The sequence below is a fragment of the Spodoptera frugiperda genome, chromosome 13 (genome assembly GCF_023101765.2).
Source record: "Spodoptera frugiperda isolate SF20-4 chromosome 13, AGI-APGP_CSIRO_Sfru_2.0, whole genome shotgun sequence".
NCBI lineage: Eukaryota > Metazoa > Arthropoda > Insecta > Lepidoptera > Noctuidae > Spodoptera > Spodoptera frugiperda.
In genome coordinates this window covers 547,468-1,686,375 of record NC_064224.1, presented here as the reverse complement: position 1 = coordinate 1,686,375, position 1,138,908 = coordinate 547,468, and the positions used below count along the sequence as shown (strand labels likewise).

Below are 1,138,908 nucleotides of genomic sequence, written 5' to 3'. Positions count from 1 at the left end.
AGGTGAGTCTTCTTGAAAGACGTTGTTTTTTTGAAAAATTTTTGGTATCCTTCTTGTGCCACCTAATATTTTTTATATGAGTTCCCCATCACCATTTTTATTTTTGAAGGGGTAGGAAGGCGTGCACAAAGCACGTTATGACACACAATGCAATGTACATCCACATTTCACCAGTTGTATTATAAGTCCCATGTAATAGGGAGTGAGCTTATTGCTACTGCCTAGTATATGCTAGGTACAATTCCAGACTCCGTGATACTATTGAGAAGTTTTCGAATATCCGAAAAAAGTTAAATCTACCACTAGGTAGATAAACAACTACCTAAGTTGTGAATGTTTTTACCTAAAAGCTATCTCTGATCTTGTAAGAATTCACCAGTCTATTTATAAATCAAACACGCAAACTGGTAGCGTAGCGTAAAACAATTTTTATTTAGAAGTTCCTTTGCAAATGCGGAAAAACTTAAAAAAAAAGTACCTCAAACAAAAAGCACAGATGTAAAGAAAGCTAACCGGTGAAGTTTGGAAAAGCGGTGGAGTAGCATTGAATCGATATCAGTTAGAAGGATTCTTGTCCGGCTTCCTCAGTTGCGAGGCAAATTAAAAAAGATCGTATGCCGTCGTACCTATTGTTGAAAGCTTTCGAAGCACCCCGGTAAGCTGAAAATGAAAAAAAGAAAAAGCTACTTCGCATAGGTTTAATTATTCATTATATTTAAAAATGCCAGTATATTTACTATGTAGGTAGGTCCAACCTGAAGAACGGTTTTTACACTTTCAAGTTACTCAAAATAATTAACGTAATGATATATTAAATGCTAATATCCCGAAAATAAACAAAATGAAGATTTTATATAAAAGAAAAGTTTAATTAGTTTTTGTTTACTGGTACAGTGGTACCTATGATTTGTAATTATATAAGTAAATGGTAGACAACTTACATACCTAATGGGCTGCGAAATTAATTAGTTATTGAAAAAATACAGTTGTGACCTAACCATCATTAGGCGGTTACCTAAATTAAATACTGCGTTAAAATTAGGAATTTAATAGAGTTACGCATGGATGAGTTTACACTAAATACGTGCAAAGAAAGTACCTAACCAGACCTGGAATCCGTTGTTGAATAAAAACATTCATTCATGTAAAAGCATGTAAGCCCTTATGAATGACTGCTCCGAATTTTATATGTATGTATTGTATCTTGCAAATCTTGGGTTAACCACCATACCTATTAAAACTGTTTTCTCATAAACTCGTACCTAAGTAATTTTTAACAGCTTATGTGTTTGAAGGGATGATTACTCTATATTCAAGACACGAAACCATATTTTAAATATCGTCGAAGTAATATTTTACTAAATAACGCTTTCCAATCATAAATCCGTATAATTTTCTCACTTCTAAATCCATAAACACACTCACTAAAGATTACAACATCGAAAATTACAATAATTACATTTCAAAGCGGTTTTACCGCCATTCTTGCGTGCGCGCCAAAAAAAGCAAAATGGCCGCTTATCTGTCAAGGCACGCGCGCGCCACGCGTTCGCTCCCCTCAACCGATTAAATGTAAATCAATCGTAAGAATGGACCGAAGATCAGTAGTGAATCCGCAAAAACATATTGAGTTACAATTTTTATCTTTTATTTGCGTTTCCGATTGAGACGTATCATTTTACAGCGGTTGATTACTGCGGGCCCGAATGTGGCTTGTGGGATTGTTGTTTTTGCAAATGGATTTTTATTTTTGGTAGTGGTTGAGTTGAGTGGACTTAATTATATGCAATTGTAATTAGTTTTACATTACGAATGGCTATTGTTTTTTCAGATGTCAAATGGACGACCATGAAAATGTGCTTTGAACTATTTTGAACTACTGACATTGGGTACCGGCCAGACGGAAGTGTTGATTAAAGTAGCTGAGTGGATTTTATGAGATCATTAGACCAGCAACAATGGGACGTAGGTAACAGTGACTGGTAATCAACAAGTCAGCTGCGGAAAATGTAACAGGTTACCGGGACTCCGGCTTAAAGCACAGGCAGGAACAGGGTAATTTTTAGTCAGTAAGAGTCTGACACTCCCTCTTGCCTCACCCAAGGCGGAAGAAATCTGTGGATGATTTTCCCCCTCAACAAAAGGTACAGAGTATGAAGACGGCCTAAAGCAGATAGGAATTTAACAGACAAAAGATGTAATAGGTATTTCTAGAATCAATTTTGACACAAAGAAAATAATAAATAAACCAATTTACGACAATCACTTCTAATTTATTTCTCAACAATAAAATGTATAAAAATAACAAACCAAAGAAGACCTAATAAATAATAAAACACATTATTGTAGTCACCCCTCCGTATTGAGAGTACCCTCAATTTTTTCGCCCGCTAAACAAACGTGGTTTACCTGTCAGATCAAACAGTAACAATGCCGCAACACTTGCCACTGAGCCTAAGGGCAAATACAGGTGTTACGTTAGTTGTTGTGTTAAAAATTACATCATGTATCAATGATTCTGTTTGCAGTTGTGGAGAGCGAATAATTAGTTAGTATAAGGGTGGAAGATTTTCGTTTAAATTAGATTTTTATCGCAATTTTTCTGTTAGGTATTTTGATCTAGATAATTTGTGTGAATTTTTTGGGAGGATTGATGGCGTGGGAAACGTTGGTGAGTTTGTTTGGACGTGTGTACGCGTGGGTCGGAAGTATGACCGCCGAACACAGAGTCTCAAGCTTGAGATGTAATTTTTAAAGCCATCAGAGTATTTTGCGACAATATAAGGGACCAACATCAACATCAATAGCTCGTGACAGTCTCTTCTACGTAAGAAGGTTTGCAATAAGCTCTTGGCAAGAGCCTGAAGTTGAAAAGTTCCGGACTATCAAAAAGCGCTGCTAACCTGTTTCTATCAAACGTGTAATCCCTCGATCAGCTGTGTAATGCCTTGTTCGCACTACGCTAGCATTTTAGTCGAGTAGCTCTCTCTCGCTTCCTTTTTGGGACAGAAGCAAGAGAGATCTACAATGTACTCGCTACTGGACTAAAATACTAGCGAACAAAACAAGGCGTAGTACTGTTGGTGACAAATGCAGGTATTCCACACTGTCGACACTACACGGTTGGGCTTTTCTCACCCAATAATTATCACCAAGACTATATCCGTTACTCAGTGAACCAGTCCCGTGACAGTGTGACGTTATTTCAAAGGGAGCTCATCCTTGCTATCCGGTTACCGGACGAACGGACATGACATACGACACTTCCGTTTCCGAACGATCGACTTTCCGACAGGTGAGCGTTCGATCGATGGATTTGAATTTATTGGAGGTTGGGGCTTATTGGAATTATGGCGCATTAAAATTGTTCTTTAAAGGCATTTTAATTATTGCCTCAATTAATAACTAGTTGGTACTTTCTCAATCTTTTCTTAGAACGTTATCAGGTCTTGGAGGATTTTTAGTTGTCTCTGCCTACCCCCATAGGAGAACAATTGACGAAGCATAGCAAGCAGAAGAATTTCCTTTGAGATGATCTTTATGTAATCAAAGTCCGTTTAAGATGTTGTCTGATTCAATATAGTTAAAAGTTCCCTGCCGTTATTAGCACAAAATAATGGTATATACCAAGTGTAGAATCTAAGAAATAAAAAAAAAGTGTAAAACCTAGAATTTAAAAGACCTAGGTATTTGTAAAAGTTTCGTGGAAAGAGGGTTTGCAACAGCTAAAACGACACTACTATAAGCAATGATGTAAAACGTACGTACAGTACCTAAGAGAAAAAGTGGGTACTTAGAAAAAAATGTGAACCATTATAAACTATAGTGCTCAAGTTTTTGTGAAAAACCACGAAACTCCCGGCTTCTAGAACGTTCGACCTTCGATCCAGCGCGCTGTGTGGGCTGGACCACCTCATCGATCGTCAGCTCCGCATCACTGTTCACTGGGCCGAGTGCCCGCGCTGCTCACTGCACGATATTCGGACAGCGGCACATCAACATACCCCAATATGGCAAAATTACACTAACCACATTTTTAACTTTACAGTACAGTAATAAAGTTGAAAATTAATTGAAGGTAATCGACAGATTGACAATTTGGTGTGCTAGTATGGTCATTCTCACGGTGTGAATGTAGCTGAACGGTTTCGCGCGCCAAAAAATGTCCGCCATTTTTTCTTGATACCTATGGCATCCGTTGACGTGAGGCTTCGTTGAATTTTTGTTAATTTTCGCGTATGTTCTCTGGATGCTGGACAGTCCTTTGTGTAGAACTAAGTATAAAACAGTGGATAGAGAATAATAATGATGAATTTGACAGTCTTAAATAAGAAAATGCTGCCCAGTTACTCCAGTTAGGACTTAGGATGAATACCTAATTCAGGTAACACCAAAATAATGCTATATTTTGCTTTATTAAAGTCAAATCATTTACTTCAATTAGGCAATTTTAAAACGTCAAATTGAATTGTCTCTCAGTCTCTCTGTCAGTGAAGTTAGGTAGTTAATTTAAGGCAATTAAAGGTACACTTATGTAAGTATCATGTACCTACATAGGTTTCGAAACATATTCCTTTGGCTAATGACGTGTCACATCAGACCTTAACCTTTACTTTAGCATGTGCTTTAGATACGATATTTTCTTGAGTGGGTGTTTTAGGTCAACCACTTTTAACCAGTATTGTAGCTAATTAAAACGAAATTATAAGTACACGAACCTAGACTGTATTATATTTCTATTTGCTATTATCTAGAATTCTGCAAATGGAAAAGCAATCCTTAAAATCTCTCGTATGCCGTATAATAAGACAACAATAGAAAACACACTGTGTGTCGTGTGGATTAGCGTTCCGGCACACGAAGGGTTAAATAGAAATACCAAGTTATGTATTACTTAACATCATAGTACCAACAAACCTTAATCTTCATCACTGCTGAACATAGGTCTCTCTCAAAGGTCATCATCATCATCATCATCAGCCGAGAGACGTCCACTGCTGAAGAAAGGCCTCCCCTTTAGTCAAAGGTATCATTAATTAATTACAATTTCCTTAATCATATCTCAAACAGCAACGTACCAAACCCGGTCTCACGCCATATGATTCCCGATCTACCTGCAAATAATTCAAGTTCACTCAGTTTGAAACAATGCCGTGCGAGACTGGCCGTCTCCGGATGGAGCTACCTGGGTGGGCCGGCGTTACACTAATCCGTATTGATATTTGTATCATGTTCGAATCGCTAAAGGATGAATATGTCAACTCCAGTCAGGTTTTGGAGGTACACAGCACACATGGGAGTATTGTTTTGGGATGGGTAATGGGGAGTTTTTGGTGTAGACGAAAATATAATATAGTTAATGGAGTTTAGGCAGTTAATTGTTTTTGCAATTTATTTGTACATTTCAACTGTTTACAGGATTAATCCAAGATCAGACTCGGATGCTATTTTAGTCAGAGCTATAAAAAATGGTCTAGAATTACAATTCGGACCATCAGTCTGCTCGGTTTGGGTGTACCCAGATTGAATCAACATTTCATTAATCAATACTTAACTTAAATAGTTACAAAGAAATCTGCCTCATACCAGACTGCATATCAATTAAATCAAGAAGCATACATAGTAAGAAGCCAAAACAGCAAGATAGTTATCTAAACTATACAAAATAAATATAATTAATTGCTTCATTACTTATCTAAACATCATCGCACCGCTAAATGCTCGTCACCACAGGCCGCAGAGACAAAAGCTTCCGCACGGCCGGCCATGTTAACCCGATACGTTGACAGCCACTTTCCCGCGCACAATATGTCATGTTTTTTTTTTCAGCCGAGGGGTTGGATACAAACAGCCAATTACGGTAGGGGCGGGAGTGCACTTAGCACACTTGGAAGATAGTTTAGTCACCATCAACGTGGTGTAAGGGCTCGTCCTCCGCCCGCAGTGTTTTTAAAAAAATATTTGTAATTTTTTAAACGCTCGCCTGTGTTGCCATGGCGCATGCTTCGACCGATACGTTTAATTTAATTAGTGAAAGGTGGTTTTGTGTGAAACTGTGATTTGTGATGTGTTTCGTTATATTTTCATGTTATTAGTGCTATTTGTGTGGAATTCTCTGGATAATATTGGTTAAAAAGGTGTGTATTGTTTTTATTGAAGTTTTAAGTGTAGCATCTTTCCTTATTGTGGGAATAGTAAAGTAATTGAATTAAAAGTGACAGGAGTTTGTAGCATCGAGTACGTACACAATATCGTCTTTGGAAAATAAATACAATATTTTGTAAAACTACAATTTACCTTCTGTATCTCAAAAGCTATTTCAAGAATATAAAAGCAGTGCATTTCAAAGAGCATATAAACCTTTTTTGAATCGTGTTGGTGTTTCTAGAAAAAGGGGTATCTTGTGCCTTTGTTAAACGTTTAATAGGTCCTTATTTCTGTTATAAAAAACCTTATGTTGTACCAGCCAATAAAAGTTTGAGGTTTATGTTTTATGTGTCGAATAATTCACGGGTAAGTGCCGTAATCTTTACCATGACAAACATTTCAATATCGACCTAAGTACCTATTGAAATGTTTACTAAACTCTTAATCAATATTGGTTTTTCTTTAAGATCACTTAACATTATTCTTAAATTCAATCTTTTAGGGTTTTACGGTAAGTTTAGGGTAAGTTTTACCTCATCTTTATGCAAAGGTATTTTTGTTCCTGGCAACGACCTTTACAGTTTTACATATCCCTTTTCCATAAATGTTTGTAGGTGATCTTTACAAGTATCCAAATTACACCAGATGTAGTCTTCACGTGTTGATGATATAATAATACAGCTTGTGGCGAGCTGTTGGGCAGTGGCGACCCCACGGACCTGACTCCGGTTAGTACTCGTGACTATCCGGAGTGGCCTCTCCTACCTCACTCTTGCCTTAATCGGCTGGTTTGAGTGGAGATTCGCAAGAGTGGAGTTGCCTTCAGCTCCACTTGGGGGAAGGACGTATCCCAGTAAGATGCTGGTAGGGGTCTTGACCGTACTTCCGGGATTGCTCTGATAGCCGTGGGATGCCCCCCCTTCCTCAAGCAGCTCAACGGATGTTGCTTCCCTTGTCGCTACATGCTAGCGGCCGTTTCAGGGGGCCCATTAATTGAGTTTGCGAGTCACCCCCTGCCTGTTTATCCGTATTTTTTTTTTTTCAATATTGGTCAGGGGCAGGGGCCATAGTCCCCATAGTTAACCGGTTAACTATTCCACAGCCACCCACACCCATATCCCTATCATTTCCTTTTACCATATCTCACAATAGTCCTGCATCAACCGGGGATTGTCCTTTGGTGTACTTCCATAGTGCATACAGGGATAATCGCCGGCTGATGTCCCCAAACATTTAGATTAAAATTGTTCAACGGGCCTCTGCGAGTTGGCTTCGGCCCATCGTACGCCTTCCAACAGGTCCGGGACCCTGTGGTCCCGTGATTATGTAAGGAACAAACATAATAATAATATAAACTTTATTGTACACCTTTTACAATTCAGACAATAAATATAAGTAGCGCTAAGTGGATGGTAGGGTACAAAGATATATTATGATGCCTAAGATTAACTAGTTTAAAACGATGACTAAATTATTTATTTACAATTCTTATTAGTGATGTAGTCATTTTCAGATATTCGTATTTGTATTCGCATTCGCGAATGTATAAAATATGAAAGTCGTTACATTACTAATTCTTATTTTTACTAGGAGATATTGGAAATGCTCAAACCTAAAAAAACAGTGGCAGCAAGTATGGAGGCATTTGCCATGCAGTGGGCCGATATTTTACTAAGGAAAAGTGCCACATTGTAACAGTACCAAAGTCAAGGTCTTGAATTTGATACACAGGAATTATTGCCTTCTCTTCAATATATCATTTGGATATGTTTGGAAATTGCCCCCTTGTCAACACTCCTCTAGCTCGTTCCCCCTGACCGTGAAGCTGTTCTTTTTAATTATTCGCACCTAGGTTCACTGAAATGAATTGCCTAATTAAAGATTAATTGAAATAAATGCTTTGACTTTCAACATTTTTTGGTAACTTTACGGCGTTTAATTGTGCTAACTATTTATTAGGTATACACCCGCTTATGTTTTAAAAGAGGTCCATTGTCCAACTATGAATTGTCACGGGTATTGTTGACGATAAATGTCTAGAATACCTTACTATACTTATTCGTAGTCTTACTCATAGGTGTTTTCAATATTTATATACGACCGGAGTGATAGATACCACGGCCTTGCAGAAAACTGACGAGAAACAACGCTTGCGTTGTGTTTCATTAAGATTACCGGAGGCCCTTCCCAATCTTGCCATTCCCCGATTCCTCCAATAATCCTTAAATTCCTATCCCCCAAAAGGCCGGTGTTTCGGGTGTCCATGGGCGGTGGTGATCGCTTATCACCCCCAAACCCCTCCCCTAGTTACGCCTATGGTAAACGATCACCGTAGTCTAACCGTACTCTTGGAACATCATTCTCATCATCATCAGCTTTTAATGTTGGTACATCCAATTTTTTGTGTCCAACTTTTAATGTTGGTAAATCCATACAGGAGTCGGAACAGGGTGGTTAGTCCGTAAGAGTCTGACACTCTATCTCGCCTCGCCCAAGACTGGAGAAGTCACAGAATGATTATCCTCCCTCAAAAATACTGTCTCATACGATACCGATCGATGTCCCTATACTTGTATGCTCCTATGTAGCGTAGCCCTATACTCCTATGTACCTATGCTATATACACTGTATATCGATTACAATAACACAATTCTGCATTCATTTGCTTTTCAATCGGCTTACTCTGTTGCCGCTAGACAGGATTACTCGGCTAATTCCATGCCGGCCACATAATGAATAACATCGGTACTAGTCTTGTAGCAGAGGGTTTTAATAATACACCTCTGGCTCTGGTAGCTTAGTCTGAATATGAGTCCCTAACGTAGCTTGAAAATAATCGTGATGTCTCGTCCAACAGTACAGTAAAACATGGTTAATTTCATGAAGCAAATACAAAGAGGAGATGTCATAACTGGATTTCGTTTAACTTGTTTAACTTAGAGCAATTCCACCGCCCACTTATGGCACTTCATGTGCAAAAAATACCGATGTTACGAAGCTCAATCAAGTCTCATGGATAAGCACACCTTTAAAAGGAAACAATAACCAATTATAGCTAGACAAATAGAATAAATTCCACTTCCCACTGTGTTTTAAGAGGTAGATAGTTACAAGTTATAGAGATACTTTTAAGTGTGGGAGAAGCATGTTTCGGCAGGAATGCGCCGGCTCGACCGGAGTGATAACGCGGCCTCACAGAAAACCGGTGTGAAACAACGTGTGAGTGAGGTTACCGGAGGCCCAATTATTCCCCTTCCTAATCCCCGATTTCCCAACAACCCTTAAATTTCTAACCCCCAAAAGATTGGCAACTCACTTGTAACGCCTCTGGTGTTTCAGGTGTCCATGGGCGGCGACGATTGTTTACCATTAGGTGACCCGTCTGCTCGTGACCGGCTTATACCATAAAAAAGTTATAAAATGTAGAAAAAAGTTAATGTGAAAGTTTAATTAAGAGGAGCAATCATTTTCTTCCACCCACTCTTTTTCATTCAGCGTCAGTAGGTAGTAGGTACAGACCTACGATCTTACGTATTTCTGCATAGATAGAATATTATAAATGCAAATGTTTGTAAGTTTGGGTGTATTTTTTTTTCGAAGGGATCGGGATGTATTTGGAACTTGGGTAGGTGAAAGTCTGGAAAACACAAATAACACTTTTTTTAGCCTACGGTATCGCGGACGAAAGCTAGCGGAAGCTAGTATACAATAAATTAAACACATATCGATTACAAGTATTTGATAAAGAGTTGTAATAAGGGTAATTCTACCTACCAACCTACCAAGTTGTAGAAAAAAATAGATAAACTGTAAGTCATCATCACATCGATCTGATATGACAGACATAAGAAAGGGGTTTAAATTCCAATTAATCGAATTAAACAAACAAACGGGACAAGCTAAATACCTCAAACCGTTTAATAAAGACCTATTTCAAATGGAATGTTTTAGTGAACACAAACATTATAAAGTTGATCGATCAGGATTTTGTTTAGGTATATAGACAGAAAACAAATTAAACACGCCTTTATCGCCCGGTCATAGGCATTCCATTATTATCTAATTAGCAATTCAGTTTTTTACGATAGCTAAAATAAATCAAATTTAGCATTTTCTTCATTATTGTACTCCGAATCGCAGTAATAGCAGTGGTACCTAGATAACCCACAAGTAACACGACTTTTTTCCCGTACTTTTCCTACTACCCACCCTCTTTGGCATAGCAACAGAAAGTTTTCATAAACAACAAAAACAAGTTTCTAAAATAAACCGAGTACCTACCTACTCTTCATTTGACGGCAGTTTTCCTTTCGAAAAACCTTGAAGTACACTTGGTGAACATGAAATAATTTATCACATCACATCAACAGCCTGTAAGTGGCCACTGCTGATCAAAGCCTTGTTCTCTCACGGAGAAGGTTTGAGCTTTAATGACTACAGTTGCTCAATGTGGGTTGGTGATCTCAAATGTATAATTAGAAATTATAAGCTCAAGTTTCCTCACGATGTTTTCCTTCACCGTTTGTCAGTGGTGTCTAAATAACCTTCGAAAGTACATACAACACCGAAAAAGTCACATTGGTACTCTATCGTTTGTAGGTTTCGAAATAATTTATAGCAGTCTGGTTTTAAGTCCGTGGATTCAGAAGATAAAATGTTTAAATAGTAATTACCTCTCCTATAGCCTATTCTATTCCAGAACCAAATTACATCATAATCAGTCCATTAGTGCTGAGAAAGCGACAGACAGTGGGCTGGAAGTTTAAATACCTACATAAAATGAAAAGACCGATAATTATGTCCTAGCGTAGTAATTTGACCTTTGCAGCGAGCTATATTGATTTACAGTTGGTTGAAGCTTAGTGAAGGGGAATCAGATCCAATTTGCTCTATGATAATCAAGTTGATCACAATAATAATATGGAACTTTAAGGATACATTTGAAGTCCCTCTCACACAGAGGGACATACTTCGGCACGAATGGGCCGGCTCGAACGGAGTGATACCACGGCCTCACAGAAAAACGACGTGAAACAATTGCGTTGGGTTTATGTGTATGTGATTGAATGAGGTTACCGAAGGCCCAATTACCCCTCTCCCCAATCTTCCCAATCCCCGATTCCCCAACAACCCTTAAATTCCTAACTCCCAGAAGGCCGGCAACGTACTTGTAACGCCTCTGGTGTATCGGGTGTCCATGGGTGGCGGCGATTGCTTACCATCAGGTGATAAGTCGTTTACCGATCATATACCATTAAAGAATACCGAGAATCACAGTATTGAGGTTTTATCCAGCTGCAGTGTTGTGGTCACAAGAATTAACTTGTAATCTGATACTGCGACTGACGGAGGAGAGTTCATTAAGACATTAAACACTCTCTTTTTAAAATATAATACGTGCGTTAAGCTTTGTAAGTGTCGTGGTATTGATTTACATGGTTTTAAATAATGCCGCCGATAGCTTTCTTTGACTTTAATGAATAAATAATTAGGTACTTAGTTAGCTGACCCAGTAAACTTCGTTCCGCCTCAAACATTTTTTTCTGGACTTACACAAATAATATAAGTTGGTCTTAATTTGCCATATCGGTCTAGCCGTCCTCAAGTTTTAGCGAGACTTACGAATAGCAATTGATTTTTTATATAGAGATAAGTACCCACCAACCTACGATAGGACGAAGTGTACAACTTTAAAAGAAAAACTTGCGTTGAAATCCACTGACACAAAAATTAAAAACAGTTAATTATCACTCTTTCATCATAATTATCAACCTCTCGTAGCAGTTCAGGTACTGTCGGACTATGGACCTCCTCTGTATGAGAGAACGTGCCGTTCTCAATACTAATTATAATCTCCACAATCCAAGCAAAATTTTCATTATAAACATTATACACTACTTAGGTACCTAATTTTTATACGAATTTTCTCGTTGTCGTTACCCTATTCAGACGTTATTACCCAGATGTAATACCTAGTTTAATTAGATGTAATCGAATATCTCCCCGTTTTAAACAAGCATACGGAATTTTATTTTAAAACCAACCTCGGTTCATGCCCTCACTATGCGTAGGACGCATCTATATCTAAGTAAAGCCTCATAAAGTAAAATAATGATATCACATTCCAGCATGCCAACCCGCGACTACAAGCGTCGGAAACTGAGCAGCTACTACTGAGAGAACAATGAGCACAGTCTCCGCCCCTGCGCTCTAGAGATGCGCGCAAAGAGGCGGGGCGATGGATTGCTACGTGCCGAACAACCCCCAATTTGGGTTGGTCGAGTATTGCCCGACAGACCACGGGCTCTGCTGCGACCCTCTCCAGTGCACCTGTGTCGAGAACCCTCTGAGAGAGTTCCCGGAGGAGTGCTGTCAGGTGTGTCCTTGTTCTGGTGTTTGTGTGTGAGTGTGTAATTCCAGGTGGATAGATTTGCAGGTAATAGTGTGATGATGTTTTAATTTAGTTGTATTAAAGATTGGGTCCCGCGTTGGGCGCCAATTTCTATTTTAGATCCAGTGGTGTTTAAAGTTCCTGGTAAAAAAATAGCAGCTATATTTTAAACTATAAAATATTTTGAAAATGCAGATAGTGGCTACATTGAGTTGTAAATCATAGAAAACCATTGGATATTTTTTTTTAATTTGGGTATTTAGACAAGTATACATAAAAATAGTTTTTATAAATAACTAACTATTCTAATCAATTCCTTTCCTTCAATGTCCATATAGGCCAGTGCAGATACCTCTAATAAAGGTAAAAAGTAAAAGAAATTTATAGTAGAATGAAACCTATTGGAAATGGAAGAGAATATGCTAAAAATGGAAAAAAATAAAAATTCCACTCCATCCGAGTTCGGGAAGTGGGGGGGTCAGGTTTTAAGAGGAAAAATCGGTTTATCGCAATTTTCGGCGAAACTACAAGTCCTATAAAAAAAAGTTCAACGGCAAAGTTGTAGGTAATAAAAAGATCTACAACTTTTGTATTTACACTTTTTTTTTATTACCTCAAAATTTTGTGAAAAATTCAAAAAACTACGATTTCGGTTTTTTATTGTTATCTTCGACAAAAATATTTATTTTTTAACGAAATTTTGTGAAAACGTGCCTTTATATGTACCTACCGAATATATTGTATTTTTTTGGAATTGAAAAATTAATTTTTTTACCAATTATTGATTAAATACCGAAAAATTATCCTAATTTTCAATCGAAAATTCACGCGTCAAAATATCAGATTTTTTATAAAGTTCTGTGGGCTTTTTGTTCGTTGAAATCTCTACTTTTCCATAGTGTAAAAAAAAATAAACGTTACTATGGAAACTTTTCACAAAATTTCGTTAAAAAATAAATATTTTTGTCGAAGATAACAATAAAAAACCGAAATCGTAGTTTTTTGAATTTTTCACAAAATTTTGAGGTAATAAAAAAAAAGTGTAAATACAAAAGTTGTAGATCTTTTTATTACCTACAACTTTGCCGTTGAACTTTTTTTTATAGGACTTGTAGTTTCGCCGAAAATTGCGATAAACCGATTTTTCCTCTTAAAACCTTCCTCCCCCCCACTTCCCGAACTCGGATGGAGTGGAATTTTTATTTTTTTCCATTTTTAGCATATTCTCTTCCATTTCCAATAGGTTTCATTCTACTATTTTTTTTTGTTTCAAAACCTATCTGCACTGGCCTAATAATGGAGGTAGCTGTGGAAAAATTATCTAGATTGTTATTATAATTGGATTAAAAGTGTGTACCAAAAACCAGATTGATCTATCGTTGTTAATATCTATAACTTAGGTCGATCGACCGAAGCGCAGGCTTTCTAGACTTTTTTTGAGGGGGAAAAATCATATAATAACTTCTTCCGTCTTGGGTGCGAGAGGGCGCGTATGACTCTTACTAACTCCGGATCTAGAGCTACGGACTACCTAGTGGGTTTACCGGGGCTTCGGCTCGAAAAGCAGGAGCAGGAACGGGGTGGTTTTTAGTCAGTAAGAGGCTGACACTCCCTCTCGCCTCGCCGCAGGTGGGAGAAGTCTTAGGATGATTGTCCACCCATGCAAAAAACTACATTTGACTCCTTGATCCGGAGCCCCAGTAACGGAGTCTTTCTAGGCTTAAAGTCTAATTTAAGTGTTTTAGAAAGGAAGTAAAACAGTACTATTCAACAATGTGCCTCGTTGACACATCACACAGTCAGCAACAATTTAGTAGATACCTAAAGTAGGTACCTACCTTCCAAAGCACGCGTTAATCCAGCCATTTAAGTAATCTTTACACACAGCTTAAACTTAATGCTTGGTGATTCAATTAAAAATTTGTTCTATACAACTTTAAATGTATTTGATTATGTATTTGATGGGTCGACGTTTGGCCGCTATCTCGCTTGGTGGTAAGTGATGATGCGGCCTACGATAATATTATACCGTTTCTTAACAGAAAGTAAATGTATGATCATCGGGTGATAATTAACAACCCAATTTAATTGTTTGCCTAATTGTTACTTGAAAACGAGCATTAAAGTTACAACGGCGTCAGCTTACAACCCCCTTTAGTTAAACCAAAAGTATGTAAGTTTAGTTGTTCGCTCTGAGTCAAAGAGTGAGGGCTTTGGTGCAATTGCGATTGACGATTCACGTCAACCGCAATCCCCTCTTCTCTGTGAAGTTACAATTAATTATATTGAAGAGCGCCATCTTTATTCCTTTAATTTGTTGTCGTTCATTAATTCTACAGTAAATTAAAGTCCCATAATAATGACCCTTTCGACGTATACAATGTTCTTTAGCAAATGAAGAAAATCTAAGATGATGAGCTTTGAGTCATACATACATAACTTTACGCCTGTCTCCCGATGGAATGCCAATAGCTACGGATCTTACATATCTCTTTTGCTACATCAACAGTCATCTGTTCATGTATGCTCGTCGGTTAAGGGTACTTTCATGTTGGCCCTTCTTTAATCGCCAATCTAGTCCGCTTTAAGTTACCACTGTTTATATTACGAGTTCAAATACAGTTTTTTGAATTCTATGCGTTTAACTAAGTTCACACAAACACTCTAATACAATTGCGCCTAGCTTTACTGACGGACAGACTGACGGACAATTCAATTTGACGTTTCAAAAGTGCCTAATTTAGGCTTAATTGAAATAAATGTTTTGCCTTTTTTAATTCTAACCAAAAACTCCTCTAACAGCAGGAAAACGAGAACTGCTGTCCAGAAAATGGCGAAGAGTTGAACGCTTTGAGCGATACGATCGCCTGCTCGGCGCTGTCTCCGGACGAGGGGTGGCCGCCCGAGGACATGGGCTCCTTCTCCTTGCCCCCGCTCGACCTGGAGCCGCTGCCCTCGCTGTTCCCCTTCTCACCATGCTCGGGATACAAGTGAGTTTCATTTTCTTTATAAATATATTTTTTTAAAGACGTTGCCCCACATTAGGATTAGGATTTCCTCCTGTGTCGTGGGTGCGTTTACAAACGTACAAGTTCACATGCACATGACACCCAGACCCGAAAAACAATTTGGGGTTCACACAAATAGTTCCTCCGTACGGGAATCGAATCCGCTACCGCACCATCCGTGCAGTAAAAAATATTTGGGTATTAAAATAATAAATAGTACTTTTTTGCAAACAATTATATTAGTTACAGTTTGGAACGAGCACCTAGCTTCACTGACATAAAGACTGACGGAGAATTCAATTTAACGTTTCAGTAGTGCCTTATTTAGGATTAATTGAACTAAATGCTTTGACTCTTAAGACCAGGGGGCCTACTCTAATTCGACGAACGAACGAACGAAATAACTTCGCAGATTGCATACTACAATTCTATTTATTGCGAACTTTCGTGAACAAAAATGAACGAATGAAATGAAGATAAATAAATAAGTTTTGGTTTTAAATTAAAAATAAAACGTTATTTAAAGTAATTGTATTAGTAAATCAATAAAACCTACGGCCGAAGATTAAACGAAACTGCGGATTCGAAAACCGGAGTAGCCCTACAGTTGGGGGCAATTTTTTTATTTTATATAAATATTTGTCGTAAAAATAATAATGGGCTCCATCGATTGTATACATGTTAAGCTGAGTTACTTTTTAAAAAATTATTTAAATTTTGCTGTAAGCCTCGCGCCCTCATTGATTGGAATAAGTAAGATTGTCAATATTGCTGATACGAGTAAAGCTGTATACTGTTGACCCAGGTCACATGCGTAAAATGTCGTCTCATCAGCAAATACAGGTCCTAGTAAACTGTACTACTACTTACTACCATAAATAGTTGTAAGTTATTTTAGAAATCGATGCAATCCAACACATCCTTTACCAAACAGGAACGGAGCGGGGGAATGCAGGGAGCGGGGAGGCGGGGAGGCAGCCGACGTCCTCCTCTCGCTGAAACACGCCGTCGTCCATGGCGACTGTTCCTCCGAGGCCGTACACCCTCAGGTACCACCGTCCCTTTCACTCACACCAACTAATCGATTAGTTAAACAAGGACGACTACATATCGCTGTGTTCAATAGTGTTTGCCATCTTGCATCTCGTTTTAGCATCAAACATTTTGATTGGCTATTCCTGTCTCACAAAAGGGGTGTTTGAAAATGTGTGGAAAATTGTGGAAACGGGTTCCGCCCTTCTAGGGTTCCGATATGAAATAATTGTAATTAATTCGGTATCCCGGATTATTACAGGCTTCCTTTTATAAACGTTTCTGTGTGGCTTCACCGGATTTATTGAAATTGAAATTTCGATGGGATTTAATATTGGTAGAGATGATTTTATTTTGATATGGAGTAGAACAATGCTGTGTGGGGATTTTGGTTAGATACCTATATTAAAAGTACAAATGAAATATGTGTACCTATTTACCAACATATTTTAATTTACCTATTGTAAGAGATGTAATCTTGTTATAGATGACGAACAAAGCAATAAATTATATTATTAATTTGATTCAAAATACTCCCGCCCGCAATTAAATACTGACACTCGACTTATATTTCGCACCTCCACGGAGCATCTTCAAGAGTTGTTGACTTGGAGGCTTCCGTTGCTCGAAGTTAACAAAACTTTGAACTGTGAGATCCACCGTGTCGTGTGTGTTTTTGCGTTGCACCTCTGCTGCGTGAGAATTTAATCGCGGGCGGGAGGGTAGTGCTGCACACCGCATGCTGAAAATACATAATATACAAGCGGAATAAAACCTAAAAAATGTATAGTAGTAGCACGGTGTCTGGAAATGTGCCCGGTATATGGCAATAGGCTCACCACCTGTTACATGGGACTTACAACATAAATTGTGAAAAATGGGTGTACATTGTACAGTGGCATTACGTGCCATAATGTGCACCTTTACCTACCCCTTCGGGGATAAAATTGATTGTATTGTTAGTGTAGCATAGATTTCCGCAAAGTTACGCCTGACTCTATTCTACATCATTAAAAGGTGTAATCTTCTAAAACAAACAATGTGGTAAATAAATAGGTACAAATAGCTACCTACTTAGTATTTTCTTGTTTGTTTTATAGACTCAACATAAGAAACAAATAAGTAAGTAAGTCAGCCGAGTTACTCTCATTATTATTACACAATGGTCGACAAAGTAACTTCATAACAATGAAACAATTGTTTCCCTTTCAAAGTAAATAAAAGAAATAAGGTAACATTGAGAGTTTCCCTTTGATGTCACGTGGATGTTTACTAACTATACCAATTTTAATACTTATGTACCAAACAATATTGCTGCTAATAGCTGTATACATTTTGTACTTTGAGTTCAATGCTTTAAGGTATCTGTAGCATTGCCATATTGAAGGCAGAAGAGTTGTACAAAAATCCCACCTTATGAAAGGGATTTTTTGAGGGGGAATATCATCTAATGACTTCTCCCGCCTTAGGTGAGGCAAGAGGTTACTCCAGGTTTTCGAGCATTAACCCCGGTGAACCGCTAGGCAACCCGTCCGAGTTGTCGAAAGATTATAGAATGGCAGTTGGTTATCTGCCACACTCGGAGACATTTATTTATTACTTAAACTATTCCTTGACGATCTTGTATCGGAAACAATCGCTAAGTATGGGGTTTAACCAACCATTAAATTACTCTGAATACGGCGATAAATGTTGGTGATATTCCGATGATACTTAGTGCAGTTTCGAAATATTGAAAATATTCATCCAAATTAAAATCTGTCGTTGGGAAACAGCATTGAAGTGAGTTAGTCCTTTAGGTAGGTATCTCATCTATATCAGAATTTATCTGAATGTATCTGAAAACGATGAGGGTATAGTATAAAAAAAAAAAAATGTGTGCTACGCATTTTGTAGCCCGCGTAGCAAATGGCGTAGCGACGGCCGCCGCGTCGCGTAGCAAATAGCGTAGTATAACGTAGGACTACGCTACTAATTCAAATTATTGTATGGTGTCGCAATTTGCAAACTGGTATTAAAAATACATGTTATTTATTCCGTCTTTTATGAATTTAGACATTTTAAAAAATCTGTGAAATAAATTACGCCTGTTATGTCTTTGGATTAGGTAGGTAGGATAACCTTTTGAGTTTTTTTTATACATATACATATTATATGGTATGGTTTTGAAATTTATAAAATCTGTTTCAAAATAATATTACGTTTGTTGTCTTTGGATTAGGTAGGTAGGACAACTGTTTAAGTTTTTTATATATGACGAAGGAGAAATCTACGTGGTGTTTTGAAAAAGTGTGACGTCATCATTGCTGACGTCACAGTTGTTGTTCTCACGATGGTCACCCATTTTGGGGCTTAGAAAAACTTCACGAGTACTGTAAACTTAGTTTATTCAACTCCCAGGGAGGTCCGTACTGTACGGCGATCGGAGTGCAACTGCCTCGATTGCCTACAGTGCGGGCGTATTTATAGGACTCGGCGCACGAGCACGTGCTTACAAGTTTTAGGTTAAGTATTGAAATTACAATGATAACGTTAATTTTACATCGTATTAAACTTAAAATAATCAACTGATGATTAATAAACTGATTTTCAGGACAATCAAGTGAATTAACCAAACTTATTCTACTTTCTCTGATTAGTTGATGTGGTTGCGCCGACACGGCCATACTGACAGGCGGTGCGCGCTCTGCACCAGCCTCGTTGATTTTTTTGTTGATTCTCGTAGGTTCTCGGTGATTCTCGTAGGTTCTCGGTGATTCTTGTAGGTTCTCGGTGATTCTCGTAGGTTCTCGGTGATTCTCGTTGGTTTTGTTATGTTGTGATGTGATTACCTGTAGGCAAAGAAAGTATTTTCTCTGAGAAGGATTTCTGTTCATTATAAATTAGTTGTTAGTCTCGTAGAGTTCTCGGAGGGTCTCGTAGAGTTCTCGGAGGGTCTCGTAGAGTTCTCGGAGGGTCTCGTAGAGTTCTCGGAGGGTTTCGTAGATTTCTCGGAGGGTCTCGTAGATTTCTCGGAGGGTCTCGTAGATTTCTCGGAGGGTCTCGTAGATTTCTCGGAGGGTCTCGTAGATTTCTCGAAGGGTCTCGTAGATTTCTCGGAGTTTAATTTGGAATTTTTGAAATTTGAAAAGAGTAATTAACCATGCAATACTTATCTGTTTATTCTGGTGGCTTGTTTTCACTCTCCAGGTCGTGGTTTTGATGTACTTGCGGCTGTTGATTCGTTCCAGTTGATCAGGTGGAAGAGCTGATGATGAAGCGGCTGGGGTAAGGGCTTCTTGCAATCCCACTTCTGATGACGAAGGAGAAATCTACGTGGTGTTTTGAAAAAGTGTGACGTCATCATTGCTGACGTCACAGTTGTTGTTCTCACGATGGTCACCCATTTTGGGGCTTAGAAAAACTTCACGAGTACTGTAAACTTAGTTTATTCAACTCCCAGGGAGGTCCGTACTGTACGGCGATCGGAGTGCAACTGCCTCGATTGCCTACAGTGCGGGCGTATTTATAGGACTCGGCGCACGAGCACGTGCTTACAAGTTTTAGGTTAAGTATTGAAATTACAATGATAACGTTAATTTTACATCGTATTAAACTTAAAATAATCAACTGATGATTAATAAACTGATTTTCAGGACAATCAAGTGAATTAACCAAACTTATTCTAGTTTCTCTGATTAGTTGATGTGGTTGCGCCGACATATATATGGTATGGTTTTTAATGAAAAATAACCAACATGTCTTAGAATCTAGATCACCGTTTATGATCATAATTATCATCACTAATTTTTAAAAAATAGTCTCTCTAACACCATATAAACATACAGATGATGGTGAACAACGGCGGCTACCCGTACTACGAGCACTACGGCGGCGCGCCCCTGTTCCCCACCATGAGCGTCAACGTTTCCATGAACATGACTATGCACGGATGCCCTCCGGAGCAGCTGTGCTCACAGGTTCGTTATTTAGTTTCGTTTTTAGAAGGCCTTTTTGAGGGCGGAAAATCATCTAATGACTTCTCCCGCCAGGGGGAGGGCGAGAGAGTGTCAAACTCTTACTGACTAATAACTACTCCTGCTTTTCGAGATAACCAGGTAACGCTAGGCAATCCGCATCTCGGGGTTTGGAAGACCCTTAGTAAATAGTTGAAGTATTTGTAATGTTCTACAATTTAGATAACAGTAATCTTTCGTTTCTTTTGATCACATTCAGGGTTTTATACATCAATGATGTTCGTCCTTTCTGAATGTTAGATTGATTATCTTCTCATTCAATTCGAATTTCGAATTATTCTTCTCTGTCCTTGGTTGGTTTATTCGAACCGGCGAATCAGAGCGCCGAATACAAAGCGTATTCGGCGTTTCAATTACTTTAAACGTAAAGCAAACTCATACTAAGGTTGCTGTTCTTCAACAGATGCAATGGAACCAGAACGCCTCAACGCCATCAGTGAACGTGGTCTACCCGCAGTCACAGAACGTGATCAGCTCGTCCACCTACCCCTCAGCCACCTACTCCTTCACAGCCGACTTCAGAACACCTAACCAAAGCGATCCGCTAATAACAGCCACATCGACATTTAAGCCCCTACTGCAAAACCCTCAAAAACCAAACCCTAATTATGCCTTATTCCAGCAGAAACCAAATTTTTCGAACCAGAAAGGTTTAGGGCAAAGTTTGAAAAGGCCACCTTCTAAGCTTTATGGACAAGAGACGCAGAAGGACCAGAATATGGGCAATGGGTACATCTTGAATCAAGGACAGATGCATCCCCAGGAGTATGGTTACGCTGCCTGTGTTAATTCTTCTGGGAAAGTGCCGGTGAGTGAGGTAGTTTTTTGCTTAATGTTCTCTTTAAGATTTGTTGACAGTTTCGGTACTGGAATGAATGTATGATATGGAAACTTTCGATATTAAGATTTTAATGATTTTTGGTTAATCGGGAGTGCTGCAAATACCTAATAATATAATCTTGATAATTTTAAATATCTGGGGTACACATTTTGTAGCTAGTCTTTTTTGTACACCAGAAATCTAGGTAAACCGCTGTGTGATGCCTAGAAATGGTGAGATGCTATAAGAAATGGATTGTGAACCTGATTGAAAAAGATTAACCTATGGAATTTCTTGCTCGTTCTTCTGGATAGGAATTTACACTTTACAACGAGCAAATAGCTTCCTCGAGGATTGACAGACAGACTAACACTGTATTTTTTGTATGAGTTTTAATCACCATACGATATGATCACATGACACATTACAGAAAAACCCATTATAATAAACTAACCTTTGTTGCCAGGTGGGTGCTCTAAGCAACTGTTCAGAAGACGATGAACAGAAACCCAATCTCTGCCGTATCTGCGGCAAGACATACGCTCGGCCCAGCACGTTGAAGACCCACCTTCGCACCCACTCTGGTGAAAGACCGTACAGGTGTGGAGACTGCAACAAGAGCTTCTCTCAGGCTGCCAATTTGACTGCCCATGTCAGGACTCATACCGGTCAGAAGCCTTTTAGGTAAGTTTACCTATTTAATAATCAATAGAACATCGTAAAAATTGTAGTCAAAGACCAGCGAATCTAAGAAATAAGAATAAAGAACAAGATTTGTTTATATTATTTATGCAAAAATTAAAAATTTAGATTGGTTGCAAGAATCAAGACATCAAATGAAGTTTGACAAGCTAGGATCACGTTGGCTGTTTGCTTTTTATGGAATAAGCCGGTAATTGAGCAGACGGATCGGACGGACACTTGAAACAACAAAAGCGTTACAAGTGCGTTGCCGGCCTTTTAGGAGTTAGGAATTTAAGGGTTGTTGGGGAATCGGGAATTGGGAAGGGGGATAATTGGACCTCCAGTAACTTCACTCACAAAATGCGAGCGTTGTTTCACGCCGGTTTTATGTGAGGCTCTCTCGCACACTTACCTACTAACTTACTTGATGCTTACTTGTTTGTTTAAGGTGTCCCATATGCGATCGTCGGTTCAGCCAAAGTTCCAGCGTCACGACGCACATGAGAACACACTCGGGGGAGCGGCCGTATCAGTAAGCACTGTTTTATATTTTGAATAAGTTTATTTTTATTTAATCACAGACAAGTATCTACAAGTTATCCTTACACTTTCCAACTTTGAGGTAAAATTAAGCTCAATTTACGTAGTAGGTGCCTACGCTGGATGCTTTTTTATGGGATACTTAGGGAGATGAACAGATGTATCATCTGATGGTAAGGAATCAGGGCCGCACATGGATACCCGCAAGACTAGAGGAGTGGCGTTGTGACAAGTATGTTTGTTGGCCTATTAGGGGTTTTTTTAAGGACCCAATCATCCAACTTTCTGACTTCTCTCGCCTTGAGCGAGATGAGAGGGAGTGTCAGGCTCTTACTAACTAAAAAAGACCCCATTCCTACTCCTGCTTTTCGGGTCGGAGCCCCGGTAAATCCGCTGGATAGTCCGCGGCTCCGGGGCGTATGGGGGATTGGGCATTCAGTATTCTCACAGAAAAAGCGCGTCTCTTTCCCATTTAACTTATTAAACATCATAATAATATGTTCAACAGATGCAGATCCTGCAAGAAGGCGTTCTCGGATAGTTCTACTCTAACGAAACATTTACGCATCCATTCGGGAGAGAAACCGTACCAGTGCAAATTGTGTTTACTCAGGTAAGGAGTAACTTAATACTAGAATTTAGTTTAAATTAATTTCTATTAGTTTAAAGAACTTTCTGTTTCTTTTTTCGTTTAATAGCTGTTTATACTATTTTACCCTATCTATCTGTATGATTAATTAATCAATTTCATCATCCACTTTTCTATCAATCTGAGGTCTTAATACGAGTTTGTTTTACATTTAACCAGATTGAAACGAGAGGCCTCACAGGCCAATCAGAGCACCGAACACACTTATTAATATAGGTACATAATTGGTTTTACGAGTTTCCGATATTTCGGCACTGTTGCAAGAGCCATGATCACGGATGAACTGGAATATATGCGGGTGGGTGTTTATGAGCAGACGAAACTTAAAAACAAATAAACATGGTAAATATCCCGTTTTAAGTTCTAATGATAAAACCAAATAATGTTTTTTATTTCGATAGGTTCTCCCAGTCAGGCAACCTGAACCGCCACATGAGGGTCCACGGGAACATGTCGGGCGGCATGCTCGGCTGACACTTGCAGAGATGCGGCCTATCAGCCGTCTACTACTAAACAGGAGAGATCTTCGTACATCTGAAGGAAATCGAGCCAAAAAAGACAATTTAAAAATGTGTTTGCGCTTAATAAATGTGCTACGGGCTAGCTTGTAAATTGAAATGGCGATATGTATAAAAATAAATTGTCACTTTGTGTTATAGGTTACCCCAAAGAGATTTTGAAAGAGTTGTAAAAGTTGACTCGAGTTAACTCTGAAGTTAGTGCACTGAGTGAATGAGATGCCAATATGTGCTAACGATAGTGAGCGACAGTGACAGCGATATGTTTGTGGCGTAGTTCAGACCGGTGGGTGTCTGTATGCTTTGTAACCATCAATATTTTTGAGCACCAACTAGTCTGGGAAGTGCAGAGCTTATGTCCAACCCTCTCTAGTAGAGGAGGCTATTGATGATGGTCAATATGGCTAAAATAGCGAAATATGTCGAATAAATGGCGCAGTATAATATTTAAGTAATGATGCTTGTAATAATTTTATTACGCCCGCAATGTATTGATAGTGTTTATGAAAAAAAAAACTGTACATAAAACGAATGCAATTTCTTATCTTACCTACAAATACTTATAGTACCTATGTCTACCGTGTATTTACAGTTTAACTGAGAAAATTAAATCTATTATGCGCTAGTAATTTTCATTAGATACTTCTTATATAATTAATAATTTCCAAATATTAACCATTTATTGTAAATATAACGAAATTATGTGAAAAAATGTTTTGTATATAACTACATAAAATAAGTTTGTTAGATTTAAGTGATTATGCCAACATTCCAGTATTAAATAATTCTAGTCATTACTTAATAGCACTTTTACCGATAAATGTTCTATTGAATAGACTTTTTGTGATTATTTTATTAGCCAATTATTGTCGAATCAATTTTACTGGTCTCTGAATGAAAATAATTGATATTAAGTACATTATTGCACTCGTAAGTCATTTTATCAGTATTACGTCGAACTATTATTACTTACGTAAGATATCTTTGTAAATTATAAATTGAAATAAATCAACTATACAAAAATGTTGTCTTATTTACTTATCGTGTACCTCTAACAATAATAGAATGTCTAAAAAGAGTAAAGTAAGTTGGGAAGTTTAAACTTACATAATTTGAAAAGTTGCGCGCTACGCGCTCAGTATCCAACAGTGTTGCTAGTGTACTTTGTCATTTTCTACTAAGAGTAACTAATTCGTTTTATTGTAATGTTGTTTTTAAATTCTATAATAATTTGTCGAATTAATAAAATAATAACTATTTAATAATAAATTTCACACCCAAATATTGATATAAAAATGCGGGAAAGCCAATAATAGTTGAAATAACTCTAAAGATAAATTGGAAAGTTTTCATTTATGATGGAGAGACGAAACGTAATTTTTAGTTTGACACATCATGATATCTTTGAGATATTTCCTTGTCGGGAATAAAGTAATTCACTAATTTACGCCTGTTACGGGTCAACCGGTGCTTTTTAGTTAAGATATTGTTATTACAGTTATTTACCTTGCCGCTGTCTGTAAGTGAGTCAGCGTCAAACGTGTAAATATTCCATAAGTACACTAGAAACAGTTCCATCAGCCGTACCATTACATTTTGGTGGTCTAAATTGTTAATTTACTTGTAAATATGACTGAAACTTCACCGGACGAACCCAGTCCTAATCGCAAGGACTTTATTTGCGGGGTTGTTGAAGGTAATTGTAGTTATTTTTATGTGAAAATGTGTGATATAGTCTGTTGTAGTTATACATCTTGTATCTAAGCTTATAATGGAGTGAATGACCTAAGCTTAACTATTCCAGGTTTTTACGGACGACCATGGACTACGGAACAAAGGAAAGACTTGTTTCAAAAGTGAGTATTCATTATAATTAAGTAAATAATTGATTGGCTTCCAATTAGCAGTCACTAAGATCTTATTTTCGTTTATTTATTCAATTACGTTATTGACACATTGACATTATGTTTATAGTCTCAGTGACATACTAATATTTGTTTATTTGTTGAATTTATTTGTATAATAAAAGGTTTAACTGTAAATCCTTGATTGTAGCCTGATTATTGAATTCAAATCAGTGAATTAGGCTGATTTCAGTAAACAGGTCAGAGTGACATGGCCAGATGTTATTGAGATTCTTGTTGTATTGATTTTATTTACATTAATTTAACAATATTATTACATATTGTATTACTGGCTGGTTACACTTTCACTTAGAAACACAACACTTGATGTAACAGATAACATAACTAAACAATAACATACTCTTTGATTCAATACTATATGTACTGGATAAGATTAGATTATTATGTGTAGTAACCAAGTTTATGTTTTGTATTAAGTATGTAATGATCATACCCATAGTTAAAAGAGTACTTTTAACTTTTATTTCTCAAGAAATGAAATGTTCAGACTTGTTAACTTTGTGATATCTCTATAGTTTAATTAGATGATGAATGGGGTAATTGGGTCCCTGGTTACCTCAGTCATAATTATAATGAAACATTGCATTGTTTCACGTCCGTTTTCTGTGAGGCTGTGGTATCACTCTGGTCGAGTGGGTCCATTCATGCCAAAGCATCACTCTCCCAGATTTATTTGTATATTTTGATTTTTATTTTGATTTAATTTGGATATTTTGATTGATATATTTACATTAGGTATGGAATTATTTCGAGTTATGTCCGCTAGTACATTTTCATTAGTCTAGCATGATGTCATCACGTCATGACCTCTATTTTGGCTATCCAAATGAAATGTGAATCATAGTTACCTGCATACCTATATTCGTTTCAAATCATATACTGTATGAAGAACACACAAATGCAATATAAAATCATCAATCATTATTAACATACATATCTCAACAGATTAAAAAAATGGGGCATGGACATGTACGTCTACGCTCCGAAGGACGACTACAAGCACCGTGCGTACTGGAGAGAGTTGTACACTGTGGAGGAGGCTGAACATCTGACCTCACTCATATCCGCTGCGAAGGCTCAGGGCATCATATTCTGTTACGCACTGTCTCCCGGACTGGATATTACGTACAGTAGTCAGAAGGAAATTACTACTTTGAAAAGGAAATTGGAACAGGTGAATATTATATTTCATGTTATTTTTGAATTGTTTATGAAAACGAGTACTAAACTCTAAACCATTTATATATATTATTTTACGATAAGAATCATGTGACAATATATGTTTTGTTTTAAACTGACATTCTATGTTTAACATAACCAAACTATCTAGAATGAAGAACCAAATTTCATCAAGATCCATTCAGTAGTTTCAGCATTTTTGATGGACAAATACCCAAACAAACAAGCTTTCACATTTATAACATAAGTATGATGTATTCTTTTTGTATTTTACTTGACTTTTAATGTTCATGTTCAAGGTGTCCCAGTTTGGCTGCACATGTTTTGCTCTGCTCTTTGATGACATCGAGCCGGAAATGAGTGAGGCAGATAAACAGATCTTCCAGAGCTTTGCACACGCTCAAGTAAGTATTATACATCTTTACAATAAGTATTTCAATATTCTTTAATATAATATACTCCCACTCGCCTCGCCCAAGGCGGGAGAAGCCAATGGATTATTGCCCCAACCCAAAAAAACAAAAAAAAATTCTACCACGAATATTGCACGAAGCGTTTTGCGGCAAGTTTTCTTGTACAAACCGCTAAAAAATGAAACTCCTTGCTGGAGTCTGTGTTTTCTAAAACATACAACAAGTCTCGAGTTGCTGCTCATAGGTAGGCCTGCTGTATCGCTTACCACCAGGCGAGATGGTGGTCAAACGCCAACCTATTAATCTTAAAAACAATATTTTATAAAATTATTGGACTTGCTAGAGAGAGTGACAATGTAGGATAGTTTCTACCATTCCACCAGTATAATGTTCTTTTTTACAGTTCAATAACTATTTGCTTATTATTTCTAAGCTCGGTACCGAGTTGCAGTTAGTCATCTGTATCAATACACTAGTTGTCTCGAGTACAACCAGTACTCTTGGCCTTCATTCGGTACAATCACGGCTGAGTGAACATTGTATCGCCTAGAATTATTTTATTTACCATTGGATTGATTGGTGATTTTAAAATCTGTTGTTATGATTACGCAAGGTTTTACTAACTTATATTTGTATTTTACAATAGACACAGATAGTCACATTACTGTGACTATCTGTGTCTATGATGAAATTGAAAGCTTCTTTAATCTAATTATTTTTTTGCCCACCGTTCGACCAACGGAACTTACTGTTGTCCTTGTCTTATTATATTTATTAAATCTCACCTGAAAACTACTATTACAAGATTCCCCAATGCGATAGAAAGTACTTACATAATTAGATACTACTTATATTTAATAGTCGTCCTTATGGTGGTCAAACTATATCCAAAAACAATAGAATAATATAATAATATTTTTCTCCAGTGAATGCTGGTCCACCTTTAAAGGTAAGCGTCCATAGGCCTGCATCGTACGCAGTTGCATGAGTTACTATACAAGACAAACTTAAATCTTGCGTGCGATACGTACGATGCGGGCCTGTGGACGCTTACCTTGACGGAGAAATCCTGGTTTATTAGTGGACGTCAAGGATCTTAATGATGTTTAATTGATGTTACTGTTCTCTTACCCCGGCAGGTGTCAGTAACGAACGAGATCCACCAGCACCTGGGCTGCCCGCGGTTCCTGCTGTGTCCGACGCAGTACTGCTCGACGCGCGCCGTGCCCACCGTCAACAGCTCCGAGTACCTCAACACGCTCGGCACCAAGCTCTCGCAGCAGATCGATATCATGTGGACTGGTATGTTCGCATTTTTTTAATGGGACTAGCCCGCCACAGCCTCCTACACGCTGATATGTTCGCTTGCTTATTGGTAGCTGTAGTTTACCTAGTTGGTCAAGTAGTTACTACCGCATCAGCCTAGGCGCAGCGCAGTTTTTGGAGGCCCCAAGACTTTCTTAATGCTCAAGACTGTATTAACAGAAATTGTAAAAATGTGTGTTTTTAAAGAATAACGAATGGAGTTTCCTTCTCGTACTTCTCCATTCGAAGCTAAACTTTGGGACAAGCACCTAGCTAACCTAGCTTCACTGTCGGACAGACTGACAGACTGACACTAACAATTCCAAAGTACCTATTTATAGTTTAATTGGAATAAATGATTTAACTTTGACTATGACAGAAACTCAAGATTTATTAGTATTGTCGGCAATAGGTGATTTATGGCCGTTTTCACCACACTCCCCTAACCTAAACCATCTCTTAACTAAGAGTTACTTAAGCACAAGGGATCTCCTAAACAAGTGTATAGTCACTATGTTATTTACAAAGGAAAATACTTCGCCATGAGCTGAATAACACCATAGTAAACAAATAATATTTAATAACCACATAAACGCTAATTGAATGGAAAAGGCCGACTTGTATTAACGTGTTTAGCATGAGATATTTAATTCTATGTTATGACGTCATGCAGCTATTGAGACGTGATGAACGGACCGACCAACAGACAGAAGTGAAATTCGGTTCAGTCGTTTTTGAGGTTGTGTCTAACAGATAGACATTTTATTTCATTGTTTAACCTTTTAGTTTGACTGCTGCAAAACAAGACAGAATAGAAAATAAATATTGTCTAGCTTATAGATCTACAATTCTATACTGTGACGTCATGCAGGGAATGAGATATACAGACCGATAGACAAACGTTTTTATTTTGACGAAGAAAGTCATATGAAATTCGATTTAGTCGTTTTTGAGGTCGTGTCTAACAGATAGACTGCACGGTTGACGCGGTGGCTGGACAACCGGCTACCGTGCAACGGGTAGTGGGTTCGATTTCCGCACGGAGCAACTCTTTGTGTGGTCCACATTTTGTTGTTTCGGGTTTGGGTGGCATGTGTATGTAAATTTGTATGTTTGGCATCCACGACACAGCAGAAAATACTAGAAGAATTTCGTTATTTAACCTGTTGCCTTGATTGCTGCAATACAAGCTAGCCAATCTAGCTTATAGATCTACGTTCTGGCAGACGGGATATATGCTTCATTCATTCTAGCTTTCCATTCATTGACTCATTGTAATGTTTAGTTTACGACGTAACTGTTTACACGTGTCTGTCATTTTCTATTGTTTGTGTCCGAGGTCAATGAACTTTCGCCATTTTATGACTTTGTATAAATAGATACAAGGATGTTGGTTTTATGTGCGCAGTTTTTGACTACGCCGTTTTTTATATATTTTTTTGGTTTCGCTGGCTATCTAGGTATTACATAATTTCTGATTTGGTTTTCTAACTAATTAAATAAAAAAAAATCGTCACATCGCCATCGGTTATTCACCGAACGAATTTGGTAATAATGAATGTATATCAACACAAAATAAACTACCTACAAATGAAAATAGTAGGCCATCTGAACAGGTCCGCTCATACTGTTGTGGTTCTTTCCTCTAAAGACCACTACAGAACCAACTTGCACGGTTCTCTCACATTATCCTCTATTTCATTGTCTGGACTTTAAAAGAGACTATGACCTCTGAGTTTGTTTCGGCATTTCTTCTCAGAGTAGTCAGATAGGAAATGCCGGCCTCATCTAGCTATTTGAAATATTGACGTGTAAAAGTGTTATTTTATGACCTATTTACAGAAATAAATATCATTTATCATTTATCAATGCTATTTCAGACGTGTTTTATAGACCCTTTTAAAACCTCAATCCCAATGACAGTTTTCTCAAACCAAAGACAACTTGTGAATAAGACTAGATTCCACATTTAACGAATACTTTTTTTATCAAAAACATTAATAAGTCCTATCCTCCCCAGGTCCCAAAGTGATATCGAAGGTCCTGACAACGGAAGCGATAGAGGAGATCACACAGGTGCTCCGGCGACCACCCGTCATCTGGGACAACCTACACGCCAACGATTATGACCAGAAACGAATCTTTTTGGGTAAGTCAACTATAAAACGTATTAAGGTAATAATAATTAGGTGATAGAGAGTAGTGGCATTAACATGAACATAGGTGAAAATATGAAAATGTTTTCTCATAGTACCACCTAGTTGTCTAGTACCATACAGAAAAAGAATACGTTCCTGATACTGATAGATGATAGATAGCTAATTTATATTTTAACGTCCCTCTTGTAGATTATTTTAAAATACTAGACTCGTATTTTTTATTTTCTTGAGAAAACAGAGTAAGTAGTCAACTCGGACCACATACCTACGGCCCATTTGGGACGAGTTGGGGAAAATAAAATAAAATAATATTTTTAGTGGTCAACTCGTCCCACGTCACTACCATTATGAGATAAGGTACAGTCAGTAGCAAAAGGGTTAGTGTGGAAATAATAAAGTTCTATTACTTTGTTGAAAACAAAAGATTTTCTAGGAACTTCATTCTATCTATGTTATCATTTACTTCATAAGTGACCATAGTTTAAGCCACACATGTTTACTATTCTTAGTAATTTTGGTTAACACATGAATTTGTGCGATTGCTAAAAAATTTAGGTAGTAAATTATTTAACCGACACTAAAAAAAAGAGGTTCTTACTTCGTCAGGATTTTTTAATATGAAATAATCTATGAACAAAACGAAAGTAAAGAAAAAAACTATAAAAAAATATTTTTAATCTTGTGTTGCTAACTGTACCAAACATTGATTAAGTTTAAAAATCCATACAAAAAAATAGTGGGACGAGTTGACCACTAAAAACTTAATTTATTTTTAATTTCCCCAACTCGTCCCAAATGGGCCGTAGGCATGTGGTCCGAGTTGACTTCTTACTCAGAAAACAGATACGATTATATTGATTTGAAATGTCGCATGACGTCACTTTTAGGTATGTTTTTTACGTATATATTACTTATTTGGTCTCACTTTTAAACTTTCATTCGTTTTATCTAAGTAATGTTTATTTTTGCAAATAGACTACAAGGATTCGCTTTTACACGCCTTTCGAGGAGTTGGTGTTGATCTCTAAATACATAATATATTTGTTTCTGCAGGTCCATATTGCGGTCGTTCTCCGGAACTGATCCCGCTCCTCCGCGGCGTACTGACAAACCCGAACTGTGAATACAACGCCAACATGATCCCGATCTGGACGCTCGCGCACTGGGCCAGCTGCAGTCTCGATGCTCCTGCGCATAGTCAGTATATTCATGTGTAATTTTGTTTTAGAATTTATATATGTTATTACTGAATTTGGTTCTAAATTGCTAGTAGTTGCTGGGTATTGATACTTTTGGTAATACAAAAATAGAACGCTGTCTACAGTATTATCTATAACTTCTACTTGAATTAAAAATTTGGGACTTTTTAGACGTTGATATGTTGCGTATGAGTACCAAGTTTCATTAAAATTGGTTCAGTAGATTCCATGATATCTAACTTGAATGTTTGTAAAACTTGTGCCGCGTAAACGCTTTTAACAAAATTATGTTTGTGTTTGATATTATAGTGGAAGCTGTATCCTGGGACATTAAATTAGAGCGAGAGAGTGAACAAGGCGTGTGTGAAGACGAAGCACCTCTCACTCTCGGCAAACACGTTTATCATCATAGGCAAGCGCTGAGGTAATACATTTATCAAAACGACCATTTTTCATAATCATGTATACAATATGGCTTGAAACTAGTCGAGTTCCTCGTCAAACAGTTACGCCAGTAAGCCGATAGCATAATGGTCAATTGAGTATGTCTAAAAGTTAAAATAAGGTCATTTTTCTCTTGAAAAATCTTCAATTTTTACTAAAATAATATTTTGTTTCCTTTCACAGACAAGCGATTAACGAATGGCTGCCAGAGTTTTCCATTCCAAAGTCTGCTCAAGGTCCCGTGATTAAGCCCCAGCCTACAATCACAGGTATGTTAACTTCTTCGAACTTAGTGAGGCATTTGATACAGTTGATCAGTTTGTTTTTATTATAGAAAAGTTAATTAAGTAGTTATTTATTAATTGAATATGATTTAATACACCTAGACCTTATTTTCATGTCCTAATACATATTTATTTTACATAAAAAAATTACAAAATTCATAATACTCAATAGGTGTTCCTCAGGGTTCGACATTAGGTCCAATATATTTTACTTCAACAAAATACATATTGTTTTAATAAAATCGAGAAGGTTACCTTAAATATTAAAGTGCATCAGAGAATACATAAAATCTCAGTAGTAGCACGGAGTCTGGAATTATGCCCGGTATATGGTTAAGACTTACTCTCTATTTCATGGGACTTTTACAACCCAAATGATAAAAACTGTGTTAACATTGTACAGTGGCATTACACATGCCGTAATAGGCCAGTGTACCTCTGCCTACCCCTTTGGGGATAAAAGGCGCGATGATACTTGTTACTTAGTATAGTGGAACAAAAATTAATTTAAGTTAATGTTGTCCCCAGTGCCGCCAGTGCCGATAATCCCGATCCTGCCGTCGGTGAACACGTGCATGTCGCTGGTGACGGCGACGTGCAACACGTCCACCACCAGCACGGCCGACATGGCGCCCGCCATCCCCACCGTCAACACGTCGCAGCTGCAGGCCCTCGCCGACGGATGCTCCGCCGCCAACGACCGCCCCATACTCTCCACTAGGGTAACTGTTGGAAATATACATCTTTATAATAACATATACTTATTCTGCGTTCGATTAAAACAAAATACATATTTTTTTGTAACAAAAGGCTTTACCTCGATAGTTGCGAGTGTGATTGCCAGTAAAAAAAAAATAATAGAGATGATGACTGGGTCAAAAATAAATTATTACAACTTTTCAATAATTAAAATAATCACACTCTCATTCATTAATTTGATGAACTACTTAATTTTCGATTTTTTTCTAGCTAAATTTCTAGAAATAAGTCTGCTAGCTCACGTCAGAAACTAATGACGTCATAATAAAGTATTTCATACAAAGTTCATAGAAAATATAGTTTTTGACGTTTCGAAAAAAATATTGAATTTGACTAGTAGGAAACATGCCTATTATGGTATAAACTTTTAACTATCCGCATAAGTTCTAGCCCAGAGTTGAATCTTATCCTAACCGGCAAAAAAAAAAAAATTACATCTGTTGTAAGCTACTCTACATACCGTATTTAAAGCTAAGTCTTTCAGTAATTCCATGTCATCAATAAACAAAACTCATTTTAATAAAAACCTTTCATTCCACAGGTATCACCAATCGAAACATTCAACCCCGTACCGAACCCAGTAATGAACTCCCTAGTATCCCCAACCAAAGTCATCCTAAACGAATCAATCCCCAATCCGATAATCCCCATTGCGAGTTCAAACATATCATTACCTTCAGAAATCCCCGTTTCAACCCTCCCCGTTCCAATCCTAGGTTTGAAAGCGTTGGAAGGGAGTGAGAATAAGAATAATCATGAGATGGATAAATCGGATAATGGTAATGATACTCTTCTAACGGATAGCATATTGGAGACCAGTTTTGAAATGAAGAAGGACAAGGAGGTAGAGGAAGGTGATCAGATCATCGTGGATGATGTAGACCCGCCTGCTGAACAGAGGAATGGAGAGATGAGTGTTGGTGGTAAGTTTATAATCTTATACTTTCACTACATAGTATAGAACAAAGTCGCTTTCTCTGTCCCTATTTTTTTTTTTTTTTTTTTTTTTATTGTTAAATGGGACGACGTTTGGCCGCTATCTCACCTGATGGTAAGTGATGATGTGGCCTACGATGGAGCACGTCTGCCCATTAGCAACCTATTCACTCGGGCTTTGAAGACACCCAGGTTATACCCATCAGGAAACACAGACTCCACTCCCTAGCAGTTCACACAAGGAAGCTTGAAGCGAAGCGCTTCGTGCGAGTGGGTGGGATATCTACCATGAATCGGTGACGCCTCGCCGATTGTCTTGTGGTTCGATGATGGAAAGTATAGTATAATATATATAATACTATTCACTACGTAGTTATAAACAAAGTTGCTTTTTCGGTCCCTATTTTATACTATTCACTACATAGTATAAAACCAAGTCGCTTTCTCTGTCCCTATTTTATACTATTCACTACATAGTATAAAACAAAGTCGCTTTCTCTGTCCCTATTTTATACTATTCACTACATAGTATAAAACAAAGTCGCTTTCTCTGTCCCTATTTTATACTATTCACTACATAGTATAAAACAAAGTCGCTTTCTCTGTCCCTATTTTATACTATTCACTACATAGTATAAAACAATGTCGCTTTCTCTGTCCCTATGTCCCTTTGTATGCTGAAATCTTTAAAACTACGCAACGGATTTTGATGCGGTTGTTTGTAATAGATAGAGTGATTCAAGCGGAAGGTTTATATGTATGATGCATGCGTAATATATCACCATTGCACCCATGCAAAACTGGGGCGGGTTGCTAGTATTATATAAAGCGAAGAGTTTGTTTGTTGGTTTGAAAGCGGTAATCTCTGGAACTACTAGTTCCATCTGAAAAATTAGTTTTATGTTGGATAGTCCATTTATTTAGGAAGGCTGTAGGCTATAAAACGTTACGCTACGTGGACTGCAATTAATCTGTACTTATATATAATATTACAAAGCTGAAGAGTTTGTTTGTTTGAATACGCTAATCTCCAGAACTACTGGTATGATTTGAATAATCCTTTTAGTGTTGCGTAATGCATTTATCGAGGAAGGCTATAGGCTATAAAACATCACGCTGTGACCAATAGGAGACAAGCAGAGCGGGTGAAACCGCGCGGAAGTAGCTAGTATTATATAAAGCGGAAAAGTTTTAATTGTTTGTTTGAACGCGCTAATCTCTGGAACTACTAGTTCTATTTGAAAAAATGTTTTTTTATGTTTTACAGTCCATTTATTTAAGAAGACTGTCGGCTATAAAATGTCACACAACCTGGACTGCAACTTATTTTTGATATAATATATTTTTTTGCTTGTTAATCCAGATACGCCACAAACGTTAAGTCCGAGTCGCCCGTGTACCACGGAGGCGGGGGTGGAGCCGCTCGACGTGGATCCCCCGTCCACCGCCGCCACCGACCCGGACGTCATCATGAACGATGGAATGAGTGAGGTCAGTAGACAAATCGAAACAGTAACAATTGCTATGCATTTTCTTTCAACCTTTGATATCTAAACAAAACAAGGATACCGGAGGTTAGCAGAGGCCAATTTCCTCCCTCTCCCTCTTCCCAATCCCCCTACAACCCTTACATTCCCAACCCCCAAAAGCCCGGCAACGCACTTGTAATGCCTCTGGTGTTTGTGATGTTCATGGGTGGCGGCGATTGCTTTCCATCTGATGATCCGTCTGCTTGTTTACCTGCTTATACCATAATAATTATCATCAAGTCCAAGGAGTAATATATTCTTATCATTATAAAGGTGAAAAGTTTGCTAGGTTAAATGTTTTAATCTCCAGAATTCATATTAGATCATTATTTATCGGGGAAGGCTACAGACCATAAAACATCACGCTACACCCAATAGAAACCGACGAGGGGGTACTTCTAAATCCTCAAACCAATTTTAACGCGCTTAAACAAAAATGAATTTACTTTATTGCAGAATGGGTCGATGCAAGTAGAGCCGAGCCACAGTCCGCTCAGTACGGACATGATGGTGGAACCTGCTGAACCCACGGAAACCGTTGACGAGTGAGTACTGATGATTTTGCAGTGATAGGCTATATTTTAATCCTTTCTTTTCTAGCAAACAACACATAGATCAGATCAAAACATAAGTTCAAGTCTCCCTTCTCTCCCTTTGTATCGCAACGTAACATTTTTCTGCACTTAGATTAGCTTTTTTTTAATAATATTTTTTATGTTACGTAACGTGTTGTAATAATAAAGACTCTCCCGCCTCTCGTAACGTTTAACTAGACATCTCCCCCGCCTGCCCCAAATTGCGTTACGTAATACTTGAACGCCCCCTAAATGAATCTTTAAAATATTTATCTAAAACAAACCCCCTTTCCAGGCCCGTGGACAACGAAGATCCTTCAATAGATCCCAATGCGTTAGTAGCAGATGATCTGCTGTTACTATGTGATCTCTTCTACTTGCCGTTCGAACATGGATCCCGTGGTCTAAGACTGTTACATGACTTCAACTGGTTGACTACGCACGCAGCTAGCTTACTGCCTAGAGGGAATAAGCCTGAGGTATGTGTTTAAAGAATATTTTCAGTGATTAGATTAAGAAAGGAAGGATTGTTTGGTTGAATGGAAAAGTGAGTAGAATCAGAGATTTATTTTGGATAAAACTTAAACTTAAAATCTTTATTTGCATGTTAAAGTACAGGTCTTAATTTAAATATTATGTACGATATTAAGGTATAAATAGTTATAAATTGGGTTGGACCCAGTATGCTACCCTGTGGAACTCCCATAAGTTAAACAACATTTTGTCTATAACAGTACTTTTATCAAAACATTTTTTATTAATTTTGTTAAGTATTATGCTAAACTGTGTTAATTGTAAGCCACAGTATTGTAAAACCTTCAGGATTTTTCTCATTAATGTTGAAATACAGTCAAATGCATTTGTAAAGTCCAAGAAATGTTATATACAGACGAGTGAATGGCGACGCCGACGCAGTAGGTTCGCGTGGTGGGTGTGTCGCACCCGGCGACTGGCGCGGCGGTTGGCGGCGGCGCGCAACCAGGAGCTACATGCAGAGCTACAGCCATACGTCTGGGAACTATGCGCTGTACTGGCGTTACTCGACGGGTTCCTGCGCTGGCTTGGTATACTTACTTTTCATTTATCTTTGACCAGTGTCATCAAAAAGTGCTCTGTCTAATGGCTATTAGAACCTTGTCAAATTTATTGTCATTTAAAAACATAATACTCTGTCCTATTCGACAAATACTGTACAATGACCTTTTTATTTCTGGAAATACGTCATATGCGTATACATTTTTTTTTTATCACGTATTGTTTTCAAATCATTTAAATTCCAAGAATTATAGTCTTGAACATCAATTAAAGTACTTCCTATGTATAAACAACGTATATTTTCTCTTACAGAACTCGGCAAATACCCTCAAAACATAGCGAATAACACTCAAGGATCATATACGTGTAAGTTTTATTCCACTTTCTACCACAAATCATTTTAAAAATACCGTTTCAACTTGACTTTAAAAACAATTTTTTGAAGACCCTTCGTTTAAACTACAATATATACCATACAGGGTTCTCAAAACGCTGGCGTTAGGGTGTTACCACACCTATCGATCGATAGTCCATCGATGCCATCGATCGACATCGGTCGACATTAATCGATTGGTGTGGTAGCTTTAATTGATCGACGGATACCGGTCGACTAACCAATCGATCGATTGCCGGTCGATGGCATCGGTCGACGTAGATTGATTATATTCCGGCCGGAAACTATCGATCGACATCAACCAATCCATTCCACTATCGACAGATAGTATCTATCGGCTATCGATCGATTGATGTAGTAGAAACTATCGAATGTAGTCGTAGATTAGTCGTCGTCGTCATCGACGTCGACTAATCCATTCTACCATCGATCGACGATCGCTCGATTGGTGTGGTAACACCCTTAGGTTTTAAAAAGACCCGTCATCTAAACTACACTCTATATCACACAGGGTTCTCGAAAGGCTGGCGTGAGGCGTTCGAGAGCGGTTCTCAAGAGCCCTGGGTCTTCCGTGGCGGACTTACAGCAGACTTGAGAAGACTGCTACCTGTGGAATGTACCAGCGACGCGCTGAGGACGTTACCTCCCCCCACTATACTACCGTTGACTATTAGGCCGTATTCTGCTGCTGATGAAGAAGCTGTAAGTCTTTTGTTAATTGTAAATGATTGCTTTGCTATAATAGATCTTGTAGGTTTAACACTGGGGTGTAAATTGCTTGTAATATTTTTTTCTGATCACCAACTAGGCTTTCTAAATAATTAGGCAATTTTGATAGATTAGATTCCGTTCAGTTGATGCTGATTTTCAGTTAAGAGGTGGCAGATAGAGGATACGAGAATCTAGTGAACTTAAATCACCAGATATGTTTACGGTTAAATTTTGACACGTAAAGTTAAGCGTCCACATGTCCGCATCGTACGCATCACACGTGTCGTACCCATTCCGTATAACGTCATCAGCAATACCTACATGCGATGCGTAGAATACGGATTACGTTGCGGGCCTGTGGACGTTTACCTTAAACCAACGTTTCTTACTTCAAAACATTATGCCATTTTAAACAGTTATTTTTGTGTAAGCTTTAGTTTTTATTGTATTTTTTTGTTTGTGCTAGGTATGCGCGATATGCCACAAGACGTGTCGCGATGGATCTGACTGCAGCGACCTCTTCCCCAGCGACCTGCAAACTTTACCGGCCGACAGGTATTTATATTATTCATATCGAGCTAAAACGGGTTGTCACGTTAACGAATTTATGATCAATCTAGAATATCGATGTTTCTTATTCTTTAACTTCTATTAGTCAAGTGAAACTTAAAAAGTACTCATATTAAATATGTATATAGAAAACTTCCCTTTTTGATATTTCGAAAAAAATGAATTGAATTTGACTGGCTAAAAAACTAAGATAGCATCATATGTTGTCTTAAATTGATTACTATATTATAGGCTTACTCACGTAACTGTTTGACGAGGAACTCGACTAGTTTCAAACCAGTAGCAGGGCGACGGTCGCCGCGTTGAATATGAGCCTCTAGCATGGCTTAAACTTTGGTTCAGACCATGATGCGGAGCGAGGGGGACTGGGATGCCGTCTCCTCCTTCTGCGAAGCAGTTATGCTAGCTAAGGAGGAGGCGGGACGCGTGAGGGAACGAACTTCCTCACGCCCTAGCCGACGCGAAAGACACTCCGGGCGTCGGGGATCGCGTGACGATCTCCGGCCACCGTAAGTGCGGGTCTGCGGACGGCGAGCAAGGGTAGCTCGCCGCCCGACCAGAACCAGACCTGTGCGTGCGGCGCGTTGCGTTCCGCGCGCGCCTCAAAGAGCCATCAGACCACCACAGATGGGGCCCAGTAGGGCTGATGCTTAATCCGGAGCTGCGGACTGCCTAGCGGGTTTACCGGGGCTCCGGCTCGACAAGCAGGAGTAGGAACGGGGTGGTTTTTAGTCAGTAAGAGTCTGACACTCCCTCTCGCTTTGCCCTGGCGAGAGAAGTCATTGGATGATTTTCCCCCTATGAAAAAAAAAGCATGGCTTAAAATTAGTCGAGTTCCTCGTCGAACAGTTACCTGTGTAAGCTGATAACATAGTTAATAATTAATTTAGTATGTCTCACAAAAGTTAGAATAAAATATGTTGTCCTAGTATTGAACCCTCTACAATAGCTAATCTGTATAGTAATCATCAGTGATTTCAAACAAAAATATTATGTTTTGTCTTTTTTTTTAAATTAATTATGTTTTGTTCGTAGGCTAGTAGCCCCATTCCTGACCCTGTACCCTGAGCTATGCATGGTGATAGAGGACGACGAGGAGTGTGTGCCGCAGGAGGTGGACCCGACAGGAGACGACGACGAGAAACGAACCACTGAGCCTAGAGTCAATGGTAGGTTGTGTCCTTTTCATCATCGAACCACAAGACAATCGGCGAGGCGTCACCGCTTCATGGTAGATATCCCACCCACTCGCACGAAGCGCTTCGCTTCAAGCTTCCTTGTGCGAACTGCTAGGGAGTGGAACTCCTTGCCGGAGTCTGTGTTTCCTGATGAGTATAACCTGGGTGTCTTCAAAGCCCGAGTGAATAGGTTGCTTATGGGCAGACGTGCTCCACCGTAGGCCGCATCATCACTTACCATCAGGTGAGATAGCGGCCAAATGTCGACCCATTAAATGTAAAAAAAAATAAAGGTTATTGAAGTTCCGGAGCTGCGGACTACCTAGCGGGTTTACCGGGGCTCCGGCTCGAAAAGCAGGAGTAGGAACGGGGTGGTTTTTAGTCAGTAAGAGTCTGATACTTCCTCTCGGTTTGCCCAAGGCGGGAGAAGCCATTGGATGATTTTCCCTCCTTAAAAAAAAGGTCATTGAAGTTGTATGAAGATATGTCATATTGTAGTGTTTAGGGTACATTTAAGGATGCAAAGCAACTATTTTTTATTCATAAAGGGCAAAGTATTCGAAGTACACCTTTTGCTGTAGCGGTGAAATAGTGAATTTATTTTTGCAAATAGGCTTCAAAAGAGCACTTTAACATGTCAAAGTTCTTAAATCTCTTATATGAAAATGTTGAAATCAGAAATATAAAATGCAGTTTTTTAAGTAAATCCAGGGATATACCTTGAATTTTTATTGTAAAAAGTTACTATTTAAAACTATACATAATACATTTTTACTACCTAAAACTTCAAACAAAATCACAACTATAATTTGTAAATAACATGACCAGGTGTAAAACCGGAGATAGTAGGCTACGCGTGTGCCGTGCTGAACAGCAAGGAGTTCTACAAGCGACAGGAGGTGGCCTGGATACCTGAGATGTGTAACAAGTACCCCGAGACACTCACCGAGAGACAGGACCTCAGTCAGGCTGCTAAGGTACGTGGTACTACTGTGAACTTTCAATTCAATGTATCTTTGTTAGAACTTGAGACGGGACATTTACCTTTATTTTTGATGGGATAGTTGTAAGTGCCATGATCATGGATGAACTCTAAAGTTCTATATATGTCCCAAGTTCTAATGATAGTGTTATTGATTATGTCAGTTTAGAAACTTATAATGTATTTTTTTAATAGGTCATTGAAATTGCTTTCAATTTTAATTATTGTTAGCGCTGTAAGCTTAATTATGAATGAATCTGTTAAACTCATATGTATGTATCTGTAAATGTAAATTAAAGTCTGAGATACTCCGTTCACATTCGAGTATCTATTCAACTAGGCCCTATCTGTGACGGTCTGATCGCTCTTTAAATATGTATGATCACTTCTAGTCGGGCCGTGAGCTAGCCGTCCGTAGATACCAGCTTACGGTAACCGGAGATCGTCTAACTATTCCCGAGTCCGCAATGTCTCCCGCGACGTATGGGGTGTGTAGAGACTCGTTCTCTCACGTTCTCCGCCTCATCATTTACTGCGAAGTCATCAAATACTTAAATCTAATTTCTGGTCCGTCTGCAGGAGTGCGTCCGCCACTTCCACCAGTCGGGGTCGGTGTGCGCCCCGGAGTGCGTGGTCCGCGCGCACCCCGCGCTGCTCACGTGCTGCGTGCTGGCCGCCTGCCGGGACCCACTGGCGCCCGCCCGCCTGCTCACCTGTCTACTCGCCGCGCTCCGGGCGCACGGTAACTACACTTTTATTTATTTACTAGCAACCCGCCCGTAGGGAGGCCTTTGCCCTGCAGTGGGACGATCATGGCTGAAATCTAATCTAAATCTAACCCGCCCCAGCTTCGCATGGGTGCAATGGTGATATATTATGCCTCTTTTATACATATAAAGCTTCCTCTTGACTCATTCTACCTATTACAAAAAACCGCATCAAAATCCGTTACGTAATTTTAAAGATTTAAGCATACAGACAAACAGACGAAAAATAGCGACTTTGTTTTATACTATGTAGTGATATTTATTATAACCTTTCCATTCGGACATAACTAAATCTAACTTCATTGCATTCTTTCTCCACTTCTGCATGTCTGTTTGCCAGGTGGCAAAGACCTCCTCCAATCTTCTCCATTTTAGCCTTTCTATGGTAACTCCATCCCAAGTTACTCTAAGTGATTTAAACCAGCCTGACACAAACTGTCGAAGCAACATCACTCATTACATTCATGCAAACATAGGTTTACACACTATAAATTGATCAAAAAAGCTTGTCAACCACACAGCTTATAATTATAAGCCTAGTATAATATTGAAACTAACCTTGCAAGACATGTAACCAAAGAAATAAACTTTTTCTTAAATCTAGTCTCACAAGAGTTTTCTCCTGTGTCGTAAATGCACTTGCAAAGACCTAAAAGTATGACGTGTAAAAGTGTTATTTTATAACCTGGGCGGCGGCGACTTATAGAAATAAATATCATTTCATTTCATCATCATTTCATAAATTCACATACACATCAAACCCAGACCTAAAACACTCTAATTTATTGATTGACAGGAGCTAGCGGCGTCCACGCATGTATAAACGCGACGGACCACTACCTGCACCAGTTTTACAGCAAGCTAGGCTTCGTGGAGCTTCACCGCGGCGCGGCGGGCCGCCTGTACCTGGCGCGCGCCTTCTAGCGCCCGGCCAGACCGACCCGGCCCCGCCGCCGCAGGCAGCGACACTGTCTGCCCTATACACACTGCCCACCATTACACTGCCGGTATTAACCACTTCTTAACTTTAAATCTTCATTTCAAGGACACATCTATAAGAAGAACAATGCTAAAAACTTATGTTCTTAAGATTACACGAAGAAGAATAGTGCTTGTCAAAATTATACATTTCAAATCAATAAGAAGAACAATGCTAAAAACTTACTTTCTTAAGATCACACGAAGAAGAATAGTGCTTGTCAAAATCAAAGATAAATGAGGCCGTTTTGACTACCGGTATTAACCACTATTTTACTTTAACCCGTTGTCTGTCGGAACACAGTTGTCGAGACACAATGTGTTTTCTATTGTGTCTTATATACCGACAGACAAGGGGTTAAATCTTATTCTCAAGGACACATCCATAAGAAGAACAATGCTAAAAACTTAATTTCTTAAGATTACATGCAGAAGAAGAATAGTGCTTGTCAAAATTAAAGACAAATGAGGCCGTTTTGAAAGTATTTTAAAGTGTCTGCCTGTCAGTCAGACCCCTAGTGAAGCTATTTGCTTGTAAGACCAACCCTCTAGAATAGATAATGGGAATAGATAATGGTATGTATCGGGTGTCCCAATAAGAACGCAAGATTTAAATTTGGCGGCATTCGAAGTATCATTGTTTGACATGTGAACACGTGTTATTTTTTGTTAGTATAAGGTACGAGGTTAGTAAAAATGGAGCGCTACACGATTAAAAATGAGCCAGGTCAAGCGCAAACAGTCAATCATGGTGTTCGGTATCGTAAAATGATAACCAGTCTTTTCGTACCTCGAATTGAAGAAATGTATTTGGAGGGTATGTGGTTTCAACAAGAAGGCACCACATGTCATACAACCAGAAAAACAATTGAATTGCTGCATCAGTCATGTCCCGGTCGTGTTATTTCACGTTTTGGAGACCAGAATTGGCCGCCTAGATCATGTGATTTATCACTATTAGACTTTTTCTTTGGGGTTTCTTAAAGCCGATGGTTTATGCGAATAAGCCGACGACGACTCAAGCTTTAAAAGGAAATTGGACGCTGTATTAATGAAATACCGCAGGATTTATGCAAAACGGTCATTGAAAATTTCATTGAAAGATCGCGTATGTTTCAGCAAACCAGCGGCAGCCATCTGCCTGATGTATTGTTCCATAGATAACCTCATCCTCTCTACTTTACGAAATTATAAAGCTTTTACGATTTTTTTAAAAATATCTGCGTTTTATTTAAAATTTAAATCTTGCGTTCTTGTTGGGACACCCTTTACATTTATCGATTCTGTTAAATAGATTATGTTTCAAATCTTTCTTTTTGTCGAATATTTTTGTGTTCTAAGAGGAGGGAAGACCCTTCCTCAATTTCAGATGGGTTTAAATTACTCTTTAAAGATAAAGATAAAGATAAAACTTATGATTTTACTAATGATTAAACTTAAGATCTTTAAAACTTATGATTTTACTAATGATTTTATCTACAACTAAAAACTACCATTTTACTAACATTTTTCATTATGGCAACTCTTATGTCATTTTTAATATTGTAATGATCTTGAATGTTTGTAGATGATCCAAATAACAACGTTTATTTTCAAGACATAATTAAATATTTGTATAATGATTTGTAAAGTTATCTAAACTACTTTCCTATCATAAGTGTAAGTTCAATATTGGGTTGAAAATTGGAATAAAAAAGAGTTTAACTTAAGTCTATATAATATCTCTTCTATGCTAATTTGTTGCAAGAAAAGGGTGCGTTTTTTATTTCTTTCTTTGACCGATCTTTGACTACTAACTGTGCTAATAAGTAATGATACGGCTAACGATGGAGCACGCCTGCCTATACGCTATATTTTCATTCGTAACTTGAACTTTCTAATTCTGTCTGTTTTCGATTTTATCACATTATAATTTACAATTATAACAAAAACGTTAACTTTATGTATAGAAAATGAGTTGTAGAAGAAAATGTTAAAAGATAGAATAATCCTTTATTTTTGCAGTCGGGTAAAATTGGTATTGCATTAGGATGTTAGTAAAAGGTTGCCAATTCATTAATATTTTGGCTTCCATCGTTATAAAAATAATGTAGATAGTAAAATGTATTCAAGCAATGTAATGTAGCAATTAAGGCTAAGCGAAAACCGGCGGAGGCGCGGCGAGGTTACTGAGAATTAAGCAATTTAAAATAAACCTTAATTTCTATGGTATACGGATGAAAACCGTATGCCAAAGAAGCTTGACCACTAAAATCAGTTTTCAGCATGCCGTTTTCATCCGTATGTCATAGTCCTTTAAGCTTATTTTACCGTCGCAACGCCTCCCTAAAACTAACTTAACTATGCACCTGACAACGGCGCTAGTTTCTTCGTAAATAATTTTGATACTGCCATTTTGTATTGATCCTTAATAGTTCTAGTTTTTGCCGCACCCATACATAAGTTGGTCGTATTAATTTGTTAAAAATGTAGAATCTTTTTGCTAGTAATTCTGATTTTAATGTAATGTAATTAGTGAAATATTGTAGAGAAAATTGTTCATGTATTATTTACTTATGAATATAATTTCTGATTAGATTTAAACTCCTATTTGTCAAATAAATTATGCTTTGATGGATTTCCGACTTTATGGTTTTGTAATAAAATTTAAAATCTTTTAAAGTAATTTGTAATTTGAAATATTGGAGCGAGGGAGTAAGTTGACTCGTCTATCTTTTCCTATAAGTGAAGCAATCTAAGAATTCGTACGAATTCATATAAGTGTGTGTGTGGAAATAGTAATTAGTGAAATTGTAAGCAGTTTTATTATATATTTTAGAAGATATTTTAATCAAAAATAACACGCGGGAAAAGTTGTGTGCACATGCAAAATATTTTATATTGAACCTTTTAAAATCGCAGTAGCCCTCAGGGCTTAGTATGAGTTTGTTTTACGCGCGCTCTAATTGGTTGGTACATTCGCACCGGCCAATCAGAGCGCCGAACGCGCTCTCGTTTCGTTTTCGTTCAACGTAATGCAAACTCGTACTAAGGGTACTGATTTATTTCATGGTACATAGAGACGTAAATGCATTTAAAAGATTAAATATGTATTATTTTGTATGTGAATTTGGAGCAATCCTAGTCAAGTTTTGGTAAAGACTGAGTAAGTGACCGTGTAAGGTATCGGCGTGTCTTGTGATATGTATCGTTAGATAGTAGTAATCTCGGAAACTGCTGAACTCATTTTGATTACGTTTCACGGATTTTATACATAATAGAGGCTTGTTGTCGGTCTGATTTTGCGCAGCTGTTGTGCGCAAAGTACCTACTTAATGCATTGTTTCTCAGATGTGTTCTGGTTTTCATTTTATTTTAAAGCATTTCTTCTTTTACTGCGTACGTGTCTTGAATCTATTCTCTTCTACCTTTTCCTGTGCAAATCTTTGCGCCATGTATGTTTAAAATTGGCAGCTAATATATTTTCAATCGAGTTGAATAATTAATAGTTACACCTTTAATTTCTAGGTTGTGATTTCAAAAATGTTTCTGAGTTTTGAACACTGAGCTCATAATGTCTTGTATACTTCTTTATTTGAAGTCGGTTATAAAATTCCGTTTGAAATTGTCATACAAAAATGTCATTAAGAACTCAAGATTGACTAGTAAATAGTCAGATTCAACTGTAAAAATAAGATAATTAAAGGCCTAGGATAAACTTAAGGCTAGATAAGGTAATTTTGTTAAGGGAACATCATCATTTTTGTTAAAATTAAGTAGTAAGAGCGTTCCGTTTACATCCTGTATATAACAATTCCCATACGCATTCTTTGAAATACCATTTACTTAAATCATAAAGCAGACACGTTTAAGGTAAGCGATAAGCCCGCATCGGACGCAACGGATTTTAGCTTGTCTTGTATAAAAAATCCGTTTGATGCGATCCGTCCGATGAGTTTGATGCGGCTCTGTGAATGCTTACCTTTAAACGGTGCTCGCCGTTGCTTTTCATTTCTAATCGCTCTTTGTTTCTACTGAGTTGGGATGATAGATCAACTATCTGTATAGAAAATAATATCTACAAGCGAGAGATAAAAAAATGATGATATTGGGATGACCTTTCTATGCGTACTAAGCAGTAACTACCTAGCGAAGACATATTTGAAGTTGTATAATCTTATGGAGAAGAATAAAAACTATTATCATTGCGACCTTTTTTGAACAGAGGTCTTAGTACGAGTTTGTTTTATGTTTAACGAGATCGCGTTCAGTGCTATGATTGGTTGGTTCATTCGCAACGGCCAATCAGAGCGCCGAACGCGCTCTCGTTTAGTTTTCATTCAAAGCAAACTCATACTAAGGGAACTATTGGTAAAGACAAGATTATGTTTCTATTTTAGCCCTAGTGTCGTAGTTTTTCAAGTGGTCCTTTAATTTTGTACATTTATAAGCACTAAGCAATATAAATATTGTATAATTAAAATTATAGTTTCAATAATACATGCGTGTATAGAAATGTTAGTGTAAATCAGAGTCAAAATGTGATAAAATCTAATTTGTTTGCCAAAAGTAATGAATGTGAAATAATGAAAAATAAACATTAATATAGTAATTGGTCAAAGCAGTGTGTTTGCTTTTTCTACTTTTTTTTTCATAGACTCTGTCACATTCTGAATCTGTGGTCTAAATAGTTTATCTGTCGTGTAATGGCGGGAAGTTATTCTATAAATGTAAAGTTGGAGAATTTTAATCATTTGAATATTCATTTTAATGACAATCTCACTTTAATTTGTTATGTTATAAATCACAATTAGTTTGGCATATAGACAAACTGCCGTACTCAGAGTCATTTAATGATTACCTACTTAAACTAATCCTTAGTAACGATTTTGTATGGAAAACAATTGCTAAGGACTGGTTTAAGTAACCATTAAATGACTGAGTATGGTGGATAGTTATTATTGCAATACGTATAATATGATTATTGATACATTATTATGATTTAAGCAGAATGTTATTGTCCTATAGTATTTTATTGCACAATTTTGCATTTAATTTTGCTTTCTATATCTTTAGTGGTAAGATGAATGATTTGATATTTTAATGGTTTTGTATCGTCAATTGCTTTCAGCGCTTCAGTATTAAGTATTAATATAAATAAAAAACCGATTTTTGCGAATCGTTCGATACTTTTTTGTAATTCTAATAAATGAAGAAGTAGATTTTCGAAATTTTGTAGTCACTAATTAAGAAGTTTTGTATGTCTAAAATAAAATAAATGTTAAAATAATACAAATTGTAATGTTCCTTTATATTTAGTTATTTCTAAGTCATTTGTCAGCATCGTCCACCTAATACTGTTATGTATTTATCTGGGCAAAGTTGCCAAACGACTATCAACCTTATGTGTTACGGCTAAGTACTTTTAAACAGCTTAAATTGTGTGTAACCATGTTTTTTTTATTATTTTAGCATTAATATAATATCATATTGTGTTATTTATTCGTTTCATTATGAAGCTGGCGATATTGACGATAAATCGGTAATAAAAAGTTTAAAAAATTCAAATTGTATTTTATTTTCGAAAATGTCTACAAAGTACTAGCAATATTACTCGTATTACTTGATACTAAAAACAAAATTTCCAAAAAATGTTAGCTAGTCTACTTCCACAGTTTTGGAGTTGGTCGTTGATAGTTCCATTAGTTTCTGCCTTATTTCGGAGATCTGAAGCAACGAGAAATTATTAAAAAACATAAATCAAGAAAAGTTGGTAAGTTAGGGCAGACCAATGTTCCGCAGTAGACGTCTTCCTCTGATATGGACATGATATATAGATGGGAAGGTTTGGCCTATGGGTGCTTTTCCACCAGAGATGTACTATGTAGCTGTGCGAGGAAGATGAGTATCCAATGTATCGATAGTACTCCATAAAGCCGATAAGATAGGGAAGCCATCCATAGCACGCACCCACAGCACGTATCTTTCCATATAAAAATATAGCTTAGCTAAGTCCGTTTCCACCAGTGCTAAGCTATGTGCACCAATGAATATGACTGGTGGAAGCCAAACGCATCCATAGCAACGTAGCATAGCACATCTCTGGTAGAAAACCACCCGAACAATGCCTTCAGGATGGCAATTGGTCTTTCTTACCTTCTGTATTTCATTCAGCAGCATCTTCTGCTCAGTTCTCGGCGTCATATCTTTTCTATTCAATTCTATAGACTCCAAATTGTCGAACAGTTGTTTTATCTTCAGAGCCAAATGGACATCATTGTTACTCTTTCTAGGCACCGTAGGCTTACTCCTTCGTACCAACTTCTTCCTATATTTGTCAGGTAAATCTTTTTCTATGTCATCTCTATTTAAAATAGACATATAGTCTGGATTTGTATCGTAAGGATAATTATTTGAATCAATTTTGTAAGAGCCATTTTTCGGAAATTTACCCATTCTGTAATCAGAGCGCCAGTTTTTCAATTGCTCGAGGTTTCTGAAAGAAAAGCGGAACAATTTATTATCTTCTAGAAAGATTACACACTGAAATAATAAAAGAAGACTATTATTAAACACTGCAATGTTGAAGAGTATTCATTTTAAATTAGTGCTCAGTGCAATGAATTGTATAGTTATCTCAAATATACATAAAAAACATTTAAGAAAAATTGGATTAAGACAAAAAACAATAACAAAACACACTTTCTTCCCTGCAAAATCTTCTCCATGGATTCTAACAAGTCTTTGTGTTTCTTTAGAGCCAAATCTTTCATGTAGCTCTCCTTTATTTTCTCCTCAAATACCATTTTCCCATCTGACCTCGATGGCTGCACATATTTCGAACTCTGGTAATGAGTTGGTATAGTACTGCGACTCTTGGCCAATTTCGGACATTTCCCTTTTAATTTAGCATACTTTTCTTCATCAGAATCATCCGAGTCCCTTTCATTGACACGTATACGCATCGCCTTCTTCAATTTAGCTTCGTCCAGAACGGAATTGTAGCTTCGACCATCTTGGCTAAAGTGTTCAGGGTAAAATCCGTTAGAGCTTACCGAATCTCCGGTGATGTCCGACGAAGCATCATTCGCAAACATTTCATTTATAAATTGTTCGTTAAGAAACTTTTTCACACTTGAAACTCCCGCGTTGATTATCTCTCTCGGCGGGTACATGAGCGGATTCCCGCCTAATTGGAGAACTTTCAAGTTTGGAACAGTTCCCAATTCGTTCGGTAGTGTTGTCAGTTTATTATTTTGTAACAACAAATGCGAGAGATTGTGGTGCAGTTTTATAGATGCTGGTATATCAGTTAACTGGTTATCTCTTAAGTCTAAATACTTGAGATGTTTTAAAGTAGTGAAGATATCACTAGGTAAAGTTGTTATAGCATTGTTTTGTAAGTAGAGAGCCTGTAATAAAATAGAATAATAAAATTAGAGTTTGAACTCTGACTTATAAACACAGACAGATCAATAAGGTAAGCTGCCCCCTATACCCTCTAATATTTCAGATATTGATAAAATAAACTCGCACGAAACGATTCGCTTCAAGCTTCCTTGTGCAAACTGCTAGGGAGTGGAACTCCTTGCCGGAGTCTGTGTCTCCTGATGGGTACAACCTGGGTGTCTTCAAAGCCCGAGTGAATAGGTTGCTTATGGGCAGACGTAGGCCGCATCATCACTTACCATCAGGCGAGATAGCGGCCAAACGTCGGCCCATTCAATATAAAAAAAAAAAAAAAAAAAAAAAATAGATACTTGGTAAGAAGACGTTGTCCAAATAAAGAAGAGGTACAGAATGGTGTGGTTAAAAGGACTTTTTTCAGTGTCAGTACTAAAATCTTCATCACTTACACTCAAGTACCGATTTGTAAGTTCAGGCACTTCTTCTAGTCCCTGAGATGAAAGATCCCACGTAGTATCTTCGTTTAATGCCTCTTCATAAATATTCAAAGCCACAGGTGTATTTGATTCTTCCGACATTATTAATACAAATAAATAATTGTTATAGATTTTTTATAACGTTGAAAATGTTTGATCAATAAAACGTAAATTAACAACTATTCAAATATGGCGCGTCAAAATCATTCATTGTCTATGGTACCATAGCAGCGTGAAGCAGGAAATATTCACGTTAATTAAAATCATTCACTTTTGCTTTATTATTGAATAAAATAGTTAAAAAAATACAGTTTTTATTTAAATCCAACATATTTTTTTATAAAATTGAAATAACATTTCCAAAAAATAAATAAATCCAAAAATTCATAAAAACTCAAAAATATGTAAGCATTGCGAGAATACTAGTACGCATAGAGAAAGTGATGAATTTCATAGTGTTGGAGCACCAACCAAACGTCACTTGTATCGATAAATATGACTCATGATCGCTAACGAAATTATGATTAAATGAGTGAAAAAAATGATCAAACATTTATTTGAAACTTGAAAGTAACATGAACGTCATATTTTGACCATTTAATGCCATTTGTTATTTTATTTATAATTATTTACGAGAAAATATATTTTTATCGATCTTCGTTTCGAAGCATGTTCACGAGACACATGGCGAATACGTCACTAGTTCAGTTGCAAGATGGCGAACGTTCGGGATAGTGACACATCTTTGTGGCTCCACAATAAACTCGGTACTTCGAATGATTCGTGGACAAGCGGTTCAATTTGTACGCAATTAAATGCTGAAGTGTTGAAAAATATCAAGGATTGTTTTCCAGATTTACAAACGCAAGTGAAATTGAAATTATTGCTAAGTTTCTTTCATATCCCGCGCAGAAATGTTGAGGAGGTAACTTTTCTCTTTGATGTTCTATGGTTTTGCGTAACTGTATTGTGTTTTTTGTCTCTTTCATTCACTATTTATGATAGTGTGTAAGAATGAGATGCATTTATGGCATGTATGTATTAGTTTTATTTGTTGTCATCTATTGAATTTACATGTTAGAATTTGTGTTGAATTAATCTAATTGCTATTTTACAGCAAATTATTAGGAAATAAGCTCTAATTAGACATTAGCGGTTAATTGTTTGCTGTTTAATGACCCAATTTATCGACCATAACTATTGACTGACTATTTACGTCCAGTAAATTACGAAACAATTAAATTTTATTGTCAAGTACTCTGATAAGAATGCAATAGAAATCAAATTTTAGAAATGTTGATTTGTTTACTAAAAGCTTTCGAAATAGATTTAGCATTAGAATAACAATACAATTTCTGGTCATGATGTGAAATGAGTTTCAAGGACCTTGTTGTATCTAATGTATTAGGCAAAGGCATTCATGTTGAACAGCCAGTTCTTTGAAAGGAGGTTGAGATTTTATTTGAACCAATAAAGCAACACAATAAATTGCTATGTAATGAGAATACTACATGTTTTTATGTTAGGTCTGGTAGTCAATTGTTGAATAACCTTTTTAAATGTTTTAATTGTAAACATATCTATACATTTAAAAAAACCCCTAAAATTGTTTGTTTTTCTTATACAGATTTTAAATTTTTACTCTAGAGTATGCATGAAGTTTTAAAAATCAATTTATCATATCATAAGTTACTTATTTAGTTTTACATAGTTAACGGACCAACCCAATCTCATATTCCTTTTAGTCACACATATTAGCTAAGTTTTTTTTTATATTAAATGTATTAATAATTTATTATCCCTAAGTTACATCATTTCTTTTTCCCTCCTTTTAACAATATTTTTATATTTATAACTATATTTCTAAATAAAGTAACAGCGAATGTGACATTTTTTAAATAAAATCCAACTAGTCATTATTATCATACATACTTGCGGAACACCAAATTAGAATTGTCCGTCTGTGAATCTAGGTGCTTGTTCAAAAATATTGTTTTGCACGGACAAGAAAGAATTCCAAAAATATATATTCCTAATTAAGTATAGGTTCTTATACACATATGATTTAAAATTCTACATGACATACTGTCGCCAAGACATTTACTAATCACTTAAACTATTTCTCAGTAATGATTTTATTCCAAAAAAATGCTTAGGACTGGGTTTAGTAACCATTAAATTAAATAACTCTGAGTACCGCAGATAGAGTAGGAAAAGATTAAATATAGTACCTAAATCCTTTCTTATAATTTAGATATTTAAAAAGTAACTCTTATCACATTGTTGTAGTAAACAATATAGTACTTAAATCCTTATTTATTATCTAAATATAAAAGTAAGTAACTCTTGTCACATATATTAAACAATACAATTTTAACATGTTACAAATTATGTATCATGTAGCTGGCTGTTGCAATGTGATTATACCTATTTTTACAGCTAAAACCTTATTTGCCATAAGGCCATAATTTATGTAATGTTATTCTTTCACCATATATTAAAGAAATTGTTATTATATTTGTTGCATTCCTATTCTAAGAAGATCCTACAAAATATGAAACTATTTATTTAAAACGAATAATATCATCCTTCTGAATAAAACACAATGATGTTTTATCACAAAAAGTAACACCATATCATGCATGCAATTCATGCAAGCAAACAAACGAATAAGTATTCCTGCATGAAATCGAGATAACGCATCAACAGAGATGTAGCAACATGCATTATTTATTGCCCGCAATCTTTCAATTTAACCAATACAAGTCATACTGTCAATAAATTGTTGGTCCGTTGGTCTGTTCGTCCTAATGACCATGAACTGAGAATTAATGAAATAAGATTGTAACATTGTATGTAATGTATGATAGATGTTATGGGATGTGTTGATTTATTGTGATTTTGTATGAATTAGGCTTGAAATAATTTAAATATATGTACTGTCAAAAAGCTACAAAGAAGGAGTTTTCAATCGACTGCATGGTTAGTGCGGTGGCTGGGCAACTGGCTGCCATGCGACAGGTAGTTCCCGCATGGAGCAACTCTGACTGATCCACAAATTATTGTTTCGGGTCTGGGTGTCATGAGCATATTGTGAAATTGTATGTTTGTAAACGCACCCACGATACAGGAGAATATCCTAGTATAGGGCAACATATTTCTTATTTAAAAAACTGTATGTTTCAAAATTAAGCTAGACAGCAAATCAACAGTTACTGACTACTCTATAAAGAAATACTGAAACAAAATGTACTGTACAAATTGATACAAGTTTGATAAACACAATTAATCAGTCAATTAACACAACCATACCTATCTTATTTATGTATCTACTATACTACTATCATGCAATTAAAAAGAAATTTTAAACTGATCAAAGTAATTGTAAATTGTTTTTTTACAAAATTAACTTTTGAGAGTATCTTCTAAATCTTGCATAACAAAGTTTATGACTTCACCATTCTAGTATAGCATTTATAGAAAATTTTTGATTAACATTTTAAACACCACGGGGGTCACCGGTGACCGATGTTAGCGGAGGATTTGCCTTCAGCAGTTTTCTATTGGCAGCCCATGACTTAAAATAATGATAAATCCTTTCTTAATTTCCAGTGGAGAAATGAGCTCGAAGAAATCATTGAGGTGGCAGCCGTGGACTCGGATCTGTGGGTGGCCATGTTGGCGGAGACCCTCAAAACATTCCCCTCAGCGGGCACCCTCAACACAGAGATAGCAGAGTTTGATGAGACCAGGCCCATCTTCAGTGACATGATCAGTGAACTGAGGAGGGCATTGGCTAAGCATTCAGATCTTGGACTGTTACCGTTAGAGTGCCTCTATTTGAATAAGAATGCTTTGGTTTCTGTGGTAAGTTGGCTATTTATTTTTGTGGTAACTATAAGTCGGTAAACAAGCAGACGGTTTACCTGATGGTAAGCAATTGCCGCCGTCCATGGCATCCGAAACACCAGACGCGTTAGAAGTGCGCTGCCGGCCTTTTGGCGGTTGGGAATTTAAGGCCGTGGATTTGTTTTGCGCACACTTTGTGTAATATACAAATTATTATTTCGGGTCTGGGTGTGATGTATATGACTGTTAACCCCCACAATAGGAGAAAATTACGGTGGTTCCTAGTCCACCGTAATTTTCACAGTTTAAAAGGTTCATGTTTGCAAAGCACTCTTGCTCTCAAATGTCCATCTAGATTCTTAACTATTGCGAGAAGTGGTTGTGATAAAAGTATTCAATACTGCCATTACTACAAGCCCAGCACTAACAAAACTCATCAATATTTCCAGGTCGGTCAACAACCGAATCCAGTGAAGCATTTCACGTTAAAACGCAAGCCTAAATCAGTGGCGTTGCGTACTGAGCTGTTGACTAAAGCGACCGAGGTGCAAGCCAATCAGAAGAAGGCGCAGGCTCCTACAGTACCCGTCCGCAGCAGGGGTATGCCGCGGAAGATGACTGATACTAGTAAGTTTAAAGTTACCTACCTATTATTTTGAAGTTTAACGTAAGACGAGAAACTAATATTTTTTATTCTATAATATAATACAAAAAAAATGAGTTTTCATTCCTTACACTATATCTTCAGAACGCACGAACCGATTTCCACGGTTTTGCATTCGTTGCATAGGTTTTTCTCTGATTCTCCAAATATACCACTTTAAGGAAAATACCGATCTTAGTTTGAAATCTCCGTATCGATCTTGATTTGTTGATAAAATTGTAATAGACCTAATTATTTTATCGCCAAAATCGGTATCATTCTTGTACTAAGATCGGATATCGATTTGTATTAGTATAAGTAAAAATAATGTAGCATAATTTATTTATACATTATTTTAAGTCATTACAATTATTGTAATGACTTATATTAATTACTTGAAAGAAGATTTTAACGTCAAATATTTAATGAAAGTGAAAGCAATGTTCAATTAACCATTTCATTCCTATGAAGGAAATCAATTTTACACACTTATGTTAATTATAAGATAATCTACCGTTCTTAATATTACAACCTTGATTAATAATATTGATTTAGGCATTTCATATTGATTTTCCCAATATTTGTATGCATATTACCACCTAAACGTTGAATTTACTATTAACTGCTGTACTCAGAGACATTAAATAATTACTTAAACTATTTCCTAGCAACGATTTTGTTGTACAAAACATTTCATCCACTCCTCAAAGTGGATTAAGTAACTATTAACCCTCTTGTCTGTCGGTATATGAGACACAATAGAAAACACATTTTGTCTCGCGTAGATCTGCGTTCCGACAGACAACGGGTTAAATGACTGAGAGTATGGCTATATGTCCCTTGTTCCCAAATTAAAGATAAGTTTGTTAAATCCACATATAAACTAAAGTAATATTCGTTCCTCTAGCTCCACTGAAAGGCCTGCCGTCTCGTTTCGGCGGCGCTCGCGGCGGGACATGGCGCGGCGCGGCCCGCCCGCCGCCCCGCGCCGGCATCAAACTCCTCGACATCACGGAGCAGCCCGCCACACACGCACAGATCAAGAAGAGGAGGAAACTTGGTATGTTTATTTATTAATTCAATAGCTTTATGTACGTAACTAGGTACATAAGTGGACAATAATGCCGTTGGCATTTTCGTTGGTATGTTTACAGGCTAACATTTTAGTAAAATCTGTATAATGTAGGGTTATTGGTAAACTGTAACGTAATTGTTCGAGGATACTCGACTTGTTTCAAGCCACACTGGGACTCATAAGTCGTAATTTGACATGTAAAAGTGCTCTTTTGTAGGCTATTTACAAAAATACATATAAATTGAACATAAATATACATTGAAATATTCAATTTATTGCCAACGAAGTAGGTATAAGTAATAAAATATTTGTCTTGAAATCGAATTAGTAACACATACAATACAACAAGTAAGAAATTTTCTGAGAAATAGCACCAATTGTTTTTATAATAAAACCTTTTTTTTTACAATAAATTGGATTGTATAAAGAACTTTTACTACGGCCATTTAAGATTTATATAGCATGCGTGTTCAACAACCAATTATTTTAGACACAGGCAAAAACTAGTTAGTCTATATCGTGATATATTAACAGAATACTCGACTTCTTACAAAAACTATTATTATAAAACAGATTCTGTATGTTCATTCATTTTAAACTAAAAAAAAAAACTATGAAACCAATTTCTATAGAGTTTTTAATAATAAAATAGAGTTATTCAATGTATGAGACAATTCTCTAAGGTATATAAGTATAGTATATAGGAGTGAAATTTAGAACATAAAATAATAAAAAGGTTGTCTGATCTGATGCGATAACACAAGGCGATTTCTTACAGAGACCGATTGTACACTATGTTTATTAATGTTGTCCTATGTGTTTATGCACTGTACAATAAAGTATTATTAAATTAATAAATCATGTATTTTTTTATCTAGAAATGGAGGAAGGTGCGAAGAAGGCAGCTGCCGCGGCGCCACCGTCCCCGCCGCCGCCTGATTACGCCAAGGGACTCAGCAACTTAACTGGACCCAAACCTGATGAGAATACCAATGGTATGTATAGATTACTAAATATTATGTTGACCATCTCATGACATTTGAACTGTTACTATAGTTTTCTAGTTCAATAATCTCTCTCACAGGTTATTTTGTCCAGTTTAATGTTACTTTTGTGGTAACTACATACATTGTTTTTTTTATAATAACTATCGTAAGACATACTAAATTGACTAAAAATCACGGTTTACTCACATAAATTAATAAAAAAAGCTCTACTAGTTTCGCGTCATGAGCAGCGTGCGCAGACGCGGCGGCTAGTAGACCTTTTCCACATAAATTTACGTGAGTAAACCGTGATTTTCAGTTAGTTTACATACATAGTACATGCTTTATATTCTTTTTAATCTGTCGAAGTCTTGTAGTTCGTCGCATTAAGGCTGTTCACTACTTAACCGAACTATTTTTGCTTTATTAGCAGCGCCATCGTCGAGTCCGCCGGAGCCAGCGGCGCCCGCGCCCCCGGCCGCGCCCCCCGCGGCCACCCCCGCTACCCCCGACACGCCACCGCCATTGGCCAGTCCACTACTTGTACATGTATGTATATTGTATAATTAATTATTGTATAATTCTCATATAAGTTATTTTAAAGGATTTGGTACCTTTTTTACTCAACTAAGCCATGCTAGAGATCAAATACGTATGCCATTTTTTTATATTCTCAAACGTATTTACACAATGCTGTTGAGAGTCAGAACTATTCAGAACACTATAGGCTGAATATTATGTAGGAGTTTATTTTTAACAACTAGGAGTTTTTTATTAAATTATTAAGTGTTGTAATCCCAAAAAAGTTTGTTTATCTAACAACCCATAGTTCAAAAATGTCTAATTATTATTTTAAATTTTTACATTAATCTTCTCAGGGTTCAAACGCAAAGCCGATAGTAATAGGCCAGCAACCAAAGCTCCTGATAGCCGGCCCGGCCGGTGGCAAGCCTCTACTGCTGTCCACACAGAACCTACTCAACACGTCTACTGTCATACTGCAGCCTGGCGGCAAGGCTGTGTTGCTGCAGAATATTAAACCTGTAAGTATTACACATTGTTGGTGATGAATCAAACAAGCTTTCCATAAAACACATTTACTAGGGCCTTTATAAAATGGTAATAAAGTATTTTGGGACGTACAGCGTGAGGTGATTTTGCTAGATAGAATATGAATGAATGAATGCAATGAGTGAACGCGTGAATGTGTCGTAGACACACATCATTCCTGGTCCTGGAACTACAGACATCAACGCACCTTACTCCTCTGGTGTTGCCGGTGTGCACGGGTCACTGGATCTCTCTCCAAGTAGGAGTAGGAACAGGATGGATTTTAATCAGTAACTGTGGATATAGCTGTCGTTGGTGGTATTTCCAAACCGATACGACCTTTAAACCTTAAAAAACGAGTGTACTCCTTTTTAAAAAGCAGGCAACGCACCTCTTACTCCTCTGGTGTTACGGGTATCGATGGGCGGCGCTGATTGCTTACCATCGGGTAACGCATCTGCTTGTTTGCCCCGTATTCCATAAAAAATAAGAGTCTGACACTTACTTTTGTGATATAAGTTCCATGGAAGGAGTAGGAATAGGGGTAATTTTCGTTCCTATTGCCATAGACGATGCACTTCGCCTGGTCGGCTGCAATTGCAAGTGCCGGACAAGAGGAAGGGCTTTAGTCACTATTCCCTAAACCATCTTTTCTATAATGCATCTGCAGAAAATATTGCAATATCACGCCCCTCTGTTCCAGATGACGCAGACAGTAGTCCAGCAGGCGGCGCGGTCGGTGGTCCCGGCCGTACACACGCAGCCTCCGCTACAACACCAGATCGCACAGCCCGTATGTTATTCGTCATTATTTTTTATGTTTTTATGTAATTTCTGACTTTATTTCCCTATTTGCTAGATGTAATACTATTTGAAGTCAGCTATGTTATGATAAGTAATTTTGTGTAAAGAATATTATTTACAAATGCTGTGTTCATCTGTAATTGATTGTAACATTTTACTTGCATGTAATGGACTGTTCCACGTAATAAAAGTAATTTCTTTTAATAGAAGACTAGACTATAATTATTATTATTTTGTTTGACTTTATATCGAAACTTAAAACTTTGTTAAGTTTTTATATAGCTGTAAGTCTTCCATAGTGTAATAAATAAACTTGTGACTGTTGTATCAATAGGGATATTTGGATACATGCATATTTCTATTTAATTTTTGTAATTTTAATAATAATTCTAGTATATTTATCATCGAGGGACTGTAACAGTGTTATCTGTTTTGTGTGATCTCCAAGTTATACGTCCCCGTATCTGAGAAGGTTGCTGTCCAGCAATGGAGTATCTCGAGTGCTATAGTAATAATCTGTCTCCCCCGCAGGCGCCAGCCCCAGTGCAGCCTGCGGCGGTAGTCCCTGCGGCGCCGGCGGCCGCGCCGCTCGCTGCCACGCAGTCGCAGCCGCTGCTGCCGCGCAGGGGACTCTCGCTCACGGTAACTTGCTCTCATCTACTCTATATTTATATTGTACAGCTAAAGACTTTGTTTGAAGACGTTAATCTAAGAAACTACTGGTCCAATCTGAAAAAATCTTTATGTGCTAGATAATCTATTTATCAAGGAAAGAAAGCACAGCTGTAAATTGTAAAACATCACGCTACAATCAATAGTATAACATTGTATTAATTGTACGTTTATATTTCAGCGTGAACAAATGTTGGAGGCACAAGACATGTTCCGCAATGCGAACCGTGTCACGAGACCAGAGAAGGCGCTTATACTTGGTTTCATGGCCGGGTCCAGAGGTACGAATATATACCTTATTTTAATATTGATAAATCTAAAAATACTAAAACGATTGTTGAAATTATTGTTAAAAACAATTAGTATATAGGGTACATAAACAAAACAATAAAATTCCGCGCGCACGTGCTTTCGCATGATCATCTGTTAGTAGTGAGGCGCCCGCGCTCGCGTTATCGGAAGACTAGTAGGTATTTCGGAACTTTACGCGCGCGTGCTAATTAAATTTTTATTGTTTTGTTATTGTGATAAAAGTAAAACTTTTTTTTTTTGGGCAAGTTGATTGTAATCATGAGTACAATCACGTGTTTAAATATCGGTCACTAATTACCAGTCACCCTATATTTATGTATTCTTTTTCCAGATAATCCATGTCCGAACCTAGGCAACATAGTAACGATAAAACTATCAGAAAACATCGAGAATGTCCTCCAATCGGATGACACGTACCTCACGATGCTGTCAGAAATGCATTTCCAAATGAACTACAACAACGGCCAGTGGACGAGACTCAAGAAGTACAGACATATAGACGGGATGGTCCCCCAAAAGATACCACCCGGCTCCACAGTAATTTCATCCAATAACCAGCAACCTATAGTGTCGATAGCCAATCAGAGTGTCAGTTAAGTGTAGTGACCAATGACAGTGCGTGACGTGCAGTGATTCAAACATGGAACAGTAAAGTTGCGAGTTTCATTTCGAAGTAAGTCTGATGTCTCCCGTTTTTTGAATTTTTTGTTGGTTTCCAAAATGTGACAGTTTCGTTTTTTTTTCTTTTGATTAGTGATTTTATTTGGTATAGTGATTGGACCTCTTTGGGTGAGAAACTGTGCAATAAAGCCCATGTTAAAATGAGAAATTGTTTAGGGTATATTGGCCAAATTGGAAAAAGCTTTACATTAGGAAAAACAAGTGTATTGCTCCTGATAACCCTGAATCTTAGAATTTCGCATGGAACCTTTATTCAAATATCCAATGACAGTTACTATAAAAAGTTAAATGAATCCCTCATAAGTGTGCTTTAGACAAATAAATTGTAAATTAAAAAGAAAATGAACAGAGAATACTTATTGGACAAATGTAATTATGTGGTAATGGCAGACTCATTTATTGGCTATTTCTATACTCTGTGGTACTCTCTATCTCATACAGTTACTCCACTCTCTATTTTTCTGCCTATGACTCGCCTTCACTTCTCAATTCTTCACCTATACGTTTCTCTTTTTTCCAAACCCTGTGTTGGTATACAAGAGTCAGGTTCTTCGATTTGCGCTCACGAAATGGCGCTAGTGGGGCGAATTGCCTATTTTCCAATTACCTTAGCTGTTGTATAGGGCCTGTTTAACCACCTCTATATAAGTCCCCGATAAACTTATGTAACAGATAGTTCACACAAATTATGTTCTCTAATTAAATATATATGGTACATAGGGGCTATCCATATGTGTGAAAGAGGCCCTAAGATTAATGAATAATAATATTCTATTGGACATAAGCGCCTCTAGTGGATGGCGTGAATACCCTCTTTATTAGTATCTAAATAGTGGTCTAATTTGAATAACTTTTTCTTTATCCCATTTCTGCATAATTGATTGTCCAACTGGAAATACGAAAAAAACGACTCAATACTGTGATGTGAAACATTTCACCAAGAATTGGTTCACTGTTCGTCCCATAACTGTGTCTGCCGAGTTTCCTATTAGGTGATTATTTTAAAATATACCATATTAACATAGCTAGAAATCCCTTTTCTCATTGTCAAACTTTTTCTTTAATATATTTTGTGCTGAAGTCCCCAATCGTACTATTAAAATGCGATGAAAATCGTTATGACTTAATGCACATCTACTTTTCCTATGAAGCGATCAGAAGATCTACCTAAGTTTCACTTAACAATAGGCGTTGTTCCACGCCGGTTTCCTGTGAGGCCGTTGTCTCACTATCAAGCCTGCCCATGACTTTCCTTCATGAAAAAACCTATCTACTAAAGATTGTCAATTCTACAACACTACTTTTATCTCTTTTCAAGTATCTATGCCCTTGATCCATGTTACTTTTCTACACATAAATAAGCAAAATGGAGATAGCACCTCTCATTTGCACCTATAATTCTTTCTTGGCCTAAAATACAATATCTATGTTATAATAATTATCCCATAGGAAGTTATCGGTGGAAATATAACATAATATAAAAATATCTAATAAGAATGTTACATTTTGTGAACGCAGTGTGTTCCTATTGGAAGTAAACTCGACATATTGGACCTTATTCTCTTACCAGTAAGATTTTAATTCAATAGTCAAAGCCTATAGATGTTCAGTTAAGCGTTTTATACTCTTATTAGATGGAGATAAGGTTCAATATTGTACTTTTGTTACTGAAAGAGGCGTGTCGGATGGTCCAAGGCAGGGTGTAAAGGCAAGGCATATCAGTCTCGTTACTCGTTTGAACACTCTGTGATAGTTCACTGTTTTACTACGGGCCTTCTTTATATCATCTCCACATTGGCAAGCGAGATGTCGATAACAGTTTTAAAGGGTTATTACCAGTGAGAGAAATATGTAGTGCTTATTAGCCTAAACTTTTCTCTGTTCTGCTTCAAAGTTTAGGCTAAAAGCACTACCTATTGCTTTCACTGGTTATTACGGACTGTTGTTGCCCCCGTAGTCTCTATCATATAGTTATTATGTAGCTCCTTACCTCAGTCGGCTGTTATGATAACTACACAGTACATGCATAATGCACGGGAATAATACTCGTAAGTCCTAAGCTTTACGGTCCGTGCTTACTGCCTTATTCTATCCAACGCGCCTACAAGAGAAGTATAAATGTTAAAATGTATATCACCTACGTCAGCAAATGTATGGCGATTGGTAAAACGTATCGTGTTCCTTGTTCCGTGTACGTTGATATATCGTGTAATATCTGGGGCTTTAGTACGAGGTTGCTTTACGTCGAACGAAAACGAAACGAGAGCGCGTTCTGCGCTCTGATTGGTTGATTCATTCGAGCCGGCCAATCAGAGCGCCGAACGTGCTCTCGTTGAACGTAAAGCAAACTCGTACTAAAGGGTACTGAATGTTATTGCATACGAAAGTTGTTATAATTAAGTCATATTTGCTGTGTTGTCGGTAATTAGATATATTGCAAACTCGACTGTTTCTTGCTGCTACGAAATTAATAGCCACTGTTAAAGCCTCGTCTCCACTAGGAACATTTGTCGCCGCGACATTGTTGACACTCGACAAATGTTCCTAGTGGGGATGAGGTTTAATGAAAAATCTCCAGATGGATCTTAAGTTTTTGACGAAAACCCAATAGAACTTACGTTGCAAATAGATATTAATTTCGCCCTTTAGGATGCTAGTACTATCTCCAAGTAAGAATTTAACAGAGAATATCTAAATTGGTATCACAAGAGTCGAGTTCTGCACTCATTTACAATGGGACTTATAATTAACGGAGTGTGTGCAACTCTTTCTACCATTTTGGGGAATAATGCGTGACGTTATAACTCTTGAGTGATATTAAGGACACTATCCTATATTATTTGGATACCATGCTCCTACCATCGCGTAACTGTGTCTGTACCCTTAGTATGAGTTTGCTTTACGTTTAAAGTAATTGAAACGCGGCGAAATCGGCGCTGGGATTGATTAGTTCATTTGAGCTGGCCAATCAGAGGGCTTAGTACGAGTTAGTTTTAAAGATTTAACGAGATCGAAACGAAAGCGCGTTCGGCGCTCTAATTGGTTAGTTCATTCGCGCTAGCCAATCACAGCGCCGAACGCGCTCTCGTTTCGTTTTCGTTCAACGTAAAGCAAACTCGGATAAACAAACAAGGTTACTGTTTATTGAGCGCCACCCGGTTGACAACAAGTGGCGCAACTAAGTTGACACCAGGTGGGATAATCTTTATACAACTGTGTTCACTTTGTTCATTGTGCGACCTAGTCGTACGAACATGGTGTCCTAATAATACGGACCTAAGTACCTAACTGCCGCACTCCGAGTCATTTAATGGTTACTTAACCCAGTCTTTAACAATCGTTACTAAGGAATCATTTAAGTAATCATTAAATGTCTCTGAGTGCGGCAGTAACACGTCTTAGTCGAGTTGGAAATATTGAAAAGTTTTTAATTTAAGTTCGTGATCTCACTGGGATTTGACATAGAAATTGGACATTTTTACTTTACAGTATGATAATTTCTAGTGCCAAAATAAGTTTCGAAAAAAGGAAAACTTGATTAAAATAACGTTTTGTGAATTAGTTTGTATTGAAACTTTTATGTATATTTAGATTTAGATTTCGTTTTCTGTAGAAATTGATATAATATAAAGAAATAAAAAAATAAATATGCCTGCAGAGCCTTCGTAAGTAACTAAGAATAGTTATATATCAAATGTTTCAAAATGCTTGCAATTTTTTGATAGAGGTCGCTACTAGAATAATCCTATACCTGTCTGATTTCATCCAATGGTTTGATCGGTCTATCGTATTAAGAAACTTCGATTCACGTAATTATAATATGTTTTAAATGACCTTTGTTGTTCCACCCTACTCCTAAGAGTCGAAGCGTAACCTAGTCTTAAGTATATAACAGTCTATTGCAAAATTGTTATGTAGTTTTTGGAATACTATAATAAAAAATACTGATAGAAAGCTCAAACTATGGGATTGAAAACAAGAACTTATTATGAAGATCATGCTTTAATAATAGAATATATACTTATACGATTAATATTAAAAGAGTTGAAATAGTATTTATAAGGTTCCTAATGGGCAATATGTGGCTGTAACATGGTTGCCGGCAACTTTATAGTTGTATTCAAAAACCCAAATGTTATTTTGGTTGGTATTGTTCCAGTTATTAGTTAAGCTGATTTGTAAACCATATTAGTTATGGCCAATAGCCATGTAGTACCGATATGGCCACTATTGCCCGTTTAGGAGCACTTTTGACCTGGTTCTCTATCAAAAAGTTGCAAGCTATAAAAAAGCAAGTGTGAGTCTGTGCATTCAGTGTGTAATGCTTTAGATGTTTAACTGAAAATATTGACCAATTGTGTGAAGTAAGATTGTTAGCGAGTGACCATTCGCGTATATTGTATTGTAATATAACTTTATCGACGCGTCAATTTACGCAGTTTTAAATATATAAAGGGAAACTATGTTCTTTTGCATAAATACATAAGTAGTTCAATGAAATCATGCCTTGTATTTTATGCCTCGGAGTGACTCGGGAATATTTGTACCTACCTACTAAATTTGTTTTTTATTTTTCTTTTCGTGGAACCAACAATAAATACGGATAATGTGTATTTTTTAAACAGTGTCGAAAGTACTTTTAGTAGTAGTCGCGATGTTTGTAACTGATTTTGTATGTACCAAAATTATTGTTAAATTGTAATATTGAAGGATGGTATACATATAAGTGAAACTGGGTGTAAGTTCATTGGATGCGAGCACGGTGCCTTTCTATTATATATAAGCCTTATAGTTAGACGCTGAAGAACTGTTTTCCTATGACAAAATAATTTTAGATCAAGAAAGCTCAGGTTTGTTTTTAAAGAGAGAATATACACTTCTATTGAAAGTTATAATGTATCGGAACAGGGCCTGTTTATGTGAAAACGTGTTCATATATAAAAAAATATAATCCTTTGGTTGAATTTTTTGCAAATAATTACGCATTTAGATTGAACTTTCATCCCGTTCCACGGTTTTATTTGTTCCATACTATTTTGAGAGCTGTAGTATTCGTAAATTGATTTGTTAACAAAAACATCGAACGTTTTGACCGAGGTATTTTAGGAAAAAAGTAAATAGAATTGTTAAAATGTTTGTAAAGTCCGCTCTCAAAGTAATCTGGAGAAAATTCGACGTTTTAAGTTTTTTTTATTCATAAGAAAATGTGTGTATGAGTTCAGTAGGAACAGTGTTATTTTAGTATTCGCGTTATGTGTGTATGAGTTCAGTAGGAACAGTGTTATTTTAGTATTCGCGTTAACTTTTATCGACAAAAAAAATGAAAAAAGTAATGAATTAGTTAGCTTAAGTTTTGTTGTACGATGTTTTATTTCTATAGATATTTAATATCCACATTGTATATAGTAGATAGTACAAAAATATAAAAATGAAAAAGTTTAAAAATTATTTTGTGATTTTTATTTTTCATCGCTTTGTATTTACAGTTTATGATGTTAGGTCGGAGTCGCCGCTGATGTGTTTTCTGTACGTGTCCACTAGTGGTAAGCATCTGAATATAACTGCAAGGAAAGAAGAATAAAAATTAAGTCTTATAGATAGTGTTAGTTAATTAAGTCTTCTGCATTAAATTCACCGAGGGAAATGGAAACTATCGTTTTCTTTTTTAACAATATCTTCTGATTAATTTCGTTCTGGGATTCAAGATAGTCGTTAATATCCCTGAGACGCGCCGGACTTTAATGTTACGGTGTTTTCATTGTTGTATCTACTGTAGATCCTGGTTTACAGAAGTTGCAGCGTTATGGGAGGAAGTGGCGGGCTTGTCCCATTAAAAAAGACAGTGTTAAGGATACAAGATACGAGCTCAGATTAACCGCAGTACCTACACCAAGTTTTATGGCCTAGGCCTATTTCATTCGACCGAGCAGTCGCGGTGTCTACAGATTTGGTTGCCTTTAACTAGATAATTATAGTTATTGACAATGCTGCTATAAAGGTTGGCAGATAACTTGGCAAGATTTTGTTATATAATTTTTTTCAAGAAAATTACTTTATTAACCAAAAATACGCGGACGCGGACGTTCAATAGTCAGCGCAACATCGCCGCGATTAGCGGAACTTTCTTATTATTTAAAGAAAAATTGCCAAGTTACGTGCCGAAGACTATATCATTATGTTAGTTTTCAAACAGTTTCAGTTCAATACGATTTTCTTTTGCTCAATTTACTTGATGTCAGCTCTACATGAGTTAATAGAAACAAAAAGCAACCTTACCACTTACCAAATAAAAAACAGACTTCAGTGACGAACCCGAGCAGACACGACGTGCCTTCTACTTTGTACTTGAAGAGGAAATCCACGATGTTCACGATCAGGCCCATCACGACAAACGCCAGGGTGTACCATACGTACAGTTGGACTAAGATTGCACTCTCCTAAACGATATAACACTTTCTGCCGTACTCAGAGTAGTTTAATGGTTACTTAACCCAGTCCTTAGCTATTGTTTTCGATACAAAGTCGTTACTAAGGAATAATCATTAAATGTGTCTGAGTATGGCAGTTATTTATTAACTAAAAAAACACGGCTTACGTATATTAATGGAGAAAAGCTCTACTCGTGTGCAGACGCGGTAGCGTCACGAAGCCTACATCGCCGCGTCTGCGCACGTTGCTCACGATGAAGAATCCCTGTGTGACTCTAAACTAGTAGAGCTTTTCTCCAATGATATACGTAAGAAATGTGATTTTTTAGTTAATTTATTATGTCTCACGATAGTTATTATAAAAATACACATTATCAATTTATTAGGTACTCGAAAATGTTGATAAAAGTGGTGACATTGATGACTGCATAGTTGACGCTGTGGCCGGGCGACCGGCTGTGGTACAATGTGTCGTGAAACCAACTTGCAGTCTTGTACGGAACGATATTATGTGATCCACTAATTGTTGGTCGGGTTTGGGTGTGATGTGAATCAAATAAGCAATGCTGTTCATTACGACTGCAATTTTTAGGAACTGTTTTTTTTACACAACCTTGCCCCACACTAGGATTTTCTCCTGTGTCGTGGGTGCGTTTACAAACATACAATTTCACATACATATCACACCCAGACACGGAACAACAATCTGTGGATCACACAAAGAGTTGTTCCGTGTGAGAATCGAACTCGCGACACGTTGCACGGCAGCCAGTTGCCCAGCCACCGCGCCAACCGTGCAGTCATAATTTATAATTTATAAGAGACGCATGGCTTCCACGTGAAGCATTATGACAATGTATCTTTATCTATATACTTACAACAATGGAAGCAAGCAGTAACAGTAGATTCGCCATTTGAAATAGCGTCATGAGAAGCTGCTTCGCACACTCGATCTCTGTGCAAATCAGTCTGCAGTTCTCGGGAAATTGGCTGGCCTTCTCCGTTGTTAGCATATCTAGAAGGCAAGCTACCTGTGGGTTTTAGAAAGACATAGTTAGACTACATATTTTACACTATTATTATCTATACCTACCAGGAGACTATTGCCCGCATACTCAAACGCTACTCAATTTTAAGACGCTCTCAAATGTAGTTATGTCACTATCAATTTTGCAATGATCACTCGAAACACCAGTGGCGTTTCAAGTGTGTTGCCAGCCTTTTGGGGGTTAGAAATTTAAGGGTTGTTGGGGAATCGGGGATTGGAAAGATTGGGAAGGGTGGTAATTGGGCCTCCGGTAACCTCATTCACACAAAGAAACAACGCAAGCATTGTTTCACGTCGGTTTTCTGTGAGGCCGTGGTATCGCTCCGGTCGAGCCGGCCCATTCGTGCCGAAGCATGGCTCTCACACACTTATTACGTTACGTACGTTAAAAATTGTTATTAAAATGATTACGAACCAGACTAATGATGGCTATAAGGGCAATCATGCTCCTCCGTGGGATACAACAGCACGTTCCGTCGCCGCACATCAGGATCATCGTCAACGCTTCCATGTGATCATTCATTGTGATTAGTTCTCGCACATACTATCAGTCACTAGGCGTAAAATTACTTCTTATTTCTTATAATATTAGTATTTTGTATTTTAGGGAATGTTTATAGTTTTGACAATGACATTAAAGCTTAACTTCAACGCTAAAGGAGTGTCTCATAGGTAACTAGTTGTTGAGTTGAGGTTTTATTTAATTTCATTGGGTCTAGTTTTTTTACAATTGATGGGTCGACGTTTGGCCGCTTTCTCGCCTGATGGTAAGTGATGATGCGGCCTACGATGGAGCGCGTTTGCCCATAAGCAACCTATTCACTCAGGCTTTGAAGATACCCAGGTTATACCCATCAGGAAACGTTTATTCATCAATGCTCTCATGTGGGTATGATTTTGATGTTATGGTATAAATAATTTACATTTTTACTTGTAAATAAAAATGATCTTATGATGTCGGGTCATTTTGTCGCTCAGCTGAAACAGAGAGCAGATTACAGGTCATGCTCAGTTGACCTCTTATAGTGTGCTTCAAATACCCAGCGCTGCAGACTGCCAAGCAGGTTATCGGGGCTCCGGCTCGAAAAGCAGGAGTAGGAACGAGGTGGTTTTTAGTCAGTAAGTGTCTGACACTCCCTCTCGCATCGCTCAAGACGGGAGATGTCATTGGATGATCCTCCCCACAAAAAAGGGTACTTCGAGTGTTTTAGGTACTTGCCTCGTACGGTCTACGTTCCGTTATAATTAACCAGAAAAGTAGAAAAGAGTATTTATACTGCACGTTGACATTACTCTTACATATTGTTAAAAAAAAGAATAACAAAATTTTTGAAAAACAATCTCTTGTCAGAATCCAATCAGAAACGGAGGCAACGGACGTCGGGTGAACGCAGATGGCGACTGCAAAAATGTTGCGAACACAAGCTTTATTTTATGTGATTGCAATATCGTTACAAATTGCTAGTGGACAACGAGACAGATATAATTATCGAGGTGAGAATACTGAGAATAACAAACCTCTACTATTAGATACCTCTACAGATACTAAAGTCCATTGTAATCCCTTTGTAGGAAGAAAATGCGTAAACTATGTCTTAAAATCGGTGATAGGTATCTTATTTATGTACATAAGTAGGTAACTAGGTGCTTACTTCAAAGAATAAGTACTTATAAAACACGAAATGCTTATGTCAGTATCGTATCAACCGTATGTGATAGACAGCTGTCATCATCACACAGAACATGAATTCAAAATTGTCAATTCAGTATAAATTATTTGTTCTTACCTATTTATAATTCCCAAGAACTGTCCATCGGTTACTTTTGTGGTTGATCTGATAGTCATTTGAGCATATTTTATAAGGGATAGGAGGCAAATGATATGCAACACCAGAGGCTTGTTTAACAATATACGTCTTGTTAGGGGTACACTGGCGTAGACAGAAACTGGAAATCCCTTCTACTAACATCCTTATACGGTTCTTTGTTTTCCATCATGTAAATGCATCTGTTTATAAGGATCTCTCGGGTGAGGTCGTCGCCACATCATGAACTAGGCGTCTACTGCCTTTAACATCGATTTTTTAGATAGTTATGAATGTGTAGGTTCCTTTTATACCGGCTCTATACTCTCTCGCGAGTCGAGACGAGGTTGCAATACTTTGTCGTTATTCTAAGAGAGTCCTTCGCGCATTATAAGACTGCAATGTACTTTAGCCTCGTGTCCACTCACGCGAGAGTGTAGCCGGCATATAATCCCTCAACAAGTTATTAAATCGTCTATTTCCTTTATGTAGACCACGATAAAAGATTGACAAACAAAGCATTAATAAAATTTACAGAGGAAGACAATTTGAACGACGACTATTATAATATGATCATCCCGGACTTGGAGGAGGCGCTCCAAAATTTGGAATCATTCATGGCAACTGCTGAGGCGAACAACAACGAAGCAGCATATGAGAACGCGCTAGATGTCCTGCACAGTCTCGTCGAATATACAAGGAATTCCAACAACGCTTATAAATTCATTAAACTTAAAGGGATAGATAGAATCATTCCTATGAACCTGAAATCAAACAACATTAAAGTAAGAACTCGTACACTTATCTTCATGAAAAGTCTATTCGATATAGCTCCAACTACTATGTCCGCTTCCATGCCGATTGTCATAGTAGACAAGATACTAGATATATTCGAAACTGACAAAATGCCTTTGAAATCCCACGCCGTGGACGTGTTGACGTACTGGTTGCCTGGGAACCCGCGGGTGCAAGCTAGAGTGATGAAGCTTAAAGGCTTGGTGCCATTCTACGACCAGGTAGACAAATTAGATACACATGTCATTGTATCTCTAGTCAATTTGTTCACCAAAGTTCTACAAGAACACATCCGAGTTAGGAGTGACTCGCAGAAGCATCTTGTCGACAATGACCAGATGAAATTTTACTTGAGAACAGGTTTATTGGAGTACATGTCAACTGAGACTGTCTGTAATGGACTCCTGGACATCTTAACGAAGTTATGGTCCTCTAGTTCGGAGGAACACGGTGTCTTGGTGGTCGCTTTTGACTTGATCAAGACTATTCAGCCGTACTGCTTGACGATGTATCAGACCAATGAGAGAGCTAAGAAATTGTTCGCTGATCTTTCTACATTCGTGAATGATGCAGACAACCAGGAATTCTTTGACGTGTATAATTTGAACGTGACGGACGTAGCCTTGGTCGTTGCCGGGTACATGGAGAAGTTCAATGTTCCGAATATAAAGGACGAAATGTAAGTTGTTACGTTGCTTGCTTATAATATATATTTTTGAATTGATTTAGCAGAAGTCGTTTCATTTGTTTTTAGTACGGTTTCACTTGATGCTGCAGGGAAATTGTAGTGATTGGTTTAACTTAACTAACTTATTAACTGAATTTTGATTGCAATAAAATTAAGCTACCTATAAAAAATAATATCTACGTACAAATAAACATATTTAGGTACATTATATTACCAAAATTAATATAGAAATGCTTATTTATATGAAACTATCTGACCCGGCAAACTTCTTACCGCCTCAAACATTATTTTCTCACCTTTTAAACCTTCCCTGGACTTCTACAAATAATTCAAAACCAAAATTTGCCAAATCGATCCAGCCGTCCTCGAGTTTTAACAAGACTAACGCACAGCAATTGATTTTTATATACCTACATAGATAGATTAAAAACAGTTACCACAAATAATTCACCAACCAAAAGTTTGAATTCTGTAAACATCGAGTCACGGGGGGTGCTCTCCCCAACTCGGTTTAAAGGTCCAACCCCACGTGTGGGCTAACCACAAGTACCATGGCACTTTTGGCCACTATTGTACGATCCCCCGTATGTAGGGGACCGAAGCACGCGCAACAATGCCGTCCGGAGTCCGCGCTTGAAAGAGATATGTCCTTACTGATTGTTTGCACACAATTTATGGTCCTCCATGTTGATAGCATGTTTTATTTAATTCTTTTAATGGGTTTTCGTGACTTTATTCTAATATATCTAGTGTTATTAGTGTTATATCACTAGTAGTTTCAGTTTGGATGAAATTTAGCCAGCTTTACTGGTTTTTATTCAACTTCAAAGGAGAATTCATTAAGAAACTTTCAATATCTTTCAGTAGGTAGATACTTTACTTGAGCCAGTTGTTACTTATGGTACATTAAAAAGGAATAGCCATTGATTGATTATAGACCAAAATAGCATATCTCTTGATTTAATTTTTTCAGAGCATCCCAACCTAGAAAACATATATTATTGTGTAAATTAATACATCTATTCTCGGACTGAATTATTTTTACATTTTTATGAAAATATCCTCTATGAAACGCAGTTCTTAGTACACTTTAATTAAAAATATGACCAAGTTTTCTTTTTCTTTCTAGGGCGGGCCATAGTTTGCTTACAACGCCAAAACACAACGTTAGCATTCAACAAATCCCACAATTAATTTACAGTAAAGTTTAATGCAATTTCAATACATCTTTTATTCAAATTGTAGGACGTAGGTATCTATTGTGAATATTCTCGGTATAACAATAAAATGTTTGTGCAACTTGCGACATCATTACCGGTTACCAGTTTACCACAATGACAAATCACGCGCCATGGGTGGCCGCCATTACAGATTGCGTTTCCCGCGCTTCCGTTTAGGCGGGAAGCCGACATTAGTGTTAGTTTTTTTTTATTTTTTTTTATACCTTGTTTTGTTAACGAATATTTGTTTTGATATTTTTTTTTTATATACTTTTGATACTTTTTTATGTTGATCTTTTTTACATTTTACATTTATTTTTTTATATAAATATTTTGATTTGCAAGTGTACTTTTATTACTATTTAATCCAAGTGAAAGAACATTTCAAGGTTTGCCAGCGAGGCATGGAGCGCAGTATATTAGGAGTCCGATTATCGGATAGAATAAGGAACTCTACACTGCGCTCCAAAACTCAAATTGCTGACGTTGGTCAGAAAGCCGCAAGCTTGAAGTGGAACTGGGCTGGACATGTCTGCCGCATGTCGGACGAGCGGTGGGCAAAACTCACCACTGAGTGGAGTCCACTAAACGTCAATAGACGTCGCGGCAGGCCCAGAAGGAGATGGCGGGATGAACTCGATGCCTATGAAAAGGATTGGCCACAGAAAGCTGTGCATAGAGACGAGTGGAAGGAGGGTAGGGAGGCCTTTGCCCTGCAGTGGGACCATGGCTGAAAATAAATAAAATAAAATAAGTGAAAGAACACTTTATGCTTTGTAAAAAATTATGCGTTGCGTGGGAGTCTCAAAAAGGTGTAGGTGTCAAAAATTATATGTCCTACAGGTCGGCTAAACAAATACAAAAATCGGATCAAATCGATCATGGTTTAAAAAAAGATCGCCATTCATGCTCCGTCAAATTGGAGGTGCAACCTGACATGCGGCCGAGGCGAATTTGTGCAAGAGTCAAGTACGGCGTGGGAACAACAAACTTGTATTTTTTGTAGTAAAAACTCATGAATGGACATTGTAGCGTAATGGACGCGGTAAATAATCCTATTTGTATTGTTGGTGCCATCTTTAGCGAATTGTAGGTGTAGTGTAGGGTGGCCATGTTCTATGGCTTTACGTTTTTAAATATTTGCATAAAACAAAATACCTAAATGATTTTTTGAAGTTTTTATCTGAATTTCGGATTGAGAACCTGTTGCAAGCAACGTTGATTGTCTTGTGATTTGTCAATAATTTATTTTAATTACTTATGTAAGATGTCGTAATTAAAGCTTTGGGAGTTAAATATTTCAGTAGTGCTCAAAATTAAAACTAGCGAAAGTGTATTACGTCACGCCATCTTCTATTACGGCAGGCACAGGCAATGAATTGCCATGAACGCATACTATATAATTTTGTTCCTTCTTCAGACATGAAGAAGGCACTGTTTTTAGCTAATAAATTCATTCCTTAACACAGGTAATCAATTACCTAGTTTGGAATGCAGCATCTCACCCTCCATTTATTGTAGTCTTTGTACATTATAAGCTACCTACTCTGAATAACAACAATAACTACAAAAATATATGTCTATTTTAACATTTACTGCGGACGCGGTCAATGCTGACTGACACTAGCGGAGGTTTTTCGACGACTTAAAGACTGTCCTAACATGTCCCAAATATCATGGTAACCTCGTTCATTGAGCTGCTACTTACACCAGGTAGCAAATAGCCATTCTAAAAAGTGTATTCTATAGGCGTGACGATATGGCCACCACCTGACTCGAATTCCCATGGACCATCCTTTTGTTGGGCTCAAAATTTATTGCGCCAACTTAAACAAGTCAATTATGCGTTGGAAATATCTCTTAAATGTAATGGGTTTTGTAATAAACTCAAAATTTGAGAAACGTTTATGTAAAATTACTAAACGGATTTGAATTGCGGTAAGTATAGTTCGTGACTGGGATTAACACATATGTTTATTTTTGAGTTGGGAAAATCATCCAATGAATTCGCCCGCCTAGGGTGAAGCGAGAGGTAATGTCAGTCTCTTACTGACTTAAAACCTACCCCGCTCCCAATCCTTTTAGAGCCCCCGTAACCCGCGAGGTAGTCCGCAAAACATAGTATTTAGAATTTTATCCACAAAGAAACAAACAGAGGTACATAGATTTAGATACCTACAAACAATGTTACGACCCATTTTTCACCAGTTACTTATACTAAAACCTCTGCTTTTAAAGTCTGTAAAACACCGTTTATTTAACTACCAGAGATTTTTAAAACGCGGTTTCACACAGAAAAACTCAATAAATTAAACGCTCAAATATTTTGCAGAGCTTAATCGGTAACTCCCTCATTTGTCAAATAAAACTCGCGATGCATGACAAAAACGATTCATTCACAAACAAAAAATGTTTACACAGATTCCATCATTAATTCCTATCTGTCGCGGAGGTTTCATTCAGGCTGTATCAGATGCCACCTGTGCCTAAAAAAATCAAATTCGATTTTTTACCCTTGCAACACTCGCTGGCCATGGACGGCCAATAAATTATCTATTCAGTGAATTTGTAGGATTTGTAGGCGGGTTGTTATAAATAACTTGGGATTTCGGATCTTCTGTTTGTCGAAAGAATTAAAAAGATTATGTTCTACGGTTAAAAAGAGGGGTCACACCTACTGGTGGTGTTGACCAGTTTTTTGGACGTGAGAACTCGCGCTGGCCACGTAAACAACAATAGGTCGCGAAATATTTACACGGGATCGCTTTATACTTCAAAGGATTATTATTTTTTGATGTTTTGATTCATTGTTGTGTTTTGTTGTACCTATCTTTAAGCAACTTGGTATTATTCTGTTTTGTTGTACCTATCTATGAGTTACTTGGTGTCTTTCTCCGTTTTTGTTTCGACACGTCGTTGGAGTTGATTCCTATTAAAATTATTCGTCTACTACATAGGTACGGTTCATCAGTAATAACTTTTTAAGCGACTGAGCAACGTCTTACTTATTGAAATGTGCTACGGGTAGGTAAATCGGTTGACACTGGTACTATAAGTATAGTCAACATTAATGTATTGGAGATTTGTTGTGTGCGTGCCATTCAAGAAGGAAAAAATAAGAAAGGTATATAGGATCCATAATTTAGAACCTGAACCATGTTTTTACTACCCAGTTCTTTTGCAATAAATTTTTTTCTATTTTTCGCAACATGTAAACGAAATATACTACCATTCTAATCTAATATATTGAATATCTTACATTACAAAACTTCTTTCAACTCTTATTACGAATAAATGCTCCAATTATAATAACGGAAGTCAGAATTCAACAATGGAACTCACGCGGCGCGCAGTGACAACACCTCATTCATCCATTACAGTGTTGCCAGTGTAAAATATCTCAATTTCTTGCGAAGAGTCGTGCTGGGTGAACGGACATCCGAATTGTGAATTTAAATTATATTAATAGTTATTATTTGGGGCAAATGTAGGTAACGAGATAGAACGTGGGAAAGTAGCTAATTTGTTTGTTATGTTGGCAAGGTGACGCAAAATGGGCATTACTTAATTTATTGCTGAACGTATTTATTATGCCTAAGACGAATAAATTACGTTATTTAATAACATTTACGTTATAATAATGTGATGACGTGGTACCCCGAAGGTTTAAGACGCCCGCTTCTCATGCATGAGGGTGCGGTTTCGAAACTGACCAATGACAAGTACAAATTTTTCCGATATATGTACTTTCTAAAATTATTTAAGATACCACTAAAAAAACGTTGCTCCACACTAGTATTTTCTCCTGTGCCGAGGATGCATTTACAAACATACAAGTTCTGTCAACAATTTGTCATGTACCTACACATGACACCCAGACCCGAAATAACAAATTGTGGATCACACAAGAGTTGCTCCGTACGGGAATCGAACCTGCTACATGTTGCGCGGCAGCCAGTTGCCCCAGCTACCGCGTCAACTGTGCAGTCAATTATTTTATTATAGAGTAGGAATCTAAATCGTTTGCCTCTTATTCCATAAAAAAGGTGTACCTAACATTATTTAGTGTCTATATTACCAAATAGAATTAGGTATTGTACTCACTTTTTTATTCAAACCAACATTTATTTAAAAACAACTGTTGCCGTAGACAAAGCGGCGACAGACTGTAACTCACTGATTGAATGGAGTGATCAATCATGTAGTAAGTAGAGCAACCCTTTATTTACACCTTATAACTTAAACAGCATGCCAAATTGAGATGGATTGCTTCATAGCGGCTATATGCGGCTTTAACAGTACAGTCGAACTGTTAAAGCCGCGTATAGCAGTCAACATACCTTATACAATTTAACTATAGTTAAATTGATATGATACTATACTTAAATAGATAAGACTGTAATGGATTGTATGGAGCAAACAGTGGAACTGTACAATTTAATTGGATAGACCACAAAAGCCGGCTACGCACATTAAACTCCTCCCGAGTTGCGGATATTCTTGAGCAGCTAATACGGCTGATCACTTACTACGAGATGGCCCGTCTACTTCACAAATAATTACTTTTCTTCGAATGTAAATAAACACATAATGTTTGACTGTACGTCTGGTGCAGTGCCTGATTGCTGCGCAACATGTCGAGAGTTCGATTCCCGCACGGTACTCTCTTTGTTTGATCTACAATTTCCACAAGTTATCATTTTCAAAATAATTTGATTTTGTCATCAATAATTTGATTTTGTCAGCAGATTGGTGATACCTCGTATTCATTATAGTTAATTATGAATATTGTAACTAATGAAGCACAGCGCTCAGAATCTTTTCAATTAATAAAACCTTCTCAAAGTCTAGGCGTTGCATTTATACATGACAAACATACATAAACTCACGCCTATCTCCCAGTGGGGTAGGCAGAGACAATGGAACGCCAATTGTTGCATTTATCTCGATAAGTATTTCTCGAAAATCTTTTATACGCCCAAGTGTGTGCGTATTTTTTTTTACAAAACTTTTCTTTCCATTGACGTACAAGTCAAAATATTTTGAGAATAACAAATCGTAGTATTCCTGTTCCTTTCTTGAATTCAAATAACCGGAAGTCCGCACTCCATGGTCTATGGATTTTTTATTTGCGTAACTTTTTTTTTTCTTCGATAACGATTTCAATTTGAATCGAATGATGTATCGATTTTATAAGAGTTTTCAGTTTAAAGGCGATTCGTAATTCTTTTGATATGGCCTTTGTAGTAACGAGGCTCGTTGTAATTTTAAAATATCTTCAATGTAATGTCCAAACGCTTTAGATATTAGATTTTTTTTTTGGTAGCTACTTTATTGTAGCGTCTATGAATCCATGCGCAATACGTTTGAAGAATGAGTATTTTATTTATGAAACTGGAAAAGTGCTCTTATGCTCAAGTCATCTGAATAAAGGAATCAAAACATTTCTATAAAAGTTTTTAAACTGACATGGTCACTAACACTATCATTAGAACTTGAGACGGGATATTTACCATGTCTATTTATGTCTATGAGTTTCCGATATTTCGGTACTGTTGCAAGCGCCATACGGACATCACGGATAAACAAATAACTCATAGATATAAATAAATATGGTAAATATCCCGTTTCTAGTTGTAATGATAAACAAAGCATTTCTGTTTTTCGTTGATACTATGAAAATAATATCCCCATCCACAGGACCGCTTTTCATGAGTTATTTTTTTACTCGTAGACAGAATGAGGACCACGTAGACACGAGATCTGTGACCTATTTATACTTTTGGTAGGAATACTAGATGAAACGCAGGAATACGTCACTACTTAGCTTATACTATTCTATAACTCAGCTTTATTTCTACGGATGAGACGGTTGAGTGACTTTCCGCGCAGGTTGTAAGCTTTTTCGGTACCGATAAAAGTAAAATACTTACCTATGTATTGGGGCAGAATAACCATCGGATGGCATAAGATATCTCTCACTATTCTACTAATGAAATAAGATGTTACTAAACTATTAATTCATTCCCCACTGCACTTTAAAAGAAAGCAGCACAATCCTAAAATTATATTTGGGGATAGACATATAGACACTTATACTAAATGCTTCGCTATCTTATGTCTTTTTTTTTCTTTTATTTAAGGGGCTTTTATCCTAAGAACATGTGTTATTTCAAGATGCAAGACGATTAAATGAAATTCATAACTTTCCAGTAATTACAATTTATATTTACAGAACAATTATAAAACAATAATAATCCGTCTCATCGACCAATATTCGAATTAATTATTTCCCGCCATTTTTAAATATATCATTTGACGTTCCATTTCAGCTAACAATTATTTTTAAACAATTTATATTGTCTATGAAATGATGAAAGAGGTTTAATATATTTATTCCTATGAATAGTACTCAGTAATTAAATACTATCCTTTTTATATTATAATTCCATCCTACATTATCTGTCTGGTGTTGCTAGTGGTTGTTAACACTCGGCCATCCTGTGCAGAACGTGTCCCACGGTCTTCGCTGTGATTTCCGTTTGCAGATGCAAATTTCTGAAACAAATAAAACATCCAGCAGTATCTATTGTATATCGTACTAATAGTTTAAGAGGCCAACCTGGTAAATATAACATTTTACATACAATACAGCTATCTAAATCAAATCACTTTAATGCAGCGGACAGTGTTCAAATAGCCATTCTTTTAATCAAGAACTTGACCACACAGCAGTCTTTTAATCAAGGACTTGTTCACACAGTTGTTCTTTTAATCACGGACTTGGTCACACAGCTGTCCTTTTAATTACGGAATTGATCACATAGTTATTCTTTTAATAATGGACTTGATCACACAGCTGTCCTTTTAATCACGGACTTGATCATACAGCTATCCTTTTAATAATGGACTTGATCACACAGCTGTCCTTTTAATCATGGACTTGATCACACAGCTGTCCTTTTAATAATGGACTTGATCACACAGCTGTCCTTTTAATCACGGACTTGGTCACACAGCTGTCCTTTTAATTACGGAATTGATCACATAGTTATTCTTTTAATAATGGACTTGATCACACAGCTGTCCGTTTAATCACGGACTTGATCACACAGCTATCCTTTTAATAATGGACTTGATCACACAGCTGTCCTTTAATCATGGACTTGATCACACAGCTGTCCTTTTAATCATGGACTTGATCACACAGCTGTCCTTTTAATAATGGACTTGATCACACAGCTGTCCTTTTAATAATGGACTTGATCACACAGCTATCCTTTTAATAATGGACTTGATCACACAGCTGTCCTTTTAATCACGGACTTGATCACACAGCTATCCTTTTAATAATGGACTTGATCACACAGCTGTCCTTTTAATTATGGACTTGATCACACAGCTGTCCTTTTAATTACGGAATTGATCACATAGTTATTCTTTTAATAATTGACTTGATCACACAGCTGTCCTTTTAATCACGGACTTGATCATACAGCTATCCTTTTAATAATGGACTTGATCACACAGCTGTCCTTTTAATCACGGACTTGATCACACAGCTATCCTTTTAATAATGGACTTGATCACATAGCTGTCCTTTTAATCATGGACTTGATCACACAGCTGTCCTTTTAATAATGGACTTGATCACACAGCTGTCCTTTTAATAATGGACTTGATCACACAGCTGTCCTTTTAATCCAGCAGATATTATTTTAGCTTAGGACTAGCACCCAGTTATTTTTTCCAATGTTGACTGAATTAGATCAAAAGACTACCTACTCATTCACACAGAACAATTTCTTTACGAAGAAAGACTGAATAACGTGATTTAAATTTTAATGGATGGACTTTTAGCTGAAATATTTCTGATAACACAACAGAGTTTGGGGCTGCCTATAACATTTAAAACATGTTTAAATTGGTTTTCTTCAGGGAACTGTTTGAAATACCTACTATTAAAAACTTAACCTCTGTCAGTGATAACTCTAACCGGATAGCCAAACTGTATGATAATTTAAGAAGAAGTCTAATTGTTTCTACTGAGCTACAATTTTAGCAGGTCGGGCAACCACGAATTTATTAAAAGCGTCTGCGTTTAATGAAAGGACCCACGTGGTCGGCATGGATCGTGTGCATAGGTATTGTAGTTTTCTCAAATAGATGGAGCTCATCGTGTAACCTCCCATAATTTCTCTTATTAAAAGCACATTGTAAACATGAATTAAAGTATTTTCAAATAAACTTAGCCATGCCTTCGAACCAGAAATGCCCTTTAATAAATAAATTGTTCACATTTCTCAAGTCCTGGATGACCTATCTGATCATGTAGTTTCTGCAATAGCCCATATTTGGTAAGCTTAACGTTCTCCAGCAACAGTTTTCCTAAATAAGATCCCATCTTTAACGATATAATTTGCAGTCAAGTTACAATCACTATTATCGCGATGCCTAGTATCATTTTGGATATTATCAAGAAAAATTGAAGAGTAACTAACCAATTTGAATTATTTATCATTAGCACTGTAGGTAGGTATTTGGTATGGGATTTCTATTTAATGCGTCTGTATGTCTCATGCGATTACCTGGCCTGTACTCAATCTCTAAGTTGTAATCTTGGATCGGGAGCCACTGTCGAGCAATACGAGGGATTAAATCCTTTTTAATAATGGTAGTTCTCAATACTGAACAGTCCGTAATGACCATGACTAGTATACCAATTAAATAGACACGGAAACGTTTAAGGGACTCTACGACGGCTAGTGTTTCAAGTTCAAAACTATGATAGTTAGATTCCTCTTTACTTGTCACTCTACTGAAATACGCTATTGGTTTCAAACTGTCATCTGACTGATATTGCATTAGTATACCGCCCAAGCTTATTATACTGGCGTCTGTATGTAATTCAGTATTAGCTTCTGGCTAAAACCGGTCTTTCAATAAAATTAAACGTTGCTTAAGAGTTTGAAAAGCCTTTTCATGATCAACATCCCAATGCCAATTAACATCTTTCTTAGTCAGTTCTGTAAGGGGACGTGCAACCTAAGCATTTTTTTTTATTTCCTAAAGTACCGGGATGACCCTATAAACTGCCTAATTTCGTGTACATTCCGTGGTGGACTATATCTTGCGACACATTTGACTTTAGCTTCGCCTGGTTGAATAGTTCCAGCTGAAATTGCGTGACCTAAATATGTAAGCAGTACTTTTAAGGAAAGAACATTTGCTCAGGTTCAATTTTAAATTAACCTTTGTTAGTAGTTGCAGTATTTTTCCAGAAACTTTAATCCCTCCTGTACAGATACAGTTGGCACCAAAACGTCATCAAGATATAGGGCAATATTTTGATCTACTCTACCAAGTGTCATTTGAATTAAACGGGAAAATATAACCGAGGCATTAGCCAATCCAAACGGCATCTTAAGAAATTCATATTGACTCGACAGAGTTACGAATGCGATTGCATTATGTGTTGAATCCTTATGCATCCCTACTTGGCAGTTGCTTTGGGCTAAATCTAGTGTCGTAAAGTAATATTTTCCCGACAGCTTATTTACTTTATCTACTATATGAGGTAATGGATAACGGTCTTAATAGTGTTGGAATTAAGAGCCCTATAGTCTACACAAAGCCTATGATCACCTCCCTTTTTCTTCACTAACACTAACACACTACGGGACTAGAGTAATGTAACATTGACTCCCTTATTATACCTGCATCTAATATTTTTTAAATTATTTACTATTTCGTTCTGCTTGTGAAATCTACAGCGTGTAACAAAATACCCATATACATCAAGAAGCACTGAAGAATACTGGTTGAATAATTATAATCTCTACACAGTTTCAGCTTAAAATACATTTAAAAAAAATTGGTACCAAATACTTGGTGTCGCATGGTTCTTGATTTAAAATCATCATACTAACGTATCACAACATCACAGGGGTCACTCGCTAATTACGAAACATTTATTCTGTAAAACTGATCGCCTAGTACCTGTATCTACCTAATTCTGATATTCGGTTTTTGGAATTTTATGTATTGGAAAAATTCATAACTACGTTCCAGGAAAACATAAGTTTTAAAAAAAAACCTTCCCATATGTTTTTTTTTTATGTTGTCTAGAAACCGTGCACTTGATATGTATACCCCCCTTTTTGTTACACCGTGTATAAGGCTTATAATGTACTGGCTGGTCATTACTAGTACGAACTACGAATATGCATTTTTATAAGGTCTGTGCATCCTAAATCTATCTATACTAATCTATACTAATATTATAAAGCTGAAGAGTTTGTTTGTTTGATTGTTTGTTTGTTTGTTTGAACGCGCTAATCTCCGGAACTACTGGTTCGAATTGAATAATTCTTTTTGTGTCGGGTAGTGCATTTATCGAGGAAGGCTATAGGCTATAAAACATGACCAATAGAAGCCGAGCAGAGCGGGTGAAACCGTGCGAAAGTAGCTAGTCTCTAATATTTTTAGCAAACGAATTAGAGCAGCTGTAGTCATTGCTTATTCTCCGTGTCACTAATTTGGTCCACGTTTGTGTCTGAGAGATCAATTTGTAATCTAACTGTCTGATACTTGTCTATATTAAGGACCACAGGCTCACTACTCGTCTCTGGCATGGTTACTAATTATTATCAACGCCCCACCCACGACAGATTAACATTACCTAAGTTAAGAATTTTCAAATAAGTATTGTGCGATTTGATGACAGCTGCAGGTATGAAATACGTTAGGTATATTAAGTCACTATTTGCACCCATACAGTTCAATAAAAAATGTGAACTCTGCTCGTAATTCTATATCACAATCAACATAATATTACAACAGGGATATTTACGGAGTGCTTTAAATAAATTGGGTATTTTCTATTAAAGTCGGATGATTTCAAATTAAGTAATGTCAGTAATTATTTCTTGTACGGCATTCTTTTGCACAAAACGAATAGAAGCAGCAGAAGTTATTAAGCTTATATTGTCACTATTAATCATTGTTTGACCAATTATTAAATCAGCATCGAATGTAAAACAGCTAGTCAATTCTACTGCACTTTTTAGTTCGACATTGTCTATTGAAACACACAGATAACATGTACATAATAAATTCACACAGGCGCCGCCAAAACCTTTCATAACTGTAGTGCTAGATTGAATCTCTAATTGTAAATCTTTTGCTCGCAAAATTTAAAGCATATTATTCAGTTTGTATCAACGTACGCTGCTAATGATCTGGCAATTATTTACGATCACAATTCTCTTATAAATGTCACAAATATGTCGTATAAGTAAAAGTTGTATAAGTTATAAGTTAGCATTACCTGGGTAACATTTTGTCGCTAGGTGTGAAGAACTCGGAGCAAACCAGCACGTAGCCGTGATGTGTCCGCTGCGCCGACAGTTCTCGCAGCGCTGTTGTTGTCTGCAATCCTTTGCTTCGTGTCCAGGACGTCGGCAAACATAGTAAATCTTGGGCTGTTGTTGAACAGTCGAAGTTCCATTGGGCACAATGAAGTTCTGCGTGTAATAGTTGAACCCACGGGTTTCAGGTTCTCCAGTGACGACATGTAGCCATAGTAGGTACAGTTGTTCGAGAGTTTCACAACTATGCCTTTGCATTGGCCCTCATCTCGAATTATACATGAAATTGTATTTTCACCGTAGATGCTACATTTCGTGCGTGGTCCATGGTCTTCCGAAAAAAAAAAAAAATCCATTGTTTTCATCTTCCGAACTTTCTATCTTGTACTTTCTTTGTCCTTTCCCCAATCCACCGATGTAAGGTCCAGACAATTTGAAAAGATCCCACTTCTGAAGTGTTATTTCAAGATGCAAGACGATTAAATGAAATTCATAACTTTCCAGTAATTACAATTTATATTTACAGAACAATTATAAAACAATAATAATCCGTCTCATCGACCAATATTCGAATTAATTATTTCCCGCCATTTTTAAATATATCATTTGACGTTCCATTTCAGCTAACAATTATTTTTAAACAATTTATATTGTCTATGAAATGATGAAAGAGGTTTAATATATTTATTCCTATGAATAGTACTCAGTAATTAAATACTATCCTTTTTATATTATAATTCCATCCTACATTATCTGTCTGGTGTTGCTAGTGGTTGTTAACACATGCCAGCCCCGTTGATTCATAAGTAAGCAATACAAACACACCTTATATACTAGTGCATAAGTAGCAGGATATCACTGACGCGTGAACAATCTTATGTCTTCTATCATATAACTTACTAGCGACCCGCCGGTGATATATTATGCATATATTTTACATATAAACCTCCCTCTTAAATCACTCACTGATAGAGAAATCGACTTTGTTTTATACTATGTAGTGATATATTTGGCTAAATATCCGAGAAGAGATGCACGAACCGTTGAGTTTTTTTTATAAAAACCGCTCAGCTAGGCTATTGCCAATTTAAATCATTCGATGTGAGCTCGATCGCATTCTCGCCCGTCATTGGTCGAGATATTCTCGCATGGCGAACCGCGATCGAGAATTGTCATTTAAAGAATGCTAAAAAATAGTAGGTAGAGGTAAATCTGTATGTCTTTAAGAACCGAAACCTGAGTGAATAATTTGGTTACATCATGGTTACATTATTGCTTACCACCAAGTGTGGCCTTAAAATATTATAACTGATACATTGCCGGGCAATATTTGCAATAGTGCGGCCACTGAGTTATGTTCCAACTACGTATCCTCTGATTAGAAGCACCTTTAAATAATTCTACAAACCTATTAATTGTTTTAGCAAGGGAAAATAAAATAACTTGGTTTCATTGAATTCCAAAAATATATGTTTATTTCTTTATCTTATAATTACCTATTATATTTAATTCACAACCTTTTTATAATTATTATACTATGTACTTATAACATGTACAATTGAGCGAGAGTTTAAATTACAAAAGGCAATTGATACATATTGTAAAAATATATGTTTGAGTGAATGCCGTATTCTAATACATACACAGTAATAAACTATTATACTATATACTCTTTCACATTGCATTCAAATTTATCTATCTACTATATTATTTACAAAATTGACTTTAATAAATTCATTTTCTATTCAAGCAAACAAATATTACAGAATATTCATTTAGATTATTTACAGTTTTTAAGATCTATTTGGTACTTGGCATACAAATAATCTGTGACATAGTTTAACACACACGGGAGACGCCATGGCCGAAGCTTCAGTACCCGTATAGGTATGGAAAGCCAGCTACATGTGGCACTGCGGATAGAGGCACGAACACAGGCATCATTCTCTCCGCCTGGATGAAGTGAGTCCGCGTGTGTTTCTTCAGATGGTCTCTCCGACCAAACTTCTTCCCACACGTAGAACACGGGTACGGTCGGACACCAGAATGGATCCTCTTGTGCCTGGTCAACTCCTCGTTCCTCGTGAACGTCTTCCCACAATTCTTCTCATCACACTTGTATGGTCTCTCGCCAGTGTGGATCCTTATATGCCCCTTTAATTGACCGTTGTTAGAGAACCCGACGTGACAATGCGGGCATTTATATTTCTTTGGTCTTTGCTTCTTAGCGTTGATCTTTGCTTCGTTTTCTTGGTGAAGGATCCTTGCGTATTCTAGTTCCATGGCGTATCCTTGTGCCAGGGACTCCAGGAGTAGTGGGTCCGTCGGAGGCACGCCCAGTGCGTGTGCTATGTCCGCCGTCGGTAGATACTCCTGCATGAACGATGGACTGTATGCTGACATCTGTGGCAGCGGGTAAGGTTGCGGCTTTATGTCGACCTCCGTCGGCCTTTCAACCTTTTCTTTCTTCTCTAAAGGAGGTTCGGGCAGAAGTCGGTCGCAGCACAGCGTTAGTTTTTCAACAGGTGAATCTATATCCGTTGTAGGAGCCTTTATGTCTTCATCACCATCTCTAGTAGTAGTCGAGACGGTAGCGTCTTGATGACTCGTGTCAGACTTCCTAAAGGTACCGCGAATTTTTCGCAGTCGACTTTCCCTTTTTGCTTCATCCATTTTCCGTTTTGTCGTCTTATTTTCTGCGTCGGTAGAAACATCACAACGTGTCTCGTCTTTCTTACTATCACTCACGTCCCAAGGCCTGAAGAGCCTCGAGTAGGTTTGTTCAGAAAACATATTGGAACACTTGTATCACCCACGATCGGAATGGAACTGAGACCCTTTTCATTTCAACAACTTTTATATACATTCCTTTGACAATAAATTTAATAAAAGCGCCCAGAAGTAGAGGGATTGTAACTATTGAATGGATGAAAGAGACGAAATATTTTTCAATTGTTGCACACTTGATTTTTTGTAATGGCCTTGCTGTTCCATTTGTGGGATTTTGGGTCTTATGGTGGATTATATAGAGATGTTTTTATGAGTTTGTGTTGTAGTGGTGGTTAGTTCGTTTTGGGTGTTGTATGTGTCATTGTGTCTAAGATAGGGGTGTGTATTGTTATTTATGTTGATTTTTGTGCGTGCTCGGGGGGCGGGCCCGGGGGCCGAGCGTCACGCTCGAGTGGCCGGGCCCCGCAGCTGCAGTCCTGTTTGTTTTAATGGATTCTGCAATTGTTGCGGTTCCCACTTCACATTGATACTATATACGCACGCATGTGTTATGTATGCCAGTTGTCGGGCTAGGGATATTGTTAGCGGTTTATGGGAGACTTAACAATTTTCGTTTTATTGTACCGATGGGAAATGTTTAATTAAATTATGTTTTTGCTCTACTGTAAGTTGTTAAGGTTAGGTTTTTGGGCTAAAACTGCGGTTGGTATAATTTTCTATTTTCGTCCTAACAACTAGATTTAAGATTCGATGTGTCTATAAATTATATTATAGTTCCAACCTATGGGGTTTCTTGCTCGTTCTTCTCGATAGGAATCTACATTTTGGAACGAACAATTAGTTTCACTAGAGGACTGACCGACAGACAGACGTTATTAATCTTATTATATTTGCTTTGACGTTTAATAATTTAGACTTTGCTTTAATAGTTGAAACTTAATGTATTGTAGGTGTAATTGTTTAAAATATCGAAAAAATTTGACTAACCCTTACGGATAGAAAAATAATTTTCATTGATGTTTGTTTCTGTGAGAATAGACCGAAAGCATTTTGCTATTTCAATGAATAAATCCGCAATTCGAAGCATATGATTTTTCTTAAATATTATAATAGAATATTTTCGATATTAATAACTGATTTTTTTTTCGAGGGGGAAAATCATTCAATTACTCCTCCCGCCCTGGGCGAGGCGAGAGAGAAAGTCAAACTCTTACTGACTAAAACCACCTCATTCCTACTCTTGCTTTTCGAGCCGAAGCCCCGGTAAACCCGCTAGGTAGTCCACAGCTCTACTAGGCCCCTGTGGTGGTCTGATGACTTGTTGAGGCGCGCGCGGAACGCGACGCGCCCTACGTACGGGAAATTACTCTGTACGGTGGTAAGTACTCATATTTAAACAATTGTTAGATACCTATAATAATATTATTAAAAAAATAGTACCTACTGTGACAATAAAATACTAGGAACAATCACGCAATCAACTAAAAATAAGCAAAACTATCAATTTCCTGGATTCACCACAAAAAGTTAACTTCTAACTGTCCGCGACCACAAAATGGATGGGTCAGATCAATCTAAACAAATCAAGTTACATCAATTTATACAATAGACATGATTACAACGCTTTTGATACATTTCGGGAAGATATCCGAACTCATTTACAAAATGGCGCGATCTGTCAAAATTGGCGCGCGAATGATCGATCAGTCGCGTTCGCGTTTTTATTAAATTGTACAAAAATTGTTGGTTTTTGTAAAAAATATTGTGTTTGTACATGTTCCAGGGGTTTTTTATTTTTATTCTGATAGTCGTTGCTAAACCATGAGAATTTTTACTGAACACAGGTGTTTAATTCGTAGAACCGACTTATGGAAAGATGCAAAAAAGAGGCTGAATTTATAGAATGTACTTATGTAAGCCTAGAATTGTACGCAGTATTTATAATGTTACTGGTTATAAGTAAATGTGAAACATTTAGTACGTTACGTTGCAATGACTTAGGACTTATAATATCTATACACACGGCAGTGTGTCCGCCAAGTTCGAGCAAAAAAACCCACACACCGGCCGTGGGTTATATCAGCGGCCAAGTTATATCATTAAAAAGTACAGGAAAAAAAAAATGTTATAAGGAAACTGCTGTAAAAACAGGTTTGCGTTTTTGTAAGTATTAGAATTTTAGGTATTTAATATTATATTTATTCAGAATCTACTTTCCAAACTGCGGAAAATCAAGTGTGCATTCCTGTAACTATTTTTAACTGAGGTCTGTGTATGGAACTTGGTACTTATTTAGATCTCACTTCTTTTATAGGCGAAGCATTCCAATATTATCGAACTTGGCAGCCTTTCAATTTTCTACAAAAATGGTTCATTACTTTTACCCTTACGACTTTCCATTCGTGAGATTTCGCGGTTTTAATAAAATAAAACATAGTTTATATCATACCGCGGTTTTACCTGCTGCTCGGCCCTATTAATTGTAGGTAGCATGATGTTCATAGCTTATAGCGTAATTCGGATAAATGGACTAATTAACAAAAAAACATTTTGATACGGACTACTAGTTCTGGAGATTAGCGTGTTCTATAAATTCTTCAGCTTAAAATATTAGTACTACTTTTCCGCATTTCAATCGAAACTCGCCTTGTATTAAGCAAAGCCTAATGTTTCATAAATTATAATACCTCAATAAATGGACTATCAAACACAAAAATTAATAATTCGAAACGATGTAGTACTTTGGACCTTTAATTCAAAGATATAACTCTTTAGCTTATATATTAAGTAACTGTATTCCGGCGCTGTTTCAATCGCTCTGCTCAGTTCTTATAGATCATTATTACATTGTGTTGAATAATCAATTTATCCAGGAAGATTATAGGCTATAAAACATCACGCTATGATGATATACTAGAAGCCGAGCACGAGTAAAATCGCGCGGGAGTGGTACTTATATTTAATGACTAAAGAGTTAGTTTGAATCTCCTAACGCGCTAATCTCCAGAACTACTTCTGCGATTTTTTTATTTTGGATAGTCTTTTAGATACTTATCGAGGAAGGTTAAGCTATAAAATATTACGCGACGGTCAACAGTGGGCCGAAGCGGATGAGACCGAGCAGGAATATTACTATTATTTGAAGCTAAAGAGTTTGTTTGAACGCACTAATGTCTAGAACTTGGTTAGCACAAATTATTATTTTTGTGTTGAATAAATCCATTTATCGAGAAAAGCTATCGCTATAAAATCGCTACAATTAATAAAAGTTGAGTAGCAGATAAAACTGTGCGGAAGTAGTACTAATATTTATAACCAGAAGTAATTTGTTTGAACACGCTAATCTCAATATTGACCTGAATCAAATTATTCTTTTTGTGTTAAATAGTCCATTTATTGACTACAATCAATAGGAGCCGTGCAGCAGGTAAAATCGCGCTTGAGATAGCGAGTCAATTCATTGAGTTATGTAAACTATGATTTATTTATTTAAAACCGTGATATCTCACGAATGAAAATCGTAAGACTAAAAATTATAAACCATTTTTGTAGAAAATTGTATGATCTACAACTGTGTCGAACATATTATAACGATAGAACTTACCGTTACGAAAAAATGGAAAAAACCTTAATTTTGACCTTTTAACCTTGAATGATTTTTGTTACAAAAGTGAGATCGATGGGGATTTTTGACATTTTGTTTATAATGATGTACTTGACGTCTATGCCAATTTTCAGCTCTATGCGATTATGTTAAGGATATTGATCACGCCGAATAAATAATTATGCAAAAGTTTATTTTTCTCCATACTCCCACATCCCACAAGAAAGCGACCCATACCATGATAAACTAGACACATTTTATTCATATATCCTGATAATTTCGTTTCTGTCCGCTGTGGGTTTTTCCCATACAATTTGCCCATTGACCTTTTATCAAAATCTGTTCAGTAGTTTTAGCGTGATTAGACGGATAATGATTCAAACATCCAAACAAACAAATTTTCACATTCATAATATTATTATAGTGTGATTTTGAAACCACTGAAAAATGCTAGGCTATTCTGTAATTGTCAGTTCGAAACATTCGAAACGTAAGCTCGATCACGGTCCGACTTGTCTTGGTTTTGAGAATAATCTCAACCGGGAGAGACATCAACAACTGGCTAATGTCATCTAATATTTATGAATCTACGACTAAGCACAAGCACCTATTTGCTTGCCTACATTGATACGATAGGCCGATTCACATTTTTAAGTGGAAGATCATTAAATAACTTCTCCCGCCTTGGGCGAGGCGAGAGGCAGTATGAAACTCTTTCTGACTAAAAACCAACCCGTTCCTACTCCTGCCTTTCGAGCCGGATCCCCAGTAAACTTGGTAAGTAACTTGCAACTCTGGATTAGGCATTAGCCGAAGCGCGTCGCGTTCCGCGTGCGGATAGGACGATAGACACAAGGCTAACATGAGTAATTGACCTTTTGTGAAAAAAAAACATATTATAATGTAAAGTAACGCCTTTATTATATTTCTTTTTATTACACTTTTCTTGCACAATATCTTATGATGAAGACCATAGTCCGTTACATTATCTCTCGATTACAAAAGGACTCGATTCGTCAAGTTTATGACAAGTAATCGGATTGCTTGATATCAATGAGAGGTGCAGTTATTTTGCCGTTTTGTGCCATCCCGCCTTGAGACGTGGCATGCGTGATCGATGTGGCAGTTTTGCCTTAAATTCTGTGATTCTTGTAGTGGGCAAGATTGAGAATTTTTTTGCTTCAAGTTTTTAAAAATGGGAGTTTGGATTGAATGTCTACTTTGGATAATTCACGTGTTTTTATGTTATAAGATGGTAAACGAGCAAACGTATCATTTGATGGTAAACAATGATACCAGACATATTTTTCCTCTATACTTTCACTAAATTTTATTATAACTTTCGTGAGACATATTAAATTAAATATTATGTTATCGGCTTACTCACGTAACTGTTTGACGAGGAACTCGACTAGTTTCAAGCCATGCTAGAGGCTCATATTCATGAGCAGCATTCCGCGACACACGACGCGTAAAATCTTTCACATTTAAAAAGTTGGGATGTATCCGAACATCACATATTGACAATAGGTACATACTTACAAATATATTAACAATTCCAATTTCAAAAACCGTATCAATGAATGAATAATGTCACAATCGATGAATGAATGAAAATCGAATTAGGTTCACGAGGCTTTCGTTCCAAATATTCAGTTCAATCATAAATCTTTTTATAATAATGATAAAGTTAGTGGTTTTGCCTCGATATCTTTATAAAATTCATATAAATCTAAGGAAGAATGCTTTAGTATTAAGTAAGTATCGTTTAGTAGAATTTCTAGAGAACCGTGACGACTTTATTATAATTTTTTGTGAACTTTTTTCTGCTACTTATTGTGGTCAATTACTACGGACATCATAAAGTGTAGCGAGAGTCGTGAATGGCGACCCGCGTACGTGTAAATGGGGTGTTCGAAATTCGAAACGTTTGCTTTTTTTAAATTGAGACGATTTGCTTTGTTTAGATTTTTTATCATTTGTTAATATTAAAATGTTCGTGCAGTAAACGTACTTATACAGAACGTGTTAAAAAAATTTTGAATAAAAGTTGATGAATCAGCAACTGTTTAAATAACAAGTAATTGCTATTCTATACAAAAAAAAATCTAATCCAGGAGATATTACATACATTACTTCACGCTGATATCCCATGGGGGTAGGCAGAGATAATGGGATGCCAAATGCAACGAATCTCTCATACCTCTTTCGCTTCATCAACAGTCATCAGTCTTTTCATGCATGATCGTCAGTTAAGGAGACTTTTAATTTAGCCTTACTTTAATATATCACCAATTTGAGATATTACCTATAAGATGATACTATGACTATAGCTACAATATATAAATAAGTATGCCTAACTATTCACATATATTCCATCACCCAGTTTCAATAAACACATTGTCAGCTACCCGATTAAAAACACCCTATAGCGCAATATTTGCACCTTCGGTGTGGTCGCCACCTATAGCGAAACCATAGACTCACCTCATAATCGACGCGCAAAACAAAAACCGCCATAAATCCACCTAGTCTATTGTCAACATGGCGTCCATTCATAAGTAACGCAGACAGAATGACGCCGTGAAGTGGCCGAGACGTGTTCGTCCTACATACAGCTCTATTATTTGAAATTACGAGTTAATACGGAGAAATGAATAGTAAATGTTGCGCATTAGAACTTAAGACGGGATTTTACCATGTTTATCATGTCTTACATTAAAATGAGTGTTAGTGACCATGTCAGTTTACAAAAGTAAACTTTACATTCGATTTTTAATTTTAATTCCGTTTCTAAATGTTGCTGCTGCACAGCGCATGTTAAAAAATTACATCTAGAAGCGGAATTAAAACTAAAAATCGAATGTTAGTGTTCAGCATGGATTACCGCAAAGTTAATGCCTGATTCTATTTTATATCTAAAAGTAAAGCTAAGCATGGGAGAGCCATGCTAGGTTAATGGAGGAGCCATACTACAGCACGAATAGGCCGCCTGGATCGGAGAGATACCACGGCCTCACAGAAAACCGACGTGAAACAACGCTAGCATTGTGTTTCTTTGTGCGAGTGAGTTTACCGGAGGCTCTCTCCCCCTTCCCAATCTTACCTAGTACCCGATTCCTCCAACAACCCTTAAATTTTTAACCGCCAAAAGGCCGACAACGCGCTTGTAACGGGCTGGTGTTTCAAGTGTCCAGGGACGGCAGCGATTTTACCATCACGTGATACTGATACGTTTGCTCGTTTACCGGCGTGGTCCCGTAAAGTTTGTATATTGTTACTCAATTATTAAAATGCATTAAAGACTTTGAATGAAACTACATCACCTACAGACGCGACGATGTCGCCAGCTACTGATCAGGATGAAGAGTTCATTGTGTCGAAACTTTTTAGTAAATTAAGTTGTCTCACGATAGTTATTGTACAAATATTATTCATGACTCTTGATTAACTATTAATATTTACCTCATCTAGCCTAAATGACAAATACTGTTTGTTCCTATAAAAGTATTATTATCGTTACTATACCTACATAACTCTTATTAGCTTCACATTTTACCAAAAAAATACTCATCAAAAACATTGTTCTTCTTCAACCAAAACATACCAAAACCATCATGGAGATCGTTCCTCTCTAACCAAATAAAATTGATGTTTTAATTCCCCACGTCTAACCGCGATGCGGTGTGTCCCCACCATGAAGCGATGTTCAAGCTGGGGTCAGCGAGCCTCGCCCCACGAGGGAAGATGGCGATGCATGTGGGGTTACTCACTGATATTATTACTTTTACACTTTTTCAATTTGTTTGTTAAAGTCATGGTTGGTATTTTAGTTCGTAAGCTCTATGATATTAAATGGGATTATTTCAATTATATATACCTATAGATACGTCTTGAATGTAATAAAAAAAACCTCTATAAGCCTTTTTTACTGTTATAGTTAAAAAAATACAAACGTTAGGTACTTAAAGTTACTCTGGCAATTAAATAATATTGTAGAAACTTGTTAAAAAAAAAGTATTTATATTTATTATTATTTAAAGTTAACCTTATCGAAAGACAAGCTGTTATAAGAAGTCTTTTTCTTAAGGGACAAGCCCGCTACAACCTTCCATACCGCTGCAACTCCTGTAAGCCAGGATCTACATTAGATACAAACATGAAAACACCGGAACATTGAAGTCCGGCGCGTCCCAGGGAAATGAATGACTGTCTTGGATCCCGCAACGAAATAAATCAGAAGATGTTATTAGAGGAGAAGAAAAAGTCTTGACTATAATGAATACTTAATTTATTAAATTGCCGCTGCTGTCTCGTTGATTGAGTGGTCGCAAACGCGATTGCCGAGTCTCGTGTTTTCGATTCCTCGTTCGAGCAAAGTATTATTGTGCTTTTTCGGTTTTTCGAAAACTTTTCAGTAGTAGTTCGAAGTCTGAAATGGTGCCCTGTATACGGTAATAGGCCGTATGTATCTAACACAGCGATTTTCTAACACGGAATAAAATAGACGATAAAATAGACGTACCTTTTGTGAGCTTATTGTCATTTACCAACTAAGGTTTGCTAAAAACCTCAATAATACCTTTCTAGAATGAATAACTATAAAAATTAAATCTATTTCTACTTACTTACAACTTTGTACGTAATTATTTATATCAATTTGTCAAAAAATAATAAAATGTGTCGTTATAGATTAAGGGTTGATTCCAAATATTATGTCGCGAAGATGATCGATTGCTAGCTTCGTCAGGAGGTATAAAAATAGTTCGAGTATAAGTAGTCATGGGCAATAAGAACACAATATGTTTTATTATAATTTTCGTGAGACATACTAAATTAATACTAATACGTACTAAATTAATAATATAACTCGAAAATCTCTGTAGTCTGGAAGGAGATTACGAATTTTCCCAATCCCCGACTCCCCAACAACCTTTAAATTCCTAACCCTCAAAAGGCCAGCAACGCACTAGTAACACCTCTAGTGTTTCGGGTGTCCATGGAAGGTGGTGATTGCTTACCATCAGGTGAGTTATCTGCTCGTTTACCGGCTTATACCGTAAAAAACAAAAACACTAAAGCCTGAAATCGGTAATAGCGATGCCGACGCAGAAACGTATGAAATACTTTTGCAGGCAGTTTCTCTGTTACACGCTGATTACTATTATGTACATACAAACTGTCACACTACATCTACCTCAATCCTTCTTACAACATCTGTGCAAGGCTACAAGGTGCGCAAACGCCGACAAACAAACAAACAGACAAACATATCAATGACATGACAGACGCCGCGCCCCGCCCAACGCGGTGATCTTGTAGCAGCGGCCGACTTTGACACATTGTCACTTTGAAGTTTCAAACTCTTTTGACACTTCAAGTTGTGGAAATTGTTGCTAGGAGTATGTGGGCGTATGTAGAGGTAGTTGTTGTGGAGATTGCTTGTTGGTTTTTTGGAGATGGAGTAGCTAAACTAGATTGGAAACGGTCGGTTGTCTTTTCTATGTTTGTGTTGTATTATTTTAGACTTATAAATATGCGTTGTGTATAAGCGTAGTCGACATTCAATGATTATTAGAAATAAAAGAAAGTTTTAATTAATGTCGAAAATGACAATTTATTTAGAATTTCTCATTTATTTTATAGAGAACTGTTCAGAATATAAAATTCTATGATACCGAGTCTGTATGACATGCAGCAAAAGAAAGCCAAGAATACCAAGCGTTATTCTCAATTATTTCTTTTTTATTTGTTTGTTTTTGAATGGAAGATTACCGAATATACATTGATTTTTTAAACTTTAACATTCACAAGAAACGCCGATCATAATTTCCAGTATCCTCTAAACAAAACAATGAAAATGAACCTTAAAATCGTGCCCATAAATTGATGCAACACCGTTCCGCTACACTAAACACCGCGCACCTGAGCTTACATATCTTTAAAAAAAAACCAAACAAAAATTCGCCACATCAAACTGACCGACAACTTTTAATTTAATTTACAATCACAGATATCCTACAGTGTGACACAATAAACGTCATTGTGTCTCAATACGCTTAGTATGGAATGACATTTGAGGGCGGAGCGCAGTGACTTTGTTCGAGCGTCCAAGCGGCTTCTTACAAAACTTTGTCGGCTCAGTAATCGTTAGTCAATACCTTTATTGGGTGACAAGTATGTTTGTTAAATGTTCAGCTCTTTATTCCATGCATGTTTAAATGCTTTCAACATACCGACTTTGGTGAGATAATGGAATTGCGAGTGGCGAAATGTTTTGAATGAAATCGATGACAGTTTGTTGTGTATTGAGTGTAAGACGTTAGACGTTTACATTTTTAAAGTGTTATGGTTTTACTTTGATTATTTGGATAGAAAATGAGTTTTGTTAAACTCATTACAATTTGTATAAATTCTCAATACAGTATGTAAAGGAATGTTGGTAATTAAAATTTTCTAAAGAGCATCAAATTGAAAGTTATCTTTATTTATACAAATCTTGTAATTAGCTAATTGTAAATTAGACTAGTAGAATGCATTTGTATCAGCTTGGAGTTCTCATGCTTCACTTAAACTTTTCATTGGCGGTGATACGGGTATTGGATCGCTAGATTCCCCGATCGTTCGGACGATATGACGTTTAAAAGTACATAAATTCTAACAAAATACGTATACATTTACTTTTAATCGAAATTTTCTTTCAACCTAAAATTAACCAACAAAATTTTCGATTAAAACTTTTCTCTAATGTGTTGCGAAATTTTAAATCCGTAAACTTTCCCCTATGCAGTCAATCTGGAACGAGACATCCCCTCAATGCGGTCAGCCCTCTTGTCAGAAACCCATGGCGAATTCACGCGCCACTTCACCGCAACTATGGCGGATACAAATCATTTGTTATCTGTCCCATTGCCTATATACTCTATGGTGTTAGAGGCTGAATGTGCGGCGCCTTTGCCAGTTGGCGCAGAAGAAATTTTATTATTATTATTTATGATTTTTGTTAGTTATGCTTAATATAAAGAACGTTTAGATCAAGTTAACATGAAGATGATTGAGAAAGTTTGAAAGACGAAATCGCCAATATTGTGAGAATAAATGAACAGTCGTCACGTTAATTTAAATAGGTTTATTTTTAATTTCAGTAATATAGAGAATAATGCAATCACATAGGTAATAAATACATCTCGGACGAAAATTGAGGTTATTTTTTAACTAAGAATGTTTAACTTGAAGTAGCGAATAACTACTTACCTATTCCTGATGATAATATATGTATTATCATAGAACAATCAGGAACGCTGAGGAAAGCGATGTATAAACTAACTAAGAATCACTGTTTACTTGCGTACATTAATGGATAAAAGTCTACTAGTGTGCTCCACGAGTGAGTCACAGAGAAACTCATCATGAGCAACGGACACAGACGCGGTGACGTCGCGCAGTCTAGCTTCAATGGTCCCTCTGCAACTCGAAACTAGTAGAGCTTTTCTCCATGTACGTGATTAAACAGCGATATTTAGTTAATTTCACGATAGTTATTATAAAAATGGATAAACCAATAAAATAATGGCGTACCGCTACACCAAACCATTAAAAGCACATAGCCGTACATCGTTTATTATATTCTATCTATAAGACTATATACACAACGACAGACAAACGTTGTCGAGTGCCACATGTAGCCACAAACACAATGCATATGAGATATTGGCTTTTCAACGCACAGCTGCCATTTGGAGACAAAAAATATCATATAAAATGATTTTGACACGGGCTACGATATAAAAACCGCAGCAAGAGTATCGCCTTGTAGAATTAAGGCGAGAAACCAATGAAAAATGGTTTTTGATAGCTTTGTTTTGGGTGTATTCAAGAGATTTGTAGTTTGTGGTCTAGTAAGCTTTACGGTTTTTTTTTTTGAGTGGGTTTCCCCACATACTTCATCAAATGACTTCTCCCTTTGGCAAGGTGAGAGGGTGTGTTAGACTCTTACTGACTAAAAACCACCCGTTCCTACTCCTGTTTTTCTAGCCGGAAAAAGTCGTCAGAAAAACCCGATGTATGGCAATAGGCTTGGGGACTTGTCACATAACTGACTAATTAAAAGTGTTTACTTCGCGAGTTCGCACGTTGTTACTTAGAGAGTTTTAAACGTACCCCTATGCCTTATGCTTTGAGGCAATAAAAACTGTGATGATATAATGTATAAATAAAATATTAATGTGTATAGGACGCAATTTTATAAATGTGTATATTATGACTCTCGTGACACATTTGTAACTATTTGACGAGAAACTCGACTAGTTTCAAGCCATGCGAGAGGATCCTATTCATGAACAGAATACCGCGGCAAATAGTTACGTGACGTGAGTAAGCCGAAAGACTTTATAATCAATTTTATAACCTTCAAATACATACCAATTGATATATATATTCCAGTAAACAAAGAATTTCAGAAACTGTACCACGTGTTAATCCACCTTAGAAATACAATTGCACCAAATAACGGTACCATCAAACTAACTCACTCAAACGTCACTAAATATTGTATCCATTACAACATAATAACTTTCAATCCTTTACAACACTCACACCTGTTGATCCCGAACTAAAGTTAAGTAAAGCACTTGATATTAAACAAAACAACAAACAAAGCTAATCGGATTACTAAACAAAAACTACTAAACACTCAAACACTCATGAATTGAAGTGTCAAATATAAGTTTTAAACCAATTTACTTCACGCAAAACCGAACGAAAAAAAAAGTCCTATACAAAACCATTCTTATTATTACCAACTTATTACCATCAGTTAACAAAACCCTTAAATCTACACTATTAAGGTTCATATTCCCGTGTTTCTTCGGTAGGGGTAAGTTGGCCCTTCCCTTACCGTTGACGTATATCATTGAAGATATCCCTTTGTGCCTCAACAATGGCTAATGCACTCATGATCCTTTCAACATTGTCATGTATACTAAGTACTTTATACTACAAATATTATAACACACCTCAATTATAATAAGATAGCCTTTATATACATGAAAATAAGAGTTAAAATCGCGTGGTAGGTAAATATATGGGTGTAAAACATAAATTGGTGTGTGTGCGTAATTGAAATTTTGACTTTGGTAAATCGTGTGACGGGGCTGTGTTGTGGTGTGTCCAAAATGTGAACATTTCAATTGACAGCTCAGCTTGACATCGGAGAGAAAGTTGTGAAAAGTGTCACAGAAACGTAATTATTAGTATACGTAAGTAGATAGGTAGATATATTATCTGTGGACGGATTTTTTTTATTGGTATCTTTTTTGTATTGTGACGTATTTGTTATCTGAACTAATGTTGTGTACCTATGTGTTTGTTATCTTTTTACTGTTTGATGCTTTTAATGGATTAATGCAAATGGGTTTTGATAAGTTCTGTATTAGATACAAAATTAAAATACAAAGTATAAATGCTGTAATGAAGATGGCTGACTCTTTATTCAATGATCGTTTGATCAACTATTTCCGAAAAAGAATAAATATTAAAAAAAAAACAATTACTTTGACAACCCGCCACAACCTCCCAAACTGATGCAACTCCTGTAAGTCAGGACACCGGAACACTGAAGTCCGATGCATCCCAGGGACATGAATAACTGTCTTGGATCCCGCAACGAAATAAATCAACAGAAATAATGAGAGGGAAAAGAAAACGATAGTAAAATAAATAGTTTATATGTTTTAAAAACACTTTTACATTAACAATGTGTAACATCGGATTATAAAATAAAATAACTCATCATGTTTCCCATACGTCCCAATCCCAAAAATCTAACTCATATTTAAATTAATAACAAAAGTACCTAAAAGATAGGAAACAAAACATAAACAATTAAACTTTAAAGCATTAACTGCCGAAAGAAAACTGTTGAAGGCAAATCCTCCACTAAGCATCCTTCACCAATGACCGACATTAACGTGATAATTATTCACAGACATTAAGAAACACACATAAAATGTCCAATTGTCCCAAAACACACCACATCTGTTCCGCCACACCCATGCGTTTAACTTACACATTTGTATTAAATCGTCACCCCGCGACAAGGTTACAGCGTGCAGACAATTGTTGCACAAACCGCGAGCGGTGAGAGCGATCGCTTTGGTACATTATTATTATTATTTTACTTTATGTTTTTGTCTGTCTCCGTAAATGTTGAAGTGTGATGTGAGAATAAATTGAACTATCCCAAGCAAAACTTGGTTTCGCTGCTTTCTGTGTATATGATACAAAATATATACAAAATTAAATGATATCATTATATCATTTAATTTTGTAGTATATAATGGAGCTGTCATGTTCCTATTAGGAAAAAGCTCTAATAAAAATTGAGATTTAAAAAAAAATCCTAAGCCTTTTCGGGATTTAAACTACCTACAAAATAATTTTAGAGAATATATTACATATTTTAAGAATTTACTTCAACTCTTTTCAAAATGTGGAGGAATCAACAAATATTTGACAAGTGACTCTACATTAATAAACTCAATGAACGCTGTTACGCTTAATGAAACGCGAAACAAACATAAACTCATGATAATAATTATTTTAATAGCGTATCGTGATACGTACGTCGTTCGTAAGCTAGAAGACTCTGGCATATTATAAATGAATCTGAAGCAGTATGAAACAGTTTAAAGTAGATTTTTTCAACATGAAAATTGTAATCACCAAAGTAAAAAGTAAGCGATTCCCAAGATAAATCTAATTGTACTGCCATCTGTTGACAGAATTGAAAACAATTTACATAACCCTAAACCCGCGGCCGCTTTCTAACTTGAAGAGGCTACCCTCCAATAGATGGCGCTCTTATTTAAAAAAATATGTATACCAGAACTTTCTATTGGATTTAATTTAATTCATTCAATCAATTCAAAATTCTTATCCTTATCCGGTCAATTTAGACCTGAAAACAGTAATGAAAGAACAAACATTTCGACAGAGCTCAATTTTGGTACAGACATTTATTTTACTATAAAGATTAAAAATTTAAAAGTCCCCATCGATCCCATATGTGCTTCAAAAGTTATTCGAGGTCAAAGTTCAACATTTTAGGTTTTTTGAGTTTTTTCTCAAAAACCGTAAGTGTTTTCAAAAAATACCTCAGACCAAATTTGTAGATCTCAAAATTCTCTACAAAATGGTCCTTATAAGTTTTTCTATAAGTATTACCGTTTCTAAGATAGATTCGTGTGTCCCCACACACATTTTTCCACTTTGGAAGCGTCTAACTTTCAAACGATTGATTTTGATGAAAAGTGGTTTTAGAAACCTTAATGTCTTTTTTAAAGACCTATCCATAGACACCCATCACGGATATGTAAGCAACAGTTTCGGAAATAAATGTCTGTCCGTCCATCCGTCCGTCCGTCCGTATGTCACAGCCTGTTGGGCCACGAAACTGTTGGGCCTACATAGTTGAAACTTTGTAAGATGGTGTATTTCGGTAACCGCTATTCGAATTTTGAATAAAAATTTATAAATTTAAAAAGTAAAGGGGGCACTCCATACATGGAACTGATTCAAAAAAATTTTTTTTTAGCTAACATATCCGTGATGGGTGTCTATGGATAGGTCTTTAAAAAAGACATTAAGGTTTCTAAAACCACTTTTCGTCAAAATCAATCGTTTGAAAGTTAGACGCTTCCAAAGTGAAAAATGTGTGTGGGACACACGAATCTATCTTAGAAACGGTAATACTTATAGAAAAACTTATAAGGACCATTTTGTAGAGAATTTTGAGATCTACAAATTTGGTCTGAAGTATTTTTTTGAAAAAACTTATAGTTTTTGAGAAAAACTCAAAAAACCTAAAATGTTGAACTTTGACCTCGAATAACTTTTGAAGCACATATGGGATCGATGGGGACTTTTAAATTTTTAATCTTTATAGTAAAATAAAGGTCTGTACCAAAATTCAGCTCTGTCGGAATTTTTGATATTTCAATATCGTATATTGACCGGACTATAAGTATAATAGGAACAAAATACTTATTAGAATTACAAATTAAAACCTTGAAGATATGACAATTGTCTCGTTACCTTACAGTGACTATTAACATAAATACCAAAAAGTGAGTGTTTCAAATTCCACCTACTCCTGTAAACCATAAGGTATTTTTCAGGAGGGAAAATCTTCCAATTACTTTTGTCCTTAGGCCAAGCGAGTGGGAGTGTCAGACTCTTACTGACTAAAAACCACCCCGTTCCTACTCCTGCTTTTCGAGCCGGAGCCCAGGTAAACCCGCTATGTAATCCGCAGCTCCGGATAAACCATAAGGTATAAAAACCCTAATCATATGTAAATATATTACATATCTACATACCTACATGGGCTACATAACACAAGTTCCAAGTTTGGAAGTTAAACAATAAATAAGTTGTAGTCCTGGCGCGCTGCCAACTGTGAGCAATAACCGACGACGCCTTGAAATACAAAACTAGCCAGGAATGTTCCACGATCCGACGCTAATGGAAAACTATTATATAAATGTGCTCAACTATTTTTAGTTTAAATTCCATAATATTAAGTAAAGAGTAACAATTTGCCCCACTCTTATTCTCTCGTATGTCGTGAGTCCGTTTACAAACATACAATTTTACATGCACAGAACACCTAGATCCAAAACAACAATTTGTGTGTCAAGGAGTTGCCGTTACACGTTGCACTGTAGCCAGTTGCCCAGCCACCACGCCAACCGTGCAGTCAATTAATTTTATCTATTTCTTCATACATTCAAATGCCCAAACAGGCTTGACTAGAGTGATTATCCTGCCGTCACAGAAAGAATACGTGAACCAACGTTTGCTTTATATTTCGCTAGGTGAGTGAAGTCACCGGAGGCTCAATCCCCACTTTCCGCAAAACGCTTGTTGATGTTGCAGTGGGTTCGTAGGCTACCATTAGAATTATCTAATGGTGGGTATTATAGGCTAATAAACCCACCCAATAAACATATCAACATTTGCTAGTTCAAATTACGATAAAAATTACATCTTGTTCACCTCTCCAGAGAATAACATTACGAATATTTAACTAAGATATACATAGTCTACTTACCAAAGTACCTTCTAAATCATTCGTTATAATATAAATTTCGTGTTATCTGAGCTATGACGTCAGCGCCGTGAAGCCACGCAACATCCCTTACGTAGTACTTTACGTTTAATTAGAAAAGGGCCCGAGGGAGCATCGGGATACCGCTTCATTCCACGAACCAGTATTTTTATATAAGTAGCGAAATTGAATTTGTAATGTGCTTTGTAATAAGTAGATATGTTTGTAAAGGTTTTTATTTTGTTGTTACTTGTTTGTTTGTTTTAGAAGACAAATTCTAATAAAAAACTTAAAATACACCGTGTCTTTTTCTTACACTTTATGTCATGTAAAAATACTTTAATCTATGTTACTGCTGCTAAGCTATTGACTTTTAACTGTCAATATAAACTTTCGACGACAGCTCAATCGCATTTTCATCACACTTCACAAGTTATAGAATACTTCTTTGACAAAAAGCGTAAATCGATTTTCGACTTTGAAATAGAATAGAACATAGTTCAATTTTAATTTTTAATAAACATTTTCATTTTGTGATGTCAAAATCTGAAACACGAGCAAACCTGTTTATTGTTGACTCGAGTTTCATCTTAAGTTAACCAGTTAATTCAGAACTCAGTAAATTAAATCCAAAAGTCTCATCAAAGCAACCGAAACGGTCGTTGAAAAAGTTTTCAGAATAAATTTGTAATTAAAGCTGAAGTTCGCTTGAAGGTTTTCAAGTGTTGTTAGGTCACTCTGACTTTTGTTTGTGTTTGTTTCATGGAATACTCGACCTTAATTACTTGTACGCTGAAATGTGTAAACTGTTCTAATTAGAATTGTAAGTACGTGTAAAATTCTAATAAGTAATTGGTTCAAATTGTTGTTTGGTCTAGTTAGTAAATATTCATATTAGAGGAATAGGTGGCGCTATCAATAAAATACTTATTACAACTTATTAGATTAAGTGATTCTTCAAATTGGTAGATCACAAATCTGTACTGCGATTTTCTACGAGAAAATTCGATATATCGAAAAACTCGATGTTCGAACCCAAAATTACGTGCTTAGTAGCCATGCTGGTTATTACTCAACAGTTACATTAAGAAACACTTAAAGCCTAGAATTTTCACAAGTATAAAATAAATTTCATATTTCATGGTCCTTCTAAGGCCAAAAGTCACTCTCATTCAAATAAATCTCGTAGCGCTACGCTCCGTAGCATTTGCTACGAAGGGTCTACGAGGTCTACGAAAGCGTAGCAAAGATTTATTCAATGGAGCGATACATTTTTAGAATTGGGAAGAGCCTGTTGTCACTTGTTTTATGGCTTAAGTTAATTTGTGAAAGGAGGTTGTAGAATAATATTATCATCCTTTGGTGAAGAAAATACTTGTCATAAAATATGTGTATTAAAAATGATATAAAAATATCTGTCTTTCTAAAACAAGGCAATAATGTGTATATTCTTATCCTTTCTTCCTCATGAAAGGTATTAAATGTTTCCTAATAGCCATCAAAACATTTACAAAGAAAACAGCTCCACCTAAACAGAATCAAGCAGAACAATAAATACATTTAATCAAATGTTTTGACAAATGAATGAAAAATAGGCGCCATCATGTCTATTCTTCCGTCAATGCTGAAACAATGCTTGTCTAGAACACAACCACGCTTACCGCTACATAACATCAAAATAAACCTTATTAACAAAGCAATAAGAATCACAGTAACTCACAGAAAATGTCGTCCCCAATTTCATCTCACACTCAAGTAAATTTCAACTTTAAAGCCTTCGGAATAAAGATTAAACAATAAAACAATGTTAGTAACTTTGTTTGTATGTGTGGAGCGCGCAGTCGCCCCGTCGAACCGGCAGTTAGCTCGGGGGCGCCACTGAGCACGGTTGTATCAAACCTCCGCGGAGCCTGCACCTCCACGGAATTACAGTCACAATTGTGAATTAAAAAAAATAAATCCCATAGTCAATTCCCGCCTTCCATTTTCGAATATCGAACTTTTTTCTTTTTATATACAAGTGTTGATCGGTTCAGTCTAGTGTAGTATTTTTTTAATTTGAGGTTTTAATATAGCTGATAAGTTTTTTTATTGGTTTTAGAGTAAGATGTGCGTTTTATGAGTGTAACAGTTAGCGGCGGCAAACGTTTTGGCCGTGTCGTGTATTACGTAACGGTTCCGGGGAAAATCGATATCCTGGGCGTATAAATAGCGGCGTACGGTTGAAACAGCTGGCCGGCCGCCAGCATCATGGAGCCTACGGTGAGCACTCGCCTTATTTTATATTATCTGTGGTTTCAGCGAATGAGCGCCATGGATGTTTGAAATGATGATTGATGAAGCGTAATTGGGTCTCGTATGAATTTGTGATTAGTTTGTAGAAATTTTGGAGGTAATTTTCTTGTGGTAGACGTAGTATTTTCTATTTTAATCGAATCAGAATGATTAGATTTAAGAACATTAAGATATGTATAAGACATTGTATACTTTTAAAATTATTTTATTCAATATCATACAATTGACTGCAGTCATTTTTAAATCAGACAGTTTAAAAATCGTTAATTTTCTACGAATAAAAAAAATTATTACCAATTCCTTACGCGTAGAATTATGAGTCATAGCATAAACTCATTCATTGCGAATATACTTTTTAATATCAGCAGTAATCTGAACTACCGATACCGTTATCTCAAATAGTAATTTCTAAGGAGATTTCTTGAATAAGAATGGCTATCACTTTCATGGAGTAATGGCTATAAATAGTCCCAAAGTAATCGTATCAACATATTTGAAGTTTATATAAAAAAACCGTTTTTTTTTTGAGAAGTAAGTACGCTATTTGATGAAAAAATTTGATGACGTCATACGTCGGACTATCGCAGGCATTGATGATGATGGATTCGTAAGAAATATCAGAAAATCGCACAGATTAGTAGAATACAACCTGCTTACCAAGCGGGAGGTAATAACAACCCCGTACTGAAAACCATTATTCAGTAGTGGATTTATTCTGAGAAATCATTAATGCAAGCACACGTGCCTTTGTCGCATAACCATGTCCACTTCTTTCTAAGTTCAACGACTCTTTAATGAATACTTTTAATACATGTGGCGTAATCCTAAAACCCTGATTATCTGGTAACATGACTTCAATATCAATGCAGGCTTTGGAAATGGCCAATCACATATATCAGAATATAGCATTTCGAAAGAACGTGACGTGAAACAACGCTTGCGTTGTGTTTCGTTGTGTGAGTGAGGTTACCGGAGGCCCAATTCCCCCCTTCCCAATCTTCCCAATCTTCCCAATCCCCGATTCCCCAACAATTCTTAAATTCCTAACCCCTAAAAGGCCAGCAACGCACTTGTAAAGTCTCTGGTGTTTCAAGTGTCCATGGGCGGCGGCGATTGCTTATCATCAGGTGATACGTCTGCTCGTTTACCGCCGCGGTTCATAAAAAAAAAATGAGAATTCCCGATTTCTAATAGACCCACACTCTTCCCACACTAAAAAATTATAATTAGAAATTATAAACCCATCCCACGACGTTTTCCTCCACTGTATGACGTTGGTATCTAAATAATCTTAGAAAGTACGTATAACTCGGAAAAAAGTCACATTGGTACCTTGCCATTTGTAGGTTTGGAACCAAGACCCTTTTGCATGAGGAGCTATCATCTTAAACCTCCAGGTCACCACGACCATCTTAATACCTAATTAAATGATAAATGATATTTATTTTGCAAATAGGTTATAAAATAACACTTTTACACGTCAATCTCTTAAATAACTAGATGGGGCCGGCATTTCCTATCCGACTACTCTGAGAAGAAATGCCGAAACAAACTCAGAGGTCATAGTCTCTTTTAAAGTCCAGACAAAATCAATTAAAGATGTCGGAGAACCGTGCAAGTTGATTCTGTAGTGGTCTTTTGAGGAAAGAACCACAGCAGTTTGAGCGGACCTGTTCAGATGGCAGCACGCATGTGTCAGTTTACAATCAGCTCAGCTGACGGCTGTTGCTGAATGATCCGACGAACAACACCAACCAAAAGAACATTTGGGTAGGCCACACAAATGCTCTTTTGGTTGGTGTCACGGCCGCAAAGATAAAAAAAAAAAAACTTTAAATGAGAATTCCAGACTCCCGACTTCTAACAGTCCCACACTCTTCCCACACTCAAAAATGTTTTCTTCACCGTATGACAGAGCCGTCTTAATAATCTTAGAAAGTACCTACGTATAACTCGGAAAAAAGTCACATTGGTACTTGCCATTTTGTAGGTTTGGAATCAAGACCCTTTTGCATGAGGGGCAGTCGTCTTAAACTTCCAGGTCACCACGACCATCTTAATAGCTAATTAAATGATAAATGATATTTATTTTGCAAATAGGTTATAAAATAACACTTTTACACGTCAATCTCTTAAATAACTAGATGGGGCCGGCATTTCCTATCCGACTACTCTGAGAAGAAATGCCGAAACAAACTCAGAGGTCATAGTCTCTTTTAAAGTCCAGACAAAATCAATTAAAGATGTCGGAGAACCGTGCAAGTTGATTCTGTAGTGGTCTTTTGAGGAAAGAACCACAGCAGTTTGAGCGGACCTGTTCAGATGGCAGCACGCATGTGTCAGTTTACAATCAGCTCAGCTGACGGCTGTTGCTGAATGATCCGACGAACAACACCAACCAAAAGAACATTTGGGTAGGCCACACAAATGCTCAAACTGTCAGAATATAATTTACTAAAAATAAAATGACTAGCAAAAGTCTCACACGGTCCTCAAACTAACAATTTTAAAAGGAAATATAAAAATATAAAAGGAAAAAAATATATATAAAACAATGTCAAATCATGTTAATGTCAAATTGTATAAAAAATGTAACTATATGTTACAAACATGTCAGCAAGACCTGTGTGGACGTTATAGCAGTTCATTCCCAAGCCTGACTAACCTCCAAGTAGTCTTTTATTTTATAAAAAGCTTTACTACAAAGTTTTTCTTTACTAACATTTTTAAATTTACCTAGGTTTAAACTTTGAATATGGCTGGGAACTTTATTGTAAAAGCGTATACATTGACATCTAAACGAACCGCTTATTTTCTTAAGTCCTACTACTAGGAACAACATATTTATTTTTATTTCTAGTGTTGATATTGTGTATATCACTGTACTTTTTAAATAAATTAATGTTTTTATGAGCCTACTCTACATTTTCATAGATATATTGAGAGGCCCTGAGAGAATGCCTCGGACTAAGATTATAAATTGATCGAATGGCTCGCTTCTGCAGCACAAAGACAGACTGAATGTCAGCAGCATTCCCCCACAGGAGAATACCATATGACATGATACTATGGAAATAACTAAAGTATACTAGACGCGCTGTATTTACATCAGTTAAATTTCTAATTTTTTTAACGGCATATGCTGCTGAGCTGAGCCTTTTCGACAACTTATCTATATGTGGGGCCCACTGTAGCTTAGCGTCTAGGGTTATACCTAAAAAGATAGCTGAATCTACAGGGTCCAACTCCCCGCCCTTGATTAGCACGCTGGTTTTGACATGCCTAACATTTGGTGTTGTGAATTTAATGCATTTAGTTTTTGATTCATTAAGTAGCAAGTTATTGGCACTAAACCAGCGTACTATTTTCGTGTGAGAGCACTATTTACATGATCATTGACTAATTGTCCACGTTTGAGTTTAAATAATAAAGAGGTATCATCAGCAAACAGTACTATCCCATGATAATCTTTACTAGGTAAGGTAAGTCATTAATAAAATAAGAAATAAAAACTTTCCGAGAATTGACCCCTAACACCCATGTTAACAACTACCCGGCAGAAATTTTCTTAATCTCAACTCTCTGCAATTCTATCTACCTCAAGTAAGAGATAAGTTCCAGAGAGCTGCCCCGCATTCCATAATGGTGATAGCTTCCTGATATGTTTCATGAAATACAATCTATCTCCTTGGATAAGTACATAAAACATCCAATGCGTCCCCTGAGTCGTTCCAGCGTCATCGTGATTAAAACTTCAAAAGCATTTCGGCTAGACTTTAAATAGTATATTATTGGTCTTGAATTATTTGTGGAAGTCCAGGGAAGGTCCCTTTCACGATATTTTTATAGCGCTTAAACCGATTTTAAGCTGGCTTAAGGTGAAACCCTTTGATGGATCAAGCGAAGCTTTCAGTCCCCTATCGTCATTAGCATTTATTTCTTTATTTATGCTAAACTTGTACCTTTGAATATGAGTAAATTATTCAGTAGAATATATTATAACTGGCTCTGTAGTCTGTACTGGCCAGGTCTATCCATAAATCCTGATTTCTTTATTACCAAAGCTATATTTTATTAGTTTTACTTTGTCGAAGGCGAGCATATAATATTACATAGTACGTATTCTAAAATTAAGTATTAGTTAATGCATAATAGATGGCAATAAGGTAATCCGCAACGACCTGATTAAAGTCGGAGGGAGCCCCTGGATGCAGGTGGAAGTCATTGGGGGAGGTCTATGTTCAGCAGTGGACGTCAAATGGCTGATATGATGATGATGAAGAAGGGCTTATCTCTGATACTAATCTAATAACATAATAAAAATGTTGATACTATGTACCGTAATGTGCACCTCTGCCTACCTTACGGGGATAAAATGACGTTAAAGATCTTGTTTAATACATACAACTGTGCTTAACCCTTCGTGGAATATAATAATGATTAAGTTTTATAATAATTTCTATCTTGAAATTGTTTTTACCTGAAACCTCATTTCAGCATCAAATAACATATTTAAATAGGTACCTTCATAATTATATTTGTAATCATTTAAATCCATCTGACCACAAAATTGGTTGGCTGACTGTCGATTGTCGTTTGCACGTAATACTCGGTAATACAGATATGAGGTGAAATTAAAAACCGCTGGGTTTGTGCCAGGTATAATTACACGCTTTTTGGGTTTAATAATAACATCCAACTTTTGATCGTGTGGGTAATATTTACTTATTTACACAAGAGTTCTGTCGTATGTATATTTATATAATCTTACTATTGTAAGATTTAATACGTATTTAATCTTTCCAAAGTACAATGTTAAGTATAAAAAATGGCTTCTAGCTTTCTTCTCAAACCTGCAAGCCTTATCTACCTCCACAAAAATCGCTCTATTTTCTGTTGAAAATCGTATTAAAATACGTCTATACTTAATGATTATATTATTAAATGTCATGGGAGTCAAAGTTTCGAGGATATTATGATCAATATTTTTTTGTAATATTTGTAAGAGATAGTTTTGTATTACATTAAAGATTCTCATTCAATGTCTTGTCTCGAGTAATGCAATCTAAAATTATGTCCTGTAGTAAATAAAAGACTTACTTTCACGACAGGCTGACATAGCTGGCGATACAAAGGGACAATAGGTACAGGGGTGTACCAATTGTCCCGTCTTCCCCACTGGTTTACAAGACAGACTGTCAAATGGCGTTTTGGTATAGTATTTGATTGATTTGAATCACCAATCAAATGACATTTAACGCCGGTTTTCTGTAAAGCCATGGTGTCACTCCAGTCAAAACGGCCCATTCATTTTCTTTCATTTCCCGATGGAAATTATTAGCAGACCATTAGTCATCAGGATTTCTCAGTTGAATCAGGACTTTAAGTGAGAGAGAGTCATGCTTCGGCACGAGTGGGCTGACTCGACTAGAGAAATTTTAAACCGGTAACCTCACTCACACAACGAAACATAACGCATGCAATTCACGTTAGTTTTCTGTGAGGCCGTAGTCGACTTTTCGTGCCGAAGCATGGTTTTACCAAACTTAAGCTTACAAGTAGGTGATGCATTTGCTCGTTTACTGACCATAAAAAACCGGACTCAGCGGTCTGCTTAGCGGGTTACCGGGGCTCCAGCTCTAAAATCAGGAGTAGGAACGGGGTGGTTATTAGTCAGTAAGAGTCTGACACTCCCTCTCGCCTCGGCTAAGGCGTGAAAAGGCATTGGAGGATATTCTCCCCTCAAAAATAACCTATTACTATACTTAAATTTTCTATTTCCATCCTCATAGACTCATGGACCATTACATTTAAAAGGAAATCCCACAAAGTACACCGAGGTGGCCAGAGTACAACTAGATCCGATTACGCTACACTTGACTCTTGACCGCCATAACGCGAAGGTGAATCTTTGAACTTCGGCCTATCGATTGACTTGTAATTGACGTGCGTGTTACACTAATATCAGGAACTTACTGACAGATTAATTATATATTGATTTGGGTTATGATTTTGTTTGGATAACTAGCTGTGGTTGGGTTGGGAGGTTAGTTATTATCATCAGCAGCAATTTTAATAGGTTAGATGACTATTTTTTTATTTCAATGTCCGTCTTGTCTTGTAGATTATGTTAAAACATTAGATAGGTGTCTTATATTTTCTTAGGGAAACAAATACTTTCGAAGGTATATAGATTTGAAATATTGCATGACATCACTTCTAGGTACGTCAAAATGACGTGTTGGCTCTCACTCCTAAACTTTGATTCGTTTTATCAGACGGACTAAATAGATTATTAATTTTTATACCCTGTCTTCATGCCTATTCTTGCTAGGTAGGTTATTTAGGGGTCGTACTTAGGTCACCGAAAACCTTAGACTGCTTAAAGGATCCTGCCTAGTGGCAGATTGCCAGTGGTTGAGTTGTAGTTATTGATCTTATATACTTATGCCCAAGGTAGTACTTTTACCTACTACCTAGCTTTACTGATCGACATACTGACAGATTATTCTATATTTTCTAACGTTTCAAAATTACCTACTTATGGTTTAGTAAAAAAATTAAAACACACTCGTTGACTTAAACTCTAAACCCAAGGATTGTGTTCACATGCGGAGCTGCGGACAAGGTAGCGGGTTATCTGAGCTCCATCTCTAAAGACAGATGTAGAAATAGGTAAATTTTTAGTCAGTAACTCGCCTCACCCAAGGCAGGAGAAAACACTGGATGATTTTACCCCCGCAAAAAAAATGTGTTCACCATTTCACCAGCTATAAAAATCACTATTAATTTGTTCCTACACCATTATTACCATACTACATTTATGTACCAGCTATACATAGTGTACGAGATATACCTAGTCCTACTACCTACCTACCTACCTACCTACCTATTTCTATGTACCTAGATGTGTTTGTGTAACTAAGCACACTGTCGCTGCCGACAACACGTACACCATCTTATTGGGTTTGCGCAGCTCACTGCTCAAATAGAAGCAGTAACTGAGATAGTGTAACACTCTTTTAATGTGTTTAATGGTAGTATTTGTCTGCGTGTTTTATATAGGACAAGGTTGATTGGTATATAAATACAGTAGTTACATTTTTCTCAAGAATGATTTTAGTCCTAACCTTTTTTGAAGTATTTTGAAATGCAAGTGCATGCATACATAACCCACGCCTGTCTCCCATGGGGGTAGGCAGAGACAATGCCCCAATTGGTAACGAATGTTACATACCTCTTTTGCTTCATCATCAGTCTGCAAGTTATGCAAGTTTCTGCTATGAATTCCGGGTATTCCTACTTGATGGACTTTGCAGCCTTATTATTATCATGCCATAACATATAAGAGTTTAAGAGGTTCTGCACACTACCCTTAGAAAGTACCTATTCACTCTGACCTTGAAAAGACCCGGGGCCCGGGTTGTATTTCTCAGGGAAAATAAAAGCCAGCAGATTGTTCCAATCCCTGGCTCCACGGATGAGGAACGTGGATTCTAACCGTTTAGTTCCCACCCAAGGGAAGTCCACTCTGTAGGGATGATAGTGGCCCACAATAATATCATCAATTTTGCGCTAGAATTCAAGTATAATTAAGCGTTTAATAATATTGAAAAACTATCAAGTATCAACCATATTTACTCAGAATTTCTTAGTAATATCATAAAGTCTATGTTTATTCTCTATGTATACATATATTGAACCCTGCTCAAACCTTATTACAAAACTGTCATACAGTGCCTAACTTTTCGGACGGGCATCTTATTATTAGGGCTCCACTTTATTAGTGGACCTTTTTAAGGGGCAGCTTCTATTGAATGGATATTAATTTGGTATCACAAAATACTACGTAGGACCGTAGGTGGTATAGTAAATAAATTGGGCGGAGGAATTAATAGATGTAGAAGTTTGAGTATTTAGCAGAATTTTTAAGGAAATTTAGTAATGAATTTGAACATTGATGATGGTGTTGAAAATTTTTTGTCGAAATAGACAAAAATAAAGTATCCAAACGATGACAGTAACATGATAAAACATTTGCTTATTTTTAATGATGTTCGCTTCTAAAAAAAACTAGTTTTATCAATTAACTAGCTTCTGCCAGCGACTTCGCCCGCGTTCCGTAGTATAAAAATTTGCCTATGTATGTATTATTTCAGACTACTCCTGTTCCAAATTTCATCCTGATCCCCTCAACCGATTTTTTTTGTTATCAGTGGAAACAGTCTCGTAGTTTTACAGCCTAACTATTACATCTTCGTAGCATAGCTTCATAGCAGATCTCTGATAGAAAAGCCCCTTATACTTCTAAACAACCGAGAATATTAAACATTCTGCTTCAAACGGTCTAACCCACTAGCAGGTATTGATTATGGACTCCACAGAAGTTAAGCCATCTCAGGAAAGCGATGGGTAATTAATAATTCCCTTTAGCAAAACTAATTAGTATCCAGAGACTGGGCTAGGCAAAGTTCTTGGCAATCTGCAACTAGGTTTGTGGGACTGGAATTATTTATGGATGGCCTTTGGTTGTGTTGAAAGTTTTGTTTTGTTGTTATAGTGTAACAAAGATGTTCTTTGATTTCAATATTAAGATAAATTTAACACTTTAAACACCACGGGGGTCACCGGTGGCCGACGCTAGCGGAGGATTTGCCTTCAACAGTTTTCTATTGGAAGTCATCACATTGGGATTTTCCCCTAGTGCAGTGTTATGAGTGCGTTTACAAACATAAAATATTCACATGCACATCACATCGAAAAAAAACACTGGCAAACTATTTTGTGGATATTCAACTGTAGTTGTTTTATCATTTTCCTATAAAATGTTTTATTTTCACTATTGTAGGCTTTGTAAAAAAATATTTGGAAACTCTTCTGGGTAAATTATTTATGCAGCGTTGGTTAAAGCAAGAACAGCTTATTTTTATTTTTATGTAATTATAAAATCTTGTATAATTTCAATTTTTTTATTGATATATTTATCGTCATATTCTAATATTTTAGGTGTAGCTTATTTCTTTATTTGTATACGCTTTTTCTGTGTCGTGCCTAATGCTAAATAAATATGTCTTTTTTGCTTTCTTTGCGAAATAGATCTGGTAAAATCCACATTTTATTATGGTTGTAAGTAATTATCCAGACACTGGGTCTAGTTGTCTAGACAGGCGTTGTGGAGAGCTCCAAGCCTTGATCGATAGGACCTTATGTAATGACGGCGACGAGGGGATGCAAAATGTGTTTTAATAATATGTATAATGTTTTTAGATTCAAACGTAACGTAATGTTACCTATGAGAGTATTTTAGAAAAATATAGGCTTTTTTTTCGTGGCGTCTTTTTTTAATTCCGAAAATATTTGACACATAGCTGTACTTTGTATATCTTGCCATTTTCGGACTCCTAAGGTTGATGTACACATAACTCTCAACCACATGTCTGAGTGCTCTTTGCAAATAGTAAGTCAACTATCTCGACCTCGTTAAAATAAAGTCCAATGTCCTAATACCACCATTTAGAAACAACGTTGGAATACTATTTTTGTCTCAAGTGCTCACATAAAATATTATAAAACCTAAAATATTATGAAAACATAAAATACTATAATAACCACATAAAATATTTTAAGACCTTATTTCCTGAAAGGCTAGCAATATTCATAACATTTTTTGTAGGAGGGAAACTCATCCATTGATTTCTTTAGCCTTAGGCGAAACGAGAGGGAGTGTGAGACTCTTACTGACTAAAAACTACCCCGTTCCTACTCCTGCTTTTTGAGCCGAAGCCCCGGTTAACCCGCTAGGTAGTCCGCAGCTCCGGATCAATATTCATAACCTAGATTTATGTTTTCAAATATTTTATTAGCTGCTATTTTGCCCCCCATTCGTCCTATAACCATACAGTAATAATGAGGTTATATTTTTTTTGGCAAATGGCCGCGACCTAGTCTACGTCTAGTGTCATTTTGGCGCCAAAGAGACGCCGGCTTACGTCACACGTGACGTCACGCTTTCAAAGAGGTTATGTGTGTTGAGGATTTAGGAACGTTATGCAATGTGCAATAAAAGTTTTGTGTATGGGAAATTAGTACATAAAGTTTTGATGTTAAAGTTCGAAATGGTTTGAAAGGAATGTTTATTAGGTAAAAATTTCTTTAACGACTTGCGTTTGTATTGTACAGTGGAAATTAATTTTAAAATCTATTTTATGTTGGCTTATTAAAATATGTATTGTGGAGGACTGGAACCATAATTTATTTAAGACGTCACCAGTTTGGCTAAGCAGACAAGTGACCTCTTTTAAGGTCGTCTACAAGAGTCTACTGCCAAAAAAACGATGAAGTACTAAAAGTTATGCCAACTTTTTTCATAGCGATTGGGCCAATAGGACATTACTCTATAATAACACCATCTGTGGGCACAAAACCTAGCTATTATTGAAATGTCAAAATCACTTCTTCTTCTCCTTACATTCTTTATACCATCATTATCTAACATTTCCATCATCAAAATCTCCAATTCAACCAAATAACTAAAGTGTGGGAGAGCTATGCTTCGGCACGAATGGGCCGGCTCGACCGGAGTGATACCAAGGCTTCATAGAAAACCGAAGTGAAACAACGACGTTTTGTGTTTCGTTGTGTGAGTGAGGTTATTGGAAGCCCAATTACCCTTTATCTCAATCCCCGATTCCCTAACAATCCTTAAATTTCTAACCCCCAAAAGACCAACAATGCGTTTGTAACGTTTCTGGCGTCTAGGATGTCCATGGGCGGCAGCGATTGCTTACCATCATTAAAAAACAAAAAAAAAAATAACTTTAACTTAAAAACCAAAACTCGATATTATGTTATTACAACCCTCAACGCTCGCTGTCAAAACGGTGTTTCGGGGCCAGCACTAAATATTTACGGGGACGGTAATGGCCGGGGGGGGGGGGGGAACAGGGTTACCACGTCCGACACCGACCTCTGATCGTCCGGAAATAAACAGATTTGGTAACCCTCGTCAATAATAAAGTTTATCCGACGATTGTAGAGATTTAAGTTAAATGGCTGATTTATTTTCTTAAGTATGGTAGAAGTATGGGGGTTAAACGAGAATTGTCTAGTGGTTGAGTGGTTGTCAGTACTACTGTGGATCCCATTGTTTTGTTTTCGATTACTTAAAGCATTAAAGGCTGAAAGAAATCTGTTGAAGGTAAATCGTCCGCTAAGCATCGGTCACCAGTGAACGATGTCCGATTAACGTGTTAAGCATTGTTAGACTTATTTTTTTATGTTAAAAGTAATAAACACTATTTAAGCGTAAAGATTGTGGCAAACATTCTTATGTAGAGGAGGCTCGTAGTCCAGTAGTGAGCTGCCATAAGCTGTTGATGATGATGAAGCACGATGTATAGACGGATCTTGTGTGAAAACTAAAGGACAACGCACACAGTAATGGCACGAACACGGCACTGCTACAGCACGGCGTTTTTTGATTTGAAAACACAATGTAAGAAGGCTGTAAGCGAGCTGTCAGCGCATGGAAGGCGCGCTTAGTGCTTTTTTGTATTGGTATTATGAAATGTAGCTCATATAACATTAGATTGACTACCATACTCAGAGTCATTTACTGGTTACTTAACCCAGTCGTTAGCAATTGATTGCGATACAAAAGCGTTACTAACGGATAGTTTAAGTTATCATTAAATGTTTTTGATTGCGTCAGTCATCATCTGTACCCTTTGTTTACTCCTCAAAGGAAAAAGAAAGTCTTTTTCAAAGCAATTCAAAGCCTTATAAATGTAATATAATAAAATGTTAGAAAAATTATGTAAATTATGATTGTTCCCCCTTTTGAAAGGTGGTTGGAGGATAATAAATATTGCGAGAGAAATAAAAAGGGGGCGTAGTCATTTGTAGCTGTCAGCTTGTAAATCTCGGCAATTAATATTGTTAATCTCTTTGCATAGAGTGCCTGTTTTGATATTGTATAGTCTGTTTTTTCTACTCTTCGTTTGAATACTTGTTTCGTTTATTATATGAAATATACTTTTTTGGGTGAGTTTATGAATATGATTTTAAGCTTCCGATGGTCCGTCTCGACCGAAATAATACCACGGTCTCACAGAAAACCGACGTAAAACAACGCTTGTGGTGTATTACGTTGCATTAGTGAGGTTACCGGAGGCCCAATTACCCCCTTCCCAATCATACCAATCCTCGATTCTCCAACAATCCTTAAATTTCTAACGCCCAAAATGCCGGCAACGTACTTATAACGCCTTTGGTGTTTGCATGACCCGAAAAAATACATGAAACTAAAATATGAAATTTAATTTAATAACGCGTAACATTATATTTTGACTTACGAACCCTAGTCAAACAGCTAGTAGTTACTTATCAAAAAATCATACACATATTCCAGTATCAAGAAAACGAAAAGGCATTATGTTATAAAAATATTTTTCCATAAGCATCTAAAGTGAAATTGAATCATGAGTGCTACGTAGCGCCGTAGCCGTAAAGTGCTACGAACCGTAGCGGGTGCTACAAGTGCTACGAAAATCAAAATGGTGGCGATAAACAGCGGGCGAGAGTTATAGAGAGGCTTTATGTTTGTATATTTTTAGGTATATGTATATAATATATAAAAATCTATTGCTTTTCGTTAGTCTCGCTAAAACTCTAGAACGGCTGTATCGGCTTGGTAAATTTTGGTCTTAAATTATTTGTGGAAGTCCAGGAAGGTTTAAAAAGTGAGAATTTTTTTTTTGAGGCGATATGAAGTTTGCCGAGCCAATTAGATTCATTATACATGTATTTTTTTCAGTTTACATAATGACTGATAAGTGATAGTGTAATACTAAATCTTTTACGTGTGATGTAACAATTTTTTCCTTTTATTTAGGTATAGGCATAAGAAGATTGGAGTAAATTAGGTGATTTATTCTGTTAACCAGAATGGTTGAACCAAGCAAGGGGCGAAACTAGCAGGCAAAGGCACTCGAGTTCCATAATTGGTTAATTTTTCAGTTTTTGTCAAAATATCTTACTAATAAGCACAGATACTGAAACTGTGGCTAGTATATAGGAATAGGCACACCTACTCATCACATATCTAGTAAAAAGTTGGAGGTACATCATGTAGCTTTGCTTATTTCTTCACGCATAAAATGGCGTGACTTTACTTATGAATTCCTTTGTTCATAGACCTTGTGCTATTACGATACAATCTTATACCAAAATCATTTCAATTCTAGCTACATAAATACTCACATGTAATATTCAGTGTACTAGCACTATCAAAGGAACTAATGTAAGGGGTCGTTCTACTCAAATGTAGTCTGCTACGTGCTCGTAGCCAGTGCTACGAATGCTACGAACTTCGTAGCGGGAGACTACGTGATTCTGTTTGTAGGTTATTTTATTTAATGTGTGTCTTGTGTTAGTAGGATGATATTGGTTGAAATAAAGAAGAGGTATGATATAACGGGTGTATAATAATAAATAATAAACAGATTCAAGTTTGCAGTTGTATATTTACTTTGAGTAATACTCACTACACTTGCTCAATGCAGGTTGGCGATTTCAAACTTATAATTAGTTTTTTCACGATGTTTTCCCTCACCAGTCAGTGGTGTCTAAATAATCTTAGAAAGTACACATAACTCAGAAAAAATCACATTGCTACTTGCTGTTGGTTGGTTTCGAACCCACACTGTCATGCATGAAAAGCCTCTCTGCTACCACGACATACCATACTAGTTACATAACCACCCAACATAAATTCTACATCAATATATAAATAAGAAAGCTATCACAAAACTTACCAATAAATAACTCAACGTATCGGCAGAATTAATGAAAATAATCTTACTTACGTACAGAATAGAATAAACAACAAAAACGTTTCGACGCTCCTTGACAATCTGTGTGAGCTTCTTGTGATCGTTCCACCGCCGCCGCCACCCTGGGGACTTCAACGAAATGCGAACATTACTTGAGGTAAAAAGAGCAGAAGGTTTATTGTGAAGGTCTGGGAAACTGAGGTTTAGGGAAGTTGGTACTGAAGGTTTTCTTTTGGTTTTTTTTTGTTTTAAAAAAACGTTGTTCCACACTAGGATTTTCTCCTGTGTCGTGGGTGCGTTTACAAACATACAAGTTCACATACATGACACCCAGACCCGAAACAACAATTTGTGGATCACACAAAGAGTTGCTCCGAGCGGGAATCGAACCCGCTACCCGCGGCAGCCAGTTGCCCAGCCACCGCACCAACCGTGCAGTCGGTTGTTTACTTTGTGGTTGGTTTCAAAATGAAATTCTTGTAAAGTACAACTACATAATAGTTTTGCAGACTTTTTTTAATAACCGTAATGGATGCGTTGTTACTTCATTTCGATTTATTTTTATCCTTTAAATATCGGTCTAAATTATCGATATCAAGATCTAGGGGGTAATTTTGATCAAAGCGTATATTTCATTTCAATGGTCTGAAAGTTTGGGTCAAAGTTACCTTGTAGGGTCAAAGAAATCTGAGGATCTAGAGCGATTACTACTTCTGATTTTTTACGCACCCTTGTTTTTGTTCAAAAATTCAAATCTAATCAAGAATATTGCATCACTCACAGTAAATTGTTGAGCGTAGATGAAAGTCATTTCTTATATTGAACAAATTATGTCAAGAAGCGAAGAACACACAGAAACGACCAAGTCGGGAATACACAGGAAAATGGGGAGAAAAAAACGATAATATATTTAATAAAAAACATCTCGCCTTTAAGTTTTATTCCCTGGGAGGTTAAGCAAAGATTACGTTGAGGCTTAAGCATATAGTATCCACCTGAAGCTGCGGACTACCTAGCGGTTTACCGAGATTCTGACTCTAAGCGCAGGAGTAGGAACGGGGTGGTTTTTATTCAGTAAAAGTTTGACACTCTCTCTCGCCTTACCCGAGGTAGGAGAAGTGTGTGGTGGATGATTCCCCCTTTAAAAAAAGACACATAATATATTCTTATTGACCAATTATGTATGTGAACCTACGTATGTTTCTAAATTATACCCTAATAAATGACCACAAAAACATTTCCATTGCTATCTCAAAATAACTAAGCACCAAATCGATCACCTTTGTTTTCGGTCAAAACAAGCATTCTCTCTCTCTCATTGTTATTTTGAGAGTAATTCTAAGAAAATTTGTCGATTCATCAATTATTCCTTAATAACGTAAGTAGGCGTTGTATTTATACTGAGAAGAGAAAAGTTGAGAAATCAGGGAATGGTGTGGAGTTGATCTTTTGTGTTCAGCTTCATCGTACACCCACGGGCGGCCCACGCTTCAACAGAAATAGTTCTCAGGTTTATTTTCAAAGTTAGAGAGGATCTAATGATAAAGTAGAAATGAATTATGTTCTTATTTCTTTGAAATGTTTTTATTTTTTTATTATGTTTGTATTTGTGTTTGTTTACTGAACTTTTTATAGTAATATTGAGGTCGCCAGACGACACTTAGTCTTAGGCAGATTTCATTATCATTTATGGTGGTCCGAACATCGAGTCCGGTTTTCTCAGGATTATGAATCATAACTTATGATTTAATTTAATACTTGGCACATACCAATCTTTATATTCTTGCAAAAGTAAGCATTTTTACTACACATAATACACATTTATGAAACACTTTATACGCAGAGTGAAGTCAATATTTATTTAACTTTTTATGTTCTCAAATTGAATTAACTGGTCCGGGGTTAGAATTTTTCTTCACTATTGTAATCTTCAAACACAACACAGACAACACTACCTCCCATTAAAACTTACTTACTTTTAGAATACCTTATATACTTATATTTTCAAAGAAAATACTTCTTACTCTATTCATTTCCATTTTCAACTTAGTATCAGCGAGTATTTTCTGAGTATAACTGAGTATATGTTTGTGCTGAGTGCTTGCACTCGGTACAAAGGACAAAATGCAAAGCGCTTCGCTCTCAACTCGCTATTAATTCACTGATGCATTTTCATATAAAGTACTTTGTCACATGCGAGGTCAAAGTACGGATTAACATATTATTATCATCATTCCTTTATTTTTCAAAGAGTATATTATGGCCAGGGGCTGTAGGTACAGAAAATATATATGTGCTTATGCAGTATCTATACATTTTAAGGGGATCTATATCTATGCAAAAATCCAGCTACTTACCAATAAAATTTCCGTCAAAATCGGATAAACCAGAACAAACAGGCAAACAAAAATTAAAAATTAAAAATTTTGGTATATGGGTTTGTTTGTAATTGGGTTGTTATCTATTATATAAAAATAAGTCGGGTTTTCCTTCCTGACGCTATAACTCCAGAACGCACCAACCGCAACCTACGGTTTTGCATTCGTTGGAAAGGTCTCGGGCTCCGTTAAGTTTATAATAAAGAAAAGTCAGGAAAACATTCCAGAGAAAACAGGTAAGATCATTGGTGACGAAACAGTGTTCGCCGGCTTTGCTAGTTGCATTATTAAACTCCGATGACAAAAACCAAATTAGAAACAAAATGAATATGAATGACAAATTGCAAAGAATGATAAACCTTGGTTATTCATTTGTCGATCCCTATCATATAAACAGCATCGGTAAGTACCTCCCTTGCTGAAATCAATGTTTATGAATGCCTCCTTGCTATGTATAGAGTATAGACTGATTCCGATTACTTGATAAGGATCGACAAGTACGACCTTGTTAATGTCGTTTTATTTAAAGACTTGTAACTCGTAATTTATGTTTGGTTTTTGGTAGCTTACAAGTTTTCGTTTCGTTTTTTTAACCGTTGCCCCACACTAGGATTGTCTATTATGTCGTGGGTGCGTTTACAAACATACAAGTACACATACACATGACACGCAGACCCGAAACAACAATTGTGGTTCACACAAAGAGTTGCTTCGTGCGGTCATTGTAGTAAGCACAGAACAGAAAAGAAGAGGCTTTTGGTAGTGCGATGTGATTCTTGACTTAAGTAAAATAGTGTTTTATACTATTAAAGATCATTGCAACAATCATCATCATCAATTTGCTAAAACATGTGTGGATTACATACATCGTAGAATGTATTTATTTATAGGTTGTACAAATGAGCAGTGTGCATAGTATAAACGTGTTTGACTATTACTAGTAGACTGATGACTGCTGATGAAGCGAAAGAGGTGCGTAGCAAATGGCATTCGCTGCAAACAAATCACAGTCTGGTGCGGACGTAAGGAAAGCATTTCCTATTGCCCAACCCCTGATTGATGTACTTATTTCTACACGTGTTCCCACGGACGTGTGCCTACACTTCTCATTCCTTATTTACTAAATACTTTGCCCACTTATTTGTAACCTTATCTCCCTACAAATACAGTACATTACCCAAAAAAATGATTTATGAAAAAAGTTATTTATCAAAAAAGTTTTCGTTAAAGTATAAAACCTCTTTACAAAACAAACATCAGCTTTTCCTGGAAGACTCGTCCTTATCAAATGATTTCAATGCCGGAGTAATCGGAGAGGGAGCGCAAAATATCCCCCATTTTAGTTAGGGTTCCGTGCCTTAAAAAATGGAATATGGAATGGGTATGGAAACCTTATAATATACTTGTTATCTGTCTGTCTGTTGAGACTCTTTGAATAGCTAGGGACACTTTTGGTTCCCTATGGAGTTCTAGAGAGGTGAATATAAATATAAAAAATAACTTTCCACCAGTTATCCCAAGTGACTGAGGGCATTGCTCAAAATTCCAGATTCGATACCTAAAAAGAATGAAAAAAAAGCATTTATTCGGAAAATTACATACACAGTGGAACAGACAAAAATAATAATAAAAAAGATAAACATTACAAAATTTTAAATAACAATATTTAAGTACAAAACAGGTCTCCGACCATATCTATTTGTGGTAGCACTCAACGCCAAAGATACCACGTTACCGATACTCGAACGTACCTCGACAAAGATAATTTGAAAATTAACCAAAAATGTCTAACACCACGAAATACAGCTAGTTTCTGTATTCCATGAATAACACATTTTTACCCGAGATTCACCCACTAACGGACAACCACACGATAAAATAAAACATATTATATTATGATATAAAAAAGTCCAAATATAAAAATTTCAACGGAACCGTCAGTAGAAAAGTTCAACTCACGCTTTTGAAGGATTTCTTTTCTTTCTTTCTTTCTTTCCGTATTTCTTAGATAAGTATTTTGCGAGGGAGAGGGACGTATAATCTCCCTCTCATTATGATAGCTTCAAGAGGTGTTTTGACGTCTATATTGAGATCATTGAGTTACTAGCGTTTCTTCTGAATAATATTATTGTTGCTCGAGATATTATACCCAGCTTGTTATAACTGGATGGGGTAAGCAGGAGAGTTCTAGTTTTTTTTTCTTCAGTTTTCTATTTAATAAAAGATATAGCACTATGATTTTCTCCTGTGTCGTCGGTGCGTTTACAAACATACAAGTTTACATACACATAACAGACTCAAAACAAGAATGTATGCATTATACAAAGGGTTGCTTCGGGCAGTTGCACAGCAGTCCCTGATTAACTTATACTTAAAATAAGTTTTCCGAAATCCATTTTCCTTTCCTTTATGAAAAACTTAGTTTTTAAAGTTTTAATTAGTTTTAATCTTTTGCTCGTTTTCCACCTATTCCATAAAAAAAAGTTTTATGTTCAAATTTCACACGATTCTATTAAAGGGAAGACTTACAAACGAGTGAACTATTTAATTTATTTTGCCAACTTATATAAAGTTATTAATTCTCAGTAGTTTGATTTTATGAAGTCGTCCAACACTTACATCATAAAGTTTCTAAGTAAAACAATTTAGAAATCAAGTATTATGTAACATAGAAATAGTATTCACGCCTGTTGTACCTATAGTGATAGACAGAGGAGCCCATGTTCATCATTTACTTAAGATATGTGCTACGGATGCGTGCTATGGATACGTGCTATGGATGCGTACTACGGATGGCTTCCCTACTATCGATACATCGCATACTCGAAAATAATAAGATATAGAAGAGTCTAAATACGGTTATATCTATTATTTAGCATGTTCTTTACTCCCATCTACAACTTAACAAAACAAAGCCTACTCAATAATCTTTGCAAACCGAAATATGACTTACTCAAACATTTATAGGAAAATAAAAGAATCTACCATTTTCATATTTCAAACATTCCATTCTCCATAAACCTCTTGAAGCGGCAAGCACCCAATATTTTCCATCTTCACTCTACAAATCATTCAATCGTTCGTTCACTCGGTCTTTATGCCGTCGAAGCGTACAACGCATTCATTCCTTTTGAAGTGCAACGCAAAGGACCCAGCGACGTCAAACGTATTGATCGAGTGTACCTATGTGTGCGTGAACCGCCATTGCGACCACCATAACTTGAGCTCCGTAATGTACAGACTTCCGTTTGTTTAACACGTTTTCACACAACAAAGGACGCGAGGTAGGTCAACGTATAATGGTTTATGTTGTGTGTGTTATCGCGTGGTAGTAATTCATTTTATAGATTCCAACTATGTTATTGTAATGGAAAATTAATTATTGTTGGAGGTTTATTTACTGGTATGTTTAGGGTCACGGTCACGCTATATTCTTGATAATGCGAAAGTTTTTGGTCGTGGGTTAAACGTTAAACGTTTGCAAGACAGTGAATCTTAAAGGGTTTTTTTTTATTGGGAAAATCATATAATGACTTCTCTCTTCCCATGGGCGAGGCGAGAGAGTGTCAGACTCTTACTGATTAAAAACCATCCCGTTTCTACTGCTTTTCGAGCCGGAGCCCCGGTAAACCGCTAGGTAGTCCGCAGCTCCGGATCAATCTTAAAGGGGATACGTAGTATTTAAATCACACAACTTGAAATTCTGCAGACTCTATATGGGTTTAAACACATTGATAACATTAAAAAGCAAACACGGCCTGCCTAGATCCTAGATCTACTCACATGGTTAATAATTGGCGAAATAAAATTCTGATGGATCACAGAATTTCGGACGAGCGGTGGGCAAAACTCACTACTGAGTGGAGCCCACTCAACGTCAATTTTTTTTTTTTTTTTACATTTAATGGGTCGACGTTTGGCCGCTATCTCACCTGATGGTAAGTGATGATGCGGCCTACGGTGGAGCACGTCTGCCCATAAGCAACCTATTCACTCGAACCTTGAAGAGACCCAAGTTATACCCATCAGGAAACACAGACTCCGGCAAGGAGTTCCACTCCCTAGCAGTTCGCACAAGGAAGCTTGAAGCTTCAATACACATCGAGGCAGACCCAGAAGTAGATGGAACTCGATGACTATGATAAGAATCAGACAACTCTAAACGCCGTAACTCTCTCGTACGCCGTCTAAAGGTCCGGAACACTTTTTTTTTTGACGGGGGAAAATTAACCAATGACTTCTCTCGCCTTGGGCGAGACGAGAGGGAGTGTCAGACTCTTACTGACTAAAAACGGGTGTTTTAATCAGTAAGAGTCTTCCTTCAAAACCTGCTTGGGCATTATGGAATACCCTGTTATGTAGAGGAGGCCTAATAGCCAACAGTAAAATATCATAACTGTTGTCGCTAATGATTTTTAGTGACTACAGACAAATCGTTCGATCCATTTGAAATAGTCACGGATTAAACAAAGTATGGATAGGTATCAGTGACTCCATTTTATGTATTCCCGTCGCGATTCGTACGGCTTCCTATTGTAAAAGCAATCGATTTGGGCTGACTTACAATGTGATACCGTAAATCCTTATCCTGCTGACTTTTGGTCGAGGGACCTTATTGAGCATTGAGCTAGTGATACTTTTTCTCAGATCGTTATGTTTTATACAAAATTGGATGTCGGGTTTTTATTACGTTGGTGTATCGTGGTTGGTGAAACGATTTTCGAGTTGGATTTTTTGGTTTCGATTCTTGAATCGATTGTTGGTCAAAGCTGCTACAGTATATTATATATTATTGTGAATTTTCACATATCTTTACTAAATATTCAACTCTGTGTCAAAGGCTATAAGTTTGAATTCGGCTGGTGATAGCTTTTAATTGATATTCACTCATTACTTTCTTTTAAAAATAACGTTGTGAAATGAGTCTCTTCAATACGAGTATTCAGTGACAGCATATTTCAATCATCATTATTTTAAAAGAATTAATAATATAGCTCGATCATGATTCATATGATATTACTGATCTATCTACAACAGACACGCCTAAAATTATAACTACCCCAAAATACATATAGCCTAAATATAATGCTACAGTTTATAAGTAAGTAAATGTTTTTATAATTTTGATTTTAACCTTGAACTCGCTGTTAACATCGTTTATCAAAGGCAAGTTTCAGGTTTCGAAGCTTTTAAATTCTGACTAACATAATATTTACTGTCAGTCGATATTTTTGTTTATTGTTAGTGAATGACTAATTTACGAGATTTTAAAAACAATATCGAACCGGGAATTAAGTAGAGTATTATAATAACAATATTATACACAAAAAGGAAGAAGTCAAATGCTGTCAATACATTTAATGTTTTTATGGTATAGGCCGGTGAACGGGCAGACAGATCGCTTGATGGTAAGCAATCGCCGCCGTCCATGGGCACCACATTAGAGGCTTTAAAAAAAATTGCCGGCCTATTGGGAAGTAGGAATTTAAGGGTTGTTGAGGAATAAGGAATTGGGAAGGGGAATAAATGCTCCTCCGGTAACGCTAGCGTTGTTTCACGTCGGTTTTCTGTGAGGCCGTGATATCACTGCGGTTGAGCCATGCTTCGGCACGATCCATTCGTGCCGAAGCATGGCTCTCCCACACTTAATATATCATATTAACATTTCAAATAACATACAAATAGTGGATAGCTTTTTGAAATATAATAACGAAAAATATTGAAATAATATTTTATATCAACATAAGCCCGGATATTTAATAATTGAATAAATATAAAATGAACATTTCAGTTCAAATGCACACGGCATTAAAAGTTAACATTCGACACACGATGTCATTTAATTTCAGCAATACGCAATTTATTTGTTTCAGTACTATTTATTCGTTTCGATAAATTATTCCGAGTATTTTGCATTAATTAATTAATTTTAATTCCTGTTTAATTATGTTTTAATTGTGTATAAGTTGCTTTAATTGGTGGTCTACCGTTGTAACTTTAGAATTAAATAAATAAAGTGAATGTTTTGCATATTGAAGCAATTTTAGAGTTATTAATTTTTGTGAGGAGGTCTTTCCTTCTCGGGTTTGACCCGGTGCAAATGAACACAATGAGTTATTCATTTGTGAAGTTCATTACTACATATTATGTACACTATGGGCATAATACACATTACTGGGCTATTTACGTTTTTTCGAAAATTTCTCAGTAGTAGCACGAAGTCTGGAATTGTGCCCAGTATATGGCTATAGGCTCACCCCCTGTTACATGGGACTTATAATACTAATGGTGAAAAGTGGGTGTACATTGTATAGCACCTCTGCCTACAGGCGTGACGTTGTGTTCAATTATTAAAGTACATGATTTCATGATACTTATTGTTAATTAGGGGTAGGTTCCTAAATTTTATTTTAATGCCCGTTTGTTGATTATGTTAAAACATTAGACACTTATTTTTAACTTTCTTACAAAATTACATACTTTCGATTAGTACAGTTTGCTCAGTTATTCACATAGTTAGGTATATTAATGTTTACATAGTTATACATATAAAAATGCCGGGAGTATGAACCACAAATTAATGTCAGAGTGCAAAAGATATTTATATGAGAACGATGTGTCTTAAAAACTTCTTTATATATTTATAATCAGTAATTTAAACATACCTATAGTGATTGTTAAAATTGTTACAAATTGTTGGTAAGATAATTCAAATATTATTTTTACTTTATTTGTACTACGACATTTAGGTACTCATACAATTTTTTATAAAAAAACATTAACTATAAACCGGACTCCATGGTTTCCGCGTACGGATGGGCTTAACATTTAGCGGGTTCGATTCCATCGCAGCAAGCAATTTACAATCAGCTCAGCTCAGCAAAAAAGGTCTGACATTGTATGTCAAATTCTATGTTTATAAACGCACCCACAACACAGGAAAAATCCTAGTTGTGTAACTTTAAAAAAAATGCTAAGCAAACAAATACACATAGATCTTTTACTGAATATTCCAACAGAAAGACTCATAAAAAAAAAACAAAACAGTTCAATTCCCCAACACCTACTCCTTGATCAAACCAAGAGAACATTCTCATTAGCTCACAAAATCCCACTAACGAACCTTACACATTTCCCATTCAGAAACAAAAAAACACACGATAAAACAAACACACACACACAAGGCAACGTTTGCACAAATCAACGCCAGAAATCCATAAAACCAAACAGTACACGTCTGGCCAAAAATAACTGGAACATGATCAACAAAAATATCTTTAATGTGTAGTACGTGAATATGTCCAATGAACCTGGCATTTGCAAATACATTGTTTGGTTGTAGGGTAGTGGAACACTGGGTGGTTGTATCAGGGCCGGATTGAACGTAGACAGCGCCCTAGGCAAGCACTTCATATGCTTGCTGCTAATTAATGCTAATTATTGTTTTACGCGCCGATGAGTAATTTTTATTTCAATATCCGTCTTGTAGATTATTTAAAAACACATGTATTTTCTATTTTCTTACAGAAACAAATACTTTCGAAGATACATCGTGTGACGTCACTTCTAGGTACATTTTATACGCAGAAATGACGTATTTGCTTCCACTCCTAAACTTTGATTCGTGATCTAATTGTTGTTATCTTATGTAACAAAATAAAAAATACGCGTTAAACATTTTTTCATTACCTAACTGACGGACTAAATAGATTTTTAATTTTCATACCCCGTCGCCATCCCAATTGGGTACACATGTCTCGCGGCGTCTTTCTACAACCTGGCGCCCTTTTTTTAAGGGGACAAAATCATCCAATGACTTCTCCTACCTTGGGCGAGGCGAGAGGGAGTATCAAGCTCTTAACTAAAAACTACCCCGTTCCTACTTTTGCATTTCGAGCCGGTGAACCCGCTAGGTAGTCCGCAGCTCCGGAACCTGGCGCCCTAGGGACGCGCCTAGTTTGCGTTACGTAAAATACGGCCCTGGTTTGTATGTTTGTACAGTCAATACGGTGAACTGGAGTCGTTTTTCTGCACGACAGTGTACTCGAGGGCCCGGTGTACGTGAAATTTTAATGTACACACGTATCGCTAATGTGCTGACATGTTGCGTCGGCTGTTGTTTGAAATGAAACCGTGTTTATGTAGCTGTTTCATAATTTATTCACTTCAACGTCTCAGGTATTCAGCTGGGATGTGTTTTGTTAAATTTAAGACAGTTGTATTACATGCAAATCGTTATTTTGTCTGTATTTAGTACTACTTTTTTAGTCGGATGACCAGTGCTTTTTTAACCATATTTTTTATGGTAAACGAGCAGACGGATCACCTGATGGTAAGCAATTACCGCCGCCCATGGACTCCCGAAACACCAGAGGCGTTACAAGTGCTTTGCAGGCCTTTTGGGGATTAGGAATTTCAAATTTAAAGCGTTGTTTGGGAATCGGGGATTGGGAAGGGGGTAATAGGGCCTTCGGTAACCTCACTCACACAACGAAACACAATACAAGCGTTGTTTCAAGTTGGTTTTCTGTGAGGCCGTGGTATCACTCCGGTCGAGCCGGCCCATTCGTGCCGAAGCATGGTTCTCCTACACCATATAACCCACTCTGGCACAAACTGCAACATAAATATAATATAAATGCTAAGCGTACCCTATAAATGTCCGCCAGTGTACAACCTAACTCTCTACAAGATCTCTCCCCTGAGACGTGTAGCGATACCGTACAAGCTCCGCGCTATCATGAGGCCCGGAGGTCAAGTAATGCCCTCTTATCTTAACTGAGGAGGGTCTACAAATCGCTGCTCAAAATCATATTTTGTTTTTTATTTTAGACGTTGTTTTAGATAGGTTGTTTGGTGATATGAATGTTGAATCATAATCTAATTATAATGTTGAATAATATTAACAAACTAGCTGACCCAGCGAACTTCGTACCGCTTTCGCGTAGCAATGATGCTCTACTTTATTTTGTATAGCTGAGTTATGTATGAGTCCCTAATCAAATTGAATTGGAATCTATAAATATCCTCCATATAAAAATGAATCCATAATTTCCTGATCTCACTATACCTGAAAAGGACTTTACTAATTTAAAAAAAAAAACAAAATATATTTTCATAATAGTGTTTATTTCATAGGATTCAATCATTTCACTGTCCTGCAGGCTCTGATGACAATTTTGTGATTATCTGATGGCATGCGGTCTAATGCATTTGTGAATGTCTAATGCATCGGTCTAATGCAACTAATTTATTGTGTTGAAGGAAAAATGTTTGAAGTTGTTCATCACAATGGATCTCTTTACTGAGTTGTTGTGTGCGCAACGACTTCTCTTGCTGAATTGTCCATAAAATATATTTGCAAAAATGTATAGTCTTCAACAGGCACTGGCAATAAGGAACCTGTTTGATGATATATTTGAATCCCTGAATCTGAAAGAATATAAATATGTATACAGGTAATTGTATAGCAAATTGTACCACCATGTGGCTCGCAAAATACTGCCACAATACTTTACATCATTTCAAATTAAAACTACTTTTAACCTCGACATTAAACAGCCTTCCACAGCAGCTTTAGTTTACCAAGAACATCTTGCTCATGCCACTATAAAATACAACATGTTATAAATGTTGCTGATTAAGTCTTCGGATTATAGACTATTATTATGTATTTGATTTATTGTTTACAAAATAAACACATCACTGACTCGACATATTTTGCACCAGCTACATGGTTTTAAAACTAAAAAAAAAACGTTTGCCATTATACTTACTTACTAAAAGTAGGCAAAAAATTGTCTCGTATAACTTTTGTTGCCCCAAATGATGTCATTTGAAAGCAATTATTGTACTGCTGGATATGAGTCAAAAAATGAACCAATGAATGTAGTGGCTCTGGTGGCGGTACCAATGGCGTCAATTTGACTTGGCCGCTGGCGCAACACAACCCAGAGGCTTCATTTTTAATTTCAATCCCAATGTGGACACACAATGTTCATTAGTCTTATAACTGAATGCAGCTTTGTGGGGATCAAACACAACATTTCTATCTTGATATCTATTCAGTTCAAGTTCATTTCGCGCTTCGCGTTGCCGATCAGTTTAATTTGCTCTTATATTTCTTTGACTTGCCGTATTTCGAGTTCTGCGGCCTAAGCTTGTACGTCTGGTTGGTAGCATTGTTAAAAAAGAAATTCCAACTGAAAATAAAAAGCTCTCATACATTTTCTGCATAACCGTGTATACCAAATTGTAGTATTGTGTAGTCACCAAAAGTTACTAAAAATCAATAATGAAGATGTGAACTTACCTTGATTAACACACACTTATTAGCAAATAAAAATCTTCTTAGTCTTTAAAACTCGAAGAAATATTAAGATAATCTCTCAGAAATATTGAAAAATATACATTTAATTTTGCATATTTTAAAAAACGCGCAATACGAATGTCAATGTCATTCACACCAATAGACTATATTGAAAGAGCATCGTTTGTTCGAAAACGTGAATAGAAAATTCGGTTTTGTGGGGCTTAGTATATTGTAATGTAATTTATATGGAAAATGAATAAATAAATAAATAAATAAATAAACTTTAATTTACACAAAATAAATTTCTGAACACACGCGTAACTGTTGATAATTTGTCATTATTTCTGAACGCACGCATAATTAATATTTGAGGAATTTCTATTAATGCTTAATGCACTTGTCAACATTTTCAATAGATTAAAAAAAATACAGACAATTGTTTATTCACCCTTTTCATAGTTTATGCATAAATGTCAATTATTATTTACAGAATTTGAATTTAGAAACAACAAATATTTGACATGTACAAATGAAAATTTATCGAATCTAGCTTTTGCCCGCGACTTCGTCCGCGTAGTGGTGTTAGTGGTCAAAATGCTGCCGTATGTCATCTAAAATGTGAATTACTTGAGAATATGTTACTGTTAGCATTTTTAAAGATATGTATTCCAAAGAAACCACGACCGCCGATTCATCATTTTATAATCATGATGAAAAGTAGCCAAGGTTATCTATATTATTATCCTTTAATTTCCTATATATTGCCTATCAATAAAAAAATACATTGTTTCGTTGTTATATTCCAAAAAAAAAACATTCGTGCAAGCGTAAACTCAACACAAACAGGATTACTTTCGCATTCGTAACATTACTATGGTAGTAGGGATATTGGCGATGTAAATAAGTATATGTGTGTGTATTTAAATAAGAATCGAACGCGAGCAACGCCACAGGCAACGTATTAACGAAAATGACGAATTTTCAAGCAAACATTAATCTCCTCTATCAAACATACTACGCCTTCTACCCTTTTTATTAAAAAGTAGCCTATGTTCTTTCGCTCCTCATTAAGTGTCTAAATACAAAAGTTCACTGTTACAGCTTTAAAAATGACGAATTTCCATATGACCATTCATCCCCTATTTTTACCCACTCTCCCCTATTTTTTTGCAATAAAAAGTAGACCATGTTCTTTCGTTCCTCATTAAGTATCTAAATACAAAGTTTTACTGTTACAGCTTTTAAAAAGACGAATTTCCATATGACCATTTATCCCTTATTTTTACCCACTATTTTTCTCCGCTATTTTTTTTGCAATAAAAAGTATCAAGGTCTATTCTATCTCAGTACTAAATTCCATCAAAATCGGTTCACTGGTTTAGGCTTGAAAGCGTAATTACAGACAGACAGAGTTACTTTCGCATTTATAATATTAGTAGGGATTCTGTGCTCCAAGTCTTATTCAATAGCATTTGTTTTTTAGTATCCAATAGCATTTATCCAACAATGAACTTTATCCAATAGCAATAAAGCTCAAATTGACTCTACGTATTAGTTAGAAAACGTTTGTATGGGATAAAGAAAAGGGCTGTTTTTGGGGCTTTTCCGTCAATTATTTGATATTTTCTCACCTTTTAAACCTTCCCTAGACCTCCACGAATAATTCAAGACCAAGATAAGATAAATCCGTTCAGCCGTTCTCGAGTTTTAGCGAGACAAAGGAACAGCAATTGATTTTTATATATATAGATAGAAGATAGATAGATAGATAGATAGATAGATAGATAGATAGATAGATAGATAGATAGATAGATAGATAGATAGATAGTTGTTTAGTACGCGACTCGTAACTGGTTATTATAATAAGACATACTTAATTAATTATTATATGTTATCGGCTTACTCACGTAACTATTTGACGAGGAACTCGACTAATTCCAAGCTTTGCTACTTTTTATATTTCTACTGATAGCAGCACGAAAGTCGCCGCGTCATGTGTCGCAGAATGCTGCTCATGGGCCTCTAGCATGGCTTGATATTAGTCGAGTTCCTCATCAAATAATTACGTGAGTAAGCCAAAAAGCAATAATAAATAATTTGGTTATATACCTAATGATTTTTCGTTGTGTTCGCTATGGTTAAGACCACGTTTTTATGAAAGAAAAATAAATAAAAATCATTACAAAAATCAAAACGAGTTAATATTATTTATGATCCAACTGCCTAAATATTTTAGCAAATTGGTGTAGTAGCTTGGAAAACTTCAGATATATTGACTTCACTGTCCCGTCAATAACGTGCCAGCCTCAGGAAATCAATCGATTCAAGAGTTAAACAGTTATCGAAATGATGGTGAGTTAAGGCAAAATGTCTTAAATTCTATTTAGTGTTCGTCTCTGGTACATGACAAATCGCCATTCTTCACTTAACATAATATATGCACCTCTGCCCGTCACCCCGAAGGAATAAAAGTCATGAAATTTTGATTACACCGACAAATCTACAATTGCTATTAAAATGTAGCTCACGTCAGAACCCCTACAAATCTTTAAGATTAATGGAAGGCTATGTAAAGCGACAGATCAAATCGATCTGATACTGTGAGCGAACAAGATTACTACCGTACGTCTTGTTAGAAGCTTAGGAGCGTGAGGTTTCTCTGATGATAATACACTGAGATAGATTACTTGGGACAAGCTTATTGGAAGCGGCTGCAGATGCGATAAGCGAGCAACTAATCTCAGACTCCATTGTCATAGCGGTTAAAGAATTACCCTATTATGTAATTAATTATGATCTTACGAAACTCGGTAATAATTTAAGTATGGAAGAGCCATGCTTCGGCACGAATGGGCCGGCTCGACCGCAGTGATACCACAGCCTTACAGAAAACTGGCGTGAAACAACGCTTGCGTTGTGTGAGTGAGGCCCAATCCCAGATTCCTCAACAACCCTTAAATTCCTAATACCCAAAAAGCCGGCAACGCACTTGTAACGCCTCTGGTATTTCAAGTGTTCATGGGCGGCGGCAATTGCTTACCATCACGTGATCGGCCAGCTCTTTTACTGGCTTATACCATAAAAAAGTTTGAATAGTGCCTGGTATGTTGCAATATTATCATCACCTGTAGGTATAACACTCATAGCTTTACTGGCAAAAAAACAAATGTAACGTTCTATAAAAGATATTTTTTTACGGAGAATAGAAAATGGAAGGAAAAGAGAAAAAGAAATAACACAAAGATTACATCCCCACATCACACGACACACTTCTGTCGTACCGCCCCACACGAGACGATTGATGTAACGTCACGACTCGACTTCCAGTCGCATTGTCTGTTCACACCCTTAGAGCGCTTGTCCATTGTTTCCGGCACATTTGTGCAGGTTGGAGTTAAAAACTTTCTACTACTCGGTCTCGTTGATTGAATGTGTAATCCCTTAACACATTGAACGCCATGGTGGTCACCGGTGATCGACATTAGCGTAGGATTTGCCTTCAACAGTTTTCTATTGGCAGTCAAAGACTTAATCGCCGACCCGGAGCGGACTGCCTGGCGGGTTACCAGGGCTCCGGTTCGAAAAGTAGGAGTAGGAACGGGATGGTTTTTAGTCGGTAAGAGTCTGACAATACCTCTCGCCTCGCTCAAGCCAGAAAAAGTCACTGGATGATTTTTCTACCTCAAAAAAAAAAGGACTTTAATCGGCTCTTACGACATCCATGGGATGAGTAGGGGTTCGTTATTGGGAAATGTATTGGACTTGCCGTCAACACGTGGCTTATTTGTCTTCCACAGTATTCTTAAATGTTTAACAACTGTAAATATTATTATCATTGCAGATCTAAAATGTGTGGAATATTACAATAATATTCATAAAAGAACAATGACATACCAATTTATGTTTTAGCCCTAGACAATAGGATACAATATCGGATTTCCTTATTGTGAACTTGTTTCTTAATAAAAGCATTGTAATTGTAATGCATTTGTTTGGGTGTTTTTATTTCTTTGTTAATTGATTTCAAATTAGAATCGTAAATTTCGTAATCTAAACATATAATAGTATGTTAGTACATACATATAGGACAATCTTACCAAAAATAAGTTTTGGTATGGATGTGTGTGTCTTACTTATGACTTTTATCGAATGTAGGTACAAGCTGATTTTTTACAGACATTTTTGAATGGAGCACATACGAACTTTTATGCCAAAAGAAGAATTGGGAAGACTGGAAAGAGGGGTAATTGGACCTCGAGTAACCTCACATACACAATGCAAGCGTTATTTCACGCGAGTTTTCTCTGAGACCGTGGTATCACTCCAATCGAGCCGACCCATTCGTGCCGAAGCATGGCTCTACCACACTTGTTAATATCATATTAATAATCGAATCGAAATGATTTATAACTGAAAATGTTCCATCAATTTGAATCGCTCCGCCCGCAATCCAAAAGTCAACGACCTCAGCAATGGTCGTCAGTGGAAAAGCGCGCAAAACGCGTCCTATCTTAGTGACGTCACTCCAGTGATTGATCGACCAAAGAAAATGCCATGTCATTCCTACGAACACAGTTCTGTATGGCAACTTTAGCTTTTTCAACGGGCAAATTGACATCGATATGCGAATTTCAACCTTTTGTATGTGGTGTAGAGATTTCTTTTGGGATTTAGTGAGCTGTTGATTTGTAACTTGTAGTTATTAATTTAATGAGTATTGATTTCTGCATTTTACGCGAAAGTATAGGTATTTAACAGATTAGAAATATTCCGGGATTGGGTAAATTGTTTATAGACTTAATCCGCTTCGTATTTACAATATATACTTGAATACTTGAACTATCATAATAACTAGATAATTTAAGTAACTACTTAACATTATTCTGAAAAAAAAAACTTAATCAACCCTTATACCCGCTGTCTTTGTTTATTATCTTTGCCCTTATACCTGCTGGTCAAATAGTCGCAAGCGTGCTCTACTACCGAAGTATAGGTATTGGGTTAAATTCCCGAATCGTTTCTGTTTACAGATCTACACCCAAAATATAAGGAAAATACATAAGCTTGTATTTTTAACTTCCAAGTCACACAATACAAACAAAAATCTTATAAAACAATATCTAGAGGTAATTGGTATCTATAAAAATGATCTTGATTCTATTATACCCTCTGTAGCCCAGCAATTTATCCAAACTGCCTCGTGACCTTTACATTTATTTACCCAATAAAATCCATATACAACATAAAGGCAGATAATTTGCCACTCGATAAACTCGCAAAATTTATTACGTTTACATTTTTACGAACAGATATATAATAAAATTATGATTTTTATCGTTAAAGGTAAAGGTACGCGTCCACAGGCCCGCATCGTACGCATCGCACACAACGGATTTTAGTTTGTCTTGTATAGAAACTCATACAACTGCGTCCACTAATCCACATCGTACGGACCGCATCATCAGCAATGCCTACATGCGATGCGTACTGATGACGTCATACGGAATGCGAACTTCATAGGTCTGTAGACGCTTAAGGAAAGCGTTGACGTAAAATTTTTCAGACTGCGACAAAAAAATACCTGTATCGACAGCGTTCGGATTGCCGACGCGAGTATCAGCAATCAGATTGCTGATACCACTTTCACTCGGATTTTTTGGCATCGGCATTCCGTATAACGTCATCGGTACGCATGGCATGTAGTCGTTGCCGATGATGTGAGGATCAATGGACGCTGTTGTATGAGTTTTTATACAAGACAAACTAAAATCCGTTGCGTGCGATGCGTACAATGCGGGCCTGTGGACGCTTACCTTAAAAACGAAGCGAGTACCTACCAACTGTTGTTAGCGACGATTCCGTGTGTAATAATAATAAAAAAGGTTTTATACTGACTGAATGACGAGGTACCTTCGTCTTTTTCATTGAAGTGTTAAAAAATCGAAACGTCATGTCATTCTGATAACGCGACACGTGTAATTTGTAAAGATTAATTTCGTTATAGAAAATGTTAAATAAGATATGTACTTGTAATGAAATAGGTAGCGATTCTTTATAAATAATAACGTTTTTAATTTAAGTATTAAATGGCAAGGATAGACACTTAAGCGACACTTGTGTGCAACTGGATGCATGACCATGAAAGAAGCAAAAGAAGTATGTGTATGTATAAGCCTATAAGGTCGTAGGTAGCACTCTCACAGCTGGTTCCACTGATTCCGGAATCAGCTTGCACGAGATAGATGTATGTGCCAAATGATTTTCCGTTTTCCCACAATTCACTTGTATTTTTCTGAAATTTCTTTGCTATAAACCTTACAGAGCCCAAGACCTTTCCAACAAATGCAAAACCGTGGAAATCGGTTCTTGCGTTCTGGAGTTATAGCGTCAGGAAGAAAAACCCGACTTATTTTTATATTACAGAATACCAAATGTAACATTACCTACTGTCTCATCTCGTTGTCCTTATCTTACTCCTATAATAACCATCTCCATCTCTTTCTTTCCAGAGGATGAGAAGGCCTCGTCGACATCGATGGCTGACGGTGTCAGTATTCTTCATAGCATACTCCGTGTTCCAAGCTATCTACAGCCCATCAAACGCCTCGGAGCCTATCGACAAGCCAGCTGAGGACGTCCTCATAGGACCCACCAATAAACCCGAAGTTACTGCCAAACTTGGAACTACTATTGGTAAGGATATCACACTTCACACTAATATTATAAATGCGAAAGTTTGTTTGTTAGTTTGGATATTTGTCCGTCAGAAACTACTGAACGAATTTTGATGAAATTATGTATACAGACAGCGTGTGAGCTGACTTGGATTATAGGATACTTTTTTTCGATGGGAACGTGGGCGAAGCCGCTGGCAGTCTTTAAAAATTAGTTAAAATGTGACGCACAGCCAACTCAACCCGATTTTGTTACTCTCGTAGTTCATAGTTTGCACCCCGGTATATAAAATATATGGAGTCCTTGAGTAGTTCAACCTGTTCCTAAATAAATAATACCAAAGTGGTTTTTATCATCAGTTAATTTTTTCGGGTTCATTCCTTTACACAGACCTTAAAATAAACGAACAATCATACGCTTTACAGATGAGAGCCCACTATCCTCGGCCCCCAATACTCCACCATCGGAGAAGAAGACAGAAGAAGAGGAAGGTCCCCCGGCAGGCGGCAAGAAGGGCATGAAGGGGCTCGAAGAAGATGACGAGGCTGACAAGAAGGATCAAAAGGATGCCGGATATGTTGAGGTATGAAAAACTCTATGTATTTATCGTAAAATCTTATAGGCAATCGTCAAATTATGTCAAAGACGTAATTAGACATATAATATGTAATATGGCAATTTATGACTGCCTCGTTGTTCAAGTTGGAAGTGCAACTGCCGGGCAAAGGGTCTTGGGTTCGATTCCCGGGTCGGGCAAAGTATTACTGGGCAATTATGCCCAGTATATGGCAATAGGCTCTGCCCCTATTACGTGGGACTTATAACATAAATGGTGAAAAGTGGGTGTACATTGTACAGTGGCATTACGTGCCGTAATGTGCACCTCTGCCTACCGCATCGGGGATAAAAGGCGTGACGATGAATATGTTAATTTATATAGAAACACGATAAAGTTATGAAACGAACAAGATGATATCTATGTTTTAACTTAGGATAATGTATGCGGTACATAGAATATTAGAGTATGACGTCATAAATAACGTTTGCCCCTAAAGTACCGACCGTATATTTTAATTTAGTTGGACATTCTATCTGATAGGCAGAAATATCAATCTCATTCCCAATATGCTAACACTATTCTATTTTTGTTGCGAAAGTCACACGAAATTATTGCGACTCTTTTTCGTACATTTTCGCCCTGAAATACGCGAAAATGTCAGCGTCATGTAATGATAAAGCCTCGTCCCCACTAGGAACATTTGTCGCGCGATATGTGTCCCCAGAGACATCGGGCGATGTCGGACGACATTGCCGCGACATTGTTGACTGTGCGACAAAGAACAGTTTCAACAATAACATTAGAACTTAAGACGGGATACTTACCATGTTTATTTATGTCTATGAGTCAATTTATACTAGCGCAGAGTCGAAGCGCATTGAAGCGTCTTTCCAAACTGAACGTAACAAATTCAACCTTAACTCCATAGCGTAACGCACATATTACTTCTGAGATTATAAAAAGGCGCGTGCATTCGTCGAAATCCGTGCGTCTGCGCGCGAACAACGCACGACTCTGCGCTAGTATAAATTGACCCTAACTTAACCCTTACACTGTGGAGTTAAGGTTGAATTTGTTATTATATTCAGTTTTGGACAGATGCTTCTATGCGCTTTGACTCTGCGCTAGTATAAATCGACCCTATAAGTTTCCGGTATTTCAACAATATCGTCCGACGTCGTCCAACATCGCCCGACATCGCCCGATGTCGTCCGGAGACACATGTCGTTCGACAAATGTTCCTAGTGTAGACAAGGCTTTATGTACTTTCGTATAATAAGTAATTTTAATACGAAACACATCTCGTTTTGTAATCTGCCTTCAAGCTAAATTGTTTCGTGTATTTTAATATTTACTTTGAAATTTCGAAGACGGTAAAGTTTATGAACTCCCTCAGGTTAGAAGAAAGAGGTTCCGAAGGAAACTGTCGTTTATATTCAACAAATGTACCTACTGTAAGGTATACAGCCTATTTAAAGTACGGGTTATATGTAATTAGAAGTAAATATTAACTAATAATCACGGTTTACTCACGTATTAACACCTTGTATGTAACTGTATTCATTAGCAAATAAATCCTTTGACTTTGACTTTATTAATGGAGAAATGCTCTACTAGTTTCAAACCATCAACTGCACAGTTGGTGCGGTGGCTGGGCAACCGGCTGCCACGCAACGTATAGCGGGTTCAATTCCCGTACGGAGCAACTCTTTGTGTGATCCACAAATTGTTGTTTCTGGTCTGGGTGTCATGTATATGTGAACTTGTATGTTTGTAAACGCACCCACGGCACATGAGAAAATCCTAGTGTGGGGCAACGTTTAAAAAAAAGTTTCGAGTCACAGAGGGACTCTTCTTCAGTAGGCTACGCGACATCGCGGCGTCTGTGCACGCTGCTCTTGATGTAGTGACTCGAAACTAGTAGACTAGTTTCGAGTCACAGAGGGACTCTCTAGTAGAGAAACTCTCCAGTAGAAAAGCTCTAGCTTTTCTTCACTAATAATATATGCGTAAACCGTGATTTTTAGTTAATTTAATGTGTCTTACGATAGTTATTATAAAAAGAAAGTAAATATGTATTTAAAACTTCATTTGATTAAGTGGGAAAGTCAATTAAAGTAATTAATGAGTCGTCAGTATCATAATTTTAGTTACGACTACATAGTAAGTTTATAGTTACAGTATTTCTTTTCGACATTCCGTAAACAGAATCTTTGTGAATAAAATTATTAGAATAATTATTTACTGGTATTAGAGTAATATGTCTTCGTAATTTAGTTTTAATTGCATATAAGTCAGTATGTATGTACTTATGTTAAACAATCACCCAAAACGACTGAACGGATTTTAATAAATTCGACACAAAGATAGATGGCGCTACAACTTATATGTTCTTTTTATCTTTCTTTATACTAATCGAAAATCTTACTTCAGGACAGTGAAACGGAGGAAATGCGCGAGGAGGAGAGAGCGAACTGGAAATCGAACCCCACTGTAAAACCTTTGCGGGTCAACTGCTCGCCGCCTGCCATTGAACAGGTATGTTTATTTGATACATCAGAAAACGCACTATTTTGCCTTTATTTAACTTTTTTAGGGTTCCGTTAGCCAAATGGCAAAAAACGGAACCCTTATTGATTCGTCATGTCTGTCAAAGTCAAAGCATTTATTTCAATTAATCCTAAATAAGGCACTTTTGAAACGTCAAATTGAATTGTCCGTCAGTCTGTCTGTCAGTGAAGCTAGGCGCTCTCTGTCTGTTTCGGATTTTACATTCAATGAACGTTCAACAAACTACAAGATTGATTAATAATAATAATATTCTTCTATAATACTTAATATTATTAACGTGAAAGTTTATTTGTTTGGAGACAGGGTGTGATCTGATTTGGGTGATAGGATACTTTTTATCTTACGGTAACGCGGCCAAAACCGCTGACAGTAGAAGAAGCTATTTTATCATATTTGCACACGATTTTTTTTTTCGTGAAATTGTCTTTGTCAAAGTCAAAATCATTTATTTCAAATAGACCACGGAGACACTTTTGAACGTCAAACTGACAGAAAATACTTTGACTGAAAATAACGATGGAGTACCTCCTTCCCCCAAGCAATTGGCTTATCAACCATTTTGTTTTTTCCAGTTCCCAAAACCACTGATGGGCCAATCGGCCCGCAAGCACGGAGGGCTGATCATCCACATCTTGGTAGCTGTGTTCACGTTCATCGGATTGGCCATCGTATGCGACGAGTACTTCGTCTCCAGTCTTGATAGGATCTGTGAAGGTATATACTTGTAAATACGTACTTGTTTCGTATCAATTATACAACGTGTAACAAAAAGGGGTATACATATCAATTGCACGGTTTCTAGATAACATAACAAACGATACGGAAAAGGTTTTTAAACTCATGGTTTCATGGAACGAAGTTATGAATTTTTAGAACCGCGCCGCCGCGCGAATCAAAATTAGGTAGATAGGTACTAGGCGATCAAATTGACACAAGAAATGTTTCGTAATATTAGCGAGTGTTCCGTGTAGTTTATATGATTTGATGAAATCAAGAACCATGCGACACCAAGTACTTGGTACCAATTTTTTTATCAACGTATTTTAAGCTGAAACTTTGTGTAGTGATTCTATTCAACCTGTATTCATCAAGGCTTTTTGATGTATATGGGTATTTTGTTACACGTTGTATAAAAATGAGTCGGGTTTTCCTTCCTGTCGCTGTAACTCCAGAACACAGGTTTCGGGCTCCGTGAGTTTTATAGCAAAGAAAATACAGGAAAAAATCAAGAGAAAAGCAGGAAAACAGGGAAAATCATTAGTGGCGAAACAGAAATCGCCGGGTTTGCTAGTTATTTTATAAAAGTGGTGGCACAGAGCACAGTGTTTTAGAATCCCTTGGGGGAAGACATTTTTAGCTAATAGCGTATATCGATGTAGTTAGTCCTAATAACACAAATTGCAAAAGAAACCCCATGTCAATTATTTTTAGTTTTCGAGAAAAAAAATACTAAAGTTGCTAATTCGGAGTGTGGTTTAAATAGGTTTTTCTTTTATTTTTCTTTTATCTTTAAAATAAAGAGCAAAATTTAATATCCGGATTTTATCACATATATTTATGTGTTATTCAAGCTTTACAACAGGTATGAATTGTAAGTAAGTACAAAGATATTTGCAAAAAATCCAATTTTAGTTTCTATTTTTTATTTTTTTATTGACATGGTTTCCGCACGAAATCTTCATGGCAAATGATAGTTAGCCTTTTGTACTATGTACCTTAAAAAAATCAGCCACATAATCCGTGGTATTACAAAATTATGTACAATTGCAAAAAAAACCAAGCGCCTTTATTAAGGTTTCTTTTGCAATTTGTGTTATTAGAAACTATATCGATATACGCTATTAGCTAAAAATGTCTTCCCCAAGGGATTCTAAAACACTGTGCAGAGGTATAAGAAGCCCCCTTCTCATGTATGTATGTATGTCATTTAATGGCTACTTATCCCAATGCTTAGCAATAGTTTTCGGTACAAAATCGTTACTAAGGAATAATTAAAGTAATAATTATATATCTATGAGTGCGTTAGTAAGACGATTTAGACACGCCTGACAAACAGTGAAAGCAACGGTGATTATTGTTCAAATCTTCTCCATGTGAGAAGAGGTCTGCGGTCAGCAGTGGCCACTTACAGACTGTTGATGTGTGTGTGATGTGATTATTATTAGCAACTTAAGACGGGAGTTCATCCGTGATCAAGGCGCTTGCAACAGTGCCGAAATATCGGAAACTCATCGACATAAATAAACATGGTAAATATCCCGTATCATGTTCTAATAATAGTGTTAGTGACCATGTCAGTTTAAAAAGTGATGTGATTATCTATACTAATATTATCTAAACTAATATTATAAAGCTGAAGAGTTTGTTTGTTTGTTTGAACGCGCTAATCTCCGGAACTACTGGTCCGATTTGAATTATTCTTTTTGTGTTGAATAGTGTTTTTGTCGAGGAAAGCTATAGACTATCAAACATTACGCTATGACCAATAGCAGCCAAGCAGAGCGGGTGAAACTGCGCGGAAGTAGCTAGTTCTGTATAATGCTATCAATATTAACTTCTGTACCTCCATCGTGTGTAGAACTGAAGCTGGCTCCGGACGTGGCAGGCGCCACTTTCATGGCTGCCGGCAGCTCGGCACCTGAGCTCGCCACCGTCGTCATCGGAGTCTTCTGTGCTCAGGACGATATTGGTAACGTACTCTTATACATTAACTATCGATCTATTACAAACATCACCTGATGGTAAGCAATCACCGCCGTCCATGGACACTTGAAACACCAGAGGCTTTACAAGTGCGTTGTCGGCCTTTTGAGGGTTAAGAATTTCAGGGTTGTTGGGAATCGGGGATTGGGAAGATTGGGAAGGGGGGAATTGGGCCTCCGGTAACCTCACTCACACAACGAAACACAACGCAAGCGTTGTTTTACGTCGGTTTTCGGTGAGGCCGTGGTATCGCTCCGGTCGGGTCGGTCCATTCGTGACGAAGCATGGCTCTCCCACACTTATTCTCGTATTCTCGAGCATTTTTGTGTCGTGGTGTAATTAATAGTTTTTCTTTCTTTCCTTTCTTTCTTTCCTTTCTTTCTTTCCTTTCTTTCTTTCCTTTCTTTCTTTCCTTTCTTTCTTTCCTTTCTTTCTTTCCTTTCTTTCTTTCTTTCCTTTCTTTCCTTTCTTTCCTTTCTTTCCTTTCTTTCTTTCCTTTCTTTCTAGTGTACTGATATTGTAATATCTTCCGTGCAGGAGTGTCAGGCGTGATCGGGTCGGCGGTGTTCAACATAATGTTCGTGATATCGGTGTGTGCGCTGTGCGCGGGCACGGTGTCCCACCTCAACTGGTGGCCGCTCTGCAGGGACTGCTTCTTCTACGCCATCTCCATCCTCGTCATGCTCTGCACCATCGCTAATTCCATCGTCTCCTGGTATGTATGGCTTTTCTTACTAATAACATTTTGTCTATATAATTATAAGATATTATTTTTTCATCGTATAAGCCGGTAAACGAGCAGACGGATCACCTGATCTGAAGCAATCGTAACCTCCAATGGTCAACCGAAACACCAGAGAAACGTCTCTGGTGTTTCGTGCGTTGTAGGCCTTTTGGGAGGTAGGAATTTAAAGGTTATTGCGGATTTAGAATGGAATTTCATTGAACTGTAGAAAATTAATTGTGTCTCGCGTAGATTCGCGGCTTACCACGGGTTAAACATAGCCCTCTCAAATGTTTTAAATGCCGATTTTTTGAGAATTAGAAACTTTAACAATGTTTTCGATCCAAAAATCCACTATTTTTTATTTCATCATCGGCCTGTTCTCGTCCACTGCTGGACATAGGCCTGGCCTCCAATGGCAGCCACTGAGCTCGATCTTCAGCTCTACGCATCCAACCACTACCAGCCACCTTGCGGATATCGTCACTCCACCTAGCTGGATGGCGCCCTACACTACGCTTGCCTAGACGCGGTCTCCACTCTAGAACACGTTTACCCCAACGGTCTTCGACAAATGTGACCGGCCCACTGCCATTTCAGCTTGCTAATCCTTTGAGCTATGTATTCTATCTTTTTCTCGCTCCCTCGTACCCATGTGTGAGACGGGATACCGGGGTGGGTTTTAGTCAGTAAGAGTCTGACAGTCCCTTTCGTCCTCCCCAGACGACGGGGCTCCATGAGGATTTCCCACCTTGGGGTCAAAAAAAAAATGTATTCTATCTTTACTTTCACAGGCCAGAAGCGCTGTTCATGTTAATAATGTATGGCGTGTACTGCGTCGCCTTGCGGTTCAACACCGCACTCGAACGCTGGGCGATGACGCTCCCACTGCCATTCAAGCTACCGACCAGAGAAGAACAGGCTGCTTTAGTTACCTACAGGTTAGTATCGAGAATAACTTGATGATTTAAAAAAGTGATAAATTAAAAGCACCTTCAATAGACCAGAATGTATAAAAAGTTTAACGAAGCGCAAGAGATATTACAGAATTTTATTGTTATTTGACCCAATGTTTTATTTTATGGTAATAAGCCGGTAAACGAGCAGACGGATCACCTCATGGTAAGCAATCGCCGCCGCCCATGGAGATTCGAAACACCAGAGGTGTTACAAGTGCGTTGCTGTCCTTTTTGGGGTTAGGAATTTAAGGGTTGTAGGAGAATAGGGGATTGGGAAGAATGGGAAGAGGGATAGTTGGGCCTCCGGTAACTATATTCGCTCAACGTAAGCGTTGTAATACGTCGGTGAGGCCGTAGTATTACTCCGGTCGAGCCGGCCCATTCGTATCGAAGCATGGCTCCCCTACATTGTGTTTGCTTACGAAAAAGGGAGATGGGCTTGACAATGAATGATTGAATTTGAGCAGTTGGTCCCATGTCGGGCGCCAAATTGTTATTGGCACCCAAGATAATGTTAAAGTTACACTTATTTCAATTATCATCAGTAATGTGTATCTAGTGTAATCAATCAAGTTTTAATGTAACATTACCAAAGTATCTTGTTTGTCTTTTTAGTTGTTGTTTCATTGTGTGTAAATAAATGTTATTTTGTTTTGTCAAAATACAGGAGTGCCGGTGGCCAGCCCGCACCCCCGGCCGCAGCCGGAGACACTACATACGCACAGATGGACGGACAGACCAAGGAGACTCCTCTTCAAGAATCTCGTGAGTATTTAAAGTTACTCTAAATACATTAAAACAAGGAAATTTAACTTAGAATTCTTGGCAATGCTAAAATCTGATAGAGGCAGGTTATGAGTATTTCGTGGCTATTGAGGTTCAGTGAATGGTACTGGCACTTTCAAATAAGTAATTAAGTCTTTCACTGCCAATAGAAAACTGTTGAAGGCAAATCCGCCGCTAACGTCGGTCACCTGTGACCACCACGGCGTTCAATGTGTTAATAATATTTTCTTTAACCACTACATGTAAGATGTAACGTAACAGTTTTAAAATATTGAAAAGGTTATTATAGCCTATTTAGTTGGTGAATGCCAACACTTCAAACTACACATAGATTTTCAAGTCATCAGACCTCGTGGTGAAAGAAAACATCGTGTTATTTTATTTTTTACTTATTTTTATTTAACTTTTTGCAACATAATGTACAATGGTGGGCTTAATGCCATAGGCATTCTTGCTAGCCAACCTTTAGGTGATGCAGTGAGAATGTGGTCGGTGCAACAAAGTAGTGTTATCCTGGACTTATAATTTTAAATGATAAGCCCAGTTTGCTCACGATGTTTTCCTTCACCGTTTATCAGTGGTGATGAGGTGAGGTGATGTCTAAATAATCTTAGGAAGTCTTTAACCACTTCATGTAACGTGACAGTTTTAAAATATTGAAAAGGTTATTATAACCTATTTACGAGTAGTTGGTAAATGCCAACACTTCAAGCTACAAATAGTTTTTCCAAGTTTATCACAAAAAGAATACACATCAGACCTCGTGGTGAAAGAAAACATCGTGTAACCCTGGGCTTATCATTTTAAATGATAAGCCCAATACCCTCACGATATTTTCCTTTTCTTCCTTTCCAAATAGTCTTAGGAAGTACATATAACGCGGAATCGGATTGTCACATTGAAAAAGTCACATTGGTACTTGCCATTGGCAGGTTTCGACCCCGCATCATACATAAGAAGCGAACGAAATCTCCGCCGGACCACAACGACATTTTAGAATCAAGATTACATTATAAAAATATTAACAAGTATCTTTGTCCCAGCAGCCTACAACCCCGGTGGTGCGTATGACAACGCGGCCTACAACGCTGAGCCCACGCCCGCCTGGGACCCCAACCAGGCCTGGGACCCTAACCGAGCTTGGGATGATACGGTAACTACATATCTATTTATTTCAAAGGAACTAAATCATCCAATAACTTCTCCCGCTTTAGGTGAAGCGAGAGGGAGTGTCAGACTCTTACTGATTTAAAACCACCCCATTCCTATACCTGATTTTCGAGCCGGAGCCCCGGTAAAACCGTTAGGTGGTCCGCAGCTATATGGTATTGAGTTGCTTGCTTTTTAATACGAAAGGTCATGGTATTTCTTTAAAAGGACTCATAAAATAATGGTCTTATCACATGGTACAACTAGACTAGTGTATGCCACTAAAGGTTTTGTAAAACGTATCAAATATTTTGCGGCAATAAATATTTTTACTTTATATTTGTTCAGATGCAAACACCAATCTACAACGCGCAACAGGCCGTGCAACAAACACAGCAACAGCCCCACGAGCAACAAGTAGCAACAGCGCAAACACAGCAACAAGACGGGCAACAACCACCGCAACAGGTTTGTGTAACTAATTTGCTGTATATTTTGGTTTAAGACGTTTCTCATACATGAGAATGCTGTTTCGAAACCTACCAACGGCAAGTACCAATGTGACTTGATACGAAATATATCTACTTCCTAAGATTTATTTAGACACCTCAGACAAACAGTGAAGGAAAACATCGTGGGTAAACTTGCAATTAGAAATTATAAGCCCAAGCTTATAATTTCTAATTGTAAGTTTGAAATCGCCAACCCGCATTGAGCAAGTGTGATGATTAATGCTCAAACCTTCTCCGTGTGAGAAGAGGCCTTTGGTCAATAGTGGTCATTTATAGGCTGATGATGATGATGATAATGAACACTTCTACGACTCAGGAGAAAATGCTAGAGTGAACTTTTTTATAAATAAATGTTCTTAACCCGTAATCGTATGCTGAAGCGAGTCACAATGTGTATTCTATTGTTGTCTGATATACCCGCACACGACAGGTCCCTTTCATTAATACATTTTTAGCTTAGAATTGTCTTGTAACCTTAAATTCCTTCGTGCAGCCCGCAGCCCCCGCCTACTACAAAGCGAAGGAGTACAACCCTGAGACTGCCGTGGATCCTCTCGTCAAACCAATTGGGGCCAGTAAGTGGTTATCAGTCTTTACCACCTTTAGAGTGCTTTTCTACCAAAGATGTGTTATGTAACTATGCTAGGAAGATGTAATAGTCAAACTGTAAAACTATGGAACCGTTATCACTGATACTGTGCGAGGAAGATGCGTAGCACGAGTATGCAATGTATCAATAGTAGTGAAGCCACACATCTTTCCATATAAAAACAAAGCTTAGCTGAGTCCGTTATTATTTTTATTTTATGGCACACGCCGGGTAAATGAGCAGACGTATCACCTCATGGTAAGCAATCGCCGCCGCCTATGGACACCCGAAACATCAGAGACGTTAAAAGTGCGTTACCGACGTTTAGGGGTTAGGAATTTAAGGGTTGTTGGGGAATTGGAAATTGGGAAGGGGGGAATATTAACCGCACTCATACAACGAAATAGTTGTTTTACGTCGGTTTTCGGTGAGGCCGTGGTATCATCCGATCGAGCCGGCACATTCGTGCCGAAGCATGGCTCTCCCACACTTGAAATAAATAAATGCTTTTATTTGACTGTCTCTAGGGTCTCTGTTACTATACCTAGGGGTGTGCCGTAACTGGCGTTGCACCATAGGGGCTCCGGAGCAGGTCTAATTAGAGTCTCAGTGCCCCTTGTCGGTGCTGAAGGTGGCCACCACGGTGGTTTTAGTGAGGTAAAAATCCCACACTCCCTAGTCTTTCTCCCCACAAAGCTAGGCGCCTTTTGAAGGTTTCCCCCGTCATCGAAAAAAAAGGGTCTCTGTTACTAAATGTTCTTTCCTTCCAGACCACTTCCAGTTGGCATGGTGGTACCTGGTGTTCCCGATCCACTGGTCGTGCCGCCACACGATGCCCGACTGCCGCGGCCGATGGTACCCCGTCACCTTCATCATCAGCATGCTGTGGATCTCCTTCTACTCCTACTTTATGGTGTGGATGATCACTATCATTGGTGAGTCTACCTTCTTTCTTTATATTCTTTATTATTTAGACACAATGACATAATATACGGTGTGAGAAAACATCGTGAGGCTTATAATTTCTAATTATAAGTTTGAAATCGCCCATTCGATTTGAGCAAGCGTGATAATTAATGCTCAAATCTTATCCGTGTAAGAAGAGGCTTTTTTTTATTTTAAACGTTGCCCGTACTATAAAAATTGTAACGAGAATTAAAACTAGAAAATAATTGAACCTTATTTAATTATTCTTATAAATCGACATGAAATATAGACGGGTTATATGAAAGTAATACCTATTTAATTTAGTCGAATTATATTTTAACAACGCAAAGCGCTATCGTTTGTGTTTCTTGGTACCGGAACGCGTCCGTCGCAGAGACTGTAAACTATCGGGACGCCATTTTGAAATAAACAGTCATTCGAGTTTCGAATGCTTACGAGTTTGTTTCATTGCTTTGAATATATCGCGGATCTGGTTGTTATTGTTAATTTTGTTATTGTTTCGTTATCACTTTTTACTTTTACGTTGTGAACTCCTGAACACTTGTTTACAAAATTTATAGCTTCTCGTGACGGGGACTTTAGAAAATAATTGAACCTTATTTAATTATTCTTATAAAACATTTATTTTCACTTACTTTACAGTGTCCAAATAGACTCAATTGATAATGGAAAAAAAGGAATAAATTAATTATGTTGTTAGTAATTTTCTTAATTATACAAGCCGGTAAACGAACAGACGGATCATCTGATGGTAAGCAATCGCCGCCGCCCATGGACACGTGAAACACCAGAGGCGTTACAAGTGCGTTGCCGGCCTTTTGGGGGTTAGGAATTTAAAGGTTTATTTGGGGAATCGAGGTTTAGGAAGATTGGGAATAGGGGGTGATTGGGCCTCCGGTTACCTCACTCAACAACGAAACAGAACACAAGCGTTGTTTCACGTCGATTATCTGTGAGGCCGTGGTATCACTCCGGTCGAACCGGCCCGTTCGTGCCGAAGCATGGTTCTCACACACTTAAAAGTATTAGTAAATTATTATTGCTTCTTTACTCTTTACTAGTCAATATTTTTAGATTACATTGACAAAAATATCTACTAAACTATAAACAAAAACAAATTGGGGCAGACGTTACCAAGGATGAGTACGCTCATACTTTTAAAATTTAAGTCGATATTTTTACTACTTGGGAAGATCGCAAGTACAGTCAGGGTGTTGAGTATCGGGGGGACCGGTATTATTATTTGAAGAAGGAGGTACATTCTCTGGCGGACCATTGCCATTATTATTTGGTTGAGGGTCGGGGTTTCCAGAATTATTATCACCAGTGCAATCTTTATCGCCTGATAGAGGTCCGGAACCATTTTGAGGAGGACTGTGCTCCTCCGTGGATTTGATAGGTTTGTGGTTTTCTTCAGGTCTACAGGGTGGGAAGAGGGGTTTTATGGTTTCATTTTTTTCGGAGTCTGAAGACTCCTGATTGACTTCACAATCTGGTGGAAGTTCAGGACCTGCAGTAGAATTGGTGTTTTCTGAAGATTGAGTGCCATTTGAAGGAGGAGGATTTGAAGGAGGGCTAGACTCATCTGGCTCTATGTTGCATTCATCTTCTGGTCGACTTTCGTGGTTTTCGGGAACAGGTTCACGTAATCCTTTACCAGTTAAGTCTTCTTCATTTGATCTACGTTCGGAATCATTTGGAATAAAGTCAATAGGAATAGGTTTGTCTTCACTACCACTGGAGCCTTCACAACCACTGGAGCCTTCACCACCACTGGAGCCTTTGTCACCGGGTGAGCCTTTGTCACCTGGTGAGCCTTCACCACCATTGGAGCCTTTGTCACCGGGTGAGCCTTTGTCACCTGGTGAGCCTTTGTCACCGGGTGAGCCTTCACCACCATTGGAGCCTTTGTCACCGGGTGAGCCTTTGTCACCTTTGCAGCCTTTGTCACCTGGTGAGCCTTTATCACCGGGTGAGCCTTTGTCACCGGGTGAGCCTTTGTCACCGGGTGAGCCTTTGTCACCTGGTGAGCCTTTGTCACCGGGTGAGCCTTTGTCACCTGGTGAGCCTTTGTCACCGGGTGAGCCTTTGTCACCTGGTGAGCCTTCACCACCATTGCAGCCTTTGTCACCTGGTGAGCCTTTGTCACCTGGTGAGCCTTTGTCACCTGGTGAGCCTTTGTCACCGGGTGAGCCTTTGTCACCGGGTGAGCCTTTGTCACCGGGTGAGCCTTTGTCACCTGGTGAGCCTTCACCACCATTGCAGCCTTTGTCACCGGGTGAGCCTTTGTCACCTTGTGAGCCTTCACCACCATTGGAGCCTTTGTCACCGGGTGAGCCTTTGTCACCTTGTGAGCCTTCACCACCATTGGAGCCTTTGTCACCATTGGAGCCTTCACCACCATTGGAGCCTTCACCACCATTGGAGCCTTCACCACCAGTGGAGTTTTCACAACCAGTGGAGCCTTCACCACCAGTGGAGCCTTCACCACCATTGGAGCCTTCACCACCAGTGGAGCCTTCACCACCATTGGAGCCTTCACCACCATTGGAGCCTTCACCACCAGTGGAGCCTTCACCACCAGTGGAGCCTTCACCACCAGTAGAGCCTTCACCACCATTGGAGCCTTCACCACCATTGGAGTCTTCACCACCAGTGGAGCCTTCACCACCAGTTGAGCCTTCACCACCTTTGGAGCCTTCACCACCATTGGAGCCTTCACCACCATTGGAGCCTTCACCACCATTGGAGCCGTCACCACCATTGCAGCCTACACCACCATTGGAGCCTTTGTCACCTGGTGAGCCTTTGTCACATGGTGAGCCTTTGTCACCGGGTGAGCCTTTGTCACCGGGTGAGCCTTTGTCACCGGGTGAGCCTTTGTCACCTGGTGAGCCTTCACCACCATTGCAGCCTTTGTCACCTGGTGAGCCTTTGTCACCGGGTGAGCCTTTGTCACCGGGTGAGCCTTTGTCACCGGGTGAGCCTTCACCACCATTGGAGCCTTTGTCACCGGGTGAGCCTTTGTCACCGGGTGAGCCTTCACCACCATTGGAGCCTTTGTCACCGGGTGAGCCTTTGTCACCTGGTGAGCCTTCACCACCCTTTGTCACCGGAGAACCTTTGTCACCGGGTGAGCCTTTGTCACCGGGTGAGCCTTTGCCACCTGGTGAGCCTTTGTCACCTGGTGAGCCTTCACCACCATTGGAGTCTTCACCACCAGTGGAGCCTTCACCACCAGTTGAGCCTTCACCACCATTGGAGCCTTCACCACCAGTGGAGCCTTCACCACCAGTGGAGCCTTCACCACCAGTTGAGCCTTCACCACCATTGGAGCCTTCACCACCAGTGGAGCCTTCACCACCAGTTGAGCCTTCACCACCAGTTGAGCCTTCACCACCATTGGAGCCTTCACCACCAGTGGAGCCTTCACAACCACTGGAGCCTTCACCACCATTGGAGCCTTCACCACCAGTTGAGCCTTCACCACCATTGGAGCCTTCACCACCAGTTGAGCCTTCACCACCATTGGAGCCTTCACCACCATTGGAGCCTTCACCACCATTGGAGCCTTCACCACCAGTGGAGCCTTCACCACCATTGGAGCCTTCACCACCATTGGAGCCTTCACCACCATTGGAGCCTTCACCACCATTGGAGCCTTCACCACCATTGGAGCCTTCACCACCATTGGAGCCTTCACCACCATTGGAGCCTTTGTCACCGGGTGAGCCTTTGTCACCTGGTGAGCCTTCACCACCTTTGCAGCCTTTGTCACCTGGTGAGCCTTCACCACCATTGGAGCCTTTGTCACCGGGTGAGCCTTTGTCACCGGGTGAGCCTTTGTCACCTGGTGAGCCTTCACCACCATTGCAGCCTTTGTCACCTGGTGAGCCTTCACCACCATTGGAGCCTTTGTCACCGGGTGAGCCTTTGTCACCTGGTGAGCCTTTGTCACCGGGTGAGCCTTTGTCACCGGGTGAGCCTTTGTCACCGGGTGAGCCTTTGTCACCTTGTGAGCCTTTATCACCTGGTTTATGGTTATCTGGAGAAGAATTGGTGTTATTATCTAGATCTTCGTTTCCTTGACAATTACAGTCCATGGACTCGTTCTGTGATTGATTAGTATTATTGACTGGTGCCGTCTCTTCTCCACTTGGTGGGCAGGTGTTTGTGGAATTCTGTCCCGGTTCCTCAGGAATGCCTCGTGACTTTCCTTCTTCTGCGATCTTTTCTTGTGGGAAGGCGTACACGCATCTTAACGAGGTCAAGCTCGCTAGACCGACCAGAACGATCAGGAAAATCTGTAAACAATGTTTGTGTATTTGGTTTAACATTAGAATTAGATAACTTCGACAAGGATTTGATGCAATCCCTGCCCCTTGGCGAAGGATTGAAATAAATAAATAACTATTGGGAATTCTAATTACTGGGTTTTTTTCGGATTTTCGAAAAATTTCTCGGCAGTAGCACGAGTCTGGAATTGTGTCCAGGATATGGCAATAGGCTCACCCCCTATTACATGGGACTTTAACACAAAATGGTGAAAATGGGTGCACATTGTATAGCGGCATTACGTGCCGTAATGTGCACTCTTCTTTAAAAGGCGTGAAGTTGTGTGTGAGTTGTGTCTATTGGGAATTCTATGTCCGTGAATCGACGATGATGTTATTAGACAAAAAAAAAACTATGTAAAAATAGAAAGAAAGAAGATCTTTACTCTTCTTTAACTTTTCTTTTCTTTATAGTAATAGGGATGATGACTGGGTCAAAAATAAATTATTACAACTTTTCAATACAATAAAATATTCAAAAATAATCACACTCTCATTCATAAATTTGACGTCAAAAACTTATTTTCTATCTAAATTTCTAGAAATAAGTCTGCTATTTGACGCTGATGACGTCATAATAGAGTATTTCATACAAAGTTTATAGAAAATATCGTTTTTGACGTTTTGAAATTTTATTACTTTATTATATAGCCTATTATTTGAAATTGTACATACCGGGTAGGTTACCGCCATCGCAGCCCGAGTTCTTAAGTACCAGAGTCTTATGTCCCTGCTACTTAAGTCTAGCCCTTTATATACGGTGGTGCAACGACAACACCGCGTCAATATCATTGTACTTATAACACTTTTAGCAAACATAGCTAGCGTAACTAATTACCTTTCATATACTTTTATGAACACATAATATCCAAAGAAATTATTACATCTGAACAAACATATTGGTTTGTTAATACAAATAATAACAATAATATTTATTTGTTGCCTCTTTAAGTTTTACTCGCGACTCGCCTTATGGTTGAATATAAAAATACTTGCAGTACCTATTCATGAAATAAATATTTACACCTGTGGTATTCTATCGTAGCTAACTGACCTTAACACTGGGCAGGAAATAATACGGTAGTTTCCAACTAATCAAATTCAATACATTTAATCGAAATGTTAAAAACTTATTTCTCTAAAATTAGCTAGAAAAATTAAATAAATATATCGTCAAATTAATGAATGAAAGTGAGATTATTTCGGGATATTTTAATATATTGGAATGTCAAAATAATTTATTTTTTGATATAGGAAACTATCCAATTATAAATCTGTAACAACTCGTGTTTCAGCACGTAAGGTGGTTACTTTTGGTTGCTAAGCAACCAAGCGAAGAGGCTTTTGAAATTGAGATAGTCTGTAGCCAGCAGCTTAAGTGCTAAATCTAGAATTCGTGCTACAATATGCTGATTTTGCAGCACGAATTCTAGATTCACGAATTCTAAATGTTGCAAAATGCTGACTTTGCAGCGTTTATCAGTAAGGTTGTTGAACTTTGCTGCTAAATAATGGTAAAATCAGATTTTAAAATTCTGATATGGCTCCTCAATCCTTATGGACATCTTAAAAATTTGTCTTTCAAAGCAAAAAATGTAACCTATTAGTCAAAAATGGTTTATTTTTCTTACAGTATGTCATAAACGGACAGATAGATCGTATGTCTGTATGTCTGTTTTAAAGACGTAAATAATATAGGTGATATAAATAAATAGTTCGTCAACAGGCCACAGTCATGACTCACAGACATGTCAGTCTGTAATGACATTGTGCGTCATGCGATGCAAGGTGCACTATACAGCTGCCATTTTATAATTCTCATTGTCTTCTATTATGACAACCTTTATTTTGAAGGGTGAAAATTATCCAATGACTTCTCCCGCCTTGGGCGAGGCGAGAGAGAGTGTCAGACTCTTACTGACTAAATACCACCCCGTTCCTACTCCTGCTTTTCAAGCCGGAGCCCCGGTAAATCCGCTAAGTAGTCCGCAGCTCCGAATCAGGCATCAGCCCTACTGGGTACCTGTGGTATTTTGACAAACTTAAGGTCTATATTTCTTAGTACATTAATACCTTTTCTTAGGTTCTCTTCAAATCAGTGGTTAGTTTTCTAAAGCAGAGCTTAGCTTTTACACCTCATATTACGTTTTAAGAAAAACCGTAAAACAGAATATCTAAAACCAACTGCTTTGAGAGTTAGATATCATTTAAACATTCTTACTACTAGTTGTAAGTAATACTCATTGTAAAAGGTACGATGGGATTGACATACCTTTCTAGATAAAAATAGTCTAAGATTACCATTTCAATTAACTAACTAATAAGATACAATTTTGTGTCTCCAGGCTACACGTTGGGTATCCCTGACACGGTGATGGGCCTGACGTTCGTAGCGGCTGGCGTGTCGGTGCCTGACGCGCTCTCCTCGCTCGCCGTCATCAAGGAGGGGTGAGTTACCTACCGAGGAGGACATAACTTCTACCTACTTTGAAAAGCTGCTGCTCGTTGGTCGAGTGCGACTGCCAGTCAAGGGGTCGCGGGTCCGATTCCCGCGTCGGGTACAGTACTACTGGGCTTTGTTCGGTTTTTCGAAATGTTAATAGTAGTAATGAAGAATGCGACCAAGAAGTGTAAGAAAATAGTGAAATACTGTGTTTGGTAAAATTAAATTGATAGGTCGTATCTAGTTAGGGTAATGATTGGCTACCGGGTCCCGGAAACGCATTAACACATACTTGATATATTTAATTATTCAATTTGTTGGAAAATAGATTTTTTCAATTTTCTGTTTTCGTTGAAATATTGTGTATTGTACAGTGGACGAGTACCAACTACTTGTATTTTCATATAAATCATATGACTTATGAGTGATTTCTATACTCTATGTATTTTACTAATTTTACATTTTCTACTCAGCTACGGCGACATGGCGGTGTCAAACGCGGTCGGGTCCAACGTGTTCGATATCCTGGTGTGCCTCGGGCTGCCGTGGTTCATCCAGACCGCCATCATACACCCCGGCTCACATGTCAACGTTTATCATAAGGGTAAGACCTGCCACTATCTTTGTCTATTTATTTAAACCTTTATTGTGACTAACTGTGTTTGTTTCGTAGTTTTGATCCGCATCAAAATCCGTTGCGTAATTTTAAAGATTTAAGCATAGGTACAAAGGAACATAGGGTCAGAAAAAACGACTCTGTTTTATACTACCGTAAAACGGGATGAATAGAATTCAAGGGTGAATAGATACAGGACTGGGGTGAATAGATGTTAGCTAGAACATTTTTCCAACATTTATTCACCCCTCTTTTGTATCTATTCACCCCTCGAATTCTATTCACCCGATTTACCGTAGTGTAGTATGTAGTGATTTCGGTTTTATTGCAGAAACTACAATTTGTAATAGCAAATCTATATATTAATACGTGATGCAAAAACTATGGACCCTTGTTTACGAAAATTGCGCGGACGTAGGAGCATAAGGTACACTTATAGTTTATGTGTAGGAGAAGTGCAGAACGCTAATATTTTTCAAAAATAATGCTTATAAAGTACATTAAATCAATAAATAAAACATTACACACACCAATATGCATAGTACTTATCTGATCGTATTTGACAAAACGTCAAAATCGACAGACATTGCGATGATATTCTCACGTATCATATAAATAGAGTTTTTATTTGAATTTTACAAAACTAATAGCAATTCATTAAATAAAAATTATCCTTGAACGTATGTTAAGTGGTATTCTAAATTAAATCGTATATGGTCGAATTTCGACCATTAGGCGTCGACTAGTAACAATAAATGCACTTCTATTACATAAAATTTAATTAAAAAAATATGTCATTTTCAGGTCTGATTTACTCGACCCTGTCGCTTTTCTCTACCGTAATCTTCCTGGTGGTGGCGACCCATGCAAACGGCTGGAAACTAGATCGCAAGTACGGCGCCGTACTGATGGTATGGTACATCCTCTTCATCACCCTAGCCAGCCTCTACGAACTAAACGTCTTCGGATACTACACGCACCCAGATTGCATTTCAAACTATTAATTTTTCAACCGACGCCATTTTTAATTTTTTTGACGTTTGTTCTGTTATGTTGGCACGCTTGAAAGTTCTGTCAAAACCAAGAAGGTTTGGTAGAATCTCGCGTTGTTGGTTGATTTGAATTTGGAATCGAATTGAACGTAAGAATATGATGGATATGATTTGAAATTAAACTAACGGATTGATGGTAATTATGAATGAATGTCATAAAACAAGCTAGATGTTATTTTAATGTTTTATTGACGACATAATGTCTACGAAAATTACTTTGATTCATTGGCTTCGTCAAAAATGTAACTTAAACACTATCTAGTTGAAACTTTAACCAATTACCGGCCTATGTTTTGTAATTATTATGATTTGTTTAATTTACCTAACTATTACCTAAACTAGTTAAGTTTTATAAAAAAACGCTATTGTCTTATGATTAATGAAAAGCATCGATGTTAGTTTCAGTGTATCTTTTATAATGTAAGAAATTTTATAGTTAGCGTGTAGGACTTTAGCGGTCCGAGGTTAAATAATATTTCTAAACACTTTCACAATAGAATTGCTAGTGTTATTTTACGAATAAAGTTAAGCGAATAATTTTATTTGATACACGCTTCTGTGACAGCTGAATAGTAGGCAATGTAAGGAATATTTGTCAGTATTTCTGTATTAGGAACTACAAATATGTCTTATGAATGGAGGAGACACACAAATATGAGATGAACTTACTTAAATGAAATAATCTTTGTTGTAAATAGCTTTGTGAAGCACTAGAGTTGCTTGCGCACAAATAGCTATTTTCTACCTACTCGTGAGAATCTCAGTACCTACTTATATACACTAATGTGAGTGTTGTTTAAACAAGAATATTGGATGCTGTTCAGTGATTTGATGGTAGGCGTGTAAAAGTCGTACTTTTAACAAGTGTGAAGTCACAATCATGAATATTGGGCTGTTTTAGCTGCAGAATGTTTTAACATTTTAAACTTAAGACGAGATATTTACCATGTTAGTTTCTGATTAACAGTTTATCCATGATCATGGCGCTTGCAACAATGCCGAAATATCGGAAACTCATAGATAGTAATAAACAGTGTAAATATCCAGTCTTAAGTTCTAATGTTAGTGTAGTTTAAAAACAGAATGTTTTGTCTGCATTCTGTATCTATTGTGGACTTTTGGGTGTTTATGAATACGACGATTCGTGTTGAAAATTATATAAAACTAAATGTGAAATGTCTTCAGCCTACTCAGTAAAGACATTAATGTATACCTATATTGTTACTGTTAACCTGTTTCTGTGGCGTGTTGTCTACGTATATGTGACTTGAAGCAAAATGAATAATTCGCTTTAACGTATATCTAAATATCTTATGAATATTTGCATAGTTTTAGTATACTGACATTTTGAAAACTTATCTAGTCGCGATTATCGTAATGTGTACTATAAATAAGCCGTTTTTCTTTGTGATATTATTTGAAAATACATAATGACTTAGTCACTTTTCAAATATTAAATGTATATGTAGTCTAAATTATTAGTTTTAGCGTGAATATAATTTTGTAAATTATATTTTTATTACAAAACATCGATGTTCGACGAATTACTACAATAGGAATGAGGATGTTTGATTTTGTATCACAGTTTTGTACTTTTACTACAGCTATTCGGTAGTGGCAACTGTAGTTCGAATGTAAATAGTGTTCAAACTAGTTTTTTCAATATTATGATCTTCCACAAAAGTATTGAACATCAAAATATTCTTACCTCTTTATTTTATATAGAATATTGTATATAAGACTTCGTATATCGTAATGACCTAATATATCCCAATTAAATGTACGTACCTCGATTTAATGTTAACAACGTTAGCTTAAAGCCTTAATCTTCATAGTAGTTAGAAGGTATAACCCTATTCGAAGCTACCCATCTTCCAAACACCAGTTTTCCAAATCGATCCAAATACCTCAAGATTTCTTCTTCCTTTCTTTATTAAAGCACCACCCCATTCCAATTCTGTGATCTATTTAGATGTAATATTATAATAATGTGCGTGTCTATTTAAATAATACCAAAAATATTTACTTAGATATTTTCATTAGGTTAGTAATTTCTGTTATTGTTGTTTTTAATAATACTTAAGAGCCTAAACACGAAGATAGCTGAGCTATTCTCAGATTGTAATGTATAAGTACTCAGCTATCTTATAGCTAACGTGCGATAACCAACATATTTTATACACCATGGTCTTAAAACAACGGCCATTCTAGTTTAAGGTGTAATCTATTCGTGTAAAGCTTAATTTAGACCAAAACGAGCCTTACCATCGCTCAAATACAAACGTTCGAGACAACTAGCGCGTATAGTCAATGTTTAATTACATAATTTAGGTATACCCTGGTAGCAAACTACTATAGGCTAGTTTAGATAAACTTAAAGAAATGCTTCACTCAAACTTCATACTCGCTCTTTAGAATTGTTATAAAGTTTAACAACAAGTATATTAAATACTAAAATCCCGTCAGAGAAACGTTTTCTCTGCCTACAACGATTCTAAAAGCGTCAGAGTAAAATCTGACGCGTAAACTAACGAAGAACTTGTTAACGTAAGTGTCAATTAAATCATAATATATATTAAAATTTACTTTATTCAATTATTGTGACATGATCCCTATTTTTAAATACCTAATAATGAAATTGACGCATTATCCTGTACTATTAAATGGATGGAATGTCCTCTTTATGACCAACGCTAAATAATAATCTATGTAGGTTTTTAAATTCGTGTTCTGATGTTGGCTATACACATTTGACAACGTTCGACCGCTTTCGGTCTGCTTCTTACACGTAGATATAGCATAAAAATAATAATTAAAACATAATGTCATCAATATTGTTTCAAAATGATCCCAAAACCTACTTAACTAGTAAACGTCAATTACATACAAACTTTGTGTATATTAATTAAATTAATTCGTATGTCTTTTCGACAATAATCATTGAAATGCTTATCTATGTATAATATAAAATGTGTTGCACATCTCAATATATCAAGGCTCTATACGACGCCTCTTATTATTGGTGTTTTAAAAAGGTAATGTTCCTAATTCAAAACGTATCGAAACTCTTGTGTAGTAAACGAATGTCTTGCCTATTTGCTTAAACAAAACTTTATTGTGTTATTTATTTACGCTTTGCAATAAAATAAAAATAAAAGCTACCTACTAAGTAAACCAATTTTACCTAATTTTCACTAGCCTTTATTAAAAAGTATAAAAAACAGTTCTAAAATTAAAAATATGCATCAATTATAAATGTCAATTTGATGTTGAATTCAATTAAATAGATAATAAGTATAAATATACCTTATATAAATATAAATAGCCAATCCCAATAAATGTTTCTTATTTTTAAACATTTAAATGTAACGCCGTATTTAAAAAACGTCTAGAAACGTAAATTGTAAAACCTAGTCACAGACTATTTATTAGTCTCAATAAAAACTATTAATTAATATGGCAACCCCTAAAATAAAAAAAATAAAAAGGCATTTTTATTCACTTTACGTGTAAATAGTAGTGGACCATTTTAGAAAGTGACATTAGAAAATATATTTTAAAAAATATATCTATCGCTGCTGTGTTCTATTCTGTTAAAATATTATCTACCTATATAGATAGCTATAATTGTATTATATGTTTACGTAGCAAAGGCTTTCATATCAGTAGGTACATAGTACTATTTAATGTAAAATTGTGCACCTAAGCCTATGTAAATTGTATTGATTGGCACTTGTTTTGAGAGATTGCCTCAAAGAAAAGACTTCTAAAAGGAAGCGTCCACAGGCCCGCATCGTACGCATCGCGATGACATACTCTCCCGTTAATTTTGTATACAAACATTGTCTTGATAGATGCTTGACAGCAAATAGCACGGTAAAAAAAAGAGTTATCCAATGCGGTGCAGTCATTTGGGAGATATGCGTACATGCATTTTAAACTTTAACAAGTCTTTTAAACAAGTGCTGAGCAAAACTAAACATCGGCATTAAAATAAATTACTTTGCAGCACAGAGTATTATATCAAATGATTTTAAATGTGAATACAATTATTTTGAAAGTTAATTGTATTTGAAAATGTATTCAATATTAATGTAACACAAAATGTATTATGGAAGCTATCCTGCATTTAGCTACATTGCTACGACGTAGCTTGATAGTTATGCTTCGGGCTACGAGAATGCCTCGCTATGTTTGTAGCGTAGGTACTACGATAATACAGACACGCTCCGATTTCCGACGGTGACGTGGCATGCCATATTGTATACCTACTTACATTAGCTTTCATGTGAACGTTCTAAACTTCTAACATAAACTGGAACGTATAAAAAATTACGTTTTGACCTTTCTGTTGTTTATCTTATTGGAAATTCACAGCATCACAGCAGTAGATATGGCATATGGCAATAAATGGGTCCTGATACCTACCATTTTAAAAGAGTAACTTAAACTACATTCCTACATGAAAGAAACATTCCAGCTTTGATTATTTACCTATAAACTAAACAGCAATCATTTGGACATAGGCGCCTCAGCAAAAAGAAAATGATTTTCTTTTTATGTTTCATTCAGATCCCTTCAAGAACGGGAATCCAAAATATCTCAGCCAAAAAGTAACCAAATTTTCGGACACTCCCAAAAATATAAAATATAAGTATTTTCTAATTGATGAACATGGTTGGAATGACCTTGGGTGAAGTGGGCGCACTTGTGAAACTTCCAAAACTTAACTGCGGGTGATTGATGAAAGTTTAGAGCTGAACTAGAGACCCATTGCCTATGTTACTAGGCTTGTATCTCCATAGCTGTAGGCTGTAGATGCAAATGCCTATGCATCTTTCTTGAAAGTAAAGTCACCCTGACTGAACTAAAGTCAACCAGATATTAAAATAAATCTTTTTTACTCTAGCTAGAAAATAGCTTGGATAATTTGTTTCATTTCGTTTCCCTGATTTCGATGGACTTGTCACTTCGGAATCTAGATGTAGCTTGCATTTATTAGAATTTCTGTTGATCTAGATAATAGTTGTCTGATAAATAACTATTATTTACTTGCGTTGTTTCGTGGCTATTAATCAATTTAGATTAAAACTTATGTACTTACTTCATACTTACGTATTTTAAGACGACTGATGAGACGAAATACGCAGTTTTGTCTTTGATGTAACAAAATACATCGACGAATATCGATAAGACAAACATCTAGTGTCGTTGTCATAGCATTTGTTCTATGTTGCAATTTCCCTTAGCTAATCTTGTATATTTTGATGCAAATGAATATTTGGTGTATTCAGTATTAGATTATATACATACCTATCCTTGTTATGCTGTTTAAATCGGTGTTTTTCTCGAATGTTACGACTTAGATTAGGTGTTCTGTACATAGCTCGCGAGAGCTAGTAATAATTATGTGAAAATTTATTGTTAATTACTGTAAGTTATATGACAATGTTGAATAAAGTGTAAAATGTATTTCGTGTATTTTATTTATCCTTGTGTCATTAGCGTAAAGGGTTTCATATAAAAGAAAACAAAGAAATTAGTTTATTACTGTTTATTAATTTATAGAGTGTTGACACACTGAGTATACACACAACTGGAGACAAAATGCGAGTCCTGAACCAACGTTACTGAGTCTCGAAATAAAACCGAATTTGCAAGGGATGAGATCCATAATATCACTCACAGTGGTCAAACATATACCAACATTGTAACTATACATGGTATAAACTTTTCTTTTGTTTTGTCTCCATTTGTTCGCTCACACTTCGTTCGCACTAATCATTCCGGAAACTTATAGTTATGTCTTAGAAATAACATGGTGTATTATGATACTTCTAGCATTCAAACTATGGAAGCATTGTTTAGTGTTCAATTTAAAAATATTACCCACGACACCGGCAATCACGCCGAGACTACACGTGTCAGTTTCCTGTTTACTAGAATTACTTCATTAACATTCATTCAGCGCATGGAAGGACGACGGTTGTATAAAAACATGAATATTATTGAATAGTTCCGTTAGTCTAATGATTGAGAGCTTGTTTGGTAATTGGAATGTTCTTCATTAGAAAAACTGAGGAGTATACAACCTCAAATGAAAGCCACTCCAGTTACAAGACAAGGTTTCGAGTGGTTGGAAACCTTCAGAATAGCCCCGGTCGAGCTCGGCGAGGGAAGCAAGGAGGAACGTCACGCCGTGGACACCTCCACTGTGTGTTAGAGATGGAACACAAAGCCGTGTCCAGCTGACATTCCCCAAAGTCTCCCACGCGACACAAGTCTCGCTCAGAACATTACATGCAGTATCACAATACGCCACAAATCAAACGCAATTAGTGCTTTCTTAAAAAAATATGTAGTGATTAAAACAAGTTTACTAGCTTATTATATTTACAATTTTATAATCTTCAAATAAGATATACCGCCATACCAGAGTCCCTTTGAAACGCGCTCTACCCTGAGTCTATGTACAATTTATAAGTGAAATACGCCAAAGTAAAAGCAAAATAGTAAAAATAATCTTAAATACTATGTCGGTTTAGTCAGGCAGGGCACGTTTCAAACGGCAGGAAATCAATTCACTTACATACTACCACATGTTTTCGTTTTTTTTTTTTTACTTTTTTACCATTTTTTCACGTTTGTTATAGACTACTTTATTCATTAGAAATCTGCAATTTTAATGAACAACTCTAGCCAATATTTGTGTTACGTGTCGCGTCGCCGGCGGTATTCCCAACACAATTCGCATATGTACAGAGAACAGATTGAAATACCGCCGAAGGTAACAATCAAATGTGAACACTAGCTAATTAGAAAACTAACATCGAAAACTAAACAATCATCGAGTTACATAACTACAAACTGAATTAATCATGAATAATTTTCTAGTGTAATCGTATCAACATCTGTAATGTAATTTACAGTTAAATATTATACAGTAAACAAAAGAGGATTGGATCGCGTCCAAACAAAGATCATTATATATGTACCACTGCGGTAGTGGTCCTCGATACAGCAGGCACATGCAGCCTGCGCCACGAACAGGGAGCAGCGTCAGTCTGGCGTCCGGCGGGGCGGCGGCGGCGGTACGGCGCAGTACGGCGCACTACGGCACAGTACGGCCGGCTACCGCGCGCGCTTCTTGGCGGCGCCGCCCGGGGCTGCCGAACGTCGTAATCTCTTTCACTGCGGACCAAACACACAGATTAGACATTTTATAAGAGGCACATGACATCTAACTAAAAATACATGTTCAATTTAATATGAAATGATCTAAGTTATGGTTTATTCTGAATTGTAAAGATACCAAAGCAAGTCTAATTACAGACACGCAATTATATCAATGAGTTTATCAGATATCTAGACAAAATGAATCAATACTGTCCGTTATACTAATCGCCAGAGAATAAGAAACAATTTGTTAATTAAACGTTGATAAATGGTTGGCATAACCGTTTAATTACACGATTGGTTGCATCAGATGGTCGCAATGCTACTTATCAGACCACTACATTACTTAAAATGCTCTTTAATGTAAAACGGCTACGATAATATCGCAATATCTGTATATTAATTACATTTTTCTAATCTAAATTAATATATTGTAAGTATTACCAGACTTTGTGCTTGCACGTTGACGTCATTCATTCGTTCAATAATCATACGCGGTTACTACTTGAAGGTTTTTATTCAAATTATACAAAATTCACATCGTAGCCTGTCGTATGTTGAACCTTATTTCAAACATTACACAGTATTTTTAGTGTTGGCAACACTCATTTTATAATTTATACAATTTTTTGACAATTAATTAAAAATATAAAAAATTTACGATGTGCCATATATTATCGAAAGAGGTTTTATATTTAGCATTCAGTTGTGTACAGTTAGCAGCAATATGATTGCGAAGCTTAAAAAAGATGTCGTTCAAAACACGTTGCTAGCTGTACACAACTGGCGAATGTATTAATAATACTATCAATAATGTTTTTAAACCTTATAAAGTAAAAATTTACAGTGAACAAAACGCACACACTCACACACAACGTTACATTCAACCACAGTTGTACCAATACACCATAAAATAAACAGTTCGAAGGAACGCGACAATTTGATTGGACAGTGACTAGCTACCGAAAACGTCCGCTCAGACAACGGACACAGGCCTGTCCATTTATTATTCACTGCTAATATTCACGATAATAAAATATCTAAAATTGAAAAAGCATCTCTATTGCCACTCTCATAAAATAAAGGTTTGATTGTCAAACATTTATTTAGTAAATAACTAATTAGCGCGTCTACTAACAATTTTATGTGACGTTTCATGAATATGCACCAACCTGCTCAATTTAATTTGCCAATCAAAACAATTCTAGAGTAATGAACTCTAATTTTCGTAGAATATTTTCCATTATTTGATTTTGTATCACATAATTATATTGACGAGTATACTTGTAAATTATTCTAATAAATATCTGCGTACGTGACTAGCTGAGTCATGCGTTTCGTCACGTAGCAAGTAGCTTTAGCTTATCTGTAGTAAACAACCGACAAGCAGCTTTATAACATGTTTACAAACACCAGACTATTTTAAATTTAAATGGCATGCTGCACAAAGCTACATTTGAATCAATACTTTGGCATACGACACAGGAATATACTCGTGGAACATAAAGTAAGCTTTCAAAATGCCTATGACAAATTGGGAGTACTATTTTCGAGTTAGTTGGTACTACTTTACAGAAAGAAAGTACTATAAATCCGCATGGTGCATATTCAGGTAACATATAAAGATGTTTAGGAAGGTAAAGGTTCAGTAATGTTTATGATATTGCAGTGAGCTTCTTCTTCAGTTGACTGACGGACTGATGGCCTTTCACCGGCTGTTTGTTAGCGGCTGAATCATTTGTTACATGGACAGATTTCACCTAGGAAAGGAGGTGGGATTAGGAAGAGGAAATAAATGTACTAATATACGTCAATACATAATATACGGGACTTTAAGTAATAAATTTTATGAGAATATCTGTGACTGATTTGAAAGAATAAAATATTATGTAGGTTTCTAAAGTTAGGATATTATGCAGTGTTATATAAATGGAAAAGTTACAAGTCATTAGGAGTCACAGTTTTGGAAACCGTGAGAAATTCCTTTATTTGCTCACAATAGCAGAACCATTGTTGGTCTTGGTAACATTGTCTTTAAATCCTTGTTGCAAAATCTGATGATTTAATTTTGTCACAAATGAGAAGATATTTAAATACCCTTTTCTTGTTTAAGATTTTCTATACTACTATTTGCAGTATTTTCTTGTCACAGTAAAAATAAATAAGGAATTTTATAATGGATGTTATAATAACAACATTGTGGTATGTATGGATGTTGTAGTGTCGCCATCAGAAATAGGATTATAGAGAAACGCATGAGTGATGACGACCTATAGTCTGAGTAAAATAGTGGCTAGATGATGAGGAGTGAATAAGGGTATGCGTTAGAATATTGCACCAGTAGGAGTACGTACCTCGTTGTTGGGCGGCGGCTGGCTGGGTTGCTGGGCGGCGCGGCGCTGCACGGAGGGCGAGCGTCGGTCGGCGGGCGCGGCGCCGGCCTCCATGTGCTGCTTGCGCTGCCGCAGGATGGTCCAGTCGAACGTGTAGTCGTACTGGTAGTTCATCGTGCGGAACAGGATGCGGAACAGCTGCGAGACACAAAGTTACATTAGTATTGTTGTTGTATCACTCACGACATATTTGGTATAAACATGTGGTTTTTGATACAGAGTTCTAAAGCAACGAATAGTAAGATAAGTTAAAGGTCTTTGATGCTTCAAGGAGTACTTCAAATTAAAACCTAATTAATAACAAATATTCGCTTTTTGTAATTTGTTACGTTTCACAATACAATTGGGTTTAATTAACGATGTAGAAAAATTGTATTTATTTTGCATGGTGTAAGTATTACGATCCCAAAATGCTACACATCACATAGCTCAAAAAAATTTAATGGACAATACAATCAGCAGATTTACCCAACCAATTAAGCAAATACTCATATAGTCGTCATATTTATTACATATGGCTAATATTTAATTACCAGTAGAGTAAATAAAGCAGTATATAATAGTGACTCACCTGTCTAAGATACATGTAATCGGGAGCCTCGTCAAAGGTCAGTCCGCGGCAGTAATTTAAATACATCGCAAACTCAGCCGGGAATCCCTGCAAGGAAAACAAATATTATATTAATATCACTGTATGTGATACATAAATGAAGATCATCATTATTCCTAAAACTTCAGACTTTAGACTTTTTCAAAAGTAGTACACAAATCATTTGAAGTTTTGTTGTTGTTGATAGCATAGTAGCATAAAATACATTGTATTTGAATTCCTACTTTCGATATTACGTTATGGCCCTTGGCTTTCAATCGATTCAAATTCCTAATGCAGTGTTTGAACAAACATTATGAATAATGGATTCAACGCAGAATTATTCTCTCTGTAAGACTCACTGAGGGCTTAGTACGAGTTTGTTTTACGTTTAACGAGATCGAAGCGAGAGCGCGTTCGGCGCTGATTGGTTCATTCCTACTGGTTCGTTTGTTTTCGTTCAATATAAAGCAAACTCGTACTAAGGGTACTGATGATAATAAGCCACAATTTAAGTCTTTGACTGCCAATAGAAAACTGTTGAAGGCAAATCCTCCGCTAACCTCGGTCACCGGTGACCACCACGGCGTTCAATGTGTTAACTTATCATACTTTTTTGTTCAATAATCAAATAATTTTCTATTATCAGATAATATATCAGTAAAACATTAGCTAAATTTCTGTCTCGTTAACGTAACAAACGAGTTTATGATTTCAATGGGCGAAGGCGACCTTCTTCGCGAGGTCGCAGGTTCAAATCCATTACCGCTCACGCGTAATCACGATGTCAGCTGTTACTGGGCTATGCACAACGCTTATCCAATTACTGGATCCAAGGTATGATTTGTTAGATCCATCTAAACCTACCTACGCGAGTCGAACAGATAGTTGAGTTGAGAAGTATGATATAAAACTAATAAAATTGACTTTTGAGGTAGAAGAGACGAAGGTTACGAGTCAGTCAAGTGTCAATAAGTACTGTATTACTGCACACTGCTTATGGTATAAAACTCTATTTAATGTTAATTTAAGAGTCAATTTTCTGAATCTGTCAATAAGTACATCTTTTTCTCGTATTACTGCACACTGCTGGCAGCGATGGTATAAAACTCTATTTAATGTTAATTAAGTATAAGGTGCGTTGGGGTAAGATCGGCGGAGGGGTAAGAACGTACAAATCAAATATCTCACTTATTTGGCTATATTTTTTAATGCTGATCACATTGCGTGGCACGTCATTAAGTCCCGCCCAACCCCGCGGTGACCACCACTCGCTCCGGTCAACACAGACGTGTATCCGCGCCGTTTTAGAAAAAAGGCAAATTTTATAAAATATTTGTTTATCCGGTCTTTCACCTACATTTTTATTTGCATATTTTAGCAAAAGTATAGCTTATTTTGACATGTTTTTGCTTAAATACTAAGTTTTGAGCAATGATAATATGATAAAACTAATCCAGATTTGTCTACTACCTCTGCAGGCTGAAATCCGGTGTTACCCATGTCGGGTAAAGATCAGACAAAAATATCCTTATTCGAAAATGGGCAGTGATTGTCAAACTTTTGTTACAAATGATTTTAATTTAATTTTAAATAATTACTTAGGGCTGATTTTCCAATCTTCAGTTGCCACGTAAATACTCCCGAACCTCTTTGCGGGCCACTTCTTATACAAAAGAAGCGCTGGAATAAGCCATGCAGCAAATAAATAATAAAGAACTCACGTATGCAGCCACTTCAAAAATGCTTGTGGATAAATCTAAACTTTGAGAAACTCAATTTCTTTGAAATTTGGTATGCGGGGTAAGATCGGACAAATTAAACGAAAAAAAATAGAATCATTTGGAACATCTATATTTGTTGTTTTAGGTAAATTTTTGTGATTTCATGTTAAAGTACAGGAAAGATCGGCTACGTTCCTTTTATACACCTTGTGCTCCTAGCACTAGAAATTATTTAAAATCGTTGTCCGAACTTACCCCATGATGGCCAAATCGTCATCACATCAAACAAAACCTGATTTTATAGGCTTGTAAAGCAAAAAGTATTGAGTATTTATAAATAAATTAAATTGTAAATAACACTGTGTTTAATCATTATTCGTTTCCACTATTTTTCATTAATCTACTGTGTACCAAAATTGAGATAATAAAGTTTTTGCAACATCCTTGCAACTATTCGAAAATCCGTCCGATGTTACCCCAACGCACCCTACATCTTACGAGGAAATGTCAAATAATATTAGACCTATAGTAACTTTAATGATTACGTCGTGACGACCTAACCACACCGACTAAACGGAACATATTTTGTGGAAATGCCAAAAGACAAAAGAAAAAGAAAGAGGAAAATCATCCAATGACTTCTCCCGCCTTGGGCGAGGCGAGATGGCATCACGTTCCTACTCCTGCATTTCGAGCCGAAACCTAGGCAAACCCGCTAGGTAGTCCGCAGCTCCGGAAAGTAATGCACAGCTCCGGATAATATTTGACCCTAACATCACCACAATCCTGAACAACCTTTAGATTCAAGCAATAGTTATAATACAAAATCCTTAACGAAATCATTGAACAACTAACAGTAATCCAGTTCCAGTATCAGGCAGACATTTAAAATTAACGGCCTTATTCCGCAGAGAACGGGTTCCGTCCAAGTGTGAGTCACTTGCAACAAGTCGGGACATGCACAACGGATCAGACAGCCTCAAACCGGAATACGCTTACTTATAGGCGCAGGTATCGAGCTGTGCCAACGGTTTTACTGTTGTTTTTATTTTTTTTATCTTGAATCACGTGATTATTGGACGGATGTGGATTTCGATATTGCAAGGGCAAAACTGTGCTATTTTCAAATTCGTGTACGATGAAAATCGTGGAATATGTATGTTTCTAGTTGCTAATTCCTCAAATGACAATACGTTGACAATGATTTAACAAAAAACACGTGCAAAACTCATCTCTTTCGCGAAATTATAAGATTTAGATTTCAGCCACAATCGTCCCACGTGCAGGGCAAAGGCCTCCCTACTCTCCTTCCAGTCCTGTCTGCTTAAAGCTTTTTGCGGCCAAAATATAAACTGCTTATTAATTGCTTTTTCCACTAATGTCAGGCACTGCCACATAGATGACTGATACTTCTAGCAGTCAAAATACCTTAAGTTTCCCAGAAACAACCAACCTAACCAACCTATTCTAGCTATTTTATTAATACCTACATAGAACATCATATATCACCATGTTCTTTCCACATGTTATAGATCCGTGTGATTCAAACGTGAATCACAATACAGAGAATCGATATCACTCTGATATTCCACAGGAGCTGTATACCGTGACGTCACTCCATTAACAAACGAAACACGCACCGCCTCGGTGAAAACAAATGTACCACCAGCTATCTCCCACACAAAGTACTATAGAAATTTTCTCATATAAATAAATATTACGCGTACCTGCGTCTCGAAATAATGGACTCGGAAAATGGTAAATATAAATAGCTTACAGCATATTTTTACCGTTAGGACCATGCCATGATTATAAAGAATTAATTAAGATTGGTGAGAGCATTATTTCAATTTACTTGTCTTTAAGCATAGTCTGGCCTGCCATTGTCAGTTAGCATCGCTTTGACACTAGGGCATCGATAAAGCAGTTAAGTAAAAAATCTCGGATACAATCATACAAGACAAGACAGACAAAATTGAAGTAAAGTTTCGCTTAGTGTAACTAAAAATGAAAATCGTGACCACTGAAGTTTTACTTTCACGATCTATTTGAGATCGATAAGCCAATGATAAAAACATTACGACCTGAGCAGGCTAACTTTTTTGAGAATTAGATCCGTGCCTGTCTTGACGTACATACTATAGCCTATTTTAATGCAGTAGCGAGTATATTGAGCTCTCTCTCACTTCTGTCTCAAAATTAAAGCAAGAAAAAGCTACTTAATACTCGCTACTCAACTTAAATGCTAGCTAAGTGCGAACAAGACAAAGGTCTCAACTAAAAGCTGGTTTATTACATAATATGTGGGAAATATAGGTAGTGAAATAATAATTTTCTTGTAACGACTTACCTGTTGAAATACATAAGTACGTATCCAAGCGATTCCATGTCGTCCCGCCGTGACTGCTCGATGCCGAGGTGGGCGTTTATCGAGGCGTACCGAGCCGTACCTGACACAAACAATACGATATTTACAAGATATTCCACTGGCAAATCTTTTATACTAAACGAAGCTAGGGTTAGATTATTCGTTGTGAATTGGCATTAAAACTTCATCTTTTGACCGCCATGGTCGGCTATGGGTGACAAACAGAAAGTAGGCTAATGCACCACTGTCACCTATAAAAGCCATAACCAAAATGATAAGTACATTTTGTCTGTAGTTTATAGCATATAGTCAACGAGTTAAAGTGGTATTGTGACTATAATAATGAGTGAAGTACTTTTTATAGTTGATTAATGTATTAAGAAAGTGTTAGGGTCCCTAATTCGTCCAATTTTCATCATACCCTAATAATCAATTAAACAATGAAGCAATACCAAATTACACAGGGAGAATTCGGTGTCATTATTAAATCAATTTATCGAAAAGTAAAATGTAATTGCAAAAAAACTTTAACAATAAATTGTTAACTTTATATTCGGAATTGATAAGATAACAATATTTAGATCGATAAAGTTATCGATTACGATACTAATAATTCACACTACAATTATCTCGATTACTACGTATCGTAAAAACTTAGTATCCCTATTTTAGGAACGTTATCTTACATTAACGTGGAAATCAGTACGTCGAGCTAAAACTACAAAACTTATAAGTAGATGGCTACTTATAACACGTAAAGTTATAAACATTAATTTTAATAAAAATAAAGTCATAAAATAAAATGTATTAATTACGCCAAAACGACAAAATAAAAATATTTTTACGTCCGCATAACCGCATTCGTATCCGCATTTATTATTAACTTTACCACAAAAAACAATTAAGTTTCAATATTAATTATTATTTTAATTCCTTTGTTATTATTTGTTTTCCTCGTATAAAGTATTATTATTAGTAAAACACACTACAATTCAAAGAGTAATCTTTATCAGCCATTGGGATACTGAAGTGCACGTTCGGAATACTCAAGCACTCAGTGACTCACTCTTATTACCCTTTTGAACGCCAATGTCACAAAAATCTCGCTAACGTCACAAATATACGTATCTAGCAAAAACATGAAGATAAGTCACTTCTTAAAACAACAACGAAAAGTCCAAGCTACTGTGTGAAAATGAATTAATTTAAGAAATACAATTTATTTACTAAAAGGATTTTTCTACAAATAATATTTAGAAATCCTTTTAGTCTATATTATTGAAAAACTAAACCCGCTAATTATTTTTTCAAGAAAAACGGCTTGTACTATTTCTTGCAATACCGCGATACGTTTAAACTCAGTAGCATTCATAAGGTTAACTTATACTGTTATTCAACACGGGAACGTAACGAACTAAGTTAGTCGGGACGCGCATTGTGAACAGGTTGTAAAAGACTACACAAGTATAGATAAAAGGGCTTTGACACGAGTCAGTTACTGAAGCTCTTTATTAAGTCGCGTCGCAGTCTCGACAAGCGAAACTTTCTATAGAACATTTCAATGCTAGTTTGTGAACAATGTCAACTGAACTAACGAGTGTGTAGTGTATACTTGCTAGTGATGTTGTTTTGTAACTGCACACGATAAAAAAGGTATTTCTCTTTTAATATCTTCCTTCAATATCATAATATCGTGAAATAATGTTCAAGGCATTAAAAATACTCACCGGTAAGGTTCTTATCCTCGCGGTATGAGATGTGCGTGCGTGTGCGCAGGTCTCGGAACTTCTTGGCGAGCCCAAAGTCGATCATGTAGAGCTTGTTGCAATGGCGGCCGATGCCCATCAGGAAGTTGTCCGGTTTGATATCACGGTGGATGAAGCATTTGCAGTGGATGAACTCCACGCGGCCCAGCATTTGATCTGTGTACAAATTATATTGTTAAACCTCTCTTCTCTTCAAGTTGTCAAGATTATGGACACTGAAACTATGGAATATTACCTTGATGGTCCGATGTGTGCATAAAAAAAGAAGAGTAAAGGAAATGAGTAAAGAATTAACCAAAGAAGTAAGAAGAGTTATGAGAAATTAAAATACAGAAATTATGAAAAATACAGCGAATACTATTTTATAAAACCTTTCGGTGAGCAAATTGTCGAACTCTAAAATGTGTAAAGATGTCAGATTAGTGGGCATAGTAAAGCCACCATACATGGGCTGCTATGGTAATCAAATAGTCAACATTCGACCATTCCATGTTCGTATATTGATGTTCGAAAAGGCTTTTACACGTGTAACCTTCAACAACTGCTTTTAGTAAGTAGAAATGACGATAACGTACTAGTAAATAAGTATGCTAAAGGTATTTTAACTTATACCTTTTTCAGTTTGTTGTCGCAAGACATGACGTAGAAAATAAGGTTTTACTGTTTACACAAGTTATGATGTAAACTTAGACAAACATCTCTATCTTTGCTCAACTGTCCTATGGCTACTTTCCATGGGATATAACTACCACACAGCCGTTTAAAGCATAACTGCCGAAAGAAAACTGTTGAAGGTAAATCCACCAGCAACCAACATGGCGATTAACGTGTTAAAAGACCTCGTGCATCATGCTATTGATATAAAAATATATTTTATTTAAAAAGACAGATTGAAGAAGAGGAGGCTTGAACTATTTGCACACAGAGTCACAGACATAATTACAGCCTGATTAATTTTTCTATGCTTAGAAATCAATTGCACTCGGAACTCGATACGAGTATGAGATAAATGAAAGATACAGACCTGCCAGCATGAGAACAGTCTTGATGGTGAACTGGCGGGAGCAGAAGTTGAAAAGGTCCTCGAGTGATGGACCGAGGAGGTCCATCACCAAGATGTTGTGGTCCTTCTCGTAGCCGTACCATCTGTAACAATAGACAACTAAATTAATAAAAATAATCACTGCTATGTATGTATCTGCAACTCCTAAAGTAGCTCTTTAGGAGTACTACACCAAAATGGACCATTTTTTTCCCGTATTTGATATTGTTAGAACAAAGTCGACACGTTCTACAGGAACATCAGAAAGTAGTTGTTTTGAAGTACGATTGTAGTGCCTAGTGCCGATATGCAATTGATATCATGTTTAGTCTGACTGTTGCTGTTGTGATGAGTACAGAAGTCAAATCTAAGATAAACTTCGCGGTACATAGTGCACGGGGACTTTGTTTTCATCTTTAGCCAAAGTAAATGAAACTGTCGGTTATAATATCAAATAAAAAAATATAACGTTATAAAGTTCTAGTGATATAAACTTTGGAATTAAAATATTGTTTTCTCCTTCACAAAATTCAAAATCGAAATAATGCTAGAAAATGCGTATGCGTCTGATATTTACATGTGTGACGTGGGTTTTCTAGTAAAGCTTGAATGTAAATGAGATATTGCACACAGGGCGACACAAGGTTATCACTAAATGTATTATAAACAAAACAGAAACTTCTTACTGAGCACAATAGTGTTGTATTGACAATAGAAAAAGACGATCAAAACACGATAAGGCGAAGAAACCAGTATTATTAGGCTATTCTAAACGCCTGCCTGACAAAATGTCGTTAAATTTTCTTTTAACTGTATTGTAAACTGTATTGGTATATGACAAGGGTGAAATTCTATTGAAGAAAAGAAGTACTTTAAAAGTAAGTTAACGTTAAACTTGTATAAGTTGACAATATAAAACACTAATAAATAGGCTTCCCACAAAATATACGATAACTTTTAATTAGTAAATAAACCAAGCTTCGACCCGAATGGGCATCATATTCAAGGCTTCACCGCCAACTTTTCAAATTTCGCAAAAGGAAAGTCCCCTAAACGTGACGGGCAGGGCTTTGTCTGCAACGTGCCTACAGAGCGAGGTAGAAATCTTTACCTTACAACATTACGGTGTTGGCTAACAGGGCACGAGCCTTTTTGCCGTTTCTAGAAATCATATTTTTCATGTTTTATATGCCAACTATTCGACTTTTCCGATTTATCTATCAAGCTAAATATGGCAACGAACACAAACATAAACACAGAATGCGTAGGTAGTGGCCTAGAAATAAACCAAGACATAAAGAACGTAGGTACCTTACACTCGCATTAATGAAGATAAAATGCTGTCATTATGAAACCTAAAACCGGAACAATGACTGATATAAACTAAGTCGGTACTTAAGCTGTATTGAAAGTAATCGACCGACAATCAGATAAACGATTCTATCAAAGTTTTCCATTTCTCATAAGGAAATCGTATAACCAATTAACTTGCACTAAACGTAATAAATATACTTTTCCTAGAAACCGGCAATGAAAGATGGATGACTCTGTAATCTAGAGGTTATAAGTACAACTAAAGTACTAGAGATTGAATATGAATGCTAAATGTTAAATTGTAGCACGAAGCTGAGATTAGGAAGTTGACATTTGTCGGCCATGAAATCGCAAGACCTAAGTCGAATTCAAATCATTTATCTTAAACATTCGATTGAAACTTTATTTGCAGTTTATTTTAAAATTTCTCCAAACTATTTCTATTTTAATCAACATTACAAGAAGGCAACTTTGTAATGATAAAACTAAACACGCAGACGTAGACGTGCAGATATTCACGTGCAATTTCATGGTAGGTGTGACGGTGTGCAGCGACGCGTAACGAACGTTTAGGCGGATGTTAAACTTTTCTCTGCAAACAATATAATGCTAGTCTACCCAGGCTAGGCTTTGTTTGAACGCAACAAATATATCTACGCAGACGGAGAAATCATGCGTTGTTTCCCTATTCTGTTATGTTAGAGTTTCATGTCAGATAGCCCATGTCCTATAGTTGTTGATACAATAAAAACATTATTCTGTGACTACATTAAACATTCACAATTATAAGGAAGTTCCTAAAACTAATAGAGGAAGCGGAAAACCTTCTGGTAACCGTACGCAAAGAAACCAAGTACGAATCTATTTAATTAAGTCCAACCAAACGACGGTATTCTAAACTAGACACGTTTAGTCAATGGTTTTATTGCTAAGCCGTTCAGATAGATGTTATGAGTCTATTTATACTGAAAAAGACGTTCACTACTAGACGAATGAAGCAGTCTGCAGTCGGTTACCTAGAGATCGCAAGCGCGACTGATTTAGAAATTCTCAGTAACTAGTAACAGAGTAGGCTTCTGGCAATGTATAACTCTCGTATTAACCTTTAAGTACCGACGCGTGGTCTGACAGACACCTTGATGCTTACGAAAATCTAGGTACATATGTTAGAGTGGACTTATCACCCTGTGAGTCTGTCTACCCCTTAGTTAGTCGACCAGGAGCGTTCATGGAAAATAGCTGCATCAGCGTTCGTCATTTCAGTGAGTTATGCCTTACTGAAAATTTCGAGTGGTCTGACAGACCACTCGTCTGTACTTATGTAACTTTTTTTGAATAGGACTTTCACCCAATTTTAAAGGTTTTTTCTTTTAATTCCAGTCAGGTACAAATATGACCTATACAAATATATTTATAAGTAAAGTCAAGTACTTCGAGCTTGAAACGGGCAAGTATCAGGGCAAATAAAAGTGTTTCTCTCAAATAGATAATTTATAAAATTACCCTCCAAAATAAAAACTATGATTTTTTTTACAAGAATGGCATTTGTCCATCAAAACTGAAGGGCAAGACTGCGTACAAATTTGACACTTGTAAGAAGCATGTATGCCTATAGTGCAGCAAACCTGTCTGCAAAGCGTATTTGTGAAGGTAGCTGGTTACCTCCAATTTGGTGCCTTGCGATTGTTACGATATTTGTTGATTATGTGTAAAGTATAATGTTTTTTTATTTATATGATTATTGATCTTTAAGAAAAAAAGACTTTTGGAAAATATATATTGTTTGTTGAATCATAGAAGTCAACAAGATAAAAGTAACTTTTTTCGTTCAAAAAATGTGCGTCTGCAATAAAAAAATTTAATATTAGTAATTAATGGTTATACTTTACTTTATTGTTTAATTTATATAATAGCTAAATACATATACAACACAAAAACAAATATATTTATATGATATATTAATAAACATCAAAGATTTCCATAATAAAAGTCTGGTGTCTGGCAGACCTCACGTCGGTACTTATGTAACTGAAATTGGACGTCGGTACTAGAAGGTTAAACAAACACAAGCTTGAATAAACGATACAGTATCGTTACTAGTTGATTGCAATCAAATAATTACATTCAATGAAAGACAGACAGCGCGGCAGCGTGTAGGCAGACCAGACCCGCGGTTACACAAATCTGAGCACTAAAGTGAAGGTTATACATGTCCTAACAAAATAATAGAATAATAACCACATACACTACACTAACAATGATAAAATGACGTTGTACGTGAACTAACACCTATTCATACGATGCAAACCTTGAGTTTACATTTAATTATGCGAAGATACAGTTAGATCTGGCCTTCAGAATGTCTTCTGGATTAATAACACTCGTATTAAAATCACAACATTTTGATATAGCAAAAAAATTGTGTCAAGTTTGTAGTTGTACAATAGTTGGTAACGCTATGAATGTTTGCGTTTTTTGTGCCGCGGTGTGATGCTTGCTTGCTCGAGGTATTCTTCAGGTTTTTTATGTTACGGTTTTTAATTTTCAGATAATAATCTGGCTATACATAATTCAAAATCGTCCTCAAAAACAAAATTATCCTGCAAATTAGTCATAAAGTACTCCTTAAAACACCTATTATTACGACATAAATCATCAGTGGTGGAAAAACTCGTATATTTTCGAGTTTCACCAATTACGAAACTATGTTTGAAGCTTTGTACCATTAGTAGGCCAATCGATGGACGCCCGCGCATCGATACAACAGCAGACATGCTAGACTCGTATATTTTAATCACCAATATGGCCTTAATGACTGGTTCACAACATTATTTACACAGGCTTCTCGTCCAAACAGGACGAGATACAGTAATTACTACGGTCGAAAGACCTTAATTGCTTTGCGAGACAATATTCGTGACGTAGGAAGCAAGCTTAAAAGAAATCTGGCAACTGATGATTGTATCTGATTTACTGTAATGACGCTAGACTACGTAACTTGGCCGTGTTGTGTCTCTCAGGGCGTGTCTTCCTTGTTGGCCTCAACATTATCATGTTGAGAGATGGTGGGCGATGGTCAAGCTTTATGTTTACAGTTACCAATAGCATTAAGATTATTAATAACTATAAGGACTCTGTATCAACTAAAAGTTTATGTAAATGACTCTGCATGGTTACTAAGCGACTTTTTGTATTCAAAAGCCTCAAGGTAAACCGAACATCAAATGTGCTATGATTCATAGATCATTGGACTTCATCAAGACACAAAAGGAATGATAAAATGTTAAATAGAACCTTCAGCTTCAGCACATCTATTTAGCAAACCAAACTACAATAAGACTTTCAAAAAACAGAATGGTTGGCATAGCCACATAAATCGTATTTGCGTCTGCACGTAACACGAAATTGCAAGTTAGGTAACGCACTTTCTATGGCTTTAGTTATGAACAACGGTTATAACTGTTATATATCGAAATCTGATAAACCTTGTAACGATTAACTTTGGATTGAGGTCAGACTGTTTGATTTGCGTCGAAGGTCCTAGCACGCGATTCAAGGACTCATTTTACTTGTCTTGGGGAATATTGAATAAGTTAAAAACCAACACTAATTGGGACGATGGATCAGTGCCAAATTGAACTGATAAACAGGAGCCGAAAGACACGTTGATAGACATTGTTGATGCTTATAAGAGCAAAAATAGCCTGTTTATTCTGGTACGGTATCAGGTAGGTATAGTAAAATGATATTATTGGTCCCAATTGCTTTTTGGTCGATGCCTTTATACGGGTGCAGTTTAAGGTCGACCGGACGCTTTGGTCCCGTTTTCGTCATGCATTTGTATTGTACAGTTCGAAAACATCACACAAACACGAGGACTGCGTACTTGTACACACACAGACACAGTGAAAGAATAAACTGATTTCAGTAAAAACCGCTATAAAACGCATACGTTGACGGTAAAAATGCTCATTTCGGCTTAGTAACAAACTCGAATTTGATACACCGAAGTACAGTTGTGACAATCACGTTGCGGTTCGCCGCGTCCTGCTGACGTTTCAACTATTCGGAAACTAGATAGATAGGTAGAGTAGCGGCGGCGATTTATTTACTAGAAAACGCATCGTAGACAACATTTCTATGTAATCTTCTAAGAATTTTGTTAGTTTTTATTATTCAAACACCTATTACACGTGTCACTATCTAACCGAAACCAGGACAGTTCAATGCTAAACAGATAATGAACACGTTTTCGTGTCACAATTCAACTTTTTTGGAAGAAATACGTGTTTTTTACCACGATAAATACTTACCTTATGTGTGGTATGCCGATGCCCCCTTGGAGCATCTTATACACTCTGCTCTCATAGAGAAGCTGCGGGTGCCGCGCTTTTATAGATTCAACCTTCACTGCTACCTCCTGCAACAAAGTAAAATGGTTTAAACCTCATCATAAAAAATACTTTAATTATCCCCCTTTTTTCAGGTCGGTAGTGGAGTCTACATGAACGGTTATAATTTTGCTATTCACAAGGTGCTATTGCTAAAAATGACCTAATACTTAGTGAGGCCTATTACAGACGTATTGACGCTTCTAACTAGCTGTAACAACGTGAAAAAATCGACACCGACACCATAACATACTCATTAAAACGGCCTCATCGAATACTAAAGAAAAAAAGTACAAGTACAAAGATCGTCAAAAAAAGATTCAAATGCCTGGTCATCATAAGCTTGTGTGCCAATTTAATTGCACATCTGCATTGTAGGTCCCTTTCAATATGAGTGTAGCTGCAAGGAACTTGTGTATAAATGATCAAACCAATTACGGACCTAAGTAGGGCGCGCGTGATGATGTAATGAATGATATATTGTCAGTTTGTCAGTGTTATACAATGTTGGAGAAGCAAGTTACATTTTCACATGGGTCTGGCAGAATACCAGCCTATTGTCCAACAGATTGAGATTCTCATGCATAGAAAGCGCGAATATTGATGCAGGCTAGTTTAACTTGGTTTTTTGGCAATTTTTGAGAACGTTCGTAGAACCTTTTCGAAAAAACTAATCCTCGTTAGTGACGTGTAGAATATTCTTATTAAAATCGACTATTATAATATACACGCTATGCAAGTAAATGCAACTGGTAGCGCATCTGGACCGCCTATTGAGCGTAAACATCGTATATTGAGACACAATAAGCATGAATGGAGACCCCTTGGCTTACTAGCTTTCCCATGGGAGTAACAACAAAGGGTTACTCATCGGAACAACCCCATGTAAGCTAATAATATCTTACGATTACGGTCGCTAAGGGCAACAGATGTTTACCATGAGATTGACGTGAGGATTTACCGTAAGTAGCTAACGACGGCTCCATTCTCAACATGAGCTATCTTGTAAATAGCTAAATAGCGACATTTAACGATCGAATTTTCGTTTAAAACGATATCTTTCATTGCGTTTATGGTTCAATAAACTATAGTGTCACCACATGTTTGTCTCCAAAGTGGCCATATGGGCAGAGTAACCACCTGGCAGGACATACATGCATTCCATAACTGACACCTGTCATACCCTAACAATACTGTCCTCCTAATTAAAGAAGTAAACCATATCACATAACAGAACAAGTAATATTTTTGCCTGTACATATTCTATTTATTTTCTTTTAAGAAAAATAGGATACATTTTGTGTGTTTATAAATGTCATTAATCATCTGTTGTAGACAAAACCACAAATAATTATAATTAATTTAATTAAATGGTCATTGGTTAGAGCAGCTATTACATTAAACCATAATTACAATAAATAAAGGTTTAATGAACATTAATATACATTATCTATGTTAGCAAATCATGTATTTTTATGAAACTCATTGCTTCCTAAATGCAATGCAACAAAATATGGAAATACTGGTACCTAATTAAAAGACATAGTAAGTAAAATAGCAGATAAATATATGAAAAGAGGTTAGTTGTTGTTTATGTGATAGTAAACTTGACTTGTTTGTATGCATACTTAAAGGTCAAAATAGTGTAACACACACACCTACTATGGCTTCATTTATATTTATACACATTGACTTATAATCCTAAGATTTCAATGATTTATTTATATGCCTTTGAAGCCTTCAAGATATAATAATGAACAGATAATCCTCAAAAACAAGCTTAAACATTTATAATACTGGCATAAAAATATGTTTATGAGTAAACAAAGAGACATAAAACTAAAACAAAGTAATCTAGAACAAAAAGACACAAATAAAATGCAAAATCCTGTTAAAAATTCAGATCAATAATTTTATCACAGCATTGACAACAGATAAAATATATTTTATCTTAGTCATTGGAACAAAGTTTGAATTTCCATACAACACAACAAACATTATGCCTATGCCTAAAAATACATGTTTGATTGGTAATGTTTTTAAAACATTTGTGTTATGTAGGTATTTGATGCAATAATAACAAAGAAGGTATGTGCTGTTGTATTGTTATAAATAAGGTCATGATAGTGATGGTAGCAACTTAATACTCTAGTTAATGTAATAAATAAATAACTAATTGTGATATCTAAGGGACAAAGACTGTCTTGCAAACTAAGTTGAATGAATGTGATGAATTTATTAGATTTTCAAACTTTAACTAACACACATATTAAATTTTATTTCAAAAGTATGAATAGATTAGCAAATAATAAAATTGACATGTACAAACAATAACTAACAATTTTAAGTTAATAATATGTAACTTAACTTCACCATGTAACAAGGCAATTTAATATCAGAATAAGATAGAAAAGCACAAAAATATTAATATTATTTGTGTTTTTTATGTGACAGACTGATGTGTACATGTTAAAAGGCTAGTTATATTATTGTTGAGCACATATTTACACAGAATGCAGTTATTGTAATTGATCTGTGTATTAGCTTAGGCTATTCATATGTAACCAACTATGCAACAGAACTTTTACACAATAGGTTTATCACATAACTATGATCAAACAATTATATAGGAATATCTTTGTATAAGGCAGGGTATTTATTATGACTGTGTAGATATTCATTTTGGTATTAAAGTTTAAAATATAAATGTAAGTGAAGAGAAACATGGCTGGTGTTGTCTTGTCCCTGATGACTCATATGAGGCCCTAAACATTTAAGACAATGATCACATGGTGATTTTAGAGTATTTTAGGTGCCTACACAACTGGTTATAAGTTCCTAGTGCATATTACCGTATTTTTAGTTATAATAAACAGAACTTTAAATAAGTTACAAGTTTTTTGTCTACCAGCTGGTTCCCAAAAAGTGAATTTACGTCTGAACTAACGATTGCAGAGTCATCAGTGTAATTTCACAATTTGAGAGACACATTCGGATCCATTGTTACAGTGGAATATTGCAAAACATGAGTTGTGTTACAGCAAAAGCAACGAATTAGCATACAGCTAAAATACCACAAGACCATTACAATAGAGCTCACATGCTTTTATGTATTTTTCAAACTGTCCTAAATACATAAAACATAGAATGCCGAAGGAATATACAGCAGCATGTATAAAAATTCGAAATTATCTCTAATACTGCAGCGATTATCATCAAATATACGCCCAGACCGCCATTTTCAAGAACAAAAACCCCGAAATACACGGCCGTCTTGACACAAGAAATCGTTCGTAAGAAAATGTCGTATGAAAAATCTAAATTACAAGTGTTATTTACCTCTCCATCGTTCACATTTATTCCTAGAAAGATATCTCCAAAGCTGCCGCCGCCGATTTTGCGAATAACGTTGTATCTATCATTTATAATTAAATGTTTCCTGGCTAACAATATGCGTTCAAAGGTAGCCATTTTCTTTTTCCTTCATCACTCGTTGTCACTAAAATTATTGGTGGCCCATCGCACCGAGTGAAATTTTTACACAACACTTAGTTAATTTTTAGTTTATAATTGTTCAAAAACACTACAAATCGTACAAACACTACGAAAAACCACTGAAAATCATTTTATTACGAAGTCTAAAAAGATGTCGTCAGCCTATTTCATGTGACGTCACAATGGCAGTGTTGCCAGGTCTTACACCGCCTCAAAACTACCATAATCGAACGCGGTAATGTTGCCACTGCGACTCGTTATATTTTTCTTGGTAGTTTTATGTTACTACAGCGAAAAATATGACGGGGTATCAAACCGGTTTAATAAAATAATATGCGAGTATAAATATATAATGAATCATTGTGTCAATTTGTGAAAAATAATTAAATTATTTCTGATTATGATCCGATACTTTTCCAAGCTAGGAATAATATAAATTCTTGGAAAACACAATGAATCAACTCCTCATTCATTAGCATTAATTTAGATATTTTCAATTAAGTCCTATTTTAGACAGTGATCTATAAAATCACATTACACACTGTTTTTGCCAACGAAAAAGAGATAAGGCACGATATCAGTAACATGATAAGTTTATTTAGATAGACCTGTTACTGATTAAACTTAAAATCTTCAACTAACAAAGTTATGCTGTTATAATTAATATCTGTTCAACTTTAATATGATAAATGCATAACCAGCCATTTTGTTTAAAATATGATGGTAAAATTAAGAGCAAAAATTTTAAAAATAAAGAATTTAAGAAGAATTAAAGAAGAAATCATGAAGATAATAAATATTTACAAATGAGTAATGAGTGAATTAAGTATTATTATAAAACCAATTCTCATAATACAAGTGGTTGTATGACCAACATGATTCTTAATAGGAAAACCTAATTAAATATTATGACATCTACATCAACTAGTCATCTACCTAATTTGGTGTGATGATATTATTTTGGATACCTAATTTATAAATAACCTAACATCATTACAAGACATTAATTAATAACATTAATACAAAGCATGTTAAGTGTGAAATAATATATATTTTCTTTAATGAAGCCATTGAAAAAGACAATTACAAGATTTATAAGTAATTACAGAAATATTCATTGGTAAATATGAGTAGAGGTGAAACTTTGTACCAAAAAAGTATTGCATTTTATTTCCAATAAGAAAACATATAGACATATTGGAAGGTTTTTTTTTTAATATTGCTGTAACTATTTGATAAGAAGACTAGTAAATCCTGGGATTACTGATTGATGTTAGTTGTAAAGAAAATTAAGAACCATTTTATAATGTGAACAATATAAAAATACATAATATTGGATTAAATGTAATTAATATGGAACTTTTCCTGTTTATAAACTACATAGTTAGTTTGGTTTACACATAATTTTAAATTATGAGTAAATGAATCATATTATTAACATGTTATGTGAGGGGGGGTTTTTGTATTTTGAGTAGGATTTCTAAGCTAACTAACTATAAGGAAATTAAGATTTTCCTGTTAAATGCAGTTTTCAGGGACTAATGGTTCATTATGATAAATAATATTAATTTTTAAAGTAGGTTATAAAATAAGACTTTTACACGTCAATCTCTAAAATAACTAGATGAGGCTGACGTTTCCTATCTAACTACTCTGAGAAAAAATGCCAAAACAAACTCAGAATCATTGTATTTTGAAATATTGTTTTTTTAACAGGTGATTGAAAGTTAATCACATAATCAACAATGTATTTAGGTGACAAGATGCCTAACTATTGCATTAAAGACATGAGTCTTAATAAAATTATTAGTGTAATATAGTTATCATGTTATATTCATATACTGTGGTATGAACTGAGGCAAATTGGAAGAATCTGATAGAATTAGAGCACTATTTACTTAGCTTCATCAATATGTCTTATAATTGGTGAACATACTTAAAAAAGTTGCCGATTAATTCATAACCTCCTTTTTTTGAAGACGGTTAAAAACATTCAATGATCAAACAAAACAACAGTGACCTAAATAGGTACACATCATAATATTAATTAATTTTTCTATTGAAAATCCACAAATAAAAGAAAAATATATAATAGTACAGAACAGACCAATAAGAATCCATTCTGAGGATGTGGCTTCCACAGATAAAATAATATTGATTCATGTGATCTCGGCACTTGAAGAATTAAATTTTATCATTTAACTTTATTTTAAATGATTATTCTGGTATGTTCTCAATCTTTACAACTACACAACAATAACAATTTACAGAATTCGGAAAAAAAAAATATTATTCTACAGCTACACTAGACAGTGACCTAATAGTCTAGTTTTATCCAAGGTCACAAACAGCTATTTTTGTTAGCCTCACAATCCATTTCTTTGTGAATTCTATGCATTTTTCAACGCGGATTTTAGCAAAGAGGTAGGATAAACGGATTATAGGCCCTAATAATGAAATGGCTGCAACCAAGGCCAAGTAAAAATGAACGACAATGTCTACGCATTCTGATTCTGATTGGTATTTCATGTAAAATCTTATCAAATCCACCTAGTCTACACTAGCAGGTCATCTCTGAACAATAAAAAAAGGTGAAAGCTAAAAGACGCGATTTACGATCAAATGACAGCAAATGTAAATTCCTGCATAAGATAACGCTATTTTAAGAAATTGTGTCTGTACAAGTGAAATATGTGATCAAATTGGGGCTAGATTAGTCATACAATCTCCATCGACCCTGGAAATATCATATCAATGTCCAATCTTCATTTCCCTATGTAATACGTCACAGAAAATAATCAACATGCACCCCCTCTCCCCGCCATAGTGTGCCATCGATGACGCGTGAGCCTTCACAATCTTACGAAAGCTAAACATGGAATGTTAAACATACAAAATACATGTAGTAAATCACGTTACCTCGCCATTCGCAGTGTTGATCGCTAAATAAATATCACCAAAAGATCCTCCACCGATTTTTTTCAACACCTTATATTTTCCATTAATCAATATTTCCTTCCGTGAACTCATAAAATTCGACATGGTTGCAGATTATTATTAATCGTCCCGGTAATTGTAAAATATAACTCGAAAGCACAAATTACGCACTTTTAGAATAAAAACAATAATAAATTCACGGCTACATTTTACGAAACTGTGACTGAATGGAGGACGTAATGCGTTCAAAAAGTAGGCCACGCGTATATCTCAGTACTTTCTTTCGATTAGAATTTTAAAAAATATTTGTGTCTCAAAGGTTTCTCAAATAACACAACAAATATTTTTAAAATTAGTGTGTAACTTTTGAAGTGAAAATATGCGTTTGATACTTATTTATCGTCTTTTCTATTTTTAAATATAATAAAAATCAATAAAATATAGAGCAAAGAGGTAACATCATCTAGTTTCTAAACGCAGCCATGCCATTACATGTAATGTTGCCAGTTTTTAAATATGAAGATTTTACCATTTGGTAGAAATCTTACGGTAACAATAATAAAACGATAAATGACCTACTTATTTTAAATTACAATTATACATTATTTTAATATCACCAAAAATATGATATATCTATCCCACAGCAGTGTTGAAATAAAAATAACACATTAAAATATGATTAATGTTTATTTTGCAATATACCTCCAAAATTAGGCAACCTGTTGCAAATTATAACTTTTTTAGTCTAACTATAATATTAAAAATTTAATTTAATTCACAGAATTACTAAATAATAGAACTACTTATTTAGTCATATCCTGTTAGACATGTGAATCAAGAATTTAAATAATGTTGGTTTTGTGTCAAAACTTCAAGCACTTTAACATGTTTTGTTATCACTGAAATACTGTAGATACTGAGTCATAAGTATGAACAGGATGATTAGAAATATCTTACATCTAAGCAACATGATTAAATTCCACTTCAACACTTCTATTAAATTGATAAATGAAATTATGTGCCAAATCATTACAAAATTGTGTAAATTAAATAGAAATGAAACTTATTTGTTTAGAGTTAGGGATTTACTTTCATGTAAAAAGTTATTTCTGGTTACTTTATCTACTGTAGTGCATGCCTACATGCACCAAAGAGGTATAAACAATTATTGTAGGTATTGTTTTGAATTAGTTTCAGTGTTTTATTTATGAGAATTTGACTCAGAAAGTACTTCTGTCTAATAGTTTAGAAACAGTTTTAAGTTATAATCTAGTTATGATAGTTTACCTATAGATATGTTATATACATGCAGAAAAGTTTCAAAACCTAAAAACTTTTTCTTTGAGGCTGAATACAATGTTTACAGCAAACTAGTGACTAGTGGCGGCTAGAATTCACTGCCACGGTCGTCTGGCCTAACAATGAGCGACACCTTCGTGATGTAACTAAGAATAAATTGATAATAGAGCTATCCAAACGTATCTAGGTTAACATTCAGATGCCCTTTGCATACCAATACTTTTACTGCAATTTAAACCGCTTGAACTCTTGAAAACCACTTGTAACTCATAGTATATGCAGCGCACTTCACCAGTAGTTGATAATATATCATAAAATAACCACTTACCTCGCCATTTGAAATGTTTATTCCCAAATAAATATCTCCAAATGATCCACCACCTATTCTTCTGATTATTCTATACTTTCCCGAAATTAATAACTCTTTTCTAAAAGTTAGCGCGTGTTCAAACGAATTCATTGTCGGTTTGAGTTCGTTAGTTTAAATAAAATAGTAAATTTTGTAACAAATTAACACAAAAATACTTCAAATAAACACTTCGACACGCTAACAGCTGTGGTCGGTGTTACCAGTTAATTGAAAGATTTGAACGACGTACAATGACATTAGATAACAATGTTACTAAATGAAATAATTACGAAACTCGTTTTGAAAATTCTTATCACTCGATTTACTAATGATAGCAATCTGAATAATAGTAATGAACGATGTTATTTAAACAAACATATTTATTAGCAATATCGCAAAAGCAACAAAACACCACAAGCTTGTGTAATATACATCTATTACAACTACAAGTTGAACATTTTGTTTTCGAGTTTCTGAGCAATAGGATAATGCAGGCCCGAAATACAAAAACTAGAATGTAGATATATAAAGTCTGCAAACAATAAATAATGAATGCTTGGTTAATGGATCGTGATAGATTGTATTATCATCTCTCCACCCTAAATAGAAAAAGCGACTTCTGGATCACATATCACTTCTATTACGCCTAGGCCTATTGCAATGAAATGAATCCTGATTTTTATTATTGTACCTACTAAATCATCAGATGCCTACCGTCATAATGATCAACAGCCCATGACGGTCTACTGCTTGACTATAGGATAGACTTCCTCTACAAAAGAGACGAACGGAGTTGTCATAATCTCCCGGCACAGTAGCATGCGGTTTGTGGGTAAATCATAATCATCAAAACAATATAAAAGCATCAGCGGCACTAGACCAAATATGTACGTCGGTGACATCAAATTCGTGAGGCCTCTTTACTTCGCAGTGAAAATAAATAGGTAACTAATTTTTCGTTGACTTTGACTTTTGCTAGGCGCGTGGCCATCGGCGGTGGCCGATGTCGCTGACGCCTAGCGCCGCCACTGATTAAAACTTTAAACTATAGGTTTGCTTTGAGGTCTCTGCTAAATATTGTAAAGGTTCCTTAGCTAGCGTATAGAGTTGGGTTCGATATTAATGTTATTCTAGTCTATCATCAGTTAAACGTATATTACCGCCACTTAGGCTTAAATATTTGTATACCATGTGAAATAAGAACATGGGCCCATGGCTCTTTTTTCTTCTCTTCTTATACCTTAATATCTTCTGATTTATTTAATTGCGGGATCCAAGACTGTCATTCATTTCTCTAGGACGTGCCGGACTTCAATGTGCCGGAGTTTTTATGGTTGTATATCTACAGTATATACCTATCCTGCCTTACAGGAGTTGCAGCAGTTTGGCAGAGTGTGGCAGGCTTGTAATAGTCGTGGTTTGAAACTAGTTGAGGACCTACGTACAGTTTAAGTAAGCCTATGCATCTTATTCGTTTTTATTTCGAATGTATTGTTATTTTTTCTATGCAATAGCATTTATTATCACAGTAAAGAAAGGGAAAAAAGGAAGTTGAAACACTTGTCAATTCTAATCGAACTTTTTATTTATTTCAGTAACATACAATATCAGCGTTGTATACTATAAAATGACTTATGCACGAAAAATATTAACACTTAAAAATATAAATATGTCCAAACGGATCTTATTTTTATTATAGACAAACAAAAAAACCAGATTTACTAAGAAATATAATGCCAACAAGAAGAGTGAATGTTAAAACCTTTTTGCTTGACTTGCTGACACTATACCTATGAGTAAACTCCTTTACCTACTTATTTTTTGTTTGCAACAGCACATATTTATTTCGATTTTGTTCACAATAATTCTAAAATAGTTCATCAACATGATTTTGTATAACAACATTTATGTAGGCTGTGTTTTTCTAGCAATCTAATACGCGAATGACCCTATAATTAACCGCATCCAACATTTTTTAACAATCAATATTTTGTTCCTAACTTCACGTCTTACTGATTCTAATTTAAAATACGACTCGACTACGATTTTTTTTTATTTTTGTGTTCATCACAACAAAGCATGATTACTTCAATTCCTGCACTACTTAAAGAGTCAAATTGGAAAGTTTAATTTTAATTTTAGTCTAGGGTTCCGTTAGTAACTTTGTCAAACTATCGTAACATCAAAACTAATTGAATAGTTCACTGTTGACACAATCGTGCATTTCCACCGATAAAAAAATATCGCGTTTACAAAATACAACAATCTGGGGTTAGGCTTATAACATAATTATTATTAGAAAACTCTCAAGAATTGTCTTTGAATAAAAATAATTTATTGTATAGAAGAAAAGTGCTTACAAACTTAGTTATAACAAAAAATATAGATGATATATTACAAAAAATACGATATACTAGAAAGAATACTTGTTTACAGTTAAAATAATTATAAAATAAAATCTTAAGAATATAGTTTAGCGAATATAAGACACCTAACCTAAATAAAATATGATAAATATGAGGTTTTGTTACACCGTTCCAGAGTTCCCGATAAGTAAAAAAAAAGGATTTGTCGAAGTTGTTCCATTTTTAAATGGCAGTAGGAACGTCATTTTATTTAAATTGGTAACTTTGTGACAATCCTTTCTAGGAATTGTAAGTTTCATCTTATTTGCAGAAGAAAAAGACGTATAGAAAAAGAAAATATACTCTTAAAAGACTTTGGAAATAATTTGTAAATAAGATATATAATGTACTATTTCAAGAACCCCTCTAGCCCTCACAACATACCATTTGATCAACCTTAACATTTACCTAGCTTTGTAAAATATAATAAAACTCGAAACATGATCTAATGATTTCTTTAAAATACTACTTTTCTACTCATTACACACTACGGAACCCTACTGTGCATAGTCACACAATTGGCCGAACCTTAAATTACTCATTTACCATTATTAAAGTGATTGCTTCACTAATAAAAAATAAATAGATTGAAAAAACAAACACATAAAATAATATTGCGTTAAAATCTGTACTGCTCAGTTAACTACGCTTTTATAACAATATTATTACTTAAAAAAATAATAGTTAATATTGAAAAAGCGTTAAAACTTAATAACTAAATTGAAACAACGCAATCATTTGATTTAAATATCTTGTAAACTCGATTCGAGTATTAAATAGCGAAGCAATCACTATAACGTAGCGTAGAAGTTTCTAAAAAGCCAAGAATCCATACAAAGACAAGTTAAAAACCTACATCCACTCAAATGTCCGCCATTTGCAAAACATTCTTTTTTAATTTTATTTTTTTAAGGTGAAGGCATGCACTTGAGGCGTTCAAATGCGGCCTTTTCTAAAGCTTCGCGGTGATCGGGGTGGGCGATCTTGATCAGTTCGTATGCTCTCTGCCTGAGGGACTTGCCGAACAAGTCTGCGATACCTTGCTCAGTGACGACATAGTGTACGTGGGCACGGCTCGTTACTACACCAGCACCTGGAAATTTATAATCATATCATCAATATTCATATTTTTAGTATTCGAGCAAAACATTTTTTGGCCGCTATCTCGCTTGGTGGTAAGTGATGATGCGGCCTACAATGAAGCACGTGTGCCCATGAACAACCTATTCACTCGGGCCTTGAAGACACCCAGGTTATACCCATTAGGACACACTGACTCCGGTAAAGAATTTCTCTCCTTAGCGGTTCGCACAAGGAAGCTTAAAGCGACATTTACCATGGAGCAGCGGCGCTTCGCCGATACATACTTAAACTTATAAAAAAAAACATTACAAAAAACATATTTGTTATACTGACCGACTTTGAGTGTAGGTACGATCTTGGACTCTCCTTTCTTGGTGACGGACACGAGAGCAATGATGGGCTTGCCCTTTCCGTCCACGGCCTCCGCTGCACCACGGATGAAGTCCACCTGGCCACCGAAACCGGAGAACATGCGTGTACCTGAAAAGAGACATTAGATAATTAACATTTAGTTTTATTATGTAAACAGTAACCACTAGTTTCCGCCAGCGGCTTCACTCGTATTCCCAGGATAAGTGGTACCTTATATGTCATAATAATCCAGTACTCTTAGTACCAGTTTGCTTTACGTTGAATGAAAACGAAACGAGAACGCGTTCGGCACTCTGATTGGCCGGCGCGAATGAACCAACCAATCAGAGCGCCGAACGCGCTCTCGTTAAACGTAAAGCAAACTCGTAATAAGGCTATAATCTATCTAGATAGAAGAAAAAAAATAAAAATGCATTTCTTTTGTATAGGGCATGATCACTAAAAAGAACGTTACAAAAACAGAAGGAACTAAAATTAAAATATTTAATTTCGTGCCCTTGCATAGTGCATACTTGGCAAGTCTAGTACAAGCAAAAGGTTAAATCATTAATTATATTAAATGAAAGTGTCCATTTACAGTTTAAAGCAGAAGGCTATCAATCTAATTATAAATTATTTTTGTAGAAGTTGTTACTGAAATATAGTTAAACATATTTATTAGAATATCTCACCGATGGAGTCAGCGCACACTTGTCCAGTGAGGTCGACTTCAATGCAGGAGTTGATGGCAGTCATCTTGGGCAGCAGCGAGATGATGTGGGTGTTGTTCACATAGTCGATCTCCAACATTTCTGTAAATACACATAAATGTTAATAACATATGTGTTTTTTTTTCTTCTATCTAGATAGATTATAGCCTTAGTACGAGTTTGTTTTAGGTTTAACGAGATCGAAGTAAGAGCGTGTATGGGGGCTCTGATTGGTTGGTTCATTCGCGCCGGCCAATCAAAGTGCCGAACGCGCTTTCATTTCGTTTTCGTTCAATGTAAAGCAAACTCGTACTAAGGGTACTTTTCAGCGCGAATCTTATGACAAATCACCTCAGAGGCTTATGCCAGAATACTCAAACGCTACTCAATTTTAAGTTGTACTTAAATATCGTGCTATCTCTTTCATTTTATAAAGAATTGATAGTGACAGAACAACATTTGAGAGTGTCTTAAAATTGAGTAGCGTTTGAGTATTTGGGCATTAGAGTGGATACTTAAGTTGGGCAATGAGTGTCTTCGGAATGATAATAATGAAGCAATGAATTATACTAACCAATGAAGGGGTTGTTGTCCACGAAGTCATACAGTTCCTTGTTTCCGACCAGGAAGCTGCCCACCATGCGGCCTCTGTGGGTCTTTTTCCTGCAAAACAAACAATTTAATGTTAAAGACATAGACCCTAATTATTTTCTTTATAATAATTATCGCTAGTTACACTAAATTAACTAAAGTACAAGAGAAGCGACGTCGCCGTGTTCTCACACGCTGCTCATAAGGAAGATTACAGATTCATAAAATTTCAAATTTCGTGTTACAGAATGTAACATTTTCGAAAATTAAAAATTGTACTCAACATTACTTCGTCTGAGTTTATCATGAGTTTGCTTTACGTCAAAAATAATCGAAACTAGAGCGCGTTCGGCGTTCGAACGATACTACGATACTACGAACGATATAGATTCAACTATAGCGAGGGTAGTTAACATCAAAACATCTCATGGTACGAACTTTGAAGCCATCTATTGTAGTTGCGTTGTCACATTTACTACTGTAGTAGAGTGAGATGTCATAACTACGTCAACTCATTGTAGAGGAGGTACTGATCGGTTGGTTAATTCGAGCCGGCCAATCAGTACCTCTACCATGAGTTGACGTAGTTTTGACATCTTACTCTACTACAGTAGTAAATGTGACAACGCAACTACAATAGATGGCTTTAATGTTCGTACCATGAGATGTTTTGATGTTAACTACCCTCGCTGTAGTTGCATCTATATCGTTCGTAGTATCGTTCATTATGTATCAATTTTAAGCATAGTAGTTCTAACTCTTTTTATTCGCATCACTTAGAAAGAGAGAAAAGACTGTTTATGTTTCAAATCTAAACGGTGATATTAACCAACAAAAAAATATAATACATCGGTTACACATAATTTGGTATTATTGTGAGCTTTTTTAATTTATTAGAATTGCTTTGACATTGATTGTCAGCCGGACATTTTTGTAACATGTGTGTTTCCGTGACAACCCGGGAGTTCGAAAAAATAATATTTGTTAAATTATTTAAAAAAATGCCTAAGAGAAGTGCAACTCAATTTGAGACGATGGTAGATTTTTGGAAAGGTAAGTTTTCCATTAGATAATAATATTTCATACATTTATTTACTTAGTTTAATTATCAAAGAAGTATGTTTTTTTGCGCCAGGGAATGCTTGAGCCTTTTTTACCAAAGGAACGTTGTGATATGACCCTTTGCTTCCTCTTAGATGAGGAGTATAGAAGACTGTAGTGGTTAGGTTGATTAATAGGTATTTCTTGTATAATGTTGTGTACAAAATATGATTTTGTTTATACAGAAGTGGAGACCTAAGCAAAACCTAAGTCCGCTACATGGGCGAGAGTAGGCGTCAGCGCAGTCTGAAGCAGCCTTCAAGGACTGCTACATGGTGGGACCTGTCGGAAAATATAGCAGTAAGTGCGGTGAATCCGCGAGGGCAACCATCCCCAGAGAAGCTTGTGAGTTCAAATAAAATTATACAAAACGTAACATAATTATATGGCACAAGTAGAAATTACTAAGCGTACGCCCTGCATATCTAGCCCTTTTGTTGTTTTTAAAGAATATCGGCTATAATATGTAACTATTTTTTGTAAATACTGCAAGTCATCCTATGAAATTAGTAATGATTGTGACTTTATTAATTTTCAGCATTCCAGTGGAATACCTACACAGCCTGACAACGTGACATGTGGTGATGTAAATTCAGCAACAAGCTCGATGGCAAGACTTGTTGCAGCAACTTCTGTTAAATAAATAAATAAACATATTTTTTCAATGTGTCTACTTTATTATTATTAATTTATCCCACTAATTACACCTAGACCCCTATTTAGACCCCTTGCCCGGCAGTGGCACTTGCAACCACTCGGCCAACGAAGCAGTCTAAAACAAATATACAATCATATTTATTGTCGAATTGATTTCCAAGGATTTCACGCATTTTTTTCATTTAGGTACTTTGTTCTTGTCGGCCATCTTCTAATGCAGCAGTTTCTAACATATGGTATGCAAAATATGTTCTACCAAACATAGTTAAATCAAAAATATTAGTTATTGAAAAATATAAATAGATGCTTTCACGTACGTCAAAGTCGGTGAGTGCCGCAACTACGATAGTAATAGTATGTCGTTATAGCAACGGCTAAACTTGTAACTCATGGTACCAATATTGTTTGAAAAGAATGAACGATTTATAGCCAAACTACAGTCATTGTAGTATAGTAAACTATGACATTGATGACAGTGATAGTTAGAGCAACTCATACTACCAATTTTGGTACTTAAACTATCCGCTAGAGGCGCTGTTCCAGTTTGCATACATTTTTTCAACTACACTGTCTGCGGAAATTTTACAAGGCAAACTCATGGTAGAGGTACAGTATATCAAGTAAGTCATTGCAGCCTAACTTTTGAGGCAACAGAAAGCTTCAAAATGTTTGGTAAGAATGAAATATTTCTACTTACTTGTTGTTGGTGATGCAGCCACGCCTGACGAGGTCGATGACCCCGACGCTGAACATCTCAGAGTGGACGCCGAGATCCTTGTGGTCCTTCAGAGCTGATAGTACGGCGTCCGGAATGCTTCCGATACCTGAGAAAATTGCATATTATTATGTATTTAAAGTTCAACCAAACAGAAGAATTTCTTTGTCGAACAAAAGATTCTATTATCCTTAAATAAATAGAATAAATCGGCAAAATAATATTACTGACACAACAATCTTGTAAGGTACGGTATCTTGTAGGCTCTGACGCAACGTGTACCGTCATTTGCCGAATGCATACCATTCATGAAAAATTATAGTCTGTAAGTTCACCTATCGTTTTTGATGAACAATCAACGCAGCCTAATATTGACTAGCAACTTCAAGAAGTTACAAGTACGTTGACGGTCTTTAGGGGATTACGGATTTGATTTACGTTTGTTTCGGCATTTCTTCTCAGAGTAGTCGGATAGGAAATGCCGGCCTCATCTAGCTATATGAAATATTTTGACGTGTAAAGTGTTATTTTATAACCTACTTACAGAAATAAATATAATTTCATCATTTCAAATATCATTTCATTTCAGCTTCGAAGATAAACATATGTTACATTAAAAATATCAAGCTCCTAACATACCCATCTGCAGAGTAGCTCCATCTTCGACGAGATTCTGTCCAATGAGCTTGCCGATCTGCGTCTCCTCGGGGCTGGAGCCTTTGCCCCCGTGCTCGGGCAGCGGCGTGTTGTCCTCCACGGCGGTGTCGATGTGGGACATGTGGATGATCGCGTCGCCGAACGTACGCGGCATGTTGGCGTTCACTTGAGCTGTAATGAGAGAGGAATGATTTAGATAGTAGATAGAATAGTAGACTAAATTATTGCGTTTGTTTCAATGTCAGTCTTATGGTCTACTTCTGGATTATGGATCTTCTTTACATAAGAGAAATTTGCTACATTCTTCATGCTTTGAGGGCGGAAAGCGATGACCTCTCCCGCCTTGGGCGAGGCGAGAGGGGTATCAGGCTTTTGCTGATTAAAAACCACCCCGACATACTCCCGCTTTTCTACTTGAAGCCCCGGCAACCAGCTAGGCAGTCCGCAGCTCCGGATCAGACATTCTCCATGATTGGCAGATAGATTGGATGTCGCAGTTTAATTTGTTATCTTAGAGCGCTGCTGTCTTGTCTCTGCCAAATTTTTAGTCCTATAATTTTAAACATCATACTATATAACCTAATAATAATTTGCTCTACTTGGGAATTGGGCTTGAGATTTCTCAGTCGTTACCTTTTACTTATTTTATGTACATGTCATGGCAACATAATTAATACGAGAAAAGAAATAAGATGCTAAAAAAAATATGAAGTTTACTCATCAATACACGACATTTAATCAAATTCTATACAAATTACTAACAATTTAAAATAATTATACATAGAAAGAACAATAGGCGACATTACACTATTATTTAATCACGAGGTTGGAGATCGTTCGTGGCAAGGACAGCCACACAATCTGTATTAGATTACACTATATACCTATATATCTAATCATCTAACATGACGCCTCCGAGATCTCTGTAAATGCATAGTTATAGTTATGTATGTACGTAATATTATGTAATTTTTCACTGTCACTGTGTATTTATTGTACGGTTTGTGATAAGAAAATAATATTTTCTATTAAGGGGGCAAAATCATTCATTGGCATTATCTCGAATTGCGCGATAGATGCAGTATCAGACTCTTACTGACAAACTAATGCACGTTCCTACACATGCTTTTTGAGCCGGAGCTTAAATGTGCAGTTAAATCGTAGGTCCATTTTTTTAAGGGGGCAAAATCAGACAATGACTTATCCGGCCTAGTTGACCAGCGCCGCTCTGACGCAGTCCACTAGGTTCCCAAGCTGCAGTAGCCATGCGAGTAAAAACCATCCCGGTCCTTCTCCTGATTTGAGCCGGAACCCCGGTAACCTATTAGGTTTTCCGCAGCTCCGAAACTTAACTTATCCAGTACCTAACTAGGTATTATCTGAAATCGCTATCTTGTTTTGCAGGAATTAAGCCATTTTTTCAAATTCCTTCTCTGTATAAGAAGAGACATTTCCATCTGTGTACAAGAAGAGGTATGCCGTGGCAGACAGTTACCTAGGCTTATAAGTAAGGATGGAAAATAAATTACCAATGATGACTTTGGAGTTGACCAGCGCCGCTCTGACGCAGTCCACGGAGGTTCCCAAGCTGCAGTAGCCATGCGAGTCAGGAGGAGAAACCTGGAATATTAGAAACAATATTTTAGAAGATAATTGTATTTTTTTGTACCTATCTTAAAAAATATTGTGATACTGGTTTCTTTGGCTTAACCTAGGACTAAAAAAGGATTTCATTTAATCATATATTGAAGTACCAAATAAGGTTACAGACTATTTAAATGGTGCAGTGGCCACTAGATTGTTGGGCCATTTATCTTAGCTTTTCTTGTAACTAGTTTTAGTTGTTTTCCTTATTTTATTACCTGTTTACTGTGTCCTCCAAACAGCGTCATTGTATGCGCAGGATAATATATTTATTGAAGTTACATACATCATACGGACTGGTACTGACAATCAGCGTCGCGGACCCGAGCTTTCGTATTCAGGCGACGACATTAAGCTGAGCACTAGCCTTTTGGGATGCAACACACCTCTCATTGAATATTATTGTGCAGGCGTAATAAACGATTCTTTTTTCTTTCTTTCTTCTTTCTTTAGTTACTGTTGTGTAAAATATTATTGTTTATAACAAACCTGGATAACAGCAATGTCGGGCTGGATGATCTTCCTGTGGAACAGCTTGGGAATGTCTTGCAGGAATATGGGGATGGCGTCCGACCGCCCCTCCGCCACCGACTTGCGGACGTTAGCTGCCATGAATAGTGACACAGACCTGAAATGGAAAATGTGGATATAAGTACATTAAGCCTTTCACTGCCAGAGCCATCAGACCACCACAGATGGGGCCCAGCAGGGCTGATGCCTGATCCGGAGCTGCGGACTACCTAGCGGGTTTACCCAGGCTCCGGCTCGAAAAGCAGGAGAAGGAACGGGGTGGTTTTTAGTCAGTAAGAGTCTGACACTCCCTCTCGCCTCGTCCAAGGCGAGAAAAGTCATTGGATGATTTTCCCCCTCAAAAGCCAACAAAAAACTGTTAAAGGCTATTCTTCTACTAGTGTCGGACAACGTTGTCCGACATGGCGTCTAATGTGTTAATAATAGGGCCAAATTAAAAGTACCTTTAACCGACGAGTATGCATGAAAAGACTGATGACTGTTGATGAAGCCAAAGAAGTGTGTAAGAACCGTGGCAATTGGCGTTCCATTGTCTCTGCCTACCCCCATGGAAGACAGGCGTGAGGTTATGTATGTATATTTGTAGTACATTAATTCGTCTTTGGGAGATGGAAAACGTTCTGCTGAACGATTGCCTTCTCGTTATGTGGGAGAGGATGGATTTCTTTTATGGCATAAGCCGGTTAACGAGCCGACGACGGATCACCTGATGGTAAGCAATCGCCGCCGCCCATGAACACCCGAAACACTAGAGGTGTTACAAGGGCGTTGCTGGCTTTTTGGGTGTTAGCAATTTAAAGGTTGCTGGGGAAACAGGGATTGGGAAGATTGTAATTGGGCCTCCGGTAACCTCACTCACACAACGAAACACAACGCAAGCGTTGTTTCACGTCGGTTTTCTGTGAGGCCGTGGCATCACTCCAGTCGAGCCGGCCCATTCGCGAGCATGGCTCTTCCACAATTAAAATTATTATTATAATATTTGATTATACTTAAGCTTGGAGTGGAGATTGCTATTTGAGATAGGCGATAGGCAGTTTCTAAAGATCTAATAGTCTGCATTATTCATGTTACCTAATTACTTATTATTTATCTATTCGTTTGACCTAGATCAGAAAACAATGCATGTTCCAAATACGTATAAGAATATTTAATGTTCAACGATTTTAATTGCTTTATATTGTTTGGTCATCAAGGTTAAGAGTGTTTCAAATATCAGATCAATCGCACGCCAGAAAGGGGCTTAAATGTCAATTACTAAATATGACCTAAACATATAAACAGGTCAAGCTAAATAAAACTGTTTAATAATTAAAACGAAAATTATCAAAACTATTTTTTAAATGTTTATGACATTGACACCGTTTACTAGTAGATACAGGCATTTTTTTTTATGGTGGACAATCATTCATTCATTTATCCCGCCTTGGGCGAGGAGAGAGTGAGAGAGTGTCAGACTTCTACTGACTAAAAGTCTGACACTCTCGTTCCATCCCGTTCCTACTCCTGCTTTTCGAGCCAGAACCCCGGTAAACCCGCTAGGTAGTCCGCAGCTCCGGACCAAGCATCGGCCCTAAACAGATACTGCCATAAACCTTAATTTTAAACGTTAGTATTTTAAACACATCATACTATTTCTACAACTATCAAATTCTTTTAACAGATTATCAACTTTATAGTTCTGTGATAAAGTCTAAAATTGAAGAAAGAATGTTTGAAGAAAGAAGAAATTGAACGAAAGTAAATTCCTCCAAACCAATTAATTTTGTACAATTATCAACATAAAGTTGAAAGTACTAAGGTCGAAAATCAAAGTAGCGTTTATCTAATACTGTTAGAAATAGTGATAAAATAAGTTTATCGTTTAATAGCGTGTTAATAGTGTAATCATTCATTATTTACTCATTTTGACGTTATCAATGACAATAAAATTAATACCTTATCTGTGCGATAACGTTATATAGGCGCATCCCAATTACCTTAGAAAGTACTTAGAGAAGATTTATACATCAACAGTAAGGTGGTTTCCCATCAGAAATGTGCTATGTTATATTGATGTGGATGTGTTTGGATTCCAACACATTCTTGGTACACATAGCACTGGAGGAAACGGGTTAAACTAGGATATTTTTTTTATATGGAAATAGGCGTGCTATGGACGCGTGCTCTGGATGCGTGTTATAGATGCGTGCTATGGATGGTTTCCCTACTATCGATACATCGCATACTCGAGCTGCGCATCTTTCTCACACAGCTACATAGCTTAGTATCAGTGGAAACGGTCACATAGTTTCACAGCTTAGCTATTAAATCTTCGTAGCATAGCTACATAGCACATCTCTGGTGGAAAAGCACACTCAATCTTCTGATCGGTCATTTGGCAAACAACTCTCAGTGTCTTATCTCTCATCTCTTTCAGCGTACCAACAATAAGGTAGTCGACTATTTTTTTTTTTTTTGTATAATATAAATAAATCTCCACTAAGTAATTTTTATTTTAATGTCCGTAATAAATAAAAATTAGTGTCCGTCTTGAAGATTACTCAAAATATTAGACATGTATTATTTATTTCGGAGATAAATCTTTATTTGTACCAACACTACCTACCTATCAGCTGCCACGTTAGCAACATTGGGATAACAGAAACTATCGTGACAACATTATCTGACATCTACGGTCTCACAATATCATAACTTGAAGATTTCGATACTCCGACACTCGAAGATAACTCGATAACATATCAGAGTTTAAGATCATTCGGATTATAGTGAATGTCATACCCAAGTAGTTACCTAACGTACCTAAGTTATAAAGAACTGTAACAATGTAATTTACAAAGCCGGCATTTACTTTTCATTCTGATGCTCATTATTAAGTACATACCATACTCGTAGTAACATTTACGTTTTAAAAAGAAAGTAATAACAGTTTTAAACAGGAAATAATGGATTATGGAATTATTTTATTATATTTGTCATAATTTTTACAACATATAACAAGCTTTATTACATGGGAGTGTCCTTTATCGTACAGCGTATCATTGATAAGGATTCAGTTAGTAAAAAGTCAAGGTCACTGTTTTAAAATTGCGCTAAAGCTAAGTCCTACTAAAAGCGTGGCATTGTTTGCAGTCATGGTGAAAAGCACCATATTTTGGGATCAAAGATATAATATTTACCGGGATTCGTCGTAAAATGCTGATTATGAATATGAGTCTCTAGCATGGCTTGAAACTAGTCGAGTTCCACAAAGCCAAAGTCAAAGTTGAAGTATTTATTTTAATTAATCCTAAATTAGACACTTATAAAATTTACACACACAACATTATGAAATTAATTAGAAATATCTACATAAATTATTGATTTTGTATCCTGCTCATGCCCAAAAAAAGAATGTTTCACCATAATTATTAAAAGTCTGGTCGTATCTTATCTATGGCAATTTTTATCAGCGCATATTAATTTTTGAATTGCACCGAACGCCATGATTTCAGCTAACTACTAACCATTTAACAATTTTGGCGTAAGTATGTATGTATGTAGGTACCAACTATGTAGTGCTACTCTGTTACTAAATATCTATATTGAGTATATTTGCTCATTACTTAATACTTTTACTGCCGCATGACAATAATAAATACGTAATTAGTGTCTATCTACCGAAAATATTCACTGATTTGAGTGATTACTGTTAATTTATTTATTGTCAAATAAAATAATTATTTAATTACATGTTAAGTAGATATTGAGTCTAGTCCAAAATTTAGACGTTAACTTTATAACTCTCTAGGTTACAAAAAAAATGGTCAGCGCACAATTGGGTAGATTCCTCAGTCAAAAATATATTATTTCGACTTTTCAATACAATAAAATATGCTAAAATAATTACACATTTATTTACAGGTCTACTTAATTTTCGAATTTTACCAGCATATTTTCTAGAAATAAGTCTGCTATTTGACGTACAAATCTGATGCACGTATTTCATACAAAATTCATCTATTCTTCTATACTTATAATAAATCTGTAGAGAGGTTAGTTCTGTACATGAAATTATTTCTAAAATAACTATCAGCGGGTGATTAGTGATCGATACTGACGCCAAAAATGCAATCAGATTTTTTTTTGTCTGTCTGTCTGTCTGTCTGTCTGTATGTTCTTTATATAAATAAAAACCACTCGACAGATTTCAATGAAACTTGGTACAATTGTTCTTCATACTCCTGGGCAGGTTATAGTATACATTTCATCACGCTACGATCAATAGGAGCAGAGCAGTGAACGGAAATGTTGGGAAAACAGGAGAACTTACTCCATTTTTTACCTTCCGTCGCGTGTGCAGCCTTAATGGTTAAAGCTACACAGAAATCATGTACAACGAAAATGTTCTCCTTAAAATTGTTTAAAAATATTCCACGACAGCAAATGTCTATCTTTTATGGTTGACTCACAATAACACGTATAACTCCCGATAGCTTAGCAGTTCGGAGCTTTCTGATTATATTTGTCTACTCTTACGTTTATAACACTCTCATTCATTCATTCATATTATAAGAAATCTACAGAAGGGTCAATTTTTTACATTGAAAATATTGAACGAATAAATAGCAGGGGGTCTTACTGGATCGATACCAAACCCAAATATGTGATTAAATTTTTTTTGTCTGTCTGTCTGTACGTTCAGGCATCACGTGAAAACTAACAGTTCGATTTCGATGAAACTTGGTACATATAATTATACCTTATTATCCTGGGCATAAAATAGGATACTTTTTATCCTGGAAAAAATCCGTAGAAAAAATCTTTATTTTTCATTTTTATTCTACAGAACGCGAGCTCAACAGCTGCAGTAGCTCACATAGAGGGATTCCTTAATTATTATGGGCCTCGCCGTATTTGGGTCCAATAGATATTTATTAGATGTCATTGTCAAGTTACTCAAAATGGAGAAATAAAACTTCCACGCGAAGACCGACATAAGTCGCGGGCGGAGGCTAGTAGACCAATATAGTTTATGACGTTTCAAAAAAAGTATTGAATTTGACTACTACTCAATTCAATTTTGAAATAGTTTTGTGAACTGTACCTCGCTCGACATAAGAGCACCGCATTGAAAATCGTTCAAAAAAGAAGTTAGAAGTTACCTTATGTCAAAGACGTGGTACCAACCTAAAGATATCTTGGCACTCAGGAGCGACGTATTGGGCTTCCTTTTCCGTGTGCATATGGACGACTTTGATGCCCTTCATCCCGCCACTCTTGCCGACATCTGTCATGGCGTGCAGCAGGGGCACCGGGGTGGCGGCGGCTCCCTGGACGAATACCGTTTGACCTGGAACATTGAGAAAATAAAGTTAAAATTATGAAAAAAAAAAAAGGGAAAAAGGGTACTGACTCTTAGTATGAGTGTGCGTTTAAAGTAATCTAAACGAGTTCGGCGCTCTGGTTGGTTGGTTTATTTGAGCCGGCCAATCAGAGCGCCGAAAATAATAGCGTGTTGATTACTTTAAACTAGAGCTTCATACTAAGGTTACTGTATTGTAAATCTTGTGAGACATGTATGTTAAATTATCAATTTGGCTGTGCGACGCTAGCCGCGTGATTCGTTTGTTGCTCATGAATATGAACTCCGGAGTTCATAACCGGAGTTCATACATCGTCAAACAGTTAATTAAGTCGTAAAATATTAATTATTTCAAAGATAATTAATTACTAATTTCAATGTTATTGGATAAAGTCACAGAAAAAAGATATTGTAATTTTACTGTGGAATACACAAGGCGATAAGAAGTCTACATGTTTGTGTTTGCTAAAAATAACTAATTGCCAATTCTGAAAACGCTCGATGAAAACAATTAGTCTCAACTACCAAAATGATTAGGATTCATGTCAATAAAACTGCTCAAACAAAACGCTACAAGCGACATAATTAAACGAAATGACCAATTTCAAGTTGCATTGTAAAAATTTAATAATGACGCACGTAAAACTATCTCAAACTGTTACATTTCTCCATTCGATTGTCAACTTTAGTCCAACACAATAAACTTGAAAATAAACCTGTCAGTTTAGGGTACCTTAATGTGCCGTTTATACAAAGGTGTTTAATGTTCGTCGTATGATTAAGCCGATGCGTCAGATAAGCGGCTTACGACCTTTAATGACGTTTGCAGTTGTGTAACTTGCAATCTTTGAGGTAAACACCTGGCTCTATACTTATCTTGATACTTTTACGAGTGTGCTGTTACAAAGAGGATCGTATTTTAATTCACACAGCTTACCTAACCATCGTTACTCAATCGATTTAAAACAACGCCTCTGCTAAGCTATTCTGTTAATTCTGTAATTATCCGCGATGTCAATGACAGGCGAGAATGCAAGCCAGCTGCTTTAAAATACAGTGTTTTACGCGTAAATAATTATTTCATCCAAAAAAAGATCAGTTAAGCAAAGAACTTAGGTAGTATAGGTACATATTTTCTTAAAAATAATATTTTTTTAATTTAAAAAAACTAATAACGATGTAACTAAATTGACTCGCTCTAAAATTTCCTTTTATTAAATCCAAAGACAATTGTTGTTTTGTAATCTAGCAATATAATGTTAAATGATGTTATTCCAAATGGCATTCACCGGAAGAATAGTTCAACAATACTTAAGTTATCTGTGCCACTCTGAGTTGATAACATTAATTATCTGTTTACTTACTCCATATTACGTTGACCCGACTATTGTCGTCATTTCTTATTTCATTTTAATATAAGCTCAAAGAACAATAACTTGGTCAATCATTATTGATTTATGCATTACGCACATTAAAAATACACGTCTTTTTACTGTCGGAGACACAAAATGTTTTTTTTTCTTTACTGATTTTTATGCAGGTTCCATACCTAGAGTCTTCAGTAATAAAGAGTCTGACACTCCCTCTCCCCTCACCCAGGGTGGAAGAAGTCATTGGACGATTATCCCCCTCTTAAAAAACCCCCCTTTCCATAGACTATAATATTTCTATTCTGTATCTTATTGATTCTGTTTCTTCTAAATTGGTAGTGACCAAAATTACATAATTTCGAGTCTGTAATAGATTAAGTATTCAGACCCGAAGTAGTCTTTAGATACTAAATACAATATAAAATATTACAGAGAATGATCTCATACGCTGGTAAAGACAAAATACTACAACGACCTTGACTTTGAATATGCGCCGTGCAGCAGTCTCGAAATAATTTAAAAACAAACATGTTTTCAAATCTCGTAAAAAAATACATTCACGATCGTGTTTTCGATGACTTTCTCATGTCTGTGCGTAAATTCTGTCATTTTCACTGCATTCTAATCTAACTGATTTTGGGTTGAATCTTTTTTTTATGGTATAAGCCGGTAAACTAAGAGACGTGTCACCTGATGGTTAGCAATCGCCAGTATCGCCACCACCCATGGACACCCGAAACGTCAGTGAGTAGACCTCCAGTAATCTCAGTCACACAATTAAAACTCAAGGATTTTTCACAATTAAAACTAGGTTTTCTGTGTTGTCGTGGTATACTTTGGGCAATAATACGCCACTAGTTTATGACTTAGTAGGTTATCTAAGAATGTAATAATCTTTAGACGGTCAACAATTACAATAGGATTAAAGAACACACAAGTCCAAGGTAGACACCAAGTCATTTTATCACACCTCACCTCTGTAGAAGCCACCATTCTAGTATTGTTTATTATTATTCTATGCGCACGAACAACTGAATAAAGCAAACTGAATTAATTTATAGGTAGATAATAAACAGCTGAACTTGAACTAGATACAATCATTACGAACACAAGTGGAGCTGTTATCGTATGCATCGATAACTACTAGTACTTAAGTGGATTTCCCCTTTTTTTGTTGAGTAGCTTTAGCATAATGCATTTATCTACGTAGCTCCATAATCCATTGGTAGTAAGTATCAATATATTATGTAGCATGTGTTTGGAAGGATATTAGTCAATCAATAAGAGCTCTTTTGTTCAGCAAGAATAGATGGTAACAAATCCAGCTTTTTTATGGTATAAGCCGGTAAACGAGCAGACGGACCACCTGATGGTAAGTAATCGCCGTCATCCATGAATACCCGTAACACCAGAAGCGTTACAAATACAACCAATCTGGTCGAGCCGGCCCATTTATGCCGAAGCATGGCTCTCCCACACTTAAAGCTATTTCAATTTGACGAATTTTTAATGGAATATCAACTTTATTGGACTGCTAATATTCTCTTCTTTTATGTCTACGCAAAATAAAAACTCGTGAGACGTCACAAGGGCTTTGCACATATGGTTTCTGCGCAAAAACTAACAGGATATAAATTAAATCTGACAGGCAGTCAGACATTGACCTCTACAACAGAGGATATTACTTATTGTAACTGCGACCAGCCGCAGCCGAAGGTCGAGGGTCACGTACCAGCAGTATCCTCTAAACTTTATGTGACCTAACTGTGATCCCAAGGCACTTGCCACTCTTGCCAGACGTGGGACTATAGCAAATCCTCTTATTAAGAGGATGGTCTTTGTTTGTTCTATGATGCCTATGATGGAAGTCTTCAAGCTGATGAAATATACGAATAAAACTACATGGCTATCTAACTAGAAAACCCGAGCCAATAAACATAAATCGTATGCCCATTCCGGAGCTGTGGATAACGTAACACCGTTACCGGGGTTCCGGCCCAAAGCAGGAGAAGGAACGGGATGGTTTATAGTCGGTAAGAATCTGATTCTGATACTCCTCACCTACTCTTCACCTCACCCAAGGCGGGAGAAGTTGTTGATTATTTATCCCCCTTAAAAAGAAGTATAGACACAGGTATAGATACGTATACATGTACATACATACAATATTATTATGCAACTGCTACTTTATTACGCCAATAATTGGATTTTTGCACTGATAATTTTGTTTTAATGTCATTGATTTCATATCACCTTCATGCATTTAATAAATGCTATCACTGGCGAATGACCGCCAAAAGACCGCTAGAGAAATTATTCTTCGATGAGACGTGCAACGACAATTCAATTGTTTTATTTCAAAATGGAAGTGTGAACAGAGTTCGACTCAATTTAAACCCATGTGCTAAAAGAAAAAGATTTGTGATAGGATGATGTGTAAAAGGAAAAGATAGGAGAATGGAAAAAGAAGACAGAATTGTGCCTATTTCAAAAAACTTATTTAGGGACCAGAGAGTAAAGTTCCCTAAGAAAAGGAAGATCCTCCGACCAGCAGAGATGATTCTGCCCAACTGTTGTTCGTTGGGATTTTCTATCCGTGCTTATTTGCATCTAAACCTCATATGTGCGATGTAGGATTTATGACGTCATCCGTTGATTTGATCGTCGATCGTCTATGTGCAACTTCTTTACTTGTCATATGTAAATTAAATGCTGAAATGCTAAAATATCAATTTATTGATTATTGAATATGTGCCATGTTAAAGTCCAATGACTTCCATTACATAATAGTATCTATCTATGATATATCGCAGGACCCCTGTGTCATTGTGACCCATTTGTTTCAATTGAGACAACAGACCTGTTAGGCTATTCTGTAATTGTTATTTCGCAACATTCGAAGTGAGCTCGATCGCATACTGCATTCCTAGTAGAACCTCTATTGAAACTAGAGAAAAGAAGAATGATTTTAAATCTGCTGTAGGTACTTTTTCGTAATTTTATTGAAAATCTTGGCGCTTTCAAGTGTATTTTTTATCAGACAAATTTAGTTCAGATGTTCTAAGGTCGAGTTGATTCTATGAGGAGGACATTGAATACCATTTTATTATCATTATCATTCAAAGTAAGGCAGACATTTCTTTCTTAATGTTTAGTCACCACATTTTCCACTTTTTATAATATAATATTTTAATAGCTAGCTTAAGTTTTAAAACAATAAGTAGTATCATTCAACATTCGGTTGATTTTGATCCAAAATAAAACCTAATAGAGCATTTTGCACCTATGCAACATTTTATGACTGTGCTATTTATCACACCGATTTCGCGCAACTGCACCAAAACGTTGCTTTCTTTATCACTGAAACTGAATAAAACCGGATCGTACAAACTGTGCAAAGTACGGAATACGAACGTCAAAAAAACAACAAACAAGAAATGCAAAACTGGATATAACAGGTGTGATCTAGTTTAATGCGAGATTGATCCGGATAAAAGTAGTTTCTTTTGTCCACGTCATTATGTAAGGTGATCTTGAAACTTGCTATTGTTTTCTGTTACCAAGCAAGCATTTGAAAACATCGTCTTGTAGTACTTGACAATAGTTAAAGATTATCAAGTCTTGCTTCTGCATTTTACCTACTGAAATAAGGGTAGAACTTTGTTCTTAGTCAATCGAAATCCGAGTACAGCTAAAACCAGAATCTGTGTACCTAAATATTGTTTTTGGGACGAAAATGTCCCAAAATTATCAACAAGATTGGGGGATGTCGATATTTTGATTGTTTTATCCTGTATCACCACACAATTTCACTACATTTTATTATGTATCTAATCACAAATTATCATTAAAATCTACAAGTTCAATAACATAAAAATGGTCTTTTATCTTTAATTTGACAAACCGGTTAGAAAATCTCCATCTAAATTAATATCTAATATGGTATAAGCCGGCAATAATACCTACATACATACAATATAATCCTCGTTATCATCATATCAGAATTATTATTATTTTATTAATACCACATTTACCCATTTCACGTTATTCCCCGAAAAAGTAGACTTGTCATAGTGACTTCACCAGTAGAGAGAGTTCTAGTGATGATTTTTTTTTAAAGGGGAAGATCATCCAATGTTTTCTCCCGCCTTGGGCGAAGGGAAATGGAGTGTCAGACTCTTATTGACTAAAAACCACCCCGTTCCTACTCCTGCCCTTCCAGCCAGAGCCCCATCTGTGGTGATCTGATGGCTATTCTAGTAGTAATATATCTAGTTGTTTTTATTACTTTATACTTACTAATTAAATAAAATAACAATTTAATAGTTTCGACACCTCACATCTTTAATTGCGCGATCTTTTGACATGAATCATTGTGATAACAATGCACCAAACCCAATGTATATGAGACTAACACTAACGACCCAAAGTAGGTTTCAAGTTTTAAGATAAGGCATTTGTAAGTCGAGACAATTCTAGAAAAAACCAGGAAAGAAAAAGAAGATTAAGCTTTAGGTACTTTATGGGCTATAGAATGAAACCTCGATTTCCTGATCAAAATATATTGTTCATTAAGTATGAATCGTACAAGACGAAGCGAGCGACTGCCCGCCAAACTGTCATTACATCTATACATATAATAAAATCGTAGAAAAGTGCTGTCTGTACATTGAAAATAAAAATAAAAAAAATAGCAGGGGTTATTGTTATGTCGATGTCGAACCCAAAAATGTAATTAAGTTTTTTTTTGTCTGTTTGTCGGTTTGTCTGTTTGTCTGTGTGTCTATGCGCGCTAATCTCAGAAACGGCTGATCCGATTTGGATGCGGTTTTCACGAATATATTGTGGTATGCTTCAATTTACATTTAGTGTTTGTTTCATGTCCAGAGGTTCATAAATAAAAAAGTTATGTCAAATTAAAGAATCACGTCGAACACTATTCTATGCTTATACCATTAATCTCCGCCACTATTTGACGGATTTGGTTGAAATTTGGTACAGATATAGTTTAGAACCTTAGAAAGGACATAGGATAGTTTTTATTTCAAAAATCTATATCTATCTATACATATAATAAAATCGTAGAAAAGTGCTGTCTGTACATTGAAATTCTAAATAAATTGGTTTCGTGGTATTTGTCAATTAATAAGTTTATTTGTTGGGTTTTCCTGGTTTTCTGGTTAAATTATTTAACGTAGGTTTAGTTTGATATCGATTATTAGTAGTTACTGTAGTTAGTTTTTTAATAAAATTGTAAGTCTAATTTCTTAATTAATTAGATAGATTAGATTTAAGTCGTTTCTTTTAAATTATTTAGTTTAAGCTTGGTTATTATAGCATAGAAGATAGGTTGTAATATAATTTCTTTTTTAATTGTTATAAATTCGTAATTCGTAGCTTTCTTTAGTTTTAAGTTAGTTTTCATCTTAAGTTCGGAAAGATTATAATATTTCTTTAGTTTAAGTCCGTTTTTAAACTATTTTTTCAATGCCCTTGGCGCAAGTGAGTATACGTCTATTAAATTCAAACGCAGAGCTCATTATGTTGATTTTTGAAGAGTTCCCTGGAATATCTTCTACATCTCATTTTTGAAGAGATTCCGCGAGATCGGGAACTATGTGGTAAAAACCAAAAATTTGCCGGAAGTCACTATTCCACGCGAACGAAGTCGCGGACAAAAGCTAGTCCTACATAAAAAAGTGCATACCTAGCATAATATGACTCCCACAAAGCATACTATCTCTGCATTGTAGGCATCTACCACAAAAATACTGATAGGTATTAATATAAATAGTAGCCTGTACCGGTATTTTTCCTCAAATCCGCATTTGTTTTTTTTTAATAATCAAAGTGACGTATGATTTGACGTTTTGTTTTTAAACATTATCTACGAATGGCAAAGGAAAAAAACTGTTATTATCGCCAGAGCCACTCCTCCCGTCATTATTTTTAGTTCTAAACGCGATGACGAAATATAAATACAAAGTTCACACATTACTCGAATCTTTTGAACTTTGATAATGTTCTACTTTTGTTCGTTGAACTTTGTTGTTATTTTATTTATTTTGGTGATATTATTATCTGAGATGTACAAAGGCAGTGGAACATTTTCGACACACAATTTTTATTTTTTTAGTTTTGATAGGTCTACGTTTGGCCACCAACCCGCTTTCTTTGAATTCATTTTAGAGCATTTTAGCAAGGAAACCACTACATAATAAAATTAACTTCATTGCCCTTGGCGCATAGAATGCCCTATGTATTTAATTTTTTTTTTTTAGAATTCTATTTTTGTACAGGAATTTCGTATTTTTGTACATTATCATTTTATTTACATATTGCAACCTTGTTAGATTCTAATTATAAGTTACATAAAACTGTTTTCCTTGTCGCTATCAAGGCTCAATGTAAAAGGAAGAATTTATTAGGGTTAACAACGAAACGAGCTGGAGAAGTAGGCCAAGATAAATCGATAATGAACACCGACGTCTTATCCCCTGCTGTTTAGCTAAAGGGAAGTTAAAAATGCAGGTCATATAGTACCTATGCATGGAGATTATAGGGGCACGTAAGTAGGTATACCTACTTTCGTGCCTGCCTATCTAAAAGAACGAAGACATATTTAATACTAAAACTTGATGAAGGTTTCGTACAAAAACTACATAAGATGCCTAGTAATGTGTGTGTGACATGTGTAAATTACACAAGGTCTGAATTATTTTTCTTTTTCTAAGTGAATATTGAGTTACAAACTAAGTTTAAAACAATACACAAGTTTTTTTCAGTCAAGCTTGAGTCCTATTGGGTATTAGAATTTCCCGCGTCGCCGTCCATTTTGCATTTGGATTCGCGCCAAATAATTTCAATTCAACTGCCCACGCAACTCAATTCAGCGTCTTATCTCTAACTCCAATCCAGCATTCTTATAAATATTATGTTACAAAAACAAAATCCGTTCTTAAAAACCGGTTTGTTTGTGGCGCTTTCTGTATTTTTGTCATTATGAATATGATGTGGCCTAGTCCAAGTATTCATAACAAGTTACTGCAATGAGGAAAAAAGTCGCTATATTATCAAGTTGGCTATAGTTATGGCACGATTTTGTAAGCAACTCACATGTGTAGGGTATTCTATTCACCAACAGCATAACTAAAAAGGCCTTAGCATAATAAAATTATTGCTTTTGTTTCTAAGCAAACTTAAGTTGGTATGTCACATGATATTATGTTTTCTTGCCATTTTTCTTTTTTATATGTGTGATAAGATGTTTTTTAATAGACTTATGCCTGCTATGCATACTGAAACACTGCTCAATTTTAAGTTGTACTTAAATATCGTGCTAGTTATCTCTGTCTTTTATAAACAATTTGTAGAGACAGAACTATTCTTGAGAGCGTCTTAAAATTGAGTGACGTTTGAATATTTTATTTGCCCATATTAGATCTGTAATATTATATCCGTCATGTAATAATGATGAGACATAATCACCAGCTTCAACCAAAAAAAATGTGTCAAGTTTGTATCTAATAGGATAAAAGCTATCACTTATTGAATTGCAAAATTTTATTGGCATAAATGTGATCTTGACCGACACCAAGGTCAATAAAAAAAGAATATCAGATTAATAAAATTCAAATTCGTTCGCTCATGTTTTTATTAGTTCATGTCAAGATGTTTGCGTAGCACACACGCGTTCCTAGTCGACTAGACACGCCTATTTATTGACACGGTAAATATTTGTGAACGTTATCGAGGGAAAACGAAACTAAAGTGTTCAGTTAACAATACTCCCGATATTATGTTCACAGTTCACACGGAACAAGAACTATCCATGTCAGATTGTCGGTGGTAACAATTTGGATGTGATATGTTTTTATTTCACGTTATCGATAACGCCTCTATGCTTGTGTCCGTTTCGATTTTGCCCTCTTTATAGAACTAACAAAATACTAACCATAGTAATAATCGCGTACAAAACTTGTACGATTGAATTAATGTTAATATGTGTGTTACATAGACATGATATTCGTATAAGATTTTATTTTTAATGGGTTAGTAGTTTTGAGTTTGACTGTATTATTCCTAGTAACTCATCAGTCACTAGTAAATATCTCTCAACTAGAGATGGGCGATTTTTCGGAGAAATACTCTAAACAGATAAATATTTACCAGTATTTACTCGATATTTATTAATTTTTAGTATTTATCCGAAGTGTCGCCAGTCTATATCTCGAACTAACACTACTTTGTTAATCATGTGGTGTGGTGGCATCTATATAAAGAAATTGCAACTGCAAATAAGGATCTGCCAAAGTCAGAAGAGGTCATACTAATTTAAATTGGGTTTAATAAATTACATGCACATTTTTGCACTGCTCAAATACATTTTGACCTAAATAAGGGTTATTCACACTGGCCACATGCACTTTCTTTGTAATTTCTTGTCTGTGGTACATATGTTCTAATTTTAAATAAGGAAAGATATTATTTGCCTAACTATTCTCGTAATTTTAATAATAACTATCGTGAGACATATTAGATTAACTCAAAATAACGGTTTACTCACGTAAATATACTGAGAAAAGCTCTACTAGTTTCGAATTACAGAGACTAGTAGAACTATTCTCATAATAATTACTGTTGGTATAGGATTTTAGAATTAAATCAATAAAACAAGAAAGATATTTATTATGCATAAAATAAGTATTGTATTCTTCATTGTTTTTAACCGATTTTCTTTTAAGCAAAACATTGTTTACTAATGATTTATTTATAAATCAATCAATTAATTAATTGTATAAATCCAAAATCAAGGTTTCGAAGCCTACCAAAAAGAACAAAAATTCCAGTATCAATAATTATCATCAAGTTCAATTGTTATTTACATAAACATTGTTAAAACATTAATTATATTCATATTATTAAGTTGTTGACAAAACATTTAAGAATATAAGAAAAATATTACACTTCATTGTAATCAGTGACTTTAATTACAGCAATAATACCAGGGCATTAGCTTGTAAAACAAGTATAATAATACAGGCTAAGGACTGCGGTCAAACATACACAAAACAGGAATTTATAATGAGTTGCTTATTCAGCTTATAGGTACAGACTAGTTTTATACCTATACTATTATATAAAGCTGAAGCGTTTGTTTCTTATAATGTGCTAATTGAAGTAATTATTTTTGTGTTAGTCAATTTATTGAGGAAGGTTACAGGCTATAAAATATCACGCTACAATCAATAAGAGTCGAGCAGAGTGGTTGAAACCAAGCAGATGCAGCTAGTAGCGAAAAATTTTATGTAGGTAATGAAAGCCAATGGGATCTTGTGGCTGTAATGAAATTCATTTGGTTTTTTATCTAAAACTATTTGGCATTTGACCACGATCACATGGTAGTAAGTAATGATATGGTCAAAGATGGAACATGGACAGAAACTTGTATGGTTAATCTCTGCTATCATATTTTATTATAAGTTTTCTTCTAAATAATGTGCAGATAGATACTGTTTCAAACCAGTATTATTTTCAGTTTCTTTCTTTAAATTTTACTCTAAAAGAGGTTTTACTCTACACTGTCAAAGAGTCTTACAGATTTTCCTTTTGAGGAAAAAATCATAATGACTATTGAATGAATGAATGAATATTTTTAACTAACTACTGTACATTATTTATAAGCCATTAACCTATTAGAAAAAGAATGCATTAGAATTTAAAGAGTCTAATTACAAATTCCAATGTAACTCTTGTAAAGCTGCATAAAATCAAAACTGATTGCTTCTAATAAAACTGTTTACATACCAAATATGCAAAACAGACTAATAATAAAACAAATTCAAGGTACATTGTGTGTTATTACATGGGGATTTAGGTTCAAGGTGGCTTGTACATGAATCAGGATGAACTTTGTACTTGAGCTTGTTGGTTCCCTTTTATTAGATAATGGCCAATAGTTCATTCATCTGCCCCTTGTGTGAACTGGAGACAACTGGCTATAGACATACATGTATTATTTTTTAATGTAGAGTATAATAATACATCTGTGTGTAGTGACACTCACATACACACATATGTAGACACACAAAACCCAAACTGTGTTATTGTAAACTCTAACTTTAGAACTCCATATTGTATTCTTTCTTTGAAAAAGTTAAGAAAATAACTGCATTTATTTAGGTATTTATACACTGTCAGCTTTATTATTAATATAGAAAATAAATAAAGATTTCAATGAATAAATCTGTCTTTTATTGTGTAGAAAAAAAAATTATACAAGTTGAACATAAGGAAAAATGTGCACAGCAGGATAAGGAAATTCTTGGATAGGTCTTGATAAGGAGGGAGTTTGGTTTCTGGAAAAAGGTAATAAATAATTAATTAAGAGAATAATTGCTAGTAAAGATGATTTATGATTCTAACTACAAAAGCAACTGCCTTAATTTGTTTAATACAGATAATATCTAAAAGCAATATGGAGCATTGGAAATTATAACTATGGTACCTATTTTTTTTAATTAACTATAGATAAGTATTTAAATTTTGATATTCACCATATGTTTTAATTTGATAATAGCGAATTACCGCCCGGGCGCGTAGGTACCTATTTATGTCGGTAGGCAAATATAATTATTTATTATTTACATTATAATAACGCTGTAGCCGAAATCTAAATTCGAAAAGGTACTAAGTCGTGTCTTTTATGTAAGTTTTGGGGCGTTTCGGACTTGGCAATGTCATTTAAAAACGTAGCGTCGGTCGTAAATACAGCAGACGTTTAGCGAGTTCAGCTAAACGAGCCCTATTAGCATAATTCGATGTCGAACACGTAGTAAAGCTACCTACTTCGTGCATTCAACTAAAACGCAAACAAGTTAATATCCAAAGCTGAATTAGAAACGACAATGCAAGAGTTTAATAATAGATCAGCTTGAATATTTTATTTACTTACCGGACTTCAACCATTTCTCAAACGCCTGTTTAGCATTTAAACGTTCCGGTACCCTGTCCAAAGGCTGGGACAATTCTTGAGTATATGTAAAATAACTTCTGCTATACTTTGCACTACTCAACGCGGCACTTATTCTGCCGAAATTACGGCTTGAAACATTCGGTACGAATTTACACACAGACATTTTGCGAAATTTAATTTTGATCTACTTAAATTTTATTTTTTGTCCACCTATTTTATTGTATTAGTAATAATTGAATGTGCCAAAATTTTATTTACTGAACGTCCGGCGCCCGACCACACAGTACTCAAATTAAATTTGATTGGCGGAAGCGAGCGCGGAAGAAACAAGCGCCGAGCGCAAACAAATGTCAAATCTAGACGTTTTGACGCTTTGTTTGACGCGACGAACTGTAACTACATTACCAGTAAAAATATAAACATCTTAATTATAATTAAAGTTTCAGTCTATTTTTGACGAAATAAGTTACAACCGAGCAGCGATACATATTGTGAAAATTATAATAAATATGAATACTATTTTCGCCAAATCATTATCCCACCTTAAGCTCACTTCAGTCGTTTCAATCATCGTGGTACCTTTATAGAAAACTGTGGGTAAATTAACGAGTATGAACAAATTTCAGTTTTAGAAGAAAATACATGAAATCTTCTTCAAAACCAAACATAACTCCCTAAATTAGCTTGGGATAATTTGATTCGCTTTGATTTTTGTTATCGTGGCCTAACTAATGTTCTATCTCGAATGTGAAAAGAATTTAACACGATCGAGTTATCATAGTAAATCTTTAGGGAACAGAGAGTAAAGTTCCCTAAGAAAAGGAGGATCCTCCGACCAGGCGAGGTGATCAGCCTGGTGGGCTTTCTGCCCAACTGTTGTTCGTTGGGATTTTCTATCCGTGTTAATTCGCATGTAAACTTCGTATGTGCGATGCAGGATATTTGTGACGTCATCCGTTGATTTGCTCGTCGATAGTCTATGTGCGACTTCTGTCATCTGTCACTTGTCACTTGTCACTTGTCAATGTGTCGCCACATCACTCCCCCCCAAGACCGGAGGTCGATCCTGTTGAGACGGCTGTCGATGCTTGAGATGAGCGGTGCCAGAGCCAGTGTAGAAATTCCCTAGTTCCAGTGAGTCGGAACTGTACCGCTGAATGCCCAGTGAGTCGGGTGCGCGGTGCAGGGTGATACTCCAGTGAGTCGGAGTAGTGAAGCTCGCAGTGTCCCACGGTGAGTCGGGGAATTGATGCTGCGAGGGTAGGTGCGTAGTGGCTGGCGTCTGCGTTGACGGGAGGAAGACGTCCTCAGACCGTGTGCAGAAAGTGCTGTGCCTAGACGCTGATGAGGCCGTAGGGAAGAACCAGGCTGCATATCTTCGATGTAGCGTGTGGTGGTCCCTGATGAGGCCGAGGATGCTGGTTGGCTGCGACTTGATTACCGCTCAGCGGAGAAGTGATGGGTGAGGGAGGTGGCGATAAGGATGACGGTGCTGATCTGCTCCGTGAAGGTTCGTTTCAATCACGTCGGGGTCACCACTTTAGGGAACAGAGAGTAAAGTTCCCTAAGAAAAGGAGGATCCTCCGACCAGGCGAGGTGATCAGCCTGGTGGGCTTTCTGCCCAACTGTTGTTCGTTGGGATTTTCTATCCGTGTTAATTCGCATGTAAACTTCGTATGTGCGATGCAGGATATTTGTGACGTCATCCGTTGATTTGCTCGTCGATAGTCTATGTGCGACTTCTGTCATCTGTCACTTGTCACTTGTCACTTGTCAATGTGTCGCCACAAATCAATAACCACAGACTAAAAGGACATTTTAAAAAGTAAATGCTTGATAAGATTGCCAGACTCAATAAATTTCCATTAAAATGAGGAATTAATATTTCAAGCAACATATTTTACAAAAGAGAAGGTTGTCTTTTCACAAAAAAAAATTAACATGAAAAACATGAATGCACAAATTAGTATTCGGTAGTAACTCAAAGATGTCTCAACTATTTCCTTGATTTTATTTTTGACAAAGAAGTGAATGTCAGCGATTTAATTTTTGTTGCATGATTATTTTTCCTAGTTTCAACTAAGCATTCTGGGTTTGTGGTCTGTTTTAAACAAAAATCAATTTTTAAATAAAAAGACTAGTAGACAAAGATGTTTAGTGTTAAGGGCGGTGTTGTGTTATATTTTTTCCAAAATAATAATATTGGAAAAATTTATACAGATACCCAGAAAGATGTTGTTTATTTTAATAATAAAAGTATTATGGGAAAACGCAACAAAATAGTATCGATTTTTGGGGAAAAATTAGAACCATAGAGCCAGTTTTGCCTTGTGATAGGTCACGTGACGGCACGTGAAGTAACATAGACAATACATCCATTCGTCAGTTTTCGGGCGAGGAGGCAGCGCAGTTTGCTGTTTTATTGAGTGGACTGCCAAAAAGCGAAAACTGAAAAATGGCAAAAACCCTTACGCCTTCCCAAGCAACTAAGGAACATGTCTTGGCTGTATCCCGGGACTTCATATCCCAGCCCCGTCTCAGTAAGTACACCAAAATTTTGTTCGTCTATTTCGGAAAATGTCGTATTACTTGTCAATGAGAATATCGATTTTACCTTGTAGTTCCTTAGTTAGCCGTAATTATTGTTTTCTTTCATCCCTGTGTACAATAACAAGGGTTGTGGGTACAATATTGGGAGTAAATTCTGGTTGCCAAGGGGATTTTGACATGAGATAATTATCTGACGGAATTTGGGGCTTCCATTTCCTTAGGTGTTAGATTAGCTGCGTCAGACGCATCTAAACGCATATAAGTGGTATTATATAGCCTCCAATACCATTAAATTGGGCTAATTATTGTAAATTCTTATGATTACCGAGTGTTGTCGTCATGACGTTCTCAAATATTGTCACCTGATCATACTTTTTTTCTAATCTGATGCCACAACCTTTTTACGTTTAGCCTTTAGTAGTTATTATAGGAATTGTAGTACTTAACACAATATTCTAATAAGTATCTTCATATAAGTAAGATTTCAAAGAATGTTAGGATATTTAACTTATGTCTTGTAAATTGTGTAACTAAGGATTATTCTTATACTGTAGTGTTAAACTGATAATGATATTGGGTATAATGCAATAGTAGACTCTTGATCTTTCATGGGTCTGCTCTCAATAGTATAGTAAAATCTAACTGGGCCAAAGCTAATCTTAAGATATTTGACCAAAATTAAATGTATTTCTAGGTCAATCAACTACCCTACTCACCCTAAAAGTATATAAAAATCCTATATACATAATCTAGGTGTGATCTACCTACTATTACTGTGTCGAAACTAGTCATATGATCATGATCTCTCCAAAATTGACAGTTGTACATAACTGTCACGTAGGGGAAATAATTTGATCAGCTGATTTTGTTTATGGTAAAAAAAGTTGAATTTAGAATTGGTTAATAGCAATGATTCTCTAAATAAACTTGAGAGCAATACTGGCAAGTCAATTATTAGAATTATTAGACCTAATCAACATATTATCTATTAGACCAGTTACTTATGTTCTTTAGATTTCAACCATAATTAGATTTGCTTAAGGTAGTGCTATGGTGCAGTACTGAAATGGTCCATAAGTTACCTGTATTGCAAAAACATGGATAGCATAATTTATTTTGGTTGCTGTTATACATAAAATGGAAGAGAACTACTTACTGAACTATGACATCATAAGCAAACTACCAACAGAGGGCTTAGTACAAGTATATTTTACGTTTAAAGAGATCAAAACAAGAGCGCATTCGGCATTGATTGGGGTATTTGGGTGGATTGTTTCGGGTTAATTTGAGTCAGCCAATCAGAGTGCTGTACACATTCTCGTTACGACTTTGTTTAATGTAAAGCAAACTTGTACTAAGCACACAGATCATTAACTCCCCTTTTTTATTATGTTGCAACATTATGTCCTGCCTGATACTTCATTGCTACTTTAAAAAAAAGGTCTACTTTCTAATCAGCTGTTTGAAATCAATCAACTTCAAAAATACTGAAGACAATGATAAGATAAACAGTATGTTACCCTGCTTTTGACACTAACATCCATCTTATTCAGAAATATTTTGTTAAAGAGGAAAAGTGAGCTACATTCTAGATACTGCTAGACAAAATAATGTTCACCAAAGAGTCCCTATATCATGTGTTTATCTGTGCATTTCATTTCTCCCTAGTGGATAATTCTATGGTTTCAATTTGTTCTCATCTTTTAACACATTAACTGTCACATTGGACACTGGTGACCGATGCTTTCGGAGCAATTGCCTTCAACCATTTTCTTTCAACAGCTTTAACAATATTTATGGAACATTTTTAGAACACCTTAAGTCCAATATTATCTTCAAATGACATCATATTATCCATAGTTAACTGAAAGAGAAAATTATGTTGTCTAAACTACTGAATATAATGAGATCATTGCATTCAAGGACATTTATTCATTCATTCATTACTCCAATGTAATAGCACATATTTTCTAGTATTCTAGTACTTTATCAGACTTAAATAGAACAAATTACGCACTTTTTATAGGCTCACCCCCTATTACATTGGACTTAAAACAAATGGTGAAAAGTGGGCGTACATTGTACAGTGGCATTACGTGCCGTAATGTGCACCTCTGCCTACCCCTTCGGGGATAAAAGGCGTGACGTTACTTTTTAACTCAAAGCAGTCCTTATGCAGTTTCCTAGTTATTGATTGACTGAAAGTAGGTCACGCAGCTTTCCTGGCGATAGTCCAGTTAAGAACTATTTTGTAGTTACAATGTTAAAGATTTTACTTTGTAAAGGTGCTTAGGTGTTGCTTAAGAAGGGGTAACTTAAAGACCTTTATAAATCATGATGTCTTAAGGGAAACTGTATGCGTATCCTAAAATGGTAATCGCGCGTTATATAAATTCGACGGCAGTAAATTGTTTTAAGTTTAGAATAGGCAAAATGTTAAAGGCATACGAAAGATGACCTCATTTCCCAATTTATACATAATTTTCCAAATTCCGTCAGAAAATTTTCGATATTGCCAACACAGTAAAATATTAGATTGAATAAAAATAATTAACTTCTTTACCATATCACACCTTTAGACCCATAAAATATAGTACCCATAACAATCGAGTATAATATTTATTTATTTAGTTATAGCCTTTTTATTCAGACATGACAGAATCTATTTTAAGGTATCATTGTGTTCTTTCTCCATTGCTGAGTGTCCATTTGCCAGGTGGCAAAAAGCTCCAATCTTCTCAATATAGTATAGAAAACAAAACATTTACAACAATATTGTTCTATTTGCGCAGCCTACAAGACGGTGTCGGGTGTGAACGGACCTCTGGTCATCTTGGACGAGGTCAAGTTCCCCAAGTTCTCCGAGATCGTGCAGCTCAGACTCGCTGATGGCACTCTCCGCTCCGGTCAGGTATGTGGATGACAGAGACCTCAACTCAAAGACAGTTGAAAACCTCTTGATACATGATACGTGACATATTCTTCAAGAGTCAAGTAACAATGTAATTCAAATAAGCAAACACATCTCACGAATTTTCTTTAATTATATTTTTTTTCTTAGTTGTAAACTTTAGTAAATTAAAGATATCTCTGAATTTATGTTAAATGACTATTAGCAGAAAACTTGCCACTTTTCTGATGAGTATGATAACTAAACAGTTTACTTTTTTTTATTGCTGAGTGTATCTTCTTTTAATTTATAAATCCAATAATACACTTATCGGTCTCTGTACCCGTAGTATGAGTTTGCTTTATTTTTAAAGTAATCGCTCTGATTGGTTGGTTTATTCGAGCCGGCCAATCAGTACACTTAGTATGAGTTGCTTTAGAGCCAGCGCGCACTAGCGATTAAAGTTGATAGTTTGATCAGTCAATTTAAAGTAAGTTTAAAGTGACGTATAAAGTAAAGAGCGCGTTCGGTGCTCTGATTGGCTCTAGTAAACCAACTAATTATGAGCGCCGAATGCCGTCTCGTTTCGATTACTTTAAACGTAAAGCAGACTTGTACTAAGGGTACACATCAGTCGAATTCTTAATTTTTCACAAACTTGCTTCGTTGTCCCAGGTGCTCGAGGTCAGCGGCACCAAGGCCGTGGTCCAGGTGTTCGAAGGTACATCAGGTATCGACGCCAAGAACACTCTCTGTGAGTTTACCGGCGACATCCTGCGTACTCCCGTGTCTGAAGATATGTTGGGTGAGTACACATTACACATGTACTATGAGTACAATAGCTGATGGGATTTTCTTTGAAAAATAGAAAAAAATAATGTTTTTTGTAATTAAAATATCCATTTTTTTTTAAATATCTGTCTGGTTTTTGTCTGATATTTTATAGGGTAACGTGACGTATTCTTATTTAGTAAGTTACTATAACTAACAATTACGGAAGGCAACATTAATATTTTTCAAAGAAACACTTATTGTATGTATGTTAATTTGGAGATCATTATTTCTTGATGAACCTACAATAAAAATATTGTATTGTATCAAATCTATGGAAATCTTCAGTAAATTCGTCATCCGTACAACCGTGTGTGTACAATGGAAATTGAACAAGTATCAAGTCATTAGACTGTGAAGTAGACAAAAGCCATACTCCTAACAATTCTTGTAATTTATCTATTAAGCTGATTGCATTAAAGTGCATATTGCAATGGGTGCATGGTTTGAAAGCAAGCGCGTCCGTATTAGATGACTTCCTAAAAAATAACTGTTTTCTGTACATTATACATTTGTGAGATCAGTCAAAGTAACTTTTTAATTGAAAAAACTAACTAATTTATTCTTCGTAATAACACGGTAAAAAAAATGGTTACTATAATGTTATCAAAGATTATTATCAAACTGTTTGCTTTGTTACGTAAGGGCTACCTTTGTCTTTAATATTTCGTATCACACTATGATAAAGTACATTTTTTAAGAGTAAACAACACTTTATCTAATTTTAATTTAATTGGATTTTTCATTAAGAAAACCCTTTCTTGTTATTGTCCAGTAATAATGCAATGAAATAAAGTTTCCGAACATTTGAACTTGCCCATGAATTTTAAAATAGAAACAATGGTTTTGGAAGCAATTAGTGAAGTTAGTTCACCAATCAATTAGTATCATTAGTATTGATTGTAAATCAATGCCAAACATTATAAAAGTTTTATTAAATCAAATATTTTGAAATTTCCCACACAAATACTCATGCAACGGTACTATAAAACATTATAATACTCTATAAAATATTTGATAATTAAAATTGTTTTACGTCTTATTCCCTAGGTCGTGTATTCAACGGCTCCGGCAAGCCCATTGACAAGGGTCCCCCAATCCTCGCCGAGGACTTCTTGGACATCCAGGGACAACCCATCAACCCATGGTCCCGTATCTACCCCGAGGAGATGATCCAGACTGGTAAGCATATAATGCTTATGACATAAGATAATAATGATGATATCATCACCATTATTTTCACATCATCATTATTACTTTTGTTTTACCATTTTTTGGGTAAGCTGTTTGTTAGTAAATTGAACCTATTGAAAATTTACAAAAAATCGTCGTCGATATAATATTAATTAATTTAGTCACCCTTAGGGAGATGCTAAATGCTAAATTAAAAGTTGTCTAATTACTGGAAATGACAAGAATCTTCATAGAAAATGTTACTACCCAGGTATCTCCGCTATTGACGTGATGAACTCCATCGCTCGTGGTCAGAAGATCCCCATCTTCTCCGCTGCTGGTCTGCCTCACAACGAAATTGCCGCCCAGATCTGTAGACAGGCCGGTCTTGTCAAGGTAAGACACAGACAGTTACAAAAATCATGATGATTTAAAAAAATAGAAAAGAATTAGTATGTTAAAATGTTGACTGCTATTCTTTAATCAAAGAGATGCTTAAATATTTCTATCATCAGCATACTACCTTACGAGATTATAGCCAAGAGGTGAAATATTAATAAAAAACTATTGACATAATAAATAACTGAAAATTTACAGGTTGTTTAACCTAAATAATTCATTCAATAATAGTTCATTTTTAATATTTTATTTTCACTTATCAATATCCAACTTTTCACTCCTAAAATATTTATTCTACAATCTTCACACGCAGAAAGTTAGCGGCTTACTACCATACTAGATATGCCTATGCCTAAAAAACTAGGGACGTAATAAATAACTGAAAATTAAACAACATAAATAATTCATTCAATAATAGTTCATTCTCAAGAAAGGATTGGAAGGATGGTAAGGAGGCCTTTGCCTTGCAATGGGACGACCAATGCAAAAAATCAATAAATAAAACAATCTCCACATTTTCACCAGATCCCCGGCAAATCAGTGTTGGATGACCACGAGGACAACTTCGCCATCGTGTTCGCCGCTATGGGTGTGAACATGGAAACCGCCCGGTTCTTCAAACAGGACTTCGAAGAGAACGGTTCCATGGAGAACGTGTGCCTGTTCTTGAACTTGGCCAACGACCCTACCATTGAGAGAATTATCACACCCCGTCTGGCTCTTACTGCCGCCGAGTTCTTGGCCTACCAGTGCGAGGTAAGGTTTCTGGGTGCTTCTTCAAAACACTTTAACTTTTTTTTAACATTTAATAAATCATTATTCTCCCGCGTTGTTAAGCATCATGGTAGCTTCTTATTATCATCCGTATTTTTATTGGATTAGTTGAGAGCCGTTTCACAGCTTAATTTATTGAAACCAAATTTTGGGTTTCAATCGGCAGAATTGCTAACTCTTGGGTGAGGATAATGACGCCGTTAACATTTTGTGTTTTTTTTTAATAATCACCCTTCTACTAAGTCCAATAGGACTAATATACATACATACAAATAGGGTTAGCAGTGCAGTTAACACCCATTTATAAATATCCCGTCTCAAGTTCTAATGGTAGTTTTAGTGACCATGTCCGTTTAAAAATTTATATATTCTACTATGTCTGTACAGAAACACGTGTTGGTCATCTTGACTGACATGTCCTCATACGCCGAGGCTCTGCGTGAGGTATCCGCCGCCCGTGAGGAGGTGCCCGGACGTCGTGGTTTCCCAGGTAAATATAAATCAATGGTTTTTGGTAGGTGGGTAGAGGATTGATAGTTAACTAAACTGTAAAGTATCCCATCATGTCTGACTTTTTGTTAACAACAAAGTAATAAAACTACATTTTTTTTTTTGATATGATTTCATAAAATATTAACGCGGTCGTAGCTACGGACTAGTAGCTACTATAATGATAGCTAGTCATCAGATTTACTATTTGTTTTGAAAAAAAAAAGGGAAATACAAACAACTAAACAAATGAATTCTGTTTACTCTAGGTTACATGTACACCGATTTGGCCACCATCTACGAGCGTGCCGGCCGTGTGGAGGGCAGGAACGGCTCCATCACCCAGATCCCCATTCTTACTATGCCCAACGACGACATCACCCATCCTATTCCTGACTTGACGGGTTATATTACTGAGGGACAGGTGAGAAACTACAATCTTTTTTTACTTTTGTATCAAATGTTTTTACGTTTGATCTTGATTCATGAGACCTTAATGCATTAAGTGCGTCATTGTAATAATCCCCGACATGTGGTTGAATTTTCGTTAAAAATATTGAGACCAGATAAGTTTGTTAAAAAATTCATAAAAATTAAAAAAGTTTTTGGTACAGAATTTTGCAAATCTACCTTTAGTTCATACGACGCGACGTTGTTTTAATATTACTTTCGTAGTTCGACATCTTTTATCTTCCCAAACACAGAAAATAAACCTGTTTCTTATAAATAAATAGTCTTACGAATCATACTTTATTTCCCTAGATCTACGTAGACCGTCAGCTCCACAACAGACAGATCTACCCGCCAGTGAACGTGCTGCCCTCTCTGTCACGTTTGATGAAGTCTGCCATCGGTGAGGGCATGACCCGCAAGGACCACTCTGATGTCTCCAACCAGCTGGTGAGTTGAACTTTAGATATCTTTGATGATTCAGTAACTGGGTAACTGATTGCTCCTTGTTTCGCGCGATCAAATTCACGTTATTGTTTGTTAAAAAAAGATCATGTTTGTAAACTCCTAGATACCTCATCCTAAAACTAGATAGTAATTGGTTATTGAAACGAGTCATTAACACATTCACTGCAAACACAGTCAATGCTGACCGACACTAGCGGAGGATTTGCCCTCAACAATTTTCAGTTGGCAGTTAAATACTTAAGTAATACTTTAAATTCATAATGTTTACTTTTAGCGTCACAATATCATAGCCTCAACAGATATTACTTCACTACTAACACTTGTATTGTAATTCCAGTACGCTTGCTACGCCATCGGTAAGGACGTGCAGGCGATGAAGGCCGTCGTCGGTGAGGAGGCGCTCACCCCTGATGACTTGCTCTACCTCGAGTTCCTCACCAAGTTCGAGAAGAACTTCATCTCCCAGGTATGTTTCGCATGATTACTACTATGGATGGGAAAAGATAAATATGTAGAAACTCTATGCTTGATGTCAAAGTCAAATAATTTGTTCCAATTAAACCATAAATATAGCTTCGATGTTAATTTTATCATCTTGCAGGGGGGAAATGTGTTATCACCGAGCTGCATTTGTCTAAATTAATTATTATGTTTTTCGGTTTACTCGTGTAATTATTTGACGAGGAACGTGACTAGTTTCAAGCCATGCTAGAGGCTTGAGCGGTATTCGGCGACACACGACGCGGCGATTGTCGCGCTGCATTTTTATAAAAATAAAGCCCATTAACTTTTTGATAGTGTATAATATAATGTTTTACTTACAAATAAATGTATTTTCCTAGGGTAACTACGAGAACCGCACAGTGTTCGAGTCCCTGGACATCGGTTGGCAGCTGCTGCGTATCTTCCCGAAGGAGATGTTGAAGCGTATCCCCGCCTCCATCCTCGCCGAGTTCTACCCGCGCGACTCCCGCCACTAGGACCCTCACTACACACCACACGAGTCAACGCCTCTCGTGTAAACTGTCGCCGACCGATGCGCACCGCCGTGCCCGCTGCGACCGTATTCTTGTAAGATAATACTGTTTAATAGTAAGTTGTTAATAGTTTATTATAATGTGTATTACATACATGTATTATGATCATGTGCAAAATTATATAAACACGTTTAAATCTTAAGTAACAGCCGTCGTAATGCTGAATACCGACTTGTGTATATATTTTCACGTTATACTCTAGAGAATGTACTGAGCGGTTAAATTATTATATTTTGAATAGATGCCATTATTTGTCTTTTATTTTGGTGCTTCGTAACTTTCAGATATTACTCGAACAATATTTAGCTAAAGGTAAAGGCATTTTTGTGCACAAATTGTTGACATGTGTTCAAATTATATGTAATAATCAAATCTGTTGTAAACCAAGATGTTACTATTTATTGTGTGATATCGCTTGAAACTTCGCCGTTTGTGATGTGAAAGATATTTATGTAAATAATGCAATAGCCCAGTAACGAGACGTTACATTCCAAAATTGTTTTCCTGTTCACTCCAAGGCTAGATTCTGTATTCAGCTAATAAAAGTGAATTAGGATACTGTTGTTTTCAATGGAAATAAAATATAGAAAGTTATCAGCTGGTTTCTTTTCGTCTTCCCTTATTTTGTTTGCCCCAGATAATGTAGCTGCTGTTATTGAAACATCAATCATCCAATGACTTCTCCCGCCGTGGGCGTGCCGAAAAGGATTGTTATACTCTTGCCAACTAAAACCACCCCGCTCCTACTCCTTTTCGAGCCGCAGCTCTGGTAACCTGCTAGGCAGTCTGCAGCTCCGGGAAATATTTTTATCGGGAGTAGACAAGTGACTGAATACCAGGGTGCTTACTCTTAAAACTAATCTCTGTCAATAGAATTTAATAAATTATTCAATATCAGAACTACATAACTCTAATCGTTGCGGGATCCAAGACAGTCATTCATGTCCCTGGCATGCGTAGGACTTTTAGTGTTCCTGTGTTTTCATGGTTGTATCTACTGTAGATCCTGGCTTACAGGAGTTGCAGCGGTTTAGGGAGGTTATGGCGGGCTGGTCCCATTTAAAAAATACCATAATTGTTCAGAGTGCGGAATATACAGCCAAACTCAATACCATTTAGTTCATTCCATATCCATGCAATACGGATATAATGGGCGCTAGCGTTACAAATCATGTCTACGAAATTTCACAATATCAGTGTCAGTCGATCGGAATTGGATTTAGGAGTAGCCTATGTCTTTAATCTTGGCTTGCGCCTTCCACAGGTAAGGAGAATAATGCATAGATTTGTTCCAAAAAATAACACCCATGTAGACGTAATATTTACTGTTTGAGGAGTTGGGTGAGAATATCTTGCTTGGGGGAAATATCTCAGTATCTAGAGGTAGCTATAACATAACGTAGACATATTTGGTGATTGATGGACAGGGTGTGAATGCCCTTGGCCAGCGATGGACCCATTTATGAAATCTTGACCATATCCTTAGTCAAAATTCTTGATAAATGCTATAGTAGGTACTCAATTTCTTATACATTTCACAGAACTGGTTTTATCTTAGCCAGCTTGCAATATTTCTAAATGTAGTGGTTGTACTTAAAAATATTTTTGTACCCCGCTTGTGTAACATTTCTGTCGACATATTTGCTGATTGAGAGACAGGGTGGGAGAGATTGCCTGTAGTGAAGCGGCCGAAGTGCCAGTGCCTATGTACAACCATAAAATAGGAGCTATAGGAGGGTAAAGACAGTATTGTAAATTAAAACACCAATATGTTATTTATTTATATTTATTTCAATAATTGTATTGTATCAGACACTATGTACATGCTCTGCATAGTCATGTAGACAATTTTAAGTATTCTGATGTTGACTGGAATGAAGAAAATTAATTTTCTACAAATACATATACGAAAATTTCCCGTGAAACTGGGATTACGCCGGGCGTTACATGGGTAATAAATATAAATACTAGATTATAAAATACTCCAGCTTATACCTATAGACCGCAGGGATCGTGTAATCATTACTAATGTTAATTTGAATTATAAGTAGAATAACAAAAACTGCATTTTTCTAGCTATCCGAACGGTGCCCGTTGATGAATACCCGCAACTTACTGTGAATTTTGCTACGACAAATGCATTTTTTATAAATGGCCTTATATTTAATTTACCCCGCGATTCCGGCGATCGCTTCCGAGGCGAAGTACTTTACATCAACATCAGGATCTACATTTAGTTTCTCAAGCACGGGCTTCACTTGCGGCTGGATCACCGCGGGGTCTAGGAAGGGCGCCATCTTTTGCAGAGTCTTGGCGACGTTGAACCTAACGTTGGCGACGTTGTCGTCGGCCATGGACAGCACGGTGGGCAGCAGCACCCTGGTGGTGATGTCCTTGCCGCAGACCTCGGACAGCACGTTGATGCAGAACAAGTAAGTCATTCTGTGCAGGTAGTTCTGTTCACGGGACATGGCCAGTACCTTGGGGATAACGTTGGTCTCTGCCCACTGAGATCCGTATTGTTCTACTAATTTCTTGAGGTTAAGTGTGGCGGCCTCGCGGATGGCGTACACGTGGTCGATGAGCCAGGACATGCAGAGTCCGGTCAGTTTCTCGTCGAAGAACTCCTGCCCGAGCTGGCCGGCGAGGAGTGGCATGTGTTCGATGATGGCGAGGCGGACGCGCCATTTTGTGTCTTCAGCCAACTCCACGATGGCGGGGAGAAGGGATTGCACCAGCTGCTGGATGCCGATGACTTCGTTAACGCACTCGAGGTTGGAGATGATGTTCAGCCTGACCTCGGGGCACTCGTCCTTCAGTTGTGTGAGGAACAGGGGCAGGAGGTGCTCGATGGTGTTCTGTCGCCCGACGATGGGGCTGAGGCCCATGATAACGGATGCCAGTGCGGACTTGACGTGCTGGTTGGCGTCACAGACCAGGTCCTTGATTTGTGGCAGGATCATGGTCATGATGATGTGCTCCTGGTGCGCCTTGTCCAGGTTCATGCAGAAGTCCTTTACCTGTAGGAACAGAAATTAACTTTAGTATGTTTAGGAGTAGAGACGACAAAGAGAATGTAGTTTAGGAAGGTCCTCCACTCCACTCTGTGACTGGCAGTGGTTGGATACAATACACTGAAGACAGAGTTTAGTGGTCAATCTCCAAAACGGGCGTATTCGTGTGATCACTCTGGCGCTTTTCAGATATACGCCCGAATACTGAAATGCTACTTAATTTTAAGTTGTACTTAAATATCGTGCTATCTCTGTAATTTTATAAAGAATTGATAGGGACAGAACTAGTTTTGAGAGCGTCTTAAAATTGAGTAGCGTTTGAGTATTCGGACAATAGATATTTAATGGTAATTAAATGAATATTATTGGAAATAATGATATTCAAATAGTATTTTTTGTTATTTTCAATGAGAAAGTAAGTTTTAAAGCAATACACTGTAATGAAATATATCCTCACCTTGCCAGCGGCAGCGGCGCGTACTTCGGCCTCAGTGTCCTTGAGCAGACCTTGGAAGATCTGCGCCAGGTCGGAGCGAGCCAGCTCAGGTCCTACTGCCTGCTGCAGCTCTACAAACCTGTAGCAAAATACATATTATAATATTATAGATATAATTAAGATCAGAAAGAAAAAGAACACAATTTTTCAGAATATTATCTATTGTCTAATGTCTTTGTAGTTTATCTTTGTTCAGTTTAGTTTAGATGTCTAAAACTACTATGTATTTTTAACATGTTAGGGATCATGGCATTGGTGACTGGTATTTAATGGAGAATTTTCCTTCAAATAGTTTTCTGTCAGCAGTCAAAGGCTTAAATATTATAGTTGTCAGACTCAATATTCACAGAATTGTCATTATAAAAGAACCTTAGACAGATTTGGACAAAGTTCATAAACTAACATTTCCAAAACAATGTAAGACAGGCCTTAAATTAGATTTTATTTCTTTTAAGGTATTTTTAGGTTGTATAGTTTAGTTATAGTTATAACTACTATTTATGTAGTTAATATGATTTATCTACGAATTAGTATAGTTTGTGATATCAGAAAAGAAACTAGTACATACTTATCAGCGACCATGTAGCGCACCCTCCAGGAGGTGTCCCCGGCGCGGGCGCGGACGGTCGGCATCACGAGCTGCTCCATGTCCTCCGGCGGCAGCAGGGCTGCTACCGCCGCGCACGCCTCCGCCGCCAGCAGACGGACTGAGTCTTGTTCATCCTGAATAAGAATATTTAAGTTATTGGTTAATACTAATTAAGTTGAAACTATTGTTTGGTTTGTTGAACGTGCTAAGGGCGTTAATCTTTAGAACTATTGGTTTAATTTGAAAATATTGAATTTTTGTGTCGGATAGTTTATTAATTGAGCTTATAAAATATTAAGCTAAGATCACAAGCCAAACACTGGAGGAAATGTTGTATGAGTAGCTACGAGACTTGAAAATGGATTAACTATATGGTTAGCACAGTGACTGTGCGACCGGCTGATTTGCAACGTACTCGAGGTTCCGATTCCCGCACGGAACAATTCTTTGAGTCATCCACAAATTATTGTTCTGGGTCTGTGTGTGATGCGCACGTATAATCGTATGTTAGTAACCACACCCACAACAAAAAGTGTAGTATAACAGTAAATAGTAGAAATAAATGCTTTTCCAACATACCTGAGCTAGTGTAACGAACATAGGAATCAGGTCGCTCTTGACGTACTCCACTTCCACGACCCTGGCGAACTCTCCGAGCTTGTAGGCGGCGGCGCGGCGCACCATGGGCGTGTCATCCTGGCACAGCGAGCGGAAGTGCTGGCGGAGCTCGGCCTTCACCGGCGCTGACACGCGGGGGTAGCATACACTGGAACGGAAGACAAACGAACATATAATTTCATGTAGATAAATGATATTTATTTCTATAAATAGATTATAAAATAACACTTTTACACGTCAATATTTCAAATAGCTATATGAGGCCGGCATTTCCTATCCGACTACTCTGAGAAGAAATGCCGAAACAAACTCAGAGGTCATAGTCTCTTTTAAAGTCCAGACAATGAAATAGAGGATAATGTGAGAGAACCGTGCAAGTTGATTCTGTAGTGGTCTTTAGAGGAAAGAACCACAGCAGTTTGAGCGGACCTGTTCAGATGGCAGTACGCATGTGTCAGTTTACAATCAGCTCAGCTAACGGCTGTTGCTGAATGATCCGACGAACAATATCAACCAAAAGAACATTTGGGTAGTAGAACAAGGAAAATTTATGTTTGATGACTGGTGATGATGGTTTCTTTCAAAGATGTGTCTTCACTTCACATTTATTCATTTACATCGACCAACCAAACAGATTGATGGAACTATGGATGGTTTGAATAATTCTAGACAGTTAACTATTTTAAAGGATTTTCGCCTTTATTACCAGTTAGCAAAAGGGAGTTTTCACATTTAATGGCACTATACACTATAGACCAGATGGTGAGAGCTAATTAACTATTTAAAAACACTGTTTTATTTAGATAAAAATGATGTTAAGATTTATAAAACGTAAATAGATATTTATTTATTTTATACTTTATTGCACGCATACATAAAACACATTTACATTGTAATAGTAATTTGAGGTAAGGTACACTAAAAAAAAAACACACCACTCTTAACCATGTTCACTTATTTAAAACATAAAACTACACATAAGTATTTGAGTACCATTGCAAGAATGCCATCAGGTCAGATAGGACTTAAAGCAATCTAGATTGTGACTGCAACATAAAAGAATTCAGGATCACTATGACAACAAAATGTTTATTACCTAAAGAGATAATGGTGTGTGTAAACACTGATATCAAATTTGTAAAATTATTTTGAGCTGTGCTAAGCTTTTATGATTACTTATTTTTCCCAGTTAGATTGGGGTTAGCCCAGTGGGGTATGTGATACAGGTACAGATATGTGAACATCTTTAGTTGTTATAACAACTACTGTAGTCTGTCCTATAACAAATATTATGTTTAAATTATGTCAGAGGTTTCCCCATACGGTATTTCAGATGGCCTAAAGGGCTTTTCCACCAGAAATGTGCTATCCAAGGTTGCTGTGGATGTGTTTAGCTTCCACCAAATTATTGGTACACATAGCATAGCATTGGTGGAAACAGAGTCAGTAAAGCTATGTTTTTTAAATTGAAAGATGCATACTATGGATGGCTGCACTACTATCATGCTTAGATCTTGGTCTGCAAGCTTCATAAATGAATGAAGGTTGAATATCAGTGCCCCTTACTATTTAACTTTATGGGGAAATAAATAATATTGATTTTCTATATTGCTGTAGGGAAAACACAATGTGGAGTAAAACTTAGTTTTGAGGATAAAGTGACATTAGAAAACTAGTAACTAATTGGAATACATAACTATATTTTTGCCAAATAGTGCTAATTTATAATTTATACTATGTACTATACAAATACATAAAGCTGCAAGGATATTTAGCAATGTTTCCTTTACTGAAATTCTGACAGACAACATTAAATTCAATGTACAAGGTTAGAATGCAATGTTATATGTAAATTAATGTTATTGTGTCTCCTTGACCATAACAGAATTGCAATATTTCACACTTGAGACATACTTGTTGAATTAAATATTATCAATCACACCTTATTTTTATTATAATTATTTTATCCCTAAGTTCGAATTGCAGACATGATGTGACTAATTTAATAAAGTAGTATAGTACTTAACATTGTATAAAGTAACTAGCTACTGCCGCATGGTTTTACTCGTTCTGCTCGGCTTCAATTGGTCGTAGCGTGATATTTTATAGTATATCAACTAGATAAATAGTAAGACTATCCAACTCAAAAATATTTTTTCACATCGGACCAGTAGTAATGGACATAAACACATTCAAATAAACTCTTCAGCTTTATATAATAGTAAGTATATAAGATTACCTGAACAAGCCACAAGCAGAGGCACGGGATGTGAACCAATCACCTCCTGCAAGGCGCTGGACCAGTGGTACGAAGTGTTGCTCCAAAGCTTGTGGGGTGTGGTGGGCGGCTACAGCACGGAGTGAAGCTACTGCCTTGTCACGGACTACGGTCTCTTCGACGGTCGCCAGTGACTCTAGAGGCGGGAGCAGGCAGTGGGCGAACTCACCACCACCGACCAGGTTGATGAAGTTTCCTGAAACCATATAATAATATTAATTTAACTTGATGAACACTTGACTATTGATAAAAGAGGCACAATAAAAAATATAAGTAAATAGACGTCGCAGCAGGCCCAGAATGAGATGGCAGGTCAAACTTGACACCTACAATAGGGATTGGCCACAGAAATCTCTGCACAGAGAGGAGTGGAAGTCCTTAGCTTGCAGCTTGGGATGACCACGGCTAAAAATAAATAAATAGCTATATAAAAGAAAATTGAAACTAAAAGTACCTACTAATAGAAAATAGATACATAATAATTATTGTTATAAGCCAGATGATAGACAATGTAAATTGAATAGGAAGTATAATAACAACATGAGTGCTCTCCTCTCTCTTGTATACAAATTCTAATGCTACTTTAACCTCTTGCCCCTTGCTACTGTTTCAGTCATTTCAGTATTTTGCTTGTGGAGCTACAAACTATTGTCAATTCTTGCATTCATTGTGTGAGCTTGTATTGTTTTCTATTTGTCTATTTCAGATAACAATAGTATTTAAGTACCATTGTATCTTGTGAGAAAAATAAATATGAAAATTGAAGATATTAAGATACATTTTCATCAAACATAGAGTGAATCATAGGAGAGAAGATAAAACAATTAATCATTGTTTTTAGAAGAATTGAGGTTTTTTTAATACAGTTTGTAAATAATACAAGTCAGCATTATTTAGCATTCAAATAACTAGTGGACTAGCTTTTTACCAATGGCTTTGCCTGCTCTGAACAGTTTATGTTCTTATTCATACTACCAACAAATGCCATGTTTGTAGAACCATGTAGAGATTTGTTAACCTTTTAAGCATCCAGTTAAATATCAATTACCACACAACACATGTAGCAGGGACACCTAAATATGTGTTGCATATATGCACTATGCAGTTAATGGGATAATAATAGGTTTAACCCATGGTGTCAGAATGCATATCTATGTGAGACGACAATGAGTTTTCTATTGTGTCTCCTATATGGACAGATGAGACACTACAAGCATTTATAAAATTAGGTGTGATTATAATAGTCAATATTATTTCTTTTGAAATGACAAGATATGTTTGTGGACAGTAGTATCTAACAGGTTGCAGCTACTGAGAGTTGCGGGAATCAATTGGGGTAGTGTGGCCATAGAAAGGCCAGAATGGAGAAGATTGGAGGAGGCCTTTGCCACCTGGCAAACGGATACACTGAGTGGAGGAAGAACATATTGATATAGGTTAAGATAATCTGTTTTATGTCTGAATAAAAAGGCTATAAATAAGTATCTAACAGGTTGCAGCTACTGAGACTACTTTTTTTTCATACATTACTTTCGTACCCACAGGCATAGTGTCACATAATGTTAAATAATGTAGTGACTACATGCCATTCTTAATGATAGTATGAAAAATAGGTTGTCATGTCTCATACTGATTTTATGCAAGTAAAACCTTATATGTTGACATGCATACTTTAGTATCACTTTTAGCTATCTAGACATCAATGGTTGTTACTGTCCATAAACATGTTAATAAATGGTGATCAGCGTCAGCTCAGTAGTTGTATAAGGGCTGATATTGCATTATAATAATACTTAGTTACCCACACAGACTAATTACAATTATTACAAGTCAGAGAGTATTCTCAGCAACAAAGCAAATAAGGTTTAATCATCTAATAAACTACGACATAATTATTAACTGGAAACTATTTTTAACTGACTTTTATCATCTTGTTCTGTATATTAGAAATCAATGTTGGAATATTAAAATGTTAATTAGTTAAGTTATTAGCTATAGTAGAGCAAAGACAATAGACTAAGTCGATAGATTTACGGGATAAACATGTTTATCTACGTATTAAGACCTTGCCATGTCTCCTTACGAATTCATTAGTTAACTATAACCAAAGTCTCAAGAATTTGGGTTCAAAAAGCTTTGTTTACAACAAAATCGTGCGAAAATAACAATAATCAGACTATCTAAACATAGAAAAGTCGTTAATAAATAGTCTTTTAACGCTAAAATCAACAATTGTGATGTACTTACCTAGTTGTTCGGCGAGAGCGAGTAAAACTTCATCTTCGTCGTAAATGGTCTCCGTGAGGAAGGGGATCAGCTCCGACCTGGTCCTCTCTACACCCAGCGCCAGCGCGATGGTGGATAACTTCTTGATAGAGTTCAAACGGAGCTGTACATCCTCGTTTTTCAATTCGTCAATGAGCACCGCAATAGGATACAGTGACTCATCTGTCCCAGAGTCGCTCGCTGCCATTTTTATGTTTGTTGTGCTGCTTCGATTTCAAATTACACGAACTGTTCAAGATTTTCAACAGATTTATGAAGTTATTGCGAGTATTATCAAAAAAACGAACGCTATTGAACTCAAATGCAGCAAAATGGCAGCTTGTGTTTTTTTTTTAAATTTCAAGTCCTTGTTCCGTTCTTCACAACTGCGCAAAGGAAGCTAACTTATACAGCCAAAGCAAACATTTGATATTACTTTTTGTTATTTATGTAATTATAATATTTTAAAATTAATGAAATAAAATAATTTATAATTGTTGGTATTAAATATAAAATTATCAATTATTATAAAATATATCAAGCTACTAGCAATACGATTGTAGCGCCATCTAGTTTGTCTCAGGTTCTAAGTTAACAGATGGTTTTTAACACGAACGAATAGGTATGTAATTTCACAAGGGGAGTTCTTTACATGAATGGGGATAAAAGTTAAATTACCTTCTGAAAGTTGTATTATTTTTAAAACTTTAGATATTAGTTTATCACAATTTTACGTTGTGTTTCTTATAATAAGTACTTCCATTCAACTATCACTTTCCTGATACGCATTCAAACATTTTGCTTTATCAATTGTTCTAGGCGTCAAGTTGTATAACTTACTGTTACCTATCAATGTACATAAGTACACTACACATTACACTATAATTATACCTACATATTTGTAATATAACATTAAAATAAATAAAAAAATGGAAATAACAAACTTGAGGCAGGCAATCAGTTTTATCTAGTTGATCGAAATTGATTTACCTTTGAACAAATTTGAATTAAAGGACTGATGGCCGCTGGACCAGGAAGGTGACTGAGTGGCGACCGCGGACTGGAAGACGTAACGTGGGCAGACCTCCCACTAGGTGGACAGACGACATCGTCAGAGTGGCGGGGAGGCTTGTCGTTCTACGTGGAGGACTAAGGGGGAGGCTTTTGTTCAGCAGTGGACGTCTCTCGGCTGATGATGTTGATGATGAAGTTTGAATTTAGTATTCAGGCACAAGGACGTTAGAAAACGTTGTTAGATATAAGACCTCCATATAAATCCACATTAAATCCTTTTTTTTTCAAATTTAAAATCGCTTCTTTTTATTCATAAAATATACGTATTTGAATGACATTTGACAATTTTGTTGTTTTTGCCCAATAGATTATCATGTGGGCTATAAGTTTTAATTTTTTATAGTTGTTTACTATGAATTTGTTATTATATAGCCTATAAATGCTATGGGAAGCGATGAAAATAGCGTCCATACGTCCATCGCGCATATTGTGCTATGCTGCGTGGCCGGGCGGGGGATCAGCAACCTGCAGGGTAAATCTTTCACCCACCCAGGAATGCATGCCAACTTCTTCATACATGGAATACTGGGAATCTTCCACTTCCAAAGTAAGTTACAAGAAGTACAAACAAGTTTGTCAACTATCATAGGTAGATAGGCTTCTTAAATAAATAATGTTGAGAGTTATATGCGTGAAACTGAAGACAACTAGGTACCTGTGCTATGAAAGCAAGAGTAGGTACTGACTACGCTGTTCGAACTTCGGCACGAATGGGCCGGCTCGACCGGACTGATACCACGCCACCACGGCCTCATAGAAAAACCACATGAAATAAGGCGTTTGAGTGAAGTTACGCGAACGCCTACTTATTAGCTCAAATCGTTAGGGGTAGTGAGTAATACTTAAGTAAAGTGAATTTTAAACTCAACATTTTAATTTAAAGAATTGCAGTACCTACTTGACAAACCACATAACACAATATCTTAACATGCTTATGATGCTATGCTAGTTATAAATATGTTACGTAGTAGTTTTAAGTCTGCCCTGCCACCTGCCTCACAAGGAGCATGTCCAAAAATTGCATGCCTGTTGATTCACTAGCATGCCCGAAACGATAATGCTAATTTTGAGCAACATTTCGACACACATGGGCACATATTTGGGCTATTAAAAATATAAGCGAGCTGTCATAAGTCATTTTATCTGATCCCTCACTCTCACTTATGCCACTTGTCAGGGATAGCCACATTCTTTTGTCGTTACATTTCACACGTTTGTAATGGCCTAACCAAATAGGCTAAGTACTTAGCCACACTAGCAAATGCTCAAGTGAAGCATATTTTCGTCCTTGAAATGAGCATGTGTAACACCACCTTAATACTGTTGATTTCTACAGGGTGTCCCTGAAATCGACGTCCAACAGGCACCAGATGATCGGCAAGGTTCCAAATGTTATCAGAAAAATATAAAAAAAATTCTAAGTCCTACAGTTTTTAAATTACAGTGACTTATGTGTTATCCACGAAAAAGTACACCCTGTGCCAGTCTTTTGACTCTTGTTGCTACAAATCTTAATTTTTTCGTTTGCAGTCTTCCTTACATTATCCTGAATAGTGCTCCAGTAATATGGAATCATAAATTCTTAGCCAACTGCTTTAGATTGGAAAACATTGTTAGTTTTAGAGGAACCAAATACTCTGAATAAAATTTTCACCTTACTTTAAGTGACTGTACTGAATAAATTATGTATGGCGCTAGTACTGGCAAATTTCACCACAGTTGGCGCATTTAATAAGGATTATAAAATGGTATAGCACTTTGCACATTATTTCTTAAATTCGACACAAAAAAAGATTTTTCAACGAAACTCCTTTTCGATGAATTTATTTGAACTTACTAAAAATTACGTACGGAATACGTAATAACCTTGTATGCACTAGACAGCACTTTACACGCTATTTCTTATCATCATGTTGAAAATCAGCGAGGATCTCTTAAGTCTTCTGTCGAATTTAAGAAATAATGTGCAAAGTGCTATACCATTTTATAATCCTTATTAAATGCGCCAACTTTGGTGAAATTTGCCACTACATAATTTATTCAGTACAGTCACTTAAGGTAATGTGAAAATTGTATTCAGAGTATTTCGTTCCTCTAAAACTAACAATGTTTTCCAATCTAAAGCAGTTGGCTAAGAATTTATGATTCCATATTACTGGAGCACTATTCAGGATAATGTAAGGGAGACTGCAAACGAAAAAATTAAGATTTGTAGCAACAAGAGTCAAAAGACAGGCACAGGGTGTACTTTTTCGTGGATAACACATAAGTCACTGTAATTTAAAAACTGTAGGACTTAGAATTTTTTTTATATTTTTCTGATAACCGTTGGAACCTTGCTGATCATCTAGTGCCCGTTGGACGTCGACTTCAGGGACACCCTGTATAAAGGGTAGCACTCTTTGGCATTGTCATTTAGCTACCCATTTGCTACTGAGACACCTTCACCTCGTACATGACTCATTAATTAACAATCTTATCAACAAATTTTCGCCCACTTCCAGGCAACTTACTCGACAACGACTTTAAAGCAGCCTACCTCATCAGCTTATCCGCGACCCGCTACCTGGCTCTACCCTGTTTGAACGCAGACCTTCGGAGGAGCGACCAGGCGATAGCATCTCTACACTTACTGTCAGGAGTGATCCCCTTCGCACTGGCTTTAGCTGGACAGGACAATGTGGTCTTAGGAAACCTGGTGATTGCCGGCAATATAATCTCCCTGTGCCACTATTCAATGCAAAATAATCGTGAGTGGGGGTGGTATACCGCAGCCGCTAGTGTAGTAGCTTACTTTCTGAGCCCAGCGACCAAACAGAAAGTTCTTTATCCTCTGACATTGGGTCTCATGGAGTATTGTGCGTACAGAGTGTTCTGCATTCATTTTCAACCACCACCACCACCGCAAGGCAGACGTTGATTTTTGATTGGTCTTTGAAATATATTCTTTTTTTACTACAGTAAGAGTTTTATTTTATACTAGCTACTTCCGTGCGATTTCACCCGCTCTGCTTGGCTCCTATTGGTGATAGCGTGATGTTTTGTAGCCTATAGCCTTCCTCGATAAATGCACTATTCAACACAAAAAGAATTATTCAAATCGGACCAGTAGTTCCGGAGATTAGCGCGTTCAAACAAACAAACAAACTCTTCAGCTTTATAATATTAGTATAGATTAGTATAGATAGTGTAGATGAGGGTTTCTGATTTTCCGTGTATCTATATACGAGATGATGTTAAAGGGTTTTGGAATAGCGCAGTCTGGGTTTGTGGCAAGCTATTCTATTTAATATTTAACTCGTTATTTTACTAGCGAAATTGGGTGGTAATGCAATGTCTTTAATAAAAAGTGTAATGATAAATCTACACTCGGCGTAAACATAATGTATTTTTTTTACGCTAACTAGATTTATCATTATAACTATACCCGTTGTTGCGTCTTATAAGAAGCTACAAATATGTGGGCGGCGCTCTGATTGGCCGGCTCGAAATACCAACCAATCAGCGCCTAACGCGTTCTCGTTTGGATTACTTTAAACTTTAAGCAAACTGAGTGCCAAGCACGAATAACTATCGCATTCGTAATGTAAACGTATCGAGATGACGATACGTCATGAGACGTTAACGGAGTGTGGCAGCACGAAGCCTATTCTTTCAACTATCGAGAGCTCGCATCGAATTCGATAGTGACGTCATGCTAATGTAAACTAGAGAAGCAGCCAAGTGAACGATTTGAATGACTTGTTGAACATAAAGATTTCGTCTGAAAACTAAATTAAATTTTAAATATATTTCCACCTTTGTCTACACGTTTTATAAAATAATATTTATTAAATAAATATTAATTATGTGCAAAAAGTTCTTAAAGCGAGTTAAGAGAAATATAACGTGACATTATCTATGAAAAAAATAAGTACTTAGTTTCATAAATTTATAATTTTTTTTTATGATTTCCGAACGTCGTATTTGACATCACATTTGTCATGCCGGTTGTTTGTTTGTTATTTTATCTTATGTAAAATGTAAATAAGATAAAATTACAATTTTAACATGTTACATTTAAAATGAGGACGATTCAACTCCAATATGAGCTAATGGTGGAATTTATGCAAAAGTAAGTAAAGATTTCTAAATGTTTCTTTGATTAGCCCCTTTTTTTATGTGATGGACAATAGTTTAACGGAGATTTGTCTAAACCCTCCCCAGGGTGGTAGTTACTAGTGGTTTGCACCGGAGCGAAATCTGGCGTACCGGCGAAATTCACCAGTGATTTGCCGATCTCTGGAGATTCACTGGTGATAACCGGTGATGAAAACCATTAATTTCAAATCAAGTTTTTATTAATTGAAAAACAAAACAAAATAGATAATTGGACTTCAACGAACCCTGAACTCTTTGGAAAGCTAGTAGCAAGTGAATTGTGCCACATAAACTGCCAGGAACGCTTTGATTTGATGACCGAAATAAATAATATCATTCGAAAGAAGCAAATCAGTAAATAAATTATCTTAATTATGTATTAAATTAAAAACTGATGGTTAATAAATATTTCTATTATTTTAGTAGTATTAATATAGTATTGAAAAATAATATTTTTTACATAAAAATATTCCAGTTAGATATAATACAATCACCAGAGTTTAATCGGTTAACAACCGATTGATTTCAATTGAGTACTTTTACCGGTATATTACCGGTTATTCTCCGGTACTCACTGCTCCGGTGCAAACCCCTAGCAGTTACATTCAGGCTAAATGGAAGGAGCCATTCAGGCAGCAGCGGATACTTAAACAATATTTGTAATGTAATATTTGATGTATTATCTTTTTACAGATTGGAATATTTGTGGGACCAGTCCAATATTTCTGGGAGCAGTGGGCCTACTGTATTCCTACCACACCACTCACTGTTCCTCACGAAGCCTACCCTTCGCCAGCGCCTCCACCAACACCACCGATCCTCCATCCGAGGAAGATAGCTGGAATCCTCCACAAGTGAAAAAACCTAAAGCGAGTTTGATTAAAATGTGTATAGAGAATGACAAGAATGCTATGCTCGAGCATGAGAAAAGTTATTATTTTTTATTAGTTGATTATTTTTTATAACTTACTGTTAATTTTATATTTATTTGAATTTTTCTGTTTTTATGTTATTTTAAAATATTATCAAAATATTGTTAATGGCATTGTATTTATAATAATTATTCTAACTGTGTCAATACTGTGAATGTGGTGCATGTCTATAAATTGGCATAAGCACATGATCTTGTGTCTTCATCTTGTTTTTCATTAATGTCTTATAATAATAAATAAATAAATTATATATTATTGGGATTAAGATTAGGATAAAATAGTTTTTAAGTTAGTTAATTAATAATAAAAAAAAAAAATGTGTTTATTGACAAAAGTTATTATCATTAGTACAATAAGTTGCCGGGGCTTCCCAAAAAGTAATCCGAAGATAACTTGTGTTGGGATAAGCCTCGCTCTTCCTTGTTATACAATTGTTTCGCTAATTATAACTACGTTATTAGTTATATATGTATATACATTTTATTAACTATAAAAAGAGGATTTTGTACTAAAAAGTAATAAAACACTTGAAATAACTATGGAGTCTATTTATTCTGTCCACCAAAATGTTTTTTATAGTAGTAGTTTTCTTTACTTATTTCCTATTACTGTGGATTACATCCTTCGGCATGAATGGGCTAGCTCGACCGGAGTGATACCACGGCCTCACAGATAACCGACGTGAAACAGCGCTTGCGTTGTTTTGTTGTGTGAGTGAGGTTATCGGAGGCCCAATTTCCCCCTTCCTAATGTTCCCAATCCCCGATTCCCCAACAACCCTTAAACGTATTCGTTGTTGTTGGTACAATCGTTGTTAACGATCTTAAGTACTTGTTGTAGGTACTTTGTTGGTACAACGACGGTCTTGGCATTTTATAAAAATCACTGCAAGCACTCACTGACTTCACAATATAATAATTTTTGTATTATTACAAATTTCGATACCTTTCTCACCGACAAATTCTCAGTGACAAATGTGTCGAGTCGTTTCGATAGCCAGCTTTCGAAATTTACGTTACCGTACGTCAAATGCTCGTTCGTGCTTCCAATTTGTGTCAAAATGTTCTAGGTTTCGATACCAATACGATACGATTACTATACGATAGTTATCAAAAACATTCGTGCTTGCGATATTTAGTTCCTTTTACGCACGGTAGGGGCGCTGTTCAAATCCCATAGAAAATTCTTTCGATTGCGATACGAATACTTTCTCGATAGTTTTCGTGCTTAGCACACTGGTATTATAGAGCTGCGAACAACGTAACAAGTTACCGGCGTTCCGGTTCAAAGGAGGAGCAGAAACGGGGTGGTTTTTAGTCAGTAAGAGTCTGACACTCCCTCTCGCCTAACCCAAGGCGGGAGAATTCATTGGATGATTTTCTCCTCTAAAAAAAGGTAGTGTTGAAGTAAGGTCGCAATGAATCCACGCAGTACGGTAAATCCATTTAGATACTTACTTATTATAATTTTCAAATTTATCATTGAATTATGTTGTTCCTTTGTTTCGTTAAAGTATCTTAACTTGTCCTCGAGTCTTTTGTGTTTCAAGTAATTTGTTTAATTTTATAAATGAGTAGAAGAATAGTTTTATTTTAAAATTGATTTGGTAATAAACAAGAATAAGTAAGGTGTTGTAAAATTGTCTACCACGGCTTTAATGGGAGGTAGTGTTTGAAGATTACAATAGTAAATCTAAATTATTGATTACGCTATATGTAAAAAATGATTTTCTGTTTTCCTGTTTTTCTCATAATATTCCATTTACACTATTGATTTTTTTTGAATTTCCCTTGCTATAAACCTAACGGCATCCGAGACTTTTCCAACGAATGCAAAACCTTGGTAATCGGTTTGTGCGTTCTAGGGTCAGGAAGGAAAACCAGACTTAATTTTATATAATAGAAGATTGTGAGCATTTTTTTTCTCTCTCACAGTCTAACAGTCTCTGTCTCTCAATTCCTATTTTAACCATTAACCAGGGGTTGGGAACCACTGCTCAACAAATGTACCTATAAATTAATTTCATCAATCTTTTTCCTTTATGGGAACAAGAAAAAAAAAGCAATTCCTTTGTCTCCAGCGTAACAAACCGTGGTTTACTCAGAGGAAGTCTAATGCTCGCATGCTGGCTGCGTGCCCTGCTGAGCTGATCGCATTACGTTTATATAAAGTACTTGTAATGGTATTGTGTTTGTTTATATCTGTTTGTTGCTTATATATGTATATAGGTTCGGATTCTAACAAAGGGTTTTGGTTTTGAAGAGCCTGTGGTCTTTATTCCTGAATGTGTTTGTGAGAGATGAATTTATGGCATCTTAGATTTTGCTAGTGGTTTTACCTCTTCTACTGGGCCTAAAAGTGGCCCTTCTTAAGGTGGAAAAACATCCAATAACTTCACTTTTAATCCTCGCCATAGGCGAGGCGGGAGGGAGTGTCAGACTCTTACTCAAAGTGGCCTACGTGTTAATCTCATTTAGTTAGACAGTGTAAACAGAAATGTACTACTTTACGTCCATGTGTTTTATGAGTTTTTGTAGTTTTTTTTTAAGTCTAGCGGTTGGAGTTTTTTGCCGGAGTCTGTGTTTTCTGATGGGTATAACTTGGGTGTCTTCAAGGCCCGAGTGAATAGGTTGCCACTGCTGGCTGGGCAAAGTCCTCTTCTTTTCTCATAAGAATTTCTTCTTAAGTTATATAACATTTTTTTCTATGGTTACTTTATATAACTTCAAACCGATACGACCTTCAAACCTTTAAGAAAAAAGCGTACTCTTTTTTAAAAGGCCGGCAACGCACCTATGATGCGAGTGTCCATGTGCGGCAGTGATTGCTTATAATCGGGTGACCCGTCAGCTCGTTTGCCGTATAAACCATGAGAAAAAAAATATGGATTAACGATTTCAGCATTAGGTATAACCTTCAAAGATTAGAACTATGTATAAATAAATAATGAGCGAATATAACAGGCTAAGATTAGATTGCTTTGACCGGGGAGAACAATCATAGTATTTCATCTCTTTGATGCTTATTAAAATAAATACTCTATTCATTGAGAGATATGGCCCAATATCAATTGATATCGGATTTAGATTCCACACATGTGCTGCCACGTGTAAAAAGTTATTGATTTGATTCATATTTTTAAAATAGTCTTTAAATAAATAGCTCGTAGGTCTACTTTTTGTTACAGTTCTTCGAATATGTATAATTTTAAGTTATTATTGGATTGTAATTAGTTATTTAATACCTATGTACCTTTGTTTCTGATTAGCGGTTGGAATTGATAATAAAATTGAATTGTTTCCTTATCGGCTCTACACACCTTACGATTTAACTGTGCAGTTTTACCTGTACAGCCTAAGTTTGACAGGCAGGCAGTACAGTTAAAACTGCACAGTTATATTTTACGATTTAACTGTACAATCCGACTGCACATTTAAAACTGCACAGTGAAATTGTAAGGTCTGTTGCATGCATAAGTTCAAAGCAAAATGAATGTTCTTCATGATTTTATTATAATTTTCCTGAGGTATCCTAAATTAATTAATAATTACGGCGTGTCGCGGAATGCTGCTTACGAATATAAGCCTCTACATGGCTTGAAACTAGTCGACTTCCTTGTCATGTTACATGAGTAAGTCGATAACATAATTATTGATTTTCATGACATACTTAGAAGAAAATTAACACTATTTCACTTTTTATATAACAGTTACAATTCTTAACTTAAACAATTAAAGACCAAAAAGGTTTACTAAGAACCCGCATAACAATTACATAGTCTATACCGACCAAGTGCCGACGACCTGACGATATAATTATAATCTAACACAATTTAGTAAAATATCAGTATCAACGCAGTGTTGAAATTTTGAAATTGAAATTTATTCGAAAATTTGTACACAAAAAGAGTTACATACATTTCACGTTCAAGTAACATTTACCTTATAATAGTATAATCATAGCCTTAAGATAATCTATTACTACACTTATATTAAATTACAAATACAAATGGTGGTAATTTGGAATAAGAATGTAAAGTAGCGACCTGCCCGAACTAGGTTTATATTAACCTGTGTTTCAGACCATCACTTTACGACGCTTTTTAACTAGGACAATATTTGTTTATGTTAACCGGATATAAAAGTAATATATTAATAACTACGAGAATAAGCATAATTATACGTAAGAGGAGCCTATGTTAATATTACAAGTACTTGCACTACCTAAATAATGCAATCAATCCAAAATTTCTAGAAGTTTCTCTGTGTCTGTGTAATTGAGTGTTGCTAAATATTCTGATATTAAATAACTACATTTTTTGCAACTAACACTATAGAAGTCTAACAATTTGTTAAGTTTATTATATAGGAAAGGACCTAAAAAAACATAAAAGCGCCTAGCAAACGCATGTTTAGTTTGAGGCTTTGTGCAAACTAAGTCCTTCCTTCTCTTGTCAGAGGGTACTGGAACAAAAGGAAGTGCAGTGTGTTGGTGGAGAATTATATTAAGAATAAATAATTGCCGAACTGTTAGCACGTTACATACCTTATAAAGCTCATGTGTAGGAAATCTAAAGGGGCGAAATGTGGCAACCTTTAAAATTGCTCTTTGAGCACGCTCGAGAGGTAGTAGAGTTGATTTTGCAGCTCCACCCCAGGAGGTTATGCAATATGTAATAACAGATTGACACAATGCTAAATAAACCTGTCTAATTAGTTTATAGTCAGCTATGTTACGTAAACTTTTAAAAATATAAATTAATTTGCGCATTCTAGTACAGAGTAATTCGATATGTTTACGGAAATTTAAATTGGAGTCAATAGTGACACCTAGGTATTTCAATTGTTCAGCTTGAACTAATGTGGGGCAAGAACATGCAGTATCAGCGTTTGTGCTACAATTGTGCGCGTAAATGTTTATGTTGCTAAGCGCAGTATTTCTCATTGAGAATAAAATGTATTTTGTTTTATCGGGATTTAATGTTAGTAGATTATTCTGGAGCCAGTTAGTCACAATGTTAAAGCCCTTCTGAGCATGTTCATAAACCTCTTCTTTTGATTTAGCCGAGAACAATATTGCCGTGTCATCCGCATAAGACATTATGATACCATTATGGATTGACTGGCTGCAGAGGTCATTTATATAGATTAAGAATAAGGTAGGACCCAAAATACTGCCTTGAGGAATGCCAAAACCACTATTTTCAAGTTCAGTACTTGTTTGTTGGCCAATTTTAACACATTGAAGTCGATTGCTAAGATAATCTGAGAATAGTAGAAGTTGTGTTCCTCTTATCCCAATTGTTTCAAGCTTGTGCAATAGTAAAGAATTAGAAATAGTGTCGAAGGCTTTCGCGAGGTCTAGAAAGATCCCAATTGTGTGCATACCATTATCCAGATTGGTACTGATGTAATTAGTCAGTTTGTGTACTGCTTGTGCAGTTGATCTTTTGGGTCTAAAGCCAAATTGATTATTTGAAAGAAGTTTATTGTCTTCCAGATATTTTATTAACCTATTGTTAATTAATTTTTCTAAAATTTTTGAGAGACCTGACAGTACTGAGATGGGCCTGTAGTTATCCACACAGTTTTTATCTCCAGCCTTAAATACAGGTGTTACCACTGATTTTTTGAGCAATTTAGGAAAAATTCCTTCAGACAGACAGATCTGAAAAATGTGGGTTAGCGGAGGGGCAAGAAAGTATTTATATGTTTTTAGTATATTATTAGGAATGTTATCCCACCCAGTAGCACAATTATCCTTGAGCCCGTTAATTATTCCCATTACTTCATCGATGTCGGTATTTAGTAAAACAAAAGAATTCGACGTAGATTTTGACATTAGATTTTTTGTGGAATGTCCAACATACTTCAACGATTTTTCAGCAAGATTTTTGCCTATGTTAGCAAAAAAATTGTTTACTTTATTAGTTGCTTCGGACGGCGTTACATCAGTAGATAGTAAAACCAGCGGAGGTTCCGGATTTTTATATCTAAGTGTATTTCTTTTAATAAATTTCCACACCAGTTTACTGCTTTTTCCAGCCTTCTGTAATTCACTTCTGTCATATTGATTTTTTATTCTTTTTAAAAGATTATTACAGAAATTTCGATACCTTTTATAAGTGATAGAAAGTATTTCGTTCTCAGGTGCATGTTTTGATTTTTGGTGAAGTCTATCTCTGTGTCTTATACAACGAACTAGTCCTGGCGTGACCCATGGTTTAAGACAGCTATACTTTCTAGGCATCGTCTTAGTAATCGTATTTTGTCTAATTACATTTTGTAGCGAAATTATGAAATAACTTAAAGAAAAATTTACATCAGTTGAATTAAAAACTGGGTCAAAATTAATGCCTCGTATGTCAGATTCGAGTGTTGTCATATTGAACTTAGTGTAGCTACGCATGCAGTTTAATCTAGGTGAATTTATATGTAACGTTAGTAAAACAGCTTGGTGATCTGTAAGCGAGGAATTAATAACAAATGTTTTTGATGGATTTTTTGATTTAAGAATGATATGATCTAAGCATGAGCCGCTCTGATGCGTGGTATGATAGTGCGCTGGCAAAAGCCCATGAAATGAACAAATATTCAGATAACTATGAGCATGAGCATCGGTTTTGCCGGGGGCAATGTTTATATTCATATCACCCACAAGGATAATGTTTTTATAAGATGATAAGTATTTTAAGTTAGTATCTAGTGAACCTAAGAAACTGTCCAGATTTTGGGATGGGGGCCGATAAATAGCCATGACCACCGTATCAGGGTTAATTTTAATTATTAGACAATTACTATCCTGGGATACAGGTTCTTCCTTGGTTGTTTGTAAATTATTTTTTATATAAACTACAAGTCCATCGTTTTGGTTAATATTTCTCTCAGTTTTATATGAGTAATAACCGTCCAGTGTTGGTAAGTTGAGTTTCTGTTTGGATAACCAACATTCTGTTAAAACAATAACATCACTACTTATGTCAAGCCTTTGTAAGAGTACCTCAAAGCCATGCATGTTACGGTTTATGCTGCGAATATTTTGGGTGAGCAGGGTGAGCGTTTTGTTACTCGAAGGAAGAAGATGTTTGCAGTCTTCAACATCGCAAGTATTAGATTCAGACACAGAGAAACTATCCAGATCACAGATTAGTTGATTGCTCATACTAGTTGCAAACTAAGACTTAACTATAAATATAAAGTAAACTGCCTTTTTATGTGCCTACTAGCTATGTATTAGGTGGCGCTCTTAGACGCCTTCATAGTCAATAGAATTAATATAGTTCATCTCTGCATATTTACGTGCAGGGCAGGTTACATCCCCAGTAGGATGGTCACATTTCCTCTTATAGCGTTTGCACGTCGCACATGTAGGGGAAGAGCTGCTGTTGCATTCCTTGCCTGAGTGTCCAGGTTCTCCACAATGGTTGCATGTTGGGCTAGTTTCTCGGCAAAACTTGGCTGCGTGTCCAAACTGTTGGCAATTGAAGCACCTGGTCACGACAGTGAAATCTCTTACAGGACACGATGTCCAGTTAATAAAAATTCGGCCTTGACTTATTATAATTTTCCTGATACTGGCGGGAAGTTCCACGATGTAGTTACAGGAAGGGAGGCCTTTTTCCCCGATTTATGGCTCAATTTAACGGACTCATGGAAGGACTCACGAGTTATGTTCAGTGCCTTATCAGAAAGGTTTTGCTCATAAATGCAGTCAAAAACCTCCTTGTCCGTTAGTGCTACTGGGACACCAATAATTGCGACCCTCGGGCGTCTTTTTGATGGTTCTTCTACCGTCAGGCCTGAGGAAACTAACTTCTCCGATTTCTTCAGCTTTTCGATATCTCCTTTACTTTCAGTGCTAATGACAACACCGCCATTTCTTACTTTTTTCATTCCACGTACATGCAGCTTAAGTTGCTCGGGCGAGATAATTTTTTGTACAAGCGATTTGGTGTCATCACTTGTTTTAGTCTTATCGCAGGGATAAATAGCGACTGAGCTTAAATTTGCAGGACGGATGAAGTTTTCGGGACCTTTCTTTACCATGCTAGCGTACGAAGTAGTTTCAGTCGTATTTAATTTTGTTGCAACTACTTCTTTTAACTGCTCAAGTGTGTCCGCAACGTATTGCTGGTCCTGTAGGTGCTGGATGGTGTTGTAAGCCTTTACCGTTTTCTGTTTTAATGATTGATATAAAACGGCCATTTGAGAAGTCCCACTTGAAATCTTTCGGCAAAGGGTGGACACACGGAGCTTCTGGTCAGAGTTCATTTTCCCTTCACCTACAATAGTGCAAACTTCGTTAAGAATGCCATCTATAGATCCTAACCATTTTTGGATCTCAGACGTAGCAATGACTTCACTGGGTAGTTCGATCTCTGCTGATACTGGTGGATCCGGATCTCTTGGGGGTATAGGTGCAGTAGGCGTCGGTGGAGGACTTCGGCGTAGCAATTGGCTACGGCCAAACGGGCTCGAAATTGGGTTGGACATTCTACCCAATACACTTTGTCACTTCACTATAAGATATTTAGTACATCGTCCACATCAAAATTTGTAGAAACGTAAAACACGCGTGACACACTTAACTTTAACTGATGTCGCAAAAATGATATTTATTTGTCGCAATTGTTTATAGGTATTTCATTATTGCTATAATAAAATCAGACGTCTGCTTAGACTCGCGTCTCACCAACAAAATTCAGTGTGTTGCCATTCGCCATTCCTCGCCCATTAGACTGTAACCGATACTTTACGGAGCAAGACATATAATGTAGGTAGTACATAAGTATCTATCTACTAAGTTGTGAAAGCGATAATGATTTTCTAGCTAATTTCTTTTGACCCTAGAAAACTAGGTCTTGTCCAGCGTATGTTAAGGAAGAGCTATGAGAAGAAATTATACAATCTATTTTTTCTAATTAGTGTCTAGTCCTGTATCTAATTGCCAGGTACCTACCGCACTCAGAGACAATCAAGTACTTACTTAAACTATTCCTTAGTACCTAACGTTTTTGTTCAGAAAACAATTACTAAGGACTGGCTTAAGTAATCATTAAATAACAGACGGCGATCAGTCTTTGGTTTGGGTAAATAAAAAGGAAAATGACATTTATTGAATTGACTTAAATGACATATTAGATTAAGACACTGGTAGATAACACCACTAGTAGAATCACAAAGTATAAATCATAAATTAATGGTCCCAAATTAATCTTCGACGCAGTTTAAATATAAATTGCAGGTAAATTATAATAATTATGCTAATAACATGAAATAGTTTGATAAATTGAAGGAAGATGGGTTATTTATTTAATTGGGAATCCGCCATTGGCCAATTATATGAGATACTCTGGAAATGAGGGCGCTGCCTACGTCACCGGAAAGTTGCAAGATTTTCTATCAATTTATAAAGATGTTGCATAATTTTATTATGAGACGGAGTTCCGATAGATTTAGTTGATTAATTAATTAATTTATTTTTGATATAATAAATAAATAGATTGGAGTTAATAGGGGTTTCTGGCTTGTTAGTTAGAATTGGCATAGATAAATATGTCAGTTCAGTTACGCTATTCTGCAATGATCAATTCGAAAGATTCGGAGTGAGCTGGATCGCATTCTCGCCCGTCATTCGAGATTATTCTCACAATATTCTTCGTCGGTCGAGATTATTCTCACAACCAATGACATAGCGCACCGCGATCAAGTTCACTTTTAATTAATTGAAAATCTCGGTTTACTTACGTACAATAATGGAGAAAAACTCTACTAGTACAACACATGGTCTAACCAGTACGCTGTGCGATATCGCCGCGTCTGCGCACGCTGCTCATGATGAAGAGTCCCTCTGTGATTCGAAACTATTAGAGCTTTTCTCCATTAATGTACGTGAGTAAACCGTGATTTTTAGTTAATTTAGTATGTCTCACTTAAAATTTTGCCGACCTAGGTAACCCTATGACCCGCTCGCAGTCGGAATAAAACACCAAGTACATAGGTATTAAATAAGTACTATAAACAATGTAAGCACATCAAGATGTGTAGATCTACTGTATATATTTCCCAAACTCCGATTCGAACAAAGAAAGTTCTCTCCACATGTTGCCAAAGATCAGGTGTACCACAATTAACTGCGTAACTTTGTTTCTCAATTTGTTTCCTTTGGAAAACTGATTAAGTCTTCGTGAACGGTTGCAGACAGCTTCGTCGGTAATGTTTTGATAAATATGTAGTGAAGTGGGTACTAGGATACTTTATTGCCGGAGCTACGGACAACGTAAAAGGTTACCGGGGTTCCGGCTCAAAGCAGGAGAAGGAACGCTGTGGTTTTTAGTCAGTAAGTGAGTTTGACACTCGCTCTCGATCGACCAAGGCGGGAGAAGTGATTGGATGATTTTCCCCCTCAAAAAAAGGCTTCGTGCTTCTTACCTCTAAAAACAATCAAATCGAAACTGATACACATATTTTCTTTATAAGACATTGACCCCATGTATTAAGATCGGTAATTAATTTCAGCCGTAAGACAAACAAGGCAGTTACAATATAATTCGTAATAAACCACGTTCCAATAGATAACTGTGACGTGCCAACTAAATGTCCGTAATGTCCGTTTGTAACAATGTCCTAATTCATACAAGCCGCGAATGTCCTCAAACGAGTTTATACGCTCACTCTTTGTTCTACTTTGTTTCATGAATTTAGGGTTAGCTAAGGAAATACTGTTAGGATAATGTCAGGCCTTTGAATCCTCTAGACAAAATTTTAAGTGTGAGAGAACCATGCTTCACCACGAATGGGCCGGCTCGACCGGAGTGATACCACGGCCTCACAGAAAACCGACGTGAAACAACGCTTGCGTTGTGTTTCATTGTATGAGTGAGGTTATCGGAGGCTCAATTACCCCCATCCCAATTCTCTGATTCCCCAACAACCCTTAAATTCCTAACCCCCAAAAGGCACAGACTCTGGTGTTTCGGATGTCCATAGGCGGCGGCTATAGTTTACCAGATGACACGTCTGCTCGTTTACCGGCTTATAACATAGAAAAAAAAACGAAGAAGTACGTATTTTTTTTTTTTATTATTTTTTTTTTCATGGGGGAAAATCATCCAATGACTTCTCTCGCCAGGGCAAAGCGAGAGGGAGTGTCAGACTCTTACTGACTAAAAACCACCCCGTTCCTACTCCTGCTTGTCGAGCCGGAGCCCCGGTAAACCCGCTAGGTAGTCCGCAGCTCCGGATTAAGCATCAGCCCTACTGGGCCCCATCTGTGGTGGTCTGATGGCTCTTTGAGGCGCGCGCGGAACGCAACGCGCCGCACGCACGGGTCTGGTTCTGGTCGGGCGGCGAGCTACCCTTGCTCGCCGTTCGCAGACCCGCACTTACGGTGGCCGGAGATCGTCACGCGATCCCCGACGCCCGGAGTGTCTTTCGCGTCGGCTAGGGCGTGAGGAAGTTCGTTCCCTCACGCGTCCCGCCTCCTCCTTAGCTAGCATAACTGCTTCGCAGAAGGAGGAGACAGCATCCCAGTCCCCCTCGCTCCGCACCATGGTCTGAACCAAAGCCGGACGCGAGAGGTCGCCGTCGCCGATCACTTCCCTGAGGGCACGGCGGTGCTCAGCCCACGCAGGGCAGACCGCAACCGTGTGTTCCACCGTGTCCTCCGGGCGGTCTTCGCAGTGATGACACCCGGGCGTTTCCTCCCGCCCAATCAAAAACAGGAACCTACCGAAACTCCCATGTCCGGTAAGCACCTGCGTCAGGCGGTAGGTGAGGACGCCATGGCGCCTCTCTAGCCACTCCTCAAAGAGGGGACTTACCGCTGCAATGACAGCGAGCCCAAAGAAGTACGTATACGTAATACATAAACGTAACATTAGTTTTTCACCAGTTATGTTTTTGGGGGTGAGTCTATACACAGATCAATTCTACTTAGCCCTTGGTGTGCCGGAACGTAGATCTACGCGAAACACAATGTATTTTCTATTGTGTCTTATATATAAGCGGTTAACTTTTAAGTGTTATTCACCAGAATCGGTAACCATTCCCGAATATTATGAAAGTTTTAAGAAACTAAAATCTCTAGGCTCCTGTCTTACTCAGTATTAATCTTAGGACACCTTGCACCTTGCGACAGCTTAAGATTGTCCAGATAGATGAACAACATAAACTCTAAAACAATAAGTAACCAAGTCACAGTCAATTTGAAGTCTCACAACCCTGTGCCGTGCCCAATTAAAATTAACGTCTAAATGCTACATAAAGCATGCAGAGCATGATGAACATAAACTGGAAATAATTGCAAACATAATGATCTTTGTGGAAAACTACACGATTGTAAACAGACCCTGTTTTGATGTTTATAAGTTTCTTTTTAAGTGGAAAACTTATTCAATGTGTTCTCCCGCCTTGGATGAGGCGAGAGAGTGTCAGACTCTTACTGACTAAAAACCACCCCGTACCCTTAGTATGAGTTTGCTTTACGTTTAATGTAATCGAAATGAGAGCGTGACCGGAGCTCTGGGCGCCGAAAACCCTCTCCTTTCGTTTTCGTATCACGTAAAACAACTAAGGGTACTGTTTCTACTCCTCTTTAGAGTCGGAGCCTCGGTAACCCGTATTTTCTTACCCGAATTAAGAAAGAAGTTGCTAAAATTATTTTACTGTTTTCTTCACCGCTTCCATTTTTTTAAGTCAAGTAATATTCCGAAAACCTCCTGTCTGAAGAATACAGGTTCAGTTAAACGCGAGATAATCGCGGACCAACATACATACATACAGGTCAAACTGAGAACCTCATTTATTTTGAAGTCGGTAAAAAAGTAGACATATAAAGGTCTCAGCACACATATGGGATCGGAAAGGGATCGTAACCGTAACGCCTTTTGCCTCGCTGTCAACCAGGCGTCAACCTACCGTATGCACGTAACGAAAGCGTATCAGCAGCGCCTGTACGTCAACTCGGCTACGGCTAGGCGACACCGCGCTTACGCCTCGCCGTCCCGTCGCGGGAGGGGAAAGGGTGGACGAAGAGATGTGAGCTCGGGTACGGAGAGACGTAAGCGCGGGGACGGAGAAACGTAAGCGCGGGGACGATGAGCCGTAAGCGCGGGAATTCAAGTTCGGAGCCTGTTCCGAGGCGAGGCGATTACGTTATTATTCCGATTAGTGTGCGTTGCAGTAGGGAGTTTAATACAAACCATTCTGAACGGCTCGAGGCGATACGGTGACGATCCCTTTCCGATCCCATATGTGTGCTGAGACCTTACAATTGCATTAAATAAAGGAGTTTTAAATATCCCCAGTATGTTTCTGATTGTACCCGGTTAAATATTAAATTAAGGTAATTATCACACATAACGTTGGGAGTGCGAATAATTAGAACACGTCAGAATAGAATGACTGAATTCATTATGAAATTACTTACAATAATTTGAGCGTGAGTGTAACTAAGTATCGCGATTATTTTGTGAATTGTTTCGTTTGGAGCACAATAGTATTAAGATTAATGTCTAAAGGGTACTAATTAGTGGTTTCTATTCTACCTGCAGTAATTTTCGAGATAGCCGGGCCGGCTACCCCGAAGTGATAACACGGCCTCACAGAAAACAGGCGTGAAACGACGCTTGCGTTGTGTTTTGTTATGAGTGTGAGGTTATCAAACGTCTATTTATTAGCTCAAATCGGTAGCGACTGAAACACATGTACAGTATCTGATTAATACCTAAGTAAATACTAGAATATTAGAATTGGAAATCGGAGTCTCAAATCGCGGTGTTAGAATCAGATGAACGTATCTACATTTTATCAATTTTACAGGACAGCAAAAATACTGTGAAGATTTGGCTCTTTTTTTTACCAGCTTTTTAATACAAATAAAAAACTAGTATGGAAAACAAATCTTAGGATTTATCTGCCTGTAATCGTGGGTGCTTTACAAAATTACAAATTCACATACACATTACACCCAGACGCGAAACAACAATTTGTGGATCACAAAAGAGTTGCATCCGTGTGTGGCCCTTAATTAACCCGCGAACACGTTGCGTGCAGCAAGTTCCCTGCCACAGCACCAACCGTGCAGTCATCGTAATACATCGTTTTGGCCATGAACTTGTATTATTTATCTAACAAAAACAAACTACTATTCTAAGAATTAGAATATTGTTTTTACAAATACGTTCCTATAGCTCTAAAGAAGTAGGAAGATAATTAGAGCTATTTAAACGGTATTCATAATACGTTTTTCTGGTTACATTGAAAATGATTCTGAAGCTATTTCGTTTTTTTGGAATTTAATAAATATTGATATTACAGTTACGTCGTTTTGGCAATTCATAAAGGACTATAATGATTGTGAACCGTTTTATGAATAAAAACGATTTTTGTTTTTTGTAAGATTTTTAAGAAAAAGAAAATGACTTCCCCTTTCGTCCAGTTTATATGGACACCTCCAAAAGCTCGCTACTGTCAAAGTCAAAGTCAAAATTATTTATTTCAAATAGATCAGGAAGGCACTTTTGAACGTCAAAGCAAATATAATAATTTATTAATAACGTCTGTCTGTCGGTCAGTCCTCTAGTGAAGCTATTTGCTCATTCCTATGGAGAAGAACGAGCAAGAAACTCCATAGGTTACTCTTTTTCAATCAGATTCACAATACAATTCTTGCTTAGGTACATCTGAGCTGTACATTCAGCTCTTAATAAAAATACAGAAGCAAAAAAAATAATATTTCATCTTCAAAAGAAAACTAAACTATGCATTAACGTCATAATAATAATTCATAACAGTCTTTGTAGTACTAATTAGCTCATCTTTGATACTAACCAAAGGTTCGTTGTCTTATCCACTGTAAACCAGCTTGCAACTTTGTCTAAGTTCAGATTAGCGTAGGCGGGCCTAGACAGGGAACTAAAGTCTGCTGCAGGCTACATCCTCCTTGCTTGCTGACTACTATCTTAGGAACTGGTATCCTGTTTGTCTTAATACTAAAGTGAATAGCAAACGTGGGCGTTTCTTTTATGCACTTCCATTTTGTACCTTCGGTTGAACATTGGCGGTCTGTTGTTTAGTTCAGCTGATTAAGTTCCAAAGAAATAATTCTTGAGGAATGCTCTAGGATATATTTTATTTATTTTATTTTACACTTTATGCACATTATACAAAGGTGGACTTATTGCCAATTCGGCATAGAACCAGTTCTTGTGATTATTGTCAGACTCAGAGTCGTGTAACAATTAGTTACTAATAGAAATTTTATGATTTTAATATTATTGATAGGTTTATAAAACTAGTTACTATCCTAGACAGAACCAATCCGGTGATAACTGCCGTACTCAGAGTCGTAAATAGGTTACTGTAAGCCACACTATTGTCCACAGATTAGTCGTTAAATGAATAGCGGTAATTTTAAGATTTATATGATTTATTAGAATGTGTAAATTTTAAGATTTTAAGTTATAATTTAGATTTTAATGTATCAATTTATTAATAACGAGATGTTTTTACATACCTATATCAAAGGGAAAAGTACGTCCTATGTCCAAAGTTGTGTGTTTAACTGAAATTGCGACATGAAAATTTGCTTTTACTCGTTCCCGGCTTTAACTGGAGTCCAAATAGAAAAACGAATGCCACGCTCCAAACTCAGAAAGTAATAAATTAGTAAAATAAACATACGTTGACATTAAAAGCATGATTTTGTTTGCGCCAATTTCGATACACTCAAGAATGGCGGATTGTGTCACTACTCGTACAGCATCATTTGTTACAATATGGCAGAAACTAACACGGCTGTCGCGAAGTCAAGCAACATTTATACATCGCCATCGTAGCTATTGTTTTCGGAACCAATTAGTTATTAAGAAATAGTTTAAGTAATCATTAAATGTCTCCGAATATGGCAGTAGAGTGAACGTATGTGTAAATTTTGATAACTTTAGTTAAAATATATGATTAGCAATAAAAGGTATCAATGTATTTGAACAAAACTGATATTGGTACATATACCTGTGAGTACTTATTTATACCTATGTCAAAGTTGTGTTGTGTAACTGAAATATCACATGAAAATTTGCTTTTACTTCGTTCACCCTTTAAGGGTCTAAAAGCAAACAAAATGCCACGCTCCAAACTCAGAAAGTAATAAATTATTAAAATAAACATACGTTGACATTAAAAGCTGAACCGTGTTTCGCGCCAATTTCTCCCAAGATGGCGGATACGTGTCGCTCTCGTTCGATCATTTGTTACAATATGGCAGCCTATTACACGGCTGTCGCGAAGTCTAAGCAACATTTATCATCGCCATCGGCAGACGTTTACCAATTATTGTTGTGGTCTACAAATTATTGCCCGGTCTAGAAGTATTGCTAGTATATATTTTTGCGCTTTAGTAGATATTTACTTACGTAACATTCGCCATTGTACTCCAATTTGTTTTCATGTTATCTCCCTCATTTGTTCTCGTTTCTGGTCAATTGAGCCTAAAATAAATAAATAGTAAATCTCTACACGACATGTAATGTCTATCGTATATCGTTTAATGTATGTTAAAGGTACAACTTATAAGTCGTTTTTCCGCAGTATCTCACGAAGTCTATTAACGTAGATACGCATTCCGTATGACGTCATCAGCACGCATCGCATGTAGGCGTTGCTGATGATGCGGTGCGTACAATGCGGATCAGTGGACGCAGTTGTATGACTTTCTATATAAGACAAACTAAAATCCGTTGCGTGCGATGCGTACGATGCGGGCCTGTGGACGCTTACCTTAACACAGACTTTGTTAGTAAAATAAAATAAAACATTTTACACAGATGTTGAAAGAAACAACGATTTCAAAATTGGAATTCAAAAACATGTCAAAATAATTAATATTTTTTCACCAATTCAGCTACTTACCTACAGTTTCATGGCCAGTGACAAAATAACTACAGTAGTAAAACCTCTTTAGTGAGACAGGCACGTCACTTGATGTCGTTTAGCGAGTTAATAGTCCGTTGTGACCCGATTACTACGCGTGTTATTGTCGTCTGGCCACTAGCCGCTAGGCCTATTTAACAGGACATTCATAAACTTTAGGGCTTACCACTCATTTAAATATGAATTATCTTGTTCTAGATAAATGCTGTTTTACATTTTACAAACGTATTTTGTTTTATTACTGAAAATGTCCTGTGAGTAAACTAATACTAGTTTAGACTAACTATGTTACCCGTTACTCAAGTTACGTTAACTAACTTAAGATCAGTTTTGCAGCGTTTCAGTCCAGATGAATGGTTCATGATCAGTTCATTCGTTTTAAGTTCTAAAGATATTACTAGTGACCATGTCAGTCTACAAAAGAATAAAATTTGGTTAAAATTACATTATTTTTGTTACAAAGCAACTCACAATGTCTCTAAAACTTATATTACTAGCATAGCGTTAAAGTTGCGAACAGAATCAGAAAAATTCAGTAGAAATCTGTACATTTTCGTGTTAGACGGAATACGGAAAGTTTCATACATACAGCCAGAGAGTCCTGTTTCGTAAATAATACTAGTACGTAGCTGTGATGTGCGGAAGTACGGTGAAATATTGAACTTGTTTCGAATCCATTCTTTGGAACCGGGGCCAAGTTGCAGATGGCGCTTCGTACGTACGAATTTTGTCTTGCAATATTTGTTAGGTCTACAGTCTGTTCTCTTTCTATTTATGTATTGGTGTTTTTTTTTTAATGGTGTTCTTTTACAACGTGACAGAGAGTGGATAGACGTTTTTATGTAATAAGCTGGTAAACGAGCAGACAGATCACCTGATGGTAAGCAATCGCCGCCGCCTATGGACACCCAAAACACCAGAGGCGTTACACTTGTAACGCACTTACTTTATCGGTCTTTTGGGTTTAGAAAATTAAGGATTGTTGGGGACTCGGTATTGGCAAGATTGGGCCTCCAGTAACCTCACTCACACAACGAAACAACGCAAGCGTTGTTTCACGTTGGTTTTCTGTCAGGCCGTGGTATCACTCTGGTCGAGCCGGCCCATTAACTTTAACGAAACAAAACAATTCAAAATCAGAACAAGAGTTCCAAAATGGCTTCCCTCGAACACGTTCGTATTTCAAACAATGCCTATACAGCGGCCGATAACGACTGTTACTCATGCATTCTCTGTCGATGTCCATTGGCCGTTTGTAAGCACTTTCGATTGACGTTGATTGATCGAAACGCTCAATGGATAACGTTTTTGGTTTATGCTGGTGTTAATTAGATGTGCGTTTGTTTACACAAGTATGATGTATCGTGTCGAGGTTTTTATGGCGTAATCTTGTGAAAGCTCTTTGATTGGTTTACTAAAATAATGTGAAGGAATTTCTGAGAAGGCTGTTTTGTTGTTAGTGTTGATGGTTACAAGTTAATTAGATGGTAAGAAATGTTTATAATTATAATACTTTTATGCCTGCAATCCATTTTTTCTAAGATTATTAAGATACCACTGACAAACGGCGAAGGAAAACATTGTGAGGAAATCTGACGACGTTATAACGCACTGTTTCATACAAAATTAACAGAAAATACATTTATAGTTTTCGACGTTTCGAAAAAAAGTATTGAAATTGACTAGTAGGAATCTAGTTTCTTGTTGTAAAATAATTTTCAAATTAAAGAGCCTTCTGTTGCATTTTTGAATTTCAATTGGAGTAACGCCATGCTTAATTTAATTTGTGCTGTCCAGTATTTCGAGCTGCCTTCGAAGAAAGGTGTCTTGGCGTGATGTCTCAGCGCAGGGGACAGTTGCCAGGAAATTAACGACACCGTTGCCATGTTGCCATAGTCAGTCCATCTGGGAAAGAGAAGTTTTAGTGTTCAATCCAGGCGTGGGAAAGGGGAGATAATTAGGTTACTTACAGTAATTTTAATATTATCAGTTCTTTGTCTCACATTAGGATTTTCTCCTGTGTCAGGTGTTGTTTCAGGTCTGGGTGTCATGTGTGTGTAAACTTGTATGTTTGTAAACGCACCCAAGATATAGGAGAAAATCCTAGTATGGGGCAAAGTTAAAAGAAAACAAAACAAATTTTTCTTCAGTTAGTACCTAATTCGAAACCACTACCTAAGTACCACGACGGTGGCCAACTCGCATTGAGCATGCGTGGTGATTAATCAAACCTTTTTCATGCGAGACGTGTTCTTTGGTTAGCAGTGGCCACTTATAAGCCGTTGATGTAATATGTGAGATGTGAAGTATCACTGCAAAAAAATTGTAATACTTTCATAGACTTTTCCAAATTGAACTTCTGATAAACCTGTTCTTGTGTAGAATCAGCATTTGTACAAGTTTGTACTGGAAATATAATTTCCGTTTCGTTAAACTTGCGGCGCCAGCAGCCTGCTTGTTTTACTTTTTTATTGTAAAATCTACCATCTTGCGGCTGGCTAGTCTATTTTATTCTAGATTGTTAGATTGCGGGGAGGAAACTGTGCTATCTGTGTCTTAAATGTTAAAGTTTACGTTTATTTTTATTCTGATATAGTTAATTTAATAAATTTTACTATCATTGATACCTAAAGATACGATTGTAAGAATCGTAGCAATTGGCATTCCGTTGTCTCTGCCTACCTCTATAGGAGACAGGCGTGAGGTTATGTATGTATGTATTTATTTATTTAGGTTATCCCAAGGTATTTTATTGGGATAAATTACTACCTACTTAAGCATGAAGTTCACCATGGTGTACGAGTTCATTCATTATTGTTACAGTACAAACATGGCATGGCATTGATTCTTTAAATTAAAATAAGACAAGAATGAGCTTAGGTATCAAACTATTCAGCTTGACCAAAAGACCATTAAGACTGTCCAAGTATCCAGCATATCTTACCCAATAACACGATCACACGTATCAAAGGACCAACTTGTGGTACTAAAAGGACCACAAGTTAAATCACCCATTCATCCCTTCCCAAATTTAACTACACCCGCTATCACATATTTCATGGTTCTACAGGGTTGCTCATAAAGAAAGATTAATATATCCAAACTCACAAAGAAACTGATTAAATTCTTTGTGAAGGACCAGTTTTTATTCCTTGAGTCTTCACATTCTTTGTGGGCAGCACATATTGGTCGTAAGTTGGCTAGTAAACTTTGAATAATGCTGGTGACTTAACTGCCCACTCGGATGACCACATCCAAGGTTCCTTCATGCCTTCATAAGAAGATTTTGTAGGCTTTTCGTACCAAAGTAGCGCTTGTTATGTCTTGTCTGTTTACTATTTTGTGATGTAAAATCATTTGATTGCTGTATTCAATATCAAGATTTAAGTGTGGGAGAGCCATGCTTCGGCACGAATGGGTCGGCTCGACCGGTGTGATACCACGGCCTCAGAGAAAACCGACGTAAAACAACGCTTCCGTTGTGTTTTGTTGTATGAGTAAGGTTACCGGAGGCTCAATTACCCCCTTCCCAATCCCCGATTCCCCAAAAATCCCGAAATTGCCTTCCCCAACAACCTCTAAATTCCTAACCCCCAAATGATTGGCATCGCACTTGTAACGCCTCTGGTGTTTCGGGTGGTCATTGACTATGCGGTGGCGACTGCATTATATCAGGTGATCCGCAGATCGTTTACCGGCTTATACCATACAAAAAATATGAAGAAATCAATCATCACAGAAATTGAACAAGTTATTTTCTTATATCTTTAAATTGGCTACTATCCTTGAAATAACTTCCTAAAACAATATAAAAACTTTTTCATGTTTTCCGTTGACAATAACATTGTTGATTCGTTCAAGAGTTCAAAACAATAGTTTTTCGTAAAAATAACTTTCGATTCCCAAGCCCACAGCGAACTTGACAGTTAGAATGACGTCATTTTGAGCGGGAACATTAGTTAATAACAAAATTTAATTAAAGTATGTTTAAACTGCCTCGTTGGCCGAGCAGTCCCGGGTCGGGCAAAGTATTACTGGGCTTTTTTCGGATTTTCGAAAATTCCTCAGTAGTAGTACAGAACCTAGAATTGTGGCCAGTGTATGGCAATAGGCTCACCCCCTATTACACTCAAATGGTGAAAAGTGGGTGTACCTACTTTGTATAGGCATTACGTGCCCTAATGTGCATCTTTATTTACTCCTACGGGGATAAAAGCCGTCACGTTGCAAAAAAAGTGTGTATTTTAATATTATAGTAAAGTTAACACAAATAAAAATCTTTGTGGTCCTTTTAGACGCTGTCTAATAACATAATGATTATAAGCTTTTAGCTTTAAAACAAGACGTATTAAAATGTCAGCGTCAATTTGGCTGAATTAAGTAGCAATTTAGTTTACAAACAACTTGTAAGTGACGCATTTAGAGTTACGTTAGAAATAATGCATAAGTACCGTAGGTATAAACGCAGTTCAACGTACTATTTTTTGTCAAATTCCTTTAATCGAATTTAAACTTTACTGTTTTGATATAAAGTTAAAAATGCAATGAAAATAATTTGCAGATTGGTGTAGGATCACCTGCTGGCGCCTGTACATAAGTGAGGCTTTTTAAAATAAATAATAGTGTTTTAGTTGGTTTCTAAGTCTAATGGATTTTGGTCTGAGTTTAAAACATTTTTTACGGTTTTTAACAGAATAGCGTGTTTTGAATAAGGCCTGTCCTCCCTTCTTTTATCCCCAATCACCACGACGTCCGTTAGCGTACTTACCCGAAGCTGCGGACGGCCTAACAGGTTACCACGGGGCTCCGGTTCAAAGCAGGAGAAGGAACGGGGTAGTTTTTAGTCAACAGGAGTCTGACACTCCCTCTCGCCTAACTTAAAGCGGGAGAACTCATTGGATGAATTCTTCCAACAAACTGTACAAGCGAGTTACAACTCGCTTGTGGGGCTGATTGCTTACCACCAGATAACCGTCTGACCGCTACTCATTAGCAAATCTGATTGCCTTGAGAATACTTATGATAGCTTACCCATCTATACTAATATTATAAAGCTGAAGAGTTTGATTGTTTGTTTGAACGCGCTAATCTCCGGAACTACTGGTCCGATTTGAATAATTCTTTTTGTGTTGGATAGTCCATTTATCGAGGAAGGCTATAGGCTATAAAACATCACGCTATGACCAATAGGAAACCGCGCGGAAGTAGCTATAATAAATAAAATTGTTAACACACTTGAAACAGTGCGGGTCTCTTACATCTTATTTCTTCCTCAACAATTGTTGACCCCCATCCATCTCAGGGCTGTACCAATAAACTATAATCCGTTTATTATCTCCATTATGACTATTTATATGATCGTAATGCGACAAACAGTCATACATCATTCCATAGAGTGGATTCAAACGATGTAAGGTTCGGTACAAACTTGCGATCTGATAAAGCAGAGAAGATGGTCTTGTTAGTTTGCGATTGTGGTGTAAGAGTCTGAGTCTTGTCGAAAGGAGTGTTTGGATCGAACAAAGCATTAGGTTATAAATAAATACATACATAATTTCACAATCTGTCTTCCATGGGGGTAGGCAGATATGGACTGCCAATAGGCTACGAATCTTACATTATTCATAACTATTTCGCTACATTAGGTTATAGTTATTTTGATTTACAATCTATCTTCTTTTCCATAAAATACTGCAGTGTGTGACGTCTGGTATCGCCGACTGTTACTTAGTACCATTACTGATCTTCAAGTATTATTTAATTTTAAGTCTTTGAGGGCCATATAAAAATGTAAACTGAAGTTTTTGTTTTATATCGTTCACACAGATCGTCCATACTTTACGGTGTTATGATTGCCCATTGTTACTCAACTAATATAATAATAAACGCAAAATCATCAACGCTCCTGAACTTTTCCGGAGTTCGTATTAGGCGCTAATTGCTTACTACCCTATCTCAAACTTACATTTATTAAAAAAAAAAAAATGGTCCTTCAATACGGAGTATACGATTTCCGATTAGTTCGCAAGTTTGTGGCTGAACTTATCGACAGTTCACTTTCGTTCGCACAGATTAAGCGACTGTTTATATCACAGAGAAATGGTTTTTCGGTTATTTTCGTCCTATTTGAGACTATTGCGAGGACCGATCCGAACTGATATTAAATTGGTTATTGTATGTGATGTGAAGTTGTGTATTTTTGCGAAGAGGAAAAGTCATTGGTAACATTGACAGTATGAGGTTCACTGTTGGACTACGGGCCTTTTTTACATAAGAAGGGTTTGCTTCACGCTGACAGGCAAGTTGAAGATATCTGTTTAAAATAACTTCTCTGTTCTGTGATCAAAAACAAGTTATATTCAATCTATTTCCTAATTATGTCGTGGTGGCCCGGTGCTTTAAGACGCCCGCTTCTTGTGCTTGACAATGCTGGTTCGAAACCTACCAACGGCAAGTATTAATGTGACTTTTTCGTTATATGTACTTTCTAAGATTATTTAGGCACTACTTAGAAACAGTGAAGAAAAACATCACGAGGAACCCTAGGATTATAAATTTCTAATTATAGTATAAACCGCAGTAAACAAGCGTGGTGCAATTAATAATCAACCTTCTCCATGTGAGAAGAGACCTTTGGTCAGCAGTGGCCACTTATAGGCTGATGAAGATGTGAATCTACTAAAGATTTGTAGTTGCAACTACTTCATATCGTTTTAAGATCATCCCTCAGAATGAAACCGGCGATGAATAATTTATCCGGGTCGCGGGTAACGTCCGCAAATTATTTGTGTCCTCGCAACGCTCCGTTTTATTGCGAAACCTTTTTTGACAAAACTGATGACGGCTTGATAGCATGGCTTTCATACTAGGATGATGAAAATTCTCACATTCCTAGCGTACTTTTATGAGCTATTGTTTATAGTTGTAACAAGGGTTTCTTTAGTTTTATTGGTTTGTTTAGTTGCTAGTAGAGAGTGTTGTTTTGACTATTTCTTTCTATTCTTAGTATTGCTAGATTGTGTCCATCAGGTGATCAAACACGAACTAATAGTGGACAATATGTAAAACACGTGCTAAAGGGCGAACCTATTTTTTTTAAGTCGAGTATTATACCGTATCTAAAACCTCCTTCTAAGTCTAAAAAATACTACGCTGAAAACTGTATGAAAATTGATTTAGCTAATCGCGAGATAATTGCGCACAAACATACATACATACTTGAAGTCGGTAAAAATATTATGTTTCTTGGCTTAATAATAATTTTAAAAAATATGCTTATTTAGTATTAGGTATTAGTGGTAAGATCGTTCTAACCGAGCTGACCAATCAGAGCGCCGAACACGGTCTCGTTAAACGTAAAGCAAACTCGTACTAAGGGTCCTGATATAATCGTGCATTGAACCATGGTCCTAACAAGAGAATCTTCCATCTATCTCTCATAGAACCTCCTTGTATCTTCGCCTTAAGGTTGGAATGTAAATAAAAGCAATTGTTTTCCCAATTTATTCGCTCTGTCAGTTGCATAACGACCGCCTGAACAATGCTCGCGCTACCATTAATTACAACCGGCCCTTATATCATGAATGGCTTTATAAAAGTTATTGCTTCGTGGCGGTTATGCTAATTCAGTTTATTTGATTTTATGGATCTTTATTGTCAGTGGCATTTCAAAATTATTCGGGTGTTGCTTTTTTTTGTATCTTCACGCTTTTTATCCCTGAAGTGTAAGTCCCTAGGTAGAGATGCACATTATAGCACGTAATGCCGCTATACAATGTATACCCACTTTTCACCATTTGTGTCATAAGTCCCATATAATAGGGGGTGAGCCTATTGCCATATACCGGGAACAATTCCACGAGTTTGCTTTACGTTTAAAGTAACTAATCGAAACGAGAGCGCGTTTGACGCTCTGATTGGCCAGCTCGAATACAACAACCAATCAGAGCGCCAAACGCGCTCTCTTTTCGATTACTTTAAACGTAAAACAAACTCATACTAAGGGTACAGATCTATTATAATAAAGCCCTCTATCTATCCATGTCATAAATTTCTCTTCCCATATCAAATAAAATCGTTTATAGATCATATTTTCAGATATTTTAATTAAAATCCTCCATGACTGACAGCGGGACAAGTTAATTAAAGTTCGTGGCGTTTCAATGGAATATCTCTATTAGTTCCGTGGATACCGATATTTATATTATATTGACTCGTTAGTTTGAAAAGTAGTTTTAATTTGTGGCTTGTGTATTAAACTCTATGTATAAAAATCAATTGCTGTTCGTTAGTCTCGCTAAAACTCGAGGACGGCTCGACTGATTTGGCAAATTTTGGTCTTGAATTATTTGTGAGACTCCAGATAGGTTGAAGAAAGAAGAAAGTTTGCTGAGCCAGCTAGTCTAATATATAAAATTCTCGTGTCGCAGTTTTCGTTGCCATACTCCTTCGAAACGGCTTGACCGATTTTGATGTCATTTTTTGTGCTTATCCGGTATCTATGAGAATCGGACAACATCTATTTTTCATCCCCCTAAATGTCGGGGTAGTACAACCCTTTTTTTTTAATTTTCCGCGGACGATGTCGCGGGCAGAAGCTAGTACCTATATAATATAATTGACTGCACTGTTGGCGCGTTGGCTGGGCATCTGGCTGCCGTGGAACGTGTAGCGGGTCCTATTCCCGCACGGAGCAACTCTTTATGTGATACACAAATTGTTGTTTCGATCCTGCGTGTGTGTCATGTGTATGCGAACTTGTATGTTTGTAAACGCACCCACGACACAGGACAAAATCCTAGAGTGGTGCAACATTAAAAAAAGTTTCAAATATAGATAGTTAAAAACGTGCCTATTAGTAATTTTAAAATATACCTATTTAAATTTAATCCTCACTGAGAACAATAGCGCCTAAAAATATTTTGTTTTTGTGTAATCTCAGAATAATCTCCGGCTTAATGGAAGTTAAATTCAAAAAACATTTTGTAAACCTTCTGCTAGGTGGTTTGTACGCATGATAGCCGACATTTTTAATATAGGTAAAGTTTATTCTATTTAGATAACTTCGTAACATTGTTAATTTACGTAAATAGATCCCAACATGACAAGTTTTTTTTTATGGTATACCCAGGAAATTAGCAGACGGATCATCTGATGATAATAAATCTCCGCCGCCCATAGACACCCGAAACACTAGAGGCGTTACAAGTGCATTGCCGACTTTTTGGGGGTTAGGAATTTAAGTGTTGTTGAAGATTGGGAAGATTAGAAACGGGAGGGGGGGGGGGGAATTGGGCTTCAGGTAACGTCACTCACACAACAAAACACAACGTAAGCTTTGTTTCACGTCGATTTTCTGTGAGGCCGTAGTATCACTCCGGTCGAGCCGGCCGGCCCAGCAGTGCCGATGCATGGCTTTTCCACACTGTTATAGTCTTTAGTAAAGTTTTTAATGAACTATAACTTATAGCAAATATTACGACAAGAAGAGTACCAAACTTGTCAACTAGAATTTGAATATTTTTGATTATCATTTGATTCAAAAGTTATCTTAAAAAATGAACTAAAAAGGTTTTATATCTATTCTAATTATTACCATAACTTTTTAATTTCCAGGTTCAAATAATTCCTCGTTCTAAATATGAAACTTTTTCAATAATTTCCCTCGTAAACCGTGGATTTTAATACTTGTTACGTAGATTCTGGCAACATTTTGAAGTGATAATGTTGCCAGATGGAAATTCATAAATCTTTTAGATAATCTCTGGTTGGAAGTCGTATATTTTCGCGCGCGAATAAGTTTAAACCTTAAAAACGCTTTTTTTATTAATGTCACTTGGTTACTTTTTGGGGATTCTTCATTAAAATGTGTCAACGGATACTAATGATATATTAATACACATTTTTAAAATAAATATGTATATTGAGAAGTAATAAATTAAAAAAAAAAAATCTTTTTGCGCTTTCAACAGTGCCGCAATATCGGAAACTTATGGACATAAATATACATTGTAAATATCCTGTCTCAAGTCCTAATGATAAAACACATTTTACTCCCATAATGTAATGGAGTAACGGTCTACTAGTTTTGAGTCACAAGGGGACTCTTCATCATGAGCAGCGTGCGCAGTGCTTTTTTTAAATTAATATTAATACATAGTTTCTAGTACCTATATCTACTTAAATTAAAGGATTTTTTCAATAAAATAATGGCAATCTTTCACAGACTTTATCATTACACTCAGAGTTGTATTAAACTACTCCTTCGAAGACTACCCGACAAGATGTACCTAATATAATAATATGTATAATTGAAGCGGTCAAAACCGAAGCAAGTTTCATTAAAATACAGCAATTCAAATATTAGCTCCAACCCTTTGTCATCCATTCCATTGTAGAGAAGGAATCAATTACAATAATTTAACAAATCGAGAGAATTGTAAATGGGATTGAATAAAACATGATTGATAGCTACGGACATTTTTTTATTAGTAATTTATTATTAGATACATGTATTTGTCTTCAACCCTTCTCTTACGCGGGTGTCGTAAGCGTCGACCACTGATCACTTAGTTCGTTGCATCATTTGACGAATGCATGCATCCTTCACAAATAATAAATGACCAATGCTTGCGTCTTGCATTCATTCGTCAAAAACAGTAGGTAGATTTTAAGTAGCTGCTTCGTGGGCAGTTTCATTGTTTGTAAACAACATTATTTCTAAAAATAAAGGAGGAGAAGTTATTGAGGTATTTACTACACTTTTTCCTTTTTTGAAATCGGTAAAAATATTATTTTTACACTTTTATTCTTATCTTTAAAACACTTTATGATTTATTGACCTGAAGAATTCTTTTTTTCGTGTCACAGACAAAGATATAACTACAATCATTCTTTATTAAAAATAGAAATATCTATTTTAGTAAATACAATTTGTCAGTTTGTCATTCATATCTCTCAATTAATTTATTTAAGAGGATGTCTGTGAAATGTTGCATTTTTCCATGGGATTATATTTAAGTGGGTTTTCTTGTTTATTTTGACATTCGAGAATTATTTGTTTAGACTCATGAATTGGTCCAATTTATTTAATTAAAATTGAATTCAACTAAATTAGTTTCGTAATTGTTTAAAATGCAAATTAGCAGGGGTTTTTTGTTCTTTTTTCCAATATTTTACAGCGAATTTGTTGAAATTTTAACCAATTTGGTGTTATTATTAAGAAGATAAGCGCCTATAAAGTTTTAGTCGTTTGGGAATGATGGACATGTACATTTACATATTTTATACATTTACTTTATTGCGTTTGATGGTTAAACTGCTTAATGGTTTTAGACGATTTTTTGCAGCAGAAATACATAGGATTTTAAAGACAGTTACAGGCTATTATGACAATACTATGTGAGTGCCATTCGCAGCTGCGGACTATCTTGCGGGTTTACCGGGGCTCCGGCTCGGAAAGCAAGAGTAGGAATGGGGTGGTTTTTAGTCAGTAAGAGTAATAATCAAAAAGATATAAAACACTAGTTAGACATGAGACACAATGCCAGTTATACTGCAGACATTTCTGTATACCTTTTAACAAAATAAAACGTAAAACGTTTGGTTACAACACCCACTTAAAACAATATTAGATAGATTTATGTATTGTTTTGTTCAAAAAACAATTGTTTCGAAATAAATAATTAATGAGGCAATTTTAAAACGGAAACGAATCCCTCGTGACACAAATATAAATCTCCTAATAACAAATCATAGGATTGTCCCTAATGTCGGCTAATCCTAATTGCGTGTCGTATATCATATACCCTAATAAATCAGCGCTGTGATCCCGCCGGACCGGAGTGTTTAATTTCAGGAAATTAAAAAAGTATCGCTTCATAATTTGTCTTGGACCATTGTAAACATGTTTACTGCTGATGTTTTGATGAATGGCGATTGTTATATATTAGTTTTTCTCTAATATATGGCTTTTAAAGAGTTTTAGAATTGATAAAACAGTATCTTGATAAAAATGTAAACATGGATTGAAATCTATCCATGTTTACATTTTTATCAATTTTATCATGAATTTCACCGAGACTGGGCAGCAGCAGTTTTTGATAAGGAACCTTTTAAACTGTGATCTCTAACCCACATGCCAAGCGTGATGATTCCGGCAAGTTGTTGATGTGTGATGTGATGAGTTTTTTATTGAATAAGCCGTTATACGAGCTTACGGATTTCCTGACGGTATGCTATTGCCGTCGCCCATGGACACTCGAAACACCAGAGGCGTTACAAGTGCATTGCCGGTCTTTTGGAGGTTAAGAATTTAAGGGTTGTTAGGGAATCGGGAATTGGTAAAATTCGGGAGAGAAGTAATTGGGCCTCCGGTAACCCCACTCACACAAGAAAACACAATGCAAGCGTTGTTACACGTCCCTTTATGTCGTCGTCCTTTTATGTGAGACCGTGGTATCACTCCGGTCGAGCCGGCCCATTCGTGCCGAAGCATGGCTCTCCCACACTTTGAATAATTGTTGTTCCATACTGAATCTATGAAGCATTTAGCAACGAAATACACGGAAGATACACAAAAACATACCGTGTACATTATTATTTATAGTACGTGTGTATTTGTAACCAAATGGAGATTGCTTCGCGTCTCCGTGACGTCTCAGGGGATACGCGATTCATTTTGTATTTTTGAGCGATCAGTGCGTGGAATATATGATTAAATTGCGCTGTTTGGGGTGAATGTCACATCGTTTTAGGTATTTTTTGAAACAGAGAAGATCTGTTGTTCAGTAGTAGATTATGATATGGATATGATTGTTGATCTAGTGGTCAAAAGTGCGATTGCCGAGTAAGGAGTCTTTTTTTTTTTTTTTTTTTGAGGGGGGAAAATCATCCAATGACTTCTCCCGCCTTGGGCGAGGCGAGAGGGAGTGTCAGACTCTTACTGACTAAAAACCACCCCGTTCCTTCTCCTGCTTTTCGAGCCGGAGCCCCGGTAAACCCGCTAGGTAGTCCGCAGCTCCGGATCAGGCATCAGCCCTACTGGGCCCCATCTGTGGTGGTCTGATGGCTCTTTGAGGCGCGCGCGGAACGCGACGCGCCGCACGCACGGGTCTGGTTCTGTTCGAGCGATGAGCTACCCTTGCTCGCCGTCCACAGGCCCGCACTTACGGTGGCCGGAGATCGTCCCGCGATCCCCGACGCCAGGAGTGTCTCTCGCGACGGCTGGGGCGTGAGGAGGTTTGCACGCCCCGCCTCCTCCTTAGCTAGCATGACTGCTTCGCAAAGGAGGAGACGGCATCCCAATCCCTCTCGCTCCGCACCATGGCCTGAACCAGTGCCGGGCGCGAGAGGTCGCCGTCGCCGACCACATCCCTGAGGACTTGGCGGTGCTCGGCCCACGCAGGGCACACCGCCACTGTATGTTCTACTGTGTCCTCCGGGCGGTCCTCGCAGTGATGACACCCGGGCGTTTCCTCCCGCCCAATAAGGAACAGGAACCTACCGAAACTCCCATGTCCGGTAAGACCTGCGTCAGGCGGTAGGTGAGGACGCCGTGGCGCCTCTCTAGCCACTCCTCAAAGAGGGGTCTTACCGCTGCAATGACAGCGAGCCCAGCCCTCGGTTGCGACAGTCGTTGCTGCCATTCCGCCATGAGATCGCGCCGGAGCTCGTCCCGCCACGCACTGATCTGGCGCGGCAGTGGAGTTTCGCCCCGGCGACACGCGTCGGCGCGCAAACTGAACATGCGCGCGAGCACCTTCGCCTCCAAATCCCACGGCGGTAATCCGGCAAGGAGGTTCGCCGCCTCCCCGGAGATCGTGCGATATCCACGGATCACCCGGATGGCCATGACCCTCTGAGATGTGAGCAGCGCCCGAGCTGGCCGCCGCATCAGGTTCGGCGCCCACACAGGGGCGCCGTAGAGGGCCATGGACCGCACGATCCCCGCGTACAACCTCCGGCAGGAGGCATTTGGCCCCCCGAGGTTTGGCAGGAGCCGCTTAAGCGCAGCCCCCGTCCGTTCCAACTTAGGAGCCAAACGTCGGAAGTGTTCCACGAAGTTCCATCGACTGTCGAGGACGAGTCCTAGATACTTCATCGTCGTCTCGACGCCGATGGAAACTCCTCCCGCCGTTAAAACTCCTCCCGCCGTTAGAGTAAGGAGTCTTGGGGTTGATTCTTAGTCCCAGCCGAACACCGAAAACAATTTTAGACTCAGAGACATTGACTGCACAATTGGCGCGGTGGCTGGGCAACTGGGCAACTGGCTACCGTGCAACGTGCGGCGAGTTCGATTCCCGCACTGAATAACTCTTTGTGTGATACACAGATTGTTGTTCTGGCTCTGGGTGTCATGTGTATGTGAAATTGTATGTTTGTAAACGCACCCACGACACAGGAGAAAATGCTAATATGGGGCAATACATCGAAAATACACTAGGGAGGTAGTCGATGACGTCATGAATGACAATGACATATTATATGCTCTACCCAAAGATGTCCATTTCAAGTCAAAAATAAAGATGCAAATATTGAAATGGTCTAGTTTTCATCAACCTATTTCTATTTTCGGTTGGCCTATTTCTTTCAGAACATATTGAGGTCAGTTTGAGGAGTTTAAAATTCGAAGTTGTCACGTTTTGCGGGCCCTTCGCACAATACTTTTATATCAGTTTTGTATTCAAATATTGGGTGAACTATATTCGATGTATCGGTGAAAATAGGATAATTTTAGACTGATACTGAGACTGATATAGTAAGGTCGCACTTCCCATTTATTTCACTATTTTAAGAAGGGTCGATCCAGAAGTGTAGTGTCGGGTTCGGTTGGATCAAACATTTTTAGAAATAGCTTTAGTCAAATGTTGTCCCTTATTTTTTTGCTATTGTTTACCATTTTGATTATAATGTAAAATATTTTAGTTTTTTTGGGGAATAACGGATTCTCGCCTTTTATTCATCGAACCGTAGAAGGCGCGCCTGTACGTTTGTACGTTGACTTTTCACCAGTTATTTTTTATGGAATAGCGGGCAAACGAGCAGATTGATTACCTGATGGTAAGCGATCAGCGTCGCCCTTGGACACCCGCAACACCAGAGGAATCACAGATGCGTTGCTGGCCTTAATGTGTCCCATTATTTCAGATATACTATCAGACACATCTAATACGTATTTACATAAGCATATAATACGTGAAATGGGAATCTATGACCTCAAATAACCTCTAAGACAAATCATTAAAATGAAATTTCAATATCCAGATTGAACCAATAGAGAATATCAAAGTTTTTCGATATCAAATAACATTATCGCCTCGGGGGATACAATGTACTGGTATTTGATGATATTATTATATTATACTTACTTTTGCCCGTGATTTCGTTCACCAGGTTGGTTTTTTAGCTCAAACACGAGCAGACGGATCACCTAATGGTAAGCAATCGCCGTCGCCCATGGACACTTGAAACACCAGAGGCGTTACAAGTGCGTTGCCTTCGGGGGTTAGGAATCTAAGAGTTGTTGGGGAATCGGGAATTGGGAAGGGGTAATTGGTCCCCCTTCTCAATTTGCTCAATTCCCGAACTGCATATTTTCTGCCGTGACGACTTGTATTTTTTTTTGTAAACTAGCTTTTGCCCGCGACTTCGTTCGCGTGGAATAGTGACTTCCGGCAAATTTTTGGTTTTAACCACATAGTTCCCGATCTCGCGGGATCTCTTCAAAAATGAGATGTGGAAGATATTCCAGGGAACTCTTCAAAAATCAACATAATGAGCTCTGCGTTTGAATTTAATAGATGTATACTCACTTAGGGCATTGAAAAAATAGTTTAAAAACGGACTTAAACTAACTTAAAACTAAAGAAAGCTACGAATTACGAATTTATAACAATTAAAAAAGAAACTATATTACAACCTATCCTCTATGCTATAATAACCAAGCTTAAACTAAATAATTTAAAAGAAACGACTTAAATCTAATCTAATTAATTTATAAATTAGACTTACAATTTTATTAAAAAAACTAACTACAGTAACTACTAATAATCGATATCAAACTAAACCTACGTTAAATAGTTTAACCAAAAACCAGGAAAACCCAACAAATAAACTTATTAATTGACAAATACAACGAAACCAATTTAGAATATACGAAACAGCAGGACCACTACAGACAAATAATCATACGACTGATAATACACTTTTTCTACGATAGTACCGAAGCGCTCGGCCGATACCCAACCAAATGAATGTAACGAAACCATAGCGCGATCTATTTCGATCCCAACGCCATCTATCGAGGATAAAGACAACTTGGATTATTTATTTATACTCCGTTCGGGCATTTTCTTTGTACTAAAAGTTTAATTATATTGATATTATTTTTTTCATACCTTTTTACTATTTATTTACTTTTTTTCGATGAATTAAAACAATAACATGAACCGAAGTCGTGTAACGATCGACATAGAATTATCTATACTCCGTTAGAGCATTTTCTTTGTACTAAATGTTTTATTATATTGATATTATTTTTTTCATACCTTTTTACTATTTATTTACTTTTTTCGATGAATTAAAACAATAACATGAACCGAAGTCGTGTAACGATCGACATAGAATTATTTATAAATAATTTATTTCTTATTTTTATTTTTTGATTTTTGAAATAAAAATATATCTATGTCCTTTCTAAGGTTCTAAACTATATCTGTACCAAATTTCAACCAAATCCGTCAAATAGTTGCGGAGATTAATGGTATAAGCATAGAATGTTCGACGTGATTCTTTAATTTGACATAACTTTTTTATTTATGAACCGATTGACATGAAACAAACACTAAATGTAAATTTAAGCATCCCACAATATATTCGTGAAAACCGCATCCAACTCGGATCAGCCGTTTCTGAGATTAGCGCGCACAGACGAACAGACAAACAGACAAACAGACAAACAGACAAAAAAATAGTTAATTACATTTTTGGGTTCGACATCGACATAACAATAACCCCTGCTATTTTTTTTATTTTTATTTTCAATGTACAGACAGCACTTTTCTACGATTTTATTATATGTATAGATATAGATTACTTGTAATGCACGCTACACACCTTACGACTTAAACTGTACAGTAAGACTGTAAATGTACAACTGTGACTGTACGATTGAAATTGTACGACTGTAACGACTGTGTGTAAGCTACTGCCTACTGAATTACGATGCAAATAAAATCTCGAATAAAATATTTTCTTTCTACTTCTTTCTTTTAACAATTTTTTACATGAATCGTGGAAAGGTATTTGTTTTCGATGTTCGACGTGTACATCAATTTATGTTTAAGACGTAATTGAGTTTCTTTTGGTAAATTTTTATTCGTGTATCTTAAGGTTAATTAATACTAGGGTACATGTGCCACGTGTAGCTATTAGGTCTTAGACCTCTATCAACACGTACCACGTGTCTGACATAGGTATATCATCGAGTGATTTCCCTCGACAATACATGCTTGATGCTTGATACAAATTCAATGAATTCATGTTGTTATCATATCAGTTGGATACGTGTTGATGCATAGTGGACAATTTCTATATGCTTATTATAATACACGATGCATTTCTACCTAAAATTTATGAACAAGAACATTGTTAAATTGTTTTGGTTGATTTTTTATGGTACAAGCCGGTAAACCAGTAGACGGATCACTTGATGGTAAGTAATGCCCGCCGCTCATGGACACCCGAAATACCAAAGGCGATACAAGTGTGTTGCCGGCCTTTTGGGAGTTAGGAATTCAGGGGCTGTTGGGGACTCGGGGATTTGGAAGATTGCGTAAGGAAGTAATTGGGCCCCTGGTAAACTCACTCATACAACGTAAACGGTGTTTCACGTCGGTTTTCTGTGAGGCTGTGGTATCACTCTAGTAGAGCCGGCCCATACGTGCCGAAACATAGGTATCCCACACTTATTCGAGAATAGAAGACTCAATCAACAGCAGTATAGTTCAATCTACAAATATCATAATCGTTTAGCAACAAACAAACACACATCCTACTAAACTTTCGAATCATACTATTAACATACAACTGTGTAAGGTCTAAGACCTCAGTTCTCGGTACCTCTATCACATGTACCATGTGTCTAACAGCCATCACCGAATGATTTCCCTTGACAGTGTGTACCTGATTGTAATTCAACGTGTGACCTGTGTTTAGGGTGATATTTTGAGGTTATATCTGATTGCTCTGCCTCGTTGGTCGAGTGGTTGCTAGTGCGACTGCCGGACAAGGAGTATCGGGTTCGATTCCTGGGTCGGGCAAAGTACTGCTTGGCTTTTTTCGGTATTTCGAAAATTTCTCAGTAGAAGCACGGTGTTTGTAAATGTGCCCGGTGTGGTAATAGGCTCACAACCTATTACATGAGACTTACAAAATAAATTGTGAAAAGTGGGTGTACATTGTACAGTGGCATTACGTGCCATAATGTGCACCTCTGCCTACCCCTTTGGGGATTAAAGGCGTGATAATATGTATGTGTTTGATTGCTTCGTTAGTCTAGTGTTTGTTTTATATAAGACTGTTTTATAAGCTTAGCTATTGTGCCTTTTTTAAGGGGGAAAAAATCATCTAATTACCATGGGCGAGGCGAGAAGGAGTGTTAGACTTTTACTGACTAAAACCATCCCGTTCCAAGAGCTTTTCGAGTCGAAACCCCGGTCACTCACTAGACAGTCCGCAGCTAGCTATTATCTTAACGCGGTATTCAGAGGCATTTAATAGTAACTTAACCCAGCCCTTAACAATTGTATTCGGAACAAAATCATTACTAAGGAATAGTTTAAGTAATCATTAAATGTCTCCGAGTGCGGCAGTTAGACTACATACGTTACATACGACACTATAAGGATTTTTTAAAGAGCATTCAAAAGTGTCAATGTCAAAGTCAAAGTCAACAATTGTTTGATATTAGGTAAGCACTGGATAAAGATTGTTTCCAAGCCAGCAGTCTCGTAAAGACTAAACATTATTCAAAAGTCTCAAGAAATGAAAATCTTAGTGAACCATAAAAAGACCTAAGAAAATAACACTATCTCATCTTGACAGCTGCAACCATAGTGGTGTACGCAACCATTAATTATAAAAATAACAGTTAACGGTTATAAACGTTATTTATAACAGTCTGTTAACAGTTGCGCTAGTTGATATATGTAGTTTTTATTGCAGTATATTAGATTAATGTAGCTACTTGTAATCTTTATTGGATGTTTCGTAGTTTAAAATAAAAACTATGGTTATCGAACGTTTATCTTTTACGTTGGGCGAAAATGAATTTAGGTTAGCGTCGCGTCTCATTTTAATCTGTGAGCCATATTTCTTTTTGGTTTCGCTCGCTGTCAAATGTTGGTTAGAGGGCGCTACAATAGCTATTGGGTAAAGCTGATTTTAGAGTAGATGATCTATGTCTTACAGTTTTTATGTATTTTTTTATCTTTATTGTTTCCAGTGGGTCTTTAATCGTTAAAAGATTATGTTAGCCTTGTACATTTTATGACATAAAAACTAACTTAAATTAAATAAATAAAGTATTTGTACTTAAACATGTAACCAAATGACGGCTAGAAGGTTTATTCTACTCATAATATCATCAGACCGTCCCTCAGAGACTAACAGGTGTGTAGTTATGAACTACTTAAGGGTCACTAATTCTAGTTCATCCCAACGGAGACTACAAGTTACAATTACCTTTTAAATACCCAAGACATCGATCAATTTAACTAATTTTCACTAGGAAAACTTATAAATAGTGTATTTCCATTTCAATCAAATCAATCAATCAAAACAAATTATTTATTTGCAATACTACAGGTAGGCCATGTATATTATGATACAACATCAATGTATACCGTAAATAACATTAAATGCTTACCAATAGTTTATTAGGGGGAATAATTACAACACTTTTTAAAATATGGAGACCTCATCATTCTCTTCCACACCCTTTTTTTGATCATCTAATGACTTCCCCCGCCTTGGGCGAGGCGAGAGGGAATGTCAGAATCTTACTGACTAAAAATCACCCCGTTCCCACTCCCGCTTTGAACCGGAGCTCTGGTAACGTCGACCGATGCTCTTTTCCACATCTGGTAAACAAATTCAATTGCACTTACGGCTTATTGACCACTCCGCCAGCGAAGCAGTCGAAAGCCAGGCAATCTACATTACGCAATCAAAATTAAATAAAACAGTGGCCATAACATTAAAGCCGGCTAATAAAAAATGGCGGATGACAGTTGACAGATTTATCTCCATGAAATTACCCATAAAACTCCATAAACAAATCAAATAAGATTTCGTTACGAAATACGTTCACTGGAACTTTGGTTTGTTATAAACAAACTGGATTTCAATCAAAGCTTGGAATAAAGATGAGATTCGAATTACGCAAAAAAGTTATTCGGCAGTTTTCTTAAACTTTTTTTTAAAGCGGTTTAGAATAAAGTCAAAGTCAAATAATTTATTCCAATTAAACAATAAATAGGTACTTTTGAAACGTCAACAAATAAATAAATAAATAATAATCTATCAGTCTGTCCGTCAGTGAAGTCAGGTTATGGGTGTCTAGTTGATATAGGTATCTAATGGTAGAAAATAGGTTAGTTTATGTAAATTAATTTTGTAAGTTTTAATTTTGTAAGTAATGTACATATACCAGATATGTACATTATATTTAGTAAGTCTTAGGCATGTTTTGGTGGAGATCGTAGATACTTCAGTAGTAGTATTTTTATGGCAATATTTTAGTTTATGTTGCAGCATAATCGTTTCTTATTCTATTTATGATTTGAAAAATGAATCGGTATTTGACTAAATTTGTAACCTGCGGAATATCCTCATTTTGCGCAGATTTCTTATGAGATTTCCTAAATTAATCCAAATCTGGTTTGGCAAAATCGCTCAAACGCACGTCTCGAATTTTCTTTAAGCGTTTCAACTGCATACCGCGTGAATGGAAGATCAGCCTAACGCTTATTTATACGCCCTTTGAAGATTGTCCAAACGTTGTGTGTGTGTCACAATATTTGCATTCCTTGAAGTCTGATATCGTTCATGTTTGAATGTGCTGAGTGCTTGTGGTTGCATGTGGTAAGCTTTTATCTTTTAAACCATTATTATTATAGAACGCATCGTTGTCACTAAAGAGATTAGTTTTCTTGCCTACGTTTGTCGCACTGTGATATCGGATTTTGTTTAAAAAGTAGACGTTTTAAAGGTTCTCTATTTCCAAATTCTGTCTTTTGTACCTCAATAGATTCTTCGCTTATTACATTTTTTTTTATTTTAATGCCTGTCTTGTAGATTTGTTTAAAACATTAGACACGTAAACATTCAGATTTTTGTGTTTCACATCATGTCTACTACTATCTATCCTATTATAATATGATCACAGAAAAAGAAAAGGATTTCGTTATTTCGAAAAATTTCTAACTACGTATATGGTAACAGGCTCAACCCCTGTTACATGGGACTTATAACACAAATGGTAAAAAGTGGGTGTACATTGTAAAGCAGCATTTAATGCGTAATGTGCACCTCTGCCTACCCCTTCTGTCTGAAAATAAAAAGGCGTGACGTTGTGCGATGTGAAAAGGAAAAGTACATCTAATGTACACTTCTGATTTACTTTCAGAGACTAAAAACGGTGATAATATACCTATGTTACGTCATGTATAGATGTAGGTACTCGTACATCAGAGAATGAGATCAACGACTTCTCACGCACAACTCTTTATTTCCTCAGGGAAATAAATCTCCTGGATGAATAAAGTAAACATATACCGATGTAACCTGTCACCTTGTTTGTCTAGATAACTCAGTGCCACTACTGTAGGCCAATCTGACCCTTCAGCTTTGTCAGGAGTGCGAGTAAATACGAGATATGGAACGTTGTCACCGATCGTGGAAAGGTTGATATGGCATTTTAACATGACGAGTGAAAGATGTAAGGATGATAATAAAACTATAGGTTAGCTGAAACCGTTACACTTTTCCATATCCACTTTTTTATAAGTGTGATATTTATCGATCCTTCACCCGTAATCGGAAGATATACAATTTCTATCATATATTATAGTATAGTCACTTGTACAATGCAAAACTCAAAATTAAGTTTACCCAGCAACATCAGAAACAGCTAGAGGTTATTCTGTAGTACTTGCTTTGGCAATACATATACTAAAATTAGAACGATACAGAGAAGATTAGCATGGCCCCTGCGCAAGGATGGCAAGAAAAATCTTGAAACGTTTCACATTTTTCAGCTGCGGACTATCTAGCTGATTTATCGGGGCTCTGGCTCGAAAATTAGGAGTAGGAACAGGGTGGTTTTTAGTCAGTAAGAGTCTGACAATGCCTCTTACCTCGCCCAAAGTTGGAGAAGTCATTGAATGATTTTCCCCCGCCAAAAATATTTTTTTTATTATCGCCCGCCATTGGTCTTCGCATGTTTCGAATTGACAATTATAGCAAAGCCTAGCACAACTTATTTTTAAGTCCTTCACACCTTACCACATCCCACCTTTCATAGCTCCAAGAAGTATCAAATCATGATCCGCTATTTGCGTACTTGTCGAACTCTCTAGATTGAAGGTCTGTTTGTATTGCGTTAACCTTAGACCTTCGTCCGATCCGCGAGGTCACGTCCTTCAAATGCGACAGATATTTGTGTCAATAGTTCCTCTCCTTTGCTCTTGGTTGTTGGTTTTTTTTAAAGGATTTCCACGGATGAATTGTTATAGGAATTGATAGTTTTATTGGTTCTCTGGTATTGGCTACTAGTTGAGAGTTTGGTATCTAAGTTTTTCTACTGTGAATTTTTATTGGTCTTTTGAAACGTTCTCGATTTGACACAACATGCTAACACATTGCTGATTTGGTTGCATGGTTGGGCCAGCGGCTGCCGCGCGTAGCGGGTTCGACTCTCCTCCTGTTGTTTCGGGTCTAGGTGCCATGTGTATGTAAACTTGTTTATTTATAAACATACTCACAACTTTAAAGAATATCTTAGTGTGGGGCAAAGTTTTTGATAAAAATAAACAATAGTGCTCTGGTGTCTAGAAATTCGGCAGTGTTCCACTCCGACAGAGTATGGTACCATTACATGTGGAGAGTAGATGACTGTAATTCCCTGTAGCTCCCTGTAAAAAACTGACATCCAGTTGAATCTAGTTCAGAACTAGTACACTAGTACTAACCCCAACCTAGTTGGAAAAGGTTAGGAGAAAGAAGGTTGACGTCACAAATAACCACACAGTATCCAGTTCAGAATGAACATGAATCAGTTGAGAAAACAACGGTATATGTGACGGTTGCGACCTTTATTAGTTTGCTAGGAATAGGTTAAAAATAGCAAGTTAGCCAGTTGAATGAAATACTATCAAATGTGACCCAGTTGTAGGGCAAGGGTCAATGCTGTGTTTGAGTGAATATGGGAGTGTAATGGGAACTTTGCTGTAAAAAATATTCCAAGATTGGAAAAAGATTGCATAATGAACAACTTCGTGTGGTCCAAAATTGAGATTTGCTTGCAAGATTGGATAAAGATGAACCACTTTGTATGATCCACAATATTTATTATTCTAGTAATTTATTCCATTGATAACACAGAGAAAATCTTAGCTTTTGAACTGTATAATTTATGTTTGTGTCTATAAATAAACACGCACTAAATGCCATTCCTTCATCATGGAGTTTTTTGCTCGTTCTTCTCCATAGGAATTTAGACTTTGGATTCTACTTCGGATCGTTAACAGATTTTTAATATTCTCCTTCGTAAATGCCAAAAATCGCCCTAATACCAAAACATAGCATTTATAACAAAAATCACTAGACAAGACTAAGGGCACTTTTCCACCAGAGATTTGCTATGTTACGTTGCTGTGAATGCTTTTGGCTTCCACCAATCACATTTATTGGTATACATAGCTGGGCACAAGTGGAAACGGGCTCAACTAAGATATTTTTTATGTGGAAAGATGCGAGCTATGGACGTATGCTATGGATGGCTTCCCTACAATCGATCGAGCGGCGCATCTTCCTCGCACAGCTACTTTGCGGCGGCGCATCTTCATAGCACATCTTACTCGCACCGCTACATAGCTTAGTATCAGTGGAAACATAGTTTCACAGCTTAGCTATTATATCCTCGCAGCATAGCTACATAGCACATCTCTGGTGGAAAAGCACTCTAAGACAGTAATTATAACTACGTCTATTGTGAGGGAATCTCTTGTTTTATTCATAAACTGCTATTAAGAAACCGTTCCAAGTCATTTACGCAGTGATTAGCTGGTCATCAAATACCCACCTCTGAGAGCGTACGAGGAAAACAGAAATAGGAGCTATCTTGAACCTTATTCCAATTTAGTTAGAGTTCATTGTGTTTATTTGTGAAATGTAGCTGTTCGTTTGGTTTATTTTCCGTGGGTGTGATGTTTGTTAAATGTTTGTTGAGATAGACGTATACACGGCATGAAGATAACGTGGTAATATTCGGCTATTGTTAAAAGCCTTGTTTTTTGAGGGACGAAAATCAGCCAATGACTTCTCCCGCCTTAGGTTAAAACCCTCGGACATTTTACAGATGATGACAGACAGACCCATTTTCAGATGAATCGAACCGACTAAGCGAGACATCTTGATCTGCAGTTGTGTGTACGACCTCTTGACCAAAGGCAATAATATGTAATGTCAGATATATTACCTAAACACTCTATAATTATTGATAGGCAAAGTAGCACGGAGTCTGGAATTGTGCCCAGTATATGGCAAAAGGCTCACCCCCTATTACATGGGACTTATAACACAAATGGTGAAAAGTGGCTGTATATTGGGTACCGTAATGTGCACCTTTGCCTACCCCTTCGGAGATAAAAGGCGAGACGTTGACGTTAACTTTATATAATATCTCAAATTCATCATATCTCTCTATTTATAGTCTTCCCAAGTTTGATACAGGTACGATTCTGCAGAAACATTCAGTGTGACTGTCTTAATTTAATTGTACATGTCATGTATAATGTAAGGAACGTGCTGCCATCTACCCACGCTGTTTCTGAGCTATTTTTGGTCATCATTTTCAATTAAGTAAACATGTATTATCTAAGAATACTTAGTGTGGAGATTTTGCTCCTGAAATAACTATAGTGATTTGATTGCAGAGAGTTTGGGATTCAGTATGAACAGCTTGTAACGGTGTTTTCCTTGATTATGGACCTCCTTTTACGTTAGGGACACATACATAGTGTCTCTCGTCTATTTCTAATTAGTATAAGCAGAAACAATGAAACACCAAAGTCAAAGTAAAAATTATTTATATCAAATAGACCGGGAAGGCACTTTTGAACGTCAAAGGAAGTATCGGTCAGTCCTCTAGTGAAGGTATCTCTTTTCTATAGTTTTGACATTGAATAATTATTGAGGTTTTATTTTTTTTTGGATTGTCGAAATTGCATTGACATTAAGATTAGTTTCAAGAGTAAGCGCCCAGCTCAAATATTTTTAAAGACACCTTTTAGACATGTCTTTCTACATAATTTTAGTAATTTCCAAGCGTTGCTATCCATAATATTCTCCCGTATATTTAGCCCAGGACTGGGCGTGGGCGAAGAAACATATCATTTCGTTAAGACAACATTACTACGTTGCACCGCTGCGCCGTGCGTGTCTTCTGAAATGTCGCCCTATAAGGAAACAAAGGAATATCACTCTTATACTGTTAAGGTTAGAAGATATTATTATGTGGGTTTAATCTTGGATTATTAGGTTATTGTGTTGTTGGAATAAAACAACAATAAGATAAATAATAAATGATATTACACGTTAATCTCTTAAATAACTAAATGAGGCCGGCATTTCCTATCGGACTACTCTGAGAAGAAATGCCGAAACAAACTCAGAGGTCATAGTCCAAGACTGAGATTAAGACATGCGCATACTGTGTATATTCTAGCCAGTCTAGGGCAACAGTAATATTAAATAAAAAAAATATTTAAAAAAATATTAATGCATCGAAAAGTGATAACCGCTTAGTTTTAAACCCATGTTAAAAGAATCTTTTAACTAGTCATGTGGTAATGTCAGCCTAAAATACATTTGTCCCTATCTCTAAACACCGAAAAAAGCCCAGTAATACTTTGTCCTACCCTAATCAAACCCGAGACCCCTTGTCTGACAGACGCACTTGCGACCACTCTACCAACGAGACATATAAGTATCATTCTCCGAAATCCGAAAAAACACCAAATTTCTTCCATTCTTCTTTACAAGGGAATTGTTTTAACAGCTTTTTGCTCCATATCGCTTCAACTTGACTTAATTCCCCGAATCTGTCTCCTAAACGCTTCCCCCCACTGCATCAGTGTGAGTGTCACATGTAACCACTACACGAGATTAATGATCCTTCCCTCGTACCCCCAGTGGTTCTGGTACTTATTCTGATGATATGTTTATTGTTACAGTTATAAGCTATCCTTTTCATATTTTTTGAAAGCGTGCTACAGTATTGTGGGTGCGTTTGATAAACATATGATTTCATAAGCATATTACACTCAGTTCCAAAACAAACTTCTTGGGTTAGCCGAGAGGAAATGTCTATTACTGACTAAAATCCACCCTGTTCCTACTCTTGCTTTTTGAGCCGGGGCACCGGTAAATCCGTGAGGGAGTCCGCAGCTCCGGAATAGAAATCAACCCTATTGGGCCCCATCTAAGGTACTGGGCCCATTTATGGTTTTAATGGGCGCTAGTGTTACAACTCTAGAGTATAAAATTTTACAATATCAATGCCCATCGATCGAAATTGTACGAGTATTCAAGAATATGCAGTGCCTATGTACCTTATATTGTTATATTCTTCCTTGTGTGTTTTATGTTGTGTACATAATAAATAAATAGCTTGGGAAAGTCAAAAATACAATACAATGTGTGTCGGTCTGTCATAAGATTATCTATTGTAGTCATTCTAATAGTATCTCGTTTCAGGCGATAGATTTTCACAAAGAAGAATTACTATACTATTACTGTAGAACCCACAGTTAACCACTATAATACCATCTAATAGACGAACTCCTAGTTTGAACCAATTAATCCAATAATCCAACTATATATCCTGAACCAAAAATAGTATCTCAGGGCCCTAATCGCAATATAACCACTTCATAAACAAACCCGTCAACAAAACCATCAATACGAAATACCTTCATTACTAAAATTAAGCCTTACGGACGTGTATCGGAATAACTTGGAGCAAACACTTAAATCCTTCAACTATAAAGTGGAGCACGCACAAGGATTAACCGATATCAGTACCCTTAGTACGACGTTTGTTGTGAAAACGAGACGAGAACACGATCGGCGCACTGATTGGCCGGCGCATATGAACCATCCAATCAGTACCCTTAGTACGATTTTGCTTCACGTCGAACGAAAACGAAATGAGAACGCATTCGGCGCTCTGATTGGCCGGCGCATATGAACCATCCAATCAGTAACCCTTAGTACAAGTTAAGCAGAAACCAAAACGAGAGTGCGTTCGGCGCTTTGTACTCTTAGTACGAGTATGCTTTACATTGGACGAAAACGAAATGAGAGCGTGTTCAGCGCTCTGATTGGCCGGTGCTAATGAACTAACAAATCAGAGTGCCGAACGCGCTTTTGTTTCGATCTCTTTAAACGTAATACAAACTCGTTCTTAGCCCGGATTGGCCGGAGCATATGAACGAACCAATCAGAGCGTCGGACGCGCTCTCGTTAAGGGTAAAGTAAACTTATACTAAGACCCCAGAACTCTATACGTTGCTCAACGATTAACACTGCTTATAAAAAGTAGTTGCGTTTAATGTTCAACGTTGCTGTTGCCGTTATTATGGCTAATTGAAAAGGGATGTGTGTTGTTTGGAGTTTATATCGGGAAATTGTTAATCGTTTCATCTGGATTAATATGTGGGTGATAGGATACAGCGGGTTTATTTAACCACTTTATTAACCGCTAGTAGAAATAGATATATTTGGATTATTCGTTTCCTGCTATGATATTTTATGTCAAGCTTTATTGTTGTTATTGTTAGTTGGCACTGAAACGTGACTAAAGATTAAGGATAATTCAAAATTTTGCGATGTTTTGATAAACTAAAACATAGAATGCAAAAACATAAAGAATTTAACCTTTTAACAGAAATAATGCAATAAAATGCTTACTAGTATACATATAAATCTAATTAGTATAATTATAATCAATAATAGAAATACATATATATTTTTGGTCTTAATTAATAAATGTTTTGACATTGAATTCTCTGAGCACGAGACTGACGGACATCTATTTTAATTTGACATTTAGCACTATCTGCATGTTATATATAATGTCTGTATTGTCCATTTGAATAAAAAGCTTTGAATTTGAATGTCCATAATGAATATACAAAGTCCGAACGACACAGAATTCCACATGAACCGAGTAACAGCCCAGAATACGCCTGTTCCAAGTAATGGAATCGAGAAGCCGACCAGATATATTAAAATGCTTGTCATCTGCCCGACGTATATGTCAGCGGACGACCCAACACAGCTGCTAACACAAAAAAACGCTAATGTACGTCATAGAATACGCGTTTTGTATGAACAGTACATTTAAACTTCTATGTACAGCAGGCAATGTATCCTTCACATATGTTAAACGAACGTTGACGAAGATGAATTAATTTTTCTATTCGGATCGGATTTTTATGGCAAAAAAATTGACTGAAGTGCTACGAATTAATGCGTTTCCCAGTTCAAGGGCTTTAAGTATTTTTGGAATTGGCAAGTGTTATAATGTTTGATGAATAGTTTTGGACGTATTTAATGATAGACGGGTGAAAAGATGTTTTGACAAGTGTTTGTATGTAAAAGAGTGGTTACTTCTGAAAAGGCGTATAAAAAGAGGCCTTTGAGTCTCTTTGCTTTGTGTTTATTTCAGTTTATGACGATAATAATAGAAGAGTGTGTGGCAGTTAGATAAATGGATGGAGATTGACACCGGCTCTTTTTTGTGTAAGTGTGGAAGAGCTATGCTTCGGCATGAATGGGTCGGCTCGATTAGAGAGATACCACGGCCTCACAGAAAACCGACGTGAAACAACGCTTGCGTTGTGGTTCGTTGTGTGAGTGAGGTTACTAGAGGCCCAATTAATCAATCCGAATCTTTCCAATCCCTGATTCCCCAACCATCCTTAAATTCCTAACCCCCAAAAGGCCGGCAACGGACTTGTAACGCCTCTGGTGTTTCTGGTGATCCGTCTACTCGTTTACCGGTTTATACCAATAGGACAGAGCTTGTAATATACGTATTCTATAAATAGCACCGTTTTTGATACGTCATATAATTCAACAACGTTTCAGGAAAACTCGATACACTTTTTTATAAAACTCCTCTTTAGCGAACAGTCAAGGCGAATTACTATGTTTATGAGCTAAGTCATATCTAATAGTATGTTATAAAATGGACCTAGTACTGGTATCATATTTACACTAACGTCATAGTAAGCTTGCGTCAAACTGAAAATTGAATCTTTACGATGCACGGGCGGTGACGCATGCAGTGTATAGTCGTCTAGATGAGTTTCATGAAACACACTGTATTGGATTTTGTTGCATCTTTAAAGGCTAGAAAATATCTTTTGAAAATGTTTTAGGTAACATTGTTTTTAGTGTTATTGTGTTATCTATAGGTGTTACGAGTTTACTATACTTAATTGTTTGGGTGTTATTCCTGGAGCTGCGGACTACCTAGCGAGTTTACCTTGACCTTTGATTCAGCTAAGCTATGTTTTGTATATGGAAAGATATGTGCTATGGATGGCTTTTCTACTATCGATACATCGTATTTTCCTCGCACGGCCACATAGCTTAGTAGGAGTATCAGTGGAAATGGTCACACAGTTTCACAACTTAGCTATTACATCTTCGTATTATATATAGCTATAGCACATCTCTGGTGGAAAAGCGCCATAAGGCGGTTGACTACATGGATAAAAGAAAGAGACTGGATTGGCCTTGTGGGCGGGCCACGCGCGCCGAGGGTGCGAGCGGACGTACATAGCGCTGTCATAACGCTCAAATGTTCATACTTACCGGCTAGCAATCGCTGTCATGTTTTGACAGCGTACGTATCTCCGCAAAAATATTATATTATGCCGTCTTGCGCTATTATAACGTGTCGGAAAAGAAACCAGGTGTGTAGCATAGCACGAGAAGGAATTTCTTTTCACCGGTAAGTCCAAAAACATAAAAATACGTGTGATATTTGTAATTATAACATTAGTATTATGAAATTTATAGACAAAAACGATATAATCGCAAGCAGACTAATAGTAATACATTGCTTGCGATAGATGAGTACAATCTTGCACTACGTGAGCAATCGCGCAATGTATGACGTCCATTGCGAGAGTCCCGAGTACCGAAACAAAAGCTCATTTCCACAAAATCTATGACATCAATAGTGTTGGGCAAATTTGTAATCAATGTCGATTGTTACTATGATACAGTCTATTATAATCAATAGCACACTTTATAATTTAAATAATAAGTATTATTTATTACGACTAATTAGTAATATAGATTTTGAGTGAGTTTTATGTTTTTATTTTTTTATAGAATGTGACATATGATTTATTTTAATATTATGTTTTAGGTTTCCAACAGATCCAGGTGTAACAAAATTGTGGATTGACACAACTGGTAGAATTAATTTTTTCTTTTTTCAAGTTCCACCACACAGATTAGAAACTGCGTATATTTTTATCTCCACCATATTTATACAGACATTGGTCTTAAAAACTAAGCTTATATAATAATTAATAGTATAATAAATTATGTAGCAAGTTACACGACCAGGTTTAAAACAATTGAAATGACAAGTGGTGGGATTCAGGAACCCAAACTAGGAAAACCTGTACTATGGGCTCCTGGATTCCTACTAAATGTAGCATATTTCGTTCGCAACATTTCGATGTTGATAATTACATAATAACAAAGTCAGGGAAAAGAAACTTAAAATTAGGCGTTTATCCGCACAATATCGCAATGTGTAATTCAATAAGTAAACTGATTTTATTTTAGAAAATTTTAAATTAGTCTCTTTAAATCAGTTTTTTTGTCTAAAAATGGCGATATTTAAAATATCATCTTTCGTAAATTTAAAAAATGAAATAATATAACCATGTTATTTCAATGTGTTCTGTACTTTATACAGATTATTGTAAATGTGAGAGCCCTGTAATTAGCTAAATTAGACTAGTAGAATGCATTTGTGTCAGCTTAGAGTTGTCATGCTCACTCAAAGGTCTCACTGGCGGTGGCACGGGCATTGGATCGTTCGATTCCCTGCAACATGGTTGAGTTGGGCGGTGCTGGTGTACGTGTCATGTTGGTGAACGAGCGCTGTCAACTGGGACTGGTCAGCTCCAGACTGTATTAATTTTGTTGTTCTTAAGGTTTTTTTTCTATCGCTTTGACTGAATATTAGTTTTACATTGTTCTCACATAGTTCAAGCAATCGATGCAAAGAAAAGCAATGTTATCAAGAATTGTATTGTGAATCTAATTGAAAAAGATCGAACGAACAGATCTTCGATCTTCTCCATAGGAATCTACACTTTGGAACTAGCAAATAGCTTCACTAGAGGGCTGACCGACAGACAGACGTTATTAATATTATTATATTTGCTTTGACGTTCAAAAGTGCCTATGATTTATTAATTTTTTTACTGATTTTTAACTTATTGAGTAATAAAATTGGTTTTAAAATTCAGTTATGTATTTTTTATTTATTTTACTTTTATTACTTGGTTTCTATTTCGCATGAATACAATTTCACAATATTCAACAATACTTGTAAAACAAAAACAAGATTACTTAAATTTTATCGATATCAACAATCGACCTTTGTCTCGCCCTAGCATACATGAGTTTTTATGCGTGTTAGAGTGTACGTCAAATGCAGTCATTGCGTTTGTGTGACAACCAATAGCAAATTCGAGATTTAAATGTGTGTTATTTATTTGTGGGGGTAATCCGCTCAGACATTGGTCTCTTGCTTGTAGTGAAATTAAAGGGTGGGAGAAACGGCGACACGCGTTCTGATACAAATCAGGAACTATTTCATTTCTACTCTCTTTATATGTTCTGTGGTTGACTACAATGCTTTATTATGATTAACGTCTGCACGTTTGAAAGTTTGAATATAATACGTTCAACCATTATGCAGTTAGTAAGAAAAGACTAATTTATCATTACGTTTCACAATGTTATCTTTCTGGAGCTGCATCAAAGGAAATACACTCATTGTAGTGTATACCAAGAACTATTGTTTAGTAGGACTTGCCAGAATTTGCACACATGGTAGGTTTGGAGATCGTGGTTTATTAAAGAGCGCTGCTTTACGGTCTCTGTGAAATGAATTATTCGTTAACTGTTAGTGTTACCTGTATGTCGCGGTGGCCCGGAGGTTTAAGACGCCAGGTTTTTCTATCTATTTTTTGAGGGTGGAAAATCATCCATTGGCTTCTCCCGCCTTGGGCGAGGCAAGAGGGAGTTACAGCCTCTAACTGACAACAAACCATCCCGTTCCTACACCTACTTTTCGAGCTGGAACCCCGCTAAACCCGCTAGGTAGTCCGCAGCTCTGGATCGAGGTTTGAAACCTACCAAAGGAAGAGTACCAATGTGTCTCTTTCCGAATTATATGTACTTACTAACATTATTTAAACGCCACTGACAAACAGTGAACGAAAACATCGTAAGGAAACCTGGGCTTTTAATTTCTGATTATAAGTTTGAAATTGCCAAACCACATTGAGCAAGTGTGGTGATTAATGCTCAAACCTTCTCCATATAAGAAAAGGCTTTGGTCAGCAGTGCCAAGCGAGCCGAGCAGAGCGAGTGAAACAGTGTGAGAGTAGCTAGTCATCAATAATACTCTGTAACAATACCTGTCAAAGACAGTAAACAACAATCTATTCCATTAACAATATTAATTCTTACATTTCTTAGAACATGTCATTGCTAATGTGTTTGGTTACTATTATTTTCACAGCAGCTTCCGAGAACATGCGTACGCGACGGAACGAGCGTGCGCAGTGACGGTGACGCGGTGCAACACAAAATAATGTGTGCAAGTTGCAGGTGATTTAGTTTAGAGTTATTTGTGATGAATGTTGATGCATGGTACAGGAAAAGGGGATTGATTATGTGACTGAAAGTACAGGATAAACCAACATTGGTTGCACTGTTGCTCTGTATGTTTTATTCCTTTTACAGTAGAATTACAGTAGAATAATGTGGATTGAAAGACAATGTAGTGACGATTAAAAGGGAATGTTACGATGGTTTGGACTTGTAAAAAGGATGTATGAAAGCAGATTTACGAAAGTATACAGAGCAGATATGAATGGGATCATCGATATGTCTACCAGATTGGCGATATATTAAAAAAAGGCCAATTTAAAAGTACTATTCACGGACAAGCATGCATGAAAAGACTGATGACTCTTGAGGAAGCGAAAGAGGTATGTAAGATTCGTAGCAATTAGCAATCTATTGTCACTGCCTATCCCCATGGGAGACAGGCGTGAAGTTGTGTATGTATGTATGTTTGTAGTAGACCCTAAGGTTTACTAGTACTACTACTAGTAGTATTGTCTACTCTGATTACTAGAGACTCTTCCCTGCCTACAATTTCCCCGTAAGGGTTAACTAAGGGACTATACAATTTCACAGCTACCGAACAGCAGCGCTCGTATCTGTCTGCCAAGTGTGGATGTTATGACGAAGCTTCTTATGTGGAACGGGTTCATAGTCCGGTAGTGGAAACTGGATGATGTTTGATATAAAAAAAACAAGAGTCACTTTTATCCGACAGAATAGATTTAATCACAATGTATTTATCATTTACTAGATTTTCGTTAGTTATTACTATTTCATCGTAATACAGACTTACAAAGTGATACATTACAGGTTTCCGAGAAAGATGCGTCCGCGACGACGAATAGCGTGCGCGTGCGCGGCAAATCAAAATGATTTCTGTGTAAACTGAAATTAATGTCACGATTGTGGCTGAAACTGTTATTATTTCAGAGAATAATGTGTGATGAATTATTAAATTGTGTTAGTTTGAGTTAGGAAGAGATTTTTTTTATTTCGAAGCTAGATTATTTTGGTTTTTTTATTGTTAAATATGTTTTTCGTTCTTCTTTGATCTGGAGAGTCACCTTTGTGGATTATATTATCTATATATCTATGCATATAATAAAACGGTAGTAGTGTTAATTCTGCACATTTCAAAAGTTAGCTTGATGATTGTAATTTTTGTTACTCAATGATGTCAAAATGACTGAAGGGATCCGGATGAAATTTGAACAGGGGTTGATTATGGTTTGGAATATCACTTAGGACTTTTTTATCCAACCCGAAGCTATTTAAGAATCAGTATTAACGGTACTTCAAGACTCTAGACATAAATTAATTATAAGATATAGGTATACAGTATATCACTACCAAAAATTTTGTGCCAAAAACTAATTCACATACATTTGTATGCCAAAAAAAATGACTTATCCTATCATTTGATTTACTTTATTGACTATGACCTGTATACCCAAGGATTTATAGACGGTATGAGTCCAAAATAAACATCAATACTATAATAAATCATGTGAACTGCTTTACGTAATAAGATTAACGTCTGTCATATTGGAATTAACTGGGTATGATGTGGACTGGGTCATTGGGTAGGTTCGGTGCAGAAGTATGGGTGTTTCTGGTGTTTTAATTTGAGTCAGTATTGTAAGGAAGGTGCTGCTTTTTGGGATGTTTGTTAGTGGTACAAGTTAAAGAATTCCATCATAATTTCGTGAAAACATGGGAGATGGGACTTTAAAGTTCATTTAAGATTCTGCTAATCATGTACGGTTGTAAATGATTATCAGAATCTATGCATAGTATATGTAAGAAACCCGCGATTCCGAGAAAATATTGTTCTAACTTTCCTCAATAGATGGCGCTTTTTATTTAAGACCGTTTTCTGAATCGCGGTATCGAGATTCACCGTCAATAGTACCGAATGTTAACGTGTTGCATTTTGTTGCTCCACAGAAGTCAGCTGCAGCTTTACAGTAATACCAAACCCGCTTAGCTCAATTAGTGAGAATTTCAAAATTGAATAAGTATTTTTTTTTATTTCATATAATTAAGTGTCAATTGTACAATTGGCTTTTTGAACTTTTGCGATGTCATTATGGACCTTCTGTTTTATCCCTTTTACTAATAACGAGACGACTAGACACAGCGGCGGCAGGTGCTCCACTGTCTCCTACGGCCTAAAATCACACGAACAGGTGCTAAAAGCTATACATTTCAAACGACAACTAACACTACTTTACTATACATTGCTCGTTCACACTAGACACAAGACTTGCAAGTCTTAGAAAAGCCAGCAATGGATGTTGAATTTAGTGATACCGTCGTTTGTTTTATGGAGTTTGGTGTCGGATGGAGTGTGGATGGTGTCCAAAGCAACACGTTTTGTACTGAGGGCTATATTTCAAATTATATAATTTATGGCATTGCCAAAATCACTGAGGTGTCTCCCTATATTTATACACTTGTATTACACCGTTTAATCTTAAAGTCAGTTGGCAAATTATGTTTATTTGATCTAAAATTGTGAGTTATGATGTAGTTGTTGTATTTATGTGATGTTTATTTAGATTTAGTAGGCTGTTGATAGGAGTATAGTAATAGAGTCGACGGTAGATAAATATTTTTGTGTTATAATAATTTGGTCCTATTGCAAAACCGTTTTTTTTTATGGTGAGAAAATCCTCCAATGACTTCTCCCGCCTTGGGCGAAGCAAGAGGGAGTGTAAAACTCTTACTGACTAAAAACCACCCCATTCCTACTCCGGCTTTTCGAGTCGGAGCCCCGGTAACCCGCTAAGTAGTCCGCAGCTCCGAAATGGAGTACCTCTAGGCTACGAATTATAAACTAAGAATTCATCATTATCGCCATTGACAGTTGGAAAACGTCCACTTCTGGATAAAGGCCGCCCTCTTAATCCGCCACGCCGAACGACAGCTGGCCACCAGCATCCACTGGCTCCTCCGCAACACTGACGATGTCATCGGTCAACCTAGTGAGAGGTCTGCCCACGCTTCGTCGTCTGATCCATGGTCTCCACTCGATTTCTTTTCTAGCTCAACGACCGTCAGTCCTTTGAGCGATGTGGCCTGCCCATAGCACATAAAGTGAGAATAACAATATGTAAAAAATCTTAAAGTAATAGAATGAATTAGAGCAAAATTCTTCTTTCATCTTCACAATAATTCACATGATAATACATTGTAGGTGTTACCTAGTACAAATAATGTAGGAAAACTGTTTAAATCGCAACATTTCTCAACAGACAGTAGTTTCTGTGAAGCTACTCAGCTTTAAGGAAAACACTCGATACTAATAGTTGTAGGAAGTGTGTGCCGACAGATTTTTATTTGTTGTTTTCCTCTAGGACATAACTTTTGTCACAGTTTATGATAGCTCGGTTAAGAGACCCTTTTCAATGGTACACTTTGGTCGTATGACCAACGAAACAGTTGTTTGGTCGACTGCCTCGTTGCTCGAGTGGTCGCAAGTGCGTACGACAAGGGGTCTTGTTTCGATTCCCGGGTTGGGCAAAGTATTACTGGGCATTTTTAGGTTTTTCAAAAATTTCTCAGTAGTAGCACGGAGTCTGGAATTGTGCCCAGTATATGGCAATAGGCTCACCTCCAATTACATGGGACTTATAACACAAATGGTGAGTGGATGTAAATTGTATAGCGGCATTACGTGCCATAATGTGCACCTCTGCCGACCCCTTCGGGGATAAAAGGCGTGACAGACTACCTCCTTCAATTTCAAGTCTTAATTTTGGAGAGATTGTGGAATATGTGCAGTGCCATGACATAACTATGATGGTATTCTGCAATCTGTAGCGTGACCAAATTTGGTTAAATTGTACATACAACAAAAGAAGTTAAGTATCTGACGTTCATTTCTGCGTTTAGTCTTGGATAGTTCTCACTTGGTTGCTCTCGACATCAATGTTACACAAGTTGTCGCACGATCATAGCTTCCTAATGTACAAGTGCTCTAACTAGTTTGACATTCGATTTTCCCAATATGGCTGCCGAACATTTTAGCGGGAAACGAGATAAAGTTCATTGACCTGTGTTCGAAATAGATATCCGCACGTATTTGTTCTTTGATCGAGATATCGCTGTAACGAGATACGAAAATAAATGTTTTATTTTATTTCTTACACATTATTTTAACTATCTATAGGGGCAACTACCCAATTGCTAGCACTGCACCAAATTATCAGCACTCTGAATAAATCGACCAATTCTAAGGTTTTCACTTACTAATTTGGGTTTCCACACTTATAAATAAATAAATGTATGTTTTTGGAATCCTGCTATTGGGAAAATCATACTTTTTAGACCTCAAATTGATGGAAATTATGTAAACAAACATTTGTGTCTTGCAGTTTCTTCTGTTTTTGCCTATTTCTTGTGATCGCCGTTAAGGTCACGTGTTTACATTTTATGATATATCGTATCTTTTACAAATTTAATATTGAAACTACTGATTTCTCTGATATTTGAGATAATTTTTGATGATAATCTGAAGAGTAGAATTTGAGGTTTTGGTGATTAATTGGTAAAATAGGTAGTGCTGATAAATGGATCGAATATTTTGTAAATTCTAAATTATCAGCACTGGTGATGATAAATGGAAAAAAGTACATAAATACTAATTTCATATTTTTTAATGTAAATTATGTTTATTTTATGCAAAGAATTGATTTTGCTTTGTAAAACTAGTTTATACCATCAAAATCCAAATGTTAGCATGGTGCTGATAATTGGATCAGAAGCATGCTGATAAATTGGTTTCCCTAGAATATCATCATCTCCTCTTATTTCTTTCTATTTATTTTTTCTCTTCTTATTTTTTGTTTTATTACCAGTATTATTAGCAGAGATTTTGTAGATGGTATGCAAGTTACGACAACTTTAGAGATTATTTTAGTAGTGCGTAATTACTATGTCTTGATAATCAACAATATTTACTAACACCAGTCAGATTACAGGACATTTTGATTACTGAAAAACCATCTGAACGGAAAGGTGTTAAAAAAAGAGATTTACTTGGCCATCGTACGTAGGTAATCGTGCAATAGACCATCGTAATTCATTGTCATGAAATAGACTAAACAATTTAATACGAGAAATGTCAACAAAAGTAGGTATACTTGTGTTTTCATGCGATGGCCAAGTCAATCTATTTTATTTAAAACGTAAAATTAATGTAATATTGATATGATAACAATTTACATTATAACTTAAGACAGAAGGTCTCTTAAGTAGAAATTAAATAAAATAACCGACTTGGTATTACTTACATGGATCTCACATTTTTTTACGGTAGGTACATAATAAACTGATGAGGTGCGCGACTTGGATTTTTTTACAGAATGTTTTTGATGGTATCTCACTTCTTTTTGTAGATTCAATTATTTCATTAAACAATAAAATGTAACTGCATCAATAACTTTGTAATCTCATACATTTATATGGGTTTACAAAGTTATTGGTGTGATGAAATTGTAACTGTATCAATAACTTTGTAACCCCATACATTTTTATAGGATTACAAAGTTATTGATGCAGTTGATGTATCTAAAAAACTGGACTGAATTTACAAAATATTTGATTTTTCCCCTGATATAGGTACTAAATACTAATTTTATTCAAAAATTTTAAGCTTCTATGTCTGTTAAAAGTGCTTTATACTTTTGATGATCTGTCAGTCAGTGACAAAATTTCGAAACTTTAACATGTTATAATTCTTAAAGTAATGGTTAAAATTTAATGAAAATTCAAATATACCATGTTTGTATAATGCCTGCTTAGTATTTGAAAATTCAGGCTTTTTGTTTAATCCACAATGAAGTTATAGGCGGTCGAAATTGGCCTGAATGGCTTCGAGAAAAGGATGGTACGGCCGAGACGCTTTTTTTTTGCTTGACTTATACAGATAAAAGTATTATTAGATTATAAGTAATTATTTTGTTCCCTACTTACTAACTAAAAAATAAATTAAAACAGGTTTTAATAATGTAACTAATTTTTTTAATGCAATTCCTAACAGTGATAGTTAGGTGCTGATAATTGGGTTGCTCTATGCTAGTAATTGGTGGAGATGGTGCCAGTAAATGGTGACAGACCCATTTTTTATTTTTACTTGTCTAAATAATCTTGGATAGAGGGCAAACATGTTTTTCTATTAGTATCGCCTTCCTTATTAAATATTATAACTATAAAATTTACCTTAACGGGTGAAAGCCTTTTTTTCACAATAATAAATTGACTTAAATTAGGACTAACTCTTAAAGTGCTGATAATTGGGTAGTTTACCCTACGTAAAAGCTAGTTCTGTAGCAACAATGATAATAATATGATAAAGTTATTGGTAAAAGGTTCGATCTCCTGTTAAGGTAAAGTGGGAATAATGAAGTAATAGTGACATTGATTAGGACTGGCGAATGTCCAAAAAGCAAGCGTGGAGATTTTCGAAAACTTCTTCTTAAGGGTATTGTGCTTAGTATATGGCAATAGACTTACCCCCATAACATGCGACACAAATGGTGAAAAGTGGGTGTAATTTGTAGTATAGTATTACGTGCCGTAATGAGCACCTCTGCCTACCTTTTCGGGGATAAAAAGGCGTGACGTTGCGTTGCGTTCTTCTTAAGGGCTTGTAAAGGCCTTTTGTTAACACTGGATTTCCAGATGATAAATATGGTGATGATATCAAACCTCAGACATAAATCTCAAAATATGTAGGTTGAAGTGGCAATATGTAACCCAAATCGCTCGAAGAACTGATTACTGCTAGGCCAGGAATGTGATCGAGTGGTGACTGGCGACCGCGGACCGAAAGACGTAGCGTGGACTGACATCCTACTAGGTGGACTGATGTTATCACCAGTCGCTACGAGCCAGTGGATGCAGGTGGTGAGTTGTCGTTTAACACATTGAACGCCGTGGTGGTCACCGGTGACCGACGTTAGCGGAGGATTTGCCTTCAACAGTTTTCTACTGGCAGTCAAAGACTTAACGTGGAGGATTAGACCGAGTCAATGTCCTACGTCCCCTAGTTTGGGCAGTGGCCGGTAGAGGACTAGAGAGGAGGCCTTTGTTCAGCAGTGAACGTGTTCTGGCTGATGATAATGATGATGATGAAGCTTCAAAAATGCTTTCTAGTAATACAACGATAGAACTCACAAAACGTTTCATCTTGTTTTTTCTCTCAATAAAATGAAACAAACATGTTTTGCAACCCGTAGCGTCCGTCATAATTGGGTCGCCAAAGATTATTAGAAAAAATTCCATTCATAAACAGAGCTACACATATAAAAAAAATGTTACGGACTGATGTCTGTGTCTACATTATAAATATTGGAAACGATGAAATAGGAATATATGGAGAGATATTTATTAGGACAGCAGAAATATTCTGGTCTTTTGTCTGTCTGTCTCTATGTTTATACACACGTCACGCAAAAACTGCTGCATGGAATTGAATGTAGCTCTCACTACTGGATAATCTGATTATTAGTTTTTCATTGTTTAGATAACAAACAAGAAAATAAGTACAATTATTAATTGCATATAATAATTATTAATTATATCTTTCTGTTTGTACAAGATTTACTAATGTAACTTTCATCGGTGTGTTTAAAATATGTTTTTTTTTTGTAAAACACTTTGCCCCGCTCTTAGATTTTCTCCTATGTCGTGGGTGTGTTTACAAACATACAAGTTCACATACACATGACACCCAGACCCGTGTAAGAATTGAACCCGCTATACATTGCATGGCAGCCAGTTGCTCAGCCACCGTGCCAACTGCGCAGTCAAAAGTGTGCTAAATTGCTTTTTTATTATGTACTTTTTAAATTCTCAGGGACGAAGTAGTGGGAATAAACTAGTGTAATTTAGAAATCTTCAATAGAACTGGAGTATACATTTGAAATTGTACCAACTTGCGTGGGGTGTGCCAATCTAATTTCATTATTTTCCATTCATACAGACCTTGAATGAGAGACTCATTCGTAATACTGGTTGTAGAGTTTGTCTGTTTGTATGTTTGTTAATTTATTTATGATTTAATAACTTTTTTTTGTTTTTTTTTACAGTATATTTAAGAAATACTTAAAATAAAATTATGGAATATAATGAGCGCCTCTCGCCATTAAACGTAACAGTTGGGCAAGTTCAGATTTAAGGCCACACTAATGCAAAGTTTTATAAGATAAATAAATAAAAGGGAAATATGGCATTTATAAACATATTATCTTATTACCTAAAACAAACCATCTATATGTATATGAGAAAAGAATGATAACAGTTCCCGCGCATGCCGGTGCGCTTATGCACCAACAAAATATAAGTGCAAAGATAAAACATCTAATTATATACATATATGATATATATAAAATAATGTTATACGAATAATTATATGTAGTGTCGAGGAAAAGAATTTCCCAAATTCCAACAAACGAAGTCACGGGCGGCGCCGATGTTCTCAATACCTTTTATTATAAGCACATGAAATGACGTTGTTTCAGCGTACGTCAGCGGTTCCTACCGACAGACAGACGAGCATTTTTATTTAATCGTAGTTACTGTTTCAATACACGTGTCTTTGTCTCGATATATTGGGAGATAGAGAGAGAGAGATGACTAGGAAGATATATTTGTAATTAATTAGTTGGTTGGTCATTATAATGCATTAGATTGGGAGGTGGATTTTAGAAAAGTATTTTCAGAAATTGAAGATATCTAATAATACTATCTTTAACCTTGGAAACAAATTCATTCTTGTAATTTTCTAGGTTCGAAATTATCAACATTCCAGAAGATCCAGTTTTTTTTAAAGTCAGTTTGCCCCACATTAAGATTTTTTACTGTGTCGTAAGTGCATTTACAAACATAAAAGTTCACAATACACATGACACCCAGATCCGGAACAATAATTTGTGGATCTCACAATTTTAAGTATTTTAATAGATTGAAAATATCTTATAGAACTTTTTCTAACCCTGAAATCAAATTCATTCATGTAGAAAATGTCAGGTTCGAAATTATCAACATTCCAATTCCTCTACTGACTCTAAAATTATTTCCGTGATCCAAATATAACCAGAGTAAAAAAGTTGACAAGTACCTATTCCTGCTTACCTCCTCATTCTAAAACACGCATAACATTATGTTGAGCGTTATATTTAAAGATCGGACGCAACGAACAAAAAGTTTTTAATTAGGTCGCCCATCGTAAGTCGTAACATGAATACTTGGCATCAATTCGCATTGCGGTAGGTTAAACGATACACTTTTATTCAACGGTGTTTTTTAGAATAAATATTTTTACGACAGTTTCCAATTAATGGTATAGAGTTCGATTTATAAAATTTACGTAATGACACGCCTTTTATCCCCGAAGGGGTAGGTAAAGTTTAAACATTACGGCATGTAATGCTGCTATACAATGTACTTCACTTCCACCATTTGTGTTTAAAGTCCCATGTACTAGGGGATGACGCTATTGCCATTTACTGGGCACAATTCCAGACTCCGTGCTACTATTAAGAAATCTATTATGAACTCTATGTTATACAGTTTTTTTATGAGGTGGGAAAATCATCCAATGAGTTCTTCGGCCTTGGGTGACGCGAGAGGGAGTGTCAAACTCTTACTCACTAAAAGCATCTCGTTCCTTCTCCTGCTCTTCGAGCCGGAACTCCAGTAACCTGCTGGGTAGTCAGCAGCTCTGGATCAGGCATCAGTCCTACTAGCCCCATTTGTGATGGTCTGATGGCTCTTCGAGGCGCGTGCGGAACTCGACGCGTACGCACGGTACTGCCCGTGCTCGCCGTCCGCCTGTCCGGTGGCCGGAGATCGTCGCGCGATCTCCCGGAGTGACTCCTGCGACGAATGTTATACGGTTAGGGTGAATCAATTGGTCGCTTTATAACCAAAAGATTTTGAAAAAAGCAATAAATCTTTCCAATACGTCACACTACGGAGCCTGTCTGTGCAGATGTGGAGCTAGACGTTTGATGCCGACCTCTTTGATTAAGATTAAATATCTGTTTAAACACAGGGTAATTAATTATTACAACTTCAGTTTTATGTTTCTAATAACTGCTAATTTATCAATATCATTATGCGTATAAACCTCACACGTTACTGTTGATTGAGTGACTGACAGACAGTACACAGCTCGATCTACGGTTTTATATATTTCTAGTCTGCGCCCATAAATTGTTACTGAAAGGTGGGTCTTAGATATGCTCAGGGTTTTAAAAGCACATTTTTTATGGAATAGGGTGCAAACGAGCAGACGGATATGAAAGTGGGATGTCATGGTTGTTATTTAGATTTAGCACTATTATTTACTGCCTCGTTGGTCGACTGGTCGCAAGTGCGACTGCCGAACAAGGGGTCTCGGGTTCGATTCCCGGGTCGGGCAAAGTATTACTGGGCTTTTTTCGGATTTGCGAAAATTTCTCGGTAGTAGCACGGAGTCTGGAATTGTGTCCAGGATATGGCAATAGGCTCACCCCCTATTACATGGGACTTATAACACAAATGGTGAAAAGTGGGTGTACATTGTATAGCGGTATTACGTGCCGTAATGTGCACCTCTGCCTACCCCTTCGGGGATAAAAAGGCGTGAAGTTGTGTGTGTCACTATTATTTAGGGGGAGGATTGGGTCTCCAGACTCTCCGGCAACCTCACTCACACGACGAAACACAACGCAATTGTTTCAGTCTGGCATTCTGTGAGGCCGGGCTAGTTTGAGAAAATTTCGTATGAGAACGGCAAAAGCCTGCATGTTTATGTACACTGATATCTATGATATTGGAGGCAAACTTATTACCAGTATCCATATTACGAATTTGCTTTACGTTGAACGCAAACGAAACGAGAGCGTGTTCGGCGCTCTGATTGGCTACTACGAATAAACCAACCAATTAGAGCGCCGAACGCAGTCTCGTTTGACTTCTGTTAAAGGTAAAACAAACTCGTATTAAAGGGTAATGTATTACTGTGATATAACTTTATGACTCGTTAATTGGTGTCATTTCAATCAGAAATTGTTTTTTAATTTTATTACAATTCCCGCGTTGCCGTGGGAATGTTGGCGCTCGTTTCCTGAAACACTGATAGTCAACCGAGGTCATTGGAACAATAATATTGTGAGTCATACGCCATTAAAGTTTTTTATTTGTAAATACGTTATTTTGGATGCAATCGTAATGAAATGACTAATCTTTTTTTTATAGTATACTAGCGACCCGTCCCAGCTTCGCATGAGTGCAATGCGAAGCAGGGGCATTCTCTCTATTAAAAAATAGCATCGAAATCCATTGCGTAATTTTAATGATTTAAGCATACAAAGAGACATTTTTTTTTTTTTTTTTAGGGTGGAAAATCATCCAATGACTTCTCCCGCCTTGGGCGAGGCGAGAGGGAGTGTCAGACTCTTACTGACTAAAAACCACCCCGTTCCTACTCCTGCCCGTCGAGCCGGAGCCCCGGTAAACCCGCTAGGTTGTCCGCAGCTCCGGATTAGGCATCAGCCCTACTGGGCCCCATCTGTGGTGGTCTGATGGCTCTTTGAGGCGCGCGCAGAACGCGACGCGCCGCACGCACGGGTCTGGTTCTGGTCGGGCGGCGAGCTACCCTTGCTCGTCGTCCGCAGACCCGCACTTACGGTGGCCGGAGATCGTCGCGCGATCCCCGACGCCCGGAGTGTCTCTCGCGACGGCTGGGGCGTGAAGAGGTTCTTTCTCTCACGCGCCCCGCCTCCTCCTTAGCTAGCATGACTGCTTCGCAGAAGGAGGAGACGGCATCCCAGTCCCCCTCGCTCCGCACCATGGCTTGTATCAGTGCCGGACGCGAGAGGGCGCCGTCGCCGACCACATCCCTGAGGATACGGCGGTGCTCAGCCCACGCAGGGCAGACCGCAAGCGTATGTTCCACCGTGTCCTCCGGGCGGTCTTCGCAGTGATGACACCCGGGCGTTTCCTCCCGCCCAATCAGAAACAGGAACCTACCGAAGCTTCCATGTCCGGTAAGCACCTGCGTCAGGCGGTAGGTGAGGACGCCGTGGCGCCTCTCTAGCCACTCCTCAAAGAGGGGACTTACCGCTGCAATGACAGCGAGCCCAGCCCTCGGTTGCGACAGTCGCTGTTGCCATTCCGCCATGAGATCGCGCCGGAGCTCGTCCCGCCACGCACTAATCTGGCGCGGCAGTGGAGTTTCGCCCCGGCGACGCGCGTCGGCGCGCAAACTAAAGACGCGCGCGAGCACCTTCGCCTCCAAATCCCACGGCGGGAGTCCGGCAAGGAGGTTAGCCGCCTCTCCGGAGATCGTGCGATATCCGCGGATCACTCGAATGGCCATGACCCTCTGGGACGTGAGCAGCGCCCGAGCTGGCCGCCGCATCAGGTTCGGCGCCCACACAGGGGCTCCGTAGAGGGCCATGGACCGCACGATCCCCGCGTACAACCTCCGGCAGGAGGCATTTGGCCCACCGAGGTTGGGCAGGAGCCGCTTAAGTGCAGCCCCCGTCCGTTCCAACTTAGGAGCCAAACGTCGAAAATGCTCCACGAAGTTCCATCGACTGTCGAGGACGAGTCCTAGGTACTTCATCGTCGTCTCGACGCCGATGGTAACCCCTCCTGCCGTTATTTGGGACCCATCCGGAGGTGGCGCGTTCCCGCGGCCATGAAAACACATGGCCTCGGACTTGTGGAGCGCCACCTCGAGTCCCAATTGCCGGATCCTTGCAACAACTGTCGCAACCGCTCTCGCCATTAAATTGGCCGCCGCCTGGTGCGACCTCCCGTGCGCTAGCACCAGCGTGTCGTCGGCGTAACAGACTACGCTGACGCCGTTCGGGAGGTCGGTGCGCAGCACCCAGTCGTAACCAATGTTCCACAGGAGCGGCCCCAAAACCGAACCCTGTGGAACACCGCGCGACATCTCTCGCCGGTTCCACTCACCTTGGTGACCGGGGTAGGTGACAAACCTATCCATCAGGTAGGCCTCGATAACACGACGGAGATAGGTAGGCACCCGGTGGTACCGGAGTGCCTCCAGTATGCAGCTCCAAGGTAGTGAGTTGAAAGCGTTGGCGATGTCCAGAGACACCGCCACAACGACCTTACCCCTGGAAACTGCATTCCCCGTCGTGAGGTCTCTTACGCGCATGATGGCGTCCACCGTGGAGCGCCCTCTACGGAAGCCGAACTGGCCATCCGCGAGGTCCGGCCCAAATCCAGACAGGTGCGCGACGAGGCGGTTCGAAATTATCCTTTCGAAGACTTTTCCCACCTCGTCGAGCAGCACAATGGGCCGGTACGCGGACGGGGAGTCCGCAGGGCGCCCCGGCTTCTTCACGAGGACCAGTTTTCCCGTCTTCCACTGAAGCGGGAACTGGCCCCTCTCCAAGCATGCGCTGTAGAGACCTATTAATCGAGGCCCGAGAGCCTCCGAGGCCAGGACCCACGCCTTGCCATGTAGGCCATCGGGTCCTGGGGCGGTGTTCTTGGCGCCCATCCGGCGCACCGCCGCTCTCAGTTCTGCCTCGGTCACCTCCGGAACGGTGTCGTCGTCATCGTCGCTGTGGCCCGCATTGGGCACCGCAGGGGGCGGAGTCATGAATGGAGGGGTGAAACCCCTCCGAAGTCGGGGGAACAAGGCGCCAATTACCTCCTCCACAACTTCTGGCCGGAGACTCTGAGTCAGCGGGGGAGCCCAGGTGCGGAGCTTATCGCGCACCATCCGGTAGGGGCGCCCCCATGGATCTCTGTTCAGAGTCTCCAGCATCTCTCGGCGGGCTTCCTCCTTAGCCCGCCAAATTTCCGCTTTAAGGGCGGCCTTTGCCGCCTTGTACCCCTCGTACAACTCCGCCTCTCTGACCTCCGCATCTGAAGGACGGATACGGAGCCTGCGGTGCCTGGTGTACCGGCGTCGCGCAGCAACGCAAGCACTGCGCATAGCAGCCAACTCCTGCGACCACCAGTACACCTGGCGCTTGCGCTGACCTGGACGGACCCGGGGCATCGCCACGTCACATATTCTGGACATGGCGTCCTGGAGCCATCTTGCTTCCTCGTCGATGTCGGCAGGCCTGTCCGGTGGTATCACCCAGGCCTGCACGATTGCGGCTTCCAGGAAAAGCTCCCGGTCCAGCTGTCTCAGCGCCCAACGCGGGCCACATGGGGCCTGTCTGACTGGCGGGTCCGCGGACTCGGCGGAGACGTCAAACCGGATGTACCGGTGGTCCGAGAACGTCTCCACCTCCTCCATAACGCGCCAGTCAACGACACGAGGTGACAGAGCGGGGCTGGCGAACGATATGTCCACCACCGATTCGCCCTGCATCCGCACGCACGTGGGGACAGAACCCCGGTTCAGGACGACTAGGCCTGTCTCCAGGGCCCAGTCTTCCACCATCCTACCCCGAACGTCAGTGAGCCGGGAACCCCAAGCCAAGTTTTTGGCATTGAAGTCCCCGAGGACAAGTACGGGGAGGGAACGGAACCCGACGACGACGGCGACCAACTCCCTCAGGGAGTTGTGGAACTCGGCGAGAGTTCGGTTCGGAGAGAAATACACGCCCACCACAGCGATCTCTCCGAACCGTGCTGCGACACAACCCCGGCCTCTCTGAGCGCTCTCGAGAGTCGGGGTACCGGCGGCGGCCGACGAGATGATGGTCACCGAGCCGTCCAAGTCCGCAACCCAGTGATCCCTGGGCGGGACGAAATACGGCTCGGAGACCACAGCGACATTTATTGACCACTGCGCCATGCTCTGGAGTAGAAGGTCCTGAGCGGCGGCGCAGTGGTTGATATTCGCCTGGAGGAGGCGGAATGGAGTCATTACTGACAATCCATCACAACCTCCTCCCTGGCGGCATTACGGCCGACGGTGGCCGCGGCGGCGGTAGCAGTGGCGACTGCGGCGGCGGCGGTGGCGGAAACGACGGGGGCGGCGGAGGGCCTACCTTTACCCCTGGGGGAGCAGGCCTTGCTCCCGACCCGGTGATTGGCCGGCTTGCCGGCCGCTGCACATGCGTCGCAGTGCAGCGGGGCGGTGCACGTACCGGCCTTGTGACCGGGCTGACCGCAGCGGAAGCAGCGGTCGCTGCGGTCAACCTCCGAGGTGCATTTAACGCTCACGTGGTGGCCCACGTGGCAGCGGTAGCACCTCAGAGGCCGGACCTCGAGCAGCTTGACCTGCGCCGAGACCCACCCCACCAGGAGCCTTCTGCCCTCCTTAATCTTTTTGGCCGCTGTCACGGGGCAGCTTACCACCACCGTGCGCAGCCCCGAGTTGTCCGGACGGATGGTGCCTGTTTTGACTTGGTCAACAGGGCACCCTCCCGTCCTGGCGACAGCGGCCACCACTTCATGCTCCGTCACGGAGTCGTCCAGGCCCAATATTCGCAGGTCTAGGCACTTGGTGGGCCTGGACACGCGAGCCTCGTCCGCACCGAGACACGCCCTAATCCTTTCGGCTAGAGCGTCAGCGGTTGGACCGCTGGTCGCGCCGGGGACCTCAAGTAGACGGGCTCCTGTTGCCGTCACCTTCATCGCGAACCCGTCAGGGGCCCCGAACTCCGCGGGAGTCACCGCCCCCTTTAATTTGGCGAGGACGTCGCCATACGTCACGCCTCTCTGGACCGCATCGGGCTGTAGCGTTATAACTACAGCCGCGGTCTTAGGGGCGAGAAGCAAGGCCGCAGCGCGCTTTTCTCTGCGCTGCTGCTGCCGCCGCTGCCGCTGCTCTTTCTTGCGGCGCTTCCTTGCTTCTTTGGCGACCCTCCTCGCCTCGCCTACTACTTGCCACTCACTACCCCTTGCTGTTGGGGTAGGCACGCCTGTGGCTGGGGCTATCTGCTGAGCCGCTGCGCCCCTTCTCCTTTTTTTGCGTCCCGCTGATGCATTCGTCGTCTGTACAGCTGGGCCCTGCGTCGGAGGGGGCGCTGGGGCCCTCGCTGGAAGAGCCGCTCTTGTTCTAGCCGGCGGTTGAGCGCCGCGGCCAGTCTGCCCTGAAGAGGACGACGGCCTAGCTGCAACCGCCGCGTACGTGCTCGAGGCCGCTAGAGGGGGACGGAGGAGCCTGCTTTCCAGCACGTCATAGCGCTGCTGGAAAGCAGTCATCTCCCTGCGCAACAGCCCGAGCACATCGGGCTCCGCCTGAGGTTGCGCTGGAGGTTGGAGTTGGCTTCTACGGCAAGCGGCAAGCTCAGCCTTGGTGGACCGAAGCTCGGCCTCCAGAGCGGCATTCGAGACCGACAGGCGAGCCAGCTCTCGCCGCATTTCGGCCAACTCCTGATGGACTTTTCCCGCTGAGGGAATTCTGCATACATCGAAGGCCGCCGCCATAATTTCGGCCTCCACCAACTTTAACTGAGCGGCTCTCGCGGACTGGGTTTTCTTCCCCGCTACCAGCCGGAGCCCCTCCCTGACGGCTTGGCGAAGCGTCTCAGAAAGACGCGCACCTTTTGACCCCTCCACGTCCAAAACCTCCATCACGGAGGAGTCTGACTGAGCTGCACTTTTCAGGGTGCTATCCGCCGCAGCCGGACACTCAGCCGGCTTGGACCGGGCAGTGGCTGCCCGCCTCTTGGCCTTCCCCCTGCCTCCACCCCGCACAGCCGTAGGGATTTTAGGGGGGGCCGGGCCCTCCAGCGCGTTGGAGGACGAGGACAGACCCAGACCTTCTTCCATCCTGGGGCGTTTAAACGTTGACCTCGTCTGGCGCTTTAAAATCACGCTCACGCCAGACACGGATGAGGAGTCGGACTCCGAGTCCGATCCCTTCCGACTTGGGACCCGTGTGTGGGACTTGCCGGACGAGTCCAGCGCCTCCCCACAGGCACCAGAGCCACTCGGGCCCTCCGCTAAAACAACTGCAGACGAGCTAAACTCGCCTACCTTCTCCTCCTCTGGTGGTTTTTTTGTTAAATTATTTTCTGTTTGCATATAGTTCCCACGAGTGTGGGGGAAATATTCAGTCCACCCAGGCAGTGCCCCCTGTACCTGGGTAAGTGTATATTTGTAACCCAACTAGAGGGTCCACCGGTCCCCTAGCTGGGGGTGCGCTCGAGACTGACACTACTCCTCAGCCACGCATACCCTCGCCGCGCACCAGAACTTGGTATTGGAGGAATTTTTTATAGAGGTTAACTTCCTCGCGGTCCGGGCGATCAAGCCAAGACCCTCGTCCCGTTCAGAGTCATAAAACATGACCATGACATCTTCCCGGATTACGATATCAACGGTTGCAGTCGGGAACAACTTGTGCCCCGATGCTGCTCGTTGGCAGGGTGAGTGCACAACGAGCACCGTCCTTGCCTCTCCGCCACGCTCTCTGCTAGGTTCAGAGAGACGTGCGGAGTGACGCCCCCTCGGAGGCGCAGGCCATGTGTCAGCACAAAGCCTGCCGCCCCCAGGACCCATCTCGGGTTCTTCCGCCTCGTCCAAAAGTTCGCTACAGGCAATAGCCTCTCCAACCCTATCACCCCCGTTAGGGGGACTATTACCTGTACCCAGGGTGCACCACGGGGAGGTCTTCTGGCACCGCACCCCATACAAAGAGACATAGGGACAAAAAAAAAAAAAAAAAAAAAAAAAGCGACTTTGTTTTATACTATGTAGTAAAGCCGGTAAACGAGCAGACGGATCACCCAATGGTGACCAATTGCCGCCGCATATGGACTCCCAAAACATCAGAGGCGTTATAAGTGCGTTGCTGGCCTTTTGGGGGTTAGGAATTTAACCCATTGTAAGCTGGAGCGCAGATCTGTGCGGGACACAATGTGTTTTCTATTGTTGTCTCATTTACCCGCAGGCGAAAGGTTAAGGGTTTTTAGGGTATCAGGGATTGGGAAGATTGGCACAACGCAAGCGTTGTTTCACGTCGGTTTTCTGTAAGACCGTGATATTACTCCGGTCGAGCCGGCCCATGCGTGCCGAAGCATGGCTCTCCCACACTTGTTCATAATAACCAAAAACGAACCCTACAGCTTATCCCCTTTTAACCGTCCACTAGGTCACTTACATATGTCCATAAGTGGGTTAATGTGCATTGCCATATAATTGGACACAATTAAACAATAACAATGGCTATGTTAGTCAGTAATTACGTTTGTTCGTAACACGTGACAATTATTACGAATTATTGAGATGTTTCGTGTGATTAATTGAATTAGGTTTAATGTGATGTGATGTGTTTAGTGCATTGTTGGTCTAATGGACCTAAGTGAGGTTGTGAAAGGGTTAGAATTTGGTGTAGGAAAGTTTTATTATGAGTTGTTTGAAGTCAAATTGACTGGACGGTTGGTGCGGTGGCTGGGTAACCAGCTGCCACGCAACGTGTAGCGGGTTCGATTCCCGCACGGAGCTCGGAGTGTTGTTCCGGGTCTGTGTGAAACTATGTGACCGACGACCGTTTGCACCCGTGCCATAGCTCAGTTGAGTTCATTTCCAAGATAGTATAGCACATCTTTGGTGGAAATGCACTCTAATGTTATGGTACGATTTGATTGAAGTATTACAATGTATATGTAACTGTGTACATAAATATATATATACATAATATAAGTATAGTGTACATAATACATGTGTGTGTACATAATATAAGTGTAGTGTACATGTAGTGTACATAATATAAATATAGTATATCTCACTCGTTCATAGTTTTATTGCGATTATGGCATGTTGTATGTGAGCGGAGATTTATAGTTTCTGAAAATAAAATGATTGATATTGCAAACGTAACATTTATTTTTAAACTCAATACCAGACTAGATGGAATGAGTTTAATAAAATAAAGAAAGCTAAAGTCTACGCATTGTTTTGTTTTGTGTTTGAAACATTTTGATACAAACTTTAGTACTTTATGTAAATTTCATATCTTTATTGCCTCGTTGATGGAGTGGTTGCAAGTGCGATTGTCGGGTAAGGAGTCTGGGGTTCGATTCCCGAGTCGGGCAAAATAATTACCGGGGTTATTTCGGTTTTTCAAAAACTTCTCTAAAGAAATCTTTTGAAGTTAGTCATTTGAGTTTGGAAATGTGCCCGGTGTGTGGCCTTATTACAAAGGATTTACCCACAACATTACTCGCAATAATGTGCACCTCCCTTCGATTAACTAAATTAATGAATGAAATGAAAAATGAATACATGCTTTGAATTTATCTTGAATTTATCTTTTTTAAAGAAATATGTTTTTTAATAAGTTAATTCGTTCACGTTTTGAAAGATTTGTTATATGTCGAGGGAAGAATTAAGATGTGGTGAGTTCTGTTCTGCAGTAGGCGTCCAGTGGACTTAGTACGAGTTGGTTTTACAGTAAAGCAAACTAAGGGGTACTGTAGCCAGTATAAAAAAAAAAAAATTCTTTATTACCAACTCAATGTATACATTTTCCAATTTACACAGTGACAACCGCACTAGGCACAGCCTGTATCGCGGCTGTCAATAATACAGCGTTTACCTTAGGACTAGTCTAATAGTAATTATCAAAGAAAATCTAAAATACAAAAAAAAAAAGAAAAATATAAGAATTTCAAATAAAATGAGGTAATTAGGTGAGTGTGTGAATATGAGTGTATGCGTGTATAAATGTGCGTGTGTATATGTATGGATATGTGTGTGTATAATGATGATATTGATGAATAAGCTGATGATGGGCAAAATAAAAAGGAAATTCCACGAATGGTAAAGAATTTAACACCTACTTTTAAGACAGGTCTATGTTTATAATCAATGTATACTATAATACCAGCATAAAGTAACAATGCAGAAGTACGATTTGGTGTAGGAGCCAAAAATTATCTGACTTCTTGTAGAATTCTGTTCCGAAAGTCATTAAGAATATTTTAAGTTCGTACTTGTATCAAAAAAATTTAGATTAATTTATGTATTATAGGAAACACCCCTATATAAACAACTAGTTTTCTGCCCGCGGCTTCACACGTGCGTAAGTTCGGGGGCAGATTTCCAAAAAAATGGTGCACGTTTTGTTTGTTAATCACACATAGTGCACATACCATATTTTAGCTTTCTATCTTGAAAATTGCGGATTTTTAGGAAAGTGGGGGGTTATAAAGCGACACAAAGTAGATTATGTCACTCTCCAGCCTCCCAACTAATTTCGCCCAGAAAATTATGTCATAAACTTGCACCGTGGCGACGTTAAGAAAAGACAAATAAACACACTTTCATACAAAAACACACAAACAAACACACTTTTTATGAGCTATTCTTGCAAAAGTGGTCTTATTTCTTATAATTGGTTCTTCTGTTCATAACATTTATAGTGTTCGATATAAAAATGATTTACTTGCATTGCTGACTACTGACCAGTATATTGGCACACATTCAGCTTCCGTCCGTCCAACGCTTGTTCCAGTTTATGTTTAGTTACATTATCAAGAGCTTCTTTTATAGAGCCGCCTTGTTTTATATTGTGTGTGTATTGAGAAGCTGCGGTTTATTATGTTTAGTGTCGTGGTTGCCGGGAGGTTTAAGATGCCCGCTTCTCATACATGAGGGTGCCGGTTCAATAACTACCAATGGCAAATACGAATGGGACTTTTCCGAGTTATGTGTACTTTCTAAGCATGTATGATAAAACGGTGAAGACAAACATCGTGAAGACTCCTGGACTAATAATTAATTTATAATTATAAATTTGAAATCACATTGAACAAGCGTGGTGATTAATGCTCAAACCTTCTTCGTGTGAGAAGGGACCTTTGGTTGGCGGTGGCCACTTAAAGGCTGATGATGATGGTGATGATGAAATACTTCCTCGACTCAGGAGAAAGGAACAACATTTTATAAAAAAAACTTTCATCTCTTTCCCCATTACATTATTAGCTTAGAATCGTTTATTTTTAATATCATTGGGCAGGGCCAATTTGTGTGTCACAGTGCACAATCACATTATGGCATCTCCTCTTTGTACTTGCTTCATAGGCAAGCCTAGTGTTAAATGAAGTCATCAAAACAGTTTTTTTATTTATTTACTTTATATTTATATAATAACCACACATCTGCCTGTATGCGTTATTATAGTAAATAGGTATAATTATATTATTAACAAAAACACAAGTATACATGAGTAGGTCAAGCCGGCAATCTTCAAATGTTTTGCAGTTCGATTGAATATTTGATTGCATCGGTTCATCGTTTTAGATTCCAGGCAGGCTTGCAGTAAATAATTCAGAAATGCAGGCAACCAATCTAGCTGCCTGGACGGCTAGACAGATGTAGAGAAACTATCCTTTCGAGTTTCTTTCGTGTGATTTGTTCCTTTAGGAATGTACGAGCTTTAAGTCCTTCAGATAAGTGTCTTGCAATTTTTTTTTATGGGTTAAGCCGATGAACGAGCCGACGGATCACCTGATGGTAGGCAATCGCCGCCGCCCATGGACACTTGAAACACCAGAGGCGTTACAAGTGTGTTGCCGGCCTTAAAGGGTTGTAGGGGAATTTAAGGGGGAATTGGAGAATGGGAAGTAATTGGGCCTCCGGTAACTTCACTCACACAACGAAACAGACAAAAGTGGTTTCACGTCGGTTTTCGGTGAGGTCGTGGTATCACTCCGGTCGATTCGGCCTATACGTACCAAAGCATGGCATACATTAGAATTAATTGATTAATTACTGTCTTAGCATTATGTTTTGGCTTTGAAAACGTTTAGGATTTTTGGGGACTTATTAAGTATTTTACATTACTTAAAAATTCAAATACCCATCGCACTCAGACGGAACAACGATTATCGGATCACACAAAGAATCAAAAGCTTAAAACACACACTTTACCTAATAAACGAATCAAATTCAAAAGTCAAGACACTAAATATAGCTAACATATTCGTAATTATCATTTAACCAGGAAGTATATACTTACTTATACCAAAACACTTAACATTATGTACCTACTTGACATTTGATCATATTGGCTACATAGTGAAGCACCACTTGACTATTAACTCATGTATTACATAACAATATTTGTCAACTGTCAAACTGTATGATCTCAATCGTTTACATGTTTACTCAGTTAATTAAGATCAGTTTCCAATGATATTAATATAGATAAGTGTGGGAGAGCCATGCTTCTGCACGAATGGGTTGGCTCGACCGGAGTGATACCACGGCCTCACAAAAAACCGACGTGAAACAACGCTTGCGTTGTATTTCGTCGCGTGAGTGAGGAGACTCAATTACCCCCCTTCCCAATCGTCCCAATCCCCGATTCCCCAACAACCCTTAAAATACTAACCCTTAAAAGGCCGGCAACGCACTTGTAACGCCTCTGTTTGGTGGCGGCGATTGCTTACCATCAGGTGATCCGTCGGCTCGTTTATATGCTTTTGCTTATACCATAAAAAATCTTTTTATTAATTAAGTTCTATATTAATCCATCATTCGTTGTGTGTTTGTGTATAAGGCTATAAGCAAAACAATATTTGCTATTTGTCTTATATCATCCATCATGTTTCGATAGGAACGTAAATAAACTCGATTTATTTGCAAACTGATGACTAATTCATTTTTTATACCAAACCAAGTAAAGATTACGGCATATACTCTTATGAAGAGGGTATTCATTAAGTAGATTGTGACGGTCTGTTTGTTGATATGGATGATATATGTAGTTTTTGTGGCAATACTTCATCTCAGGGTGTACAACGAATCCGGAGCTGTGGACTACCTAGCGGGTTACCCGGGGCTCCCGGCTCGAAAAGCAGGAGAAGGAACGGGGTGGTTTTTAGTCAGTAAGAGTCTGACACCCAAGGCGGGAGAAGTCATAGGATGATTTCCACCCTCAAAAAAGAAAAATTATATAATTTTTATGTAATACTTCATCTCCGGGTATACAACGAAGCTGCGGACTACCTAGTGGGTTACCGGGGTTCCGGTGCAAAAGCAGGAGAAGGAACGGAGTGGTTTTTAGTCAGTAAGAGTCTGACATTCTCGCCTCGCCCAAGGCGGTAGAAGTTAATGGATGATATTGCCCCCTTAAACAAAGGATATACAATGAAGGGAAAGAGTGGCATCAATCAGCTGTCATAATGTTTATAGCTGTGTTTCAGATCGCTGAGTGAAGTAACGTTCAGTTTTGTCAGCGAGCGCTATTGCCCGGACCTTATCAAATGATTTGTTTTAATGTACTCAAAGACATTTAATGATTACTTAAACTATACCTTAGTAACGATTTTGTTCCGAAAACAATTGCTAAGGATTGGGTTAAGTAACTATTAAATTACTCTTAGTGCGGCAGTAAGTCTGCTAGGTATAATAGTCCCTTAGTTGGTACTTGGCTAGCATATCTGGGAGAAGAGGTCAACAAAGTTTCTTTGCCGCCAGCGTCACTGTGTGGCTTATTAAAAGAGTAAAGGGGTCAAAATCATCGGATTTGCCGCGAAATTGACACGAACAAGGAAATAACAAGGCCAATTTGTAAGCGGTAACAAAATACGCAATTCCGGTTACTTCCAGTTTGGGCCAGTTTAGTCTGGTTTTTGTTAGATTTCTTTCTTTTGCCAACTTTTTTGTGTAAACAAGTTGTTCTTGATTTATTTCCATTTATGTTGTTTTGATGTGTGCTTATTTGAAAAATACCTAATGTCAAAATAATATGGTTAATATCGTTATTTGTATACAAATTGTAGTTAAAATAATGTGTTTGGTAATTTTCAGCTCTTCTGGACAAAATCGTACCTTAAAATGTATCTACGAGGGTATAAAAGGCGTTGTGTTAAATTGTGACAAAAATTGTATATTTTCCTCGTATTATGATAACAGAAAAAAATTCATCAGCCGATAACATAATAATTAGTCTTTTTGTTATACTATATAACGCGACAATCGCCGATGAGCCTCTAGCATGGCTTGAAACTAGTCGATTTCCTCGTCAAACAGTTACGTGAATACGCCGATAAAATACTAATATTAATAATTAATTTTGTATGTCTCACGAAAATTATAATACAATTATAACAAAAAGTGTTTTTTTTAATATACAGTTAAAATAATTCCAGTCAATGATACAAAATCTAAATATAAATCTGTTGCAAATAGGAGGAAATATTTTTATAACTACATGACAATTTTAAATTCTTACTAAACATACAAGGAAAACGAATGAGGGAATCTTTGCTGAATTCTTCAGCACAATATAATATTGTCGTAGATCATGTTTGTTGGTATTCGTCAACCTTTCTCAGTAACCTCTGTACTTGACCCAATTCTCTACATTTTATACTGAACGGGATTTTTCTGAATGATGCTTTATTGGAATATCTAAGTTAAGTGGAAATACTTGGTGTCACGAACATAAATATTTTAAAAACCTACCAAATAAGTTATTTTTGGGAAACCTAAAATTACGTTAAAAATATCCGTAATTATATTTTTCAAAGAATTAATGGGATTGAATCATTATTTGTTTCACTTTAATGTACGTTATAAAGTTGATTTTATTATAATAGTTTGTAGATATCTCTGCAGCCTGTAGATATTGGTTAAAAATTCTAATCTTCATGGTATTCTAGACACATACAAAAACATAACCTCACGCCTCTCTCCCATGGGCATACGCAGCAGGCTAATGGCATGCCAATTGCTGATGCTTAAAAAACCTCATAAAATGTTCCGAACCACCCAATGACCCTTTTACCTAACGAGATTTCTGGCTTAAGAAATAAACAGCACTACTTAGGTATAAACTAAATACCGTTAAGAGAATCTTACTACTACTAACTAATAATTTCTAACCCGAAACACGTAACCTCACAGTCATTCCTATACCATTATGTCATTACTGGTGTAACAATGATCAAATACTGACTTTAATCCATGATAAACACTGCTAAGGTATGATGTAGAATACAATGGAGACATTCACACATGCTCCGACTACGAATGATAACATTAAACGCTCGTGTTTTGTTTTTAAGTGAAAGTAATAGTCCGTATTTAATACTAAATGTGGCAGTTTTAGGATTAAGGTGGTTTTTTCTACTAGAGATGTGTTATGCTACGTTGCTGTGGATGCGTTTGGCTTCGACCAATCATATTTATTGGTACACATTGCTTAGCATTGATGGAAACTAAGCTAAGCTGGTTTTTGGTTATATTTTTTGTGACTTATAACTGCTGGGTAATGTCTATTTGCATTATTTTGCACGCGTCTTTTGGGCTGTAACTCACAGCAATCACGATTTTTGCTCCAACAACCACCTTGTTACCGAATATTATATTGTACATTTTATTTGAACTGGACATATTTATTTCAGCACTCCATTTAACTGTGACAGACAACGATTCATATTTTACAAAGAAAAACATCACAGACAAACTTGTTGTTTTCAACGAGACAGTGAAGTGACGACGTATAAACTCCTTGGGCCAATAATTAGCTCGCCCTACGTACTTACACGTCATAGACAACTGAACATTCGAATCTCGAACACGGCTTTCCCGCCCTCAGCGCGTGATCCAAATGAAAAGTCCGTGGGTGTGAAAATTCACTGGACCAGTTCATCAGTTCTCGCGCGACACGCGACCAGTGCGGACGTCCCCACGTTGCTCCTCGCCAAGTTTCCCGCGCGAAAGTTTTCACGTTAACCAAAAAGTGTCAAGATAATCTTACAATAGTGTCAAAACAGTGTTTGTTTGTTCGTAAATAATTTGTGTTTAATGAGTGTTTTACTTCATGAATGACATTTCGATTTAAGTGAGTATTAGATCTCTTTTTTATTTATAGTTTCTAAATAATTTGACGCTGACAAAATGGGTTATAGGAATTGGAATAGTAATGTAACGAGACTGGATTTCGCGACAGTTATTCATGTAGATTGACACTATGAAATATCTTGGTAGACATAGAGAACTGACATATTTTTTCGAGGATTAGGAAGTTCACAAGACAAAGTTGTTGATGTCCAACAGAAATGTCAAACAAATTTTTGAACGGAAAAAATGGCTGTTTCTTTTTTTTTATTTAGTGTTTTATTTCACTTGTATAGTAAACGATGTTTTATTTATTTTCTAGTTTTATTTACGATAACATATTTTTTCGTGAAGATTTTTTACTGTCTATCCGTTGAATAAAATAAATTAAACTTTAAACGTTTTGAGAAAATTGATTGAGAATACTTATTTATAGTTTATGGGTTTTTAAATGTCGTATAAATATCGGAGTTGTTGATCTACGAGAAAATTATTATTATATCAAATTTTAATTTTAGGAAATGTTTTGTTTCAATAATTACACACCCATATTCATGTTTAAAATTACGTTTGAACTAAAAAAGATGTTTTTAAAGATTAATTAAATTTCATTTCATATTTGCTTTAATTGCATAAAACATTGAAATATCAACTCCCTAAATTATTCTAAATCTTAACTACCTACTTTAAATAAAAGCATCAATTAGTTCCCACTTATTTTCCCGCGTAACTTAACCACAGATAATAAAAATCACGCAGATATAAACCCGAAGATGTGGGTTAATTAACGAAGGACCTTTTTCTTTTAATTTCGCACACACGATTGACCTAATAAGTTATGGTGATATTGAACCTACATGGTACGGACATTAATATTGGCACCGATATTCTTTTTATATTTTACCCAATTTCCCTCTTTGCCTAGATTTCTGTTATATTGAGTAGAATCAATGGTTTTTGGTGATTGTTATATTCTGGGCAGAATTATCCATTTCATTAATTAAGTAGGTTCGTTTTGTATAGTTTTAGGGGTAGACATTTTGTTCAAAATTAGTTTCAGTTTCACGACTAGGTAATATAAGAGTTAATTCTTGAAATGAGGGCCTAAAATCGTTTTTATGGTCTCGTTTCATTAATTTTCTAGGCTACGTCCGAATTGGAAATTAAAATAAGTAACTAATTTAATTATGAATCTCTAAATATTATTCAAATTCAATTTAGTGGACTAGTAATTCTGATAACTAATTAAAATCGTGAATAATTTAATATTACGAAGATAATTGACTTCAAATAACAAACTATCTAGTCGGATACCAAGAATTTTAGTTCAAAAAACAACTAGGAACAAACTGTACGTGACAAATTGCGCGCCATTTGTAATAACTGGCACGGAGCGACCGCGACATATCTCTTACTTCTACGAAGAAAAAAAAACACATCTTAATTACACCAAAAAGTTTCGAACACGCTTATAAAAGAAGCCATTCCGACTGGCCATAAAGAAAATTAAAAAGCGAACACACGTCCCTATTCTTATTTTGAAAGTGTATTAACGGTGGACTCTGTAAATCACTGGAGTAAATTAATCTTTTAAAGTCGCACTTTGTTAGTAATATTTCTTAAATAATGGCGTAAACATACAATTAATTAATGTTACACAAGAATTAATAGGCTGAGAAACTCCCTACATTCTGTTGACACGAATAATGGTTGGCCGAATTTATTAAATCGAAATTAGGAGAAGAAATACGCTGCGGTGTTTGATTCTATTCTTCAAACTCAAATTACGTATATAATTATTATTATAGTCGGACATCTTGCAAGTACAAAATTACTTAGACAGTACTTAAAACTATCTTAAATGATAATCGAATAACATTTATTTTATTTAAACCATTAAAAAGGCAGTTTAGAAAGTCAAATCCAACGTTACGCCTTTTATCCCCGAAGGGCACATTCCTGTAGACAGAGGTGCACATAACAGCACTAAACGCCGCTATACAATGTACACCCACTTTTGACCATTTGTGTTATAAGTCCCATGTAATGTAATAGGGGCTTGTGATTCGTGCTTTTGGTGGTTTTGGCATTTCAAACTGCCTTTAATGGTCTTACTGAAGTATGTATTTTTTCAATTATTATTGAAGAATTTTGTATTTAATTTTTATTTGCAAGAAGTACGAGTAATAATTATTATAACTTGTGTTTGAATAGAGTAGATACTCTATGTCTATGTGTACATGTTTTCTTTAAAGATCATCGTTAGTGTAAGAAATATTAACCTTTTCTTTACGTGATATAAAGAAAATATAACTCCTTTACCCACAGTATGACTTAAATACGTATGTTTGTATGTGTGGGTGTTTTATTGACCGAGTTAGAAATACCGATTATCGAATTTCAATCTTCTTCATATAAAGCACAGGGTGCATTTTTCTATACCGATCTATAATGAGACAATTCATATCTAGTATTTACCCTTTATAAATGTATCGGTTTATCGAAATTCAATCTTCTATGTGCAGTGGATAGAGTGCATTTTTCTATGTGATTAGTTTCGTCGAGTCACGTAATGAGCGTTTGTTGTATTTCTTTGATGTTCTGAAGAAAAGACATGAGTTTTTATATTTTTCTAGTGTACTGGAAATAAAACTATTTTGTTGAAAAATAATAAAAGAAACGTAATTAGAAAAGCTTTAAAAACGAGAGGAAGTCGTCATCAACAACACTAGATTGTATCAACAACATCAACAGCCTATACGTGGCCACTGCTGACCAAAAGCCTCTTTTCACACGGACAAGGTTTGAGCATTAATCACCACGCTTATGTGAATGCCAGTCCTCTGCAGAGCTGCCTAGCGGGTTACCGGGGCTCCGGCTCATAAAGTATGTGTAGGAACGGGGTTGTTTTTAGTCAGTAAGAGTCTCCTCGTTTGGCAGGCGCAGTTTAAAAACTGTTCAGGTTTTCCTCTATGTGGCTTTTTCATACTTAAACTTTATGAGTTCCTCTGCTATGACTTCCAAGGCGGGACTTGGGCGAGGCGAGAGGGAGTATTAGACTCTTACTGACAAAAAAACCACTGCGGTCCTATTCCTGCTTTTCGAGCCGGAGCAATCTAGGACTGTGGCAAATCTAAAAGATTAAAAATACTAATTATTTTCAAAAATATTAAAATACATATTAGGAAAAAAACACATAATTGAGCCCTAAAATGCAGCTATTCGGCCCGTCAAACGAAGTGTACAAGTAATTTGGTTGTAATTTTAAATCTGCGTAAACAAGTCGGAGCGGCAATTTAACACCAATTAATCTAGTGCTAGGAATGCTGTTCATTGCAATGTAATCGACATATTTCACGGGAACCGGCGTTGATGATGTTATTATTGATCTATTGACCTAATTTATATTAATTTCTAAGATTAATGTAACTAGTATACATCGGCGTTATCTCATATTAGCCCTATAAAGTTGAGAATACAATGCAGCTAGTATAAACTGCTCAAGAATCTGGATATAATTTGGCCTACAATTTCAAATAAGTAAATGGTGTGGAATTATAATTAGGGATTTCATCATCCATCGACTTTTTGCCCCTTGTGTGAGGCGAGAGAGAGTATCAGACTCTTACCAACTAAAACCACCCCGTTCTTACACGTACTACTGCTTTTCCAGCCGGAGCCCCGATAAAAACGCTAGGTAGTCCGCAGTTCATATAATTTGGCAATATTTCCATCTATACAATGTGATAGGGGTGGGACTTCTAACCCGTTAAGGCTGAGTACTACATCTAATTTTATCGACAAAAAAAAAATAATAAAGTCACACTTTTCATATTATTATTTAATAATATTTTTATCCATATCTCTTTCCTTGGGAGAGCCTCTAAAACATCCCATAAACCTTTACTACTTACAATATGAAATGTGACGCCCGCCTGAACTTAAAACTTGAACGATACTGCAAGGGATTAAGTCATAAAAGTTATAATGATGAGCTTAAAACTAAGGTTTGCCATCGGTTTTGTTCGTGTAGACTTGACTGCACGGTTGGCGTAGTGACTGGCTTGGCTGCCGGAGAACGTGTCTCTGATTCTTATTCCACATAGAACTATTCTTTGTGTGATCCGCGCAAATTGGTTTTGGTACTTGCCAGATCCAGATCCGGACCTTCATGAGAAGCGTGTGCTTTGAACTCCGGGCCACTTCAACGTGAAGTCAACCGAAGTTAAAGTCAAAGTCAAATTATTTATTCGGTCAATCAAACCATAAATAGGTACTTGTAAATAAATAATAGTCTGTCAGTCAAATTAGTATCATATAAAGATTAAAAAATATTATTTGCTTTTTCCTTAACTTAAATTAGTTATTTGTTTTATCTTTTTAGAAATTATTGCAAGAATAACTACCGTATAGTCCGCAAAATGGGCCAGCATCATAGAAAACAGACAAACAACATGATTACAAGGGGATTGTAGCAAATATTATTATGATGTAAGTTCCATAGTAATGTATAACTAACGGTAACTGGGCTATGTCGTAATCTTTTATGATAGATGCTCCGACTCGTAATTCTAGAGCAAATTGTAACCTGAGGTTTTGTTATGCTGGTGTTTTGGACTTCAACGGATTTTACTTATGAAGAAGTGTTCATTGGATTCTTGTGATGAAGAATTTTGTAATGCTATTTAATTTTGATATCATTCCCTTTTTATTTTTCAAAAACTGGTAAAAAGGACCTACAATGTTATGCAGTGCAGCACTGTAAGGATCTTCATACATAGGACACTAAGTAAAATGCAACGTCACGCCTTTTATTCCCCTAGGGCTAGGCAGAGGTGCAAATTACGGCACGTAGATAATGCCGCTTAGGGGCACAATTCCAAACTTCGTGCTACTACTGAGAAAATTTCGAAAATCGAATTAAGCCAGAATACCCGGGAATCGAACCCGAGACCCCTTGCCAGTCGCACTTGCGATCACTCGACCAACGAGGCAGAGACTGAGTGAAGTAACAGAATCCGTTACATTTATTACTGAGAACTTTAAAGTAGATAAATCTAAAAAAGGCTTTAATTACCTAGGTAAAAAATTAGTTAAGCTAAATATAACAAAAATAATTACCAAACAAATCAGATCAGGATGCTGTCGTCAACGTACTTGTGACTATATTGGTGTTGAGAGCGATCCGTCAGCACGATTGTATTCAATCCCATAAAAAATAACGACCGATTTTCTCCCATACTACAAACTACACACAGAGGTGGTGTTGCGTAAATTTTAATTTAGTATTTAGTCCACATACTCGGTGAGGTACAAATCTTTCGCCGACTCCGAACTCCGAACAGGTCGGTACATAAAAACGGTGACCCCTTCATGTGTCTTCATTAGGACACCCCGAAACAAATGTTCTATAACGTGTTGCTAGTAGGGTGACTACACAAAGAAAATTTTTTGGATTGTCTTGTTGGAAAAACTATAAATTTTATTTGATGATTTGATTATCTAAAAAAAATATTTGATGACTTTATTATATTAATTTAATTTACACGATTGTACAAAACAAAATAACACTTGATGTAAGAAAATGCTGCTTCTTGTTAGACCAGAAAAAACATTAACTTTCTATCTGATGCAAAGAAAAAAAACTCTCTTAAAATGTTAAACCACTTTGCGTGTTATGAATAGCTAAGGAACCGATCGTAAATCATTCCATGCTAAAATCCTTATACAAAAATGCGGAACGATGCGATCTTAAAAGGATTGTAAGGGCAGAAACTCAGAAAATGTAAGCGTTTAGATCTCTCAAGAAAATTCCACATTGTCAAAAATGTGACCGTTTTTTTTCGAAAAACGTACCTTTTCTTTAGTCACAAGTTCACAACGACGTTGGTCCAAGAGCAAAGCTTTTGAAATACAGTATATCTTTTTGTACACAATGGGTCATCTTTTTAGTAGTTTTAAAGGCCATGACAGATCGATCGGGTATTCTTGAGATGTATTCACATGTTTAGGTACTATTTTTGAACTCAAAAGGGTCTAGTTTACGTCTGAGGTAGGTAAAAGACGTTGTCCGTCCTTTTTGTGGTTTGAAATTCAATTAGAAAATTGATTGTATCTTGATGAAGCATCGAATTTTCATCAGTTATGACAATAACTGATGAAAATTCGATGCTTCATTATTAACCGCAAATAGATCGCGATTGGCTGAATCGATTTTGATGCGAATTTCGTATAAGTATTTGTTACACTTAGGAGGGTTTTTCGCCTCATCCAAGGCGGGAGAAGTCATTGGAAGGTTTCCCTCCTTAAAAAAGCCCTTAGTTGTACTAACTGACTTCAAAATAAAAGACGGAGTTTGACGCCGGCTTTTTTAAACGTAGGTATTTATTGAAATTTAAATTTTTGTAAGTGGTCTCAACAACACATATCGAGTATATTAGTCGTTGAGACCACCTAGGAGGATATTATGATTGAGCTGAGCATTTATTTAGTACATCACACAAAATTTTATCAAGGATATGTTAATTAGGGACACCCGCCATCTTCACTAACTACTTGATTAATACTTTCCTGCCTTGTCTAGTCTAAATAATGTTTTTTTCTAACTTTTTCTTTCACATCTCTTTGGTTAATTTTCTTTACAACATCCTGTGACGTCTTTGGAAATGGTTTTAAAGTGATTTTAGTACATTAGTGTTAACCATTCGATCTAATTTGTAAGTGCTGTTAGAATTATTACACTTTTACTCTTGCGCCTGCATATAAAAAAGATTTCGTCTGTAATATACTTAAGTCTTCCCACGAAAAAGTTATTTAGTCGTTTGGAAAAGTGCCAAAGTCCAATTTTTCATGTACCAACTCCCAATTTTGACTGATTTAAATGTCATTATGGTTTCATTACGAGCTACGCAGAGTTGGGTCTACACGCGAAATTGAAATTTGTTTAATAACCCCGTTGGTATATTTATTGGCTATAAACGTATTATCTGAAATGGTAGACATATTTTTATGTTAAGATATTTATTTGGTTTAAAAATCTGTTACTTATATTGTGAACTGTAGGAGAAGCACGACGGAACTGAAGTTCAAGAGATCCTCAATAAATATTTTATTGGCGACCAATTCCCCTTTTTCTTATTATACTACGTGTGATTCTATATTTTCAATCGTATTGATTGTTTTTTATACAATTCAGATTTTTTATAAATAACCTTTCATTTTATACATTGTTCATTATTATTACTGAATCCTTTACATATCAAAGTGAATGAATAAATCAACGCTTTGAAATCTAGATTTAGTCCTTTGACTATCTTCTCTTTCAGACAGTCAAAGGGTCTACAGTGTCTGATTCAATTAAAGGTTTCCACTTTGACTCCTTTGACTTGCTTGAATTTTTGCTTTCATTATTTCTTTACTAAGTATAATAATTGGAATTGTTCAAAGTAGCCGCTAGTAGTGTTGAGTACAATTATAAAATACTAGCTTCTGCCAGTGGCTTCGCCCGCGTTCCCGTGGAATAAAAAGTATCCTATCATCCAAATCAGTTAATTCCTTGTCTGTATATAAAATTTCAAATTTATAATATTATCACATTAATAATTATTATATTTTTCGGCTTATTCACGTAAATATTTTATTAATAACTCGACTAGTTTCAAGCCATGCTAGAGACTCATACTCATGAGCAGCATTCCGCGACACACGACGCGGTGACTGTCGCGCTGGTACTCTAGTATGAACTGGAATATGTGTGAATTTGAATTTGTGTAATCCAAAAATTGTTAATAAGAATCTGAAACATAATTTCATACTTCGTTCACCCAAAGATTTTAAAATCCAAACACCTTATATTGTTTTATCCGTTGGCGGCCATGGACTGAATCCCGAACGTGGTGTTGTTTTAATCTACGAGATAAACTAGACAAACTGACAAACAAAATAATTCAAAGAACATTAAACAGTAAGACAAGCATATACAATTTATTTTTCTACTGAACTGAAAATTAATGAATACTCTCTCTCACATGTTTTATTTCAGTTATTATTATTGTTGGTAATACCGGTAGCCATAGGAATAGGAGGGATGAAATTGTAAAGTTTTTTTTTTTATTAAGGACCTATTCTATATCAGTGTGGGAAATAAATTTCAAAAGAAATATTGTTTTTTTTCCACAAATAGTGCACTCCAAGTCTCCGACAGCTTTTTTTTTATGAAACTAGCCAGTAATCGAGCAGACGTATTACCTGATGGTAAGCAATCGCCGCCGCCCATGGACACTTGAAACACCAGAGGCGTTACAAGTGTGTTCCGGCTTTTTGGGAGTTAGGAATTTAAGGGTTTTTGTTCGGGAATCGGGGATGGGGAAGATTGGGAAGGAGGGAATTTGGCCTCCGGTAACCTCACTCACAAAACGAAACACAACGCAAGCGTTGTTTTACGTCGGTTTACTGTGAGGCCGTGGTATCACTCCCTGTTGGACTGTCATTTTACTACGTTAACCGAAGGAAGTGGCTTGGAAAGTACAGCTTCAAATATTTTGTATCTAGGAAGAAGAAGTGGCCTTGAAGTCGCGGCTCCAAATATTTTGTATTTAATAAGAAGAATGAATAGACTTATAGAAACTTTTTTTTTGCCTTACTGGGCTCCAGCTGTGGTGGTCTGATGGGTCTTTGCCGCACGCGGAACGTGACGCACCGTACGCATGAGTCTGGTTCTGATAAAAATAGTGTCATATTGATCAACGTATCCATATCAAGCAGAAATCGTAAATGCCAAATGCCCATTGGCGCAAACAAGACATTAAATGTTTATAGACCAAGTGCGTAAGTAATAAATACAGTATTTACGGAGAAAGTCCACTGCTACTGTTACAGTAAAACACTAATCTGATAACGACGTGACGTAGAAATAGCTGAGGATATCAATTAGAGACATATTGCTGAGTATTGCTGAGTCAGGATTTGAGATACAGTTTGAGCGTATCAACAATACCAATATAGGACCTATTTTATTTTTGTCCCAGGATTAGAAATTATTGTTCTTCTTATGGTGTCACTTCATCCATGAGGATTGGCCGTCAACTCCTTAAGGAAATTATTCGACAGTGTTGACCGTTCCACTCCTGGATATTGGGTAGCCACGACTCTTTTCTTCTTACCTTTGAAAATATTAGAGATATTCTTTAAAAAGCATTTCGAACTATCTATTGTATTTTAGGTGAGTTAAGATAGTCAAGCGTAATTAGAATTAATACTATGGTAGATGAAAAATTTTGACTTGTTGTCACGGTTGTTACGGAAACAAATACTTACTAATAATTTAAAATATCGTGTGACGTCACTTCTGGGTACGTATACGTAGAAATGGCGTATTTCCTCCCACTCATAAACTTGGATTCGTTTTATCTAAGTATTGTTATCTTATACATAAGTCGAAATAAAAAAATACGTTTTCATTACAGAAACGTATTTTTCATACCCGGTCATCAGACACATTTACATTACAATACGTATATTAAAAAAAATATCACACTTTATCCCACCAAAACTCATGCTGCCCCTACAAACGGACGATGAAGCAACACAGAGTGCAGTGGCGAGCATATAATAAATCTGGTCAATTGAACACAAAATTGATACTAATCGCTTGAACGGTGCCGTTTTATGTGGCCAGCGCCAGAATAGCCCACAGACGTAACTGCGCCAGGTAGGATGGTGAATGGCCTGTAGTAGAGTTATTGAGAGAAGGTGTTGAAAAAAATAAGAGAATGGAGTTTTTAAATTGTGTTAGAATGTTGGAACTGTGTTGAAATAGGTTGTTTTCTGGAGTTGGTTTGCGAGTGTTTGTAAATAAGATTGCTGTTTTTCACGGTTTAATTATTCTATTGATTCTTAAAATATGGTCCTCTTACTTCTGCGCACGTTCTCGCGAGATAAAAAGTGTTATTCCATAATTTACATATTCTGTTCCAAATTTCATCTCGATCCGTTTAGTAGTTTTGCCGTGAAGGAGTACCAATCAAACAAACGAACAAAAGAACAAACATACAAACTTTTGCATTTATAATATTAGTAGGATTAGTTCCCTGATTAAGATGTGATTATGGCATGGTTGATGAAAGATAGGGTTATCAACAAATAACTACATAGTACAACTACAACACATACAACTATTAGGTACAACATACAACATAGGGATAATATTGATGATGATGTTCAAAGAAGACTTAAGGTAAATTATTCTCCTAATAACTTGGTCACGTGAAGTAAATTAGTTCACTACAGTCAAGTACCGTTTACATTCATATTGTAGCAACTGGAGTATTGATCTGCACTGAACGCGGTCATTTATGAATATTTTACTGCCAATACACTATTAGTAGCAGTCTTTGAAGATAATGTCCTCTATTACATGTGTGGTAAAGTTGATTATTGAATTTAATTTAATGACTTTTTTGTAGCCATCATCATCATCATCATCATCAGCCGAGAGACGTCCACTGCTGAACAAAGGCCTCCCCTTGGTCCTCCACGTAGAACGACAAGCCGCCACCTGCATCCACTGGCTCCCCGCCACTCTGACGATGTCGTCGGTCCACCTAGTGGGAGGTCTGCCCACGCTGCGTCTTCCGGTCCGCGGTCGCCACTCAGTCACCTTCCTGGCCCAGCGGCCATCAGTCCTCCGAGCGACGTGGCCTGCCCATTGCCACTTCAGCCTGCATATTTTGAGAGCTATGTCTGTAACTCTTGTTCTTTGGCGAATTTCCATATTTCGGATTTTGTCGCGCAAAGATACTCCAAGCATAGCTCTCTCCATCGCGCGCTGGGCGACTCTGAGCCTTTCTAAAAGGCCAGCAGTTAGGGACCATGTCTCGGTACCGTACGTCATCACTGGCAACACACACTGGTTGTACATCCTGGTCTTCAGACACTGCGGGATTTTTGACGAGAAGACTTCATGCAACTTCCCAAATGCTGCCCATCCGAGTTGGATTCTTCGAGCGACCTCTTTCTCGAAGTTGGACCTACCTAGCTGGATGATCTGACCCAGGTATGTGTAGTGGTCTACAACTTCGAGTATATCGTTCCCAACGACAACCGGTATAGGTGCAACATGGACATTTGACATGATTTTCGTCTTGTCCATGTTCATTTTAAGGCCCACCTGTTGGGAAACGGTATTGAGGTCGCTGAGCATGGTGTTCAGCTCTTCCAGCGACTCTGCCATTACGACTATGTCATCGGCGAAACGGAGATGAGTGATGTATTCGCCATTAATGTTGATGCCGCGTCCGCTCCAGTCCAAGAGCTTAAAAACGTCCTCCAGTGCGTTCGTGAACAGTTTCGGAGATATAACGTCTCCCTGTCTCACGCCCTTCCGCAACTGGATTGGCCTCGTAGTCTCTTCCTGGAGTCGGATGCGCATGGTGGCGTTGTTATACAAACACTTCAAAACCTCGATGTATCTATAGTCGATGTGGCACCGCTGGAGAGACTGCAGCACCGCCCAGGTTTCGATTGAATCGAAGGCTTTCTCATAGTCCACAAACGCCAAGCATAGTGGCAAGTTATACTCCTCGGTCTTCTGTATAATCTGCCGCAGCGTATGAATGTGGTCTATGGTACTGAAACCTTTTCGGAATCCGGCTTGTTCGGGAGGCTGGAAGTCATCAAGCCTGCGCTCGAGACGGTTCGTGATGACCCTCGAAAACAGCTTATACACATGGCTCAGAAGTGAGATAGGTCTGTAGTTCTTTAGCAGACAGTTGTCGCCTTTTTTAAAGAACAGAACCACCACACTCCGTTGCCATGCTACCGGCGTGGTTCCCTCGAGTATGACGGAATTGAATAGCTTCTGGAGGACTAAAAGTATCGGTTTTCCACCCGCTCGCAGAAGTTCCGACGTGATTCCGTCATCGCCCGGCGCCTTGTTGTTTTTAAGCTGTTTGAGAGCCATCCTAATCTCGTACAGGCTGATGTCTGGGATATCCTCAGTGTAGTGCCGCGTCAGTTTAGCTCTTGGGTCCCGAGCTGTACCGACGATGGGTTGCCGTGTTGAGGTGTATAACTGTCCGTAAAACCTCTCGAGCTCTCCGAGGATCTCGGACTTCGACGAGATGACGCTGCCATCCTCGGTTTTCAGCCTCGTCATTTGGCTTTGCCCAACAGACGAATTCTTTGCGAAGACTTTTGAGCCCTTGTTTCGCTCAATTAAGTCTCTGACTCTTGCGGCGTTATAGGCCCGCAGGTCACGTCGCATGTATTTCGAGATTCGTCTATTGAGCTTGCCGTATTCAGACATATCGTCTGAAGACTGCAGCCTCATCTCGCTACGATCCTTAAGAAGTTTTAAGGTTCCGTCGGAGAGCTTTTGGGGCCTGTTTCGGCGGGGGTCTTGAAGAAGTCTGACCCCACTGCTCGGACAGTTTCCACCAACCCATTATTTATCTCGTCCACGTTTCCACAATCAGCTAGACACTGGAAGCGATTTTGCAGTTGGAGTTGGAACTGCTCGGGGTTTTGGATCCGGGCACGTCCAGAGCGGAGCGTGGACTTCACCAGGCGTGACCGCTCTAGTTTTACATTGATGTTCAGTGTGCCCCTGACAATACGGTGATCGCTACCGGTTTTCACCTTCGCTATCACAGAGACATCACTGAATATACGTCTTTCGGTCGCCATGATGAAGTCGATCTCATTTTTGGTAGAACCATCAGGGCTTATCCATGTCCACTTCTTGGCCGGTCGCTTCTGGAAGAAGGAGTTCATCAAATAGAGTCTCTCCCTCTCCATAAAGTCGACCAGCCGCTGGCCCCGATGGTTTCGCTGCCCATATCCAAATGGCCCTATTCTCAACTCATCGCTATTCCGTGTGCCCACCTTTGCATTGAAATCCCCCATCACAACGGTGAAGTGTGTTTCGGAGGAGTGTATGGCTTTTGAAATTTCCTCATACAGAGCCTCTACTTCGTCGTCACAATGTGTCGAGGTCGGCGCATATACCTGTATGACCTTCAGCGAATACCGGTTAGATATTCTGAGTATAAGGTACGCTACCCTGTTCGACACACTGTCGACCTCACACACGTTGTTGACGAGAGACTTGCGGACGAGAAATCCGACACCACCCTGGGATTTACGGTCTCCTTCCCGGAAGAAGAGCAAGTTGCCGGAATCTAGGATTATCGTATCCTGACCCTCTCTTCGGATTTCAGATAGTCCCAAGATGTCCCACCGCATTTTGCTCAATTCTTCCTCCAGCTCGACAATCTTCTCATCAGTCCGCAGTGTGCGGATGTTGTGCGTTGCCAGGGCCAAAGTTCGTCGGGGGTGGTAGCGCTTTCTCTGCCGGGGATTCTTAGCACCCCCTGCTCCGCCGTTACCTGATCCGCTACCTAGATCAGGAATAGCGGAGCTGCCGGGGACTGGGGGCCGTGTAATTTTGTTGTCGCTCATAGTGAAAGGGGGGGGGGTTGCCATAATCCCCACGCTTGGCAGGCGGCTTGGGGATCGCAGTTAGGTCACCGATAAATTTTGAGAATGCTGCTGCCCATTCCTCGGTGGCTGGTCGCAGTTTTAGGACGTACCCGGGTCCATAGTAGCCATAGCTTTTTTTATGTAATAATCCGGATCACCTGATTGTAAGTAATCGCTGCCGTCCATGGACTCCCAAAATACCAGAGACGTTGCCGGCCTTTGGGGGTTAGGAATTTAAGGGTTGTTGGGGAATCAACACCACCTAGAACACCATCTAGGGTAGGTATATGGGGCAAACAAAGGTATGAATGGTAATCGATTAGCACTGTTTATGGACATGGACAATTGGATATTGATACCCAAAACACCAGAATATAAATAATTTTGTTACCGGCCTTATAGAAAGTAGAGCGCTCTTTTTTAAAGGTCAAAAGACCTTTGAATTATTAAAAAAGTTCAGAAAAAGCTTCCTGCTTTAAGGATAACTTCTATATTATAAGGAAAACAATGAAAACAATTACAATACGTGACCACATCAAAAGTTTTTGTAATAGTTGGAAAAGTATGCATGTCATGTCCTTTTTCCTATTGACGTAGTTTTATACATTCCATTTAAATAACATTTTTTCTCCTTATTATTCCATTGTTACAAAACAATATTAGCTACATTATAATCCAAAGTTTGTGAGTACAAAAAGAAAAATGGAGTCGTCAAACCCTGAGCAAAGTTTGGCATAAATAAATTAAAATGCGGTTTCCATTACTTGGAGCACTGATTAGCATACTCGTACACAACAAAAGATTTAGCACAATTTTTGCGAAACTAGGACGTGAGATGGATATCCTGGCTTAAGATATTATAATGAAGAATAGGGATCTTTTTTTGAGGGAGGAAATCATCCAATGACTTCTCTCGCCCTGGGCGAGGCGAGAGGGAGTGTCAGACTCTGACTAAAAACCACCCCGTTCCTACTCCTGCCTTTTGAACCAGAGCCCCTGTAAACCCGCTAGGTAGTCCGCAGCTCCGGATCAGGCATCAGCCCTACTGGGCCCCATCTGTGGTGGTCTGATGGCTCTTTGAGGATCTTTAAAAATCTATTTAGTCCGTTAGTTAGGCAATGAAAAAATATTAGATACCTATTTTTTATTTTGTCATATAAGATAACAATACTTAGATAAACCGAATCAAAGTTTAGGAGTGGAAGCAAATACGTCATTTCTACGTGACTTCGCGCGATATTTCATATTAATATATTTTCGAAAGTATTTGTTTCCGTAAGAAAATAAAAAATACGTGTCGAATATTTTAAAATAATCTACAAGATCCTTTGCCCTTTTTTAGGTCAATATCATTAAAAATTGAAGTAAACTTTAGTGAAGTTTTACAAGAAATAATTATAGAGTTTTGGTAAAAAATCCTTTAGAAAACTTTTTTGTTTTCTGGGGTACAATGACCTGTGGTCTTTTTTATATAGGTTTAAAACCGTTGTACTTTTCCTCGGCAAGCAAGAACATTTTTATATGTATAAGTAAGATACTTCCAAACCGTTCTTGAATTTGGACCAATTGTAAAAAGCAAAAGTGCGAAGATAAAACAACAAACAAGAAAGAAACATTGGTACCACAGTTTTTAGTATAAGGAATATTTAAACTTGTACACAGCACATCGAGATATTTTAGTGTCAGTTTATACTGGTATTTATATCACATATAGACTTTTTTATGGAACACCGGCCGGTAAACGAGCGGATGTATCACCTGATGGTAAGCAATCGCCGTTGCCTATGGACACTTGAAACACCAGAGGCGTTACAAGTGCGTTGCCGGCTTTTTGGGCGTTAGGAATTTAAGGGTTGTTGGGGAATCGGGGTTTGGGAAGGGGGTAATTGGGCCTCCAGTAACCTCACACACACAACAAAACACAACACAAGCGTTGTTTCACGTCGGTTTTCTGTGAGGCCGTTTTGTATCACTCCGGTCGAACCGGCCCATTCGTGCCAAATCATGGCTCTCCCACACTTAAAACGTACGCTGAATGTGGGGAAAGATCATACAAAGCGAGGCCATTATAAACTGGTTTTGTTTAGCTTGATGAGTAGCCGTATGAACTGTATCTGTATATGTAACGTAGTGTACCATACACATCGAGCTATATAATCCAGTATAAGCTGACTGTTGAATGTGGGGAAAGATCATACAAAGCGAGGTCATGATAAATTGGTTATGTTTAGGTTGATGAGTACCCGTGTGTACTGCTATAAAATCTATACTAATACTAATACTAATACTAATATTATATAAAGCTGAAGAGTTTGTTTGTTTGTTTGAACGCGCTAATTTCTAGAACTACTGGTCTGATCTGCATAATTCTTTTTGTGTTGGATAGCCCATTTATCGAGAAAGGTTATAGGCTATAAATCATCACACCACGATCAATAGGAACTAAGCAATGCGGGTGAAACCGCTCGGGTGTAACTAGTCCAGTATAAACTGACTGTCCAATGTGTGGAAAGATCTTACAAAGGGGGACCAAGATAAACTGGTTTTGTTTAGCTTGATGAGTAGCCGTATGAACTGTATCTGTATATGTTACGTGGAGTCGTAAAACTCAGTGAAATAACACGAGAGCAAACGTAGGAGATATTAAAATTTTGTCAAAACATTGTGCCGTTTATTTTATACATTTTTGATGATGTTCGTATATACGAACATGCGTTTGTTGATATTTTTGTTTCAAGGTGTACTTGGAAATGGATGCGTGAGAATTATTTATAAATAACTGGTATATTTTAAATGTATGACTGTATTTTTAATCTCTCAAAAGTGTAAGCAGAGGTACTTTTAGTAGAAAATGTAACACCAGTTTTCTGAAAGTCTAATTCCAGCAATGTTATGAACGAGTCCCATGGATGTAATAGGGGCAATTCTAGACCTTGTGGTTAATTTTGAATTTCCAAAAGTCTTGACAATATAATTTTATTATAACTTTCGTGAATCACTAAATTAATTATTATTATACTATCGGCTTACTCGAGTAACTGTTTGACGAGGAACTCGACTAGTTTCAAGCCATACTAGAGGCTTATATTCATGAGCGGCCTTCCGCGACACAGAACACATGAGTCTCTAGCATGGCTTGATAGCATAATCATTAATCTCAATAATACTTTGTATTATTAGGGAATAATTGATGTTTCTGCTGATTTCCATTGTATATATTTATGTTATCTATTTCTGCTAACTTTTTTCAGGAATAAAAATAAAATTTAAATAGCCTCCAGATTAGCCCAATAATCCTGAGGTCTATCACAATTTACGTACTACACAAACACAACAATGACATAGTTAAACAAATCTAGTACCGACTATTGTCACACATTGCTGATGTTACGACGACTCCTAACTCCTAGATAAAATAAGTTCCCCAACTTTATGAAGATTGTAGTGAGATGTATCCAGAATATCCAGATTTCTTATTCGGAATTTATTTGGTTAACACAGAATTTGTTTCCGCTTCGACTTCGTACCATTTCTATAACGAAAATTTCCACCAATTTTATTTGAACTTATTATTTACTTTAGTAATCGACTCGGCAAACGTTGTTTTGTCTTATACATTATTTTTAATGCCACATTATAAAAAAATTAAAACAAAAACTTTTGACAAAAAAGTAAAAAAAATTGAGGGTGAACAATCCATATCACTTAGGGTTATGGTAAATAGATAGTAGCCGATTCTCGGACCTACTGAATACGCATATAAAATTTGGTAAATATCAGTAAAGCCGTTTCGGAGGAGTACAGTAACTAACGTACAAAAGTCAAAGTCAAAGCATTTATTTCCGTCCGTCAGCCTGTCTGTCAGTGAAGCTAAGTACACAATACAATTAAATAGTGGTATCTACATAAGACGAACTAAATGCCGTATGGCATTCTCTACTAGTCAACCTTAGGGTGCAACTAGAGAAAGTCTGCGAAAATAAGGTACTATATATTTATTTATTTATAGGTATAGCCTGATTTTGGAAATACATGAAGATTTTTTCTCGTTGAGTTAGTTTTATTTGGGAATATTGATGAATAGAGTCATTAATAAAGATGGATTTTTGTTGGGTGAATGCGTTTTCTATACTTATAATAAATCTGTAGAGAGGTCAATTCTGTACATGAAATATAATTCCAAAATAACTATCAGCGGGTGATTAGTGATCGATACTGACGCCAAAAATGCAATCAGAAAATTTTTTGTCTGTCTGTCTGTCTGTCTGTCTGTATGTTCTTTATAGAAATAAAAACCACTCGACAGATTTCAACGAAACTTGGTACAATTGTTCTTCATACTCCTGGGCAGGTTATAGTATACTTTTCATCACGCTATGATCAATAGGAGCAGAGCAGTGAAGGGAAATGTTGGGAAAACGGGAGAAATTACTCCATTTTCTCCCGATTGCTTAGCAGTACGGAGCTTTCTGATTATATTTGTCTACTCTTACGTTTATAACACATTCATTCATTCATTCATCTATATTATAAGAAATCTGTAGAAGGGTCAATTCTGTTCATTGAAAATATTGAAAGAATAAATAGCAGGGGGTGTTACAGGATCGATAACAAACCCAAATATGTGATTTTTTTTTGTATGTTCAGGCATTACATGAAAACTAACGGTTTGATTTCGATGAAACTTGGTATAATTTTATTATACCAAGTTCCTGGGCATAAAATAGGACACTTTTTATCCTGGAAAAATACGTAGAAAAAATCTTTATTTTTCAGTTTTATTCTACAGAACGCGAGCTCAACAGCAGTAGCTCAATAGAGGGATCTCCTTAATTATTATGGGCCTAGCCGTATTTGGGTCCAATAGATATTTATAAGATGTCATTGTCAGAGTTACTCAAAATGGAGAAATAAAACTTCCACGCGAAGACCGACATTCGCGCGGACGGAGTCGCGGGCGGAAGCTAGTATTAAAATAAAGGCGTAAACATCACACATCATCGTTGAAAAATTGTTTGTATGTATGTAACTAGTTTTGATAGATATTTTTATACTTACAGTGAGTTTATAAGTGACTGGCTTCTGTTTGCGGCTTCGCCAGCGTTCCTGTGGGATAAAATTCCTATCATCCGATTCAGCTCATACTATGTCTGTATACCAAATTTTATCAAAAATCCGTTCAGTAGTTTCAGCGTGGTTGCTGGACAAACATCCAAACTTCCAGACATCCAAACACAAACTTTCACATTTATAATATTAGTGTGATAGTCTGATTGTCAAGCACCAGAAATTACATATTTACTACTGAGTATCATAGAGAACTTTGAAACAGAAACACCCTAAAACACAATTTTCATTTAATTTTGGGCACAATTTTGATTAAAAATAGATACTCACAGATTAGAAAGACATCATAATCTTTTGACAGGTAGACATTTTAAATCAAACGAGTTATAAATGTACCAATAGATAGGGATCTATTTAACTGTCACCCTTTTAACTGTCCAACTGAAAATGAGTAACTTGGTGAATTTAAAAAGTAATTTAAAGTTGGGAAGCACTTTATATCTGCCATACTTTTGTCATTTGAGACGGAAGTTTGGTTAAAAAGTAGGGTTTAACGTTTCAACCCGTGCTGTTCAACAGAGGGCTTAGTACGAGTTTGTTTTACGTTTAGCGAGATCAAAATGATAACTGTTTCGGCGTTATGATATGATACGATTAGGATAACGTTTATGTTTGTTACTCAATCACGCCAAACCGGCTGAAGGGATTGAGATGACATTTGTAACATGAATGGATTATGGTCTGGAATAACAAATAAGCTAACTTTTTAACCCACGGGAATGCAGGCGAAGCCGCTGGCAGAAACTAGTAATTTTATCACTGAATTAACAAAAGGAGTGTTAGTACACTATACATACAGATGGGGCCCAGTCGAGCTGATGCCTGATTCGGAGCTGCGGACTACTAAAAGCAGGAATAGGAATGGATTTTTGTCAGTAAAAGTTAGTTTTAGTGTAGTTTTAGATGATTTCCTTTAAAAAAAGGTACACTATTACGTAGACGACGCAATACCACGTCAATATGATAGTGTAACTTACAGATAAAAAAAAAATCTATTAGAAAAATGTCCAAACAGACGTACACATGATCTAAGTTCATCGACCCTGTCAGATTTAGTGAATGTAAAGATAACACTATCGTTGTACCTGCTTCGTTGAGCAAGCTACTACTGGGGATGAGACCTATTTCTAGGTACAGACTACAAAGGACTTTAGTACAAATGATTTAGGTCTTTTATTCCTTTTTTCATTTAGAAACAGTAGCTTATGTGGCGATGTCTTGTAGGTTTTCAGTCACTGCGATTGTATTTAAGAGAATTACTGTTAAATCTAAAGTATTTATTGCTGTTTTTTAATTTAAGGTACTTCTTTTCTGATCCCCGCTAGATGGCACTTGGGAAGTTTATGGTTCTGTTAGACCTATAAATAATCATGGTTTCTCCTATGGATACGTGTGGTGTAGAAAAAGACGTTCGCTTGGGTGTATTCAGAAATTCAAATATCTTTATACATAATGTGTCTAGAAGAATAAAACTGAAAAAGCAGGCGGGAAAATGTAATTACAGTTAACCTACTTAAAAACCTTTAAGTATATTATGTAATTACAATTACTTACGTATTTGTTCCGTACACAACTCTAACTCATGATACGCTTAGCAACTAAGTCTCCTGTCGCCAAAATAATTAGACTTATAAAATCCCTTTCTCTACAAACAAGAGGCTCAAGAAAACTGATACAGTATTTTGTTTTTTTTCTGAAGTTTAACCTTTTTCAAAGGTGTTATTAATGGAAGGCGGTAATTGGTAGCTTTGTGACGATGTCAAGAAACTTTTGAGATTGTTAGTAACTAAAGATAAAATAAAAATAGAAATATTTTGGTTTTATCTTTAGGAAACGATATAGATAGATAGGTTTTGGCAACGCACTTGTAATTTGTTTAATGTTGCGGGTTGCGGGTGTCTATGGACAGTGCTGATTTTTTATGGTATAAGCCGGCAAACGAGCTGGCGGATCACCTGATGGTAAGCCATCGCCGCCGCCCAAGGACACCCGAAGCACGAGAGGTACTTTGCCGGCCCTTTGGGGTTAGGAATTTAAGGGTATTTGATTTTTCCCCCAAGTATATATAAGTATAAGAAAGTAACAGGACATGTGTTATGTCCTGTTACTTTTTTTAGGGGGATTCAGAAATTTATAAGTTTTATTCTTTAGAAAACTTCAAAAGTCACTTATCATAGAAGACTTTAATATGTATGTAAATCTTAAAACTTAAGCAATAACAAACTTTTTTGACAGGTTTAAAAGTAACTTCTACATGAAAAAGTATTCATTAATCTTCTATTTAATAAACTTATATCAAACTCAACGTTTATCAAAAAAGCCGACTTCTACACGTGTTAAAGTGCGAACATCCATTTTATTTTTAAGTCAGATAATATACCTATAACCTTCTCATAAGACAGTCTGAAAAATAGTTGCTATGATGAAAGCCGCATCGAAATTGATTCAACCAAACGTGAGATAATCGTGCACAAACATACATACATACATATAGGTCCTACTTCCTTTGAAGTCGGTTAAAAATTTAACACTATTTTCATTCGCGTATCACAATTCATGAAAGAACAAAAACGGTCGTACATGCATTGTTATACATGGAATAAAAAGAGTTGGAACATAAAATACAACGATCGTTTTTTATTTTGAAAACTAAAATGCCCATGTTTTGGTAACTGTCAACATAAATATACATACAACACATGCACAGAAAAATACTATCTACCTTTGTATATGAAATATGGTTCCTGTGTTCTGAAAAATCAATCAATGAAATATGTGTATAGGCTCGGGTTTTGTAGATAGTTGGTGAACATACAATTTATTTTTCGAAGCTTTCCGTGTAGGTGTATGGTGATATTTATGGGCAGTTAGACCGGAGTAACCACAGCTTCACAAAAAAGCTACCGTTATATAATGTTTTTTTAAGGAAGGACAATCATCCTACGTCTTCTCCTACCTTGAGCGAGGCGAGAGGGAGTGTCAGACTTACTGACTAAAAACGATCCCGTTCGTACTCCTGCTTATAGCCCGGTAAACCCGCTAGGTAGTTCGCAGTCTCGGATCAGGCATCGGCCATACTAAGCCCCAACTCTTGTGGTCTGATGGCTCTTTTAGGCGCGTGCTCGGGTCTGGTTCTGGTCGGGCCAAATGCCCAATCTTGGATCATTGGGCTTCTACGATGTCAACACTATCTTACTGACTTTTCAGTAAGATAGGTAGGCCAGCTATGGATTTGTGAATCCTCTAGTCCTTGGATAGTGGCAAATCCTAAGACTTGGCCATGTTTGTGCTCAATTCGTTATGCTAATACTAACTAGATCAAGACGAGTCATTCAGTATTTTCTCTATTAGGTATATTTCGAAACAAAAGAAGCTCAATAAATTCTGCAAAAACTCCAAACTAAGAATGTGACTCAATCTACCAAAAAAATAGTTTGTTACACGATTATGCTGATTAGGACATTATTGTCACAAACATAAGGTTTAATATCAATAAATGTATGTGTAACGTTTACGCAGAAGTTTGCGTAACGACTTGTTTATGTTTTTAGCTAAAGTTATGACATATTACTGTGATACGTTTTATGGGCAATTTCTGATATCATATTGGAAGTCCGCATTGCGATTTATTGTATTCGTAATATTTGATTTAAATGTTTTGGTGTGTCCTCATATTAACCGATGTCCCAAAAAGGAGGAGGTTCTCAATTCGGCCGGTATGTTTTTTTTCTGTATATGTAAACCGATTACATCGAGGTTTATATCAATTACCAATCTTTCCAATCCTCGATTCCCCAACAACCCTTAAATTCCTAACGCCTCTGGTGTTTTGGGTGTCTATAGGCGGCAACAATTGCTTACCATCAGGTGATCCGTCTACTCGTTTACCGGCTTGTTCCATTAAAAAAACGAAGAGATAGTACCTACCTAGTTAAATTGATTGATAAAAACATGTACAGAGCTTCGAAAGAAGCTAGTTTTAAAATACTATCTTTAAGTATCAAATAAAATCTTGTTTGATATTGTTTTAAACCCTTATCCAGGGGTTTTACAGTGTGATAATAATACATGCAGTATGGGGATAAAGTTGTGTTAGATACCTGAAGAAACTTTTATTTTCAGCGCAAAAGGGTCGCGTGGTTACATCGGTATTTGCCGTGTTAAACTTTTTACGACAAGTTTAATTAGAATTCCTCTCTTTCGAAGTGTTTGTGGGTAAACTCCTTTGATTAGTGATGGTATAAAACTGCCTGAAAAGGGGCGACTGCCGGGAAAGGGGTCTCGGGTTTTATTCCCGGGTCGGGTAAAGTATGGCTGGGCTTTTTTCGAAAATTTCTCAGTAATAGCACGGAGAATGTGCCTGGTATATGGCAATAGCCTCACCATCTATTACATGGGTCCTGTTACACAAATGGTGAAAAGGGAATGTACATTCTACAGCAGCATTACGTGTTGTAATATGCACCTCTGCCTAAAACAAAAAAATATAGACACATAAAAGAAAACGTAGTACCCTTCCCAGCACGACAAAGTATTCTCAAACACATTTACTTGAAGTATTTTTTATTTTCAAAAAACTTTTCTCATCTAACAAAATCTGAACTCAACTACAAAACAGGCAGGCTTCATCGCACAGCTCAAGTGAAGCTCTTAAGCTGTAATAATGACTAGCTACTTGCACGCGGTTTCACCACCCACTGCTCGGCTCCTAATGATCGTAGCGTGTTGTTTTATAGCCAAACTCTTCAGCTTTATACATAATTATACAGATTAGCATATTAGTATATTAGTGTTTGACATAATCCAGATCAGCTTTCTCCGAACTGCGGCTTACTGAGGTTTTATGCTTTGCTACTTACTAAACATACTTAATATAGTTTTTTTTTAATGGGGAAAAATCATCTAATGGCTTCTCTTGCCTTGAGCGAGGTGAGAGGGAGTGTCAGGATCTTACTGACTAAAAACCACCCTGTTTCTACTCCTGTTTTTTGGCCCGGTAACCCACAAGGCAGTACGCAGCTCCGAATATACTTATATTAAGTTGTTTTTTTATTTGTTTCACAAAAAGCCTACCAAAATTACGAGCGAATCTCGATCGAATCCATTACCGCACAATCAGTATAATGATGATGAATAGCTTTAACCACTCAAAGCGATAGAGAAAAAACAGAACAGCATTTATTTACCCGAAAAACTTTAAATGGATTGATTAAAAGTTACCCGAGCAGTTTATGAAGTTGAATCGGCCATTTTTATAAATCGCCTCCCTTCGTTTATTGTGAATACCTACCTACCTACCTTTTTTTCATGAAGGAAATATCATCCAATAACTTCTCCTGCCTTGGGCGAGGTGAGAGGGAGTGTTAGACTCTTACTGACTAAAAACCACCTCGAGCCAAAGCCCCAGCCACCCGCTACGTAGTCGCAGTTCTGGATCAGGCATCAGGCTTACTGGGTCCCATCTGTGGTGGTCTGATGGCTGTTTGAGACGCGCGCGGAACGCCACACGCACGGATCTTGTCTATATTCCTTTTTTTCTTTATGCGACGCATGGATACCTACTTACCTATATTCCTTTATAAAAACGTTACCCCTCACTAGGATTTTCTCCTGTGTCGTGGGTGCGTTTACAATCATACAATTTCACGTACACATGACACCCAGACCCGAAACAACAATGTGTGGATCACATAAAGTGTTGCTCCGTGCGGGAATTAAACTCGCTACGTTGCACGACAGCCAGTTGCCTAGCCGTGGCAACCATGCAGTCCGTGCTCTCTTCAACTCCAGTGCATCTAGAACTGCAACCTAAATTCCTTTAATAGCGTTACATCACTCCAATATGCAGATTATGTGCAAATACTATTAGAGCAGTTCCTAGCATAACTATTCCGTTCGCCTGGCGAACTATCTTACTGGGATTTGTAATGTTATGTTGGTGCATAGTTTATGGAACTCCAATGATTTATGTGCTAAGTTCTTTTTAACATTATTAATTCGTATATCTACATTTACACACAGTGTCACGTTTTTTTATCCCTGAATGGGTAGCCAGAGGTGCACATTACGGCATTCAATGCCGCTATACAATGTACACCCACTTTTGACCATTTGTGTTATGAGTCCCATGTAATAGGGGGTGAGCCTATTGCTATATACTGGGCACATTGGGCAATTTCAGACTCCGCTACAAGTAAGATATTTGCAAAAAACCGAAAAAAAACCCAGTAAGAATTTGTCCAATACGGGAATCGGCCCGAGAAGACCCCTTGTCGGCAGCAGAAAATACCAAATTAATAATATTCGCAATACGGATCTCTAAAATGTCCCCCAGCTAATGTCGGTCATCATTCATTTTCCTTCAGCCTCTAGCTTTCATTTATTGTTTAAGTTAACAAACTTCTGTTTTTTATTGACTGCAAAATTAAGAAAATCCACTGAGTATTTTTACGAAATAATGGCTTTTCTAGATTAACTGGAAATGTAATTTTATTGATAAAGTTATAATTGTTTTATTTAGTTTAGGATGGGTTTGATTTAAATGGATTCTCTTGTTTCCTTCATAATAATTTGAGTTAGTAATAGAATTACATTTATTTAGTCTTCCCCCTTCATAAAATAATCTTGAGGCTGGTTAAGGTAAGTGTCCACAGGTCCGCATCGTACGCAACGTACGCATTCCATATGACGTCATCAGCACGCATCGCATTGCTGATGATGTGGTGCGTATGATCAGTGTATGAGTTTCTATACAAGACAACCTAAAATCCGTTGTGTGCGATGCGTACAATGCGGGCCTGTGAAACGTACGCACCTTTAAACTTATCTAGTTTACCCGTTATAAGGCAGTCATTTTGAGGCTGAGGTTAATCAGAAAAACTGAAAATCATAATTTGTATATTTCAATATTAATACTGTGTATCTAATTTTTTTAATAAAGCATATTATGTCTTCTAGAGTATAGTAGCTGGGCCCTCAGGCTAGCAATTGAGTTGCAGATTTCCCCGGACATCAGATAATTTTATTATAATCTCTTCTTATTCTTGAAGCACTAAGGAATGTGCACCAATCGCTTTAGTCTTTTATATTAAAATAGACAAGTACCACTATAACTTAACTATTTTTATACTGTAGTTTTTAAGTTTGTTTAGACACAACTACAATATAATATGGTGTAGGAATACGTTGCAAGGAAACCTGGAAATAGCTAGTAAAGATTTCTCTTTGAGCAAGCGTGGTGGTCAGTAGTCAATCTTTCTGTCAATCTTTCTCTGTATGAGAACTTCTCTGAACAGAATAGCATAGTTAAAACGTAATAGTTACATGCTGAAAAATTATCTCATTAAATAGGATGCAAGCCACTCATATTGGTAGTTAATTTTTTATACGTAAAATGTGTCGTCGTTTGGCTACCATTACGCCTGGTGGTAAACGATGCCTACAAAGGAGCACGCCTACCCATAAGCAACCCATTTTGATTGGAGAACCTTATTCAAGTAATAAATAAATAACTCATATCTCGTGCTGAATGTGTTTTTCTTTCTGTTCTAGACGCTTAAAAAACTAGAACCAAAACCCTAATTCATACCCACGTCTTTTCGATTGACGCAAAACGTGTAGTTAATACAAAAGCCATAAAGGAAAAGGGAAACCGCTATCTTAAACATTATTCTGAATGTCGAACATATAGCCGAAGTGAGTCGAACATTATCAAGACGTTACTATCAGCAATGCTTATCATTTGTCTTGTAACAACCAGTTGAACATGTTCGCAACTGTACATGTTGCTTCCGAAATACATAACTGACTGATAACGTGTATGAAACGAAGGATATGTACATAATATTGCAATTTTTCTTTTTTTTTTCATTTCGAAATTGTTAAGGTGAATGGTTCAATTAGACTGCTCTGTTGGCGTAGTGGTGGGGCAACTGGCTGGCATGCAAGCAGTTTTAGTATCCTTGGTCAAAAATAAATATTACAACTTTTCAATACAATAAAGTATTAAAAAATAATCACGCTCACATTCATAAATTTCATGAACTACTTATTTTCGACTTTTTCTAGCTAAATTTCTAGAAATAATTCTGCTATTTGACGTAAAAATCTGATGACGTCATAATAGAGTATTTCATACAAAGTTCATAGAAAATATAGTTTTTAACGTTTCGAAAAAAGTATTGAATTTGACTAGATAGGAAACTAGCCTATTGTTGTTTCGGGACTGGATGTCATGTGTTTGTAAACGCACTCACGATACAGGAAAAAACGTTTAACAAATAACAAATATAGTACAAGGATTATTTTAAAGAGTTCATATATCCGTTCTATTAACACTATCCCTTTATAACATAGATAGTTTTAAGTACCTATCTGTATATGTTGATGTCAGTCACGTTAACAATATGGACGTATCACGGCCACCGGCCTTGTGGCTAATTTCCCCGCGTGGCGTTATCTTCAGCACCGGATGGGGCTACTTAGTTGCATCCGAGAGGAAAGGATGACTAATGGATAATCCATTAGTTGGGCTATAGTTAATGTGCTAATGTACTGCTAGTTGTTTCTATGTATATCATGAAGTGTTCCTAATTGTAGGGCAGTTTTTATAATGTTTGATTGAAATTGATACCTTAAATTGTGATCTGCTTTGCTAGTAGCAGAAGATGTTTGATTACCTGAAAGATGTGCTATATACCTATGTTATATATGAATGTATCGATAGTAAGCTATCTATTGCACGCATCTTTCCATATAAAAAACATAGCTTAGCTGAGTCCGTCTCCACCAGTGCTAAGCTATGTGTACCAATGAATATGGTTGGTGGAAGCCAAACGCATCCACAGCAACATAGTATAACTTAGTTAGTTTCCTAAATTGGAGAAATGTGTGTACCTAATTAGTACAGAACTAAGAATAAAGAAAGAAAGGAAAAGCATTTATTTAACTAAATGAAGACTAAATGTAACGTACTATATTACATACAAACTAAATCCAATCGAATTGTATGCGATGTAGCTCATTTCATAAATCAGTAGACAGTATCGTTAATGCCAATTGAAAACAGACTCCAGATATTTTTGACCACAACAAATATAATAACCAAACTGCTACGCCACGGACAACTGACATTTGACGTAGGATACGCCTACCATGGTATCGCTAGTAAAATTTCTCCCTCGACTGATTAAGACAATGTCATTACTGCCAATCGAAAACAGACTCTAGATATTTTTGACCACAACAAATATAATAACCAGACTGCTACACCACGGCTACTGACATTTGACGTAGGATACGCCTACCATGGTATCGCTAGTAAAATCCCTTGACTGATTAAGACAATGTCTTTACTGCCAATGGAATACAGATTCCAGTCATTTTTGACCACAACAAATATAATAACCAGACTGCTACACCATGGCCGCTGACATTTGACATAGGATACGCCTACCATGGTATGGCTAGTAAAATTTCTCCCTCGACTGATTAAGACAATGTCATTACTGCCAACTGAATACAGACTCCAGATATTATTGACCACAACAAATATAATAACAAGACTACTACACCCACGGCCGCTACTGACATTTGACGTAGACGTAGGATACGCCTACCATGGTATCGCCAGTAAAATTTCTCCCTCGACTGATTAAGACAATGTCATTACTGCCAATCAGATACGGACTCCAGTATTTTTTGACCACAACAAATATAATAACCATACTGCTACACCACGGCCTGACATTTGACGTAGGATACGCCTACCATGGTATCGCTAGTAAAATTTCTCCCTCGACTGATTTTAACAGCGACACTGACGACATGTTTTCGGCACTAAAATGTTTTAGCGACATGTTTATATATTGTCTTTCCACAACATTTACTTAATGCGTTCTTCAATAGGGTTAGGTCTTATTAATGAACTTAGCGGTGAGCGGAGTTTTATCGGGGCTCCGGCTCGAAAAGCAGGAGTAGGAACTGTGTGGTTTTTAGTCAGTAAGAGTCTGACACTCCTCGCTTCGCCTTAGACGGGAGAAGTCATTGAATGATTTTCCCCCATACCCATAAAAAAATGCGGTGAGTGAGTGCAAATTTTCACTTTTGCTTGCCTTATACGCCTACTACATTAGCTCGGAAAAAATAAAGAGCTAGGTACCATTCAAATATTCCATTTATGAAGAAAAAAAAACTTTTTACTATACAAAAATAAAATTCACTAAAGAAAAAGAACACTAAAATGGTCAAAATTACTTATACCTAATTTATATTTTTAACTATAAGAAACAAACAATAACGAGAAACACCGACTTTCGAAGTCAAAGTCAATTTGATCCTTTTAATGTAAAGTGAGCCTTAAGTCTTTGACTGCCAATAGAAAACTATTGAAGGCAAATCCTGCGCTAACGACGGTTACCGCAGACCCCCGTGGCGTTTAAAGTGTATTATTTACTTCTAAAAGCGGTTCTTGGTGTAAAACGCCCCGCTGCCGCTTATCACTAAGTTCATAAATGAGGCCTAAAAACTGCTAGTATAATACCTATAGGCCTAGTACACTGGGGCAGTGGTTATGGCCCATGAAACGGCACATTATTATCTAGGTACGATATAGTAATGTTTTTATAAGACATTTTACTCGTATTGTTTTATGTTGTTGTATTTTAGTGGTTTATGGTAACTGTTTCTGTATTTTGTGTGTTAGAAAAGTATTTTTTGATTGTGTAGTCTTTTGGTACCCTTAGTACGAGTTTGCTTTACGTTTAAAGTAATCGAAATCAGATCGCATACGGCGCTCGAATTGGGCGGCTCAAATAAACCAACCAATCAGCCGTCTCGAATAAATGAAGCAAACTCATACTAAGGATACTTTTCCACCAGAGGTGTGCTATTATGCTACGTTACTGTGGATGCGTATGGCTTCCACCAATCATATACATTGGTAAACATAGTTTAGCACTGGTGGAAACGGAATGGAAAGATGTGTGCTATGGATGCGGACTATGGATGACTTACCTTCTATCGATACATTATTTACTAGAGCTGTGCATCTTCCTCGTACAGTTATGTAGCTGTTTGCATAGTTTCATAGTTTAGCTATTACATCTGGTGGAAAAACACTCTAAGGGTACTGCTATCTTTCTGCTACCTTTTAGTAGATAAGTAACTAAAAAGTTAAAGAAATTTTAAACTTTACAAGTTGATTTACGAGTAACACCACGGCAGTGTTGTTGTTGATGGATGTGTTTCATAAAATTGATTGTAGAATACTTCAGTAATACAAAGTAATATAAAGACTTTATACATAATACTGAAAAGTTAATGTATGTGAGGATCTTAGTACCTACATGCTCTTTTATTTCTACCTTTGTTATGGGACAAATACATGTGGGTGTAGGAATGTCCTGGTGGCCCGGAGGTTTAAGACACCCGTTTCTCATGTATGAGGTTTCGAAACCTACCTACCTACCTAACCTACCTAAGTTTGTATAGGCATTTCTTCTCAGAGTAGAGCGTTAGAAATTGCCGATCTCATCAAGATTTTTTTATCATAATTTTGATTTGTAAAAGTACTCTTTCGAAGCCTATTTCCAAAAATAAATTTATCGTTTTATAATAATCTAAACACGGTTTATAAAATCTCGGCGTGTTGCGTTAGCGCGCGCCTCAATGAGATATCAGACCGCTATAGATGGGGCCTAGTAGGACTGATACCTGATCTGGAACTTAGGACTATCTAGCGGGCTTACTAGGGCTCCGGCTCGAAAAACAGGAGTAGGAACGGGGTGTTTTTTAGTCAGTAAGAGTCTGACACTTGCTTAAGGCGAAAAGGTCATTGGAGGATTTCCCCCCTTTAAAAAAAAAGTTTATAAAATGTCCAATACTGAATATAGCCACTAGCAAGCACTCAAGCTTTGCAAACAGTATCGCAATCTGTGTGTCCACTCAACAAGCGAATTTGTAAAGTGATCCGCCAAACACCAGTGCATTATCCACTTTTGTGTCATTCCATTACTGGTAAGGCTGAGTACAGAGTTGCGGTTTTATGTGCGATATTTTGATCGCATTATGATTTTATCGCAAATGTATTGTGGAATTCTTAAGGAGTTTTATTGGTATTTTTAATTAATGAATTTATTTATTACTTTTTTACCCGATGGTAAGCAATTGCAGCCCCCTTGGACGCTTGAAACACCAGAGGCGTTACAAGTGCCTTTTGGGTGTTAGGAATTTAAGGGTTGTTGGGAATCGGGAATAGGAAGGGGGGTTATTGGGCCTCCGAATGTAAAGTTAACCCTGTTAAAGTGAGTTGAAATAATAGCTATTTCTCATAATAATAAATCATTATCGCCTGTTTCCATCCACTGCTGAACAAAGGCGTTTGAAAATGATGATGATGACGTTAGAATGATCTCGTTTCTTTGAAATTTTCTTTTATTCTTTACCTACGTGTAGAAATCTCATAAACAATTAATCTTGTTTGCGACTTCATAGATAAGTTGATATAGATCGTAATTACAATGTCGTATGTCTACCTACGCCTTTAAGTTTCAAATGCTCTGACGTAATCCATTCCATAATATATAGTTTTATCTTTATTTCTATTACCAACACTAGGTCAGTGGGATTTCAAACGTTTTAACCGACTACGAAGAGAACAGTTATGGTTTTTATGTGTGTATATTTGTGTCATCTTTAGCGAAACTGCTGCACATATTTGGGTGAGACTTTTTATGGCTAAAGAAGGTTATTTAAATATCAGATTGGATAATAAAGATGGCTAATTTGGCGAAACTCGTTCGCCTACTTGATTTTTGTTTTTGATAAAGATATTAATTTAGCTTATTTAAGTAGATATCGTTTTGTCGGGTCATTGAACCCGTTTATTTGAGTTTGGTGATTGTTTTCTGTTATAAAACGTCGAAATAATTTTGTTGGTACATAAAAAGATGCATATTATGTATTGAGTGTGTGAACTTTACTGTCTTTTAATGTTGCTGTGGATGCGTTTGGGTTCCGCCAATCATTTTCATTGGTACACATTGATTACGTGTAGATTAGCACTGCTGGAAACGGACTCAGCTAAGCCTAGTTTTTTTTATATGTAATGATGTGTGCTATGGATTCGTGCTATGGATGTGAACTATGGTTTACTTCCATGTTCTATCGATATATCGCATACTCGAGCTACGCGTCTTCCTCGCACAGCTACTTTGCAGCAGCGCATCTTTATATCACATGTTACTTGCATAGTTATGTTGATAGCTCGGTATTAGTCGAAACGGTCACATAGTTTCTCAGCTTACCTAATACATCTGCGTAGCTCATCTCTGGTGCTTTTTTTTGATGGGGGAAAATCATCTCATGTCTTCTCCAGCCTTGGGTGAGGCGGAAGGGAGTGTCAGACTCTTACTGACTAAAAAATACCCCGTTCCTTCTTCTGCTTTGAGCTGGAGCCCCGGTAACCTTTTACGTTGTCCGCAGCTCCGGAACATCTCTGATACTACCGTATAAATTAAAAGACGATGTTTTCTTGCTTGGTCCATAATTATCCAGATTTTCAATGTTTCTTAATAGTCAATTTGTATGGATTACACATTTCCATTGGGATATAATTAATCTTTAATAAGTATCGAAGGCTTTACTAAAGACAAAGAAAATTGAATTAATTTCTCAGCGATCCACAGGGCATTAAGGCCCTAATTAGAGTAATTTCTTAGACCGACTTAATTCTTCAACCAGAAGTAATTATCCTAGGAAATAAGGCTTAAAGGAAAATGAATTTAATTTCCTATTCAATAAAGTTTAAATTCCTTCAGATTTCTGTTGCCTAGTGGTTCGATTTTGACTCTAACTTTCGGATTTTTGTTGTAAAAAACTTTTTTACTTCATTACGAATGGAAATTAGTTTTATTTTCTTCAGATTTTTGAATATTTTTTGGTTGGTATGGTTCATTGATAATTTTCTTTTAGTCTTTTTTTCCAATTAGTTTTAGGGTCAACAGACCAGATTCAGCGAAATGTCAAGTTTACTAGAAGATTTATTTATCTACCCTGTTCAATCCGTTAAGATTTGACTACGCGGTGACGGTGCGTTGGGCAACCGGCTGCCAAGTAACGTGTAGCGGGTTCGATTCCCAAACAAAGCAACTAACTCTTTGTGTACTTAACAATATTACAACGATACGAATTTCACCCCTTTACGTTTCTAATAGATATTTTGAACCAAATATTATGCAAGACCTCATAGGCGTAGCCAGGTTTTAGTATCGGGAGGGGTTCAAGAAAGTAAAACAAACAAAACTTCCTTCATGAACTTCCTTCATTCATGAGAAAAAAAAATCTTAACCTTTCAGGAGGGGTTTGAACCCCCGAAACCCCCTAGCTACGCCTATGCAAGACCTATCCTACCTACACCTACAAACGTCGTATCCGTATTTTATCACTCGTTATTCATTGTATTCAGTAATGATGTTCGAGGACGCATAGCTGTCTTATTTAACGCTTAGCTATGATACTTGGTACCAACTGAATTTCAGTTTCTCCGATTCAATTGTTATTAATCTTCAAATGATAGCCATTACAATAGATTTATGGAGTTTTAGGCAATTTGCTTAGCGCAGTTAGCGCAGTATAGGTTTTGGTATTGGAGGGTTCCATAGCGGGCAGTCGATGGAAATGGAATGATGGTGATGCAGAATACGCTTTTAATGGTGTTGTAAAAGAGTGATTATCCTTTAAACTGTCTCGTTCTTAATTAATAGTTCTAGTATAGGGGGTTCCAACCTTTTTCTGGTCAAGGACCACTTTTATAATTCTTATTATGTTAGGGATCACTATTACTATTATTTTTTCATGTGATCCCACACTCTGATTTTCTCATCTATAATATAAAAATAAGTCCGGTTTTCCTTCCTGACGTTAAACTCCAGAACGCACGAACTAATTTCTACGGTTTTGCATTCGTTGGAAAGGACTTGAGCTCTGTGAGGTTTATAGCAAAAAAAATTCAGAAAAATTAAGTGCAAAGCAGGAAAGCAGGGTAAATCATTGATGGCGAAATGGAGTTCGCCTGGATTGCTAGTTTACTCATAAAAATAGTGATATGTATTTGGATTATTGAAATCAGTTGCTCCTTTCAGTTGTCTCCTTTGATTTGACGTTTAATTTGAGGTTTAACCGAGGTTTTGACTTAATGGATAGAGAACACTTCTATCCAATAAGTACCATCTCTTGTGTATTTTTCTGTCTTCTGCTGACCACTTGTGGTTCACGGACCACCGGTTGGGGACTACTGGTCTAGTAAATATTTACTAAAATGATGTAGCCATCAAAGTACCACAAACGCCACGCCTTTATAAAAATAAAAGACTATTGGACGAGACACTAAATAAAAACAAAAAATAGTAATCTTTTTCTATCACTCAAATCCGTATTTAAGGCATTAAAACCTTGATATACAAAAACCAACCTTCCTCCCTAAAACTTAAAGCCTATTCATCTCTCACTACCTAACAGGCCCTAACTTGGTACAAAGATAAGACAATTTCTTTTTATTGTGTCTCCCTTTGTTTTATTCGTCATTAAATTCGATATAACGCTATGAAAACTGAGATATGTAGACATGACACTGCTTTGGTTGAATACCTCGTAAACATGATAAGAAGCAATGATCGTTTCTGGAGTTTATGATTGGAGTGTCATGGTCCATCTGAAAGTGGGTAATAAATTTGTTCAAAGGGATTTGGATTAGTAGAAAGATATTGTGATAGTGATTGGAGAGTTTGGGGATGTTGTCGAAAAGGAAAATTGTTTTTTGATAGGCTGTTATAATACTTATAATGTGTTACAGTACCCTTAGTATGGATTTGCTTAACGTTGCAAAGAAAACGTTGCGTTTACGTTGAACGCGCTCTCGTTCCGTTTATAAACGTAAAGCAAATTTGTACTAAGGGTACGACTGTAGTCGTATAAATTGACGTGCAGTTAATTTATACGATTGGAAAGAGATTAAATTGCAGGAGTGAAGTGTACTTAGCGGGTTACCGAGGCTCCGGCTTGAAGAGCAGGAGTAGGAACGGGGTGGTTTTTAGTCCGTAAGAGTCAAGGTTTCTCAAACCATTGAATGATTTTTCACCTTAAAAACTCACGGGTGAATTGGCTGCTTAAAGTTAAACACCACATACCGACAGACAGATAGTGCAAACCGCTGACCCATTACCAATAAAAATAATATCAAATTAGTTCTGAATTTTGGTCTAACTTTTAGTAGAGGACATAGTTATCTAATTACCAATCAAATACGTGTGAGACTCTGTAGGTACACGATGAAATATTTTTTTCCGTACATCGTCGGTGTGTCCTCGCCTTTACACCGAAGCTGCACGTTAGGTCCATGAAGGAAATCCTGGCACCGGTAACGACGTGCACCATTTAATGCTTTATCGCAATAATGTGTTTAAATTTTAAATGCTGTAATATTTAATGCGATTAGATAGGTGTGCAGAAATACGTAAATCTATTAAGTACGGTAATTTGTCTGCTGTTATTTATTACTCATAGCTAGACTTGGCTTCGCATGAATGCTATTTGAGCAGTGGGCATTGATACTTTTTCATAAACCAGAACCTACTGAACTGCGATTTAATCTGCCTTCAAAGAGTGGCGAGTGATTGACTGCACGGTTGGTGCGGTGCCTGGGTTACTGGTTGCCGTGCTACATGTAGCGGGTTCGATTCCCACACGGAGCAACTCTTTGTGTACGTCACAATTTGTTGTTTTGGGTCTGGCTATCCTGTGTATGTGAACTTGTATGTTTCTAAATGTACCCACGAAAATCCTAGTGTGGGGTAACGTTTAAAAAAGAAAAAAGGCACCGCTTATGTAGTGGAGGCCCATAATTTCACTGGGATGTCATGAGTTGTAGAAGTAGACCATTATATTAGAGAGTTTGATCAAATTCCTAACCTTATAGCAATCAGCAATGCTAAGTTAAAAATACCAAACAAAGTCACTCAGTTTGTTCTATCATTCCTTAGTAGAATAGTACCTCAACACATAAAAACGAATTCCAATCCTTTATCATCATGGAATATGACCTAAAATCCCAACTCCATAAAGCGCTGTTTTATGGCCGTTTATCGACAATAACACTTTAGTTCTAAATATTATCTTATAGGCGATACCACTTAGCTTAATGTTGAGCGTATGATATACGACTCGAGTTAAGGGATGTTAGATATATAAGAAGTAGGATTTTATCGAGGATATCGAGATATCGGTGGATATCTACTGCTATTGTCGAAACTAGGTTAGTTTGTATGAGTAGGTTAGGGCTTGGAGATTGGGCGGACATGGACATAAATTGTGTATGTGTTTATTGATATTTGAATTGGTTTCGTAAAATATGTATTGTGTTTAAGGTAAAGGAGAAAACTATACTGAAGGCTTAGTATGTCAGTTTTACTTTTAATGAGATCGAAATGATATCTGGGCAATGATTGGTTGGTTTATTGGAGCTGGCCAATCAGGATGCGTAGCTAGATAAATTATAATTTGGTATTTAAGTTCAAAGATAACCCCACGGAAAGATGCTCCTTACACTATTTGTTTAAATGTTAACAAACATTCGTACATTTATTAAAACAAATATTTAGGTTAAAAAACATGTTACAAAATATGTTTAAGAATTTAATTAACATTTAGATACAATATACATTTTCCTTGGTTACAAGTACATATTACCGACCATTGAACTACAAGCCCTGCTTATCCACATTACATCGCATTCGTGCTTGCAAAACGCTTAGGTAAGTACTTAGTACCTAAATCGGCAAATAGTTTATGTGCAAGTTTGTAACTTTTGACGTTTCGGAATTTTTGCATGTTTCAACTGTTGCTATTTAGATTTAGGTTAGATGATAAATATTTTATTTCTATTTCATGGTGCTTGGTACTCTTTGGTTTAGAGATATTTTGTTATCTGTTAGTTTTGTTATGTTTTATAGGTGAAGTGGGTCGAAGTTTGAGATCAAAATTGTTATGGGATTTTTTTTAATACAGATCGGTGTTTGGAAAGAGAAAGAGGCCTTTGTTGCCCTAAGAAAAATAAAAAGTATGCTCTTACTGCCGCACTCAAAAATTTTTAATGATTAGGAACTTTATAAACTATTCCTTAGTAAATTTTTTTTATAGACCTCGTTCTTAGTAAAAAACAATTGCTAAGAACGGGGTTAAGTAACTATTAAATGACTCTGAGTACGGCGGCGGTTATACATGATGTCTTGTATAACGATTACAGTAATTTTTCTTTAATTCAAAATTTTGCAATTGTTTGGTTATAAATAGGTATATGTACTTACTATTAATTTTTTTTGATAAACGAAGACATAAAATACATTAAACTAAATAATTTAAACGTTATTTCATTTTCTACATAGTTAAAAACTGTTGTTTAAAGCTATCGAAAGCATTTTAGCAAAAACGTTTTCGCTACGTTTATTCTGACGTCTTGCCGCCATTTAAACAAAATGGCGCTCTCTTATTTTTTTTATTTTGTTTTTTAAAAGCGCACTGTCGTCTTTAAATTGAGCTGCGCGGTAAAATAACTTTAGAACTCTTTTTATGTAATTCTCAAATACAAAAATGTGTATTGTAAAATAAAAAGGTTTTTTACAAAGTGTTGATAGGTGCTTTGTAACAGTAAAATGTAAGTAGATATTTGAGCATTTCTTATTTTATTTTATTTTTGGCTCTAACTTTATTTGTTTAAGATTGAGTTTTATTTTTATTTCTTAGAATTTCATCTGGATTTATGTATACGATTTTTGGATTATATTTCTTTTATTTAACAAGTATTTTAAGAAAATTATTTAATTTTTACAAGTCTAACGTTAACTTAAATAATGGTAATATAACCCTAAAAAAGTTATCACATTAGTTCACGACTGTTGGGTTTGCTTTTTTTTGTAGATATGAAGATGGGACCAAACATTAAATTTGAGAGAGAGAAAACAAACAGGCGCCAAAATAAAATGTCATTAAGAATGATCTATCGTAATACCCAAAACCTTAAAACAATACGATAGCGAAGCTTTAGAAAGAAATATAAATACTTTCATCAACTCTCATCAATTAGGTACACGCATTACAATAAAACTGAACTCGCATTTGGCAGCCATTATGCGAAAAAATACATTTATAAATACCATTCACAAGATACCACTGCCTCGTCGCACTGTCTGCCTCACTTGTTTCGGGTTCGAATCCCGGGTCGGGCGAAGTATTGCCGAGCTTTTTCCGGTTTTTCCAAAATTTCTCAGTTTTGAAATGTGCCCGGTATATGGCAATAGGCTCACCACCTATTACATGGGACTTAAAACATAAATTGTGAACAGTAGGTGTACATTGTACAATGGCATTAGGTGCCATAATGAGCACCTCTGCCTACCCCTTCGGGGATAAAAGGCGTGACTATACATATATCATAAGATACCATTAATAAATTTACCTAAAGCGATTTCAATCCAGTCTGCCACTGAATAAAAATAATAAAAAAAAAACAATTGCCGACGCACGGTGGGTTGACTTTTTGGCTAGATTAGCGCTCGGCGACATCAAACCGTTTGGCCGATCGCCAGTCTCGTTCTAAGTACAATCACGCACGATGGTTATCGCGAAAAAAGACATTAGACATTAAAATGGCTACCTTATTGGTCAAGGTCGGTTGAAATATTATTAGGAATTTTTGGGTGTTTACAAAAATTTCGCAATAATAGTATGGAGTCTTGGAATTGTCGTCAAGTGTTTCGCCATAGAATCCTATTGTATAGGACTTTTAATGTAATTGGGTAGTTTTCTTGGTCAAAAATTATAAATCAATACAATATAATATCCAAAAATAATAGTACTTTTATTCACTAATTTGAGGATATATTTATTTTCTGAACGTTTGTAGTTATTTTTTGACAAATAAGTATGCTATTTGACGGATTTTGATGACGTCATAAATAGAAAAGTAACTATAGTTTTTGACATTTCGATAAAACTATATTTTATATTGACTAGCAGGAAATCACCGTTTTGGTAGAAAATCGGTGTTACATTTTTATATGTGCACCGCTGCCTGCTCCTTTGGGGATTAAAAGGTGTGATGTCATAATAAAACGGCCAGCTGTGATTTTTATTTTTCGCAAAGATGCCTGTTATCAATTACGACTTTAAACGCGAAATAAAACGCTACGAAAGTATGAAGATTCTCTCAATACCAAATCCCTTTGATCTGACAAAATGTACAAGTTTTTTTTTCATTGTATTTTTTTGCGATGTTCGTGTAAACAAGTTCTTGCGATTTTGCTTTTTTTTTCTCGAGTTCAAAATTAGAACGGCACGTTTAAAATTGGTAATGAAATTCTCTTGCGTTATGAGGCTGGAAGTGATTTTGTTAGTAAAGTCAGTTCGGTTCGAGCAGTTTTTAAAGTAGTGTTAACTTTACTTATTTTATTTTGTGGTTTCTTTCTAAGAACTCATTATAGTTTTGTTTCGCCCACGCTTTTGCTATAGATACAATTATTGAAATAAGGTATACTTTGAAAGTGTGGGAGGGCCATGGTTCGGCACGAATGGGCCGGTTCGACTGGAGTGATACCACGGCCTCACAGAAAACCGACTTGAAACAACGTTTGTGTTGTATGGGTGAGGTTACCGGTGGCCTAATTACCCCTTCTCAATATCAGATTCCCTAACAATCCCTAAATTCCTAACCCACAAAAGGCCGGCAATGCACTTGTAACGCCTCTGGTGTTTCGGGTGTCCATGGGCTGCGGCAATTGCTTACCATCAGGTGATTCATCTGCTCGTTTACCGGCTTATACAGTAAAAAAGTATCGTTTTTATTTATTGGTTTTTATGCTAGACAAATCCAGTTGTTCTTTTTTCTGTTCAATTTTCAAATATTTAAATCTTTGTTCTTTATTCAAATATTGAATTCGTTGACATGTTTATTCCCTTTTGTAACATGTACATTTGCACTAACAAGCAATATCTAAACTTTGTTTTAAATAAAGAACGGCAAATTCTTCGCAATGATTCGTTCGAAATGACAGCGCCATGTTGACAGCATATTTTTGTGTTTAAACAAAAAAAGAAAACATTATTTGTCTATAGGATCTCAGTCTTTCAACAGTTATGAAAGATTCGATCGTTATATACGGATAACAATAATAATATTTTAAACCAAATGACTATAGGTGTTGATTGTTTTTCATAAAATAAAAATGTATGGCCGACTATTTTTTATCTTTTTATGCTACTCATTTTGTTGTGTTCACACTTCTAAGGCTCACAGAAATTATTGACGGATACATTTGTTTTTGACAATTATTACATTTAATATTGTAAAAACAAAAACTGATTTATATGACTTACATTGTAAATGAGAGGAGGCAAATGATTACAATAAATTTTAACTTCCGAAAACTGTCGCATTTTCATAAAAAACTATTTAGAAATCGTGATGTGACATTGTCGTGGTGGCCTGGAGGTTTAAGACGCCTGTTTCTGGTGCTTGAGAGTGCGGGTTCGAAACTTACCAACGGCAAGTACCAATGTGATTTTTTCCGAGTTATATATGCTTTCTAAGATTATCTAGACACCACTGACAAACGGCGGAGAAAAATCATCGTGAGAAAATCTGGGCTTATAATTTCTAATCATAAGTTTGAAATCGCCAACTCGCATTGAGCAAGCATGGTGATGTATGGTCAAACCTCCTCCGTGTGAGAAGAGGCTTTTGTCAGCAGTGGCCACTTATAGGCTATTGATGTGATGTGGCATTGAATAAGTTTAAAGGAGTCATTTTCAGCTCTAACCATTTAAAAAAATAAAACAATATTAATATACGAAATCCTATATAATCAATCCTGTATAAACCAAATTCTAATAATTATAATTTAATTTACTTCACAAACTTGTAATACAGTTTTGTACCAAAAGTATCTTTATACTTTTAAAAATAGGTCCTATCTTGAAGTCGTAAAATTGTATAAGTTATTATGGATGTGGCATTTTTACATTTTTATTACAACAAACAAGATTAAACAAAATTGCTTGGAAACCGATATTACTTTGTAACTTGCGAAATTGATTAGGCGGTTTACTTTATTCGTTAGTCGATGTTTAAAATAAATGTTTAATTCTTGAAAAAAGTAGAAAAACTGCATCGTTTGCCGAGTGGTTGTAAGTGCGACGAGTGCAAAGGATTCTCAGGTCCGATTCCCGGGTCGGGCGAAGTATTGCTGGGTTTTTGTCGGGAGACATGTGACTATTACATGGGACTTACTACATAAAAAGTGAAAAGTGAGTCTACTTTGTACAGTGGTATTACGTGTCAAATCGTGGACCTCTGCCCACCCCTTCGGGAATAAAATCAGCTGGTGGTCAATGCACTTAAATATTTTGTTAAGCTGTTATTACTTTTAACAATATAAATAACAAAGGGGCTCAAAATAAATACTGAGTTTGTATTTTTTTACAACTTTGTCGTTGACAGTACCTCACAGTCCATTAAAAGTGGCAAACATCTTATAAATTAGTGGTTTCGTTAATTTGTGTGTTGTCGAGCCGATTGTGTGTGCGATTGTACCCGCGTACTCTCGCAATTAGAAGGCTACCGACACTGTGTACCTTTTTACATCATTACAATTTTAAGTCTTCCTTAAGTGTGGGAGAGCCATGCTTCCAGCACGAATGGGCCGGTTAGACCACTGTGATACCACGGCCTCACAAAAAATTGACGTGAAATAACGCGTGCATTGTGTGAGTGAGTTTACCGGAGGCCCAATTACCCACCTTCCCAACCTTAAATTCCTAACCCTCAAAAAGCCGCAACGGATTTATAACGCCTCTAGTGATTGTTTAACATCAGGTGATCCGGGTGCTCGTTTACCGGCCTATATTATAAAAAGTCATACTTTTTCTGTAAGCCCATACGAGTTTGAGTAACCCTGTTGGGTAACAGGGCTACTCAACCGCCTTGTTACCCAATAGGTAGCCTATTGGGTAACAAGGCGGTTACGACTTTCCCTGATTGGTCTAAAATATATCAGTCTGAAATAAATGGAATGTAACTAAGTTTTTGTCTATTCTATGTTCTTTTGTTTTGTCTACTATTTATTCTCACTAAGCTTTACCGGTTAATATTGTTGAAGTTTTATCTTTTTATAATTATTTTCTAAGAGTAAATGGAAAAAAATCGGGGATTAAATATCAAATAGACAGGATGTTATGCTTTTAAATACTTTATAGTATTTTAATAAACTTCAAACCTCATGTTACTATGTTATTTTTTTTAATACATTCTTCACTTCTCGTACTCTCCATTTCCGGCTGTCATCGTGCACGTCACCCTGTCACATACATGAAATAGTTTTGTAACATTTCGCATTTTGTATCTTGTGTGCATGAAAAAATTATTGATATTGTACAATGTCAGGCATGTCGGTATTCAGGTCTTTTCACGAATTAACTTTGTAAGTATGTACACTTTTATTTAATTAAAAAAAAAATATTTGCATAAAGACATATAATACATATAGGTAAGTAATTTCAGCACATTTACCATCAGAGGCATGCAAATTTTGAAAGAAAATGCAGAACTTACAATATTAAATCTTGAGTTTGAGCCCACTCCACACAATGGAGATAGATATTTATTTAACTCTTTATGCACATAAATGTGTACACAAGATGGGCTTAACGCGGTATTTTCTACCAAACACACCTTTGGGTGATACAGAGACAAAACAAAAAGTATATAAAAACTTTCTCTTAAGTCTGAAATATACAATGCTGAAAACTCGGTATCAAAATCGGTTCTGTGAAACGCGAGATATAATCGCATATTTGATTTTTTTCAAGAAGGCCGTTAAAAACCAATTACATACACTACTCAATACTGTAATAATGATACAGTATCATATAAGTAATACAGTCATCATATACATCTAAAAAGAAAACTAAATATAAACGGTTAGTATAAAAAGATTGTTAGGTACAAGATTTTTCAAAGAAAATTATGTAAAAAGATCTGCGATAAAAAATAGCCTTTTTCACTACACCTTTCTATCTTACTACATCTTAATCAAGGTATAACACGAAATACAGACAAACCGACACACATTTACACTTAAACAGTATATATTAGTATATACTCTCGTATTTCCCGCATTTCCCGACCCAGTTTCCCGACGTCCGACCTTTTATAACCGATCTACATGGCGTACTTCATAATCTCTACATGATTTGCATATTTATATCATGTCGCTATGAAAATCTCATTTTACTTATAACACACCAGAACCCTACGGATTTTGCTCTCGTGCTAACGGTGCTTTTGCCAGCAGAAATGTGCTAAGTAGCTATGCTACGAAGATGTGAAACTATGTGACCGTTGCCACTGATACTGAGCTATTTAGCTGTGAGAGGAAGATTCGCAGCTCGAGTATGCAATGTATGGATAGTAAGGGAGCCATTCATAGCATACATCCATAGCACGAATCTGTAGTACGCATCCATAGCACGCATCTCCTAATAAAAGTCATAATTTAGCTGAGTCCGTTTCCACCAGTACTAAGCTATGTGTACCAATGAATATGATTGGTGGAAACTAAACGCATCCACAGCAACGTAGCATAGCACAACTGGTGGAAAAAAAGCATAATACTGGTTGGTATTTCTTGTCAGCTTCGAATTTCGAATGTCTGTATCGATTTGATTTGGTTGCCAATTAAATTATAGGGTGTGATGTTTTCGGGATATTACTGATGTTTTTTGGTAGGATATTACAAAAATAAATTATTGATTGCAGTTCCCAAAAAATACTATAACATCAAACTTCTATCGCTATGGATCACCTGATTGTAAGCAATCGCCGCCGTCAGTGGACATCAAAAACACCAGATGCGTTATAAGTGTGTTGTCGGCCATTTGGGAGTTATGAATTTTAAGGGTAGTTGGGGAAGCGGGGATGGGGAAGAGGGGTAATTGGACCTCCAGTAGCCTCACACACACACGTGAAACAGTGAAGCCGTGATATTATTCCGGCCGAGCTGGCCCATTCATGCCGAAGCATGGCTCTCCGACACTTCATCTAAATTGCTAAGGAAAAGATTTACACCTACATTCTGGTGACGAATAATAACATCAAACAGCTGATGAACAGCTTTATAAAAAACACATGGTATATCAATATATCTTTTAACATCCTTTGTATAAAAACATTCATTCATGTATCCATGACATCACGTTTAAAGAGATTTTTTCTATATTTAGCAATGTTTATTTTTAATACAGCATATTTTCAGATCATTCGGGCAATTGACAAGGCCACTCAATTTGTAAACCTATTCAATATTGTGCTTCTAATATTTCAATTCAATTCAACTATAGAATTATTTATTTCGGCTCCAATAAGATTAACTTCTTTTTTTGGCGATGTCCTACATTAGGATTTTCTTATTTGTCGTAGTTATTTTTATAAATTATATTCGGATCGGACTCGAAACAATAACTGCTTGCCTTAGTGATGTTGCTTATATTAAGACGTTGACTACCAAGAAAAATCTGTTAAAGGCAAATCCTGTGCTAGCACCGGTCACTTTTGCCTCCCCATGGCGTTTAATGTGTTAATTATTATATTATCGACGTTACTGTTTGACGAGGAACTCGACTAGTTTCAAGCCATGCTAAAGGCTCATATTTACGAGCAGCATTCCGAGATACACGACGCGGCGATTGTTGCGCTGCTACTGGCGATTCGAGTTTCGCGCCCATCGCGCGACGCATTCCTCTGCGTGGAATTAGTTAGATGAGGAAGCCGATAACATAATAATTAATTTGGTATGTCTAACGAAAGTTATAATAATATTAAGTTGCTTATAATTATGGGGCCCTGATATGGCTTGAAACTAGTCGAGTAACTATGTTGAAAAACCACACGATTTATCAATTTGTGGATCATCGAAAGCTACCAGTTGAATGGTTTTCAAAGTTCACTTTAAGAAAAATGTTGACACTATAAAAATAATCACTAATTTATTTCAGCATTGTCAACTGTCACTTTTGTCTAATCAAAGTGTCGTGTATAAAAATGGCCGCCAAGTTTCGAATTCTTTTTTTATTTTAAAAGACCAATTTGGCGCGTTCCGTTTATTGCCAAAACATCAATCAGCATGTCTACACTTCATAAAATAGAGTTCGGCGTGTGAACGTAAAGTGTTGAGTCTATGGAATTTTAGTATATCGGCATTCCTTGACGGTGAATCGAACGGCTTTTGTTTTTAGAACACAATGTGTCAATGTTATTTTAAAAATAGAGCTTCAGATCTTATTTTTTTAGTGTAAGTTGTATTACGTGTTTTCATTGTTGATTTTATGTAGATAGGAATAATGTTTTTTTTTGTAACCAAAGGTAGTACACACATATTATTGTAATGTGATGAATTAATGGTATTTACCTACATAAATTTTTTACCAATAAAATTATTAGGTATAGCTGTTATTAAATACTATTAAGAATTTTTTGCAAGACCTTTGCTTTGCATTGGGACGACCATGGTTGATAAAAAGAAAAATGTTTTTTTAAAACAGACAATGCGCTGTCGGCAATATCGTTTGTGAGCACTTTACTAATATGGGAGTCCTTATTGAAGAGTATTAGTTTAGTTTAATAAATATTGGTGTATAAGATATTAATCTTTTTATTATAGAGTTGCTTATTGATACGTAAAAATTTTTAATTAATTGAGTTGCTAACCTTTTAATATTTACTTTCCTTATTCATAAAACTTCATTAATAAAGGTCTAGTTTGTTACTATTTGCTCTACTTATTGATTAATTTTGAAACACATAAGTTTGCAGAGGTTTTATTTGCATACACTTTTCACCAATTATGTTATACTAATCTTTTGCTTTTTGAGGGCTTTTTGAGGGTGCAAAAGTATCCAGGCGTTTCTCGCCTTGGGCGAGAGGGAATAATAAAGGGCTAGCCTAAAACCATAGGTACATGTGTCAACTAGTTCATATTCCATTACCTGTTTAAACTTTTAATTTTCCCAACTCGTCCCAAATGGGCCGTAGGTATGTGGTCCGAGTTGACTACTTACTCGTTTAAACATGACCTCCACATAAGAGAGTTGGCCATAATATGCATTGTTCACCATCAAATTAAATCAATTAATAGACACACTCAGCAAGTCCGTTAAATCGTATATCAGACAATTAAACAGCTTAAAAGCCAACTAGCGCCGATTAGTTTAGTGCGCTGTAAAACCACAGTAAAACTACACGGAACAGCTGTCCCAAGTAAATTTACTGCTAATCATTCACGCACTAGTTTACTAAAGAGTTTTTATTATAATTTCCAAGAATTACCACAGACTACGCTTTCGAACTGGCAACACATAAATTTTCGAATTTTAAATGTTTGCGCGGGAAACTAAACGTCATTGGTGCGGCGCCATTTTATCTTTTGTTTCCACGCAGACTAGACTTTTGAGTTTATAAATCAAAGGTTTTCATTCGCGTGTCTTATTGCTTAGTTTCAGTTGAATATATTTATGAATTTTTGATTTATTTCGCACGAATTTGCTTTGGTTTTCTTCAAGAATGTTCGTTCGTTAGTTTATTGCCTTGGAATGTTTTGAATTAGTTTTGTGTATCTCGATTTTGTGAGCGTTGGTGTCGTCGGTCTTTAAGAGCCGTGTCGTTATTTGAGTAATAAAACTGATTCGAAAAGTAACTTAAATGTATCTAATAATAAGTTAAGATTTTAAAAGCTTACTCTTTCAAGTATCTATGTACTGGAAAATTTCACTTATTTTCAAATAAGTACTAACTTTTTTCGAGGACCAAATCATCCAATTTTTTCTCAAAAAATTGCCGTACTCAGAGCCATTGAATGGTTACTTAACCCAGTCCTTACGTACGGCAGATGTAAGCTTCAGTTCAGAGTTTATAATTCAACAATAAGAACTTAGCTAATGACTAACACCAACTAAACTAGAAACTAGACTATTTAAGACACTACGAACGTAAGATAATAAATCAAAATAAAGCCAAATTCGCTAAATATTCATTAGGACAAGTGTAGAGTATATTGACCCAGTCGCCTCCTGTTAACATTGGCTAGTTACACTACATACGTTATACCGTAAGTGCGTTACTGTGTCCGTGCGTCGAGTTACACGTCGGGCCAAAAGAAATGGGCCCGCCAAGATATTTTTGTGTTATGATTTTATTAGGTTGTATATTTTTCGGAGCGGTTTCTCTTTGTGTGATGTTTTGAAGACAATTTGTGACATTTGTATTGTTTATGTGATGGGTACTATTTATAGTTAAATAAAAAGTGTACAAAGTTTATTTTTGTATTTATGTAGAATATAATATAAAAAGCTTTTTATCCCTAAAGGGGTAGATAGAAGTGCACATTACGGCACGTAATGCCGCTATACAATGTACAACCACTTTTCATTTTCATTTGATTTAATTCCTATGTAGGTGAGCCTATTGCCATATACTGGGCACAATTCCAGACTCCGTGCTACCACTGAGAAATTTTCAAAAAACCGAAAATAGCCCAGTTATACTTTACCCGACCCGGGAATCGAACCCGAGACCCCTTGTCCAGCAGTCGCACTTGCGACCACTCGACCAACGAGGCAGTCAACTAGTTACATTACATGTGTTACCATAAGTGCGTTACTATGTCCGTGGGTCGTGTTACACGTCGGGCCAAAAGAAATAGGCGCGCCAAGATATTTTACCCGCATTTTCGCAATGTTGTTATGATTTTATTGTGTGTTGTATATTATTTGGGGTGATTTTTCTTTTGTATATTAAAAGGATAAAGATATTGTGGCAGAAGATTTTATGAGAGGCGTGTATTTGAATACGTACCTATATATGTAAATAGGTAGTTGTGCTGATGAAACGTGTGTAATATTTATTATCCTTTGGAACTATTATAATTCAATGAAATCAAAAATGTGTATCTTCGATAACCTCTTACCTTTCTTTCAATTCTTCTCCTCTAATATTGATTTATTTCGTTGCGGGATGAAACAAGATCGCTATTCATGTCCGTGTGACGCGCTGGACTTCAGTGTTCCTGTGTTTTCATGCTTGTAGATACACTGTAGATCCTGGTTTACAGGAGTTGCAGCGGTAGGGGAGGTTGTGGCGGGCTTGGCCCATTAAAAAAACCTCTGACCTTTTTCTTAGGCACTTATTTAGTTTTTCTAAATCACTATTTCATTAGTTTTATACGTATATTCCAGACAATTTAATAGAACAGCTAATAACCTAGCCCTAGTATATTTAAGTAGAATATCTTAATAGATCACTCGTACGGAACTAGATGGAATTTAATTACCGACACTTAATGACGTCATAATGTTACCGCACTCACTCGTAAAATGTCTTGCGTTGCGAGAAAAATGTTCTAAAAAAACTACACAAAGTGACAAAGTCTTTACGTCCAGTGACCTGCACATCAATGTCTATGATTGTAGACTTTATTCTCTGAGCAATTGGAGTGATTTTTGTACATAGGTGTCTTGTATCGTTAAAATACTGGGCTTAATTCTTTGTCATAAATTAATTTAGCCCCCATTGTTTTTGTGGGCCAATAAATTTGTCATGTTGTGTACTGTACTTGACTTCTGTTGTCTGTTGTGTGGTTTATAAAATTTATTTTTGGATGTTTTATTTTTACGTATTTCAATTAGATATGTCATCACTGTATTTTTATTTGGATCACTAAATACTTTTTATTTAAAGAATGTTTAACCATTAAATTGCTAAAAAAGATATGAATAGACATTCCACGCTTTATATTTTTAAACTTTTAACCGCCCAGTTAAATATCAATTAACGTGCCCATAGCGCGCGACTATAAATCGAAATAGATCATTATATATTTACTAAATAAAAAAGAGCAATCGTGTGAATAGAACGAAAAATCATGCATGTTCTCTGTCGCAGCAATACGACATGAGCGGCAGGGACATGGAAATACAAAGGTGGTTAAAGGGTTAAAAATAATATTTAATTTTGTTCATTTCTGCTTATATAATCAAAAAGTCTTGTGTATGTATTATTTTTCTAAATATTACATACAATTATTGGAGAGTAATGACAGTGTCTCCAAAATCTACCTATATATTCAAACCAAAATTCACAGGTAGCAAATTCAAATAAACAATTTCAACTAAAATTACAGGTAGCCAATTCAAATAAATAATATTTTTTCAACCGTATATCATAAGTTCAGACATAAAATTAGTTTAAACACACAAACATAAATCACACACGTAATTGGTTTCTTTTGAACACATAACTTTACATTTTAATACACTGTAGGACATTTTTATTAGAAAAAAGTGGACAACATGAAATAAAATTTTCCAAATGGCTATAGCATTTTGACATTACTTTTGTCGCGGAAACAAGACAGTGGATGTAATTTATGTATGAGATAAAGTGACATTTCAATATTTAGCACTCTATTAGATATGAGGATGTAGAATTGAATGTCTAGAAATAATCTTCGTCGCGAGTTATTTATTGTTTTCTTTGAGTTCATTCTGTTATTTACGTGTTTTCCGTTTTCATTTATTCATATTCTCAAGTTTGGATGTTTGTTATTGTACGTGAAATGTTGTGCTGACAAGTAAATATTGAGTTTGCGATATAAGTTATGAGGGTATTAATAAAAGGGTATTTAAATATGACTGTCTCGTTTGTTGAGTAGTTTGTAAAAACGATTACCGTCCGTAACACACATATTATATTATTTTCACAACTTCCAATCTCTAAATGGTAAGGCAGAGGTGCTGTATAATGGAACGCTCATTTGCTCATTTTTTTTATTAGTCTTTCATAAAACTAACATCATTCATAACATTGAGTCTCATGTATCAGGAAATGAGCCAATTGTCATATACTGGACATAATTGATAAAGCTCGTGCTGAGATTTAAAAAATTCCAATCTTAAACCAAGACTGCCTCGGCAGTCACACGATCACTCATTCAACAAACGAAGCAGTGAAATATCTACACATTCGTATACAGTGAAACTTGGTTAAATGGGACTTGAATAAGTGAGAAACCCTACAACTGTAATTCATACGGAGGTCCCTACCCATTGACACTGAATCAAATCAATTAATTTAATTTATCATCACCTCTATAACTGAGACAGCAAGTGAATTTTAAATAATCTCAGTAAGTTATTTACATATTATTTTTCATTTATAATGTGCACATAACACATTGTTTTATTTAAGAATCGCACCTGTTTATCAGACATAACCTGTATTCTCACCTCTATTAATGGAACCCTCTGTAAATCAGACTAATATTTATTTATACCTGCTTATCTGAGATACTGGGTTAGTAAAATACCTTTAAAAGTGATACTAATTTGCAGGTCCCTTGATGTCTCATTGTTACAACAAACACTTTATTAGATACGTTATATCTACCTAACAAATCAATATAACATTAACGTTCAACAAGATTCAATCAACTTTATAATAACAAGCCGTTATCCTTGGCCCTACAATGTTTTGGACTCTGAATGGGCCAATTTCTCTCAAGGGCCAAACTTGAGGATTGCCTCTACGAAACTATTCCTAACTGTGTTGTTGACATCTACATTTCAGATTATCTGAATAACTATTTTTGTTCTCATTTTTTCTTATTAAATCCAAAGGAATTTAAGTTCTATATTGGTGCTATGAAGTTTTCTTTTCGCTTGTTTTTCTTGACTTTATTTATCTGTGGTTTTAGATCTAAATTGTTTTGGTAAGGTCTATTTTTTTGTATTGTTCTATGAAATTATATTTACAAAGATTAAACGGTTAGTATTGGTTTTGTTTTTAAAAATAAAATAGCTCAAGATTTTTGTTTATAAGTAATTAAGTTGTGTTCAGTTTTTATTGTATTTTTATTTTCAAAGTTTAGAAAATTTGTTAAACGATACATTCAATAACCTAATCTTTTATTCCATTTGTTTTGGCTCACATGGAGCGCCAAAGCAATCAAAATATTTTGCAATATTCATTAAGCTTTTTTCACTTTCAACCAACAACAAACCCAGTTTTTATTAACACCTAAGTTGGTCCAATATTCATGGCTTGCACTGTACATTCGTATACACCAATTAAGTCCAGCCTATACGCGAGAACCTATAATATTTCTCCGTTAATAAAACGTGCGACATTTTTCTCGGCCTCAAGTGTATACTCAGTAGTCTCAAGGAAGGTTGCTACTGATTTCGGTCAACATTTACTGAGTATTACATGACGTCTGTCTAGGGAGGTGTTGGAGGGAGGAAGGGGGGTTTGAACTAACTGAATGAACTATTATCCAGTTAGGTCTTAGTTGTTCTATGTACTGTACTAACTATGTAACTATTGTTAGCGCAGTGTGTGTAGGTATGCATATTATATATGATTTGGTTAATGTTGTATAAGTATATATGCAACGTCACGCCTTTTAATCTCGAAGGGGTAGGCAGATGTACACATTACGGCACGTAATGCCATTTGTACAGTGTACACCCACTCTTCACCAAATGTTTTGTAAGTCCCATGTAATAGGGGGTGAGCCTATTGACATAATACTGGTTACATTTCCACAATTAATAGAAGCATATTTACTAGTTTAAAGAGTTAAGCAAACCCGCGAACTATCGGACGTCAATACTGATAAATGCACTCGATATGGAAAGTGAATATGACAAATAAATAAATCAATATTAACTACGAAAGAAAATAGAGTCGATCGTTACTTAAAACATAAACTGTGAAAATAATCAGATAGGTAATACTATCACAGACATAACACGGTAAAAAGACAGAATTTCTTCACCCTCTTATATGTACTTTTAATACCAAAACTCACACATCTTCAAATTAAAAGTAATTAGAACGTCGTAAGAGTAAATGCAAAAGCCTTGTCTCATACGGAATCTTAATTCCTTTGGGCGTTGTTCACAATATAGGGTTAATGATCTCTGATCACGAGCTTCAAACAACAACAATTATAAGTTTGACACTGTCAATCTGTTTTGAGCAAGCGTGTTGAGTAATACTCACTCCGGTGATTAAGATTCGCTCGTTATGGTGATTAGCATAACTCATTATGGTGATTAATATTGCTCATTGTGGTGATTAATGCCTGATTCGTAGGCCTTTGCCCAGTATTGGAACAGTTTAACTTTGAAATCATATACAACTGTTTCAATGGCGATGATTATAACTATGTATGTAAGCTAGGTAGCGTTTGTATATAATGTATGTCCTAGTTTCCAAAGAGTTTTCTTTGATCGTTCGGCTAATGAATAGTTTTAAAGTTTAACAGGTGTATGAGAGAGATATATGGAGCCTGGTTATTTACTTTTTTTACTCGTATATATAAACAACAGGCGATGCGTTGATTGAGTAGAAATATTGTATGATTTCAAATGTGTTGGAAAGTTATTTTGTACTTAGCAAAGAGAATACGATTACTAAGATTTTTTACATTGGTCTCAAAGAGCCATCAGACCACTACAGATGGGGCTCAGCAGGGCTGATGCCGACCCGGAGCTGCGAACTGCCTAGTGGGTTACCGGGGCTCTGACTCGAAAAGCAGGAGTAGGAACGGGGTGGTTTTTAGTCAATAAAAGCCGCCCAGAGCGAGAAAAGTCATTGGAAGTCTCTTAAAAAAAATGGGGTCAGTAAAGCGTTCATAGGCCACGGTAACCACTTACCATCAGGTGCTATCGTCGTGGTATGAATATTTTTCTTGCTTAAATGACAATACCAGAATTACTTACTTAAGTATTTGCAATTGTATAGGTACTGTGTACAGATAGCTGACTCCATTATTGCGTTTTCTATAAATTTGTAATTAATTCAAAGCCATTTCGGATTTCTAAAACTTTCTTGGAATAGAATTCCCATTCGAACAATTTCTTGGAATTGAGATGTTTTTACCTATTTTCAGAATACTAAGTAATGGTATAAAGTATGGAATTTTATCAGAAGTTATTTGGAATATGTCAGTGCTTTAATATGTCTTCATAATTTTATTTTATAGTCTCCTTTACAGTCCTCTGTTTGTATTGGTAGCATATTCATTACTAGTTACTTCTCCGCGGTTTCACCCACTTTGCTCCTATTAGTCGTGGCGTAATGTTTTATACCAAATCAAATCAAATCACTTTAATGCATCCATAGTGTACCCTATAACATTCCTTGATAAATTTTAATCATTTACAAGATTATCCACGGTCATATTGACGCTCCTGAACTGCATAATGAGTTCCTCAGGATTTTTGCTCCTGACAATTACTGTCGCAACAGAAAGCACCAGTTGTTCGCTATACCATCTTGCAGAAAAGTCAGTAGGGCTAAGTCTCCGTTACCGCGCACTATGAAACTTTTAAACCGATTCCTGGATTCAAAGCCAGAGTGTGACGTGTTTTCGAGTGAAAGAAGATTATTTTTGTCGGAATGCTTGAAGTTTTGCGAAAGAGATGGATGAATGAATATTTAATAATTAATATTTATATTAAGTTTCTAAATTTTATATTTTTTAAATTTTTGTAAGGTATTGAATAGTGTTATTGGTTTGTACCGTTCTATTCAAATAAATAAATAAATAAAATAAAATGGATGATCCAACACAAAAATAATCTTTCAAATTGAACTAGTAGATATAGAGTTTAGCTTTATTATTGTTGATCAAATTGCCTACGCCAAACGATTAAATTCACCATAATCACGCATTCAACAGCTACCGCGTAAGACTAAAACAATTTTGTATATAAAGAAATATCTAAATGGAAAGTACCTATATGTAACATATATGTATCTATGTATGTATATACATATATAAACCAGTTTATACCAGATCCTCTTAGTGCAATGGTACGTGAACCCGCAAACTTTACCCGTGCGTGTCTAACTATCGGCAACTGTGTAAGTAGGTAGCAACACACACTACTACGTTTTTCCTACAGAATGGCATATGGGTCTCATGTATTTTCTACGCGTTTTCCTCGGTCTTATATTGTTTGTAGGACTAAAAGATATTTAACCTTCTAGGTTTATTTAGCTTAGACTTAGATATAATATCGTCTTATGACATGCTCTTTCTCTCTCTCTCACTTTTTATCTAACCGTATTCCTAAAAAGGAGATGGTTATCAATTCGGCTGGTATATGTTATTTTTCCTATGTATATGACCGATTTGCGTGTTTTTTCTTTACTATTGACTTACGGCTGTTTTCACAAATCACCTTTGACTTATTTCTTAATTAAAAGTAACGTGACGTAGCATCTAAACTAACCCCTAACTTGTATAACTTAGGTGTCACTTATACAGTATAGAGATCACTCATAAGATTTAAATGAAACTTCAAGTACTCCTTGTCCACAGAAGCATAATAGAACTAAATATATCAACGAAGAATTTTCTTTAAAAATTAAGTTAGTTACAGTTAGTGTTTTAGAAATTATTGTCAACTACACTTTCCAAAATTGTTTTGGGAATTATTGTGTACATGTACATAGAACAGTTAACAGTGATTTATATCTCTGGATGGCATTCAAACAAGGAGCGGGCGAGCTACCAAAATCTATAAATCTGAGTGCTATCTCAATTGTGTTGTGGAGGGAATAGTGAGTAACTATAACATAGCGATTTTGGTTTTGAGGGGAGTATGATATGTATGTATGTATGTATTTGTTTGTTATTAGTTTTTAGCTCATGATTTATTAGGCTTATTAAGAACTAGCTTCTAAACACCCAAAACACCAGAGGCGTTACAAGTGCGTTGCTGGCCTTTTGGGAGGTAAGAATTTAAGGGTTGTTGGGGAATCAGGGACTTGTAAGATTGGGAAGGGGAGTAATTGGGCATTCAGGAACCTCACTTACATTCACAAGCGTTGTTTCTGTCGTCTTCGTCGGTTTTGTTTGTATCAACCGTTTACAATAGAACAGAATTACTTAAAGAGGCTGATGAGCCGATAATGTAAACGCACAGATAATGTGACAAAACAAAATTATGTATACTGTTAATTACTTCTTTTCCAATCCCCATCTCTTAAATTCCTAACCCTCAAAAAGCCGACAACGCACTTGTAAAGCCTCTGGTGTTTCAGGTGTCCATCGGCAGCGGCGATCGCTTACCATCAGGTGATCCGTCTGCTCGTTTACCGGCTTTACCAAAAAACAAAACTGGCCTACATATTAACATAGGTGCAAATTCACTGTGCTAACTAATCGTATAACTGAATAACTGGCTGTCAACACTGGTTAATTAAGTAAAGTGGACTAAAATAGCACCTGAGATAAACTAGATAACCGTTACAGATAATAAAATAATGCAGAATCATAGTATGACGTATGTAGATCACCAACGTGTATTGTGAATGGAAAATATCTGGGTAGTATTCAGTTATTCAGTAATCCGAATGGATTATGGAATATTTTGGACTCTCGACCCAATTATTTGAAATGTTTTTGCACTTTTTTATGACTAATACTGTAATGCCAATAAAAGTGCAGATAACAGTCAAGTGTTATTAAATTAAGGTTATTTTTGTAGAGAGTGTTTGGCGGATTCTGAATCTGGGAATTATTCTTAATTTTAAACCAATATAACGTTTGCCATTGATACTCGATTCCAAAACACAGAACTACACGGTAAAACTGGTAATTATACACAATTTTTTTTTAGAGGGGAAAATCATCCAATGACTTCTCCCGCCTTGGGCAAGATGAGAGGGAGTGTCAGACTCTTACTGACTAAAAACCACCATGTTCCTACTCCTGCTTTTCGAGGCGGAGCCCCGGTAAACCCGCTAGGTAATCTGCAGCTCAGGTAAATACACCATAAGGAACAGTAAAGCAACGATACTATGACAACAATATTAACTGCTAACAAAATTACCCCTAAAACCTCATCAGCTGAACTTAAAACTATTAACGTGTTTCGACTAAAAGTGCACTAAAGCCCTTTAGAAGCAAATCTCGTTAGGATTATCCGATGCAGCAGCAACAGAATTAGATGGCTACGTTCGGAGTAGCTTCGTGGATCCAACCCCAGCTTTATACGATTATGTTTTCCTGGTACTTCGGGAGAAAATTTCATGAAATAGAGTAGATAGTAGGTGATGCTTTTGAAAATTGTTATTAGATTTTGAAAAGTTTGTTTTGAATTGGTTTATTGAATTTTTGCAATCGAGATTTTGAGTTCTGTCGGACAGTATTTATTACGTTGGGTTTTCAGATTAATTATTATTATGTTATCGGCTTACTCAGTAGCAGCGCGACAGTCGCCACGTCGTGTTTCGCGTCGCGGAATACTGCTCATGAATATGAGCCTATAGCATGGTTTGAAACGAGGCGATTTCCTCGTCAAACAGTTACCTGAATAAGACCACGTTTCACCACCACGTCACGTAAAAATTCCTCACACCTCGCCCAATCCGGGAATAGACATTTGAGATGATTTAAACAAAAAGGCATTAAAATAATTTCAATTATATATGAACTAGTATAAGCCCTTTTGGTGCCTATATCTTAGTGTACCTTTTACAGAAATAAGAGAAATAGATACTAAACCATAAACCAAACAATACCCAGCTTGACAAAAAAAAACTCTTAATAAGTAAAAACATTACAGTAATTCATCACACTAAGTAACAGTTACCTCAACGAAAATAAACTCAGACACTCTGCTATGCAAAACTAGACCGTAACACCTTCCACGTAGATGAATATTTTGTTGGGTCGTAAAAACTTCGTGACCTGCACATGTTACCTTTTGCTATTAATTATTGTTACGTCCCTAGCTGGTTGATTTAATTAAAATATGTCGGAAGCTTGCCCTGACTTCTGCTACACTTGCAACTACGGAATCCTTTGTTTAAATACTAACTGAATTGCATATTGTAATGTGCAAATATTGTTAAATTATTTAATATTTTGTTTGTTGATTTAGTAAGCTAGTAAATATTGTTTAACTAAAAATTACGGTTTTCTTTCTCACGTATGTCGTATGCATAGTAATAGAGAAACGCTCTACTAGTTTTGAGTCACAGAGGGACTCTACATTATGAACAGCGTGCGCAGTCGCGGGGACGTCGCGCAGCCTACTGCCTTGGACCAAGAGACCCTCTGTGACTCGAAACTAGTAAAGCTTTTCTCCATTTAAATATGGGAGTAAACCGTGATTTTTAGTTAATTTAGTATGTCTCACGATAGTTATTATAAAAATGTATCGATTGTTTATTAGTTCTCTCAGAACTATTCATCATCATCCCCATAATCAACCCCTATAACGCCCTACTGCTGCTTTTTGAATGACAAGAAAGGCTTCTTCTTTCAGAATCCTAAAGTATACGGCTATTGTAGCAAACATAAACATTTCTCAGTGTCAGTAAAGTCCCACACCAATTACTTGAATGACACATTATTCGCTCACGAAGAAAACTCAAATCCCGCCGCCATAAAAACACACTAACGCCCTCTACTCACTCAAGACAGCAATGACAGCATAAATAAGGTTTCAATAACGAATTCCATATTTTCCGAATAAAAAAATCTTGAGAACCACGCTTGCCTTATTCTGAATACAAAAAAAAGAAAAAAATGGGAAGTGGGTCATTGTGAGAGCGTTGAGAAAAAGCAGAGGATTTATGCGACCTCCTTTGAAAAGGACAAATTAGATTTTTGAATTAAGAATGCAGTTGAATTAAGTCGCCCGTTTGTCCTTTATACAATTGCGTTCGAGATGAACGATTGTTAAACGTTAACTGTTAAAATTAAAAGTTTCCTGTTAAGATAAACCCTGTTGGGTTAACTTTTTCAAACTCGAGTTTATTTTAACTGATAAGTTTAAACTGATTTGGGTTTAAGTGAGTTTTAGAAGTTAGGCATTTAGTTAATGTTTTTGATTTCAACATGATTATACATTTTGAAAGAGATGGACTAACAAGTTTAATAGTTATTTGTACCTTTCCAAGTGTCACGATACGTACTATTTTTTTTTTTGAGGGGTGAAGATCTTCCAATGTTTTCTCCCGCCTTAGGCGAAGTGAAAGTGGGATTCAGACTCTCACTGACTAAAAACCACCCCGTTCCTACTCCTGCTTTTCGAGCCGGAGCCTCGGTAAGCCCACAATGTAGTCCGCAACAATACGTACTCTGGAGTGTGAATTTCGAAATACAATATACTTTCCCGACCCGCGAATAGAATTTTCTCTTGTATCGTACGAGCGGTTACAAACATATGTAAATCTGACAAGCTCAACACGCCCCGATCCGGAGTACCTACAACCAAATATTTATTTTGTTCAGTAATAGAATCCACGACGAATGAAACTAATGTTACCTATATAATTTTAGTTTTTCTTAGTGTATTAAAAGCCCGCTATAATTTATTGCTGGAGTATGAATCTCCTCTATATAAGCTAGATTTGCTATAATCACAATTTGAAGGCGCTTTGAAGATTGCAGTTGAAAAAGGTTTAAGTGTTGGAGAGCCATGTTTAGGCACGAACGGGCCGGTTCGATTGAAATGATATTACAGCCTCACAGGAAACCGACTTGAAACAACGCTTATGTTGTGTGAGTAAGGCCCAATCTTCTCTACCCTGATTCCCCACAACCTTTAAATTCTATGCACCAAAATGCCGACAACGCACTTGTAACGCCTCTGGTATTTCGGGTTTCCATGGGCGGCAGCCATTGCTTACCATCAGGTGATCCGTCAGGTCGTTTACCGACTTATAAACACTAAAAAGGCATCCCACGCATAATACAAAATATTTCAAATCATAAAACCCAATACAATTTTCAACACAAACTTTAAAGTTAAAAAAAACCACGACACAAAAAAAAAGATCTTTACAAAAGAATATTCCTTTATACTTAACCAAGTTAAAATACAATTACTTAACGACTGAACTAACAAAGATAAACTGAAAGTTAAACAATCAAGTGAAACTTTCAGACAACTAGATTGAATCAGTTCAGTGAAACAAGTTTACAATTTGTTCTGGCCGACTCATGAAAGCCTGCTTTCAGTTGCATTCTTGTTACACTTTAATGTAATTTAAGTTTTTGTGTTCAATGAAACTTAGTGTTTAAATGTACCTAATTCAATTTTCAAGTAATCGGTTGAAAGATTCTAAATAATGTATTTATAATAGCCGTGATGGTAATTCGGCATTGCGCAAAATATTATAAAACTATTCGATTTTGAATTTTCTATGTAGATTGAAATAGAGCACTAAGCCCACGGTGGGCGCCAATTTACGACTTTAACTACAGATTGAAGATAAACGAACTTTAAGATTAAAGGTTTTGTGCCGTAGTTGTCTGCTAATTATGGTAAAAGCCTTTAAAATATAAGATTTTTATGTACCGTAGACGTATTTGATAACGATAATGGTAAACAAGTATACTGAAAAAATATAACAATGACGACTATCATTACAATATATTTAATAATTTAACACTGACAAAGCCTCAAAGAAATGGGCTCGCTGTTATTGCAGTGGTAAGTTCCTCTTTGAGGAGTGGTTTGAGAGACGTTACGTCGTCCTCACCTATCACCTGACATAGGTGTTAACAGGATATGGGAGTTTCGAGTGGTATGAGGGTAGGATTGATGCCCGATACTGTACTGCGGAAGAGCTGACGCATTGCCCGGGCTCTAGCCAAAAGAGCAGGAGTAGGAACAGGAGGGTTTTTAGTCAGTACGAGATACTCTCTCTTGTCTCACTCAAGGCGGGAGAAGTCATTAGATAATTTCAATTTTTCAATTATAATTTTATCAAAGAAAAAAGCCTCAAAGAAAACGTAGCACATAGATAAAATATATACATACATACAATCTGATCACACCATTTCGTCGGACATCCAAAGAGAATTTGTTTGTTATTTGATTACGTCAATAAATTCCATTCAATCGCCCCTTCGCTTGGGTCAACAGTGAGTTATGTGGAATCCTAATTTATTCGTATATTTGTAAGAAAACAAAGTTTGCCGCGTAAGCAATTGTATCAGCTTACTATATCAACTTAGTGGTCAGTATTTGCTTAGCCTGATTTGTATGAAATAAGAATTGGGAATTTTTGGATGAATGTGAGTTTTTTGGTTATTGTTATGCTAATATTTTAGTGCCTAGGTTTGTTCTTTATCTTTTTTTTTGCCCTAGTACTTACTTAATGGTTTAATATTGGCGGATGTTTTCATGTAGTTTCAGAACTGTTGACTAAATTTACTTTAACGTTGCTACAGCTTGGCTGTTGTAGACAACTTGAATGAGCCGGCTCAACTGGTAAAGTGGCGCCCTCTCACTTAATACCAGGGTGAGGTTGTGACGTACGTTACTGCGTTTTGTCATCATTATCAGAATGCTTTTCCACCAGAGATGTGCTATGTAGGTATGCTAAGAAGATGCGCAGATTGTGTATGCGATGTATCGATAGTAGGGAAGCCATCCATCCATAGCACGCACGTTCCATACTATAAAAAATATAGCTTGATTGAGTTCGTGCTGCCACCAGTGATAAGCTATGTGTACGAATATGATTGGTGGAAGCTAAACGCATCTACAGCAAAGTAGCATAGCACATCTTTGGTGGAAAAGCACCCTCAGCCTCCTAAAGAGCCCTCCTCGTCACTTAAACAGTTTTCTATACGGTTTGCAGTGATGTATTTATTAATTACTTACTTTCCCTTCTCCTGACCAAAACAAATTGAAATAGATATATTCGATTAATTAGCATTCGATTTGCAACTTTGTGATATTTCAAAATTAGAGTCAAATAAAACGTTTTTATCACATCCTTGTTGTTTCAATAAAACATGAGGAGGTCATTGTATTATCCCTCTAAGGTCCGAGGTCACGGGGCACCAATCTATCACTAGTTTCGGACAGCTTCGGAGCTTGGAACTCAATACTTCCTGAAATATGTGTTGGCTCTAACGGCGTTCCAATAGTATTCGGATTCATGAAACATCGTAAAAATGAAAACAAGGTTTTGAATTTTACTTTAATTTTATAATGGCAAATGTTTTTATTTCATTTGCCTCCTGTATTTAATTAGAAATTACCGAATTCAAGGCACCATCGCATTGTAATTATGCAGATAATAAATAATAATAAAATACCGTAAATGTAATAACTTTTGTTCTTCTCACACATCACATCAACAGTCAATACTGGTCAAAGGCTTCCTCTCACATCGAGAAGGTTTGAGTATTAATCACCACGCTTGCTTAATACGGGTTGGCAATATTATAGCCCAGGTTTCCTCTCTATATTTTCCTTAACCATTTGTCAGTGGTGTCTAAAATCTAAATAATCTTAGAAAGTACGAATGACTCGGAAAAAGTCACATTGCTACTTGCCGTTGGTAGATTCCGAAACTGCACTCTCATTTATAAGCGGGCGTTGTAAATCTCCGGGCCACTACGACACGACACGCCTCAGAAACGCATGAAATAAATACACTTAACCACCCTAAACCCCATTAATTGCAACAAGAATTGAGGTCACCCAATTCCATGGTAACTTGAGGAAAAATACAAAAGAGGGTGGTTAATTGTGGTGTTAGTTACGATCTTATAAATATAACTAAATGATCTGAGAGTTCTTTGGTCCACTGGGATAGGAATGGATCACTCGATTAACTTAGTATAATGGCGGCTATCACGACGATTTTGTACTGTTTTTTAAATATTCTGTTATGTTAGACACGTATTTAAAAAAAATACAAGACGAACATTAAATTAAAAATTAGTCATCTACCTTATTGTTTCGTAGAGCCTACAACACAATGAGTTGCGTACGTTCCTCTAGCCAATGCATTAATAATACAGTCAATATAAATAGCATCTCATAAAAATTATGGAGAAGAATAAAAATGATATAGAAAAAGTCTATACAAGATATCCTTATGTGCTAAGCTTATAAATATAACTAAATGATCCGTGGATCCCTTATAGTCCGTTGGGATAGCAGTGGATCACTCGATCAACCGGTTAATACGGCGACGACCCGGTCATACTGCTCGCGTGTTGTGTTCTTTACACCATTGGCATCATGTTATAAAGAAATGATGAGTAAAACTACAGTAATACTTCTACAAGAAGGTATTTTGTTGTGTTGTAGTTTATAAAACAATACAGTTATCATTAGTACTTGAAACAGGATATTTACCATGTTTATTAATTTCTTAGAGTCAGTAGAGAGTTATAGGGGTTTTTTTTTGAGGGGGGATATTCATCCAATGTCTTCTGTCACCTTAAGCGAGGCGAGAGGGAGTTTCAGACTCTTACTGACTAAAAGCCACCCCGTTCCTACTCCTGCTTTTCGAACCGGAGCCCCCGTAAACCCGCCAGATAGTCCGCAGCTCCAGATCAGGCATCAGCCCTACTGGGCCCCATCTGTGGTGGTCTGATGGCTCTTTGAGGCGGAGTCCCGGTAACCCGCTAGGCAGTCATAGGGGTAGGATATTAATAATACAATGTATACATACAAGCAATATTTTACTTCTTCAAGATAAAAATGTGATCTACTACGTTACTTAGGTGAACCTTGTTTGGTTAAAACAAGTTACGTCTAGTCGTAAAACCAAACACTAAAATTAAATATTCATGTTGCTTTTTAAAGAAGACACCTGTCGAGCGCAACATTCATTGACTTTCTGACAACCTTCTCTTTAAATATTAAAAAAAATATTTACAAAAATATATGCATTTAAATTTAAAACAGTTCTAAAAAGGCCTCGTTGATCGAGTGGTCGCAAATGCGGCAATGGGTCTCGGGTTTGATTCACAGGATGAGCAAAGAATCGCTGAGCTGAGCGGGTTTTTCGAAAATACCTAAGTAGTAGTACGGAGTCTGGAATTGTACCCAGTATATGTATATGGCAATAGGCTCACCCTCTATTACATAGGACCTATAACACAAATAGTGAAAAGTGGTTGTACATTGTACAGTGACATTACGTGCAGTAATGTGTACCTCTGACCACCCATTCGGGGATAGAATGTTTGAATTGTTTGATGATGTTTTAAAAATAATAAAAGAGATAAGTACTTTATTTTTATGGCCGAACAAAGACATTGAGCTAAAACCTAATCCAATATAAATTAAACGAAACAAAATAAATCATCCAAATACGAACGCAATTATTTCCACTAGCACTTTCAATCAAACAAACGACAAAGATACACTTAACTTAACCCTTTTACAATTAAAATAGCAGCACATCAACCTACCCTAATCCATCAAAAACCATTCATGTATTTTCAACTCTAATAACAAAGCTACAGAGTTAAAACTCTGTTGACAATTTAATGTGCGACTGTACTACTAAACAATTTTAAACTAGAGAACTATGAAATGCCTTCATTTGAGAGTAGACCAGTGTTTCCCAAATATTTTTGTACTGTTTCTTCTTGACTAAATTGACAGGGGCCTCCTTTATAAAAGGTGGCCATAATTGGCAGATTTAGAATCAGATTTAACAGGTTTTTGTTAAAAATGACGTAGTCCCTGTTTCCATATTTTGTTCATGATTCCATTCCGACCATCGCCGTTCCGCCGTTGCTCATTTTGGTCTGAAGACCCTCCTATATGTATAAAGATCTTAACTCTCTGTTCTCTAAAGAATATAAAAAAAAACAAGGTGAGAAAGTATTTTGATTTAATGGGTCAGGTAGCGGGTGGTACAAATATTTGAGAACCGCTGAACTAGACTATTACAAATTGGCTAGCTTTATAGAATTCGTTCTAGTCTAGACTTAGCTCGCCTACGCAATGCACTAGACAATGTCTGGTTAGTAATCTAACTTAGGAAACTGTCAGGTTGTGGGCGGACTTTATAAACCTAGTTAAAAATGTTATTTATGTGTCTACGTGCGTTAGAATTTGCTTCAAGTTAATAATACTCATATAAGCATGTAAACCATGCGGTGACGCAGTGACGCTATAGTAGAATACATTTTTTAATGGTAAAGGCATAATATGGATCACCTGATGGTGAGCATTCGCGCAAACACCAGAGGAGCCGGCCTTAAAATAATCCTAGAAAGTACATATGACTCGGTAAAGTCACTTTGGTGCTTACCGTTGATAGTTTTCGCACTCTTATGCAGGAAGAGTCTTAAACCTTAAACCCCTTAGTCCACCACGACATAACAGTCCATTGCTTTATACATATAAGAGAGTTTGCAGCTGACCTACCAAAGGTCAGCTGCCCGGTCGCTGTCAAAACGTCATAAGCGATTTATGATTAACTTTTTAAACTTCGATCTTTAACTCTTCTCTTCTTTTTCTTCTTCTTTTGTCCTCTTTTCTATAAAAAACGACAAATCAGTCCAATCACATAATTTCATTTCTATTCGCTATTCGCTACCAATGTAACCTGAACCTTATATTTAGACGATTAAGCATTAAACTCACATGTTTGATAACAAACTCGATTTGAAACGTAAATAAATCCTTCGTATTGGGCTATTTTGGAATTAATGTCGCCTACTTAAAGTCTATTTTGAGATTTATTTTCTACTTTTGCCCTTTAATTCTAATTTTCTAAGTTTAATTAAAGACGTAAGAAGATAAAGTGATATTTTACGGTTATTTTATTTCGTGAAAACAAATTAATTCGGACAGGTTTAGTTTATTTCTTTGTAACTTTCTTTAATTCATTTTTATTTATGTATGACTACTACACACATAGGGTGGTAAAATATAATTTTATTTTGCGACTGAAGAAGACTTTAAACAAAGTTAATGGAAATTTTAAACAATTTGAAAATACACTTTCGCATTTTATCTTACTTGCTGTTCTGTGTTTCGCACCACCTTAGAATAAAACCAAAGTTTCCAGATCAGTAGTTCTTTTTTATCACATCGAATATAATTTGTATCACATGACGTTTTTTGGGGGAGGAAAATCATTTAGTCACTTCATAGTGTCAATCTCTTTTTGAGGGGGGACAATTATCCAATTACTTTTCTCGCCTTGGGCGAGGGGAGAGGGAGTGTCAGACTCTTACTGACTATAAAAACTACCTCGTTCCTACTCCTGCTCTTCAAGCTAGCAGACCCTTAAGTCTTTCGCGGCTAGTATGATGACCGTTGCAGTGGCACTTTTGACTACAAGTAAAACGACTTACCCATAGAACTATCTCTTCTAACATTCTGAACATCATGTTTTATTGCTATCTACACACTCATAACTCTTTTCCCCTTCAACAGACTAAAGTCAGGAACACACAGAGTTCCCTAACAATTAATGTCCCAACCTGTTATCTGCTTTCGCTCAATTAACACAGAAAGTGTCCCCCATCAAGATTGGCCGCGACCCTGTGGACTATTAAGATGTACCGCAGCTAATGTTCTAAGATCTTGCTAATTGACCACATATCCGGGATGGAGATACGGATAACAATCTCCACAACTGATTGTGTATACTTACGTAGAATGGTTTTGTATTTTGGAATACTGTGAGTATAAAGTATACGGAAAATATTAATAGAATAAAATTGATAACTGATCTTAATTAAAAATAGCCTAGGTTTTTGACCAAATTTTATGCACCCCCCTTCCTATTCCTGCTTTTCAAGCTGGAGCCCGGGTAACTAGTTAGGCAACTAGTGGTTTAGGTTTATTACACCTGTGGTGGTTGGATGGTGCGTGCGCAGAACGCGACGCGCCATATGCACGGGTCTGGTTCTGGTCGGGCGGTAAGCTACCTCCACAGACCCTCACTTACGGTGACCGGAGATCGTCAAGCCTGGAGTGTTTCTCGCGACGTGAACCGTTGCCTAATGCATAAAATATTTTATACGAGTACTCTATAACATCTACTGTAACACGAACACTACGCACAAATCTGCATAACTTTTCGAAGAAAAACAGTCCAATCTACCGATTATATACAACTACCTTTCAAAATGAACAGCGAATGAATATCAAAGCGTTACAGCGGAAACAAGAAAGATGTTTATCTTAAATTAGTGTTCAACACATCTTTCATACATACATACATATACACTACATATAAACATATCACCACATCTCTTTGATATTAACTGGGCTCGTTAAAATCTAGGCGTTGGAACATCCTGTACACAGCTTTAATGGTGGAGGTTATCTCGCTACTAATCTGTTTAAAGGGTGTTTGGACGGAACTGTCCTTGTGGGACGATTTTCTTTGAAATTAGGTACCAGAGGATGACGTGTGATGTTCCTTTGAAGAAGTTGGTAATAGGTGTTATGTATAGGTGGTGATTAATGCTCAAACTTTCTCCGTGTGAGAAGAGGTTTTTGGACAGCAGTGGATACTTGTAGGCTGTTGATGTGTGTTGTATGATGGTTATAGATATACTAAGTTTTCACTAGTTTTTTATATATAACCTGTATTATTACACGTTATATAACCTGCACCCTTAGTATGAGTTTGGTTTAATGTTGAACAAAAACGAAACAAGAGCGCTTTCGCTCTTATTGGTCGGTGCGAATGAACCGCGAATGAATGAATGTCAGAATTGTGTTTCCAAATGAAACACAATTCTGAAAGCAGTTGCACTTGGTTGGAAGATTAAATCAACTACAAAACATTAAGAGAAATCCTTTATAAATAAATCGATTTCATTATCTAAAGATTTAAGATTTATAAAAATAATACTAATCACTAAAGATACAAGAAAACATGGTCACTTAAAATTATAATTCAGAGTATGAGCATGCGGGCGGTACACTAAAAAGTTTTCTAATTTAATAATTAACTAGCAATTTCCCGCGACTTCGTCCGCGTACAATAATGACTTGTGGCAGAGTTAAGGCTTTTGAATTATTTGTTTTTTCTATAAACCTCACGGAGATCGAGACCTTTCCAACGAATACAAAACCTTGGAAATTGGTTCATGCGTTCTGGAGTTATAGCGTCAGGAAGGAAAACCCGACTTATTTTTATATTATAGATTAATAATTTGAGTATTATAAAAAATATAACAGGAACAACTTAAGACCTAAAAATTTAATATAAGAACATTAAACAAACATAACCTTGCTAATTATTTGAAGTTATATACCTAAAATACACAAGGTTCAACTACAGCTAATCCACATACTAGGTATTTACATAATCGCGAATATTTTACCTAAATGACTTACGTAATGTGTTCGGCTAAGTTTCCACAATACAGGCGGCTGCCTAAATTGTACAAGTTGCGTTGCTAACGGGCTTATGTTGTTCTATCAGTTATTTTATGGTACCTATACGTACGTGTTCTCTGGATGTAACGGACCTTAAAATGTGGTATGTTTAAAAAGTACTAACTACTACATAATATTTGCAACTAAAGTAGAAAACAGGCTCACTCCCTATTACATGGGACTTATAACACAAATAGTGAAAGTGGGTGTACATTGTTTAGCGACATTACGTGTCGTAATATGCACCTCTGCCTACCCTTTCAGAGATAAAAGGCGTGACGTTGCAACATTAAACTAAAAAAACTTAAAAAATAAAGAAAACTCAAAATTATTTACTATTTACAAAGCATCCACAAATTCGTCAGCATCGACGTCAAAGAATTATGTTTGATTCAATATTTTTTGTCATTTAGAAACTGTAAGAAAATGAAGCGAAAATTTGGGGGGATTATGATCTGGGATAGCACATAGGTCACTTTTTATCCCACGGGAATGACGAGGACGAAGAAGGCGATGCCGCTAGTAATAGCTAATTAGCCTGTACAGTAGTTACACGCTTGCTTGTCCTATCTTCAAAATATTAAAATATTGGTATCAGGTAATTAAATTAATTCCTTAATACTAGTAATTATTATCAAACAATTTCTAACTCAGCAAAAACGAAATAGATTTTTCCACTTAGACAAAAACTAGCACAAAAGCTCAAACAAAAAAAATCTAAATAAATAAACGCAAAATTTTATCAAAATATTTAAAATATAACAAACAACCCTAAAACGCTTCTGTGGCCTCCGCAGATTAAGGACGAGCCTTTCGGCAAGATGAATTTCCCCGTTGTAATGTGTTAAATTTTCAAACTAATTTGTATGATAACACCTCTTCGTCATTTTGGGGTTACACCAACCACCGACAGTAATTTACCCTGTAATTTACTGTAGAATTTTCTAATTTAAACGTTTCATTTAAATAATGCGGTGTTTTAGCTAAATTCTAGTTCTAATTGGGTCTGAAGACCTGGTGTGTTGTGAGTTAGTATGGGAAGTATTTATGAATTAGACGAGTTATTTACTACGTTTAGTTTAGTGTTGAATTAATGTTATATTAAAGTAGCTGTCTTTTTTTTGAGAACTTTTAATTATGGTTAGATGTTGATTCCTTCAAGAAATGGACTAGATTTATGGCCAGTTAGGGTTTGTATAATATTAAGTAGTGAAGTTCCAAAGAGAAGCAGAAAGTAGTATTTATGATCTCATGAACCGAAACACAAATGTCTTATATTTATATCCTGCAAGTGTCTTTTTGGTATAAGCCGGTAAACAAGCAGACGAATTACCTGATGGTAAGCAATCGCCGCCACCCATGGACACCAGAGGCGTTACAAGTGCGTTGCCGGCCTTTTGGAATTTAGGAATTTAGGTTGGTTAGGGAATCGGGAATTGGGGAGATTAGGAAGGGACGAAGGGGTATTTGTGCTGAACCATAGCCACTCCCACACTTAAAGTGTCATATGACTTAAGAGGCATTTCATTTATAAAGGAGTAAATTGCAGTGCAGCTTCTAAATAAAGGACCAAATTCGTCTTCAAGGACCAAATGTATAAAAAGGACTCAAAGGAAATAGAAGTTTGTGCGATACTCGAAAACGTAACAGCTCTATTCGAGATTAAATTATTTACACAATATTGTGAAACAGCTGCTTTCACAAATTTGTTGTGAAGCAGACTTGTAGGAACATTGTGAATTATTATTGTTGGCTCTAAGGCAGCGTCCTTAGCGCGGAACTTAGGAATGCGATCATCGTGTGCATAATAATTGAAGTTTGAATACAAGAAGATTGACACTTTTGTATAAGGACCTTTACTCTTCTCGCAGATGTCGTAGTAACTAGTGTTGACTAACTTTTAAAATTGTGATTAAATTCACCTGCCAATTATGGCGATGACGGCAAACCCTATTCTATACCCTTAGTATTTAAACGAGAGCGCGTTCGGCGCTCTGATTGGTTGGTTTATTCGAGCCGCCCAAACATAGTTGCCAAACGAGCTCTAGATTCAATTACTTTAAACGTAAAGCAAACTCATACTAAGGGTACTGTGTTTTCGGAGCCCAAAGCCCAGCAGTAGACTATCATGGATTGATCTTAGACACTAGTTGATGAAACTTGAAGACGAGAGATATTTTTTTAATCGCATTTTCGTGAATAAAATTCGAAAACTTGCGATGGTCGCGCATTCCTGTTCTATTTGGACGACCCCTTAGAAACTCCAAGGTTGTAATAACGAATTTATAAACAGTAGTAACAGGATGAATGTTAATTATTAGTATACATACTAATTGAGAGAGGCGAGTCTCTTGGAATAGATCAAGGTCTCGGGGAGATGTATTATTAAATCGTATTAATGGAATAGAAACAATTAGATAGTATTGTCTTCAATTACTGGTATTGGAAATACCAATGTTCGGTTTACATTTCCGCATAATTTGGAGCTGGGTTTGGTTAAACGAGTTTTTTTTTACAATAAGGTTGCCCTACACTAGGACTTTTTTTGTGTCGTGGGTGCGTTTACAAGCATACAAGTTCATATACACATCACACTCAGACCTGAAACAACAATTTGTGGATCACACAAAGAAATGCTTCGTGCCAGAATCGAACCCTACACTACACGCTGTAACATATGTGTGTACATGAGCGGCGATGATAATTTACCATCATCTGATATGACGGCTTGTTTGCCTCTAATGCCATAAAATAAAACATAGAACCCTTCAAAGTCCAAGTCAAAGTCAAAATTATTTATTTCAAATAGACCAGGTAGGCACTTTTGAACGTCAAAGCAAATAAAATAATAACGTGTTTCCTTTATGAAGTGGTTGCAAAATGTGGGTGTTGCAAAAGAGATTTCCTAGAATTTGATACCGTTTGTCATTTCCTTTACTTTCCATTTCGCACAAAGGTGAATTGAAATTATAGAAAGGCATGGCTGGCGCTAATTATGTTATGTAATAAAAAATATTATTCTAAACAGAATATTAATTTCTTCTTTCCATTTGTTACAGATACCACGAAAAATGACAGCGACCTAACAATAACCAAACCAAAGGACGACAATGTGAAATAATGAATTGAAACACACATGATTTCAACAGCCAACTTCACACACACACCGTCAAATGTGAACACAATACATTACGATTGCACGAACATAACATACAGTTACAAAAATGCAACACATAACTGCACTTACGAATCTTCGGAGGATTACGAACAATCCGGCTTCGCGAAGACGAATTTCTCGAATGCGACATTCGCGATGTCGAACGAAAATTTCACGGATTATGAGATACCGTATTACATAAAAACGACATCAATGACTTTTTGTATAGTGATAATGTGTTTGGGCGTGATTGGGAATGTGATGGTACCAATAGTGATACTGAAGACGAAAGATATGAGGAACTCGACGAATATATTTTTAGTGAACTTGAGTATTGCTGATCTAATGGTGTTGCTTGTGTGTACGCCGACCGTGCTTGTGGAGGTCAACTCCAAACCTGAGACCTGGGTGCTTGGGAAGGAACTATGTAAGTATTGCTTAGTTTGTTCGTAGATAAAAGATTATAGTTTAAGCTATAATAACTATTGTGAGACATACTAAATTAACGAAGAAAAGAACATGGTTTACTCACGTACATTAATAGAGAAAAGCTCTACTAGTTTCGAGTCATAGAGGGATTCTTCATCATGAGCAGCGTGCGCAAACGCGGCGGCTTCGCATCGCTAGTAGTAGAGCTTTTCTGCATTAATGTACGTGAGTAAAACGTGTTTTTTTTATTTAACGAACGATTTGTTATTGAGAGTTCAGTTCAAGTTGCTATAATTTTTGCAGATGGGATTCTAAAGTCCAAACACAACATTTAACACGCTCACTTCTGCCTACCCCCTCGGCTTGAAATTGAGAAAGCATTCACATAGAACCCAAAAGTAAAAGGAAACTGATATTTTAGGAGCTGCCAAATGGAATTCCCAAAGAATGGCATTTGGCACTCGATATGGCCAATAGTGGGAACAAAGTGGAAATGTATATATATCTGCTTTATAAGGATAAAAGTTTCTTATTTATTTCTATTTTTAACATGGGTTTTGTAGCTACTGTTTTGTTTCCATGTAGATTTTTTAAGTGTGGGAGAGCCATGCTTTGGCTACGAGCGAAAGATAACAAGGCCTCATAGAACAATATGAAACAACGCTTGCGTAAGTGAGGTTACCGCAGGCTCAATTACCTCCCTTCCCAATCCCCGATTCCCCAACAACCTTTAAATTCCTAACTCCGAAAGGAGTAACTAATGAAATTTGTTCCTCGTTCTTCTCCATTCGACGCTACACTTTGGAACGAGCACCTAGCTTCACTGACGGCCAGACTGACGGACTATTATTTATTTCTTCATTTGTTGATTTCAAAAGTACCTATGTATGGTTTAATTCGAATAAATGCTTTGACTTTGACTCTAGAATGAAGCACTTTCCTTTATAATTATTTTCCCAGCTTGGATATCGATACCTAGCTTTCGCAATCACACATTGTAACCACAGAAAAGATATTAATGTAAAACATTGAAACTATTCCATTCTCTCTAATTTAAAAACTACTTTTAAAATCAACTCCAGTACGAAGTTCGACTTCATAAAGATTTTATTCAAATCAGAAACGATATGAGCCAAGACATTATATGGAATCGATTCCCGTCGCCATGGTTACCAGATAAAGTCACTGCTCTTAGCACTAAGTATTATTTTAACATTAAAAACTCATCTTTATACGTGAGGTATAAAAAGCAACCTTATTCACCAAAGTACTAATATGAACACCCTATATTTAGCAAGTATATTTTTGGGAAAAAGAGCATTATTTTTATTACGCTTAAGCATCAAATTCCCTTATAAGTGTGGGCTTAAGTTGTCGAATTCATTTATTTTGATATTTCCCTTTTACAAATATGAGGTTTCCGAGTAATTTTGCACCGTTTTAATGAGTTAGTTTTAAAGCGTTGTCGTCAACTTCTTTTTGGTTGATATGTGTTATTTTAAACCAGTATAAAATGAGAAGTTGTAGCATTCTTGTTTAATGAACACACTTACAATTACAGTAAAATAATATTACGCTTGTGTTGTTGCCGGTAATGTCCTTGAAGCGGTAGGAAGAGTACGTCCAACTAACATTTCGTCAATCATTTATTGATGTGTTCTTGAGTAGACATTAGAGTTATCTTATTAAGCAACGTCAACAATGCAACGGCACGCATATATCCCCGAAGGGGTAGGCAAAGGTAAATCGCTGTACAGTTTGAAGACTGCACGGTTGGTGCGGTGGCTGGGCAACTGGCTGCCGCGCAACGGGTAGCGGGTTCGATTCCCGCACGGAGCAACTCTTTGTGTGATCCACAAATTGTTGTTTCGGGTCTGGGTGTCATGTGTATGTGAACTTGTATGTTTGTAAACGCACCCACGACACAGGAGAAAATCCTAGTGCGGGGCAAGGTTTTTTTTTAAAAAAAGGTGCATATTACGGCACGTAATGCCGATATACGATGTAAATCCACTTTTCACAATTTGTGTTATAAGTCCCATGTAATAGGGGCCTATTGCCATATACTGGACACAATTTCAGGCTCTGTGCTACCACTGAGATTTTTTTCGAAACTCCGAGAAAAGTCCAGCAACTTTGCCCGACCCGCGAATCGAACCCGAGTCCGGCAGTCGCACTTGCGACCACTCGACCAACGACGTCTTATTTATAACACTAAAATATATGAACAGCTGATATCGTGTGACGGAGTTAGAACCTAGTCTACATTATAGGTTTAAACAGATATCCTATCATGCAATAGAAGCAATATTGCTGTTTGTATACCAGTGTCAGTGCAACAGTTACGATCGGAATAAAACCTCCGTAAATACAGATTGCAGTCGATATTGTTCGATATACAGCGATTTACACGTAAAGGTTGGGTGCCAGTGTTAGCGATATTGCTTGTTAAATGTTTATTTCGCACTGACTTCGTTTACTGATCCCAGGATTTTGAGGGATTTGTTTGTTCTGGGTAAAATTGCAATACATGTTGGTTAAAAAACTATTTTATTTTTGCTATAGTTAACGTGTAAAAGAAAACAGTTATAAATTCAATGGTCCATGGGCGGTGATTACCACCAAGTGACTCGTCAGCATGGTTTGCCACCTATTCCGATAAAAAAAATATAGCAGCGATATTAAAAGTTCCTAAGAAAATTGTACCAATAAGTGACTTGATATTCTGCCTTTTGACTACGAAAATGTTAAGGTCAAAATTTTCACGATATTACAGAATATAAAATGAAAATAAAGCATCAAATCTAACAAAATCTAGATAAAAATCAGTAAACCCAACAATGAGCAAAAATAAATAAACACTTAACCGCTAATCGCTCGCACTCAACACCCACCCAATACAAGACCATTCGCAGCACATGCCGACTTCGTACTAAACTACCGACGCGACCAGACAACTAAATCCCAACCTTCAACTTAAAACAATAAGGTGGCAATTTCTTCGACAATAAAGCTCGGAAGTGAAAACCACGATACGCCCTAATTAAGTGTAATAAAGTAAACGCTGCGATCGCGCGTGCGACTTTTAATCGCGCGATTTTTAATCGGCCATAATTTGAGAGGTTTTATTACTTGCGGAGTAGTGGAGAGCGTTTGCGTTATTTTTGAAGTTTATTGTTTCTTTAATGGAATTCTACTTGGTATTATATTTTGATGATGATATTTTACTAAAGTAACCTTATGTCTTTTATCCTAAGGGGTAAGAAGAGGTGCACATTATGGCACGTAATGCCGCTATACTATGTACGCCCACTTTTCACCATTTGTGTTATAAGTCTCATGTTATTACAATAACATGAGACTTATAACACTAAGGCTCACCCCCTATTTTAGCCTATTGCCAGCATTCTGTCTCTTACTGCTTATCTCTTCGGGACAATTTGATTAAGGAACAGAGAGTAAAGGACTTTCCTATAGGAAAAGGAGGATCCTCCGACCAGGCGAGGTTTTAAAGTTTCCTAATAAAAGGAGCATCCTCCGACCAGGCGAGGTGATCGATCCTTGCAGGCTTTCTGCTCAATCTCCAAACTCATATAAAACCAATACCACCTAGCAATCTGAATTTAGTATACTCTCATCGATTCAACATTTTATAACAATTAGATTTACACTCCAGTTAAAAGTAAAACTTACACTTATATTTCCGGATTTGAGGTTGGAAAAATGTCGATATAATGTACAGAAGTCACGCGTGCATACATAATTACTAAGCATTTATTGACTTGGCAACATTTAAAGAACTATTTCAAATTCATTCCGTGCCTATTTACATTAAACAAACAAAAATTATGTGACCATTAATTAGAGTGCTGTAGAAATAAAAACACGACAACTGATTATGAATATGTGTAGGTTTATAAAAGTATTTATTTGCGAAAATGTTCTAAGAGAACCGCTTAGGTCGCAGGGAACTCATAGTTTTAGATGGTGACCTCGAATATCAACAGTCTTTAACAGTTCACTGGTATCTAACTCCAGCGTGAGTTAGCGATTACAATTTAAAAAGTTTAGGTTTATGAGAGAATACTGCTACTCAAATATGTAGTCATTTAATCCCTTATCTGAAAGAAGTAGAAAGGAATAAATAAAAAACATTTATTTCACATGCAAAAAATAAAAAAGTAACAATGACAAGTAGGTACAGCAAAGATTTGACAATGCGGTATTTTGTCTGTGGTGAAATAGGAATCAGATCAGCATGTGCAAGACAGGGCCTGTATTCTATCTGGTCCCAAGTGACTAACTGATAAGCAACCAGTACAATTTAGTTATAAAAAAAGCAATACGTTCATATTATGCTAACAAAATTTTTATAAAAAAATATCAAAACAATACGATCGCAACAACAATTATCACAAGCTAAATGAAATCATAACACTGTAATATCTCAATAACCCTATAACGAATCTGAACATTGTATAATCATCAGTCAAATTTTGCAAACGATACAATAATGATGCAGTCCAGTTGTGGCTCTGAAAGTGCTATTATTAATATCACACTAATGGCCATTCTAATTCTGACAGTTTATTGATTGGACTAAAAATACTTTATGCCTCATTGGCGCCATCTACTGAGCGCGAAAATGGGAAAGTGTCAATACCTACGTTTCTAATAAACTTTTTTTCGAGTTGTTTGAGTTCAAGGTCGTAAATATTTTTGATTCATGTGTGTTAGTATGAAGCTAAATGATCTTTTCTAAGGTGTCTACATATATGTAGGAATCGAGTTTTTATACCGAGAAGAACTTGATCTTTTTCATTTGCGATGTCAATTCTACTTTAATTTTATTATAACTTTCGTGAGACATACTATATTAATTATTACTGTTTGAGAAACTTGACTAGGTTCCAGCCATGTTAGAGACTCACATTTATGAGCAGCAATCCGCAATACACGACGCGGCGATTGTCGCGCTGCAGTAGCAGCATACGGTAGGTACTAGTTTAGTTCGTCTAGTGAAACTAGTCGAAGCCTCGTCAAACAATTACGTGAGTAAGCCGATAACAGCTATCTCTATTCTGCTTGTCAGAGATTTTGACAAACGCTCTTAAATAGAAAATAGTTATTGGTATCCTGTGTTCATCTAAACTAGCCTATTCATCTTATATGTCCAACAAAATATTAAACCAAATCATGACAAAATGCCATAAAAATGCTAGAAATATGTATGTCCATCACGTAGCGTTGCGTTACAGCAGTTTGGCACGGTAGGTACTTATATTAAAAACGTGAGCGAAGATCGAAGCCAACAACTGTCTGATGTTCGATTCTAAGTAATGCACCTTTAGTGTGCTTTTATACCAGAGATGTGCTACGCTACGTTGCTGTGGATGTGTTTGGCTGCCACCAATCCTATTCATTAGTACATATAGCTTAGCACTGTTGGAAATGGACTCAGCTAAGCTATGTTTTTATATGAAATGATGCGTGCTATGGATGACTTCCCTACTATCGATACATCGCATACTTGAGCTGCGCAACTTGACGAAGTGGCTGCTGTGTGAGGACACAGCTACATAGCTTAGTATCAGTGGAAACGTCACTATCGTGTAATATTTAAACCAACGGTGTACTCACGTAAATATATTGAGAAAAACTCTACCAGTTTCGAGTCACAGAGGGACTCTTCATAATGAGCAGCGTGCTCGACGTCGTTGTGTCTATATTAACGTGAGTAAGCCATTGCTTTTAGTTAACATATAACCACAGTAAATAGCAAGCAACACACAACTAAATACCTATGTTTTTTTCTTAAGAGTTACCTAATGATTGAGAATGTACATAGTTTTTCAAACAAATTGGTTTGTGGGTGGGTAAAGCCATTTGTTTATAGTAATGGGCGAGTCTATTAGTTGGACAGTTGAGTGGTTTCAATGTGTACCTACTGGCAATTTAAAATAATTACAATAAAAAAAATACATAACGAGGCCTTTTGTGGTTGAGATTTATTTTTGTTATTATTCAAAATGTAAACATTATAGTTACGACTATTACTCACCGAAGGAGGTAGTTGTGTGCTTGAAACAGTACGATTTATCTCAGTAATTAGCAACAAAGTCTGTACTTGCACCAAATGTTAGAGGAAGCAAATTCATCGAATGACTTCTCCCGCCTTAGGCGAGGCGAGAACAGACTGTCAGAACTTCTTACTGACTATAAACTACCACCAGTTCTTACTCCTGCTTTCTAGCCCACATAATGGTCCATACTTCATAGAATACGTACATTACACCTATACCTTTGGGGTTTTTATCTAGTAACTAGCTGATCCGGCAAACTTCGTACTGCTCAAACTTTTATTTTGTACTCACGTTTTAAACGTTCCATGGACTTCCTCCACAAATAACTCAAGACCAAAATTAGCTAAATCAATCCAACCGCTCTCGTATTTTAGTGAGACTGACAAACAGCAATTGATTTTTCTATACAATCTGCTGAGTTCTACATCTAATTTTATCGACAAAAAAAATAATATGGAGGGTTGAACCCCTAATTGAAAATATTGAAAAATAGTATCCCACACCTATCACATTGTATAGGAATAAGATCTAACTAATTTAATACTCAAAAGGTCAATAACCTATTAAACTATATACTTTAAAACTATACCTACTAAAACCTAAACATGTAGATGCATTTGGCAAGTATTGATATTTTCCAGTAGTTACCTAACCTGATCAAAATGCACGAAGTATTAAATTGTACGGCGGCTGTAGAATTGGACCGAAGGAGATATGGACTGGATGTCGAAAGAATAATAAATCTATCTCCAATGTAGCATTTGAATTCAATCTTATGCAGATATAACATGGTGGGATGCTAGATATTGGTACTGTATGAAACTTACCGTCGTACTAAAGAGTCATTTAAAGGTTACTTATACCAGACCTTAGGAATTGTTTTTGATACAAAATCGTTACTAAGGAACAGTTTAAGTAATCTTTATATGTCTCTGAGTGCGGCAGTAAGTCTCGTCATTAGAATTGGACTAAAGATTATTTATTGTTTTAACCGACTTCAAAAAAGAAGAAAGTTCTCTTTTTGACCTGTATGTATGTATGTTTGTTACGATTATCTTACGATTGGCAGAATCGATGTTGATGCAGTTTCCAGAAAAGTGTTTGTTACACTTAGGAGTAGATCGTAAAACATGACTTCAGTAACAATGCCCAATTCGGTTTTATTAAACGTAGTAGAAACTGAAAATTGTTATTTAAAATTCTATCAATAAAGTGGAAGAGTTATTATCCTTTTAAGACTTTAGTCTTACCAGGTCTCTAGTTTCAAAATGTCTGAATAGCCACAATCTACAAGAACACGAATACGTAATTTGTATGAACCATCTGACTATACTTCATTCGGGCACGTTTTTAACAAATATATTAGGTCTAAAATAAGTAAGAACCCTGGCCTTAGTGTCCATCTCTCTGATTAGTGTCAAGTGACAGGTGGCAGAATAAAGGATAGAAATACTTCTAAGTCACAAAAAGCGTGTTAAGTTCATTGAGTGCACCTCATCCAGAAGAGAATGTATGGAATTGGATGTACGTTGTGCAACAGCTGGACGACTGGCTGTGTTCTAGGATCAGTTATCGCACGGAACAAATAAAATAAAACAAATGACACCTCAAAACGTTGGAAAAATTAACTCAGGCAGTTGTCCCACCAACGGCGAGTGAACGACTAACTATCGGCTATTTTCTCGCTCAAGAAACGTACAATAGATATACTTTCCGTGTAAACAAAAGAGATGCATATACAAATAGTTGATCGCTGACTGTTCACACTGCCGGCGAGTGCTCGCTTCACTAGTTTGTCGCTGATGCGACAAGAGCTATGAAAGATAACACTCGCTCAGCGACACTCGCCAAGCGATTAAAACTCACGCCGAGCGACCAACCAGTGGTCATTTCTCTAGAGTGCGTATCGTAGTGCGAGTAATCGCCCGCCTCACTCGTACACTCGCTTATAGCCGAGCTACACAAACATCAGAACTACACACTCGCTCGCCACGTCTCGCTTAACCCGTTTCTAGTTCTAGCTCTACTCGTTACTCGTTCATCGTTGCCGGTGGGACAACTGCCTAAAGAATCGAACTCAAGTCCTCTCACAGCGCACTCTATTAACAAGAGAGTACTCTAAAACTATTTCAATGAAACCATGTACATACCATACCTATCTGAATTTGGACACCTTAATCTTTATTTCGGTCACGTCCTCTTATTATTCAGCACAATTGAATACAGCTTAGAACTGGAATGTCCCCAATACAGGAACGGCATTGTTGCCAAATGTCCCAACAGCGGACACTACTCCTGTTTCTTAGGGATCAATACGTGAAATACTGGTCGGTTACTCCAATTGTACTTGTAAAAGTATTGTATAAAGAAAGTTGTACTGTACATAAGTAATTCTTTTGCAATGAATGATGTCCCGGAGGTTTAAGACGCTCACTTCTCGTGCATGAGAGTGCGGCATCGAAAATTACCAAGCAACGGCAAGTACCAATGGGAAATGTTCTGACTTTCAAAGATTATTTGGACACCGCTGACAAACGGTGAAAAGAAAATCGTGAGAAAACCTAGGCTTATAATTTTTAATTATAAGTTTGAAATCGCCAACCCGCATTGAGCAAGCGTGGGGATTAATTTTCAAACCTTTTCCGTGTAAGAGGCCTTTTGTTATCAGTGGCCACTTATGGGCTGTAGAAGTGTGTGTATGTGAGTGAATAATTCCCATAATAATCATAATTTAACCGAGATGTACTCTAACTAGAGGATTCGATTCCGGTAAATTTCTCTAATCCCGGGATTTCGGTATTATCTATAGTTAATCCCGGATCCTCTAACTCTAACACATCATAAAAGAGTTACTTAAAAATATTTACTCGTATTAAACTTTAATTGAAACCAAACTATGTATGTTTAAGGTAGTTTTGCACTAAACCAAACGAGGCTACCATTTAAGCATTGACTTATTTAAACATTTTATTTTCGTAAACATCTTAAGAATTCTGACCTAGAAATTAGAAGGCCTATAATTAGCTCTCAAAATGCGTGGGATGTTCATTGATAAAGGTTTTAAATTGCAAGTCTTTATGGAAATAATGGAAGTCTATTAACATTATTTGGGATTCCTTTATAAATACATTTGTGACAGAAATAGAGCAGGTTTTAAAAGAGAACAACAGTTTTCTTGGAGATGAGATGGACTAGGGCTTTTTTAGAATGATACTCGCACGTGGACATATCAGTCTTTGTCATATGTATTTATTACTAGCTGACCCGGCAAACTTCGTACCACCTTAAACAGTTTTTGTTCACCTTTTAAACCTTCCCTGGACCGCTCCATTACTATAAATAACTCAAGACCAAAATTTGCCAAATCGGTTCAACCGTTCTCAAGTTTTAGCGTGACTTACGAACGGTAATTGTTTTTTTATGTATATAGAAAAGTAAAACTAAGTGACAATTGCTACAACGTTGTAGCCAAAAGGACAAATACTAAATCCTTTTTAATCGTCAAAAATTACTAAATTACATTTAGGTAATAAGATTCATGACGTATTCTTTTGATTACCTTTCCGCCATAGCCAGAGATTTTAAAGATTTTCAGAAAAAATACTTGTGAATACACGCATATATTTAGCGAAAATGTTAAGCAGACACACAAAGGGGCATAGAAACTGTAGTAAAACTCAAACGTAATGTTACGGCTTTATATTTACTATTCATGTTTTTAGACATTTCTTTTGGAATGAACGTAGCTTTTAACATATACATAAACATTTATGTAAATTGGTTTTTTTTCTACGCACATACATATACATAAGCATGAAATTAATTTTGTTTTTGGTAGATATTAAGTACTTACATTCTTTATGATATTATGTTATACGTATAGATAAATTAATTTTTTTGGAGGTGGGAAAATCATCGAATGGACTTCTCCCGCATTGGGCGAAGCGAGAGAGAGTGTCAAACTCTTACTGACCAAAACCTATTTATATGATCCACAAATTGTTGTTTCTGGTCTGGGATTCATGTGTACGCACCCACGACACAGGAGAAAATCCTAGTGTAAGGCAGTATTTTAAAGAAAAAAGAAAATTCGCAATAACCAACTTAATTAGCGTAACTTCTGCTATTCCCTTTGGGAATTAGAAGCCGTGACGATACAGGGCTACAAGTAACCTATTTTAAATAAGGTCACACCCACGCATCTTTCCAAGGATATAAACTTTAAATAACATTATAAGACTACAGCGGTGCTATTCTGAAACGTACATTTTGCAAAGATAATTTAATACCTTTAGTACGAGTTTACTTTACCATGAACAAAAACGAAACTAATTGAACGAAACGTGAGTGCGCGTATGAACTAACCAATCAGAGTACCTAACGCGCTTTCGTTTCGATCTCGATGAACGTAAAATTAACTAGTACTAAGAGTACAGTAAGTACCCTTAGTTGCATTTAGTGGCATTTGGATAATAGACCTGAGAATCATTACGCCAGCTAAGTATTTTAACGATTTGGATTTTGACATTTTTAATAGTATTTTAGGGAACAAAGAGTAAAGTTCCCTAAGAAAAGGAGGATCCGCCGACCAGGCGAGGTGATCATACCTGGCGGGCCCTCTGATCAACTGTTTTGGGATTTTCTTTACATGTTTATTCATATGTAAACTTCACATGTGCGATGCAGGATATTTATGACGTCATCAGTTGATTTGCTCGTCGATAGTCTATGTGCGACTTCTGACATCTGTCACTTGACAGGCGTCGCCACAGTATTTTTAAAGCGTGAATAGCTATGTGCTTTGCGAGATGACCTTCGAGATGAATTTACCATTTTCAGAATAGTACTGCCGTAACTAGATATTTCAGTCCCAAGGCATGCCCGTCTCATTTCGAAGTCCGCGTTAGAATCGTTTCATGTTAATTTTGTAACTTAATACGTTTGGAACAAGGGTTAAATTGGTTATTTTAATCGTATTGTCTTGTTAGTTGCGTAAATAGAAATAATTTTAGTAACGTGGTCATAATATACTGTCAGTACCACGATTTTATTTTTTTATGAAACACGAACGTAAACGTAAACGAGCAGACGTATCACCTGATGGTAAGCAACCGCCGCCGCCCATGGACACTTGAAACAACAGAGGCGTTACAAGTGCGTTGCCGGCTTTTTGGGGGTTAGGAATTTAAGGGTTGTTGTTCGGGAATCTGGGATTGGGAAGGGGGAATTGAGCGTCCGGCATTCTCACTCACACAACGAAACACAACGCAAGCGTTGTTTCACGTCAGTTTTCTGTGAGGCCGTGGTATCACTCCGGTCGAACCGGCCCATTCGTGCCGAAGCATGGCTCTCGATACGAAAAAGTTAATTAAAACTATGATCAAAGTTTGAAAAAGAAAATGGGACGTTCAAAAGTAAATACGGTTGATAGAATATTGTGATTTTATTATAACTCCATTAAATAACTTTCGTGAGACATACTGGCGATTGAAGCGTCGTGTGTTGCGGAATGACTTGAAACTAGCCTCTGGCATGGTTTGAAACTAGTCGAGTTCCTCGTAAAACAGTTACGTGAGTAAGCCGATAATATAATAATTAATTTGATGTTGTGATTTTCACAAATAAGCTAGAGGCTCATATGCATAAGCTTGCTTGCCTGGAATTGTCTATCTTTGGCGGCGCGTCAAGTTCCTCGTCAAACAGTTACGTGAGTTAAGCCGAAAAACATAATAATATGTTTAGGTCGCGTTTCCAGTGACGCGGTGCGCGGCGGAGAGGAGCTTAGCGGTGCACGAATTGACCAATCACTATACTCGAAATCTTTTCCATTAAAGCGGAGCGGAGATTTCGAGCATAATGATTGGTCAATTCAAAACGCGGCCTAAGGCAAGGTAGTCTATTCATTTTAGTGACATAGGTATTTCTATATAGGTATATTTTTACAACACACAAAAGACTTACTCTTTTAAGGACATCCAAAAAACTAGTACAAATTGAAACGTGTGTCATTCATCGCTTTTACAGCAGATTTAGAAAAGGTATCGGCAATTTATAGGTAGTTTCGACGCCATTAGTGGGATATATGGACTCGGCGGCTAAAGAAATAATCTGTGCGGTTTCACGGATCCGTAAAATATGGTCAGGTTTAGTATATATGGCTACACATCAAGCTATACAATACCAGTTTAAACTGACCGTGGAATGTGTAGAAAAGTTATAGAGCGCGAGACCAAAATAAACTGGTTATGTTTAGCTGGAGTAGTCGGGTGTACCTCAGGGAGTCATTAACGTTTTTGAGGTGTCTATGTCTTCCTTTAGTTTAACTAGAGTAATTGCTTTACTAACAAGGACGCATGTATGAAAGAGAACTGTTTTCTTTTTTTAAAGTTGGGTGAATAGATTTTATGCAATGTCACGCCTTTTATCCCCGAAGGGGTAGGCAGAGGTGCACATTACAGCACGTAATGCCGCTATACAATGTACACCCACTTTTCACTACTTGTGTTATAAGTTCCTTGTAATAGGGGGTGAGCCTATTGCTATATACTGGGCACAATTCCAGACTATGAGCTATTACTGAGAAATTTTCGAAAAACCGAAAAACGCCCAGTAATTCTTTGCCCGATCCGAGGATTGAACCTGAAACACCTTGTCCAGCAGTCGCACTTGCTCCTTGCACTACTCGACCAACGAGGCAGTTATTTGAATGATGTTTTTATAGATGCCACAGATTAAGTAAGTTCGAATAAGATGAACAAAATAATAATGTTCATAAGTATCCTTCTCCGTGCAAGAAGAGGTTTTTGGTTAGCAGTGGCCACTTATAGGCTGTTTATGTGATGTGTGTAACTAGTAAAATAGTTTTCAACTACCTAACCCAAAACAGTTTAGATACGACATGAATAAATCGCGCCCGCATTACAACTAATAGTTTTTGCATTACCCACTAAATACAGGCTTTGCGTACAACGTGATTTATTGCCCAAAGATAAACGTGTTTTTGTCGAATAATTTAACTATTTTCACCGACAACCGTTTTCCTATTACTCATTAGAAACTAAATTAGATCCTTATTGTAGTGATTTTAGGTGCTTTTATTGATTGATTGTTTGTTTCTGTTGAGGGAACATTAATTTTGTTTTATTGTTCCGTAAAGGGATAAGCACAACAATATGTATTGAGGTAAATGCGAACCTATTGACATGTTTACCGTTACAATAGGCTGAATAGGTGAGGTATATTGTTAGTTTTACATATAATGTGTCATGATACCTAATCTAATATACACTGCCTCGTTGATAGAGTGGTCGCAAACGCGACTGCCGGACAATAATCTACACGACATACATTAAAATAAAAATTAGTCGTTCGCAGGCAAAAGTTACTCTATAAACTGGCCTATATTAAAGTACAATTTCAGAACATTTTCTTAAAAAAACAGAAACCAATTAATGCCTACAAAGAAGTTCTTTTATTTTATCAATTAGGAAAAAAAGCCCTAATAAAAAATTTAGATAAAAAAAATATGTCTTGTATCAATAAAAATATGACATAACAAAAGAATATTCCATTGGTTTCAATACAACACGTATTGAAAAAGTAATACCTATTGTTCTCTCACTACATATTACTAAGCATCGGAAAAACAGTCTTCTCGATTTTATGACTCACGAATTTCTTATCGAGAATCGATTTGAAGATTTATTTGTTTTCTTTATCATATTGATGATACTGGACATTTATTTTGGAAGCTGGAGTTATTGTTATTTCAGTGTTTATGTCCTTGATTGGTTCGTATTTGGGAGTGTTATCTTGTATAGTAGATTGAAGATGTATTTCTATTTGAGATATATTTTTTTTTTAATTTTCCTTAAGTAGCTGTTACTGCCGATTCTTTGATACCGTTTTTTTTGTCAGTCCCTAAAACCTTTGTTTCCGAATGTAGTTGGTGAATCTGGGCCTGTAAAAAATTCAGACTGTCTAAAAGACCTCTAAAATACTAAGAAAATTGGGCCTCCGGTAACCTCACTCACACAACGAAACACAACACAAGCGTTGTTTCACGTGGGTTTTCTGTGAGACCGTAGTATCACTCCGGTTGAGCCGGCCCATACGAGCCGAAGCATGGCTCTCCCACACTTAAAATGTGGGAGATCACCTACCGAAAACGAATAACCTTACAAAGCTAGCACTCAATTACCCCCCCACAGGCCTACATACAGTCTCCAATGACAACCAACCTGACACTATAACCTATAAATTCCCAAGTTGACGTTTGTGACATTTCGTGCGGTGACGTCACGCGTGGGCTAGCACTAACAAGTTACATTTAAAATTAAAAAGTGCACTCAAATCTTATATTTCCCTGGCCACCTGACTTTTCAGTTGTGAGTGGAACTAGTTTAAAAAGGTGAAGGTTTTTCATTCATAACTTTTCATTCATGATTTTTGTTTTTATTAATGGAATGGTCAATGGCGCTTTTGAAATGTAGCATTCAATTTTTAATAGTTGTGTTATGAATCGTCTCTTATTACACGTCGGGTACTGCTTCATGATTCTAATGAAAATCATCATAAGCTTTGAAGATCCAAATCTATCCATCGCGACCTTAATCTATCTGGTGATGTGGAAGTCATTGAGGGAGCCCTATGTATATAGGTACTCGACAGTGGATCTCTTGTGGCTGACGATTACGATGACAATGATGATAATAATATTCAATAATACTTCGCCCGATGTGGTAATTGAACATATGTATAGATACACATCACTACAACAGCCTATCAGCTGCCAATACTGACCAAGAGCCTCTTCTCATACGGAGAACGTTAGAGCATTAATCACCACGCTTGCTCAATTCAGGTTGACGATTTTAAACTAATAATTAGAAATTATAAACCCAGGTTTTACTCACGATGTTTTCCTTCACCATTTATCAGTGCCAACTATGTATAACCACAGTAATATTACATCTACATTATGTATGTGTATAATCTTTTCCTTACTCAGAAGTCGCACTTAGTACTCGACTAAGAAGAATCATGAAGTTCTTTCTGTAACTTTATTTATTTCATGCATTTGTATGAGTGTTATATTTACGTAATTGTATTTCACATCCCTATTCATTAACTAAGTTAAGAGAGTTGGAAGATGTCTTTGAATTCAAGTTGTTTACTAAGGCTACACCTACGGCTTTACGTGATAGGTCTATGTTTACTATCATAATACTTAGTAACAGACGGTCTGATTTCGTTGGACTCGAACGCCCGACCAGGACCATATTGGAAGGTGTGTAGAGCAGTTGGTCGGACATAATTATAATTCATACTGGTCGGACGTAGTCGGCTCGCTAGCGCATCCGATCACCCGACCATCCAACCAAATCAGCACGTCTGCAAGTTTCGCAAAACGAAACATTTAGGTACTAGTTATTTCTGGATTTCAAGATTTCAAATAGCCAGCAGGTAAACCAATTCTGTTAATAGTTTTCATTGTATCTATGTAAACCTGCTCATATCTGTAATAATACTCAATATTGTTTATAGGTACAATTTTCTACAATGACTTCATAACAATAAAGTAGAAAATCAAATAGAGAAATATAAAAATTAGTATACGTTCATCTGCTGGTACTTGTACTTCAAAATCATAAACAGACGCAAATCACGGTTCTCAGAATTGAATCCAAATTGCTCTCGCCAAAAGGAATGAAGTCAAGCTATGATACTTTCATATTTTAGGCCTGTATTAACCTAGAAAGGCGTGTGATTTTATCCAATAAAAATATTTAAAGAACACGGTTTCGCACTTAAACAGTATTTACAAAAGTACTCATAACTAATTGAAGAAAATAAATATCTAGCTAGGCTGAAAAGAAATATTTCCTTCTTAAGAAAACACTCTTTTACGCTAAGAGTTACCTAATAGAAAAAAGTGTTATTAAAATAGCAAGTTGCTCTTAAGTCGTAATAGGTACCTAAATAGCCTTTAGGCCGGGACTTTTTCAAAGCGGAGACGGGACGAGCGGAGAGGAGATGTTTTTTAAACAACCAATAGAATTGAGTTATTGACACGTCTCCTCTCCGCTCAGCTTCAAGGAGATCGCTGTGCGGAATGTGTAATATTTGTATGTCGCGATGGAAGCGGAGATGTGAGCTGTGCGCGGACGACGCGCAGTGGAGACGAGAGATGTGAGCGGCGTGCAGTGAGCGATGTCACCTCTTCTCGCCCGCTAGCAACCCGCAGAACCCTTGCGCGCGCGCCGCGACATCGTCTAGACTTTCGTGTCAGAATGCGTACTGAGCACTCAACGCCCCGCACCAGAGCTGAAAAACATCTCTTCTCGCACAGCACACAGCACACCGCACACATCTCCGCTTTGGTGGAGTCCCGCGAGCTGAAAAACATCTCTTCTCGCACAGCACACAGCACACCGCACACATCTCTGCTTTGGTGGAGTCCCGGCCTTAAGAACTCTTTTTTTCTTTTTAAAAGTAGCGACAAAGCTGATATCTACACTAGTGTGAGCCTATGTGCACCTAAGCTCACAAAATTTCAAGAGTGCCGACCATAGAGGAATTTAATTATGCATTTTTTGAATAGCCCGGAGCTCGTAGTGAAAATTTAATAATTTTAACATAGTTTAATTTTATATTGAGTAAAATTAGCCTCTTTTGAAATGAGAATAGCATATAGCCGAACGCCTAGGCACTGAATACTTATTTTAGACTCTGTGCCAACTGAGGCAACACTCAAATCTCCAATAGTTACAAATGAATTCTAATCAAGCCATCGCATTCGTGTCCGATCCATGGGGAAAGTGATCCATTGGTGGTGTAAATCGATCAGGCGATCCATATGCTCACTTGGTACCTATGCCATATAATACATTTATTTAGTAGTAACGGCTTTCTCACGTAACTGTTTGACGAGGAACTCGACTAGTTTCAAGCCATGCTAGAGGCTGATATTCATAAACAGCATTCCGCGACACACGACGCCGCGATTATCGTGCTGCTAGTACCTAGCTCGTGAGCTAATATAATAAATTAATTTAGTATGTCTCACGAAAGTTTTATAACTAATTTTTGCTCATCAAAACCTCTCTAACTTGAAATTCTTTTCCTCAGGTCTAGCAGTACCTTTCGTGGAGCTGACAGTGACTCATGCATCAGTGCTGACCATCCTCGCGATCAGCTTCGAGCGATACTACGCGATCTGCGAACCTCTGCGTGCCGGCTACGTCTGCACTAAGACTAGAGCAACACTAATCTGCGCACTAGTCTGGTTCTTCGCGGCACTATTCACCAGGTACTTTCTAGTGGCATTTGTTAGTGATGGTACTTATTCAGTTGATAGATCATACTTTGATTTGAAAGAGCATCTTGGTCAAAGAGCCCCTTTTAAGTAACTATTTAAAATAAAATGTAATAAAAGACCCATCACTGATTTATGTCTCTTTAATTTATAAGAAAAAGAATGTGTTAGAAGATAAGATCAAAATAAAAGGTGATAAATAAACACCAATGATTTAAATTGCAAATAAATGATGGCTTCCTATAACTGTGTTCAATTTTGCCTAGCTACAGTGATTAACAACGACGGACAGAGCGTTTCGACCGCAGCGTTCGGACCGCAGCGTGCAATCGCTGACCGCAGCTTCTTAACAAACACACTCGCAATTAACATCCCAAAAGACTAAAGGGTGTTGGTTTTGCTTCCAGCCTCAATTTTGTGTACAATTGGTATAAACAGTGCCGGCGTAAGGGCCACTGATACCTGGGCGAAAATATTGTGGCGCCCACTTTAGGGAAGCAATGATAGTATTAGTTTTTTGCTGAACCTAAATAAAATTATATTAAGAATTTCATCTTTCCTTTAGTGTTACCCAGAGCTAACGATGCGGACGTAGAAAGTTTTGTAGCTCCTCTTTTTTATCGGTTTGGCGGTGGAAGTATTGCACCAATCGTAAGCGTAAGCACAACCCATCAAAAATCCATATAAAAAAAAATCTCAACAAAAAATATGCATATGCACAGAGCGTAGAGCACAGTTCTGAGGGTTTGCACCAGGAGAGGCAAGAGACTCCAACTTCAGACCTTGGCGCCCCCTAAAATTTGTCACCCTGGGCCATCGCCCCATCGCGCCCCCCCTAACGCCGGCACTGGGTATAAAAAAACTTACTTATAATCCATCAAATCGATAGAAAAGATAATCGAAAATGCGATTCCATATTCCTTAGGGTGAAACATTATTCAAATGTCGATCACTGTGACGAGTTATTGGCATGTGAATTTGAAAGCTAATACATTTTTGCCTGCCTTCCTAAATCCCAATATGTAGATCCGTCAGACATAAATCATGATCAGAATATCCTGTCATAGGATCCACATGGTACTGTGTTCTTAATCTTTTTTTATAAGTAAGTAAGTATGCTAGTACTTTCTTTACTGTGACCAACTTTTCTGAATGACGTAAATAAAAAAGTCTTAGTTTAAAAGTGTCTGAAATTTTCGTTTTATAAGCACGTATTATATGAAAATCTAAATCTTAAGGAGTAAGACCTAATTAGAAATTTTGAAATAACTTTTGTATCTACATTCTTATTCTAATTATAGTAAGTTGTGTGAGTGAGTTACCGGAGGCCCAATTACCCCTACTTCGGGGATATATTGGGGTCTAATTGAAAATTAGCTTCCCAATCACCGATTAACCCTTAAATTTCTAACCCCAAGAGCCGACAACGCACTCGCCTCTGGTGTTTCGAGTGTCCATGGGCGGCGACGATTGCTTACCATCAGGTGATCCGTCTGCTCGTTTCCAAAAAAAAAAGTAATTTCTTTGCAAATTCGCTGAATAGAAATTGGCTATAATGCATTCAAAATACTCTCTAAACTTCACTTTTCAAACAGCAAAGATAGTTTCTAGATCTCAATATCGAATCTTTATTCAAAGAGCATAAAGAAGTTTATGCTAAACTGTGCTTAAAACTTACTCTTACTAAAGTTTAAAGTTCCATTTTCACTTGCAGCAGTTTGCTCGACACCGTGTTTGATATTAGTTCTTTAGTCGATATCGATGTTCGTTTCAATCGGTTCAGTTGCCTCTATAAGGCTGTTTACTTACGATTTTTTAGGAACTATTTACTGTTTATTAATAATTTAACATCTATGTAGACTTACAATTACAGTACCAAATCGTCTACAACATGTTTTTATTTGGTCTTGAAATTTTATTGATTGATATTTTTCCTTGAAATTTTAATGATTGCCCTCTTGAGTAGTATTAATGGTATCGGCAATTTGTACAAATTACTGTGTTTCATATTCATTGGGCTTTTTTCGTATGATAAAAAAAAATACTTTTTGTCTATCCATTCTTACTATCTAAGCAACTTTAGGATGTTAGTTTTAGAAAGAAATACTACTGCCAATTTAGAGCTCTTATTTTAAGTCTTGATATGAAATTCGAAAGTGTGTGAAAGTATGAGATATAGAACATTATAATCTTTTTTTTTACATAACATGTGATTGTAACACCTCCAGGGCAATCAAGTGAGATGATTTCTGTCAAAAGCAGCACATTCCGAAATTTGCGGGTTACCGGGGCTTCCGTTCGAAAAGCAGGAGTAGGAACGAGGTGGTTTATATTCAGTAAGAGTCTGACACTCCCTCTCGCCTCATCCGAAGTGGGAAAAGACATTCAATGATTTCCTTTCTCAAAAAACCCTTGAGGTTATTAGAGAAGGTGAAAATCTGTTATTTTACTTTACCATCACAAAATATGTAGATAGCCAATTTACAGTGGGACACCAGCCTAATAATAAAGACAGAACCTAACCTAACGCTCCGGACAAACTTTCAATATCATTGGCAGCCACTAAAATTCACATATTCAGCATTTTCTCGACATCTTCATTTCATATTCTTCGCTTCAACGATTGCTGTTACTTGCATCCTTCACATTTGTTCTACTTTCCATATGGACTCGATTTCAAATTGATACTTTTTGATCCTTATTATTTTGATCTCTGGGAACAATTGTTTCAGTTAAGAACTTTAGTTTGAAATTTGAGTGAGGAGTTTTATACATGATGAAGAAGTTGAGTTTATAAAGTTTTAAAAGTAATTTTAGACTAGTTTTAAATATATATATGTGCATTTTGTTGCACAGAAACATGTACCTACTTATGTATGTAAGGTAACTGAACTTAAAAATACTCTTTTAGAGTCAAGTGTTTTGTTTATGATAGAAAAGTTACTATAACTGCTGTATAAATGTTGTCTAAGTAGCATTAAAATATTGATATTTCTTATCATATATTTTTCTAGTGAAATAATTTAGGTATATTGTTAAAGCTAATTACAATTATTTGCTGCGGACTACCTTACTACCAGGGCTCCGGCTCGAAAAGCAGGAGTATGAACAGGGTGATTTTTAGTCAGTAAGAGTTTGAATCTCCCTCTCACCTCGCTCAAGGCGGTAGAAGTCATTGGACTATTTTCCCCTTAAAAAAACTACAATTATTTTCTTTACAATCATTTCTTATTATAAAACTCGATTATATTTATCCATTCTTTTTTACTAAACAACTCAATTTACGTATCTCTGAAATAGATATCAACTGTTACTATAATAAAATTAGGTCGACAAGTTTTCTTATTATGGAAATACATTGTTTAGGATTGTCGGTCATTGAACTTAGGATTGAGAGACACCCAAAATACTCACAGTTTTTAGAGTAAACTTCAAAAGAATAGAGCTGATTTTGTTATTTAGGCTAAGTTTTTATAATGCCAATGCTTATTAGGCTTTCTTTTATTCATCACGTTGTCAGTATTATAAATATTTTTTGTAATAGTATCTATAATTGTAATTAGCAATTCACGTCTTGTTTTATGTCAGTTATGTTATTCCCTATTCATAATTTGTAATATATTTTAAGTTAAAAAATCTTCAGAAGTACGTACGTACGGTTTCTGTAATTGTGCCCAGTAAGTATATGGCAATAGGCTCACCCCCTATTACGTATGTGGGTTAAGATTTGCAAAGTGGCACATTACGTACGTACGATACTAAGCTATGTAGCTGTGCGAGTAAGACGTGCTATAAAAATACGCCGTCTCAATGTAGCTGTGCGATGAAGATGCGCAGCTTGAGTATGCGATGTATCGTAAGTAGGGAAGTCGTCCATAGCACACATACATAGCACGCATCTTTCCATATAAAAACATAGCTAAGCTGAGTCCATTTTCACCAATGCTAAGATATGTGTACCAACAAATATGATTGGTGCAATCCAAACGCATCTACAGCATCGTCTCACACACATCTCTGGCGGAAAAATCACCCTTAATGCCTTACAATTTCTTTTGAACGACAAGAATATTGATTGCTGCTATGTATGTAGTTCAAACTGATTAGAACTAGTCAGCCACTAAGCGCTTCATATTGAATTCTTTGTCACACACTGCCTTATAGGAACAAAAAGTCGGTTCGCAGTTTGACTTGATTATTTTCCGGGAAGAAGGCAGACGGGCGACCGATCTTCTATATTGCGGTCTCCCATACTGTCCGTATTTGCAGTTTTGCAATTCCTTTCTTTCGAAACGAAATTGATTGTTGTTACGTTTAGGTTTAGTTTTAAAGTATTAGGTTTAAGGTTACATTTCATCTAGTCTGATGTCCGTTGTAACTTGTGTTGTATTGGATTTGTTTTTTTATATAGTATTCTCACCTCCAAATTAATTTGGCCTAATAAAACAACAAATAGTCGTTTTGAGTCTGGGCGCCAGGCAATGGGATAATTTTTTAACCCTTCAATATCTTTAGTAGCATCTGATAAATTGTTAATTAAACAAGGTCCATGTTAAATCGACGATCAATGGAATTTATTTTATTTTCATAATTCTTCTTCAATTGCTTTTAGTATAAGCCTTCTATTCTACTCTTAAGGAAAGCGTTGAAGGAATAAAGCAAATAAAAGCAAAGTGACTATTATCAACACCGAAAATACCATTTTTAAGTAAAAATTGTGTCATTTTACTAGTGGGTACTCGGCCTAAGTATGCTTGGACATTTTGACACTAATTCCGTTTCCAATAAGGAACTTATTGGTCTCCTCGGACCTTGAGGCTTGTTTTAGTTTTACACTCCGACTTATTGTTTGACATGTTGCTACAAATTGGGAGATTAGTGTTACTACTTCCTAGAAAAATGTTTTTGACATAATGTTCCGATGCATTTACTGATAGAAGATTATTATTGGTTACATTATTGCAATTTTAGTGTGCAGTTTAAAGAGAGAAATATGTCGAGTTTACTGTTAGTTTTTCCTATTGATATCAGTACGAGTTTTGAAAGAAAACACTGAACCACTTCTAGTTGTTCTTTTTACAAAACGTTGCACACTAGGATTTTCTTCTATGTCGTGGGTGTACAAACATTCTAGTTCACATACACATGGCACCCAGACCTGACACCATAATTTGTGGAACACACAAATAGTTGCTCCGTGCGGGACTATAACCCGCTACACGTTGCCACTTGCGTGGCAGTCAGTTGCTCAACCGCTGCGTCAACCGTGCAGTCAATTGTCACATGGCTGTCATTTAACTCCCATATTCTAGCAATAAACTTTTCAAAAATTAACCAACTTCACGTCTACAATTGGTTCAGTCATAAAAGTCACGACTGTTCCTTTTAATCAAGAAATATTTTAAGAACGAAACTTTAAAACAAACGTAAAATTTTCTGGTCCTCGCGAACAAATTCTAACATATTGTCCGCGTTGTTTTATGGTTTTCCAGCGGAATAAGCGCTGCTAACATATAACGTGAAGCTATAAAGCTGCTGGACGTTTGTCATAACGTTACTTGCAAGTTCCCCCGCTTTGCATTTTATTGGCTGACAACATCAACGCTACGGTCCCGCCATCTACAAAATGGATCTTAAATTTGTTCACAATAGTTTTTACGATTGTAATATAGTGTGTTTTAGTTGTGAGTAGTTTCTTTTTGACGTTTTATGTCGAATTGTTAGTTGTTGTTGGTTGGTTTTCGACTGAGAAATGGCAGGTGTTGGTTCTATAAACAAGAAGAGAATGAATCTAGTAATAAAATATTACGCAGTAGTAGTCGGTGCATAAAATATAGGGAAATGTAGGCGCATATGTATGTTTTTCTTGTTTAGTAGATGGAAATATAGAATTCAGAACATCTGCAAAATATTTTATATTAGCCTAAAATCAAATCCTGTATCTAGTCAATTAACACAGCAGGAACACTTTGAACCACTTTAAACCGAATTACCAAAATTTTTATTTTATCCAAAAGTCAAGACATCCCAGTAATATTACATTTTCCAACCTAAAAGTTAAATCGGAAACCTGCTTTACAATCACAATTTTATTCACATAGAAAGTTTAACAAAAGAATTATTCTACTGTTTAAACACAAACTGTCTTGCATTTCGTTTCAACCATATTTCCTCCGTACAACTAAGAATTTGTAGAACAGGAACACTAGCTTTCTAGTACATTATTCTAAAGAATTTTTAATACCACAGCTTATTGGAGTCTTGCACGCCACACTGTCCTCTATATTGGTTCCGGGTTTAAATAATAGATGGCGTTTTGCAATAAATCCTGCGTCAGTCGGCCATACTTGTCTGACGTTCCGTTTAGTTCAAATAATTGTTTGAGCATACCGTTTGTTGAGAAGAATAGGACTTTTTAATTTGAAATTCTTTTGCTATCGAAGGAAGATTGTATTTAACTAATATTGACGTTTCTTTAATAATATTCCACTGTCTCAGTTGGTTTATACTCTTTTTAATGTTCTGTCAATAGGTAAGCACCGAATGATCTTTGAAGTTATTCAGTTTTTAGAATCATTTTATCATTTATTAGTCTTCTGTAGTTGATGTGTACATTAGTAACCTAAATTATACTAATTAGATTAAAATTACATTGTTACTTCGATTGAATTAATTAGTAATGAATATAGTAAATAGTTTTTACAACAATATTCAAAATTAAAAAAAAAAACTTTATTTTCGTATTTAAGAATTAGCAAATGGTTATTGAAAGTATCTTGAACTATAGTAAAATTTATCATTAATTAGTATTATTTAATTAATTACGAGTACCTATTAATATTGACACTCAATTTTCTAACCTATCACTTAACATTATAAAGCATATTTTAAACACCCTTACAGATCTACATTAAACCAAATTCTTGCCTTTCTGTGAGTTTAAGAGCTACAGTTTGTGACTAAAATTAAGAGAACCCTTTACAAAAAAAGGTTGGTACAGTTTTTCGCTTACATTTTGTATGTGTGTGACAGCTATCCGCCATTGTATGTAGCCTGCTTTATTTGTTTGATTGTGTGCTTTTTTGTACTATGCAAACATATTTAGTATACGTCATGGTAATATGGTATATAAACATTGTGTATGGTAAATGTAATTTTTTAACTGTTGAGAACAGGGAAATGGCTGACTTTTTATTTCATTTTCTCAAATAGTTTTCAGTAGGTATATTATGAAATCTGGTGGATTTATTTATTTTCCCTACACTTTATGTACATTTAAACAATGGTAATCAAGGACTTAATGCCAATTTGGAATTCTCTAACAGTCAACTTTAGGATGATGCAGAGAGACACAGCAGTAGATGTAAATGGCTACTACCACAAATTAACATTATTTTGGCCTTGATGGCAAAACCTGGAAATTAACCACCGATATTAGTCCAAAATCGATTTAGATCGACCAAAATTTTTGACAGAAAGTTCATATAATATCAAAAATCGATCTTAATCTTAAAATGTATTTCGTACTAAAAAACTTTGTAACAACTCATCTGTGTACCTACATTCAATGCAAATAAATACTATTCTATTCTATTTCAAAAGCTTTTAGGTTGAGATTGGTTAGGCCTTTTGGCTGTAAATAAATTTAGGTACAAACACATCCTAATGTGTAACTGAACTGTCAGTAAAACGGCATTTCTACTAAAAGTAATTAGTTTGTGACCTATACACATTTGTACGATCTTTCAACGCGATATCCTCCTTTTTGCAAGTTGTCATTACGAATGAAAATTTTAATTGAAGTTTTTTGTGCTAAGCTTAGCTGTTCCAATTTCGAAATTAAATGTGACTTGAATTATTTTTCTTTTATTACTATGTAAGATATATTTACTGACTAGCTTCGGTTAGCAGATAAATAATGTCTTATCATCTAAGTCAGTAAGTAAGTCACTTGTATGCCAAATTTTGTCATAATCCGTCTGTAATTTCAGAGTGATTGACGGACAATTATCCAAACATTCACAACCAAGACTATTTTGCCAGCAGCTTCGCCCGCGTTTCTGAGAAATACTAAATTTCATCGAAAACCGTTCAGTAGTTTTAGCTTGATTGACGAACATGCGTCAAACTTTCACATTTGTAATATTAGTTGATAATTGTAAAGAACGCTTATACATGCGATGAATTTAAATCATACATACATACATATCTTCACGCCTTTAATCCCCGAAGGGGTAGGCAGAGGTGCTCATTATGGCATGTAATGCCACTACAATGTACACCCACTTTTCACAATTTATGTTGTAAGTCCCATGTAATAGGTGGTGAGCCTATTGCCATATACCGGGCACATTTCCAGACTCCGTGCTAATACTGAGAAATTTTCGAAAATCCGAATAACGCCCAGCAATACTTTGCCCGACCCGGGAATCGAACCCGAGACCCCTTATCCGGCAGTCGCACTTGCGACCACTCGACCAACGAGACAACGAATTTAAATCATTCTTTATAAAAAAAATTCTTATGGGTTTCAAAATGTGTGATTTATTTTTAACTATTAGTAAGTGTTTTACTGTGACGTGATGTATGCTAAATATGTTTTCATGATATCACTAACTGCTTCTATGGCACTTTTACATTTTATTTTATCAAATTTTAATGCACGTTTTGATATACGTTGTATGTTCTATAAAATTATAAATCTTCTTTCTTAAGAACTAAAAGTGGTCATACTTTGTCTACCTGTCAAAAATTTTATTGTTTCAGTGTATAATAAAAATGAATTGTAGTCCAACTTCTGATTTAATTCTCTATAAAAAAATAAAAGTCAGTTGTCTAAGGCAATAGATGTCAACTTTAAATCAAATAGCATGCTGAGATAAGGAAAAACTTGAATAGGGTTTTTTAAAATAAGTTAAAAAGTTAAATTACTATTTGTGAATTTAGTGCCAGAAAAATCGATATTCCTTTTGTAAGCATCTTCACTTATTTTTTTTTTTTTTACTCAAACAAAGATAGATTTTAGTTTTATTTCTCCTGGATCCTGGAGTCCGAAGCGACCTACTTAAAAAGAAAATAATTTTAAAATCCGTCCATAAATATTCGTACGGATGATTATTTCATAACAGCGCCTAAACTATTTTCATAGCAGATATTTTATATGAAGGTGTAAAAAAAATAAGTTAGAAAATATGGTATAATTTTTTGTACATTTTTTTGTGGGGTAATTTTGTACTGATTGTGATCCTTCTTCTTTAAAACTAAATAACTTATCATCCAAAACGAACGTTTTGACATTACAAAAGTGCCTAATGGAAAAAAAGGCTTTAACTTTGACTTTGAAGAGTAGGCGAGCTCATACCAAAAGTTGTTGACCATTTAACGTAACATTAATAAAAAAACGAATGAATGGACGTCACCATTAGTCAACGAACCAATTTGGGCACAACCCACTTTCTATCGGCCAAAATATTAAAAGGCTTCGAGCTCAAACCATTCATTAGAGAAAAACAATAAAATTGTTACTTTCGAATACAAATAAGGACTATTTGTCATGCCCAAACGGCCATGAATGATGAGCTATATGATGTTCTATATACGTTTATGTATTGGTTTTGAGATGTTTATTTAACTAGCTTTATACGAACGGCTGCGATCGTATTAAAAATACAGCCGATTTTTCTGGAGCTGATCATTATATGTAGAAATATTAGGATTAAAAGTAGTTTATGATAGTCCCTTCTAAGCTAAGATATCTAACAGTAACATGTTTAAATCGATTCATAAGTTTCGAAATCATATATACAATTTGAAATAAAATAAAAAAATAGTTAATTTCAAAACATTAAATCCTCGTTTCAATATTAGTAAATAATATTTATTTCCAAAATAATAAAATTGTTGACTATACTATAAAGCTCACGATGTTATTGATGACACAAACTATGTATCTATCTTTAGAAATAATCCAAATAAATTGTATAAAACTATTCTTGTATGCACCTACGACGTCAAGAATTTTATAAGACCAGAATATTTGTGTTGGCATCTTTTGGTACGAGGCGCCTAAAACGGTCCATTAAAAACAAACTCGATAAATAAACCAGTCAACAAAGACTTTAACTAAGAAATTAAAATTAATATTAATAAAATATAACGTGTCATTTAGTTCTGCGCATAAAATTTTAATGAAGAATTTGAATGATCTGCAGGAAATTACCTCTCATAAATGTCCGAGTGATTTAATATTATTCGCACGCATAATGGTGTAGTATGTAGACTATGTAGGTTGGTTACACAACACATAAATATCAGAGGTAGCGACGCATCATAATTAGATGATACACCTATTATTATTTTTGTAGATAGAATGTTCTGTTGCATAATTTGTAGTTTTATTACAAGCTTCGTAGAGATCATTATCGTTAATTTTGTTCTTTTCAGCCCAATCCTGGCGATAGCTGAGCACCACACCGTCACCCGCCACGACGGCTCCACGTACGCTCAATGCCTCACTCAAGCTGTCACCTTCTGGCAAATCACATTCTTCATCGCCATCATAATCCTCCTCTACGTGCTACCTCTAATCATTCTCATAGTATTATACAGCGTTATAGCCAAAAATTTAATCACAGCAGCTTCTAAAGTTGTTATGAATAAAACTGTTGATCCTTACAACACGAGAGCAAGGAAGCAAGTCATATTGATGCTCGGTACTGTTGTGTTATGTTTCTTTCTCTGTCTCATGCCGTACAGAGCTCTCACTCTATGGATAATCATCGCACCAGCTGAGTTCTACGACGATGTCAGTCCTGAGAAGTGGTACAACATACTATACTTCGCCAGAGTCATGCTGTACATAAATTCTGCGATTAATCCTATACTTTACAACTTGATGTCTTCGAAATTCCGCATTGGATTCTGCAAGGTCTGTTTGTGTTATAAGAGAAAGTTAGAGGATAAGACAAGACGAGCTCAGAGGACGATCACGAACGGGTCCACAACGAGCAGTAGCCTGACTCGAACGACGAACAGTTTAAAGAAACTATTCAGCCAAAGAAGTAGTATTGATCGAACTGACACCGAATCGGAAAGTAAGGAAGAAGTAGAAAAAGGAGTGTTTGATAGAATATTTACTAACAAAACGTTTGTGAGGCAGCAGTCAGCACCTGTTTGTTCAAGTACAAAGCCGGTGATAAACAGGATGAGGAGTGAAGGGAACATAGAGATATCTGAAGTTATTGACGTTGAACATAAAATTGATAGGGAAGATAGTGGGGGATGTGACGTTGGCAAGTTTATTGGTCATTCCAATAGTAAAAATATTAGGTCAGACATTGATATAGATCCGGGTCGCAGCCAATCGCTGAGACGCAGTGTCTTAATAAAAAGTGCCAAAGCTAGAAGCGTGGATTGTGAAAAGAAATCTGTGTCGTATCAAAAGATTACTGTTGATTGTGTTGTTGCCTTTCAGAAGTCCAAAAGTGTTGATTATGAGTTCCCGGAAAGTTTTGTATAGTTTTTTATATTTTTGTTTATCACAGGGATAGTGAAATTGTATTCGTTGTAGGTTTAGGCTTATGAGATAATGTATTCAAAACTTTAATAGAAAAACAATACAGACATTGGTTGGCGCGGTGGCTGGGCAACTGGCTGCCGTTCAACGTGTAGCGGGTTCGATTCCCGTGCGAAACAACACTGTGTGAAAACAGCACAGTGCTGAAATATCGGAAACTCACAGAAATTAATTAAACATGGTAAATATCCCGTTTTAAGTTCTAATGATATTACTAGTAACCATGTCAGTTTAAAAACTTATACCAACCTAAAATGCTATATTTATTTAAACAAAAATTGAAATATTTTGTAAAGTGTGATAAAATTAGCATAAATTTTGATGTAAGAATATTGTAAAGTAAACTTCACTCATAAAACCTAATAAACATGTAATATGAGAGACACAGGTGCCCGTGAAGGATATTGAGACTTTATTGTTATTAGGCATAAGGCTTATTTTAGTAAAACGTAAGTAATTGCACATATTACATTTTACGCATGTACAAATTATGTAAGTAGCCAATTTGTATATTATACTTTTTCCTTCTTATTGTATTTTTTGTTATGTTAATGAAACGAAACAATACTTGGAAGCTAAAATAAAGAGCTATAATAAAGAAAAATACTATTGAAATCTATTTTATAAAGACGTATTTCTTCCAAAGAATTGCTTCGATTCAGCCAAACTATCCAAACAACATTTGACAGTATTAAACAACTCTTTTATGATTTGTTTCTTGTGTATAAATAATAAGATATACTTTTTCATACAATTTTTTTGTTCAACTCTGTTCTTCATCCGTTAATTTTGTAGCTGTTTATGTAGAACTGCATTTAGTAAACCTAGCTCTTAGAAAATGCCAGTAGAATATTAAGCTTTATGTAGTATTTAATTAGAGTTGTTTTACTTTAATTACATGTCTCCACATACGAATAAGTAAGTATTAGACAATCATGCATGCATGAGAAGCGGGCGTCCGCCATGACGGCTTCATAAAAACTATTAAAAAAAAAAAAGAAATATTACATGACATACAAATTATTTTATATTTAAACTAGCGACCCGCCCCAGCTTCGCAATGGTGATATATTATGCATGTATTATACATATAAACCTCCCTCTTGAATCACTCTATCTATTAAAAAACCGCATCAAAATCCGTTGCGTAGTTTTAAAGATTTAAGCATACAAAGGGACAGAAAAAGCGACTTTGTTTGATACTATGTAGTGATGCTTCGTTTAGGTACCATCAACAACCTGCCTATACATAATTATGTTACATAAATATAAGTATATTGTTTGTTCCCTATTCCTAATGTAATTAAAGCCTATTATTTATTTATTATGTAGATTAGATAAATAGACAAATTAAAGGAGATATTAATTAAAATACATATAAGTGCCAAAGTTCTTAACCGTTTTTTATTTTACCTTTGTTAGGGTACATAACAACACAAAAATATAGCTTAGTTGAGTCCCTTTTCGCTAGTGCTAAGCTATTTGTGTCATTGAATATGTTTGGTGGAAGCCAAACGCATCTACAGCAACGTAGCATATCACATCACTGGTGGAAAAGAACACTTCTCTTCATATCTTATTAGTGTGGAAGAGCCGTCTCGACCGGAGTGATACCACGGCCTCACAGAAATCCAACGTGAAACAATGCTTGCGTTGTGTTTCGTTCTGTGAGTAAGGTTACCGGAGGTCGAATTCCCAATCTTCCTAACAACCTTTAAATTCATTACCCCTAAACACCGGCAACGCACTTGTAACGTTTTTGGTGTTTCGAGTATCTATGGTGGCGGCGATTGCTTACCATCAGGTGATCGCTCAGCTCGTTTTCCGGCCTATACTATAAAAAAACACCAGCTTTGAGTGACTTGTCGAGCGACCAACGTGTCCCAATGGAATAGGTCCCTTAGAAACAGGAAAAACGTTTTAAATTATAGACTTAATAACAAGCAGAAGGCGTCACATGGACTGGTGACAATAAAGCGCTTTCCGTCTTAATATCAAGCTGTAAAATATGTACTTTGTGACAACTGTTGCTCAATGACTCTATAAAACGTTTAATTCATTAATTAAAATTGAAATGATGCTGATGTATGCTAACTTTAACTGCGTCTTTGGTCGAGAGAAAGTTGAAAGAAGATAGACGAAGAAAAGGATTTGGATTCGACTTCTGATCCAGGTGAAGTAGTTATGGGTTGTTTATAACTGACTCGGTCATTACTAATGACCGAAGTTTGAAATTTTGATCCATTTATCTGTGATGACTTTTACACGTCAAAAATATTAAAATCTAGATAAGGGCGTTATTTCCAAATTCCTAACGAACTAACTCTGAGAAGAAATGTCGAAAAAACTCAGAGGTCACAGTCGTCACAGATGTGTGAGAACCGTTCAACTGCACGGTTAGTGCTGGGCTACTGGCTGCCGCGCAAAGGGTAGCGGGTTCGATTCCCGCACAGATCAACTCTTTGTGTGATATACAAATTGTTGTTTCAAGTCTGGATGCCATGTGTATGTGAACTTGTATGTTTGTAAATGCATCCTAGTGCAACGTTTTTTTAAACAAAAGCCGTGCTAGTTTGTTCTGTAGTGGCCTTTTGAGGAAAGATCCACAACAGTTTGAGCGGACCAGTTCAGATGGTCCAAGAATTATCTTGAGCCATCTAAACGAACGAATTGAAATTCATTATTAAATGAGTGTTAAACAACAAACTTCTGTGTAGGAGTCATTGGCATAGTTCTTGTCCTATATCACTAACATACAAAGCGAGCAAAATAACCTAAATTATAGTATAAGCCTAATCGAGGCAAGCAACTATGATTTTATGCATGCTTTGTTCAAACAATGCGCATACAACGAGCTAAGCTGGCGACGTATAGTTTAGTGATGTTATGTTGCTCCTTAATTGAAACCGAAAGTATCGGATATCTCGAATAAAATGTTACACGTAACGGAGTCAGACGTAACAATTTTGAATAAAAATTAGCAGAAGTGATATGAAATTGGTTATGTTTGCCTTTTTATTATTTGAAGAAGTTTTCAATTCAAACATAGCTGAAAAATAACACCACATTAGAAAAGAATTGGTTTCAAATCCTACACTTCACAGGCAGTTGCTACCCATCCCTTGATAACCGGTTGCAGTTTTAAGATACATCGCATGATACGAGACCAAGATATAATTGTTAATATTCCTTCAATGTCAACTGGTAACTAAACTGTTTCCATCGAAAAGCCTTACTAGCAGTGGCGTAACTACAAGGTGACAAGTCGGCAAATTATTACCGCCGAATGGGACCCCCGTCCACAAAGTCGTACATGAACTTCTGTGTTTTAAATAGACAAAGGGAGCTCATCCGATGAATTTGCCATGAGCCTCGAATAGTATAATTATTCCACTGCTTATTTAACTACCTTTACCATTAAAAGTGGTACGTTGTTCCATCAAAGACCAAATAGTCTAAACCGTATCCAGATCCGAAGTGACACATCCCTAACATCACTAGTATAGCTCATCCCAACGATACAGCAGACAATGGCCGCTATCAGTAGCATGTTAAGTTATTGCCAAGTTTAAGTTATGGCATATTGTGAGCTAACAATGGGAGTTAGGGTTGCTTGTATGTTGTCTTAAAAAAACAACATATTTAATACTTTTTTTTCTTCTTCTTGAATTGCCACTAAGTCTCCGATACAGTGTTGTCAACTATACTGCCAGTGTCAAGTGGTGTTGTTACTACAGGTTGGAGTCGTTTCTTGAAGTCATGTCCCTTACACACACTGTTTGTCAGTTATGATGAAATGGTAAATGGATATAGGTCTCGGTGTTACTTTCAAAATCAATTTTTAACGGACTTAAAAAGAAAGCCCAATTACCCCCCTTCCCAATCTCCAATTCCCCAACAACCCCTAAATTCCTAACGGCGGCGGCGATTGCTTACCATCAGGTGATCCGTCTGCTCGTTTACCGGCTTAATCCATAAAAAAGAGGTGGTTCGTTCGTTAGTTTTCGTCGTCAACTTTTTTATGTACCGTATGTTCACCGTTTATTCAAAGATCCATTTCGGATAATTCTTCATTTGTTTGTATTCTCACTTCGTCTAGATATGATGATGCGACCCCAGGGAAACCGAGGGGACCTTTAATTTTTTTTAATTTATCTCATATACTCGTTTTCTATCATCACTCGTTTCAATTCCTATACCAGTCTTAAAACTCCTGTCCACCTTCCTTCAGGTAAATAGGTACAACGCACCCCCAAACATCAGAATTCCAGAAAACCTCTTTCATTTCCTACCAATCCTCTTAACGCAAACTCACATTTTTATTCCCTTTTTTTTTTTTTTTTTTTTTTTTGAGGGTGGAAAATCATCCAATGACTTCTCCCGCCTTGGGCGAGGCGAGAGGGAGTGTCAGACTCTTACTGACTAAAAACCACCCCGTTCCTACTCCTGCCCGTCGAGCCGGAGCTCCGGTAAACCCGCTAGGTAGTCCGCAGCTCCGGATTAGGCATCAGCCCTACTGGGCCCCATCTGTGGCGGTCTGATGGCTCTTTGAGGCGCGCGCAGAAGGCGACGCGCCGCACGCACGGGTCTGGTTCTGGTCGGGCGGCGAGCTACCCTTGCTCACCGTCCGCAGACCCGCACTTACGGTGGCCGGAGATCGTCGCGCGATCCCCGACGCCCGGAGTGTCTCTCGCGACGGCTGGGGCGTGAGGAGGTTCGTTCTCTCACGCGCCCCGCCTCCTCCTTAGCTAGCATGACTGCTTCGCAGAAGGAGGAGACAGCATCCCAGTCCCCCTCGCTCCGCACCATGGCTTGTATCAGTGCCGGACGCGAGAGGGCGCCGTCGCCGACCACATCCCTGAGGACACGGCGGTGCTCAGCCCACGCAGGGCAGACCGCAAGCGTATGTTCCACCGTGTCCTCCGGGCGGTCTTCGCAGTGATGACACCCGGGCGTTTCCTCCCGCCCAATCAGAAACAGGAACCTACCGAAGCTTCCATGTCCGGTAAGCACCTGCGTCAGGCGGTAGGTGAGGACGCCGTGGCGCCTCTCTAGCCACTCCTCAAAGAGGGGACTTACCGCTGCAATGACAGCGAGCCCAGCCCTTGGTTGCGACAGTCGCTGCTGCCATTCCGCCATGAGATCGCGCCGGAGCTCATCCCGCCACGCATTAATCTGGCGCGGCAGTGGAGTTTCGCCCCGGCGACGCGCGTCGGCGCGCAAACTAAAGACGCGCGCGAGCACCTTCGCCTCCAAATCCCACGGCGGGAGTCCGGCAAGGAGGTTGGCCGCCTCTCCGGAGATCGTGCGATATCCGCGGATCACTCGAATGGCCATGACCCTCTGGGACGTGAGCAGCGCCCGAGCTGGCCGCCGCATCAGGTTCGGCGCCCACACAGGGGCTCCGTAGAGGGCCATGGACCGCACGATCCCCGCGTACAACCTCCGGCAGGAGGCATTTGGCCCCCGAGGTTGGGCAGGAGCCGCTTAAGCGCAGCCCCCGTCCGTTCCAACTTAGGAGCCAAACGTCGGAAATGCTCCACGAAGTTCCATCGACTGTCGAGGACGAGTCCTAGGTACTTCATCGTCGTCTCGACGCCGATGGTAACCCCTCCCGCCGTTGCATTTTTATTCCCTACAAAGAGTAACACGTGTAATATTTTCTTAGAGTAGACAACCCTTGTAATACGTGGTTAAACATGATGAAGGCACCCAGTGAATCACATTTGTTTACCAAGTTTAACCTCACCGCTGTTTGCATAGGGTTCAAGGAGTACATCAACTTATGTAGATGTAGGTATGGTATATAGAATCGTAAAGCAAAAACTTCTTAGGTTCACTAGAAGACTGACTAACAGACAGAATTTTTTTTAATACTCGGATACTAATAATGATTGCACGGTTGGCGTGGTAGCTGGACAATATGATTGTTTTTTTTTAGTTTCTTAGACATGGGAATCTATCATCGTCAGCTTCTAAAGTCCTACAGTCGTAATGCATAAGTCACTACAGTCGTAGTAATAAAAATGTTCCAGATTATTTTTTAAAGTTTATTTTTAAATTAATTCTGAATAGGCTGTTAAAATTCAAGAATACTGAAATTTATTTACATGATTTTTCTCTTAATTCACAACATGGAATTAAATGAGATATGTTAATAATACTTAGAATAACGTTCTAGAATGACCTGCCAAGATTAAAGGAGAAGTTAGGCTTCCAGCCGCTGCTCATGAAGGGAGATTCGAACTTCTTAAAGCCGCCGCTGAAGTCCACGGTAGTGGTCGGGCTGCGGAACAGGTTCAGGTTGCCCATCGCGGAGTAGTCCTTGCGGTCCAAGAACGGAGTACTGGCCATGCCCAGAGACGCTCCCACCTTGTTCTTGTACATGTAGTCGACGCCCCCGCCGTAAGTGTTGAAGTTGGGCACGTTCGGGATGCTGGGCATGTTCCTTGCGACAGAGCCGGTCACGGCCACGTTGTGGTTGTCGTTGTGGAACACGTTCAGCTTGCCAGCGCCCGACAGCCTGTCCCCGAACCCGGGGATACTTTCCTTCATCACCGTCAGTCCGTGCCCGTTGACGTTGTCCAGAGCCAGACCGAAGCCCTTGGAAGCAGGCTGCAGCTTGTTGTTGAAGTCCATGGAGCCGATAGCGCTCACCACATTCTTGTCGTTGTGTGCGAGCGGGATCTTAGCGCCCAGGCCCATGCCGCCGTCGGAGTTGAGGGTGACGCTGCCCTGCGCCTGTCTGCGAGTCCTCGCCAGGTGCTGTGGCTGGTAGGACTCCTCTAGGTCTGGGAGCAGGTCTTCGTGCTCAAACACTGGCCGTCCATCTTCGTCGAACCCGAGGAGCTGTATTTGTTCGTACGTTGAGTGGTCCTGTGGTAGATGTCTGGCGCTTGCGACCACCAGCACTGCAGCTAGTACCAACTTGAGAGCGAACATGTTGGTATAATGTATGTGGATTAGTTTGCTTCAAGTGTTGGATGTACGAGAGAGGATCTCGAATGATGCTGTAATGGAACTGGACGTGCCAATTTATACTGCTTGCTGACTCAGTACACTGATAAGGGAGATGAGTCCCGAGCACCGAGTGAAATGTTCATCCCCGTACCTAAGATTAACATTGTAGTTGTTATCGTAAGACATTGGTTTATCATGTGTGACATAATAACCTACTGTCGGGTCTCTCTGCATCACTTGAAGAATCTATGAGAGAATGCCACCACAATTAAGAGAAGTAATTGCATTACTGATTCTAGTGATTTCACATTTTTTTCTCAACTCGCTACTAGCCTATGCTAGTAGTCTAAAGAAACAGTTGTGCCCAATGGTAAAAGTTCACCACTATTACATGGGACTTATAACTTCTTATAATCTACTTCATTCTTGTGGTTGTTCGTCATGTATAGTGGTGGAAGTGGCCATTAACATGTACCCCACAGGGTCTGCCATTTTGCCTAGCTAGGAATCATTAAGTTGGACTCGATCTACGAACCGAAAACTGAAGATGTAATCTGGTCATATCGTGCACATTGCATGTGTGATCTGCGCGGCAGATATCTTCGGCATGTCCTTATAATACTACTGGAAAATAAGTAGGTAGTTTTTATTCAAATAATAATATTAAGTAGCTAGGAATAATTATTAATCTAAACTAACACATTATTTACAACTTAAAAATACCAAAAAAAAAGTAGGTATAATATTTACCTTTTTAAACATAAAAAAAATCCGTTTTCTCAATGCGTAAAATTATTCAGTACTGTTATTGTTCAGTTCGCATATGAACGCCGCAGCTTTGTTTCCGTATAATAGAGACTACATAGGTATGTACGAAATGTCAACCGATATTTCACCCTTTTTTGGATAAAATTGCCAAAACTCCTAAAACACTTTTAAGTGTGGGAGAGCCATGCTTCGTCACGAATGGGTCGGCTCGACCGAAGTGATAAGAAAATTTCAAGATAACCGACGTGAAACAACGCTTGCGTTGTGTGAGTGAGGTTACAGGAGGCCCAATAACCCCCTTCCTAATCCCCGAGTCCCTAATAAACTTAATTAATTTCCTAACCCCCAGAAGGCCGCCAACGCACTTGTAATGCCTCCAGTGTTTCGAGTGTCTATGGGCGGCGGCGATTGCTTACTATCAGGTGATCCGTATGCTCGTTTACCGGCTTATACCATAGAATAGTCTTTATTGATTATTTCAATTAAAATATTGTATGCCTATAGAAATAATATCTACAAACGTCTAATAAATACTTATTTATACATAATAGATTACAAAACAAAATTATCTAACATTTTAATAGTACCGTAATTAATGCCAATATGAACTTGTTTAACCTCTTTATCTTAACACGGGTCATCGCTTTTATTACTGTAGGCCACTAGAGGTCCACTTGTGATATCATTCGGTACAGGGGATTCCTTTTTACTGAGAATTGTGTCTACTGGATATTCCAAGAATGTGTTTAGAGTCAACAATAGTTTTTTTAAGGGGGGGGGATCATCCAATGACTTCTCCCGCCTTGGGCGAGGCGAGAGGGAGTGTCAGACTCTTACTGACTAAAAAGCAGCCTGTGCTCTTCGAGCCGGAGCCCCGGTAAACGCGCTAGGTAGTCCGTAGCTCCGGTAGGGTCAACAATAGTAAGAATGTACTCAATACTATGTAACTCGATAATCTTCCAGCATTTTATCCGTTGAAAAGGAGTTGAGAGTTTTTTTCAGAACTTTTATTTGCACTAAATAAATGTTACTATTCCACCAAAGATTTTCTTAATGACAAGAACTTTGTTATAGTATAGTGCATAATATTTACAAGTAGGAAATAAGTAATACTTGTACACCGATTCGGTAGAATGTATGAGACATTAATTAAAATAAAACACCCATTGTAACTACATTCTGTGATACATTTTATTATTGTTCTAGTTGTGACTGAAGACAACCTATCCCTTATCGAGATCTAAGTTATTTCAGAGTGTCTGGAAATCCTAGTAAAGTTGCCTTCGGGTCAAACTCTTCGCTCTTTGCAGCTGCCCTTGTTTCAACCGAAACTACTTCTCATCAACAATCTTATTAGATTCTTAAAACCTATTGGCGCTTAAAAGACATTTATTTTGTATACTACAACGGTCACATCTAGTAAAGTTATATCCATAATTAACTCGGGACTCTCCTCAGCTGAAGCTAATGATAAGACATTCTTATCTCAACGCACTACTTCCAATATAAGCAGAGTCTCGCCAATACTTCGCATCATTCGAGATCCTCTCTCGTACATCCAACACTTGAAGCAAACTAATCCACATACATTATACCAACATGTTCGCTCTCAAGTTGGTACTAGCTGCAGTGCTGGTGGTCGCAAGCGCCAGACCACAGGACCACACAAAGTACGAACAAGTACAGCTCCTCGGGTTCGACGAAGATGGACGACCAGTGTTTGAGCACGAAGACCTGCTCCCAGAACTAGAGGAGTCCTACCAGCCAGAGCACCTGGCGAGGACTCGCAGACAGGCGCAGGGCAGCGTCACCCTCAACTCCGACGGCGGCATGGGCCTGGGCGCTAAGATCCCGCTCGCACACAACGACAAGAATGTGGTGAGCGCTATCGGCTCCATGGACTTCAACAACAAGCTGCAGCCTGCTTCCAAGGGCTTCGGTCTGGCTCTGGACAACGTCAACGGGCACGGACTGACGGTGATGAAGGAAAGTATCCCCGGGTTCGGGGACAGGCTGTCGGGCGCTGGCAAGCTGAACGTGTTCCACAACGACAACCACAACGTGGCCGTGACCGGCTCTCTCGCCAGGAACATGCCCAGCATCCCGAACGTGCCCAACTTCAACACGTACGGCGGGGGCGTCGACTACATGTACAAGAACAAGGTGGGAGCGTCTCTGGGCATGGCCAGTACTCCGTTCTTGGACCGCAAGGACTACTCCGCGATGGGCAACCTGAACCTGTTCCGCAGCCCGACCACTACCGTGGACTTCAGCGGCGGCTTTAAGAAGTTCGAATCTCCCTTCATGAGCAGCGGCTGGAAGCCTAACTTCGGCCTTACTTTCGGCAGATCTTTCTAGAAATAATTTGAAATCTATATTTAACTGTGATGTATAATATTTTGTCGAATTAACATCAGTATTGCTCATACTATTATCAGTGTTTCTAATCAATTAATAAATGTAAATTATTTAAATATTATTTTGTTTAATTCTTGTCTATGTATACTTATTTATTGAGTGTAAAAGAACAATGTCATACCCATCAAATGCTAAGGGTTAGTCCGGGGTAGTTGACTAAAGCAACCATAGCAGTTTGTAAGCTGCGCCAGAAATGAAAAACTTATGTTTTTTAAATTATACTATATGACGAAGGAGAAATCTACGTGGTGTTTTGAAAAAGTGTGACGTCATCATTGCTGACGTCACAGTTGTTGTTCTCACGATGGTCACCCATTTTGGGGCTTAGAAAAACTTCCCGAGTACTGTAAACTTAGTTTATTCAACTCCCAGAGAGGTCCGTACTGTACGGCGATCGGAGTGCAACTGCCTCGATTGCCTACAGTGCGGGCGTATTTATAGGACTCGGCGCACGAGCACGTGCTTACAAGTTTTAGGTTAAGTATTGAAATTACAATGATAACGTTAATTTTACATCGTATTAAACTTAAAATAATCAACTGATGATTAATAAACTGATTTTCAGGACAATCAAGTGAATTAACCAAACTTATTCTACTTTCTCTGATTAGTTGATGTGGTTGCGCCGACATTATTTATTTAACTTATTATACATCGACATATTATTTATTTAACTTTAAATATTCAACCTTGATAAAGTAAACATCAAAAAACGATATCAAATCCACGTTTAACTAAAACTAAAACTAAAACTAAAACTAAAACTAAAACTAAAACTAAAACTAAAACTAAAACTAAAACTAAAACTAAAACTAAAACTAAAACTAAAACTAAAACTAAAACTAAAACTAAAACTAAAACTAAAACTAAAACTAAAACTAAAACTAAAACTAAAACTAAAACTAAAACTAAAACTAAAACTAAAACTAAAACTAAAACTAAAACTAAAACTAAAACTAAAACTAAAACTAAAACTAAAATTAAAATTAAAACTAAAGTAAAACTAAAACTAAAACTAAAACTAAAACTAAAACTAAAACTAAAATATCATTATTTGTACTGTCTACCCACTGATAGCTATGGCCATCTACCCTGGACTTATATGACGAAACGAATAATTCTCATTGATGTCAAATAATCTTGATTCTTCTGCATCCAAACTATTACAAAGAAATAAGAATTTTCAATAAGTAATTAATTCAGCTTTGTCATGTAATAAAGTTGACAAAAACAAAACCCTTCCTACAGTCGGGTAAAAATGTACACGTTGTATAACATGACTATGTAGGTACTCCCGCGCGGTTTCACGCGCTCTGCTCTGTTCCTATTGGTCGTAGCTTTTCCACCAGAAATGTGTGGATGCGTTTAGTTTCCGCCAATTATATTCATTGGCACACTTAGCTTAGCACTGGTGGAAACGGGCTCAACTAAGATATGTTCTTATATGGAAAGATGCGTGCTATGGATGTGTGCTATGGATGCGTGCTATAGATGGTTTCCCTACTATCGATACATCGCATACTCGAGCTGCGCATCTTCCTCGCACAGCTACTTTGCGGCGGCACATCTTCATAGCACATCTTACTCGCACCACTACATAGCTTAGTATCAGTGAAACGTAGATATTACATCCTCACAGCATAGCTACATAGCACATCTCTGGTGGAAAATAATTACACTGGTAAACAGTATTTTTGTTAAACAAAATCGAGTCGGTTTTTTAAACACTACTACCTACCCGCATATAAACCTCATACTTAGTTTTGTTTGATCACCCTCAGTTTCCATTAAATATAAACTAAATTGATTACGCGAATTTTGCTTACCGACGTATGTTCCCGATAAATTATTGAAATCAAAACGGTTTTTTTTGTGATCGTCGTTTCTGTACATCGTAATAAGATGCCCAGAGTGTGTGTAAACCATCCTGATAACTTTTGTTACATTTGCGGTCAACATACTATTAAAAGTCAACGTCGTAATTTGACATCATCATCATAGTTAATCATAATCATTTATTTAATTCAGACCATGGTGTCCATTTAGTTAGTAACAATTTTCTTATACACTAGTCGTGTTAGTAATATACAGAAACAAATTATAAAAGAAAAATAAAAACAATATAAGTAAAGTAAATACAACAATCACCGCCGCGCCACCCCATGACAAATGGCGCTGCAGTGATTGATGTAACTGCAATCCAGACGACTAGCGATCATGCTAAGGATGCTGTTGGCGCTGCCACGCACTCTACGCACCAGGGAGGCACATCTTTTACGCATCGTAGTGTAAAAGCAGTCGACCCGATGTTCAGCAAACATCCCTGACGCACTACAGAATCGCCGCAAAGTTAAAAACTGTTATTTTAATTATATTAGCTTACAAGAATATGGGATGCAATATGTCGCTCAAGATACACTTCTTACACTCTCATTTGGATTTTTTTCCTCAAAATTTGGGAGCCATTAGTGATGAACACGGCGAGCGATTCCATCAGGATATATCCAACATGGAAAAACGGTACCAAGGCAAGTGGAGTCCGAACATGTTGGCTGATTACTGTTGGACACTCAAAAGAGATGTACCTGACGCTAAATATTCCCGAAAATCCTGAATAAAAGTCAAATGTTAGTTGTTTTTCTTGATTAAATTCAATTTTCAACCATATTTACTTTAAAAAAGTGTATTGCAGTTGCAAGAAAACTGAGGGTGACTGAAACTTTTCAAAAATGCAGATTATTAACAGGCTAATTGTAGATACAAAATATCCCATTCAAATTAATTTAACTTTCATTGAGGTCATTTTTGTCACACAGTGTTATGGGTAGTAAATAACAACTGAAACGAAAATGTTAAATCGATTATACATCGTTGTGGGATGGGGTATTATTTATTCCTTTATTTATCCTTAGTACAGAAACATGCCTCTCTCCCTATCATGTGAAATCTATGGGCTTAGAAATCTTCTCCTCTAATAATATCTTCTGATTTATTCCGTTGTGGAATTCATGTCCTTGGAACTCATGTCCATTCATTCTATTCATCATCTATTGTAGATTTTAGCTTACAAACGTTGCAGCATTTTGGAGTAGTTGTCTCCATTAAAAAAGCGGCTTACAAAGAAAAACTAAAGTTGATTGCCAGCTGGGGCTCAAGTGGAGTATCAAAGTGAGGCCAAATGATCATTCCACCCGGACCTGCGGACTACCTAACGTGTTTCCGGAGCTCTGGTTCGAAAATCAGGATTAAGGACGGGGTTGTTTTAAGTCAGTAAAAGTCTGACACTTCTCTCGCCTCGCCCAAGGCGGGAGAAGTCACTGGATGATTAGAAACCCCCAAAATAAAAATTGGTCATTCCAGAATATAGAAGAACTTTTAAATAAAGAAGAACTTGCAAGAAAATTTCTGGTTACTTTTTAAAACATTAACCGTCTGTTTCGCTACCTTTATATAAGTGCCCGATAAACTTATGTGACAGATAGTGCATAAAAATTACGTTCTTAATTCAAAGTTATCTGATACATAGCGGCTATCTAGACATTGTGAAACAAGTCCTAAAACCAGAAACGAAAATATTAATAACTAAACATTAGCTTATCTAACTCGAAAATCATATTGTAAGAGTTCAGGTACAGTCAGCAGTGAAAAGTCATAGTTAGTTAATTTTCATTTATTAATACAATTTATAGATTACATAGCAAATAGTATGAACAATACTGATGTTTATTCTTATTATTACAAATAAACAGTTTCTTACACTTGATTTAAATATATGAGTTTAAAAATATTTCTAGAATGACCTGCCAAGATTAAAGGAGAAGTTAGGCTTCCAGCCGCTGCTCATGAAGGGAGTTTCGAACTTCTTAAAGCCGCCGCTGAAGTCCACGGTAGTGGTCGGGCTGCGGAACAGGTTCAGGTTGCCCATCGCGGAGTAGTCCTTGCGGTCCAAGAACGGAGTACTGGCCATGCCCAGAGACGCTCCCACCTTGTTCTTGTACATGTAGTCGACGCCCCCGCCGTACGTGTTGAAGTTGGGCACGTTCGGGATGCTGGGCATGTTCCTGGCGAGAGAGCCGGTCACGGCCACGTTGTGGTTGTCGTTGTGGAACACGTTCAGCTTGCCAGCGCCCGACAGCCTGTCCCCGAACCCGGGGATACTTTCCTTCATCACCGTCAGTCCGTGCCCGTTGACGTTGTCCAGAGCCAGACCGAAGCCCTTGGAAGCAGGCTGCAGCTTGTTGTTGAAGTCCATGGAGCCGATAGCGCTCACCACATTCTTGTCGTTGTGTGCGAGCGGGATCTTAGCGCCCAGGCCCATGCCGCCGTCGGAGTTGAGGGTGACGCTGCCCTGCGCCTGTCTGCGAGTCCTCGCCAGGTGCTCTGGCTGGTAGGACTCCTCTAGTTCTGGGAGCAGGTCTTCGTGCTCAAACACTGGCCGTCCATCTTCGTCGAACCCGAGGAGCTGTACTTGTTCGTACGTTGAGTGGTCCTGTGGTAGATGTCTGGCGCTTGCGACCACCAGCACTGCAGCTAGTACCAACTTCAGGGCGAACATGTTGTTACTATGTATATGGAGATATTTGGTTTGAAGTGTTGGATATACGAGAGACGACTGATGTGAAGGAGACGAATGTGCCTGTTTATATTTGCGGCCGAGGAAGTATATAAATAGATAAGAGATGGGAGTCCCGAGCCAGTCTTTCCCCGAGTTGAAGATACCTACTGTTATTAACTTATTGAAATACCTATATTGCAGATGTTCTACTCATAAAATTGTACTAATTTTGCAACTTTAATTTAATGTTCCAACATTACATTGTAATTGCATTACTTTTTTCACTGTAATAATCTACATAATTGTGCCACAGTGTCTGTTACTGCGACAAGAGCCGTCATAGCTGTATAATCGGTTTTAATCTCTGTCTCTAGAGGTCCACTGGCTGGACTTAAGCCTTCTTCACACGATTTCCTGCCTTCCGCATCCAACTACCTCAGACTTCTATTTTAAGATCATCGGAGGGTTTAGTGCGAGTTTACTTTACGTGTAACGAAAACAAACTCGTACTAAGGGTACAGTTCATCGAGAGCAGGTGGGCGTCCCACACTACGTCAAAGCTTTATAATTAGGCTGATGTATCATACCAAGGTCATTGAGTAAAATAATTATGAGGAGATACCCAGAAATCCCCTTTTCTAATTGATAAGCCGCAGTGACCGCAAGTTGAAGACATAACATAAATATGTAATAACAACAATAATAACATCCTTATCAATGCGGTTCTCTCCCGTTTATAGCCATCTCCCGTTTATACCCACCAGTATAAATTGACCTTTGAATGTGTGAAGAGATCGTACTAAGCGAGACCATGATAAAGTAGTTTTTTCAGCTTCATGTGTAGCACCTTTTGGGACTTGTAAGCCTGTAAGTATTCATTGGCAGTTTTGGTATTAGTCCCAATTGTAGCATTGTAGGTCCAATTGTACAAATAAGGCAGCTCATCCTCAGTTACAGAAGAATTTTAATTACTAGCTAAAATTATTGTAGGTATATAGGATGTCTCTGCCCAGGAATGAAAACCCATGCCCAGGAAAAATAAATAAACAGTTAGCAAGTTATTAAAAATTATAAAGTAAGATATTTTATTATGACTGTCCTAGGACAGTTACTCGTATACCAATTGTACACAAATTATTTTTTAAAACCATAGGAAATCGTGATGTTAGCATCCTAAGGGAACACATTCATTAAAACAAAAAGCGAGAGAATTCAAAGCGAACAAAAGAAAAAGTTTTAAAGGTCGAAAACAAATATCAAGCCTTCTAGTATAGACGCCAGCACATCAAGCAGTTCATAATATATTTCAACATTATTACTTTACAATAAAGTTCAATATCTATTGAAGAATGTAAATAGAATAGTTGCAGCTGATGTGGTTGGCGTACCTACAATTTATTAGGTACAATGTAAATAACTTGTCTTTTTTCTTCCACAGTCCCATTCTCGCCGTGGCCACCTTCACCTACGAGGTCTACGATGACGGCACCCAGGTCCCCGTCTGCCTCACCCAGGCAGACACCTTCTGGTCAGCACTGTTCTTCATCCTCACCATAGCAGTCTTCTTCATCGTCCCTCTTGGAGTGCTCCTAGTCTTGTACAGCGTCATAGCCAAAAACCTCATGGAAAACCCCGTCATCATCGCCCAGAACACTAAAAACACCAACAACACTGGTAATGTCGTCAGGTATAGAAAGCAAGTCATCCTCATGCTCGGTACTGTCGTCCTCTCCTTCTTCCTCTGTCTCCTCCCTTTCAAAGCCCTCACTCTATGGATCATCGTATTCCCACCAGAGACAATAATGTCATTAGGTATAGACGGTTACTACATACTTTTATATTTTTGTAGGGTTATGCTATATTTAAATTCGGCGATCAATCCAATACTATACAATTTAATGTCGTCGAAATTTAGGGAAGGATTTGTGAAATTGTTAAGGATAAATAAATTAATGAGATGTAGCAGAAATTTGAGAGAAACAATGCAAAGACGTGACACTTTTAATACAACTACGTCGACTGGATTTTCTAGTAGTCAAAACACGTCTGATTCTTTTTGGAGAAGATATAGTAATAGGACGTCATCCCAGAAGATTTTCATTAACAAAGAAAGTAAGAAAGTTAAAGAGGAAAACGTGCAACAAATGAAAGTAGGAGAGATAATAAATGTAGAGAACACAAGACGAAACAGTATGAAGATGATAGCAGCACTAAACGAGACAGACAATGACATATACGCTGACGTACACGACAGTGATTACCCAAACGAATTAGCTATAGACACTGCCAATGAGAACAATAAACAAATACAAATATTAAATCTAGATGTAAAAACTAACAATGTATATTCAATAACTTTAGATGTAAGCGATTCGGTTGAGGGTAGGAACAAATTTGTTTGTATACCAGCGTTGGACAGAGAAAATAATATATTTATATACGATTATAGAACTAAGGAGAGCTTTGTATGAACTGTTTCCTTTGATGTTGCTGGCTGGTAGCCAGACGATTTAGTGCATTTACTTAAGACAGACAAATATATTTGGGATTGATTCATACATCACTGGATTAAGATTATAGTAGTGGAATTATTGGAATAGATTCTGATGTACTCATAAACACTATCAATCTCTAATATTAATTATGGCTACCTAGTTGATCGAGGCGAATGCAAATAATTATGAGTCCAATTCGTAGTGAACATTCATCATTAGCGCTTGTATGGTTTTTCGAAAATTTCTCAGAAGCAGCATAGACTTTGGTCAATTGTGTTATGTGAGTGAGGTTACCGAAGGCCCAATTATCCTCCTTCCCAATCTTTCCAATCCCCGATTCCCTAACAACCCTTAAATTCCTAGTCCCCAAAACGCCAGCAACGCACGTGTATCGTCTCTGGGGTTTAGGGTGTCCATAGGCGGCTGCGATATAAAAAAACTTCATTAATTATTTCTATTAAAATATACGATACCATATAATGTATAAGATACTATCAGGTGATCCGTATACTCGTATACTATAAAAAGTTAATAGTTGGGAACTAGAAGTTAGATATAGATATCCATCTTTGTCTAACCCTTTCAAAGATTAAAGTCATGAGTCATAAGCTCATGACATTATGTTGTTCACGAAAGTTTCATCAACATATTAGCAAAGGAATGTTCATGATTATTTCTCAGTCGCTATCAATCAAAACCCTCTGACATATCGCTTTGTTTCGGGAGTGGCTTTGGTACGAAGCGAGGCAATTTCACACTCAATTTGTGCGATCATTAATTAGGTCGAAACAACCTCTCGATGAAAGTGCCCATCAATTTAAGGACACATTCATTTAGTTGGGAGTAATATGTCCTAGAAATATGTGGATGAAAATTCTTTAGGAGTAAAGATTGCTTTGAATCGTTTCGTTTCAACAAAAGTACTCACTATAGTCAGTAGCTGGACTATGGGCATAATATTCAAGCTTTTTAAATAGAGGGTGAGAATTATCCAATAGCTTCTCCCACTTTAAACGAGGCAAGAGGGACTGTTCGACTCTTAATGACTGAAAACCTCACCTGATGGTAAGCAATCGCCGCCGCCCATAGACACACAAAACACCAGAGGCGTAACAAGTGCATTGCTGGCCTTTTGGCGGTTAGGAATTTAGGCATTGGTGAGGACCAGGGGATTGGGAGATTCGGATTATTGAGCCTCCTCTGTAGAATAAAAACATCATTCGAAGTCCAAATAAATTATTCAATTAGACCAGGAAGGCACTTTTGAACATTAAACAAAGTAAAATTAAAACGTGCCGTTCTGTCTGTCAGTTCCCTACCGAAGCAATTTGCTCATTCATATAAAGTAAATACAGCTTAATATACAAAAACGATCAACGCCCAATGATGTATGGATTCGAACATAATAATTATATCTTTCTTAAAAGGAATGAAGCTTGTCATGTCATAATACAACCGATCATATTTATCCTTCATTTGACAGCAAGATAAATGTATCAGCCATTTGTCATAGAATTCGTATGACAAATGGCTTTACATGGAAACAGTTTATTTTTCCTAAGTTCAGCTAGTTGTGTTTGACTTGTGATTTTTGTTGAGTTAGCGTCTATGTCGTTGTTGTATTTATGTAAGTTTGGAAGGGAATCCGTGTCAATTACTTTTTTGATTTGAAGAAAGTTTGTTATTGTTTTTTGGGCAAAATACTTACTTAAAAAACCATCTATATTGTTAATTACTACTACTTACTTACTTCTAAACCTTGTCTTTAAGTGGGGAAAAATCATCCAATGACTTTTTTTGACAATGGCTCAGTAAAACCCACCCACTAAACTAACTAACTAAAACCCACCCCGTTTCTACTCCTGCTTTTCGAGCCGGAGTCCCGGTAAACCCGCTAGGCAGTCCGCAGCTCCGGAATCTTCTAAACCTTCAATTGTTATCGTCATAATTGTTTTTTTTTATATAAAATCTTCTTGTTCTATTCATATAATTATGTACTTAAGTTTAAGTTATGTTATATATGCAAATGTTTTAATTAAATATGCAATGAATAAAATTCTTGATAGTAACGATCTCATAACAAAAGTATGAAGCATTTATTTATTTTTAGAAGATGTACTTATCTTAGTAACTAAGTTGAAGAGCTTTCATTCCTTTTAAATTAGAAATCTAATTTCTATGATTTTTAATACAAAACTTAAAATAAATTGTAACATTTTAAACCAGTGTAATTTTTGTATATATTTTTTTGTATAACATAAAAAATAACATTCATTTATACATGTATAAGGTGTTCTAAATGTATCTGCCATGGCTTTAATGGGAGGTAGTGTTGTGTTTGAAGATTACAAAAGTAAATACGTATAAATTATTGATTTTGTTTTTTTTTGTACGAATAATCTACCTATACTATGCGTTTGTTATAAAAGAGATATATCTTTCAGCGTCTTTGTCAATCGTGCTTATTTGTGGACCATTTTATGCAGAGTAGAGTCAAAGTTTATTTAACTTCTTTATGGTCGAATTAACTGGTCCAGGGTACGAAATTTATTGACGTGTAAAAGAGTTACATTGTAACCTATTTGCAAAATAAATATTATTTATCATTTATTCACTATTGTAATATTCAAACACAACACTATCTCCCACAGATAATTTTAGAACATCTTATATAAAAAAAATGTTATATAACATAAAGAATAATCGTTACATTAGTAATATTTTGTGTAGTATAAAAACGATATGTCTAAAGGGAACGAATTATAAAGGAAAGTAGATGTAATATCGTCAGAGAGTCCACTCTGAGGTAATTTGGATATTAGTTGTTATAATGGATGTATATAGAATGTTATATATTTTATTACAATACATTATGATGTAAGTATCAAACCCACGTAAATATAACAATGATTATCATTATCATTATATCAATTATTTTAAAATTGGCTATCATTCGGAGTAAAATAAAATATGTCTTTATTATTTGCTTTTAATTTTGAAGCTGTTAAAGAACTGTATGCTACGAAATTTTGTATTAAATATAAATTTAAAATAAAATACAGTTCTTTAACATTTTCAAAATTTACGAGTATTCGTACAATATTGTTTTTAAACATTCACAATTTCATTGAAATGTCGACAAATATGTAAAATAAGATTTAATTTATATATGTATGTACTATTAAATGTTTGATTTCCACAAAATATTATAACCACAGATATATTCACCTACTTAACAATGATGTTACATAATGTTGTACAATTATAATTCCATATTTGGGTTACAACGGTTAAATTTCTACGAGGATTGTAAATTGAATACATGTATTGTGTTATAAATGAACATACAAATACGTGTTAGAAATTATTTTGCACTGTTTTGTGTATTATTTAGCTACGCACTAGGTACTTTATATAACAAGATTAAATAATATCACTAAAAATATTCTTTTTTATTTCTGTTTTTCTTTCAAATATTCATACTTAACTATGTATGTTTTTAAATATAAATGTGCCAAATAAGAGGCTTTTTATGTACCTATGTTTGTATCAAAATACATCTATATATACATATAATACATTCATACTATGTATACATACAAAATCAATTGCTGTTTGTTAGTCTCGCTAAAACTCGAGAATGCCTGGACAGATTTGGCAAAGTTACTTGACCAGGAAAGGTTTAAAAAATAAGCAAAAATTTTGTAAAAATATGTAACAAGTAATACAAAAACAAGTATTAAACTTACCTATGTGTTAATATATTAAGAAAACCATTTTTATTTGCAGAATTATAACAGTTGAGTATTTTTTATTCAGTTTCTTGAATACAATACAAATATAATTTTTAACCTTATTAACAAAAATGCGTTTCATAATCTATTCACATTCAGTCATAGAAATAGCTCTGTACCCTTAGTACGAGTTAGCTTTACGTTTAAAGTAATCGAAAAGAAAGCGCGTTCGGCGCTCTGATTGGCCGGCTCGAATAATTCAACCAATCAGAGCGCCGAACGCGCTCTCGTACTAAGGATACAGTTCCCAGGTAAAGAAATTTTTAAATTAGTTACTATGTCGAACAAAATATGAGCTAAATAAGATGAATGTAATAAAATTGTATTCTCTTATAGTAACTACCATTTGTAAGGAAAATAAATACATACATGTAATATTTAAATGGTTGTTTTTCATTTACCCCCGTTTTGTCTGGTGTGAAAATTATGTACAGCTGGTGAATATGTTGTGATGGCGTAAGTGTCGTGGTGGCCTGGGGTTTTGAGGTAAGCGACCACAGATCCGCATCGTACGCATTGCACGTATTCCGTATGACGTCATCGGTAAGCATCGCATGTAGGCATTGCCGATGTTGCGATGCAAAATCCGTTGCGTGCGATGCGTACGATGCGGGCCTGGGGACGCTTACCTTTAAGATTATTTAAACACCACTGAAAAACGGTGAAGGAAAACATCGTGAGCAAACCTGGGCATATAATTTCTGATTATAAGATTGAAATCGCCAACTCGCATTGAGCAAGTGTTGTGTGAGTAAGGTTACCGGAAAAAGATCGGCAACGCCACTTGTAACGCCTCTGGTGTTAAGGGCAGCGGCGATTGCTAGTGATCCGCCTGCTCGTTTACCGGATTAAGTATACCATAAAAAATACAAAAATATAAGAAAAATAGATGCAACACGAATGTTAAAAACCGCTAAAACAAAATGAAGTTATAACATAAAAGAAAAAAAGCAGTCTTTAATTAAAAATTGATTATCATAAGTTTACTGCAGTTTAATCGTTTTCAAAATAACGATAACGATTGTATATCAAGTTCCAAGTCTCGACATTACATTATTAAGGTAAGTCATAAAAAAAGGATTTTGGCAATAATCGTTTATTTTTAATTAGTGTTCAAAAAGGAATTAACAAGTTTTATGTATTTATAATGTGTTTTTTGAACTTTAAAATATAAATGACTGCACCGTTGGAGCTGTGGCTGGGCAACTGGCTGCCGTGCAACGTGTAGCGGGTCCGATTCCCGCACGGAGCAACTCTTTGTGTGATCCACAAATTGTTGTTTCGGGTCTGGGTGTCATGTGCATGTGAACTTGTATGTTTGTAAATGCACTCACGATATAGGAGAAAATCTTAGTGGGCAACAAGGTTTTTTATAAAAAATCGTTCTCGATAGCACCGAGTTCTCTTAGTAGACCTAACCCCTATAAGTACACTCTAAGAACATTATACATACATAGCTGTTTTCTGAAGAAGCTAAAATGACCTATCATTAATTCATATGATTCTGGACTTTATGTCAAAACACTAAAACAAATTCTCAAAAAATAACAAAATAACAACACAATAGAATGTGTAATAGACATTAATTCACATTCCCATGTAGTTAGAAATTAATCGGTTGTTATAATGTAGTGTCCTACAAGGAGGTTAGATGTTTATTTCCTATATTTTACTAGAAAATATTACCAATCCTTAGGCCGCGTTTCCATTGACGCGGAGCGGGGCGGAGAAGAGCGGAGAAGAGCGGTGAAAAGTTGTCAGTGTTTCCACTGACGCGGAGCTGGGCGGAGAGGGGCGGAGAAGAGCGGTGAAAAATGGTCAGCGGAGTGGAGTGAGGCGGAGCGGAGCATACTTTTGGAATCATATTGAGAGATTGACCATGTCTAAATACAATAGACCCTTTATCGATCAAATGTCGCAATCGATATTTTCATTTAGAGTTTATTGTTTTTTTTATATGATATATTAAACTAAATAAGATTTACAAATATAGTTAATTTTATAAACGATATTTCGACATGAAAATAAAACTAAAAGAAAGTATTTTCTCAATTGAAAGTTATGATTTACTTGAATATCAATTATCATTAACGACTATTTGAGTAACGACTGTTTAAGAAAATTTAAAACATCAATATAACATTGAAAATAAATATATTTTTGTTTGATAAGTAATTTGTTTCGTAGTAATCGATTTTAAGAAAATCGATAAACAACACCCTCACACACGCTACTTGGACATCCCTTTTTGGTTACTTCGTGAATCTTCGTGCTTATTCGACAATACTCGGTACTCGATTATATGTCTCTGTCACACGTTAGCATTGGCGTCGTGTTAGTGTCACTATCCTTGTCTTAAGTACAGTACAGTACCGCACCGCGCTGCTCCGCACCGCCCCGCTGTCCTCCGCACAGCACCGCCCCGCTGCCCTCCGCACCGCATCGTCTCGCTATATATTTTTATGAATATCCGCTCAGCTCTGCTCTGCCCCGCTCATGCTGATTCCATTGAAGCGGAGCGGAGATTTCGAGCATAGTGATTGGTCAATTCGTGCACCGCTAAGCTCTTCTCCGCCCCGCTCCGCTTCAATCGAAACTCCTAAAATATAACTCGGTTCATTAAAGAAGGAATACTTAAATGGCGGCGCTTATCATGTTCTCTCGCTCGCACACGAATGCCGTCTATACTCGCTCTTGCTCGTACCATATACAAACAAAAAATATTCTTGACTAGGTTCTGCCAATGGCTTCGCCCTCGTTCCTAGGGTATACAAAGCTTATGTGTTAATCCAGACCATGATCTACCCCTGTTCCGGAGCTGCAGACAATGTAACAAATTACCGGGGCTCCGGCTCAAAGCAGGAAAAGGAACGGGGTGATTTTTATTCAGTAAGAGTCCCACCTCACTCAAGGCGAGAGAAGTAATTGGATGATTTTCTCCCCTCAAAAAAAACCCTGTTACACATGGAGTACCTATGGAGTTTCTTGCTCGTTCTTCTTCATAGGAATCTACACTTTGAAACGAGCAAATAACTTCACTAGAGGACTGACCGACAGACATTTTTTTTTTAATATTGTAATATTTGCTTTGACATTCAAAAGTGTCTTCTCGGTCTATTTGAAATAAATAATTTTGACTTTGACTTTGACATCTTTCAGCCGTTTTAACGTTATTGAGTATCAAACGTTCACACAAACGCACAAACTTTCGCATTTATAATACGAATATTAGTCAGATAAATTTTGAACCTTAAACAAGAACAACAACGATCAGAATATCATAAGCATAAAAATTCCCCTTTCCCGTTAATTTTAATCTTAAAAGATGTAAGATAACGAATGCTGTTATAATTTGCTCTAATTTAACGAACTCATTAACTGTGTGGTTATAATCGTTAATTAATAAAAATATTATATTTTCAAATGGGAACGATAAAATCACCGGGTTACACACAGGCTGTTCAAAATTAATGGGTACCTACTCATAGGGTATTTTTTTATGGAATAGGTGGCAAACGAGGACCTGAGTCACTTGATAGTAAGCGATCAGTGCCGCCCTTGGACACCCGCAACACAAGAGGAGTCACAGGTGCGTTGCCGGCCTTTTAAAAATAAGTATGCTCTTTTCTTGAATGTTTGAAGTTCGTATCGGTTCGGAAATACCGCCGAAAGTACTTCAACTTTTTGTATACTTAAAAGATTTTGAAAGCAGTTGACTTGTATTGAGGCAGGATTAAATATTGATTTTGACCTTTTTCTTTATAAACGTCTTATTGATATTTCAACTCCTTTTCATATTTCCTATGGGACCTTTGCTTAATTAATTTAATTTTGGTAACGGCTCACTTCCAATTTCATGGAATTCATAAGTAAATCAACTAATGAGCATCTTTTTGGATATATGCCATAAAAGCCCGATCGACATTCAGATCAAACATCGCAAGTGGGGATGGATAGGCCGTACACTGATAATGGGTTCCAACATTATTCTCAAGCAGGTTTTGGAATGGAATCCCCAAGGGAAAAGGAAGCGTGGCCGTCCTCGGCAAATCTGACACCGTAGAGTGATAACAGAAGCGGCGAGCATCGGCATGACGTGGAGCGAGGTGAAACGGGAAGCTCAAGCACGATCGAGATGGAGGACCTCTATGAACGCCCTCTGCCCTAACTACGGGACATGGTTCTCTTTATACATTACCTTTATAAGTTCCCTTTATGCTCATGGAAATAAATGTACTTAATGTTGCACTATGTATAATGTTTTTTTTTTTTAGCTTCTATGAGTCTGCGTTTGACCACCAACACGCTTTCTGCTAGAACGGCGAAGCGAAGATGTGGCCGAAGATGGAGCACACAGACTTAGATAGAACCTATTTGCTTTGACCTTGAAAAGACCCGGGTCGTATTTCACAGGATAAATAGAAACCGGCAGATGTGAACGTAATTAAATAAATAATATCCTAATCTTTCTTTTTTCAATCTCACAAAAAAAACATCAACCTGTACAAAGACATCTTAATAAAGTAATTTTACAGCTAAGTGAATATTCCGATATCAACTTAATATGCACTTTATTCGCTACCGAAACTTTTAACAAACCGGTTGCTATGGATACGCGGGTTGTTTACGAGTATTTACCTCAAACATGCGTAGGCGTAATGTGCGTATAAAGTACGTTTTTAGGGTTAAAATTGGGAACATATATAGGTATATTTGTTTCACTTCGGGTGGCGTGGGCGTCGCAAATGGACTTAGTCCTTTCTTCTAATTGAAGTGATTTTTGCGCACATTTGCAGTATTGGGGATGTTTTTAACAATGAATTGTATCAATTAAATTGAACCCTATTGTCAGGAGAGTCGTTAAACAGTTATGTTAAAAGTCTTTTTAATAAACCTATCCCACCAAAAACATAAATAGAAAAAAGGAAAGCCAAGTTCAATACAAAGTTTATGCTTGGTTGTGGGCTTCGCCGCAAAAATAATGGAGATCTAAATGAATGCTAAATTCTGTACAAGACCCAAATATATATAGGAACAAAATAACATTATGAACAAGTATAAAACTCTATTTCTATATTTTATTGGATACCTATAAGAATTACTGTTATTTAAAAATGTGAGATCTTAAAGTAGGTAAGATTTTACTAGACCTGTTTTTATAAGATAAAAATCCGGCAACGCACCTGTGACTCCTCTGGTGTTGCGGGTGTCCATGGGCGGCGCTGATCGCTTACCATCAGGTGACTCGTTTGCTCGTTTGCCACCTATTCCATAAAAAAGGTATCACCTACCAAAAGAAATATCTACATAAACCTATAGGCACAAAGTCCATTGCATCTTAGTACAAATCTTATACCCACTCTGTTTACCCACAAAGTAGGAGTAATAGCGTCATATACATTACTCTCGCCAATAAGACCGTAATAGGCCTGGTTTTAGGCATTACTGCCGGCCAAAAAGCTTCTGATTTAGAGAAATGACCTCTTACACTGACCTTCAGATGTAGGGATGTGGACTTATAATATCGATGTTTTTCTTTGTTTGATGACGGCGTAGAATATATTTATTATTATATGTATATAGGTACATTTATCTGTATACTAGTTAACCCGGCAAACTACGTACCGCCTGAAATATATTTTTTCTCACCTTTTAAACCTTATCTGAACTTCAACAAATAATTAAACATATTTTTTATAGTAATTGGCATTCCTATGTCTCTGCTTACCCCATGGAAGTCAGGCGTGAGGTTATCTATGTATGTATGTAATTTAAGGAACAAAGAGTAAGGTTCTCTAAGAAAAAAAGGATCCTCCGACCAGGCGAGGTGATCGTGTCTAGCGGGCTTACTGTATAACTGTTGTTCATTGTTAATTCGCAAGCATGCATGTAGGATTGTATGACGCCATCCGTTGGTTTGCTCGTCGTTCGTCTATGTGCGACTTCTGTCATCTGTCATTAGTTGTCGCCATATTAACATCACTACTTTTAATGTGGGTGTCGTGAGAGCTTACTAAAAGTCATCGCTCATTAGAATCACCACAAAATATAACATTATGAATAAATAAATATGCGCACAATCTAATATAATTGATTTACAGAATACAAGTAGAAAATAAGAGCTATTTTCGCAAAGCAAATTACTTGGAAATCTTTACCACCCACTTCACATTTTAAAGAGATGCGCTTTTCCAATAACGATATTTATCGAAATATTTTCATTTGCAAATAATAAACAGCTTTACTGGTATACAATTTGAGTTGAGAATCGCTTTTCAATATGTTATTGATGATCATAAGCTGGCTTGCTTCAAGTAGTGCACTCAAGTCTACGGAGAAGTATCGATCAATCTCCGTCCTTTTTATTATTCAATATTATTATGTTCGGGGCTCCATGTTGTAAGGTTTATATTATAATTGGGTGTTAAAAGGGTGTTGCACCTGATGAAAGGAAAACAGGAAGCTGCTATAACACTTTCAATGACAATACTACTTTTAATTACCTATAAATAAAGAATTATTCGGCACCGCACTCAGTAGTCATAAATCCAATAGAGGGTGGTATACTTGTCGCAAACTGGGCACACATTCCAGGATCCATGCTACTACAAATTTTCGAAAATCTGAAAAACCCAGTTGTGCTTTGCCCGATCCGAGAACCGAACCCGAGACCCCTTGTCCGGCAGTCGCACTTCCGACCACACTAACCAACGAGGCAGTTAATTAATGACATAACTAAATTTAATTGACAAAAACTTGGTCTGCATTCATTTTAGCAAATGAGAGAAGAACTATGGAATCTTTAGATGTCTGTATGTTTACGAATTAATAAACCAAGTGTACCCAGTTCCCCATAGCTCGTCATGAGAAAATCAAACTGAAATAATATAGTATTCTTCCGAAAATACTGTTTCATTTTTATTAATCAGTTGGCAATCAAGTAGACGTGTAACCTGATGGTAAGCAATCAGCGCCGCCTATTGACACCCACAACACCAGAGGAGGTCCGCAACATCAAAGGTGCGTTGCCGGCCTTTTAAATATGAATACGTTCTTTTCTGAAAAGTTGTCTATTTCATATATTATTTTCTCCATAGATCAATTTACTATTACAACTTTATAAATAGAAAGTATGAAAATCCAAGAAATATTCAACACAAGTCATTCCGTGTCGTTGCCGAATGAAATAATATTTTCTACGCCATAATTTTGGTAAAGAGCTCTCAACGTTTGGGTTCTATACAAAAAGCGAAAAAAGAAAAATGCTGGGAAACAAACAATTGCAGTTTTTTATTTTAACTTTCGAAGCAATGGCTGTCAACTGAAGATAAGAACAATGACATGTTCTATGTTCGAAATTCAATTGTTTAGTTTTTTCCAGCAATGATTTTCGTTAGCGGCCAGTTCGGAAAGTAGGGAAATTAATACATTTTTACTAATGAGAATTAGTGTAGTTATAGTTGGGTCATTACAAACGTGCAAACTGTCACATTAAAAGAATACGGCTATCCTGTATAACTCGCGTAAGTATGAGCGAGAGATCCGATAAAAGTGACTTATTGCACTTCGCATATTGGTAAAGGTCCAAGTAATAATATTACAACTTAGGTTGATAATAACAATATTTATTTTTAAGAAAAGAGTAAAATTTCTTTTGGCAAATATTTATCTGTGTCAAAGGTATGAACTATGATTAAGGAACAAATAGAGACTACATGATAATATTGACAATGACGATACAGAAGAACCTCAATATTTCACATCAGTATTCCACCCGAAACACAAAATCCAAGACATCGAACTTTCCAAACATCTTTTCACGTTTATCGACAGTCGATAAACAGCAACCAAATCACATCACTACCCATTTAAACATTGTTTTACGCATCTCCAAGTAGGTGTGCTAGCAAAATGCGAGAAAAAGCGAATGCCAAATAAAATGCGAACCGCAAACCTTTTCATTTTATTTTAGAACATTTTCAAAAGTAGCAAATGAATGGGTGTTGTTTGTTATGTTATATAAATCGGTAGTTTAAAGCCTCGTCTGCACTAGGAACATTTGTAAAGCGACATGTATTGTGTTCCCAGAAACATTTTTTTTTTTGGAACACGGGCATACGTATCACCTGATGGTAAGCAATCGCCGCCACCCATTAGGAGTTAGAAATTTAAGGGTTGTTGGGGAATCGGGGATTGGGAATATTGGGAATGATAGAATTGGGACTCCGTTAACCTCACACGTACCACGAAACACAACGCAAGCGTTGTTCAACGTGGTTTTCGGTGAGGCCATGGTATCAGTCCGGTCGAGCCGGCCCATTCGTGCCGAAGCATGGTTCTCCCACACTTAGAACTGAAACAGTTTCTTGTCGCACCACAGTCAACAATGTCGCAGCGATGTCGTCTGACGACGCGCGACATCGCCCGATGTCTCCGGAGACATATTTATGTCGCTCAACAAATGTTCCTAGTGGGGACGAGGCTTTAGTTGTTAACGGAGTTTAGTGCAGTGTTTTTAAATGTAGAATTGCAAATTTCGAACACAATTTGAAATGGCTTCGTCTATTTGTTTCTTTTCTTTTTTTTTCTATTTCGTTTTAATTCTACAAAGATGCGTTAAATTGTTGAGAGATATATTTCAACTCTTTGTTATTGTGTTTTCTATTCTATTCGTGGAGTTGTTTGGATAATTGAGAAACTTTAAAATGGGCTATGCATTGTGCAGGGCTCAGTTCGAATAGCAGGAGTAAGAACGGGTCGGTTTTTAGTCACTAAGAGTCTGACCCTCCCTCTCGCCTCGCACAAGGCGGGAGAAGTAATTTGGGAGAGAAGTAATTTAATGATTTTCCCCTATCAATAAAAAAACAGTGGCTTGTGAATCTTACGAGAAGAATAAGGCTAGTAACAAATGTATTCTCTACATGTATGTAAGTTGTTCAAAAATAAGTTTATAAAGTTCCGAGGTTGTCTATGTTAGTAAGAAGTTTTCGTTGTTTGCCGATAGAGGCGCTGTTTATTTTCTTCTGCTTATTTTGTTTTCGTATTGACGTTGTGATAAGAATACTTCTAACAAGCATTTTTATAAAAATATTGTCTAATCCCAATATATGTCATCTTACACCTCCTGTAGCACTCCGATATCTAGCAAATAGCCCCCCACCCACACACACAAATCGTCCAATATCTCGCTAGCTCGATATACCACCCCCCATGCAAAGATGAGTGACAGATGCCAGTTTGATTGACGTTATCTACATACCGTGACTTATAGCAAGAGCGGCCATTCCCCACACTGCGTCAATCACAGATATTGTCGGGATATGATAATGTTTGAGCTTATTATTTTGGTTCGGTTTATTGGTTTCTACTAAGATTACCTTGTGGTATATATTTCTTGCTTGGGATTCTTCATTGGGATCGGTATCACGTAAGCAATTGGATTATGATTGATATAAGGTAGTAGGTTAGGCCTATAGAATCGTAATAACTATAAGGACTCATTAAATTAATTAATTATAGATTTCAGTTTGCTTATGTAGCTATTTGACAAAGAAGACCTAGTAAAGTATCCCACAAAAGTTATAATAGGTACAATAAGGACTAAGGACTCTGTGACGACTCTGGTGTTTCGGGTGTCCAAGGCGGCGGCGATTGCTTACTATCAGGTGGTCCGTCTGCTCGTTTACCAGCTTATAACATAGAAAAAAACATATTATTAGAGGAGAAGAAAAAGCTATAATTTCTTTTCTCGGTGAATTTAATACAGGAAACAGAATGACATAAGCTTAAAGGCACAAAAGAGACTGCACAACTGGGAGAAGCCCAGTCGCCAAATATCACGGCAATTTAATTTATTTAATAAAAAAGAAACTAAATCAGAACCAAATTAATTATTATGTTATCGGCTTACTCAAGTAATGTTTTGACGAGTCGTCACGTGTGTCGCGGAATGCTGCTCATGAATATGAGCCTCTAGCATGGCTTGAAACTAGTCGAGTTCCTCATCAAAACATTACATGAGTAAGCCGATAACATAATAATTAATTTAGTATGTCTCACGAAAGTTACAATAAAATTAAATCAGAACCATTAAATCTAAATAAATTATGTACAACTTACTATAACTTAAATACAAGAACAAAGAAAAAAATATCCCCTCCATGAGACATCAAGGTACTCATCCTTTCATATTTATGTCTATAAAGGTGTCAATGTATTACCTAGAGACAGTACCTATAACAAAGAAAAAAAAACAAATGAAGCAGTCACTTAGGAACGCCGTAGACTTATGATTGCGTAAGTAGGCCCACTTAAAAGATTAATCCGAAACAATTTGTTTGAGCGAGTAACAAATTGGGCGCGGAAACGTTCAGGCGCCTTATAGTCAGGTATTTGTAAGGCTATGCCTTAAAGAAGTTTATTAATGGCGTCGAATTCTGCTATGCTAGGTAAATTAGAGCGATTTATCTGGATTTTGTATTTTATACTTTCATCAATTAGGTTGTAAGTTCGATGAGGTTGCTGCCAGGGACTTAGTCTTAGAAACGAAAGGATATGAAAGAGGAACGAAGGGCAATAAAAAATGGGACAAAAATGTAATGATTTGTAATTAGTTCCTTAATAAACTCTCACTACCATTGACTCTGTTTCATTCAGTTCACAAAACAAAGATATCAAACAGATTTCAGCTACAACTGTTATTTCCAATTTTGATCCAATGGATTTTTTTTTATCGTCACGTCTTTTATTCCTGTTTGGGTAGGCAGAGAAGCACGTAATGCCACTGTGCAATGTACATCCACTTTTCACAATTTATGTTGTAAGCGAACTGAGAAATTTTTGAAAAACCGAAAAAAGCCTAGTAATTGTTTACCCGACGCGGGAATCGAACCCTTTTCCGGCAGTTGCACTTCACACTTACAAAATAAATTCTGGCAAAATTCGACCAAGGAACATCAGAGTCATATAATTAATTATCTTCCAATCCCACGGTCAAAAAGACAACCTTTTTTTTTTCAATTAACCAAGAAAATCATCCGTTTATTTTTCCCGCCTTATTACATGGGACTTATAACAAAAATTGTGAATGGGAAAGTGGGTGTACTTTGTGCAGTTTACATTACATTGCCATAATGTACACCTCTGCCTACCCCTTTCGGGGAATAAAAGGCGTGACGATACAAAAACAGTCAAAATACACTACAAAACTTCACCACCTACCTACCACCACATTACTAAGAAACGCCAATCTCCATACGCTTACCCAAACATTTCTCGTATAAGCAAGCAGTTAGCACAATTTGTCATTGTCAACTGGTGACAAACGGTCGCTAGGTTTGCTCCTATCTCCGACATCATTGTTTTACTTAATTAATTGCACAAATAAAGGTGAGACAGCACCTATTAAGAATATAACTCACTAAGTTTGTATTGTGTGACACGCTTTTGTGTACGCAAAATGGGTCGTTTATGATTTAGAGGTCTGTGTGATTGCTTGCTTGATTTAATTGTAGGGGGTATCGGGATTTTGTAGCAGAATTCACCATTTCCTGAAGCACTGGCTGGAAAAGCAAGAGTAGAAACGGTTGGTTTTTAGTCGGTAAGTTTGACACACCTCTCCTCGCCCAAGGCGGGAGAAGACATTGGATGATTTTCTCCTCTAAAAAAAAGTATTTCTATTATTATCTGATAGCTTCTGCCATCGGTTTCGCACGCATTTCTTGGGATAAAAAGTATTCAATTACCCAAGTCAACTTATATGCTGTCTGTATACAAAACTTCATACAAATCCGTTCAGTAATTTCAGCGTGATTGACGGACAAACATCCAAACAAACACTCATTTTATACAACAGATATAAAATCGTGAATAACTTGCTTAACGACATAGTATTTAAAGAGGGATATAACTTTTGCTCCTACAATATTATATCGTGTGATTTATTTGTTCTCCGCACCAGAAGAGGCCTTTGGTCAGTAGTGGTCTACTACTCATGACCATTTATTTGTTCTCCGTGCGACAAGAACTTCCTTGTAAACATAATTAAAACTAAACGATGACATCATAAAATACTGAAAAAATTCACACGGTGCGAACGTTACGGTGTGTATTTACGAAATCTCTTGCCTTGATTTGTGCCGGATAGATAGCTACTATTATACTACTCAATTAAAAATGACTGCTTTCAAACAAAAACGGACCACCAACAAGAACAATGCGACCCAATGGTTTCCACAAATGAGTTTTTATTATCAAATCACTGAAATTGAAATCAATTCGGACGACTTCTTATATTGAATGGGCACTCTGAAAAATTGATTCTACGTCTGAAACGTTCCGAAGATAAATCATTTGGCTGAATAAAGGGGCATTTTCAAGGCCTTTTTACTTGAATTAAGATTTTGATGGCTAATTTTCAAGCTAGTATTTTTAGGAATATGTATTTAATTGAATGAGTTGAATTGTTAGAAACTGCTGTTACGATATGTGTTGATTTTTTTAAACAACAGCACCTCACTAAGATTTTCTTCTGTATCGTAGGTGCGTTTACAAACATACACATGACACCTAGACCCGAAACAACAATTTGTGGATCACACAAAGAGTTGCTCCGTGCGGGATTCGAACCCGCTACATTGCGTGGCACCGACTTCTGACGTGTTGCAAGGCACCGACTCCTAACCTATCAGTGGGTAACCTATCGGTACTAGTAATAGTTATTTTTTGTGTTTTTACCTTTTGTTTTGTTATTAGTTTTTCGTTTTTCGATGTTGGTTTTTTGCAGTTAATTGTATTATATTGTGTATGTTATAATTGCCCGTCGAGCCGGAGCCCCGGTAAACCCGCTAGGTAGTCCGCGGCTCCGGATCATCTGTGGTGGTCTGATGGCTCTTTGAGGCCCGCGCAGAACGCGACGCACGCACCGCACGCGCGGGTCTGGTTGTGGTCGGGCGGCGAGCTATTGCTCACCGTCCACAGACCCGCACTTACGGGGGCCGGAGATCGTCGCGCGATCCCCGACGCCCGGAGTGTCTCTCGCGACGGCTGGCGCGTGAGGAGGTTCGTTTTCCTTACCTCCTTAGCTAGCATGACTGCTTCGCAAAGGAGGAAGGCATCCAGTCCCCCTCGCTCACCATACTTGTATCAGTGCCGGAAAGAGGGCGCCGTCATTCAACACGGCGGTATTCAGCCCACGCAGGGCAGACCGCAAGCGTATGTTCCACCGTGTCCTCCTGGCGGTCTTCGCAGTGATGACACCCGGGCGTTTCCTCCCGCCCAATCATAATACAGGAACCTACATATGTCCGGTAAGCACCTGCTCAGGTACTGAGGACGCCGTGGCGCCTCTCTAGCCACTCCTCAAAGAGGGGACTTACCGCTGAACCTCTCAGTGGGTGGGTAACCTATCAGCACTAGTAATAGTTATTTTTTGCTAATTAGATTTTATTTTTGGTTTGTTCTTAGTTTTTCGTTTTTTGTTGTCGGTTTTTTTGCAGTTAATTGTATTATATTGTGTATGTTATAATTAGGTGTACAATAAATTGTCTAAAGACTATCTATCTATCTCTTTTTCTATACCTGACGAAAACTGGGTACAAAATAACACCTTACTTTCCTTACCCCTACTGGGAATAAAAGGCACGAAGCTACATACATATGTTTACAAAAAGCTTATTTCATTCAAACATCAGTATTCAACAGTGGTATGTATAAATTTGATTTCTACTGAGGTCAGTGACCTTTACATACATATATGTCGGAATATCTTGTTACTATAATGTTGGTACATACGAGTCATGTATTTGAAGTTTGATCTAACGATTGTTATGTGTGATATTATATGTTAAAGGATCCAGTTTTCAATAGTTTTCTTTGTTAAAATAATGATGTTTCAGGTTCTCAAAATTCAACAATATATTTTTCACCACACCCCCTAGTTGCCGTACTCACAGACATTTAAGGATTTTAACCATTCCTTAGTAACAATTTTGTTTCGAAAACTATCAAAACAAACATCCTAAATCGGAAGTATAATAAAAAAGTGGATAACATCCAGAACGCTGGTTCTGATACGATACAAACAAATACCTTTATTTTTTTCTAGACCAATAAATCTTTTAGCATAGAAATCCTCGATAAGTGACATACTCTTATAGAGGTATGCGATTTCTATGGTATTTCTATGTTCTGTGGTAGTACGTATAAAGGCAAGCGTCCATAGGTCCGCATTGTCCATATCGCACGCAACAAATTTTAGTTTGTCTAGTAAAGAATCTCATGTACAACTGCGTCCACTGACTCGCATCGCATCATCAACAATGCCTACATGCGATGCGTGCCGATGACGTCGTACGATGCGTATGATCCGGGCCTGTGGACGCGTACCTTAAAACAACATACTATACTTAGTACTACTATGTATACAGAACTATAAACATTCCTATTGTTTTCAAGAAAAAACATAGTTTATAGTCATAACAATAGCTCTAGGTAGCTGTTTATGACATACTTTTTTAAAAGATCAAACACTTCCAGAATTTTCGAGGTGATACAGTTTTCGTTCATAATAAAAATCTATTTTCATCTCAAAACAATGGAAAATGTTTTAATGCGAAATTCATTGGCATATGCATATTGTTGTGTTGTTTTATTTAGCTTGATGTCTATCTGATTTTTTATGTGGATAAGCCGGTAAACGAGTAGACGGATCACCTGATGGTAAGTATCATCCGCCCATGAACACCCGAAGACTATCATCAAGTAGGTACTGGAGGAGAAAGGTGGTCAAAACAGATTTCACATCCTGTAAACAGAGTCCACAGTATAAGACTGAATATAGTTCATCCGTGATCATGGCGCTTGCAACAGTACCGAAATATCGGAAACTCATAGACATAAATAAACATGGTAAATATCCCGTCTCAAGTTCTAATGTTAGTGTTAGTGACAATGTCAGTTTAAAAATTTATACAACGTGTAACAAAAAGGGGGTATACATATCAATTGCACGGCTTCTAGATAACATAACAAACGATACGGGAAGGGTTTTTTAAACTCATGTTTTCATGGTACCAAGTTATGAATTTTTCAAATCGCGCTGCCGCGTGTTTCAAAATTAGGTAGACAGGTACTAGGCGATCAGATTGACAGAAGAAATGTTTCCTAATACTCGCGAGTGATCCCTGTAGTGTTGTGACATGTTTGTATGATTTAAAATGAAGAAACATGCGATACCAAGTATTTGGTACAATTTTTTTTTTAATCGTATTTTCAGCTGAAACTTCGTGTAAAGACTCTATTCAACCTGTATTCATCAGCGCTTCTTGATGTATATGGGTATTTTGTTACACGTTGTATACACTGAATATGCCCTGTAATATTTACGCATTAAAGACGAAGCATTATTTAAAGTTTTCATGAACCACAACCTACTTCTTGACAGCCAACAGCTAACTTATTGACTAAACACACTAAAACAAAGAAAAAACTCGCAACAAAAAGAACTTTCAACAAAATAATAAAAAAAAAAACAATAACAACAAAAAACTTTAAAAATCGAACGTCAATACTTTAATCAAAAATTAACGAACTTCCAAAATGGCGGACGCTTACGTCAAACATCCGAAATGTCGGCATTAAATGTGACATTGTTCACATAGCAAAACACTTATAGTGACATAAACTGAGCCTCCAATAAGCCGTAAGGTCCATCGTAAATGATTTTCAATCAAGCCAGATCGTTGTGGGTATGTGCCGAAAAACCGGGACTAGTGAAGTACCGTCATAAGTCCCGGAATGACGGCTTTTGTCCGGGACTTTGAGAATGATGATATTCGCTGTATGTCACTTATCGAGGAATTCTACGTTGAAAGATTTTTTTGGTCTAGAAATAAAGAAATAAAGGTTTTTGTTTGTTACTGTCATATCTCTGGTGTAGGTTTTCGAGAGATAGGGTGATGTTTTTCTAAAAGAACCACACTGTATCATGTATGTATATACCTGCGACTTTGCCCGAATGAATAAGTCCTGGCTTTGCCTATTTTAAAGGAGATTGGTTGAAAGTACAGTTCTTTCGTATTTATAATATTAGTTCAGATTAATAATAATTCATATTCAACTCGACCAACTAGGCATCAATAGACTGCCTCGTTGGTCGAGTGGTCGCAAGTCTCGGGTTCGATTCCCGGGTCAGACTTTTATCGATAATTCCTGAGTTAGTAGTCTGGGATTGTGCCATCATTTCGAACTCTTAATATTATGTTTTCAGAGACTTATCAGATCGCACTATTTGAAAATTCCTCTATATATAAAAATGAGGTAAATATAACAAAGACACAAAATGGCCGCTCCGATCCACAGAATATATATTATATGACATTGGTAGCTTTTGTGTGAGACCCGAGATATCGTAACGAGCCTCTTCGTTATCGAAATATTATATAGGTATAGTAGGTACCTATAGAAGCACTTCCTTGAAGTTTATTAAGGAAGGCTTGGTTTATAGATTTATATATTTTTTTTTTTGGTATGGATATAACTAGCCTGACAGACTACCTCGTTGATTCAGTGGATGCAAGTGTGACAACTTGCTGCTAAGAGCTAATCATTGAAAAAGCATATAATAGGGATGAGCCTATTGCCATACAACAGTAGTACAATTGTAGACTCCATGATAAATCCTAGTACTTAAGAAAAAATGCGAAGAGCCCACTGCAAACATTTCATATTTTATTTTGGTTCAATAACTAACACCAAAGAACTCACTCTTTTTTTATTCTTGTACAGTCGTTTCGTAAAAAAAAAACGTGACGATTTTGACGATTCGTAAGAAAACATATCGTATTCGATGTCTGAATGAAAACTTATTTACGAGCGATTTTATGATCGATAAAATACAAAATGTCCTTAGTTGGCATTATAAACAGCTGGCGTTAACAAAATAAAATTAGCTTGCAGTGGAAATAAGAAATAAAACTATTTTGGGACAAATTGCTACGTAAAGTTAAAGTTAATTACTTGACTATCCGTCTGTCAGTATATCTCCTATATGAGTCAAAGTCAAAGCATTTTGCTTCACTCAACTAGGCATTAGGCATTTGGTAGATTCGAAGAACAAGCAGCAAAACTACTTTTGTCACTTAAAAAAATCACAATACGTAGTCATATCATACCAAACGCTAACTACTTCCGCGCACTTTCACCGGCCCTGCTCGGCTCCTTTTGATTTTAGCGTGATATTTAATAACCTATAACCTTTCTCAATAATTTGACTATCCAACACAAAATAATTATTCAAATCGGACTAGTAGTTACGGAGATTAGCGCGTTCAAACAAAAAACAAACTTTTCAGCTTTATAAAAGCGTTGTCCATTTAGCCGTTGGCGTGTAATAACAACTTAATAATTAAAATTTATTTTCAAAGGATTCCATTTCTTACACCTGGACTTGCAAATGTGATTATATTTGGAACAGAACAGAGTAAGACATTGTATTTATGCCACTGCACCGTGATTCATTGACGCCAAAGTATTTTTGGAAAAATAAGACCGACTGCGACATTCGGGTATTCTTTTTAATGCTGTTGAATTGGATACTGAAATATTTGTGGCGATTGAATAATTACATAAAGTGGACTCAGGTACCTGTGTCCCCCCGGGTGTCATCACTGCGAAGACCGCCCGGAGGACACGGTGGAACATACGCTTGCGGTCTGCCCTGCGTGGGCTGAGCACCGCCGTATCCTCAGGGATGTAGTCGGCGACGGCGCCCTCTCGCGTCCGGCACTGATACAAGCCATGGTGCGGAGCGAGGGGGACTGGGATGCCGTCTCCTCCTTCTGCGAAGCAGTCATGCTAGCTAAGGAGGAGGCGGGGCGCGTGAGAGAAAGAACCTCTTCACGCCCCAGCCGTCGCGAGAGACACTCCGGGCGTCGGGGATCGCGCGACGATCTCCGGCCACCGTAAGTGCGGGTCTGCGGACGACGAGCAAGGGTAGCTCGCCGCCCGACCAGAACCAGACCCGTGCGTGCGGCGCGTCGCGTTCTGCGCGCGCCTCAAAGAACCATCAGACCACCACAGATGGGGCCCAGTAGGGCTGATGCCTAATCCGGAGCTGCGGACAACCTAGCGGGTTTACCGGGGCTCCGGCTCGACGGGCAGGAGTAGGAACGGGGTGGTTTTTAGTCAGTAAGAGTCTGACACTCCCTCTCGCCTCGCCCAAGGCGGGAGAAGTCATTGGATGATTTTCCACACAAAAAAAAAAAAAGTACCTGTGTCCTAAAACTACGACTAACCATCAATTTTTTTTTTCAAATTAACCTAATCTAAAGTGTATGGTTTACTTACGTTCATTAATGGAGAAAAGCTCTACTAGTTTCGAGTCACAGAGGAATCAGTAGGTTGCGCAACGGCGCCGCGTCTGCACACGCTGCTTATGCCAATTAGCTCCATTAATTTACTTTGATATTTGATGATATTATTATTACATATTAAACCACAATCCGCCTGCCAAACTCATAAGATCCTGCTTTCGTCAGCAGTTATGCGTCTATTAGCTATAATGAAAAACTAATAACCTAATTTAAGGTATCTACTTACTAAACTAAATAAAACCAAATCGTTACAAAATTATAACATAACGAAATCATCTTCAAGATTCGAGTAGCACAGCTCGATCTTCCTTTTTTATGCATTGCCAAGTTGCATGCTCCATCATCTCAAATAGTCCACGGCTCATTATCCTGAGTAGGTCTATCTGTCACTTTCTTAAAAAATACAAAGAAACTGTCTCCACGTACAGAACAGTGAATACCCTGCACCTCGAAAAAGGACTAAAAATGGAAAAAAATGCTAACAACAACACTTTTCTTTCCTTTTCAATCTCCGAATAAACTTATAGTTAAAGCATGCATTTCAATTAATCCTTAAATAAGGCACTTTTAAAACTTATCAAATTGAATTGGCCGTCAGTATGTCTGTCAGTAAAGCTAGGTGCTCGTTCCAAAGTGTAGCTTCGAAGAGGTCAAAGTTTTAATCTTTTCAAAGGTTTTTAAGTCGTTTTATTTGTATTATAACTTACATAGCAGTGCGACAATTACCGCGTCGTCTGTCGCGGAATGCTGCTCATGAATATGAGCCTCTAGCCTGGCTTGAAACTAGTCGACGGTTACGTGAGTAAGCCGATAACATAATAATTCATCTTAAATTCAAATTAAATATGACATTTTTTTTTCAATTCAACATTCATCCAATGCAGTGACATTAATGGGAACTCTGACTTAGTTAACCCAATTTGTTGGTGTATACGTGAACAAAATTCTGATCACTCATTGTGTCTACTGTCTACTCGCCACAGATAAATAATGTCGTTAAATGCCCGCCGAGGTAATTAGCTGGTCGCCTGCTTTTATTTTTTTCTATTGTTTTGTAGACAAAGGCTCATCTAGACTAGTAAATAAAATTGGTCCAGTTTGTATTAATTATTGAAATAACCGCTTTTTACTAATTAGGTACATAATTATGAATATACATACGATACATATAACAAAATCCTATTTTTTATATATAACTGTCTGTTCGTTTAACTGTCAATCTCTGAAATGGCTTGACTTTATTTTGACGGGAATTTTATGGATAATTAGAACAATAATTAGACACTAGAATTTCCTCGTGTGTCGTAGGTGCGTTTACAAACATAGAAGTTCACATACAAATGACACCCAAACCCGAAACAACAATTTATGAATCACACAAAGAGTTCCTCCGTGCGGGAATCGAATCCTCTACACGTTGCACTGCAGCCGGTTTCTCAGCCACCGCACCAACCGTGCAATCAATTGCACATGATAACTAAATAAAAATCTTACAATCTCAAAACTTTTCTTCCAAGTAATAAAATGATTTGAGTAACAATTTATTGTAAGTAAGAGTAATAAAATCCATTGAAACTTTCAGCAGTAAACAGTCTTTAAAACATTATCGTCGATTAATTTGTCAATTAACGCCTGATGTCCACACCGTGTGCCGCGCGCCATTCGTGTTATGTACAGTCGGTATACAAAATATGTTCATAACTTATAAATTATTTGTTAGCGACTTAAAAAAAAGAATGTATGTTTGTACCTATATTTGTGTACACTGATTTATCGATTGATTGATTATATCGCGATTGGCTGAATCGATTTTGACGCGGTTTTCAACCAGTAACCGACCAAAAAGTAACCGACTTAAAAAAAACGTGGAACGGGCCACCGACCACAACCATCGGTGACTGTCGTGCGTTTCTGTTACTTTTGTAACAAGGGAACGACAGCAACCGAAGTTCGGAAACCGCTACATATTGTACTCAAACGCGGAAAGTTTGATCGAACTATTGTTAATAAGCAGACGACACCGCTGCCGGCTACACTGAGTTCATTTAATACGTTAACTGGTCCTCCAGTAAAACATAACATACGTTTTGTGTTGTTGTTGCAACTGGCCTATCTAGAAGTTATTGGATTATTAGACATCTTACGACTGATATGATGATGATGATGATGATGACGTCTTGTGTGGCCGGTAGCGACCACAAGTGAGAGTACCTGTAGAGAGTGACTGCCACCACCATTAACTGACTGTCGTTAACCACAAATAACTGTCGGCAGTCCGTTTGCGCCGACCCTTATTGCATCATTGTTCAAGTAGATTTTTATGGTTTAAGCCGGTAAACAAGCTTTGGATCGGACACCCGAACACCAGAGGAGTTACAAATGCATTGCCGGCCTTTTGAGGGTTAGGAATTTAAGGGGGGTAATTGGGCTTCCTCTGCAAACTGTTTTTGCAAATGCCTGGCCGAGGTAGTTACAAAACCATTGTAATTTCGGATTAATTATGTTATTGGAGTACAGAGTTAAGAGTAAATGATTGTTAATTGAAACAGAACTGCTAACTGTACCTACATCATCCGTCACACGCAATTGGCAACCAGCGAATTGGGTGACGTCCCCATTTTCAAGACAGGAGCGTGTGGTATTTAATTGAAAGTGAAGAAAGGTGTGACTTATTTGTGAGCAATGTAAGGAAGGTAAACATAAACAGGCATTTCTTCTCAGAGTAGTCAGATAGGAAATGCCGGCCTCATCTAGCTATTTGAAATATTGACGTGTAAAAGTGTTATTTTATGACCTATTTACAGAAATAAATATCATTTATCATTTATCATTTATAAACATGAAACCTGTTTAATTACAAAGCGGTATGCAGAATCGTACTATCACACTTCACACTAATATTATAAATGTGAACATTTGTTTGGATGTTTGCCCGTTAATCACGCTAAAACTACTGAACGGATATTGAAAAAATTTGGCATTTTGATGAAATTTGGCATACAAACAGGGTTACTCGGGTTACTCGGGTAATAGGGTTTTTAATCCCACGGGAGCGCAGGCGAAACCGCTGGCAGAAGCTAGTAGCCTATACATGTATCAGCACCCCTTCTCTTCTCACGAATATCTTTTCTAAGAGCTGTCTAAAGGTACGCGTCCACAGGCCCGCATCATCAGCAATGCCTACATGCGATGCGTGCTGATGACGTCATACGGAATGCCTACGATACGTACGCGGGCCTGTGGACGCTTACCTTAAGGGACTACCCATTTACAAACGCTTAACATAGAATAAACAACCTCGTTACCATAGCAACCGCAGAGTTTAACAAACAAATTAATGAAGAAAGTTACGCATTATTACGTTAACCGATGGACTTAATTACATACCGCGTTGTATCGGAATGGTGCACAAAGTTGCACAAACAAGCAAATTGCTACTGCCCGCCATACTTCAGGCAGTGGTGAAATGTGGGGCCAGGAGATTGGCTTGTGATGGCCTTTTTACAGGATAAAGGGTGCTTTTCTACCAGAGATGTGCTATGCTACGAAGATGTAATAGCTAAGATGTGAAACTATGGGACCGTTTCCACTTATACGAGGAGTATGTAGCCGTGCGAGGAAGTTACGCAGCTCGAATATGTGATGCATACATAGTATGGAAGCCATCCATAGTACGCTTCCATAACACGCATCTTTCCATATCAAAAACATAGATTATCAGAGTCCGGTTCCACCAATGTATACGATTGGTGGAAACCAAACGTATCCACAGCAAGATAGCTTAACACATCTCTGGTCGTCAATCGTAGGCCGCATCATCACTTACCATCAGGTAGGATAGCGGACAAACGAAATGTAAAAAAAATAACACATAAGAAAACTAGAGGTTGAAGATTTTTCTGTAAAATAAAAAAACTGAATCGATTCAACACAATCTGATTAGGTACATTTACAACAAACTCAAATTAGTTCTCTTATTCACCAACATAAAACCGCTGTTTTCCAGGCCCATTTAACTAAAAGCATCAGAAAATCGAAGCAAGTTTGAAGCACGCAAGTTTTAATAGAAGCGGTGACCGCAGCATGTGCTAATTATTGAAGAATTCTGCTGATACTCGCACAATGAGGAATCCTGGACTTTGATACTATATTCTAAATATTGCAAGAAGTATTTCAATCATTTATGCCGTTGTAGGAACAAGGAACTAGACAATTTAACACCTTATTACGTTGAGTCGTCAGTGCACTATAGAATGAAGGATTTTAGGAGTGATTTCTAAGTTAGTTAATTACTGATTCTTTAAATTTTCTAGATTTTCAGCAATAGCATAACCCGGAGCTGCGGACTACCTCCGGAGCTGCGGACTACCTAGCGGGTTTACCGGGGCTCCGGCTCGAAAAGCAGGAGAAGGAACGGGGTGGTTTTTAGTCAGTAAGAGTCTGACACTCCCTCTCGCCTCGCCCAAGGCGAGAAAAGTCATTGGATGATTTTCCCCCTTAAAAAAAAAAAAATATGCTATGGCATAACACCACACCTGCACACCACCACAATATTTCCACCTGTTGTGTTCGACTCATCAAAGACATTTATAAAATGAAAAATTCAATAATACCTTACCTTCTGCTACGCCCGTGATATAGATACAGAATATTTAATGTATAAGATCAGATTAAGTTGTATTTTGTACAAATTGGAAATTAATGTATTTTTGTTTGTTTGTTCTACTTGAAAAACTTACGACTGAAGATCTCTAAAAAGTATTATTAATAACAAGTAGGATATAACTGATACAAATGTAATAATAATTACTTATAATCCAATAGTATTTATAGATTTGGTACTAAGTAAACGATGAATGGCATGGAATATTAAAAGACCGGAGGTGATACCTCAATATCAGCTGTTCCACAACTTAGGTTTGATCGACGAGATTCTAACGATGTACTAGCATACGAATACTACTATTATAGGTAAGAAATGTGGTGGTGAGCCTATTGCCATATACCGGACACATTTCCAGACTCCGTGCTACTATCTACTTAGAAATTTTTGAAAATCCGAAAGAAGCTCAGTTATACTTTGCCCGACCCGGGAATCGAACCTGAGACCCCTTGTCGTACTTGCGACCATTCGACCAACGAGGCAATACTTCAATAATCACTTATAATATTGGTTTCGATAGCACATACTACATAACCTAATACTAATGTATTTATGTGCTACATAAATTGTATAAATACGACATTTACTGGTTTTATATATTATGTTTTAGAATCAGTCGGTTTCCCCGAGGATTGCCGGGTTCAGTGTTAATCTGAAATGTGAAATCTTGAAATATAGTATATTGGCATTGTCCGCTAAAATTTTGACGCTGCAGTTTCGAAATTTCGGAGAGTTAAAGTTATATTTTCTATTTATAGAATATGTAAGGGACAGCAATAGTTTGGCTGCGGACTACCTAGCCGGTTACCGGGGCTCCGGCTCGAAAAGCAGGAGAATGAACAGGGGGTTTTTATTATTAGAACTTATGACGGGATATTTACCATGTTTATTAATTTTCATGAGTTTTTTAACATGGTAAATACGAATTATTAAACATGGTAAATATCCCGTCATAAGTTCTAATAATAGTGTTAGTGACCATGTCAGTTTAAAAACTTATAGGGTGGTTTTTAGTTAGTAAGAGTCTGACTCCCTTTCTCTTCGCCCGAGGCGGGAGAAGTCATTAGATGATTTTCACATACTTACAGCTGACGCGGTGACTGGGCAACTGGCTGCCGTGTAATGGGTAGTGGGTTCAATTCAGCACAGAGCAAATCTTTGTGTGATTCACAAATTGTTGCTTCTGGTCTGGCTGTCATGTGGAAGTAAGTGGTATTGTATGTTTTTCTTAAACGCACACTTGACTCAGGGGAAAAACGTGGAGCGCAATGATTTTTTTTTAAAGTTAGTATCATAAAACACATTTTTGCGAGTAATTATAGGTACTTGCAAAAATGAGTTTTATCTTATAATATGTGTATATCTGCTTACCCTATTTGGATGCGATATTATTGCAGTACTACGCCCACCAAAGCTCTAAACTAACACCAATTTAGTAACAGAACCGTCACAACAAATTGTCTTACAAAACTTTTTTATTGAACAAGTTTCGTAGTAGGTACAGTCAGGATAAAATGAAACTTCACATCACAGTCGCAAGTCCACAAAAACGTTTTTGGAAGACTCCCTCAGGAACCAACCATAGTCAGTTGCGTGTGGGAGAGCCATGCTTCAACACGAATGGGCCGGCTCGACCGGAGTGATACCACGGCCTCACAGAAAACCGACGTGAAACAACGCTTGAATTATGTTCCGCCTGTTCCTTATAGAAATAAAATGTGGTCTATTGTCTCTGTTGACCTCAAAAAGGAATAGTATCTGGTAAATTGTTTTCTCCAGTTATTATTTAACTGTATAATATAATAGTCCACTCGTAAAATGAGGTTATTATCAACATCATAGTAAACTGAGAATTTAGAAAATCGAAATATCAAATTCCCTTTTTTCTTCTTTTTTTTATCATTTAGGAACACATTTTCATAGCTGACTGTACTAAAATATTTATTCGGACCACGTTTCGACCATCAGTGTCCCACCCGAAGTAGCAACTCCTTACAAAACTTGAATAAAAAATTCAATTCTGAAAATAATAAAAACTATTGATTCGATAACTATTTTCTCTATTTTTCCATTGAAGTTTGTAAACTCAATGAGTATTTACAAAGTATAAATAATATTATTATTACATTTGAAGTAAGTTCATCGCATCATCATCATCACATCAACAACCTATAAGTAGCCACTGCTGACCAAAGGCCTCTTCTCTTTGAGTTTGAGCATTAATCACCACGGTCAATGCGGGTAGGCGTTATGAGCTAGCAGGGTTAGCAATGCTAGAGGCTCATATCAGCGCGACAATCGCGGCGTCATGTGTTGCGGAATGCATCGCTCATGAATACGATCTTCTAGCATGGCTTGAAACTTCTCGAGTTCCTTGTCAAACAGTTACGTGGGTAAGCCGATAACATAATAATTAATTAGTATGTCTCACGAAAGTTATAATAAAATACAGAGTATAAAGACTATTGCAAGATTTCGAAATGTTCAATGAATATAAGGAGGTATTTTAAGAAATAAAGTGGTTCCCTATTACTTTAGGGAATAGAATTAAACGGAATATATGCGTCTGTGGCGACCCCTTTATGGCATGTTATTAATGAAAGTCGTTGGTTTGTCTTATAATTATGGGACTATTATACGGATATTCTGGTTTATGAGAACCACCACGGTTGAGATGGTGTGTGTTTCTGAGTTTTTCTCTTTGAGCATCATGTGCCGTTTTCAGGTGTATCAGAGAACCTCGCTGCCTGGTATCTGTCAAGTTATAATGTATAACTTATAACTCTTGGATTATTAACAATGGAGAAAAATGTAATATCTCAACATTTATCACAACCACAGAAAGTGAAGGAGTGTTGTAAAAAGTATTATCTTTTCGCCCTTATAAAAGTATCGTCACGCCTTTTATCCTCGAAAGGAGTAAGCAGAGGTGCACATTACGGCACTTAAAGCCACCGAACAATGTATACACACTTTTCACCATTTATGTTATAAGTCCCATGTGGGACGACCCTATTGACAAATACTAGGCACCAATTTCAGACTTCGCACTACTACTGAGAAATTTTCGAAAACCGAAAATTCCAAGCGACTACTCTGCCAAAGAGGCAGTCTATAATATCGAATGTTAATAATCAAACCCCCTAGACCAACCCATCAGACCGCTTGGACCCGTTGGTCGACTCAGATCTTCGCTCTAATAAAATACCTTAAATATATTTAGTAAGAGAAGTAATTAATGTACATGAACACTAACCATAAACCCTTGTTACGTGGACTTGGTTTGGTAAGAACTAGTTGTAATTCATTAGGGAGTGTAATGAACGACCAGGGATTGGAAGTCTACGGTCTGCTGTGAATTTTGTTACTATCTGGCGCTGTTATTTCAGTCTACTAATCCAATAATTGCAGAATAGGAAATCTATACATGCTTACGATTCATTACAGCTAAAGAGTTTGTTTGAACGCAATAACCTCCGGAACTATTGGTTAGAATTTAACAATACGGTAGTTTCTAACTAGTCAAATTCAATACTTTTATCGAAATGTCAAAAACAATACTTTTCTATGAATTTTGTAGGAGATCGCTACTTATTACGTCATCTATTTTTTTCGTCAAATAGCATACGTATTTCTTGAAAGTTGGCAAAAAAAAAATCTGAAAAAAAAACATTATATCGTCAAAATTAATGAATATACGATTATTTTACGATATTGTATTGTATTCAAAAGTCAAAATAATTTATTTTTGATCGAGGAATAGTTTTATAGCCAAGCAACGAGAGCTAGAATTTAATAACTATACATACAAAATGGACAGAAATATTGATAAACTTTTTTCATTCATTCCCTTTCATTTGTTTTTTTAACAAAGCGTTGTGTCACGTTACATCGATAAACTAAAATAAACAGACGAACTGCAACAGATACTCGTAGAAGAAGACAAACGCTTGTCTCTATCCAGGTACTACACAGAGTGGTGTTCAATTTATTTATTTATTTAAAAAAAATCTTTTATTCAAAATCCTTTCAAGTTGAAAAGGTTGTTCACCCCACCTTTGTGAAAGAATTCTTGATTGGCACCTTACATTGAGAGCTTTGGGAGAGGCGTTTTGCTAAATTGCACTTTAGTAAATTGCGATCAACGGGTTGTCTGTACTAATATTATACCTAGAGAGAAAAGAACTGTCTGTTTGTTTTCGAGCAGATTAACGAGTAACAGTGGCAATGGGAGCGACAAAGCAGAAAATTCGAAGGCCAATGGGGTAAAAAGGTTGACGAATGGAGGTCACATGTACCAACAATCAGCTCCAGATAGATTGATGACATGACAACGATAGTAGGGAACCACTGGATGCAGGTCGCTTCCAATGGCCCATCTTTTTTTTGAGAGGGGACAATCATGCAATTGCTTCTCCCACCTTGGCGAGGCCAAAGGGAGTGGCAGACTCTTATTGACTAAAAACCACCCCTTTCGTAGTTCTGCTTTCCGAGACGGAACCCCGGTAAACCAGTCACTGTGGAAAGTCTATGTGAGACGCAGCAGCGACCATTAGAAAACCCTATTTTCGGAGAGTAACTTGCGTTGCTCTTTGCCCATATTCCTACAGAGTTGGAAGCTCTTCAAGTGAAAATTTTCTAAAATCTAAGCAGGTAAAGTCAGGCGGCAAGATAGTGCATTAAACGCTGTTTGTCTTAATGTGTGATTTCTTTTAGCTTCAAGTGATCTGGTAAGTAATAACCCTTCTGAAGCAGTCGGGTAAAAAATATTAAGCGTAGTTTATAGGTTTTGTATTATATTGTATTCGGTTAGTCCTTGGCGAAAACAGATGTATTATGGTACTTATGTCTGGTTGAGATTGTAAAAAGGTTTGAATGTTAATAATTTTCTAAAATACTTTAGTTTATTATATTAAACTAATGAATCTATGTATATGTGTATGTAGGTATTTAATTTTGTTAAAAAGATAATCTTTTGAGTGAGGATGCTTTTCCGCCAGGGGTGTGTTATTAAGCTATGCTACGAAAGTGTAATAGCTAAGCTGTGATACTATGTGACCGTTTTTCCTAATACTAAGCCGTGCAGGTTAGATGTGCTTTGAAGATACTCCGCCGCAGAGCAACTGTGCGAGAAAGATGCGCAGCTCGAGTATGCGATATATCTATAGTAGGGAAGCTATGCATAGCACGTATATTTCCATATAAAAACATAACTTAGCTGAGTTCAGTTCCACAAGTGCTAAGCTATGTGTACCGATGAATATGATTAGTAGAAGCCAAATGCAGCCACCAAATACCCATTTCTTGTCAGAAGTAATTATTCTACGCGGACAAAGTCACGGGCAACAACTAGTTATTAATAATAATATGTAACCACAAGCCCTGTTTAAAACACAGATAATAAAATGCTAAATATTCCAAAACTCCGGACAACGTTAACGACTAACTTTTTTCATATAAAAATTCATAAAAAATTACGAAGCGTCACAGAGTTTGTGAAATATTTTGTAGTTTATATTCGAGGTATTTTGTATCGGAATTTATTGGGTAACGTGCTTTAATATTTTTACGAACATACTGTTTAAAATTATTATAAAAATCATGAAAACAAGCATATTATATAACCCGGAGCGGCGGACTGCCTAGCGGTTTACCGGGGCTCGAAGAGCAGAAGTAGGAACAGGGTGGTTTTTAGTCAGTAAGAGTATGACACTCCCCTTGTCGTACTAGGTGGAGGACTAAGGGGGAGGCCTTTGTTCAGCAGTGGACGTCTTCCGGCTGATGGTGATGATGACCATTTCAACCTCAATCACAGAATCCATTCATCTTTTCTTTAGTTCTCATCCAAAAAATATACACAAATACGTAAAAATTATAAAAAAGCAAAGAATGTTGCAGTTAAAGTGTATAAATGGACACATCAGTAAGCGACAACATGCGGACATTTTGAGATATGTCCGAAACGAAAACAACAGACGCCATATTTATAAATGCTGTGGGAACATTGCGCGAGCGATAAGCTGTAGCGAGTAATATTAATTATACTTTTTTGTAGATCTTATGGCAACTAGGATACTACTCGGTATTTTCAAACTAGGTTTTTTAAATGGAAAATTGTGTGCTATGGATGGATGTATGTCGATACATCGCATACTCGTGCTGTGCGTCTTCCTCGCATAGCTACTTTACGGCGGCACATCTTACGGAAATGGTCACATAGTTTCACAGTTTAGCTATTACATCTTCGTAGCATAGCTACAGGTTTTGCAACATTGGTCCCAGCAACAAATAAAGTTCGTTCTCCCTTGCACCACACCTCACATAATGAATGATACGTACCTACGTGTAAATATTTATATGAGAAATGTATTTTGGCCGCTACTATGCATATCCTTGTTGTTTGTTTACACGTCACACTGTCATGGCGGACTATTAATAACACATAACGTTTGGATTTAAAGAGCTCATTAATTGATTCTCTTTTGTTTAACTTTTTTAATTTAACTTATAGTCCTCGAATATTTTGTGTTCTTTAGAAGTTAATTTGAATAGAAATTGTTTTGTTAGTCGCGTCGGAATACCTAAGGGCGGCCGTACACGGACGGCTTCAAGCAGTTATAACCGACTGCTTGAAGCCGCGACGGCACGATGAACTATAGCCATTCATTCGCTGCCGTACACACGACTGCTCGAGCAGTCGCGACCACTTCAAGCCGTCAACAGCTTCAAGCAGTCGACGCCGACCGCTCGAGCAGTCCGTGTACGGCCGCTCTAAGTGTGTTTTGACTGCCAAGTAAGAATTTTCAGGTTCGATTCCCTGTACAGAGAAGTCAGTCAGTAATCGAGTCTGGCACTCCCTGTCGCCTCACCTAAGGCAGGAGAAGTCATTGGATGAATGTTACATTGTATGTCATTATTTACCTCTGCCTACCCCTTCGAGGTTTATCAAACGAATTCTCTAGTAAATGTCACATCAACAGCCTATAAGTGTCCATTGCTAACCAAAGGCCACTTCTCGCACGGAGAAGATTTGAGCATTAGGTAATCACCACACTTGCTCAATGCGAGTTGGGCCCAGGTTTCCTCACGATGTTTTCGTTCACCGTTTTGTCAGTGACAAAGAACGTACATATAACTCGGAAAAAGTCACATTAGTACTTGCAGTTGGTAGGTTTCGCATCCCCATACATGAGAAGCAGGCGCCTTAAAACTCCATGCCACCACGAAATTTAAAAAATTTAAAGTCAACGTACACTAAAATAGCGGAAAATAAACATCTGTGATAATACTTTGACAAATCTTAATTAACTCCTATCTAGGCAATATTAACCTGTTTTTCCGAGCGAAGTTTAATGCTGAGTTCAAATGACTGCCTCGCTGGTTGCGGTTGAACCACTTAGGTAATTTGACAGCTAGGTAGTATTTAGGAAAATACTAGCTTCTGTCAGCAACTCCGCTGGGGATGAAATGGGATGAAAATTGGCCTATGTAAACACATCCATACCATAATCTGCCCCTGTTTCAAATTTCATCTCGATCCCTTCAGGCGTTATGACATGAAGGAGTAACAAACAAATATAGAAACTTTCGCATTTATAGTAATAGCAGGATTGTATTTCAATTTTTAATTTAGAAAATTATTCTGGTAGTTCTCCTATTAAAATATTCGATCAATTTAATTGATCTCTGAGCTATAAACCTTGTAAGTAGGTACTTAGTACCTTGTCCAACTCGAAAATCATATCCAAGACTACCTGGCGGGCTTACCGGGGCTCCGGCTCCTCGAAAAGCAGGAGTAGGAACGGAGTAGTTTTTGGTCAGTAAGAGTCTGACATTCCCTCTCGCCTCACCCAAGGCGGGAGAAGTCAATGAATGATTTTCACCCCAATCAAAAACCAAAGACCTCTTGTTCAACAATCGCTCTTATAATCAAGGAGCATGGGAGTCAAAGCCCTCTAAATTAGTTGAAAATCAAAACAACCAAACATTAAAACACGCCTCAACAAATCTTAATTACATTTCCAAGCGGTGGAAAGTTCAAAAACCTTAGAAAATAAAATGAAAATATGTCACATAATCTTGTAATAGTATTAAAATGATAGCGAGAAACATTCGCGAATAAATTTGAGACCCATATCTGTGTCGCGCGTAAATCCTTTTAAAAGATTCCTTCAACAGCATTAAAAACTGGGAACGTTCGAGTTTGGTTGCTGAGTAAAGGATTCCGTATAAATGTGGTGTTATAACAAAATTTTATTATATTTTTTTCTACTCTACTACTACTATTGACTGCCTCGTTGGTCGAGTGGTCGCAAGTGCGACTGTCGAACAAGGGATCTCGGGTTCGATTCCCGGGTTGGGCAAAGTATTACTGAGCTTTTTTCGGTTTTTCAAAAATTTCTCAGTAATAGCACGGAATATTGTGTTGTGCTTGTGCCTAGTATATGGCTATATACTTTGTTTGGATGTTTATCCGTCAATCACGCTGAAACTACAACTTTGATGACAAAATCCTGCCAGCGTTTGTATACAGACAGAGTGTGAGCTCATTTAGGTGATAGGATACTCTTTATCCTACGGGAATGCGGGCCGAAGCCGCTCGCAGAAGCTAGTAAAGCATATTAAAGCTGTCGTGATTTATAATTTACTGAACGTGAAGTTTTTACTAAAATAGTAGCATTTGATGGGTAACTCTTAAAACTTCTTCAAGTAAGGAACCCTAAAACATCTCGTCATAAATATGCAGACAAACTTATCCCCTCTTTATAGCGGTCTGAGTACTTTTCCTACAGCAAACGTTTCACAGAAATATAACCATTAATGTGCACGGCTTAAGGCTGTTTTCCGCATGTAATTGTTTGAAGAGAGGGTGTGCATGACAGTTTATGGTCAATTCAAGGGGTTACATTGCAGGTCAGAGATGGATAATGTTCTATATTTGAAAAAGGTTTCTATGGAGAACGGTCTTATGGGTGGCGAAAAGATAGGGTAATTAGAAGGGGATAATTACTATTGGTGTTATAATTTTCATTCTTATTATTCTCAGTTCCAACGAGTCTGTTTTGATTGTGTTCTATACCAGTTTTAACCAAGTTGATTATAATTGTGCGTGATTATGCGTGATTATATTTTTAAGTATAGGAGAGCCATGCTTCGATACGAACGGAGTGATACCACGGCCTCACAGAAAACCGACGTGAAACAACTCTTACGTTGTATTTCGCTGTGTGTGTGAGGTTACCGGAAGCCCAATCACCCAAAACTTATTTTCCTAATCCACGATTTCCCCAACAAACCTTAAATTTTCCAAAAAGCCGGCAACACACTTGTAACGCATCTGTTGTTTCGGGTGTCCATAAGCGGCGGCGTTGCTTACCATCAGGTCTGCTCGTTTACTGACTTATACCATAAAAAAACAAAATATAATCGTTCATGCTACTGAATAATTTTTGAAAATCATAATTAACGGTCTCTTTTATTGGCCTATTATACATTACACCTCGAACCGTAATTAGGAACTCCAAAATCAGATTTTTTTAAGTATTTTAAATGATTCTACTCCTTTCACAAACCAAATCCATTTATCCAAGAACTTTATACAACAGAAAAAGTAATCCATCAAAATGCAACACAATATTTTCATTTCGAGAACATTTCAACTGGACGTGTTCACTGTCGCATTCCTCTGAAACTAAAGGGCCATTACATTTCGAGCTTTGACCCCATATACAAAGGAACCATTATCCTTTGACCTTCAGACTTGGCTTATTATTTCAGCTCCAATATTACGAAACACTTCGGTTATGAGAAACCAATATTCGGGATTTACGCTATTTTTGCGAATTATTTCGTTCTGGGCAATTGGTTTTGAACTCTGATGCTTAGAGTCAAGGTTAGTTTTGCTTTAATTAGACCCTATTCTAATACTAATACCTATTTTAGTATTATACGGATGATGAAGGGGTATGAAAATTAAAAATCTATTTAGTCCATCAGTTAGGTGATGAAAAAATATTAGACACAGTTTTGTTTTTTATTTTGTCATATAAGATAACAATACTTCGAAAAAACGAATCAAAGTTTAGAAGTGGGAGCAAATACGTCATTTCTACGTATAAAATGTACTTAGAAGTGACGTCATGCAATATTTCAAATCAATATATCTTCAAAAATATTTGTTTCCATAAGAAAATAAAAAATATGTGCCTATAAATAAAAAATATTTTGAAACAATCTACAACATGAACATTAAAATAAAAATTAGTCATCTAGCCTATTATGTCTGGTGTGTAATATATTCGCCTTCTATTAAATAAAATTCATATTTAAATCATGAGGGTGTACGGCTTACTCGCTTAAAAAACCTCGTCTGGTTTCAAGTCACTCTAGGGGATCATAAATGAGCAGCTTATGTGATAACTGACGTATATCGCGAGGCTATCATAACATAAATGAAAAAAAGTGGAGATTACATTGTATACGTGCTTATTTGTTTATGAGTTTATCAACATTAATGCACTAAATTAGGACTTAATGCCCCAAGCATTTTTTACAAATCTGACTGACAAGGACAAAACAATGCAAGCTTAAGGGTTATTGCGGAATCGGATATTGGGAAAATTGGGGAGGAGGTAATTGGGCCTCCGGTAACCTCATTCACAGAACGAAACATAACCCAAGCGTTGTTTCACGTCAGTTTTCTGTAAGGCCATGGTTATCACTCCGGTCGAGCCGGCACATTCGTGCCGAAGCATAGTTCTCGTACACTTAACACCCTAGAACTTATTAAGTAGACTGCCTCGTTGGCCGAGTGGTTGCAAGTGCGACTGCCGCGCTAGGGGTCTCGGGTTCGATTCCCGGGTCGGGCGAAGTATTACTGGGCTTTTTTCGGTTTTTCGAAAATTTCTCAGTGGTAGCACGGAGTCTGGAAATGTGCCCGGTATAATATGGCAATAGGCTCACCACCTATTACATGGGACTTACAACATAAATTGTGAAAAGTGGGTGTACACAATGGCATTACGTGCCATAATGTGCACCTCTGCCTACCCCTTCGGGGATTAAAGGCGTGACGATATGTATGTAACTTATTAAGTCCTACCCTAATTTACGATTTGCAGTCCAGTGAATAATCACCTACGACTTTGGGTCAGGCCATAACAGTCCCAAAGTAACAAATTGGACTCGAGAATCCTTGAAAACCCTATGACTTAACCCGTTAAGTCTTAAAGGACTTAATTGATAGCACTGGCCAGTATTAGGTGACCACTGGGTCATTTAGAGGGTAATTATACATATCCGAATAATTTAACTGGATTGAATTGGTTATTTATTGTCTTGTTATATGGGCTATTAGGTCCAGGAAGAACCTAGACTTAAGAGGTAATGATACCTTTTAGGTAAAAAAGGAAGTAATATTACAAGTTATTAATAATATCTTTAGGAATGTACCAAGAAATGTGCCATTTCAAGATGAACATAATTATCCAAAATTTGTTCCAGCAAACGCAAGAGGTTTAAAGTGTGGAAGAGCCATGCTTTACGTAGAACAACGCTTGCGTTGTGTTTCGTTGTGGGAATGAAGTTCGAAAAGCAGGAATAGGAACGGGTGGTTTTTAGCCAGAAACAGTCTGACACTGCCTCTCGAAAAGTCATTAGATGACTTTCTCCACTTCAAAAAAGGGATTCCTTACAATTAAGGAGAGGTTGAAAATAAGCATTAGAATCTTCTATTTAACGTGAAAAAACGTCGTATTGTTAAACAATCCTACGATTCCTTCGCGGTAAAAGTGAACTGCTAAGGCCATATAAGAAGCTTACCGGCTCAATACACGAATAAAGTCGGGTCGACTGGAATGCTGTTTATTTCGTTATGAAACAGTCCTTCGCGTTATTAGTGGAAACATAGGGAAGAAGATTGTGGATGGAGACGTGAATGATGAGGGGAGAAATGCTGAAAATCCATATTTGAATTGTTGAAAGAGAAAGAGCTTTGCATTGATGAAGTGTGGTCTTTAATGAGCAATAATTACGATATTCTATCTCTAAACTGGCTATTGATATCTTAGAGCCATGATCGTCCCATCGCAGGGCAAAAGCCTCCCTACCCTCTATCCACTCCTCTCTGTGTAAAGCTTTCTGCGGCCATCAGATGGCGATCATGGCCGAAATTAAATTAAATCAATCAAATCTTAGGGATTTGAACTAAACTGCTACAACTTGTGACCAGTTTTTCGGTCACTAGCACCTGAAACGCGTTTTTTTTAGCGTTTAAGTCTGTGTTTGGCCACCAAACCGCTTGGTGCCAGCGACGCGAAGATGTGGCCGAAGATGGAGCGCACAGACTTAGAATGTGTTAGAAAGGACTTAGAAAGCGTTTCCTCATACAATGAAAATAATTAACTAAAAATGGTCTGTGCATACATCTCTGTGGTAGTACTAGGAGTGATTATACTAAACTTACTTAACTAAACTCAATTAACTAGGGAAATGGATGAAACTGCGTTTTTGCTTCTTCCCGTATATTTATCTACTTTTCTTTGTCCAGTCACAAGAGTCAATAAGCAACAGAAACATAGCGAAGACATATAAAGATTTTCTAAACCTGTAACATTTTCTACCGGTATTATTGAGTTCCCAAACTGGATAAAAAAGAAAATCTACATTATAGTTTTCACTTAGGATTTCTTTTGGTCTGGATTTGATAGCAAAATTTGTTTTAAAATTTGTTGTTGCAAGTTTTGTTGATTCTTGGCTCAAATCAAAACTTCTTGATCAGCAGATGAAAAACTAATTAGTATACAAAAGAAGTTTTTATAGGAAACTTGGTTGTAATCATGAGTACAATAACGTGTTTAAATATGGGTCACTAATTACCAGTCACCCTATATAAAGCTAGACGTGTGTATCTCCGGAACTGATTCGATTTAAATAATTATTTTCGCTTTGGATCCTTGAATTATTTTCCATTTATCGAGGAAAGCTACAGGATATGATGTTTTACATCACGCTACAATCAACAGGAAGCGATCAAAAACTAAACCGATGATACCAATAAAACAGTTAAAGATAAAAACTACTCTCTATATGTCCAAAATCATGGTGAAACGTACACTTCTACCAAACCCAAAACGCTCCACTCTCAGATTATCCCTGTTCGGTTCCTACGATGCTATTAGAGGGTCGCAGGTGGCTATCTGGTCGTTCCAATACTGCCGATGTACCGACAAACGATTCAATAATCCGCTGTGAAAGAGATTCACATTTTGTGTCTATTTTTGAACAGTTTTTATTGACAATCTCAGGTAAGGAATATAGGAAAGTAGTTATGATTGTTTTTTACTACTTTTTAAGGTGGGCAAGAGTGTTGAATATTGGCTATGAAGGTTTATACTCAAGTTAACATAGTACAAAGTTTATATGGTAAACGAGCAGACGGATCACTTAATGGTAAGCAGTCGACGCCGCCCATGGACACCTGAAACACCAGAGGCAGTAGAAGTGCATTGCCGGCCTTTTAAGGGTTGTTGGGGAATCAGGGTTTAGAAGATGGAAAATTAAGCCTCCGCTAACCTCACTCATACGAAACACAACGCAATCCTTGTTTCACTTTCGTTTTCTATGAGGCCATGATATCACTCCAGTCGAGCCGGCCAATTCGTGCCGAAGCAGGGCTCTCCCACACTTCTATTATTTCTATACATCCCAAGTAACCCCCAAAAGCATACTTTACTAAACTCTTGTTATTTTTAGCTAAGCAACTCTGTACCATGCTGACGTTACATAAACAGGGTCCTTAGGCCTATAGTCGCAAGCTCTGCACTAAAGGCATACACTATCACCCAGCTTTGTCTTATACTAGCCTCGTGAGATATGCCTACAGTTAAATTGCCTACGTAAATTGACTGATATACGGAAACATTGCGTTTTGTACCAGTTTGCATATTGATAACGCCTTTGATGGCCAAGAAAGGTACGTACATCTTTGTTGAGATGAAATTTTGCTATGCTTTTCGAAAGGAAATGAAGTGGTATTTATTTTTGTAAATGGATATCAAAGGAGCACTTAAACACGTCAATATTTTAAACTAGATAGACTCGTTTCGTGACCTTCAAGAAAAGAGCGTATTCCTTTTAAAAAGGTGAGCATTGCAACTGTGACTCCTCTATTGATGCGGGTGTCCATAGGCGGCGCTGATCACTTACTTAACCGAACCCGAGACCAATTATCCGGCAGTCGCACTTGTATAGGTACAAATATCACCAAGTTTTAGTAAGTATAAGTATAAAGTACAAAGATAAACCATACCTACTTAGATTTTAAGTCGAGTATTTCCTAAACTTCATCCATTATTTTTTCCCAATCTGAGGAAGTTCTTGTCAATCAATGCAATACACCTGGTTCCTTATCGAGGGAAATACGTGTTGATTGATTGATTGTGTCGATTCATTTTCGTATAAATATTCCAATTAAGTACTCAATCAAAAAAATCCCCAATCTATCTTCTTGGCATAATTAATTAAATTAATAAGCTCAGTTGCCTTTTATTTTTAGCGACTTTTTCGAGCTCAATTCCCATAATTATGAAGAAAAATACTGTTGGCAATTATAGTTCACGGTAACTTCTTTCCACCACATATCACCAGCCTATAAGTGATTACTGCTGACGAAAAGCCTCTTCTCGCAAAGAGAAGGTTTGAGTATTAATCATCATGCTTGCTTAATGCGGGTTGGTGATTTCAAACTTATAATTAGAAATTATAAGCCCAGGTCTCCTAGCGATGTTTTCGTTCACTGTTAGACAGTCTAAATAATCTTAGAAGAAGTACATACAACTCGGAAAAAGTCCCAATGCTATTTGCAGTTGGTAAGTTTTCGAACTTGCATTCTCATGCATGAGAAGCGGGCATCTTAAGCCTCCGGGCCACCACGACACCTGGCGAGCCAAAACTTGGGTAATAAAACAAATAAATAAATCTTAGTGGTAAGTATAAGGTAAATTAACACAAATGGTCTAAAATCCTATCCTTTTTCACATAATATTTATATCAGGCAATACAAAACAAAAATAAAACAATTTCTAATATCATATTTTCCATTCAATTTAAAACGAAATCGTGGAGATATGAAAACTAATATATTGTTATTTTGTTCATAGTATTTGAAAAGTTTGCACGAAAACTCTTGTGATTATTGCCCTCCAGCCAAATGGCTCGAACTAAAAACTGTATATTATGAAAGTTAGCATTGTTTTAAAGTTCTATGCGTAGACAAGGGGACAAATGGTGACACATCAAGCTATAACAACCAGTATAAACTGAGCCTTTGAATGTACGGTAAGTTCATACAAAGCAAGACCATTTTAAACTGGTTCGGTGTTGTTTGATGAGTACTATGCATTACCAGTATAAGCTGATCCTGTCAATGTGCGGAAGGATCATACAAAGCGAGACCATTTTAAACTGGTTCTGTATTGTTTGATGAGTAGCCGTCTCTAGTTACTGTGTTGTATATTATATGTTTTATTGGCTAAGGAGGGGTGCAAATGAGAGTGGGTATCGATGTAAATTTCTTTTAAGGGATAATATCAATGAGTTGAAGTAGCTATTTTCTTTAGTCAATTGATTAGTTAATTTAATTGTAGATGCGAAAGCAGATTTCTTGGTTGTAGACTTTGAAGTTTATTATGAAGTTGCACAGTATGATCGGAGTTTCCTTGCGAGATCAAATAAAAAATGAGGAGATTCGCAAAAGAACAAATGTCGCTGTAATAGCCCAGCGTATAAGCAAGCTGAAGTGGCAGTAGGCAGGGCACATAGCGCGGAGAACCGACGGCCGCTGGGGCAGAAAGATTCTCGAGTGGAGACTGCGTACCAAACACAGCATAGGACGTCCACCCACAAGGTGGACAGACGACCGCTGGATGCAGGTCGCTTCTAACCGGCCTTCCTGGAAGTCATTGGGGAGGCTTATCTTCATCGGTATACGTCTTGTGGCTGATATGATGATGAAGATGATAAACTCAATATTAATTTTCTGAATGATCAGGTTTAAATACTAGATGCCAAAAAGAAAAGTTCAGTATCAATATATGACACTGGCGTAGTGCAGTTACTCCTTCATCGAAAGGTTAGTAGTATTTTAATACAAAACTAATTTTAGTATATGATTTGAATTAATAAACTAGCAGCAAATTGACTCGTTGCCAATTGGAAAATAAGATAAAATTATCACCAAGTGGCAACCGACAACCTGATGCGCCCCGGAACATAGATTACTTGGGAATATGATTCGGACAGCTCGGGAAGGTTAGCTAGAACTGAATTTTCCGATTCGTAGATCTAACGTTCTTGCCAAGTTTATTAAGCAAATCTGTATTTTATGACAGAATTTGTTTATGACTAAGTGTATTCAATTTAGAACTTTAAAGTCTCTGTTACAAAATTACTTATTTATTACATTTTATTTGTTAGTTGTTTCGTCCAAAAGTGAGATGGCTATGTCCCTCCTGCGGTTCCTCAAAGACTCCCTGTTTTTCTAGATCTGTAGTGAAGACAAAAATCCACCTATATTCCCTAAACTCAACCAGCAATCAAAAAACCACTTTACTTCATTAACTTTAAGATCCAAAATCGCTACCAGCCTGTGCTAAAACCCAACCCCAATTACAAAAGGTCCTCCAAAGTTCATTGCCCCCAGTAGGCTGTACTCAACCATTCATCACGTCACTACAAAACGTAATGTCTGCACTCCTTCACAAATGTAGCTTTAAGAAATTTCAGACAACCAGCTTAACTTGATCCCTTTGAAAGATCTGTCTTTTTTGAGGTTAAGGTCAAAATTATTTTGTTGATGTTTATTTGTGTGGTTGTTGTTAGTATTTGAGGTAAATAAAAAGTCGGTAATATTATTACTTAGGCGATGAATTGAAAAGTAATTCATAGTTGCCTTCGAATAACAAGTGTGCAGAGACAGAAACCAGAATGGCAACAGTCTGTGGTAGTCCACAGCCCAGTAGTGGATCCTGAGGACTACCTAGCGGGTTAATCGGGGTTCCAGCTCGAAAAATAAGAATAGGAACGGGATGGCTTTTAGACGTTTAAAAAATAGTGTTAATTCTACCGTTATCACACTGCTTAAAAAATGCAAAAAAATTTAAGCCAACATAATCACACAAAGAGTTGCTCCGTGCGGGTATGGAACCCGCGACACGTTGCGCGGCCAGCTAGCCTGTTGCCCAGCCACTGCGCCAACCGTGCAGTCTAATAACGTCAATATAAATGAAGATCCTACATAAATCTAAGTAGACTAAAAACAAAACAAATGCGTGTTCTACATAGTAGCAGTAGATCAAGTTATACTGGGCGGTAGAATCTGCTTAATGACGCATATTACCTACACTGTGGCACTGCCGGACCCAAACCCCGGACGTTAAGCTGAGAGAGGAAAGGGTGTTTGACATGCGATAGTTTTTTTTTTAGGCTCATGTGAATGTACTATGACACCAGTAAGTTAGTATATTTTTGGAAATGGTAATCGACCTATATGACAATACACAGGAGTACACATTTAATAATTTAGAATAAATCCTCTTATTAAGTTTACTTTACTTAATGCATATGAGAGACGATATTGAAGAAGGATTAAATTTCAAGTAAGTGATTCCGTAGTTGCTCGCAATTGTAGTTTATACCTAACACAAGAAAAAGCACACTGACTTTGAACATTCATTATTATTCACATCTAATACGATAAATAATGATACTTATTCAATGTCTTCGAAATTTTGCATTAGAAAAGTGCCTACGGAAAAAAAATTGGATAGAGATTAATCCACGCAGACAAAACCACAAGTTACGTCTAGTTAGAGATAAATAAGCGATTTATTAAATACCTAATCCCGTTTCAAAAGTTGTAGCTATTGCCCACCAGTGTGTTTCTATCAACAAAAACAAAGCGAGCCTCCCATTGAAATGTCTACCAAGCATTAATGTTATTTTTTCCGGTCAATAACTAGAAAACATTAGCTAAGTGGTTTTCCAACCTATCTAGAGTATCTTTGCTTGCGTTAACTGGTAATATTTTAGCTCTATTATACATTTAGAACACAGTTTAGACACGTAAAGAGCAATAAAAGGAATTCTTTGCCGTAGTCTGTGTTTCCTGATGAGTATAGCCTGGGTATCTTCAAAGCCCGAGTGAATAGGTTGCTTATGAGCAGACGTGCTCCATCGTAGGCCGCATCATCACTTACCATCAGGTGAGATAGCAGCCAAGCAGGCGGCAAAAGGACAAAAAGATCTTAACTTTTGGGCAAAGGTATTGAGCGTACAGTCTTGTTTCAAACCTCCTTTTTGTTTTTCATTTTATAATTGCTTTCAGGTACACATTAAAGAATGCTCATTCCGTTGAAATAATTTAATGGGGATTCAGAAATAAACAACGTAACGATTTGGAACAAAAATAACAACAATTTGCGAATTCGAGCATTAGCCATTACCCGATAATTTGGAAAACGAATAAACTCCTTAAGTTTTAATAGACCTTTGGTACGTCTAAATGTTTAATTAACTTGGTTATTTAAATATTCGGCGGAGTTTCGAATTTCGAACCGCGGGAAAATTTAAATGAATTCGGAGCGAACGTAGAACGCTGTGGTCTCTAGTTTAAAACGAGTTCTTTTTTTTACTTTTTTAAACTCCAAAACTGCATTCATGCGTTCTTGTTTTAAAATTTCGGTCGTGTTCATGAATTTTCCTATTATTTTTCGCAAATGAGTTTTTAATGGGTCCGTAATGTTTTTTTCATGTTATGCTATTTTGATGGGAGTTTAATCTTGTTTGCAAGTGGTTATCTAGCACTGCAGGAAAAAGGAAAAATATGTCATAATATTGCGCTTTGCAAGATGTTTCCCAAGTTTGTGTTACTTCTGTTGATAGCAACGTTTAAGGAAAAAAGGGGGAAGTATTTAGTTATTTATGGCATTGGAGGATGATACAAATATGATTGCGGTAGTTTTGATATTGCTTTTGTTCTTGAGGGGATCTTAGAAATATTATTTTTATTATAACTTTCGTGAGACATACTAAATTAATTGTTGTGTTATCGGCTTACTCACGTAATTGTTTGACGAGGAACTCGACTAGTTTCAAGCCATGCTAGAGGCTCATATTCATGAGCAACATTGTGTGACGTGTGTCGTGGAATGCTGCTGAAATATTATCATGAAATACCTATTGAAAAAAGGGTTGTTGAAACCTAACTCCCTTGAACCTAACGGCGCCTCGCGTTCCGCACACGGCTCAAAGAACCATCAGACCACCACAGATGGGGTCCAGTAGGGCTAATGCCTGATCCAGAACTTTGGTAGTCCGCAGCTCCGGATCAGGCAGGACCTAGGTAGTCCTAGCGGGTTTACCGGACTCTGGCTCGACAAGCAAGAGTAGGAACTGGGTGGTATTTATTATTTTTCAGTCTGACACTCCCTCTCGCCTAGCCCAGGGCGGGAAAGTCATTGAATGATTTTCCTAAAAAAAAAAATCCCTTGAGCCTAAATATCAAATCGCCAATACAATATCGCCACTGCATTGTTCTCCCAGTAAACAATGAAGTAGTTAATAGATTGCTCTCAATACGCAGCCGACTCTAGTGGATAATGATTGTTACAATTAACCCAGATTACTATAACTAGTTACTAGTTACCCCTTCTCATTATTTTTCATTTCCATCTTTTGTTTAAAAAGCGTTGCGTTTATTTCGAGGATATTTGCAGTTTGAATAACGGCCTGCTTTTTAAAAAATAGCCCATAATTGGAACATGCTATGTATTGAAATTGTAGATCATATTATACACTATGGGCGCATTAAAGTATGATTTGATTTGAAAATCCGCCTTTTTCAAAATTATAAATCTAATAAGTACCTTTTTTGAGGGCGGATAATTATCCGATGACTTCTGCCGGCCTTTGGGCGAGGCGGGACGGAGTGTCAGATTCTTACTGACTTAAAATCACCCCGTTACTACTTCTGCTTTTCGAACCGGATGACCCGTATTAAACTCGCTAGGCAGTTCGCAGTTCCGGATCAGGCATCAGCCCTACTGGGCCCCATCTGTGGTGGTCTGATGGCTTTTAAGGCGCACGCGGAACGCAACGCGGCGCACGTATCTAATAAGTACCTACAACTATGTACGTTTTGAACGCACAAATGACGTATTTGCTCCCACTCCTAAACTTTGATTTGTTTTACTTAAGTATTGTTATCTTATATGACAAGATAAAAAAATACGTGTCTAATATTTTTCATTACCTAAATGACGGACTAAATAGATTTTTAATTTTCATACCTCGTCATCATCCCTATTGAAAGACTGGGAAGTTTCATAAAAGTATGTAATACCAATCTCTGACACGTCCCTCGTTCATGAGACTCATTAATTTTAATTTTAGCGCGTAATAATATTATGTACTAGCCTTCCGCCTGCGGCTTCACTCGCGTAGAGTTTCTTTTGAGTATACAATAGAAAACACATTGTGTCTCGCGTAGATCTGCGTGTCGACATACATCGGGTTAATAGAAATCGTGCAGTAGCGTTCTCTGATAAATCAAAACCTATTTATAACCAACTTCAAAAAACCAGGTTCTCAGTTTAACCTGAATGTATGTATGTATGTTTGTGAACGATTATTTCGCGTTTAGCTATGCCGATTATAATGCGGTTGTTCATATTACTCTATGCATTCCCCACAAAAATACAGGGAAAGGTCCTCTCATCTTTTTACTAGCAGAAAACTGTTTCAATAACTCGCAAAACAAACGAACGAGAAAGAAAGGATAGTTCTTTTATGATTCAGATAAACCGAGCGTATCTATTTAAAATTCAATTCTTAAACCTTTTCCTATCTCGCTAGGGTAGGACGGGACTGAGTACTCTAGATCAATCAATGGTCTAATCAAATACGGTGAAAGAAAATATAGTAGAAAACTGGGATTTTTTCCAGCTGAAAAAACTATCACACTAGTATTATAAATGTTAAAATTTGTTAGTTTGGATGTTTGTGCGTCAATCTCGCTGAAAGTACTGAACGGATTTTGATAAAATTTGGTATGCAGACAGACTATGAGCTGACTAGGATACTACCAACCGACTCACTCTCACTCTCACTCTCATTCTCACTCTCACTCTCACTCCACTCACACTAGGAATTTAAGGGTTATTGGGGAATCGGGGATTGGGAAGATTTGGGAAGGAATAATTGGGTACAGGTAACCTCGCTTACATAACGAAACACAATGCAATCGTTGTTTCACGTCGGTTTTCTGTGAGGCCGTGGTATCACTCTAGTCGAGCCGGTCCATTCGTGCCGAAGCATGGAATAATTGGAAATAAGTACAAATACATCTTTCGAAAAAAGACCATATAACAAACATCAACCACAGTTTTTAATCATGTCGGTAACATTTGATTGTAAACTTCGATCACAAAAATATTGTAAACTATTTTATTTTATTTTGTGATTTATGAAATGAAACGCCAAAGTATTGATAGCAACCTGTCATCAAATATTTTCTCCATTAGCTTTCTGGTCCCCCTCGATTAAACAAAAACGCATTAGTGAAAAAATAAAGCAAAAACACATCGAACGAATCAATTTTCGCTCGTCCGTTCGGAAGTTAGCAAAACGCTTGGGTTCCGATCGTCCACTGACCACGCCTATTTATAGTTTTAATGTTATCCAATGTCCCTACATCATTATCATCAACAGCAGAAATTATGACAAAAACAAGGCTATACGATGTAATAACACTACCCAATACAAGAAGAACCAATAACACGGAAATTAATGAAAACCAAGACACCTAAAAAACTAAAATAACTATACATAAAAAGGCAAACTCCTAGAGAGATATTTTTAAAAATCTCCTCTTATATTCGCGTCTTAAAGGTATTGGTAGGGAAAAAGTTAATAAATAAAGGACAGTTACGCTCCGTAAATAAATTGCTTTTAGTTAGACTACAGTGATTGCACGCAAATTGGAGCGAGCGCCAAATCCTGTATTATAAAAACTTTTTTTATTTCCTTTAGGTACCTAAAGTATCTTAAAGGAAAAAGAATAGGACGTGGCCACACTATCGGGATAGAGTAAAAGTTGACCTTGACTAAACTTTTTTAGGGTGGAAAATGATTCAATGACTTCAGTGAATGATTTGGGTGAGCCGAGTGTTAGACTGTTACTGACTAAAAACCTCTCCTGCTTTGAGCCGGAACCTTGAATTAACTTAAGGTAGACTCGGCGTTGATTGCACAGTTGCCTTGTGGCGCAGTAGCTAAGCAACTACGACTGTCGCGCAATGTGTAGCGGATTCGATTGCCTTACTTAACTCTTAGTCTGATCCATAAATTGTTGTTTCGGGTCTGAGTGTCATGTGTATGTGAACTTGTATGTTTGGAAACGCACCCAATACAACAGTAGAAAATCCTAGTGTGGGGCAGCACTCCAGTTATTTTGTAAGAAAATGATAATAAGTAGCCACTACCACTACCACCACCATCAAAAGCTGGCAACGAATCTCTAAATCACCTGGTATTGTCATATATAGCACCGATTACATACCATCGAGTGATCCGCCAGCTCATTCGCCGCTCTATCCCATAAAAAACAAAAACTCTCCCCGCCAGTGTAACACCAGCATTACTATAATATCCTGTAGGTTTATCCTTTTCGTGATTTGTTTTGTTTCGCCTTCCCTTTGTTCCCCTCAATTTTTACCGTTAGCTTCATTTGGTTGAGTTGCTGTTGATTTATCGGTTACATTTACTTTGTTTCATTAAGTAATCGATCAAAATAGTATAAGGCTGGGCTTTCTTATACTCGTAACTAGAGGCTCGTTTCGGTTTTGTTCGGTTGCTATTCCAATTCTTGGTAATTTTTTTGTCGTTCTTGTAATAACAGGAACCAACGAAAACCAAATTCTGTAGACCTATCCTGGAGTTAGGTAGGTTACGTTCGACCCGGAGCTGTGGACTGCCTAGCCGGTTACCACAGCTCCGGCTCGAAAAGGAGAAGAATAGGAATGCGGTGCTTTTTAATCACCAAGTGTCTGACGCTCCCTCTCGCCGCGCTCAAGACGGGGAAAGCCATTGGATGGTTTTCCCTCTCAAAAAAAGGTACTAACTAATAGGTTATTGAGATTGACCATTAGAAGACCGTTCGAACTACTACGAACACAGACTATGAACAATACTATAATAAAGAAAGATAGAAAGCGTCTAACTTAAGACAATAGAACTCCAAATGACACTATTCTAGTCACTGATAAGCCAATAGCGTAACCTGAACTTCTTTATTCTAGAAGGTCGGTTAAAAATAGAAATAAATAGAAGTTTAAATCTTCACATAAATTGTGTTCTGTATATGTTGGAGTAGCCTTGGTCTGTAAATGTCACGTCAATCACCCTGAAGCACTGAAGGACGAGACGATGTACTGAAATGTGCTGAAATCCTTTGTATACAGTTTTAGAGAAAATGAAGGAAAAAGCAAGGAAGACGTCATTCTTATTGGTGTGAAAGAGATAAGTATAGATGCATTTAGCTTTTTTTTGGAGGCAGTTGCATTCATTACTAAACTTATTCGTAAGGTTTGTACGTAAATATCGGCGATGCACCGCAACAAAACTTTGGAATGAGCTGTCGTCGGCAGTATTTCTAAACCGATACGACCTTTAAACCTTCAAGAACAGAACGTATTCCATCATAAGAGGTCGGCAACGCACCTGTGACTCCTCTGGTGTTGCGGGTGTCCATGGGCAACGCTGATCGCTTACCATCAGGTGAACTATGCTCGTTTGCCCCTTATTCTATGGTAGCCTAGGGGATTAGCAGGGTTCCGGTTCGAAAAGCAGGAGAAGAAATGGGGTGGTTTTTAGTCAGTAAGAGCCTGACACTCCCTCTCGCCTCATCCATGATGTATGATGCTTAATTAAGCGTAAGAAGTAGAGTAGATGAAGCTTAATTAAGAAGGAAGAGGAATCCACCTAGTAACATTATCAAATTTTAACAAATTTTACAAGCTACATATCTACCTACATACCTAACTATCTACTTATGCAAATTGAAATTGCCTTAAAATTACTGAACCAAAAGTCTAGAATATATGTAAAACCAACTATTTTGGCTCCATATCAACCACTCCTAAATAACATGAGTATTTGTAAAGTTATCCAATTCCCACACAACTTATTATAAAAAAAAATACTGAAATTAATATCTAAGATTAGCTTACAAACACACCGCGTATCAAACTACCCTAAAAAGCAAATACCTGCAACAGAAATTTCAACTTTACACCACTACACTAAAGTTAAAAATCCAAAATCCAGCACCCCGCGCATCAAACTACCCTAAAAAATCAAATATCTGCAACAGAATTTCAACTTTACACCTCTAGATAATAAAGCCAAAAATCCAAAATCCAGCTTCGTATACAGTGTGTACAAAAAATCTGGCTAGATGACAGCTAAAAGTGGCAAGTTGGCATCAGTCGGGTGTTCCGGCAAATTGTTCGAGACTCATACAAATGGTGGTGTTTTTGTGACCGCGACGCGACGCGACGTCAATTAGGGTGCGGAGTAGGAAAAGGTTTTGTTCACAGTCCAGTTTGGAAATTGAAATAGGTTTGGTAGTAGCTTAATTAGTAAAATACTTTATGGAAAGCAAATTTTATGGTCGTCTTGGTCTGTTGATTTTAGAAATGTTGAAAAAACGTTTTCTCATTTTATTCCATATCCCATAACCATTTACAATACAAATACTTCATCGTTTATTACTGGCTATTTTCGCGCGGTTTCCCTCGCTGCTCAGCTCCTATTGGTTATAGCGTGATGTTTTATAGCCTATAACCTTCCTCGATAAATGTACTACCAAACACAAGAAGAATTATTCAAATCGGACCATGGGCTACCTAGCTGATTACCGGGGCTCTAGCTCGAAAAGCAGGAGTAGGAACAACAACGCCTCGTCCAAGGCGAGAGAAGAAGAAGTCATTCAATGATTTTCACCTCTCAATAAAAATAAACTTACGGAAGTATCGATTCCTATAGATAAAAACGACCACTAGGGACACCACCAGTCATCTATCCACGACCATGACCTTGAACAAAGTTATTGACCTCGAAAAAAGATAAGAATGAACAATATAACCAACTAAAGCCATCTGCCGAAATAAGTGATTCAAGGGAACCAATATTCGGGAACATGGTGCCTGCTTAACATAATCAAATATCATTTCTTTATTACAACACAGAGTCATACACACACACAGTGGAAAATGAGCTGATGTTATGATTCGAGTTACACGCAATTTCTAAGATTATTTAGACACCACTGACAAACGGTGAAGGAAAACATCGTGAGGAAACCTGGGCTTATAATGTCTGATTATAAGTTTGAAATCGCCTTGAGCAAGGGTGGTGATTAATGTTTAAACCTTCTCCGTGCAAGAAGAGGCCTTTGGTGAGCAGTGAGCATTTTAAGGTAAGCATCCACAGGCCCACATCGTACGCATCGTACGCATTCCGTATGATGTCATCAGTATGCATCGCATGTAGGCATTGCTGATGATGCGGATCAGTGAACATAGTTGTATGAGTTTCTATACAAGACAAACTGAAATCCGTTGCGTGCGATGTGTACGATGCGGGCCTGTGGACGCGTACCTTTAATAAGCTGTTAATGCAATGTCATTGATCACCACACTTGCTCAATACGCGTTGGTATACACCTAAAAAATTTTTTATATCTCTGTGTTGCCTATTTTTACACTTTTATGTATGACAAAGTACCCAAAAGAAAAAAGAAGACAGAAGATTTCTATTTACTTCAAGGCGTAATATTATGAGTTAGTTCTAATAAGTACCTATTTATCTACCTACTCCACATCTCCAGTGAAGCCACAGTGTAGCGGAATAGCAATAAATCGCTCAGTATGTCAAGCTATATGAGTGCTATAAAAACGTGCCGCTACTACGCTTGCTATAAATCTGCCGGAAAGTAGCTTTATGTATTTCTTAGTCCACTATTATAGTGGTTAAATGGATACAATTTTATTTTAATTTTAGAGCGTAAATTCATGATTATTGTTTATGTTATTGGGTGGTTAAAACGGTGGACAGGGTTTTATTTCTAAATACCAGTCGCTTTTTTTAGACTAGATATAGATTAGTTATATTAAGAGACCTATGCATTTTGATGTGAGTAAGTATAATACTATTTTCCCCAGTTATGCCTATAACTGGAAGAAAAATCATCCAATGACTCCTTCCACCTTTGGTGAATCGAGGAGTGTCAGACTCTTACTAACTCAAAACCACCCCGTTCCTACTCCTGCTTTTCGAGCTGGAGCTCCGGTAAACCCGCTAGATAATCCGCAGTTCCTGATTATTAGGTAACTGAAATCACCTAAACAATAATACTTTCGGCCCGGAAATCGAACTCAAGTCACCTCGGTTCGCTATTCCCAATTGCGAATTTGCTTTGCACTATTAAATTGAAATGACTAACTCTTCCATAAGTTCACAAAAGTATCTTGATCACTAAACCACCACACTGATCCGTTGAACCCTACAAAACCGCGTAAACACAACCTACACCTAGGCATTATACAAGAGGTCATAAATAACAGCACTTACCCGTTTCTGTCCAGGGTAGCCGAACCTGTCCAATAAAAGCACCTGAGACAAAATACCCGTTTAGGTAGCTAACTCCTCCCCACCGCAATTTGGCGCTCATCAATTTACGCTTCCCCAAAATTGCTTGCAGATAACGGTTTAAAGAATATGCTGTTAATTAAAAAGTATGGGGTTTTATCCCGGAAATGGGGTAAGCCGTTGTGTAACGATAGAGTAGAATAGATTTCTCATAACCCCTACCTACTCTTTTTGCGGGTGTCATAATATAAGAGCCTACGGATCATTTACCAGAAGCCTCAGAGAGTCAGCCTGGGTGATCGCACTTGTAGCTATTTGCATATGGCTATTGTAGTCAATTAACTAATTAAGTAAAGAAAAAAACGTGCTAATGTTATTGTTATTACAAGTGTTTAGATGTTCAGTTAATGAAAAGACTCGTGAGTGTAATGGGTTCAAATGTAATACCTACCAGTACCCTTAGTATAAGTTTTACGTTTAAAGTACCTAATCGAAACGAGATCGTATTCGGCGTTCTGATTGGCCAGTGCGGATAAACCAACCAATCAGAGCGTGCACGATACAGAATAGTAGACATTTTTAGTTTGTAAAACTTCTCGCTTTTACACATTCGTACATTCTTCCATCCGTTAATCCGCTATGCAGTCCGCAGCTCCAGGTCCCATCATTATCAGCCCTGCTTACCTACTTGGCCCCATCTGTGGTGGTCTAATAGCTCTTTGGGGCCGTACGCACGGGAGGTACCTACCTTACACTAGAAATTAATTATGGTATAAAAGAAACCGATAACCTATCCACAGCATCAAACTACTTAATAAGACACCAAAAAGCTTATTTACTGCGTCAACATAATAAGACACCAAAAAACAAAAACAATAAAAGGGCAGTCCACAAACAAAAACAGTTTTATCTCCATCAAGTGGGGTCCACAAACTTTAACAATGAAAATGACAGTGTAAATTGTAAAATCAATTAATACCGACGCCCATCTGTGGACAATTAGTGGGCAGTGGACAATTATTTGCTGTTCTGCCTCAAACATTTGCTCAGCACTCGTCCGCTTGTAATGTCCACATTATCAGCTGTGGGTAGAGAAAAATTCACTTTTATAACGACTTTTTTTTTCAAAATCGAATCCTGTTCGAAGTGTTTAAGATTGGAATTTGTTTGCGTAGAGTTTTAATGGGCTTTGATTCGTTTTTGTATTAAAGAGAGATTTATTTTTTTAACGAGTTTTCTCTTTGAAACGCACCGCACCTGTGACTCCTCTGGTGTTGTGAGTGTCCATGGGCGATGCTGATCACTTACCATTAGGTGATCCGTCTGCTCATTTGCCACCTACCCCATAAAAACGTGTTCTTTTTGTGGCTAATCCTATTTTGATGGCTGTTCATACTTCCAGTTCTTTATTATACATAAAATTTAAAAACCCAAACAGTTTAACCGAAATAAATTGAACCATAATATTGTGTAGGGCTCAGGTTAGTATTAAACGTCTAGTGACATTCAAATCTCTAGATTTCACTCAGTTTAAGCAATTAAATATTCTTTAATCAAGCTACAAACACTAAACCAAAGCCATAAAGAAAAATAAACGCCCTATATCCTCTTAACACCGCAACACGTGTTCGTCGTAACCTGACCTAAATCAATCAGCTCCGCAACTTGCCAAGTTATAAACTAAGCGAGTGTGTCGGCAATTACCAAGCTATCACCCGCTTGATAGACCACTAATAGACTTGGGCTACTGCAAGCTAAACTTTATTAAAAGAGGACACCCTTTGTTTATGGCTACCTATGTGTGTGCGTGGCGATAGGGATGTGGTATGTTCTAAAGTAAGGAGTGTATCATTTTTTATATTGTGTTGTGTATAGGATTATCGGTCCTAGTTTAGGATTAAGATGGGTATCATAGTAATATCATTAGAACTTAAAACGTGGATCACGGATGAACTGTTATCATGGCACTTGCAACAGTGCCGAAATACCGGAAACTCACAGAAATTAATAAACATGGTAAATATCCCGTTTTAAGTTCTAATGATATTACTAATAACCATGTGAATAGGCTCTTAAGAAACTAGTGCGCCTCACCATCAACGATTACATCACTACTTACCATCAGGTGGGATTGTAGTCAAGCATTAGATTTGTCGAATAAATAAAAAAAAAAAACAAAATGTCAGTTTAAAAAGAGGTATCATAGTTCCTAATCGATTTTTTTGGTTTGGTACAGTACGGTACCTTAGCACTTACCATGGACCTTACTGGGTGCCTTTATTACCTAGGTACCTTAATACTTATCTACCTACTGTTTTTCGATTAGGTGTCCGATGGTAATTTGAATCCATGGTTTGTGCGGTAGCTGTGCAACCGGCTGCCGCGCAACGTGTAACGGGTTCGATTCCCGCACGGACCAACTCTTTGTGATCCACAAATTGTTGTTTCGGGTCTGGGTGTCATGTGTATGCGAAATTGTATGATTGTTAACACACCCACGACACAGGAGAAAATCCTAGAGTGGGGCAATGTTTTGTAAAAAAGAAAAAGATGAAGAATAACGTACTGGTTTTTAATTGGTGTATAATTGCTTTAATTACTGCGTTAGTGTTAATAAACTGTATCAAATAGTCTGTTGAGACTTGTGCTGCCATCTGTTGTTTTAGTTCTCAACTAATATCTTGCTATTTCAGGTACACATTACACGGTAAGCGCAATGGCTCAGTAACTGGCTACCGTGCTGCCACTATTTTACAAATTGTTACATTGGCCGTAATCAAGTGGACCATACCAATCTTTCGACAATCGATTAGTTCATTGGCCTGACATGGAGAGAAGAGGCCACAGTGGTTAATTGAGTCTGATGTGGATCTTGGAGGCCACATGGGGCTGTCTCCTAAATGTAGGTGACTAAAAGTACATAAGTGTTTTAATCTCCCGACCCGGAGCTGCAGCCTAGCTACTACCTAGCTGGTTATCAGGGCTCCGGTTCAAAGAGCAGGGGTAGGAATGGGATGGGTTTCAGTCAGTAATTGTCTGATGCTTCCTCTTCCCTCGTTCAAAGGCGAGAGAAATCATTGAATGATTTTCCCCCCTTAAAAAGCTTTTTAATCTCTACTATACTGCTACTACATATTTATATGAGACTCAGTAGAAAATATAATGTATCTTTCTTATATCTAGATTCTGGTAACAGGTTAAGCAGAGAGTAAAAACCATATCATTATTTTGAATTGTTTATTTCTTAAAACAATTTTAATTACTTACAATAGCTATGATATAAATAAAATCATATAACCTTACACACCCTTGTTATCATAAATCTTAATACTCCTAACTCATGATAAGGAATTTAAATGCAAAATGTTTGTTACACATTCACACCCAAAACTGTTGAACTAAATATGATGAATTTTGGTACAGAGATAGATGAAATGTTGAAAATCTTTTTGGCCTAAATAACCATTCTGAATTAGGTAACAGAGAAAAGATTGACAAATTATGGTCTCGAAGAATAATAAAATAAACATCATAACTAATGCAATAAGGAGCTTTTAATCCCTGAAGGGATAAGTAGAAGTCTGCACACCCATTTAGTTTTCATTTGGTTCCAGGCATTGAGCGAGCATGCATGAAAAGACTGATGACTGTTAATGAATCCAAAGAGATATGTAAGATTTGTAGCGTTTCTTAGTCTCTGCCTACTCCCATAAGAGATAGGCATGAGGTTATGTATGTTATAAGTCCAATAAAATACCTATTTTCTATTACTTTATGGAATTTTTAAACAAAGGATTAAAAAGTCGCTCTTATTAGTACAACCAAACAGTTTGTACCAAAAACGCAAGTGACTATTATAACAATATTAAATAAGATTGGTCTATATAACATAACATACAATATACAATATTCTTACAACCTAACTTAACATTAATATACATGTACCATTCCGTAAATAAAGGTCCAAAATAGTACATAAGTGAATAAAGCTCCGAAGAATCCGTTGGTCAATAAACTTTGTCTGGAGACATAATATTTGTTCCAGTTCGGCCCTGTCTTTACCATAAACATCACCCATAGACTAACGACTGCAAACACGTAGAAGGCGAAGCCGTAGAGACCTGTGAGTCCTAGTACACCTGGAATTGAGAAGATTTTGAGGTTATTATGAGAATCAAAGAGTTTCTACATAAAAAATAGAAATAAAATACTGTTTTGTTTTGACCACTCTTTTTTGATATGCACCTGACGATGAATGTTGTTAAATGATTATGACTTATTCTGTCACATAAGTAAAGATTAGCAAAGATTTACATACATATATTCCAATACTTATAAGAAAACCATTAGTCAAGTACAAAAATATGAAAGAATGCATGTCTTTTACATCCTATTTATACTAGAAATTGTTTTAATACTTATTGATAAGTAACTTAATTAGAATATTGGTAGTTTTTCCTCATTGGAACAGAAAAAGAGGTTGTAACTAGTCAGATACCTAGTAAAATTTTCTTAAAAAAAAAACATCCACTTGAAACTATTAAAAGTATATAAGTATCTACTTAGAATAGGATGTATGAGATACTAATATTAGTAGGAAAATATTACCTGCAGTGGATCCCGACAATGCAGCCATGGATGTTCTGCAATATTCTACAACCACGGCATTGTTTCTCAACGCAGCGTCACTGTACGCCACGGGCTCAGACTTATTGTTATCCTTAGTCACTTTAGCCACAGACATCTTGTTATTTCAATCAGTTCCGTTGGATAAAACGACGAAATTGTAACAAATTTTCAATAATTCATGAAATGAATCTCAATTTCCGACGTTTTGACGTTTGATTTGACAGTTCATGTCGTTCATGTCATGATGACATTGACGTTATTAATTGTTTTGTCATTTTTCCGATTTTCGCGGTATAAATGACAGATGGCAGCTGATTGTTTATGGGATTGTCTCTCAAATTATTTTACCGGTCACAAAAAATGTTTTTAATAAATTACGTTGTATTTCAAAGCAAAATTCGCATATTTCATCTTTATTTTATAAATCGTGTAATTTGATGGACAATAATAATGTAAATTCCAGAATGGTTTCCGTTAAAATACCATAAACCTACTGAAATGACATTTCAATGCACAAATTAAAAATAAACAATAATGTATTCGTGGTTCCGTACACAATTATTTATACTCAGTTTATGGTACGTACGGTTAATTAGTCAATGTTTCGTTCTTGTACCACATTAGTCAGAATTTTAAATGTAAATCGTATGTGGAACTATAAAGATTTATTTATTTATTTATTTGAATAGAACGGTACAAGATATTATCAACTTAAAGTTTGTATTCCCTAAAGACGATGTAGATATCTGAAAATCATTTCATTCGCTGAAGTATTTGACCCATTTGTCACCAGATAGCAGTCATAACACCCATTTTAAGCCTTATCCAGAGGTTTGTAAAAAACGTAAATTGTTCATATACATGTTTCCAATAAGAAAACAAAAATAAGATCAAACTATTCTCTGTATCATTTCAATTCAAAGTAACACCTACATTTTCAGAATGTCTTCTAAATCGTAAGAATTTGCTAGTTTCACTTATTTACCAATCTTCTATTTTATAAGGATCTCTAAAAACGAACTATTTTGAAAGCGTCGGTAAAGCAGTGGTGATAAGAACGAAGCCATTGAACTGTGTGAAACTCTATACTTGTGTGCGTTTTAATAATACAAAAATTCTCGTTACTACGCTCACGCACACACGCTCATATTATTCATGTGTTTTCGCGGCACTGAGCGTCGGTATTTCTGTGGCGGAACTTATTTTCATTTGTAATTCTAAATTTAATTCATTTTAATCAGTGTTTATAGTGTTATTCGTAAGATAATTTGTGATAACGTGTGTGAAAAACGTAGTGATGGTTACTGTGAGCTGGTTCCGCTCATTTCGATGTATAAAATTATGATGGCGCGTGTTTGACTGTGTTACTGAGTGCTTTCTCGTAACAAATTAGGACTTTGCTCGAACGATATTTGAGCGCTAATAATTCTAGTTAATATTCCTGTTTCTGTGTTATTTAACCTTTCTGAATTTGATGCTGGAACAATTGTATCTGGAAACATCGTTGTGCAAAAAAGGATATTAAGTTTTCGATGTACTGTGGCTCAATTATGCACCAAGGAGACCGCCAATCTGACGATTTGCCTGGTGCAAATAGCAATCACTGACGCGACTAAACTGTGTAACGACGAGGTGAGGCCATAATTTATGTTTTAATTCACAATTTTTCTCATTTCTACAATCAAAACATGATATTATGTTCAAATATTGAATTAACCTATTTCAATAGAAAAACGAAACTTCATTTTGATTCTTTTGTTTCAGAAAACCAAGTGAAGTGCTTGGAGACGGGCGTAACCTGTTAATATTGGTTCGCCGTCACATTTCTCATTGAATTATTCTGAAAATTATGAAATTGCAATAAATTATTCGCGTTTTCTGGCGATACTTGCGATGTTCTATTTTGTTACGTCAGACGCGTATAGAAGGTCCTAGATTCGTTGACAGATATCAGAATGGATGAGTCTGAGGATAACATGAGCTCTGAGGACCTGAAGGCCTCAGACAGCCCCGCTACTGTCAAAACAAAACCAAAGAAAAGGTCATTGATCGAACGTGAACTTGAAACCAGTTTGACTGCAAGAGTGACTTCACCGGTGTCCACTGGTGATGGAACCAGCACAAGTCGTTATGGCAGAGCCCGCCGTCTCAAAACTGAGATTGAGCAGTCTGACACTAAGAAAGTGACAACTGAATTAAAATCTCCATTGCCCGAGAAATCTCCAATGAAGATGCCGTCTCCAGTTTACAAGATGCATGCATCAAACTCTCCTTTAAGATCTGAACAGCCGAAAACATTAGGTGTGGAGGCTTTTTTGGAGAATCAAATTGAAAATATTTATCAAGAGAATATATCACTGAGTCGTTTTGGTACTGAGGAAGTTAAGAAGACTAGTCCGTCTCCGGCTAAGAAGTTCCCTAAAGTTTATATTAGGAAGGACTTGATTCAAAAGAGGGAGGCTGATGAGAATGTTATGGTTATAAAGGACATATACTCTCCTTCAAAAAGTGCGAGCAAGTCTTCCAGTACACATTTGAATAATATTCTGGAAAGGTCCTCTGAGAGATACAATATAGCGTCCAAACAGCAGAATGGCCTTCTGGACAACTCCTCTGTTGTTAAAACTCTGGATTTTGACAGTAAAAAGAAGAAGAAAGATAGTAATAAGGATAAGAGTCTTTCTAAGAGTGATTTGTTTGATTTAGAAGCCAAATGTGCTTACCAAGTGGGTGATCTGGCATGGGCGAGAATGGGAACTTATCCATTCTGGCCATCCATTATAACTAGAGATCCAGCCAATGGAATATTTGTTAAAAAGAAGTGTAAGTACCTATTAGATATATTAGAAATAGTTTTAAATGTCTCTGACATGTTTTAAATAATTAATTATGTATGCATGCAGTTTTTATTTTATTATTTCACACTGACTTCCTTTGACTTGAATTGATAAAATTATATTGAAAAATAATAATATCTACCTATAATACATATTTAGCTATATTTCACGAACTTTATCTAAATGTTTGTCATGTCAATAATAATTTGAAATATTCTATGTACCTATTCTGTTCTTTTATATTATGGAGTAATATTAATAATTTACTAAAATATAATAATTGTATAGAATAGAATCTATAGCCTTATTATGATTGGTTGGTTTATTCTAGCCGGCCAATCAGAGCACCGAAAGCACTCTCGTTTCGATTACTTTAAACTTATAGTAAACTTGTAGGTACTAAGGATACAGGCGTTACTTTGCGGAAATCCATGCTACACCACATTAATTGTATATGTATATTGCCAAAAATGATATAGATTAGATAATAAGACAATATTTGTAATTGTGCTACACAAAATAAAACATTTTAGGAGATTTGATAAAGAAATAAATAATTGTTTAAGAATTAGCTTGTTAGGTATTTTATATTATATTATATTAGAATAGTGTTAGTTTTTATTTCAAGTATAAAACTATCTACATCTATAACAACTTTTTTTTCTTTTTGATTCAACTATTTATTCAACTATACCTTTCTTTTTCCAGTATTTGGCCGTATAGAACGTGACGTTATTCATGTGACTTTCTTTGGAGACAACGGACGTCGTGGTTGGATTGTGGACACTATGCTCCGGAAGTACCATGGCCAGCTCGAGTTTGAGGCTACTCGGGAAAACTTTACACCTGAGGTACATTTCACATGTTGTATATTGAATTAAATTCTTTGTAAATTAATTTGAGTTAGTAGCTGGACATTTGATATATAGGAAAGAAAGAACTGGATACTGGATGATAATTTTAGTTTTATTTAAGTTACATCAACATTTTAAAAACAAACATAATATGTATTGGTTCCACATGTTGATGCAAACATTGTGTAGTTATTATTTTCTACCATTTCTTGTTACACATGTTGGAGCCAATGTTTGGCCCAACACATACAATTAGTTTCGTAACAAATGTGAAAGGGATACAGACCATTATACATTATTCTTGTTTAGATGTTGTGACACAAGTCTAGAGCTTCATACAAACTCTATTGACAATATAATATAACTCTATTACAAAATTGCTTATCAAGTGTGCTAGTTATGGAAAACCTCTTTTGAAGAGGTAGGCCCATTGGCCTTTGTTCAGCAACTGATCTATTCCATTTTTGAAAATGTTTAAGATTCTTCTTTCGATAAGACTTCTCATATGTGTGGGTTTGAAACCTACCAACGGCAATTACCAATGTTACATTTTCCTAGTAAAGTACATGCTTTCAAAGAATATTTAGACATCACTGACAAACAGTGAAAGAAAATAACGTGAAGAAACCTTTCTTTATTTGTTGAAGTTTCAAAAGTACCTCTTTATGGTATGGTTGGGATAAATAATATAATTTGACGTTTGACTTTGACAATTTCTTTAGCTCAGCAGCTTCCTAGCTAAGTTTTTAATACATATCTGCATTACTCCGTAAGGTTATCATCTATTATTATAACCTAGGTAACTGTAACAAATGGATTCATTGATGTAACCTTGATGCTGATAAATACTATACAATGATTTAAATATTTTCTTTTCTAATTTATCTTGTGCTGTGCAATGCGATTTGTGGTTTAAAAAAAGTAATAATTGTAATAGGAACCTTAACTAAATGATGATTTATAAAAATGTAAAAGATCATATTTAAAACTACCATTACTAAGTAATGCTAAATGTTTATTGAGCTTTATTTTATACTCCATTAAGTTGTTTTTTACTTGACTGTACAAATTGTTAACTTAGCTTAATCTCTTTTCTAGGACAAGAAAAAAGATCCGAGACTCTACGCAGCATTCTTCGTGTCAGAAAAGAAACAAGCTCTGTGGAACACATCCGTGGAAGAAGCAGAAATGCTGCTGAGGGAACCAAAGAGATTGAGAATAGACATCTTCAATGACATGCTGGAGAAGTCCAGATCCAGAGCAAAGCAACAGAAGAGCGGTAAAATTAGTAGGACGGACAGTGACGTATCGTTAAGCGAGAGTTTATACGATAGCTTATTCTCTGAAGACGACGGCAAGACAGACAGTACAGAACGGTCCAGAAATAGGACAAGGAACAAGTCTTTAGACGTTTTCGAAGTCGTCACAGCCTGTCTCGACAATATGGCCGCCAAAACTGGCATCACGAAGATCCAAAGACAGTCCCACATGGATAGGTGGCTTCAGAAAGCCAAATCCAAAACTCCAGAGAAAACTCAGGCTAAATCTCAAGTTCCTCAAATGAAATTAGATGATAAGAAAGAAACGAAAGTGATTAGTTCTAAAAAAAAGAAGAGTTTGTCTCGAGTCGCTGTTAAAAAGCCTTATAGTTTAAGAAAATCTATGGCCGAATCTCAGAATCTGTTGCCTTTTCAAAATGAACATGATTATAGTAAAGCTGAGGTTACAGATTCCGATCATAACTCCACTGATACTGATAGCTGTAAGAATTTTGTTGCACAAAAGCTGACTGAGAAAGGTAGTGTAGATGACCCTATAGTTGTAGATAGTCAGAGTAGTGAAATGGAGACAGAAAACGAAACTGAAGTGAGCCAAAGTGGTACTGAAGAAGTTAATACTAAAGAAACAACAACAAAATTAAATGGGAAATGTGATTCTGATATTGAAACTAATAATGAAGATTCTCAGGATCACGCCAGTATAATTACAGTTACGTCATCCAGTAAAGTTGCAACTGAGGATGAACAAACACCTAAAGATGCTGACAAAGATAATGAGTCAGTTTTTGAAAATGATGAATCCACACAAGACACTGTTATTGATAGAGATCAAGTAATGAGTCCAGTGTACGAAGATTCATTTGATGAAAACAGTCAAAATACAGATAGTCAAAATGATGAGAGTGCTAAAAAGAACCCTGAATCTGTTGAAACAGAGTCGCAGGATGAAATAACTAATGATACAATAAGTACTGAGAGAAGTTGCATGTCTATTGATGAGGACAGCGATTATAAACCTCCAAATAGTGCTGAATCTGAAGAGGACAGTATGAACGATACTAATCTTACTGACGACAGTATAGAGATCAACCTAGGTAAGGAACCCAGTAAATCTAAAACTAGTAAAGATTTAGTAAGGGTCCCAGATGTACACTCAAATAGTAGTCACAGTGACGCAATAGAATCTAATAAAATTACCTCAAAAAACGAAATAAAAGAACATTTTAATGGTAAATCTAATGACGCAATCTTAATGGAATCTGATAATAAAATGACAAGTATGAATAAAATTGAAAATGTCAAAGAAACTAGACCAATGAATGGTCATGTTAGTATCAAAGAAATTGATATGGATGTCGATGAAGTTCAAATACCTAGTCCTAAGCCACAAATCGTAGAAAATGGCTTTCATGATGAAGACAGACATATGAATGGCGATGTGGATCCAGAAATCATATCTATCAACTCAGAAGATAGCGTTTCTTCCACAAAATCAGATAGTAGAAGGAAATTACGTTCGAGAAATAAGAATCAGATAAACAACAGTCCTTTAAGAAACCCTGAATTCGTTAAATATCTTGAACTAAGACAAGATGCGATCATGGATGAAAATCCGCAGCTGAATCAAGATGAAATAGTAGCATATTTGTACAAAACTTGGTTGTACGAAGAAAATTCTAAGTCAGATGATAAGAAAACTGAAGATTTGAGAGAATTAAATCTCGTCAAAGGACTTAATACAGAACGTGTAGAGAAAAAGAAAGCGAAAGAAATTGATCAACCGAAACAAAGGAATTCACATAGGAAAAATTTGAGTCTAAACAGAAATATTATGCAGAGGTTCTTGCAAAGGAAAACTAGAGAAAAGCCAGTGGTACATTCAATAACTGACAGTGATACTGAAAGTGTTAAAGATGATTCTCAATCGGAAGAAGAATCGCCTAGATATAGTCCCATATTAAGTAGAGCAGAGAGTGAAATGCAATCTACAGAAATGGAAACTGGAGACCCAATAGCTAAAGACAGTGCACAAGATGAACCTAATAGATTTAAACCAATAGCGATAGATAACCCACAACCAAGTAAAGTAGTAACCAATGACAGTAAACCACAACCAAGTAAAGTATTAAATGACAGTATAGAGACTGACAAAAGTGCATCACCTGTAACAGTAATAGAAGTTCAAAATAAACAAATAGATGAAACGGAGATTGCTTTAGGATCGCGTACTGTTACTCCAATAGATGTTCCAAGTAATAAGGAAGTAACTGAGCCAGAAAATGAACCAGAGTTAAAAACTGATGACGTTAGTAAAGAAGTACAACCAATAGACCCATCAAATGCCGTACAGGTGGCTTTCAATGAAGAACAAGATGATAAGCTTAGAAGCGACTGTGATACAGAATCTCTTAATTCCTTAGATAGTGAAACACCTCTTATTAAATGTAAACTACGATCTAAAAGCAGAAGAAACAATTCTCAAGAAGTTAAACCAAGAGATGATGAAGACACTATTTCTATAAACTCTGAAGGAAGCGAAGTGTCCACTAAACGTAGAAAGAAAACCCAGAAGAGAATAGAAAATGCTCTAGAAGACCCAGAATTTGTTAAGTATTTGGAACTAAGGCAAGATTCCTTAATAGATGAACATCCAGAACTAACACAAGACGAAATCGTGTCCTATTTATACCAAACCTGGTTATACGAAGAGAATACAAAGTCTGACATTAAGAAGAACGATGATATCGAACAATCCACTTTAGTTAAAGGCCTCAAAGAAACAGTAGCACAACAGCCTAAGAAAATCAAACGTAAAGTAAAAACTGAGAAAGAAACAGAAAAAGACATTGATGACGATACTGTAGTTAAAGATAAACCAAGAAGGAAAGTAGTAAAGCCTTATTATAATGAAGAATTCTCTGATGTTGAAGAAGAACTCGAAGTCTTTCCTATATTTAATCCAAACCAGCAAAGACTCAATGAGAACGGTGAAACAACTGAACCGATACACGAAGTAAATGACATTGATGAAGTAGAACTTTACTTCGAACAACTAGCGCGACCAAAACCTAACGTTTTCAAAGGACTGATCAGAGAGAAGGTTTGCGAACTATGCGAGATGACCGGTAACCTAGTCAAGTGCAAAGGATGCAATGGAATGTTCCACGTAGAATGCGTTAATAAGGAAGATGTAGAAGTTGAAACTCCAGCCCCGACTAGAGGGAGAAAGAAGAAGAAAAAGCTAGGAAGGAAACCCAAAAACTCCGATGAATTCGACAGCCAAGACGACAACACTCAAAATGTCTCCGAAGAAAACGCGTCCATAGAAGAAATCCTAGAATCGGAATCTCACACCGTCGACGCAGAAACACTAGAAGCACAAATCGAAGCTAAAATGAAAGAGCTATTGGAAAACGAAAAGATCGATTACGATTCTTATTCGAGTGACGATGGCTGCGATTGGAGCGAGACAATACCAGGAAAATGCGAGATAATCGATATAAAATTGAAACCGAGACGGTCGAATGAAGTCGATTATTCGAATTTCAAATGTAAGAACTGTCAAAAGTACGATGTGCCAGTGTGTTTTGTTTGTAAGTCTGCGGTGTCGAAGAACGAAGAGACTTTGAGGCAGAAGTGTCATGTGGCTCATTGTCATAAGTACTATCATTTGAAGTGTTTGGACCATTGGCCTCAAGCGCAATTTAATGGGGGCGAGCCTTCGAAGACTAATAAGAAAATTAATGAGTATTTCGAGGCTTTAACGTGTCCAAGACATGTCTGCCATACTTGTGTCTCCGATGATCCTCGTGGTTGTAAAACAAGGTTTAGTGGAGATAAGTTAGCGCGGTGCGTGCGATGCCCAGCTACGTACCACTCGTTTACAAGATGTCTTCCAGCTGGGACGCAGATTTTGACGGCGTCTCATATTATTTGTCCGAGGCATTATGAGCATAGGTAAGTGTCTATTTTTTTCTGTTAAAATGCATACCAAAATGTCCTATGATATTTCAATGTACAATTTTCAACCCTAGCTCAAAAACAATAAAGTGTAAAATGCAATGAATCGATTCTATCAAATTAACAGATGCAACACTAATACACTCTTACAATTTTGTCTCTATTTAATTTGGAACTCTAACTCTATATACAATAAGGTATAAAATTCTATGTTTGACAGGCCTGGGAAAGTACCGTGCCACGTGAACACAGGGTGGTGTTTTATTTGCGCGCTGGGCGGTTCACTTATATGCTGCGAGTATTGTCCAACGTCCTTCCACGCTGAGTGCCTTAATATTAAGCCGCCTGAAGGTAAGACTCGAAAAAAAATGTATTGTAAGATTGTATTACTATTGGATTCTCCATGAGGGTGCGGATTCAAAAGAGCGACAGCAAAGTACTAATATGACTTTTTCTGACTTATGCGTAATTTCTAAGATTATTTAAACACCACTGACAAACGGTGAAGGAAAATATCGTGAGGAAACCTGGGCTATAATTTCTGATTATAAGTTTGAAATCGCTAACCCGCATTGAGCAAGTGTGATGATTAATGCTCAAACCTTATTCGTGTGAGAACGCCGCAGATCCGCACTTATGGTGGCCGCAGATCGTCGCGCGATCCCCGACGCCCGGAGTGTCTGTCCCTATCTTAGATCTTTAAAACTTCGCAACGTATTTTTATGCAATTTTTACCCGACTGCCAAGGAAGGGTTATGTTTTTCGCGCGTATCTTGTATGTATGAGCCTAATATTCTTTATTACCTCATTTCTTCGAAACGGCTTGATGGATTTCGACAATCTGGGTATCGTTGGATTCGTCTTAATTACCCAAGTGTTCTTAGATATGTGACGTAAAACAAAAACCAACATGGCGGCCGTGAGGCGCCCTAGATAGGAGTAAAAAAAAAAATTTTTTTTATTTGCTACAATATGGGTATCAAATTAAAGAGCTCATCATGAGGATTCCAAAATGGTATATCACTGACATATAGAAAAAAAAAACTATGTGCAATTATGTTCTTTATTATCCAAACTAAATACTCGTACGCGACGCGATTGAGTAGCGGTGTCTGAACTTAAAAGTGAAAAGTGATAATAAAAGTACGTCTTAACTAAATTATTTACAATGAATTTATTTCTAAATAAAGGACTAGCGACCCGCCCTCGCTTTGCTGAACGTTAAATAAGGAATCTATCTACATAGTCGTTTACCTATAGCCCATGCGACGCGTCAACTGTAAAGACCGTTTTTTGTCTAAAACTAGTAGAAATTTTGAAACAGTGTAAAGAGCAAATTTTATCTTCATTTAATGTAGAAAATTAATAGACTATTTAAAAGGATAAGGATTAATACTATTACGGACAAAAACCCCTCACAATAAAAGATCCAAAAAAAATATTAAATAGTCCACACGACGAACATTCTTTTAAAGAATTAGACCGTTTACGAAATTTGTAAATAGTAAATTTTACTGCCCTTAATCCTTCTTCTTTTTCTAATTCCTTTACTCTCTTTGTGTTACGCAATCAATCTAAAATAACTGGATCGACGTGTGTTATTTTTTTATTATCTTGGTATTGGAAATAGTTCTCTCGTGTCGCGGGTGAAATCTTGAGAAACACATAGCCGTATTATAACTAACTAAAAAGTGTTAAATAAAAATAAATAAATTTAAAAAATTAAAAAACCCGACTGCATAAAAAACACTTTAAATAAAAACTGAAAAGTAAAAAACAAGCTTAGTCTAAAAGTGTAGATAGCAATGCTATTACCACAAAATTAAATAATTTCATAATCAATACACAAAAAATAATAATCTTATGCGAAACATAATTGAGTGCAACAGTCGGGACCCATATTGAATGATTTTAGTCTGGTTTATTTAATGGGTCCCGACTGTTACACTCAATTATGTTTCGCATAAGATTATTATTTTTTGTGTATTGATTTTTTAATTTTTTAAATTTATTTATTTTTATTTAATAGATAGTGATTCAATAGAAAGGTTCTTATGTATAATACCTGTATAATAGATTTAGTTTAATATAGTTAGTAAGATTAGTAGCAATTGGTGTTCCATTGTCTCTGCCTACCACGGGAGACAGGCGTGAAGTTTTGTATGTATGTATGTAAAAATCCTAGTAAGTAAATCTACATAGCATATGATAGGTTACTGAATCTCGCCGTTATAACGGACTGTTCATATTAAATTTTTTGCTTTACCTTTTTATAGAGACTCGCCAACACATGATTACATTACGTCATACGCAACGTTTCGGGCGGGAATAGAAGCCTTGACCTTGTACACACGGGACGCTCAATGTCATTCATTCATACATACATATTACATACATACATACATACAATTGTATTCAAATAGAATCAGTTCTTGAATGGTAAATGAAAGAATTTGATTGTTTTGTTCAAAGAATATATTTTTGTATGGATTTGTATGATTTATAATGTCATGTCATATGTGTTTAAAAAGATCGGTATAAGATTTTTGGACCACGTGTTTCGTCATCGCGACTGTCTTATTGTGATGATCTCAGGAACTGCTGTATACAGTTTCATGCGGGTTTTATCAATGGATAGAATGATTAATAAAAACTGTTTTCTTATGCGTGTTATAATAAAGCAGACTCTCACTGCGTCTGACTGGCTAAACGTGATTAATTCATAAACTGCTGTATTAATTTTAATTGCCAATGTATATCATGATTTATAGGAAGTAAACTCTCATTTTGGAACATCACAAATATATTAATCACAAAAGAATGTTAATTCTGAAATATACCAAATTGATCCAGTCGTCCTATAGGTTTTACTAAAAAAAATGTAATTTTTGTCTTATTATTAATTATTCCAATAAGATTTTATTTTGTTAATAAATCTGAGTTTGTATGTAATTCTTTGTTTCAGGTGGCTACATGTGTGAGGATTGTGAAACTGGACGCTTGCCGCTGTATGGAGAAATGGTGTGGGTCAAACTGGGTCATTATAGGTGAGCTTTATTGTTTACTAGCTTCTGCCAACGACTTTGGCCGTGTTCCCTTGATAAAAAAATACTCTTATGTATTACTTCAATACTCTTAGTATGAGTTTGCTTTACGTTTAAAGTAATTGAAATGAGAGCGCGTTCGGTGTTCTGATTGGTTGGTTTATACAAGCTGGCCCATCAGAACGCCAAACGAGCTCTTGTTTTGATTAGGTATTTTCAACATAAAGCAAATTCGTACTAAGGGTATAGTATTCGGGCGTTACCGTCGTTCTAAGAGTTATTTAATGATTACTTAATCCAGTTTTTTGCAATTGTTTTTGGAACAAAATCCTTGCTAAGGAATAGTTTAAGTAATCATTAAATGTCTCTGAGTATGACAGTTAGTCTTCCTTCCTAATACTAAAATGTTCCATTACAGATGGTGGCCCGGTATAGTTCTGCATCCATCAGAGATACCAGAAAATATAATGGCGGTGAAACACAATCTCGGAGAGTTCGTGGTTCGATTCTTCGGTCAGTACGACCACTACTGGGTCAATAGAGGACGCGTGTTCCCATTCCAAGAAGGTAAAGTTCATTTCTTATTTATAATATATTAAATTAAAATGAAACTCTTTAAAGCCACACAATGTCTTGAAATTTTTTCTTCTAAATCAGTAAATAATACAATAGTTCTGCACGGAGCAACTCAATTTTTTTTTTACCACGGCGGTTGCAAGATAGCACACGGCTCACCACGGCCTATGAACGCTTGCGACACTTGGGGCATTACATGCGCTTTGCCGACCCTTTAGAAACCTATTTACTCCCTTCTTGTGGGTGCACAGATTGTTGTTTCGGGTCTGGGTGTCATGTGCATGTGAAATTGTTTGGTTGTAAACGCACCCACAACACAGGAGAAAACCCTAGTGTGGGGCAAAGCTTTTTTAAGAGGAAAAATTAATTTAATCTGTTTACAGGTGATTCTGGACGAATATCAAGTCAGAAGTCCAAAATCGATGCAGCGTTTACCACCGCTATGGAGCACGCGCAGAGAGCCTGCGAAATATTGAAAGGTGAGTTAGATAGATACCTACATAATATTTTTACTTTACATCTGTATTATACAAGCTACTCTCGCGGTATCACCCGCTCGTTCCCCTATTGATAGTAGCGTGATGTTTTATGCACAAAAAATATGATTCAATTCGAACCAGTCGTTCTAAGGCCTTAGTACGAGTTTGTTTTACATTTAACGAGATCGAAACGAGTGCGCGTTTGACTCTTGATTGGTGGATCCATTCGCGCCGGTCAATCAAAACGCCGTACGCGCTCTCGTTTCGTTTTCGTTCAACGTAAACCAGACTCTTACTAAGGGTACTGGAGTTTAGCGCGTTAAGGATATAGGCTATAAAATAACACGCTACGATCAATATAGTCTTCGGCACGTAACTTGGCATTTTTTTTTAATAATAAGAAAGTTCCGCCAATCGCACAGGGATTGATCCACACAAGCATCGTGCGCAGACGCGGCGATGTTGCGCTGACTATTGAACGTCCGCGTCCGCGTATTTTTAGTTAATAAAGTAATTTTCTTGAAAAAAATTATAACAAAATCTTGCCAAGTTATCTGCCAACCTTTATAGAAGCCGACGAACGGCTGAAACCACCCGTAATACTAGCTACAATGTATAATAAGGATAAATCTATTGTAAAAACTAAGAAATGTTTAACTGTACTAAATAGGCTTGTGTCAACTAACAATGAAATCAATGGATGAATGTTTCTAGGCGTAAATTGTGATATTTAATCAAGGAAAACCGGCATAATTCCTCACAAAATAATAAGATTATTGTTATTTTTACAAATACAAAATCAAAAAAATACACCCCGCGCCCCTCCGCCGTGAACGCCAATCAGAACGTATGACGTCACATAGTGGTATGCGCCATTCAGTATTATTTCATAAGATTAGGTATACGTCATATATGGACAGCTAAATTTCAGGTGTTTTGACGTTATTTGTCAAAAACACTATTTGTTTTTATTTACCTTTATGATCGCAAGAGGGTCGTATAAAATAGTATGAATATAACATACGTATTATAATTATGTAGATCGTTCTCTTGGATTTTTCTCTGTTAATTTTGAACTCGGCTCTGTCTCAGTCTTAATCAGATTTGGCTGAAAGTCAGCATCTAACTGAAGCGTCTGACATCTATATTCCATCAACTTATATAGTAAGGGTGATACACTACATCCATGTGGATTCTCTATGTACTTGTATGGGTAAATAAAAATAAAGCATCATTTATAAAATAATATCCATTTAATACATTTTTATCAAACTTGGGTTCGGAATACAATTGTTATTTATTAAATTAAAAATAAAAAAACATCACAAATACAGTAGGCCTTTCGAATTAAATAATTTTATACATTTTTAATTATGCTGCATTTAATTAAGCTGCTTCTATTTTTCTGTCTTCTGCAATAAAATCACTACAGTCCGAAGATGATTTCACTTGTAATGCATGCACTGATGGTGAGCTTGTGTTAGAAGATGGCACAGATGGTGTGTATAGAGAAATATCACTGTCAGACTGTTCTTCTGGAATCAGTATATTTCTAGTAATCTTCTTTAGCATACATGATGAAGGTCTTGATTTTTTACAGGTTGTTACTTTAAATGGGGATGTAGTACTAGATGTCATAGATGGCTTCAGAGGTGATATTGCTTGATCTATTGTTTTCACATGGGTCTGGATCGCCTTACTTCTATATTTATGTGTAAAGATTACTTGAATGGATTTATCTGCTGTCGGCTTATATATCATGTTTGGTGTATTTTCTTCAATGGTTTGAAAACCTGCAAAAATTATAAGATATAAGATTAGAATCAAAAGAAGCTGTGCATGATATTAAGCATCTATTTAGAATTTTAGTCCAGTCAAATAAGGCAAAATTAGGTAAGAATCTCGGAATGCGAGATACCCAGCTGTAATTTTGTATATACTTGTATATTGACCCCCTAAAACTTGTCTCAAAATCTACATATGGTAGGGTGTAAGCAACCCTTAAAATTCAGGGTCAAAGGGCCCAAAAATCGTTTTTTTGCGGTTTTTTCGAAATATCTCATTTCCTATGGGTTTTTGGTAGTTTTATTAAATAGCAATATTGTGAAATACAAAATTCTCTACAACTTTTGTCTAAACTTTTTTTTTATACGGTGAACCGTTTTCGAGGAGAGGGCGGAGAGTGCGCGGTCACTGCATCTCCTCAAAAAATTTTTTTTCGTCTAACCTATCCGTGATCATTGTCTATGGATAGGACATTAAAAAATACATCATGGTTCCTAAAACCATTTTTCGTCAAAATCAATCGTTTGAAAGATAGACGCTTCCAAAGTGGAAAAATGAGGTCTATAGAATGTGTCCTGCCCTCTAACTTTTAAAATAAGTGAGTAAGAAAACTAAAAAATATATATGCTGTAGATTTTAATGGAAACTTTCAACGAAAATTGGTTTGAATGAGATATCATAATTAGTTTTTAAGAATTGATTAAAAGAATTGAGAAAGTGGAAAATTAAGTGTTTTTTTTTTAAATGTATCAATTCTTAAAAACTAATTATGATATCTCGTTTAAACCAATTTTCGTTGAAAGTTTCTATTAAAATCTACTGCATATATTTTTTTAATTTTCTTACTCACTTATTTTATAAGTTACAGGGCAGGACACATTCTATGGACCTCATTTTTCCACTTTGGAAGCGTCTATATTTCAAACGATTGATTTTGACGAAAAATGGTTTTAGGAACCATGACGTATTTTTTAATGTCCTATCTATAGACAACCATCAGGAATAGGTTAGACGAAAAAAAATTTTTTGAAGAGATGCTGTGACCGCGCGCTCCGCCCTCTATCTCGAAAACGGTTCACCGTTTAAAAAAAGTTTAGACAAAAGTTGTAGAGAATTTTGTATTTCACAATATTGCTATTGAATACAACTACCAAAAACCCATAGGAAATGAGATTTTTCGAAAAAACCGCAAAAAAACGATTTTTGGGCCCTTTGACCCTGAATTTTAAGGGTTGCTTATACCCTACCATATGTAGGTTTTGAGACAAGTTTTAGGGGTCAATATACAAGTATATACAAAATTACAGCTGGGTATCTCGAATTCCGAGGTGAATTCCTAAATTGACTGGACTAAGTATGAATCTGAGTTTGAAGAATATTCACATTTTTTGGTTTTCGGTTTAGGCACCAGAGTTGCGTCTGGGAGGCCTGGGTTCAATCCTCGCCGGCCTAGTATGTGTTATGTGATATAATATATTAAGTTTATTAGGTACATACCTGGTGAACTTGTTTGAGGTTGTTGCTCTAGGGGAGTACTTGGTGTACAACTGTCTAGCAGTTCATTGGAAGTGCTAGGTGTACAACTTTCTTGAAGACACTCTGCTATTGTAGACATTCTCTGTTTTTTTATCATGTATGGCCGCTCTGCACTAGTGCAGCTTCGTTTTCTTCTGTCTTCTTGACATTCAAATTTACGTGGTAAACAACCTGGTTTCATTCGTGCATAAGATACCGTTCCCATAATATGGTACTCTGTATAATTCAGCATATCGTTTGGCAACTGGAAAAATATGAAGACTGTTTAACACAATACAATGCAAAATGCAATTGCATTGTAATTGAAAAACGAAAAAGCTTTGGTTCTTCTTAAGATTTACTAGTTGAATATGTAGTCACAACTTTATTAAATAATACTTACATCGAAATGATCTTCACAAAAATACATTCTCGATGTCGTTGATAAACAATGAGCATCAGTCCTCCTTGCCAGTTTTAACCACTTTTTTCGCATATTTTTCTTGACCGGAACACGTATGAATAATTTAGTCGGAGTTTTTATACTTGTACTTATACACTGGGGCACTATACAGCTTTTAAAATACGAAGTTTCCATTTTTATTTAAACAAAACAAATATTCGCCTTAATATGATTTACCTGTTTGCCACTATGTGACATCATTTACGACGCCATGACATTTTCTTGTGTTTTTACGTCAGTTTAAAAATATTTTATTCAAACTTAAAATATGTGCTTTAAATATAAGTTTTATCATGAAATATTATTTTTTGGGGTAATACAGGTACTAAACTATCGAAATAAGCCATTTTTGAAATTTAAGATACAGGCCTATTATCTCATTTCTATATTCCAGCGGCCCAACCGAACGAGGAAGAATCTCTAGACATAGCATCGTCCCTGCTCCCGCCTCACTATGTGAAGCTGAAGGTGAACAAGCCGTGTGGCTCCCTCTGTGGGCGGAAACTGGACGATCCCGAGAGTTCACTGACCCAGTGCGAGTGTAACCCTAACGATGAAGACCCTTGTGGACCTTATTCCCAGTGTTTGAATAGGTATGTGATGGGTTATTTTATGTTATAAAGTTGTTTTTTTAATATATCTATTTGGCTCACTACTGCTCGGCTTCTGTTGGTCATAGCGTGATGTTTTATAGCATATGGTCGTTCTCGATTAATGTACTATCCGACACAAAAATACGAGTAGTTATCAAAATCGAAATAGTGGTTCCGGAGATTAGCGCGTTTAAATACAAGAAACTCTTTAGTGTGCTTTTCCATCAGAGATGTGCTATGCAACGCTATGAATGATTCTGCGCAGCTCGAGTATGCGTTGTATCGACGATATATCGATGTATCGACAGTAGGGAAGCCATCCATAGCACGCACAGATAGCATGCATCTTTCCATATAAAAAACTTAGTTGAACCCGTTTCCACCAGTACTAAATTATTTGTACCAATGAATATCATAGGTGAAAGCCAAACGTATCCACAATAACTTAGCATAGCACATCTCTGATCGAAAAGCACCCTAAGAATATTAGTATAGAAGTATGAATAAAGTAAAGATGGCTGAAAAAAATTAAAGTGGGTGTAATTGTTCTTATGTTATGCTTGTTCCTTCAAGCATTAAAAAACGTTCCTACGATGTTATTTATAATTTTACTGTACGTATTTTGTATTTGTATTCACAGAATGTTATTAACGGAATGCGGGCCCACATGTAAGGCAGGCGACAGATGCAACAACCGCGCGTTCGAGAAGAGACTGTACCCTAAACTAGTGCCTTACCGGACCCCCAGCAGAGGGTGGGGGCTCAAAACCTTGGAGGATATTAAAGCAGGTAGGTTTGATGACTGGTTTATATGAATTTTGACAGACTTCAAGAAAAAGAAGGAGTTTTTCGGTTTGATCTGCATGTGTGTATGTGATTGTTCGAGATTCTCTCAACCGGTTTGTGTGTATGTGATTTTTAGGAAAGTGGTTTCACTCAAGAGTCGGTTTTAGTATATTAACTAACTTAAAAACGAGATGTCGGTTTTTTTAAACGTATTTAAGAAATACAGTACTTGGGTTTTCTACTGTATTGTGGGTGTGTTCGCCGTTTCGTCACTAATGATTTTCCCCGTTTTTCTTTTATAATTTCCCTAAATTTTCTTTGCTATAAACCTCACGGAGCCCGAGCCCTTTCCAACGAATGCAAAACCGTGGAAATCGGTTCGTGCGTTTTAGAGTTCTAGCGTCAGGAAGGAAAACCCGACTTATTTTTATATTATAGATTTACTAACTGTACATTTCTATTACAGGACAGTTCGTGATAGAATACGTTGGCGAGTTAATAGACGAGGAGGAATTCCGCCGGCGCATGCGCAGAAAGCACGAGATCAGAGACGAAAACTTTTACTTTCTAACGCTGGACAAGGAGAGAATGATCGATGCCGGACCCAAGGGGAATCTTGCTAGGTACGTAGTTTTATTAAAACCTATTTTATTAATACTGGGTGTTCCCGCCCGGTTTCACCCGCTTCTCTTTTTTTATGGTATAAGCTGGTAAACGAGCAGACGGATCACCTGATGGTAAGCAAGTTTCGCCGCTCATGGACACCCGAAAAACCAGAGGCGAGTGCGTTGTTGGCAAGTTGTACAAGTGCATTGCCGGCTTTTTGGGGGTAAGGCATTTAAGGGTTCTTGTGGCATCGGGATTGAGAAGATTGGGAAGGGTGGTAATTGGGCCTCCGGTAACCTCACTTACACAACGAAACACAACGCAAGCACGTCGGTATTCTGTGAGGTCGTGGTATCACTCCGGTCGAGTCGGCCCATTCGTGCTGAAGCAAGCTCTCCCACACTTTCTCGTGTTCTAGCTTCTTCTTAGCGAGATGTTTTGTGATATAAAGTGAAATTGTAAAACATATTTTTTAAAAGAGTAACGATGGATTTACTTACTCGTTTTTCTTCTTTTAAATTACAAATTAAAACGCTATTTATTAGTTTCACAGACGGACAGACTGTCGACCTATAGTATTTTTTGAACTTTCAAAGTATCTGTGTATGGTTTAATTAAAAATAAATCCTTTATGACTTTGACATCTTATTATAATTATGTATTTGCAGGTTTATGAACCACTGTTGCGAGCCAAACTGTGAAACACAGAAATGGACGGTGCTCGGCGATGTACGAGTTGGATTGTTCGCTCTTTATGATATACCAGCTGTAAGTAACTACACTACTTAGCTTAGCTTCGGCCTGCGGCTTTTTTTTAACGTTGACGCACACTAGGATTTTCTTCTGTGTTGTGGGTGCGTTTACAAACATACAATTTCACACACGGATGACATCCAGACCAGAAACAACAATTTGTGGATCACATAAGGAATTGCTCCATACCCTTAGTACAAGTTTGCTTTCGTTGAACGAAAACGAAACGAGAGCGCGTTCGGCGTTTTGATTGGCCGGCGCGAATGAACCAACCAGAACCCGATATTCGTTGCACGGCAGCCAGTTGCCCAGCCACCGTATCAACAGAAGAGTCAAATGTTTTTAATAATTTAACAATTATATCTTAACATTTCAGAACAGTGAAGTGACGTTCAACTACAATTTGGAGTGCGCCGGCATTGAGAAGAAACGATGTATGTGTGGAGCTAAACGGTGCTCCGGGTACATCGGGGCTAAACCTAAGCAGGTATGAGAATACTATTGTCGTGGGTGCGTTTGCAAATATAAAAGTTCACATACACACGACACGAAACAATTAGTGGATCACACAAAGAGTTGCTCCATGCACGAATCGAACCCGCTGCACGTTGCGCGGCAGTCGGTTGCCTAGCCACCGCACTAATTGTGCAGTCGAAGCAGTGCTAAGTAATCCCCATTTAAACAATCAAGACCGCCTGCTCAAAGTTAAATTGAAATTCCCATTTCTATCTACTTTTTGCTGATCTGAAAAAGATTGTCGCGTTTCGCAATACATTAAAAATATAGAATAGGAGTTAAGTAACTACTTATTTTTTGTAGCTAACATTTCAGCATATAAACTAATTCATTTCAACTCTCATTTCAGGATGAATCACAATCAAAGAAACCAAAGCTACCAGGCAAAAGGACGTACAAGAAACGAAAACCGACTGAGGAGTCGCCTTCAACGAAGAACAAGCCGAAACGACCAATCGGACGCCCGCCCAAACCGAGAGAGCTAACAGAGATAGAGAAAGACCTCCTAATCATAAGGAATGCGACCAATGGGATCTCAAGCGATGAATCCACAAGAAGCGCTAGCTCAGAATATGAGAGACACCCAAAAGCTTTAAAAAGAAAACGGGTTAGCTTCTCAACCGAAGAAATTATTCTCTACGACGGATCAGAGTCACCTAGTGTCAAAAAACATAAACTCGAAGACAGACTAGACGTTGGGGATTGAAACAAAGGAATTAACATTTTTAATCTGTGCGAAAGAGTGCTATTTTTTTTATAAAGTGTTCTTTTTTTAAACGGATTAATTGTGTGCGTGTGTGTGTAAGAGGGAGATGGTTGTATATAGCTGTCTCTGTTACATGTATGGACTTTGATTTAAATGCAGTTTGATTATAATATCTATGTTTATATCTGCATGATTTATTTAAAGGAGTATGAATATTGTTAGTTGTATGTATTATGTTGGTATGTGTTGGTTTGCTTGCTATTCTATATAGTTATAAATATAATTTGGCAAATAATATATAAAATAGTCTTATGAAATCTAATTTCTTTAATTTTCTTAAGTGAATTTACTTACTATTTCATTTAAAACCCAGTTACACAAAAGTACTTTCTATTTATTTCTTAATGTTTACGTAATGTGTATCTTTATCTATTATTTATTTATAGTTTCTTTTCTTTTTCTTGTTCAAATAAAATTAAATACTAAATTCACCTAAGTATGATGTTATTGTAGCGTTTTATACACAACATAAATAGTTTTCAATATACAAATGATAGGAACGGGAACCAAATATTGCTTGGGAGGTCAGGCAGTTTGATTCCCGCTCGTGTAATTTGTTTTTTAAACTAAAGCTAACCAAACCAACACAAATCAAAGAAAAATATTCTATCAAAGATTTTGTTATTTGTATATACTCTAGAATAGACTTAGAATAAAAAAAATATCAGGAAACGAATGTAGTCTGATGCGATTAACGCCTTTATTGTATAGGTAAATAAAGTTCATAATACTGTAACAATGTTCGTTGCCTTACGACCAGTTTGTTGTTATATGCCAAATTTGTTATTTTTAAAGGCTAGTTTATATGTTTTGTGAATATACTGTGATGCAAAATTGTAAGGATTTCTTAGCTTGTCTATTGTGATTTGTATGAGAGCCGATATATTTGTTACCGCGCTGATGGAACGGAAAGGGTTTTGTCAAGACAGGACTAATAATTAAGTTAAATAAAATATTAAAATTTATCGCTTTTGTTTTATTATAACTTTCGTGAGATATACTGCATTAATTATTATGTTATCGGCTTACTCACTGAAACTAGTTGAGTTCCTTGTCAAACAGTTACGTGAGTAAGCCGATAACATAATAATGATCGCTTTTGGATTTATTTCCTATTAAGGCTGGTGTTCACTGGCGGCATAGTATGACAAAGGCATGGCAAAGGATTTCAGCACTGATCAAGTTATTTTGAATCTTATTTTAATTTAGTTTCGAGTTCATGTTACTTTATTTCGATACCACGATGCTATAATATGCTTCGATACAAAGCGACCCATACGTCTCGCAAGACGCATGTGTCGCAAACACAACACTACTTTCCAAAAGCTGTGGCAGATACTTTTAGAAATCTTATATATATGAAAATAAATTGCTATTCGTTAGTCTCGCTAAAACTCGAGAACGGCAGGACCGATTTAGCAAATCTTCATCTTGCGTTATTTTTGGAATTCTAGAGACGGTTTAGGATTTGGCCAATTTTGGTTTTGAATTATTTCTGGCAATCCAAGGAAGGTTTTAAAAGCTAGGAAAGTTATCTTTTGAGGCGGTACGAAGTTTGCCTGGAAAGCTAGTTACAAATAAAATTCACCAAATTAAATAACACTAAGATGTATAATAAAGGTCAGTGTACAAGTGGCGTATATGCAGAACACGGTGGTGTACAGGATCTTGTAACGAGCCTCGTTCACCATCATGATCAGTTTGTACCTCTTGTCGAATAACATGTCTGTGCACCATAGTAACTGGAACAAATTGAACATTTTTATTAATATTTTTTTATGGAACAAGCCGTTAAACGAGTAGATGGTCACCTGATGGTAAGCAATCGCCGCCGCCCACGGACACTTGAAACACCAGAGGCTTTACAAGTGCGTTGCCGGCTTTTTGGGGTTAGGAATTTAAGGGTTGTTGGGGAATCGAGGATTGGGAAGATTGAGAAGGTGGGTATAGGGCTACCGGAGGACCTATTACCTATCTCACTCACAACGCAAGCGTTGTTTCACGTCGGTTTTCTGTGAGGCCGTGGTATCACTCCGGTTGAGCCGGCCCATTCGTGCCGAAGCATGGCTCTCCCACATTTAAGGTTAGTTAATTGGAGCAGGCCAATCCGAGCGCTGAACGCAGTAACATATCGGTATCGACGCAAAACTAAATTACTCGTTGCTCAAGTGGTCGCAAGAGCGACTGTTGGGGAAGAGGTGACGGGTTCGATTCCCGGGTGGGTCAAAAAATACTAAGTTTTCTTAGTCAACAGAGGGGTTAGTACGAGTTTGTTTTACTTTCAACGAGATTCAAACGAAACGTAACCGCGTCTAGCCCTCTGAATAGTTGGTTCATTGGAGAAGGCCAATCAGAGCGGAGTAACATATCGGTCTCGTTTAACGCAAAACAAATTCTTACTAAGCCCTCAAAATAGGCCTAGGTGCCTACAGTTATAGACGAAAAGGTAAAATCATACTCACTGCGCCAAAGAAGGCAAAGAATATACAACCATTTTTCAAACTAAAAGTATAATTAAATTTCTCAGGATCATTTGCGTCCAAGAATTTCTTTATCATATTGATTCTTTATTTTCTATCCTCGCAAAACATATAAGAAAAAATAAAATATTCAAATCTTTGTAGATATCACTTTAAAAAAATCGTTTGAAGTTTTATTTTGACGTGTCAAATCTAATCGCCTGAGGTCTTCACGCCCGAGGCTACCAAAAGAGGTTTGGAACTTTTAAAACTGTTGTGGTTTTATTAAAGAAGTTTCTAATACATATCTTTGATGTTGCAAGGACCAAGGATTTTGGAAAATGTATGAGATTGTTTTCGATTTGATTTTAAAAGGTTTATATCAATAGTGTTCACAATATTTAGAAAAAGGTGTAGCTTAAAAGACGATGTATAGACAAGGATTGGAAAGAGAATGTTACGATGTTTTGGACATGTAGAAAAGATGGATGAGAGCAGATTTATGAAAGAAATATACGAGGCGGAATGCTTTTTCTTTCTTTCAATATATGTATATCTTCCGAAAGATTTCCAGGAAGGCCGATTGGAAGACCGACCTGTATTTTTAAGAGGGAAATCGTACAATTACTGAAACGTAAAACCCACCGCGGTTCCTACTCCTGCTTTTCGAGCCGGAGCCTCGGAAAACCTGCCGGTAATCCATAGCTCCGGATCAGGCATCAGCCCTACTGGGCCCCTTCTGTGGTGATCTGATGGCTCTTTGACGGTCCTTTAATATCGTAAGATTAAATCAAGTTACTTCAAGTCCCAACTTTCAACTAGGTAATATAATAAAAAGCAAAAGAAGAAAAATAAACACAAAAGCTAAAGTCTAATAAACGAAAGATAAGTTGAACTATTTTTCTTTCATCCCCAAGCGAATGAAGCACTGCTTAAGTTTACAAAGTTAAGTACGGACTTAGTATACTTGTTCATAACTTAGGAATAACTTGAATCTGTATTAATACGCGTATTTGTCTAAGAAAGTAGGTACCTGTCTGTAGAAATGCTGTATTTGTCTTTATTCTTCTTTCTAATTAAATTATTCTTAGAATCTTATATTATACATAGGTATATTGTTATCAATTTCTTTTAGTTTTTTATTTAACAAAAGCATTGCCCCACCTTTTCTCTTGTGTAGTAGATGCGTTTACAAAAACATACAAGTTCACATGACACTCACACCCGAAAAAACAATTTGTGGATTACACAAAACATTTCTCCGTGGACTCAAAGCCGCTACATGTCGTCAATCTATAGCGTACATTCCATTCATTGCACGTATCTATAGCATACATCTTTCCATATAAAAAACATTGCTTAATTGAGTCCGTTTCCACCAGTGCTAAGCTATGTACCTACCAATGAATATGATTGCTAGAAGCTGAACGCATCCACAGCAACGTAACATAGCACATCTCTGATAGAAAAGCACACTAAAAGGCGCGACGGTGTGTTATACGTTCACTCACTTAATAACATCAAGCGATGACCAGCCTTCCAATCTTTGTAAAGAGATTAGGAAATCCCATCTATTATCACGAAGACGTCTATTTTTACACCAAATACTGTGTTTATGATGATGCGCAGTTTTGTTATTAATGGGAAACCGCTGACGATGCGTGATTCGGAAAATATTACGTACAGTCGGCGAGAATAGAATAAGTCCATTCAAAGTTATAAGAGAAAATTCTGACTTATTCTTAGTATTTGATTATGCCTTTTTATGATATAAGTCGGTAAATGAGTAGACGGATCTCCTGATGTTAAACAATTGCCGCCGCCCATAGACACCCGAAACACCTGGTGTTACAAGTAGGTACGTTACCGGTCTTTTGGGAGTTTTTTTTTATATGTTTATTTACATTTGTTCTCCACGGACTCTTGGTCCGTGCCCTTGTCATACAATTTGTTTTTCTTTTTACACTAAATTTTATCAATATGGTATCTACCTTACACACTACAATTAACCACAACTATTCAATTATAACTACAAAAATACTTACGATTAACATATTTGTTTGTTTTTTTTCCACTAAATTAAATTTACCGGCGGCTCTGCCAAGTCAGTCCACCGGCGCGCTGGGAGAGCCGACCTGTCCCAGCAGAAGGCACTCGTTCACGAGTATGACGTGTGTGTCAGCAATTGGTCCGGTCAACCATTTTGTTGGGAACGGAACAACCCAACACACAGCGCCACCGACTGTAGGACATTTATGTGTGCATGACGCCTCAAACCCTGTCGGGTGGGCTGACTTCAACAGAGCTTACAGAAGTCAAGGAGTTAACAATTAGTCGTTTGGGAGTTAGGAATTTAAGGGTTGTTGGAGAATCGGGGTTTGGGAAGATGGGAAAGGGGAGTAATTGGACCTTCGGTAACACCACTCACTCCACGAAACATAACGCAAGCGTTGTTTCACAACGAGGCCGTTTCTATGAGGCCGTGGTATCACTCCGGTCGAGCCGGCCCAATCGTACCGAAGCATGGCTATTCCATAGTTAAAAAATGTCTCCATTATAAATTGTTATTTTTCATTATATTTGTTTTTATTATTTTCTGAGAACACGTAGGTACGTGAATTCATTAAAACATGATTTCATAATTTTATTCATATTCATAATCACAGTTTAAAATTCGCTTACCTACCCTTGGTACATACATCTACAGTTGCGCATGTAATGACCATACGAATATTATACACGCCAAAGTGTGTATATCTGTTTGTTTGTCCGTCGTTCCCGGCAAATTGGAGCGACGAATTGGAGTGATTTTGTAAGTCGACTTAGTTGGTTGGGTGGAGAGTGATATAGGCCACTATTTGCCATCGTACGCATCGCACGCATCGGATTTTAGTTTGTCTTGTATATAAACTCATACAAATGCGTCCTCTGATCCGCATCATCAGCGATGCCTACATGCGATGCATGCTGATGACGTCATACGGAAAGCATACGATGCGTACAGTGCGGGTCTGTGGACGTTTAAGGTAAGTTTGTATCTATCATTCCACAATTTAACGCAAGGGCAGCCGCGGGCAAAAGTTAACATGTAGTAAGGTAATGTCATCCGCAGATGTGTTTGATGTTCCCTCATTTGCGTGTGACGTCATACGTGTGTGTGACGTCACTGTAACATTTGTAGAAGTTTGAAGATTTGATTGACATATTTATATGCATTTATAAGTATGTAAGGAGTCAGTTATGTTATGATTCTGATGGAATATAGAAACTAGATGACTCTCATGCAATAAGGTTTAGTCTATTGTGTTTTTCGTAATTTTTATTACTGTATATTAATATTTGTGTTAAAGAAATCCCGTTTCTCGTGCATGAGAGTTTTGGCTACAAAACCTACAAACAGCAAGCATTAGTGTAACTTTTTTCAAGTTATATGTACTTCCCAAGATTATTTAGATACCAAGATTATTCAAATGGTGAAGCAAAACATCGTGAGGAAACCTGGGCTTATAAATCGCCAATCCGTATTGAGCAAGCGTGGTGATTAATGCTCAAACTTTCTCCGCATGAGAAGAGGCCTTTGCTCAGCAGTAACCACTCCTAGTCTGTTGACGATAATAATCACCAATAATACATATTGACTAGACACACACAATATGCTTGAAAAGACACAAAACATTCAGCCATAAAACACAATCTCTAAAACCCTTATTCCAACGCAATAAAGTTCAATTTTGTCAAACAAAAATAAACATCGATTCTCGTTTATCTACTACATATTCCGTTCATATATATGAACAAATACAAAGCAAAACGAGTGAAACCGAGTGGAAAGTATTGTATTGTATTCTGCGATAAACATCTGAATAAAAACAGACGGAGAAGGGAATCGAACCTGAAATCATTTGACAAATGAATGAGTTTCTTTAGTGACGTCATATTATTGGATGAATAGAATTATAGTACAGAAGAATTTGTACAATTTATAATAGAGATGACTAAGAAGCAAATACAAAGAGATGTCATAACTGAATTTCTATTTAACATTTAGTCCGTCAGTTAGATTATGTAAAAATATTAGACACGATTGTTTGTTTGCACGCGTTAGTCTCCGAAACTACATGTCCGAATTCATTAACTAATTTTATATACATAAATACAGAGTCTGAAAAGACCGTTAAGCTAAAAACATTTAAATTAAGACCTGTAATACCTACCTTAACATGCAAATAAATATTTTGAGTCTTATATAGACTATAAATAAGGCTTCGGGTCGAGCTGTGGGTGAAACCGTGTGAGGGTAGCTAGTTCATTAATATGGCTACGAACTGCTACGCTTGACTACGCCGTAGCGAGTGCTACGTATGCATTATCTTAGCCTCATTTTTTAAGTTTATGAAGATTATTGCTCCTACTTACAACGGAGGCCTAATTTATTTGATTCGCTCTTTGATCTAGTAGGCACATGAATGTGAATTGCGTGCACAAAACGAGTTAGATCCCTGGTTTAAGTAATTTTAAAATCACAATTAAATACCTACATGGAATACTTGCTTCGATTTTAATTACAATGAGACTAGAACTAAAAAGCATAAGTGCTATAACCTGATATATGCACTGAAAGTAAGAAAGGCCACTATTACAAAGCCAGTTATTATAATAAAAAAAATAACAAAGTGATAAGACTTGTAATATCCGTAATAAACTAGACATTACACTCAGTTTTAAAGTGCGTCTTATGTATGTAAACTTGCAATACACTGAGTGGTTTTTAAGTAGCAACTTAGAAATGCGATAAATGTATTATGTAGATATGTATGTATGTATAAAAATAGTTATATACCGTGCGGAGAATATACAAAAAGTGAGCGAAATAGGCCCGGTAGGTCAGTCAAAAATGTGCATTTTTCTCTTTGAGCTAATTTGAACACTGTTTACAAATACGGCATTACAACAGCGCCGCCGTATGTCTGTAACATTCCTAGACAATATATAACATTACAGCTTTTCTGTGGTCCAGGTACAAGGAACTGTACACACAGCGATTAATGCTTAATTTATTTAAATATTTCTTGTTTGACACATGAAATATTTAGTTTTATTATGCTTCTGTGGACGATTACTACTTGTACTTTGAGTGATCTCCGTACTATATAATATAACATATGTATAGATAGTGATAGTATACGTATATAACCCCAGCTTTACTCAAGAGTACCGCAAGAGGTTCACCGAGGAAACCCTAACCTCCCAGGAGGGAACGTTTTATCGCAAGTAATTTACTTGCCGCCGCTAATATGTAGGTAAGATGAAACGGTAAGTCAACTACTGACGTATACAATAGAAATTATGTTACATTTTTAATTTGTCTTTTTAATTGACGATGCGGAATATAATATAAAATATTGCATTAAATCTATATTATTTTTAAAATAAAATCGTTACTCAAGGACTTACTTCCTGTGTCGTGGGTGTGTTTACAAACATGCTATTTCACCTACACAGACCAGAAACAACAATTTGTGGATCACACAAAGTGTTGCTTCGTGCGAGAATCGAAACTACTACACGTTGCAGGTTGCGGCAGCCAGTTGCCCAGCCACCGTGCCAACCGTGCAGTCTTAATATATTTTCTGTTTAGAAATCCCTTAAAAGGAGAGAGACTAAACTTCTTTAAACTATCCAAAACTAATAATACCTATCTTTACTACATTCACCACCAAAAGCAGTTGAGCCAATCGCGAGATGATTGCGAATAAACATACACACTACTGGTAAAATTAAGAACTTACGTCTTCTTTTTTTAAATTGGTTAAAACATTTTCGATATAAAATAAACATTGAATGTAATATCTGCATTATTAAACTTTAATTTCAAATTCAGGTCAGAATCGCGGCCTTTATCAATGTGCGCAATGTATTATTTATTTTTACCACAAATGAAAGGGAGAAAATAAATTAAAAATAAACAGTGCGGGCATGAATGTGAAAATAAATAAGTGAGTGGAAGTCTTAGATTTTGAAAACGGGTCCCGTATATGTATAAATATTAGATATTTTACGAGCTTTTATTTAACTTGAAATGTATGTATGCAGGTATGTGTTGCAACGTCACACCTACTATCCCTGAAGGGGTAGACAGAGGTGCACCTGCACATTGATACGTAATGTCGCTGCACAATGTCTACTTTTTATTCACCATTTGTGTTGTAAGTCCCATGTAATAAGAGGTGAGCCTATATAGATAATTTATTAATATACTGGGCACAATTCCAGACTCCGTGCTATTACTGAGAAATTTTAGAAAATCCGAAAAAAGCTTAGTGGTTCTTTGCCCGACCCAAGAATCAAGAATCGTACTCGAGACCCCTTGCCCGGCAGTCGCAGAAGAAGAAGACTGTTGCATACACGTTTAGTTTGCGTAGCAATAAATGTTTAGCTGTTACAATTTACATTACCGTACCTAATTCAAATGATGTAAATCTTTGATTTATACCTAAATGTCTCGTATTTATCACACTAATATTATGGATATGAAATACAGATTCTTTGGACGTCAATCAAGCTGAAAATACTTAACGGATTTTGATGAAATTTCGTACACAGTTAGAGTACAAACTGACTTAGGTGATAGAATACGCTGACAGAAGCTATTCTATAAATTGTTAGGGCGTCGAAATTTACAAACATAAAATATTAACTACCTATAATTTTGTGAAGATTGACGAAAGGATCCCTAAACTCCGTTTCGTTTGAATAAATTGCGATACAGGTCTAATTTGCTACAGGAAGGGACGAATTGATGAGGGACAACTTTTCCTATTCAATATGGCGACGCGACGCGACGGATTTTCAAATTGAATTAGTGTAGTCTGGTAGAAGGATGTCCGACCTTTATATATGTGTTATTGTTTTGTTATTTGTATTGTTTCTAGTTGCTGTGATATTGAGTTGTTTTTCAATTATTTTGTGTGATAATGTATATGTCACATTTTTTTCACTTAATGTGTCGACGTTTGGCCGCTATCTCGCCTGATGGTAAGCGATGATGCGGCCTACGATGGAGCACGTCTGCCCATAAGCAGCCTATTCACTCGGGCTTTGAAGACACCCAAGTTATACCCATCAGGAAACACAGACTCCGGCAGGGAGTTCCAGTGTGTTCGAGCGCATCTAGCTGGCATTTAGCCGAGCCGTCCCAAAGGTGAGAACAGTACTCCATACATGACCGAACCTGCGCTTGGTACAGGCTCAGCAGTTGTTCCGGTGTAAAGTACCGTCTCACCTTCGAGAGGATACCCAACTTCCTACCAGCCAGATGCGTTTTCGACTCTATATAAGAGCCGAAGTTTAGCGTTTAGTTGCTGTGATATTGTGTTGTTTTTCAATTATTTGTGTGTGATAACGTATAATTATGTCATATTTTTTTATGGTACAAGCCGGTAAACGAGCAGACGGATCACTAGATGGTAAGCAGTCGCCGCCCGTTACAAGTGCCAATGGGTGGCACTTGTAACGCCTCTGGTGTTTCAAGTGCCCATGGGCGGCATTGCCGGCCTTTTTGGGGTTAGGAATTGAAGGGTTGTTGGGGTATCAGGGATTGGAAAGATTGGGAAGGGCTTCCGGTAACATCAGTCACACAAGGAAAAACAACGCAAGCGTTCTTTCACGTCGATTTTCTGCGAGGCCGTGGTATCACTCCGGTCGAGCCGGCCCATTCGTGCAGAAGCATAGCTCTCCCACACTTAAAGTCACATTTTATATGTCATATCACATTTTCTTAACTATAACTTAAACTTATTACTTAGGTTGTTGCTACGAAGATGTAATAGCTAAGCTGTGAAACTATGTGACCGTTTCCACTGATACTAAGCTATGTAGCTGTGCGTATGTTGAGTACTTACTGGCTTTAGTTCCTCACAATCTGCATAGAAGATGGCAGTCGCATGTCGTGTGACGTTCACGGCTTCGCGGTAATGCTATTGTATTCGATTTAGGTCACGTTTACCAAAATCTACTCCTATAGTAGGTACCTAACTTAGTTGAACGTGCTAATCTCCACAACAAGTATCAAACTCCGGTGTTTCAAATCGAGTTTTTTTTTTAAAAAAAAAACGTTGTTCTGCAGGTTTTTCTCCTGTATCGTGAGTGCGTTTCTAAACATACAAGTTCACATACACATGACACTCAGACCCGAAACAACAATTTGTGGATCACACAAAGAGTTGCTCCGTGCGGGAATAACCCGCTACCCGTTGTGCAGCAGCCAGTTGCCTAGCCACCGCACCAACGCAGTATTGTATAGAACAGACGCTGCAATTTAATAAAAGCTTAGCTAAATCCTAAGAATTGACTGCCTCATTATTCGACAGGTTGTAAGCACTAAATTATTCTCAATAATATATTTTTACTATTTTATGATATTATTGAGAGTAATTTAACTCAACTAAAAATATTGTACATGCGACTTTAGACTGAATTTAGATCACCATAATTCCACAAGAGCAAATCATTCAACACTCCATTTCTACAACCATTCATATTCCAATTTGAATTAGATCAAGCGTCATCACATCACGTGACATTTTCATATTTTCACACGTTCTTATGTCAACCGATCACCCCCATACGTTTCGATTATCGATACGAAACGAAACGATTACGAAAACGAACATGGAAAGCCACTCGAAACACCAAGGGATTTCCGATTACAAAATTAAATTCGATACAAAAAACCAATAATGGTATTTCCTTAAATTCTTTGAAGCAGATATTTAATTTTGTTCCGTTAATTAAAAGGGAGATTCGTCAATTGAAAGGTTTTATTGGTTGACTAAGGTTTTTTTTGGTTTTCGGTTTGGCTCGTGTAAATTGATTAATCATTTATTGTGAGGATATAATAATATGGATATATGTTTGTTACACTTTCAGAAATAACTACAGCATAGATTTAGACAAAATTTGATATAGAGATAGATTATAGTCTGGAAAATACGTACAATTTTTTTTAAGGGTGGAATATCATCAATTTTCATTCATTCATTGAGGAAGGCTATAGATACCACTAGGAACCGAGCAGCGGTTAAAACCGCCCGGGAGTAGTTTGTATCACATTAAGTAAAAAGTTTGTTTGTTTGTCCGTAAATAACGCTGAAACTACTGAACGGATTTTGATGAAATTTGGTATACAGACAGGGTATGAACTGCCTTGGGTGATAGGATACTTTTTATGCCACGAGAACGCGGGCGAAGCTGCTGCAAAAGCATTTTAACGAACTAGTTTAGTCTTGTATTTTAATATTTTGTACTATTCAATGCAAAGTCAGTAACTGAAATGACAGTATCTTCCAAACTCGTGCTGAGGAGTCAAAGTATGAAGTGAAGTTTTAAGCGCATTATATAATTTCGAACTCGGAGATGTACCTATAGATGGTATACACGTCTTATATGTTTTGAAGCATATGGGAAGACTTTTTTATACAATACGGGGCATACGAACAGATCCTTCCTGATCACCTTCACCAAAGACAAGAGGAGTCCCAAGTGTATTGCTCACCTTTTGAGAAGGAGGACAACTTTTCTTGGCTCTTAGAACACCCGAAGTTAGATGTTGATTGTTTTATAAATAGTCTAGCGAGCAGCCATAAATGCCTTATATAAGATGCTTCTTATAAGTTAATTAATTATGTTAGAAGTAAGTTAATAATTATGTCCTAACGGGGCTGATATGTTCCTAAAACAACAGATAATAAAAAAAAAGTTGCGAAATAACACCCATGGGAACAGAGGTGGTAAGAAAATGTATTATACTCTGTCGTCACTATACGGCATTGAGACCAAGTGTAATAGCATTATATTATTTGCCCCATTTAGTAACCAATTTTACATCTTTGCAACGAAACTATAATTTCTATGCAATTTTCTTATCTTCGCACAAATAGCAACATTCATCTAAGTTATGGCTGGAAGCGGAGCAATTTTTAATTCCTTTGTTATTACTCCGCGAGATTCTAGACTATAAGTTAGGTCTTAACGCTTTATTCTAGGTCTATATTTTACCTACAAGTTGTTGATGAAAAATATACGCGATTAAAGAAAATTACGTGATTATTCAGTCGTCTCCTTTATAAAAGAAATATTGATTTTAATAATTATAACTGTTTTTCATATTATATATTGAAGTGAGAGGAGTTTCAATTTATAATATAACACATCTCATTTATATTTTAGTATCAAATAATGTAAGCATTTAGAATCATATCGCCGCCTTTTAACGTGTTTTAAGCTGCACACATAATACATACATCAACAGCCTATAATTGGCCACTGCTGACCAAAGGCCACACAAAGAATCAACACAATGCGGGTTGGCGATTTCAAATTTATAACCAGAAATTATAAGCCCAAGTTTCCTTACTATGTTTTCCATCACCGTTTGTCTAAATAATCTTAGAAAGTACATATAACTTGGAAAAAATTACATTGGTACTTGCCGTTGGTAGGTTTCGAACCCGCATCCTCATAAATAAAATAAATGTTTAAATAAAATGTTTTTATTGTTTCTCAAACATTGTCATGCATACACAAAATTGAGACGTCCCCAGTAAGTTATAAAAATACTTGTGATGGGGTCGCCTCGCAACAGAAACGTATGTATGAGAAGCGGGCGTCTTAAACCTCTTGCCCCCACGACATGACACCACCTACTTTCTAGGAATAAAGAGGCGTGAAATGATGATTTAAATAAAAGTTTTACAACCGTTGGTCGCTTGGTACACAGCAAACAATAAAGGCTTTCAGCTCACAAAGTTAAAAACTATGTTCCGACCGTAAAATGGCTGCAAACTTTTCATAAACGCACTCGGTAGAAAAACGACAGCGATTTAAAATAATGTATTTATTATTACAACAAGAGTGTACTATTTACTATTTCAAGTGTGGGAGAGCCATGCTTCGGCACAAATGGGCTGGCTCGACCAGGGTGATACCACGGCCTCACAGAAAATCGACGTGAAACAACACTTGCGTTGTGTGAGTGAGGTTATCGCAGGCCCAATTACCCTTCTCAATTGCCGATTCCTCAACAACCTTTAAATTCTTAAATCCTCAAAGGCCGACAAGGAACTTGTAACGCCACTGGTATTTTGGGTGTCCATGGGCGGCGGCGATTGCTTACCTTCAGGGGCTCCGTCTGCTTGTTTACCGGCTTATAACATAAATATGTGAAAATCAATTGAGCAGTCAACCTGACTAGTGCGTAGTGTATTACCTGCTTTTGTCGGTATAAAGTACAGAGCCGTATTCAAATCAATACGAAAGCCTGGTTTTGTACTATCTTTATATATATAATTCTTCTGTAAGTGTGTATGTCACTGAACTTCTCTTAAACGACTGGACCGATTTTGATGAAATTTTTTGTGTGTGTTCAAGGGGATCTGAGAATGGTTTAGATTCACAATTTTGTCCGGTGGACAATGTTTTTTTAATTAATCAGACGTGTAGACAGGACAACGTTTGTCGGGTCCGCCAGTTATTTATATTATTGACAGCAACAAAGCTTAAGTTCTTAACTGTCGGTAGATAACTGTCGAACGCAAAATTTCTGTTAAACATTTGCGTTCGACAGTTACAGCAGGAGCTAGTATTCAATAAGCCTATAATACGGACTATTAGGGAGACCCCAGATGGACATATAGCGACCAGACTGGCGATATATTATTTAAAAGGGCCAAATTAAAACTACCTTTAACCGACGAGCTTGCATGAAAAGACTTTGTGACTGTTGATAAAGTGAAAGAAGTGTGTAAGAACCGTGGCAATTGGCGTTTCATTGTCTCTGCCTACCCCCATAGGAGACAGGCGTGAGGTCTGTGTATGTATGGATGTATGTATGTACGGATAGTAGTATTATAGACTTATTGGATACTAGAGCTATTACCAGCGGCTGTGCTCACGTTTTCATGGGATAAAAAATATCCTATCGTCCAAGTCAGCTCATACCCTGTCTGTATACCAAACTTCATAAAAATCCGTTCCGTAGTTTCAGCGTAATTGACGGACAAACATCCAACCAAATTTTCACATTTATAATTTGAGTGTGATTACCTCAAAACTAGTAGGAAAAACCGCCTCTTCTCAAGCCACGTACATACACAGGTGGGTAGATAGTAAATGCCATCTATTAATATAAGGTAAGCTAACCAAATAAGGCCTACCTTATTTTTATTACCGCCTAGCTCGTAGGTTTAAAATGACAATGGGCTGATAATTTCAAAATCTTATATTTATTTATTAAACTTTGTAATAATGGAATCAAAATGGCTTTAAAAACAAAAATTACAATTTTGTAAACACAAATAACTAAAGTGTCACTTTGGCCTTATTGGGAACCCTATGTCTTAATAAGGCCTCAATAAAAACTAGTAAGTATTCAACTTCTTAATTATAACAAAACTTTGTCAATGCTTATAATAAATGTAATGAGATCTTATTAATTAATTTTGGTCATTATACATCAGGCTAAACGAGTTTCTCATCATGTAATACCCAAGTAACATCTTTGAAGTCATCGGTACCCCAGCATCAGTCAAACGAATGAGAATAATTTCTTGTTCTGTAGCCAATTTAGCGACCGACCTAGCTTTCGTGTAGTGGAAACCACTCTTTAGATGATGCGTACTTCTTTGGAAGTTATATCTGGCTGCAGCAGCCTACCGGGTAAAACAGGGTGCATAAAATTCGAAGGGTGAATAGATACTATGAAGAATTTCCCGATATCCATTCACCCCTTTTCTGTATCTATTCACCCCGTTTACCCCTTTCTACCATTGTAACAGCGTTTTCCATCTTTTGCAAAATCCATTGGCTTTCTTTTTGACAGAAGCTGGTGATCCGTTTTCTATGAAATTACTGAAAAACAACTATGCCGTAATAAGGCCTACACGTTTTTTTGTAGGCTTTATTAGGGCATGGCACATAGGTAAACAAAACAACGATTATATGAAATACACCGATATTATAGCTATTTCACTTATGTGAGGAAATGGCTAAATGTATAATTGTCATACAGACAAAACACGGCACGTCGTATACTGATAAATATAAAAATACTAACAGTTTACGCTACTCGAATTTTATAAAAACTAAAGTGCGCTCCACGTCGTGATTGTTTTCGTCTGTAGGTTCCAACATAATCGCGGCACGGGTTGCTTGCTGTGCTCAAATTAGTTAAGTAATGTGCATGCACACTTCTACAAACTTTGGCGACCATTTGACATCGGAAAGAGGGAAATTTTCAAAATAGGCTTTATTGGGGCATAGGCCTTATTTGGTTAGGTTACTATACATTAATCTAATAAAATATTCCTTTTTTGTCTTGTTTCAGTAACATCAAGTAAAAGGCTGTTTTAATATGTATTAGAAGGGAATAAGTACGTAATTGTATTACGTTGTGGTCTTTGTATTACGTGGGGAACTGTTAGCTGTGTGGGTGGTTAAAGACATGATTTTAGTATAGTTTTGATAATAGTAACGTTGCTTTCGTGTGTTATTTATGCTTGTAATCACTACATAGTATAAAACAAAGTGGCTTTTTAGTCGGTCTGTGCCCATATTTTTTTTAAATAAACGTTGCCTTATACTGTGATTTTCCGTGGACTGCCTAGTGGGTTACCGGGGCTCTTGCTCGAAAAGCAGGGGTAGAAACGGAGTGGTTTTTAGTCAGTAAGAGTTTGACACTCCCTATCGCCTCGTCCAAGGCGAGAGAAATCATTTATTTTGCCACCGCACCAATCGCGCAGTCAGTATGTTTCGGTCTTTAAAAGTACGCAAAGGATTCAAATGCGGTTTTTTTATGTTTGTTAGTCACTCACATCAAAATAGCTGAAAGGATCGGGATGAAATTTGGGAGAAGGGTAGATTATGGCCTGGAATTACATATAAGTAGGCTACTTTAACCCACGGGAACGTGGGCGAAGCCGCTGGCAGAAGCTAGTACTGTATAAATAAATAAAGCTCTTCATACACGTTTACAAATAAATTCACGTATGTATATTAAAGAGGTCGTAGGTTTTTATTTTTGGAGTTCCTATTACAATAAAGTAATGAAAATTCTTGAATTTTTTCTACGAAGAGATATCGAGAGGCGTAAGGTTAGATGACACGTTTTTTGTTGTTTATTTCATCGAGTCATTTTATTCTATAAAAATATATTACCTAGAATACCCTGTCTTGCACATACTGAACTGGTCTCATTTCATAGCAGACTTGGTGCATATTAGCATTACTAAATCTTTTCATTAACTTTACATAAATATGATTTGTTTGTTTTGCGTGTGAAATAAATGTTTTTCCTTTCTTTCTTTCTATCCTTCCATATCTTTGTTGTAATCACAAAGAACAAGAATAATCAAAGGTTTCAGATAGTTCTTACCAAGTTTCAAATCTATACCTTTATGCTTGAGAAGCAAGCAGGTCCACCGGGCCATTACGTCACCAGTCAATATACTTTATTAATTATTATGTCATTGTCATTATCATATTATGAGCAGCATTCCGCGACACACAACGCGGCGATTATCGCTCTGCTACTGTAGCAATATTGTAGAATATGAGCCTCTTGTGTAGCTTGAAACTAGTCGAGTTCCTCGTCAAACAGTTACACGAGTAAGCCGATAACATAACAGCTAAGTTAGTATATTTCACGAAAGTTATAATAATTGATTTTTCTGTAGAGTGCCTCCCTGTATTCCTGACACAATACATCAACAGGTGCACCATAGTACCGGCAGAGTGTAACCGACCGACGCATATTAAAACTGCATGTATCGAACTATCGACACAACTCATATTAAAGTGTATCGACTGTGCAATCTGTGTATTGTTGTCGGATGTCGATAATTGTATTGTTATTGTGACATTGTTCATCATGTAGGAGCCACTATGGCTCAGAGTTTTAACGATGTCCACTTTATATACATTGTAGTTCCAAACCTGGTATGAATGTGACATTTTCCGATTTATACTTATATACTTTCTAAGAGTATTACTGGGCTTTATTCGGTTTTTCTAATACTTCTCAGTAGTAACACGGAGTCTGGATTTGTGCTCGGTATATGGCATTAGGCTCACTCAATATTACATGGGACTTATAACACAAATGGTGAAAAGTGGGTGTATTGTATAGCGGCTTTACCTGCCGTAATGTGCATGTAGGCAGAGGTTGCCTACCCCTTCGGGGATAAAAGGCGTGACATTGCATTGCATTACTTTCTAAGATTATTTAAACACCAGTGATATACGATTTCTAATTGATCAACAGCCTATAAGCGTCCACTGCTGAGCGAAGGTCTCTTTTCACCCGCAGAAGGTTTGAGTATTAATCACCACGCTTTCGTAAAGCGGAATGGTGTTTTCACAAAAGTACTAACGTAATTAGATCAACTATACATTCAACAAACACAGCTTTAAATAAAGGTTCAACAGCTAAGGTTCCCTTTAAAGCTTTCAAGTTGGAATACAAAACTTTGCCTCGTAGGCTAACTTTAATCAACACCTCGGAAGCTCGAGGTACACTCGATCACAAAAGACTTGCAAACCAAAATTGGAAAACTTGATGAATGAAAATTTTCTTGTATCATATTATTTTGCATTTCAGTAAAATGATACTAATAAGCTTTATTTATTTTTTTGAGGGGGATAATAATCCAGTGACTTCTCCTACCATGGGTGAGGCTAGAGGAGAAGATGCCGTTCCTACTCCTGCTTTTCGACTCGGAGCCCCGGGTTACCGAACTGTGGACTGCAGCTCCAGGATACTAATAAGCTTGGCTTCATAGTTGGATTAGCCATTGAATATAAGGTTTGGAGAGACATAGTTTGCCATGAATGGCCCTGTTCGACCGGAATGATACCACGGCCTCACAGAACACCGACGTGAAACAACGCTTGCATTGTGTTTCGTCATATATGAGTGATGTTACCAGAGCCAAATCCTCAATCCTCAAATTCCTAATCCCCGAAGAGACCTGCATTTGTAACTCCTTGGTGTTTTGGGTGTCGAGGAGTTTCACCGATTGTTATCAGGTTGTCCGTTTGCTCGTTTGCCAGCTTATTCCATAAAAAAATATTATAGTTGATTTGACAGATTACGATAGCGAGTGAAACATTTCATAACAAAGATATAATATATCTTTTTCTTTTATTCTACTATTACTACACGATTTGTCAAACTTTATTTTTTCCTTGGTTGTCCTCTTCCCTTCCATTTTTATGGTGCTTTTTCCAAAATAATAAAAACCTTTTTGTCATTACCTGTATAAAAAGTTCCGAGTATTTTTCATTACGTTTACAGTAACTGAAAAAAGGTGTACGTAACAAGGTTGAATTTTATGAAAAAACGAAAAAAAAAACTTACTGCTTTTCCCATTTTGCACAGATTTTTTAACTTACTTTGTTTTTTATCAGTTTTTTGAGAAGAAACATTCTCTGAGTTTTGTTTTAAAGAAATGAGGAAGAGTAATGAATTATTTAACTATTGTTATTTTTTTGTTTTTATAAAGAAAATGTTTTTGTTCATATTCGGTTATAAAATGTATCGGATTCTTTCCGATAACCATTTTAATATGAACTTCTCTTATCCAAACATGATGGTCCGAGATCCCAGAGCTGTCAGACATATCTTATTTTTACAAGCATTTAACCTTAAACCAAAGTAGTCTTGTATATAATTTTTAATGCCTTAATGTTTGTAAAGCTTGCCGAGTGACACCTGCGCAGGTACCAGGTGAGAAAGGTAACTAAAAATTAGACTCACTTAACGTAAAATTTTATGTCTGATTTTTATATATGCTTTGTAGAATATAATTACTTTGAAATCATATTAAAAAAAATCAGACACTTTCCATGATCACTCCAAACTTCCATGATCCATCAAAACTTTTATCAGACGGCTTAAAGCTCTAAAAAATAGTGCGCCTTACAAAATTGTAATAGCAATATATGGTGCCCCTGTAATGCAAAACAGTAGTACAAATCATCATAGTTTTACCAGATAATTTGCACGAACGTGATTACCATCGTGAATGTTACAAATGTGCTACTGCTTTGCCGAAAAGATATTTCTCTCCAACCTTACATATATTGGTACACCTGGTACCTGCGCTGGTGTCACTCGGCAAGCTTTACAAACATTAAGGCATAAAAAGTATGTACAAGACTACTGTAAGCCGAAGGTTAAATGCTTGTAAAAATAAGATATGTCTGATAGCTCTGGGATCTCGCTCTATGATGATCATAGTGTGGAGACACATGGCATATGATAGATGACAGAAGTCATACATAGACGATCGACGAGAAAATCAACGGATGACGTCATAAATCTTACATCGCACATATGAAGTTTGACATGCGAATAAACATAGAAAATCCCAACGAACAACAGTTGGGCAGAAAGCCAGCCAGGCAGGATCACCTCGCTTGGTGGAGGATTCTCCGACCATTAAAAATGGCGAACCCTCTTATATACTTCAAAAATGGACTACTACAGGCTGTTGATATTCTAGTTTAATTTATTAACAGTCATTTCAATCACACCCTAAAAAACAGAAACGTTTCAAGCAAAAATCCACTTCCACGTCTAAGACATAGAATCCATTTCAGCTTGAAAGAATACTTCAGTAAATATATACTTAAGTTAGCAGGAAATTGGTTAGGTAAGACTAAAGTTACAAGTGTTCAATACCACTGAAACGCTGAAACGCTACAACTTTACAGGATGGTTACTGATAGTTTCAGTTTAAGTGAGCTAATCGATTTCAGGCATCCGAAAGTTCATTATTGAACTGGATTATTTCTCTGTAATTAGGTCGGTTAAGTTGTGATTATTGAAAGGTTACAACTAACTTGAATGAAGTTTGTTTCAAAATAAGTCTTCCTGCTTAAGGCGGATTGGAAATTTCAAATTTATAGTTAATAATATTAGAAATTACTACACGGTTGGCGTGGTGACTGGCTGGGCATAGTGTAGAGGGTTTGATTCCTGCGTTCCAGTGTGATGTTGTATCGGGTTTGGGTATCATGTGTATGTGAAATTGTATGTTTCAAACGCACTCACGACACAGGACAAAATCCTAGTGTGGGGCAGAGTTTAAAAAAACGATTATAAAGTTCATGTTTCTTTACGATGTTTTCCATGTAATGCATGTAACATACTCTACAACCACTGTTATAATTTGTTTAAACACAAATGTGATTGTTACACATTGTTGTATAACGTTATATAACCGCTGTGTGGGAGCACCATTACTCACAAAACGTCACAATACCTTAACCTCCGGATCACCAGAACAAAGTAGTCAGCTCAATACATCTGTTTTTAATCATCAACCATCTCATTACTGTCACAGAACCAAACAACTGGCTTCCTCATTAAAACTAGAGCTCTCTGATCGATATCGTCCAAGCTCTAGTGTTGTACCTCTCTCGATTTTATCGATAGAATCTCTACTTTCAAAGTTACTCTAGTAGTAGGCACGTTCCTTGTTAGTGTGGCTTTTAATTACTAGTCGATGGAGTTGAAGCAAGCCTTCTGAATACGAAACCAAATGTAATCTATTAAGTTTGTTGACAGAATTAAATTAATGATATTTGGCACGAGATTTAACAGCTGATTAGAGTTCATTTGCCTTTCAGTAGTGTTAGAGTATGAAAGTGTCTCTCGTAATGCAAGTTATTTCACATCGGTGTTCTTTGAGGCCGTGGTATAACTCCGGTCGTTTTCGTGGAGAACCTTGGCTCTCCAAACCTTATATTTAATGGTTAATTCAAGCTGCTTAACGGGTTAGGGTAGGTACGGGTAGGTACGGGTAGGAATGGGGCAGTTTTTACTCAGTAAGAGTCTGACACTTTTGTCTGAAAGAAGGAAAAGGAAAGGAAACGACACCGGATGATTTCTCTACTTAAAAAAATATTAAAAGGATTTGAATATCGAGTTGGGCCAAGAATAAGAAAGGAATATTTCGGTTTAAAAAAACAACTACATATAATAAATAGTACAGAGATTGTCTCTGCCTACCCCAATGGGAGAAGAGCGTGAACGATACGTAGATAAGCTTTGTCGAATCAAATATTGAAATCCATACCAAAGGCTTAACAGTCGTTCAGGATTAATCCATGTCCATCAAAAATACGAGAAATATTCAAAAACAATTTGTGATTTGTTTGTTCAACCGTCATATCTAACGCTTATAAAATATTTAATCTAGCTTCACATTGTTTTTGCAGTAAAATATTCGTGAAAATGCAAATATTTGTTTGAAATATTTCAATATTACAATCCTCTGCATAGAAAACACGTGCAGCTGAAATTGGGTCAAAATTGTATTTAGTTTTAACTAGGTCGTGTATTAAAATTAAATATATTTTGGTCCGTAAAGTGACACAACAATATTATGTAAATCAATTTAATAACGAGTTATTAAGTACTTAAAATGTTATGCATAACTTACGCCTTGATCCATGGTTTTAGGTGAGCGCTACGCCGTAGGCCGTTGGGTACTACTACGCCGTAGCGAGGCCTACGCCGTAGCAATGCTTACACCACATTTGAAATTTTATAAAAACAAATCATTTCATACTTTTTATTCAACACTAGCTCCAAGATTTATTTTAATTGAAATATTTAAATAGAAATGAGTTAATGGATTCTGTAAAATGGCTGTTCTTAGTATAAAATTCAAAAGGCATGTAATGTACAGTATAATTTAATGTGCTATTACTTAAAGCTACTCAGTGCTAAATCAAAATGCGTGGTTATACGCAATTACATACTTACTCTGCTTTTATGTTAATTAATTGAAACATTCGTAGTCGTAGTAAATTAGTAATTACATTTTAAAAATATTGCCAAGTACAGTTAGCAAGATTTTCCTTATACGAGTTTGTAATAAATGTCGTTCAGAATATCCACACTAGTGCCATGATAAATTATTTCTTAGAAAATGAACTGTTAAATTAAATTGTGCATTGTTGTATAATCTCCTTGTTGGACGTTATTTCAAAAAGAACAGAATATAACTTGAGGAATATTGTGAACATTTATTTCTAGGAACTTCTTTTTGAAAAGAGTAGAAGAGTTTCATAGACTTATTAATATCAGACTGGGTTAATAAGAAATATTAATAAGTGGCTAATAGTGTACAATATTGCCCGTTTAGAAGCGCAATAAAGAATGGTTGTAAGAAAAATAAATAAAAAAAGTATGATTATTATATTTACAATAGTTTATTCACCAATGGTACCACAGCTGATACTTGAAGCTATTTACAACACTGACGTAGTAGAAGAATGCTGCGGACAAAATATACAATATATTAATATTCTGAACTTTCCATTATGACTCGTGTACCTTAATATAATACTGTAATCATCATCGTCCCAACAGAGGGCAAAGGCCTCCCTACCCTCCTTCCACTCCTCTCTGTGTAAAGCTTTTTCGGCCAATCCTTGTTACAGATGTCGAGTTTGTCCTGTAATATAATAAAATAATAACTTTTACTCATTGAAGGCTTATTCAAAAGGAAAAATAAATAATATATTTTTAACTGACTGCACTGTTGGCGTGGTTGCTGGGCAACTGGCTGCCGTGCAACGTGTAGCGGATCCGATTTCTGCATGGAGCAACTCTTTGTGTGATCCACAAATAGTTGTTTCGGGTCTGGGTGTCAATCCTAGTTATGGGGGGCAACCACAGAACATCCACTGAACAATTTCATGTATTATACTTTGTTCAAATCAGTAGAATCAGAGACCTTATTTCCGAAGTTCTACTTACCACTCTTACAATTAAAAACATGACCTTTTAATTTTACTCTTAAAATAACATAACATATAATGTCTACTTACTAGTATGCCACAAAATTACAATAAGTATGACGATAAGGGATTTCTTTTCCAAACTTCCCTCGAACATCTGGACAGCAACTAACATAATTTTGATGGCTACACATATGCAGTTGAAGATACATGCGGTACAGACATATATTTGTATCAGTTGAACTTTTTTCTGTAAATAAAAATACAACAATTATAACAATTGATATATCTATTGTGATGATATATCTAGTGACTGCACGGTTGGTGCGGTGGCTAGGCAACTGGCTACCGCGCAACGTGTAGCGGGTTTGATTCACGCACGGAGCAACTCTGTGTGTTATTCACAAATTATTGTTTCGCGCCTGGGTGTCATGTGCATTGTGCATGTGAAATTGTATGTTTGTAAACGCACCCACGACACAGAAGAAAATCCTAATGTGGGGCAATGTTTAAAAAAATATCTATCTGCCTGAAATACTAACCAGGTATATTTTCCTTCCCCGATAAATGGACTATCCAACACAAAAATTGTATTATTTAATTCGTGTTCCACCAGTTCTAATACAAGTGACTCTGAATTTTTTTATGGAATAAAATGTATGAAAAATAAGAATATGAAAAAGGCAAACGAGCAGATCGATTACCGGATGGTAAGCGATCAGCGCCGCCCATGAACACCAGAGGAGTCAAAGGTGAGTTGCCGGCCTTTTAAATTCCTCCGTTTCAAACAAACAAACTCTTCAGCTTTATATATTAGTAGGAATAGATTATATAGTCAATTTGGTTTCTAATGATGATAATAAAATAACTTACAGTTATGATTCCAACAAATAACATGAAACAGGTCGCTAAATAAATAATTATCACGAACAAATAGAACAATTTGAAGTATATTGACAAATCATCGTTTTCATGAAAAATTATATCCATCAATTTCTCCGATTGCATCAATTCTATTATTGCCCCCATCTGCAAAAGAAACGGTGTTATTTATTCTATTTAAACTCTTTGGGCACTTGGCTCTAGTCCGTATATAAGCTTTCTTAACTCTACGAGAAGAAAATTAAAATATCTTTATAACAATAACAATAACAACACACAGGCAGTATACAGGAGAACACATAAACAGGGACCTTAGTCTGCTATTACAATTGTGTCAGAATGGTCGATCATTGACTACTAAGGCTAAATTGAAATTATTAAAGTCGCTAATTGACGACTAAGGCCCCTGATCAGAGGTCAATCATGTGATCAAAGGATCACTTATCATCTTATCAGCTGGAAGACTTCTATTGTTGATCAAAGGCCTCCCCCTTAGTCCTTCACGTAGATCACTTATAAGTTAACTAATCGTAAAATTTTAAGGGAGCTAAGTGACGACCTATCTTAGCTCCCTTAAAATTAAGTAAAGTTGATGAAAACGAGCATTTCTATCATAGATTACTACGTATGTAGAATCTAGAATGTTCCCAACATCTACAAACATGCATACATACATATTTTTCCAGCAATCAAAGCCAGGACCGACATAGCACTATAAAAATGTATATTTAAATTCAGATCTCTCTTTGATACATCCAACAAGATTTTCTTAGCGACATCTCTATGATATGCATGCTTACTAATATTTTGAAAGTGAATGTGTGTATGTTTGTTTGGTTTCATCTTTTATCTTAAACTAGAGTTTTTTTATTCTTTTCTTTGTCAATTTATTTGGACAAAACCCGGTAAAAAAAAAAAAAGATTTTTTTTTTTCTTTTTTTAAACGTTGCTCCGTGTGGGAATCGAAAACACGTTGCGTAGCAGGTTGCCCAGCCACCGTGGCAACAGTGCAGTCATTTCTATATTTGTAAAATCTAATTAATTCTAATCTTTTATTTTTCCATTTCTATTCCAAATTCATTTTCCATTTCAATTCCAACGATGCAATATAATGTTTTTGCGTATTATTAACACTTTACATTAATTTTGTTTTTAATGTCTTCCTTACAAACAAAGCAGAAAACTAAAGCTAGTATTACACAAAATGTAGAAAACACATTCCAAGTGCCAACTCAGATGTTGTATGCACATTATGTAATTCAAACTGCTCTTTGCATACAAATGACTCGCATCTAAGATTCCCTGCCTTTTGCTTGTCACAAGACCCGTTTGCATTTAGCAAATAAGACGTCTTTTCACTTGGAAAAAATATACGAGAAAAATGTTTGTTTGTTTTTCAGAGTGGAATTAAAAATGTTTAACGTATTTCGAAGGTTGAAGACATAAAATGTAATACAGTATGAGATATGCATTGAAGTATATTTGGAGCGTGAAAATGTGGAAGTGAAAACTACTAAAACTGTATTGTTGCTTTCTTTTATTGATCTATTTTTTTTTTATGAAATAAGCCGGTAACCGAGCAGACGTATTACCTGATGGTAAGCAATCGCCGCCGCCCATGGACACTTGAAACACCAGAGGCGTTACAAGTGCGTTGCCGGCTTTTTGGGAGTTAGCAATTTAAGGGTTGTTGTTCGGAAATTGGGGATGGGGAAGATTGGGAAGGGGGTGAATCTAGTGACGAAAATGAGGTTTTTGGTTCAAGTGAAATATTCAATTTTGAATTCCTTTTTTTTCGCTAGGACTTTAACATACGAGTTCACATAGACATGACAACCAGACCCGAAAAGGTTTGTCGTTCGTAAACCTGGACTTATAATTTCTAATTTTAAGTTTGAAATCACCAAACCGCTTTGAGCAAGTGTGGCGATTAATGCTCAATCCTTCTTCGTGTCAGAAGAGGCCTTTGCTCAGCTATGGCAATCGATGAATTATTTAATAAATGTAATGAACTAATTTAAAGGTATGAAAATACTCACAAAAGACATGACACATATAACAATTGTCCCAATTAGCAAAGGAATGCAGCCACAGCATCTCTGCGGGTAGCCGAGACAGTCCACGGGGCAACATCTTGGAGGACGTGTTACAATATGGTCAGGTTTCGGTGGTGGGGGTGGGGTAAATAATATATTATAGGAATTCTGAAAAAGGGGGAGCATGTATTACTATTGTCGAGGAAGAATATGGGGATAAATATTACGCTGCAATGAATAATCATGTAAGAGTACTTTTACACCAGAGATGTGCTATGTAGCTATGCTACGAAGATGTAATAGCTAAGTTGTGAAACTATGTGACCGTTTCCACTGGTACTAAGCTATGTAGCTGTGTTACGAAGATGCGCCGCCGCAAAGTATCTGTGCGAGGAAGATGCATATGTCGATTAAGATGGTAGTAGGGAAGCCGTCCATAGCATGCATCTTTTCATATAAAAACATAGTTTAGCTGATTCCATTTCCACCAGTAATGGATCGAAATATAAAGTACAAACTTACCCACACGGACATATTTCTATAACTTGAATTTCATGTTTTATTGTCAGTAAGATTATAATAACAAATCTACGTTAATTTGTCCTGTATTATCTGATAAAATCATTGAAAATTATAAAATAATTTTATTTACACATAACACATAGTTTTGACAAAGTCAGATTGAAGGTTCCGTTGACATTATTGTTTTTAGAAAAGATTTAAATATTTATAGAATAGCCATTTTTCATATCGGACCTCTTCCTTTTCAATCCATGAACGTGGAGTTTAAGAAGCCTGCAGGCTTTTCATGCTTGAGGGTACGGGTTCAAAACCAATGTGCCTTTTTCCGAGTTGTAGTATGTACATTCTAAGCTAATTCAGCCACCATAATGACGCACGGTGAAGAAATACATTATGAGGAAACGTAACGTGAAGTTTTGATCAGTAAAAATATTTTTATTGTAGCTACAAAATGAGTAAGTATTAAAATACCACTAATAAGAAACCACAGTTTAAAATGTAAAGCAAAGCAATTTCCTAGTAAGTAAGCAAAATAATTACCTACTCCATCTGCAACTAAATATTTAACTAGGAACAACCCACGCAAATAATATTCTTCTATTTACTACAGTTAAAGAGAATCTCCATAAGTTTTTCTTTGTAAAAATCTTCGGTCAAACAATAAGAAAGTTGAGAGAAGTTCAGAACAGATTTATGTAGGAGGCGACTTGCCTACGCAGCATTTAATATTAATGTCTTGATGACATTTTTCATCTACCAGCAGCTTCGCCCGCGTTCCTGTGAAATAATAATAAAACTTTTTTTTGAGGGGGGATAATCATCCAATGACTTCGCTCGCAAGGGCGACGCGAAAGGGAGTATCAGACTCTTACTGACTAAAAACCAACCTGTTCCTACTCCTGCCTGTCGAGCCGGAGCCCCTGTAGACCCGCTAGGTAGTCCGCAGCTCCGGATCAGAATAATACAGCCTTAAGGTGTTTTGCAGTCAGAGATGTGCTATGTAGGTATGCTACGAAGATGGCTGTGAAACTATGTGACTGTGTCCACTGATACTAAGCTATGTAGCTGTGCGAGTAATATGTGCTATGAAGATGCGCTGCCGCAAAGTAACTGTGCAGCTCAACTATGTGATATAACGATATTAAGGAAGCCATCCATAGCACGCATCTTTCCAAATAAAAAACATAGCTTAGCTGAGTCCGTTTCCACTTTTGATAATTGACAGCTCAATCCCAATGGCATAAACTGATGAAAGATGATGTTGATGTTACATTGAAAAGTGGGCCTTGCATTGAAAATCTGCAGACCCCAGTTATGCGTTTTGTAAGTTACGTGCTTATTACAATTTGTTTTTCTGACCCGTAACTTTGTGGTGGCTAAGTTATTAAAGATTTGTATTTATCTCATATCCTACTTTCTGTTTATACTCTAAAGCTTTACTTTATTTGCACAGTTGCTCGTGTACTTAGTAAAAATTTGTATTTTTATTTACAGTTATTAAAGCATTGCGTCATTAGTCAACTCGTTGGACAGTCGACTGCTAAGCAGGGGTGCTATATTTAGCAAGCTATTTTAAGATTGAAGAACAAAGTTGATTTTCAAATTCCCAACTAGTGAAAACAAGAATAGTGTCTCAATGTAAACTCAACCTTAAAGTTTGAAACTAATAACAATTTACCTGCTACATAATCAATTTTAAATATCACTGTAAAATGAACCTTATTTTTCGGATACGAAGCGACAATTTCAACTTCATATTATCAAAGACTCCCTTTGTAAAGCAAGGTAATGTCCAAAAATCAATAAGACGGAAAATGATAAAGCATTATCGCTTCCTTCTTTTGTGAAGAGAGGGGCTTTGTTAGATCGGGAGCAAAGATTATAAATGGGGGTATGATAAAGAAGATATTGCATTACAAAATATATGTATGTGTGCTGCGCCTCTACATGCAAGAGGCACTCACTTGACCCGCATTGGCACGGTCGCGGTAGGGATGTCACTGCTGAACTAAATTATAGGGGTTTTGGTCGAGATTTATTAAGTTTTGTCTGGTATAAGTGTCCTATATCTACTCTAGATGAAGGAGTATATACCATATCGATGTCAAAATCAAATGTCCCTTCCTACTGCGATGATTTTAAAATCGAATATATTTGTTTTTACGTGTTACTTTTCTCAATTATTTTGAAATTAAAAATATAAAAGTACGCGTGTTTATTCCCTAAAAATGGTAGACAGAGTCGAGTTATCTAATGAGTGTTATTCCCATACCAATGACATTGATATAATTGGCTTGACTTGTTCAGTCGTGCTTACAACCTGTCGAATAATGAGGCAGTCAATTCTTAGGATTTTTACAGTCTTTTATTTAACTTGTATCGTATATGTATATGTATATGTGTGTGAAGTATTACAACTAAATTTTGAAGCAAATATCTTCAACCGCTTGAGATGAAATTTTATATACACGTTTATACATAAATGCATATGTAGTGGTGGCCCAGAGGTTTAAGACACCCGCTTCTCATGCACGAGTGTGCGTTTTCGAAACCTACCAAGCAACAATGGGACTTTTCCGATTATATATACTTTCTAGGACAGTCACCACTGAAAAACGGTGAAGGAAAAAATTGTAAGGAAAGCTGGCCTTATAATTACTGATTATAAGTTTACAATCGCCAAACCGCATTGAGCAAGCGGGGTGATTAATGCTCAAACCTTCTTCGCGTGAGAAGAGAACTTTGGGTCAGCATTGGCCACTTACCTATAGGCTGATGATGTGATGTGATGATGTGTATATTTGTGTTTGAAGTCTTGCAACTAAATTATGAAGCAGACATCTTCAACCGATTGAGCTGAAAGTAGTTTATAAATAAATACTGTTCAATTCAAATGATGTAAACCCTTCTCGTGAGATTAAGTATGTATAAGCATCTTCTATTTATTTTATTTAGCTCAGGACATTGACCTTTGACGTTGACGTGACATCTGCGTCGATATTATAATTTGTTAACAGATGCCTATTTTAATATCAGATCATAACGGATTTCCCTTATAGTTTTTCATACCGAATTTAATTTTCATTTTACATTTTACGAGGAAGTATAAAACTAATTTAATTTACCTATTTTATATATAGCAGGAATATAATATCATGTTCATCGCTCGAAACACAAGGGAAAGTAAACTTTAGAATATACTACATAGGTAGTATATTTAAATGGCATGTGTTTTCTGTACTATGTATACAATACTATCGAACACATGGTTACACATCGAGCAGCTTTAAAAAACCAGTTTATCATGATCTCGCTTTATATGATCGTTCCGCACATACCACGGTCAGTTTATACTGGTTTTTGTATAGCTTCATGTGCAGCTATGTGTAGGTGCTACATACTATAGAAAAAGAGTCACGTCAAAGAAAATAAAGAAAATTCATTCCTTCATACGTTTTATACTGATTCAATTCCAGCAACACAAAAGTAGGGGTCAACTACTCTATATAAATCCAGTTTCCTTTCCTCTCTATACAAGTTGGCAACCCTACCCGAGTCCTCTCATAAGTCGGACGTGTGAAGGGCTATGGTTGCCACTTCTTTGTTTTCTTTGGGTTCCGTCCGTCTTTATAAAGTTTATAAATAGAATGTTTTAGCTTTACTTCGTCTTGGGTTTAACACGTTTACTTAGGCATTCATTCGTTGACTGCCTCGTTGGCCGAGTGGTTGCTGCGACTGCCGGGCAAGGGGTCTCGGGTTCGATTCCTGTGTCGGGCAAAGTACTACTGGGCTTTTTTCGGTTTTTCGAAAATTTCTCAGTGGTAGCACGGAGTCTGGAAATGTGCCCGGTATATGGCAATAGGCTCACCACCTATTACATGGGACTTATTATAACACATATGGTGAAAAGTGGGTGTACATTGCATAGCGGCATTACGTGCCGTAATGTGCACCTCTGCCTACTCCTTCGGGGATAAAAGGCGTGACGTTGCGTATAAATAGAATGTTTTAGCTTTACTTCGTCTTGGGTTTAACACGTTTATTTAGGCATTCAATGGAAAACTTGTATTGTGTGTAAAGGTTTGTTAGAACGAGTAACTTTTCTTCGGTAACTTAAAATGGACAAGGTTGGAAAAAAGGTGTTTTTGTTTGAAAGTAAAGAATGCTGTAGTGCGTTTTTTTAAGGTCGGTTTTTGTATGGATATTTCTGAGAACTTGAAATTATAATAAGTTCAAAATAGATCGTAATATTTTTGGTTAGAAAGTAGGACAGAGAGGACTTCGTCCTGCTTGTAAATACCAATAAAAGTAAGGATACTTTTAAAAAGTAAGGCTACTTTTATTGGTATTTACACCGTACTATATTTTAATAGGCTGGCCCAAATAATTCTAATCACTACATAGTATAAAATAAAGTCGCTTTTTCTGTCCCTATTTCCCTTTGTATGCTTAAATCTTTAAAACTACGCAACGGATTTTGTTGTGGTTTTTTTAATAGATAGAGTGATTCAAGAGGAATGTTTATATGTATAATACATGCATGATATATCATCATTGCACCCAAGTGAAACTAGGGTGGGTCGCTAGTTTCTAATAAGTTAGTGCGTTTTCTACAGACAAGGCCCACTAAAAATTCGCTTACCAATGGGTAGACCGACGCGACCCATATTTTGGGAAGGCCTGTTCCAGAGACTGGCTTAATAATTTACAAAATTTTACTTTTATAAAATCTACAAGTTTATCTTCAACAAAATAATTAGCAGTCCTCACAAGAAGGATGTAGTCGTTTGGCGACAAACCGCTCGCCATTTAATAGAGTGCTACGGAGACTAGCTTTTAAAACAAGAAATACACAGCTGCCAGGAACAGTGATAAATCTTCATTTAATCTAGATAAGAAAGCTAAAGTAAATGAAAACAAAAGATAAGCCATTTAAAAATGGTTTATACACTTTCATTCTTTGTTGTGTGAGGTTTTAAAGTGAATTAAAATGATTTTTAGGGGGTATAATCAGCCAATGACTTCTCCCTGACTGTCAAACTCTTACAGACTAAAAACCACCCCGTTCCTAGTCCTGGTTTTCGAGGCGGAGCCCCAGTAACCAGTACGCAGCTCCGGGTCGGCATCTGCCCTACTGGGCTCCATCTGTGGTGGTCTGATAGTCTTTTGAGGCGCGCGCGGAACTCGGCTTGCCGCACGCACGGGTTCTGGTTCTGGTCGGGCGGCTAGTTACCGTTGTTCGCCGTCTGCAGACCCACACTTACGGTGGCCGGTGATCGTGCGACCCACGGTGCCCGAAGTGAGGAGAATTAAGATGATTAGCTCGTGTTTTTGGATTAGTTGCATTTTATGCATGGTTAGTCTTAGGGGGTCTACCTTTATTAGTAGAATTTTTTTGGTCATAATTTTATTTTGCATAACAACGCATGGCAGAATCTTCATTTCGCAGAAAATCATTTGGTATACCATCATTTGTAATACATTAAAAACGCATAATTTTGTAAGTCAGAATCATCTTTAGGCATAAATTGATACGCATAATAATTGAAAGGTAGAACCATCATATTGCAGAATGTTCACTGTCAGAATCGTCTTTTGGTATAAATTTCATAACCATAATAATTGAAAGGTAGAACCATCATATTTCAGAATGTTCACAGTTAGAATCGTCTTTTGGCATACTTTTCATATCCATAATAATTGAAAGACTCATCTATCACGCAAGCATGCAGCATGCAAGCAAGCATGCAAGCATGCAGCATGCAAGCAAGCATGCAGCATGCAAGCAAGCATGCAGCATGCAAGCAAGCATGCAAGCAAACAAGCATGCAGCATGCAAGCAAGCATGCAGCATGCAAGCAAGCATGCAGCATGCAAGCAAGCATGCAGCATGCAAGCAAGCATGCAGCATGCAAGCAAGCATGCAGCATGCAAGCAAGCATGCAGCATGCAAGCAAGCATGCAGCATGCAAGCAAGCATGCAGCATGCAAGCAAGCAAACAGCATTCAAGCAAGCAAATAGCATGCAAGCAAGCATGGTTTCTGTCACGGCTCCGGCGCTGCGGGGCTCCGGCGGTCCCACGCGCGCTAATCGTCGCAGACGGCTTTCGCTCACCACCGCAGCTTCGGCTTGTTGGCCGGCTTCGCCGGCCAGCCTCAGCCGCGGCGGCTCGCTCTTAGCCGCCTGCTCCTCAGCCCGCGGGCCGCCTCGCCCCTCCGCGCCTACGCGATTTTAAATTGCACTCTAGGGGTAGGGCAGACAAGACTACGTGCAGTCGGTTTTGCAGCGATTCGGTTTTGTCACTTCACTAACTTTTATTCTACCATCTTCTTAGTATGCCAAGTGAAATTATGCCAAACAATCGTCGCTCTAAATAAACGTTATGTGAAACGAAATTATGCAAAATTAAGCTTTGCCAAACGTAATTATGCCAAATACAATTCTACCATCTTAAAAGTATGCCTTTGTAAATTCGGACATATAAACATTCGGCAAAACAATAATTATATTAAATGATTTTTATGCCATATGTATATTCGTTTAAAGAAGATTCTGCCACGTGTGTTATGCCAAACAAATTTCGGAGCATTAAAATTCTGCCAGATAGAGGGAACCCAGTCTTAGGTTTTGATTCTCTTGTCAGGAAAAAAATTCGTCATCACCATCAGTTTTTATACCTCTGCCTAGGACTCTGAAAATAAATTCTTGATGCCTTGTACATAGTTATTAACAAAGCGATGTTTACATTTTCATTAAATTATTGGTCATTTATGTAATGATGTGGAAGAAAGTCCGGAACTTATTAAATTAATTTCGGAAATTGGTCGGTAATTGTAGTTACATCTATGTTATTGGATGTTGTGGTTGTTTGGTCATTTGAAATATCAATATTTGATTTAGTGTAAGGTCAAGTGTAATTGATTCCCCAATTACACCCCTTCCCAATCCCCGATTCCCCAACAACCCTTAAATTCCTAACCCCCAAAAGGCCGGCAACGCACTCGTTTACCGACTTATACCATAAAAAATAGGGCCCATTTTAAAGCAAATTATATTTATGTATAACTCAGGAAAAAGGTTCATATCTAATTACCGCCTTCGAATGGAGGCTCTACTGTTTTTTTGGTCATCAGATAGCGCAAATCTAGTATAAGGTCGATTTGCCCAATCACTGTAGCTGTCAAATATTGAACTTAACATAGTGTTACACTAGCTAATTCCCTATTGGACGAAAAACAAGAGCAGTTTCCATGTTCCATTCCCAGTTGCAGGTTCCATGTAACGCCTTTTTTCACCAGTTATGAGTCTAAAGTGAATTTTTTTATTTAAACAAAGCAAATACATTCCAGTCTATTTACACCATGTTCAACAAATGCATATACCGTACATATGCGATATTACTGAAACCAACTGTGAAAAGTGTTTTTTTACCCTACAGTGATTAAAAATACAACCCTCTTTGCTCTTTAGCAAAGAGGGTTGTATTTTTAACATTTGGCTACTCAACAAAGTTTAACAATACAACACATAATAAATACCTGTTGATAAACACAATAATGCAACCCCACCCAGGAATAGAAGGCCGGCGCGGTATCACAAGGCCACGACTGTCACTGCGTACAGTAATACCGCTGACGGATGACCACTCTATTCGAAGGGTTAAGGAGATCCATTTCTCTTGGCTACAAGCAACCTTGCGAGTTAACAGCTGATGTAGTCTAGTATAGTTTTATACACAGAAGGTTCATAAGAATGCTTTTCCAGGAATGTGCTATTAAGCTATGCTACGAAGATGCTAAGCTGTGAAACTATATGATATTTTCCACTGGTACTAAGCTATGTAGCTGTGGGAAGTAAGTAGTGCCGCCGCAAAGTAGTTATGCGAGGAAGATGTGTAGCTCAAGTATACGATGTATCGACAGTAAGGAAAATATATAAATAGCACACATCCATAGCACGCATCTTTCCATGTAAAAAGCATAGTTTAGCTGAGTCCATTTCTACCAGTTCTAAGCAGTCAATGAATATGATTGGTGGATACTAAACGTGTTCTCAGCAACGTAGCAATTTTTATGGAGACATTGAATATTTTCATGATCATTTTTAATATCTATATTAGTATTGGAGACTATGTAAGTAAGTCGTAGATTATGTTTAATTACCTTATCCTAAGAACCCTACCTAGATATTGTAACAAGTGTTATATAAGAAACCTGTGTTTAATCGGTAGATATTAAACATTTAATGCCGGCAACGCACCTGTAACTACTCTGGTGTTGCGGGTGTCCATGGGCGGCGCTGATTGCTTACCATTAGGTGACCCAACAGTTCGTTTGCCCCCTATTCCATTAAAAATACTACGTCCCAAATAACACCAAGGTGAGCCTTCTGCAAGTTTGCTGCTCAACAATCCTGATACTTGGTTCTATATAAACATATTTGCTGTGGCCAAGGATACAGGGATGGGAATGTAGGAGATATGAATATATCGCTGTAATTCCTGAAGACCTTCTGTGAACAGTTTCGTGAGGGGCAATATTTTATGGTTTCTGCATAATTAACATAAATTAGGTCATCGTTAAATTACCATTTTGTCCGGTGTGCGGGATTGATGCGTGGTTTAAGTAGATATTGATGTATTAAATTGTAATTTTATAGTCTTTACGGGTTTGTTGGAATAATAGTTTGAGCTGTCGATTACAAATTTTTTGCAACGTTATGTCTCTTATTTCAAGCGGTAGGTACAGTGGCAATACATGCCATAATATGCAGGTGCCACTGTACAATGTCCATATACTTTTTACCACTTGTATTATAAGTCTTTTGTAATAGGGAGTGTGCCTATTGCCATACGGAGTTAGGAATTGCGCCCAGACTTCGTGCTACCAATGAACATTTTTTGAAAAATCGAAAAAAGCCCACTTACCGAAAAAAGTTTGATATTTAGCCCGAAAATCGAACTTAAGGCCCCTTGCCCGGCAGTCGCAATTGCAACCACTCGACCAATGAAACAGTCGATTACAAAATGGGAAGTGATCTCTTTAGTAGCCTCATACTCATTCAATAAATGCAACGTCACGCAATTCATTAAAAAAATATATTAATAATTGGCTAAGCACCCTGACTTCGAAAAATCAACACTAATTTCATATTAATTAAGACCAAAATAACACAACAATAACGCCTTAAATTTTAGCTTTAATAATAAACGCTCTAAATTGTCCATTCCGATCTGCGGTTTCCCTATAAATTAATTAATTCTGTCATCGGATATCGAGGTAAAACATAATTTATTCCTTATGATTATTTTCGGAAATTGTCGGCAATGTTCGGTGGTACTCGGTTTTAATGATAAAAGGACCAAAAGTTAATAAAATGCTTTTGTGCAGCGTTAACTGAAAAAAATATCTTGTATGATAAATTATAATTATTTATTTTTGAAAATAGATTATAAAACAACACTTCTACACGTCAATTTCTAAAATAACTAGATGATGCCGTATACATGTATTTCATTTTCGCCATAATAAGAATTTGGCATTTTGACTCCCTCAAAACATTTTAACATATTTTATTGTAATCTTTAGCTATTATAAGGACCTAAAATCGTAACATTTTCTATTTCAAGTATTTATATATTATAATATATTCGACTATAATTACAGTCGAATGTATGTATGATGAAAATACCTGATCTAACACAATCCATTTGAAATAAAATAATCCATATCCCATCAAAAGAAATGTCCAATTCCATGAGAAAATTATGAAATAATGACCCAATTCTGAATTACAATAGGACACTAATGACCTCGATTTAAGGTTCATTTTCCTTCATTTTTCATTTAAGTTAATGGTCTCATTCATTTTTACCTGATTCAAGGACACTTTTTTAAGGTGATTTTAGGTTAAGCAACCTTGAAGAAAAATGTTGATAGGATTCTGAATTCGATTCCTGAATTCAACAATATTATAGTTTGTTTTATGCGTTACTGATCCTTTTTGTAAGGTGGAAAATTGTCTAATGACTTTTAACGTCTTGAGTAAGGCGGTAGGTAATGTTAGACTCTCACTAAAAACCATCCGGTCCTCGATAGGTCATCTGCAGCTTTTATTGAGATGCGTTACTGACTAGTACCTAATTCAGGATCCTGAATTGGGATGATTTTATTCACTGTAAAATATAGTGAAAATAAATTTTCCATAATAAAGTATGTCTTAAACTCTACATTTGGTGAGTGTGTTGGAAATGATAATCGAAATGTTCAGAAAGGCTTGTTGCTTTCACTGTCAAAAGTATTTTTTTTTCTTCAGAGGCTCTTACGGTACTAATCCAGTGCAATGCAAGATGATGGTCAATATATTTTTCTTTGCCGTGAGCGTTCTTGCCGTGACTAGTAATGGAATGGAAACAAGCGTGTTTTTCAAAGTATCCTATTCCCTACATCCTATATCTAAAATATTTAAGGTCAATAAACTCTTTTAATGAAAATTGAATTAATTAACTTTTGATACGCAATATTTTTGCTACAATATTGAAAGCCTAAAGGGTTCACTTTTAATTGCTTTTTAGATTGTGAGCCGGGATTTTTGTCAAAATATTATGAAGGGATGTAATAGGCATGTTGACATGCGATAATGAAATATGGGAAAAGGAAACACGTTTAGCTTAAACACCATGTAACATGGGATAATTGCTTACGACATAATTATATTTTGTTATTTTCAAAGGGTAATTGAGTTGCAATGACAGTACACCGAACATTCTTTTAAATCAAATATTTTTTTTTGTGATACATAGGTACCTATAAACATATGGTTGGATATTTTTTAAACATAGCGCGCTACTATCAGATTTTTTTTTTAAGGGAAGAAAGCCATATCTAATTGCTTTTCTCTCCTTGGTCGAGGCGAGAGAGAGAGTGTCAGAATCTTATTGACTAAAAACCAACCCGTTCCTACCCCTACTTCAAGCCGGAGCCACAGCAACCCGTTTAGTTTTCCGCGGCTCCGTAGGTATCAGCTCTACTGGGCCCTATCTGTGGTGGTCTGGTGGCTCTTTGAAGGCGAATTAATTAACTAGGTAGTAAGTACATTTCCGTCGTGGTACACTTATTTTGTCAACATTAAGTGAACCATGTCCTTTATGAGTAAATAAATAATCATTAACCTTACATTGACTATACGTCAAGAAGTTAGACAAGAAAGAAATACTCTTGCTTACCTCTGTAGGTATTTATCAAGGGGAACCTAATGCCGAACTCCAGACGAAGTCAGATGAATATTTTATTTGTACGGTTAATGCAATGACCTGGTGGCTAGCTAGCGAGCAATGTGTCGTGGATTCGAATTGCGCACGGAATAATAAAACTGATTTTCTATAATATAAAAAAATGAATCAAACGCATAATGTGTTGCTTAGCGCAAAAGTGAAGAACAGCTGAACCAATTTCATTTGTGTTGGAATTGTTATTATTTAGAAAAATCAAAGTCAAGTCAAATTGGAGGTTTTAGAATATGCTGCTAAATATGAAGAGATCCTGCTATGTTTTGCTGTGGAAAGCGTATATAAAAGGTCTTATGTAAGGAAAATATAACAAAGATGCGCAGAAAATTTTCTTAGGCGAAACAAAGTCCGCGTTATCCGCTCGTATACTATATACTACCTATATATGTCCCTTTTACACCTCCGCTTATCATTAGATACTTTTCAAAGCTGCCAAAACACTTCTCTGCAACACCTAGCGGTTGGTTGGTAGAGAATGTTCGGCATTAAGACTGCCTATGTTCGTTTTGTACATAAAGTGTTAAATAAATAGTAATGATCCGGGTCTAAGTGTGATGTGTTTGTCTTTGTAAATGCAGCCATAAATATACTAAAGAAAGCTGCATGCAACAACAAGTTTACCGAGCAAAGTAATAAACGGACTATGGAGACATAAAACTACAGCAGCGCCCTCTACGATCGTCGAAAACCTATTATACCTAAAACAAAACTGACATTGAACAAACGCCCTTGGGATGTAAATAAATAATATTCATTATTTTCTCTTTCCTTTAAAATTACGAGGGAGATAATTGAGAGTATCTTTAATTAATAATAACAGGCGGGTACAACAAATTAAAGACGGTAGAGTAACGTGCGTAGGTGACGTACCATTTTGTAATTATTCTTAATTAAAATACAAAACTGGTTGGTTGTACTTCTTTATTATTTAAAGATTATTCGGTGTTATAGCTAGGGTTGGCCTTTTTTGTAGTAATAATTATAATGTGTAACATAGGTACTATAAATATTGATTAGACTTATTATAAAAAAATATGACAAGACCAAGAGTGCGGAGCACTAATATCAATGAAATAAAAAAAAAACTAGGGTTGGCATTTGTGTTACAAGATTTTTCTATAGAGTTTGGTTGGTTAAATGTGTAGCTACTACTAGCTTTCGGTTCGCGGCTTCTCGCGCGCTTTTGTAACGGAAAAAGATGCACAATTTTGTAATGTGCACCTCTGCCTACCCCTTCGAGGATAAAAGGCGTGACGTTAAAGTGTAGTAAAATATATGTAGTTGTAAGCGCGCGTTATCAAAACGCTTATTTTAATATTCTAATCCTGCTAATCCTTCAGCGATTGAAAATCGGGACAATAGAGGTATTATTATGTTTCTTACAAACAATTTGTGTGAGTATTATAGGTACGTCTCTATATCTTATCGGTCAATTTGATAAGCAAAAGATAACACGATCTCATTCATCAGGTAACAATAGGTACAATCTATCTTCTTTTTAGTATACTGGCAAAATATTCATAGTAAATACTACATTGGACTAAGATTGACTCTCTCTGGAGCTGAACAAAGTACTAACAATTAAAAAAAATGTAAACGTGATTGTTTATGATGATGTCTGCCTCCTTGGTCGAGTGGTCTGGTGGACTGCCGGATAAGAGGTCGATTGGGTTCGATTCCCGGGTCGGGTAAAGTTTCACTGGGCTTTTTGCGGTTTTTCGTTTTTTTTTCAGTGGTAGCACGGAGTCTGGAATTGTGCCCAGTATAACACAAATGGTGAAAAGTGGGTGTACATTGTATAGCGTCATTACGTGCCGTAATGTGCACCTCTTCGTGCGTGACGTTGCAAAAAAATATTGGCAAAATATTCATAGAAAATACTAAATTGAACTAAGATTGGCTCTTTAGAGCTGAACGAAGTATTAACATTTTGTAAATAACTTTTGAAGAATTTCAAACGTGATTGTTTATGAATATTATTTGTATACATAATAAATTATTATTTCAATAGAAATTGACTAAAACTTTAAATCAATGAATTTTAAACTTTGATTTAAAGACGGTGGTTTTGATTTTGATGTTCAGATGGTAGTTTGGTCATGGCCTTTTTTTTTGAGGGGGAAAATCATCCAATGACTTCTCCCGCCCTGGGTGAGACGGGAGGGAGTGTCAGACTCTTACTGACTAAAAACCACCCCGTTCTCCTGCTTTGAGCCGGAGCCCCGGTAACCTATTACGTTGTCTTCAGCTCCGGGGACCCCATGGCCTATGCCTATAAAATAAACAAACAAGTAATACATACAAATATGTTTTATGGTAAACGGTTTTAATATGTATGGTCATCAATATTTAGGGTGCTTTGCCACCAGTGATGTGCTATGTAGCATGTAGCTATGTAATAGCTAAGCTAGCCAAGCGATTCCACTGAAACTTAGGTATATAGCTGTGCGAGGAAGATGCGTAGCTCGAAGCTGTCCATAACATACATCCACAGTGCGCACCTTATAGAAAATATAGCTTAGCTGAGCCCATTTCCACCACTAAGCTATGTGTACCAATGATTATCATTGATGGAAGCCAAACGCAGAATCCATCCGTTCCAAAAATCTTCGCAATAAATCGCAGTATTAGACAATAGTTTGCTCAACTCGGGAATTGAACTTTTACTCAGCTGCCACACTTGAGACTAACCACGAGGCAATAAGAGACTACTAATAAATAATTCAATCCGACTTCGCAAAACCTTAATTGTGTGAGACAAAAGTTTCTTTTGTCTTTGTCTTTTAGAATTAGTTTACAAAGAAAATGTACGCGTCACAGTTTTGCCAAAATATTTTATCAGTTTAAAGTTTGAAACGTAGGCTCTGAAGCTGTATTTGATATCATTATTATAATTGGCCACAAGACTTCCACTACTGAATATAGGCTTCCCTTAATGACTTCCAGATACACCGATTACATCAGACCTGCATCCAATAGTCCCATCCTCTGTGACTTTTTTGGAGAGCCATGCTTCGACACGAATGGGCCGGCTCGACCGGAGTGATACCACGGTATCTCTGAAAACCGATGAGAAACAACGCTTGCGTTGTGAGGTTACCGGAGGACCAATTCTTCCCAATCCCCGATTCTCCAACAACCCTTAAACTCACAACCCCCAGAAAGCCGGCAACGTACTTGTAACGCCTCTGGTGTTTCGCGTGTCCGACCGTGGCGGTGGCGATTGCTTACAATCAGGTGATCCATAAGGTTCTCTCGGCTTATACCATAAAAAATATAGTCAATTTCGTCACTTGACAAATAAAAAAATGTAAAAGTTAATTAATGGGAACTGACTGTGAAATGGGGGATGTATGGAGCAACGTTTCTTTTCATTAACTATAAAATAAAAATCTTTCAAAAACGTGTTAAAAATAATTACCGAAACAAATTAAAAATGGCTGCATCGGTTTCCTAGAAACTAGACTGCACTAAGTCCGGTTACATACACGCGGGTACGGGCGAACCTGCGCTATGAGCAATAATTCACTGCAGCGAGTCTTTCTTTGAGAATCCAGTCTGTGTCGCGACGCGTTCTGCGATGGTCGCATGCCTATACCCGCCCTTATTCGCGCTCCAAATTCAAAAGTGTTCCTTTGTGTGAATACGTGTGGTTTGACATTAAATTTAGTTCTTTTTTTTAAATAGTGTTGATGTGTGTGTGTTTTTTTTAAAGTGATTGTGGATTGTATTTTTTTTCGTAAAGGAGGTGAGTTATGAAAAGTTTTTGAGGTGTATTCTTCTGTCTCTGTGAAAAGTTTTTTTCGTGAGAATTTGCCCGATTTTTTATGCGGTAAATGAGATCTGTATTTTCAGTCCCATTTATTAGCTATAAAGTAATTTTGTTGAATTATTAGTGACTCTTAGATAAAAGTAAGAGAGCTCTCAAATACATTTTTAGTACCGTCGCATTTTGACGCAGTTTTAAATATTTAACGAAGCATTAAATAATTAATTGTAAACAAAAACCAATGAACAAGTTCTTAAAATAATTTCAATTTTGGATTAGCCTTTTAGAAAGGGCTTTAAAATTCACCCTTCATTAATTTATAATTACCAGAGTAGTCTGAGGTATTTATTTTATCTATGTAACAGTTTTGATGAAACAATTGTGGTTTTGTTTCATTAAAACTGTAACCCACATACAATTAGTTTTTGAAGCACCACTTAAAGGCATTAACGTTTTAATAGGGTATAGAATTAAATAAATTTTAAGCTTATATGAGTATTTTTGGATAATGTATCTTATTATGTGGTAGAGTGAGTTTAAATGTGGCTCTAGTCGTTCTTTTTTCACGTACAAATTTTAGGGTGGTTTTCCATCACTGTTTGCCATCGTGCATCCAAAATTAAACATGATATCGTTTTGTCTCATCATTAACTTTGTCGGTACGGTTTTAGAATTGTAAAATAATAAACCACTAAAAAGTTATAAGCCGTCAAAGTCTTCGTTTCTTTGGTAATTTTAGCGCAATTTTGGATGCAAATAAATAACAAATGAACCGTAAAATCTCCAAAACAAAAACCGTACCGTACCGACAAAGTTTGATTACTAATAAGTTTATTTAACTTTATTTGTAGTTAATTGAAGCAGTAGTTTTTTCATAAAGCCCAATCTTCGAAAGAGCAAATCGTATTTTTTGCGCTGTCATTTTACTATAAATTTTATCATATTCCCTTCTGAAAAATGTACTCATACTACAAAATTCTTTATGCTCTCAAATTGAATTAACTGGTCTGGGGTACGAATTTTCTTCACTATTGTAATCTTCAAACACAACACCACATCTCATCAAAGCCGTTGCAGATAATTTTAGAACACCGTATATAAATTATTTATTTATTTTACCCTTCTCCATGTTTCCCTTACTGCTTATTCATCTAAAGGTTAAGTATGAATATGTCTCACTTGCACACTTGTTGGGTTACACAGAATGCATATTTACCACATTAATACGCAAATTCGAGCCGACAAATAGACCGCTCTTAAAATTCTTTATATTGATTTGTTTGAGATAAAACTAATACGTAAGTGTAAAAAAACTAATTTTATCATTACTTTATTAGCCACTGCTACTTATAGGCTGTTGATGTGTGTATGTACATGTAAATCAATTAAAATTCTGTATTCTAATCTTCTCTTCCTAATATTCGCTCCATACTTAACTCCCGAATCCCCAAATCTTTAACGGCCAGCAACGCACTTGTAACTCTGTTGTCGCGATTGTTCATGGGCGTTTCTACAGCTTACCATCATTCTGATGATAGATCGATCTGTCGTTTTCCTATTTACCTATCCTAAAAATTCTATATATTATACTATTAAAGTAAGAAACTTCTGCCAGCCGTTTTGTCTGCCTTCAAATAGTAAAAAGTAATTTATCCCACAGAATGTATGATGTATGAAACTATGTCAGCTGCCCTGTCTGTATACTAAATTCCATCAAAATCCAGTAGTTTCAGCGTGATCAGCGGATAAACATCCAAACAACACATTTATAATATTAGTGTCATTATTCCAATTTGCGATATGCGGTGAAACCAGATAATACCATTTTTTTTAACTAAGAGTTTCGATAATTGCATCTAATTTGCGACTCAGACATACTCGTATTATTTGAAAGTAACTTCTACGATTCTACGAATTTATCAATGAGGCAGATTTACTGAATTTCTTTTTGTGTTTTCTTTTTATTATTCCTATCATTGGTTAGGTAATTAGTTGTTTTATTTATCTCGTAATCTTTATTTTGTGAATCTGTAGATTGTTTAAGGTGGGAGTACTACCCACTTAGACATTAAGATGATCTTTAGGCTGCTTTTCCACCAAAGATGTGCCACGTTGCTGTAGATGCATTTGACTTCCATCAATCAAATTAATTGACACACATAGCTTACTACACTACACTAGTGGAAATGAGTTTAACTAAGATATGTTTTTTTTTTTGGAAAGATAATGGCTACCCTACTATCGATACATCACATACTCGAGCGGCGCATCTTCCTCCCACGGCTTAGTATCAGTGAAAACGGTCCCATAGTTTCACAGTTTAGCTATTGCATCTTCATAGCTTAGCTACATCTTTGGTGGAAAAGCTCCCTTATACTATGTTTTATTGTGCTCCTAGATTTTGCTTACGACTTCATTAACCTATATAAAAATTAGGTTTATCGAAATTTCGCAAAATCTTGTCTCACTATGCGCCAAACAGTCTACAAACAGGCGGAGATTCTGTGAGATCGTGTACAAAGCAGTATCCACGTCCAACACAAATACCGCCTCGACTTGACCACGGCCGCTCTGCCAAGAGCCAAATGACATAGAAGAAGACTGTCTTAAACACTTTATAGAATAAAAAAATTAAAGCTTCATATAACCAGTATTTAGTAGTATTTTTCAGACTTGGGGAGAGTTTTAGGTATATCTGACTTACAAAAAAGGAGGTTCGCACTTTACACACGTGTGTTGAAGTCGGTTATTTTAAATGTAGTTTTACTACTAGTGATTAATGTAGCAATTAAAAATATATCGATTTTAATCATACTTACCTAGCCAAATGTGTTAAAACATTGTATTTCTGCTATATAGTATCTACAAACAAAAAATCATCTTCATTTTACATATAGCGAGAGCAACAATTTCTGGACCACAAGGAATTATTTCGTGATGGAATCAAAACCACGTTACATTAAACAGCAGCTAATCACCAAACCACTAATGCTACACGTGTCTCACTTTGAGCCCGAATTTCCGCCTTTAAGGTTGTTTTTAGAGGAAGCACAATCAACGGATCCAATCAGCTTAACTAGTATTTCAAGTGTTTGAACACAAACGAAAATACGCCTTAAGACAATAATGGATATCGATTTGTTTGTTGTATAAGCAGAAATACTGGTCCTTTGCTCCGAATAAGGAAGAATTAATTTTGGATAATTTTCATGAATTAATTTACTTGTGATTTTAATTACTGCGAGATAGAATGGTGACAAGTGGAACTGTTGAGCAAAGGTTCGATTTCTAGGTGTGGCAAAGTAATGTTTATTTTTAATTGGTAATGAGTCGTCTTTTGGGCACTATCTCGCCTGATAGTAGGTAAGCGGATATGCGGCCTATAATGGAGCATGCCTGCTCATAAGCAACCCATGCATTCGAGACTTCCAGGTTGTATCCTTCAGAAAACGCAGACTCTGGCAAAGAGTTCCACTACTTAGCGGTTCGCACAAAGGCACATGAAGTTGTGAAAAATGTTTTAAAACCTACCTACGGCATGTACCAATGTGACTTTTCCGAGTTAAACATACTTTCTAAGATTATATTTATACACGGAAAACATCGTGAGGAAACCTGCGCTTATATTTCTAATTGTAAGTTTGAATTTGCCAACTCGTATTGAGCAATCGTGATGATTAATGCTCAAACCTCTCTGTGCGAAAAACGCTTTGGTCAGCAGTGGCCACTTATAGGCTGTTGTTGTGAATGAATTAGGATTAGTACATTATAAAGGAAACATCTTGTCTTATTAGAAGAGTTGTTATGATAGTTTTAATGAGTGTTTTAGTTAGAAGGACCATGCATAGACGCTCTCAACATACTTGATATTTCAAAAAAGCTGCTTCAACTAAGTTTCAAACTCAAAACATCTTTTTCACTCACTAACGATAACGACCATTAAAAAGTCTTAACTTACACACACATACATGCACACACAGACACACCTGTCATTCACTTATAATAGGGAGGTAAACTTGTCACTTGAGTTACGTCGCAAGATATCGATTGTTATATTATCGACTAATGAGTTGGAAAAGGAGTTTGGAAGGTAGTGATGTGCGCTCAATCGACAATATTACAGAGCCCTATTGAGTTAGGGATTCTCGAAATACTATTGTCACTGGATAAGAAAAAGCGGATTATTAGGGTGGAAAAAAACTTTTTTTTTATCGATTTCTGTCACAGACGATTTGAACGGTATCTTGTTGATGAATGTTTTAGGTTTTGTATTGAAATATAAATGTTCGATACTCAATATTAAATTCTTTGTTGTTTCTTTTGTATAATATTGAAGAAAGTAAATTAAGATAGCACTAGTGCTATCTTAATTTACTACTGATACTAGTATCAGTGCTAAGTAGTAGTGCGAGGAAGATGCTCGAGTATGCGATATATCCATAGTAGGGAAGTCATCCATAGCACACATCTTTCCATATAAAAAACATAGCGTAGCAGAGTCCGTTTCCACCACTGCTAAGTATATGTATCTACTAATGCATATGATTTATGGAAGCCAAACGCATCCACAGCAACGTAGCATAGTACATCTTCCGAGCTGCGGACTACCTAGCAGATTTATCAAGGCTTCGGCTCGAAAAGCAAGAGTAGGAACGGTTTTTAGTCAGTAAGAGTCTGACACTCCCTCTTGCCTCGCCCAAGGCGGGAAAAGTCATTGGATGATTTTCCGCCTTTAAAAAAAAGCATACATCTCTGGTGGAAAAGCAGCCTGAAGCTAAGAAAGTATGCGAGGATCAATAGAAGTTGGTACTTTGTGGTTTTCTACAATGGGACAAAGGACTTAATGTACTTTTGTAAATCCTTTTTGTATTTATGTAAATCCAATAAAAATCCCTAACAAGCTTGCGGCTATTACGCCAATAAGACCTTTAATAAAAAATGTCAAACAAGGGAAATTCAGATTTAAAGTAATAGGCATAAAAGTCAATAACGCTTAAAGGTCAAAATCCTTCAGAGGGGGTAACTGTAAGGCTCTTTACAAAATAATTAAACGTTTATAATTACTTCGTCGATCAGTTTCATGGCGGTACACGGGTACACTAATTCGTTTTGCGGTACAAATTCTGTTTTAACACTTCATTCTTAATTAATATTTGTTTAAGTAAAGTCAATATTATTTGTTAAATATTGTTTATTGAGGTTTTCTTAGCGTTTAAGTATCTTTAAGTAAATTGGGTTGTTTGTTTTCTTTTTGGGTGATCATTAATTCTGCGAGGGATTTCAATTTGCTTAGATAATGTAACACCCACGACTTTTCAACAGTTTTGTTTTGAATCCCATGTAATAGAGTTTGATTCGTAGTAATACAATTAGACTCAATATTAGATTAGACTCATTATTACTCATAAATGGCAATAGGTTCACCATCTATTACATAAGACTTACAACATAAATTGTGAAAAGTGGGTGTACATAGTGGCATTACGTGCCGTAATGTGCATCTCTGCCTACTGATTAAAGGTGTGACGATATGTATGTATGTACGACATGTATTTACTCAATATTAGAATAACATTCCTACTAATCCCAAGCAGCGGACTACCTAGCGAGTTACCGGGGCTCCGGCTCGAAAAGCAGGAGTAAGAACAGCGTGATTTTTAGTCAGTAAGAGTCTGACACTCCTCGCCTCGCTCAATGCGGGAGATGTAATTGGATGATCCCCCCCCCCCAAAAGATGCATTACTAGCTTCTCCCGTCAGCATCGCCCGCGTTACCGTGGGACAAAAAGTATTCTATCACCCAAGTCAGTTCATACCCCACCTGTATACCAAATTTCATCAAAATCCGTTTAGTAGTTTCGCAAACTCGAGCTGCGTATTTTCCTCGCACAGCTACATAGCTTAGTATCAGTGAAAACAGTCACATAATTTCATAGCTTAGCTATTACATCTTCGTACCATACCAGATGTGCTACGTACATGTCTGGTGGAAAATCTACCCTTAAACCTCCGTGCCAACAGGAGTAACTAACCTATGATCAAATGCACATCAATTTACATTGGCACCAACTCAACCAAAATGACATGATAGGCAGATAAAAATTCACTCAATATGAATTCCATCTTTACATTATCAATCTCAGTCTAGAACTGCGCAAATAAAGTGCTAAAAGATAATCTAGATTTGAAAGGTGATAGCAGTTCAGACATAAGGGGATTTAGATAAAATTTCTAGAATTATTATCTACTTAGGAAATAGGACGATTTAAAAGATGACGTGTAAGTATATAATTTAGTTGGAACATTAAATTATTTTCTTATTCATGATTATTTTATTGTAACTTTCGTGAGACATACTAATTTAATCATTATAATAATATGTTATCGGCTTACTCACGTAACCGTTTGACGATGAACTCGACTTATAATCGCCGCGTCGTGTGTCGCGGAATGCTGCTCATGAATATGAGCCTCTAGTATAGCTTGAAACTAGTCGAGTTCCTTGTCAAACAGTTACGTGTAAGCCGGTAACATATAATAATTAACTTTTTCATGATTGGTTGATTCATAAGTACTTAATTTGGTGTGGTGGTCGTGATGCCAGAGTAGTGACATCTCTCGCCCGGGGTGAGGAGAGTTCCTTCGTTCCTTCTCCTGCTTTGAACCGGAGCCCCGGTAACCTGTTAACTTGTCCGTCACTCCAGATCGGGCATCAGAACTCTCTGTTAAATTGAACCTTTAAACTTTGATCTAGTGGTAACCTATTTGCTAAGCATGAAGGTTATGGGAAACCAGTACGATGTAAAGAAGACAATGTTTAGCGGTGGATTGTCATGAGCTGGTTATGATTCTTGGATTTATTTATTAATCGACTAGGTAAAGTTTTGTTTCAAGTTTTAAAGCAGATAGATATAAAATCTACAGATTATTATTAATTAACAGGAACGAGCAAAAAAAAAAAAAAAAAAATACTCTAGATTTATATTTTTTGCAAACAAAAATTTCTTTTTGATATTTCGTAGCGAAAATGTACCTATTTACGTACTTTAAACATTTCCTACGTGATAAAAATGTCGCTTGTTCAGACAGCTATAATATTTATTATGACACTTTTTATCTTTTTTGGCATAAACAGATTACTTCGTCTGATTAAAGAGACGAGTTTTATTTTAAAAGAATTAAGGTGTTACTCCTACTAATAATATAAATACAAACGTTTATGAGGATCTATATATGGTTGTTACTCTTTCACCAAAAAAAAGAGCAAACAGATCACCTGATGGTAAGCAAAGCACGACGCCCATAACCTCAAAACACAGGAGAAGTAACAAGTACGTTGCTGGCCTTCTGGAAGTTTTGGAATTCTCTTGGAATTGGAAGATTTGGGGATTGGGGAGAATTGGGAGACCGGCGGCGCATCTACATAGCACATTTTATTCGCACAGCTACATCACTTAGTATCAATGGAAATGGTCACATATGTAGTTCGACAGCTTAGCTATTACTTCTTCGTATAGCTACATAGCACATCTCTGCTGGAAAAGCATCCTTAGGCTGACCAATTTTACATAGGACTCACAACGCAAGTAGTAAAAAGTGGGTATAATAATATCTGCATTAGGTTAGGAGTTAATATTATATCTCTTAGAAAATTAACGACGTAATATGTTACATATACATATACCTCTTTTTTCTTTTTCTTCAGCTATCACCTTTGTGACAAACAAGCAAACAAACAAAGTAATATTTTTATACCCGTTCTATTTATATCAATAAAAACATTCAAGGTTTTTACTCGACACGAGGGACCAGGGAATCTGACTGAAGGACGCAAATAATCTTCAAGGATGTGCAAATCAGTTAAATAGAGATTGTAACTCCTTGGTTGATATACCAGTATGAGAAGCTCTTCTGTGAAGGTTCTTTATTACATTTTTGATCTTATTACTTTATAGCTAAAGTTGAAAATTAATTAAAGAAATGTTTGCTGGACTACAGATTGTCTAATCTGTAGTCCAAAAATCAAATGAATATAGAAATGATTTTTGGACTACAGATTAGACAATCTGTAGTCCTTATATTATAAAATCATATAATCCTTATATTATAAAATCATTTCTATATATATAGGTTTTATCCGGAGCTGCGGACAACGTAATAGATAACCGGGGCCCCGGCTCAAAGCAGGAGAGGGAACAGGTTGGTTTTTAGTCAGTAAGAGTCTGACAAGGTGGGGGACGTCTTTAGATGATTTTCACCATTTGGAAAAAGTGTTATGTAATATTTGAAATCCGTCTTTAGTCGTCTTTTTTTTTGTTTACCGGCTTATATAATAAAAAGGCGTGGCATTTAATGTAATAATTTTCCCTATTTTCGAGAGTCGAGTCGTTTAGTAAAAAGCCTTTAGCTTTATAAGGGACAAAACTTTAAAAAGAAAAGTGTTTTTATATATTTACAAATAAGAAAACTCATTGAAAACTCAAGAAAATTGCATCTCAACTTAGTGTAAGTGTCGTTAACAACTTTACACTAAGCTGTTCTTAAGCCAGGTATAGAGCTAAAACTCTCAAACACCACTTATGTCCTAACAAACAAAATTAAGGTAAGGAGGGTAGTTGTGAAATAGCTACAAAGTGTCGTTTTAGGTATTAACGCTTCAGTCTATCCTTGAACGCGGAGGAGAGTAGACCTCTTGAATATTGAAACCTGAATGACTATTTTAAAGTAATATGCTTTAAAAGGATATGATGGATATTAGGAAAGTAAGTGAGAGTAGAAAACACTTGAGTTTGATTCTCGGGTTAGTTATTATTATTAAGTATTTCTGTATTAGAAGTTTTTATATTTTACATAGAGATTTTTGTCTATTATTTATTTTACTAGTTTCTGCACTGGCAGAAGGCGAAGCCACTGGGCTTCGCCTACGTTACCGTGGAATAAAAAGTTCTATCACCCAAGTCAGCTCATACTCTGTCTGTATACCAAATTTCATCTAAATCCATTCATTAGTTTCAGCGCGATTGACGGACAAACATCCAAACAAACAGACTTTCGTATTTATAATAGTAGTGTGAATAATTAATTTGGTTTTCAAACAAATAATTTGTATGTGGATACTGTAGACGGAATCCAGTGCAAATAATAAATTATCTTTATTTAATAAACAAAATTTGTAACACTGATAACAACCTACTACCTTAAATATAACATTTTTAGAATAAATTATCAATGTCAATCACTCCTTATTTATTTATTTTGAGCCGTGGTCGTCCCAATACAGGGCAAAAGCCTCCCTACCCTCCTTCCACTCCCCTCTGTGCAATGCTTTCTGCGGCCAATATTTATCGTAGGTGTCAAATTCGTCCGGAGCTGCGGACAACGTAAAAGGTTACCGTGGCTCCGGCTCGAAAAGCAGGAGAAGGAATGGGGTGGTTTTTAGTCAGTAAGAGTCTGACACTCCCTCCCGCCTCACCCAAGGTGGGAGAAGTCATTGGATGATTTTCCCCCCACAAAAAAAAACGGTGTCAAGTTCGTCCCACCATCTCCTTCTGGTCTGTTGACGAATCACTCCTTAGAAACACCAAAACAAACTCAAAGCGATTCAAGTAATAATACTTACCGATGACTTGTGGGTGTATTCAAAGTTAAATAGCTCAACCCACACTTTGAACAAACGAAGAAACAATGTTATTAATTAAAAACCATCCATCCATATACTCATTGGCATTTATTTAACAGCTACAGTGGGATCAGAAAAAACAAATGGTCCAATCTTGATCGCTACGTCACGCCTTTTTATAGATAGGCAGAGGTGCACATTACGGCACGTAATGCCGCTATACAATGTACAACCACTTTTCACCATTTGTGTTATAAGTCCCATGTAATAGAGGGTGAGTCTATTGCCATACATTGAGCACGACTCCAGATTTCGTGCTACTACAGATAAATTTTCGAAAGACCGAAAAAGACCCCTTGCCTGGTAGTACTTTGCCAAACCCGAGATAACTTGTCCGGCAGTCGCACTTACGACCACTCGACCAACGAGGCAGTCTGGTGGTCCAATCTTGATTGTACCAATAATAGTGGTTTGTGTACTTTGGTACTCGAGCGGAAGAAAAACAAGTGATTTGGTACAATCAGCTGCGAAATCAGTGGACTGGAAAGACATTTTTTTATCCTTTCTTACCGATTCAAAAAAGGAGGTTCTCCGTTTGACTTGCATGTATGTTTGTGAGCGATTATCCCGCGCTAGAGAGAACCGATTTTGATGCAGTTTTCAGCATAGTATTTACAGACTTAGAAGAGGTATCTTACCGACTTAAAAATGAATGGAGGCGGTAATTTAACTTTTCTTATAATTTAATTTAATTCTATCTTAAGTCTCTCGGCTGATGGTGATGATGATGATGATGATACTTTAATTCTTTTTGTGTTGAATAGTACAATTATCAAGGAAGTTTGTACGCTATAATGCTATTAAACATCACGCTACGCTACGGGAGCCGAGCAGCGTGGGTGAAACCTCGTGGAAGTAGCTATTAGATAATATAGCCAACATTTACTTATCAACCCAACAAAATTTAGAACAAGTAACTACATACATAGTTTGACTTAATCACATACATACATATTTGTATTGTTTTGTTGACTTTCTTAGCAAATAATGGGCTAATTGAAATGAATGCTTTAAGTTAGACGGAAACTTCGTTCAGGCTTTGGAGTTATACAATGTTTTCTTATTCATAGGGGATTTCCAGTATAACAGATAGTTATAGTTAGGTAATTAGGGATCTGAGATGGTTGCTGTTTAGTTTCTTTCGATAAAACATTGATTTGATCTCTTCATTTATTGTATTAAAGAAACATCTGGGTTTTTTATGGAATAATCCGGTATATATACGACAAGACGGATTACCTGATGGTAAGCAATTGCCGCCGCCCATGGACACCTGAAAAACCAGAGGCGTTACAAGTGCGTTACCGGCCTAATGGGGATTAAGAATTTATGGGTTTTTGGGGAATCGGGGATTGGGAAGATTAGGAAGGGTGGTAATTGGAGTTTTAGTAACCTCACTCACACACAATGCAAGCGTTGTTTCACGTGAGGCCTTTTCTGTAAGGCCGTGGTATCACTCCGGGCGAGCCGGCCCAGTCGGCCGAAGCATGGCTCTCCCACACTTAAAAGTTTTCCATCATGAGCCTTGCTTACGTGCAGCATGGCTAGCCCAAAACAATTTCAACTTTACCTTACTAAACTTAAGGTATTTTTTACCATCTTATCATCTCATGATTCCTTCAGCACTTAACTGTACCTTCAAGGATAATACGTTTGCTCAATTAGTGGGCGTTCTGTTTGCAGTACCTTTCCTAAAATAGCTACAGCTTGTTAATTCTTTCGTAAATACCATTGTTTAGTTTCCTTAATCATTGGTTATTGGACATGTGTGTGATTTTGGCTCCTCGTGAAAACATAGCTCTTTATTTATAGATGAACATAATATGTTACACGTGTGAGAGCTATGCTTTGGCCCGAATGGGTCGGTTTGACCGGAGTGATGCAACAGCCTCACAGAAAACTAGCGTGTAACAATGTCTACATTATGACGCGTGAGTTTATCGGAGGTACAACCTCCTCTAAAGGCCACTTGTAACTCTTTTGGTGTTGTGCCCATGATCAGCATCGATTAGATATTTTATTTTTTATTATTACATTAAGTGACCCGCCCGCTTGTTCGCCTCCCTATCTGCAAAAAAATAGCGACGATAGAAGCTAGATTTTTTTCTATTTGTGAAAGCTATTTTTCACCCAACTATAGGTGACATAACTATATTTTTATCACTCATTATTTTTGTGAGTTCCATACAATAAAGAATTGCGGGTCTGCGAAAGGGGAGTAAGGATAGCTCACCAAGGCACGTCACGTTCCGCGCGCGCCTCAAACAACTATCAGATCACCACAGATGGGGCCCATTAAGGCTGATGCCTCATCCAGACTACCTACCGGGTTTACCGAGTCTCCGGCTCGAAAAATGAGAGTAGGAACGGTGTGATTTTTAGATAGTAAGAGTCTTATACCGCGTTTCGTCTCGCCTAAGGCGGAAGCAGTCATTGGATGATTGAAGAATGAGCTTATAACCATACACGGATCCTAATTGTTCTTATTAAACGAAAAACGTAACAGTATATTCAATGATATCTAAACTAGTGATATCAACATTAACATTGTTAAACATATGTACTCAGTACTAACTATCTTGAACAAGCTGTTTACACTATACGATTATCAGTATGAAAGTCAATATTTACTTTACGTACCTTTACGAGTATTAAGGAGGAAGTATTACGTTAGATTTTATTATTGTTTGTTTATTAGTTTGTTTGTTTAGGTGCTTGTTTTATATTAGAAGTAGTTGATATTTTACTTTTGTTCATATTAAGAAGTGGTTTTTCGAAGTTCGATAGTTTATCTTCAGTACATAGTATAAAACAAAGTCGCTTTCTCTGTCCCTATGTCCTTTTGTATGCTTAAATCTTTAAAACTACGCAACGGATTTTGATGCGGTTTTTTTTCATAAATAGAGTGATTTTATGTATTATTCATGCATAATGTATCACCATTGTACCCATGCCAAGCTGGGGCGGGTCGCTAGTTTTGACATAAAAGTAATGTCACGCCTTTTTATCCCTCAATGGGTAGGCAGAGCACATTACGGCACGTAATGCCGCTATGCAATGTACACCCACTTTTCATTATTTGTGTTTTAAGTTCCATGTAATAGGGCGAGCCTATTGCAATATACTGGACACAATTCCAGACTCCGTGCTACTACTGAGAAATTGTGGAGAAACCGAAAAATGCTCAGTAATACTTTGCCCGACCGAGTCGCATTTGCGCCCACTCGACCATTGAAGCAGTTTCTCTTCTTAATAAAGTAATTTCATACGATTATCTAACTACGAGTATCATTATAATAATATTCCGAGCACGTTCCAGCTCATAGTAGGAATATTCTAGTTAGAATAAAAAGAGATTATGCTAAAATTAACCTTATGTCATAAACATTATAGTGCTTTATTCCGTAATTAGTTTATTACGGATTCTGTACACCTTTTTATCTCTAGTAAACCGTTTAATGGAGTTTACTAGAATTGTAGTAATATCTAAGTATGTCTGAGTATGTATATGTGTATGTATGTATATGTATACGGTACCATTTCAGTTGTTTAATTATATGTGGGAATAATGAGTGTGGGAGAGCCATGCTTCGGCACGAATGGGCCGGCTCGACCGGAGTGATACCACGGCTTCACAGAAAACCGACGTGAAACAACGCTTGCGTTGTGATTCGTTGTGTGAGTGAGGTTACCGGAGGCCCAATTACCCCCAAACTTCCCAATCTCCAATCCCCAATTCCCTAACAATCCTTAAATTCCTAACCCCTAAAAGGCCGGCAACGCTCTTGTAACGCCTCTGGTGTTTCAAGTGTCCATGGGTGGTGGCGATTGCTTACCATCAGGTTATCCGTCTGCCCGTTCACCGACTTGTTCCATAAAAACTAAATTGAGGAAGGTTTCTTTATCTAGAAGTCGCATGATAAAGTACTGATTTCTGCTAGCGGCTTTGTTCGATATCAAGATAATAATAGACTATATTAGATTTAAAACTGTAATCTATCTTTGGTCTAATTTTCATACTTATCTGTCTGACCGTTATGATTTAATGTAATAACAAACACAATGATTACACTGATAACAAATGAATATCATTTAGTATCAGCAATTCTTTTTAAAAACCAAAATATCAAAAGGTTCTATATACATAATTAAAATCCAGTCAAAATTACAAATTCTGACCAATGATATTATAAGTAATTTTATTCAATACATTTATGTATGTAAATTGTACATTTATTGAACAATAAAAAAAAAAAAATTAAAATCTTTAAAATTACTATTATAAATAATATTTAAAAATATAAAAATAGGAGCCGACTGAGGGCGTGAGCGTGGTGCAATTAATAATTTTATTTATTGTTATTATAAGTAATTTACTTTAATTAGTTCTTATACTTAACTAATTAAAATTATAACTAATATTATAAATAATTTACTTATAATAATGTTGGCTCTGATAAAAGCAAATAAAAAACCATTTATTACCTTTATTACAATCTCAAATGATATTTCAATGTAAATATGCAAATAATGAGATACATTCAAAGGTTTCAAAGAAAATATAATGATTGCAAACGTTTTTAATTTAATTACGCTTTCAAAATAATTACTCGTATCACTGTGTATTCTAATTGAAATCAAATATTTAAAAAGCAGAACGCTATTGATGTATTTTTATAAATAAAAATACAATTTATGAATTGAATTGAATTGACTTTATTGAACATTGAAAAATGGATTGTGAAAAAAATTAAGGTTTCATAGTAATTTAAAATAATGAACACATATTTTTATTGAAACTGTTTTGATTCTCTCCTTCACCCTTCAATACCGAAAGGGTTGGCAATTCTTTCACTCACTCCTCGGGTGTTGCGGCTGTGATTGCTTACCATCAGGTCCGTCTGCTCGTTTGTCGACCTTTCTTCACACTATCACACTAATATTATAAATCTGAAAGTTTGTTTGCTTGGATGTTTGAATGTTTGTCCGTCGATTGACGAATTACGCTAAAACTGCTGAACGGATTTTGATAAAATTTGTTATACAGACAGGGAATGCTGGCTTGGGTGATAACATACGGACAAACTAACAGACTATTATTTATTTCTTTATTTGTCGACATTTCAGAAGTACCTATTAAGGGTGTAATTTAAATAAATGATTTGACTTTGAGATCATTTTTATCCCACGGGAACGCGAATGAAGCTGTCGGTAGAAGCTAGTACCTACAGAATAAAACAAACACATGAATATCATAAGACAACTGTGGAAAAGTAGGCCTTTCAGATCACCCACACAGTCTATGCCTTCGGGACATACACCCAATGTCTTGTGTTCCATTTATAGTAGCAGTCTAAATATAGTACTTCAGGCCATGTCAATGTCTAGATTTCTATTTTCTACTCCGATTCTTTCCAGACTCCCCACATTTGTCCAGAAGATATATCAGTTTACTAAGACTTGAAATAGCTAAGGTCAATCCGACTAAAAGTATCTCTTGAGAAAACGGTTATTTTTAAAAATAAAACTTTGCCCCACACTAGGCTTTTCTACGGCTACACTAGGCTATGCTACGAACATACAATTTCACATACACATGACACCTAGACTCGAAACAACAATTTGTGGATTACAAGTGCGTTGCCGGCCTTTTGGGGGTTAAGAATTTTAAGGTTGTTGGGGAATCGGGGATTGGGAAGATTGGGGAGCAGGGTAATTGGGTCTCCGGTAACCTCACTTACATAACGAAACACAACGCAAACGATGTTTCACGTCGGTTTTCTGTGAAGCCGTGGTATCACGTTTGAAGCCGTGGTGTGATATGTGATAGTTTCCGCTAAACATATAGTTTCGCGGAAACTATCACACCAATCAACTAGCATCAAACTAGCACCAATAAATATGATTAGTGGAAGCCAAACGCATCCACAGCAACGCAACATAGAACATCTCTGTTGAAAAAGCAACCTTATGTTCGGACATCGTTTGAGTATTCGACTCAAACGCTCCTCAATTTTAAGATGCTCTCAAAACTAGTTGTGTCCTTATCAATTCTTTATAAAATGACAGAGATAGCATGATATGCGATATAAGTACAACTTAAAATTGAGTAGCATTTCAGTATTCGGGCGTTAGTATCGCTTCATCAATAACACTACATGTTTTAGACATATGTCAGTTTGTTGGAAATAGCTGAGGTCAATCACAAAGGGTCCTCAATCGATGGAAAGGAACAACATCAATCATTGAAAGAGATCAAACGATGTTGAATCACTGGTTTACCGGTCACGTTATCTGTGGGTAGAAAATAGATGAGCTATTTGTAATGTTTTGGTAGATTTCTTTTTTTATTATTGGTAGTTGAAGTGAATTTTTATTTTTGGACGAAAATGGAGCGGTTTGTTTAATTAAAATCAGGGTGTTACCTATCGATCGATAGTTCATCGATGGCACCGATCAACATCGGTCGACTAACCAATCGATCGGTGGCATCGGGCGACGTAGATTGATTATATTTCGGCCGGAAACTGTCGATCGACATCGACCAATCCATTCCACCATCGACAGATAGTATCTATCGGTTATCGATCGATTGGTGTGGTAACACCCTAAGTGATTGAAAATACTGTTTAATTTGGTACAGAAGTTGTATAAGGTATTATTGGAGTTTAAATTACTTTCTGGACACAAGATCGATTGTAATTCGGTAGGTACGGTTTTAAGTGTTGGAGAGCCATGCTTCGGCACGAATGGGCCGGCTCGACCGGAGTGATACCATGGCCTCACATAAAACCGACGTGAAATAACGCAACTGCCGGTAAGCCACTTGCCTCTGATGTTTCGGGTGTCCATGAGCGGCGATTGCTTACCATTAGGTGATCCGTCTGCTCGTTTACCGGCTTATACCATAAAAAAGGTACTCTGTTATAATTTAATTAATTCACTTTAATTAAACAATTAAAAATATAATTAACTAAAAGCAGACTAGTAAAAGTTGTCACTTAAAATTAAGTATTCCTAATTTCTCTCACAAGACATTTCAACAATTTTAACAAAAAAATTCAATAAAATTTCAACCTTAAGCGAAACGAATTAAAGAGCGAAGCAGGCGAGGCATTCTCATACGAAATGTATGATATTATCAAAAGTTTCTAACTAATGGCAATAGAGTTGAAAATCCCGTAATTTTTGGGGATAACGGTTGGGTATAGTCATTTATCATTTAGTAGGGTCGAGTTCATCATCCCTCGAACTTCTCTGTCTTCGGTAGAGTAGTAATATCGCCCAGATTGTTGGGTTTATAGTATTTTATGTAGAAATGGCTGAATAGTCGTATTTTATAGTAGTCCCACCAAGAGATAGGGAAACTGGTTTAGTTTGTACTATGTTTAGTTTTCATTACTTAGTTTATACAGGGTGACACGGTACAGGGTTGTTTTAGTATACTAAATTACTGACTGATTTACTTCATATACTATATAGGTTGACTGGTAATTAGTGAACGATATTTAAACACGTGATCGTACTCATGATTACAAATAAATTTCTCAAAGAAACTTGTTTTTTTTATACACATTAGTTTTATTTTTATCACTACAATAAAACAACGAAACTTGGTACGCGCGTGCTTTCACATGATCAACTGTTAGCAGCGAGGCAAAAAAGTAGTTTATCTGTTAGTCCAGACTATAATCTACCCTGATTCCAAATTTCATCCCGATCCCTTTAGCCGTTTTGACATTATTTAATAACAAACATACATACAAACTCACTTTTCACATTCATAATATTAGTACAATAAAATTCTATAATGACCCATTGCATTACATTAGAAAAGTCGTTATTCAAATCCTTATACACTAAATTATCTTCTATGCCCTTGAATTACCCATACAAGTCTATGCAAATGTGAACAATGTACGCACCAGTGTAATCACATGCATACAAACTGACCAATTCTCTCAAAGGATTACATATCAATTGTCGATGTTCGAATCAAGATATATTATACATAGCCAGTTTACCATGATCTCGCTATCCATGACTTGTCCGCACATTCAAAGCTCAGCTTATACTGGTATTGTATATCCAGTTTATTATGAACTTGCGTTCAATGGCCTATCCTCGCATTCAAGGCTCAACTTATACTGGTATTTATAGCCAGTTTTACATGGCCTCGCTTTCTAAGACCTGTCCGCACATTCGAAGCTCAGCTTATACTAGATTTGCATATCCAGTTTACCGTGGTCTCGCTGTCTATGACCTGTCCGCACATTGGAGGCTCAATTTATGTTGGTTTTGTATAGCTTCATGTGTTACCACGTGTACATACATATCATGTTGTATGTATGTATGTATCAGTGACATTAATTTCCATATCCGTACCAACTGAGATTATTCCGATTGGAATGTGAACTGTGGTGCAATAACATACTTAATGACTTTCGTAATAGGATTGGAAATTCTCTGTTAGTTGATAAATTAGAAAACGTACATGAAATCAAATGACTAGGTTTGATGATTTGGTGGCCAGTCTGTCTAACTAGACTAGCACACTACGCAGGAGTTATTATAGTGCACAAGTGTGTGTGCATTCACAGGTGCACTCTTTGTTCTCTCACTCTCTAAACCCAATAGGACGGTAGACCGACACGACCGGAGAGAAATCAAGCGCAGGACTAACGACTGAACGTGCTTTCCAAGGCACAGGGGCAAAACACCGCCAAACTTCCTGCCTCCAGGCTAATAACGGCCAAATTACTCAGAAAATGCCATCATCACTTTTTTCCAGCACGGCAATCGGCAACACGACACGTTGCACAGCAGCAGTCACGCAACCGAGCACCTTTTTTTGATAACGGTGTGAAGCCTTCAAAAGGCGCCTAGCTTTCTGAGGATTAAAGGGGACTAGGGGTTGTGGGATTTTTTTCCTCACTAAAACCACCCCAGTGGCCACCCTCAGCACCTGTAAGGGGCACCGAGTCTTTTAATAGACCTGCTCCGGAGATGCAGTGAAAACCTAGCACAACTATTACTACTAGCACATTAGGATGTATAGTTGTATAGTTAGGTTGTACCTATACAACCTACTATTATACATATATTGGGAGTGGTTTATGTGTGTATAGGTACAACCTAACTATACAACTATACACGCACATAAACCTTTTAACTTTTACACACATATACCGTTAGTTTGTACCTATACAACCTAACTATACAACTAAACACACACATAAACCACTCCCAAAACACACCACCATTGTGTCCCAACACTTCATTATTAATTACCCCGCCAGGACAGTCACAGCTCGAGTATCAACATTCATTTGTCGCACTCAGATTTCAGTCTATAGCCAATATATTTTGAGCTGTCATTTACACTGTTGACACCCAATCGGGACATGTATCATTGGAATAAAGCGTTGAATAACCGGCTTTTGTTGAGTGGAGGTGTGGTTAAGCTATTTTTTTGGGAGTTTATTCATTATGGATGTCTGTTAGGTCGAATATTGAATACGGTTTTACAATATAAGGCTCCTTACGCAGTAGCGGTTGGCCACGTATCGCTTGATGCAGTGGTATGGAACGGCCAGCCGCGCGTTTAGCCGCAAGTTGTCACTAGTAATGTTGTAAGTCCCATGTACTACACACAAATTTCACATCAACAACCTATAACTGGCCTCTTCTCACACGGAGAAGGTTTGAGCATGAATCACCACGCTTGCTCAATGACCACGATTGGCGATTTCAAACTTATACTTAGGTTTCCTCACAATGTTTTATTTCACCGTGGTGTTAAAAATAATCTTAGAAAGTACGTAACATTATAACATATAGCTGTTAAAAATACCTTTGATCATCGTTTTATCTTTTCAAACTACAACCATACACATAATTATATGTACAGTACGTACTGTAAATCATTGGTCTTTTAGCAATATCAATACCAAAATTAAGACCCATTCTGTAATCACATACAACCAAACCAACAAACGAAGCGATCAAAGATATAAATATAAAAAAAAAACCAACAAAATCAGATTACGTCATGCGACAATAGTTGATTAATTTCACCTGAGGAAAATCTGGTTTTTCCTACAACCTATAATATAATATTGTCATCGTATTTTCGACATTATATCCATGCGGATTTAACGTTCATTTTTCATCGTGAACCTTCGTGACACGAGGATTGAGGGATGGTATCATTTTGGACGTACGAAATTAATATAATTATTCTCTTTCTCTTATTTTTGGAAAAGAATATTAGTTGCGATATTGAATTGTAATTTAATATCTGGGCGCTTAATCTTGAAACCGATCTCAATGTCAATGCAATTTTAATCCAATAAAATTCAATGCCAAAGCTATGCTCCCTATAACACCAATAGTTTGTTAAAAATAGCGTTGAGTTAGTTAAAATTAGAATACGGAATATAAAGCCAAATTCAATACTATTTAGTTCGTTCAATAATTCATTCATCGTCTCCCATGCGACCTTGATCAAGTCGCTGTCCACCTTGTTGGTGGATAGCCACTTCATCAAGGTCTTACGTTGCGCTTACTACATTCCACTTGAGGACTTTTCTCTCCTATCATAATTATAAGTATAGTACCTAAAATTAACATATTCATTATAAAAGGATACATATTATGATATATTACAAAAGGATCTTTTTACATATATCACTCACCTAGTAATATATTGGCACATCTGCAAAAAATGCGAAATTGACTTTATATGGTTTACGTGTTTAAAAGTGCATATTAATCTATTTATTTCCATATTCATCGAGAGAGGTCGTAAGTGTCATAATACCATTATTGTAGTTTCCCCCTTCACGCGCGTAAAACAACGGTTCATTGGTCAGTAAACTAAAAAATAAAACAAGTCGGGTAAACTATGAAAACCGTATATGTGCCAATATATTACTAGGTGAGCGATATGTATTCCTATCATAACTTACCTATAGTAGGTACCTAAAATTCACATACCTAAACATTACAATAGGATCTTTTTACATATACAACACTTCAGCTTCCTCTTACCTCTGCCTTTATATTTCACATCTTAACTCAAAAACATTAAGAAACATGAAACTTGATGAAGTTCTTAGATGATCCGTTTAATTTAATGCTTAGCATGGCGTGACGTCATCAAGATCCGTGCGTGTAGGCACGGAGAATGGGATCGAGACATGGAACTAATGTTATGTTCCATTTGGGCGCGGGGTTTATGTAATTATATTATACTTGGTGACATTTTGAATTATACCAGTATTTTCTGTTTTACCTTTTTGAAGGTAAACTTTACTGTTCATTTTGTCTTGACTATAAAATTTCGTTGTTTTCATACTAAAATGTTGAGTTTTGTATTTAATCACTTTTCCGTACAAAAAGAAAATTACAGTCATCTTCAAAAAATATTTTCACTATAGTTAATGGTTTCCCAATATTGCTTATCGTAATTTTGTATCATCATATTAACACTATCTGATATTTTGTGTGTCTAGTTTACTTTTGCTACTAAAAATGCGATCGTAAAACACCAGCCAATCTACCTCTTTAGGCATTATGAACTGACTAAGTACTTTTATAAGTATCAAATGTAAAGTACATTTGATACTTATACACCCATAAATTCATGGTCATAATCAACCCCGCACAAAAACCCTACTTCATTTGATAACAATCAGAATAAACCTCATAACCTGTAATCTAACATGACTTTATATCCGAAAATGTAATATTCAGAGCTTTACCCACTTAATTAGCAGAAGGCACGACATTTTTTTTATTACCCGTCTCGTTTTTTCATTAAGACGTAGTATATCTTCGTTTCGCTCTAACAAGTTACCGTTTTTGTATAGTTCGGCATGCGAGCATTAAGCTTTGTATACACTAGGCAACAGTTAACGCCCAACATGATCGGCAACGTTGCGCGACTTTGCGCAACATTTAGTAGATGTGCAGTATGACAAGTGGCATGTTGGTGTTGATGCAACATGGTTTTAAGCATCTAATGTTGCCTAGTGCAATGAAAAGGTGCCGCTCAAATCAACATTATGCTTTTTTTGCATTACGTTGGTATTTTAGTCAACTAGTGAATAATTAGTAGTTCTCTCTCGCTTCGATTTTGGGACAGAACCGAGAGAGAGCTACTGTAGTAGTGCAGAGCGAACAAGGCATTAGTTCCACTGATGGTGTGGTGTGAAAGATTAGTTAAGGCATAGGTAGGGGGCAAACAAGCAGACGGATTACCGAATGGTAAGTGTTCAGTGCTGCCTATAAACTACCAGAGGAGTTACAAATGCGTTACCAGGTTTTTTAGGAGTTCTTAAAGTTTGTATATAAAATTATGAGTATCTAGGTAGTAAGACAACGTTGCTAAACAAAAGTTTTGTGCTATATTTCAACATGTTGTGCAACATGTGGAGCGACAAATGTTGCCTAGTGGATGCGAAGTCTTAGCGGGGCTTAGTTGTGGACATAATTAGTTAACGCATTAATCTTATAAAGCTTACGACAAAGAAACTATTTTTGCGTCTTTCTCTGTTCGGAAATTATTTTTCATTTTCGTTCTACGTTTGTTCGGATTTTTATTGTCATTAATATTGTACTGGGAGATTATTAGTACTAGATGTCAGTTTGATCATCCCATGAGCACCAGTTATTAAGTAACTTAACGACATTGACGATCGATAAATTATATTTATTTTTGCAAATAGGTTACAATGTAACTCTTTTACACGTCAATCATTTAAATAACTAGATGACCGGCAATAGTGTTTTAAGTCTCATCATTAATTAAGTTTATGATTTAAATGTTACCCAAAAACTAAATATTTTTAAAGTTCATGTGTATTTATTCAAATATTCCTAACCCCCCAAAAAGCCGGCAACGCACTTGTAACACCTCTGGTGTTTCGGGTATCCATCGGCTCTAGTGTTACCATCAGGTAATCCTCTGCTGCTCTGGTCTGCTCGTTTACCGGCTTATACCATAAAAAACAAACAAACATATCAAATAAAAGAATATCAAAATGTATGCAACTCCCACAAATAATACCTCTTTTCGAACACTCACCGAGCATTGAACATGTAGACTCATTATTTCTTAAAGAACTCTACAACTCTGTATTACTTCGCTAAACGTCGGTGAAGATTGCAGCTTTCGAATTTATTTCCCTTGAAGCCTTTTCAGGTTTCCTGGCGAAGGAAACTGAATCCATTAGCAGTATCCGCTTCGCTTCCTTCTAAGTTAGTCTCGATACCTTTTTCAGAGTTTTTTTTTATCTACTGAAGATTTTTTTCTTTGTTGATATTTATCTTCTATTGGTAGTTGGTATTTCTTTGCTTTAAAGTTTGCATTTAGTGGTTTGGTAGTTTTGTCGTTTGGTTTTTTTTCAAATACTAAATAGTATTTTGCTTTCGCAAATGTAAAGGGTGGAAATCATTACCAATTAACCAAGAATTTTTGATACCTTTGTACCTGATAGCTACTAGTTTTCGCGGATCGCGCGACGATCTCCGGCCACCGTAATTGCGGGTCTGCGCACGGCGAGCATGGGTAGTCATCTACTATTGTTGTATTCTGTGATTGTTGTTATTAAACTATGTGTAGGCCAATACAAAAAATGAAACATCTTCGTAGAAAAATATTGAATAAAACAAAATTTATTACATAAAACAAGGTTTGTCACAAGACGTTAAAGAGAATACTCAAGATGTTGTTGATCTACAGGTGATCGATTGCCGATCGAATACCGACGTTTTTATGTTTACTTTTGATAACGAGAATTTTTATTCAATTTTGTTCTTTTCTTTCGTCCAAGTCTCTTGTGGTAAAATTATATAGTATATTAGTTTTTACCCGCGACATCGCTTGTATTTTTATAAACGGAATTTATCAAAATCCTTGCTTAGGGGATGCCTACGTCATAATAGTACATAGTGGCTGGCAACGCAGTTGTAACGCCTCTGGTGTATCAGGTGTCCATAGGCGGCGGCGACTGCTTACCATCTGGTGATCCGCTTGTTCGTTTATCGGCTTATTCTATAAAAAATAGTAGCCTTTATGCATTGCCAGTACGGCAGAGAGGTAATTTCTTAGGTATATAACTATTAGTTCAGTTAATAAGGGTCAATTTCGCATAACAAGATATGATTATCTAACTATATCTCACTGAAACTTCGAATACTTTTCTAAAATATTACAAACCATTTTGTACATGTTTATCGTTCATTCCATAAAAAAATGGGTTTACCCCAAAACGTGTACTTACGTAGAATAAGCATTTCATTATTTTGGTACTTTAGTAAAACCTCCTTATTTAGCCAGTCAATGAGATGGAAAATACGTGGGATTTCTTTTGTAGTGATAGTACCATTAAAAGATAAGTAAGTATATATATGTATAAGTATATTATACCTATGTGTATTTGTGTGTGTGTGTGTGTGTAGCTCTGAGGTTCCGTTTGAAGTTTTCTAAGAAATATCTGTGTGGTGTTTGAGGATTAGGAACTATTTAGAAATAAAATATATGAATAATTGAATATATCACATTATACAGGAAAAAAATGTTTAGGTTTAGCTAAATTTTAATTTAATTGAATAAACGCGTATTTTTTATTTTTTTTCACATTCAGTATAAAAATCTCAAGTTATGACCGATGAAAGATATTCAATGCAAAATATCACATACACAGATTACACTAACAATCTGTGGATCACACAAAGAATTGTCTGTGCGGGAATCAAACCCGCGACACGTTGCCAGTTGCCCAGTCACCACTACCAAACGGTGAAGTCAATTTCTATGACTAAACAATTTTAAAATCTATTTATAACTTATTTTTTTGTATTTCTTCTTTTATAATACCTACCTCAATCCATTATATTTTAAACAAAGACAACAACATACTGTACATTTAAAGGACAACAAAAGTAAAGGTGAGTACATAATGATACGTCACTTAGACGTACCGTAACGAAACGTAGGAGTGACGTGACGGCACAAAAGCAATTTTCTATATTCGGCTTATCTTGTACCAATCTCGATTTAGTTTGGGTTAAAGTTGGCTTACGTCTTGAAAATGTATCTTTGTTTTCATATAACTAAGTTCTTTTTTGGAATAAAAAAATATATTTTTCGTTTATTTTTGTTCGGAGGATCAAGGAGAGAAATTATTGCAGGTTTTTTTTTATAAGGTTCGGTGTATACAAATATAGTCTAGGTGTGTGAGTAGAAGAATTTATTTATTTGTTTTAGTTTTATACAAATGCATAAGGAGGACTGAATGCAAACAGCATTCTATACCAGTCATCCAACTATGAACATTTTTGGGTAATGTGAACATTATATCCATGGAAAAAATATATTTTATTAACTAGAGAAAATTGCATTGAGTAAGCGTAGTATTTAATGCTTAAATCTTCTCCGTGTGAGAAAATGTCTTTGGTCAGCAGTGGCCACTTATAGGCTGTTGATGTGTGATGTATGGAATAGTTTGCATAAGGTTTGTTTGTAATGGGTAGACAACCGGAATGCTGAGCAACATCGTGCGAGTCGAGATCTTGTATGGAACAATACTTATTGGAATCCAGAAATTATTATTCCGGATCTATGTGTGATGTACTCATGAATCTGTATGTTTGTAAAAGCACCCATTATATAGAAGAAAATCTCAATGTGGGGCCATGTCAAAGAAAAGTATTAAGAGGGTCATTCACAAACCGTTTTCTCAAGTTAACCGTACCATACACGTGTCTTAAGGACCTTTACCTTCACAGCAGTTGGTCTCTTAACCTTTCAATATGTTACTTGTATTAAACAGCATTAAATCAATTTAACGACTCATCCCTTATAAGAACCCTGCCATTAAAAAAAGGTTTAGAAGATTACTCTAAAGCAAAAATACATCAGACAAACTGCCCTATAAATTGCAAGCCCTAACCGAATGTGGATACCATTTTTTTTTTACTTTTTTTCGTCCAATTTACAAAAGGGGGCCCCACACGATATTTCTTAAAGAATTAAGTACTGAAAGTTTGGAAAAACGGTCCCAGTGAATAATTTAGAGGCTGGACGCTTGTTGGATCGGGAGGAAAGTGAAAAGATTCAGTTTTTTTTAATTCAGTTTATTCTAAAAACCACGTTATAATATTTAATTTTAATAGGATAATACTAAAATAAAAAAAGCAACGGCACGCCCTTTTCCCGGAAGGGGTAGGCAGAGAAGCAAACTACGGCAGGTAATGCCGCTATACAATGTACAATGTACACCCACTTTTCACCATTTGTGTAATAAGTCCCACGTAATAGGGGGTAAGCCTATTGCCATAAACTGGGTACAACTCCAGACCCTGTGTTACTTTAGAGAAATTTTCAAAAAACCGAAAATAGCCTAGTAATACTTTGCCCGACCCAGCAATTAAACCCGAGACCCCTTGTCCGGCAGTCGCAGTTACGACCACTCGACCTAAGAGGCAGACAATAATATTAAAATCCTTTAGCATTAAAAGACACTAATGTCTCAAGACATCTGCCTAATCCTAGCTTAACTTATCTGATGATTGGACCTAGATTTGAATTTAACACCTCATTCATTTAACAGTCTGCGTCTACTTTAGAATACTTCAGTATTTATCGTTTTAAGAGATCTTAAATTGCAACTCTTGTGTGCTCGAACATCTTCGCTTCGCACTGGCATGGTGAATCAACGGGGTGGTGGTCAAATGCAGAACAATTATGCTTCATCATCATCCATGGCCAGTAAGAGATTGGGCTACACAGCTGAACAAAAGCCATGTCCTCTCCAGTCGCTCCACGTGGTACAGGATGCAAAAAAACTGATAGAGGTGGCGGCCAACTTGCTGGAAAAATCCCATCTACACTGCAAAGGCTCATTCAGAAGTTCTATTTCAAACGTCCCTTTATGGCTTGAGCAATCTATTAGTCTTGATTTGCCTCACTTTTGCAAAAAAGTTTGCCCATAAACACAGGTCTCGCAAAATAGTGACATGGCAAAACGTCGCTGCACCTCATAGATACGACTGTAAGCAGTCTCAACGCGAGCAAAGTAGGGCACTCAAAGCTAACCTTTATCAAATGTCTCATTGACACAGAAATGACCTTTAAGGCTAGACGCTTATTCGGCTTGTTGAAGCATTTTTTCCGTACCGCGCCAATTTATGGCCCTATCCTCCACACTTTTTCCCAAGTAGCACACGCACCCAGGTAGGTTGCTCCGTAGATGGTTCTGAGCGTCCGAAAAGAGAGACATACAGGTAGTTCGAAATTCGCGTGGCGCATAGAAATTGTTTTTGGCTTTCTCACTAATAGTCTTAATATGTTCAATAAAAGAAAAGTTTTTTGTTCTAGGACTAGACCGAGATAGCAAACCGACTCCTTACGTTTGACGGGAACGTTATTGAATTTAATAGACGGCCATGATTTCAAATTTCCTTTAAGCAATAACTGATAGGTTTTATGGGGTGCAAAAGTTAATCGATTACGTTCGCCCCATCGCGAGATCCTACTGAGGCAGTCCTTAGCTAAATTCTTTAGTCCGGCTCGAGTATTTGATTGTATTAACAAAAGGCCATCATCCGCATATCCAGTCAACGTACAACCAGAAGGAAGGGGGTCGCGAGCAAATCATCAAACCCTAAATTCCACAGATACGGTGCACACTACGTTACTACACTACTTTTCACCATATGTGTTATAAGTCTCATGTAATAGGGGGGAGCCTATTGCCATATACTGGGCACAATTTCAAACTCCGTCTTACTCTAGAGAAATTTTCGAAAATTCCAAAAAAGGCTAGTAATACTTTGCCCCGACCCGGGTATCGAACCCGAGACCTCTTATTCGGTAGACGCACATGCGACCAATCAACCAACGAGGTAGTCAATAATACTGAAATCTTGCAGATTTAAAAGAGACTAACATCTCAAGGCATTTAAATGCCTCTACCTAATCCAGACTTAACTTATCTGATGATTGGACCTAGATTTGAATTTAACAACTCATTAATTTAACAGTCTGCGTCTACTGTCGAATACTTCAGTATTTATCGTTTTAAAAGATCTTAAATTAATCTTGTGTGCTCCATCTTCGGCCACATCTTCGCTTCGCAGTTCTGGCAGAAAGCGGGTTGGTGGCCAAACGCAGACTCACCAACGCTAAAAAAATCTTAAGCAAAGGCTCATTTTTATTTTCTATTTCAAAATTCCCTTTACTTGGTTATAGTCTTGATAGCCTCACTTTTGCAAAAAACGCCCATAAACACAGCTAGCAAAATGTGAACAAAATATACGACTGTAAATCTCAACCGAAAAAAGTAACACCAAAGCACCTTTAATCAAATGTCTCATTGAAAAAATGACCTTTATACGAAACCTTATTCGGCTGTGTTGAACATTTTTTCCAACCCCCAATTTATAAAGGCAACCCTCCAATTTTTTCCCAAGAGTTAAGCACCTCTGTAACTTTGTAAACAACAGTTCAGAATGAGTGACCGAGGGTCCGAACTTTACTTTACATACATAGTTATAAGTTTTGTGGCTCAAAAATTAACGAGAAACGTTTTTGTGGTAATTCTGTTTGGAATTTTCTAATATTTTAGGTCTAGGTTTAGTTTTAGTGTTCTGTCTAGGGAACCACTAATCTAGTTTTGTGGTTGTGTTTTTGGATAGTTTTCGAGGCTTAAGTAACAAGGGTTTGTTGCTAAAATGTGGTAAAAAGTTAGCATACTATAATTTTGACTAATATTGCAATTTTGGCTACGTTTTTGATCAACAATGTTTACAAGTTTTTTTTTGTCCGGTAAACGAACAGAAGGATATCCTGATGGTAAGTTATTTGCGCACGAAAAGAGGTGTTACAAATACATTGCCAGAATTTGGGGAAAAAAAACATTAAAAAACGTTATGGATTGAGGAAATTGGGCCTCCGGTCACCTTACTTACACGACAGTTTCACTGCGATCAAGGCGGCCCATTTGTGCCGAAGCATGGCTCTCCCACACTTATTACAAATATATTGAAAATCTCTAAGATCCCTTGCCACTCAAGTCCGACCATAATGTTTGTGATCACGTAACCAAGAAATCATAAATCAGGCTCAAAGTTCATTATGGACCAACATAAAAAATTAAAGGTAAACTTACCTATGATGGTATTATGTACCTATATTACGATGCACGAAGTAGGGTACATTAAGGGTAGACCCAAAATGAACTTAAATGATATATAGTTAGGGGTGTGCAACGGAACAACGCTGGGAGTGAGTTATTGGCAAAACGTGGTACCGCCCGCCGGAGCCAAATGCGATTACGATACGCTTACAAAATAATGTGTACTATAGTTGGTAGAAGGTTTATGAGGTCGTGTGCAATTTCCTGCTATAAATGTCAAATAGTTTGTTTAGGAATAAGACTTTTCTTTAGGTGGTTCTTAAATGCTGGAGGAATCCTTAGTTCTAGAGTAGTCAAGGCTTCCATCAACATCAGTTTAAGGTTGTCTTTCAACCAGAGGTGTGGTTTTTCAAACAGAACATGTAATAAGTTAAGCTGTAAAACTATGTGACCGTTGCCACCAAAATTAAGCTTTGTAGCTATACAAGGAAGCTGCGCAGCTCAAATATGCGATGTATCTGTAGTAAAAAGCCATCCAGAGCACGCATCTTTCTATGTAAAAAAAATATATTTTAGCGAGTCCGCTTCCACCAGTGCTAAGCTATATGTACCAGTATATCATGTACCAATATATTATGAATATGATTGGTGGAAGCCAAACGCATCCACGTAGCATAGCACATTTAACTGACTAGGTATAGTTTAAAAAGCGTTTACTTCATTGTTTTGGTGCTATCTTTTCTTAGCAAAGGATTCGCATCCGTAACACGTTACAAAGCAGTCGTTCGCCACTGCGCCAATAGCACGGTCAACTTTGACAGACTTAAAAAAAATTCAATAAACCCAATGCTAATTAGACGGTTTTAACTTATCCGAAAATTTGCGTTGATTAAACAGGAAAAAAAATTAGGTCAGTCGACCTTATTTGATGTGGGTTTGGGTCGGCGAAAACGTGAAACGAAATTTAAAACCGTGTTACGAGAGTAGAAGCTTAATCGAAAGCCTTCATTGAGGTTGCAGCAATTAAAATGTAAATGAAACTTGGGAAGACCTTTATTGTGAGATGCACCTGGGTTTTTTGGCTGAATGAGCCCTTTTTGGTATAAGGAGATTGCTTGAGTAAGACGCATAAAAAATCGTAAATGGAATGAGTAAAAACGCAATATCGTGCCCATGGCATAATTTCTCCTGAACATGAAATTAAAAAAAATTAAAAATACGCAGACTACAAAAAAAAAAGCTTTCAAGGTCAGATTATATCTGGAGCTGCGGACTGCCTAGCGGTTACCGCGGCTCCGGCTCGAAAAGCAGGAGTAGGAACAGGGTGGCTTTCAGTCAGTCAAGAATCTGACACTCCCTTTCGCCTTGCCTAAGGCGCGAGAAGGCATTGGATGATTTTCCCCCGCAATAAAGGTCAGATTATTACGATATTCGTTTAAAAGAATTAAAGAGGTAGTCCACTTTAGATTTTAGGAAATTTTAAATATACAATGGACATAGATAATATTGAGGACGAGTACTTCGACGCCTAAAGAAGATCATTTATTATTTTTCTTTATTTCAGTTTTAAGTTAGTTTTTATTCCTTTTTAGGTATTTTTTAGTTGTAAATAATATGTATGGAGTGAGAATTACGTTTAAATTTACTCAGATCTCAATGGACAATGGTAATTCCTCATTTTGACGTCACTTTTATCGCTAAAAACCCATGATCGATATCAATCACGAAATATTATTAGAGGAGACGAAAAACACATGGCAAATGGTCCATCTTCTGTTACATGGTACTCATAAAATGTGGTGAAATTTATTATTACATTTAATATAATATATATTATATATAGTGCCTAACCCCTCGAGGAATAAAAGGTGTATTTTCACTACACTATTAGGTTTAAATAAACCTTGTGAACGCTACGGTCAAGATAGACTTTATTGATTTGCCACTACAAAAGCCAGCATTCTAATATTTCATTCATGAGTCTTACGTATAGCTAGTATTGGTGACATCGAATCTTTTAGGGTATCGCAGTCGAACGAACCCTATTGTCCGTGTCATTGTTCGTCCGTCAAAGCCCGATGCAGGTCGCTTCCAACCAGGCGATTTTCAAGCCATTGTGATAGGCTTTTGTTTTTCAATGGACGTCTTGTAGCTTCTATTACATATCGCTCACCTAGTAATATATTGGCACATCTGCAAAAAATGCGAAATTGACTTTATATGGTTTACGTGTTTAAAAGTGCATATTAATCTATTTATTTCCATATTCATCGAGAGAGGTCGTAAGTGTCATTATAATTGCATTATTGTAGTTTCCCCCTACGCATGTAAAACAACGGTTCATTGGTCAGTAAACTAAAAACTAAACAAGTCAGGTAAACTATGAAAACCGCAAATGTGCCAATATATTACTAGGTGTGCGATATGTATTTACTTTTATTGATTCCAATTCATCGATCATGTTAGCAACTGTTATGATTACTAGTTGTGTATTTCGTTTCCCAAGACGGGCAAAATGCGGACTACTTAACGGGTTTACCGGGGCTCCGGATAGAAAAGCAGGAGTAGAAACGGGGTGGTTTTTAGTCAGTATGAGTCTGACACTCCTCTCGCCTTGCCCACCACGGCGGGAAAGTCATTAGATGAATTTATCCCCCTTAAAAAAGTCAGGCAAAATAATTAGTTACAAAGTTGATTCACATATCTGTTTGACGAGGTTACTCGACAAATTTCAAGCTGGAACAGAGGCTCTTTTACTCGTATGATAAAAAAATTAAATAAAGCACGTAAAACTGCGGCCAAAACTAATACTCTCATAATACGCAAGCTATAAATAAACAACATTAAAAGTACACGTAGGTATCAACGAAAAAAGAACCCTCTCCCAAACAGCTTAAGTTCAAAATATCTAAATCTGACAACAAACAAAAAGAATCGATTCACTTTGATATTGAAGAAGCTGAAATCGCGACTAAACCTTTCGAAGTACTAAGCGACGAAGATATTGTATTGTATATCCATATTTACAAACTGAATATGAAGTTTTAATATGAATGTTTGTATGTTTGTTTGTCTACATTCAATAGAAAAAGGCGCTGAGAATCTAGGCTTCATATCAACGTGAAGTTTTTGAATGCAAATAATTTCCTAGTTGGAGGGCCAAACAGTGACACAAGCTACTTTGAACACAGATGGGGCCCAGTAGGACTGACGCTTGATCCGGAGCTGTGGACTACCTAGCAGGTTTACCGGGACTCCAGCTCGAAAGGAGTATAAGGAACGGGGTGGTTTTTAGTCTGACATTCCCTCTCGCCTCGCTTAAGGCGGGAGATGGCTTTGGATGATTTTACCTCCTTAAAAAAAGTTACTTTGAGCCGCGATTAATTAACTCATTCATAAGAAAAAAATGTCTTTATCTGTAGAAATTTATCATTTTCGCCGATAGTAAATGGCGTTGCGATCTTTTTAAGCGGATTGATCTTGTGCCACCATAAGCGGATTGATCTTGTGCTACCAAATCTACAACTCTTTACATATGGGGGAAAATGGGAATTTCGCACTAAACCACGATGAATGAAACGACGAAGTTAAATAAACTACAAAATATAATGAAAATTCTACATTATTTTAATATTACATAAATAAAACAAAATTACACTTGGACACACTACACTACAGCTATTTTAATGATTGTAGCAAAAATACTACAAACTTTGGGCAACTTTTCCTTCGTTCAACAAGTGAAGCCACGTCTCACAGCTAGTACACCGATCTTACGTATGAAATACATGTATAAAGTGCCAACAAGGGCTGTTATCGATGACAAAAGCTAACCCGTGTTGTACTGACGCCGGATTATATTTGAGGAGAGGTGGTATTACACTAATCCCCAGCTTAAATCCAAAAGGCCCTACGACCTCGACGTTTTCAGGCAAAATCGTCACTGTATAAAATATAAACGACATTTTAGTTTCAAGGAAAACGAATCAAGGTTCTGTTTTTGTTTAATATAAGTTTTGTGGCATATTTTTATAGGTTAAAAAATATGAATATTTTGTCTGTTTTTCTTAGAAGGGAAAAGTGGACTTACTTATCACCACTTTATTTTTTAAAGGAGGAAAATTATTTACTGACTTCTCTCGCCTTAGGCGAGGCGAGAGGGAGTGTCAGACTCTTACTGACTAAAAACCGCCCCGTTCCTACTCCTGCTTTTCAAGACGAGCCCCGGTATCTTATCTAACAAATCTTAAAAAAATTAAGCCGTTATAACTCTAAAACAAAAACATGTCATATAAAAGTAGACGCTTCCCAAAACTCCATGAGCATATAAGACCGAGTCTTGTTTAAAAATACGGGCCAAATGTACCAAAAAAAGGTAAAAATATTCAGAGCACCGTCTATAAGCGATTTTTCACGAATCAATTACTTTATGTTCGTAAACGGACTGGCGCGACCCTTATATAATTTCGAACTAAAGTTTATCCCATAAATATTGTAGGGCTTCTTACCAAATTATAGGGAAGTACTCGTATGAATAACTTATTTCCTGTATTTTGTTCTTATCGCTGTCAGTAGAACTGTTGAGGTAGAAGATTTCAGTAAAATTCTTTATAATTTCTAACTAACTTCTGCCAGCGGCTTCCCTTGCATTCCCGTCGGATAAAATGTCCTATCACCTATGTCAGCTTATAGCGTTTCCGTATACCAAATTTCATCACAATCCGTTCAGTAGTTTCATTGTGATTCCCCTAACAACCCTTAAATTCCTAACCCCCAAAAGGCCCGCAACACAGTTGTAAGGCATCTGGTGTTTCGGGTGTCCATAAGCGGCGGCGATTGTTTTTTTTTTTTTAAGGGTGGAAATCATCCAAGGCAGTCAGACTCTTACTAACTGAAAACCATCCCGTTCCTACTCTTGTTTTTCGAGCGAGATCCCCGATAAACCCGCTAGGTAGTCCGCAGCTCTTGCTTACCATTAGGTGATCCGTCAGCTAGTTTACCAGCTTATATCAGTCTAATTTACATATCAGGATATATCTAACACTTAAAAGACTTATTTGCGAATACTAAACCTAGACCATTATTTTCTTTCCATATCGTTCGTACTAACTTAATTTTACAGACAAAATGTTACCGTCGTATAAAGTGCAGATGGTGCCAAGTCACATAAGACTTTATGCAAATATTGAGAGCAATACATGGGTGGGTACACAACGATGTTTCTCCCGTTCTATTTAGGAAATAATATCAAAACATCTTTGAGTTCGTGTGCGTTGTTTGGAAAGGAGCAGGAGTATTGTATGTTTACATTATTTTTATTTTATTTGTACACTTCTTGTACAACATACGAGAGTATACAATGGTGGACTTAATGCCTAGTGGCATTCTTTAATAGTGAAATAAAAAGTAGGTTTAAAGTTGTTATTTTTTATAATTATAAACCTCATTCTTTCCGATTTTTCTAATTCTAAGTTGCATAAGCTCACATGACATTAACATCCATGCACGATGCATGCATGATGTCAAAGGTAATCAACAGCCTATAATTGTCCCACTGCTGAACAAAGACCTCTTTTGACATATTTATGTTATGCGAAATTTTTGAAGAATATTCAATATACAATTTGTGCTACTGTACCTATCTCTTTAAAGTCAAAGTCAAAGCATTTATTTCAACTTATCCTTAATTAGGCACTATTTAAACGTTAAATTAAGCCTAATACGTCAGTTTGTCTATCGGTGAAGTTAGGTGCTCGCTCCAAAGTGTAACTTCGAATGGAGAAGAACGAACACCAAACTCCATCGTTACTCTTTTCTCTCATCAATAAATAAAACACTCAAAATTCAAAACCAATTAACCAATAAAAACACAAACAAGTCAATAAAAACACCTTTTAAAACAAACAGTCAAACAGAAAAGCAAATATTTGTATTAAAATACTGTTTACATGGCAAATGACGTCACAATGCATGCATGGGCGCGCAACGCCCAATAAAATAACAGTGAAAATGCATTTCAACCCTCCGAACGTTTTAACTCTGCATTTTCAATTATGTACGTTCGCGAGTGCCTACTGGGGCGTTAAGAAAAGTACCTACTAAAAATTTCTACCTACAAAATCGGAATTGTTGGACCGATAATATTCGGGAAACGGGTTAAGGTGTGTTCATATTACTCGGCTGTTATACGGGTATGATAACGTACACGGGTTTTTGTTAGTCTAGTCACGTAGAAACATTAACTGACATGAGCTTTTCCCCTTTTTTTGAAATTCAATGTGATTGTTAAGAGTTCGGAATTGTACGTACTTAAAGTACCTTATCGTAAAATGGCAGTTTACAAATGATGGAAAATTTATTTTTTTAAACCTCGACCCCTTCTACATAATAAATTTCCTATAATGTCCACGTTAGAGTTAATAGATTTAAAAAAGATCTGGTATATCAGAGATCTCTGCTGCCCAGTCATATTGAAAGTACAGTTGGATAAGAAGGGGTGACAAATGTACAGTGGAGGACAGATATGCCTGATCACTTAAGAATTTTATTGCTTGAACCCAGCAAAAACATTAAGCCATACCCCATAAATGTCTCAACTAATAAAAAACCGATTATGCTGCAGCTTAGTGACGCAACATGTGTAATCTCTTAGTCAGAGGTGCATGGACCACCATTGTACATACTCTGACGCCATCGCTTGTATTGTATTGTACTTTAATGAAATGGTCTTGTATTATAATGGGCCAGAGGTCCATTAATACTTTACCTGACTACGACACGTAATTGTGACTGCTTGACCCAACAAAGCAGTCGATGTTTTTTTTTATGGAACACGTTGGTAAACGAGCAGACGTATCACTTGATAGTAAGCAATCGCCGCCACTCATGGACACTTGTAACACCAGAGGTGTTACAAGTGCGTTGCCGGCCTTTTGGGGGTTAGGAATTTAAGGGTTGTTGGGGATTCGGGGATTGGGAAGGGGGAAATTGGGCCTCCATAAATGTGTAATTATGTTTGTCTTTAGTTAACAAAAGACATGTTGATTTACCAAATCAAATTGTTATGATAATCAGTCAATGTGTAAACAGCCTAATGCTAATAAGATTTTGTACCGAACGGACTGTACCGTTCCCTAATAAGTTTAGATAGTAAATTGATTGATTTTGGGTTTGTGGTCAAGGTTCGTCTTCGGTTTGTTTAATTTATTTTGTATTCAATTGGCTCTGTATTGATTTATGTGCAGAATGGAGATTGGTGTGTGGGTGAGTTGAACGTTTTGTGAATTTTTTTTTCTTAATTATTATGTAATCGGCTTACCGATGTAACTGTTCAAGCCATGCTAGAGGCTCATAGTCATGAGCAGCGTTCCGCGATACACGACGAAGCGAATCAGTAGCAGCGCGACAATTGCCGCGTCGTGTGTTGCGGAAGGCCGATAACATAATATTTTTCTTTTCTATTTTCACTTTCTATTCTTGAACACTTTTGTGCAGTTATGAGTCCTATATAATAGAGCAGGGTTTCTCAAAGTGGGGTACGCGTATATCTAGGGGTTCGCCATTCGACGGCAGAGGGTTTGTGACAAGATTTACGAAATGTTGGCTTATGTAAGAGTAGGTTTTCACACCTGGTCGTGATAAAAATTAATCGATACTGAGTCAGGATTAAGGTTCATATTGTCCAAAATTACACCTAATATTGGATCCATTTGCGACAAGAAACAAACACACCCATCACATTAATAGTACAAAGACATTTCTCTGGTACTTTATGTGTTACCTTTTATACAAATAAAAACCTTATTTTTTAAACAGTATTTTTTTTTCTTTTTGGGTGGTATTCATTAGTTAAGGGCTCAATGTCACAGTCGAAAGTTTGAGAGACCCTATAATAAAGGATAAACCTATTAGCATACACTAGGTCAGACTTTGTACTATTAATGAGAAATCTTCAAAAATTTCAAAAACGCTTTACCTTGATCTAAGGATCGAACCCGAAATCTTTTACTCAGTATTCACATTTGGCAATCAGTAGAACAACTAAGTTGTATAAAATTATTCCAGTCAATATTTTTCGTATCTCAACTATCTGAGCGGCAAATACCTCTTTTAAGCTAGTTCGAACGCGTAGGTGTGTTAAATTGCCTATTAGAACTTAATTATATTATTATTATTGTAGTAAAATCTCGATCTAATACATACATACATAACCCCACGCCTGTCTCCTATGGGGGTAGGCTGAGACAATGAAACGCCAATTGCCATGATTCTTACACATCTTTTTCGCTTCATCAACGGTCATCATTGACTGATTAATCATACTTATTCCCTTTTCCCGTTAATAACATATTATACAGGGCTAAATAACGAGGGGATTAAAGTTTTGGTTTTAATATGTTATAAATATATTTAACTATTTCTTTATCAAGGCTTCCCACGAGTTTGCTCAACTTTATCAGCTAATTTACCCAATTTTCCCTTAGGGAAAGTACTTAATCCTTTTTACGAATAACTAACACGATTAAGAATTGCCCAATTTGGTGCAGTAGTTTCGAAGTTTCGTGAGGACAAATGTGGCGAGTCAATATTTTTATTTCTCTGAAATTGATTATACTATGCTAGTTTTTGATTGATGCATGTAAGGCTACATAGAAAAGGGTTTGAAACCTACCAACGGCAAATTCTAAGATTATTTAGACACCATTGACAAATGGTGAAGGAAAACAGCGTGAGGAAACCGGGGCTTACAATTTCTAATTATAGATTTGAAATTGAGCTAGCGTGGTGTCTAATGCTCAAAACCTTCTCCGTGTGAGAAGACGCCTTTGGTCAGCAGTGGCTACTTATAAACTAACAATATGTGTGATATGAATTATGTATATAGCTATTTTTGATCAAAACGTCTACTATGATAGAAGATACAATCAAAGTTTTGTACGAAAATCAATCATCAATTAATCATGATGTTTAAATTTAAATCATACAACACATTAGACAATAACGATACTACAGTTTAATGTCGTCACATTCCAAATAGGATTACCTTTCTGCAATAACCGCTTCATACACACAACACAACAGAAATGGTCAGTTTTCGCTACAATATTAAATGAGCATTGCTCCAACACTTTACTCCGTGAGTGCGCGTCAATAAATTCAAACGTAGTGAACCGATTTTGACGCTCCCGTGACTTGCTAGCGAAATAGTCTAGTAATTAAAGTCTGAACGAGATATAGTGGGTGGGAATGAGTAATGAGATGGATTTTATTTGATAGTGCATTTAAGGATCTAGTGTCTAGGTTATAATTTGACTTACTGCTGCACTCAGAGACATTTAATGATTACTTAAACTATTCCTTAGTAACGATATGTATAGAAAACGATTGCTAAAGACTGGGTTAAGTAAGCATTATATTACTCTAAGTAGGGCGAGTAGTAACTGCTTCGTTGGTCAAGTAGTCGTAAGTGCGGCTGCCGGACAAGGGGTCTCGTGTTCGATTCCCGGGTCGAGCAAGGTATCACTGGGTTTTTTTCAGATTTACGAATATTTCTCAGTAGTAGTATGGAGTCTGGAATTGTGCCCAGTATATGGCAATAGGCTCACCCCCTATTACATGGGACTTTTAATACAAATGGTACAGTGGCATTACGTGCCGCAATGTGCACCTGTGCTTACACACCTTCGGGGATAAAAGGTGTGACATTGCGTTGCGTAGTGTTGGTCATGTTTTTCTATTGACATATTATGTGTCTTTAATATTGACTAAATTTTGCTTTTTTTAATCGTAATCACAAGACTCTCTTGTTCAACGCCTGACTTGATGTTCAGCATATTATATTAATAGAATGTGATAAATATAAAAGTGGCAGGGAATCACTGGTGCGCGAATTTAGTTTGAATATGATAGATGTTGGGCCTCTTTTAGTGACTTTAGCAAATCCTATTTCATCTGCTGCCATCAATTTATTTAAGGTGTTCACGCGTCAGTGATATCCTGTTACTTATGCCCTAGAATATAATGTGTGGTCGTATTGCTTACTTAGGACTCAACGGGGTTGGCATGTTCTAAGAATAAAAGCCCCTAAAAATTAAAAAAAAACTGACTTGCTAGTACACAGTATTTTTTTTTTTAGGGGGAAAATCATCCAATGACTTCTCCCACCTTGGGCGAAGCGAGAGGGAGTGTCAGACTCTTATTGACTAAAAACCACCCCGTCCCTTCTCCTGCTTTTCGAGCCGAAGCAGTCTAGAATGATTATCATGAACAGCAAGTTATAGTGCCCTACATACTGCTAGACTCCGTGAGCCTCCTCTACAAAGAAAGATTTGCTATAATACTCCATACATATTTACTATTCGGTTTATAGAATGCAATTTAAAAGATTCGCGTTTATCAGAAGACACCTTTTTCGCCGCAAACAAAAGCCAAAAAATGTCGAACACAATTCAATCTAAAATTCGGTAAAGTTTTCAAATCCCGTAAATCCCGGTTCTTTCGACCAAACCACTTGACCGAACCAGTCCTAAACATATACTCCTTTATGTATACATACATACTCGTATTTACCGTTTTTTCCAAAAAGTTCGTCCGAAATGTACGGGGTTCGTCCGAGTTCGTACGACGGCTTAACTTAAAACCGACGACGGATTAAACCGTAATACTACTGTTTGTAAGCTTAGGATTTCATATACAAAACTTTGCTTTATTCGTGTTAATAGCGAATTTAAATTTAAATATATTAAAGTTACAAGTACTGAATTTGGATTGAGGTCATGTTTATTTGAACTGAAGGTCTAGTTTTGTTTTAATCTTGAAAGAGGGTGCCGCGTGGTGTAAATATCTTTTTCTTTTTACGGTGCTCTTCCATCAGAGATCTGTTATGCTACGTTGCTTTGGATGCGTTTGACTTCCACCAATCATATCATAGCTTACTATCAATGGAAATGGTCAAATAGTACCACAGCTTATCTATTATGGTTGATTTACACAGGGTCAGTAGACAAGTCAATTGGCGGGGGGCGCCAACTGACTTTAAAATATTCGTGTCCGAATATTCAAGTCAGCGCTGACTTCAAGCCACTGTACATACATACATACATATCGTCACGCCTTTCATCCCCGAAGGGGTAGGCAGAGGTGCACATTATGGCACGTAAAGTGGCATTACGTGTACACCCACTTTTCACAATTTATGTTGTAAGTCCCATGTAATAGGTGGTGAGCCTATTGCCATATACCGGGCACATTTCCAGACTCCGTGCTACCACTGAGAAATTTTTCGAAAAACCGAAAAAAAACCCAGTAATACTTCGCCCGACCCGGGAATCGAACCCGAGACCCCTGTCGCGGCAGTCTCACTCGCAACCACTCGGCCAACGAGGCAGTCAGTTGACCCTGTGTAAACCAGCCATTACACATTCGTAGCGCAGCTACATAGCAAATGAAAAGCACCCTTAGTCATTTGACATTAGGTAAAGGGTAATACAGATTTTTTGTGAAATAATTTTAAGTGATGGTTTAAAATGTAGAATTTGAGGTATCCAGTGTATAGACAAAGGGGCAAATTAAAAGTACCCTTAGCCGACGAGCATGTATGAAAAGATTGATGACTGTTAAATAAAAGAAATTAAATTAAAACAAGTACAAAGAAATACGTTTAAAAATAAAACAATAATTAGTCGAAGATTTGGATTTAGCAAATTTTATACAGTAGCTAAATTAACATCGATTCCCGGTACAGTGTTGCCAGGTACAAAATTAGTTGGAATATTAATGTTGCCAGCTTATAAAATTAAGTTGTCACAGATCATTAAATGTTGTTGATGCTAATAGATATGCGTAGGTGTTGCTCAAATTTCTTTACACCCACGTGTCAATGTGTATGTGTGTCTATATTGTATCAAATGTAACTGTTTAAGTAATTTGTTCATGTTGGTTAGATCTTGTTAAAATGCAAATGATAAATTGAATTAATTTATTCGCTTACTTTGTTTTCTTTTCACCAAAGATGTAGGCAGATGTACCATTTACTTGTGACACCCACGGCTTGCCAGTTTCCAATTCCATGTAATGGTGGGCGGGCAATACCATATTTTAGGCACGATTTCATCGCTTTTGCTATTACGGAGATAATTCAGTAGTAAATCTTGTAAATCTTCCGATCAGTTTAAAAAAATACTGTATTTGCTTCGGGTAGAAATCTTGACTCAGGGTAATAACCATTTTACAATCACATCACACATCAACAGACTATTATTGGCCATTGGTGACCAAATCCTCTTCTTCCATGGAAAAGGTTTTGAGCATTAATCACCACGCTTGCTCAATGCAGGTTGGCGATTTTAAACTTATAATTTGATATTTTCGTAATTAAAAGCCCAGGTTTCCTCACGATGCTTTCCTTCACTGTTTGTCATTGGTGTCTATATAATCTTAGAAAGTACATATGTGTAACACGGAAGAAGTCACATTGGTACTTGCCGTTGGTAGGTTTCAAATCCGGGCTTTCATGCCTGAGGAACGGGCGCGTCTTAGCCTCCGGGCCACCACGTCAATTTTACAATACAATGTAGATAATATATATTATACATTTAAAGTTGTAAAATGTGAAGAATATAAATTAAAAACATAAGAAAAAAATACCACTAGCTTAAACTAGAACCTAAACGACGAAAAAAAAAATTTAAAATAAATATTAAAACAAAATTCATTTCACAAAACTCTATATAAAATAACCAACCGCTTTTACGTAGCACCCTCGAAAAAAAAACCCGTTATCAATAAAAATAACCCTGTTAAAAATACCTGTTATTTTTAGCGTTATATTGGCACAATATTCCTGGGACCCATTGACCTAATTACACCAAACTGAGTATCAGGGCTTATGAATAAGTGAGGGTCCATTAAAAGTATTAATATTGTTAATAATGAGGTATCGAGAAAACTTCGCTCCATGGGAGGCCGTCTCCATGAATTTTTTAGCTCATTGTCGTTGAAATTTTAAACTGAAACGTGTTTTGAGTTTTCAAGGTTGTACGGTATTTTTTTAGAAACATGTAATTTGTTGATAGTATTTATAGAACAAGGGGTTATGAGGTTGGATTACTATTTTTCCAGTTTGATTAAGGCAAAATATTGTTGCTTTTCAGCTGCACTTGTACCTACAACATAACATACAGATTTCATTAGTTATACATATTATAAGTGTCATGTTATAAGGGAGGTGCCAATTACCTTAAACCAATTACGTATAAAATCTGTATTATAAAGCAAAATTGAAAATCCAAAAAAAGATCCAATAATATTTTGTCCAACCTGGAAGTCGGTCCTAAGATCCTTAATTAGTAGTCACACTTATCACCACTGCACAACGAGACAGTATTTTTATACCAATCAACATCCTTGTTGTATTACAATCGACTGATCTGTTACTTATTTGGTGTGGCTCAGGCGCTGTTCGATAACCGTCAGGTGGTCCGTTAGATCAGTTGGCTCCTATATATTTGTTTCAAAAGCACCTAAGTATTAATGGTTCAATTGGAATAAACGATTAAACTTTAACTTTGACCTATTCCATAAAAACGAACCTGTAACCTTAAAACCAAGCAACCATTCTTATAACCATTTAAAAAGATATAGCTTAACACATTGAACGCCGTGGTGGTCACCAGTGACCGACGTTAGCAAAGGATTTGCCTTCAACAGTTTTCTATTGGCAGTCAAAGACTTAAAAGATAATAACATAAACCTTTTCACTTTACTACCTACTACTTCCACGTGTCTTCATACATATTAATTGAGACCATTTTATTTACTCCACCTTCCTTCATTTTGTATGTAAACGATCAATCATGGTGTTTAACAACCTTCCTTGAACTTAATTGATATTGATTGGTATCGCTTTTCGTATTTATAGGACGTTTACGGGCTTTTCCGCCAGAGATGTGCTATGCTACGTTGCTGTGGATGCGTTTGGCTTCTATCAATCATATTAATTGGTACACATAGCATAGTACTGGTGGAAATGGTTTCAGCTAAGCTATATTTTTAATGTGGAAATATGTGTGTTATGGACGGCATCCCTACTATACTATCCCTACTACGTAGTTTATAGCTTGTAACTCCTAATCAATATTTATATTTACTATTGTAATCTTCAAACAGACACTACCTCCCATCACAGCCGTGACAGATAATTTTAGAACACCTTATTTGTACCTTCAAATTCATCGGCTATTCTGAGAATTATTACGTCTAAACAGCCAACAACAATTTGGGTAATCCTAAGATTTCAACTTCACTAAATACTAGACTCTACTGCGTTAAGTTAATGGTTTATTTTCCTTTGTACCTCCCACACAATCTTGGGTAACAAACCCATTAATCAACGAACATAAAATTTCATACCCTCTCACTCGGATTAAACATAAAATCTTGTAAAAAACAAACATTACTACCAAACCGACCATCTTAACAAAACACAACTATAAAAATTCACTTTTACATATTTCCTTACCGACGGCAATAAAAGCGATTTCATGTATCCCCATCTACCCTCCAGGGTCTCAGTTTGAAGATAAATAAGTAAATAGCTTTACCATAATGTGGGTAGGTCGCGTTCTCGTTAGGTCGAAGGGTGGGGGTAGCGATAAGGTCATTAACAGTTCAGACGTGCCTCAGAGCGGTCGTCCAAATAGTTGAATATTAATGTATGCAGATAAGAAGTTGAGAGATATGCGGAGTATGTTAGGTATTCAATTGTGGAACGTTTGTGCTGACCTTTTAATTAGTGGAAACGTTTTATGTGTTGATTATCTGGGTAATGTTTTTGGTAGTTAGTAGTTAGTTAGTTCTCAATTACTGCCTCATTGGTCGCAAGTGAGACTGCCAGATAAGAGGTCTCGATTTCCGATTACTGGCTCGTTGGTCGATATGTCGCTGGTGTGACTGTCGGTTAAGAGATGTCGGGTTCGATTTCCGGGTCGGGCAAAGTAATACAGGGCGTTTTACGGCTTTTCGAAAATTTGTTAATATTAGTACGGGGTCTGGAATTGTGCCCAGTATATGGCAACAGGCTCACTGCCTCTAACATGGGACTTATAACACATATTATTATGGTGAAAAGTGAGTGTACATTGTATAGCGACATCACCTACGTGCTGTAAAGTGCACCTCTGCCTACCCCTTTGAGAAGAATAGGTGTGACGTTGCTATTATTTTTTAATAGTTTTTTTAATATAGTATCTACACTTAAATGCTAAGCGTTTGTGAATTATTGAAAATCAACAATCCCATTACATCATTTTACGTTTGCCAACAATCTACTGAAGTTTATGAGTTCACAATCCTTTTAGAAGTCGTTCAAAACGTACTAAAACAAGGGTTTTGGTTCTAGTCTATTATTTTCTCTAATTACAATTATTAATTCATGAATGCTCCTTTAAACTGATTATTAAAGCCTGAGACTTTAAAAGGCACCCAAGTAATAAATAAAATTGTGGCTGGTAACCGGCTGCCGCGTAACGTGTAGCGGGTTCGATTACCGCACGAGGCAACTCTTTGTGTAATCCACAAATTGTTGTTTCGGGTCTGGGTGTCATGTGTATGTGAACTTGTATGTTTGTAAATGCACCCGCGACACAGGAGAAAATATTAGTGTGGGACAATATATTTTAAGAAAATAAAATACCCCTTTAAGTAGACTAGACACAAAGCAATTTTTATTTCATATTTTTTCCTTGTTAGTTGAAAAATAAATACATTTTCATATATTTAACCCTAATTAGCAGTTCCTACATGAATCAGCGGAGTACATAAAACGGATAGCGTTGCAGAACCGGCGCCATTATCCTTTTGTTCATTAAAACTTTTTCATTCAATGTTATGGGGCTAGGAGGAGAGCGGGCTCGTAATGCGGAACTAAGGTTACGGGATATCCAACCAAGGTTATAGGTATATCGAATACTTTTTTATGTTTTGCCATGAAATGATTAAGTAGAAAGGTATAGTCAGCTAAGTCATTTGGTAAATAGGTAAACAGAGATTGATTCCGATCGGATTACAGAGATCATAATCAAATCAAAATAGACTACCTTGTTCAATTCTAGGGTCGGGCAAAGAAATGTTTTCTGAAATGCTTCAGTAGTACCACGGTGGAGTCTGGAATTGTTTCCAGTATATGGCAATGCGCTCACCCTCCATTACATGGTGAGCTTATTGCCATATACTACTTATAACACAAATAGTGAAAATTGAGTGAACATTTTATAGTGGCATTATGAATCGTAATCATATCATCATAATCATCTGCCTCATCTGCCATCAATGGGTATTGGAAAATAAAAAGTCGTGACGATAATCTAAAGACGATATACAGTAACAGATCGTGTAATCATTTAAATACATCATATTTATGTATAACTAGCTTCTACCAGTAGCTGTGTTCCTGTGGAATAAAAAGTAGCCTATTTGTTATTCTCAGACCATAATCTACCTTTGTTTCAAATTTCACCCTGATCTCTTCAGCCGTTTGACATGAATAAGTAATAAACATAGGTATACACAAACAAAACACACTCGCCCATTTATAATATTAGTAAAAGTAAGATTGCCCGTCACTTTAGTGGCCTCAAAAAGCTTAACCAATGTTTTCCATTATAATTTATGAATATAAAAAGCGTAAACAGAAGTTACTGGGACTTTAATAAGTCCCAATGGAAACGTTCAACACGGAGTGTGTCGCTCTCTGAAATATAATAATAAATGATAGGTATTATTTTTAATAACCCACGTATTGTAGCTAGACATAATAAAATGATTGTTAAGAATAATAATGTGTATTATTGTTGATGTCTGGCTTGTCGTTTCGTTGGTTTTCTTTCTACAAGTAAATATTACTATTTACTGTTTTAATGTACCTTTTTTATAGTATACTAGCAACCCGCCCCAGCTTCACATAGGTGTAATGGTGATATATATTATGCATGTATTACCTTTCTCTTGAATCACTCTATTTATAAAAAAAAAAACGCATCAAAATCCGTTGCGTAGTTTTAAAGATTTAAGCATACAAAGGGACATAGGGACAGAGAAAGCGACTTTGTTTTATACTAGTAGTGAAACATCGGCACCGCTCCAGCCCAGTGATAAACTTGTCATTTAAATTTGAAACTTAAGTCTTATGTCATATGAGATATTTTGTAACATCAATACGAAAAGGATGTAAGCGCGCCGTCAGCGCGCTGGCAGCGCGCTTACAGCCTTTTTTATATTGTTTTCAAAACAAAAACGCCGGAACGGTACCGTATCCTTGCTATTTATGTGTGCAATGACGCTTACATTAATAACTAAAAAAAAAAAACAAAAACTTAGCAAACAAATCTTCAAAAGCAATCAAAATAAAACCCTTAGATACATCACAAATGGAAAAAGATAAAAGATATATCATAACAAAATATCATTCCTGACAGTACAAACCTACATCTAACATTCACAAATGTAATCTTTCTTTCTTTCCTTCCTTCCTTTCTTTCTTAAACGCCAATCTTTATCTTTTCTGACACAAGGGATACGTTCATCGGAAAGTTGTGGGAGTTGTATAGCAAATTCTCGTGAGAATTTATTAATATTGAGTTTACGTCCAAAGCTGCCAGGGGGAGGTAGGGTTGCTGCATTGGAATTTTGTTTTGTTTACTTTTATTCTTAGGACGAACTGGTATATTGTTTAATTTTTGGCGTTAGTGATTGCTTTGTTTGTCGAGTCGTCAATTAAGTGAAATAGCCAAGCAAGAGGTCGGGCAAAGAAGTATTGATTTATTTTCGAAAACTCTGATAGTACGGTGTTTGTATTTGTGCCCAGTTCATAGTAACAATAGGCTCACATTTTATTATGTTGCCATCTACTCTTTAAAGAGGTAGACAGAGCTGCACATATTAATAACGTTACACTGATTTTTGCCAGTTATAAAAACCTAATATGTAACATGGATTACCCATGTTTATATTATAACTTTACTGAGACATACTTAATTAATTATTATTTGTAGTATCACGGCAGTCGCTATGTCATGTGTCTCGGAATGCTGCTTATAAGATCCGGGGCTGCGGACTACGTAGCGGGTTACCAGGGCTCCGACTGGAAAAGCAGGAGTAGGATCGGGGTGGTTTTTAGTCAGTAAGAGTCTTGAGACTAGTCGAGTTCCTCGTCAAATAATTACGTGAGTCATAGTCATAAGTCACATAGTAATGGATTATCTAATGTAAATTAAATTAGTCTAATCCGTCTCCTAATTTGTAGATTACATTCAAACGTACCAACTAACTTACACAACCAATTCTATAAATAGATGACTGTCGCTACCTAATAATCCGCTTAAAATAATTTCACATCAGTCAATTCGATATATTAATCCCTAATTAAAACTTCAGCCAATCTGTTATTTGCGCTTAATTAATTGTGAAACCTCCGTCGAATTAATATTGGTAGCCATTAAAATGATCGTGTAATACTTCGATTGATTTCACTTGGATCGCAAATACCAGTAAATTAACCAGTGACTTGATTAGAGGGATGAATTTCAAGAGATTACATTTTTACATTCTTTTAATAGTCTAAGATATAGCTTTTACAGATTCGTTGCCTGAGGGCTTATTACGAGTTTGTTTTACGAGAGTGTCTTCGGCTCTCTGATTAGTTGGTTCATTTCAATCTCGTTAAAAGACTCTGAACAGATTGACGGAAAGAGTAACGTTTTTTAATAAAAAAGAAACTGACAGACCACCATACATATGCTGGGTGCTGAGTGGGACTGATGCTCGACCTGAAGTTGCAGACGACCTAGCGGATAACCGAGGCTCCAGCCCGAGGCAGGAGCAGGAATGGGGTAGAAAATCCCAACAAACTATAGTTGGATCGAAAGCCTACCAGACACGACCTCACCCGTCACCTCGCTGCGGACTACCTAGCAGGTTTACCAGGGCTCCGGCTCGAAAAGCAGGAGAAAGAACGGGGTGGTTTTTATTCAGTAAGAGTCTGACACTCCCTCTCGCCTCGCCCAGGGCGGGAGAAGTCATTGGATGACTTTCCCCACTCAAAAAAAAAAAAAATCCAGCCACCTCACCTGGTGGAAACATCCTCCTTTTCTTAGGGAACTTTACTCTCGGTTCCCCTAAATAGGTATACCTTATCCAAAAGTATCATACGAAACTGCTAACAAGGTAATCGAAGCAAAAATATACCTACCTACCTACGAGGTACGAATTAAAATTAATTGGCACGTATCTTTTGTTTCATGAAACAATATTGTTTTCAGTTCCATGAAAACTGATATTGTCTCGAACGCAACGTAAACAGAATTGATTTTGTAAACGTAAACATGAAGGCTTTGTACGCATTGTATGTTTCATGAAAATATGTGAAAGCCTTGCATGAAACACTGAAAATAATTTTGGTTTTCGCTCTGAATATCGTGAAGACTTGATATTGCTGTTGTTATTGTGATTTGTTTAGTTTATTTGTAAAGATTTCTATGAGTATGTGAATATTGTGTCTATTTTCTTTGATGATTTGGTCTATGTTGAAGTTTGGTTTTTAATTAGTTGGTTATTCAAGAAAAGAGCCTACTCTTATTTAAAAGGCCGGCAACGCACCTGTGTCTCTTCTGGCGGTGCGGGTGTCCATTTGCGGCGCTGCTCGCTTACCATCAGGTGACTCGTCAGCTCGTTTGCCACTTATTCCATAAAAAAATAACAAGTACCTCAAAAAAATCTAAAACAAACTTTTCAAAAAACCTTATCTAAAATTTTGCATCAATAAAATTTCCATAAAACATGGCGGTCGGGTCGTTTCCTTAAAGAAAATTGCTTTTAAATTCTAATATAAAGAAAACACGAACCATTTTTTCGACTAAGCAGCAACCCTTACCGTCGCGTCAGTAGCTCAGTTACTTAAACACGTCGCGTGAAACCACAAACTTTCACGCTCCCGAGACATGTTATCATAAACTAGCGCCGCCCGGCGGATTTCAACGGAACTATTTTTGCGGTAAACCGTCACTGCTGTCAAAGTTTCTTTTTTATTTTACTTTGTTTTGTTTTGTGAAAAGTGTGCTTGAGAACTAGTTGGGTTGTGTAATGTGTAGTATGTTTTAGCAACTTGAAATTGGTTGTATTTTAGTTCTTAATTCGTTCTTTGGTTATTTAAAGTTATAGTATTACAACATGACATTTGTTTTGAGGGGGAATATCATCTAATGACTTCTCCCGCCTTGGATGAGGACGAGAAAAAGGAGAGAGTGTCAAACTTTTACTGACTAAAAATCACACTGTGCCTACGTACGGTGTAGTTTAAGGCCGGAGGTAGCGGCTTATAATGCGTGACACTTTACGGGGAGCGCAAGGCGTTACAAACCACACCTCTTTCTATTGGGCAGGGTTATATTTGTATCACAGTGCACAATAACATTATAGCATTTCCTCTTGTACTTGTTTCATCGTTGAATCTGTTTATATATATTGTCTCAAAGATATACAAATTCAGATGCAACTTTTTTTTACAAGATGAGCATTTCTTTTTCATCTATAAATACCGTACACAACTACTGTTAACACTTTAGTAGAATCATAGAGTGGATATCACGATATGTGACGTCACGTGCACACGACCAAATCCGCAAGCTTAGTACAAAATCAACACTGATTACAACAGCTTTATATCAATTCACACCACTCTAATCTCAGTGACAAAGCCTTTCATATTAATTCTATTATCTCACAAAAGCCTTTAGCAAATAATTTCAAAAGAAAATTCCCTTGATTTCTCTATAATAATAGAAACTTCGTAACTTATTAATTTTCCAAAGAAAACGCTTTGATCTTTCAATTATTGGAGATGAGATAAAAATGCCGATTGAAATTCGTTCGTTCCCGATTTGACATTTCTGATTTTTGATGATTTCATTAATTTTTTTTTCGAAGGTAACTTTATTTTATTATAATATGTTTAGTGAATTTTGAATTTTATTGCTTTTATGTTAAGGTATTGAATTGAACGTTTGGATGAAAATCTGTATTTAATTTAATGATTGCTCTATTTTATTTTTAGGCGAGATCTAGTCATTGTATATTTGACTTAGAGCATACTTTCTTAGAATCTATTTTCTATTGATTTTAAGTTGTGAAACTAGCGAAAAAGGGGAGTTATATTATACGTACAATGGAACCTCTTCCTACCCCTTAGGGAATAAACAGTAGTGACGTTAAGCTACATTATTTATCAATCGTTTATTATTTACCGCGATACTCAGAGTCATTTAATGGTTATTTAACCCAGTCTTTAGCAGTTATTTTCCCATGATCCGCTGTTACAAGCGAGGCGCCCGCGCCCACATTATAGGAAGACTGGTAGATATTTTAGAACTACCAGGCGTGCCAATGAAATTTTATAATGAAATGAAAATAAATGTAATGAGTATACAATAAAAGTTGTTTGTACAATCACGTGTTTAAATATCGTTCACTAATTACCAGTCACCTTATATACGTTAATTAGTTTCTCACATAGTATTTAGTGAATTAATTTCAAGACTACAAGTAATATCATGTATACGCATGAGTAATGTATGCACATCATAAAGTAATTAGCTAACGAGTTTCCAATACTAAATACATAGCTCTGATTTCGAAATAATTTGATAAATTCATTTATAAGTCGATTTACGAGCACAAAGTTTGTATTGAATAGTTAAGATGTACTTTAGTGTATGAATGTTACGAAGTATTAATATTAATAAATAGATTAAGTGTGAAATAATGATACATGTTTTGGATTTATTTATACATTTATTTTATTCTTACTTGTATTATACGATAGACAGTCGTCGTGGATAAGCCGAAAGACATAATAATAAATAATAAATTGTGACGGTCGATGTGTCGCGTGTCACGGAACGCTGCTCATGAATATGAGCCTCTAGCATGGCTTGAAACTAGTCGAGTTCCTCGTCAAATAATTATGTGAGTAAGCCGATAACATAATATAAATAATGAATCATGTATGTAGTTAAGTTTGCATATAAGATTTTTCCAAGATATTTTTAAACTTAATATTCAACAGTTATTGCAAAATTTCAAACACAATTTCAATCTTCAAACTTTTTCTAACACATAGAAAATATTACAAAATACCTTATCTACACTATAACTGTATGGATATGAATAGAAAACTGACAAATTCTCATTATGACATACATGCCAAGGTCAAAATTGTCCGGGATCCGTGTTATCCGGGCTCCATGTCCGTCAGAACCGGGTAACGGTTGCTTAGATACGTTTCGTACGGCCTCGTCCACACATTATCTGACATCCGGACCGTACCCGGGTATAGGCGAAGATAGTCGTGTGAGTTCGTTTGATAATATGTATTTAACATATACGTGATATGTAAAATAAGTTTGTATGTATTTACATATGTGTGATGTTTTAAGTTTAATAATAGTTATACAGGGTGTCCCTGAAGTCGACGTCCAACAGGCACCAGATGATCGGCAAGGTTCCAACTGTTATCAGAAAAATATAAAAAAAAATCTAAGTCCTACAGTTTTTAAATTACAGTGACTTATGTGTTATCCACGAAAAAGTACACCCTGTGCCAGTCTTTTGACTCTTGTTGCTACAAATCTTTATTTTTTCGTCTGCAGTCTTCCTTACGTTATCCTGAATAGTGCTCCATTAACATGGAATCATAAATTCTTAGCCAACTGCTTTAGATTGGAAAACATTGTTAGTTTTAGAGGAACCAAATACTCTGAATAAAAATTTCACCTTACTTTAAGTGACTGTACTGAATAAATTATGTATGGCGCTAGTAGTGGCAAATTTCACCAAAGTTGGCGCATTTAATAAGGATTATAAAATGGTATAGCACTTTACAAATTATTTCTTAAATTTGACACAAAAAAAGATTTTTCGACGAAACTCCGTTTCGATGAATTTAGTTAAACTTACTAATATTTCTTCTAGTGTACTCAAATCATACGTTACAACCTCGTATGCACTAGACAACACTTTGCACGCGATTTGTTATCATCATGTTGTAAATCAGCGAGGATCTCTTGTCAAACAACATTGTCTGTCTACTCATGATTTCGCTTGCAGCTTTCGTCGGCAATATTACTAGACTTACTAGAGGAACTGATGTTGTGTATCATGTTTCACTAAATAATATTGAATGATTGCAATATGATGTTCATAGTGCATCAAACACATTATCAAATGTGTAGTAAAATCAAAAGGAACGGACGCGGCAGATTCATGTACGCAGCATATCGACGCGGTAGTGGTATGATGTACATGAGCCCTTACGCACAATTACTTGTTATAAACCCATCAAAAAAAAAAAAAAAAAAAATGGGTGAATCCTCCGATTAAGTTACGTGTTCATGTCTTGTGATCAAATGCGGGATGAAGCATCAAATATTCTTTAGTTTGTCGAGAAAGAGTTATTTGCACCGTTACAAGGATTGCAGGTAAAGCAAAAAATAATTTAAAAAATAAATAATCAACACGGCGCAAAAAAGCCAGTGCTCAGCTAAAATGCCGAAGCCCGGGTACGATGGCTCGAGATGCACAACACCAGTTCGTCTAGTGATAATATTGCCGACGAATGCTGCAAGCGAAATCACGGGTAAACAGACAATGTTGTTTGACAAGAGATCCTCTCTGATTTTCAACATGATGATAACAAATCGCGTGCAAAGTGCTGCCTAGTGCATACGAGGTTATAACGTATGATTTGAGTACACTAGATGAATTTTTGGTAAGTTCAAATAAATTCATCAAAACGGAGTTTCGTTGAAAAATCTTTTTTTGTGTCGAATTTAAGAAATAATGTGCAAAGTGCTATACCATTTTATAATCCTTATTAAATGCGCCAACTTTGGTGAAATTTGCCACTACTAGCGTCATACATAATTTATTCAGTACAGTCACTTAAAGTAAGGTGAAATTTTTTTTCAGAGTATTTGGTTTCTCTAAAACTAACAATGTTTTCCAATCTAAAGCAGTTGGCTAAGAATTTATGATTCCATATTACTGGAGCACTATTCAGGATAATGTAAGGAAGACTGCAGACGAAAAAATAAAGATTTGTAGCAACAAGAGTCAAAAGACTGGCACAGGGTGTACTTTTTCGTAGATAACACATAAGTCACTGTAATTTAAAAACTGTAGGACTTTTTTTATTTTTTTCTGATAACAGTTGGAACCTTGCTGATCATCTAGTGCCCGTTGGACGTCGATTTCAGGGACACCCTGTATGTGTGGGAGAGCCATACTTCGACACGAAATAAGTTTTCAAGGTCAGATTATTGGGATATTCGTTATAAAGAACAAAAAAGATAGTCCCCTTTAAATTAAATTAAATTTATATACGCTCGACTGGAGTGATACCACGGCTTCACAGAAAACCGACATGAAACCACGCTTACGTTGTGTTTCGTTGTTTTAGTGAGCCTTCCCAATATTCCCAATCTCCGATTTCCTAACAAATCTTAAATTCCTAACCCCAAATGGCCGCCAATGTACTTGTCACTCCTCTGGTGTTTCGGGTGTCTATGGGAGCCTGTCAGCAGCGAATAACAAAAAAAAAACAATTTGAAACTTTACAGGTTCTTCTCATGCCCTTGTTTATATAACTATGTTTGTACATACATATACAGGGTGTAAACGGAACCCAGCAAAAAATCGCGAACCGTTTTTTACCTGATGGTAAAAAACCAGTTTTATTTAAAAACAATTGTTTTTTGTAATAATAGTTATAATCAACTACTTCAGGCCTATATTGCATGAATACTACAAAAACTATAACGGATATTTTTTTTAAATGTACCGTTTTTCGAAAGCGTTCCGTTTCACGTCACAAAAACAAACATGTACCTACTCACAACAAATCAAACCTTCCAAATTGAATAACACTTGAAGCGACCTGTATCAAATAACATCGGACGTCACGTCACATTTGGCAGCTTGTCATATTCATACCCCCACGTACTGATCCTGATTACATTCGCAAAACTTGTGTAATTAAACGTAGCTACTTTAATGGTTTAACTTTGTACGTCTTTGACAGACCTTCGTAATGATTTGTCTTTATTAAACTAGGTATCTATGTAGCTTTACCTTAGTCGAGTTTTATTTTAGTTACTTGTAAATATTTGATCGTTCTTTTGTTTATGTCCCTTTTTGTAATTAGTTTTTGAGTTTGGTATTGAGTCTTAAGTAGGTTTTTTTTGAGGAGTGATAAACATCCTATCACCACTTTCGCCTTACGCGAGGTGAGAGACAGTGTCAGACTCTTACTGTGTAAAACCAGCCTGTTCCTATTCCCGCCTTTCGAGCCGGAGCCGCCGGAGCCCCGGTAACCCGCTAGGTAGTCCGCAGCTCCGGATCTTAAGTAAATTAGGCTGAATATCAGTATTTTACGTGAACAAGTTGTCATTTGTCCTCTATAACTCACTAAGGATGATACTACATCCTTGACCCTTTGTCAATTTTTTTACAAACGAACACACTTATTCGAGTTGTGCGGCACGTTCGCACGTTTATAAGCGTGCTTTTCCACCAGAGATGTGCTATGCCACGTTGCTATGGATGCGTTATTCTTTAACCAATCATATTCATTGGTACACATAGCTCAGCACTGGTGGAAACGAACTCGGCTAAGAAAGATACTTGCTATGGATAGCTTCCCAACTATCGATACATCGCATACTTGAGCTGCGCATCTTCCGACATGAAGACATGACTAGACATCTTAATCTTGCGACACTTTGCGGCAGCCAGACGCTTAGCCACTGCGCTTATATTAAAATTAAATATTTAATAACCCAAAGTACTAACATGAAAAATTTTAAGCTGAAAAAAAAATCCTTTTTTCATAACTTTTTTTACGCAGAATGAAATAAAAAGAAACAATAAGGTCTGAAATAAATACGTGGCTTAAATATTCAACATACGACGTAGAGTTTTATTTTATTAGAATTAATTTTGTATAACGAAGCTGGGAGTCTATGCCTATTGTGGGTGTGTTTGGTTGAAAGCGCTAATATTTGCTATTCGTATTTGTAAGGACCTTTTGTATTATGTGAACATTTTTTAAATTAAAGTTATTTAAAACTTTGTTTTTTAATGGAACCGCCTTCAGTTTTATTAACAGTCTATCTATTTTTTTGATCATTAATTCGCCTTCTCATAAGTCAGAAAAATACTATGCTGAATCGCATCAAAATCGACTAAGTCTAACACGAGATAATCGCGCTAAAACATACATACATACAGATTAAATTGAGAACCTATTTCTTTTGAAGTCGATTACAAAAAGATCAATAACTGGTAACTGTAACGACGGCTGGTATATTTTCAGACATATAGAAAAAAATATTCATAATTTCTTAAATATATATGTTTACTCTTTATAACTTACCTATGTATAAGTAATCCTATTAATAATAAAATATGACATACCTACCAGGAGTTATAAATTCAGCTGACACAGCGCTAAGTCCTTGCTCGGGAATGATCCCAGTCCCGCTCGTTTCACTCGATTATAAAAGGCAATAAACTTCAGCAGTAGATTTCCCACGAGATGTCGCGTCGATCAATTTTCGTGCAGAAAAATAAAATGAATAAAATATTCTAAAAATATGCGCTACCACCGTTCTCTTTCCAGTTTTACATTTCCAAAATCGTTAAGTTTTATTTATTTCATATTTATGTTAATTTTTCGAAACGTTATTGTAAAAGTTAGAGCTGAGTTTTGGTTTTTAGATTATTTTCTTTTTTTTTGTATTTTTTCTTTTTTTTGTATTTTTATTTTATGGTTTACTTATACAGTATGGAGATCACTCATATGATTTAAATGAAACTATAAGTAGTAATCGTAGTCGTTCACAGAACAATAATACAACTAAATATTTCAACGAAAATCGACATAATAAATAATGAAATTAAGCAAGTATTAAATTCTGTGGCATCAGCTTCATGTTTCTTGACTACCAAAGTAATCTTGAAGGTTGTCTTGGAATGTTACGGACAAGCGGTGCGGCTGTTATAATGCCGTATTTGTAAAGAGTATTCAAATTAGCTCAAAGAGAATAATGCACTTTTTGGTTTAACTACTGGGCCTATTTCGCTCATTTTTCGTATATTGTCAGCCAAGATGATAACAAATATGTGGTTTAAATTAAGCCATAAGAGGTTTCTCCATACGGTATATATTATATGCAATGAATTTGCCAGATATCCTAGTGAAAAAAAATATTGTTTGTATGTTTTTTTACACCCATGTACTTAAGAACAACCTTGCAGTCGTTTCACGGAACGTATGACGTGTGAAAGTTACGAGCTTCGCTGAAACACGTCAGTCGATTGTTTCACGAATTTCAGGAGAATTCGTAATGAAACATTTTTGATCGGAAATGAAAAAATAGTTTTGAAATTGAAATGCATGGTTGTAGGCTATATTCAGCGTGTCAGTTTTTCATTGATTTAATAAATCTTTGGATTGTTTTATTATTGATACATTTTGGAATTAATTTGAATGAGTTCGTTAATAAATTGTTTTCAGATCAATTTGTTGTGAAAGTAGAGATTAACCTTAATTTGTTTTATTTATTTTTGATATGAATATTGTGAACTTGATGTTTAATAGCATATTGTATGTGACTGGTAATTAGTGAACGATATTTAAACACATGATTGTACTCATGATTACAAACATTTTATTTGTATACTCACTAGTTTAATTTTTTTACAATAACAAAACAACTAAATCTTTAGCGCGCGCATGCTTTCGCATGATCAGCTGTTAGCAGCTAAAGTTCCAAAATACCTACCTAGTTACTAGTTTTCCGATAATGTAGCCGCGGGCGCCTCGCCTCGCGAAATTTTGTTATTGTGATAAAAATAAAACTAGTGAGTATACAAAAAAAGTTTCTCTGGGAAAGTTGTTTGTAATCATAAGTAGAACCACGTGTTTAAATATCCTTCACTAATTACCAGTCACCCTATATAGAGCTAAATAAAATGATTTGGTATGCAAATTATTTGTATATGTGTACCAATATATTATGTGTACTAATGAATATGATTAGTGGAAGCCAAACGAATCCACAGCAACGTAGCACAACAGATCTCTACTGTAAAAACGCCCTTATACACTTAGGCACTTATACCACTATTTTATATTACAAGTTCTATTTTACATCTCGAAACATTATGCTTATAGTACGTATATCACTATTTCACAATATAAGTCCTACTTTCCATTACAACATCTCAAATAACCACTCCAACCGTCTGCTAAAGCCGACAAGATATCTAAATAAAACCGTAACATGTAATACGAAACACATTTACGAATATATTATAGACTAGCTTTTGCCCGCGACTTCGTTCGCGTGGAATAGTGACTTCCGGCAAATTTTTGGTTTTAACCACATAGTTCCCGATCTCGTGGGATCTCTTCAAAAATGAGATGTGGAAGATATTCCAGGGAACTCTTCAAAAATCAACATAATGAGCTCTGCGTTTGAATTTAATAGATGTATACTCACTTAGGGCATTGAAAAAATAGTTTAAAAACGGACTTAAACTAACTTAAAACTAAAGAAAGCTACGAATTACGAATATATAACAATTAAAAAAGAAACTATATTACAACCTATCCTCTATGCTATAATAACCAAGCTTAAACTAAATAATTTAAAAGAAACGACTTAAATCTAATCTAATTAAAAAAAATTAGACTTACAATTTTATTAAAAAAACTAACTACAGTAACTACTAATAATCGATATCAAACTAAACCTACGTTAAATAGTTTAACCAAAAAACCAGGAAAACCCAACAAATAAACTTATTAATTGACAAATACAACGAAACCAATTTAGAATATACGAAACAGCAGGACCACTACAGACAAATAATCATACGACTGATAATACACTTTTCTACGATAGTACCGAAGCGCTCGGCCGATACCCAACCAAATGAATGTAACGAAACCATAGCGCGATCTATTTCGATCCCAACGCCATCTATCGAGGATAAAGACAACTTGGATTATTTATTTATACTCCGTTCGGGCATTTTCTTTGTATTAAAAGTTTAATTATATTGATATAATTTTTTTCATACCTTTTTACTATTTATTTACTTTTTTTCGATGAATTAAAACAATAACATGAACCGAAGTCGTGTAACGATCGACATAGAATTATTTATAAATAATTTATTTCTTATTTTTATTTTTTGATTTTTGAAATAAAAATATATCTATGTCCTTTCTAAGGTTTTAAACTATATCTGTACCAAATTTCAACCAAATCCGTCAAATAGTTGCGGAGATTAATGGTATAAGCATAGAATGTTCGACGTGATTCTTTAATTTGACATAACTTTTTTATTTATGAACCGATTGACATGAAACAAACACTAAATGTAAATTTAAGCATCCCACAATATATTCGTGAAAACCGCATCCAACTCGGATCAGCCGTTTCTGAGATTAGCGCGCACAGACGAACAGACAAACAGACAAACAGACAAACAGACAAACAGACAAAAAAAAAGTTAATTACATTTTTGGGTTCGACATCGACATAACAATAACCCCTGCTATTTTTTTATTTTTATTTTCAATGTACAGACAGCACTTTTCTACGATTTTATTATATGTATATAGAAGACAAGACAGAATTAGGGCCTATGCACACCATGTTTTTTAAACGCGCCGTCGACGCGCGTTTGTAGCGATACAGACGCGATACGCACGCAAGTTAAACGCAGCCTGTAGACCTTTGCACACCTGACGCGCTTGTGTAGCGAAACAGACGCGATGCAAACGCGCGTGTGTATCGATACAAACGACAACAAACTGCTCTGCAGGAGAAAAACGCGCCGGCGACGCGCGTTTCCAAAACGCGTGTCGACGGCGCATTTAAAAAACGTGGTGTGCATAGGCCCTTATATGTAACCACATTTACTTGGAAACTTTGAAAAGACATTGTATGCTTCACACAAGATAAACTCTCAAAGACTTTGTAAGAAAATAAAGCAATTTCCTTTTCTCTTGTCCCCCCCCCCCACGTGAAGTTTTACGTCTTTTTAAGAACGTGCTTTAGTTTTTGAGCGAAATGGGAGCTTGTTGCTTGAAAGGTCAGAGGTTTTAATATGTCGGAAGTGAAATAAAATGATCGTGTAATAGAATATCAAACCTGTTATAGTACTCGTATTTAGGTACTGAAAAGTTGTTTTATCATTTTGAAATTTTCAATATATGGGAGTTCGGATATGTACTGAAACTTATTATTTTTTATATATTTGTTGGGATATTTAGCTACTACAGTGATCCTCTTTATCTGGGATCCGTTCTTACGGTTTATCATCATAATTAGCTCTATAACTGAGACAGCAAGGTAATATTAAATACATAAACCTCAGTAACTGAGATACATCGTTTTGTTTGCTTATTTATTCTTATTCAATTACAATGTGCACATAACACATTATCTTATTTAAGAATTGCTCCTCTTTATCTGAAATAACCTGTATTCTCACGTCTATTAATGGAACCCTCTGTAAATGAGACAAATATTTTTTATATCTGGTTATCTGAGACACAGGGTTAGTGGAATACCTGTATAAGTGATACGAATTTAAAGACCCCTTGATGTGTCACTTAACAAGGTTTCACTGTATCTTATCGAATGGTAAGTGATGATGCGGCCTACGTAGGAGCAAGTCTGGTTGGGTCTCCGGTAAACTCACTCACACAACGAAACACAACACAAGCGTTGTTTCACGTCGGTTTTCTGTGAGGCCATGGTATCACTCCGATCGAGCCGGCCAATTCGTGGCGAAGCATGGCTCTCCCACACTTGCTATGCTCACAAATCAAGCTTGCATATAACAGTAGGACAGTCTATTTACTTATTCTTTGTTAGTTTTAGTTCAGCACTACATTCAGTTTTCGCTTGAATAAATAAAATGTGATAGGCGTATTCTATTTTGAGTTTCTCAATAGCAAACACTAAGCCTATATCTGCCAAGTAAATATTGAAAAGTTCACCGTCTAAGGTATAAATAATAAAATTGGCAAAGTAGTAAGAGAAGGTAGTATGAAATATATATGTATGTACATTTGTCTGTTGCCACGAGGAAAATAACCTCACAATATATGATTACATTTACGATTTATGTCACTCTCCGTCTAACAAACCGACTTTATGTTATCTCGACACTGAAAATGTTCTCCAGAGGATAAATTAAGTTAAAATAATAAGTATATTTTACGTTCAAATGTGTCGAAAAACATTTTATTCGAGCTTCTTTAGCTCAATTTAACACAAAAACCCATTATTAAAACAATCCTTTCACAAAAAACCTTTATTTGCTTATCAGAACACACCGGTAATGCCTACATTTGCGTTTTATAATCTTTGTATATGAGGCCTTGCTACGGCTACGGCGTAGCAGCGTAGCGGCGTAGCGGCTGGCGTGGCGCCAAGTGTAGCCCATCAGAGTTTATTACGTAATATAAGTCTCTTGATTTTATATTTTCTTTGCAAACGGGTTGATGATTGCACAGCTGGTAGTATTAAGTTTGAATAGCAACAAATTGGAACATTTTTTCTTGTGGTAACATTATGTTTTTATGATTTATCGTTATTTTTAAACAAGCTTCTTGTAGGGAGAAACCTATTTGACTACTTATCGTTAAATCAAAGTACGAAATTATGAATTTGAACGAACCAACTGAGTGCCTTTATGTTACACTTTCTGGACCTACATTTTCTTGTTGGTGAGAATTATTAATGTAATATTAAACGGGTTCAGTGTGAAGTTTTACTACATGCCTTCAACTGTGTCAATATTGTTTTTGATAATAAAGTAACTTCTTGATAAAATCAATCAACTTATAATAAGTAGGTGTACTAACTTATACAAATAAATTAAAATGTAAAATACATTTTAGGTTAAGTTGAATGTTCCATCTTACTAATATAAATGCGAAAGTTTGTGTGAATGTATATTATTCAATCACTTCAATACGGCTGATGAGATCGGGATAAATTTTGGAACTGATTAAAGTCTGGAATAATACATAGGTTACTTTTTAACCTACGGGAAATTGGGTGATGCCGGGGGCAGAAGCTAATATATTCTCACTAATGCTAAAGTTTATGAGCTTGTGTGTAATTTAGAACAGATTAAGGTCTGGAATAACAAATAGGCTACTTTTTATCCTACGGGAAAATGAATGAAGCCGCGTCCAGAAACTAGTATAAAATATGTTTAAATCACAATGCAATGACAACGCTCACCCCTTAACACAATAGAACTCATAACATAACAGATGAAAAAATATTACATTGAACATTCAAAATTATCAATCGCTGTTCTCTACCCACTGTGACCACACCCAACCAATTTTCAGGGGCGATTTTTTTAATCTTCACGTAAACGCGATGAGTTTGTGTCAAAGAGAAGGTTTACATATTCATGAGAGCGGCCTGTTATGCGAGCTTTATTGTGAATGGTCAGAATTATGATCCGGCCTGTTTCATATTTTCGACCTGTGGCAATGAAAACGTGATTTTATAAAAATATTGTCATGTGAGAGCCGTGTGTGTGAGCTCTGTATGTAATTTGATTGAGGTCTGTTTGTATGTTTGTTATGTGAGATGGTATATTATTGAGTTGATTGAGTTTTTGAGTATCTGAATTTTTGACTGCCTCGTTGGTTGAGTGGCTGCAAGTGCGTCTGCCTGGCAAGGGGTCTTGGGTTAGATTCCTCGGCTGGGCGACGTATTGCTAGGCTTTCTTCAGCTTTTCGAAAAATTTTCAGTATTAGCCCGGAGTTTGGAATTGGGCCCGGTATATGGTAATAGGCTCACCACCTATTACATGGGTTTTATTGTGAATGGTCAGAATTATGATCCGGCCTGTTTCATATTTTCGACCTGTGGCAATGAAAACGTGATTTTATAAAAATATTGTAACGTGAGAGCCGTGTGGGTGAGGTCTGTATGTAATTTGATTGAGGTCTGTTTGTTAGTTTGTTATGTAAGCTTATATATTATTGAGTTGATTGAGTTTTGAGTTTTTGAACATCTGAATTTTTGACTGCCTCGTTGAATGAGTGGTTGCAATTGTGACTGACGGCAAAGGGGTCTTGGGTCCGATCTCCGGGTCGAGAGAAGTATTGTTGCATTTTTTTCGGATTTTCGACAATTTCTCAGAGTAACACGGAGTCTAGAAATGTGCCCAGTATATGGCAATAGGCTCACTACCTTATTATACGGGCTTTATTGTGAATGGTCGGAATTATGATCCGGTCTGTTTCATATTTTCGACCTGTGGCAATGAAAACGTGATTTTATAAAAATATTGTCACGTGAGAGCAGTGTGTGTGAGGTCTGTTTGTTTGTTTGTTATGTAAGCTGGTTTATTATGGAGTTGATTGAGTTTTTGAGTATCTGAATTTTTCACTGCCTCGTTGGCTGAATGGTTGCAAATGCTACTGCCTGACAAGGGGTTTCGGATTCGATTCCCGGGCCCGGCGAAGCAATGCTGGGCTTTTTTCGGTATTTTTTAAAATTTCTCATTAGTAGCACGGAGTCTGGAAATGTGTCCGGTATGTGGCAATAGGCTCACTACCTATAACATGGGCTTTATTGTGAATGGTCAGAATTATGATCCGGCCTGTTTCATATTTTCGACCAGTGGCAATGAAAATGTAATTTTATAAAAATATCGTCACGTGAGAGCCGTGTGTGTGTATGTATGTTTGTTTGTTATGTAAGCTGGTTTATTTATTATTGAGTTGATTGAGTTTTTGAGTATCTGAATTTAGGATGAACTCACTGGATGAGTCTTGTACTACATAAGGTAGGGAGAAAAAATATAAGTTCTAAGTGATGTTTATCACGGACCTACAGTGAATGTAAATTATATACATACATAACCTCACGCCTGTGTCCCATGGGAATAGGCAGAGACAATGGAATGTTCACTTCATCAACAGTTATCAGTATTTTCATACACGCTCATCGGTTATGGATATTTTTGGTTTTAATATTCGTCTTGCATGAAAAAGATTTTTTTTTTTAGTTATATTCATATAAAATTTCAGTGTAGAAAACAAAACTAAACATGGTGAATAATCCCTGAACCTGGTTCTCGAACTTTGAATTCTAGTCTGAGGTTTCAATGAAATAAAAAAAAAAACCTTGTTTACAAAACATTGAATACAACACACAGTCATACATATTCACATATTTCTCCGAATCCATATCGATAAAACTACGATTACAAGTAAACACACAAAGATTTTTCTCGTTTCCTCGTATCGCCGCATCGCACAATAGACCAAAGTGCTACTGTACTTTGAAAATAAAAGCGTGGATTTCTCTTTGATCAAAAACACGCGCACCTGTTTGATGTCAAAACGGGCGCAAAACGACTAACAATAATCCCTTTCGAACATTTTTGACGACAAAAGAAACTTAACTTACTTTCTTTTGCAGGTAACAACAATGGAAATGATTTCACCGGAACCACACATCAACGCTCTTCTACAAGTAAACGGAACCTGAGAAAAAAAATGTGAAACATGAAACTAGAAATCGTTTTGGAACCTGACAATTTTACTTTTGACATCGCAGATTTGTCTACATCAATGTATCTGACGGATATATACGTTAACAAGACTTTGGAAGTTAATGAGACGACCAACGACTTGGTGTACTCAAACCAGTTTGAGGATGATCCCCTAATAGTGTTTTTAGTGATACTAAAATGTTTGATAATGCTCTTTATAATACTGGCTGCGATATTTGGAAATCTGCTCGTGATAGTATCGGTGATGAGACACAGAAAACTGAGAGTGATCACGAACTATTTCGTCGTATCTTTAGCCCTGGCTGACATGCTTGTGGCGATATGGGCGATGTGTTTCAACTTCAGCGTGGAAATCACAAACGGAGAATGGTTGTTTGGCTACTTCATGTGCGATGTTTGGAACTCCTTGGACGTGTATTTTTCTTCGGCGTCCATTCTCCATCTATGCTGTATCAGCGTCGACAGATACTACGCCATCGTCCAGCCTTTGGACTACCCCCTGATAATGACGACAGCAAAATTGGGGATTATGTTGGCAGTCGTCTGGTGCAGTCCAGCTTTAGTCTCCTTTCTCCCAATTTTCATGGGTTGGTACACAACCGAAGATCATTTGAACTTTAGGAAGCGTTTCCCAAATGTGTGCAGTTTTACTGTGAATAAGGTGTATGCTGTGGTGTCGAGTAGTGTTAGTTTTTGGATACCGGGAGTCATCATGCTGTATATGTACTACAGGATCTATTTGGAAGCTGAGAGGCAGGAGAGGATGTTGTACAGGTGAGAATTTTCCTTTATTTTTTTCTGTTTGCGACTGTTCTTCTATTTTACATGTAGTATCGGAATCACGTGGGTGTTATAAAAGAAGAAGAGGAAAGGCATTACAGTTAAATACTGTGTTAAGTGATTGTAACTGAATTATAGTTTGAATACAAAAAGCTTGCATCTAGCAAGTCTGTTATAATCTAGACATGCTCTCAAATGCCGCAAACAGGTGATGACAAAAAACGAGTTTTATTAAAAAAAAAAGGATTTCAATATTTATTACATGTAATAAAAAATTTAATCAACTACTTAAAAAACTCAACCTGTATACATAAAGTGTACGGAAATTCAATTTATTGTTAAAACATAATCGCTTACAACAATAACCTTATTTTCAGAATTGAATAATCAAAGTTAATGTAACGTAAACATAAATTCAGTTGCTATGTGGCTTAGAATTCGTATTTACAATCAATTTACGTTATAAATTCCATTCATGTATTATCATAGAATAACATAAGTTCATTGAAAATATTCGTTTCAATGAAATATTGTTAATTTTCCTAGAATCATCGGTACTCACAAAATATTTAACAAAACATAAGCTAAATAGGTTTCGTATACGTTGAAAGGGTTTGACCATTCCAATGTCTTTTATTCATTCAAAATACAACAACATTTTCCTTTTTAGAGGACTACGTGTCTCTACTTATTACTAAACACCGAAAAGCAATTACTTTTATCACTAGCTTCTGCCAGCGGCTTGGGTCACTCGAAACTATGTGACCGTTTCCACTGATACTAAGCTATGTAGCTATGCGAGGAAGATGCGCAGGTCGAGTATGCGATGTATCGATAGTAGGAATAGCACGCACCTTTCCATATAAAAAAAACATAGCTTAGCTGAGTCCGTTTTCATCAGTGCTAGGTTATGTGTACCCATGAATATGATTGGTGGAAGTCAAACGCATCCACAGCAACGTACCATTTGTGACCAAGCCTTAATCGAATATAATTAGAGACTGCCTCGTTGGTCGAGTGGTCGCAAGTGCGACTGTCGAACAAGGGGTCTCGGGTTCGATTCCCGGGTCGGGCAAAGTATTACTGGGCTTTTTTTCGGATTTCGAAAAAAATCTCGGTAGTAGCACGGAGTCTGGAATTGTGTCCAGTATATGGCAATAGGCTCACCCCCACATGGGACTTATAACACAAATGGTGAAAAGTGGGTGTACATTGTATAGCAGCATTACATGCCGTAATGTGCATGTGCACCTCTGCCTACCCCTTCGGGGATAAAAGGCGTGAAGTTGTGTGTGTGTGTGGTAAATTTTAATCTCTAGTAGAAAAGCAACCATACTATAATAATAATATTGTAAAATAATATATAGAAGAAAAACCTTCTCACATTTTCTCGTACGTTGTTCAAAGTGTATTGAGCTGATAAATTGTTATTGGGATTTTCGATTTCGACATCGAGTCCACCGCTATACGTGGCGCAGAGCCAAATCTAGGTTTTGAACAATTAACAATGAAATTGCACAATTTCCACGTACTGTTTCGTATGATTTTTGAAGAGAAGATTACTTTTGAATGCTTTTGCTAATCGTCAGTTTCTTCTTAGAGTGACCTAGCTACGATTAAAAGTTTACATTTTAAGTTTATTATTGATTTTGAATGTGTATCGCCTCATACATTTTTAAACCTTTTAGGAATGAGATCTTCTATGTCATTTTATTTGTTACTATTTCTAGTTACTGCGTAAAATCCTAGTTTAGTTGACATTACAGTCGAAGCGATAGAAAAAGAAAATAACCTAGAGGACAATAAAAATTGAGATCTTCTATGTCATTTTATTTGTTACTATTTCTAGGTACTGCGTAAAATCCTAGTTTAGTTAACAATAGGGCCACGTGCGATTGCTAGTCGATGACACACATCACATGCAATTGATAAGGAATCACGATACTGATAATAATACAGATACGTTTATTATATTTGATAAGACGACTAGACATTTATTGCGAAAAGTAGTCCAAACAAAAACACACGCACATACACTTGCACTACACAATACACACCACATACATACGCACACACTCGCACATACCTATATTATACACTTTCATAATAATTAGTCTTATATTAAGAAGACAACTTTAAAATGATGTTTTTAATTGCATTAAACATTATCATCTTGTTTTCCTTTTTCATTGTACCGTTTTTCTGACTAAAAGAGAATGGGAGTCACAATATAGGGAATCTTAGTGTGGAGTCAAGGACCCACAAACATTTGCCTGATCAGAGCAGCGAATATTATCAGTATGCGTTATGCAGGCTACACACCTTACGAATTAACTGTACAGTCGTTCTGTACAGTTAAACCATAAGGTGTGTAGAACAAAAATTTTTACTTGAAGGTGTGTTTGCCGTATGTACCTACGATTTCACCGTACAGTTCAACTGTACAGCTAAAACTGCACAGATAAATCGTCAGTTATGTAGCGTACGGCAGTCGCACTCAACTAACACTACATTACCTATCTACCCTCCAATCAATACAAACAATTTAATTATTTCCCTTTAACTAATTGAACCGCGTCAATAGTACATTGACCTTCATTAGTAGATCCCTTGAGGTTCGACCTTTTAGACCCTCAGTAATGAAGATAATTCTGATCACAAGTTAATGAGTGAGGGTTTAGAATAAATAATTATGTTGTAATGTGTTTGTGTGTTTGTTTGATGTGCTCTTTAGGTGTTGCGGGGGAAAATCATCTAATGACTTTTTCTGCCTTGGGCGAGGCGAGAGGGAGTGTCAGTCGCTTTCTGACTAAAAACGACCCCGTTCCTACTCCCAATTTTCAAGCAGGAGCCATAATTATCCGCTAGGCAGTCTGCAGCTCCAGGGCTGTTTAGGTGGTAGATTGAGAGTGTCTATGACAATTAAGAGAGTTTAGGATAGGGAGGTAAATAAGCAGACAATTCAGCTGATGGTAAGCAGTTAGCATCACTCATGTGTACTCGCAATGTGGAAGAATTTCCAAGTTGATTTTTTTAGGTGGGAGAAATTAATCCCATGACTTCTCCCGCCTTGGTAGAAGCGAGAGAAACATAAAAATTTGAAAATAAAAACTAACTTAAAGTGTTGAAAAAATTGTTCTCATTGGGGTCGTGAGGTAGGGTGCCTAAAAGTAATTAAGTCTTAAGTTTGAATCAAGTAACGTTGAAACTAGCGCAATATATTGCTAAAATTTCCTAAATAAATAAAGATTAAAAAGAAAAATTTCCAGGAAAAATAACCGATCTGACTTTACGACGTAATATCTAAAAATAAAGAGTGTAATTTTTGTAAATAACTTGAAACGGGTCGACTGCCGTCCGTCCGGCCCGCGCGGCCCGTCAACCGTTCGTGCGTCAAATGAATACTTAATCCGTAACTCGGTGACAGCTAATTACTTTTTTTTCACAGTTAAATTTAATTATTTACTTAAATATTTAACTCTGTAATTATTTAAAAAAAAAAACGTTGCCCCACGCTAGGATTTTGTCCTGTGTCGTGGGTGCATTTACAAACATACAAGTTCACATACACATGACACCTAGACCCGAAACAACAATTTGTGGATCACACAAAGAGTTGCTCCGTGCGGGAATCGAACCCGCTACCGGTTGCGCGGCAGCCAGTTGCCCAGACACCGCACCAACCGTGCAGTCGAATTGAATATTTTAGAGAGTGTGCGGGGGAATTGCACAACTTGATTCCCCCAAATCCTTTCCATCTTCGAACCACAAGACAATCGGCGAAGCGTCACCGCTTCATGGTAGATATCCCACCCACTCGCACGAAGTGCTTCGCTTCAAGCTTCCTTGTGCGAACTGCTAGGAAGTGGAACTCCTTGCCGGAGTCTGTGTTTCCTAATGGTTATAACCTGGGTGTCTTCAAAGTCCGAGCGAACAGGTTGCTTATGGGCAGACGTACTCCATCATAGGCCGCATCGTCACTTACCATCAGGTGAGATAGTAGTTGCTACATTCGGACTTATATCTAAACACTCCTCCTTCTGCTTTTCGAGCCGGAGCCCCGTACGTAGTCCGTAGCTCAATTAGGTCTTATATTGTATATATTCAATGCATAATTATCTGCCAATATAATAATAATCACTTCGAAAATCAAAAGACAATAACGTTATTTATTATGACAAGATGGTGGAAATGTTATCAAAATCCCATGTTCATTAAAAACTGGACCTTATTGAAATGTTATTATTTTGTTATACAGCTCTTTGTTTGTAAAGTCAATAGAATCAATTTTTGTTTGAGGAAACATCAGTATGTTATATTTTTTAATTAATGTTTTTATTTACGAATGGGATTATTGTGTTTTATTTGTAACATTCTTTTGTCTATTTTAAATAAGGAAGACTTTATTTTTAAATATCGTCGAGTTCACACTGGATGACTTTTTCGTGTTAGTCGCTGAAGAAATATACAATATCTCACGTATATAAATTGAGCTCTACTAGTTTCGAGTCACAGGGGACTCTTCATCATGAGCAGTGTGCGCAGACGTGGCGACGTAGGCTGCGCGACGTAGTGAGTAAGCGGTGATTTTTTTTATTGTTGTCAAGTTTCATATCAATAACTCCAAAAATACTTTGTTAACACAAAGTAAGTTTTATCTATAATAAAACCCAAGAACCTGGACTTAGAACTCAGAATTGGTTAGTGTAATAGTAGCCCAGTCAAAATGACTTGCTTCCATTTTTACAATTAGTATAAACTTTCCATTTTACTAATTTCAATGCAAAAAGAATATTGGAAAAGTCGACCCGTGTAGACCGAAGCCAAGCCAGCGAAAAACAAAAAAAAGAAACATTAGAATTTTAAAAATAGAACAGTTTGGCTATTGTTTTTGTTTCCTTATTACTCTGTGAAAACAAAGATGAATGAAGGAAGACTTACAACATCGTATTGTTGATAAATATTTTGTTTCTAATTTGTAATTACAAATTGATCAAGTGTGGGAGAGCCATGCTTCGGCACGAATGGGCCGGCTCGACCAGAGTGATACCACGACCTCACAGAAAATCGACGTGAAACAATGTTTGTGTAGTGTAAGTGAGGTTACGGGAGGCCCAATTACCCTCCTTCCCAATCCCTGATTCCCTAACAACCCTTAAATTCCTAACCCTCAAAAGGCCGGCAACGCACTTGTAACGCCTCTGGTGTTTCAGGTGTCCATGCGGTGGTGATAGCTTACCAAAAAGTGATCTGTCTGCTCATTTACCGTCTTATACCACAAAAAATAACATCTTAAACGCTCTATATCAACACTATTCCTTTTTAAAAGGCCGGTAACGCTTATGTGACTGCTCTGGTGTTGCGGGTGTCGATGGGCAGTGTTGATCGCTTACTACTAGGTGACCGGTCTGCTCGTTTGTCCCCTATTCCATAAAAAACATAATGACTGAACAAAATAATGTTACCGTTACACATAAACTATACCATTCTAAAATAGCCTCTAAAATTTCGACATTAAAGTCCAAAGTATCAATAAAGACTGCCAAAAATGGCACTCACTTTTTAAACCAGCTGTTCTGATTCTTTCAATGGTATCCTATTCCCATTAAGGTACACCTTTAACGGTATTTTTCTACCAGAGATGTGCTATGCTACGTTGCTGTGGAAGCGTTTGGCTTCCACCAATCATATTCATTGGTATATATAGCTTAGCATTGGTGGAAACGGACTCAGCTAAGCTATGTTTTTTATATGGAAAGATGCGTGCTATAGATGCGTGTTATGGATGGCTTCTCTACTATCGATGCATCGCATACTCGAGCTGTGCATCTTCCTCGAACAAATACTTTGCGGCAGTGCACTTTCATAGCGCATCTTACTCGCATAGCTATATAGCTTAGTATCAGTGGAAACGGTCATATAGTTTCACAGCTTAGCTGTTACATCTTCGTAACATAGCTACATAGCACATCTCAGGTGAAAAAGCACCCCTATACTAATGGTAAAGGTACAATTCTGCGATATTAATTGCCCTAATGGAACTATTGATTTTAGTATCAATTAACCTGCGGTTTTCTTTGGTTCTCGGAATTAATATAATGTCACCAAGGACAGAGGGCAGAGAAGAACATATTTATTACCATTTCTACTTTTATTTTATTATAACTTTCGTGAGACATACTAAATTATTTATTATGTTATCGGCTTACTCACGTAACTGTTTGACAAGGAACTCGACTAGTTTCAATCCATGCTAGAGGCACATATTCATGAGCAGCATGTCAGCAGTCGTTCACACAGTTGATAACAATTGTTTTCATTAACGAGGGACGCATAGTACGTATTTGTGAACCACTTCATGTAGAGTAAAGTAAATGTTTATTTAAGTTCTTTATGTTTTCAAATTAAATTTACTGATCCGAAATACAAAATTTCTTCACTAGGTATTATAATCATCAAATACAACACTACCTCTTATTAAAGCTATATCCAATATCGAATTTATTCATGGCCAAATCAATCACAATACCATAACTTACGCCATTAACATGAACGTACAAACAGAGTCATCATTTTTATTAGTAGTTAGTCGTTTGCCCAGAAAAATTTTACTATTTCTATGTTTACGTATAATATTTGATGGACCCTTGTTTTCGTGGAGGAGGAGATCTTTGAAAGTTTTATATCGTCTGTGAAGAAATAGAAGCGTATAAGGGTTCTTTCACACAGACCGGCTCGGAGAGCATCGGCGTGCATTTTTCTTTTCACACAGATCGGATCATAATATACGCTTGGAGTCGGTCGCAGCGGAGTCGCCAACTATTTCATAAATTTTATCCTCCTTACACCTTTATGCGCGACGAAACCTTTATTATTTCACACCAAGCGCCTTTAAGCATTTTTAACAGTGCACATTAAAAAATTAACCTTAATACCAATACTTCAAACTCTGTTTGCTCTCCTCTCCGAGCCGGTCTGTGTGAACGAACCCTAAATGTTCGCTCTTTATAAATATATACCTACTAAGACAGTCTCGTTGGTCGTGTGATCGCAAGTGCGACTGCCGGATAAGGTGTCTCGGGTGCGATTCCCGGGTCGAACAAAGTATTCCTGAACTTTTTTCGGTTTTCCGACAATTCTCAGTTGTGGCCCGGAGTCTGGCATTGTGCCCAGTATATCCCAATAGGTACGCTCACCCCCTATTTTTTCTATGGAATAGGTGGCAAACGAGCAAACGAGTCATCTGATGGTAAGCGATCAGCGCCGCCCATGGACATCCGCAACACTAGAGGAGTTGCATTTTATTACATGGGACTTATAACACAAATAGTGAAAAGTGGGTATTCAATGTATAGCGGCATTACGTGCCGTAATGTGCACCTCTGCCTACCCCTTCGGAGATAAAAGGCGTGACGCTTTTTATGGATCCTTGTTTTCGTGGCTGGATCTTTGAAAGTTTTATTTCGTCTGCGAACGAATAGACATATATATGTTCGCCTTTTATAAATATGTAGCTACTAAGGAGACAGTTTCTTTTTTTATGTACTTGCCTACTTTAAGTTATTGAAGTACTTTTTGTGTTCATTTCTTTACGATGTTTGCTCGTTTTCGAGTACAATTTTTATGTAACGTAGGTTTGCGCTTGTTACTTGTTAATGGGCTAGCAGAAATGTACTAGTAGTAGGTACTAAATGTAGTTGGTGCCTATGACTATGAGCTTCAGTGAAACTTAGTCTTTTGAAACCATTGGAAAAATGTATTTTGTTTCATTTATTTATTTATTGCATAATGTACATACTTGTAATACTTGTACATACTTGAAATGTATCTGAGAAATTGTAAACATTTACGTATTTGTTAAAAGAGTAACGAATGGAGATTTTTGCTCGTTCTGCTCCATTCGAAGCTACACTTTGGAAAGAGCACCTAGCTTCATTGACAGACAGACTGACAGACTATTATTTATTTCTTTATTCGTTGAAATTTCAAAAGTAAACTATGTCAACTATTTATGGTTAAGTTGGAATAAATGATTTGACTTTGACTTTGAGTCATAAATCCTTGGACAGAACATTTTTTTCATTCGCGACACAAAACCTCAACAGCAATTCGAACAGAACAGTTATCGTAACACAAAACCTCAACACTATCTTTGTGATTATACTAATCCATTAACCAGAATTCCCAATTACGTAAGTACTAAGTCTATTAGCTGAAATTGTGCATACGTTTGTCCCACTATTGGACAAAGTTCCGTTCAACATAATCCTCTAAAACTCTAACAGTTTCGAACCGTTCCCAAACTTCCATATTCCCAGGTGTTCGAAACGCATATAATTAATATAACCGCCATCTATCGGCCGACAGTTGTAACTATGCTAATCCATGTTAGCGGGCGAAGTTTTAATTTATTCTAACTGAATTGTAATAGTTTGGGCGCTGTAATCTGAATGAGTTCGGAACTTATGGTGGGTTTTATTATAATTGTTAATTGTTGTTATAGTTTAAATATATAAAAAATAATGTACCTATACTACTGTAGGTTTTTATTCCCGACGGGATAGGCAGAGATGCACATTACAGCACGTAATACCGCTGTACAATAACAACTTTTCGCCATTTGTGTTATAAGCCCCATGTAATACGGTCAGCCTATTACTAAACAATGTGATAGGGGTGAGACTTCTAACCCGTTAAGGCTGAGTACTACATCTAATTTTATCGATAAAAAATATAATATGAGGGGCTGAACCCACCCCTATCACATTGTATATCGAGCACAATTCCAGACTTCGTGCTACTAAAGAGAAATTTACGAACAATCGAAGAACGCCTTGCATTACTTTGCCCGACCCGGGTACTCTTCGCACATGCGACCACTCGACCAACGACACAGCCAGTTAATGTAGTCATTACCTACATTCGAAAATCCCGACCAAGAAGCAGATGCGTCTTAGTCTGGCGGACAACGTAACGAGTTACCGGGGCTCCGGCTCGAAAATCAGGAGAAGGAACGGGGTGGTTTTTAGTCAGTAAGAGTCTGACACTCCTTCTCACCTCGCACAAGCACGATTGAAGTTATTGGATGATTTTCCCCTCTTAAAAAAACAGGTATATTTCCATGTAACAATTTAACCTCCTTCCTTTACTCCAACACTCATAACTTTATATTCTTGTTTCTAAGTTTGTTATCAATATAAGTAAAAGGCAAACTCAAATTTAGCGCAAAACACGAAACAAGCTAAAAGTTTTCTTGAAAAGTCTTCGAGTAAATACGATGGAAGTTTCCAGAACATTTATTAATGTCCGAGCAAACAGCTAAGGCGGTGCTCGAATTTGCATAATATTAGCCAAATTTTACGTTATTCTCTTGAGGTCATAGACAGCAATTTATGTAAATTAAATTATAAGTACAGCATTATTACTGCATAGTATAAAACAAAGTCGCTTTTACTGTCCCTATTTCCCTTTCTATGATTAAATTTTTAAAACTACGCAGCGGATTTTGATGCGTTTTTTTAATAGATAGAGTGATTTAAGAGGAAGGTTTATATGTATAGTTCATGCGTATTATATCACCATTACAATCATGGAAAGCTAGAGTATATAGTAATGAAAAGACTGATGACTATTGATGAAGCGAAAAAAGTATGTAACATTCGTACCAATTTTTTATGGTATAAGCCAGTGAACGAGCCCACGGATCACCTGATGGTAAGCAATCGCCGCCGCCCATGGACACTTGAAACACTCGAGGCGTTACAAATGCGTTGCCGGCCTTTAGCTGGAATTTAAATTGCGTTTAATCAATTTAAACAAGCAATTACCGTTACATTATCTCTACCCATCCCCATGGGAGACAGGCATGAGGCTATCTATGTATTCAAAAAGTAATGATAAAAATCTGTATATTTTCTTTGCTGTCATCAAAAATTACCAAACAAAACAACGGCTTCATTAACAATTCAATTTGCAACCATTCGACCAACACTAGCTCTAATAGAAATAGTTTTAAAACAAACCTACTATAATAAACAACAAAGTGTTAGCGCCATTATATAATAGACCCCGAGTTCCACACTACTACGGTATTTGCAGAACTTTCAGCTATTGCCATTTGCGACGAAAGTTCTCGAACTATTGTCAATGTCGAAGTTTGTGTACTAGGTACCTCGTGTTTTGTATTTTCAGAACAATTTTTTTTTTATTAAAAAAAGTATTCTCGTGTGTTCTGTTTTTATAACATAGTGGTAGTAATATTGACTAGTTTTAAATAATGGCTACTTGATCTCAAGTAGTCAAGCATAATGAATAGTTTTAAGTGTGGGAGAGCCATGCTTCGGCACGAATGGGCCGGCTCGACAGGAGTAATACCACGGACTCACAGAAAACCGACTTCAAACAACGCTTGCGTTGTGTTTCGTTATGTGAGTGAGACCGGAGGCCTAATTACCCCTTCCCATTCTTCAAAATCCCTGATTCTCCTACAACCCTTAAATTCCTAACCCCCAAAAGACAGGTAACGCACTTGCATCACCTCTGGTGTTTGGCGGCGCCGATTGCTTAGCATTAAGTAATCCGTCCGCTTGTTTACCGGCTTATATCATAAGAAAATATAAATAAATAATAAAAAGATCGAAATTTCAATCTCATAAGTCGCTATTCCATCTACAAGGCAATAAAATATCCTCTAGTCTAGGACATTAAAACTTAGGTGCTCTTCCAATTTCTTACTTTTACGGTTCTATCAAGTGAGTACCTATCTACTATTAGGATATATATTTTTAGTGTATAAAATTTTTATTTTGCCTGAATTATTGATCGAATTGTCGCTAGTTACTCTCTGAAACTGTCACTAAGCTCCACTATTCTATATTTTCTGATGTTTTGACAAAATTTGTAAACCATTTGGATGAAATAATATATTATGCTTTGATTTTGACTTTACAGCATTTGATTTGCGTCTCGGCCTTTCCATCCCATTGGATAGGCATAACAGCGTAGTCTAGATAATCTTAGATAGAACATATAACTCGGAAAACCTAACTCTGCTACGTAGCAAGTATGAAAAAAGCCCCGGAGCTGCGGACTGCCTAGCAGGTCACCGGGGCTCCAGATCGAAAAGCATGAGTAGGGATAGGGCGGTTTATAGTCAGTAAGAGTCTGACACTCCCTCTCACCTCGTCCAAGGCGAGAGAAGTCAAAGGATGATTGTCCTCTCTCAAAAAAAAAAGTACCAAAGAAGCAGGCGCCCTAACTATCGAGGCGCCTTAACTATCGATCCGCCACGACAAATAACTCAGCAATGCCAATAAATAAACCAACCAACAAAAAGCTAAAACTAATTCGTCTAGATCACCAAAGACATTAAAAGTCACTCCCAATTTATTACTAGACGATACCACAAATCTTATACCGCAAACAATCTTCTAGACCAGGGGTGGTCAACAGGTCGATCGCAATCGACCGGTCGATTCCGAGAGCAGTTTTGGCCGATCGCGGACCAGAAATTAAGAAAAATCTTAAAAATTTTTAGTACTAAAGTATGTGTACATATAAATATCTATACTAATATTATAAAGCTGAAATTTTTTTTTTGTTTATTTGAACGCGCTAATCTTCGGAACTACTGGTCCGATTTGAATAATTATTTTTGTGTTGGATAGTCCATTTATCGAGGAAGGCTATAAAACATCGCGCTATAACCAATAGGAGCCGAGCAGAGCGGGTGAAACCGCGTGGAAGTAGCTAGTTTTGTATAAAAAAACTTTTATAAAAAAAAGTTGATCGCGAGGAACTTTTAGAAAAAAAGTCGATCGCGAATACATATAAGTTGGCCACCCCTGTTCTAGACAAGCAATATAACTCTCACAGAATAAACATTGCTCAGCTAAACAGAATATTGAAAGCCAATATCAATATTGCAATCTGAACGTAGTCAATCACTATTTTCAACTGGATCAATATGGATGATAGACACATCAAAACGTTGTGTATTACATATTTTATGAGACTGAGGGTGCTTTTCCACTACAGATGTGCTATGCTACGTTGCTACAGATGCGTATAGCTTTTTTATGGAATAAACTGGCAAATGAGCAGACGAATCACCTGATGGTAAGCAATCACCTCCACGTATGGGCACTTGAAACACCGGAGGCGTTAGAAATGCGTCCCCTATAATTAGGGGTTATTATATGGAAAGATACGTGGTACGATGGCTTCCCTACTATAGCATATTTACTCGAGCTGGATCGCACACTACTTTACGGAAACGGTCACATAGTTTCACAACTTAGCTAGTACATCTTCGTAGCATTACATAACACATATATGGTGGAAAAGCACCTTACAGTAGAGACAAATGAAATAACCATTTATTTTTTGGACCTTAACTCCCAACCTAACCAAATAGAACTAGTGACGTTACTTATTATTATCAGAATATTATTTATTATTATGTACTCTAACACAAGAAAAATTATAAGGGCCTTTTTAAAACACCGGCAATGCACCTGTGCCTTCTCTGGTGTTGCGGGTGTCCATTGGCGGCGCTGATCGTTTATCATCGTTTCCAAATCAAAAGCAGTGCGTGATCAGATCAGCCTTATAAAAATATATAGCAAAAGGCTTATATCATACTCGTATTACGTCAGCAATTCATATTGATTGCTTCTAAAATGTATGAGACTCAAAAATAACCCCTGAAACTAGGAAAACAAAATTAAAATGATTTGCGCAGAAGTCGCATTTGGGATCAATCGACCATCATAGCAATCGAAATAGATCTTGGCATACCTATCTGATATTGAAACGAAGTAATATAGACATTGCAATACAAACATACAACATGTCCTATTTGAATCCGGTTTCATCCGGTTAAAGTGAAGTCTAAATACTCTTGGGACTTCATCTTTGAGTTGGAACATACGTACACACTGCATATCGAGCTATGCATAACCAATTTATTATGGTCTCGCTTTCTTTGAGGTTTGCGTACATTCAACGGTCAATTTATATTGGTTTTGTAAAGGTTGATGTATACTTGAAATGTAGTGACTGCATTTAATTTTGATGGTCGGTATATCAAATGTATTAAGTTTGTACTCGTCTAATGTTTCTCCCCAAAGGAATATGTGACGGAGGTGTTAACGGACTACCTAGCGAGTTACCAGAGATCCGGTTCGAAAAACAGGAGTGGGAATGGGGTGGATTTTAATCAGTAATAGTCTGACACTGCCTCTCACCTCGCAAAAGGTAGGAGAAGTCATTGGATGATTTTCTTCCCTCAAAAACAAGTTAATTTTCACTCATCATTAACAGCCTGTAAGCGACTACTGCTGATCAAAGGCAATCACAATTACAATGTAATATCAACAAAAGGCTTTTCCGTTAAACATCTGGTAAATGAGAATTTATAAGTAGTTTAAAACACCAATGACTCTACCTAATCTGAAATTTCAAATACATAATATGATACCCTGATTCAAAGCAACAATTTATGGATAACACAAAGAGCCGGTTCATGCTGGTATCGCCGTCGCCCAGCCATCTGAGACAGAGACATCTTAACATGACCCAAAAAATAAAAAAAAAGCGTCTAAAAATACAACGAGAGAAAAAATATCTAATCTACAACAATCGTGTGCTTAACCCAAAAACTTTATCAAATTACGTCTCTGCCCAGCCCCTTGTGACCCACTTGAGGTAAGATCTAATATCCGGCAAAAACATCAATTTAATTTGGAACCAGCCTAAAGGCAAATCTAAGATTAAGGGCCCAAGTACACTAAAGTACCTTTTTATTTCTTTATCTGTGACAGTTCAAAGAGTGGAACATAAGTTTTTGGAATGGTAGGAGTGAAAGAGATGGGTATAACTTGTGGCATACTGTAGTTGGTTTTGTTCGTTGGCTGAATTTTAGGATAGTTATGAATGTATAGGCTCACCCCCTATTACATGGAACTTATAACGCAAATGGTGAAAACTGAGTGTATACTGTATAGCGGCATTACGTGGCGTAATGTTCACTTCTGCCTACCCCTTCGGGGATATCTCTAGCAATATAGCAAATATTATTGTAAGGTAGTTTGTCCATACAGTACCATGATAAAAATATCTTCAGACCAACCCATTAAACACACACTACCACAAAAAAACTAAAAAACTTTTTTTTACCGAGAGAGACTAAGTGATTCACTCAGTCTCTCGGTAAAAAAATAAAATATTTACCGCTATATAAAATCCCGCTAGTCCAGATTTAACTTAGAGGTCAAACGGGATCCTCCAAGTCCGTCATTAAGACCATCAATCACCATTAGCGAACTAGGTACAGATGGTTGCAGGTCAAGCTATACAAATCTGCCAATTTATGTCATAGGATTTTCGACCTAATGTCCTAACCATATTGTTGAAAATCGATTAAAGAATGAAAAGTGGACGTTGATCTGCTGGCCACTACATATCAAGCTAAAAAACCATATAATCTGACCGTTGAATGTGAGGAAAGACCATACAAAGCGAGTCCATGATACACTGGTTATGTAAAGCTTGATTGTAGTAATATAGGGCGGACCTGTATATAAGCGGGTTCCAACCAGATGTTAGAGTAAAAAAGTAAATTAAGTACTAACTTTTAATGTTTTACGAAATTATATTAATTTTCAGAAAAAAGTTTCTAATGATCGGTCTGAGTTTGTAGGTTTTAAGTTGTTTTTGGGGGTTTTCAATTAGAGCAAAAAGATCGTTTGTTAATTTTTTTGGTGATCTTTCTTAGCCTATTGGTGTTAGGAACTGAATACCCTTTTTTTTGAGGGGGGAAAATCATCATGTGATGTATGTAGGTAATTTAGTATTAATATTTAGACTAAGTGGGTAGGAAGTAAATATCTGCTCGTCTAGGATTGTTAACCGCCGCGCCAGTCTGCGAATATACGTTGTGCTTGTCATACGATTGTTTTATTCTGCTCACAGTATCCACCTATACCTACATATTTCTCAGTACAAAATCTTATTAAAGACAAGCGTCCACAGGCCCGCATCGGACGGATATCACGCATCCGACAGATCGCACGCATCGCACGGATCGGTCGGATTGGTCGGATCGCACGGATCGGTCGGATCGCACGGATCGGTCGGATCGCACGGATCGGTCGGATCGCACGCATCGGTCGGATCGCACGCATCGGTCGGATCGCACGCATCGGACGGATCGCACGCATCGGACGGATCGCACGCATCGGTCGGATCGCACGGATCGGACGGATCGCACGAATCGGTCGGATCGCACGCATCGGACGGATCGCACGCATCGGTCGGATCGCACGCATCGGTCGGATCGCACGCATCGGTCGGATCGCACGCATCGGTCGGATCGCACGCATCGGTCGGATCGCACGCATCGGACGGATCGCACGCATCGGTCGGATCGCACGCATCGGTCGGATCGCACGCATCGGACGGATCGCACGCATCGGACGGATCGCACGCATCGGACGGATCGCACGCATCGGTCGGATCGCACGCATCGGACGGATCCCACGCATCGGACGGATCGCACGCATCGGTCGGATCGCACGCATCGGACGGATCGCACGCATCGGACGGATCGCACGGAAGATACAACCTATACCTACATATTTCTCACATTCAATGACTTCTCCCGCCTTGAGTGAGGCGGGAGGGAGTGTCAGACTCTTACTGACTAAAAACTACCTCGTTCCTACTTCTGCCCTTCGAGCCGGATCCCCGGTAAACCTGTTAGGTAGTCCGCAGCTCCGGTTCAGGCATCTGCACGGGTCTGGATCCCCGACGGCTGAGGTGCACATTACGGCACGTAATGCCGCTATACAATGTACACCCACTTTTCACCATTTGTGTTATAAATCCCATGTAATAGGGGGTGAGCCTACTGTCATATACTGGGCACAATTCCAGCCCCCGTTAGTACGGGGTAGTCCTTTGAGATATTTTCGAAAAGCCGAAAAAGCCCAGTAATATTTTGTTCAACCCGGGAATCGGACCCGAGACCCCTTGCTCGGCAGTCAGTCATTACCAATAAATATATCTCTTGAAAATTTTGTTACTTAGATAAAACAATAGTCACTATAGTTCCTAAGCCAAGCTACAAAAGGTACATAAATTATTACTGCGAGCATTAACTGAGACACTGCCGCCTAGGGTTGTCAAAACTTTGACGGTAATAAATGATTGTCTTTTGTCTTGTGTTCGGAGATGAAATGTCATAAGTGTCAGTGTGGCTTGACTTGTGATTATTTATGTTTGTTATTGTATGGTATTAATAATAGCGCAAATTCTTGGAGTGTTAAGGGTTATTTTCCACCAGAGATGTGCTTTGTAGCAAAAATAATAATAGCTAAGCTGTGAAACTATGTGATTGTTTCCACCGATTCTAAGATATGTAGCTGTAAGAATAAGATGGGCTATAGTTTCCACGAATGCTAAGCTGTGTGTACCAATAAATATGATTGGTGAAAGCCAAAGGCATCCACAGCAATGTAACATAACACATCTCTGGTGCCTGATGAAATCTAACCAATTTGTAAAAAAAAAGTTTGCAGTAAGAGCCAAAGTAACATTTATTTTAAAATAAACATGACAATTTCTGTTTATTATTTATATATTTTTATATGAGTTTATGATTTTTCAATATTTAAATACACAGCAAAAGTTTTTTACTCCAATAAAAGAAAAAGAAAAAAACTTAAAAACGAAGAACAGTACAGCCCTACCTTTCCTCAAATTAACAATAATGAAGTTATAGCCAGTTAATTTTTGAATAAAATGCAAATTTCTACTTTAAGTCGCTCACAATTGAGTTTAAAATGAATTATTTTACACTTTATTTTAGTTGAAGTATTTTTGGAGTAAACATTTTAGTTTTTTAGTATTTTTATAGTATAGTTAGACTGCCAAACTTAAGGACGGATCACCTGATGGTAAGCAACACGCGTCGCTCATGGATACACCAGAGGAGTTATGAATGCATTTTTTACCTTTTAGGGTTATGTATTTGAGGATTGGGGAATTAGGAAGTAGGGAGATCCGGAGCTGCGGACTACCTAGCGGATTATCGGGGCTCCGACTCGACAAACAGGCGTAGAAACGTTTACAGTCAGTAAAAGTCTGACACTCCCTCTCGCCTGGGTGACATGTCATTGGATGACTTTCCCCCCTGAAAAAAAAATGGAGTAGGGAGGAGAAAAATCCGGTCTCCATTAAATTCACTCAAGCAACGAAACACAACTCCGTGTTTTTTCATTCCCATTTTCTGTAAGGCCATGGCACCACTCCGGTCGAGCCAGCCCATTCGTGTCGAAACATGTCTCTTACACTTTCCACGTCCAAATACGTTGACATTAAAAAGATTTGTAATACCAATACACCTACACTTTCTCCATATTGCTACCGACAACACTGAGCTATACAGAACCAGTTTATCATGATCTCGCATTGTATGAACTTTCCACAGATTCGGCGGTCATTTTATACTGGTTTTGCTTAGCTTGATGTGCAGAAGTGTGTATACTGTACACACATATGTTATAGATCATACACGAACCATCTGGCATTCAAAGATTGTGATATGAATATCTACATGCCGTGAGCGAGCGAAGAGCAATAGAATCGAATATTAAAAAATATATACACGATTGTGTTTTTCTTTTAATATTAAAAGACCTTATGTTAATAAAATATTATTTCTGATCGAATAGTTACAATTAAACAAGTTTTTAATACCTCGAGGCTAAGGGTGCTTTTCCACCACATGTGCTATGTAGCTATGCTACGAAGATGTAATAGCTGATCTGTGAGAATGTGTGGTAAACGAATATACAAAAAAAAAGTTTCTTTGGGAATTTTGTTTGTAATCGCGAGTACAATCATGTGTTTAAATATCGTTCACTAATTACCAGTCACCCTATATTTATAACATATACTTAGGTTTGAGACATAATTCTGTACTTATATGGTGGAAAAATAAAAATTACATAATTATTATTATTGTCTTATAATTATCTGGTTCCTTCTGTCAGTACAGGAGATTCTTGTTGTTATCTTCTACTCTGTTCTTCTGTTCGAATGACTACTGACTAATTTATATTAGCAGAATCTTTCTTTCTTAAACTCCTATCTCCATCCGTTGTCCCAACGGTTTTCAAGCTTAATGTGCTATCTGCGTTAAACCTGCAAATACATAATTGTCTGTTATTAGTTTTGCAACGTAGATAACTAAATAATAAAATTCTTTTCTGAGTGGAGGCCGCTCAACGGCCACAGAAGTCGCAGCAGGCCCGAAAGGAGATGGCGGGATTAACTTTTTTTTTTAAGTTGCCCCACACTAGGATTTTCTCCTGTATCGTGGGTGCGTTTACAAACATACAAGTTCACATACACATGACACCCAGACTCGGTACAACAATTTGTGGTTCACACAAAGAGTTGTACGGTTGGTGTGGTGGATAGGTAACCGGCTGCCGAGCAACGTGTAGCGGGCTCGATTTCCGCACGAAGCAACTATCTGTGTCTCTAAAATCTTTATAAAGAGAGTTGAAAGAGTGTAACGTGGATAATATTTGATCCTGTATATAAAATGAGACAAACTGACGATACAATGATCAGTTTGTACTTGTTTAAATGAAATGATGCGGTATTTGGTTACATTAATTTTGGCAGAATTTTGGCCGAAGGGTGTCATATACCGACGTTTTCGAGGCAGGCTACGTGACACCGAGCAGCGTAATACGACGCCACGCACCGTCACATCGTGTGACCTCCATAATTATTAATAGCATGATTATGTATTTATATTTATTGATGCAAATCAATAAATTAAAAATAATAATATCATATTGTCCAATTTGCTAGATTAATATAAATCAAGAGTGAATAGGTTACTTATGGGCAGACGTGCTCCATCGTAGGCCGCATCATCACTTATGTACCATCAGGCGAGATAGAGGCCAAACGTTGGCCCATTTAACATAAAAATCATATTGTCCAATTTTTTGGATTATTATAAATCAAGACGAACCTCTTCTTGATCATGATCCAAGTATTCTTCTTGCAGACGAAGATAATGAAGATGATTAGGCCGATGAGTACGTTGTAAGCGTCAGTCACCCACCAAACCGCGTCAGCCTGAGGGACCAAGTAGCTGATCACTTCTAACATCCAGCTGATGCCCATGACAATGAACAACTTGACGTAGACAGTGAACCTGGAACATATTAATTAATTATACATTTTTCACCCCAATAAAATTTTAGCAAAGGAGAGCCATTGTTCGGCACGAATGGGCCGGCTCGACTGGAGTGATACCACGGCCTCACAGAACATAAACGTAAAATATCGCTTGCGTTGTGTGAGTGAGGTTACCGGAGGTTCAATATTCCCAATCCCCAATATTCCCCAACCACAACCCTTAAATTCCTAACCCCCTAAAGGCTTCGCACTTGTAACGCTTCTGGTGTTTTGGGAGTTCATGGTCGGCGGTGATTACTTACCATCAGGTGATCCGCCTGCGTTGCCGGCATTTTGGGGGTTAGGAATTTAAGGGTTGTTGGGGAATCCGGGATTGGGAAGGGGGGAATTGGGCAACGAAACACATCGCAAGCATTGTTTCACGTCGGTTTTCGTTGAGGTCGTGGTATCACTTCGGTCGAGCTGGCCCATTCGTGCCGAAGCATGGCTCTCCCACACTTAAATTTATATTTGAGAACTTACCTTTGAGTATGCTTTCTGTTCGCATCGTGTGTGGAACTCTCACTGCCTCGCAACATTTTGGATTCTTTTTTAGATTTCGCTATTCTCATGGCAGTCATAGTGAAGAATATCAGATTTGCGACACAGAGGATAAAAATCGGTCCATAAAAGTACAATATTTTGCTGGATCCTGTAATTAGTTTGATTAGGTTACTTATTTGTACTAATATTGCTTTATATTGAAAGCCGTTAATTTTCGCAAACAGACTGAGTTTATTTTAACCAAAAAAGAATGTATGAGTCACTTTAAAAGTACTTGCCACGGCTTTAATGGGAGGTAGTATTGTTGAAGATTACAATAGTAAATATAAATTATTGATTTGACGAAGCGACGTGTCGTGCGTATTTGTGAAACACTTTATGCAGAGTAGAGTCAATGTTTATTTAACTTCTTAATGTTCACGAATTGCTTCAACTGGTCTGGGGTTTAACTGCTCAATGCTCAAATTGCGTACAATTTCTTCACAATTGTGATCTTGAAACGCAACACTACCTCCCATTAAAGCTGTGGTTGATAATTTTAGAACAACTTATATATAGTTCACATGGACGCTATTAAACAATTGTCATCTCATGTTCTTTCCCCTTAGCATTTACCCTCGTATCACGCACACTATGTCTTTATTTTCCTTGATATTTCCCCTTTACTAACTGATCAATTTTCCATACATCAAGTTTTAGGGCTGATTTTTCTAAAGCCAGATAATTTTATCGGAAAACGAATTTTGAATTTTTAACACTTTTGCCATACAAAAAGGACCGAGAAGGTCGATAGATAAACTAGTTACTATATAATTACAATTACTTTAACTGCACCGTTTCAACCCAGCAGTTAACTTGCTATTTATATTTTAACATAAAATCATATATCGTGTGATATAAGATATCTGATAACAATAATACAAAGATGTTTTAGGGTTCTTTGAGTATTGTTTACAAAGCAAAATAGGCGTTCTTGTGCGACAACCTTACCGGTTAAGAAACAGCCTTGTGTCCTAAGATTAGGCATAATTAGACCATTCGGATGAAAATTCGAGAATTCGAGTGCTGCCAAAAGAATGGTCAGGATCGTTGGTCCTCCAAAAGCATAGATGGAATAATAGCCAAACTTCTTGTTTTGTGAACCATTGCCGCCACGACCTCGTTTGCAACTGAAAAATAACAAATAAACATAACATTAAAAGTTATCCCTTAATTACTCTAACGGCGGAATACTGAAATGATACTCAATTTTAAGTTGTACTTAAATATCGTGCTATCTCTGTCATTTACAAATTTGTAGAGACAGAACTATTCTCGAGCGCGTCTTAAAATTGAGTGACGTTTGAGTATTTGACTATAAGAAGTAGGTAAACATTCAACTATACAATGCGAAAGTTTGTCAGTACGGATGCTTATTATTCGTCTACACAAAAAATACTGGAGTGATCGGGATGTAATTTGGAATAGGGATAGATACAACAGGTCTAGAACAACACATAGGCTACTTTTTATTCCACGGGAATACAGGTAAAGTCGCTGACAGAAGCTAATATTATCATTAATATATTTACAATTTATTTAAAGATTACAATATTTATACTAAGTGTGATTCTATCAGATTAAAATTAATTAAGTCTTTGACTGCCAATAGAAAACTGTTGAAGGTAAATCCTCCACTAACGTCGGTCACTGGTGACCACCACGGCGTTCAATGTGTTAATGAATTATTTCTAATGCTAAATCTGCAACGCTGCTGATTACAGACCTTAGGCGATAGCCTAACACCTCCTTCCTTTTTTTTTGAGGGGGGAAAATCATCTAATGCCTTCTCCCGCCTTGGACGAGGAGTGTCAGACTCTTACTGACTATAAACCACGCCGTTCCTACTCCTGCTTTTCGATCCGGAGCCCCGGTGAACCCGCTAGGTAGTCCGCAGTTCCGGATCAGGCATCAGCTCTACTGGGCCCCATCTGTGGTGGTCTGACGGTTCTTTGAGGCGCGCGCGGAACGCGACGCGCCGCACGCACGGGTCTGGTTCTGGTCGGGCGGCGAGCTACCCTTGCTCACCGTCCCTTGTTTGATGAGGGATATGATGCAATCTTCGGATTTCTCTGTGGGCTGGATGTTCAATGATGTACAGAGTGATTTCCTTTTCTTTCTTTATTCTTTTATAAAAACGTTGCCCCACACTAGGATTTTCTCTTGTGTCGCGGGTGCGTTTATAAACATACAAGTTCATCAACACATGACACCCAAACCCGAGACAACAATTTGTGGATCCACACAAAGAGTTGCTCCGTGCGGGAATCGAACCCGCTACCCGTTGCGCGGCAGCCAGGTGCCCAGCCACCGTACCAACCGTGCAGTCATAGTTGGACGTCTTGGGTGGTCTTCTTGCAGTCCTCGTTCAGGTATGAGTACTCGTTGGCTCCCAGTACTAGGTATTTGGTTTTGGGGATAACTGTTAGGTTTTGTTTGTCTGGGATGAAATATGGATGGATAAGGGTTAGAATTAATGGAGGGGATATCTAGTATACAAGTTAGAGTGCGGTGCGCTTTAACGCTTGTAGACATAGTTGTTTTCTATGCTATGAATATTTTCTCTATATTAATGTTAATTATTATGTTATCGGCTTACTCACGTAGTGTTTTGACGATTAACTCGACTAGTTTCAAGCCATGCAAGAGGCTCATATTCATGAGGAGCATTTCGCGACACACGACGCGGCGATTGTCACGATGCTACTGACGACTCGAGTTTCGCGCCCATCGCGCCCTCTGCCTGGAATCGCGCGTACCATACGGCGCGTGCGACGTTGTTGGCTCGTTCGACTCGTTCGCCGGCGGCTGCGTAGGTGTTGGGTTCGATTCTCGGGTCGACGCAAAGACGGTGCTGCATACCGCGCTCACTGTGTCACACTCCAGACCCGCAACATTGTAGGCTGACGCAGATTGTAGACTTGGCTTCCAGGCAGGAGGTAATGCCCAGCCACCGTCTCTGTTGAAGTTGGGACGACGACTTATTTCGATGGCCTCACGTACTTTCCGCGGTACGAAGTATTTCTCCCTCGCTAGTACGGAGACCTTGTCGAAACGGAGGAAGTGAGTCGTGCCCGCGCTACAAGCATGCTCGGCTACTGCAGATGTATGGGTGTCCATGTTCTTCACACTGCGTATGTGTTCCTTTAGTCTGGTTGTGATGTTGCGGCGAGTTTCCCCGATGTAACTCGAGCCACAGTCGCACGGTATCATGTATACCCCGGGAACTGCCAGTGGATCCTTGTCCTTAGGCGAGCGTAATAAGTTTCGTAATTGACCGGGTGGGCGGAAGATCGTCCTGATGCTGTATCTTCGGCGTAACAGGTGTCCGATGGTGTCGGTTACTCCTTTCACATAGGGTAAAAATGCTGGAGTCCGCTCCGCAACTGCCGGTCGTCTTTTACATGATGAGCTCGCCAGTCGAGTACATTGGCGCCAGTTGTACCCATTAGTTTCCAGTACCCGTCGAAGGTGATCAAGTTCCGCGTCAATGTACTGGGGATCACACAGGTTCAGTGCCCGGTTGATTAAAGTACGGGGAACAGAGGCAAGGTGGGAGGGATGATGGTGTGAGTCGGCTCGTAGGTACCGGTCCGTGTGTGTTGGTTTACGGTAAACCGTGTGTGTCAGGCGGCCGTCCGTTTCACGCCTCACGAGCACGTCTAAGAACGGCAGCATTCCTTCTTTCTCCTCCTCAGTAGTGAACTGAATGCTACCGTGCACCGAGTTTAGGTGTCCCACGAATTCCGCCACATGTTCCCGGTTGATGACAGCAAATACGTCATCAACATATCTCCACCAGTATCGCGGTCGCACCGGGGCGGATGTTAAGGCTTGACCCTCAAACCACTCCATATACATATTGGCAACCACTGGCGCTAGTGGCGAACCCATAGCAACCCCGTTAACTTGCTGGTAATAATCCCCTCTCCACAAGAAATAACCGGTTGTCAGGCAATGGCTTACACAATCAATGTATGACTCACACCATCATCCCTCCCACCTTGCCTCTGTTCCCCGTACTTTAATCAACCGGGCACTGAACCTGTGTGATCCCCAGTACATTGACGCGGAACTTGATCACCTTCGACGGGTACTGGAAACTAATGGGTACAACTGGCGCCAATGTACTCGACTGGCGAGCTCATCATGTAAAAGACGACCGGCAGTTGCGGAGCGGACTCCAGCATTTTTACCCTATGTGAAAGGAGTAACCGACACCATCGGACACCTGTTACGCCGAAGATACAGCATCAGGACGATCTTCCGCCCACCCGGTCAATTACGAAACTTATTACGCTCGCCTAAGGACAAGGATCCACTGGCAGTTCCCGGGGTATACATGATACCGTGCGACTGTGGCTCGAGTTACATCGGGGAAACTCGCCGCAACATCACAACCAGACTAAAGGAACACATACGCAGTGTGAAGAACATGGACACCCATACATCTGCAGTAGCCGAGCATGCTTGTAGCGCGGGCACGACTCACTTCCTCCGTTTCGACAAGGTCTCCGTACTAGCGAGGGAGAAATACTTCGTACCGCGGAAAGTACGTGAGGCCATCGAAATAAGTCGTCGTCCCAACTTCAACAGAGACGGTGGCTGGGCATTACCTCCTGCCTGGAAGCCAAGTCTACAATCTACGTCAGCCTACAATGTTGCGGGTCTGGAGTGTGACACAGTGAGCGCGGTATGCAGCACCGTCTTTGCGTCGACCCGAGAATCGAACCCAACACCTACGCAGCCGCCGGCGAACGAGTCGAACGAGCCAACAACGTCGCACGCGCCGTATAGTACGCGCGATTCCAGGCAGAGGGCGCGATGGGCGCGAAACTCGAGTCGTCAGTAGCATCGTGACAATCGCCGCGTCGTGTGTCGCGAAATGCTCCTCATGAATATGAGCCTCTTGCATGGCTTGAAACTAGTCGAGTTAATCGTCAAAACACTACGTGAGTAAGCCGATAACATAATAATTAATTTAGTATGTCTCACGAAAGTTACAATAAAATTATATTAATGTTATGCACTGATCTGAACTGGTTGATTTTTTTAATAACTACCGTTACGTTTATAAGACTGTGCAGATATTATACTCGGGTGCATAACTTCTAACTGTGCTTCATAGCATCTTTTAAAATAACAAGCTTGTCTGAAACTATCTGGATGCACATGTACAAATCTAAGAAATGTAATCTGCTTATAACTAAATTATTATTCAGATCGGTGTTTCTTAACATTACATGACATGATAATTTTGACATAACATGAATATTTTTTTAATGAATTTAAATTAATTAGTATAATTATTGTTTTACATGAAAACTACTGTAATGTCTAACATTTCCATGAACTTAACTTATTTGATATTTCTACACCAGAAATGGTAGTATATGTGATTCTATGTTCAATCTAAAATCTCAGTGTCTCTTTACACCCATCTTCTTTTGGTTATTGTCTAGGAGACGATATTATTTACTGAATTCTTTATTGTATGGTTTGCAAAAACATCAGGAATGGAATAGGATACTGGAAGTCCAACTAGCACTCACCCCAATGTGTTAGGCATCTCCAGCCGGGCAGGGTCGAACATCCAGATATCCAATTCATCAGAAATTCCACAGGATACCCGATGGCCGTCGCCAGAGGTTCCAATACTGGATCGCGAGGCTAACGATTGATACCGTACACCCAAGCTGAAGAGTTTTATTCAAACTAAGTGCCGCAATCTTACGGACAGAAAAATATCGGTAATTGCGGTTCTTGTTAAACAAAAAAAATTATTTTTACAATGTTTATAGTAATAGTGGTTCTAATTTTGGTTGCTAAAGTAGCAACGCTGCAGTTTACAGAAGCACGCTTAGTGACAGGGATTCATCCCTTGGCATCGTCAGGTTGTCGGTATCAGGCTTTAGGCGATGGCCTAACTCCAGTGTCTCTTCTTTTTTTAGGGATATCATTTTGAAGTGACTAAGCCTCTCATCATAAGGCAGCTTTTTGTTAGGTATCCCAGATGAGTAGGCCAAGTGCCACCATTTTTTAATCCTCTCCGATCTTAATATGTGGGTGGCATAATATTCCAAAATGCTACCAACCAAATAATTATAGAGTAATATATTGGTCCGTTTATGACGAAAGACAGCAACAATTCAAATCACAAACCCTAGAATTTTATATGCTTTTTAACCGTATTTTCAATATGGGGAACAAACGTTAACTGACCATCAAACACTATAACCAAATCTGATTGTCTTTTTGCACCAAGCTTGTGGCGATGTAGTGTGAAAATTGCATGAATTTAGTTTTTCTAGTGAACTTTATATGGTAGCACTTGTTAGTGTTCAATTGCACACCATTATCATTCATCACGTCTATCAACATCTCTCTGTAGCAACTCAGTGACAAGATTCGATTCAATTTGTATACACACGCATACATGAGACTCTCAGAAAACTTTAACTATGCTGCGAGATTATGACAAATAAAATAAATAAAACTGGACCAAGATGTGACCCTTGAGGAACACCCAATGTGACGAAGTAGGAGCCAGATCGGTAACCAATTGATTTGCCTTTCCCGATAACGGCATTATGCAAAACAAATTTCAAATTGGACTAATAGTTTTGGAGGTTAGCGCTTTTGAACAAACAAAGTTTTTAGCTTTATAATATTAGTATATAGATAGATTAATGACCAATTTACCTGAACGTCCATCGGATGTCGTAGCACATCACATTTAGCCAGAAGAATGCTGCCAGAAGGAAGAAGTACACGAAGAAAGCTAGGACAAAAATATTACTGTCTTACGTCATTTATTCCCAAAGTGTGGGAGAGCTAGGGGTTTGAACCTGAACCGTGAGTATCGGAGAATAACCGGTAATATGTAAAAGTACTCGATTGAAATCAATCGGGTGTTAACCGATTAAACTCCGGTGATCGTATTATATCTAAATGGAATATTTTTATGAAAAAATATTATTTTTCAATACCATCAGTTTTTAATTTAATACATAATTAAGATAATTTATTTACTGATTTGCTTCTTTCGAATGATATTAATTATTTCGGTCATCAACTCAAAGCGCCAATCGGCCAACACCGTTTATGTGGTTCAATTCACTTGCTACTAGCTTTCCAAAGAGTTCAGGGTTCGTTCAAGTCCAATTATCTATTCTGTTTTGTTTTTCAATTAATAAAAACTTGATTTAGAATTAATGTTTTTTATCACCGGTGAATCTCCGGAGATCGGCAAATCACCGGTGAATTTCACCGGTACGACAGATTTCACTCCGGTGCAAACCACTAGGGAGAGCCATGTTTCGGCACGAATGGGGCTGCTCGACCCACAGCCTCACAGAAAACCGACGTGAAACAACGCTTGTGTTATGTTACGTTGTGTGAGTGAGGTTACAGCCCAATTACCGCAGACGCGTTGCGACATCCCCGCGTCTGCCCACGTTGCTCATGATGAAGTGTCTCTCTGTGACTCGAAACTAAAAGCTGTCATAGATGCGTGTCAATATAAAGTTAAACAATATGTTTGCTTTTAATGTCTTAAGGAAAAACAAATACTTATATTTCTTTATTTATAGCCATATAAAAATAAAGAAATTAAACTAGAAATCTATACTAATCGATCACCACCAAAACAAGTGATATTTTTTAATATCTAAACGAGTTTTTTTTTCTTTTTGAAGATTGATGTTATGTAGAAACAACGTCATTAGTAATCTTCGTTTTTTAAGGATAATATTAATTCAATGTGTTTTCCTGTTTGGTCAGACGTTTTGTTAAATATTTATTTAAATAATACAAAGAAAATAAAAACGATCGGTAACATTTATTCTCTATTTTTGGATTTTTTATGGTGTGGTGTTGCCGGCCTTTTGCCGGCGGCGTTATGAATATTATTAAAGTAATTGGGTCTCCGGTAACCTTACTCATACAACGAAATACAACACAAGCGTTGTTTCACGTCGGTTTTCTGAGAGGCCGTATCACCTCGGTCGAGCCGACCCATTCGTGTCGAAGCATAGCTCTCCCACCACCAGTTAATCACTAACAAAATTAAATATTAACAACCCAATATTAGTTATCTAGAAAAGTAGTAAACAAAATACATACATACATACTTACATACATAACCTCACACCTGTCTCCGATGAGGTAGGCAGAGACAATGGAACGCCAATTGCTACGAATCTTCATACCTCTTTCGCTTTATCAACAGTCATCAGTCTTTTCATACATGCTGTTCGAGTAAAGAAAAGTGAAAATATAATTCATTTGGTACTTACTTAGAACGACGCACATTTCTTGAGTCATCTCTTCGAATAGGATGAGGATCTGCATGGTGGCAAGGATGAGGAAACCGACGAATAAACAGAGTAGGTGTGCAATCAGCACCATGCCATGAAGGTTCCTCAGTTCTGGCAAACCTCCGTAGACTGCCACCGTCAGGAGAATGAAGAAACAGGATATCAGCATACCTGTAGAAATCAAAACTGTATTTAAAAAGAAAGTCGTGTCACTATTTATTTTTATTGTATAAGCTCTAAGTGTGGAAGAGCCATGCTTCGGCACGAATGGGCCGGCTCGACCGGAGTGATACCACGGCCTCACAGAAAACCGACGTAAAACAACGCTTGCGTTGTGTTTCGTTGTGTGAGTGAGGTTACCGGAGGCAAATTCCCCCCTTCCCAATCTTCCCCATCCCCGATTCCCGATTCCCGAACAACAACCCTTAAATTCCTAACTCCCAAAAAGCCGGCAACGCACTTGTAACGCCTCTGGTGTTTCAAGGGCCCATGGGCGGCGGCGATTGCTTACCATCAGGTAATACGTCTGCTCGATGACCGGCATGTCTCATAAAAAAAAAATAAGCTGGTATACAGCCAGATGGATCACCTGATGATAAGCAATCGCCGCCGCCCATGTACACCTAACATACCAGAGGCATTACAAGTGCATTGTCGGCCTCTTTGGGATTAAGAATTTAAAGGTTATTAAGGCATGGTAAGGCGCGCGTAATGTTCCAAAATTTGTTGTTTTGATATTGCGATAAAAATAAAACTAATGAGTATACAAAAAAAAGTTTCTTTGGGAAAGTTGTTGGTAATCATGAGTACAATCACGTGTTTAAATATCGGTCACTAATTACCTGTCACCCTACATAATACAGCTGAAGAATTGGTTTGTTGTTTCGACGCGCTAATCTCCGGAACTACTGATCCGATTTGCATAATTCTCTTAGTGTAGGATAGTCTATTTATCGAGGAAAGCTATCATTACAAGCCAAGTAGAAGATGAAACCGCTCAGGAGTAGCTAGTAATAGTAATATAATGATTGTAGTACTTACAACTACTGCTCATAATATACTTGTTGTCATTTTCCTTCGTGAGGACGTAGCAGTAGAGGGCATTGAGGTGTGGGCCCTCAGTGTCCGAGACGAACGTGTCGATACAGTATTTGCTCGCATCATAAGTAAACGTCCGGGGCGGATCATCTACATTCAAATACAGCATTCCATCCTGGCAATTATATAAACAAAGGTTATAATATCGACTGCACGGTTGGTGCGGTGGCTGGGCAACTGGCTGTCGCGCAACGGGTAGCGGGTTCGATTCCCGCACGGAGCAACTCTTTGTGTGATCCACAAATTGTTGTTTCGGGTCTGGGTGTAATATGTATGTAAACTTGTATGTTTGTAAACGCACCCACGACACAGGAGAAAATCCTAGTGTGGGGCAACGTTTAAGTAAAAAAAGAAAAAAGAAAAAAAAAAGATAAAGACGACCCCACAGAAAACCGACGTGAAACATCGCTTGCGTTGTGTTTCGTTGTGTGAGTGAGGTTACCGGAGGCCCAATTCCCCCCTTCCCAATCTTCCCCATCCCCATTCCCGAACAACAACCCTTAAATTCCTAACTCCCAAAAAGCCGGTAACGCACTTGTAAAACCTCTGGTGTTTCAAGTGTCCATGGGCGGCGGCGATTGCTTACCATCAGGTAATACGTCATAAAAAAAATTAAATAAAAAGATAACATAAGTAGGTAATATTACTTCTTATCGTTATATCAAATTTTTTTTTGGTGTGTTATTGTGATAAAAAAAATATTCAAAACTAATGAATACACAAAAAAAAGTTTCCTTCGGAAAGTTATTTGTAATCATGAGTACAATCACGTGTATATATTAATATCGGTCACTAATTACCAGTCACCTTCAGACTAAACTAAATACAAAAAAAAAACTTACTTATAGGTACTTATACTTTTAATACTATAAATTTAAAACAATGTTACAAATTATTATGTAAGTAGATTAAGTAATTTTGAGGTGCCCAATAGGGTCCATAGTTTGAACATATTACTATATAAAATTGTAGACCACATTGCACACTATGGATGCATTAAAGTGATTACATTTGATTATATAAAAACTGTATTTTTAAGCGAGTAATATCTCACCTTAGTCAAATTAAAATCCGGGATATTTGGATACATTAGATATCTTCGCTCTTTCTCCGGATCACAGGTCATTCTTCCAAATAAAAAAACATAATTTGCTTGAACATCATCTTGATAAGCCACCAATGGGTCAGTATAATTAGGACTAGTAAATTCAACACATTCCTTCGTTGTTAGATTATAGTACAAGCCGAAAGGACAACATTTTCTAATGCATCGACGTCCGTTGAGACATACACAAGCCCTCTCTTCACCATTTTCACCAATATACAATTCGCTTTTATTAAATGTGTGTCCAAGATACGTTCCATTATTTAATTCGGCCGTAGCAAAATAATTACAAGGTGGTTGTTCACATTGTGTCCCGATAGTAATTGCAAATATTATCGCTAACGATAGCCAAATCGCGTTCATACTGTTAAATTCGATTTCGCACACCCACACAGTTTGTCCGTTCTTAAACTACTAATAATATAGACATGTATTTAATGGAAATACTCTCGAGAGTCAGTCGCGATTTTATTTTAAAAGCGGTCTAGTCGGCGCGGTGACGACTCGAACTTGCTTGTCGGTGTGGCTAATATGCATGCAGGTTCACCCAACAAGTGTGCAAGTGAGATATATTCATAACATACCTAATCATTAAATAGCAGTGTGGTAGATTTTTTCCGCAGAGGAAAGCAATATGAGGATATATGACAAATTCATAGTAAAATGGCAACGCAAAGAATACGATTTGCTCTTTCGAAGATTGGGCTTTATGAAAAAACTACCGCTTCAATTAACTACAAATAAAGTTAATTAAACTCATTAGTAATCAAACTTTTTCGGTTCGGTTTTGTTTTGACGATTTTACGGTGGATGTTTTGTTATTTATTTGCACCCAAATTTGCGCTAAAATTACTAAAGAAACGAAGACTTTGACGGCTTATAACTTTTTAGTGGTGGAATATTATTCAAATCTAAAACTGTATCGATATAGTTAATGATGAGACAAAACGATGTCATGTTTAATTTTGAATGTATGATGCCAAGCAGTGAGGGAAAACCACCTTGAAATTTGTATGGGAAAAAGAACGACTAAATCGATTATTACTTAAGAACCAGTATAGCTATACTAATACAAAATACTAACAAAATGCTTAAAGAATACAGTATGTTAACTAACAAAGGGCGTTCCTGTTAACCCGCAATAGTACTGCATCCGTAGAAGCTAAAAAATATTACGATTCAAAAACAAAACGTTATGTTTTTTTTATATTAAAATATTCAACAAAAGTTTTAAATCGATAATAAATTTTAAAAGAAACTCTCTGTGCACGCGTAGTTGAAGGAAGGCAACGTTGCAATTAATTGCTTATTTTTCTATGCTGATATTTTTATTTTAATCTATTTGATATAGCTTACCGAGTTTAAAGGAACGCCCTCTGTTAGTTAACATACTGTATATCACAATTTATTAGTTTAAACAATTATTTGTTCAAACTTATACAAACTGAAGGACATAAAGATTAAATTTACCGATACGTATTGAAAAAAAAGTAACTTCATCATACCTTTTTTAAAGTTTTATAACGGCGATTTAAGGTAATTAAATTGTTACCGACATGGCAACCACATTTTATATCTCACAACACTCTATAATAAATCAATATGTTATAAAATATCTTTTTCTTTTTTGTATCCTCACGTCTTTTATCTCTGAAGGGATAGGCAGAGATGCACATTACGGCATGTAATGCCACTGTACACCTACTTTTCACCATTTGTGTTATAAGTCCCATGTAATAGGGGGTGAATCTATTGCCATATACTAGACACAGTTCAAGACTCCATGCTACTACTGAGAAAATTTCGAAAAACCGAAAATAGGCCAGTATTATTTTGCCCGACCCAGGAATCGAACCTGGGACTCCTTGTCCGAGAGTCTCGACTAACGAGGCATCTTTTTTATAATTTTTTTAGATATTTCTAAAACTCACCTAGCTTTATGTATTAGTACTTAGTATCTTAGTAATAGTACAGTACAGATTACAATTATGAAATTACTTAGTAATAGTAATTCAGCATTCAAATTGTCAATTACTTAGTAATAGTAATTCGGCATTCAAAAGTTTTCATTCAAAACCTTTGACAAAGTTGATGTTTCAATTGAATTATACAGTTCATCTTCACTAATAATAAAATAGTTTAGTTCGAAAGGAATTTTCTGTTCGAACTTCAAACTGTTCGAGGTACATTTATAAACCAATCTCTCTCTTTAAGTTACGGTTAGGAAAGTTCAATCCACATTATATATTAACCTCTTCAACTCAAAGTTCATTTTAGCTTGACGTTTTTTGTTACTAATTTTAGGTACGGTACAAACTGAATTAGTTTTCGAAGTACGTTTGAGGGTAGTGTTTCTTTTTTAATTTTGATAAGTGGTTGGTTAATGAATTGTTTGTATGCTGATTGATTTTACTACTAAACTAAAATAGGTAGACTAGAAAAATTAATGTATGGAATTATCAATGATATGGAATTATGGGATTTGTCAATAACATTCTGCACGGTTGGCGTACTTTTTAAGATTTTAGACACCACTGACAACCAATAACGGAAAACTTCGTGACAAAACTTGGGCTTATAATTTCTAACTACAAGTTTTGAATCACCAAGCCGAATTGTGCGAGCGTGGCGATTAATACTCAAACCTCCGTGTGATAAGAGACCTTTGGTCAGCAGTGGCCATTAATAGGCTTTTGATAATGAAAATTATGGTAGAATTGAAACCAAATATCTCTATCACTTGATAGATCCTTAATTCATATAAACTAAATTGGGTATCTTTAAATAACTGACATTTAAGTCTACTTAGTCCGGATTCAATTTGATCGAAAAAAGAGGAAACAAACAGGAAAGGTTAATAATGATTTAGTAGATACGAATCATAAGTAAGTATCTATAGATAAGACGGACAAAGAGCCAATCTATCTTTTCTATATAAGTATATTTGTATCTTGTTTTGTGCCAAGTCCTATACTTTTTTTGTCTATTATAATAATGATTACGTAAGGTTGAGTTGTATCTCAATTTCATACAATTATAAAAATGTTAACTGGATTTGTAGCAACTTTTTTTTTTTGAGGTAGGGAAGTCAACTAATGACTTCTCTCGCCTCGGGCGAGGCGAGAGAGAGTGTCAGACTCTTACTGACTAAATACCCGTTCCTACTCCTGCTTTTCGAACCAGAGCCCCGGTAAACCCGCTAGGTAGTCCGCAGCTCTGGATATTTGTAGCAACTTGGCAATGTATTCATAAGTCAATAATTTTGCATGCCGTAAGGCAAAATGTATCGGGATTCTACATAAGTTACATAACATCATATCTGTTACCTACATTTTTTGCAAATAAATAATTTCTTTCTTTCTTTCTTATTTTTATATTATAAAGTTATTTTATACGATGTCTTTGTTTGTTGGTTTAAACGCGCTAATCTTCGGAACTATTGGTCCGAATTATATACTTATTTTTTGTTGCATTTATCGACAATGTTTATAGGTTATAAAACATCACGCTACGGTCAATATGAGCCGAGCAAAAAGTAAAAAAATCAAAGCATTTATTTTAAAAAATCCTTTTGAAACGTGAATAAAATTTTAATAAGTCCGTCAGTCTGCCTGTCAGTGATCTATTATAATAATTTTGACTTGCCAATTTACAAAATAAATTGATTTCATTACAATTGATGTTTGATTTCAGATACATTACAATAGATATTTTTTGACTTTTAATTTTTTTAGTAATTGAATGGAGTCCAGAACTGTGACCCATGTATGACAATGCCTTATACTGCTTTTAGCTTAACTTACACAACAGTAAATTTCCCGATTATAACTAAATTTGTAAATCCTCAACCAATCTCTTAATCAAACCATCTATCTAAAAATATATTTGATCTGAAAAATTTTGCGACAGAAGCGCTGATATCGTAATATAATAAAAACGCTCATAATTTATAGAATTAATAAAATTTTCCCATAAAGCCTTATCTTTCCAATACCTTACTCTGGTAATTTCATTTTGATATTAGTTTTATTATTTTTATCAAGATTAATCTAATTTCTTATCGTGAAATTATTATATTACCGATGATGATGAACATTTTTTGTGATGATTTTACACTGAGCTGCTAAACCGACAATGATGAAAGGTTCTTAGACAGCTTGTCATCATCATCAGCCTATAAGACTGTTTTACCATCAAAGATGTGTTATTTGGCTACGTTGTGGAACTATGTAACCGTTTCCACTGTTACTAAGTTTTGTAGCTGTGCGAGGAAGATGCGCAGCTCGAGTATGCAATGTATCGAGAGTAGGGAAGTCATCCATAGCACACAAACATAGCTCGCATCTTAACAAATAAAAAACATAGCTTAGCTGAATCCGTTTCCACTACAGGTTTGGGTGGGCTTGGGTGTTATGTCAAGTCCTTATGAAATTGTACGTATGCACGCACGATACAAGAGAAAAGCCTAGTGTGAGGCAATGGTTTAAAAAAATATATAAAAAAGAAATTTCATGTTACAAAAGCGTCTGTCTAGAAAATTCTCCTAATATTCTGTCTTTTAAGACAACACTCACAGTCGTAATCCGAAGGTATGCGTGTAGAATGAAGATTACGAATACAAAACAAGACGTAATCCTTGTTTTTGGGGACGACTTATTTATCGTGAGCGAAGTACAGTTAGCGACGTAAATAAATAAGTATTTGAATAAAAAAAGAGGTTCAAATTGGTGTTTACAAATATTAAATATATTGAGGTGACTTTGATAAAGATTGATTTCGAATATCTATTTCGGTAATCTCACTCACACAACGAAACACAACTCAAGCGTTGTTTCACGTCAGTTTTCTGTGAGGTCGTGGTATCACTCCGGTCGAGCCGGCTTATACGTGCCAAAGCATGGCTCTCCCACACTTTAACATAGATAAGTTATATTACCTAATGCTAGAAGCTTCCAAATACTGTTCTAAATACTGTTGTGTTTTATATTTATTTATTACGGAAACCTGTTTAATGTTGAGTTTTGGTCTATTATTGGAATTTTGTTATGCGCTTAGTAAAGATCAGATTTTTTGCGCATATTATTATCTAAACATGTTTGAAGCTAAACCTGCACCGTGTGCGACCGGTTGAACAATACCAGACATTTCAACGTCTGGCGCTAAGCACGACCGAGAGATGATCAGGTATGAATCACTTCATACAACAACAACCTAATAAAACTATTATTTTAAAAGGGAACTGCCTTCTATTTGCTTTGCCACCACCATCTTTTTTAAGTCAGGTAATATCACTAGAATTTAAACTTAAAACGGGATATTATAAATAGTGCCGAAATATCGGAAACTCATAAATATTGAAAAACATGGTAAATATCCCGTTTTAAGTTTCAATTCTAGTGTTAGTGACAATGTCAATTTAAAAACTTATATCAGGTAATATACCTAAAACCTTTTCCTAAGTGGAAAAATACTATGATGAAAACTGCATCAAAATAGATTCAGTCGAACGGGATATAATCACGCACATTTATACATACATACATACCATACAGGTCAAACTGAACACCTCCTTTTTTTGAAGTCGCACAAACAAACATAAAGGTAAAACTGAGAACCTCCTTTTTTGAAGTCGTTTAAACAATATACTACAATGTTCGACCATGCCCCGGCCGGGACACAGCCCGGTCGCGACGCGGAGTAGCGTGAATCATTCTTAAGACTACACAAAATATTAGGCATCTGGTACCGTTATTAAATTAGAGTAAGGAAATGAACAGGCTTCTTGCTTTTCCTTGAAAACATTCAACAATATTGCCTTTAGGCTGCTTTTCCACCAGAGATGTGCTATGCTACGTTGCTGTGGATCCGTTTGGCTTCCACGAATCATATTCGCTGGTATATCTTAGCACTGGTGGAAACGGACTCAGCTAAGCTATGTTTTTTTATATGGAAAGATGCGTGCTATAGATGCGTGCTATGGATGTGTGCTATGAATGGCATCCTTACTATCTATACGTCGCATACACGAACTGTGCATCTTCCTCGTACAGCTACATAGCTTAGTATCAGTGGAAACGGTCACATAGTTTCACAGCTTAGCTATTAGGTACATGTTCGTAGTAGCTACATAGCACATCTTTGTAGAAAAACAACCTTACTTCTCCTTGAGAACAATATTTCCTTTACCAACCAACTTCTGTCTTCCATTGTACTAAAACAGAATTTATTTACCGGCTTTAATTTCCATTATTCGTTTGAATATTATAATCCACATTACAGGGTGCGTACTTAGTATGTTAAGCTTTTACTTTCGACTTTGTAAGATCGTATTGTCAAATGTCTTTGTTGGGTAGATCAAATGGAACTGGTGCTGTCTATTTTTTTTTTTTGAGGGGGAAATTTACTTCTCCAGCCTTGGGCGAGGTGAGAGCGAGCGTCAGACTCTTACTGCCACACTCAGAGTAATTTAATGATTACTTAACCCAGTCCTTAGCAATTGTTTTCAATACAAAATCGTTACTAAGGAATAGTTTAAGTAATCATTAAATGTCTCTGAGTGTGGCAGTTACTGACTAAAAACCACCCCGTTCCTACTCACGCTTTTCGAGCCGAGGCCCTAGTAACCCGCTAGCCAGTCTGCATGTCTGAGCAGTTCGCAACTCCGAACTGGTGATGTCTTGTGTAGTTACATTATTTGATTTTTGAGTTTGAATTGTAGCTTTCTAAGATTTACCTACAATAGCATTTATTTAAATGTTATTCCTATAATATGTTATCTTTACTATACATTTTGTGTGGTTTGTGCGATGGCTGAACAACTAACTGCCGCGATACGTGTAGCGTCTTTAATTTCCTCACGGAGCAACTCTTTGTATGATCCACAAATTGGTGTCTGTGTCTGGGTGTCACGTGTATGTGAACCTGTATGTTTATAATCTCACTCACGACACAGGAGAGAATCCTAGTGTGAGGATAACATTTGTTAAATTAAAAATCTCTGCATAATCTAAAGGTTAACTTGAGAAAATGACATAAATAAATAAAAGGATAAGTAACACAAATATAAATTACGTCACGATCTTGAATAACAAAATTATCTCATTTGCTAATCGAACCAGTCGTAGTCGTTCAAACACTGCGTTAATCATACTGTCGTTTTAATAATAAAATACTTTTTATATTCTACATCATAGTCATATACCTGTCCGCCATTTAACCTTAACATATTATTATTCTAGAAGCATAATGTAAACATGTATACATAATAATAATAACAAACTCCTCCGTTATTAGGTACAATGGCGGTCACATGCGCCTGACCACCACAAAATTAAGGTTTGCTTACACCAGGTGAGATACTCTCTCATGACCCGCCCCATATTCTTGAATTAACGAATGAAGCGATGTATTGGTACCAGTGCCAGCGCAGGTAACCGAATAACATCAATCGCACCACTAAATAATTACACGTTTTACGTTGCTAAGCTGCGACGTTATCGCTTTTCTATTAGATGAGACATTTATAGGGTATAGCTTAATGTTTTTGCTGGGTTCAAGCAACAAAATGTTAAAATGATCAAGCAGATCTGTCCTCCACTGTACACGAAAACTTCCTAGCCTCTTTTATGAGAGAAAAAGGCAAAAAATGTACTATACAAAGCTAATATTGTAGGTAAATGAAGGCAGTATAAAATTACTGCGCATAAGACTGGTATTACTTCTACTTATTGAACATTATCGCTCGGTGCCTTCAGACATTTTTATTTTTTTTAATATCGCCTGCCCTAAGTAGGTGGAGAGTAAAATCTCTTACAGCTCAACAGGAAAATTATAACACGCTATTTGAATTATTTTCTCCAAGAATCGACATAAAAGATTCAATACCGTCATACCTTTTATTGCAAAATATCTCTTATTGCGAATATCTTATTAAAATGCGATAAACAGTGAAATTTGAAATAAATTTTTAAGTGTGGGAGAGCCATGCTTCGGCACGAATGGGCCGGCTCGACCGGAGCGATACCACGGCCCCACAAAAAATCGACATGAAACAACACTTGCGTGGAGTTTCGTTGTGTGTTTCCCTTATTCTTTAAATTTTTTCCTCCTCACTTTTTATATTTTTTACAAGTCCCATGTTATATAAGAGACTAGCTTGTTGTCTGACTTGGCCTACGTACATTTCGAACTTAGTGACTAGAAATCTAACAAAACAACATAAAACAAAGAAAATAAAATTGAAGAAACCTATTAATTTATAAATAATAGGGAACGTACCCAGAAGGCTGGCAGCATTGCCACGTTGTATTGCAATGCTTAGCCTCTATGGTTCTAGACAGACGGATTGTATTTCAACTGCAATTAAACTGCAAATTAAACTGCAGTTGACACGACTGCAATAGGACTGCAAATCAAACGTACAGTCCGATTGCACTGAACTGCATTCAAACTGCCCTTGATCTGCAATTTGCAGTTAAATTGCAGTTGAAATGCAGTTCGTCTGTCTAGAGTCTAACCAAGGAACAGAACCGCCCTCTGGTCACGAGATACGTTGACCAGGCGTTCAGATATATAATATTTTGTATTAGTGCTAGCCACCATATTTTATCTTTTTTTATGTTAAATGGGCCGACGTTTGGCCTCTATCTCGCCTGATGGTAAGTGATGATGCGGCCTACGATGGAGTACGTCTGCCCATAAGTAACCTATTCACTCGGGCTTTGAAGACACCCAGGTTATACCCATCAGGAAACATAGACTCCGGCAAGGAGTACCACTCCCTAGCAGTTCGCACAAGGAAGCTTGAAGCGAAGCGCTTCGTGCGAGTGGGTGGGATATCCACCATGAAACGGTGACGCCTGGCCGATTGTCTTGTTATTCTATTCTTTTTACCTATAAAGTCAATAAAAAATATTAAAACTTAACTTCATAGACACAATTGAGCCATCAATCACTCTCTCTCACGAAGATATGAAGCGCCAGACAATTTCTAAAACGTTTTGGAAAATGTGAAATTATTCATTTGAGCGGAAAACGTACGCTTCCTTTACTTGAAAGGGCGGAAAAGTCTGTCGGGAAAACACATGCTATTTATATTAAAATGTGTTCGCAAATTGAGATAAGAATATTATACTCACTCATGTATGTATACCTACTCTTATACAGCGTGTAACAAAATACCCTTATACATCAAGAAGCACTGAAGAATATAGGTTGAATAGAATATATACACAAAGTTTCAGCTTAAAATACGTTTAAAAAAATTGGTACCAAGTACTTGATGTCACAAATGTCTGGTTCTTGATTTTATAAATCATACAAACGTGTCACAACACTACAGGGGTCACTCGCTAATTACGAAACATTTCTTCTGTAAATCTGATCGCCTAGTACCTATCTACCTAATTTTAATTCGCATGAAAAAGAAAAAAAAAAATATTGGAAAAATTCATAACTTCGTATAAAACTCTTCCCGTATCGTTTGTTATGTTATCTAGAAACCGTGCACTTGATATGTATACCCCCTTTTTGTTACACCGTGTATATGTATTATAGGTAGGTATACAAGGTGTAACAGAAATGGCATAGGTAGAAAGAGACAGCTTATTTTGATCATGACAAAAATTTTGAAACACCATGAGGTTTTTAATTATTTCTACAAAACAAAACACAAACTAGCAGAAGGATCGCCTGGTGGCTTTTTTTTTTTTTTTTTTTTTTTCAGGGGGAAAATCATCCAATGACTTTTCTCGCCTTGGGCGAGGCGAGAGGGAGTGTCAGACTCTTACTGACTAAAAACCACCCCGTTCCTTCTCCTGCCTTTCGAGCCGGAGCCCCGGTAAACCCGCTAGGTTGTCCGCAGCTCCGGATTAGGCATCAGCCCTACTGGGCCCCATCTGTGGTGGTCTGATGGCTCTTTGAGGCGCGCGCGGAACGCGACGCACCGCACGCACGGGTCTGGTTCTGGTCGGGCGGCGAACTACCCTTGCTCGCCGTCCGCAGGCCCGCACTTACGGTGGCCGGAGATCGTCGCGCGATCCCCGACGCCCGGAGTGTCTCTCGCGACGACTGGGGCGATCGCCTGGTGGCTAGAAATCAATTCTATCCATCACACCAACACAACAGCCTATAAGTAATCACTGCTGACTAAAGGCTTCATCGTTTGTCAGTGGTGTCTAATTAATATTTAAAGGTACATAGAACTCGGTTGTTATGTCAAAAATATAAGAAAAAAAAGTAAAGGAAAATATTTCCTCATATTTATGTCAGTCGTATAAAAATGTTTACGAGGGTTTTTACTTGACTGTACAAAACCGTAACGGTTTTAGGGCTATATAAATATAAATACTCATGGTTGATGAATGACTTTGTGTAGTAAGTGCAAGTGCTACCTTGCAAAAGTATACAGCCAGGGTTGGTAAATGTATTCGATAATATAAAAATAAGTCGGGTTTTCTTTCCTGATGCTTTAACTCCAGAACACACGAACCAATTTCCACGAACATTTGTTGTAAAAACCTTGGGCTCCGTGAGGTTTATAGTAAAAAATATGCAGGAAAACGGGGAGGAATACAATCATTGGAGGCGAAATGGGGTTTGCCGGGTTTGCTAGTTTCAATAATACATATAATTATAACTTTGTCCCAAACTTGCGTTTTCTCCTGGGTCGTGGGTGCGTTTACAAACATAACACTTCACATGACACCGAGACCCGAAAAAATTGTGGAATCGACCCACTACACGCCGTGAGGCAGCCGGTCGCCCAGCCACCACGCTAATCGACAGATTATGCACTCAACACATTATTCAATTACTAATTGAATGAAAACAAAGTTTGGTATTTTTCCCTAATTTCAAGCAAAGTTCTCGTATTATAATTCGATCCATTCTATTTTCCTTGATCTAAGTTTCAACTATAGTATACTTATTTTCCACATGTAAAACTATTATTGCCTTTAGGTAAAATACCAGACTTTTTACCTCACGGAAACACGGACAAAGCCGCTGGCAGAAGCTAAATTATAAATAAAGCTCAATTATAAATAAAAAACAAAAAAAAATATAAAAAAATCCTAGATTTTACTAGTCAAGACATGTCGAGCAATTAATATTAATGGGGGGTAGACTCGACCAAGATTCAAAGAGGCTCTTGTTGGTCGGGGTCAAGAGGTTGATACCGTACTCCGCTTCTCACGGAATACAATGGAAAAATATTTCTTTTCTTGTATTCTTTAGCACATTGTAGCTTTTAGAATAAAATAAATATTATTGGGTGTATTTTGTTATGTAATTGCAAAAGACAGAGATGAGTAAATTATTATTAGATTATTTATTTGAATGATGTTATGTTTATAGTGTGACTTTCGTGAAACATACGAGTACTAAATTAATTTATTAATTTTCGGCTTACTCACGTATTAGGGTAGATGACTAATTTAATTTCAATGCGTCTTGTAGATTAATTTAAATTATTAGACACATATTTTTTATTTTCTCACGGAAACATATACTTTCGAAGATAATTCGATTTGAAATATCGCGTGAAGTCACTTCTAGGTACAATTTGCTGAGCTGCAGACCACTCTCGGCTCTGGCTCGAAAAGCAAGAATAGGAACGGGGTGGTTTTTAGTCAGTAAAAGTCTGACGAAAGGCTGGAGAAGTCATTGGATGATTTTCCCCCTCAAAAAAAAAAAGGTACAATTTGCTACTGCGGACTGCCTAGCGGGTTACCGGGCTTCCGGCTCGAAAAGCAGGAGTAGGAACGGGATGGTTTTTAGACATCAGTAAGAGGCAAACACAAAATTTTAATTTTATAACTAATCACAAACTCATTGTGCAACGTGAAGCAACAGTTGATAAAACAAAAACCAGTTTTTAAGCACCAAACACATTTTATATTCAAACCTCCTTAGAAACGGCACTCGAATCCGTTTTCCTTAAAGGTCGTTCAAAACGACTATCGTTTCGGATTCTGTGAACGATAAAATCTATTGGGCTTGAGAATCGATCCAGTTCTTGACAATTGAAGTGGCCTTTTCTTGTCGTTCGCTCCAATAGTGCTTACGGTAGCAAATGGACAAATGAACGTGAAACGAGATATTTTGATAACTTTTTTTTTATAACGTCACGCCTTTAATCCCCGAAGGGGTAGGCAGAGGTGCACGTTATGGCACATAATGCCACTGTACAATGTACATCCACTTTTCACCATTTGTGTTATAAGTCCCATGTAATAGGGGTGAGCCTATTGCCATATACTGGACACAATTCCAGACTCCGTGCTACCACTGAGAAATTTTCGAAAAGCCGAAAAAAGCCCAGTAATACTTCGCCCGACCCGGGAATCTAACCCGAGACCCCTTGTCCGGCAGTCACTTGCGACCACTCGACCAACGAGGCAGTCTTCTTGACAATAGAATTGGCCTTTTCTTGTCGTTCGCTCCAATAGTGCTTACGGGAACAAATGGACAAATGAACGAGAAACGAGATATTTTGATAACTTTGTTTGTTAGGAATCGAATCAAAAGATTGGGGACTGGCTTGCGCCTTTTGTAAAGCCTTTGATGTTTGTACAAATTGCTTGAGTTGTTTAGGTTTGATTACTTTGGTATTTTTTGGCTTAGTTTCAGTAAAAAACTTATGCTATGATATCGTGCAGGAATTCTTCATAAAAATTATTTCTATCTGTAACAGTATGTCATAATAGCAAAAAGCCGATTTTAAATGTCTAACATTGAAACGGAATTAAGTTTTTCTGTTGGGTAGAATTAAACAATTTATTGAAAATTAATTACACGACGCGGCGATTGTCGAAGAATGCTGCTCATGAATATGATGAGCCTTTAGCATGGCTTGAAACTACACTCGCGAGCAACCAAATCGACTCAACCTACATGTGCGCACTCGTAGATGTTTTCTTAAAAAAATACTGATCTGTTTTTAAAAACCGATATACCATTAGAAAGCTTACAATTTCAGCTTTATATTGGACCATTATTATAAAAATTGCATTAGCACTTTTTAAAATATTTAACTTAATTCAGCGGACAAGAGTATTTGCTCATTACGACTCCAACAAGTTATAACACAAACTACCCCTATAAAACCTCCACATTAAGGTTAACTTTATCTGTAGCTTATCGAAAGTTGATCGTACACATCTCCGCAGAAACGTTTCATTTTATTTCCAAAAATTATGGATAGGACACCAAAAGAAGCCGCTCAACTCGTTGCTCTACTGGAACAAGGACTTAGTTAGCGAAGAGTTGCTGCTCCGCTGAGTTTGAGCTAATCTGCAGTGTCAATAGTGTACAGAAGGTATCAAGATACTGGTGCCTTCAATCGAAGACCAAGAATAAGCCGCCACCGGTCCACCTCGGAGAGAGACGACCGTTTTATTATTTCAACTTCACTACGAAATCGTCACTTGGCCGGTGTCGATGTTCAACAGAAACTCAGAAGAGTTCAAGGAGTGGCTGTTAGCGAGTGGACAGTACGAAGACGGTTGAAGGAAGCCAACCTCACCCCTAAACGGCCTGCCACAGGCCCGAAATTGACGACCCGCCATCGGCAAGCGCGCCTTCAATTTGCCCAAGAACAACTCGATTGGAGCATGGACCAATGGAGCCCAGTCTTACTTACTGACGAATGCAGAATGTGTCTGCACGGTAGTCGTCCCACAAGTGTTCAATTGGATTCATGTCCGGGCTAAGTGTTGGCCAATCCATTGTTCGTATTCCGGTGGCAAGTTCATTGTTACATCGAGTTGTTCTCGGGCAAATTAAAGGCGCGCTTGCCGATGGCGGGTCGTCAATTTCGGGCCTGTGGCAGGCCGTTTAGGGGTGAGGTTGGCTTCCTTCAACCGTCTTCGTACTGTCCACTCGCTAACAGCCACTCCTCGAACTCTTCTGAGTTTCTGTTGAACATCGACACCGGCCAAGTGACGATTTCGTAGTGAAGTTGAAATAATAAAACGGTCGTCTCTCTCCGAGGTGGACCGGTGGCGGCTTATTCTTGGTCTTCGATTGAAGGCACCAGTATCTTGATACCTTCTGTACACTCTTGATACTGCAGATTGGCTCAAACTCAGCGGAGCAGCAACTCTTCGCTGACTAAGTCCTTGTTCCAGTAGAGCAACGAGTTGAGCGGCTTCTTCTGGTGTCCTATCCATAATTTTTGGAAATAAAATGAAGCGTTTTTGCGGAGATGTGTATGATCAACTTTCGATAAGCTACAGATAAAGTTAACCTTAATGTGGAGGTTTTATAGGGGTAGTTTGTGTTATAACTTGTTGGTGTCGTAGTGAGCAAATACTCTTGTCCGCTGAATTAAGTTAAATATTTTTAAAAATGCGCATACAATTTTTATAATAATGGTACCAATATAAAGCTGAAATTGTAAGCTTTCTAATGGTATATCGGTTTTTAAAAACAATTCAGTATTTTTTTAAGAAAACATCTACGAGTGCGCACATGTAGGTTGAGTCGATTTGGTTGCTCGCGAGTGTAGTCGAGTTCCTCGTCAAAACATTACGTGAGTAAGCCGATAACATAGTAATTAATTTAGTATGTCTCACGAAAGTTACAATAAAATATTGAAAATTACTAAAAATTGGGTAATTTTTTATAATACGAATAGTCTCTCGACGATACTTTCATTTATTTCCCCATCACACATAGTTCAACATTAAAATCATATTAACTAGATAATAAAAATAACTATAACTAAAATATTTACAACATAAAAATACCTTAAAACAAATAAAAATGTTACTTAATTAACTTAACTTATTATTAATATATACTACTAATACATATACATTCTAAGATATTACTTCTTTGATCCGGCAGACAAACTAGATATATAGTTTTGTCGGACTGTACTCTAGTTTCTAAGCTTTTAACATGTACCTTTTTTTTAATAAATAATTAAATAATAACTTGTTATTTTAAACGTTACGATACATTACGATACGTTACCTATTAAGGTGTAGACACATACAAAGTACTAGCAATAATGTACTAAGGTTTGAACTAACCAATTTCCTTTCTATTGTTCCCAGGAGTAAAGTAGCAGCCTTACTTCTGGACAAACATCTGCAAATCAACGGCATCTCAATGGGCGAGGTGATGAGAGAGAGACAGAGCATACAGATGCAGCCTATGGCAAGCAGTAAGATGAAAAGAGAGAGAAAAGCTGCAAGGACTCTCGGCATCATCATGTCAGCTTTCTTGGCGTGTTGGCTACCTTTCTTTTTATGGTAAGTTTTCTTAATAGAATCGAGGTTAAAGAAACAAATGGATAAGTGTGGGAGAGCCATGCTTCGGTACGAATGGGTCGGCTAGACCGGAGTGATACCACAGCCTCACAGAAAACCGACGTGAAACAACGCTTGTGTTGTGTTTCGTTGTGTGAGTGAGGTTATCGGAGGCCCAATTCCCCCATTCCCAATCACCGATTCCCCAACAACCCTTAAATTCCTAACCCCCAAAATGCCGGCAACGCACTTGTAACGCCTCTGGTGTTTCGAGTGTCCATGAGCGGCGGCGATTGCTTACCATCAGGTGATACGTCTGCTAGTTTACTTACTTTTGCTTAGTGATCCATAAAAAAATCACCTGATATTAAACAATTGGTTCTACCCATGGTCATTCGCAACGCAGAAAGAGTCACACTAAACTTTTTTTTATAATCTCGTAAAAGAAGCGGGCTATCTCTGATTTGAGACACAATATAGTACACAATAACTTTTAGTACGCAATGACTATCAAAATACTGATAATAAAAATCATAACCGTGATTACGAGTCCTGGACGTGGCTTTTTTTAATTATTTTATTAGCATATTATTTTAGGGGTTCTATTTTAGCCCGTTGAGTCCTAAGTAAGAAATACAACCACACATTATATTCTAGGGCATAAGTCAAATTGTTACGTCATTAAACCGTATATAATAATAATAATAAAACAGTATATAATATATAGTAATCAAAAAAATATTCATGTTTCTAATACAACCAATTTAAGTGTGGGAGAGCCATGCTTCGGCACGATTGAGCCGGCTCGACCGGAGTGATACCACGGCCTCACTGAAAACTGACGTGAAACAACGCTTGCGTTCTTTCGTTGTGTGAGAGAGGTTACCGGTGGCCCAATTCCACCCTTCCCTATCTTCCCAATCCCCGATTACCCAACAACCCTTAAATTTCTAACCCTCAAAAGACCGGCAACGCACTTGTAACTTGGTGTTTCGAGTGTCCATGGGCGGCGGAAATTGCTTACCACCAGGTGATATGTTTGATCGTTGTTTCATAAAAAAACACCACATTAACTGCCGTACTCAGAGTTATTTAATGGTAACTTAACCCAGTCCTTAGCGTTGTTTTCTGAACAAAATCGTTACTAAGATAAAGTTTAAGTAATCATTAAAAGTCTCTAAGTACGGCAGTTAGCTCCATATACATTTGTAGGTAAAGTACAAAAGCAAATTTATATTTATATTTACCGCCCGTATATTTGTATCTCCACTACACTATGTTACTAAATAGACCCAATCACATGTAAAAAAACGTCACAAATCTGATTCACGTGTTCTATTGATACGGGTCTACACGCGTGACCTAAAAAGTAATCATTTACTTTAAATGTAGCAGACACTAGCAATGGAAGACCGAAGATAGAGGCCGAAGTATTTTGGGATATGTCACTAGTAATTTGTGCTACGGTGCCAAAGTACTGCATATGTGTATCGTGGTTAGAAATGATGAGGCTTATATGTATAGTTTTTTTTTTTTTATGGAACACGCCGATAAACTAGTTGACGTATCACCTGATGGCAAACAATAGCCGCCGTGTTTTATTTGTTTTTAAAAAAAGAACAAACATAAAATTGAACTGTACAACTTGATTCCTCCTAGTCCTTTCCATCATCGAACCACAAGACGGTCGGGAGGCGTCACCGTTTCATGGTGGATATCCCACCCACTCGCACGAAGCGCTTCGCTTCAAGCTTCCTTGTACGAACTGCTAGGGAGTGGAACTCCTTGCCGGAGTCTGTGTTTCCTGATGGGTATAATCTGGGTGTCTTCAAAGCCCGAGTGAATAGGTTGCTTATGGGCAGACGTGCTCCATCGTAGGCCGCATCAGCACTTACCATCAGGCGAAATAGCGGCCAAACGTCGGCCCATTTAACATAAAAAAATCGCATGCATATGACACCTAGACCCGAAGCACATTAGGTGATCCAGTCAGCTCGATTACCGGCTTATACCGAACCGATTGGAAATGAGCATAATTATTCAAGATTAAATAAAAAATCAGTACATTGTATAAGAGGTAACATTTTAAAGAAGAGTATGTATTATTATGATAAATTCAGATACAATAGAACAGCAGAAAAATACATGAGTAACAGTCTTACCCATAGGTAAACTTTCTGAGATTGTTTAGACACCACTACGACAAACAGTGAAGGAAAACTTGGGAGGAATCTTGGGCTTATAATTTCTACTTTAAGTTTGAAATCCCCAACCCGCATTGAGCAACCATGGTGATAAATACTCAAAACATGCCTTGCCTGTGTCTGCCTTAAGTCAGCGGTAGCCACTTGTGGGCTGATGATGATGATGAGAAGGACTTCTTCTATTCTTTTACTATGCCATCGGTTTACTCACGTAATTGCTTGACGCTCATATTCATGAGCAGGCGACACACGACGCGGCGATTGTCTGTTGTTCTTCTATTCTATTCTAATCTTCTATTTCTTCTTACACGTCTAGCAATGAAATTGTGGCGCCGCTCGTATTCTGCGTGTCTATGGACGGCGCTGATCACTTACCATCATACCACCAGTGATCTGTCTTCTCGTTAGTCCCCAATTCCACAAAAAAAAGAATTGCTAAAACCCAAATTCAAAAATAACCACATTAACCTTGAACTTCTTATCCCCAGGTACATAATAACAGCGCTATGTGGGGATGCCTGTCCCTCCCCACCGCCGGTGGTAGCCGCTGTATTTTGGGTGGGCTACTTCAATTCTGCACTGAACCCCCTCATCTACGCATACTTCAACAGGGACTTCAGAGCTGCGTTTAGGAAGACCCTGGACTCTTGCTGCAGGTTAGTTTTATTTAAGTTGTAGTTTTTTGTACCACCTCGTCTTTTACCAAAGAAGGAGATGGCTAGAAGATACTAATGGCTCATGTACCAAAACATACAATGTACACCCACTTTTTACCATCTGTATTATAAGTCCCATGTAATAGGGGGAGCCTTTTGCCATATATTGGTCACAATTTCAGACTCCGTGTTACTACTTAGAAAGGAGAATGACCAAAACTCGTCCATGTTTCGTGTTAATGATTTATTCATTCTAAATCTTAGCTTGAATTATAATTTCATGTGTGTAATTATATTTAGTAAAAAAGCACGGCATTTATTACTATGTCAGATAAAAGTTATTTAACTGACGCCAAAGCCGGCATTGTAGCGAAACTACCATTGAAATTACATCTTAATTGTCTAAATTTAATTAATCTAAATGAAATACCTTTGGTTGATTTAAATAACCATTAAAAGACCCTAAAGTATGGCGGTAAATTCCATTTATTATAAATTACCTCATTCTTTATAGAAGTCAGTTAAAACAACCCTGCACTCGATTCCAACTAGTATTTTATTACCTAACATCGATCAATAGTCGATCTATTGAACTCTGAATGAGGCTGATTTCCTGAACGAACTGTGTTTTATAGGTCAGACAGAAGTAGCACTTATTTATTTGTCATGCAATCATTTTTGTATAGGTAAACGGAATTAAATGATAATAATAATATATTGGAGACCGCCTCGTTGGTCGAGGGTGCGACTACCGAACAAGGAGTCACGGATTCGATTTTCAAGTTGGCCAAGGCATTGCTGGGTTTTTTTTTCGATTCTTCGAAAATTTCTCAGTAGTAGCACGGAGTCTGGAATTGTGCCCAGTAAATGGAATAGGCTCAGCCACTAACTACTACATGGGATTTATAATACAAATGCTGAAGAATGGGTGTACATTGTATAGCGGCATTACGTGCCGTAATGTGCAGATGCACCTCTGCCTACCCCTTCGGGGATAAGACGCGTGACATTGAATTAGTAAGATTCTCACCCTCACTCCCTCTTCCCAGGTCTCTCTGCGGCGACATCGCACGTCGCTACTGTTGCCAGCGACAACGTCGCGAGCAACATCACTCCAACGCATCCTCAGACATCCACATGAACAACTGCGTCAAATCAACATCCGCAGACGTCCTACGAGCTCATCATGCATCCTGCTCCAGACCTGAAGATATAGTCTTTGGCACGTAAAAGGTTGTAGGAATATATACTCTAAGTTTAGTAAACTAAGGTCGTTTTTTAGTTGTGTGTTTTTTGTTTTGTGTGTGTAGTTAGTGAGATTTTTTTTGTTTGAACTTTGAATCAAGTTGTGTAAGGTTGAGTTTTGAATGTGGTGTTTTTGCCGATGATAGTTTAGGTACTAAGGATATTTCTTTACATTAAAATTGTACCTATTTTTTTTTAATATCAGTACCGTAAAACGGGGTGAATAGAATTCGAGGGGTGAATAGATACAGAAGAGTGGTGGAAAATGTTCTAACATCTATTCACCCCATTCCTGTATCTATTCACCCTTTGAATTCTATTCACCCCGTTTTACATTAAAAATAAAATGCTCTTGAATAGAAAATATGTTTATTCGTTAAATAAAACAAAGATACTTTCCAACTAGATGTGGTTGTGAAAACACTACATAGATTAGTGCGGTTGTGAAAAGAAAATTATTATTTCAATAGTTTCTTTAATAGACTACTTATTTTTGTTGACTAGTATTATAGTAAAAACCAAAGAAAAAAATGTATTATTTATAGCATTAAAATGAGCAGAAAACGCTTAAAACTTAGATGTATTAAATGTAAAATGGTTTTAAACCAATTTGTAGGATGTCAATGTGTCTATGTGTGCCCTAAAAAGGTTTAATTAGGTAATTGATAAGTAATATATACTTGTACAGAACATTAATATATGTGACATGTAAAACACCAATGAGTTTAGGGTAATTTCGTGTAAGCAATATTCGTTGTTTATTTAAATAAATGATTTTGAGGTTAGAAATCATGTTTAATAATGTGTGCCATTTCTAGTATATCATTGACTTTGGTATATCTTTGATTAAAATGAAATAAAAGTACAGTCACATAATAACGACCACAATTTATATATTTATTTTTTTTGTTATTTGCTCTCTGAAATATATGTTTTCAAATCGTAATAGAAACATTTTTAATAACTTTTTTATGTTTTGATTTTATGTCAGTATTTCCATACGTCCATTTAATCTACCAATTCAGTGTGATATGTTAAATCAAGTTCTAAAAATACACTTATTTAAAAAAAAAATCAATTCTGTTATATAAGGCAATTCCTATCAAGCACTCATATCTGACATAGAAAAGTAACTTTAAAGCTTAAATATTATTTCATAGAATTGAAAATTATTAAACCGATTCAGTTCGTCATTGTCAAAAACTTTGACAGGGGAGAAATCTAGAAAATTTCGCAATATTATCGTACCGATGAACGCGGATCGCAATATCGTCCCAAAGTACCAAAGTACTGGTACCAATCTTTGTAAAAGCCACAAAATTAGAAAATGAAACAAAATTTTGTACCAACTTCGTCAGTATGTCAAACTTTGTGCTCATAGGAACACTTCCTTGTTCCCGTTTCGCAATATTTCATGTCGACATGACGTAATCACTTTCATATTTCGAATGTCATTTTTACCCTTCGAGGTATCTCAATAATGTGGGACATAGTGATGTCACTCGCAATCACGAAATTCAAAAAAACGGGATTCGGCATTTTTGTTTAATATTATAAAGATTTTTTAGCCAGTCAATTGCAGATATCGTTAACCGATGATGATGTTATGGAAATATGAAAATTTAATAGGAAAGAGGTATGTCATAAGCATGGTACTTGACAGTTTAGTCTCTGCATACCTCAAAGGGAGCTAGGCGTGAAGATACAGCACCATCAGGTGACTCGTCTGCTCGTTTGCCACTTATTCCATAAAAAAAAAAAATATTATGTATATATTACTTAGTTTGCTTCCAATTTTTGACAAGAAACATTCTGCGATTTTCCTTTCTTATTTTAAATGATTAAAGACACCTAGTTTCGCGACAATCCTAATTTTAGGATAAGCTTTAATTACTTAATTGTAAGTCCTAAGTAATCACTTACACAGAAACGGTTTCAAAATGTTTTCCATTAATCTAATAGTGTAAGAGAAAAAGCGTGTTATCGTATAAATACATACATAAAAAGAATATCATTAAGTCGCAAGTAGGCGAGGTAGAGATAAACTATTTATTAGCTCAAAACATTTTTATTAACCGATCGTTTACAAACAAAATACCACAAAAACAACAAAGAATGCTCTTTACATAAAAAAAACACACAAAAGTATCAATTCTTAAACAAATAAAAGGGAAAAAAACTATCAATATTCAATACGGATCCCGGAATCAATCACGGGAAATAAAAAATCCCGGGAAAAGTTGGGACGCTTGCCAACACTAGCGGTATAGCATGGAATACCTCCACGAATTATTTAGTAAGGTATTATTGCGACGACCTTTAGCCTTGCTTATATAATGCCGAGTCATGGTCAGTGTGTATTGGAAAATGAGGTTCCAAGAAAGCTTATATAATGACGGAGTATATTTTTCATTTTTGTATAGTATACAAGGTGTAACAAAAAGGCGGTATACATATCAAGTACACGGTTTCTAGATAACATAACAAACGATACGGGAAGGGTTTTTTAAACTGGTATGGTTTACGAAGTTATGAATTTTTCCAATATTTATTTTTTATTTTCATGCGAATTAAAATTAGGTAGATAGGTACTAGGTGATCAGATTTACAGAAGAAATTCATAATTAGCGAGTGATCCCTGTAACGTACGTACGTGATACGTTTGTATGATTTATAAAATGAAGAACCATGCGACAAGTATTTGGTACCAATTTTTTTTAAACGTATTATACTTTGTGTAGAGATTCTATTCACTTTGTGTAGAGATTCTATTCAACCTGCATTCTTCAGTGCCTCTTGATGTATAGGATATTTTGTTACACGCTATATATGTTTCGTGTTGATTGACAGCGGTGCTAACGACAGTGATGTTGACTTTATATAAGATTGTCGGTTAATGCAGCTTCACGCCTTTCATGCTTCAAGTGAAAGTGGATTTTTTGTGAAATATGGTGATGAATAGGCCTTTTTTTAAGGGGGGAAAATTATTCAACGACTTCTCCCGCCTTGGGCGAGAAGAGAAGGAGTGTCAGACTCTTACTGACTAAAAGTCACCCCGTTCCTACTCCTGCTTTTTGAGATTTACTCCGTAACCCGTTGGGCAGTCCGAAGCTCTCGGAAATTATCAGCCTACTAAAAGAAGAAAAGCTGCCTCAAATGGTCGAAATTGATCGAATGGTCGCAAGTGCGACTGCCGGGCAAGGGGTCTCGCGTTCGATTCCCGGGTTAGACCAAGTATTACTGAGCTTTTTTGGTTTTTTCTTTTCTCATCAGATCATGTAAGATTTTAATGATCGAACAGATCAAAATTTTAAACTTCTACATTTAAATTTTATCTTTATCCAACATCGAGGTCGCAAACTCTTTTTTTTATTCGAACTAAAAAAAAAAATTACGCTGTTATATCTAAGGTAATTTTTTCTTATAATATTGGATCATATACTCATTTATTTATGTTAAATAATAAAAAAAGTTATTCATATTTTTTTGTCACCCCAACAAAATAATTAAAATAATTTTAATTAAAAACTTTATAAATAATTTCTCAGTGGTAGCACGGGTTATGCGCAATTGCGCAGTATGACAATAGACTGACTCCCTATTACTTGGGACTTATTACATGAATAGTAAAAAGAGGGTGTACATTGTACAGTGGCATTACGTACCACAATGTGCACCTCTGCCAACCCCATCGGGGATAAAAAAGCATGACGATACGATACCAAAAGAAGAAACGTAGCAATACAACGCAGAAGTCACCTTCAAAAACTCAGACAATTTTATTTCAAACTAAATATTTAAACGTAAAACATTATTTATTCTACAATTCAACATTTAAGACGCATGGACGTTCCTACTACAATATTCCTAGCTTAGTTCCAACCTACAAAATCGATTGATTCCAAGCAAAGAAGACAGCATATCAAGCTACACCAATCTATTATTTTCTTCAAAGGATTGTCGACTTTATATCTTCACAATAAAGTTAAAAATTGAATGGAGAGTAAGATACCAATATGCTCTCTAGGTTTTATTGAAAACGTGCCCTAGACGTGGCCAGACTACTCAGGTAATTCTTAATGTAATTTGCCATCAAGAAAGGTATTATGAATTTAATTACGACGCCGTGTTAATGAAAGTATCACACGGGGTTGTGATAAAATTAATTGTCCAGTTAAAACGTGGATGTTAAAATGGTTGGATGGGGCATTAATAGATTTTATTTTATATCTTTTCTCAACAATTTTTTTTATTTTAAGTCAAACACCATTTATTTCTACTAATCGTAAATTAGGCACTTTTGAAACGTCAGGTGGTATTATCCGTCAGTCTGTATGTCAGTGAAGCTCGTTCCAAAGTGTAGCTTCGAGTAGAAATAATGAGCAAGAAACTTCAACTCCTTTTTACCCGACTGCGCCAGAAGGAGGGTTGTTGTTCGAGTGTATGTATGTATGTATGTATGTATGTATGTATGTATGTATGTATGTATGTATGTATGTATGTATGTATAATTGTTTGGCACGCTCTGCAGCCTAAACGGCTTGATGGATTTTGACTTGAGAGGTGTCGTTAGATTCGTATTTACTGTGAGAGTGACACTGGATATATCAAAATTAAAAAAAAAACAAAATGGCGGATTTTTGGCGTCAAATTCGAATATTTCTCACTCTCTAGCCTAAACGGCTTGACGGATTTTGACTTGAGAGGTGTCGTTAGATTCGTATTTACTGTGAGAGTGACACTGGATATATAAAAATAATAAAAAACAAAATGGCGGATTTTTGGCGCCAAATTCGAATATTGCTCACTCTCTAGCCTGAACGACTCGATGGATTTCCGCTTTATAGGGGTCGTTTGATTAGTATTTACTGTCAGAGTGACACTAGATATATCAAAATGAAAAAATGATAAAACTAAAAATAAATAAATAAAAAAAGTAATTTAAAAAACTAAAAAACCCGACTGCGTTTCTTTATAATATTAAAATGAAAAAACCCTAAAACAAGAAAGTAATCGTAAAATTTAAGCAGTCGGGACCCATTCTAGAAAGCAAGCCGTATGTGCCCTCACAAAGTCTTTATATTTAGAATGGGTCCCGACTGCTTAAATTTTACGATTACTTTCTTGTTTTAGGGTTTTTTCATTTTAATATTATAAAGAAACGCAGTCGGGTTTTTTAGTTTTTTAAATTACTTTTTTTTTTCTTGAACTTTAATTTTATTTTCTTTTTGGTATATTATGTTCTTCATTTAAATTTCTTTTGGAAACCAACTCCAAACAGAATGAAGTATTTTCTAGATTTGAAAAAAAGAAATTTTGATAATTCCACCAAGTAAATATATATATTTATTTATCTAATATTTTTTTCTATCTCTACATCTATCATATGACAACTTGTTTCGCCCCGCGGCATAACAACTTGACATAAGGAATACTTTCGATATATAAAAGTGCAGAGTATAAATTCGGGTTATTATAGCCCGCTGGGGTAATTTTGACCCAAATTCTATAACCAATAGAAATCCAGAACAACGCGTATATTAGTTTTTCATTGGTTTAAAAGTTTCGGTTAAAGTTATTCGTAGAGTCAAAGAAACTCGATCTTACGGTATATACTTAGTTCAATTCAAGGGCTCAAACGTGCCACATCTAGTCCTGTATACCTATGTGTTAAATGCTGTAATGAAAATTCCCCACGATCCACTCAACTGCATTTTGCAGTCTATATATAACCCATACTAATATTATAAAAGTGAAAATATGTTTGTCTGTTTTTATGACAAAACGAAGTAATAAATGGGGGTAGATAAAGGGCGGGAGAGTGACACAGGCTTTTTTTAATATTTTATCCCCTAAAATGGATAATGAAAGAGTATTACGCACTAATAAAAAACCATGCACCATATTTTTGGAAATCTGCCGCCAATCCATCTGAAATGCGGACTACCTAGTGGGTTACATGGAGGTTTCATAGTCTGACACTCCATCTCACCACATTGTTTGGTTTTTAGAGGGGCGAAAATCGTCCAATGATTTTCCCGCCTACAAAATAACGGGAGGGAGTGTCAGACTCTTACTGACTAAAATCCCGTTCCTTCCCCTACTTTGAGCCGGAGCCTAGGTAACCTGTATATAATTGGGATCCGAGCTCACGGACCTTTTATAACCTAGAGAATAGAACATCAGTCATCAACAGCCAATAAATAGCCACTGCAGATATTAAGGCCCTTGCTCCACTGGAGAACTTTGTTTAAGCATTAATCACCACGCTTGCTCAATGTGGGTTAGTTTGCTCAAGGCGGGAGAAGTAATTTGAGGATTACCCAACATAAAATAACAAAATAAATTCCTTCGAAAAAGAGTGTGAGTAAAGCAAATTAAATCAAATCACTTTAATGAAGGCCGCGGGCGAAAGCTAGTATAGATAGATCTATATATAATAGCTAGGGATCGAGGGTCACGGTGTCTATTTATAACTTAGTATGAATAGAACCGAGTGAGTTATAGTTGTAATATATGTGTTGTAAATATTACACACTTGCTGTCCCTGAGAACTTTGTGTTGAAGCAAAAACCGTTATGATATATATACGGAGGCCGTTTCCGTGTGATTAGCCGGGAATGACATCCTGCCTTGCTTGTAGGAAAAGTAATAATGATGGAAAGATTTTTTCTCCGTAAATACGTTGCCCCATACTAGGAGTTTCGTTTCGTGTGTTGTGGATGGGTTTATAAATATAGAAGTTCACATACACATAATTCGCAGACCTGATACACAATTTGTGAATCACACAGAGTTGTTCCGTGCTGGATTTTTATTTTATGATTTTTAACGAACCCGCTACACATTGCGTGGCAGTTATAATATTAGTGTGATGTGATAATTTGTAAACATTTAATAATGAACACAATATAAAAATCCAAAGTATTAAAAAAATCAACACCCGAAAAATCTGCTGTATTCTACTTTTATATAAAAACTAATTATATACAAACTAAAAATACATTTCACAATACAAATATGCAATGCAAGTAATTTCTTGTTGCATTTTCGAAGTGCAAACGAAATATTCGATGTTTCCTTATTTCCATTCGACACGGCACGGCGCCGTCTCACATCCGGCACGGTTCCGGTTTACGGAGTGCCTCAACACTCCGTAAATTTGCATGCCGCGCTCTTCTTTGTTTTATTGTATGTCTATTTACACTTTGTGAATTGTTTTTCTGCCACTGAGAGCTGTTTGTGTGGCTTTGAGTGTGGGAGAGCCATGCTTCGGCACGAATGGGCCGGCTCAATCGGAGTGATACCACGGCCTCACAGAAAACCGACGTGAAACAACGCTTGCGTTGTGTTCCCAATCTTCCCAATCCCCAATTCCCCAACAACCCTTAAATTCCTAACCTAAAGGCCGGCAACGCACTTGTAACGCCTCTGGTGTTTCGGGTGTCCATGGGCGACGGCGATTACATGATCGGCGATCAGGTGATCCCGCTCGTTTACCGGCTTATACCAAGAAAAATCAATATACAATTTTGATCTATGAACTTATATTTCTGCATATTTTATAATACTAACTTCTATCAGCTGTTTCGCCCGCAATCCCGTGGGATAACCTATCACCCAAGTCAGCTCATACCCTGTCTGTATACCAAATTACGTTAAAATCTATTCTCTAGTTTCAGCGTGATTGGCGGACAAACATTCAAACAAACAAACTTTTACATTTATAATAATAGTGTGCGAATGTGCCGTTATAATTATCATTACTCCTAGTGACTAATGTGATGTATTACTAATAATCATAATTATTTACACAAAAACAAGTTAAAAATTATTCAAATCTCCCTTTATCAATTCTCAAATCACCTAATTAGAAGCACAAAGAAAACAATCGAGCGTCGTTCGTTTTGTTCTCATAAAAATACAGAATTATTCCTCATCAACTCAATAAACGGCAAATGAACAACGCAAATTCTAAATTGCAGATTTCAAATTATACACGGCCACAAAGCATTTTCTTTGATTGCCAACAATTGTTCTGACGAAAATTTCAAAGTACTTTGCCTAAATAAACAAAACTCTAAGGCCTCATTCGCACAAGAGCTTTTTAACGCGCGTTTAAAACGCTTGGATAGAACAAATTGCAATTTAGTCTTTAACTCCCAAACCTTATCGTTGAAAATGTAACACAGTATAATAAAATGAATAAATAAATAAAAATCTAAATTTTTTATTATCAGGCACCGTTGGATAGAGAGTTAGTATTACCAAAACAAACTTATAAACTATATTGGTAGTACACCTTTGGCACACACAAATACAATAAAACACAAAACAAAAACATTAAAATAAATAAAACAAAAGTATAATAAAATCGTCGCTCAAAATAAACGCTGGACGCATAAACATGTATTAGCTAAGACATTTGTTCTATTTGAACGTTTTTTTAACGCGCGTCAAAGTAACGCTCGTGTGAATGCGCCCTAAACGGCAAAGGGTTGGAGACATAAACCCTCTAATCTTTGGACGGGGTTTTATTTCAATTTCAACCCTTTTCGGCTTGTTTTTACTGCGTGTCTTTTCAGGGTTCTTACTTTTTGTGGCTATGAGGAGTGAAATGTTTTGTAGGTAAAGACTAAAGACTTTACGCAAATAAAATAAAAGAATTACTAAGAGTAGTCATATATCTGTCATGGTGGCTTAAGACAGCCGCTCCTTCAAAACCAAACAACACGGCAAGTACCAATGTGACTTTTTCCGAGTTATACATACTTTCTAAGATTATTTAGACACCACTGACAAACGATGAAGGAAAACATCGTGAGGAAACTTGGGCTTATAATTTATTTGGCTTAAGTTTAAAATTGCTAACCCGCATTGAGCAAGCATGGTGATTAATGCTCAAACCTTCTGTCTGAGAAGAGGCCTTTGGTTAACAGTCTGTAAGGCCATTAACAGGCTGTTGATTTTTAACCACCCTTGCTATTCCCACGGGTGTCATAAGTATCGACTAAGGGACTACATATTTTACAGAAACTAGAGAGCAGCGTTAAAATATTGCCTTTTATCTCTCTCTGGTAAATGTGAGCATAAAAGTCAAAATATTAAGAGTGCTCTTTCAATTTGATATATGTATGCAACATGAAATAGACGTTTCACTTTTGCTTCAAAACTATGGAGTAACTTTTTTAGTTTGAAGTTATAAATCAATATAGTATGAAATAACAGATTACTTGTATTACTTATATTATGTCGCGGCGTAAATTAAGTTTTGATAAAATGAATTGGAATCAATGCACGATTTCGCGCCGACTGCCGTCGCCTATCGCATATCCATGACACATCATCTCAGCAACCGTGTCAACACAACGGGCTCAACTACGCCCCCTTCAGGGACCTAACCGAACTATTGACTTAAAGATATTATGTCAATGTCATTTTACTTATAAGTACAGCTGTTATCTAATAAGTGGCAATGTATCATACTCAGGAACAATAGACATCCTCCACATATACAAGTCCAGTTCCGAATCCTACAATTTATATACATAATACCAAAATTGTTTGCCCCATTAGCTATTTCTGATATTTGTGTTCCATAAAATTCAACCTGACATAACTCGAGCCTTTAAAAACCTTCGAACATCAAAATGAGTATTTTTAAAAGCTTTTAATATGAATACCGCCGAGGCCTATGTTTAGGTACAAAAGTAGGTTGAATGAAAAAGCAAATTGCCAGCAATATAGGCAATATTATAGCCTCATTTTTACAAGTCAAGTACGATTAAAATTAATACTTAATTTAGTAGTACAACAATAGACGTCTTTTTTTATAAATTGAGTAAACTACAAAATTAATGTATTATTAAAATTATTCAGTATTTTTGCCAGTCCCAAAGTGGTGACAGTTTTAATTTTAAATAGAAGCTGTGTTTGTTGCTACCCTGCTTCTCATCAGAATCACCAACACCTAAAGTCATACAAAATTTATTGAAAACTATCGTTTTTGACATTTTGAAATAAGTATTGAAATTGAGTCCTTTCCAAGTAGTATTTTTCACACTTCAACATAATACTCTTTACTTACAAAGGACAAATACCATTACAAAGAGATATACAGTTTATTTCAAACCTAAAGAGCAAGTCCTTGTATTGTAGTGACAAATTCAGGTTAAAAATGTTATATTGTCGCTACGCCGTAGCAGCTACGCTAGCTACGAACACTACGCCGTAGCAGATAAGCGAGCTACGAGCCATATCTGACGTGTTCTACTTTGTTTGGTGTTCTTTCATTTAAAAAATAGTTCATTTAAAATGAAAGTAACGAGTTTGTGTTTGAAAGATAAAAATATTTTATGCTTTTAAGTATATTAAACTAGTAAAGTTATATTGTAATTTGGTTTCTGATGTTATTTTTATCCAATGGATAATGGTTTCTATAAGTATTTAATGGTAGTTTTATCATAAGTATGAATAAAATATTCCTAAATACCAGTAAATATTTTAATTTGAAACAATAAAAATAAATTATTATTTCCGTAACCAACTTTATCTTAATTTAAATGCAGTTAATACCAGAACCTGGCAGCCAAAATACTATGATACAAGTAACAAAATCTCATTCATAAAATATAATATAATTCACAAAACAATACATCTCAAGTGTGGGAGAGCCATGCTTCGGCACGAATGGGCCAGCTTGACCGGAATGACACCACGGCTTCATAGAAAACCGATGTGAACCCACGATTAAGTTGTGTTTCATTTTGTGAGTGAGGTTACCGGAAGCCCAATTACCCCTCTTCCCAATCTTTATAATCCCTAATTCCTCAACAACTCTTAAATTCCTAGCTCCCACTTGTAACGCTACTAATGTTTTAGGTGTCCATGGACGGTGGCGATTGCTTGCCATCAAGTGATCCGTCTGCTTGTTTACTGGCTTATATCATAAAAAACAATAAAAAAATAAAACAAACATTATAGTACTATTATATTATATTCCTATATATCACTTTAGACATTTTTATTCCATAATTTGCTTTCAGCTAAATCATTCCAGAACTAAACTCACCTGCCAACTAACCTATTATTATATTATTACCAACTGTATAGCATCGACCAGTTTCAGGCGAAATTGTATACTTTTACACAGAATTGGTAGAATAATGGACGGCTATATACCATTCAAAATAACCTTAGACATATAAGAAAAACCTTTTTACTGTCCAGTCAAGCGATTTGGAACTTTATTACTTTGAAGATACGACACATGATGGCTGCATCAATCAGTTGGTTTTGTAACGGCATTTTTGCTTTTCATGCCATCCTTATGCCTACGGAATAAAAACTAAAATCGGTTAAACAGACAGTAAAAAGAATTTCTAAAATGTCGATCCTTAAGGTGAATAGAGTATAGAGCAATTTATATGTCTTTACTGAGTTAGTATATGGAAATGTAAACTGTTTTTTGTTGGTGATAAGGCTTAATTTACATTAGTGGTTGACTGCTTATTTTATTGACGTTTGAAAAGGTTTTTACGTTATCACTGTACTCAAATATAACTTGTATTAAATTGGATTCATATAGAGTGCTTATAAATGTTACTATCTAACTGTAAACATTTAAGAATAGGTAAACAAAGTGAGTAAAATATTATTTTTCAAAATATATTCGATTTTTTTAAGTTGCAATCCAATATCTTCTCCTGCCTTGAGTGAGACGAGAGGGAGTGTCAGACTCTTACTGACTAAAACCACTCCGTTCCTGCTCCTGCTTTTCGAGCCGGAGCCCCGGTAACCTGCTAGGTAGTTCGTAGCTCCGAATAAATTATATTCGATACGATTTCTTTGTAAGTAAAAATAATAATTCCACTTTCTTACTAAGGGCACAGAATTCACCAAAAACAAAGTATTGAATTTATATTACCTTTAAATTATTTCTGTAAATGATATTAAAATAACTACGAGCTTTAAAAAGTCAGAATTCAATAGAAAATGGAAAAGTACAATCGGTATAGACAATATTTAAAACCAAAATAATTACATAATTCAAAAATAAATGTGATTTAAATAAATGTTTAATTAAATTGCGCAATTATAAAATTAATATAATCAAATTAAATGTAATAATATTGTAAGTGATTATATTTAGAATTTTAAATGAAAAGTATTTAGACGTGTTGTTTTACGTTTTTATACAATTTTGTAATAATTGTATAAATTTAGTTTATTATTTTAATAAAAATAGCAATGTGTGTTATTATATTAGAAGAATGAATGTATTAAATTAAGATTTATTAGTTATATGTAATTATAATATATCTTATAATGTAAATTTGACATAAAATGTGAATTTAAAAAATGTAACATATCTCTAATGCGGCAATAATGTGCCAAATAAAATTATTAATAAAATTATAAAATAATTTTTATGTATTAGATAGATGGCTTCACGTTCCTTGTACATAGTACCTCAAGTGTTTATATAATATAGACCCCTATTTTGTGATCTTTGTATGTATATTGCATCCAAGTAGTCTGTGTGGATATAAAATCGATGTTTAAGAATTTAAATGGTAGATCATCCGTGTGTGATATTTTTTAAATAAAAATGTACAATATATTCATTTTAAATGAAATTGCATCACAATTCAATTATAAATTAAATATTATTTTGCAAACGAAAATAAATTATGTAATTTGTATTATTTTTTTAAGAAATGCAAAAGGATTAAAAATATCACACATATGTATATGTACAGTCTGCACCGTTAATTGGAATACAGGTGGGAAAATAAAGATTGAGTCAGTACGGAGTTAACCCATGGCTACATTAAAAATGAGTTGATTGTGTGAAGTGATGAGAGAAAGGCTAATAATTGATCTAAGCGATTTTTTTTGTGATATTGTGTTATATTCGGTATAATATGCGATATTCGGAAACAGCGATTGCCATCATATGATCTGTGAAAAAACTTCACTTAGACCAATTAGCTGTTCAACCTTTTGATAAGTAACAATAGCTACTGTCTCTATACTTAGTCACTTTTTTATTTTCGTACCTGTATACTAAACAACTATGCATACTGTATGTTTTTTCAAATGTAAATATTTTAGTTATTTTACATTCCATATGTCACGGGTATTAAGTATAAATAAATAGATAATTAGGAACATTTAATATGATAATGTGTGTAAATAATAAATGTAAGAAATTGTATTAGAAAAATAAATACATTATTATGCGTGATTCTGTATTTTAATTGGACATATTTTTTTAAAAGTGATAGAGCCATACCATGGCCTTACAGAAAACCGACGTGAAACAAAGATTCCCCAACAACCCTTGAATTCCTAACCATAAACAAACTATACCAATAACTAAACTTTAACTAATATTTTGACACAATTTTCTACATAAATATTAATAGTACACAATCAGAAAGATCACCTGATGGTAAGCAATCAGCTTCGATCATAGGGTGCTTACAAAATCAAAAGGGATATAAGTGCATTACTGACCTTCTAGAAGATTGAAGCTGCGATAATCTTATTTGCACTTATATTTTTTGTGACACTGTGATAGCACTGCGGTCGAGCCGGCGCATTCATATAGAAACATGAGTCTTCGATGTATTCGTATTTTATCAAAGTCATAGGACCATAAACCAAACCATTGGAAAAAAAGTATAACAAAAATCTTAGGGCATTAAACCTTACTGTATAGAAAAATGTAATTTCAGGTATAATTAATCAAAGAAAAGAAAGTGATTTTGCTTTCAATTCAATTCAAGTTTTGACATTAGAAGTTATTGTGAATATTTCAGAAATTTTTGGAATACTATTATATACCTAGCTGGTTGTGGTTGTACAGAATTGAATAGAGAGATTAATGAGTTCATAATTGAATCCTATGATTGCAATTCATATTTTTTTATAATTTCACTTTTTAAGAATTTTAATAATTTTCTTTTGTATAACATTTTTATCAACTTATGAAAATAGATATTATGTCTTTACAATATCTTCGTTAAAGAGGTGTGCACTTAGACTCCACGGCCCTAAAATTTCAACCCCAAACGATTCGAAAGTGTAATTGTCAAGTAGTCTATTATACTTTCGCAAACATAGTAGCTAAACTACGTAGTCTGATTAAATACTCAGGTATTCAAGGAAATACACTTTTACATGTAAATAGTACACATGCACTAGTATATTTGTGGGTGTACAAATGTTTAGATAACGCTAAACAGGGGTAAATGTAGTAATACTACTTAGTTAGGAAATCAAAGGTTAAAGACCCACGCATTAATTCCTTTGAGGATAAGCAGACTCTCTCTATACTTAGAACTGCTTGTAGTAAAGTCTCTGTTTGATGACAGTCGAGTATCCTAAGGGGCATTGCACACATAAACGGAACTGACACAGCAGGGCTGTGGTACAGCCTTCTTAACTTTGCGTAAATGAAAATGCTGTCAGCGGGCGTACCGCGCGCTTACAGCCTTTTTATATTGACGTTATGAAATATATCATACGACAAAAGATTGAATCGTTTATCTGCGTAAATAAGGTACAGAAAGTTGACTAAAATATTAAATTGACGAAAATTAATTTCAATATATTACCCCTCTTCCCAATCTTTCCAATCCCAAAAGGCCGGCAACGCACTTGTAACACTTATGATGCTTCGGGTATCCCGTGGCGGCGATTACTTACCAGGTAATCCGTATGCTGATTTGCCGGCTTAAACCATAAAAATCTAATTAACAACACTTCTTTCTACAACACAATATTCCGAAATATATTCCGCTATTGAAGATCTTAATACTAAATAATTTAAAAAACTAAAAAACCCGACTGCGTTTCTTCATTATATGAAAATGAAAAAACCCTAAAACAAGAAAGTCATCGTAAAATTAAAGCAGTCGGGACCCATTCTAAATATGAAGACTTAGTGAGGGCACATACGGCTTGCTTTCTAGAATGGGTCCCGACTGCTTTAATTTTACGATGACTTTCTTGTTTTAGGGTTTTTTCATTTTCATATAATGAAGAAACGCAGTCGGGTTTTTTAGTTTTTTAAATTACATTATTTTATTTTACTTTCTTTTAGTTTTATTATTTTTATGTTTTGATAATTATAGGTATCTAGTGTCATTCTCACAGTAAATACGAATCAAACGACCCATATCAAGCTGAAATCCATCGAATCGTTTAGGCTAGAGAGTGAACAATATTTGAATTTGGCGCCAATAATCCGTCATTTTGTTTTTTTATTATTTTGATATATCCAGTGTCAATCTCACAGTAAATACGAATCTAACGACCCCTATCAAGCTGACATACATCGAATCGTTCCGGCTAGAGAGTGAGCAATATTCAAATTTGGCGCCAAAAATCCGCCATTTTGTTTTTTTTACTAATTTGATATATCCAGTGTCACTCTCACAGTAAATACGAATCCAACGACACCTCTCAAGCCAAAATCCGTCAAGCCGTTTAGGCTGTAGAGCGTGCCAAACAATTATACATACATACATACATACATACATACATATATACATACATACTCTCGAAAAACATAACCCTCCTTCTGGCGCAGTCGGGTAAAAAACATTCATTCGACATTAAAACAGCTGCTTATTAAAGAATATAAAACCGAAATCTATACTAATATTATAAAGCTGAAGTGTTTGTTTGTTTGTTTGAACGCACTAATCTCCGGAACTACTGGTCCGATTTGAATAATTCTTTTTGTGTTGGATAGTGCATTTATCGAGGAAGGCTATAGGCTATAAAACATCACGCTATGACCAATAGGAGCCGGGCAGAGCGGGTGAAACCGCACGGAAGTAGCTAGTGACGTATAAAATTAAATAATATAATTAAAACGGAACGAAAAATGCTATCAAAACAAAGATGAAACATTTTGTCTCCAAAACGAAGAATGAACATTCCTTTCCAAGCAAGTCTTAATTAAAATTAAACTTTCGTCTTAAAAACATAATTAATTTATTAATTAACAGTACTTTTAAAGAAAACTGTTTACTTTAAAAACACTCTTTAAGATATACTAAGATTGCCACTGAATATACAGAGTGGATTTTGCAAATGAGAAGTGTCTACGTAATTTACTTGAATTTTAAATACTAAAAATATGGGCAAATACGAGTCCATATCTTTTTACAGAAAATGCCAAAAACGTGAAAGTTACGCTTTTAAGACTACAGTATTTGATATACCCTTTTAAAAACAACCAATAGTTGGATTTTTTTATAACGTCACGCCTTTAATCCTCGAAGGTAGGCAGAGGTGCAAATTATGGCACGTAATGCCACTACACAATGTACACCCGCTTTTCACAATTTACGTTGTAAGTAGCATAGCACTGCAACTCCTGTAAGCCAAGATCTACAGTAGATACAACCATGAAAATCACCGGAACATTGAAATTCGGTGCGTCCCAGGAAAATGAATGACTGTCTTGGATCCCGCAACGAAACAAATCAGAAGATATTATTAGAGGAGAACGAAAAGAAGATAATCTAATGATATTATGAACACCATGCTGTACTAGTTACATTACTTTGAAAAAGTGAATATAAACCTTCTGTCCTATTAAATAAAGAAGTGCCTAGAATCCACGCAAATTAAAAAAATAATTGAAGAAACATTTTATAATTAGTTTGTCGTTAAAAATGTTTCCAAGAAATAATGCATTGAATTTTTCTGTAGGAATATTTTCTTGTGAAAATGAGCAACGTAATAGTCTACAGAAGTTTTATTAAAAGAAAAACTAATAGGCTATTTAACTGCCGCACTTAGAGTCATTTAATGATTACTTTAATTATTATTACTTAGTAACCATTTTGTTACAAATGCAATTGGTAAGGATTGGGTAAAGTAACCAACCATTAAATAACTCTGAGTACGGCAGTAATTTTTTTAATGATAATCCCTAACCCCCAAAAGTATGACTACTTGTAATAGCGATGATGGCGGGAAATGAAAATAAATATCTACATATTTAGTCCGTCCGTTAGATAATAAAAAATATTAGACAAATATTTTTTTTTTATCGTATAAAAATTCTTACATAAAACCATTTTTTAAATAACCAAAGTTTAGTATTGGGAGTTAACTGTAAAACGTACTTAAGAGTGGTTCGTTTGGACGAAAGGACCTATTTCTGTAAGAAGATAAAAAATATATGTGTAAAATTTTAAAATAATCTACAAGATGGTACGTCTATCTATGTATAATATAAAAATAAGGCATCTACCCTATTCATCTTTTGTCCATGGGCGGTACCAATTGCATACCATCAGGTGGTCCGTCCGCTCGTTTCTGTATTAAAAGTAATGTTCCAAGAAAAATCCAGGCATCATTTAAAAGCTTCACTTTGAATAAAATATGAAAATTGCATTGTAAAGTGTACCGTTTTCTTCGTAGATACATTTTTTAAAAAGACATTACGACCACTCTTTGCTAATGGTATTCTGATGAATTTCTCCACTTTCCTAGTAAAATCATTTAAGAATATTTAGGTACTTCAATCATAAATAAATATTTATATAAAATTGGAATACATTAGAGTTATTCCCCGAAGATACACACTTTTGTCCTATAATTTTTAACATCTTTTAAATTTTTGGTAAAGTGAAGACTGCCTCGTTGGTCGAGTGGTCGCAAGTGCGACTGCCGAACAAGGGGTCTCGGGTTCGATTCCCGGGTCGGGCAAAGTATTACTGGGCTTTTTTCGGTTTTTCGAAAATTTCTCGGTAGTAGCACGGAGTCTGGAATTGTATCCAGGATATGGCAATAGGCTCACCCCCTATTACATGGGACTTTAACACAAAATGGTGAAAAGTGGGTGTACATTGTATAGCGGCATTACGTGCCGTAATGTGCACCTCTGCCTACCCTGCTCTGCCCTGCTCTGCCTGCCTAGTACGAACAAACATTACATGATAAAGCTCACTTAGAACAGCAGCTGCATGAGGCCAATGATCAAATTAGCCACCTTGAGACGATTAATCATAACATCACGGCCAGTCTGAATAACAGTCTCTTCAGCGAATTGGTGTCAGCCCGTGCTTCTCAATCACAACATTCAGACTTGAATCCATTGACTATAGACTTAACTTGTGAAAGTGATTCATGTCATTCCTCAAGAACTCTTTGTTACAATAATAAAAAACTAAAGAAGTATATTAAAATAAACAAATTCATAACAAAGACTAACAGATTGGTGAAAAGACAAAAGTTTTTCATAAAAAATGTAAAATTAAACAAAGAACGGTTCCGGCTTTTAAATCAACTTAATATTTATTCTAACAAATTAAATCAAAGGAATAGGAAATATGAAACTGACACACAGAACTTCCAACTAGAAATAGATCATTTAACAGCAAAGTTGCACACAATGACCAACAAATACAGTGCATCAGAAAAACAAATGAGGGAATACATGTTGGCTATGGATGAGTTAGTGCGGTCACAGTCACAGGAAAACCCATGTGAAAAATGTGATTCTAGTAATGTACTGCCTGCTTGTACTGTGCCAATGTGTGATACCACCTTGCCTCATGGTGCCAGTTTAGTGTTTCCTACCCAATATAACAATAATAATAGTTGTAATAACAGTGTTGTAATCTTCAGTGATGAGATTGGAAAGAACTTAGGTTCTTTATTGACAAATAGTTACCCAGGACAAACAATAATAAATCACTGTATGCCCGGCTGTACTTTTACTAAAATTTGTGAGAAAATTATTAATTACAATTTTAACAAAGATTCTACCCTCATTATTATTTGTGGTAATAGAGGTAGTTTAAATAAAAATAGTTTATCTAAATTTCATAGTTCAATTACAGAACTAAAATTAAAGCAGATCATTTTGTTTACATTGCCTTACAGTAATAGGTTGCCACAGGAAGAAAACAACCTTAGATATAAACTAAATATTGCAATGTATCAGTTATGCAATAATTCAAATATTAATATTATTGATACCAACAATTACGTTGGTAAAAATGTATATATGACGAAAGATAGGTACTATCTTTCACGTTATTATTTAAGACGAATAGCAGTGTCGCTATCATATTTTATTAGAATAACAGCCAAGAACTTGGCTAAACAGGTTACTCCTATTGAGCAACCTTCTAATATTGACTTTAATATTAATAATGTGACATTGAATGTTGATATTACTAGTAATTTAAATTAAAAAGCAAGACAATAGAGTCATCCTCTTGCATACTCAACAGTAATATTATCAATCTGGTACACCAAAACATCCAAGGTTTCATGAGTAAAGAATTAGAAATAGAATTATTTTTAAACTGTAATAATGTTGACATTTTGTGCATTACTGAGCATTGGCTGAAATCTCATCAGCTAATGTTCAACTTTGGTAATCATCAGATTGGTAGCTCGTTCAGCAGAGAAAACGCTATACATGGTGGTTCACTAATTTTAATAAATAACAATCTTAAATTTAAAGAACGCAAGGATATAGTTAGTTACTCTGTTGAACGTACTGTTGAAATAGCCTGTGTGGAATTAGAGCGGTTTATTGTTTTGAGTGTGTATAGACCACCTTCTGGTTTGTATGACTGTTTTGAAACAGTATTAGATGAAGTATTAAATAAACTCAGTAGTTCAAATAAATTCATCATTACTTGTGGCGATTTTAATATAAATTTGTTGGAAAATTCTAGCTTAAGTACTAGAATTGTAAGTTTATTTGCTTCGTTTAACCTAACGAACCTGTTTCTGGAGCCCACTAGGATAACTCCTACTAGTGCTACTTGTCTAGATAATATTTATACTGATATTGTACCAACTAATAAACAAATTATATCATTGCTTGATTCAGATCATTGTGGACAATTAATTTCAATAGAAAATAAAGTAAATAAAGTGTCGAAACCGCATATTATTGTTAACCCAAAGACTGAAAGACGCATTGAAACGTTCAAATCTAAACTCTCTGACAAATTACCTTTATTATTAAGGAATAAAAATACGAATAACTTGTGTGATGATTTTTTAAATATTTACCATACCGAGTTTAAATCTACCTTCACACCTAAAACCATACCAGCTCATGGCAATGCGCCTTTCAATCAATGGGCAACCACTGGCATCTATAAAAGTAGGAAACGCCTATATGAGCTTTATAACGAGAGGATATTTATAAACACAATTGAATTTAATGAATATGTAAAGAAGTATTCTAAATTGTTTAAAAAAGTTTGCTCTATTGCTAAATCACTATATTTGAGCTCTAAAATAAAAAACAGTTCCAATGTAATTAAAGCGACCTGGAGTATTATTAATGGTGAAGCAGGAAGATCTAAAAGGAGAAGTAGTGAATATAATCTGGTAATTGATAATAATGTAATTAAATCAGATGCTGAAGTTGCAGCCGCATTTGAAAACTTATTTTCGGACATTCCTGTTTCCACTACCAGGTCCTTGAATTCATCACCCACTGTCGCAGAATCTTTACTAAAAGAAAATGTTGTAGCTTGCCATTCAAGTTTCAATTTTGAACACATAGATTATACAGATATAATTAAAACGTTCCATACTTTGAATAAGAAAAAGACTGCTGACCTGTGGGGTAATTCTGTGTACATTACCAGCTCTGTAATAACTATTGTGGCACCTGTATTAGCTTTAATTTTTAATAACTGTATTGATCGTGGTGTGTTTCCTGATCTCATGAAGAATAGTAAAATAACTCCGTTATTTAAATCGGGTAGTACTTCTGACCCCACTAACTTTAGACCTATTTCAGTACTACCTACATTCAGTAAAATTTTTGAAAAAATTATTCTAAATCAGATGCAAAGATTTTTTAATAGAAATAAATTATTGCATGGTAACCAGTTTGGATTTACAAGGGGTCGTTCAACAACTGATGCCGGTGTTGAACTTCTTAATCACATATATGACGCGTGGGAGGACTCGGGGGACGCATTGGGTGTTTTTTGTGACTTATCCAAGGCGTTTGATTGTGTCCTTCATGAAACACTGATCAGGAAGCTATCCCATTATGGAATGCGGGGCAACTCTCTGGACCTACTTATCTCTTACTTGAGTAATAGAATTCAGAGAGTTGAGATTAACGGGAAAATTTCTGCCGGGTCTGTTGTTAGGATGGGTGTTCCGCAGGGGTCAATTCTCGGTCCGTTTTTATTTCTTATTTATATTAATGACTTACCTTACCTTGTAAAGGATAACCATGGGATAGTACTGTTTGCTGATGATACCTCTTTATTATTTAAACTCAAACGTGGACAATTAGTCAGTGATCATGTAAATAGTGCTCTCTCAAAAATAGTACGCTGGTTTAGTGCCAATAACTTGCTACTTAATGAATCAAAAACTAAATGCATTAAATTCACAACACCAAATGTTAGGCATGTCAAAACCAGCGTGCTAATCAAGGGCGGGGAGTTGGACCCTGTAGATTCAGCTATCTTTTTAGGTATAACCCTAGACGCTAAGCTACAGTGGGCCCCACATATAGATAAGTTGTCGAAAAGGCTCAGCTCAGCAGCATATGCCGTTAAAAAAATTAGAAATTTAACTGATGTAAATACAGCGCGTCTAGTATACTTTAGTTATTTCCATAGTATCATGTCATATGGTATTCTCCTGTGGGGGAATGCTGCTGACATTCAGTCTGTCTTTGTGCTGCAGAAGCGAGCCATTCGATCAATTTATAATCTTAGTCCGAGGCATTCTCTCAGGGAACTATTTAAAGAAATTAATATAATGACTGTTGCCTCTCAATATATCTATGAAAATATAGTGTATGCTCATAAAAACATAAAATTATTTAAAAAGTACAGTGATATACACAATATCAACACTAGAAATAAAAATAAATATGTTGTTCCTACTACTAGACTTAAGAAAATAAGCGGTTCGTTTAGATGTCAATGTATACGCTTTTACAATAAAATTCCCAGCCATATTCAAAGTTTAAACCTAGGTAAATTTAAAAATATTATTAAAGAAAAACTTTGTAGTAAAGCTTTTTATAAAATAAAAGACTACTTGGAGGATAGTCAGGCTTGGGAATGAACTGCTATAATGTCCACACAGGTCTTGCTGACATGTTTGTAACATATAGTTACATTTTTTATACAATTTGACATTAACATAATTTGACATTGTTTTATATATTTTTTTTTCCTTTTATATTTTTATATTTCCTTTTAAAATTGTTAGTTTGAGGACCGTGTGAGACTTTTGCTAGTCATTTTATTTTTAGTAAATTATATTCTGACAGTTTGAGCATTTGTGTGGCCTACCCAAATGTTCTTTTGGTTGGTGTTGTTCGTCGGATCATTCAGCAACAGCCGTCAGCTGAGCTGATTGTAAACTGACACATGCGTGCTGCCATCTGAACAGGTCCGCTCAAACTGCTGTGGTTCTTTCCTCAAAAGACCACTACAGAATCAACTTGCACGGTTCTCCGACATCTTTAATTGATTTTGTCTGGACTTTAAAAGAGACTATGACCTCTGAGTTTGTTTCGGCATTTCTTCTCAGAGTAGTCAGATAGGAAATGCCGGCCTCATCTAGTTATTTAAGAGATTGACGTGTAAAAGTGTTATTTTATAACCTATTTGCAAAATAAATATCATTTATCATTTATCATTTATCATTTACCCCTTCGGGCATTAAAAGGCGTGAAGTTGTGTGTTAGATTTTTGGTACCTACTTTTCATAAATACCATTTTTTATTTTTTTGAGTTCATTCGTGTGAATAGGTTGATTATGGGCAGACGTGCTCCATCGTAGGCCGCATCATTACTTACCATCAAGTGAGATAGCGGCCAAACGTCGACCCATTAAATGTAAAAAAGTCCGTTGTAATACAAAAGTATAGAAATGTAATAAAGTTTCAATACTTTCTAACTTAAGCCGTAACAAATTACGTTGCAATCGAAAACCAATACGGCTGGCACTACTCGCACTGTCCGAGACAATATTTTCTCATCTTACTTGTGATAGTAAGTCGGGAACAAGCCGATTGTGTTATTTTGTCTAACATTTTAGTAAAGAATATTATTTTACTGAATAGTATAAAATTACATTATAGTCTGACCAAATATATTCGAATAATCTAATAACATCAACTTTGACTTTATCATTAATGGAATATTCGATTATCGTTGTTTTTATGTAATAAGCCGGTAAACGAACAAACGGATCACCTGATGGTAAGCAATCGCCGCCGCCCATGGACACTTGAAACACCAGAAGCGTTTTCGGCCTTTTGAGGGTTAGAAATTTAAGGGTTATTGGGGAATCGGGGATTGGGAAGGGGGTTAATTGGGCCTCCGATAACCTCACTCATACAACGAAACACAACGCAAACGTTGTTTCACGTCGGTTTTCTGTGAGGCTGTGGTGTAACTGTCCATTCGTACCGAAGCATGGCTCTAACACACTTTAATGATGGCATATCAACGACATATACCTACACACATACATAAGAATCAAAACACATACACAAACTCAACACCTACCTAAACACCCACACACAACCTTTACACCCTATAACTTGAAACGCACTTTCCAAATCATACTAAAAAGCAACGAGCGATCAAGAAAAGCGTTCATTTGCCCAAACTACACATGTTCCAATGATAACAATGCTATAAAAATTTAATGCATCGCTAACCTTGAGGAATGACCGCTAATGCTACTAGTTCAATGTCAGAAAAACAAACTAAATTAGTTCCTAGTACACTTGAAATTAGGTGGTTGTTCAGACTGACACAAACATTTCTTTATAGGTTTTTTAACCGACTTCAAAAAACAAAGGAAAGGAGGTTTTCAGTTTGACCTGTGTGTATGTATGTTGTTATCTTGGGCGATTATCTCGCGTTTTGCTGAACCAATTTTGATGCGGTTTTCAGCATAGTATTTTTCAGACTAGACTTAGAAGAAGTTTTTAGGGTTCACATGGCTTAAAGAAATGGAGGCAATAAAGAAAGTTAAAGACAGTATGTTTTCTTTTAAATGGGACGTTATTGTTTACTTTCTAATAAATAATGATGATTAAAAAAACTATGATTATAATTGTTATAAAATAACATCAGGCACCACGTTACTATTTAAACATCATTCGGGCCGGGATACCTTGCTAATATTATATTTGTGAGTTTATGTGTATGTTTGTCACTCATTCACATAAAAAGCTGAAGGGATCGGAATGAAATTTGAAAAAGGCGTACGTTATGATCTGAAATAACACATAGGCAGACAGACTATAGTCTAAAATAACACATAGGCTACATATCTACAGAAACGCGAACGAAACCACAGGCAAAAAGTAGTATAACATAACTTAATTGCAATCAAGGACAAGAAAGCCAATAGCATCAGTAATTAAGTACGATCTTTGTCTCTACTTTTAATTTAACGCTTCTAGTTTGAAGGTGAGAGAGCGAAGAGGTTTGTTTTCTTCAGGTTAGATTGGAAAAATAAAAGTTTCTTTGTACTAAGTTTTATTGGAAGAAGTGCTCTTTAAACGAAGCCCCGAGCTTCGTTTCAATTGTGGTACAAATATCTACATTGTTTCTCGGAATTTTGTTATATACTTGATCAGTGATATATGTACATAGTAAGCCTTAGTAATTGACTGCACGGTTAGGGCAGTGGCTAAGCAACCAGCTTCCGCGTAACGTGTAGCGGGTTCATTACGGTAACATTAAAGCTACTGAAAGCAATTGTATTTGGCGTGGCCCGGAAGTTTAGGTCTTTTTATACATGAGGGTTAAAACCTACTAACGGCGAAAGTACCAATGTGACTTTTTCCGAGTTATATGGACTTTCTAAGATTATTTAGACACCACTGACTAGCGGTGAAGGAAAACATTGTGAGAAAACCTGGGCTTATAATTTCTGATTGTAAGTTTGAAATCGCCAACCCGCATTGAGCAAGCATGGTCGCTTCTCAGTGCAAGAAAAGGCAGCCTATGATTGTCATTGTTTACCCCTTTGGTTAAAACACATGGGCTGTTGATGTGTAACATGTAATAATTGTTACAAACATAAAAAGCATTTTTATTAAAGACTTTCCGAGTTCAACCCTTTATCGCAGTACAAGCACTAATTGTATAATTCTCTAGAAATAAATCTGGTAAAATGCGAACCTATACAAATTCCACCAACACCCCTTCTAAGAAAAAGCAGACGCAATATTGTTATAATGAAACAAAAGATCAAATTCACAGCTCGTATTCGTTACTACGTACCTTATCCGAAAATAAACAGCAACCAAATTACCAAACAAATGAAGCAATTAAGAAGAAATTTTAATAATTCAAAAAGTTCTGCTATGATCATAACTTTTGGCGCAAACAAGAACTTTATGAATTTGTGTTAGCTGTGGTTCGTTAAGATATCATAGAAAAATGTTTACAAAAGAACAATGGGAGCGTTTTGTTTTATGTCCAAGGGTTTCTTGAATAGCTACGAATGTACAGAAAGCACTTAATTTGCTCCCATTCCGGCTGAATGGTAGTGTTTCTATAGAATAACATAATGAACATATTTTTGTTTAAAATCCTTTAAAATTACATTTTTAAATACTAGTTTTAAAATAAAAATAAACTCACATTATATATGTGAGTGAGGTTACTGGAAGCCCAATTACCCCACCGCCCCAATCTTCCCAATCCCCGATTCCCCAACAAGCCTTAAATTCCTATCCAACAAAATACCGGCAATGCACTTGTAACGCCTCTGGTGTTTCGGATGTCCGTGGGCGGCAGTGATTGCTCACCATCAGATGATACGTCGTTTATCGGCTTATGCCATAAAAAGACCGATCACCTATCACCATCAACGCCGTCAATAAACACCCGCAACACCAAAGGAGTCACAGTGCATTTTAAGAATGACGTTCTTTTATGGAAGGGTTGAAGGTCTATCTAGTTCTTTCACGGGTAGAATAATTTACTTCCAAACTAAATAATCACTACATTCACATTACTATTTAGATAAATACTAACAAGGATTTTGCAAACACCTTCTTAAAATGTCTTGTATCGACTTGACCTACTCCATAGGTACAATGTTTACGTAAAACTCCCCAGCGTAATGAAATAAGTAGGATTATAACCGGGTATAACCGAATAGGGATAACCGGGTTTTCGCAGGCCAAGGATAATGGCTAATAGTGTCATTACGGTGCGTCTTAATTTTTATATTGAATCTTTGAAACGTAATTACGGTTTATATGGAAAAAAATAATATCTTTATGTCTTTTGTATGGTTTGAGCATTAAGCCTCGTATTCATGGTAAACATTTTGCTTAGCAATAGTTGATCAACGTTGTTAATGAATAGCGAGAATGCTGCTCAAATCTTTGTTTAAACTAATATAAACTGATGTTTACGCTCGCCGGGCGTCAACTCTGCAGCATGGCGCGATCAACTCCGCAACACAAGTGTTGCCCGCAACATGTTTATGCAACCATGTTGCTAAACAAAATGTTTACTATGAATACAAGGCTTTAATCACCACGCTTGCACATTTCACTTCATTAGACATTATAAGTCCAGGAGCTGAAGATCGAGTTCAGTGGTCATTAGAAAGGCCTATGTCTAGCAGTGAACGAGAACAGGCTGATGATGATAATGATGATAAGTCCAGGTTTCTTCGTGATATTTTCCTGTACTGTATATCAGTAATTAACTCGGAAAAAAGTCATATTGATACTTGTCAGGTTTCAAATACACGAGAAGCTGATGCTAAGGCATCAGCTGAACGAGAAGCGGGTGCTTTCCACCAGAAGCGGGTGCTTTCCACCAGAGATGTGCTCTGCTACGTTGCTGTGGATGAGTTTGGCTTCTACCAATAATATTCTTTGGTACACATAGCTTAGCACTTAAACGGACTCAGTTGAGCTGTTTTTATATGGAAAGATGCGTGCTATGGACGCGTGCTATGAACGACTTTCCTACTATCGATACATCGCTTAGTATCAGTGGAAACGGTCCCATAATATCACAGCAGCTATTACATCTTTGTAGCATAATTGCATAGCACATATCTGCTGGAAACGCACCACAAGCCTCCAGACCACGATCAACTCAACCAATCTTCTCATCTTACATTATTTGAAAGTTTAGAGAGTATCTCAAGCTACTTTAAGAGCTAGTAATATTATAATTTTACTGCTTTGAAACCTTTGAGTGAAAACATAACGAAGTACGTTTTATGATACAGTTTCCACTTGGAAGTGGGTCAAAACTGGTTCAAGTGCATCGCTGCAGTCTCACCGAGCTAGACTACATAACATCACGCCTCTATTCAACGTTGGAATAAGTAGAGTATGACAAATTTTTACTTGATTATGAACGAAAAAACTATTTTTTCTTAATTCATATATTAATTTACAAGACAAGGTGTCTCGGGTTCGATTCCCAGGTCGGACAAAGGACTACTGGACATTTTTCGGTTTTTCGAAAATTTCTGAGTCGAAAATGACAAAAAAAACCCTCTGCCTACCCATTCGGGGAAAAAGGCGTGTACGATATAACTGTAATTTGCAAAAAAAGTCTCAAAATTCATATTCATTGTAGATTACAGAGGCCATGGTAGCACTCCGATCGAGCGAGCTCATTTGTGCCGAAGCATGGCTCTCCCACACTAATATGTGTGGAAGAGCCGGGGCAAAGCTTCATTTAAAAAAAAAATTTTTTTGCTGAAATAACAATAATCTTATTAACACTACAATACACTATGTAAATAGAATCACAGCGAACTATTCAAAATGATGAATGAATTCAATGAATAAATTATCTCAATTCAATTTGCCTAACAAAATTCCGATGAAATCAATAATTCTATAATTTGAAAGTGCTTTTTAGCTTATTGAATATGCATACTTATTATATTTTGATATATTTATGTAGGTTTGTCTGTAATAATATAGTACTAGACATTGTCGTGGTGTGGGTACGTTCGTTATGATTTCATAAAATATCCCTTTTTTGTGAGGGGAAAATCATCCAAGGACTTCTCCAGCTTTGGGCGAGACGATAATTAGAAGTTATAAGTCTAGGTTTCCTCACTGTGTTTATCTTTACCGTTAGTTAATGGTGCCTAAATAATAATATAAGAGTGTATATATAACTCGAAAAAGGACACATTAGCTGCCGGTTTCGAAACAGCGCCCACATGATGATAAGCGGCCGTATAAAAATATCCCTTTTTACCCAGTGCAATTTGTAGGAAAATGGTGGTTCATAGTCAGTAAGAGTATGACACTTCCTCTTGCCTCGCCCAAGATGCGAAAAAATACTGGATGACTTTACCCCTCAAAAAAAAACACCGAGCAATATAAGAGAGCAAGAGCAGTTTATAAAATGAATAAAGTAATACGTTTTCTATAGAAGTTGCAGGTGACATTTAGTATGTTAATAAATCTATAATTAACTGAGTTAAAATTTCTCTACGTAGATGTAGTTTCAAATTAACTTACAATTAGGGCAATTAAAATGTAAATTAATTGGATTGTCTACTTATTAAGGATAAGTGTTCACTTGAGAACTATTTTAGTTTCCAAACTTTTGGTAACGATTAAAAGTAGCTAAAATGTATTTCAATGACAAAGACGTATGTCAAATTGGTTTTTAGTTAAAATGTTATTCGAGATAGTTTTACAGTACAGTATTAATTCAAAAAATTAAATCATTAAAAGATTGACCACAGAAAACTGTACGAAGTAACGAGTGGAAGGAGGGTAGGGAAACCTTTGCCCTGCAGTGGGTCGAAATAAATAATAATAATAATTTGACTACACAGTTGGCGCGGTTGCAGGGCAACTGCCTGTCGCGTAACCTATAGCGGGTTTGATTCTCGCACGGAGCAACTCATAGTGTTTAAGAGACTCTAGCCTACAAGGGCTTATGATGAAAAGTCCCTCTGTGACTCGAAACTAGTAGAGCTTTCTCCATTAATTTACGCGAGTAAACCGTGATTTTTAGTTAATTTAGTATGTCTCACGACAGTTATTATACAAACAAACTTTCACATTTATAATATTAATAAGATTTTAAGTATCAATGCGTTACACACGTTCATCTATCTGTACACCGAAAGGTCTGACAGTATTAATAAAAATGACCCAGTTACTATTAGTCAAGAAAGTTGTCCTAAGCCATGAGTGAAAGGAGGGTATTGGCACGCTTTGCCACCCAGTGGGATGGACTCAAGGCTCATAATCCTTAATAATAATTTGACCTCACAGTTGCTCTTGTAATGGGCAACGAACCAACGTGTAGTGGATCAATCACGCCGTCCGCAGCTGACATACGAATGCACTCTACAAACTAAATAATCGAATAGTCCCTCTGTGACTCGAAACTTGTAAAGCTTTTCTGGATTAATTAACTGATTTGTTAAAATACGTCAGGTTTTTTTCCTATTATATAATTCCGTATACGCACGATAGTTATTATAAAAACAAACGGTTTTGCATTTATAATATTAGTAAAATACCTAAGTATCAATGCGTTACACACGTTCATCTATCTGTACACCGAAATCTGAGCTAAAATAATGACCCAGTTACTATGTCAAGGTTTCCTAAGCCAGTTCATATTGGCACGCTTGGCTACCCAAGCCTCACCCTCATATCCTTAATATAATTACCTCAAAATAGCTCCTGTAATGAACGAACCATGTTGCATCAATCACCCGTCCGCAGCTGACATACGAATGCACTCACAAACTAAATAATCAATATGTGGATAGTTTGAAATTACTGGAATAATAATTGGTATGTAAAATGTTACGAATTGTTAAATTGTCTAATTTGTGAATTATACATATTAGGAGCTTTGGAAAGTATTTGCCACAGTTTCCAATGTGGAGGAAGATGTTGTGTTTGAAGATTACTGTTTTTTTACCTGCATAGTAAAACCTGTATTGACGTATTTGTCGCACAATACTGTTTGTTTCTTTTTATATTGTTTATTTTTTATGCTTTACTCCTAAGCGTTTGAGTGCCAATAAACGTAATTGTCACGTTCTTCATTTTCCAAAGTAGCTCACTACTTCGGAAAACATAAGGTTGGTGTAATTGTACCTATTTTTACTAGATACGCTAAGCGCGTCCCGTTAATATGGAATGAAATTATTGCCATACGTTAGATACAATTCTAGACTCCTTTTACTAAGAAAATCTTCGGAAAACTGAAAAACAGTAATACTTTGTCTTATCCAGAAATAGAACCCGACACCTCTTGCTCGACTTTACCTACCTATAATTTTCGCAAAATACTCGCCAGATATGAAATATGATCATACTCGTAATATAGCATAACTAACTCAAAATTGTTGGTCAGATACTCGCTATTATAATTTTGGTTGTAGGTCTATCCTTGAGCTTAATTAATGAATTACGCATTCCACCGTTTTCCCAGCATCCCATCCCGAGGGGAAACCGGGTGGAAAATATGTACGGAATATTATTTGCATTCTGTTCAACTTATTTGTTAGTTTGGCTCTTTTGTAGTACCTATATCTATTTTATACAAAAATGCCGTGTGGTACTGACAAAGTTATCACCTCTACTCTTCTAGTGGATTTGATGTGAGAGATCCGACCTTTAAGAATAACTGAATTCCCACTCACCATGAGGTGATTCGTCGGCGTTGCCGGGCTATACCATAAAAAAGATAAAGAAAACAATCAAATAATAACCCAAAGTCGTGTGGGAGAGCCATACTTCCCGATGACTCCAGAAAACCGACGTGAAACAACGCTTTGTGTTTCGTGTGACTGCGATTACCGGAGGCCCAACTAGCCCCTTCCCAATCTTCCAAATCCCCAACTTAAACTCTAAACCCCCAAAAGGCAACGCACTTGTAACGCCTCTGGTGTATCAGATGTTATTGGACGGCGGCGATTGCTTACCATCAGGCGATCCATAAGGTCGTTTACCGGCTTATACTATAAAAAAAAACAAAGCCGTCTTGCAACACGATGTAATTTAGCCCGCAAATCCTTCCCCAAATTTACCCAAAGGTAACAATAACCTAACCCAACATGTAATATTTGGTTAACGTATCCAAATCCAGGTATGTAAACCTACGTCCAATTAATCCAATTAAATTGAATCGGAGCACTAAACTTCGGAAGGTCGTCGGTTCGATGTTTGGGTGATGTATAAATTAGAACTAAGCCCCGGATTATTCGCAATCAGGTGTGTTTGACTGTCATCCCTCCATTTTGATGGGAATATCTTGTTTGAAATTTTGAATTGAACTTAATATTGTTTGAATTGAATTGTATGATTTTGATCTTTGGTTTAATATTGTAAGGTGAACGTGACATTAATGTCTTAATGGCTAAGAGATTTAAAACGACCGCTTTTCAGACATGAGGGTGCCAATTCGAAACCTGACAAGTACCAATGTGACTTTTCCGATTTATATTTACTTTCTAAGATTATTTTGGTGTTGCGGGTGTCCATGGGCGGCGCTGATCGCTTACTATCAGGTGACTCGTTTGCTCGTTTGCCTCCTATTCCATAAAAAAACAAAAGAAAATTAAACACTAGTCACTTACGGTGAAGGAAAACATCGTGAGAAAATCTGGGCTTATGGTTATATAATTTGTAATTTATAAGTTTGACTTGAATTTGAATCATCAACCCGCATTGAACAAGCGTCGTGATTAATGCTCAAACTTATTGGCTGTTAATGATGATGATGGATGCATGCTTTCTATCATTCGTTTAATATTGTCATGCGAATATACCATCACGGCTTTTATGTTCTAAAGGATTCGGCAGAGATGCAGATATTCAGGGCACAAAATTTCAAGTTTTTTAACCTTCGTAATTCTCAATAGCATGGAGCCTGGAGTTATGTTCATGTGTAAAAAAGAAAAATGAATCTTCCTCAACTAGCAATTCAGTTCTTTATTGTGTGCAGTTAAATTAACGACTACACCAACAGACATTGGTCTCATGGGACCCATACTACAACCGACTACGACAGTTCATGACACTTCCCTGGAAGTTGAGACGCCATTTTTATTATTTTAAGTATTATTGCTTCTACTCGTATTTTATAGCTATTTTTTATATGATGCATTGCAGTTAGGAAACAATTGTATTCAGTCTAAATGTATGGGGAAGCCAATAAATGATTTATTTTCAAAATCAGCAACAATATCAAAAAACATTGTAAAATCCTGTGTATGTTTTCTTTGTTTTGATATTATAACGTATACAAAAGAATATAAATGAAAAGAATGCATATCCCACAAAAAGACAAAAGTAGGTACCCTTTTTTTAGGGGCGAAAATCATCCAATGGCTTCTCCCACTTTAGGTGAGACGAAAGGGATTGTCAGACTCTTACTGACTAAAAACCACTCCGTTCCTACTCCTGCTTATCAAGCCGGAGCCCCGGTAAACCCGCTACGTAGTCCACAGCTCCGGGTCGCACATCAGCCCTACTGGGCCTACCCTTACTGGACAGAAGTACCCTAAAGCTCCTTTTAAAACATTTCGAAACTAACCTTTGCCCTTAAAACATAAGAACGGGCATACTCGTAGATATAATCAGCTTTCCTTACCACTGATCCTCTTCAGATGTTAAGACGGCCCTTGACCGGGCCATTAAAAGTTTTTTTTTTATCATCGTACTTGGGAACTGAGAAGCGATTTATTCAACTTTTTTATGAAGGTATTGTTGTCCGTGTAAGGGTCCATTTCAACACCTTTGTGGTACTTCTCCACGAAATAATTTTGATTGTTTTGTGAAGTTAATTTGAAACTGGCTAATTGGATATGGGTACTTTTTTCTTTAGGTAAAATTGTTATCTTGGAAGTGATAAGCCTTTGTTTTTGATTAAACTTATTGCTGTAACCTATTTTTCACCAGTTATGTTATTTGTTTTATGTTATCTATTGGGAAATATCTTATAGGGGGCAGTTTATCACTATGTGAACTGCAAAAACTGAACATCCTAGTTGTACTCGTAAGTCCTCTTGATCAACAATTATTTATTAAATTTTGGGTGCGGGGTGAAAATCATCCAGTAGCTCCTGTCGCTTTGGATGAGGCGAGAGAGAGTGTCAGGCGCTTACTGAGTAAAAATCACCGCGTTCCTACTTCTCGTTCGAGCTAGAGCCCCAGTAAGCATTAAGTTGTCAGCTCCGGACAATTTATTAAGCTTGTAACCATTAAACCAAAGAAACTGAAAACAACTGTTTTTTTTATTTATTTATTTAAAGATAAATCAACGCCATATTTCCTAAATTTCAGACATTTTTTTTTCACTAATTTGCTATATGCTCAGTTTGCTTTGTATATAGCACTCTCCTGCTCGCTTCTACTAAGAAAAATAAGCGTGATGATATACAATATACAAAAAAAGAAAGAAAGAAAAAGCATTAAATGCTTAATTTTATCTCTTCACTATGAAAATTAAAAATAGATAATAATTAAATTGTACAATAATAATAATGTTTATGACTTGTATCAATTTATCTTTGTGTCCACGTCAGTGAGCTAATTAGATGATTTATCGCGGCTCTGTGGCCAGCCAAATGTGATCCAGATAGTAATTAACAAATACAATTATGTGGGTAAATAAATAAATTATTTTTAATGTAGTCATTATGTTTATTAAGGGGGCTTTTGCACCAGAGATGTGCTATGTAGGTATGCTACGAAGATGTAATAGGTAAGCTGTGAAACTATGTGATCGTTGCCACTAATACTAAGCTATGTATATATAGCTGTGCGAGGTAGATGTGCAGCTCGAGTATACGATGTATCAATAGTAGAGAAGCCATCCATAGCACGCATCTTTTCATATAAAAACATAACTTAGCTGAGTCCGTTTCCACCAGTGCTAAGCTATGTATATCAATGAATATGATTGGTGGAAGCTAAACGCATCCACAGCAACGTAGCATCTCTGGTAGCAAAACACCTTTAGACTTAAGTAGGTACACTAAACATTCTAATGTCAGAATGTTTACCATTTTAATTCATTTACATTAAATTAAAAAAATCCTTTTACATTTGACACATTTTCAGACACTATGACGTTATCGTTACACATTGTCATATCTTGAATAAAAATATATGACCTGAAATTCTCTGACGCATCTATCTCTCTTTATAAAGGAGATAAATTCAAATTGTAAATGATACACGAGCAGAACCGCAGGCCATAGGTTAAAATATTTATTCAGGTGCCTACGAAGACGCTACGAGTCAGCTACGCAACTGCTACACAGATGCTACGAAGGCTACGCAGGTGCTACGAGATGTAAGATTGAGTTCATATGATAATCTTATGAATACGTTCCAATGTTTACTTTAACTTACATTACTGGGTTATAGTCCAGTGGTTGATAGACACGGGCTGTTAAGCCTTTCACTGCCAACAAAAAACTGTTAAAGGCTACCTCCACTAGCGTCGGTCAGCATTGTCCGACATGGCCTCTAATATGTTAATGTGGTAGGCACCAAATATGTTATGAGTTGAGAATCAAACTAATAAAGACTAGGACCTAGACACAGCCGCAGACGAGGAGACAGAAGGAAACCTATCAGTGCCGCTCATGGAAACCCGAAACACGGGAAGAGTTATAAGTGCGTTGCCAGACTTTTGAGAGTTAGAGATTGAGAGAGACTGTAGGAATATGACTGTATCTACTCTAGATCCTGGCTTACAGGAGTTGCAGTAGTTTTGGGGGGATGTGGCGGGCTTTTCCCATAAAAATATGCCCGTTGCTCGACTATCGTACTTGCGTCCACTTAATCAACAAACAACAATATATTACCTAACAAAATTCCCCATTGAAAGGTAATTTACTACGAAAATAAATCCTTATGTATTACATACATAGATTACTTGACGTCAAATGACAAACACCCTCCCTATAGAGGGAATGAAGAGTTCCTTATGGCCCGTTCACGATGTTGCCGCTATGAGCGGGAGCGGAAAGCGGTGAAATTAAAAGTATAGAAATGTTTGAAACAATACATACCGCCGCCGCTGCCGCTCATAGAAAAAGCGTGGTTTTATCCGAGCTACTTGCTATAGTGCAACGTAGCGGCGAGTGGTGCAGGGTGCGGCAGGAACAATTATACAACTTAGTGCGAGTTTTCTTTACGTTTAAAGTACTCGAAACGAGAGCGTGTTCGGCGCTCCGAATGCTTCGTACCTACCTTGTACTAAGTGTATACAGATTCTGAAGCTGCGGACTGCCTAGCGGATCGAAAAGCAGGAGTAGGAACGGGGTGGTTTTTAATCAGTAAGAGTCTGACACTGTCTCTCGCCTCGAGAAAAACAACGTAAACGCCGGTGTATAACTGATATACTCAATGGTGTGAGTAAAAACGCTCACCGCACCGCTCGTCGCTAAGACCAAAGCCGTGAACGGGCCCTAAGGTACATACATACGTCTTACTCGTATATATGAAAAAGGTGTGTTTATATTTGACTCTGAGCTGTGACGGCAATCCCTGGAGGGCATAACTGAGGCTCCCTAACACGATTATATAGCCACCTGAGTTTGAGTTATGAGAGAATAGCGAGTTTGTTTGAGCATGTATTATTTAAAGAAATACACTCATACCACGGAATACAAAATCTATACAATGTACACTAGTATTCGTGCAATGAGGGTAAGTGAGTAAAATACATGAGTTCTTGTAGGTACAATGACTTTTATTGGTCACTGTTCAATCGCAAACTGAAGAATATAAAATTTCGAACGAATGGTCTATCAACGGAGAATCCTAACACCGCCATTTACATTATGACATCATCTAACAACGCCATCTAGTTTAATTCAGAAGAACCTGTTAACTACGAACATAGAAACATTATTTTCTTTTTTACCAGCTTTGTTTATTTCTGACTTTAAGATAAGATCAAATAAAGCAATAATAATATAGTAATGCACCTTAAACAAACGTGGGGATTAATGCTCATTTCTTCTCCGTGTGACAAGAGACATTTTCTCAGCAGTAGAATATTTACTGGCTGATTATTATGATGATGATAAATATAATAAATGGTAACCCTATTGCAGCTGTGTGAGTGAGGTTACTGAAGGCCCAATTATGCTATGCTATGCCAATGGATATGAATGGTGGAAGCCAAACACATCTACAGCAACGTAGGATAGCACATCTCTGGTAAAAAAAAATACCTTTATAATATTACTACACATTTCATATAATAACGTCCTATACCAGTTTCTGTCCGGAGCTGCGGAATACCTAGCGGGTTTACCGGGGCTACGGCTCGAAAAGCAGGAGTAGGAACGGGGTGGTTTTTAGTCAGTATGAGTCTGACACTCCCTCCCGCCTCGCCCAAGGCGGAAGAAGTCATTGTTTGACATTCCCCCTCAAAAAAAAAAACCTGTTCCTGTCATGTAACTACAAACGTGTTTTTATTAAAATTAACAAACCTCAAAAATCTCTTCACTTGTACCACACGTAAACCAAAGACGTGCGACTACACGTGCACGCCATTGTAATTTGATATATCGGCGCCATATTATTTGTAACATATTTACAATTTCCATTGTTTAATGTCTACTGTACTCGTCGTATCACAAAATTGTATTATTTACTTGAAAAATATTCTTTATTAACATCGCTTGATGGACTGAAATCCTTTAAGCCAATAATTTGTGGTGTACAGATTTTTTGGGTTCAATGTACAAGAATATTTTTGTTAGCAATCTGTCAGTTTTTTTTTTCATTTGGGTAAATCATCCAATGACTTCTCCCGCCTTAGGCGACGTGAGAGGGATTATCAGACTCTTCCTAAATAAAAACGAAACCGTTCTTACTCTTGTTTTTCGAGCCGGAGCCTGTCAGATATTGGTTTCTATTTTTATGACTTTTATAAATAGAAATTCTAATGACTTTGTTAATTATTCATCAGGCACGGCCAATTTGTTTTGTCACAATGCACAATCACATTATGGCATCTCCTCTTTGTAATCGCTTCATGGTTGAGTCCATTACGTCTTGCGTCACGCTCGTCAGTACATGGCCTCCATTCAAAAATCTTTTTATTTATTAATTTTTTTTTTCATGGAAACCAAACGAAATCATTTCGTAAGTTGAATCCTGAAACTCGACGCTACACAACCAGATCGCATAACAAGATAAATTTTTGTGGCTTGATACCCTTTCAGCAAATTTCGAACAACAATACCTAAATGAATAAGAATTTTCTCATGAATTTTGTGTGGATTCAATCAGGGATCCGAGTTTTACATGTCTTTTTTATATAAGGTTGGTTATTTTTCGGGAAGATAGTCAAAATGTCAAAAATGTATTAAAATTCCATTCTTATCTTCATATTGGTGTTCAAATCACTCCTCAGGCATGGGAAAAATTTATATTGGTCTTTAGGATTTTTTATGGTATAACCTGGCATACGATCAGACGGATCACCTAATGGTGAGCCATCACCGCCAACCATGAACATACAAAACACCAGGGGCGTTACAAGTGCATTGCCAGCCTTTTGGGGGTTAGGAATTTAAAGGTTGTTGGAATCGGGGGTTGGAAAGATTGGGAAGGGGTATAATTGAACCTCCAGTAACCTCACTTACACAACGTAAGCTTTCAGTTCGGTTTTCTATGAAGCCGTAGCCGTGGTTTCATTCCTGTGGATTATTTTAAGCGTAATAAAAATCTACTCTTATATCTTTTGTATATTGGCGTTTAAATCACTCCCTAAACATGGAAATTCATATTAGTGTTCTTTTTAAGATTATATTTTAGACAACACAGCCCATACGAGTATTCAGATGACTTTTTTTTCATAAACTCATATTTTTCAACAATACATTATTTCAATAAGTACACTATTTCTAATATTATGGTTGAAAGCATTTTAATATCTTCGTCGCGAAATCAGTTGCAAATTCAATATTAGCTTATGTGTAGACATTTATATACAAACGTGCATATATGTATACTATGTTTGTGTGCATATGAACATGAATATGTTTATGTTAAAGTCAGTATAGACTACAACATAAATCCTACATCGTATAATATGACGTTTACATGCGAATAAACATGGATAGAAAATCCCAACGAACAATAGTTGGGCAGAAAGCCCAGACACGATCACCTCACCGGTCGGAGGATCCTTCTTTTCTTAAGGATCTCACTGTTCCTTAAAGTGGTAAACAATCAGATGGGTCGCTTGATGGTAAGCAAATCGGTTCGAATACTAACCGGTTTACTACTGCATTACCGGCCTTGTTTTACACCCGTTTTTGTTGACATTGGATTCCGAAGTCAATCAAAATCATATTGGATAATTGAAAGCACACACTCCCTCTCACCTCACCCAAGGCGGGAGAAGTCATTGAATGACATTCGCCCCTCAAAAATAACTCTTGCGAATAACAATTGCTTTGTTAAATTACACATATAATCTACAATATTATACGAGTATTTTTGCTCTAATAAGCTCTTCATTCATGAAGGTATGTAACAAGGTATGACTACCTGAAATTCAATTGTGAAGGATCGAGGGAGCATCCGGTATACCGACATATATGTACTTAGATATGAGATATGCGATACGCGATATACACTTATGAGATATACGATATAATATGTATGTATGAGTATATTGCATGTGTATATTTATAGGTTATGTTAAAGTTTTGTTTAGTCCATTATGAAACCGCATTTTTTTATTTATAAATAGGAATATAAAAATGTAAAACATTGTTGCACTGTTGACCTCTTTAGATCTTTTTTATATTTAATATTTATCGAAAAACTATTGTTATACTAATACACACACGCACACAAACGCGCGCGCACATTTACTCATTATATTATACACTAAAACCCGACTCACTAATACATCTTTAAGTTTACGTTGGTTAGATCTATATTCTTTAATCTATTTTTGCTGTATTAATTTATAGTCGTTTGCCTAATAAAGAATACAGAACACCAATCTCAAACATTGTTAAAACTTTCATTGATTTTGATTGAGTCTAACTATTTGTCTTTTTTTTATTTAATTTTCATACATGAAGTTACAAACCTACCACTTACAGAATATCCAGAAGCTAAATCACTTGTAGAAACATTAAGTAATTACGTATATCCACTAAGAGCCAGAATGGCACACTTGATTAAATTCTTATCAATTAATTAATTTACCTGGCTCACGTGTCGTTCGGGCATTGTCGGGTCACATCGGGTACTGTCGGGAATGACAGCAGTAACTGACTTGGTGTGCCCCAAAACATTAGCTCAAGCATATTTTAATAATAACTATCGTAAGACGTTTCTTCTCCTCTAATAACATCTTTTGATTTATTTCGTTGCAGGTTCCAAGACAGTTATTCATGTCCCTGGAACGCGCCGGATTTCAGTGTTCCGGTGTTTCCATGGTTGTATCTACTGCAGATCCTGGCTTAAAGGAGTTGCAGCGGTATGGGAGGTTATAAGGGACTTAACATAATAAAAAAAACTAAATTAACTAACTTATACCTACAGTAAATTGCTGCGTCTGTCTCGAAAATAGTAGAGATTTTCTCCATTCATAATAGGTAAGTAAACTGTGATTTTTTGTTAAATTAGCTCAAGTTTTTTATGGGGTTTAATGGCAAATATGTTTTTTATACAACTATTGTTTACCAATATCGTGGTAATTTGGAAGTTTAAGACCAGCTTGAGAAGAGCTGGACTTAACACAACTCTACAACAACTGCTACTACAATAATGTGACTGTGAAACTTTCTAAGATCATTTAGACACGAGTGACATACGGTAAAGAAAAACATCGTGAGAAAACCTGGGCTTATAACTTCTAAATATAATGATAATAAGTAATAATTGGGATTTCAGATTGGATATTGGCGATTAGAGATTGAATTTAGAGATTGTAAGCTTATTATAGAAATAGAAATATATTTATTTGCTCCAAAACATGGTATATAAAGGTCTTACATTGCAACATAGACTTAAAAACATTTCCGTTACCTCTTATAATTTGGACCCTAATCCACTAGAGGGTAAAGGCTCGACCTCAAGCCTGAGGCACTTCCTCTGAATTTAGTTTTTCCCAAGTTGACCCTACGTAAGTACCTGCAAGTCGGTTGATTTGCTGTTTTATTCCTGTTGCTCTAAATAAACAAACAACTGTCCATTTTGTTCCGTTCATTGTGTATATGACAAGTTTCTGTTAGATTGGAGTAATCTTCTACAAAACTGGTTACTTTCTGTAGTTCTTTGAATTGTGTACAGAACATTAGTCTTAAAGTACTGTGTAGAGGCAGCAGACCAGAAAACATTAATCATTCTTTCTCAAATCTTTAAAAGGCCGACAATTGTTTCACTGCACGGTTGGTGGTGGTGTCTGGTCAATTGGTTCTCGTGCAACGTGTAGCAGGATCGATTCCCACAGAGCAACTGTTTGTGTAATACACAAAATTAAATTGTTGTGTCGAGTTTGAGTGTAATGTGTATATGAACTTGTATGTTTGTAAACGCAGCCACAAAACAGGAGAAAATCCTAGTGGGGCAACACTTAAAAAAAACGTTCCTTTGGCGTTGCAGTTACCCAAGGGCGGCACTGACTGCTTACCATCAGTTGATCCGTCTGCTCGTTAGCCGCCATATATCATTAAAATACACTACTGTAATGTATGAGGTTTCACTCCATCTATACCAAAACAATCACTTATAACCACTCGAGGAACAACTTAATCAATATTATCGTATCCTATATAATTATGAACAAACTCCAACACGTATTTTATCCCTAAACAAATTACCAGAAGCTAAGTAAACTAACTTATTCATAACTCAATGTTAAGCTCTAAGCACATGTAAAACATAAGTTTCGAAATCTGTCAGTTAAGTAAGGACAACAATACATCAAGCCGTGGTTAGTGTTTTCGAACTAAGTTAGGAATAAGTTTACGTCACTTGTACCGTTTACAGCTTAGACCGCGATTGTTCGTAACTTATGACAGGTTGACCTTTATATAGTTTATGTTAAAGTGCTTTATTATGTTTGTTTGAACTTAACAATTTCGGATTCCGTAAAAGATTAGCGATAATGTCCAGAATTATGGCAAACTATAAAATACATAATTTCTTGTTTAAAATCTTTGCCCCATACTAGGATTTTCACCTGTGTCGTGGGTGCATTTACAAACATACAAGTTCACATAAACATCACACTCATGCTCGAAACAACAATTTGTGGATCACACAAAGAGTTGATCCGTACGGGAATCGAACCCGCTACACGTTGCGCGGCAGCCTGTTGCCTAACCATCGCGCCAACAGTGCAGAGCAGGACTAGGAATGGGGTGGTTTTTAGTCAGTAAGAGTCTAACACTCCCTCTTGCCTCACCCAATGCCAGGCGGGAGAAGTCATTGATTATTTTCTCCCCTCAAAAACCAATTTCTCGTATTTCATGTTCATATTTTATTCAGGGCAACAAAACTTACCTAATCAACTCTTTTTCATAAAAGAAACCTCTTTAACAGCTAACAGACTTAATTAAAAAAGAATATGATAAACTTCAGCTAACGATACTATACAGTCGCGCTGAAAAAGAAAAAAATAAAAAAAAAAACAAAATGGTTGCATCTCAAAGAGCAGACGGCGATGAGATTGACTGTACACAGATGTAAAATTAAACATAAAAATGTCTCGTTTCAAGAAAGGTATGAACATTAAAAATATTTTTAGTCCGTCTGTTAGATAATGAGTAAATATTAGATACGTATTTTTTTATTTTGTCGTGCAAGAAAACAATACTTAGATAAACGAATTAAAGTTTAGGAAAGGGAGGTCGTTACGTCACCGATCAGTGGAAAATGTACTAAATTATGACGTCACATGATATTTGAAATCAATTAAATGGTCGACAATTATAATCCGAAAAGAAAAAACAGGTGTCTAATGTTTTAAACTAATCTAAAAGACGGATATTTTAGCCATGATGTTAGTATTATATCACAAGTTATAATTATCCTTGGGGTTACCCCTTTCAATGTATCAAATTAGGTTAATCCAGTATCTTGGAGACTTGATATATGACATGTCTTTCAAACAAGACATTGAAATCTTTGTCTTTCATTTATATCTATGTATAAAAGAAAGTAATCTTTAAAAAGCCGCCAAAAAGAAATAAATAACAGAATTTTTCATGAACTCGTAAAAAAAGTTTTTTACGTCGATAATCTACGAAGGATTTGCTACGAGGTCTCGTGCTGGAGTATGAATAAAACAACCTTAAAAACTTGACGTGACGATGACTAGCTGTTGCCCGCGACTTCGTCCGCGTAGAATAATAACTTCCGACAGAATTTGGGTATTTGATGATTTCAGAGATTAGCTAGACAGATAAAAATTTAGAAAAAACCGGTTATTTTAATATTACAAACAGACTCTTCAATTTTATTCGTGTAGAATATACATAGATGTGTTAATATATATTGACACATCTCATTCATCTCATCTTCTCCCATTCATACATATGTATACATTCCACAACTGCAAAAAAAATATTTTTATCCGATATCAAGCTGTAAATTGGAAAAATCTTAAGCAAATATAAATTTTCCGAGCTACCTTGAAACGTGTTAAGTACAGCTTGTATTATAAATACCCTAGCGTCAAAAAACCATATTGAATCCGATTAGCAATTTGAGGAAGAAATCTTTTTCAGTTAGAAAATCTGCTACACTTTGGTATTCAAATGGATTGAAGTTTGAAATTGATGTCTTTTTGTATGTCAAAGTTATTCAGTGGAGCGTATGGAATATTTCGATGATTATATTAGAGGAGGGGGAATGGAAAAAGAGCTGTTAAGTTTGGAGCTCTTTATGTAGGCGCTCTTTTTATATTTTGGTTCCTGTAGAGTACGCAATAGGGATCATGACTATTTTTGCAAAACGTCCGTCTGGTAGACTTATTTATGTGAAAATATCAGATTTGTAGTTTTTCTTTTATTACAGTAATAAAAACTTTCCATAATATTAATATTGTTTCGACACCATCATCATCATCAACAGCCTATAAGTGACCACTGCTGACCAAAGGCTTCTTCTCACACGTTTTCGATTTGAGTTTTAATCATTAGGTACTCTTGCTCAATGAGGATTAGCTATTTCAAACTTATAATTAGAAATTATAAGCCCGAGTTTTCCTTCACCATTTATCAGTTTTGTCTAAATAATCTTAGAAAGTATCTTAGTAGATATGTTTCAAACCTTTATTCTTATGCATGAGAAGCGGGCGTTTTAAACGTCTGGGCCACCACGACATGGGCTTTTAGACGTCAAGATGTCGTAGCATAGTAGCTGGTCAACCGCGGGTTGTCTCTACTCCTCTAATAATATCTTCTGAATTAATTCGTTGCGGGATCCAAGAAAGTCTCACTAAGTGTTCCGATGTTTTCATGGTTGATGTACTGTAGATCCTGGCTTTGAAAGTAGCAGCGGTTTAGGGAGGTTGTGGCGAGCTTGTTCCTTAAAAAAAACCGCGACTTCGATTATTCTGTAGTTCGATTTCCAAACATAAAATAATTTTAGTGTGAGCTGCCTAAGTAGGTGAAACTCTCGATACGTTGCACTATGACAACCGTACAGTCAATTTGACCAGTCTGTCAGTTCCAGTATATTTAATTCCATAATACTCTAGTCAGTACATTTCTTTGCTTTGTCCGAATTACTGCAAAAGCTGAAAACTTCAACACAGCTCCTATCTTGCTCGGCTAGACTGAAATTATCTCCGGATCTATTTAGTTTCAAACTGCACTTAGTACAGTTAAGTGTATGATACAAAACTCCTGGAGAGAATATTTGGATAATTAGAACATGCCAGGCCAGCTCTGCGTAGTTCAAGAATGAGAGTTTGTTGGGCAAATTTGATACGTAAGGTCTTTAAATTAGATACGAATTTAACTGAATAAGTGCAAAGTCTGTTTGTACGCTAAAATTCTTTGTTTTTTTCTCTGGGACCTTATTCATTATATGTCTTATTGATCGAGTGGTCACTAAGGGTGCTTTATCCCCAGAGATGTGCTATGCTATGTTTCTGTGAATGCGTTTTTCTTCCACCAATCATCATTAGTACATATAGCATAGCATTTATGAAACGGACTCGGCTAAGCTATGTTTTTTAAATGGAAAGATGCGTGCCATGAATGCATGGTATAGACGGCTTTCCTACTATTGATACATCGCATACTCGAGCTGCGCATCTTCCTCGCCCAGCTACATAGCTAAGTATCAGTGGAAACGGTCACATAGTTTCACAGCTTAGCTATTACATCTTCGTAGCATAGCTACATAGAAATATTACGTGCTAGCTCGGCAATGTTTTGAAAACACTCTAGAAAGTACATATAACTCGGAAAAAATCACATTGGTATTTGCCGTTGGTAGGTTTCGAATCCGCACTCTCATGCATGAGGAGCGGACGTCTTTCACAACTTACGACGACTTAAAAGAAAAGTTCTCCTCTTTAGATAACGAGGGTTTAAAAAGATAATATCGTATCTTTTATGACGATAATGTAAGAAAATGGATACCCGGCCACCTGTATCCACTTACTGTCTGAATATTTTATACCACATCTTAGTTTATATCAATATTTCAGTAGGTTTATTATACTTATGCAGATTTTAGCATTAGTGGAAAGTGGTTATGTGATAATACTTTCTAATAATATCCATCTTAAGGAGCTTGACAGAAATAGTAACCATGCTAGCGGGTTTACCGGGGCTCCGGCTGACAAGCAGGAGTAGGAACGGGGTGGTTTTTAGTCAGTAAGAGTCTGACACTCCCTCTCGCCTCACCCGGGGCGGGAGAAGTCATTAGATGATTTTCCCCCCTTAAAAAAAACCATTGGTTAGCTCCTAAGGTATGGGTCCAATGGTATTTTACTGTACTAATAATGAACCTTAACAAACTACTTGCATAAAGTTAAAACTCTTTGGTAATAAAATAAGGACTGCTGGTTGATTGTAACGTAATAAATTTAGTTCTGACTTTGCCGAGTGCAGATGATGTGTGGCTACGAAACTAGCGAATATGTAGATGCCATAATGTACAGTCAGTTAAAGAGTGTTGTGGTTGCCCGGAGGTTTAAGACACCCGCTTCTCATACAACAGAGTGCGGATTTGAAACCTACCAACGGCAAGTACCACTTTTAAAACCACACACAAACGGTGAAAGAAAACATCGTCAGGAAACCTGGGCTTAAAATTTCTAATTATAAGCAAATATACAAATGTATAAAAAAGATACAAAATACGTGCAAGAATGGGTCGGTTTGGCCGCGGCTTCGCAGAATACCAACGTGAAACAACTTGCGTTGTATTTCGTAGTGTAAGTGAGGGTACCGGAGGCCCAATTGCCCCATTTCCCAATCTTCCTAACCCCCGATTCCCTAAAAATCCTTAAATTCCATCTCCAAAAGGCCGGAAACGCACATGTAATGCCCATTACACCAGGTAATGGGTATCTATGGGTGGCAGAGATTGCTTACCATCAGCTGATCCGTCGTTTACCGGCTTGTACCATATAACAAGAATATTTTAAGCCACCAATACTGGCCATACAAATCTGTCGATTAAAAATACGTCACTATGAACTAATCTCACAGTGACGTCGTGGTTTTAATGGCCCTACTCTTAGTGATTCGTTAAGCCAATATCGAACGCTGGTGTAAATAATACCAAGCTATTCATTTTGTTTCCAATAAGAAAACTCTTACTAATTGATTGATTTTATCGAGTTGAAGAATATCGACCAATTTTTCACTAGATAAAGATAATTAAGCACATGTGCTTATATTATTTAGTTTTCAACACTTACTTGTTATGTTGTTGTTAATTCATTATTATGTTATCGGCTTACTCACGTAACTATTTGACGAGGAACTCGACTAGTTTCAAGCTATGCTGGATGTTAGAGGCTCATATTCATGTGCATACACGACGCGGCGATTGTAATACCGTCGCCGATAACATAATAATTAATTCAGTATGTCTCACGAAAGTTATAACTAAATTACATTTAATAAGATAATTATAAAATAAAATCAAAAAGCACTTTACCAGATTATAACAAAGCGACTATATGACGTAATGTCCTATAAACTGCGCCCAAATGCGCATAAACGTTTTCAAGCGTTCTATAGGATTAGACACTCCCTCTCGCCTCACCCAGGGCGGGAGAAGAGATTGGATGATTTTCCCCCTTAAAAAAAAAAAGGATAATAATTATAGGACCACATTTTGCTACTTGGGTAGTTACATGTTACATACAATGTGCCCCTCTGCCTATTCTTACACGTAATAAAAAGGCGTAATGTTATGTGGGGGAAAGCTGTAGGATTTTATAACCAGCATTGTGTGAGCTCTACAGGTGGGTGATTTAGTTTTAAGCCGCTGCTTAGTACCATTGTATAAGGGGTTTAATGATAGGCAGAGAATGCGATGTAGCTCGTTCACAGTTTTCATGGCTTAGCAAATGATTCTATTAAAAAGCAATACGTTTTTACGTACCTATAAGAATATTTTCTTTTAGTATGATAGGCTCGTTGATCTGGTCATCGCAGGGCTCCCAAGCGATCAGGATTTCAGCTATCAGGGTCCGCTCCCGGGTAACGGACGACCTAGCGTTACAAAGGGTTACCAAACCTATGACTCGAAATAAAAGAACGGGGTAGGTTTTTTTATGGTATAAGTCCGTAAACGACCAAACGATTCACCTGATGGTAAGCAATTTACTCACACAACAAAACACAACGCAAGCGTTGTCTAACTTCGGTTTTCTGTGAGGCCGTGGCATCACTCCAGTCGAGCCGGCCCATTCGTGCCGAAGCATGGCTCTCCCACACTTAGCACATCTACAACATTGGTGCAATTTTCTTAGGACCAATTTTTTTTCTAAGGCCTCCCTTAAAAAAGTTAATAAAGAATACACAACAATTATTATTTTCTGTCAGTTTTGTTATACATCCCATGTGACAGAGAGTATTATCACTAATAGATTCGTAAATTGCAATTAATGGGAAATAACTATTGGCCATAACATATTCATTATACGAAATGTTTATACGAATCCAATATCCGGCTACGACGGAAATGATATACGGAATCAATAAAGTGAGGGCGCTTTTCCACCAGAGATGTGTTATGCTACGTTACTGTGGATGCGTTTGACTTAATATTGGTGGAAGCCAAACGCATCCACATTATTATATTCAATGGTACACATAGCTTTGCACTGGTGGAAAGGGACTCAGGTAAGCTATATTTTTATATGGAAACGTGGATGCGTGCTATGAATGGCTTCCTATCGATACATCGCATACTCGAGCTGCGCATCTTCCTCACACAGCTACATAGCTTAGTATCGGTGGAAACGGTCACATAGTTTTACAACTTAGCTATTACATCTTCGTAGCATCTCTGGTGGAAAAGCACCCTTACCGTACCGTCTCACTAAGATGAACATAGAAGGTATTTATATATACTCCTACTCTTACAGCGAGTATCGTAAGACTACTACTGCCTGTTTACACCAACCTCCTTTGAATTAAAAAAAACCCATAAGCTATGTTGGTTATTGGTACACTTAACATCATTTTGTTTTTCAATGTTGGATTTCAACAAGAGTTTATGTGTATGTCTGTTACCTACTCAATCACGTCAAAACGGCTGAAGGGATTGGAATAAAATTTGGAACAGGGGTAGAATATGGTTTGGAAAAGACTACATGGTTGGTAAGTTGGATGGGTAACAGGCTGTCGCACCACGTGTAGCGAGTCCGATTCTCACATGAAGCAACTCTTTGTGTGATCCACAAATTGTTATTTCGGGTCTGGGTGTCATGTGTCTGTGAACTTATATTTTTGTAAACGAACCCACGACACAGAAGAAAATCCTAATGTTAGGGAAAGGTTTTTATTAAAAGAAAATAAAATAAATAACACATAGACACACTTTTTATCCCACGGGAACACGGGCAAAGCCGTTGACAGAAGCTAGTAAGTCAATAATCATAATTTAATGAACGTACAAAAGCAATAATTTGCTCCGAAATATCCATTTGAATAGTTGAATATCCCGTTCAGGCTTCATCAAACGACGTTTGTCGTTGGATTTCAGGGAATTTTCAGGATCATTTGTTCGGTAAATAAATTCCAGGTACGCGACCGTTTACGTGTCGGTATTTCGTTTTAATCATTCGAATTCCATTTTTTTTTTTGTTCATAATTAGAAATCGATATATTTACATAATTAAGAATCGATATCAAACTTATTTAATTACACGGTTAACGGGCTGCTGTGTAAAAGTCATAACACACTTAACAAGTACGGCTCCGATTCGTCTCTAGTTCTTTTTTTTGAGGGGGAAAATCATCCAATCACTTCTCCCGCCTTGGGTGAGGCGGGAGGGAGTGTCAGACTCTTTCTGACTAAAAACCACCCCGTTCCTACTCCTGCTTTGAGCCGGTGCCCCGGTAACCTTTTACGTTGTCCGCACTCCGGATCGTGCATCAGCCCTACTGGGCCCCATCTGTGGTGGTCTGACTCTTTGAGGCGCGCGCGGAACGCGACGCGCCATACGCACGGGTCTGGTTCTGGTCGGGCGGCGAGCTACCCTTGCTCGCCGTTCGCAGACCCGCACTTACGGTGGCTCATGACACCTAGACTCGAAACAACAATTTGTGGATCACACAAAGAGTTGCTCCGTGCTGGAATCGAACCCGCTACACGTTGCGCGGCTGCCGCTTGCTCTGCCACCGCACCAACCACAGAACAGAGAAATGCGCCAACCGTTCAGTCTGGGTGCGATATACCTATATAAATTAACAGCCTCTGTTTCATTTTAAAGCACACCCTAAGTTAAGATAACGACATTTTGGTTATAATAGATTATTTTAAGTAGAAATGAGAACTTGTAGGTAGAACTTTTGTCTCTTTGTTAGGGAGGGTACATCCTTGGACCGGCCCTAAGGCATCTCCCAACAATTTACATACAAATCCCTTGTAACTATTGTTCGTTGCATATTAATTGCTACTCAAATATCTTATTTTGTATTGTAGAACACAAATGTTATCCGGAGCTGCAGACTATCTAGCGGGTTTACCGGGGCTCCGGCTTAAAAAGCAGGAGAAGGAACGGGGTGGTTTTTAGTCAGTAAGAGTCTGACACTCCTTCTCGCGTCGCCCAAGGCGGAAGAAGTCATTGGATAATTTTCACCCCTCATAAAAAAAGAACACAAATGTTTTTAACTAACTTCAATAAAGAAGGTTCTTAGTTTTACTCGTATGTATGTATAACCGCGATTATCTCGCGATTGGCTGAACCGATTTTGACGCGGTAAACAGAAAAGTATTTGTTACATTTAGAAGCAGATTAATAGAGAATTCCAGACTCTATACTCAAAAAAATATTCGAGAAATAAACCCAATAATACTTTGCCTGACTTGTGAATTAAATCTGGGATCGCTCGGCAGTCGCACTTGTAATAATTTGTATAATCCTGATGGGTATAACCTGGGTATCTTCAAAGCTCGAGTGAATAAATTACTTATGGATAGACGTGCTCCATCGTAGGCCGCATCATCACTTACCATCAGGCGAGATAGCGGCCAAACGTCGACCCATCAAATGTAAAAAATAAGCCCAAAACTAACATGTATTTACTGTACTTAATATTCTTTATACAGAAGCTGTTGGTAAACCTTTAATAAATAAATAACTTGACCTACAAACAAACATAGCAGTGAAATGTATAGGCAACACAACCTTCATGTACAACCTCTTTGCTCATTGATCAAAAACCTATAAGCAGATTATTCTGTCAAATAATTATCCCACTTATAGACAAACCTGTCAAATTCACATAACCTGCAAAGTAAAGACATGTTTTGATGTAACGCCTATTAAAATTCACAAGTTGTATTAACCAAAATCATTAGTTTTCACAGTGAAGTGTAAATAAAGGACCAAAATGAAGTGTCTGGACAAGTTACCGACAGTCATAAGTTGTTGTTTCTGTTGCTTTCTGAGGGCTGGCACAGTGTTGATAGCAGTATTCTCTTTTGTACGTAGATGAATACGTTATTTCTCTCTTATCTTCTATTTTTCTTTTCAAATGATCGAGTTATCTAGGGTTAATATTTAAAAAATCCCAAACACCTACTTACCATTTAATAATCTAATTATTTCTTTAACCATTCATTATGTTAATTTTACTAGTCTTACTAATTATATAAATGGGAAAGGTTATTAGTTTATTATTATGTTAGTTAATTACGTCAAAACGGTTGAAGGGATCGGAGTGTTTGTACCTAACAGGAGTAGATAATGGCCTTAAATAATACTTGGGATACTTTTTATCCCACGACAACGCTAATGAAACAGCTGGCAGAAGCTATTCTCTATATATTCATAATTATTCAACAAATATTCATAATTAAATAACAGAGTCAAAGTCAAAATTAAAATCAATATAATTAATCAAGGTGCAAATTATAAACCAATGCTCTATGTAAACGATAAGCAATAACCAAAATATATAAAATGTGTGTGGGATATACTATCGTCAGTTTTCATTGTAGTGTCACTCACTTACTCTGTACCTTGAGTTCGAATTTGCTTTACTCGTTTGATTGGCCGGCGCGAATGGTTCAACCAATCAGAGCGCCGAACGCGTTCTCGTTTCTTTTTTCTTCAACTTAAGCAAACTCGTACTAAGGGTACTGATTGGTTGGTTTATTCGAGCCGGCCACTAAGAGCGCCGAACGCGCTGTCGTTACGTTTACTCTAAACGTAAAGCAAACTCATACTAAGAGAACTGTATATCCTGAACATATCTTAGACTCTGTTTTAAAGTTTGTCAATCCGTCTGTACTAGCAAGCTTTGTACAAAACACAGGGTGTAATTGAAATCGTGTATAACAAAGATGATTTGTTTCATATTTTTCAGTTTTGCTTGATGAGTTGTTACCAAACAATTCAAAGATATAATAAAGCGAATAAAGCTTTGGATTTAAATGTAACCAGTAAAGATTCGGTTACGTACCTATTGTCAAACAACCATATCACTTAAAATAGGTAGGTATTGTATCATCGATGGATATTACTATACAGGGATTGATTTTTATTTGTGATTGAGCCCAGTATATGGCAATAGGTTCACCTCCTATTATATGGGACTTAAAACACAAATTGTGAAAAGTGGATGTACATTGTATAGCGGCATTACGTGCCGTTAATGTGCACCTCTGCCTACCCCTTCAGGGATAAAAAGCGTGACCATTTTTTATATATAGGGTGACTAGTAATTAGTGAACGATATTTAAACACGTGATTGTACTCATGATTACAATCAACGTTCCCAAAGAAACTTTTTTGTGTACTCATTAGTTTTATTTTTATCATATTGACAAAACCACAACATTTCGCGCGGGCTTACTTTCGCATGATCAATTGGGTGGGGGGACCCACGACACAAGAGGAAATCCTTGTTTGAAGCCACGATTTGTAAATAAAATATTCTAAGAATAATAGTTTTTTTTTCTCTGCAGACAATCGGTCTCTTGTTCGCTCCAAATGTAAGCCACAGTTCTGGATATTGGGATATGAACCCAGTGCTCCCAAACTACAGCTCGGTGGCTGAATCGACGGCACAAATGATAATAGGAGTAGCTTCCATAATGCTTTGTTTAGTCAGTGTGCTACTTCTGGTTGGAGCTTGCTGTGTGAGTAACTTAATTTATAATGGACTTAGTTATTAGTCAAATCTCCGTAATGCTTGGGGACTGGGCTCTTTATACCATTAAGGTTTAAGTCATACTATCACCTTTATTAAATTCAACGAGATTAATTTCCACATGGAAATTACTTAGCTTTTGTGGCTACCACTAGCTGCCAGCGTGCTTACGGCGCGCTGTAAGCGCCCGATGCAACGTGCTTGCGCCTAGTGGGCGGCTCATGGCCTTTACTGATTTATTTCCTGACGGGATCCAAGACAGATGAACAACTGTTCTTGTGCTTCGGTGTATTTTTGTTTGTATCTACTGAAGCTCCTAGCTTTCAGGAATTGCATCGGTTTTAGGAGGTCAGAACGGGCTTGTCCTAAACCAAAAAATGCTTTGTAGAATCAGATATTATATTATTTCTTTCTTTCTTTCATTTAGTTTGTTGGAATTACGTGTCTCTACCAAACTTATCATCACGCTAGTGTTATACGGTATATTAATTCTTTTCTTCTTTATTCTTTCAGAATATGCCAGTGCTTATACAAATATACCAATGGGGTGCAATTATGTACAGTGCTACGATAGGTTTCATATTCTTTGTACTGGCTGTCATCTGCTTTCTAGTTCACACTAATTGCTACGTGGCCGGTAGCTTACTGCTTGCTTTTATTGTGTGTGATGTTTTATGTGAGTTATTGTTTTAATAAACCATTTTAATTTTTTATGATGATATATACCGGTAAACGAGCGGACGGATCACCTGATGGTAAGCAATTGCCGATGCCCATGGAAGCCCGAAACACAAGAAGCGTTACAAGTGCATTGCCGACCTTTTTGGGGTTAGGAATTTAAGGGTTGTTGGGGAATAGAGGAATGGGAAGACTGGGAAGGAGGTAATTGGTTCTTCGGTAATTTCATTTACACAACGCAAGCGTTGTTTCTCGTCTGTTTTCTGTGGTATCACTGCGGTCGAGCCGGCCCATTCGGCCCATGAGTTTTAAAGAATTTGGCAAAAAAGCTTGTTTTAATATTTTTTCCTTTTCAGTGACTGGATATTTCATAATAGTGACGAACAGTTTAAGAATGTCTTTACAGTACTTGTCTAGCAGTGACATCGTCATTTGAATAGTGGAAACCTAAATAAATTGATCAATATGACTTTAATGTGAAACCAGTGTAACTTGTGACAGCATTGTAAATAAAGTTTTAAAAAAATATGTTCATATTAAACTTATTAGGGTAATTTCACCTGTTCGCGCCCACCGAATAGTTTGAGTTTACCCGATAGTTCGCGATTTACGGACAGACTCGCTTGATAATTCCCGTAAATAAAAAAATACCACCATATTAGTAGTAGTAGCCATCTGTTTGATCTTACACGTTTTCAGTATCTTACATTCATGGCGATCCGTGAGACGGACGCGAACAGGTGAATTTACCCTACAATACTTTTCCTTTCCAAAGGTTTAGAATCTATTTATAATGCCTATTCTGCCTGCTTAGCGGGTTTGAAAAGCAGTAAAACCAGTAAAGCAGTAAGAACGAGGTGGTTTTTAATCAGTAAGAGTTTCACACTTCCTTTCGCCTCGCCCAAGGCGAGATTGTGATTGTGGTTAAGACTTTCGACTGTCTCGTTGGCCGAGTGGTTGCAAGTGCGACTGCCGGGCAAGGGGCCTCGGGTTCGATTCCCGGGTAGGGCAAAGTATTACTGGACTTTTTATGGTTTTTCGAAAATTTCTTAGTGGTAGCACGTAGTCTGCATATGTGCCCGGTATATGCCAATAGGCTCACCACCTATTACATGGGACTTGCAACATAAATTATGAAACAGACACATACAGAATGTACATATATACACAGAACTATTTGAGAAAAGCTGATTTCCATACAGCTCAACCCCTGCCAGTCCTCTGTATAAAGACTGCTGATCGGCAGAAACACAACGCAAGCGTTATTTCACGTCGGTTTTCTGTAAAGCCGTGGTCTCACTCTACTACTAAATAGTCCATAACACAGGTCATTTAACGCGTTACCTGCGACACTGTTTTTCTTCGCCGCACTACAAGCGCGAAATAGTCGAGGTGTTATATAGACCCTGTTCCGCACTTATTCTATAATATAAAAATAAGTCGGGTTTTCCTTCCTGACGCTATAACTCCAGAACGCACGAACCGATTTCCACGGTTTTGCATTCGATGGAAAGGTTCGTGAGGTTTATAGCAAAGAAAAAATCAAGAGAAATGCAAGAAAACAGGGAAATCATTATTGGCGAAACGAAGTTCGCCGGATTTGCTAGTATGTTATATATGTTAAAAAAATTTGCGTCAAAAGCTGAATAATTACTTCTAAGACTGTCTTTATCTGTGGTCTATCATGTCATGGCGGCCGTTTGACAATTACCATCAAAATTAAAGTCGCATAATAAACATGTCGTATTTTTCAAATCGTGAAGTAATATAGTTTTAATCGTAATGCCGTGAATAATTCGCAATCATGTGTGAGATATTCCCAGAAGTGAAAAACTGTTGTTCATTTGCATCCATCCGAGTGGGAATGCTTTTAATAGCAATCCTGTCTATAGTAAGTAAAGGTTTTTTTATAACCTTCAAGAAAAATATAAATAAATATAAAAAAGAAACAAGGAAATTCTAGTGTTGTGTGTTACAAACATAAATTGGGACTGATGATGATCGTACAAGTGTTAGTTCTTGTAGGAAGATTGTTCTTCAATTTACTTTTGACCTTAATCCACATGAGACGTATTAGACATCATTAGGTCATTGGGACAACCAATCACAAAATGTTCCAGTAGGTTTTATTTTATCAACGGCAAGTACCAATGTAACTTTTTCTAAGTTCTGTGTACTATCGAAGATTACTTTAGGCATAGGCCTGCAACGCACCCTTGACTCCTCTGGTGTTGCGGGTGGCGCTGATCGTTTACCATCAGGTGATCAGTCTGCATGTGTGCCTCCAATACATAACAAAAAAACTACTAAACTTAGATACCACTGACTGATGGTGAAGGAAAACATCGTATCTGGGCTTATAGTCTCTAATTATAAGTTTGAAATCGCCAACCCGCATTGAACAAGCGTGGTGATTAATGCTTAAACCATGTGAGAAGAGGCCTTTGGTCAGCAGTCGCCACTTGCAAGCTGTTGATGATAATGATGATGACAAAGTTTTATCGCTGTAATACCCATCTTCCATCAGTTTTAAAACTTTACGATACGAAAAAGCTCATTTCATTATGCATGACCAAAAATCAGGCACATTTCCAAAAGTACGAGCTAGTATAAAATTTACTGGAGTAGAAGTAGATTATATAACTTCTGGTTAGTAACGTTGACAATCGTTTGTGCTGTAAGCCCATCGCCAATCTCCAAAAGGCCAGCAAAGCACTGATACGCTACTCGTTTAGTGACCATGGGCGGCACCGATTGCTTACCAAAAGGTGATCCGCCTACTATGGTGATCCCTTAAAAGAAATATTGTTTTCAGTCGACAGGTGCGATCACTCTCGGCGTGACAGAACAATTGTCAAATTTTGGCTATGACAAGGTAGTATCCGTATATGGTAATGTCACAGACAGTAAGTACTACTTTATCTTAATCATTAAGTTTAATTAATATTTAGGTGTGGGAGAGCCATGCTTCGGCACGAATGGGCCGGCTCGATCGGAGTGATACCACGGCCTCACAGAAAACCGACGTGAAACAACGCTTGCGTTGTGTTTCGTTGTGTGGTTACTGGAGATCCAATTGCCCCCTTCCCAATCTTCCCGATTCCCGAACAACAACCCTTAAATTCCTAACTCCCAAAAAGCCGGCAACGCACTTGTAACGCCTCTGGTGTTTCAAGTGTCCATGGGCGGCAGCGATTGCTTACCATCAGGTAATACGTCTGCTCGATTACCGGAGTGTTTCATAAAAAAAAAAATTAAAAAAATCGTATATATTTATGATGACCCGGGGAGGTCCTTATAAGCGTATTCTGCTGAGCCACGGCGGCAGATACCTGAGTAATGCCGTTGTCGAAATGATGATGAGTTCAGGTTTTCCTGTCATTATGTTAGCCCTGCCGGGATAACAAACCCCTCCGCCACGCCACAGGGTCAGTTGCTGCCCTAGGGAATCTAACCTACCCTAAGCTTAATTGGACAACAAACACATAACTGTTTGACAAGGAACTTAAGCAAGTTTCAAGCCATGCTAGAGACTCATATTCATGAGCAGTATTCCGCGACACACGGTTTTATTTAGTAAATTATGTTATCCTCTGGTGTTGCGGGTGTCCATGAGCGGCGCTGATCGCTTACCATCAGGTGACTCGTCTGCTCGTTTGCCACCTATTCCATAAAAAATCTATGAGGTCCATCCAGGAGACTGACTCAGTAGAATAGAAATAAAGTAATCCGAACATAAAAAAAATATATATTCTTCTGTTTCAGCACCGGCTCAAGCCCTCTCAGAGTTGACTGGTATTGTAACAACGACAATAATTATTATGTCCGTGGTTTTTATGTTAGCTGGTGTGTGCCTTCTATTCGCCACTTTAGCAGTAAGTATGGATTCATAAAAGTAAACCTATGAAGTTTCTTGCTCGTTCTTCTCCATAGGAATCTACACTTTGGAACGAACAAATAGCTTCACTAGAGGACTGACCGACAGACAGACGTTATTAATATTATTATATTTGCTTTGACGTTCAAAAGTGCCTTCCTGGTCTAATTGAAATAAAGAATTTTGACTTTGACTTTAAAAGTAGCTAGTCATCTTACTAATGTTATAAATGCGGGGGAATTTCACAACTTGATTCCCTCTAGTCCTTTCCATCATCGACTCACAACACAATCGGCGAAGCGCCACCGCTTCATGGCAGATATCCCACCCGCTTCACTTCATGCATCCTTATTCGAAATGCTAGGGAGTGGAATTCTTTGCTGGAGTCTATGTTTCCTGATGGGTATAACCTGGGTGTCTTCAAAGCCCGAGTGAATAAGTTGCTTATGGGCAGACGTGCTCCATCGTAGGCCGCATCATCACTTACCATCAGGCGAGATAGCGGCCAAACGTCGACCAATCAAATGTAAAAAGAAAATTACGGTTTACTCACGCATTATTAATGGAGAAACACTCTATTAATTTCTAGTCACAGTACAGTACAGTAGGCTGCGCGACGTCATCGCGTCTTCGAGTAAACCGTGATTTTTAATTGTATGTCTCACAGTAGTTATTATAAAGACATGTTTGTATTATGTTTGCAGGACCAAGAAGGATATGCGCAAGCGTTTGTATGGCTAATCTTTTTAAATATCATCCTTGGATTACTTATGATAATTGCGATAACTTATGAGTGTTTAATGAGGACAACGTGCTATCTCGATTCTATGGACTGGTTGTCGGGAGCTATAACACTCATCCTCGTAGTGTTCTATCTATTACGTAAGTACATACATACATACATAACCTCACGGCGGGGTAGGCAGAGACAATGGAACGCCAATTGCCGCGGTTCTTACACACTTCTTTCACATCATCAACAGTCAACAGTCCTTTCATGCACTCTCGTCGGTTAAAGGTACTTTTAATTTGGCCCTTTTTTTAATATATCGCCAATCTGGTCGCTATATGTCGGAGACGCCCTCTACCGACCATCCCACTCATATTCGCCTTGTATACTTCTTTCGTAAATCTGCTTTCATCCATCCTTTCTTTTCTTTTCTATTACGTAAGTCATTTGTTTATTTCGATTAAAGGCTTATATTTCACTGGGCTACCATGGCGGCGTAACCAGTTACCGCTATCCACAAAATGTATACAGCTCTATAGAGAGTTACTCACCTGGTGTCCGGTTGGTAGCGCAACCAATATGGCGGTGAATCCAGCTCGGACAGTAGCACAGAATGTTACTGGTCACGTTACCACTAATTACTATAGCATACAGCGTATGGTGTGTAACTCACATTTACACACTTATGTTTAATTTTATTAATTAGTTTTTTTAAGGCAAACGCCGGTAAACTAGCTGACGTATCACCTGATAGTAAGCAATCGCCATAAACACTTGAAACACCAGAGGCGTCACAATTGCGTTGCTCGCATTTTGGAGGTTAGGAATTTAAGGGTTGTTGGGGAATGGGGAACGCAAGCGTTGTTTCACGTCGGTGTTATCTGAGGCCGTGGTATTACTCCGGTCGAGCTGGCCCTTTCGTGCCGAAGCATGGCTCTCCCACACTTGAAACTGTCACAGTCACTTAATACTGTTATCACAGCTAATCATGTTTTCTTTTTCAGTGTGGTACTACTACATAAGCGTGGCAAACACTTACGTTCTAAATGGAAACACATAATATTGAAAGGTCCGAACTAACACCAACCTACTCTCTTAAGATATTTGAGTGAAAATATGCCTTATGATTAGAGTCTTTAGGATCATTTCTGTTTACCAATCAAGTCCATGGTTCTGGTTTGAATTGCTTCAACAAGGGCATCACAATCACGAGGTTTTTCTTTCTTTATTTTATATGGACTGTTGTATACCAATTAAGATTAATATATTTCTCTATATATATAGGTACCTATATTCATACTCGTAGACTCTCATTGGTTAAGCTATAATTGAAACTAGCAGCTTTATATACTTGACTGCACGGTTGGTGCGGTGGCTGGGCAACTGGCTGCCGAGCAACGGGTAGCGGGTTCGATTCCCGCACGGAGCAACACTTTGTGTGATCCACAAATTGTTGTTTCGGGTCTGGGTGTCATGTGTATGTGAACTTGTATGTTTGTAAACGCACCCACGACACAGGAGAAAATCTAAAGTGGGGCAACGTTTTTTAAAAGAAAAACAAAAAAATATATATATAAAGTATAGAATAAAGACATTTTTTATTTTTACATGACAAATGTTTTTAAAAGAATGAGCTAGAATGGGGGCTACCGAAACCTGAGCGGTCACTGCTCTGATTGGTCGGATCGAATAAACCAACCAATCAGAGCGCCGAACGAGTTCTCGTTTCGATTACTTTAAAAGTAAAGCAAAGTTGTACTAAGGGTGCAGATGGCGCAAGAATGGGAAGAGGTACTTTAAAAGTAAAGCAAAGTTGTACTAAGGGTATAGATGGCGCAAAAGGGAGAAGACGTTTTTTTATCCAATCACAGCAGCTGTCAAATATTGAACGTCCAATCGTGTGACACTAGCTAATTCCCTATTGGACGAAAAACGAGAGGTTCACATTAACGCCATCTGTTGAGCAGAAGTAGAAATAGGCCCCATTTTGTAATTTCAAGTCATATATATTTCACTCAAATAATTATGACTGTAGGTTGATGATAGATCGGATCGGGAAGCCTGTCACTATCTCACACCCATCCAATGTTTGAATTATTTCAAACAATTGTCTGTCGGGATTCTACATTTTCGAAGAATTTTCTTTATGTATTGTGAAATAATATATTGTCGTCTTTATAATGGTCTACCTTTATTTCGATTTTTATGATAAGTAAACGACTATCGTTGGGTCATTACAAACGTTTTGCTAAATCCATGCTACACTAACAATACAGTAAGATTTTTTAGTTTTAATTCCGCTTATACATGTATTTTTTAACATGCGGCGTGCAGCAACGCCCTCCCGCCCGCAATTAAATGCTCATGCAGCATGCAACATAAAACACACACATAACGTGCAATATACCACTCGACATATGTTTCGCTCCTCTACGGAGCATCCTCAAGAGGTGTTGACTCGGCGGCTGCCGCAGGTCGAAAACTTATTTCTTTCTTTCTTCATCATGAGCAACGTGCGCGACGTCGCCGCGTCTACTCTAATTTTGGAGGTATTGGTACTTCAGACAAAGTCAAGTACATACATACATATCGTCACGCCTTTAATCCCCGAAGGTAGGCACAGAAGCACATTATGGCACGTAATGCCACTGTGTACACCCACTTTTCACAATTTTATGTTGTAAGTCCCATGTAATAGGTGGTGAGCCTATTGCCATATACCGGGCACATTTCCAAACTCTGTGCTACTACTGAGATTTTTTTCGAAAACCCGAAAATAGCCCAGTAATACTTCGCCCGACCCGGGAATCGAACTCGAGATCCCTTGCCCAGCAGTCGCATTTGCAAACACTCGGCCATGTGCTTCTAATGTCAAATCCCAATTGAATTTAAGTCACTACGTTACTCGTAACTTTACCAATCGTAGAACTTATAATTACAAACCTCAAGAGACGGCACCGTTAACTTATTAATAGAAAATAATTACGATTACGGGTTTATCTTTAAGAGATGAGATGAATGTTTCTCGCACAAATTCTCCTAACTAAACAGATTACCAAGTTCCAAGCTGAACACTTTTTACCTCTCCAAGTTGAGAATTACTTAAACTTTGTTGAAAATTTCGATATCGATACGTAGGTACACTATGAAGTTATAAAAGCAACGTCACGACTTTTATCTCCGAAGGGGTAGGCAGAGGTGCTCATTACGACACGTAATGTGCACCTCTCACCATTTGTGTTATAAGTCCCATGTAATAGGGGGTGAACCTATTGCCACATACTGAACACAATTCCAGACTCCGTGCTACTACGGAGAAATTTATTGATAAATCCGAAAATACCCCTGTAATACTTTGCCCGACCCGAGAATCGAACCCGAGACCCCTTGTCCGGCAGTCGCCCTTGCGACCACTCAACCAACGAGGCAGTCAACTATGAAGTTATCTTATACACAATATTGCTAATTTCTATTTATTTATTTATTTACCTATTTGTTCAATACATTCAAAAGGTACTTACGTCGGGAATGTCTGAAATATGACATTTATTACAAAGCACCTACCTACTGATGCCATTTTAAAATTCAGACATGTCAATATTCTGCCAAAGAACAACTTCTATGCCTTGTGTTGTCAAATGAAATTCAGCGTTCCAAGTTTCTGCCAAACAGAATGAATCCGTCGCTAACGCCTTTGTCCGACAAATAAAAATAACATAACATTCCTAAAATTAACGAAAATAACACATTCTTAGGTATATAAGAAAGAAAACCAACAATGTGTGATTATTACAATTTATTTATTTATTGTATAAAATACTTGATAATTAAAATTAAGATAAATGTTTAATGTCCAAATACTCAACCGCTACTCAATTTTAAGACGCTCCCAAGTCTAGTTGTGTCACAATCAATTCTTTATAAAATGACAGAGATAGCACGATATTTAAGTACGACTTAAAATTGAGTAGCATTTCAGTATTCAGGCGTAAGTAACGTAATGCACAATATTGGAGTCACATCGTATGATATTATTACGGTGGGCGGTACTTATCATCTGAAATTACTTCAGGTTACCACCAAATTTTAGGATTTAGCTTAGGTTTGAACTCAAATACAGTACAAGCACGCATTATTCGGCTCCTATACGGCCTCAAGTCAGTGAAAACTAAAATTTCTTCCCGATTTCTAGTCAACATGAAACTGCCTACACCGTACAGGTGAAGTTCTGATAATAACAAAGAACCAGATGGCAGAGCCTCGAGGCCTATAAAATTTCGGATGCATATGAAGTAGCCCCACTCTCGAGGTATCCAATTATTGCAGTCCAAGAAGTCAACAGGATTAATAAAAAGTTCAACAAAGTGCATTTTATTGTTAAACTTAATTTCTGTTGAATTTATAAAACCTAAACCAACAATGAAAAATACAGGAAAATCTCGACGCATCTCATCATCGTAGGGCCCAGCCACCACGGCACATGGCCTATTTGACTTATAAGTCAGCCAATACATATCGAAATCGAAGAATGAATTATTGAAAGACCACGGCATGTATGCCAGGGGATATTGTAGTCTAAACACCATTATATCGTGAAGTGGGGAAATAGTTTTCTCTTTGTCTACATAAAACACATCAGCATCATCAGGTAATGGTAATATCTCACGTCCACATTGAATCGTTTCGGCCCGTGGTGCGACTAAAGAATCTCCGTATCTTTCTTTGTGATGAAAATAATGCACAGAAAGTACTAAAGTCCTACTTACAACGTTCCGATCTAGTAAAAATTTTTTAAACGGATTAAATGCAGTGACGATACGAGTTGAGCTAATGAAAGCTCCTGTGGTTATATACGTCTGGTCCCTATGAGAACCCATATAATATCTTATATTAATTATAAAAAGTCCAACATTATCAAAGGGGCGATAATAGCCGGTGGGCCCTGCGTATATAGGTACTATCCATGGATTTATAGCTTTACGCCATCGCATTTTATGATAAAATCTTTCCCTTGGTAGGACATACCGATCTATAGAGTGGGCTTCCTGGAGTATGACCAAGATTGAAATCAGGTATACTACAAGCCTGGAACAATAAAAAATCATTAACTTAGTACACTCACAATATTCTTAAATTGTAATGGCAATTTGATGGCAATTTATAACTCGTGCGCATTAACTCTGCACCTCGCTGGAAGGGAATACCCTCTTCCCACTTCTCCGTTCATTCGCCCTGGGGCCTTAGTCTGCTATTAGTGCAAGAGGGACGGAGCTATACAACCTACATAGCTCCGTCCCTCTTGCACTGCTCAATGATCGACCATTTTGACACAATTGTAATAACAGACTAAGACCCCAGGATAGGACTAGATATAGGACTCAGTACCGCTATTCCATGATCCCAGAGCGGTAAGACAACTTATTTCCTAAAACATATAACCGTCAGTCCTCAGTAGTCTCTTGTGTACCTTTTTATACCTGAATGTTATTTTTTGACACTGCACAGGTGACAAAGGTAACTACAAATCAGAATTACTTAACTTACATTTTTATGACTGTTTTTTACATAATTATTATGTTATTTAGAACATTATTCTGAACTCATACAAAAAAGAGAATTTTATTAAAATAAGAGAATGAAAAAACTAAAAAAAATTATATTACATGCTGTAGATTTCAATTCTGAACTCATACAAAAAAAATATGACGCGTGAAACTTTCAACGAAAATAGAAACTTTCAACGAAAATTGGTTTGAACGAGATATCATTATTAGTTTTTAAGAAATTATACACTTGGCCGGTTTTTCGTAAATCGTCAGCCAAGATGATAACAAAATAAATATGTGGTTAAATGAAGTCACAAGAGGTTATATAAAAATCATTCGTAAATAATTAAATTAAGTAACTCTGATTTGTAGTTATCTTTCTCACCTGGTACCTGCGCAGGTGTCACCGGGCAAGTTCCACAAACATTCAGGTATTAAAAAGTACACAAGAGACTACTAAGAACCGACGGTTAGGTAGGTATATGCTTTAGGCAGTTGTCCCACCAACGGCGAGTGAACGACTAACTATCGGCTATTTTCTCGCTCAAGAAACGTACAATAGATATACTTTCCGTGTAAACAAAAGAGATACATATACAAATAGTTGATCGCTGACTGTTCACACTGCCGGCGAGTGCTCGCTTCACTTGTTTGTTTTTGTTTTCACTCGTTTCTAGTTCTAGCTCTACTCGTTACTCGTTCATCGTTGCCGGTGGGACAACTGCCTTACAAAATAATAGACGATAGAAAGATGACTGCACGGTTGGCGCGGTGGCTGGGCAACTGGCTGCCGTGCAACGTGTAGCGGGTTCGATTCCCGCAAGGAGCAACTCTTTGGGTGATCCACAAATATTGTTGTTTCGGGTCTGGGTGTCATGTGTATGTGAACTTGTATGTTTGTAAACGCACCCACGACACAGGAGAAAATCCTAGTGTGGGGCAACGTATTTTAAATAAATAAAAAGAAAGTTATGTCTTACGGCTCTAGGATCTTACTCTACGATAGCACCGTTGTTATCGTGCGCACTTCGGTCCTGGTCATTTTTCTATTTTATTAATTAAGTAGTAGACATTTTAAGTTTGTTTTCCTTTCAGTATAAACTTATTTCTGATGCGTTTGAACTGTTTTGTTTTTTTTGGGATGGAAACAACTGCAGTGCATTCTCCCGCCTTGCGCGTGGCGAGAGAGAGTGTCAGATTCTTACTGACTAAAAACCATGCCGTTCCTACTCCTGGGGCCTTAGTCTGCTATTACAATTGTGTCAGAATGGTCGATCACTGAGCAGTGCGAGAGGGACGGAGCTATACAACCTACATAGCTCCGTCCCTCTCTCAATTGTAATAGCAGACTAAGGCCCCTGGTTTTTGAAGCCGAAGACTCTGCATCAACGGGGGAGCCCGGGTGTGCAGCTTGACCCTCGTTCTGAAGAGGCGTCCCCCCGGGTCTCCGTACAGATTCTCCAGCATCCTTCAGAAATGGTTTTTGGTCCGCCTCGTATCTCCGTTCAAAGGGCAGCCTTTGCCTCATTATACCCATCGTATAACATCACCTCTCTAACTGGTGTTCACATTTTTATTTAATTTTATAACAATGGGAATTAGGTACACTTACATTATTCGAAGCCTGAACTGGATAGACTGAACTGGACACTGCAAGTGGACTGGGCTCACTGCTGTCACAACTGATGTGCTTGTCGCCTTTAAATAAACGTAAGTGAGCAACGGAATTTTGTTTGTTTGTTGTTTAGAAATCACCAAACGTAATCCTTAGTACCGTCCACGATGTGTCTATGACGACAGGCGAAGTTGTTGATAGTTTTTTTTTTTTATGGAACACGGGCAGACGTATCGCCTGATGGCAAATAGCAACACTTGAAACCCAAAAACAAATACCAGAGGCGTTACAAGGCGTTGCCGGCCTTTTGGGAGTTAGGAATTTAAGGGTTGTTGGGGAATCGGGGATTGGAAAGGGGGGAATCCGGTAACCTCACTCACACAACGCAAGCGTTATTTCACGTCGGTTTTCGGTGAGGCCGTGGTATCACTTCGGTCGAGCCGGCCCATTCGTGCCGAAGCATGGCTCACCCACACTTGTTGTTTGTGTCTTAGGAACTACAAATATTTGTTGTTGGTTTAAGACTACGACATTCATTACAGCAGGGTACTGAAAATATCTAGACACTAACTGCTAAAATGTAATCAAAAACATCCTTATTGACGATGTACCGTAATTCCTTTGGTTATTGACAAAATTAATGTGCAACGCATAATTTGTCACCAGTCGGCAGTCTGTTAAACTGCAAGGCAGACTGATTTTTGATTGGTCAAACCTAAATCCAGATGGATATTCGTGAAGTCAGTGGATGCAGGCAGCTTGTCGTTCTACCTGAAGAACTAAGGGTGGGGTCTTTAGTCTTTAGGAAGCATACATAGCATAGCTAATTCGCAATCGTGTGACGTGAAGTCTCGCGTCGCGAGAGGTACCTGTTTCTGATAGTGCAGGAGAAAACGCCCGAGCTTCAACACTGCGACACGGTGGAGCATACGGTGGCGGGGTGGCGGATGTGATCGATAACGGACACCTCTCGTATCCGGCGTTGGTTTCAGGCCATGATGCGAAGCGAGGGGGACTGGGATGCGATTACCTTTAGTGAACCAGGTATGCTAACCAAGGAGGACCGGGACCCATTCGGCGGGGTGCGTGTGGGAATAAACCTCCTCACATCCCAGCCGCCGCAGAAGACACTACGGGCCTGCGGACGGCGAGCAAGGCTAGTTCGCCGCCTGGTCAGAACCAAACCCATGCGTGCGGCTCAAAGAGCATCAGACCACCACAAACAGAGCAGTAGTAGCAGAGGAACGGGGTGGTTTTTAAGTCAGTAATAGTCCCTCTCGGCTAACTAGCCAAAGAAGTTGTTGGACGATTTTCTTCCCTCAACAAAAAGATACAAATAAAACTAGATAGTATACCAATCACTATTTTATTAATGTATTAAAAAAAACAATTAAATACAAGATTGTAATACAAATAAGTACACCAAAATAGTCCTATTACAAAGAGGTGTTTCCTTATACTAATGGCACAACTAATATACATAGAATAATATGTGCTGAGTAAATAATGTTATAACTTTGATAGATATATAAATACCTAGCTAGGATAAAGTTGTTTGTGCTAAATTAATTAGAAATGCCGGTTTACTCACGTAAATATTGAGAAAATACTCACACAATATATTTTTTTAAATGTTTTCCCAAATTGTGATTTTCTCCTGTATCCTGGATGCGTTTACAAACATACAATTTCACATACACATGACACCCAGACCCGGAACAACAATCTGTGGATGACATAAAGGGTTGTTTCATGCGGCAATCGAACCCGCAACACGTTGCGCGGCAACCAGTCGCTCATCCACTGCGCCAGTCAAAATACTAGTTTCCTACAGACTCTGTAGGCGGTCTGAGTAGGATGCGTGACGTCACCGCACCCACACACGCTGCCCATGAGAAAGAGTTTTTGACTTGAAACTAGTAGAGCCTTTCTCAATATTTACCTTAATAAACAGGGTTTTTTTCTTAATTTAGTGTTTCACGATGGTTATTACACAAATATGTGCTGATTTTTCACAAAGTACCTACGGACGGAATTCGTTTTGAACAAAAGTTCTTTACATTATAACATTTAATATAATATTAGAGAAATCTACAATCAACTTCGGATTAGAATTTAATATCGATTTAATTTGATGACTGTATGAAGAAAATAAGTTATAAAATTAGACGTTTGTAAATTAACTAAAAAGTCACGGTTTACTCACGTACATTAATGGAGAAATGCTCTACTAGTTTCGAGTCACAGAGGAACTCTTCATCATGAGCAGCGTGTACAGACTCGACTCAATTGTCCCTCTGTGACTTCGAAACCAGTAGAGCTTTTCTCCATTAATTTACTTGAGTAAACTGTGATTTTTTAGTTAATTTAGTATGTTTCACAATAGTTATTATAAAAATATAGACGTTTGTACAATAATTAATCAATAATTTGATAACATACAATAATAATGGACGGAGTTATTCATAACTTAATTTAAACTAACATTCAGCCTTCTTACACCTTAAAACTACTAAGTTAAATACGCATTTTTAACGATTTTATACCTTGCTTTAAGTACACAAAGCTCAATATGGAATGTATTTAATATTTTATGTGAGATTTTCAATTTTTAATTTATTTACCACTAAGCTGTTTTTTTATATGGAAAGATGCGTGCTATGGATGGCTTCCCTGCTATCGATACATTGCATACTCGAGCTGAGCATCTTCCTCGCACAGATACATAGCTTAGTATCAGTGGAAACGGTCACATAGTTTCACAGCTTAGCTATTACATCTTCGTACATCTCTGGTGGAAAAACACTAATATTACAGGGGCCAGTGCCCCGTGGCCAGTATTGAGCAGTGCGAGAGGGACGGAGCTATACAACCTACATAGTTCCGTCCCTCTCGCACTGCTCAGTGATCGACCATTCTGACACAATTGTAATAGCAGACTAAGGCCCCTGGGGCTATGACAGTTTCTGAATGACGGGGTTTAATACAGCATAATGGCCCCATTGACCTTCTCTTCTAAGGCGGGCGCTATGGTGTCCATGTCTCGGCCATCGGCCATGGCTATCAGAACACAGACATTGTTGACAAATGCTGTTATACTGGCTGCTACCACCAACCTGGAAACACAATTTTGCAATTAACTGCTGCTATTAAGCGTAGCGTGATGTGTTATATTTTATAGTCTACATTATAAATAGGGATGATGACTGGGTCAAAAATAAATTATTACAACTTTCATTACAATAAAATACTCAAAAATAATAACACTCTCATTCATAAATTTGATGAACTACATGATTTTCGATTTTTTCTAGCTAAATTTCTAGAAATAAGTCTACTATTTGACGTCAAAAACGTGAATCAATGACGTCATAATTGAGTATTTCATACAAAGTTCATAGAGAATGACGTTTTTGACGTTTCGAAAAAAGTATTAAATTTGACTAGTAGGAAACATGCCTATTCATTCCAAATTAATTTTTTTTATTGTCTGTCTGTCGGTTTGTTCTGCCTAGTCTTTGAAATGGCTGGCTGATTTTGCCAAGACTTTTATTGAAAAGTTCCAGAAAAATCGGGCCAGCATTTATCTTATTAGCTAGGTAGCTATATAGGCAGGTAGCTAATGTACTAAGGAGTAAGTTTAGCTACTTACATGTATTAAAAAATATACTTTATTTTGTCGGATATTATTATTTTACGCGGACAACAACTAGTACAATATACCTATAGTTAAGTATATGTAAAAAATGTGGCACCTATTAAATGTTACTTATTGAATATTAGCTATTTTACAGTTTGTGAGTAAAATTTCCTCACCAGAAGGACAGTCCAAGGTCGGCAGTATCGTCGGAAGACCAGGTGTTGGCCAGGTCCTCGTCCGACATGACGTTGTGCTGCAGTCTCAGGAAGTATTCCGTCAGCCACACCGCTATTGCACCGAGGCTGAATAGCACTGGAATTGCAGAAAATCTTTATAAGTTGTGTGTCGTGTGAGCTGTGAAGCTATCTTCCGCATACCCAAATCGCCAATTTTATTTTCCTTTTCTTTTTTAGATAAAGACGTTACCCCACTTCAGGATTATCTCCTGTGTCGTGGATACATTAACTATCATGCAATTTCATATACACATAACACCGATACTCGGAACAACTATTTGTAGATCATATAAAAGTTGTTCCGTGCGGGAATTGCACCCGCTACACGTCGCACAGAAGCCAGTTGCCCAGCCTTCAATTAAACGTGCAGTCAAACTCCTCAATAACCAATTAAGGAATAGGTTAGGAATAGTCCAAAATACAGATGTATTAACTGTATTTGTTTGTAAAGAAAATAGTACCTGCTAAAGTAAATAAAATAGTACCTGCTAAAGTAAAGAAAATAGTACCTGCTAAAGAATTACTGATAAGTAGAGGTTTGGGGGAGCAACGCGCCCGCGCAGCCGATCCCAAGGCGGCTAGCACGCATGCGCCGCCCGCTGACAAGACTGACGCCGCTAGCAACGCGGCTGTACCGCACCACGCCCATCTCCGGGCGGGATGTGTACCGGCTTTCACTGAAACATTTATATAATAAACATTAAATAAAAAAAAACACAAACATCGCAGGAACCCACTGCATACAGAGGGCCTAGTACGAGATTATTTTCAGCGCTCTGATTGGTTGGTTTATTAGAGCCGGCCAATCAGAGCGCCGAACGCGCTCTCGTTTCGATTACTTTGAACGTAAAACAAACTCGTACTAAGCCAAATCATACTAAGTGTACTAATTGGCCTGCCCCAATGACCAACCAATCCACATTGAGATTGCAATTGCATTCCCTAGTTACAAGCTTATATAAAAGTGTAAAAGATACTAGTTTATTGGGTCAGTGTAATAAATAAAATGTTTCTTACCACTAAAATCATGAATCCTCCACCCATATGCAGGGTTCAGTTCTTTCCGACCTTCGAAAAGTCCGAAACTGATCCTCCCTTCAGATTCCAATGGATTCGATGTCCTTCGGGCACGCGCATCGATCCAATGCGTAGTCCCCAAAGACGCCACTATCAACGCAATACACAAACACGAACCGAAAAACGTCGCAAAAATCATAGACCGCTTAAACAAATTCAACTTCATTTTGACTATTTTTCACTTTCACTGTCTACGTAGTTCATACAAGAACGGCTAGATGGCGTTATGTCACATTTTTTCACAGACGCGCTCGCTAATTGGTTTGTTTTTATAATATTTTCTAGCTATTCAAGTTGTGAGATTGGCTCCGTGACACGTCCATTGTTAGAGTTATACTGTGCTATCATAACAGTTTCCCTTCGTATCTTCGCTAGAGAAGAAAATCTGAAACAATAAAAGAAAATTGCTTGTATGAATGCTAAGTACATGGATGGATATATTCATTAAAGTGCTATTAAGTAACTGGTGAAGCGGGTTATATAATATTATGTAGTTAGAGTAATTACGTTGAAAAGAAAAAGTAATAAAAAAATGTCTTATAGTAACATAGCATACAGATACAACCAAAATGTAAACATAAATAACATGGGCGAACCTCATACAATTTCTTATTGACGACGAAATATTACCTACATAAAGAGGTGCGGATTTCCGAAAACACTAAAAATAATTGCAAGATAACTACTTTCAAAAAAATCATTTGCGTATATACTTATTGCAGTTACAACTGACTACTACATACCATCGGAAGTAATCATTTTGATACAAAAAAATATCGTACACCTCCTCCTTGCCTTTCTAAAGGAAATGTTCCATAAATAAATCAAAAACCGTTTATCAAAAATAAACACTTCAACAAGCCGGTTTCATGGCAATTGTTTCTGGTATAATCACATAAAAATCTGGATGTTTTTGACTAAGTATTAGACTATCGACCGTAAATTCTTTATAGGTATCAGTGTGTATGCGATTGTAAACAAAAACTAGAATATTGTAATAATTAAATACATATAATAATATATTACTTTTCTATACCTAACTATATAACGGTGAAGTGTTTTTTTGTCAAAAAAAAGCAAATTAAAAAGTCTTCCTGAGGCTACTTAGTGTGTTGAATACCCTAGTCTTTCTTTTTTCTCCTTCAGGAAGAAAAAATATTTTAAGTGTTGGATAGTCCATTTATCAGGGAAGGCCAAAGGCTATAAACCACCACACTTCAATCAATATTACCCTAACAGTGGGTGCGACCGTGCGGAAGTAGCTAGTTATTGCTATTTTTGCACTCAATTAGTTTTGTAGTACTTACGTAGTTACTTGCAAACGCTGAGTTACACATTTGATTGTTCACATAATGATAATAATTACTATAGGGAAGCGACCATCACTCTTAGCAGTTTGTTACATAAAAGTATAGATATGTTAATTATCTTCATACATAACAAAGCTTATGTACAACCTTCAATTGAAAAAGAACCTTAATCGTGCTCTCACGATCTAAAATCGCGTGTCCGGGTCTGATCTGGTGTCATTAAAGCGGTTGAATACAATTTGCGACGAAACTTTCGTTTTATAATCATATTTATACGCTCTGTTAGGTTCCAACTTAAATAATAAATGTTATTTCGGTAATAAATTCTTCAAATTTTAATTCAGCGATGATTTTTTGGTAATAAAGCCTATTGAATTGAATATTGGCCTATTCGTTTGGAAATTACGATTACCTAACTCATTGAAATACAGATAACTAATAACTTAACCTAAATATCTTAGGACAGATGCGAAAATAGACAGATTCAATAAACATTTCAAGTTCGTTGATTTATAAAATCATCTAGACTTGTATATTGCTATTTGTATTCAAGGTTAACATGAGGTAAGTTGACGTAACTTATTGATAAAAACGTGTTAATATTTATATTATTAGTAAAGAATATCTAAGCGACAAGCTATACAAATACACTACTTTGCATCATCACATTATCAGACTATAAGTGGCCACTGCTGACCAAAGCCTCTTCTCACATGGAGAAGGTTTGAGCATTAATCACCATGCTTGCTCAATGCGGATTGGCGATTTCAAACTTATAATTAGAAATTATAAGCCCAGGTTTCCTCACAATGTTTTCCTTCACCGTTTGTCAGTGGCGTCTAAATAATCTTAGAAAGGACATATAACTCGGAAAAAGTCACATTGGTACTTGCCGTTGGTAGGTTTCGAACCCGCACTCACGACATACAATACAAAACTACTTGCACAGCAAAAATGTCGGTGACAAATTCATTTTATTATGTATATATTCAGTAGCCATAAGTATAGATATCACTTCAAACAGTTTCAAATACATAGAATAACTATTTAAATACAACAGCTTCATTGTCACACAATACATTTATTTTCAATTCATTAAACATTCAGAACATCAATGTCCAAATATAATCATGATTCACACGGCATCTATCAATTCTTGTTTGATTTCACAACAAACGATCAACAGTATTTGGGCTACTTTCTATAGACATAAAACTATGATACCCTTTTCATGGAAGGGTCAGCAAACAAGTGAATATATCACCTATCATAAGATGTTAAGTGTGGGGTTTATGGACACCAGGTGTTACAAATGGATAGTTGGCCCAGTTGACGATTAAATTGGGTGAGAATTGAGCTGCCAATTTTGGATGTAGCCAAAAACAAGCGTAAGCGTTTTCACGCCGGTATTCTATGAGGTCGTGGTATCACTCCAGTCGAGCCGACCCATTTGTGCCGAAACATGGCTCTCGCCAGTGATACCCATCTTCAATTTCACCCCATGCATGATGCATAATAATATGGTGCCGATGATTAATACATTTCCACAAGAAAGTCAGGGAAGAGCGACGTACGGTGTTTAATTGGAAATTGATGCTGAAAGGAATGCGTGGAAAAAGCTGTGCCATTGGCTATTCCACATTACGTGTTCGTAGAGAATTCCTTCGATGAAGAAATTGTAAGTGTTTAGTACCGTGAAATATGTTTTAGTGCAGTGATTCGAAACAGAGAGATGTGTTTCATGTTATAGAGATAGTAATTTTATAAGCAAGTCTGTCTCGTTTCATTAATTTGTGATAATGTGCAGTTTTTCTTCTTTTTTATGGTATGACCCGGTAAACGAGAAGTCCGATTGCCTATTGGTATGCAATCGCCGCCACCCATGGACACCCGAAACACCAGAGGCGTTACAAGTGCGTTGCCGGCCTTTTCGGGGTTAGGAATTTAAGGGTTGTTGGGGAATCGGGGATTAGTAGTTTGGGAAGGGGAGTAATTGAGCCTCCGGTAACCTCACACAACGCAAGCGTTGTTTCATGTCAATTTGTAAGGTCGTGGTATTACTCCGGTCGAGCCAGCTCATTCGTGCCGAAGCATGGATCTCCCACACTTGCAGCAAAAGTACCAAGTTCAATTTCCATCAGTTTGAATAATTTGGTTCTGTATATCAAATTCAACCATAGTTCCACAAACCCCTTTTCAAAAACATTTAATCTCTACCTACGTGTACTTAAAACATCACCTTCGCTTCGTCACAACCTACTTTTTCCGTTACCGTTGTTCTAACACGCATTAACAACTATAATAATTCTAAGTAATTATGCAAAGGTATCACCTAATGAATCCTGTCAACCTTGACAGTGGGGCTAACGTAACGGACGTGGAGTAGCCACGCGTCTCGCTCTGCATCGCTGCCCATAAGGTCATTGTTATGAATGTTTTAAACGAATGTGCTGTGACATCACCCATAGCTTACACCGACATACTTACAAGTCTGCCTTGCAAGTCTGTAGTTGCACTTTTTTATTCACATCGCTGTTCGAGTAACAAACAGATAGAAATCTAAGACTATAAATGCCAAAGTTAAAGAGTTTGTGTGTAAGTTTGTGATTCATTAGCGTCAAAACAGTTGAAGGGATCGGGATGAAATTTGGAACAGGAGTAGATTTTGGTGTTGAATAACACATAGACTACTTATCATCCCACGGAAACACGGGCGAAGCCGCTGGCAGTAGCTCTCGTTACATCGAATTGAAACGCAGATGATAGATGTGGCCACGAATTTACTTACACACACCTTAAAGTTAACTGAAACGCAGGTTTTCATTTTTAGAAGACTTAGAAGTACTTATAAAATTAATCAAACACTTTATGAACATTAAACCTGTATTAGCTATTTGTTACAATTTGAAGAGCATCAAGGCTGTTTTATAGTTAGTTATTATCAGTCCAAAAGGTACATATATATTGACGAAACTTTATTTAGTCGGTATGTTAAACGACGACCTTGAACAGAAATTGTCTATTTTTACCATAACAATATATTATACTGACAGCCATTTTATTGATAATGAATTAAAATTGACGTCATATAGGTATAGAACTTACAAAGCATCGTCGAATATAGATTCAGAAGCAATAAACAAATTACTTATTGTTTAAATTCAAATAATGAAACTGTTTTTAAACCCAAACCCAAGCTCTTTGTGAATGTGTCAATTGGGGACACAGACTAGATACTATGACTAAAACACAAAAAGGAAAAAATACATTTAAAGTAACTATATGAAATACAATCATTGTTTATATGATTAAGAATATATATATAGATAAGTAATACAGGGGTAGATTATGATCTGGAACAACACATAGGATACTTTTTATCCCCTAAGCTAGTTTTGTAATAAGTAGTTTTACTTAACATGTTTACGGAGTTTGCAACACTCGTACGATAAATAACCAACAACATTATTGCTTACAATACAGAAATTATAACTACAGGGATTGTAAACGCGATTGGAAGACATGGCAGTAGTACTTAATTAAAAACAGTTTTTTGTACTTCCCCATATGGCCCATGTATCACCACGCATGGCTGATCCCTACAACCGTTTGTTTAAATCCTGTTTGGTCATTTCAATTATTTTATTGGCTATATATAATATTTTAAACGTTTAACCTCTTGATTCCCAGTAACTATATGATACACATTAAAAATACATTGTGTCTCGCTTAGATCTACTTTCGGACCAGGAGTTAAACCAAAATGCTTTAACTTCCGTACTCAGAGATGAGTACGGAATGATTACTTAAACTATTCCTTAGTAACGATTTGGTTCCGAAAACAATTACTAAGCACTGGGTTAAGTCACTATTAAATTGACTCTGAATACGGCGCGGCGGTTTAAGTCCCAAATTCCCAATCCTCAAAACACAAATTTCATAATTGTATGCACACTATCACACTCGCTATATTCCTATGAAACAAATTGCAGTTACATGAAACTTGACCTCCATATTCATTCTAAAACAAACAGAACCAGTATCATATATCACATTGTAATTCTATCAATTTTCGAAACACCTTTATTGACACATGGAGTCGCAACAACCGCGCAAGAGACTTATGTAACTCACTTCGTTAGTATTGTCCATAAAACAATCAGGTTATGGACATATGGCTGCTGCCATTTTTAATCCGATCCTTGCAACACGATCCGGATTATAGTAGCTTTAATGGATCCCACGAAGTATTCAACGAAGCGAGACAGATAGCATAACGAATTGTAACACCTCTAAAATATCGTTGCGAACTTTGAACTGACTTATGCAAGAAAGTTTAAATAAGCGCAGTTCACGACTTGGCTCTTTACTATGTTCATGCCTGATTATTTTTTGTTTACATTTGATGAACTAGGGGTTATTTGCTCTTTATCCGCTAAATAACCCAAAAGATGAAGAAAAGTAAAAACCCCCGAATAACTACACTTGAGTAACACGAGTAGAGTAACACTATTCTCAATTTCTAGCACGACTTTTCTCAGAACTATTTCAACGCAACCCACCACAAAAATTCACTTCACTCAAGGACGTTGGTCACGCAAATCGCAGATGGACAAGTGACCGCATAGCCAATCTTCACATACCAATGACGCGTTTCTTGTTTCATTGAATTTTGTGATCACATTTGATTGTTATGTTCATCACTGTCTGCATTTAATTCCGTTTTTCCGAATACCCAATTATTTAGGGTAGAATTATGTTCTCCAATTCTGTCAAGTTTAAAGTTTATGTAACTATTGCAGATGACAACTGTCAGTAGCAATATTATTTCGATCACACACCAATTTTCTCAATATTTTCAACCGCCAAAAATATTCTGCTGTTCTCCAGTAACCTTTCGTTGTTTGTAATGTCCTCAGTTTTTATTATCGGCACATTTTATTATGCAGTCTATATTACAATTGCATTTAAGTGACTTTTAATTTTAAGACAGTGTTTAATCAATGACCTTCAGTTTTTTCGTTCAAAAAGGCAGCTCGAATGACGCGTATGACTAAAATTACATGCAGTTTTCCTGGTAGCTAGATATCGTTTACATTGCGGAAGAAATGTGTAGAGACAGTTTCCTTATATGTTGTGCAGTGTCTAGTTTCTCATGCTACTAGTACTCTTTATTAGGGCAGACCCTATAGTCTTCTATTTGTAAAACTTTTTATTAGAATCAATACGATTTTTCAAGGTTATACAATACTTTAGGCCTTATTACGGCTCTTCACTTTAAGTAATATTAACAAAAACCAATCGAAACTTCCTTAAAATTGTATTAAAATTCGGCCATGATACAAGAGAACGTTGTAAAGAAAAGGCGCTCTTCTATAAAACCCCAAATATATTTGGCCATCAAGCCGTCCTCTGACCATAGGTACACATATTGTTGTGTATGATAGACTAAATTGTTTGGACAACCGACCGTCAATACTCCGTACACATATTCATGTATTGTATCATGTGTGTTTCATAATGAGTGACCTTCTAATCTATCAAACAATACGTATTGGGATCCCTACTATTGTTTGTAGCTATTACTGCAACTATTATGACCCTTAAAAGCTACAGCACAACTAACTATAGTAGTTAATTACTTTTCCGCTGTTTCGGAATTATAACTATAAGTAGGTATTTTATTGTTATTGGAGTTTTTTGAGTAGGTAATGGCTTACGAATGAGCACCATAGATAGTTGTTTTTAATTCAGTTATGAACTTGCTTGCTAAGTCTGTGTCAAGAACAATTTCACATTTTAAAGTATTTTAAATTAACTTGCATTTGAGATTGGTCAGAAATAAATTGCTTAAAACGAGCACTTAGAAGGAAGCAATAATTACTAAGATATTTCACCTGTTAGACCGCCAACTTAAGACTGTTAGGTAACAGTTTCCTCAATCATATTACTTCACCGTCATTCACTGTTGCAACACCATTTCCTAGGGTGCTTTTCTCGATCCGCATTTCCTTACTTCTTCAAACACAAGTCATTGTTAGTCCGTCCAAGCCTTCTTTGTTCACTCAGTCATGCTTTCTGTTAATTTATTGTATAACTGGTCATAACCAGTTAATTATTCACAGTGAGTTAACAGTTCTCATAGTAGTTAAACATCGGTTTACGGTTAACGTGGCCGTTCAATTGTTCGCCGCGCCACAACTGAGTTAAACTCCGCTTTGAATTGGGTAAAATGCTTTTAGATAGTTGCACGTTTTAAGGGCTATCATTTGATTATGACATTGTTTGTTAGTTTGGAGTTTTCTCGTGTTTATTTGCTTTTGAAATATAGATATTCAGTAGTAGGTTTTGAACATCTTTAGACATCTAGTTCAAGTGAAAAATAAACAACCAAAATTGCACATTGAAGTTACAAAACGGTTTTACATCAATAAGGAATCTTTTACTAAGGTGAATGTACCCACAGAAGACTTTAGCAATACTTCCAATCAAGAACTAGACCTAACGATCCGCATAGATGAAGATATGAATAAATGTACAAATAAACATATATTAAACGTTTTGTTCCGTTCAACAGCAATCCATTAACCTAAATTAACTCAAGATTCTAACTAGTCCGACATGATAATCCGCTCTCATTGTTTTTACTTCATTCATTGACTCGACTTCGTTCAACCTGCTTCGCGATCTGCGTGGAACGGGTTGATTCACGATCCGCTTACTCAAGGCAAAGTTTATTGTAAACAAATAGGTATAGTTACAACTATAATCATCCTGCTTTTATTTGTATAGTATTGTTTTGTCATCTGTAATACTCTGTTGCCATTTGTCCAATCAATATCATCAACAGTTCAAGACAATGTTCTTCTTAAATGAGTTTCTGTAGTAGAATTGAATCTGACCACACATTGAAGAACTAAGTAAAGATTCCGTAGGATTCTTTGATCTAGAAACCTCCATATTTCTTTTATATTTCTCTGCTAATCACGGTCTCTTATCATTCAGTCGTGCATTGTATTTTTCTCTGCACAGTTTCGTTTAGTTATTTTTCCTTCTTTTATTTAAAGACCATTTTATTATAAAATGTTTTCTTTAACAAGAACAAAATATCTACACCCAATTGCAAATTAACTATTTAAGTATTCTAAAACGGTTGAACGATTGTAATCTATACAAACAACGGTTGTGCACAGAAACTTAAACCAGTAATCGCTTACATAATACCCGCGTTTACCTCATTACACCTTATCCACGTTCATTGAAATTGAGTGAAAACATCGTGATCCGACGTTTTACATTTAATGAGCGGACCAGAGAGTAATTCGAAAGTGTCGCTGTATTTTCTAAATGATTGCTCGGAGTATTTGCAGTACTCAGTACTATAATTTCTTTTATGTCCATGGTTAGCGCAAAAAATGACACTACCAAGACTTCCGTATGGAGTATCTCTTACGGTTATGAATGGTCGTTAATTTTAATTATAGTTATGTTTTAGCCGCTTGGGTATGCGTGCGTTCAGTAGTAATGATCAGTATTTTCTATTTCTGTTTTAAGTGATTGCCTAGTGATATTTTAATGGCCTTCTGGTGTAAGTTTTTTTAAAGAATATTCTCTTCTTTTTTGTCATCTTCTATTAGTTAATTACCTAGATTTTGTTTTAGTTGAGGCTCAAAATTTTAGTTCAAGTTTAGTATTTCTTAATAAAAGTTTCAGTCACTATCTTACACTTATTACATCCAGATCTTAACTTTTCGGCCTTCATTGCAGCCGTATTCTGGCTAAATACATCTCTGGTCTAAGTAATTGTGTTCAAATGGAGCAATCCATTTGTTCTTGGGGCAGCGCATGTCTGCAATTTTTAAATTGACGTGTGATTTTCTCACGATATTCCTCCATCTTGAGATGATATCCGAATGAAATAGTTTGCTAAGATCCCAGGCTGATAAGGGTGGATAAAACGTTGTAAATTCAGTTTCATTTAAGACCTAAGTCAACAAATATTTATAAACCATCTTTACGTCTACTTCCAGCAATACATTTTGAATTAGATGCATATAAGATTCAAGGAGTTCTCGAATCTTTGCAGGTCTTATTAGATTTAGATTTCAGCCATGATCGTCCCACAGCAGGGTAAAGGGCTCCGTACCCTCCTTCCACCTCCTCTCTGTTTAAAGCTTTTTGTAGGTCTTATTACATCTAGTTTATTTAAAGTTACTTATCTTCTTCACCTTTTGTATTTTTGTTTGCCCTTTTTGTTAAAGCTTCGAAGTAACTAATTAGTATAATTAACGTAGGTGAGAAAAGGCGGTCACTCTACAGCATACCGTTCCTGCAAATTTCTATCCACCTTTTTGTTACAATGTAGGTCTATACTGACTAACTTCAGTTATCATACTTCTGCTAATTCACTTGACCGATTTCATTCTTCACTGAGAAAAAAATACAAAACCTCAAACGTTAACAATAACGTATACGTAATCTGGTGTTTAACTAACGTTTAAGTTACGAAATAGGAAAAAAGATAAAGAAATTAGCCCGGTTTGTGGACAAAACCGGTGCGCTGAGTGTGACGGATTCTTGCTAGTAAACAATGGTAATGGTTTGCACAGTTTCAAACAATGCAACCATTAAATTCTAGTTGTTTTAAATTTCATTTTTTTGATAGAAGTCAGGACATTTTGGTCTTTATTGCAAAGAACTTAACACTCAGGTTGTAGTAGGTATAGTACTTTATTGGTCTTACGCAAGGGGATGATTCTTTCTACTTATAGTTACTAACTTGCAGACCTAGTAAAAAAAAGTTGACGGTCCCGCCAATTAATAGGTGTTTGAATTACGCTAAATAAGTGTTGGTAGCAATGTAAAAAATATTTTTATTATGTTGGTAACACTGCTGTCATGGAGGTTCTGAGGTGTTCTGTGTAAAATCCTTTGCTTACATTATAATAAATAGTCTTGAAGTTAAAACAGTTGTTGTGCTTTATTTTCTTCAGGTTATGGGCCCAGGCACATAATCCTGACTGGAAAATATAAAAGACAACAAAACTAAAATTTGTTTTCGTCATAAAATATACTGCGGGTTGTTGAGGTTAGAAACCGGCGGGAAAACTTGCGAGCGTGTGAAGCAAGCAAGGGCGGGACGACGAAAAGATGGAAGACGACAATAGTTTTAGAATCCAGACGCACATAAAGCTCGAAGGAACATCCAATTGGAATATTTGGAAATTCCAAACCATCGTTTTATTACGGAGTCAAGGCTTGTTAGAAGTGACAGACGGGAGCAGTGTGAAACCAGAGGCGTCGGTTGAGAAAGCTGCATGGGAAAAGAAAGACGCGAAGGCTCAGTCATGGCTTGTTACGAGAATGTCAGAAAGCGTGATGATGCATATTATAACATGTACTACGTCTGCGGAAATGTGGAGGAAACTTGCGAGTGTGTATGAGCAAAAATCTGAAACTAGTATCCATATTATACAACAACGTTTTTTCCAATATAAGTACGAGGAGGGCACCGCGATGTCTACATTCCTATCAAAAATAGAGGAATTAAGAAACCAGCTCAAACAGATGGGAGAAGATATTTCAGAAAAATTTGTCATAACGAAAGTGCTAATGTCACTCCCAGATACCTACAAGCATTTTGTGTCGGCGTGGGAGTCCGCGCCGGACGACAAACAAACGCTGGATAATCTCGTCGCGAGATTATTGATAGAAGAGGAACGTATTATCGAAAAAGAGCCTCAAAACTCGTCTGCATCGGCGTTTGTAGCTAAGAAAAACGTAAAATGTTTCAAGTGCAATAAGTTAGGACATTATCAAAGTGAGTGTAATCAAAACAAGGGTTCGGGACATGACAATAGAACGATTAAAAGGTGTTATTACTGCAAGAAAACGGGACATACTAAAAGTGAGTGTTATTTCAAGAAAAATAAGGAAAAAGACAGCAAAAGTAACGCATTTGTGGTCATGAATTTAGATAGACATGTTCAACAATCTCAGTGGTTAGTGGACTCGGGCGCTAGTCAACATATGTGCCGTGATCGGAACTTATTTACAACATATTTATCGTCGAACAATAAAACAGTGATAGTCGGAAATGGTGAGGAAATTAGTGCGCTCGGGTGCGGACAGGTGGCGCTACAGGTCTATGATGGCTGCGAATGGGTGAACACAACCATAGACAATGTACTATTTGTTCCAAAATTAAAAACCAATTTGTTTTCTGTTAAATGCGCGACAGAAAGAGGTTATGTTGTGAAAATGGACAATAACTTGTGTAAATTTTACAAGGAAAATACAGTGTGTGCCGTAGCGAGTCGTAACGGCGATATGTACTATATGGAAGTTCGTTACAAATATGAGATGGCGAATACGACTGAAGTGAAATCTGGACTTAAAGAGTGGCACGAGAAACTTGCTCATCAAAACTTACAATATGTGAGGGAGGTGCTTAAAAATAATAACATTGAAGTGAAAGACTTGGATTTTAAGTGTGAAAGTTGCTTGGAGGGCAAAATTCATCGATTGCCTTTCAGTGCAAGTGAAAATAAAACGAGTAAGCCGTGTGAGTTGATACACGCGGATACGTGCGGACCCATGGAGGTGCCGTCCGTGGGAGGTTCGAGATACTTTCTTATACTGAAAGATGACTACTCAAACTACAGGTCAGTGTACTTTGTTAAAAGAAAAGATGAAGTGAAGAAATGTATTGAAAACTTTGTGTACAAGGCTGAAAATGTAACCAAAAACAAAGTACTGTGTTTTAGAAGTGATAATGGCTTAGAGTTTGTGAACAAAGAAGTTCAAAATCTGTTCGAAAAACGTGGAATAACTCATCAAACCACGGTGCCATATACACCTGAACAAAATGGCAAAGCAGAGCGAGAGAATCGAACTCTAATTGAATCAGCACGTACAATGTTGTGTGCAGCAGGTCTACCGAAGAAGCTGTGGGCAGAAGCTGTTCATACTGCAGCTTATGTACTGAACAGAACTAGTAAGAGCAACGAAACCGGAAAAACCCCATATGAAACGTGGACAGGCAAACAATTTGACATAACGGGTCTTAAAATATTTGGAAATCCTGTTTATGTCCATGTTCCAAAAGAGAAGAGGAGAAAATGGGACCCGAAAGGAGAGAAGGGAATTATGGTCGGCTATGGTGAAGATGTCAAGGGCTACAGGATATTTTTCTCAGAAAAGAACAGTGTTGAAGTGAAAAGAGACATTGTATTTCTAAAAAAGGTGAAGAACAGAATGAGCAGTTAGTCATACTGGATAATACTATGAAAGAAAATGATGACACTAGTCAAGAGCATCCTAGTGACAGAGAGGAGATGACTAAAGATAAAGAAAAAAGGATGGAGAAAGAGAAGGAAGTACACCCTGAAGAGGAAGGAGAAACCTCAAATGTGTCTAGCGACTGTGATAGTGTCTACATACCATGTTCCAGTGATGAAGATTCCAGCTATGATGATAATGAAGTGGTACCGAAACGTGTAATGAGTACTCGAACTAGGAAACAAACTTCATTCTACAACTGTCATCATGTTAATGTCGAGGGAAATGAACCAAAGACTTACCGAGATGCCATGCAACGAAACGACGCGAATAAATGGCAGGAGGCAATTCAGAGTGAATTAAAAACCCTAAAAGAAAATAATACTTGGACTTTTTGTGAACAGCCTGTAACTAAAAAAACCGTAAGTAGTAAGTGGGTATTTAAAATAAAAAAATCTAATAATAATGTACAGTATAAAGCTAGATTAGTGGCAAGAGGTTTTGAGCAGTGTGACACGATGAACTTATGTGATATATATGCACCAGTAACAAAGATGACAACTTTTAGGTTATTTGTTTGTATAGCAACAAAGTTAAATTTACCAATTTGGCAAATGGATGTTACAGGAGCCTTCCTTTATGGAGATATTGATGAAAATGTATATTTAGAATTGCCAGAAGGTGCATATTGTGGTGATAAAAAGATAGTTAAGTTAAATAAATCTTTGTATGGGTTAAAAAAATCACCTAAGTATTGGAATGACAAGTTTAATTCAGTAGTTATAAAACAAGGTTTTGTAAAATCAAAAAGTGATCCTTGTCTGTACACAAAATGTGAAGGCAGTGCTAGTACATATGTTTTATTGTATGTCGATGATTTACTAATATTTGGTAATAATGAAAAGCAAATATGTGACCATAAGTCGTTACTGAATAATGAATTTAAAATGAAGGATTTGGGCTTAGTTTCAAATTTCTTAGGTATTCATGTAAAACAAGATTTAGATACAGGTATTACTGAATTAAATCAAAAGAAATATTTAGAAAATGTATTACAAAAATTTGATATGCAAAATTGTAAAGAAATATGTACACCAATGGATCTGAATTTTAACACTAAAATATTAGAAGGAAAGAATGAGTCTGTAATTGATAAAAACATAGAAAATAAATGTAGACAAATGATAGGTTGCTTGTCTTATGCAGTGTTAGGAACAAGGCCTGATTTGTGTGTTGCTGTGTCAATTTTAAGCAGGTACCAAAATAATGCAAATAACACATTATTAACTGCATTAAAGAGAGTTCTGAGATCGACACGTCCTAAGTATAAGTAAGTAACTGAAAAAGTTAAATTTTACAGGAGAGCGAATTTAAGATTGCAAAAATTATAAATTGTCATATCTTTGTCATTTTAAGGATTTATGGTTTGAAATTTGGTAACTGAGTTTAAAATTAAGTACAGTTTATGTTTACAAGGAAATTTTGTTTGTAAAGGTTTATGGTTTTGTTTTATAACACATAGATAATTTTACTCCGGTCTTAGAATGTATCAAAATACTCTAACTGCCACATCCACACTTTTTCAATGGAATATTTATCGAATATTTTACGCGATATCCATGGAATAAGTAGTTAAGTGCCTAGATACATTTTACAATTAAAATTGAATCCAGTGTATAAATGTGTAACTACGTAGATACATACTTATGCACCGGGAATGGCTAAAATTCCATAATAATTATCATTAGGACTTACCTTGTCTAGGTGACGAATAAATCTCATTTGGTGGTGACATGGTGAGATTCTGTCGCCTTTTAATTGCATTTTGCTTTAACGATACTAAGAATTTATAGCGTTCACTATATTAATAAAATATAACGCACCGCTCGCGCGTGCCGCTCGCTGTTACCGCGAAGAACTGAGCGAGCGGCACATGCCCGCACCCCGCGTCTCGATCCCCCGCGTACTACTATTTAACTGGAACTTCCATATTTGTACGTTGTATTTATTTCCTAGCTAATTCAGATAAATACTTATGCGTCTGAAAAAAAACCATGTTCGGCTGTTACAATTTTTTTGATATTTTTTTATTGGATAGATACAGGTACGTTGAAGCTAAAAATGCAATAAAAACCATTTCGTGTATCTGGCAGATACATACTTATACTTAGCGGGTGTCGAGATATGTAAAATACACTATTAATTATAAACTTGTTTACAAATGTAATAGCAATTTATTATTGGGATATTGTGATGCTAATTGGGGAGGAGACTTGAAAGATAGAAGGTCGACAACTGGTTATTGTTTTATGTTTGCAGATTGCTTAATTTCATGGTCTTCTAAGAAACAAACCAGTGTCAGTCTGTCTTCTACCGAGTCCGAGTACATAGCAATTAGTATAGCTGCAAGTGAGGCATGTTGGCTAATAAATTTGCTCAAAGATTTTAATATTGTTGAAGTGTGTCCTGTCACAATGTATTGTGATAATCAGAGTGCTATTATGGTAGCAAATACTGAAAGTGTTAAGAGGTTAAAACACATTGATATAAGATTCCATTATATTAAGGAATTAATTAAAAATGGTAAATTAATTTTAAAATATATTAAAACTGAGGATCAAACTGCAGATATGTTCACTAAAGCATTAAATAAAAATTTATTGTTAAGATTTATTAAAAACTGTGGTTTGTATGAATAAGTTTTTTGTTTTAGTAAATATAATTATCTGACTGTAAGGGTCTGTTTTTGTTTTTATGTTTGGATTTATTACATTGAAAGGGGGTGTTGGTAGCAATGTAAAAAATATTTTTATTATGTTGGTAACACTGCTGTCATGGAGGTTCTGAGGTGTTCTGTGTAAAATCCTTTGCTTACATTATAATAAATAGTCTTGAAGTTAAAACAGTTGTTGTGCTTTATTTTCTTCAATAAACTTCTAAAGGTAGGTTTTAAATAGGTAGGTAACTATGCTTAAAGGCCTGTTTCACAATATCCGGATAAATTTGAATTATTGACTTAATACGTATAAACTATCTAAGCTTATCCGGTACTTATATTTATATGAAGGTGGTAAAACAGGCGTTAAGTCTCATTGCACAAATCAACTATAATGATGTAGGTACCGAGATCTCAAAACCTGTTCACCCATTTATCCTCTTGTATTACTAAAGATTTTAAAAGTAGTCAATTAGTCATGTTAGCTCCTTCAATGACGGTCACTTAGGTAGGTAGGTAATCAAAAACGTACCTACATTCAAAGGCGTTAGGTCACAAATGACATTTGTCTCGTTTTTATAAGTTTCTGAGTAATTTTGAATATTAAAGACGGACGGCACGTTTCATAGTTCGGTTGCCTTTTTTTTTTTTTTTTTTTTGATGACGGGGCGAAACCTTCAAAAGGCGCCTAGCTTTTTGGGGAGAAAGACTAGGGAGTGTGGGATTTTTACCACCTGTATGGGGCACCGGGTCCTCTTAATAGACCTGCTCCGGAGCCCCATGGTGCAACGCCTGTTACGGCACATCCCTAGGGAGACGTGTGTCTCCCATTAGCCTCGCTGTGCAAGTTACACGGCAGCACGTGACCACTGTGCCGCCGTCTTCCCTGAGGTCGCTAGATGGGCACCTAGAGTCCCCACTCTACGCACCCGCGGCCCCAAAGGTCCGCCTGCAGTTGACGCAGGCGGGATTAGGCGTCAAGGCGGTTGCCTCCTCGACGCCTTCTATGAGCAGGATCGGCCCTCTCACGATCCCGCTCAGCAGCCTCCTTTTGGGACATTACAGTCTCACAAAAGGAGGCCACCTCCCTCCAGTTTTCTGTATCTGCCAGCATAGCCTCTACTACTGCTGGCAGAGACAGATCTCGCCCGATCTTGGTAACCAGGACATAGTTCGGTTGCCTAGAAACTTTTAAACTAACGCAGCCGAAGTAGAGGGCTAAGGAATTTCTTTAGGTAATGACCGTATTCTCGTAAAGTTCAAAGGGGATAGTCCACGTTTTTTTACGCTAGCGCAATCAAAACGTTACCGCGTTTAGCCCTCTGATTGGTTGGTTAATTAGGGCTGGCTAATCAGTGCACCGAACGTCATAAACGTGTCGATCGCGTTAACGTACGCAAAACAAATTGCACTAGGCCCTCTAAAGTCGTATTAGAAAACGTATTTTACATAACTACAGTATTCTAGGTAAGACTGTATGATCTTGACATGTCTATACGCAGTCTGCGTTCAAAACAATGAAAGGAAAACAAAATATTCTCAAGGAAATCCACTATAGATACTGATACCAAGATACATAATTACATACCTATCTACTAGGTAATTAATTGTTGTTTGTGACTCGTATGTGTTACCTTCTGAATGTCATTTGACACTTTTAAAATGCAACTTACCTACCTATAGATTGGATTGGCAATGGCAACATATAAGCTAAATGAAGGTTTTATTTTGCAACACATGTGAGAATAGGTAACTATTTTATTGATTTGGATTGAAACAAAATGGATTGATGAGAGCAGAGATGTAACCTTGTCAATCAGACCATTTTGTGTCATATGGATCTGCCAATCTCAAGGAAACTTTTTTAAGGAGAGGAAATCATCAAATGACTTCTCCTGCTTTGGGTAAGACGAGAGGTAGTGTCAGATTCTTATTGACTAAAAACCACCCAATTCCTACTTCTATTTTGAGTCAGGGCTATGGTAGCCTTGCAGGCTGGCTAGGCAACATATTGTTTGGTTAAAAGCTAAATAGGTAGTAATCATTAAGTTAGATGGTACAAAATAATTGAACAGTTATAACTGCAGAACTGTTTACACAATGAAGGAAAAACGGTGTGAAATTAATTAATAAAATTAGATATTATGTACTAAATTAACACCATAAAATTCAGCCCTTACTCATTTATGATGCAAAGCTAGAAAGTAGAAAGTGGTACATTCTTACACTTAGATGAACATACACACCCATATTAAATGCTTTGCATAAAAACATTAAAAACTTAACTACCTAAGTAGATATTATCTAAATATTTTTGTAAATAAATAGATACCTAACTGTTTTATAAATCTTAATTTGGTGTTATTTTAAGTTATTTTTTGGTTGTCATCTCCAATAATTTGAATTGAATGTTTATTGTAAATTGAAGTAGTTAAACTAAAACAGTGATATTTAGGTAGTTAGATTTATAAATCTTGATTTTGGTTTTATTTAAAGTAATTTGTTAGTTGTCATCTCCAATATTTTTTATTGAATGGCTATTATAAATTGAAACAAACTTTGTTTTAAATTTTTTTTGGATGATGATTAAGAAGTATGACCAGCATTATGTTAGTTATGTCTCCAGCTTGTGATACATACTAATGTAACAATATAACTATTTGATAGACATATTTCATTCCATTTATAAAATAACTACTAGCAGTGCCCAGTGAAACTTTATTTCGCATTGGAATTTTTTCTGTCAATAATTGTTATTGTTTATCTTTCATAAGAACCTTCACCTAGTAAGCATTCTTGCTTTCCCAATTTATGATAGAGCAAAAATGTTATACAAATTGATGTGTAGACAAAAAGTTTGCAGACTATATATACTATTTAGACCATTGGTAGCTATTTAGTTGGCAGTCTCTGAGAGACAAAGTCCTTTAATAAATAAAAAATATCCTATTGGTAGGAGAACAAACTAAACAAAAAAAGAAACAACAAAATCCAATTAGTTAGTTGTTCATTCACTTCTATATTAGTTATAGAAGATAAGCTAGCTACTCTTATGTAGCTTCACCCACTACTTGGTTCCAATTAGTTTTATATACTATAAACTTCCATGATAAATGGACCATGTGGAACAACAATAATATTCCAAATGGTATCAGTAGTCTCTTAAGGATATTTTTTGTTGTTTTATTTACAACATAAATTACTATTCTGTGTCCATTGTAATTTAAACAAAAAATTCTGGTCTATTACCAGAAATTAAGACAATATTTAGGAAAATAGACCAAAAGTATTGGTTAATATTAATTTTCGAATAAAAAAAATTACTTAACAATATTACAAGTTGAGAAACAGTCGTCTTATACAAAGATTATTATAACATAGGCTTATAAAACAAAGTTAAACGTAATAGCTATCTCCAAAACTAATTATTTAGTAACACTTTCTCGCAAATTAATGAAATCAGTTAACAAATTACCAACTTACTAGATCACGATATTCTCACTCCGGAATAGTTGTTTTTTAGGGATATAGGGCCACATATTTACAAAGAATATTATTAATTATAGATTCAAAGTTGTTATCCTTACCGTTTCAACACGGCCTTGTTTCATAAACTTTCAACTAAAGGATGTAAACTTGTTGACACCAAAAAATCAAAGTTTCTTCAAACACTACACGGCGACCAATTCCGAATTAATATTACACAGCCGAATATTTTAAGTACACACTTCTTAATTAACGATTTGATTATTTAACTTTGTGACGTTTCTTTTACATTAAAGTTTGAAAAATAAACTTTTTTTGTATAATTTTCGGATTTCTCGTGCGTGCGTCAACCACTGCGTTCGGAAAGTTACTCAACTTACCAGCCAATAAAAATCAAGCCAACTCAATCGGACCACAGATTAAATACTGCCTCTTTTCTAACTGGCAACATTCGAAATGTTGTTTTTACGGGATTTTGAACTTTCCATTTATTTTAATTTGTAATTGACCTCTCTCGATGACGCTAGACAATTTTTGGAGGGCGAAAACTTTTAAGGACTCCTCTAGTTTATACGTATTGTATGGAGATAGGTACTGTAATACCATCACCAATAGGTGCTAAGTATAATATATCGTAGCGTACCTTCGCGGAGCCCCGTATAGTTTGGGGCCGCCTTTTGATGGGGAAAAGTCAGTCAAATGACTTTTCCCACCTTGTCTTTCAAAGTTGGGTCTTACCGATGTTATAACAGCAAACCCATGTTTTGGGGCCCTTTGTCCTTATGTTAAAAATGTTTTTTAAATGCAGCCAATTTTTGAACCCATGCTTTACGAAGTAAAAGAATTGATCATTTATACGTTCGTAATTTTCAAAATTAAAAAAAAATTGGGAGTTTTTATTTTTTGCTTATGCACGTTGGGAGCCCCCGTGGCTCGGGAGCCCCGTAATTGATACGGCAGATATCGCGCTGTATATACATACATTTTATGTACATATTATCTATTATAGTCAAATAAATCATCAACTTCTTAACCCGCGGGTAAAAATCTAATAACAACATCTAGAACGAACGCTTAACTATTTGAGTATAATATCGAATCATATTCGATTATGTAGCATAGTACATACAGCCTTATCAACCGCAGATAATTAGAGGTGACCCTAATTTGATACTAGTACTAAACCAATGTAAAAATAATATCTTATATTTATATTATGTATTTTGTAAAAAAAAAATTAAACCAGAGACCAAGGATAGAAAAATAATCGTGAAATAAAATAACAAATACAATAAAATTGCTTGGAAGCCCATTTACTTTATTATTCTAATTATAACAGCCCAATAATTATAATGTAACAATTTTAACTTAAGCTTAAAGATATTATAATTATAAATAATTATATTAATGAGGTGACATTTTGTTTTTCATAATATTTTGTCTACATTGAACTAATTTGCTTTAGCTGGCCTGGCCCCAAAAATCACAGATCCAACACGAACTGTTGTAGCTCCAAGCTCAATCTGAAAAATAAAAATATGTATTTATGAATGTGAATAATATTCAATTAAATAATAAAAAATAAATAATTGGGTGGATGATCTCTTCTCAAAGTCAAAGTAAAGTTATTTACATTTATTTAAATAAATTAATCTATTTATAGGTAACAGGTACAGACAAAAATCTAAATAACATATAACTGTCCACCACTCTCAGGTAGGCTAAGTTGGGTACTCTTTACAAAATGGGTTGTTCATTTCCTTTACCAAGTATAAAATATTATTGTTACTTACACCTGGATTATATAAAACTTACTTGACTACAAATTAAAAATGTCTAATTGCAATTTTATTAATATGGTCATTAGCTAATTTATCAGATAAGGTTAAAAAATCTTAGTTTAAAGTTTAGAGTCAATTAAAAAACAAAAGAGGATTTACCGCATGTTCATAGTCTGTGGACATTCCCATAGATAATTCCACTTTGTTAATATCAAGTTTTAAGTTTTCACAAACTTCTTGTCGACATTTTGATAGAGTCAGGAAGTCTGGGTTTGGTCCTAGAGACATGTCATAGTCATATTGGCCAATGGTCATCAACCCTTTAAAATCTAGATTAGGGCAGTTCTTCAATACATGTTCTACGACTTTTGTTGTTTCCGAGGGCTCAATTCCATTTTTAGCTGTAATAAAAATATGTAATTGTTAAACATAATAAAATGCAGATGTCCTTGAAAATACTTACTAAATACAATAGAGTTAAAATTAAATATCTAGAAGTATCTAAAAATGGTTAGAATATGTTTTTGATTACATTATGTTTGATAGTAAAGATAAGGGTATCTTAATGTCATGGTCACATACAAATATGAGGCAATCAGAAACACAATAATAGGTAATTAATGAGAATAAATAAATCTCATGGTGGCTCAGAGGTTTAAGACACCCATTTCTCATGCATGAGGGTGTCAATTAAAAACCTACCAACAGCAAGTACCAATGTGACTTTTTTCGAGTCATATCTACTTTCGAAGATTATTTAGACACCAATGACAAACGGTGAAGGAAACCATTATGAGGCTTTGGTCTTTTAATTTCTAATTATAAGTTTGAAATCGCCAACCCGCATTGAGCAAGCGTGGTGATTAATGCTCAAACCCTCTCCGTGCGAGAAGAGGTTTTGGTCAACAGTGACCTCTTATTAGTTAATGATGTATGATGTAATTATAATAACATGTAAATTGATACCTTCTTCAGCACTTGTATTGATCTGCACCATAACTGGTAACTTCTCATCACCCTTCCTATATTTAGGCCATTGCTTATTTAAATTATCAGCCAACTTTTCAGAGTGGACAGTCTCTACTATATACAGATTTGGTGATCCAAGTAGTTTATTTATCTTGTTCGTTTGCAAATGCCCAATGAAATGCCATTTTATGTCCTTGCATTTCTCAAGTATGAGGGGGTCACTGGCTTTTTCAGCTAATTCATTTACGTAGTTCTCCCCAAAATGCCTTTGCCCATGCTCATAGGCTTCAACAATCAAAGCAGCTGGTTTTATTTTAGATACAGCCACAAGTCTTGGTGCAATCTGTGGTAAACTCTGTAAAATGAAAAGAGGTTATTATAGCTTGCTTCGAATTAGGGTCTGGAATGGGTAAATATTGTTGATTGTAATGACAATAAAAATTATGATAAGAATATGTTAATAATAGAATATTCCTGGACTTATTAAAATGTTGTAAATACATAAATTGTAACGGTATACACACCGCACTGCGCCTGGCGACAGCGGCTTCAATGTTCGATAATACAGTTTTTAATCCAATCATCACGTCAGTTTCTTGATCTGATGACATAATATTAATGTAATAATACTTTTTGGTTGTTGTTGCTGGGAATTGAAATATACAAAGTATTTTGACAGACTTGATAACACCTATCACTTATCAAACAAGATGTTGTACTGTCAGGTCAGTCGATTACAAACACTACAATTATTATGAAACATTCAACAATAATTATAAATTAAATTATCTACAAATGGTTAATATCTCAAGCTATGTTTAATTAATAAAAATGGTTGTAGATTATGGTTTTTTAAAGTCTTATAATTGTATTTTCCCATGGTTTTACCATATTCAACATGTTTTCAACACAGCTGATCTTTAACAAATCGTCGATTTCCGAACGAAAATTAAACGTCATTCTTATTGGAATGTCAACAACAGACTATGACAACTTGTCAAATCGTCGACTTTATGGTTATCGATTGGTGTTCTTCATTTTTGTTTGCGGTTTTCGCTACAGAAATTCGTTTATTAAAACAATAAATCACCGTAATTATGTTCGAAAAGTGTACTAAGAACTGCGGCTGATAAACAGGAGCCATGAACGTGTTGGAGAAAGCTGAAAAAGCTTTAGAATTCTTAAAAGCAAATGAGAACTCAGCTAAGTGAGTATTTTTGCATAATTTTTCCGTTTTTGGCTAGAACTGTGTGATATATCTTTGTATGCATTGGTTGTAGGAGTCATGAGTTACAGGCAGCGGCTGGGACACTCGGTCGTTGCTTGGGAGCGTTGGGGAGCCGTTCAAACTGCGCTCGTCACTATGCAAACTTGCTGCATTCAGCTGCCCCTACGCTTCTTCTACTAGCCAGTAACGACAGCGTAAGTTACCTTGAATGTTTTTAAGCGAACAAATACCGTGAAGGATTATTCAACAATGTTATACAATATAATTATTACTGCACTGCTGAAGTGTATCAAATAAATTGACAGTTGGTAACTAACTTTTTTTTTAATTGCGCATTTTTGAAGTTTGATACAGAGTCTACTAGTAATAGAATTTACTAATGACTAATTAATATACTGTTATACTCTCTCTAATGATGTAGATATCATTGATTTGAAAATCTATTCAGAACTTTTATTTAAAGATTGTAATTCTTTATTAACTATCCAATTAATAATTTATTTTTTTTCTTTATGTCACCTTTCCATTGTAGAAATACAGAACGAAAATAAAATATTTGGCATCAATGCACCAAAAATACAACACAAACAAAACATTTACAATAGGAAGTTGGTTAAAAATATATATAACTGTACTAACAAGAATTCTGTAACAGTAGTCTATTTTTCATTAACCCAATGTTTATAAATAAAATAATTACCATACAGTTGATCAAATAAAATTTAGCCATTTATATTTCTTTACAGGCTGAAGTACGCCTTGTGGGTGATGAAGCACTAAACAGAGCTGTCGTAGGAGGTTTTGCGTTCCATTCCCATAAGACTAATATTGTCTTACAAAATCAGATAGATTGTACGAAGAATGCAAGGTATGTATAAGAATACCGGGTTCTTAAAAAATATAATATATTTGAAAGGTGGACCCTGGACATCAACCTACCCCTATCTGGCAATTTTTTATTGGATTTTTTACTTAAATATTTTAACAAAAAGTTGAAAATCAAGTTTCAAAAATTACTTTAGGAAATGGGCGTAAGTTGATCTGCTGATGTACAATAGATTTTACTCCCACTAACAGTGTCAATATGATATAAATTCTTAATGCCCAGTAACAATTCTTTGAATGGCTTATGATAATAATAGTTTCTTCTATTGAAAAACAATGTCATTATGCAGGAATAGTTAACATTATTGATTTACCTAAAAAGGAGAAATATTATACCACCTTCAATCTTTTTTCTATAGTCTTATTAGAATACAATTGTTTTCTTTTAGAAAATGTAAGAATTCTAGGCAAAAAAATAATAACTATAAAAGTTATCTTGACATTTATGAGAAGAGTGAAAGGAGGATTTTAACCTGCAGTGGAACTATCACAGCTAAAAATAAATAAAATATCTAATTGGAGAATTCAAAATCTTATTAACAAACATTTCAGATGGATCCGTGCAGCTCTCTCCAGAATATGCCTTGGAGAATGTTGGCTTCGTCCCGGTGTTGGCAAGATACGGACACAAGCACAGACACTGTTCCCTAAACTAAGTCAGATAGTGCGACAAACGACAGAGGTTCCGTTGATAGTCGAGGCTTTGGAGAACAATCTACCAAGGATACTGACCGCTTTAGCAGAGTATACTACGGATGAAGAGATTTCTGGTGAGTTTGATGAGGTTTAATTTTGTAAGGGTTCATAATTATAATGATATTAAATTTTTGTGTATGTCTCGATGTTCATGATAATCTGCGGCACAACCGGATGCACGGATCAAATCTTTGTGTGATTTACATTGTTGTTGTGGGTTTCGGTGCGATGTATTTTTTTTTTTTTTATTTTTGTTTATTGGCCAACCAACAATTGTTTACACTGATAACAATTAAAGTAATTATGTAATATCTTAGGTTAGTGTAACAATTTATTACAGGTTAGCACCGCATGCCCCATGAACAAATAAGATGTGCCACAAGCACATACAAATAAAGCCTAATATACTAACATAGAGATGTAAAACATACAAAAACCATAATTTATCTACAATAGGAAAATAATTAGAGTCACATCGAAACATTAAAAAAATTAAAAACCAAAACAAAATCGAATTCAAAATCACAATCAAAACAACAATCGTAAATCAAAATTAAAATCAAAACAAAGCAACAATCAAGAATTAAAATCGAAATTATTAGTCAAATAAAAATTACTATCAATATTACAATCCAGATTAATTAAACATTAATATTAATATTAATTTAAATCCAAATCAAAATCAAAAGTCAGATCATAATCACAATCAAAAGCACGAAATTCCAAATTTAATTAAAATTAGAATAAATGTAACAAAACAAACAAATCAATCTAGATTTAGAAAAAACATAGAAATAAACGTAAAAAATATACAAATACAATAAAAAATATGTATAATTGCCTATGTAAAAACTTATGTTTGAAAACACACCGTAACACAAAATAAAATCTTTTGTTTCTTCTTGATGGCAACCGAGTCTCCAAAAGTTACAAAAGTTGTCTACTATACTGCCAGTGTTGAGTAGCTACGGTAGAAAATCTTAACGTAAGCAATAATTAATAAAAGTAATCTCAACAGCTCTTAATATATTTGTATTTATTTCAGAATTATCAAAGGCCTTACTATCCCACGTGGAGACGGCAGACCCGGCGGTGAGACGTGGCATAGCAACGTGCGTCGCCCACTTATGTTCACATAGAGAACCATTACTCACCAACATATTGGCTAAAGTTTTTGGTATGTATCATTAGTAATGTTTTAATATAATATTAAGATACTGTTGACTGCCTCGTTGGTCGAGTGGTCGCAATTGCGAAAGGAGTCTCGGGGTGTCGGGCAAAAAATTACTGGGCTTTTTTCAATTTTTCGAAAATTTCTCAGTAGTATTACGGAATGGACCCCGATGCCTACCCCTTCGGCAATCAAAGGCGTGACGTTGCAATGAATTAGGATACTAATGAATTTTATTACATTTTGGTCTAATAGTTACAAGTATATGTGATCTTCGATTTCCCCATTGGTCTTTATTGGATATGCGTATATGAATTGCATTATAGTATATGAATAATAAAGATAAAGATTAATAAACAGAAATTGATTTACCTGGTTATGACATCCCTGGTTTCATCAATGATTGGAGTATGAAATGTGAACTAAGAATTTCATGTTTTTATTATGATTTAAAATAGTGTATTTTTAACTGTGATGTGAATCTTGTACTCCTTCCTTATATGTTTTAAACTTTCATGTGTGTTTTAAAGTAAGTGCTTTGACTTTGAATTTACAAATGTTGATAATGTTTTGTTACAGAAAAGCTATGGCCCCTGACATCAGACAGTACAGTGGTGATGGGATGGTTTTGCGTGATAAAAGCCATCTTCCAAATCAACGATATTACGAAGTTTTCCGAGAACGATTTGTTTGGCGTCCGAGATTATTTAGAGGTAATATATTTTTGTTACGTAAAACCAATTACGTTGGTTGAGGTATTATTGCGATTTTCTGTTTCGACACTTTCAGTAGTTTCGACCTACTTACAATCGTTCTTCACCTACATTCGTGATTAAAAGAATGATTAGATGTTCTTCAAGGTTATCTCTTTATGAAATGAAAAGTAGTTCAGTATTCTAAGACCGAGAGCACTACCACGGCTACACAGAAAAACAGCGTGAAACAACGAATGCGTTGCGTTTTGGGTGAGGTGACAGAAGACTCACTTTGCTCCCCATTCTCCCCGTTCTTAAATCCTCAGTCCTCTTATCCCTAACTCTCAAAAGGTCTGCAACGCACTTGTAACTCCTCAAGTGTTGCGGTTGTTCATGAACGGTGCCAACTGCATACCATAAAAGTGAAGTTTTCACATAAAATCACACCAAAAGTCTATAAGTGTCTAATGCTAAGCAAAGGCCCCTTCTCACACGAAGAAAGTTTGACCATTAATCACCAAGCTTGCTCAATTCCTCTTGGCAATTTTAAGCTAATAACTAAAAATTATAAGCCAAGTTTACCTCACGATATTTTCCATCACCATAGTAATATGTCTATGTACTGGTGTCTAAATAAATAATATTAGAAATAAAACTGTTCCAGCTATACTACATCTGCATACACTACATAGAACACACGAAGGAGCACAACGTGCAGAATGCAGTGATGGAGTGTTTCACCGTACTGTTGTCGCTAGCGTCGGGACAATACAAGATGGCGCTACTTGATAGACACCCGAGACACGTGTCCTTAGACAATACACACTGTGAGAAGGGACATAGGAGGAATATTAGTAAGTACGCGCCTAGCTTCACTGACAGACAGACTAACGGACAATTCAATTTGACGTTTCAAAAGTGCCTTATTTAGGATTAATTGAAATAAATGCTTTGACTTGACTTGACTTGTACAAAGCATTTATGAAGTACTAGCAAACCCGCCACCAATGTCTTTCCCTGATTTCCTGCTTTTCTCTTAAAATATTCCTGAATTTTTTGCTATAAACCTCATGGAGCCCGAGACCTTTCCAACGAATGCAAAACCGTGGAAATCGGTTCGTGCTTTCTGGTGTTATAGCGCCAGGAAGGAAAATCTTACTTATTTTTATGTAATATAAACTGCCTCGTTAGTCGGACAAAGTATTTATAAAGTACTTTTTTAAGGGGGGGGGTCATCCAATGACTTCTCTTGTCTTGGGGAGGCGAGAGGGAGAGTCAGACTCTTACTGACTAAAAACCACCCCATTACTTCTTCTGCTTTCCGGGCCGGATCCCCAGGAAACCCGCTAGGTAGTCCGCAGCACTGGAGTTTATAAAGTATTGGCTACTGACTAGACATAAAAATATCCAACGTGTTATTCCAGACCATAATCTACTCCTGTTCCAAATTTCATTCAGATCTCTTTAGCCGTTTTGTTGTGATTGAGTAACAAGCATCTTACTAACACACAAACTCACAAACATTCGCATTGAAAATATTAGAAAGATGGTAAGATTTTTCATTTCTAAACCCGGGACTGTTAGTCCAAAAAAGGAAAAAATTATCGTTGTTATTACATTCCATTTAAATTAAGAAATTAAATGACAAAGATGAATTTCAAAAACACTCCCAAAGCTACATCAAACAACCAATTTTCAACTCTACCATTTAGCAATAAAGTCGAAAATGATAGTACACTAATTTCCTTTCCAAATTCCAGGTACGTCAAGTATAATATCATCACGGTACGCTCCAAGTCCTCAGGCAGAGTTAAGGGATCCCTTAGAGATCTCCTTCTCAGGTGCTTTGCAACTTGGGAGCCTGTTGCAGTTCAATACTCCTAGTTTAAGTGTTGAGGATTTGACCATACAGGTGAGTTTGAAATCATTTAAATCGAAATGGAGTTCATCTTCTAAGAAGTTTAGTAAAGGATTTTGAATCTTAATTCGAGGGATTTAAGGTCGAATTTTGACAATAACTTTATAGAACTAACGACAAAAATCAATAGATCTACAGATTTTTGGACTTTAAGTATGTCATTAAAAAGGTCTCATTAGTTAGTACGAGTTTGTTTTACGTTTAACGAAATCGAAACGAGAGCGCGTTTAGCGTTGTGATTGGTTAGTTCATATGCACTGGTCAATCAGAACGCCGAACGCGTTCTTGTATCGTATTCGTTCAATGTAAAGCAAACTCGTACTAAGTATACTCAGAATATGTTCCCTGCTAGACTGTACGTGTAAAAGATTCATTGATGGGTAAATTCGATAAAACCTTCCTATTTGTTACTTCATAGTTGGGTCGCAGAAGAGATTAAAAAGAATTGGCCAGGTATTAAAATCATATCACTATATGAAAATATCTTATTGATGTTATAATACAGATAGATTATATATCTATTCAACATCTATGTAACTTTACACTAAGTATTATTGTTACACTGTCATGCACTGAAATTTCAACTTTATACACATGTATATAAGATACAAAGGGGATTGACCAACTTGTATGGGACTTTGGCTATTTTTGAACAAGCACTTCAGCTAATAATATATGTTTGATTTATTAGTTCATATCAGTAAGAATGAAGATACAAACTTAGTTTTGTATCAAGATTTATATTTAGATATTTTTTTACATTTTATTGAAACTGATTATGCATGAAATAAAACATTTTTTTTCTATTAAATTGCATTATTAATCCGATTCATATGTAATTAAAATATGGTCAAGGAACTCGGCAGGTGGATTAATAATTTTCTGGTACCTTGCCCAGCTTAAAAACTAAATAATAGTTATTATATGTGCACATCCACCTACTGTTCTATGACCCACCATGCAGTTGCAGCAATAATGTTTTATGGCTGTCCTGCCTATAATATATATACAAAATATGTTTTCCTACTAATGTGTCTACTTTGTATTTTCCCACGCAATAAATTGGAGTTTCAACACTCACAATACAAAAGAACAAAGCGAATAATATCTGTCATTTTGACGAAAAACACAACAGATTGACAGCAGATTGGCAGCACTAAAGTCAAATTCAAAGCCAACTACTACAAATACTTGTTTTATCATAACAAATACCAATAAAAATCGATTTTTTAAAGTACAAATTGATACAAAGTTATTAGCGTCAGACATTTACTAAAATATAAATAAAATTATTGGTAAATTACATTTTTGTTGAGCAGCCTGTTCAAAAATAGCCAGATTTGGACAATCTCCTTTCTTTACATACAATTGTCTACAAGTCCACTATACACACATTGATTTCTTCCAGACGCCTGATTCACCAGCGAGTGACCAGGAAATGGAATTACCTAACTCTGAACAGCTTTCCAAAGACTTAACTGATAAACTACAAGAGATCGAGGAGACGGAAACTAAGGAATGTGATCAAATTGATCACGGACCTACTGTGTTGGATGGAGCGATGAAGGTTAATCATTCATTCGTTCCTTCGTTCATTCAGCATTTCCTTCGTTCAATTATTCATTCATTCAGCATGTCGTTCATTCAATCATTTATTCAGTCTTTCTTTCATTCATTCTTACATTTAGTGATTCCTTAGGTCATTCTTTCAGTGAATCTTCATTCACCGCTTTCATTCACTCTTTTAGTTTTATTTAGCTTGAGCACCGCTTCGTTCTTGAATAGTATGCTTTCTACTGTTTTATATTGGGTTGTAGGTCAAATCCCGTGGGTTGAACAAAGTAATGTTTTTGGTCTAGATTTGAGTTTTGTATGCTCATCATAAATTGGTAAACTGCAAGAAACTAAGATTGAGTCCTTTAGTTGCTTACTCATTCATTCAGCGATTCTTTCATTCACTCATTCATAATTGCTTCTTTCATTCTTTACTTAGTGAAATTAAAAGTTACTTACATTAAAGTTCAGCTTTAGCACTGCTCTGTTCTGAATTCAATTGACACTGATTTTTTTTTGCCTTTAACCATTATAGTGTTTTTATACTAACTCTACTAATATTATAAATACGAATTGAATTGTTTAAATACAAAACTCATAGTAAGAGTTTGTTTTACGTTTAAAGTAAATGAAACGAGAGCGCGTTTGGCACTCTGAATGGTCGCCTCGAATATACCAACCAGCCAGAGCATCGAACGCGCTCTTGTTTCGATTACTTTAAATGTAAATTGAACTCAAATTAAGGATACAAGTGATCATTTCCATTAACTGGCTTATCTCATAAAAAACAACCTTACTTCCTACAGGTTAACATAGGTACAGCGAAAGACGATGATATCCCACTCAAATATGGCGCTCGTCTGCTGACATCGAAGTTCCTTCTAACTGGAAACAAGGGCGGAGTAATACCTGATAGGTAAGTTGGATTTAGAAATCTATACTTTAATGTATGAAGCTGAAGGTAGAGTTTTGTTTGAATGCACTAATCTGCAGAACTACTGTTTCAAATGCAATGATTATTTTTGTATTGGGTAGTCTATTTATTGAAAAAGTTTAAAGCGCGTTCGGCACTCTGATTGGCCGACTGGAATAAACCAATCAATCAGAGCATCGAACGCGCTCTCGTTTCGATTATGTACTTTAAACGTAAAGCTAACTCATACTTATGTATAAATTGAACCTTATTTCTAGGCAAGTAAGAGTGTCATTAAAGTCATCGGCACTGAATTGTTTATCAGAGATCCTTCGGTTGTATCCTCAAGCGATTACGTTGTATTTGGATAAAGATGCTGACGCGAAACATCATAATATTTCTGGTAAGTTTATTTGTTATTTACTTCATATTGTATTGTCTATGAATTATACATAGTGTGCCTCATTGGACGAGTGGTCACAAGTGCGACTGCCGGGTAAGGGTCTCGGCTTCGATTTCCGGGTCGGGCAAAGTATTGCTGGGCTTAACCGCACCCCTATGTCCCATGAGGGCAGGCAGAGACTGTGGAATGCCAATTATTGCTACTATTCTTCAAAAGTAATTTCGAAAAAAAAATCTAAAGTAATGAAACGTAACGAAATCGCAACTTCTTTCAGGATCATCAGAAAACACAGACTCAAACCAAGATCACATAAACGACTTCATACTTGAAAGGAACGTGTGCTACCAAGACTCACTAACAGACTCTTTAAGCCAGGACTTCCTCAACCGCAGCGTAGACAGCCAACAGACAACGCAATCCCACCAAATGTCCAAGAAAGACAGCAAATCTGAGAGCACAGAACTTAAAAGCTCTAAGGATGTCCCAAGCAACATTCTGGACAGCAAAATCTTCCATAAAGGCGACCTCCTTGCAAGCGCTACCACTGACAGTACCAACCCTAATATGACGATAAGTAATTTCACCACAAATTCCAATATGACTGGTAGCAATGACCCCCTATCCACTGGGTACCCAATGTCCAGTAGTGGGGATGTCCTATCCTCAAGCATTGACCTTGACATGAAATTCGACCATTTTGGCGAGTCTACCACTAATTTAGATCACCTAGATGCTTTGAAGGATCTTGAGAAGAAAGAGGAGAGGGTCAAACGGCCATTAAAGCGTACTGATGAGATCCAGGAGAAGGATTCGGTGGATATAGTCAGCCAGAACGTTAGCGATGATGTGAAAATGGTTGAAGTGTCCGAGAATTTTGAGTTCCAACATTTGAGTGATGTTTTTACCCTTTTGGAGGGTCATAGTGATCCTCAAATTCGAGGGCTGGTTAGGGTCTGTATTGGGAGTTATTTGGTTGCTGCCTTGGACCTCTCTCATGGGCACTATACTCGATGGAGGAGTTATAGTGCCCTACCAAAAGATGTGTCCGAATTTATTGCTGTGGATAAACTTATTAGTATTGTTTTGAAGGTAAGAGCAAATTATAAATATTTTTTGGTAGGTACCATGTGGTAACGGCAGAGGAAAATACATTTAACACAAATCCACTTCTTGCGGATATTATAAGAGCTAACTTAGGGATCTACACGTTTGTCAAAGACTGGACAGCAGGGCTCTCTGATATGAGCCTTTTGTTAAACTGTGATACTAGCTTGTTAGGGTTAGAAGCAGAAATAGTGATAATGTGAATGGCGCCTATAGTCTAGCACCGAATTGTCACGGGCTATTGATTATATTTTTTGTAATGCGACTATATTGCGATTATATTTTTTGTAATCGACTGCACGGTTGGTGCGGTGGCTGGGCAACTGGCTGCCGCGCAACGGGTAGCGGGTTCGATTCCCGCACGGAGCAACTCTTTGTGTAATCCACGAATTGTTGTTTCGGGTCTGGGTGTCATGTGTATGTGAACTTGTATGTTTGTAAACGCACCGACGACACAGGAGCAAATCCTAGTGTGGGGCAACGTTTAAAAAAAAAAAAAATGCGAAAGCCCCCAAATAATTTACATAACCGCTGCAACTCCTTTAGGCCTAGGATATACTTGTACATTAGATACTATTATGGAAACATTGAAACAAGCTGTTGATACGTATAGTTTGAGCATTAATCACAACGCTTGCTCAATGCGGGTTGGCGATTTCAACCTTATAATTAGAAATTATAAAGCTCATGTTTCATCACGGTTTTCCTTCACCGTTTGTCATTGGTGTGTAAATAATCTTAGAATCTATTGACATTGATATAATAATTATTCCAATAATTTTTTCAGGGTTTATCAGACGACATTCACTCAACAGTGAATCATACTCTATCATCTCTTACATCTCTATCCACGGCTCTATGTAACAGTTCGCATTGGGCGCAGATCGTCGATGTACTGAACGCTCTCGTCAATGTAGAGACCAACAACTACTGGTTGTGTAGAGTCAATCTGTGCAAATTGTATGAGAAACTGCCGTATCAGAAGTAAGTAGATTTTTTTGTAATTATTTCTTTATTTATTTTGGTCATTCGAAAATTGTTTATGCTATATATATGACTTAAGAAATGACTAGAGAAACATAAACAACTGCAACAATTAGTTTAGGTTAACACCTTATTTCATATAATAATACAACAAGTAATAGAGGAAAATTATTAAATCATTCCATAGGTAAACGACGCATTTATTAAACAGTGTTGCATTTTCAACACTACGTGCTGTGCTTTAAAGACTAAATTGCATTGTTTATTTGCCAACTTGAGCCTGAATGCAGATTTTTGTGTTTATTATTTTTGTGTTTGTTATTAGTGGGTTTTATTTTTAAAAACCCAATTTGTCGAAATGTTTGTCAAGATTTGTATGTTTATAAACGCACACACGACATAGTACAACCTAGTGTGGGGCAAGTATTTTTTAATTGTAGTCTCACTTAAAATTACTATGTGGTTACAGGTTGTACATGCTATATCCTATGTATTACATAAGAAGTAAACTGATTCTGGACACATTGATACGCTTGCTTGGTGATCAGGACCAAAAAGTGAGGAATGCAGCGGCTCAAGCAATAACAAAGTAAGTAGACATACAATATTAATTGAACTAATGCCTTATTTACAATAAAATTAAAATTGAGTAAAAATTACGGTTTACTCGCGTAAATTAGCTTACCACCGTCAGTAGACCGATCGACGATCGACGACGATCGACCGATCTTATCGACGTCGCCGCGTCTGCGCACGCTGCTCATGATAAAGAGTCCCTCTGTGACTAGAAACTAGTAGAGATTTTCTCCAATAATGTACGCGAGTAAACCGTGTTTTTTTTTATATAATTTAGTATGTCTCACGATAGTTATTATACAAATTTAAAAGCAGACTATTATGAAACATTTTACTCTAACAAATATTTCTACCCCACAGCATAATACCAACGATAACGCCATCAAAACGCGACTCCCCCACTTCTTTAGTGTCCTACGTAGCTAAGGAGCAAAGCAAACAGTTCACGTTTGACCACGCCGGCTTAGCACTCGACTTGGTACGAAATATATACTTCTATAGCGATCTACCATCGCAGCTGAAGGAAGGCGAAGAAATGAAAAATTTGAATAGTTTAAGAACTGTCGTCGGGAAATTGATTGGCAATCTAATGGCTTCGCATTGTAAATATTATACGGTGAGTTTTTTTTTTTTATTTATTTTTCAATATATGAGGTGTTCTAAAGGTATCTGCCTAAGTATCTGGCTTTAATGGGAGGTAGTGTTGTGTTCGAAGATTACAATAGTGAAGAAATTTGATATACCAGACCAGTTATTTTAATTTGAGAACATAAAGAAGTTAAATAAAACATTCATATTTTTCTATTTAAGTAATTTATATAATAAACATAACGATCAATAGCAGCGGGTGAATCGCGTGAAAGTACTAAATATATGTATATAATTAGCTTCTGCCAGCGATTTCGCCCACGATCCCGTGGGATATAAAGCCTATCGTAACACTATCAAGCCTATCCAAACACCTAATATAGCTCATACCCTTTCTGTATACCAAATTTCATCAAAATCCGTTCAGTAGTTTCAGCTTAATTGACAGATAAACATCCAAACAAACAAAATTTCACATTTACATATAATAATTATTATGCGATAAGTGTGAAGTGTGATACTAGATTTGATGTAATCCAAATTATATTTCTAGCAAGGTCTTCTCGAAGCTCTGCAGTCGATATGCAAGCGGTGGTCGCCATGGAAACACATGGACGCGTACTCCGACCAGGGTCTACTGAGCTACTGTCTGGATAACCTCGACTACTGCAACGGTACGGTGATGGCGAGGACTATATTCATGGACTTGTGCTCTTTGGTTTACCCCGGTAAGATATTTGTAGATTTTTTGTTGGTTTTTTTTTATGGGATATGTCGGCAAACAGCTGATGGTAAGCTATCGGCGCTGCCCATGGCTGTTTGTTGAGATGGATTAGATTCTCACAGGTTTGCAAAAGAAAAAAACTTCAGTTATACCATTAACTGTCTACAATGGCTGGACTTAAAATTACTTTTCGTTTCGACACGTAAAACGAGTTCGATTCCCATATAAATATGTCGCGTCTTTAATTAAGTTTTGATTATCACAAAGGGTTCGACTACGCCACATTTATCAACATAACCTAACTATAATTTTATTGACTCAAGGATACTATGTCATAGTCATATTACTTATAACTACAGCTGTTATCCGATAGATGGCAGTATATCCTACTCAGGAATAAAAGCCATCCTCCACATATATTTTTTTGTTGTTTTCAATCTGTGTGTAATTTGTATACAGGAAAAATGTTTAATACAAAAATATTTAATTAAATCTTATGTGATTATAATAATTGTACTATTTCTTTCCAGTCGAAATTCACAACATAATGCGTCATAAAACCACAAACAGAGATATATTTGAACGTGACTCACAAAATGCTAAGGAAAGATGGCAACACTTAGAATGTGAAAGGGTTGCCAACTTAGCCGAAAAGTTTCTACAAGTGACGTTAAAAATGTTGAATGTTCTGGTGCACTTGATAGAGGAAGTTAATCCTAATGTGCATTTGAATAAGGGTGGTATTGCCTTGCCTGGGAGCCCAGTTAGGAGGAAAACTCAAGGTAATTTTATTTTTTATACACACTCTTATTTATATATCGCTCCGGTAATCTTTCTCACTTGACGAAATACAACGCAAGCGTTGTATCACGTCGGTTTTCTATGAAGTCGTGGTGTCACTCCAGTCGAGCTGGACTTATTTCTATTATATTTGTTCCAGATTCGATTCCCCGCCGCGGCAGCAATCCACCTGAGTTGGACGAGAAAGGGTCTTTACGCAAAAAACCGCCGCCGCCCGCGTCTAGCTTGAAGGCAAACTTCGCGGGCCATTTCTTTAACGAACCGTTTTATATGAAGTTCTACGAGTCTCTTAGGGCGACATATTCTAATCATAAGGTATGTAGAATTATAGAGAATGTATACGCAGCTAAGTAAGTTTTTATGTATGTATGTGGAGGACTAAGGGGGAGGCCTTTGTTCAGCAGTGGACGTCTCTCGGCTGACGATAATGATGATACACGGCTAAACACGAAGCTATGCCTAAGCAGTGCCTAAGCAGTGTCGAATGTGCGAAAATATTATACTAAGCGAGACCACGATAAGCTGGTTTTCTATAGTTCGATGTTTAGCCGTGTGTATATGGTGCCCATTGTACGGCGATCGGCTTTTTTTTATTTGACAATACCCTTAGTATGAGTTTGCTTTACGTTTAAAGTAATCGAAACGAGAGCGCGTTCGGCGAACTGATTGGTTGGTTTATTCGTTTCGCTTCCTTTAAACATAAAGCAAATTCGTACTTAGGGTACTGGTAATGAAAAGTGAGCCTTATAAAACATGTAATAAGTCTCAATGTTGTGTGCTAATTACTCCATTATTATTCCACAGATAAATCTCGACCCAAAAACGAGTATATTCCACACATTCCTATCAACAGTACTGAACGCTTTATCTATACAATTAGAACTAGCAACTGAACGAGAAATCGGTAACGTGACTGAAGAAATTCTATACTATTTAAAGGTCATTATGCCTTTATGTCCAGACAAAACGGTTTACTGCATAACCCAACTCCTTAAATGCCTATTTGGGACCAATATGGTCAACCAATATTCGGATTTTATGAGCATATTCAATAAGAGTAACCCTGAAGAAGTAACCAGCTTTTATAAAGACGTTATGATGATAAACGGCTTGTCTATAATTAAAGAAGAATCTAGAAGGAGTAGTATATGTTCCAATGCTAGCCAGAAACTGGCTTTGGACAGTAAAAATCCAAGAATGGGTGCTGAAAGACAGTTGCTGATAACTATGGAGAATTTTGCTAAGAATAAATCTGATAGGAAATGGAATACTAATAAGAAGGAGTTGGAACGGTATATTAGATTGTTTGAGCCTGTTGTTATACAGGCTTTGAAGGTTTGTATAGTTTTCTTTTCTATATACTTTTAATAACGTTGCCCCAAACTAGGTTTTTTTCTTGTGTCATGGTTGCGTTTACAAACATACAAGTTCATATGCACATCACACCTAGACTCATAACAACAATTGGATCACACAAAGCGTTGCTCCGTGCGGGAATCGAAACGACGCCGCTGCCACCGCGTCAACCATGCAGTCATTCTATTATAATAATAAAATAAAGTCTTAACTTGAAAAGATGGCTTATTCTAATGAAAAAATCGAAAACGCTTTACTTGTGTTGCTCATGTATATGAGTCACGGTGTGACTTGAAACTTGTAAAGCTTTTCTCAAATGATTAAAGTGAGAGATTGAACGATCTTTTTCGATTCATTGTAAATGTTTGTTTTGTATTAAATATTATTACATTAATTATTTTAATAAGATTATTGATTTTATTTTTTACTAATTGGAAGTGAATTTTCTAGTAAAATTTCATGTTAATTGACCTTAATTACAGAGTTACACAATGCAAAACGACATCCCCCTTCAATGCCAAGTCCTGAACTTATTGAACCAGCTTCTAACGTTAAGGGTGAACTACTGCATGCTGGACAGCGATCAGATCTTCATTGGATTCCTCATGAAGCAACTGGATCTGGTTGAACAGCATGAAATACCGTAAGTATTGAGATATGTTGTAATTTGACGTAGAAAGACGTAAGGCGAGAAAAGTAAAAGGCTTGGAGTTTGGTTACCGACATATTTGAGAATTAACTGAATGGTCAGGTGAATGACATAACCCTGTCTACTTGGGACAAACCCGGTTTAATGAAGTAAATAAAACATTTTTAAGTAACGTTTTTTTTTAATATACAAGACTTTAACAGGCTATGGATGATATGGATCAGTTAATTTTGTTTATGGAATAAGCTGACAAACGAGCAGACGTATCACCTGATGGTAAGCAATCGGCGCCGTCCATGGACACTTGAAACACCCGATGAGACAAGTGCGCTTTGGGACTGGCCGTTTGGGGATTAGGAATTTGGGGGTTGGGGATTGGGGATCGATTAATGAATTAATTAATTATTCTCTTTTTTCTAGTGATTGCTGTGACTTGGTGAACAGTATACTCATGTTTTTGGTACAACTCTCATCGTCCAAACATCATACCAAACAAATCATAGAAATACCAAAGGTAAATTAATTTAATTATTACTTTACTGCGTTATTACGCTAATTTTGCTAATTTTTTGTAATAGGTACTACTTCACTATATTATCACAATTTTGCAAATCAAATATAAATTGTAAAGGCTTTATTATAAAGTTCATTTTTGGAATTTTAATTTACATTAACCAACTAATCGTTGTACACACGGCGTCAAGCTGCATACAACTAGGTTATCTTGGTTTTGCTTTGTATAAAGTTTTCGGACGTTCAACGGTCAGTATAACTGGTCTTAAAAGTCTTAATAATCTAAATAAAAATTCCACCTAACTCTCTTCGCAATAAAGTTCAATTTCTCTTATGGGATTCGTCCCCTTCAATTTAAGCAAAACTCAATCGTAGATAGTCAAAATAAAGTTGTTTTTACATTGCAGTTAATTCAACTATGTGATGGATTGATGGCTTCTGGCGCTCACTTAGAATGTATCGCTGGTTTAGAACCTGTGGCTGTGAAGGTCTTCAGTAATATGGGAGGTAAGGATTTAAAAATGAACTTTAATTCTTAGGAATTAGGTTCAAAATGTATTTTGTCGTTTGTAAGCTGACTTTCGTATTCCAATTTCAACTTAATTTTTTGAAGGCTAAAGTTGAGATATGTTTTTTTTTTATGAAGTAGCTGATACAGATTATTATACTATTCGTTCGGGAATTTGAATATTTGATTCTTACCCCACATATGACTACTTTGAGGGGGAAAGATCCTCCAATGACTTCTCCCGCCTTAGGCGAGGCGAGAGGGAGCGTCAAACTCTTACTGACTAAAAACCACTCCGTTCCTACTCCTGCTTTTCACAACAATTTGTTGTTTACATAAAGTGATATTCATTCATTTTCTTTATTTTTGAGTAACAGAAGACGTTTATATGTATTATGTAATGTAAATTGTTTAAATTTTCAGGTACCAGTGTGCTAGGCAGGGCTCAGCAACAAGAAGCTCAGGCCACTAGAGAGGTTTTGTTTTACATGCTGCAGAAAACTATGCATCAACATAAGGTGAGTCTGATTTGAAAGTAATGAATCCTAAAAATTTCATATATACATCAACAGCATATCACTGTCACTAGTTTACTGCCGTATTCAGAGTCATTTAATGATTACTTAACCTTTCGTCTGCGGGTATATGAGACAACAATAGAACACACATTGTGTCTCGCACTGATCAGTGCTTCAGCATACGACGGGTTAAACTGTTCCTTAGTAACGATTTTGTATTGAAAATAATTACTAAGGACTGGGTTAAGTAATCAACCAGTCATTGAGTGCGGCAGTTAGTGACAGAATTTCACCTACCAATTTCCTCTCAGTCGATTATTTGTAAAATTATGAAGCTACTTGTACTATGAAGCATTATGAACTTTAGCTACGGCGCATACAGTGGGTTATGCAGTGGCAGCTTACCAAAGAAAATAACATCTTAAATAGTCGTTTCTTTCCGATGAAAAACTTATCTAATTTTAGTTATCATTGTTAGTTTTTTTAGTTATCATGTATAAAGATTAGTTGTCATTCATTTATTTACTAGCTTCTCGCCGCGGCTTGGCTCGCGTTCCTCTTATTCCAGACCACAATTTATCCCTGTTCCAAATTCGATCCGATCCGACCCTTTCTGCCGTTTTGACGTAATTGAGTAACAAATTGTATTGTTTTCCCAGGTATTAGAACTAGTATCCTGCGTCCTATCTCTCTCCCAAGAACACCCAGAGAGCTATTACCGCTGGTCTGAGTTAGCGAGCGACACATTACTGAACCTATTGACCCAGAGGTCCATAGAGTTGGACTGTCAGAGGGCTATCGGGTCTCTGGAGAGGCTATTAGACACGGTGTACAAGGATGTGTTGTTGGAACAGAGTCGAGTGGAGATCTTGTTGAAGATTCTGTTTAAAGCTCCGCCTGATCAGGTTAGTTTTGTTTTTTGTTTTTAGTTGTAGTATTCTATTTTTTTTTTATTATTTGGCTGACCAACTGTTGATTACACCGATACAATACACAGGTTATATTTATGAATAACTTAAATGATGCACGAGGTATCAACAAATTTAGTAAGAGTACCGAATCTAAGACAGATTCAATTTTCGAATGCGGCAAAGTATTATTACATATTGATTTCGAAAAAAAAACTGCCATAGCACGCAGTCTAAAAATTGTACCCGGTGCATGTCTAGAGATTTTGTTATATGGGAGTCACAAGTAGTCACAACATAATTAATATAATAGGGGGTTACATAATATACAACTCTAAATTGCTTTTAATATTGCCTATCCTAACACTTAATTTTACGACACTTATTAGCACGTCCTTTTTTTGAGAAGGGGTGTAACTAAAGAATAAACTTAAAAATAACTACCAGCATATTATAATATGAATTTTCCTTTATGTATTAAAAATTCGTGTTCCCATAATTATTATTAACACATACTTTTCCTTTGTTACAGGCAACAACACCTCTAAAACTAAAAATCCGCTACCTCTCAATAATAATGGTATTGCTACGCAAAATACTGGTTTTAATACCAGAAAGCGAGATTCTATTAACAATAAACTATTTAAAATCAACCTGTATATCTCCATTGTCTATATTTTTCAACGTCAAAACTGACGTGGATCCATTGAACGTGCAAAATGTTAATGAAAATTGCGCTAATCTGTCTCCCGACGTGATTCTAGTTCGGTTCTTGTTTAAAACCGTGACGTATGCGATAATGGAAATGGACAATGTGTACGAGTGTTTGCAGAGTGAACAGAATAGTTTGTTGTATGCTGTGTGTGTGAATATTATTGTGCAAGTCAAGCATATGCTGCATTTGACGGGTGAGTTTTTTGTAGTCTTTACATTATTATGTCTGTTCTTTACATAATCACGGGACCACAGGGTCCCGGACCTTTGGAAGGCGTACGAGGGGCCGAAGCCAACTCGCAGAGGCCCGTTGAACAATTTTAATCTAAATGTAAGGGGACATCAGCCGGCGATTATCCCTGTATGCACTATGGAAGTACACCAAAGGACAATCCCCGGTTGATGCAGGACTTTTGTGAGATATGGTAAAAGGAAATAATAGGGATATGGGTGTGGGTGGCTGTGGAATAGTTAACCGGTTAACTATGGGGACTATGGCCCCTGCCCCTGACCAATATTGAAAAATACGGATAAACAGGCAGGGGGTGACTCGCAAACTCAATAGTGGGCCCCCTGAAACGGCCGCTAGCATGTAGCGACAAGGGAAGCAACATCCGTTGAGCTGCTTGAGGAAGGGGAGGCATCCCACGGCTATCAGAGCAATCCCGGAAGTACGGTCAAGACCCCTACCAGCATCTTACTGGGATACGTCCTTCCCCCAAGTGGAGCTGAAGGCAACTCCACTCTTGCGAATCTCCACTCAAACCAGCCGATTAAGGCAAGAGTGAGGTAGGAGAGGCCACTCCGGATAGTCACGAGTACTAACCGGAGTTAAAAAGTAGGGCCTCTCCCGGGAGTCAGGTCCGTGGGGTCGCCACTGCCCAATAGCTCGCCACAAGCTGCCTTGCGGACACATTATCATCATTATTATCATTATAAGCCAGAAGACGTCCACTGCTGAACAAAGGCCTCCCCCTTAGTACTCCACGTAGAACGATAAGCCGCCACCTGCATCCACTGGCTCCCCGCCACTCTGATGATATCGTCGGTCCACCTAGTGAGACGTCTTTTATTGTGTGATAATTTTACAGCTAATGTTTGTGTGAGACTGTTAGTCTCGGTGTCTTGGGTTCAATTCCTGAGTTAGTAAATTTGGAAGCTAGACAATACTTAGTGTATCTACGCAAATCGTATATCCACTGGTTGTATGAATCCGTTTGCGCGTACGCACAAAAAAGTTATATTTGGGATATGTGCTGTAATTGCTTTCGTTCCTCATAATATATTTTTTTCTGTCAATTTAGATTTTTTTCTCGATATGTGAAAATATTCGTGTATCTTTTAGGTAATAAAAACCAAATATTGCAAAGAATCCATACGACCAAAAAGTTATTTATGAAAGACATTGAAAATAAATATCCCTACTTTATTCCAGACGGCTGCCTCTTCCCCCTATCAGCTAAGACAGCCCAAAGTTTGCTACACAACGAACAGAGCGGCCTAAACACTGGTCTGTACAGTCCTGAAGAAAACATCCCCCTAGATCTACTCAACTTGATATGTTTGAAGTCTGCGCATCGAATACCTCTGTTAACTGTACATTGGTCGCATTTGCTTATAAGGTATGTTGTAGTTTGTAACACGCTTTTTTATGGAACACGCCGATAAACGAGCAGACGTATCACCTGATGGTAAGCAATCGCCGCCGCCCATGGACACTTGACATTGACACCAGAGGCGTTACAAGTGCATTGCCGGCCTTTTGGGGGTTAGGAATTTAAAGGTTGTTGGAGAATCGGGGATTGGGAAGATTGGGAAGGGGAGAATTGGGCCTCCGGTAACCTCACTCACACAACGAAACATAATGCAAGCGTTGTTTCACGTCGGTTTTCTGTGAGGTCGTGGTATCACTCCAGTCTAGCATGGCTCTCCTACACTTAATTGGATTGGATGAATTGAAAGGAACCTTGAGCTAGCTGCTTTTAGTGTTTTTAACGACGTTATTTCTATTTCAGATTAAACTTCCTATCCCACAAGTACTGGCAGAAGCTAATAGGTTTCGCTCGCAATCTGCCGCTGAGCGCCGACTGCGGTGACACGCAACTGTTGAGAGTCGACACGCTACAAATAGCCTGTGTTATGGCTTACTGCGAGTATTTTGTGAGTTTATATTATTATAATAATTGATACTGTAATGTGCACGTCTGACTACCCCTCCGGGGATAAAAGGAGTGACGTTGCTTTTATATTATTGTAATTGTGATCTAGTTATTGTTGAGTGGTAGTAAGTGGAAATGCTGAGGGCTCTTGGTTAAGGCGGTAAACAAGCAGACGGATCACCTGATGGTGAGCATTCGACGCCGCTAATGGACATACGCCATACTAGACGAGATACAAGTGCATTTCAGCCTTTTGGGGGCTGCGAATTAGGGTACTAGGGAGAAAACAGAGGGGGGGATAGGGAGATAACAGAGGGGGGGGGGGACTCCGGTAATCTCAATTTTTTTTTTCAATGATGGTACTTCATATGTCGACCAATTTGACTATGATGATAACCTTGTAGCCTTTAAAATACTGAAACCACTATCTCTTTACAAATAATCCTAACTATAAAACTAATTGTTTCAGGTAGAAAACGGTCTAACAGAAGCGGTGCACCTAACCTGGTTGTTAGTAAACCGAGTACATATACTAGTGAGTCAGTACAGAGAGGAGATTGTGCAGACGTTGATTGCGAAGGTTCAACAGATGGCGGGCGCGTCGGGGCTGCTGTTGCAAGCTGTCGCCGCTAGATGTCAGGGGTGCTTGAAGGTTTGTAAGGGGTGTCTTTTTTTTATTTGAAATTATTGAGTGTATGCAGTGCCGGCGTTAGGGGGGGGGGGGGGCGTGATGGGGCTATGTCCCAGGGCGACAAATTTTAAGGGGCGCCGATGCCTCCGCCGATGGGATCCGCAAAAAACTAACACTTGATATCCCTCACACAATATTTTCGGCCAGGGTATCAGTGGCCCTTCCGCCGGCACTGAGTGTATGTATGTATGTGAAGTGGATTCTTGCATTTTTTTCTAAGCAGATATCTTCAACCGATTGAGTTGAAATTTTGTATACACGTTTAGTTTGCATGAGAATAAATGCTGTTCAATTCATGTAATGTGAAAAATTATTATTATTATTTTATAATGTCATTCGTTTGATATGATTGCTAAAGGTGCTGTCTCTGGATCCATTTAATAATAATTGCGATTAATAAAATATATAGGCTGACTTTTTTTTGAGGGTGTAAAATCATGCAATTACTTCTCTCACCTTGGGCGAGGCGAGAGGGAGTGTCAGAATCTTACTGACTAAACCACCCCTTTCCTCCTCCTGCTTTTTGGGCCGGAGCCCCGGTAATTGCTACGCAGTTCGCAGCTTTTATAAGCTGTCTCATCTTTGCATTTTTCGACACATGGTTACTATAAAGCCTCTTTTAAAACCAACAAACATTATATTAAATTGCAGGACGAATTCGCTCTGAACACGTATAAGATCCTGTCGTTATGCCACGAGAGTCAGTCTGGAGCGCTCGTGTTCCTCATATGTCGGATCATTGGGAAACTGGAGCCCGCTATAGCTGGCAGGTCTGTTTTTTATAATTAGTTTTGAGTCATAAATTATTTTACTCTATATTTTATAGGTAGGGAGGCCTTTGTCCTGCAGTGGGACGATTATGGCTGAAATCCAAATCTAATCATGTATATTTTATTGACTAGGGTTTCGAGATCCCTATAAATTACACTGGAAGATATTTATTTTAACTTTCGTGAGACATACTACGTTAATTATTATGGTTTTCGGCATACAAACGTGACTTCTGCATTGCGGATTGACGCTCATAAATATGAGACCCTGGGATGGCATGAAACTCATGAAAGTCGACTTCCTTGCCAAGTAACCTGAAAAACATAATAATTGACAGATAGTTCACAAGCAATAATTTTATTTATTTTGTTGTTTATGCTAGATGTGAAGTCCCCTAAGTCTCACTGTCTCCTACTATAACATCTCATTATAATAGTTAAAAGCATTTGTGGTATTATGTTCATTTACTTACAGATTTGCAAAACTAGCAATAGACAGATGCAATGTATTAAAAGAGATGCCGGTTGATAAGATCAACGAACAACTCTCCAAGGAAGATGTGCAAGTCGCTTTGGAGTTACTGCAGAGGGACAAAGTTCATACACGGTGAGTTTGGATGCAATAACTATTATATAATAAGTTATAATATTGAACTAGACGAACACGCTCGAATTAATAGCTCATCTCATGATTAAGAACTCCGTACGGGTTTTAAACTAATTGGGCCATATGATTTCTAAGTTCTGCGTAAATTCATATCAACGGAAAAAAATCAAACGTGTAAACTCTCTCTTAACTTTTTAAATGTTATGATATCCCGATTTACCATTCCTATAGAAATATGTTATCAGTTTGTATTGTTGTTGGGGAATCGGGGAATGGAAAGATTAAAAAGGGGGATAATTGGGCCTCCAGTAGCCTCACACATTGCCAGTGTTGGTTCACGTCGGAATTCTGTGAGGCTTTTCGAAAACTTAGAAACTAAAATAAAATGAGATGTGATGTTATTTCTGTTTGTAATTTTTGTAACGGTGCAAATAAACTCTTTTTCTTTCTTTCTTTCTTTCATATTATATGACTTTGATATTTCAACAGGTACTCAGCATTAGTAGTGGAATTAAATTCGCTGGCATCCAGCGTGTTCGACTTGTCACCGTTAGATTTATCGCAAGACAGAGCGATCAACCCACAGTACATTGTAACTACTAATGTCGATAGTACCTGGTTGCTGAATCAAGTGAAGAGCAGGTAATTAATAATACCTTTTTTTTATACTAACAATAGAACTTAAGGCGGGATATTTACCATGTTTATGTCTATGAGTTTCCGATATTTCACTTTTGCCAGCGCCATGATCACAGATGAACAGTCTAGTCAGTTCATCCGTCCAGTCATGTTACTGTTACTCATCATATCAGTTTAAAAAACTTTATTTTTATAGTATAAGCCGGTAAACGAGTAGATGGATCACTTTATGGTAAGCAATCAGTGCCGCTAATGGATACCAATGGCAACACTAGCGGAGTTACAAGTGCGTCGTCGGCACTATAGGGGGTTTGGGGGATTGGGAAAGGGAGGAATTGGGCCTATAGTAACTTCACTCACACGACGAATTACAATGTTTCGATTGGTTCACGTCGGTTTTCTGTGATGTCGTGGTATCACTACCATCAAGACCGCACATTTGTCCCGAAGCATGGCTTTCGCACATTTAAGCATTTATTAATTGTAATAGCATGTATCCTGCTCAATGTTTCACACATTATAAACTTGGGCCTTATATGTAACTGAATATAACTAACCAATAAAATTACTTCTTACTTTGAAATTACTCCTTACAGATGCTGTCAAAGTGACTGCAGAACACCAAAGGCATTAAAACAAAATGATCTCGCACATTTGCTTTCAAACCTACCCAGAGAAGACCTAGCTACCATCATGGCTTGTCCAGAATTCGACAGGAAAATACTGAACCCAGCCTTCAGAATAGCCTGTGATACTTACATAAGAGAATTCTTAAACATACTCTCTGTACATGAAACGAAAGAGTATGAGAAAGAGTGCGCAAGAGAACAGAGAATGATGAGAGTTCGAGAGGAGATGACGTCTTCGATCGATAGCAACAAACTGAACGTAGTAAACACATTACACGTTTTCAAAAAAAGTGATAATAAAGAATCGAAATCTCAGTTCTTCATACCGATCACGGATAATGAGAATTTGAAAGAGAATTTTGGCAATTTGCAAATTTCTGACGAAGATCTAGAGATTGAGCCGCCAGAGTTGCCAGCTTTGTATACTATTGGGGTTACTACACTAGAAAATTCTTTAGCTGACATTATAAGACTATTTCCGAAACAGATCAGGCCTTTGAGTCAGTCTGAAAATTTCAGTCTTAATGTGGAGCAGACTTTAGACAGATACACTAGGAGATGTCACCAGGTTTTTCAAGACAAAGTCTTCTACCAAGAATTTTATATACTACAGACTATTTTAACCGGATTTTTGTCATCCCTTGATAGGATTATAGCCTTTATAGACGAAGCCGACTGCGATTTACTAGATAAATGTATAGAGAATATACTACCCCCATCTTTGGCTAAAAACATGGCTATATTTGCAGTAATATCTTTGCAATATCTATCATTTTTGATTAAAAATAAGAAAATAGTTGAGACGCCTGTTCATACGGATGTGTCATTCAGAGTGACAACGTCAGTGTCAGATAATGTTGTGGTTGACAATGTCATTAGTGTCACAATTGACAATGTGTCAAAGGCGTTGAGTTTCAAGGAAATTTGGAACGAATTGAATACTGATGCTAATGTCAATAGAACTCAAAGTGCTGTGAGCTGCTTGTATGCTGTTGTCAAGTATTTGGTTAAGGTATGTTTTATAGAATAGTTGGCATTATTTATTGGGTGGTTAGGGCTAATATTGCTTGCCAAGTTTGTATGAATGATAGCTTTTACAGATTTAGTTTCAACGTAATTGTCGTATTAATTTCAGTTTTAAGTAAAGTTTTCAATGTAGTAGTTAGTACCTAGCTTTAATTGTCAACATTTCGGGTTCGATTCTTGGGTCAAACAACGCAAAGAAATTAAAATTAAACGTTAAACGAAAACGAAACAAGAGTGTGGTCGGCGGCCGGTTGGTGGCCACGAATGAACCAATCAATCAAAGTGCCGAACTCGCATTTGTTTCGTTTTTGTTCATCGTAAAGCGACTGTACATTGGCCTACCCCCAATTACTTTTAACCCATATTCTTAAAGAAAATTAAAGAATTTTAAACCTTATCTTTCAGAATACAAGACCGTTAACACCTAAAAACTACATGCAGTCTCAAGATTCAGGTCCAAAACCAGACATGATAATCACCGGCGATAAATTAATCACCCTTCTAGAATATTGGGAGAACAACTTCTATGCGAAGCATTCTGGTGATTTCTTAGAGAAGTGTTACAAGGAGCCCATTGAGAGCTTGCTTATTTCTTTAGCTAGGTAAGTGGTGTCTGTTTTATTAGATAGATTACTATAGAGTATCCTACATAGGTACTTCGGTGCCTTTAAAAAGTCTATCAAAACTCCTCTTTTGACTTGTGAGTTCTTTAAAATTATGATTGGACTAGATTGTCGAGTTCGACTTGCCTTTCGGAAAATCTTTATTATTATTACTAGCTGGCCCGGCAAACTTTGTATCGCCACAAACATTTTGTTCCTTTTCTGGAGTTACACAATTCAAGACTATATTTAGTTAAATCGGTGCAGCCGTTCTCGAGTTCTAGCGAGACTAAAGAACAGCAATTGATTTTTATATATGTATAGAGATTATTTTTATTTATTTATATGTATACCGGAAAGTTCATTGATGATATAGATTCCTTATATAGAGATTATTTGGACAGAACAAAACAGAAATGTAACATTATTACAGTACAATAACTGTACAGCATATAAATACTGGCCATGGCTATTAATAAGCAAAAAACTTGAACTTTCACAATTTACTCCTATTATAAATTAATAGTGTAGAAATAAACTTAAAAACATTTTGAACATCACTTTTAAAGAATAACCAACCTTGCGCCAATATTCAAAAAGTTTATTTTACTTTGAACAATTTCTTGCAGGCTGGACATTATGAGCAATATATCCCTGATACCTCCAATAGCGTGGTCCTCAGTAGACGTGGTCTCCAAGAAGGATCAGCTGCAGAAGATAGACTTGCCTCTACAAGCTCTGCAGGATATGGACGTTTTGGAGGCATTCTTGTTTAGGTAAGTATTGTTTTAAAAGTAATAAATTATAGTGATACAAGAAATTAAAAATGTTAACCTTTTTGAAATTACCAGTAGGCACCCTTACTACAGGTTTGCTTTACGTTTAAAGTAATCGAAACGAGAGCACATTCGGCGCTCTGATTGGCCGGCTGGAATAAACCAATCGATTAAAGCACCGAACGCGCTCTCGTTTTGTTTTCGTTCAACTGAAGGTAAACTCGTACTAAGGGTACAGGTTGTCGCTAATGTAACGTACAGTTTGTTCAATGGTTTGACACTAGTTAATGTCAACTTGCCTAACAGAAGCTCACGTTACATTGCTCTTGAAAATGGTGCAACTATTGAGTGATGTCACCGTACTATTGTGTCAAATATATGTATATCAATTATTGAATTATCGAAAGACGGAAATTAAGTAGTGTCATTATTAAGTAATGTAACTGCCGTCCTCAGAGTAATTTAATGACTACTTAGTCCAGTCCTTGGCAATTGTTGTAGGAACAAAATCGTTACTAAGGTACAGTTTGAATAACTAATCATTAAATGTCTCTGAGTGCGGCAGTAACTAGTAAAACGCATTTTCGTCATGAAAAGTAAATTTTATTATTACGTATGCCCAATGCCAGCTCGAATAAACCAACCAATCAGAGTGCCTCTGCGTTCGATTACTTTAAACGTAAAGCAAACTTGTAAGGGTGTTGTTACTGATTACACTTCTCACTTTCAGAGTGAACCTAATAGGCTGGTCGTCAAAGAAACAGTTCGAGGAGATGTGGGTGGGCCTGCTGGGCGCGCTGCAGGGCAACGGGCCGCACTGGGCGGTGCGCGGCATCACGCAGCTGTTGCTGAGCGCCGCGCCCGCCGCGCGACGGGCCCCGCCCGCGCTAATACACGTCGCCAGGCACAAGTTTAGCTGTAATGAGGGGTCAGTGAGCTTATATTTTGTTATTTATTTTTATTTATTTATTTAGATTTACCAACATTTGTTTACACCAGTACAATATAATAAATACATGCAAGTTGTTATTTAAGGTAAGTGTAACAAATACTTTTAGGTAAATACAGCATTATCGGTTATACCTTACTGTTATATAATATAAATACTAAGTAAAACAGTTGTTGTATATCACATTAACACAAAAAAAAAGACTTTTAAGAAAAAAAAAATTAAATCAATTGTTTATTTAACAATTGTTATATTTTTATTGCTACTCGGAAATATGTGTTTTTCTCCTAGATGACTATTTTATTTATGTCAAAATATGCTGTCTGTGTTTTTATAATTCTGTATCTATTTATTTAATTATTACATCGGCTGATGATGATTGAGACTAGTAGTAAACCTGCACGTAAATTAATGGAGAAAAGCTGTACTAGTAACATACTCTACCAGTAGGCTCGGCGCTAGGTCGCAGCATCTGTGCACGTTGCTCATGATGATGAGTCCCTCTGTGTCCTGAAACTAGTAGAGCTTTTTACCATTAAATTACGTAAGTAAATCGTGATTTTTAGTTCACCTAATCAGTCTTACTTCAACTAGGACATTTAGCAACAATTTTCATCATTGGATGAATAAATACTTTTTTTAACAGACTTCAAAATAAATGGAAGTTCTCAATTTGAGTGTATTATTTATATTATAGAATGCAACGTCTCCGTAACATCCTAGTCGGAACATCATCATACAATCTATTCGATTGCGTCAACCTAGAACGGATCCCGCTAATGAATGACGGTTTCGACGGATACCATTACGCGCAGTTCAATACTGAGTACTTGAAACTAGCTGCAGGTGAGTTTTCTATTATATTGATTTAGTTTTAATTGTGTTGCAGTAGGTTTTGAAGCTTAATATTGGATTAAATAGGGTATAAATTGCCGTAAACGCTGTTGACGGTAGAAAAACGATTTGAAAATGATCTGAATTGTATGTGCGTTAAAAATACACGGGTCTTGCCAACATGGACGGTCTATTTAAGGATTTTGTTTGATTATTTGTATTTATGGTATGTAAATGCTGTCTAAGTGCTTATGTCTGTATTATGTAGGCCGATTCTTACTGAAGTTTCAGCTCAAATTATCTCTCAGCATAGTTATTAATAAAACTACGAAACTCCTTAAAGGCTTTGCGCTTAAAAAAATGCATTCGGCACTAATATTAATACTGTTAACGCAGATATAACAGACGACGCGAGCTACAAAGTGAAGAGAGAGGTGAAACGTGTGAGGAAGAACAAAGAGATTGACATCAACAGCTGCCTGCAGATCCTCATGGATGTCACTTCGCAGATGTTGGAGCCTAAGGTAAGATGGATGGATGGACTGGTGTTTATTGTGATTTAAAGAGAGATACGTTTGTAAAATTTATGTTATTCAGTACCCTTGGTACAAGTTTGCTCGTACTCGTTCAGCGCTTTCATTGGTTGGTTTATTAGAGCCGGCCAATCAGAGCGCCATCATTAATTAATTATTGTTATAAATAAGCTATAGTATTCAATTCATAATTTATCGTGAAACTTATTAAATCGATTATATTGTACAGTGTACTGTCATGAACCTGTGCGACGAGTAAACTCTAAAAAAAAAACGTAATGTAAAACTAGTTTTAAGTCACACCAGTTCATGTATAATTACGATTATAACTTATACGAGACTTTTTATGACTATATGCTAGAATTTTTATGTACCTTGCGGAAAAATTAACATGTTAAATTTTAAGAATACTTCTAATCATAACATAATGTTTATTTAGTACAAAAATGGTTAAAATTGGTTTATTTTCTAGAAAACGCACGTTATCATTACCGACTTTATCCTCAATGGATCATTACCAACTTCTCCTTATTCTCCAGGCGCCAACAGGTCTAGCAGCGCGCGTAGCCCTGCTATCCTGCATGTGGTCGAGCAGCGCGGTGTATACACAACCAGCCCACTGGTGCTGGGCGGCGGGCCAGCTGATCGCGGTGACGGGCGCGGCGCACGCCCCGCTCACGCAGTACAGCGCCGCCGGACGGGCGCTGCTACTGGCGCTGTCTGATTGCATGTGCGTGCTCGACGGGTTTGAGGGGCTGCAGGTATGTACATTTTAACTATATAGTCTTTCTTTCTTCTCCTCTAATAATATCGCCTGATTTATCTCGTTGCGGGATCCAAGACAGTCATTCATGTCACTGAGACCAACGCGTCTCACTGTAGATCCAGAATTGAAGGTGTGGTGGGTTTGCCCTAAAAAAATTGTCTTAGCTCTCAGCTGATTCTTTAAAGGGTATTCGGAAATGCATTTAAAATTATAATATGTCCCTAAAATCCTTATCATAAAAAACGAGCTAAGTTACTATGAAAGAATACGAGCAAAGGTACTATGAAACATTAAGATTACAGGTTACATACTATCATTGAATTAAACTGTAAACATTTAATAATGGTTAGACTTTAAAATCTAACCTTTACATTCATGTATCGGTGACTCGATTCCATATCCTAATAATTTCCATCTCATCAAACAGGAACTATCAACAGTCCACCAGAAGCTTCTAAAGTCGCTATCATCAAGCTACGCTCCGCTACGGCAGGCAGCCCTGCAGGGTTGTCTCCTTCAACTTACGGGGAAGGCACACCACCTCGCCAACGTACACAATGCGCCCAACCCTTTCCACGAACTCGTCTCGCAGTTGAATGTAGCTGTGAAGCAGTATTTAGCGCCTAATACTAAGTAAGTGTAATGTTTAGGAGAATAAATCTTATATCTGAAGTCTGAAAGTGTTTTTTTGCATGACAATATTATCACTTTGCAAAAGTGATTGCGCAATAGTGTAGTTAACCAGTTGGATTACTAAAGATATTTTACTATTGATGAAAATGATATTTTACAACAAGTTAAGTTCAATATTTTTATTGAAATGTCTGTGGTGACAAGTGACAGAAATAGCACATCATATAGCGATCGACGAACAAATCAACTGATGACCGTCATAAATCCCACACCGCATATGTGAAGTTTACATGCGAATAAACATGGATAGAAAATCCTAACGATCAGTATATAGGCAGAAAGCCCGCCGCACTCTTCTATGAGTTTTGTATAAAATATAAATTGATAACGCCATCATAGTGTTTGAATACTTATTAAAAAAAAATTGTAGTTCATTTATGAGAATTAGGTGCCTGTATTGTAAAAACAATAAATGAGTGTGATCATTTTTGGACATTTTACTGTGTTGAAAAGTCATGATCATTTATTTTTGACTGAGTAAAGTACCAGGGGCCTTAGTCTGCTATTACAATTGTGTCAGAATGGTCGATCACTGATCAGTGCTAGAGGGACGGAGCTATACAACCTACATAGCTCCGTCCCTCTTGCAGTCCCGATTTCAGTTTTCTAATCGTTACCTATTTGTTTCAGAATATCTCTATACGAACAATGTTTATATTGGACGGTGCTATTCACATTGATAGAGCTTGGTCACCCAGAACTGATCAATATGGCTGTCGACTTCGTACTCACGAACCCTAGGCATTACTGCATTGATTTAGTTGTTAAGGTAATTTAGACTTTGTTGATTTGGTTTTATGGTATGTTTTAGCTTATCGTGTAGTTTCAGTGTATGGTATATTGTTTTCTTGTGTATGAAGTAGTTGTAAATGTGATGATTATTATCAATTGTGAAGTCTCGAAATACATTTTGAGCATTTTTTAAATTCTAATTTTGAAGTTGTGTGTGTAAATTATGTCATTTAGATATTAAATTGTTTGTAAAATTAAGATTTGTAAAAAAACTACTATGTGCGGTAGGTTTACTTTAGGATAAAAAGTTAAAACCGAGTTTACTGTAATATACCATTTAAGGGTGGTTTTCCGCCAGAGATGTGCTATGTAACTGGGCGACGAAGGTGCACAACTCGAGTATACGATGTATCGATAGTAGGGAAGCCATCAACAGCATGCATCTTTCTATTAAAAATCATAGCTTAGCTGAGTCAGTGCTAAGCTATGTGTACCAATGAATATGATTAGTTGAAGCCAAACGTATCCACAGCAACGTAGCATAGGCCATTTCTAGTGGATAAGCACGCTAAGTAAGACACTTATATTCATAATCTCTTCTAATATATTTATTCCTAATTCTTCCAGGGTATCACAACGACAATCCGCCAGCAGGTGCTACCGAAGGACTTGAAGAAGTCTATAATTGAGAGGCTACTAGAAAACATGAGGGTTTATTCAGAACACCACGCCATACAAATATTGATGGTGCATTTGTTCTCAGGTTGGTTTTTGCATTTTATAATAATTCAATCTTGAACTTTTACAAGTGCGATAAAAAAAAAAAAACCTAGCCTGTGCCTTTCAGCCGTTTTGACGTGATTGAGTAACAAACATACAAACAAACTTTTGCATTTATAATATTAGTAAGATTTTTTTTACTAAACCAAAAGAATAACGAACATGACGAATCAAAATCGAATGTTCGTGAATTATCTGCGTACATACTCGTACGTTTTGAAAAAAAACATTTTTATTTATCTGCTTTGTTGACTGCTTCGTTGGTCGAGTGATCGCAATTGCGACTATCTGGCCATGAGTCTCGGGTTCGATTCCCAGGCCGGGAAAAGTTTTGCTGGGCTTTTTTTGGTTATTCGGAAATTTCTCTGCAGTATTACAGAGTCTGGAAATGTGAACAGTATAATATGACAATAGGCTCAGCTTCAATTACATGGGACTTATAACACAAATGGTGAAAAGTGGGTGGACATTGTATAGCGGCATTACGTGCCGTAATGTGCACCTCAGCCTACCCTTTCGGGGATGAAAGGTGACGTTGTTATTATTATTTATTTATATTTATTTCCTCCACAGCCGACAACAAGCTTCTAAGTCCAAAACTAACATCAGACGTATCAAACATGGACCCAGATATTTTAATGAACTCCATGGAACGAATCACTCTACTCTACAAAGTCCTACGCCAATCAAGAGAGAAAGAGAGTAAGAGAATTATAACGACTTCTCTCAAATACTTCTTAAGAGAGACTCTACCTCCGGCGGCGACTCTAAGTAGAGTCGTGATAGAGTTCTTAGAGTGTTGTAAAGAGAGTGAGAAGATTAAAATAGAGATTGCGTCGGATAGAGATCGGTGGATCGACTGTGCTGTTATGAATGCTGAGATCGTTTTTGAGGTAAGTTGTTTACTATAGTTCTACAGGTTCTGGTATTTCTTGTAATTCTTTTTTTAATAGAATTAATTCGGTCGGCGGAGTAGATGCAAGTGCGATCATTTTACAAAAGATCCTGGGTTCGATTCCTTATTGGACTTTTGTTATTGAGTATCTTTATTTTTTTTTAAAAGGCTATTTACTATCTCGGTTTACATGTTTGTTAATGTTTGACAATAAGGCTATCTATTAGAATGAGGAAAGTAACTTAATTAGGGAATTTTATAAAAATCACACCCTTGAAGACTAAATAGCTCATTCATAACATAAAACACTAACTAAAATAAAACCATCTTCTTCCACAGGTATTCCAAACATCAATAACACAAGACCAGCTACCAGTTCTCTCCGGTTGGATATTCGAAGCTCTCTGCCACCTCCTAAACGGGAAAGTAACCCCCCACTTACTCCCATACTGTCTACAAACCCTCCTAGTATCAGCGAGCTCCAACCAGTTTATAAGACACGTCTCCCCACTATGCTACCATATATTAAGACTAGGCTTCCTCAAAAGCGGAGAGGTCTCACAAAACTGGTCAGTCTTCAGTGACTTTCTTAAAACAGATAGCGGCATGCAATTCTCGGACAAAAGACTACTATGTGTAGTGTCATTAAAGTCCAATTTCACGGGATCTCAAATAGAAAGGTTGAAGGAATTGTGTAATAGTAACGAGTGTTTGTCTGAATTAGCTTCTTGCTTGACTTTGTAAATTAGACTTTAAGTCGATTGGGTAAGGTTTGTAATGGTGTCCTGATTCGGTTAAACGTTTTCCCGGTTTGATGTGTAGATCGAATAAGCTGTAATAAAAGTTAATTAGGTTGGTTTTCTTAAGCAACTGTTCTACGGGTTAACCCGACTAGTTTCAGAATACGACTGGGGCCCATAGGCAACAGTTACGTGAGTTTATCATACAATCTGATTAATTTCATTTGCCTTACAATAGTTATAACAACTAAATTAACTAAAATTCACGGTTTACTCACTTACATTAATGGAGAAAAGTTCTACTAGTTTCGAGTCACAGAGGAACTCTTCATCATGAGCAGCGGTAGCCTACTGCTCCCTCTGTGACTCTAAACTAGTAGAACCTTTCTCCATAAATATACGTGAGAGAACCGTGATTTTTTTAGTTTATTTAGTATGTCTCACGATAGTTATGATAAAAATATAGTTATAACAACTGTCTTAAATACAAAAACTGTCTTTTAAAGACCCCTTAAGGGAATTAAAGACTAAAGCTAAGTTCAGAATTTAAATGGAATTGGAAAACAGTTAGAAGGTTGTGTAAGATTATATTTTGATTCTATTCTGAGTTAGTTTTTAAACAAAGAGTTGTTTTATAAATAGTGTGTAATACTAAGTATTGCTGCATTAAAGTAAACATTTCAACGAATTGAGACCATCCTTTTAATAATTCGTTTAAAAAAAAAGAAATGAAATTAAACAGTTTTGAATTTTATTCTTTAAGTAATACGGTAGAATTTAGCTAAACGTTCTACAGTTTATTGGATAAAAATGAAATAATTCGGGATACCATAAACTTCCTAACAAACCATGTGATCTTTTAGTATTTTTAGCCATTTTTAATCTTGCTTTCTTACAAACCTTTCAAAATTTTCATTCCAAATTTTTAGGTCTAGTATTAATTATTATGTTATCGGCTTACACACGTAACTGTTTGACGAGGAACTCGACTAGTTTCAAGCTATGCTGTAGTGTAATAGTAGCAGTGCGACAATCGCTGCATCGTGTGTCGCAGAATGCTGCTCATAAATATAAGCTTCTAGCATGTCTTGAAACTAGTCGTGTTCCTCGTCAAACAGTTAAGTGAGTAAGCCGATAACAATCAATTTAGTATGTCTCACGAAAGTTATAATAGGTCTAGTATGTCTGAGAATTAAAAACCTTTTTGCATAGTAATGATAGAAAATATAAGGTTTGAGTGCAAACTAAGCAAGTAGGTTATTAAAAATGTAAGAGTGACAACGGACTTATAACTCCTTTGGTGTTGTGGGTGTCCATGGGTGCCGATTGCTTACCATCAAGTCCAACCAATCTGCACGAAGGCCTATCGGTCTAATCCATCGCCTTATTTAATATCCCGTAAAATATCAAGAAGTCTTGACTAAATCTTAAAGTCATTTCAAATTTTAAGGAGATCTTAATATTTTATGTTGGCGCCACTGTCGTTTATGGGCCCACTAATTCAAGACATCTACTTCCAATTTTGGTAGGTAATCTACTTGCTTAGTATAATAGTAGAGAAGGATAGCAATTGTAGAAGATTTAACTCTTCCGATTACATGACGTTTCGAAGGTTTGCATTGACTTCCTTCTTTTAAAGGACAAAGTAAATACCTTGTCTATAATTGCAATAAAATATTGAAATGGTACTTTGCACTTATGAACCGTTTATTCATATTAGGACAAAGTAATTGAATACCTTGAATACAATATAAATCGTATCAACTAGAATTGGTAATCGGGATCCTAGCAACCGATGGTTCGGAATCAGAATTGCTTTTGATTCGATTACAAATCTAAACAATACTGATGCAGTTAAAACCTAAATATCGTATATACTCGATTATTCGAATAATGCGACGCCATTATAGTTGTCTTAACATCAACCATATTTTATTAGTACATAGTACAAATTTATTGAACAATGTTCTATTAACAAATACCAATACATACATACTTTGATACCTTCTAGCGATCACATAGAAACTTCAAAATAAAGCATTCAAAATAAATTCATATAAAACTGCAACGAATATTTAGACATGACCGGCTCGAATTGATCGAATGGTCGCAAGTGCGACTTTTTGGACAAAGGAGTCTCAGGTTAAAAATCCGGGTCGGTTAACGAAATATTTAGACTGACTGCCTCGTTGGTCGAATTGTCGCAAATGCGACTGTCGGACAAGGGCTCTCGGGTTTGATTTCCGGGTCGGGCAAAATATTACTGGGCTTTTTTCGGCCTTTCGGAAATTTTTCAATAGTAGCACGGAGTCTGGAATTGTGCCCAGTATATTTAGACACATTGGTTGAATTTACGCTCATTACTCTTAAACTGCTGCATAAAAAACAATGTGGTTTTAGCTCAGTTATAGCTAAAACATCTTACAAACTTTACTATTGGGAAGTTTTATCAATTTGTCCATGTGATCGCTAAAAGGTACAAAATAATATACATAGAAAGATAACCATGCTTATATTTTTCGATATACATAGATTAATTTACTAATATCTAATGTAATATTAAGAGATATAATATTTTGAACATACTGTATAGGCAATAATGGTTTAAGAATATGTTTACTGCAACAAATAAATGTAGAGAGAGACAGAGAGATAGATAGATAGAGAGAGAGAGAGAGAGATTACTATGGACAGAAAATCTTGCGTTTGCGCATACAATGAACCTTATCGTTGATGGTTCAAGATTCGATTCTCGCTTCGAGATAATAAATCGAAAAGGTAAGTTAGTACAATTATGTTTGTCTTTTAAAAAGCAATTTGGATGGTAAGTGTGTGTAATGTATTCTTCCAAATAATTGATTGTATGCGCAGACGTAGCATTGAAAGGAAGAGCCTTATCTTTTATTTGTATTTTATAATGGCACTGCTTTTGTATTACAAAAAATATTTAAATGTTTATACAGTTTACTCACATAATGTTATACTTCTTTCGAGGATGCCTGATTAGTTTCGAGCCAGATCGTGGCTCTTAATCATGCGTTGAGAATAGTATATCTATATGAGTAATCTGTATAAACCGAATAATTTATTATCTCACGATAGTAAAAAATATATAAAAAATATGAAATTGCACGACCAAAACATTGTATTTGAATAATAATTCTTAATTTATTTAACTTATGCACTTTATTTTAATCCTTATCTATAGTAAGACAGAGTTGTAATTTCTTTGGACGGTGTTCGAGACGTAGCGACGTCATTGTTCTCTAGTGTCTTATATTGAATCATTTCCCTTATAAACTGTATTATAATGTTGTATAATATGTATATTTTATTAAAATATGTACCTAATTGAAATTATTATTATTATATTTTTAACTTGATGCTTCAGCAATGTTAATAAATAGTTTAAAAAGTTTTTCCGTGTTATTCCTTCGTTGGTGAATAGCCAACTTTTAAACCCTCAATAAAAGATCGTATTCTTTATTTTAATGAAACAAGCCGGTAAACGAGCAGACGGATCACCTGATGGTAAGCAATCGACGCCACCCATGGACACTCGAAAAGTTGTTGGGGAATCGGTGGTAGGGAAGATTAGGAAGGAGGGTATTGGGCCTCCGGTAACCTTACACAACACAAGCGTTGTTCCACGTTATTTCACAAGAGATATTTGATATATAAAAATATGATATTTCCCAAGTTCCTTCAGACAAAAATATGTACATATAAAGGCATTATGTAACTATTTTCTAGCCCCTTACTATCACAAGGGCAATGCCAGGTGAATGTACTATCAATTAAATCTACTATTAATCTTCTATGTAAACAGAAATTAGTTATTATTATTTCCTAGATATAAACTAAAAATCAAAGTAGCTTATCAATTAGATTAGATGATAGATAAAATCTATATTTAACGATAAGATTGAGAATAATGTTTTGTAATTAGTGTCTGCTTATTTTCCTTGTGTTATTTTCAATGTTTGTGAAAAAAATAACGTATATTGGTAGTTCTATAAGAATGCAGAGGTAATACAGGCTACGAGAATTACCTTACTTAAATGTTGGCGGTAAAGAAAACGAAAAGCGGTTCCCTTTTTAAAAAATTGTTTTATTCAGTAGTTAGTTGCTCCTTTAATGAATGACCATTATGAGACAACACATGCACTGAGTGTTGAAGAAAGGCATTCCATGACTGATCGGCTGTTAGAACCGACCTGCATCATTCAACGGTTCTCTGGAACTAGGCATCTAGGTCCTATTGCATTGTGGCCACCCATGACAAGTGACAGAAGACTAAAGGACATATACAATCGATGAACTAATCAATGGATGACGTCATAAATCCGAAGTTTACATGGGAATAAACATGGATAGACAATACCAACGTACAACAGTTGGGCGGCAAGCCAGCCAGCCACGATCACCTCGCCTGGTCAGAGTGTCCTCCATTTCTTAGGGAATTTAACTTAGGTTCCTTAAAAGTTGGGGGGGGAAGCTAGGGTAAGGTTTGGTGGGAATCGCTGTTAGTGAGATCAGCATTGCCTATAAAATGCCAAGATGCCTTCTGCTGTACTCGTGGCGGAGTACCGTAACAAGCAGAGCCCTAGCCAGTCCGCGTCATCCACGTCCTCGCCGTCCTCCCTGGGACCTGCTGCAACCGCGCCGCCGCGCGACCGCCACCTCGAGTTGCAGCTGAGCTAACGGATGCAGGGCGCAAGGCGAGTATTCTGCGCCTTAAAACAGAATCGACTCACTAGGGAGGAAACCCGACACAAAACTGAGCATATCCGCAGGCTCTGAAGCGGCAGCCCCGCTAGCGGATTAAGGCACAGTGGGCTAATCACCTGCTTGCCCGACAATCATCGATTAAAGAAACTGACACAGAAATAAACCGGACCGATCACTTACCAACGACTTTTGGCATGAAAAAACGGACACGAATTGCTTTTTGGAATGTGCGAACGCTTGTCGATGACAGCAGACTAGCCCAGGCAGAAGCAGTGATGCTTAGATACAATCTGCAGATACTCGGACTGAGTGAAGTTAGAAGAAATGGTTTCGGGGACCTGAGAACATCCGGGGTTTGACCTTGCTGTATTCAGGTAAAGAGAGTGAGGAAGAGGTGCGTGAACATGGAGTAGGGTTCCTACTTTCAAATGCAGCTAGGAAAAGCCTTTTGGATTGGAAACCGATCTCGGACCGGATCATATACGCTCGATTTAACTCAAACGTCCGCAAAATCTCAATTATCCAGTGCTATGCCCCAACTAATGCAGCAACAGAGGATACCAAAGATGACTTCTACAATGCTCTGAATGCTACCATCAAGAAAATAAAGAAGCAGGACATTGTCGTCGTCATGGGGGACCTAAACGCAAAGGTTGGCAGCGACAACACTAACCGCACGCGGCATATGGGTACACACGGACTTGGGGTGTGTAATGAGAATGGTGAGCGATTTGTCGAGTTTTGCCAGAACCATGATCTGACCATCGGAGGGACATTATTTATTCATGGCGACCACCACAAATACACGTGGAATTCACCCGATGGCACCACGAAGAACCAAATCGACCACCTAGCCATCAGCTCCAAATGGCGCTCCTCATTGCTAGATGTGCGCAACCGTAGGGGAGCCGATATTGACAGCGATCACCACCTGGTTGTTGCTGAAGTTCGGCTTAAGGTCGCGGTGGCCCGCGCAGCTGGAGGACCTGGCAGGGTTGGGAAGAGGTTTGAGGTGGGCAAATTAAACGATCCAGAAACGCGCAAATCATTTAAACTTCAATTGCGCAATCGTTTTGCCACACTCGACACGGCTACTAACTCATTGGACGAGGAGTGGAATCGGATCAAAGTGGCCTATACAGAGACCAGCTCCATCGTTTTAGGGCGTAAGAGCACTCACTCAAAGGAGGACTGGATGTCACAACGTACATGGGACCTGATAGAAGACAGACGGAGACTTCACCTGAGACGCCTCGAAGCCCATGATGACGCTGTTCGAGCCGAACTTAACGTGCAATACCGTCAAAAGCGCAAAGAAATCTATCGCAGTACCCGCAAGGATAGAAGGCAGTGGGCTGACGGTATTGCAGATCGTGCTCAACACGCTGCAAACACAGGCAACTTAAAGGAGCTATATAAAGCTACAAAATCCTTGGCGGGTGGCAGTAAGTCCAGGAGAAAAAAGCCGCTGAAAGCTAAAGATGGGCAACTCATTGTGACACCAGAGGGGCAGCTGGCACGCTGGCATCAACACTTTGTAGAGGTCTTCCGGTTACCTACGACATCAACACCTGGCGAACTTCAGTTTAATTCCCCACCACCACAGCTGCTCGATATTAATGTGGACCCACCTTCAGCCTTGGAAGTAGCTAATGCAATCCATTCTCTGAAGACAGGCAAAGCACCAGGACTCGACCTCATCACTGCGGAGATGCTACAAGCAGACTTACCTTCCGCTGTCGATGTTCTGACGCCTCTAATCGAGAAAATTTGGACTTCGGAGGAGCTACCGGATGACTGGAACAAAGGCCTTGTTATCACTGTACCTAAGAAAGGAGACCTTAGTATGTGTGACAACTGGAGAGGCATCACATTGCTCTCGATTCCTGCTAAGGTTTTCTGCAAGATCATCCTGGACAGACTGGCAAGGGCCGTGGACCCTCTCCTCCGCAGGGAACAGGCTGGTTTCCGATCGAGCCGCTCGTGTACGGACCAGATCAACACTCTTCGTATCATATTGGAACAGGCATCAGAATGGCAGAGAGAGATTTACCTCACATTTGTTGACTTCGAAAAAGCCTTTGATACGTTGAAGTGGCCAAGCATCTGGTCTCGTCTACTGGAAATTGGAGTGCCACCGAAGATTGTCCGCCTGTTGGAAAGTATCTACAGAAAGTACTCCTGTAGAGTAACTCACAACGGTCTTATTTCGGAAGACATAGCGGTGCACGCAGGTGTCCGCCAAGGCTGCCTTCTGTCACCTCTGCTTTTTCTGGTCGTCCTGGACGGAATTATGCTTCGCATCACAGATAAACGGCGCCGCGGGATAGAATGGGGACTGTCCAACACATTAGAAGACCTGGACTATGCCGACGATCTTTGCCTGCTGAGTCACACCCATGCCGACATGCAAGCTAAGTTGGACGATTTGCGACAGGAGGCAGCAGAAACAGGGCTCAAAATTAATACCCGGAAGACCAAAGAAATAAGATCTGGCGTGAAGAATAATTCACCGTTGCTGATTGGCACAGAGGCAGTGGAGCGCGTCCACAAATTCACATACCTCGGGAGCGTCGTGTCGGAAACTGGAGGAAGTGAGGAGGACATCGCCTCACGGATCGCCAAAGCTCGAGCAACTTTCGCGCAGTTGAGACCGGTCTGGCAGTCCCGAAAACTGACCCGAAGGATCAAGTTTAAGATCTTCGGGTCCAACGTCAAATCGGTGCTGCTATACGGGTGCGAGACGTGGAAGGTAACAAAGGATATCTCCCGCCAAATCCAGGTCTTCGTTAGCCGATGTTTGCGTCGCATTCTCGGTATTTACTGGCCCGAGACCATCTCCAACTTAGACCTGTTGGAGAAATGCCACGAAAGTCCTATCGATCGCCAAATAAAACGCCGCAAGTGGGGATGGATTGGCCATACTCTCCGAAGAGGCCCCGACCACATTCCTAAACAAGCATTAGAGTGGAATCCCCAGGGGAAAAGGAAGCGTGGCCGTCCTCGGCAAACCTGGCGACGTACTGTAGTGGCGGAAGCGGCGGGCATCGGCTTGACGTGGAGCGAGGTGAAGCGGGAAGCTCAAGACCGATCGAGATGGAGGACCTCTGTCGACGCCCTCTGCCCCATCTAGGGGTCATAGGACCTTAAGTCAAGTAAGTCAAGTCCTTAAAAGTAACGCGTCCACAGGCTCGCATTGCACGCACCACACGCAACGGATGTTACTTTTTCTTATATAGAAACTCGTACAACTACGTCCACTGATCCGCATCGTACGCACCGCATCATCAGCAATGCCTACATGCGATGCGTACTGATAACGCCATATGGAATGCGTACGATGCGTACGATACGGGCCTGTGGACGCTTACCTTAAGCAGCTGTTCCTTACAGCGATTAAAAAAAAAGATCAACTATCGGAATACCGATTCCCCTATCAAAACCACAAACGCAAAGCTGACTCATGATAAAATATTCACCCCATTATCTTGAGATTAGCTGCACATTATCGCTGATAATTGCCGATAGAAATATCGCGAGGCAATTCTTTAGTTTCGTCTGTATTTTGTCCACAATGGCTGTAACGCGACGAGGTTATATTTTTGGTGCATTTGTGATTAGTGTTTTAAGTGTCTTGCTAATTGTTGTTTCATTGGCTAGTGATAGTTGGGTGAGTAGTATAACATACTTTTGTTATGTATTTCATTTAGTTGTGTGCTTCATAACAGTTTGATCATTGCCAAAAATGTAAGAAAGGTTAGGTAACTAACAGTATCTAATACCTACCAAGAAGTTTTATGGGATTAATCTATTTAACGTCACGCCTTTTATCCCTGAAGGGGTAGGCAGAGGTGCACATTACGGCACGTAATGTCGCCATACAATGTACACCCACTTTTCACAATTTGTATTTTAAGTCCCATGTAATAAGGGGTGAGCCTATTGCCATATACTGGGCACAATTCCAGACTCTGTACTTCCGTACCGAAGGACGCTTTTGTGGTTGTTCATTACTCACTGTAGATATATAGTGTTACTTTTAATTTATTTGCAAAACTAAAGTCATCTCAAAATTTTAGTTTTCTTTGCAGTCGAATACTAAAACGCTACTAATTTTTAAGTTGAACTTAAATATCTTTCTATCTCTGTCGTTTATAAAGAATTTGAAGAAACAGAACTACTCTTGAAAGCGTCTTAAAATTTAGTGGTGTTTGAGTATTAGGCTCACTAAACATGTTGTGATTCAGTTTGTACTTATACCCTATAATTATGATGTGATATAAAAATCACCAAAACTTTACAATACATAGTGATCAATCACTATCTATAGAAACCTACATGACAGTCAGCATGTATTTGGTGATTCAACGTATTGAAATCCGGTTGATCGCGTCAGTGAACGATTAATGAATTATTTTTATACTAAGTAGATCCCTAAAAAGATAAAAGATTGTCTGTGAAATCTACACACCTGGCAGAAAGAACAAGTCGTGTGAGTAGACGGCAGAGTAAAATAGGCCTTTTTAATGGTATAACCCGGTAAATGAACAGACGGATCACCTGATGGTAAGCAATCACCGCTGCACATGACACCCTAAACACCACAGGCGTTACAAATGCGTTGTCGGTTAGAAATTTAAGGGTTGTTGGGGAATCCTGGATTGGGAAAGGGTGTGAATTGGTCTCCCTGTTAATGTCGCAAGAGTTGAATAAAGATAGGCTCATAAGTAGTCTTAAGTCTTCTCTACCTACAAAAGAGACCTCCTACCTACATGCTTAGGAGGCAACTTCGATATAATTATGAAGCTTGCAAAAAAAAATTCAGGGTTATTGGGAAGCGGTGCTGCCCGGTCTATGTAAATTGTGCGGTCCCTTATTCGATTTGTAAATTACCAATCTATAGGTGGTTTATGTGTGGCGAAAAGATCCTCTTCACTATGTGTAGGTACCTACTATAAAAGAAGATAAAAAATAAATAATCTTAATTTACGAGTAGCTACCTGTTAGATAATATTAGGTAATTGTTAGAATTGATAAACATTAAATAATAGACTATAAGCCACACGCCACATTACATTAACAAAACTGTGCAAGGTAAGGAGGAAAAAGTAGGCATGCAATTCACTTATCGAAATAAGCAATACCAATAAATATCGTCAGACAGAGATTAGGTATTATAATAAATACACTTTTATTGAATTTTCAATAAAATTCATATCTGAAGTTCGACACAGTTATTTCTGTAATCTCGTATTAAGCTAAGCCGAGAAGTGTCATAATCTTTATTTTCGTTAAATTTCGCTGCATTTCGACAAATGTTAATTCATCATTTATGACATTAAATATTTGCATGCCTGACCTGGTGATATGTGAGGATCCCAAAAATATTGTATTATCTAAGTATAATGTACCGAGTTGCGGACTACATAGCGGGTTTACCGAGGATCCGGCTAGAAAAGCAGGAGTAGGAACGGGGTGGTTTTTAGTTAGTGTAAGTGACACTGCCTCTCGCCTCGCCCAAGGCGGTAGAAGTCATTGGATGATTTTTCCCCCTCAAAAAAAAGTATAATGCACCAGTAGGCAGCAGCAAATAAAATTGATTTGATTTTTTTAAACAAATGTATTATTATTTTCATCCTATCTATTTGTCATGTAGCAGTTAAAACCACAACACTCGTTTCCTTCAAAGGCCCTTAACTATTTTTTTACTGAAAGCTAAACACCACTGACAAACGGTGAAGGAAAACATCGTGAGGAAACCTAGGCTTATAATTTCTGATCATAAGTTTGAATTTGCCAACCCGCATTGAGTAAGGGTGGTGATTATGAGCAATAATCCTTTCTGTGTGAGAAGAGGCCTTTGATCAGCAGTGACCACTTATACAAGGCTGCTGAGGTGTGATGTATGTATGTTGTATAGGTAGGATATCTTTAAAATCTTATATCATTTATGAAATTCAATAATTTATTGAATATTTAACATTATATTTTCCAGGTGGTGTCAACATTGACGGTGACGGGTCAGCAAGCAGCGAGCACAATTAGATATGGCTTATTTGGAGGAGAGTTGACATTACGAGAATTAGCTACACCTAACTGGAATCAACTGTATAGTAAGTACATACATACATAACCTCACGCCTTTTTTATCGTGTGGAAATCCTCATGGATACCTTTTGTCTTATGATGTACGTTAGACAGCAGGTTATGTCGGACTCTTACCGACTAAAACCACACACTCCTTCCCTGAAAACAAGAGGGTCACTGAGTACTTGAGTAACCTAACCTCACGCCTGTCTCCCATGGGGGTAGGCAGAGACAATGGAGCGCCAATTGCTACGAATCTTACATATGTACTTCTTTCGCTTCATCAACAGTCATCAGTCTTTTCATGCATGCTCGTCGGTTAAGAGTTAATTTGGTCCTTCTTTAATATATTGCCAATCTGATCTTTAAATATCCGTCTACGGCGCTCTCTACCGGCTCTCCTATTCATATCCGCCTTATTCTTCGAATCTTTCGCAAATCTGCTTTCATCGATCCTTTCTGTCTACATGTCCAAATCATCGAAAATTTTATTGTTTTGACGTTTATCCGTCAATCACGCTGAAACTACTGAACGGATTTTGATGAAATTTGGTATACACATATGAGCTGGTTTGGGTAATAGGACTTGTAATCCAAATAAATCGTGGCGAAGCTTCCAGGAGCTAGTTGCTTATAAAAAAAAGTCTCGAAAATTATCTTCATTATAAAAATGTAGGCTTCATGAACATTTTTGAGGCCTTTTAATAAAACAGTTTGTTGTCCAACATTCTGTTGATTTATGGTATTAATAAGGAATGATTTATACTTTAATTAGGTCAGGTCAATGCATCATTGTCGGTGTACCGTGAATTTAATTTACCACGAAATTGTATTTACGAAATTTTCATAGGAAACCACTTTTTGTATTGATATTAAAATGACTATGTCATTATGTAATTTAAAAGGAAAAATTGAATTGTTTTTGTAATAATTGAATGATTGATATGAGTAAGTAACTCATATCAAAGTAAGTAGTTCTTTTGGGAATCGAGTTTGGTTATAATTAGGTATAAGTTAATATCTATCGTAATATTAGGTTAGCTACTTTCACCCGGTTTCATTTACTCTGCGCAACACTTATTAATGTATCTAGTGCGTAGCGTGATGTTAACTTATAACCTTCCTCGATAAACTATCCAACACTTAAATATTTCAAATGGGACCCGATTATTGCGTTCAAACAAACAAGCAAACAAGATATAAGACTAGGTGTAAATAAAAAGAAAATTATTCTGTTCTTCATAGTCATTATATCAGTCACAAGACTCTCAAACACAGATAATTCATATATTTTAACACTTTTCATGCAACAAAACCCACCGAAGCCCGAACACGTCCCATTCTCATCCCGATCTAATATAAAACGTACCTTGAAATTTGAAAAGGGCTAACAACAAAATACCTTCACCAGACTCGAAGAGGTCAAGTTCAGAGTGCTATTAATAAATCATTTTGATCAAAATTCACGTTGTTCCTAACAATACATTTTCAAATTTAATCTCGCGAAACTAATAACTTTTGTTAGGAGGAGTGTCGGCTTTTTTGGGGCCATACAGTTAGCGTTTTTTGGAAATTTTTGTTGATCCCAGGTGTGGTTAACAAGCGTTTAGCCAACATTTAGTATGCCGGCTTCATCTAGTTATTTCAAAGATTGGAGTGTAAAAGTGTTATCTTATAACCAACTTGCAAAAAAATATCATTTATCATTTAGGAAATTGGAGTTAACTTCCCTAAGAAAAGGAGAATCCACTGCTGACCAAATGTCCACCAAAGTCTCTTCTCACATGAAGTAGGTTTGATCTTTAATTACCACGCTTGATCAATGCGGGTTGGTAATTTCAAACTAAGGAAATTGTAAGCTAAGGTTTTTGCACGATGTTTTCCTTGGTATTTAATAATCTTAGAAAGTAAATATAACTATAAGTATATAAAAAGTAACATTGGTAAGTATCAATGTCACACTGTCAGCAATGGCAAGTACCATTGCTAGGTTTCGAAGCCGCGTCCTCATGCATGAGAAGCGGGCGTCTTAAACCTCCAAGCCCCCACGGCATTTTGGGTTATTAGGCAGGAAACGTCTCACTATAAATTAACATTGGGCTTTTTGCCAGCACAGCTGTTAAGCAGGAAACTAAAGCTTGGCCGGCCTGGAAAATTTAATAAAGGATTCTTTATTTCTTAATACTTAGTTAGTTATTATGCGTTTTCTCAGATGGTCGCTTTGTGTATATGCAACTTTAATTTATAGTGCGCGCAAAACTAGTTGTTCGTTGTTCATTTGTCTTTGATTTCAATATAATTGAACAATTATTATTCACAATATCTCAAGATTTGTCATCATTGTCTAATCTCATATGCATTGCAAGGAGTAAGCCAACTGCACCTGTTCGCCACCTAAGGAGCGACCAAATAGTTCCGCACGTACTATAATGAAATATGCTTCACAGTTGAACACAACTCTATTACGACAAAACATTATATTGAGGTAGCACTATTTAAAAAAAAATTTAATGCGTCATAAATAAAAGTTAGATTTAAAGATCCAAATAATCCTTTACTCAGATAACCAAATCCGTTTAGTACTCTCCCTTACTATAAGTTAATATATATAGGTAAAAAGCAATTACTCCGCTGTTTTCATGGCCCAACAGCATAGAACAATTTAAACTACAACAATACAGTTTTTGTTTGCAATATTAGATAAATTCATCTTCGCCTGTCTTACCAATTTAAAACTTTATAACACCATTTTGGTAAATTTACAATGAAAACGGGAACAATTAGGTGAAATGGCGAGGTGGGGTGATTTGGCGAGGTAAACGCTGAGGTGGTTCGGCGAAGTAGCTTGTTTGTAAGCATTTAAATTGCCAATGACATAATTCCTCCCCTCTTTAATGTCCTCAATCCCCAAATCTGCAATTCTCTCAGTTTGATCTGTATGTATGTATGTTTGTTAAAGTCAAAATTATTTATTACAAATAGACCGGGAAGGCACTTTTGAAAGACTAAGCAAATATTATGACATAAAAAATTAAAATGTCTGCTTTCTTCTAGTGAAGCTATTTGCTCGTTCCAAAGTGCAGATTCCTATGGAGAAAAACGAGCAAGAAACTATATAGGTTACTTTTTTTTAATCAGGTTCACATTATCATTATGATCTCGCAATTGGTTAAACTGATTTTGATGTGGTTTTCAGAAAAGTGTTTGTTACACATAAAAGGAGGTTGAAGTCGGTTTTTTAAACGTAGTTTATTGAAAATTATTACCTTTTCAGTCACAGTTGTCAACTCTACCACCAAGATCATTAGTAGGATTTTTGAATGTTTAATGTCTATTGGTTATTAAATTGTATATTTTTTATCCTTCCAGTGACATGTGTAGCTGATGTGAATGCATGCGCAGTGAGCTGCAAGCCTGACCGTGAAACCAGAACATTGGAGGTACTAAACTTAATCCTTAATTACTTAACTATGTACGTAGTCACAGGAAAATGGAACTTGTGTTCATTAACTTAGGATTACGTCATCTACACTGCACCTACATAGGTCACATACGTCATCATTTTATTTAATGTATGAAGATGAGAATTTTTTATTTTAATATCCGTTTTGTAGATTATTTTAAAATATTCGATACGTATTTCTTACGGAAACAAATACTTTCGAAGGTTTATCGATTTGAAATATCCTATAGTTGTTGTATCGGGTCTCGGTATTTGTAGACGCACACACGACACATGGGAAAATAGGTGTGAGGCAAAATTTCCAAAAAAAAAAATACTTACAACTTTTTTTCATTGAGAACTAATTTTACCTATTTCTGGAGATTAGCGCGTTTAAACAAACAAACAATCTCTTCAGTTTTATTTAAAGGTACTAAAATACATAATATAAAGCTGAATAATTTATTTGTTTGTTTCAATAGAAGCGGGTGAAACCGCACGGGAATAGTTAGTTATTAACAAAACGTTACATGGTTCCAGGTACGAGCTTTGGCCAATGGCTATCGACCCACAGCCAGCTGCGTCGGACCCACTGAGGTTGACACCAGCAACCCAAGTATGTATTTTTACATAAAACCGAGACTCCCAACCTACACAAAAACTATCATTTTTTTCATTGTATAAGACGGTAAAAGGGCTGATGGGTCACCTGATGGTAAGTAATCGCCACCATACATGGACAACCGAAACACCAGAGGTATTCCAAGTACGTTATTGGTCTTTTGGGGTATTTGAAGATTGGGTTATTGGGCATCTGGTTACCTCAATCATATGTTCGACGGAGATTTAATGGTGAACGGTCCGTTATCGTTCGCTCGCCAAACAATAATCAATAACTTAGTTTAAAGTACTTTTCAAAAGTGAATTTTGTGCAATATCTATTGTTAAAAGTGAAATAGACATACAGTTGAAATAACAAGTGCTAATTTATCCATTTAATAACATAATTAACAATAAACAAAAACTAAATTTCAAAATAGACAAGTGTTTGGTGAGCTGTGAAGTGATTTGGTGTAAACGCGTAAGCGACGCGATATGCACGGCGCTTAGTTCTTTCCGTGAACGTCTTTGCGTGGACACTGTATAACTATTAAGCGCTTTCATCGCTGCATGTTTACTATACGACTAAACGCATTGCGCTGTGCACGCTGCTTCAATCGCTTTATTTACATTTTGCCAATTTTTTAATTTTGCTGTGAGGTGTCCGTTGCTTTATAACGATGTCAACAAATATCTGCGCGGGGTGTCTGAGTGCCTTAGAGAGCGAAGACAACATACAATGTTGCACCTGCTTCAAATTATATGATCTTATATGTGCTAACATAAATAAAAATAGACTGATTACTGAATATCGAGATAATTGGAAATGTCCTGAATGCATGCTTAAGCTACCAAAAATTGATAATACTAATACGCCAGTTCGATCATCTCGGTCTATAAGTCTCTCAAACAATCATCTAAGCTACCCTTCGCCCAGTATTACGAGTGTGAATCTTTCTAACAATTCTCAAGTAACAAATATAAATTGCGCCAATTGCCGATGCTTAATTGTTGACGGGGAGGAATCTCTTAGCTGCTCACTCGACAAATGTAAACTTAAATATCACATACAATGCTCAGGCCAAACCGTTGTAACCAAAGAACATTTAACCGCTTGGATCTGCCCGGAATGTGTCAAAGATGACAGCATTGCTTTAACTCAAGATTCCGATATGAATATTACGTTCAGGAAAAAAGTTAATGAGATTCAAAGCGCCCAAAACCAAGTAGAATATCAAGAACTTACATTCGAGATGAGCAAATTACGGCTTGAGATGGAACTACTCAAAGAACAACTTAGTAAAGCTGTGGCTATTATTACTAACTACGAAAATAAGCTGACTGGTTATTCTTCTCAAATTGACCTCCTTAATGCTCAATTAAAGCAAAACAATTCATGTTCAGTTATTGTTGACCAGCAAAAACCACTCCACGTTGCTGACGGCCACTCTAGTGTCATCATTCCCACTCAACAGCAATATCAGCTCAAATCTACACCCCCGCCAGCAGATACTCTTGGAGCAATAAGGACCACGCAACGATCCAAGAACAAGAAGAATAAAAAGCTCAAATCCAAGAAAGCCAACTTAAAAACACACAATTCCACTTCCATTTTAACTAAAACCAGCTACCACACTCCTACTGTCAATATTCAAAAGTCATCTGCCGACGACCACCCCTCCACCTCTTTTAATGACCCCGCTGCTGCCTATGACCCCATAGTTGCCGATGCCGATAGACGCATCCACGACGTTTCTTCTGACGACCAAAACTGGACGGAAGTTAAGAAAAACAAAATCCGGCAATCTACATCACTATGTGGTATCGCTGGGCCCAATATCACTACCTTAAGAGCAGCTGAACCGCGTAAATACTTGCACCTGTGGAATATGGAGTCGAGCGCTGACGAGATTCGCGACTACCTTCAGCTATTGTGCCCTACTGGTACATGCACGGTCAATGAACTGCGGACCCGGGGAAGTTACAAATCATTCAAGATAGGTGTACCTGTTATGCATTATGAAAAGTGCTTCTCCGTGGATGTTTGGCCGGTTAACGCCAGAATAAAACCATGGATTAATTATAACTATTACAACTCGAAACGTACCAGAAACCATAAAGTGTCTACAGGGGTTCAACCGATACAACCGATACTCCAGACATTTCGTGCCTAAACTGCCACACAACAATTATAAAAACATTGAGGTGCTGTATCAAAATGTCCGTGGCCTCAAAACCAAATTATCGACCTGGAGGACAAACTTGGCACAGCTGGAGCACAATTTAGTTGCCGTAACAGAAAGCTTTCTCGATGCCTCTATCGAAGATGGGGAGCTTTCAATAAGTGATTGGAGTGTGATGCGACGTGACCGTGGAACTCCGTGTGGCGGAGTGATGCTCGCTGCGCGTGCACCCATCGTGCTGTGCCGTCGCCGTGATCTCGAAACGGAGAGTGGCGAGGACTTGTGGGCGGACTTTACTTGGTGCGGGCGTTCTGTTCACGTATGTGTCGTTTATATTAAACCTAGTGCCAGTGATGATGAGTACATGAGATGGTTTTGTAAAGTGGAAGAGTTTATAAACACTTTAAAAGGTTTTGTTATAATTCTAGGAGATTTAAATTTGAATAGTGTATCGTTAAGTATTAAGAATTATTATTGTTACTTTTTATCATTTTGTGGTCTGAATGAGAGGAATGTTGTGAAGAATATGCATGGAGGAATGTTAGATGTTGTTTTGGTTCGGGAGAGCATTGGCGCACAGGACATAGTCGTTACTGAAACTGAGGGTATAGTACCGCTTGATACATACCATCCTGCATTAAACATTGAGGTAAGAGTATCTTCAGGTAATTGTTCGGAATCAATTGAACCTAGTAATTTAGACAGTCTTAAGGATTGGAATTTCAGCAAATGTGATTTCGAGCATTTGTATTTATTATTCTCTAAACCGAATATTTGGGATGATGTGTTGCTAACTAGGGATGTAAGAGAGGCTACTCTCAAGTTTTACAATGTTATTTATGACCTTTTCGACATGTGCGTGCCTAAAAAGCGAAGAGGCAGGTCGGCAAATAGGCGTTATCCCATATGGTTTACCAGAGATATAATACAGGATATCAGGGCCAAATTGAAATTCCATAGTAATTGGAAACTAACTAAATCTCATACAATGTATTTAAAATTTTCTAATCTCAGATCAAGTCTCAAAACTAGAATTTCAGAGGCGTATTCCTTATACATGACAAATCTAGAAAACAAGATTAAACACAATCCTCGTCAATTTTGGTCCCATATTTCTTGCCTGCGGTCTAAAGGTGGGTTTGAGCCGAAAGTCGCATACAGGGGCCAAACTTTTTCTGGTACTAAGGCGGCAGAAGCTTTTGCTGAATTTTTTTCAACTGTGTTTCTGCCTGACAGTCCGCGCCTCAATGCCGATCTTGCAGTAACATCAGACCATTCCAATAGTAGTAATTATATAAATATACCCCCCTTGCGCCGTACAGACATTATTAAGGGAATAAATAAACTTAAAGTCCATAGTTCTGTCGGTCCCGCCCAACAAACATTATGGCTGCAAATAGAGCTTACTTTAGAACCTAAAGTGTTATGAAGGTAGAATAGTAGCTGCAATTATAGATTCAGGCGCCAAAAGAGTGTTAGTAATAAAATATAACGCTTATAGTAACAAAGCAGGTTTATAAGAGCAATATATGGAGGTTAAACGCGTAGAGCAGCGATTATTATCCCTACAATACAGACCAAAGCTTCTGTGTTATAGCTTTGAGCGAATTTTACGACTATAAGATCTATATAAGAAATTAACATTTACTATTAACTTCTAAAGTTCTAAGCAAGCTACCACAAACTCTTTCGGAGCGCTGATAGTTGCACAAAAGGAGCATTTAACGCTACTAGCTCTACAATGGTGTTCATTAAATCTTTTACAACACCAAACTCCTAAAGTGATACAAAACTCCCTTGTATGATTTAGGGCTGAATAGTAGCGATATTTCTCCCTATTATAGAACTTGTAGTGTCAAATATAGCTTCTATATTACTTAAGGTTGAATTATTGAGTTCGTTACCACTTTAGTACCTCTAATTGGTCACGTGACGAACGTAAAATGGCGTCGCAACATAGTTCCTCTCAAAAGCGTTTTAAAACTTGGAAAATTCAAAGTAGAACCGGTGGAAATAGACGGAAAATTTTGAAAGATTATCGTAATATTTTAAACTACAACGTTGCAAATGCAAACTTATCGCCAGATAACCTGAATGAGAATGGAAGTGTCACTACACGCGGTCAAGTGGGGAACTTACTTGAAGATGAAGGTTCCGCATGTAATGGAAGTGATATCGCAACTGCAAGTTTTGATGTTTCTGAAGAGGACCGATGTTATTACTCATTGAGTAGTGATGATGAGGATGATCCGAGTGAATATATTAAGAATCTTCATTTTAGTGAAAAATTGAGGGCATGGTCCATTGAGAAAAATATTACACAAACTGCTATGAAAGATTTGCTGTTAATCTTAAATGACAGATTTGGCATGATTCTACCAAAAGATCCTCGAACTCTTTTACAAACACCAAAAAATATTTTAATAAAATATTTTATGGTATATATGTATTCAAATCACAAATCTTTTTAATTTGGCAAATCAAACGATAAAAAACAATTTAGCACTCGTTCAGCTATGAGATACGTGTACTAGTCATCCGTAGGCTAGGTAGGGTTTTTGGAAAATAACTACGGATCCCCAAATTCATGCGGCCACCATTTTTAGATACCTAATGAAGTTAAGTAAAAACCGTAAAACGTACGAAACGAAAACTTAATACAATGAAGATATTTATTTTTCTAGCGTTCTAATACCAGGGTCCCGACACAAGTCAATAGGCAAAGTTTTGTTACATATTTAGTAAAAAAATGTTTTTCTCCATGTGAAGCAAAACATTTTATTAGATAAATACACAACAAAGAGTGGGCGCTTCAATTATTTGCCAATAATATATACACATATTCACAGTAAACTTACCTTCGCAATGAAAATTCCGCTTCAGCTTCCACTAACAACGATTTAAAATAATACACCCAACTCCGCCATTTATTTTCGTAAACACAAAATGTGTTATGGTTGTTTGATAAATCTTCATTCATTTAACATATTGCAACGTTATAAAATAAAACATACCGCATTAGCCGGCTATGAAAAAAAGTAAATTAGACGCTAAAATTTCTTATTGTAGATCTATACTGCAACTCAAGGTGATACAATTTACCTTATTGCCACCCTCTAACCGCTCAAACAGTAAGTAAGGTACATCATAGATCTACTATGCCACTTACGGAGTTTATATTCATACATTTGCTCCCTTTATAGCGCTCAAAGCAGCATGTAGCTCTACCATACCGCTTGAGGAGTCACTAGTCACTTAAATACTACTCTTACAGCGCTTTAAGTCTCAGTTAGCGCTACTGAACCTCCACAATTGCTCTACTATAGCTCTTAAATTCATTCTGTAACTCCACTATATCGCCACTGTGGAACCTAAGGCTATAAGAACTTGTGCCCAATCCAGGGGTATAATAGAGTTATAGCTCGCTATAACTCCTATGTGATAGCACTTATTGATGACCTTAGGATCTGTTTAGCTCCTTTATATAGCTGTTATAACTCTTATATTAGCGCTTAATGTTAGTTGGGCGATAACGTTCCCCCCTTCATAGTTAAAGACCTAAGAAACATTTTCATTGATCCTTTGCGCCATATCTTCAATTTAGCCTTACAGACTGGTACATATCCAACTGAATGGAAAGTTTCCAGAGTTACTCCTATTCCTAAAACCCAAAACAGGAGCTCTGTTGAAGAATATCGCCCTATAGCAATCCTGTCGACCCCAGCAAAGGTCTTCGAGATTATCCTTCATAAAATTGTTTATCAGCACGTAAATAAGTATCTCTGTAACGAGCAGCACGGTTTTAGAAGCAAGAGGTCAGTCGATACAAATCTTCTGACTTTAGTGGATTACATCTCATCAAGTTTGGACCGCGGACGTCAGGTAGACGTACTTTACTTCGACTTCCGGAAGGCGTTCGATAGAATAAATAATGACACGCTGCTAGAGAAGCTTAGTAAAATAGGGTTTTCACCATCTCTCCTACGTTTCTTTGCTGACTACCTTCGCGATCGACAACAGTTTGTCAAGCTGGGTATGTATGTATCAGGTACCTATCATACACGTTCTGGTGTAAGCCAGGGCTCGATATTGGGGCCTTTGTTGTTCCTTATCATGGTCAATGATCTTCCCGCAATTCTACAACATGCAAAATGCCTGTTGTATGCGGATGACCTGAAACTTTACTTGGAAATAAACTCTGAACGTGATAGCATGGCACTGCAGCAAGATATTGATGCAGTATACAAGTGGAGTTTAGATAATAAGATGGAGTTTAATTCATCCAAATGCTATGTCATGACATTTGGTCGAAAGCGGAACCCAGTTGACTTCGAATATAATTTAAATAATAACAGCATTACGAAGTCAACAAACATGAAAGACCTGGGAGTCACATTCGACCAAAAACTTACTTTTCATGACCATATAGCCACGGTAGCGAAGCAATCCTTCCAAAGGTTAGGTTTTGTTTTGCGTAACTGTCGTGATTTCCGCACCGTCCATGCCATTAAGGTTATATTTAATGCTCTGGTTCGTAGCAAGTTGGAAACCAGCTCGTGTGTGTGGAACCCACACGAAACTACGTATGCCCTCGTCTTGGAGAAAGTCCAAAAAGCTTTCCTTAGGAACTTGTACAAGCGACTGCACGGGTACTATCCTTACCTCTATCCGACAAAATTTTTGTTAGGCTGCCTAGGATACAATTCGCTAGAGGTAAGGAGAGCAAGAAACCAACTTGCAGTAGCCTGTAAAACGCTTCGTGGATATATTGACGCACCAGATCTACTGGAGGCATTATCGCGCTTATACGTCCCGGATAACTACTGCCGAGGTAAAAAGCACCGACTATTTGCCGTGCCTTCATGTCGTACCGTCGCACGTGCTAAGTCACCGATTCCTCGCACTCTGGCCGCGCTCAATGGTCTCTTGGATGCAAATCCAACAAATGATCTGTTCGTGGATGGATGGAAGGAGATTTTGTCGGAGTGCCTGAAGTACTGCGAGGCGAACTCATGAATGCTGTTAATTCCTGTTTCATTATGTTTTAGTTATGTATGTAAGTTGCTTTAATTGGTTGTCTACCGTTGTAACTTTTGAATTAAATAAATAAATAAATAAATAAATAAATGACGAAACACAACATAAACGTTGTTTCACGTCGGATTTCTGTGAGGCCGTGATATAACTCCGGTCGAGCCGGCCCATTCAGGCCTATGCATGATTCCCTTATACAAGATGTATATTTTTATTATTAAAATACTTAGCTTGATTTCCACGGACTTGAATCCGTGATCTTGTCATACAATAGTTATAGTTTTACAGGCAATAATATATGATGTATATTTATGTCCACAGTGGCTACTCCACCGGTGATCTCATTTGCGTTCTACGTGATCCTGATAACTGTGCTTGCTCTCGAGCTGTTATTGGGCGTGATAGCGGCTGGTCTGGCCATCTTGAATGCTACTAAAAATCCCACAGAACCTGTGTTTGGATTACCTGGTAAGTGTACTGTGAAACTGGTAAACTTTGAGGCTACGACCCCCTGAAGATTGCTTGGATCTGCATATTACAGTTGCCATATATGTCGCTTTAAGTCATCAAGGTCATTGCAAGTCATCTGGTAGGCAGATGTGCACATTGTGGTACGTAATGCCACTGTACAATATACACCCACTTTTCACAATTTATGTTGTAAGTCCCATGTAATAAATAGGTGGTGAGCCTATTGCCATATACCGGCCACATTTGTAGACTCCTAGTTACTAATGAGAAATTTTCGAAAAACCGAAAAAAACCCAGTAATATTTCGACCGACCCGGGAGTCGAACCCGAGTCTCCTTAGAAAGTCGTGGTACTAATTCCACCGAGTCTTTTACTTTGTTTAAAATGACCTTGAACATCAATTCAACTCTATAATTTATGATCTTTTTGCTTATAAACTTCACTTCTGTATGCTTATAAATCTTCTCTTCTAGGATGCCTTTGGACCAATGTAGCGGCTGCCTTACTGGGAGTGACAGTGATGCTAATGTTCGGCATCTATTGGCTGATGTCAGGACTCAATGAGCACCTCGCTATATCATTCGTCGCTTTGGGACTATTCGAACCAGGACCAGGTCTTGGGTACTCTTATTGGTTAGTATATTCTATGTTTAGTGCATACAAAGTTATTAACCGCCGTACTCAGAGTCATTTAATGGGTACTTAACCCAGCCCTAAGCAATTGTTTTTGGAACAAAATCGTTACTAAGGAATAGTTTAAGTAATCATTAAATGTCTCTGAGTACCTATGGCAGTAAATCTTCTTTATTCACGGACTGACTGCACGGTTGGTGCGGTGGCTGGGCAACCGGCTGCTATGTACCGGGTAGCGCCCGGAATAATTCTTTGTGTGATCCACAGATTGTTGTTTCGGGTCTGGGTTTTATGTGTATGTGGAACTGAATGTTTGTAAACGCACCCACGATACAGGAAAAAACCAAGTATGGGGCAACGTCTTTCAATTTAAAAAGAACAGTTAACAGTGTTTTGTTAGAATTTTGTAATTACTCAATTCAACTCAATATTTTTATTGGAGAAATAAATACAATGTGTAATTTATTACACTTGCATTCAACGGGTTTCACGGTCAGAGCTCTTAGTACAAATGTTTTACATTTAACGAGAGAGCGTTCGGCGCTCTGATTGGTTGGTGCACCCACGCTGCACAAGAAAATACTAGAATGTTCACGTTTAGTGTTTTGTAAAAAATCTTAAGTTTTTTTTTGTTTTTCAGGTTATTAATAGGTGCCTGTCTCTGTTTCATAGCTAACGTAGCTCTCATCCAGACAAGAGCGTACCTCTTAGAACGAGACCCACCTCCGCCAGTTATAGACGTTCAAGAACATTCTGATGGAACAATATTCTTGTACTAGAAATAGGGTAGATGATTAATTTTTGTCTTGTAGATTGTTTTAAAATATTAAACACGTATTTTTTATTTTCTAGCGGAAACAAATACTTTCGAAGATAATAATATATTGATTTGAAATGTCGTGTGACGTCACTTCTTCGTACATTTTATACGTAGTAATGACCTATTGTATTTGCTCCTAGTGCTAAACATTGATACGTGTTATCTAAGTATTGTTATCTTATATGACAAAATAAAAAATACGTGTCTAATATTTTTTCATTAACTAACTGACGGACTAAATAGATTTTTAATTTTCTGTTATATGAAGACACGGTTTGACAGTTATACAGTTGGTGTCTATTGAATCGTGTTTTCAAGTGTAGTGTACACAAATTGAAATGAGTAAAAATAGAACTTTGTTTTATTTCACACCTCGGAGAAAATCGTCTCAATGCGTCCAGAGAGCTTAGTACGAGTTTGTTATACGTTTAGCGAGAATTCAACAGGAGCGCGTTTAGCGCTCTGATTCGTTAGTTAATTCGCGGTGGCCAATCATCGCGCTAAACGCGCTCTCGTTTCGATTTCGTTCATAGTAAAGCAAGATAAAATATTTTTATATCAAAATTTTATTCTTAGACACTAATATCGGTTTATTTGCCTGGGACACCGAAAAAACAGAATTTTTAAGAGTATTGTGAGGTTTTTTTTAGTTTTAAGACCGTATATGAGTCCAATAGTCCGTTTTATCTCCCAGAAGCATTTCACAAATATTCCACGGAACAAATCAAAATGGTGGGTTTTCTGATGGATAGGATAGGTGAAAGCCTGCCAAAAGAAATAAAGTCGAACAAAGTATTGCCAAGAGAAATAAAGATTGTATTTATTTCTATAAAATAAAATATTGAGTTCAATTGAGCAATTTCAACATTCCAACATTCTCACGAAGCTTCGGACAACCTAGCGGGTTTACCGGGGCTCCGGCTCGAAAAGCAGGAGAAGGAACGGGGTGGTTTTTAGTTAGTAATAGTCTGACACTTCCTCTCGTCTCCCTCAAAAGGGGAGAAGTGATTGGATGATTTACCCCTCTTAAAAAAAAAACATTCTCACGAAACACAAAAAAGTCTGCAATAGATAGAAAACGATTATAATATTCTTTAAAAAATCAGAATAAAGAAGATTTATCAACAAGTTAATACATAAATACCTCACAATCTCTTAAAAATTCTGTTTTCTTTTCCAGGTTACTGCTCGGTGCCTGTCTCTGTTTCATAGCCAACGTAGTTCTCATCAGGACTAGGGAGTACCTTTTAGAACGGGACCCTGCAGGCCAAGTCATCGACGTCAACTACCATTCTGATGTAACTGCTGGTCAGTATTAGAGAGTTTCTATTCTTCTACGTTATTAGCCATACATTTATTTAATATACTAGCTACTTCCGCGTGGTTTTACCCGCTTTGCTTGACTCTTATTGGTTGTAACGTGATGTTTTATAACCTATAGCCTTCCTCGATAAATGTACCACTCAACACAAAAAGAGTAATTCAATTCGGACCAATAGTTCCGGAGATTAGCGCGTTCAAACTAACAAACAAACTCTTCAGTTTAAAATATTAGTATAAATTCTCTGAAAATACATTTTTAAATACTACTGTACAAAATACAATATGAAATAATATTTAAACATATAAAAATAGGAGCAACATTATTTTATTACTAAATATATTCTTGTAAATTAATGATTATGTTATCGGCTTACTCAAGTAACTGTTTGAAGAGGATCTCGACTAGTTTCGAGCTATGCTAGAGGCTCATAGCAGCATTCCGCGATCGCGATAATTTTTGAATAATTATGCATTATTTAATAAATTAGGTAGGTAATTGTTTACATTTTGTATTTTTTACTTATTTTTGTAATTAGTTTAATATCATTTTGTGGTTTGTAAATAATTATAAGGTTTAATAAATATGTTTTTGTACGATTTTGTTTTTTTAATTCTAATAAATTCTATTATTTGATATTTTAAATAGATTACTCTTTGGCATGCTTCATCGACGTATGAATAATTTTGACGACGTAAACAGCTCCATTCTTCAAGTCTATAATTGGTTTACTATTAATAACTTGGCGCTTAATGAGAAAAAAACCAAATGTATTAAATTTTGCTTGCCAAACGTACAAAATAACGAATGTTATGTTGCTTTGAACGGACAAAAGTTGGAATTTGTTAAGGAGACTATATTTTTGGGTATCACACTAGATGACAGATTACAATGGGGGCCCCACATAAAAGCACTTTCGGGGAGACTAAGCTCCGCTGCTTATGCAGTCAGACAAATTAGGCAGCTAACGGATGTAAATACAGCAAGGCTTGTTTATTTTAGCTATTTCCACAGCATAATGTCTTACGGCATTTTGCTGTGGGGTCGGGCCGCGGATGTAGAATCAATTTTTATTTTGCAAAAGCGAGCTATTCGAGCAATATATAACTTGCCCCGTCGTGAATCTTTGAGAGAACTTTTTAAAACTATAAATATTCTTACAGTGCCTTCTCAATTCATTTACGAAAATATTATGTACGTAAGAAAAAATCAACAATTGTTTGAAAAAAGAAGCGACAGACACAATTTTAATACGAGAGGTAAAAATAAGTTGGCTATACCGCAATTCCGATTGTCCAAAGTGCAGAAATCCTTCATGGGTTTTTGTGTTAAATGTTATAATAAACTACCAACTACCATACTGAATCTGAACGAGAAAAAATTTAAATCTTGTATAAAGCGTGAACTGTGTAAACAGGCATATTATAAACTGTCAGATTATATTGAGGATAAAAATGCGTGGCAGCATGTTGGTCCGGCTCCACTGGACACTCGCTCACACTAGACAATGCTCAAATACGATCACTAGTTACACGTTAACTTAAAGTATTAATTTATTCCAATGCAGTCTAGGGATCCTGTGGCATCAAGCAGATATATATTTTTTTATGTGAAAGATTAAATTATATATTATTATTATTTGTATAGAAGCATTATTTCAAAATTGTAAGTGTACATATGTGGGCACTATGTTTGAAATAACCCGCTATTTTATTTTCTTTACAAATTGGTTTTATTGTCCCGTTAGTTTTGACGTATTGTAGTTACATTGTTCCTACATATATATACAATAGATAAATAGTGTATCAGAGAAATTGTAAAAAACTTCTTTTTAAAAGAGTAACGATGGAGTTTCTTGCTCGTTCTTCTCCATTCGAAGCTACACTTTGGAACGAGCGCCTAGCTTCACTGACAGACAGACTGACGGACAATTCAATTTGACGTTTCAAAAGTGCCTTATTTAGGATTAATTGAAATAAATGCTTTGACTTTGACTTTGACTTTGAACAGCAGTTGATTCGAGCTGCGAGAGCCGCCGAATCAACACCTCCTGAGGATGCTCCGTGGAGGAGCGAAACATATGTCGAGTGGTATATTGCATGTTATGTGTGTGTTTTTATGTTGCACCTCTGCTGCATTAGCTTTTAATTGCGGGCGGTAGGGCGGTGCTGAGAAAGTAAAGCCTCATTCTATTATATATCTGTGCATAAAGATCTTAAATAAAGAAATAAATAATATGTAAATCAAAATTAATTACACAATTATGCGTGTACCTACGTACCTAAATTGTGAAAAAAATAATAATTCAAAAGCCAATTCACTTTAAACCCATTTCAAAATCATTTACGTAGAAAGAAAAAGTTTTGGTGTCAGTAAAGTTTTCTAAAAAAGTAATTCTCAAGTGACCGATCAGACTTCAGGAATATTTGCATAGAAATAAGAAAATAACAACTTTTTTATAGACTTTCTTGAATGGGGAGTTTGTTTTTCAGGCGAAGTACGCGTTTTTCTGTATTCTTTGTTGTTATGTATTGTTGGGGATAAGAAATATAACGTATTTTTTAAAAAAGGGGAACCGACTTTCTATTTTTTAACCCCTTCCATTACTTTTAAGTCAGGTAATACTTCTATAACCTTCTCCTAAGTCTGAAAAAGACTTTCGGAGCTGCGGACTACCTAGTGGGCTTACCGGGGCTCCGGTTTGAAAAGCAGGAGTAGGATTTGGGTGGTTTTTAGTCAGTAAGAGTCTGACATACCCTCTCGCCCTGTCCAAGGCGGAAGAAGGCATTAGATGATTTTCCCCCCATAAAAAAGTCTGAAAAATACTATGTGAGTGCACGGCCGATAGTAACCTTTGATGTTAAGAGAAAGAGCAAAGAAAATAAATAACTAGAAACCTTTTGTCACATCAATCCCAAAAACCCTCAATGGAACTATAATCCTACCACAAAATCTAACCCCACAGCTTTAATTGCAAGTCTCAATCAACCGCAATACCACAAAAGTAAACCGAACTAAACCAAACCACACTTCTACGGAACCTGGTTTGGGTAACTAAAGCATTCCATTGTAACCGGCGAACCACCTAACGGAACTGCTAACTACAGCTCTCCATACCGATTGCTCTTCAAATTTTATAGTGTAACCTGTGGCCTCTAGTACGCAGACTTCACTGCTATCGGTCAGTCTCAACAACCTATAAACATACAGACAAAGATGACTAAGTAAGTAAGTAAGTAACTTCACGCCCTTAATCCCCGAAGGGGTAGGCAGAGGTGCATATTATGGCACAAAATGCCCATCTACACCCACATTTCACAATTTATGTTGTAAGTCACATGTAATAGGTGGTGAGCCTATTTCCATATACCGGGCACATTTCCAGACTCCGTGCTACCACTGAGAAATTTTCGAAAAACCGAAAAAAGCCCAGTAATAGGTAGGTACGTCCCCCGACCCGGAAATCGAACCCGAGACCCGTTGCCCGGCAGTCGCACTTGCAACCACTCGGCCAACGAGGCAGTCAAAGATTACTTGTTTTAATTATTATGTTTTTATACAGAACAAGCTATGTTATAATATAAACATTTTATTAAAACTTTCGTGAGACGTACTGAATTTATTATTATATTGTCGCCTTACTCACGTTACTGTTTGACGAGGTACTCGACTAGTTTCAAGCCGTGCTAGAGGCTCATGTTCATGAGCAGCATTCCGCGACACACGACGCGGCGATTGTTGCGCTGCTACTGACTAACTAGTCGAGTTCCTCGTCAAACAGTTACGTGAGAAAGCCGATAACATAATAATTAAAATATAAACATTGTTATAATAATGATAAGCTATGTTATAATATAAACGTAGCTTATCTTTTTGCAGTCTCCAATAACGTGTTTAAACTTTTTTTAGAGAATTCCCTAGTAATAAATCCCTAAAAGAGAGTGTGATACACACTTTTTGGTACGGGATCTTATTAAATCCCATGTAATGAGGTGGGCCTAAAAGCCTAGTCATTTATTTTAATCAATTACAGATTCCATTTTTCTTCTCTAGCTTTTCGAAAATTTATTTTAGTAGTAGCACGGTGTCTGAAATTGTGTCCAGTATTAACAATAGGCTCAAGTGCTAATGGGACTTTTGTAACACAAATGATGAAAAGTAGACATTGTAAAGTGGCATTACGTGCAGTAATGTGATTACCTCTTCGAGGATAAAAGGCGTAACGATGCAGCAACTACATTATATCAACAACATTTTTAGGAATACCGAAACACCCTATAATGTCAAAGTCAAAGCATTTATTTCAATTAATCCTAAATTAGGCATCAACATTTTTTGCAATACTACAAAAAGTATTATGTCAAGTCATTTGAACATCAAAGTCAAAGCATTTTTAATCCTAAATCAGGCACTTTTGAAACGTCAAATTAAATTGTCCGTCAGTCTGTCTGTCAGTGAAGCTAGGTGCTCGGTCCAAAGTGTAGCTTCGAATGGAAAATACTTTGTTCCACCCAAAATATCTTGCTTGCAACGACCAACGGGATTCCACACAAAAGGTGTTAAAATTCCTTCTCTGGCAGCTAAATCTACCGAGACTGTTATTGAGACTGGCCGTTAGAACTCAGGTAAAAGGGAAAGCGTTTAATAATCTAATAGTACAGGTACAATATCCTACCATTGGTTGATTGCATGCAAATTGGTACTGGCGCGACGGACATGAGCGGTGATGTGGTGTAAGGCACAAGAGCCGAGGTGGCCTCATTGGCTTAATTGATCTTAGGAATGGGATTTTAATAAAGCAATATTTACAGAACTGGTTCTTTCGGTGTATTTTCCCTTGACAATAACGAGCTATATACAAAACTATTCCTATTATGATGTGTTCAAGAAAAGAATGAGAAATATTTGTATTTGTAAAAATATTTGGCTTAGTTTGAAAGATGAATAATATTTGTCATAATCATTATCTACAGTACTGTGACAGTAATAATCTCATAATCGAATTCTCATAAATCTTTACGTTCGGCGCAGTTTAAAGGGTTCAGGTATATGAGAGGGGGTTGTTGACTAGTATAGCGTTAAGTTCCGCGTCGAATTTTTAAATAAAGTCAATTCTTTTTTCGTATCTTTTCATAATAACGATCGTGAGACATATTAAATTAACTAAAAATAACGGTTTACACGTGTAAATATACTGAGAATAGCTCTATAGTTTTGAGTCACAGAGGGTAGCCAGTAGACTACGCCACGTCGCCGCGTCCGCGCTCGCAGCTCATTAGGAAGAATCTTTTCTCAGTGTTACCGGGGCTTCGGCTCAAAGCAGGAGAAGGAACGGGGTGGTTTTTAGTCAGTAAGAGTCTGACACTCCCTCCCGCCTCATCCAAGGCGGGAGAAGTCAGTGGATGATTTTCCCCCCTCAAAAAAAAAGACCAGTAGCCAGAAGGCTGCGCAACGTTGCTACGTCCGCGCTCGCTGCTCATGGGGAAGAATCCCTCTCTGACTCGAAACTAGTAGATCTTTTCTCAGTATTTTCGCGTTAATAAGCCGTTAGTTTTAGTAAAAGGTCACTCAATCAATAATCAATCTTTCTTCTTTATCAAACAATTGGAAATTCCCTCAATATTATCTATTATCTTCATTTACTCGTATTATCTTTATCGCACATCATGCACCTGTTTTAAATATAAATAAATATAGTACAAAATGTATTTATATAATTAAAACACTTTTATCATTTCCTTTTAAGTAATTTATATAAACCCATTAGCTATTCGATTGGAATTTGTATGTATGGAATTTGTAGGTGAAATTAAAAAGATAAGATTATATTATTAACATTTTTGGTTGATGAGTCAAACAAATTTAATGGTGCAGATAATTCACATTTTTTATCATTTATTTATTAGTGAAAACATGCAATATGCATAATTTTACAACGTAAGTCAATAAATTATACAGTTATTAGCAAACTGATGTGGCAGTGGGCTCGTCATATTTGTGTGCGGGAGAGCCATGCTTCGGCACGAATGGGCTGGCTCGACCGGAGTGATACCACGACCTCACAGAAACCCGACGTGAAACAACGCTTGCGTTGTGTTTCATTGTGTGAGTGAGGTTACAGGAGGCCCAATTACTTCCCTTCCCAATCTCCGATTCTCCAATAACCTTAAATTCCTAATCCCCAAAAAGTCGGTAACGCACTTGTAATGCCTCAGGTGTTTTTAGGTGTCCATGGGCGGCGGCGATTGCTTACTATCAGGTGATTTGTCTAGATATGTTCTAGATTAGACGAAAAATTATGCAGGTATTACTAGTCAAGGCGAGAGGGAGTTTCAGGTTTGCTATCTAAATCCACCCCGTTCCTTCTCCTGCTTTAAGCCGTCACCCCGGTAACCTGTTACGTTGTCCACAGCGCCGGATGCTTGGCTTGCGTTACGATGTTCGAAATGGTTTGTTTATTTATTATTCCCTCACTGTACGTAATATTCTCGCTATCATGTCTGCTGATATCAACATAACGTGGTGTCACAATCATCAAACCACTTATAACTTGAGTCGTAAGAGATCCAAAATTTCGGGCGCTGGACGCAGACGGCCCAAAGCAATTTTGAGTTCGTCATCAATCATTTTGCCGGCCCAACCGAATGTGTTAAAGGCATGTTATGTTCGAAAAAAAGGTAGGAATAATATACTTTTTTTATTGGCAACTCCTAAAAGTTGGCCTAAACAGTTTTTTGCTGGGAAATGAGAGCGTATCGTCATCGCGTTAATGATTTTAATTTTGCCAAAGTTAGTTCATTAGGGGATGTGAAAGAGTGGTTGTATATTCTAATTAGGCCGTAGAATGTTCTAGAAAACCCTGTTTTTGTTTTGTTTTTAAACTGTTATACGCTTTATTTGACACTAGGTCCAATATCTGTTACATGGGATTGAAATTGGCTCTTGTTGCATTCAACAAATGCGTAACATAACCCAATCCTTTTTTTTTTCGTGGGAAAAATCATCCAATGGCTTCTCCCGCCTTGGGCGAGGCGAGAGAAAGTGTTAGATTCCTACTGACTAAAAACCACCCCATTCCTACTGCTGCTTTTCGAGTCGGAGCCTCGGTAGCTACTAGGTAGTCCACTGCTCCAGAATAACCGAATGCTACATAAACTTTACTCAATTTCTAATTATAAACAATCGAATGAAATCAATACCCAGAATTACTACGGTATTCCTTTGTTGAATAGCAAGCATTGACTTAACTTCATAGTTCATACATGACTAATTTTTATTTTAAAGTCCGTGTTGTAGATTTATTTTAAAATATTCGACACGTATTTTTTAGTTTCTTACGGAAACAAATACTTTCAAAGACATATCGATTTGAAATATCGCTATCCCTATTGGCTCGTGTTGCACAGAACGCGTAACATAACCGAATGCTACATGGTCTTTACTCAATTTCTAATTCAAAATCAATCACACGAAATCAACACCCAATCGAACTTACTCCGGCATTCCTTTGTGGCATAGCAAGCATTGACTTAACTTCATAGTTCATACCTACACCTCTAGCATTGCGAATGTTCGGTCTAAAGTTCGCTCGACACTCATCTGCAACCGCCTAATCAAGTTGCGGTGGTCTCTCGGTTCTCGTGAAGTCCCGATGTCCGACTAAGCGGCCGTTTGGACACGAACTGCGCTTTGGGAGTTAGTTGAGAGCATTTAGTTCATAATTGGACAGAAGTGTCTAAAGGTTCTTTGAGGGGAGATTGAGGTTTATAAGTTTTGGTCTTAGAGCAAAATTGAAGTCGTTTTTAAAAGGGGTTTTGGAAGCTAGAAAATTTTTTGAAGATTGGCCAATATTTTGAAATCTCTACGAAAATATAAAAATATATAGAAAAATTTCAATATATTAACTAACACATTATTTACAACTTAAAAATACCAAAAAAAAGGAATAAAAAATCTATATATTAATACGTGATGCAAAAACTTTATATTCATTTTTACGAAAATTGGGCGGACGTAGGAGCATAAAATTTGGTACACTTATAGTTTATGTGTAGAAGTGCAGAATGCTAATATTTTTCAATAATAATGCTTATAAAGTACATTAAATCAATAAATAAAACATTACACACACATGCATAGTATCTGATCGTATTTGACAAAACGTCAAAATTGACAGACATTGCGATGATATTCTCACGTCTTATATGAATAGAGTTTTATAAAAGAGTTTGTTTGAGTTTTAGTAAAATAAAAATTATCCTTGAACGTATGTTAAGTGGTACTTATTGTAAATTAAATCGTATATGGTCGAATTTCGGCCACTAGGCGACCACTAGTATATTATAAAAACGTATATAAAAATCAATTGCGGTTCGTTAGTCTCGCTAAAACTGGAGTTGTAGAAGTCCAGAAAAGGTTTAAATGGGGGGAACAATATGTTTGAGGCGGTACGAAGTTTGCCGGGTCAGCTGGTATTAGATAGAAATTTTAAAATTTCAATTTAGCGCACAGTTTGTAATTTTGTAATGATTAGCAGATAATATTTATGGCTTAGAATAAAAAAAATACGATAAAAATTGTAACAAATTATTACGTGAAGTCCCGATTATGACGTTGAGTATAGTATTTTTGGTTGGATTAGATAAGACATTGATTATTCTTAGTAAATATCATACAGGTTTATCCCCGATAATACAGTAGAGATGAATAAAGTTAATCTAGTCCACAACAGATAAGAATATTTTAGAACCTTAGTGTCTAAAGAGTTGGCAACAATATATACATACATAACCTCATGCCTGTCTCCCATGGAGGTAGGCAGAGACAATGGAACGCCGAAGAAAATTCATCAACAGTCAACGGTCTTTTTTCATGCATGTTGGAAAATAAGTGTTAAAGCTCGTTTTAATATTTTTTTAAAAATGAACTAAAATTGTCATTAAATCTATTACAAACAAACATTTCAACCAACCAAATAACTCAATTTCAAAACCTAATTTCTATTTGTCGAAGTGAAGTTAATTAGTCACCGCAATTGGCAACACAGAGCGTTAAAACAACATTTTGCGAACTGGCAACATTTTGCGCGTTGACAAACGCCTGTCCACCCGGTTTAATTATGGTAATGCGTATGTTCGTTCAGCAAGTTCCATTGAAGGCTTTATTCGGCGACATTTTGCCAACATTTAGGACTCTGTATTTGCGCCGAATGTTTAATGTTGATACGAATCGGTAGATGAACGGATTGTCCAATGAGTTTCTGTGTACAGTACACGTTTTGTATGGACGACATTTTGTAGGTACTGGATTTTTTAACAAATTAATTGTACAGTATAATGGTAGGGGAGTTTGTGTACGAATTTTGTTAGTTACCGGAGCGCGTCAGATTAACATTTGGGAAATACCTAGTGTCATGTTGAATGAAAATACTTATGAATGACTAGCTACTTCCGCGCGGTTTCACCTGCTTTGCTCGGCTCCTATTGGTCATAGCGTGATGTTTTATAGCCTATAGCCTTTCTCGATAAATGCACTATCCAACACAACAAGAATTATTCAATTCGGACTAGTAATCCCGGAGATTAGTGCGTTCAAACAAACTCTTTAGCTTTATAATATTAGTATAGATGAAGCGACAGATGTGTGTAAGAATCGCAGCAATTAGTGTTCTATAGTCTCTGCCTAAAATATCTAACTATATCTAGTCAGTTTCGTTAGATTATAGATGTTTTGAGTACGACGCCAAATCTTGACCTTTTCAGACCTTAAGTGATCAATTTGATCGGGAAGTCTTATTTGTTCGTTTTTCCAATTATAGAGTTTGGGTCTATAGGATCTTCTATTATTTATACGTATAGATTTCGAAAAAAAAATGTAGTGCCGTACGAGTACTAACCAAAGAATCAAAAACCGTGGCTGATAATTTTAGAACACGTTATATTGTATACCGTTTTCAAAAATAAAAATACTGCCCAAGTCACTAAACCACGCAGTGAAGTCGCGGGCAAAATAAAATACAGACTTCTTACAACTTTCTGAAAAAGAAGTACCTACCGTACATATTGAAAAGTCAAACTTACCATTCCCGAAATCACACACATTTTTCTCCACACCCGTCCGTTAAGCCTTTGTCTCGTTAGCCCTTTCTTTCTTTACGATGTTCTAAAAACTGTCATAAGGCATCTTGTGTCATACGTGTCGTGTGACGTCATAACCCGATCACTGCCGCCCCGGGTAGAAATTGCGGGCAGCGACATATTGCCCGGGGTAACGATATGTTTGTGGAAAAGGGGCAATGTTGGGGAAATTGCCTTGATTGCCCACCCTGGTGTGGCAATAAGGAATGTTGGATTATAAGGCAGCTTTCTTTTCGGTTGGTGTGGGAAAAATTGTGGTTTTGAAGGTACGAGGTAGAAATTTGGGGGTGATATTTTGTTTGTGTATGTAGATGAAGGTAAGTCTTGGTGCAAAGTTTATAGGAAGGTTCTTGACATGATGGATTTTTTTAGTTCATTTTGATTTAAGTTTGTTTTAAGGTTTGAAGCTCTGAATATATCTGCAATGTTAATGTAGATCATTAAAGTGAACAATCTTGTGGTACAGGCTGGTAAACGAGCAGATGGATCAGCTGATGGTAAGCAAGCCGCCCATGGATACTCGAAACACCAGAGGCGTTACAAGTGCGTTGCGGGCCTTTTGGGATTTAGACATTTAAGGGTTTTTAGGGAATCGGGGATTGGGATGATTGGTGGTAAGAGGGGTAATTGGGTCTCCGGTAACCTCGCTCACACAAACGAAACACATTGCAAGCACCTATGTAAATAGGCATGGCTTTCATGGCATTATTCTTAAGCAAATAAAAAACACATTTAAAGAATTTTATTTAAATTCAACGTAATAAAAACACAAAAATACGCAGACACTAAAACACATTCACGATAAACTTACACATTTTAATCCGACGACACGTCACCAAGCTAACGTCGGCGAAACGCTGAGAAATCGCACGCAAGCTGCGTGTGAGTTCGGGAATTGACGTCGTAAATTATAGAACAACAGTCACCTGCGGTGTCGTTTACGTGCTACGTGTGATTTGGGCGTGGTTCCAGTTGTAGCGGAGAATTAATGTTACTAATTCTTTTTTTTATATTAGATAGGACACTAGGATTTTCTCCTGTGTCGTGGGTGCGTTTATAGACATACAAGTTGACATACATATAATACCCCTTATCAAAAATATATGGATCACACAAAGAGTTGCTTCGTGCGGCAATCTTGGCAGCCGGTTGCTCAGCCACCGTGCCAACCGTGCAGTTAATAAGTCTTATCAAAAATGATTGTGTTGCGGGTTTTCGTTTTCAGAGATGTTTGTGTGTCATGTAAAATCGGAGGAGTAAAAAGTGAGTCCAGAACTAATCACTTGATTGTTTTTTTTTAATTAGCGTAAATCATCCAATGTCTACTCCCGCCTTGGGCGAGGTGAGAGGGAGCGTCAGACTCTTACTGACTAAAAACCACCCCGATCTTACTACTGTTTTTCGAGCCCCGGTAGACCCGCTAGGTAGTCCGCAGCTCCGGATCAGGCATCAGCCCAGTAATAAGTACTTAAAACTTTAACTTGTATTAAGACAATGAAGAAAATTGAACCATCTTAAACCCGCTAACAGTCACCCCCCACCTACCAATTCGACGTCTCTCATCCGCCCATAAATCTAGTCCCCGAAGCGAAACGTACATAAAAATTGCCTCTCACACACACACACACACACACAGCTCCCAATAGGTGCATCTGTTGAGGCTTTCCTTTATTTATTCGCGAACTGATAGGAGATAACCGAATTTGGAGATTAAGTAAAATGTTTTCTGTATATCTTAATTTCGGGAAATTCTTTGAGGAAAAAGCTAAATAAGATGTTACTAAAGATTCTTTACTGTTTTGTAAATGTAGGTTATTCAATCTTTAGAAGAGTTTATATTATATGTATTATACAGTAGCAGCACGACAGTCGTCGTGTGTCGCAAAATGCTGTAAATGATTATGAGCCTCTTGCATGGCTAGAAACTAGTCTAGTACCTCGTCAAATAGTTACATGAGTAAGCCGAAAAACATAATAATTACTTTAGAAGAGTATTTGCATGTGTGACTGCCAAACTATAAAATAATATAAGTGTGTTTTTTTTTCTTTTTCATATCATAATATGGATTTAGAAAATATCCTTGACTCCATAGTCAGCCTGTTGCCATCAACAGGTTCGTTTTCTATTAATATGTGCTAGGCTTGAAGTATATTAGATCTTTTAACCTTATACCTTGACTATTTTGATTTCCGTCAACACCTGCTTTCCATCCCATACCTATCGACCAGCGTGTAAGATACCCTTAACAGTTAAAGAGCTTCATTAAATTTAAACTCTATACTTCTGTAATAAGGTTTATAATCCACTGAATGATTGGGGTAGCTTCATGTGCCTATATTTGTACAGCCAGTTACGTAATTATTCGAACTGTTCAGGTTCACTTCGACGTCACTGTTGGAAACTTCTGGAAAGTTCTGCAATGTCGAGCGTAGTGACAGAATTTGCATTTTCTCTTTGTGGACCCGCTGTTGTTAACTTGTTACAAGTTCATGGGAGTTTCTCGTGTAATGGAGAGTTGTATAGCAACATAACACTGTGTTTTCTGTTCTTTGAATTTTGATAGTTGTGGTTTAAGTTTCTTGATATATAAAAGCATCTTCTTCAAACTGAGTTAAATTCAATATAGATTATCGATAGATTTGCTAAGCAAAGTTTGATACCGGGGTTCGGGTTCAAAGCAGGAATAGGAACGGGGTGGATTTTAGTCAATAAGAGTCTGACACTCCCTCTCTGGCAAGGCATCTCCTCATCCAAGGCAGGAGAAGGAATTTGATGATTTTCTCCCCTCAAAATAAAGGCATAGTTTGATTGAAGAGATGAATGAACACTTTATATAATTTGATTAATAAAACCATTAAATAAATTGAATCTATAACATGTTTTTACCTTTATCGCTCTTGAGCATGTCATTTGCCATGTGTTGTTTAAACTTCAATGTATGTACGTACGTATGTAATGATCCACTATCAAAATCATTGTACCATGAAAACCTATGCGAATCCACGAATTTGTGTCAAAGGCACATTTTTGTTTTAAAAGCCTTTTAGTGCTTCAAAGGGATCGGGAGTATTTGTTTGAGGCTCGCGTCAGTTAACCGACAAATAAATATCAGCTGATCAAACAGTCAGTCAGAGTTAACTAGTGATGTCACGAAGAATCGTATCTGTAACCGATACTATGGAATATTCGAAATAAAATATTTTTAATATAAATGATTGCGTTTTAAAACTGAGAGAAGGGGAGCAGCATTTTATAATATTTTATTGTGATCTTCTTAAATCGTCCACAAAACGTAGAGATTACGGTCACCTGCCCCCTTTAGAACAGAAATGTAAAAGAAACCTTTGAGCAGTAGTGGGCATCTTCGAGTTGATGATAAAAACTTTACGAATAATTTTAGAGTCTACATGCTACTTGTTTTTTATTATTATCTACTTTTTCTATACTAAAATGAAGTAGCTAGTTACTTCTACGCGGTTTCAACCGCTCTGTTCGGCTCCTTTTGGCATGATGTTTTATACTCTGTAGCATTTCTTTATAATAATAATTTAATATCCAACACAAAAATAATTATTCAAATTGGACCCGTAGTTCCGGAGATTAACGCTCAAACTTCAGACAAACACTTCACCTATTTGTGTGAATTTTTGGTGTGTGGTGCCCGTGACTTCTTTCTTTCTGACTTTCTTTCTTCCTTTCCTCTTTATATATTAGTAGGTATAAATTAACTATTCCCATGACTGTATTCGTATCTAAATCCGAATTGTCATACTTGCAACTTCCCTAACGACAGTAGTTCATAGTTTACAGTTAGTGAGGCTACTGTTTTGGGCAACTAGGATACTAATTAAAGAGCTGATTTAACTGTTAATTAACTGTGTAGTGGGTGTTCATTAATTAGTGGGTTTAGTTCCCGATTTGATACAATGTTTTGTTTCGTTGGAGTTGGAGCAAATATATTGCTGGGTGGCTTTGATTCTTTTGTGTGTAATTGGTAGCTAAACCAGTACCTATTTTAAGCAGAAGAGGTTTTTTTTTTGGAAGTGTCTATAAAATGTAGTCGTAACTTATCATCAGTCCAGTTGAAATTCTGATTACTATGATAATTGAAAAAAAAATCATAAAACATATGAACCAAACATGATGAACAGTTTAGATAGGTAACTCATCAACAACTCAAGCTTTGTTTTATGAAAACAGATTTACATTGTCTACTAAAAAATGATGGTTTACTCATGTATTTTAATAGAGAAAAGCTCTACTAGTTGCGAGTCACAGCGGGACTCTTTATCTTGAGCAGCGTCTGCAGTCTGCTACTATAGGCTGGCTCAGTAGGCTGCTTTTCTCTATTAATATACGCGAGTAAACCGTGATTTGTTTGTTAATTTAGTATGTCTCACGATATAGTTATTATAAAAATATAGATTTGAATTGTATTTTTTAAATCTACATGTTAAAAATATTTTGTAAACATAAATAGAAACTAGTATTTAAATCCGCCATTGTGTGAAAGTTAATTGAAATGCACGCAACACTGCGTTATCAAGCTCGATCTATCAGTCTGATGTGACAGATATCTGCATTCTGATGATGTATTTCTGTTTGTATCTCTTTGAATTTTAATCGAATATTATACAAAACATCTATCATGTAGGTACACCATTTTTATTGGTACGATTGTATCAGATGAGAGAGATGTACAGTGAATATTATTAATCTTAATTGAAATATCCAATAATATTTAATCCAAATCGAGAATAAAGCCGGGGAAGCTCTGCAGTCAGCTGTCATAACCTGAAAAACGAAATAGTGTACCGACAGAAAGAAAAATATTCTCTGTGAATATAAATACTTCGGACCGATGAACGCCCCAATAAATTTTAATCCTTTAATTAAAATATTGGTATTAATTGAGGTTTTATTCCAATGTGAGTTTCATTGTTTTATTTTTTATGGGTTGCGTTATTTTGTGAACTGAAATTACTGTTCTACATTCACTTATTTAATTGTTAAATGGAGGTTTTTATTAATTAACTTTATGTAGGAACTACCGCTTTTGTTTACTTTGAAAGCAAGCAAGGACCGTCACGCCTTTTATCCTCGTAGGTGTAGGCAGAGGTACACATTACGGTACGTAATTCCGCTATATGATGTCTACCCACTTTTTTCAATATTTGTGATATAAGTTCCATGTAATAGGGGGTCAGCCTATTGCCATATATCACAATTTCAGACTCCGTGCTACCACTGAGAATACCCAAAGCATAGTAATACTTTGCCTGACACAATTTGCCTGGGAATCGATCCCGAGATCCCTTGTATGGCAGTCCCATTTGCGACCACTTGCCCAATAACTAAAGATAATTTTATAACTTTCACGATTTTGTATGGAGACAAAATTCAGATGTCGAAATTCTATTTCTATTTAAACAAATCTACATACACATATAGATTGATTATAAAATCCAAAAATACGACATGTTATTCAAAAATCGACTAAAAATACATACCATCTTTATTTATACATATGCAACAAACACAGACATGTTATGTTAAATCCGCCCCAGTTAGCCACAGCTCTCCAACTGCCCAGTTTCATCAGCCGAGTCATAAATATTCCGTATTATTGTACCCTCGCGTGAAATTCCAACGAATGGACAGAACAAGGACAGGACATCAGTAACTTGTGTATATAATTTGTAAATGTTACGTTATGTCTTTTATGTCCCTGAAGGGGTAAGCAGAGATGTACAAAGTAACAATAATTTTGGTCATTTATGATATGAGTACTATTTATATCGTTTTTATTTATTTACTTGTTTAACAACTATGTAAGACTAACAGCTAACATAACATAAAGTAGAAATTGTAATAGATCCTATTAATTATTATGTTATCGGCTTATTCAGTAATGTTTTGACCAGGAACTCGACTAGTTTCAAGCCATGCTAAAGGCTCATATTCATAAGCAGCATTCTGCGACACACGACGTGGCGATTGTCGCCGCATTACGTTGCATTACGTGAGTAAGCCGATAACATAATAATTAATTTAGTATGTCTCACGAAAGTTACAATAAAATTATAGAGACCCTATTGCATCATATCAGGCACGATTTCAAACTCTGTACCATTACTGAGACATATAAACGCCTGTCTCCTATGGGGGTAGGCAGAGACAATAGAACACCAATTGCTACGAATCTTACCTCTTTCGCTTTTTCATGCATGCTCGTCGCGTAAGGGTACTTTTAATTTGGCCCATTACTGAAACAAATATAAAAAAATTAAGAAATCCGAAAGTACCTTTTTCGTGTCAGAAATAAAACCCGCCCATTGCCTTGTAGTCGCCTTTTGTCCCTTTTGACGTAGACTAACGAAGCAGTCATGACTATTGTTCCTGGATATGGAAAATACCAAAGGTTATTGACCTCATTGTTTGTCAGCTGTCATATAATAAGGCTTCTAAAACTAGTCAAAGTTTTCAAAAAACTTTAACCTATTTTTTCCAGAACACTGTAAAGTCAAAGTCAAGGTCAAATCATTTATTCCAATTAATTCATAAATAGGTACTTTTGAAATGTCAACAAATAAAAAAATTAATAATAGTCTGTCAGTATGTCCATCAGTGAAGGCAAGTGCTCGTTCGTAGTTTCGAATGGACCGGAGCTGCGGACTGCCTAGCAGGTTACTGGGGCTCCGGCTCGAAAAGCAGGAGTAGGAACGGGTCGGTTTTTAGTCACTAAGAGTCTGACACTCCCTCTCGCCTAGCCCAAAGCGAGAGAAGTAATTGGATGATTTTCCCTCATCAAAAAAAAAGAAACTCCATTTGTTACTGTTACTCCATTCAAAACTTCCTCGACCCTCGCTGACTCCAGAATCTTCCATCACCCATGACACTTTGTTCCGGACTTGTTCCAGTACTTAGCTCATGATTTACAGGAGTTTTTTTTATGAAACACGCCGGTAATCGAGCGGGCGTATTACCTGATGGTAAGCAATCGCCGCCGCCCATGGACACTTGAAACACCAGAGGCTTTACAAGTGCGTTGCCGGCTTTTTGGGAGTTAGGAATTTAAGGGTTGTTGTTCGGGAATCGGGGATTGGGAAGATTGGGAAGGGGGTAACTGGGCCTCCGGTAACCTCACTCACACAACGAAACAACGCAAGCGTTGTTTCACGTCGGTTTTCTGTGAGGTCGTGGTATCACTCTTAAAATTCAATTCGTTACTGTTACTCCATTCGCAACTTCCTCAACCCTCGTTGACTCCAGAATCTTCCATCACCCATGACACTTCGTTCCGGACTTGTTCCAGTACTTAGCTCATGATTTACAGGAGTTTCCACCGTACTTCCCACTCCTGGTACTATAAAACTGTCACCTGTTTAGAACAAGACCTGAACTGCGAACGTTTTGTCGCTCTTTAACTTGATTTATTGTGTACAAGGTCTAAAAGCTTCTGTGAATACAGTTTTTTGTTTAATGGATTGAGATATTGTTTCTGTTTTTCTATGTGTGCATCACATATTGTAACGTCATACCGTTTATCCCCGAAGGGGTAGGCAGAGGTGCACATTACGGTACGTAATGCCGCTATACAATGTACATCCACATTTCACTACTTTTAAGTCCCATGTAATGAGTCTATTGAGATATCACACTAATATTATAAATGTGAAAGTTTGTTTGTTTGAATGTTTGCATGTTTGTCCGTCAATCATGCTGAAACTACAGAACAGATTTTGATGAAATTTGGTATACAGACGGTATCAGAGTGCTTTGGGTGATAGGATACTTTTTATCCCACGGGAAAGCAAACAAAGCCGTTGGCAGAAGCTAGTATCTATTTTCCATTTATTTGACTTTTTTCGTAGACACACTTATTTTGTAACAGTTGTGCTATTAACCCAGTTTTGTTAATAACGTGTTGAGGGTTCGATTTCCGCACGGAGTAACTCTTGAATACACATGAACAAGCAAATACACAACAATTTATATGCATTTTTGTAAACACACTCACGACACAGGAGAAAATCTAAATGTGGGGCAAGTTTTTTTTCTAACATTTTATGGATTAATCCAAATTCCAACTCTTATTTAAGCCAAAACCAGATTAGCTATCGTAGAAATTTCATTCTACCTCGCAACAAGCTAAAACCCAAGTTATATGAACCCATCCAAAATAATGTCAACGAAATAACCAATAACATCAACGTAAATTGAAAATCACACGTCCAATAAACCAATCAAACCATTTATGAACTCCGAAATTGATTTAAAATTCACGCTAGAGGTCGCTTTAACGATGTATATGTCAGTCATAAATCCCTTGCGGCTATTCCAACATTACTGGCCACTACGTGAGATATTCCTGTCTCTCATTCCAATACTGCATTTGTTAGATAAACCGTGAAGCAGTATGTGGGAATGCAGTAATGGAATTTGGTGTTGCGATGTACTCGGATATGTGGGGGCTTAAAATGGAACGGTGATAAATGATGCTTAGTAATTACGCGCTGTTGCAGTTGGGTTATGCCATATTATGCTCTATGTTTTTGGTAATAAAATTGAGCTTCCAAATTGGATATTGGTAATCATATGAAGTTGTCCTTGGAAAATATGGGCAAATATTTTTTAAAGGTCTCATTTTGTGTTGAGGGAGATCCATAAGTTGACCTATTTCCTTGTTTACTCCATTTCTATTATTATATTTTAGTTGGCCAACCTGCTTCCACGAAAGCAACTCTTTGTGTGATCCACAAATAGTTTTTTCGGCTTTGGGTGTCATGTGTATGTGAACTTGTATGTTTGTAAACGCAGCCACGACACAGGAATGTTTTTTTTAGATCTCCATGTTATTACTGATCATTATTTTTCAAATATTGTTTTCATTGTAATAAAAACGTTTTATCCGATGCCCGCAGCAAAAATATCATCTTATTTAACGAAACTACTAACTTATTTATAAAAGCACCATAAGTGAAGAAATAAAGGATTTGATTTCAGCTGTGACCCCCTGCAGGCCAAAGGCCTCCCTACCCTCCTTTCAATCCTCTCTATTTAAAGAAATCAAAACAAAAACAAAAAAAATATTTCCTTTTCAAATGCTGTCAAGGAGACAACAAAATGCTAATTAACCAAAAACCCAATTCCATAAAACAATGGAATCTGTAATCAAACCGTTGACACTTGACGTACAGGATGGTACTTGAACAAATGGAAAAAATAAATTACTATAAACGGGAATTGAATACTTCAATATTAATTTTATTTTAGACCTTCCGTATTGTGTTGGTATACGTTTGTATAGTCAGTTTTTAATTCTGGCGCTTTTATATGGTATAAGCCGGTAAACGAGCAGATGGATCACCTAATGGTAAGCAATCGTCGCCGCCAATGGACACCCGAAACATCAGAGGCGTTACAAGTGCGTTGCCGGCTTTTTGGGGGTTAGGAATTTAAGGATTATTGGGTAATCGGGGATTGGAAAGGGGGGTAATTAGGCCTTCGGTAACCTCACTCACACTACGAAACACAACATTATTATACGTTGGTTTTCTGTGAGGCCGTGATATCACTCCCGTCGAGCCGGCCTATTCGTCGCGTCAAGTAAAGAAATTTAACCGAAAAATCCCCAGCAATACTTCGCCCGACCGGGGAATCGAACCCGAGACCCCTTGCCTGGCAGTCACACTTGCAACCATCCTCGGCCAAGGAGGCAGTTGAGTAATGTCAAGTGCTAAAAATAAAAACATCAATGATATTGTTTTGAATAAAAATAACAAAAAACGGAATGTACATTTGTTTTAAGAAGTCTCGAGACGGGCTAGTACAGGGATTCAGACAAATCTTGTACTGTCCACCCATTCCAAGTATTCAAGCTAATCGTTTTGTCAACCATCCAAACGGAGAGACAGGGATGGATTTAGATGTTTACATAGTGAAAACGTGTATTGTTTTCTAGAAAATTGATAAAACTTAATGCTGTGTATTTTGTTGTTTGAAGGGTTTTAGATGAATTAGTTATGTTTACATTTCAGATAAAACTTTTTGCACTATTACAAAAAACTGTTGGTTTATGAGGTATGTCTAAACTGACAAGAGCAAATAGCTTCACTAGAGGACTGGACCGACAAACAGATATCTTTTTTAAACTTATTGTAATAATATATTTGCTTTGACGATCAAAAGTGCCTTCCTGGCCAATTTGAAATAAATAATTTTGACTTCGACTTTGATACTATGTTACAAAAATACCTATTTATAATTTTATCGTTCGCATATCTAATTATAGTTCCTCAAAATATAAAATATCAACATTCTCAAGCACAACATTATTAGGAATCAAAGCAAATGTTCCTAATTAATTGTTTATTAAAGTTCACAGATCCTTGATTGGAAGTTATGTTCAAGTAAAAATATATATGTTCTAACAAGTAGGTAAGTAATTTTAGGAAAATAATATTTTTAGAAAATTTAATTACGAAATCATAATTGAGTATCGATTGGTTTCGTAGACAAGCGATTCGTTCAGGCTTCACGAAAGGGGATTGACCAACTTGTATGGGACTTTGGCTATTTTTGAACAAGCACTTCAGCTAATAATATATGTTTGATTTATCAGTTCATATCACTAAGAATGAAGATACAAACTTAGTTTTGTATCAAGATTTATATTTAGATATTTTTTTACATTTTATTGGAACTGATTATGCATGAAATAAAACATTTTTTTCTATTAAATTGCATTATTAATCCGATTCATATGTAATTAAAATATGGTCAAAGAACTCGGCAGGTGGATTAATAATTTTCTGGTACCTTGTCCAGCTTAAAAACCAAATAATAGTTATTATATGTGCACATCAACCTACTGTTCTATGACCCACCATGCAGTTGCAGCAATAATGTTTTATGGCTGTCCTGCCTTTAGTGTTATTTTCATATAATATATATACAAAATATGTTTTCCTACTAATGTGTCTACTTTGTATTTTCCCACGCAATAAATTGGAGTTTCAACACTCACAATGCAAACGAACAAAGCGAATAATATCTGTCATTTTGACGAAAAACACAACAGATTGACAGCAGATTGGCAGCACTAAAGTCAAATTCAAAGCAAACTACTACAAATACTTGGTCTTATCATAACAAATACCAATAAAAATCGATTTTTTTAAAGTACAAATTGATACAAAGTTATTAGCGTCAGACATTTACTAAAATATAAATAAAATTATTGGTAAATTACATTTTTGTTGAGCAGCCTGTTCAAATAAGCCAGATTTGGACAATCTCCTTTGTTTTTCTATTATCTTTTGGCATGGATCATTCTTTACTTATGATGCCATCATAAATAGGGTGACTGGTAATAATTAGTGACCGATATTTAAACACGTGATTGTACTCATGATTACAAACAACTTTTCCAAAGAAACGTTTGTATGGTCATTAGTTTTATCTTTATCACAATAACAAAACAGCAAAATTTCACGCACGCGTGCCTCACATGATCTACTAGTAGATATTTTGGAACTTTACGCGCCCGTGCTACTGAAATTTTGTTGTTTTTATATAGGCTTTTCTAATAGCCAATTGATGTAAATAGTATTAAAACATTATCATGACAAGGGACTTTTTTAAAAAGGGTTTAGCAAACAATTTGCGTGTTTTACACAATGAGGACAAATTAAAAAAAAAGAACTAATGAGTAATAAGCACTTAGATCTTTCAGTTCTAAATTCGTCCCTGTGTACGGTCAGACACAAAGTCACGCACGATTAACTTTTACATATCGAATAGTTTTGTCTTCGATACTTTTCTATTGTTTTTCCCGAAGATTTCTTTCTTCTGTACGGTTAGCAGAAAAAGAGCGACTGCCGATGACTTTATTCTTTATTGTAATAATTGGATTATGTTTTTTGCTGACGTTACTAATATTGTTATTTTTCTAGGAGTCTGGGTAATAGTTGTTGAGGATTTTGTGTTCTTTCAGTCATTGATAGACAAAACTAAATGAAAAAAAGATTTTTTTTTCACTATTTGTCACGAGGGTGTGAGTATCAGTAGGGAAATGTACAAATACTTTCACAGCTTAGCTATTAAATTTTCGTATCAGAGCTACATAACACATCTCTGGAGCAAAAGCACCCTGACCCTATTACCATAGTATTATACTTAGTACAATTCTAGACTCTGACCTATTATTAAAAAAATAACTTAAGTCTTTGACTGCCAATAGAAAACTGTTGAAGGCAAATCCTCCGCTAACGTCGGTCACCGTAACCACCACGGCGTTCAATGTCTTAAGTATATTTTTTCAAAATACTTTTCTCGACCTAAAAATCGATACCGAGTTCTCGTTTGACTGTCGAATTAGCAACCAATCAACCAATAACGCAGTTCTCATATCTATAAAAGAAAAAACATTTAAAAATAATATTTCAAACGACAAAATCCATTCTAACACGTTCATGGTACAAACAAAATCCGTTTTTCCGATATTTGTTTTGTTTAGAACATAAGTCCTTTGTTTGAGCCCGTCCCTCGGTGCTTAAACGAACAATCTATTTTATTTAATTAAATTTTAAAAACGTGTTATTGACAGCTTATGTATATTCTATACTAGCTGTTTTCCACAGCTTCATTGGCGATTTTCATTCTTTTCTTCTCCGCTAATTTTCTTCTGATTTATTTCGTTGCGGGATCCAATACCGTCATTTATGTCCCTGGAACGCGCCGAACTTCAGTCAAGTAAGTAAGTCGAAGTCAAGTCAGTCTTCCGGTGTTTTCATGGTTGTATCTACTGTAGATCCTGGCTTACAGGAATAGCAGCGGCACGGGAGGTTGTGGCGGGCTTGTCCCATAAAAAAAGTTTCATTGGCGTTTTTATGGATTAGGTGGTAAACGACCACACGTGTCACCTGATGGTAAGCGATCAGTGCCACTCATGGACACCTGCAACACCAGAGGAGTCACAGGTGCGTTGTCGGCCTAATAAAAAGCAGTAGGTATGCTCTTTTCTGGAAGGTTTGGAGGTCGTATCGGTTCGGTAATACTACCGATGACAGCTTATTCCATAGATTTGCTGCAATTTTTTAAGGGGTAAATTGTCCGCATACCAATTTTTAGTCTTCTATCTCAAAAATCCCGTAATAAACAAATTTCCACACCCCATTTTAGGGAAATGGGGGTTAGAAAAAGGAAAAAAATGTTTATTGTCACACTCCTGAAGGGATCTTCAACTACTCGTACCTCTACTTAAAAACGCAACATTACTTCGTTTTGCTGAGCAAGACGGACAAACAAACAGAAACACACTTTCACATTCATAATATTAGATGGATAAGAGTGTATTTAATTTTGTCAAAGGTTATATTTTATTTTGATTTTGAAACATTGATTAGAGAGGAGAATACTGTTTTTGGAATGGATTCGTGTAGGCGTTTGGTTAAATGGCGTTTATTTATAACGTAACTGGTGAAAAGTGGATGAGCAGAAAAAGCCAACATAAAAACTGGATAATATTTTACTCGAGACTGTCGTACAAAGTGTGTAGAAAACTTTTTTTTTTTAAAAAAAGCATTGCTCCACACTAGGATTTTCTCCTGTGTCGTGGGTGCGTTTCAATACAAGTTCACATACACATAACACCAGACCCGAAACAACAATTTGTGGATCACACAAAGAGTTGCTCCGTGCGGGAATCGGGCCCGCTACAAGTTGCGCGGCAGCCGGTTACCCAGCCACTGCGCCAACCGTGCAGTCAAACTGTCAACAAGAAGTCAACTGTCATACAAGGAGGTCAATAAACAATTTTCAAAATGAATACGATATAATATTATGACGTAGCCAGGAAAAGCATTTTAAAGCAAAAGCAAAAAGACTTCCTTAAAAGTTTTCTTTGGCATACCAAAGTGGTTCACAGAAACTTTGTTGGAGAAATTAAAAAAATACGCACGTACCTATTAAAAGTTAAGAAATAAACTTTGCCATTTGTATGAGAGCAGTTTAGAAAGTTCTAGAGCTGATTCAAATTCAACTTGAGTAGCGAATCTTGGTTGATACTGAACTTGTGATTTCAGGGTTACGTTTCTTCCCTGCCTCGTCGGTCGAGTGGTCGCAAGTGCGACTGCCGGGCAAGGGATCTCGGATTTGATTTCCGGGTTGGGCAAAGTACTGCTTGGCGTTTTTCGGTTTTTCGGAAATTTCTCAGTGGCACGGTGTTTGAAACTGTGCCCAGTATTATATGGCAATAGGCTCACCCCCTATTACATGGGACTTATAACGCAAATGGAGAAAAGTGGGTGTGCATTGTACAATGGCATTACGTGCCATAATGTGCACATCTCCTTACCGCTTCGGGGATAAAAAGGCGTCGTTTGTTGCCCAACACTAGGATTTTCTCCTGTGTCGTGAGTGCGTTTACAAAAATACAGTGCGTTTACAATACAATCACACAAATTATTATTGTTCCGTGCGGGAAATGTTACACGGCAGCCAGTTGCCCAGCCACCGCGCCAACTGTGCATAAAACTATTCTAATTATTTATTTTTTTATCAGCTAGGCTAAAGTTCGTTTCTAGGAGATTTATTTATCGGCTCGGCTAAGATCCGTTTCTGGGAAAAAATATTAAAATGTCGAAAAATAATCACCAATTTAAAGGAAAATATTTAGTGATTTAACTATTAGAGATTTTCGTTAATCTCTAGAGGGAATATAAAATTTCTTAAAAATACGAAAATACCTGACATTTTAACTAAATTAGGATTTGTAGAAGAATAGGTAAGGGACTATGTACTTAACGAAAAAAATATTTGAAAATATTTTCCTAAAAAGAATTTTCAATTTGTGTAAAACGGTACCTACCTAAGATTTTTTTCTCTTTTCAAATTCCGATGTCAACATTAGCATTTTGGTCAGAAAATAGTATCGCACGAATAACCACAGAATAGAAAGACCGCGTACTATTTTTTTTTTTTATCTGCGGCCAAGACCGAATACAAAGTACCTCCGGCCTTTAGAGAAACCTCCTTTATCATGTAAATAGGGTAAGAACGTGTGAAAAACCGTTGCCAGTGGTAAAAAGAATATAGTTTTTATGTTTTTTTTTATTTCTAGTTTATTTATATTTTTTATTGCAGTGGTTGAGGGTTGTGTTCATTGTTTAGTTTTTTTTGTTCAGTTGAAAGGGACGCAAGGGAACGTGCGTGTGAAATTGATATGTTTACAGTGAGTGTAGCTGAGGTATAAATAGAAGATGCATTTACAAAAATACAATTTCACATACACATGACATTATTATTCGACTGCACGGTTGGCACGGTGGCTGGGCAACTGACTACCGCGCAACGGGTAGCGGGGGTTCGATTCCCGCACGGAGCAACTCTTTGTGTGATCCACAAATTGTTGTTTCGGATCTGGGTGTCATGTGCATGTGAACTTGTATGTTTGTAAACGCACCCACGACCTAGAAGAAAATCCTAATGTGGGGCAACGTTTTTTTAAAAACCAAAAAAAAAAACAAAAAAAAAATATTCCCTAAACAACAATTTGTGGATCACACAAAGTGTTGCTCTGTGCGAGAATTGAACCCGAGTCCCCTTGCGACCAGTCGACCAACGAGGCAGTTGTTAGGTGTATTTACATAATTATTGTCTTTTTTTCGTCCTTCGGCTGTCCGCAGCTGCCTCATGCCACCTGATTCCATACAAATTGGAATACCACGCAGCAGCAGCTCTTTGATAAACCTGAACAACTGAACATAAACTCCAACTTTTAATAACACTTAACCCAAGTCGACCTTTAAGTGCGGGTCTGCGAACCAGAACCAGACCAGTTCGAGTGGCGCGTCGCGTTCTGCGCGCGCCTTAGAGAGCCATCAGACCACCACAGATGGGGCCCAGTAGGGCTGACGCCTGATCCGGAGCTGCGGACTACCTAGCGGGTTTACCGGGCATATAGCTCGAAGGGTAGAAGTAGGAATGGAGTGGTTTTTAGTCAGTTAGAATCTGACAGTCCCTCTCACCTCGCTCAAGCCAGGAGAAGTCTTTGGATGATTTTCCCCCTTAAAAAAAGCCGCCCTTTAAAGCAAAGCAGACAAAATTTCCCACATACAAAACCAACACAATTTCTATATAAAATTAAATAGACATAAGCAACGCCACAGAAACCTGACTCCACATGGATTAGCATTCACTGTGGTGGAAGTAAAAAGTACACGAGCGCACTACGGCGTGCACGCTTTGACGTGGCGTCTGGTGTGGCGGGCCTATTTTTGTACTACGACTTTTGTAAACATTAGTCCTTTAGACAAAAGTATTAGTTGGGATTACCAGCTGCGGACTACCTAGCGGGTTTACCGGGGCTCCGGCTCGAAAAGCAGGAGTAGGAACGGGGTGGTTTTTAGTCAGTAAGAGTCTGACACTCCCTCTCGCTTTGCCCAAGGCGGGAGAAGTCAATGGATGATTTTCCCCCTCAAAAAAAAAAGTTTGGAATACCAAACGTAGAGTGAGAACTAGCAAATATATTCTCCTCTAATTAATAGTAGAGGACGAAGAAAAGAAGGAGAAAAGATTGAGGTGTATAGCAAATATATTCTCCTCTACTTAATAGTACTTAATACTTAATAGTAGAGGAGAATATATTTGCTATACTTCACTCTTTTCACCGAGGGAGGTGGAAACTATCGTTTAATTTTGTTCTTCGTCTCTAATAAAATCTTCTGATTTATTTCGTTGCGGGATCCAAGACTGTCTTTCATGTAACTGAGACGCGCCAGACTTAAATGTTCCGGTGTTCCTATGCTTACTTCATACCCAGTAATTATCTCTATTTTGTAGAGTGTTTTAAGTTGTTTTTCTTAACAAAATCCACATTTTTCTTCGAAGTTTGCGCTTAGCAACACATTTGGCGATGCATTGAATTCCTTATCCTTATTTATCTTTTGCTAAAAGCAAGTAAGCAACCATATTGCTTCCTTTTCATAATTTATTTTATTGAATCTTCATGTTATTTATTTGGTGTCAATAAACAGAACATCAAACAAGCAATCAAGGTGCCATCCCAATATTTGTACATACCAAAATTCCTTTAGAAATTCAAAATCCTTTCAGTAATTTTGTCGAAAATTCAAGATATTTACTCTAATCACCCATTAGGGAGATTTTCATTTCGAGTTTATTATAAACTAGCTTCTGCCAGCGGCTTTGTCCGTATTCCCATGAGATAAAAAGTAGCCTATGTGTTATTCTAGACCATCATCTACACCTTTTCAAAACTTCATCCCGATACCTTTTGCCGTTTTGACGTGATTGACTAATAAACACAAACACAGACTCATAAACTTTTACATTTATAGTATTAGTCTGTTCAGTAATTTTGTCGTAAATTCGAAATATTTGCACAAATTACCAATTAGGAAGATTTTGCTATAAACGTGGGATATTATTATTTACATTGTGCCTTTTAATGAGAGTTTAAGACGATTGATTAGAGTGATTTTAAGGGTCTGATTTTGTGCAATTTGCAGGCTCCATCATTAGTAAAGGTACCATAAATCTATTACTACATTTTGAATATTGAATATTACCGTATTGATTAACTGATTTTGTATTGTCATAATATTTTATATTTTAAACTATGTTATTTATATTAATTAAGTTAAATGTTAGGGTTAAATAATGTAAGATAATATAGCATTGTATTGGAATTAGCTGTAAGATTACATATTTTTAAGTGGTAAATAATAAATAAATTAAAATAATATAAAAATGTTTATTTCATTTCAAAAGTAACGAATTGCTAATGTTCCCTATAAAATATCGTAAAAATTCTAACTATGTGATTTCAAAGAACTTCAAATACAATAAGATATTAGTACGTTTATATAACATGGAAATCTGAAAAGTCCGAAATTAAAACCTCCACTTTAGGTAGGTATTTGAAGAATTAACGTATTCTACTGAATTGAACAATGGACTCGAACAATAAATTGTTTTAGTACCCATAAAGTCTTTAATGTTTATCCGAATCGTACGTTTTATACTTGGAATTATTTCATCTTGAAATTGCTTAGGGCTTAGTACGAGTTTGATTTACGTTTAACGAAATCGAAACGAGAGCGTGTTAGGCGCTGATTGGCCGGCGCGAATGAACCAACCAATCAGAACGCCGATTTCGTTTCGATTGCGTTTATCGTAAAACAAAATCGTACTAGGGGTGCTGAATTATTGATTGAACTAATTTTAGTAATTTATTTTTATCTGTGAAATTAAAACACATAATATTCCTTGTATTAGCCCTGTACTAGTCTGTGTCAATGTTATATTTTTTCGGTTTAGGAATAGTGAATTTTTTTTTAAGTTCATTACTTTTTGGGAAAAATAATTTTCATGCAATAATTCTCTGTTTTTTAAATAAAGGAAATTCATGGCGCATTTACATTAGTCGGTTAGACCGTATTCGGCTGCAGACGTCATTAAATTTTTGAGTCAGATCAGTCAGACAACAGAAATATCTACTTAAATTCATAAAAAAATATAAATCAATTATTGAGCATTACAATTTATAATTAAGTGTAATAGAAAAATGAACTTTAAAATATACCTCCATAAAGTTAAAAATTGCGTCCACACGACAGCTTAAAGTCTACTGCGGAAAATAAATAGACTGGCTCGTTGTGAGTTATAGACTGCAGACTGTAGCTTATTTACTTTGATACAGCTATAGCTTAAAAGTGGACTACGGTCTTTTAAGCTAAAACAAGTCAAGGGTGCTTACCGGGTCGGGCAAATTATCGCTGAGTTTTATCGATTTCATGAAAATATCTCAGTAGTAGCAGTAGCACGGACTTTGGAATTATAAGTATATGGTAAAAGGGTCACTCCCTATTATATGGGACTTATAACACAAATGGTGAAAAGTGGGTACACAACCACAGTACAGTCATTAGTATAAGGAAATATCTCTGCCTCACCGTACTCCGTAGAATGTAAGGCAACTTTTCTTAACATAGCACCCTCTATATTTAGTAGGGCTGATGCCTGATCCCTGATTCAGAGCTGCGGATTACCTAGCGGGTATAACTCGGCTCGAAAAGCAGAAGTAGGAACTGGGTGGTTTTTACTCGTTAAGAGTCTGACACTCCCTCCGTTATTTATTTATTTATTTATTTTATTAAAAGGTACATGTTATGAACTAGTATACAGTCCGACAAAACTATATATGTCATGCCAGAGGGAGTGAGGACGTATTGATGATTTTCCCCCCAACAAAAAACAAACCACCTTTATATTTAGCCCCCTCTACTGAATATGACAAACCCTATCTACAATTTTTGCTTCCCAACACAATTCAATCGTAGAAATATGATAACGACTCGAACAAAGGCTCCTTTGCTCGCAGATTCGTTGCCTTTCAAATTTTCCAATCAACGCGCCAAACGAAGTCAAAAGGAAAAAAATGCAGCCACGTTTGTTTTTTACTTTCCTGTTGTCCTTTGAGCTAGATTCTAGCTGCTGACTATTCGCTTTACAGAGTACCATTGGTAAAGTTTTGTTTTGAAAATAAGTCGTATTTGTGTGGATTTAGGATGCTTTTTGATGAGAGAAGTGGTATGTAGCTATACTCCTCAAAAAAAGAACTTAAGCAATTACTACGGTGATGGAAAATATCGTGAGGAAACCTGGGCTTATAGTTTCTGATATTTATAAGTTTGAACCCGCATTGAGCAAGCGTGGTGATTAATGCTCAAACCTTATCATATGACTTCTCCCGCCTTGGGCGAGGCGTGAGGGAGTGTCAGACTCTTACTGACTAAAAACCACCCCGTTCCTACTCCTGCTTTTTGAGCCGGAGCCCCGGTAAACCCGCTAGGTACGCCGCAGCTCCGGATCATTGATCCCTACCGTTTAATGATGTGTATTTATCGAGTAAATATTCCCAATTGTTTAGAATTCGACGTATGTCTAGTTTTACTGATAGAGTACCTATAGATACTGTCTGTGTTTGTTTTAGAATGCTATTGGAATTCACAATCATTATTTACCTTGTGTTAATGTTAACTTTACCTATCTCGTGTATTGCAAGTGAAAAGTGTGCATATTTGTGACGTTTACAAATTATTTGAAATGGAAGAATGAGTGGAGTAATTTTACGTAATTTTTTTATGGTACATTCTGTAAACGATCCGCCGTATCACCTGATGATAATTATGCAATAGCCGCCGCGCATGGACACCCGTAACACCAGAGGCGTTACAAGTGCGTTGACGGTGTTTAGGAGTTAGAAATATAAGGGTTGTTGGGGAATCGGGGAATGGGAATATTGAGAAGGGGGATAATTGGGCCACCGGTAACCTCACTCACACAACGAAAAACAACACAAGTGTTGTTTCATGTCAGTTTTCTATGAGGCTGTGGTTTCACTTAAGTTATCCCTAATATAATTTCACCTCTATCTATTAATGAAGGAACACTATTTAAATTGTTTAGGTATTTGCATTAAATTGGCTTAGTTAATTAAGTGATCGCAGAAATATTACTGCCCTGCTCTCTATGACAACAGTCGTGGTGCTTCATAAATTTTATATACCAACTTCTAACAAATTAATTTCTAACAAAAGAAACAATTTCAATTACACTTTATGACTCTCAACGTTTTAGCTTAATTCACAAAATTTCTAATTCACAAAACGATTTGTTAAAAACAAAAGTGTTTGGAGCAAAAGTTCTGTAATTAAGTCACATGTACGTGATCTGGTTAGCGTGAGGGACTATTCAATTTTAGACGAAATTGAGGCACGCATCGCGAGCGGTTTTTGGCTGAAGAGATGTGTTGGGCCATGAGTAGCGCGAGGATAAACTGTAAAAAACGTCAAAGTCAACTCAACACTGAGTGGAGCCCACTCAACGTCAATAGACGTCGCGGCAGGCCTAGAAGGAGATGGCGGGATGAACTCGACGCCTATGAAAAGGATTGGCCACAGAAAGCTCTGCATAGAGACGAGTGGAAGGAGAGTAGGGAGGCCTTTGCCCTGCAGTGGGACAACCATGGCTGAAAATAAATAAATATATATAAAGTCAAAATCAAATCATTTATTCCAATTAAACCTTTAATAGGTACTTTTGTCATTTTAACAAAAATAAATAACAGTCTGTCAGTCTATCCGTCAGTGATAACTAGGTGCTCGTTCCAAAGTGTAGCTAGTGTACAATCATGTGAGTGAGCTATACTTTGAGACGAATGTTTCGATTGGAATATTGTCATGGCATCATAGAAAATCAGAGGGAATGATACATGCGTTGCGTTTTGTCGTGTGAGTGAAGTTAAAGGAGGTTCAGAAAAGAACTGCAACGTACTTGTAACTCTTGATGCAGGTATTTAAGGCCGGAATTCAAATAGACCAGGAAACCACCTTTGAACGTCAAAGCAAGTAATAATAATTATTAAAAATGTCTGTCTGTCAGTCAATTCTCTAGTGAATTTAGTCAGATTGCTTCTTATAATAGCAAAATACTTATCCTATTATTTTAATAGATAAAGCGAAATTCCGTTCATTTCATAGCCCCACTAACCAGATAAAGGTACAGCCTACATATTACACTTGTTACGTGGAGTTACAGAACATAGGATTTTATGTCAGTTTTGTACGAATTAAATGATACAAGTTACGGAGATATTAAGCATTACTCTTCCAAATGTCGGGAATTATGACTGATGGTGTTTTATCTCTGTTTTTTATTGTTAGCCCTTTTAGGATTGCGTGTAGTGATTTGATTTTTTGGCAACTCTATGTCGTTGTGTTAAGGTTGTTTTCTGTTGAAAGTATTTGAAGTAGAAAAGAGTAATGCTGTTTTTGGAAGATGTGAACTGATTATAAGGTCTTTCGTCAAGATTTCCGAACCGATACGATCGCCTTTAAACGTTCAAGAAAATAACGTATTCTTTTTTAAAAGGCCGGCAACGCACCTGTGTCTCCTCTGATGTTGCGGGTGTTTAAGAGCGGCGCTGATCGCTTACCATCACGTTACCAGCCAGCTCGTTTGCCCCCTATTACATAAAAAAGAATTTGGAGAGAAAGGTAAGTAAGGTATATGTATGTAAATGGGGATGAGAGTATGACTAGATTCATGAATGTGGAAAAAGATGTAAGGGATCGTATTCGGTGGTACTGTATGATCTCCTTCCACGCGACAAATGCATGATTTTATAAATAGGTACACATGGGAAGTTTCATTTAGGCAGATGTGAATGTAATTAGCACGTAACTTGATATATAAATAGATAAATCGCCACGCCTTTTATCCCCGAAAGGGTAGGCAGAGGTGCACATTACGGCAAGTAATGCCACTATACAGTGTGTAACTGTAAGTTGCTCTATTTTAATCCTACTACTATTATAAAGGCGAAAGTTTGTATGGATGTATGGATGTTTGTTACTCTTTCACGTAAAAACTACTGAATGGATTTGAATGAAACTTTACCACAATATAGTTTATTCATCAGAATAACACATAGGCTACAATTTATAATGATTTTATGTAGTTTTGGTCATAATATAACGATACGTGTCAATTAAGTCAGAAAAAAATCTTCCATCTGAGAGCTATCTTGGCGTGCGCTGCTTAAACCCATGGAGTTACAAAAGGAAGATGTACCGCAGGATTGTTCTTGATATTTTGAAATTATTTTTTCATTTAATAGAATTTAATGAAATTATACAGTCTATTATAATATTGAGATTACTTTTCTTGTAGGCAAATCCATGTCTGTATCATTAGTCTTATACCTTGGCTAAAGGTTTAGCATTGCCATTCAACGTGGCAATGCTGCCAGTCTTTTGGACACCCTTAAAGAAATTCAATGAGGATTTCTTTTTAGGTATTTTTATGTTGTAAATATTTTAGTAACTAATATTTATTATTATTCTTTAGCTTACATACTTAATATATTTAAGTTATACATGTTATTATATTATTAATAACAAGAAATAAAAATAGATGTATATGTGACAAAAGAAAGTTTACTGCACAATTGTTAGGTACAGAATTCTGATAAATTAATATTTAGAACCAAAACGTAATACCAAGCATTTGACATCAAATTAGCAACAAATAAACTCAAAATGACCTCTCATTTCAAGATTAATTTTCATAAATGCCGTCCAACATTTGGAAACCTCCTCTTTACCTCTGGGAGGACCGGGAGCAACTAAAAACCTTAGACGTGAAGTTACCGTTTGCCCAATTAAGACAATTAGGGAGTGCCCGAACTTTTCCCTCTTGAGACCGATATTTCTTACTTTTGCACTCTGTTTTTACCGTGATGTAGGACTTAATGCGAGAGGTAGCGAGTGGTTCAAATGAATTTATTTTTGGAAAATGTAATTCTTGAATGATGGTAAACATACCTACTGTCACGATATACATAGGTACTATCCGTCTTTTTTACGATCTGTGAAGGGTAATTAAACATATTTTTACGACTGCTGGGCAAGGCGTCTCAGTTGCGATTCTCGGGTCGGGCAAAGTATTAATAGAGTTGGTATTGTGGTCAGTCTCACCCCCTATTACATGGGATTTCTAACACACATTGTGAAAAGCGGATGTACATTGTATAGCGTAATGTGCATCTCTGACTACCTGTTCGGGGATAAATGGCGTGTTGTTGGATTTATTTTTTGATTATATTAATATATCAGATAGACTGACGCCGACTTACAAACATCTGGTCATCTGAGTTTTTCCAAATAACTTATAAGTTACAAGCTACCAAATAAGCAGCATGTAAGTTCCCACACACACACACACACACACATACACATATTAATGATCCATTGGCCATATGTAACCGCTGACGTGCGATTGGCCTTACGTGTGACAACCACAGCATAATTTTCAATGAACGTGTTGTTGGATAATTGCCGCTGAAACGCATTTCACAAGCCGATTAATTTAAGCTGTGGCGATGGTAATATGACCTTTAAAAAGCTCATTAATAATTTAACGGTGAATGGTTTTTGATCAAAATATTTTGTAGTGTTTGTGTGTCGTGGTGGCCAAGAGGTTTAAGATGCCCAATTCTAATGCATGAGGGTGCGGGTTCCAAACCTACCAACGGCATATACCAATGTGACTTTTTCAAGTTATATGTACTTTCTAAGATTACTTAGACACCACTGATAAACGGTGAAGGAAAACATCCTATAAAGTTAACCTAGGCTTATAATTTCTAAATATAAGTTTGACATTTTCGTTCGATTCCCGCACGGAGCAACTCTTTGTCTGATCAACTAAGTAATTGTTGTTTCGGGTCTAGGTTTGTATGTGAAATTGTATGTTAGTAAACGCACCCACGACACTACTGCTAGTGTGGGGCAACGTTTTTAAAAAACAACGAATTTTGAGAGTTGCGATGCTTTTCATTTGTTTTAAAGTTTAAAGTCGGACCGATAAATCTTATATATAAAAATGAATCGCTAAAATCGTTGGTAAGCGCATAACTCGAGAACGCCTGGACCAATTTGGCCAATTCTTTTTTTGTTATATTCGTCGAAGTTCAAGGATGGTTTTTACGGCGAGAAAATATCAAATAATTGACGGAAAAGCCCTAAAAACAGCCCTTTTCTTTATCCCATACAAACGTTTTCTAACTAATACGTAGAGTCAATTTGAGCTTTATTGCTATTGGATAAAGTTCATATTGCTATTGGATACTAAAAAACAAATGCTATTGGATAAGTGTGTGTTGGAGACATGGAGCACAGAATCTCTACTAATATTATAAAAATGCGAAAGTAACTCTGTCTGTCTGTAACTACGCTTTCACGCCTAAACCAGTGGTACTGAGTAAATTTGGTACTGAGATAGAATAGACCTTACTTGATACTTTTTATTGCAAAAAAATAGCGGAGAATGGGTAAAAATAGGGGATAAATGGTCATATGGAAATTCGTCATTTTAAAAGCTGTAACAGTAAAACTTTGTATTTAGATACTTAATGAGGAACGAAAGAACATGGGCTACTTTTTATTGCAAAAAAATAGGGGAGAGTGGGTAAAAATAGGGGATGAATGGTCATATGGAAATTCGTCATTTTTAAAGCTGTAACTGTGAAATTTTGTATTAATACACTTAATGAGGAGCGAAAGAACATAGGCAACTTTTTAATAAAAAGGGTAGAAGGTGTAGAATGTTTGATAGAGGAGATTAATGTTTGCTTGAAAATTCGTCATTTTCGTTAATACGTTGCCTGTGGCTTCACTCGCGTTTGATTCTTATTTAAATACACATATACTTATTTAAATCGCCAATATCCCTACTACCATACTAATGTTATGAATGCGAAAGTAACCCTGTTTGTGTTGAGGTTACGCTTGCACGAATGTTTTTTTTTTGGAATATAACAACGAAACAATGTATTTTTTTATTGATAGGCAATATATAGGAAATTAATAGATAATAATATAGATAACCTTGGCTACTTTTCATCATGATTATAAAATGATATATCGGCAGTCGTGGTTTCTATGGAATACATATCTTTAAAAATGCTAACAGTAACATATTCTCAAGTAATTCACATTTTAGATGACATACGGCAGCATTTTGACCACTAACACAACTACGCGGACGAAGTCGCGGGAAAAAGCTAGATTCAATAAATATTCATTTGTACATGTCAAATATTTGTTGTTTCTAAATTCAAATTCTGTAAATAAGAATTGACATTTATGCATAAACTATGAAAAGGGTGAATAAACAATTGTCTGTATTTTTTTTTATCTATTAAAAATGTTGAAAAGTGCATTAAGCATTAATAGAAATTCCTCAAATATTTATGCGTGCGTTCAGAAATAATGACAAATTATCAGCAGTTACACGTGTGTTCAGAAATTTATTTTGTGTAAATTAAAGTTTCTATTCACGTTTTCGAACAAACGATGCTCTTTCAATATAGTCTATTGGTGTGAATGACATTGACATTCGTATTGCGCGTTTTTTAAAATATGCAAAATTAAATGTATATTTTTCAATATTTCTGAGAGATTATCTTAATATTTTTTCGAGTTTTAAAGACTAAGAAGATTTTTTCTTGCTAATAAGTGTTTGTTAATCAAGGTAAGTTCACATCTTCATATTGATTTTTAGTAACTTTTGGTGACTACACAATACTACAATTTGGTATACATGGTTATGCAGAAAATGTATGAGAGCTTTTTATTTTCAGTTGGAATTTCGTTTTTAACAATGCTACCAACCAGACGTACAAGCTTAGGCCGCAGAACTCGAAATACGGCAAGTCAAAGAAATATAAGAGCAAATCAAACTGATGAGCAACGCGAAGCGCGAAATGAACTTGAACTGGATCGATATCAAGATAGAAATGTTGTGTTTAATCCCCACAAAGCTGCATTCAGTTATAATGTGGCAATTGATTACAGTTCAGAGCAAATTGTTGCTATTGGACTAATGAATATTGTGTGTCCACATTGGGATTGAAATTCAAAAATGAAGCCTCTGGATTGTGTTGCGCCAGCGGCCAAGTCAAATTGACACCATTGGTACCGCCACCAGAGCCACTACATTCATTGGTAATTGACTCATATCCAGCAGTACAATAATTGCTTTCAAATTACATCATTCGGGGCAACAAAAGTTTTACGAGACAATTTTATGCCTACTTTTAGTAAGTAAGTATAATGGCAAAAAATTTTTTTTTTAGTTTTAAAACCATGTAGCTGGTGCAAAATATGTCGAGTCAGTGATGTGTTTATTTTGTAAACAATAAGTCAAATACATAATAATAGTCTATAATCCGAAGACTTAATCAGCAACATTTTATAACATGTTGTATTTTATAGTGGCATAAGCAAGGTGTTCTTGGTAAAGCCTACTACTACTACTACTACCTAAAGCTGCCGTGGAAGGCTCTTTAATGTCGAGGTTAAAAGTAGTTTTAATTTGAAATGATGTAAAGTATTGTGGCAGTATTTTGCGAGCCACATGGTGGTACAATTTGCTATACAATTACCTGTTTACATATTTATATTCTTGCAGATTCAGGGATTCAAATATATCATTAAACAGGTTCCTTATTGCCAGTGCCTGTTGAAGACTGTACATTTTTGTAAATATATTTTATGGACAATTCAGCAAGAGAAGTCGATCAGCGTTGCGCACATAACAATTCAGTAAAAAGATCCATTGTGATGAACAACTTCAAACATGTTTCCATTAACACAATAAATTAGCTGCATTATTCACAAATGCATTAGACCGCCTGCCATCAGATAATCACAAAATTGTCATCAGAGCCGATAAGGCGCCTGCAGGACAAAATGCTGGACATTTTAATGTGCCAACAATTGATAAAGAGCGCGTGTGGTATTTAGCTCAATGTTTACTTAAAAATGCCAAGTTCTTCAATAGCGATTTGTAAAAATATTAGTGAAATTATTGAATCCTATGGAATAATCACTACCTATTATGAAAATATATTTTGTTTTTTTTTTTAAATTAGTAAAGTCCTTTTCAGGTATAGTGAGATCAGGAAATTATGGATTCATTTTTATATGGAGGATATTATAGATTCCAGTTCAAATTGAATAGGGACTTATACATATCTCAGCTATACAAAATAAAGTAGAGCATCATTGCTACGCGAAAGCGGTACGAAGTTCGCTGGGTCAGCTAGTAATGAAATGAAAGAAAACTGCTGGTCCTACAGACATAATATAACGTAAACATTACAAAAAATCTTCATATCAAGTCTCCCGCTTCGCCTTCTACTAAAACAGAACCCAAAAACAAATACCCAAAGGCATAACTAAGTATAAAACTCTGCCAGTCTCCCTCAGGATCAAAACTAGATCGTATCACTTTCTTCTTTGGAAGTCTAAATGCCAAAGGACAGGGAAGGTGAAGAAAATGTATCATTATGACTTCTCCCTTAGGGATACGACTGAAGCGTTAACAAAGAAACGTATGCTCGCCGATTGAGTAATAGCGTGTACGATCTCAGATTTCGTATTCATTCATTTATTAATTTTGTTCATAATTCAACAATAATACAGACTTACAGTAACAGTGCCAAATCGTATACATGTTTTTAACATTATATGAAATCAAAATAAAATGTTATACAATAAATCAAAACATAAAATATACCAAATCCCGCAATTCAAATAAAATACTCAACTAAAATTACTTAGAATTATTCAAATAAAACAAAATATATTTTGACACAGTACCAACACTATTAAAAAATAATTCCGCATCTAGATTGTACTGTTAATTAAATTAATCGCGGGGCCAAATCAAGTTTGGTAAAGAATTTTTTTCGACTTTGAATGCTGTTATATCAATCCAAAATCTCTTGATTAAGATCGATTTTTGACATTAGTTGTATAGGATTTCTGTCAAAAATGAAGATCGATCAACAATTTTTGGATTAAGATCGTTTATTAAAATTGGCAGTAAACCTGTACGGTATGTCATGCCATGCTATGCCATGCCATCACATGCTATGCATTATAAGCGGCAACTGCTGACCAAAGGCCTATTCTCGCACGGAGGCGTTCTTGCATAGCAGGTGATGGCATAGCATGACAGGGCATGGTAACGCAACCGTGCCATGCCATGCCCTGCCATCTCATACCATGCCATGCCATGCCATGCCATGCTATGCTATGCTATACTATGCTATGTTATTCTACGCTGTGCTATGATATGCTATGGTATGCTATGGTATGCTATGGTATGCTATGGCATGCTACGACATACTATGGCATGCTACGACATGCTATGGCATGCTATAATATTATATGATACTAGCTGTGCCCGCGACTTCGTCCGCGTGGAATAGTTATATTTTAGGCATTATATTTATTTTTGCAAACAACTTTCTCAGCTTCATAAATTATAGCTGTTACCCACGGTTAATTTGTGCATTGAAAATTCGTGATAGCACTGGATTATGATTATAAGTAACAATCCACACTCATTTCTATACTATATGTGTTTCCACTGTTTTCCGGAAACCTGCGCCTATAGGTTGGGTAACCGCCACCCCGGTTTGTGTTTCAGAAATAAAATTCCTAAGGTACTTTTTAGATGGGCTCGCTACAAACGCGTTATAGCACTGGTAAGTAAAGAGTGGCTTGAGAGGCGTCACGGCGTCCTCACCTACCGCCTGACGCAGGTACTTACCGGACACGGAAGTTTCGGTTGGTACCTGTTTCGAATTCGGCGGGAGGAAACACCCGGGCGTTTCGTCTGGGTGTCGTCATTGCGAGGACTGCCCGGAAGATATGGTGGAGCATACAGTGGCGGTGTGCATTGCATGTGCTGAGCATCGCCATGTCCTTAGGGATGTGAATGGCGACGGTAACCTCTCACGTCCGGCTCTAGTTCAGGCCAAGGTGCGGAGCGAGGGGGAAAGGGACGCCGTCTCCCCCTTCTGCGAAGCAGTCATCCTAGCTAAGGAGGAGGCGGAGCGCGTGAGGGAACGATCCTCATCACGCCCCAGCCGCCGCAGAAGACACTCCGGGCGTCGAGGATCGCGTGACGATCCCCGGCCACCGTAAGCGCGGGTCTGCGGACGGCGAGTAAGAGTAGCTCGTCGCCCGATCAAAACCAGACCCGTGCGTACCGTGCGTCGCGTTCTGTGCGCGCCTCAAAGAGCCAGGCCACTACACATTGGACCCAATAGGGCTGATGCCCGATCCGGTGCTGCAGACAACGTAAAAGATTACCGGGGCCCCGGCTCAAATCAGAACGGGGTGATTTTTACACTCCTTCTCGCTTCACCCAAGGCAGGAGTAGCCAACGGATGATTTTCCCCCCCTCAAAAAAAAAAGAGTACTTACTTACATGGTGACGCAAGGTTATGAAATCCTTAAGGACCATATTTTTATACCCTATCATATTTTTATGACAATAAATTGAAGAATTTTAATTTTTTGTTCGTCAAATGCCTCAGCCGATATTATTGCACTATACGTAGAATCTGGTTGTACTTTGTTAGACAGCCACAATAAAATGTGGGCGTGTGGTAAACCGCTTTTTTGCCATTCTACGCTGTAAACAAACGCTTTCGATGGTCAATGATCAAAAAATGTTTTACTTCGTTAGTAAGACTATAATTTTTTTGAGTATAGTTACACCAGGCTCCGCGTCGTTCGCAAACAATGCCTCTCCTCCTAGCAGCGTCGTGTTTCGCACATCATGCGGCGCGGGTGAATTTTATATCGGAGTTATTTTAAAATTGTAATATCTTCTAAGATGTTTATTGAAGTTTAGTGATGTCAAAGACAATTTTGTTCACAATTAAATACTCTTTATGACCAACACATTTATTTCGATAAAGATTAATATTTTTTCGTTAATACAACTCTTAACAAATAATGCATTAATTTCGACCCAGTTTGATTACCATAAAAACGATTCTAGTAAGTTAATCCTAAAAGATAGACATATACTGTCGCGGACTTTTTTAGATCATTTTAAGAGGAATAATTCTTTCATACATATAATTTTCGTATCTTCAACCATTTTCGCAGCGCACGCAACGGAAGCCCTCAAGAATTAATAATTTCCCCCGTTTTGTCCACATTTTGCTTTATTTCTTCGCTCCTAATAGTTATAGCGTGATGTTTTATAGCCTATAACCTTCCTCGATAAATGGACTATCCAACACAAAAAGAATCATTCAAATCGGACCAGTAGTTCCGGAGATTAGCGCGTTCAAACAAACAAACAAACAAACAATCAAACAAACTCTTCAGCTTTATAATATTAGTATAGATGATGTGATGTACTATGCTATTCAATAACATGACATGCTAGCTATGCCATGCCACGCCATGCCATGCCATATTATATTATGTACTTATGAACATAATAATCGTACTGTCCGCGATTTACACGTGCACTGAAGTCTCGTATGTTGAAGTTATAACTGTTATAAACTGCTTCGCAAGCAATGGCAAAGTGTTCTTGTTTACACCGAACAGCATGCTCGTTCCTTCTAGAGTTTAAGAGTATACTAAGAAAGGATTTCCCTCAATTCCTATGGGAATAGAAAAAACGGGAATCACCTTACAAAGTCCCTAGGTATAAGTGACATAATATAAAATCCATAAGACAAAAACACATTTGTGTCGAAAAGTTTTAAAAGGCTTACCTCGGTTCCAATTCTTTGTTGGGCAATCACGCTAAAAGCCGAGCGGGAGGCACGGCATTGATCAAACTTTCCTACATCCCATAGGAAACGGATCAGCATATGTATTACATTGCCACACGTTTTTGGGACTGAGTATTAATGAGACAATGTGTTTTCAGGTAGCCATGTTTTGGCACTGATGAACTGGGTGGTTTTTTACGTTTGATGGGTCGATGTTTGGCCGTTATCTCGCCTGATGGCAAGTTATGATGCGGCCTACGATGGAGCACGTCTGTCATGGACAAGCAGAGACAAGTCAGAGTGTCTTCAAGGCCTGAGTGAAACCTATTCACTCAGGCCTTGAAGACACTCTGACTATACCCGAGATTTGTCCAATGACCATATTTGACCAACACGGATAGCTGGTATAATTCATACCCTATGCGACGTCCCTTCATAGGGTTAGCGGATATTAGTATGCCTCTCACGTACGTTGTGGAATTGTAGCGATGCGTTAAAGGATATCCACGGTACGGCGCAAAATGAATTTGTTAAATATGCAATGGACGCAACTTTTATATTATCTTTAGTCATTGGATTAACCGCCGTACCCAGGGTCATTAAATGGTGACTAAAGGTAAGCGTCCACAGGCCCGCATCGTACGCATTCCGTATGACGTCATCAGTATGCATCGCATGTAGGCATTGCCGATGATGCGGTCCGTACGATGCGGATCGGTGGACGCAGTTGTATGAGTTTCTATACAAGACAAGCTAAAATCCGTTGCGTGCGATGTGTCAGATGCGTGCCTGTAGACGCGTAACCTTTTACTAAACAATTGTTTTCAGAACATAATCGCACACACACATAAACACAACGCAAGCGTTATTTCACATCGGTTTTCTGTGAGGCCGTGGTATCACTCCGGTCGAGCCGGACCATTCGCGCCGAAGCATGATTAATTTAAATTGTAAATCAAAAATTACATTTTTTATTTAGGAGACCACGTTTTTTTAAGAAAGAACTGCAAAACAAAGCCCCCTATTTTAATTAACTCAACCCCATAATTTAAGATAAGTACCTTAAATTGTTCTATGCAAAATTAAAAATAATCTTGCATTGGCACACCGCTTTTGCGCATTTCTTATGGGAAGATAAAAAAAAGTGAATTAGTGACTGAGGTTGGCCATAAATTAAGTCTTTAAAGGCTATTTTTCAAAAGGCGCCGGTATTTTTCGAAGTAAGCGCTTAACGAGTTTTCGTCTCCCTTGGAAAGATTTTTGGACTCCAGCTTTTTGTTTTGGTATATTTTTGGTACTATAATTCTTAATATCAATGTCAACTGTGAAAAGGGGTTGTTACACTTGTTACATTATTATTGTATATGCCATATAAGACACAGCTTTGTCTATCCCTTCAGAAATTAAATGACTTTGATAATTATATTGTGACATTATGAAGAGGTATATCATAATCATCATCATCATCACCATCATCCTATGCTGCTGGCCACTGCTAACTACAAATGCCACTTCTCACATGGAGAAGGTTTGAGCATTACTCACCAGACTTGCTCAATGTGGGTTGGCGATTTCAAAGTTATAATTAGATATTATAAGCCTAGTTTTCATCACGATGTCTCTCTTCACCATTTACTTAGAATCTTTATCTTTACATTTATTTATTATCTTAGAAAGTACGTATTACTTGGAAAAAGTTACATTAGTACTTCAAGTAGTATATTATATACAAAAAAATATGGATGACTGTACATAAGTACAGTCATACATATTTTTTCAAAGTTCTTATTAATATGTAGATACGATATTATCTAGGCAAACACTGGACGGTAAGTAAAATAACTCAAAACTCACTATAGTAAGCCTTTGTTCCAATAAAACATAGTCGTGTAATTTATTTCTTTTAACAAACATTTTCAAAACTAAAAAAAAACGTCGATAAATCCATGTTCAATTTCCAGCTAACACCTGTCTCTATTCAGCACAAAATCCGTTAGAAAAATGTTTACACAACATTTATTTCCATTTGTCTGATTCAACAGAAGCGAATTCGACAAATGTTAATATTATTAAATAAAATGTTCGACTCGTTGTAATTCTTTATTCTACAACGTATTTAATTCTAAGAACTGACAGTTTTAACGTTGCGAAAATTCAATGGAAATTCGATTTTAATATGTGAATGGAATAGTGTTGATTTTGAATTGTCGTTAAAATATACATACAGGATTGAAGGAGAACGCTTCCAAAAAATGATGATAAAAAACCTAGTTTTATTTTAAAAAAATAAGGAATTTAATGTTTTTTTTTAAGTTATAATGCAATGATTTTTTTTTAATGGGGAAAATCATCCAATGACTTCTCCCACATTGGGCGAGGCGAGAGGGAGTGTCAGACTCTTACTGATTAAAAACCACCCCGTTCCTACTCCTGCTCTTTGAACTGAAGATCCGGTAAATCCGCTAGGTAGTCCGTAGCTCCGTGTACTGATCAAAGCTGATGTTACATAAATAACACGAAAACAAAAACGGTTAAAATTGTTTAGTTACCTGCGTTTTCAAAGCGTTCCCCTTACAACCTGCATTGTTATTTACAGAATTTGAGGAGAAGGAGTTTCTCAGTATTCCTCCCTGTAAGCATAGTATTTTTTTAGACTTAGAAGAAGGTTTTAGGAAAATTACCTGACTTAAAGAAATGGAGGCGGTAAAGAAAATTGATTGCGGTTAGGGATTTAAAATGAAAGTTATTTGAAAACATTAATAATTTTAAATCGAAAATTGATCCTTAGAAATTCCTCAAATACTCTAAAGAGTCTCATATATTCAAGGTTATTTTAACCAAAAGACATTGAAATAAATACGCACATCTACATTCCGCGTACCAGGCGAACATGACAACTGAAGCGTTCACAAGTAAATTACATAAGAAACAACTGCCAACCGGATAAGAAGTCAATTTACCCTTTCACTCCGAATAAAGGGATAAAACATCAAGCCAGCAAAACCCCGGGGATTTTGACAAATAGGCATTTAAGACCTAATTTATAACGCCTTAAAACATTTTTTCAAATTGGAAACCTGAGCTTAGGAGGATTTAGCGATATTGAATCTTAAATTGGAGTGAAATATGAGTGATTTAGCATTATTACTATATCTCAGGTGTATTGGAAGGAGTTTTATGTTTATGTAGATGTAGGAATCATAACGCTAAAGTACTGTTTATATATGGTGTTTATATGTATATCCATGAAGCTAGTACAAAGAGGGAGATGGCATAGTGTGATTGTACACTGTGACACAAAAAAAGGTTCCTGCCCTATGATAAAATAAGTAAAAAGGTGTATATTTATATTTTTAGATTACACTCAGAAAGTGGCACATTAAAATGTGGACAATTGGCAACGTTTTTGTAGTAAGGGACCGCTAGATGGAAAATAGAGAGGGACGTGGTTTGTAATGTCCCGTGCTCCCCGTAAAGTTTCATGCATTATGTTAAACGGAAATTCAGTTATGACATCTCCTCTTCAGCTAATACTACCACTATAACTAATTTCGAGTTTAAGGCTACTCTGAAGCTCAGCTTTGGAAATGGTATACGTATACCGTTAGCCAGAATTAGGTATATAACATTAAATAAATAAGGCGAGAATCACCATTGTATTACATTTGAAACAAATCTTACTAATATTATAAATTAAAAAGTTTTTGACTTTGTGTGTTTGTAAGTCAATCTCATCAAAACGGTTTAAGGGATTGTGATGAATTTTGTAACAGGGGTTAGATGATGGTCTGGAATAACAAAAAGGCTACATTTCATCCCACGGGGACGTGAACCGCTGGCAGAAAATAGTTTTGTATAAAACGGAGATTACAAAATAACCATCTACTTTATGATACGACGTAGACACGATTGTCGAAAACTTTTTATATTTATTTTCTTCCTACTCTGATCTCGCAACAAACGAAACCAATCAGGAATTGTCGCACAAACAATGGGGAAATAAACAAAAAACTCGGTTAATTGTGTCTCATATAAACTCTGCATGGTTTGCTTCCACGAAATGACTTCAAAGGCATCAAAAGAACGAAGTTTTCCTCTCTATATACTTGCTCCAATAAACAATGTTTCCTATACCAAATCCCCCATTTTAATTGCTTACTTAAGTACGTGAGATGTATTTTGTAAAGTAAACTTTAAAGTCAAATGAATGGAGTGGGATTTTCTGTGCCTAAGCGTGTTTTCATAAGGTGACAAATTGCTTGCGATTTGTCGTAGATGCGTGTGACAAAATGGCTGTCTGTTTGTCATTCGTCTGAGCCGGTAAGTAAAGGAGCTGAACTTATGAGTTCATTTGACTTTGTCTATTTTTGACATTATCTTTGGAATAATGTTTTGATGGTGATAAATTGTACGTATTCTTTTATTTTAAAATTAAGTTATTTGTGAACACAGGTAAAACAAAAGGTGTTAAAATACACATTAGGTAATAGCAGCTTCATGTTCTACAAATGAAATTGGCGTACAAATAGTTTGACTTTGTGGTTTCGGGTGGTTGTACTAAGTGGTTTCGGGACGGTTTCATGGTACTTTCATTAGTTTAATTAAGAGATAGAACTTTTGAAGTATTCTAAAAACGAAAAACATATCTAAATACCCTTGAAATAATTCGGTTCGAACCGAAAATATCATATTGAGTAACTGACTTGAGTTCCGAACCAGAAATCTTAAGTTAGCCACGCTGGCAATCGCTCAATCCGATAATTTCAAAGCAGTCATAATGCATAGCATCTATCTTCTATATTTATAAACATCAATTACTGTTAGATACGCTAAAACTCGAGAATAGCTGAACCGATTTGGCTAATTTTGTTCTTGAATTATTTGTGGAAGTCAAGCACTAGTTTCGACTCGAGGCCGTACGAAGTTTATCGGGCTAGCTATTCTAAGATAAAATCAAGAACATGTGAAAATATCTTGACATTAAAACATATCAAGCTATAAAATAAATGACGTCATCGTTTAGGTCGTTCGTTATACAGTGTGTAACAAAATACCCATATACATCAAGAAGCACTGAAGAATACAGGTTGAATAGAATCTCTACACAAAGTGTCAGCTCAAAATATGTTTAAATAAGAATTGGTACCAAATACTTGGTGTCGCATGGTTCTTGATTTTAAATCATACAAACGTATCACACTACAGGGGTCACTCATCTGTAAATCTGATCGCCTAGTACCTGTATCTACCTAATTTTGATGTTCGGTTTCTGGAATTTTATGTATTGGAAAAATTCATAACTTCGTTCCATGAAAACATGAGTTTAAAAAACCTTTCCCGTATCGTTTGTTATGTTATCTAGAAACCGTGCACTTGATATGTATACCCCTTTTTGTTACACCGTGTATATACAGCTTTACTAGTACGAGTATATACTTGTAAACGTTGTGTCGTGTAAATCAATGCAAGGGTCGTTTAGATGAGAACGCTCAGCTTTTGAAGATGTTGTGGAGTGTCTGGGTTTCGTATTGCGATGTAGAAAAGAAAATTATGTATTGTTTTAAATTTGGGGCATAATTTATTTATGCTTTTATGTCTAGCTTTCCGCCCGTTGGCGTTTAGGTTCTTTTTTGTAGGTTAGATTTTTTATAACATTAAGATAAAATATCTTGACTTGGCTCACGTATTTGTCGATGTGATGGAATTTGGATTTGGCTATCATTGTGCCGATAGTCGTGTTAGCTAATGAGTTGATCCCTAAAAGCCTGGACATCCATCTTAGTAGGCTGGTGTTAGGTAAAGCCTGATACAGAAGGCAGTTCTCCTGGAAACGGCACGCATTGTGAGGAGATTACTGTCTCTGGAGCTCTAACCACCGGTAGCTTGGACCATGCTCCCGATACTGGTCGGCTCCTATTTTTATATTTTTAAATAATATTTTATAAGTAGTATTTAAAATGTAATTTAAGAGAATTTTAAATAAAGAAAAGACTTTCTTTGGCCACTTAAAGACCTGTGACAGACAATTAACAAGATTAATAATATTTATTGGTTATTCTGATTTAATGTCACGATTGTGGAAACGATAGTTCGTTTCTACAATCGTGACTTTAATTTCTAGCTTTTAAAGTCTATTTATGAACACTCAGTCATTGTTCCACATTCTGTAACTCTAGAATTAAAACCTTAATGCCTAGAATTTACGGTCTAGTTACTCATTAACTTAACATACCTAAGTCTGAAAAGCTTAGTTACCTAAATATTAAATGTATGTAAAGTTAAGTGACTTATACAATATTTCGCATAGTAAATTACATTTCATGAAATTATCTCGAAGCATTCGTCGGCTTCACGGTATCTGACTTTTGGTAGACAGTTGTAATATTTGGTTTATGTAATAGTGTTGAGTTCACACGGAGCAAGTCACTGGAACGTTTTGAATTGAGAGTGAAATGTTACTTGGAATAATGTTTGTTAATTCTAAAATATATGTTGAAGAGGTCTGTTGGTAAACATTGAATGTGTCAGATTATTAGGAACTGAATACAAAATCCTAAGAAAGACATCTGGCATGGAATGATTGTTCTCAGGAAAATACGCAAGAAAATGACTGATAACTTTGCCAGTTCTGTTACTTAATTCTAAGTAATAGTGGTTAAAGGAAGGGGGAGGCTTTGTTAAATGGTGGACGTCTTTTGGCTGATGATGAATAGTGAAATCGTGTTAGACTACACCAGACAGTCCACAAACAGGGAGAGATGGGACATCATGAGGAAAGTAGTATCCGCCTCCGACACAAATACTGCTGCCTCAAAGTGACCACGACCGTATTGCCAAGAGCGAAACGACAGAGATCAAGAATAGAAGTTAAGGGTTAGCATATATCAGGGACTTTAGTACGAATTTGCTTTACGTTTAACGAGGACCCTGAAAAATCTGATTGGGTGGTTCATTCGCACCGGCCAATCAGAGCGCCGAACACGTTATCGTGTCATTTTTTACGCTTTCGACATATAAATGTAATAGTTATTTTTGATTAATTCTGTGTGAACTAAGTTTTACGTAAATATAACTCAGTTAGTAGTTTCAAGTCTATGTAATAAATAATATATGAGATTTGAAATTAAAGAATAATACGATATGTGTTTAATCTGTGTTTAGTCTAGTAAAGATTAAATAGAAATTGTAATTTCTAATCTTCTTAACCGACTTTAATAACGGAGGAGGTTACTAATTCGAGGTAACTAATTGTACGCTGATTCGTCCTTCAGGAAACTGTTTTAATTACATCACATCAACAGCCTATAAGTGGCCACTGCTGACTAAAGGTCTCTTCTCACACGGAAAAGGTTTTGAGCATTAATCACCACACTTGTTCAATGCGGGTTGGTGATTCCCAACTCATAATAAGAAATTATAAGCCCAAGGTTTCCTTACCATGTTTTCCGACATCGTCTGTCAGTGGTGTCCAAAATTTAAGAGAGTACATATAACTCGGACCACGTCACATTGGTACTTGCCGTTGGTACACACATGTATGAGGTGTCTTAAACCTTCTAGCTACCATTGCATCAATTAATATATATTTTTTACGTAAAAAATACGGGAGTTTTTTTTTAGGAGATAGTGTATATTGTCAGTAGAAAACTGTTGTAACAAACAATTGTTACGTATTTTTAGAATAGTTTTCTACTCACAATATACATATTTCTATCTCCATTCAAAGAAAAACTACAGTTTTTCCTAGAAACACTATTGAAAATACTTGCATTATAAATATTTTTGTTTTGTTTCCAACTTGCAAACGAACGCTGCAAGTACACGTTGTATTCTTATTTTGTACTTCATTAGTGGAATGAAAATGCTTACTGTTTGTCATATTTTATTTTTAATTAAGCTTAAAACTATTTCTTTTTTATTTTTAATAAAAGTGGGAAATGTAAAGCTGACACTTTTTTCCCCGCGAAGTAATCTTATTGTAATAGGGATGATGACGGGGTATAAAAATTATAAATCTATTTAGTCGGTCAGTTACGAAATAAACTATTACGTATTTTTTATTAAGTTAACAATACCTACCTACATAAAACAAAGCAAAGTTTGGGAGTGTTAATTTTATTATAAGTTTGTGATTAAACATTGTACATTGGTTTAATGTTATTGGCTTACTCACTTATTTATGTTGTCAAACGATTTATGACTATGATATTGATAAGAATAAAACGCCTTTTTGAAAAAAGGGAACGGCATTCAATTTTCATTAACGCCTTCATTTTAAAGCCCCTACTTACACTTATAAACATACTCACAAATCTGATAAATACTATGCTAAAAAAACGCATAAAACTCGATTCAACCAAACGCGAGATAATCGCACCACTCCTTCTTTTCAAGTCGGTAAAAACTATATATTGTCGAAGAAAAAACATCACGTTCAGTCACAGACTACGTTCGATAGCGTGACGCGACTGATAATGTACGCCAATCACATCACGTCAAGGGCTGTTACAGTTCAAGTGTGGAATCGGGCGTCTTGAGAAAAGTGCGGTTTTTTTCGTAAATTAATTAGTGTTAGAGGTTGTTGTGTATTACAAGCTAGATATTATGAGTTATTGATCGTAGCTTGAGTTTTTTGGTCGTTTGCAGCTTAGAATATTACAGTAAAAATTATTATAGAAGTAGGTTACCTACTGAGGCGGCTTAGTAGCTAACGAATGATTACATTTAATTTCGTTAAAAATACACAATTTAGTAAAATCAATACTCACTGTGCATACCTTATCGATTTTTATTGGATTACCTACATTTCAAGCAACTTAGCTGACTTTGAGGGTGATTTCCACAGAAGCGGAGCTGTGCGGAGTTCAGCGGTGCAGATCCGTATAAAAAGGCAAGTGTTTCCACTAAAGCTGGGCAGTGATGAGCAGTGCAGAGCTGAGCTATGTAGCTGGGTGAAATGTAGCCGGACAGAGCCGAACGGAGCATACAAACACTATACATTTTAATGTAAATCTTCTCAATTCAGCTAACAGTTTCCACTGAAACAGAGCGGACATGAGACGTGTATTTTGAGTAATGTGATTGGTAAATTTTTATAAGTCTCTGCTTGATGCGCAACTCAGCTTCGGTGGAACCGCAGCCTTAATTACATACAGCTATAAAATTTTGAATCGCATAGCATTGCCGATACTAGAGTACGTACTCAAAATCATACCCAATCAAGTATATTTACAAATAGCAGATAATTTGAAGTGAAAACAAATATTAACTATGCTTTACAAAACTGGATTAGATTGGTACTCTGTTGGTTTAACGTGCACAGGTAACTATTCGGTTAATACAATCGTTTAGAGAATATAAAGCAATATTTACTGATCTAGATTTAACTTGATTGAATACATACTTTAATACGTAAATAATATGCTATTTTTTTGTATAACAAAAAGGTATTTTGCCAGGTAGGTAGTTATGATATCGCTATTATTGAAACAATATCAAAAAACCGAAAGAAACGCTGTTAACCTTTTGCTCGGCCCTTTGCGAAGCAGTTAATGCTAATATATGATAAAATAATAATAAAATATTTATTTATTTATAAACTTTATTATACACCATAAAACCAAAAAAATATATTAAAAACAATATGTATGAAATTTAATGGGTGGTGAAATCCTACATCTCTATACGAAAAGTAAACTTATCGAAAAATAGAAAAGAAAACAGTGTCCATATGTGACTAACTCAAGAATCACAACATATTTGTATAAATAAGTTCACCGAAAAAGTAAATAAATATCATTCAGTGAAAACTTTATATCGAAACCTTGATAATAAATCATAAGTTAAGGTCAAAGTTCTGAAAAAACACGTGTGACGCGACGGTGAGGCGACGTCGACGTGAAAGAGAAAAAAATAAATAATAATAAAAAAATAAAACAAAAGACAGGACGAGCCGACACAATAATAAACCTGACAGCACACTTTATTTACTGTCTAACTTCTTTTAGGGTTCCGTAGGCTAAGAGTAAAACGAGGTGCTACTGTGTTTTATATTATAACTTTCGTGAGATTATACTAAATTCATTTTATTGTGTTTTTCGGCATACTCGCGTTATTTAAAAAAAAAAAAAAATTGAAAAGGAATTTGACTATGCGACACTCCAAATAGCCGCGTCGTGTGTAGCGGAATGCTGCTCATGAATATAAGCCTCTAGCATGGCTTGAAACTAGTCGAGTTCCTTATCAAATAAATAGGGGAGTAAGCCGAAACACATTGTAATTATTTGAGATGCCAGTGCTGAGACTCCGCTGGCTCTCCGTCGATCTGCCTTTTTGTGGGTTTGGCTATTTATTTCTATCCGTGACATTAAGATGGTTGGTATTTTCATAGACAACGTAGATATTTCTATTGCAAATAGTATTAAAAAGAACAAAATACAAGAAAATAGTTTAGAGATCATACAGAAAAAGTTTTTTTTTTCAGATTAAAGCCAGATAATTTGTCACGGTCATATAGGTGTCAAAACTATGGAAACACACAAAAGAGGACATTTTAAAAATTATGTAAGCTTGGTATGGATCCTCGAGCTCGCGCGTCGCGAACTTGGCCAGTTTTAAAAACTTACGTGGACTCGACAAAAGGAACACGATAGCTATTTGTCTTAACTCATAACTTAGAAACTTAGACGTTTCTCTAAGTTCCTTATACAGCAGTTTTGATGTGGCACTATGTAACCCTATATGGTCGACGAAGAAAATAGTTCATAGATATATTTGTTTGCGTATAATCCGTATATGCGGTAATATCCGTATGTGGATTGTTTAGGGATGAAACTGCACTAATATCGCATATAACACTAATTTAATGGTGTGTTATATGCGATATTATGATCTCTGTGTATAGATTTTTATAAATAAATTCTTAGTAATATTAAGGGACTTTACACATACATTCATACCTACCAAACATCAAACCCAAAAAAACCTTCTACACCTTCAAAGATAAAAGACAAATATAACACCATATAGCAAAGTCAATAAAGGCGAAAATAGCAAAGCAAGTAACTAATATTGATTCAGGTCTATGGTAGAATCGGGAGTACATTCTGTTTGCCCCGTGTATGTGAGAACTTAAAGGGATTCTGCCATGGTTTTATGACATGTTTATAGGGGTATTATGCTTATAAGGAGCTGAGTCACATGTGCTTTGGAAGTTATAGGGCTATTCTTTTAGGATAAAAAATCTTTAGAATTGGTACGTAGATAAATATGGGGTTTAAATAGAGATGGGTGGACAAAGGTGTTTTGATTGTGAGACCAACTGTTGGGCAGTTATCTAGCTTTCTTTCATTCTTTTCTTTCATAAGGGCAGTTTTGAGTAAAATAACGTTACTACTCCGTACTCAGGATTTTGGCGGTGTTTCACTTCCGTGCCTCGGAAAGCCCTTAAAGCCGTTGTTCTTGCACCTTAACTTTGTCTAGTCGTTCCGTTCCGTCTAGCCGTCCCATCGGGCTTAAAAAGTAAGGGAACAGAGAGTGCACCTGTGTTTGCGCACATATTTGTGCACTATAATATCTCCAGCGTTGTAGGCTAGTCTAGTTAGACAGACTGGCCACCGTGATCGAAATCGATCAGGAGATTTATAACTGTGACATATCAAATAATTATATCATTTTCATTCTGGGCCCAACGCACTATGGAGTGCGGGCTTTTCCCTTTCCATGTCACAATGTTAGTTACAATACTCCTCCGAAACGGCTTTACCGATTTTTACCAAATTTTATATGCGTATTCAGGAAAATCAATCGGAAGGAAGTCAGGAAAATAGATAGTACCTATATAGTATCTATTTTCCATACCTTTGAGTGAAAAGGGTTATTCACTCTTTTTTTTACAAAATAGTCAGCTGGTAATATATTATGTATTTTACTCAATTACTCTGTGGTCACCACATGACACAAATTCACCACAAAACGAAATAACACTAATTTAAATCACAGTTTAATACGACACTCTCATTTCACTATCAACAAAATTAATTACCCAAATAGCATCATCAATAGCAAACACAGATCGGATTGAAATCGAGCGGTATCAGATTCAAAACCTATTTGAGGTAATTATTGGAATTTCACACCTACTCCATAATCGGTGGTATCTAATGATGTGGATGTTTGGAAATTGAATAGCTATTTAGCTATATTTAGGTTTTAAATAGGTCTAGATCATTATTAGTGTTTATTTCAATAGTCTACTTATATATCGTGTAACAAGCATATTATAAGGTCTCTGATTGGATTCAAAGGTCAAATAACGTTTTCATAATGAATTTCTTTCATCGGGCCATAGGGTTCTTTTCCACCAGAGATGTGCTGTGTAGCTATGCTACGAAGAAGTAATAGTTGTGAAAGTATGGGACGGACGACTGCAAAGTAACCGTGCAAGGAAAGAAAAAGTCTATACGATGAGCTTCGGTTGATATTCTGGTATTAAACATTGTTGTGGGTTCCCCAAAATCAGCAAAAACAGATAACAAAGTTTCATATTTCATTAACTATGTCTCAAGTAGGAATGCGCAAGGCATTTGGTACAAAACTTATATCTGTTTTGCTAAATATTTTTGGTAAGAATAAGCATTTAATGAACTGGGTTACGATCGGATTGCATGACAACGTTAGGTAGAAGAGTAAAAGAAAATATTTATTTTCCTTTCGTTAATGACTGTGTTGTATTGTTAGCAAAGAATAACATATTTTGTTTGCACTAAAGAATTGTTCTAGTAAAGAAATGTATGTAGGTACATATATTGTATGCTGCGGATTAATTAGCGGGTTTACCGGGGCTCCGGCTCGAAAAGCAGGAGTAGGAACGGGGTGGTTTTTAGACAGTAAGAGTCTGACACTCCCTCTTGCCAGCCATTTCAGAGATTAGACGAAACCAATAAAGAATCAGACAGATAGATAAACAAAAAAAAAAAACAATATGGTGAATATTTATATGCATGTAGTAAACAGTGGTCATTACAATATTACAAACAGACATTCCAATTTTATTGATTAGAACTATTTTGGTAAAAAAAGAAGCTACACTTTGGAAATAGCACCTAGCTTAACTGACGGACAAACTAACAGACAATTATTTATGTCTTAATTTCTTGACATTTCAAAAGTATCTATTTATAGTTTATTTGGAATAAATAATTTGATTTTGAATTTGAAAAGCGTGTTAATGATTACAGAATATTAATAAAAAAAGCAAGCATAAAAAAACCTCTTTAGATAAAGTAATCATCTCAAGAAAAACTCTACAGAAATGTAAATATATACAAAACAGAATTAAATTATGTGCCTTCAGGAGATTGCTCCCGTCTTGACAATGGCCTCTGCCACTCGGGTTATATTCATCATCACGAGTTCTATTATTACTCTCGCCTGTATACTACAGCGGTATTTCATTAAATAATCTCACTAAGTATACGGTTTTGTTATTAAAAAGTTATTTTTAGGAAGGAAAATTAAAGTAAAAATGGTATTAACTGTAATCATACTAACTGTCGCTCTCAAAGACATTTAATGGTTACAAGTGTGGGAGTGCTATGCTTCGGCACGAATAGGCCGGCTCGTAGTGATACCACGGCCTCACAGAAAATCAACGTGAAACAACGCTTTCGTTGTGTGAGTGAGGTTCTCGGAGGCTCACTACCAATCTTTCCAATCCCCAATTCCCTAACAACCCTCAAATTCTTAACCCCCAAAAGGCCGGCTACGCACTTGTAACGCCTCTGGTGTTTCAAGTGTCCATGGGCGGCGGCGATTGCTTACCTTCAGGTGATCCGTCTGCTCGTTTACCGGCTGCGGCGGTGACAAAGTATTGCTGGGATTTTTTGTAAATTTCTCAGTAGTAGTGCGGTGTCTGGAATTGTGCCCAGTATATGGCAATAGGCTCACCCTTTATTACATGGGCCTTATAACACAAATGGCGTGACGTTGCGTTGCGTAAATAAAAAAATATAATAAACATATAGAATAACAAAGGTAACCCTTTTCAAAAACTATTGAAACATATTTAAGTGTAAGATTGTACCAAAAGATAATAGAGAAATACATCAAAGCATATAAAATCGATACGGGAAATCGCAGACAACGACTAGTATTTCATGAGGAAAATGGAAACCATTCGGTAACTGATATCGATAGTAATCGTATCGATATTGTTATAGTATCGATACTGGTACAGTATCGATATGGTTCCTGTTAAAATAATGTTTCGTATTACAAAGGTATTGTTATATCTTGGTGTTGTGTGGAGAAATCTTTTGTTGTCATATAATACATAGGTAAATGAAATATAATATGTGAAGGGTTGCAAATTCCTTTTCCATAAAATTTTCTACGATTTTTATATGGAAAGATTCGTGCTATAGATGTGTACTATGGACGGCTTCCCTACTATCGACACATTGCTTACCTAAGTTGCGCGATTTCTCCGCACAGCTGCTTTGCGGCAACGCATCTTCATAGCGCATCTTATTTACACAGCTACATAGCACAGGGTTTCCCTAGTTTAGGCTCCAGTCCACCCTTATATTAATACTATAATGTTTTTAGTTCAGAAAAACATAGGTTATAAACATAGGAAAACGTAGGTTCAGGATAACATATTTGTGGTGGAAAATAAACGAAATTACTATTAAATATCAGTGGAAACGGTCAAATAGCTGCAGAGTTAAATTACATCCTCGTAGCATATCTACATAGCACTTCTCTGGTGGAAAATCTCCTTAGAATTCGGTGACATCAACATGACACTATAATAGTACCGTATTCTAAGTAAGACCTTTCACGATGAACTACTGTGTACAATAACAAAACCTTCTCCCACAAATTACGGACCGCGGTTTAGTCCATCTTAAGACCCGGGGTTTAAGTTGCCCCAAACAAACAGAGCGAAATCCCTCAAATTTTCGCTGCACTCAATCTTCATCCGAGCAATTTAACCAAACACCTTTAAGTGCGGTAAGACATAAAGACCATTTTCCTTTGTATTAAAATTTTTGTAATAAAGATCTCGGGTTTGAATGAGTCATTCTTATTTTACGTACAGTCATGATGAGTTGGCAGTTCTTTTTCTTTCTTTTTTTTATAATTTATGTTTGTGATTATACCTTAAGCAGTGGCCGGTGAGGTGGGTCGTCCTTTATCTTTCAGTTTTATTTTTGAACTTTTTGTAATTATGGGGTACAAATGGCTATTGATTCTATTTTAGGCTTAGTTAATACTACGTTATTATCAATTCAAACCCGTGACACTCAATTGCGGTATTATTATGGCCCGCTTAAATTATGGGTTTGCCATAATTGACAGAGACAATGGAACGCCAATTACTATCACTTAATCAACAGTCTTTTCATGCATGCTCGTCGATTAAGGGTACTTTTAATTTGGCCCTTATGTAATATATCGTCAATCTAGTGCTTATATGACCGTCAAGGGCGCCCTCTACCGACAGCCCCATTCATATCCGTCTTGTATATTTCTTTCGTAAATCTGCTTTCATCCATCCTTTCTACATGTCCAAACCATCGTAACATTTTCTTTTCAATCCTTGTCACTACATCGTCTTTTAAGCCACACCTTTCTCTAATAACACTGTTTACCATAATCTCCATATTGTAGTTTTCAAAGGTTGTAGTTTTAACGGTGTGGGCCAAATGTTAAGTCCCTTAGTTGGTTCTAACGAGATCCAAAACAAATGTAAAGGCGGTGTGACAAATGAATTGTACCCTGTCTAATATACCTGCCTGCCCCGAAATTAAAACCCGAGGCTCTTAGTGGCGCTTCCGATCCCTCGATCAATAAGCCAGCGAAAGTTAGAAAGAACCAATTAATCCCCTAACTCTGTGGAAACAATACCCATCGACGCACAATCCATACATTCCTCCCATTAATCGCTTTTCAACTTTCCTCTTAAGATCAGGAAAATTCTAGAAAAAAAACTCGGTAAATTTCCCGACCAACCAACACCCGTCACCTAAGTAAAATTAAAAAAAAAGCGTCACGGGTAACTTTATCGTTACACCGCGGTAAAAGTTACCGCGGAGTAAATTAATAGGTTGTTACCGAGTTGTAACTTTTTAAATTTTATTCCTTTGGCAACCCGAGACGGCAAGTTTTAATGACTGAATTCTTTGCTATTATACTGACCTTAGCTAAGCTGAAGAAACACTTAAATGGGTGACTCTTTTAAAGTTCCTTTATTACCAAGCGAGTGACACCAGAAAAGCGGTTATTCCTTTCTTAAAATTTATTTTTAGTTTAGTATTTTTATAAAACGTTGCCCCACGCTAGGATTTTCTCCTAAGTCGTGGGTGCGTTTACAAACATACAAGTTAACTTTTCTCCTGTACCGTGGGTCCAAACATACAAGTTAATATACACATGACACCCAGACCCGAAACAACAATTTGTGGATCACACAGAATAGCTCCGTGGCTTCAAATCCGCTACACGTTGCACGGTAGCCAGTTGCCCAGGCACAGTGTGAACCGTCATCATTACAACTTACAACTACACAATACGTACAAATACATATTTCTTGTCCTACCGAAATTAAATGTGTGATATTACATTCAATGTTTGCGCAAAGATCTCACGAAAAGCTTAATTATCTTTTGGTGTTACAAACAGACCAAACCTACATCAAGAAAGGATAATATATTATGACGCGTAATGAGTGGAACCACGAGAGGGCTGAGGGCTAAAGAAATCTTCACATTAAGAGAAAATTACGGGAGATGAACGCATCAACACCTGTTTTTTCCTTAAAGGGTTTGGAAACGTAATGTAATATTTCCTGCTTCGTTGGTTAAAAGATCGCTTATGAATGCTGCAGTAAGGGATAATCGAGTTGGGTAAATAATAGAATAGGGATGATGACGGGGTATGAAAATTAAAAATCTATTTAGTCCATCAGTTAGGTAATGAAAAAATATGTGGGAGCAAATACGTCATTTCTACGTATCAAACGTACCTAGAAGTGACGTCCCACGATATTTCAAATTAAAATGAAAAATACGTGTTGAATATTTTAAAATAATCTTCATGACGGACATTGAAATTAAAATGAGTTACCTATTATAGGATGGTATATGGATACCACAATATAAAAAAATACCTCGATACTATTATCGAGGTATTTTTAAATTGAGTCCAGTAGTTTTATGCGACACCCACTTTGCGCTAGTTATATGAATCGTAACAAAACATTTGAACATGTGGCATGTTGTAGGATTACAGGTTGATATTATATAATGTCGATTATAAAATAAGCTAATAATGTTTAGTTAACTAGAAAAAGTATAGTACAATATTGTAGTAGATACACAATAGGATGGAGTAAAATACAGTGCTCGTCTAGTCTAACTTATTACACCAACTCTTACTTTGAAAGTTATATGAAAAACTACTAGTTCACCTAACTTTGTAAGGATCTTCTGTCTAGTTCCGTAAGAAAAATGAAATGAAAATGTTGCTTACTTTGTAATTTTGTTTTAAAAGAAACGCCACTCTTTCAAGAATTTTCTTCTAAGTCTTGAGTGAGTTTACATACATATAATTTCCTATGTATATACCGTTCACAAACAATTTATTCAGAGCAACAAAATTTTGGAACATATATATATTTTTTTATTGGAACGAGCAGACGTCATGACGACGAATGGGTCGGCGCACACGCATGGCTCTCATATATTAATTTATTCCAAGTATATCAATTTGTCATTACAAGTCTATTACATTTTAAACTTTAACACAGAAATTTAAATAATACCACAAAAAAATTACTCATACACACTTTAGTATAAAAATAAGGTACTTGAAGTAGTATTTTATCAGAAAATTACGGGCAGGTCTCGAGGCAAGAGCTTTTTACATTACCATTGGACGGTGAGGTCCAACTGTCATATTTTGAGCCAACTTTATGAAGGAAAAATGTTCGCGACACAGTGTAGCTGAATGTCAGTGTGGCCATTTAAATTTTTTAAAGAGAATGGAACCGAAGTTTGTTGTTTTAATGCCATTGTTGTTTTGTTTGTTTTTTGATGACTGGTTTCGCCAAAAAAGTAGCTTCTACCAACGGGTTCGCTCGCCGTTGTTTCTACATAAATAATATCTTATTAATTGTGCTAGAAAATAAAAAAAAACAAACATTATAATTGGGCTATATTAAAATTATCCGAACTGCGACGTCAAAAGAATATGACTATCCCGTACAACTTGCATAAGGGTGAGCGAGAGATCTGATAAAAATGATTTATGACAGTTCGTACATTTATAATGGCCTAACAGTCAGCCAGTTTTTTTATTTATACTAGTCCACAGTACAGTACTCTCAACGGATCTTGGCAGTTCTGAACTACGTGCAGAAGGCTGCGCAATAAGTGTAAAGGGTCAATTATTATTGTATTTAGAAATGGTCAATCTCTAGCCTAGATCGCCGCCCCCCGCACCTCGCCTCATGCCACCATTTGGTTGTAAAAAAGACTTATTGCGCAGCCTTTAGTACGTAGTTCAGACCTGCCAAGATCCTTTGAGAGTAGGTACTCAATCACTCTCTTAGTAACAACTTCCCTACATTGTCCTACGGGTTATTTATCTACTCTGTGTCCTCCCTTATTATTCCCCTTTAATGATACATAAACAAACACTTTTCCCAAATATTTTCCCCAACAATAAGTTTAATAACTTCGCTTAGTTGAGAGCGTCAACCTTTGAGCCAGGGACACTTTCGGTGATATTTTTTGTAGAAAAAGCGGGTTTGTTGAATTTGTATTATGATTCATGTTTCTATATTTGCGTTAGTATGTGTTAGGATTGAGAAAATGCAGTACTTTGAGAATTTCATACATATTCTTAACTTAGTGTTAATGCTAGGCAACATTGAATTTAATACTCTTGCACGATGGATGTTTATTGAGATTTTCCAAAATCGTAATTATTTAGATCACACGGTTCTCACTTTTGACAGAGACTGGCCAACAGCGCTTTTTGAATGAACAGTTTAAGCCGTAGTTTAAAAGGTTCGTTATAGATCGTAGTCTACAACCAGCCCGTCAAGCGTAGTGAATTATGATTATGACAAACACTCTTAACAAATTGAACGCCGTGGTGGTCACTGGTGACTGACGTTAGCGGAGAATTTGCCTTCAACAGTTTTCTATTGGCAGACAAAGACTTAAGTAGCATCCAGCAGAGGACTGGCAAGGGACATGCAAGTGTGGGTCGCCAGTTCATCACATAACTTACATGTTGATTATAAGATCACATTATTTTATATTGATTGCATGGATGATGCGGTGGCTGGGCTACCGCGTAACGGTTCGGCTCCCGCACGAAACCATTCTTTGTGTGATCCACAAATTGTTTGGCTCGGGTCTGGGTGTCATGTGTATTATGTGAACTTGTATGTTTGTAAACGCACCCACGACACAGGAGAAAATCCTAGTGTGGGGCGACATTTTACATAATTACATTAAAACAAAAGAAAATACTAGACCGTATAATTTACCCCACAGTTCATTTCTAATTTGTATAATTCTCTTCTTCCTTGTATAATCTCCGGCCTTTTCATGAGTCGTAAGTAAGCATTCAGTCTGTCTAATTAGTGCGAATATATTTGTGTACCTGTAGTGTTCATTAAACAGTATTCAAGTGGAATTAGACGAAGAAAATTCGCTGAAAAGAAAATCACGGTCCATGTACAGTTGAGAGCTAAAGTTGTTGGTCTAGAAAATAAGTTATAAATAATGTTTACTGTCTCTTGGCCGAGTGGTCGCAAATGTGACTGCCGGGCAAGCAGTGTCGGGTTCGATTCCCGGGTCGGACAAAATATTGCTGAGTAGTAGCACGGAATCTGGAATAGGGTATTATCCTACTAGTCAAATTCAATACGTTTATCGAAATGTCAAAAACGTTACTTTTCTATGAATTTTGTATGACATTGCAAATTATGACGTCATAATTTTTTTGCGTCAAATAGCATAGCATACTTATTATGCAAACAATAGCAAGAAAAATTAAATAAATAAGTATATCGTCAAATGAATGAATGAAAATACGAATATTTTGGGATATTTTATTATATTGAAATATCAAAATAATTTATTTTTTACCTAGGAAACCACCCAATTGTGGCCAGTATTTGGCAATAGGTACACCCCTTATGGAACTTATAACATAAATGGTAAAAAGTGGGTGTACATTAGCATTACGTGCCCTGTGTTGTGCCTAGAATATTAAAGTAAAGTAGAATATCGAGTCGCGTGCGAGCGGTCGTTCAGTTAACACGCTTACGTACAATTATCTAGTTTCGCTAGCGATTAACGGTTTTTTCTCTCCGCTCGAAGTTCCGACTTCGAGATGGAGGGCAGTAAGAGTGAGGAGGACATGAGTGATTCAGAGTTTTTAGAGAATGTTGAACGTGAGTTAGCCTTATCTGTTGAGGAAAACATAATAACAAGTGGAAACGAAAGTTACCAGAAAAAAGCGGAAAAAAAGAAAAGAAAGAGATGAAGATAGCATAAAGAGTGATGAAGAAGGTTTCATTACAGTTGTTCGAAGGAAGCCGAAACGTTTGGTCAGGAGTAATTCGTTAGATACACAAACCAGTGTGAGGGTAGATGAAGAAAAAGTGAACGACGAGATTGTGATTGTGGAGAATCATCAAGTTTGTATCACGGCTTTAGAAAGTCTACCTAAGCAGATTGCGATGGCTAAGTTGTTAAGATCGCAAAATATTACAGGTATTGACCAAATCAAATATAAAAACATAAACAAAGCGATAATTACGTTTTTCAAAAAACAAGATACCTTATCATTGTTGGAATGTAAAAAATTTGAAGAATTGGGGTTTCGTTGCCAACTTACATATGAATTAAATATGATCCATGGTGTAGTAAGAGGAATTGATTTAGATTTGAGTGAAGAAGAACTAGTCAATATTATCGAGTGTGACGTTAAAATTTTGAGCTTGAAGAGAATGAACAGAATATCAACTAACGGTTCATGGACACCAAGCGAAGCTATCAAAATATGTTTTCAAGGAGGGGTTTTGCCAAAATATATCTACGCATATGATTGCCGCTTTAAAGTAGACGCATATCATTTTCCCGTGTCACAGTGCACAGGGTGTTGGCAATTCGGACATGTTAAAAAGTTTTGCTCAAAGAAAAAGTCATTATGTCCAAAATGCGGTAGTTCAGAACATGACAACTGTGATATCAACATATACAAATGTTTAAACTGTAAAGGAGACCACTTTGTTTTGGACAAAACTTGCCCATTATTTATTAAAGAAAAAGAAATAAGAGTTATTATGAGTAAAGAACAAGTTACTTATAGAAAGGCATTACAATTATACGCAGAGAGGAGAGTAAATAGGAAGTCATCAAGTCATGAAGATATATTGACAACAGACTCATATAACATAAGGACTAAGGGCACAAGAGGTACCTACAGTAGTGTAGCGAAAGAAAATACATCACATCAACAGAGATCTCCAGGAGGACCTTCGGAGGTTACTATTCAGGAGGAGGAGGAAGAGGATCCCAAGGAAACGTCAGAACAAAACACAGGAAGGTTTAGTAGAAAATCTGGTCAAAATGTGCTTAGTAAATCAGGAAAAGTGCCTAAGAGAATGGAAAAGGTAGACAGTTCAAAAGAAGTAAATATGGAGGTTCAACATCAGAGTTTGCATGATGAAGAAAATAGGAAAGGAAAACGAGATGAACACATCAAGGATAGGTTCGAATTTAAGCAGTTTTGGTTCAAAATAAAACGTATAATTATTTCAGAGGACAGATTGGAGGACAAAGTTTTAGCAATATGTAGAATTATATGGGAAGAACTTAAACAATATGTTGTTAGTAAGTTATTAAATTTTTCTGACCTTGTTAATGGATAATACTAGTACGACTTATATTAGACTTAACATAGTACAGTGGAATGCTCAAAGCCTCCGCCCCAAACTAGTAGCCTTTTCAGACCTTTTAGCACGAGAAACTATACACATTGCGATTATCAGTGAAACTTGGCTAGACATTGAGTCCGTCATAAATATTAATGGTTATAACATATATAGGAAAGACAGAACGGATTCGTACGGTGGTGTCGCCATTATCGTCCACAAGTCGATACAATCTTCCTTGGAGCCATTGGTAGTAAATAATTTAGGTATTAAGATAGTGTGTGTTAAGTTATTTAACTGCAAGGACTTAGAATATGTGGCTTCTATATACTGTCCGTCTAGCATACAAACACAAGTTTACGATTGGGATGAGATTTTCTCACACTTTTCATCGAAAACTTTAATAGCCGGAGATTTTAACGGGCACCACACCAACTGGTCAGTAAAATCAGACGTACGGGGTTGCCAAATCATGGATTCCTCTTTAGACCACGACTTCATATCTATTAATAATGGGGACTTTACGCGGGTTAAATTGGTTAACGGTCATTTGCAACAAACTTCGCCTGATATTTCGTTTGTTTCTTCTGACATCGCCATTAATTTTTGTTGGAAAGTCTTAAACGAGCATTTAGGGAGTGATCACCTAATAATTAAGCTGACAATAGAAATCGTAGATAACTTCAAACGCATAAAAAAACGCAATTATAAACGTGCAAATTGGGATAAATATACACAAACTATTTCAGAACACCCTACCTTTGTACTTATTATGAAGTAAATATTCAAGAGAATTATGATAATTTTGTAAGTGTAATTAATAGCGCAGCTGATAAACATATACCTTTAATTAAAATTAATAATAAACCCGATAAAAAATTCAAACCTAAAGATTACTGGACTCCGGATTTGTCTAAAATAGTCGCGCAGAGAAGGTTAGCCTTAGCTAACTTCAGGCGAAATCCGACGCCTGATAATCTTACAAAGTTAGAAAATATAACAAATAAATCTCAGTCGTTAATTAGAAAAGCAAAATCTGATGCTTGGCATAAGCTTTGCGATTCCTTTGATGAAAAAGTGTCAGCCTCTTATATATGGCAACGTATGAAGTGGGTCAAAGGTTTTAGGCAGTCAAAGGTATATCCGTCCATTGAGAAATCTCTCGATTTGTTATATTCTCTTACTGCAGATTACGCGTCCAACACAGAACCAAGTTTTACTTCGAAAAACGAACTGTTAGAGTCTAAGTTTTCCATCCAAGAGTTACACAGGGTCTTAAAAAAAAAAGATTCATCACCGGGTGAAGATGACATATCATATACAATGCTTTATTATTTACCGGATATTGCTAAAGAATATTTACTGAATTTATATAATCACATTTATCAATATGGTGTTATCCCTTCCCAGTGGCGAAACATTCAAATAGTCCCCATTCCTAAAAGCAGTAGCAATAATAGCAGTGAAGTAAAATTAAGACCAATTTCTTTAATTTCATGCATCTGTAAAACTTTTCATTTAATGATTTATAAATTGGTCGCTTGGAATGGTATACTGAAAAAGAAACGATATTGTCTCCATTCACATTAGGTTTCAGAAAATCGAAGTCCTGTTTAGACTGCTTGACTCAAATAGTTACTAGTATCCAGATTGGTTTCTCTAAGAATTTTCCAACATTAGCCTGCTTTTTGGATATTGAGAACGCCTATAACAATGTCTCAATCGACGCAGCGTCATATGTTCTGGATAATCTTGGTATTGGTTCCAAGCTTTGTAGGTATCTGTGGAGGTTTCTCAATGAGCGACACTTGAAGGTAAAGTTATGTGACGGTAATGTAACCAGTAGACTTACAAATAAAGGTCTAGCACAAGGAGACCCTCTATCTCCGCTGCTCTTTAACTTGATCACTTACAAAATATGTCATAAACTTCAAAATGTCTCAGTTCTGCAACACGCAGATGACTTTGTAATCTATGTTACTAATAAGGACATCCAAATTTGCGAACGATATATACAAAATGGTTTAAACTTAGTTGTGGAGACATTAAACGAGCTAGGGTTGGTACTGTCCGCAAATAAAACACAATATTGTCTGTTTAGTAGAGGTCGCAGGAAAAAACTACCTGAACTAAGCTTGGAAAAACCTTTAGCTTATTCAGAAACCATCAAGTATTTGGGTGTATGGCTAGATAGAAGCTTAAGATGGGGACGACACATTAATGAAACGGTCAACAAATGCTCAAAATTCTTAAACATATTAAAGTTACTAGCAGGGAGGTCCTGGGGGGTGCACATGGTACATTTGAGACGATTATACATTTCCCTAATTAGAAGCCGTATTGATTATGCATCAGTTTTGTATGATAATAGTGCTAAAAGCCATATTAGTAAACTCGATCAAATCCAAAATCAAGCCTTGAGGATAGTAGGAGGATTTATCAAAAGTACTCCTATCCACGTCATGGAGAGTGAGTTACACGTGGCTCCTTTATTTATTAGAAGACAATATCTAGCCTACAAATATCTATTAAAAATCAGTGCTTGGTCAAACAATAGTAATACGTGTTTAATTTCTGAAATGAGTGCCCTTACGCAGATTAGTTACTGGGTTAATAAAAAAAAGCCGCTACTCTCACAAACAATTGAAGATGTGAAACAAACTAAAGGTGTTTCTGTAGATATGCTTAAAATGTTTACTTTCGACATATGGTTGTCAGCGATAGATTTTTATAAATATTTAGTTATGAGTTTAGATTGTATATCAGCGGCTAAATCAAGGTATGAACCTAATATTTTACTGAATGAAGTAATAACAGAATTAAATACTAAATATTGTGGGTGGCGGAAGCTATATTCAGATGGTTCTAAGGGCGCTCATGGATTAGGTGCAGCTTTTTACGATTCCTTTTGTAATTATAAAGCTTGTTTTAAACTAAAGTCAGATGTCTCCATCATGACGTTGGAACTCATTGCAATTTTCCAAGCCTTGGTCTATGTAACACAGAACAAAATTAATAAGGTTGTTATATTTACAGACAGCAAAAGTGCATTGCACCACTTGGCTCGATGCGCCTCTGGATTCAGAGGTACATCGATAGCCTACGACATTTTGAAACATATTTTCATGTTTAGTGAAAATAGCACACAACTAAAGCTGCAATGGGTTCCAGCGCATCTTGGTTTGCAGGGTAATGAGGAAGCTGATTGTTTGTCTAAATTAGCAGCAACAGAAGGAGTTGAACTAAACTTTACACCAGATTATGTAGAATATATGTCAAAATTTAAAATTAAAAATTTCAGTAATTGGGAACAACATTTTAATGATAAATCAATAAACAAAGGAATATGGTACAAAGCTATCCAAAATGAGCTTCCTCAAGTGGCCTGGTTTGACGCTAGTAGGTTAAGTAGAAATTATGTGAAGCTATCTGTAAGATTACGGTCTGGACACTTTCCATCGGCAAAGTTTGCATTCCTCATGAAGAAAGTAAGTTCTCCCAACTGTAATACATGCAATGTAATTGAGGATGTATATCATTTGCTGATGGAATGCGTCAAGAACCAAGAGGAACGGAAAAACCTAATTAGTGAGTTTAATTTAAATATATCACAAGTAGGTTTAATTCAGTCAATTTTATCCCAACCGAAATCAGATTTAGCGAAAAGATTTAGTGAACTGGTGTATCTTGCTAAATAGGAGTCTCCGTTTAATTTATTTAAGGTAATTTAGGTTTAAACCGTTGTTATGTATGTCTATAGTAAGTGTACGGCATGATGGGGTTGACGTATCCATTGGGATGAAAACCCCAAATTAATTAATAAAAGATTGAAAAAAAAAAAAAAAAAAAAAAAGTAGAATATTAAATGCCAAGTTACATCGGAATCGGACCGGTAGTTTTTGCGTGATGCGTGAACATACAGATACAACGATAGACATTTTATTTTAAGCACATCTTTGGCTTTAGTGCCTTTCTAGTACCATCCCCCACTATTTATTTCTTAATATTTTCTATGTACAGAATTAATACATCTATAGTTTTATTATTATGTATATCTATACTTAGAAATAGATTATAATAATACCAGTCTGAATTGTATATTTTTGAAAGACCTTTTTATCATTATAAAAGGATCCAAATTACTAAATTTTATTATTTATTACTCATAGTTCTTATTAATATTAAATTAAATTTATATTTATATTATTCGTTCTCTTGCCAGTATTAATTATAATTATGTTGTCTTATTTTACTTCTCTAATAAGCAAAAGTTATTTTAGAACTCCAAACAGGCTACGCTTTTGACGTTGATGGTACTTTAAAAAGTCACTTGCGTCGCATTTTATTTTCTCAATTGATAAACTTGACCTATTAAAGTAAGGTTGAAATGAAAAAAACATCATTAAGAAAAATAAATCGTGATTTCATTGCAATATAATACGTTTTGTGTTAAATAAAAACAAATACATTTTAATTTTGAAGGAAAGCTGTTTATTGAATTGTTGATGTGATATTTTCATCATAAATGCTAAAGTATATTTTTTAAATGTGCTGCAAATAAATTCTTAGTTATAACAATGCAGAAAAATGCATATTCTACCTTTATTGTGTGTACAACTAAGGAGTGGAATGCTAGGGTCTGCGTTTGCTGATAAATATAGCCTTGGAGTATTTAAGGCTAGAGTGAATAGGTTACTTCTAGGTAAGCGTACTTCATCTTCGACCACATCATCGCTTCCCAACTAGTGAGATGGTGGTCAAACGCGAGTCTAATAGCAATAACAAAAGCCTCTATTTTCTAAGATTATTCTTAAGACAATACAATCTCAAAATAACGATTGGATAACGATAACGATTAGCCAAGCAAAATACTAAAAGCATTAATATTACTATAGCACTATAGTACAATCGTTTAATTAACAGCATCGTTGAGAACAGCGAAGATGGAATATCCGTTATACAGAGCCTGAAAAATGAAAAATATAAAATGAATTTTCGAAATAGAATGTAATAAAGTTGTTGCCTAAGGCAAACGGTTGTAAACACTTGGAGCTGAAATTGTTTTCAGGCGTTTCACACTTTATTCCATAGTATTCTGTGTTGGCTATGAAAAGGTAGTGTTGACTGTACTTTTTGTTTTAAATGGTTTTATTAAACGACGCCAAAAAAGGCAGGTTCTCAGTTTTACCTAGCCTGTTTTACCTAGTTTTTTGCCTACTTAGTTTTTTTGAGATCTCAGTTTTCAGCATAGTATTTTTCAGACTATTGTTTTGAGGGAAGGGGAAGATCATCCAATAGACTCTTACTGACTAAAAACTGCCCGTTTCAGGGGAGTTTTTAGGGGCCGGAACCCCGATAACCTTGTAGACAGTCTGCAGCTCCGGGTAATATTTTTAGGTTTCGAACCTACGGGTTACGACATCATAATCTTTGAAGGCGAATGCAAAGGTGCCACCTTTGAAGATTGTGACAATGATTATGAGTCTTATTGTTATATAATTATACGGATCATAATCATATGAATCAGTTTATTTCCATTTATCGGGGATAATGCCAATTAATTTAATTAAACTCAATAATACTTTTTCCCTACTGAACAATGAAATTCGGAACTGAATAACCACTAGAAAATGACTCCTAAAAACATTACTTTTCTTGTAAATTCTGTTTTCTTATTCCATACACATAGTATATCAAGATTAATGGCTATTTGTAACGATTACGTACTACATAGCCGTTTGGGCGTTAGGCTGACATAATGACTCGACCGATTTCAATCACATAGTGGCTAATGTCAATTACATTGGACATCTACGTATGTTAGGATATAGTTTTTTTTTTTTTTTTTTTTTATGGGGGAAAATCATCCTATGACTTCTCCCGCCTTGGGCGAGGCGAGAGGGAGTGTTAGACTCTTACTGACTAAAAACCTATCCCGTTCCTTCTCCTGCTTTTCGAAACCGGAGCCCCGGTAAACCCGCTAGGTTTTCCGCAGCTCCGGAGGGTGACATAACTTGTATGAAATATGAGAGAAAGTACCTTCAAGTGTATATTGTGTTGCCTATAGTCTAAAATAAAATGTTTATGACTAATTGCTATCAGTAAAACAACGGTTAAAGTAGACTGTGCGACGTCGCTGCGTCCGCTCATGCAGTTCATGAATAAGCGTGATTTTCCACCAGAGAAGATACTATTATACGAAGATGTAATAATAGGTAGTCCAAGATCTTTTTTTAAAGGGGCATAAATCATTCAATGACGCCTTGGGCGAGGCGTAAGAGATTGATAGACTCTTACTGACTTAAAACCACCCTATGTAGTCCTACTCGAGATTTACGGGGCATGCCTCAGTTTTTTACTGGGCCCGCTCTGTGGGTAGTCCAAGCTCTAGATTTAACGATGGAATATAGAAAACCTCTCAAATTACGGGCATTCATTATTTTAATTGGTTAAATAAATACCACTGTAAATATACATACCATTTATATCATATCGTAACCTATTCATCCTTCGATTGAAAAAAGCACAGACAAAAGCATTATATGAATAGTGGTCAATATAATAATGAAAAAATACAAAACTGCCGTAACGTTAAAAAAAATAAAAACCAAAACAAAACAATAGCAAAATACTTGATGTCACTCACAGGCTCGAAGCACATCCATCCATTATTCAGCCTCAGTAATTTACTTCGAATGTACTTAACGAGAATTAATTTAAAGCCATCATTTATAAAAATAATAAATAAAGCCGTTTATACACTGGGAACAAACATTGTTTAGACACAGTGTTACTGCTACTAGCATCAGGTGAATTGTGAATATTTTTAGAACATTTTTTTTATAATTTATTGGCTAAATTAACTAAAAATCACTGTTCACTCACGTATACCAATAGAGAAAAGTTCTACTAGTTTCGAGTCACAGAGGGACTTTTCATCATGAGCTGGTTGTGCGACGTTTAATATGTCTCAAGATAGTTATTATAAAAAAATATTGGCCAGTGTAAGTTTGATCAAATTCTAATACAATGCCATTAAAAAGATAGTGTTGGGAAACATTGTGTGAGAGCGTGGTCCTATTTCGTGTGAGAGAACGAATGGGCCGGCTCGACCAGAGTGATACCACGGCCTCACAGAAAATCGTCGTGAAACAACGCTTCCTTCGTTATAAGAGTGATGTTACCGGAGGCTCAATTACCCCCTTCTCAATTTTCCCAATCCCCGGTTTCCTAACAATACAATACTTAAATTCCTAACCATCAAAAGGACGCAACGCATTTGCAACGCCACTGGTATTTTTGGGTGTCCATGGGCGGCGGTGATTGATAACCATCAGGTGATCGTCTGCTCGTTTACCGGTTTATACAATAGAAATAAAGTGTATCCCCAGCTTTATTTAGAAACGTACTTATAGACTTTATTTTTGCAAATACCTCATTAGGGAGATACTTGAAAAGAACTCGGTTCCGCTCGCAGCCAATTAATTATACGAAAATGATACAGATAGACGCTAGGTAACCTTTCAGTTCCATCACTAGTTAATTTTCAACTGTATCGTTTTTGTAATAAAGTCTAGAGTCAATTGAAGAAATTGGGTGGAATGGAGTAGCTTGATAAGATACTGTTTGACTGGTATTTGATATTTTTAGTTTTTTATTTTGATATTTTTGTTTTCTGCAAATACTTATTACTTTGTTAGTCCTATAAATTGCGATATGCTTGAATTGGTTTACTACAAAGTACTACAAAGTAAACCAATCTAAGCATTTCGTTAATATACAAATATTGAAAGTGTTTTAATTCTTGTTTTCGTTGACTACAAAAATAAATAAATTATTATGTTATCGGTTTATTAACGTAGGTAACTGTTTGAAGACGAACTCGACTACTTTCAATCGCTGCGTCGTGTGTCGCGGAATACTGCTCATGAATATGGGCCTCTAGCATGGCTTGAAACTAGTCGAATTCCTCGCTAATAATTAATCTAGTATGTTTCACGAAAGTTATGACACACAATGACAACAACATACAAAAATATAGTTCTTTTTCACATTTTATTTTCACTTTCACAGTCATAGCAAAGGTTAACCTCAAACCTTTATAAAATCTCATTAAAATACTTTCAGCAGTTAACACCAACAAAAAGACATACAAACAAACAAACATACACTTTAAAACACACAACATTCATCCAACGACATCGAGTTTTACATTTCAAACTTTTAAATTAGAAATGAACAGAGAACAGATTAAATCCCTTGGTTTACAGACAGATAACCGCTGCGTTTAATAAAAAACTCTGTGACATGGAAATAGGAGTAGTTTTTGCTTATCTCTGCTGTTGACATTTGGTTGGTTGTGGAAAATTAATATTATAAATGTCTTTTAGGAGTGCAGGAGAGAATAATGTGCTGCGTTTTGGGATGTTAATCGTATTGTGTGATCGTGGTATGAATTTGTTATGTAAAGACTCTGTTGGCGTTTTCTTAATTAGATTGGATTTTCTAGGCCCACAGCTCCTACTGAACGCTACTAGAGTTGTGTCTGTGATTTAATTGAATGTAAATATGTAATACTATATTTGGTACGGTGTAGAAGTATCCTCTCGAGGGTGAGACGGTACTTCACACCGAAACAACTGCTGAGCCTGTACCAAGCGCAGGTTCGGTCATGTATGGAGTACTGTTCTCACCTTTGGGACGGCTCGGCCAAATACCAGCTGGATGCGCTCGAACACATTGAAAGGCGTGCCAAGAAGCTCATCAATGATGATGCGCTTGTGGAGGCCCGGCTTCAAAGCCTTGAACACAGGCGCAAGGTCGCAAGCCTTTCCGTTTTTTACCGGATACATTTCGGAGAGTGTGCGGGGGAATTGCACAACTTGATTCCCCCTAGTCCTTTCCATCGAACCACAAGACAATCGGCGAGGCGTCACCGCTTCATGGTAGATATCCCACCCACTCGCACGAAGCGCTTCGCTTCAAGCTTCCTTGTGCGAACTGCTAGGGAGTGGAACTCCTTGCCGGAGTCTGTGTTTCCTGATGGGTATAACTTGGGTGTCTTCAAGGCCCGAGTGAATAGGTTGCTTATGGGCAGACGTGCTCCACCGTAGGCCGCATCATCACTTACCATCAGGTGAGATAGCGGCCAAACGTCGACCCATTAAATGTAAAAAAAAAAAAAAAAAACTGTAACCAAAACGCTAGTGACTTCGTTTCTTTGCTCTCCGACCCGGAGCTGCGGACTACCTAGAGAATTTACCGGGCTCCGGCTCAAAGAGCAGAAGTGGTAAAGAAGAAGAACGGGATGGTTTTAGTCAATAAGAGTCTGACACTCCCTCTCGCTTTACCTTAGGCGGAAAAAATCATTGGATGATTATAGCCCCTTAAAAAAAGTGTAGTTAAAAGTCTAGTTGCTACCTGTTTGCAATTTTAAAACTTAAACTTCAGTCATTATTGACCAAGTTCTTACCTGACTAAAAGTCTGTATAGACAGTAACGCCATTCCACCAGCACTCAGCTTCAGAGGTCTTTGAGAAGCATTGATGACTATCAGCAGGTCTTTCTGAAGGTCTACTGGCCAGGAAGTCCAGGTAGACTCGTAGGCTGCTAGAGCTATACCTTCACTCTGTAAAATAGACTGTTGATATTAATACAGTACATGTCATTAGTAAAGAAGAGCTTGCTTGCTTAAGAGGTTGTTCTTATTTATTTTATTAGTTATTTATTGTTCTATTTTATGCAGGTAATAGTTGAAGAAATATCTTTTGTTATTAAAATTTTCTTGTTTTTGAGTGGAGTGTAGAAAGTTTAGTTTGAAATTGTGCTCACTACTTATTTATTTATCTGTAATTAATGGTCTTCCAACAATTGTTACATTATTACATTAAATAACAAACATTTAACATGCACTAACAGATCATATGACAGTATCTTAAAACTGTAATCAGCTCAAATACCCCATGAATAGTCTAAAACCTGCCAAGTGCGGAGACTATGGCCAACCGCTTCTAAAAAGGGGTTGCCTCGTTTTGCAGTGTTCAAAAAGACACCAAATATCTAAAATCTTTGTCTTTTACCACAACAGAGTAATTGCGAAAATATTCTATAATATACACATGATACTAACTCCATACGAACACATACTTTCTACCTCATAATCCCTCTATGTTCCCATATTAATCTTCTTATTACTTCCACCGTCTTTGACGGGGAATGCAAAAGGAATGAAAAATGCCAAGCAGGTTATACTGCGGTTCATGGAAGGATTTTCTTTTGATCAAGACTATTTAATAAACTAGTAGATATTCGTGGTATTATTAACTTTACCTTCAGCTGCCTTGAGCTGTACTTTATTAGAGGGAGTCGTAAAACGATTATAATATTATGAGACTGATATTCAATCTGGTGTAACTGTTGTTTCACAATTTTTAACTGACTTCAAAATATTAGATTCTCTGTTTGCCCTGTATTATATCGCGTTGGGCTGAACCGATTTTGATGAATTTTGTGGCTATATTTAGGGGAATAAGTGACTTTAAACAATCACACACCTGTGACTATTATTCATGTCAAGTGTGGAAGAACCATGCTTCGGCTCGACCTGGGTAATACCACGGTCTCACAAAAAACTGACGTGAAACAACGCTAGCGTTTTGTTTCGTTGTGTGTGTGAGGTTACCGGAGACCCAATCACCCTTTCCCAATCTTTTCAATCTCCGATTCCCTAACAACCCTTAAATTCCTAACCCCCAAAAGGCGAATCACACTTGTAACGCGTTGTTTTGGTTATCCATGGGTGGCGGCGATTGCTTACCACCAGATAATCCGTTTGCTCATTTACCGACTTACACCATTAAACACAACCAACAAAGAAAACCACAACACTATTTTAATCTAATAACGTTCATTTTAACTTGGCATAACACTCTCCACAACGTTTTCTGCTCACTTCATTCCTCTAACATTCATAGTTCGCATTTCATATTAAAATACTGCTTTCAGCTGTGTGAATGAAATGCCACTTACTTGTATAATCAGCTCGTTGCCCAGGTAGCAGTAGATGTAGGCATTAATTAGTGCTAATACTAGGTATACTAGAAAGGTGAATAGTAGAGTTATTTGTTGAACGCCGACCTGTGATAGAAGATAGAAGAAGTTTTAAGAATAAAAAAAGATACCAACGTCACGCCTTACGGCACGTAATGCCGCTTTACAATGTATTTGTGTTATAAGTCCCATGTAATAGGCAGTGAGCCTACTGCCACATACTGGGCACAATTATAGACTGAGAAATTTTTGAAAGCTGAAAAAAGGACAGTACCGTACTGCTTTATACGACCCGGGAATCGAACCGGAGATCAGAGAGACAGTCAGTCAGTCTGGGAATACAACAAAATATCTAGAAATTGCTTTCAACTTCTGGACCGATGGCGCAAAATCATCATATTTAATTTTGAAATCTACGTTGAGGTTTAATTTGTTACATTACATAATTTTGTAATAATAAATTGAACCAGAAACGAAAATTAACCCCATAATGATTGACGCCACAGCTCAAGCCAAAACATACATAAGCTACTTACATATTTATGTGTATGTTATGAAAGACAACACCGAACGTAAACCTCTGTACGACATCGCAAGCAGAGTTAGTCAACATGTAAACAATGTTGAAGGCGTTTGAATACATAGTAGCTTTGATAGGCTTTTCGGTTGAGTGGTAACGTCGATAGGAAGCATTTGATTCTTAGATCGTTAGACGGTTTTATATTTTAAATCATGAGTATTTAGGTCAAATTTGATATTAACAGGTATCATATTATATTCCAATTTAAAGTCAAAGCACATTTAACAACCACGACTCCGGTTTGTGGCTACCGCTAGCTGCCACCGTGCTTACGGTGCCTCGTCCGCGAGGAGCAAGACTGCAGTCTTTGCACCGACGGCGAACGATGTGACGGTGTTTCGTTTGCGCCTGGCGGGCGGGTAGTAAGCACATAGCACGCACGCTTCTAGTGTGTCACGCTGCAAGCTCACGAGCGCCTTAACTACAACTCAAGAGAACCGTGCGCTGGTCACGCGCTGTCGGCATTTAAAGTTCAAAAATGACAATTTAATTTCTAAGTTGGAGCGGTGCGTGTTATGTTCAGCAGGGTTTGCAGTATTCTCTGATAAACTCGAATCTTTTAAATTGCGATCTCCAATCCATCTGCCAAGCGCAGAAATTGTGGTAAACCCCTCTTATGTATAGGAGGTCTATTGTCCAGTGGTGGACTGTCATTGACTCGTGATAATGAATATACATTATATTTTTATTTTTATTTAATTTACAAACGAAACTTACCGTGGTCATCATAACCGCATTCAAACACAGTTCAACAGTAACAGCTAAGTTTTGGACTAGGAAATATTCTTTGAAGATACTCTCCATTTTCATTGAATAACTGTAACAAATTGTTTAAATTAGCTTTTGATTGGACAATGAGTAAACACGTTATCCGCCACGTTGGTCACTGGTGACCGACGCTTAGCGGAGGATTTGCCTTCAACAGTTTTCATTCGGCAAAGAATGCTTTAACACTTTCATACTTTACCTCATCAAACGAATATGCTTCCTTATAATCATCTTGAACTTCATCCTCGTTATCATTTCAGCATCTTTGACATAATCCAAACTTCTTAACTCTTTCTGCAAGTGTATCAACTGGTCACATAAGTACCTTATCATACTACAGACTAGACCTTGCATGGCAAACGCTCTGCAGAGTGCAGGGAACACACAAACAGCTATAATCTGCAGCGATAGTACTAAGTTCATCGAGCTTTCCATTGGGTCAAATGGCATCCACGCTTCTATAGACATAGCTCCTTCTAGTAAAGCTAAAATGCTAAAGGCACTGACGACTGCAGCAGTAATACCAGTTATAACCATCACATAATTTGCCATCAACTTTTTTCTTTCTTTCGTTACTTCGTCTCCAGAAGCCTCTATCTCATCAATCAGGTCTTTCAGCTGATCCCTCTTGATGAGAAATATTATCGTTTTTAAAAAGAAGTTGTATACGACCAAACTTTTGTCCATATTAGATAAAACGATCAGCAAATCATCGTTATGCTGATAAGTTCCAATACCAGCCATGATGAGGAAAATGATTGTAAGTGTATGGATGAATATTTCATAGATTTTGTAGAGAATTTTCTGGTTTCTTGTTAGAGTTTTCTCGGGCCATAGTCCAACAAAGAAGAGGTATTTTATGTTAAATGAAAAGAAGCCATCGTCTATTAGATAGAAACGTTCTAGTACGGTAAGCGCCATTTTGCAAATGACCACTGCTGCTTGTTTGTAATGAACGTAATGGCTCGTACACAATGTGTTGTTGAATACTCCACATTGTGTGGACCTACTTGTGTGATATAAATGAAGAAGGAAAAATGTTTTGCGAATCAGATGTGGTTCGATGCAATTTTTTTTTTACAAAATTTTGCTTGTGCTAGATCTATTATTATGAAAAATACTATTAATAATTATATTGGCTCATTAAAAAAAAACAATCGAGGATCTCCTAAGAGGAATGTTATGTAGAGAATAAAATATTTCCTTTTATTTTATAGTCCCCATAAACGATCAAACTATTGATACTTTTACATTTAATTAGTTTCAACTCTAAAATCATGACATTTCTTATACCATCCCTCTAATAGTACACGTACTACTTACAATACCTACCTCTAACAGTATGTTTTACCTTGTATAAAGAAAATTGTGTATTTTTCTTGTCTTCAACATTTTCTCCTTTAGCTCCGGGTCGATTCATGTTTTACAAAAGATTCCCACAGGCAATATCGTGTTCGAACACTTTAGCTATTTATTCTTAAACTACGAGGTTATACGAGTTTATACGAAACTCCTCAATATACCCATTTCCATACAATTTCAAATAGCTTCCATAATATTCTTCAACTTTTATATTTATGTATAGAATTCTCAAGAGTGGTGTAGGTTTCATTGCTTTGTGGTTGTAGAAAATTTATTGTTATTTTCAACAATGTGCTTGAGTTAGGCGGATTTTGTTGATATTTCTATTCTAAATCTTTTATCATCTACGTCATAGGTTGTTTAATTCCTAAAAATTAGAGGATTTTTTAAAAATGGTCATTTAGAAATGATTGGTACAATAGGATAGATGACTAAATAAATGTTTGTCTTGTAGATTATTTTAAAATATTAGTCCCTTTTTTATTTTCTTTCGGAAAAAAATATTTTTGAAGATAGTTTACAATACTTCGGTTTGAAACACCGCGTGACGTCACTTTTAGGTACATTTTACACGTAGAAATGACGTATTTGCTCACACTCCTAAAGGATTTGATTCTTATTATCTGAGTATTGTTATCTTAAATGACAAAATAAAAATTATTACTTACTTGTCTAATATTTTTTAATTACCTAGCTGAAGGAGTAAATAGATTTTTAATTTTCATACCCCGTCATCATCCTTATTATAATTCTTTCATTTCTGCTTCTATGCGAAAATGCTTTATAAACAAATTAAAAAATCCAGTAATTTAAATTTTAAGCCCACCAGTGTGCACGAGGCATTACTCCACAAACTTTGCACAAATTGACCAACCAAGAACTGCAATATCTTCGATATTAACCGTCAATTTCCACATTAGCTATCTCTCTCTTTCTCGAGAACCAGAGAAGGATAGATATATGACTTATAGAACTTTATAAATGACAAATTTATGATTGGTTATCGTTTTAACAAGTTTAAATTGCTTAAATAGTTTGGTGAAGGGCATTCTCATAGCAATTGACAATAAATTCATGGGTTATTGTGAACAAAGAATAAATTAGTTCAACGAGTTCATGGAAGATTGTAGAATTTTGCAAATTAAAGTTTATACAAGTCCAATTAAAGTACATTTTCTTATACAGTACCTCTACCATGAGTTTGAAGCATAGCATAGTATTTGTCGATAGTCGCTATATAGCGACGACGTAATTTTTTTCATTTTTTGTATGGCAAATTTTAGTTCCGTGGTTGATCGGTAGAGGCGTTGTAAAATTTGACACACAAAAAATTTACGTCGTCGCTAGCGACTTTCGACAAATACTATTGCGTAGTTTCCTAGGTCAAAAATAAATTATTTAGACATTTCAATATACCTAATAAAATATCACAAAATAATCGTACTTTCATTCATTATTTTGACGATATACTTTATTTATTTTTTCTACATTATTAAATTTTTCTAGCTATTTCTAGAGAAGTATAGGCTATTTAAAAAAATATGACGTCATAAGTTGCGATCTCCTACAAAATTCATAGAAAGGTATCGTTTTTGACATTTCGATAAAATTATTAAATTTGACTAGTAGGAAACTACCATATTGCTTGAAACTCATGGTAGAGGTACAGTTCTGATTTGTTTTTTTTGTGTGTCATTTGTGAATTGAATTACTCTTGATGATTTTATACTTCCTCGTCCTCCAAATTGTTTACGTACCCGATATGACTTGAGACATCCACACGTCACGTGATTGTGTTACAGCTTCATGTATTGTTTTGTGTTGTGTCTCTTGGGAATGTGTATATTTTACTGTTATGTGTATATTTTAGACTTTATGTTTTTATCGAGTCCCAATTTTTCATATTTTGTTTGTATCGTGTCCCAATGAACTGAAGACGCTTTGGGAAGCTCAAAGCTATTTTGAGATGACTTGGTGTTTGGGAATAGATTCATTGCTTAAAGTGATTTAAAACACTGGCAAAAATTACGTGATCCAAAGAATGTGTCCTTTGCGGTATAGAAAGAAGTTGAGTTAAAGAAAAGAGGATCATCTATTAACTAGATACACCTTTTTTAAATATTACCCTGTTCTAGTATTTTCTCCTGTACAACTATACGAGTTCATACATGACACCTAGATCCGAAACAACAATTTGTGAATCTCACAAAAACTCTCTCGTTGCTCCGTGCAGAAATCGAATCTTCCACACATTTGCCCAGCCACCGCGCCAACCGTGCAATCAAACCTCTTTCGATTAAGTATCAAAAGTTTAACACTAAATAAATCATCTCTCATCTTTCTCTTTCAAATAACAATTTCTAAAATAAAAACCCCACAATATACGAATCACTTAAAGTCTTGAACAAACATCGTCCTCAATTCCCCAACACATAACTCTTCCAATACTAACAGCAACAGTCAATACGTAGGAATAGCTGTGGTTAAAGAAATGCATCGTCACTTTAAAAGCGCGGAGTGCTTTCCAAGCCACTTATATGGAGAATGTTCCAGTTGTTACTATTGGTTCGCACGATAGCTGGGGATTTTAAAATTTAATCTCGAAAGTGTGTTTGGACAATGTTTGTGTGTTGGTTTGTTTGAATTGATTGGGATTTTGTTCTTTTTTATAGTTATAAAGACTGGTTAGGTACATAAATACTAGATAAACTCACGACTTTATCGTTCGGGGTTAGGGAGAAAACACGGAGTTCGTTCAGGCTTTTTTAAGTGGCTTTTTTTAAGTCTGACTCCTCAGGTGTTGCGGGTATCCAGTTGTCCTTGGGTGGCACTGATCACTTACCATCAGGTGATCCGTCTGTTCCATTGTCCACTATTCCATAAATAAATCATCCAATTACTTCTCCCATCTTGGGTGAAGCGAGAGGGATAGTGTCATACTCTTACTGACTAAAAACCACCCAGTTCTTACTCCTGCTTTAAGCCGGAGCCCCAGTAACCTGTAACGTTGTCCGTAGCTCCGGAAAAAGTTCGAAACCACTTGCTTGACAATTACACTTATTACCACTTGGCTAAATAGACGTCAACACAACTAACAAAATCAATGAAAAATATATATCTATGTACATTCAAACTTGTATGGGTCTTCAAAGATAGAATATAAAGATAGATAAAATGTACATTATTCAATATGTACGCTATATCATATTCAAGTAACTGAACACAATAATCTGTGGAGCTAAACACAGCAAGGGATTAGTCCATTAACTTCAATTAACCACGGTTTAGAAGGCGGCGAGGCGTTAACTTAATACATTGTTATCGCGCTAATCTGTATACAATAATTTATTGGTACAGTCTCTTTGAAGATATTATGAGCACTAACAATACAATAGATTTTTAGTTTTAATTCCGCTTATAAACTAAAAATATTATGTGGTCAAATCGGTTCAAAATAAAGGCAGCATCAGTTCATTCCACAAACTTGCTGAAATACCTGAAGTTTCTTTTTTTAAGGATAATGTATGTAAAAGCGAATTCTTATGTATAATATCTATCTAGACTAATAAATAAAATTGGAGTGTCTGTTTGTAAAATTGAAAGAAACTTAAATAATATATTTTTCCATTTTCGTTTGTCTGTTTGTTCTCTCTAATCTCTTAACTGGATGGTCCGATTTTGACGGGAATTTTACTTGCAAGTCACTGATATACTATGGAGTAACTTGGGTTACCTTTATACTTATATTTATACGACCAAAGCCGCAGGCATCAGCTAGTAATACATATAATAATATTCTGATATTACTTTCCAGCACAAAGCGAGAACCCGTAGTAAGACTCTCTGAACATATGCAATTTGTCTTTTGTCGACGTATTTGTAAGTCCCTGGAGTTTTATGCACTTGCCTTATATTTTACCCGGCAGAGTCTTTTAGAATGTTTTATCATAAAAACTGTGTCAAAGGTTTTTAAAAGTAATAAAAATGGTACTTTATTATAATTTAGTTTTGATACAGTAAAGATTATTATTTAACGCTACTGCACACTAGAATTTTCTCCTGTGTCATGGGTGCATTTACAAACATACACAAGTTCATATATACACATCACACTCAGGCAAGAAACAATAATTTGTGGATCACCGTACGCGTATCGAATCCGCGACATGTTGCCCAGCCACCGCACCAGCCGAGCACTCAGATAAAAATTTTTGAACTCTTAAATAGATATTAAGTGTGGTAGAGCCATGCTTCGGCACGAATGGGCTGGCTCGACTAGAGTGGTACCACGGCCTCATAGAAGACCGACGAAACAACGTGAAACAACGCGTTGTGTTATTGAGGTTACCGGAAGCACAATTATCTCTCTCCCCAATCTTCCCATTCCCTGATTTTTTAATAAAATTCCTAACCCACAAAAGTTCGGCAACGCTTTTAGTTTTTCGCTTGTCCATGGGCGGCGCTGATCGCTTACCATCAGGTGACCCGTCTCCTCGTTTGCCCCTATTCTATAAAAAAAACAAAACATACTAAGCTTGCTCAACGACAATTTTCCAAACCCCGACCTAAGAACTAAATCTCACCATTTATTACAAACTAGAAAAAGTTCATCGGATATATCTACACAGCTGACAGTATTATCAATCTTATAGAGAGCTGTCACAAAAACTTATTGAACACAGCTTGAAGACTTGATAACCGGTTTGTTTTAGTAGAGAATGATCCATCAGTTGTTTTTACTGGATGATAACTTGTGTTCAAAGAAAAATGAAGCTTTGTTATTGTATGAAATATTATGTTACTTTGTGTTGATCGGTTTTAGGAAAAAAATGGCTTATTATTTTTTTTTTGAGGGGGTAAAATCATTCAATAACTTCTCTCGCTTACTCCCTTGGGTGAAGTGATAGGGATGACTTATTATATGTCTGTTAGTTTCATGGTTATTTTGAGGGGAGAAGATCATCAAATGACTTCTCCCGCCTTGGATGAAGCGAGAGTGAATGTCAGAGTTTTTTGCTTGTTATTGATATTGATTGTCGGTTTATAATTTCTCAGTAATGTGTAGTATTCATTTAATTAGGTATTTGTTACACATGCACCATTTCTACATATATGACTGGTCTTTTAAATTACTTATACAGATAGTAAGCTGTTTGATGATTTGATTAGGCACCTACTTACATACCTTATTTAAACCAAACAACCCACTAAGTTACACATCGAGCAAACAGACGAGCCAGCGCTTTTTCTTTTTTATTCCTCGATATATATTTTCTGATACAAGTATTTTATTAACTGGTAACGTATGCATTTAAGTCAATTTAATTACTTTTAAAATGAGAATATTTTATTGTTGTACAAGGAATAAGATTTTTTTAAAAGTTATAAACAGAAAGAGCAAGACTTTAAGACTTTAAGAGCAAGAAAACGCTAGTGACTCCGTTTCTTTGTCCTAAGTGTATAATATTAAAAGTTACTCATATAAGTAATTGTAAACCCTAGACTCCTAGCAAACATATGGTTACCTAACTTTAGTTTCAAACTACACAAGTAAGACATTGTTACATGCTCAACAAGCCACCACTTTTAACCCTTAAAAATAACAGGTTACAAAACGTACCTCAACTAATTTAGTTTCCAACATCATGCCAGCTTAAGGGCCGACCCTTACCAGTTGAATGTACCTAAAACCGTAAAGGGCTAATGTCAAAACATAAAAATGTTTACGAGCAATTAAATGACGGTAGAATACTGAATTATTAATGGATTCGCTTTATGAGAGGTGAATAATTTCGGGTTTAAAAAAATAAGCTTGTTTTTTCTAAAACGAAAGGTTTACGACTTATAAAAGGTTAGTCGCGGAGTCTGAATGTGAATAATTTTGTACTTCTTTATCTTTTGAAGGGTTGTGTCAATGAATTATTTATTTTTATTTTTCTGTTTTTTATTTGGATGAATAAATAAAAAACTGTCTGTCGAAACCTTGGCAGTAGTGCATCTGCCAAGCAAAAGGTTTCGGATTGATTCTAGTGTTGGAAAAAGTAATGTGTTCTTTTTTTTTAAGTAATGTGTTTTTCAAAAAATTCTCATTATAGAGCTGAGTCTGGAATGGTGCCTGGTTCATGTTTTAGGGAACAGTGAGTAATATTCCCTAAGAAAAGGAACGATAACGGAGATGATTGTGCCTGACGGGCTTTCTGTCCCACAGTTGTTCGTTGGCATTTTCTATCCATATCTATTCGCATGTAAACTTCATATGTGCGATATTGGTTATATGTCGTCATTCGTTGATTTATTTGTTGATCCTCTATGTGCGACTTTTGTCATCTGTCATTCGCCATGTATCGCCACTATAGTAATAGGTTCAACCCCTCTTTGGGGATCATAAAATAATTAGTAAAAAATTGGAATTACATAAATGTGGACCTCTGCTTACCTATTCAGAAATAAGAATGCTTAACCTATATTATGTTACTTACGCAATAAATAAACCTTAATTCGCAATCGATCCAAAAATTAATTTGCATTCAAAGTTTTTAACTACCATAACACATTCGCTGAACAAATTCAAAACTAATTAATGTCAAAACAATTAATTAAACGCTCCATAAACTAGGGGGGAGTTTCACATTCATGATTATTACTATTATACATACATACATACATATATTTCCATCACTATACATGAATGGCGGTGAGTGAGTGTTTGTCTAAACAGATCTACATAATTTATTTTTTCTTTTTCAATAACGTTACCCCAAACTAGGATTTTCTTCTGTGTTGTGGGTGCGTTTACAAACACACAAGTCGACATACAAATGACACCCAGACCCGAAGCAACCATTTGTAGATCACACAAAGAGTAGCTCCGTACGGAAACCGAGCCCGCTACTCGTTGCACGGCAGTCAGTTGCCCAGCCATCGCATCAACCGTGCAGTCAAACAAATAATTATATGCATTTTGCTTAGAACCAATGAAAACTGTCCCCGTAGCGGTAACGTTAAATCCGCCTATCGTTTTTGACAGTAAGCCTAAAAGAAACTCGACATGAAATAATACTTGTGTTGTAGGTCACTGGGTCCAAAATCCCTCCTTCGAAAGACGGCAACAGACTTGTAACTCCTCTAGCGACGCGGGTGTCCACGGGCGGCACCGATTCCTTATAATCAGATTTGTTTATTTGCTGCCCTACTTTATACAAAAAGGTATTAAACTAATATACAATTGACACAATATTAAGCATGGATGAAGTCGCGAGTCAGAACTAGTATATAATAAACAAATAATTGTATAGGTACGTATACGAACAGATGTAATTCAAAGTATTCAAACACTTCAAATGATCCCATAACGGCTGTTCACAAAAGCTGTTGCTAATTAATAACAGTGTTGACTAAACTGAGGTGGTTGTTTGACAAATATAATTATTGATTCGTGACAAGGATAGTGTAGGACTGGATAGGACAAAATATTGTACTAAAGTGAAATTAATGTGGGGGAAGAGTTTAGATTAATGGTTTTTTCACTGTTTTGTAAATTAAACTAAAGCTTTGAGTACTAAAAGTTGAGTGCACACTATGTACGTACTATTATAATAGACCATCGTAGACCACCATACACCGTCAGAAAAAAAAACATTGTCAATGAACTGGAATTATAAAATAAGATGAAAATTATCTAGGGAGGGCTAATTGAAAAAGTAATATTTATTTTCTGTAATCTTATTGATTGAAGTAGTTTTAATACGCAGAGTAATTATTTTAAAAGAATAATTTTATTTGCGTCATAAATGCGTTTATTTCGTAGGGAGACCTTTGCCCTGCAGTGGGACGACCATGGCTGAAAATAAAATAAATAATACACTTATCGTTTACACGAATCAACAATTAGTGGATCACATAAAGAGTTGTTCCGTGCGGATCACACAATGAGTTGTTCCAGCCCATCAACACGTTGCGAGGCAACGTGCAGTCAAATTAAACACAATAAGCGATTAAGACTAAATATGAAATGTTAGGAGAGTTATTATTTTAATCTTGTATTATCTAAAGTCAAACTCAAAGCATTTATTTCAATCAATCCTTAAGTAGACACTTTTGAAACGTCAAATTGAATTTTCCGTCAGTTTGTCTGTCAGTGAAACTAGGTGCTCGTTCCAGTTAACTTTAAATCCACGGTCCACACTTAATAACGAAGCGCTAAGCAAACTATTGCTTGAACACATGTTGTTGAAAGCACTTGACTTTGTTCGTTCATAGTTGTATGCACAAGCGTTTTATTCATTCGGTAATTGCTTATTGGTTATTTAGTTTTAATACTGTTTTGTAATCTGAAATTGCCCTTACATAGGTTTATAAGTTGACTTATGTTCATGTTTTTTTAAGGGGTGAAAATCATCCAATGACTTCTCCCGCCTTAGGCGAGGCGAGAAGAAGTGTCAGACTCTTACTGACTAAAAACCACCTCGTTTTTACTCCTGCTTTTCGAGCCGGAGCCCCGGTAATCCGCTAGGTAGTCCGCAGCTCCGTATCAGGCATCAGCCCAACTGGACCCCATCTGTGGCAGTTTGATGGCTCTTTGAGGCACGTGTGAAACGCCGTATGCGTGGGTCTGGTTCTGGTCGGCTGGCGAGCTACGCTTGCTCGCCGTCCGCAGACCCGCACTTGTGGTGGCCTATGTTAATGGTTAGAACATAGAAAAAAAACAATATTAAAGAAATAGATTTACCCCATTGACTAAAATCGATAGTCTCCCATCGTAGGTATACATACATTAACTTATATTAAAATCTTAATAGAAAGTACCTTACCCATCATCATCAGTGATCAGTCTGACTGGCCTTAAATCGATAGAGGCGCCACCTGGCCATTGCAGATAACCCCTATAAAGTACTTAAGCCTATTGAATTTTAGTGGCTGGTTTACACTTCACGCTAAGAGGGTTCCCTAATTAGCGGTGAGCCGTTAGTTGACCACAGTATCCGTACTTGATAGTAAATCTTGGATATCAGCATATCAGTTAATAGAAACCTAAAAGCGAATTTGTGTTTTAAGGAGTTAAGTTCAAGGTTTCAATTACATTAATCATCAATTTACACTTAAGTCCATTTGAATTGATTAAGTGAATAGAACAAGACTTAGCATAAAAATTGTGGAATTGGTTGTTAAAATTTAAACGTTATTTTAATACAGTCTAAAGTGCAAATTTGAGAAGCTTTAAAAGTTACAGCCAGTGAGACCAGGTGACCCATTCAAAATCAAATAAAGGTTTATAGAGCTACCTTTATAGTGATCGGTTTATGAACGAATAAATTTTTAATGATGTCTTAAAAGAATTTCGTGTCCTTTTAAATGAACATAATATTGGAGTTGATTGTCTTATGTACCCATTTCAACTTCTTTTTTAATTATTAGATAGTTTTTTTGATTATGAGTAGATTATCATGATCACTAGGTACACCTGATGGCATGGCAAGTTAGTGATGTTTATGGATATGAGTGTAGAGGTGTTTTAATTTCTAACATTGATTTTATCAGTTACGGAGTTTAGAATTCGATGTACTTGCCTAAGTTGTATTAAAATCCGTGCCTCAGAAAGCACGTAAAGCCATTGGTCCTGCACCTGTTCTTTCTCTGGACGTGTCAGTCTACCATCCCATCGAGTTTAGAGAGTGAGGGAATAGAGAGTGCACCTGTGTTTGCGCACACACTTGTGCACTATAATATCTCTTGCGTAGTGGGCTAGTCTAGTTAGATAGACTGGCCACCGTGAAATTGGTGAGGAGATTTATTACACTCATTTTTTGTAAGCACGACCAGAAAAAAATTAACTGCTTTCTATAACACGATGATGTAATTCTGTATCCATTGAAGTTAATCAATGTAATAAAAGAGGTCAACAGCAATCGAATTATAACTTAACGAGCGATGGACACTACACACGCAACAATGTCGATGAAAAACTAATTTATTATAGGAAAGCGAATTTTTCTTCTTCTATGACGGGAAAAATAGTATAATGTTTTCTACATTAAGTATCATGTATATTATTGCTTAAAAGGATTAGTGTATTTCAGTGTAAATGTCATGTTAAGTCAAGTCAAGTCAAGCGATTTTAAAACGATTAAAATTAAGCAATTATATTTACGAATGGGTTGGCTCAACCGCAGTGATACTACGGCCTCACAAAAAAATCAACGCGAAACAACGCTTACGTTGTGTGAGCGAGGTCATCGGAGGCAATTACCCCTTGTCCCAATCTTCCAAATTCCCAATTCCGTAACAATCCTCAAATTCTTAATCCCTAAGAGGCCGGAAACGCACTTGTACTCGCCTCTGGTGTTGCGGGTGTCCATAGGCAACGCCTCGATTGCTTACCATCAAGTGATACAAATAAAAAGAGCTGCACTCTTTGTAAAAGCTGGCAATAAATGGGTGTATAGCTATAGTATAATTATGTCCACTATATCATCAAAACACGTGTCAAATACAGTGTTATTTATCAAAATAAACTTTACAGAAACTGACTTAAAGTTTATTATTCCATGGGTATTTAATGCTAAATGCCACGCGTCAGGTTACTTACATATTCAACCGACGTATTCCGGAAATCCTTGGGAGCAATATCTACCTGGAAATAGGCTGGTTACAAACGAGGTGTGAATGTATTTTTTTTTTAAATTGTATTGAGTACGTAGATGAGGATGAGCTGTCATTTGAAATGAGAGATAAATTAAAAAAATCTTTTCCGCATTTTCTGACTAATATCTTAACTACACCACATACGGTTAAAGAAAATAATCTGTTAAAATTAAAATCACCAATCCCAGCAATTCACCTTTTTAAGCAAGCAATCTTATTAGCTTCTGCCAGCGGCTTCACCCGCGTTCGCGTGTGATAAATATCCTATCAAAATCTAAATCCGTTCAGTAGTTTTAGCGTAATGTAAAGGAAGAACATCCAAATAGACTTTCCTTCCTTCGTACGAAACCCTCAGATTTTCCAATAGTGGAAAGGTGATGTGCTGATTATAAAGAATTTCTACCAAAGTAGACACTACATAATACATACATACTTAACCTCACGCCTATCTCCCTTCAGGGAAGGAAGAGATTACGGAACGCCAATTACTACGAATCTAAGATACCTTTTTCGCTTGATGAAGTCAGTCATAAGTATTTATGGTGTTCTGCATTTTGTATTGTTCTAAATCAACATTTCACACAAAAACATACAACAATTTCTATAAACATCAATGTTACAGAAACTCCTGACTCGTTCACAACCATCCTAACACAGTCACACTCGCTTTGTTTATTCACATTAAAGTCAGAAACTATTGACTTTACTCAGAGTCGCGATTTCGTATCGAAACAGAATATTAACAAGCATTCTCAAACTATTTCTTCATATTTTAGTTGAGCGTGGGATTATGGTGATTTCGTAGTTTTGCAAGTGTCGCAGTTCCATGTTTGTTTGCTTCATACAAGTTTCTATTTGTTTTAGTTGATCGACTAAGCTATCAAACGAGGGGTAAAAGAGGTGGTGAAAATCTCATCCCCTATTGAATAGGGCTCGTGGTACTGGTGAAAAGTATGATTTATATAGTTTGTGTGGACCTTTTTTTTAATTTTCGGGGAATAAAAGGTTTGCAGTTATGGTATGTCGTATGTTAATGTGCTAGTTAGTTGCAGTTCAGGCAGTCAGCAGAGGTCTACAGACAATTCGCCGCCCGACCAGAACCATACCCGTGAGTGCGGCGCGTCGTGTTCCGCGCGCGCCTCCAAGAGCCATCAGACCACCACAAATGAGGTCCAGTGAGCAGATCCGGAGCTGCGGACCACCTAGCCGGTTTACCGGGGCTCCAGCTCGAAAAACAGCAGTACGAATAGGATGGTTTTTAGAGTAAGAGCCTGACACTCCATCTCACCTTGCCCAAGGCGGGAGAAGACATTGGATGATTTACCCCCTCCAAAAAGGAGGTCTACAGAAATGAAAAAGTTTGTGAAAAACAGTAATGTCAATCTTTTTCATACACGTGGCAATACATTTCATAAATAAATACATACGAGTACATATTATACGACAATCTCATCATAAAGATAACATAGAAACGCGAGCAATGAAGCGCTGTAGTGTTGTGCCAAAAATGAGTAATCGATTCTGGAAAAAGCCTACTACTCGATTGGGAAAGCGGGGACACTAAATGGACTAGGTCAGGGTTGTTACTTGAAATATATGTTTGTTTTTCTAGAGAAATAGTGAAGAAAATATTGAATACATCTTCTTTCTGGTCGTTCCCTCAATGCTGAGGATCGTGACTGTATGTCAATCTTCTCCACTCGGTCCGGTTCTGCGCCATATGTACCGCTCCCCGTATCCGGCCTCCAGTCACCTCCTTGAGTTGGTCCACCCATCTAGCTGGCGCTCTTCCTCTAGCGCGCTTCCCCTCCATTTGTCCGAGAATGATGAGTTTCTCCAGGCTGTGCAATGGAGATCGCATTATGTGCCCAAAGAAACTCCGGATCCTTTCCTGGCACGTAGTCAGCAGGCGCCTGGCAACCTTCAGCTCTTTGAGGATGGAGACATTGGTTCTCATAGCTGTCCAAGGAATGCGTAGCAGCCTTCTCCAGCACCACATTTCAAAGGCATGGATCGTTTTGCAGTCCTTTTTCCTGATACACCAAGTCTCCACCCCGTACAGGAAGATAGAGAAGACCAACGTACGAACCAAACGCATCTTAGTTACTCGGCGAATATTACGGTCTTTCCAGATTTTATCGAGGCTAGTCATGGCACTTTTAGCCATCCCGATACGACGTCCGATTTCTTTCTCGCAGTTACCACTGTTAGAGATCAGCGACCCCAAGTATATAAATTCCTCCACTTTCTCGTAATCCTTGAGCGCATTTGATGGACTTAAAACTTGAGCTCTGTCCACCGTCATCACTTTGGTCTTAGAGCGGTTTATGTGCAGGCCAAATTCAGGGCTAACTCTTTCTATTCGTTCCAAGACCTCAGCCATCTCGGACTCGCTGGCTGCAAGGATAGTTGTATCATCGGCATATCTTAGGTTCGTGATCTTCGTAACGCCGCCATCCCAGCCATCAAGCGCCTTCCTCATAATATACTCGCCGTAGAGGTTAAACAGCTTCGGAGAAAGTATGCATCCCTGACGGACCCCTCGTTCTGTATGGAATGTTTCAGATTGTGATTCATCCAATTTCACAAAGCTCGACCCGTCAAGGTACAGCCTCTGGACAAGGAATATAAGATGTGATGGCACGCCCATTTCCGACATTATCCTGAACTTGGAATTCCATTTTACGCAGAAATTGAATACATAAGTGTGGGAGAGCCATGCTTCGGCACGAATGGGCCGGCTCGACCGGAGTAATACCACGGCCTCACAGAAAACCGACGTGAAACAACGCTTGCGTTGTGTTTCGTTGTGTGAGTGAGGTTACCGGAGGCCCAATTCCCCCTTCCCAATCTTCCCCATCCCCATTCCCGAACAACAAGCCTTAAATTCCTGACTCCCAAAAAGCCGGTAACGCACTTGTAAAGCCTCTGGTGTTTCAAGTGTCCATGGGCGGCGGCGATTGCTTACCATCAGGTAATACGTCTGCTCGATTACCGGCATGTCTCATAAAAAAAAAAAAAAAAAAAATACATGTTGTAGTTTTATTTATAACTTGTTATATAGGATAGTCTTTTATGAATTACGTAACAATAATAATTGTTGTTAATAAGGACAATTTTCTTTCAATATTCAGTTTTTAACTAAGCATACTGGACAGCAAATTCGGAACTATCGGCCATAATACATATACATAAAATTAAGAGTTTGTCATATTCGCCGCGCTTTGCAGGGACTACGATACTTAAGAGGTTCAAGCTTATCAGGGAACGCTTTTTATGTAAAAAATAAAACAATCAGACGTATCACCTGATGGTAAGCCCTCAGCGGCCCCCATGACACCAGAGGACTCGCAGGTGCGTTGCATCCTTTTAAATAAATAAAAATAGTTTTTTTTTTATAAAAATTCTGCATCTTCTTACCAGCCCTATAATGTACGTAACACATTACATCGCCAATATATTGTTCAGAGTACTGCTTCATGTCTCTGATAAAATTATCGATATTTTACGTCAAGATATGAGTTTTTAAATTGACTCCCACTTTAATGTTTTCTTTTAAATTAATGAATTTAATCGCGTAGTATGTAATAAACCAGTCATTGTTTCATGACAATGCGTGTTCTCGCTCCTGTATAAAAAGGGTAAACAGCATTGTTTGCATTATTTCATATTTCGCCTTTTATTCTCTATAGGGTAGGCAAAGGTGCTTTATGTGTATGCAATCAGTATGGGGTACATAAATCACTATAAAATTTGTGAAAACTTGTAAAATTGGTTGAGCCTGTTTACAGCCACTCTTCTCGATCCTTTAAATACCTTACTATCTTACCCCTAAAAAGTTGGCAACAGACTTGTAACGCCGTTGGTGTTTCAGATGTCCATGGACGGCGATGATTGCTTACCATGCAACCATAACATACCGGCTTATACCATAAAAAAACAGATTTCTTATTTCACAGAAAACCTACTGTTTACATAAAGAACTCCAGTCCTATGTCTATTTATAAATTAAACGTAAACATCAAATAATTCAATTTTCCACTCGATTTCAATCTTACATTCCAAAAATAGCAAATATCATAATTCAATTTTCAAACCCCTAAGACTGAAACTGAACATTCAATTCAATTAACCAATTGAGAGCTCAATTTTACGTTTTACAACGTTATGTTAATGTCAAGCTTTTTTAATTTCCAACGGTAAAGGCAGAGGTGAAATTGTCGGAGCTGTGGACTATCTAGCGGGTTACCGGGGCTCCGGCTCGAAATGCAGGAGTAAGAACGGGGTGATTTTTAGTCAGTAAGAGTTTGACACTGAGGAGGCGGGGCGTGTGAGAGAACGAACCTTCTCACGCCCCAGCCGTCGCGAGAGATACTCCGGGCGTCGGTGATCGCGGGACGACGACGCGCGCCTCAAAGAACCATCAGGCCACCACGGATGTGGCCCAGTAGGGCCGATGCCTAATCCGGAGCTGCGGACTACCTAGCAGGTTTACCGGCTCGACGGGCAGGAGTAGGAACGGGGTGGTGTTTAGTCAGTAGGAGTCTGACTCCTTTTCGCCTCGCCCAAGCCAGGAGAAGTAATTGTATGATTTCCCTCCTCAACAAATTATACAATATCACATCTACTTTCACCAGTCATGTTATAAGTCCCGTGTAATAAAGATTTGAGACTAATGGCATCAAATCAACACATCTTTAAGTGACCACAACTATAAGTGATCCACACGTATAAGTAGTCTCCACTGACAAAAGGCATTTTCAAGATTTTAGCACTAATCACTGCACTTGCTTTTTGCTCAACAGCCATACTTGCGACCATTGGACAAACAAAGCAGCTACATAATATAATTATTCACTACCTTCAGACCAGATCACGTGGGACCGAGATGAATCGTTTCATTAGAGCGAGAGGTCCTGTTAGAAAGGGACAACTGCATGTTGAATTAGGTTAGTTAGTGCTAAGCTAAAACAATATGTTATTGTCTTTGTTGTGCCAGGGACGGACTGGGGGGTTGATAAGTGGGGTGCTTAGTTTACTTCGTGAACAGGTGACTTAGTGAGGCAGAACCAATTTTTTATGACTTTGGGATGCTGCTATTTTAGAACTTAAGAGGGACCTTTTACTTTTTGGTCAGTTATTGATTTTCTTTAATTTAAGTTAGGATTGAAGTAAGAAAAGCAGTTAGATATTTTTTTAAGTTGAACATTTTAAAACAAGACATTCTATCATAAGACTAGTTCCTATTTAATAATGCATTTCTTAGCACCCATGGTTCATCATTTTTTTATTACGATGGAAATCTTCTGGACACGTTGTGGGTACGATGAAGGAGGGGGAGGGGGATACCGGACTATTACCGCTAAAAACTACCGCGGTTTTCTTCCATTGCCCGTGACCGTGACCCGGGTTACCCTTGCGGTATCATCACACGCCCATGGTTCACCCTAAGTCCATCCCTGCTAACATCGGATATCATAGTAATCTAAAGGGATTTGTACTGCAGCTACAAACCTCATATACATGATATATCTAAAGACTCAATAGCCCATAAAAAAGTATTTTAAAATACCTATTGTCATTTCATATATACCGTTTCCTATATATTTCAGTAGTCGTTATTTATATGATCTGTTTAAACCATTTTGAGGTGTAAAGGTTTATGAGATTTCTGTTCCGTTTTTTTTATTGTACGATTGTGGTTTTTGATCTTTATTTTGTGTGTGGTAAGATTGATTTTTGTATGCTAGGTGTTCTGTTTAGTATGTCTCGTGGTTGATAGTTGAAGGTTTCTGCTTTATATAGTTTTATGTGTGAAGTTGGGAATGTCTGAATATAAATAGTGTTTAGTATAAACTATAAAAGAAAAGATGATAGTTTACGTCATATACAAGGTGTAAACGGAACGGAACGCTCCCGAAAAACACTACATTTTATTTTGTTTTTTTTATTATCGTCTTTTCATACATGCTCGTCGGTTTAGGCTACTTTTAAGTCGCACATAGACTATCGACGAGCAAAATCAACGGATGACGTCACAAGTATCCTGCATCGCACATATGAAGTTTACATGCGAATTAACACGGATAGAAAACCCCAACGAACAACACCAGGGCAGAAAGCCCACCAGGCTGATCACCTCGCCTGGTCGGAGGATCCTCCTTTTCTTAGGGAACTTTACTCTCTGTTCCCTAAAGTGGTGACCCCGACGTGATTGAAACCAACCTTCACGGAGCAGATCAGCACCGTCATCCTTATCGCCATCTCCCTCACCCATCACTTCTCCGCTGAGCGGTAATCAAAGTCGCAGCCAACCAGCATCCTCGGCCTCAACAGGGACCACCACACGCTACATCGAAGATATGCAGCCTGGTTCTTCCCTACGGCCTCATCAGCGTCTAGGCACAGCACTCTGCACACGGTCTGAGGATCGTCTGTCTTCCTCCCGTCAACGCAGACGCTAGCCACTACGCACCTACCCTCGCAGCATCTATTCCTCGACTCACCGTGGGACACTGCGAGCTTCACTACTCCGACTCACTGGAGTATCACCCTGCACCGCTCACCCGACTCACTGGGCATTCAGCGGCACAGTTCCGACTCACTGGAACTAGGGACATTCTACACTGGCTCTGGCACCGCTCATCTCAAGCATCGACAGCCGTCTCAACAGGATCGACCTCCGGTCTTGGGTGATGTGGCGTGTGATAGTGATGTGGCGACACATTGACAAGTAACAAGTGACAGATGACAGAAGTCGCACATAGACTATCGACGAGCAAAATCAACGGATGACGTCACAAATATCCTGCATCGCACATAATTATGAAGTTTACATGCGAATTAACACGGATAGAAAATCCCAACGAACAACAGTTGGGCAGAAAGCCCGCCAGGCATGATCACCTCGCCTGGTCGGAGGATCCTCCTTTTCTTAGGGAACTTTACTCTCTGTTCCCTAAAATATAAAAAAAAACAAACAATAAATCTCAACAAAGAAACCTTCTCAAAACTAATTACAGTAGTACGTTTCTAAACTACTAAAATTCCACTTTTATGACTTAACTTAGGCATTTATCATGTCTAATTAAGTCATTACCCGCGCAATTAACGAGAGCACTTTCATTCCTAATTAGTAAACACATAAAAGTCTAGACGCTAACTATCTGACACTTTGTAATACGAAATTTTACAAAAGGGACTTCTACTCAAGTCACGTTTCTCATAATGGAAAAGTTACTGCAGTGCTATTCTGAAAATGGTGGAGTAGAATTCTTTGCTGAGTCTGTGTTTCCTGATGGGTATAACCATCCAATGACTTCTCTCGCCAGGGTAAGGCGAGAGGGAGTGTCAGACTCTTACTGACTAAAAACCACCCGTTCCTACTCCTGCTTTTCGAGCCGGAGCCCCGGTATACCCGCTAGGTAGTCCGCAGCTCCGGATCAGGCATCAGCCCTACTGGGCTCCATTTGTGGTGGTCTGATGGCTCTTTGAGGCGCGCGCGGAACGCGACGCATCGCACGCACGTGGGTGTCTTTAAGGCCCGACTGAATAGGTTGCTCATGGGCAGATATGCTCCATCGTAGGCCACATCATCACTTACCACCAGGCGAGATAGCGGTAAAACGTCGACCTATCGATTATTAAAAAAAAGGTTAATTCATCTCGAAAGTCGCCTCGCAAATCACCTCGCTCGCTATTCATATTTTAAAAACCCATTACGAATGTCTTTGCCACCAATGCCACCTAGCGTAATTCTATTCACTTCTGTCATCAGAATGTTCTTTCAAAATCAGTTTTCAGAATCGAAACTTCAATCTCGCAGGGCATTCAGAAGTGATTTTGCAAATTACCTTTCAGAATAGCTCGCGGCTGCTCTAACTACTGGCGTCTAGTTACTTGTACCTATGTAAATGAAGAAATTGTGGGTAATAAGTGGCATGACGCCTCTCAGAATATTATAATGTCTTAGATGGACTAGGTAGAAATGTCCATACAATGCAACACCTAATTTTAGTTATGAGTCACAATAGTAAATTAGTCTATTGACTTGTTAATACCATATTCGTATCTTCACGCTTTTTTATCCTCGAAGGTGTAAGCAGAGGCACTAATGCCACTACACAATGTACGCCCACTTTTAACGATTTGTGTAATAAGTCCCATGTAATAGGGAGTGAGCCTATTGCCTTATAATGGGCACAATCCGTACTACTACTGATCATCATCATATCAGTCAAAAAACGTCCTCTGCTGAACACAGGCCTTCCCCAACTACTTAAAGATCGACTGACCAGTTTCACTATATACAAAATATATAGGTATATTCCAGACAACGTTTTGTTAATGAGACATTTTAAAAATAGAAAAACAACACATTTTTCAATATGAAAAGTCATTACCAAGTCCCGCTTGTAAGTTCCTGTCTCAGTTTAAGTTGACAAGTAAAATGGCACATCCCAGAGACTAAAGGGCTTTGTTAAATATGTACGTACTTAGATCGTGAACAACGGAAAGGTTTAATTTGTCTATGTCACCTCAACATGACACGACTTGAGTTTGGTAAATTATATTTTGGTTAAATTAATTTGTTTTTAAATGAAATTATTTGTTCATATTTCAAGCTTGATGTTTGCTATGTTGATGTAGATGTTTTGATGCCCAAGAGCAAAGGGTACCCGTTACTTAACCATGCATCTTCTGAACCTAACAATTTCTAAGCTAATTAATACATTGAAAGAAATCTCGACTCTTCATTAAATAATAAGTTTCAAATCGTGATAATCAATGTTAATTCCTTTTCTACATCAGGAGATACTTTTATTCAGTAGTAGGACAGATTATAGATATAGTGATTCGTACATGCAATGATAAAATTTATGCTAAACGCTACCCGAAACTACTACGACTACCATAACGATATGCTACAACTCGCTACGCCGTAGTAACTCAATTATGCTACGCGCTACGCCAAATTCGCTACGAAGTTTTATGCTACGAATAGAACGTAGTGTGTGAAATTTACTTCCTGGTTTAATAACTATATGGAAGTTGTTACACTTAATTGGAAGTATGAATTTATGTTTGACAACGAATCTGACTTATTATGTAGTTTCTAAGTAATTAAATTATACACTCATATTTTTAGGGGATAGACAGAGACAGCAGATATAGATATAGATAGATAATGTAACACACAATTTCGACCAGTTTTGTTATTACTTCCGTCTAATAGGGAGAAACTTAATATCGTTATATTACAAGCACATTTTCAGGCTACATTCTTATGTTGCTTACCAAAAACACTGTTTGATATTCTACTTGACTCAAGAACTAACCTCGAGACTCGACCAACAAAATAAATTGTCAAATAAACCAAACAAAAGTTAAGAATCATTACATTATAGAAGTAGCATTGAATATTCAAGACCTTATTACGATATGGCAATCTCCTCCAATCGGAAAACGATTTATGTTCGTTTATATGGAATAAGTTAGTTACTGTTTAAATTCCAATTTACAGGTTATCTCTATGAGTAAGCAGAAGCAAGTGTGACTGCCTTGCATGAAGTCATATTTACTTGCAAAGTGTATGCAGTACTTACTTCTACTGCATACACTTTGCATGAAGGGCCAAACTAAAAGTACTTTTAATCGACGAGACTGATGACTGTTGATAAAGCGAAAAAAGTATGTACGATTTGTAGCAATTGGGGTTCTATTGTCTCTACCTATTTCCAAGAGAAACAGGCGTAAAGTTATGTATGTATGAAACCACTATTTTTTTATGGACAATCAATATTTGTTTAGTCACCTGATAGTAAGCGATCAGCGTCGCCCATGGACACCCGCAACACCAGAGAAGTCACAGGTGCGTTGTCGGCCTTTTAAAAAGAAGTACGCTCTTTTATTTTCACTATTTAGAGTCTACTGCTGTACTACTGGCTTCTTCTAAAAAGTAGCAAGTAGGTGGGTTGGAAATCGCAGTTTCAAAACGGTTTATCAGAGAGCGTTAGTCAGCTCTCATTACACCTATATCAAACGTAGCGTAACAGGAATGTATGCTTAAACAATCTACGTTATCTTGCAGTATTACACGATTCAATAGTCCTGTCTCGCTGCAATGCATACATTACTGCGCAGTGTCTGGTCGCGGTACACAATGCAAGGTAATGGGAGCAGTTTGATGTACGGATATTGCTTACGTCTATATTGCACTAGTACTGTTATAGGATAGATTGTGGGATAAATTTATTGTTTGTTTGAATTTATGACTTATGCGAATGTGTTGTAGGTTTAAATTTGAATGGTATGTGAAGTAGTAGGCATGAGGCATGATGATGCTTAGCGGGTTTACTTTACGTTTAAAGTAATTGAAACGAAATCGCATTAGGCGCTCTCATTGATTGTTTTTTTTTGAGCCGGCCAATCAGTTACGGTACATTGTACAGTACCATAATGTACACCTCTGCTTACCCCTCTGGGGATAGATAGAAGCCGTGACGATATATATGTAGGAAAAAATACATTTTACCTACCATGTACAAATTAAGGATTCAAAACACTCAATAACTCTTTTTAACATTTCTTTTTCAAAAGTTGCTTATTTTTCTGTGATGCAACTGTTTATTTTACTGGGCGTTTGTGGGTAAGCATTATTGTTAACAGTTTACATGAATACAGAAGCAACCACTACGTTTAGTCATTTCTCATATTACATGACAGTCGTGTCCAAGTGGGAATTTAATGCGGGAAATAAATCATCTGTCAACAATTTCAAATTATATTAATGTTGGGTTTTATACGTTCGTAGTGTAACTGTATCCTTTATTAGATTAATGAAATAAATTAAATGCTCTTATGTAAATGGCACTGGAAAAGTAGCTTTTACTCCGAAATTGCTGAACTATTTAAGTGTGGGAGACCCTTGCTTCGACACAAATTGACCGACTCGACCGGAGTGATACCACGACCACGCCGAAAACTGACGTGCCGGCAACGCACTTGTAACGCCTTGTAACGATTGCTTACCATCAGGTGATACGTCTGCTTCGTGTTACATAAAAAAAGTAATTTCTACAAAATTTGAAACAAAGGAATCTGATCTTTTGAAAATAAAAACAACTAAAACCGGGATTTAAAATGAAAAGCTAATATAACAAACAATAGAATAAAGACGTTAATTGGTATAAAGTAAGAAATTGTTTCTAAAACAAAAGCTGCTAACTTATTCGGTAACTTCGCTTGCTTGTTGTGCTTAAATATTGTTGAGGCCATGGAATAAGAGTTTCAGTTCTGAAATCTAGCACAGTTTAATATTTCAGATAGTTCTGTTTAATATTTCAGCTGCGGACTACCTAGTGGGTTACCGGGGCTTCGGTTCGAAAAGCAGGTGTTTTATGGAATAACTCGCAACAACCTTCCTAACTGTTGCTCCGTACTGTAGATCCTGGCATACGTAGCCCCTGTAAGCTGTAAGGATCTACAGTAGATACAACCATGAATAACTGTCTTGGATTGGAAAATAATTTGAGGGGAAGAAAAGAAAACGATAGTTTCTACTTCCGTCGAGGTAATTAAACGCAGGAGACAAAATGACTGGAACCTAAAGGCACAAAAAGAAATGTCTAAACTCAGCAAGAGTCTAACATTTTCTCTCGCCTCGCCCAAAGCGTGAGAAGTCATTGGATGATTTTCCCACCTCAAAAAAAAAAATTTTATTTTTGCCCATTCACTATTACACAGTTTTCGTGGCTCTAAACTATATTGAGTTTAACTAACAAAGAGAAAAGGCGTTAATTGTAACAGCTGAGGCAAAACACGGTAGTAAACAGACGAGGTGAAATGTAACTAAATTCCATTAACTAATACAGTTCATTTTAAGTTGCAGTTTTTAACTGGAAATGAGACTTTAATTGAATTAGTTTGAGAGAACTTTGTTGTTCTGTTGTTAGTGTAATTCGTTGTCTAGTTGTTTTTAATGCTTGTTGGGAATGTGTAGTTAATGTGTTCTGTTATACTGCCCTGTTGATCTAGTGGTTGCAAGTTATACTGCCTGGCAAGGGTTCTCGGGTTCGTTTCCCGGGTCGGGCATAGTATTAATGGGCTTTTTTCCGTTTTTCGAAAGTTTCTCAGCAGTGGCACGGAGTTCGGAAATGTGCCCGGTATATGCCAATAGGCTCACGTTTTATTATATGGGACTTTTAACACAAACGGTGAATAGTGGTATTACGTGCCATCCTTTTTACGACCTCCTTTACATACAAGGTATAAATCTACTTCTCTCCCTTTCCCTCACGAATTTAAGCTAAAATTTCTGTTACGTATTTATTACTATTACGTATATTATCAAAATTTTTCTTTTAGCATTTACGCCTAAAATGTCCAGAACACTAGATTCAACTAAACCAGTATTTATTTCTTTTCAAATAATAATATTGAGAATCGAACAACTAAACGGACTCAAAGGGTTCTGTGATTGGAGTTCAAGATACACAAGATATGAGAAAATTAGCTGCCATACCAGTATAACTTGACCCCTAAATTTTATCAAAATGGCCGGCACTGAGCAAAACATTGCCTCGGAGTCAATTCGGAAACAAAAATAACTTTTCTATTTTGGAAATGTAATACCAATGTTTGTATTGAAATTGGAAAAGGGATAGTAGTATTAGGCAGGTTTTCTTTTGTGATATTGCTGTGATACGGTAGTAGAACTTTAGTTAAAAAAACAATAGTTTTAGAAAATATATTTTATTATTTAAATAAAAGAGATTAAATTCCAATAGCTGGTAGTTTTATGCTTGACTTTTTTAAATAAAATATGGCAGTATTATTTCGATTCCTGGAAAACTAATACAAAGATCTTTTTATATTTAAAACTGCAACTCTGACTCTTTAACTTGATGAGTATACATTGAGAAGGAAGTCAGTGTGTAGATATATTTTTATAAAAAAATTTGTAATTTCGACCATAAGGATGCTTTTCCACCAAAGATGTGCTATATTACGTTGCTGTGGATGCATTTGGCTTCCACCAATTATATTCATTGGTAGCACTGATGGAAACGGACTCAACTAAGCTATGTTTTTATAGGGAAAGATGTGTGCTATAGATGCGTGCGGCTTTCCTATTATAGATACTTTGCATACTCGAGCTGCGAATCCTCCTCGCACAGCTACATATAGCTTAGTATCAGTGGAAACGGTCACATATTGTCACAGCTTCTTCGTAGCTTTACTTCATAACACATCTCTGGTGAAAAAGCACTCTAATTCTGTCCTAAACATAGCTTGTCTGCCAAGAAATACTTTGTACTTGTACTCACCAACTAACTATTAAAGACGAACTATGTCAAAGTCAAACAAGTATTTTGGGTGTATCATTAAAAATGAATACAAACTACAAAGTTGCTAGTTAAAATCATGCATTATTCAAATATCTCACTTGCAAAGGCCTCTGAAGGTATAACAACCTGGAATTTATAAATAGCCCACAAACAGGGACAATATAGCTCAGGGATGGAGAACAATTGGTACTTGTGTCATTGATGGCATGGAACACAATATTTTGGCAAGAAATTGACCACTAAACATAAATCTATGTTTATAAATTGGCAACGTGTTTGTGATATTTTTAGTATTGCATATATGTATAGTCAGTACTATTTACTATGCAGGTAATAGCTACAGATTGATAGTATGAAACGTAAAATTACTGATGTAAGTGGCCACTGCTGAGCAAAGCCCTTTTTCGAATTGAAAAGGTGTGGGCATTAATCACTATGCCTGTGCAATGCGGGTTCGTGATTTCAAACTTACTATCCAAAATTATAAGCCCAGCTGTTGTCCTCACGATGTTTTCCTTCATCGTTTATTAGTGGTCTCTAAATAATATTAGATAGTAAGTATACATATAGTTTGGAAAAAGTCACAATTACCTACTTGCCGTTGGTAGGTTTTGAACTCGCACTCTCATACATGAGAAGCGGGCGTCTTAAATCTTTGGGCTACCACGACCTCAATACACATAATAATATCTTCAAATTGACACATCAATATGTAAAGGTTCGCCACCTCTGATATAGGTTGTCGGTCCTACCTGACCTATTTAATGATAGTTACATAACTTAACGACGTTCTGACCCTAATTCCAAAAAGGGTAGGCAGAGATACAGGTTGCTGTTACTATTGTTTCAAAATAGTTTCGCTGAATCGTGTTATCAAATTGAGTCACAGTAACATATTATCTTTTTTTCGGTTATTCGAAATTTTTTCAGTAGTAACACGGATTCTGGCTTTGTGTCCAGTATATGGCAATAGCCTGACCTGTTATTACATAGGTTTTAAATATAAATGGTGAAAAGTGGATATTTATTGTATAGCGGCATAACGTGCCTTAACCATCTCTGCCTACCCCTTTGGGGATAAAAACCGTGACGTTGCAGTAACATATAATGTTTCAAGGTATGAAATCATTATGTTTGTTCATTCGTCACTAACCCATTACCGATGGAAAATTTCCAATGAATAGCACGGATTACCATCGGCCACGATAACCTCTCACCATCAGGTGAGCCGTGCGTTTTTTTGCCAACGTCATGGTATAAAAATAAAAACGTTATTCAGGTCAATGTTCGCATCAAACCACTGTCAGCCATATTTTAGATAGCTATCTTGGTGGGTATAGTCGCTTTCACCTTAAAGGGAAAAATTCTACTACTACATTTATCTATACAGCCTGATTTTTTAAGCACCAGCCAAATATTTTGCTGAGAGTTACGTATCATTCATATTTTTAGCATTTGAAATGTTTTAAGTTAGGTATTATTCAAACTGTCCAAATGCTAAAAATGGAATGTTTGAATGACACCTAACTATGAAAAAAATTGGGCTGGTGATTAAAAATCTGACTGTATTATTTCGACACCAGCAATTTATACTGCGCTAACTCAAAAAGCGTACTTTACAGTAGAGGCGTTTAAAGGGAAAAACGTGATAACTTTTACATTAATTAAGATACTTTTTTGAAATTTGGTATGCTTAATATTTAATTTATTCATTGTAATATCTCATATTTATATTTTCTTAATTATTTCTATTTTTTGATTTAGCGCAAGTTAGCCGTATATAAACGTAATTCATAAAAAAAAATTACATCTTATACACGTCTAACTTATGTTAGCGTAGTGTAGTACGGGACGTCGTAGTGCATGATCAATCATATGATGCATATTTCAATATTTTATAAAGAACATGTACTTACTCACAAAAAGAATAGTCAACGTACCATTAATAAACTAATTAATACGTTAACACATAAGTATTTACTATGTAAAAGTCGCTAAGTCGTTCATTTTACAAACGAACAAGTATACACACGCACGCACTAAACTACGCTAACTATGAGTTAGTGCAGTGTTGCACGGACTTTGACCAAAGTGATCCCCGCGCACACTCCGCTAATAATAGTTGGCGTAATATAAATCGTGTGATTTCAAAAAGTACCTTTACTTAGCGTTTTATAAGATTTGTAACTTTCTTATTTTTGCATATTTCTTCTCAATTTTTTTATGACGTATGTAAACACACATTTTAAGCAACTTGGCATAAAAAACCATTTTTTCCAAATTTCGAGTTAGCGTAGTATAAATTGCTGGTGTCGATTTGGTCTTCTCACTGGAATACGTCTAACTAGAAATTAGATAGATTCAATGGGAATTAGGCCCTGAATCAATAACAATAGTAAAATAAAAATCATAACAAACGCTAATTTCTCAAACCATTAAAAAGGTCAATGAACCCGTACTATAAACTTATCCATCTCATGCATTTATATTAGCTTAAAGAGAAAAAAATATTCAATGAAAAAGATTACTATTATATACTTTTTATAACCCTCACTAGGCTCCCTAGTCCCAAAGTAACAGTTATTCATATTAATCAGTTCTTTGACCCTTCAAAGGCTTTGTATAATAGAAAAAGGCTTGTATATGTATTTGTATAGAAATAAAGTTATTATTTTAGTATTAGTCGTTTTTCTTACCGTAGTCTGACCAAGTTTGGCTTACATCTTATGCATTATTCAAGAAGTTATGACCTTGAATGTTGCCGTGTAGATAGACCCAAATATCGATCCCAAAAGTAGCGAAAATAGCTTCAATAGATACGTGTCTATCTGACACGGTGGTTGGCGAAGCACGTAGCTGTCTGTTTGGCCTTTGTCGAGATTTTGGCGTGATTTAGGAAAAGTGAAAAGAATCTATACTATCTGAAGTAATGTGTAACTACCTGCATTCAGTTGTCATTGTATTTTTAAAATAAAAGTCAGTCGTTAACTGAAAGTGTCTGCGTCATTATTGATAAAGAAAGGTTTTGGATGGTTGGTCGCAAATAATATTGGTCGAGAAGATTTAATGATTTATTCACTGCAGAAAAGTGTGAAGGCAATGCAAGGTTTAAACTTTAAAGACTTCAAAAACTCAAGGGCATTTGTTCTTTTGATCGGTGTAATAAAGTATAAATAAAATAGGTTTCAGCATGAGATCGTACTGGAGTTTGGAACGGAGCTAAAACGGTACCGTATACGTATGTATAAGCAACAGCCGTATGCAAACAAAAATACTTGTTTTGGGATAATACAATAACGTAACTTTTTTATAGGATAGGTCTTAAACGAACAGACTAATGACCTTATGGTCATAATCGGCGCGACTTACGGACACCCGAAACACCAGAATCGTTAAAAGATCGTTGATGGCCTTTTGAGGGTTAAGAGTTTAAATATTGTTGGGAATTATTGGGGAGATTGAGGCAATTAGGCCTCCAGTAACATAACTCACACGACGAAACACAATGCAAGAATTGTTTCACATCTGTTTTCTGTGATTATTTTTCTGTGGTCGTGGTATTACTCCGGTTTAGCAAGCTCATTTGTGCCGAAACATGGCTCTCCCACACTTAAAACTGGTAAGTAATAAGTCCATTTACCTTTGACAGATATAGACATATCTACTACACCTTTCAAGAATGACCATCTAGTAACTTTACATGTCCCAGATTCGCAGTAACTAGCCGAAGCCATTAGCAAGATTAAAGGGCCCAAAATAGAATAGGACAGTAGCTGTCATCGAGCCGCCTTTAAAGGGAAGCACCGGTTGTAAATTCTGTCCCTATTTTAAAGTTTTTAAGTGAGTGGAGACTCTTTGGAAGGTTGTGTCACGATGGAACTAGATACTCGGTGTTTTAGGAAGCTGTGTTAAGTGATTTTGAATACGTTATTGAAGTGATTGAATAATGTGTAATTCTGTACCTATACTTTAATCGATTTTAAAAAGGTAGAGACTTTTAATTTGACCTTATTTTTATCTGAATGGATATACTATGTTCTGTTATGTTGAACAGAAATAATAGAACGGTTTGATATGTTTTAATGTGGAACTGCAACTTTTATACACACAAGCAATTAGATAAATCTTCAATAATTCTTTGCCTAATTCGGGAATTGTACCTAAAATCCAATACTCAGAAGTTATACTTACAATCACTCGACTAACAAATATATTATATTTGAATGAAACCGCGAAGTACTAAAAATGTTAATTAGCTATTTGTTTAACATTTCTCAAGCCGCTACTTAAAACACTTTCTAAAAGTACCCTTTTACAAATAGTTTGGGAGTATCCACTTTTATAGTACTTATTTAAAGTATTTGTTTGGTCTGGACAGAATTTTCGATGGTTAAATAAAGTCTATGTTTCAAAATCTTTTGTTAGAACTAAAAGTTTCACGAGTCTGCGCCTGAAGTTTTGGAAAGCCTCAGCTTGTCTGTTTTAATTTTGTCTGGAAATAGAAGCTGAAAATACCACTGGGTATAGACGAAATAGTGACTACTAAGAACTAACTATAGTGTGGATGTGGTTTCAAAGTTAGTTGAATATTTAATTGTAACAAAATTAACAACAGTAAGATTAGCTACAAGAAACAGTCTACTGCTGGTCTATGGGGCCTTTTTTAAGTAAGCAGCTGTGCTTGATCTGAACCATATGGCATTATCGTTATCTATGTAACTTTTTGAGGAGGAACTCGACTAGTTTGAAGTCTTGCTAGAGGCTAATTTACATAAACAGCATTCCGCGACTCACGACGCTGCAACTGCGCTGCTACTCAGAGAAGAGAGTGTGTCGCATTGGAACTAGCCAAGTTTCTCGTCAAAAAGTTACGTGAATAAGACGACAATATAATAATTAATTAAGGTAGTATGTCTCACGAAAGTTATAATAAAAGCATTATTTTATTAATTGACTATACAAATCACTTTGGAAGCATTACTCGACACTAGTGCTACACTATTATCTACGAAACACTTTCTAAAATAAATGCTTTACACATAACAATTTCCACAGCAAACGATATCTATTGAACCTAACCTAAAAATTGCTCAATTTCGTTAGGCTGTAACAATAAATTGAGGGCGTATCTTACAAAATCTACATACAGAGTGTAAGATAACAGTAAGATGTACAGAGTAAAAAATGTATCAGTCACAAGTAAAAATAAGGTAACGAATTAACACTACGGTTCAACCGCAGCGGTTTTTAACCGCGTGAGTTTGTGAAACAAAAAAAATACTAATAGAAGTGGCTGATATAAGATTTTAAATACGAAAAAAAATGTTACAAAATTGTAATAAAAATAAACCATCGCAAAATTGGTAGTTTCTACAGACTTTACAGGTAGGATGGCCATAGTTACGGTGAAGGTGAACATCGTCACCTGGATTTACATAAATAATATCTTATTATAAAGATAGCCCTACACGCTTGGAGTATGGGTAGTGGTTCGTGGTCGCAAGGCTAGATGCAACTTGTTTCCATTTAATATGATGATGATAATGACAAAAATAGAAAACAAAGATTATTCGAATTAAAAAATAACTAAATGTTTTTAAAGTGTATGGCGACATACAAGCAGTCGTATTACCTGATGGTAAGCAAATACTAATGCCCACGTAACACTTGAGGACTTAAAACATTTTTCTCCATGTGACAAGGTGCTGTTTGATGTGTGAATCAAGGAACTGATGATGATAATGACGAGAACAGAGTAGGACTTAAGGGTTGAAAACAACACTCATTATTTAGCAGTCCGAACGGTTAAACGCACACGGGGAAAATATTACCGTACCGTGCGGCCCTAGCCTTATATAGAATACAGAATAAAAATATCAGTGACATCGGCAGACGGTAATTCTTTTCCTTGCAATATATTTTTACGATCTTCGAAGATATACAGGGGAACTATAGGGAACGATTGAACTATATTGAATGGATTCAAAGAGACGGTACTTTGATTAGAAAATGAAGGATAGTGTATAGTAAATTGGATTGTATAGTAAGTTGTTGGTTTTAGATGAGGGTATAAGGTAGAATTAGGAGTGAACTTGATGTGATGAGATGTAATGAGTAGATGTATGAATGTGGGGAAAGTTGGAGAAATGTAAATGTTTAGTGATGCTTATAGTGGTTTATTTACATAGTGGAGATGTATTATTACTTGGATATCTTTGAATGTTGTCATTATGTATGTATGTAGTGTAAAAACTAAACTCATTAATGTTTTATTATGTGTTAGATAATCATCAGATTCTGATTTATTGTTTTGCATTTAGTCGCTTAAAATGTGTATGATAACATATTCATATTTTTTCTGGTTCAAGCCGGTAAACGAGCTGACGGATTACCTAATGATAGGCAATCCCCGTCACCTATAGACACTTGAAACACCAGAGGCATTACAAGTGCGTTGTCGGCCTTTTGGAGGTTAGGAATTTGAGGGTTGTTGGAGAATCGGGGATTGGGTAGATTGGGAAGGAATTGGGAAATAATAAACATTTTTAAACGGTTTTATTTAGCATGCCCCATTTGTTTGTTTGGGTCTTTAGTATTCGGAATATTATCTCTTTCGTGACGACAGATCAAATCTTGGTACAAACTCTTAATCTTGATGACCATACATATTATTAAAACTGTTTAAGAAAAGTTGGTCTTTCTTAAATAAATTTTTGTTAAAAATATTTTATATGATACTTATTAGTTCTTTCGATCCTAAATAGCATCCCCTACATAGATAATAATAATATCTAAAGATTTCATGTTCCAGAATGGGTTCCATACTAAAGCAATGTGGACATGACGGAATATTATATACTTTACAAGAGCATATTACAAAGTTCTCTGTCGAGTCCTTTAAGGAATATTATACGTAATGCTGCCTTTATCCACACAGACAGACAGGAGACGCAGATGCTAGGCTAGGATAAGGCACTCACCACTTACCATTAAGGAGGTATACTAACAACCTGCAGATTAAATATTAATAGTATACTTAGTAGCTACAAAGTCACCTCAGTTTGTGTTTCTCAATTTTCTATACAACAATGTAGAAGATCATTTTAAAAATACCATCCAAAGGTTGTCTGGAAGAAATCGCTAAAAGACCGCCCATTGTACTAATTACCATTACAATGTAATGTAATGTGTTTTATGTATGTGTGCAACTGTGCAATAAAGTATAAATAAATAAATAGAAATTGACATGGTTGAATGCAATAGAAATAGTCAAGCAATCGAAACTAGCTTCGATTTCTGAATAGGGCAAAGTGTCATTGGGATTTTTTCAATGTTTAAGCCACTCATGGTCATAAGTCCCTGTGTGGCTTGAAACCAGTTCAGCTTTTATTGAACGGTGACATTCCCGTTGCCGAGAAAAGAATTACTGATGTTTTTCGGTTTTTCGAAAATTTCTCAGTAGTAGTAGCACGGAGTCTGGAAATGTGCCCAGTGTGGTGCACCTCTGTCTAGCCCTTCGAAGATAAAAGGCGTGACGTTGCAATAGGCTACGAAAAGTCACGTTACGATCAAAAAGAGCCGAGGAACAGGTGAAACCGCGTGGCAGTAGCTAGTGTTAATAATACATAAGTTGCATTTATTAGAACCTTTCTGCTTACCCCTTTCAGTAAACAGCTGTTTATACAAAGCAAGCCATCAACATAGTTACTACAACTAATTACAAGTATCATTAGCAGTATCCGGTTTAATAAGGCTTCGGTTTGCAATATTGCAGTAACAACCTGAAACTATGCGTTCATTATGGAAAGCAGGTCGTTTCACGAAGAAATTACAGGATAGTTATGTGAACGACAGACGTTGTTTCAGTTTGTTTTGTTTACAGTAAGTTTCGTGTTAAATGAAATGAAATGATATGATATTTATTTTGTAAAAGACAGTACGGTTGTGGCGGTGACTGGACAACCGACTGCCGAGTAACGTGTAGCGGGTTTGACACAGAAGGAAATTAGTGTGGCCAGTGTTTGTCTTTTAATGAATAGTACTGGTGTACTTATGATTCTGTAGTACTGGTAACATTCATAACAAGGTAAAACTTTTAGGTGTCGATCGTTAAAGATTATTAAATGAGGTCAGCATTTCCTATCGGGCTATTCTAAGAAACCTATACTAAAATATAAAGCTAAAGAGTTTGTTGAGGAAATTAAATTTCTGGAGGAAATCTGGAATAATACATGGGCTATTTTTAATTCCTATTACGCGGAAGAATAATATGCTAACAGAAACTGAAAATATAATGTAAGTATTCAACCGAAAACATTGCATAAAATCATTCAATATTGTTCCAATAAACATATTCGTCAGAATAATTTAATTTATCGATAATTACTATTAATACCTAATTTATTCATTTCACGTGACCTAATTAGGTCACTTTAGTAACATACAATTTGTTACAGTCCATCTATTTCGAACTAACCTTTATGTCATGAATAAATTAACAAATTTTCATATGAAAATGCACTATCATGTACCTAATTATTCTGTGGAAAATCTTCAAAATGAGTTACATAATATTTGGAGTACGGTACTAATCAATGTTAAAAATATCATTAGACTTTATTTTTATAATAACTATCGTGAGACATACATACATAAATTAACTAAAACGGTTTACTCACGAAAATTAATGGAGAAAAGCTCTGGCAGATTCCTTTAAAACAGCAATAAACATAAACAAATAACAGCAGAAATCAGTGTTTTGACTGAAATTATCATACTTAGATATATAGGTATGTTCATAGAGTAATTAACATATTAATGAGACAAGTTCAGTTCTATTAATACGTGTAAGGCTCCTAATGACTTCAATCTTCTAATTCTCCATTGGGCTAGGTTTTGATGAAAGCGATTTTGATCGCCGTACTCAGAGTCATTTTATGCTTGCCCGGTCATTAGAGATAATTTTTGGAACAAAATCATTACTAAAGAATGGTTCACGTAATCATGAAATGTCTCTGAGTGTGACAGTTGACTTACTTGACTTTATTTATTCTGTATCCCCTTGATGGGGCATCGGGGTCTTGAGCTCCATGTTTCAACTCGCTCCACGTCATACCGATGATGTCTGTCAATTCCGCAACGTTTGGTTTGCCGGACGGCCACACTTTTTTCGTTTGGGGGTTCCAATGCAAGGCTTGCTTGGGTATGTCGGGTCGGGACCCCTTCGTAGCATGTGACCTATCCATTTCCATTTTGGTAAAGTTCATCTGCATAGTGCGGCAATTAATGTATATCAACTCTTATAATACCCAAGAAAAGAGTAAGAAAGGAGGCAAAATTATTCAATTTCACCATCAATTCACGGTGTAGTGAGCAGTAAGAAGGTAACATTTGAGCGATAGACCAAGAGAGGGGATCCTTCGATCCTCTAGCCGATTCAAGTACACTATAGATTGATTTCAAAATTCAGGTTTTGTCTTGATCTAATACTGTTATTTGTCAGCGATCTTATGATAGATATAAATAAAAAGATTACCAGTTGATATAATTTATGTCTTCCTAGTCATTGACAGTTCTGAAAATGACCGTAAGACCAACGAAGCAGTCAATTCATTGCCGGATTTCCATGAACAATGACACAGTCAAACGCGATTTTTTTACAAAGTGGGTGTATTTACCAAGCAAAGAATGAACCCGGTACCAATATTTGCTATGGAAACAAACAGAAAGTTCCAAAAAATAGTACGCTGTTGCATTTCGCTCGAGTAGATATCAACTTTTCAGTGAAACAAATTTTTCGCTTATATTTACCTTCACCTTTGAATATGACTCTACCGTTGCAGTTACACATACGCATAATTAATTTTTATTCAACCTACTTTTTTTAAGGGAGGAAAATCATCCAATGACTTTTCCCCCTTTGGGTGAGGCGAGAGGGATTGTCAGACTATTACTGACTAAAAACTACCCCGTTCCTACTTCTGCTCTTAAAGCCAGAGCCCCGGCATACCCGCTAGGTAGTCCGCAGCTCTAGATCAAACATCAGCCCTTCAGGGCCAAATCTCTGGTGGTGTGATGGCTCTTTGAGGCACGCATAGAACGCCACGCGCCGCTTACATGTCTAGTTCTGGTCGCGCGACAAGCTTGTTCGCCATCCGCAGACCCTCACACCACATTATACTCTAGATCACAAACCTGTTACTACCTAAAATTACCATTGACACATCAACTCAATCGCTCATCCCACTCAGTGACGCTCAACCCTTACACACACTTACATACCTACTCGTATCCATTAACCAACGTACTTCAAGTCAACTTTGACTTCGAGTCACAAAGATTAAACTGATGTTAACTTAAATGACTGGCATGAACGCTTGCTCCGATGTTATTTGACCTTGAAACTTGAGAGTTGCTGGTTAATTACTGGAGTTAATTTTTGAAGAAGAGATTTTAGAAAACTTTTCTTCAGTAAGTGTATTATCTATATTAACATCAGCCTAGTGCCTCGATGCTCGAGTGGTGGCGAGTGCGACTGGCGAGCAAGGTGTCTCGAGTTTGATTCTTGGGTCAGGCATAATACTACTGGACTGTTTTTTGGGGCAGAGGGCGTCCATAGAAGTTCTCAATTGCGACCTGTCTTGAGCTTCACGCTTCACCTCGCTCAACGTCATAACGATGATGCCCGTTGCTTACACCAGCACGGCACACCACCACAGATGGGGCTCAATAGGGACGATGCCTAATCCGGAGCTGCGGACCACCTAGCGGGTTTACCGGGGCTCCGGCTCAACAGGCTGTTTTTAGTCAGTAAGAGTCTGACACTCGTTCCACGGAGAGAAGTCATTGAATGATTATCCCCCCTCAAAAAACAAGCACGGCACACCGGATTTGGAAATGACTTCTTAAACTGAAAATTGTAGTCTACTTCTCCATTCATAAGGCGACGTATCTTTGATTACAAAAATGTAAAATATGATAAAAGCAGTCTAATTAGTTGTTACGGGACAGTCCATTTGAGCATTATTTTGTTAAGACACAAAATACATTATATTATTATTTTCATACAAAATCAAGAAACACAATACACCTAGTAGTGCACTATAAGATCTGACCATACTAAGCAAAGTGCAAGGTAGTTCATATGAACTTTGATCGGGCCTTACCTTAGCTTACTCACCGAAGGTCTCGGGCTAGCACAAACTTTAATCACTCCTGAGAGACGATCGGATATTGGTGCACGGATGAGATTGCTTCAAGTTTCAAGGACATTACATTGTTGGAAGGACTTTACACAATGTAAATGAACTACATTTTGAAAGGACATATTATCTGGATAATCTGGTGTGAAACAACGCTTGCATTATCTTTCACCACGATTCACCAGCAATTATATCAGAATTATTGCTTTTTTTGAGGGGGAAAATCATCCAATGATTTCTCTTCAGTGTCAGACTCTTACTGACTAAAAACCACCCCGTTCCTACTCTTGCCTTTCGAACCAGAGCCCCGGTAAACCCGTTAGGTAGTCCGCAGCTCCGGATCAGGCATCAGCCCTACTGGGCCCCAACTGTGGTGGTCTGATGGCTCTTTGAGGCGCGCGCGGAACGCTTATTGCTAACACTCGTATTTATGAGCGCTGATTCTTTTATTATAACTTTCGTGAGACATACTAAATTAATTATTATGGCTTACTCACGTAACTTTTTCACGAGGATTTCAACTAATAACAGCATTCAGCGACATCGACGACGACGCGGCGATTGTCGCGGAATGCTGCTCATGAATATGAGCCTCTTGCATGGCTTGAAATTAGTCGAATTCCTCGTCAAACAGTTATGCTGATGTTTTATCATTAGAAAATCTATCTATTTGTTTGCCTTCTATCGTACGAAAAACAAGCATGACTAACAAGATCGTCTAAGGAAATCGTACCTGACGAAGTACACAGCCCAATAAATTCACATTTTCAAACACCATTTCAATCAGAATGTAACATTTTCTCAGACAATTTAATTAAGTACAACATTAGCAGGAACTTTTACGTAACAAACTTTGTTAATATGTGTATGTATGACGAAACTTTTGTTCGTTCGACATTTTGTTACGAGTTTTAGGGTTGAGCGATATGGAAGCGGTCGCGGTAGTACGCGAGCGTTCGGTGCTAGGTTTTTGGTAATGAAGAAAATTTGTTTTTATGTGATGCAAGTAAATTATTGCTATGTAATGTGTTGGTGACGACGAGGAAGAGGGATATCAGAGTCAAATTTTATTTATGTAGGTGTCAAAAATATTAAATACTAACTACTTCCACGTAGTTTTATCCACTCTGCTCGGGTTCTATTGATAGTAGCGTGATATTTTATAACCTATAACCTTTCTCGATACATGGAATATCTGACATGAAAGAAATTATTTAATTTCCAATCAGCAAATAAACACGAAATAAGCCCAGTAATACCTACTTTGCCAGACCTGGGAATCGAACCCCGAAACCCGTTGTCCCGCAGTCACACTTGCTATTTATATGTGAAATTCTTCTTTCGTAGCGAATAGTATTAGTTTATTTAACACCTAAGGGATTTTATGACCTAAAGAACTAAACGTTTAATACATAGGTCTTAACTTAGTACGAACTTTAGCTTGTTGATTTAATTTACTAGGATTTAGTGTTTGGCTCGTTTGTGTAATATGTAAGTAGTTTGTGTGGAGTTGTACTCATAAATGTTCATTTGAGAATTTAGTTCTCATGTCTATTGTGAGTCTTTGTTGTTGTGGTTTCAAAATACGAGGGTATTTTTGCAGTTATCATTCCAGTTCTTAACTTTCTTCTACCGTACTTGATAAGTTTACAATATTTGACCACTATGTCGCCTGGTGATGAGCGATGTTGTAGCCAACGATGGAGCACGCCTACTTATAAGCTACCTGTTCACTACACGACACCACTTCCATCCCAATCTTGGAGATGGTTGACAGGCCACAACTGTGCGCTTCTCACGAAACTTTCTGCCTCACGCAGCAAAACTGTGAAATGAGCTGTCGTCAGCGGTATTTCCGAACCGATACGACTTTTAAGCCTTCAAAAAAAGAGCGTATTATTTTTTAAAGGCCGGCAACGCATGATTTCCCTGGCGTTGCGGTTGTCCATGGGTGGCGCTGATCGCTTACCAACAGGTGACCTGTCGACCAACAGGTCGTTTGAAATAAATTAATTTTTTTTTGTAATGTCATGTAGTCTCGTTCCATTTAAGTTTTTCATCACTAAAGATTAAGTAAAACCCATTATTCTTAAGTTATGTTTTTTCAGTTTGGTGATAATTCTATAATTCGTTATAGTGCTATTGGAACTGCAAAATCTCAAAAATACCTTCAGCCTTTTGCGTCGACCTTGAGACATCTAGTATATGTATGTGGTGAAAGGTCAAACCTCTTATTTCTGGGGGTGAAATGTTGCTACTAATTTAATTAACTCCACTTAAGATAAAGTCGAAATCCATTAATATATTTTGCGAAGTAAAGGGAACCCTGCTGTTAATGTCTGGCTTAATGTTTTAGATCTTTTTCTGTTTCTCAAATTAAAGCAATGTTACACCTTTTATCCCCGACGGGGTAGGCAGAAGTGCACGTTACGGCACGTAATGCTCTGTACAAGATATACCCACTTTTCAACATTTGTGTTTTAAGTCACATGTAATAGGGGGTGAACCTATTGCCATATACTGAGCACAATTCTAGACTCCGTGCTACTACTGAGAAATTTTCGAAAAATTTAAAAAGGTTCAATATTATTTTGCCTGACCAAAAATCAATCCAGAGATACCGAGATCAGAGAGGAAAATTATCCAAAGACTTCTCTCGTCTTGGGTGAGGCGAAAGGGAGTGCTAGAGTCTTACTGACTAAAACTACCACGTTACCACTTCTGCTTTTCGAGCTTGAGCTCCGGTAGCCTGCTAGGCAGTCTAATGCTCGTGACTATTTGACCAATGAGACAGTTGTTTACCATTTACATAGAATAAGGAGATTTTCGTTCCAGTTACTTGTTAACTCGTGAATAATTAAATAATTTCTAATCACGTGCAAGCAATTATAAATACTTCTGAACTACTTATAAAGCTCAATCACGTTATTAGCTAACCAGTCTTAGTTTATCTTTTAATGTACACTTAAATAATTATAAGATTCCTTCATGCTTAAGAATTTGCTTTTCAAATAGTTTAACTCTAAAACTTTGATGTTTCTCTAACTATGTCCGTTGCTTGGATACGAAATAATAGCTTGTTAAATAGTTAACTTGAAAGTTACTTAACAAGTCATTGCTATTTCATCTGTTGTAGTTTGGAAAAACATTTAGATAATCATTATTATTGTAATACATTTATTACACACACTCCTTCTTGCTTCACCCAGGGCGGGAGAATTAGTCAAGGGCTGATTCCCCCGCCCAAAAATAAAAAAAGGTTCAGCCACGAGAATAAGTCAATGGATGCAAGTGGCGCTTTAAGTTGGCTAATGTTTATGATGATGATGAATAAATAATAATTAAATTTATTTGTCGGTGCTTTCTCAGACCTTAACTATACTTGCAATTCTTTTTTTTTTGACGTTTCTAAATCACCCAATGAGTTAGGCAAGGCGAAGAGGGAGTGTCAGACTGTTACTGACTAAAAACCACCCCTCCCACCGTTCCTTCTCCTGCTTTGAGCTGGAGCTCCTGTAACCTGTTACATTGTCCGCAGCTGCGGATTGGGTCTCATCTGTGGTGGTCTGGCTCTTTGTACGAGCACTTCTAGTTTGGGTTACTCATTAAGTTCAGAATCAAAAGTAATTATATAGAGGTAAAATTCAAGTTCCGAAAACACCAAAAATATTTTTCTAAGAACTATCCAAATCTAAACGTATCCACATATTTTTGTTATATCTTCGTTTTATTGAATAGGTATTTTCTTTTATAGAATTATTGAGATTGACAAGTTTCCTTGTCGGCCGAGATATTATGTCCCTCGGTAGGTATCCGAAATTGTTATAGTCTTCAGATAAATGGGGCACATTTATTTTGCTCACCTTTTTATTATATCGAATTCTATTAATGTCACTATTGTGTTTGTATCTGTTTTTAAACACACATTTGTATTGTACAACATTTTTTTTTATTTATGAAAAGAAACTTTGCCTCACTCTAGGATTTTATCCTGTACCATGAGTGCATTTACAAACATACAAGTTTACATTAACATGACACCTAGACCAGAAACAATAATTTGTGGTTCACTCAAAGAGACGCTACGTGCGGGAATCGAACCCGCTATGCGTTACGCGGCAGCCGACAGTCGGTCGTTTTGGTGAAGTCAATTAAGCACCGTTCGGTCGTCAAAAATAATGACAAGAAACTATTGCTTTTTTGGGTCCTATTAAAACTATCGATAGTCAAGTGATCAGTAATACATAGTATGGAGTCTGGGACTATGCCTGTCTTATGGCAACCTCTTATCATATGGAGCTTATAACACAACTGTGCACCCGTGCCCTTAAGATGTTAAGAGGCCTGGACATATACCAGCTGCTATAACGTATAAAATGTAATCAGCACTTCATCACATCATCAACAGCTTACAAGTGGCCACCGCTAACCACTGCTCTCTCCTCGTTCGGTGAAGGTTTGAGTTTTACTTACCATGCTTGCGCAAGGCGGATTAGTGAAATTATAAATCCAGGACTTTTCATGATGTCTTAGAAATAACATAATATAACTCGGAAAAAGTAACATTGGTACTTTGACGCTGGTTAGTTTCAAACCCTCGCCCATGAGAAGTGGGCGCCTTAAACCTCCATGATGTCTCACTTCATCATATCAACACAAATTATAAAATGTTCCAAATATCTATTTTGACACTGTTTATTTGCATCTCATAAAATAGAAACTCCATATTAATACTGTTGGACCTGGAAACAGGTGACTTATAAAAAGGGTGACCTAAATTCCGTTATTGAGGACAGTGCAACACCAGAGCCATGCTTGGGTAGGCTTCGCTACAAAATCGTTAGTCTTTTTCGACGATTTTATTAAAACAATCTGCGAGATGGATTTTTCTTGTTTGGTTTTTCATGGGTTTTGATCGAATTGGTTTTGAATCGAGTTTGGAGTTTGACGAACTCAGAGACATTTAATGATTACTTAAACTATTAAGTATAGTAACGATATTGTTCCGGAAACAATTACTAAGGACTGCGATAAAAAAGTTAACCATTAAATGACTCTGAGTGTGGCGGATAGTGTGGTTGGTTTTTGTAGCTATTAAATAATTGTTAGTAAGAAGCCATTATCATTATCATTGGTTTGCTGTTCGTATAATTACAAGCTACTTGTGGATTCGTGTTCCTCGGTAGCTGAACACTAGTGTTAGCCAATTACCCCTTCCCAATCCCTGATTTCCCAACAGCCCTTAAATTCCTGACATTCAAAAGGCCGGCAACGCACTTGTCCTCTAGTGTTGCGGGTGTCCATGAGCAGCGCCAATTGCTTACCATCAGGTGATCCGTCTGTTCTAAAAAAAAACGTTTGCCATTATAAAGTAGGTTTACCGGCTTATAGGTACCATAAATAAAAGCAAGTGAGTAAGTCTATAATTGTATGTAAATAATAAAACGAACAAAAATACATTTTATAATTTTATTACTGTTCGCTTAAAACTACCTAATGTACGACATTAACACGTTGCAACAATATTCAATTATTATAATAATTTATTATTATTTAAACATAGAAACATTATTATTGAATGTACACACAACTATTACTTCCGTTTACATCTATTATTGCTCTTATTAATTTTACTATTAATTTAATTTACATTATATACATTTATGCTAAGTAAGATAAAAGCGTTTCATGAATTTAAATTAAGTATAAGATCTGTAAATATAAAAATTAATGTACAAATGTATAGATATTTTATACAGTATAAACCAATATTATTTAAGTATTGAAAATATTATTTAAAGTTAAAAAACTTAAACTAAGGGTAATTATTCAAAATTATGTCAAAATAAATTTTCTTCAAAAATATTGTCAGGATTTTTTTCAGAATAGGTTTATTGAATATTTACAGATAAGATATATTTCATTAAAACATCTTCTACGTGTAGGAAGCCCATTAAGCTTGTGTTTAAAAACAAAATATTATATTTTTTTTATAAAGTGGCAGTAACATTCACATTCTATCACGTGCGATAATATGTATACTCTTAATTTATTTAAAATTTAACTTTAATACAAAGCTACGAAAGATCTTTTTCTAATAGCAAAAATTTCACCTTCGTTTCCCAATACATTTTATGCTTAAAACTTTAATAAAAATTTACATAAATACATTATGATCTAAGTTCGCTATAAAATGCATAATTATTTAGTTTACAACCAATTTTTGTTTAATTAATAAATTTAATAATATATCTATTTACAAATTGTAATAAATAAATATAATAATTATTATTTTAACACTTATTATTTACGTATTTGTTTTCCCCTTTTGCAAATTTTCTACGAGGGCCAGTTGCACCAAACTTTGTTTAGCAACCAGTTTAACTGTAGTTTATAATTGAACGCTGTTAGTATTAATTGAGTTTTCTTGTTCTCTTTAATTCAATATTGGAGATGGGGCAGCAACTTTTAGAAGCAGTCAGTATTGTTTTGAAATAATAAAATCCTGAAATTCTCATTGGTATGATTTGAATAAAAGGCTAGTGCATAATAATAATATTTTCGCTGACATTTTTGACCATCTTGTGGGACAAAAAAAGGTATTTTTGAAAGATTCTCATTCCAGTGACAAAATTGAGATGTAACGTCGATGCCACCGATCAGATATATAAACACGTCTTTATTGCCATACTAGAAAGAATTCAAACTCAAAAATGTCGTGGTGAATATATTTTGAAGAAGAAAAGTCAGAAATACGTGGTTTCTTGCTACAGCGCATGCATTTGAAATGAAATGTGAATGCCAAATATGTGTTCAGAATTATATTGCATTTTAAACACCTTGGAATGTATTCATCATCACGATTTTATTAGAAGACGAACTGGGTAGTTTTGTTAAATTGTCTTCTATGATTTCAGGTTTTGTGATGTTAGGTAAAGTATTTTTTTTTTATAAATATCAATTATACATTAACTTAGCCTATTTTCAGGACTGAATTCCAAATAATACGTTTAACAATTGCTTTTATAACTGCGCGAATCGCAAGCCTAAGATTTCATAAACAACCTTTTATAATTTTATAACTCATATTGGTATGGTAAAATCAGAAAAGTCGGATCATAAATGAAGATAAATAAAAAGTCTCCTATAAATTCAAAGTTAAACAACGTTTACAAAAAAAAGTTTGGTGAAACCAACCTTAAACGCCACTAAGACTAAAGTTAAATCCACAATTTAATCATAATATAAGCCTCGGCATTACCCTCGCCGAACTAAACAGATACTATTGTTTACAACGCATAAATAATTCTATGACTACTTGTTATACAATTATGAGAGATTAATATTAATACTAAGCGTGTTCGCTTTATTGGAGTCAATAGTTTTACTCAAGGGACTTTAGCTACGTATATTTATTTAAATAAAAACATTACAACGATAAGGAAATGGATTTTAGTTTAATAATTTATGGACTGAAGCAATTATTACAGTAAGCAAACTTAAATGTTGTCAAAAGCAATCACATAGGTAAATACTATACTAAAGTACCTACAAATAATATCACAATCTATTAGTGACTATGTTTTAGAAAACAAGTGATTAGACATTTTATAATAACAACAATAATATAGACGGAAATATTAATTTTAAATAACGATTAGTTTCACAAGTATTTAAATATTTTACATGGTGTCATCCGACATGGTAATACGAGTATGCAAAATAATTCTGTTTATATTGTCTATTTCTTTAAAGGTCATTTTCATAATTGTTTACACTTTATATTTGGTATTATTATTGTTTCTTAAAAGGTTCGCGTGTACAGGTGATGTTACTAGTATACCACTAGAATTTGTTTTTTTAATGAGACAAGCCTGTCACAACCTCCCCATCCGCTGCTACTACGGTGACAAGCCAGGATCTACGATAGATACAACCATGAAAATACCTGAACACTGTAGTCTGGTGCGTCTTAGGGAAAGAGAAGAAAAAGAAAATCATTATGATGAAAACTGATTATAACGGTTTTTTATAGGACCTCCAAAAGTTCAGCACGCTAAGGCTGTTGAATATTTCTAAACCTGACAATTCCTTGTGATGGCTTTATAGTTAAGGCCCATAGCAAGACCATTGAATTAATTATTTTTGGACGCGTACTCACTCTCTCTTTTATATACATAAAATATACATATAAAAGAAAGAGAAAAAAAAAAACACTTTTCAATCTAAAATAAAACCTCTTTACTAAGTAGACACAGGTGTAGTATCGCCTTCTCATTTTGCTCTAAGGGTGTAAGATCCTAATCTAATATGGGCGCTTATCTCCTTTACCCGGCACAGTGCCAATCTTAAGGCCTAATTGATATTATATTTTTAGGAAAATTTTATGAAAGAACTTGGCTGTAATATTGCTTTCTTTTCTTGGAACAAAATTGCTTGCGTGTTTAGATTTTGGTGATAGAGTATTATCGTTTAGGTTTCAGAATTTTAGACTTATAAATACTTGGGTTGGTGGTATAAACAGACATCTAATTTTGAAATTCAAACCATTTTCTGCGGAGTATTAAATTTTTGTCGCCGCGTCGTGTGTCAAGAATATGAACCTCTAGTATGAATTCGTGAGTAAACCAAAAAGCCTAACAATTAATCTTAAATGCGAAAGTTTGAAAGGTGAAATTTGGAACAGGATCAGATTGTGGTCTAAAATAGCACGTAGGCTACTTTTTAACCTATGGGAATGCGAGCGAAGCCGATAGTTGTATAAATTTTTTTCATCCTAAAACTACCTAAAACGGACATGATATTAGTCCAATAGGTGCATTTTTATACTCTCAATTACTAGCATATGGCAGAATATGAATACTGTACGAGATGACAGATGATGAATTTTAATTTCAATATTGATAGTAGAAAATATAAAATTTTCATGAGCAAAAAGAAATCAATTGAAGAAAATTATCTTCTTGAAGAAAAGCTGTTCAAATTAATTTCTGTACCTGCTAACAAGACGGTATTAGTAAAAATTGAATTTGATAGCAGTCTGTTTCAATTTCATTTTAATCGAATTACCGTCAAATTAGATTCGATTTTGATCTTCGAAGATATTGGGTATAAAGTCCGATGTATTAATTTTGAATTGGAAATTAATATTGGAATCTAGGAATTTGAACCTAATTCAATAATAGATAGAGGTGTCTATTTCGGTTGTAGTGGCTACGTGAGATCAATTTTGGTATTGGAATATAAGATATTCATGAAATGCTTTGGGCAACGACCTATAATCGTTATATTTTTTAGCGTAGAATTTTGAATCTATTTTGTATAGACTGTAGGTACAATTTGCGATACACCTTTTAGGGCCGATTTTTTCCAACGCCTGATAACTTTATCAGAGGAACAATTTGGAATTTTTGACAGCTTTTCCAAACAAAAATTGTCAGACGTAAATTTTATTTTATGGATAAAAGTTATCTACTGATTGATAAATCGGTCCCAAATCGTTTAATTTTGTAATGCCAAAAAAATATAATTTCTTGATTCCTTTTTACTACCCCGTGGTTATTACTTAGAGATTCCGTGACCACTCAATTAAATAGGAAATGAAGAGAAGGCGTTATTAACAAAGATCCTCAATTTCCCAATATACACTTAAGAACAGAAAAACGGAGCACTAACGTTTTTATCATATTAAAGAACCCTGATCTATAACTTGAAAAAAAAAATGAATTGTTTTACAACAAAAATTGCCGACATAACCGAGTGGATTAGCAAGCTGAAGTGGTAATGAGCAGGGCACATAGCCCGGAGAACCGATGGCCAATGGGACAGAAAGGTTCTCGAGTGGAGATCGCGTACCGGCAAGCGCAGCGTAGGACTTCTACCTATATGATGGATCGACGACCTGATTACGGTCGCAGGCTGCTGCTGGGTGCAGGTCGCTCCCAACCGGCCTATTTGGAAGTCATTGGGGGAGGCCTATGTTCAGCAGTGGACGCCTTGCGGCTGATATGATGATGATGACAACAAATATCTGTTATTTTAAAGGACATTTGTTACTAATTAATAAAATACTTGTATCAAAAAATATTTACCTATCAAGAAATGAAAAAGAAAAAAAACGTTAGTGGCTCCGTTTCTTTGCTTCCAAGTGTAGGTATTAAAAAGGCCGAACAACTCGTTAGGTTTTATATTCAGTATATTAGCCAATCGTAGTCCACTGCGTTCTGATTCACGCACCGCTTGGTGGGACGCGGCGATGCGTTCCAAGTTTCATTGTTAGATCGTTCAACTAAAACGGAACGTAACGTGAGGGAAAAATTGATTTATGGGCTGTGAATATTTTATTATTACGTTATTATATAATTAATCTCTTTGAGAGATAATAGGTGATATTTAATGCCCCCTTTTGTAGGTTAAGCTGACAATGAAGCTAAGAATCAACTGGTGGTAAGCAATCGGCGCCGATCATGGACACTCGACTAGTTAGTAACACTAGGGGAGTTACGAGGATTGGGGACTTTGGAGAGGCGTAATTTGGCCTCCGGTCTATATTAATCTGACTGCGCGGTTGACGCGGTGGCTAGACAACTGCCTGCCATGAAACGAGTAGCGATTCCCGCACGGAGCAATTCTTTGTGCAATCCACATATTGTTGTTTTAGATCTGCGTGTTAAGTGTATGTGAAATTGTATGTATGTTTGTAAACGCACCTACGACATAGGAGAAAATCCAAATGTAGGAAAACACAAACAAATAAGTTCATTACCCCAATTGAAGAAACTCTATTGCATAAATATTTTAAAACCTCTACAGATTGCTCACAGTTTTGCACCACAATAAAACAAATCTTTCAAGGCCAAGCTTTCGAGGTCACCTACATACATAGGGATCTCTACAGGAATCACGCTACTCCAAACTCCAGTTCACCGATCGATCAAGCGTTACAGTCTACATGTAATCCTGTCGCCATTTATTTGACAAATCGGTTAAATATTCACGCGTTATTAGGTAAACGTGTCGCCAAGCTTGTCATGTGTGAAAACATTATTTAGGACACGAGTTTACTGAAGAGATTGAGATTTTTTCAAGTGAGATACCTTATGCAGTACAGTCGAACTGTATAGATGAATCATAATTAAGGTGTGTAGGCTGTATGGACTTATGATTTTTTTATGGTATAAACCGGTAAACGTGCTGACGAATTACCTGATGGCAAGCATTTGCCGCCACCCATGGATACTCGAAACACCAGAGGCGTTATAATAGCATTGTCGGCCTTTTGGGGGTTAGGAATTTGAGGAATGTTGTGGAATCGGGATTGGGAAGGGGGTAATTGGGTCTCCGGTAGCTTCAATCACACTACACACAATAATTTTGATTAATGATAATTTCATACCTTTTGTAACCATTCTTTGGCTCAGTAGCCTGATAAGAGCTACATTATTGTGTTTCTATTGAGTCAATCCTGATGTCCTTACATGTATTCTAAATAACTTTGCTGACTGTATATCTAGCTGACTGATACTCCTACTATAATAGGTATGTTGTTATGTTATTCACGCATTATTAAGTGCCGTGTTCGAAGGCTATCATGTGTGAAAAGAAAAAAATGAACGCGATTCTTTTGATGCGTGTAACAAAAAACGAACGGTGCGAGCGTCAATTATTTTAAGCGAGTCGGCTCGACGAACGCTTAGAATTTTATGTGTCAATAAAATATGGATTTAATGTCTACGTATTTTGAACGTTTTTCGTGATGACATACATTTCCTTTGGCCATTTTCTTTTGTTTTGGTTTTTTTAAGGGTCATTGCGTTGTTTTTGTTTTTTTTTTCTGGTTTAGTTTTCTTTTGAATTTTAATATTCTTATATTGGTATTGTGTTTAAGAAATAATAATAAAGATTGAGGTTCGATGTCCAAATTAGGGTTTGCTAAACAAAATTAACAAAATAATTTTATATTTCAATTTGTGTGACCCATTTATCTTGTAAATATAAGGTGTTCTAAAATTATCTGCCTCAGCTTTATTGCGAGGTAGTGTTGTGTTTGATACCACGGTACTTTAAGAACAAATAAGTTAAATAAACATTGTCTGTACTCGACACAAAGTGGTGCATAAATGCGCATTGTCATCAATTTATTTTCATTAACGAAGCAACAGAGACAGTGAAAGAAATAGCTCTTTCATAACAAACTCATACGCAAATATTTTCGAAATGTAAAAATTTATGAATAAAAAAAATACTCATAATAAATCATTTATATTTACTATTGTAATCTTCAAACACAACACTACCTCCCATTAAAGCCGTGGCAGATACTTTTAAGGCTCCTTGTATAGTTTACTTTCGTGTCCCCGTGATATAGCATGACAATAAACAATGATTTTGTCATAAAATATTTATGAAGACTATTTGCATGATTTGAGCCCTAATTATGTAAATGTGTCTCAATGTAGAGACCTCTGTTAGGAGATAGTGTGGTTTATGAGTCGTTTAGTGAGTACTGTTGTAGATGATAAGGGGTCTCATATAACATTAGAGGGAGTCGTAACGTTGCCTACATTCTTGTTTTACTAGAATGTACTACCTAGCATTCAATGAATTCAATTTGCGTCACCAATACTGTAAAAAAATCTTTATATTGCATAATTTATTTTGATACTTACCTACTTTTAAAACAAGGTGCTTTTCAGATTTTTTATAGTTTTCTTTTTCACCCTAATAGAGATTTTGACGGGGTATGAAAGTTAAAAATCTATTTATTCCGTCAATTAGGTATTGAAAAAATATTAGTCACATATGTTTTTGTTTTGTCATATAAGATAACACTACTGACAAAACGAATCAAAGTTCAGGAGTGGGAGCAAATACTTCTACGTATGGAACGTAGAAGTGACGTAAGGCGATTTTTCAAATCAATATATCATCGAAAGTATTTGTCTCTGAAAGGAAATAAAAAATACCTGTCTAATGTTTTAAAATAATCTCCAAGACGGACATTACAATAAAAAAATGTCATCGGTAGATCTCTATTTAGATTGATTTTTTTTAACAAATCAGCATATTTTTGTAAAAGGGGGTGTTTTAAGATAGTTATGTTTATATGCTAAAAGATGTTTAAATAGAGTTTTATTCACTTAGAGGTAAAGTATCAATTTCAGTGAAATCTCTATAGCTCATTTTATTTCATTATTTTGATAGAGCTATTTTTGTGACATTCTTTTCTTTTTATATTAGTTCCTGAACTATATATTATTTTAAACCTCTGTGACTATAAGAGGAGGGCATTGAAATTGCACTGAAAACAGATTAACAAGGAAAATAGAGGAAATTCTATATGCCTACGATAATATTTTATTTACAATATAATATTGTTATAACAACAGACCAACTATTTTATTGAAATTCCTAATTTATATTAGATACTACTTATCTCAATGCTTATTGCCATCAAATGGACAATTTGAGCAACTATTTTTCTATATTACCTACATTACAGAAAATCTTATCTACAAAACAAAAAAAAAAAAACAACTTCGGGTCTTTTGACCCCAAAAAGTCATGAACGGGTCCTTAGACATAAATGTCTAGAGACCCCATAATATGAACTACTATAAATAAATTATTGCTATGTGAATACTATTATTTATACAACCTACAATTATAATATCTAAATATCGCACCCGTACTATGAACTTGCAATATTGCGAAGCGTTTTTTTTCGAAAATTACCTTACACACTAGACTTACGTTTAAAATGACGACTAGACCATTACAGTTGCGATTTTTAATCGCGTAAGTTTTACCAAATTTAGAACTACCACTTTACCTAAAGAATGACCTTTTTAAGTGTTTTGCCACAGCATGTAAATACTTTGTGTAGTTGATCGAAGTTTAATCTGTCAAATTACTTTGACAGATGTTTGACAGCTGGTAAGCTGTTATAGCCGATATTATCTGTGGTAACAGATAATATAAAACCACTAGCTAATGTTAACTGTTCAACATAAATAGGACGAAAGTTTAACTAAAACGTTAAACCTATAATTTTTTGTTATTTAACAACGCTCTTACTGTTAACAATTGTTCATTTATATAGATATCAACTAAATATATGCGTCAATCAACTGCACATAGCAAATAGTCCGTGTCTATCACTATACTAAAACATACATACAAACATTCACATATCAATTTGTTATACAAAGCCTTAATTAACTAAAGATAGCGCAAACACGTACAGATTTACTTTAACATATTATCCATAATATATATTACAATACAATATTAATAAAGCGAAATTTTGTCATTACATATCCAATCGATATACCACATATAATTCCAACATACAAAAAACTTATATACAACGCGTCCGAGTATAAGCCTACGTACAAAATAGCAGTATTCGATGCTCTATTCTACACTAACACAAATTGTTTATGCGATTTTACGATTGCGACTTTTTAGTCGCACGTCTAATTACTACACAAACTGCGCCGTTCCCGTATCTTTCCAGCAACTGAAGCAGCAAGGTAGAGCGCACATGAGCGTGTTTTTGAACGCGTCTCGAAAATCGCGATTGAAGTAGGCGTAAATGAGGGGATTGAGTGCTGAGTTGAAGTAGCCGATCCAGAAGAGAACGCCGACAACGACTGATGGTGTTTCGCACGGCTCGCCGCACACATTGGTTGTGACGTACCTGGAGAATAAAAGTGTCTTATAGAGAAACCAGTAGTAAAGTTATAGCCCTTTTACTTTTAATTTAGTTGATATTTACAACGTAACAAGTGGTAGCAAAGTCAAAACAGAAGGTCTCGATGAAAAATTTTGCGAATTATTTTTTATATTATAGCAAAACCGGCGAACTCTGTTTCGCCACCAATGATCTTCCCTGTTTTCCTGCTTTTCTTTTGAATTTTTTTCCTTATATTTCTTTAATATAAACCCCACGGATCCCGAGATCTTTCCAACGAATGCAAAACCGTGGAAATCGGTTCTTGCGTTCTGGAGTTATAGCGTCAGAAAGGAAAACCCGACTCTTTTTTATATTAGGTATAGATACTATAAAGTTGATGCAGTTTATTAATCTCAAAGGCATATATGAACAACTTTATTAATCTACAAATGAGAATATCATATTTTGTTATAAAATAGCGGTTACTTACCACAGAAAAAAAGGAAGCCAACATAACAGAAATGCACCAACGATGATACCAAGTGTGCGCGCGGCTTTATGCTCCGCCCGCCACGACTTGCCTGCCGCCCGCAAAGTCGCACCTGTTGGCAATTTAATATAATGGTTATTTAATTTATTTTTAATTTATAACGTAAAGATCACACCTATTATCCCTCAGAGGGTTAGTTTGCCAATTAGATTGTTAGGCTTGTTGTAATTAGGCTAGTCATTTGTTGGGTATAGAATGTATAATATGCTTTTAAGTTTAAAACGTATGTGTGAGTTACGATGGGGCTGACATTAATCGTAAGCCTCTAAATTATTCAAGATATAAAAAATAGTTTAAAACATGTTTGTAATTCAAAAATTTTGGTAAGTAATTATAAAAAGGTGTGCGGTGAGATTTTTAAAGTGTATTTTTTCAAAAAGATAATATTATTTGCACGAACTGTAGGAGAGCCATGCTTCGGCCCGAATGTGCCAGCTCGACCGGAGTGATATCACGGCCTTACAAAGCACAGACGATTCCCCAACAACCCTTAAATTTCAAACTCCCGAAAAGCCGGCAACGCACTTGTAATGCCTTTTGGTGTTTCGTGTGTCCAGCGGCAGAGGCGATTGCTTACCAACAAGTGGTCCATCTGTTCGTTTACCGGCTTATACCATAAAAAATAAGAACTCATGTGCACATTGTAATTTAAGATGTCTCTATGATTAACAAAAATAATGTAATGCGGTGATTTAAATATACAATGACTTGAATAAAATAAATTACACAACACAAATGTCCAAATACTCAAACACTACTCAATTTTAACACACTCTCAAGACTAGTTCTGTTGTTATCAATTCTTTATAGAATGACAGAGATAGCACGATAAGTACAACTTAAAATTGATTAGCATTAAAGTATTCGGGAAAAGGCATCATAAATTCCAAATAACTCTCAACTCAAACCACATTCATTTCCATTAAATTTTCATACATACAAGGTATGAAGAAAAAATTGAAGCTTGAACTCATCTCATATGCAACGTCTTACAAGTTTCGGACTTGTAACAGGTGGAACAAGAAAGTATGGAAAAGTTTTCTTATTTCTCGAAGATAATATTGCCAGCTTCCCATTTTGCACGGAGAAAAGTTTCACCGTTGCAAATGGGGTGCTGTTTCAAAGGATTTGATGATGTTTATGTAGGAAGACCATTGTTTTGTTTGGTTAGTAAAGTTAGCTTTCTTAAGTTGTAACTGTAAACGGACAGAGACGGATCACCTGATGGTAAGCAATCGCTGCCACCCATGGACACCTGAAACACCAGAGGTGTTGCTAGTGTGTTTCCGGCCTTTTGGAGTTGGCGCGGTGACTGGGTAATTGGCTGCCGTGCAACAAGCAGCGGGTTAGATGCCCGCACGGAACAACTCTTTGAGTGATCCTCACATTTTTGTTCCGAGTCTAGGTGTCATGTGCTTGTGAACTTGTATGTTTGTAAACGCACACACGACACAGAAGAAAATCCTAATGTATTTTGTCTACTATACAAACATAGCATTTTAATTTACAGAAATTCGTGGAACTACATTGGATGTTACACAGACTTGGTATCTTTAAAACTATACCTTGAAAACTTTAACTTTAGCAATCAACTAAACCTACAACACACGCATGCAATTTGCTCCTCACACGTGGTATACCTACCTTACACTTCTTCAAACTAGAAACAAACTTCAACTGCGGTATTGGCAGGCAATTTACTACAAGTTTACATTGTTCACTGATCAATTTACCAAGTTAAATAAACTTTACCTGAGTTTTAAGACAAGATAATTACAAAGTTTACAATAAAAAAAACCTTATCACGGTTCCTTGCTGGGCTATTTACGAGTAAGTTCTTAGTCCGTGATTGTCTGAAGGCAGATAGATAGTAGTTATACTAATTTTGGACCAGTTACTCAATTAGATAAACAAATGTCAAAGTGATAAATGTGTTTAGAGTTTATAGTACTCAAGAATATTTTTTTTTGTTATTCTACCTTACACCAAATTTTAGCAAAAGCAGGAGTAGGAATAGAATGGTTCTTAGTCAGTAAGAGTCTGACGCTCTCTCTCGCCTCGCCTAAGGCGACATAAGCCATTGGATTCCCCCCCCCTTGATAAAATAAAATCTAAATAACAAAGGCTAGAGACTAAGACTAGTGTTTATAAGGCGCTAATCTTACTTTTTAAGGCGCTAGTCTATACGACGCAACAACTTGGTGCCTTTATAAATCACATATAAAGAAACTTGACACGTTGTACACGGCTGTGCTCAAGAGGCGACTCAGCGTATGCAACATAACTCCGAAAGAAGCCTCTCCCAAGCTTGCTATTCACAGACGATCTCGGCGCACAGCTGTCAGTAAAAATGTGAAAGCATACGAAAAGCAGCGGCTAGACACGCTAGACGTAAAGCGCTAATTACGTAAAGACCGACCTAACACATACAACTTGGCAAGCCAGCTTAACTGCTATAGCTGTGATTGGATTTTTGAACCGCACGGCACACGACAATTAATAACTTATGTTTATAATAACGTGAGGCATACTAAATTACCTAAATAAAACACGGTTTACTCACGAAAATTGATGGGAAAAGCTCTACTAGTTTCAAGTCACAGAGGGACTCTTTATTATGAACAGCATGCGTTAACACGGCGACGTCGCACAGCCTACTGGGTAAACTGGGTAAGGGTAAGAGTCACTCCGTAGAGCGTTTCTTCATAAATTTACGTGAGTAAACCGTGTTCTTTTTAGGTAAAGACTAAATTATAATTATGCTTTCATTCACCGTGCTATAAAACCAACTATAACAATATCCAAAATTTAATCAAATTAACACATAAATTAAAAACTTTTAACCTAAAACAGTAATGAGAGAGAGATAAAAATATGATGGATGGTCTCATTTTACTCCGCAGAGCTTGTTAAAGGTACTAATGTCTTTTGAGATAAGTACATTTCAAGTCCCGAGTATTATAATGTCGCAAATGAATGATATTACATTTCCACCTGACTGCAAGAAGTGAGCTGATTGCGAATATCCAAATTTGACGGAGAAAAGGCGTTTTGTGAGCTGATATGAGATTCTTAGTGAAATTTCTTGTTCAGTTTTTAATTTTATTTTAAAGTGATTTAAGGTTGTGGGCTTTTTTTTTTTTTTGAGGGGGAAAATCATCCATTGACTTCTCCCGTCTTGGGCGAGGCGAGAGGGAGTGTCAGACTCTTACTGACTAAAAACCACCCCGTTCCTACTCCTGCTTTTCGAGCCGGAGCTGGTTGTGGGCTTGGATTTATGAAGTGGTGAGTTTACAATAATGTTATTTTTGTCACGTAAATGGGACAATGAGTAATACGTATGACAGTCGTTTAAATAAATCATCATCTATTTTGGTTCGCTTAAAATACATCACGTTGTGGATAGAAGTACTTTTGTCAAGGTACTGATTTATTATACAGTGATTCTGTCAGTTCAAGATAAGCAATTTCAATAATAACACAGGTGATGTACCAGACAGACAGAGAGCCAGACAAAAATTCCAAACATTGTTTTTTTTTTTGGTTTCTTTGACTGTTATTTAGTTGCCTCCTATCAGTGTTTTGGAAACATATTTAATGTAGAATGTATGTACATGTACATTTTACTGTCTTATTATATGTAATGATAACATTAATAATGCCTAACTTTCAAAGTCACAAATCACAGTTAGAAAATCTTCAAAAATCCTCACACGATCGAACCAATAATATATTTTCCAAACAGATTAATGTTTCAATCCAAAAAAACATTTCAATATTTTACGAACAATACTTTTAATAACTCAGAAAAACTTGGACAGTTTTATTAATACCCTTTACTCTTAACGCGGTGCGGGGAAAAAGTGAGCGATTTTCTAACATTTTAATGATAAACTTCATTTTAAAGAGGTAACTTTATTATATTCTCTCTCAACGTAAAATTCTCTTTACACCCATCTTTTATGGCTTAATGTCCTTAATATGCTCATAAATTTTCTTAATGCAATAAATTCTTCAACGAATTGAGTTTGATTTCTTTTCCTATCAATAATAATTATTCTATTATGATTTTAAGGAAGCATTTTTTTCTTCTTTTTATATATACATCGTCCTACACTTGGATTATTTTCTGTGTCTGCCTCTAATATTTTACTACTACATTCATGTTTTATGTTTAAAACACTGCCTGTTTGTTTTCCTTTAAGCCTTTGACTGCCATCAGAAAACTGTTGCAGCCAAATCTTCCGCTAACTCCGGGCACTGGTGAAATGCGTGGCAGTTAACGCGTTAAAAAATCGTCATAGTAGGATTTATTTAAAGGAGAAAATCATACCACCACGGCATTCAATGTGTTAAAGTAATAGTTTTTATGTTATAGAATATTCTGTCAAAATAATTTCCCAAATGCTACTAACAGTAAAGACTCAGGGCCTACTAATTGTTTAAGTAATTCAAAGGAAATAAGATTACTTCCCCGAGGTAAGACGCAGATGCTCTGATGTTCATGCAGCCAATAAAACGAATGGGACTGTAATGTTTTAGATCTAATAAAGTTCGTGTCTTGGAACAGAACACGCTATTGGAATGATTATATAGAGCATTTTACTTGTAGTAGAATAACTTATTCTTGAAATGTTTTCTTGCAAGAGTTACAGTAGTACGATTATTGATAAAAACTCCATACGAAATATGTTTCATATTTAAAAAAAATACGAAATGCAGAAATTCGAAATACCACAAAAGCAACGACGCTTTGACTAAAGCTCTATTGTAGTGATAGAATGGAGGTGAGCTGGACACGTAGCATACTTTCAAGACCAGAGACGAACTAAAAGCATTACAACGTGGAAGGGTCCGGCAGGCAAAACTTCATCATTCAATGACTTCTCCTCGCTTGGGCGAGGCGAGAGAGAGTTGCAGACTCTCACTGACTAAAAACTACCCCGTTCCTACTCCTGTAGACTCCCTAGGTAGTCGGCAGCTCCGGATCAGGTATCAGCCCTATTGGGCCCCATCTTTGGTGGTCTGATGACTCATTGTGGCGCCAATCGTGCAGTCAATTACAGCAATCAATATGATTCATGGAGTGAGTGACCTTCGCTGTTATCGTAGAAGATTCTCAAATCTAATCTCAGTTTTACTAATTATAACCCAGTTCAGCAACTTCCTAATAAAAATAAAGTGGCAAGCGAAGCTTTTGTTTGAAAGAATTAAACTCGACTTAAAAACAAATCTGAGCTTAAGACGGTTGAAAGAAAAACAACTTTTGAATTAAACATAAAATGAATGAATGGACCTAAAGGTTTTAATGATGAGGAAACTTTTAAGTGTTTTCTCATTAGAAAAAAATATATTGTGGATCACTAACTCGACTGCCAAGTGTGGAGCTAAAGGCACACTCTTTTATATAGAAGAGACCCAGCAACAGACTGACACTAGCCGTGAGATACGGCATATTGTTGCTTAAATCTAATTCTAGACCCAAATGGAACACTAGATGTGCTAATCACACAAAAATTAAAACTAAACTTTTGAAACTGTGAGTAAATCCCTATTCCCGGTACTTTTTGTCTGAATTTAACACTGATAAACGGTGAAGAAAAATATCGTGAGGAAACCTGGACTCTTATCGGTTCTAATTATAAGTTTGAAATTACCAACCCGCTTAGAGCAAGCGAAGTGATTAATGCTTAAACCTTCTCAATGTGAGAAGAGGCCTTTGGTCAGCAGAGACCACTTACAGGCTGTTGATGCGTGTGGTAATCATAGCACGATATGAATAAATGAAAAGTAATTTAAAAAGCAAATATGACTTCCATTTCAAACTTGAATATTACTCACAGACAGCTCTTATTTGTCACTAACTACAGACGAGCGTGTAGATATTGAATGGAATGCATTTGCTACGTGAATGGCACCCAATTAGGAATCGACCTAAGCAATTTGCAATCTGCGTAGGATCGCTGAGAATGTGAGTGTCACATAACAGAGAACCGTGGTTATTAGTGTGAATCACAAGTTCTATTTATCGCCTTCTGATCTAGCGTTGCTTGTTAGGATTTGTGTTTTAATAATTTCCTTATGGTTGATAAAGTTGAAATTTTTGGATGAAAGTCAATATTTTTTACAGTCGAACATACGTGGCGGGCTCTCTGCCCAACTGTTGTTCGTTGGGATTTTCTATTCACGCATGTAAACTTTACATGTGCTATGTAGGATTTTTGTGACGTGATCCGTTAATTTGTACGTTGATAGTCTATGAACGACTTCTGTCATCTGTCACTTGTCATGTGTCGCCACAAGTCTAATTTTCTTTTTGTTTTGTTGATATGGTTTGAAACGGAATTCGAAATAAATTGTAGCCAATTTTATTTCCCTTTACAAACTGCAGCTTCTCGAATACCATATATAATTCAATAGAATTAAGGATTAAATTACAAAAACAAATAAAATATTTTTTATTAAAACCCAACAACTCCTTTGATTACAAACGAACGCAATCAACACGACAAACAAGAAAATCAACGAAATCGATTACACAGACTGTAGTTATAACGAAAACAAGATTAATCGTATTTCTCAGTCTCTTCAAGTTTCCACTGAGCATTTAGGCGAGCTCCTAACGAACCTCTATCGTAAGCAATCAAAGACAAATCTGATTGCATTAACTCAATCTTCGGCGCTAGATTAGGGTTGTACAAACAGCCTTAAAGAGATTAATTTGGGGACTTCTAAACACCATTGTGGTAAGGTCGGGGTTCTTTGGGCTTAAAATTGAATTTGCGTGGCCGCTAATGGTTGAAACTATCCTAAAATTTCGCTTTTAAAGAGCCATGATATCGCATAAACTCTAAACGTGATGCAATGTAATATATTCGTTGTAGGTCAGATTGAGAAATTCCAAAGTTAGTTTAACAAAAACGTCGTCGTACCATCCCTTGTGGATTGAAGAGACCGGACACTATTCGTCGCATTGCAGACCAAAACTAGTTGGGAAAAGGCCAGAAAAAGAAGAAGCAACCTTAATTAAAAACAGTTACAAAGCCCAAGAAGAAAGTAAATTAAACTAAATTACAGAATACCTACAATTCTTGTCAGTGGCATCCCGTAGAACTTAGTAATAATAATAATAATAAAATCCTTTATTTGTCTTACAAAAAATTATACATACATAAACCCACCAAACTGTTAAGACAGTTTGACGGCGGGAATAGCGCTCTTAATTTTATACCTATTTTCAAATATTAAAATGAATATGAAAATTTTCTAAATATATAAACAAATTAAAACTTTACCTTCGCACAAACAAAACACAAATGAAAATAACTTCTTAACAAACTATATATATCTACTACTTCTATAACAATGACATTAACATTCACACAAACATTCATATTTTTACTTTTAATTAGTATTATTTTTGGTAAGCTCGGTAAGTAGCATCTTTTTTACCTTATATTTTAGAGATTGTTTACTTATATTACTGTTAATTGACCTTAACCAATCGTTATCATTATATATCGTCGGAATCAGATACTTGTTAGTTCTTGACCCATAATAATTTTTACTCGGTGGACGGACTAACTTATTCTCTCTTACACGCCTTGTATTGTATTTATTTGTTATTTTTTCTTTATTTTGCTGACTATAAAATTGTTCAAGAATCAACAAGTATTTGGCCCGGTCGTGAACAGGAAGTACTTTACATGGAATATACAATTTCTCATAGTTATGTTTACATTTTCGTTTAACTTTAGGTGGCACAAGGTATTTAAGAAAGCGGATTTGCAAGGATTTAATGTTATCTAAATAAGTCTTAAAAGTACGACCGTAGACACTTAATCCGTAACCTATTAGCGATTCGACTAGAGCAAAATAAACAATGCGTAACGTTTTTCTACTTAGTGGCGCTTTTAGTACATAAAACTTACTCAAAACTGTTCTAAGCTTTGTGCACACTGTGTCAACGTGTGTCCGCCAGTTGGCATTGCTGTCCACCCACAAACCCAAATATTTAAATGTTTTAACATATTCTATGTTTTGACAATTACAACTAATATAATTAGAATGCAAACACTCATATGTATGACCCTGTATACTAATATCTAAACTGTTAATTCTTTTTGCGACTAGGTTGTGAGGTGAATGTATGTGCATTATTTTAGTTTTGTTTACATTCAGGATGATTCCATTATCATGCGCCCACTTGGTGATGTTAATGAAATCCTCCTGAATCACGGCTCTAGCTTCGAGTATATTTTTAGAAGAATATAGTAGGCACATATCATCGGCATACATGTAAACTTGGCAATTTTTAACTACGTTTGTTACGCTGTTGACGTGCATGATGTATCCGACTGGCCCGAACACGGATCCGGTCGGCACTCCCAAAGCAACCCCAGCTTCCCGTCCGGTGGTACCTGCTATGCTGGTCTGGATGGTTCTATTGCTAAGGTATGTACGGAACCACATGTTGGTGGGTCCCCTGATACCACAAGTCTAATGGGAATACTACTCATTCGCTTCGCAAGACGACGTTGGCAATCTGTCTTGGCAATTTAAATGTACGTTCCAGTTGTATAAAAATGAGTGTAGACGGATCGAAACAATTAGTTTTAGTATAGTTGAGGGAGTGATCTAACACGTGGCTGGGTTCTTTAATTGTTTTATTATGTAAACGTACATAAATCAGCTGTTCACAGCAGTATTCATGAATGTAATGCCATTTGTTATCTAGACTAACGTAGTGCTTTGTATGTTTAGTTGAATATTGATTGAATTGCTGGGGTGTTAAAATAAGTAAGTTTGAACTGAAAGTTTCAGTTTGGATTTTTGTTACTATTATTCCATGCATTTTTTTTCATTTCATCATTAAATGCAAACTAAAGTTTTGGCTTAGTAGCGGCCATGGATAAGATAGTACGTAGAATTAATTCAGAATTCCAATTAAGGAGTTTACGTTACCATGTAAGAGGAAACAAAAAAACCTAGTACTGATACTTTAAAAATATTGGTTTATAAAATATTTCTGGGCTGTCCCAAAGAAAGAAGTGTCCCAAAAAAACCTTTGGCTTTGCGTTCAACTAAGACCCTTATGTATGTGGTACATACACTTAAAACTGAGGCATGGAAAGGATGAAAGTATAACAAAATCGTATAAGTATCATCGAGAGGGGTCAAGTAGGATCATTGGACTGGAGACTTTGAACAAACTTTGTACAAGCCAAAGGGACCATTAAATGCTTCGTCTTTTTTGTCCGAAAGAAAATTTTCCCTTGATCCGGGCTCAAAGACAAATACTGTGAAGTGATTATAAGACGCAGTGACATCATTTGGGAAGTGTGGTTCGAGTAAATTTAGATTTGCATTCAATGTGGAGTTTTGTTTAATACTTATTATAATACAGGAAAATATGGTCAAAATGATGATATTCAATATGGAGTTTTGTTTAGCATTGATATTATAATACAGGAAAATATGGTCAAAATGATGATAACTATGACTATAATAAATGAAAACGCTGACAGTGACGATCAAACAAACAAAACGACATTATCAACTCAACGAATAGAATACCAATATTGAATACTAGAAACAAGTATAGAAAATAATAAACCCGTTTCAGAATAAGTTATTTCTACACGTATAAACACACGAAGTATACTATTCCATTTTATAGTCCACTTCGCAAGTTCTCTATAGCTCCCAAACGATAATGTTCTTTGAATATTGTTAAGATTCTCTCTTAAACAGACATTAGTATTGAAAGGTTTCTTAAGAGCTCCTAAATTTTAATGCACTAAGCCAAAACTACTTAAATTTAATTCCTTTTGAATGTTAGGAATTGTAAATTAGTGGACGAAGCTGTTTTTGATGATGGTAATTAGTACTAAGAGGATGAGGGTTTGGTTACGTTAGTCTAACGGTGCTTTCCTACCAGAGATCTGCTATGCTACGTTGCTGTGGATGCGTTCAGCTTCCACCAATCATATTCAATGGTACATATAGCTTAGCACTGGAGGAAATGGAATTTGCTAAGCTATTTTTTTTGTACGCAAAGCTGCGTATATGTATGGGGTTGAGGGTGCCCGCTATGGATGACTTCCCTACCATCGATAGATACTCGAGGTAAACATCTTCCTAGCACAGTTACTTTGCGTCGGAGCATCTTCATAGTACATTTCCCATATACAGCTATAAAGCTGAATATCAAAGTCTACTTCATTTTAAGTTTATCCTTTCTTACTTTTCAACGTATATCACGCATCATAGTATCATTTAAAAAAATCTATCGCAAAAGTTGCTATAAAAATAAAGTTGCTAGAAGTTTCGAAAATGTTTTAAAAATAATTTATTTCAATATGAACTGACGAACTAGTTTCCAAACTGTGTAGGAACACCTTTGATCAAGACGTCTACTATAAATTCTGGTTCTACATAGTTGAAACTTTCGGCTATTACAAGGGTTGCTGGGTATACCGGTATCGGGTAACTGTCAAACTGATCATTATCTTCATGACAAACGGTAAAATTTAACTTTCTCACCGTTTAGACGGTTGAACATCGTCTCGGTTCTGATTTGTTATCTTTATTAGTTCAGAGTCACTTCGCTCGAGTGTCTCAGTTCGAAATTGGAAGTTAATCGCTCAAGTAGGTTCTTGGATTCAAGATGGAAAGGTAAAGAGAATAAGAACCAAGTGGTGCATTGATTTAATGGTGACGTGTATAACTGAAGAGCATAAAAGCATAGGATTGTCTCAAATTGGGCAACCGAAATTGTTGATCGTCTGGAAAAACGCGAGAGATCTGAAAGTCGACAACATTATTCCTGATTCGCTCAGACACAAAAAATGAACACATAAAGTTGATAGAAAGTGGGAGTATTGTCAATATATCGGTAGTTCTCAACCTACCGACCCACGCCTTTAAAAATGTCGGACATGGTAAAGTAAGAAACGATTTACTTGTCAATTTCAATTTATGAGAAACATTCCAATTTGTACCAGACGCGAGCTCATCATTTTTTCTCCCTTTATCTAGTCACTTTGCTCCGACATTCTCAAACCTTCGATTGTTATTCCCAATAGCTTTTATTGGATCGAAATAAATCCTAGATTTACTGGAAATGTTACAAGGACATGATAATACTTGTATTTGAGTGGTTCTCGAAGATTTGAGTGGATCCGTCTTTGTCCTTGCTTAGCCGGATCTCGACTCGCTCTTGTTTTATAGAAATCATTTAACCTACACAAATGGATGAACTGATCCGCTTTGTTATAGAGTATCCGGGTATAAATAGATATAATAATGTATTGTGATATTGTTGACGTAAATTAATTTTATTTGATCGACGGTAAAGTTGGCGTAAGTGCGTTCGCCAAACGAGTCATTTTTAGACGACGTCAGATTGAGATGATATTGTGATTTACAATGTCAATCACTGAGAAGCGATAATATAACGTAGAACCTGGAAAAGAAATTAATGTTTGCTATACAATTACACATACATACCTTGAGCGTTGAGTTCAGTAGCAGCTTTTGCTAGATCTCTTGTCGCCACGGCAGAAGAACAACTAGGCCTCCATCCAGGAGGCGGCTGTCCACTCGAAGATCTCTTGTTAGACCCTCCAGAACAATAACCAGAACTGGCAGTATCACAGCTTACATTCACCGACTTCCTTGGACTAGCCTCTTTACTTGGACAAATATCTCCAATAGCCATCATAACCTCCCCACCAAATTCAGTCTCTTCTGGCCCTACTTCTGTAAACGTGCTGTAGTTCGGGCTGATATCAGATGGCCTTCTCTCGGGATGCAGGTAATGTGAATGATGCGCTGAATGCGAAGTGTGCTTCATATGGACAGAATTCAGAAGAATGTTTGAAGAAGTTCTCGTCAACGCTTCCCTTTGTCTAATTGCTTCTCTAAATATCCGACAGTACATTGATATCATAACTAGACTTGGTATCCAGAAGGAAACGCTTGATGACACAATGGCGTAAACCATATTCACTTTGAACATACAAACATCAGGGTGGTGGAGCCTTTCCTGGCGATGCTGTTCTGTGGTGTACCAGCCCATGAATATTGGCACGAAACTGATGAAGGCTGGCCATAACCATACATTAGCTAGCATGAAACACACAGTTCTGTGAGTCATAGTGACTGGGTACTCCAGCGGTCTAACAATAGCGTAGTACCTATCAACGGATATGCAGCAAAGGTGAAGTATTGACGCACTGGAGAAGTAAACATCGAGGGAGTTGAAGATATCACAGACTAAAGGGCCAAATAGCCAAGAGTCAGTCAGTTCCGCGCTTGCGTTGAAGGTCATCGCGCATAATGCGACGAGCATGTCAGCTACAGCTAGACTGACGACGTAATAGTTCGTCAGGACGCGAAGTTTTCTGTGTCTGTGGACAGATATGATGACGAGGGCGTTGCCGAAGAGAGCTCCGATGATGATGGTTGTGAAGACGAGGCCTTTGAGTATGAGTGAGAGGGTGTGCTGCCAGTCGTGGTCGGGCGCGGCAGGGGGCGCCAGCGTCGAGTGTAGCTCGCCGAGGAACGCTGACTCCGTACCGCGCCCGCGCGCTTCTACCTCGTTTCGGAAAACGCCATCTGTAAACAAAAGAAATTAAGTTTTAGAGTCCGCATATTACTTATAAGAAAAAAATATACCAGTGACCTATAAAAATGTAAGATATCTTTTGATCTTAGTAACCACATTTCAAGAAAGGAAAATATCTATCTCCAAAAGATTTGTTTAATCAGACATAAGTAAACCTATAACTTGGATGGTAAACAAAAATAAAAATGCGAAAGTAAAACGATATTCTGGAAACGTTTTGGTAAATTCAATATTTCCTGTTGTTATCCAAAGGTATTTCTTTGGCTTCCAACGAAATTAGAGGAATCGCTTTAGTATACGATATCTTCACAAGTTTCTAAATTAAGATGAAATTGATGAAAGGTGCTTCATAGTTCTAAACCACCTTTGTTCGTTAATGAAATATTGCCTTGTTGATTAATTGGCAACTGCGGTTGCCAATGTGTTCAGAGTTCAATGACTTTTATTAAGGAGAGAAAATCATCTAATGACTTCTCCTGCCCTGAGCGAGGCGAAAAAAAGTGTCAGACTCTTACTGACTAATAACCAAACCGTTTTTTCACCTGTTTTTCAAGTTGGAATCCTGGCAAGCCCGCTAGGTAGTCCGCAGCTCCGGATCAAAGAGTTCAAGATAAAGGACCGGAAGAACCGGACAAGAGAAAATAATATATTGAGTATGCGGTATAAAGTTGACTTATGCAAAGATTTGGCAATATAATTAATTATTGTACATACTATTTTTAAACATATATCCTTCCATTGATTTCTAGATCTGCATACATATTTGAAGGTTAGAATAAAATTGAAAAGTGTCATAATAGACAGCTAACTATGGTACAATTTCTTTTTACTAACTGCCGTATGGTCATTTAATGGCTACTTAACTCAGTCCTTAGTAATTGTTTTCGCAACAAAAACGTTACGAACGAATAGTTTAAGTAGTTAAATTATTATCATTAAATGTTTGTGAGTGCGGCAGATAGCAGATTTTCCTTTTGTTTGTATTTATGCTATCTAAATAGAGGGCAAACGTATTGACATAAATTTCCCACAAAGCCTAACTGCCTAGTGGGTCTGCTGAGAATTTCCAAATGAGATTTTTTCTGATCCGAGATACTATTCTGAGTCTGATTTCATTCCTTATATAATAGCGAATAGAAAGGCGTTGTTTTGTATGTAGTCAGTACAAAACTAACAATATGTACAGCGGGATTTTTTTTTGGGGCGAAAATATTCCAATGACATCTACCGCTTTGGGTGAGGCGAGAGGGAGTGTCAGACTATTACTGACTAAAAACCACTCTGTTCCTTCTGCTCCTTTGAGTGTCGGAGCCCTGGTAACGGTAACTTGTTACGTTGTTCGCGTTTGTACAGTGGCTGGACGATTGACTGTTATATGTTGCAAGTGAGATTTGGGAACAAAATTACTTTTGTTTTTCTGGTGTCAATATGATGAGTTTGTGTTTGAAAAGATTATGTTCTAGAGACGCTACATCTTAGTAACATAATAAATGCAGAAGAAACAATTCAATCACGTCAAATCGGCTGAAAGGTACACGTATTGTTTATCTTACAGGAACGCGAACGAAGCCATGGTTAGAAGCTAGTTTTCTTATAAAAAATACCTCACCCACGATCACTGATGTTTAAAACTGTATAAATCTTCGAAAATATAATTAATTTAAATTTTAAACTAACAATCCTCCTTCTACAACTAAGCTACTTATGTTAGAAGTAAATATTCACAAAGTTGCAACAACCGTTAGTGTTTTATGTAAGCAATCCTCAGTTGTTTGAATAAGTAATAACTTAGATGCAACCACAAACAGAGAAACTTACTTTTTAGCTTAGATTGAATTAGCTTAGACAACTAAGTATAAGTGAATTTTGTAGTTCCATCAGCTTTAAACGGCGCCTTTGATTTTGATGAATAATGCAAGGCATTTTATGAGACCAATTCATTTGCTTATTTTTTGGTGAGTTTAGAGAGGCATCAGAACCATTTATTTGGGGAGGGGATCATTAAATGATTTCCTTTTTATATAAATAACATATGCAATTTGATCAGTCGACGTTTGACCACTATGGAGCACGTCTGACCATAAGAAACCTATTCACTCGGGCCAGTGATTCCGTCCAACATGCCAAGGGGCACATTTATCGACATTTGTCTATCGTCTAATGATAATATAATTCTACTAGCTACGTCTTGTGTGGGATATACTGGGTGAGACAAAAGGGACTATCAGTCTCTTACTGACTTACTGAATTAGTACTCGAAGGGTAAGGGAAAACCGCCTGTATGCTATTTTATATACAGGTATACTTTTTTAGTATACTTATTTCGTAGTTTAGTACCACAGAATATATCAAAATAATAAAAAAACATCTTGCAGTGAACTAAACCTTAAATATTTGTGGTCAATAATAGAAAATCGATTAAATAAAATAATTCTAGAGTCTTTTCGTATACCACAATTTGGAAAGAAGCAATTAAGAATTTTCTAAAGACTTTTAAAGTCATTAACATGAATATTAAAGCTGTCTAATTAGAGGAAGCAATTAATTGACTTCAAATAGATTTAAAAAGAAACTTTAGATTAAGATTTTGATTAAAGAGAATATAATTATAAGCTTCACTGACTATAATCCAAATATAGAAGAAAAAAAATATAATCAAACTTATTTTTGGATTTTTTTAGACAAACGAGCAGACTTATCTCCTTGGTGATCAACGCTACTATCTAGCGGGTTAACCGGGGCTCCAGCTCGAAAAGCAGAAGTAGGAACGGGGTGGTTTTTAGTCAGTAAGAGTCTGACACTCCCTCTTGCCTCACCGAAGGCTCACGCTACTGGATGGTAAAAAAAGGGAATTGACGCTTTTTATGAGCATTTGTAACTCAAAGAAAGTAACAAGTGCCTTGCTGGCATCTGAAAACCATTGTTGGGTGCGTACACTCATCACAATGCTGAGATAGATATGGGAATGCGCAATTGAATGTTAATCATTCATAACTTTAAGCAAGCTAGCTATCATAAAGTTTTAAAGTTTTAGGCTATCTCCAACGACTATAATTATATTTCTGATATTGTTAAGCAAACGAGCCTAAAGATTTCCAGATAGGTCACGCACTATCAAGTTGACCTAATCTCAAGTGCAAAGTCTAAAGCTGCAACTAAGCAACAATCGATGATCGTTGAATCATTATCAGTCTTTTTAATATAATAATTAACATCCTAATAATGGGTCATTGATGACCAAAGGCCTCTTCTCACGCAGAGAAGGTATGAATTAATCAACACGCTTGCTAAATGCCAGTCGGCGAGCTCAGTTAGCTCAGGTTTCCTCACGTTGTTTTCCTTCAACGTTAGTCAGTGGTGTCTAAATATTATCTAAAAAACAAGAAAGACATCGTAAAATTGAAGCAGTCGGGACCCATTCTAAATATGAAGACTCAGTGAGGGCTGGCTTTCTAGAATGGGTCCCGACTGCTTCAATTTTACGATGACTTTCTTGTTTTAGGGTTTTTTCATTTTCATATTATAAAGAAACGCAGTCGGGTTTTTTAGTTTTTTAAATTACTTTTTTTATTTTATTTTCTTTTAGTTTTATTATTTTTATATTTTGATATATGTAGTGTAGTTACTCTCACAGTAAATACGAATCAAACGACACCTATCAAGCTGAAATCCAACGAGTCGTTAGGCTAGAAGAGTGAGCAATATTCGAATTTGGCGCCAAAAATCCGCCATTTTGTTTTTTTATCATTTTGATATATCCAGTGTCACTCTCATAGTAAATACGAATCTAACGACACCTCTCAAGCTGAAATCTATCGAGTTGTTCAGCCTAGAGAGGGAGCAATATTCGAATTTGGCGCCAAAAATCGGCCATTTTGTTTTTTTATTATTTTGATATATCCAGTGTCACTCTCACAGTAAATACGAATTCAACGACACCTCTCAAGCCAAAATCCATCAAGCAGGCTGTAGAGCGTGCCAAACAATTATACATACATACATACATACATACATACATACATAGTCTCGAAAAACATAACCCTCCTTCTGGCGCAGTCGGGTAAGTAAGTATATGTAGATCGAAAAAACTCGCACTCTCATGCTTGAGAAGTGGATATCTTATACCACCGAGCCACTACCACTATACATTAATACTTTAGGGAACAGCGAGTAAAGTTCCCTAAGAAAAGGAGGATCCTCCGACCAGGCGAGGTGATCATGCCTGGCGGGCTTTCTGCCCAACTGTTGTTCGTTGGGATTTTCTATCCGTGTTAATTCGCATGTAAACTTCGTATGTGCGATGCAGGATATTTATAACGTCATCCGTTGATTTGCTCGTCGATAGTCTATGTGCGACTTCTGTCATCTGTCACTTGTCATTTGTCACTTGTCAATGTGTCGCCACAATACTTTCAATTTAACTTTCTATTGTTTATATCGTTTGAATATAGTACTGGTCTAAACTATTCAAACCCAATCGACAATCTAATTTCTTTACTGATTGGATCAAAGCCTCTATTCGTATCCATACTAGCTCTATTTTCATTTAATTTCACAAAAGCATACTCTGTAACAAATTAAATTATGTGACTACAATCCCAGTGTTGAACAGCAGAGCGCGCTTAATTCTGACTCCATTTATACCGTTTTAAAAGCAAAGTTTCAATGGTAGAGAAACTTCTTTGTGACTTAGCTGTTAGCTGACTTACAAAGTCTTCAATCCAAGTCTAGTTTCAGTTTTTCAAATGTACAGTTGGCGCAGTGGTTGGGTAATCGACTGCTGTATATGTACAACGTGTCGTGAGCTGGTCAAAAAGTGATAATGATATTATCTGAGCAAAATGACCCCCGTGTTAATGTGTTCACCCTCGTGTCTCAGAAAGCTCGTAAAGCCGTTGGTCCTGCGCCTGAACTCTCTCCAGTTGTGCCGGTCTGCCTTCAGAGAATGGGTGAACAGAGAGGACATTTGCGAAGTGGGCTAGTCTAGTTAGTTAATCGAAATCGCTGAGGAGATTTTTTTATTTCAGTGTTTCTCTTTATTTTACTATAGCACGATCGTGCACTGGATGAAAAAAATGTCTAGAAATCTTAATCTCTGATTATTTTCACGTAGTATTAACTGATAAAAGTTTTTTTGTTACTTGGTACTTGTATGCACTGAGTGCTGCTAAAGATTAGGTTACGACGTTAGATACTGATGAGTGAATATTGTATGTACGAGTAATATATATCTCTGATAATCTCCTAACGATTATTTAATAAACTGAGCTATGTTGTCGTTGTAGGTTTGAAGCCTGATCTCCACTAGGAACATTTGTTAAGCGACATAATATATGTCCCCAGAGACATCGGGCCCTGATCCGGAGCTGCGGACTACCTAGCTGGTTTACCGGGGCTCCGGCTCGAAAAGCAGGAGTAGGAACGGGGTGGTTTTAGTCAGTAAGAGTCTGACACTCCCTCGCCCAAGGCGGGAGAAGTCATTGGATGATCAACAAGTAAGTGTGGATTATATCAACTAGACCCTATACAAAAGCGCAATTACATAGATATGATATTGAAACTGCGAATATCATCAATAAAACCCCCAATTATCATAAAATGCTAATACAACTGCCTTTTATACAACATAACCCTTCATTTTCCTATACTATTGTGGAACCAGGTGCAAAGAATAAGAGAATTTTGGGTAACACGTACAACACTGATAATAATATTTAAATATGCACACGTTTACCCTTAGAACCAACTTCAAGCAGGTGTTGGTAAAAGTATAGGCTACACATCAAGCTATGCAAAACCAGTATAAACTGACCGCTGAATTTGTAGAAGGGTCATGTAAAGCGAGGTCTTGATAAACTGGTTTTTATAGCTGTAAGTTTAGTAGGTCAGAGGGAGAAAACATTGGCCGTATTTTGTGGTTGTACAAGACTTGGGTTATGAAAAATGTTCTTCTCTAGATGTAAGCTAGTTGTTTCAATTTAGAACTTATAATGTAAAAGTTAAAGTTGTTATTGCAATGTTAGCGTTATGTTGCAATTGTGGTTATGCTATTTTGAGGTTTGGGTGCAATGTTAGTCAACCGATTTTGATTAAAAGTGTGGTAGACCACTGAAGTGAATTACGTAATGTATGTATGTGAAGTTGACTGAACAGATTTGATGAAATTATTTGCCTTTGGAGGCCTACAATAATTTTAATTTAGGATCGTCCAAAAATAAGAAGATTAAACATCTTATCGAAAATAAACACATTATCGAACAAAAGAATTTAAAATTTCACGAAAAAAAAAATGACTTAAAAGCACCGAAGAACTCTCAAAGGACAACAAAAATATGAAAACACATTAAGGTGGAAACCTATTACCATTTTATATAATAATCTAATATCGGATTCCGTCCGGACGCGTAGTTACAAAATCCATTATCGATCCAACAGCTGAAGGTCATTATCTGACCGTCATTTGGCAGACCGTCTTGGAAACCGGCCAGCGAGGTTTTGGACCGCAGGACCGCATCGGGTAATGCGCAACAGGGGAGGGATGAAATTTTATTGTCGAAAATGTAGTGTAATTTTTATGAGGGTTCTTTTTCAAGGTCAAGTGTGTTTCCGATTTGGCCTCAGTCAAGAGCGGTCTAAGGTAATATTGTTTTAGTTTGCGCGTTCAACCGTCGTTAGGAAGGCAAATAGGCGATATTAAGTTGGAACTTATTGTTTTTATGATGTTATGGAGGGTCAGAGAGGAAGAACAGAGGGTTTTTCATTAAACGGATTTATGGATTTGAGAATTTGTGTTGGTTTTATTATAATTAAGGGTGCTTACACAGGACATTTGCATTGCCATATTTTTGCTCAACTTCTGGAAGCTAATAAACTCTGTTAATAAATAGCAAAAAAGCACGATGATAGAATACATAAAATCTATTTTACGCTTTCTAATCATTTTTTATTCTTTCAATTTTACTCTAAACATATTCAACGCTGAAACTCTCAAAATGAAAACAAATATTCCATGCCATTTCTCAATGCACACAGTTCAAAGCAATTTGTTACTGTAAGTAGCACTGCGGTTCATCCAACAGGTAACCAATAACTCTCCACTCTCCAGTGCCAAGTTGTTCGAACATATTTCAAGTTCAAGAAAAACTGTGGAAAAAAGTATCGTAAAAATGAAATGTGAAAGTTTGCCAGAGGAAAGGAACAGCTGGTTAGTAGTGGACTGGAAACTGCAGATTGTTCGTAATTTTTTTATGGTAGTGTGGGTAATGCTTTCGGCTAGTAGGGAAAAACTGTCGGATTCTGAATAGCAGTGTAATGCAGAGCATCTGTAGAGCTCATTTGTGGATCAACGTGAAGTATAAAAGCGAGTGGATGGTCATTAATGGGCAGCCCAAATACCTATGTACCGTGTCATTAATGTGTTTTTTCTATAAGTGAAACAATGGCGTTGAATAGTATTACTCTTATATGTTGTTAAAACAGGTCTGATCGCTTAGATGGTCTGCAAATGATATTGTACTTTATGCAGCTAAAATCTATTATGACCCAATGCGGAGTAAAGACGGGAATAGTAGTGAAGAAGGTTTTAGATGTTAATATGATAACGCCCAATTCTCATGCATGAGCGTACGGGTTCAAAACCTACCAACGCCAAGTATTAATGCAACCTTTTCCGAGTGCACTTTATAAGATTATAGACACCAAAGACAAACGGTGAAGGAAAACATCTTGAGGAAACCTGGGCTTATAATTTCAAGTTTGATATCACCAACCCGCATTAAGCAAGCTTGGTGATTAATGCTCAAACCGTCTCCACGTGAGATGAGGCTTTTGGCCAGCAGTGGCTACTTATAGGCTTATGATATGTGATGATGTGAAGGATACATAAGGGAGAAGAATAAATAATAGATAAGGACACATAGCTGAAATATATCCAGAATGAAATTGATGAACACGTTTGTAATTTAGAATATAAATATGTATGTCTGTACAAGTATTAATGCTACATCGTTAAAAGGCACGTGTTTGAACGGGGATCGGTAGCGCAATGCGTCGAATTTATTTATATAGCTCGTTGTAATTGCTGTTGGTCGCACAGTTTGAAGCAATTTTGTCATGAACTCGGTTCTGGATCGATTTAATTTGAAGTTTTAAATTGTTCTGCCTTGTTGGCGTTAAAAGGTTTATCGATTTGAATTTCTCATTAGAACGCTGTTTTGTATTTGGTTTTTGATAATAGGTGGTTTTATTAAAAGTTGGCTTAAAGTATTTCAAATTATGAATAGACTTAAGGTTTCTTGTTTTAATCAAGCTCAAATCAAAATTATTTTTGCCTAACCACGTATTATAAAACTAAGAATCACATAATAAATCAAAAAGCTTTTTCAACAAACTAACTCCATCCACTATTTGATCACAAAATAACTACTTTATAATATTTCTGCATTCAAAAGACGAATTTTCCGTCTCTAAAATGCATTTCTAGCAAAAAGTTTTTCCGTAATAGCAGTAAAAAGGCGTTCGTATTTGCAGTCAGTTCTGCAAACCCTAGCAAACGTTGGGTCGTTCAGTTAAATGGCGTTCCGCCAGACCTAGCTCTCATTATAACCTCAATGAGCCAGAAAAATATCAACGTATTTTTTCTTGAATAATTTGTTTGCCTTTTCGTTGGTCGAGTGCCTGCAAATGTGACTGTTGCTGTGTAGTATTAAGTTTCAAATTCCTTGTCACGTTAGACTCATCACAAAGTATTGAGTGGTAACATTACAATAATGAATTCGTGCCATTTTCTTTCTAGCATAGCAAGATAATGGAATATTTTTTAATTTATACGATCTTTTCATCTGCTTTTGCCTACTCTTCCATAGAAGGCAAGTGTGAGGTTTTGAGGTTTTATCTGTTTAAGAAAGCGTACTTCTCTAAAAAATATCTTCGTATCTTCTCTAATATTTCTGTGATCCATGGGCGGTTTAAGTTTAAACGACCAGCGCTAACCATCAAGTGATACGTTTGTTCAATTGTCCCTCATTCCATAAAAATATATTTGTGTGTTTCCCTAAAAAAGTTCATTTATACACACATGCAATTACGACGCATGCGTGGTTACGTGGTTTAGTGGTTCCAAGTACGACTGATGAGCGCGTTATTTGTAAAAGTAGCATTCAGTATTCCTATTGTGAAATTCTCATTAGTGCGGTTTCTGGTTTTGTGCAGAAAGTGTAATCTCTTATTATTCTGGGCTACTGGTAAATTGCTATTGAAATGTGGGTATAATGTATGAGATTAACTATGTTGTATTGTACTCGGTATTGTGTTTATGGTGTATTTTGTATTATATTGTATTTTGTTGAAGATTAACTGGCTTAAAATATAATTAATTTAAGGGACGGTATAGTAAAATAAGTTTAAAATTGCCAATCCACGAGGTGACAAATGTTTGAACATTTTCTCCTATGAGAAGAAGAAAGGCCTCTGTTGATGATGATGATAATGATGTCAATCTAATCAGAATCTAACAACAACGTGCTCATTTGTTGCATTACATTAAGGCTTTTTTGAGGGGCAAATCATCCAATGACTCTCGCCTTAGGCGAAGCGAGAGGTAGTGTCAGACTCTTACTGACTAGAAACCACCGAACCGGACTGGAAACCCCGGTAACCCGTTAGGCCTATCACCTCTCACACACTCATCATTTTAACACTTGATGAAGATACTATTTCACTCTTCTCCTAGGTCTTTCGAAACATTAAGAATAGGTCTTGTATACAGGCAATAAACTTCAAGAAATCTCGAAGTGAAACAGCTCTCTACCTATGTCTGCTTCCTATTGGCAATTAAGTCCTTTCTACAACAAAATTACTGGGTCTATCGTCTACGAACCTTTAATTTACACATCAAGAACAGGCCTGCCAGGGGTGGCGGTGTTTAGATTAATCATGGATTGAAGAAAAAGGAACTGCTTTGTTGAACTAATGTTGGCTATTAACACAGCTGGGATTGTTGTTTTGACAATGGTTTTATTTTGTTTTAAGAATTTCTATAGTCTTGGTAGTAGTGTAGTAGAATGGATAACTATGTCTTGTATTTGAAAATGGCAAGCTGAAGCTTATCGCAACTTCTATCATAATGGCTCATTACAAAACGCTAAATATAAATGATACTATGAGTTTTTTTTTTTCACAAATTACTCTGACTGGGCTTTGCTGTTATGGAGCCACTATGATATAATGTAATGAATACATTTTGTTGGAATATGTATGTTTTTTAATTACCAAAATTACATATTATCTCATAACCTTGACTCTCAAATCTGAAAGAGACAAAATATCAATACATACCAGACATACATACATGTGCAAGAAAAACGAAGAAAGCAACACTGAAATATTTCGCCATTTTTCCTTATAAAATAAATAAAGCTTTATATGACACTAATAAGAAATATATTGGTCACGTACGGTTGCGGGTAAAGCCTAAACATAAATATAGTGTAGCGGCAGAGTGTACACACAAGGAAACATCAAGCTATACAAAACCAGTTTATCGTGGTCTCGCTTCATATAACCTTTTCTCACATTGAACAGGCAGGTTATACTGGTTATTTTGTAGCTATGTGTACAAATGCCCACGCGTGTTGGTAAAAGTCTGATGAATTAAAGCACTGTTGTTTTCTTGGATTTTATTTAGGCTTTCATTATTATTTCCATCTGCAAAATGGCTTGGGAGTTTTGTAAAAGATTTAGCTACATTAATCTAATGTTGATTAATTTGTTTCCAACAATGGTTCTTCATAACGATATCAACGACGGTCGTGTTTTAGAGCTATGGTAAAAATTAAATGCTACACTAGTCTAAGGGTCCTTTTGCAGAGATGTGCTTTGATACGTTGCTGTGGATGCGTTTGGCTTCCATCGATCATATTCATTGGTATCTATTGCTTAGCTCTGGTGGAAATGGACTCAGCTAAGCTATTATTTTTATATGGAAAGATGCGTGCTATGGATGACTTCCCTAATATCGATACATTGCATACTCGACCTGTGCATCTTCTTTGCACAGGTAAATAGCTTAGTGTCAGTGAAAACGGTCACAAATACTTTCACACCTATGCTACTACGTCTTCGCAGTATAGCTACATAGCACATCACAGGTGCACTCTTAGAGCTAAGCTATAGGCCAAATGGTACATTATTCTGATAGGTTGAAGAGAAAAATCTTTGAATAGGATTGACACTGACATTCGACAAATTATATCAAAGCTTATGTCAGTTTCCTAACCAAAAAACGATTCTGAATCTGATAATAGTGTTTACCAAAATGGTGTTATAGAAAGAAAAGAAAAGCAAAAGAGGACGCACATTTTACAAGCTTAGTAAGTACACTGGCACTGAAAAAATAGGTGTCCCTCAGGGCACTTGATTTTAAAAAAGCTTTCGCAAAAAATTCACCGCACAAATACATTCAGAATACCAGCGAAATACAAGCACTTAAAGTCGTATTTATTTATGTAGATCGTCATTAAGCATTTCCGAGTAACACTGTCATTCAGGGAGCCTGTCACAACTGAACCGATTTGTATTTAATGAGATCGAATCGGGTGAGCGGGCGTGGTATGAAATAAAGTCATCCCAATTTCGACTTTATGTTTTATCGTCATAATTAAGGATTGGTTGTGATTTATTAACTTTTAAGTGACACAAAGTTTATTGTAGAAGTTTCTACTGTTTTTTTAGTAAATTTTCAAAGTAAAAGTGAAAGTCAAAATTATGTATTTCAAATAGTAGATTGGGAAGACACTTATAAAGGTTAAAGCAATAAATTATAAGAATTTAAAAAAATAATATCTGTCTGTCTGTTAGTCCTCTAGTACTAATTGCTAGTTCTAAAGTGTTAATTCTTAAGAAGAACTAGCAAGAAAAACCATAAAAAACTCCATAAGTTACTATTTTTATCTTTTAATAAATGTGTTTGTCTAACTATGATCGAATCTTAAAAAAAAATCTATTTTTTGCCTTATGTGCGATGGCAAAGAGCCGTCCAAATCAAAATCCGCCGTGTCGCAATAATACTAAAAATAACGATTTTAGATTCAGTACTAGTAAAAATAGAAATCGCAAAAGGCAAAAACTAAATCGGTGCCGGTATCCTATCTGAGACTTCATGCATTTCAATTACTTAGTATTAGAACGAAATAATAGTTTAGTGAAACATCATCAACTGTCCAATTTCTAGCCACTTCTGGACATAGCCTCTAATCTCAAGCCAGTGAGCTTGATCTAGTTAATTTAATTACACAGTTTAGTGATTTCATAATTCACAAAGAAAATTGCCCACAATCCTAACAAACATTACAATCATTTATTAAATGTGAGGTTTTGTTCACACAAGTGTGGGAGAGGCATGCTTCGGCACGAATGGGCCGGCTCGACCGGAGTGATACCACGGCCTCACGGAAAACCGACGTGAAACAACGCTTGCGTTGTGTGAGTGAGGTTACCGGAGGCCCAATTCTCCCCTTCCCAATTCCCGATTCCCCAACAACCCTTAAATTCCTAACCCCCAAAATGCCGGCAACGTACTTGTAACGCCTCTGGTGTTTCAAGTGTCCATGGGCGGCGGCGATTGCTTACTATCAGGTGATAGGCCTGCTCGTTTACTCGTGTTCCATAAAAAAATACATATTTATATAAGGTTTATCCAACTTGTTACGAAATTGAGGCAAGTTTTCTCACGACATCGGTCCGTGATAAGCTTATGGCTAGGGCTTGTTGTACTTTGAAAGTGTTCGGACGAAAATCGAAACTAATACGTGAGCCCAACCGTAAACATAGGAACACGTCTTTGTTCTGTATTTGTTGTAAATACGTGCTCTTGTGTTTTACAAGAAAATACATGGAGAAGGAAAACAAAGGTTTGTTAAGGAATCGTGTTGGTACGATGTTTTTGATGTGTTAGAAGTTTTCTAGATTAGTTTCGTTCTGTTTTTATTGGGACTAATGTTGCTTTGCGACAACAATATATACCATTTACACATTTTTATGTTTATTCCGGTTCATCAAATATTGGCTTAGGTGGCGTTTTACCTTATTTGTCATCATGTTCTTTACATTATCCTTCAAAATGTGATTAGTTTATTCGTGATCTTTGCGCTTGCACCGAAATATCGGAAATTCAAAAAGTTGAATATTCTTTACGCAATTTAAATCTCAGAAATAATATGATACAGTTTAGCGGTCATGTTTTTACTCTTGGATATTTGTCTATCAATCACGCTGAAACCAATGAACGGATTTTGATAAAATTTGACATACAAATATGATATGAGCTGACTTGGGTAATAGGATAAAATTCTGGAATTTTTTATCCACGGAAACGTGGGCGAAGCCACTGTCAGAAACTTGTATTCAAATAAAGATAAAGTAAACAGAATATATTATAAACACAATAAAAGTCAAGTACCGCCTACTTCTATGAAAATAAAACCTGATTAATGTGTCTGTTTGCTTATCTTCCCGAACGAAGGTGACCCAAAAACTCAAACGTAACAAAGGATTATGTAAGGATGAAGTGTCCACTAATACTAAATGGAGTGAAAACTTAAATTTGTTTCGGGGATTACAGGGGTCCAGGGATCAAGGGCAGTAGTGTACTTTGACCTTTAAGATTCCAACGAGAATGTTTGGAAATTTGTGGGTTTTATCAGCAAAGTTGGCAGTCTCGTTGGTTTAAGTAATATTTATGTTATAAGCTTCAAGCTAGTGGAGAGGGAAAATATTATTGTAGACTTGCTAGGATTAGGCGTGTTGGTCTACAAAGAGATGGGCAGTCTGGAATTGTGCCCAGTATATGGCACCCCCATTACATGGGACTTATAACACAAATGGTGAACTAGACATTGACATTGTATAGCGGTATTACGTGCCAAAATCTGCACCTCTGCCTATCTCTTCAGGGATAAAAGGCGTGACGTTGCATAATTGTTAAATTTGTAAGATACATTTCACAATGAACGTTAGTTAAATAGAAACCTTAAGAATTAAAACTTAGAATACAAATTTAGTCTACAAGACTGCTATGATCGAGGATACGTCCATAGCCAACATTATATAAAGAGGTGTCAGGATTTAAAATGGATTTTATATCAAGGTGGCGTCTTGCAACGTAACGAGTTTTGTCGACTCCTTGTGATGGATTCATGTTAGAGGATCGATTGAACGTAACATAATGTTTGACTTGTTTCAAAAGCCTCTTCTCGTACTAAGAAGGTTTGAGTATTAAATCACCACGCTTGCTCAATGTGGGTTGGCAATTACAAACTTATAATTAAAATCTATAAGCCCAGATTTCCTTACGATGTTTTCCTTCACCGTTTATCAGTGGTGTCATAACAATGTAATCTAAGAAAGTACATTATAATTCGGAGAAGTCACATTGGTACTTGTCGTTGCCAGGTTTCAAACTCGCGCCTTTAAACATGAGAAGTAGACGTCTGAAAACTTTGCGTCACTACGACAATTACAAGATAAAGAGGTGGTGGTAGGTGAGCAAGGGTAGTTCACCGCCTGACTATAACCGAACCCGTGCATATGGCGCGTCGCGTTCCGCGCTCCTCTAAGCACCATCAGACCACCACAACTGGGGCCCAGTAGAACTAATGCCGACCCGGAGCTACGAACTGCCAAGCCGTTTACTGGGGCTCCGGGTCGAAAACTAGGAACGAGGTGGTTTTTAGTCATTAAGAGTCTAACACTTTATGTGGCCTCCCGAAGAACTTATTGCATGATTATAATCATGCAATATTATTATCCCCCTCAAAAAAAGACACAAAGATTAGTAAATATGAATTTGCTTCTCTTACATTGAATATTTTAGGAATAAAATATTAACACGATGTCTACCACTTTGTTTTCGCCTTTTTTCTTCTAGTAAAATAAGCCGCTTAATATACAAAAACATTGTGAGAAGTTCTTAATAATATTTCGTCGGGGAAAATGTGGGAACGTACGAGTACATACATATTAATACTTTGTGATTTTGAACTTGAACTTTTTGTGTTTCTCATTATATTTGCTATTCAGTGTTATGTATTGTGATAACAATATTGTTATTCAGTGGAAATATGTTGTACATTCATAAAATTATTCCCGGGGTTGGGATTAACTAAATGTACATATCTGTTTTTTTATAGAATGTAAGCACGCATATATAACTCCTGATAATGGTTAGTGCCCATTAATACATTCGGTTTCTTAGGGTTCGGTAAAGCGCATGTAATGTCTCAAATGTTGCAAGCATTCATATGCGATATATTACCATTATGTGGGCCTTGTGCTTTCTTGCCACGGTCGTGAATTAAAAAAAAACACCAGCAATACACTCGGTGCTACCGGCTTTTATAAAAGGGTTAATTACACTTTTTATTTCAATTATCGTTATTTATAGATAATTTATTAATCTTGAATAATAGAGGTAGGTAACAGAGGGCATGGTAGCTGAGCAGTAGCTATCATACCCTCTGTCCTCTGCCATACACGAGACCCAATTCCAATCTTCATGTTACCAAAATCGAAGCACCCAATAATTCCAAATATCGATTCACTTCACCCTATAAAATTAACTCAACATAAATTCATATACTGGTGACATTTTAACGAACTGATTTCCCCGAACGGCAAAATTCTCGGCTACCCCTAAAATACATGTTCATTTTTGCGGTTTCAATTACTGATGCGAAAACCCGATAGTTTCAAATATCTGGGTCCAAAGTCTTTGACCGTTCCGGGTCCGGCTTAATAAGGTATTGAGACAGTTTATGTTATAATAATGTAGGGAAATATGCCGGACACTAGTATTATTGACCTACATACGATATATGAAACACTTTGTGACTATATTCCTATACACATATTTTAACTAGGGATTAGGTTTCCACACCCGATCCATTTAGTAGTATTATTCATGATAGTATCATCTTTGTTTTGCTTTAGAAAATTCTTATGTCCTTTGTAATTTAATTATAACTTTCGTGAGACATACTTAATTAATTATTATGTTATCGCCGCGTCGTATGTTGCGGAATGCTGCTGGTCATAAATATGAGTAGTATGGCTTGAAACTAGTCGAGTTCCTTGTCAAACAGTTACGTGAGTAAGCCATGTAATATAATGATAATTAATTTATGTCCTTTGTATAAACATCTTCCAATCAGGTGATCGGAAGGATCGAATCTACATATAAAAGCTGTGAAATTATGATATCAGAAAAAACAAAATTGAAATTCTATTTTTTTCCGCTCCAACCAATCTACGGTTGTTTGCAAATAGAAATCTATTTACACCAAAGCCGAAATTGTTCATAAATCAAAGCAAGCTATAAATAGCAAGGAATCGTGGTAAAATCGAATTGTGATACTTTTTTATTTGTTACCAAACATTCTTGTTTGTCAAGGCACTTGGTTTCCTTGGCCTTGAAGTTTGAGCTGCCAAAGGTTACGATTCCGAATTGTGTTCGAACTTTTTCAATGTCTTCAATGACAGGACATAAAAGTATGTGATGTCACCGGTTGGGGATCGCAGTAGTTAAGTTCCTGGGTCCGGTGAGTTGAGAATTTCGAGTTTGTGCTTGAATCTTGAGGTATAAGTAAAGCTATGTTTATCAAAGGCAATAATTATGTGGTCTCAATTGACAACAACGTCAAGAACAGTCCAGGACAGATTTTATCAAGTAAAGGAGGCTTGTAGGCCAGCAGTAGACTATGTACCTACTCTATTTTGATTTGTAGACCATTATTTGGGCCAAACACGAGGATGTCGATACTAAAGTCTTTTGAAAGTTAAGCATGACACACTAGCGACGGTGACCTCTCGAGTCAGGCACTGGTTCAGGGCATAGTGCGGGACTGAGATGCCGTTTCCTCCTTCGAGACCGCGGGGCGGTTTTTAGACAATAAGAGTGTGACACTCCCTCTCGTTTCGTCCAAGACAGGAGAACTCAATGGGTGATTTTCCCCCCTTAAAAAAAAGCATGACATAATAATAATCTGTTGGTCCTCTAACACAAAGGTTATTCGATAAGTGTTATTTTTGTCATGCCATCCAAATAACACGTTAAGGAAGAAACATTTTGACTAAAAAACCTTGACTGCGACACATAAACTGCTTACAACACCCATCAAAAACGCAAAGCATGACGTTAAGCCATAAAACGAACAACAACGTCAACCAGTTATTGAACGAAACCAATTTAACTGTTTTAAAATAACCACAACAATATCGATTTTTCTAAGAAATGCAGACAAGGACGGTGGATTGTGCAATTGTAAGGACACTGTGCCTATGGCCTTGTTAAAGTTTAACTATTAGTTTCAAAGTTGAAATTATAGGTTGGATCGGGTTATTAAGTACCGTTCTATCATTTGGTGAAGAAGATCAAAGACTGGGAATTCATAGTGAATGGAATTTGACCTCTAGTGCTACATTATTAACTATAAGTGTAATACTCGTATGGTCAGGACGAAAAGTAGAGTTGGATTTTTGAATTTTGAAATTGTGTCGATTGTTCTGGAGTTCGGTATTAAGAATAATGTTACATTACAGTACTTAATGTCACCGTACAATGTAGATAGACACACTTTTCACCATTTGTGTTAGTCCCATATAATGGAGGATAAGCTTATTGCCATAAACTGGGCATAATTCCAGACTCCGTACTATTACCGAGAAATTTTAGAAAAACAGAAAAATGCCCAGTAATACTTTGCCCGACCAAGGACTCGAAGCCGAGACCCCATATCTAGTAGTTATACTAGCGACCTCTCGATCAATGAGGCCTTATATCACTAAGAATATTAAAAAATAAAACTGATTTTAGCTAATTTTTTTCACTTACAATTTCTATTTCTAGAAGACTAAAGTAGCCTTAAAGAGTAATAACACGAACATAATGGAAGCTAGATATAAATTAAAGCAAGCGATATGCAAAAGTTTCCACAATAAATCCTCCTTTATACGTTTTGGATATTATCTTATAGTAATTATAAAAGTTTTAGTCTAGAGTTAAGTATCAGACTATTAATTTATGCAAGTTTCTTCTGATTTATGTGAAGTTTTCTTCGTTGGAAACATTGTGTTATTGTACTGCCCAAGGTCATTGTCTGGATTATTGTTGCCTATACAAAACTACACGTAAATCTATACCTAATCAGTTTATCATGACCTCGCTTTGTATGATATTGCCGCACATTCAACGGTCAGTTTGTATTGGTTGTAAATAGCGTGATGTGTAAACAAATATGTTATATGAAACAAATGTTTTTTTAATAGCCATTCACACACTGCTGAACTGTAAAATATCTTTATTATAACTGTTTATTATAACTGTATTTGTCATCGTTTTCACAATTTTTCTTATTGCCTGAAGTAAGAGGGAGTGTCAGACTTTTACTGACTAAAAACTACCCCGTACTCTGCTCTTTGAGCCAGAGCACCGGCAAGGGCGGTAACTCGTCAGGTCTTCCACGGCTTCGTATCGGGAATTATTCCTACTGACTGAGCCCCATCTGTGGTGATCTGATGAATCATAGAGGCGCGCGAAACGTGACGCGCGGGTCTGATTTTTGGTCGAACTACCCTTACTCGCCATCTAATTTTGACACTAGTGCTGAGTTTGTGTTTGAATTTGTAACTTAATCACGTCAAAACGGATGAAGGGTTCGGGATAAAATTTCCAACAGGTATAGATTATAGTCTGAAAAAAGACATAAGCTACTTTTTATCCCACGGAAATGCAAGCAAAGCCGCTGACAGCGCCTAGTATTTAAACTAACTCTTTTGTTTCAACCCAAATGCATACATAGGCCAACCAAAATTCCACGTGTTGCAGTACAGTTCAATTTTGATGTAGTTTCTGGAATTTGAAATGGAAACGTCAACTTTGACGTTTACGTTATGCTAGACGAATTACACGTGTCGAATACACATGTTACAAAAGGCAAAAAGGAAATAGTAGCTTTGAATAGTTTAAAGTGCTTAGGTGGTGCCTAATATATACTTAACTAATATATTACATATATAAACTTGATGATTTTGTTCTGACATACTACTTTTCAACTGATATCTATACGCCTGTCTCCCAATGATGGTAAGCACAGACAATGGAACGCCAATTGCTACGAATCTTCAATACCACTTTCGCTTCATCAACAGTCATCAGTCTTTTCACGCAAGATCGTCGGTTAAGGGTAGATACTTTTTAAAAAACCAAATATAATTTACTAAACACTCAGCTACCACAAAAAGGTTCAACAATTTAAGTCTTAAAAAACAACTCGTTGGCGAGACAATAAATATCTATAAATTACCCCCATTAGGGCAGGTACTACAAATGTATAAAATTAGCTTAAAGCCGGCCATTGTTCCGAAAACCCTCTAACAATACAAGGCAGTATCGTAATTCCTTTAATTATTCGTATTTGTTCCCTAATCGTGACGTCATAGGCGAAGCCTGACTTCGGCCGTAACTTTTAAAACAAACTTGGTGATTCTCGTGGATTTACCAAAAATGGCGACCCGACGAATGTTACAATAAGATCTTTGGAAAGAGATTATGGTAATAAAAATATTTTCTCTTTTATACAACCAATTGGCGGCTTTCGTCTTGTACTAGGTACTTTGATTTTAAGCTGTAAGTTTAAGGCAAAGAAGATTATTTTAGAAATATTTAATTTAATTAAAAAAGAACCTTATTGAACATGACTTTGAATTTGGCGGACTTAATGCCATAGCAATTCTCTGACAGTAAATACCCAATTGATGAAATAAAAAAAAAAATGATGTCATTTAAAAAAAATAACGCTTCCCCACACTAGGACTTTCTCCTGTGTCGTGGGAGCGTTTACAAACATACCAGTTCATATATACGCGAAACAACAATTTGTGGATCAAACAAAGAGTTGCTCAGTTATCAAATCCTCTGCAGTTGTTTGTAAATTAGGTTTCATTTTGACTAAATATTCTTACATCAAGTTAGGTACTATCTTTTTCATATTTCCTTCCATTATTCAATTCGGTGGGAGTGGCGGGCGGTAATTTTTAACAAGTTGGGTGGAAGTAATGGGTTTACAAAGTTTCCTAATAATGTCATGCCCGGCGAAGTTAGATAATTATTTTCATTCGTATTGAAGATGATTAATTTTAATTTAATTGATTGTGTTTTTTATGGATTAGGGGACAAATGAGCATACGAATAACCTGATTGTAAGCGATCAGTGCCGCCTATGGACACGCGCAACACCAGAGGAGTCACATGTGCGTTGCTGGTTATTAATTTGTAATTTTTTGAAGCAATGCTTTGCAACAAGTTTTTTTAGTTTTATTGTGTGTGTGAAAGGTCTAAGAATATTTTTTTTTTCTATCTACAAAACGACGGGCAGACTTTGAGTTTTAATCTGAAAAATTGCACTCGTCACATTAATAGCAATAGGTCTTTTGATTTCTAACTAATTCACTTAAAAGCTAAAATCCAAAACTAAGACATAATAAAATTCTTTATGAAGGCTTTTAGAGACGCAATAAAGGATATCTTTATCTTTGCCTCCTTTGTCCATAATAGCACTCATATAGACAAATACTCAAACGTCACTCAATTTTAAGACGCTCTCAGAAATAGTTCTGTCACTACATTTTTTTTTAAGTACAAAGATTTTAGTTTTGCGTGAGCGATCGAGACGCGAAGGCGATGCGATGCGAAAACAAAAATCTATTAAAATCTATTACATGACCAATCGCACACGATCAATTGGCTTGATATTTCACCTAAACTGAACGCGGTGTCGTCCCGTTTTTGTTTATAATTCCGGAAACAGAAACAAAACAAAACGATTCACTTGCACCTAGGACAGCCGTCGCGTGCGCATCACCGCACCGCTTCGCGTTTGCTTCTAAATCGCTCACGCAGGACGTCGCATAAAAGATAGAGACAGAACGATATTTAAGTACAACTTAAAATTGAGTAGCGTTTCAGTATTCGGCCTTAGATTCAGAGACATTCCGTTAATGATAATGATGGGTGCTAATTAACGGCCCTAATTACTTAGGACTTGAGTGTTGGGGTTTCGTTGAGAAATTGAGTTGAGATCATTAGTATTTGGTTTGTAAAGAACGGCAGAGTAAAATGTATACCTATATGTATTAAGTGTGGGAGAGCCATGCTTCGGTACGAATAGGCAGGCTCGATGGAATTAAACCGAGATTTCACAGAAAACCGACGTGAAACAACTATGTCTCATTATGTGAGTGAGGTTACTGGAGGCCCAATTATTTGCCTTCCCATTCTTCCCAATCTCCCATTTCCCAACAACCCTCAAATTCCTAATCTCTAAAACACCAGTATCGCACTTGTAACGCCTCTGATGCTACGGGTGTCCACGGGCGGCGGAGATTGCTTGCTAGGTGATCCGTCTGTTCGTTTACTGGCTGGTACCACAAAACCAAATCAGTCTCTACTCTACTCAACTACACATCCAAAGATTTTAAGACACACACAAAATTTTGTTATTAAAATAGTTACAAGCATCGGTGTGATAATTTTGATATTAAAATAGTTACAAGCATCGGTAAATAGATTTTAGTATTCATAACCGAAATATTAAACGTATATACAAATATTCAGTAAGTCATATACTCTGTATTCTAAACACAGGATTAAAAATATAAAATCTCATTAAAAATACCAAAGAAAAAGGCGAACCTAAGACATTTTACCTCTAATTGAAATTTGAGCTCTATGCCTGAGACGTTAGTGCATAAATTAGAGAAACAGAGATTACCATGTGCCCACAAAGACACGTAATTGAGCCTGTTACCGCCATTTTGATTTAAATCACTGTCATTTGGTTTTATTTTTTAAATTGGATTGAACAATGGGCTTTTTGATCAGCGTTTTTTTTTTCACGGTAATGATATGGTTGAAAGCAATTTTTTTTGTTCTTTAATCATTGGTTGAAAATGAAAATAAAATTTAAATAAATTGGTTCGAACGTCGTTAGTTGAATTTTGTAGTCAGACATTTTTGATCTATTTGGCGTGGTTCGTTAGGTTGATTTTTGTGTAGCAGAAAATATCAATTGATTATCCGATTTTTTGTAGATATTAAAGTTACTGTATATTTTCCGGCAATTAAGTTTGCGATTGAAAGTAACGATGACTTTTCGCGCTGATAGTTTTAATAATGATCCTAATACGATTGTGTTAGGAGTGCATACCTCATTGGACCAATCTAATGATGTCAAAGGTAACTATTTTTGGGTAAAAGCACTATTAGATTGTTACCAGTACTCCAGTTTTAAAATGGTGCCAGGTATGCCATGCCATGGTCGTCCGCATTACATGGCATATATGGGTTAAAAAGAGGATGAAAATTATTTTTTTCCCAAGCAATACAAGTTGAAAAAGATGTTGTTTACGTTCGTAACAATAGAGATAGAATCTCTTTATTCTATATCTACTATAAAAAACTAATGTTCTTACTAGCATTATTAAGCCCCCGTGCGTGCGGCGTGTCGCATTCCGCGCGCGCCTCAAAGATGGGGCCCAGTAGGGCTCATGCCTAATCCGGAGCTGCGGACTACCTAGCGGGCTAACCGGGGCAGGAGTAGGAACGGGGTGGTTTTTAGTCAGTAAGAGTCTGACACTCCCTCTCGCCTCGCCCAAGGTGAAAGAAGTCATTGGATGATTTCCCCCCCTTAAAAAAAAAGTATTATTAAACCACTTAATGTAGTTACTAATATGTAGGTACGTATATTATGTAATCTTGTACGTACTGTAAAATGTATCTCATTCTAGTACTCACTTTGTTAGCATAGAGGTTAAGTTCGTGTTAAGTAAAGTTTAAGTTTGTAACGCAATATGTTTATGAAGCCCTTACTTACCTTGTGCACATAACTTTTGAAGTGTTTACTTAGACAGAGACTCGGTATAATGTATTGTGTTCCTTGAAGAGATAGTGTAGATAGAAGAGATTTTATATCACTTATTTATTTATTTATTAATACTTTATTGTTGTTGTAGTGACCCGGAGGTTTAAGACGCCTTTTTATGTATGAGTGTGCGGGTTTGAAGCCTCCCAACGGCAGATACCAATATGACTTTTTCCGATTTATATGTAGTTTCTAAGATTTTATAGACACTACTGACAAACGGTGAAGGAAAACATATAGGCTAATAATTTCTAATTACAAGTTTGAAATCAACAAATTTGCATTGAGCAAGTTCAGTACTACGTTTCTTGCATTTTCTATGATATTATGACAATTTATTATTGGCGAACGTAAACCCTACCGTAAATTGAAAATCCCAAAATCACAATACCTAGTGCTTTCAAGTCAAATCCAGAGATCAAAGCCGGTATTGAATTCCAGATTTCACAACTACTGACAAATTCAGAATCGAAATTTTGTTAGAATTTCACTACGGGACTTTGGTTTGAAATAGGAGTAGGAATGGGGTGGTTTTTAGCCAGTTGTAGTCTGACACTCTTACTCTCACCTCACCCAAGGCCGGGGAAAATATTGAATGATCTTCCCCACAAAAAAAAAAAGTCAAAGATGTATTTCACTTAATCTAAATTAAGGAATTTTTAAACGTTAACTGAATTGTATGTCAGTATATCTGTCAGTGAAGCTAAGTGCTCCAAAATGTAGATTCGAATGGAGAAGAACGAGGAAGAAACTCCATCGTTACTCATTAAAAAAATGTTTTTTTTACAATCTCTTTTTTAATGTGACCACTAAGACTTAGTAGTCATATTTGCGGCTACTCGACCAAAAATCTATATTCAAAACAAAAGTGAAACATTATACATACAACTATGTTAAACTAAATTCATTGAACAGCTAACCCAATTTATTTAATTAACAGTTTAACCTTAAGCAAACAAAGTGCCGATACAAGACGGCCGGCCGTTAGCAGCGCCTTGTTATCCATTGCTATGAAACCGCCAATTATTTCTGTGATGCCATAGTGAAATGTCTTGCTTGGAATCTCGTTCTTAGGTTAGTCAGGAACTTCTTTGTTCTCAACTAGTGACAATTTCAGAATCAAAGCCATAGTTACATAGGTTGCTTATGGGCAGACGTGCTTCATCGTAGGCTGCATCATCACTCATCATCATCTCGCCTGATGGTAATCAGGCGAGATGATCAAACGTCGGCCAATTTAACATAAAAAAAATTATATTTTGCTTGACCTTGGAATCGGTGTTAGCTCTCGGAGCAAAGTTTGAAGTACTCAACCAACACTCAAGAATAAAATTATATTTCAGGTAAATACTTGATATAACTTATTTTTATGGTATAAGCCGGTAAACAAGCAGATAGATCGCAGAGACAGATTACCTAATGGTAAGCAATTCTCGCCGCCCATAGACACTCGAAATACCAGAGGCGTTGCCGGCCCTTTGGGGGTTCTAAAAAAGAGTTGTTGGGTTTCGGGGATTAGGAAGAGGGGTAATTTAGCCTCCGTTAACCTGACTTACATAACGAAACATAATGCAAGCGTGGTTTTACGTCGGTTATCTGTAAGGCCGTGGTTTCACTCCGTTTGAGCCGGCCCATTTGTGTCGAAGCATGGCTATCCCACACTTAGTACATGAAGCTGACATCATTGAAAATTGTTTAATGTCCAAAACCTACCATCCATAACCTTTTATTTCTCTACATCACCACACGGTTGACTGGTAGAGAATGACACTCCTGTACTATCATTTTATTTATATTTTTCCATTTACATAAAGTATATTTTACTCAATCCTAATACGTTTACATTTGCTTTCATTTCGACTCCATTACAATTGATTGTTACCATTGACATTCAAACAAAGTTTGATGGCCAGCTCGTATGAATAATAGCTTAGCTATCGATTGCCACAAACATACCAATTTTACCCCAGTTTTATGTAAACTTTCATATTTGTATCGTTATTTACTTGTGTGCTAGAAATAGTATACCCTGGTACTTACTTATGTATAAGAATATTTGGTTTTAGATTCATATTTAAGATTGGCGATATATATTAAAGAAGGGCCAAATTAAAAGTACCGATGACATGCATGAAAAGTCTTATGACTGTTGATGAAGCGCAAGAGCAGTAAGAAACGTAGCCGTTGGTGTCTGCACGGTTGGCGTGGTACCTGGCTGTCGTGCAACGTGTTGCGGGTTCGATTCCCGCTTGAAGAAACTCTTTGTGTGATTCACAAATTATTGTTTCGAGTCTGGGTGTCATGTGCATGTGAACTTGTATGTTTGTAAACGCACCCACGACACATGAGAAATCCTAGTGTGGGGCAACGTCACAATGGTAAACGTCACATTGGTACTTGCCGTACTCCCGGCCATCACGACATAAGATGCTCACAAGAAAACTACAATCAACCACACATAAGAAAAATAACAAAAGTATTTCTTAATAATACATCTACTGTCGCCTTTTAATTTTCTCAACGTTATTAAAATATTGTGGCTTCATCGCTTTCAGCGCTGTTGGCGCGGCCATGTAGCCGCTTGAATTTCCGTTCAAGGAAATGGAGTGTGAAGATTATGAGGTTTTTCTCCGCTTTCAAGATTATAATGCCTTTGGAAAATATTATTTCATTTTTCTGTAAATGTTTTTGAAAATGACAAAATATATTAGGAGCTTATTTGTGCGATCTGTTTAACTTGAAAGGTTGTTTTGAGACGCAAATAATGAGAATAAGAAATAACGTGAGATCACAAATAAAAATGTGTTCTTTTACAAATAAGTTACGGTATGTTTTCAAGTGTATTTTTAATGTCGTGTACTTCTCCGAGTACAAAGGCCTCCTATAATTTCTCGAAATACCTATCCTCTGTTTTTGTCTAACGACAACATTGTATTATAGTCTGCATTTTTTTACAAGTCAGAAAAAAGTAGAATTTTATACAAAGAAATGATAAATTAATTATTATGTTATCGGCGTACTCACTGCTTACAAGTGACAGATGACAGAAGTTTGCACGTAAATAATTGATGAATAAAGGTAAGCGTCTATAGGCCCGCATCATACGTATCGCACGAATCGTAAACATTCCGTATGACGTCATCAGTACGCATCGCATTGTTGATCATTCGGTCCATACGATGCGGATCAGTGGACGCAGTTGTATGAGTTTATAGAAACTCATACAAGGCAAACTAAAATTCGTTGCGTGCGATGCGGGCCTGTGGACACTAACCTTAAATCATCGGATGACATCATAAACCCTACATCGCATATATGAAGTTTACATTCAAATAAAAATGGATAGAAAATCCAATTGACTAGAAAGCCCGCCAGGCACGATCATTTCGCGTGGTTGGAGGATTCTCCGTTTTTTAGAGAACTTTTACTCTCTGTTCATAAAGTACAGTTAAAATGCAAGGTATGTTTATAGTCTGCTGCTTAGAACTAAAGAATTACCAATAACCAATTTTAGTAATTAGTATGATTCAAGTAACAAAATAGTTTCTAATTTACGGTCCATTGTCACTGCTGCAACTAATCTCTGTACATATGTTCTATGGTTTTATAATAAATGATTACTACTGAATTTGCGCTGTTAAAAGACGCGTTTTATTAACCATCAACAAATAACTGAGTTAATAAGGAACCTACATTCAAACTCAACCTCTATAAATTCTCTCTTCATCTACAATTCTGCTGTTCCCTGTTCAAACGTTATTCGTCATTGTAATTTAAAACTTGGCTGAGCAAACTCTTGCTCTATTTCTCAAAGCTTCATACTTTATGCATGGTCTTTACTTCTTAGGACAACGAAGTTACTTTGTCTTATAAATGCAACAGAAACTTTTTCTATTACTAGGCTTTCTGAGTTTGTTTGTGAAAACAGACATTTGTGTTGGTTTTGAGGATATATTAAAATAAGAGTTGTTCGTATAAAAATGTATAGTACGAGTATGTACAGCGACCTAATTACATTCAGTAAATTATTTAGAAATGCGATAGAGTGCAGCTATTTTTTAACTGTTGATTTGAACTTACGAAGTGAGCTCGATCGCGTTCTTGCTCGTCATTGGTTGAGATTATTCTCACAGCCAATGACATGGCAGACTGCGATCGAGTTCTCTTCAATCTTCCGATTTGAAAGTTTCATAATAAGCTAGCTTGTTGTTCTTTTATAGTGATAAAAATAAAACTAATGAGTATATAAAAACAGCTTCTTTGGGAAATTTGTTTAAATATCGTTCACTAATTACCAGTCACCCTATACACCATGCAACACCAACTTTTCACCAGTTATGTTATGAGTAAATAAAAATCTCTTTTAGGTGTATTGTCTATCCATTCAATAAAAATAATAATGAAACAGTGAACCCGACAATACTATCCTCACAATACCATTCATGAAATTAAAATAAACCATCGAATATGAATAAAAGCATTGCCAAATAATAACTGCGGTTTACACACCACCGAAGTTGAAACCATTTTGATAAATAATAATTTAAATAATGGATCGAGAGCATACTGCTATTGCGTTGGACCAAAAACAATAATCATTGTTGATTCTCTGACTTGTTTATTGGTAGCTATTAAAATAATGGTCATAATGTTAATTAATTTATTATTTTGTGATAATATTCGCATTTGCATAATGGGTGCAATTGAATACAAAACTGTTTTGCTTGTCGAATTGTGCAGTTGCGTTTGTGTATTGTTTCTGTTTGTGTATTGAAATTCTATTTTCAATTTCCATAATTTAAAAGGTATATTAGGTTGACGTGCAACTAAATTATAATTGTTAAATTGAGATGAAATTGTATGTAGGCCGTAAGAATAATCTTATAATTAACCCCGTGCTTCAAGTAGGTGAAAAGAGGTTTTTAGGGAATACCCTAAAAACCTACATTTGGTGGTTCCCTTTTTTGGCCTATAAGCCGGTAGGCTAACGACCAGCTAGCAGGTGGATCACCTGATGATAAGCAATCGCCAACGTCTATGGACACCCGAAACACCAAAGGCGTTAACAGTGCTTTGTTGGCCATTTAGTTGTTAGGAATTTAAGGATTGTTGGGGAATCGGGGATTGAGAAGATTTTGAAGAGAAATAACTGGGCTTTCGGTAACCTCACTCACAGTGAGGTATTTTAATACGTGTTACGATATTTAAACACGTGATTGTACTCATGTTTACTAACAACTTTCCCAAAGGAACTTTTTTGTATACTCACTAGTTTTACCTACTTTTATGAAAGTATACATATGTATGAAGGCACTATATACATTTGGCAGAGATCAACTGTTTTGTGCAATTTTCAACCTGCCTGTCAAAAGTGAAAATTATGACCTCATAATGTAGAGGAGGTCTCTATGTCAGCAATATTGACGGTGTGGCCATAATTAACCTCATTCAAGACTTTGGTAATCTTAAAAGCACAATCCTTGTTGCTAAGCTACTCAATATTCATCAAATAATTTATTTATCACCTTTTCAAAGAAGTTTCTTCTACTTTTCCGTAAACAAAACGTAATTAGACTTCGACGGTCTCAATGTTCGAACAATGTCCTTCATTGAATGTTGCCATGTTGGCGATCAATGAAAATATTGTGATTGTGTTGTGTTTTGATGGCTTTGAATTTAGATTTGTTGATTTTGGGTTTAGAGAAATTGCAATCTTAAATGCGACTTCTAGTTGGTATTTTAGGTTAAAGGTTTATTTTTTTCAGTAGCTGCGGACTACCTAGCGGGCTACCGGGCTCCGGCTTGACAACGGCTCTGACTTTGGTGGTTTTAGTCAGTAACAGTCTGACACTCCTTTTTGTATCGTCCAAGGCGGGAAAAGTCATTGGATGATTTTCCTACCTTAAAAAAGGGTTTATTTTTGTAACTGGAGCAGGTTATTTTAAATTTTAACCAATGTAATTCAAGCACATGTAAAGGTAAGAGGTTTGCTACCAATATAAATAGATGGGAATCACACCAAAACTGAAAATAAGATAATTTATACACTCACACTAAGGTATATACATCCACAGTAATAATTATTATAACTACATAATACAGTACTTAAGAAAAAAAGAACATTATAACAAGTCCTTCAAAGACTTCATTAAAACCGAACATCATCAATCATTTTAATAAGCCTATTAGTTCCACTTACAAAAAACTAACAACCATTATCAGAACACAAATCCATAAATCAGCTGTTCCTTTCCTCAACAGCCTTTTAACTAAACCGTTTAGCCAAAAACCCATAAAGGTATTAAGGTATTCAAGCGAACGTATTGTTGCCCTTCCGACAATCTTACCCATGAAAATAGCCATCAGAAATAGATCTATTGCACCTATGCCCTTGATGAAGCAAGGTTTTATTCGGCCAAGGGCAGCCATAGCGTGTTCGGCGGGGGTAATTTTTCTAACCTTGCTACTTATAGGGGCGAGCGTTCGTATGTTTTTTTTTGCTTCAACTTTTTGATTACTTTGTTTTAAGTTTGTGCATGCGATTACGGAGTTTCGTTTCCGAAGCGTGTCGTGTCGTGTTTTTGTGTTGTGATTAGTATTTATTTTAATAGCGTTCTATTTATAAAGGTTGAGGTTGTGAGCGTGGTTGTTGAGTGAAATTTTGATACGGTTCAATTGAGGTAGGCATGTTATATTATAATACTGTCTGAAAATTCTTACTCTGATTTATGTTTAGGAAACAGAGGGTAAAGTTCCTTAAGAAAACGAAGATCCTTCAACCAGGCGAGGTGATCATGCCCGGCGGGCTTTCCGGCCAACTGTTGTTCACTGGGATTTTCTATCCATATTTATTCGCATGTACACTTCATATGTGCGATGTAGGATTCTATGACGTCATCTGTTGATTTGCTCGTCGATAGTCTATGTGCGACTTCTGTCATCTGTCACTGTCATGTGTCGCCACATATAATTATCAACGTGAAGGTAGTTATAGTATGGTACTGGGCACGCTTGCCTTTGACCTCAAGAGTTCCAGGAACTGATCTAATATTATGTTATTGACATTTGTATGGGTATACAATGCAAACATATTCAAACAATTATGATTGGCAGTCAATAATATGACTATTCATTTCCGCGTAACTCGCTTTGATATTGCTCAGAAAATCAATATACATATTACCTACAAAACATTCTTCGAACCAACGGACCGAGTCAAAGTCACACTCAAACACACCATTTCATCCGAATAAAAAAGTTCAATGAACTTTAGCTTATAACCAACCATTTTTAACACAGATGAAACCATTTATTATACACCGAAAACCTCAGTAACACTCATCATTTCCTTATGCTATGAAAAAACCTCTGTCACTTATATATTTGAACGAACGAAAATGAGCGAGAGATGATTCATAGGACCGAACGTATGAACGATATGAATGAACGATGTAATTCAGTCATGATGACTAGACGTTAGCATGAGTGTGATAAATTAAGCCGTTGAAATATTTGAGGCTTTACACGGTTTATGAGTTCATTGGTTTTTTTTGGGGTACTTTTTTATTTAAATATTTTTAGTTTATGACGCTTTGCTAGTTAAGTTCGTCTGTTATGTGAGAATTAAGCCAGACAGTAGGTAGATTGAAGGTTTTTATAATAATTATCGTGCGATAAAAATCACGGTATACTCAGGTATATTAATGGAAAAATGATCTACTAGTTTCGAGACTATAATTTATAAGCACAGATTTTCTTACGATTTTTAATCACTTCACCTCTGGTGGTGGTGTCTAAGTAATCTTAGAAAGTACATATAACTCGTAAAAAGTCACATTAGTATTTGCCGTTGGTAGATTTCTCATGCATCTTAAACGTTGGTGAAGCTGACGTCTTAAACCGCAACATCTTCTTCTTCCCAAAACTTCACAATACCAAAAACTTACGAGTATATCCCAAAATACATATTTACACTAAAACAACAAGGAGAATAAATCGTTTAACCAGAACTTATGTGTCCCTTAAAAGCAGTAAATTCAAAAGCCCGGCTTAACACAGACCTCGTAAAGTCCAAACCGAAGATAAGTGGGCACCATCACTTACGCCTTGTTCACACTACGCTACCATTTTAGTCGAGTAGCGAGTATTTAGTACCTGTCTCTAGTTTCAATTTTGGGACAGAAGCGAGGGAGAGCTACCATGTACGAGTACTTGCTACTGGACTAAAATACTAGCGTAATGCGAACACGGCATTAAGGGCAGCTCATACCGAGACGCGACACGACGCGGCACTGCACTAACGCTTTGATACCACGGCCTCACCGAAAAGCTAAAATATCACTATATTTTTACAAGCATTTATTTAACTTGTATTTTTGAAGTATGTACATAATGTATGAAGTGAAACTAAGCTTTAAAACAGAAATCTATCACTGATTGAGCTGGAATTTTGTATACACGTTTCAGTTTACATGAATGTAATTATGCTTAAGTTAAAAGATTGTCGTGAGTTTTAGGTATGTTTATCTAACTATGACTAATACAATAACAAAATCCACCCAAAGGTTTGGCTGGTAGAAAATGCCTACGGCATTAAGCCCACCTTGCACACATTTATGTGCATGAAAAGCTAAATAAATAAATAAAATAAAATAAAATAATAAATCTTATGCGAGGTGTGTGCGTAGTCACCACGTCAAATAAAATCTCAACCTTATCATGTAGAAAATACAGATGATTTTTGAGTCGTGTCGTGTCGCACTGCGTCTCATTGTGAACAGACCCTAAGTAGGAACCATCACTTACTGGGAGAACGTGTCGGAACTTGCCTTGTGAGATATCGTCGGCTATGTGATCTTAAGGATTTGGATTGATCGTTGAAGATATTTTAGTATAGTAGAGGATAGTTGAGTACGTTGAACTAGTGTTCGTTTGTGAAGTAGCTATTTCTAGCTAGTAAAATCCACAGAAGTATTGAATTTTACCGTTAAAAAGTTGGTGTTATGCCTTATTTTAAGGGGAAAATCATCCAATGACTTCTTCCACCTTGGGCGAGAGGAGAGGCAGTCTTACTGACTAAAAAACACCCTGTTTCCTATTTTTCGAGCTGGAGCCCCGGTAATCTTGCTCAGTAGTTCGCAGCTTCAGCTGATATTATGTTTGCTTTAGAAATGTAGTTGTCAACTATTCGTTTGATAATAATTTGAGTAATAATTTATTAGCAGCAGTGGGTCTTGTTATCACTAGACTTAATATTACATAGTTTATTAATAGAATTGGCAAAGAGAGGATAATAAATTCGTAAACTTATAATATAAAACAAACTCTTAATAATTTATTTATTATTTAATTTAGTTTTAGATAAAATTAGTTATATTCTTAACTCAATAAGTGTTTCATTATAAAGATAAAGTGAGTTCTCTGTCTAAAATGTTAAGGTATAGTATTAATTGAATTTCTTTTCCAAATTTTCGTGCTTCGTGTAAAGTAATAAGATTAAATAATTGCGTTAGGAAGTGTTTGATTAATTGTGAACACAGTTTTGATTAATTAATTGTATAAGTGGCAGTTTTAGGTGCTCTTGTTAACTTTTTTTTAATTATGCTTAGCGATTAATAACATAAAACATTCATAGCTTTATTTCTAGATGCGATACGATTTATCACTACCCAAGCGACGGAGCAAGATTCGTTGTACATATATTTTTTCTAGGGCGGAAAATCTTCTAATGACACCTCTTGCATTGGGCAAGGCAGAGGGAGTTTCAGATCTTACTGACTAAAAACCATCCCGTTCCTTGTCCTGCTTTTCGAGCCGGAGCCAGGCAGTCCGCAGCTCCAGGTATACACATGTTGTTTCAATATTACGTCATTTTTTATTTAGAAAACGTTACGCAGTACATTATGCTTCTTCTAAAATAAAGATTTGTACAGAAAAGAATAAGCAAGAAATACATTTCACAAACATACAATTTTATATTTAAAAAATATGTACCAACATTTACTCTCACAATGCACAACTCGGTAAATTCGTTCGAATCCGGAAAGCAAAACTCGTTGTGAATAGCACAATAGCTCGCCAGTGGTCCCTGATTGAGGTCGTCAAATTTATTTCGCATTCAACAGACCGAGAACCGGTAAACGACAATTACGGAAAATTCCCTAACTTTGCAAACTGGTGCCGGTTGCTTGAATTAATTTCATTATCCACTATGGATACAGATTAGGGGCTATTTTGATAGGATTAAAATGTTAATAGTTACAAAGATGTAGTTAGTAGACCTTTAGAGTGCTTTTCCACCAGAGATGCTACGAAGATGTAATAACTATGCTGTGAAACTATGTGACCGTTTCTACTGATACTAAGCTATGTAGCTGTGCGAGGAAGATGCGTGGCTTGAGTATGTGAAGTATCGATTACTATCGGAAGCCATCCCATTTTACGCATCTTTCCATATAAAACATAAAGCTTAACTGATTCCGTTTATAATTACGAACTTACACTTTTTAGGAAAATATCATCAAATTACTTCTCCGGCCTTGAGCGAGGCGAGAGCGAGAGTTAAACTCTTACTGACTAAAAGCAGTCCGTTACTACTCCTGCTTTTTGAGCCGGAGCCCTGGTAACTCGCTAGGCAGTCCGCAGCTCCGAGTCGAATGTAAATAATTTGCAATTGTAACTTACTTCACAAATCGTAGTGAGCAGATGGCAATAAAGCTAGGAAAAGAAAGACGACCTTAGTCCATTTTTCAGCTACAATCAGTTACAAACTAATTACTTTCCTAATTAAAAAAGTCTAGCCAAAACCCAGACTACAAAATTACTTCTAGCCAGCCACAAGTACATAAATCCTTAATTAATACAAAAACTTTTGACTAAAACCCGTTCGGGACAAATTGACCCAGTTTCCAAAGATTAGTTTCGTAGGCATATTATACAGTATGATAACTAACAGAGGGCGTTCCTGTTAACCCGCAATAGTATAGCATCCATACATGCTAACAAAAATATTACCATTCAAAAACAGAAATATTACTTATATTCACCAGAATTTTTAAATCGATACGTAAAAAGAAACACTCTGTGCGTAGTTGAAGGAAGGCAACGTTGCAATTTATTGCTTATTTTTCTATGCTGATATTTTTATTTGAATCTATTAATGATATAGATTAACGAGTTTAAAGACGCCCTCTGTTAGTTAACATACTGTATAGTGAAATGGTCGAAAGTTTGTCTTGTAATATACAGTGATTTATTAGTATGGCAGCAAGCCAGTTAGACTAATGAAATTCCTCACACATTATGCTCCGGTACAAGCTTTGATATGTTCCTATTAACGCGATGCAGTGAAAATCGTGACCTGAGGTTGTGTGGTAAAATTGAATTTACAATGGCACGTTGTTGTGTATGAGAATAGGTTGGCAGTTTAAAAATATACCTAGTGTTTTACGTGGCAAGTGTGGTTTTTCTGCGATACAATTCCTAATATCAGTCAGTATAATGCTAAAAACACATAATATATACTTATAGAGGTCAAAAAAAGAATTTCGAAATCGAAACTCATGAGAAGTGGTCATCTTAAACCTCCTGGCCACCATAATCTATAGTTTCATACATTGAATCACTCATACATTGAATAATTATATTATTCAGATTGTATTGGATTGAAATCGCAGTGACATTGAGGTTAGTTTCAAGAGTAAGCCCCCTGATTTATCGGAGAGCACGGCTTCCTAATAACTGTCAAATGTCTAATCCCTTAAGCCTTGCGACACCCGCTGTAAGAGTGGGGTGGTATATTCTTTTTTTATGGAACACGCGAGCAGATGTATCACCTGATGGTAAGCAATCGCCGCCACCCATGGACACTTGAAACACCAGAGGCGTTACAAGTGCGTTGCTGGCCTTTTGGAGGTTAAGAATTTAAGGGTTGTTGGGGAATCGGGGATTGGGAAGATTGGGCCTCTGGTAACCTCACTCACACAACGCAAGCGTTGTTTCACGTCGGTTTTCTGTGAGTCCGTGGTATCACTCCGGTTGAGCCGGCCCATTCGTGCCGAAGCATGTCTCTCCCACGACTATACTTTACTCTTTCTTCTTTACTATCATCACACAGCTGATACTCCCTGTTCCACGAAAGATTTATATTAATAAGTTTCTTTTAATCAATGAATCTTACGCCAACCCGCACACTTCATTAGGAACCCAATGGTTTGAAGATAATTTGCGCGCAAACTTTATTATACTTAGTTATTGAAGCTGGATAATCGCATTTATATGTAGCTGTGGATGTTTGGATTCATGAAATTGGTTTTGAATTAAAGTTTTGTTAATAGAACAGATGACAGAGTAGAATATAATTATTAGCACCGGTATTGTTGTCGTGGATATCGTGAGTGTAGACTGTTTCCAGAGCTGCGGACTGCCTAGCGGGTTTACTGGGGCATCAGATCGAAAAACAGGAGTAGGAACAGGGTGGTTTAAGTCTGTAAAAGTCTGACTCTCTCTCTCTCTCTCTCCCTCTCGATTCGTCCAAAGCGGCAGAAGTCTTTGGATGATTAATTCATCAACAATTCATCCATTCAAATAAAAAAGAAGTTCGAATAAAAATTAATCTTTGACTATTTATAGTAGTATCTAAACCCAATTTTTATCTGCTCGTGTCACAAAATACCCAACTTTTTCATTAACAAAATGTTCAATTTCAAACATTAAATAAAATAAATCAGGAAAGTAACTATATTATAAATTGATTCCTTCGTCCTTTCAATTCCGATCACCCATCCAATTATCGGGACCAAATGAGCTTAACTTTATTAAAGTAATGAGGGTCCCAAAATTAATTGTTTTACTCAATGTAAATAACTTGAAATACCAACAAGCTTGGGTAGGATCGATATTTTGTAAATCGAGAAATTTGTCATTGGGACGTCCTATGTTACGCTCGATTTCGGAGTAGGATAAATAATAAAGATTTTTAAACTTTGAACTTTGCAGTAAAATTAAAACATATCGAATTGAGCTAGTGTTGTTTTTTTTTCTTAAAAAGGTCAGGTGACTATTCTAAAGTAAGGACACTAGAATTTTGTCTTGTATCGTGGGTGCATTTACAAACATACAAGTTCACGTGCTAATAATATCCAGACCCGAAACAACGAGCGAGAATCTAATCCGCTACACGTTGCACGGCAGCTAAATGCCCAGTCACCGCGCCAACCGTGCATTCCTCTCGTGTAGAGGCCTATAGTTTAGCAATGGACGATTATAAGCTAATACAACATTTTTAGCTAACTTCTTTTTATCAGTAGTATAATAGCCTATAGAAAAGACCCGGAGCTGCGGAATGCCTAGCGGGTTACCGGAGCTCTGGCTCGAAAAGCAGCATAAGGAACAGGGTAGTTTTTATTTAATAAGTAAGAGTACGACACTCTTTCTCAACTTGCCCAAGGCGGGAGCAGGATAAATTGGATAAATTTTCCCATTTTCAAAAAAAAGCCTATTTCCAATCTATAGGAAAACAAAACCCACAAATCTCTCGATAGCATTACCACAAATCCTAAAACAACGGATACGAACCAACTTTCTCCCCGCAATAATAAAAACGCGAGCTAAGAAACCTTTTTAATATAACAGCATATTGGTAATCCTGATATACGAACGTGCGTTGCTCATTTGAAATTCTTACTGCGTAATATTCCGTAGAGGCAACCCTGTGGAGTAAAAATAAGAATAATTCAGACTTTTACCCGGTAAATGTAGGATCAAAACCTGTTATTTATATTCTTATGTTATTATAACATGTTAAGGCGGTAATTCGTTTCTCTTTACTATTTGTTTTGTGTTCTCAAGATGAATTTTTGTTTGTATTTTTTTGCTTGTGTTTTGTTTTTCTTTGGCTTCGGAGTTATATTTGTTTTGATGATTTACATTTTCTGTTGATGGGCATGCGATAAGGGGGATGTTTGAATTTTGTTTAGATGCAGTTCCGATAGAATTTCTGGAGCTGCGGATATCTTAAAGCTTTACCGGGGTACTGGTTTAGAGCAAGAGTAGGAACGTGGTGGTTTTTAATCAGTAAGAGACTGACACTACTTGATGCTTCACCAAAGCGGGAGAAGTGATCAATAATTTTCCAATGAAGTGATTAATAAGAATCAGGCCTGTAGATCACTTCTATCACCATCCAATCATTCTTCCTAAGTTTCCGACCTGGATAAATGGTTGGACGACTTTCTCCTTTAAATTCCGATAGAATTATAAAAAAAAGGTGATATACATATAGTACGATAGTCTTGCCTTTGTGTTTCGCTTATATAAATACATACGTCATATCGATTTTGACCAAGTTACATTAGAATAAACCACTCAAACGGTTAAACCCAGAACAATACCTCTTATATTCCCATAATTGATGATATTCAAAGGTTTTTACGATTTGATGACTCATAAAGTTTATCCTCCAATAATATGGCTATCTTTATGTCTTGGTTACCGCGTATTTTATATGAATTGACTGCTGACTTCTCTGTGTTATGGAAAGCATGACACGTTTTTCGGTTTGGGTCGGATGTTATTGGGTTTTACGGTTGAAGTTCGCGATGGTAGCGTGGATAGGTCGAGTTTGTTGATTTGTTAGCGTGATCTAAACTATTGTTTAATTATTAGTATCATTAAAATTAGTGATGACTGATGAGCTTTTTAAAATACATAATAATATTACTAAAAACTAGTATGAATAAAATAAATCAGATTGTTTCGTTTTGAATGGGATGGTTTTTAGTCAGTAACAGTCTGACACTCCCTCTTACCTCGCCCAAGGCCTCCGCTTTGGGCGAGGTAACTCTTAGGGGGATTTCTCCCGAAGTCATTATATGATTTTCCCCCTTCACGAAAAAAATAAATAGAAAAGAAAGTCACGAAAACATACAAAAATATAAAATTTTCAACTAACGGACAAACTTCAAAATAATGACTGTTTTCAAGAGGTTTATACCAAAGCCGTACTAGGACTAGAAATATAGGTTAATCAGTAATAATATATTTGAAACACACTCCTGAATACATCACCTTCTAGATACAGGTAAAAATACTCCTTAACGAACAGTACACAGAGACTATAATCGAGAGCTCATTTTCATTGCATCTAACAGTAGACAATATCCAGTGTTTGTTCTATGAACACAAAGCAAGACTGCTTTATAATCGAACTCAAAAACAGAGCTATCAGGAACTAATGAATGTAACTTTGTTGACTGTAAATTGCTGCCAATTTGTGTACAAAGAGATTTTTCGATTTTTCGATGCAAAAATAATGTAGTTGAAAATGCTTTCCGATTTTTAATTGGACTGTGGACCGTCTACTTTTGTTAGTCGATTGGTCTTCTGTATCGAGTACCCGTAGGCGAGTGCGGATCAAAAGAATCGAATGCTACCATTTACTTATTCGTATCAATACTTAAAATTGTTCATACATTTGAGGATAAAGTCATTGCCATTAAAATTATTTAAATTACTTTTAAAACGGCCATAATGAACATTAACATCTTATTTTTCTCACAAGAACTTCCACTATTGGAGATACACTATCCGACAACATATTAAACTGTCATATTCTTAAAATATGACATTAAAGTTACGGTATCTAATGAGATTCATAAATTTTCTACCTAGCAAAATAACTGCATGCAATCATTTTAAAAAGAATACAATGATGGTCACTTGTGCTTGACCACCACTAAGTAATGTTTGCTTACACCTAATAAGATCCGCTCTCTAATCTCGCCCTATACAAGCAATATTTATAATATCCCTTTTTAAAATGATCAGGCGGATCTGTTCTCAACTGTACATGACATGAAGTAACTGCAACATTAAAATCAACTATCACTTGGCTCCAAAAGATATATCTCAGTAATAGGACCTCCATAAAGAACCCCGTCACCACCCTTTGGGCTACAGATCCCTAAAACGTAAGAAATAAAGTTGCGACGAATTCTCATCATTCTTAAGGAAGACCCGAATTAATCTTCGATTTTAATCTAACAAAGATATTACATTTCTCCCAAGAGACCGTCTTCATTACACATTTTTTATTGAACAAGTAAACAATCGGGAGATTTGAAGAGAACTGGGATTACTTTCTTCAAAGAATTTGTTTTTGTGGTCGAATTTCTGTGGACAAGTAAAAATTTGGAGTAAAATATTGTAGTAAATCGATGAAGTAACATTGAATCAGTCCTGTTGCGACTTAAGGACAAATACCTATTTTTGAAAGCCAAATCAAAGTGTATACTTATATACCAAATTATATAATACTGTTTTCAAAATCATATTAAAAAAAATGGGCAGACGTGCTCCATCGTCACTTATCATCAGGCGAGATAGCGGCCAAACGTCGACCTATAAAATGTAAAAAAATATTATTGAAATCGTCGAAAACACTCGCAGTTTTGGGATTTCGAAAAACGGAAATAAAATGCAAACGACAGTAGAAAAAAAAACGTAATACAAACCCTATATCCCTTTCCAAAACAAATCATCACAAAATCACACCTTGAGAAGTTATAATGCGTTTCGCCGCCATCTTGGCGTATCAGGGGACCGAGCTGAAGTGTCCGACGACGGTGTCAAACCTACATCTGTCATGGATCGACGGGACGGAGCGAAGTGGATCGTTATTTCTGTAGCTAGAATAAATTACAGTATCAAGACGTTTGATTCGTTGTGATTCTGCTGTGAAGACGAAGAGATTAAGATTTAAAAGAGAAAAGGAGTATTTTAGATTTTGGTTTTTGGAAGGCTGAATTTTTTTTTTCATTACTAAATTGTTAGGTTACTTGAAGCAAGTCAACAATTTCCAATTAGGTACTGTAAACCATCTACGTTGATGACAAAAGTTGGCGATACAGTGTTTTTTAATATTTTGAAGGTATCCCTTGCAACACTGAAGCTCGCCGCCCGGTCAAAGCCAGGCCCGTGCGCGCTGCAAAGAGCTGTCAGACCACCAACGATGGGACCCAGTTGGGCTGATGCCGACCCAGAGCTGCGGACTGCCTATTGAGTTACAGGAAGGTCGGCTCGAAAAGCAGAATTAGGAACGGGGTGGAAAGAGTCCAAAAGAGTCTGAACAATACTTCGCCCATGGCAGGAGCAGTCATGGATGAATTAAATTAAAACTTACAGGGACTATAACAATTGCAAGATTAAATCAAAAACAGCAACACCAATTAATTTTAAGTATTAACATCAAACCACTTCATATATTCAACCTTGTAACGAGCAACATTCAATCTATTTAAGGGATCAAATCCGAGGTTTAAAGATAATATTCCTACAAAGTATAGATAGTATTTGCAACTCGATCATTGAAAGACATTTAATACCAAACTCAATATAGATAATTTCCAGTATATTCATGCTTCTGCACCCGCACAAAGATAAAACGATTTATTAACGCTAGATATAACGTCTTAGAATAATACTAGTCTAAAATTACTACAGAGTTTCACTGATGCATTTAAACCTATACCAGCATTTCAATCAACATAATCCTCTCTTGAATTCTAATAAGATTAGCGAAGCATAAACAGGTTGGTTTGATTGCGACAACATCGCTTTTCAGTACATTATATGGTATTCTAAGATATTGAACCTGTTATGTACAAGACAGCAAATGGTGCTAGATACGAGTTTACGCATGGCTATGTTCTATGTACGGTCGACAGCAAGTCAAACTACCCTTTTCAGTCACACTTCTTTATTACATTTTGAGCTTTATTATATTAATATAAAATCGAAAATCGAATGTATAGAATTGGTATAAGTGGATCTGCTTGTACAGCACATGGGGCCAGATATAAGCATGATATTATATGTTCTATGTATGGTCACCAGCAAGTCAAGCTACCCTTGGCAGTCACACTTCTTTGTTACATTTTTAACTTTATTGTATTGATATAAAATTGAAAATCTAATGAATAGAATTGGTAAATATAAGTGGATCTGCTTGTAAAGCATAAGGAGCCAGATATACACATGATGATGTGTTCTATGTACGGTCACCAGCAAGTCAAGCTACCCTTTGCAGTCACACTTCTTTACTACATTTTGAACTTTATTGTATTGATATAAAATCGAAAATCTAATGAATAGAATTGTCAGATTGGTGGTAAGTGGCTCTGATAGAATATGTAGTTGAGCCTATAGCTATAATTGTTTTATGTGAAGTGTGAAATTCAAAACCGATCGCTATAAAGAACTTCTGTGGACGCTCTCTACGCCCATATTATAAGAGAAATTGGACTGGAAATGACCATTGCCATTTATGGAATATAATTTATTTCAAACTTCGTACCTACTATTGATGACCTTTTTGTGCATTCATCATTATCGATTTTGCTCGGTAATTAACACGTTGAACGCTATGGATAATAGCGTTACACGTCGGTAACGTGACAATTATGGGCCACGATACCGAATCTTTCAACAGTTTTCCAATAATCAAAGCTATGATGAGCTATTAGTTTTTAAGATTACCCAAACACAACTATAGTAATAGCAATATTAAGGGTTTCACCAGAGATGTATTTTATCCTACGTTGCTGTGAATACATTTGGTTTCCACCAATTATATTCATTGGTGGAAACGGTGGTTAGCACTGGTGGGAACGGGTTCAACTAAGATATTATGTTTTTATATGGAAAGATGCGTGCTATGAATGGCTTCGCTACTTTCGATACATTGATTAGTATCGGTGGAAGCAGACACGGTTTCACAGCTTACCTATTAAATTCTCGTAGTATAGCTACATAGCACATCTCCGGTGGAAAAGGACCCTAAATCAAACTTATCTACACCAATTTCAAGTATTAACTTCAAACCACTTCATATATACAATCTGTCAATAAATTCCGTTGATAATAATGATATATCGAATCCTGTCGTAGACAAGTCGATAGCAAAACATATAGAGAGGGAAACTGCTTTGTTTAAAGCGATAAACAATAGAGGTAGTTCTAGTTGATGTAGTGGTTGTTTTGTTAAGACAATGTCATATCTATTCGGTAGAGGTTTGGGTATAAGTGTCCTTATTTTAGTTGGAGAATTAGGGAGTCGATCTTTAGTGGTATTGTGGATTCGTAAGATACAGGAAAGTAGGTACTTTCGCGCGGTTTCACCCGGTCTGTTTGGTTGCTATTGATCGTAGTGTATTTTTTTATAGTCTTATAGCCTTTCTCGATAAGTGCTCTATCCAACATCAAAAGATTTTTTATAAATCAAATCAGGAGATGCTGAGATTAGCGGGTTCAAACAAAAAAAAATATCTTACGTAAGTAAAATCAATAAATATATAGATTAATCAGATTACCTATCTTATTGAATGGTTCAGAGTGCAAATAGTGAGAAAGGGGCAATCGATTTATAGGTCGGGCATAATTTTATTGGTATTTTTATTGATATTTCCATTTATCAATACCACGTGGAGACATTGTTAATAGCACTAGCGGTTGTTTACCTACGATGCAAGATTTGAAAAACTAATTTTATGAATTCGATTTTTCATACTTGGGATTGAGTCAGTGATGTTTGGTAGTTTTATAAGCAAACCCGCAACTAAAGAGATGGTTAATCACTTACAGAAAGTAAATTTAATAAAAAAATAATGTCCTCGTTTTTCTATAAATAGATCAGTAAAAGTACTTTTTCCTTAAAAAATAAATGGTATTAAAAGAAGGCATATTTTTACTTATGACGTTTAAATTAAGGCTTAAAATATAAAACACGGCTAAGCTGCCTACTAATGGCGGCATAATTTTATTTACAAATCCATTTAGTACCTTTTTTTAAATATAATTTTCATAAATTTTTCCTTAAGTTAGTATTTCAACATTTTTAACAATTATAAAAATAACTTTCAAAGCTAGACTAATAAATAAAATTAAGGAAACCTGCTTATAATTTCTAATTACAAGTTTGAAATCGCCAACGTGTATTGAGCAAGCGGGGTGTTTAAAGTTTAAATCTTCTTTGTGTGAGAAGAGGCCTTTGGTCAGTAGTGGCCACTAAAAGACTGTTGATGTATCCCAATAATAGTTTCACACATGATTAAACTCTTCAACCATCAAAGAAACCTTTATAAGCCTTAATAATCATGCCTTCCCCCAATACCTACCCCTTCTTTTGTGAACTAAAAATACACCTTTTTAGTAAAAGACCCCAAATTACGGTTTCCCTTAAAAAACCATTTTCCCGAATCGCGCTAATTTTCTCTCATGACATCTGTCATGCGGGTCGACCACAGGTGGAATTATTGGACCTTACCCCCTTGTCATAAGAGCTATATTGGCTTGTCGAGTGGGGTAAAAGGTCATGATTTATTATGTTCGAGAGTAGCCAAGTGTGAATGAGAAGGGTGCACCTATTTTGATGGAGTATAGAAATTTAATTTAATGGTACTCGATTTACGCGTTCCAAAAAGGAAATTAATACGGTATGGATTTGTATTTTTGGTGGTAATCATCATCGTTTAGATAATTTGCGACTTTATTTCGAAGGGAATTTGATTGGTATTCGCTTGTTTGTTTTCTGTTCCATTTATTTCTGCCAGATTTCATATATGTTATCATTGGCTGTCATTTATCAATATTTAATGAATTGGTTTATTAGTCTCTTATATCACCATCTAGTCTCACTGTTTTCCGGAGCTGGTTAGGTATCAAAAATGAAATTAAATTCCGAAAGAACAACTATAGAGTAGATAAAAATATTATGATAAAGCCTATCATTTCATTAAAAAGGCATGATGTACTTCCACAACGCTGAAATTTATTACAAGGCTTTGAGCCCTTATATCAGAGCTCATACAATCTTGATCATATTAAGTCACACACGGGCTTAGAATCACAGCAGCTCTTGAGAGTATTAAGCACAACCCATTTGGCAAGGAAACGGCTGTGAAGGGATTCCCATTCGATGCAAATTACCCAAACGTGGCAGAAACTTGCTTCAGAATCAACAATACGGGCCTTTAGGGGTGCTTTTCCACCAGAGATTTGCTATGTAGCTATATAATACTACGACGATGTAATAGATGAGCTGTGAAACTATGTGTTCATTTTTATTGATATTAAGCTGTAGTTGTGTGAGGAAGATGTGCAGCTCAAATATGCGATGTATCGATAGTAGAGTAGCCAGCCACAGCACACATCCATAGCACGCATCTTTCCATATAAAACAGCTATGTTGAGCTGAGTCCGTTTCCACCAACCAGATCTAATCAATGTGTATCAAATAATATAATTGGTGGAAGCCAATCGCATCCAAAGCAACGTAGTTTAGCAAAACTCTGGTGGAAAAGCACCCTTTAGGGGTTAATATGTAAATATAAGTAAGGCGTACATAAGCCTTTGGACGTAAACGCTATCGTTATGGTTTTAGTACCTTTTTTATGAGTAGAGACTAGAGTAGTTAGAGATTCAAAGTGTGAAATTAGCACTTAGGGAAATTGAAATTCGGTTTGATTTAGTTTGTGTCAAAGTTGATTATAAGTTAGTACTAGATTCGGATCTCTGTTCGGTTAAGTCACTATGAGAGTAACAAAAAAAAAAAACAAACAATACGTACATAATTTGAAAATAGCTTAAAACAACACTCGTGTTGTGTTTTGCTTCATGAATAAGGTGACCGGAGGTCCAATTCCTCCCTCCCCAATCTCTCTAACCTCAAACCCGCGAACCTTAACATCTCTTACCCCCAAAAGGTCGGTAATCTCTTGTAACGTTTCTGGTGTTTTGGGTGTCCAGGGTTAGGAATTTAAGAGTTGTTGGGGAATCGGGGATTGGGAGGATTTTGAATTTAAGATAGGTAATTGAATTGCTTACCATCAGGTGATCCATCTACATATTTGTCAGACTATTTCACAAAAAAGATCTATATTTGAAACGTAATAAAACCTATAACCTGATATCTAAAATACCAGATTTTTGAAGCAGCTCCCAGCCACAATTTATAACAATCTTCTAAAAAACGTCAGCCGTCGTTTGCTTATCAATGTATCACTCTTCTTGACGCAAACACTTTTAAGATATTTTGCACAGATTTTAGCTTGTCAACGCGACAACGCGACAGATTTCGCACTTAACCTTTCAACTTTGTGGCAATTTTTGCATTTTTCCCAACACTGAAAGGTTTTTGAAGTATCTTGATTGATCTTGCTTTTATTTAATTTTTGCTGTCTTTAATTTTATCTTTTTACTTAGTTTGTAATCGGTTAATTTGCAAGTTTATTATAACATTATCTTTTCTTGCTGAAAAAGTTTTGCAACAACTTTATGCCATACCATTTTCTGTCATACCCTTTTGTAAAAATTATAATACAGGGTGTGAGTAGTGTATACAGATCTTATTACTTTACCCACAAGAAAGTGCTACTCGGGTGGTGTTTATCTAGAGTCTCTATTTATAATATTCAAATAACGGATTTTTAATACATGTATAGGAATATACATACACCAAAATCACCTATTTTGCCATTTTTGTCTGTCGATCTGTCTACTTTTTTCGAATAATCACTGAAATAGCTAGACAAATTTTGACGTACATTTTACTAACATAAAGCTGATATCTAGGTATCTAGTGGCAAATCTGTAACCGTATCTAACCCTAAGCCTAATTCTATTTCACATATTATGTACTTGAAGCTTACAAAAAGAGTACCTAGATTCGATCACCGAGATAATCGAAAATCAACAAGATCATTGGATTCGAACTACTAAACTTGAATGTTGAACGACATTTTCGGCTGGTACCAGACATCTTGATAAATGAACTAGTCGGTCACATGGATTACACTTATTCCGCAATAATTTATAGACATTTCTATGAATACTGTCCGATATATGACAATGGACTTGTTATAAGCTACATCTATATCTAGACTAATAAATACTATTGGAGTGTCTGTTTGCGACATTGAAATAAGTTTAAAGAAACTTTATTTCCAATAAAAGCATACAATTTCACTTCTTTGAGAAGAACACTTAAACAATTTTTTTTTACATACAATAACTAACAATATAAGGAATAATTCCTTTTTATAACAAGCTTATGAATATACATAATAATATGACACATACACCAAAATTATATTTCTTAAAGCTGATGTACTGAGAAGTAACTAAGGCCACTTTTATTGTATTTTCTTTAAGAATAAATAAAAAGCACAGTCATTATTCTACGTTGACGGTGTCGCGAACAAATGTTAAATATTTAATGAGACTAAAAATATAACAAACGATAAGTATACCTATAGTATATGGACATATGTAGATTAATATATTTTTAAATTGAAAAAAAGCGATGTTATTCGTTGTTTATTTTTTTAATATCAAGCTATAATTTCTTTCCACTAATGTAGCAATTAGATCTAATTGAATTAATTACATGTAATCAGAGACTTAATTAGAGACGTTAATAATTGTTTACTGTAGTTCACTATTGGTTTAATATTGTTCAAATATCTTATACAGAAACGTTGGTCGAGGTTTTTGAAATGGAATTGGGTTTGATATTCAGATAGAATACTTTTTTACTAATAAAATTTTTGTGCTTTTTTATAATTTTGGAATCTCTAGGAATGATGTTTGGTAAATATTCGTAAAAATAGGTCCACCCCCCAATTACGTGGGATCCATAACAAAATCACATCACCTCTATCTAAGTTTTTGAGGAATACAAGTAGTAAATAAAATATCAAATACCTTGAACCCAGACGCGAAAACAATTTCAACTTCACCACCGCAATAACTGCTTCGGAATCGTCTCATATCTTCAGACTATTTCCATTCAAGAGTCGTATAGACGGCTCTAGTGTAGGTTATCAAAATATTGATTGTCATCAAAACAGTTCTAAGATAGAATACTCTTAGTTTTATTGCCGGTTGAAGATACCTTTAAGATTGTATTATATTCGAGATATAAATATTATTATGACAGTCAGTACCTTTAGTATGAGTTTGCTTTACGTTGAACGAAAACGAAACGAGAGCGTGTTCGGCGCTTTGATTGGTTGGTTTATTCAAGCCGGCCAATCAGCGTCGAACGCGCTCTCGTTTCGATTACTTTAAACGCAAAACAAATTCGTACTAATGATTGGTTGGTTTATTCCAACCGGCCAATGAGAGTGCCGAAAGAGCTCTCGTTTCGATTACTTTAAACGTAAAACAAACGTATACTAAGTTTACAGTGTAGGATATTGAGAAATCGATAGTAGCTATGTCATTACACGGCTAACCCGCTGATATTTTATCGATTTTGAGTTTGACGTCACTACGTCAGAAAATAATATCCGAGTAGAAAATCATAATATCCCCAAGTCATGATGGAAAGGGCCGACTAAGGGGCTAAATATTTTACAAAGACCAGATAGAAGCGCTGTCTAATAATCGTAACCCTTTCCGTTTGTATATTTATTTTTTTTGAGAGAAGAATATCATTTAATGTCTTCTCCAGCCTTGGGTCAGGCAAAAGAGAGTGTTAGACTCTTACTGACTAAAAACCACTTCGTTCCTACTTCTGCTCCTCGAGCTGGCGCCCCGGTATCCTGCTAGGTAGTCCGCAGCTCCGGATCGGGTCATCATCCCTACTGGACCCCATCTGTGGTGGTCTGACGGCTCCTTGAGGCGCACGCGGAAACTACTGATCCGATTTGAATAATTATTTTTGTGTTGGTTACTCCATTTCTCGAGGAATGTTATAGGATATAAAACATCATCCTATGATGAAGAGGAACCGAGCCGGAGTCGCTAATATTAATAGAAAATATCACTATAGTATAGTTGTGGAAAAACGCCAGAAAATGAAAATTTTAATAAAATGCAAAGTTGAAAGTGTTCCCAGCACCGGGTGCAGGCAATAAACACTGAATCGTATGAACAAACTTCCATTGTGCTAAATGTATTAAAACCCAACTTTTGTAAGTTCCTGTGTGCGAATATAGTAATAATTTATGAATTTAAATGCCTTTGTTTTTGGGCCGAAAATTTCATGCTACATTCACATTTCGTCTGTTGTGTTATGGGTTGCATAAAATTCGAGGTTACGCTTTTGGTGTATTTCGGGATGGTTTCCATTTCTATTATGTTATCATTTTTTATGAGAGATTGTGGAATTAAAAACAAATACATAGTGGTTTTGTTAGCTAGAAAACCAAATCCACAAAAATGAAAATCAGATAACTATATTTTTGTTTCAATAAAAACAAGACTTGTGTTGATCATACCAACAACACCAAGTTTCATCAAAGATGAAGATTATATATATTTTTTAATCGATCTTCAGCAACAACAATTTCAAAAAGAAGGTTCTCAATTTGACCTGTACGTATGTAAGTTTGTGTGCGATTACCTCACGTTTATTTGAACCGATTTTAAAGTGGTTTTTAGGAAAGCTTTTTCAAACCTATGAAAAGTTTTAAGGTATATTACTCGACTTAAAAAATTGAGGTTCGCACTTTAACTTTTGAAGGCGGTTCTCAGTCTTTTAAAGTTTTATTGTCATAATCTTTTTATAATTTCTACTTTTAAAAATATAGCAGTAAGTGGCTAAGCTTTCAAATTTAATGAGAAGATTGATTGACGTCTAAGTTAATTGTCTTCACACTTGAAACTTAGGTTTAGAAAGTAAAACTATACAAAGTTTTTGAATACAACTTACGAATTTTAGTAAGAAAATTTATGTTGAAACACTTTTTGGCTTGTCAACGTTAGCCTCAGATCTATAATAATTTTTAATATTTCAACATAAAAACTGTTTTAGGGCACATCTCTTTTAAACAAACTGTAGACTACATAAGTACTGAAACTTTCAGTAAACATTCATTTCAGCAACTTTATGTGAAGAGGGTAAAACTACAAAACGAGAACGTATAAAAGTATTCTTTAAACACAAACTTATGTCTTTAAAACTAAGGGTGTTTTTCCATGAAGAGATGTGCTATGTTGCTATGCTACGAAGATGTAATAACTAAGCTGGGAAACTATGCGACCGTTTCCACTGATACTAAGCTATGTAGCTATGCGAGGAAGATGCGCAGGTCAAGTATGCTATGTATTGATAGTAGGGAAACCATCTATAGCACGCATCTTTCCATATAAAAAACATAGCTTAGCTGGGTCCATTTCTATCAGGGCTAAAGTATATTATGTAGCAATAAAATATGATTGGTGGAAGCCAAACGCATCCACAGTAACATAGCATAGCACATCGCTGGTGGAAAGGCATCCCTAAATGTTAACTAAAAAGTCCCTTAAAGTTTCGTTTATGTTTGGGAAAATCTTTAAAAGGACTGTGTTTGTTGTTGTTTGTTTGGACCTCTTTGGGCGAGTATTCAGAAGTTTATAAATATAGAAGCACGTTCTAGCTGGCTTTAAGTGGTGTTGAGTAAGACTTATTCGTCAAAATTACTGGATCTTTTTGTCGTCTTTGTAGATAACATGGTTTTATTGAGATTTTTGAAATACGTTTTATTATAACAACGTGAGACATACTAAATTAAATAAAAGTCACAGAAGGATCCTTCACTGTGGCGACGCGGTGATGGCACGACGTTGCCGCGTCTGAGTGCGCTGCTCATGATGAAGAGTCCTCAGTCAGTAAACCGTGATTTTTAGTTAATGTGAAATAGATTCAATGACTTCTCTCACCTTGGGTGAGGCGCGAGCAATTGCCACATTCTTCTGACTAAAAACTTCCCTGTTCTTACTTCTGCTTCTTGCCGGAGCCCGGCAACCCACTAAGTTATCGACTATTAGAGCAGAAACAGGTCTATTAGAGAACCTGGTGCTCCTTATAGGTAGTGAAGATGGCCACTGGGGTGGTTTTAGTGAGGTTAAAATCCCACAATCTCTAGTTTTCTATTCCCAGAAAGCTAGGATTTTTAAAGGTTTCCCCGTCCTCAAAAAAAGGTTATCTTCTTAGTATCTACACACAATTCTAGGCCTTACTATTACCGAGAAATTTAGACAAAAAACGACAAATGAAAACAAATACAAAAATCTTTAAAATGTATTGTATTTGTGAAACTGTAATCATTATCCATTCACGTTAAATAAGACGTTACCAGATATTCTTCGAATTGAAGAAAATAAAACAAATTCAATTTTTATTATTTTGTTTAAATTCTATGTACCTATTGTGTATTTTTGTTTTTATTTTATAGCTCCGAGCTAATCGTGTCGAGGGAGTGAACTTGTTGTCGCCAGGGCCTTTACTCTAATACATAAAATTAACTCAATTTTACTATATCTTGAGACACTTTTTGTGGGCCATTATCGGCACGAAGTCATGGGCTGGTTCGGTTGGAGTTATACGGCCTCACAGAAAACCGACGTGAAACAACGTTTGCGTTGAGTGAGTGAGGTTACCGGAGGCCCAATTACCCCCTTTCCAATCCCCGATTTCCCAACAACCCTTAAATTTCTAACTCCCAAAAGGCCGACAACGCACTTGTAACATCTCTGGTGTTTCAGGTGTCCATAGCCGGCGGCGATTGCTTATCCCTCAGGTGATCCGTCTGCTTGGGGTTCTTTCACGTTGTATGTTCAGTCGTGTAGACTTTTATTTAGTGTTTTGAAATAATCATTTATCATTATTCTGTAATGCGTGACAATTCACTACTGAATTATAAGCCTCTTCTACATATATAAATTCTACGCATTTTTTACAATACGCAATGATGAAGAATTTGTTTGTTAATTGTTGCGCTAATCTCAGGAACTAAAAATCCGATTAAAAAAAAATATTTATGTGTCCCACACAATATTTATGTGTCCCACACATAAATATTTTTAGGCTATTTATCGAGGAAGGCTATAAAACATTGCGCTACGATCAAAAGGAGCCGAGCAGGTCGATGAAATTTCGCAGAAGTAGCTATAGTTTATAATCATCTCCTCGTTCAGCAGTTGTGTTAGAAGTATCAGTTTACAAAGTCCAGGTTTATAAAAGATCTGATCCGCCCAGTTTTTGCCATATGCATAGAACCAAAAAAGACCTAATCAGTAACAAACTTTCAAAGTCTTCACAAATCCCATTTATAAAACTACCCATACAAACGACCTATAGACCGTCTATCACCAAATTATTGATACGACCTCCTCCATTCACTTACCATAAAATAACAACACCGAGCCCACGGAAAAAGGGTTCCAGTCTATTTTCGTCCACGTCACGGGTCGTACCACAAAGCATTTTTTTTTAATTCCACACGGCCCCATCTATTTATACCCTAATCTGCTATATTAAAAGCTAAATGGCTACGCAGCAACAACAACAATTCTGAAACAGTATTAAACGATTAAAGCAAAAAGAATCCAAATTGGCAATAATTTTACTCGACGGCTCGCGTGACCAAAATGTCACGGGAGCGGTTGATGTTCATGTGTATTGGAAACAGAAGGTTAAGTTGTAAGTGGTATGGTATATAATGCTATAACAAGATCTTTATGTACGTAAGCTATTTGGATATTGTTCATCAGTGGTTTAATCTTAATAGCGTATGGTAATGAATGATGAACTTGTAGCAAAGTTGGTATCGCAAAACAATTGTTTTCAAGGTCAACCTATTTCAATAGCAGCTTGGTGCGTGGGTGTGTGAGAAATGTCTATTTTAGATCCGTCTTCTTATCTTTTAGATTAATAAGTAGGAAGACAAAAAAGCTAGACGTATTCAAACATTTTATATATTTATTTCTATGTCTTTTTGATGACTAAAAAATAACGTTCGCGACTGAACAACCCCTAAAAGAAAATATTTGATAGAATAGAACTGAAAATCATATATTATTACATGGCAACAAATAAACGGATGACGTCATAAATCCTACATCGAACATATGAAGTTTACATGCGAATAAAAATGGATAAAATTTCAGCCCGAACCCTTCAGATGTTTTGACGTGATTGAGTAATAAACGTACGTACAAATAAACACAAACAATAAACTCATCCGCATTTATAATATTAGTAAGATAGCGCAAAAGATAAATAAGCAACTCAAAACTAACTACTGGATAAAACACAGAAAAAAATATGAATATAAAAATCGACACAATTAGTGAGTAAAAAATTACTTCAGTTTTAACGATTGCAACTTCTGCTATGACCTTTGATGTGTAACAGTGTTATTAAAATCGGATCATCGGTTTCCAGATTTAATTATCGAAATGGCCTTGCGGGTTTTGATAGTTCATTGGGAATACAGTTGATGTAATAAAGTTTGGCCAGTTTTTGTTATTTCAACTGGGAATAAACGAAAAAAGAATTAGTTTTGTTTATTTAAAAAATGATTGTTATTTGAAAGTGCTGAGTTTTAGTGGGCATGTCTGGCCCAGGCCCATTCGTGCCGAAGCATGGCTCTCCCACACTTAATACCCTTAAATATTTCACCCGAACACCATGGCGGTGTAACCAATCGTGCCACGGTGGTATCTGTAAGCCAACAAACTAGATACCATACAGACACTAAAGTAGCACTGGAAGCCGGACTTGCGGTCGAGTGAGGAACACACCATACAGTGCTAAAATAATTAGTGATGGCGCGACCTTGGTGACATTCTGTGCTGCCTTTCGAGCTGAACATGAACACGCTGCCAACTTGGTTACGTAACCAAGCAGACACCAGATCGCCACCCGACCAGAACAAGACCCTTACGTACGGTGGGTCGAGATCCGCGAGCGCCTTAAAGAGCCGACTGCGGCTCGAAAAGCAGGAGTAGAAAAGAGGTGGTATTTCCCCCTCAAAAAACCCTTAAGTTACAATCATCAAAATGAAAATAATTCTATCAGCACAGCAATTTCCATTCAAGATTTCACTTTTTTTATAATATTTTTCCATCCATTGCAGTACAGAAAAGAAAATATTATGAATTATTTATCAACCGAAAGGTTTTCTATGGCTTTTGTGTACGGACCTTTTGGGCCCATTTTTAGATCGAACTGACTTGGCATTTTCACAATGAAGTAACATTTTGGTCAACAAATTGTATGAAAAATCATATTTTTATATGATTTAAAAGTATTCAATAAATCTATGAACTGTTTTTGTGACTCAATAATGTTATTTTTAACTGATGAATGACCAACGGAGATTTTTGCTCGTTTTTCTCCATTCGAAGCTACACTTTAGAACGAGCATATAGCTTTCCTGATGGACGGACTGACAGACTATTCTTTATTTCTTCACATTTCAAAAGTATGCCTATGTGATTGATTTAATTGGAATAAATGATTTGACTGATTGAAAACAGTCAAAATTAGTTCTCCGGTAGATGAAAATTGCTTTCTCTTCTTCTTTTTCCTTTTTTGTTTCATAAAGTTCAAACTGCAAACTTCCTTATTTGAAGTTAAGTAAAGAAGAATCTATTTGATAGATTTAGAAGTGAAAACTACTTTAAAATCTACCAACATAGATTCTAAAGAAAAAAAAAACGGGACGTTAAACTAGATAATGTCCGTCCAAGCATTTTATGGTGACTCACAGAATTAACTGAGCCAGTAGCAGCTGCGGCTATACCCATAATTTTCACCATGTCTAGTCCCCACTTAACAGGACCATTTGCAATTAATTCATGACAGTTATTATGTAGTAAATAACGTCCATTTTAGCTTAGCAATAATTATAGGTACTTGAGTGAAAAAGTGTTTAAGAACAATTATGATGAATGTATCGATTTTGCTTTGAGCCTGACCAATAAATTATTATTTATTGGGTAATATAAATTGTATTATTTTTGGTAGGAGAGAAATTACTACTTTAACCAATCCTATCCCTCTTAAGAGTTACTTAGCGTGGGACGCTTCAAATAACCCCTTGTTTTTAGCATTAGGGGCAGATTTATAGGTTGGTGAAAAATAAAATGTCGTTGAGGATCACTTATCTTAATTAAGGTATTCCTTAAAATTGATAGAGGTTGTGACAACGAGTTTATTGTAGTACTTACAAGGAAATTATCACTTTTATGATTTACCTTTGTTTTTGTGGATGTCACTTTGTCAACTTCTTTATATTGAGCAGACAATAAACTTTGATAATTATCTAGAAGGTCGTTATGATTACTGCGTTTCCATTAACTTTTGACAAATGGGTTGCCTGGGCTCCGGTTCGAAGCAGGAGTGGAACGAAGTGGAATTTTTCAGTAAGAAAAACAGTTTAGTCGGTAAGCGTCTGACACTCCTTTTCATCTCAAGAGCAATTTTCATGATTGTCCCCCTCAACAAAAAAGGATAGGCTTTAGGTCATAGTTAAAGACTCAGTTTAGTGCCGAGATTTACTTTAAGTTCTTCATATCCAATCAAATTTCACAGCAAAATATCTTCACTATCATAAAATTGCACATTTAGTACTAAAACTGCAAATATGACTTTTCCGGACCACTCCGTTTGTTCACTCGATTAAACGAACGAGCATTGAAAACTTTTCGGTGCTTTGTTCGCATTTTTTGATATGGACTTTTAGTTAAAACTATTGTCATGTTGTTAGTTTGTTTGCGGAGCTCGATGTTAAAAGGGATAACTGATTGTGAATTATAATACAAAAAAAAAATATTATTAAAAAAAATATATTTTTCTTCTTCAAAGCCAAGTGATGGAATTTGTTCAAAGTGGTAGACAGCGATTATGATTACAAAACTTTTTCCAGATTATATTATGAGTTAAATTAATATTAAAGAAAGCTTGTAGCGATGGGGATAAGAATAACTTTCCCAAAACAGGTTTAAAATAAAAAACTTAATAGTCCATAAATCTCAATAGACAAATTAGGTCATTGAGCGCTCTCTATTATAGAAGACTCGATACATAGCTAACAAAGGTTGCTTTTCGAACTTCTACTCGAAACTATGTGATTGTTTCCAATGATACTAAGCTGTGTGAGGAAGATGCAGCTCGAGACCATCGAGTCATGTGCAGAACACATGGCTTAGCACTTTTGGAAACGGAATCAGCTAAGCTATGTTTCTTATATGGAAAGATGCGTGCTACGGATGTTTGCAATGGATGGATTCGCTGCTATCGATACATCGTATGCTCCAGCATGCGCATGTAGCAATGAATATGATTGGTGGAAGCCTGCACACCACCGTAGCATAGCACATTTCTCGTGGATAAGCACCCACCAGTTCTAACTGTTTAACATGAACAAGCATGAACCCACTTAACATAAAAACCCCCAGAGCTTCAATCCATTTAATAAAAGTCCCTGCACCATAGAAACGTCCTATCCTGTACTAAATGTATTACGTTATGGTCACCGTCGGGTTTATGGTGTCGACACACGAATGGCGTTCCCCTTTCAGAGTTCCGCAAATAGATACAAAAGTCCCTTGTAATTGTTTGCGGTGACCATTATTATTTTGGGTTTTATTATATTCACATCGTGTTTTGTGAATTGTGGTTGGTCGCTGTGCTTCTTCTGTGATGTGTGTGTTATCGTCTATGTATGATGTGGGTATGTAGATGTGTATAGTGTCTTTTGGTGTAGGAGTTTTATTAAATAAATAGGGTTTGTATCAAAGTAATGTTATTTGATCGATAGTTTGTATCAGACTAATCGAACGACGATCGATTGATAGTACAATGGATAAGTTGCTCGAGTTTCTCACTCTCATTTTCTACCCGTCTGATCAACGTCGATCGATGCTATCGACCAGTAACGGATTGATTGGTTAGTCCATTGGTATCCATCGATCAACATCGATCGGTGTCGATTGATGGGATCGATTACCATGGTAACACCTTGAGGAATTGCAAATATTTTTATAATGACCTTGAAAATAAAAACATGTTATAAAATGATACAGAACCATATTGTTTCACGCTTAGCACTAATTATGGTTAATTTATGGCTTCACATGTATCGCGTACTAGCATGTATTTAATAAAACTACAGTTTGATTTATGATCGCGATAGCAATTCCCATGTTATCGTTTTGCACGGCATTTTAATGTTAAAAAACTGGTTTCGAAGACAGATTTTTCACTACTTTTTTTTTGTGAAAGATGATTTGTGTATTGATTTAATTACTGTACTCAGAGATATTTAATGATTACTCAAAATATTCCTTAGCAACGATTTTGTTTCGAAAATAATTGGTAAAGACTGGGTTAAGTAAGCATTAAATGACTCTGAGTACAACGATATGTCTCTTATAGTGCTAGTGATTTTTATAGTGCTCTAAGATACCACTGGGTAATAAAGCTTACATGCGGTCTAATAAGGATTATTAGAGAACACTACCCGGCTTCTTTCAAAAGCATAGTCTCTTTGTCGACTCTTGCAACCTCGAGAAAGATTAGAGGTAGCAACACATATAATAGGGTAAATGACAAATTTTAATGTCATCTTGCAGATTATTTTAAAATATTAGACACGTATTTTTTATTTTCTCATGGAAACAAATACTTTCGAAGATATATCAATTTGAAATATCGTATAACGTCACTTCTAGGTACATTTTATACGTAGAAATGACGTTTTTGCTTTCACTCCTAAACTTTGATTCGTTTTATCTAAGTCTTGTTCTTTTTATTTTTATGTTGTTCTTATAATGATTGCTCACTTAAAGAACTTCCTGAAAACATTGTTACGAAGGTTATTTTACCAATCACTTCAATTACAATCAGAACAAGAATACAAGTCAAATAAAGTGACAAAAAGTTTTTAAGTATTTCTTAAATTGTTTCGCAAATAAAAAGTGACAGAGAAATAATTCTTTGGTGAGAAAAGAAAGGGAATATTCATGTTTATTTTGACGAAACAAGTTGAAGTTTTATTTTAGGATTCCGTACTCAACAGTAAAGACTAGATCCTTATTGCTAAGGATTCGCTGTCCGCGTGTATGTCTATGTATGACAGCTAAAGAGTTGAATAGAAGTATGACGTATTTCTATTCCTGTGTTTTTTAACTTTGCCCTTACACTAAGACTCTCCTCTTTGCCGTAGGTACAAAAACTGCTCAAAACAAAATACATACATTCATAACCTCACGTTTGTCTACCATGTTGGTATGCAGTAGACAATAAGACTCCAATCGCTACGAATCTTACATACCTCTTTCGCTTCATCAACAGTCATCAGTCTGTTCATGAATGTTCGTTGGTTAACACATTGAACGCCGTGGCGGTCACCGGTGACCGACGTTAGCGGAGGATTTGCCTTCAACAGTTTTCTATTGGCAGTCAAAGACCTAAGGGTACATTAAATTTCCTTTTTAAAACCAATATAAAATAAATAATTAATAGGGATAAAAAATTACTTAAATGGTTTTGCTCAAATAAATAAATAAAGAAATGTAATGGTAGGGAACTTCTACGCGTCTCCAATTCGCACTTGGCTGGTTTATTTTTTATTTCGATGTTTATCTTGTAAATCAAGATGACAAGGACTCAAGCGGTTTTTCTCGTTGGTAACATTTCTATTTATTGTAAGATTCATTTGTTGTCAGATTTTTAGGGAGATATATTCTTTTCTGTTGGTTTTTGTATTGTAAGATATTTTTTTGTAGACATTGGCGATTGATTATTTTTATTGTGGTTGTTTAAGTACAGGTGCGATTGAACCTTTGTAAAACAGATAATAAAATAAATGTTAGTTTTGAAAAAATATACGTATTGTAGGTCTGAATAAGTAAGTTTATACTATTTTGTGTTATTTAAAAATGGTCTAGACGTGATTTTTTTTATAAAAGCATAGATTTAAATCCTAGTGCTGGAAAAACTCGACTCATTGACTAACACTGTAGAATTATCGGTCTGTAATTTTAAAAGTCAAAGCCAAAGTCAACATTATTTATTTCAAATAAACCAGGCAGGCACTTTTGAACGTCAAAGTAAATATATTAATATTAAAAATGTCTAGGTATGTGAGAACAATGTAATTGTTCATTTTACATCTCATTTTAGGAACAGAATCAAGATTACTGCCATTTTCTACCATTGCTACAACAGCTATGTAAGCACTAAGCCCCAAAAATACCTACCTACATCGCTACCTACCCAACAAATAGGAACACCAAACATAATGTAATAAGTAAATAACATAAACATTTAAAGCGTAACACAGTAAATTAAACCCCGCAGTTAATGTTTAACCGTTCCGTGTGTTGCTGTTAAATATTCATTCGTAGTAAACCGCTTGTCTTGTGAATTCCGGCTCTTAAATCATGGTTAATTTACTTATTTTGGTAACAAAATATTTCGTGATAATAATGAAGGATAAGCTACGGATTTAAGGCGCTTTTCCACCAGAACTGTGCTATGCTACGTTACTGTGGATACGTTTGACTTTCACCAATCATATTCATTGATACACATAGCTTAGCACTGGTAGAAATGGGAGTCCATTTGCTGCTGAGTATATAACATAGCTTAGCTACTCAGCTAAGTTATGTTTTTATATGGAAATATGCGTGCTGTGGATGCGTCCTATGGTTGTGTGCTGTGTGAGCTGCTCATTTTCCTCGCATAGCGACATAGCTCAGTATCCGTGGAAACGGTCACATAGTTTTACAGCTTAGCTATTACATCTTCGTAGCATAGCTACATAGCACCTCTCTGATAGAAAAGCACCCTACATTTACCAAAGTACGTTAATCATATGTATTTAGTTTTTTCGTACAAGTGTTGAAACCGTGATAGCAAAGCATTTCATCATTTAGCCACAGCACAATCTACTAATACTTAAACTACTTCGTAGTAAAATAAACATGCCTACGCATAATAACGTACAGTGCAGTGATTCAAATCCCACAATATAATAAAACTCTCTAAGATTTCTGATATTACAAACTTATTTTAAAATACACAGTCAGAATATTCACATTCCATAAAATATTCCTTCCACTACCGAACGTACACTAAAAGTTCCATTTATATCACTCACTGGCTAGGACTTTCCAGTTGACTTATTTCAAAAATACATGCCTATCTCTCGGTACATTTCCTTGGAAATGTTTATTCAGCATATTTTCTATGGACGTACATTACAAGAGTATGAAATACATTTTGCATTCTTAGGGGTATTGTTACAGCGAGCAGTTCATAATATAAGACTGGTAGGGTGCGTTTAGATGATTTAGAATATGATGTTTGTTTTAGTTTAGGACAGTAGCTAGTCTCCTTTTTTATGAAATAGGAGGCAAACGTGCAAACGAGTCACCTGATGTTAAGCGATCACCATGGACACCCGCAACACCAGAAGAGTCACAGGTGCGTTGCCGGCCTTTTTAAAAAGGAGTATGCTCTTTTCTTTTGTTTGTTTCTTTACTTTTTTCTTTTGGGGCCTCGCGCGTCGTCAGTGAATTTTGAGCAGGCTCCACTCAGTAGTGATTTTTGCTCACCGTTCGTCTGACATGCGGCAGACGTGACCAGCCTAGAACTCGATATCTATGACAAGGACTGGCCGCAAAAAGGTTTACACAGAGAGAATTGGAAAAAAGGTAGGGAGGTCTTTGCTCTACACTGCGACGAAATCTAAATCTAGCTAGTCTATCAATCGATAGTTAAATAGGAAAGTCAAAAGTTTAGTATCGTAATGCTAAAGTTACGTATGTGGTATACTACGCCATCAACAACTCGTGACTGTCCACTGCTGGACTATGAGCTTCCTCTACCTAATTAGTTGTCAATGACCTCATGCTTGGCCGGTAAATTGATTATCACAGTTTAATTTTAAAATGTTCAGTTTTAACCGAGAGAGTCTGATTAGGTTTTTTCAGGTCCTCAGATGTATCAAACTACTACTGAGATACGTAAATGTGGTAAGCCATTTGTTAAAAAAGATTCACTCTACCTCAATGTACTTGCCTACTTCCACTCCAAACGAGCTTACAAAGCAATCACTGATTCAACAAAACATTTGCTAGCAACGATGTGTACCAAGCTAGTTACTATCCTACTCCACTCCAGTTCGCTCGTCACATACTAAACACACTACCCGCACTAGCCTATTTACTCTCGCGAGGAAAGTAAATACATAAAGTAAACGAGCATAGAAGACAAACAATGCATTGTGCTGTTCTAGTAATTTGTTACCGTGACATTATTTTACGTATTCTTAAGTCTAAGCCAAATGTAGTGCATGAGACAAGATGGGCACTGTTATGGAAATTGAATCTTATTATTTTAAGTGGGTGGTTAGTTTTTAAATGTAAGGATGAAATTGATGCTAGTTTATTGCCTGCTATGTTCGTGTTCGGAGTTATTTATTCGTGGGATTTAAGATTTGTATTTGTCACGAATGCATTCAGTTATATTCTGTCTTTGTACTTATTCTGTTGGTGTTGATTAGAAGTGAAAAATTTAGTGGAGACCGCTCACGCCTTAATGGACAAGGTATATATTACATACAACGCATATTTGGGATTGCTTATATTAAAGTTATAACTGTTTTATTACAATTCGGAACTAAAAAATGCATAAAACGCTTACGAGAACGCTTAAAACGCTTACCAGAACGCTTAAAATAAGAAAGCGCTTACTGTAGTAAGTCTTCTTCCTTTTATTTATAATGATAGTATGTAGTATGTTATAATATTAAGTTGGGACAAAGTGTATTTTTACGAGAGAGGTAACAGTCACTATGCAATAACATCAAATCACATCAACAGCCTAAAAATGGCCACTGCTGATCAAATACCCCCTACGGCTGTTGATCTCAAATTCTAGTCATGAACGCTTAGTGTAATCAAAACATTTTTAACTTTTCATCAAAGTCACATTATGTTAATCAACATTCTAGTGGCTAGAACCAACAACTGTTTTTACAAACCGTTGCTCAGAGTTAAAATAAATAATTTTAAATTTAAATTAATGCAGGCTGTAAATCTGTTCGTTGTTTAAAATGTAAACAATTTGAATTGACATTAAACGTTTTATTTTAAATCGTTGTTTTCTATACTTTTTGTCAGAGAGTAATGCGATGCTGCTTTTCGACGATGCCTTGTGGCAACGTCGATTACTGTCATGTCATTGCCATCTGTAGAGCGATCCTTTTGTAATACTTTATTGATTTTATTGACATTTTTATTCTATTAAGTAGAAGTCATACAAGGTCTTGTTAATCTCCTAACGTATGCTCATTTTGAATAAAAGGGATATCTAAATGATATTTTCTACCCTAAAGCCTGTTAAACACCAGGCACTATTGTAAACTTCTTATCATTATTTATTTATTTATTAGTAGAAAAAATATGCATAATTTTACAGCTTAACCCATAGTGTGCCGTGAGCGCAGATCTACGCAAGACACAATGTGTTTTCTATTACGTCTCATATACTGGAATACAAGAGGTTAAGCCAATACTTATATATCATATCGTTAAAGTGATATAAAATACTTCACATTATGTAATTACACATTTGACAAAAAAGTACAATAATTTTAATTCACATTATGTTATAACCTATTTGACGAAAAGGATAATTTTAATGATTTAAAACTAATTCATCAGCCATCCAATATTATACGCCAACAGAAAACACGATCAACGCAATCCCAGAACCAACTGTATAACTCATACATAAAACCATGTTTAACAGGAAAAAAATCATCTTACGCCTACTTTCCATATTGATAACCGGGTCTGACAGCTCAGTCCATTGTCCAATACTCGGAGTGTGCTTCAAATATAAAGGATGGTCAGAGAAGTAGCTTGTACGGAGTTTGTAGGTACGGCTATATTTGAAAGGGTCATTGTATTTATAATTGTGTAGGTACCGGCAATTCCTATTATGGAAATGAATTGTGAATGCTGGTAGTAGATTCTATCTATATTTATGTAAAAAAAAAGAATCACGGAAACGTAACTTAAGAATATGGCAAGCTGCGGACTACCTACCGGGTTTACCGGGGCTCCAGCTCATAGAGCAGGAGTAGGAACGGGGTGATTTTTAGTCAGTACCAGTCTGACACTCCCTCTTGCTACGCACAAGGCTGGAGATAACAATGGATAAATTTCTTCCTTAATAAAAAGCGTATAACACTCGAATTATTCGACCACATTAGATCTAATGCTCATTCAAAAAGAAATACTATACAATTTAATTTAATTTAATTTAATTGATAGAAGATTTCTCTACATCGGACATTACGTTGAAACAATAAGGAAATAAGATACGGGCGAAACTGGGGCGGGCAATATATTAGATACGACATCATCAAATTTTTACATGATAACTATAAAAGACTACTGCTTACCCCAAAAATCTTAACTACACTTAATACCATCAATACACAAATACATCATATAAACAGACAATCTGCAACAACAATCTAAGCTGATAACGTGATAAATCCCGCAAATGCTTACAAATCACAGCAGGAACAATTGCAACGCATTTCACCGCTTTGATACCTCTATCTACGATCAGCATGGTGCCATGTTTTGCATAGAGAAGCCATGTTTGTTTATGATAATGTGTATTTGTTTGTGAATTCAAAGTAAGGGACAGTATTGTCAGTAATTGGGTTTCGAATTTTGTTCGGAGTTTGGTAGTCAGTTGACGCCATATGTAAAGACTCATATTTATGTAGATCGCAAGTTTTTCATATACGCTTGTTATGTACACGTAATTGAAGAAATCATGTTTCAATATCAACATAATCAATAAACTGTGATAGTTTACTTCTAGCTTATGGGCTTCTTCTGTGCCCTTAGTACGAGTTTGCTGTACATCTAAAGTAATTGAAATGAGAGTGCGTGCGCTCTAACCTAACACCAAACATATCACAAATCGACACCAGCAATTTATACTACGCTAACTCCAAAAAGCGTACTTTACAGTAGAGGCGTTTAAAGGGAAAAACGTGATAACTTTTACATTAATTAAGATACTTTTTTGAAATTTGGTATGCTTAATATTTAATTTATTCATTGTAATATCTCATATTTATATTTCTTTAATTATTTCTATTTTATGATTAAGCGCAAGTTAGCCGTATATAAACGTAATTCATCAAAAAAATGTTACATCTTATACACATCTAACTAATGTTAGCGTAGTGTAGTACGGGAGGTCGTAGTGCATGATCAATCATCTGATGCATATTTCAATATTTTTATAAAGAACATGTACTTACTTACGAAAAGAATAGTCAACGTACACTTAATAAACTAATTAATACGTTAACACATAAGTATTTACCATTTAAAAGTCGCTAAGTCGTTCATTTTACAAACGAACAAGTATACACCCGAACGCACTAAACTACGCTAACTATGAGTTAGTGCAGTGTTGCATGGACTTTGACCAAAGTGATCCCCGCGCACACTCCGCTAATAATAGTTGGCGTAATATAAATCGAGTGATTTCAAAAAGTACCTTTACTTAGCGTTTTATAAGATTTGTAACTTTCTTATTTTTGCATATTTCTTCTCAATTTTTTTATGACGTATGTAAACACACATTTTAAGCAACTTGGCATAAAAAAACGTTTTTTCCAAATTTCGAGTTAGCGCAGTATAAATTGCTGGTGTCGAAGTGTTTTGTGTAATTTACATGAGATATTTAAACATATTACAAGTGTTTCAATGGGATTCGGGATAAAAAAGAAGAAAAATGATTTCGTGTAATTTCTTTTTTGTTGTATTCGCTACAATGTGCGTATAAAATAAAAAAAAATAGTTACTCGAAAATTCACTTTTATAATTTCAAAATGCCATTTTAAACTTCATCCTGTACATCAATGGGTAGCAACCCTCGCCACTAAACCAGTTAATATCACTTCGAAATTGAACGAGTGGTTTCTATATACGTTGTGGACTGAAATGAGGGAAGAGTCCAACTTCATATCGATAAATGCGGTTTTCAAAACCCCCACCCAATATTAGTTGCATTGACAAGATTACTTTCAGGTTTTCTTATATAATAAAATAGATCTGTAGGTTTGTTTTTGGTTACTGTACTTTTAAATGAGGTTTTTTTACTGAAACGGTAAGTAATTTATATTTAAACCATTGCCCACAATAGAATTTTCTCCTGTATGGTGGCTGCGTTTAGAAACATACAATTTCACATACACATGACACTCAGACCCGAAACAACAGTTTGTGGTTCACACAAAGAGTTGCTCCTTGTGGGAATTAGATCCACTACACGTTGTGCAGCCGATTGCTTAGCCACCACGCCAACTTATATTTCAAAGAAAAGATCAAAGTTACGATGTTATATTTACGGACATAATTTGATAAAAACCAATAAATATTAACTTAGACCAGCCCAAGGTTCGGTTAGCTTTTGCTAAGCGAAAATATCCTAAAACGTACTTACGCTTTTTTATATTATAGTGTAGACATATAAACTCATAAAACTAATAATAAAACCAAAAACGATTAACCAAGCAAGATGAAATAGAAGAAATAACAGAATAATAATAATATTTCCCGTCAAATGAAGATTTCGCTGGCAAAGTAACTAATAACATCGTTGATAAGGGTCTCTCATTATGACAGGCACAATATGAGTTAATGATCGTCGTGGCATACATACATATAAACAGGATCTTGAGTATAAGTTAACTACATAGATTAGTTTTCCGAGTGCATTTTTGATATTTCAGTTAGTAGTTGAACATTTATTTTGACTGACTTACGGACCTTACCTAGGTAGGATAAAATATTGCTTATATTATAACAGTTTATTTAATAAATATTAATTGGTAATATGTAATTTGACTGTAAAATTGAATTTTAATTTTTATACTTGTTTTTCTAAATGTTTAACTATAATCTACGCAGATCTACAGTTTTTTCTAAAACTTTTTCTAGATAAAACGTTACCTCACACTAGGCTTTTCTCCTGTATCGTGGTTGCGTTTACAAACATACAAGTTCACATACACATGACACCCAGACCCGACACAATAATTTGTGGATCACACAAACAGTTGCACCGTGCGGGCAATCGAACACGCTACAAATTGCGCGGCAGCCAATTGCTCAGCCACGAAACTAAACGTGCAGACCTTGCAAAGTCAGGTTTATGTGAAAAAGCTTTCCTAAATTACAACGTTCATTATTCAACTATAGGAATATTCCTATACACAATTTTGGTCCAAGTAACCGAGTATGAGTTCCAGGAAATAAAACAAAATACGGAAAATCGTTCACATACAATTGTTTCTATCTTTAGCCAAGCCCATTCAGTAATCGCTTCACAAATTTTGAAACACCATAAATTGTCAACGCGTATATTCCTTTATCTATAAATATTCATGTTAATGTTACATTTTAGGAAATACTCGTACAAAATAATACAAATGATTGTCACGAGAAAACGTTATTCATCGAATTCAAATTCTATTTCTGGCTAAAATTGTAATAGACCTGCGAAATGTTTAGGGCAAAAGAGATTCACAGGTTTTCTTTAACCCTATAATTTGTAAAGAAGCACTGATATTTAAAATTGGGTCTTTTGTATATCACATAACTCTTTATCAATAAATCGCTTGGATGAGTAGTGGTTAACAAAGAATCTCCAGTTTGATTCAGGATTGGGCAACAGCCTGACGAAAACGCTAAATGTAAGAGTGGGAGAGCCATTTTTTTTGAGAAATCATCCAGTGACTTCTCCCGCCTGGGGCGAGGCGGAAGTGAGTTTCAGAGAGCCATGCTTCGACACGAATGGGTCGGCTCGACTGGAGTGATACCACGGCCTCACAGAAAACCGACGTGAAACAACGCTTACGTTGTGTTTCGTTTTGTGAGTTAGGTTACCGGAGGCCTAATCGCCAACAACCCATAAATTCCATCCATAAAACCCTCAAAAGGCCGGCAACGCACTTATAACGCCTCTGGTGTCCATGGGCGGACATTTCATCTAATTTCTGTCGTCCATAAAACATTTTATAAAGTACACAATAAAACATGAGTGAGATAGTTTCATCCCTGACCCAAAACACATGTTAACTAAGCCAAATTAATTTCGACCTTAAAGTTTTTATGTGTCAAGTGTAAATCCAAAAGAGGGGACTGTTGCCGAGAAGTTATTTTCGCATAGCGTTAAATGAATATGAAAAACTCTCTAGAGATGTGAAGACCCTAAAGCTACACATTTAATGCTTGCCTCTAAAAGGCCAGTCATTATAATGTTGTTTTTATTATAATTTTTACTTTACTAAAAAACTAGTGGTAGCTTGTGACTAAGTTTTGTAATAGTTAGTTTTATAATGTACCTAAAGACTTCTCCAAATTTTGAAAAATACACGTTAAACGCCATGGGGGATACCAGGTGACCGACGTTAGCGGAGGATTTGCCTTCAACAGTTTTCTATTTGCGATCAAATACTTAAAACCGCATCAAAATCGGTTCCACCAAACGCGAGATAATTGCGCAAATACATACATAGCTGATACAAACACATCAAACTGAGAACCTCATTTTTTTAAAGTTAATTAATAAGTATGATGGGCATGGGTACTTGAGCAGAAGAAGTTACAACAAATTAGAAAATATGCGTTGCTGCCTTCAAAAAAAAAAGAGGTTTTCTTAATACGAGGTTATGATACTCAATTCTCCTACGTTATAATAATATGAGAAAACTATGATTTATACAACTTTTAAATAAATTCGACTCAAATAGACCGAGGTACATAAATATAAATTAAACTAAATTATGGTAAAACTCAATTCAATTCCAACAAAGACTAGCCAATACAATAATGACCTGTAGCGTTGCTTACATTCATAAATCACAGTAGCACTAGATACTTACATCCTTACCGCCTCATTGTTGCCTTTTAGCAAAAGCAGGTCTTAAAAATAGAAGGAATTTATCGTTAACAATGAGAACGCAAGAATTTTAATTGAATTTAGACAAAGGGTAGCTTTAATTAATCTCTAGGTTAATCTTCATATAAACAAAAGTACTGGCTTTCCTTAGACTTGTTTTGTTTGAATTTTCTATTTGTTTTAGTTTAGTAATTTCGTTTTATTGATGGCGGGCTTCTCTTAAATGGAGCACGTGGACTGTTTAAATTGACTGCTTTGTTGGTCGAGTGGTTGCTAGTGCGATTGCCGGGCAAAGGGACTCGAGTTCGATTCCCGGGTCGTGCAAAGTATTACTTGGCTTTTTTCGGTTTTTCGAAAATATCTTAGTAGTAGCACGGAGTCTGGAATTGTGCCCGGTATATGGCAAAAGGCTCACCCCCTATTACATAGGACTTACAGCACAAATTGTGAAAAGTGTACATTGTTTAGCGGCATTATTTGTCGTAATGTGCACTTCTGCATACCTCTTCGGTGATAAAAAGCGTGACGTTGCGTCTGTTTAAATTGCTTTTATGTCATAATAATGTCAATCAGCTTTGTGATTTTTTTAGATTTAAGCAGGTTAATCTCTCGGTGATTGATAAATATGTGCTGCGTGCAGTGCATATCGAAAAGGCTCTAATATCCCAAAAACGATGTATACGTGCCATATGTAATGTCGACCCACTTACATCCTGTAAACCATTATTTAAGAAACTTGGAATTTTAACAGTAACTTGTATTTATATTGAAGAAATTTGTAAATTTACCAAATCTCACTCTGACTTGTTTGAAAAAGTGGGAGATAACTCTAATTGTAAAACTAGATTTCCAAACAAATTAACTCTTCCAAGTATGAGAACGGAACTGTACAAACGAAGTTGTTTTCCCATGTGCATCCAAATTTATAATAAACTTCCTGACAAAATTCGGGAACTACCTATGATTCGGTTTAAGAGGGCATTACGCAGATGGCTAATTGATAATCCCTTCTATTCCATTAAAGAATTTTTGCAATGTAAGTTCCCGAAATAATTGTATATTTAAGATAAATATGTATTTTTGCATGTCATTATATTATGACTGAATACTGTACTGATCGGCACTTTGTAACACCTTGTATGAAACTGTATTCATTAGCAAATAAATCCTTTGACTTTGACTTTGACTTTAAAATAATAGATCCATTATTATAGTACGTAGATTATAATAAATGCAATCAAATATTATATCATTACTACATTATATGCTGGATCGTTATTTTTAATCATGATTATGTTTTTTTTTTGTAGTTTTATACTTTTGTATGATTTTTAAATTAGTAGCAAGCCATTTCTCATTTACTTTTATGGTTTAAATGCATATATACGAAGATATTCATTTTAAAATTAATTACCTTTTTGTACTCTTGTTATTTATATTATATCATAATTTCATAACCATAAATACGTAATATTTGTTTAAAAAAATTGATGGTTTTATAGAAATGACAATATAATCAGTCGAAAGCCGAGCGAAGCGAAATATAATATAACAGTTCCATTAACAAAAAAAATGTTTTAAAAAAGTATTTTTATTTCAATATATTTCCTTTTTCAAAACGTACAAAGATTGAATATTGCGTTTCCGAATGTAAAAAAAAGTTACAAATAGCAAAAACTCCAAAGCCCCAATTCCAAAATAATCCAATTTTCTTCCGTCGCTCCCCGACCTTAAGACAAACGAAAATATAAAATCAAATTCTCCGGAGAGCGATTTTTCTGTTTATTTAAATGGCTAAAGCGCCAATGTCAGACATATTATTTATTATGCAAATTTAAGCACGTGACTCGAATAGAAATATTATTTGATTCAAAACTTTTACAACGAACCCGTAATTCTTGTTCTTTGCAAAACTTCATGCCGCATTTCCATTTATCATTTTTACAGGTCTTATTTTCAATTCGAAGAATTTTATTTCGCTGAGTGTAAACGTTATTTATTAAAAACATTTTCAAATTAAATTTCAAACTCATTCAAAACACCTTTCTTCGAAATCAACAGAAAAGTTGCAGCAGTATTCAGAAATTCTTATAAAACTTTAGTACGTACACATTCCAATAAAAACTAATAAAATTAACTATGAATACGCCAGATCTTCGATTCGTTGATTAAACTTTAAAATCCGCACAACGGTAAAAACTTCGAAGTAGAAGAATAAAAAGTCGGAACGCGGAAACGAAATGAAAAGAAAGTTTTTAAAAATGCATTTCATACCATCGTCCAATCCGTACAAGCCGCTACCATTCGCTTTCACAATTATATTGTACGTTGAACTATCAGACAAAAACTTATCCACTTTTTACATAACAATATTACACACAATGAAAAACCGAACGCTTGATACGCACACAAACATAATTCTCTACTATAATACTGTATGAAGAATTTACGCAAAGTTGCTCGGCCGCGTAGGCGCGCTACGACAGGAGTCTACGAGCGGACTGCCGTAGCAGCTCGTAGCTACGAAGCTACGAAATCTTATATCCGCCATCCCGTTCACACGGTATTGTTTTTCTATATCCGTCCTTGTTACTAAATACGGTATCTCAAATAAGAGTAGACTGTTTGGTGAAGGCTTGAACTAAAATCATTGTTGCTATTTTAAACGGTAAGATTTTTTTGTTTTGTACGTATGTGTGACTTTACATTTTTGCTTGATTCTTGTTCGTGAGGTGTGAAAAGGGTATATGTAAATTGATAATGCAAAAGGGTTTCATTTGTGGGTATCTTGGTTTTATTATATGGTTTGTACGGATTGATGACCCGACTTATGTACTGTGGTCGGATTAGTATGAAAATTTCAAAACAAAAGGTGGTTTTTTAAGTCCCTTAAATGGAATTAATTCTGTTAAACATTTATTATGTTTTGTTGGAATATTTGTTGTAATATTTTCCAGTGAGTTTTATGAGGGTCAAGTTGGGACGACGGAATTATTTTTATTGCTGCTAGCTTGCTGAAAATGTTGAAATGGGCATTGGTAATAGGGGCTATAACTTTTAGATCTCAGACTAAAGGGTGAAAATGGGGATATAAGAATAACATTTTTTTTACATTAGTTACAATGAATTAAAAATGGGTTTTTATATTGCCCAGCGTTTTAGAAGCAATAAATAATTATGAGACAAGTTTTGAAAAATTACATTTTAAAATGTTTAATAATATCGTCGCGCCTATTGTTCCCATAGGGGTACGCAGAGGTGCACATTACAGCACGTAATGTCACTGTACTTTTCACAATTAGTGTTATAAGTCCCATGTAATAGAGGGTGAACCTATTTTAAAATGCCTAATTTGTCAAATTAAATTCAAATTCATTTATTGCATTGTCCTATTTCTAGTTTTAAATACAACACAATAGCGTACATATTTAATTAACTATTCCTTCATGACTAAGTACAATCATTACCAACATTATAAAACGTATGAATAGCTGTAAGATGTCAACTTATCAACAGGCCTCGGCTTCCCTCAATGACTTAGATTAGCCAACTGGAAGTGACCTGCATTTATAACCGTCTCTTTGTCTAGGCATTCTGATCACAAAATCGATTAAACGAAGGCTTTTTAAAGCTATTAAGCCCAATGACACGCGTAAATATTACATTTAGGTGCAGTTTCAGTGAAAACGTTCATATATCGCCTTCATGCTGAAACGAGTCAACATTGTAAGCCTACACAACGTAGCCATTGAAGGCTTTCATAAAAAAGTCAAAAGTTTACGTGAAACGTGAGAATTTCTTGACCGTGACACAGATACGTCATAAAGACGTAGTGTTTTCATGTAAGATTTTATATACAAAAGTGACGATGTTTGTATAATATTATTATCTTAGAACCTTTCTGCCATGGCTTTAATGGGATATAGTGTTGTGTTTTGAACATTGCAATGCTTGTTTTGTATTTCACCGTGTGAATGAGGTTACCGGAGAGTTGATTACCCCAATTTCCCCACCCCGATCTCCCCAATTTTCGAATCCCTAAAAATCCTCACATACCTAATCCCCAAAAGTCCGGCAATGCACTTGTAATGCCTCTGGTGTTACATGTGTCCTTTGGCGGTGCCGATTGCTTACTATCAGGTGATCTGTCTAAGGGCTTACCCCCATAAAAAATAAGGTTTTTTTTAGTAATTTCCATTTGATACCTCGTATATTGGGTATAACAAAAATGCTTATGATCAACAAGACTGACGACAAAATATGTAAAGTTAAAAGGGTATAACCCTCCAACAGTGGCAACTTTATATAGAGAACTATATTCTTAAGCCTTTTTGGGATCGCAGTAGCGGTTAGATCAAGGGGTCTGAGTGTTGAGGGGAATATTTGTAGGTATACTTTATAAAGAAATATACTGTAAGTAACATAATATTATAGCATGATGGCTTTGAATTCTTGAATAAGTAGAGGTGCATGAAACAACGAACACATTTCACCAGTTATATTTTAGTGTATGAAGATGCGCCTTCGCAAAGAAGCTGATGCAACCCGAGATGCCCAGCTCGAGGAGGTGATGTATTAATAGTAGGGAAGCCATTCATAGTACACATCCATAGTACGCATAACATGCATCCTTCCATATAAAAAACATAAATTAGCTGAGTCCATTTTCACCATTACTAAGCTATGTGCATCAATGAATATGATTGGTTGAAGCTGAACGCATCCACAGCATCTCTGGTGGAAAAACACCGTAATACTTGAACGCCCTTAAAAAGTTAACAACTGTAAGGACAGGTAGATATAGTTTCTCAAAAATATTTCTGCTCCTTACAAAAACCAAACCGTAGAGATTTCAACACAAAAATTTCAACAAAAAAAAATCTTCAGAGTATACAAAATTGGCTACGTGCAAATTGAAATGCTGAGAGAGAATTTCCTTAGTCAATTCTTACAAAAATTTAGCCTAAGTTTGTTTCAGTATTGAATTCCAAAACATGATGATTGCTAAATATTTTAAGCCAGAAAAAACGAAATGTTGATGAAAATTTTTACTATAAACTGATTCGAGGATGCTCAACTAGTTTCAAGACACGATAAGAACTCATAATCTTAAGTAATATACGTTTATCAGGTACTGTGAGTAAGCTATATAAAAGAATCTTATCTATATAAAAGAAATAAGAGTTATAATTTCTATTTCAATATACATACATAAATAATACACATAGAAGCATATATTTTCATACCTCAAACCAATTGAATGATTTCTATAGCTCTGAATTGAATAAGGTTTTCCTAGCAAACCTATTAAGTACGTTTTCTGTTTATTTCAATATGAAACGGAAAAATATGAATACTTCATACTTCAGTGGTAAATAAAAATGTTCACTTCATTATACGTTATTTATTTATTTGTAAGTTTGTTTTGCAGTTTTAAGTATATTAATGAGTTAATTTTATGCATTAAGAAGTTAAATATAAGTTAAATACATATAGAAGCGTTTAATGTGTAAAAATGTAAAATTCCCTTTTCACGAATATAATATAATATGTCATGAGTCCCATGGAACAGGGTTGTCAACATCGGCTAGAGCGACTGTGTCATGTCTATTTTTAGGCGTTGAGGCTTGCTTGTTAAGCTCTTTTACTGTAAGCGTGTTGGCAACTAGCGTACCTATATACCTTTTATTGTTATGTACTGTGTGTCTAGACTCGTTGTTATTACTGAGAATTTTTCGAAAAGTAGGAAAAAACCAATAATTATTATTTGCCCGACCGAGGAAATCGAACCAGATACTCTTTTGGCAGCTTTTGCATTTATAGGTAACTGCTCACATCACATCACATCAACAGCCTATAAGTGGTTACTAATGACCAGAGGCCTTTTCTCGCACGAATAAGGTTTGAACATTAATCACCAAGCTTGCACAATGTGGCTTGGCGTTTTAAAATTAACAATTATAAGCCCTGGGATACATGTTTTCCTTGGCCATTTGTCAGTGTCAGTGTAGGTAACAAGTACTCGGACAATCGAAAATTATGAAATTAAATCCCAATGTTACTGTGATTAGTTGAAGGATCCAAATCTTATATTTACTAGTCTCAACCAATAAAGCAGTTTGAAGATCGAGGATTATTATATGAAAATTCTCTTGTCTCCCTGAATAAACTTTGGTTTGAAGGAGTTAATATTATTCATGTTGCTTCTGCCACCTCGAAATGATACATACGAACTTTTAAAATATCTAACACTTACAATTTGTTTTATATTTGACGCTCTAAACTAAAATTGTGAATGAAATGAATGAAAAATGTCCGCCTCGTAGATTATTTTAAAACATTACACACATATTTTTGGTTTCTTCTAGAAACAAATTCTTTCGACAATATTGGAATTGATTTAAAATACCACGTGACCTCACTTTTAGGTACGTTTTATACATAGAAAATACGTATTCGCTCCCACTCCTTAACTATGTTTTTTTTTATCAAAGTATTGTTATCTTATATGATAAAATAAAAAATCGTGTCTTTTATTTATTTATTATCTAACTGACGGACGAATTAATTTTAAATTTTCATACCCGTCATCATCCCTATAATACTGTCAGAAAGCATAATAATACAAAGTCTAAAGAAACATTTTACTCCACCAACCAATTCCTCAATATATAACAATTATTATCCACTAAATCTTTCAGCCAATCAACGGCGCCTACTGCTAACACGTTTTCTAATTGATCAATTACAGTTGATCGCATTATATTAGTTTCAATTACTATTATTGGAGATTACGCCTTGAGCCATTATGATTTCAACGCTAATTAGTTTGTGTTTGCCAGCTTTAGGTAAATTGCTCATTATTAGATTATGGTTGATGCAGTTTATAGGTTTGTTTACTGGTATAATATAGCAGTACATCTTCTAACCCTCAAAGGGATACATACACCTTTGAGTCTACACTAAATAGAACATTATACAATGTTACATCCATGAAAGCTATCGTTTACTTTTTCTTCTCCTCTAATAATATCTTTCAGATTTATTTCGTTGTGAAATCCAAGACAATCATTCATTTCCCTGGGACGCGCCGGACTTACGGACCGATGGTTGTATCTGTTGTAGATCCTGGCTTACAGAAGTTGTAACGGTTTGGAAGGTTGTGGTGAGCTTCACCCATAAAAAATGTAACATCCACTTCTCATCAGTACTGTTATGAGTCTCCCTCTAAAAGTCCCCCTAAAGGCCTCCTAAAGAGCCTTGTTTGTAATAGTAGGCAACTCGTACTAAAGGGACTGATTAAGTGTCGTACTAAGGAGACATACTGTATATAATGTCTCGAACGATAGCTTTTAATCATTTCAAGAATGTGAGTAGGACTCGCAAACTTTTTCGGTCTAGACGAATCTATGCAAATCGATAGTCTAAAAATGTTTCAATTAAGTCCATCCCTCATATTTTACTGGCTAAAATAATTCTATTAAGCTCCTAATAATTTAACAAAATTGGATGTTCCTCTGTCCCATAAATCAGTTTCAATTCGGTAGCTAACTTTATTACGAGACGAAATTTATTAAGTGGAAAACTAGAATTAGGTACAATGTAGCACATAATGGTTGAAGGATGGTCACCAACGTTTGTATGTGCTGAGTACATAGAACATTCATATTTATATGACCGTCTAAAAGTGTGTTGAATGTTTGAACACAATTAAAATGAAGATTTTCAATAAAGAACTAGCACACAATGAGTTTCATTTACCATATCTGAATGTTGTTGTTGCCTGGTAACTTTTTATGGAATTTACCTGTATTAAATTATTATAAATTCCGTGCTGATGAGGAAAAAGCCATGCTTCGGCACGAACCGACCGGCTCGACCGGAGTGATACCACGGCTTTAAAGAAAATTGTCGTCAAACAATGCTTGTGAGATGAGTGAGGTTACAGGACGCCCAATTACACCCTTTCCCAATCCCCGATTCCCTAAGAACCCTTCAATTCCTAACCTCCAAAAAGCCGGCAACGCACTTGTAACGCCTCTGTGGTTTTGGGTGCCCATGGGCGGCGGCGATTGTTTACTATCAGGTGATTCATCTGCTCGTTTACCGACGATATATTTTTATGGTATAAATCATAAAAAAATGTTTACCAAGTGCAGTAAACTCTTTGATAGTCGTTAACAGATCTATTCGTCCCTATTTTGTTGTTTTAGGTTTAAGTTATTTTAAGGTCTCCATACTAAACAACGATTTAATATTTTTTTACTGAATTACTCTCCACATTAAAAATCTGTGTGTCCCACCTCTCGGTTCTCAGTCATGTCATACAGATTTACATTTTTTATTAAAAAACTAAAGGCTCTTGGATGGGACCGTTACCTTGCAAAGAATAGAGAAATATGAAGAATTTATATGTAAAATACACCATCGCGTTTAAAACAATCGCCCATTATTCTTGGTTATCGTTTCATTTTCAACTGGAATATTTACTTTGTAAAGTATTGCGAGTTGTATTTTTTTTTGTAACAAGAGTTTGTTTTAGAGATCAGTGCTAAAGGGTGATAATTGAGCTCCTGTCATTGTCTGTTTGCCTGGTACAATATTGTATCTTTTGAATGTCTAGAGATTCTTCATTGACTCTATTCAGTATGAGTTTGCTTTACGTTTAAAGTAATCGAAACGAGAGCGCGTTTGGTTCTCTGCTTGGCTGGTTCATTCTAGCCAACCAATCAGAGTGCCGAACGCGCTCTCGTTTCGATTATGTTCAACGTAAAGAAAATTTATATTAAGGATGCTGTACTGGCATTTATTTCTAAGTGTGGACGCCTTCCGAGCACAAATCGAGCTCAGTACGTGCGTGAACATACAACTATAACATTACAACCCGTGCGCGTGGAGATCCGTGTTCGTCGATTTTTTCCGAACACAAAGAGAGTGAATGAACCAACTAATCACAGCGCCGAACGCGCTTTCGTTTCGCTTTTGTTAGTTCGTAAAGCAAACTCGTACTAAGGGTACAGAACCCATTTTACTAAGCTTCGTTCTTGCCAATGCTATTTCTAGAAATAATGATTTCAAGAAATTAGAAAGTTAGTTTTTTCGAGTTTTTATTTCCTAAGTATTTGCATATTTTTTCGAAACTCTAATAGAAATTATTGAGTTTCTTTTTTTTTAAGTAAAATATTTAATGTTAAAGTGACTTAAAGCTTTATTATTTTTGCGGTTGTGTTGTTCTTTTTAAAGTATTTTATTATTCTTTTGTGTATCTTTCTGACTATGTGGGTGTGATAATTTTATTCAACGCGTGTCGTTTTATTTTTGTCTTTATTACCACTTTATTAGAGTTGATACTTAGTCGAGACACTAGATATTATTGTTATGTCTAATATACTGTGGAGCTGTTAACTGTCGGGCATTCTTTTTTTAATTTTAAGAATTCTTAAGGATATAAATATATTCATCTTATGCTTCTTTAATTGTACTTACACCTTTTTATAATTAAGGACTCGAAAACCGTAAGTGAAAGTAGAAAGATAATTTTGGTGAATGTGAATTAATAATTTATTGACATTAAATATTAAAACGCCTAACGTGGTGTAATGTGAGGATGTCAAAAATATTGTATTACCTATCTGCAATGTAACAATTTTTTTAGCAAATAAAATTGATTTGATTGATTTGATTTGTGCTAATAATTCATATCTAGAATTCAAACACAGACTTTCAGCCTATGAAACTATTAATTCAGTGTACAAATTTAACCCAGAGTACTTACCGAAAGAAAAATAAACAATCTTCTAACCATTCAACTAAAATAGCAGTCAGTAAAAGGCATTGTTGACTTATACCATTACACTCACTACCTCATTTTCCTAATGTGTTAAATTGACGTGTCAACGAAAAACTGCTGCATCACCCTTCCTTGGCAAAATAATTATGAATGAAATACTTCCACGTAATAGTTACGTCATATACGGTAAGTTTTACCATCGAAATTAAAATAATTTTCTAGTCATTGCTTTTGCATTGAATTACTTGAAATTAAATTAAACCTACGTAACTGTTTGACGAGGAACTCGACTAGTCAAGCCATGCTAGAAGTTCATATTCATGAAATACTGATCATGACGCGACACATGACATTCCGCGACACATGACGCGGCGACTGTCACAATGCTATTGATATGAGCCTCTACCATGACTTTAATTTAGTCGAGTTCATCGTCAAACAGTTTCGTGAGTAAGCCGATAGTCCAATAATAAATGGTCCTCTTTATATAACTTAAAAAAATGATTTTCTAAAATTACAATTGAAAACGCCCTAAGAATTTTGACATCTTATAAAACTCGATGTGCCAATCATCGTACAATAGATATTCCAATATAGTTTACTCCATTCTATTCTATTCTCTTCTCTTCTAACAAAAACAAACTAAAAACCTAAACGCAAGTCACTGCCTTTCAATTTTTTAACACACATAATATGTAACAAGAAGCAAATAATACCGGGTGACAGACGGACAGACAAATGATGAGGGTTTACATTATACCCTAGGGACTGACGTACTTCAGATGGACACCACTTTTTGACGAATGAAACTGATTTATTGAAAAGAAGGGTTTGATGAACGTGGGGTTCCGTCAAGGAGTGAAAGATGAGAGTATTGACAAAGGATTTTAGCATATCAAGGGTTGATCTAGGTCCTAGTACTTCTGAAGAGTATGTAAATTAGGGGATAAGGTGACAAGTAATTTATAGATATTTTTGTCTTATTTGCATGTGCATGTATTGTACTATGGTTGGTTGCTCATACCACGGCTGTATAGAAAACCGACGTAAAAACAACGCTTGCGTTGTGTTTTGTTGTATAAGTGTCAGGTTACTGGAGGTCCAATTATCTCCCTAAATTCCTAACCCTCCAAAAGACCGGTAACGCACTTGTAACGCTTCTGGTTTTTGGGAGTCTCTGAGCGCCGGCGATTACTAGCCATCAGTAATCTATTATTAATCTGAAATCTCGTTTACCCGCTTATATCATAAAAAGTGCTTGTGTAGACATATATTTTTTACGAGTTCAAACATCAAAGATCTTAAATACATTATGTAAATCTCTTAAATAAAATTGAATATAAAAATACATTATATCAGTTAAAATAAAATGGTGAGCCATTAGAAATTCTAGTCGCTTCAGCCACGAAGTATAAAGTTGTTTTATTTGATTAAACTAAGGTTCGCTGCAGATAGTGTTTGACATACCTCTTAAGCCTTTTATAATCCTTTTTATTTATATTTTGGTATGCAAAGACGTGTTGAAAATACATTTCAAGTAAATGAGGTGAGTTTTTCTGGGAATGCACTCTTATAAATACTTTTTGTTAAGTAATTATGTTCCGAATTTCACGTGACTAAACTCCTACCAAATAACATGAAAATTGTAATTACTACAAAATGAGCGAATTAAAAAAAATATCGTCAATTATCAGGACATACATACAGTCTAAAATAGAGCTTAGTGTACGTATACTATATTAATTAACCTATTGATAATTAAATAAATCTAACAATCTATTATATATATTACGTGCGCTATTACCTACAAATACATTGAAAATAAAACAGAGTAATCGAGAAAACTAGCTAGGCTACGTAAGCTACCTATGTAAAAATAAAAAATTTCAAAGCTTTACAAACTAAATGGTGTGTCAACAGCCTAAAATCCATTTATTTGACAACGTCTAAAGTGAATTCAACCAAATCCCTTTATAAACTACATCAACGAACGATTTTAAAACAAAAACGTAGAAGAACTTTTTAAAAGAATTAATTAAAAATGATGATCATTCAATTAAAAAAAAGTTACGAAACGTTTAGTGAATAACTTAAAAGAATTAAAAGTGAAGATAGATTGTCTTCAAGAACTGAGTTCGAATGTATTCTTTGGTGTAACACTTGAATTAAAAAAAAAAACATTTATTCATCATCATGTATACATGAGAGTATTCTCTAATACAACAACACACGTATTCATCAGCACTAACCTGTGGCAACCTGTAAGATTATTGAGACCTCACTGACTAATAGGGAAGGAAAACATCGTCAGGAAACCTGGGCTTATAATTTCTAATAATAAGTAACCACCAACTCGCATTGAGCAAGCGTGGTGATTAATGCTCAAACCTTTTCCGTGTGAAGAGAGGCCTTCGGTCAGCAGTGGCTTTGAACCTGTGACAATCCAATAAACTCAACTCTATAACAAAAAAAAAAAAAACATTTATCTTGCAATATCCGTTCCTTAAACAAATACTTCATCTTATAAACCGATCTAGAAGTACTCAAAATATTGGCGCTAGCATCGACTTAAGCAACTCGAGGCAAACTTCAACTGCTACTCTATTCTAAGTTAAATCTTAAGTCTGTTACTCTTTACTAATTAAAGTTAGAACTTGGTACGCAGAAAAGCGTATCAACCTACACCAATCTGTCTTTTTTCTCAATGGATTTTCGACTTTAGATCAAAATGATAAAGTTGAAAATGGAATAAAGGGATTGGAAAGAGAAGTGTAAGATGATCTGCTGACGGCTGTATGGTATCATCCTTTTAAAAGGTCAGACTCTTGATTAGTTTCAACAAGTAACTTCGATCAATGCAAAGCACTAAGTAACGAGTTTCGATAAGTAAATTTCCTTGTATTGAAGGTAAATGGAGAACGCAAGTTACATTAAAGATACCATGCTTAAGGAGCTGCTTGTAGATTGAATAGTCCCAGAACTAATAAATATAAAGTTTTAGATGTGTTAAACAGTGTTATTACTGGATTATCGTTATAATGCCACGTTGGTTCCATTGTCCCATGTCTAACTTCGGAGCGAGGGGTCAAAAACACACATTTTTAAAGGTTAGCAACGCACATTCTCTGATGAGTATAAAGGAAGTTCTCACCTTACTTATTAATTATACTTATGATTGTCTCACGGTTGGCTGGACTAAGTTTGATGCTGTTTCAGCATAGTTTTTTTCAGAAGTTTTTAGTTAAAAGAAAGTTTTTAAGATATTACCGGCGTAAATAAAAATGATTGCGGTTGGCTTTAAAATAAAAATATTATGAAAACTCTCAAAAGGCTCACCCCTATAACATGAGTCTCATACCTTATTGATGAATAGTAAATGCTACGATGCATACGTGCTACTATAGTGTGCACATATGCCTTCTCTTTCAGGTAATAAAAAGCGTAATATTATGTTCTACCTAAATCCATTAACAAAGGGTTAACGATATTTCTCATGCGATGCCTATTTTTGGCTTATGCATTCTTTATACACACGATTTGCTCACTTCGAATTTCATAACATAAAACAATACTAGAGCTGAGATTCCTTGGGTAACACTAAACGTAGTGGTCCCTTTGAGGCCTTAAACCCATGTATTTTTAATGCCTCTTGTGACTATGAGATTTTCGTTCGCACCATTTACGAGTATGGATGTAATAGAAAACATGTATAGTCCTATTTCTGGGGAACGATTAGGATGGTTGCTTACTTAAAATAAAAAAGTTACCCTTATTTTTATGAAGTTTTAATCGAATTCAAAATTATGTTTCTCAGTGATAAAGCGCAACGTTCCTTTGGTATATGTAAGTAACAAAATAATAATAAAAAATTGTAGATTAAATCAGACACTTCACTTAAACATCATGATCAAAAATACGTAATCATTAATTAATAATAAGGAGTGTGCGCATACATACGTGAAGTCGCATGATAAAGAGTCGCTCTGTGACTCGAAACTATTAGAGCTTTTCTCACTATGTTTCCGTGAGTAAACTATGACTTTGAGTTAATATAGTATGTCTTCCGACAGTTATTATACGGCCATATGAATTAAGCCTACACCCCAGCAGTAGAAAAATACTAAAGAAGAAGGTTTATTATAAAAAAGATATTACGTAATCAACATTTTGTTTACCTAGAATTAATTACAGTTGATGCAATAAAATGATATCTTCTTCCTCCCTTCTTTATTTCGAATTATCTTTACATCATTTATTTCAAATAATTTCCCACGCAGTTTATCCTTCCTATCCATAATTCCGTAATGTAAATTAATCATTAAATATACATTATACCTTTATCTTAATATACAAGGAAAAGAAGGAAACTAAACTGTGAGGGCATTGAACTCCAATTTTCTTTCCATTACAGTCCAGACAAAATATTCCCGAAGGGTTGATGTCATTAGCCGCTTAACGCGGATTCGGGGACAAATAAATTTTAATGAAACAATTAAATGAAATACAAAAACATTACACGTTGATTTCTAAAGTAAAGAGAAATCGTTCGAAGTTTAGATTTATGTTTCCTTTTATATTGAACTTGAATGCAGTCTGAAACCTATTGTTTGCTGTTCACACCTTTTATAAGGGTCGTGTTTTAATGATGGCGGATAGCGTGTCACTGATTTTTTTTCTTTTGCGTTGATAAGTCTACGTTTGGCCACCAACCCGCTTACAGGCAGAACGGCGAAGCGAAGATGGAGCACACAGACTTAGAAAGTACCTATCCTATTCACTTTGACCTTGAAAATATTTGAGGAGCATGTAAGCTCGCCACAGCCTCCCAAAACCGCTGCAACTTTTGGTAAGCCAGTATCTATAACAGATATTGTACGAGTATCTATGAACATTGAAGCTTGGTTTGAGAGGCTGTGCCGGATTTGTCCCTATAAAATAATAATGCAATAGGTAAAAGTAAATATCACAAAAAAATCATTATTTACTACATTTTTTTTGTGAAATAATAGATCAAACATTTTTATTTTACAACATCTCCCGCTAATACTGAGAACGCACCCTTACTTACATGTTTATCAGAGTGGAGAAGTATAATTGTCTTCACACGTCTCTTTGGCTTAGTTTTAAGTTACGTTGAAGCTAGACACACGTACATAAATACGTGTCTTTCATATTGACGTTTCGTTTTTGTTAGTAAAATACAGAACGATTTTTGGGTATATTTCTGTGTACCCTGACTAGATTGGAAGGTGTAGCTATTTAAGGATTGTTGGGGAATCAGGGATTGGGAAGATTGGGAAGGGGAGTAATTAGACCTAGGTAACCTCATTCACACAATGAAACACAACGCAAGCGTTATTTCACGTTCCGGAGCTGCGGACCACGTAAAAGGTTACCGGGGCTCCGGCTCAAAGCAGGTGAAGGAACGGGGTGGTTTTTAGTCAGTAAGAGTCTGACATTCCCTCCTGCCTCACCCAGGGCGGGAGAAGTCATTGGATGATTTTCCCCCATCAAAAAAAAAAGCGTTGTTTCACGTCGGTTTTCTGTGATACCACATGGTATTTAATAAGGCCTGTATAACATATAGAATGCATTTATAAAGAGTTGAGTATTGAGCATTATTTGAAAACAAATCTTACATTTACTTTTAAACAGCAACCTAGCTCAAGAAGACCTCAATCAGTATGTGTAGTGCTCAGAAGTTTAGCTTGAGCAAACACTGTCAGATACCAGGAGTACCAAGAGAGTATAAACATGAGGCCATAGCAAACAATGGAACGCAAACAACGCAGGCATTTGTTTGTTCTCGGAATGCATTTCTACATTTCATAGTTCTGCTGCTATGGACTTCTGTTCTGATTTTTAGATGAAAGATTATTCTGAACTTTGAGATAAGTAAGCTATTTGTCTTTGTTGAGCTTATTTTTCAAGTAGCTGGCTATTTGAAAGCAAAAATAAAATCGTTTAAAATTTGATAACTATGTATTTTCTTATTACACATCATTTGTTAAATAATATTTTTTATGGTATAAGCCGGTAAACGAGCACCCATGGACACCCGGAACATTAGAGGCGTTACAAGTGCGTTGTCGGCCTTTTGTGGGTTAGGAATTTAAGGGTTTTTGGGAAATCGAGAATTGGGAAAAGGGGTAATTGGACTTCCAGTAAGCTCACTCACACAACGAAACACAACGCAAGCGTTGTTTCACGTCAGTTTTCTTTGAGGCCATAGTATCACTCCGGTCGAGCCGGCCCATTCGTGCCGAAGCATGGCACTCCCTTCACTTTAATTTTCCTATTCTCCAGTGGCAATGATGCGGATGAGTACATTGACTCCTAATTCAAGTTTTTAGAGTTCCGTGCCAAATGGCAAAAAACGGAACCCTTTTAAATTCTACTATAACTATAATATACTCTGTTTATTAAAACAAAGCATGACCGTATTGTGATATTGCTATTGCATAGGATTGTGTGGTATTATCTAAATATTTGAGCGCACACAAAATTTTGCTTTTGAGCTTAACCTATGAATTTTGTCGTTGAAGTACCAGGGCAACATCAAACGATACAGGTATTACTGGTTTGATACGAACAATTTCCAACAAGGCTTGTTGAAATGCATGACGCCAATGTTTCGCGGAAATTACATTATCTATTTGTACGTTGTACAATGTACATTGTTCCATTTTGATCTCAAAGGTACGAAACTATGTATTCATTCAGGCACTTCATTATTATTGGACGAGAGCTGCTATGAATACTCTAACATCTAACGCTGCTTTATAATAGAGTGATTTAAGCTTATTCCTGATCACAATATCAAATTTATTTGTTTTGTCAGTATCTGGTATTGGTTTGATGTTTAGCCATAGGATAACTGTTTATTAAACAATTAGAAGTGATTTGCATTAATATTGTTTCCCGACTTACTTTCGTCACTGTTTGACGAAGAGCTTGAATACTTTCTAGACATTCTAGAGGTTTATATCCAAGAGCAAATGCATGATGTGTTGCACTGCTATTGATCGTCGAACAGTTAGGTAGGCTACACTGTTGACGCGTATGCTGGACAACTGCCTGCAAAGCAACGTGTAGCGAATTCGCTTCCTGCACGGAGTAACTCTTAGTGTGATCCACAAATTGTTATTTCATGTTTGGGTGTGATGTGTATGTTTAGTAATATACCAACGACTCAGGAGAAAATCTAACTGTGGGGCAACGTTTTTAAAAAAAACATCTCTCTTAAAAATAATAATGCGCTTATCACCTCTTATTTATTCGTTTCTATAAATATAGGAACACAAAATTCTAAAATTGCAACGGATTTACCAGGAGGCCATAAAATACGAGAGACTCACAAATATACAAACAATGCAAGAGCTCCGAAGATTGCTTTGCTTGCCCAAAGCACACTGCTTAAGGATTTGCAAACTTTAGACTTGTAGTTCTGTACAAATGCATAGCGGAACAAATGTTTTGCTACTGACTAGGTGAAAATTGTCGAATTTACTGAGAGGTGCTTAGACAAAACGGAAGTAAGATATGTGTATTAAATAAATAACAGAGTACGCCATTATTTCACCCGTTTCACTCACTTTTATTAAAATTTAAGGACTTAATGACTTTTTGGGCGAGGCGAAAGGGAGTGTTAAACATCAGTATCAGCCTGGGCACTATCTATAGTGTTCTATTAAAGTGTCATTGAAATAATTATATAAAGTTAGTAAGACAATGAGATAACCCTATTTATTTGGGACTTGTTACATACCATACTAGTAAAACATTTTAAAAAATAATATAAATGCCACTCAACGTTGTCATCAATGTTATAAAACGTCAAATTTCAATCGCTTTCACAATATTTTTATCGATGCAAATTATTTTAAAATATTTCTCTACAACGCTACCGAAACATGATGTGTCAAAACCACCAAAGTATAGCGGCTGTAGTGGTCAGAAAGTCAGCTTAACAGCAAAACCAACATGACAAAGTTAAAGTGAAACACTGACCCAGGTATAGACGCCTCGTATTTGGAGCTATACGAAACTACTATATCATGAACTCACTATGAAAGATCTTTCCTCGCATTCGAAGATTAGTTTATACTGGTTTTTTACCTTGGTGTGTAGTTCTACCTGTATGTACTAGGAGTGCATAGCATGTGAGAGTCATATCGAACGATAAAATACAATACAAACCAGCCTTTGTGCACACGAACTTTAGACAGATGACAATAGGTACGGAGTAACTTGGGCACGTGTAAATTGTGAAAATTGTTGATCTATTGAAACGAATATATTGTATTGTCTGCTTGTAACGATGCGATGTGTGAATCGATTGTGTTTTGTTTGATATTTTGAAGTGTAATGTTGACAATTTTAATCGGTATAACGTGTTGATTTAAACACGGCCTCACTGGTGGAATAGAATTGAATTACATATACCTGCGTTGAGAACCCTGAGCAAGGGTATTGGATTTTATTACCGATTCAAGCAAAGTATTTTGTGTTTGATTTAAATATTTTTTTTATATATTTGAGGTGTCGATGTTTGGCCGCTATCGCGCCTGGTGGTAAGTGATGATGCGGCCTACGATGGACTACGTCTGCCCATGAGCAACCTATTCACTCGGGCCGAGAAGATACCCAGGTTATACCAAGAAATTTTTACTTATTAATTTTATTCATGACTAATTAGTAATGAATCGACAATTATTATTATTGTCGACGTTATCAATCTAAAATAAAATTTGTGTTGAGTTAAAAATCAAAGCCCAATCAATCACTATTACATACATTTCAAATATACATATATACATATAAAAAAAACATTTTGAGAAATCGAAACATGATACCGACCTAAATAAAAAAATAACACAAGTAGGTATACAAAACTTTTTGTTCATTAATTAAAATGAATGGTGAGTTGAACAATTTCGCGTTTGTTTTGACCCCTGGGAAGTAAGTTTTTCAATTAGAAATTACGATTGTGGGATTGAGGATTATTGGGCACTCGTTTTGAAAGAAGTTAGCTGTTTTATCCGTATTAGGTCTGATGTAGAGACTACGTCGAAAGGAACTTTTAATTTTGATGAATGTTTTCCTAAAACTGTTTTTATTTCAAATGTAATGTGAGTATCAAAGTTTATTTTTCACGGTTGGAAAGTGGAAAATAAGCTTTGGACAAAGTACACGTGCGTTGCACTGCTATCAGTACTTGAAACGATTCAATATTACTATTGTTAATCTTATAGTAAAAACGGGATGGTTTTTAGTCAGTAAGAGTCAGATATTCCCTCTCGTCTCGCCCAGGGATAAGTCATTGGATAATATTTCACCCCTAAAAAGCGTTAGCATTCGCAGCAGGCCCAGAAGGAGATGGTGAGACGAACTTAACACCTACGATAAGGATCGGCCACAGAAAGCTATGCACAGAAAGGAGTGGAAGGAGAGTGGGGAGGCCTTTACCCTGCAGTGGGACGATCACGACTAAATTAAAAATCGTTAGAAAAAACGCCAGAAAAAAGAAAAAGGAATCAAAATTATAACATTACCGACACAATTACGGCTCATAATTAGAATTGGTGGTCTTTACAGACATAATTTTTACAATACTACGTTTCACATACAATTCCTTTAATAACTGAACTGGAAGAGCCATCAAAATGCTGTGTCAATGATTTCCCTTGAGAGGCATGAAGCAGAAATATAAGTTTTATAAGGAAGATGGACTGTACAGTACAGTACGTAGCTACGTACAGCTGATAATATTATTATGAACTGAATTTTCATATGAAACACGTCAACATTTAATCAGACTTTAAAATGATCAAAGAATTTGTATGGAGTTTGGAATTGGGCTTATAGTGTAATTATATTAACGACTCACCAATATACCATAATACAACTATTTATTGTAATAGGTAAAAATTTAATGATACTATGAAAATGATTGGGCACATCCCCGTACCCCCGTATGGGTTCAAAGACGTGATGATTTAAAATTGACTTAGAGATTTTACCTAAATACCTAGTTAAGATTCGACTCTACTATTTAAACAGCTTTTGCAATGGCTTTGAAAATGTGCTAATAAGACGTTCAAAAATTCAACAAAATTAAAAAACTAACAATCCCTACTAGAGCTTTTATTTTCTTTATGGCAATCGCCATCGTCCATGTATACCTGAAAAGCCAGAGGCGTCGACAAGTGCGTCGCCGGCCTTTTGGGGGTTAGATTGGGAAGGGATTAGGCCTCTGGTAACCTTATTCAAACGACGAAACAAAACGCAAGCGTTGTTTCACGTCGGTGTTCTGAGAGGCCGTTGTACTCGTATTACTGCGGTAGAGCCGGCCCATTAGTGCCGAAGCATGGCTCTCCCACACTTCCTCAACCTTACACAAACAAAAACATACTTAAAGGTCACGTATTTAAATCACAAATTACATTCCATTATGACAGCAATAAGTAACGTGAACATGAAAGTTTCGTCCTACGAACATCTCTGTACTAAGTACTTTAAATAACGTCTCCGGTTCACTGTTACCGCATGAAAATACTCATTAGAAGTAAATTCCATTTATAATGGCGGTCCTTGTTCATAGCGTACTTTTTCCTGTTTGTTTAAGGGTAAGTATGTAAAATGAAATACAATGTAGTGCACGGTTTTTCTTTGTAATTATCATAATTGTACTGCTGAGCCAGATCAGTGCGTGGCGGGATGAGCTCCGGCGCGATCTCATGGTGGAATGGAGCAACGACTGTCCTAGCTGAGGGCTGGGCTCGCTGTCATTGCAGCGGTAAGTCCCTTCAAAAAGCCATCAGACTACCACAGATGGAGCCCAGTAGGGCTGATGCCTGATCCGGAGCTGCGGGTTTACCAGGGTATACAGCGGTTTGTTGTGTATTGCTGGACTTTTTAGGTCTCATTTTATCTCTGTTCGTGTCAGTCTGCCATCTCATCGAGTCTTGAGATCGAGCTGAAAAAAATACTAGTTTATCGTGGTCTCACTTCATATGATATTTTCGCAGTTTCCACGGTCAGGTTACATTGGTCATGTATTGCTTGATATGTAACTATGTGGACTGTATTTTCGAAGCACCTACCGTTTGCCATTGGGAGAACTTATATAGTTAAAACTGTTAAAGATTAAAATTGTAACTTGTGAAATATCAGGAGCTTCATTTTATATCAGACCACAAATGAATGAATACAGTAAAATTATAATCATTTATAAACAAGAGTCGTGGTTCGTGTAAATGGGTCAGCAATTTCCATTGCGTAGCTACAATGATTATAATATTTTATAATAATAAATAACGAGCAACGTAACCTGAAACTGGTTTATATTAAAATTGTCTTTATGAAATTCAAATTAATATGCAGATAGGTTAAAATTATAATTACAACTGTTATGTGAAATAATAAAAGGTCTGTGAATTATTTATAAAATTGTGTGTATTTTAATTGTACAAGGCTTTAAATAGGAGATAACATTTAGGGAATGAAGGTTTGTATGAAACTTTGTCTATTTTAAACCAAGGATGAGACTTCGCATGTATAAAGTTACTATGACTTAGGCATCTAGGGGATGCCTAAGACAGGATAAGATAAGGATTGATAAATTCCATTAAATATACTCATTAACTCGAGCAAATCCGCGGGCGTAAGCTAGTTTCATATAAAATATAGCTTTCGACGTTTCGAAAAACATCAAGACACGTGTTTTCACACTTGTTAAAATGAAAACCATCAATTTTTAGTCAGGTAATACACCTAAAACCTTCTCCAAAGTCTAAAAAATACAATGCTGAAAACCACATCAAAATCGGTTTGGCCAAACGCGAAATAATCACGCACAAACATACATACACACATACATAGAAGTCAAACTTAGAACCTCCTTTCTTTTGAAATCGGTTAATAAAAAGTCTATCAACAAAATATCTCTCGAAAATCGGAATAAATTTCGAGAAAAGCCGTTCATTAAAACCGTGGATTCATATTTCATGAGATCGGTATCTGAAATTACTTATTCTTTTATCGTGATAAGATTTCCTTGCCTTCCTAATGTAGACTTGTTCATCACTTTATATTGTGGCATCAGCGACGTCACGACGTCTCCAAGATGGTGGCGAATTGAGGAGAATATTATTATATATTTCTTGTTTATTATTTATCTATATCTATAATATAAAAATAAGTCGGGCTTTCCTTCCTGACGCTATAACTCCGGAACGCACAAACAGATTTTCACAATTTTGCATTTGCAAATTCAGGAAAAAAAACCCAGAGAAAAGCAGGAAACCAGGGAAAGTCATTTGTGGTATAACGGAGTTCGCTAGTCGCTGGGTTTGCTAGTCTATACATATAATCAAACCGTAGAAGTGTTAATTATGTACATTGAAAATATTAAAAAAAATATATTATCGATGACTGGTGTTTCGGGTGTCCATGGTCGGCGGCGATTACTTACCATTAAGTGATACGTATGCTCGTTTATCGGTTTATACTATATAAAAAAAAACCTACGACCAGCCACTGAACTACAGACGGAAGGGTTTTCTAAATTATCTCGTAGTCTAACTACGATTTCCAAACTGACTTTCAAGTGTGGGGATTACGGCAAAATCCCTGTTGGTAATGATTATTTAATATAAGTAAAGTCTATGCCTTACTCTTAGTATTAAATTGTAGTACACTAATATAAAAATGTAACAGACAGCTCAAAGTACAGTTCATTAAAACAATTCTAACTTTTACTATTGAACATTAAAGTTGAAAATCGAATAAAAATTCTATAGAATGTATAAAAGGTATTTGAATTAATTCCATTAAAATTTGTGCTTAATATTTTATCTTCATTCAAAATTCACTGGCTACCTTACACCGCCTCGTATTTGCCTCCAACAATAATGATATGTCAAACCGTCGAGATTTCCATTCATTCGTTCGTTCATTCTTTTCATTCACGAATGAACTTCAAACAAGATAAAAATTACGCCGAGGTGAATTCGTATTTGAATTTTTACTTTTTATTGTGATTTATTTTTGGTTCATGATTGTTATTTCAATTTTTTATGCAACTTTAATTTATGTAGGAACTATATGATTTAGGAAGAATATCGGAGTATGGAAAAACAAATATTAATATCATCTATGTAACATCAGCAGGCAAGTCTATTTTTATACACCAAGTATAAGCCAAGTACATTGTTCAAATCCACACTCTATGTTAGTACTGACTTTTTTTCGGAATACTGAAAGAACCTCAATAACATCTTACTCGACCTGAGAATTAAATCTGGGCTTCTGGATGCCCAGTTCAAAACAAGCTTCTTACGTGTGAGGGTGCGGGTCCGAAACCTAGAGACGACAAGTAACAATGCGACTTTATTCGAGTTACATGTCCATTTTCAAATTATTTAAACACCACTGGCAAACATTGAAGGAAAACATCGTGAAGAAACCGGGGCTTACAATTTCTAATTATAAGTTTAATCGCCATTCCGTATTGCCAAGTACGCGTGTTGATTAATGCTCAAACCTTCTACGTATATCACACGTAGTCGGAGGCCTTTGGTCAGTTGTGGCCACTTCTAATGATCTGTGAAATTACATAATATATACTGTATTGTTGTTATGTTTTAAATTAAACGACTTTAAATAAGATGACTTGTATTTTACTTTACATTTTACAACTGTTAATTATTTATTATATAAGTAGGTGCGACTGCACTCGACAGACACAAGAACGACAGTGGTCGTTGACCTCGGACATTAGTGACGGGGTAACACAAACTAATGTTACTAAATAGTGATGTAACATATACAGCTAAATTGTAAAACCACGAAGTTTAAAATTTACAAAAGAACTAAATCAAATAGCTATTGATGAAATACTGAGACGAGACCTTTATTTCAATTGCTACTGATGTACAGAATACCAACGTTCGTCCCAAGATTACTTACTTAATTACTTCAACTTAGGTTTGTCTTAAAAGCAAAACAATGTCTTCTTTAAATCAACTACTTAAACAGCTCTTAGAATAAAATGTTCAAATTAGTAGTTTCCAATGAGAACTGGCGACATACCGATTCAGTAGAAAACCCCTACATTTAGTGTCTGTCATTCTTTTTCAATTTGAAAACGTTGCCCCCTTATTAGGATTTTCTCTTGTGTCGTGGGTGCGTTTACAAACATACAAGTTCATATACACATGACACTGAGAGCCGGAACAACAATCTATGGATTACAAAAATAGTTGTTCCGTGCGAGAATCGAACCCGCGACACATTGCGCAGCAGCCAGTCGCCCAGCCACAGCTTCAACTATACATTCAAAAGAAGTCTTGATTGTACTATACATTTTTATTATTTATGTGATTGTTTTTTTTTTTGACGGGGGAAAATCATCCAATAATTTCTCCCGTCTTGGGCGAGGCAAGAGGGAGTGTCAGACTCTTACTGACTAAAAACCACCCCGTTCCTACTGCTGCTTTTCAAGCCGGAGCCCCGGTAACCCGCTAGGCAGTCCGCATCTCATGTCCACATTCCACGTGAAAAACAAATGTATAAAAGTGGTCCGTGACCAAGAAGAGGTTAGGAACCCGTGACGTAAAAGATCATTCTAAAATTATCTTAAAACGTAATAATATTACAGTTGTAAATCGAATGGCATAGAAAAGCCTACTATAATTCCTAGTTGGGTAATAACCATTCAAAGTTGTAACTTAGTTCATTCCTTTAATCTTTTGGATTTCGCAGACTTAAGATCCTTGGACCAAATTTATAGTTATTTAGTTATTTAGTTCACTAATTACTTAATTCTTAAGGGAATGTGACTAGATTTATAGATGAGCACTGTTTCATTTAGTTTTTTATCAAATCTTTATCGAAACGAATTTGTAATTGCTGGATTCTAAGGTCGTTACCGCAAAACACAAAACTGACATTAGCAAGGATAATTTTCATTAGGTTTTTATCGAAGAACAAAGTAAAGTGTGGGAGAGCCATGCTTCGGAACAAATGGGCCAACTTGACCGAAGTGTTACTACGGCCTCACAGAAAACCGACGTTAAACAACGATTGCGTTGTGGTTCGTTGTGTGAGCCAGAGGTCTAAATAACCACCCTTCCCAACCCTTCAATTCATAACCCCCAAAAAGCCGGCAACGCACGTGTTTCAAGTGTGTTCCATGGGAGGCGGCCAACTCGCCAGTTCAAAAGTATTAGGGTTAGAAACTTGGCTCTACACGGGATCTGATTACTTTTTGAAGTGCGAGCTATATGGTCTCGTCTTGGCAACATTTAACATGAAATGTTTTTGTGGGATTTCATTTCTTTTTGTAGGTTGCTTATGATAGAAAGATAAAATGAGCGACAAATTCACCTACTAAACTACTAAATTTATAAGAAAATTGGAAACGTAATCCTAATACTTTTTATCAATGAAAATTAAAACACTAGTATCTAAACCTTTACCTACTAAACTACTAACAATTCAATATTAGGCAAATGGTTTTTTTCTCCGCGATAGCAAACTTTTAAATCACCGAAATATTCCGAAAACTTTTCATTCAACGAGACAACCGTCAACGACGTCTGCCCTCGCGCGTCTGCCCGCGTTCGGGTGCCGCGCTCGCTGACGGGCCGATTATTTTTAGCTACTGCGCGGGGACGAGGGGGCAGGCGGCGGGCGTTGGCGCATACTATACTTACGATGCTTATGTTCAAAAGTATAGGTTGATTAATAAACACTTACCGAAGTGAAGTGTAGTAATATTATTCATATCTAAGTACTTATGGGTAGGATAATGTTTTGATTTGATGAAAAGTTTGTGTTCTATGTACTTGTGTATAATTTTCAGATCTCAAGCAGGAAATAGGGAATTAAGTTTCCCTATTTCAGATTTTTACCCCTCCGCGGCCGCATTCAGACCTCTAGCGTCAAAAGTTGCGGAAGTCTCGAACAAACTTTCACCCCCTAGTTTAAGGGGTTGGGGGGTAAAAGTTCCAAGTTTTAGGATTTTTTTGTTGTTTGGGTACTAATACTAGCTTACATACCAAATTTCAGTTTTCTAGGACTTCAGGAAGTACCTTAAGAATTTTGTTGATCATCAGTGAGTCGAGTGAGTGAGTGAGTGAGTGACGAAATCGGGGTATTTTAGATATCAATAAAATCTAAAGTATAAGAGCTATGCAATTGAAACTTTAGAGGTTTTTAAGTCTAACTGACATTATATCCTGAAAATTTTGTTTATCTGGTATAACCCAAACTCAAGTTATGAAGGTTCAAAAATACCGAAGCGCTTCGAAAAAGGTAGGTAGTGCCCTTGCGCTTCGCTTGGCTCGTCTTGGCGGGTCACTACCGTGCCCCCAGATAATGTCTGTGCTTGCATTAACTGTGGCAATTTTTCACCAGTTACCTTATGAAACCTAGCAACGCAACTTCACTTAACATCAGGCGAGATAGTGTCCAACGTCGACCCATCAAATGTAAAAAAGTCCCATTCTAACAATAATAGTATAGTATCAAAATATTTAAAACACACACAAATATTAAGATTTATCAATCCAAAGTAAGACAGCATAACTTGAGATCGAGGCAGTTGACTTGATATCCGCGAAAGTTCCCCACAAGGCCACTTTATAACTCTCTATTAAATGGAAAATTACACCACAGCCTTATCTCGCTAACTTACTTAGAATACAAAAGCCAGTCTTATATTCTTGTTATAAACTTTAGATAAAGTACAAATACTTAACATAGGAGATATAATAGGAGGGTCTATTAACAAGGAAAACTTTGCCAGCCGAAAATATTACGTACATAACTTCGGTGTGGAAGATAGTAGCTTGAACTCAAAATATTCTTGGGTTGATGATCTTTTCCATTTTTTGAGATTTTTAATGGCTGTTTTCTCCAATCACCCGGTTTTGAAGGGGGAAAATCATCCAATGAGCCCCACCTAAGGCGCCTTGGGCGAGGCTAGAGGGGAGGGACTCCAGACTCTTGCTGACTAAAATCCATCTCCATCCTAAATATGGGTACAAAATACATGGCTAATATTTAAAAAAAAAAAGCTACAAGACGGACATTAAAATAAAAAAAAACATCTATCCTATTCTATAAAACAATTGAGAAATGTAAAGGTTTTGAAACAAAACAGCCCGACAAAATTATTTTTGAGATATAGGAATCAGATAAAAGAATCAGCTATTTTACACTTAGTTAAACTCCTATGTAGAGGACAAAGCAGACTAAATAAAATTACTGATGAACTTAAAGATATTTTGGGCATCACTTCGCAAGAAATAAAATAGCCAGTATCTAAGGATATTATTTGAAAAAAACAAAAACATATCAACGAAGGAAAAAGAAAAAGCCATTCACAACTTTTAATACGCCCACTCCAAGGAAACGTTCTTGGCAAAAAGATTAAAGACACATATGTCTCCATAGTTCCATTTTAGGGGTCCACAAATAAAATTTACACATTCTAACCTTCATATATAATTCAGGGATCTCGTTGTATTGTACGGAATATACCTTTTTGAACGTGATATAAATTAATTTGGCCCACAAGCTGCTTAGTAATAAGGGTTCCGTAGGGGCTCGCGCTTATCCGTACAGAATATTTTGTCGTTAATCCCTAAATTAAATGTACCGTGATTACAGAATGGGGATTGCTAATATGTATGTATGTGGTGATATGCTCGTACATAATTAAGGAATTAATGAAATCGTGTCTTAACTTTTTTACTGATTGACTGCACGGTTGGCGCGGTGGATGAACAACTGGCTGCCGTGCAACGTGTAGCGGGTTCGATTTCTGCACGAAGCAACTCTTTGTGCGATCCACTATTTGTTGTTTCGGGTCTGGGTGTGATGTGTATGTGAAATTGTATGTTTGTAAACGCGACCACGACACAGGAGAAAATACTAATGTGGGGCAACGATTTAAAAAAAAAGACTATCGTAGAAATCAATTATTATGTTATCCGCTTACTGACGTAAATGTTTGACGAGGAACTCGACTAGTTTCAAGCCATGCTAGAGGCTCATGAGCAGCATTCCGTGACACACGACGTGGCGATTGTCGCTGAAAGTTATAATAACATTATTGCAGAAATAGTTTTTACTGGTTAAATAAGTAAGTGAGAATTTTAAATTTTATTAATAAGCTAAAACATTCTGGACCATTTTGTGAAAATTATTATTCAAATGTTATGACAATATCTAACGTCATTAATATTTAACACTGCGATAGTAGCGCCGTCTATCGTATCCAATGTAAAACATTCCAAAATCAACAACTACTAATTAATTAAAAATGAATTAAAAAAACATTGTCCAGCGGACAAAATTGTGAATCTAAACCATTTTCAGATCCCCTTGAACACACACAAAAAAAATCATCAAAATCGGTCCAGATTTTTGGCGCAAACGGAGATCGCCGAGCCGTAGTTTTGACACATTTTGTATGGAGCTTATGTCATGTACGGCTCGTAAGCAAATTTACCGATCGGTAGTTTATTGGAATGCGCCGAAAGAAAAGTTCAGTGACATACACACGTACAGAAGAATTATATATAGTCGGCGCAACCACATCAACTAATCAGAGAAAGTAGAATAAGTTTGGTTAATTCACTTGATTGTCCTGAAAATCAGTTTATTAATCATCAGTTGATTATTTTAAGTTTAATACGATGGTAAAATTAACGTTATCATTGTAATTTCAATACTTAACCTAAAACTTGTAAGCACGTGCTCGTGCGCCGAGTCCTATAAATACGCCCGCACTGTAGGCAATCGAGGCAGTTGCACTCCGATCGCCGTACAGTACGGACCTCTCTGGGAATTGAATAAACTAAGTATACAGTGCTCGTGAAGTTTTTCTAAGTCCCAAAATGGGTGACCATCGTGAGAACAACAACTGTGACGTCAGCAATGATGACGTCACACGTTTTTCAAAACACCACGTAGATTTCTCCTTCGTCATATATAATGATTATCGCAGAAATAGTTTTTAATGGTTAAATAAGTAAGTAAATTTTTTATCTTTAATATAAAAATAAGTCAGGTTTTCCTTGATGTTGCTATAACTCCAGAACACACGATCTGATTTCGACGGTTTTGTATTTGTTGGAAAGGTCTTGAGCAACGTGAGGTTGTAGTTATAGACTAGAAAATTCAGGAAAAATTAAAAAACGCCGGGCTTGCTAGTTTCTTTTTAAATATGTATTGATTTTTACAGAAATATAAACATTATATCACATTATTAAGGCTCAAATTCAAAGAAAGAGTAACTTAATTACATCGGTTTTCGTTGTCGTACATAAATTAAGTTTGTATAATTGAAAACTGGTTTTCCTTTGTCTGTGGTTCGTCAATGCGCCCAGTTGGCGGTTTGCGGTCACAACTTGAAATATTGTAGCGGTACTTGGTTACAAACAAATGGTAATACAAATAGGAACGTCTATTTCAATATATAATGTTATGTATTAAGTATACATTGACTGCACTTTTGGTGCGGTGGCTGGGCAACTGGCTGCCGCAAAAGCATTTCGATTCCCTCACGGAGCAACTTTTATGTGTTCCAAAAATTGTTGTTTTGGGTCTCCTTATTGCCACGACCCACAGATATGGGAACTATACCATTGTGAACTAGATTTAATTGCCTATCCACCGTACCTAATTTTATTTTTGTTCGCCGTAGGTAAGTGTCCCATACAAAAATGCCCGATGTTCTTTATTTTTAAAAACTACCATTGTCTACTTAAGAAACTACACTAACTGCCGTACTCAGAGTCATTTAATGGTAACTTAACCCAGTCCTTAGAAATTGCTTTTGATACAAAATCGTTACTGAGAAATACTTTAAGTAATCATTAAATATCTCTGAGAAGATTGAAGACACTGAGACACGATAAAATATATTGTGGATCACTCAATGAATTGCCCTTGGCAATAATCGAAGTTGTGAAAAGCTGTGTTATTGCCAGTCACTTAGCCACGACTACAACAGTTATCAAAAAAAAATTTTATCCGAATTAAAAATGAACAAGAATGCTCTCAGTTTGACTTGTATATAATTATGTATTTGTCCGTAATTATCTAGCTATTAAATGGAACGATTTAACGCAGTTTTTCATTTCGGTAATCAGACTATCAGCTGTGTTTTGTTCGGATAAATCCAAACTAGAAAAACTTCTATGTTTTTTTTTAATCTTGTCCATATGTCAATGTTTTAATCCTGTCCCCCATGTAATAGGGGGGTGAGTATGATATTTTATAAAATGTTTTATTGGCTAGCAACTCGAGGATTAGTTATAGAGCTGTTATTACTCTAGTTTCAAACTTGGTTTAGTTAAATTTAACAGTTGTTAAGCTGTAAAATATAGTTGTTATACTTCAGTTTCCATATTGCTTTTGAGGTCGGGTGGTATATAAACTTTGATGTCTGTAAATACATAGATATATAACCTGACGCCTATCTCCCGTGGGAGTAGGCAGAGACTGTGAAACGCCAATTAATTACTACGAATCTTAGATACCTCAAATTTCTCTTTCTCTTTATCTTTCTCTTTATCTTTCTCTTTCTCTTTCTTTCTCTCTCTCTTTCTCTTTTTAACTATTACTTTGTCTAATTTCTCTTTCTCTTTCTCTTTCTCTTTCTCTTTCTCTTTCTCTTTCTCTTTCTCTTTCTCTTTCTCTTTCTCTTTCTCTTTCTCTTTCTCTTTCTCTTTCTCTTTCTCTTCTCTTTCTCTTTCTCTTTCTCTTTCTCTTTCTCTTTCTCTTTCTCTTCCTCTTTCTCTTTCTCTTTCTCTTTCTCTTTCTCTTTCTCTTTCTCTTTCTCTTTCTCTTTCTCTTTCTCTTTCTCTTTCTCTTTCTCTTTCTCTTTCTCTTTCTCTTTTCTTTCTCTTTCTTTTCTCTTCCTCTTTCTCTTCCTCTGACTCTTTTACTCTTTAAAGTCTTTTTCTTTCTCTTTCTCTTTCTCTTTCTCTTTCTCTTCCTCTTTCTCTTTCTCTTCCTCTTTCTCTTCCTCTTTCTCTTTCTCTTTCTCTTTCTCTTTCTCTTTCTCTTTCTCTTTCTTTTTAATAAAAGGTATTCGAAATTGTCACTACCTAATGGTAGTCACAATTACTTCTTATTATTATATTAATCACCTCTTATTATTATAACACGTGGAAAACTTAACTGATATTCCATAAGCTAATTTAATTAACTGCACTCTGTTTTCATTTAAATCTATTAAGATTAAAGTCAAATCGCAACTAATTCTACTAATGTTATAAATGCAAAGTGAAAATTTGCATGTTTGTTTGTTACTCCTTCACGTCAAGACGACTGAAGGGATCGAGATGAAATTTGAAACATGGATAGATTATGGTTTAGAATAACATACAGGCCATTTTATATCCCACGAGCACACGAGCAAAGCCGCCGTAAGAAGTTAGTTTAATATAATGCAATTGGCATCAACTATCACCACTTGGAACAAAGCTTAACGATGCATTAACTTTATTACTGAGCTCACGTTGCCAGTAGTTTTATTTTACTTAGCTTGAACTAAGTAGGTTACACGTGTTTCTAGATTTTAGTTAGGTAGTACTAATGTTGCTGAGACCTTAATACGATACAGTCTTTGTATACTTTTGTCTTAGAAACTAAGGATAACATATTACATGTTCTTTTTTATGGTATAAGTCGGTAACGAGCAGATGGATCACCTGATGGTATGCAATCGCCGCCTCCTATGAGCATCCGAAATATCAAAAGCGTTACAAGTGCGTTGCCGGTCTTTTTGGGGTTAGGAATTTAAGGGTTGTTGGGGGATCAGAGATTTGGAAGATTGGGAATGAGGGTAATTGGGCTACCGGTAACCATAGCAACAACAGTTAAAAACATAACGCAAGCGTTGTTTCACGTCGGTTTTCTGTAAGGCGGTGGTATCACTCAGGTCGAGCCGGCCCATTTGTGCCGAAGCGTGGCTCTCCCACAGTTAAAAATAGTGTAGTGTTAATGTATTTATGTCGTAAACCTAAACAGTTTTAGTTATCTTATATAATTTTTTTAATATCTCATATCACATTATAATCATAATTATATTGTCATTATTTTTCAAGAAACGATCCTTCATTTTGTAAATAGAACGCGATTACTGCTAAGTGAATACTCTTTCTAATTAAGAAGCAAAGTCACTCTACAAATCATGCCAACTAATCACAAACATTAAACAGAACTACACCTAATAACCAAATGAAATAAAAGCTAAAATCACTCAACAAACACTAATAAAACGGCGCAACATTGAAACAAGACCAACATTAATCCCATTCAGTCGAACAACTTTCTCTATAACACATAAACACATTTGCCTTCATCTTCCACCGAACTTGCCAAGTAGCCAAGGTTACGAATGTCACGATCGACGCCAAGACCTTCAAGTTCATGGTTCATAACAGCTTCGAAAACTTGGCAAGGCACAAAGGCGCCAGTCTGTCTCCAAACGGCGACGTATAGACGATTGGCCGTCAAGCCATAAATCCAGTATAAGTTGAACTCTCGTAGCAAATAATTTGTAGGTGAAGCGAGTTCAGCTTATATTAGATATGTATTATGAAGTGCTGCCTAAACAGGGCATGGCATTTTCGTTTCATGGACAGAATAGTTGTTGAGTATTTTTACATTATGTTTGAGTGTAATGACAGGTCTTGCTGAGGGTTATTGAGTAAGGATATATCACGCTAGTTACAGCTAAAGAGGTTACTAGAATAGGGACGATGACGGGGTATGAAGATTTGTAATCTGAGTAGTTCATCATACGATTTTATTTATTTGGTCATATAATATAACAATAATTAGATAAAACGAATCAAAGTATAGGAATGGAAGCAAATACGTCATTTCTACGTATAAAATGTACCTAGACCTGACGTTAAGGGAATCGATATGTTTATAATCGAAAGTATTTATTTCCGTAAGTAACGAAAAAATATGTGTCAAATATTTTAAAATACTTAATCTACAAGACGGACATTAAAATAAAAATTAGTCATCTACCTTATTGTAATATACCTATTAGGTATACCTATTTAGATTTTTTATTGTAGATATTATGTGCGATAAGAAATCGACGAAGCCCATGGACACTATTAAAATGGTTTAATAAAAACCGTAAAAAAAATAACTAGGTTCCTTTCAAAAAATGCAAAATAAAATGCAATATTATTATTGTACATAGATAGTTATTTATCATAGTATAAGTATAATTGTGTATATGTCCGACATAGATATATATACTTATCATTTCCCATTTTAAATATCTATTATGTTCCATGCACCCGCCTGTTATGTTATCTGCACCACCCAAGGGTCAGACAGGCAGAAAATGCCAACGGCATTATGTCCACCCATGTACTTGTGCATAAAGATTTTTAAATAAATAAATAAAAGGGACTTTAGTATGCCTAATTATTGTAGGGACGATGTCCATGTCACTTCCAACAAATCTACACTTGGAGTGAACTAGAATATCTAATGAGAGAACAGGACGAAAAGGTCGGGTGTCTCTGGGTAACATTTACATACATAGTTCAAAATATCTGCTGAATTTTCAAGAAGGACACTTTAGTAAATAATTAAGCGTTTTAGTCAAATATCCGACTCAACCGGAGTGATACCACGGCCTCACAGAAAACCGACGTGAAACAACGCTTGCGTTGTGTTTCGTTGTGTGAGTGAGGTTATTGGAGGCCCAATTCCCCCCTTCCCAATCTTCCCAATCCCCGATTTCCGAACAACAACCCTTAAATTCCTAATTCCCAAAAAGCCGGCAACGCACTTCTAACGCCTCTGGTGTTTTAAGTGTCCATCTGCGGCGGCGATTGCTTACCATTAGGTGATACGTCTGCTCGTTTACCGGCTAAAAAAAAATTAAGCGTTTTATTCAAATATAATTATGACAGCCTCTAACTAGCTGTGTAAAGTTATTATGTAAATACATAAGTTTATGTATTTACATAAAAAATTGTTACTTTTAAACTTTTTAGGTGGGTGCATCTTTATGATGAGCTTTTGTGGATTTTGTGTAAGTGACAAAGGCGTGAAGTCTAGGAATTGTAATTTTATAATAATTCCTGATGGGTATAACCTGGGTCTCTTCAAAGCCCGGGTGAATAGGTTGCTTATGCGCAGACGTGCTCAATCGTAGCCCGCATCATCACTTACCATCAGGCGAGATAGCGGCCAAACGTCGGCCCATAAATGTAAAAAAAAAATGTGTGCAATGTGCAATTGAACCCGTACACATATAACGTATATTTATGGGAGATACACATAGGATAGAAGTTGTTCTGGTGTCCTTTTACACTAGGGTGGAGCGAAAAAATCTTTTTCTTAATTTGAAGTTTCCTGTGTTTTCAAACATTGACCCATAGTAATAGAAATGTTCATGCAAAATTACAGCTTTCTAACTCAATATCTTGAGGTGGCGCATTAGGTATGAAGTTTGAAAAAAATTACAAAAGTAGAGTTACAAGCAAATATTTATTTCTAACTATATTACCATATATTTAAATGAATTTAAACTTTAAACCACTAGAATAATAAAATACTATATGAAATTACCATAAAAATAAAATTTTGATGTTCAGTATCAGAGGTTCCAGTTTCATCATTTTGGCAAAAATACTGAGATTTAGTGTCAAAAATAGGTATTTCTTGCCTGGATTTTATTTTATTACGGATGAAACCATTTCTATCATCGGGTCCACAAACAGATGCCGAAGCCTCCGTTATACGTTTGACACACCTTTCTACTGCTTGAGGAGACTCGACTAATTATTATGATTTGATAGAATTGGCGAAAAAAAGATAACAGAACCTCCTGTAACAATGAAATACAGCGACTCGGAAATCACTATAATGATTGCACCTGAAGGTAAATTGATTGAAATTGAGAAGTATCCTTGCCACACTCAAACAGTAGAAAGGTGTGTCAAACGTATAGCAGAGGCTTCGGCATCTGTTTGTGGACCCGATATATTTTGCAGCAAACTCATCATATTATCGCTTCTTAATTTCATGACATCGCATAGATTGAGTTGTCATCTTATCTACAGAACCAATGTACATTTTGCGCTCATTTCGTTGATCTTTTAAGAAGTTTTCCTCAGCAGCAGGTGCTTTAGTCACACATTTGCATACTTCTCGGGATAAATGTTTACGTGGTGCGATATAAAAAAATATTTGTAGAATATCTGCTTATTGGCGTCATTGCGTAACCTTTCACATATTTGTACTTTTGAAAGTACAAAATAGACAACCTAGACACGACTTGTTGATGGATAATTGTAGAGATAGATGCCTTATTCTATATCGCTTTATTATCGAAAGTCAAAGTCAAAATTATTTATTACAAATAAACCGGGAAGCCACTTTTGAACGCCAAAGCAAATATTACAATGTAAACAAAACAAAATGTCTGTCTGTCTGTCGGTCAGTCCTCTAGTTGCTCTATTTGGTCGTTCCAAAGTGTAGATTCGTACGGAGAAGAACGAGCAAGAAACTCCATAGGTCTTTTTCAATCAGGTTCTCAATACAATACTTGGTTAAAAGCAATCATTTCACATATTTCTTCTAAGGATCCTTTCCATCATTCAACTCTAACATATTGTTTTTTATCTATAAATAGTGTTTTATCACGTCACAATATGTAGGTAACATAAATTATCATTTAATTTGAATGGATCGCCAAGTAAAGGACATCGCAAGTATTTACCCGTTTTAGGCATTTTTTAATAAAATTTACTTAACTTTGGGACTATTTTACAACTATATATTAAAGTTTTATAAGATAATACTGTATTTGCATACGAGATAACACTTAGTTGAAGTTAAAAACAGTAAATTTGTAAGCATAGCATATAAGCACAACTCTTTTTTGTGGGTGGTCTTATAAGTAAAAATATGATTTTTTTAGAAACTATTTCCTCGGTGCGCCACCTGAAAATAATGTCGTAGAGCTTTGATTTTTTGCATAAACAAAGCTTTTACATATGGTCACCAATTAATAATACAGGACAAAAGAAAAGACAAAAAATTTTTTTTTTGGTATGTTTCACTCCACCCCATTTTACACCGTGTAAACCAAAATCTGCACGCACCTATGAAATAAATTTTGTAACGCCATAAGGTATACTATTTTTACGATCTTTGATTTATAGTATTCGAATTTTTACTGTACGTTACAATAGAGAGTGTTAAAAAAATACGTTTAAAAAAACCGCCTTTCAAAAACTAAAAACCCTAAACTAAAAACCTTAAACGAAAAACAAAAAAAAAATTACTATCATTGTACTGCCTGTGTCTACCCACTGCTTGTTTAGAAGTCGGTGCCACAACCTCACAAAATATAACTTACTGATACTGCCTATACCTACATTGTATAATAATATATGTATCTGCTTAGGTTTTAATATAATTTTGTTTAGTACTTGTGGCACCGACTTCTAAACTAGCAGTGGGTAGACATCATCATCGTTCAGTCATCATCCCGATTATTTAATTATTCAAACGAACTAAAGTATTCGGTGTCAGACTCATAAAATTTGGCATTATTTACAAAATAATAAATAACTGAGCCTTGTTTACAAACCTTCAGTGTATAAAACGAAGAACATTTACATTGAGCATTCAGTTGAGTTTTGTATTGCAAGTAATATCAATGAAATCTGTATTTGTTTGGTGCATGTTAAGCAATATATTAAGTGATGTGTCGGGATATTGGGATACTGGAACCACGACGCTTGAGTATAAGAGAACAGACACGGTTCCAAGACAGTCTTTCTTCAGATGGCAGATTACCCAGCCCGAGTACTTGTCAGCCTACTTCTATAATTGGGATTGGCCAGAAATCCGAAGGCGCAGAAGACTTAACGTTGTAGCTGGAATATCTATAGGTGAAGAAAATATTTCATTGTGAAAAGTACAAAGTATTTGACTTAAAATCGCGGATAACTCACGTAAATTAATGGAGAAAAGCTACAGCTAGTTTCGAGTTACAGGAGAGCCTACTAGGCTGCACACTGCGCGACGTCGCCGCTGAAGCCATGATGGAGAGTGACTCTGTAACTCGAAACTAGTAGAGTTTTACTCCATTAATTCACATGAGTAAACCGTGATTTTTAGTTAATTTAGACATACGTCTTACAATACTCATTACAAAAACAAAGTATTTGCTTTAAAATCCATTTCCACTTCTATATTATGTTAACATTACTTCATTCAAATTAAATTCATTCAAAAAAAAATTTAAATTCATATTATTGCGAAAGTTTGTGTGGATGTTTGTTCCGCAATCACGTCATTATGACTGAAAGGAATAGAATTTGAAACAGCGGTAGAATATTGTTTGAAAAAACATGAGCTACTTTTGCGCTGCGGACAAACCCTGATAAAAACATAATAGTGAACATACATACTTAAGTAAAAACTAGTTTCTGCCAGCGGTTTCGCCCGCGTTCCCGAGATAATTAATTCTCCATGTTTTATTTTATTTCAGACTGTTTGACTGATTTTACCAAGTACGTCTTTTGTGAAAGAACAAAAAACATGCATCCTTCCATATAACCTCAACAACCTTTGCTTTTATAGTATTAGTAGGAGTTTATAAAAATGTGCATTTTTTTCTTTTTAGATATGCTCAACCTTGGAGTTGCTTCATTACTAAATAAAAGGACATTAATCACAAGCGCAAACTACCTTGATCCGTGGTTAAATAGACAAAGGGATTTACGTATTTGGGCACTGGGCCGACAGGGGGATAATATAAGTCCATACAGGTACAGGGTGTGGAGAGTCACAAGGTTATTTCCAAAGAGTTTGAATCCCGAACATTGGCATGGCCCTCGAGGAGTGCACTCGCCGCGACACGATGTCTCCATAATTCATAGTTTGGACATGATATACTTGTACGGCACCCCGCCTCGGAGATACCATTACGCTTATAGAACTTTCTTGATGGGGAAACATAGTGAGCTAGGCACAGACCTCTGGTTCTCCGGCTCTGGTTACGAATATCACACGCACGTTCGTGAAAACTATAAAATATTCTTCGGTTTGGTGACAAGAGACACCGTCGTGGATTGTTCAAAGTATTTACCAAAATGGTGGGGCAAATTTATTTGTTTTAAAAATCTACATAGATATGTTGGAGTGCCGAACGGAGGTGGGCTGTATAGTTCAGATTGGATTACTGGTATAGGATGCTTCGAGATTCGTTACAATCAAGATAAGATTATGGTTTTTACCGACTTACGATATTACATGGATTATGTACATCTTCAAGCTTTCCTCTACTCTGGTCAGTACTATGAGTATGCTTACCCCCAATGGGGAGCTCGATACGGGACTTTTTACGATTCAAATTATAATGACCCATATATTCCATGGTGGATGGTACAAGAAGATCAATATCCTTTAGGCAAAAAGAAGTAATATTTTAAACTTTACTAAAATTAAGCGGTTAGATGCATGAGCATTTAACAGCCGTAGTCAGAGACATTAAACGGTTACTTAACCCAACTCTTAACGATTATTTACGGAACAAAATCGTTGCGAAGGAAAAGTTTAAGTAATAATTAAAAATATCTCTTAGTACGGCAGTTTGATTGTACAAAATATTTGTTTTTAACTGACAAAACAAAAGGATGTTCACAGTTTTATCCAGTGTTACTCTATGCATAGTAATCTTTATAATTATGTAAATAACATCATACTTCAGACTCCGGGGTTCTGTACTAGAAATACTACAGTTGCAACATTATACAGATCTCGCTGGGACTCCAGAAGAGACCAGGTTTCAAATAGAGTCAAAGACATTCTCATAGTCCACAAACGCCAGACATTTTTTTGGGTAAATCTACCAATGTCCTCTCTCAACATGAGCGAGGCGAAAGGGTGTATCAGACTCTTACTGGCTAATAACTACAATGTTTCTACTCCTGCTTTTCGAGCCGGAGCCCCGGTAAACCCACTAGGCAATTCGTAGCTCCGGATCAGGTATCAGCCCTACTGGGGCCCATCTGTAGTAGAAACGCTAGGTATAAGGGTAGACTTTTCAGTCTTCTGTGTAATTTGCCGCATTGTACGAAATTGATATTTGATCCTATTCTTTTATGCTATAACGAACGCGGGCACAGCCTGTCGCTGGCAAAAGCTAGTATGCCTGTAAATAAAAGCAATAATGGATGATGTAGTCAGAAACAGATGCGAAGACTTGGCTGAATTGAATCAGCAGAACGTATAAACTGTGGCGTCGCTCATTTTTAACTAGGTCATTATACAAAGATTGTCGCCTAATGCCCGTCATCATATTGTGCCTAGGTAATTCGAGCCTCAGAGAGCTACACGCTAACGGATCATTAGGAAATGTAAAGGTTTAGGTACGTGCGCTGTTTTGTGTTATTATCTTGTATTATAAAACAATGATTTTCATTTTTTATTTGTATTTGCTATTTTTAATGTTCAGTGTTTTGGAGATTATTTAATTTTAAATTATTGTATACTACTTCAAGATTAAAATATCTCAAACTCACATATTTAAATAAATAAAAAGTGGAACGAAGTAATAACATTGTAAGTTATAAAAATAATGAAATTTACAAAAATACTATCATTGGAACTTGACACGGGATATTTACGATATTTATTTATGTCTATGAGTTTCCGATATTTCGGCACTGTTGCATTAATTTTCATTCCATCTCAAGTTCTAATGATAGTATTAGTGACCATATCAGTTTAAAAACGTTTACAAAACTAGGACCCAGAAACCTTTATTACGTGCAACATCCACAGTCGTCATATTAGTGTAATTTATTGTAAAATGCAAGGCACAGTAAGATTAACATACATAATACATATTATGTACATGTGAGTTCAAGCAATAAAATGAGGTATCAGCGGTACTTCAGAAAATGCCGTATTATCTCCTTTACATACTCTGTGATACTGCACACCGACCCTCAGAAATCAATACAGAGGTAAATGACCGTGCTAAGCCCGGGGTGCAAGAATAATGCCAAGGCCAACACAACCACCTATTACTGCTACACATCTCCACAAACCAAGGAACGCTTGACTTCCCCCACATTGTATCTTAACTTCTAACTTAAATATTGTATAAATTCTAACTTCGCCTAATTCAAATTAAAATTTTGTAACAAAAAGATTCCTTTTATAATGGAAAATTAGTTTTGCATAAAGTTATTATTTAAATTAAAACTAAAATTTAAATAGTGAGTGCGTTAAAAATAAAAAACCAATGATGTCAATGTTACTCAAAAATTGATTTGAAAACATCACTTCAGGTTTTCTACGAGAAAAAAATACTTTCTTTTTTATTACTTTCTTACTTTGCAATAAATCACCGTATGGAAATGAATTTTATTGTCCACCATCAATATCTACTACAAGTAAAACTCACTCTAAACTTTTTTATTTTAGTTGTCCGCCTCACGTGTAATGGACTATAGATATCGTAGAAGGGAGTTGGATATTTGTATCCATATAGAATATTATTATAAGGAATTTAGTCAGGATTAGGATGACTTGTAATTAGTAAAGGATATTTAAACACGTGATTCTACTCATGATTACAAACAACTTTCCCAAATAAACTATTTTTGTGTACTCATTAGTTTTATTTGTATCACAATAACAAATCAACAAAATTTCTTTACCACGAGCGCGTATAGTTCCAAAATACCTACTAGTCTTCCTATAACGTGGGCGCCATCGCCTCGCTGCTAACAGATGGTCATGAGAAAGCACACACAAAATTACCAGTCACCCTGTATAGTCAACATTAATAAAAAGTAATATAATGTTGTGCAGACTTGCAGAGATAAGGACATTTGGACTGCATATTATTATTATGTACCTACTTTTTGTTTCAATGTCATTAAATGAGTTTAAAGTTTAAAAGTGTTCTTTTGTAGCCAATTTACAAAATTAAATTCATAGTTTTATTATTTTATTGTTTCAGTTTAGATTTAAGCGATCAATTTTGACAAATTTCTTAAAATAAATAACTATTATGCAACAGTAAAGGAGTGGAATTTTCTTTTTCCTTGTGGAAAACTTCATTGCAAGTCGAGACATGATGTCCAGAGATTGACCTTGGTTCTTATTTTTGTTTTCCCCGTCGTCATGGTAACGGTCACGTATTGAATGGTTCTTGTTATTTATTGCTGTTATACTTGAAGGATACCGAGAGTCAAGGTGACTTACAGATTGGCTTGGGTACAGGGAACAGTTTTATTTATTGATAGATGGAGGGACGCAAAATGTTGTTCGTTTGCATCAATTTGTTGTGAGAAATAAAGCTTTAGAAAGTAATTTGGCTAATTAAATAAGTTAATACATTAAGTTTTAGTGGGACATACTAAATTAATTTACTGATAGAGAGATTTAGACATAATAACCTAAGACGTAATAACATTATTGTGGTATTGGCTTACTCACGTAACTGTTTGACGAGGAACTCAATTAGTTTCAAGCTAAGCTAGGGGCTCATAATCATAAGCAGCATTCCGCGACACACGACGCGGTGATTGTCGCACTACTAGTGCTAGTAGCAGTAAGTCAATTAACTATAGAAATTAATAAAAACACACAATTTATTAGAATTATCGGGATATTTTTGGGTTGTAATTTCCTAGCAAATAAAATTTAATATAGAATTTAAAAATTTAATAGGTTTCGATTCCCTTTCGTTAAAGTACTACTGAGTTTGTTTCGGTTTTTCGAAGAATTTATTTCTCTGTATTAGCACGGAGTCTGGAATTGTGCCCAGTATATGGCAATAGACTCACCCCTTATTACATGAGACTTATAACACAAATGGTAAAAAGTGAGTATACATTATACAGAGGCATTACGTGCAGTGATGTGCATTTCGGGGATAAAAGAAGTGTTTGGATATAACAGTGGTAAAGGGGAGATTTTTTCAAGTATTTTCGCTAGGAACTGTACAAACACAGGTAACCATTTTTACGTAAGAAAAAGTTGAACCTCTAAGCGTTCTTAGTTAATTTACTTCGGCTTTACACTTTCGGGATAATCACGATTCGGTAAGTTCGAAAATTAGTTTTCCCTGAAACTTTTCATTGTATTGCAAATACCTGGACAGAATTTTGAGATTTATTCAGCAAGAAAAATAGTATAATACATATAAATTAAAAGTACGCAAATTATTTTTGCATATTTTCATTTAAATGGTTTTACGTTAATAGTACGGTGGTGATTAATTATATTATCGTAGGTACTATTGATATGTATAAAACAACTGTTGCTTGCATAAAAATTTCTATAACTAGAGTCAGCTCATACCCTATCTGTATACCAATGTCCATCATAATCCGTTCAGTAGTTTTAACATATTATTTGACGTACAAACATCCAACCTCGAAAAAAAACAAAAAACAAACATTTAAATGAAATCAATTATTATGTTATCGGCTTACTCACGTAACTGTTTGACGAGGAACTCAACTAGTTTCAAGCCATGGTAGAGGCTCATATTCATGAGCAGCATTCTGCGACACACGTCGCAGCGATTGTCGCACTGCTTTTGGCGACTCGAGTTTCGCGCATTCAAATTAAGTTGTATCAAGCAAGCAAAGTTCTACCTTAACAACGCACGTATCTAACGTTGTACCACTCATTTCTAACCAGAAATACAAGACTGTAATAAAAATTGCAATAACGTCTCTCACCCTACTTACGTTGCCGTTGGGAGAAATGGGATACATTCCACTACATTCGACCAGGAATGCCGTGGAAAATAAATCAAGATATTAAAGTAAACGTGTGTTTCTGCGAATATTATGTCAAGAACGTGCCTTCAAAGTTTTGCTTTAGAATATCAGAGGACTAGTACGAGTTTTTTTTACGTTTAACGCGATCGACACTTTGATGGCATTCGGCGCTCTGATGGGCCTGCTTCAATGAACCAAGCAATCAGTAGGTTAACCGCGATTACGTTTGAATCTCCTTAAAGTCTTTGACTGCCAATACAAAACTGTTGAAGGCAAATACTCCGGTAACGTCGGTCACCGGTGACCAGCACGGCGTTCATTGTGTTAACGTAAAACAAACACTTTTGTCTCAGTATAACTAATCATGCAATAGTTATGAGAAATCACGAACTCCTGCAGGCATCCCTGCAAAACCTGGCTCCGTCTTCTTTGACCACTCAAACGAAGAGACACATGTTTAAAAAACATTTGAAAAATAAATGCATCAAAGATTGAAAGGGAACGAACTCGAATCTCCAAAATGTACGTTGAATCCGAAAGTACCCGTTACGTACTAAATCTTTTTTCGGTTTATTTTCCGGACAGCGTTGGTCACGGATTTTTCCACGCTGTAGTGTCGTGATTCGGACTATTGCCGCTTTATCGGAATCGTAAAACGACTGTGAATGATTTGGTAGGGTGGAGGTTACTTTGAAGCGAAAAAATATAGACCGATTACCCGTTGACGTTGGCTACTAGAATAAAATATGTTTCAGATTTTACTTGGTAAGAATTGTAATAAAACTTTTACTACGTGTTTAGAAACATAAAGAACTACTATTTCTACGTGAAGTAAATAACAATTCTTTCAAAACGAATTGCGGAAAATTGATGATATCACTTTTACTATTTATCATGAAAATCTTCATTGTTAACCGACTTCCCAAAAAGGAGGAGGTTCTCCGGTGTTTGAGTAACTGATATAAATGTTTTTTCTCTATGTATGTACACCGATTACACCAAAGTTTATGTACCGATTTGAGCGATTCTTATGTTGTTCGACGCGTTAGGTCCCATTCTAAATTTGATTCAGATTGGTTCAGTAGTTTTTATTTATTAGCATTATAATAAGTACTTGTCGTCATTTTTTACGATAGTTCGTAGATTTGAACGAGATTTGCGAGATTCTTTTTCTGTTCGGTAGTGTATAAGTTAACGTTGGTACTGTTGCCATCTGGTGAGCATCTGATGATGAGACCCCAGGGAAATCGAGGGCATCCCTCAAATTATAAGCTTTCTATGTTTGTTGTGACAATTTTATAAAATTATTCAACCACTTATGTCTGATGATGATCGTTTCATGTCAAAGAGCTGATGATGGAAGGTTAAATTCCTCAATGGTTAAGAGTTCAAAGAATTTTCTTTCAAAAATATGCTTTCATATGGATCCCGAATAGTATTCTTTGAGGCTATTAGGTAGCTTTGTGCTCGTGAAAAGCTAAAACATAAAATAAAAAAAAACATGTTGATATGACGGATTAAAGAATACCCTTCAATTCTTAAATTCTATTTGCTAGGAAATTACAACCCAAAATATCCCGATAATTCTAATAAATTGTGTGTTTTTATTAATTTCTATAGTTAATTGACTTACTGCTACTAGCACTAGTAGTGCGACAATCACCGCGTCGTGTGTCGCGGAATGCTGCTTATGATTATGAGCCCCTAGCTTAGCTTGAAACTAATCGAGTTCCTCATCAATAAGCCAATATCACAATAATTTTATTACGTCTTAGGTTATTATGTCTAAATCTCTCTATCAGTAAATTAATTTAGTATGTCCCACTAAAACTTAATGTATTAACTTATTTAATTAGCCAAATTACTTTCTAAAGCTTTATTTCTCACAACAAATTGATGCAAACGAACAACATTTTGCGTCCCTCCATCTATCAATAAATAAAACTGTTCCCTGTACCCAAGCCAATCTGTAAGTCACATTGACTCTCGGTATCCTTCAAGTATAACAGGAACCATTCAATACGTGACCGTTACCATGACGACGGGGAAAACAAAAATAAGAACCAAGGTCAATCTCTGGACATCATGTCTCGACTTGCAATGAAGTTTTCCACAAGGAAAAAGAAAATTCCACTCCTTTACTGTTGCATAATAGTTATTTATTTTAAGAAATTTGTCAAAATTGATCGCTTAAATCTAAACTGAAACAATAAAATAATAAAACAATGAATTTAATTTTGTAAATTGGCTACAAAAGAACACTTTTAAACTTTAAACTCATTTAATGACATTGAAACAAAAAGTAGGTACATAATAATAATATGCAATCCAAATGTGTTTATCTCTGCAAGTCTGCACAACATTATATTACTTTTTATTAATGTTGACTATATAGGGTGACTGGTAATTTTGTGTGTGCTTTCTCATGATCATCTGTTAGCAGCGAGGCGATCGCGCTCGCGTTATAGGAAGACTAGTAGGTATTTTGGAACTATACGCGCTCGTGGTAAAGAAATTTTGTTGATTTGTTATTGTGATGCAAATAAAATTAATGAATACACAAAAATAGTTTATTTTCGAAATTGTTTGTAATCATGAGTACAATCACGTGTTTAAATATCTTTTACTAATTACAAGTCATCCTAATCCTGGCTAAATTCCTTATAATAATATTCTATATACAAATTTCCAACTCCCTTCTACGATATCTTTGGTCCATTCCACGTGAGGCGGACAACAAAAATCAAAAAGTTTGAGTGAGTTTTACTTCTAGTGGATATTGATGGTGGACAATAAAATTCATTTCCATACGGTGATTTATTGCAAAGTAAGAAAGTAATAAAAAAATAAAATATTTTTTCTCGTAGTAAATGTCAAGTGATGTTTTCAAATCAATTTTTGACATAATTGCTTTCTTATTTTTAACACACACACTATTAAAATTTTAGTTATAATTTTAATAATAACTTTATGCAAAACTAGTTTTCAATTATAAAAAGAATCTTTTTATTACAAAATTTTAATTTATTAAGAATTAGGCGAAGTTAGAATTTATACAATATTTAAGTTAGAAGTTAAGGTACAGTGTGGGGGGAAGTCAAGCGTTCCTTGGTATGTGGAGATGTGTAGCAGTAATATGTGGTTGTGTTGGCCTTGGCATTATTCTTGCACCCCGGGCTTAGCACGGTCATTTACCTCTGTATTGATTTCTGAGGGTCGGTGTGCAGTATCACAGAGTATGTAAAGGAGATAATACGGTATTTTCTGAAGTACCGCTGATACCTCACTTTATTGCTTGAACTCACATGTATATGTTATGTATGTTTATCTTACTGTGCCTTGCAATTTACAATAAATTACACTAGTGTGACGACTGTGGGTGTTACACGTGATAATGGTTTCTGGATCCTAGTTTTGTAAACGTTTTTAAACTGATATGGTCACTAATACTGTCATTAGAACTTGAGATGGGATGCAAATTAATGCAACAGTGCCGAAATATCGGAAACTCATAGACATAAATAAACATGGCAAATATCCCGTCTCAAGTTCCAATGATAGTATTTTTGTAAATTTTACTATTTTAACTTACAATTTTATTACTTCGTTCCTATTTTTATTTATTTAGATACATATGTGAGTTTGAGATATTTTAATCTTGAAGTAGTATTCAACAATTTAAAATAAAATAATCTCCAAAACACTGACATTAAAAATAGCAATTACAAATGAAAATCATTGTTTTATAATACAAGATAATAACACAAAACAGCGTACGTACCTAAACCTTTACATTTCCTAATGATCCGTTAGCGTGTAGCTCTCTGAGGCTCGAATTACCTAGGCACAATATGATGACGGACATTAGGCGACAATCTTTGTATAATGACCTAGTTAAAAATGAGCGACGCCACAGTTCATACGTTCTGCTGATTTAATTCAGCCAAGTCTTCGCATCTGTCTCTGACTACATCATCCCTTATTGCTTTTATTTACAGGCATACTAGCTTTTGCCAGCGACAGGCTGTGCCCGTGTTCGTTGTAGCGTAAAAGAATAGAATCAAAGATCAATTTCGTACAATAAGGCAAATTACACAGACGACTGAAGAGTATAGTCTACCCTTATACCTGGCGTTTCTACTACAGATGGGCCCCAGTAGGGCTGATGCCTGATCCGGAGCTACGGATTACCTAGTGGCTTTACCGGGGCTCCGGCTCGACAAGCAGGAGTAGGAACAGGTTGGTTATTAGCCAGTAAGAGTCTGATACCTTCTATCGCATCGCTCCAGTTGAGAGAGGACATTGGATGATTTACCCTTTAAAAAAAAATGCCTGGCGTTTGTGGACCATGAGAAAGTCTTTGACTCTATTGAAACCTGGTCTCTTCTGGAGTCCCAGAGAGATCTGTATGATGTTGCAACTGTAGTAGTTCTAGTACAGAACCCTGGAGTGAAGTGAATTTAATCAATGGGATGTTATTTACATAATTATAAAGATTACTATGTATAGAGTAACACTGGATAAAACTGTGAACATCCTTTTGTTTTGTCAGTTAAAAACAAATATTTTGTACAATCAAACTGCCGTACTGAGAGATATTTTTAATAATTACTTAAGCTTTCCTTCGTAACGATTTTGTTCCGTAAGTAATTGTTAAGGGTTGGGTTAAGTAACCGTTAAATGTCTTTGACTACGGCTGTTAAATGCTCATGCATCTAACCACTTAATTTTAGTAAAGTTTAAAATATTACTTCTTTTTGCCTAAAGGATATTGATCTTCTTGTACCATCCACCATGGAATATATGGGTCATTATAATTTGAATCGTAAAAAGTCCCGTATCGAGCTCCCCATTGGGGGTAAGCATACTCATAGTACTGACCAGAGTAGAGGAAAGCTTGAAGATGTACATAATCCATGTAATATCGTAAGTCGGTAAAAACCATAATCTTATCTTGATTGTAACGAATCTCGAAGCATCCTATACCAGTAATCCAATCTGAACTATACAGCCCACCTCCGTTCGGCACTCCAACATATCTATGTAGATTTTTAAAACAAATAAATTTGCCCCACCATTTTGGTAAATACTTTGAACAATCCACAACGGTGTCTCTTGTCACCAAACCGAAAAATATTTTATAGTTTTCACGAACGTGCGTGTGATATTCGTAACCGGATCCGGAGAACCAGAGGTCTGTGCCTAGCTCACTATGTTTCCCCATCAAGAAAGTTCTATAAGCGTAATGGTATCTGCGAGGCGGGGTGCCGTACAAGTATATCATGTCCAAACTATGAATTATGGAGACATCGTGTCGCGGCGAGTGCACTCCTCGAGGGCCATGCCAATGTTCGGGATTCAAACTCTTTGGAAATAACCTTGTAACTCTCCACACCCTGTACCTGTATGGACTTATGTTATCCCCCTGTCGACCCAGTGCCCAAATACGTAAATCCCTTTGTCTATTTAACCACGGATCAAGGTAGTTTGCGCTTGTGATTAATGTCCTTTTATTTAGTAATGAAGCAACTCCAAGGTTGAGCATATCTAAAAAGAAAAAATACACATTTTTATAAATTCCTACTAATACTATACTCGTAAAAGCAAAGGTTGTTGAGGTTATATGGAAGGATGTATGTTTTTTGTTCTTTCACAAAAGACGTACTTGGTAAAATCAGCCAAACAGTCTGAAATAAAATAAAACATGGAGAATTTATTATCTCGGGAACGCGGGCGAAACCGCTGGCAGAAACTAGTTTTTACTTAAGTATGTATGTACACTATTATTATTTTTATCAGGGTTTGCCCGCAGCTTCGGGCGTACTTACGTAGGATAAAACGTAGCTCATGTTTTTTAGACCATATTCTACCGCTGTTTCAAATTCTATTCCTTTCAGTCATAATGACGTGATTGCGGAACAAACATCCACACAAACTTTCGCAATAATAATATTAATAATAAGAATCGAGTAATGTTAACAAAATATAGAAGTGGAAGTGGATTTTAAATCAAATACTTTGTTTTTTTAATAAATATCGTAAGACGTATGTCTAAATTAACTAAAAATCACGGTTTACTCGTGTGAATTAATGGAGTAAAGCTCTACTAGTTTCGAGTTACAGAGTCACTCTTCATCATGGCTTCAGCGGCGACGTCGCGCACTGTGCAGCCTAGTAAGATCTCCTGTAACTCGAAACTAGCTGTAGCTATTCTCCATTAATTTACGTGAGTTATCCATGATTTTAAGTCAAATACTTTGTACTTTTCACAATGTAATATTTTCTTCACCTATAGATATTCCAGCTACAACGTTAAGTCTTCTGCGCCTTCGGATTTCTGTCCAATCCCAATTATAGAAGTAAGCTTGCAAGTACTCGGGCTGGGTAATCTGCCATCTGAAGAAAGACTGTCTTGGAACCGTGTCTGTTCTCTTATACTCAAGCGTCGTGGTTCCAGTATCCCAATATCCCGACACATCACTTAATATATTGCTTAACATGCACCAAACAAACACAGATTTCATTGATATTACTTGCAATACAAAACTCAACTGAATGCTCAATGTAAATGTTCTTCGTTTTATACACTGAAGGTTTGTAAACAAGGCTCAGTTATTTATTATTTTGTAAATAATGCCAAATTTTATGAGTCTGACACCGAATACTTTAGTTCGTTTGAATAATTAAATAATCGGGATGATGTCACGCCTTTAATCCCCGAAGGGGTAGGCAGAGGTGCACATTATGGCACATAATGCCAATGTGCACCGACATTTCATAATTTATGTTGTAATTCCCATGTAATAGGTTGTGAGCCTATTGCCATATACAGGGGACCATTCAAAAATTCTAAAAACTGCACAACAGCACTTTGCAACCAGTCGACTAACAAGGCATTCATTCATTAGTCATCATAGTTTCTTATATTATATTGTTTCTAATAATGTTTTAATAATCTTCTAAAAATGTTGCTGCTACTTAAGTGTCTTTCCAATGAAATATTAGTTCGAACAACGTTACAGCGTATTAATTATTATGATGCTTCCTAAAGTCCAACGTTCATATGAAGTACCTAGTTCAAGATACCAGTTGAATAACATACACTCACCACCCGATCTCTCCGACAAATAAATATGACAAAGAGAAACCCACTGCCGAACCCAGACACATAATGATTACTCAAACTATTTCTTAGTAACGATTTTGTTCCGAAAACATTCCCTAAGGACTGGGTTAAGTAACCATTGAATGTCTCTAAGCACGACTGATACAGAGTAAACCTGAACTTATGATTTAAATTTTTTGACTTAGAAATTATTTAGCAAGCGTCGTGATTCATATTTTTTTCGGACCTAATTTAATACTTTATCCGTGTAAGAAAAAAACCTTTGCTTAGCAATGGATACTTTTTACAGTGATAAGGTTGATAAAGATGCTGAAAATATTAATATTAAAAAATAAAACAAAACGCCATCTAGCAAAATTGGTGGACAACAATACAATGCTGTACTCCACGCCATCTAGTGTCGAGATAAATAAGTTAATCCTTCTACGAAATCATAGCGAGCCTTACCCGAGTTATTTTCCTCACTTTACCTACAGCTGAAGTTTGTAATTTCTAGGGTAGATGGCGGTCGGAATATTCTTTTTTTATGCTCTTAATTTAGGTACATTAATTTCTTTAAAATTTGGTCTCAGCTTACATATCATGTAAGATTACTTAGCTTACATACGTATAATGAAACTTTTAATTATTTTCCGAAATTATTGGTAATGATACGACTCTGTGGTTTCGAATAGGATTAATAATTAGAAAGTCAAAAGTCCAGTCCGCCAGAAAGACGTCGGCTCTTAGGACAACTACAGAAGGAACAGGGGTGGTGAAACAATGTATTTTAATTTGCAATCACTACACGTCTTAATAAAATAGGGCTTAGGGCTCGCGGCCTTATAATACTTGGGACTTATCGTATGCGTGTTCTGTGAAAATAGAGTTTTATTAAACTGTATGAGTTGAGCCGTTGAGTTTGTTCGTAGTTCTAATATCAATACTTAGATGGCGCTAATATATATTTTGCAAAGATTTTAGATGTTTTATTTTATGGAAAGAAAAACCGATGATGTAAATAAATATAGATGATGCAGAATTTTATTAATATTTTGAGAAAATATTTTTTTTTTCTTTCATTGTCATTTTTTAGCTTACGGCATCATTAATATTTTATGTTATTTATCTTTTCGTTCTCTAAGAATTTTGTGCGTATATAAATAGATATGTATATACTTTGAAAATTATTTTATACTTAAAATGGATGTGTGTGAAATGAATAACGTGTACCTCTGCCTACACTTCGGGAATTAAAGGCGTGATGTTATTAAAAACCTTATTAATTATATCTTGTGACGTCACTTCTACATACATTTTATACGCAGAAATGACTATTTGCTCCCACTTCTAAACTTTAATGCATTTTATCTAATACGGCAAAATAAAATAAAAAAATACGTGTCTAATATTTTTTCGTTACCAACTGACGAACTAATTTTTTTTTTAATTTTCATACACCTTCATTATCCCTATTTACGAGGCAATATTTCTTCTAATACTCCTTCCTAACCTAAAACCGCATTGTAGGCTACTAAAGAACCGAATGTTATCGAAAAAAGGGGAGAAACGCTATTCGTATGAGATAGGGTTGAAAATACCCCCAACAGTTGGCGTCGGCTAAGATTAAGGCAGAATGCTGACGGTGTACCGCTTCTGCAGTTTAATGTAAGAGACCGTGCGGAGGCAAGATTTCTTTTTACTTTCTTAGTAATAGTTTTTTTATGAGGAGGGAAAGGTACAAGGCCGCCATAACCTCCCATACCGCTGCAACTCCTGTAAGCCAGGATCTACAGTAGATACAAACATGAAAACACCGGAACACTGAAGTCCGGCGCGTCCCAGGGAAATGAATGACTGTCTTGGATCCCGCAACGAAACAAATCAGAAAATGTTATTAGAGGAGAAGAAAACGAATTATGAGGGGGGAAAATCATCCAATGACTTCTCCCGCCAGGGCAAGGCGAGTGGGAGTGTCAGACTCTTACTGAATTAAAACCGAGTCGGAGCCGGAGCCCCGGTAAGCCCGCTAGGTAGTCCGCAGCTCCGGATCAGGGATCCCCATCTGTGGTGGTCTGATGACTCCTCGACCAACGAGGTACTCCTAGCTGCTATATATCGTGTAACACGAGGTAGTGACAAGGAAAAATAAAGAGTTCTTCTAAAAAAAAATACCCTTAGCAATAAACACATTTAGATATTTGTCTTAGTGCGTTTTTATGGTACAAGCCGGTAAATGAGCAGACGGATTCCCTAGTGGTAAACAACCGCCGCCGACCATGTGTATCCGTAACGCCAGAGGCGTTATAAGTGTGTTTTAGGGCTAAGGAATTGTTTAAGGGTTGTTGGGGAACGGCGATTGGGATAACAGGGTAGTGGGGTTTAGGGAACAGAGAGTAAAGTTCCCTAAGAAAAGGAGGATCCTCCGACCAGGCGAGGTGATCAGCCTGGCGGGCTTTCTGCCCAACTGTTGTTCGTTGGGATTTTCTATCCGTGTTAATTCGCATGTAAACTTCGTATGCGCGATGCAGGATATTTATGACGTCATCCGTTGATTTGCTCGTCGATAGTCTATGTGCGACTACTGTCAACTGTCACTTGTCAGAGTGTCGCCACATCACTCCCCCCCAAGACCGGAGGTCGATCCTGTTGAGACGGCTGTCGATGCTTGAGATGAGCGGTGCCAGAGCCAGTGTAGAATGTCCCTAGTTCCAGTGAGTCGGAACTGTGCCGCTGAATGCCCAGTGAGTCGGGTGAGCGGTGCAGGGCGATACTCCAGTGAGTCGGAGTAGTGAAGCTCGCAGTGTCCCACGGTGAGTCGGGGAATAGATGCTGCGAGGGTAGGTGCGTAGTGGCTGGCGTCTGCGTTGACGGGAGGAAGACGTCCTCAGACCGTGTGCAGAGAGTGCTGTGCCTAGACGCTGATGAGGCCGTAGGGAAGAACCAGGCTGCATATCTTCGATGTAGCGTGTGGTGGTCCCTGATGAGGCCGAGGATGCTGGTTGGCTGCGACTTGATTACCTCTCAGCGGAGAAGTGATGGGTGAGGGAGATGGCGATAAGGATGACGGTGCTGATCTGCTCCGTGAAGGTTGGTTTCAATCACGTCGGGGTCACCACTTTAGGGAACAGAGAGTAAAGTTCCCTAAGAAAAGGAGGATCCTCCGACCAGGCGAGGTGATCAGCCTGGCGGGCTTTCTGCCCAACTGTTGTTCGTTGGGATTTTCTATCCGTGTTAATTCGCATGTAAACTTCGTATGCGCGATGCAGGATATTTATGACGTCATCCGTTGATTTGCTCGTCGATAGTCTATGTGCGACTACTGTCAACTGTCACTTGTCAGAGTGTCGCCACAGGGGTAATTGAGTAATCAACAGCAATGTAACATAAGACATCTTTGGTGGAAAAGCCCCCTAAAAATTTCGACAGAACTCGTCTGAGTCGTTAATGCGCGCTCCCTCTTATATCCGATACTCATATTTTTATCTAAGTATGAGTTAATGTCTTGGAATAAAGATAAGCTTGCCTGGTGCTAGAAGGAGATAGCAAATTTGTTTCATATCATTACAGCTTTTTTTTCAATCATTTCAACTAGTTCGATGATTCGGTTGATGAAAACAAAATGTTCAGAACTGCTTTTAGGGTTAATAAAATTAATCTTAAATAATCATCGTCATTATTTTTAATTATTACGTTATCGGCTTACTTACGCAACTGTATGACGATGGACTCGATTAGTTTCAAGCCATGCTAGAGGCTCACAATCATAAGTAGCATTCCGTGACCTTCACCACGTTATGTGTCGCCGTTTTTCTGAATAAAACTACTAAACAGCTGTATAAAACCGTTTAAAAATAATTAACAATAAAAAAGATCATCATCAACATGAAACTTGGTAATCTCTTGCTTATTTTTAAGGGGGGGAAATCATCCAATGACTTCTCTGGTCTTGAGGAAGGCAAGAGGGAAACTCTTACTGACTTAAAATCACCCTATTCCTACTCCTGCTTTTCGAGTTGGAGCCCCGGTAAACCCGCTAGGTAGTCCGCAGCTCATGCTTACTATAAAGAATCCAACAAAAAGAAAAAAAAACACAGAACAAAAAGTCCTGCAAACAGTAAACTAGATTTTAGTTGCATAATCACCTGCAATAGGGAAGAAAATCCTGTGAAGGTAAAACGAAAGTAATTTAATTTTAACGTCAACAAACCTAAACAAATTACCAAGGATAATGAAAGTCTAACTAGAACAGGTAATATTGCTAAAGTAGATAATTAAAATGCTGTTAGCATATTTGTTCCATCCAGTGTCGTCCAGCGTAAGTAGAGCCTTAAGGTAAGCATGCACAGGCCCGCATCGTACGCATCGCATTCATCGGACGGATCGTATAAAACGGATAAAGTTTTCAGACTGCGTCCACTGTATCGGCAGCGTTCGGATTGCCGACGCGAGTATTAGCAATCGGATTGCCGATTCCACTCGGAATTTTGGCATCGGCATTCCGACGTCATCAGTACGCATTGCCGATGAGCATTCCGTACGATGCGGATCAGTGGAGACAATTGTACGACTTTTTTTATAAGACAAATTAAAATCCGTTACGTGCGATGCGCCCGATGCGTACAATGCGGATCAGTGGACGCAGTTGTACAAGTTTCTGTACAAGACAAACTAAAATCCGTTGCGTGTGATGGGTCTGATGCGTACAATGCCGATTAGTGGACGCAGTTGAACGAGTTTCTATACAAGACAAACTAAAATCCGTTGTGTGCGATGCGTACAATGCGGATCAGTGGACGGAGTTGTACGAGTTTTTATGCAAGACAAACTTAAAACCGTTGCGTGCGATGCGTCCGATGCGTACGATACGGGCCTGTGGACGTTTACCTTTGCCATCCATGTTCACAGAAATTAATCTAATTGAAAAACTTTGTTTGGTTTAGCTCGCATATCAGATGGGATTGTTTGTCTGGCTGTATGTTTCCGTGTAACTAACTAGAACAAAGTTTGTTTAACTAGCATTATGGTCGTTATAGTAACTGGAGTAGAGCCGTGTTTGGTTTGAAAAGGAGAAGTTGTATTGTTTAAGTGCTTGTAATACACGTACTGTATGAAGCAGCCTTGTCTTTTGGAATGTCGTATGTAAAATTATTATGGTGGTACTTATAATAATTTCTTGCTGAAAAAAATAGTACGATTAGTATTTTTTTCTGTTTTTCCTATTATTGATAGATTGTTGTTACTTACAATATATTTTTTTTAAATATAAGAATCACCTTTAATTTTAATTGCGCCTCATTTTTTTAAGTCAGGTTAAATACCTAAGACAGGAAGTTTTATGTATATAACTCAACTCGAAGTCTAAAAAATACTATGCTAAAAACCGCATACATACACACATTTATTTATTTATTTATTAAAAAAAAACATGCATAATTTTACAGCTTAAGCCAATACATTATACAGTTAAAGATAAAATAAAATAGTACAATAATCTTAATTACTTAAAACTAATACATCAGCCATCCATCTTCTCACAAAACCTTAAACATAAGTAACCATTTTCTTGAACTCCGTTCAAAATTATAATAATTTGCTAAAACATCGTTTTCTCCGTGAGTATCCAGCAAAGACAAAGCTTAACCCCACCCCACATATGACCAGGTTACCAAATAATTTTCCTTACAAAACCCTTTATTATTTTGTTCAAACACTGACTTCAACTAACATTCACTTTAATGTTAGCAAATACATTGAAAAACTAAATGCAACTTTTCTTTTTACGTTTAATGAATTCAATTTGAACGAGCGTCGCTACTGAAAGAGCTAAGGTAAAAAAAGGAATCTGAAGTAAAATTTTAACCCTATCAAAGCCCCTTGGAACACGCTTTGCTTTCTATAAAGGACTGTGTACAATTATTTTGTTCAGTACCATTAGTATGAGTTTGCTTCGTCTATATAAAGTCGTATAAAGTCATCGAAACGAGAACGTGTTCGGCGCTCTGATTGGTCGGTTGATACGAGGCCACTAAAATATACTATACTAAGGGTATTGATGATTCTATAATGATTTTAATTATTATATCTTATGAGGTTTATATACGATACTCAAACGCTACTCAATTTTAAGACGCTCTCAAAACTAGTTCTGTCCTTATCAATTATTTATAAAATGACAGAGATAGCACGATATTTAAGGACAACTTAAAATTTAGTAGCGTTTCAGTATTTGGATATTATTCTCTCAAATCTCCAACATATGTATGTATATACACATTTGTTAATAATTGTCAGGCCTATAAAAGAGAGTGGTGATAATGGAACCCGAAATGTCCCTATTCTGGCGTACCCCCGCCGCTTCTTCATGCATATGCATGATCGAAGGATCAAGGTGCTTTTAATTTGGTCCTTTTTAATATAAGCCTGAAAGAACTGTTACTTTTTTACGAATGCATTGCCATTAGATCCGTCTCTTTTATTTGTTTTCTTTAAAGAAACGTAAAAAGAGAGATCTCTCTCTCTTTTTTTCATTAAAATCTAAGATGGCTTGGTGTAAATGTCCATGTGTGTCATTCGATGACTGCATGTATTCTTCACTAACAATAGGCGGCCTAGGATCGACAATTGGAGTCTTGCTTATAAACAATGAAAACTAACGAATGAAACATTTTTGACGAATGCATGTTTTTGGCCAAAGAGGAGGATATAAAAATTTTCTTTACTATAAAACAAAAAGATTAAAAATCACCAATCGTTTTGTTTAAAAGTCGTGCCTATGCAAGTAAATATTTATTTATTTAATTTAATAAATAAATAAAGTATAAAACATAAATTAAAAAAGTATAATAGACATTATAGATAAAAGATCTTGTCGAGTGCTTCCAGAATAGTAGCAAATGAATGTAAAGCAAGTCAAAGAATATTTTTACTGTTTCGTTCTTTGTTCAAAAGAGGTAAAACTTTTCCGTTTACAGTGTCTATCTAGGAAGAAATTCAGTAAAGAAATGCTTTTCGTAAGAGATAATTCTTTTAAAACGATTTCACGCCTTTTATCCCCGAAAAGGTAGGCAGAGGTGCTATTGTACAATGTACACCCACCTTTCACCATTTAATTTTGTGTTATAAGTTCCATGTAATAGTGGGGTAATAGCCTATTGCCATATACTAAGCACAATTCCGGATACCTTCCTGCTATTGAGTAAATTTTTGGCTGGACAATCTAGACAAGGAAGTTTACTTAGCAGCCGCACACTAACATTTTTCTGCTTTGCTTCGGGGATAAGAGGCGTGACATTGTCATAATTTTTGATTTACAATTTTTTTCAACGTAATTATTTGATATTTGAAGGTATTTGTTTAAAAAAAGGACCCAAATATTCTACAGACACGACCACAATCATAAAATGATGACAGAAATCAAAGTTTATTTATAAAGTTATCAAAACTTTAGATCCTGCAAGAGACGGGTATTAAACAAGAGAGACAGCCCGTTCCTTAATTTTCCGATGCAAACCGTTCGGTCTCTTTTGAAGCATATTACATCTGCATTACGATTTCAAAAGAGTTCAATTAAAATTGTCGTCAAGTTTGTTTTAAGTACTGGTATTGGTTCTGTAGACACAAAAAACGGTATGTATGGCGAGACGGAACATGTAAAAACTTTGTAAAAATGACAAATTTTGCCATTATGAGGAAAATACTGCTTAGTGGCAGAATAGAAAGACAGAAAAGAAGGAGTAAAGAAAGAAAAATCATTTTGTTCGGTACAGTTACAAACAGTACACGAAAAATAAAATAAGAAAAATAAATATGGATAAACACAGAATAGAATACGATGTGGATATAGACAGATCTTTAATAGAATGCATATTCAATGTGACTAATAAATTAACAAATTAGGAACGTCATAGTGAATGTTCTCTCAATACACCTCAACCAATAATTTTATCAAGAACAAGCATGGTTCTAACAAATAAATGGTAAGAGAAAAATATTAATTAATATAAATCCTTATCCAATTAATATTAATACAAAAGCCAACAGAAAGATCTCTAAAAAATTCGGAAGTTTCCCGTCAGTGGAGGTCATTATGCCTTTTAAAATGGCTGCCGATAGAAGCCGCATCCCAATTAAGGGGGAGCCTTGACATTTTCGAGATCTAACAAAATTATGGAAGTGATAATTCGCTTTACAGATTGGATATGAAAATGAGAAATTGAGTAACTACATTTTGTTTTAAATTTTTATTATTGTAAGTTAATGAAATTACGTGTGGGAGACATGCTTTGGCACGAATGGATCGGCTCGACTGGAGTGATACCACGCCCTCACGGATAACCGACGTGGAACCACGCTTGCATTGTGTGCGTGAGGTTACTAGAGGCCTTCCCAATCCCCGATTCCCCAACAACCCTTTTCCCAAATTTCTAACCCCCAAAACGCCTCTCTTTTAACGCCTCTGGTGTTTCGGGTGTCCATGAGCGGCGGTGATTGCTGTAATTAATCGCCACTCTTGCTCTAAGCGGATTGGCAATATCAAACGTGTCTTAATTAAAATTTGAAAATCAAGTTTTTCTCACAATATTATTTTATCTCCATCGTATGTATTCAGTTTAGAAATAATTTATTACAATTTCAAGGTCATGTAACAAATATTATATTGTATTTTACTTTTTTTCATTTAGGGGTTAGTTTGATGAGTAATTTGCTGCTCTATTTAGATAGCTAGTATGCTAAGCAATGAGGTTTTTTCTTTTTCTTTTTTTTTTTTAAACGTTGCCCCACATTAGGATTTTCTCCTGTGTCGTGGGTGCGTTTACAAACATACAAGTTCACATACACATGACACCCAGACCCGAAACAACAATTTGTGGATCACACAAAGAGTTGCTCCGTGCGGGAATCGAACCCGTTACCCGTTGCGCGGCAGCCAGTTGCCCAGCCACCGCACCAACCGTGCAGTCAAAGAGGTATCACCGAAGATTAAAATTTGCGATAAAATTACTATGAATTTCCAAATAATCTTCGACAAGAGTTCCATACCATTACGTGTTTTTCCTAAGGGAAACTTTAGTACAAAAAGCAAGGTAAGCATCTAATAAGTATTCAGGTGGCGTGAGGTCTTAACGTCAGCCTTAGGCGCGATTCAGAAGCTTATCTCACACCTGGTATGTTCCATGTGTTCAAACGAAAAAATGCTCAGGTATAACATAATAATATTACATTATTAAGTCGACTATAGTATTATTTCTTCCTTATAACTTCGTTGGACTAAGGTTTAGCTATTTTCAATAGGAGATGAGGGACTTATTTTGTTAAGAAATCAGTTTCGGGGTAAATAAAAGTCTGGTTTGTGGAAAACAATACGTGTTGCCTATGAACGTCAGTAGCATTTTACTAATTTTTTATGGTATAAGCCGATAAACAAGCAGACGGATCATCTGATGGTAAGCAATCGCCGCCGTTTATGGATACCCTAAACGCCATATGCGTTACAAACGTGTTGCCGGTATTTTGCGGGAATAGTTGTTGGGGAAGCCATTGGTAATTAGACTTCCAGTAACCACTCAATCTGCAAAAAACAGTAAGCACTATTTATATGTATATTTTTTTATGGTATAAGCTGGTAAATAAGTAGGCGGATCACCTGATGGTAAGCAATCGCCACCGTCCATGGACATCTGAAGCACCATAGCAGAGGCAGTAACCTCACTTACACAACAAAACACAACACAAGCGTAGTTTCACGTCGGTTTTCTGTGAGGCCGTGGTATCAGCCCAGTCGAGCCAGTCCATTCGTGTCGCAGCATGGCTCTTCCACACTATTTTTAATTCTGCCCTTTTCGTGATGAAAAAATAAATAATTTTATAATCATTCCATTTTGAACCCTGTCCGAAAAGGGAACAACTCATTTTCCTTTATCACCAATTTCTTTCTCTGACTCATCCAAATCACTAATTGCACCGTTTCGAACATCCATGTGTTTACTACGTTCAATTTGTTAACACTAAATTGGTTGCGGTTTTGGATTGCTGCACCAAATAGCTAGACGCTGCATCAGAATCTGAACTGGTTTCAACAGTAATTAAAACTCTAAGAGTTTGGTTTTACGGTTGAATTTGCTTAGAAGAACAGTTTGATAATGTATTGTTTCGTCGTTATTCTTAATGTAAAATACCAGTGTGGTTTTTGTAGTTATTTTCAACTGTTCAATGTTTATGAAGTTTTATCTAGTCTTATTATGTTATCTAAATTATTTGTCAGGTGAGATGAGTAGTATCGTCTTTTAGAAAGTCCATGAATTAGTTGATTTACTCAAGGCCGCACTGAGAGGCATTTTGATTACTTAAACTATTCCTTAGTATCTAACCATTTTGTATCGAAAACAATTGCTAAGGAACCATTAAATGACTCTCAGTGCGACAGTGAGATATTCTTCATTTTTGATCTCTCCATATTTAAATAGCGTTAAACAAAAATATTGACTTTTAATAAACGTACATAACCTCACGCCTGTCTCAGAGTTAATGGAAAGCCAATTCGTTTTAATAAACAAGTATTATAGCAATATTACTTTATCAAGAAAATCGTTGTATTGGGACGCATTAACAATTTAATGCTTAAAAAGAAAACGAACAACCTCAGTTTTGAAGTCATAACACTTAAATAATATTACAAGAAAATACAAAATCTAACTGAAATTACTAACAAAATAATGGACAAACATTTCATTATTAATCTTTCCAATTCGCTCCATTTAGTCAAATTCTCACTTTAAGCAAATAAATGAGTAACTATTTACAATGCATTATGGTTATTATTAATAATGTATTAGAGATTAATATTAAATGAACATGTTTCATTACCAAAATAAGTATGTATTTGATATGAAGCGTAAACAGTGCTTTATATTTCAGTTAACACATTGTAATGAATTCGAATTAATGCCTGACTTAATTCAGACAATGAATGTTTTAGTATTGTAATAATGGGTGTGGAAATATTTATAAATTATATTAGAGTAGTAGTAACTTTGTACGGCAGTCACTTGGCTAGCTACTATACTTTATAATGGCCACTGCTGACCAAAGCCTCTTTTCACATGGAGAAGGTTTGAGCATTAATCACCACGCTTGCTGAAGATGGGTTGACAATTTCAAACTTATAATTAGAATTTATATGCCCAGGTTTCTTTTCGATGCTTTCCTTCATCGTTTGTATGTGGTGTCTATATAATGTTAGAAACTACAAATAACTCGGAAAAAATCACATTGGTACTTGCCGTTGGAAGTTTTCGAACCCGCACTCTTTTGCATGGGAAGCGGACGTCTTTTTTAAGGAGGACAATCATCCAATCTCTTCTCTCGCCTTGGATAAGGCGAGAGGAGGTGTCAGACTCTTACTGACTAAAAACCACCCCGTTCCTACTCTTGCTTTTCGAGCTGGAGCCCCGGTAACCGCTTCGGCAGCCGGCAGCTCCAGGTCGCCATCAGCCCTACTGGGCCGGTCTGAAGGCTCTTTGAGGCGCGCGCAGAACGCGACGCGCCGCACGCACGGGTCTGGTTCTGCTCGGGCAACGGATATCATCGAAAGATCACTGACTACCTGGGCGTAACAAATCGTTTAACAACTTGAAGAGCGTTATGACAAAAGAACATGAAAATAAACGTGTAGGTACATCTTAAAGTAATATCATACACCTACGCAGATAACTTCAAAACCTTCCCCAAAAATGATTAAACGCAAACCTGCCATCTTGAGAAGTAGATACACGACTACATATCAAGCTGTACAAAACCAGTTTATCATGCTCTCGCGTTGTATGACCCTTCCGCATTTTCAACGGTCACTTTATACTGGATGTTTAGCGGGATGTGTACACACATAATAACGCAATATATCAGTAGAGGCGCACATTAAGTCGTTATTCGGAGTAATTGAAGAAGCCGCGATGTTTGCTCGCAGTAATTTGTTTTGTGTTGCAACTTGACGCCCCCTTACGGCTCAGAGGGCTTACTACTAACTTTTGATGATGTTGTATTACTTACAGTACTATACTAAGTAATGTGCACCTCTGCCTACCCCATCGGGGATAAAAGGCGTGAAGTTATGTGTGTGTGTGTGTGTGTGTATTACTTATACTACGAGATAGTTTTCCTTTGCATCTACACCGCAGTTACTTTTTGTAGATCAACGTTTTCCAATGCTATTTTTTTCAGGGAGGAAAATCATCCAATGACTTCTCACGCCTTTGACGAGGCGGAGGGAGTGTTAGACTCTTACTGACTAAAAACCACCTCGTTCCTACTCCTGCTTATTGAGCAGGAGCCCCGGTAATTATAGGTCCGGATAACGTTTCCAAGTGTTACTCAGCAGCATCTGACAGTAAAAGGTTATTCATAAGTCACATAAGTTACAAATACATAGTTACCTAATGTTACCGTATTGCATGTTGTTGCTACACAAAAGTGGACTGCGGTGTGGATGCACGGTTACGAGACCGGCGTTCTGATTGGCAGACTCCATTGAACCAGCCAATAAGATCTAAACGTCTCGGTCTTGTTAAACGTAAAACAAAATCGTACTAAGTCCTCTGTTTATTTACGCATAGGCACATATTTGTTCGTAAGGTAAGTAATCCATCATCGATTTTCTGCCTCGCACAGCAAAACTGTGTAATCATCTGTCGTCGGCGACATTTCCAAACCGATTCGACAATTAAACCTTCAAGAAAAGAGCGTATTCTTTCTTAAAAGGCCAGAAACGCACTTGTGACGTTTTTAGTATTCTGGTATCCATGGGCATTGCTGATTGTAAGTACATCAGGTGATCCGAAAAAGTATTCTATCGCTTAAGCCAGCTCACACCCTGTCTGTAAATCAAATTGCATCAATATCCGTTCAGTATTTTCAGCGTCATTGACAGACAAACATCGAAACAAACAAACTTTCACATTTATAATCTTAAGTGTAATTTCTCAAAAAAGTTGCCTCGTAAAATATGAATAGGTGATTGTATTTCTTTTTAAGTTTAATAGGTTCAGGGTTTAGCCATCAACTCGCCTTATAGTAAGCGATAATGTAACTTAAGTAGCTTCCAATAAAACACAAGCCTTAGCATCTCAACAAACATGGTAAGGAAGCGTAGACCGAAGTGACATAAAGTAAGCAAATAATCAAAATGTATGTCATTGTGACTTCGTAAATATAATGTATATTAATTACTTCTGAGGCTGATGTTGTGGGATCTTATGGGGAGTCAGGTGGCGTTGTCATTCTTCTTTATAAAGTATAATATATTATTTAATAAGTAGCTATTTCCGCGCTGTTTCAGCTGCAAAAATGGTTTTATTTAGCTTGCCCCATTTGTTTGTTTGGGTCTTTAGTAATTGGAATTTTACGCTTACTTAATGATAGACCGATCTGATCTGATGGTTCACATTTTTGACCAGATAATTGAGCGTTGTGGTATAGAAGATTAAAAATTCGCTGTTTAGAATAGGGGATAACCGAGCAGACGGGTCACCTGATGGTAGGCGACCAGTGCCGCCCATGGACACCCGCAACACCAAAGGAATTACAGATGCGTTGCCGGCCTTTTAAAAGGAATACGCTCTTTTATTTCTTGAAGGTTTGAAGGTCGTATCGGTTTGGAAATGCCGCCGACGACCGCTCATTCCAGTTTCTTATTTGTAAGTATTGCTCTTATTTTTCATTCTTCTGATCTATTCCTAACTGACTGCTGACTGCACTTTGCAATCCGCTAAGGCTGATGTGTTTTTGGGTCACTATTTTTGGAGTCCAATTATTGTCCATCTTCAGGCTGCTATTTATATTTTTAACATATTTTTAGTTTTTTTCCTCTACCACTATATCAAAACAGAAAATCGATTTTTCTAATTATTTCTATTGTTATCTGCCTAGGGTCGGTCTATGATATGCGATCCTTTTAGTTTCTAGCCCTAAATAACTAGTATTTAACGAAAAGTTGGGTAAAAGGTCATTAATTTCGAAATCCTTAATTGTATACTATATTATTGAATCTCCAGCCCCTATTAGATGGATCTAAACCTGAATACTATGAAAGTCACTATAACGTACCTTTTTAGTCTTTTAAATTGGGATAAGGGAAAGTCACAGAAGAAGCTACCTTCTTGGTCGATTAATCGCAAAGGGTCTCGGGTTTGATTCCCGGGTCGGACATAGTGTGGGAGAGTTATGCTTCGGCATGAATTGGCCGGTTCGACCGGAATGTTACCAAGGCCTCACAGAAAAACAAAGTGAAACAACGCTTGCGTTGTAATAAAATACTCTGTCCCTCCTCACTCTTCGCAATCTCCGATCCCCGAAGAACCCTTAAATTCCTAACCCCAAAATACCAGCAATACGCCTGTAACGCCTCTGGTGTTTTGGGTGTCCATGGGCGGTGGCGTCCATTGCTTACCATCAGGTGATCCGTCTGCTTGTTTACGGGCTTATACCATTAAAAATCTATTATTGGTACATCTATCGTTGCTACGTCTATAAACAAAGGTTGGTTCTGTACCCCAAAACATTTGCACGAGTTCTTCCCTAAATGTAAGCTTCAGAAAAAGTTTAGTACAAAGATGTAAAAAGGGTTTATGTAATGGAACAGATTTGTTACTATGTACATTTATGATTTTTGTTTGGTTTTTTGTTTAGTATTGAATTGTCAAGTAATTTTATGCAGGTAACTAGAAGCTACTAATTGATCTATCTATCTATCTATTATCTAGTATCCACACTACGTGAACAAATGCAATTATGACGTAAAAATATCATTACTTCGCTACTGATAAAATTACCATGTTTAATAAAGAATAAGTCTGAACGGACTAAGATTTGGAACTTGACGCCATAATAACTTTTATTCAACTCAAAATTACCTATCCAATGATGTGACATACACATAGCTATTGGAAGGTAGGACCAGGATTTGTATACAAATTTTAATTAGAGAATACAGCAAACCTCATGATGCTTAAAGCAAGCAAATAAGCATCTGATGATACAAGATTAATCCGGAATTTCAGCACTAGATAGATACTGTTGAATCTTTTTTAGACTTTTACTAAAGAGATTGGGGTCACCGAAACACGTATGTACACTGTAAAATTTCACCTGGCCACAAACACAGCTGTGTGACACACAGACTTGGTAATGGGATTTCATTGGTACCTTTTGATGGAGAAGCCAATATACGAAAAGATATTTCACACACCAAATAAACGACATGCGGTGATCAAACAAGTACGTGAAACCAGTGACTTTTTACCACACCACACTAAAAAACTCAGTGACTCAGACAGTTTTGGTGTAATTCATCAAAGAAGTCATATTTTCTAAAACTAGCTTCTGCCAACTTTGTGGCTTTGCCCATGTTCTAGTAAGATAAAAAGTAGATGACTACACGATTGATGCGGTGGCTGGGCAACTGGCTGCCAAGTAACGTGTAGCCGGTTCAATTCCTGCACAAAGCAACTCTTTGTGTGATCCACAAATGTGTGTGTCATGTGTATGTGATCTTCATATAAGTTCATTTATTATATTTAATGCACCCACAACACAGGAGAAAACCCTGGTGTGGGGCAATGTTTAAAAAAATATAACGGTCTACAAGTTTATATACAAATCTAGTAATTTGCCTTTTTATACATACGAGTACATTATATAGCATGTGTCGATGATAAATAAACTCCTCAATAAAAAAAGCAAATACAAACGAAATATACATAAAAGTCAACTTGCAAAAAAAGAATGATTCATATATGTCGGCGCAACCACATCAATTATCCAGAGAAAGTAGAATAAGTTTGGTTAATTCACTTGATTGTCCTAAAAATCAGTTTATTAATCATCAGTTGATTATTTTAAGTTTAACACGATGTAAAATTAACGTTATCATTGTAATTTCAATACTTAACCTAAAACTTGTAAGCACGTGCTCGTGCGCCGAGTCCTATAAATACGCCCGCACTGTAGGCAATCGAGGCAGTTGCACTCCGATCGCCGTACAGTACGGACCTCTCTGGGAGTTGAATAAACTAAGTTTACAGTACTCGTGAAGTTTTTCTAAGCCCCAAAATGGGTGACCATCGTGAGAACAACAACTGTGACGTCAGCAATGATGACGTCACACTTTTTCAAAACACCACGTAGATTTCTCCTTCGTCATATACATATTTTTAAAATTTCTCTTAAAAATAGGCAATTCAATGACTATCGCGAACCATTTATATGACCGGCCACATCTAGAAACTGAACCTCTTTGATACCCGTTGCTTTACAAAACCCTTAGGCCGAAAGAAACCGTCATTTGTTATGTTCTTTGTGGCGTCCGTTTTGAGCAAATCTTATAATCGCGTGTACTGGATCTGGCACGAAAATGGCTGTACAAGTTTTTCAGGTAAACTATGGGACGGTTTGTGAGCAATGATTGATGTAGGACGGTGGAAATTGGGCAAATCCCATTGGCTCTAGGCCTGTGTTTATAGGTTTTTTACACCACATCACATCATTAGCCTATAAGTGACCACTGCTGTCCAATGAGAAGGTGGAAATTGGGCAAAGAGCCTTGGCTCTAGATCTGTGTTTGTAGGCTATTTACACCACATCACATCATTAGCTTATAAGTGACCACTGCTGTCCAATGAGAAGGTGGAAATTGGGCAAAGAGCCTTGGCTCTAGATCTGTGTTTGTAGGCTATTTACACCACATCACATCATTAGCTTATAAGTGGCCACTGCTGAGCAAAAGCTTCTCCCAAGGAGAATGTTTGAGCATTAACCACTACGCTTGCTTAATGTGGGTTGGCGATTTTAAACTTATAATTAGAAGAAATTTATAAGCCCAGGTTGCCTCGCGATGTTTCACTTCACCATTGTAGGCTAGGTGTTATTTATTTATTTATTTGTATTAGAATGTTAGAAGAACCAACAGCTAGTATCAATTTAATATAACAACAAGCATAGCAACTTGAAGCCAATTAGACACAGAAAAAACTCTCCTTAACAATCTAATAAAAATATTAACAAGTACTTATCCTAGGACATATTATGTTATTATCCTAGTATAATTACACCTTTTTTACGCCTCTTATTATTTTATGAAATCCTAGTACTACTTTACTGTTAGTTACATTTAAAAAACTGACAGAAAAATATATGAGTATTTTAAACTTTTGACTAGCCCAAGTAACAGTCTATAAAGTAAATATCCATGACTGTAATAAGTAAATTATTTTATAATTATGAGATACGCTGTACATTTCCTAAGTGGAATACTCAGTGAGCGAGCTGATGGGCATAATTGGGCCATTATCCTATTATATTATGATCATACGATATTATAAAGTAATTTATATGTAAACTGAGACGATGCGAGGCTCAATGTGTGGTGAATAAAGATATAAATTACGCGACATGTTATTGTAAGGTTTACTGTTCACGGTACGACTGGGCGACTTGTAGAATTAAACTGATTATGAATGAGATTTAGTTATGAAATGCTTAAATAATTTTGGTTGACTGCTTTGTTGGTCGTGTGGTCGTAAGTGCGACTGCCGGACAAGGGGACTCAGGTTTGATTCCTAGGACGCGCAAAGTATTATTGGACATTTTTCGATTTTTCGAAAAAATCCCAGTAGTAGCACGGAGCCTGGAATTGTGCCCGGTATATGGCAATAGGTATTACACGGGATTTACAACATATGAAAATGGTGAAAAGTGCGTGTACATTGCAAAGTGACATTACATGCCGTAACATGTACTTCTGCCTACCCCTTCGGGTATAAAAAGGCGTGACGTTGTGTTGTATATTTCAAACAGTTACGTAAGTAAGCTGATAACATAACACATAAGTAAGTGGACGTTTTGTGGCTAATATGATAACGATAACATCAGTCACTATCTACCAAAGTATAGCAAGTTCCTCACCGCACTTTAATTAGGTTTTTGATTGACATCAAAGTATTTCATTTCCTACCGATGCGTCGCTTCAATCAATATCCTCACAATTTCTGTATGTACCTAAGGTTGGAGGGAAGACACACGTCTATCAAAAAGAGGAAATTATGTTTTTTAAGTTATTACAAGTTGATTCTCTTTTTTAGATTTTTAAATGGTTACGTTTTTGAGATGGGTGGTATTGATAAGTAAGAATGTGTTTCTTAAAATGCTTTTATGATTTGAAGGGTCTTGAATGTGTCTAACATTGTTGGCAATACGAAACCAAAATCATATTTAACCTTTAAACATATATATTCTAAACGAGGATCATAGTTTATTTGGCGATATAATTCACATATCAACTGCTTTGTCGGTCGAGTGTTCGCAAATGCGCGACAAGGGGTATCGAGTTGCATTCTCGGGCCGGCAAAGTGTTAGTGGGCTCATTTCGGTTATTCGAAACTTTCCTAGTAGTAGCACGGAGTCTGGAATTGTGTTTGGTACATGGCAATAAGCTCCCCCTATTACATGAGACTTATAACACAAAATAATGGTGAATAGTGGGTGTACATTGTTCATTGGCATTACATGCCGCAATGTGTACCTCTAACTACCCCTTCGGGGATATAAGGCTTGACGTTGCACAATTTACAAAATAATAAGCATATTTATTGATCATCACTAAAAAGCCAAAATTTTACAATAACTCATATTTATTATTTCGTAAATTTTCACCAAAACAAAGCAAGCAATTTCGTCGTAACGTGTGTGGAGGCCCTTATCACGTTAATAAGAGGGATTAATTTGGCTTGACATGGTAAATATGAGTTTACATTGCGGTAATTTGTTCTAACGTCAAAATTAAGTATTTTACTCTTAGATGCTGTTATATTATTTTAGTTTTCTTGCGTATAAAGTTGGGCCTAACTTTGTAAATGTCAGTTGGGAATGAAATGAAAATAACTGTGTTTGGAAGAACATGTGTGTGAAAGTGTGAGCGAGGGTTACTGGGTTTATTGTTAAATTGTTTGTGTGTCAGTGTAATTAGTTTTTTATTGAAATAATATTTATATATATAATTCTTCTGTAAGTGTGTATGTCACTGAACTTCTCTTAAACGACTGGACCGATTTTGATGAAATTTTTTGTGTGTGTTCAAGGGGATCTGAGAATGGTTTAGATTCACAATTTTGTCCGCTGGACAATGTTTTTTTTTTATTTATTAGTAGTTGTTGATTTTGGAATGTTTTACATTGGATCCGACAAATTTTCAAATTAAAGACGTGTAGACAGGACAACGTCTGTCGGGTCCGCTAGTATTTATATACAAAGCCGATTGTTTACCATATAATACCTTATTACTTTACAATTAAATCGTTTTTAATATTGGCGGTTGGCGCCGTAGCTGGGCAATCGGCTGCCGTGCAACTTGTAGCGGATTCGAATCCCGCACAAACTTTTTGTGTGATCCACATATTGTTGTTTTGGGTCTGGGTGTCATGTGTATGCGAACTTGTATGCTGTTAAAAGCACCCACGACACAGGAGAAAATCCTAGTGTGAGGCAACTTTTTTCTTAACACTTTGACCGCCACGAGGGTCGCCGGTGACCGACGTTAGCAGAGGAATTGCCTTCAACAGTTTTCTATTGGCAAAAAAAATACCTGTCTTTACTAGTTCCAATATAAATAACAATAGGTACAATACAATACATTAACAAACGTATACAATTTAAATAATCCTGTACACACTATTGGTTGTATTCAAAACATAAAACTAAGCCTATACAAGCCGAGTTACATGCGTAATCAAACGTAATCAAATGGTTATAGGTGTAGGCTTATCGCCGGACGTGTAAACTCTGCTTTATATGCTATGCTGTGTTTAGTCATGATTTTGTGGTGAGTCGACTTGATAAAACTGATTTTCAATTCTTACTGTTGTCTTACTTTTTTCAAGAATTGTATTGTGATTTGTGAATCTGATTGAAAAAGTTTCGGAGTTTTTTGCTCGTTCTTCTCCATAGGAATCTACAATTTAGAACGAGCAAATAGCTTCAATATAGGACTGACCGACAGACAGACAATTTGTTCTTTTTTTTTAAATATTGTAATATTTGCTTTGGCGTTCAAAAGTGCCTCGGTGTAATTAGGCTACTTTTATTTTATAGAAAATAAAAAACCCAAATTCAGTCACAAATAAATTATTCTACGCAGACAAATTCGGAGACAACTGCTGGCTGCAATATAGTCCTACTTGCTACATGATCTCGTTTTAAGTTCATCAACACTAAACCATACATTACGATTAGCAATAGCTATGTAGGTAGCAATAGCTGTGCAGGGTAAAAAAATCACGTACTTCTCTAAGTCAAATCCTGTCTAAGTAATTTAATTCAAAGGCAGCTAAATGTTTATATTGTAAGATCGCCATAAAGCCTTTTTGCTAGTACCTCCGTTAGATAGCTAGTGAGATGTAACCACAGTTACGCCCATGCACTTAACTCGTGTGCTCAGAAAATACTGCTTTAAGCGTAGAAGATAAGATTAGTACATTTTGTTCTAAATTTTTATTTATGTGTTTTTTAGTACTGACTGCTTCGTTGGTCAAGTGGTCTCGGGCTTGATTCCGGGCAAAGAATTAAAGGGCTATTTTTCAGTTTTTTGAAAATTTCTCAGTGGTAACACGAGGCGAGAGGGGGAGTTTCAGACTCTTAAGTCCGAATACTCAAACGCTACTCAATTTTAAGACGCTCTCAAGACTAGTTCTGTCGCTATCAATTCTTTATAAAATGATAAAGATAGCACGATATTTAAGTACAACTTAAAATTAAGTAGCATTTCAGTATTCGGGCGTTACTTACTAAAACCACCCCGTTCCTATTCTTGCTTTTTGAGCCGGAGCCCCGGTAACCCGCTAGGCAGTCCGCAGCTGCGGAGTACAATAATAATATCTACCTACGAAGGTTAACACGGGTGACAATTACATTATAAAAATAAATATTAATCTTCAAGTAAACTCTCCGATGTAAAGTAAGCACGAATACACTTTATTTACCAAGTTCTACAAACATTAAACCAATGATACACTGAAATATAATATTCGCGTTCACATTTACATTCGAAAACTTAATGAGTAAATACAGGACGTTTAAATCGTAATTTACTTTGTTCATTGTCGTGTTTATTCGTCTGTTTGTTTGTTCTATATGTACCTATGTGCTGATTTTTTTTTGTTATCGTGGAATTAATATTATGGTAGATATGGTATTTTTGTATATTAATTAGGTTCGTGCAAGAGTACGACTCGCGCATAAATCTCCCTCTGTCATGAGTTGTTACAGTCAAAATGTTTATTTGGTTCAACTGAAGAAACCCTAACATTGGCTTACCCAATTCGATCATACCTTTTGCATTGCAACAGCGATTGTGCCCAGTCGACCAATAAGTATGATGACGGGATTTAAAAATTAAAAATCTATTTAGTTCAGTTAGGTAATTTAAAAAAATATTAGACGCCTTTTTTATTTTGTCACATAAGATAACAATGCTTGGATAAAACGAATTAAAGTTTAGGAGTGGAAGCAAATACGTCACTTCTACGTATAAAATGTATCTAGAAGTGATCTTTGAAAGTACCTATTTGTTTCTTTAACCTTTAAGTACCGACGTGGGGCCTGTGAGGCCGTGGTGGATAGACAAGTTGTTAGTTTTACCCCTTCCCAGCGCAGGAGAGACCCGTGCTCATCAGTAGCTGCGAGTTTAGTTGTACCGACGTCGTCAAGTGTGGTAAAAGTACCGGCGAATACTGTTTTGGTAAGTTATGTCGATTTAAAATAACGACGCGGCCTCTCAGGCCCAACGTCGGTACTAACGTTAGTTTTTTGTTTGAGATATGATCAAAATAAAGTGCTTTATTTCAGAAATCAAACTGTTAATAGGAATAATGGATGTACCTGGGACATCGAGGGGTAAACATAGTTTACCTACAGATATACAACACTATTGTAAAAGACCTTGTTTTCATATAAATTCAAATAAATAGAATACTCGGTTCAGATATGCCAGATTTAGTTCAATATGAGGCCAACGAAGAAAAAATAAGAAAAGTACATAGTTTTCTATTTCGATTTCTGAGGTGCATCTTGTCTACCTAAACGAAATAAAAAATTCACATATCAATGTTACTCATGCAAGAAATATGTTTGTTTACAGGGCGACAAACAAGTGTGTCCTGATTGTAACTTTGATATTGGGCATTTTTTTATTTCTGGAATACCAAATACATTTGTTTTTTTTTTATGTATCTAATAACCCATAAATTTAAGAAAAATATAATTTACGGTTCCTAAGAAGTCATATATTGTTATTTTAGATTTTTTTTTGTAGGCTTGTAATTTTTTAGTTAAAAATGGGACCAAAGATTGAAAGTGTTATAATTTCAAAGTTTATTAAAAATTATTACTAAAAATGTAATTTCTGTTATTTGTGAATCCCAAACTAACAGTTTGACCTATAATTTGATGTATTATTATACATATCTTTTACAAAACTCAGTGTTATTTATGCGGCCTCTCAGGCCCTACGTCGGTACTAGTGTGACAAAAAAAACCACGTCAGTAGCTAAAGGTTAAGAAAATAAAAAATACGTGTCGAATGTTATAAAATAATGGACAAAATGGATATTAAAATAAAAATTAGTCATCTACCCTATTATAAACGTATTAAAAATTTTAATTCTATTAATATCTTTTACTACAAAACATCAACTCAACCATTCTAACATTCCTTGAACTGCCTTACTTTAGTGGTAAATGGCCTCTTTAGATAAAAGCCTCAATTTCGGCCAAAATAGGACCAAACACGACCCAAATATGGCCTTAGTTAACGAATGAGGTCTTAAGTAGGTACTCAAAATGCTCCCAAGGACCTCTCTGGGTTCAAACTCTTCATTCTTAAGGGGTCATTTAATCATTTTTTTTTTTACTTCAAATTGGTTTTTCGTGTTAAAAGAAGGTTCTGAAAAACTTTATTTGAGGGAGAGGTTTTCATTTTACTGGTTTTTCGACGTTTATTAGAGTAAATGAAAAAGCTCGTGTTAGGGAGGTTTTTTTTATTTGTATTTTTTTTATTTGTAAAATTCAAGTCGGGCAACGAATTTTCAGAATAAGGGTTTTTAAATATTTTCGTTATATTTTTGCTACGGTACCAAAATGACGGTTGCCAAGTAATTTCAAAATTGTGGCAAACAAAGTCGTATGTAGAATAAGCTCATAATCTAAGTCCAAGGCACAGACAAAGTTAAGCATTTATTTCAATTAATCGCCATTCTGTCTGTAAGGAGCTTGATGCCTAAGTAATAGACTTTCAGTCAGCCCATGACAAGCTATTGTTAATAATTCATAATATCATAATTATAATTATTATTGATAATTACAATGAGAGCACCTAACTTCGCTGACAGACAGACTATTATTTATTTATATGCAGGTATTTCAAAAGTACCTTTTTATGGTTTATTCAAAATAAAATACTACATTGACTTTCACTTTGAGACGTCAAATAAAACTAGTAAAAAATTACGGGCAATATCTAGTTAACTTATACAATAAAACACAAGTTAATAAAAAAAACGTTGAAAAATGAAAGAAAAATGCTGCTAACATTTTCTACACGTATCATTTCATTGGATGGTGTGTTGGAATGTTCGAGAACAATGTATCTGATTTTGTTTGATCGCGTTTATCTCTGGGCTGTGTGAGGCGATGAAACATTGTTGTTTATTTTCACCTGAAAATAGAAGGTGTAATAAAAAGTTGATTTGGATTTTTAGATATGTTTTTTTTGTATTTGTAGATATGACTGCACTGCTATCAATAGCTTCGGAGTTCGAAATTTCTCTTGGTCTCTATAAATCTAATAAAAGCCCAAAATTCTTATTTTTGTAAAAACCTTTTCCTATGTAGGACCACAAAAATAATACATCAAATATTGGATTGGTGTGGCTTTTAGTCAGTAAGAGTCTGACTCTCAGTCTTACCTCACCCAAGGTGGGAGAAGCCATGGGATTATTTCTTTCCCTCAAAAAAAAACCATCATAATAGAATAAAAGAAAAATCTGTACAATGGAAAATTCCTACCAAAAATCCAAGTTAATGAATGCTATTGAAAATCAGGGAAGCATTTGCAAAGATGTGGCGCGGTGAGGGCTTTACAATAGCTGCTCAAACAGAACTGGCAACTGCAATGAAGATGGTTTGGCAAACAACTGAGTCAAACTGTTTCGCAAATACTGCGCCACTGGGAACTACTAATGGTTAAAACAATTTTGTTTTAAGTTACTTTGTGTTATTAAAATTATTTATGTTTTTGTTAGGGTACATACGCAAAATAGACAATACTTTAACAAACTCAATACTTAACTACTTTAAGAGAGAGTGTCAGAATCTTACTGACTAAAAACCACCCCGTTCCTACTTCTGCTCTTTGCGCCGAAGCCCCAGTAAACCCGCTATGTAGTCTGTAGCTCCGGATCAGGCATCAGCCCAACTGAGCCCCATTTGTGGTGGTCTGAAGGCTCTTTGAAACTCACACCTTGCGCACGGGTCTGCTTCTGGTCGGGCAGCGAGCTACCCTTGCTCGCCGTCCACAGACCCTCATTTACGGTGGCTAGACGACCCGACGTCCCAACACCCGGAGTGTCTCTCGCGACGACTGGGGCTTGAAGAGTCTGAGAGCAGCCCGCCTCAATACTCAACTACTTTGCGTGCGTGGGTTGTGATTTTCATTGATTCACCATTTTGTTGACAAAAATAATTGTACACACCGGCAGAACCGGTTGTGGTGGCTTGGTGGCTTCTCATGCATGAGGGTGCAGGTTTGAAAAATACCAATCTAATTTTTCCGACTTATGTGTTACTTATACCTTCTATGGTTTTATATAGAGAAGACACAAAACGAAATTCATAGGACTGTTTATTCATTCTTCATATAACGAAACTCACACCAGTTCAAAACTGTAATTCACTCCATCGTATCGGGAACCGATGGTAGCACCTCGATTGGGACTCGCATTGGAACTGGATGCTTTTACGTTTATTAAATACACCGATGCATTAACGCAACGAACTTCTGCTGGTGTCAATTAGTATTGATTACGTTTTTTTTTTCAATGTATTAGTGGAGGATATCGGAAATGTAATCGGTATGTTTGGCGTGTTCAAGATTTGTATCTGTTTTTGTACTTGTGATGGTATTTTTTAAGGATATAGTATAACAATACGCTCTCCAGTCCAGGGTAGTTTCTAAAAGGTGAGAAAAAAATGTTTAAGGCGGTTAAAAGTTTTCCGGGTCAGCTATTTCATCACTACATAGTATAAAACAAAGTCGCTTTTTCTGTCATGTTGTATGTCCCTATGAACGCTTAAATCTTTAAAACTACGCAACGGATTTTGATGCGGTTTTTTTTTAATAGATAGAGTAACTCATGAGGAAGGTTTTTATGTATAATACAGGTATAATATATCACCATTGCACCCATGCGAAGCTGGGGCGGGTCGCTAGTGTTGATATAACTCAAAATATGTTGTTGTATGTGAAACATACGAGTAAAACTAAACTAAATAACTTCAAAATTTTGCCATTTTAATCACAAAGATAGACTGGGTATAAGACTTATTAAAATATCGTACTATCAGTGGCCCGGCCATCATGAATATATTCACTTCGTCAGGCTAACATTTTGCATAGAATTTCCGTGTGGAATCCTTAATGAAAGAAAAACAGTGCATGTTCTAGCTTACGTTACGGCTTTACTGCAATAAGGTCGAAAATTGCACGTTACTGATTATTCAGATTTGCTGAATTTTCGGCGGACGCACCAGAAACTGTTTGATAATAGTAGACTGTTAGAGACTGTTGAGTTGACTGTTGGTTGACTGTTGGTTGACTGTTGGTAGACTGTTGGGTGACTGTTGGTTAACTGTTGGTTGACTGTTGGTTGACTGTTGGTAGAGACTGTTGAGTCAATGCTCAAAAACATGTCACGTAATACGTTACGTGTTGCCTTAAAACTAAATACAAAATACAGTAAGTAAACCAGAGTCAGCTGAATTAATTATTATATTATCGGCGTACTCACGTAACTGTTTGACGAGGAACTCGACTAGTTTCAAGCTATGCTAGAGGCTCATATTCATGAACAGCATTCCGCGACAACCGCCTTGAAATTAGTCGAGTTCCTCATCAAACAGTTACGTGTGTAAGCCGATAACTTAATAATTTTAAATTAATTAAATTAGACTGCACGGTTGGTGTGGTGACTGGGCAACTGGCTGCCGCGCAACGTGTCGCGGGTTTCATTCCCGCACGAAGCAACTCTTTGTGTGATCCACAAATTATTGTTCCGGGTCTGGGTGTGAAGTGTATGTGAACTTGTATGTTTGTAAACGCACACACCACGCAACACAGGATAATGTCCTAATGTGGGGGCAACGTTTTATATGTAAAAAATAATAATTGTTGTTTTAATATGTCTCACGAAAGTAATAATATAAAATTACAGAGTAAACCGGTTTAAACTAACCCTCAAAAACACTAAACTCTTACTCTAGAGATATATTTTATCAAATTAAGAGTAAAATAAACCCTCAACGGAGCATTTAATTAAATTATTTTAATTTTTCTCTCACCCGGCGTTTGATGAACAAAAACAACGAAGCGAGCGTGTTTATCATATGCCCCGTAAATACGAAGCATTTTCGGGGTTAACCAATTATGCTGGAATTAAGTATACGTTAAAACAACTTTGTTGTAAAAAAATAAATATGGAATACATTTTTTTAAAATCACAGGGTGTTTCCACGAAAATTTGAATTGCATTGTACTTTTTTACTGTTATGTTATTATTTACATTTTAAAAAAAGGTGAAGAGGACTCATAAAATGTTAATGGAGATGGATTAAAAAAAAATCGAAATGAACAATATTGTTTTGAATATGATATCGGCTGGTAAGTAATGCTTTGTAAGCAGGGTGATCGGTACTAACAGTAGTTTGTAAGTCATTATTTGTAACGCTAACACTGAAAGGACTTTGTCTAAAATAAATTACTTATTTGTTATACATTAACTGCCTCGTTGGTCGAGTGGTAGCACGTGCGACTGCCGCAATAGGTCTCGGGTCAGGCAAAGTATTATTGAGCTTTTTTCGGTTTTGGAAAATATCTCAGTAGTAGCACAAAGTCTGAAATTGTACCCAGTATATGGCAATAGGTTCACCCTCAATTACATAGGACTTAAAACACAAAAATGGTGATAAGTGCGTGTACATTGTACAGTGGCATTACGTGGCATCGAGCAGGTTCACCTCTGCCTACCCCTTCGGGGATAGAAGACGTGACGTTGCAAATAATATAAGAGAATACAACTTTTTATAGCGTTTATGAATCCTTTAGTTACAACTAGATATAAGAAGCCAAACGAACAAACCACTAACTTGATTTGTAAAACAAATCTACGACACAATTGACATTGCGTCTTCAAGTTCATCAATAAACCACAAGCAAAGTTGTATTAAGTTTACTAACTGATAGCCACAGCTTTGCTTGCGTGCGTTCACAATTTGTTACTAATAAAATTAGCGTAAGTTTCTCTTTAGTTCATCAGCTACATGTCTAATCAAAGTCCCGTCAAAATCGGTCCAGCAATTTCAGAGATCACCCAGAACAAACAGACATAGACAGACAAAAATTTTAAAAAATATTATTTTGGTGTATGTATCGTATGTATATTCATATGCATGTAGTAAAAAGCGGTTATTTCAATATAACAAACATACACTCCAATTTTATTTATTAATCTAGATGGATTATGTTTCAATCCCATTAATTCCCATAACAAATAACTCAGCCCTCTAATTTACGATGCCATCCAATTCAAAAGGATATCTTAGAAAAGAAACAAAAGTATCGGAAAAAAGATTACTTGGATAAGGAATGGTAGAAATAAAAACTTTTGTACGAAGGGAAAGTTCAAAAGAATTCAATTGAGTTACGTGAGTGATGAGGCAGGTAATATTAAATTATACAGAATAAATGGTAGGTCTTATCTCGGGGAACTGAGAGTACCTCGAGTCTTATGTTCTCACACACACACACACAACGTCACGCCTTTTTACCCCCGAAGGGGTAGGCAGAGGTGCACATTACGGCACGTAATGCCGCTATACAATGTACACCCACTTTTCACCATTTGTGTAATAAGTCCCATGTAATAGGGGGTGAGCCTGCCATATCCTGGACACAATTCCAGACTCCGTGCTACTACCGAGATATTTTCGAAAATCCGAAAAAAGCCCAATAATACTTTGCCCGACCCGGGAATCGAACCCGAGACCCTTGTTCGGCAGTCGCACTTGTGACCACTCGACCAACGAGGCAGTCTTATGTTCTCCTGGTACTTTAAGAACTGAAGGGAAGTTTCTCCAACGAGTTGAATATATTTTTAACCTACTTCCAAAAAGCTAGGTTCTCGGTTTGACCTGCATGCATGTATGCATCACATCAACAGCCTATAAGTGGCCACTGCTGACCAAAGGCCTTTTCTCACACCAAGAAGGTTTGAGCATTAATCACCATACTTGCTCAATGCGGCTTAGGATGTATGCGTGTTTGTGGGCAATTATCTTGCGTTTGGCTAAACCGATTTAAACATAGTATTTTTCAAACTTAGAAGAAGATTTTAGAGATATTACCTGACTTAAAAATTGAAATAATATCGGTAAAAAAGTTAAGGTTGTTACCATTTTTAAAAACAGTTTCAATTATTGATACAGTAATACAATAATTGAACTAAGAAAGTAAGAATTTAAAATAATGTATAAGCTCAATTTTATCTATAGGCTTTTGTCTATAACTACCCATTTCCAATCAGAAATCCAAATTATGCAAGCGAACTTTTTTTCACTTCATCCTAACATAACACATTACACTTCTAACTAAAGAGAAAGTCACCCAAAATCTAGGTACCTACGTTCCGAAAATACCCAATAATAAAATTACACGTCGAACGACCGAAGCAAATCGTCAATAGTGCCTCCATTTTTCCGATACAATCTTTGCGGCCCGGCCACTATACAAAGAGATTTATTCTTGTAGTCCATGAGTGGTACCTACATACTACCTACATGTATTGTAGTTTTATCAGACATCGTAAACTTGTCAAATGGAGGACCGAGATTTGGCTTAAGTGAAAATATTAGACCTCGCGAGGCTTTGAGCTCGAAAAAAGGAGGTCGAAAAGTTATGAAGAAATTCGAAGAGAAAAGAGGTGAAGTTTTTTTTATGAAACACGAGTAGACGTATCACCTGATGGTAAGCAATCACCTCCGCCCATGGACATTGAAACACCAGAGGCGTTACAAGTGTGTTACCGGCTTTTGGGGGGGATTTGGGCCTCTGGTAACCTCACTCACACAACGAAACACAACGCAAGCGTTGTTTCACGTCGGTTTTCTCTGAGGCCGTGGTGTCACTCCAGTCGAGCCGGCCCATTTGTGCCGAAGCATGGCTCTCCCACACTTATTTCTACTTTCCATATTTTAAAACTTTAGTAACATCATGATCGTCTTATTAAATAATGCCTTCTCCATCGCAAAAACAGACATAATTCCTCTGCACGGTCTTTCTAACAAACTACGTATAATATAGGAAGGCTGGAAACCCGACAATTTTACCGATCTATCTCCCGCGTTTGCCCGGACAGAAAGGTACACGTATTTTATTTAGCCTTGATTTTTATAAGGCAGTTAAGTGCTTCTCTATATTCCTGTAATCTTTACTTGAAGAGCCCCTTCACGTTGATTTTATTCTTTCTTTTATGTCCGAATCAGTATTAAGAGGCAATCATTACGAATTGTTCATGTTTGTAATTTCGTTGTTCGTAGTGATTTAGTTTTATTGGAGTACTTCAGTTGTCATGATTATAGTCTTTGTTACTATTGGAATTAGGGTCCTTAATTACCAAGCACAATTTATGAACAGGTGCTTTGTGGAACATTCTTTTCAAACTTATGTAACTATGATTGTTTAGATTTAAGCAAACTTAGGAAACTTACCTTACTGCATGTCCTGTATCCCCTGGATAAGGCAGATGGTGTCCCCAGGAAATCTCCATAAATGTATCAACGAGACTGTAAAAGAAAAAATGTTAAAAGGGGCAACAATGGAGTTTCGAAATACGGATCTATAATTTAACCAAACTGACAGACAATGTAATTTTGATGTTTCAAAAATACTTATTACTTATACGGATAAAAGTACTTATAATAATTCAAATTAATGCTTCGATTTTACACATACCTTTTTTTTCTTGACGGGGAAAACCTTCCAAAGGTGCCTGGTTTATTGGGGAAGAAAGTAGGGAGTCCTCCCACACTTCTTTACCTTACTAAAACCTCCCCGGTGGCCACCATCTGCTCCTAAAGAAGGCACTGCACACACCTAACAAAAATTGCTTAACTTTATGATTAAAAATCACTTCTCAACCATTTAAAAAATAAATGGAGGAGCCCATTAAGTTCCACTTGCTAATGTATATAATGTCCAACTAGACGTCCACTGCTGTACAAAAGCCTCTGCCTTAGTCCTCCACGTAGAACGACAAGCTGCCACCTGCATCCACTGGCTCCCCGCCACTCTGACGATGTCGTCGGTCCACCTAGTGGGAGGTCTGCCCACATTACGTTACATTACTATGTTACTATTGTCACCTTCCTGGACCAACGGCCATCAGTCCTTCGAGACTGAAAGACTGATATCCAACTAACTGATGATAAATTATGCGTTGCACATAATATAACCAGTCAATATCAAAACAATACAGTTTTACGTAAATGTGGATGTTTTTAATTACATTCCAGCGTATATTTACATTTTTCAGGTCCAAACTGATATTAACAATTCCGTAGACTCATATACTAAAAACAAATATTCCGAGTTCCTCAGATTTAATATGACTTTATATACTTTTACTGCCTCGTTGACCGAGTGGTTGCAAGTGCGAGTGCCGGACAAGGGGTCTCGGATTCGATTCCCGGGTCGGGCGAAGAATAGCTAGTAGCACGTAGTTTGGAAATGTGTCCGGTATATGGCAATAGGCTTACCACTAGGTACGTTAGTAAGCGTTATAAGTGCGTTGTACTTTTGGGGGTTAGGAATTTAAGGGTTGTTGGGGAATCGGGGATTGCGAAGTTTGGGAAGGGGGAAATTGGACCTCCGGTAACCTCACTCACACATCGAAGCCCAACGCAAGAGTTATTTCACGTCGGTTTTCTATGAGGCCGTGGTATCACTCCGGTCGAGCCGACCCATTCGTGCCGAAGCATGACTCTCCGACTCTTAAGATTAAATAAAAGACATAAATATTGTTAAAATACAAATCCGGTACAAGAAGCCGGTTTTGTTAAATGTTGCCCTAAACTAGGTTTTTCTCCTGTATCGTAGAAGGGACACCCAGACCTGAAACAACAATTTCTAGAACACACAAAGTGTTGCTCCGTGCGGGAATTGATTTGAACCCGCCACACGTTGTACGGCAGCCAATTGCCGAGCCACCGCACCAGCCGCACAGTCAGTTTATAATTAGTTTATGAAATCATCAAATTTTGTTTAATAATTTCAAAACAACAAACAAGTAAGAACATGTGACTACTTAAATGTCACAAGCATATCAGTTGCGCGTTGAGTCGACTTCAAGTATCCACTGTGACCAGTTCATTCAGTGGCTTGGAATAATGTAAGTGTACCTACCTGATTCCCATTTTTGCCTGATCCCCATTCCTATTCCTATTCAAAAAACCCCGTAATTTAAATTAAAAGTTTTTCACAAAATGCATTTCTGACTAAACAAATTACAGTGATTTATGTATTGTCCAAAAAAAAAAAATACATCCTGTGCCAGTAATTTAGCTCCTTTTACTATATGTATATTTCTGTCTGTATTTTTACTTACGTTATCCTGAATGGCGCTTCGGCTTGACATGGGACCTAAAATTCTGAGTTTTCAACTAACACAAACTTACTCAAGTCAACTATCTAAACTTAATATCTTTTTATTGTTCCAGGCTAGTAATAAACCTGATTTTAATCTTGGTCACACTCCAGGATCTCCACATCCAGCATTGTGTCGCGCAACTACCCCCACATATAGTAACTCCCACTAACGACCCAAGATTAGAATTTTACAAGAACATAGGATGGAAAAAGAAAATAAACCCATGATTGCCACCTAGATACCACCAGGACTTATACATGGTTAGCAATCAGAATGTCGTAATTTTTACAATAAACATAAACAATTTTCTAGGTTCGAATAGGGAACAAACATATATAACCACAGAAGTTTTTATTAGCTCAACTCGTGTTCTAACTTCATTCAATCCATTCAAAAGATTTTTACAAGATGCTGAAGTTGTTTCAAAAACTATAATACTGTCGGTGAATTATTTTTGGCACAATAAAAAATACGGACATGCATACTTTGCACCACGTGTGGATACGATTGAATGTGGACGTCAAATAATGCCATTACCGGATGATGCTGATGTGTTTTATGTAAACAAAGAAGAAAAGATTTCCCCACTTCACGATTTAATGGTGTTTAGAGTGTCTGAACCCAAGGAACTCCTACCGTGGGGCACATACACATATCATCTAAATTTTGGTACAAAATGGCGGTTTTGGAATATGAGCATGCCAGCGACGCCGCTTGCTACGCCTCTCGGTGAAAAACATGTGTCTTGGGAAGTTGTTGGATTAGGTTTTATAAATGAAACACAAGCTAAGGAATACAAAAAAATGTGTTCTTTTATTTTTTACTCTAATCCTGTAGACATTTTGGACTGCGATAGCTGGATACCTCGAGAATGGGGTTATTTTATTTGCATCCGAAATTATTTAAGTGTTCCAGTACTACCATCTGGTGCCATTTTATTGGAGCGCCACCGCAAAGTATTAGGAATAGGCAGTTTCATGTTGACCAGAAATGGGGAAGAAATTTTAGTTTTCACTGATGTGAGACCTTATAGGAACCAAATATTGCATGCTTGCTCTATATACGAGTTCGAAGATACTCCAGACCCAAGAATATGGTGGTGATGGAAAGTATTTTCGAACGAAATAGTACCTAACATAGTAGTATCATACGGTGAGTTCCAATTGTGCGTCAAATTACTTAAAGATTTACTTTAATTTTAATTATATTTTTTTACAAAATAAATAATTGTAATTAACCGTTGTTAGTTTTATTTTTTTCATTATGAAAACTTAAAACAAGTTTCAGAATCGTGCATGTGGGTAATATGCGTTGTTTAAAAGCCAAACATATTTTTGCGCGCCCAGCTACTGCTAATCGCAGAAGGCGGGTAAATTTGTGCTCGTGAAGAAGCCAGGGCGTCCTGCGGACTCTTCGTCTGCGTAATGGATTGTGATGTTCGATGAGAAAAGAGAAATTTTCGAAAAACTGAAAAAAGCCCAGTAACATTTCGAACGACCCGGGAATCGAATCCGAGACCCCTTGCTCTGCAGTCGCATGCGCAACCGCTTGGCCAACGAGGCAGTCATTTTCATTAATGACGCAGTAATGGCAGAAATCTTTATTGATACGCATCACCAAAATTTTAATAATACTAACTTTCCCACTTCTACTTTAATAATGTCATGTCCTTTCTACGTCTTAATAATGTTTTTTGTTCTATCATTTGTCTCTGTCTAGAAAATAATTCATCTCAATGTAGGACAAGCAAAATAATAATTTTGTAAGAAGAGAGCAACTGCGTGAAATTAGGTTATTTTGACTATGATATTAGGTACATTCGTTGCGTACATTTTTGGTTTACGAAATATCCTAAAAATGAGTCAATAGTTTATTTTTGAGTTATGCAAAAGCAATTGTTATTTTGAGACATAGGTACCGTACCTCAAAAGACTTACTTTGTTTTATAAAACCTTGATAAGTATGACAACTAAACGAAATTACGAACAAGGATTCATATCATTTATAAAAATACAGGGTGTAAGTCAACGGCAACGTCACACCTTTTATCCCAGAAGGGGTAGGCAGGGTTCGCCAACAACCCTTAAATTCCTAACCCCCAAAAGGCCGGCAACGCACTTGTAGCGCCTCTGGTGTTTCAAAGTGTCCATGAGCGGCGGCGATTGCTTACCATAAGGTAGACGCTGATATATCGATGCGTTTACCGACGTGTTACTAAAAAAAAACTACGGACAAGCCTAAACATAATCGATAATCTAAACAAAAAAATTCATTCCTTTCATCCTAAAAAGCTAAAAATTCTTCGGATTCAAATAAAAAAGGTAAATATCGTTTGACAGAAGTCACAAGACAAGTGTTCGCTAAAACAAACGTTTTTGTTTTTTGAAGAACACTCTTCAAGGTGAACAGGAGAGAAAAGCGTTTTCTTTCAATGTATGTAAAACGATACCTATTTGATATTCATGGATATAAACAGGTTTTTGAAGGGATCGGAACGAAATTAAACTTGTACATATATTATTTACCTCATAAATAAATAATGTAGTCTCTTCTTGTTCTTTAAAAAAATATCGTGGTAGCCCGGAGGTTTAAGACGCCCGCTTCTCATGCATGCTACGACAATTACCATTGTGACATTTGCCAAGTTAAATGTACTTTCTAAGATTATTCAGATACCACTGACAAACGGTGAAGGAAAACATCGTAGACAAATGGTCTATAAATTTGCAAAGGACATATTATCTTAAAAATTAAAAATTCAGACTGCAACTTAGTCATCTACCCTATTGTTTGACGAGGAACTCGACTAGTTTCAAGTCATGCTAGAGGCTCATATTCATGAGCAGCATTCTGCAACACACGACGGGGTGATTGTCAAAGTAAATGCTACTGCTGTCTAAGAAATTTGCATAGGACATAATATGTCCTTAATATTATTATCTTAAAAATTAAAAATTCAGACTGCAACTGTGATTCAAAATTTAGTAGTAAAGTTCCTCATTACACACGCGATTAAAATTAAATAGCAAGTCCAATAAGAGCTTTTTAAAAGAAAAATTCAGTATTACAAAAAGTATATTAAAAAAATAATTTAAACTGGATATTACTTTAAATAAATTGTCTAGGAACTCTATTAAAAACGTGGAGCGCTAAACACTTGGGTGGAAAGCGACACTTAGTACAAAGTAAATGAAAATCTTCTCTTATTTTGTTATCAAGAGGCACCTCATTTTTTCTCTCTAGAAGTGGATGCTCAGAAGATTTCTGCGCTTTTCACGTTAGTTAAGTATGAATTAGGTACTTTATACAATAGGTTTACTTGCGTTTAATTCCTTCGGACAAAAATTAAAACAATGAGGTATTTTATATATGAAATGGAATGGCTTTAGTACTGAGTGTATTGACAGTACACCTACTTTATTATTATTAGGGTGATTTTCCTCCAGAGATGTGCTATGCTACGTTGCTGTGGATGCATTTGATTATAACAGATAATAATACATACAGCTTAGCACTGGAAACGGAATTAGCTAAGTTACGGGACGATTACGTTTTGTATATTAGTAGTAGTTTCAATTCAGTAGTAGTTTATTTATCGGAAACGGTCACATAGTTTCACAGCTAAGCTATTACATCTTCGTGGCATAGCTACAAAGCACATCTCTGGTGAAAAAGTACTCTTTTTTTAAGGGGGGAATATTATCCAATGACTTCCTTCGCCTTGGGCGAGGCGAGAGGGAGTGTCAGACTCTTACTGACTAAAAACCACCCCGTTCCTACTCCTGCTTTTCGAGCCGGAGCCCCGGTAAGCCCGCTAGGTAGCCCATAACTCCGGAACCCTTAATGTTGCTGTTTCTTGGACAGTTTTCATTGTTTCTAAGCAAAATACAAGCATTTATTATTTGAAGGCTACCTATTGCTTCTGGAGGATGCATGCATTCGTCAAATGACGTAGCGTGAAGTTCTTCCAGCTGCAAATTAAGGAAAAATGTTACCAATTTTTTAAACTAGGTACTTTCTCATCTATTTCCTTTCTTCCTTTATAAGCCATTGGTCTTATTTACAATACTTTGTATTTGACAAAGCGTTGGGTTTCTTTGTATCGGTACTGGTATACGAGGTTTTGTTCCTTTGGGCTGTGGCAGTAAAAGGATTTAATTCCACTTTTAGTAGTTTCATTATTTGGATGGTCAATGTTGAAAATTTAAGTAACATCGAATCTTTGTAGTAATGTTTAAGCCTTTTTGTTGAGGACCAAAGTAAAATTAGTGACTATAGGAATCGTTAAGGTTGATTAAATGAAAACTTATTATTTCATCGATCCATTTCAATTCAAGCATTGGTTCTGGTCAGGTCCTGACTGAATTATTTTATTGTCCTGAAGGTTATTCTTTTTCATCTCTTTGACTGGATATTGGTGTTACATTGTTATTACATAATTGAACCAACGAAACAATGTAACCAAGATTTGTATTGTGAACCAGATTGAAGAAGTAACCTTTAGAGTTTCGTGCTCGTTCTTCTCCATATTTTATTTCATCTACCTAAAAGATCTCTTGCATAGTTATTTTTTACTGTTTACTCTTTCACCTATAGGAACCTGCTTTCTCATCTTGACTGAAATTTCATTAAACGTTTAACCATCAAAGTAAGGTAAACTGGTAATTGTACACACAAATCATGACCCGGTGGGCACCGGAGTACTGACTTCACCGAAATAGCTTCGCTTTGTAGAATACTGATGCTGCCTGTATTTATTTATAAGTTGTAAGATTGTAGCGATTTTAGTGTAACATTAGTAAATAGTCATTGCTTGTGAATTAATCAAAAATATTGCTTTAGGGTGCCTTTACACCAGAGATGTGCTATGCTACGTTACTGTGGCATAGCACATACTATACGTTTGGCTTCTAACAATCATATTCATTGGTACAAATAGCACTAGTGGAAACGGACTTAGCTAAGCTATGTTTTATGTATAGGGAAAGAAGTGATTGTTCGTGGTGTACTTTTATAAAAAAAAGTAGGAAAAGACACATTGGTACTTGCGTTGATAGGTTTCCAATTGAAAACCCTAATGTATGAAAAGTCTCCGTCTTAAATCTCCGCCCAGTAATGCGGGCTGCCTAACGAGTAGCCGGTGCTCCGGCTCAAAAAGCAGGAGTAGGAATAGCATGGTTTATAGTCATTAAGAGTCTGACACTCCATATCGTCTAAGGCGGGAGAAGTCATCGGATGATTTTTCCTACAACTATGTTTTACGCAACTAAACCGCACTTTTTCAAACTTAGACCGCACATCAAGGCTTAGTAAACGCATTACGTATTTAAAGTTAAACATCAATTTCTATTCAATTCGACCTCTGTCGTTGTTATGACTATAGATGAATGTACGTAAATTGACAAACTTTAATGGAATTCAATAATTAAGGGATCCCTCTTAATTATTTGGTGTGTTGATCTAAGTTTGTATTCTAGGTAGGCTTTTAGTCTAGGTTGAATGTTTAACGTGATATAAAAGGGTCAATAACCTTTTCAAATAATAGTTTAGGTCATGATTAATAAGTACTATTTGTATTTTGTGATTGTTTTATTCATTTTTAAAGAACTTGAAATAGCTTATTATAATTGGATCTAACTTAAATTATAAATGCGAAAGTTTGTGTCTGTTTGTTACTCAATCACATCAAAACGGCTGAAGGGATCGGGATGATATTTGGAACAAGGGTAGATTATGGTCTGGAATAAAACATAGCCTACTTTTTATCCCACACGAAAATGGGTGACGCTGCTGGCAGGAGGTAGTAAGAAATAAATAGTAATGAATTGTTTATTTTAATGTGAAAGTTCATATAAATCTGTCTTTAAGTTTAGTAAGACACGTGAAAGTTATGTGATAAGTACATTATGTATGTACCTATAGATTGCTTAAATTGTGTCCCATTGCAGGGCAAAAGAGTCTTTATCTCTTTATTATTGTGTTTAATTTTGCTAATTGTAAAAGTATATATCATTACATTTATCATACTATGCGGTAGGCGGAAACAATGGTACGTCAATAGGGACGATGACGGAGTCAAAAAGAAATTATTCGACTTTTCAAAAAAATAAAATATTAAAAAATAATCACACTCATTCATAAATTTCATGAACTACTTAATTTTCGACTTTTTCTAGCAAAATTTCCAGAAATAAGTATTCTATTTGACGTCAAAAACTTATGACGTCATAATAGAGTATTTCATACAGAGATCATAGAAAATATCGTTTTTGAAATTTCGAAAAAAGTATTGAATTTGACTAGTAGGCGATGCCTATTGCTACGATACTTATGTACCTACCGTACATATTTCGCTTTCTCAATAGTCATCAGTCTTTTATTTTCTAACTTTTAAATAACATCATGTTTTTATTATTATTTATTGTCATCATAAATATCATCAGTATTTCAAGTATTTTAACGTATATTCTTTCTAATTTAAACTCTTAAAAATAACTAAGAGCTTGTAAAATAAAAACGCTTCCAAGCCAATTTCCTAGAGAAGCTTGCAGTTTGTTCTTTTTTTCCACAGCTAAGCATTTACTTACAGACTCGCTTTAGAATTGCATTCTCATTGAAAGTTATTGAGATAATGTTTTAAACCATAAAAACATTAGTTTTATAAACCATAGGTATGTTTTTTTTCTTTTAAATATAAGGATCATTTTTAATGACAATTTAGAAACTATCTAGTTTTGTTTTTTATAAGTTATTATGATTTTACCGGCACTGGGCGAAGTTCTTTCTCTCTTAAAGACAAAATCCTTTAATAATTTGATATTACATTACATAATCAACTGCACGGTTGGTGCGCTGGTTAGGCAACTGGCTGCCGTGCAAAGTTGTTGGATTCCTGCACGGAAAAACTCTTTGTGTGATCCACAAATTGTTGTTTCGGGTCTGGGTGTCATGGGTGTCATGTGTATGTGAACTTATATGTTTGTAAACGCACCCACGACATAGGAGAAAATCTTAGTGTGAGGCAACTATTTGACTGCACGGTTGGTGCGGTGGCTGGGCAACTGGCTGCTGCACAACGGGTAGCGGGTTCGATTCCCGCACGGAGCAACTCTTTGTGTGTTCCACAAATTGTTGTTTCGTGTCTGGGTGTCATGTGTATGTGAACTTGTATGTTTGTAAACGCACCCACGACACAGGAGAAAATCCTACTGTGGGGCAACGTTTTTTTTTTAAAGATAAATAAATAATAAAAAAAGACAGGGTATGAAAATTAATAAGCTAATTTAGTCCGTTATTTAGATAATTTAAAAATAGACACGTGTTTTTTTTTTATTTTGTCATATCTACACACAAGAGTGTCAATCGCGGCGCTTGTCTGCAAGTTTATTTCAACTGCTCGCACACGACTTTTAAATGCCGGCAACGCACCTGTGACTCCTGTGGTGTTGCGGGTGTCCATGGGCGGCGTTGATCGCTTACCATCAGGTGATGCTAACGTTTGCCACATATTCCATAAAAAAACACGACTCTCTGTATAAAAGCGATTATCATTTAACACACATATAACACTGGGAAATAAGCAATTATTAGAGATAATTTACTATAGGTATGTGATATTTATTTAAATCTATTTAAGGCAACGAATAACCTACTTAAAGGCAATATTTTTAAGGTTCGATAAGGGAAATTTATTCGATGCCTTAATCCCTCAATACTTTCCAAAAGTTTGACCGCTCCCACTTCAAACGTTAATTAAAGAAGTTTTACACGATAACGGCCAGTTTATAAATGGAACGTTGTTTTCTTAAATAATTAATTTTTGTTTTTTATTCTTATATTTTTAGGAGGTAAATTTTTTGAGGTATTTTTTGTAGGTAATTGGTTAGGTCTTGTAGTCTGTTGGTGTTTTTAATAATTTTACTTGGGTAATAATTATAGAAATCATGATAGAAACACTAGTAATTGGTTTGATTAATTAAAACATTAAAAACATGAACAAAAATCTGTATTAAATCGGGTTTTTTATGGTATAAGCCGGTATGAGAGCATATTAGGAATTACCTGATGATAAGCAATCCCCGCCGCCTATGGACACTTGAAACACCGATCTTTTGGTGGTTAGGAATTTAATGGTTTTTGGGGAATCGGGGATTGGAAAGATTCGGAAAGGGTGTTATTGGACCTCCAATAACCTCATTCATACTACAAAACACAATGCAAGCGTTGTTTCACGTTGATTTTCTGTGTAGCTGTGGTCACTCCGGTCGAGACCGCCGATTCGTGCCGAAGCATGGCTCTCCCACACTTTATGCTATGATTAAATAAGTAGCTATAGATTTTACCATGACTGTAAGGTTTAAAAGAAGACGTATTATGATTTTGGCATTTTGATTCGTATTTTTAATTCTGATGTATAAGAAATTACCTTACTACTAAATGACAAAAAAACACCAAGTAATTTCGTAAACAAAACACACTCAAACAAAAAGGTTTATTATGCAAATTCTATTACGTTATTGTTCGCGACAGTACGACGCTCGGCGCAACAATAGTTGCAACTTGCGAACTGCAACACGCTACAGAACAAAGTTAGTCACAAAGCCTGCACAAGACATGGTTCGGATGTGTTTGAGTTTCGTTGTAGATTGACTGTTAGGGTGTGGTTCTATGAAGTAAAGCGGTTCGGAGCGGGGCTGAGCTAGGAAAAGAGGTATTTTATTTTTAAAGAAAACGTTGATTTTCTCCTGTGTCGTAGGTGCGTTTACAAACATACAAATACATGTTCACATACACATGATACTCAGAACCGAAGCAACAATTTGTGGATCACACAAAGAGTTGATCCAAACCCGCTACACGGTCCACGGCCGCGACTTGCCCAGCAACACTGTGCAGACAAATGTTTTAGTGTTTTCATTGAAATGGCATGACGTATTTTTTTTAAATGGCTCTTTGCCTATCAGCATCACCTGGTGCGTGATTTCTCCGCGCCATGTCGCTCCTCTGTTGGTACTAAACTATTCCAGTCTGTTTTCCTGTTAATTTAAACAATTCCACTGCTCCCCGCCAATGCTGTTTCCTTTGAAGCGGAGCGAAGAAGAGAAGAGGGGATTTGAAATCATCTCATTGGTAAATTGTAACACAGCTCGTCTCCGCTCAGGTCTACTCCAATTCAGTGGGACCGTGCCCTTAGTTGTGGTTCGTTAAAATATAAATCGATTAGTGGTTTGATGTTTAGACCAAACTGTCTTGAGTTTTTATTGAAGGAAAGTATTCTTATGGTCCGTTAACAGTTTTTTTTTTTTTATTAAGTATTTCGTTATCCACAAATTTTGGAATTGCACCTCGGTATCACAATCACATTTCGTAACTTGAGGATAAAATTCGAGGGAATTAGGTGTTGCATTTATTTGATAATGTAATTTTTCGATACCTATCCTTATTCCTTCCCCTTCTTGGGTAGGTATTGCTATTAAAAATAAACATTTTAGATACATATTTATTTTATAAACAAATCAAAGTTTAGGAGTGAGACCTAGCTACGTCATTGCTAAGTATAACATGTACCTATAATATAACTTCGAAAGTATTTGTTTACGTAAAAATATACAGAAATACGTGTTTCTACCTAATTTAACTTTAATATTACTCATCTACCCTCTTTAACAGCAGCTGCAACAGTTTAAACCCAATTTTCAATTATCAAACAACCTCTTCAACAAAATTTCCTTTGAAAACGACTGTACTTGTATCATCATACAAGTACGTCGTAACGCGCAGTTGGCGAAACATTGAATTTGGGGAGTGACGTCACAAATTACTTTGAGACACATACATACGTAGAGGGACATTTTGTGACGTCACAGTTCTGCATCACTCAAGCGAAGTTTCGTAACGTTGTTAGTAAATCTGTCTGGCTCGTTGATCCAAAGAGCGCTTATACGACTGTAGTGTATGTTTTAGTTTTGAGAAAGGAAATATGCTTAAGACTTACCTTGTATGCATTTTCTTCGTAGAAGAGTAAGTCTTCTTAATCTTCATTTGATTTGCTGTGTACGTTCTAGAGGAAAACTGCTACGAAAAGCGTGAATCCTACACAATTTTTTGGGCGTAGCAAAGCGTAGGCTTCTACGAGCTACGTAGTTACGGCGTAGCAGTAACTTATGTTAGTTGCTTAATGTATTACTATGGTTAAATATGAATACTAGATGTAACTGATATAACAACAAAAAATCTGAAAACGATGCTACCGCTAGGCTTTTCTCTGGTGTTGTGGGTGCGTTTACAAACAAACAATTTCACATACACAATACACATGACACCCAGACCTGGAACAACAATTTATTTGTGGATAACAAAAAGAGTTGCACTGTGCGCGAATCGAACCTACGACGACATGTTGAACGATAGCCAGCTACTTACTTAGCCACCGTGCTAATTGTGCAGTCCATTAATTAATAACACTTAAAAATAATTACCAATCAGAAATTACCTTTGATTCAAAAGGAAGATTCGAATCAGTGTATATGAGGGCTTTACTCAAATTGTGTAGTAGGTAAATTGAATTAAATAGTTTGTCGCCATGCATGGCGTATCAAAGCGGGTACACTCAAACACAATGTTCACTAGCAAACAGTTGCAAATGACATTACATGGCGATATCGATACTGTGAACTGAACAAGTTTTGGTATTGTCGAGGACAGAAGTGTTTAGTTGTAACTTATATTAATGTTTGAATTTAATGTACATATTTCTTTTTTTTTTTGTATATTTTGAAAGCAGAAATTTGACGTCGATAGTTCCTCAGTGACTTGAAACTAGTGTAGTTTTTCTTAGTGTATTTGCGTAAGTAAACCGTTATTTTTAATAAAGTAAGCATAGTATCAAAAGTGATCACTTTGAATAAAGTTGTAGTTATGATCGCAACTCATGCGCTAAAGGCAATGCAGGGCCGCCGGGCTACCACGACGCACAATAATCATTACATCTAATAACATACAATAACATAAACTATGAATGCCCATGACAACTCCAACACTTATTTAACTGCCCTGTTTACCATTCTACTATGGATTTTTATAGAAAGGGGCATAACAACAGAAGGAATATAAAAGCCCTATAAATAACTAATGTCGCTCTTTTGTCCTTTTAATAGCACATAACGTGTCTCTACAATATTCAATGGGCGTATTATAAATCATGATATTTTTGGGTTGAAGTATTTTCTGCGTTAGAGTGTTTGCTGACCAGAGATGTGCTATGCTACGTTGCTGTGGCTGCGTTTGATATTCACCAATCATATTCATTGGTAGACTTTTTTCTGTTCTTTTTATCTGCAATCAGTCACCAGACTTTAATCAGATTTCTTCAGTGATTCTTGGAGTGTTTATAGATCAGGAAGCCAGTGCCTCACTGTCCATTTAGAGCACATGGTTTCGTTTTTCTTTTCTTTCTTTGGTAGATATTTGTTTTTGAGAAAGTGCAATTGTTTTAGTCTCTATTTAACGTAGATTGCACTGTTGATTGATAGATTGATTGATTGGGTGACCGGCTGCTGTGGTTCAAAAAATAATAGTGTTTTGTATAGGGATATTCGTAAGCCCAGGAAATGGTGGGACTGACTTTACGCCTACGATAAGGATTGGCCGTAGAAAGCTCTGCCTAAAGATTAATTGAAGGAGGATAGGAAGGCCTACAACTAGTGAGCCGACCACGGCTAAAAATAAAATAAAATAAATGAGTCGGATTTTAGTGTACTAATGTAGAATGGTAGACTTATATCTAGGTCTTTGCAATATCACAAGGTATTTTCTTACAAAACCCCCATCTTAACTTTCAAAACAAAAGTACAAAACAGCAAAATAATTTAAATTCTAATATCCATTTCAATAAAATATTGAATTGCCGGTTCCTTTGTCAGAGTGTTCCAATATGTATATATATGACGATCCACGATCGTCAGCAATACGTCTCTTGAAGGCAAAAGTATGTAATATTAACAACTCTGTTTACAATTTCTTTTGTAATATTGTATGGAGCATGGAATGTATTGACGATACAATCATCGTGTTTCATAATAAACTGGTTATGGATTGATTTTTTTTTTTGTTATTGTTGGTAGAAATTTTGTCTAATTTTGTATGAAACAATATTATTTTTTGTTTTAAGGGATTATAATGGCAGCTTCAGCCGTGACTATCACATGAGCAATATGTCCATGGTGCAATTTTTCAGCAGCTATTCTAAGAACTAAATTAAAGAATCCGTAATTTTTATATACAATGTGATAGGGACGAGACTTCTAACCCGTTAGGGCTGAGTTCTACATCTAATTTTATCGACAAAAGCCGGGGGTCGAAGTGGTCGAATCCCCTCCCCCTAAAAATTATGGCTATTTTAATATTTTTTTTAATTTTTTGATATCAAAGGTTGTATGCGACGTAGAAACAAAAAAAAAACGACAAACGGTAGCTAATAACCTTGGCTAACTAATTCATTACTTTTTTCATATGTTTGATAATGTTTTGGTGAGAAAAAAAATCATTTGTGAATTATTTTTACCGAAAAAATCAATATTTTTCAATATTTTCAATTAGGGGTTCAAACCCCATATTATTTTGTTTGTCGATAAAATTAGATGTAGTACTCAGCCTTAACGGGTTAGAAGTCCCACCCCTATCACATTGTATATGCATGCAGATTATGCAGAATATATAGAAACAGTCTTGTTTTTTTAAAACACGTTGCCCCATACTAGAATTTTCTACTACGTTATGGGTGCGTTTACTAATACAAGTTCACATATACATAACACCCAGACCCGAAACAATAATTTGTGGATTACACAAGGAGATGCACCGTGTAGGAATCGAACCCGCTACATGTTGCGCAGCAGCTAGCATTAGTTAATGATAAATTAACAAACTTCTAAAGTAAAACCTTAACTTAAGCTAATAATATCAAAAAATTAAATATAAAAATATCACTTTACACCGATATATAGACATCTGAGTAAAAGGAACAAAGCATTTATTTAACAGCAAACAATTTTATAAAACAACACCCCGATGTGTGAAACAATTTCCTTAATCCAATATTTTCTTTAGAAAGTAATATTTTTTCCAAGTGTAACCAGAAAACCGTCTTTGCTCGGAATTTCTAAGGCAGTTTACATACATGCGTTGCGTACGTTTACGCAATTATTTAACTTTGAAATAATAAATAATTTTAATTTTTAGTTTTATGTTCTTTTTTCGTTGAAAAATATTACTATAACTAAATTTAACTAAAAATGTTGTAGAATTGATCTATACTAAAAGAATTTATTATATATGCATATTATAATATAGTAAGCATGCAGATTATTTTGGTAAAGAAGTGATAAATCGACTATGTACGATAGCTGCTAGGCAGGCTATGCCTAGCGCAGCTCTCATTGAATACTTCTAATATATCACGCAATATTACATTGCGCAACATTATTGTTGCATGTCTGCAAAGAGCTTAAGTACCGTTCACACGCTGAACACGTAGTTAGGAAGGCGTTCGTGCCGAGCAAAGTTGCTCTTATAAAAGATGTTTCGCAATATTATTTTGGAGACAACGTTTCGGATAAAATTTAGGCGTTGTTATTTAGAAATTTTAATTTAACTGTTGAACTTGTATTGAAGAAGTACGAATGCTGTTTAGGAATAGGTAGTCTAATTAAATTAGTATTTTAAAACCGTGGGTTGTCTACCATACGATTGGTATTGCACCAATTGTATGGTAGACAACCAAATAAATCTATAACTGAGTCTTAATATTAGTCTAAATCCCCAGAAAAAGGAAGCCTGGCTATCCTCGGCAAACCTGGCGACGAATTGTAGTGGCAGAAGCGATGGGCATCGGCATGACGTCGTGCGAGGTGAACCGGCAAGCTCAATACCGATCGAGATGGAGGATCTCTATGAACGCCCTCTGCCTCATCTAGGTGACATAGGACCATTATTAAAAAAATATTATAATATCGCAAAATGGAGCTCAACTGTTTACTATCACTAAAGTTGTTCAAAATAAAACTTGAATAGTTCGTTCATTCATTCATTAATTTCGCTCGAATATTTAGTCTGTCTGTAATTAGATAACCCAGCAATGAACGGTACATTTTATGAGACTTTATAATAAATTCGAAATACACAACGAAATCCGCCATGTTTGCGAGTACTGTCGTGTTATTTACGCGTTTTAATTTATACATCACGACGAAAACTACCTGGAGACACGAATTAATTATGAAACTTAAACGATACTATCGCTGACAAATTTTCTATTTCACACCATTGCTGACTATCTTCAATAAATTTCCACTACACTTAAACTTCCACGAACCAACCGTGCAATGTATGTTGAACATGTAAAGAGTGTCGCTGGGAATTTTGATAATATTTTCAAAGTTTTAGGTCTAGACCAGACAGTATCGTGTTACACGGTCGTTTAGCAAACATAAAATCGTTTTATTCTCCGCATACTGTGGTGGTTGAGACTTTGTCTAGATTATGGATAAAGTATTTCTGTCTCTTGTTTTATAAATAAAAAGGAGAATGGAAATTTTGGAATACAAAACTTATCTCTAGTTTAAAAATAGCTTTTTATCTGCACCTTATTTGCCTGCACGGTTGGTACGGTAAATGGGCAACTGACTGCCATGCAACGAGCAGCGGGTGCCCACACGAATCAACTCTTGGTATGAAAAGAGGAACGTTGTATTCTTAAAAAAAAAACGAAATACTGCATATTATTTTGAGTAAACATAATTGTAGCTATTGTTACCAAAAGATAGGCTGACCCTTCCCAATCCCCGATTTCCCAACAACCATCAAGAGCCCCCAAAAGGCCGGCAACATCTCTGGTGTTTTAAGTTTAGTGTCCATGGACGGCGGCGATTGCTTACCATTAGGTAATTCCATAAAAAAGGCCGGCTAGAAGCAATCTGCATGCAGAGGTTCCATGCGACCTTAATCAGGTCGTCTGTCCACCTACGTATCTGGAAGTCATTAGGGGAGGCCTATGTTCAGCAGTGGCTGATATGATGATGATGATGATAATTACCAACATTTTGAGCCACAAACAACAAAAATTGTCAGAACTATTACATAACACATGGCTTCTTTTTACCCCACGGGAACACTGGCAAAGCTGCTGGCAGAATCTAGTATATATGTTATATTATTTCTACTATGCCATTCCCAGCTAAAATACCTGACATAGAAATACGAAACATGAATACACAACTGCATACACAAACGAAATCAAACAACAAACGTTGACAGAACGTCATGAGTAAATCTCGCCCTTTGATAGTGACAAATGTACAGTACTATGTAGAATTCTCTTGTATGTAATTATTAATTTACTAGTATTTGCAAACAGTTATTCACATGTGAACATACGTATCTATACGTATATACGTATCCTAGAAATATCATGCCTGTGTCGGAACAAAATTTAGAAGCACTAAAAGCTAGTTATTATTGTTAGCTTGATAATTATATTACAAAGACGATTAAATTAGCATTCGTATTGAATAATTGAAATAATTGGTTTGTTTTGGGTTTCGATCATTTTGTTGTGTGGCGACACTCTGACAAGTGACAGATGACAGTAGTCGCACATAGACTATCGACGAGCAAATCAACGGATGACGTCATAAATATCCTGCATCGCACATACGAAGTTTACATGCCAATTAAGACGGATAGAAAATCCCAACGAACAACAGTTGGGCAGAAAGCCCGCCAGGCTGATCACCTCGCCTGGTCGGAGGATCCTCCTTTTCTTAGGGAACTTTACTCTCTGTTCCCTAAAGTTGCAACATCACGCTTTTTATCCTCGGAGGGGTATGTATACCCACATTTCATCACTTGTGTTATAAGTTCCATGTAATAGGGGGTGAGCCTATTGCTATACACCGGGCACAATTTTTGAGGTGTAAAAGTGCACTCTTGTAGCCTATTTACAGAAAAATAAAATCATTTAATTTCAAATCATTTCAAAACTACTGTTCATTCGAAATGTGAACTGATATAAAAACTAAAGCTATTAATTTAAATGTAAAGCCGACTCGTACTGATGGTACTGAATGTCACCGTAATTTTGCTATCACAGATTCAAGACTACATTTTAAAATTATTTTAACTTTATACTCACAAAAAGTGGGTGTTAACGATATCATACAAAAAGCAGTTTGAAAAATTGAAATTCTCACTCTTACACTATTCTCAGTCTTTTTAAAAACAACTATGGAAGGGTGCTTTTCCACCAGAGATGTGCTACGCTACATTGCTGTGGATGCGTTTGGCTTCCACTAATCATATTCATTGGTACACATAGCTTAACACTGGTGGAAATGGTACTCAGTTAAGCTGTTTTTTATATGGAAAAATGCGTGCAATGGGTGGCTTCTCTACTATCGAAACACCGCATAGTCGAGCTGCGCATCTTCCTCGCACAGCTACTTTACGGCGGCACATCTTCATAGCACATCTTACTGGCACAGCTACATAGCTTAGTATCAGTGGAAACGGTCACATATATAGTTTTACAGCTTAGCTATTACATCTTATCCGGAGCTGCGGACTACCTAGCGGGTTTACCGGTACTCACTTTCGAAAAGCAGGAGTAGAAACGGGGTGGTTTTTAGTCAGTAAGAGTCTGACACTCCCTCTCGCCTTGCCCAAGGCAGGAGAAGTCATTGGATGATTTTCCCCCTCAAAAATATTACAACTTCGTAACATAGCACATCTCTGGTAGAAAGGTGCCCTAAAAATGTATTTCTATTTTCATTCAAGGTTTTTAATATTTTTCATGAAATTATTAAACTTAATATTTCTAAAGTGCAAGAAAAACTTAAGCTTTGAAATGTTGGCGAATATTTTTTGTTGCCAACTTTCTTCTTTTGACTTGTCAAAAGATCTTTCAATGAAAAGTTTCAGTTCACTTTCATACTAAATTCATGTCACACACAGTTCAAGTTAAGTATTAAATACTGAAAGAAACTGAAAAGTTTGAAATAAATAAAAATTTCTCTTGAACGTGATTGATGTGAAGTTTTGAAAATTTTGCATTTGGATTTCAATTCCAAACGTGATACGTGTGTGTGTGTAAGTAGGAATAATGACAAGACATTAATTTTCTACTGAATAAATTATTTTGAGCGCAACCTTGAAATCGCCAACCCGCATCGAGCAAGCGTGGTGATTAATGCTCAAACTTTCTCCATTTGAGAAGAGGCTTTGGTCAGTAGTTGCCACTAATAGGCTGTTGATGTATGAGCGCAACCTTCTCGTTTCTCTAATGATTGCAAAAGGGGTATACGATTTATTTCCAGGACGTAAAAAAAAAACTAGTCTACTCATTTTAATAGGCCGTTTCGATTTCCATTACTAAAATGATTCGAATTCAGTATTTGTTGTGGAGTCTAGACATGTTTCACAAATAAAAAATAGAAGATATGTATAGCATATATCAGTTAATATTACGTATGATATCATCTACTTTTTAATAGGCTAAGAAATACGTCCAAAATTAACGTAATTATTATATTTCTCCAAATACTTACCTAGCCTAGATCTACCAAATTAACTAAAAACCACAAAAAACTCTACTAGTTTCGAGTCACAGAAGGATTCTTCATCATGAGCAACGTACGCAGCCTGCTCTCGTAGACGTCACGTGACGGTAAGCTTTTCTCCAATAATGTACGTGAGTTAACCGTGATTTTTAGTCAATGTAGTATGTCTCATGATAGTTATAATAAAAATATAGATCCACGAAACCCTTCAAACACCACATCACCTCAACAAATAACTTCATATGAGACATCAAAAGCACTAGCTCAATCCTTTCAGCTTTACCTGAGATTATCACGAACAAAAAAAGAAAAGTTTTTCCTACAAAAGCGAGTAGATACAAGATTTACGACATGAATATTTTCTAGAGCACAAAGATAAGCTCCTCACACATTCAGAGCCAAAAAAATACTTCACTGCTTAAGAATTCGGGCGGCGAGAGATATTTGCTAAAGTTTATCTTGAAATATTTCGGATGTACGAATCGTTTGAAATTTTCTCGAAATAGATATTTGGTTTGAAGAAGATTATTTTGTGCTTTCTTTGGGTCATTGTACTACTAAGTACTGAGTTTAAGAAGTCGGATACTATACTATTCTTAGATTGGAGAAAGCATTATTTGATGTTTTTAGTCCAACAGTTTTAACACTATATCAGGGTCCAGAATCCTGATCAAAGTTGCTTTGTTCCCGGAGCTGCGGACTACCTAGCGGGTTTACCGGGGCTCCGGCTCGAAAAGCAGGAGAAGGAACGGGGTGGTTTTTAGTCAGTAAGAGTCTGACACTCCCTCTCGCCTCGCCCAAGGCGGGAGAAGTCATTGGATGATTTTTCCCCCTCAAAAAAAAAAAAAAAAAGTTGCTTTGTTCGCGAGACACCTTTTGTAACCACAATCAATATAATGTAGCCATATTTACCCACATATTAAAAAAAGAAGCTCCTCGCTATAATTTTCTCTTGTATTGAAGTGCGTTTACAAACACAAAATTTCACACAATTTCACAGATGTAAAAAACAATTTGTGAATAATATAAATTGAATTGTTCTATGCTGGATTTATATCAACTGTGTTGAATTTCTAGCTACTGTAACTATGCAGTCAATTATGCTAATAGTCTCTATTCTGAAGAGGATAATAATTGTCGTACTTTACCAAATTTTACTCTACCTCCTACTATTAATAGTATAAATGCGAAAGTTTGTGAGTTTATGTGTAAGTTTGATACTCAATCACGTCAAAACGGCTGAAGGGATCAAGATGAAATTTGGAACAAGGGTAGATTATGGCCTGAAATAACACATAGGCTACTTATTATCCCCCGTAAACGTGGGCAGGAGATAGTCAAAGTCTCGTACACAATCCTAAAAATAATTATTATGTTATCGGCTTACTCACGTACTGTTTTGACGAGGAACTCGACTAGTTTCAAGCCATGCTAGAGGCTCATATTCATGAGCAGCATTCCGCGACACACGACGCGGCGATTGTCGCGCTGCTACTGGCGATTCGAGGATCGCGCCCATCGCGCCCTCTGTCTGGAATCGCGCGCACTATCTGGCGCGCGCGACGATGTTGGCTCGTTAGACTCGTTCGCCGGCGGCTGCGCAGGTGTTAGATTCGATTCTCGGGTCGGCGCAAAAACGGTGTTACATACCGCGCTCACTGTGTCACACTCCAGACCCGCAACATTGTAGGTTGACGCAGATTGTAGACTCGGCTTCCAGGCAGGTGGTAATGCCCAGCCACCGTCTCTGTTGAAGTTGGGATGGCGACTTATTTCGATGGCCTCACGTACTTTCCGCGGTACAAAGTATTTCTCCCTCGCTAGTACGGAGACCTTGTCGAAGCGAAGGAAGTGAGCCGTGCCCGCGCTACAAGCATGCTCGGCTACTGCCGATGTATGGGTGTCCCTGTTCTTCACACTGCGTATGTGTTCTTTGAGTCTGGTTGTGATGTTGCGGCGAGTTTCCCCGATGTAACTCGAGCCACAGTCGCACGGTATCATGTATACCCCGGGAACTGCCAGTGGATCCTTATCCTTAGGCGAGCGTAATAAGTTCCGTAATTGACCGGGTGGGCGGAAGATCGTCCTGATGCTGTATCTTCGGCGTAACAGGTGTCCGATGGTGTCGGTTACTCCTTTCACATAGGGTAAGAATGCTGGAGTCCGCTCCGCAACTGCCGGTCGTCTTTTACATGATGAACTCGCCAGTCGAGTACATTGACGCCAGTTGTACCCATTTGTTTCCAGTACTACTCTAAGGTGGTTAAGTTCCGCGTCAATGTACTGGGGATCACACAGGTTCAGTGCCCGGTTGATTAACGTACGGGGAACAGAGGCAAGGTGGGAGGGATGATGGTGTGAGTCGGCTCGTAGGTACCGGTCCGTGTGTGTCGGTTTACGGTAAACCGTGTGTGACAGGCGGCCGTCTGTTTCACGCCTCACGAGCACGTCCAAGAACGGTAACATTCCCTCTTTTTCCTCCTCAGTCGTGAACTGAATGCTACCGTGCACCGAGTTTAGGTGTCCCATGAATTCCGCCACATGTTCCCGGTTGATGACGGCGAATACGTCATCAACATATCTCCACCAGTATCGCGGACGCACCGGGGTGGATATTAAGGCTTGACCCTCAAACCACTCCATATACATATTAGCAACCACTGGCGCTAGCGGCGAACCCATAGCAACCCCGTTCACTTGCTGGTAATAATCCCCTCTCCACAAGAAATAACCTGTTGTCAGGCAATGGCTTACACAGTCAATGTATCCAGTAGGTAAATCCGTCCCGCTCAATGTTGTGGTGATAATATTTATTGCCTCATCTACTGGAACATTTGTAAAAAGTGATGAGATGTCGAAACTCATGATTATCTCTTTTTCTTGGAGTTGGATATCAGCCAATAGTGTGATGAAGTGACGGGAATCCTTCACATATGAGTTCGTTTTCCCAGTAACATAATAATTAATTTAGTATGTCTCACGAAAGTTACAATAAAATAACCTAAAAATAGCCAAGAACATTAACCTTTTGCATTGTCCGCCATGTTTACCATCTTCAAACATCCGTCACCTTTAGCATAACGTTTCTTCCCTTGCAATAACATTTTCTCAAGTTCCTAACCTATTACTTTTCCTAACAAAAGTTTCAAGCAAGCCTTGTCTCATGAAAAGAGATTGTTTCTGAGTCGTACAAAGTGAGACTTGATAGGAAACTTGGAAGTTTTGTAACAACTTATTTATGTTATCTCTTGATAAGTTTGTTAAAGAAATATTTACTTGTATATGTGTGTGTTAAGAACAATGTGTATCATGTGTGGGAGGTAGCGACGTAATGTAAGTATCATGATGTCATATTTCTTGGTCATCAAAGTGATAGGTATTGTATTTCAGTAGTATCTATGTAAGTTTTTTTGTTTTGTAATTTATATTTGTATCAGTCCATGTATTCTCGTAAATCACCACACAAATAAGCATTTTTAAATTAACATATTGTTCAATTTACCTTGTATAGATATTTTTCCATTCTTACAGTCGAAAAACCACCCCGTTCCTCCTCCTGCTTTTCGAGCCGGAATCCCGGTAAAACTGTTAGGCAGTCCGGCTCCGGATCAGGTATCAGCCCTAGTAGGTCCCATCTATGGTGGTCTGATAGCTCGTATCGGTGCGCGCGGATTGCGATGTGCCATACGCATGTGTCTGGTTCTGGTCGGGTAACGAACAACCTTTGCTCGCCATCCGCAGACACACACTTGCCATAGCCGGAGATTGTCGCGCTATCCCCAACGTCCAGGGTGTCTCTCACGACAGCTGGGGCGTGAAGAGGTTATGCCAATCCATAGCATATAGTTTTCTCCCGATAGACAAGCCCTAATTGGTATTTAGCTCATAGAACTGTATTCACATCTATAATCATGAGTCGGATTCTAATTGAATCGATAAGCAAGATAAATACCAGCAACAACAGCAGCATATTCTTCAGGAATATTTTAATCATTAAAATTACAGAACACTTCCTTTGTACTTGATCAAATCCTGTTTATTCCTTTCTCCTATATTTTTATTATTTGAGCTCTCACGGGGCTTCAAAAAGGTATAAAACCTCTAACACCGTTTTGATATCACCGCTCACCGCAACGGTTCGCCAACAAAACGCGGTACATTTAACGTAATATTTGTGACCCCGGCAATGTGGTGTGTTTTTTCCTTATTTTTCAACTTGCGTTAAATTAAACGAATATGATTTAAGAGCAATTGTGTGGAATGGTTGTGGTATAATTCTAGAGAGAGAAATATTGTGTTGAATACGATTCTGAAAACTATTGTTATGTGGGAAATGTTTAAAAAGTTCATATAACAATACATAATGTAACATCTCAGTTTTCTCCGGTTGTGTTAGGAGTCCCAAAATAGGAGGCAAAACGTTTACAGGACGTAATTAAATTTCAGAATCCGTGGTATTCAAGAAAATATATTGCGTATATTAAAGAAGGGTCAAATTAAAATAAAGGGTATTTTAATTACAACAACCCTTACCCGATGAGCATGCATGAAAAAATGATGACTGTTGATGATACGAAAGGGGTATGTAAGATTGGCGCTGCATCTGTCTCTGCCGACCCCCATGGGATACAGACGTGAGGTTATGTGTGGAATCCGTGGTATGATTGAGAAAAAAAATCCCAACAATTCTCTTTTCTTTCTAGGAATGGTGATCATGAATGTGTATGGTACTTAAATTCGTGACCACTCGAATAACAAGTCAATAAAAAATCAAAAGTATGCAATCTCACACTTTCCAACACTGAAAACTCCGAAAAAGTTTCGTACATCCGAAACTATACGTCGGATTTGAATTTTTATCCAATAAAAGCGTTTATAAAGTAAGACGGTGGCCATTTGAATTAGCGAACGCACTTGCTTATCAAAACTTTAAGGGCTTAGGAGCCAATAGCCGTAATGCTGGCACCACACTCTCGCGCAAATCGAAACGAGAATTAGACATTGTCGTTATTCTAACATAACTGCAGTCCTTCGCTCATTATAAGACTGCAATGTACGTTAGACAAATATCTGCTCGCGCAAGTGTGGTGCTGGCATTAAATATTGAAATTTGTTGTTTGAATACGAACTGGTAATAAGATTTGAAATTGTAATGAATTACCTACTGCCTAATTTTATTTAGTTAGTAATTTACATTACAATATAGGATTAGTCAAATTCGTCTTTTGTTGTGTCTTGTATTTTCTTTTTATTCTAGAAGACTTTTGTTTATTGATTTGCTATGGAGCATTAGGTAATCTCAATTGAAATAGAAACGTACTCTATACTACGCAAGTATCTATAGGTATACAACCTGATCCGGAGCTGCGGACTATTTAGTGGATTTACTGGGGCTCGAAAAGCAGGAGTAGTGACGTAATAGGTCTTTAGTCAGTACGAGTCTGACACTCCCTCTCGTTTCGACCAAAGCGAGAGAAGTCATTTGATGTTCTTAAAAAAAGTATATATATAAGGTGAATAGTCTTACTTCGCATGTTAACCCGAAATAAAATTCACAAAATCAACTAGACATCCAACTTATACTTAAATACATTGTTTCAGAAACAACAAAGCCTTATTGTGCAAAGCGAATAATCCTAAAATGTTTGTAAACGCAACAGTCACGTACTATGCTGGTTTGAAGTAAACAAGACGAGAGCAATCGGCATTATGCTGGCAAATTGTAGTCTAGAACAGATTTAAGCAATCACCATTGCCGGAGCTCCACCACTTGAACCAACAAAGATAAAGCATCTAGTCACTTTGCTTGAAGTTTGTCTTATTGTTATTTTATGTGTGGTAATTTACAGAAATTTAGAGCTTATGTGCAAGATAAATTAAGGCGTGTTTTAGAATGTTTAAGGTTGACATTTTAGCCATAGAAAGGGTGGTAAAACAGTTTACATAGAAAGATGATAAGGGGTAATTTGAGTAAACGTAGTGTTTACTTAAATACTGTTGTGTTTATTCGGTGTAAGATGACTAAATAATGGTAAATCATGAATGTACTGATATTGGAGCTATTTCTATAAAAGTAATGTAAGGATAAACATTTTTTTACAAAAGATTTGCCGCACTCTAGGATTTTCTCCTGTGTCTTGGGTGTCTTGCTTACTTGCTTGCCCAGTTATTACGCCAACCATGCTGTAAGACATTTGATTACGTTTTCCTAGTGTACAGTAAACCGTTCGGTTTATTGCGTACACTATACTTGTGATTTAAAAACATTGGCAGTATAATGAACAACTAGGTATACTAGTAATATTTCTTTTTCTAGAATTAATAACGACGCAATGTTCAGTTCTAAGATAAATATGTAGTGCACATTCATAGTTTTAAAAACCAAGATATTTTACCACTACACAAAATCCTCAACAATCCCATTCAAGTCGGAATAATTCGAATAAAACTGACATTCCATTACCAACAGCTTCTACTTTTCACGAATAAAAATGTAAATAGAAAATGTAGGGAACCCACGGAATGGTTCGCCTTATGAATTATTGAAAGCACCGAATAAAATTAAGGTTTTACTTGGGTATCGTGAAATTTACACTTTATATTATTAAGCTTACCTGATACAGGTTATAGACATTTCTCAGCTATTTTATATGGATTCAAGTGTGGGAGAGTCATGTTTTGGCACGAATGGGCCGATTCGACCGGAGTGATACCACGGTCTTACAAAAAAACGACATGAAACACCGCTTGCGTTGTGTTTCGTTGAGTGAAGTTACCGGAGGCCTAATTATCTCCCTTCCCAATCCCCGATTCCCAAAAAACCCTTAAATTCCTAACCACCAAAAGGCCGGCAACGAACTATCACAATTAGCTCACACTCTTTTCCACGGAACTTATAAGTAACACAAATAGTAAAAACTGGGTTTACATTATACAGTGACATTACGTGCCGTAATGTGCACATGTACCACTGCCTACCCTTTCGAGAATAAAAGGCGTGACGTTGCTAGAGCTTGACATTTACGGGTATATTGACGGTCCTTACGTCTGGTCTATATGCATAGTGCATGCCTTTGACCTGGGGGAGGGTACCCTTCAATATATTCAACCGTGGATTTAAAGTTGAACGAGGTAAGTGCGAAGCTAATGGTAGGGTAAAATGCTCTACTTCAATTTTTTTAATGGGTGTAGTGAAAAATGATGAAAAATGTTTGGGTGTTTGGGTATGAGAAGAAGTGGGAATGTAAAAAAACATGTTCTCTTTTCGATGTAAGTATAGGAATGTCGATAAATTCACGTTTTCATGAATATTTAATGTCTTTGGATGAACTAATAACAGCATTAATTTGTCATAGTTTATGTATTCATTGATTAATGTCCTATTCGAGGCTTCTGTATAGTAAATTTTCACATTGTGTGTTTACTTTTTATCATCCTACACACAAAATCCTCAGCCTAAAACTAATAACATACTATGAAATAGGTATATTAGGTATTATGTAAGTCAAGCATTTTCCAAGCCGTAACAAGTAGAGCTGTATAATATATTTCCGGCAATAGACACAAGGGCCGCAGGCGCCAGAGATTCGCAGCGAATATTGCGAGCACAGATAAAATATAGAGGTAATTAAAAAGACCCGTAATTATTCCGTCGCACGACATCGCCTGTGTGATTCATCACGAAATAAGAAATAGTTTTTTTTTTGTTTGACTGCACGGTTGGCTCGTGTAGCGGGTTCGATTCCCGCACGGAGCAACTCTTTATGTGATCCACAAATTGTTGTTTTGAGTCTGGGTGTCATGTGTATGTGAACTTGTATGTTTCTAAACGGCTGCTGCGTAACGTGTAGCGGGTACAATTCCCGCACGGAGCAACTCTTTGTATGGTCCACAAATTGATGTTTCGAGTCTGGGTATCATGTGTATGTGAAATTGTATGTTTGTAAACGCACCCACGACACAGGAGAAAATACTAGCGGGGAAACTTTAAAAAAAAAAAAAAAAAAAAGTTAGGCCGTGTTTAGTCTGTAGTTCTTGTTTTTTATATCTGTTGGTTGTTTAAGCCGTTGTTTATACACTCTCTAGAGGTGCCCTTTAAAGTACTATTTAGTCTACATTTTTATTTATTCTAGACATAAAAGATTTCAAAGAATAAAATTCTGAAATTATGCTTTTTCTTAACATTTCTTTTTTTTTGTGGTGATATTAAATTTATGACTTATGTTTGCAGTGTAGTTTGTGTTCATATAAACTTTCTAAGTACGGTATATATTGATCTACCGAGAGCGGTAAGTAGTCTGTTTGTGAAATTAAATATTGTATTTTTTCCGAATCGAAAGTACAAAAATGCATAATATTATAAATGAAAAATATTTTAACTAAAAATCACCGTTTACTCACGTGTATTACTGGAGAAAAGCTCTACTGTCATTCCCGCATTTGCCTATTGTTAGTGAAGAACGCTTACAATCGTCAACTGACGCAACGTGGACAGTTAGCCTAAGTACAAATAACGAATAATTTTAGAGAGTCATACTACATTAACTAAAAATCATGGTTTACTCACGTACATTTATGGAGAAAAGCTCTACTCTCTTAGCCGCATTTGCCTATTGTTTGTAAAAGATGCATGCATTCGTCAATCGACGCAACGTTAACAGTTACCTTAAGTACAGATAACGAATAATTTAAAATGAATCTTCTGCCACCATATAATAGACATTTTAAGCCATAAACACGACTAATATTCAACTTTCCTGCGCTGACTGTCGCTCGCTCCACGCATCGCGATGAGATCACAACAAATATTGGAAAAACTATGCGGTACGTGCATCAAGGGTTACACAAACACCATACTCCAGCTAGTAGCTATAGCTCAATTCTATTGCGAAAGTGTATGGAGGTTTGAGGTTGTTTTAAAGGTACGCATTATAAAGTATTGACGTAAGTTTTATAATCTTTTTTATTGTTATATCAAATTACCCTTCGTATGTTTTGACACGCGACACAGAATGTGTTTTCTGTTGTTGTCTTATATACGCAAATGAGTGGTTAATATTCTATCAATTGTCTCGCTAAAACTTGAGAACGGCTGGAACGATTTGGTGTATGTTAGTCTTGAATTATTTGTGAAAGTCTATGAAAGGTTAAAAAATTTTTGAGGCGGTACGAAATTCGCAGGGTCAGCTAGTTTATTATTAAATCTAGATCTAATGTCTTCATCGATGGCTTATATTTAGTAAGTAACTAGCTGACCCAGCGAACTTCGTACCGCTTTCGCGTAGCAATGATGTTCTACTTTATTTTGTATAGCTGAGCTATGTATGAGTCCCTATTCAATTTGAACTGGAATCTATAATATCCTCCATATAAAAATGAATCCATAATTTCCTGGTCTCACTTTACCTGAAAAGGACTTTACTAATTCAATAAAAAACAAAATATATTTTCATAATAGTGTTTATTCCATAGGATTCAATAATTTCACTAATATTTTTACAAATCGCTATTGCAGAACTTGGCATTTTTAAGTAAACACTGAGCTAAATACCACGCGCGCTCTTTATCAATTGTTGGCACATTAAAATGTCCAGCATTTTGTCCTGTAGGCGCCTTATCGGCTCTGATGACAATTTTGTGATTATCTGATGGCATGCGGTCTAATGCATTTGTGAATAATGCAACTAATTCATTGTATTGATGGAAACATGTCTGAAGTTATTCATCACAATGGATCTTTTTACTGAGTTGTTGTGTGCGCAACGCTGATCGACTTCTCTTGCTGAATTGTCCATAAAATATGTTTGCAAAAATGTACAGTCTTCAACAGGCACTGGCAATAAGGAACCTGTTTGATGATATATTTGAATCCCTGAATCTGCAAGAATATAAATATGTATACAGGTAATTGTATAGCAAATTGTACCACCATGTGGCTCGCAAAATACTGCCACAATACTTTACATCATTTCAAATTAAAACTACTTTAAACCTCGACATTAAACAGCCTTCCACGGCAGCTTTAGGTAGTAGGCTTTACCAAGAACATCTTTCTAATGCCACAATAAAATACTACATGTTATAAAATGTTGCTGATTAAGTCTTCGGATTATAGACTATTATTATGTATTTGACTTATTGTTTACAAAATAAACACATCACTGACTCGACATATTTTGCACCAGCTACATGGTTTTAAAACTAAAAAAAAAAACGTTTGCCATTATACTTACTTACTAAAAGTAGGCATAAAATTGTCTCGTATAACTTTTGTTGCCCCAAATAATGTCATTTGAAGGCAATTATTGTACTGCTGGATATGAGTTAAAAATTAACCAATGAATGTAGTGGCTCTGGTGGC

At 36.7% G+C, this 1,138,908-nt stretch overlaps 36 protein-coding genes, 5 long non-coding RNA genes, 1 other non-coding gene and 1 pseudogene across 100 annotated transcripts; 21 read left to right on the top strand and 22 right to left on the bottom strand.

The window, feature by feature from the left end:
• The first annotated feature begins 5,916 nt into the window (after positions 1-5,916).
• LOC118270761 (protein glass) lies at positions 5,917-24,754 on the top strand. Its single transcript, XM_035586530.2, has 10 exons — positions 5,917-6,137; positions 12,276-12,523; positions 15,341-15,528; positions 16,481-16,595; positions 20,406-20,537; positions 20,998-21,402; positions 21,881-22,098; positions 22,547-22,630; positions 23,147-23,251; positions 23,689-24,754. The coding sequence occupies exons 2-10, from the start codon at positions 12,386-12,388 to the stop codon at positions 23,759-23,761; spliced, it is 1,458 nt and encodes a 485-aa protein (XP_035442423.1). The 5' UTR covers positions 5,917-6,137; positions 12,276-12,385; the 3' UTR covers positions 23,762-24,754.
• A 433-nt stretch (positions 24,755-25,187) lies between these two features.
• LOC118270400 (protein O-GlcNAcase) lies at positions 25,188-43,260 on the top strand. Its single transcript, XM_035585975.2, has 22 exons — positions 25,188-25,501; positions 25,610-25,661; positions 26,676-26,904; positions 27,209-27,313; positions 28,462-28,624; positions 30,648-30,776; positions 31,840-31,983; positions 32,295-32,409; positions 32,613-32,698; positions 33,242-33,435; positions 34,014-34,395; positions 35,772-35,899; positions 36,394-36,482; positions 36,808-36,991; positions 37,402-37,576; positions 37,860-37,913; positions 38,453-38,643; positions 39,119-39,207; positions 40,258-40,391; positions 41,229-41,377; positions 41,962-42,124; positions 42,946-43,260. Exons 1-22 carry the CDS (start codon positions 25,435-25,437, stop codon positions 43,071-43,073), a joined length of 3,150 nt encoding a protein of 1,049 aa, XP_035441868.1. The 5' UTR covers positions 25,188-25,434; the 3' UTR covers positions 43,074-43,260.
• Positions 43,261-44,745: 1,485 nt separating this feature from the next.
• Positions 44,746-51,179, bottom strand: LOC118270401 (uncharacterized). Its single transcript, XM_035585976.2, has 4 exons — positions 50,963-51,179; positions 49,809-50,518; positions 49,263-49,602; positions 44,746-48,833 (listed from the first exon to the last, which is right to left on the bottom strand). The coding sequence occupies exons 1-4, from the start codon at positions 51,089-51,091 to the stop codon at positions 48,765-48,767; spliced, it is 1,248 nt and encodes a 415-aa protein (XP_035441869.2). The 5' UTR covers positions 51,092-51,179; the 3' UTR covers positions 44,746-48,764.
• A 407-nt stretch (positions 51,180-51,586) lies between these two features.
• LOC118270320 (negative elongation factor A) lies at positions 51,587-62,281 on the top strand. Of its 2 annotated transcripts, none has more exons than XM_050697968.1 (11): positions 51,587-51,914; positions 54,602-54,856; positions 55,288-55,465; positions 56,389-56,541; positions 57,435-57,551; positions 57,976-58,091; positions 58,421-58,585; positions 59,296-59,385; positions 59,928-60,038; positions 60,250-60,349; positions 60,712-62,281. In XM_050697968.1, the coding sequence occupies exons 1-11, from the start codon at positions 51,705-51,707 to the stop codon at positions 60,975-60,977; spliced, it is 1,761 nt and encodes a 586-aa protein (XP_050553925.1). In that variant the 5' UTR covers positions 51,587-51,704; the 3' UTR covers positions 60,978-62,281. The 2 variants fall into 2 exon arrangements, with proteins under 2 accessions (XP_050553925.1, XP_050553924.1); XM_050697967.1 differs by having other exon boundaries at positions 51,588-51,914; positions 57,973-58,091.
• A 2,140-nt stretch (positions 62,282-64,421) lies between these two features.
• Positions 64,422-66,509, top strand: LOC126910631 (uncharacterized). The gene is made up of 2 exons (XR_007705856.1): positions 64,422-66,317; positions 66,407-66,509. It is a non-coding gene; the product is annotated as an uncharacterized LOC126910631 (long non-coding RNA).
• Positions 66,469-69,164, bottom strand: LOC118270322 (uncharacterized). The gene is made up of 4 exons (XM_035585860.2): positions 68,953-69,164; positions 68,368-68,520; positions 67,345-67,498; positions 66,469-66,622 (listed from the first exon to the last, which is right to left on the bottom strand). Exons 1-4 carry the CDS (start codon positions 69,058-69,060, stop codon positions 66,549-66,551), a joined length of 489 nt encoding a protein of 162 aa, XP_035441753.1. The 5' UTR covers positions 69,061-69,164; the 3' UTR covers positions 66,469-66,548.
• A 698-nt stretch (positions 69,165-69,862) lies between these two features.
• Positions 69,863-73,274, top strand: LOC118270321 (uncharacterized). Its single transcript, XM_035585859.2, has 3 exons — positions 69,863-70,031; positions 70,880-71,816; positions 72,955-73,274. Exons 1-3 carry the CDS (start codon positions 69,932-69,934, stop codon positions 73,034-73,036), a joined length of 1,119 nt encoding a protein of 372 aa, XP_035441752.2. The 5' UTR covers positions 69,863-69,931; the 3' UTR covers positions 73,037-73,274.
• Positions 73,275-86,286: 13,012 nt separating this feature from the next.
• Positions 86,287-87,207, bottom strand: LOC118270688 (Krueppel-like factor 10). The gene has a single exon (XM_035586427.2). It carries the CDS (start codon positions 87,205-87,207, stop codon positions 86,287-86,289), a length of 921 nt encoding a protein of 306 aa, XP_035442320.2.
• An 18,523-nt stretch (positions 87,208-105,730) lies between these two features.
• LOC118270599 (probable sodium/potassium/calcium exchanger CG1090) lies at positions 105,731-164,765 on the top strand. Of its 3 annotated transcripts, none has more exons than XM_050698094.1 (16): positions 105,731-106,118; positions 139,183-139,366; positions 139,774-139,931; positions 142,341-142,445; positions 143,051-143,192; positions 145,057-145,167; positions 145,719-145,896; positions 146,700-146,846; positions 147,532-147,629; positions 148,697-148,803; positions 149,148-149,267; positions 149,805-149,886; positions 150,671-150,835; positions 157,528-157,630; positions 158,099-158,229; positions 159,046-164,765. In XM_050698094.1, the coding sequence occupies exons 1-16, from the start codon at positions 106,107-106,109 to the stop codon at positions 159,243-159,245; spliced, it is 2,043 nt and encodes a 680-aa protein (XP_050554051.1). In that variant the 5' UTR covers positions 105,731-106,106; the 3' UTR covers positions 159,246-164,765. The 3 variants fall into 3 exon arrangements, with proteins under 3 accessions (XP_050554051.1, XP_050554050.1, XP_050554052.1); XM_050698093.1 differs by having other exon boundaries at positions 148,694-148,803; positions 159,046-163,041; XM_050698095.1 differs by lacking the exon at positions 105,731-106,118 and adding an exon at positions 128,961-129,060 and having other exon boundaries at positions 148,694-148,803; positions 159,046-163,041.
• On the bottom strand, positions 151,435-155,982 carry LOC118270595 (collagen alpha-1(I) chain-like). 50 transcript variants are annotated; one of them, XM_050698048.1, is made up of 7 exons: positions 155,858-155,982; positions 154,681-155,152; positions 154,591-154,626; positions 153,826-153,933; positions 153,700-153,771; positions 152,737-153,645; positions 151,435-152,700 (listed from the first exon to the last, which is right to left on the bottom strand). In XM_050698048.1, the coding sequence occupies exons 1-7, from the start codon at positions 155,972-155,974 to the stop codon at positions 152,030-152,032; spliced, it is 2,385 nt and encodes a 794-aa protein (XP_050554005.1). In that variant the 5' UTR covers positions 155,975-155,982; the 3' UTR covers positions 151,435-152,029. The 50 variants fall into 50 exon arrangements, with proteins under 50 accessions (XP_050554005.1, XP_050554023.1, XP_050554017.1 ...); XM_050698066.1 differs by lacking the exon at positions 153,700-153,771 and having other exon boundaries at positions 153,880-153,924; positions 154,600-154,626; XM_050698060.1 differs by lacking the exon at positions 153,700-153,771 and having other exon boundaries at positions 153,772-153,870; positions 154,600-154,626.
• A 2,765-nt stretch (positions 164,766-167,530) lies between the features above and the next one.
• LOC118270268 (casein kinase I) lies at positions 167,531-185,797 on the bottom strand. The gene is made up of 8 exons (XM_050697908.1): positions 185,396-185,797; positions 181,979-182,085; positions 176,334-176,455; positions 175,271-175,465; positions 173,526-173,625; positions 169,434-169,536; positions 168,824-169,000; positions 167,531-168,229 (listed from the first exon to the last, which is right to left on the bottom strand). Exons 1-8 carry the CDS (start codon positions 185,525-185,527, stop codon positions 168,125-168,127), a joined length of 1,041 nt encoding a protein of 346 aa, XP_050553865.1. The 5' UTR covers positions 185,528-185,797; the 3' UTR covers positions 167,531-168,124.
• A 5,906-nt stretch (positions 185,798-191,703) lies between these two features.
• On the bottom strand, positions 191,704-218,627 carry LOC118270393 (4-hydroxybutyrate coenzyme A transferase). The gene is made up of 10 exons (XM_050698096.1): positions 218,250-218,627; positions 205,751-205,913; positions 200,540-200,678; positions 199,936-200,026; positions 198,389-198,577; positions 197,732-197,858; positions 195,260-195,348; positions 194,668-194,787; positions 193,958-194,104; positions 191,704-193,634 (listed from the first exon to the last, which is right to left on the bottom strand). Exons 1-10 carry the CDS (start codon positions 218,431-218,433, stop codon positions 193,450-193,452), a joined length of 1,434 nt encoding a protein of 477 aa, XP_050554053.1. The 5' UTR covers positions 218,434-218,627; the 3' UTR covers positions 191,704-193,449.
• LOC126911340 (uncharacterized) lies at positions 195,840-197,046 on the top strand. Its single transcript, XR_007705858.1, has 2 exons — positions 195,840-196,722; positions 196,916-197,046. It is a non-coding gene; the product is annotated as an uncharacterized LOC126911340 (long non-coding RNA).
• Positions 218,628-220,634: 2,007 nt separating the features above from the next.
• LOC118270369 (V-type proton ATPase subunit B) lies at positions 220,635-229,925 on the top strand. Its single transcript, XM_035585939.2, has 11 exons — positions 220,635-220,810; positions 223,613-223,731; positions 224,386-224,515; positions 225,592-225,723; positions 225,986-226,110; positions 226,639-226,869; positions 227,275-227,377; positions 227,646-227,800; positions 228,139-228,276; positions 228,632-228,760; positions 229,137-229,925. Exons 1-11 carry the CDS (start codon positions 220,726-220,728, stop codon positions 229,272-229,274), a joined length of 1,485 nt encoding a protein of 494 aa, XP_035441832.1. The 5' UTR covers positions 220,635-220,725; the 3' UTR covers positions 229,275-229,925.
• Positions 229,926-231,101: 1,176 nt separating this feature from the next.
• LOC118270367 (serine/threonine-protein phosphatase PP2A 65 kDa regulatory subunit) lies at positions 231,102-238,957 on the bottom strand. The gene is made up of 6 exons (XM_035585937.2): positions 238,574-238,957; positions 236,288-236,522; positions 234,010-234,196; positions 233,410-233,564; positions 232,803-232,920; positions 231,102-232,351 (listed from the first exon to the last, which is right to left on the bottom strand). The coding sequence occupies exons 1-6, from the start codon at positions 238,797-238,799 to the stop codon at positions 231,500-231,502; spliced, it is 1,773 nt and encodes a 590-aa protein (XP_035441830.1). The 5' UTR covers positions 238,800-238,957; the 3' UTR covers positions 231,102-231,499.
• Positions 238,958-239,937: 980 nt separating this feature from the next.
• LOC118270534 (uncharacterized) lies at positions 239,938-242,625 on the top strand. The gene is made up of 2 exons (XM_035586145.1): positions 239,938-240,212; positions 242,170-242,625. The coding sequence occupies exons 1-2, from the start codon at positions 240,050-240,052 to the stop codon at positions 242,583-242,585; spliced, it is 579 nt and encodes a 192-aa protein (XP_035442038.1). The 5' UTR covers positions 239,938-240,049; the 3' UTR covers positions 242,586-242,625.
• Positions 242,626-243,212: 587 nt separating this feature from the next.
• On the top strand, positions 243,213-245,274 carry LOC126911338 (uncharacterized). The gene is made up of 2 exons (XR_007705855.1): positions 243,213-243,779; positions 244,499-245,274. It is a non-coding gene; the product is annotated as an uncharacterized LOC126911338 (long non-coding RNA).
• Positions 245,275-248,597: 3,323 nt separating this feature from the next.
• On the bottom strand, positions 248,598-253,430 carry LOC126911336 (uncharacterized; annotated as a pseudogene).
• A 30,447-nt stretch (positions 253,431-283,877) lies between these two features.
• LOC126911353 (U6 spliceosomal RNA) lies at positions 283,878-283,984 on the top strand. The gene has a single exon (XR_007705891.1). It is a non-coding gene; the product is annotated as a U6 spliceosomal RNA (small nuclear RNA).
• A 7,736-nt stretch (positions 283,985-291,720) lies between these two features.
• On the top strand, positions 291,721-293,517 carry LOC126911339 (uncharacterized). Its single transcript, XR_007705857.1, has 2 exons — positions 291,721-291,975; positions 292,399-293,517. It is a non-coding gene; the product is annotated as an uncharacterized LOC126911339 (long non-coding RNA).
• Positions 293,518-320,382: 26,865 nt separating this feature from the next.
• On the top strand, positions 320,383-437,459 carry LOC118270299 (thyrotropin-releasing hormone receptor). 2 transcript variants are annotated; one of them, XM_035585827.2, is made up of 4 exons: positions 320,383-320,652; positions 390,611-391,135; positions 408,351-408,531; positions 436,252-437,459. In XM_035585827.2, exons 2-4 carry the CDS (start codon positions 390,688-390,690, stop codon positions 437,282-437,284), a joined length of 1,662 nt encoding a protein of 553 aa, XP_035441720.2. In that variant the 5' UTR covers positions 320,383-320,652; positions 390,611-390,687; the 3' UTR covers positions 437,285-437,459. The 2 variants fall into 2 exon arrangements, with proteins under 2 accessions (XP_035441720.2, XP_035441718.2); XM_035585825.2 differs by lacking the exon at positions 436,252-437,459 and adding an exon at positions 418,981-420,850 and having other exon boundaries at positions 320,398-320,652.
• On the bottom strand, positions 426,149-427,130 carry LOC118270354 (attacin-A-like). The gene has a single exon (XM_035585919.2). The coding sequence runs from the start codon at positions 427,052-427,054 to the stop codon at positions 426,290-426,292; it is 765 nt and encodes a 254-aa protein (XP_035441812.2). The 5' UTR covers positions 427,055-427,130; the 3' UTR covers positions 426,149-426,289.
• LOC118270352 (attacin-A-like) lies at positions 426,149-434,883 on the bottom strand. The gene is made up of 2 exons (XM_050698097.1): positions 434,059-434,883; positions 426,149-426,299 (listed from the first exon to the last, which is right to left on the bottom strand). Exons 1-2 carry the CDS (start codon positions 434,811-434,813, stop codon positions 426,290-426,292), a joined length of 765 nt encoding a protein of 254 aa, XP_050554054.1. The 5' UTR covers positions 434,814-434,883; the 3' UTR covers positions 426,149-426,289.
• LOC118270353 (attacin-A-like) lies at positions 429,362-430,314 on the top strand. Its single transcript, XM_035585918.2, has one exon. The coding sequence runs from the start codon at positions 429,440-429,442 to the stop codon at positions 430,196-430,198; it is 759 nt and encodes a 252-aa protein (XP_035441811.2). The 5' UTR covers positions 429,362-429,439; the 3' UTR covers positions 430,199-430,314.
• A 56,605-nt stretch (positions 437,460-494,064) lies between the features above and the next one.
• Positions 494,065-495,701, bottom strand: LOC118270374 (ER membrane protein complex subunit 6). The gene is made up of 2 exons (XM_035585946.2): positions 495,451-495,701; positions 494,065-494,981 (listed from the first exon to the last, which is right to left on the bottom strand). The coding sequence occupies exons 1-2, from the start codon at positions 495,584-495,586 to the stop codon at positions 494,773-494,775; spliced, it is 345 nt and encodes a 114-aa protein (XP_035441839.1). The 5' UTR covers positions 495,587-495,701; the 3' UTR covers positions 494,065-494,772.
• Positions 495,702-496,612: 911 nt separating this feature from the next.
• Positions 496,613-517,249, top strand: LOC118270414 (uncharacterized). The gene is made up of 14 exons (XM_050697988.1): positions 496,613-497,103; positions 497,236-498,294; positions 499,017-499,159; positions 500,261-504,399; positions 504,623-504,753; positions 507,368-507,449; positions 507,865-508,013; positions 508,406-508,501; positions 512,659-512,857; positions 513,498-513,646; positions 514,110-514,266; positions 514,918-515,017; positions 515,379-515,489; positions 515,868-517,249. The coding sequence occupies exons 2-14, from the start codon at positions 497,427-497,429 to the stop codon at positions 516,222-516,224; spliced, it is 6,681 nt and encodes a 2,226-aa protein (XP_050553945.1). The 5' UTR covers positions 496,613-497,103; positions 497,236-497,426; the 3' UTR covers positions 516,225-517,249.
• On the bottom strand, positions 509,736-512,421 carry LOC126911327 (uncharacterized). The gene is made up of 3 exons (XM_050698003.1): positions 512,205-512,421; positions 511,784-512,066; positions 509,736-510,294 (listed from the first exon to the last, which is right to left on the bottom strand). The coding sequence occupies exons 1-3, from the start codon at positions 512,397-512,399 to the stop codon at positions 509,888-509,890; spliced, it is 885 nt and encodes a 294-aa protein (XP_050553960.1). The 5' UTR covers positions 512,400-512,421; the 3' UTR covers positions 509,736-509,887.
• A 627-nt stretch (positions 517,250-517,876) lies between the features above and the next one.
• Positions 517,877-518,975, bottom strand: LOC126911328 (uncharacterized). The gene is made up of 2 exons (XR_007705844.1): positions 518,747-518,975; positions 517,877-518,026 (listed from the first exon to the last, which is right to left on the bottom strand). It is a non-coding gene; the product is annotated as an uncharacterized LOC126911328 (long non-coding RNA).
• A 19,856-nt stretch (positions 518,976-538,831) lies between these two features.
• LOC118270742 (uncharacterized) lies at positions 538,832-543,155 on the bottom strand. The gene is made up of 5 exons (XM_050698004.1): positions 542,992-543,155; positions 542,473-542,637; positions 540,425-540,580; positions 539,642-539,801; positions 538,832-539,086 (listed from the first exon to the last, which is right to left on the bottom strand). The coding sequence occupies exons 1-5, from the start codon at positions 543,001-543,003 to the stop codon at positions 539,025-539,027; spliced, it is 555 nt and encodes a 184-aa protein (XP_050553961.1). The 5' UTR covers positions 543,004-543,155; the 3' UTR covers positions 538,832-539,024.
• Positions 543,156-557,851: 14,696 nt separating this feature from the next.
• On the top strand, positions 557,852-672,894 carry LOC118270548 (octopamine receptor beta-1R-like). Its single transcript, XM_035586161.2, has 5 exons — positions 557,852-558,027; positions 621,458-622,325; positions 667,721-667,918; positions 670,608-670,775; positions 671,825-672,894. Exons 2-5 carry the CDS (start codon positions 621,544-621,546, stop codon positions 672,003-672,005), a joined length of 1,329 nt encoding a protein of 442 aa, XP_035442054.1. The 5' UTR covers positions 557,852-558,027; positions 621,458-621,543; the 3' UTR covers positions 672,006-672,894.
• On the bottom strand, positions 628,505-1,131,080 carry LOC126911326 (uncharacterized). Of its 5 annotated transcripts, none has more exons than XM_050697999.1 (2): positions 1,129,944-1,131,080; positions 628,505-628,548 (listed from the first exon to the last, which is right to left on the bottom strand). In XM_050697999.1, exon 1 carries the CDS (start codon positions 1,131,075-1,131,077, stop codon positions 1,130,040-1,130,042), a length of 1,038 nt encoding a protein of 345 aa, XP_050553956.1. In that variant the 5' UTR covers positions 1,131,078-1,131,080; the 3' UTR covers positions 628,505-628,548; positions 1,129,944-1,130,039. The 5 variants fall into 5 exon arrangements, with proteins under 5 accessions (XP_050553956.1, XP_050553957.1, XP_050553958.1 ...); XM_050698000.1 differs by lacking the exon at positions 628,505-628,548 and adding an exon at positions 717,969-717,996; XM_050698001.1 differs by lacking the exon at positions 628,505-628,548 and adding an exon at positions 935,047-935,091.
• On the bottom strand, positions 638,912-653,198 carry LOC118270698 (G-protein coupled receptor Mth2-like). Of its 2 annotated transcripts, XM_035586438.2 has the most exons (9): positions 652,608-653,198; positions 651,497-651,668; positions 650,435-650,626; positions 648,840-648,918; positions 647,690-647,833; positions 643,089-643,267; positions 642,078-642,246; positions 641,386-641,571; positions 638,912-640,538 (listed from the first exon to the last, which is right to left on the bottom strand). In XM_035586438.2, the coding sequence occupies exons 1-9, from the start codon at positions 653,019-653,021 to the stop codon at positions 640,445-640,447; spliced, it is 1,629 nt and encodes a 542-aa protein (XP_035442331.2). In that variant the 5' UTR covers positions 653,022-653,198; the 3' UTR covers positions 638,912-640,444. The 2 variants fall into 2 exon arrangements, with proteins under 2 accessions (XP_035442331.2, XP_035442332.2); XM_035586439.2 differs by lacking the exon at positions 647,690-647,833 and having other exon boundaries at positions 652,608-653,193.
• On the top strand, positions 721,972-725,069 carry LOC118270615 (uncharacterized). The gene is made up of 4 exons (XM_035586297.2): positions 721,972-722,192; positions 723,679-723,852; positions 724,377-724,539; positions 724,898-725,069. Exons 1-4 carry the CDS (start codon positions 722,100-722,102, stop codon positions 724,975-724,977), a joined length of 510 nt encoding a protein of 169 aa, XP_035442190.1. The 5' UTR covers positions 721,972-722,099; the 3' UTR covers positions 724,978-725,069.
• On the top strand, positions 726,219-730,492 carry LOC118270505 (uncharacterized). The gene is made up of 5 exons (XM_035586107.2): positions 726,219-726,432; positions 727,357-727,447; positions 728,307-728,416; positions 729,123-729,300; positions 730,153-730,492. The coding sequence occupies exons 1-5, from the start codon at positions 726,346-726,348 to the stop codon at positions 730,206-730,208; spliced, it is 522 nt and encodes a 173-aa protein (XP_035442000.1). The 5' UTR covers positions 726,219-726,345; the 3' UTR covers positions 730,209-730,492.
• On the bottom strand, positions 733,041-736,394 carry LOC118270568 (uncharacterized). Its single transcript, XM_035586191.2, has 2 exons — positions 736,307-736,394; positions 733,041-734,233 (listed from the first exon to the last, which is right to left on the bottom strand). Coding segments are annotated over exons 1-2 (1,014 nt in total). The 5' UTR covers positions 736,309-736,394; the 3' UTR covers positions 733,041-733,221.
• LOC118270570 (uncharacterized) lies at positions 737,660-760,437 on the bottom strand. The gene is made up of 5 exons (XM_035586192.2): positions 760,156-760,437; positions 741,203-741,647; positions 740,695-740,862; positions 740,126-740,261; positions 737,660-739,425 (listed from the first exon to the last, which is right to left on the bottom strand). Exons 2-5 carry the CDS (start codon positions 741,426-741,428, stop codon positions 739,290-739,292), a joined length of 666 nt encoding a protein of 221 aa, XP_035442085.1. The 5' UTR covers positions 741,429-741,647; positions 760,156-760,437; the 3' UTR covers positions 737,660-739,289.
• Positions 761,342-763,528, bottom strand: LOC118270756 (pyridoxal phosphate homeostasis protein). The gene is made up of 4 exons (XM_035586523.2): positions 763,329-763,528; positions 762,802-763,159; positions 761,995-762,236; positions 761,342-761,577 (listed from the first exon to the last, which is right to left on the bottom strand). Exons 1-4 carry the CDS (start codon positions 763,413-763,415, stop codon positions 761,506-761,508), a joined length of 759 nt encoding a protein of 252 aa, XP_035442416.1. The 5' UTR covers positions 763,416-763,528; the 3' UTR covers positions 761,342-761,505.
• Positions 763,788-798,393, top strand: LOC118270753 (huntingtin). Its single transcript, XM_050697987.1, has 43 exons — positions 763,788-764,011; positions 764,085-764,226; positions 764,779-764,900; positions 765,470-765,687; positions 766,659-766,790; positions 767,364-767,497; positions 768,144-768,333; positions 769,240-769,391; positions 770,806-770,964; positions 771,758-771,867; positions 772,143-772,267; positions 772,542-773,356; positions 774,159-774,355; positions 774,825-774,944; positions 775,292-775,547; positions 776,073-776,247; positions 776,774-777,025; positions 777,184-777,359; positions 777,849-778,379; positions 778,883-779,043; positions 779,470-779,563; positions 779,970-780,069; positions 780,494-780,588; positions 781,248-781,493; positions 782,029-782,404; positions 783,646-783,832; positions 784,226-784,370; positions 784,839-785,021; positions 785,712-785,830; positions 786,306-786,437; positions 786,927-787,079; positions 787,673-788,717; positions 789,137-789,333; positions 789,963-790,109; positions 790,840-791,037; positions 791,756-791,904; positions 792,289-792,416; positions 792,965-793,186; positions 793,619-793,824; positions 794,515-794,653; positions 795,244-795,379; positions 795,970-796,289; positions 796,631-798,393. The coding sequence occupies exons 1-43, from the start codon at positions 763,947-763,949 to the stop codon at positions 797,033-797,035; spliced, it is 9,354 nt and encodes a 3,117-aa protein (XP_050553944.1). The 5' UTR covers positions 763,788-763,946; the 3' UTR covers positions 797,036-798,393.
• On the top strand, positions 805,267-822,073 carry LOC118270751 (uncharacterized). Its single transcript, XM_035586514.2, has 7 exons — positions 805,267-805,432; positions 807,758-807,875; positions 811,219-811,289; positions 811,832-811,907; positions 819,430-819,576; positions 820,053-820,212; positions 820,853-822,073. The coding sequence occupies exons 1-7, from the start codon at positions 805,337-805,339 to the stop codon at positions 820,989-820,991; spliced, it is 807 nt and encodes a 268-aa protein (XP_035442407.1). The 5' UTR covers positions 805,267-805,336; the 3' UTR covers positions 820,992-822,073.
• LOC118270580 (odorant receptor 4-like) lies at positions 890,236-898,958 on the bottom strand. The gene is made up of 5 exons (XM_035586203.2): positions 898,237-898,958; positions 897,987-898,086; positions 896,669-896,776; positions 895,113-895,268; positions 890,236-890,606 (listed from the first exon to the last, which is right to left on the bottom strand). Exons 1-5 carry the CDS (start codon positions 898,956-898,958, stop codon positions 890,553-890,555), a joined length of 1,140 nt encoding a protein of 379 aa, XP_035442096.2. The 3' UTR covers positions 890,236-890,552.
• On the bottom strand, positions 947,886-962,433 carry LOC118270838 (octopamine receptor beta-3R-like). Its single transcript, XM_035586622.2, has 3 exons — positions 961,329-962,433; positions 949,758-949,869; positions 947,886-949,291 (listed from the first exon to the last, which is right to left on the bottom strand). The coding sequence occupies exons 1-3, from the start codon at positions 962,170-962,172 to the stop codon at positions 949,075-949,077; spliced, it is 1,173 nt and encodes a 390-aa protein (XP_035442515.2). The 5' UTR covers positions 962,173-962,433; the 3' UTR covers positions 947,886-949,074.
• Positions 1,065,715-1,067,762, top strand: LOC118270609 (uncharacterized). The gene is made up of 2 exons (XM_035586290.2): positions 1,065,715-1,065,954; positions 1,066,692-1,067,762. The coding sequence occupies exons 1-2, from the start codon at positions 1,065,720-1,065,722 to the stop codon at positions 1,067,489-1,067,491; spliced, it is 1,035 nt and encodes a 344-aa protein (XP_035442183.2). The 5' UTR covers positions 1,065,715-1,065,719; the 3' UTR covers positions 1,067,492-1,067,762.
• On the bottom strand, positions 1,076,461-1,078,352 carry LOC118270628 (uncharacterized). The gene is made up of 2 exons (XM_035586313.2): positions 1,078,106-1,078,352; positions 1,076,461-1,077,363 (listed from the first exon to the last, which is right to left on the bottom strand). The coding sequence occupies exons 1-2, from the start codon at positions 1,078,338-1,078,340 to the stop codon at positions 1,076,564-1,076,566; spliced, it is 1,035 nt and encodes a 344-aa protein (XP_035442206.2). The 5' UTR covers positions 1,078,341-1,078,352; the 3' UTR covers positions 1,076,461-1,076,563.
• Positions 1,131,081-1,138,908: the final 7,828 nt, after the last annotated feature.

What these genes read in the sequence shown, in the direction of transcription:
- LOC118270534 (XM_035586145.1), top strand. Translation starts at nt 240,050, where the DNA reads ATGGGAAGCGATGAAAATAGCGTCCATACGTCCATCGCGCATATTGTG. An exon ending in GGGAATCTTCCACTTCCAAA is followed by an intron (nt 240,213 to 242,169) that starts GTAAGTTACAAG and finishes GCCCACTTCCAG; the next exon opens with GCAACTTACTCGACAACGAC.
- LOC118270414 (XM_050697988.1), top strand. Translation starts at nt 497,427, where the DNA reads ATGGATGAGTCTGAGGATAACATGAGCTCTGAGGACCTGAAGGCCTCA. An exon ending in GGGAAAACTTTACACCTGAG is followed by an intron (nt 499,160 to 500,260) that starts GTACATTTCACA and finishes TCTCTTTTCTAG; the next exon opens with GACAAGAAAAAAGATCCGAG. An exon ending in AGCCTGCGAAATATTGAAAG is followed by an intron (nt 508,502 to 512,658) that starts GTGAGTTAGATA and finishes TCTATATTCCAG; the next exon opens with CGGCCCAACCGAACGAGGAA.
- LOC118270548 (XM_035586161.2), top strand. Translation starts at nt 621,544, where the DNA reads ATGAAACTAGAAATCGTTTTGGAACCTGACAATTTTACTTTTGACATC. An exon ending in CAGGAGAGGATGTTGTACAG is followed by an intron (nt 622,326 to 667,720) that starts GTGAGAATTTTC and finishes TATTGTTCCCAG; the next exon opens with GAGTAAAGTAGCAGCCTTAC. An exon ending in ACCCTGGACTCTTGCTGCAG is followed by an intron (nt 670,776 to 671,824) that starts GTTAGTTTTATT and finishes CCCTCTTCCCAG; the next exon opens with GTCTCTCTGCGGCGACATCG.
- LOC118270688 (XM_035586427.2), bottom strand. Translation starts at nt 87,207, where the DNA reads ATGTTTTCTGAACAAACCTACTCGAGGCTCTTCAGGCCTTGGGACGTG.
- LOC118270354 (XM_035585919.2), bottom strand. Translation starts at nt 427,054, where the DNA reads ATGTTCGCTCTCAAGTTGGTACTAGCTGCAGTGCTGGTGGTCGCAAGC.
- LOC118270698 (XM_035586438.2), bottom strand. Translation starts at nt 653,021, where the DNA reads ATGAACGCGATTTGGCTATCGTTAGCGATAATATTTGCAATTACTATC. An exon ending in GTATATTATGAGCAGTAGTT is followed by an intron (nt 650,627 to 651,496) that starts GTAAGTACTACA and finishes TGATTTCTACAG; the next exon opens with GTATGCTGATATCCTGTTTC. An exon ending in AACAGAAAGCATACTCAAAG is followed by an intron (nt 641,572 to 642,077) that starts GTAAGTTCTCAA and finishes AATATGTTCCAG; the next exon opens with GTTCACTGTCTACGTCAAGT.
- LOC118270369 (XM_035585939.2), top strand. Translation starts at nt 220,726, where the DNA reads ATGGCAAAAACCCTTACGCCTTCCCAAGCAACTAAGGAACATGTCTTG. An exon ending in GCACTCTCCGCTCCGGTCAG is followed by an intron (nt 223,732 to 224,385) that starts GTATGTGGATGA and finishes TCGTTGTCCCAG; the next exon opens with GTGCTCGAGGTCAGCGGCAC. An exon ending in CGAGGAGATGATCCAGACTG is followed by an intron (nt 225,724 to 225,985) that starts GTAAGCATATAA and finishes GTTACTACCCAG; the next exon opens with GTATCTCCGCTATTGACGTG.
- LOC118270374 (XM_035585946.2), bottom strand. Translation starts at nt 495,586, where the DNA reads ATGTCTGTGGCTAAAGTGACTAAGGATAACAATAAGTCTGAGCCCGTG. An exon ending in ATTGTCGGGATCCACTGCAG is followed by an intron (nt 494,982 to 495,450) that starts GTAATATTTTCC and finishes TCTCAATTCCAG; the next exon opens with GTGTACTAGGACTCACAGGT.
- LOC118270628 (XM_035586313.2), bottom strand. Translation starts at nt 1,078,340, where the DNA reads ATGAAATCTGTGTTTGTTTGGTGCATGTTAAGCAATATATTAAGTGAT. An exon ending in TGTAGCTGGAATATCTATAG is followed by an intron (nt 1,077,364 to 1,078,105) that starts GTGAAGAAAATA and finishes TTTTCTTTTTAG; the next exon opens with ATATGCTCAACCTTGGAGTT.
- LOC118270615 (XM_035586297.2), top strand. Translation starts at nt 722,100, where the DNA reads ATGAAGTGTCTGGACAAGTTACCGACAGTCATAAGTTGTTGTTTCTGT. An exon ending in TGATAGCAGTATTCTCTTTT is followed by an intron (nt 722,193 to 723,678) that starts GTACGTAGATGA and finishes TTTTCTCTGCAG; the next exon opens with ACAATCGGTCTCTTGTTCGC. An exon ending in TTCTGGTTGGAGCTTGCTGT is followed by an intron (nt 723,853 to 724,376) that starts GTGAGTAACTTA and finishes TTATTCTTTCAG; the next exon opens with AATATGCCAGTGCTTATACA.
- LOC118270268 (XM_050697908.1), bottom strand. Translation starts at nt 185,527, where the DNA reads ATGGCTACCTTTGAACGCATATTGTTAGCCAGGAAACATTTAATTATA. An exon ending in TAAATGTGAACGATGGAGAG is followed by an intron (nt 182,086 to 185,395) that starts GTAAATAACACT and finishes ACTTTGTTGCAG; the next exon opens with GAGGTAGCAGTGAAGGTTGA. An exon ending in GACTGTTCTCATGCTGGCAG is followed by an intron (nt 175,466 to 176,333) that starts GTCTGTATCTTT and finishes ATTTGTACACAG; the next exon opens with ATCAAATGCTGGGCCGCGTG.
- LOC118270761 (XM_035586530.2), top strand. Translation starts at nt 12,386, where the DNA reads ATGGATTGCTACGTGCCGAACAACCCCCAATTTGGGTTGGTCGAGTAT. An exon ending in TCGGGGGAGCGGCCGTATCA is followed by an intron (nt 22,631 to 23,146) that starts GTAAGCACTGTT and finishes TATGTTCAACAG; the next exon opens with ATGCAGATCCTGCAAGAAGG. An exon ending in TGCAAATTGTGTTTACTCAG is followed by an intron (nt 23,252 to 23,688) that starts GTAAGGAGTAAC and finishes TTATTTCGATAG; the next exon opens with GTTCTCCCAGTCAGGCAACC.
- LOC118270322 (XM_035585860.2), bottom strand. Translation starts at nt 69,060, where the DNA reads ATGAATGATCACATGGAAGCGTTGACGATGATCCTGATGTGCGGCGAC. An exon ending in TTATAGCCATCATTAGTCTG is followed by an intron (nt 68,521 to 68,952) that starts GTTCGTAATCAT and finishes TAAAACCCACAG; the next exon opens with GTAGCTTGCCTTCTAGATAT. An exon ending in TACTGCTTGCTTCCATTGTT is followed by an intron (nt 67,499 to 68,367) that starts GTAAGTATATAG and finishes TATATCGTTTAG; the next exon opens with GAGAGTGCAATCTTAGTCCA.
- LOC118270352 (XM_050698097.1), bottom strand. Translation starts at nt 434,813, where the DNA reads ATGTTCGCCCTGAAGTTGGTACTAGCTGCAGTGCTGGTGGTCGCAAGC.
- LOC118270580 (XM_035586203.2), bottom strand. Translation starts at nt 898,958, where the DNA reads ATGGCGCTTACCGTACTAGAACGTTTCTATCTAATAGACGATGGCTTC. An exon ending in GCAACGAGCTGATTATACAA is followed by an intron (nt 895,269 to 896,668) that starts GTAAGTGGCATT and finishes TCTATTTTACAG; the next exon opens with AGTGAAGGTATAGCTCTAGC. An exon ending in CTATACAGACTTTTAGTCAG is followed by an intron (nt 890,607 to 895,112) that starts GTAAGAACTTGG and finishes TTCATTTTTCAG; the next exon opens with GCTCTGTATAACGGATATTC.
- LOC126911326 (XM_050697999.1), bottom strand. Translation starts at nt 1,131,077, where the DNA reads ATGGGACACCTAAACTCGGTGCACGGTAGCATTCAGTTCACGACTGAG.
- LOC126911327 (XM_050698003.1), bottom strand. Translation starts at nt 512,399, where the DNA reads ATGGAAACTTCGTATTTTAAAAGCTGTATAGTGCCCCAGTGTATAAGT. An exon ending in TTTGTGAAGATCATTTCGAT is followed by an intron (nt 512,067 to 512,204) that starts GTAAGTATTATT and finishes ATATTTTTCCAG; the next exon opens with TTGCCAAACGATATGCTGAA. An exon ending in ACCTCAAACAAGTTCACCAG is followed by an intron (nt 510,295 to 511,783) that starts GTATGTACCTAA and finishes TAATTTTTGCAG; the next exon opens with GTTTTCAAACCATTGAAGAA.
- LOC118270756 (XM_035586523.2), bottom strand. Translation starts at nt 763,415, where the DNA reads ATGTCATCAGATCAAGAAACTGACGTGATGATTGGATTAAAAACTGTA. An exon ending in CAATACAAGTGCTGAAGAAG is followed by an intron (nt 762,237 to 762,801) that starts GTATCAATTTAC and finishes TTTTTATTACAG; the next exon opens with CTAAAAATGGAATTGAGCCC. An exon ending in CCACAGACTATGAACATGCG is followed by an intron (nt 761,578 to 761,994) that starts GTAAATCCTCTT and finishes TTTATTTTTCAG; the next exon opens with ATTGAGCTTGGAGCTACAAC.
- LOC118270321 (XM_035585859.2), top strand. Translation starts at nt 69,932, where the DNA reads ATGGCGACTGCAAAAATGTTGCGAACACAAGCTTTATTTTATGTGATT. An exon ending in AGACAGATATAATTATCGAG is followed by an intron (nt 70,032 to 70,879) that starts GTGAGAATACTG and finishes TAAAATTTACAG; the next exon opens with AGGAAGACAATTTGAACGAC. An exon ending in CCGAATATAAAGGACGAAAT is followed by an intron (nt 71,817 to 72,954) that starts GTAAGTTGTTAC and finishes TTTTCTTTCTAG; the next exon opens with GGCGGGCCATAGTTTGCTTA.
- LOC118270609 (XM_035586290.2), top strand. Translation starts at nt 1,065,720, where the DNA reads ATGAAATCTGTATTTGTTTGGTGCATGTTAAGCAATATATTAAGTGAT. An exon ending in TGTAGCTGGAATATCTATAG is followed by an intron (nt 1,065,955 to 1,066,691) that starts GTGAAGAAAATA and finishes TTTTCTTTTTAG; the next exon opens with ATATGCTCAACCTTGGAGTT.
- LOC118270595 (XM_050698043.1), bottom strand. Translation starts at nt 155,974, where the DNA reads ATGATATTGACGCGGTGTTGTCGTTGCACCACCGTATATAAAGGGCTA. An exon ending in CGGTGACAAAGGCTCACCAG is followed by an intron (nt 153,646 to 153,771) that starts GTGACAAAGGCT and finishes AAGGCTCACCAG; the next exon opens with GTGACAAAGGCTCCAATGGT. An exon ending in AGGCTCCAATGGTGGTGAAG is followed by an intron (nt 152,701 to 152,736) that starts GCTCACCCGGTG and finishes CAGGTGACAAAG; the next exon opens with GCTCACCCGGTGACAAAGGC.
- LOC118270751 (XM_035586514.2), top strand. Translation starts at nt 805,337, where the DNA reads ATGGCTGTAACGCGACGAGGTTATATTTTTGGTGCATTTGTGATTAGT. An exon ending in GTGAAACCAGAACATTGGAG is followed by an intron (nt 811,290 to 811,831) that starts GTACTAAACTTA and finishes ACATGGTTCCAG; the next exon opens with GTACGAGCTTTGGCCAATGG. An exon ending in GGTCTTGGGTACTCTTATTG is followed by an intron (nt 820,213 to 820,852) that starts GTTAGTATATTC and finishes TTTGTTTTTCAG; the next exon opens with GTTATTAATAGGTGCCTGTC.
- LOC118270505 (XM_035586107.2), top strand. Translation starts at nt 726,346, where the DNA reads ATGTGTGAGATATTCCCAGAAGTGAAAAACTGTTGTTCATTTGCATCC. An exon ending in TAATAGCAATCCTGTCTATA is followed by an intron (nt 726,433 to 727,356) that starts GTAAGTAAAGGT and finishes TATTGTTTTCAG; the next exon opens with TCGACAGGTGCGATCACTCT. An exon ending in CGTAGTGTTCTATCTATTAC is followed by an intron (nt 729,301 to 730,152) that starts GTAAGTACATAC and finishes TTTCTTTTTCAG; the next exon opens with TGTGGTACTACTACATAAGC.
- LOC118270838 (XM_035586622.2), bottom strand. Translation starts at nt 962,172, where the DNA reads ATGCTCGTCGCATTATGCGCGATGACCTTCAACGCAAGCGCGGAACTG. An exon ending in TACTGAACTCAACGCTCAAG is followed by an intron (nt 949,870 to 961,328) that starts GTATGTATGTGT and finishes AATTGCCAACAG; the next exon opens with GTGCGACTTTGCGGGCGGCA. An exon ending in TGGCTTCCTTTTTTTCTGTG is followed by an intron (nt 949,292 to 949,757) that starts GTAAGTAACCGC and finishes TTTATTCTCCAG; the next exon opens with GTACGTCACAACCAATGTGT.
- LOC118270753 (XM_050697987.1), top strand. Translation starts at nt 763,947, where the DNA reads ATGAACGTGTTGGAGAAAGCTGAAAAAGCTTTAGAATTCTTAAAAGCA. An exon ending in GATTGTACGAAGAATGCAAG is followed by an intron (nt 764,901 to 765,469) that starts GTATGTATAAGA and finishes CAAACATTTCAG; the next exon opens with ATGGATCCGTGCAGCTCTCT. An exon ending in CGCAGATGTTGGAGCCTAAG is followed by an intron (nt 792,417 to 792,964) that starts GTAAGATGGATG and finishes CTTATTCTCCAG; the next exon opens with GCGCCAACAGGTCTAGCAGC.
- LOC118270299 (XM_035585825.2), top strand. Translation starts at nt 390,688, where the DNA reads ATGATTTCAACAGCCAACTTCACACACACACCGTCAAATGTGAACACA. An exon ending in GGTGCTTGGGAAGGAACTAT is followed by an intron (nt 391,136 to 408,350) that starts GTAAGTATTGCT and finishes TCTTTTCCTCAG; the next exon opens with GTCTAGCAGTACCTTTCGTG. An exon ending in TTCGCGGCACTATTCACCAG is followed by an intron (nt 408,532 to 418,980) that starts GTACTTTCTAGT and finishes TGTTCTTTTCAG; the next exon opens with CCCAATCCTGGCGATAGCTG.
- LOC118270400 (XM_035585975.2), top strand. Translation starts at nt 25,435, where the DNA reads ATGACTGAAACTTCACCGGACGAACCCAGTCCTAATCGCAAGGACTTT. An exon ending in TGAAAAGGAAATTGGAACAG is followed by an intron (nt 26,905 to 27,208) that starts GTGAATATTATA and finishes TTCATGTTCAAG; the next exon opens with GTGTCCCAGTTTGGCTGCAC. An exon ending in CCCACGGAAACCGTTGACGA is followed by an intron (nt 36,483 to 36,807) that starts GTGAGTACTGAT and finishes CCCCCTTTCCAG; the next exon opens with GCCCGTGGACAACGAAGATC.
- LOC118270393 (XM_050698096.1), bottom strand. Translation starts at nt 218,433, where the DNA reads ATGTCTGTGTGTAAATTCGTACCGAATGTTTCAAGCCGTAATTTCGGC. An exon ending in TGAGAAATGGTTGAAGTCCG is followed by an intron (nt 205,914 to 218,249) that starts GTAAGTAAATAA and finishes TCAATGTTCCAG; the next exon opens with GTCAAACGGTATTCGTCCAG. An exon ending in GGCTGCATCACCAACAACAA is followed by an intron (nt 195,349 to 197,731) that starts GTAAGTAGAAAT and finishes TTTGTTTTGCAG; the next exon opens with GAAAAAGACCCACAGAGGCC.
- LOC118270320 (XM_050697967.1), top strand. Translation starts at nt 51,705, where the DNA reads ATGGCGAACGTTCGGGATAGTGACACATCTTTGTGGCTCCACAATAAA. An exon ending in AGAATGCTTTGGTTTCTGTG is followed by an intron (nt 54,857 to 55,287) that starts GTAAGTTGGCTA and finishes CAATATTTCCAG; the next exon opens with GTCGGTCAACAACCGAATCC. An exon ending in ACCTGATGAGAATACCAATG is followed by an intron (nt 57,552 to 57,972) that starts GTATGTATAGAT and finishes TTGCTTTATTAG; the next exon opens with CAGCGCCATCGTCGAGTCCG.
- LOC118270367 (XM_035585937.2), bottom strand. Translation starts at nt 238,799, where the DNA reads ATGGCAGCGAGCGACTCTGGGACAGATGAGTCACTGTATCCTATTGCG. An exon ending in TGTTCGTTACACTAGCTCAG is followed by an intron (nt 233,565 to 234,009) that starts GTATGTTGGAAA and finishes ATTCTTATTCAG; the next exon opens with GATGAACAAGACTCAGTCCG. An exon ending in CGCTACATGGTCGCTGATAA is followed by an intron (nt 232,921 to 233,409) that starts GTATGTACTAGT and finishes ATTTTGCTACAG; the next exon opens with GTTTGTAGAGCTGCAGCAGG.
- LOC118270401 (XM_035585976.2), bottom strand. Translation starts at nt 51,091, where the DNA reads ATGTCGGAAGAATCAAATACACCTGTGGCTTTGAATATTTATGAAGAG. An exon ending in AAGATTTTGCAGGGAAGAAA is followed by an intron (nt 49,603 to 49,808) that starts GTGTGTTTTGTT and finishes CTTTTCTTTCAG; the next exon opens with AAACCTCGAGCAATTGAAAA. An exon ending in TGCTGAATGAAATACAGAAG is followed by an intron (nt 48,834 to 49,262) that starts GTAAGAAAGACC and finishes TCGTTGCTTCAG; the next exon opens with ATCTCCGAAATAAGGCAGAA.
- LOC118270570 (XM_035586192.2), bottom strand. Translation starts at nt 741,428, where the DNA reads ATGAAGTTGAATTTGTTTAAGCGGTCTATGATTTTTGCGACGTTTTTC. An exon ending in GAGGATTCATGATTTTAGTG is followed by an intron (nt 740,863 to 741,202) that starts GTAAGAAACATT and finishes TAAATGTTTCAG; the next exon opens with TGAAAGCCGGTACACATCCC. An exon ending in TATCAGTAATTCTTTAGCAG is followed by an intron (nt 740,262 to 740,694) that starts GTACTATTTTCT and finishes CTGCAATTCCAG; the next exon opens with TGCTATTCAGCCTCGGTGCA.
- LOC118270353 (XM_035585918.2), top strand. Translation starts at nt 429,440, where the DNA reads ATGTTCGCTCTCAAGTTGGTACTAGCTGCAGTGCTGGTGGTCGCAAGC.
- LOC118270742 (XM_050698004.1), bottom strand. An exon ending in TTATATGTGTCATGTCTTTT is followed by an intron (nt 540,581 to 542,472) that starts GTGAGTATTTTC and finishes TTTCTTTTGCAG; the next exon opens with ATGGGGGCAATAATAGAATT. An exon ending in TGTAATTTTGTGGCATACTA is followed by an intron (nt 539,087 to 539,641) that starts GTAAGTAGACAT and finishes TTTTGTCCGCAG; the next exon opens with CATTCTTCTACTACGTCAGT.
- LOC118270599 (XM_050698093.1), top strand. An exon ending in CGCCGCCTGCCATTGAACAG is followed by an intron (nt 142,446 to 143,050) that starts GTATGTTTATTT and finishes TGTTTTTTCCAG; the next exon opens with TTCCCAAAACCACTGATGGG. An exon ending in ACCGAGCTTGGGATGATACG is followed by an intron (nt 148,804 to 149,147) that starts GTAACTACATAT and finishes ATATTTGTTCAG; the next exon opens with ATGCAAACACCAATCTACAA.